The sequence below is a fragment of the Microtus oregoni genome, unplaced genomic scaffold (genome assembly GCF_018167655.1).
Source record: "Microtus oregoni isolate MIOR12 unplaced genomic scaffold, Mior012 000095F_ref0000231, whole genome shotgun sequence".
Classification (NCBI taxonomy): domain Eukaryota; kingdom Metazoa; phylum Chordata; class Mammalia; order Rodentia; family Cricetidae; genus Microtus; species Microtus oregoni.
Window position 1 is genome coordinate 1,251,219 of NW_024544708.1, and position 1,153,433 is coordinate 2,404,651.

The 1,153,433-nt window shown below is 45.0% G+C and overlaps 4 protein-coding genes and 1 pseudogene across 16 annotated transcripts; 4 read left to right on the plus strand and 1 right to left on the minus strand.

The window, feature by feature from the left end:
* Positions 1 to 73,788: 73,788 nt before the first annotated feature.
* On the plus strand, positions 73,789 to 768,948 carry LOC121442760 (receptor-type tyrosine-protein phosphatase mu). 9 transcript variants are annotated; one of them, XM_041644372.1, is made up of 35 exons: positions 73,789 to 74,405; positions 236,050 to 236,172; positions 338,866 to 339,137; positions 358,979 to 359,057; positions 372,026 to 372,141; positions 388,655 to 388,829; positions 394,185 to 394,478; positions 482,411 to 482,719; positions 487,485 to 487,594; positions 496,797 to 496,998; positions 500,665 to 500,767; positions 516,846 to 517,119; positions 518,087 to 518,123; positions 524,605 to 524,679; positions 550,458 to 550,590; positions 621,524 to 621,675; positions 625,201 to 625,275; positions 625,446 to 625,472; positions 629,334 to 629,345; positions 630,055 to 630,242; positions 676,154 to 676,241; positions 691,087 to 691,163; positions 693,349 to 693,385; positions 712,757 to 712,854; positions 736,184 to 736,300; positions 736,966 to 737,022; positions 741,212 to 741,366; positions 741,606 to 741,741; positions 743,742 to 743,891; positions 744,785 to 744,958; positions 745,874 to 746,005; positions 748,622 to 748,747; positions 750,747 to 750,910; positions 758,048 to 758,183; positions 768,212 to 768,948. In XM_041644372.1, the coding sequence occupies exons 1-35, from the start codon at positions 74,333 to 74,335 to the stop codon at positions 768,263 to 768,265; spliced, it is 4,530 nt and encodes a 1,509-aa protein (XP_041500306.1). In that variant the 5' UTR covers positions 73,789 to 74,332; the 3' UTR covers positions 768,266 to 768,948. The 9 variants fall into 9 exon arrangements, with proteins under 9 accessions (XP_041500306.1, XP_041500310.1, XP_041500307.1 ...); XM_041644377.1 differs by lacking the exon at positions 73,789 to 74,405 and adding an exon at positions 229,494 to 229,516; XM_041644376.1 differs by lacking the exon at positions 736,966 to 737,022.
* Positions 768,949 to 832,406: 63,458 nt separating this feature from the next.
* LOC121442751 (protein THEMIS3-like) lies at positions 832,407 to 871,473 on the plus strand. Its single transcript, XM_041644343.1, has 4 exons — positions 832,407 to 832,579; positions 833,590 to 833,724; positions 863,322 to 863,795; positions 868,669 to 871,473. The coding sequence occupies exons 1-4, from the start codon at positions 832,489 to 832,491 to the stop codon at positions 869,688 to 869,690; spliced, it is 1,722 nt and encodes a 573-aa protein (XP_041500277.1). The 5' UTR covers positions 832,407 to 832,488; the 3' UTR covers positions 869,691 to 871,473.
* A 35,169-nt stretch (positions 871,474 to 906,642) lies between these two features.
* On the plus strand, positions 906,643 to 935,510 carry LOC121442786 (ras-related protein Rab-12). Its single transcript, XM_041644399.1, has 6 exons — positions 906,643 to 907,016; positions 919,649 to 919,709; positions 927,834 to 927,972; positions 932,090 to 932,179; positions 932,678 to 932,782; positions 934,202 to 935,510. Exons 1-6 carry the CDS (start codon positions 906,650 to 906,652, stop codon positions 934,313 to 934,315), a joined length of 876 nt encoding a protein of 291 aa, XP_041500333.1. The 5' UTR covers positions 906,643 to 906,649; the 3' UTR covers positions 934,316 to 935,510.
* Positions 935,511 to 972,969: 37,459 nt separating this feature from the next.
* Positions 972,970 to 1,096,527, plus strand: LOC121442783 (microtubule cross-linking factor 1-like). Of its 5 annotated transcripts, XM_041644396.1 has the most exons (16): positions 972,970 to 974,439; positions 984,463 to 984,687; positions 986,147 to 986,305; positions 1,040,468 to 1,040,527; positions 1,046,672 to 1,047,976; positions 1,049,033 to 1,049,188; positions 1,056,370 to 1,056,492; positions 1,059,497 to 1,059,727; positions 1,061,720 to 1,061,917; positions 1,069,040 to 1,069,207; positions 1,072,608 to 1,072,862; positions 1,083,197 to 1,083,475; positions 1,085,287 to 1,085,318; positions 1,087,957 to 1,089,547; positions 1,092,941 to 1,092,997; positions 1,095,375 to 1,095,513. In XM_041644396.1, the coding sequence occupies exons 1-15, from the start codon at positions 973,408 to 973,410 to the stop codon at positions 1,092,977 to 1,092,979; spliced, it is 5,853 nt and encodes a 1,950-aa protein (XP_041500330.1). In that variant the 5' UTR covers positions 972,970 to 973,407; the 3' UTR covers positions 1,092,980 to 1,092,997; positions 1,095,375 to 1,095,513. The 5 variants fall into 5 exon arrangements, with proteins under 5 accessions (XP_041500330.1, XP_041500328.1, XP_041500331.1 ...); XM_041644394.1 differs by lacking the exon at positions 1,092,941 to 1,092,997 and having other exon boundaries at positions 1,095,375 to 1,096,527; XM_041644397.1 differs by lacking the exon at positions 1,056,370 to 1,056,492.
* On the minus strand, positions 997,063 to 998,409 carry LOC121442785 (annotated as a pseudogene).
* Positions 1,096,528 to 1,153,433: the final 56,906 nt, after the last annotated feature.

Here is a 1,153,433-nt window from a genome sequence, read left to right on the forward strand (position 1 = left end):
CAGGAACAGGAAACTGCTTGGTCATGTTGCATCACAGAGAAAGAACAGGAAGTGGCGACAGCTAGAAAACCCCAGAGCCCCTGTCTCCAGTGAACCACTTCCTCCAGCAAGACTCCACCTCCTAAAGGTGTGGTTACTTTCTAAAACAGGGACACCCACTTAGGACCAGGTGTTTAAATTCACAAGTCTAGGAGGACATTGCATATTGAAATCCCACCACGGGAAGACAGGTTTATCTTCGGTGTGTAAGGCGCTGGGACATGGGGCATCATTGCTTCGGGTTTTATTTCTTTTTGAACGAATGCACCTGACTGCCTCTTTTACTAACTCAACCCCCAAGGTGAATTGAAGTGAATTAGTCAGAAACAAGTGCTTCTTAATTCCATTTGAAAAATATCCTAGGAAGGAGAGTCCCAGTTGACTTGCAGGATCTGTTACTAAATTCCCTTCCTGCTCCTTGTCGCTGTACCACAGTGAAGAACTCCATTACAGTTCGTTCAAATCTCTTAAGCCACAATTAACCCCCTTTCTTCCCTTGGGATCGGTTATGTGTGAATCCTTTGCTTCTGTCAAGGCCTGTGCCTCGCAGTCCAGGCTGTCTGGCCCTTTCCTTGTCTGATGACTGTAATCCGCCCAACCTTGTTTGTTTGCGAGCAACAGTTACAGAGTGACATCCAGGCCACACACCTGTCACAAATCCTGCTTGCAGAGTCCATTACTACAATGGTTGTCACAAGTTAGCCTATCTTTCTTTTTATCTCTTGGTTGGTGAAACCAGGTCTAGGAGTACATCTCAGTGATAGAGCATAGATGTGATAAGTTACAAAAGCTACCTAACATGGGAGGGGAGGGGAGGGAGGGGAGGGAGGGGAGGGAAGGAGAGAGAAGGGAGAGAGAGGAGGTCAATAGTACAGAACTTGCCTGGCATGTACAAGGGCCCTAAGTCCAACCACAGCACTATAATAAAAAGTAAAACCTTATATATTACACATTATAAATGCTCTAATACATTCTTAGGACAAAAGAATAAAAAATACAGATGAGTGTAAACCAATAATACCTATAACTTCTCATTGGCTCTCCTTGATCCATAGCCAACATTTTTACTGGTGTACATCTGATGTGGGAAGGTCATTTGTCTATCTGTTGCTTTCATTGGTTAATTAATAAAGGAACTGCTTGGCCTGATAGGGCAGAATTTAGACCAAACAGAAGTAGACCGAACAGAATGCTGGGAAAAAGGGAAGTGAGCCAGTTACCATAGCTCTCCTCTCCGAGATGGATGCAGGTTAAGAATATTCCCAGTAAGACACCACCTCGTGGTGCTACACTCATTAGAAATGGCTTAATCAAAATATGAGAGTTAGCCAATAAGAGGCTAGAGCTAATGGGCCAGGCAGTGTTTAAAAGAATGCAATTTGTGTGTTGTTATTTCAAGGTATAAGCTAGCCAGGCAGCCGGGAGCTGGGTGGCAGGAAGCGGCCCGCTGCTCCTTCTACATTTATCTTCACATTTAGTTGGTCCTTGGGTCATTCTCTTATGAAGTTTCCCTCATGACACAGGCCTCATTGCCCGTGTCTCTGCACCACTAGAAGAAATGGAGACCCATAAAGTCAATCACATGACAAATTCACAGTAGAGGTTTCCCGTGTCTTCAAAGGAAGCTACACCTTTAGGCCCCTAGCTGCTATTTCGTCTGGGCTTTACTATAGGGTTCTGAGAAAACACCGAAGGAAGACCCCAGACTCAAATAGTATGGAAGAGCAAAGAGCGGCAATTTACCAGCATAGGCAATGTTGCTCACCTGGATGACGCCAACCCTAAGAGGACCGTGCAGTCTCTAAGCATAGCTGGGGGATTCCCAGGACGGTGAGGTCATCTCAAATGTAATTGGCTAAGCAAGCAGCTGTTACATTAGTGCACTTTTAACTACCGGAGGCTTTATCTTTGGACATACTTGGGTAAGTTTCAAGGGTGTTGCAAGAACTGTCCTTGAGACATTGTGGGGCTTACCCAGGCCCTGTCCTTGTTCTCTCTTGTCCCTGAATATAATTTGTTGATAAATGGCCCTTTGTTGGGAGAGGCACCTGCTTGTCTTGCTCAGAGAACTGAAACCTAAGTTCAGTTGTTAAAAGTGGGAAAGTTTAACCCCTTCATTACATCCTCCCCAAAAGTTACACTGGAGGTGATATACTGACGTTCATGACTCAGCCATTGCCCAGTCTCTGGCCTCTCAATGGACCTGAGACTTGTTCCTGCTCTAAGGCATGGTATCCCTTTCAAACAAGCCTCCCCTGACCTCCCCAAAACTGAGTTTACTTCAATGACCATTTTACCTTTCTTCTTTAATGACATTTCATGGCAACAGAGGACCCCCTAGGTCCCCGAATAACCCCTGAGGCTTTATTCCAGTTGTGTGTAGACAGGGCACGCAGATTGTCCCATTTCTAAACGTTACCTCTGCTTCTCTATTCTTCGTTCTTGTCCATTCTTCACTTTCCTCAAGTAAGAGGCTCAAAAGGAGACAATGGTATTAGGATGTTTTTCAAAGCACAGCTGGGAAATCTGGTGCCTTATTTTCCTATTTAACACATCAAGAGGTTGTGACATCAATGGTCACGTGAGGTTGAAGTCACCCGAGAGCAGATTTCTCAGAGAACCGAGGAGTCTGCATTAAGCAATAAAGCCCCAGTCAGGGAAGGCAACTGCCCTACAGAAAACCTGGATTCCAGCTGAAGAGACAAGCAAAAGTTAAAAGAGGAAAAACAAAAAAAGTTTTAAACGTCAAATTCTGCAGATGATGCAAAGCTGGAAAGGAGAAAAAGAAACCCCCCCTGAAACTAGAAACGCTCTGGTGTCCGTGAGAAATAGCACACAACAGTCTGCCTTTATCCAGTTTCTCTTTTCTTTTGGTTTCAGTTACCCACAGTAAAACACCATCCTAAAATAGTGAATGGAAAAATATAGAGAATAAAAGATATGTAGGTTTTATTGCAGTAGATTCTAGAACATTCTCTTTTATTATGCTATTGTTAATCTCTTGGAGTGCCTACCTGATTTATCAGACGTTTGTGTGTATGGGAAAAGGTGTAGCTGGACTGGGTACTAGCTGTGACTTCAAGGGTTATCTGATTGTTAAGGTGCCATGTTGGACATTGTAACGGTTTTGGCGTTCTGTGTTGCTTATCTCTTGCTTACAGAACACATGACCACAGAATCAGCCACTTACAATGGACAATATTTATTGTCAAATATATTTCCTGGTAGTCAGAGATCCAGGAGTCTCTCGTGTTGTGGAGCTCCTTCTGCTCCTTCAGCCAATAGCTGCTGAGATACCAGCCCATTGGGTCGTGGTCTCTCTCTAAAAAAGCAGCAACTGCCCTCCTCTCACTCTCTGGCTTCCGGCTCTGGCTTCCGGTGATTGGCTCCCTTCCTGATTGTTCAGAGGGCTGTTGTCTGGGATGGTGATCTGTAAGATTTTCCCCCTTAAATAAATAATGATTCTATTAATCATAATTCCAAACTGGTGTGGGATTGTTTGTGACTTACGCCTTCACTCTTGGCCTGAAGAGAATGGCCCTGGGTTTTTCTAAGGACAAAGCAAGCTGTTGGCTGAGTCACTCTGTAATTTTTTTTTCTTTTCTTGTGGGTGTGTGCGTGTGTGCATGCATGCACATATATGAACAGATGTGTAGAGAGTATGTGCACATATATGCTCATGCATATGAAAGCTAGAGTTTGATGTCTTCCTCAAGGCTCTCTGCCTCAGTTTTTGAGAGAGGATCTCTCAAGTGATTAGTTCCTGTGGTCAGTTTGACCCAACTTTGGTCACCCAAGAAGAGGGTCTCAGGAAAGGACAGCAGGTTGGCCTGTGGGAGATTGCCTTGATTATGTTAGTTACCCTATTAACACCCAGTATGGATGGCACCATGCCCCAGGCATGGGGGCCTGGACTGTGAGAGTGAAGAAGGCTGAGCTCTAGGCAGGTGTGTGCAGCCATTGATCTCCACTCTTGCCTATACGTGTGACTATCCCCTGCAAGCTCCTGCCTTCACTTCCCTGCACCGCTGCGCTATAACTTGGAATTACAAGTCAAGCACGTTCTCCCTCCCTTCGACTTCTTTTTGTCAGGGTATTTTTTTTTTTTTATCACAACAACAAATATAACACCAGAACAGTGTCTCACTGAACCTGGAGCTCATTGATTCACAGCCCTGAGGACCCTCCTGTCCCTGCCTCCCCAGAAAACAGTGATTTCTGTGTGCTACTCATCTCAACTTTATCTGTTGCTTTGTTTTATGTGGGCTCTGGAGTTTGAACTCAGGTCTTCGTGGAAGTATGGCAATCACTAATAGAACCATCTCCCCAGCTGGAGGCTGTACTTCCAAACTTATCTGTGTGGCTTAAACAGGAGGTGGCTGAACATAGGGGCTTCTTAGAGAGTTCTCCACAATATGGCACAATATGGCTTTCCCAGTTACATGAGACTATAGGAAAAAGGCCAAATGACGTCCTTTGCAATGTAATTTGATATAATTACTTCTACCAAATTCTTCATGTAATAGACACCAATTCTGGTATAACAGAAAAATACCTCATACAAGGTAAAAATACCAGAACCCCCGAGGCAGGCTTAAACATTGACTACAAGCCCTTCACTCCAGCTGGCCTATTTGGAGGTGACTTTATTGAAATTAAAAAAGGGAAAACGCAATGTAAATTTATGAACTAAAGCTTTGCTGAATTTGGATTTAAAGGTAAGAAAATGCTTGGGACTGGCCAACAAGGGCAGGTAAACTGGATTATTTTCTTGAAAGGAAACGAAAAGAGTAGAGTAGGTGTCACCCTCCTGTAAAGAGCCCAAAGGCAGCTAGGTCAGCCTCCTCAGGCTACATGGTACTTGCTGATGACTCAGCTCTGTCGCAGCACCATGGAAATAGCTATAGACATATAAATGGATGGATGTAATAAATGTAACCGTGTCCAGTAAAATTCTAGCTATGGACATTGAAATTTAACTTCCATGTAATTTTCATGCAAATGGACTGACCACATGAATTAGACTACTAGGAACTTTTGGATTCCTAAGGGACAGGGAATGTGGTTGGCTAAAGCTGGGGACACCTGATGGAAATGGGAGTAACACCGCCATGGTGACAGTTTGTGCCAATTGTCAGCTCAATAGGGTCCAAAGCATATTTTCTGTTTAGCTTTTTGAGACATGTAGTCCAGTAGTGTTGACTGAGGTTTCTGTCCCACCTAGTCCAACAGTCATTCAGTCCCAAAGAAACACACAGAGGTCTACATTAATTATAAACTTGTTGGCCTCGTAGCTCAGGCTTTCTTATTAACTAATTCTTACATCTTCCAGTAACCCATAATTCTTGTCTGTGTTAACAATGTGGCTTGGTACCTTTATCAATGAGGCAGTCTCATCTTGCTTCCTCTGTGTCTGGGTGACGACTGCAGACTGACTCTCTCTTCTTCCCAGAATTCTTCTGTTCCCGTCGCCCTGCCCCTACTTCCTGCCTGGTCATCCTGCCTATTCTTCTTGCCTAGCTACTGGCCAATCAGCGTTTTATTAAAAGACCATTGTCCCACAGCACAGCAGCCCTGGGTGGCTGGGACTCCTGATTCTCCTACCTCTACAGGACTAGGCTACCACAACCAACTTGAGGTTACTTTTTCTTTAACGTTTTGAAGAGTGACAAAAGTCAGATTTATGCAATGAGGGCCTTCAAGGGTGTTATGGTGCCATTGAGGCAAAGGTGGTCTCAGCTAATGCTCTTGCACCACTGAATTTTATTTCATTCTTCAAAAGGCAAGAAACAAATGACTAAAGCATTATGCCTGTTACTTGTGTTTCCCAAACTGAAAATAATAACTTAGATATCGTTTTTAAAAGCACATTGAATACAAGCCCAGTCCCCACCCCGGTAGCATAACAGGGCAGTAAGGGTACTGCAGGCTACTATCTCCCTAACTGTCGATGGCTGCCGAAGTACATCATCCTCTGAGTCATTCTTAGGGTGATTCAACTGCAAAGGAAATGTTTCACAACTGGCCAAGTCACCCCACAACTTGGACTAAGCATCTCTTGGTTATGTGCGTTTGTTCCTTTCATCTCTTCATTCAAATGTCTACTGTTGAGTTTCTGTTATTTTCTCAGCTCTGGGCTTAGTTGATAAGATGTAGTTTCTTAAGAACTTACAATTTCGAACAAGGAAATGAAACAGAAAGGCATTAACTGTTAAGGAACAATACAAACTAGCAAATGATTAAATGGTGGAATGGATGCCAGGGACAGCAGTTGTTCAAACGTTCAGAGAGGGGAGGATGATGGATGAGCACCCCTGGATGTGATTTAGGGAGTGAAGAAACTTGGGCTGAAATCTAAAGAATAAACTGGAATGAAGGCAAGCCGGCACCACTCTTGCTGTGGTGTAGACCTGACTGCTGGTTATGCTCAGTACCCTTGCCATTTTCCAGCTGGGGACACTGCTCTGAGTGCAGATAAGACCTCACCTCATGTCAGCAAAGTGACAGAGCCCTGGACCAAGAATCAGATCGCCTTGGTTGTAGACACTAGGAAATTCAAATGTGTTTTTCTGTTTTGAGATAGTGTCTTCTATGGCCCAGTATAGCCACAGCCCCAATCCCTATGTAACATAGAATGGAATCACACTACTGATTCTCCTGCCTCTGTCTTCTGAGAACTGAATTACAGGCATTTGCCACTGGGCTCGTTATGTGTTCTGTGCAGTGCTAGGGACATAGCACTAGCGTGCTTGCAAGTACTCTCCCAACCGAGCTACTCCCTTAGCCAAACCTTTGTTATTTGGAAATGTAAGGAGTACTCAGTAGCAAGCACTTCCCTCTATGGATTAATATGTGTGTGTGTGTGTGTGTGTGTGTGTGTGTGTGTGTGTGTGTCCACACACATATATATAGCTGACTTGTTTTCAAATCCACCAACAATTGTTGACAATTGTCCCTTAGCCACTCCAATTAGTGTCTGGTGTAATTAGTAAGACATGTTTTTGATGGCTTTGTCACCTCCTTGGTACAGACAATCTGTGATCCTGTGTGAACTTCCGGCTGTTTAGATGTTGGACCTGGCTCACAGTCCCAACTCCCAACAGCCCAGCACTGCCTCTTCCAGAAAGGTCCACATCGCCGGGAACAAAAGTCTCTTGTCGTAAAATGCCGTGAGCCTTTCCTCTTACTAAGGCTGGCTTTACTTGGAGAGGTGACCAGGATGCTCTGGAGAAACCTGATTCTTCATTAATTTTGCTTCGATCAAGAGACACGCTGTTCTCTAAGTCACAGCTTCCCTCTCCCTATGAAGCACAGTTGGTTAGAAAGAACAGACATGCATCCTCCCTCCCCCAATGGAAAATGGAAGAGCCGCTGCCTAGCTTGAACAGCCAACAAGCCAAAGGAAGACTCATAAAATTCAGCATGTCTGTAATGTGGACACTGGAGTGAAGAGCAGTGTGAGGGTCACATGTGTGTCACTATGTATATGAAACACTCCATCTTCCCCCTTGAGCCAGGGAGGCTGCGAACCCAATGTCTTCTTTTCCATCCATCTTTCTCCGATGTTCTGATCTCTAAAAAATTATATCGGTTAATATTTAGGACATTTCCCCCAAAATCTATAGTTCTAAACTGGTTTAGATGAGTAAAAAATGCATATGATTTGGAAAGGTTTCTTCTCCGGGTCCCCGTGTATGGCCCTCAGTCATAACCGGCTCAACAACAGAAGGAATATTCCACAGGATCGAGCCGTTTCTCCACCAGCACCAAAACGTGGAGAGCACAAAGGCAACCGCTTATCTAACAGACACCCTTATTTCCTGCCTTTTAGGAGGATGCCCCTTTTGAATGGAAATCATGTAAATCAAACAGGAATAAAAGCAGTAACCAACGCATGAATATGCAGCAACTTATTTAAATCAACGTGATTTAAAGATAAGGATTATGAATAACAGCCTTTCTGGGGCACTGCTAGGGAAGTTGGGCCGGAGCAAATCTTATACTTTGTTACAGTTTGAATAGGAAACATCCCCTGTAGGCTCTCTTCTTTGAATACTTGGTCCCCAGTGGGGGGAGTTGGTTGAGGAGGTTTTATGTTGGGGGTTTAAACAGGTGTATGCATTTGAATACTTGGTTCCCAGCTGGTGCTGCCATTAGGAGACGTGGAGGTGGGGCTTTGCTGGAGGAAGGAGGTCAATGGTGGTCAGCCTAGAGGTTTGCTAATTGGATCCTGGTGCCCAAAGGTAGCTGCAGGCTGCCTTGAACTTATCTCCTCCTAGAACTGAGTCAAGCAAACCTTTTTCCCTCCAGGTTGCTTCTGGGCCAGGATGCTGTCACAGCCACAGAAAAAGTAACGAATACACTGTAGACTCTTCTGGTGGTGGAGCCAACCTGGAGGAAGGGAGTCATAGGATAATATTGTGTGGCAGGAATGCTTCGGGCCAGACTCAGACTCTCTCTGACTCTGTCTGTTTCTCCTCCTCCCTTCCCTCCTTCACCCTCTTCTCCTTCCGCTTCTTCCCTTCCTCCCCCTCTTCCTCTCTCCCTCTATTTCCTGAACCTTTGGAATGTGAGCAAGGTGTCTCACGCCCCTGCTGACAGAGGGCTTGCATGGAGCCACCAGGCCTTCTCTCTACCACGGTCGACAATATCCTCCAAAATAAGCAAGAATAAATCCTTCCTTCCCTCCCTCAGTTTGTTCTCTGTCGGGCATTTTCTTCTATAGCAATGAGAGCAATGAATACATTCTAATCAATATTCATTTTTACTCCATTGCATACCTAAAACAGCAAGCTATGATTGGAAAGGACTCGCTATGAAAAGGTTATTAAGAAAGAGGGGGTGACTGAGGCTTGGGGTGTGTGGAAACCTGTGTTCTCTGCTGCCACAGGAAGGCCAGACTTGCCCCTGAGTAACTCTCTCACTCTGGAATGAAGCCCCACATTGTAGAACCCCCCAATCAACTAACACAGAGGCTGTCACACACTGTGGAGAGAAGAGGGTTTAGGACTTAGGCTGGATAACAGAAGACAATCCCCAAAAGCAGAGTCCAGGAAAGGCACGAGAAATGACGGAATAAAAATCAGTTTAGTATGCACTATTGATTGGTTGCGGCCCTGGCACCCGAGTGATTCCAAATGATCCCACCCGCACATGAGTCTGGGCATTTTAAATTTGGCCACACTGATGCAGGGCTTTTAAATGTGATACAACCTTTCTTAGCCCATTTGTGCTTGACTTAGGATCCTAAGGCACTGGATACTCAACAGTCACGGAAGCTCAGCCTGAGCCACTGGCTCTGGATTTGCTCTCTCGGGTCAGTGAAGATTAAAGCCACAGACTCATGGGACTATGCAAAGCAGAAATCAACATGATTAAGAAAGTTTACAGCCAAGTTGGGAAACTGAGGGAAGATGAGAAAAACTCTCAAGAGCGGGAGGAGTTTCCAAAAGTGGACAACGTTGCCTCTATGGGGGAAAGGCTATGGTATACTGTAAAGATTTGTCACTCATGGTTTAATAAAAATGCTGATTGGCCAGTAGTCAGGCAGGACATATAGGCGGGGTTACTAGAGTAGGAGAATTCTGGGAGAAGAAAGGCCGAGACACAGTCATAAGCCAGACATGGAGGAAGCAAGATGAGAATGCCTTACTGAGAAAGGGTTCCAAGTCACATGACTAAATACATAGAGGTAAGAATTATGGGTTAATTTAAATTGAAAGAGTTAGTTAGTATTAAGCCTGAGAAATAGGCTAAATAGTTTATAATTAATATAAACCTCTGTGTGTCTGTCTGGGACCAAATGGCTGCAGGACTGGTTGGGGTAGAAACTTCCATGTACAGGTTTGTATAGAGCTATGCAGAGATGCGACAAAGGCTGATGTCATTGCTGTAAAGATTGTTTAGCTCTCTGGGCAGTCATAGGCTGAGCCAATGGAAAGCTCACATGGTTTGTGTATGTCACTCTGACACAGCCATGGAGATGATCATGAACTGCTCACGAACTCACCCAGCTTAGACGGATGGAGATGGTCTCTTTCCAATGCTAGCATGTATTGTGGACCTTGGTGCTCTGCAAGCTGTTAGCCACAGGCTGGGGCTGCTACCTCTGACCTTGCAGGTGTCTTCAGGTGTCAGTGGAAATTCTCTTTGTTCTTATGGAGGGGTGGATAGGCTGCACTTTTACCATAGCTGAGAACTAACTCTATCCTGGACACTAACATGGAGCTGTGGTCTTTCCTAGTAACCTCATATTTAGCTTCTTATTTATGGGATGGTGTGCACTGAACTCTTGGAGTAAGTGGGAGATTCCTTGTAATCCATCTTCACTTAATTTACTGAGACCAGCAAGCAGCATTTGGAGCAAAGACATGTGCAAACACAATAAAGCCTTCACACATTCCTCAAGGCCTTGAACTGGTTCGCGATCTGTGGCCTGGAGCCACATCCTTCCTCTTAGCTGATTGGTTTGATTATCTGCTACCCAGCTACTATTTCTCTTATTCATCTTCCTCAGTGCTCTAGACTTTGCCCTATGAGCCCTTAATCTTCCTTTTAACCCTTGCCTCTGTTCTCACGATAATAACTGTGTCAACAACTATCCTATTTGAACTTGAGTCCCTCTCCCCAACTTCCTGATTCAACATCAACTGTTGCCTTATGCTTGTTCCAGAAAGTATTATGTTTCATGAACTTCTGTCAATTGTCCCCAACCGAAAGAGGTACTACAACTTCAGAGGAAGTTCTAACGAAGAAAAACGGATGTGGAAGACACATGAGACCAATCACTGAAGCACATTCAGGAACTGTCCACTTCTGAGATGTGTCATGAATTCCCTGATTTCTATAAGCTCCTCTACCCTGCCCTGTTACCCTATGAAGACTTGTGTTAGTCGGAGTTGAATCGTTATCTGCTTGTCTCCTTCTGTCTAGAAGAGACTAAGTCATAGACCACTGCAGCCTTGTCTTTGCTTTTGTGTGATTCCCATGTTGCCAGAGTCAAAGAAACGACCTTCTGGGATCTAAAATTCATTGGAGTTTAGAGTTGCAGGGTGGATGGACTCTTTTATTAGCTTGGTACCCGAACCCAGGACATCTTGCTCCTGGAGACTCAGCACTCTCTAGCAGCCTAGAGTTCCAGGCACAGCTCTCCAGTCTAAAGGCCCGCATGCCCAAGCCTTCTGGGAACATTCAATAAATCACTCCATCGTTCCCATCGCCTATGCAGAGCAAGATGTGTGGAAACCGCCTCCCCACCCCCCAACCTTGAGCTCAGGTGATCATTGTCAGGTGTTCTGTGTCTCAATTTGGTTCAGGATACAAGTGCCTAGAAAGGAAGCACACTGTCAAACACTGTCAGCACTCAACATTAACGCTTCTGGGGTGGAGCACAAACTCCGAAGGGAGAAAGGACTCTTCCTCCTAGGACTGACTGTATCCAGGGTAATCAATATACCATAGAGTGGTCAGCTTCTCAAAACTGTCAAAATCGATTCCTACTCTTCCTCTGGACCCATGCCTCTGTTTTCCCATCATCACTCACAGGACATCAACCTTCTTGTAATTCAAGCCAAATATTAGTTAGAATCCTGCCTCCCCACTTTCTTCACTTCTATGTTTGTTTTTTATTTTTAATTTTGGGGGTTTTTGAGACAGGGTTTCTCTGTAGCTTTGGTGCCGTCCCGGAACTAGCTCTTGTAGACCAGGGTGGCCTTGAATTCCCATAAATCTGCCTGCCTCTGCCTCCCGAGTACTGGGATTAAAGGCGTGCACCACCACCGCCCGGCCACTTCTATGTTTGTTATCAAGTAATGGTGGCTGTGTTCCCATCTCCAGAACATCTCTTCCTCCAAGGCCACCTGTGGTGATATTTTGTTTGTGCGCTAACAAATAAAGCTTGCCTGAAGATCAGAGTACAGAACTAGCTGCGCTAGTTAGCCACAGAGGCCAGGCAGTAGTGACACACACCTTTAAGCCCAGCACTCAGGAGACAAAGGCCTGCAGATAGCTGTGAGTTGAAGGTCACTCCAGGTTACAGGAGATTTAATCAGTCTAAAAGAGAAACAGAGTCAAGCAGTGGTGGCTCACCTTTAATCTAAGCACTAGCAAGGTGGAGACAGGAAGGGATATGACTGGGCAGAGAGAGGAATATAAGGCGGGAGGAGACAGGAGCTTAGGATAGAGTCTGAGGTTTCTTAGAGACGGGGTCAGTCTGAGGACTTGTAGAGACAGGATACCCCATTTGATCTGAAGATTTCATAGAGGTAAGAACTAGCGGATGATTGCTCTGCTTCCCTGATCTTCAGGCAAGCCTTATTTGTTAAAGCACAAACAAAACATCATCACAGCAACCCTTCACTATTATCGTTCATCTTGATTACTGAAATAGTATCTTAAATGATACCTTGTCTCTGGCCCTGTTTTCCTAAAGTCTGATTCCAGTCATCATCCAGGTTAAGCCTTCCAAAACACAAATCAAATGCTACTTCTCAGTTTTAAGTCTTCCTAGAATCATTGTCTCACTCAGAAATCAAAGTATTATAAGGACTCGTACCTATCCCCTGAGTCCTTGGGGCCGATAGACTCCAAGGAGGTCCCATCTTGCCTACTCCTGTTGTTTCTACCTCTGTGGGAACCTCTCCCTGGAATTGAGGGCCTCTTTGACTGGTTTCCAACCATGCAAAATAACAACGTGACAGATAGCACTCCTTCAATGACATCACATTCTCTCCTGCTAAGGCCTATGATTTGGGTGTGGCTTGTCCCACAAAGGCTGTGTATTGGAGCCTGCGCCCAGTGTGGCTCTTTAGGGGAACCTTTATGAAGTGGAGCAGAGTGAGAGGAATGAGGTCATGTGAACCCATATTAACAGATTAATAAAGACTGGGTCAGGGTTGTGGTACTGAAATGGTTCCTGCAAGAATAGACTGTCATTAGGGAGTCTGACTCTTCCTTTGAATTCTTCTATGCAGAGATCATCATCGTGATACCAAGTACTAGAAGGCCATCACCAGAACAATGTCAAAGTCAACCTACAGGGTGAACTAAATAATTGACTTATTATCAAATCACAAACTGGCTGACACAAACAGACTTTGCTGGCCATCTTGAGAAGCAAATCTCTATGTCAGGAGCTGTCGTGTATATAGTGGGCCATGTGGGCCAAGCAGATGAAGGTGGCCCCCCAGGAAACAGCATGAAGCCCTCTGTCCTTGAACTACAAGGAATGAGTTCTATTAACAATGTGTGTGAACCTAAAAGTAGACCATGACTTAGCTGAGCCTCCAGATAAGACTGTAGCTTGACCTATACCTGGACTATACCTGTGATACTTACACAGAGAATGCTGTGATGGACCCTGTTCAATGAAATTGAAATATTATATGAGGGTGACAATGACTGAGATAATCATTTCTGAGAGTCTCTTTTGACTTAGGGTTGTAGAAGTCTGTTCCATTGCTACTTGGCCCCATTGCTTTAGGACCCATGGGAAGACTGAATATCATGGTAGAGAACAGGTGCCCACCCCCATGGCAGTCAGGAAACTAAGAAACAGAAGGAGTGGGGTTCTAATATCACCCACAAGGGCACACCCTTCAACCTAACTTCCTTCCACCAGGTACCACATCTTAAAAGTTCCACTAACACAAACAGCACCACAGCCTGGCAAGCCTTGAACTTGGGGCCTTGGGTGGACACTTTCTCAGCCTAAAGCAGTGCCATTTTGAGCCTTAAGGTTCATGATGATTTATGTGGTGATGACTCCTATAGCCTCGATATCTCAACAACACCTCGCCTTCTCCTCTCCTTTCATCCCCTCTGAGCTCCACAGGCCTCTTTTCTGCATTTCAGATGAGCTAGGAATTTTCTCATCATAAATGTTATTGGAGCCATGTCTCTCACCTCCAGGTGTTCTTCGCCAGGTGTGCTTCGGGGTTTGTAGTCACTCCTTATTTTCACACAAGCAATATCTTCTCCATGGGCTCCCTACTACATATCTAAAATCCAACTCTCTTCTTTCCCCATTTTATTATACTTCTCTTTTATATATAATCACCATTCACTTTATCATAGGTTTTGTTTGTTTCTCTTGCTCATTGTGGTGGCTTTTTGTTTGTTTGTCTTGTTTTCTCTGACTGGAACGATTGCCCTACCAGCAAGAGAATTTTGTCTATTTTGTTCATTTCTGTTGAAAATTGTTTGCTGCTATAATAGAATACTACAGACCAAGTAGCTCCTGATGAACAGAAATTTATTTCTTATAGCTATGGAGGCTTAACATGTCCATGACTGAAGAACAGCATCTTGAAAGAATCTCCATCCCATGGCAGAAGGCAGTAGGTAAGAGAAAGAACAAGGACCCAAACCACAGATTCAAATCCCTTTATAGTTGACATTGGTCTAATTGGGTGCATGCAGAGATAGGCATGCAGAGATAGGCAGATCTTTGTAGTTCAAGGCCAGTCTGATATCCAGGGCTATATATTGAGATTCTGTCTCAGAATTCAATAAATAAATTTTTTTTAAAAAAGTGAGATATGGAACTGAACAAAGAATTCTCAAAAGGAAAAAAAACACCCAATGACTACGACTTTCACCATTGGATTCAGGAATGGTAGCAGACCTTCTTAATCCCAGCACTCTGTAGGCAGAGGAAGGTGGATATCTGTGAGTTTGAGGCCAGCCTAGTCTAGGTAGTGAGATCTAGGATAACCGGGGCTACATAGAAAGATCCTATCTCAAAAAATAATTTTTTTACGGGTTCACCATCCCTAGCCATCAGGGAAATACAAACTAAAACTACTTTGAAATTTCATCTTATACCAGTCAGAATGGCTAAGAGTCAAAAAACAAAAATGACAAGGGCTGGTAAAAAAAATATTAGGAAAGCGAGGTGCTCATGTACTGTGAGTGAAAACTGGTATAGCTAGTATGCAAATCAGTAGAAATATATTTGCCATATGACCCAGTTATACCACACCCAGGCATAACAACCAATGGACTCTATATCCTATGGCAGAGATATGTTCAACTCCTTATTACTGCTGTAATCAAAATAGCCAGGGCATAGAAGTCTATCAACCTGTGAATAGATCATAACAATGGAATAGTATTAAGCTACAAATGAGCACAAAAGTGTGGAAATCTCAGGTAAACGGAAGGAGCTGGAAATCATTAGGCTGGGGGAGGGAATCCAGACCCAGAAAGACAAAAGTCACATGTTCTCACTCACATGTGGAGCCTGTGTTGAACCGTTAGATTCGTATATTTAACTTGCAGCATTTAGAATCCAAAAACCTAGGAGGCATGGGTGAGGAGGGGGAAGAAAGACCTTAAGGAATGGAGGGTAGTCAGACAGATGTGATATGAAAAGGAAATGGGGAACGGTGGGGAAGGAAGTGGTGGTGGTGGGGCGAACGAAAGGGCAGATGAGGGATAACTAATACTAAGGCTTAGTGATGGCAGGTTCAGGGGTCTCGTCCTCTTGTGCTGTACCATTCTGCTCAACCACCCACATCCCTAAACAACGATGAGATCCCTTTCTTCAAAAGGCACCCTCTTACAAGCCTCTAGCTGACTCTGGTAGACCAGTTCTCCCTGCGGTTAACAATGCCTACCTGTCTGGCTTCAGGCAACCTGTCCCCATCTTCCCTGGTAATGAAGCCTGGAGGGCTTTGCCCTCCCCATCTCTGAATTTTGCAAAGCACAAGACAAGATGTCCTCCTCTTGTCTTCCTCTGCAAGAGGTTGTACAATTTAGTTACGCCCCCTGGAGAAACTTAGCCCAAATTCCCAGGAGTTAACTGCCAATTCCGGAACATTCCACCAGCTAATGAGGGCATTTTTAATACATTTTCTCTTTTAAAAGAGCAGAGTAGGTCCCTCCTCCCCCCTCAGCCTCACATCTGCCTGCAGGATTTACATACTCTTAAATATTTCCCACTGTTGCTGCTCTTAACAAAGGTTTCCTCCTTTTTTTTTTTTCTCTCCTAAAGCAAGCAACTCTGCCACAGAGGAGAAACAAAAACAGCATTCTGAAAAGGGAGATTTCACAGAAATGTTGAGCAGAGTGGATGCGGTTTCATCATAGACTCCCTGACATTCCATAGGGGAAAGACGAGTCTAAGCTTGGAGAATACAGTGATGCTGCGGCTAGAAGTTCTGAAAGCAAAAAAAAAAAAAAAAAAAAAAAAAAAAAGACTTCTAAAAATAATATTTGTAAATGTACCCAGAGGCTATTGCATGATGGGCACCCTTGGGAGCAGGGCCCTCGGAATCTGCCTCTGCCTCAGGCTACTTGTGTTGATTGGCCCAAAATAGCAACAGCCTCCTTCTACCTAAGGCTCCTACCATTATTCCCCCCAGCTAGAGATGTAACTTCCCGGCTCCAATCAGACTGAGTCTCTTACAAAGACTATCTTCCATGCCTGCATGGGCAAGCTCCAGTTTTGCTGCAGAAAAAGCTGTGTCTCTTTGAAACCACCAAATTCCAATAGCAATCTTCTGTATTCTCTATCGATGGAGCTTCTCGAGTCCTTGTGTTACTTTACTTTCTGTTTCTTTGGGCTTTGAAAGTTAGAGGAAAAGTAATCCACTTTAGTATAGTAGCTCGTGGAAAGACTTACCACTTATTGGGGGGATTGCCATTGCTGTTACAAAAAAATCAATCGCTTAGCAAGCTTTGGAGCCTGTGGGCGGTCCGACTGGATAAAGTTTGTGTCAAAGCTTGGGCCTCTAGGCCGGACTGTGAATGTTTCCCTTCAGAGCGGTGTTTGGCCACTAAAGAGTCTCATACTTTGCTCTCCACAGTAGGATAATTCGTCTCCCTATGATAACAGTCATTAAGAGCTAACTACAGCTATATAGCAAATTATCCTAAGATTTAGAGACTCTCTAAAATAAACTAATGTCTTAGTTTCTGTGGGTAGGAATCCAGTGTGGTTGAGCTGAGTGTCTTTCATAAGGCTATACTCAAGTCAAAAGCCAGGATCAAAAGCCAGGCTGTTGATCAGATACCTATTGCAGTTCCTTGACTCTTCTGGACTTTTCTATAAAAAAGACTTGATGGTTAGGTGTTTGTTTGTTTTGTCAACTTGACATGAACTAGAGTCATCAAGGAAGACAAAAGCTCAATAGAGAAAATGCCTCCATCAGATTCGTTCACAGATAAGTCTGTGGGCATATTCTTGATTAATGGTGGCTGTGGGAGGACCTAGGCCAGTCTGAGCAGTCCCATCCCCGAAACAAAGCAGACTAAGTCGGAAGGCCACTTTCTATGGACTTCGCCATAGAGCAATTTACAATACGGCTACGGGCTCCATCAGAGCCAGCAAATGATAAAGCAAAAGAGGACACGTAGGACAGAAGTAACAGTCACATGACAATCTGCTCTGAGAAACTTTCTAGGTCTAGGCTCCGTGTTCTGGCATGCTCTGTTTGTTAGATGAAAATTACTAGGGGAGGAAACTACACAGACTTGAAGACTAAGAGGCAGAAATACCTGAAAGACCCCAGAGAAAAAGAAAAGGAAATAAAAGACAGAGAAGTATTATGGGAAAAAAAGGGAAAGGAGAGGAAAGGCAAGAGACTGATGAAGAACAGACAGCTGGCTTGGCATGGCTGCTGACTGCCATTGCCCATGGGGACAGACTGTGGTGGACATGTTGGGGTTTTTGCATCTTTAGTAGAAGACCATAGGGTATCTCCATGAGGTGGTGCTAGGGCCTATTATAGCAGGCAAGGCTTTGGCTAGAGATTTGAGGAAGTCTAAGGACAGAGGACCCACTCTGAGTTGAGAATTGTCAGTGGGACATAGTTCAATAAATCTTACAAAAAAGGGAGGGGAGACAAGAAGGAGGATAAAGATGTAATTGGTACAGATGTAGCAGTCACTTATTTTACCCTGGAGAGGAGCTCTTTGGTATTTCGTAGATAATAAAGCTGCCTCATGGTTCATCTATTCTTAGGTGATAAAATGAAGTAGATTTGCTCTGACTCAATTGATCGTAGTCTCGGGGTAGCCTGTGGGTCTGTGGCTGGCATCTAGTCAAACTGCTAAATCCTATAGGATATAACATGCAGACGGAGTGTTCAGGGTCCGTGGGTCCTCTGTCTCCCTTCCCCGTGGCCAATAAAGAGGTCACTGATACTGACATGAACCCAAGCAGTGGTTAAGCACACAGTCTGGATCCTGTGCTGGGCTGACTAACTTTCCTTTACCCTAGGTTATCCTTTTATAAGTGCACCCAATAGCAGCGTCTCACTCATTGGCTTATTAAGAGGATTCAACACATATGTAAAATGTTTGGAACTGTTAAAAGTTTTAAACAGATTAAATGTTATATAATTGTAAATGAATAGCTGATATTGTTAAACTAATTAACTGTTATATAACTATTAATGAGTAGCCAACATCATTCAATTCTACCTGATTGAAGCACTCAGGTTGTAAGAGTCGGGTATAACTTGGTGGTGGAGTGCAAGTCTAATGCAAAAAGCCCTTGGTTCAATCTCAAACATAAAAGTATATAAGATAAGATATACAGTATGTAAGCTTTGGCACATGGCCATGCTGTAAAACCATCAGCATAGTCAAGATAATGAGCACATCCATCACCCCCTAGTCACCCCTTCCCTCTGTATCCCTAGCCCTGCCATCTTCACGTGATTCTGCTGCTAATGCCATGAGACCCAGAATTAACTGTCATTAAGAGTACTAAGAGTCATAGCTCAAAAATTCTAATAAAGATGCAGCCGTAAACACAAGGAAGGATGTGAGAGATTAGCAGTAGGATGGGCATCTGGGACGGACAGACTCGGTCACCAGGCAGGTTAGTGAGAACCACTGCCCAGGCTGTGGACAGCGTGTGTGTGTGTGTGTGTGTGTGTGTGTGTGTGCGTGCGCGCGCGCGCGCGCGCGCGCGCGCCCTGGCACTAGGTGGCTGTGTGGCAGAGCTGTGAAACATCCTGCCTACACTGGAGCCAGCAGAATGTTCCCCTTTGTATTTCTAAGTGTGTCTTTAGATTCAAACTGTGTTTCACTACTCCAAAGACCTCGGGTAGCTTTCTTTTGCTGGCAGATGCTGTAAAGACAGATGGATGAACAGAAAGCAGCCACAAAAGCCTTTTTACCTGCTTACTTGACCTTGGATAGTCTGACCCTTCAGATATCGTCCTACTTCATTCTTGTCCCATACAGATCACCCTCCTTCCCTCCCACCTTCTTGCGCGTTACCTGACCCCCACCTCCATCCATCTAACCAGTCCATTTCAATACAGCTGTTTCCTGATGCTCTCTCTGGTCTATCCTGGGATAACATAACTTTGCTCTGAACCTTGATAGCAGAAATGTGTTGTCTTGTTCAAAGTGGAGCACTCTTAGAGACAATGATGCTGTCTCATGTTTGCATTAGGATGCCCAAGATACAACACGAGGAAGAATTGCTAAATATTTCCTAAGGAATCGAAGGGTGGACCCACTGACATGACTATGTGGCCTGCTAAAGTTTCCCAGCGTTGGCACTTTGATGGTTCTTTCTGCCTGGAGTCAGTCTGTATAGTGCCAGGGTGATTAGCATCCCTGACCTTTGCACGTCAGGTGCCAGTGGTTCCCTTCCCCATTTGATAACCAGTGATGCTTTAAGACTTTGCCGAAGGTCACCTATGGGTATCTTTTAGGAAAGCGACATGGCAACATAGTCCTGATTGAGAATTAAACATGAACTGTCCAAGTTTTTCTATGAAGTATCCATTAAGTGGAGGTTAGGACAATGATCTCTTCAAGCTAAAGAAAAAGACACTGAACATGCAGAACCACTTCTAAGCCCCCAGGAACCTCCCTATGCTGTGTTAGGTGAATCCCTCCATTTGTCCTCCTGCTGCCAATCTGTTCTTGTGAGCAGCAACAGGAAATTCTCCACGAGCCAGGGTGATAAAGCCTTCTTGTGGAAGGACTAGAAGTCAGCCAGTGAGCTAGTTAGTGTCTGTAATGCAATACTTGAATTTAGGTTGATGTGGGTTGGCAGTTGTGCAGGATTCAGTCACTGGGGTCTATAGAGAAGCAGCCTTCTGTGCCACAGAGCCTGGGGCAGAGCCAACCTGAGATCACAGAGAGCAGTAAGCAAAAGAGAATGGGGGTCTAGGCCATAATATCCCCTTCTAGGATGCCCCCATACAACAGGCGTGTTTCTTACATCCCCCTCTTAGAGGTCAGTGGAGAGAGCTGGTTAGTTATTGTCCCCCTGATATAACCACTTGGGAAGAGGGAGCCTCAACAGAAGCATCGTCTCAGTCTGATTGACTACGGCCATGACTGTGAAAACCTATCCTGGTTGTTAATTGGTAAGAGATGATACAGTCCACTGTGGGCAACACCAACCCTAGGCCTACGGACCTGGGCTGTATAAGAAAGCTAGCTGAATGTATGTTTTGGTCATATAGCTTGGTGTTCTTGTGGGACTCCTAACAGTGGGAATGGGTGTGTCTTTGACTCTTTTGCCTGCTCTTGCAACCCTTTCCTCTTACTGGGTGGCCTCATCCAGCCTTGATATGAAGGCGGGTGCATACTCTCATTGTATCTTGTTATGCCATGTTTGGTTGATATCCCTGAGAGGCCTGCTCTTCTCTAAAGGGAAATGTAGGAGGATGGATCTGGGGGAGGGATATGAGGAGGAGGAAGACTGGAGAAGTGGAAGGAGGGGAGGCTATGGCTGGTATGTAATGTATGAGAAAGTAATTTTTTAAAAGGAAGTTTGTTAGCTGATCATGAACCACAGAGCAGGCTAAGCGTGTTCCTTCATGGTTTCTGCTTGAGCTCCTGCCCTGACTTCCCTCAGTGATGAGCTGTGACCTGGAAGTAAAACTGAAGTAAACCCTTTCCTCTCCTGAGTTGCATTTGGCCGTGGTGTTTATCACCACACCAGAAATCAAACTAGAACAAAAGTCAAGCCTTTAACCCACAGAGCCAGGAGCTGTATCCATACCATTGCAACTGGCATCTGCGATGGGGTGCCCCCCATTCTCCCCACTCTGAACAGTACATCTCCTTTTCCTTTTGTTGACACAGGGTCTGCTGTGTATGATACACTGTCGGGAAGTGAAGATGGCAAATCATATGCCCACATCTGTCATCAGCTGGAGCATTATTTAGAGCATTGACCACCTTGACTTCACATCTCTAAGAGTGATGAAGCCAGGTGACCCTGATTCATTTCCCATCTCTCTGAGCTGCCTGGAGTCCTCCATCTTAAGCATCTCTTCCTTCATCTCGTAGGTCCAATCTTAGCTTTAATACATTCATTTTCTTTCTTATAACAATATGATCTATGGCATCCATTTTGCAAGTCTAATTCAATGAACTGTTTGCTCAGTGAACTATTAAAAGTAAAGGCCTCCTTCCCTGTACCCCATTTGGTCTAGATCAATGCCAGGAGTATATCCCCTTATAGTACCTCCTTCGCTCTCCACTGATATAGGTGGGTCTTCTTTCTATGTGTTGCTTTCATTGGTTAATTAATAAAGAAACTGCTTGGCCTGATAGGTCAGAACATAGGTGGGTGGAGTAGACAGAACAGAATGCTGGGAAGAAGGGAAGTGAGTCAAACAACATGGAGCCAGCCACCAGGTCAGACATGCTGAATCTTTCCAAGTAAGCCACCACCTCGTGGTGCTACACACATTACTAAATATGGGTTAAAGCAAGATGTGAGAATTAGCCAATAAGAGGCTGAAACTAATGGGCCAGGTAGTGTTTAAATGAATACAATTTGTGTGTTGTTATTTTGGGTGTAAAGTTAGTTGTGCGGGAGCCGGGCTGGATGAAAAGCAGGCCGGCTTGCAGCTCCTTCTACACTCCACTGCTTCTCTACACTCTCCTGGAGGCAGGATATTTCTACTGTCTCTCCTTCACAGCATCTTCTGCCCACTCATGTTTCCTCTGGATTCTTTTACACTTCCCAGGCACATTGTTTTTCATCCTTTGCTCCTATCTGGGTCGTGAGGTTCAATTTCAAATCCCTGGGAACATTCGCTGCACATCACAGTGCCTCTTTTTTAGTCCCAGGAGCCAAGGGAAAAGCAAATCAGCCTTCTGCTCGGGTGAGCCTGCATTCACACCACGAGTCAGTGGGTCTGTCGCAAGATCCCAGCTGGAATGGACGCTGCACACGATAATCTTAGAGGGAGGCCTTCTGTGCGAATGAAGAACATATGCTTCAGGGGAACAGGCTGGAATGATTCGGGCAAGACACGATTGGCAGAGAAAGCAGGCTCAGGAATGATATTCAGGTTGTTTTGATGTCGTGACCGGTGGTTAGTGCCATTGTGAACATTAGATGATATCCTTCAGAGTCGCTTTGGACTTGAGTACTAACTTTCATTGTGACTCAGACACATGAGAGATGCCTCTGATTTGGGTTACTGATGAGTAGTGAGAGAGTCAGGGGGCTGGCGGAGTGCTTGTACGTAATGATACAAGGTCAACGTGTCATGTGTAGAAAATCCAGCAGTAGCAGAACAGGCACAAGGGGCTTCCAGAAGGTTCTCATGGTTCACACTTCTTGACATTGCATCAAAAAGACAGCACCATGGTGAAGGATTTTGCCATTCCATGCAGACCACCTGTGCCTAACTCCACCCATTTCTCTCGTGATTATAAGGTGGCTATATGTGACGTGAACTATGCATTAGACAAAAATGAACACAAAACCAGATTGGGAATGTGGTACACATAAGAGCAGTTTCACATATATTACCAAACCGGTTATTTGGGGACCAGTGACCCCTTATTCCTCCCTAGGGAAACTTGAGCTCTCTCCCTGTGGTTTTCAGCACTTGGATCTGATGACTACATATGCAGCCTGTAGAACCTAGAAGCGAAGACACTCCAGGATCTCATTCCCAACTGCAAACTTCTTTTCACAGTGCGCATGCACGCATGTGCACACCCACCCAGACATATTCACATGCATGTGTGCACACACATATGTGCATATGTGCTCTGTATGTGTACGCACACATATATGTATACACACACACACACACACACACACACATATATATATATATATATATATATATATATCCTGTATATATATCCTAAGCCCAGGGATGATGGAGGTTGACAGACAAGAAGCTTTAGAAAGGCAAATGTGTTTTGCCTAAGACCCAAATATGATGAAAACTTTCACAGATTTGGAATGAAATGCAGGATGGAGCTGATCAGAGAAGCAGAGGTGAAATATGGAGATGCGATTAACTCCTCCTGAGCGGATCTCCACAACATGACCTCCATATTTCACTTTCTGTGGAATTGCAAAGATACCCAAGTGCATATTAAAGTCCGAAATTTATTTTTCAAATCCAAACAGGAATAATCTAAAATATCCATAACCCTATTATCTTTAAATAAAAATGAAGATATTTCCTCCATTTTTTAATTAATTGAGACATTTTTTTAAAGCTAGGCAGGTTTTTAAATTGTAATTTTGCAATAAAATATAAAAAGGAGTGTGTGCCTGTAGAGAACACCTTGTCTGTATTATTGATAGTGACATTTCTCTTCATGAAGAGAGATATGATAATGCCAAGATGAGTCTAGCCTTTGTCCCTATGAACTCAAGGAATTCATAAAGATAAAAGTCATAAACACAGATCAGCTATCATACAGTCTATATTACAAAGAACTTCATTTTGGTCTGGCAGGAAGTATTGCCTTGAAATATTTTTCAAGTTATCATAAAATTCTGGAGGTTTCTGGTTTTTTATTTTAGTTTCCTGTCAACTATAATCCATCTTTTCTGTTTGCTTGTGGCTTTTTCTTTCTCTTTCCCTTTTCTTTCTAAGCTGTGTTTGTTGAAGAGTACTGTTTGTCTCTATCAGACACACCTAACTCCTATTTTCTTTTTACCCATTTATTTAAATCTTTCTTGGAACTCCAGTTGAGAGTCTCTAATCTTAAATGGTGCTTATGATAGTCAGTCTACAGTTTAAAAAAAATCTGGTGAGTTTTCAGAACCGGAAGTAAGAACGATACTATTCAATGTGGCACAGTTTAGGACATTGTAGGGCCCAAGGACAGCCCTGAAGGCTCGATGCCAGGAAGCTCATCTTTTGGTAATGTAGCCAGAGGTACTTAGAGTTGTGCAGAGAGGAAATATGAATCCTGCCACTAAGCCACAGCTCACAAGACCCAAGTACAATGCTGACGCAATGATCCAAGGTCTGCAAGTGGGGACGGAATGGTGTCATGTGTAGAAAATCCAGCAGTAGCAGAACAGGCACAAGGGGCTTCCAGAAAGTTCTCATGGTTCACACTTCTTGAGATTTGGCTGTTGGAGAAAAAAAAAATGGCTAATGGACACTGCCCAAGAGGACCAGCCATTAGTGGTGAGGACTATCTAAGGAAAACATAACAGTCCCGAGTCATAGGAGGAAGATGGTCTTAGGTTTTTCCTTTCTCATTTTCTGTGAGTGTGTCCTGTGACATCAGATGCTCTACAGAAAGCGGCCAAATCTCAGGGTATCAAAAGAAAACAGGGGAGCAAAGGCGTAAATTTCAAGGGCAGAGAATGACTCTAAAGCATTAAAATAATGGCTGACGACAGGAGACCTTATAGATGCTTTCGGGCTTTTGTGAGAAAGCAGAGCTAGTGGAGGGCTAATGAACATTTATTAAGTACCTTTTACTAAATGGGCATCCATTTTTAAGGCCTTGGAAATAGCCCCGAAGGGAAAAAAAAAAACAAAGAAAGATTCATTATAGAGAAACTCATGAAAACCTGGCAGGACAGAGGTGAGCACGGAGTTTAAGCCAGGACCATGTTCCCCTTGTCCCCAATAAAAAGTCATTCCTCAAGGCTGCAGCTAGGAACAAGTCTTCCTCCAGTGACTATGGAGGGCTTTTCTTTGGGGAAGATCAGAGCCTGAACATTTTTGGTCCTGCCCCTAGCTGTCTGCTATTGAAACTAGATCCTGGCTAAGCATCCCTTCTTCCACCCAAGCCTACCCTGGGGACCAAGGTTGTCCTTCAGATGCAGCATGCTGGAGATGCCAGGGTCCTCACCCTCATCAGGCAGTGGTCCTGAGCCAGCAGCACTAATCTGAGAGGACCTTCAGCTCCTTCCCTCTAACTTCCCACACGTCCATAAAACCCTCAGACACTAGGCCAAAGTCATCAGAGTTTGCCACCAGCCCCTCATCAGCTCCAGAAATCTGGCTCGGCAGAAAAAGCCAGAATGGGTGATTCTAAATTCCTTTCCAAAGCAACTAGCTCCCTGTATTGCAGGATGTGGAGGAACGGAAGCCTAGAGGTACACCTGGAAGCCATAGTGACTGTGTGCCATGAGACAGTCAGCAGGAGGCTCTGGATATGAGCACTCACCTGCTGGCTCCTGTACCATAGATGGAAATAGTAAGACAGTGAGAGAACTGGGTATTGCCAGGATAGAGCTAGCCAGAGCCTTTCCCAGACCAGGGTCACCCCATGCTCATCTCTACTTGTTAAGACATACAAGGATGACCTCAGGAAACCGAATTTTAAAGTAAAAAAGTGGTAACATCATTTAAGAAATTCAAACAGCACAGTTGAAAATATTTATTATGAGAGGAAGCAACGAAGGAGCAATAGAGAAGCACAATGGTATGATGGTGGCTTTTTGCCCAAAGATTCATGTTTTAGAAGTTAGAGGCCACGTTCAGAGGGGACGGAGCTATAAAAGGTGGAGCCTAAGGCAGGGTAGCTGAGTTGTTGGGGGCATGGCCTTGGAAGGGATTCATGTTGCTGTTCTCCCAAGATAGCGGCCACACTGTCTTCACACTTAAATCTCTAGGCCATCCTGGACTGTGAACGTAACATCCCCTTTCCTTTCTAAAGTGCGCAGCCTCTGACAAGGCGGCCCAGTAACAGAAGCAGATTGGTGCAAGCGGCCAAGGATGAGAAAGAAAGAAACGAAAAGAGAACAATAGAATATGGAAACCCGCCTCTGTCAATAATAATCAAATGTGAGGGTTGAGTCTGTTAGGTCATCCAGTATGACGAGACAGCCATTGGGATCAAAGACAAAAGCAAGGCTGTTCACAGAGGCAAAGGTACAAAGGCGGGTAAGCGGAAGTATGGAGTGTGTCTCATGTACTCCGCAATAGAGCTTCGGTGGCCATCCGTACATCAATTACATTTTTCTTTAAGACAACATAACAGTAGCTAGGGATGAAAGAGGACATTTTTATTAACACGCGTGTTAGTTACAATGGCATAGCCATGTACTTAAAGGACTCAAAAATACAGGGTGGCAAACTGGTAAAGTCAGAGAGAAATTGACAATTGTGACATGACTTTTTGGGGTACACTTGAAAAAAATGTCTGTTTGCCTTAGAGCATTGACAACAGACCAAAGAAACCATTTTATCACGTCTACCTTAGTGGGCCAATAAGCTTGCTGCGGCCACTTCCAGGAACATAGGTGTCATAGCTGTACCCCTCAAAGGCTCCCCTCGCACGGATGATGGGTCATGAAAGCTTTGTCCTTGGAGCTTCCTACACAATACACAGTGTTTGAACCACAGTCTCTCTGCACCTGAGATTGTCTACTGCTTCTGTAACCTTGAGGACAGGACTTAGCAATCTTATGACGTTCTGAACTTCCTGAGTCTTATTAAATTTCATCCATGAGAGGCATTGGATAGAAAGACAGACAAGGGTGGGAGACTTAAGAGAGTGTGTGCTTTTATTTGGAGCAGGAATCTGAGGAGGGGTTCTCTGTACAAAACAGAGCCCGCACTCCCTTATAAACTAGGATACTTAAGGGTTACAAAGGGATCTGCAATTGGCCATTGCCAGCAGTAACTGGGGTATACTTAGTTAAGGAATGCCATGAGATCCATAAACAATTTTCCTGGCTGATCATTGGTTAGGGTCTAGAAGGCAAGAATCTAGAGATGTTAATTTGCTTCTAGAAACCAAATGATTGCAGTTACTGGAATTCTCAAAGCTAAGCCCAAATGGAAGAGCTTTACAAATGGCGTAGCCTTGGCTGAAGTAGGCTGGCCAGTCAGCTTCCAGGTCCCACGAACCTCCCTCCACTAGGTAATGTTTCGGTTTAGAGGAAAGAGCTATGCAACAGTAACTGTGTGTTCGGTATCCTATTTCCAATGACTGACAGATAAACCAAGGACAGAGGAACTAGAAGGCATAAGAACAGTAACCAGAAACGTCTTAGACCTCTGTGGAACACCCACCGAGCAGCAACTGATTATGTATTCTTAAGTACACAAGAGACATTGCCGGAGATAAAATGCTTCCTAGTTCATAAAACAAATCTCAGTGAATGTAAAAGACAATAAAATACAGAATGCATTCCCAACCGCAAAGCAATGAGATTAAAATCGATAGCAAGAGGATTTTTTGAGAAATTCACAGGTTATGTGGAAATTAAATGGGACATTCCTAAATAATGATCAATTCAAGGAAGAAAGTGGAAGGAAAATGAGAAAGCCTTTGGAGTGAATGAAAATAATGACAAAATTCTGGCCAGCTCAATCCTTCACTACTTTCTCTTTAGACTGCAGTGAGGAACCCAAATCCCCTTCTCCAGGGCAGCGTTGCAGACACAGAGGTTCTGTCCTGGTCAAGTCATGCCCGTCTTTATCATTGTTAGCACCACTCAGGAGCATTTGCTTGGTGGATTGGTGTCAAGACATCCCAAGAGCAGCCATTGCTACAAACGCCAGTCATCCATGCCTCGGTAACTACGGCTCCATCTGAAACCCCAGCTGACTTACTTCCTAACAGAAACTGACAAGCTGATTCTGTTTCACAAAAGACATGAAAATGATTCAGAATGGCAAAAACAATCATGAAAAACGGTTAAGCGGGAAGACTTGCCACATTTCCTAGTTTTAAAACTTACCAAGCAGCAAGGCCAAGTAAGCCAGCTCACATTGGACCAGATAACTCGACTGAGGAGTCGAACAGGATGAGAGCTCGGGCATCTTTTGCTGATTTCCAGAGGGTGTCCATGCCATTGTATGGAGAGAGAATGATCTTTTCAGCCAACAATGCTGGAAAAACTGGATATAGACATGGAAAAAAAAGATTTAAATTGGACCATATAGCATGTATAAAAACTAACTCAAAATAGATCAACGATTTGAGTGTAAGAGCCAAACCTGTGAGACACCTAGAAGAAAATATAGTACAAGCCTTTATGACTGTGTTTGGCAAAGAATTCTTATATAACATGGAAGCATGAGCCGCAAAGCAAAACAGATTAGTAACACTTCATCAAGATTGAACTTCCCAAAACATATTGAAAAAGTTGGGCATGGTGGCACATGTATCTATAATCCCAGAATTTTTTTTTGGGGGGGGGTGAGTAGGGAGACTGAGGCATGAAGACAGAGAATTCCAGGTGAGCCTGGCTTCGTAGTAAAAAGAAATGTTTTGTTTTGTTTTTTTGGGCAGATTCTCCTTGTGTATCTCTGGATATCCTGAAACTGGTAGTGTAGACCAGGCTGGCCTTGAAATCAGAGATCCTCCTGCCTCTCCCTCCCAAATCTTGGGATTAAAGCGGTATACCACCGTACCCAGCAAAAATAAAAACATTTCTGCTTCAAAGAACATTATGAATCTGGAAGTGGCGATGCAGATGCCTTTGACACCAGCATTGAGGGGAAGCTGAAGCAGGGAGGCTGTGAGTTAGAGGTTGCCCTGGACTACAGGATGAAAGTTTTGTCACAAAAACAAAAATACAACAACAAAATAACAAAGTAAAGGGTTTTATCAAGAAAATGAGAGACAATGGAATGGGATCAAGCAACTATATGGAAAGAAATGAACCTTTGTGTGTTGTTTGTAAGAACAGGAGGTAGGGCAAGCAGTCTGGAAAGCAGGTTGGTGGTTCAGTAAACTGGCCCGCGTAAAATTATTCTACAAAAAGAGCTAGTTTGTCCAGGTGAAGCCAACGAATACAGATTTTAACCACTGAGCCCTCTCTCCTATTTTTTTAAAACTTTTCTTTTTAAAATTATTTTGTTCTGTATATTGGTGTTTTGGCTGCATGTATGTCCCTGTACCACATGGGTACTTAATGCCCACAGAAACCAAAGGATGGTGTCAGATCCCCAGGAACTGAGTTACAGACGATTGTGGACTTGTGGATTCTGGAATCACACATGGGTACTCTGGAAAAGAATCCCACTGTTTTGTATCCACCGAGCCGTTCCTCCAGCCCACAAATATAGATGTTAGAAAGCTTTTATACAAATGATTATAGCAGTATTTCCCGCCATCGCCGCCATAAAAAATAGAAATACACAAAGGATTGTTGACATTTTGCAGAATCGTGAAGAATGAACCAACCGAACAAACAAACGAGAAACTTAAAAACCAAAAATGAACCAAAAAATATGGCATATCCACAAGTAAAATATTATTTGGTCAGAGAAATGATTACAGCTGTGATTCTTTAATACTAAATACTGAAGCATGACTAACTTGAGAACACTATATTAAATGCAAGGACCAATGCATGGAAACGGCCATGCATTATTAGTCCATTAGCATGGCTTGTCCAGAAACAGTAGTCTATAGAGACAGGAAGTAGAGCAGGCCTTGCTTAGCACTGGGGCTTAGGGGTAGGGAGATGGAAAACTTATGGGTAAACAACGGAGCCTTTCTTTTTAAGGTGGTGAAAATGTCCTCAATTTGACTATGCTGATAGTTATCCACACCCATGGGTAGACTAAAAACTTTGGCAGGTACATTCTAGATGAATGAACTATATGGAACTCTATGTGAACTCAACAAAACTACTTACAAAAAAAAATCAAAAACAAAACACACACACAGATAATTCTTGAGTTAACACAGCACTGTCTTATCTGACAGCATCTCGTTTGAAACCGGAAGCGTTCAGGTTGCTACCTCAAAGCCACAGGGTGAGGAAGTGGGAGTTGGCAATAGGAAGGGACCCGCCCTCCTCTGGACTCAGCATCACCCAGAACTGCTGGATTCTGCACTGAAGGCCACAACTTCCCCATGTGTCCTGTCATTTTAGTGTTAAAATATTTGCTGGGACGTGCATGTTTTCGCTCCTTACAAGATGAGGAGCCATCCATACTGGAAGAATTTCAAAACCCATTCTTTTTCTCTGGAAGGTTCTGAGCTTACTCTCCCTCACCTCAGCTAGACACCAACTGGCCATGAAGGTAAGCAGGATGTCACACAGACACCACAAGCGTGGTTCACACTAGTGGAGATGCAGCTGTATGCACGACATCCCTAGAGAACAATATCTCTACAGCAGAGGACTCTTCTCAGTTTTTACAGGTTCCTTGTCCTCAGCTCCGTAGCGCACTCTTCCAAAAGGCCCCTTGTTCTAAGCACTCATTTGATTCTTGTCAAGAATAATGTATTTTAAACCCTTTTCCTTTCCACTTATTTATTTAGCTGAGTGGCAAATCAAGCTTAAAAAGTCCATTAATGATAAAAATTACCTCTTTCAGAAGGGCAGTTGTTCAAACTGTCAGAACTTTTAGAGAGCATAAAAACGTCTCACAAGAAGGTTTGCTGCGGGGGATTTTTGTAATTCAGGTCTGCGGAGGCAGCACACGTCTGGTGACAAGGCCCACCAGGCCAGCTCCCTTGTAACTCTGTGCAGTTCCCAAAGGAGCTGGGAAGTAGCACACTCTCTTTGGAAGGAGGAAAGATGCCCAGATGGGCACTCATTTCTCTATTTGCCTTCCTTTTCCCTCGCAGAGTGTCCTCGCTAGACAGAACAGATCCCACACCTGAGAAAAGAAGCCACAAGCTCGGTCTGCTTCCTCTTTCCTGAAGATGGTCTTAGATGAGAATTTTTATTGTTCCTGGCTAGTGTTCAAGGAACAGGACCCTTATTCTGGGGTGGAAGACAAAATGCCATGTCTCCACAGAAAACTACAAAAAATAACGACAAGGGTGTCTGTGCTCACTTGTAATGCCAGTGCTTGGGAGGTGGAGACAGGATTACCCCTAGGGCTCACCAGCGAGCCAGTCTAATTACCAAGCTTCAGGCTGTTGAGTGACCCTGTCTCAAAGGTGATTGGCCTTCCTAAGGTTGTCTTTTTGTCTGCACACATACACAAACACACACACACCAGCGCATGTGCACACATAACTAGAAGCCACTGTTCTGTGCTATTGCCCCAGGAATTGCAACATTGGCCCCTGAAAGGATTCAGTTCAAGTGGTCTTTTCTAGCCTACTGTTAGACTGGGCTAGTGACATGGAGAACAAAAACACCAGAGGCATCAGAGCAGTAGTGAGGGTAGTGGTAGTCACTGTCTCCAGTCTTGACAGTGACTGAAGCCTGAGCTGCAAAGGTAGCAAGACTGCCAGTTGCTTGTCGCTGAAGAAGCAGCAGATGAACCATTGGTGTGCAGACATCTCAGAGGGTCATGGAGGGAGAGCTGAGGCTTGAGGGGGAAGAAGGCTCTAAAAAAACAGAGAAGGGGTCCTGTAAGAACCAGTCAATGGAGCTGCCAGTCACCTCTAAAGCAGCTTGGCCCTAAGACTTGGCCCACATAAGACTTTAATACTGGAGCTGGAGAGGTGGCCAAGAGGTGAAGAGTACTGGCTGCTCTTTCAGAGGTCCTGAGTTCAATTCCCAGCAACCACATGATGGCTTACAACCATCTGCAATGAGATCTGGTGCCCTCTTCAGGAGTGGAGGGATACATGCAGGCAGAACACTGTATACTATATACACAATAAATACATTTTTAAAGAAAGGGAGGGAGGGAGGGAGGGAGGGAGAGAGAGAGAGAGAGAGAGAGAGAGAGAGTTTAACACCAAGCACCAAGGATCCAGATGCCTGATGCCAGAGCCTGACAGAGGATTGCAAGATACTTGCTGCTGGCCTGGCTAGCTACTGCCCAATACCTAGGGAACCAATGCGGTCACAGACCACTATTTTAAAAGCTTTTCCTTGCCTAGTCACAAATCCTATCTGGGTAGAGCAGACTGATTGTAACAAACCCCTAGATAAACTATGAGGGTGGGTTTCCTGGGAACAGATTTTCTTTCTATCCAAGTGTTTACACTGGAGCTGAGCAGCATGCTGTGATGGCTGATTTTGCTTGCCAGTGTGACACAATGTGGAATCACCTGAAGAGAGTCTTGCGGGGGGGGGGGGGATGTCTACATTAGTTGGCCTGTGAACTTAAACTGTCGGTGATTGTCTTAAGATAATCGATGTGGGAAAACCCAGCCTGTAGTAGGGAGGCCGCATGTTCATTCCTGGCCGCTTAGCCCAGAAATAATCACACAGAAACCATATCAATTAAATCACTGCTTGGCCCATTAGCTCTAGCTTCTTACTGGCTAACTCTTACATATTAATTTAACCCATTTCTATTCCCCTGTGCATTGCCATGTGTCTGTGACTTACCAACTAAGTTCCAGCCTCTGGTCTCAGGCAGGGCTACATGGCTTCTCTCTGACTCCGCCCTTCTTTCTCCCAGCATCCAGTTCCGTCTTCCCTGCCTACCTAAGTTCTGCCCTGCTCTAGGTCCAAAGCAGTTTCTTTATTCATTAATGGTAATCACAGCATACAGAGGAGACTCCCACATCACCCAGCCCGCTGTGGGTGGCACCATTCTCTAGGCTAGGGTTCCTAAACTGTGTAAGAGTGGAAACATGCAGCCAGGAAAAAGACAAGTGAGCAGGCAACGGTGCATTTTTTCCTCTCTGCTTTTGGTTGTGCATGCAATAAGACTAGATGCTCGAACTTCCTGAATGTATTGCCCGCAATGATGGGCTGGGAGCTGGAATTGTAAGCCAAATAAATCTTTCCTCCTCTATGCTGTTATTTTTTTTTTCTTTTTGTCAGAATATTTTACAACAACAACAGAGATGAAACTGGGACCCACACCTATTCAGGTTCTTTTCCACGCTGAGGATGGAACTATGCCTGCTAGGCAATAACTCTATCAGGGAGCGACATCCCCACCCCTGCACCTGGTCTTTTGAAGATTCTTGGAAACCAAATGTAACACAGTCTTCTAAGAAGGAAAGGGAACTTTCTGGAGAAAGCCACAGTATGTCTGTGTGAGATCCGTCTTAGAGAAGTGGAATCACTTGTGGTTTTCGGGAAACCCATCCCTTGGTTACTTGTTTTTCAGATTTCCAACCTCAGACTATTCACAAATTCCATCTACGCCAATCTAAAACTCTCGAGGCCTTTGAAAAGTTCTCAGCCAAATAAGGTTTCTCTCCCCACTCCCCTTTTTAATCCAGATATCTTTGCTTGCAAGTGTTCACCACAAAGAGTCACGGGTCCGGTTCAAAGTCTCTGGTTTCTGCCACTGCATTGATACTGGGTCCTCACTGAACTCCTCTTGGTTATCCTGTTATTGCCCTGTGGAGATCATGAGGCTTTGGGTCCTCAGAATTGGTCCCTTCACACACTCCAGCAGATGACAGATGGGGGTGGATATTGGGGTGGGCAACACGTAACCCTAGCTCTGGGCCTGGATAGTTGCAGGGTTGGCCAGCCTGCCAGCTCTCCCTTGTCCTCACCACCAGGGTGAGCTCTCCTGCAATGCCCTGCCTAGTTCAACCCTTGCTGCAAGGAATGGGGCCAGTTCTGCCTTCACATCCTCAGGGTCCGCTTTCCCACACCTACACCTTCAGAGCCAGATCTAGTGTGTTGCCCAGGCGAGGTGCAGGGGCCACTGTCCTGAGTGCTGCAGTTAGTGAAGGCCAGGGACAGATCTCCCATTTGCCGCAGGTGACGAGGGGTGGCAGAGAGGCCATGTGTTGTGTGCCCCCACCACCATATGGCAAATGAGAGGTGGGGCCAGATCTCCCAAGTTCATGTTCTCAGGGCAGTTCACCCACAGTGCAGTCAGTAGGGTCAGCTCTGCTATACTGCCCAGATGAGGTACAGAGCCCATTTTTCTGAGCGCTTCAGCTGTCAAGGAGCAGGGCCAGCTCTCCCACCCCCTCAGGCAAAGAGGGGCCAGGGGGTATCTCTCCCCTGCCCAGGCTGCCATATGACAAATGAGGGGCAGGAACAGATATCCCATGCCCACATTTTTGGGCAGGCATACCCCAGCCCTGTCAATGGGGTCATCCCTGCTCTGCTACCGAAACAAGGTGCAGGGCCTGCTTTCCCAAGTGTTATAGCTGCTAAAGAAAGTTTACCAGCTCACCAACTGGAGGTGGTAAGGGCGAGGGGGGCTGTTGATGGGCTTTTCTTTGGGCTGCCAGTTCACAAGTAAGACATGGAGACTGATTATTAACTATGAAATCTTGTCCTTAGCTTAGGCATGTCCCATTAGGCATTATAACTTAAATTAACCCATATCTTTTCATCTGCATGGCTTCTTTTATATGGCTCAGTTACCTTCAGTCTGTCTGTACTATCCATCCTGCTTCCTTAACGTCTGGCTGGCACCTCTGTCTTCTTCTTCCCAGAGCTTTCTGCCCCAAGAAGTCCTGCCTAGCCTCTTTCTGCCTAGCCTCTTCCTGCCTAGCTAATGACCATTCAGCTCTTAACTGAATCAATCACAGTGACATATCTTCACACAATGCAAAGAAACATTCCACAACAAGGGAGGGCATCTTTCCCTCATCCCCACCACTACATCCCAGATGAGGGAGTGGGTACCAGCTACGCCCCTCCCAGCCCTCCAGGGTTGTCTCATTTATGCCCATTTACAGGGTCAACTCTACTGTGGTGCCCACGCAAGGCACAGTTAGCATAATGATGTTAACCAAAACCTAAATGCTAGTCTTTTTGTGTTGGCGATAGAAGCTAGCTTTTAAAAATCTGGAATAGATGGTGATTCTTGTAAGCAGAAGCGCTTCCTTTCTTTCTGCCACCTGCTTCACAGAGCTCTCAGCAGGTGCCAGCCACTGGAATGTCTCTTGTTAGTTTCTGCTTCAGCCAAAACTGAACAACTAACAGAGTAGAAGAAGAGGTCAGGAAGCATTTTAGGCCCTGTTCCTCAGAGACACGATGGGGGCACTCCTTGTTGAGGAGACATCATCTCCACGCCTTCCTGTTTGCCCCCGCTTCCTGCACTCTCTGGAAGTGTTTTAACGTGGCTTATCTAGACAGCAGTTGACACAGGCTGGTGATTCAATCCGGGCTGACAAAGCCAGCTCTAGAGGCTGATGGTCTCTTTAGTGTGTGCAGCAGGGTTCTTACTCACTCCTTCTGTGATACTAAAAAATAGCTGGGAAATAAACACAGACATGCGATTTGTCAGAAGCAGGCTCTGAGGTCCATTTATTTCCTTTACAGTGTGAGGTGGGTGAACATGACTTGATGATACAATGGCATATCTTTCCAGATAATCAGCCTCATCCTACCTCCTCAGCAGAGCTCTGAGTTCTCTGTGTGCGGTAGATGACAGTTCCTATGGCCATGGGGTAAATGTCCAGGCCTCCTATCCATATACCCTGACATCAACAAGTCAACAAGTCAACAAGGGGACTGCATCACTGGGAGTCTTCTGGCCGTTCTTGTTTCCATCCCATATCTTCTTTCTATGGAAGAATTATACAGTCCAAGAGAAGGCTGGATATTCTAGCCAGGGGCTTCTAGACATATCATTGATCTACCGTCTGTGGCATGCACCCCTTCCCTTCCCACTACTCACCCACCCTCCCATTTCCGGGTCAATCCACCTCTGTAGGAGAGGCAGGGAGGATAGGAGGAAGCAGCCGCGGCTGCAAGAGGTTGAATGAGTTTAACTATAGGAACCTATCTAGAGTGTCCAAGTCCACGTCACCATGGTCTCAGCTTTGGCCTTGAAGGCAACACGCAAGGCTGACTTTAAAACATTGCCTTCCGTAAAGCTAAACCCACAGAGACAGAAAGCGGAACAGCAGTGGCCAGAGGTGATGAGCTGGGAGGGGCGGGAGTTATCAAAGGAGGACTGTGTTTCAGGTTTGCAATAGGAAGAGAACTCTGGCGATGTACGCTGGTAATGGGTGCACAACAGAACACACGCACTTAGTGCCACAAAGCTGTGTGGTTAAACGTAAATGAAGACTGGGGGTTACGTTTGCTAGTAGAATTCCCACCCAAAATGTTCAAGACCCCGTGTTCTGTCACAAACACTGGAGAAAAACAGAAAAGAAAAAAAAAAGTTAGGATGGCAGTGCATATATTTTGTGTGTCCTCCCATGGTTTTAAAAAAATGATGACAAAATCCTTCGACCTGGGTTCTCTGGGGTTGCACAGTTCCTGTTTGATCATTTGTTTACCTTTTAGTATCATTGACTTGAAAGATCCCGGAAGGTTATCAAGGAGAATTTAGCCCACGGTATTTTGCCCCATGAGGTGACTGCTCTCAGAACAGCTTCTCTGAGTGAGAGGAAGAGTGATCACTCTGCAGGTGGCTGTCCTTGGCTCCTTGGGCACCGGCCTGCTGCCAGGAGGCTGTAGGGATGCAGCCAGCCAGCCTCCACGGAGGGGCTTGCTGTTGCAGGCAGAGGACGGCCTTAGTTCAGTCCTGCAGTAAGGCATCAGGAAGCCGATTTGATGGTGTGTGGAAGCACTGTGACTTTATCCATTCATCCACTGTATGTTCATTGTGGTGTTGGGGATCGAACCAGAGGTTTTGTGAATGCTACATCGTTGTTCAACCACTGATACATATTATTCAGTTCCCCTTCATATATAGTTGCATGAATGACAGGGAATCACTATGTTGCTCAGGTTGGCCTTGAACTTATAAACCTGCTGCCTCAGCCTCTGAGTGGCTGGGACCACAAGCCTTTGCCATCAGACTTATTCCATTCCAGGCACTATTCTATCCACTCTGATAAAATCATAGCTCATCTTTCCAATGTTCGGTTCTTAATTCTCTACAAGGGCAAGGGAAAAGAAACTGGGAAAAGAAAGAAAACATATTATTTATTGACCTTCCATACCCCTATAGTACACACACACACACACACACACACACACACACACACACCAAAATTCCTAATATATTACAAAATGAAGGCAGCACTACTTACCTTATTAACTTTCATCCTGAATTCTGGAAAATGCCATAAATATTTTTTTCTTGAGAAATATTCTTTTCTTGAGAAAAGAAGACTAGATTTTTTTTAAAAAAAAAGTAACAAAATGCATAACCTAAAATTAAGACAGTCAGATGCTGCCATGCTTAGAGGTTAGAGCAAACAGAAATCAAGCTAAAATGGGCAAGATTAGCCATCTGCGGAAAGCAGCCCAGGAAATAAGCCACCGATGAGTCACGAGCATATTGCGTGCAATTGGAGGGTGCTTTCTAAGTCTCACCAAGGGGTCTCATGTGCGCCCCCGAAAGGGAAGCCATCAACTTAAATTGCAAGTAGCGGAAGATTCATAGTAATTTAAGAAATTGCAAACTGTCCCCAGGAGATGATAGAGGTTTGGGGTGACAGATAAAGAGTATGGGAAATGAACAGTATAGTAAAAATTTGTCAGTGTGTCCTCCTAGTCTCTAGGTGAAAAATAACAGCACGTTTCGAAACGCAGGAGAGCTCAGAAACAGTCTGCGGACGAGAAGAGAAGGTTGTCTTATTCCACCGTCACTCATCTATGCTTTTATTCTGTAGTCATTTGATAATATCTTTATATAACTGCCAAAGGCCAAACCCTACCTGAGGGCCCAGTGGTTGCACCTAGTCATCCTGTTGGAATTCCCAGCCTAATTAACTAAGGGGTCTGCAAGTTTCCAAACCACGCTCAGATGTCGGAGCAAGAGACTGTGTGCCCTAGAGGCTGCAGCAACAGAATGTCATTCTGTTTGCGACATTTATTCAGTATGTCTGCCCTCTTTCAAGTCCAAGCATATCAAGCCACTGGACAGGACAAGGCAGTTGTTTCTTTGTTTTGTTTTCTTTTTTGCTGTTTGTTTATTTTCAGTCTCAAGATGATATCGATTTCCTCTCTGTTCAGAATGAAAATCTTAAAAACATTCATTTACTGTGCTATCCACAACATACAGTGATATTCTGCCAGGGCGTGAGTGTGTTCCACGGGGCTCACATGTTGGAAATTTTATACTCCAACTCCACAGAATTGAGAGGAGGGATCTTTAAGAGGCGATTAGGCTAATGGGCTTTGTCCTTAGGAATGCTTAATGCTATTATTGTTATGGGTGTGGGCTCATTGTCACTGAAGACATCTGTTGGAGGTGAGTGGGGCCTTTCCTAGCTCTCAGTACACACTGTTTTACCTGTCCCCTTTCTGACAAAGCACACTGAACAAGGAGGCCGCTGATAAGATGACAGCTCCTCGGTCTCCAGCCTCCGCAGCTGGGATTTCTTGGCAGTTCACCCAGTCTTCGGGGACAGTGAGAGGCTAGGTGAAGGTGCTGGTCACTGAGGCTGGGTTCAATCTCAAGGGCTGAGACAGTGGAAGGGAAGAACCAAGGCCCTCAAGCTGTCCTCTGGCCTTCGGGTGTGCACTACGGCCCAGGGGTGCCCATGCACAAACACGGAAAATAAATGAAGGGATTTAATTTAAAAAATCAACTATGCAGTCTCAGATGTTTTGCCAGAGCAGCCCAGAATGGATCCAGATGCAGCCTAAGTTCATCTAAAAACTGTTGTTGTTTTTGGATTTATTTATTTCCATTGTTTCTTCTATCTACATCAGGTGGCCGTCAGGTCACCAGAGTCAGGTACTGACAAAGGATGTCCAAGTCCAATCCCGCTGATCACCCAGGCTCGTTCCTTTTTTCTCCCAATTTACTCCTTCGTATTTGGAATCCTTCTTTCTGGCAAGAGAGACACACCCAGGAGGGGACATGCACAGTGAACCTTCCCAGTCCCTGACCAAAAGCTTAGTCAATGTTCAAAAGGTTTGCTTGTGAGGTGATGTTAAGAGGCAGAAACATTTCCTCTGGGGTGGAGTGGCGGAAAGCGTCCGCTGTCTCCCATGGTCCTTTGGTTGGGACCAGTGTTCTCTAAGAGAAGGGCCTCCCAGCTCTTCTCCTGACTTCTCACGAGAAGCATTCTGTGGGGACAGCCCCCACCCACCTCTGACTAAGGGTCCAGTACCATATGTCTATTTGGGAAGTTTGGCCTTGGGAGTCATCAGCTTCCACAGGGCAGAAGGCTGGAGCAGGGATGTCCACCCCACCTTTCTTCTCCTCTGTGCCACCCAACATGATGGAGTTCAAACCCCAAAGAAACCACCGTCAGACAGGCTCCTTTTCCTAGATGTCTGAAGGTGGTTTCTAGACTATGTCTCCTTCAGGAAACAAAACCAAGACCCAACACTAGGAATTGAAATCAGTTCTGAAACAGTTGTGGGTTCTGCCAATGTCACTGCTATCTATCCAAGGTGGGCCTTTAAAATGTGTGCCTGTTACCCCATCTGACCGAAATAGCGTCTCAATAAGCCTTGTGTCCATCTTCCATAACGCGGCCAATTTAATCTTGCTAAATACCTGGTTTAACAAACCATTAGATGGCTCCCTGTTGCTTTCAGAATGAATTCCAACATCCTCCTCCCCAAGGCATCAAGGAAGGCCCTGCCCCATCTGGTGGGTTAATAGTTCACCTTCTGCTGCCTTCAGCAGGAGCCGGCATGCGCCTTCCACCCTTCCTATGGCTCGGTGCAGCATCTTCTTTAAGCCTGTTTTCCACGTCTAACTTACTCTCCCTGCTTTACCATAGCTCACCTCCATCATTCAATATTTGCAATTATCCATTTTTTGTGTTCCTAACTCATAAAAAAAAGTAACCGTGAGTTTCCGGGATGGATGGTGAGATGAAGAGAGAATAAGTTCAAGATAGGACTTCAAGGAGAAGCTTCCTGAAAATTAGCCATAAAACAGACAGGAGACTTTTTATATGTTAGTATTTTTCTTTCGTTTATGCATATATGCATGTGTCTGTATGTGAGTTTGCATATGTGTGTGCAGTGTTCACCGTGTCCAGAAGAGGGCGCCAGATGCCCTGGAACCGGAGTTACATGTAGTATGGATTTAGGGGCCCTGGGAATTGAAGTTGGGTGCCAGGGTTAGAAGGTGCTCTCAAGCACTGAGCCGTCTATTCAGTTTAATAGACAAGACACAGACACAAAGGAAGAGCAAAGGGAGGGACGTGACATCTACAAGACAGATCATCTGTGCCATAGCTTAAAGACCACCGGAAACTTCTGGCTGTGTGGCGCCACCTTTCTTAATGACGTCACACGCACAGCTGGGGTCTGGAGCTGAGCCTGGCTCCTCTAGGAAGCGAAGCCCTAAGTCTTTCTCACTTCGACCTTTTCGGAAGTTAAATATTGAGGGTGATAGGTGTTCAGATGCCAAGAGGGGATGATGACAGCTACAGATCCCTGACAAGTTGTTAGAAGCAAGAGAGACCAGCGTGAGCCACTATGAGGACAGCTGGAGCTCCTGATGCACAGAAACTGAAGCGAACGAAAAGCTGTGGCTTCAGAGAACATGGAGGAGTCTCTAAACATGGGAGTGTGCGCTCTGATGATGTTCAGCACAATCCCTGATCCTAGGGGCCACTTCCGAAGGGCCAAGTTTTCTAGGCAGGACCTCAAACTTCCATTGCCAACTTGAAAACCCAATGTGTCTTCCCACGGGTAAACATAAATGATATTTCAATATAGTCCAATTGTTTTCAGATGAGTCTGAGCAAGCTTTTAATTAAGTAGGTTTTATGGGGGTGGTGTTGTGAGAACCCTGATTTTTTTCCCTTATTGTTTCTAAGTGGAAACGTGTTTTAAGTGGCAAGCTGCTAACTTAGATGTAAACTTCTAGACCCATCGGTTTGTAATTCCATAGCTGCCTATATTGCTCTTGTAATAGCTGCAGAGCCTAGGAGAAAGCAGTGCTTAAAGAAAGAGGTTTTAGAGATCCTGATGAGATCAAAGGAATGTATGCAGGTGCTTACCCCGGTGTTCACTGGGTAATGTGAGTCCTGCCTTGTGTGCAAGACAGGAAATGCTCCCAAGCAGAAAGCAGCCACTAAGCCCTGAAAGCGGTGAGCATCGCCTCACCAGAACAGAGGTGACAGGCACGTGATGTCATCTTCTCACTTCGTAAGCTGCATGTTGGACAAACAAGATTATTCCAGAAAACTATCTAAGAGAGATTCGGAATAAACTGGACTTAGAGTTCGGTGAGTCTTTGGGAGATGGTAAGATGACACTCTGCTCTCTAAAATCACCCCGGATTCATCTGCTCTTCCAATACTTATATTTCATTTCACTTGTCCATCCAGTGAAGTACCCCCCCACCACTGCTGCAACCCATGCTCAGCAGATGAAAGAGCACAGCGTACTTCCTGTCAGTCACGTTCAGAAGCGCGGGCAGGTGTCAAGGTGTCAGGACACTGGGCTCTTTGTTGGAGCTTGCAAAGAATCCACTGAAAATTCATGCAGGCGTTTGGAATGTTCCATTCCCTTCCCAGTACATGACTAAGGTCTTCGTGTCCCTGCTGGCTGCCTGTGTGAGCTCTGAGGAGCTAGTCCTCGGATGAGGAGCCCACAGCAGAACTATGGTCCCTCTCACACTTTCAATCTCGGCAGCCTTCCGTTTGACAAATGGTTGAGGATCCAGTCCTATCTTAATGCAGAGTTAAGGTCTATAACTCAATCATATCGACAAAGGCCTTTTTATCCCTTGACATCACCTAATCACAGACTCAGGCGATCAGAGTATGGCTCCCATTGGAGGGTCAATCCCCCGTTTAGAAAATATTCATTGTTTTTACAGAAAAAAATGAAAAGCCCAAATTGTATCAAAACAAAAGCTGATCATTAGCTTTGATGAACTCTTACCAAGCAGAACACTGCTGGTCATGTGGTTCACCTGTCACCTGGATTTCAAACAAAATCAGCTCAACCCTTCCACCTTGGTACAGTATATTCTTTTTATGGAGTCACAAATGGTACAGAAGTCACACGTAAATACTTAGCAGGGATCAAACTAGACAACTAATTTATTGCTAAATGGTCTCAGCTTCAGGGGGTGAGAATTCTTAGGGGCAAATTGTCACATTTTGGCAGGGTGATGTGGCAGCATACAGGGAAGCCCTAAAATATGCACGTTCTTTGACACATAAATTGCCCTTCTAAGAATTTCTCTTAAAGAAATAATCATGGAAATGGTTTAAACTTTCATTACAAAGCTCTTCCAGACAGCGTAACATTTGACAGTGAAAGATTAATGCTGTCTAAATATCCAATAAGAGAATGGTTAAATAAATTATATATACATCATTCACACAATGAAGTGAGATTTAGGAGTCTGACTTCAGAGGGGACCTGGGTCCCCAAGAGAGTGTTGAGCCTGGGCGATGACAGATCTGAGTTTCTCCATGGCTGATGAACTGGGGGATCCAAGCCAAGCCCCCAGGGGTTCAGCAGCTAGCAGAGAACACCATGGCACAGATTTGTTGGAAGACTTTAGGCTACAAGAGGTTTCCAGGACCTGAGAGCAGCGCAAGCAACATACCCAAGATTCCTGAATAGCCAGACTTCGTAAGAGCACATGCTTGTCATTCTTGCACATACCAAACACTGAGAACCAAGCAGGTAGAAGATGGAATCCGTGCAAATTCACTTCCAGATGTGAACATCGGGAAGGTGAAAAATCACGAATGGACTGGAATTTGTTCTTGCTACCAGCTGACAGAGAAATTGACTGACAGATAAAGATCACATTTCGTGCTTGGTGTTTGTATTTTGGAGCACAAGAGGCTCCTGGGTTGGAGGACTGATTCAAAGCCTGTATTAGTGTTTGGAGTGGTGGTGTTACTAGGCAAAGCTGTCCCCTTAATATCCTCAAGGGAGAGAATTCAGCTAAGGCATAGTTGGTTGAAGCAGAAGTTTATCTAGCAATATAAAATAAAGCAAAGGAAAGCGAATAGTCTGTGAGAGAAAAAATAGATCTCTCTCTTTCTTCTCTCTTCTCTCTCTCTCTTTCTCTCTCTCTCTCTCTCTCTCTCTCTCTCTGTGTGTGTGTGTGTGTGTGTGTGTGTGTGTGTGTGTGTGTGTGTGTGTCTCAGGTAGCAGCTGATTGGTCTCTGTTGTGGATATCATGAAGTGAATGGCATAGTCATAAGGGTAAGGTGATCGTGTTTTGCCTCCCATATCATGGTGGGCTAGATCTTCCTTTTAGAGACTTTCTTTCCATGCTCCTCTTGAAAAGTCCACAAAGGGAAGAGAGGTTAAAAACCACAGAGGCTGCTATAATGAAGCCATAAGCTTTCGGGAAACGGAACTTTCACGGGTGCACACACACCTGGAAAAGTGCCCCAGTGCCCTAGTTTCTGTTGTAGGAAGAAGAGCATAACTCCAGCTCCACATGTGTCAAAGCACCCAGGGGCATCTGGCCACCAAGAGCGACAGCCACCCGGACACAGCTGCAGTTCCCCTTGTTTTTCTCATGTCTGATTTCCTCCCTACTGAGTCTCAGCAGAGTTTAGCGTAAGGCTAGCAGGCTGCTGGGGATGAGTTACTGAAGTGGGGATTGGGTTCCTGGACCCACCATGACCACCCCAAGGCAAGAAGCTTTTCTCCATGTGCTCCCAACCACAATTTTCTGCCATGCCATACGTTAAAAAAAGCAATGGAGCCAATCCGACTTGGATTAACACCTCTGAATCCGTGAGCCAAAAGGAACTCTTCCTCCTTTGTGTTTATTATCGGCTTCTTTGTGTGGTGATAGAAACCTGACTGATGCATTGCCTATCTGCCATGTCTATATATGACATACGATATGAGTAGATGTTCTATAAAGTGTCTCCCTAGATTTGACCATTCCGTGCATAACTTTAGTCTATGAGATTTACTGTAATTTCTATTTGTTAGAAAGTGAAGCAGCAGCTGGGTGTGGTGGCATGTTCCAACATTTGGATGGCCAAAGCAAGGTGATCACAATATTGAGACCATTTTGGGCTTCATTGCAAGATCCTATTTCAGAAATGATAAATAGATAGATGATAGATAGATAGATAGATAGATAGATAGATAGATAGATAGATGTTAGATAGAGTGGAACAGTTAGGAATCTCATGTATAAGAAACACTGTGGCTCTGTATAAATGCTTAGTATAATGCAGACACTAAGCAGCTACCTTGTCCAGTGGAGTCCCCTGGGAAGTCAGTGGTGTAATTGTGTTCAGCGACTGAAGAACATGCAATCTGATATCCAGGGTAAACCTCTGAGCTTGTGCGTGGGATCTTCTCCATCTGTGCTTGGTTGGGAACCCCACCTTTCTGGACTCTGCTTCCCATATTCAGGGTGGCTCATCCCCCTCAGTCCTTGCCATTGTATCTGGAGACACCCACACAGACACACCAGCAAGCGTCATTGCTGTGACCGATACTTGACGAGATGTGGCTTTACGGGAGAAGAATTGAGTTGGTTTACGGTAGGAGTGGACACAGTCACAATGTACCAGCAGGAAGTCGCCAGGAAGTGGAGCTGAACTATCACAACTCTAAGACCACTCTCAGTGACCCCTTCCTTCTAGGAGCTTTCATGGGTTCCACAAAGATCCAAAACAGGGCCTCCAGCTGGGAACCAAGTGTTCAAATATGGGCGAGTGGGGGGTGGGATAGTTTGTATTCAAATTGCATCATTGCTGTGCTAACTTTGTAATTATATCAACTCCCAAGTTAGTTCATTCTTCCATTTATTTTATTATTACTATTATTTACTTCTCAGTTTCATTCACTTCTGCCCCTCTGTCTACTGTAGTCTTCCTTCCATACTCTTTGAATTTAGTTCTCTCCTTTCCCTCTTGGTTTCTTAAGGTAGACATTTAGCTTCCTGATTTAAGACCTTATTTTGTTTTAATTATGTATGTTTATAGCTACATTTCCCTGGAAGCACAGTTTCTGCTGCCTGCCATAAGTTGTTAATGCTGTGATTTAATTCTCTTTCAACTAAAAATATTTTCTAATTTCCCATATGATTCCCTTTGTGGTCCATTGGTCATTCATGACTGTGTAATTTTCACATATTTGTGATTTCCTTCTGTTACTGGTTTTGCATGTAATTCCACAGTAATTGGAAAACATCATATGTATTATTTCAATACTGCTACACTTGTCAAGGCTTGTTTTATGGTTTAATGCATGACCTAGTTGATAAAATGTTGCTGTCAACTTGAGAAGGTGTGCCTTGCCTTAACCGAATGGGATGTCCTGCCAATGCCTGTTACGTCTAGAAAATCATGCAATATTGCACAAGTCTCTATTTCCTTATTAATCTTTGGTCTAATTGGTCTATGTTATTAAATGTTTGACACAAAGATGATTATTATATTTTATTTATTATTATCATTATTATTATTATTATTATTATTATTATACTTAACTACCATTCTCATAAATTCTGTCAGTTGATTCATGCTATTTTGGTTCTTTGGTTTGGATACATATTTATAATTCCTATATCTTTCTGATATCACAAAACAAATTGCTTTCTTTTAACAATTCTAACATACTTTTTCTGAACACGGGTGTGGTATGTTTGCATGTGTGCATTCTTGAAATATGTATGTGCAAATGGACTCACATACATGCATATGTATGGAGAACTTAGCTTTTGAACACAGAACTTGCCAGGTTGGCTAGTCTGAAAGCCAGATTGCTCCAGGAATCCCAGCTCTGCTTCCTGTACATGGTGATTACCGAAAATCTTCTGTGTCCAGTAGCGTTTGGGGCTGGGGATCCGAACTTGAGTCCTCACACTTGACAGCAAGCACATTGCCCGTGAAATCAGGTCTCCAGCCTCCTGCGACAGTTTTTAAAGAGCACTTTCTTAGTTTTGGGTGTAGTTGGAGACACACCGACATTCTTTTCATTGCTGCTTTTCTGGAAAATCTTTCTTATTAATTCTGTCTGCTTATAATGAATCTAAAATTCTGAGCTGGGCATGATGATGCATGCTTGTAATCCGAGCATTTAGGCACCTGAAACGAGGTGTCTGAAAGTCTGCAGTCAGCCCAAGCTACATAGCACCCCACATCACAGTAAGAATAACAAGTTATTTTTACATAAAGGGTATCTGTTGAGTGGCTTAGATCATGGGTTTTATCTCTTTTGCCAGTCCCTACATTTCACTCAACAGTTTAATCTTTTTCTTCACTTAGTACAATCATTAAAGTCCTGTTGTTTTTTTCTACCCGTTGTCCTAAGTTTTTGTCCCTGTCATGTATTACATTGATGGCATGCTTTTCTGTGTATTTTAACTTTTTTCTCTGTAGTTGCTCAGAACGTTAGAACTAGAACTTAGAACAACCCACTTAGTTACTGTGAGCTCATTTCCAGTAGACTGTCACCTGTTCCAGTGCATTCCAATTCCCTTGTCTTCGTTTGTTCTAGGAAGGCCAGACGAATTATCTGTAAACCTCATCACCTAGCCACCAGTCTGCAAGGGTTGTTGTGTGCTCTGAACATTCACATCATCCTTTATGTGTTCACATAGCTGGTTCCTTCCAGTGACGCTCATTCTCACTTCTATACATCAGAGCATGACTTTCTGCTCCTCTTCCTTCTCTTCTCGGCTCACAACTCCAGCCAACACAACGCCGGCCCATTCCTCCCCGTCACACAAGTCTCTGTAGCTCCGTTCATTTTGAGTCCCCTCTCTCTCTTTCCCTTAGGCTGTGGAATCTCCATGGATGTAGTTGAAAATTTGCTGATTCTTTTTATTTTGATAGTTCAAATATGCACTGCTGAGCTGCTCTCACGAGTGTCCTCGCTCCACCTTCTCTAGTTCCCGAGTACAGGTCTCGCTAACTCTCTCTGTTGTGAGCGTGTGTGGATGTCTATGCCCATCTATGCATTTGCGTTTCCTTTGCGGGCATTTTCTAGTTATTAAGATGTAGCTGTCCTTCTCCTTCTCAGTTATTTATAGAAAGTATCTCTCAGTTCTGTGAACATCGCTCTTACTAATTTAGAGGCTTTGTCTCATCCCAGTGGCATCTAGGACTACTCCAGAACCTCCCCCTTGTTTGTTTTATTTCTGCACATAGCTACTAGGGTTAGCTAGTTTATTTCTGTTTATTTCTGGGTCTTGCGGATTTCTAAAAACTGCGAATTTGGGTAATATAATGTGATAACTCTAGAAATGAGATTATCACCCTCACTGGGGTTTAACTTTTGCTGAGAAGTTGTTTTGTTTTGCTGGACTTCCCCGGCCTAACTCTGTAAGGTCTTTATTCCTTTTTTAATGAGCAGCCATTGAAATCTGCCTGATTAGTATAATGCTAAGAAAATGTGGCCCAGAGCATTTCTTCAGTGGTTTGAACGAGTAAGCCAATCACCTTGTGCTGATGATCTCTGCCCGGGTACGGTGCGTACTTATAAGATGCTCCCGTGTGGCCTGGCCTGTGTGCAATGTATATACACCAACTACAGTTTCTAATGTATATGGGGGAGAAAACTGCCTTGCCATATACATTCCGCTAGTCTAGGATCTCAAGACCCGTCAGGGTGAGAGACTGACGTCTTTCCTGGACACACACACACACACCCCCGCCCTGTCTTATGCATTACCTCCGGAACCTTCAGAGTTAAAGGAAACTTTCCAAAGTTGCATTTAAGGAACAAATTGTGTTCCTTAAATTCGCCTTTTAAATTTCTGGCCCGGCTTTTGTTCACGACAACTGCAGTACAGCTGCTGGCAGAGGTGACGCCCAAACAATGCTATTGATTTTGTTTTAAGATTTATTTATTTATTATGTATACAACATTATGCCTCCATGTATGCCCGCACGCCAGAGGAGGGTGCCAGATCTCATTACAGATGGTTGTGAGCCACCATGTGGTTGCTGGGAATTGAACTCAGGACCTTTGGAAGAGCAGCCAGTGCTCTTAACCACTGAGCTATCTCTCCAGCCCGATTTTTTTAATACATTGCAGTCAAATCATAACTGCCTTGTGAAGAAGAACAGAGCCTAGCCAAATACTGACCAAGTGATAGAGCAAGGTCAAGCCCAGTCTTTCTCCTCCAATGGCTTTAAAGTTATTAGTCTTCTAAAGTGGGAGGATGAATGAATGGGGCTCAGTACAGTGGAGAAGACGCACATCTTACGCTTCTTATTATAGGTCTGTGCGTTCTGTTGATTCCATAGGACTAAAGGGAAGGAACCATTTCAGTAAGTTCTCCTGCTTTCTTAGAGGTGTGTGAGTCCGTTCACCATCATCCCAGACGGCCACTCCCATGTCTCGCTGCATCCAGTACTTTCTGTTTTAAGTCTGTCTGGGTTTGCTTTAGCCATGCACAGACATGGAAATGATGTCACAAAGGAAGACCTGGACCCTTGGAAAGAAGGCAGGCTATTACACTGAGTAGGATGTTAGCCAGGGGGCAGGGTGGGTAAGGGAAGCACATGGCATTCATCTCTATTATGAACTCCAAAGAAAGCAAAGGGTCAGGTGGGCAGGGGAAGCCAGAATCAGCTAGCTGGGGTAATTCCAGAGTTCCTTATTATCCTGATTTTTCCTAGTTTCTGGTGCTAGGGACCTAGAGCAGGGGCAGAACAAGATAGACTATGATAGGCTCATGAAGCAGGCGATCTAGGACATGGACTATGGGTCGGTGGTTGGTTTGCATGGAGAATGTATTGTTTTCAAGTGAATGACTTTCTGTTTCTAGAAACTGGCCGGCCCTGGGAGGGTCAGCAAGTCTCTGGTGTATCCAAGTGTGAAAACATCGTGATTAAAATGTCATGTCTACTATACTGTAATATCCGTGTCACTATTAAGAAATACGAGTAGGCACCTAACCCTAGCAATGATCCACAGCGCCTCTTAGGTCCTAGTCCATCCCAAGGAGTAGTCAGGGCACAGATCTTTTTGGTCTGAGTCCCGTGGCTTGTTTCTTCTGCTGCACAATTTTCCCCTCTACTGTCTCTGGAGCATCATATTTCCCTCATCCCAGCTCTTCCTCCCGAGTGAGCTTTCACAGCACTCAAGGGTGGGGAGCGTCACCTGAAATCTTGCCATTTGTGCCTTCTATGTCTCTCTAATGTAACTTAAATATCCCTGTCCATTCTTTAATACCTGCTTCAATTGCCAGCTTTTGATTTTCATATTAATTCTGCCCTCTAGTGATTTATGCCTCCTCTGTTTATTGCTGCTGTTGTTCATTTGACTTGGCCAATCCTGTCTTCTCACCGGTATTCATAAGTATGTATGGGTCTTCAGTTAGAAAGCTCATCTTCAGCCAAAGCTCATCTTAAGCCAGGAAGTAATATTTGTATCCATACTGTGAATTAAAAAGAAAGAAGGAAATGGACATCTCCATTCAGTAGCAAAAGGAACCGGATGATTTATCTTTCGATTTCAAAATCTGAACAAAATTAAAGCCCCCCCGCCACTGAAAAAGTTTCATAATTAAAAAAAAATCAGTCCAGGAAATGAGGTTGACATCTAGGCGTGCCCACCATGAAGAAAGTTAGCCAAGCCAAAACCCACACAGAAGAGACGAGAGGAAAGGAAGGGAAAGAACTAACAATGAGAAAGAACTAACAGGTGGCAGACGTAGGGGTGCCCTGTCTCCATACCTGTGCAGACCGTGAAGATGTACCCATGAAGGGGACACCAAGCCAGAACTGGAAGAATCCATCCAAGCTCTTGTTTCCTTCTCAGCAAGAAACAAAGATACATTGGTACCAATGGTGTAATTCTGAACCTACTTCAGCAACGATGAACATGAACGACGTTCACAAAAGAAAGCTTCTGACAGAGGGTGTCTTTGATGGATACGGTAGACTCAAAAGCCAAGCTGAATCCCTTAATATTTAAAGTGAATAAAGATGTCACTTTGGCACCGTGGCCACACTTGGGGATTTTTCTTCATTCTGCTTCTGACAGCGTATGAGGGCCGCTGGTTTGTAGTTCTGATGGAGGACAAGGAACAGATTCTGAGTTGGGGCGTAAAGGCTGCATGAACACTGTATGGAATCACCAGGCTGGGTTAAAATTCCGTGCCACGCTCTTCAAGCCTGGGACTTTTAGGTCTGATTAAAAAGATCACAGAGAATGAATTGCTTAGAACCCTTCCTGAGGGGTTTGCTGGCTTTAGAGACCTCGTTGATGAAACAAGAAGGATTAACTACACTCCTTTTCAGATAAGTGAACTGGCTGACTTTGTGTAAGTGATGAGGCCTGGATTTGTTTACATAGATTAGTGATTAGATTTCTTGAATGGAGACAGCTGAAGAATGACAGGTATGCACTACACAATGAATCTAACATAGTGTGCTTCTCTATGCATAGTATTTTATGAGAATAACTATAAAAACATACCTATCATGGATGATGTTTGGAGATACAATGGGACAAAATATGGGAAGCATCAAATAATCTTTACTACTAAGACAAGGTAGAATTTGTAACATTTGAACTTTGAATGATATTAGTACATTTACTATAACTGTTTTCATATCATGGTAGAATAGAAAATAAATATTTGCTACATGTGAGCCCCTGTGACAATCAATGGTGTCACCTCTGCCCATTCCCTGTGCAGAGCGGAGGAGGTTTCCGGAGATGGGGATGTGAGCACGATTACTTTAGAGGCGACACAGGATAAAGTCTATATGAACTGAAAATTTTAAGTAGCAGAGATCCGTTCCCGTCTGTGCCTCACTACCGGCTGATCCTGCCCCTGCCGTCATGGGTTTGGATCCCGAGGACACATCCTTCTTTTAAGAGGCAGCAGTATGCCTACCCAGCTAAGGAGACTACAGACTTAAGAGGACCCCTTCACAAGGCTGCCCGTTGCTGGTGCATCACGCATTCACGAGCAATGGACTCAGGTCTTAGAGGTGCCGTGCCGACTCCGGCAGTGCCAAATTTCACAGCTATCTACTGTGCTTTCTACTTCACCTTCTTTTTGTCATCCCAAAGGAGTTTTGATCTTTTACTATCTCATTAGAGGCATATTTACACATATATATGGTTTTTTTCGAGGCAGAGTTTCTCTGTAGTGCTGCGGGAAGGTTTACAGATAGTAGCTACCCGCCTACTGGGGCGTGGCCTCATATACTATTTACCGGGATGCGGAAGTGCCTCTGGCCCCTTCTCTCTTCCCCCTGGTCCCCGTTTTGCTGGTTCGGTTTGGATCTCATCTTCATCCATCGTTCAAGCAGAGAATCCTGATTTGTAAGTTTTACCCCTTAATAAATGCCTGTCTATTTCTTAGTTCTGAGCTAGTGTGGGATTCCTTTTTAAGCGTCCGATCTCTCAACCATCACTGTAGCTTTGGAGCCTGTCCTGGAACTAGCTCTTGTAGACCAGGTTAGCTTCAAACTCACAGAGATCCGCCTGCCTCTGCCTCCAGAGTGCTGGGATTAAAGGCGCATGCAACCACCGCCCGGCCTAGAGGCATATTTTATACCACTTCCGGAGACAAACTAATTGTGACTATTCTCCCCCCTCCTATGTAAGATTCACCGTGAATTCTAAACACTTGTGATTAGATTCTGAATATTCCTACCTCCGCCTTATAATCGCAAAGCATTTGAAGGACCTTCCCCTAAGTCTGCACGTGGTCATCAGACGGGATATCAGCCTCTCAGAAGAGCCAAGGGAAAGTGTTAAGTTAATGCTCTCCAACCGGCATCATTCTCAGTTCCCACTATGTAAGCTTTGGGTGAGGCCTGAAACTGAGTAAAAAGTTGGCTTATCATACAGCTTATGAAAATAAATAAATAAATGAATGGTGGACATTTTCAAGAGCCTCCTTTGCTGCCAACTGCATTTTTCTGTAAGGACGTGAATCTTAAATTAAATGGGTTTCTGCAGGGAGACACGTCCAGGTTTCATCTACTATAAAACGACTCTGGGCTGTTTATTCACAATTATGAATTGTTTAAACGTTTCCTTTAACAATTTTAATCTAAATGTTTCTATCACAAATACGAAATTTAAGTATAACATGTTAAAGACATTTGCCTAGAAAAACAAAAAAAAAAAGAAAAATGATTCATAATCCAATTACAGTTCTGATTTAGCATCCTGACGTGCCTATTTCCAGAATGCAGGGCACTAAATAGGAGTAGGTGAGGCCTTGTGATAGCCGAAAGGTATAAGTTATAGATGCAAGGTGGATAAAATTCTTCGTTAACTAGGAAGCCTCCCTTGTTTAAATTTTAGCAAGCATTTAAATTATGAACACAAAATTCACATCTTTATATGTTAGCACTGTGTCCTCTAAGTCCCCAAAGCCTAGTTAAAAGGTATTTCAGATGTGGTGCATAATGTTTGGAATGACAAATGCCTGGGATAGAAGCAGATATTCAATAAATACCAAAGGGAGGCAATCAAATCCTATGAGGGGCCTGTATCCGAGTTCTAACGTTTCCTGGCAGGGATATATATATATATATATATATATATATATATATATATATGCAAACCTCAGAAGCTGTGCTACCCAGCCATGGATTTCACAAACATCCCTGAGGATCCCAGAGCTGCTGTGGTATGCTGAGTGCTTCAGAGGCAGCTCAATGACGGGAACAAGATGCTGGCTTGCAGGATCTCCAAGCTAATGTGCTTTAACAGGGACCGCACTTCCACCTTGAGTAAATAATGCCAGTTTTCCTCGACTCTTAGAAAAACCTCCCTAAAGACAACGCACGCACGCCTGACTCATCCACTGGAGTTCTTGAGAACAAAAACGGAACAAGTGAAAGGAACCTGGGGATTCCAATTATGTGAGCCTTCAAAAGAAAATTTGCCGGTTTCACAACCAACACGGATACACCATCTTGGGCTGGGGAAGTGGCTCGCTAGCTGTCCTGTCAAGGCAATTTCCTCAGGTTCCAAGTCAGTTTGGAACTAAATAAGCAGGTACAACCTGCAGGACTTGCGGGAATATTATTTAAACTTCACAGGGCTTCCTGTAAGGGAGAGAGCATGTTAAGGCCATTTCTTTTATCGTTTTCTCTTGTGTTTGTTGATAACCCTCAAAACAGATGCAGAAAAATCAGCCCGCTATGGCATAGGAAGAGACGGATATTTGGGAAAAATTAGTAGCTTTCCCAGTGTGAAAGATCTCAGAAGAAGGCGAGCCATCCTTGAACTTGGTCTCCAGAAGAAGGAAGCGCAATGGGCTTTGCTCAGTGTCCTCCGGTTCAGGTGTTACTGAGGCAAACAGTGATGTTATAGTATTTTCAGATATAAATGGGAAGAAGATTGAGAAATAACTGCAATATTATCATTGCCTACTGACACAGTATATTTACATATGTGAGATAGGTACAGTAGTCCCCCCTTATCTAGGAGAGATACAGTTAGAGCATTAAAACAAGTAGACATTTCTTTTTCTTTATACTTTTGAGGCTAAGACAGATTCTTAGCATAAATATTATGCAACCTGTTTCTCTCTCTGTCTCTCTCTGTCTCTCTCTGTCTCTCTCTCCCTCTCTCTCTCTCTCTCTCTCTCTCTCTCTCTCTCTCTCTCTCTGTGTGTGTGTGTGTGTGTGTGTGTGTGTTTTATTCCCATAGAGGCCAGAAGTGGGCATCAGATCCCTGTGAATAATAGGTGTTTGTGAGCCGCTGACTGTGGGGCTGCCAACCAAATCCTGGTCCTCTCGAAGACCAGCAGGGAGGTGTTCCTAGCCACTGAGCCATCTCATAGCCCAGCATACAACACTTTCCCCTTTTATTTGAGCAGAAAGCTTTGACCTCTTCACTTCCAAGATTATTTTACAGCTTCTCTCCGGAATATCCAGCATCACTATACTGTCGTAAAAGCACGACAGTTGTTTAGTTTGCCTTCTCCAGCAGACAGGGCTCCCCTACATCAATCCCGATAATTTCCCACGGATGTGTCCACAGGCTCATCTGGTAGAGGTAATTCTTACAGTTGAGGTTGAGATCCGGTCAAGTAACTGGTCTGTGTCAAGTTGCAGCTGACTAGGATAACGACGGAGCTAACCACCAAGACATTTACTATGTGATTCACTGAAAGGCAAGATGTACGGTCTGGATGCCCTAGTGAATGCGCCACTGCTTGGAACACTACAATATGCCTAGGATGTCATCCTGCTCTCAGAAGCGCATAGGATTTAAAACCACGTATTGCTTATTTCTGGAATTTTACAGATTTCATGGATTTTTCGGGCCATGATTGACCTCAGGTCATTGAAACTTTGTAAAGTTTGCTTTTCCAAGACAGCCTGCTACTTGGCATCCATCACAGCGAACAGAAAGCTCGGGACGCTGATAATACAAAGCTCTTGCATCTCAACGTTATCCGTGTGCCTATTTCCTTCCCCACGGCCTTCTTTATGGGATTTGTGAATGAACTGATGGAAGCGGGCCCTCAGATGTGCAGCGGGCACACGCCTCCTCACTGAGCCACACCCTCTGCCTTTGCCTTGTTCGTGCATACATGCAACAAGTGTCTCCCGGTGTCTTTCCGTTTATCCAGGGTTTCCTCTTTTGCTTTCCTTTCAGAAAACACTCTTTCACCTGCTGTAACCTGGGCCTGCCTTGACAAGGGGCAGTGATTGGTCCACACGTGAACCAATGGCTGCCTTCCCGCCACCATGTTGCACCATCCTGATCATGGACTCAACCTCTGAAAATGTACACCATCCCAATTAAATAGTTTTCTTCTATAAGGTTTGCAGTGGTTAGGGTGTCTCTTCACAGATATAGGAACCCCAAGACAATCACATTCCCACCCCCTTTTCCTCAGCAGAAAGATATAATTATATAAATATAAATTACCACCCCAGCAGCTTCTGAAAAGGCATGGACTCCCACCCACCCCCACCCCATGCTCATCATCTTAGTGAGTTGGACATTTTCCGCTTCAATTCAATGTTCAGGAATACTCCCATGTATTCAATGATGTTCTGAACATCTATTTTATGATGAGACAGAGTCAATGCTTTTTCTGCTTTTTCCCACAGTCCTAAGATGTCTCTGAACCTGGCCTCGCTCAACTCTTTTGCTTTCGGCATTACCTGGATCCCACTCTATCTCCTTGCCTTTCTCACCTCAAAGGTCTCCTAATTGAAATGTGGCAAAGCAATTGAAATGTGGTGCTTTCAGAGAATTGCTGTCAGACAGCATGGCCTTCGGGCCAGCCAGCATCTCGTTAGGAAAGGAGACAACGTTTGCTGGGAGATGCGAGTTGGAAGCAGAGGGAGGAGGGTCATGAGAAGCTGTATCTAATGATTAAAGGACAAGGGGGGAACGGGGAAATGCATCTTTTTACGACTAAATTCTTGATATAAAACATTCTGATACAAAGTAAAATAGGGTTGCAGATACAGGGATTTGAGGTCATTTGAGTCAACATAGTTCAAGGGTTCACTTCAAGAAGGCAGTATGCCTGCATTCTTCCTTGCTGGACTTTGGTTAGAGGTGGAGACAGCCAGGCCAAGCAGTCGGGCAGAGGGTAGATGTGTGGGGAGACAGGAGTGGCGGTGGGCATCCTGAGGATGTCCTCAGGAGCTCTCCCGTCAACTACCTTCTCGTGTTTCTTAGTAAGCACTAATTCCACAAGGGGCTTGTTCTTCGCATGCAAGTGTGGTGTGCGCCAGAGACCCAGCAGATGCACTGGTTATAGGACCACAGATGTTCCCAGCAACCTGGACCTGGAGCTGAGTCTAACAGGACCCACCTTAACCGTCTTCCATGGCGAGTCAACATCCAACTTCATAAACCAAGACTGGGAAATGGTGTCCTATTTGTGTTTTCAGGATCAACCTTAACATCTGGTCAATAATAGATAAACTATGAAGATGCTTCTTAAAGTATTCTCCAGTTTTATGACTCATCCAAAGGGCCAGGACTTGGGGAAGGTGGTTTCTCTCTGCTCCGTGCCTACCACCAGTGCTTCAAGGCAAACAGGGTGCCCACAGCTGGCATAGGGCAGGAAGCAGCATCCGAGGAAGCTGCAGGAACCAGTGCGGTCTGGATGGAAGATGAGACTTCAGCATGAGGCAGAGGGTCTGTGTGAACATTCTTACGCTAGGAAGATCCCCCAGCTTAGTCTCAGAACCTAGAATTCATGACTTTTATTCCAGAGCAGCTTCCAAATCATTTCATGCCCTAAACTTTCCAAATGTGCACACGCATGCGTGCGTGCGTGCGTGTGTGTGTGTGTGTGTGTGTGTGAGTGAAAAGTCAGTCATGTTTCCTTTAGCAGTTCCGTATGATGATAGCAATCACGGATTTCATGGCCTCATTTTTCAGTGCACCACACTATCTTCACAAAGCTGCCTAACAACACACTTTCAGATTGTATCCTGTCATTAAGTAAATTTAAGATTATATATATATATATATATATATATATATATATGTATGTATATGTAATTGATTCACTCCTAAATGTACATTCAAATTCCGAGGACAAAATGTGTCACAGTTTTAACAGCCACAGGTGACGCTCTAGGGAGGTAAGATGCGAACAGTCTTCAATCAGACCCCAGGAACGGTTGTCCAATCCCTACACCAGAGTCACTGTGTGTATAGACAAGACACCTAGCAAAGGGTCTGTTGTGAGAAGAGTGTGGGTGGAGACAAGAGCAGCGGGAAGGCGGAGCCACGCTGTGTGTGTGTGTGTGTGTGTGGGTGTGGGTGCGGGTGTGGGTGCGTGTGCGCCCGTGCGAGGTGACTTGGTCACCATTCTCCCTCTCCAGGTGTGGAGGGTGTTAGGACCCGCCCTCAACCCCGCCCCCAACCCCGCCCCCATGAACCTGTGAGGAACCCGCCCCCATGACCCTGTGCAAGCCTGAGGGGGTAGGGTCTGGAGACCCAGACCAGTTCATCGCGGAGTCCTTAGACATCACAGGCGCTATCTCCGTTCCCTGATAACCACAGCGTTCTGTGTTCGCTGAGCCAGTCACCCTGAATGTGTCTCCCTTTTGAGAAGGCATCTTGGCAGCCTTATTAATATGCCCTTATTTTGGTAATCACTGCTCTTTCGTCTGAGTGGGTATTTTAAAAAAACAGGAAAGGAAAGCTAAATTAGTATTATACATTTTAAGGCGTGCATTTGTACCCATCATAAAGTTTAATTTATACTTTGGCCAAATAATTTTAACAGTCGCTATAAAATCGGTTATTTAATAATAGTTTTTAGGGGCATGCTGAATGCGGCAGGGGACAGACTTAATAGTTTCACGTCCACAACAAATTTCCAGCTATTATTCGGCCATCCCACGCGTCTTTGACAACGCCACAGCCCAGTCAAATTCCTACTGATTGCATTATGTGAATCTCGCTCCCAGCCAGCCCACCACGTGCACGGGTAGCTCTTTATTGAACGCATCTGTTTCCCCAACCACAATTTCTTTGGCTTTCTCTGATCCACATTATAAAAACTAGTTTTATTGTCAATAGAATAATTTCCATAATCACACTGGTACCCCTTTCTCGGACATCTGCAATTCAGCTCTAAAACGCCACGAGGAAAATGTGTGCAAATGAAATCTTTTAACATTTACATGTGTGGTAGTAAACAGCAGAGCCGATTTGAAGGGGAAGAAAGCCTATTTTCAGACATATACCAAGACAGTTAAGAAAATTTAAAATGGGCAATTTGAGACAGACAATACAAAATAAAATTGCACAAAAAGGGTAACTCGCTTTCACTTTGGAAGGACTTGCTTTTGAAAATTATGCTCTTTTTTCGTAAAAGTATGAATGCGCCTTTAATTGAGTTATGTAAACTTGGCTAATTTTGATTATCTGGGTTTTAAGAAACTAAAATTATTAAATTCAGTTAAGCAGAAGGCGCAAATCGTCTCATTTATCTCGGCGTCCCCTGTAATGACCAGTTACAGCACTTTGCACGTGGAATAGAGGGCGGTGTGTGAGCAGAGAGATGGCAGGCGCCGTTCTTCGTGTCCTGTGTGGCCCGGGGTCTCAGCATGCCAGGCAACCACTCTGCCACGATGCACCTCCATCCCTCGGAAAACCATTCGGCTCTCTCGAGCTTGGATTCTTGGTTTAGCATGTGTTGCTGCGCAACAGTGTGGGTCACTGTGGAACTAGGAGACCCACCAAAGTTAAGAATTTCTGGTCTGAGCGTTTATGGCCAAAGAGTCGACTCGGAAGCAGGAGAGCAGCGGGAAATCTAGGCTATGGCACAGCTGCAGACTCTGTTCTGATTGGTGGCTGTTGACATGGGTGGGCGGGGTTACCTGTACAAATACAAATGTGATTGGCTAAAAGAGAGGCAGCTGCCGGTTACTAATCAAGTTCTGGGCCTTGAGAGCTGGGTGTTGGAGTTTGTGGGATTTCGCTGGTGGCTTGCTGGGGAGAATAGTAGATTTTCTTCAAGCCAGGCCAACTTCATTGACGGGTTACTCTTCAAGATGACTTGAATTCTTTGGCTGGTGCTGTGGGTTTTGGACCTGAGTTCTATTTTTGCAAATGTTCCAAGCCTTATCTGCTTGTATATTTAGTATCCGCAGTACTCGGAAAAGGGACAAGTTGTACAGTCTGATGAACAGGAACAAAAACCAGAGGTGAGAAATTATAATTTTTATCCCTTGTGACAAAAATACAGCTTGGCAAAAATACAGTTATAGGGAATTTACTCTAATTATATCAGAGTTACACAACCATGAGAACTCTTATAATGAATGTACCAGTTGCAATCCAAACACTTCCACTGCCCCAACGTGGCTCCTCGCAACTACGGTGGGTCGTTCCTTCCAGCACTGAGCGCTCGCTTCACCCCCAACCACCCCACGTGCCAGAGACCACACATTTCTTTCCTCTCAAGTTAGTTCTGTCAATTTTGGTCAGGCAGACAGTCAATGACTGTCAATGTCATTGTGACCCGCAGATACGATACATCCTGAGATCACACTGCCTTTGTTGACAGGGTTTGGGAGTGACTAAGAGACTGTCTTTTGATGGATTTAGACTTTTAATTTTATCATCAGTTGATTTCAGACTATATTCACAAATATTTAATCCTTCTTGGTGTTTTTAATACAATTATGTGTTCCCTAAGTTTCATCTTGTAGGCAATTTCCTTCATCAGTTCCCAGTCTCTTGTTCAGCTGTCACTCTGGGCTTTTCCTCTACTGTGATCCTGATAATTCTCTCTGTAGTGGTCTGTCCTGTCCCTTTAAGAGACAAGCCCCACCTACTCCCCCTCTTCTGCAGGAGATAGTGGATCTTCCTTCTGCTTCCAGCCTGCTCTCTCTCTCTCTCTCTCTCTCTCTCTCTCTCTCTCTGCCCCTCATTCCTCCCTCAACACCTGCCCTCCCTCTCTCTTCAGAGGAGGTGGCTGTGGCCTCCTCTCCTATCCCCCTCCTCTCTCATTTCCTTTCTCTCTCTCCCCCCCCCCCCCCCCCCCCCCCCCCCCCCCCGTTCCCTTCCCTTTCATAACCCACTGAATAAACTAGATCCAAACCCTCTCTCTGCATGGCATGCCTATCCATCCATCTCTGTCTGTCACCTGCCAAAGCTCTGGGGCCCGCTGCCCTGCTGACCCACTGAGGTCTCTCACCCATTGCCTCCCACCCGCCTGGGACCCACAGAGGCCTTGGGTAGTGGGACCCAGCTACCCCTCGTGGCCCCGGGAATGGTGTGGTTTTATCTAAACCATTACACTCTATTTATGTTGAATCCCTTGTATTCCAAATTCTGCTTCCTTGATTTTTTTTTGTTTATTCCTTTATTGGGGTGCAGAATATCTACAGTGATTCCCTTGGATAGAGTAAAATTTTCTGAAACTTTGCATATCTGAACGTGACTTTATCTTGCCGTCACACTTTGTTGTGAGAAGGTTAAGAACACAGCTCCCTAAGGACAGCATTTTCTGTCAGAATTTTGAACGCTGTGTGCCACTGTTTTCCAGACTCCTCATGGTAGGCAGAAGTGTGAAGTGATTTTCTTTCACCATCGATTTTATAGGACAATGGGTTGCTTTCTGTCCGGGAGTTTTTAATATCTTTATTCTATGAAGCGTCACAATGACATGTATGATCTGGGGATACCGTCAAATACTATGTGATATTTGTGCAGCCATTTATACCTGGAGATTCGTGTCCTTTGTCTGTGGACATTTTCTTGGTTCATCTTCCTTCATTACTTCTTCTCTCTTGTTTACTCATTTCTTTTCCACCTATGTATTTCTGTTTTAATAGTCTAGTCTTCTCGTCTTTTCATTCCTAATTTTCATCTCCTGTTTTTGTTGTTGTTGTTCTCTTTCTGGGTCAAATAGAATTTATCTATTTCATTTTCTACCCTTTCAACTGAACTGATATTTTTTGCTATTGTATTTTTAATTTATACGTTTTTATTTTAAAGATACTGTATCTGTATATAGTTTCTTTTTTTCCAGTTTTAAAGGACACTTATTTTCCCACAAATATTGATACTCACTACTGTGTCAAACAAGTGAAAAGGAGGAAAGGTGAGGCATTATGGGATGGGTATGTTCTGCAAACGGGCCATGCTTGTCAGCGGTCCTCGGCTACTGGACAGTTTTGTGAAGGATATACCTCAGTCTCAGAATCAAGATCTTTCCTCCAGGGCTGATCGGATCAATCAAGAATGACCCTCACCTACACAAAATGCTATATCCTGTGACAATATCAGCCGGGCCCTGCCCAGCTTACTTGTCCATGCTTGGAGGGGGGAAGCGTAGAGCTGGGTGATGGTAGCACATGCCCTTAATTCCAGCACTTGGGAGGCAGAGGCAGGCGGATCTCTGTTAATTCAAGGCAGCCAGGACAAACTCCAAAACTACACAAAGAAACCCTCTCTCAAAAAAACAAAAAGAAAAAGAAAGAAAGAAATGGCAAGTAGAAAGATTAAAGATACAAAAGAAAAGAGTCAGGAGGGCAACATGGTGAATACTGAATCTGCCTGTTCATGTTTATTTCTTACAGGCTTTACAAACCCCAATCCAAAGAGGAGGGGGAGACAAAAGATACAAAGAAAAAAAACCAAAATAATTACCTTCTCAATACCTAAAACATTAAGTAGCCTTGGTCAAAACATCCTGTTAGTAGCCACATCCTGGATCAAACCTCCTGTCAATAACCTGGCAGGGGTGGAAATAGCCCTGAACTCTCTGACCTTTGGTCAGGGTGAACTGAGTTTACTCCTGTGGGTTCCCACACTAAAGGGTTAAAGCCTAGTTAGTGCCTGGTGTTCTGGAAGCTAATGGGGAAGGGGCTGAGTGCTTCAGCATCCATTTCTACTGTCCGCTCAGCCTGTTTTCTAGATAAGATAAATAGGTACGCCTGGTTTCCTCACAAATGTGGACAGCATCTTCATACTTGTGCTGGGACTTGTCATCTCCAATGGAGGTGAGGTTCTAGCTCAGCTCATGCCTGAATGCTTATCTGAATGTGACTTTATCACAGGAGACGATGATTTGGGGAAGTAGGCGGTTTATTTCATGTTAAACATTCTCCATCAACCCAATTATCTAAAGCATATTTTGATCCCCCCATGCCTGGGTTCCAGTGACTTCTGAGAAACAGGTCCAGGTACTTCCTGATTCTGTCAAATGCTAGCCAAGGACCCATGACCCTGTGCTCTACTGGATTACCACCCATTCTGTGCTGTCTCCCTGTTCCCTCTTTCATTGCTGATGCTGGCTCTGCTGGTCTTGTGGATCAATTACCTTTTCCTGCCTTGTATCTACTGTGATTATTTGAAAGTTGAGGAGGGAGAGGGGATAAAGGTGTGGATTCGGTGTGCTCCTTTAATCAGAAACCTTGGTGAGTTATTTGTCTTTTCTGTTTTCAGCATCTTTTGCAATAAAAAGGAATGAAGCAGAGCCTCCTGGCTGACTCACCAGGCGGTTTCTAGAGACCTGAGGGCCAAAGCCTGGATCCTGGAAGCTAACAGCTCAGCTACTCATCCGCAATAGGCCAATTAAAAAGAAAAGGGTTAGTAACAGTCAACAGAAGAAAAGTTTCTCAAGGTGGCTACGTCAGAAAGAGGAAGAAAAGAGGAGAGCCCCAGTCCTCCTTTGAGACGCTGACAGTGATGTTTAGTTAGAGAGGTCAGGAAGTGTACACATCCAAACAGCCGTGGCCAAGGTGTCCACTGACTTGGCATTGTTGGCTCCAGTCTTTCATGCGAGGTGGTGACAGGTCCCTCCCGCACTGTTCTTTTCCACCCCTCAGCATTAGATTCCTCGCCATTTCCCATTCCACCCGCGACATCCTTTCAATTGTGTGCTCACTGAATGGGGAAAGGCAAGTCTCTCCTCAGTACCTTTTCCCTGCCAGGGCCAGTACAGGGCTACTTATAAGATGCAAAATTATCTGGTGCTTTGCAGTTCAAGTGGTGGATCCCTCATCCTGAATCCTTAACTCAGAGACGCTCCAAAATAGGAGATTTCCAGTGTTCCGACGTGCTGATTGAAAAGCACAGGCTGGGTTTTCAGAACAGCATGCTCAGCTGCTCAAGTGTACGCAAACATTCCCAAATGGTGAGAGCAGAAGTCTAAATAGTTTCCTTCCCAGGCACTTTAGATAAAGGATACTTAGCCTACCTGCAAAGTGTTTAATTTATATTATGTTTATTCACGTTATTTACTTTTCTTTCTAAAGGACTAACCTAGGGCCTTACACATGGCAGATAAGCACTCCCCCACCAACCCTTCTGCCATTTGCCTTTTCTCTTTAAATCTTCTTTAAAAATTGAGATATTCTCATTGAGTGACTGGTGCTAGCCTTGAACATACTCTATTGTCCAGGCAGGCTTTCAGTTTGAACTTGGGAATTACAAACCCACGCCTTAGCCTTTCAGGTAGCCGAGATTACAGGCTCAGTCTTTTGATTTTGAATGCTTTTGATTCTCGTGTAATTCAACAACTCTGCAGTATTGATAAACCGTTTAACCTAATTGGTTTGGGGAGCTTTCTGGTGGCTTATCTCAGTGATCAACCCTTTGAATTGATAGATTGAAAGGAAGCTGTGAGATACCATTGTGAGTGAGTCTGTGAGGGTGTTTCCAGAGAAGTTGGCAGAGCAGGGAGGAAGACCCGCCCTGAATGCGGGCAGCAATATTCCAGGGGCTGAAGTAAAAGGGGAAAGGAGAAATTCTACAGAATACAGAGTACCATGACCCCCTTCTCTGCTTCCGGTCTAACAAGATGAGGTCAGCTAGCTTCCTTGCCATCATAGGCTGAGTGTTCTGAAACCAGACCCCAAGGAAGTAGCCCCTCCCTGAAGCTGGTACTGGGCAGAAATTTGCCTTGGAGGTAAGAGAAGTGACCGATTCCAGGCTTCTCCCAAGGTCGAGAAGCCACAGTAGGGCCATTGGAGCACACACAAAGTACGCAGATTAGAAGTGCTGGGCTCCTGGTTGCTGATTAGATGTTGGGTCCCTTGACAGAAATGTGAGGTTAGCGTGTCCGATGGTTTGAATGAGAATTGCCCCAGACCCGACAGGCTTATGTATTTGAAAACCTGGTCCCTAGCTAGTGGTGTAATTTGAAGAGTTTATGGACTCTCTAGGATGTGGATCTTTGCTGGAGAAAGTATGTCACTAAAGATGGACTTTCCAGTTTTGTATTCTGCCAACCACTTCCTGTTCACTTCCGGCTTGCTGTATGCAAGTGAGACTGGGTAGTCACCTCCTTTGCCTGTTGTTGTGCCTTCCCCACCATGGTGGGGTTGTCCTTTGGAACCGTGAGCCCCAGTAAACCATTCCTCCCTAACTGCTTTTGGTCATGGTGTCTATCACAGCATCAGGAAAGCAATTAATACAGGCAGATCCAAGACCCAGGCTTTCAGGGCTCTGCCAGTTTGTATTCTTCTAATCCCAGTGAAGATGTGAACATGGTGGAGAGGCTGAGACAGGTGAATTTGGAGTTCAGAGTCACCCTGGGCCAGAGTAAGTTCCAAGCTAGACTGAGTTACACAATAAGGGACTGTCCCAAAAAGAAATTGAAAAATCTATGACAACCTACAAGTAAGGAGAAAACCTGAGTCCTATCAATTGAATCAAGATTTCAAGCCATTAGATCAGATAACCCGAGAGGATATCACAGGTGTAAGTGACGACGGAAGCACCAAGTGCTCTTTCTTAAAGCTAAGTTCTCATTTTGTCTTGGCTGTCCCCTAGGGGCTCATCGCTGTGACACAGAGTAAAGATTTCAGCCCTCCCCACCTGCCTGAGCTGAGCGGAGCACACTGAAAAACCATACAGGTTGTGTTGGGGCTGGTAATCCGCTGTTTGTTCTCCAATTCTCCCATTTTTAGCTTTGTCCCTTTATCTCATCAATTAGAAAGTACCAGGAAGAATTCTTTGAGGAAGCCTGGAAGGGGACACTGAGATCTCGCCTTGAAAGGTCACTGCCTATTATGGTTTCGAGATACTGTATACCCTAGGTACCTTGACCTTCTCAAGATCCACCCGCCTCAGCCTCCCAAGTGTCAGGATTCTGGGCATGTGCCAGAATTAAGTCATCATCTTTGCATCGTCATATCAGAGTAAGACCCCTCTCCTCCATCCCATCAAAACAGGAATACTACCATCCCCGGCAAATGTATCTTCAGAAACCATCTGTTCTATCCACGAAGGTGATTGTCTGCTTTCTCCGTGTGTCTGCTGCATTGCCGTGCCCAGCCCTGTCTGTCTGGTGCTGTGCTAGAATGGCCTTTACAGGTGTGAGCGCTGAGGTCACGGAAACGAGGGCAGCGCAGGATGTGGCCGGAGGAGAGAATGGCAAATGATCTATGGTATGAAAAGAGGCAAAGATGGGCAAAGTGGCTAAGCAAGGGGCTCTGGGACTACGAGTATTCACCCTCCAGCCCGGGGCTGCCAGTTACTGCCGGGTAAAAAACGCCTGTGACCTCATTGCATCACCTGATCTTGATAGCATCGCTCCTGTAGCTGTTTAGGCCCCGTGACTTTATCTTTAAAAGGGCACCAGGACCTTCTGTTTTAATGCTGCAACACAGTGCCCTCTACCCACAGGGAAAAGTCAGTCAATAGTAGCTTAATGGGGCTGGAGGAATGATTCAGCTGATAAGGTCCTGGCCTTGCAATTGTGAGGGTCGAAGTTTGATCCCAGCCCTCACATACAAAGCCAGGCATGGAGGTATGGGCCTGTAATCCCCAAACTGGAGAGGCAGAGACAGGAGGCTCTCAGGGGGTCACTGGCTAGCCAGAGTAGCCTTATTGTTGAGCTCCAGACTGACAGGAGACCCTCACTCAGAAGAGGCGGGCAGCATTCCTGGGGAGGACACTTCAGGCTGTCCTCCAGCTTGCATGCACATACATGTTAGAGGCACCCCCCATCTATACAAACATGAACACCCACACATTTATAGAAATAAATCTATACTGGAATAGATTTGGGTGTCTCATCCTAATGGTGCTGCCGGTATAGAAATCACCACTTCAGACCACAACATTGGGACTCCTGAAAATGTCCAAGGTGAAGAAAAAGTACAAATGACGATTCCTTTGATGTTCCCACTGAACCACTTTCTCACATTCTACTGCCAAGACAGCCTTATTACAGATCACAGGACCCAGGACACATTACCGCCATAATTTAATCTGAAGTACGAATGACATTGTTAGCATGGTGTTCCTTAATAGTATTAGTCAAACTGGGCTTTAAGGAACATACCTATCAACTTCAAAGGGTTTGTTTTAAACAAAGTGAAATAAAAAAGGAAATAAGGTTCCCAGGGAACTCGATAGAGGACCACAGTTTCCAGCCCGAATTCTGGATAATCTGACTAACATCCAAAGCGCGTTCTGAGAAAACCAGTTGTCTCATGCAAAAGTGCAGGAACTAATCTAAAACATGCTAGTTCAAAGCCTCCGGGCAAGAAGAGGGACACAAAGGCGGGCGCTCGCTCCTTTAATGAACCCCTACGCGGAGACTGGCTGCTGCTGGATGAGCTGCTGCAGGAGCCTTTGAACTGACTGGGAGTCAAACAGAGAAATGTCATTTCACACTCTGGGAGTGAGCCAGCGGATTTCTCAAAACTTCCCAGCTCCAAAAAAAAAAAAGTTTGCAGAAAGCATTCTCTCCTAGGACTTCTGGGAATTGGAACAAAGGCAGTGAAGCCTGGTGATGGCGATCGAGCCCCCCTACAGCAATCTTTCCACTTTTCCCAGACATGATGAACCGTTCCTGAAACCCGCGGCTGGCTGAGTGTAGGCAGGTGGCCCCTGCTTCTGTGCTGGGGCTGCTGCTCCTGTTCAGTCACATGACCTGCCCACAGAGGTGGTTGTTTTCCTTAGTTCAAGATGCAGGGGTAGAAAGAGAATGTGACCTGTGTCCGCCGAGGGCTTGCAGGTGTACAGGCAGCCTGCTGTCCCTTCTGCAGGAGGCACAAGTCACCAGGAGCCCCTAGCACCTTCTACACAGACATCCTTGAGAGCAGATGGGAGATCAGATGGGGTCAGTGTCTATCTGGAAGGTCACTGTCATCTGTAGGAACACAGGCGCAGATATAGACATAAAGTCACATTTTCTAGAATGAGGAGATTGCTTTGTAAGGTCTCCTTGTTCCTGATTTCATAACCAAGAAGGACATTTTTTTTAATATATATTTATTTATTATGTATACAATGTTCTGTCTGTGTGTATGCCTGTAGGCCAGAAGAGGGCACCAGATCTCATTACAGATGGTTGCTGGGAATTGAACTCAGGACCTTTGGAAGAGCAGGCAACACTCTTAACCTCTGAGCCATCTCTCCAGCCCCAAGAAGGACATTTTTAAAAGCTATCAATCTACCCAACCATTTTACCTAAAATTATATATATCTAAAGTTATATATGCATATATATATGTATATATACACACACACAAATAGATACACATATGGTGTAGGAGGTTCTGTTCATGTGTTGCTTTCATTGACTAATGAATAAAGAAACTGTCTTGGCCTTTTGATAGGGTAGAACTTAGGTAGGTGGGGAAAACAGAACTGAATGCTGGGAGGAAGAAAGGTGAAGTCAGAGAAGCTATGGATTCTCTGCCTGAGACAGATGCTGGTTAAAATCTTTCCCAGTAAGCCACTGCCACGTGGCAATATACAGATTAATAGAAATGGGTTAAATCAAGATGTGAGCGTTAACCAATAAGAGGCTAGAGATAATGGGCTAAGCAGTGATTTAATTAATACAGTTTCTGTGTGCTTATTTCGGGGCTAAGCTAGCCGGGCAGCCAGGATGAAGAAGCAGGCCTTGCCCTACAACACACATATATAGGGCATATATAAATATAGGGCGTACATATACATATGAATAAGATATATATACACACACATAAATGGCATAAATAAGGCATATATACACATATCTAGAGCATGCATATACATACATATAGGGCATATATAAACATGGGGCATATATACAGACATATATAGGGATTATACAGACATATATGGGACATATATATATACATAGACATATATAGGGAATATATACACGTAAATACACATATATGGCATATATATATATATATGTTTACATATGTATATGTGTGCCCAATTGTAAATGACAAGCTCCAGTCCTATCTGAAAAATTTAAACAGAAGATCTTATCTTAGGTCATTTTGTTTCTATAATAACACATCTGAAATGGAATACTTTATAAATAAAAGAGCTTATTGATCTTGCCATTGTGGAGGCTGATGGGCATGACATGCTGATGTGTATGTTATGTGTTACTTTATTGGTTGAATAAAGCTGCTCTGGCCTATGGCAGGGCAGACTATAGCTAAATGGAAAATCCAAGCAGAGATACAGGGAGAAAGAAGGCAGAGTCAGGGGAGATGCCAGCAGTCTCTGGAGGAGGAAGATGCCCAAGCATCACCACTAAGCCACGGGCCAGCTGGCAATACACAGACTAATATAAATGGGTGCATTTAAATGTAAGAGCTAGTCAGTAATAAGCCTGAGCCAAATGATTATAATTAATATCAAGCCTCTGAGTGATAGTTTTATAAGTGGCTACAGGACCAGGCAGGATGCAGAACAGCCTCCAGCTACACACTGCTGCTGGCCCGGCCCAGTGTCTGACCCCATCATTTGGGAATAAAAGAACAGCCATGTCCTAAGAGGGGATGAGAGACCAGGAGGCTCAAAGTTTAATGCCTTCATGTCAGGCTCCACACAGATCACCAGCAATGATGTACCTGGGATTAGCATGGGCCTTTTATATCTCATTTAATCGTCAGCAGCACCTGAAATCAGTGTGATGGCTTTCATTTTCCAGAAGGAACCTTGAATACGGAGGCTATGTGTCTTGCCCAGTATCGTAAGTCTAACAGTGTAAAAGTCAACATTTTAAAAAACATGCAAATTCACTATCCCAGTTTTTAAGTGGTTTAATTTGGACTGAGGGCACCTTATGGGCAAAGCAAAGAGATAAAACTCTTGGCCTGTCTGAAGAGTCAGCTCTTTACAGATTCAGAAAGAATGGCTTTGAACTCCACCTGGATGGGCTTTGCCTTTTTGTCAATGACATGTTCTGACCGTGGGAGGATAGGAACCCACACAAAATAAGGCAGGTGAGACCAGGCTTTCCATGAAGAAAAGCTGAGATGGCCTGTTTTTTTTTTTTTTTCTGGTCTTGTGAAAAGCCCATAATATTGAAGAGTCCAAGAATAAGAATATAAAAATGTAGATTCCAGAAATATGGATGTAAAAATAAAAGAGATTTAAAGTTGTAAGCCTAGGAGAATGAGAGCAGACTGTCAGCAGGGTTCTCAGCAGCTGAAGGATTAACTGTTAACAGTGGGTTACTTTGTTTGACAAGTAGCTCTATTTGCGAGGCTGAGGCAGCCCTCTGCAGACCGAGGATCAGCTTTTAGGCAACTCCCCTGACCATTCATGACCAGCAATTCATGTGAGTTGAGTTAACGTTTAAGTGATGGGGTGACTTTTGACCTTTTGGTTTTCTATTGGCCCATGCCCTTCCCTGCTATGGAAATGTGGCAATGTCAAGAGAAAGTAGAGCTTTGGAAAACACCATCAGCTAGTACCAGAGAGAAACAATGGGCTAAACACAAACACCAGTCTAACTGAAAATTCTGTTAATGGAAATTGCAAAGAAGGGCAATTTGTATCTGAGTTTTACCTTGAGTTGTAAAAATCCTTTTGTTATTGTATAATGCTGCTTAATATGAAAAGGGAGGTTCAGAAGCTGTCCTTTGCCACAGCCTTACCAATCCATCTCTGCCTGTGGTCTCAGCTAGCTGATAAGCTTTCTGCATCCCATGGAGATTTATTTTTTAGTTTATAGTTATCTTCCTGGAATAACGTTTACTTCTGGTTTACTAGACTTCGGTGGTCTGTCCCCATCTTTGCGCGATCCCTGTGGACCCAACAATCTCTTTCTCATTTCTCATTTGGCATCACGTGGTGTAGGAGGTCCTTTTGTTTATGCGTTGTTTTCATTGGTTGAATAAAGAAACTTCCTTGGCCTTTTGATAGGGCAGAACTTAGGTAGGCGGAGTAGACAGAACTAAACGCTGGGAAGAAGGGCAGAGTGGCAGACACCATGGATCTCCTGCCTGAGAGAGGCACTGGTTAGACTCATGCTGGTAAGCCACAGTCATGCAGCGATACACATTAATGGAGATGGGTTAAACTAATGTGTAAGAATTAACCAATAAGAAGTTAGAGCTAATGGGCCAGGCAGTGTTGAAATGAATATAGTTTCTGTGTGATTATTTGGGGTGTAAGATAGCCAGGCAGCTGGGACAAACAAAGGGCCCCCTCCTTGTGCAACAACCATGCAAACACGTTCACTACGGGATGCTACATGTCCCCTCTACCTGATGGTGCTCTCTTTGAAGAGTTTCACCTTCGTTAGGACAGTAAAGAGTGTGGAAACGTTCTCCAGCTGTCTTGTTTATAGAAGCAGCCATCAACAGGACTAGGTTAGACAAGGGCCGTCAGAATGAGCCCTGCGATTTAATGCCATTGACTGTGGTTTTTCAATGCTGGCGAGGAGCCCAGGGTCTTGCTAGGCAAACAGCATCCACGAAAACCACATCCCCAGCCCAGCAAAAGTGGTTTTCTAAGAAGGGAAGACATATACATGTGTGTCCTTCTTTGCCTCTTGCCTAGGGACTTGCCAGCAAGCAGCTTGTCACCAGACAGGAACCTTGATCTCATTCCTCAGAAACAGCAGCCGCCCTAGACTCCTTTTCAACTGCCTGATCTGAGGGAGTAAGACCACATTCCTAAGTAGACTGCCGCTGTGGAATGCAGTACGTGTTGGGTGAAGCACTCTGCTCGGTCTCTTCATAGCTGAAGATAGACAGGGGTGGAGGGTGCAGCTGGGAGCTATAGCACTTGTGGTATAGGTATCGGTGCGGCCCTGGGTTTGGTCCCCAGCAATGCATCAAATAAACAAAGAGCCCAGAGCTGAGTAAAGTGGAAGGCTGCATGTGCTAAGGACACATGAGCCCAAGGACTTGCATGTCACACAGGCAAGTTGGCTCAGCGACCCCTGAACTCTACAGAGTCCCTCAAGTTAAAATGGGGTCTGGGAGCCCAGACTGAGTACAACTGATGCCTAAAACCCCTGCTTAATCAGAGACCATCATAATAATCACACTTGCTCACTGCCTCAGAGTTTACATGGGTCTTTCAGACAGAATACTGTGCAAACCAGGCAGCACCGGAACTGACTTTACCTACACAGTAGGTTTCAAATTCAGAATTATCTCCTCCCACCTTCCTGATATACTTTGATCAAGAGAACACATTGTTGTGTGACCTATACAACATACATTTCCATTTTCTGCTTATATCAAAGGCACTTCTGCCATCCCAACAAATACCTAAACATGGGGAGTTATTTCAGGAAGGGTGAGAAGAGAAAAGTCATAAGAAGAATGTGAACTTCCTTTCCTTGGGATCACACTTAGGTGGCTGCCGAGAGTTTGCGGTGTCTTAGGAACTTCCTGACATGGCTAACCTCCATAGTCAGTGTGACTAACATCCTGGGTAGATGGATTGGGCTTACCTTTTGGCTTTTATGGATCTGGAACAAAGTTAGAAACAGAATCACTATGATCAAAAGTAGTGTCCCCGCACAGTTCCGTCAGCGGGATGGCTTTCTTCCCTGCCATGTGTCACAAAGGTACACAAGCATGTGCAGAACATACGTGAAGCCCTGAGTTCAATTCCTGCCAATGCCCCTGTCTGTCACTGGAGGTTTCTCGTTCTGCCTGGTCTTGCAACTGCTTTTAAAATAACCACTCCGAGGCTCAATATTAATTACAAACTGTTTGGCCTATTAGTTCAGGTTTATTATTAACTAGCTCTTACAACTTACTTTAAACCCATTTCTATTATTCTATATTTTACCATGAGGCTCGAGGCTGGTTACCTCACATCTTGCTTCTCTAGCAGCTGCTGACATCTCTCTTGCCTCGGTCTTCTTTCTCCCTGTACTCAATGTCGCTTTTCCCGCCTCGCTATATTCTGCCTTGTCATAGGCCAAAGTGGCTTCTTTATTAATCAATGGTAATAAAACATTTCACAGCATACAAATGGGAATCCCACATCACCTGTCAAAAAAAAAATGAAATGGAAAAATATAACCCAAACCCTTTCTCATGCCTCAGTTTGGTTCTCTTTCGAGCAATGTTAATATCTGGTTAATATCTGAAAAGACCTGCTGAGTGGGCATTCGTTTTTATTCCCCCAGAATTTACTCATCTTAGAAGCTGGCCCTGGACAGCACTCCTCACTTTGGCCAACTAACTCTGCAAATGTCACCTTTGTCCCCAGAGAGGCAGGAGTGACAAGTGGTGGTTAAACTAGACAGAGAAATCTCTACAGCTGAAAACACAAGGCAAAGACAAGTCCCCTGGGAAGATCCCTGCAGAAATATCCCCCCAACAGGAGTCCTGACTGGTTATTTTCTCTTTATTTAGACCAACGGTGGCTTTGAACAGTCACCTGCAAGGGGCAGTAAATAAGCAGGAATCAGAGGAGGCTGCAGGCAAAAACCTCTTTAAAATGTGGACAGCAAGGAAATGGGGTGGCTAGGTCCGCACTGTCACTTGGAAGAACAGAGGGACAACTGATATTCACAGCCCCTCCCCCCGCCCCCGCCATGAAGCCTTAAGAAATGGAAGAAACAGAGTTTCTTGGAGGATTGGGATAGGCTTGTGGTAACAGCAGGATACCCAAATCCAAGGGAACCCAGAGGACTGAGCCCAGATTGGCCACAGTGGCACCCTGTCTTCATTCTGGATCTCTGGTTCTTTCCCCTCCGTTTTGGACAGCACTGCCACCCCACTCCCAATTCAAATCTACATCCTCAGCTCAAGGAAGCTTCTGAAGGAGCCACCAGCCTAAAACAGCCTCCAGGGAGTTGACTAATGGGAACTGCATTGTTGAAGGCTGAAAGCTCTAACACAGGTGATGAATGGGATGTTACCTGATCTCAAACTCTTAATTCGACTTAAAGACATCCTTGGAAGCAATGAGACTACGTTTGGCTTTTACTCTTTTATGGATGCTCCCACCAGCATCAAAATGTTGTGGCGTGTGTGTGTGTTGTGTGTGTGTGTGTGGATTTTGTCATCATTTACTTTTAAAACACAAATTTGAATTATCTTATATAGTATAATTTCATCCAAAAGCTCAGGTTGCAGATCTGACCTGTCACTAGTTGGTTCTTTTGGAATAAGTATGAGTCTTCAAAATTTCCCTTCCAGGTGCAGGATAAGCCCAGCAGGTTCGCTATCTGATAAAGCCAAATGGTGATACGTTGGGGGTGGTAAGCGAGTGATTAACATAGATACTTCTAACCGAAAGGGCTCACAAGGACCTCCTGAAAGGGATACTCGAAAATACTGGTAATGTGTTTGGTCTGACAGACACAGAAATTTTCTGGGTGGAGAGCCTTCAACAACAGGACTGAGGAGTTTGTTTTTGTCTATGGTCTTTAAGAGCAAGACAAAGCAAGTGACAACTGCCTGGAGGAGCCTCCCGGTGAAGCAATGGGGAGAGCTCCAGGTCCTGGCTATTGAACACTAACCTATGTGTATCAGAACACAAATGCAGTCCTAATTTAAGCGTGATTGCTGGCAGTTAGGTTGGTAAATAGCCTGCAGGTGCCCTAATAGTTACTGTGAGCAAGGAGAAACACACACACACACACACACACACACACACACACACCAAAAAACAGAATTACAATAAAATATAAATTTTACTTTATATTTAATCATTCGTAGCTTTTTTGTTCTCTTAATAAAACCGACAAAATTATTTTAAGACGTTGTTTGATTCATCGTCCATTTGCACCAGATACAGAAACCACCAGTTCTGCCCAAACCCTGGTTCCATGCGACTGCTGCCTTCCGAGCCCCACTAGCGGCCACACGGCACAGCGGAGTGGCAGAAGCGCGTCCTGCTTCCCGGGCGCGGGGCTCGGGCACAGCGGCGTTCATGCCCCTTGCAAGCTGCAGACCGAGCGGCCCAGGGAGCTGGCGGCTCCCGCTCCTTCCCGACGCTAACAAGCCAGCTGCCGCCGCCGCCGGGGACACTGCCGCCCCGTGCCTGGCGCGTTCCAACTCCTCCTCGCCGCCCGTGACCCGGGACAAACTTCTGGTTGGGGCGCGGTCCCTGTCCCTGAGGTCAGCGTGGGAAGCCCCAGGCGCTGCTGGGGCGAGCTAGGGTCGAGGGTGGCGTCCTGGGCGGTTGCTCCTGCCCGCTGGGTCCCGCCCGCGTCTTGGCAGTGGCCGCCCCACGGAGCCCGCAGGCGCCGCGCAGGCCGAGCTGGCCCCGGGCCGGGGACACGGGCGCTCGCGCCCTCTAGCGGGCCGCGGCGGCTCCGGCCCGGCCGTGACGTGGGCTCCTTCCAGCCGGCCTGCGGGGCACCGCCAGTCAGTCGGGGAGCAGGAGCCCCGCGCGCAGCCGGCGCGGGCTTGGCCATCAGCGCGCCGCCGTCCGAGGTGGCTGGCGCTGCGGGAGGAGAGGCGGCGGACAGCGGGCGCGCGATCACGGCCACGGCCACCGCCACGGCGCCGCGGGCGGCTCGGTCCCGATCAGGGGCAGCGCTTAGGCGGGCGCAGCGCCGGATCCCAGCGAGGATTTGGGCTCGGCGGACGCGCCCTCCGCTCCCTCTCTCAGCGACGCCAGACTCCGAGAGGGGGCCAGCAGGAGGGCAGGAGGGCCCAGAACACGGTCCCCACGCCCGGGAACCGCGGGACTTCGGACTTGTGCAACTGTTGCCACTTTGGGGTCTGCTGTTTCGCTGCTGTCGCGTCTACACTGGCAGCCTGCAGCTTAGGCTCGCTTACCGCTCGGCTTCCCGCGTCTACCGGCCGCCGCCGCCCCGAGGCGGCCCGGCGTGCACTCAGGACCATGAGGACACTTGGGACTTGCCTGGTGACTTTGGCTGGACTTTTGCTAACTGCCGCCGGGGAGACGTTTTCAGGTAAGCGGGCCGCTCCTGTAGTTCCCGGGGCGCATGGGACGTAGGCTACTCCTGGGTGGAACAGTCCGAGCGAGCTTTGGGGCCGGGCAGGAGCGCGCTGGACCAGGCATTGCGTAGCGGGTGAGCCCGGCTAGCGGATGGCCAGAGGGAAAGCAACCACCGCCGAGCCCGGGGGCCCGTGCAGCACACGCAGGAGCCTACAGGACAAGCACAGGAGCCGGGACCTCCATCTCGGCGCCTGTCACCTTAGGGCCTGGACTTGTTCTCGGGGCTCCGGGTCCCTGGGCGGCTGGGGCAGGAGCGGCAGAAAACTTTGCTTGAAGTTCCCAGCTGCAGCCGCCTGGAGTAGGCGCTGCGCGGGCCTCACGACCCCGGTGGCGGCCAGCATGGGCTGCGGGTGCTAAGCTGCGCCCGTGGCGATCTCCCAAACCGGGTGGTATAGCGGGCAGTCTCCTGAAACCTGACTTCCCTGCTGCCCCCTGCCCGCCCGGCGCGGTGGGCGACCTCAGCGGGTCCCCGCGGTTGCGCGGGCTTCCTGTGCCAGCGGTTCCCTTTTTGCACCGCGGGAGGTCTCTGCGACCCTAGAGGAATTGCAGCTCCCCAAGCCCTGGCCACTGTGGCTGGGCGCCCGGACCCCACCCTCGGCCTCCCTAACAGAGGGCCGCCTGGGCCTTGGCAACTTGCTAACCCAGCCGAGCTGCGTGGGGGTCCCAGCTGAAAGGAGGGGATGGCAGTCTGTACCAAGCCAGGCTCAGGCTGCACACAGCCAGACATCGCGAGCCCCGAGGAGCTCTTGGTGGAGATAGAGAGGGTCGTGGACACGAGTCAGGGGTCAGGAGCGAGACCGAAGCTGACACAGAGTCCCAGAGCTTAGTTCTAGTATTTTCTGTCCCAAGAGGACACACGTGGATGCTTGGCAAATGCTGACAACATTCGCGCAGTTTGTCGTGTTTATTAGTTTCATGAATGTCCACACACAATGGTGGCAGTGCAGTTTTGCCTTTTTATTTTAATGGAAATGATGCATTTAACCTTGCCGACTAGGTATAAAATGGGGTTCCATGTCTTTTCGGGGGGAGAGGGCTTTTTATTTTTTTTTTTTTTTGGTGAAGGTAACTTTTATTAAAGTAAGGGGTGCGTTTTACAAACATTAAAGCAGCATAGACCTCTGACTAGTGAAAGCATGAGGCTTGACTTTCTTGGCACCCTGGGATGTTGGTGCTTTGTGTTTATAGGCATAGAAGGTTGTGTCAAGCTTGGTACTGAGACCCTCGAGCGCAGTTGGTGGCAGAGATGAAGGGAGCTGACCCTTAGCTGTGCATTGAAAGAAATCCAAACCGCCAACTTTACTAGAGAAATGCCGTTCCCCTCCCTTAGTGTCTCCTTAACAACATGAAAATTGCGCGTGCTGAAGAGGCGTTAATGTACGCATGCACCACTGTCTGATGGAAAGTGGATACAGATTTTGGCTGTGTTCTCTTATTAGCGGGTGTGTTGGTTTGGAAGTCTTTTGACTCGTTGGTATTAAAAGCTGAGTTTGAAGGTCTTGTTTTGTTTTTCTCTTTACGAGTATGCCTAACTCTCTTTTAACCTTTATGCTGTGTCAGGTTTCATTGTGATGGAGTTTTAAATTCTGTCTAAGGTGGGCAAAAGTATTAATATGGCTCATGGGTACTCTTCTTAAATATTAATCGACCCTTCGAATCAAGCTTTTGCTAACATTTATCCCGGTTTTCCTTTTGGAAAAAAATTGCATTTCTGTTTGTGGAATTATACGTCTGACTTTTCATTCTTACTTGGGAAGTTAGTTATCCTGGCATACTGGTGGGGAGAAGGGAGACAAAGGGCTGCATACAAATGATCGTTTAGAAACGTGGAAAATCTAAAACTCTGACGTTGGCAAGGTCGGTCCCTGTTTGCAAATATTGGACTTGTTGCTGCACATCGAATGTCTCACCCCCCCTACACACGTTAGCTTTTGGAAAACACAGAGGGCAGGAGCATGCTGCCCTGGGAAAGCGATGGTTGTTGGGTTTGTTTTGTGCATGTTGGGAAGATTCCTTTCGATGCAGCGACACTGGCATTTCCTTCCTCGTAGGGTTCTGCTGTAGCTGGCTGCTTTTCACCTGATTTGGGCAAACAATGAGGCGTCCTTAGAGCTAGACTGTAAGCTCCTTGAGGACAAAGCGATCCCTCCTGCTTCTGGAAAAGACTGAACTTTTGGACCTAATAGCAGGCGCTCACTACTTATTTCCTAAGTTTAGTGCGCATCACAGTCTTTGGCCTTTGGCAGGCTTTGAACTTGTGTCTGAAGCGACTGGCCCGAGGAGGAGGGAGAGATTGATTCTTGAAAGGCAGACAGACATTGATTGTAGTCAGGGGCTGTGATCTTGCCCAGGGTGCTCGAAGCCCTGGGCCCTTGCCCTGCTACAATCTGAGCTTACATTTTTTTCTCGGTGTCCATCTCATGGTTTGGAGTTAAGACTCATTATCAGTCATTTATAGAATGTAGAAATAGAAGTGGGCTAGGCTTGTATGTATGTATGTATTTATTTATTTATGATTCCAGGCATCAGAAATGGACTCAGTAGAAAGTAAAAGAATTTAAGTTTTGGGCCTATGTGGACTTTTATAATCTGTATGTATTTCACTCGAAAGGTATTTTTCCATCTTCACCCTTTCAAATTGTTAGACAAAATCAGTCAAGTTAACTGTTTGTCTTCAGGCTTAGCTTGTTTAAAAATATCCTCTGCGAAAAGACACCAATAAAGGCACCCGGAGAGGTAAATAACATTGCATAAGCAACTCTTTTTCTGTGGTGAGGAGCCCAGCAGTTGGCAAGCTGTTCCACTTTGACCCCGTTTTCAAAAGCCAATTTGTCATAAGTGTTGGACAGGGAAGGCTTTAATTCTATGTAGGAGGGAGGCCAATGTGTGAAGCCTAGAAAGATCTGTTGTACAGAGACAGGGCCAAGTCGGCTCTCTGCTTCCCGTGTGGGGAACATATTAAGTCAGCATAACTTTGTTAACCGTGGGCCCTCGACAAAAGAAGTTTAGTTTTGAGCCTTTCAAGGATGCTAGTGAGGAAACCGTGGAAAGCTGACTCCAGTCTGGGTTGGGTAGTGCTGCCTACTATTCGTTTCTCAATGTGGGTAATTCTGCTCTGGTTACCTAAGGCATTAGCACCAGGGCAGCTATGCAAAGGGGGGTACTTGAACTCTCTGTTCAGCTTCTGCAACTCCTGTATAAGTAGAAAGTGGTTTCAGAATGCAGCCTTGCGAAGGGCTGTTTGCCGAGTGGCTGCCGTTCTGTTTAGCCGGTTGACACGTCTGTCTTTTCTAGATAACCGCTGTCATGACATCTTACATTTTTGTGCTGCCTTCACGGGATAATTGATAGGAAGAAATACTTCAGGTTTCAATCAGTGAGCTGGAAAGGAATATATGCCAGGAAATTACCATAGCGTTATATTCTCGGTGTTATGTGTTTGTGGAGAGTTGCTTGAGCACAACAAATTGTTCGGATGTAGAAAATTACAGGTTCTAGTCTATATTGTGTAGGGTTATTTTATGGGTTTCCAGATAAGGAGCTCCTGACATGGGGGAAGTATGGATACTCGAACACATTGCTGGAGTATTTCTGAATGATTTTTCCTTAAGGAACCAGTGATTTTAATTATGCCTTCAGGTTACATAAACCATATATGAAGGAATCATAGGCTTTAGATTTGTTAGAAGTTGGTCTACCAATATCAACATATCTGGGACAATTGTCTCCTAAAAGCCTTGGCTATGTTTAGTGAAGTCTTTCACAGACTGTAGTAAGTTCTTGGCATTATTAGGGTGCCTGCCTCCACTCTGGTGAAACAGCAGTGTTTTAGATTAATATTCTTTGCTTTGAGATTTTTGTCTTAGCTTTCATCACATTTCCTAAGATGGTATATTATTTAAATACTTGAAAATATACTTCTCCATTTCGGGAAGGATGAGTTAAATATACTTTCTCTATTATAATGATTGTTTTTATGGTATGTGCCTCTTATATATATGTGTGTGTATGTCTGCCAGTGTGTATGCTGATACCCAAGGAGGCCAAAAGGGGTATGAGAGCGCCCAAGAACTGGAGTTACAGATGGTTGTAAACCATCTCATGTAGGTACTGAGAACCAAACTCAGATCCTCTCTAGAGTGCTTCTAAACACTGAGCCATTTTTGTAGCCCCATGAGTTAAACACTTTTCATTTTTTTAACAATTTTCTAAATGTAAAACATTCTTAAGTGACATTTACTATTCATTTTCAATCCACTCTAAGATTCCTAGTTTTGAAAACCAACCTTTCCCCCAGTTTTCTCATTTTCATGTCTTTCTGTGTTCCTATCTGTATGAATACAGCGCGGAACTGCTAATAGGCTTATCTCATAAGCCAGGGAAGGTTTAATTACGGCCGACTTTCCACCTCACTACTGAAACGTCTTTAAAAGATACAAGCTGCTGTGAGCCCTCTGCTGTAGGAGGACGCAGCCTTTCTGGTACTGTACGAGTTGTTGTTAGTCGTCAGAAAGCAGTGTTCATCATATAACTTTCATCAAGAGAAAAAAAAAAGCCACCAGAGGCAACCAGACAGGGCTGTCTCTGTTGGGTGGGGAGAAGGAAGGATGTAGTCCCCAAGCTTCCTGCCCCACAGGGCACCCAATTTCCCTTTGGTGGGGCGGCTGGCAAGTCCAGGGTATAATTAAGGGCCTGGGAGTGTGAGAGAGAAAAGTAAAAGCAGAAAAGCGGAGAAGGGAAAAAGTGTTTGGTAAGATGGGGAGGCCCTGGGGAGGATCTGCCTTTAGGCTGTTTCTGTTAAGCAGGAACCTAAGAGAAGAGGGTTTGTAAGATGGGAGAGATGCCACCCATAACGACAAACGTCACTCCTGTGGGGACCTGGGAGGACCCTGCACCCTCCTGCCTTTCCATGGCTCTGGGATAGGTGTCTTGAAACTCAGTGTGGGCAGGACCACCTAGGTCCATTGTTTCCAGAACTGCTTTCCTCAGCCCAGCGACGTGGTTCTGATGGCCCTTGCCATAGAGCAGGGGTCCCAAGAGCATCTGCAAGTGATCTTGTCTTGTGGCTAGAGTTTGAGACAAGTTGTTTCAACAGAGAGCATCCTAAAGTGTGGTCCATGTACCGGTGGCGGCAGCGGCGGCGGCGGTGGCAGCAGCATTCAGGTAGTCCCCAGCTCTTCCACCAGAAGCCCTGGGGTCAGGGGCCAGAATTCTATTAGAAAGAGTACTCCAGAGTAATTCAGTGGGCCTGGGGATCTAAGAAACATGATGGTAGAGGAACCCGGATGATCAGACTCCTCCCCTGACTGCGACGGAAAGAGAACTGGGGCTGGAAATATAGTGAGCACTGAATCCTTTCTCCTACGCTGCATCTGCTCCATGGGCATCCGGATGTGGGGTGTGACTGTTGTGCCTGTTACGTGGGACCAACAGTGTGACATCAGATAGCAGGCTTCCTCGGGGCAAGACACTAGACCCTGCCAGCCATGGGGTTGAAAAGAAAAAGGGGGGGTCGAAGAGATGGCTCAAAGGAGTCCCACATTTTTATTTAATGTAAAGTTTGAATTAAATTGCACTGCCATGTCCAACCATGAGGCCCTTCTTCAGGTTGGAAGTGGATAGAAGATACTAACATTTGTTGGATTTGTCTAAGAAGGAGCCAACCTAATGGACGTATTAAAACTGTGCCCTCAATTCAAATAAGTATTTATGGCTCACTTGCCGCTTCCATGACCCCTTGGTAGGATCAGATAAGGAAGAGCAGTTGTTACACTTTAAAAAAGTTGTCCAACTACTTAGACTTTCCAAATCCACCAAAATCTCAAGAAGCAGGGACCTCCAGGGCAGAGCTGTGAACCTGGGATTTTTTTGGAAATATACTTAGTTTCCATAATGAAAACAAAGGGCTCTTGTTTTCATTTGAAGTGTAACCGTGTGTATCTGAAATCAGCGCCTAGCTTTCTGTTGGCACTGGGGACCGCAGCTGCATCTCCATGGCATTTAACAGGTAAAGGAGAGGGACCACGCTGCTGCCTGAACACGTTCAGTGGATGTTTTCTCAGAAGCCGAGGGTTTGTCAGGATCTAAGCTGTCTCCTGCTGCCTCTTCTCTTGCCGCGATCTACTGCTTATCGCTAGTTTTAGCTGTTTCCTCAAACCCACCTGCCTGAGCCACGGAGGGGCTTCCTGGACTCATTCATCTACGGCTGAAGCAAGAGACAGTGGATCCCTACCTGCTTTATACGTTATCTTCTCACTCTCCGTTAGAAAATTAAAATCTTCTGTGTAAGCAGCTGTTCCTTCAGTGGCTCTTGTCCTCAATGTTGTACTGTCCCTACTACGTGTACTACGGTAGTACGCCTGTAACGCAGAGCCTGCACTACAGGACCATTCACGAGCCGGGCAAGGGCCTGGAGATTTAAACACACAAAGACACACAGACAGAGGCACAGGTCATCCTTGAAGCAAGAATGCTCCCCTTTATTGTGTACCAGAGCCCTGCTTAGCTTATATAGAGATCCTTATCTGATAGCCACGCCCCAGCCAAACCCACCAGAAACCACTCCCCTGCCTTCAGGAACTCCTGAGGGTCTCCTGCTCAGAGCAGCTACAAACACAGGAAAACAGGTTGTTTGGCTCAGAGCAGCTGCAAGCGTAACAAGTTGTTTACAGGAAATTCAGGGTCTGGGCCCACAGCCCCCACACCCAAAGACAGAAATGATGCCCACTCTCCACTTGCCTTTGTAACTGTCTGATATGCTGAGTTAATCTCTATAGAGAGGTGGAACTGAGCAGAAGTAGGCATTGGTAGGCAGTGGTACACAGTAGTAGGCAGTAGTAGTTCTTTGCAAACCCAGAGTTCTTGCTAACCTCTGGAGTTTAGCAGAACCCATGCTGTGCAGACTGTGTGGGTCTGTGGCACAGCTGCCTGGATAGCTGTCCGTCCATGAGCAGGTGCTTATATACGGCATTGTGGATTTTGACAGTTAGGACGTCCCAAAAGCTTGCTTGGAAATCGGATCTAGCTATTATCCTGTTTACCACCCAAAGCCCATGAGTCACTTCTGACTTTTTTCAGGAAGCTCAAGCAAGGGACCGTAGAGGGACAGGAGGATATGGCTGTGCTTCCTGTAGGACTGTGGATCAGATTATGGGATGTGGCCTCCCAGCCAGGGTGAACCATGACTTCAGGACCATCAGGAGCTAATGAACAAGGGCAGAGGAGCCAAAGACCTGCTTGAGCAGAAGGCCCCAGAACCTTCCTTGGATGAGGAGGCCACTGCTTAATAGTGATTATTTCAGCCTGCCACAGCCTAGGCGACAGCGAAACATTCACTTTTTCTGAGCTCCAAGGCAGAAGAGCTGATAAGACATCTATTTGTGTACAGATGCGTGGACATTTTTAATCACTTATTCAATATGCAGAAAGCAGATTTATTGCAAACAATCAAAAAAAATGTTTCGGCCTGGCTTCCTGGGGCCGTCTGAGGCCGCATGCATTTTCTGGCTTCGCCCTGTGGAATCACAGGGGCGTCACAGGTGGGCTTTCACCGGGGTCCGAAGGAACCGGGCCACTCTCAGCGTGAAGGGGTCCTCTTCGTCTCTCCTCTCTTAACAGTTACGTGCCTGAAATGCATGCGCTATATGTCCTGACTAGATACACAGTTATAAGATGGTTTAAAGCATTTCTTTGAAATAAATACTGCCAGTGGAATCGGTCACATGACCAGACTGTGTTTAACATGTAGTTCAGTGAATGTGAGCTGGAGCTTCCCTGAGAAGAGAGAGCTAAGTCATCTCAGCTCACTGTGCCCCTTCTCTTTGTCCCGACAAGTCTGACATTTTTAAGTCTTTGGGATAACCTTAATTAAAGAACCCGGTGTTGCTACCAGTTGATGAGTGTACAAAGATTCTCTGATCACTAAATAAAAAGTAAAAAGAGGCACCTTTTGGTAACTAAATATACAAAAGTGAACCTGTCGTTTTATCACATATGCTAAAGATTTATTTGAAAAAAATTAGAAGTAGAATGTTGGTATAATACTGATCACTAAAAAAATGAAATATCATGCCATAGAGTTATTGCGATCCCCTTTCTGGGGGATTTGGCTTAGTTGGTGGTATATTGAAAGAGCTGTACTGATGGACTGGCAGAATGCTTCACTCAGGAATTTGCTTGCCTCATAGCACAAGGACCTGAATTTGATCCCCAGGACTCACAGGGAACGCTGGGCTTAGCGGTGCAGTTGTACCGCAGTGCTGGGGAGACAGATAGGAGGATCCCTGGACTCACTGGTTATCTGGTCTAGCCTGATCAGTGAGGTCCAGGCCCATGAGAGGGCCTGTCTCAAAGGAAGCATTCCCAAGGACACCTGAGATCATCCTCTGACCTACGCGTGTGCGCATATAGACACACACATACACACACACCACACCATACTCAGACACAGGGACAGACACACACACGCACACATACGCCACATCATACTCACATACACGGACAGAGACACATGCACACATACACACATAAACACACACCATACCATACTCACACACAGGGACAGACAAACACACACACACACACACACCACATCATACTCACACACAGGGACAGACAGACACACACACACACACACCACATCATACTCACACACAGGGATAGAAACACACACACACACACTACATCATACTCACACACAGGGACAGAAACACACATACACACATAAACACACACCACAACATACTCACACACAGGGACAGAAACACACATACACACACACACCACACCATTCTCACACCCAGGGATAGATATACAGCCATTATACACACAGAGACACACCGCACCATACTCACACACAAGGACAGAAACACTCATACACACACACCACACCATACTCACACACAGGGACAGACACGCATACACAGACACACACACACAACATCATACTCACACACAGGGACAGAAACACTCATACACACACACCACACCATACTCACACAGAGGGACAGACACGCATACACAGACACACACACAACATCATACTCACACACAGGGACAGAAACACACATACACACACACCACACCATACTCACACACAGGGACAGACACGCATACACAGACACACACACAACATCATACTCACACACAGGGACAGAAACACACATACACACTACATCATACTCACACACAGGGACAGAAACACACATACACACTACATCATACTCACACACAGGGACAGAAACACACATACACACACACCACACCATACTCACACACAGGGATAGATATACAGCCATTATACACACAGAGACACACCACACCATTCTCACACCCAGGGATAGATATACAGCCATTATACACACAGAGACACACCGCACCATACTCACACACAGGGACAGAAACACTCATACACACACCACACCATTCTCACACCCAGGGATAGATATACAGCCATTATACACACAGAGACACACCGCACCATACTCACACACAGGGACAGAAACACTCATACACACACACCACACCATTCTCACACCCAGGGATAGATATACAGCCATTATACACACAGAGACACACCGCACCATACTCACACACAGGGACAGACACACACACATCACACACACACACACCATCACACACACATGCACACACAGAATGCACACTTGCCCATGCACTTGCACTGCAGACACATGCACGGAGGGGGGTGCAGTTTTGTAAACAAGAGGAACCATGGCACCACCAGCGAGAAGGTGTTGCTGGGGGAAAATGTGCGCTGTCTCTGCCGCCCTTCTCAGTCCCGGGACTTTCCTAGTTTGCATTCTGTTGCTATGGCCAAAAGCAGCCCAGAGAGGAAAAGACTCATTTGGCTGAAGGTCACCGTCAGTCATCTAGGGAAACAGGGCAGGAACCCAAGACAGGAACTGAATCAAGAGGCCCTGGAGGAACACTGTTTACTGACTTGCTTCAACCCAGATCCCAGGACATCACTCACAGGGGCTGGGCCCTGCTACATCAATTAACAATTAAGAAAACACTTTGTGAATGCAGATATAGGCCAATTCTTCACTTGAGGGTCCCTGACAGCCCAGATTATCCATCATGAAGATGAAATTAATTTCACCTCCACAGATCTCCGACTGGATCACAATACTAGGCTTTATACGCTAACCCCTTCCTTCAGTGTCCCGTCAGGCAGTGATGCCATAAACAGAAGCCGCATGGACAATAATCGCAAAGCTTGGTGCTCTACTTCTTTGACTGTAAAGTGTGTCTGCTGATTAGAGTGTATTCCCACAAGGGCCCTGGCATTCAAGGGTATGTTCCGGTCTATCCTAAGGCACAAAGGCGTGACACCTTCGCACGTCCACCACGATGGTTACAGGCAGCTTCGCAAGGGGAGAGCATAGGAAATTTACCGAACTAACGTTTGTGCTTACACAAAAGCTTTCAGCTTTCAGGGAAGTCTGCCCATTTTCCAGCTGAGGTTTAGGGAGTGTGGACAGCCATGTAGAAACTCTAGCGGTGATATATGTCTGTCTGCCTTTTTCTTGGCCTTTAGGTTTGAGGCAAGGCTCTTTGGGAAGGAAAGTTGGGGAGGCAATATGGCTGCCTAGGACAGGAAACAGTGTTGTAACACAGATGACATTTCCCGTGGTGCTAAGATAAGGACCCAAGCTCCTGACCCCGTCTCAAATGGAGTTATTCCTTTGTCCAGTTACCTATTCAGATTTTTTTTGTGTTTATTTGCTTGCTTGTTCATTTATGTATTTACTTATCTTTATTTATTGTATATATGTATATTGTGTGGGCATACTACCATAGTGCATGTGTCTGAGAACTTGTGGGAAGAAGTTGATTGTCTTCCCAACATGTGGGTCCTGGGTGGGACCACTGGAACTGGCAGCAGGCACCTTTATCCGCTGAGCCACCTTATCAGCCTGGAGTTGAGTTCTCTTCACAGAGACAGCTAAGGGAATTTGAGCAGGGTCTTTTTACTGAATTTCAGTCTCCTCTTCTGAAATAATCCTTGTAGGATTACTATAACTATGCCACCGTGTTAGGGACGCTCTATGCGCGCGCGTGTGTGTGTGTGTGTGTGTGTGTGTGTGTGTGTGTTAGTCAAGATAGGGCATTGGTCTTGTTGTCCATTTTCTATGTGTCTCAGGGGTTTATCAAACAATTTTCCTATTTCTGTAGGCAAAAAATGGCAGAATTTTGCTCGCCATTCTTAGGGCTCAAGCTATGGGGTCTCCACCCTTTCTGAACCTTTGGTGGCTGTGGTTCCAGTATCTGGTTATGTGCCATGTAAATGCGTTTTGTGGCTAAATATATTTTGTCATATCAGTTACATCTCAAGTCCCTGAAATTAGCCTCGGAACAGGCACTGTGGAAAGCCAGCCCTATTGAGGGCACAAGGACAGAAGTAGATGGCTACCATGGAAGATAGTGATGAGCAGGCACTGCAGAGTCACCTGTGGTGACAAAAATTCAGACTCCTGGCCTGATGAGGCTCATTGATCTCTGGAGCAGAGCCACAAAAAACAGAACAGCTCCCCCAGGCGCTACTCAGGAACAACAGGGACTTGAATCCATGGCCCCTATACAGAATTAACCACAGTCTGTCTCGTCAGTGTTAAGAAGCATCTGAGATTTACTATAGGAATTTAATAGCCCAAACTCATATGGCCCACCCATGTGTCTGAGTGCGTGTGCCCGTGTAACATGAAGTCAACACTCTCCTGTGTCAACAGAGAGAACTGAATTCAGAAGCGTGTTATTTTGCAGAAACAGTACTCCATGTATGATGTCCCTCCAGTGAATATGGTACCGTTCTGGACTGTGGAGGGTATAGTCGGAAGGAAAAGACACTTGAGGGTTATCAGAACCCTTGTGGTTCCAGCTCTCTCTTCATTTCCCAATCTAAGCTGTCTCTGGAGGTGATTCACTCAGGGATAATCAGGAGACAAGATAATCTGCGGAGGATTCTGGGATGGCTGCTTCCCTGCACGCACTTCTTCATCTCATGCTCACTGAAACATGTGGACAGGGAAGGAGAATTTGCCCCAGGGGTCCCCTAAGGAAGCACAAAGGCTCAGCATTTTGAGTTCCTCCCTGCTCTGTTCAGACACTTGAAAATGTCTTTTCCTTGTCATTTTGGTCAAGGAAGAAAGCAGCTTGTCAAAATGTGTCTCTAGCAGAGGTGGGCTCATTAAACCATCATCCCTATGGCGCCCCTAACAGCCCATCACCTTGATAAGCTGGCCTTTTTGCATTCAGATGAAGGTGTTTGATCCAAGGACCTGTAAGAGATCTCTTCCGTTGTTTAGAGAGTAGGAGGATCGCCGGGTACTTCTTAGTTTAGCTTGTCTGAAAGTACAGCACAGGGGAATGGCACCTGGGCCACTGGGTCATTGTTCATCGCTGAGATTGCTCCAGATGTTGAGAACACTGGGACCCTGAAGTGTCTGATGGAGCCTGAGGTGGCTGGTGAAGAAAGGGGGCGCTGCAGCGGGTGTGGGGGATTTGATGAACACATCTGCCACAGGCTGGAACTGCTAAGTGCAGGATGCTTGGGTGTTTTTCTCTGCATTGGGCAGCGCAGTCTCTAGTCTCAGGTGCCTTCCAAGGGCCCTGTGGCAGCCGGCCTATTTAGGGCTGTGACTTTTAATGTAAAATTTGACAATATAGATCAGCCTTAGTTCAGAGGCTTAGAATGGACGATTGCTTACTATATATTGAACCCATGTGATGTGGTAGTATTGTATGATGAAACTTTCCAATGTGGGGATGAAACCCACTTTTGTGCTAACCCCGCATAGGGAACCCATGGCAGCCCCAAGTACGGATACCACCAGAGTCCAACTTGGTGAACCAAGTAAGTTTTATTGGGGTTGCTTACAACAGTATGTGTGAGGGGTTACTTGTAGGAGCAGAAATGACTCAAAGGCAGCTGCATCACCCAAGCCCACCCCAAGATGGGTGACAGCTCGCAGCGCTAGTAATCTGAGCACACCACACAGCCTGCAGGTGGCTTCGCAGGTTGGAGCGTGTCCTTTCCTGGTGCCTCAGTTCGTCTAAGCCTCTGCCAGGCAGCCCCGCTGGTTTCTGCTTCTTCCAGGCAGCTGGTGTGGTCTTGGAGTTTCTTTTGCCGCTTTTCTCCTCTCTGCACTCTTTGGCTTTTTCCTCTGAAAGGAACTTTCTGCTTTTGTTTACTCTGGAGGGGCGGGGCCTAGCAAATCTGGTCAGTTTCATGGAGTCCTTGAAGCAATATTTTTAGTGGTTTATCTCTCTCCTTAAGAACTTCCCTGCAGGATGGAATGTTTTGATCTTGGAGGAAACTGTTACCTAACATCTAGGTACCAGGCTGTGAGGGTAAGAGATTCTCAAATTTACTGGAGCTTTGTAACTAGGAGAAGTTTGTAGAACCCCTGGGGATCTGAGAGATCCACCCCTGAGGTCTTTAACACACCCCTTGTGTGTGTAATAGAGTTGAGTGTGTGTTATAGAGCTATGTGACTCCACCCTTGACCAACGTGGGTCACATGATCTGAGAGCATATGTGATGAATCACAATGCAGGATTCATGAGGACAGTTACCTTTTCCTGGGTATGTGAACTGTTGAAAAAAAAACAACATTGCAAGGGTAGTGTGCTTAACATGATGTTGTGGTGGTGTGTTATAGACCTCAGTGTGTGTGTTATAGAGTTAAGTGTGTGTTATACACCTCGGTGTGTGTGTTATAGACCTTAGTGTTTTATTTGACCTCAGTGTGTGTGTTATAGAGCTGAGTGTGTGTGTGTTATAGAGCTGAGTATGTGTTATAGAGCTAAGTGTGTGTTATAGAGCCGAGTGTGTGTATCATAGACCTGAGTGTGTATAGTATAGAGCTGAGTGTGTGTGTAATAGAGCTGAGTGTATTGTGTGTTATAGAGCTATGTGGTGGTATATTTATATCTCTATGACCTGCTGGGGAGATTTCCTTTTGGACCTTAGTTCTAAGACAAGAGTTTCTTCTTGGCAAGTCTTTACATGAAATACCCCCCCACCCCCCAGTTGCCTCCTCTTGGGTGTTAGGCACAGGTTTAAAGGCCTGTTTTACTGTGGGGAACCATTTTCACCATAAGGAGCTGATCCAGCCCCGCTGTCCCACTTCAGTGACAGATCACAGGAAAAGTCATATGAGCAGAGCTGCTCCAGACGCCAACTCATAAAAGGATCTTTTTTTCTCTCTGCGATATTTCTAGAGGGTTAGCAAGCAAAGTCCCTCTGACTCCAATAGGAAGCCAGTTTCCACACCCTGATGATACAGATGCACCCTGTGGTTGGGCTGCAAGGAAAAATTGGCTGTTCTAGTGGAAGAGAGAGGATAACATCTGAACCAAACCAACCGAGCACCCGATCTGTCCCCCGCCTATTGATCCTGGTTTCTGGATCCTCTCCCTGGCCTAATTCCTCGTCTCCTCTTCATTTTTCTCACCTTATTTTAATGTACTTTTCTTATTTTATATCTCATTATACTTATTATAAATGCAGTAAATCTTTTGGGAACTGGGTGGGGGTGGCAGAGAAGGAGTTCAGGCTTTATCATTCATTTGAATCATTATTCTAAATGTAACTCCTCTGCTTCTCTGCTCCCTCTCCCTCCTCCTCCTATTTTCTGCATGCGTACATTTCCTTTGCTTTTCTTTTCTTTCTTTCTTTTTTTTTTTTTTTTTTGTCAAGACAGAGTCTCTTTCTGTAGCCCTAGATGACTTAGGCTTTACTACATAGATAGGGCTGGCTGTGAACTTGTGGCACTTCTGCCTTTGCTTCTTAGGTGCACGCTTACAGCTCACTAGAGCTAGAGAGCACAGAAGCAGGCACAGAAGTCATAGCCACTGTAGCTCTCAGAGTAATCATGTAATCGATCGAGGTCGTGGGCTGGGTGTGGTGCTCAGTGGTGGAGAACTTGGCTGGCGTGAACAAGTCCCTGGCTGAATTTTTAGCACAGAAGAAAAAGAATCAAAGCTTCTGGTTACGTTTATAGGATGGGAAGCTATAGAGATCATCTGATTGAACAACATTTTATGCAGACACAGTAAAAAATAAAGGCTCTCTGAAATGGAAAGAAGGTAACATTGATTGGCTATCAATGTGCAACAAACTAACTACCCATAGACTTACCAACGTAAGTCACCATCTGCTACTTAATTGTTTATATTGCCGTGTGTGTTTGTGTGTATAAGTGTATTATATGTGTGTATGCATGTATATGCATGTGTGTATGTGCATGTATGTAATTGTACGTGTACATGTGTGTATGTCTGTGTATATATATTATGGTGTCTGTGTGTACATATGTGTATGTGTGCATAAGTGTGTGCATGTGTGTATTTGCATTTGTGCACATATATATGTGTAATTGCCTGTGTGTATATGTGTGTATCAGCTGATTTAGGATCCTTTCCTTCTGATCCCTTGGGCCCAAATCCCCTGCTCTTATCCCCATTCTGTATGTCATATTTTTTTAAAGGTAACATATTTATTACAGGAAAGAGGAAGGGAGAGAAAGGGAGAGAGAGAGGAAGGGAGAGAAAGAGGGAGAGAGAGAGAATGTCGTATTTTAAAGCTGTGTTTGGTATCATTTTCATGTTAAAAATAATTTAAAAATTGTTGTAGCCCAGTACTGTAATGTACTTACTGCTATTTTACAGTCTCTGAAATAGTAAATTAGAAAGATGATACTTGGCTCTTAGCAAATTGAATAAAATTAATTGAATAGTGAATTCTTTATATTTTCATGAGCTAAGAAGGGCAGAATGCTGTCTGCTCTGTGGTTTTGTAATCCCGTGTGTTTTGCATCTAGCTATCTGATCAAAGCAAAATGTTCTGTTCTATTTTCTTTTACTATTGCTGTGATAAAATCCTTGGACAAGTGAAATCTAAATGGGACAGGGGTCCATCCTGGCTCAAAGTTCAAGTGTATCGTCTGTCACCTAGGGGAATTCAAGGCCAAAGGAGCTTGAAGCCACCCGCGGATCTACGGTGAGGGACAGAGAGAGACAGATGCCTGCTGCTCAGCTTTTGTTCTCCAGTTACACAGTTCAGGATCCTAGCCAGGGAATGGTGCCACCCACAGTGGGCAGGCTTCCCACCTCAATGAATGAAATCAAGATGACCTCCCCATAGTCATGTCCCGAGTCCATCTCCAGGTGACTCAAGAGTCTATCTAGTTAGCTATTAAACCAGCCATATCACATGTGGAAAGCCTGTGCTAGCGGTTTCAGTGGCCAAATGCTTTATGAGACAAGGAGATAGATTGTCCAAACGGTAACGTCCTTGCTGTTCAAGCATGAAGATGTGTATTTGTTCCTTAGAATCCATGTCAATACTCCAAGTGTGGTGATACATGCTTACAGTCCCAGTCATGGGAAGACAGAGACAGGCAGATCCCCAGAGCTCGCTAGCCAGCTAGTCTAGGCTTCTTGGGAAGTTCAAAGCTAGTGAAAAGCCTGGCTCATAAACCGGGGTTAGTGGTGCCTGAGGAATACCACCTGAGGTTGTCGTCTTACAGGTGCACACATTTGTACTGACACACTCACCCATTACACATGCACATACACTCACATGCACACACAAACACACATGCACACACATACTCACATACACACATGCACACACACAAATGTATACACACATGCATACAGACATGTACACCATGCACATACACACCTTCATGCGCACACATATACATATGTACACAGGTAGCACATGGTATAATTTAAGTGTGTTTTTTAAGACTTGACTGCAGGCTGAGCTGAGCAGGCCTAGGTGACTGGAGACTCAGCTCTCACGTTCTTTAGTAAGTGGAATGTGCATCTGTACTTGAGAGAACTGAAGACAGTCTAAGGCCAGTGTCTGGGGAAGGCTTTCTGCTGCAAGAGTCTACAAGCATGGACTTCATTCATTTGAACCAGTCTGTTGTGGAATTATTGGAAGAATGACGTCAGAGTAAACTGCATTGGTGAAAGTGAATATTGAGCAAGTATTAGCATCTTCAGGACGAACTTAAAAGTTTTTATTAACACGTACTAATTGGACATGTTAATGGGATTTGGTATGCTCTTTCCATACATGAATATGCGTTGCATTGATCAAACCCACAGTGAAGTAAAAAAAAATGGATTTAGGCTTTTTACTAAAGCGCCTTAAGCATCATCACCAATCAGTGCAAATGCATGGATGGGCTATTCCCGAGCCAGTGGGATAGAGCACAGTATCTCTTTCTCATGGGGGATGCTGACCCGAGGGCTGGCAGTTGGGACACTAAGTCCTGTCTGGTTCTGTCGCCGAAAACCAGATCATCTGTGTCAGATCTTCTGACCATGGCTCAAGTCAAGGAAAAACAGTCTAATATTTTGAGTACCTAGAAACATGAGGCTGAGATAGGTAACCTGGTCTCAGGTGTGCGACACTGGCCATGTGTGGCCACGGTAACACCACATCTCTCGATGGCCTCGTTACTTGAGGTTTCATTTTTGGACCACATCTGCTCCTTCTGCCACCTTACCCAGTCTGCTTTTAGTTTAAATCAATAATCCAATAGCCATTACTGTCCATTTTTTAAAATAAGTGAGAAATTGCTGTTTGGTTGGCATATTTTCCTTTCTGGGATGAATTTTGAGTGCATATGAGTTTTGAGTTTTGTTTTCTGAGCAATCCCTCCTACCCCACGATTCCTTCCTCATTTTAATCCTCTGAAATGGAAACAGTGGGAAGAACTCACCGAGGAGTGAGGGAAGAATATTCGAGAACAAGCCACCATCTCTTACCCAAACAGCTCCCATCACAGATTAACTGTGCAGTGACACAGGACGAAGTCTTTCCATCCCACAGCCAGCGCCCCTTCTGAGTGCCCTACTTTGTGAATGCTGTGTTTCTTCCTTGCATTGAAGATCTGGGTGTCTTAGATGAGCGTTTGCCTGGGGATTTTATAGCAAAACTCAAGAGGCATGCAGGCTCCCTGCCTCTTCGAACCGTGTAGATGTGAGAGCGAGAGAGGAGGCAGCCCCTTCCCTGCTGATGGCACAGCGCACAGCGCATAGAAGCCCTCCACGAAGCAGGGGTGCTCTCTGTGGTCAGCTCCATAGCTCGGAGGTGGGCAGTGAGGCATTCATGCGTGTTCAGTACTGTTCACAGGAAATACAGGATAAGCCCCTCAGCCTGTCTCCTTATTTATTATTTCGTTCTATAAAATGAGACGCTTTCTCTGCCAGCAAATCTTTGAAAGCGTCTTTCACTTAGAGTAGATGCCGGAAGGGAAGTCTCTGAAAAAATGAAGGAGGGAGCAAACTTTGAATAGTTTTATCTTTTTATTTCCAGTCTTAAAGAAACAGAAGAGGGGGTTGTATCTGTTTCCTCCTTAAGGACACACCCTCAGCCCAGACACCTTTTCATCCTCAGTGCTCAACAAAGACCTGGCCCCTGGTGGGCGTGTTTGCTCCTCTGTTTGAGGATGGCTTTGCGAGGAGTTGGGGAGTGTGATTCGGAGTGGGGACGTGGTGGGGTTTGTGTCTGCCCCATTCTCATGCCTGAGATGTAGGTCCTGATCTTTTCCCTTCCATTTCTCATCTCCCTGCTGCCTCCTCCCTGTAGCTCCATCTTGAGTAATGCATACATTTTAGAAAGTGATGAGCACACGGGTATCCATAACACCACGCCTTGCTAGTCCCCTTGGAAGCATCATTGGGTAGACGGCTGTCGTGTCATTCTCTTCTGCAGTTTGTGGCTGGGACAGTGAGCACTGGTCCAAAGGGAATGGCGTCGTCAACAAACACCTCACAGTACTGAGTCTGCTCAGATGTTGACCACTGCTCTGACCACTCAGCAGAGCAGTGCTATGCTGGAATAGTCCAGGAGGACTAATAAGTGCTCACTAGATGCTTAGCCTTCCATTGTCTAAAGTGGGTTTGTATTGCCTACGTGGAGGCTCAGTAACCCGTTACCCCCCCCCCCCCATTTCCAAAACTTGGATATAAATTCAGAAGCCAGCAACTGACCAGCATTAGGCAAAAAGCAAGGGGCAAAGTTGAGATTTGAACTTGATCAACTCAGCTCTGATGGGGCTCATCTATAATACATGTCAAGCATCCCCAACTAAGAGAACCCAAATCTGCAATGCTCCAAAACCTGAAGCTTCCTCTTAGCCCCAGCATGATGCCACAAGTGGACGGTTCCATTTGATGTCTTGCGGTAGACAGTTGCTGGAATGCTCGTACATTAACTACCGTGTAAAGTTACCCTTGTGACCCTGTGCAAAGCAGGGTTATGAAACAGGTGACTTTTGTCTTTAGACTCAGGCCCTGTCCCCAAGGTAGCATTCCTGCCTGGGGATTTTGGGTAAGGCTCACTGAGATTCACATATAGTATTTATGCTCATTAATCAGAGTTAGCTTGGCACTGTGTATTTTATAAGCTTCGGTTGCCTTTTGTGGGTCCTGGATCTTTTTGTATGTTTCCCCTTTAATTGGTTGGCCAAGGGTCTTGTGAAGGCATATGGATAGCATAGATAGAAAGGGTATTGCCACCTGACGAGCAGGCACAGGACCTGGGGGCACACCAGCTTTCCGGACACTTGCTCAGATGGGTCTCTCTGTTTTGCACGACGACCTTCAGGATCTTGCTGATTCAGGATACCCTGGATTCTCATATCCAACTTAGGCGCTCTGGTCAGAAGCAAAATGGAGTGGGCGCTGCAGGAGGGATCTTGCTCTTTTTATTGTTGTTGTTTTTGTTTTGTTTTGCTTTTTTCCAGACAGGGTTTCTCTGTGGCTTTGGAGCCTGACCTGGAACTAGCTCTTGTGGACCAGGCTGGCCTCAAACTCACAGAGATCTGCTTGCTCTGCCTCCCGAGTGCTGGGATTAAAGGCATGCGCCGCCGCCACCTGGCAGCACTTTTAAAAACTAGGTGCTCTCCTGACACTGATAAATTCTCATCCAAAACTGTCCTTGTTTGTCCAATTCAGAAGGAGACGAGTTATGCTGTGTGCTAAAGGCTGATATAAAAAGGTTTGGAGGAAGGTCTTAATGACATCCACTAGAGAAGGGCGCCAGTTACCGGAGTGTTGGGTGCATACTCTTGTTTGTCTGTGCTGCACGAACATGTTTTCATTTAACTGATATAAACCTTACCTCATTGATTTCTCTCCTTGAGCTGCTTTCCTATTTCTCCAGAGTTGGATTCTATAACAATATGCCTAAGCTCAACAGTCTTTTTTTGGTTGTTCATCAAACTTCTCTGCAGCAATATATACACGTGTGTGTGTGTGTGTGTGTATGTGTGTGTGTGTGCATGTGTGTATGCATGAAGCTTTAAGTGGTAAATTTTATTCAACTGAGTCCTCACTAAATTTATTACTATACAATTGGATTGTTGTTAAAGTTTATTAGGAAAGTGTTTCCGAAATCAATTGAGCTTTCCAGGAATCAGCTGCTTATCTGTGGATGGTTTTATTTACTGCTGGAGCTAAACTGGGGTTAGCACAGATTCAACTTCCAGTTTCATGTTTATAAACAAGTCTGAGAAATTTTGCTCACGCACACAGGCAGAACGACGAGGACTCCTTTCGGGAGTTCTTTGAATTCTTTTTAGGTTGCACACCTGAATTCATATTTTGATCGAGTACCAATGATTATGTTTTTATCTTTTATTTTGTGTGCATGCATGCAGTGTGTTCATGTGTATTTTCACATGAGTGTTTGGGTGTTTGCCTGTGTGTGTTTGTGTGTATGTGTTTGTATGTATATGTTGTGTATATGTGCTTGTATTTATGTGTCTGTGTGTATGTATGTGTGTGTGTGTTTGTGTGTATGTTGTATATATGTGTGTTTGTATATATGTGTTTCTGTGTATTTGTGTTTACATGTGTATGTTTGTGTGTATGTTGTAAATACGTGAGTTTGTATATATGTGTTTGTGTGTATTGTGTTTACATGTGTGCACACATGTGTGTTTGTGTATGTGTGTGTTTGTGTATGTGTGTGTTTGTGTGTGGGGGGTGGATCTGGAAGTGGATTCTGGGTAGCTTTCTCCATTGCTTTCCATCCTGTTCTTGTGATGGAGTCTCACTGAACCTGGAACTCACTGTTACAGTCAGACTGGCTCTGCTGTGAGCTCCCCACAACCCACCTCTCTTCTCCTCCGGTGTTTGGCGATAGGTGCCCGTGACTATTCCCAACTTTTATGTGAGTGTGGGGATCAACATCAGGCTAACCATGCCGGTGCAACAAGCTCTTTCCCCACTGACGTATCTTCCCACCCACAAGAATTACCTGGGATGACCCATAAGCTGACCCTTGCTTGGGTTCATCATCAAAATTGCTTAAAGCGAGACGCCTTGGAAACCAGCTGTGTTTTTTAAGGGGTTTCTTGTCCAGGCTTGTGTGTTCTTCTCATTTGTAGCAGCCTAAGCCAGGAGCTTTGCCAAGATCCGCCAACGGCTGTTAATTGCACCTGCTATGTTTTAACTTAAGCATACCTAGAAACAGCCGTGAAAACAAAATAGTGTTAATTTCTATAGTCAATGTGTATTTCATATCTGCATATGTAACATCTATGTATTATTCTGAGCTATTTCTATCCTATACAGAAAGAGAAGATTTAGACTAATCAGTGACTAAGAGCTATCTGTCATGTGACCTGAGGAGCCCAGCAGTTTGTATCAAAGCTGTCAATCAAAGAAGCCTTGCCGTCTACTGGAAAAGGTCTATCTGAGTTTTTAATTTCAATTTGCGTCTTTGAGGAACCAATTCTAGATGCTAAGAAGAAATGACAGATTGCTTACAGCAGGGAAGTTGGTTTTTAAAATAGTGTGGTTTTGCAGGATTATATTTTGTAATGATTTACAAAAATCATTCCGAATCTGCTGTTTCTCATTCGTCCTTACGAATGCAATACTGTGAGCACCAGGACATAGGCACGGCCAGGATGGGGAGTGAGGGACTTGCTGCTGCTTGGGAAATGACTGAGGGTGTGTGAGCGTTGGGGTCTATGGGATAATTCAGTGATAATCATGTTCATGGGCCATTGAGACAGCTCAGCAGGTCAAGGTGCTCGCCCCCAGGGATGGCATTCGGACTTCAGGAACCTTGTGGAGGAAGGACAGAACCAACCGCTGGACATTGACCCCCCTTCCACCAAGCACAATGTCATGTGTACACCCTTCCAAGTTAGGAAATGTGTTAACATTTATGAAAGAAGAATCATGCTTGTAATTGCAGAAATAACTACATTGACTTTTACAGACTTAAGAATCCAGTTATTTTTGTTATTCCTATACATTTATACTGTGTGTGTGTATTTGTGCGTGCGCACATGCATGCATGTGTCTCCACATGTGGGCATGCACATGCAGGCCAGTAGTTGACACTGGGTATTGTCCTCAATCATTCTCACTTTCTATTTTATTATCTGTTTGTTTGTTTATTTATCTACTTATTTGTTTATTTGAGACAGGGTCTCAATATGCAGACATGCTGGCCTAGAAGCCACAGAGATCTGTCTTTGCCTCCCTGGTGTAGCATTAAGGCCACCACAGAATTGGGCCGTCACATCTGGCCTTCCACTTTATTTGGGAGGGAACAAAGGTTTTCACTGACCCCGGTGTCTATAGTTGGCTTGACTGCCCGGATGTCATGGGAATCACGTCTGATTCTCTAGCACTAGGGTTATAGACACAGGCTGCCATCACGCCTGCCGTTTTATCTGGGCACTAGGGACCCACACTCAGACCCTCATGCATGTGGAAAACACACTTGGCTGGAGAAGTGATGTCCTCAGCCCCCAATTCCTATACATTCAACAGAGGGCTGTGCGCCAGTAAAAAATTGCCATAGCAGCTGGAATATTTTGGTTAATAACAAGTACAAAATATGAAACATTTTACAAGGGTAGACTGGCCATTAGAAAAATTCCAGAAGTAAATATTTGAAAGCTAGATTCTAGCCATCTTTGAGGTTAATATGGACTGAGTCAACATTATTTTTAGTGTGTTATTTTGGGTAATTTAAACATTTTAGAAGCATTGCAGTTAAGAGTCAGTGGCAGACATCTGCATCCTTATAGTGTGAAGGGTCTCTGCTTTCCAGCTGATGGCATATTTGAAGATGGAGATACATGTTCATGAAAAAGAACCATTGCATCTATATACATTCCCAAATACTTGGTGTGCGTTAAATATTTACTAGTATTTTTCCCATTCATGTTAACAGTTCTTCTGTGAAATGTACCCTTTGACCTTGGTCATGGCAAAGATGATGTGTGGTTATTTTATTTACCAATTTTATAGCCTCCAGTAGGGGCTAGAATATCTGCAGTACAATGTCCTACCCTTCAGTGGCCTTCCCTCTTCCCCACTCCCAGCCCGCCACACACACATGTCCAGTGTATGGATTGGCTTGATCTGTAGCAGGCTCCTTCAGAGCAGCGCTTCCTGGGTGGAAAACACCTAGTTGTCATACCAGGAGGTTAACTTCCTGTTGGAAGACAGTGAGCCTGTGGGATGGGAGAAGCACTCTAAGCCCTTCCAAGTGTCCCTGCATTGGGGCAGTGTGGCTCCTTTGGTACTCATACGCTCATACCGGAAGTGACAGAACAGGCCCTGCTACTGTGAAGCTTGCAGCCTTGGCCATTCTCCATGGCGACCTTAGTGTTTGAAAGTAGACATCAAGGTGAACTCTGGTTTGAGTAACTCAGTTCTTAGTCTGGGACCTTGACAGCTGTGCCTTATCTACCCCTTCTGAAATCAAAACAGGCCGTTAGGATTTAGAAATTTTTTTTCCATGTCAGACTTGAGCTTGTGACTCATGAAACCAGTGCTTTCATGGTCTCCTTGGAGGTTTGGTGATGTGGGAGTGTTATATATCAATCTGTTGATTTCATTGGTTAAGCAATAAAGAAACTGCTTGGCCCTCATAGGTTAAAACATAGGTGGGTGGAGTAAACAGAACAGAATGCTGGGAGAAAGGAGCTGAGTCAAGGAGTTGCCATGATTCTCCCACTCCAGGCAGACGCAGGTTAAGATCATTCCTGGTAAGCCAGCTCGTGGGCTACACAGATTATAAGAAATGGGCTAGTCCAGGTGCGAGAGTTAGCTGAGAAAAGGCTAGATATAATGGGCCAAGCGGTGTTTAAAAGAATATAGTTTCCGTGTAATTATTTTGGGGCATAAGCTAGCCAGGTGGCTGGGGTGCCAGGGACGCAGTCCCGCCGCTCATAACGCAACAGTTTGGCTGCAGGTCCTTTGTGGACACCGAGCCTGTGGTCAAGTAACTGTCATGAAATGGCACCTCATTTACATATTATCTCCCCCTGCGTGCTTCGAATTATCTCTACATTATTTATAACCACTAATGTAAAACATATGGCAGAGAAATGGCTGTCACACTTACTGTGCAGGGAATGGTGACAAGAAAAATTGTCCACTTGCCTGGTTTGTTTTTTTCCCCTCAATATTTTCAAGTTGAGGTTGGTGAGGTCCATGGGCACAAAATTCCACCGGGTGTGGGGAGGCAGCTGTAATTAGGGGAACACTAAACACTGGTGTAAAGTCCTGGTTGGACAGGAAAGAATCGTAGAGCACAATTACTTTCCCATTATGTAAATAAATCTTCTAGGCGGTTGACAGTTTCTAATTGAATCCTCACTTTGTTCCAGGAAGCGGAACTTGCAGAGAGGAAACACAAGCATTGGGGTGGTGGTAAAGACACTGTGTCACTGTGCTGTTGGGAGCAGTGAGACCCCAGATCCTGAATTTCTTGTAATCCCCTGATCTGAGTGCCTACAGCTGCTCTGAGCACGAGACCTTCAGGAGTTCCTGATGGCAGGAGAGTGGTTTCTGGTGGGTTTGGCAGGGGCGTGGCTATCTCTATAGAATCTGCCCCTGAACACAATAAAGGGGGCATTCTTGGGGAATTCAAGGATGACCCGTGTCGCTGTCTCTCTGTCTGTGTGTGTCTGTGTAATTTAACCTCCAGCCCCTTGCCCGAAGCTTGCGAACTGGGTGCCAGCGCACAGAGCGCAGACAAGGGGGCGCGGTGCGCGCCATTGTGCCATGAATTATCGGGGACTTAACCCTTCATGTTTAGTCTTCCTGATGTTTCTCTCTGAAAGTGACCCTGTGGATTCTGAACAGAGGCTACAGGGCTTGCTGGGTTTCTCATGGGGACTGCGGAGGGGCGGGGCTTTGGTGATCATTTGGCGAAAATGGGCACTGCTCCTTTAAACAGATAGGAAGTTGTGTTTCTCCCTTGTTCAGGAAATACAAGCATAGCTTTGAGTCAGTATTTTAGTAGATCTTGTGTAGAAGAATATTCAAATGTGTTTTGAGTGGCCTGCAGAAGATACGAAGGGGACAGCTCACTGGGGTCCGTCCTTTTGATTGGTGACAGATACCATAACAGAGTAGTACCTCTTAGTGACACCTATGGAGGTACAGAGGTGATCCATCAGGATTGTAAAGGAGCATAGGAGGGCTTGACTCAAGCATGATAATTTATTCTAAGGAAATAAAGTAGATAATGCGCAGTGGAGCCCTGGAGGCATCTCACTGGGAGAGGTTAAAGAGTGGACGGCTGTCCAGCAGTGGGGAGGTAAAGCTGAGTGTGCTCACCCAGAAGGCTTCCATGCAGCCACTGTTGAGGACAGAGATCATGTACCGGTGTCAGGTGACCTTGATAGGTGTGACACGGGGCAGAACATAGTGACCAACATCATGCATTTAGGATAATCCCACCTGAATTAGATAAAACATTATCCACAGGTTTCTGGGAATGCATAGACTGTGAACCGCTGTGGAACATTAGTTTAAGATGTGCTACCTTTGTTTGTGCTGTGGGATAATTGTTTAATGGTGCAAAGATGTGTTGCATTTTTTTTTTTATGTTGCATTTGTTTAACTCTGTGAAGCTGTGTCACTTTGCCTGCCTAAAACACCTGATTGGTCTAATAAAGAGCTGAACAGCCAATAGCTAGGCAGGAAAGGGATAGGCGGGGCTACTAGGCAAAGAGAATAAATAGGAGGAGAAATTGAGGCTCGAGAAAACAGAGATGAGAGAAGAGGGAGAAAAGGAGGAGAGGAGGATGCCAGGGCCAGCCACACAGCCAGCCACAGAGTAAGAAGAAAAAAATATATATAAAGAGAAGTGAAAAGCCCAGAGGCAAAATGTAAAGAGAAACTGGATAATTGAAGTTAGAAAAACTGGATACAAAAAAGCCAAGCTAAGGCCGAGCATTCGTAAGTAAGAATAAGTCTCTGTGTATTTATTTGGGAGCTGGGTGGTGGGTCCCCAAAGAGAAAAAGCTACCATAAACCAGAACGTGTAGTATATACTTTAACAGTGTGTGTATGTGCACACGCTATGTGCATATGTGTATATGTGTGTTTGCTAGTGTGTATCTGTGTTTGGAAGTACAGAGGCTAGAGGAAGATGTCTGCTTTTGTGACTTGCCACATTATTCCCTTGACACAGGTCTTTTCCTGGATCTGGAACTCTGCATTGTGGGTCTGGGCTGGTAGGCAGAAAGCCCCTGGGACTCTCCTGCGCTCCTCCCACCCTCAGTCTCCGGGGACAGATGCATGTGGCACACCTGGTCTCTTTCGTGGGTCCTAGAGGTCCGAATTCAGGTCTCCATGCTTGTGTAGCAAGTGTTCTTACCCATGCAGCATCTCAGCCCATAAACCAAAATATGATGGTGGTTGTTTCTAGAGTACACCCAGGGGCTTTACCGCCACTGTCTCCTTTGCTGTTGTTTACTAGGTTTCTTCTGACGCAGCAGCTATCCATCTTCCAGTGAAGGAATGTCACTTATAATGTCTCCTGGGGAGGCTCGAGTCTGCGAGCGCTCGGCACGAGAGTTGTAATGATCCCGTGCTTTTGAACAGATTAAAACGTGGTGTTTCCTCCCCGTTGCTAGCAGCTGAATGGTGAGAAAAGATTTCCTGATGTCAGAATTTACCTCTGTCGCTTTTTTAGTGCTGAGATATAGAAAGCTCCAGGCATACATACAAATGCAGGCGTGAAACCCAGGGCAGTGAGCTGGATGGGGAACGAGAGCACCCTTAGCCTTGTCTTCTCAGCCTCGTTCGACCTGTGTTTCCTCTGCCACTTTCTTTGCAGGAGTGTTAATGGATTGGTTAATTTGTGAACAACACTCCTAATTGTTTTAAATCTCTACAACGTTATTAAGCATTTGTGCCAAATTAGATCTGAGTGCTGGGGAAAGCGCTTTGCCGGTGGTTTGAGGGAAGGAAGTAGAGAGGGATGCAGGGGGATCTTAAGGATAACAAGTTCCCGGGCACTAATTAAGACCCTCAAGCCTTCGCTAATAAAACAACATGGGTTGAGAACCTCATGGCTGAAGGTTCAGAAGCATCTGGAAGCACAGGAGGCTGCTTCCTAATGCTAGCTACTAAGGAGGGAGGAACACACCAAACAGCCTGATTTTTTACTGATTGTTTGGGTTTTACTTTTATTTGTGGGAAAAGAAATAAACAAAAATTAGCATCTCAGGAGCCCTAGGCCTTCTTCTTCTAGTTGCTTGGGATTGTATTTCCAACACCAGGCTGGAGGTATTCAGTACTTTGAGACAGAGAGGGAAACAATCACAAAAAGTATAATTGGACCTTGTCTATTTTGAAAAGTAAGAATAATAGCCTAGAATATACCAGGATCTCAAAAACCATGCTTGCCAGCCACTTTCTTCTGCGAGTAAGAGGAATGAATTCAGCCTTTAAGGGTGTTTACTGTGCCTTTGAGCTGAGGTGGGATGGGAGAAGGGGTGATGGGACATTCACTGCCGCCTCTGTGTGCCCTTCCTGCATCTCCGCAGCTTGTGTGCGTATCCTCACGTCTTTGCTGCACCTGTTCCTCAGCCCCGAGATGATTGCATTTAGTATTCAAGATCATGGAAGCAGCAGTGGAAAGCTATGCCTAGAATTAGGCAACCTGCTTGCGGGATTTAATGTTATTTATTCATTGCATCGTGTATTTGAACATTTGTAAAGTGAGAGATACTGAAGTCCCATTCGGGATAGAAACCAGCTCCAGCCCCAACTGTAGGTCCTTCTTTCTTGAGAGCTCCCACGGAATCTTGCCTGGAGTATTTTTTCTCATCACTAGTTCGGAGGCCATCGATGTAGGTCTCAAGGGACCTGATTGTGCCCCCAGACTGTGAGTTATAAAAAGGGTTGTCTTGACTCAAGCCTGCCTCATGTCTTTCTCACCACACAGCCACTGGGTTCCCTTCCTTCCCTTCTCACTTGCCTGGCTTGTGAGGCAGCCAGCGTTCTCTCTGGAGAGCAGAACAGATGAGCCCACCTGAGGGTGTTTTTTTCAGCCTCTACAATTCTAAGGGAAATAAACCCCTTTCTTTTAAAAGAACTCAATTGCTGGTGTTTTGTTACAGAAACAGGAAACTGACTAACACAGAGAAACTAACTGCCCAGGAAGAACAAAAAAAGAAAAAAAAAGTGGAGGGGTAGAGGTGCTGCCTTGTTCTTTGTTTTCTGGGAATACCAGCCCACCATAAATCAACCCACAGGGCCAGGGGATAGTTAGAAATAGCCACAGGTAACTACCACAAACCCACTCACAGGGCCAAGGGATGGCTGGAGATACCCCACAGGCACCCTAAATGTGTTCTTTCCGCCCTGCCATACAGGGCCTGAAAATTATTCTGTCATGAATGCTGCTGTCCGGTTTTGTTATAAGGCAACTTGTTCTGCCCCTGAGCTGAGGCCACTGTTTCCCAGTAGTTCCTGGTTCTGCTCCTACAGAACACAAGAAGGCTCTCATAGATCAACTTCCTGTTGGCGGACTTGTTCCTAGATTGCTGTGACTCTGGAATTCATGGTCCTTGAGTTGAGGAGTTAAAATATTAGAACGTGATAGAAAAAGACACAGTGATATTGGTGGAGAAGGGTGTGCGGTAAAAAAACAAGGTTGATCACTAAGTCCAGAGGCGGCGAAGCATGTGTATGCCAATTTTCTGTTCCTGAAACAGATACCCCAGCTAACCTACTTAGAAAGCGGAAAGGGGCTGGGTAGAGTGGTGCATGCCTTTAGTCCCAGAATTTAGAAGGCAGAGGCAGTAGGACCCCTGAGTTGGAGACCAGCCTGGTCTACTTAGTGAGTACCAGGGCTACATGTTTTGGCTCAGGTTTTTAGAGAGTTCAGGGCATGGCTGGCTGTTGGGGAATATTATTTTAAGGTGTGTTACTTTTGTTTACGTTGTATTTGTTTAACTGTGTGAAGCTGTGTTACCGTGCCTGTCTAAAACACCTGATGGTCCTAATAAAAAGCTGAACGGCCAATAGCGAGGCGCAGGAGAAAGGATAGGCGGGACTGGCCAAGCAGAGAGGATAACTATGAGAAGAGGATAGGGGAATGAGAGAGGAAGGGGGAGGAGTTCAGGGGCCAGCCACCCAGCTACACAGCGAGATGGGGGAATAAGAAGGAAGATGGGGAATAAGAAGGAAAGAAAAGGTATATAGGAACCAACAGAGAGAAAAACCCCAAGGCCAAAGATAGATGGGATAATTCAAGTTAAGAAAAGCTGGCAAGAAACAAGCCAAGCAAAGACCAGGCATTCATAACTAGGAATAAGCCTCTATGTGTAATTCATTTGAGAGCTGGGTGTTGGTTCCCCCCACCCCCCGCCCCAAGCTAAAAAGCCAAAAGAGTAAAATGTCGCACAACAGCTGGCGTTGACTGTTTTTAGTCTGTGATGGGGCAGCCTATTATAACAGAAGTTCTGCAGGAGATGTTTGCCCCATGGCTTTGGTACAGAGTTCTGTATCGGAGGAAGGTTCTGGCTTTCCACTTGGAAGGCATGTTACCAGAGGCATCCTGCCTCCCACTAGGCCCTCCCCTAAAGGAGTCTACAGCTTCCAAATAGTGCTGTGTGCTGGGACCACGCTTTTTAAGCAGAGGGCCTTTGGGGGACACTTATCCAAACCGTAGGGGTGTGGTACACACCTTTAATCCCGGCACTGGGGAAGCAGATGCAAGCGGATCTCTGAGTTCAAAGCCAGCATAGTGAGTTCCCGGCTTGTCATTGCTACATAGTAACAGTCTGTCTCAACAAAACAAAAGAAGAGAAACAGAAAACCACTGAGAAACTCACAAATAAACCCCAAAAGCAAACCAGCCACAGCACTGGAAGCTGAAGTGGGTGGATAGCTAGCTGCACCCTGTGCTTCAGGGACCTCCTGCAGAGGGGCGGGGAGCACCCCAGCATGCAGTCTGCTCGTGAGAGAAGCTGAGGCACAGTTTCCACTATAGCTTGAATTTGAAATGTTTCCAGGCCGGCACAGCAGGTTCCTTGTGTCCCCTTTAGCTTTTCCAGATCCCCGCAACTATTTAAACACATTGCTCATTGCTCTCCAGTTTGTTAAATAGATCAGATGCCTCCCCGAGTAAAAGTCTATGGCCAGGAAAGTGTGCAAATGTATGGTTTAGTTAATAATTGCTACTGTGGCACATTCTCTTCCTCTGCCTCTCCCCCCCCCCCCCCCTTAATTGGTTGTGTATTAATAAACTCATGGTTAGTTTCAAGGGCACGGCTAGTTTTTTTAATGGTCTTGCAGGAATCTCGGGAAGAAAGCTAAAGAATTAGCATAATAAATAATTATTGCTTGCAGCCTCTTTTTGTTGTTGAGATAATAAAATGTTAAAAAGCAAGCCACTTGAGCAGAAAGTAATTGCCCTGACAAGCCACACAGGCTGTGTTCACAATACTGGAGCCCTCCCCTCCTGTGTTGGCAAAAGCTGCACCCTACATACGCGCACCCCCTCCCGCCCCCCCCCCCCCCCCCCGTTATGGAAATATACTTTTCCTATCAACAGGGTAGAACAAAACTCCAGGCTTCTCATTAATCTCAGCTGACGTTAGATTTCATACCCGAGCTCGAGGCAAGGGGCTGGAGAGCACCACCCTCCCTGAGCGCATGGCTGCCGGCTAACCTCTCCATTAATGTCCCTTTGCATCTGTGTGTCTCCTGGTGGCTGCCACGTGCCAGTCATTAATGTGTGAGTGATTGCTCATGCCCACTCTCTACCCACAGCTTCTCTGCTTGAAAAGACCGCACGGTAGGGATTTTACTTTGCAAGCCTTTAACCTTGAACCTTTGGATTAATGACATAAAGAGCTTACTCGAGGCGGCTTTGCAGATTTTTTAACTTGCCTTTCTCTACCTACTCCCTACCTATTGTGGATCTCAGAGTCTTACTGAGGAAAGCCACATACTCACAGTTTACCAGTGTGGCCTCTAGGAAGCAGGAAACCTACAGAGTCCGTTTAAGGATTAACGGGATATAAGTGATGGATCCGGATTTGAACCCAGATCTGCTACTGCTACTGCTTCTCCTTCCTTCTCCTCCCCTCCCCCTCCTGTTGTTCTTCTTCTTTGTATTTATTTGTTCTTACACCCAAACTGAAGTTTCCCCTCCTTCCCTCCCAGTTCTCTCCCCACCCACCTCCATCCCCCGTTCATTCTTCCTCTTCTGTTTCTGTTCAGAAAAGGTCCAGCCTCCCAGGCATACCAACTAGCCAAGGTCTATCAAGTTACACCTCCTCCTCTCCTATTAAGGTTGGAGGAGAGGGTCCCAAAAGCAGGTAACAGTCAGAGACAGCCCCTCCTCCCACTGTAGAGAAGTCCCAAAAAAAACCAAGTTACACCCTTGGGACAGATTTGCAGAGTGCCTAGGTCAGCAGGCTTCCTGCTTATCAGTTCAGTCTCTGTGAGCCCCTATGAGCCAAGAATAGTTGATGCTTTTTTTTTTTTTTTTTGCTAGTTGTGGTTGGCTCTATTCTAGATCTCTGGGCTATCCCGCCTTGAACCCAGACCCTATTAACAAATTTTTCTAGAGTTGGAGAAGTCTCTGAAGATAGAAATTAGAGTTAAATAACTTTCTATCTGTCACCTCCAGTTCTAGAAATGGTAGGGGCGTTGTACGTATTTTTATTGGCTGGGAGGAGGGGCCTAAATTTACAGAGTACATACTGATGTCAGCTCCGCTTAGGTTATTTGAAGCGATAAGGGAAATACAGGGACTTTCATGCCAGCCGAGTAACAACGGAAAAGCACATGCATGTAGATGCCAGGTTACAGGGCAGGAGAAATGGCTTCGTCGGTAAGAGCATTTGCTATGTATGCATGAGGACGTGAGTTCGAATCCTCAGATCCCATGTAAAAAGCTCCATATGGTACATATGTGCCTGTAACCCATAGGCTTGCTGACCACTAGCCTCGTTCCAGCAACTCAATGAGAATGCCCTGTCTGAAAGGAATTCGGCAGACAACGACAGACTTGGGATACCTGAAGATGATCTTCTCTGGCTTCTGAGCTATGCATGGGCACACAGACCCCTGAGTATGCATGAGCGTATATGCATTTGTGCACCTGCGTATGCACACGTGTGTACACACACACACCTGCAGACTGCAGATTTACAGATGCAGGAAGTCCCTGTGTGAGAACACTGTGCTTGCTGTCACTCTGAGGTCCACACGAGGTGTTGCAGCGAGGGATATTCTTACTCTCGCTTCTGTGGCAGCGGCGCACCAGGCTTTTTTTATTTCTTTTAAATTGAATAGAAAGCTATTGTACCTTAGGTGATGATGCTTCATCTCTTGCTTTCGTTTAGGGACCAGAATCTGTGTACAAAACAAGGTTAAAGAAAATACAGCCTCTCTTCAATGATCGGTCCCCTAAGATCGCTCCCCCACCCTGGGTCTTGATAAATAGGACAGCATCTGTGAGTGTAACTGCAGTTTGAGGACACTAGGAAGGGAGGGACTTCTCGGAAGAACCATGGCATCGACTTTGTTCACTCAACGGTTCCTTCACTGATGGTCTACCAGACCCTTCTCCATGGCTCAGACAGGGCCTGGTATAGTTATGGAGTCCCCCAGTGTGGATGATAACAGGGTTGGTTTTTGCCTGGTGTGGAGCAGGTATGGTCCAGGGAGCCTATGAAACCTCAGCAAAGCGGCCTCCTCTTGTGCTCCAGAGGAGCAGTCGACTCCACAGTGCCCTCTAGGCAATGGTACAGGTTGACCGTAGGATCGGATGACATCTTAAAAGTATTTTCCTGTAGGCGGTGTGGGATGGCCGCTGCCAGTGGTTTGGTCATAGTACAATATTTAGCTGTTTTGGAGGAGGGGTATAATTAGATGAAGATTGTTCAAGAGTATGGTATGATGACATCCTAGGGAGCTCAGAGTGTGACTGGCAGGTGACATGCATCTTGCGGAGCATTTCAGATGCCTGCCTTAGAAAAGAATGGGGCCCACAGATTTAACCAGTAATGTAACTCCATCCTGATTTTAATTGCTTCGCTGAGGGTAATAGCTGATAATCTTTGCATTGTTTATATAATCGATACTTGGCCTCACTTTCTGATTTCTACCTGCTAACTGAATAGTTGAATCTGTACACACCTTATGTACTAAAGACCATTGAGTCCTCCCTCTTTTACCAAGATGATGATAAACACCGAACATTTTTGTAGCTCTTTGTTTTTTGTTTTGTCTGTGTAAGAAACTTATTTGGTCCTCAGATAATTTCTTGACCTTGGTAATAGCTCCCACAGTTTAGAGACAAATGGACCAGGAGGGGCTACTTCATAGCCTACATGTGCATAGTGGCCAGGCTTTGGGGCCCGGGAGCTGTGCTCTCCAGTGCATCAAGGTATCTTCTCTCTGAAAGACTGTGTGCCCTGGACTGTATCAACAAGACTGTATGTTTCTAAACTAACCTTAAGAGAATCTGAAATCTAATTAGCCTAAGGTTTTAATAAGCTACATCTGGGCTTTTTAAGTGGCCACATTGTAGCTTTTACTTAAGTGATTGTTTCAGTCCATATGTACTAGTTCTGTGGTAGATATTGGGCTGGAGGAGTCAAATAGACCCAGCCCATGTTTTCAGGCTACACCCTCTGCTTCTGAGGGGTGACTTGGTCTAATGAATGGTGACGTGGTCTACTCAAGGAGAACTTCCTAGATGAAGTCTCCCATCCTTTAGTTTCTTTTATATGTATGTATTATGTATGCATCAATGCATGTGCGCATGCATCTATGTATATATATGCATCTATGTATGTATTCATGTATGTGTGTATGTATGAACTCAGAGCCTGTCACTGAACTATGCCCCCAACTCTAACAGATGAGTTTTGATGCCATCATTTTTGGTGCAGTAGGGAGACTGTGTCAAAGAAAATGTCTGGTACAATCTAAGAGCTCAAGTACTTATATGTTGAAGCATCAGGTTCAAGTCCTTTTCACCGAAAGCATTAAAGACACCGTGACAGTGACCATCCAGTGTACCAAGCACATCAAAATGCAGTCTGGCATGCACAGAGCCACATTACCTGGATTTGATTGTACTTTTTCTTGTGTTTCTAATTGTTAAAAACATTTCGCTAAATATATGTTCCCCCAATGGGTTTAAGAATGCATGCTTAATAAGCCAGGCTTATTAAACAGACAGCAACCACAGACTACTGGTTACTGTTTCTCAGTGAGAAGTCCTCTTTGCTATTTTTTGGTCTAGTTTGTCTCTCCTAGTTCCAGGCAAACACTATTTATTGTGTGTTTCCTTCTTTCTAACTTTATACTTCCCAAGTGCTGCGTCTTTTCCACATAAGCGCTCTATGTTAGGGGTGGTGGCACATGTCTAATCCCAGCCTGTGAGAGGCTGAGGCAGGAGTATGGCTGTGAGTTTGAGGCCAGTCTGGGCTGCATATAGCGAGACCCAGGACAACCAGGACTACATAGTGAGACCCTGCCCCCACCCTCATTCCTCCTCGATCACGTGACCATCCCAATGACTGTATCCTAGTGGAGGTTTGGTAGCATATAAATGTCAGGCTTAATTAAATTCACCCTGGCCTCTGCCTGGCTTGTGAAGAAATGGTGTATGCATCTACTAGACACTTATTTCTTCAGTCAAGGGGTGAACGTCATTATAGTTGGGCAACCCTCGAAGATCACCCACAACACTTTCCTTATGGAAATAACCCTTTAAACAGGGGGTTTTATATTTATTTTGAATTCGAATGTTTCAGAAATATTTTACTAGAAATATGTATTACCATCTATTACCTTCTCATATTATGTACTTTCTCTAGGAATTCTTTTTTGTTAGTAAAATAGCATCATTTTGATAATTTGGGGAAAATATAAAGAGAAAAATCTGTAAGGCGACCAGTGGTTTCAAGTACTTCCTCCCAGCTTGTTTTGCCATTTATGTGTTTTCAAAATTTAGAATCATAAAATTCCATACCCTTCTGTCACCTTAAGTTAAATTATAACTCTATACAATGTTACTCATAAAGTATACTTCTGTATGTCCTTAGACTACCAGAAGCCTCCCCGAGCACCTCCTGTGGCTACAGACATGCTCTCTGCCTGGAAGTTCATGCTTTTTTGGCGGCTGCTCCATTAAATACTGATTTGTGCTGTCATGAGTGTCTATTCCCTGGCATCAGCTTTTTAGCCAGTTGTGATTCCCTGATGGAATCCAAATCACCGTTAATGTCTTGCAGGCTGAGCACTCTGTGTTGAAAATCTTTCTGAAATACTCCCCCAAACCTGAAACTCTTTGAGGCCCATGTTTGTCATCAAGAATTTGGGCTTTTCAAGGTAGGGATGCACAGCAGATGACATCTAGGAAGATATCCACAAATTCACAAAGTTCTCAAGCCTGAAACTGTTTGACCTCAAGCATCCTAAGGCCCCTCACCTTACGGCACAGTTCTCATCTACTGACCCCCCCGTCCACCCAGAAGTTGTAGTTCATAGTCAGACCCCTAAGATGCACCAGGTGTATTCCAGTATCTTCCACAGTGTTAAACAAAAAGACAGTTTATCTGAATAATATATTAAGTATAGCCTTTTTGTTTTGCCTTTCCTGTTTACATATGAAATAGCCTTTTTTTTTTTTGTTGGGGTCTTCATCTCATTTTTTGTTTGTTTTTATGTCATTAAGCCCTCTTCTTCCTCCGAGAATCTCTTCTTCTACCTTCTTGGGAACACTTCTCTTTTTACCTCAGAGCGGTTTCTGACACAGACATATCCTTACCGTGAGTGGGAAGTGGGGTAACTGACGGTCTATGGTCAGAGGTGGAACCTACAGAGAGCACCGGGAGGGCCCGTTTTCCCATCTCCCTTCCCTGCTGATGCTCTCCTGTTTTGTGTTTATGTCCTCATCATTTCCATGGGTGTTGTGATTGGAGGCCACTCTCCCGCAAATGGGCAGTTGTGGGTGTGCAATACTCGGTGTACTTATTCTGGTTGCTGTAAGTTTCTGTGTTTCGGCGAGACAGATATATACAGATCTGTAAAGATCGTGGTGATCAACCACACTACTTAAAACAGAAAGTGCCCTTTGTTAAAGACAGTGGAAACATAGATTATAGGTGGGAAGGTTCTGCCTGGCACCCACACAAAGGGGGTGGTTCCTGGTCATGTGTCAAAGCCCTTGTAAAGAACTCAACTTAGTGACTGTACAGAACGGCAACCTGGAACAGGACATTGTGAAAATGCGTCAAGTCAACACAAGTTCATAATTCCAGGGCCTGGGAGTCTGAGGCAGGAGGCTTCTACATTTGAGAGCAGTCTATGCTACCCGGTGAGATACATCTCAATAAACAATACCCTCCCCAAAGTACTTACTTCTCCAAATGGGATTTTTTGCATTTTCAAAAATGGCATGTAGCATGAGTCCTTCTGAAGTTAGCGAGAAATATTAGGAATAATTTTAGATAAAATTGTTGAATTAAAAAATACCTTTGTTAAATATAATCTAAGACTCCGGCCAAACGGTATTCTTTTATCAGAATCGAAATGTGAATCACTTGGTATTTCTTGGTTTGGAACTCAGAATCACTAGGAAAATCTTGGCTTCCCCCAATCTCAGATATGCTTCCCGGCAGTAGCCCGTGATTACCTTGTGAGCAGTGTGGCTGCTGCAGGTTACGACCCTGTGCTGATATAAAGGCGTCTGACTCAATGCTTGTACTGGCTCTGAAATCTCACACTTTCCCAAAGGCCCCTTCTGGTAGGAAGGACAGTGCGATTCTGACGACATCATGGTATGACGTGAGCAATCATGTCTTCACCTGTTCATTGGATCGAGCCAGGCTCAGTTCTCTGGTGGTGTTCTTCCTCACATGCGCTGGGTTTGAACAGGGGATTGGTGCATACACGTGGAACATTCTACCGCTGAGTTGAAGACTCTTAGCTCTGGAACTCAGTGCTTTGGGATGAAGAGCAGAAGTTAGGTACTTCAGGAGTTTTGTTGAAAATGAAGCCCATCTGTTGTTATTTTATGACAGTATTTCCAGTCCCAGAGCATTGCTGTGGTAACTCTGTTGTTGATGGCAGTGCTTTCCTTGGAAGAAATATTTTTTTTTTTTGCTTATTCAACATTTGCCTTGTGTTAATTTTCTTTTTGCTAAATGTTTCTTTTATCTTAGCTTTTTATTTATTTATTTTGAACAGGTGCTTCTGGCTTAAGAACAAGTTTCTATTAGACATATGTGTGTATATATATATATGTTACATATACATATATACAGATATGTAAACATACACATATGTGTTTATATGTACATATACATGCATGTATATGTGTGTACATATACATATACATACAGCACAGTAATAAGCAAGCAACCCATGTTCCCCTTGGTCCGGTAGGCAAAGAGGACTTAGACCCACTTACTTAGCACAACACCCTCTAGAGTGCCCTTGAGTGGCTAGAACTTAGCCCGTGTTAGAACATTAACAGAAAGGTTTGGAATAAAGTTATCGGCTTTCCTCAGACACTTTAATCAAGCATTTGGGAGTTCCATCCTCAGCCCAATTAGAAGGGCTTTCCCGCCGTCTGTAATGAGATACAACTCCGCAGATGTCATAGGCAGGGCATAGGTGTAAGGTATGAAGAGCATCAGAAAGATCTCAAAATCCCGATGCCCTCACCAGGAAGGATGCACTCCCTATGGCTTATAATTTGAGGTGCACATAACCAATTTTTAACTTGCTGCGGTGCCTATTTAAGCCCTGAAAATTTAAAGGCATGGCTCAGTACCCCTGGGTGAGTCCATCTGTGGGTAACGGTCCGTCTGCTAACATGAGAACGACACCAATGCAGATCTGCGCAGTCGCAAGCAGGCCTTAGTCTATCTGGTTAGAGCTATCTGGTTGCAAGCTCAGTGATGGTCGGAACATTGCTGTCAAGTCTGGGAGCAGTCTGTGCGTCTCCCCAGGCACTGTCCTGAATCTCCGGCTGCCTTGTGGGCAGCAGCACAGCCCCGTCCTTTAGAGTGGCAGTTCTCAACCATCCAAATGCTGTGACCCTTTAATCCGGTTCCTGATGTTGTGGTGACCCCCAACTATAAAGTTACTTTTGTTGCTACTTCATAACTGTAATTTTGCTACTGTTACAAACTGTAATGTAAATACCTGATATACAGGATATCTGCTTTGTGGACCTTGTAAAAAGATCCTTCAACTCCCAGGTTCAGAATCACTGCCTTAGAGGTTCACAGTACCATATTGGCGGTGCTGTTTTGGTTCAGGAGTGTTGTAGTTTGGATGAAAATGGCCCCTAGAGGCTCATGTGGAGTGGCGACTGTTACGGCATGTGGCCTTGTTGGAGAAAGTGTGTCACTGTGGGAGGGCTTTTAGGTTTCAGAGGCTCTAGTCAGGCCTGCTGTCTCTCTTCCTGTTGCCAGCTTATCCAGCTGTAAAACTCCGGACGCTTCCACCACGGCAATAACGGACTACACCTCTGAACCTGTAAGCCAGCCCCACTGAGATGTGTTTTCCCTTATAAGTGTTGCTGTGGTCATGGTGACTCGTCACAGCAATAGAAACCCCGACGTAGACAAGGAGGCTGTTGTGGGGCCCAGAAGTGCCTGCGGTTCATGAAAAGTCACATGGGGGTTGATGAAGAGACCTCTCGAGAAGAAACAAAGGCTTTTTCGGGGTCAAAAGCTACTTCTGGCTCGGTTCCCATGGCACCCACCGCCGTGACTCCCCTGCCAAGCTTTGGTTGCTCCATAGCTGCACTTGACCTTTGCTCACACCCTTTCCCAGGTGCTGGGGAGAGGCACACCCCCTCCCGTGCCCTTGGGGACCTTAACTTCACTGCAGTATCACCGCATCACACCATACTGTGTGTTGTCTAATGTACCCTGCATTGGCACAATGCTTTTCTTCCCTTCCGCTCTCCTAATGGTCTACACAGATTTGTGGGTTTTTTTTTTTTCTTTACGTTCTTTCTTTATGGTTGTTAGAAACATGGCTGAGGCGGGCTCGGCCACCTTTATTAGAATCAGTTTCACCCAGGTTAAGTTACTTAACCTCTCTGGGCCACCAATGTGGGAGTCTCAGTGACTTACTCATGGTCCGTGGAGAGGAGCAAATGAGGAAGGAAGGGACAAGGCTTGGAACAGTGGACTGCCATGAAGTTAGCATGAGACACAGGCCAGCATTGTGGTCGCTGTGATCTCTCTGCACTGCCGGTGTCTTCGTCATCACCGTGGAGAGAAATTCTTCTCCACAAGCTCCGATTGCAGCAGCAGCACCTGGCTGGCTGGCTCGTTCTGTTCCTGCCGTGAATACATCTTGCACACCCTACCCTGAACCTGCTCACGAATTAGCTGTCTGTCCCTGAAAATCCTGTCTCTGATGTCGGTGTCACCAGGCCTTGGTCATCGGTGTCTCACAGCCATGTCCCCTTGGCGACTCCAGTATGTTCTTCCCACCTTCTCCTCTGCGAACCTGCTGGAAGGGCTCACCTTCTGGAAGGGCTCACCTGCTGGAAGGGCTTATCGGCCTTGGGTATGAGTTCCCTTTTCTGCTGTGGCAGAAATGAATGACCTAGCTTGTGGTTCAGTTCACAGTTTCAGAGCGCATGTGGCGAGTGTGGTCATTTTAAATGAGAATGGCTTTCATAGGCTCATAGGTTTGAATGCTTGGCCACCAGGTAGTAGCATTTATGAGACAGAAAATAGATCATAATGTCAATATGATTGTTTTTCCTGATGGCACAGCTGATAAACAATTTCACAAAGCTGTCCCCTCCCCAGCTCCCACCTCGAGAGCTTCTGGGAGACACACAGTCCCGTGCGTGGAAGCTTCTCTTCCACTTTGCATTTCTGGCTGACTGACCATTACTTTCTCCCAGTGAGTTAGTTTCTTTGGGCTACTCTGATACATTACCACGAATGCGCTGCTTTTAAATGAGAGGAGTTATTCCTTCACAGTGCTGTAGGCTTATGTCTGAGGTCACAATACTGGTAGGTTTGCAGGCCTTCCTGAGGCTTTGGGGATGACCTGACAAGGGTCTCTTCCTGGGTCCACGGGCTCCAGAGAAGTCTTGGTGCCCATTGGCTTGTGTCTGCCCAGCTCAGGTCTCTTTTTACTTTCTCTGAGACTTTCTCATTCTCTTTCTTCCCTACCCCAACCCTGCTGTGTGTGTGTCTGTCTGTCTGTCTCTTTGTCTCTGTCTATCTCTCTGTCTGTCTGTCTCTTTCTCTCTATCTCTCTGTGTGGTTCTCATACATCCCAGGCTGGCCTTGAACTCGCCCTTTAGGCAGTAATGACTTTGGATTTCTGATTCTCCTGCTTCTGCTTCTACCTCCAGGAGCTGGGATTTATGCCTGTTTTACACAGCGCTGGAGGTTGAACTCAGGACTCAGGATTTCCTGCACGCTAGGCAAACATACTGCCCACTGAGCGATATCCCAGTCCCCGGGTTTTTCCTTTATGCATTGCGGCTACTGAACATAGCAATCTCCTGGACAATTCATGATTCTTTTCCCCTCTTAGGATCATCAACACAAACAGTGCCAATTTTAGGAGTTTCGGAGCAAAGGACTTGATGTCTTCGGGTGAGCACGGTCCACTTAGTCTGTGATGTCTGGGAAGTGATCCGTCACATGGTCATTCTTTATTCCATCACCCTGATTTCATAAACCAAGCTTGTGGCACTTTGATAATAGAATTTCTGCCCGGAACTCTCTTCTATAAAGAGTAACATGACTGCAGCAGTAACTTTTAGGTCCCCATTCTGTCAAGTGCTGTCACACACAGCTTAAGCTGGCCCAGGAGAGCACCACAGCGAGCTCATTGGCGTGACTTCTGCAGTGGGGTTCTTGCCGTCACCATAGTCCCTGCTCTGAGACAGGGCTGCAAGAGCTCGCCTTGGGTCAGGGCCGGGTCAGGGTCTTGGTGATAAGACCACGGCCAACTTGGGCAACTTCGTTCACTCCCAACACCCTTGTAGCAGAGTAAAAGGTTTGTGGAGGGGAAGGACAAGGGGAGGGGGAAGAAAACAAAAGGCCAGAGAGCAGCTCTAGACAAAGATTTGGTTGGCTTTGATTAAATTTAACGTCCGTGTTTGAGTTATTTCGCAAATCTGTTTTTCGAAAAAGCCACATATAAATAGTGACAAATAATCTAAAGTAAAATGGTCTAATTCCATGAGTCCATTCTCCCTCGTGCTGTGATCATATTGCCTGACAAATAAACTTGGGGAATAAAAAGCGTTTTTCAGGAGAGATGACTCGGTTGGTAAAATGCATGCCATGCTGGCATGGAGGCTCGTGTGTGATTCCCAACAGCTACAAGTGAATGCTGGCCATGGTAGGGCAGCACACACCCGTAATCCTAGCGTTGGAGACGTGGGGACAAGATGGTCCCTACCTAGAGGGTTTTTATTTTTAGCCAACCGGTCTGCAAAATCAGTGACCTGCAGGTTCAGTGAGAGAGCCTGTCTCACTGATAAGATGGTGAGGGAGTGGTGAGGAAACCCAACCCCCACCACTGGCCTGTGCACACGGGCACACACACACACACACAGAGAAAACATACACGCATACACATGTACATATGAACACATAGATACATGACGCTTCTGAGTGCTTCTGTGAGCTTCTTTTTCACTTCTTGACATTAGGAGGGAAAGAGAAGACTTTGTTAAATATCTAAGAACTAGTTCACCAGAGTCCCTTCCCTTCCTGCCTTCATTTAACTCTATAATAACGTTTAACTTGGAATCACGGAAGTACTCGGAGTTTTCATCAACTGTGCAATTTATTGAGTTGCCTGCAGCACCAGGCCACTCTTCCTGCCGCTTCAGTAGAGAGCTGTGGTGAGATCTTCTATAGTGTGTTTGGTTTGGGTACTAAGTGGTTCCCAACTCCAGCCTGTAATCTCTGTGTGTCCTTGCCCCCCCCCCCCCCCTTGGCTCCCTTCCCTCCTTTGCTAACCTGAGCACCAGCAAGATCTGGGTAAGGCAATGACTTCTCTCAAGGATGCCCTCCCTATTCCCCCTCGCCTCTCTGTTAGGCTGGCAGGATTTAAGTGTTTTGTCTGATACCCGGTGACTCTCTGTTCCTCCAACTTCAGTAACTGCTGATTGGTAACGTTGACTTTCAAAATAAGCAAGCCTCCTGTTCTCTGGCTCAGAATTGGTGGTTTTTCTCCTTTCAGGGACCTTGCTGTGGGGCACACAGTAGCCCGTGGAGTCGGCTAAGCCTGCTCTTCACAATGGAGCATTGATCCCTGCGGCCCTGTGCACCCAGCTTGTACAGCAAACACTCGCTCAGGCCATGACACTTATATTCAGTGGATTTTAGGTCTGAGACACTGGCTGTAGTTTGTAGCTGAACGAGCGGCTTGCTTCCTCCAAACCTCATTATTTGCAGAGGGGTGTTCAGCCGCCTTAGAGACTTTGATACCAACATAATTATTTATGAAATCATTACGTTGGATCAGATATGCTAATCTCCCCCTTGTAATATATAAAGTGATTTTCAGTTGATGTATTGATCTCTCTAGTTACTGGCATTGAATCTGATCTATTTATTCTTTCCTTTGAGAACTACTGAAATTGCCTCTCTCTCTTTGGGTGACAAGAAAGAAAGAAAAAGAAGATTCAGATTGTCAGCGAGTCGTTTTCATCAAGCTAAGTTAGACATCCCTGGAGACAGAGTCAGGAGCACAAGGTTTAGAGGGAGACACAGGGCTGCTTGGACCTCATCCTGGATGCAGGAGGTACAGCTGGGGTCAGGACGACGTTGGCTGTGACTGCCGCACTGCTAAAGAAACAATAGCAACCACGAGGTTTGTGCGGAAGATGCATTCTCTGGCATGGGAGGTCTTGTCATGATGGCCAGGAAGACACAGCCCTTCTGACAGCTCCTGGAAATCACCCTTCAACTCTAGTGACCCTTCAGGGCTCTCTCGGGCTGCGTGGTGAAATGTGCAGGTTTTGGTTTCTTTGGGTCTATTAAGTGTTGGCAATGCCAGACTTATGACTGTGAAAAAAAAGTGTGTATGGAGGAGAAGCGAGCCAAAAGATTTAAAAATTTGACCTTACGATTCTGTGATTAGTGCAGTTGGCCTGACCTTCATTGTACTAAATGGAGATTTGGTGCCTCGTGGGCATGCAAGGGTCCCTGCTCATTGGATGCCACCATTCTTGGGAATGTGAGGAATGAAGCAGACACTCAGGGGTGAAGAATACTGTCTCCTAACTTAATGTTGGGTCGTATGATACAGCCATCCTGATGTCCTCTCTGTCAGTGGCCAGGCGCTGTGATCTTCAGTGTACTTCCTCCTGACATTGGCATAGTACCACCAAGTAGGAGGTGTAGCTTTTCTCTCTTGGTTTTACCACTGGTACCATTTGGAACACGGTGGAGAAATTCTATCGTAATGCAGATTAATTTTAGTGTTTGGATGTTTTGCCTGTGTGTCTGCACCACCTGTGTGCCTCATGTCCCCAGACCATAAGAGTGTCACGTCCTCTGAAGCTGGAGTTGCAGACAGGTGTGAGCTGCCATGTGAGTGTTGAGAATTGAACCCGAGTCCTCTGGAAGAGCAACCAGAGCTCTTAACCGCGTAACCATCTCTCCCATCCAAGATTTAAATTTTAATATGAGCCGTCAAGTCAGTCTCATGTTGCTCCATATCATATCGGAGAGAGGCTATTTACATAAAAAGTGATAAAAGTCTTAAAATTAGCTGTGTTTGTTACCCTGTTCTTGCTTATTTTAAATGTCACCAACCATGTTAGAATTTCTCCCCTCCCCAGTTTGGTTGCCAGCTTCATAACAAAAACTTTTCAGAACAAACATCATTCCTACTTAGATCATTGCGTTCTTTTCTCCACTAAATGTGTAAAGGGAACAAGTCTGGCTATCAACGTGAACAGCAAATTTTCTCTCTTACTCCTAGGGTTAGGACCTGGTTAGATGGTGTGGGATTCCCCTCTGTGTGCTCTGAATATGTTTTACTTCCATTAGTTATTAAAGAAGCTGTTTTGGCCAATGGCTTAGTAGAGTAAATCAGATGGGAAATCCAAACAGAGACATAGAGAGAAAGTAGGCAGAGTCAAAGAGACCTCATGTAGCTGCCGAAGGAGAAAGAACCTCACCAGTAGGTCGCTGTCTTGTGATGATAGATAGATTGATAGAGATGGGTTAATTCAAGACGTAAGAGATAGCTAAAAATATACTTAAGTTGCTGGCTGAAACAGCTTCCTTAATAACCAATGGTAATAAAACATTCATAGCATACAGAGGGGAATCCCACATCAGTTACTCTGCAGTCAGTTGAATGGAGTGAATTCATCACAGCCATACATGGTTCATTCATGATGTACTCTAGCCCGGAGAGCCTGGGACTATGGAAGTACCATAGCTAGGCTCTGCTTCCATATTTGACTTCATGCCTTTTGACATGACATGTTTAGTTCCTTTTCCTCTCTGTGCCTGCTGCTCATGACAGTTATTAATAAAGTACTAAAGTATAATTGTGTGCAAAGTGCATATGTATGTTTGTACGTGTGCATGTATTGCTTGTATGTGTACTTGTCCATGCATATGGAGGTAAGAGGTTGTTTGATGCATGTGTTTTCTTTGGTCACTTTTCCTTTTATCTTCGGAGGCTGGAACTTTCTGAACCTGGAGCCAAGGATTTGACTAGACTGGCTGGCCAGTGAGGATCTCCCGTCTCTACCACCCCTGTGCTAGGATTACAGGCATCAGCCACTGCACCCTGGGGTGCTGGGGGCCCCAAGCAAAGTCCTCGTGCCTTGTATATTAATAGTACAGTTTCAGTAACTGAGTCCCTCTGTATCCTGTGCCAACTTCATCTGGTGGAAGTCAGGCAGGGCTGCTTGTGGGGACTGGTCCGCAATAATCTCTCTGCTGTTTGGTTTCAAGTTGCGGCTGCCTCCTGACTGCTAAGATGTCACTTTCTTAAAATAAGCATCCTTGACGCTGCCAGAGCAGGCATCCTCCTCTCAGCATCTACAGAACCCCCAAGCGCTGCCGCCTGCGCTGTGATCCTGAGAGGCCTGGAGTGGAGAGCCAGGCAGCCCGGTCCTGCTCTCTCACCATACAGCTGCCAGCTGAAGGCCTTTTAGGGCATGGGATTCTCTTCTGGGCTGGATCCTGCTGCCACCTGTTGCTGGAATGAATGCCGCTTTAAAACCTTGGCCAGCAGGAGCTGCTGGGAGAGGTGTCATGCTGGCGCTGGCTGACATGCACATCACAGGGACTTGCTTTCCTTTTCCTAAATACTTTCTCTTTACCCTTCCTCCTGCTCTTTATCCCCCCCCCCATCCCCGAGACAGGATTTCTCTGTATAACAGCTCTAGCTATCCTTGGAACTTTTGTAGATCAGGCTGGCCTCGAACTCACAGAGCTCCATCTGCCTCTGCCTCCGGAGTGCTGGAATTAGCCACCACCGCCTGGCTCTCCTCTTCTTAATGAAGTCGATGAGCATGATAAGGTGGCTGGGGACAGGGTGGTGTTTGTGGCCTGGCGAGACACAGGGTAATTGTCCTGGTTTGTTCCTGTCAAGTTTATGTTGGGTCCCAATCTGTCAGCTCATTCCTGACTTCTTATACAGATACCAGAACAGCAAAGCTTCTACTAATTTTTTATATTGCATTTTTTATGAAAATTGTGCATTTTAAGCCAAAGATGATCCTGTTGCTCTGATGTTACAGTTATAAATCATGAGATTGATGGGAACTTATTTCCCACATGAAGCTCTATGTTGAGCCCTGGACTTAATGCCAGAGGTCTGGGTGTGTGTTTGTGTTTCAGTGTGTGTGTGGTGTGTGATATGTGTGTGTGTGGTATGTGTGATGTGTGTATATATGATATGTATATATGTTTATATGTGTATGTGTGGTGTGTGTGATGTGTGATATGTGTGTATGTTGATAAATGTATGTGTGGTGTGTATGTGATGTGTGATGTGTGTATGTTTATATGTGTATGCGTGTATATGTGTGGTGTGTATGGGCTGTGTGATGTGTGACGTGTATTGTGTGATGTGTGTGTGGTGTATATGTTTGTATGTGTGTGTGTTCGTGTACATGTGGTGGCCTGAGGTAGCTGTTAATTGTCTGCCTAATCCATCTTCACGTTATGTCACCTGTTTTGAGAGGTGTCTCTCACTGAACCTGGCGCTCACTAGCCTGTCTGGCCTTTGAACTCCAGAGATGTCCCTGTCTCTGTGTCCAGGCACTAGGATTACAGATGTCTGTTGCTGTGCCTGCCTTTTTGTTAGGTTCTAGGGATCCAAATTTAGGTCCTCGTGCTTGGGTGGAAACACTTTTCAGAGTGGTCCTGACCCCTTTGGGGTTGACCGACCCTTTCACAGGGTTGCCCAAGACCATCAGAAAACACAGATATTTACACTATGATTCTTAACAGCAGCAAAATTATAGTCATAAAATAGCAACAAAAATCATGTTATGGTTGGTGGTCACCACAACATCAGGAATTGTGTTAAAGGGTCACAGTGTTAGGAAGGTTGAGGACCGCTGTTGTGAGAACAAACAGGAACTGGCTCACACCCCCCCAGAATTTAGTGTGTGTACCTATAGTTGTCCCTTAACCCCAAACATTGAGATAAAGTTGCTGAGTTTTTCCAGGAGGGGGCTGTCTGTGTTCCTGTTCCCCTGGCTCCATTCTTAGGCCACGCTGATTAAGGGCTGATCTCATTGAACCCTGCCACTCTGGGGGAGGTGAGGATCTCCAGTAGCTTTGTCTGGTTGGAAACAGCTCAGAAATCTTTAGAACTCCCAGAGTAGGGGTGGGGCCTGGGTGAGGCAAGCCTTGAGGGGAGGACATCTCTTGCCAGTTAGCGAGGAGGCAAAGAACGACAACAAGCCTAGAAACATCTGGAAAAATGGTCCACATGCGTGGACTTGTCCTTGTTACCCTCTCGGGTTGGTGGGCCAGAGGTGCTGTGGAGGCAGGTAGTGGTCAAGCTGGGATGCCGTCAGCTTGGCTGTGTGTCCCCCCAGGGCGTGCCCGGGCTGTTATGAAGTGATTACTCATGCCGGTCCATTCTATCCTACTGTATACTTTCTGGTCTGTGTCATTTGAAGCTAAAAATAGCCCTCTTGTCTGTGATGAGCATTCCTGAGATTTTCCTGCCCAACCTTCGTTGACTGTTTGGTCTTCTGACACTGTAGCATCTTTGTGGAGGCTTCTTGATGACAAGACAGGGTCTTGGTGCGCTGTCCCAAGGGGACAATCACATCTATCTTAGGTTGCGTTGCCCTGGGGAGTGGTTGTGAGTATCCTGTTCATCAGCTCTCCATGTTGGCCTCATTCTTGCCCGTATTAAGAATCAGAGTTCAGTCAAAAGAACAGTGCATCCCAGAGCTCCCCCGTTTTAAAGTCAGAGAAACTGTATGAACAAGACCTCAGTTTAGGACGTCGGAATACATGAGGCTGGCAAACATCACATCCAGAATTCCTCACTTCCCATCGAGCCCCTCACCCCTCACTTCCCATCAAGCCCCTCACCCCAGTTAGCGTCTTTACTCAAGGGGGAAGAAAGGCAGTACCCTGTTGACAGAACTCACGGGTCTTGTACGCCTTGGTCCCTCTTGAATTTCTGGCCAGGATGAAGGCCAAGGTGTGGCCCCTGGGGTAGGATAGGATGTGTATTTTCATGAAGATGCACGGTTGAGTCCTGTCCCTGTTTGATGGTTTTTAGGGACGTGGCCTCCCTGGATGGTGAGAATTTTATGAATGGTGATTGCTGAGGGAGGGTGAGCATCTGGCTGGGCACAGAAACTGGCATTGTCCTGTCAGTGTCCCTGATGGGGAAACCTTTTAAGGAAAGTGGCCATCTCTGCAAATCACAGCAGGGCTTCACCCGGCTTAAGCGTTGTATCTAGTGTCTGTGTGGCAAACAAAGGATGCCCTGTTGAGAGGAAGTCTTTACATTTTTTTTGTGTATCAGTAATGAATACATTTTTTTTCAGTTTTTAATTTATTTATTTATTTTATCCCGACTGATTTTTCCTCTCCATCCTCACCTCCCATTCCCTCTCCCTTTCCTCTTGCCCCCTCCCCCCCATCCACTCCTCTTCTGTTTCTGTTCAGAAGGGGACTGGCCTCCATGGGTATCAACAAAGCATGGCCTATCAAGCTGTAATAAGACTAAGCTCCTCTCCTTATATTTAGGCTAGACAGGGCAACCCAGCATAAGGAATACGTTCCTAAGAAGCAGCCAAAGCATTAGGGACACTCCTGCTCCCACTGTTACGAGTCTCACATGTAGACAAAGCTATGCAACTTTTGCATATATGTAGAGTGCTTAGTTCGGTCCCATGCAGGCTCTCTGGTTGTTGGTTCAGACTCTCTGAGTTCCTATGAGACAAGTTAGTTGTTTCGGTGGATTTTCTTGTGATGTCCTTGTCCTCTCTGGCTCCTAGAATCCTTCCTCCCTCTCTTCAGCAGGATTCTCTGAGCTCGGTCTAATGTTTGGATATAGGTCTTTGCATCTGTTTCCGTCAGTTACTGGATTAAGGTTCTGAGATGACGATTGGTCCCCAATGTGATCACATGAAGATCAGATCATCGAAGACTCCTAAAAATAGTGGATGAATACATTTTTTTAAGAAAGACAAGACACTCTCCCCTCAGAAAAAATCAGCAGGAGTCAGAAGACACAGCCAGACAGTTGTCAAACTTGATAAGATTGTTGGGCAGCCAAACCAAAGGCATTTACACTGACATGACATGGTCAAGTTGACCATGACAAGGGCAGCTGCATGGGTAGACAGTGGTGGCTTGTGCACTGTAGTTCCAAGTGAGGCCATCAAATGTGTGTTCCTGTGGTTGTTGTTTAATTTCCAAACTTTTTTATATAGGTATCTTCAAGTTTTTTGTTTTTCTTTTTAAAATCATGAAGTTTTTGTTTTTTAAGAACACACACACACACGTGTGTGTGTGTGTGTATATATATATATATATATATATATATATATATATATATATATATATAATTGTTTGTCTGTTTTAGCTGATGTCTCAAAGCAGGGCTCCCTAGAATCCTTTAAGATGGTAAAATAGTCTTTGGATCATTGATATTTTTTTTTTTTATTTTTTGAGATAGGCCTTTGCCAGGTTACCCAGGCTTAGCCTCGAACTTGGTACACTCTTGCTTCGGCCTCACAAATGCTGAGATTACAGGGGGTGCCATCAAGCCCAAATGGATCATTGTTTTTCTTTGGAAGGTTTCAAATTTTACTTAAGGTTCATAAATACAAACTTCTAGAGACTGATTGGAATGAACAAGACTGTTTATGAGCTCTTCCACATGTGCTCTGAGTAATAGTATTAATAATAACAATAGCTGTAATACTAATTAACAATAAGCCGGGAGGTGGTGGCACACGCCTTTAATCCCAGCACTCTGTGAGTTTGAGGCCAGCCTGGTCTACAAGAGCTAGTTCTAGGACAGGCTCCAAAGCCATAGAGAAACCCTGTCTTGAAAAACCAAAAAAAAAAAAAATAATAATAATAATAAAGATGCCCCTTTTAGTCTCTTTCAAGAAAGACAACAAAGTCTCTTGATGTGCAATAAGTGTACATGTGGTTCTTTCCCACAGTGCTGCAGCGGCAGGCCACACAGTCAGGCCTGACTTTTTACGTGGGTGCCCATATCAGACGTCTGGTCTTGGCGCTTGTCTAGCAAGTGCTCTTTCTCACTGGGTCATCTGTTTAGCCCTGATTAAGTTAGAAACCCTCCCCTGTATCTTTTTCTCTCAGCTCCTCTAGACCGCTAGCCACTGCCATCTCACGCTCAGCAAGTTATGCACAGTGCTCTACCTGGCCTGGCTACCTAGTTTCTTCAAGGACATTGCAAGTAATTGGGAAATGGGATTATGGGATTGTATTGCCCATACACTTACTGACCAGTAAACAAATACACTGTTGATTTCTGTGCATGGTGACCGTGTTGCGTTAATCTCCTGGGTCAGCAGACTATTATTGTCTACTCTAAAAGGTCTCCTTATCTGCAGATTTTAGATTTATTATTTTTAAGTTATATGTATATGTGTCTCTATGTGGGTATGCGCATATGAGTGCAGGTATCTGTGGAGGCCAGAAGAGGGCGTCAGAGCCCCTAGAGCTGGAGTTATAGGGGCTTGATTAGAAGCCTCCTGATGTGGGTGCCGGGGGTTGACTTGGATCCTCCACAAAAGTGGTATGTGCCCTTACCTGCTGAGCCATCTCTCCAGGCCCCTCATAGACATTGTTTTTTAAACTGGAAACAATCCCAAGCCGGTTATTGGCTGATACATTGTAACATTACTTAGATGAAATGTACTCTGTTCTGTGGAAATCTGTGTTTTCCCTTGTGACTTTTATGGCTTTACTCCAGCGGCACAACAGTTACTGAAAAGAGAATGGCACTGTTGGCGACTTAGTGCAAGATGCTGACTAGGCTCGCTGAGGCACTTGGGGTCTGCAGATGGTAAATAAATAACAGATAGGGAAATACTTTTCCTTCCCCACCTTCCCCCCAGAACAGTTTAGGGTACGCAGCAGCACCAGCCAACATGTGTTCCACAGAACCCAAATTAAGCCGACTGGCTGTACAAATGATTTCAGGGTTATTGTGGAAATGTCTGTGGAGTGCTGGCTCAGCATAAAACCGCAGAAGCGCAGCCAAACTTGTGTTGCCATAGTGATACAGTACACAGGGCGGGGCCTGTGGTCTGTGGGAGCCCAGAGTTAGGCCGCTTCTGGAATGGGCAGCTTTGGCATTAGGAGAAGATGCGGGGAGTTTGATTCGGGGTGCTCAAAGAACATTTAGAAGCCTAGGAACTGAAGGACTATGAGAGGACCTGGGAATGTTTATGTTTGAGGTAATTAGAGTTTCCTGTGAGCTTAGAGGTCTGGAGTAATAATAAGTGATTTAAAAAAAAAAAAAAAAAAGAGAACAGAACAGCTGGGTGTGTGTGTGTGTGTGTGTGTGTGTGTGTGTGTGTGTGTAGAGATGTCTGTTTCTTCAGAGAAAATTGAATCACGCCTGGGCAGCTGGTCCAGTTCATCTGAGAGTTCTCAGTCCCATTCAAATCATGTGCTTGATGAGAGATCCTGGCGTGTGTTCCTTTTCTTTTCCATTAGGACCGCGTTGGCTGCTGTTGACAAACAGGTAATGAGTTTGACGGTGATCAATAAGCCATCGGTCTTTAGTTCAGCTGTATGCTCTTTCTAGAACTGGCTTCTTCAGGCGTCAGGCGGGGCTCGGTGCCTGTGCAAAGTGGTATTTTCCCTCCAGGGAACATGTAAACAAGCTGTTGTAGTTACATAGTTACATCAAAGTTTTAAGAGGGATAATAGGTTTTCTTGTGGCTGTGACTTGAGTTAGAAATTCAGCCCTACTTAGTGTCTACCTCTGGCTGCCCTTCCCTGCACACTCACCTTGTAATGCGAGCCAGCAGCCAGGTCTTTGTATGGTTTAGACTTATAATTCAGTGTTTCAAGAAGTTACGATTAGGGATTTGCAGGAAATTTCTCCGCGATTCTTTTGTTACTTAAACTTGATAATTTTTCAACTCCTGTAGCTTGTTTGAGTTAAAAAAATAATGAAATGATTTTAACTGATACATTTCATATAATGAGGCAAAATCTGAAGTTTTTTGTTACTTAAACTTGATAATTTTTCAACTCATGTAGCTTGTTTGGGTACAAAAAATAATGAAATGATTTTAAATGATACTTTCAGATTTTGCCTCATTATATGAAATATGAGACACATCAGCCATGACATCATCATGGTCATCAGTGGGTTTCCACCATGCCTTCTCTCCGGAGTGTGATGTGTTCCCAAGCTTGGCTTTTTCCGAGTCTAGCTATAGGGACTTTAGCCACAGACCTCCAGAGAGAGACATGTCCCGTGGCCCTGCAGACTGAATTAATCCAGACTACCTTTTACACATTGTGTGGAAGGTCATGGCTTGGTGGCGAGGACCAGCAGCTGGCTCAGGGAAAGAGAAGGCTTAATTTCCCTTATTGCTGAGTGATAAAGCTTCAAATGCAGCATGGCACAAAAGCGTGCCAGGAAACAAACAGGGCTGGAGACAGGGCTCGGGAGATAAGACCATTTGCTGCTCTTCGGGAGAACCTGACTTAGTTCCTAGGACCCATGTAAGGTAGCTCACAGGTACCTATAAATCAAGCTCCAAGGGATCCAAGGACTCTCCTGGTCTTGCTAGGCACCCATATGTGTGTGACAAACACACACACACACAAACACACACACACACACACACACGGACAAATTGAAAAGATATCATAGGACACTGGTATGGCAGAAGCCCACACCCCACTAGATTGTCCCTTTGTGTACCCTGAATATGTATCTTGGGGTGGTCCTCTTCAGTCAGTATTTCTCTTACAATCACTTTTATTTTTTTTTTTACTGTCTGTCTAAAAATGTTACTTCTCTATTCTTAATCTTTTAAACTGTTTGTCCCTTTGTCCTCCCAGCAGCATGTCCTAATTGGCAAAGCCAGTGTCATTCACATCCACTAGTCTGGTCACACGGAAGTTCTTTCAGCAAAGATTTGACTTCATTCTGCAAAGCATGGGTCCGGGTCCACAGGCATTTCCCTTGTGATACAGGTTCCGGTTGGCTGGCAGTTTGTACAAATGGTCCTCAGGTCCTTTCCCACAAAGTTCAGCCGGTGCTGGCTCCTGGGGGAAAGCCTTATTGGTGGCAGGCTAAGAAGATGTTTGTGCTCCCTCTTAATCATACGGCCGTGTGATCCTGATGTCTCTTGTTTGTCTGGCCTGACTTCCTGGTCTGTACCCAAGACGGAGTTTCTTAGCATTTCCATGTGTGAATGGCTGTGCTGTGCTGTGCTGTGCTGTGCAGGGTCAGTTGCCATCCTTCTTACCATCAGCACCTCTTTGATCAAAGAGAGGCCACAGAGCAAGGTTCAAATCCACAGAGCACAGGAGGATATTAAAACAGCTGGAGCTGAGTAGAAGTTTTGGAAATTGAAATCATGCTGGATGACCTATCTCCCTCAGCCTCCTGGGGGAAAAAAAAAGATAACTTGTATAAGACTGTCAGATGGGGAGGACATGGAAAGCCTGGATTTATTACAGCATTGGGTATTCTTTCAATGAGATTATATAGTTTCACTGTGTGTGTGTGTGTGTGTAAAGATGCCTTAGGAAGCCAAACTTGAAGTGATGGCAAATGCTTCTGTTTGTGGATTGAGTATCAAACTTCACTGGCATTAAAACTGAGGTGGCCTAAGTGCCCCATCTCTGAAACCCCCATTTTTAACCCCAAAAGGACTGATGGACTGTGTCTCTACCCAGAGGACCATTACCTACCTCAGAACTCGGTTACTTTTGTTTGAGTGACATTCCCCTTGGTTAATCTGTGAGCCCTTGAAGATCTAATGTCTTCTTTTTCTGCTTCCTTGGAGAAAAGAGTATATACTCGACGAAGATATTTTGGATTGGGATCATTTATGCTGTAGATTTTGACCTGTATATCTGTTTATTTTTTGTGGTGCTGAGGATGGAACCCAGGGCCGTAGTAGACATGTGTCCTGCCACTGAGCTGTGTCCCTGGCCTCCAGCGCTTTAGATCAAAGAGATGTCATCCAGTTTGAAGAAAGATACCTTAACTACAGCTAAAGATCTCCCACCCCACCCAGCCCAAGCCTTTCATGAGAAGTGAATCAGAGTTCACCCTTTGAGTTGCAGGGCGTGATGTCTGGGAAGTGGGAGGCGAAGGAATGCTGTATTCTTGAGCACATTGTGAGCCTTTCTGGTTTCAATTTGCCTTACCTACCCTCCGTCTGGAAGGTCTGGATGGCTGCCGAGTCTTTCCTGGGGTTCTGTGTGTGTTGGCTCACAGGAGGAGAAGAAATGCTGGAAGTGACTCTGGGCTCCTGCAAAGTGAGTGGACTAGAATGTCCTGGGATGCTTCTGCTGGCTGCAGCCCCGTGCTGGAAGCAATATTTCATGGCGAGCGAATTTGCTTCAATTGTCTATGCTACTTCTTACTCATGCAGCGCCCCCCATCCTGGGACACACCCATCCTTCCCTCACATCCCGTCTAGATGTTCTTAGTACATGTTATCGACAGTTGAATACAACCCTGCAGTGGAGACAAGGTCCCCTTTCTTCAAAGGACACATCAGCATCTACAGACACGGTCCCCTGGGGTTCCAGGCCCCTCTTCCCATCCCCCTCCGTGATTTGCATCTCCTTTCTTCGTCTGTACAGATTATTTATGCTTCTTAGACTGCACATTTTATTTCTTTTTTTTGTTTTTTTGTTTTTTGTTTTTTCGAGACAGGGTTTTTCTGTGGTTTTGGAGCCTGTCCTGGAACTAGCTCTTGTAGATCAGGCTGGTCTCGAACTCACAGACATCCGCCTGCCTCTGCCTCCCGAGTGCTGGGATTAAAGGCGTGTGCCACCACTGCCCAGCTAGACTGCACATTTTAAAGGAGTGTTTATTTCCCTCACCTGAGCTCGGATCTGTCACATTCTAGAATGTCTCTTTAATGTATTAATAAGATTACCTCTGGTAGGAATAGTAAATTGCAGATGTGACCCTGTAAGTCACCGAAGGCTCAAGTCAAGATGCGCTTCTTTTGGTCACCTGCTGGAACCTTAGGTTTGTGATCTTCCTGCCTTCACCCTGGTGACCTTTAAGGGGTGCACAATACACTCCCTGGCACTGTCACCCTTCTGAATCCTTTTCCGTTCTGCAGAGACCTCCCACTCTGAAATGTACAAGCAGTGGCATTAAGTCCTTGCCTGGCAATTTTGCGTGGGACTGGGTATTGAAATGCAGCAAAGCAAATAATGAAGGCATATGTTTACCTATAATTCTTTTTACCTTGGGAGAAGGATTAAATAGGAACAGTTTGGTTGTTGTCAAATTCTTAACAGTTGCTTTCAAGCATGAAACAGTCCCCGAGCTCTCGGAGGATTTACTTAGCAGTTTGAATAGAGAGGTCTTTACTGCTAATGGAACTGGGATGGCAGGCTTAAGCAATGGGGTGCTTTACAGCCTCTTTAGCCACTTGAGAAGATGTAACATCAAATCGCAGAAACCGTCCAGGCCTCCGCTGGTGTTCTGGAAGTTTCAGAGAGATGAATAATTCAGGGATGCCAGGAGAGTTAGAGTGTCTGAAAGCTTGGTTCGTGGGAGGTTCCACTCTGGGAGCCACTCTGGGAAGCCTCCCCGAGCTCGGCCCTGAGGAGCACTTTCAGAAGGTGACATTTTTGAAGGAAGAACTGTGCTTTGGGATTGGTTGAACATTGCGAAGAGGCATCCCGCCCGGTTGCCAGTCCTGGAAATGTGAAACAAAGAATATTGTTCTTGTAGCAGATGATTGGAAGGGCTGGCACATGTATGACTTGAAGGGTCGGCACATGTATGATTGTAAGGGTCAACACATGTATGATTGTAATGATTGACACGCTTTCTTGACTGTGTATGTTTAGATAGCCCCCTATCCTCACTTAGAGTTTGAAGTAACAGGCTCAGCTCTGAGTGAGCTGATGCTTGAGGTTTAAGATAAATACTCAAATACTTGCAGATGTAGGAGAGACATAAGACACCGTCACGATGCACTTGAAGGTAGCCAGCTGGGACTCCTGTTACTCTTAATTGTCGTCTGTTTCAGGCTTTTGTTTCGCCGAGTTGTTTCTCGAAAGTAGTTTGCGTGTTTGTGTGTGTATTGGGTGAGATGTATGCATGTGTACATACATGTTTGAGTGTGTATGTTTGTACCTGTAGGACAGAGGTCAATGTTAGGTATCTTTCTTAATCACTATCTATCTTAATTTGTTTTCCTCTATTAAAAATATGTATATAAATGTTTTGGCTTCATGTGTTTCTATGTACCATGTGTATACCTAGTGCCTACGGAGGCCGGAAGAGGATGTCAGATCCCCTAGGATTGGAGCAGAGAAGTAGGTCCTGGGAATGAAGCCCATGTCCTCTGGTGGATCAGTTGCTAGTGCTTGTAACTATTGAGTCATCTTTCTAGTCCCTTGTCATAGTTAGGGTGTCTCTTGCTGTGAAGAGACCCCATGACCACAGCAACTCTTAGAAAGGAAAACATTTAATTGAGGTAGCAGCTTACTGTTTCAGAGGTTTAGTCCATTATTGTTTATGGGGATGGATTTGGCAGCTGGGAGTGTGGCGGTGTACAGATAGACACGGTGCTGGAGGAGCTGAGAATTCTAGATCTTGATCCAAAGACAACAGGAAGTGATCTGAGATCCTGGGCATGGCTCATGAGGGCTCAAAGCCTACCCCTACCGTGACACAAGGCCATACCTACTTCAACACATTCACACCTCCCAATCGTACCTTTCCCTATGAGCTTATGGAGGTCAATTATGGTTAAACTCTATACTGATTTTTGAGGCAAGGTCTCTCATGAAGCCTGGAGCTCACCGAGGAGGTTGGCAGAGGAGCAAGCTCCAGGAATCTTCTCCTCCTTCAGGGCATTGGGATTATACATGCATACCTTCACAGCGGGCTTTTCACAAGGGCACTGGGGATCCAAACTCAGATCATCACCCGCCATGACATACTTCATGAGGTGCTAAGGTCTCGGTCAAGAGAAGAAACAGACGGGGCCTGCTGCCTCCCCTCACCTTGGTCTGCACGCAGGACTCAGGTGACATGGTAAAGGGTAGGTGCAGACCAGCAGCGGTGTAGGCTCTGGCTCTGCCCTGGGATGCCTTTTTCTTTCTCTCAGGATCCCTTAGAAATTCAGTTTCTTCCTCCCGTTAGCAGAGGACTGTTTCATGTCTCAGATTGGCTGTGATCTAAGTCAGCGGTTCTCAGTCTGTGGTTTGTGACCCCCAGGGGCTCAAATGACCCTTTCACAGGGGCTGCCTAAGACCATCAGAGTACACATTTATTTGCCTTATGACTCATAACAGTATCAAAATTACAGTTATGAAGCAGCAATTAAATTAATTTCATGGTTGGGGTCACCGCACCAGACACTGTGTTAAAGCGTCACAGCATTAGGGAGGTTGAGAACTCCTGCTCTAAGTTCAGGTACACGACCGTGGGCAGCCAAATGCCAGGAAACTTTTTTTTTTAATCATCTCAGACAGGAAAGCTCTGTCCCTAAAGTAGAGGAAGGTGAGTCCCATCTTTGCTCAGGAAGAGAAGCCCAGACTTGTGCAGTCTTTCCAGGGTGAACCACTATGCTGACCTGTTTCCTGTGGATACAGCTCAAAGATTTGTGACTAGGTCTCTCTGCTCTTCGTGGAAGTCGTGGAGATGCTGGCTAAGTCTACAGATGGGGGATGGAAGAACAGTCGATGTCAGGTGTTCAGATCATCTGCATGTCTGTCACGTGGCTTTCTGCTCTGCTTTGAGAATAATGAAGCAGATAGAGTTGAAAGCGGCGGGAAGATTAGGAATCCATGGAAGGACAGTTCAAAGAGATGACAGCAATGCAGTGGTACCAGCAGCCCAAACAGCATGCATAATAGTAGCTGTGTGGCTTCGCTGTTCATGAAGTTTTCCTAAAGAGAACTCTTAGGTTCTCTGCAAAATAAAGGGAGGTGCAGGGGTCTCAGTGCGGTGGAAACCGGAGTCTGAGGTGTGTCTGTTTGCTGTGGCGAGAAAGGTGGGAAGTGCAGGCAGCAGTCTGCGGACCTGCCTGAGATGGCCTGTCAATCAGAGGATGCTGACAGCGCTCAAGTATGGCTGAGGCGGGCTTTACCACATCTTCCCCGGGCTGTTCTGTGGCAAGGACCACTGAAGCAGGGTGTTGAGGGGAGGCGGGATCCAAGGCGGGTCTGCGGCCTTCTGCTTGGTAGAGGCTTCACAGAGGTGCTGGCTGCAGAAAAGGAGCTCCCTGTTCAGGGCTGCTGTAACATGGTGTATGCTCCATGCTCTCCTCCTCTCTCTGTCCCTCAGAGGTATTTGAAAGTGAAGCAGTTGTCAGGTCTGGCGTGCGTGCATGCATGTGTATATATATGTGCGCAGGAGTGTGTGTGTGTACGCGTGCGCACAGGAATTTGTATATATTGTGTGTACATGCATGTGTGTATATGTGTGCCCACGAGTGTGTGTATGTGCACAGGAATGTGTGCGTGGATGTGGATGTGTATACAGTAGTGCATGTATGTGTGTTCGTGTGCATGAAAGTGTGTATGTGTGTAACAGGAGTGCATGTGTGCACAGAAGAATGTATGTGCATGCATGCCTATGTATGTGTGCGTATGTGACAACTGGGTTTGTTAAAACAAGCAGAGGTCAGCCGAGTTCTCATTTAAACCACAATAACTCCAATATTTCTCCTCTGGGCTTAAGAGGAAAAATCATTTTCTAAAAATTTCCATTTCTGATTTTTTTCCATTATTCTGGTCAGTGAATCTTGTGTAAACGTTTCATCTTACTTGTCTTACCAATAAACCCTCTGTTGCGCTTGTAAAATTTAATGCTATTTCAGTTTTTGCAAATTCTCATTTTTCTTCTTGGAACAAGGTAATTTCTTGTTGGGGTGATGTTTTATAACTTAATTATATGAAATGGTTTTTCTTTTAGCCTAGGTATTATCTTTTGTGAAAAAATGTGTGTTTGTTATTGGTCAAAATTTTCATGGTGTTTAACCTCTTTTTTGAGTATAAGATTCTTATATCATCACTATAGTGGGAAAAAACAATCTCGAAAATACCAGAACATACTAAAAGGAAAATAGAATGTAACCAAAGAAGATCACTCCAAGAAGCGCTCTGAACATTTCCCCAGATCTCTCTCTCCTCTCTTTCCTCTCTCCTCTCTCTCTCCTCTCTCTCTCCTCTCTCTCTCCTCTCTCTCTCTCTCTCCTCTCTCTCTCTCTCTGTGTGTGTGCATGCAAGTGTGTGTGCACAATCTCTATGCATTTGCTAACATGAATACTGTTTACTGCTTTCCAGCCAACACTTCCCAGCAATCACATTTGTTACCATTTTCTGTGCTGGAGAATAATCTTGAAGAAGTGATTTTTAAGCTGCATGTGTTGTGGATAAGACAGGGGCAGATAAGCAAGGATTCTGATATTTTTTATTTTAAACATGAGGTCTCTAGCAGGGTGGTGATTTGTCTAAGAACGGGAATGGAAAGGATCCTAACAGCCAGCAAATTGACCTTTTGCTTCCTTTCTTCTGGGCCAGAACCCCAAGGTGCCCTGAAGAATGTAGAGTCCAGGTCCTTATTCCATGTTCCCAAGTCCCTCGAGAGGGCCTTCCTCACTGAGCTGGCTGCAGCCAGTCAGGACATAGAGAATTGTAAGTACGCCAGATCCGAATCCTGCCTAGCTCTATAACCCAGCCGAATTATTCGACTTCTCCGTGTTCCACACCCTCTTCTGTAAGATGGGGACCTCACTGCCAAGGAGTGAGCATGTGGGCCCTGGACAGTGCAGGATGCCCTGAACCAGTGCCTGCCAGTTGCTGCTCTCTGAGCAACCAGGCGCAGTTCCTTTTCCAGCTCCAGCCGTTAGTAGCGGTGCTCAAAAGCCTTGAAGGAATCATTTTTTTTTTTTTTTTGCTTCTGACAAATTTCACCAGCTCTGCAAGAGTGGGAAATGCACCCACAGCTGCTGTAGAGAGAGGGGTATGCATTTAGAGAGTGCGAAGATAAAAGCAGATGTGAAGAAAAGCTTTTAGAAGGCCAAGAAAACTCCAAGTTCAAAGGACTTTTTTTTTTTTTTTCCATGCAGGCACCAAAATACCATCTCTCTTGTTTCCTTCATTTCCTGATAGGAACACAGTTAAAACAAAACAAAACAGCCTAATAGCTTATCAATAAGTCAGAGGTTTCCAGATTTCCTGATTTGGTTTGACTTATTAGTAATGCCCGGCTCTTATCACATCCAGTGCTAACAAATGTTTGTGAAAGTCCAGTTTCCCACACTGTCTGGTTCTCTTTGCTATTCTTGGCTTTAGAATGAAGAAGGAACAGAGCCTAATCCTTGCCCTGTGGTGAAATTGTATTGCTAGGTGAGGGAGTAGAGAATCAAGATTTGCCTCCAATCTTCCAGGTCTTGCCAGGAAAGGTTGGAGCTGGCAAGGGGGTAAGAGAGTCCTTGTGTCTTGTTCAGTTTGCTACAAGATTCTACTGAGACCAGTTAGAACTGGTCAGGGTAAGCTTGTCACAGTCAGGAGCCTGGGTTTGGAAAGGGAGCTCTGTGCTGCCTGGGCCTGAAGCAGGCCACGCAGGCCCTCAGCTTTGGTCCTTCCCTGAGGCAGAGATAACCCCCTGTTGTGAGAACTGAATAGGAGCCTTCAGGGCCAGGCTTTTAGATGTGACCATCCTTCACCCCCCTGATGCTGATTACTGGAGAGACAAAGAGCTTCTCACTCCAAGGAGGACCTACTGCCTTGGCGGACTTGTTTTAAAGGGGGTACTTTTCTTATACTATGCAATCAGATAGTGCAATACAGGAAATACCACCTTCATTTCGAAGGGCTGGACAAGGTTTGAGACTTTAGCTGGGTTTGTAGATCATGAGCCTGATACGTAGATCTTAGCATGAAGAAAATTGTCCATTTCACTGGCTCCCAGAGGTGTATGTTTTATCTGATGGCAACAGCTGGCGGGCGCAGAAGTGGGTAGCCGGAGGAGCGCATGTGGAAAATGGAAGGAAAGCGCATGGCCAAATCGGTTTTCTCCGGTCTCTCAGGAGCATGGCCAACAGTGCTGTGAGCACGGACGTCAGGCTAACTGTGAGCTTGTCATGGGTGCAACCCCTGTCCTCCAAGCTAAGAGCCCAGCTCTGAGCATGACTGACAGAATTCTAGCCCTGAGTCTTCTGGCACACCTCCTTGCTTCCTGGGGCTGAGTCCCCTGACAGGAAACCCATCATGGTTAGTGTCCCCTCCACAGTCCACCACCCAGGCAGGTGTCCTGTTCGCCTTTCTCCAAGCAGAGGGACTTCCTGGGTTTCCTTCCTCTTGTCCAGGTTTCTGATGACTCATGCTAAAGCCTGAGAGGAATTGGGAGTCCCGCTGGGAGCTGCTGTTTGCCCTCTGCTCTGGATCCTCCCAGCTTGCACAACCTGCCTGTCATCACTCTGGATAGGACATTTTTTATTTTATTTTATTTTTTTATTTTTTACTATTCAGTTTTTTCCCCCTCAAACATATTGATCCTTGTGGGCTTCCAAGAGTGGACATTACCTTCCAGGGCAGCAGCTCCCTTCCCTGATGTCACCTTCAGTCAGTAAGCCAGGTGGGGAAGCAGTTTCACTAGCTAGTTTCACTAGCTTGGGGCCCCTGTCCTGAAACTATCCCCTTCCAGCCCTATACACAAGGTCCTTGATTCTGGGTGTGCTGGCCTCCCAAGTGACTTAACCATCTTTCAGACAGGCCTTCATCCTGGTGTTTCATGATGGAACTTAGGGCTTTGGTGACTATGGAAAAGGAGCTTTTAGGACAGACACAGTATGCAGTGACCCATGGTGAGCCTCAGTTCATTCTATGGCTCCCTGAGAGCAACTTGGTAGGCTCAGTGATGCTGGATTAGAAAGGGCCTTGAACGTGTGTTGTTGGGGAATGCTTGGCTTGGCTTCCCCGAAACTGCCTCCACCAGCCTTTGAGACGGGGCAGGGTTTATGGGAGAAAGTAGAGCTTAACTTTGACCCAGCCATTTTCTCAGAGTAACAACTCCTGTGGGAAGCACCAGCGTCACTGACACTGAGCTTAGATAGAATCAGGCCTTTGCTATAGCAACCAGAATCAGTGTTTCATTCATTCCCCAGGAGAATCTGGCATAGGGCTGGGATAGGGATCACTTATAGTGTTAGTGCCTAGCTTGGCAGGGAACCCGGCTTCTACCCACATCCAGGTACACACACATGCACTTGTACATGTATACGGTTCTATTTGTATATGCAAAACAAAAGCTAACTTGTTTTTTTTTTTTAAAAAAGAAGAATTTGAAGAATTTGGCCATGTGACAGATACTCTAGTTTACTTAGTCGTATAAAAATACAGGACTTCAGACAGTGGGAGAAAGACTAGTAGTGAGCCCTTGATTGGTTATCCAGTTCCAGGTGGTCAGCCATGTACTCGTATAGGTGCGAACAGTGCTGAACGGACTGAGCAGGCTGTATCCATAGTTACGCATTTATACACACCTACAATAGTTACAAACCAAGGGCATGGATTTCGGGGATTGGAGGGAGGAAATGTGTAATAACATTTTAATCATCTTTAGCTTTTTAACTTGTTTTAAGTGTGTTTGGGTATTTCCTTGTATGTGGCTGTGTGTACCATGTGTGTCTGGGGCCTGCGGAGGACAGAAGTGGACTTTGGTTTAGCTGGAACTGTGTTGATGGACGGCTGGGAGCTACCATGTAGATGCCCGGAAATTGAAACCCGGCCCTCTGCAAGAACAACAGATGCTTTAACCACGCAACCATCTCTCCAGTCTCTATAGTTTAATAAAAAAGAATATTTACTTTAAAAGAATATTTATTATAAAAGACTATCTAAAGAGGCTGAGAAGATGATGCAGTGGTTAAAAGTGGGTCTTGCCCTTGCAGAAGATCCAAGTTCAATTCCCAACACCCATAGCTGCCTGTAGCTCCAGCTCCAGGGAGATCTGCACCCTTTTCGGACCCCAGTGGAACCTGTACACACATGTACATACTTAGTTAAATAATTAAAAATTTCATATTTTATATTTCATAAACAATTAAAATAATTCATAATTAAAATGAAATATTTGTGTCTATATATGTATATATATGTTTTAGGCTACATACTGTATGAGCCACCCTGAGTATCTTTGGACAGGGCTCGAGCTTACAAAGCGTCTGAAGCCGTCACTTTGTTTCCGCTCTAATATCAAAGCATTAACATACTTCAGAAATAAAAAAAAGCAGTAGCCTAATGATTCTACTTAAAATTAGTGCAACTAATTTAATGTATTTCCGTTATCCCCCTGTGTGCTGTTACCGCACAGCAGTTACTGTCTTTGAAATGAGAACTTAAAAAGATAATACGACTTGCTGAGAATTGCAGTTATGGTACAGAGGCTTGATTGCAAACCATGCGTGTCTGATGCTATTTTACTTAAAAGAATGAGATATTTAAATCACTGGATAATCTGTCAAAACCATTAGCTGCTGTTTTGAGTCACTTACAGAATAGTTGCATTAATTTGAGCAGCAAAGGAAACTCGACACAGATTCTTTTCCATCCTCTGTTGTTTCGTAACTACATTCAAAGTTACAGATTCCTAAGCTCTGTATTTTCTGTGGCTGTGACTAATTCTGTCACTTGTCAGATGAATGACGTCAGGTGACGCTAGCAGTGCTCACCAGAAGACACAACAAGCTCCGCCTTCAGGGAGCCCAGGACCTGCTTATGTGTTTCTGTGGCTGTGTGCTTTCCCATGCTCAGACTGGCTTTATCCTCATGTCTGCCTGAGGAGGAGGGGCATCTTGGAACTGTGTTTAGCAAAAGCAGAAGTTGGGCTTGGTGGGGTTTGATGTCCCAAGCCTCAGAAGAGACTAGCGAGGTGTTTCCATCTGCCCTGATTCTGGTTTTGTGGTTTTGAACCACTGAGTCAGCTTCACATTGGAGCTGCTCAACTTGGCATTGGAACCTGCGTTTAAGAAGGAAGGTGGATTTATGGAAACCACCTCAGAGACCTTTGCAGGGAATTCCTGAACTAGGGTGGATGGGTAGGCAGTTCAGGAGGTGGGTTTCAGTAAGGTGGTGGTGGTGGTGGTGGTGGTGGTGGTGGAGGAGGAGGAGGAGGAGGAGGAGGAGGAGGAGGAGGAGTTGTCTTCTAGCCTAGTGGCAGGAGAAACGGATGCCTCGTTAAACGCCGAATTGCACTGGAAATCTAGGGTCCTTCCACAGAAGTCGCTCACATGTGAAAGCCATTACAAATGTTATGTACTGTTTTAGAATATTGCTTTGCCCTCTTTGTGGCTATCGTAGAGACACTGGACAGGGGTCGCATTAGGCAAATGTGAACATACAGGTGTGTGGCACAAACCAGAGATTCTGCCAAGCCATGATCAAGATCTGCAACTGGATGAGTCTTGGGTGGCAAATTGTGTTTGTGTGTGTGGCGGGGGTGGGAGGAGAGTAGGTGTACACACACACACACGTACACACACACACACACACACGTACACATATAAAAATCCATCAGGTTAGGAAGCAATTAGATTTGGAAATATGAGTGGAGGGGGCAGGAAGAGATGGCTGTGGAGGGACTGAGAGTTTCAGGTTGATGAGTCATGAGGAGATTCTGACATGAGCTGCACTTGTGGGTGGCTGCAAAGTGGATAAAGGAAAGGGGGCAGCGAGGAGCAGGCCGAAGCCACTTCTGACTTACCTCAGGAGCCCCTCTTGGCACAGGCCAGGCTTCAAGGAATGCTTTTACATGGGTGATGTGGAGCTACGTGTCATGGGCTCCCTCAGATGTCAGTGGATGGAGAAGCACTGTGAGGGGCGGAGCAGTCATCTGGTTGAATGCAATGGGCAAGGAACACTAAAGCACGCTGGGGGAAGATCCAACGAATTTAAATAAAACCAACCTGAATTTCTTTTAGCTTCAGATTTAATTTTGGTATGTATGCATGAATGAATGATTGCATTGCTTGGCTGGGTTAGAACTGAGGGCCTTGTGCATGCGAGACAAGTGCTCCATCCACAGCTCTTAGAACACTTTTTAAAAGATGGAACAAACATTTGGGCCTCTGTGCAGATTTATTTGAAAATTGGTAAGTGGGGGAATTGAATAAAAAGCTTTGGAGCAATGCTTTTAAAGTTTCTCTTTGTTATTTTAAAATGTTTTCTATTGGGGATAGTGAAGAACCTTCTGGAGTGGATGATGGATTTGCATCTCCTGCGAGGCCTCGTGAAGTGGCTCTTGGAAACTACTAAGGCTTTGTTTTTCCCTCCTCAGGAATAGAGAAACACACCCACCATTAGCTCCATGTTCCGCCTGGGCATCTAAGGAGAAGCTACCTAAGAGTCAGCGATGTTGACTGGAGGGACCCTGGCATCTGCGTCCTGTCTTTAATTGAATATTACATTCAATTCAAGGTCTTCGAGGTCCCCTGACCAGAAACATCTGTCTCATCCTAATATGTTCTTCTATTCTAAGCGTCTCTGTCCTGTCTTATTTAAGCACATGTGAGTCCTTAATTAAGAAGGTTTTCAAGTCGTGAGATTACGAAGTAATCTTGAACCCAATCCTCTGGAATTTTAACCAAATCACTCAGCACCTTTAAGCTCACAGAGTCCTTCCAGTTTTAAATTGAAACCGAATCCTTTTGCGAAGCCATTCCCTGTCTCTGCGAAACCGGTGCTAATTCCCTGCTTTGTTTTTTTATGTGCTCTTCTTTCAGGAATCAATACTCTTGATTTTGTACAGCAGAGATTCTAAAGTGTAGTAACCAGGATCTATTTCTTCCCATTGCCTTTGCTGTAATAACACATCTGGATGCAGAATGACAAGACACTAACAACCACAAACTTAGCTTTTCAATTTCACTATATACCCCGGGGGGGGGGGGGGGGGATGAAGTGAGGTGCTTCTGAGGGCCACAGAGTCCATTTTTAGGGGTCAGGTAATGGTCTAGGGCTACAGAGTCATTTTTCCAGGTAGAAGAATAGTTTCCCTGATACTGTCTTTGTTTCCTTGGGTATGAGATGTTTCTTGCAGCTATTGCTGCTGCTCCACTAGAGAAAGGCCGCCCCGTGCTAACTATGGGTGGTAGGAAATTTGCTTGGTTCTGTATCTTGTGCTGATCACAACTCACTCAAATTAAACAAAAGCGCAAAATGCCGATGAATAAAAGCCCAAGGCAAGCTTATAGGCTTGCAGTAATTGTTATTGGCATATTGTGCTAACCAAGTACTAAGTTTTATACCCTTCAAGGAGGGACCCAGTGAGAAAGTCGAGTGCTACATCACAACAAGGGGACTTGGATGGTATCAGTGGCCAGAAGGTGCTGGACGTTTAGTGTCTCTCTTTTCCTTGTGGTTGACTCACCTAGGATGTGAGACAGACATGACATTTTGTGAGTTCCTTTTCTGTGGGCTGGTGATTTGTTCCATATTGTGTTCTCCTGGGCACTCCACACGCAGAGAATGGTGTGATGTGCTGGTCGTATAGACGAAGGGAAGCAGAGCTCAAAGATACAGTGCCCTTAGCCCAACACTTACCTAGAGATAAGGGTCACCTAGGAGATAAACCTTGGCATGTCTGTGAGAGAGTTTCTAAACTGCCTTAACTGACATCAAATGCAGGAGAAATGTCTGTATTCTGTCAATCATGTTATAAATAAACGCTGGTTGGCCAGGCAGGAACTATAGGTGGGAAAACCAGACAGGAAGTAGAAATGATGTAATGAGAACAGGAGAATTCCGGGAAGGAGGAAGTTGATTCCTCTTACTCCTGTCCAGACCACCGAAGCAGCAGGATGTGATCTGCCCCACTGAAAAAAAGGTACTGAACCACATGGCTAACAGATCAGAAAAATGGATTAATCAAGATGTGAGAGTTAACCAGTAAGAGGAAGAGCTAATGGGCCAATCAGCTTATAATTTATGGAGACCTATGTGTGATTTTTCTCTCGGACTAAACAGCTGGGGGTACGGGTAGGACAGAAACCTCCAACAGCAGCAAGCAGGCCGGGCCCCCGCTCATGTTACAGTCAAAAGACCATTCTGGAGCTCTGGAGGAAGCAAACTGAACACCGGCACCCCCTCTCACTGCCTCCTTCCTAATTGCAGGTAAGCTATGACCAGATACCTCAAGTTCCACCACCATGCTTTTCCTGCCGTGATGTACTGTATCCTGTAACTGTCACCCCAAACCAACCCCCCCCCCCAAGCTGCTTTGCCGAACATTGGTCACATCAGTGAACACATACACTACTGTGTCGGTCGTGTATACATGATGTAGGCTTCATTGTTCCGTGTCATTACTATGAGCAGAATGCTCTTGGTCCAATTCACGAGCCACTGTCTGAGTTGAGGTGGCCGGGAGAGGCTCTCAGGCCTGGTGCATCTGTTCTCATTAGGGAAGTGAAAATTGCCGCCATCAGCTCGGCCTGGAGTCTGGAGAGAAGGCATGTCGCAGCCGGTAAATGATCTCAGCAAACGATCTGGATTTAGAGATGGTTTTGGAAGGCACTGCGGAGATGAAATGATGAAAGAGCGCTATAACGGTCCCTCCGCCAAGCTCGCTGCTGTTTACTGTGGGAATTAGCATGACTGACTAGTACACGGCTCCGAGAAGCTGTGAAAATGTCTAAAAAAATTCCGTGATTGCCTCAGAGCCCTAAATAGTCTTATGTCAGCAATTAGCCGTAACAGTGTTTCATTAATCTGTCAGCTTTCCAAGGCTACGAGTCCTCATGTGGGAGACTATAGAAATCGTCGGGATTAGCTGCACAGCTTCGCTTACGGTGCGTCAGGACTGTGGTGGTTTTAAGAGTGTGAAGACGGCACACCGACCAGAAAAGCGCCGATGGGGTGGTTCTCTGTAGGCAGTCATGTGTTCCTTTCTCTCATTCCAGGAGCATGTTACATGGGCCATTCCTGGCAACGGTATGGGGAGGATCCTCTTCACTCCTCCAAAGCATATCAAGGCTTTCAATTGGGTTATTGAAATGTTGCTGTAAAATCGGTGCCTTCCAAATGCTTCCTGGGAAGATTGCTGGAAGGTTCGGAGCTCAGGCTGTATCCTGATAAGACAGACTTTCTTCCTCTCTTCCATGGTCTCATCTGAGGTTCACAGCCATCTCTGTGTCCTCGATCTTCCTCGAGTTTATCTCTGGTTGGTTCTGTAGCAGGGTCACCCAGCAAATAAGCCACACCTTTACTGATGTCTCTGACTCCTCAAATGCCTCTCCTTGATCCTGGCCAGGCACCTCACTGTCCCTTTGATTTCCGTAGTCTTAGCAATCAAGTCAGCTTTCCCAACTGCCTGTAAGATGCCCCAAGACCTTTCATATTCTCGCCCTGTTGAAACAGGTAGGCATTGGAGAAACCAGGACTAGAACCCAGAGTGCTTCCTATGTCATTCTGGCAGAGCCCCCACTCTGATCGCCTGGGACCACTGAGTCCCATCTGTTTTTCCAGGAGCCTTGTCACTTTCTCTACTCAATGCCAGGACACCGTTTGCATGGTCTTCAGACAGACGTTCTCAGCGTCATCCTGCCTGTCCTTCATTTTTCCTTGTATCCACAGTGAAACCTGTTGATTCCTTCCTATGCGTTTCCCAGCACCCCCTGCCTGCCTCCTGCAGATTTTCCTTGGCGTGACCGGCTCTCTAGAACCACAGAATTCTGACTGGTCTCCTGCTGTCACCACGTGTTGTGATAGGATACTGCAAAATTGGAGTTAGTCTTCCCTCCTCTTCCCCAGCCTCCAGGGGCTTCCCGTTTCACCAGGAAAAGTACAGAGTCCTTGTCAACAGTCGCCAGGCGCTGAGGAGTCTGCTCTCAACTCAAGCAAGCCTCCACGCTTCCCCCTGGCTTCCTCCCAGTATCTTTCTGTCTTACGATAACTCTGAATTGAAATGCCCTCCTTTGTATACACCCAAATGCCACGGTAGTGGAGCTGTTTGCTTGTTTTATAACGGGATCCCCTCCCGTTTATGCACTGCTGTATCCTTCTGTTTCTTTCTTCCTTCTCAGTGTGAGAAGTACAGACCTATAAAATAGAAGTCAGCCCCATGTCATGGCATTTGGTTTTCTCCAGGACTCCAAGAAACTGTTTCTTTAGACATAAGGAGTTTGTTTTGGCAGGAGAACTTCTCTGCACCTGCCCTCAGGGGGCCTCAGCCTAAGCCTTGTTCTTACTGCCAAGTTCTTTCTTCATCTTCCCTCACGAAGGGTCAGATCCACGTCTACACTGCTCAAAAGTATTGCCACCCACAGAAATTCATCTCAGTTGCCTCCCCATGAACCTTCCCTTTTCTTCTTTGATATTTCCTGCCAGTCACAGAGCATTCTTCTACTCCTGGTTTTGTGGAACTTACTTGTGAACCTCGTCCTCATTCTGGATTCTGGGAAACTCTTTTGAGAGCCGAGTGCTTGTCATTTCAATTGGGCTCTTCTAGCCTTGGTTATCACTTTACACACTTTGCCCAATTTATTTACTGCTAGAGACAGCTTGAAGTTCATCTTTCAAATGATCTCAATTAGCATGGAAAGCTTTTATTATTTCCCCTTGTATAAATTATTTACGTGAGCAAGAAATAACACGCATATATAACAAATTAGAATGTGTTATTTTCATATTAAATGCCCCTAAGAGAATAAACAATGAATGATGAATGTATCAGTCATGGATATATTTTATTGCTCTTTTCTTTTTCAGTGGGGAAAAAAAGGGAAACAAAACAAACTCTTACTGAGTGCTTCTAAGGTAGATTTTAGGTTTTTAGAAAAAGCGATCTTTTTTTGTTTGTTTGCTTAAAAAGAAATCATAGCTTACAAAACAAAATTAGACTCATGCTATTGTGAAATGAACACTTATTTTGTAGTTCCACATTTTAAATACTTATCATTATATTGAGAAAGGCAGTTGACAACGCAGGGTCTAAGTCCCATTATCTTTATATCTGTTCTCCTGGAACAGTTCTTGAGAATTTAAGACACCAATGTTTTGTTCAAAGTGCTTAGAACAGTGGGCTGAGTGTGTAGTGAGTCCTCAGTCAGTACGGGTTCCTCTTATACAGAAACAAGTGTTCTCCTCTTTTCAGAATTATTTTTCCTCATTCATCCTCTCTTGCCTTGAATTATCCTTATTTTTTAAATGTAATTTCGAGCTAAGTGTCCTTTAAGATTACAGAGAACTTTGTACATTGTGAGGGATTAATAAATTATTTATTCACTGAATAAATAATGAACGTGTAAACATTCTCTTAAAATTTAAAGAGCTTTGATTATTTGAAGTTCTCTGCTCCTGAGCCCAAACACAAGCACAGGCAAGTTAGTGCCTGGAATAGCCCAGGAAAGCCACCGGAGACAAGAGTCCTTGGGGACTAACCAGCAGTCACATTCGCCTGTCTGCAGCTTCCTCGCTGAGGCAGTTCTACTAAATGAACGGGATATATTACAGGCTCAGGGACCTCCAAGGCACCGTAAAACCCCGTGAATGCCCCCAGTTCAACTAAATTTGATGGAGCTCCCCATTTGTTTAAGATTAGTTACTCGGTTTATTTATGGCTCACAAGGGTAAGAGGAGTGTGAGGCACTGCAGGCAAGTAGCTGTTTCTGTTTCCTGGCTGTAGGCATGGGGGATGAAGAGAGCATTTGCTGTGGTGTGTGCGTGTGTATGCCTGTGCACACACGCGCACACACACACATACATCACCTTAAAGAGGAGAACTGCTAATTTGAAAGCTCTGTTCCATGTCCTCTTGTCTACCTATGAATGATTACAATACTCCAAATCTAGCAGGCATGAGTACTTGGAAGGGTAGATGCCAACCTGGAGGACACAGTAGGCAGGTGGAGAAAATACAGTCACTTTGCAGAAGTAGTTCAGTATCATGTGTCTTTTGGGTCCCCCGAGACTCAGTATTTTCCTGCAGGTTAAGTCATTTGCTGATCAATGAATGGATTGGATTATTTCATCAATATGGTGTTATGTCTTTGACTTTTAAGCCAAAACAGTTTTCCAGGTCAGGACTCTGTTAATCTTGTTTGTTCCCGTGATGATTAAGAATGTCATGTATTTCAGGATTACAAGACTCACTTCTGAGCAGTATATGGGGATAAAATATATAAATGCAGTGGTGTTTCTGTAGATGCTATTGCCCTGTGAGAACATGAAGTCTGCTGACAGGTTTCGGATGAAGGGGATATTCCATATAGTTTGATGAAATTTGAAAGACTGCAGAGAGCAAGCTGCATTTGAGCAAAGCCTTGAAGGAGATAATAGGTCTAAAAAACTGGGTTTCATTGAAGACCAGGAGTGAGGACCTTGCAATAAGGGACAGTAACAGACAAAGTAATTGATAGCAACTGGCAATAAGGACCATATCACTGATTTCCTGTTAACTGAATGTTTCATAATTTGCACAAGTCTATTTATCTGTGTATTTTGTCAAATCTAACCTTTTTTATCAACTTTTTTCCTTTATCTCCTCTTGGCATAGGGCTTAGGACATTATGCTGTTTTAACTCAGGTTTTGGTTTTGTGTTGTGTAACATGAAGGGGGCCTGCTTGTTGGGGTTTCTGTCCCGCCCAGTACCCCATATCTGGCAAGCCCCAAAGAAAATCACACGGAGAGCTCTATAAGTTATAAAGCTGATTGGCCCATTAGTTCAGGGTTCTTATTAGTTCTTGTAACTTATATTAACCCATTATTCTTATCTATTTTAGCCACATGGCCCAGTACCTTTTCCAGCGGGGTAGGTCACATCCTGCTTTCTTGGTGGTCTGTGCAGGACTGGGAGGAATCAACTTCCTCCTTCCCAGAATTCTCCTGTTCTCATTGCATCATTTCTACTTCCTGTCTGTCTGGTTTTCCCACCTATTCTTCCTGCCTGGCCAATCAGGGTTTATTTAAAACATGATTGGCAGAATACAATTCTCCCGCACCAGTGTTGCAGTATTTCTTTTATGCATCAAGATTCCTGTGAAAGGATGCTGTAGTTGCACGTTGAATTGTCTTTGATGATTGGTCAGATGAGTCCCTGGCAAAAAGTGGAAGGTCATGGGGTCGTGTATCCATGCCCTTACGTGCATCATGGGCCACTCAACAAATACTGCACACCTGCTTGGATTCCAGGCTCTGTGAATGTCTTTAAGTTATGCTTTTTGTGCTTTATGTATATTTTATATTCTTTTCATTTTCTCTCCATTAAAATTCCTTTGGCGAATGGGAATATGTATAATAGGTGCATAATCACCATCAAAATATATGCATATTGAATACTTAAAGAGGTAATTCAGGCATCAATCAATGGGATGGGATTATTGAAAGTGTCTTTATAGTTTAAGGCTCAATTACAAGTACTCAATCTGGGGGTCACATAAACTCTTACGCAGAACATGGTTTGCTACTCTTGGCATTTTCCTGGTGCTTGGAGGTTCAGTAGATAATTTCCCAGATGGATGAGGTAAGGGGTCAACATTCTATCTTTGGGTTTTAATTAACCTTGTCATCATATGAGGTTGGGCATTGAGTTAAGCAAGTGGATAATACCTAGATTTCCCCAGGAAAATAGACATTCTTTCTGCTTTTATCAGTGCTATTTTTTTCAACCATTTTAGGTTGTAAGTGGCTGGAAGTTGAATGCAAACCCATTTAATCTATGAAATGGAAAACTACAGATGACTTAAAGATTTAGAATGAACATTGTCCTTGGGTCCCACTTAACTCAGATGCTTCCCATTTCCTGGGGAGACCCATCTTGGTGAACCACTAGGCAAAGTTAAGAGAAGACACTAGTGAAGAGCATTGGGTTGCAAAGAGGGGGTTGATTGTTCTTAAAATCACACATTGTTTCTGGAGTCATTGTGTAAGTATTTATATAATTTATAAGTGTATAATGTTTTGACATGTCACTTTCTTTGTTCCAGCCTCTGACATAGCCCCAGCCATGTTGCCCCCCCCCCACCAGTCACATCTTCATTTCTTACCTAACCCATGAAGTTGGCTGAGTTTCTAGTCTGTAAAGGGGTGTAGGGCCATCTACTGGAGTTCTCAACAAATAGGTCATCATATCCTTGGAGATGTGGCTTCCCTCTTAGTAGCTCTTTAGTTAGGAGTGAGACTTTGTGAGTCCCTCCTGATTCATGCCGGAATTTTTTTCTGGCTTGGTCTTAGACTTGCAGCCACAACCACTATCTGGTCTTATGGGATGCGACCCTGTCACATGTAGAGAACGCCGTTTTGCCGCAGTCCTCCACAGCTTCTGGCTTTGCCAATCTTTCTGCCTTTGCTCCTACTGTGATTTGTGAGCCCTGGAGGTAGGGTTGCCATAGCCGTCCTATTTAGGGCTGAGTCCTCCATGGTCTAAGAAGGGCCTCTGGGAAAACAGAAGTTGAAGGCCCGAAATCTTAACTGGCCCTGAAACAAGTTCTGGCTTAGGACTCAGGCCTTGAAGGAAGGTGGTGTAGGACACTTTTTTGGTAGCAAGCTCATTTCTTCGGCTGAGGCTGTTGGGTTGTTGGCTGTCTTCAGAGGCAAGATCATGAAGTACTATTTAAATTCGCATTGTTAGTTCAAATGCATTTGTTAATTTAGTTTTGTTGAGTCAATTGTTATGTTTAGATTTATTTAAGAGAGTCAGGAAGGATTATGATACTCTCTGTTATCTGACTGCTCAAATCTGCCAGTTATTAATTTTCACTTTTAATTCAGAAAGAATTTGTGTAGTCAAAAACTGGAATGTTTCTTCACAGGTCTTCTAGAAATTGGTTTTCTTTTCGTTTATCCTTCTGATATAAGACATAGCCTAACACTTCTTAGTCTAATCACATGGTGAATTCCACAGTTAATGATCCTTAGAGCCCTTCGGAGTGGGAGAGTGGAGTGCTTCATGCGCGTCGCTGTGTCTCTTTCCTTAAAGCCACAGGGTTTTGCTTTGTACATTTTTCTAGTTCCTGCGTGGTCATATTAGGAACCTTATTTCCAGTCTTCAGTGTTTGCTCTGATTTGATTGCCTTAAATGGTTTCCCCAAGAAACTGTCCTTAGAGGGCAGCACACCTGGTTCGGCTGTGGGCTCCTTTCCAGTGAGCAAATAGCCCATTTTTGTGGTTAGCTTTTATTTCTAGTTAGACTATATCTCTGATTAAAGCGTAGCCAGACAATGCAGCTTACCTCTTAGAAAAGTAAATGGCAAAATCAAAACCAGCCTTGTTATCATGATTACTATTTTACTGTTAATTAATTGTAAGTTCTTTTAGACGTCTTCCAGGGAAGTATATCACGAGATTTATTATTATTACTATTATTGTGGTCTGTGTTGCATTTATTTTGTAGGAATATCAGGGGTAGAGAGGAGCTGTCATCATGGAGAAATGGTACCGTGGGAAATGACGGGAGGTGACTGACGCTGTTGAAAGAGGGGAGATGACACCGAGAATGGGTTTCTCTTGTCCTAGGTCAATACAAGTGTTGTATCTTCCTAAGGCCGTTGAGCCGCAGGATTTGGTTTCATGTCCTAGAAAACCAGAAGTCGCTACATGAATGTCCAGAGTCTACTTGAAAAAAAAATCAACTATTAAAAATATTAACACCATTAAAATTCACGAATGGTTACATAATTTGAAATGATTGGTTGTCTAGGGAGAGCTTTACAATGACTGTATTGTGAGGCGGCTTTGCGATACTGATGAAGCTGAGGACCCCAGTCATTGCTGGTAGCATCCTTCCGGGTGGAAGCGATGGGGACCTCAGCAGAATGAGTTTAAGTCATAGCAACAGGATACAGTGACCACCCTATTTGTTCTAACAGTCAGGCATGAATTTGAAGTCCCAGACATAATTTATAGCCTTTAGAATGAATTCCCTTTATACACCTATGTAAAATTTACATTTATTTTGTTTCCCTAACTATCCTTTGAAAGTCATTTCATCAGAAATACCTATGCTGTTTAGAAAGAAGGAAGAGTGAAAACTAAGGCCTAGAAAACGAGGAAGTACATATATGATGGCTGTCACAGGGACTTGCGCATGCACCCTTCCTCATTAGGAAGCACACACCTTCTTGATAATAGTTATAAAATGTGTACTTTAAATTGTACCCTATAAACCTAAGAGATGAGCAGTTACATAATGGTGTGCTTCTACCCCTGGTAGATACATACACTTGCTAAATCCTCTTCGGGATTTGATATACTGAGAACGTTGTGGTTAATACAAGGGAAGGTTAAAATGGAAGACTTGGACTCATCAGCATTAATTGGTCATGGTTATAGAAGAGCATAGAAAAGTGGCCCGACCCTACACTACGTTTTCATAGTCCCGAAAACGCCTGCCCAGTTTACAAATGGGGAAATTGAGGCTCAGGGAGGGTCAGCCAATGGTCTAAGACAGACTCAACTGTGTCTTAGGTACTGAGAGGGTCCCTCTAAGGTGTGAAGACTGTCATGGGGCTGGAGAGACGGCTCAGTGGTTAGGAGCATTGCCTGCTCTTCCAAAGGTCCTGAGTTCAATTCCCAGCAACCACATGGTGGCTCACAACCATCTGTAATGAGATCTGATGCCCTCTTCTGGCCTGCAGGCAGACACACAGACAGAATATTGTATACATAATAAATAAATATTAAAAAAACATTTTTAAAATATTTTTAAAAAGCTTGTCAAAAACAAAGACACCTATCACCATTCTACATCCTGTGACATCTAAGTGGGATGTTGCCCTGAGAACTCTAGGAAAGAAAAGCAAGTGTCTTGACTTGGGTATGGCTCTATACAGAGAAGAAAATTGAGTATTTGTTTTTGAAGGAAATGGTTCCAGTGTACAGCTTGTGCTTAGATTATATCAAATTATATCAAATTTCAAGAAGTCCTTTTAGGGGAGAAGAACCACCACCCCACCCCACTCAGGAAATGCCTGGCAGCGCCGTGGCAGCTCTGGGCCAGGAGGAATGGAACACACTTTAGCCCCTTCCAGAGAGCCATATTTTCCTCTGTTCGAGGGGGGATTTTCTCTGAAAAGTTGGGCCGACTTCACTCTTAATTCTTCTGCCGTCCTTACAATTTCCTCTCCTAATCCTAAACCCCATGGAAGTTTGATGACATTGCTTGGTGGCATTAGTCTGTCATCAGCTGGGTGAGACAGACGTTAGAAACAGGCTGTCCGAGGTCAGGAAGCTAAGCAGCCAGAAGAACCAATTTGTCAACTTAAATCATCTGGGAATGGGGGAAAAGAAAAAGAAAAAGAAACTCCGCAATGTGGGAAGTAAACAGTGCTTCAGGCCTCTGTGTTTCTTCTGTTAATTTCCCCCCAGTTTGTGCTTCCTCTTTCGGAGCTTGTCGTGTTGGAGAAGGCAGGTGCGTCTAACGCCGGCCTTCTTAGCGAGAGCCGTGGTTATTTCTGCACATTTGTCTCTGGCTTTAATGTTTACCATGAATACTGTGAGTGGGTTCCATCAGCTGTCTGGGACTTTACTCAGCATTGCTTCATTACTTAAAACACATTATTTTCAACTCTGCACTATTTATCTTTTAGTCAGAGCGTACAATTTTCATATTTAGGGTGAAAATATTTGCAGGGTGAACTTTACTTCCAGGATAATTTGCTGCAGACACGCTACACAGAAAGCTATAGAGTTAGAACATAGGCAAATTCTTTTGGAAGATGTAGTCTCATACTCTTTACCTCAGCAAACACACATGATTCTTTTGTGAGACAGGGGTGTGCATGCCCTAACTAGAGTGAGTCCTCCCGGGTCTTGGCAGGCCACGCCCTTTCAATGACACTGCTTTTACCTAGAGTAAGACTTTATTAAATTTAACTTTTTATCCTGATGTGACACAACTCTGTCATTGAAAAAAATGACTTTTTCTTATTAAAGCTTAAAGCTACCTTTTTTATTTTTAGCATGAATCTGTGATTTCCTGGTTATGTTAGTGGACTGTGAAACCAAAATTACTAGTTATTTAAATAGCAAAAGAAATAGGAAATGTATACTTTTTAAAAAGGCATACAAAGGAAAGTTAACCTTTTTCTAGAATATTCTTCTTCCTTTGCTCATTGCTTTTGTATATATCAACATTTTAATTTTGATATCAGCAATTAATTTTGATAATCTATTTCCAAATATTATATGATCCAAAAATATTAATGAGTAAAAATATCAAAGAGTAAAAGGGGAGAACATTTTTAATAAGTACAAAACTAAAAAAAAATTACAAAAAATTAGGTTTAAGACATTTAAAACTGATTTCTCATAGGGATTATTTCTAACAATTGTTTGTTAATTAGTACTATGTACTATAATGAGATTATTCCTCTTACTAGGTACATATGAGTTGAAATGTCTAAGTGGTAGAGCTTATACTGTTGGAGGTTTATTCTTAATAAAACTTTTTTGAGAATAAATTTTTCCAAAAAAATGGAAAAGAGATTTAAAAACGAACACCCTTTTATTTGTGCTTATATGTTTGGGGTCCTATATAATGCATTACCAGTTTCTGAAGTGAATGACTCCCAAAAGCCTATTTGCTAAATAAAGGCTTGACCCCCCCCCCCAGTCTTTAATGCTATCTGGAAGTCTTTAACCTTCAGGCTGTGGAAATAGCGGGGGAGGGGGGGATGCAGGTTTTCCCTTCCTCTCTGTGCTTCCCAGCAGCCCTGGGGTGAACAGCGTTCTTCCACATCCACATCCCCACTGTAACCTGCTTGCCACGGGCATAAACATAGTAGATTAGTGATTGTACTCTGAAACAAACCTATAGGATTAGAGCGCCATTTGTCATTTCTTCTTTTAAATTGTTTCAAGTATTTGATACAAATGATGGGAAGCCAGTGCAGTCTTCAGTTCAGGAACTCTTCCTACACACCCTGTCCACATTTTAAACAGATTAGTTTGGTGGTCTTCACAGTAGACATGATCCGTGCTGTAGGATGTATGTCTAGAACAGTCAGTTGGGTATGTTCTAGAACAGTTACTTGGATATATCCTAGACCAGTCAGTTGGGTGTGTCCTGGAACAGTCAGTGGGTATGTTCCAGAATAGTCAAGTGTGTTCTAGAATACTCAGTTGGATGTCTTCTAGAACAGTCATCTGGGTATGTTCTAGAATGGTCAGCTGGGTATGTCCTAAAACACTCAGTTGGGTGTGTTCTAGAGCACCCATTTGGATATATATTCTAGAACAGTTGGTTGTGTTCTAGAACAGTTAGGTGCGTTCTAAAATAGTCAATGGGTGTGAATCCAGCTCTCTTTAGCCCAATGTAAAGGTTAATATTAATTATCAGCTTGCCTAAATCTAGAGTCACCTAGAGACAGGTTTATGGATATGTCTGCAGGAGACTTTTTCTGTTACATTATTTGTGATCTGGAAGATCTGGCCACTGCTGGCGCTGCCGTCTCCTGTCTGGAATCCTAAACTGTATCAGCAGGGAAAGGGGCTGAGCAGCAGCAGCCTTTATCCATTATCTCTGCTTCCTGAATGTGGATGCTTCAAGCTCTTGTCACCTCAGCACCGCAACCATGATGAACATCCTTGAAGAGGGCCAGAATAAGGCCCTTTCCCGTAGGCTGCTTTGTCCGAGCATGTTTATCACAGCTACAGAAAAAGAAGCTAAGACTCCTGAGTGGGGTGTGTGAAAGCATGCGTGTGCGCATGCGTGCCTTTCAGGGGTGTGCATATAGGTGCTTGTGTGTGCATGCATGTGTGTGTGTGTGTGTGTATGTGTGTGCATTTTTTTTGAGACAGGGTTTCTCTGTGTAGCCCTGGCTGTCCTGGAACCAGCTCTTGTAGACCAGGCTGGCCTCGAACTCAGAGATCCGCCTGACTCTGCCTCCCAAGTGCTGGGATTAAAGGTGAGCTCCACTACTGCCCAGCCTGATCTACAGCTTTATCCTGTAAAGATAAATGAAGACTGGACTACAGTCCTGAAAGAGCACAAGGATTTAGGGGGAGTTATACAGATCCACCCCTAGAACCCTAAGGAAAGTCCATGCCCATGCATGGGATTAGAGAATGCCCACGATTCAAGTTAAATAACAGATGCATTTATTTTGTCTAAATTCTCACTTGGAACCCTCTTCCAATGAATTCAGCATCTACTTTTCCCTCACCCTGTAACAAGATATTCTTGCATGTGTGGACATCCTCCAATCTGCAGTCTAGGATTGCCTCACAGACCCCAATTCAGTGAACCTGTACACAAAACACCCATCAAGGGTGCCAACACTGGTTTATTCTTTTGTGACAGTACTTAAATAGACAATTAATTTAGTTTTCTCGTAATATCTACATTTGTGAGGGAGTAGGTTTTATAATCACTTGGCAGAAGTATTTTGTATTTCATAAATTGCAACACGGGAAATATTTAATTAAACATTAAATTAAAATTTAATAAACATTAAATTAAATGTTTAATTGCAATGAAAGCAAGCTTCTAATCATATAAATCATATAAAAACACATTTAAAATAACCCACCTTATTTTACAGGATTTGCTCAGCTCAAAATTAGGGACATTTTTTTTTATTTTTAATTTATTTATTTATTAAGGATTTCTGCCTCGTCCCCACAACCGCTTCCCATTTCCCTCCCCCTCCCCCGATCAAGTCCCCCCTCCTCATCTGCTCGAAGAGCAATCAGGGTTCCCTGACCTGTGGGAAGCCCAAGGACTGCCCACCTCTATCCAGGTCTCGTAAGGTGAGCATTCAAACTGCCTAGGCTCCCACAAAGCCAGTACGTGCAGTAGGATCAAAAACCCACTGCAATTGTTCTTGAGTTCTCAGTATTCCTCATTGTCCGCTATGTTCAGCTAGTCCGGATTTATCCCATGCTTTTTTCCAGCTGGCCTAGATTAGGGACATTTTTGAGCCTCCGATTGAATCCTGTTTGCATTTGATTTCTGCAGCCATTTCAACAATTGCAGGAAAATCCTTAATATTGAGAAATGAAGGTGATTCATGGCCCACCTATTTTATCAAAAGGAGAACATTTGTTTTTCTATTGTTTACGTCATGTCTGTTAAGTGAGATTTTTGTCAGATGACATTGTGTTTGCAACAGGCTGTATCAATATTCAACGGACTGTGCCAATATGGAGATTTTATTGCTGTTAAAGATTTATCTTACTGTGTGTGTGTGTGTGTGTGTACATGTGAGTACTGGTGTCTGTGGAGGCCAACAGTGGGCATTTGATCCCCTAGAGTTCTCAACCATCCTAGGCTGCAACCCTTTCATACAATTCCTCATTTTGTGGTGACCCCCAACCATAATATTATTTTTGTTGTTACTTCAGAGCTGTAATTTTGCTACTGTTATGAATTGTAAGTATCTGATAAGCAGGATATCTGATACGCCACCCCTATGAAAGGGTTACTTGACCCCCCAGAAGGGTTACGACCCACAGGTTGAGAATCATTGTTCTGGCGAAAGCGTTACAGGCTGTGAGCAACCCAACATGGATGCTGGGAGCTGAGATTCCTCTGCAAGAACAGTCTGTGCATTTAACCCCTGAGCCATCTCTCCACTTGGCCCTCCCAATTTGGAACATTCTGTTTCCAGCCGCGGCTAGCAGCAGATGTCCCTGTATCCAATTAACTGATTAGGCTGTAAACCATTAACTGGTTAGGCTGTAATTGGGTGACTGGTTGATTGACTATGCTTCAGCCAGCCTTCTCATAAATACTCTCTGATCACTTTGCCGTGCGGTGTTCTCTGAACTTCCGGTTCTGCCTGTCTAACCCATGAATCATCTTTGTTTTGTGTGCTCTGCTCAGACAGCCTCAACTGAATTTAATTGGCTTAAGGAGTTTTCTGTTTTTAACACCTTCTAATCATTAAAACACAAAAGCCATTCTGAGGAGGAGTGGAGAAATTGCAGTGGCAGGAGGCTGAAAATGCAGCCTGGGTCTGGAAAACCATTAAAAAGCACAAATACCAACACAAACCATGTCATCCCAGAGGCAATAAACGGGTGAGCAGTGTCCCCTGCCACTGAAGAATGCTGCTCATTTTGCCTGTCAGGCCAGTCATAATTCAATATCCAGTAGAGCCAGAGACCAGCCCAGGAGGCTGCTCCATTAACACCTGCAGAAACTGCTAAAAGCAGGCCATGTAGTGAGAAGCATTGCGGAGCAGGCCGTTCCACTCCCTGACTCATCCTTGCTCGCCAGTGGTTCCCGAAGGAATTTGCCAGAGAGAACCCATTCCTTGGTGCCTGAAAAGGAAGTAGTGACGTTGTCCTATGGGACCTTGATCTCTCACCACACCAGAGGGATTGGTACTTAATTGGGTGATGTCATCATCATCACTATTGTCCCAGAGACAGATTCTCACTGTATAGGTCGGGCTGGCTTGGAACTTCCTGTGTACATTAGGCTAACCCAGAACTCTCAGAAATCCCCCTGCCTCTGCCTCTAGAGTACCAGAATCAAAGGCGTGCCACCGCCCCCACCCTGTTTCTTTATTGTTTATTTTTAAGACATAGTCTCTCGGTGTTGCCTAAGCTGGTCTTGAAGTATGCCTCATGTGATTCTCATGAAGTGGACAACAGGCATATGCTAATATGCTTCATCAATTTATAATGATAGTTTCAACTATACCAGACCCAAAAGACCTGAGCAGACCACCATTCTGGGATGCTCTGTGGACAGTCATTTTACTAGGGTTATTTTTGGTGAGCCTAGAATCAGGGAATGGAATGCCACGTTTCTTCAGTAAGCATGCCCACAGCTTAAAGTGGCCACACTGGCATGAGCAATAACAGGTTCTTGTCTCCTGCCTGTACTAGTAAACAGAGTGGTGTAGCTGATTTCTCTGCAGGGTTTGCAGACTTGTGCCTCTGGAGTGTCTTCGGCCTGCCTCCCCATTAGGCTCTGTGAAGTATGTGGCCTGAAATCTGTGAGGCCCAGAGGCCCACCTGAGAGGAGAACCAGGCCAAAGCAGGAAGGGAAACCCAGTGTGCAAAACCCTATGATGAAAGGGGTGTGGTTTCTGGGGAGGCGGAGACAGTGAGTGGAGTTGAGAGAAACCAAGGAAAGATGGGCAGGAAGGTGCCTCACAGGGGCCCAGTCTTCCTGTCTGTCGGAACTCCATGCACGATGTCCATCTTGCCATGGTCCAGCGGGGAGGATTTAATTTACCCTGAGCTGTCGATGACCAGAGTGTTCTCTAGTCTTTTCTCTCTGTAGAACTCCTGTATAAGTTAGTGGGACATCTGAGCTTGGAGGTTCGTCTGAGCGGCTAGTGTGTAATTGTCGGCATGATAAGGAGGAAGATGGTGGTGGCATCTTCTTTGCATGACTCCAGATATCGGCAGCAGCAGCTCCTGTCCCTCTCTTTCTCTTCCTCCTCTTCTTTCTATTCCTTCTTTTCTTCCTCTTCTTCCTCCCCCTCTCTCTTGCGAATAGACTCCTGGAGAAAGGCAACATAGTGTAGGTGGCCCCTGGAGTCTCCCTGTTAAAGTGATCTTGGTATCCATTGCCAGAGTAGAGCACATCTGCCTTGTCTAGCTGGCCAGTCAGGCCGGTAGGTGGGGGTCCTTCTCCTGTGTGTGGACTTGAATGGGTATGGCCAACGCTGCTGCCTTCCAGAGTCTGCCTGAATTCACCAGCTGCTGAGCTATGTCAGGAAACTGCCACATGCAAGAGAGCGTCGCTGCAAAACAACTTCACGGGGTGCATAAAGTGAGATTATTCATCTACTGTATAGAAATAATATGTAACATTTTGTTAATAATAACGTGTTGGATTTGTTTATCAGCTATAATAGGCTGTACTTATGCCAGGTAGTAACAGGAAATGGTGGATGTGAGAGCCACATTCATTTACTTTGTCTATAAACTCAAAGTCGCCTAAGAAGACGTGCCAGTTAACACAAGAGAAAGAGGTGAAGTAAAATAGGTGCCTCAAAAACCACATAAAGTGGGTAAAGATGTTGTTTGCTTTTCTCCCCGCTCTCTCTTTCCTTGCTTTCTCTTTTAAACCCTCATCTGAGAAACAGCCTGGTAGAGGCTGGATTTGAGGCAGCAGCATTCCTGTCGAGCAGTTTTCCAACCTTCTCTCTTACCCTGCCACACACGCTTGCAGGAAGCCACCACTTTTATTCTCCTGACATTGCTGCTTTCTTCCCGTCGTCTTTCCAGATGCTTTTCCCCCTTTCCCCTAGACAAGGTGGGTGTGTATAAGAGGCAAGAGGCGGCCCCATTCCCCTTTGGAGTCTGTCTTCATCTTGTTAGCCCCTGAATTTTTCTGCACGCAGCGAATCTTTTTTGGTAAAACTGGATTCTTTCTTGTACAAACAATTGAGAGAAGCCAGTGTGCCAACTGTTCTGTTGAGGATGCTTCCTAGTCACACGTACCCAGAATTTGATGTTGGTAGAGTTGAGATGTTGGCAGGCCAGCAGGCCTCATGCCTGCCTATTTCTGCATCTGCACTGACAGCAGCCAGATCACAGCGAAGCTCCTGAGCTGACAGAGCTGGGTGTGTGTGCGCGCGCACGCGCTGTTGCCGTGGGCAGTCAGAGCCGGGCCCTGGCAGCTTCCCTGCCGACCGAGGACACTCATTCCCCATGGGTGGCTTGTCCTTCCCGATGATAGATTGAGGGAGACAAGCAACACATGGGTACACAAACACTTCTCTCAGGCAGTTGGTGCCATTTAACAGTTTCCTCCCGTGGTTGACATTTCCATTTCCTTCCCTCACCTCGCTCATCACGAACTGTTTGCATCTTATTTTCTGTACACAGAGGTAATGCAGAGTGACAGAATACACGTGCGAGCTCCGCGGCTCATTTTCGGTGCCATCTTCTAGTCAAATTACACAGTGGGGCTTCGCAGGAGCGGAGCCACGAAGGGGCACCGTGGTTTTAATTGTGCGCCGGCCTTGAGTGGGGCGGTGTGTCATGAAACGTCGCAACGTCGCTGCCTCAAAAAAGCTGCTGTGAGATGAATGAAGCAAGCGTTTACTTTGTGATCTGGCCGTGCCAGCCCAGACTTGCCTTGTTTGCCAGGGAGCCTCGTTCTCGGGGAGCGATGCACTCACAGTCCTAAGGGAAGGGTCCCTTGCTGTCCCCGGTTCAACCCCCAGCCCATATTACTAAATTAATTGGAAGATTAAAAACCCAGTCTAAGTGAGGTGTCCGAGAGGATGCTGTCATACACACCCTGAAGTGGTTGCCATGCATCTCGTCGGTCATTATCCATTTGCTGTGGGTGGGGAGGATGCTGGAGGCATCTTCCCCTGGCAGAGTGCCAACATGTAAGACAGAGCTATTAGCTGTACTCAACATGCCATACAGCAACGGCTTTCAACCTGTGCGTCCTGGCCCCTTTGGGGGGTCAAATGACCCTTTCATAGGGGTCACCTAAGACCACTGAAAAGCACAGATATTTACATTACGATGATTCCAGTAGCAAAATTATGGTCATGAGATAACTTTATGGCTGAGGGCCAGCACAACACGAGGAACTGCCCTGCAAGACTGAAGACTTAAGAGAGGTTGACAATCATTGCTCTATATACTATTTTGGCCAACATCTCTTAATCTTTTCACTCTAAATGTATTTCTGGGCTCCAGGTGATTCAAGTGAGTAGCTACTTAGAATTTGGCTCTTTCTGGGGTTGGTGAGATGGCTCGGTGGTTAAGGGTGCCTGACGCTTTGGCAGAAGACCACAGTTGACTTTTCAGCACCCATGTTTGGCAGCTTGATGCTGCTTGTAACTTTAGATGCCGGATATCTGATGCCCTCTTCTGAATTCCGTGAGCACCTGTGTTCATGTGCATAGATCCACACATAGACATATAATTTAAAAAAAGAATTTTTCCCTTTTATTAGCATAATCTATAGAAAACCCAAGGATGCATTTAAAACTTGAAATACATATGTATATATGCACCATGTATGCATATGTATATACACACAAAATATGTACAAACATATCTATATTTTATAAATATAAGTAAAAATATATAATATATAGTATATATATTGCTCTTTACTTGTATTGTTTATATATATATATATATATACATGCATGTATCAAAGTTAATGTGAGCATTAGGAGGCTATTCCATGATTGCTTCCGTGGATTTTAGCATCAGACTTGAATTGAATCTACTGGCCTCTCTCTTCCTTCGTCTACTCTATCCAGGCACCAGTCACATCAGGGATTACGTGACTGATGGTAGTTATTCTGTTTTGAAAGCGTGCATTTTCCTATCTGTAAAAGCTTTTGTCACACATAAAGACACGACTTGCATGCAAATCTTGCCAATGATTTTGCTGTTCACAGTCAGGGAATGTTGGGGACAGTACTTGGGAAAGCAGTGACAGTTATGGCACTGAGACAGATGGAGGACAGCCTCTTATCAACGTCCAGACTGGCAAGGAGAAATATAATCCCTGTAGTGTTAGAGGAATGTCCCTCACACAGCCATTCATTGAACCAGAGTCAGAGAGGGCTGGGAAGATATCTCAGTATGTACAGTGCTTGTTGGGCAAATCTAAGGGCCTGTGTTTGAATAAAAATTGAGCTTTGGGCAGGAGAGATGGCATAGCAGGTAAAAGCCCTTGTATATGAGCCTAAAGACCCAAATTGGATTCCCAGTGGAAAGGGCGAACCTTTGATGTTTATAAAGAGAGAACTCTGGCCTCCATAAGCATACAGTGGAAACACGCACATAATAACTTTTATTTTTTAAAAGTAGGGGTGGTGGAGCATGCCTGTAATACAGGGCTGGGGAAGGAGGTAGACATAACCAGCTATGTTCATTAAGAGAGCCCATCTCAAAACAACATGGAGAAGTAGTTGAGGAAAACACCTTCTGTCAACCTCTGACCTCTTTAACCATATGTACATGCTTCTTTACATATATGTGCTCCTGAGGACCTACATGAATAGTGCATAGGCGTGTGCACATAGACACAGTGATGTGATGGAGAAAAGCTTCTGTGGCAATCAATACAGGAAGAACAGTGACTCTATAGAGAGGCTCTGAAAACAACCTGAGACTCCTCTAACATGGGAAACACTCTGCCAACCTATGCCATGGCTGTGGACCCTGTTTTTCTTATGGTTGGGTAAAGACCAAGTGAGATCTGAGAGTGAGATAACCTTGTAGATATTAGAAAGAACACTGGAATAAGCACTTTTAGTGATTTTATTATTGAATGATCAGACTTAATACATCCCTGTTTATAATCTTATAAATTTTATTTTTGAGAATTTCATACATGTGTATTATGATTACATTCACCCCTATGGCCCTCTCTTGGCACCGTCCTCCATCTAAACTCCTTTCCCCTCCTATTTACTTGATGTTTTTATCCACTGAGTTTAGTTAGGGTTGCTTGCATAAGCATAGGTAGAGAACTAGTTGCTGGGGAATGGGATACTTGCAAGTAGCTACACCACTGAAGGAACTACAGCTCCCCTTCTCCTGGTAGTCATTAACTCCAAATATTTCCCCTGGGAGAGGTGAAGCTTCTTGATTCAGATTGGCTTGGATTGTGGTACAAGTCTTGGCACCTGTCACAGTCATTAATGCTGGAACAAGCATAGGATGGCCCACAGTATGCCATACCCTTCGTCCATTGTCCCTGTGCTCAACACTTGCTGGTTTTGTACATAAACCCCCTCCAGGGCAGAGGAGGCAGTGGTCACTGGGCTGACTGGATTGGGATTCACAGGAGACTGAGGTTGGAGAAAAGCTAAACACCCGAGGAGGTTGATCCTTGCAAGAATCCAGAGTTGATTTTGCCAACCTCTGTACCATAGTCCCTTGGGACCTTCACTCACAGAACCAAAATTACAAGACAAAATTGTTAAGAAGTTCAAGAATAGTGCCTTGGAGGATATACTGGTTCCTTGTTCTCTGCTATTCTAGAGGAGGCACTTTCAGGGGTTTATTCTGGCTGGCAGCTTGGGGCTGGCCATTGGCTGGGATGTCAGCCTAGGTGTTGAGAAGGCTGGGTCCCTTGGAGGGGTTCTTCATCTGGCTCTCTGTCAGCATGGTGACTGTGTTCTCCTCTCAAGAGGAAGTGGAAAAGGGGCTCAGAAAAACAAAAGCAGCTCATCGTCTCAAGACTAGAAGGACACCTTATAGCATTTACTCACCTGTGAGAAGCCCTCAAAGATTTTGAGCCATTTTTAAAGATTGTGTACTGGGTTGTATATGCACAAAGGTGGAGGCAGGGTAGCCTATTGGGACACTGTTGGATAGTCATTGCAAGAGCCAACAGTGGCTTGAACAGGTAGTAACAGTGGCCCCCGGGTATGCTATACAATGTGGAAACAGCAGTAGGGAGCAGATTATAAGTTATGAGGACACAGGCCAAGGGGATCCAGGGTTCTTGAATTGAAGAACTTCATTGATACTGATGTGTTATCAATCAGGCTGTAGTGTCTATCAGTAGACCATGTTTAGGACATGGGAAACATAGGAAAAGATAAAACTTTGGTTTGGGCATTTTCTGTTAGAAATGTCACACATACAAATCTTTTCATGAGAATTTAAACTTTGCAATTAAACCTACAGGATGATGTTCATAGATGCAGCCTGGGCTGGAGATAAAGTTTTCTTGTGGTATCTATGAGATCAATAAAATACTGGGTGCATTTTCAGGAGCAGTGGCTTTTGGTGCACAGCTCATCTGACTCTAAAGAAGAGACAGTCCTGGAACATACTTGATGGAGGAAGGTCATTGGTTAATTAAATAAAGAAACTGCTTGCCCTGATAGGTTAGAACATAGGTGGGTGGAGTAAATAGAACAGAATGCTGGGAGGAAGAGGAAGTGAGATCAGAGACGCCATGCTCCCCTCTCCCGGGCAGACGCGATAGCTCTGCTCTCTAAGGCACACGTGATGAAGCTCCTACGCAGGATGGACGGACGTAGGCTAGAACCTCCCCGGTAAGCGCACCTTGGGATGCTACACATTATTAGAAATGGGCTAGTCCAGGTGTGAGAGTTAGCCAAGAAGAGGCTAGATATAATGGGCCAAGCAGTGTTTAAAAGAAAACAATTTGTGTGTTATTTTGGGTAAAGCTAGCCTAACCGGTGGCGGGAGCTGGGTGGCGGGAGCTGGGTGGCGGAATGCAACCCGCAGCTCTGCTCTTATTACTACACATACTTAGATAAACGAAGTATTATTGTCCTCACATTTATCCAGCTGATGTACTTGGATAGAAATGACTTGGTCCACCAACTAATTTCTCCTTTAGGAGTGTGTGCGTGCACATGTGTCTGTGTGAGTGTACATGCGCATGTGTCTGTGTGCATGTATGTGCATGTGTGTGTGACTGTAATGTAGACATCTCAGTCATGTCCTTTGTAGTACATACTTTAGCTTCTTGATATTTTAAGATATCTACATTTTCATTTTACTAGATATTTTATGTGCATTTTCATTTTCACGTGTAAATTTATTACACTTATAAACTAAGTTTCTAGTTTAATAGTGCTTTGAAGGTTGAGAGAAGAAATTATGCATCCCTCTGTCTTCCAGTGAGCTCATTTTTGGGGCAAGATACCATAAATTAAATGAGCATCTAAAATTAGAATATTCAGAATTACTCTTTAGTATGCATACCCCACCTATATTTGAATCAGGGAGTCTACAGAATAAATCTCATCAATTTTTATTCATATTGCATGAATCATAATTGGCAATAGTCTATTAGAGTCAAAAAGTTAGATAACTTGATTGATGGCGAATGACAGAATGTGTTCCATCTTAGGAGTAAGACATGCCATCATAAAATATTTTAGAGATATGTCATTAACATACATTTCATTTAATTAAGAGAGTTTTCATAAAAAAGAAGTTAAGAGCCAAACTACTGGAAATCTTGGTGGAACAAAAAAAGTTTTATTCCTGTTTCCAACTTTCTTTTTCCCTTTTGGTGCTCCGGTCTTTGTGGACTTAGACATATGGCCCTCGTGCACCTTTTTCTTTATCTCTTCTTTTCCAACCTTCTTTCTTCCTTCCCTCTTCTGCTCCGCTTCCTGGAACAAAGGCAGGACAAGCTTACCAAGGGGAGATGGGAAGACTAGTGGAAAGGGGAACAGAAGTCAGGTCTGCACTGACACGCAGGTCTGTGTCCCTCCCATCTCCCACAGTGGCAGAACATAGGGAAGAGAGGAGGTTAGGATGTCTTGTCCAGAAACACTGGATCGGCCTCATGCCAGGCTCAGTAGTCCTATTTAGTTTAATTAAGGGAGAGACTAAAGAGGGGGATGATCTTCCCCACACTGCAGAGCAGTTTAACAGATGTGTTCCCCCCCATTAGGTCTGGGCTGTCCTCTGGAAACCCCGCAGGTTATTCCATTCTGGTCTTTGTACTTACAGACCGATTTATTGGGAGCAGAATTTTCATGGTGTGTTTAAAAAGTATTTTTATTAATGATTTGAGAATTTTATACAATGTATCACCCCATCTCCTCCTCCTCTTAACTCCCCCTTGATTGATTCCCATCCCCGTATCCCTAACCTTCATGTCTCCATCTTTTTTCTCTTCGTACCCCATCTGAGCTGCCAGAGCACGCTTGATCCATTCCTTCTCTCAAGCGGACATTGCTCCCCCTAGTTCTTGCATAAGCCATTTGCATAGCATTTTACAAAAAAGTCTTCTAAACCGTTCATATTTGGAGACTCAGGAAAACGAGCGAACTTCTAGAGCAAACTGAGCATTTGACAAGGAGGGCAGGGAGTCAAAAGCAGAGACTAATGACTTTTGAGGGGTTTCGCCTGCGTGGGAGGCTGGCGCTGGCTCCGAGTCTGTGGTTCAAGGCTACAGATTAGATGCCCTGTAATTGTTTTGTACGGAAGCGCATTTTTAGTAAATAATACCGAGGACCAACTCTATTAACATGCCCAGCCGAGAGGAAATTAAGTGTAGTCACTTGACTGATGGCGGTGCCAAGCAGTTTCAGGTGTTAGAATTTCATTAAAGACTGTGTTTGTCTCGCCGAATACCGGCTTACATTTTTGTGTCAGGTGTTTCAAATTAATCACGAGCATAATTAATAGTTGGGAGTAATTTGATTACCATTTTATGATGATCGGTGGTATCATGGAGAACAGAGGAAGCAAGAAAAATGAGGAGGACCAGTAAGGTCTAGATAATCCGTGTTCTGTGCTCAGTGAGACTTATCAAAACAGGTCAACTCCCAGGATTAATGGATCGATGCTTGAGTTGGCTTCTTATTACAACAGCTAAAAATGGAGACAGTTTAATGGGAAGGGAGCTCCCTTAGGGCAGTTAGATCCCCAAGCACCTAAACTGAATTCCATTTTAACAAAAGGATTATTTTGTAACCATGGGTCTTCTTGAAGGGTAGGCTGCTTCTCCCTCTAATCACTGAAGGACAGAGGTGACAAATTCCTGGGAGCACATGGCTTTCCCCTCACTGGAAGCCTGCCTTGCATCGGTCTGCATAGAAAGCCGAGAAAAGAGAGAGTTTGACACGCAAGAACTTTAATGAATTATTGAACGTATTTCAGAGAGAATATTTTGGGACTGCGTTTCTGAATAGCTCTTGTTAACCTAAAGAGACACTTAGTAAACTATCTAGAAGGCTCACAGGAGAAGACCATTTGCATGGAAGTCGCTTTCCAGCCACTGTTTGCCCTGGAATGATTTCAAATGATTGCATAATGAGGACGGCAACTTGCAGGGCTACATATAAACTACATGCTACTTAATACATTATTCATGGTAGCCCAAAGGTATAATTATTCAGCGAAATGAGAACTATGAAAATTAGCCTTGTATTAATGTTTATTTATACCACTGACTTTTTTTTTTTTTCTCTCCGGACTCATCTTCTTGCAGCGGAGGTGAGGTAAAGGCCGGCTCCATGACCTCCATTTCCTGACTCAGTACTGAGTCAGGTCACCAGGGCAAGGTTAATCGTCCTCACACTTCCCTTAACGTTGCAAAGCTAAAGTCTCTGCCCTTAGGGTCTCCTAAAGAGTCACCAAGTTTCACAGTGTGACCGCTTAGTGACCAACATGAGTTTCCAACCAACACTGAGGCCAGCGTAGGGACAGGAAGATGCCAAGTAACTCATTGACACAGTCTAGTGTTGGTTGCTTAGTGCCAGAATTCAGCAGGGGGCTCCTGCCATTCCCAGTGCATAAGCGATTCCTCGCCTGTGTTAGTCAGGGTTTTCTAGAGGAACAGAACCGCTAATGTGAATGAATATACATTAGAGCACGTCTTAAATTGCCTTACGCTGAAGTAGTAACAAGAGTTGTCGCACACCTTAGAGGCCAGGAGCCTAGCAGTGGCTTTCGGTGGGGCACTTCAGCAGTTCTGATTTTGTGTTTAAGAAGGGGAGGGGCTGCTGGAGAGCCATTGCTTCTGAGAGAGTGATGGAGCCTGGAACACATTTGGGCTGGATTGTCCCACATCAGCTTTGGCAATCGGAACATGTCCTTCGTTCCCTACTCAGGTGATTCAGTTTGTGGCAAGGTGACATGAAACCAGCTGTCATATGGCTTCTTTGTGGTCACCAAACCTGAGGCTGGCTTGTCCCAGCTCGGCAGTAGTCGCAACTCTTGCACAGGAGGCTGCGGGTGGGGAGTGTCGAATGCCTGCTCGGCCTGCCTTGTGATGAAACCCCGCTGCATTTCCACTGGCAAGGCTTTGCGGATTCCTAAATGTGTCTGCCCGTTTGCACACTTGCTCCTATGACGTGTTTTCCTAGGGCAGCGATTGCTGCGGCTTGACCAGTTCATAAAGTGTGTGCCTAAGCCAAGGACAGCTGGAACCACACAGATTGCTTGGAGACATTTCACATCAGGAAGCAGTGGAGCAGACGAAGTTCCTGGAAATGTTAAATGGCAAGGATAAAGCTGGGGGCAATGAGTGGAACCTTTATCTTCTTTGGAGAGCCTTCCTGATCATCTATATCATTCCCTTCCTCCCTTGTAAGAGACAACATGAGGTGGGGAGAGGAGATGTGTAATTTATACTTTCTTTTAGCTTTGGCAGTAGTTGAACGAACTCACAGATTGCTTCAACTTCATTGTCGGAACCTATACTGTCTGGGGCTGCGTCTCATCATCCTGAAGGCCCTGGTGCTGGGCAAAACAAACAGAACAGAACAAGAAGCCTAGAAACAAAACAAAACCCACCAAACCTTTCCTCTAGAACAGTGGTTCTCAACCTTTGGGTCACGACCCCCACAGGGTCACACAGAAGACATCCTACATATCAGACATTTACATTATGGTTCACAACTGTAGCAAAATTACAGTTTGGAATTAGCGAAGAGCAAAGTAACTAAGGGTGTGTCTTGCAGAAGCAATGAAGTCGGCAGCCAAGCTCTGGAAACACACAGAAAGCTGTCTCCCGAGCTTTAGCTTTGGTTGTAAGATCCAGAGCCCTGCCTCAAAAGTTCTTGAAACTCCTGTTCTTCTTCTATTATCACAGCATTGTTTTCATTTCAAGAACCAGACTCAGACTTGGATGAAGGTAGTTTGTTTTCGGCCTCTTTCTGAGGGATCACAGGCATAAGTGCCGCCATGAATTCTGGGATTCACCACGTGCTTGTGGTATGGCACGTGAGCTGATTATGTCTGACAGATGCTTGGATGCTGTAACTCATGCTCAGACTCCCACTGTGGTCTTTGGCAATCATGGGGACGATGGAGAGGGTAGCTAGAGATTAAGGATAGATAGGGATAAATATTTGTTTTTTTTTTAACACCTTAGTAAAAACAGTGGTAGCAAAGCTTATGTTCCCCATCTTACATGAAAATGAAGACTAAAATGTTTAGTTTTGAAGCAACTGCACACATATTGACTGTCCCACACATCAGGTGTTGAGTCATTGCCATCTTGAACCCTGTGCACATCTTCTGTGACTGTTTTCTCACTCCCCACTCCCAGTTCTGAGAGACAAGTAATTATACACACAGCAGCTAAAGGGCTAGTAAAATCTCCCGGCAAAACTGAGTTGACTTCCGTGGAACCAAATTTAAAAACACTTGATAGAATCTCGCTGTAGACTCCGGGGTCCTGTCAGGTTACATTTACTGCTGTTCCCTCTTTAGCTGCTGCCGTGGCCCTCAGCAGCTGGGTCCTTGATTCCCTCCTCCTTCCTCCTGGCTGTGAGCAGAAGCTCTCAGAGATTTCAAGCCAGACATTCCCCATTGTGCTCTTCTCTGTGAGAATAAGGAGGAGGATAGTCACCTAACTGCAGGGTGTCTTCTATACCCGGACTGTGGGCTGCGTGAAGGAAGCATTTAGGGAAATGTTTTATTAGCTGGATACACAGAATATGTAATAATATGGACTGTATGCCATGGTTGCTTATACATTATGTTCCCAAAGGAAATACTTGTTTTTGCAAGTTAACCCTTTATTTGTGACTGATTTAAATGTGTAGTGAGGAGCTCACTATAGTTTTTATTTGATATTATGATCAAAGGGAGTGGGGGTGGCTCCTAAGAAGAGAAAAACAGAGTTTAGTTTTAATGAGTTTTTAATTTGATCTTAAAAGAAGGAAAAGTTAAGATGTGATTGGAGACAAGATGTGAGTTTGATACAGCATCCATCGCCAGCCCCCAGGGTTAGTATACTAACTAGTTCAGTGTACTTGTATCTGCACTTAACAGTGGTGGAGGTGGTGCTGAACTATTATTATTATTATTTTATTATTATTATTATTATTATTATTATTATTATTATTATTATTATTTGTGGTGCTGGGGGTGGAACTGAGTATCTTTCACATGACAAATGCTCGACCATTATGCTACACTCCCTAACTTTACTGCTAATACTGAGATGAAAGGGAAGTCTTTTTCTCCTCAAATCACCCAGCCTGAATTTATTCAGGATTATGGAAATTAAGAAAGAAGTAAAAAAACACAACTTTCCAAACACATCTTTTAAGAATTTTTAAAAATTGAAGGCATACGTTCATCAGATACTGGAATGTATAGCCACTGAAGGGGGTGGAGCACTTCCGTCATAGCCACTGGAGTGGGTGGAGCACTTCCGTTGTAGCCACTGGAGTGGGTGGAGCACTTCCGTCATGGCCACTGGAGTAGGTGGAGCACTTCCATCGTAGCCACTGGAGTAGGTGGTGTACTTCCATTGTAGCCACTGGAATGGATGTAGCACTTCCATCATGGCCACTGGAATTGGTGGAGTACTTCTTGAACACATCTCTATATATGATGTTAAAAGGCAATTTCACCGAAATAATAATTTACTGTTAAAAGTAATTTCTATCTTTGGACATATAATAATGAATCAAAGGTTAAGCATGTTTTTGTTGGCATTGGTTGGTTTTATTAAAAAAAAATAAACTAGTTTCGAATTTTACATCAAAGTGCTCAAAATTAAATGAAGACCCAGTTCAGACAAATTTTTGTCATCCAAAATTTCATTTTTGTGCCTAGAAGCGCACAGAAGAAACAACAGTGAGTAATAAAGAAGTCGCTGTCTCCTGTAAAGTACCCACAACACCAAGGCGCAAACTACAAAGAACATCCAACAAATGCGTGTGGGTTCTGAACAAAGCGGGGAGGATAAGCACCACTCCGGTCCTCAGCTCTGGGGCAGCATACAGTTTGCTCCAGCGGCCAGCCTCTTTGCCGTCTGTGGTCTCATGACAAATGGCAGAGGGTCCTTTGTTATGCCAGGCAGTCACCACGGAGCACTGAAGGATGGGTGCTCCTGGAGGAGAAGAGGAACTCTGCCACCGGTACACTGAGCTAAGCACCCCAGGGACCCTGTGAATACCAGGGTCTATGGAGACCGGGAGCAGTGCCCAGCTTGAATGTCCACCTCTCCGCTGTAGTGACTGTGTGCCGCTTTCAAGCCTAGTGCAGGCTACTGATTGTGGGGGACCCTTCAAAGTGAGGTAGGAATTGGGCCAGGAGGACTTCCTGTGATGCTGTGGCCCAAGGCTCTGATTTCTAACCAATATCACCTTTGCTTGGTTGAAGGAGTCACCCCAAACATAAGATCATCCCAGGGTACAGGACAGTTGAGAGGTGTGGAGAATATCAGCGGTCATGTATATTCATGAGGGGCTGAATGTGGCTTTTCCTGTCTTTTTCTTCAGCCAGTGAACAGGATCCCCTGTTTCTGGAAGGATACATCCTGCCCTCCTCCTGCCTATATCTTGCCTGAGCATGGGCAGGCACAGTCAGAGAGGAAAGAAACGGGAGAGACTAAGTCAGAAGAGAGCTTGTCTCACAAGCTGGACAGTCCTATGTTCAGGGCATAGTGATACCTGGGCTCTATAAAAGAGGGTGGGAAGGAAAGATACTTACGATGAGCAGAAAGAGAAGATGAAGGGGCAGAGAGGGAGCTGACTCATCCTAGCAAAGGAAGGAAACTAAAGCCGCTGTGGAGAGGAAAACCAACTCAGAGGCCCCAAAGAGAGCAAACAAAGGAAAACTCAGGGAAGCTCACCGCGCCTCAGAAACAAAAGTGCAGGAAGGTCTAGAGAACGCTGAGCTGATGCGCGGGAGGGCGGGGCAAAAGGCTGCCACTCTCACGTCTGTTTTCCCAACTGAAAAGAATGAAAGCATGGCCCCAGTCTTTCAAAGAGATAATAAAAGAAACTCCTACTGATTAAAAGGTGGGGACAGTATGCACAGGGCGGGTCAGTCTATCTAATGGAAACGGAACTATTTGGAAATTATATATATCATATATCATATATATATATATATATATATATATATATATATATGGGACAACAAGAGGGACCACAGTCCAGCAGACAACAACTGCCTGAAAATGAGAGTGGCCAGCAAGAACAGAAGGTCCGGGCTTCCTCCTGAAGGCAGTGAGGGGTAGATGGACACATCTGTCTCTACAGAGCTTCCCTCAGTGCCGTGTGTGTGTGTGTGTGTGTGTGTGCGCGCGCGCGCGCGCTGGTTTTCACTGGCGCACAGTGGTATGTAATTAGGAGCTGGCCGTGGTATTTCTATGGCTGCACACAAACTGCCCATCACCCCGACCGAACATTCGTGTCTCTGTGTTTGCAACATCAGACACAGAGTTAGAGAACTCTTGTAGGGCTTTGGAAATGCACAGTAACTTTGGCTCCACGCTCTCAGGGTCACACTGTGGTGACCCCATTATGATGTCAAACCCTGGGAGTTACTTCCTCCTGTACTTAGTACTCACTACGCAACTGTTCTGCACCCGCCCCTCACCCTTCCAGCTGTCAGTGACATCTTCCCTGCTCTGTATTTCCTGACCTCAGCAACAGTAGTTTTCATCTAGAAATGGGAGCATGGTTTTCTTTCCCTCCCTCCCTCCCTCCCTCCCTCCCTCCCTCCCTTCCTTTGTTATTGTTTTGTTTTTTCCTCTCTCTGAGCGTGGCTCGTTTCACTTAGCACCGTGACCTCTAGGCATGTTCATGTTGTTGTACATGAGAGGATTTCATCGTTTTTCACAGCTGAATGATAGCACAGTGTATATGTTGCCACATTTTCCTTACCCATCGCTAAGCGACATTGGATGTATTCTTTGGTAGCAAGGTTGTGCATGATAAGCATGGAGTACGGTTGGTTGTCTCCTTGATGCACTGGATTGTTTTCCCTTCGTGTGTGTGCTCCTAGAAATGAGATGGCTGGATCCTATGGCCGATCTTTTCTGTTGCTGTTGTTTGTTTTTGCTTGGGTCATGGCTATACTAATTACATTTCAGCAACAATGCACCAGAGATCTTTCTCAACATCCTCACTCACATTGGTTACGAAGGCTGTGTCTTATCAAATAGCAGAGAATTGCACGGACTTAAAATGCCTTAGAAAATGCAAGAATGCAGTGCAGCAGTTCGCGACCATGAATGCAAGTTGGAAACATTTGGAATCTTAAAAATATTAGCATTGGGTTCTACCCACAGGGACTCCTGTCTTGTTGATGTCCACGTGTCTGGTAGGGAGAGTGTTTAAACCTGTCTTGGTGATTCTAAAAGGTAGTTGAATTAGAAATGATAAGGTAAGAACTGTCTTCATCCCATCCCAGAGTAGAGAAGCGAGTTGCTTCCAAATTTCTCTTTCTTTGTGTGCAGCTCAGAGATTCAGATGCCGGTAGAGGTGGAATCAATGAGTAAATGGCAAGAATGCATTTGGTGAAATTTTGTCCCGCTCCAATTTGTAAGTTTTTTACTCTGTTCCTCTAGGCACATAGCCATGAGCCAAACACAGCCCTTTGTCAAACTAAAATGGAATGAAATGAATTTTAGTTCTACCCATTGAGAGGAAGTCAATAGGAAGTAGATGAGCCTTCTCCTCTCCCTAAAATGCTCTGTGTCTTGTAGACCTGGTATGTCTCTTAAGGCTTTAAGAGTGTTGTATGTTGCTCTGGTAACAAGCAAGTGTTTACCAAATGTATCATTTAAAATTTAAAAAACTTAATGTATATGTAATGCATGCTTGAGCATATGATGATGTGTTTGTTGTATGTTTATGCATTTATGAGTGTGAGGCACACGTGACATGGCATGCATGTGGCTGTCAGAGGCAACAGTAGGGGTCGGTCCCCATTTTCAGCCTTGCCTGGGCTGAAACTCACTGTTTCCCTGATGCTGTATGGGCCAGGCTAGCTGGCCCATGAGTGATGTGTACCGCTAGCATTTCCGGCTTTTTGATGTGGATTTGGGACATCCAAGCTCAGGTGGTCAGACTTGCGTGGCAAGCCTTATACCACTCTGAGCCACGTCCCCAGGTTCCTGTCTACATCTTTGAATCAATTTGGAGAAAAACATAGACTAAATCAGTATTGGGCACAATAATCCCATTTGCATTCTGTCTCCCTCCTTGAGTGCCCTCCGGGCACAAGGTCAAGCCAGAAAAAAATCTGAGCAGAGATCAGGGGGTGGAGGTCAGGAAATCCCACCCCTAGCTGAGGAAGTACTGACAGTTGATAATGGGCAGGAGGGATGCTTGTATTTTATTTGTTTGTTTGTTTTGTTTGTTTCCAGGGAGGCTGGACGTGATAGACTACCCACACTCTAGTACATGGTCCGAAACGCACGTTCACAGAGATCTAATTAAGCTTGTTTTTATTTTTTTTGCTCACACTGATTGTGTGCCTCCAATAAGGAAGACAGTTGTTTAACCCTCAACTTTGAAGGGAGGCTTCATCTGTCCATTTACTGAAGTGCAGTGAATAGAAGTAACAAAGGTTCAGTACTTCTCATCTGAGTACTGAGATGTGAAGGAGAGCAGTGAAGGCCCAGTGGCTCCACCTGTGAGTCCGCGTAGCGTGACAATGGCCCTTCTGTCCCTGAAGCCGAAGGGCAGCATTATGAGCAGCAGCTTGCTTGAGGCAGCATGCCATATTCAAGGTGGCAGGTTTCTGTCTCCAAGGGACTTAGTGTATTGTGAATTCTTCATTGATCGATGATGCTTGAAGCATTCCAGCACCAAGAAAAATCTGTTGTCATGGGGAGGAATGCAAGGAGTTGCCTTCCTGGGCCTTATGTTTATGAGAGATGACATTTTCTGTAAATACGGAGATACTCTCCCCACGTGATAGCAGTAATGTGTATTTGTTTGCTTTGGGTGCAATGTGTGTGATATGTGTGTGTATATACATGCCCAGGTTTACATACAAGCAGAGACCACTGGAGGATGCTGGGAGTTTTCTTCTTCTGTTCTCCATTTAGTTTTTGAGACAGGGTCTCTCACTGAACCTTGTCCTCTCTCTGTTTTGGCTAGGCTATCTGGCTAGTAGTCCCCTGGGGATCAGCCTGTCTCTGCCTCTCTCTGCTGATGTGACAGCCAAGCATGACCTTGCCTATCTCCCCAACCCCCTTTTATGATGAGTGCTGGAGACTTGAACTCGGGTCCCCTTGCCTTCATGGTAAGTGCTGTTACCCACTGAAGCATCTCTCCATCCCTTTGCTTTTGTTTTTGAAATAGGATCCTTATTATGTCATCCTAGTTGGCCTGGAACTCACTCTACAGGCCAGGCTGGCCTCAGAAACAGAGGTTCACCTGCCTCTGCCTTAGGAGTGAACACCACTAGACCCTGCTCCCAGCCTCTTGGTGTCTTGTACATCTCTTTTGCACAGTTGCACATGAATAAGGGCTGATATACACACAGGAGAAAATTCTCTAATGCTTTACACAGGAAAGTCATCCTTGCTTGGAGTGGGAAACATTAAGCCTCATAGAAACAGGTCCTCATAGAAGATACTAGAATGGGCCATTCTCTTTCACATTAAAACTCTGTCCTGCACGTAGTCTCTTCTAACTGCATGTGGATTGGCCGCTCTTCTTTCCTTTGCCCTTGTCTGTCTCTGGCTACACCTGTCCTGGGTTCTGTTCACCTTATTGTTATTGTGAACGGTTTCCTATATCCCATGATCTGGAGAAGAAAAATGGCGTGAGTTAGCATAGCACTCAGTAGACCTTGTGAAGCTACCATCCTCTTACGGAAAAGACTGCATATACATGCTTTTATGTGTGGACTTTTTGTAGGAGGAAGGGGCTGCTTGTTCTTTCCGGCTAACTTACACCAGAAATAACCACTCAAAAGCTATATTAATTAAATCACTGCTTGACCCATTAGCTCTAGCTTCTAATTGGCTAACTCTTATATTAATTTAACCCATTTCTATTAATTGGTATATCGCCACGTGGCAGTGGCTTACCAGCGGAGATTCTGCATGTCTGACTCTGACGGCTCCATGGCGTCTCTTTGACTCCACCCTTCTTTTGCCCGGCATGCAGTGCAGTCCTCTCCGCCTACATAAGCTCTGCCCTATCAACAGGCAAGGCAGTTGTTTTATTCATCTTCATCACCATGTCTACACGATGAAGGGAAGAAAACATAAAAGCTGAGAATGTAGGCTAAACCTGGCAAGCGTTGGTCTGAGTTCCCAGTCTGTGTTTTATCGCCATTTCCTTTGAGAGCATAGGTCAGTTCAGCAACTGACTTTCTGAGCCGAGTGCACAGTTAGAATAAACAGTGGGGTGCTTGGTAAGATCAAGGGAAGAGGTGGGTGTGAAGGAAAAGCCTGGCCATGGGTTTCAGAGACATTGAACTCCTAAGAAGTAACTGATTGGCTATGATGTTGCTCCCAACTTTGCTGACTTCACCTGGATCTCAGAGGTTCCTGAATAATATTATCTTTCATCGCTGCAGTTTTGCAATATTACATCTAGTCTTTGGGTAACTGTGGGGATACACTTAGGCTGTCTCTCCTGTAGTTGAGGAAGGTGAGTCAGGGTGAAGTTGAAAAATCGCTTACCCAGGTAAGCAGAGCTGGAGAGAAGCGATTGCGGATGCCTGCCCAGCGCACACCAATAGGACTTTGCATAAAGCTGTTGTCTTAATGAGCAAATTAGTAATTGCTGGTTTATGGAGCTCGGAGCCTGATTAATGCCCAGGCTGTGCGCATGCCAACTATTCCTCGCTTTGTAATTTTGATTTTAGCATTGGTCTGATGCCTCTCTCTGCTCTGTACATTCACTTCCTGCATCTGATAATTAAAGTAGGCTATATTTATTTCCTCAGCAAACTTCCTAATTTTTGTTCAGAAATGGTTCCTGGCTGCATGGCCAAAGCCAAAATGCTGCTAATTTATATGGAGGAGACTGCTCCACTGGTCCTATGACTGCTTCTCATTTATTTCTTTAGTCACAACTCAGAAGGTTTTTGTATATAAGTATAGATGTGTGGCAGGCAACTCTGTGACGCCGTTGGACTGGCCTTGGGATCGAGGCCCTACAGATACTTGGTAGATTTCTTTTTGCTGGTTAAGTGGGAATAGAATCAAGGTTTCATGAATACTAGGCAAGTGCTCTACCCTCACAGTCCCGACCTTTTTTTAGTTTTAAGACAGAATCTTTCTAAGCTGCCTTTGCTGGTCTTGAGCTTACCGTATTGCTCAGGCTGGCCTCTTACTGATGGCGAACCTGCAGCAACCTCCAAAGTACTGGGGTTGGAGTAGAGGTGCGTCACCGTGCCTGATGGCTTGAATTCCCGATTCTCCATTCTTAAATTATAAATTATAATTATAAACTATAATAATTATAACCCAGTTCTGTATATATTTAGGTATTAGATGCATAGAAGGTAGTAAGTATCTTGAACAAATATGTCTTCCAAATAGTATCCAAGGAGATATTATTGAGATAATAAATATCTCAATTAGAGAACTAGAACAGAGCTATTAACTGGCAATTTTACTTAGATTCACAGGTTTCATATATTCAATATTACAGTGGTTCTTGGAAAATTATATCAATAGAGAAGAAAGCCTGTAGCATCTTACGCTTCACTCTGTTCTGCTTCCTGACTTGTATTAGGTTCTACCTGTGATTTATGCTCACTTTCTCGGGGCTTGTGACAATTATTTATGTAGTTTGTACTGCCTCTGCTTCATTTTGCTCCTCACGGTGAGGGGGTTAAGGATGCCCCTCCAGTAGACCCATTGTGTTGTAATGGTAGGTCTAATGAAACTGATGGCCTCTTTAAGTTCATTGTAAAATGTAGCTTAAAATGTTAGGCACTATTTATTTGCAAGAAATCAGACATTTGTATGGTTCACAGAGGAAGTCAGCTCCATCCTGATGAGAGGAAGTTGTCTCCATTATGCATGAGCAAGGCTAATCCTGCTAGGTTTTAGAGATCAGGTTTGCTCTAAGAATGCCCCAGTTTAAATGGTACCATGATTGTGACATGGTGTGGGCCAAATGTCTATATTCTGCCAATTATATTTTAAATAAACACTGATTGGCCAGTAGCCAGGCAGGAAGTATAGGTGGGACAACCAGACAGGAAGTAGAGGTGGGTCAAGGAGAACAGGAGAATTCTGGGAAGAAGGAAGCCTATTCCTCTGCAGTCCCGGCCCAGACACAGAAGAAGCAAGATGTGACTGCCTCGCTAAAAAAGGTGCCCAGTCATGTGACTAACATATATTAGAATAATGGGCTAATATAAGTTATAAGAGTTAATAAGAAGCCTGAGCTAATGGGCCAATCAGTTAACAGTTAATGTAGACCTCTGTGTGATTTCTTTGGGACTTAACGACTGTGGGAACTGGGCAGGACAGAAACTCGGACAGCGGTGACACAACCCTTTCTTCTTGATCTTAGGCATTGCAGGATGCCAATACCTTAGGCAAAAGGCACTAGGATGTGATGTAAGACTATTCTTTGGCATCCTGGTGGCTTAGCATCCTAAGCATTAGAGGACATGTAGGTTTAAGAGTTAAAAACCCAGTTCGTGTGAGACCGACTTATCCCTAGTTTGCCTTTACTTACTGCTGTGTGTGTAAATGCCCACCATTTTTGGTTGGGCCTTGTCGTGCCCCCAATTATACTATGATTTCCTTGCCCATCACCCATCAGTTCATATTTTGGCTAATGAAATAGTTCCGGGATGAATTAAGGAGTGCTATTCTCTTTGAGATTCTCTCCTTAATTTTCTTGACTATGCATCCAGAAGTGAGACTGATGGAATTGATTGCATGGAAATTGTATTCCGATGTTTTTTTTTTGTATCGTTTATCTCATTTTTCTTATTGGCTGTGTAAATTTCCATTTTTACCAGGAGGGGAGAAGGGTTCTGATTGCACTCTCCCAGCAGCAGTGCCATCTAATAACAGTAGAATCACAGCACAGCCATAATTATGCCTGGAATAGGTAACATAATCAAATCGCAGGAGTGTTTTGTTATCGTATGGCCAGCTCCGTAGACTACGGAGTCTAAAGACAGGCAGGTACATTTTTAGTACTCCCTTCATCACCGGGGCATCTCTGAGTTCTTCCCGGTGTTTTTGGATCTGGATGGACTGTGCTGGAAAAGTCCAGGTCTTAGCCATTATTTGTGGACCTCACCAACATCCTAGTACACGGGGGATCACTACTTCTGTTGGATTTTAAGAAAGTTACAGGCGGAAACTTCAGCTAATGTGTGGGCATTTGATTTTGAGGCCCCAAAGGATTTTAGGGAGTCCTTAAGGTGAGAGTAAACACATTAGGAAATGGGCCAGGACTGTCCAAGGCTTGTAGGCATCTCTCTTTTCAGACTTAGTAGGTTTTACAGGTAAGATGGAGACATGATGGCTCAGCTTACTGCTCATTGGATTGTGAGACAGAGCCTCTGAAGGCGGGTCACAGGGTTTCTACAAATATAATTGAGATTATAGGTCACAAATTAGAAAGGTCCTTGTGTGCAAGGACATGCGCAGCATTACTGTCACCATCAGCCTCCGGATCCAGGCGCTGCGTAGCAACAGTGAAACCTTCAACTGTGCTCCTCAGGCTACCGATTTCTCTGGAGTTTGCCTCTGTGGGCTCCTCAGAGCCGGGAGGTAAGGTCAGGCGATAATTCTTCTCCAGGGAGAGCTCCTGGTGGCAAAAGTAGAGTCAATGCCTATTACCTTATCACAGAGATAATCTCAGAAAAGGGCACGTGTATCAGGAAGGTTATTTAGTTCTGAGTAATAAAATTAGACTGTCATTCACTTACACCGGAAAAAGGACTTGTAACGTCCTGGAAACATGGTGGTAGGCTGGAACACTAGATGCAGAATCAAGACTGAGAGAGTTCCTGGGACGTTTTCAGGGAGTTGGATGTGCTTCTAAGTGCTGCTTGGGCACAGCAGAAAGATGCCCTGAAGTTGGAGTCTTGGTCCATTTATCATGTAATTAACAACCCCAAGCTTCTTTGGAGTAGAGGCCACAGGGCTGGAACCCCAAGTCTGGGCTGCAGTGAACCTGTCAGTGGGGGGGATGCTGTTGCCCAGCAAGGGGTAGGGACACAAGCTGAAGGTGGGGGAGGACTCTCACAAAACCCTAACATTTAGCCCGGTGTCCATGGTTGCTTCAAATGCTGCTTCAAGAAGTGTTCTGAAAAATGCATTGGTTAAAAGCATCCTTCTTCAAGAGTCCTGTTTTCTTTCCTCACTAAGTCACAGAGACCACCAGTCTCCTTCTGGGAAAAGGCTCATGCTGAACTGAAATATACACACATATTCTTCGTTGAATGTTTCCGCGTATGGGAAGATTCCATTTAGCGCATCACAGCGGAAACTTGATGCTCCCTCCCCCACCAAAACCCAAAAGAAGAAGTCTTAAGCAGATACACAGGAGCAAAACAAACACAAAACAAAAAAATCCTGAAACAAAACAACCGAAAATAAAACATCACCCAGACCCATGGTTTTGTGCCCTTGGAGTCATGTTGAATATTTGAAAAATGAATATGAACAACGCAAATAATCCCCATTCTATTTATTGCATGAAAACTGCTTTTGAAAATGAACACTCTTTGTGTCTAACATACAAAACTCGCCGTATCTAACAGTTTATGGGTAAGTGATCATGGTGTAATAGCATTGAATCAAAAGCTGCTTTGCTTTATATAAACCCTTACGTTTAATCCCTTCCACCAGCCAACCTGCTGCAAGCTTCCTAGGGAATTAATTTAAGATTGAAGATAAAAAAAAAATAGTGGCCCAAGTTAATGACATCAAAGAGGAGAGCTCCGGCAGGCAGCTGTGGTTTAGGAGGGATTGCTGACTGTTTTGTTAAATGAGTGTCAGTTCTTACACAGAGCGAGCTTCTATTAAGTAAGGTTATTGCTTCTGCATTTTTGGGAATGATTTCTTCCGAAGTTTATAACCTAAGCTAATCTTGTAATAAATGTCTTAAAATAAAATTTTCATGGGTACCTGGGGAACTCCATTGACCAGTTTTATTACTAGATGCAAAAAAAAAAATAAGCGAGCTAAAATATTGATGCTTAAATATTGGTGTAATCTGGACGAGAGCAAATCATTTCCTTAGGTCATGTGAAGATTTTATACTCAGTATGTAAGGTTTCTCAATGGATAAATATACAAAGGGGATTTTGTGGGTGGGCTAGCTGAAATCTAAGATTTAATTGTCTTCTTACAAGGAAACAAAAATAGCATGAAATTCAGGAGGGAAACTCAAAACCTGACGGTGGTGGTGACGGCTTCTCATTTTGGTAAAACCTAGTCCATGTACTGACACTTACAGCGCCATGGAAGCCCATGCCTCATTTACACGCTTAATCTTATTTTGATTTGCTCTAATTTATCCGGTATCAGCAGTCGGTTAGATGATAATTTAAAAACCTGCTGCTACCGTAATTGCTGTAGGAAACTTTCCTAATGATAATTTTATTCCCTGGAATAATTTAACTTTCCATTTTGAATGCACATCTCAACAGCGCAAAGTACGCGCCGGCAGCAGAAGATGCTTGTATTTGTTGAGAATGATGATGCCCTTAAATGGGCGTCAGCGCGAGGCTTCATAGTTTACGGTAATGGAGTTGAACTGAGAATGACGATGCCCATTTAAGGGTGTCATCGCGAGACTTCATAGTTTACGGTAATGGAGTTGGACTGAAAATGACGATGCCCATTTAAGGGCGTCATCGCGAGACTTCATAGTTTACGGTAATGGCGTTGGATTGAAAATGACGATGCCCTTAAATGGGCGGCAGCGCAAGTTTTATGTTTTCCGGTAATGGAGTTGGATTAAAATGACTTTTTGCTTCATGGAAGCTCTCTGTTGTGTGTAGCATAAACAAAGAACTGTAAGAAATTAAAAAAAAAAACACTCAAAAAATGTTCCACTTCTGGATGCAAACTGGGCTTGTAGTGTCCTCTTTGGTCAGTTCACACGCATCCTATGGCCCAAGTCACTTCCCAGCCTGGTGCGTGGCACACTGGAAGACCGACCGGTATCTGCCAAGCAGATAGTGGGAAACCTTGGTGATTTCCAGCCTTGTTTCATCACTCAGAGCCCCAACACGCAGCTCAGTCCAGGGAGAGAGTGACCATCTGGGACCTGAATGTCCCCAGAAGGAAGTAGAGTAATTTGGAGCTCCAAGGTCTGTGTGGAAAGGCGGAGGGGACCCTTCCAGGAAAGAAGTCCAGTTCCCAAGGTGTCTTTCCAGGCATATCTTCTGCAAGTCTGGAGGTGGGAGACTCCCACAACTCTCCCTCAGTGTGTCTATCCTCAGATGCCCTTGATCCTTACAGAAAATCGTATAGCATTTGCAGGTCGCCTGTGCACATCCCTGCACGTATCGTAAGTCACCTTCGGATGCTCAGTGGCGGACACAGTGCGAATCTGCACGTGCACTTATGCTCTGTCGCTTAGAGAGTGGCAAGAAAAAAATGGCTTCCTCCGTGTAGTCGCAAAGAAAAATTAGAAAACGTTTTACCGTATATGGTAGGTTGAACCTGCGCATGTAGAGGTCCACTATCCTCCTGTTTCTACAAAGGTTAAGGACTGGGTGCTGGGAACATTGAGCTTCAAGAGTTTGGGGTGTGAAGAGAAAGTTATTCAGGAAGGCTGAGAGCGCTTGGTGCCTAAGAAGGGAGGGGCCCAGGCACTGTCTAGAGCAGGGGGGTTACCGTGAGAGCAGTTACCCATCTCTAAAGCTCCTGGAAACCCCCGTCTGCATTGTGAACTTTTGTTACAACATTCATCCCAGTTACTCATGGCCAAGTGGGTGGGAAAAGATGGCTTTGGAGGTTGGACTGTGTAGAGGAGAGAGCAGATGTATTATGCACAAGGACCTGCTAAGCAGTGTCCCTTTGAGGACAGTGCTCCTGCTGTCCTGCAGGCTTCTTGTCTTTGTAGGGCCAGAAGAAAACCCTAGCTGGGGCAACTTTGAGGGAGACCTTAGTAACTAAATGAAAACCATGATATACTGCTTGGTCCTGAGCTTCTAACATAGCAATTTTCGGAGTTAGTTTGTTCCTGTAGTACAAACATGATCTGCAGTGTGGGATGGTGTATACCATTATTAAGGACTTTATTAGAACAAGAGGAAATATGAGAGAGATAGGTAAGGCTAGTATAAACGCATGTAAGTGATATGACCCCCAGACGTAAGAACCATATAGCTAGCCTGGTTAAGGTGATTTGAAAAAAATAACCGTATCATTGAAGAAAAAAATGTATTACTGCAGAGAAGACAGGCTAAGCAACAAGAAGCCATATGACGACTATAGGTATGTTGAGTTCTGGGCAGTGTGATACCCAACCACAAAAGAGGGGCTGTGGTGAGAGAGAGGACTCAGGGCCACAAGCATTGTGTGTGTGTATGTGTGTGTGTTAGGTACACGGTGGCCCTCAGGATCACCTAGTGGCGTTCTTCTAGCTTGTCTTCCCAACCTCATCTCTAAAATGCAGCTTTGGATTTAACCCCTGCTACCGCTCCACAAACACACACAAACACACACACACACACACACACACACACACACACACACGACGCGCGTGAATGACTCTAGTCTCCTTATGCATACAAGATGCTTCACAAATAGTTTTCAGGTCTACATCCCCACCTATTCCGGAGCTATGCTTGTGGCCTAGCTCTTACTAAAACTTGTTTTGAACTGGGGTGTGTATTGCTGCACACCCCAGGCTGTCCTAGAACCGCCTGTGCTGAGGTTACAGACATGTATCGTTTTCATTTGTGAATGCTGGTGGTGTGTGTGTGTGTGTGTGTGTGTGTGTGTGTGTGAGAGAGAGAGAGAGAGAGAGAGAGAGAGAGAGAGAGGGGGGGGGGCTATATTCTATGAGGGAATCCAGCCAGGAAGTGTAAGTGTTCACTTGAAATTGGACGGTGTTCAACTCACCAATTACCGATGTTAGAATAGTTGCTTCTCTGACACTGCTTTTGTTGGTAGACATCGACTTTTCACCCATTTATTTCAGCTCGTTGATTCTACTCACCAAACTTGGATTCCTAGGAAGTTCCTTTTAATGTTTTAAAAATAATATATTTGGTTGATATGGGTTATTTACACTTTGTTTAGCTTCCTAAAAAACCATTTACGGGAGGGCGAAAATTTCTTATACCTTATCTTTCATTCCATTGCAAAGAGCCTTATGGAATAATTGCCAAGTGGCTCAATCTGCATTATTTTCCATATTCTGATGCCTTGAGTATATATGTGTGTGTTTAATGTTTATATGAATATATAACATAAAATATGAAGAAATTACTGCATAGACTCCTTGTATTTTGATCAAATACCATGAAAACATAAGGAATGGAGCCATTTGCTAAATGGTGAGCAATCAAGAATGTTTATTTGTTTGGTGCTGGGGTGTCAAACCCAGGGTGTCTCCTACACTAAGCAGGTGATCTGCCACCCTAGCCCGAGACTTTGAGACCTTTGGATAAAGCTGTGATGTTCATCTCATTCACTCGTGAATCTCAAGTTCTAGTAGACAAACCCTGTCCCAGAGGCTCTCAGCTTGCAGGCCAGGTCTGTGTCACTCTTCCTACCTAGAAGAGAAACGGTGACTCCACCCAGATTCACAAAGCCACCCAGACAAGCATTGTCCCCAGCAGTAGGGTTTCTAGGCAGCATCAATGAGTTCATTGTTGGGGATCACAATTTTTTTGTTTGTTTTTGTTCTTTTGAGACAGGGTTTTTCTGTGTAGCCCTGACTTCCCTGGAACTCACTCTGTAGATCAGGCTGGCCTCAAATTCATGGAGATCCACCTGCCTCTGCCTCCTGGGTGCTGGGATTAAAGGCGTGAACCACCCACTGCCTGGCTCTGGATCACATAACTGAACCGAGAAGGGGAATAATGGGACTCAGCAGCAGTGGGGGAAGATATGAGACGGTCAAGGCAATGAATATGAGCAACATACATCCTGTACCTGTAGAAGAATGTTAAAACTACCTACAAAAATCATTTTAAACCATAGTTATATTCCAGGTTTAGTGCACAAGCATTTTCTTAAACCTGCCCTGACAGTTTATTACAGAACTTTCTTGGTTTTCTTATCACCTCTGTGTTCTGGCGTGCTTTGAATAATATCAGAATCGCCCAGGTCAGTGATCACCTGTGTGCCTGCCCTGCGGTGTTTTCACATGCTCTGCCCAGTTCTATGTGGCTGTCACTGTAGCGATGGACACCAGTTTAGCCAATGTGGCATCATTGGACATGGTTTCAGATGTCCTCCAAGCCGGGCAGTTGTGGTTGAGGATACCCGATTTCGCTTTGCCCTGTCTGATTATCTTCAGTCTGCTGGAATCCCAGCATGTGCTTTTCCCTGTTGGTAACAAGTTGGAGCCTTGACTTGATCCTTTGTCTTCCTATCTTAGGTGCGGGACAGCCCCCCAAAACCTGGCAAACACCTTTTGTGCCACTGTGTATTGTTGTCTCTCCCTGTGTTGGTCCTGTTGTCGTACAGTACACTGCATCAAACCCGCTTGTACTCATTGATCCTGCGTCCCGGGCTCAGAGTTGTGCACCCTCGGGGATTGCACATCTTGGTAGTCAGGCTTCCCTAGTCTTGGCACATATGTTTTACTAAGTATCTTCTAAAAGTGACTACAAATATAGCATTTAATAGGTTCCAGAGAATTATATGCATAATCTGTATTTTCAAGAGAAAAATCTATTCAGAATTTCCAGTCTGCAAACCCCTAAGTCCTCTTGGCATATGTAAATCGAGGAACGTCTATGAATGCTTCGGTGCCCAGTATTGTAAAATAATGGCTGTTAGGAACTTCATTAACTCGTAGGGCCTCGCTAGGGCCCTTGGGAAATGCCTTGCGTTTCTCCGGTTGCACAGTGCTCAGAATGAAGAGAGTCAGTCCGGGGCTTTCACCAGCCCTTTCCGGATCTGTGATTATTTTCTGATGCAAAAAGAAATAAAACTTATGACTTATATAATTCATATGCTGAGCTCTTTGTTTGCTGGAATGTTAGTGGAATGAGAACCATGCAACCGTACTCACAATGGTCCCGTCCTCCGATCGGCAAAACACTTCCCCTTCTGATTCCCTTTGCTGAGAGTGTGTTTAGAGGCCACATTTTAATGAAGAAAAGTACAAGCTATATAGTTTAGCAAATGTTTTTGTTTATTTTATGTAGTATTAAGTCCTCTAATTAATCTAAGCCCCTTCCTTATGAGGAACATGAGAGGGCTTTTCTGTTTGGAATATTTGGAAAAGGCTTGAAATGTTTGCGTTGAATATAAAGGCCAGTATTGCACATTTTTGTGAGTAGAGCATTAATTCAAAGCTTGAATTGTGCTATATGTTTATAATTTGAGACTTGAATTTTTTTCCTGAGCTCCGGGTTTCTTAAAGGAAGATTGCGCCAATATTTGTTTATTTGTTTGTTTTGAGACAGGGTCTCATATCCCAGGCTTCCCCGGAACTTGCTGTGTAGCTGAGAGTAACCTTGAACATCTCATTCCCCACTTACCTGCAATGATAGGATCAATAGATGTGAGTTACCACCCTCTGATTATCCTGGGCTGGGGTTGCTGGCTTTGTACGTGTTACGTAAGTGCTCTGCGCACTGAGTGCCATCTTTATCCCGTGACACTTTTAATCAGAACTGACCGTTGCAACACCCGACTTCTAACAGGAATGGGTGGTGTTTTGGGAATAAATGGATTATGGTACACTGACCTAGGCATGCAGAACCAACATGAAGTATTTTTTGTGCTTCTTTTGGGGGGACTGTAGGACTCAGGCACTCTTGAATGTTTAATATTTAGCCTGCTGAAACTAAGTCACTTCTAAAAGTATGGATAAGAGGACTTTGAATGGAGGCTTAATAAAGCTGCCAAGGTATCATTAAGGGCCAATGATTTCATTGTGAATAACTATGCGAAACAACTTGGGGATTTGTAAATGAGGCAGGCGTGGAAGTGCGTGACAGTGGCATTCATCTAGGGCTGGAAGAGGGTGGAGCAGGATTGTGACGACGGAGTGCTGATGAAGTTAAGCATGTGTTTTGTTGTAACAGATTCCTATAGGTCAATAGTTCCCTCATCACACAATAAAATAAGCAATGTCAAGACAGTCTGGTCTTCCAGCCACCTTGGCCACACTGGCCAGTCACGTGTATACAGTATCTCAGTGTGTGGACGAGCACTAAGCAACGGAAACTTGAGGAGATGGTGTGAACTCAGCACCCCCAGCAAAACTACTAATTAAAACCTCTAAATAATCTCCCCCCCCCCCCAAATCTCCCTGCTTCGTATTACTTCAGGATTTCCAGTGTTTTATTCTCAAGCTTTTTTTTCCGGCTATCAAACTCCCATGCATCCATGCTATCAACATGTCCCTGGCATCAGGAGAAAAATAAAGACAACTGGACTTCATTTGACTAGAATCCAATAAAAATAGACGGAGACTTGGACGCACCCAAAAAAATGTAAGAGGAAGTGGGGATGACCCTATGAATGATTAAGCAACAAAGTGTGCCCTAAGTGTTCACCAAGCATCAGGGCTGGTGCTCTTAGATAACTCTTCCCGGCTGGGTTGAGAAGCCTCATTCTTGTTTCTTTTCTTTGGTTCCATTCACCTCTTTTAAACCGGAGGACTTGCCAGCCCTAGGACAGAAGAGGGAGCGGGATGGATTACAGCCCTAATAAATCCCATGTGTCTCCTGTTTCTCAAGTCACTTTCCATTTCGTGAAACATTCTGAGACTACTGACGGGGTGTGGCGACGACGACTCTTGCTCACGGCGGGGGAGGAGGGCTTTTGAATGGACCAGGTGCAGACAGTTAGCAGATCCAATAGGAGACGCCTTTTCCCAGCAGCACTCAGTGTTCAGAGCTGGGCAAGGGGCTGAGAAAGGGTGACTGTATTCACGGCTCTTACTATGCCAAGTTTATTGTAAAAGTCAGTGTTCTGGTTAGTTTTTGTTAAGGCAATACAACCTGATTTATCAAGATTAGGTTAGCTTGTGAGCATGTGTGGAAGATATTGCCTTGGTTGCTAATTTGTGTAGGAAGGTCCAGCCCATTGTGGGTGGCGCCATTCCCTAGGTGGGTGTTCCTGAGCTAAATAAGACAGGAGAAGGCAAGCAGGCCTTTATGCATTTATTTCTCTCTGCCCATGGCTGTGGTCCTGCCGCTTTAAGTTCCTGCCTTGACCTCCCTGCCAGAACGGACTATAGCTGGTAATTAGAACTCACGTGACCCCTTTTCCTTCCAGTGTTGCTTTTTTTTTCAGGGCGTTTAGCACAGCAACAGAAGTGAAATGGGGACTGGTTGGATCAGTTCTTAAAGCTGTAGTTACATAATCAAGGTTAAAAAGCTAGAGAGAGAGACAGAAAGAGAAAGGGAGAGGGCTATAGAGATGCTTAAAGAAGGCTTTTTGAAAGTTGCTTGTGGGCCCAGGGTGGCTTTTGCTTGTTTGTTTTGTAAAACACATCTCTGTCTCGTTGGAAATCAGCCCTTGGGAGGGACACTGTGGATGTACCCTTTTTGCAGATGAGGATGCAGAGGCTGAGAGTGTGCTTGCCTTGGCTGAAGTGGTGCAGCTGTTAAAGCATAGAGTAGGGTCTGGACCCATCTGGGGCTGCTCTTCCCTAGCCTCCTCTACACATGAGGCCCTAGTCGTCGCAGCAGCCAAGAACCTTGGTAAGGACAGACACAAACCAACATGGTCCCAGGTCGTGGTCCCAGGTTCTTTGTGTTTAAAATGTTAGATTGATGCTTATTTAAACATCTATCCTCTACATATGCGTGTGTGTGTGTATGCATGCATGTGTATGTATGTATGCATGCATGTGCCAAAGTATGCATGTGGCGGCCAAGGACAACTTGCAGGAGTCCTCTCTCTCCTACCACATGGGTTTCGGGGATCCACCTCACTGTATCACGATTGGTGGCTCGCGTCTCCAGATTAGCCATTTCAGCAACCCTCTGGTTTTGAGAGCACTCTGGCCCTTTGGGTTGCTGGGCGTGTCCCCAGGAATACAGTCAAGACTCTTTTGGTTTGGAGCCATGGGCTGCCAGACACATGAGCGACTTTACCATTTTTCCTTGTGCCCATCAGTTGGACCACTTACGGTCAGGCACCATAGGTATATTCCAGGGTATATTTCTCAGTCATTTGTAAAGTTTTAAGTGCTTGCAGCAGCGCGTTAATTCAGCCAGGTCCTCCACAGTTTAGTTGCTCTCTCTGCTCACTATTCTGTAATTTTAGTCCTTCAAAAAATGCCCGTGCCTATCACGGACATATAGCTGTTTATTTTTCGTTTACTTGCTATTTTATGTTTGGATGTCTTTGGGACAACTGCTCTAACTCTTGCCTTCCGTGGATGAATACGAAGAGTCGTGTTTAGTGCCACGCTGTGTATTAACGACGCTTCAAGCGGTGTGGCTTCTAATTTATGGTCAAACTCCCACAAAGTGATGTCTCCACTTAATACCGTGTGTGAAGCATTGAGCTTTGACGGAGCATTCACATTGCTTTCATGACGATTTGATTGTATAAATGGGCCGGAATGTTGCTTAAATTACCGATGTAAAATTCATTGTGATTAAAGACATCCCTTTTAGTGCCATGGATGACATTGGCATAGGATAATATTGATATTTCCAATGTTCTAATTTCAGCCATCATTTGATATAAGTGTAATTGTTTTAATAGTTAATGCTTGGATTTTTAGCATGCTCATTTAAATGCCCCAAGTGACTGCAATGATGGTGCCTCACCAAGCAGGTTCAGTTTCGGGGACAGAATATGGCTCTCGTGTAGAACAGGTACATGGCTCTTGAGGGTCAGTTCTATCTTTAATCATATCAGTATAAACTTTCAGTCCCCACTTTGAGATATAGCTCTATTTTGGCTTATTTTACTTCTCAGTGGGATTGTAAAAATATTCTTTTTTTGCTAATTAAGCCCCTGGAAAAGGAAAATGAGAGCCATCTCTTGGTTTCTGGGTCCTAATGGCACACTTGGAACTGTAGCACCCGCGATCTGAATTTCAGTTTCCCCAGTAGCGGGTTCCCCGAGCATATGGTGCCTTCATGTCTGATACCCAATTGTGTCTGCATCACAGATCGTACTTCCGCCAGCTCCGTCGCTCTCCTGGCTTATTTCAAAATAGTTATATGTAGGAATGTTTCCTTAGCTGTGGAGATGTGAATGAGCCACAGAAGGATTATTCGAGAACTTCGGAACTGAGTGTTTTCGTGATTTTATTTTAGTCTGTTCCTATGGGGCTATGTGCCTCCACACTGTTGAAATAGGAATGGTGGGCCGCTTCCCGCCACCCAGCTAGCTTTACCCGAAATAATTACATGGAAACTGTATTCTTTTTAAACACTGTCTGGCCCATAAGCTCTAGCCTATTACTGGCTAACTCTCACATCTTGCTTAATCCATTTCTATTAATGTGTGTAGCACGATGAGGTAGTGGCTTACTGGGAAGGATTCTAGCCTGCTTCCATCTTGGAGAGGAGAGCTATGGCGACTGCCTCACTTCCCTTCTTCCCAGCATTCTGTTCTGTTTACCCCGTCTACTTAATTTTCTGTCCTATTAAAGGGCCAAGGCAGTTTCTCTATTAACCAATGAAAGTAACACATTGATAGATGACCTTCCTCCATCACCACACAACATTGTGCAAAGCCCATCCCCACGGCTTCCTTTACTATGGTGGCTTACTGTTGGCCCACGATCCGTAGGTACACAAACAAGGAACTGTGGCAGCTGTATTTCATTCCTAAAGCTGAATAATAGGAGGCGTAATTACTGGGGCTAACATCTGGAACGGTTTATTGAAGGGAAAACTGCCAGGATTGTTAGCGCACAGGGAACCACATTATCCGTATGTGCCATTTTATCGCCATTGAGTACCGGGGTGTGTGAGTGTGAAGGGAAATGGACACAGTCTGCCGAAGGATAGCCACAAGCCCAGCATCATCACAGAGATGATTGCCAGTTAGTACCACGAAGCCGTTTTCTAGGGATTTTGGAAATCATCCTTGTCATCCATTAGGATCTTTCTAGATCTTTAGGTCCCTGGCCACAAGGTCTCAAACAGGATTGAACTTACTTTTTCATGGATGTTGGGTTGAGTTTTTTTTATCTCTTACTATTTTCTGAATCCTGAAAAGAATGGAAGGCTATTATTAACAAGGAAATGGGATCATCAGGTGTACTCCTTGGTTTTATGCCAGTTTGACACAAGCTGGAGTCATTTGAGACAGGAACCTCCATTGAGAAAAGGTCTCCATAGATCAGGCTGGAGGCAAGCCTGTAGGGCATTTTCTTAATGAGTGATTGATGGGGAGGGCCCAGCCCATGGTGGGTGGTTCCATCCCTGGGCTGGTGGTCCTGGGTTCTGTAAGAAAGCAGACTGAGCAAACCATGGGGAACATGCCAGTAAGCATAAGCATGCCACCCTACCCCCTCACCCGCCTCCCACTCCCACCCTGTTATACCCTGTGGCCTCTACATCAACCCCTGCCTCCAGGGTCCTGCCCTGCCTGAGTTCCTGTTGTGGCTTCCTACAGTGATGGACTAAGATGCAGAAGTGTAAGCCAAATAATCCCATTCCTCCCCAATTTGCATTTTGGTCATGGTGTTTTGTTGCCGCAATAGAAACCCTAACTGAGACCTTGGGTGTTGAAGGCATGCTGCCTGCTCGCTCTTGTTGAAGTGTTTGTGTGCACTCGGGGAATTGAACAGGGGTCTTGCACCACAGGGTGATGAAAGACCACTCACTGTGATGAGGGGGACATTCCTATGATGTCAAGTTACCATTCCCTTCGTCCTTATAGGAGACCCCAGCGGTGACCAGTGTGTTATACACCAAACTATTAGTTCAGTGCTTCTTGATACTGTCCTGGCAATCGCCTTTCAGTGCTGCTGATTTACATAATCTAAAAAGGCAACCACAGTCCAGCATGGCAAATTTTGGCCTCCTCAGGCACCAGTAGAGGGTTCCTGGCTGTCGTCACCTGATACGTAGGAATGGAAGTATGATTTGTAGAGCTTATAAAAGTTTAGTAAAGTAAGTTTAGTAGGCTAGAGAAATACATGGTCCTTAGGAGGTACTTCTAGTGTTTCCTTTGTGTCCATCACCACCGAGTCCCAAAAGACCGGGAGGAAGAAGCTTGCAGTTTCTTAGGGGCTCTGTTTGTTGTTTGTTTTGGACAGATGACACATGAACTAACTTGTCTTCAGGCAGTTCCTGAGTTGTGTGGCAGTTGTGTTGTGATAGAACAGGGAGGGAAATATGGGAGTTATAGCATTTTCTAGTTTGACAAGATTAAGATGTTGGCAACAAAATTTCACTATCTCTTCTTATAATCTTAACAACCAACCTTTATCACGCTATGCATAGGTTCTAATCCTGCCCAGATGTTCTCTGTATGAATTCTGCTCTAGACAGCTGTCCGAATCACACCAGGCCCACTGCCCTCCCGCTCCTTGACTTTTTTTTACCTCCTACATCCACCCATCCTCAGACATCCCCTTTTATTCCTGTGCCTTTCAAGTCTACTCTAACCAGTCCTTAGATTTGATTATTTTTGTAACTTAAAGAAATGAAATGTGTCCACACACATTTGTGCCACCACATCCTGCTTTGATAGGTGTGTATTTATGTAGCAGAGGTCCCTTTAGGATCCCTTTACCTGCAACTTCTCTGAAATGTACATCAAATGAGTATTAATTATGGTAACTCTACTGCATGCTAGAACCTCCAAACTTATTCCTGGACTGGGATATGATGTCTACACTGCAAGGATCTGAATTTCATCACCACAAGCACCACTGAAAAATCAAACAAAAGAGGATGAATAAAATAGCAGTGAAAACAATAACTCTTCATTCTTTCTCTGTAGTAGCCATATCCTTTGGCTAATCTCTGAGCTCTGCACTCTTCTGCTTAGTGCTTCTAAAATTCTGCAAATAAATAAGATCAGCACACACATATACCTACTTAATTTGGTGTGGTGTCTTCTATTTCCATCATTTTTATGTCTGACGAGTACTCCATATTAATATATATTAGTATATTAATATATATCACAGTTTAAAAATCTCTTTATCCATTCCATTGACTCTTAGATGAATTTCAAAACTTTGCTATTCTGAATAACCAAAATATTGTGAATGATTCTGTGAGCAAAGTCCTGGCCCAGAAAAACTTAGAGATGAGTGGAACCGACTAGAGAGGCCCAAAATAAACCTGCGAATCAACAATCTTCATCAGAGATGCCAAGAGCGAGCATTGGGGGAGGGAGAGAGTCTCATTAAACAGTACCGAGAAAGTTGGGTAGCCACACGCAGAAGGATGAAGCGCCATACATCTCTATACAAAGATAGAATGTGCTAAAGGCTCATATTCAAGTCTGGAACTGTGAAATTGCTAGAAGAAGAGGGGGAGTGTTTATGGTACTGGAGAAGAGCAATGTTGTTTGGATATGGCCTCAAAGGAACATCAATAAATGCCCATCATGCCACAGGGCAGCTCTTCATGCAATGCATGCTGGGTTCAGCACAGGCTCATTGGGAAGAGCCCTGTGACCTTCCTTCTTCCATTCATCCTTACAGTTGTAGTGGGCTGTGGCATTCACCCTGCTAAGACTTTCCCTCTTCATCATATTCTTTCTTAGCCTCAGAACTGGAGTCTACAGCTTCTCAGCGATGGCTTTTCCATCCCCAATTTTGGTGCCTCGTTCTCCACACCAGTTATTACACAGCATTTTAGCATTCCACTTTCCGTGGTTTCCTTTGAACTTGTCTTTGGAGGGCAAGCACTGAATGGCCCAGCGCTGTATTCCGAGGGTCTCCAGTGCTGGAGGTGAACACTTAATATTTGGGGAGTAAATGCATAATTAAGATGATAATTAAACTTGCCCTTGATGGAAGAATAGGGTTTGTCAGAGATGAATGCTGATTAATGTGCAGTTGCCAGAAGACAGACGTTGGCAGTTTCCTCCCTTTTTCAAAGGGTGTTTGAGCAGAATAGACGTGTGCAGATATACGGAAACGCAGGCTAGAGGTGAGCCCTCTGGGGAGCCACCTGCCGTCTTACAAGGCTTGCTGTTTAAATGCATGTTATTTTAAGAAAATACCACTTACACAATGGCATTTGAAAGCTTTTCCTGCATTCCTGGGATAGGTGTCTTACTTGATTTCCAGACATGCTTATTTCTGCATTGCTACTTTGCAGTTTTAGTGTGTATCAATCATCAATGCCCCAGTGGTTCCCACAGACTGAAGAGAAATGCACACACGCATGCCGAAATATTTATAGTCAGCCTAAGCACCCGTAAACATTTACTGAATTATGCTTTCTGACTGAGACGTGGTTCCAAGTCATATGTAATTGTATCAGCAGAGGTGGTTACATGAGCCCAAAGGAAGCATGGCTTTATATACTTGGAGATACAAAGCCATAAACCTGTGTGAAGAATGGAGAACGCCAAAGAATAGGGGACACAAAGTGGCTGTGGATGCGGCTTTGTCTCATCTCACAGAGCACATCCTCTCTGCCTTTTCTTTGGCCTTTCATACTAATTTTGGTATGTGTGTTTGTGTGTGTCTGCACATACATGTGTACACAGGTGCACTCATGTGCATGCATGTGCTTGCAGAGGCAAGAGGGGGGATTTGGGGGCCCTGTTTTACCACACCTTATTGCATTGAGATGGGGTCTCTTACTGAACCCGGAGCTAGGCTGGTGATCACCAAACCCTAGCTCTCCTCCTTCCTCGGTCCTGCACGTGGATCCCAGAACCTGATTTTTTATTTGGGTGCTGGGTATCCACTCTGCGATCCTCATGCTTGCTCAGTAAGCCTCTTACCCACTGAGCCAGCTCCCTGCCTTGTTTGGGGATTTGCCGTTGTACCCCTTTTTTCTTGTCCTCCACTTCCGTGTTCTTCTCTGTGCACAGTTACTCTGTATATTACTCATTGCTTCTTGATTAACTGACCAATAAAAAAAGACTGGACTATGCTTTGAGGTAAGAAAGATGCTCTGTTTGCAGGGGAGTTTAGGGTCTCACTTCTGCAGTCTGTGTGCAGAGCATAGCGTTGTGTCCAGTGAGACCAGAACCCTGCATTTCACCATCTACATCATCAGTTTTGGGTCTTGGGATAACCTAGCAAAGGAAGGTTCTTTGTAATTCTTGGACTGATAAACTTGAACTTCAACTAAATAGGTTTTTTTTTTTCATTTGAATTCCTCATGCTTAATGTCCTTTCCCCATTTCTCTGGGTGGTCACTTTGACTTCAGTGATAACAGGAATGTTAGGAGACTCAACAGAAGAGTGGCTTCCCTGGTGTGTTGCAGCAACCACAAGTGACCTCTGTAGTAGCCCCCAGAGCCCTCTTTAGTAACCACCATTGACCTCTGCAGCAGCCACCAGTGACTTCTGCCATAGCCATGAGTGACCTCTGGATGTGACGGTTGAGAGAAAACTGGGATATTTGAGTTTCTCAAATGCTGATGCTCCTTCATGTTTAGAATTCAGTCTCAGAAAATGTGATCATATTGTCTTTATGCTTCCATTGTATACGTTGTGGGGTGAATTCTAATAGGTCTTATTAATAAAAACCCAGAGTCAGATATTGGGGGTGAAAGCTGAAAGACCAGAGAAACAGAGCAGCCAGCCACTGGTCCTTCCCGCTCCAAAATCCTCAGACTGAATGGGATGTCCTGTTTCTACAAGTCCTCAGACTGGATACATTGAGCTCCTGTCTCCTGCCTTATATTCCTCTCCTGGCCCAGCCATATTCTTTTCTGTCTTCACCTCCCTAGCACTGGGATTAAAAGTGTGTGACTCCCAAATACTAGGATTAAAGGCGCGAGTCACCACTACCTGACTCTGTTTTCTCTTTGAGATTGGATCAATCTAGTGTTGCCCAGGGTGGCCTTGAACTCACAGAGATCCATCTGCCTCCCAACTGCTGGGATCAAAGGTGTGTGCCTGGCCTCTATGGCCAACTAGTAGCTCGCCCCACACTCTGATCCTCAGGTGAGCTTTATTTGTTATAGCACAAACAAAATATGACCACAGTATATTTACTTTTTCTCCTCAGTGACTTTCAGGTGGAAACCTCCTTCCTTTGCTTCTGCCCCCTGCCCACATAGCTGTGTAAGGACAATGTCTCATTATAGTCCTATCTGGCCTGGGATTTTCTATGTAGACCAGGCTGACCTCTATTTCTGGGTAGACCAGGCTGGCCTCTCTAACTATCAAGTGCTGCCACACCCAGCCGCAGTAGCTTTCAAGAGAAATGACCTTCCATACACATCACCCCCAACGAAGGATTTCTTTCCTATTTGCTTGTTTATTTTTGGACTCCTTAGAGAGTGACATGAAACCTGTAGTTTCTTGGTGTTATGTATTTCTAGTAAGTAAATAGTCATTCTACTGCCAGGTGTTTAGTTCAATTTTTTAAGAGCCTGAATCTGAACATAATGTATAGATCCAATAGGGGTCAAGCGTGGGTCTAAACTATTAGTTCTGTATACTGGAATTACTACAAATTCCTAGGAACAACATATTAGTCGTGCCAATTGACAGGAAAATATTAAATGAAATATTCAATATCAAGTAGAAATGGCAACCAGCGTGGTCTGCATTCAGAACAACATATAGGCACATGTACATAAGTAGATTTGAAATGTACATCTTTGAAAACTTCAGCTGCAGTTGAACTTGGGTGTTGTCGGTACGTCTCCTACGGCCTTCGTTGTCCCCGTTTGATTACTTTCCAGTTCGATTCTAATGCTTTAGAAGAAGATGAGAAACTGAGTTCAAATCGGGGAAACGCAGAGAAGCCACTGACTGCCATGCTCTAAGAAGGCCATTTCATGTGATGGCTTCACTGCATCGGGTTGACAGTGTACCCAGGCATGTCTGGCTCAGAGAGCTTTTCTGTTTATTTTAAGGATTAAGTTGAAGTTATTTTTATGTTTCTAATCCCACTAAAACTACTTTTCCTAGAGTTTTTTTAAAAGTGGAAAGAGAAAGGACACCACACACACATACACACACACACACACACACACGTGTCTAGTGTCCTTTCTCAAATATATTTTTATTACATATATATGCACACATATATACATATATAGATAGATACATATATAGAGTATACATGTATATCTTAAATATCATGTTCTTCATGAGTCCCATTACAAACATTACTATGAATTTTCTATTTGAAGCAAAGTAGTGTGATAGTTTTTAAGATGGACGAGATGAGTAGCTAGCTTCTTTGGCTGTGTGATGACCACCTTCTACCCACTCCTTCCCGAGGATAATTTCCTGAAAGATAATTCAGAGGGATTGAATACCTGATTCTCTCTCTCTCTTGTTTTCTCTCTTTTTCTCCCCTTTGCCCCTCCATCTCTTGACCTTTTTCTCTCTCTCTTTCTTCTCAGCACCAGGGATTGAGTCCCGGACCTGGTTCTTTGCAGAAACAGGCTGTAGACTTCCCAGTGAAGCACTGCACAATTTCAGCAGTGTGTTCAGAACCTAAGAAAGAGAAGTCGTTTTTATTGGGCAGTCGAGATCTGCCTGAAAATAGTTAGTAGACCTCATGATATATATATATATATATATATATATATATATATATATATATATATATATATATATATATATCGGAAAAGAAGTAGAGCTGATTGATCATGTCTTTTAACTCCTTAGGGTTCCTGTTTTTTTTTTTGTTGTTGTTTGTTTTTTTTTTTTTTTTTTTTGATTTTTCGAGACAAGGTTTCTATGTGGTTTTGGAGCCTGTCCTGGAACTAGCTCTTGTAGACCAGGCTGGTCTCGAACTCACAGAGATCCGCCTGCCTCTGCCTCCCGAGTGCTGGGATTAAAGACGTGCGCCACCACCGCCCGGCTCAGGGTTCCTGTTTTGTTTTTCATTTTATTTTTCTTTTCATTTTAAGTCCTGTGTAAATGCTTCAACCCTGGAGGGTAGCTATGAGCAGGAGAAGGAAAAAAAAACCCACAAAAGTGGGCTTTCAATCTTATTAAAAATTCATTTTGAGATTCATTTTGAGATTATAATTTAATTGTATCATTTATTCTCTTTTTTCCTCCCTTCATGTGTATATAAATATAGATATCATAAAGGATATGTCCCCATCTGGGCTAATAATGTTCCTTCCAAAAGATCATATAACAAAATTTGAAACACCAGCCTTGAGAAGTCCTCTTTTGTGCTGTTGGTCAAGATTGTCCAAGAGACTCTCAAAGCACCAAAGGTTATTGCTATTTTCCCCGGTTGTTCTGCAGAGGCAGAAGGTTAAGTCCCTACAGATAAAAGCTTGGTGCCCTTCTGAAACAGTTCCCACAGGGCCTTGAGCTGAAACTGACCTTAAATCAGCCCTGCTGAGGACTGGCTTTCATGGTACCAGAAGGTGCTATGTAAGCTTCCAAAGGAAGGAAGCCACCATCAGTCCCGCCTGGCTGTGACATCCATGGCTATAATGCTGACCATTGTGGCACAATCACCCTAAGGTTGCAGTTGCAGCATGCATACTTTGATAGCATCCAAAAACTTTCTAATTGGAGTAAAGACCTGCTCACCAAGAGAGAAGTTACGCCTGGCACTGGAAACTTAGCCAGCTACCCAGGGCTGGCGAAGTAATGGATCATGGAGAAGCCACAACTGCCTCTTTACTAAACCAGCATGATCTCTAGCTACCCGTGACTTGCAGTGACTTTTAATGCCTTGGTTCCTTATGGAGAAGCTTCTGGAATTAGTTTGTAGAAACCTAATTTTAACATGAGAGAAATTGTAGGAAAAACGTAACATTTTTAAGTACCCGGGATGCTACCCCTTCAACTTTATATGACAGAAATCAGAATCCTGAGGAAGGAGGTGTATTTTATTAATCACTTTACAGGCTCTCTTTAAAGGAATTAAGGGAACTTTCGTTGAGAGTGCATAAAGCAAGATATAAATGAAAACATACAGCGGAAGCCACCTGAGAGTTCACTGTACAGTTATTGACCTGCCGTGTCCCGTATGTTCTCTGTCATCTTGGTTAGGGAGGAGAACAGGTGGCATGGGTTGGTTCTGGGTTGAGAGGCCCAAACTTAGTTGTAGTTCAGCCAGTGACTGGATGTGTAGCTCTCACAAGCCCTCATCATCTTTGCCTTTCCTTTTAACTTACGTTCCAGGGGTTGGGTGGTGGGTGGCATTGTGTATGTTGTCTGATGATCTGCAAACTCCTGGATCTTACAGTAGTGTCCATCTCTTCGAACTCAGTGATACCAACTGTTGATGCCCGAACGATTGACGCTCTCCATTATTCCAGAAATAAATAGTATAGTGCAAGATACTATTAAATCTGATCTTTCAATGCGTTCTTGATTATTTACAACCAACTGCTTCATTCAGCTCTTGAATTGCCTTTTGGAAGCCTGCAGTAAGGTTTTTTTAAAGAAAATGACTATCCCAATTTATTGAAACATGAATTAAACAGAGGTTCAAGAATACATATTTTTGATATATATATATATATATATATATATATATATATATATATATATATAAAACTTTTACAGTATCCTTTAGGGAGACTGAATGGTAACCAAATAATGTTTTCCTAGTCTGTGTTTCACTGCCTATCAGCTCAGTGGATGACTCGTAAAGACTATAATTGACAGCTGGTAAACCCCTTGCAAAAATGAATCAGCTTTTAACTTCATATTAAATTATCCTTTCTAAATGACTGAAAACTGTAATCAAGCGCTTTCCGTGTAATTTGCTATAGATTACTACTTTAAAGAGAATAACAGCCTTTGTTAAAAAGGCTTTGGTGTTCTTGGCTTACCTCGTCCCTTCCTCCCACTGAGGTAAAGTTTCTGCTCTGTGGGTGCATGCCCTGAGCTTTTCACCTGACTGGCCCTCCAGTGAGTACATAATGCGTGTTGAAACTGGGGGTAGATTATTTAAAAGGCGCTTGGATTAGCTCTCTATTGCTTCTCTTGACCTCCTGGGAAAAGAAAAGTAGCGGGCTCTTCAATACAGCAGTAGAATTTGTTTTTTTTTTGACAAATGCTTTAAAGCTTAAATTGTAACAGGTGGAACCCTTAGCCCCCAGTGCAGGCTTTTCTTTGTTTCTCCAATCTGCTCATCAGTTGAGCATGTGGGAGGACTGCTGTGTATTAGAAATAGTAAAGGCAGCACTATATACTATATGTTATGCAGAAAAATTGCGAGCCTGAAATTGCTCATTTAACCATTTATCAAAAAGACTCCTAAGCTGTTTGTGTTACCATTGTGTGGCATAGGTATTGTAAAATGCTCCCTGGAGTTCACGGAATTACAGTTAAGTCTGTGATTATAATTTCTTTTTTCAGAGCTGGTAAAAAATGCCTCTGATCAAGTTCACCCAGTCCTGGTTTCTAACACCAGAAGATATCATATTCATTAAAAGTCATTTATGAACGATTCTTTCAAATTTGGTATCAAGTTTAGATGGCAGAATTTGGGCAGCATCTTCCTGAATGGTGAAGCATGAGGCTGTTCCTAGTGAGCCTCAGCTGACGGAAGGACTCCGCTGTCTCTGGTGCTCGTTGATCTTGAACCTTGCATTGCGATAACGGCAGATAGGGAAGTAGTTAGATGTGAAAGGATTGCAGGTTAGGGGGTGACGCATCCTGCCTGTGGGTGATACTTGAAGAGTCGAAGACAAAATCAACAGAGCGGCGGATAGAGGACTCGAAAATGAACACATACAAATCAATAATGTTCTTGTATACAAGTATGAACTGATAGATGGTAAAATGGGAGAGGGAAATCCTATTTATGATAGCACCAGGAGCTACGATAAAGTAATAGGGTAAAATTAAGCACGCATTTATCAAATCTCTCCAGACACTCTCAACCTCTCTGAGGACTGTAGACAGGAATAAGTGGGCGCCTCATGGCCAGGGTAATCCCTTCTCATAAAGATGTCAGTTCCTTTCAAATTTATCAATGTAATGTAGCACCAATATAAATTCAAGCTTTCACTTTGAATGGGAAAATTCGATTCTCTTGTTCATTTATCAAATATACAAACAATAATATGGAAACGAACATGCATAGAGAGAGGAAATGGGGGCTCTTAAGATTCTTGGCTCATGCCTGAAATCACAGCACTCCAAAGGCTGAGGCAGGAGAATTCCTGCTAGTTTGAGGCCAGCCTAGGTGGCATATAGACTCTGCCTCCAGCAAACAAGAGTTTTTTTTTTTTAAAAAAAAATTTCAGCAACAAATCTCAAAGGCTGGAAAAGGCATCTGCTTCCAAAGTAGTCGGCCTGAATTTGACCCCCAGGACCTACATGATGGAGGAGTGAATCAACCCTCCTAAGGGCCCCTCTGAACTACACACACACACACACACACACACACACACACACACACACGGTACCCTCTAGTACGAAGCCGCATCTCCAGCTTCCCCTCCGTATTCTTAGTGTCTACACCAGTGATTCTTTGCATAGTTGTAGCCGCACTTTTATTGTTGTGTGTCACAGCTGCATTTGGTAGAGTGTTTTAGAGACAGCCAAGCGCCTGGTATTTTTGTGGCAAGCCAGTGGCATGTCAAATTTGAATTTATGTTGGTAAACTGTTTTGCACACAGAGAAATCCAAATAAAAAGCCACGTTATCTTTTTCCCCAATTTAGATACGGAACAGGGAGTCTGTGCTTGGCTTTTATTTCTAGAGTATCTTAAGGGTGTAAAAATAGGTTTTCCTTTGCTGTGTTCTGTGCTAACTGTTCTATAGTAACACTCAGTGGAGGGAACTTGGCACCAAAGAATCACGTTACATGTCCTTTGTGCCAGGGATTTTTATAATTGTTATCCCAGGTAACCCCTAGGTGACACTCCAGTCTCAGAATCCTTTCTGTTGTAGTCACTCAAATCTAGGGTATCACAGTTTAAGGTAACTCACCCAGATCATAGGTTCACTCACTGAGAATAATGCAATGGAGATCAGAACCCAAATGTGACTCGGGCCACAAGCCTGTCCATTGATGATTTCCCTACGTTCTGCTGTTTTCAATTATTTTGTATTATGATATGTCAGCTTAACTGTTGGTCAGATATTTTGATCTTTAGGACTGTGTTTTCTGATCTGTAGTAACAGTGTTTTATTTTTATTTAATTTTTCTGATCTTTTATGCTATAATTTGGAATTAGGGCACAGCACATGCTAAACACTGATTTTTAGATTTATTTATTTTAAAGTGTGTGTGTGTGTGTGTTACACTGACATAGTCCTGTGAGCTGGAGTTGCGGGTGGTTGTGAGCCACCAGATGTGGGTACTAAAATCTTAACTTGGGTCCCCTTTACTCTGCTTTCTTAACTCCTGTGTGTGTGTGTGTGTGTGTTACGCTGACCTAGTCCTGTGAGCTGGAGTTGCGGGTGGTTTTGAGCCACCAGATGTGGGAACTAAAATCTTAACTTGGGTCCCCTTTACTGTGCTTTCTTAACTCCTGAGCCATCTTTTTAGCCCCTAAACAATGGGTTTTTCATTGTCATCTAACTCCTTCCTAAATGGCACCATCATTGATAGAAAAAGGAAGAGTTGGTCTTTGCCCTGGAGTGTTTGGGGGCTCTGGCTCCAGTAGCATTACCAGTGAAACCCCGAAGGTCAGTCCTTCCTCCCTTTCAGAGTTAACTGCCCTCCAACTATCTTTGTTCTCATCTTTTTCTTTGATCTCGGGCTGTCATGTGCTAGTCACATGCTCTCCAGCTGAGCCCCAGCCCAGCCCTCAGTTCCCCAAACCTTCCTGTAGGAGGCTTTTCTTACATGAAATGTTTTGGCTTTTCTCGTCCGCCAGAGCAGTAGAGAATCAATACTCACCATCTACAGCTTCAGTATTTTGAGACCAAGGACTTTACAAAGAGCCTTTGGGCGGGATGTAGACAATGTTCTCCAGATAGATTATACAGTAATGTTCCAGCTAGTCCTCGAGGAAAATAATCTCTCCCTCAATTCTTTCAGTTTTCTGCTACGGACAGAATGGTTGTGTTTAAAAATAGCATTTATTTTGTGATAATGGAGAAAGTAAAAGAGTACAAAACACTAGGAGAAGATCATCCAGGCAGACTTTGTAGCCACAGAAAATTAGAATATTCATGTAATTTTGCCAATTAAAAATTGTCTTGGGCCCAGCGAGGTTGGTCAGCAGGTAAAAGTACTTGCAATGGATCCCAGTGACCTGAGATTAAGCCTTAGAACCCATGAAGAAGAAAAGAACCAACCACAAATTGTCCTCTGATCTCTCTCTACTCATGCACCATTGCACGCTCGCTTCTGTCCACACTAAATAAATAATTGTTAAGCTTCTAGAAACAGAATTGAGATTTTTGATTTTGCTTTCTGTACTGCCAGTTACCGAGCCTCTTCTAAATGTCTCGTTTTTATTATTCCTAAGAACACATTTGAGTCTATGACTTCAGTTTCTATACTGATTGACAATACTAACTTAAAAGTTGTATTTTATTTTTGTATGTATTTGGGTGTTTTGCGTGAATGTCTGTCTGTGTATCACGTGCCAGCCTGGTGCCCCCAGAGGCCAGAAGAAGGCATCAGATCCCTTAGAACTGTAGCTACAGGTGGTTGTGAGGCACCATGTGGGTTATGGGAATCAAGCAGAGGTCCCGTAGAAGAGCACCCGGCGCTCTAAACTGCTGAGCCATGATTCTCCAGCCTCAAGTCACAGCTTTTAAAATGTTTCACCTTTGTCTCTTACAGAATTTAAATCATACAGGATTGTGCAACACTAAGCTAACCTCCAGCCCTACTCTTTTTATCTTAGTGATAAAATACTGAATGAATCTATCCTGTGGACCCTGTCTGCTGTTGAAGTTGTCATTAGTGTTTCATGAACGAAAACCGACTTTAACTGTGTTTCATTGGTTGTTTGATGAACCAACCACCTTTCCGGTATTGAGTGTGATGGGGTGTCTTCTACCTGGACCCTAAATGTTTACATCGCCTTCAGCTTTACTCTAACACCCTCCTTAGGCTGTATGGCTATTCTGGGTTCCTCTGTTCTAAAGGTTTGACCAGTCTCATAAGTTCTGTGACGGGACCTGGAGGGTGATAATGGGCTCTCAGCATTAAGCTAAGGCATGTTTTTTTTTGTTTTGTTTTGATCTGGTTTCTTCTGGAGGATGTCACTGTAGGATGTGGAGGGTTTAAAATGAACCACAGTATCTTCTCTTTTTTTCTTGCTGAAGACTTAATGCTTACTTCTTTATCCATTTGCTACATAAGTTATTGTCTTAGCTGAATATTTAATGGTCAGCTATTTTTATATTAGTTGTAAGAATGTCTTCCTGTACGTTAATGTTCCTCCCTTCCTGCACTATATTATAAATGATTTTATATGAGACCGTAGAGAAATGTCAGGGTCAACATTACCTTAGCCCTCTGCGTTGTAACAGCTTTCTCCAATGTTTAAACCTTCCACCTTGGCAGAAAGCTGCCAGGATTCTAAAGGGGAGTTAAAACAGCAACAACGAAAAAACAAAAACCTGGATATTTTAAGCCAGGATGTCTAAAAGGAGACAAAACCATAGAAGTGGTCACGGGAGCAGAAGCTCAGTCAGACATAGGATGCTCTCAGGATGCGGAGGCAGCTGACAAAAATTCCACCCTGCCAGGAAGCTTATTAAGTCCAGAAGTAGATAACTCAGAGGTTCACAAAGCCCCTGAAACAGATCAGATTCACCAGGTCCATCCCTCCCAAGCATAAATAGGCAGATAGGATTGTGGAGGGACTCTTGGGCTGGCTGAGCTGCCTTGTGGTGGCTCAGAGGAACTCAGCTGCCAGGAAAGGCCTCTCCACAACACATCAGCTGCACGGTGTGTTCAGCTCTCCAGGTTTTGTGAGCTGCTTTGGTGGGCTTTGGTGGTGCACTTTGAGCTAGTTTTGTTCCTGTAAGTAACCTCTCACCTATATTCCTCTCAATAACCCCAGTACAAGTTATTGATTACCAATGTGGGCTTTGGTAGTGTCTGTCATCAGTTCTCCATCTGGGGTGGGAAGACAGTTACTTGCGTCTCCTCAAGACTCTTGTGATAGTGTACCCAAATATTAGAAACACAAATATAACTAGCAGACATAACATCCAAAACACCCATATTCCTTGGAAGGCAAATGACTATCCTTGGATGATGTACACTTCAGCTTGTCTGTATCTCTCTTCATTCAGTTTAGGATATCTAATTACAAGTTATTTATCTGTGGGTGTTGTCTTATTCAGGACACATGGCCGCTAAGCATGAGATTTCTGTACCCGTCCCTCATAGTAGATTCCCCACTTAAGGCAAGTCCCTACAGCGCCGGGAATGGTTTGTCTTTGTGGGGTATAGTTTACTTACTTGTATATCTATGGCACTGTAGATTTTGCCAAGACAGCCATGCCTCCCTGGCACGCTGACTGCTCGCCACGTCACAGCTAGTACTAAGGAACTTGTTCTGTAAGGTTCCTGGCCTTCCCTCTGTCGTAATTGCCATGTGTCACATTGATGGAGATGAATGTAGAATGGTTGCTGATGGGGAGCTCTCCGGAAAGATGGGGAGTTCAAACACAGACTCTGCCTGGAAATTCCGCAGCCAGCGCCACTCATCGATCATAATTGAACCAGCGAGAAGGAGCCAAACAGCTTTCATCCATCATATCTATTTCGCTATGCTCCAGAGTGAATTAAATTGTATTTAACAACTTTCATCTTGCAAGATTTATACACTCGAGGAGTGAATGGCACTTCTCCATCAAATCGTTGTTCTCTGTTTATCAAATTAAGATCTTAAAACTTGTTCTGTATCATTCAATATATAGACCATTTTTTTTTTCAGTTTCCATGGCTCGCCCTAAATTTTATTCTTAACAATGACAGTGAACATCAGCCACACTAGTATAGCAAGGGAAATGTACCCTAGGAGCAATGGTATCAAAACAGTAGCTTATCCCTATACACATAATACTAATTCAAATAGCTTGTCTCTTAAGCTGAGCCCTAATAGCCACCGATTGCCACATCAGGGCCATCTACATGACTTCAAAAGAGCCAGGATAAGGATGCATGTTTTCTCGCGTTTGAAACAGTTGTTCTTTATTTTACCGTGTATTTTCCCCTATAAGTTCGTCATTGATTTCGTGAGGCTTATCAGTACCTTTGAAGCTTATGCCAGAATGGAGGGATGGCCTCTGACTTTCAGAAGCTGCTGTTGTAATTTTGGGGATTGCAAGCACTCACATAGATACAGAAGAGGAAAGAAACCTCCTTCTGTCTGCGCTTCTCTCCAGCACATGCGATATTGCATAGCCGTGGGCAACTTGATTCCTGCACACTGCCACTAGACGTGCTCTGTGTTTCCACCCTGGTTAGTGTGTACATCAGCAGAGGCAAATATAAAACACTTCAGGGTTTTTATTGTTATTGTTTTGCTTATAAGAAAACCCAACAAGAAAGCATGAAATATCTTGATGGCATATCTTAGTCTAAAAATATTTGGTTTTAATCAGGATTAGATATTGCCTAAGGTGATGGTGGACTCAGAATAAGAATGACTTAATCATCAGAATTTATTTATTATTTTTTTTGTTTTTTTTTGTTTTTCAAGACAGGGTTTCTCTGTGGCTTTGGAGCCTGTCCTGGAACTAGCTCTGTAGACCAGGCTGTTCTCGAACTCACAGAGATCCGCCTGCCTCTGCCCCCCGAGTGCTGGGTTTAAAGGCGTGCGCCACCATTGCCCGGCCTCAGAATTTATTTTTATTTAAGTAAAAGCAATAGTCCTTTGAATCCCTCTTCCTTGCCTTCTTTACCATCTAGAGCTAATCCGCCATCCATCACTGTGACAGAATGCCTGAGGTAAAGTCATGAATATAAAAGATTTCTTTTAGATCGTACTTTCAGAGGGTTCACTCTGTGATTGCTTGGTCCACACGCTCTGGGTCTGGGCATCATGGCAGGAGCATGGTGGCTCAAGAACAGTAGGAGACGAAGGGGACGAGGGTTCAGATTCTGCTGCTGCAAGCCCTCAGCTACCCGCTTTTCTTACCATGTGGTTCTATCCCCTGAAGCCCCCTCCCCTGCTAGTTAGAGTGGCTACATTCTGGCGAGCAAGCCTTTGCCATGTGTGCTCTGTGGGATATATACAACCCAGGTCATGACGCATGGGTCACAAATGAGAGCTGAAGTTGCGTGTTTACGCTCCCGCCATCGTGTCCTTACATCAGGAGTTTACATGCTAAGGGGCGGTATGGACTGGCTTAGAAGTGGTGTCTGAAAACAGCCATTTAGTTGTTCTATTGAGGTTTAGTTTTCTTTGGCCAGAACTTACAGAAATACTTTTCACTTAAAGTTTGAAAAATTTACACCATGTTTTGGGAAGCCGGGAGTTCAGCTGACCTCGGGATACCTGATTTTAATAAACCATAGTAGTTTAATCTGAAGATGTCAGTTTTGTTTTTAGATAGAATCTTGCCACATAGCCTAGCCTGGTGTTCAACTCGGGATCCTCCTGCCTCCGTGTCCCCAGTGCTATAACTTTCATCTCATGCCTCCATGTCCAGCTAGTTTGCCATGTGTAAGGGTTTATCACCTGTGTGCTTCTGTCTATTCAAGACTTAATGGCTTCCCACTGAGTTCCCTGCCCCCCCCCATTCTCTTGGTTAAGTCCATTTTTATCAGCTGTAAACTCTTCTCTGGCATTTTCCCCCTCTTCCCATGAGCCTAAAGGAAGAAAAGCACTTTGTAACTGGTAAATTCCCTAGAACCCTGTACCACAGCATTTAAGCACCTATTTTTTTCCGGTTCCTTTTGCTATATATTATTTGAAACAAATAGCTCAATTCATCCAAAAGTCAAGTTCAAGACAAGGATTCCTGGGATCGCATCTTCTCAATGGACCCATAGCTAATAGACCTCTGCACCTGAGCTCCCAGGCTGGGAGCAGAAAGTGATTCCCTGAAACTTTGATGGTTTAGAACATGTTTGTCCTTAGGATGCTTTCTTCCTCGCCCATATCCTTGGTTCCTTACAACAAAACATGGGCCTCTTCTCTCTGCTCACACACCTGGAAGCCCCTTCCTCTGTAGTACCTTTAACCTGACTGAGTACTCAGTAGAGGGAGGCACACACCAGTATCAAGTACTCAAACCCACCCAAGTTTTCACAACTCCTAGGGAACACATTCACAGTTCAGGCTGTGGACCCCCTACTTGAGCCCAGGGAAGCAGAGTCTCTGCATTATTTGGTAGATGCTCCTTAGGCAGCCAGCCCCTGCTGTATTCAGGAACTGCTGTTCTGCAATGCAGGCTGTTACCCTGCCCTCTCACAAAACGAAAAGTCCCTTTGCCCTAAAAGTTGCGTCCACACGAGCGGCACTGAACTGCTAATATGTTCCACTCTGGCCTCACAGCCATGTGGCCCTGTCCGCTTTTGAATTCCTTGTCCTCAAGCCTTTGCCAGCAGATAAACACACGGTATTAGTTTCAGGCATCCTGGGACTAGAGAGGACTGGGTACCCCAGTTCATATGTCAAGGGCGCAGAGCTTTGGGAAGGGACTGTAAGAGAAGAGAGGAGGCCGTACATTGTTTCTGTCCAAAGCCAGTGAGGGAACAGTGTATGGCAGAGCTCTGCTTTAAGTGTGATATTGCCATATCTAATAAATATGGAAGCTAGTTATATAATTGTGATTCCGCGTATACTTAAGAGTTTAATTTTGTAATTAAGCTTTTATTAATAATTTTGAGTATTAAGTCAAGATTATCATGTAATTCTGTCAACAGGCAAATATTTTGGGGTAGAAGACAGGCAAGTCTGGATTCTAGTAGATATTTAAAATTGATCAAAATGATTTCTTAAGAAGTGAAGCTGACTAGAAATCTGTTAAATATGTTAGTTAGGGAAGAGAAGAAAATGCCCTGGAATTTTACCCTGGCGTCAGTGTTCCAGGGTTGCGGTGTGAGATAGCCGAGTTCCATTAAAGTCAGTCTCTTGGTAGCTTTGAGGGCTTCCTGGGAGAAAGATGAATTCTCTGAGGAGTGATGCTTCCAAATTTGCTAGCACAAAAATTTCCTTCCTCTCAAGATCTCTTGGAGCTTCAGCTGGAGCTCTTGATTTAGCTGCAGAACCATTTTGTCGCATAACACTTAAAGGCACAAACCCGGATGACTTCGGAAGTAAGGAGTGGGTGACATTATCCGCCAAATGGGCCTTTGCCTGTTGATCCCGCATGGGAATAAAGGTCTATCTAGTTTGTTAAAGGTTCTAAACTTGGAATCTTGATGCTGAAATAAACAATGAGATGTGCTCCCCAGAGACTCCTGGGCTCCTGTACCCCTCATATGGCTGGTGCTATGGTGTAAGGGCGCATGCAGACAGCTTGGGATCAACTCTACCTGGTGCTCCTCTCCTCCCTTAGAAGCTTTGTGTGATCGACGCTCAGCTTGGGCCAGCCCATTCTTTACACAGTCTCTCTATTAACCCATAGGCATATGGGGTGCCCATGGGAGACACAGAGAGGAAAATGTGTAGCGTCTCGCAGGTCCATTGTTCGCCCATCCCCAGACTCTGACTGTTGCCTGAATTACCAGTGAGTGACCAGTTCAGGGTCCCATAGGTTTCCCTTGGATTGATGAAGGCAACACTCACTTGCTAGTCCTGGTTCTGCCCAATGTCTTTGGTGCATGTTCCTCCCAGATTTACCATCAGTAAGCGCCGTAGTTTATTCCGGTGGCTTTTCCATAAACAAGTGTTCTGTGTTGCCTTCCTGGGATTGATGAGAGCCTTCTTTTGATCACAGATCATTTCCAATTTGTTTTGTTACTCTTCAGCCTTAGGGTGCAGCGGGGATTGTATACAGGGCACACTGTGACTAGCTTTCATTCATGTGTCACTTGAGGTCCCTCACTTACACCCTCCTTGCTGCTGTCCTGGGGCCCTTGCTCTTAGATGGTAGCCCCTGCCTGCCTTTGTTCCCGTTTGTTGCTCTTCCTCGGCCTTCTGTGCTGCTGGCGAGTACACGAACGGACTTCCTACAGCTGTGCAAATGTGTCCTTAGCTTTGGAGCCATTTGCAATATTGAGGTTCTTAAAGAGGCTCTACTTGGGGCTGGAGAGATGGCTCAGCGGTTAAGAGCATTGCCTGCTCTTCCAAAGGTCCTGAGTTCAATTCCTGGCAACCACATGGTGGCTCACAACCATCTGGAATGAGGTCTGGTGCCCTCTTCTGGCCTACAGACATACACACAGACAGAATATTGTATACATAATAAATAAATAAATATTTAAAAAAAAAGAGGCTCTACTTGTATACCTCTTGAAGTGTTTACTAGTCTGCTATCTCTGACCCAAATTAAATATTATTTATCTATCCTTAACCTTTTATGCCGCATGGTACTGTAGTGTTACCATTGGATGTATTTTGTTCTTTAGTGAAAATTAAGCGAAATGGGGAATGTCTTTTTGCTCAGTTACTTTAGCGACCAGTGGCTAGTCACACAGTGTTGCGCAGTCCTGCTGTCATGAAAAAATTCCAGGGACTGGAAGACTCTTAGGTCTTGTGGATTTGGGTGCCCCCCCCCACCCATCTTACTACTCACACCTCAGCACAATGTTTGAAGCATTTTGTTTGCATAGCAGTGGAAGGCTTGTGTGCTTCATGCTGAATATGTAGACTATGGAAGGATGAGGGTTGCCAGGGTGACTGGAGCATCTTCTAAACCACTCTCTCTTAGCTTGTTTACTTGCTGGCAAATGGACCATTCAGAGCCCCCATGACTGGTTGTTCTTAGATCAGAACAACCTGAAAAGGTCTTAGTATAGTCATGTGTGTGCTGTAGGGTTCTTGTAAAGGGTCATTGTATGCGCTGTCACCCTGTGGGTGTCACACCTAAAATACATACCTCTCTATCATGTACTGTGACAAAAGCCTGGCACCCTCTTCCCTGTCTTTCAGCTCTGTGGCCATCGGAAGGTACACAGTGTTCTAGGAGAGGCCTAGTCTGCTCTGGTTGATGTTTCCCTGTTTACCTTTCCGTTGTAGAGCAAATGCTGGCCACTGCCTTCTAGCAAGGACCCCAGTGATTGGGAGTAATCACAGACAGATTTACAAAAGCAAAACCAAACCAAAAAAAAAAATTGGCAACAAGGAATTTATTTTTCTAAGCCAAGTGTCCTAGGGTCCTTTGTAGTTTGATTTTGTTTTGAGACACTGTCTTATTGTCTCACTCCAGCGGGACTTGAGTTTGTGATCATCCCGCCTCCATTGCCCAAGTGCCCAAGTGCCACACCGGACACCTTTAGGAATGTTTATATTTATAACATAGGAATGTCCAAATTTCTATGCCAGTCACTAACACTTAGAGTGAAACCCACAACTTCCCCGTGCCTGGTGTGGCTGCCATGAAGCCCTGACTGTGGTGACCTCTGACAAAACCGTTCAGGTTCCTATATGTGACCCAACCTTTAAGATTGGCATTCTAAGTTTCAGGAAGTTTCCATTTCCAGAGTTGTCTGTGCCTCTGAGGAGAGGAGGCTCAGCCTGCAGGGCTCCATCTCCCAGCACTGGCTTAGCCTTGGCAGATGCGTGGTGGCAGCTCCCTGCCCTGTAATTGCTTTCCTCGGTTCCCTAGGGCAACAGCCAAATTACCGATCCCAGGGGAGGAAGTGTTCCTGCAGGGGAGTTCCTGTTTATGGGATGGCTGTACACCCATTTATCAAGAACCATTGTTATTCGAATGTGTCGCCTTCTATTCTTCCAGTTCTATTTTTTTAAGAAAGGAACGTCTTGTAGGACTCGATCATTTGTGTCATTGGCATGTTGTTCTTCACTGAAGACCCTTCAAGTTTGAAAACAGGATGTGTGTGTGCAGAAAGCAGTAGGTGAATAGGCTCAAAAATGCAAACACGGGCACTACTGGGGGAACGATGGTATGTGGTAGCCTGGTCAGGAACACGGCAAGTTTTCGCCTTCCCCCTTCCACGACGCCATACCTCTAAAGCAGAGTGTTGTTTAGATATAGTGAATGAAACGTTGCTTGTCAGTTCTAATCATTTTACAGAGGTTTCTGGCACAGAATTTAGGATAAATAAATTCAAATAGTGGACTCTTAGTTAATTTTCTAATACAGTAGAGACCCGTGGCACTTTCTCTATTGTGCAGAGTCGCTGAGGCCCTGGGACCTGTCCATTCATCTCTCTCTCTGGCCATTCACCCAGGCATCCACTCATCATAGATGATTAAAGCGCAGGACCAGGAGAGTCAGTGGATTTGAAAACTGCTTCTTTGAGAAAGGCAGTTAAGTCTTTCTAAAGGATTTCTCTGGTTGGAAGCCCCTGCTGTGGCTTTTGTGAAGCAGGTGATTCGGGCTCGGATCAAAGACTCACGAGTCTTAGCTGGACCAGAGGACGAGAAATAGCCAGAGACTGGTGAATGTGTATTTATAAAGTTGTTAGCAGTGTCTCCTGAAAGTGAAGGTTTTTTTTTTTTTAAGAGGGGTGCAATGAACTTTATTGATGGTATTCAAGAGAGTAGGGCTCCCTAAGCCCCCTCCTGCTATTCTGGGCGTCTGGGATGGAAACTGTGAGGGAGATGCTCAGTGTTAAGGGTTAGTTAGGCCAGGGACTGCTCAGCAGCCGAGGACCTCTCTCTTGCTGTGTCCTTGCTGGGATGGGTGGTCCAGGGCGGGCTTCTTACTCCTTGGAGGCCATGTAGGCCATGAGGTCCACCACTCTGTTGCTGTAGCCGAATTCATTGTCGTACCAGGAAATGAGCTTTACAAAGTTGTCATTGAGAGCAATGCCAGCCCCAGCATCGAAGGTGGAAGAGTGGGAGTCACTGTTAAAGTCACAGGAGACGACCTGGTCCTCAGTGTAGCCCAGGATGCCCTTTAGTGGGCCCTCGGATGCCTGCTTCACCACCTTCTTGATGTCATCATACTTGGCAGCTTTCTCCAGGCGGCATGTCAGATCCACGACGGACACATTGGGGGTAGGAACGCGGAAGGCCATGTCCGTGAGCTTCCCGTTCAGCTCTGGGATGACTTTGCCCACAGCCTTGGCAGCGCCAGTGGACGCAGGGATGATGTTCTGGGCAGCACCACGGCCATCTCGCCACAGCTTCCCAGAGGGGCCATCCACAGTCTCTGGGTGGCCGTGATGGCATGGACTGTTGTCATGAGTCCTTCCATGATGCCAAAGTTGTCATGGATGACCTTGGCCAAGGGGGCTAAGCAGTTGGTGGTACAGGAAGCGTTGCTGACAATCTTGAGGGAATTGTCATACTTGTCATGGTTCACACCCATCACAAACATGGGGTCATCGGCAGAAGGCGCGGAGATGATGACCCTCTTGGCCCCACCCTTCAAGTGGGCCCCAGCCTTCTCCATGGTGGTGAAGACACCGGTAGACTCCACAACATACTCGGCGCCGGCATCCCCCCATTTGATGTTGGTGGGATCTCGCTCCTGGAAGATGGTGATGGCCTTCCCGTTGATGACAAGCTTCCCATTCTCAGCCTTAACTGTGCCTTTGAACTTGCCATGGGTGGAATCATACTGGAACATGTAGACCATGTAGTTGAGGTCGATGAAAGGGTCATTGATGGCAACAACGTCCACTTTGCCAGAAGTGAAGGCAGCCCTGGTAACCAGGCGTCCAATACGGCCAAATCCGTTCACTCCGACCTTCACCATCGTGTCTCTGGAACGAGGCTGGCACTGCACGAAAAGAAGCGGCTGTCTCTAGAACAGGGAGGAGCAGAGAGCCCTGAAAGCGAAGGTTTAACTTTGGACTTGGAGATGAAGTGAGATTGATTGACATGGGAGGTATTTGACTATTCCATGGGTACCATACTAGCCCGTCAATTCTCATAACAGAGTTGGGGACAGTGGTTCATAGCCATAGTCCTAGCTACTCCAGAAGCTGAAGTGTGAGGATTATTTGTGTTGAGGTCTTAGAGACCGTTTTGAGCAGGACAGTTGGGAAGAGGGGGAAAAAGATGCCCAGTGCCAGGTACCATTGGCACATAAACTTTGGAGATTCAAATCTTAGTCTGAATGGACTACATTCAGGAAAGGGGAGGCAGCAGAAAAAAGTAGAAAGTGGTATTCTAAGGTTAAAAGGATATAGCAGGAACAAGAAGAGAGGGAGTTGAGGGGAAAGTAGGAAAAGAAAAAGCCACCAAAGTGAAATATATACAAAAATCCCATATGGAAAAATATATGTGTATTATGTTTATACACACACACACATAGTAAGTTGTTCTGAATAGAAAGGAAAGGGTCTATAACCTAATTCTGTCATTGCTGCCTGTGTGGTCACTTAGTGTCATCCTTCCCCTTTTAAAAAGTTGCAAATCTTTTTTTGCAACTATGAAAATGGGAATTGTGATGTTCACCTTACCAAACTGCATTTGTTGTTGTGAGCATGTTATGAGATAATGTGTGTGGAAGGGATATACACTGTGTTGTGTTACGTGGATGAGTTAGTTAATATTCTTACACTTGCTCCAATGCCTGTGTAATAAAATCTTATCCACCAATCAAAGGAACACTTCTGTCGTGCCTTAGCCAATCCAATGTAAGGCCATTGCCACTTGGTCTCTGTTCACTGAGTGATGATTCTGAACTCCTACAGCTGTGAGAATGCACACAACTGCCTGATGAGTTTTGAATCATATTATAGTCTTCCAATAAAAAGGGAATGACGAAATAGAGCCTGGAGATTTAGCAAATTAGGCAAATGGAACTCTGGCTTTATTTGGGAAGTGGGCACCAGGCTTTACCATTGTAGGATTATGTTTCCCATCCGCTAATGCCAGCATATTTGCCTTGAATATTTGAGACATAAAGCAGACAAGGAGACATTTCCTTAATATGTTTTGGTCTGTCAACCATTTCATACAGAAAATCCCTGCTCATGTTTTAGGCTGTAGACTAAAATCACTCATAACCAGCTATGAACATTAATAACATGTTTATTTACATAAGAGTCAGAATGCATTATTATTCCATAGCTCTTTTCCTGGGCTTACTATGTTCCTCTCTGAGACTCTTTATGATCATCCTGACAAAACTACAGAATTCATCAAATAAATGGGAATGATTACTGCGAAATCAGGCTTCTTAGACTAGGCTGCAATTAGTGGGAGAGCATCGTACTTAGATTTTTTTATTTTTTTATAGTTAGATTGATGGGAGAAAATCCTTTTTCAATCCCAAAGCAGACTATATATTTTAAATAATCACTTGGGAAATGTACAACTTCCAGGTGAAAAGGTGGTGGCTGACACCAGGGACAGTCAGGCCATTCTTGGAGCCATATGTATAGAGGAGGTTTCAAACAGACTATGAGCCTGAGAGAAATACACATTAGGCACCAGGATTTAAGCTAGTGTGGGCAGCTGGGTGAAGGAAAATGGGACTCTTTCAAGAAAGCCTCCTAAGTCTGACTGCGCCAAATTTGAACACTAGGGTCACATGTCCAGGGAAGGTGATCACCCACCTGGAACTGTTAGGAGAAATGTCATTGCTAGTGCTGGAATTGTCCAGTGGGTTCCTAAGCAGCACTTAAAGTCTCCCCCAGAATGGCACAGATGCTTTTGAGGATAAAACCTAAGAGCCATATATCTACTGGTGGTGTGGATTTGGCTAGCTGTCCAGCCTGGTCTCAGGTCCCGTGAACCCAGAAGATTCCTGCGAGACTAGAGTCAGGTCTCCTGACCCACCTCTACCTGGAAGGTCTTTTCAGTTCATCAGTAGGACACTCGGCTGCGTGGGCAAACCTGTAGACAGTTCCACTCCTGAAAGGGTCGCTATCTGTCCGACAAGCGCACCACAGTTTTTCTTAGTAGAAGCCATGTTTCTCCTTGAGCCCGTTGCCGTCCACAGTGGAGCTCGTGAGAGGAGAGGAGTTAGGTAAGGAGGATTTGTGTACCTTCATGAACAGCCTAGATGATACCAAGAGCGGTGGGGTGACTCTCCCTTGGCTCACTTTGGAATTACACGGCTGTGTGATGAAACTTTTGACATGGTAATGCTAACCCCTGCCATAGCCACATCTCCGTACAGCCTCCTGGGATAAAATGCAGTGGAAAAGTTTGAGGTTATCCTTGAACATCTCCGATTCCTTATCCAAGGGAATCCTTGGCCTAGGTACTGACTCTTGGGCTGGACTTGACAGAACCCTTAGGTGGTTTTAGAAGCCACTCGAAACCTGGAGAGGAAATCGAGCATTCCAGAGGGCTTCGCACAGTCTCTAGACACCCTCCCACCTTGTCTCCTAGTCACACCTACTTCTAGTTCGTGGGTTTTGTCATCAGAGTAAGAGCTGGGACGCACGATAGGGCTCTTTTCCTCCGTAGAATCTTAGATCCATAGGAGCGGCTTATTTGTTGCCTGTTACCTATGGCGCCCTGTCCATTAAAAGACCTTCCAGCACCTAAGAATAAACTAGTGAGGTCCCGCCTGTGCCTTCGACCTTCTGTCACAAGGGAACTGGTCAGAGCCCAGAAGAGTTGAGGCTGCTGAGCACTTGGCTAGAGACTAGAGTCTTTGGGGAGCACATGTTTAATATACATCATCTTCAGGCTGGAGAGTTGGAGGAACCGGATTTGACTGTCATCACTCACATGCCGGTTTCCAACTGTCATCTGTGACATAAGTCTCTGGGGATTCAACATCCTCTTCTAGCCTCCAGGCATGCGCACGGTACACAGGCATTTAGGCAGTCAAAACACTCATACATATAACAAAAGAATAGTAAATAAATAAACATGTTATTTTCAGGTCATTTCCGTTTACATGTAAACAGTTACGTGTGGCTGGGAAGCCATCATGAACAGTGTACTCTAACAACACAGGCACAGATCTGTCGGGGATGGATTGGGGCTTTTCCCCCTTCCTCAGTGTTTCTGTATTGGGTATGGGTGGACTGCCTGTCATTGTGACACCTAAATTTGTAGAGAGCGCTTTACAGTGAGCCCAGCTTGATGTTAAACTTTCTGCCGTAACTGGCCGTGAACTCAACCCGCTGTATGAGCTCCAGAATACCAGGGATTGCAGAGGCTCCTGCCATCTCTGCCATGGTGTTTGGTTTAACCCAGTGACATAGTTTTCTGCCTTCTCTTGATAATTTCATTCTAAGCAAGGGCAAAGGGAGACCCCAACAGCATCACCCATGGTGATGGATGAATACGTTGTAGATCATTGATCACACCCTCCTTATGACTCAAAGAACAGGAGGCCATGTTTGTCTTAGGAACCCCACAGCCCTCTTTTCCATTTTGGGACATCCCCAGTAGGGATAACCCTCGGCTTGATGTCCTGGAAAAACCTTTAGATGGCTTTACCAGTGTTTAACTCTGGGATGATTTTAGAATGCTTCCCCTCATCTTTCGATAGAAATGGTCCATGTCTGCTCTGGGCGAGACAACCGTGTGAGGGAACATTTTCACTTACGGTGGGTTTTAGATTGTTGCGCTGTTCTTACCTTGAGGTTATTTGCCCAAACAAGTCTCCCAAATGGTTTTAGGAAGAGCTGGGAGCCTTGGGAGAACAGAGCCAGCTGTGGTGGGGTCAGGGACTCCTGGAGAGGGAGCAGGGAAATAGTGTGCGGCTCTGCCCCTTTCCCCATTACAGCTCCATTTAGCTGGCAGAGTCACCGCCCACTGTTTCTGTTGGCAGCATTATTGCAAGCTGTGTATGCTAAAAACCACCATTTTTTTGTCAAGCTATTTTGACAGGGATTTTTTTTTCTCTTTAAATAGTAATAGCTCATTAATTGCCCTTCTGCCTACAACCCAGAACTTTCTCGGTCTCCTTCTATGCCATGGGGTATCAAAAGCTATGAGTCAATGGTATTTTTATTTGGAGTGAGACTATGGGTATGTCTCAAAACAAAGAAACAGCAAATATTTCCGTGGAATTACATACGCTCTTGTCCAGTCCTATGAGTCTGGTGCGAAACCTTGTAGAGACCATTGGTGTTTACAGGGTTGGGTGCTGAAGATGGGTTATCTTAATCTAGCACCCTGCTGTTTCTACCTCCCATCTGCATATTCTCCATCCCCTTGGGAGAGATACTAACAAACAAAACAACCTTTCCCAGAATCCCGGGAGTTAAAAAAAAAAATCCTGTTAAATGAAAAGATTCACCTCCCAAGGCTAGCCCCATCTCTGCTTCCTTGAGCATTTAAAATATCCATTTAGTGAAAGTCAGATAAAAGCCCGTGTTTGCAGATACCCGAAGACAGCTGCTATCTCTCCCCACCCACGTGAAGACAGGTAAATGCTGGTTACCTTTCCTTTTTCCCATCTTAAGCGAAGTCCTCGTTCACTTTGGCTTTTAAGGCCTGGCATCACCCATGACCGCATTTCCCAGCACATAAAATGGTCTAGGGTTTGCTGGGGAAATTGGAAGCACAGGGTAGTTTCATACCTGAAGCTTCTTTCCCTCTGTTATTGCTTTAGTAACTAGAAAAGGACATACCATGGGGGTAAACTTAGTTCTGATAAGCTGAGTTTTGATCCGTGCCCCCTTATCCACTCGGAAATCCTATTGTTTATGATTAGTTTAAAATGAGCATTCAGATGACGTCTGAGTCTCCTAGTCAATCAAACTTGTTAAAGGGGATTTTGTAGCTTTTTTTTTTTAATTTTTTTTATTTTGAGGTCTTCCTCCAAACTACTTGGTAGAATTAACCGTCTTTACTACTAACTTGGAGGCCACCCTAGTGGTCTCTGGGTTTAGTAGCAAATACAGGGAAGGCGTGGCTGCCAAGAGGAGAACATCTGCCCAGGTAGCAGAGTGGCTCCTAGACGGTCATTGTAAGGTTCTGCTGCATCCGCCTCACCCATCGCGTGCCTTCCTCTGCTTTCGTCCCCTCTCCCGGTCACTTTCACCAGTGTTCTCTCTCCACTTTCACGTCCCAGCTCACTACCTCTTTTCTACAAGAGTCCACGCCAAATTGACTCTCAAAGTGTCAAGCCTTAAAACATGGCAAGGACAGCATTTGAGGCCAGCAGTGAGGGAATAGACGCAAAGGCCCCAGGAGTGGTCACAAGGATCAAGTTGTGATGTCTCAGTAGAGCCCAGCTCACAAACCCAAGTGCCCTCAACAGATGGAACTGTGCTTGCTTCCTGATTCCGGTGAGACGGGCAGGGTTGCTTTTTCTGCGTATGTATGATAGGCCGGGGAGGGCGGGGGCCAGCTTGGAGGGTGGAGATATCCTTGTGCCATATCTAAGGCCGATGTACTTGCTATTGGAAAGGTTTCCGATCGAATATACTGACTCCAGGGATTTTGGCCTGTGCAGCTTGGCTCCAGATTCTCTTACTTTGAAGAGAATCTACTGTTGCAAATCGTCTGTTGGGAGTTTCACCTTTCACTTTTCTCTGGTCCCTCTCTGATACCTCCAACTGTTGAAGCCAGCCATAAGCACCCCCCACTCGGCTCCCATGTGTAGCCTGGCTTTTACTCACACTGGCTGCTTCAATACCACAGCCGTACTCTCTGCCTTTATTGCCACGCCACTTCAGGAAAGGACTTTGTGTCTTAGAATTTTGAACTCTCATCCACAAATGAATGGGGTGTGTGTGTATGTGTGTGTTCGTGTTCCTGCTGGTACATTTGTACACAGGGATGTGCATAAATTTGTGCTGAGGCCGGGAAGACACCTCATTCCTCGGATGACTTCTAACTTACTTCTTGAGGCATGATCATTCTTTGGTCTGGACTTGCCCTCATTGGTGGTCTGGTTGGTTAGTCAGCCAGTCAGTGAGCCCAGGGGACCTGCCCAGATTCATGTGATACTTGTAAAGAAATAAGGAATCCTTTGATGAGGCTGACCCTCACTCTGCCTGCGGTTCCTCTTTGTGATGGTGGGCCTTTATTCCCTGTGATCTGTTCTCTTGAGGATGGAAGTGATTTGTGGGGTCCTAAGAAGTTAGGGAGTATAACTCATCTCCCTCCGCTGAGGTCAAAAGCAGATGGAAGCTGTTCCCTGGAGGCTGGATTGTGGCATCTCTTACTCCTTATAGCCAATCAGAAAGGTAAAGAAACGTGGGCGTGGTCAGGGCTGTGGCAGAGAGCTCCCTGCAAGGCCCTGGCGAGGGATGCAGCTGTACGAGGGACTGAGGGATGCAGTGTTCTTGAGCAGGCTGCAGCGCAGGACACTTCATTCTCGACACTCTTTAAATGTCTTGTCTGATAGAGTGTTCTTCGATTTAATTTCCCAAGGGACCCTCTGCTCTTTGGGGTCATGAGTCTGGTGATAATGAGGCCGATCAAACAGCTAACGGTGATGGAGGGGTACTTAGCCCTATCGGAAGTAGTGGAACTGTCATAGAGAACACAGGCAAGCAAGATTTCCCAATGACAGTAGCCAACAAGAGCCAAGGAATGCCAGAACTTAAATGGCTTACTAATTGGTATATTAAAACCTGAAAAATAGATGTGAATGGGTTACCATGTGATGTTATGGTACAGGTATACATTGTAGAATAAGATTAAATGTAGATACATTTCAAACATTATCCCTTCTTTGGGGTGAACATACTTAAAGTCCTTTCTTCAGATGGTGTCATATAAGAAGGAAAGCACCATAAGAGGGAAACAATAGGTTCCAGGATGTGAGAAACTCACAAACTGTAATTCAATAAGTGGTTCTAATCCCAAATATGTGCTAAACCCCAAAGATTTAGAAGCAAAAATAAATGCTCAGTTTAAAATGGACAGTATATCGAATAGACATTTTTTTTTCAAAAGAAGACGTACAGATGTCAGTGAGTGGTAAAATGTTTAGTCTCAATAATGGGTGAGCCACCGTGTCCCCCCAGCAAGAATGGCTGCTGTAAGGACAAAGGGTACATGTTATTGGCATGCAGGAAGAGGAAAGGGAACCTTGATATACTCCTGCTTGGCATGTACATTAATGCAGACTGTGGAGGACAGTATGGCGGCTTCTTTAACAGTGGTAGAGAGAGGTACCATAAGACAATATTATCCCCCTTGAGTGCCAAAAGGAAGGAAGTCAGTATGTCAGAGGGCAGTCTGCATCCTCGGGTTCCTTGTGGTGTTATTTATAATAGCAAGTTACAGAATTACTATGTGTGTCCATCAGCTGCTGAGCAAGTACAGGAAATGCCGTCCACACACACAGCAGGATACTTCCTGTCAGTCCTTTGCCATGGCGTGGATGGGACTAGAGACTGTTGTGTTAAACAAGACGAGCTGGGCTCAGAAAGGCAAGTAGCGCATGAACCTTGTGCTCATATGAACAATCTGTGACGGGGGTGTCTCTTGGGGATGGAGTCCACCAAGGTTGTGAGATCCAGAGAGAGAAGGCGAGTAAGGATGGCTGTCGACAGTGGGTATGAAAGGGCTGGTTAATGGGTGTGAAGTTCGAATCTGATAAAGCAAGAAGGTCTGGGCAGAATTTACAGCAGAGTGACTGCTGATAATGATTGTGTACTGCATATTTCAAGAAAGATAGAAGAATTTTTTTAATGTTCTACCATAATGTTTGAGGATTTTTATTTTAAAAGTCCTATAAAAAGCTGAATATTATGAGTTGTTCAATCAGCTTCGCTTTTGATATAGTGGGTGTTGAAGACGAGTTTTGATGAAATTCATACATTCCAGGGTAGGAGCATGAAGATTAGAATTATCAAGCAAAAGGAACAGAGTCTAAGAAAAGTAAGAGACAGAAACACAGAACAGCATCAGGAAGGACATGCAGTCAATACTGAATCCGTCTGTGTTTATTTTCCACACGCTTATATACTTCGCTCCAAAGGAGGAGGGGGAGGCAACAGACTCAATAACATGCTATAAGGAATAGATGTGAATTCTTCAACCTTTGGTCGAGGTGGAGCGGATCACCTCTATGGGACATCTTAATGTCCAAAATACCAAGTAACCACACCCTAGGCCAGGGTTTCTTAGTTGTAGCCACGCCTGTTGTCAACAACTTTCAAAGAGTAAAAATAAGTTCAAATGTTCTGATCTTTAGCCAAGATGGAACAGGCTCCTATCTGTGTGCCTACACAAGTGTGGAGAACCAGAAGCAAGAGGGATAAGAAAAGCTCAGCATGTAGCTACATGCGGTGCACATGTCTATAGTCCCAAGACTAGGAAGTGAGTTTGAGGCAAGTTTGGACAACTTAGAACCAGACAAGTCAGGGCTACATAACAAGATCCTGTCTTTAAAAAAACAAAAAACAACAACAACAAAAAACTCTATGCAAAAGAAACATACAAACACAAACATACAAAGAAATAAAAGGAGAAAAAAGAAGAGAGAAGGAAAGAGGTTTGGAGAGATGGCTCCATAGGTAAGGCACTTCTTGGAGCAAGAGGACCCTAGTTCCGATCTCCAGAACCCCCCAAAAGCTAAGTGCACCCATTGCTTTTATGGTAATGTCTTGGGTAGAGGCAGGAGACTCCATGGAAATCTGCAGCTAGCCTGGCACATACAATAGAGAAGCAGTACATGTCCTAAGTGATATGGAAGGTGAGGGCAGACACCTGAAGTGGTTCCCATGAATGCACACAGAGACTTACTTATAGACGCCATACACTCATAAACACATAGTATACATATATGAGGAGAAAAAAAAGATGAGGAGGAAGCAGAAGGAAGAGGAGGAGGAGGAGGAGAAGGTGGATGTGGATAAGGGGAGTCGTCCTGCTCCATCAGAGGAGAAAGGTGCACAGCCATGCACCAGTAGCCTCAAAGAATGATCATTAGCTGATAGAGTCAAATGTTTGCAAAAGCAGGATTTGAGGGTTGGTTCAAGAATACCAGTCTTGGCTGTGTTTGCTACTGGTTTCAAACAGACTTGAATCTCAGTGAGAGAAAGGTTGTCGCCACCTCTTTGTGGCCCTTCTTGACTAACACTGGCCTGGTGTGGCCAATGCCATCATCTACAAACTCTTGTGTTCAAAAAGTGATAGGTCACAGTGGATTATGTTCCTGGCTGTTCAGAAGGCCTAGGGAGGAGTTTGGAGGATAAGAAGTTGTAGGCAGAGGGATCCCACACTCATCTTTCAACACACTTCTGCTTCCCTTGCTCAGGGCTAATTCACACACCCTTGTTCCACTCTGAATTCTTTGTGAGCATTGGCATCACTTACCCGGTCTCTTGGGTTCCTGTGTTCCCATGTACAGCATTGGTCCTAATGTCTCATTCAGTGACTCTAAGCTGGAAGGTATTAACACATTTCTTTTTTCAATTTTCAAGACAGATTTAGCTCTCTCAGCACCTTTTCCATGTACCCGTGTATCTTAGTTAGGGTTTCTGTTGCTGTGAAGAGACACCATAGCCATAGTAACTCTTATGAAGGAAAACATTTCATCGAGGCTGGCTTTCTGTTTCAGAGGTTCAGTCCATTATCACCATAGTGGGACATGGCCGTATGCAGGAAGACATGGTGCTGGAGAAAAGGAGTTGAGAGTCTTACACCTTTACTGACAGGCAACAGGAAGTGATCTGAGTTACCGGGTATGGCTTGAGCATATGAGACCTGAAAGCCTGCCCTCATGGTCACACACTTCCCTTGAAAAGGACAAACATACTCCAGTTCCTAACAGTGCCAATCCTTTGGGGGCCATTTGCTCTCAAACAACCAGTTCCCAAAGTTCATCTACCTTCTGGCTATGCTTTTAATCCTTCTTCCCTGTGATTTCAACCTTGTACTCCCAATCTAAAATAGCCCCTTCATTCTGTCACCTCTTTTCACAATGTTAAATGACATTCGACTGACTCTGTACCACATATTTCTTTCAAAGTTGAGGGTCAGTGGGCTGTGTGGAGCATTGATGTGACTCAGGAGATACTGGGCGTTGATTGGATCTGATTTGATAAGCGCGATAAACTCTAGTCTTCATGCCCATATTGCACCATACTGTAGCCTGTGTCTGATGTCCTTTGTAGCTTTAGGGTACAGGGTGGCATGGGGCTGTGTCTTCTTGTGTAAACACATGAGTTGGACAGCTCATATTAGTTCAGACAGGTCATAAGTGCCCTCATGGACACCTGGTAGCCAGCGCTCGCTGTGCAGCTGGGAGTCCGAGTGTACAGACCCTAGCAGGGATGCTCTCGGATGTGTGAGAATGGCAGGTGTTCGTGGATCTGACAAGTAGGAAGGAGGAAGCTGGTGTTCTGTGGCAGTGGTCTCAGTGGACTGGGGAACACTAGGAAGTGCTCCCAGCAAAGGCAGGGAAGAACGTTAGGGCACGATGTCATGAAACAGGCAAGGGGTAATGTGCACATGAACGTGAGGGTGGAGAGTGAGTGGGGTACCCCATGCACCAGGGTTCATGCCCGTTAACAGTGTGGAGATGATGGTATGGGTTCCCCAGAGACAGCTGAGTGATAATGGGGCATGGTGTTCAACTGGATGATGGCTTGAATGGCCAGGGAAATGCTTGAGCGCCAGGTCTCCCAGTTCTTCAGACCCCATCTGGCCGTGAGGTCACTCAGGAAGTGTTCTACATACAGCTCAGAGACGCAGTGCGACTGTCCACAGCTCAGACTCAGCGCATGGGGAGAACAGGACCTGTGCATTCATAGACGATCCCGGCCGATCTGGTGCAGGTGGCCAACAAATTATCCTTTGAGCGAATGCCGATTTGTCCTCAGAATTTGACACCCTGGAGAGTTACAGCATTTCTAACGACACACATTTGTCCTAGGGAGACAGATCTCACGGTTGGCTCTGTTGGATTCTCTAGGTCATCCTAAAACCCCGGGTTTCAGAGTCCCTGAGCCAAAGAGGAAGGCATAGAGTGGAAAAGGACAAGGTCACGGTGGCCGTCCTGAAGCTGGGAATCAAGGGTGTTTAATGGATCTAGAAATCCTGAGATAATAGGTCGGTCCACATGTTCCCCCTGACCTAATTAAATCTGCTGGATCCCCCATGGGTTTTATTTTTTAATTTTCAGTTAGCAATAGAAGACAGTGAAGTAGAATGTGTTCCCTCACTGAATGTTCCTGGTAAGAGAAACATGTTGCTGTCCTACAGTTTAGGGCATGTCTGCACTTTTTAAAACAACACCTCTGTAAGTTACAGGGCATGTAGGGGAAAAAAAATCAAGATTAGTACTGCTTGATTTCCCCTCCCAGCCTAAGGATTCTTTCTTTGTCAGTGGGGTATGCTATTGGAAAGTGGCGAGCATCCCCTCATTTTTCTCTGAACCCAGGATGGAGGGAGCATATTATTGATGTTTACAACTCGAGTACCTCAAACGGGATGTAGCAGCTCCAGAGAGGAACAGTTGTCAGTGACTGTAGTGATGGACCAGGCACGACAGAGAGAGCTGCTCACTCTGGGAATGGTGCACGGTAGTCACAGCCCCCAGAGTACCACGTTTGATCACTGCCATTAGTGTTCCAGAAGCTGAGCTGGCCTTCGAAGCTTCAGCTAGACGTATTCACAGCTTGTTGAAGGTTTGCCATCCCTTAAGCCAAACCCAGGCAATGGTGTATTGATGTCCAACGGTTTAGTTTTCATCCACGTGTGTCCATATTAGGTTAGATACTGTTCAATCTGTGTGCCCCATATGGCCAGGACTCCGCTATATACAGAGCATTCCGTCAAAGGCTACAAGCTGGGCTTCGTTGCATATACCAGAATCCCAGCATGCAGGACACTCAAAGAGAGTCAGGGGCCAGTGTGGGCTTCATAATACTCGTTCACAAAAATACCGAGGCATTAAACAAAAGCAATGGAGAGAGAAAGGGTAGGGAGACAGGGGGAGATCAAATGGAAATAGGATTTTAGAAGTTCTTGGAATGGTCTACCTTTATGTTCTGGGGATTGTAGTTGGAGCCCTAATTCAGCCATGCTAGTTCATACACTGGTGACCACCAGAAGAGAGGACAGGCGACATTTGCCTGCTTACTGAAGAGCTAGGGAGAGAATGGGTCAGTAGATTCTGCAGTAGTTTATACTCCATCTACACACACATTTCACCCCGCCAGCATTCTTAAAGGTGGATGGTGCTGCACACGGAAGGATGGGGCCGGGTCTTAAGTTGACAGGGCAGGAACTTACTAGTCTCATGGGTGCTGAGTACATTCCCCCCATTACACCCCGCTTCTATCTGTCAGTTGCCTGGCCCGAAGCCACAAGACTGGAACCCAGACCTCTTGCTTCCTGGCCCAGCTTGCTGCTCTCGGGTGGCCCCTTTGTGCGTAGTTCACTGTAAACGGCATTCCACAATGTGCCTAGACCAGTGGGTGAGTACTTAATTAGGACAGGAAAGACGCACTAGGTACAGTGACCTTGAGAAGGCTAATGGTCTCAGTTCACTACATTTGAGCAACCAGTGGGTTCTGGAAAATAACCCGTGGGAAGCTAATCCACTGCAGTTCTGTGCTCTGTGAGCCTTGCCCTCAGCAAGGTTTTGGATAGAATCTGTTTTCTAATTTTAAAAATTACGTAACAAAAGCATGGTCTTTAAAGCTTGCTCTCTTCAGGGCCTAAGGACCACTGACTATAGTTTTCTGTCTCGCACACTTGAGAGATCATCTGACGCATACTGCCAGCGTTCTTTGGTATGTTTCAAATCTAAAACACACCACGACTGGCTGCCTTTAAGCAGAGCTCCAGTGTGCTCCGTACAGTCTGTGTTTTCTGTTGACTTGTGCTGAGGTCTGCTAAATAGTAGCCTCGTTATGCAGATTCTTAGAATAGCAGGCCTGGGATATCTTCGCAGAGTCTTGCTTCCAGTTGCTGACTCTCGGCTTTCCTTTTCATCTGGATCCTTCAGGACAGGAAGAACTTCAGGGTGGGCTTTTTGTTCTTTCTCTTGCCTCCTACGAAGTTTCTGCATTGTGCCTTTCAACTCTTTATGTCTCTTTGGTTCTTTTCCTATCCGTCTCCTGTCTGTCCCCTCTTCTATGCCGCCTTTTCCTCCCCAGTGCCTGATGTTATGACAGATGCCTAAGTCCTAGTTGGAATGGTGGGGCTGAGAGAGAGAGGGGGAGATGCCACCAATCACTTAACAAGGTGGGGACTCTAGAACAAGACTTCTTCCGTTGTTGTGGCCCAGGTGTTTGTGTTCAGTGACTCGGGCCCAGGGGACGGCTTTCCTCCTGTCTTCTTTTCTGCCAAAGATAGAACACTGAGTCGATTATGTTCTTACCTTGGTCACAAAAACTCTTCCCACAATTCTAAGTATTTAATGAGAAACACACATTTTCTGGGACTGGGGGTTATGGATACAGAGATGAATAGCAGAACATTGTTTTCTATTCCAGTGGCTTACAGTGTGGTAGAGTGAAAGCAGGGTCCCTGGAAGGCTTAGCTGCACTGGTGCACGAACCCCAGAATGTTCTCTTCTTTATAGCGGTGGTTGATAGGAAGGGACAGCAGATTTCCTCTGTGAGATGACTTCAGCAACAGGGACCTCAGAGAAGTGACTTCTTCTCTGGGATTTGAAGAATGAATAAGAATATCCAGACTAGACCTTGGGGTTGGTGTGTAGACTGTGTTCAGTGGATAGAAGGGTTATGTGTGCAAATGGGTGGTAGATGAGTACCATGGTCAATGGACGCAAATCAATGAATAGTCATAAATTGTTAGGTATGATAGAAAAGGCAGCTGGGGTAAAAATTATAAAAGAATCTAAAATGGTAGATGGAATAAACACCCCGGCCAACCCCCCCAAACTAACAAAACTAACCATATGTGTTATATAATAAAATTAAAATGTTTTCCTATGGGCAGTTAAGAGTCAGTGAATGAATGGACTATTAAGTATAGAGAGAGGACGTGTATAAGATGTATTAAGGGAGTAGTTACATTGGAGTGGGTCAAATCAAGGGGAGTCCCTGGCTGAGACCGTATGATGGGAAAGGGGGGATAAGGGACTGATAAAGAAAGTCTTGGAGAAGTCATGTGGATCATCAGATGTCTAGCAGACAGCTAAGTGACCCAGTCACCATAGACCATATAAAGAAACATCCATTCATTTTCTCTTCGAGATGCTGTGAACCACACATAGTAATGGGATCCAAGTGTTGATCATCTTGAATCGATGGCCACACTTGGGCATGTACCAAGATGTTTAACCTTCTCTGCTCCTGTGAGGGGCTAGTAATAACTGTTATAGAGTTGGATGTCCTGTAGGGAATAGGCTCTCAGATTTTGTCATGGTCAGAATTATCCGTGATCCTTGATGGTACTTCAGAGCCGAAAGCAGCACACAGACATTTCAACAGTGACTTCGGGTCCCCTGGCATTGAAGGAGACAGCTGCTTCCTCAAATGAGCAAGCGTGCAATCAGGTGGCAGGAGGTTTGGACATACTTTAATAGAACCTAAGGTCTTTAGACTTGAGGACTGCCCTGAGGGTAGTAAGATGCCTCATTACGTCAAATGCAGAAGGTGAAGGAGTGGAGGTCAGTCAGGAGAAATGTGGAAGAATGCCTGTTCATTTCTGTCATCCCTCAGTCTCAGGGGTCTGGGGCACCTGGCGTCTGGTTGACAGGCTTTGGGACCAAGTGCTCTGATTTTCTGCTGACTGCTTCCCTTTGCATCCTGGGATTGATTCATGGAAGCCATATGGACCCTTGATGTGAAGACTCGTTACCTCTTGAGTCCACGATAGTGAGAAAGACAGACCTAAAACTTCTTGAAACCCTCCTTCCTGATCCCAATTCAGTGTATTCATCTGGACAGGTTACCTCATGTTTTATTAGCCATTCCCTTACTTCTAGGACTTTAGAATAAATGGTTTATTATACCAAGAGAATGCAAGCAATGGTGTGTTCTTTTTGCTTATAATTAGATTCTGCCCAGTGAGTGTAATGTGTAATGTTTCTTGAGGTCGCCTCATTTAGCAAGCGTGATTGACTGGCTGAATTCAGGAGTTTGCCTGCTGCTTCAGATGATAACTTATACTAGCAAAGTTTTCAAGAGATAGATTTGTAAATCACAGCAAGCAGACAGGAGCACTCCTGGGTGCGGATGGAATCCTGCCTTCTATTAATTGCCCTCACTTGCCTTAGCATGACCGTTCCGTGCTTGCTGAGTGGTTCCACGTAGGAGAAATATGACAGACAGATCAAGGCTATCATATCCAGGCATGAGAACAAGGGATTTAGCTCTTAGAGCCAGCCCTGATGTTTTATTGGCCTTCTTCATTTGTGAGGTGTTTTTGAATAAACTCTTAAGTATATGGAGAGCCGCAGTGACCAGAAGGCTTTGTTCGGACACCTTTTGAAGAATATAGTGTGTCTGGCTATTTGTGGCAGGAAATATTTGGGTTTTAACTTACAGATCCTTTTTTAGCAACACTTTAAAAGGTCAGTTGCATGTGTGCTAAGCTCGAAAATGTATAGTACTATGCAAACATAATTTATACATAACAGACACTGATGTCATGTTTTTAAGAAAACAATATCCCTCTTTTTAAGTGCTAAGGGTACCCCATACCCTCCCTCAAGCTAAGTAAGCATTTTTACGATTAAACTATTCTCCAGTCCCCCAAAACAGGGTAATGTCTTCTTAAGCTATTTGAAAGTACCAATCTAGAGCAGACTTTTTAAAAATAGGCCAGTGATTAGATTATTCTGGGACCATTTTAAGAGCCGTAGATCCCTGAGGCTGGTCCCGGGAGTTTCTAGTTAAGTGTGTTATTCTAGGAGATTGATTGTCAAACAATCCACATTAGAGTCACTCGAGGCTTGCTAAAGCCCAGGAAACTGGGGGTCATAGTGTCTGATTGAGAAGTTGGGGGGCAGCCTGGAAGTTTGTGTTTTTTTCATGATCCTACCGATGCAGCTGACCATGGTACCTGCTCGATAATCCCAGCCCATAGCGGGAGCCTGAAGCACAGGTGACTTAAGGTATCACGTGACCAGTCCCGAGTCGGAGATCATCTCCTCTAGACGGGTTTCATTTATCAATCCTCTGTCTAAGGCGAAGGCAGAGAGCCCATTTCACAGCGTGGTGTCCGGAGTGTGGCGCACGGACAGGAGCGCAGGTGGAGTCCGGCCCAAGCACACAGGGACTTCTTGGGTACGGTTTAGTTCAACCCAGTGGCACCTCTGTTCGGAACATAGTGATGTCCTGGGAAACAGCTGCCAGCGATCACCCGGAGCACGTAGAAACAGAAACGATGGCCCCTCCCATTCAAAACCAAAGATTTTAAAGATCAATAAGGAAAACAAAAAAGCCCGGCACCACTTGACTGCTTGCCATCCAGCCTGTGTAAATATTATGAATCCATAGACTGATAGACAGTGAAGGCCGTGGTAAGGGTAATAAGGCATAGCCACTTTAGAAAGGAGCTCATTTGCTTTGCAGCATGCAAAACAGATCCACGGGCAAACGGCATGTTTTACAATAGAGCACCGCGTTCACCGTTTAAATGCCTGGGCGCTGTGTAAACCGGCTTGCGAGATTGGATTATGTTGGAGAGCCTTTCTGTGATGCTCAGTGTCTGATCCACTCAACATCAGGGGACGCTCACAAAGTTTCGGAGGCCCGGTATACTTTTATTTGTCGGCAGACAATTAAATGTCGGTGTCGTCAGGGTGGTTGAAACGAGGAAGGCTGAGGCTCTGGCGTGTGGGTAGAGGCCCTTTTTCTTTACCTCGTAAGACAATTATGCCTGTTGGAGATCATTTCCTGCTTATCCTTTGAATTGTGTAGCTCCTAGCTGTTTGTCTTTCAGAGTTTTTAAGATTGAAATAAATGAGTAGAACCACTGGCAGTTTCATGTATTTTAGGAAAAGAGAAAACTGAACATTAATTCTTCGGGGAGCCGGGGGAAGTATCTTAGCACTGTTTTTTGATCTGTTTTCACCATGGAGAGACCCATTTAATATTTTTTTTATGCATTTTATCAAGCCTGCCTTAAATGGGGTCATTCTGTACTTAGAACAAATGAGTAAAATGCTCTAGGAAGTCCCCCAAGAGCTATTGCAGCCTTCCACAGAGTAACCTTAAATGGATCACAATCACAATCCTAAGAAAGACAGCTCAGGTCTTTACGCCAGTGCCACCCTTTCAAGGCAGAATAATGCAGGATGTCTGTTTATCTTACACGCATGTGAAATGGACATTGGATTGTCCCCTGCTTGCTTCTTAGGAGCCTTAGCAGATGCAGCTGGCTTGCAGTGCAGGCCATTAGCAATCAGTGTGGTATTGACTGGCTTCGGAGAGGTCTGTAAAAGGTGCCGGCCGAAGCAAGCATGAGATTTGCAGGTAGACCTTGGCTGAGCTCCTGGGCGTGAACCGAAAGTCCTGGGTAAATGGGTGAGCTGTTTGATCCCAATAAACTGCCATTTGTAAAGATAGGAGTGGTCAGGCCGGGTCCCGTCAGGAGGCAGCCATAACGCGGGGGCTGGAGTGTGGGAAATCACATAGAAAGACCGCATGCGCTGTTGGAAGGAGTGCTAGGATGGCTAAGGGATGGCACAGTGCGGAGCAGCCGCACCCCAGCACGGACATCAGCTCAGTCTTGCCAGGGCCACTGGTTGAGGGGAGTCCTGGCAAGGCTGACCCTGCAGACCTGGGAGAAAACATATCCTGGAGAACCAGCTGTATAGGACGGGGTTCCACTGGGGCTCTCTGCAGAGGTCCAAGCTGCTGTTGGAGACATCAGAACCAGAAAGGGTGCCTGTGTGGTGTGCTGAGGACCCTGCTTTTGTACCATGATGAAATGCTCCTTCTGTACTTTTCCCACATCCTCCCCCAGAGGAAACTTGATCTTCCTTGCCAACGGGACAGGAAATGTAGGTGAAATGTCCAGACTAGTGGTCCTCAATCTCCCTAATGCTGCATATCTTTAATACAGTTTGGTGACCCCCAACCATAAAATTATTTTTGTTGCTACTTCATAGCGGTAGATTTACTACCGTTATGAATGATAATGTAAATATCTGTGTTTTCCACCGTCTTAGGCAGCCCCCGGGAAAGCGTCCTTTGACCCCAAATGGGCTCACAACCCATAGATTGAAAATCACTGACCTAGACAATTTAGAGACTTTGTAGAGCAAGCAGTGTTAAGGGGAGTTAAAGCTGGTAACTGGCATAGGGATTTAAAAACTATTGGTGCTTGCCATAGGGTTAAAAATATAATTAGAGGAGATAAACCTACAACTATTATTTTATGTTATAAAACGAGTTCTTTGAATATATTGACATACTGATATATTATAGACTCACACTGGGTTTGAGGAATAGATAAAATTATAAGAACATTGATCTTAGAGAATGTAGCTGGCATTGGTCCACTGAAGGAATTGGTACCTGTGACTAGCCGAGGATTCTGGGGATCAGAGGCTGCTCTCTGGCCAGCTTAAAAGAAATCTCACATACTGCATATCAACTTAAAACTTTAGCCTGAACAATCGGTTCCAGGGAGTGGCCTCTTCTCCCAAACCTTAGAGACTTTTGGTAGCAGCTTAGAAACCCTCTGGGATGAAGTTGGGAGTCCTGGCTCTTCACAAAGCTGAGGAGATTGGGGTGGAAGTGATTCTTGTGTAGTAACAGAGAATCATTTGGTGTATAAAATGTGTGTAAACGTGAACTGGATCGGGATGGCGTGATGGCTGAATACAGTCAAAAAACATTTATTTTTAGATTTATTTTTGCGTGTGTACCACTTTTGTGTGGGTGCCCACAGAGCTCAGAAGAGGGCATCAGATCGATCCCTATGACCTGAAGTTACAGGGGGTTGTGAGCTCCCAGGTAGATGCCGGGAACTGAACTTGGGTCCTCTGGAGAAGCAGCAGACATACCCTTAACTGCCTGAGGAACCTCTCCAGACCCAGGAAGTCAATAAATTAATAATTCTCACGTGTGTGCTTGAGGCATATTTGTGCATTCCTTCACCGCCACGTGCATGCGGAGGTCAGAGGGACCTTTGTGCCGTCAATTCTCTCCATCTGCCTTTATTTGGGGTCCAGGGATTGAAACTGGATTGCCTGGCTTGCACTGCAAACTCCTTTATAACCCAGACCCATCTTGCAAGCCCTCCAGAAATGCCTCTGGCTACAACCCCATCAGTTTGTTTTGGCCCTGTTGTCTGTACAGGTCCGACTATGCAGATGGATTTGAAACCTTCTGAATTTCTCTTTGGAGTACGAGTTGGCCACCTTCTTTATACCTTATAGGGTAATTATTTCATATTACTGTTGGCAAAATGGGCCATTTGTGCTACCCCAGAGAAAGAGGTGAGATAAAGTCCCTCCGGTATGCAAATGGCAGTGTTTTATTTTTATAAATCATGAGTGACCTTTATAGGCAACTAGGCTTGCTATCTAATTATTGCCAGAGCTAAAGAATGTTGGAGAGCCACAATTTGTAGAGAGTTCATTAACATTTCGCCGGCTTCTAGTTTTCAGCCCTAATAAAAAGGGTAAAGATAGCGAGCCACATGGTCAAGTTTGCCGCTGCCTAATCTTGAGGTCTTCCTGAGTCAGGCTCAGTGGTGTTAGGGGTTGAATTAAGGTAGTTTTCATTGCTTGAAGAGATATTCCTTTATATTTATTTTTTTAAATTTTCTGATAAAATTATTGGAGACCAATTCTGTACTGAATTTGAGGGAATGTATTGAATCCACCCCCCCCCACACACACATACATACACACTTTTTGATTTTTTGAGACAGAATTTCTCTGTGTAGCCCAGGCTGTCTGTAATTTACTCTGTAGGGTGGGTGGCCTCAAACCTAAAGATTCCCTTTCCCCTGTCTCCCAAATTCTGGTATTAAAGGCGTGTGACAGTATGACAAGCTAAAATTTACCTTTTGTAGGATTTTATTTGCATAAGTGTTTTGCCCACATGTATGGCTGTGCACCACATGTGTGAAGTACCTGCAGAAGCCAGAAGAGGGCATCAGATGCCCAGGAACTGGACTTACAGACAGTTCTAAGAGTGCTGGGAATCAAACTCAGGCCCTCTGCAAGGGCCACAAATGCTATTAACCTCTGCGCCACTCCCCAGCCTTCATTTCCCATTCTTAGTCTTTAAATGCTAAGGTGCTTGTTGTGTTCCCGCTGCAGTGAATGCTGTGTTGGCTGCAGGGCAGGTAGAATATTGCTCTCCAGTCAGTTCCTCTTTTTCCTGGCTTTCAGATGCCAGTTGTTTTTATTTTTAAGGTAGGTGTGTGTGTGTGTGTGTGTGTGTGTGTGTGTGTGTGTGTGTTTGTGTGGTATGGGTGTGTGCACAGGAAAGCAGGTTCCACAGAAGCTGAAGAAGGCTCTGAATCAAGAAGTCTCGGACCTAGAGTTATGGTTGACTGTGAGCTGTCTTGTATGGGTGCTGGGATGAGGGCGCAGGGTTTCTGGAAGAGCAGTGCGTGATCTTAAAGGCTCAGTCATCCCTCCAGACTCAAGATACCTCTTCTTTCACTCTGCTGAATTCATGAAAAACAAAACAATCAAACAACTCCCCAACCCCCCCCCCCAAAAAAAAAGCCAAACAGAAAATCTGGGGGCTTGACCCTGTGGCTTGGTTTTTTTTTTGTTGTGTTTGGTTGGTTGGTTTTTGGGTTTTTTGCATCAGTAAAAAACTGAATTAGGACCAAAAATTTAATTGTTCTCTCTGTAATTGGTTGCCTTTCCTCTCTCCTCCCCTCCCCTTCCCTCCCCTCCACCTCTCCTCTCCCCTCTCCCAAGGCTGACCTCAGACTTGCTATGCATACCAAGTTGACTTTTCCCTTGTAACCTTCTCATCTCAGCCTTCTGAGAACTGAGACTTGTTTACTTCGGTTCTGACATCATTTCCCTTTTCCTATTCAATTTCAAGAAATCATCTTTGCTGTCGCAGGGTCTCACAAAGAGTGGTATGCGGGGTGACATGTCTTTAGGCAACAGGAAGTGCCCAGAGGATCCTGTCTTTAAGGGGTTTGGCTGTCAGGCATCATCTCAGAAGGAGATGTGTTTTCCCTTGACGCTTCCTTTCACCTGACCAGAGCCGCACTGTGACTGGGTACCTCTCTCCTCATGCTGACATCACCGTGATCTTCCTGCTTCCCCGTCTCCTGTATCCATCCACCTCAGCATCGGGTTAGAAGATGAGATCCTAAACCAGCCTCCTGGTGTGTTGTGCACACTCCTCCTGGTGTGTCATGCACACTCCTCTTGTCCCTGCTATTTAAGACTGTCATCAAAGAGATGGTCAACATGGCATCTGGGTTTTCTCAAGGCAGCATCCCTTTACATCACCATGGATGCTGGCTTCCTTTTCTTTACTCTTATTTGTGCCACTGCTGTTTGGTTTCCTTCAGGCTGAAACTGTTCTCCATGTCACAACTATAACTTGTAACCAAGAAACACATAGTCTTTGAACACCTCAATGACATTTGCATCGGGTGCTGGACAGATCCACTTTTCCTCAGAACTTCTTAAAACTCAGAGAGGGGAACACATTCACCGTCTTCGGCTGTCAGACTGAACTTTGAGTTTAATTCTGTCCCTTTGAGAATGAGCTTTGTGTTCCGTTCCCAGGGGATGGGTAGTTAGGACTATAAGAACTGAAAGTGTTCCAGAGGACAGTGACTGATTTGACCCTTGTGCCTCGAGCTGCCAACGACTAAGATGTGCCCAAGAGAGAAGCTGTCTGGGACAACCTGGGGTTTCTTGAATCCCTCCAGTGTGACATTTTCCAGTGCACGCAGGCAGATTGGACAGAGTACTCATTCTGTCTACTGATGTAGATGGAGTAGCCCTTTTCCAAAATGCTAGGGACCAGAAATGGTTTGGGTTTAGGTGAGGCTTTGGAAACCCTTGGGTGTATATCTGGGGTCTGTGACTGGGCTCTAAACACAATTCATTGGTTCCTTATAGGCCTGTACACATGGCCTGATGAATTTTGCATTTTTATTGTGCTCTGGCATTTTGATCTTGACCATTGCACATATGGCCTGATGATGATTTTTACATTTTTTATTGTGCTCTGGCATTTTGATCTTGACCCATTACCACTTGAAACTCGGTGTGAAGTATCTGAGCTTGTTGAACTCTGCAAGTGAGCAAAGAGTTTCAAACCCAAGAGCATTTTGGATTCTGTGAGTAATAATTATGATAATTCTGTAATGCGAAGCTAGGCAGGATAACTAAATCCCAAGTGATGGGGTCGGGACTGTCAAGGCTGTCCACACTCTCGAGTGTTGCGCTGAAAAGAAAGTGGATTTAGGAAAGATAAGTGGGCAGTCCTGTGAATTCAGAGATTACACACACGCGCACATGCACATACACACACACACACACCCCTCACAAAAGCAAAAACATCTGATGGCAGGTGTGGAAAGACACAGATTTTTCACCTTAGGATGGACCGGTGCCCTTGCCCAAGCTGTTGTTACGGTCAAGGGCAGGAGTCCTGTGGGTTCAGGCTGCAGCACAGGGTGCCATTCTTCGGGACAAGTGTTCAGAGAACATCTGCCAGGGCGGCGACAGGTCTGCAAAGCTCACAGGAGGAACTGGGGAGGGCAGAGCACGTACTGCCTGGGAAAGCTAAGACCTGGAACATGACAGCTGCTTTCACACAGTCAGTTCTCCTGTGCAGGAGCTACGTGTTCAACTGTTGCCTTGTGGGGGTGAAGGGGAGATAAATGGGTGCACATTTCAGGAGGCAGAGTGGAGCCAGGAACTAAGAATGTTCTGGGGATTTTCTATATACATGATGTTCAGTTTCTCATGTCTTCAGAGGTTACCTGACTGTTGAAGATGACATAGGACCACTTTAGGTTTGGGGGTAAAAGTTAGGTCAGGTGACCTAAATTTCCATTTTCTCTCTAGTTTATAATTGCTGTTTTCCTTGCCTTCTGCATCTAGGGTGTACCTGGCAGGTATAGTACAATAATAGTCCTAAAATTGTATCTCCTTGTCATGAATCGTCACTTTGTACCAACTGCCAGCAATTATAATTAATATTTGGAATTAATAGGATTTACTTATTATGGAACCAGTTATGTAATATGTACTATTTATTACTTAGTGGGTGGCAGGATTTTTATAATCGTTGCTGTGCTCAGTGTCATTCATTATTCACTGTCCCCCTGTGAATAGTTTGGACGAAGACTGTAAGCAGTTCAACATAGCGGACCTCTAAGAGCCTGTAGGGTGGGACTGAAGGTCATCGGCATTGGTCCTGATGCAGCTGAGCATATGTATACTGCAGTTTCTATTTTTTTTTTATTTAGATAGCTTCATTCATTGAAACCAAACTAAGCAGATGTTTGCCACATGTGTAGTCTTGAAATTTCTGCCACTAAGACTTGTGTGGAGTATAAAAGTGACTTCATAATCTACTTTGGTCGTGAGACCTCCCATTTCTTAGACCATAAGCTGAAACTTGCTTCTGCATAGGAAGGGTATTTTGAAAAATACTTGGCAGACCATGCTCCTCATTTGTGGTATGCCTGGTCCTCTATTGTGAAGCCAGTGTTTTAGTGAAAACATTTCTCTCTTTAATATTTTTGAACAAACTGTAATTCTCTATTGAAAACATGTTGAGTACTCGAGGGAGTTCTTTTCAAGTTTTGAATGCGAGATGGATTTTCTTAGTTTAGTATTCAGCCAGAAAATGTGAATTTTAGATTTGTGTATTTCGGTATCTTCTACCAGTATTCGGTCCCTTTTAGAGAGTAATGGATGCGTCTGTATTGCTAAAGCATGGTTAATACTCAGGAGTATTTGGCAAGATTATGAAAGGGGTCAGATCCACGGGTCCCAAGCAAAATTGTCAAATCAGACTTAGCTTGATGTCTTCCTGGTGCATCTCAGATCAGTTCAGACTCCTGGCTGTGACTGACGTCGCCTCTCTTTCTCCCGCCCTAGGTGGCTGTCTCTTTGACGAGCCGTACAGCACGTGCGGGTATAGTCAAGCGGACGATGACGACTTCAACTGGGAACAGGTGAACACCTTGACCAAGCCGACATCTGATCCGTGGATGCCTTCAGGTTTGCTCTCGCTGCTCAGTCTTCTTTCGGAAATAGGGGCATCTGGAGAGAGTTCATAATCCAGGAACGCCGTCTACTGGGTATCAGTTGAAGGCCAACGCACGTTGTTCTTTGTGTGCTGTGCTCAGTGGCTGAGTAGCCGGGGAAGGGTAGTGTAAGTAAGAGGGCTGATTTCAGGAATTTAACCTTGCATCTCTTCCAGGAAAGACTAGTTGTGGTTTGCCCTCTGAAGCATTGGGCATGCGTTAGCTGATTAGTTGACATTGTCCAAGCAGGTGACCCTTTCTCTAGCAGCAGATATAGGGAACGGTTGGATGTCTGTTCTAGCAAACACGTGTCGAGGGTGGGATTCTAGTTGTAGAATACAAATAGCATGATTTCCACCTCCCACACATTCCAGGCCTTGAAGGGAACCTCCTTTCTCAGCCTCAGGCCGAGGGGCTCTTGTGTCCCCGGGAAATGAGGATCTTGGGAGCATTCGGAAGGGGCATGGGTGTGTTGTTTTCTTTCTGCCTCTGCAGAGGAGTGGCGAGTGAATTTCATGCTAACTAGAAATACCTTACTGAGGATCAGCGAGACTTTTTTTTTTTTGAAGGCAGAGTAGAAAGATAATGATGGATCTAATCACAGCAGAGCCTCTTTCGTGGGGGCCCTCTTTTCAGGCTGTGACCTTGGCAATCCTTTTAAAGTTTAGATTTGCAGATTCATTATTGAAAATGGGCTGATGAATGTACCATTTAGTATTCAAACTGCTCAAAACATATGATTGAGATTTGGGCTTCAGATAAAACACATTTTTGTACTTGTTCATGAATATAAAACTTTTCATTAATGTGCCTACATGCAGCGGTAATTAGAATTTGCAGGTAATCTCATAAAGGCAGCTTCAAAGCGTGAGACAGAATCTAATGTTGTTCTTAATAAGTTTTATCAATTATGATGCCCACCCCGGACTTTCCTCTCCTTCTCACATTTAATTCTTTATCATTTCAAGTCAAGAATCCCAATGTCCTTAACACTGTGGCTTTGCCAGGCTTCCAAATCTTCACAAGTCTTGTTTGGGTTCCCAGATCACTTTCTCCTTTGCTGCCTTTCCCCTTTTCTCAAGTGTGCCTGCCTTTCTATACTGCTTCTGGAGTTAGTGGGCTACTCTTAGCTGGTTTGCTCCTCTCCAGAGCCTGTTTTAGCTGTGATTGACAGATAAGAACATGACTTTGTCCTTGCTGCATTGTTCCTCCCCAAGCAGTATTCTTGCCCTGAAATCCTTTGAGTCTTTCTCTGACATCTCCCCAGGTTTTCATTGATTTTCAGAAAAGCTGAGGTGGGTGAGAGCTAGACCAGGTAGATGTGTCCATGCAAGCACAGGCATGGCTGATGTCATGTCTGTCTTCTCATTTGATGAAGTCTGTACCTCTCTGTGTGCTTGAATGACACTAAAGATGGGAACCAGGGACACTTGCATGTTAGGCAAGTGTTCCATCTACCACTGAGTTACACCCTGAGCCCCTGACAGATCACATCATGTCCTGTGAGTGTCACACAGGCAATCGCTCTAAGTGTTTCATGACCACCTACCATGTACCTGCAGGACAGTGTTTCATGTTTTTTCTGCATTTTGCTCCTGTATGATACTTAGTACTCTAGTTCTAAATGGTGGATACTTACTTAATTTCAGTACTTTTTTTTTTTGCAGTACTGGGGAGTGAACTTCAGGTCTTACTCATGCTAGGCAAATGTTCTACCCATGAGCTATATTTCGCACAAGTTTTTTCCTTTTGTTTTGAAACTAGGTCTCAGTAAACTATTCCAGCTGACCTTGAACTCACTCTGCAGCTCCATGTAAAGTGTGATCTTTACATGTGAACTTGTGATCCTCCTGCCTCAGCATCCTCAGGAGGCCTGTACTATGAGGCTAGTCTTTAAGATTGACATTGAAGACACTTAAGAGATGACTCAGTGGTTAACAGCATGTGCTACCCTTGCAGAGGACCTGGGTTTTGTCTCCAGCACCTTTTGGTAGTATTCACAGCTGCCTATCCCTCAAGCTCCAGAGGGTGGATCTGATACTCACTTTTGACCTTCACTGATGCATGCAATCAAAACTCAGAAGCAAGCACATGTGTGCGAGCACGCACGCACGCACGCACACGCGCGCACACACACACACACGTTTAAGATACTATATTTCTAAAAGCATATTATGAAATAAACTTGGACCCTATTTCAGGGGTAGGTAGCCCCACTCCTGCTTCCCTGTGAGCATGGCTTTCCATCCTTGTCTTAGCTTTACATGTTTGGGGTGATATTGTGACTTCTCTGCAGGGAGGTCCAGTGACTAAGGACTAATTCCTGGCCACGGTGTCCAACTGAAGGCGGGAGACAGAGTGCCTGGCAGAGCAGCGATAGACACTCTTGGTGCCATGACCCAGAAAATGGAAAAATGGCCATGTGTGTGTGTGTGTGTGTTTAGCATCAGCTGCGCATTGGGGAGGATGGCAGGCTGGCAGGGTAATTGACGTTTTCTCTTTGGGCGCACTTATCTTTGGGCGCACTTATCAGGCATGTTTTGCTCGTGCTGGGGATGGCCTCCCTGTTTCTTTGCACTCTGAGCCCCCTGTGGTGTTCTGGGAGTAAAGAAGAGAACAGCTGTGGTCTTGGAAAGGCCAACTTTCCTCTTAAGTCACGGTGTGGACAACAGATAGAAATATTTTTTTTTTGTCAGAAAATATTCAAACGTTTGTTTAGTTGTCTCATTGATTCTTGAATCAGCTGCCCCTCTATACAGTGTTGACTGAACACCTGCCACGTGCCGGGCATTGTTGCTGATGCCCAGGAATCCTTCTTGTGTGAGAGATGTTCTCCCAGAGTTTCCTTATGGTCTAGACGGGTCAAAGGTCAGATGCTGTAAAGTGTGTTTGCTCTTGTCTAGCCGTGAGGTGGTAAATATTTAAATGCTGATGTCACATTCAGTTCATCCAACGTAGCACTCAGCAGTAGGAGGCTGGGAGGCTGGGCTCAGCTTTCTTGTACGTTTGGCCCCTTAAACAAAACAGAACAGATGACAGGAAAGGGAGAAGAGGGTCTGAATCACAGGTGAGTGACTGTGTTCACTGATCAGCCTGTCTCCGAGACAGCATTAGCTCAGACGGAAAGATGATACTAGCAGTTGACATGTGTGTCCTCCTAGCTCTGTGCCATTGACCCTTGGGGTGGCCCCAAGAGACTGGCTGGCAGTGTCCGTGCTTTTCACCCCAGGAAGCAGGAGTTCTGAGAAGTAGAGCCTTTGGGAAGAACAGCCTTCAGTTTTGCTTTTCTGACTGTCCTTGGATGACCTTGTAAGGGCAAGTATGCTGTGAGGTTGTTGGTGTTCAATCTCGGTGGCATTGCTAGCACCTTTGAATGAATGGTCATGAAGGCTGCCTTCTAGGGGGCCGCCTGCACACCCTGCAAGGACTGGCCACTGCTCTGTCTCTTCATAAGACTCTACTGTAAGTTCGTATGCTCTTGGTTTTATAATGTCCTCATGTAATACGATCAGCCTGCCGTATCTTTGGGCTCCATGTTCGTGGGTTCAACATACCACAGACAGACAGTGTTCAGAAAGAACTCTCTCTGCCCTCCCCACTGCCCTCCTTCTCCCTGAGTTTAGTACGACTGCATCGCTTTGCTTGCCCTAAACTAGCTAATGCCAACTTCCTGCTGTCTTTTGTAAATGGCACAAAGCGAAGAATAGAACTCAAATATGCTTGCGAGCTTTTTTAATAGATCTTAAAGGTCTTAAAGAGGTCTTTGAGAATAGTGACGCTTTGTTAGCGTGGTAGTAAGAGTTGGGGTAAATACTTCATCACCCACAGACTGTGTTTTCGGTTTTAACTTTATCATAAAACATGTGATTGTGTGGGCCTTGGATTTGGGATTATTTTAGTTGGGTCTGGATATTTTGGTCACTTCACTAAAGACATGAAAAAGGTTTTGTTTGTCCTTGACTGTCCCATTTATGTCTTCCTTCCTGTGGCTTCCAAAGACATTCTTCCTCCCTCATGGAGTCCTCCCCAGGAGGGAATTAGGATGGGTTTCCTCTGTGAAGTGTGAGCAGTGAGGTGCAGGGACCAGGGCCATATCCTGTCAGCTGTTTCTGAGTTAACAGAATCTAAAGGAGCAGTTAGAGATGACAGTGAACACAATCAGGCAGTTGAGATCGGGGACCTGTGGGGACCTCCTGGTTCTGTGAGCCTCATTTCCATGTGGTGTGATAGTGGTCCCTCCATGACAGCCCTACTGGCTGTGGGAGGAGGTGTGTCTAACTCGAACAGCTCAGGCTAGATGAGGTTTCTGGATATGCCTGCAGGCGGTGGCTCATATTTCTCATTAATTAGAGGAGAAATAAGAGTTGCTTAGTTCTTCAATTATGCATGATTTGGATTTATGCCCAACTAAAAATTATGATAAAATATAAAAGGCACCAAATTAACCATTTTGACCATTTAAAAAATCATTTCTTTTATTTTTTTAATATCGTATTTTATCATTTCTTCCTTCCCTTTCCTTCCTCCAAACCTATTCACATAGGAGGAGGGGCTAGTTCTCTTTCAAATTCTTGACCTCTTTTTTCACTAATTATTGTTGTTGTTGGGTGGTCCTAGTGCTGCTGCTGGTGGTGTTGGTGGAGGTGATGTGTGTGTGTGTGTGTGTGTGAGAGAGAGAGAGTATATGTGGGTGGTGGTGATGTGTGTGTGTGTGTGTGTAAATACATAAGTATATGTGGGTGTTGGTGCTGATAATGTGTGTGCATATGTATGAGTGTGTGTATAAATAAGTATATATGGGAGTTGGTGCTGGTAATGTGTGTTTGTATAAATACATAGTGTGTGTGGTTGTTGGTGCTGATAATGTGTGTGTGTTTATAAATGCATAAGTATATATGGGTGTTGGTGCTGGTAATGAGTGTGTGTGTGTGTGTGTGTGTGTGTGTGTGTGTATTCCTAAATGCATAAGTATAGTCTTCTCAGTCTGGATAATGTTGTGTGTGTTTGTGGACTGATCACTTGGTATTGGAAAACTAATTAGTGTTCTCTTCCCTGGAAAAGACCATTACTTCTCTGACTCTCAGAATTCTTTTGCTGCCTGTGTGTAGGGTTGAAGCCTTATAGTCTTCACCCCATCCACCATAGCATGTCTATTGTCCTCGTTTATCTCATGCTTAGGTAGTGACATGGGTGAGACTTTCTGGGTGTAGTGTTGGGGATGATTATTGTAAGATGTGTGACTTGTTTATGCTGCATTTGTTTAGTTCTGTGAACCTGTGGGTCTTTGCCTGTCTAAAACACCTGATGGTTTAACAAAGAGCTGAATGGCCAATAGCAAGGGAGGAGCAAGAGACAGGTGGGGCTGGAAGACACAAAGTATAAATGGAAGGAGAAACAAGGAAGAAGGGGAACAAGAGAACAAGGAGAGGAGGATGGCAGGGGCCAGGCACCCAGCTACACAGCAAGCCACAAGAAAGAAGTAAAGAAGAGTATACAGAAATAAAGACAGTCGTCCAGAGGCAGAAGGCAGTCAGGATAATCTAAGGTAAGAAAATCTGGCAAGAAACAAGCCAAGCTAAGGTCGGGCATTTGTAATTAAGAATAAGCATCCGTGTGTGATTTATTTGGGAGCTGGGTGGTGAACCCCTCAAAAAGAGAAAAGAGTAAAACATCACACAGCAGTGTAGCTTCTGACACTCCTGGAAGAGACCTAGTCACAGTAAATTACCGGTTCCTTTGGCTCTTACAGTCTTTCCGCCTCTCTTCCTGCATGATCCTTGAGCCTTGGATGCAGGGGTCCTTTTGTCGATGTATCCTTGGGATGAGGCACCTCAACTCTGCATTTTGATTGGTTTTTGGTTTTCTGTATTGGTCTTCTTCTAATTCAAAGAGAAGTCTCCTTGATGAGGGGTGAGGACTGTATTTATTTGTAGGTATGAGAACAAACCTTGAGTAGGTAGTTCAGGATGATACTGGCTTAGTAAAGGTAGTTTCTCCTCCACCATGGCATCACTAGCCCTGAGTAATCCGTTAGGTTTCCAGTACCAGGCACTGTTTCCCTCCTGTTGAACAGGTTTTAAATCCAGTTAGTTGCTGGTTACCGTCAAGATATGCATGTCATGCTAGCTAGTATTGTGGTTCATAGTTATCATATCCGGGTAGGGCTGTTGGTTGTTCCCTCTTTTGGAACTTGCATGGAGTCTCTTCATATTAAGAAAGACCACAGGGAGCAGGATTTCAAATCAGTTCTAGTAGAAATAGCCTCTGGCACCTGTGTCTGAAGTGCCTGTTGTCTTACTAGGGACTTACCTTCTATTTCTGGGGGCAACCATGACCAATAGCCGTAGTTTGTAATGTTTTGGGAGTCTCTTGGACAGCCCTGACTAGCAATGTAAAAGAGGACTTTTCATGCCTGGTGTTAGGATTTTGTAGATGGTGTTTGACTCTTGAAGGGAGCATTGTTAGCCTAGATGGGAACAGATAACCTAATATATATATGTTTATGGCTGACTTATCTTTATTATAGATATTTTAAATAGCTAATAGTTTCTTCTAACTTTTCCATGTCTCCTTACTATTTTTTTCACCCTCCCTCTTCTGAATTCACCCCCTCCCGCATCATCCCTAGTTGGAGCCTCCCTCCATTTTTCTCATTTCCCCCATAGATTCCTGGTACCCTACGGTTCTCTTCCTCCACCCCAGCAATGGCTTGATTTTATCTTCCTGATTTCTGCCGTTATTCCAGGATATGTACTCATGTCTGGAACTTGCCCCTTGGAACTCTGGGAACCACTGTAAAGCCTTTCTCCCTTAGGTTGCCATGGGGAAAGCAGCTCAGGCAGTGTCCTTCTGTGTGGTGCTTTGGGTGGTTCTCTATGCAGAAGCTTTGGAGAGTAAGACGGACACTCTTTCCGGCACTGCTCCAGCTGTGGCTGTTAACTGTTTCATCAGGGCCAGTGGGCGCCATTCTGTTGTCTCTGACCACTTACGCCGGTCTTAGCAATCAATGGGTCTTTTCCTTTAAATTTCCTCTAAATTCCTGTCTTGACTACTCAGAAACATAGAAGACATACGAATAGTAGTTAGGCCCTTTCAACATATTTACTGAGAAGTATCCAACTCAGTCTGTGTGTATAAATATACACCATAACGGTTTTACTTCTTGTCTAATTTCCTATAAAATCACACACGATGATACTATTCAAGAGATGTGAGGCCAAGTAATAGAATAAACAGAGAAGTCAAATGTGGCAGATGCTGTCAATGCAACTGGCTTAGCATCTGAGGAATGAGAGAATTAGAGAAACGAGGACCAGACAGCACACTGAGAATTTGGATAGTCAGGATCCTCTCCGCCTCACAACTGTACTCCACAGGAAAAGGCTGATGCCGAGTGTGACCAGCTTATACAAATGTAGAACCTGCTTGGTCCGTAAGTTTTGGGGAACAGGACTGACCCAGGATCAGCACCCTCATCTTCAGAGCAGATTCCTGACAAACAGCACGAACTGGGGGTTGAGCAAATTGCAAAACCATGTCCTGGAGACGTGAAAGCCTGGGGCCTAGGTGCGTGCCTCAAGACCTAGAAAAGTTAGTTGTCCGTAGCAGGTTCTCTGTGAATACACATGCATGGTCAGACAGGCTTGGGGTGGGAGGGACTTGCTCTGCATGGGTAGAGCCCAGTCTTGGAAAGTCCTCACACAGCCAAAGCAAGGGTTGCCTTGGACATACCGGGTGGCCTGAGGCTCGAGTCTCACATTCTGCTGCCTGTGTCAGAGGTCATTTCACAGTCCCTCGGAAGTGTCTTCAGGACTTCCCATGCCCTAGGTTATAAAAGCGTTAAAAGCCTTTAAATGAGAAATGCTAGGTTTGGTTTATTCTCAACTTTAAATCAGTGCACAGTGAGGCTCGCTCCTCCACATTGTGCGTAAAGCACCAGGTACCAAGTCTGTAGTGACTGGCCTGTACCCAGGTGGCCCAGTACTGAGGGAGTGATGTGACCATTTAGCTGCCCTGAGCCTAACATGGCTGCTGTCTGCCAGAGGCTAGGCGTTGAGAAAAAGGGCCGTGTCTGCCAGGACGGTCCCGGACACATGATTGGGGCTGGAGCATTACACAGAGAAAGTCCTGGACAAAGAAAGGGGGCATTGAGACAGAACACAAACATGCTCAGCCTGCCTCAGAGCTGCAGTCTTGCATCTTGAGGAGAAGAAATGGGGGCCTCAGGAAAAAACATGTGTGTGCACATAGGTGTGTGTGTGTGCAAAGGAGCATTTCTTGAGTGCATGGGGGGGGTGCATACCCATTAGTGTGCATGTGAAAGCCAGAGAGTGAAAACAGGTTTGTTCTAGTATCCTCCTCACCCCCACACACGCCCCCTTTTTGAGTTCGTCACTAAATCTGAACCTCACCATTGGCTAGACGGGCTGGCCATCAAGTCCCTGGGACCCACATCGGTGCGGTCAGTGAGTGCTGGGATCTGAACCCAGGTCTTCATGTATACCATCTCCCCAGCCAGCTGAGAAAATGCTGAGTCCCTATAGAAAGAGAAACAAGATGTTTTGATTATGTGTGTGGTACGTGTGTAGATATGCATGTCTACATGCATGCACAGTGCATGCAGATGTGTCGGGCATCGGTCCTGTCTCTCTGCCTGGTTAGGCAGGGTTACTCCTGTAGGCTGCTGTAGATGCTGGGGTGGGTGGTGGCCTCTCACAGAAAGTCTCCTCCGCTAACAGGCGACACATTGACCACTGGGTCCCCGGGATCTGAGCTCACGTTGTCAGGAAGGTAGAGCAAGTGCCGTAACTGCAGAGGCACTGCCCCTGCCTGAACTCAGATTGCAGTGAGTGCAGCGGCGATGTCATAAGGAGCTATGATTGGTAAACAGATACTGGAGAAGCATGTGAATATGCAAGATTTCCTTGATTTTGGGGAACTTTATGCCAAAATGTTAAAGGATCAGAAGTATTGATGTCTGCAGATAGAAAATAAGCGAAAAGGTGTGCATGTGTATGTGTACAGCAGACATGCAAATACGAACATCTTAGCAATTATTAGAGCTAGGTGAAGTATAGATAAGTGTCATCACTCTTCAGCTCTTTTGAACTCCTGAGGTAAGCAAAATTTGCAGCGCAGATGCGGGGAAGAAAAGAACACGTGGCTGGGATGGATTGAGAGTGTGCCATGGCGACCCGATTTTTCCCCACTGATACACTTAGGCAAACGCTGTCAAATTGCGCAGAAAATACTTCCATTTCATACAATGCAGACGGAGCCCTGGCTTTCCACTCTCAGCCTACTGTGATGGTTCTTGGTCCTTGCTGGAGAGGCTCTTTGGAGCCCAGGGGTTTATGTAACACCAGTTTGGGGCAACTAATTTCAGGCGTATAATTCTAGGACTTTCTAAACTAGGCCAAGTCCTTCATGGTGTGGTCTTGGGCCGCAGTGGACGTAGCAAGTGTAACTCTGTGTCCCGTGGGTAGATATCTCCATGGCTGAATGGCACGGTTAAGAGGTGTGTAAAAGGGGGGTTAGTAAGTTTTGTTTCTGAATTTGTGTTTATGTCCTCTTCATAGCAAGAGACCAAGGATAGGAAAGTTTCCGTCTATTTCCTAGCAAACTCTAACATGTGATTCTGCAGATCATTATTTTAAATAAGTGGACTTTAATGCCTAGTTACCCGATACTTTATCTGCAGTTGTGACAAATTATATTTGAATGCAGTAATTCGAAGCTTAAGTGGCGGAAAGAGAAATAAATATGTCTCTTGAATTAGTTGTCTGCCGGACAATCATAGGGCCTCGATCTGGTGGGTGGACAGACTCGAACCACTGAGTGTGCTGCAGCAAACGTCTGTGTCAGCTACCTGGGGTAGCATATTAAGATGGTGAGCGGCGCCTTTAGGATGATGTCAGTGAAATTTGGGTTTCAAGTGATTGGTCCTTAGTCGTGTGCTTTGATTTTCCAGTATAGGACTGTTGGCTGTCGCTGTGCGAGTGTGTGTTGTGCATGTGTTCGTGAGGAGTGGAGGAACTGCATGTGCACATGTGTGTGGGTTTATGTAAAGACATGAAGTTGATGTTAGGTGTCTCCCTTAGCCAGTTCTCCACCTTGTTTTTTTTTTTTTTTTGAGAGAGTCTCTTACTGAGCCTGGAGCTCAGTGATTTCACTGACCAGCAATCCTGGGGGACTTTTCTTCCTCGGTATCCCTGTTGCTGGGATTACAGATGGATGACATCATTCCCTGGCTTCTACATGGGTGCTGGGGATCCAAACTCGGATCTGAGTGAACCATCTCTCTCCAGCCCGGTGTTATTTTTCATTGCGTTGTCTTATTCATCTTAACTTGAAAGGTCTATCTTTTCTACACTGTTGATTGGAGAGAATGGGCACAGTGCTGAAATCCTTACTGACAGACTTGAAGCTATAGGTTGTTTGGTCCCAGGCTTTTAATTATAGACAAAGGGGCTTCTGGTAGTGGTCTGGGTAATTATAAAATCCCTGTCTTTTCATTTCTTCTCAGGGTGTTTGTTTGCTCTTTGCTTCTCTGTTGAATTTAGGAACCATCCTGGGATCTCACACCTTGTGAGACTGCTGTTGTCTCCCTAATTATTTTCCACAAACAAAGGGTCTCTTTCTTCCTGAAGTACTGTGGAGAGACAGGATGCAATTTGCCAGTAGGTCAACAACTGAGATGATGACAAGTGACCTTTCAGCATGGCAATCAATGCTTGTTATTTGGAAAACAAAATGATACAGTTTGTATCTTTAAGCTGGTAGGTCACTGGGTCTTTTCACCATTGACAGATAAATTTGTTACCTGACCCAGATGAGTCAGTTCAGACAGAAATGTTAATTCCTGGGTGGGAAAGATGCCTCAGTGATTAAAAACATGGTTGCTTGCCCTTGCTGAGGTCTAGAGTTCAGTTCCCAGTCACCCATGTAGCTCAGCCCACCACCAAGTATAACTGTAGCAGCCGGGGATCTGATGCCCTCTTCTGGCATTCACCGACACTGCACACATAAAAGGTAGTAAAGATAATTCTTTAAGAAATGTTAATTTCTTTCAGTCAACTTGGACCTTGCTCATCTGAAAAGGTAAAAAGCATTTGTCTATGGCACAATTTATTATGATTAATTGGCTCTTAACACTGATCAAACAAAGGTTGCTTGAGTTTATAAACGAAGTGCCCATTTAGACAATACTACTTATACCAATTTTGACAAGCATTCACCGTATTTTGTTTCCATTCTGTTTCTCAATTATTTTGAGGCAAGCAATTTTAAACATGTAGGCTTATGTGTGCCACAGCTAAGCAGAATCGATTCCCACAACCCTAAAATTTGTGTGGGGCGGTCAAGGACGAGACTAACTGTAGATAACTTTTAGTAAACCATAGGAAGAGGTCAGCTGAGTGTGGATTAGCCCTGTGGTAGTTGGTAGATGCGGGATAATTGCTTTCACCCTCTTCTGGACACGCTGAAATATTGTGCAACTGTGTTGCCTATTTTGTTCATGAAAACATCTGCCTTGGCTGATGATGTGAAGGAAGCTTGTCGATCCAGGATAAGCCTGCCATGTTTTCTTTGCTTCTTCCTTTCTTGGTGATTGTGATAGCATTGAGCATCTTTCGTGCTGAGTAAGTGCTGGGTAGGGAAGCTGGCTGCCTCTAAAACTCTTGCTGGAACCAGATTACTAGTTTCAGATGCTGATGGAGTTTAGAGGAACTTGGCGAGGTTAAGGTGCCACGAAGTCCTGAGTGTGTGACCCCATGTAGGGGTTGGTGGCTTTATCCAAACAGTTCCCCAAGCGGACATAGCCTCTTGCCGTCATTGTGTGATGCATCTACGATGTTGTGACATGACACAAAGTCCACAGACATCAGTCGTGCCTGCTTGGACTCCCCAGCCTTCACTGTCACAGGGACGAGCATTTCTTTATGAAATACCTGGTCTGTGATTTCTGTAGTAACAAGAGGAAACAGATGAAGACAATATCCCTTTCCTCCAGCCTCCATACTGGGCTGACTGCTGGTGCCTGGGGAGGAAATAGACTGTTGGGTACCAGGGAGACCGACTCACCGAAATGCAAAAGCAAGGTTTATTGTGTGCATGATACAAGCCAGCAGGGACCTCATCAGTGCAGTGAGAGGAAATACCTCACCCTTTTAGAGGGCATTATTTAAAGACAAAACCCAGAAAAGTTACATTAGCAGGGTGTGGGGTGATGGAGTCAATCCTGATTGACATTTGTCTAGGGTGTCCTGGTGAATAACCTGATTGGCTGACAGTTGTCTAGGGGTGTCCTGGTGAATAAGCGATGTGTGTGTGTGTGCTGGCAGGTGATCCTATCTACAGTGGTTGGAACATTAGGAATTTCCTTTAGGTGGTTTGTTTCTGGGTGGTGCCTGGGTGGTCTCAGTTTGTGGTCTTTGTTACGACCAGGTATTGTCTTAGAGAAAGCTACTGAGACTCAGGCCTCTGTTGAGCTTGTCATGACTGGGTCTTACAGCTGTATTACGCCCCTGAGTCTTGGGTTGGGGGGTAGAGTAATGTGAAATCATTTTCAGACTCTTTGGTGACAGGAAGCCTTTTGTATCCTGAGAATATTTTGAGAGATTTAAAGAACTGTGGGTAATGCCTACTGATCATTTTTGGATTATGTATGAAAATTATGTGGGGATTGGGGGAGCTGAGAACACCAGGAAAAAAGGCAGCCATTCCCTTTGGCCACGGAGCAATACTGAGCAGGTGGAAGGAAAATGGAAACAGAACAGTCAAGTGTTCTGTTATGGAAATAGTTTTTATTTGTTGTCCCTGGGGAGGATCTATGGAATTTTTGGGGTTCTGAAGGACACCTAGCTGCAGCACTGTGAAAGGCTTTCTTAAGTGGCGCACGCCTTTTATCCCAGCACTCCGGAGGCAGAGGCAGACAGATCTCTGTGAGTTCGAGACCAGCCTGGTCTACAGAGCTAGTGTCAGGACAGGCTCCAAAGCCACAGAGAAACCCTGTCTCGAAACCCCCCCCCCCAAAAAAAAGAGATAGGACTTGCTGGGTGGTGGTGGCGCACACCTTTAATCCCAGCACTCTGAAGGCAGAGGCAGGCAGATCTCTGTGAGTTCGAGGCCAGCCTGGTCTACAAGAGCTAGTTCCAGGACAGGCTCCAAAGCCACAGAGAAACTATGGACGGAGAGAGGGAGGGAGGGAGAGAGGGAGGGAGGGAGGGAGAGAGGGAGGGAGGGAGGGAGAGACAGACAGACAGCAGCCTACAGGCACAACCCCAGAACCCCAGAGAATGTAGACAACAAAGTGGACCTTAAGAGGGACATACATGGATCTACATAGGAAGGAGAAAAAGATAAGATCGCCTGAGTAAATTGGGAGCATGAATTGGGAGGGTCATGGAAGAGAGGGTAGAAGGGGAGGAAGAGAAAAGGAGGGGAGTTGAAGAAAAATGTATAGCTCAATAAAAACAATAGAAAACAATAGGAAACACAAAAAAATCAAACAAACACATAAAATTAAAATAAAGAGAGAGACAGATAGCACTACTTCGATTTATAGTTATCAGCTCAGAGAAGCCTTTGAGGAAAAGAAGGGGAACTTCTAGAAATTAAAAAAGAATATCCCTCGGGGATGGTAATTGATTTGCTTTTTTGAATAATGATAATATAAATAGTTCATTCTTGTTCCTGAGAAGTCCTTTATACAAATACACATTTCACTAGAGTATCAAATAAGATAATACACCCAGACTAACATTATAGACGGTAACATAACCATGTGTGGATGTTATTAATTCTATGAAGGTTGAGTTTATGAAATCTTGCGCTCCAGAACAATTGGAAAGTGGGATTAATATTCATATATTTGAAATTGAGTATAGGATTTCTAAGGAATAGAAGGTTGGAGGAAGTGAATTATTTAAACCTATATATGACTGAGCCCATCTAAATTCATTTGGTAGTGCCACTTCTGAGACTGTTAACTGCAAGCTGTCATATATATTGTCATGATAAAATCATTTCAGCTTCTTCTATTTTGAGATGTATAGTGACACAATGATATAAAGATGACTAACCACGTTTCAGAGAGACTTGAGAATGGTGCTTGATGGAAATTACAGATGAATCAATAACAAACCCCTCAGGTGAATTTGACACTCACCCCCCATCAATAGCCCACTTATAGAAGGTAGCAGATTTATTTCCAGAGAACAGATCTGAGGTCTAATTGGATTTGCTAATATTTCAGAGGGGTAGCCAGTGAACACGGTCAGAGGTTTATGGTAATATTGCTATGGAAGGAGCCCCCAAGGAGGTGGTGGTTTGGATAGATTTCTCTAGCTCTTGAAATAGTTCATGCTTGAGCTTGGGGAGAAAGAAGTGCATGATCTTTCTAGATTGTTCTCTCTTTCCTTATATATTTTATTCTCAGCAGTTTTTATGGGGGTATGCAATGAATTCAGACATATCCCCTACCTCAGATCTTCCTACCACCCCCATTTACCTCTCTGTATCCTATAATTCGGTCTTCTGTTCATATCTGTTCCTTTTCTTGTGACCGACTGAGTTTTTAAGTTATAGTGTTGGATATACCTACTTGTAGTCAGGCACTGGTTTTAGGCCCTCCAAGACAAAGAGCTTCTTTCTCGGGCACACCTGAAGCGTGACCTTCACTAAGGACAAAAGATTGCCATGAAATGCCCCTTTTTGTTCATATACCTTTGATTCTGGCACCCGAACAAACAACAGCTAGAAACAGCAGACCATTGCCTTTTGACCTTTGAGAAATAAAAGCCCTGCAGTGGTTGGGCTGGGCAGGTACTTCTCTGTCTCCCAGGAGAGGTGGTTTCCATCTTCAGTTCCCTTCTGATAAGCACTCAGCAGAACCATGCCTTCTAATCTTGGCAATTCCTTAAGTCCCCCAGCAGATGGAGATATGCAATCCTTCACTCTTTGGGGACCACGTTCTCTACCTCAGGTGTCTTGCTTAACTTCCAGTTCAGATGCTGGGTCAGATCCCTCAAGTGAGGTAATGAACGCGAGGCTTGCATTTCCTTCCCTTCCTGCCTGTGGCCTGTTTGGGCCTGTGAAGAATTCTTATTTAGCTTTGCAGTGCATAAGGTCATTGTCATTAGTAATCTTGTCCAGGAGATAAGACCACTCTTTTTTTTTTTTTAAAGAGAATCCTCAGTGCTAAAGGAGGACTGACTTTAGATCCCAGGGGAGTCAGGGACAGGCCACATCCTCCCCACAGTTTGGTTCTGAGTAAATCCCAGAGGTCAGATCTGGTTTCAACCAACAGGGTAAACTCTGATCACAGATTTCTGAGGTCAATATAAGGAGTAGAGAGTCTGTTTCATTTTCCTCTCTGTGTCCCTGCTAACACAAAGGGAAAGGAATTTTAAGATGGTCCCTAGCTCCAAAGGATTTTATGATTTAGGTAAATGTTTTTCTATCCCTCTTGACTGCTTTATATTTAGTTCAAGCATGTTCAAGGTTAAGATTTTTTTCTTTGAGAAGCTCAATAATACCTTTCAAAATTAAGAATTGTTACAAAGCCTGTTAGAGCCATGGTATTTGCTGCATTTATGGCCATTCTTGTTATCTGAGCCGTTCACCTTAGAAAGATGATTGATTTTTAGTTCTTAAGCCCAGTGCCTTCTGTGCTAATGGACTTGTATCCAGAAAACTGAAAAGAAAAGAAAGGGAACAGAAGGTAATTCATGGGAATAGGTATAAACTTGAGTATTGGAAAAGAAAGTTGGTTAAGCATACATGTACACACATGTACTAGAACCTCTCTAAGAAATACATAATGACTAAGGAAAGAGAAGAATAGATGGGAGTGGGGAGTGGGATAGATAAGAACAAGGCACTATGGTAGATATGTGTGGAAATATCACAATAAAACCTACTCTATATGCTTGCTTAAGAAATGACCAAACAAGAAAGAGAAAAATGAATTGTGACCAAGGGATTTGCTTTTTAAGGAAATGTGTCGTGTGTGTATGTATGTTTTAGTAGAAGACTTCGTCTGTAATAAGTCTCAATTTGTAGATGTGTCCCTCTCCCAGCTAAGTCATGCAAGACATTGCCATTTTCTTTGTCCATCTTCATAGGAGCAAATACAGTGGTTATTCTACAAATGACTATGGACCTGTTGAATGATTTCGAAGAGTGGGACATGTCTGAATTTAGTAGACCTGGTCATCTAGAGCCTTAGTTTAAGACTGATTGGGTTTTCCACGAACACAAAAACCCTTTGGATTTTGTTAAATTTGTAGATGATGCTGTGGTAAGTGAATCTCACACTGTCAGGGCCTTAACCCTGTGAAACTTCCTTTCCATCTCTTCTGTGGTCCCGGGCGGGTGAAGGGCTCTCCACACAGACATTGAGGCTGAGATGGCTCCGATGCCTTCAACATATGTTTTCCAAGGCTTCCCTCGGGGGACATTCACATAGGATGTGAGTTTTAAAAGCCCGAGGATCTGTGTGACAAGTTCCTCTGGGCTCTTTCTGGGTCGTGAAAATAGGGCGGTGGCAATGGTCCTCACAGAGACTAGCTGAGTGCTGGTGACTTTGGAGAGAAGTGCAGAATATTTGCTCACCAACTGGCAGCCTCTGCCACGCTTGCCCTTAGGGGGTTTTCTCCGTCCCAAGTGTAAGCCATTTATGCATAAACGCAATGAAGATCTTTTTTGTTCTTTAAAGACATACCATCATACAAAATTCGAACAGTTGGCTAAGATATTGTAACACTTTGGCATAAACGGCTTTGAGGAATAAATGCATAACTCCAAGGTCTTAGACAGCTAGCTCCTTCCCTCAGCACTATATTATGCCAGACCCTAAGATTTCTCTAAAATATTCGCTCAACTTTGATAAGATAATTTCCCAGATATAGCAAAGATAGATGAGCATATATTGCTACTTAATTCAGTCAAGCAAATATCATTGAATAAATGTCAGCTTTCCCAGAGAAATCGCTGCACAGGGCCTCTCTGGATAATATATTTATCAAAAAATCAATACTGAAGGTAAACAGATTTTTAATACATCTGAAGGATCTTCCTTAATAAACCCAAATGCCAACCCATAATTTAAAGCTATTGATACTGGTAAGTATTTATAGACGACACTATCATAACTTCTATGCGGTATTCTTCACAGTGGCCTATGTCTGCATCCAGCTCGGTATGAACCTTGTGCCTGGGGATGGTGATTCACTGTGGAGTGGCGCAGAACTACTTTGGGGACTGCCCTGGCCTCTCTTTCCAAAAAGGGGAACCTTCGAGGGCACAGAGCCTGTAGCTTCTCTGGCTTCTTCCTTTCTGTTTGGCTGTCTTTTGTGCTAGTGACCTTACTCCTCTGGTGTCTGTCATCCCTTTGCAAATATCTATGCCCAGCTTCCTGTGACTCATAGTTTCTGTACGCCATATTTTTTCAAATTTTTGAATGTGTTGATTATATGATTGACCTTTATTTTTTTAAATTAGTGAATACAAAATATTTAGAATATATACAAACATATATACCTATATATATGTGTATTTGTACATATTTATATATACCTATACATGTATATAAATATACATGCACATGCATATACACATATATGCATTCAGACAAAACACACTATATATGTGTGTGTATGTATGTATTTGTGTTTATATGTATATGTGTGTGTTGTCTGCATATGCATGTATTCCATGTGCGTGTGTGTTCCTGGTGCCAGCAGAGGTCAGATACCCTGGAACTGAAGACAGGATGGTTGTGAGCTACCATTGAACCTGGGTCCTCTGTGAGAGTAACAAGTGCTCTTAACTGCTGAGAAAACCCTCCAGCCCCCCCCCCCCCACCACCACCAAAAAATTATACTTAAATTGGCAGGAGAAATGGTTCAGGAGAAATGGCTCAGACCTTTGAGAGAATTTGATTAAAATGGTGGTTAAGTTAAATGGTTTGGCTTTGAGATTTCTTTCTTCAAGCCATTGAATGACCAGACCCCACAGTTCCAAACTGGAAATGTGGACATTTCAACTTAGAAATAATCAGTAAATCCCTAGAGAAAAATTTGAAGAAGTTCAGTTTTAGAAAATATACTTTAAAGGATTCAATTGAAGTATTCAATTTTGTTTTCTAATAAGACTCTGCCTGTGTTTTGTGAGAAGTATGTGTTAGCATAGAAGTTGCACGTCCCTAGCTTAAGTGCCCTTTAACTCCATGGCCTCGCTCAGGCTGCTCCATTCCTCAAGCTTCCTAATCTATAAAGCGACGTCTCATGCCACATTCCTAACAGGCACAGATGAAACCAGTGTCGAGCTCAGAGACATCATGGCTTTATGGACCATGTTTTGAATGTGGTAGCTCAAGACAGAGCAACATTGTGTGTTTTCTCCTGAACTTTTCACATTTCCTCCTCTTCCGAATTACACTGGGTCAAGGTCCCCTTGGCGTTCCTGACTGTGTATGGTGTCAGACAGGCACTGACTTTATTGTGTGTCCTTCTGGAAACAGATGCCTAGCAGTCAGAGCCTCATTGAAAAAAAAGAGGATGCCCTGTTGTGCACAGAAAATGCTTTCTTTTCACTTCCATGATTCTGGTGTTAAAACCCCAACTTCCAGGCAGGTGGTGGTGGTGCACGCCTTCAATCCCAGCACTCGAGAGGCAGAGGCAGGTGGATTTCTGTGAGTTCAAGGCCAGCCTGGTCTACAAGAGCTAGTTCCAGGACAGGCTCCACAGCTACAGAGAAACCCTGTCTCAAAAAGTCAAAAACAAAACAAAGGAAAAAAAAAAAAACACAACCAAACCAACAAACCCTCAACTTGCAAAATAAGAACCGTATTTGGAAATAGGCTCATGAAAGAGGTGATCAGGTTCAGATGAAACAGTTCAGGTGAGGGCCCACCCACTGTGACAGTCAATGTCTTCATCAGAGAGAAGTGGCACCAGTGCTCGGTATAGGCATACATAGCGGAGATGCCAAGGAAGGGCACGTGAGAGTGTAGGCTCAGGAGGAGCCAAATTGTGGGCATAAATTTTGATTGTATAAATCTTTGGATTTGTATAGGTTCCCCGACACCTGTACATACACACTGGCTGGGGATGAAACCGAAGGCGTTATATCTGCTAAGCAAACACATTACTCAAACTTGTAAGGAAAGTGCGTGTGTGTGTGTATGTGTATGTGTGTGTCACTAGGATGATGTTAAGAAAAACATTGCATATGACACTTTATTGTATGTGTTATATGTGTGTTTTTCATATGAAAATCCTTTCTTCTTCCCTCCTTCCCTTCCTAACTGTGATGCTTAGGATCTGTGCCTCCCTCCCTCCTTCCTTCCCTCCCTCCCTCCCTCCCTCCCTCCCTTCATTTCTGTCCCTGTTAAATTGTTTTGGCACCTACAAGGGCTTGTTTTTATCTTCCACCTATGGCCTAGTCAGCCATTCATGGTAGGGATGCGGTGCTGACACACGTCTCTTGGTCCATCAGCCAGTCAAGGCAGGGATGCAGTCCTGACACGTGTCACTTGAGTCAATGTCTTCCATGAAATCCTCTGGGACTGGCCAGTGTGTTCCATTGAAGTAAAACCATTCTCTTCCTCCATTCAGGATACACCTAAAATGTGGCCACTTGGAGATCTGGCTGGACTTTTCCATTCCCCCCATCCCCACTGTGTTGTGCAGTAGGGACAGAGGCTCTAAGGATCACGGTTTGATTCCCCATGGGGATGTCTTCGGGGAAGGATGGAGGAGGGGGGAACCACAGATCCTGAGCCTCACAGTTAGTGTCCCCAAAGGGTAAACTTCAGGGCACAAAGATATTAACATTAGTGACAATAGAGCATGTTTCTCTCAGGGTCATTTTATGTCTCACAGCTGGCTGACATTGTTTGCAGTGGTTCACCACACTGGTATTTTTAACTTGTGTGTTGAACTGCATGGCTATGTCATGCTATCCTTTTCATCATTTAAAATACAAATATATTAAGTGTCTAAAATAACACCATTTAAGAACTGTTTCTTGGCACCTGTTCGTTTTTTTATGTGCCAGGGATCTCAAAATAGCCCTGGCATGGGTCTCTTTGACCCCACATCCCCCCATGCCAACTGTTCCTAGGGAGTAAGTCGGGGTGTGGAGGGCAGCCAGGTGCAGCTCTGATCTCTTGGTGGAATTCTGTGGTGGGCGCCAGTAGCCGTGAGCTCTGGCGCCTTGCCGTAGTCTATATCATGACTTCGAAGGCAAGTGGCAGATACATTTCACAATGCTCTTCTGTCCAAAGGCCCCAGGTGTGGAACAGTGCTCCTGTGTAACCCTAGGAACCAGGCAGACTGACTCACCGATGATGCTGGCTGCTTTTCTGTCTCCTGAGCCGTCAGGAACTTTGGGCAGCCGTTGCTCTCCATTCATTGACTTCCCATTTCTCTTGTGTTTTGGTGGTAGGTTGGAGGCCAGCAGTATCATTTGATGTAGGAACTCTCTCTGTAGATTCTTCTGCCTCCCTCCTGATGGTGGTGCTCTACCTTGTGGCTTACTTAAAAGTGACTTGGCCTTTACCCAGTAACTGATGGAAGCAGATGCAGAGACTCCCAGCCAAGCCCTGGGCCAAGCTTTGGAAGTCCTCCTGAAGAAAGGGAGGAGGGATTGGATAAGCCAAGGGTGTCAAGGTCATGATGGAGTAACCCATAGAGACAGCTGACCTGAGCTTGTGGGAGCACATGGACTCTGCATCAGCAGAGAGCCTGCATGGGACCAGCCGAAGCCCTCTGCTTGTGTGATAGTTGTGTAGCATGATCTGTTTGTAATGCTCCTAGCAAGGAGAGCAGGACCTGTCCCTAGTGCTTAGCTGGCTTTTGGGAACCTGGTCCCCATGCTGTATCACCTCACCCAGCCTTTATGCAGCGGGAGGAGCTAAGTCTTGCCTCAACTTGATGGGCCATGCTTTCTGAAAGCCCATGGGAAGCCTGCCCCTTTCTGAATGGAGATGGAGAAGGAGTGGATGGAAGTGGATAGATAGGTGTTGGGGGAGAGGGGAGGGAGTGGGAGGAGACGAGGTAGGGTAAACTGTGGTCAGTATGTAAAATTAATGAAAAAATGTTAATTAAATAATATTTTTTAAAAAGTGGCTTGGAACTAAGCTCATGCCTGTAATACCAGCACTCAGGAGGCTGAGGCAGGAGGAATCCCTTGAGGATGTCATTGTTCCTGAAAGCTTCATCCTTGATGGCTTATTCAGGGACTTGAGATGTGCAGAAAACCTTTGGATAAGCATTGGTTACCTTCCATTCGTTCTTTCACCACTCCTCGAGATGCTCAACCCCGAAAGGCTCTTGACGTATGGTGCGCATGCGTGTCGGCACATTCTAGGTGTTGTTCACTGATGTGCTGGCGTTTTGAGTGGCGGCTGTTCACTTCTTTCTAGTACGTGGTATCCTAACTGCTTTGGAAACATAAATTTGTTCTTGTGAATTTGGGTTCAAACCTCACACAACATCAAAGATTCACAGAAGTGATGGGTATTGAGTGAGTCAGTGATGGAATTAAGAACTGACCAGTGTCAGCAGGTGGCCTGACCGAACCTCAGCGATGAGCTGGGTTAGTACTTGTGTATGGCTTGTCTTCTTCTGTGACCTCAAGAGATAGGTGGAGCTGTATCTCCAGCTGGACACCCCTTCACCTGAAGCCCTGAGAAGCCCGTATGTCACCTGGAGGATTAAATGCAAGACAGTGTGACTCAGAAAAGGTAGTCAGAAAGGCAGCGGTGCGCCTGGGACCTAGACTGTACCTAAGGTGGCCGATTCTGGAGGAGTGAGACACAACTCTCTTTGCTCCATCCAGCAGGTCGCACTGGGAAACAGGGTGCTACCCAGCCATCCTAGGAGAAAGGCCAAGGCCAAAGGCGGCCGCTGTTTCTCTTGCTGAATGGATAGGGTTGCTGTTCCTTCAGGAGGGTCCAGCCCACTCTGGATGCTTCCCATCACATTAATGTCAGATGCATCCAGCCTTGGTTTCATCCATTTTCTGGGAAACAGCTCTAGAGACCCTTGCTTTCCTCACCCTTCCATTTTTGGGGACACAGTCTCTTACTCATTTCCATCATACAATCCTGACCCATCCTCCAGGGTCCACTGTCACAGTGTCACTGTCCCTGTGATTCGTCCATCTTCTACATCCCACCTCCTGGTAGGGGCACTTTGGGATGATGAACAGTTCTACTTTTGCATCCAGATTTTTCCATGGTCTCTGGGGGATCCAAGCTCAGGTAGTCAGGCCTGCATAGCAAGTGATTTTCCCACTGAGTCCTCTCCTCGGCCCCAACTTTTAAGGACCAAAAATGATTGGTTATCATAACAGGGTGACTGAATATTGTCCTTATTCTTTTATTTCAAATCCATGAGATGCATGCAAATGCCTCAGCTTCAGCCCTCTTTCCTTGACGGTGGTTATGTCACCTTTGGGCTGTTCTGGGGTGCAGGTCTCTGGAAGCCTCCAGGGAGGATGAACGGCTTCACAATGCCACGTGTCCAGCCCAGAATCATCCCTACCCTTAACTTCTTCGCCTGTCCTGTTACTTGGGTCCTGGTTCCACAAAGTGAGCACAGAGCCCTCTGCTGAGTCAAATGCTTGCCCTAAGTTATGACTGATGCCTCTGACTTCATCCTTCTCCAGTCTTGTTTGTTGGTGTAGTTAGTGCACCTGCAGGTGCCTGGTCCTTTCATCTCATTCACTGATGCTGAAGATAAGCTCACCTGTGAAGCCTCCTCATCATTTCCTGGGATGACCAGATGTTTGCTTTTTGTCTTTTTTTGGTTCCCACTTTCTGCAAAAAAATTCTACCCATTTGCTTTTGTTTCTGTTGTATTTAAAATGTATACATCGAAAGCTTGTCTCTCCCTAAGACCCAGGGGGCTCCTCCTTCAGGACTGCCTTTGTCTCATAGTTTGTTTTTTGTTACAGTGATCTTCTGTAATTGAAGATGACCCCATTGGGGAGCTTTGGTCATGCAGGGCAGAATGTCCACTGTGGCTTACCAGTCAATGAATCTCATGCACTAGGGGATGTAGAATTTTACTTGGTGCCTCTGAAAGAATTCAGTTGAAAACTTGCTCTGCCCTCCAGACGTGGGAGAGAATCTACTGTAGCATCAGGAGCCATGGAACCCTGGGACACAGCCCCAAAGCTCGCCTTTATTCATAAAGGTTTGGATGGCTGATGTAGGAGTCTGGACAGCCCAAAGGCTGCTGTAGCCATTGTCTTAAGGACAGATGATTCCAAGTTCAGAGATTGTTGTCACTGTGCTGGAAGCCCCCTCTATCTGAGGAACCTGCTAGGGTTTAACTTTAACTATCCATTTGCCCTGAATTGTGAGGTTTCTGGCCTGCTTTCATGGAAGAGAGGTAGGCTTTCCCAGGGAGGAGAGGTAGACTTTCCCATGGAGGATTGGTAGACTTTCCCACTGAGGAGAGGTAGGCTATTCCCACAGAGGGAGAGGTAGGCTTTCCTACTGAGGCTTAGATGCTCCATGTAGTCATGGGAAGGATCATGTTGCCTATTGGTTTCCTTGGTGAAGTATCTTCCGTTTGAATGATAGACAGGAATGGGTTTGTGATGTGTTATCTTAACATAAAGGGGGAAGCAGAAGACAGAATGAATTGTGGGAGAACTTTTATTATAGTCTATTATTTAAACAGCAGTGGAAATACACTTAATACTGCTGAGACCTTAAAATAGTTAAGATTTCATTTGTATGCTTTGTTTTTCTTTAAAGAGTCACTTCAGGGCTCTCAGGATAGTGAACTGATATCAATACTGATATTAGTTATTCCCTATGATAAAATGCACAATGAGAACATATTTTGAATGTTACTTTCATGTTAATATTAGTTGTTAATATTATTGTTTTATATCCATTATAATTTGTTCAAGAAACGTTGTATCATAAATATTCTTCTTTGTTCTTTTACCACCAGTAGGTATGTAGTTTCTAACTATGAGCATTTAGACTGCTTCTCTTTGTAGTAACTGGCTCTTCTGGCTTAAGTAAGACTAGTAGATCCACACATCAACTCAAAATGGAAAATGCATTGTTCTTGTTTTACACTTGCTACTTTTACACACATTTGTTCAGAAATCAAAACACAACACCTATCAACTGAGTCAACAGTATAGTTAGGAATATACATCTCAAATGCCCTGCTTTGATTTTGACTTATAAAGTCAGAACAATGTTGGTGAATTTCAGTATTGTCAATGTCTTCTGTGGATGGAAGTTTCTGTCCCACCTGGTTGTCTGCAGCCGTTTAGTCCCAGAGAAGCACACAAAGGCTTATATTAATTACAAACTGCTTGGCCTGTTAGCTCAGGCTTATTATGAACTAGCTCTTACAACTCAAATTAACCCATAATTCTTGTCTATGTTTAGCTACATGACTTGGTATCTTTTCTCAGTGAGGCATTCTCATCTTGTTTCCTCTGTGTCTGGCTGATTTCTGGGTCTCTCAGCCTTTCCTCTTCCCAGAATTCTCTTAGTCTGGTCACCCTGCCTATACTTCCTGCCTGGCTACTGGCCAATCAGCGTTTTCTTCATTTCCCCCTTTGTCTTTTCAAAACAAGAATCCTGAATCTAATCTAATTTGTTTAGCTTTTTCCTGACTATTGTCCATAATAATTTGTGACACTCTAACCAAAGATGAACATCCATAATCCATATTCTGGGAATGTGGGCATACTTTTCTAGGTTACTTCCTGCTGATTGGGAACACTGATAATCAAATCTTATGAGGACCCAAAGAAAATTTAGGATTATGGTCAAATCATGACTGGAAAAATCTGTGAGACTGGATCATCTCAGCCAGCAGTCTTGTAGCTGTTCTGGATGCAGAACTCAGAGGAAACTGCAACAGAGGTGCCCTAAATGTAGGATCATCTGGGCATTCATTCCCATTGGAGTTTTTTCAGGGGGGTCTTCCTCCATCAAACCTTATTTTTCTTAACCAGGAATGATTCCACAGCCTCTCATTTCCTGTGGAAACAAAAGCAAGTCCTTTTCTCCAAAGTAACATACCTTTGAAATCAAGACATTTTCAAAATATATATGTTGGATTAATCCAGCAGCATTATAATCAAATGTCTTTTAGCTTTTGCTCCTTTTTCAGCAGTCAAATAATTCTAAGACACAATAACACATAATATCCAGACTTTCTGTATAGTTCCCATCTTTATGTGTTTTTTTTGTTGTTCCTTTTATCTTTATTTTTTAATTTTTAATATTTTTTTGAGACAGGGTTTCTTTGTGTATCTTTGACTGTCCTGGAACTCATTCTGTAGTGCAGGCCGGCCTTGAACTCACGGAGATCTACCTGCCTCTGCCCCTCAAGTGCTGGGATTAAAGGCATGTACCACCATGCCTTGCTGCTCTATTTATTTTTATTTTTTTAAGGTTTTTCTCTATCCTTTTTCTTTTCTCTTCAAAGCCTACACATATTTAAAAAAATTTTTCTTGGTCTGAATCTGTCTTTATTGTATATCTCTCTTTTTCTGACGACATGAGTCCTCAATCTGCTAAACGGTATTGCCAGGATTAAAGCTGTGGTTTTGGCGGCTGTCTCCACCCCATTCCTTAGGTTTCTGAGAGTCTAGGTCATCGTGGATGTACTGGTGGGAGCCACGTTCATGTGGCAACTATGTGAAGTTTCTGGGTTCATGCCTACTAAGAAGCATATGCTGCTAGCTTCTCATAAACACTATCTAAGTGTTTGGTGGCACAGCCTCTTAAAAGAGTGATGAAGTTTTTTGCCACTAACACTCAGTCAGGAAGCCTCTTTAAAAGGAGCTGCAACTTTGCTCATTGCCAGCACACAGAGCCTACCAGAAGAAAGATGGTTACCAAGAAGCTGTGTTTGATTCTGTTCTTGTTTGTCTAGAATCCTGTTTGTTTTTTTTTTTTTAAAAAAAAAAAAAAAGCTTTTTTGGGCTTTATGTAGAAATTCTTGCCAAACATTTGGGCACCATTTGTAGTACGACAAAGAAAAAACCCAGAGACAGATAATGGGATTCAGCCCGAAGGTCAGAAAAACAAAACAGCCATCCACGGGCTCTTTCTTCTACCTTAGTCCGAAATAGCCATCCTGCCTCCAGGAATACTCAGAATGAGACTGTGAGCTGTCTCCTCCCGTTTTATAATCCTCTCTAGTGCTGGGATTAAAAGTATGCTCTTCTACTGCCTGGTTTCTATGCCAAAGTATCATGGCTACTGGTATTAAAGGTGTGTGTCACCGCTGCCTGGTCTATAAGGCTGACCAGGGCAGCTGTTTTATGCTCTGATCTTCAGGCAAGTTTTATTTATTAAAATACAAATGAAATATCACTACAATCTTCCTTTATTTTTTTTTCCTTAAGTTCTGTTGTTAAGGTTTTCATGTGTGTGTGTGGTGTTAAAACACATTCATGGTTTGGTACAACCATTACTACTATTTAGTTTGAGAAAGTTCTCGTCACCCTCAATGAAAATCCCATATACAGTAACAGTCACTTCCCACTGTCCTTCCTTCCCCAGTCCCTGGCAACTGCTCATTTGTATTCTTTGGCTATGGAGTTGCCTATTATGGAAATTTCCCACAAATGGAGAATGTTATTTTGACATCAGATTTAGATTAACCTTTAGATAGTTGAACCCTTTCTCTTTTGGAGGAGATTGCGGTAGTCTGGATTGTTTTGTGTTAGAATACTCTAAAGCCATTAAAATAAATCTTTCCATAGGCTTTATTGATACTTAAAGCTGTTTCTAGGGCTGGAGATAGAGTTCAGTCAGAAAGAGTGTTTAATATTCATGAGATCCTGAGTTACAATCCTACTACTGCAAACAAACAAGAAGAGCTGATAATGTTAACTAAGGAAAAAGCAAATTGTAAAATTTGCGTTGTGATGCATTCTGCACACCCTTGCATGCTATGTAGAAGGATATGATGAGAGTGTTTCAATGCCCCTCATGGAGAACGGTTTGCATTTCATTATTTTGTGTGTCCATTTACCTGTATGTATGTGGGTGTGTAGTTGCATGCAAATATTCGGAGGCCAAAGGTCAGCATCTGCTCTTGTTCCTCAGATGCCACCTTGTTTTTTGAAAGAGGCTCTCTTGTGCTCACTGAGTTGGCTGGACTTGTTAGCCAGGGAGCCATGGCAATATATCTGTCTCTGCTTTGATAGAAGAGCATAAGTGTAAACTATGACTCCTAGCCCTTCTCTGTGGGTTCTGGGGGCAGAACTCGGGTCCTCATGGTTACTGTAAGACAAGCGTTTTACCAGCTGATCTATTAGTCAAGTCCATTAGTTTTTCTTAATGATCTTTTCTTTATGATTTTTTCCTAGGCATTATTTGGGATTTGGGTGATGAGCAATAATTATGTGTGTTGCCATAACTGGTGTATACACATAGCTACTTAGTGTTAAAAAGTTGCGGTATTTTGAAAATCCAAGTAAAGTATATTAATGTTGTTAGTTGCATAAGCAAAAATCCATTGTTCAGTCTTGAAACTGAAAACAGCACTGGTGTATTGGTGTCGAGTCACCAAAGCCTGTCCTCAGGGAGGGCAGGTAAAGCAAAATCATGGACATTAAAATGTTTTTGAAATAGATGTGTCCATTAATTCGACCATTGAAATTCTCAGAAAATTGTGGACTATTCAACTAACCAGGAAAATAGGGTAGTCAGGATTAGATATTACAAAGCTGTTTGATTGTGTAATTGTGTAGTGGAGTAATTTGTTCGTGCTTCCCTTGATTGTGTCTGTACAAAAGGAAGAGCCAAATGCATGATTTAAACCACAGTCCTAAAACGGACGGAAAGGCTGAGCGAAAATGAACACTAGTCTACCTAGCTACACCGTGATCCTTTTGCTGAAATGATACCCCGTGCAGCAGCTTCTCAACATCCAATTACCTGTCTTTAAGGTGCCTGATGTGGGTGCTGTAAATGGAACCCAGGTCTTCTGCAAGAGCAGCAAGTATTCTTAACACGAAACCATCTCCAGTTTGATGGCTATCGTGTTCACCTATATTTGGGGTAACCAATAACCACACCAGCCATACTTCCTGCCCCCGCCCCTCGCCATAAGTGTCTCTGGGTTGCCTGATTTAGCACCTGTAGTTAAGTCATTTCTCGGCCATGTGCTACTCAGAGATGGTCTAGGATGATGCCTCTTGATACTGGATGTATATTTTGATTACTTTAAATTTCCAAGGAAAGGTGAAGACAACGTGGGCAGTGTTCAAGGTGCCTCTGTGACAGATCCTCTGTGTGTGTGTAGCCCACTGAGATACAGACTTCGGGGCAGCGCTCCAGATGTTGCTGATTACAACTAATTGCAGGGAAGTGGATAATGTATAGATGCACATTTAGATGGTGACGAGGTCATTATCTGTTTAACCACCAATCAGGATCTAGAAGCCGCGCCCTGGCCATAACCAAGCAGCTCCCACTTACCTTTTCCCATTCATCATGGTGTCTCTCCTCAGAGGTAAGCACCTTTTGAGTTTTCTGTCCGTAACTATATTGTTTCTCAGCAATAAGGTTGAAGACCTATGTGTGTATTTACTCTGCTTTAGTTTATCCTTAATGGAAGTTGGCTATCTAGAGTGGAGCCATTCCGGTCATCCCCAATTCAAATGAAGCCAAGAGCTATAGAGAACTTAGACTTGATCTGAAACCATCTCCTGAGCTCAGTTTACAACAGCAAGAGCTGAACCACAAGGCAGAAAGTGTTTATGCATCGCCCATTGAAATTTGGTCAACAGAACTCTCCAGTCATGTGCAAGACCTCCAGCACAGAGGAACTTACCTCCAAACAGCTTGCCTACCCTCCTGTCTCCTCCCCAGTGTCTGTCCCCCCACACACACACTCAGGAGCCTTTCAGATCTGTGTCTCCTGGATTATACCCTCTGTTTCCCCATAGACATCCTCCGCTGGAAGATCCATCTCTATGTATCTTGACTTCAGGCTGATGCCTGCTTCGAAACCGAATCCAGAAAGAACTGTGAGTCTATACTAACTTCTATGTGAACTGTTTTCTCACCGTTAAGATTCAAGAATGCACTCTGTAACCCTACCCAGCATATCTGCATTGCCCGAAGATATGGCTGTGGCCGGATGTCATTTGCTCGTCCATTTTCTTGCCAGGCGTTTAGGTTATTTCGGTGTGCATGCTGCTAGGGAGCCATGCTGCTGTGGGTGTTCTTGACGCTGGACCCCAATGAGCATCATCATCCAGGGACTGGAACTGAGTTCGGATAATAGGCGACTTCTTATTTTTGGGGTGCAAGCTGTAACCAGAATGGTTCCACTGATTCACCTCCCCAGTGATGGCGTGAGTCACCCTTGTCTCACTTCTGTGCTCTTAATTTAAATTATAGACTTCAATTTCCAAAGAGATAGGAAATTTCCAAAAGAATCCAAAAAGAATATTCACATTCTCGATGATGATAGAGTTGAACGCATTTTCATGCTGTTGGCCAGGGAGAGGTTTCTTCGTCTTTCACGAGAACCTTTGCTCAACACGTTGTTCTGATTCTGTATTACTCAAACTTTCGTTTTTGAGTGGTAACTACCCTCACTTGTGAGCTTTGTTTTTCACGCTCTTCCATCATTGTTTTTAGTGCAATTCTAAGTGTTAACTTGAAAAAAAAAACACATTTTACCCGTTGCAATAGACACAAATATATTCCATATACTCTTACTAAATTCTTGTAAGGATCTGAAAAGGCTTTCCATGTATTCATTGGGGTTTCTTTTCTTTTTTTTTTTACATATATGCCACCAATGTCTTCCACTGCTCTTGAAAAAAAAATTTCTTATGATGCCTCATGAATCATTCATGAAATCAGTACTGTTTATTTACTGAGATCCCTTATTACTGGCCTCCTCTGCCATTGGGGTGCAGCCATGAGAGCATCTGGAAGCTGATGGGCCTTGACGACCCTGATGAGTACTTCAGAGTATATACAGATGAGGGTCTTATCTGTAGGGGTCAAGTTAGATCTTCAGGTATAAAATTGCCCCAGCGTCCCTAAGCCCTTAAATAGCACTGTTCCTATGATTGGTATGAGCAGCGAGAGTGTTCAGTCTCTCTGTCCAGCAGTTCCAGTCATGAACTAAGTGATCATCGAAGTCCATGTCAAACCCACCAAAGAAGTGCTCCAGTAAAGGCCTGTGATGTTTCTAGAGTTGATGTTCGTGTGTTAGAGAGTGGAGCAGGTAAACCCATTTGAAATGTCCTATTCTCATCCTTCTTGTTGATCTCAATCTTCCATTGACAGCTTTGCCCTCTCCCACTTTTGTTCTCTGAGGTTTTCTTCGACCTTTCGCAGTTTGAGAAAGGCATAGATGTCTCTTGGTAGTCCTTGCCTCTAAAGTCACCTCACCTTGCACAACCTACCTGGCCAGCCATGCCATGTCCTGCCTGCTTGCTTGGGATCCCCTGCTTCACTTGGGTGTCAGCTCTGTCTCTTTCCAAGAACCACCAGATGTGTTTGTTTGAATTAACCTAGTAAATGATTCCAGGGCTTTCAAAGATAAAGTTTGTGGCTAAGTAGAGTTACTGCAATCCCTCTGCATGAGGCTTTTGGAACTACTAATGCAGGCACTGGAAATTGTGTTGATCAGTGAAGATTTTCACTGAACCATACAGGAACAAAAAGGGGTACTAGTGACAGAGGGCACCAGCGTTGAATAGAAATATAGTTTGGTATTTCTGCTTATTATGTAATAAATCACTTTTATTTTTACAAATGTGTAGCATTTAATCTGAGTTGTTTTGATAAGACTTAAAGCCCTTGACCTCAGCCTCTTACTGGGTTGGGCTGTGCCTACAGTCAGTTAGCTAACAATTCTACAGAGAGAATGACATCCCGTCATCAATCTCTCAATGATGTACTCATTACATCTTTAGTACCATCATAACACGGTCACCCAAAATCTCCTCTTCATCAGTCGCTCTGCTGTGTGGTGTGCACTTTCCCCACCACTAGGCCAATCCCCAAGGAAGTTACCATTTCTGGGGCTGTACACAAGTGTAGAGGTGACTCCCGTCACACAGTGGCAGTTAGAATTGTAGAAATCTATTGCTGAGCCCAGAACAGACACCAGCCTCCACCGTTCCTCTTTGATAACTCAGAAGCACAGCCCCCAACCTGACCCCTTCTTCTGGTTCCTTTTGCCCAAAACTTTAAAAAAAAAATATGTTACCTTCTAATAGTAGTGCTGGAAACTTATTATGGGGAAAAAACTATTGGGAAGTCAGTTAGTGCTTCTGGGCACTCAGAGGTGACCATGATGTATGGTAGGAGAATGAAGCAAGAAAGAATGTTCTAGACAGATATGTTGGTTTCTTATGTTTGCTGTAACAAACTACCAGACACTTCTTAGCTTGAAATAAAGAAAAAATACTCATAGATTACAGTTCTGGAGGTTAGACACACCCCCCATGGTGCTCCCTGAACTAAAATCGAGTTTTAGGTTGGTTTCATTTGTGTTTGTGTGTATATGTGTGTTGTATATTTGCATACATATACAAACATATATATGTATATAACAATAACCAAAAAATGGCTATCAACTTGAGAGTGGGGGAAAATGGAAGGAGTTGGATAGAGGAAAGGGAGGTGGAAAGGGAAGTTATTCTATTTCAGTTAAAACCATATATTTTTATAAAAAAATGTTAGAAGGGTTGTGTTCCTTTGCATGTACATGTGGAGAATCAATTTCCTTACTTCTGACGCTTCGGTGGCCTACCTACCTTCTTTGGGGGCTTACAGCTTTATGTTCATGAGCCCAGCATCTTTAAACCTCTAACTCTGACCTCTGACCTCTTCTTTCACTTGTAGAAACCTTTGAGCTGACATTGGTGCCCCACCCTCACGCCAGGTCACCTCTCTATCTGTGAGTCAGCCTGTTAGCTTCGTTCATGCCTGCAACCTCAATTCCCCTTTCCTTTGCTGCTTGAATATACTCATGATTCTGGAAATTAAGCCACAAATTATGAGACACTATTATTATATATCCCATAAGAGATAAAAGAACATCATATTTGTAGAATATTTGAAAGGAGTTCAGCACTGGTTAACCTGTGGGGAAGGAGATGACAGAACAAGGAACAAGAAGGCAAAAACTACAAAAAACAGAACTGAATTTTTATTCTAAGGAAAATCAGAGACCATTAAATGGTGGCATAATTAGATTTGGGTTTTGGAAACTTCGCTGCCTGCACTTGCAAGCTCTTCACTGCCTACTCGGTGCCTATCTCACTGATTATAAATTAAAGCTAATTGACTGGGAATTATCAGGGCTTAATCTGAAACATGAGCTCATAAGGAAAAAAAACAAATACCCCTGTGTGGAGGCAGAACACCAAAAATAGAAGTCTGTGAAGAATTTGATTTTGACAGGCTCTTCAAATACTGACTGACACTTAGATTAAGACCCAGATGGGCTCAGCCTCACATAGGAGGATCTGTTGATTTGTATAAGTGAACTCGTTAAGGCAAGTCATTGAGGTTCAGGTAGCTCTGTGTTCTTATTAACTGGTTTCTGATGGAGACAGGTTGTCTGTAAGCATAGGGTGTTTCTTCTAGATGAGACACCCCAGCCAGATCAGGTGAGTGAGGTGGGTCAGTGATGGGGAACCTTTTTCAGCCAATGGCCTTTGCGAGGCTGGACAAGGTGGGGCGTGGCTTTGGGTACCAAAAGGCCAGCGGGACCGCACTCTGGGCCTCTCTTCTTTCCACTCGCCCACCTGGATGTTGGACCCTGTTCCTGTTTTCTTGTTGTGATTTGTGAGTTTTCTTCCTTTTAATAAAACCCCCCTAGTATACCCTATCCAGAGGGTTATTTGAGTTATGTCCCCCCCCCATCTGACGTCAACTGTTCCAGGAGGAGATCAGCATGTCCCGGGAGATTTGACCTAAACGCAACAGCTTCATCGTCTACCCCCTTCTGAGGGAACTCAGAAAACTTGGTTCTGCGAAGTTATGTTTTGAGAGTTGGGCCCTTCGTTCTACCAGATTTAAATGAAACCCTCTCAAATGTGGTCCTTGCCTAAAGTCTTTTGTCCTGTGCTATCATTAGGATGGACAGATATGATCTGGAATCAGTCACGCTATTGATGCTCTCTCATTGTTCCCGGTGATGAGTCTGAGGGTTTGAAAACTTAAGATATATGTGTGTGTTCTGCCAAATCGTCGCCTAAAGTCAGCACAAAGCCTCCTGATAATGGGCATCATTTGTCTGACTGTGAAAATAGAAATATTTAATTAAAGTTCACACATAATAATGAAATAAAACCATGCTTTTGTTTGAGATGACTCTCTTCCCTTGAACAACCGACTGCTGCTTTCAGTCTCTGTCAGCAGATTTTTGACTCACTTCCCATGAGCCCCTTCTCAGCTGTCTTGTCTTCATTTAAGTACGACTGTGCTTTGGAGTAGCTCTGAGCCGCTTTCTGGGTTTAGTATCTGACATTCGACCCCAGCATCTCTCTCAGTATCTATTCACCCACCCCCTAAAATTAAATAAATATACTTTGAAAACTTTAGGTATACTAACATTTTGGTTATTCTCCGCCCCCTCCCCTTTTCCCCCTGAGATCTTTCTCCTCTCCAAAAGATCCCCCCAATGTTAATGTTTCTCTCATTTTTCCTTGTTGGTGTCACCGAGTTTCCTTAGGGTTGCTTGCAGGAACGTATGGGGTATTATTTGCTGGAACATGGGCATCTCACACTGAGGACAATGATACCCCTACCACCTATTAACTGTTCGCAGTTCCTCTGTAAGTGGTAAGGGGCCTCACGAGCCTCACAAATGATGGGACGCTGTGGGGTCCAATCTTGTACAAGTTATGCAGGTAGCTCAGCTGTAGTGAGCTTACGAGTACAGTGACCTTGCCATGTGTGGAAGACACTGTATCCTCTCCGATCTCCTACTCTTACCCTCTCTGCCCACTCTTGAGGATGTTTTCTGAGCCTTGGAAGGGGTGACATATTTCATTATTCTACTTAGAGTTAAACATTCCAGTCACTTACCCCATGCTTTGGAATTCCTTCTTTTTCAAGGAAACAAATTTAGACTAAAGCCGACAGAAAATAGAGTTTGATTGTGTCTGTGGTTGTCTTTATTTATGTTGAAATGGCAGAACCCCTTGAAGTGGGTTTCCATCCTCATTGCTCCCTGAGACACTGCCTCTCCCTGCTCAGCCCTTGGTCCTTCTCTGCAGGAGACCTACAAGCACAGCCCCAAACCCAGAGCTCTCCACCTTTGTGAGCCTCCAGGCTGTCCAATTTGCCTTGCGATGGTGACCTGCTGCTAGAAGTTGGGTGAGCTTAGGAATCTGTAAAGCAACCTCACACGTTTCCTGGCCTCACTTGCCCTCCCATCCATCCCTCCACCGTGGCTCCTCGTTCCCTCCCTCAGTCTCTACCCATTTCGTTCTGGAATGATTGCTCCCAGCCATTCCATTCCTGATACAATTTCTGAACCTCTCCAGTAACCTGCTGTGCTGTGTATGAACCCTTTCACTTCAATCTGAGGACAATTGAGATAAAGACTTTTCCAAAATACCATCAGAGCCCAAAGAGTTCTGAGAATTGGGCTTTAAATCTCGCTCTCCCTCTGACAGCGGGATGAGAAGCCGTTTTTCTGAACTTCTTGACTCTTGATGATTGCATTCTCTACCCCATACCTATTGCTTTCGTGTGCGGCTGTCTGGACTATCCATTCCAGAGGGCAGAATGCGTGGCATAGATGCAGAAGGGAGTGCCACTCTCGATAGCAGGGTGGCTAGGACATCCAGTGTGAACACAACACATAAGTTTCATCATTCTTCTTGAAGATGACAAGCAATCAAAATGTGAATCCCTTCACTCCTCACTCAGTGGAAAGACTGGAAACATGTATCACATTTGTAATATAAAAAATATATTTGAAATGCCTGCTTGGGTTCGGTCCCAAGGACTCAAACACCTCCAGTGTAAATCAGAAGAGGGAGGTCACAGTCATGGAGGTCAAGGGGAGTTTCCAGAAGAGAGTGTTCTGTCCCATCTCCAGGGGACCTAACCCACTGGAAAGGGGCAGAGTCCTGGGGCACGGAGGTTCTCTGAAGCCATCCTGGAAAGAGGGTTTAGTTTATCATTTCATTGCCTGAGTTTGCCTGTGCAGAATTCCTGATCCCAGAAATGAATGTTAAATTTGCTTGGCACATCATGGACTCTCAGAAGACCGCATCAGGATGTCTCCACAGTGCAGGACTCTGAGATCTGCAGGGGGCAAATGGTTCTGAATTATGATGAGCTCACAGAGAAGTGGTCCAGGCAGGTTAGGAAACGAACTACCATGCCATGAATACAGCACATACGACAAACGGCATCAACCTAATCAATCACAGCGAATCACAGAAGCAAAGGGAATAGGCTCCACAAGGAACAATGAAGGCACAACAGAATTGGAGTTATCTGAGGAAGTTCTAGAACCACGGACTTATCAAGTCATTATTATGGGCCTCGAGCCCCAGGACCTGGCACATTGTGGGACAAATGCTATAATACCAACCTATGTTTCTAGTCCTAAGGGGAAAAAGTTAAAATAGTCAATAGATTGATTTAAGAGCCAGCCAAAGAGGAACTTTTCTGAAGGGTGTCAATGCTGAATGCTATTGATGCGAGCTTGTGCAGACCTGGGCTGTGGCCAGAGACTGGGATGCTGCCTGGATCTGAAAGCGTTGGTTACCTTTGTGCCCATTTGCAGGAAAACGAGGGTACTGTGTAGACTTGGGGTAGCACTGCATGCTTGATTACTTCCTGCATGATTACTTTTAAATGGGAAGAACCTCGCTTTTGTTGCCAGTACAAGAGGTAGAGGTAGGATTCTTGTTCACACTGACCAAGGTGGTGGTTGTTAGGTGCTGAAAAGGAAACAGGATTATGAACGGGAGAGCTGATGGTGAACGAGGTTCCTCTGCAGGGCCCAGCACATCTCTGTCGCTCACATCCTGTTCACCTTCATTTGGGAGGCACGTGGAACTGACCTCCAGGTGCTGGGCCGCTCTTCCCCTATGGAGCAGTGGTGCTGGTCTGAGATAAGAACTCTGAATTTGCCCGGATTTTTTTTTTTCGTGTCAACATGTTCACATGTCTCCACAGGCTCCAGGGTCCAATGCTGAGGTGATTGACGAGGTCTTTAGTTCTCTTGTGCTGACAGGGAGATTTCTAGAGAGAAGTTTACCACAGCATCTACATAAGCAAAGATCATTCTCTGGTACACCTTATGTGAGAACTATCTTGGCAGCAGATGTAGAAAACTGGAAAAATTATAAATTAATATGACTGATGTTAATTAAAACACTGGTTAAACATTTATAGTCTGAAAATCTGAAGTGCACCCAAATTTGACACTTTTTTTTTTTTAGCAGAGACATGATACACTAGGTGAGAAATTATACAACGGTTAAAAATCAGGCGAGCTGAGCTGAGATTGTTGCCCACATCCATCTTGGCTGTGAGCACAGGGCACACAGGAACCAGGAATGAATTTAGACCTCTCTTCAAGACAACTTTGCATTTTCTTATATTTCAGAATCTGAACAAAGCCCCAAATCCAAACCACTCCGGTTCCAGGCCTTTTGAGTAGGGATTCTCAACCTGTCTAGGCCATTAGGATAATGTCCCATGCCTCAGTATTTCAGTATTCAAAGTCACCTGAATTTGAAAGTAACGGCTGACCCCGGTGAGCATTTGAGAGCAACGTCCATCTTACCTTTCCCTACCATGTTTTCATGTCAACGGTTGTGGATGTCTTATGACCAAAATAGATAGTTAGGTAAAAAGAGAGGAGTGTTGGTGGTGGTGGTTGTTGTCTTTGTTGTTTGCTTATTTTTCCACTTTGCACAACCTAGAGTCACCCGGGAAGGAATTTCCCAACTGGCCTATGGCCGTATCTGTGAGATACTGTCTTAATAGATAGTTGTTGTGGGAGTGCGCGCCCCACTGCGGAAGGTGAGCCAGGGCTAGATCACGAGCCACCCAGCAAGCTTGTCAGCAGCCTTCCTCCAAGATTTCTGCTTCCTCTGCTGCCCTGACTTGCTTCCACAATGAAGTGTGACCTGGAAGCTGTAAAATGAAATGAACCCCTTTCTTCCCCAAGTTCCTTTTGGTGTGAGTGTTTTGGTCGCTGCACCAGAAGATCAGATTAGAGCCCGGGAAGATAGGATTTGTCACTGCAAACCTTGGCTTGCACTCTTTGATTGTGGTGCCCCGTTGTTTAGTTTCTGCACCCTAGAAACCCTGGAATGAATGAGGAAACGGCTGTGTTGAGGAGGGAACTCATCAGAGTCTGAGATGCAGGTCATAGATTGCTGGGCTGGTGTTTGTGTGTTCAATGAAGTAGATCTGAACGATATATATGTGTATGTGTGTGTGTGTGTGTGTGTGTGTGTGTGTATGTATATATATATTACACACACACACACATATATAGTGTTAACTTTGTGATGACATGTGACTTTGTGGGCAGCGTCTGTGTACTGTCACCCTTATCAGGTAGGTGTAGGCGCTATCCTACCTGGTTACTCAGGAGATGCAGAGATAGTCTTAAATGTTTTGCTTCTCAGATCCCCAACGCTCCTCCATAACTGACAATGATAACAATGATAACGTTTCCCCTGTCTAGAGAAGATGCATGTGTGTGTGTATGTGTGTCCCAGGCTCATGCATATTCATAGCACACCGTGCACTGTGCTCTGTTGGCTTCAGTGAGCAAATTCAAAGCTGTCCCCAAACCTCATACTTTTCAATATTTTCCTCTATATCCTGAAATCTGTGAACTAGAAACAAAATTGATAGAGTGGAATTTAATTTACCCATTTCTTGTCTTCTCCTCTTCTCTTGGATAATTAAAGATGTGTGTTGGAGCGGCTCATGAGTGGTGGCAGAGGGCTGGGGAGGGCTGGCAGAGCCTGCTGGCCTAAGAGGTTCCTATTCTTTCCAGAAGAGGCGAATTGGACTCGGTAACAGCCCAGCGCCAAGCAGATCTTCATTGTGAGACTCTGGTCCATGAATCCTGAGCTCGCATTCCTGTGTACTTCATGGAAATGGATGAACCTAGCCACTTGCAGGAAATACAGCCTGGCTTTTTAAGGACATGCTTCTTGTATGAGGGTTAAAGCAAGCATGACCTAATTTCTCATTCCTTATTGGCTTCAAAAACTAGGAACTAGGCCTGAATTTGGTGGCACACTTTAACCATTTGCTAGGTCACCTCCAGGGTGATAGTTTGACCAAAGACTGAGCCTGAATTAATGAAATCATACCTGTAGTGACACAGGATTGCACCTGATCTGGAAGAAAATGTTGGTGAATTGGCTATGAAGTTAAGCAGCTGGTATGGAAAGGAGGTGTTTCTTTGCATAGGATACACTGGCCTTTTGGGTTTGCGTCTTTAACGTTTCTATTGCTGTCAAAACACAAATGTCTAATAGTCTCTGTGAAGTATGACTGTGCTGATCCCTCTCTTTGGCTGGTATTTGGGGGATGTTTGTTAACTTTACAAGGTGAGGCTTTGCTGGAAGAAGTGTTTCACTGGGGGCATGTTTTGAAATTTATTGCCAGGCCCATGTGCCTTGACCGATTCTGTTCTTTGGTTCTTGTAAGTCACAAGACACACAACACAGCTCCATTTTCCAAATGACCCTTCTACCATAATGTTCTAACTGTAAGTGAATGGGGACAAATGACAGTGTACAAAACCTCCTAAATCCATAAGCAAAACAACCAATTTTTTTTTTGTCATAAGTTGTTTCCCTTGGGCATTTGGCTCACAGCTATGTAGAGGTAACTAATTCAATTCAACAGTGTTCGTTTATAAAAATATTTAATTATTATTTGTGGTCGGTTCCTTACTTGGAAGAAAAAAAAAAGTAAGCATTTCAAAGAAATCCAGATTTTCACAATAGCAACGACAATAACAGGAATGGCTGCCAGTCCCGGAAGACCTTCTCTAAGTCAGTTTGAAAGCTTTCCTATGTAGTCAAGCTTGGCCACTGTTACTTCCCTTTCTGTCGCTGTGACAAAACCCCAGAGGAGGTAATAATCAACTTACGAAGAGAAGAGATTTGTTTTTGCCTTGTAGCTTTTAAAGTTTCGGTCCCTGTTTACTTGGCCATCCTCTGACTTTGGGCCTATGGCAATGACCGAACAAAACCAGTTAGCTTATGGGCAAGATGCAAAAGAGGAGGAGAAGGAAGGGCCTGGGGTCACACTATCTTCCTGAAATTACAGCCCCTGTGATCTAAAGATTCCCAGAAGGCCCCTCCTGTCCTCAGGGCCCCCATGAGGCCCCATGGGATAATTTGATGCTATCCCATTGCTCCATTGTGTCTGTCCAGTTGCCGACTATCCTGCCTGCCTCGCTGCTCTCGTTAGATATTCTGTTTCTTGAGCCCCATTCAGTTTCAGCAAAGGTAAGTTTTCCAGGTGACCTGTGACCTTCCTCTTATAGTTTGAGATGCAGGTGGGTACCAGAATGTGGAGGTAAAAATGAACAAAGGAGCAGGGTGGGGAGTAGCCAATGAGAGCATTTTATGGATATTAGCAGTAAGATCCCCCATAGGAAGCAAGGTGTTGGCTTGTTTGGGAGCTGGTTTAGGATAGCATCAAATTATCCCAAGATCCTTCAGGACAGAGTGCCTCAGGCAGCTGGAGCCTGGAGTGTGATGTAGGGGAAGCTGTGTGTGTGTGGGGGGGACATAACCAATGAACACTCTGGAACAAGAAATACCTGTTCTTAGTGACCCACATTAGTAAAAGACTTTGCCTATCCATCATCCTGTAGTTTTGTCTTCCCCCACCATTTCTGATCTTCAGTCCTGGCTCTTCTCGCTCTGGGAACTCAATGTTGGCAATTTGGGGTTGGGAATGAATGGAGACAAAGTCCTCAGGATGTATGACAAGAGTGTGCCTTCCCACCAGCCCTGTGATCTCCTGGGTAGGTTCTGCGGCCTGCTAGTTATGGCACTAACTGTGAGGAATACATCCCTGATGAGTATCGCGGGGGTGCAAATTACTTGAAGTACATAGCTTCTGTAAGAACACTTTTTTATGGTGTTTAGATAGCTGCTTAGAAATGAAATTTGTAGAAGGAACAACAGGCTGCGTTCCTGTCGCCCAGTTCCTGGCTGCCTGACTAGCTTATGCCCCAAAATAACAACGCACAAATTGTATTCTTTTAAACACTGCCTGGCCCATTAGTTCTAGCCTCTTATTGGCTAACTCTGACGTCTTGATTAACCCATTTCTAATAATCTGTGTACCACCATGAAGTGGTGACTTACCGGGAAGATTCTAACCTGCGTCCATCTCGGAGAGGAGAACTATGGTGTCTGCCTCTTTGCCTTCTTCCCAGCATTCTGTTCTGTCTACTCCGCCCACCTAATTTTCTGCCCTATCAAAAGGCCAAGGCAGTCTCTTTATTAACCAATGAGAGTAACACAGAAGGCCCACCTACATCAGAAATTCGTGGGCAGAGGCTTTTAAGTTGTAGCAATGCGCTCTGGACCTGGTTCATAAAGCTTTGGGTTGCAAGGGAAATAACATGAGTTCTGTCCTACTGTCTGATGTGTTCCTGGAGCAGCCCTACAGGAAACAAAGCATGCAGCCATTGACAAAGTGCCTGGGAATGGCTCTCCACAGCAGAGAGAGAGGCAAGTGTGACCTAACCATGTGCTAATGGCCCATGCCAACAAACCCAGGCTCTTTCCATCAGATTCACAGTAGACATTTCTCTGGGACCTTGTCCCCTGGAGAAGGGTGACCTGATGGAGGAGGGTCATATGTCTATCTGTTGCTTTCATTGGTTAATTAATAAAGAAACTGCTTGGCCTGAGAGGTGGGTGGAGTAGACAGAACAGAATTCTGGGAAGAAGGGAAGTGACTCAGATGCCATGGAGCCAACCGCCAGGTCAGACATGCTGAATCTTTCCTAGTAAGCCACCAACCACCTCATGGTGCTATACAGATTATTAGAAATGGGTTAATCAAGATGTGAGAATTAGCCGATAAGAGGCTAGAATTAACGGGCCAGGCCATGTTTAAAAGAATACAATTTGTGTGTTGTTATTTTGGGTATAAAACTAGCCATGCAGGAGCCGAGTGGGAAGAAAAGAAGACCTGCTAGCCTCATCACTACAGTGACCTGACCTCATTGCATACCCCAATCACAGACTTCATATTGACTTTCCTTTTGGAAGACTTCAGGTCAGGATTTTTGCACCATGGCTGGGCCAGGCCCAGACTACAGCCTTAGGCTAAGCCAAGGGAACTGGTGGTATCCTTATCCGCCCCAGGGTACTCTTATAAAAAGGTTAAAATTATTCAGAAACTTAATGTAAAATGTGCTACTGTGCAGCTACAGTCTACGCTGTGAACATCTGAGTCCCTGTGGTGTGTGTCTGGAAGGCCACAGAGAGAAGTACATTGTATTTATGACCGCCTTTCTTTGTGAGAGACCCCGGATAGAATCATATTTGTGATTCCAGTTTTGTGAAGCTAATGTGGAGTTATGACATGAGTTTGAACCCTGGTTCAGAGACATTTCTAGGATAACTCTTGTCCAACCAAGCCTTGCCTACTGATTGCTAATCAAGGGGAAAAAAACCCCATGTATCCATTTGGATTGGAAACCCCTTCCATGCTACTAATAACTCTGTGATAACAGCACAGGGTAAAACGACTTTACCAAGCGCTTGACATAGCACTCATTCCAACTTGTCTTCGGTGATCATTCACTTTCTTCCAGCCTTGTTTGTTTCCCCCTTATTTTAGCACTTTAAGAGGCTGTAGACACTTTTAGAAAGTACTGTAGTAAGGTTCTGCCGGATGCCCTGTGTTTACGTACTGCCTGGCCTCCCGTCTCCACTCCTTTGAAAGCAAACAAATGCCCTGTATAATGCTTTTCTCTTTGTAGTCCAGGTACCTAGACACAGCCCAGTGAACATTTGAGGATTGTCTGAAAGCTATCTTGTAGTAGAAGGCACACCCCTTTGATTTACGCTCCCAAGACTTAGCTCAGGAAGGGCATCCTCTGTCACGAGACTCTCTTGCAGCTAGTTATAAAATGATAGAGCCTCACTTCCACTGGGGGGACAGAGAATGATGGACTGTCATAGCCCACTGTGAAAATAAAACTCCACAAAGCAGCTTTTGAGAGCTGTAGAAGCAGTCTGAAATTTAAAATATCCCAGTTGCCAAATTTACCACTGCATGTTGACAGCAGCGATTTGGGAAGGTTTGGACAGCCATGGTGACAAACACTGATACTTCTTTCCCAGTGAACTTTGGTACAGACAAGTTGAGATGGACTTCTTTAAAGAGTGAACGTTCCTGTTTGTTAACAGGAACGAAATATCACTCCTCCAGTGTTAGAATTTGCCAGTCTGAGATTGCACCAAAACAGAGAAGGGTGGTTCTAAGCCTTTCTGTTGCTTATGTGCCCTGTTCGTGTGGAAGGCACTTGATAGTGGCTCAACCATCTCTCTCTGAGACAGTGTTCTAGTAGATGCCTTCCTGTACCAGGCTTTTTCCTTTGGGCTATCAACTTGCTCCCAAATCATGACACAGAGACTTATTAGTTATGAATGCTCAGTCTAACTCGATAGGTAGCTCCTTTAACTTAAATTAACCTGTTTCTCTTTATCTACCTTTTGCCTCAGGGCATTTTCCTTTTTTCTTTCTGTATATCTTACTTTCACTGTTTCTTGTGTCTGGCTTCTTGCCCTGGACATGGCCCCCTCTTTCTCCTCCTACCTTTCTCTGTCTGTCTGTCTCTCTGTCTCTCTCTCTCGTGGTAAAATATAAAATAATGGAAATGGGTTAAACTAATATGTAAGAGTTAGCCAATAAGAAGCTAGAGCTAATAGGCCAAGCAGTAATTTAACTAATACAGTTTCTGTGTGATTATTTTGGGAGTCTGGGCAGCTGGGAAATGAACAAGCGGCCTTCATACATCAGGATAGTACCAAATATTGCTAGCCTAGGAAATACCCAAAATTCGCTCTTACATCATTGTACTGTCCACACATCTTACATCATCACAAGCCAAGGAGTGTTTAGATAAACTTCAAGAATGGACTTACCATTTCCAGGGGCAATCAATATAGGAAGACAAAATGAGGTCTTGGTAAACCAGACACTCATAGGGCCATAGCTGTCCTTGTCGAGTGAGCAGCGCTGCAGTGTATGAAGGACACTGTGCACGTCATGTCTCCTCTGAAGAGACGCTAATTTAATAGGCAAGATCAGGCATGTCGGAATGAAAAATTCAGTAACCCCGACTAATAGTGTGTCAAGTGCCAAGTGAGTGATAAATGCTTCTGGGTTTCAAGTTAGGTTCTGTGTGATTTAATAGCAGCTTGGGCTCTGGTGAAGTAGGTCTGAGAGCTGGACTCCGGGGCTGATGGCTGCAGTTCACACACATCTGCCCCTTCTCCCCTCAGTAAATGCTCTTTTATCCCATGGTCTTTGTGTGTTTCAAATGTTTCTTAATTTCTTCTTGGATCTATGGGTCATCTTGAAGTATGTTAGTTTTCAAATATTTGGGTTTTTTGTTTTGTTTTGTTTCCAAGCCACCCTTTTGTTACTGCTTGTTAATCAAACCTCCATTATGGTTGGAAAATAGAACTTTGGTCTGCTTGGAACCGTTAAAGCTTATTCAGATTTATTTTGGGCTCCTTAATGAGTCCTTCTCTCTTGGCTGGGGTCATGCGTGCACTGGGATGGCTCGTGTTCTGATGTTAGTGGGTGCAACACCAAGTTGGTTAATAATTCCCATTCAGCGTTCTTCCCTTCGCTTGTCCTGCCAGTCGCTGAGTAAGAACTATTGAAAACCCGGATTATAAATGTGGAGCGGATTGTTTTATTCTCAGAGTTTATCTGTTTTCGCTTCATTCACATCGAAGCTCTTTTATCAAGTACGTCCCATTTGGGGACATTCTGCTCATACAGTGAGCCCTATTCATCACCACAAAACGCTCTTCTTTATCTCTGACACTATTTTATAACCAAAATCTACATCTCCGTTCCGTCTCTCTGTTGCAGCTTTCCCCCTCTTCTAGTGGGCTTCTCCAGATCTTGTTTGGTTTTGTGTTTGGGAGAAAGTTTCTTGCAGTGCAAGCTGGCCTCTGACGTGCGAAGTAGCCAAGGATGACCATGAACTTCTGGTCCTTCTGTCTCCGTCTCTCAAGTGCTGGGATCACAGCTATTATACTTTCAGTTATGTTTATGAATCTCTTTCATCTCCTCTCTTGTCTTGACTGATGGTTGCCATGTATCTATTTAACCGTCACAGAATGCCTCTAGGCTGGAAAGCGTGAAGTGAGCATTTCCTGTGCCATCCAGCCTGTGTTCCATCTTTACACAATTTTTAGTGCTTCTTCTATAAATCTTCCAATGTGTTATTATTTTTATTAAACAATTTCTTTTAGAATGATCTAAGTAATAGGGGAAATCATGAATATTTACCCATACAATTCTTATTTCCTCCCCTTCTTTCCTTCTTGCCTCTGCATGAGGATGTCCTCCATTTCCTGAGTGGGGGCTTGCAGTCAACTTCTATCCAACTTCAGAGTCTGAAATTCTTTTGGATTCCAAGCATTGACGACTGAATACAGGGTCTTAGACAGGTCAAGCATGTGTTCTCATTCTAAACTTTACCCCAACTTGTCTTTACTTTTGAGAAAAAATAAAAAAGGAATTGGCTGGATATAAATTTTAATTTTAACAGGTTTTCTTTAAGTATCCTAAACCGGTTGTTCACCCCTATCCTATGTTTGATGAGAAATGAAAATTTTTTGAATATTTCTTATTTTCTGTATATGTCCCTGTTTTCTAATCACCGCATGTGTGTAGTGCCCAGGTAGGCCAGAAGAGGGCGATAGATCTCCTGGTTCTGGAGTTACAGGCAGATGTGAGCCGCCCAGGATGGGTGCTGGAAATTGAACCCAGGTCCTCCAGAAGAGCAGCTAGGATGTTTAATGGCTGATCCATCTCTCTCCAGCCAGAGAAACTGGCTTTCTGCAGTGCGGTCCCTGGCTACTTTTGTGAACTTTTTGGATCTATTGGTTTGTACTGGCTCAGTGGTTAAGAGCAGTGACTGCTCTTCCAGAGGTTCTGAGTTCAATTCCCAGCAACCACATGGTAGCTCACAACCATCGGTAATGAGATCTGGTGTCCTCTTCTGGCCTTCAGGCATACATGGAAGCAGAATGTTGTATACATAATAAATAAATAAATAAATCTTTTTTAAAAAAAAAAAAGAAAAAGTAAATGGTCATTCATACAGGCAATTTTTCTGTCTGCTCCTCTCAGTTCCTTCTGAACTCCAGTTACATAGCCATGACACCCCTTGGAGGAGTCCCACAGATACTGGTTCTTTGTGCAGTTTTTGTTTCTTTATTGGGATAGCTCTGTGTAGCTCAATCTGACCTCCAATATCACATCCTTCTGCTTTCATTCGCCACGCCCCCAGATTTACACCCTGCATTCCTATATTCACCTTCATTTTTAACATCCCTTTCTTCATTTCATTTTGAATAATTTCTCCTATGTTTCCAAGACATTGATTGTTTTTTATCACACAGAGCATAATTTATAATTGTTTTGATCTAGTATATGTTCCATTTTCAAGATCTTATCTCACACTGTGGCTCCCTCTCTAGACTCTGTAGCTGAGTCTTCATATTATCCAGGTCTCTGCTTACTGTTCTTAGGTATGTGTCTGTCTGCTCATTTGAGATCCATGTGCCTTCTGGATTCATGCACATTCCTTGACTTACCACCTCACTGGGAACCATATTTTCCGTTTGTTTACATGCTTGGCATTGTTGGGTGTGGGCTATTTTAATTCATCAGGAATCTGTTCTGAGTTTTTGTTGTGGCACGTTATTGGGAGTCAGCTGAATCTACCTTTGTTGTTGCTGTTGTTGCCCTTACCTTTAAGATTCATCAGATAGAGTCAACACCCGGGTAGCTCCTCCCCTGGACAGGTTATTTCTCATGACCAAGGTGAGGAAATTTTGATTCTTCAGTCTACATAGAGCTCGGTGGATACAAAGTTCCTGCCGCTGGCTCCTGGGCAGTTATGCTGCCTCAGTGTGGGGTAATATCCTGTCCTTTGGGATGAATTTATTTAGGTCCTCATAGTGACCTGTACTCCACTAAACCGTAGAGCAGGGCTTTTAAAAAGTTCTCCATGTATGACCCCTTTCCATCTGAAAAAATTTTATAGAATACCAGCTATATAAGTGTGTGAAATAGATATGCAAGCCAAATACTTAAAGATCATGAGTCATAAATTTATTTTGAAGTAATTCTTTATATACACATAATTTTACTATTTATTTATTACCAAAGAAAATCGATATACACATTTGATGGGTATGTTTCTTTTTACCTAACAATTAATCCCTGGCTAAATATTTGATGCTGTAAAATGTAGAGCCATCCCCACTGATTGTTTTCAGAGATGATTAATATTTTAATTTTATAACCATTGGTGCTGAGAACACTGTGTCACATAAATACCTACTATAAATTGGCAGATATGTTTAGGACATTTTCAAAATTGTTATAAGTTCAAAACTTATTTGATAATACTTTATGAAATGTACATCACCAACATAAACAGCCATTTTAAAGATCAAAATTCTAGCACAATACAATTGCAAGGTGTATTAATTTGGCATTTACATGATAAGGAATGATGGCAGAAAAATATTAAAACTCTTTTGGACTGAAATTCAACCACTACATTTCTTTGGGCATGAAGGACCCCGTGAGATTGCTCGGTGGTAAAAATTACTTACTTCTGAGCATGAGAACTAAGTTCAAGTCCTGGTACCCGCAAGCTGGGTGGAGAGAACCAAGTCCTTCAAGTTGTCCTCTGACGTCCACGCATGCTTCCCGACACACATGCAAACACACACATGAAGTGAATGGCTGTTGTCTGTGCAGCCAAAATCCCACAGTTCAAACACGGAAAACTGTGAGTCTGCATTCCTATGTCCGGGTGTCCCATGACAGTGCAAAGTGGCATCCTAACCGAGGACACAGTGCAGTTTCATGGGGAAAAGCTCTCAGAAGCCACTCAGCCTCAATACTACTTGGTTTTAAATTTATTTTTGTTTTTATGTTTAGAAATATTTAGCTGTTGCTAGATTCTCACCTCTCACCCCACATTTTTAAAGTCAAGTCTTAGAAATGATTTGCAGGCCTCCAGGAAATGCCCTCTGTGTGTTGTGGTTTGTCTTCTCATGTGCTGTCCCTTGCAAACTCTGGTTACCTTGAACTCTCCCGTTCTCTCTCTCTTCAAGGGATTCGCTGGTCTCTGCTTCAGTGCAGTGCCGGGGCTGTGACCAGGACACTCCCCCAAGGACATAAGCTCGTGACTGTAGGGGCCAGCTTGGTTTATTTCCTATTTTGCTAGGATCCAGCCCTGGGTAGACTGAATTTCCAGCACCTTGAAATCTGAGTGTCTTCTGCCTCGTAATTGTTTCAGGGGCTGGTGAATCACGCCAGGTTTGGTGCAGTGGTTTTTCAGGTTTTGAAGATGGAGCTTTCTCTCCAGAGCGTGTCTGACTAGACTGGCATTCCCTTGGCCAGCACTGGAACTTTATGCTCTGTTCCTCAGAGACGTCTCTGTGATGGGTGAGCCATGGAAACTGGAGCTCCAGGGTTGGCCTGACTGGAGCCGTGCATGGCATCCAAACCCTCCAACTAGTGTTCCTTAAAACGTTTCCTTGTCTGTAGTCCACAAAGATTTGATGAATTCATAGTACAAGGAATTCGATCTGGGATCTCCCTCATAGTAGGCAGGCGTTCTGCCACACAAGTCTCAGTTCTCAGTCCTGAGACATCTTTAAAGAGCAGTGATGTATTTCTCCTGCCCATCTGTGTCTTGACACGACAGCTTTTGAAATTCCAAGTTATAGCACAAAGAAAGGATGATGTTTCCAGAAAATCCTCAATCTATAAATGCTGGCACACTTTGAAGCCATCCTTTTTATTCTTAAAAATAATTTAGTTTTTAAATTATCGTATGTGTGTCTCACGCGTGTTTCATTTCTTTTGATTTTCTCCCCCCTTCCATTACATCTCCCCAAACCCCTTTGCCCACTGTGCCCTCCGCCCTACCTTTAGTGTGCCCCCTTTGCTTGGTTCTCTTGCCTTCTCTTTTTATTTCAATTCAGGGATCACGTTTAAAACATGTACACATTCTGCACGGCTCTTTTCACTCCCCGGGTCCGTGGTTTTTATTCTGCTTTCCTATATAAACTGAATTCTAATGTCATGGATTGCTTGCTTGCTCCATTTGACACTTCCATGGTTCTCTCTGTGATGCTTAGCCCACGTTGAGCATAAACATGCAACTCTTTTTCTCGGCACCTTGTTTGAGTTTTAAAATCAATGTCTAGATTTAGTGGCAATCACAATTATCAGTAGGAACCAGTTGCTGTAGGCAACATAAGTGAGCTAAAGGCCAATGGAGACTCGGTCTAGCCACTGAGATGATTGTGAGTGGACTCCTCTTTAAGAAGAGACAGCCCTTATTAGCCTGTTTGCCTACAGATGGTAATAATACTTGTCAAGTAAGACCAGGTCTAGAGGATCCTAATGATACACCATAATAAACTTAACTTTAAAGAAATACATAGTGGTGATTCCTACAATCTTACTACATTATGTAAAAATTATCAGTAGGACTGCCATAAAAGGCTAGGCACCATTTTTGTGATGGTTTTTGTTTTGTTGTTTTGTTTTGTTTGCTTTCATTACTCTTGCTCTTTTTGTTGTTTGTTTCAGTCCAGATGCCAGAGCTTGAACCCAGGGCCTTGTGCACACTCAGCAAACAGCCAGCTTTTGAGTGACATCCCAGCCCCTTCCTAGAGCTTCTGTGTCTGTTATACACTTGCACAGGATATAAAATGTTAGCCATGGTTTTTCCTATAACAAAGAGATTCCTGGCCACGTTCAGGATTTAAAACAACCCGGTTTTGAAGGCAGTCTCCCCTCTTTCATATCCGCTCTGTGAAATAACATGTGCATGTATAGGAAGCGTCTCGGCCAATCTGATTTGATAAAACAGCATCACGGTGGTACCCCCTGTGGCAGCCTGACCGGGGTTCAGCAGTCTTAGAACCTTGGTGCCAGTTCAGGGCAGCCTGCCAGTGCCCCTGTGCATAGAAGTCATTCTGACTGTTGCTGGCTGTCACTAGACCCTGTCACCCACAGGGACTGAGCTGCTGACCCCAGGATAGGAAAGTTGGTGCTAGAAAGGACAACTCTCCCAGTTTGATGGGACACAGTGTCTGACTGTGACCTCATATCTGCGTAGGAATTTTCCAGATCATTTGCCTTCATCCTGCACAGCAAAACAGTTTCCCTTCTCTTGGCTGTCCCCCTCTTTGGAGGAGATTTTTATCAGGGTTACAAGGTGGAAAATGTCTCTGACTTTCTGCGGTCTGTGATCCTGCAGAATGCCACTGCCTCTTCTCAACTAGTTTAGAGTTTCTACTTACCCATCTGTTTGTTTCCTATCCCAAACAGGCTTGAAGTTAAAAGCGTCTCAATAGTTAAGGGGCTGTTAATTGATTTTCGTGGCTCATCCTGGATATTGTTACTCCTCGAGCAGCGTTTTCAAGATGTCTGCACATTGACTTCCTCCAGTCAGGACTAGCACTGATTCCTCTCTCCGGTCTTTATACTTCAGCCCGGCAGGCAGAGACTAGCATCCTGCCACCTGGGTCAGCGACTGCTTTCCACTTGCCGTGACTTCTCTCCCTGAGATGGGCAGTTTACACCCACACCTTTAGGCGTACCTAAGCCTATAGGCATGGGGACAGCATTTGATCCCAAATTTATTTCGTTGATGTCTACCACCTACCCTCTCTTTCCAGCTCCTTCTGGACCATCCCTTCCCAGATTCTTCTCCCGTTGTCATATCTTGTTTGGTTTGTTGTTTGCTTGTTTAGTAGTCCACTGAGTCCAATTAATGCTCTCTGTATGCGCATACAGATGTGGGCATCCATAGGAGCATGGGTATAAAACAATCATGGGCCACACCCCTACAGGAAACTGACCTCCCACCGCTAGCAGCCGTCAGCCCTCAGCTCGAAGTGTAACCCCCCCCCCCGAGTCCCTCCCCATCCTTTCTGGGTGTTGTTCTTGACCTTGTGCAGACAGCCACAGCTGGTATGTGGTCTTCTGGGACATGGCGGGCCCCTTCTACTTTTGATGCCTCATCAGGATTTAATAGTTGAGTATCCTGAAGATGTGGACTCTTTCTTCCCTCTCCTCCTTATAGAGACAACAGAAGTCAAGAAGGAGCTATTGTAGTGTCTGCCTGGCTGAGAGGTCTAGAAACGCAAGGGAAAACATCCCCTTTGCCTTCTGAAGGTTCACTGGGATGGCTTGGCAACAGGCAGAGAGATAAGCGACAAAGGCAAGGGGAGCCCCAAAGCGTGATCACCTGATCCCCAGAGTCCTATCAGAGGAAGGCAATGAGCAAGTGGTTAGTTGCAGGACGTCAAGATGGAACCTCTGGGAACAGAGCTGTGTTATAGTATACATAAAGCCCCAGGGAATCTCTTGGATGGATGCTGGACATGGTAGCTTGTGCCTATATTCCCAGTGCTTGGAAGGTTGAAGGAGGAGGATCACTATGAGTTCAAAGCCTGCCTGGACTACATAGTGAATTTCAGCCCAGTCTGTGCTACAGACCGAGATTCTGTTACACAATTAAGTATCAAGCAGACGAATGACTCCATAGAGAGCTGCTTGTGGAGTGGACCAAGGAGACTTTAGAATTGCTTCAGGACGTTCTAGGCACACAATAGAAGCTTCCCTCCTGCATGTGGCCAAGAGGAGCGAGAAGGGGGTTAGACAGTGCTTGGCTCTGAGGCAGCCTCTGCCGTGTCTGCTTCCTTCTCTTTTTTAGCTGCTCAGCGTGGCAGCGCAGCGTGCTTTTAGGGGTAGATGCTGACTTCCTGCAGGCTGAATGAATCAGGCTGTAACCTCTAGCGCCTCCCAAGTCTGTGATCACTCACGTGTACTGCGTGTGGCTGGGATGGCAGAACCAGATTGATGGAGTGCTGGGATCTCAGCTGATGGTCTGTCAGCTTTCCCCTCCTCAGTAAGGGACCATCAGCAAGCGGTCCAGGTTGCTAAGCACAGTTGACCTGATTAATATGGTACCTCTGCCTGGAGAATGAAGTTCCCAGAACTGCTGCTTTGTTTCTTTCTCTGAGATCTGTTCTCTGTTAACTTTTTCTGTGCATTTCCTAGACTGTCATGAGTTATCCTTAGTGTCCCTTGCAGCACCTGAATTTGTGACTTTTATTTTCCTCTTCAGAGAAAGCTCATGATATAGTGTAGCAGGGACATAGAGGCTACTTTAGCCAAAATGTGCTCAGTTGTCCCTTGGATCTCAGATGCCCAGTGAGCAACTAGAATTAGGTAAAAGTTGGGTGTCTTTGTCTGTTTCTTCTGCCATCTTAGCTGCTGGTTCAGATTTCTGCATACAACTCTGCATACATTTTAATCACTGAAGGCCTATTCACCTAGAGCTGTTGTCCTCCCGACTCAAGGCTAGAGGCACCAAGGTAAGGGCAGCTAAGGTGTGTTCAACACTTGCAGGCTATTGTAAGCAGAAAGGGTCAAATACCAGCTTTCATGGTGTCCTGTGCCAGGCCAGTGTCTAGATGTTTCCTGTCGCCTCTCTGGACCTCAAAGAACTAACTCCATGCCACCTTTCAGACTTCCCGTCCTGTCTGAGGCCTGCTTTTCTGTAGTCACCCTTGGATTCTTGGACAATAAGCCTCGTCAGTGAAAATCTAGGGTTGGGTGCAGTCACCCTCAGTCCCTCAGTGAATTTGTCTCCTGTCAGGGCTCGTCAAATTATCCCGAGACAATAATCAACAGACCATAGGTGACTTAGCCTATTGGCCCATGCTTGCTCTGGAGTCTCTGCATGTGACCGAGAACTTCTTTGTGTCCCTACATGAAGAGAATCCTAAGTCCCCTCTGTCTTCAGAGATGTCTCTCTGAGAACCTGGGGGGAAATCCTTCGTACTTTGCCATCACTGTTTCCTCTCTTCTCTCCTCTCCTCTTCTTCCTCTCCCCTGTCTTCCCCTTTCTTCCAGGGTCTCTTTGTGTAGCCCAGGCTAGCCACAAGCCTGTGATCTTCCTGTCTCAGCCTCCTAAGTGCTGGGATTGCCGGGGTGTCGTACAATTCCTGACTGTTTCTCTCTTGGGTGACTGGATGGCTCTGTCGCATCAGACCATGTGATCCGAGACCATGGCAGCAGTAGGATGGCCCATGACCCGAGGGAGATCAGTTTGCACAGTTGCTCTGCAGTTAAAACAACACGTGACACGATACTGTAGGATCTTGGGCCTCACTGCCAAGCCGTGTGGTTGGGATGTACTTGTGTAGTTGTTGGTGGTTTTGGTTGATGTTTGCTAGACTATGCTCCTTTTTTTATGAGAAGCCCTTTAGGGTTAAAAGAGAAAAAGAAAAAGGTCCTGAATTGCTGATTCAGTCTCCATAATTGAGAGTTTTCTTCTTTCTTTTTCCTTCTTCCTGTTTTTCTCATGGCAGTACCTAGTAGACTATTCCTGTCAGCAAGGTACATTTTTGAGATGATTGTTTCCCTTCCAAGGTTAAAGCCTTGCCCTGCCATTTAACATAAAACAAAGCGTGCTCTAAACCGTGGTTATAGTGCAGTTAGCTCTCTTGGGATGTGGGGAGAGGGGAGAGTCCACACTGCCTCAGGGGGCCCTGCTTCTTACCAGGGCCCCAAATGAGTGAACTCTACCACAAGGGAAGTGTGCTTGGGAGAGGAGGCTCTCCCGAGGAGACTGCTGAGCATGTCTGAGGCTGGGGCATGGACTGGACTACTGTCGGGATTTCCAGGTGCTCTGTTCTCTTCATGGACCTCTGATTAATATTCACAAGCGTCTATGTGTTTTTAAGATGTGGAGAAGTGGGCTTCCTCCTGCATCAGCGGGTAGAGGCCATGGCACGGCGCATGTGGAGTGGCCATCCCAACTGTTGTGACCAGAGTTTCTGTCCCGTATTAAGGGAGGAATAGAAAAGAGTGGCAGGGAGCCAGAACTGAAGACGGCAGAGTGTTCTAAATTTAGTGCCAGTTCGCCTGAAGAGAACAGAGGGGCCTTGTCCAGGCTGTTTCCGGAACGATCAGCCCAAGCATCCCAGGGTCTCAGAGCAGAATCATAAGGTGCTAAATGATGTTTACATGTTCAAGTGAAGTCCAGGAATACTGCGCATGAAAACTTAGTCACTGAATAAACAGGATGGCCAAGTATTTAGTTAGGCTTAGGTACATAAGGCGTAAAGTCACCTTGAAGATCATCACTGGGGAATTTTTACCCTGAGGGACCGTTGAAGGATTGTTCAGGCTCACTTCCCATCCAGGTGTTTTGAAGTAATGAGGATGGCACAGAGGGAAGAGACGTTGTCTGGGCACATGGCTAGGTGAGACCACATGGTTCCAGTTGCATCGTAGAGGTGGGCTGGTGTGCATGGACCTCCATGGGTTTAGGAACTGGTGCTGGCTGTGTGCTATTGCTCAGCTCCTCAGACCAAGACTCTGTGTCTTTGCGCTGGTCACAGTATGTATACCTGTGGAGTCAGTGAAGGCCGGCAACATGCTAGGGTGGGCATTTAACAGTAAACAGAGAGGACAGAAATACCCAAACCTTCTGTTTTTCTGTAATAACACCCAAGGGGTAGTAATTATGAGTATCTCCTATGTTCTGACATTATTCTAAAGGCTCTGTGTGTATTCACTTGCTTCGTTGTCCTAATGGATAAATCTTGTGCGGAGTAACATGGCTATTTTACCTGTGTGGTTTAGGGGCAACTCACAGCGCATGCCATTCTCTTTCTTATTGCCTAACATCTCATCAACGGGGCAATGGCCAGAGACCTTAGGTTCACAACCAGCATTGGGATCTTTGAGGGTGCCCGTGTAAGACTCTGTTCATGGTTGGAGTTGGCTGCATGTCATTTCACAGGGCACTTTTTCCTTTGCATGCTCTGATACGAGCTCTGGCCCAGTATCTTTATCTCTATCTCCACATGCGAGATTTATATTTCATAGAATTTTCATTATATGGAGGATTTATACTTAGTGGAATCTATGTTAGCAAATGGCTTAATATCACTTTGGGATGTTTCCTAGTGACCTGCCTTTCAAGGGCTTGCTCACCTGAATACAGCCTGCAGAGGTGGGTGTAATCCCCACATGCTGCCTGCCTTGCTTCTGATCATGATAAAGGTGGCTTGCTTTCAGTAGTGCCATGCAGTGATTTCATGCGTTGCTAGTTTGAGAACCTGAACCTGCCATAGGAAAGTGGGTTTCTTCATTATGGCCTCACCTCTCTCCTTGAGAAGCAGAAAGTAGGAAGTTCGAGCTATTGTGGGGTAGGACTAGAGAGATGTCAAGAGGACAGACTGTTCTTGCAGAGGACCCAAGTTTGACTCCTAGCACCCACATCAGACACCTCACTGTCATCTGGACTCTAGCTCCAGAGGAGCCAATACCATCTAGCTTCTGTGAGTACCTGCATGCATATGCACATGCACACATACCATTAAAAATAAAAAATATTTTAATAAAAGAAGAAATTCAAGCTATCAAATGGTTATATTGAAAAATATTTTCATTTAAAAAATGCATGCTGTTAGTCTGTTTCCCTAAAATGCAAGTACTTAATTGTTCATGGTGGAAAACAGAAAGCATTATAAAGCAACATTAATGTCATCCCCTTTCCTACACATAGGCCTGCGTCCCCCTCTTTGATGTTGCCTTATATCTGCTAGGGGTGGTGTGTTATGGCTGCACTTTAGAACAATGTCAAATAATCTTCTTTCCTTGTTAAAACAGAGGCAAAGAAAGGGACATGTTTATCTCTTGATGGTAAAAACAGGGACGCTCAGGACTCCTTCCCCAACCCCATTAGCTCCAGAACCTTTCTTTTTCACAGCCCTGGGGTTGACTTCTGGAAAGACATCTGGGACCTTGTTGTGTTTCTTAGTTTTTGGTTGACATTGGCTGGATAGTAGAGGTGACTGAAAAGGAGCGCTGTGGCCAGCCCTTCGCTGTTGCGCTTCCCACAGCTGTCTTCCGGTGTTCAGTTGGCTCCACTTCTGCTTCCTGGAAGGGCATTATTTGAGGTTAGAGGCTATGTCTTATCTTCCCTCTTGCCCAGGAGACATAGTAAGTGCTCAGTAGTGGTATGCACCTCCATCCAGGGAGTGCCTCACTCGTGTTTGGGTAGCTGAGCAGCCTAGGCTTGTACAGCACATGCTAGAAGGGAATCAAACCAAATGCTCAGGGCTGTCTTCTCCCTCCAGGCCAGCGGGCCTGGGCCTCCTGCCCTAGTCTTGCTCTTCAATCTGAGCTCATGTCCATGGATATGTTTAGATGTCTAAGATGGAGATGTGCAGTGATTGGCAAGAGTGAGGTTACATGTGGCCATCGTTGGTCACCTGTGTACTGCCCAGGGCTCTGTACTGCCGAGTTCTCTTCACAGAGCCGCGAGATGGAGGCAGGACTATAGGAAGCCCATAACCTAGATCATTGAGAAATCTGGATCCTGATCATTGGAATATTAGCAATTTTTAAAAATGTAAGTATGCTTGTGTGTGTTTCTCTCTGTGTGTGTACTCATGCGTGTATACAAATATTAAATGTCAAGACTGAATCCTAACTCAGTCTCTAAAATCAAACGATGACAGAACCTGAGCTTAAAGCTTCGCTCTGCAGTCATAATTTTGGTGAGTAGCTGGATCTGGTAGCTATTGGGTTATAATATGTAACACCGAGCAAAGTTTGACAGAGGGGAAATTTTGACAGAGGTCAGAAAGAGTGGAGGGCTTTTCCAGCCAGGCTGTGTATGATACCTCTACAAGCGAGTCTGATAATGAACGGAAGGTACTTCAAGCGCGGGTGATGCCGAGCTTGAAAGGAAGTGATCTGAGCAAACCGTGCCTAATTCTTTCATAAGGCTGCTGTTTCTCTATAGGAGAATAAGTCATGTTCTGAAAGGATTTAGGATAATGCATGAAGCTCAAGAAGGCAGGCACATCCAGGATGTTTCTGGGCAGCAGCAGAACTAGGTGGATCAAAAACCTGTGGTCAGAAAGAGATACAAAATGGTCAAGACAAACGTGACTTCATCCATGTTTGATTGTTCCTGATTTATCACAAATGACTGTCAAAGACCTCAGAAAGATTCCTGAAACTAAGGGCACTCAGGTCCCGTGTGAAACCCAACATACCACTCCAATGGCTTTTGTTGTGTATAGTGTCTGAGAAATTATGGGGGAAGGACAACCATTAACTTGGGGGCAGTTATGGGAGAACTGACTTAATATGGCTGAAGCTATGTCAAGCTGAATCCACCAAGAAGGAAGAAAAGGACTGTGGAGGGTCTAATGAAGGAAAAACATATTGGAAGCCAACTAGGGAAACTGAATTGTAGAAATAGCCATACTGGTGCCACATCTATCTACTGCTGTTTACAGATAAGTTGGAGCAGCAATGTAAAAGGTATTTGAGATGAAGAAATGTTGCTCTGAAGAACAACATGCGTGTCTTCTATTTGTCTGGCCTTTCGTGAGTTCAGATAGGTCATATTTGGTGGTGTTGATTCTTACGTTATCAAATATGTGTGTTTCTAGTAAATACCAAATTATATTTCAAATCCAGATGAGATGGTTTTCAGATTATCTTCCATGTGCATGTGGATTATCTGTAGCATTTTTATCATAAATAATAGAAAACCGAATAAAGATAATGATGATAGTAATATTTGTGACCGTTCCTTTCTGGTTCAAAGCATTTCTTGTTGAATGGAACAAACAAAAAAGACCATATATAAATGCTAGAGACATTTTGTGCATAATATTTTCAGGAAGCCATGTATCTGTAGACATAATAATTTGCCTGCCTTAGAATTCACAATGACACTTTCGGCGCCTTGAAGATAGCAATAGATGCGCATTTTCTATCTAGGAAAAGATGAGCATATTGTGTCCCAGCTAATCAAGGTATTTGTACTCCAGAGACGGGTGGCCTGACTAAGCTGCCAAGTTAAAGTGGCATTCTTATACCTTGGGTTTGTAGACGGGTGGAATAGCAATAGGAAATTTGTGTGTGAAAGTAAACAAAACCGGGCTTTGTATTATGGAAATTACAAAACCAAGGCTCAAATAGGCTTTGAAGATATCTTAAGTCAAGCTGACTTATAAATCCCAGGGCATTATACAGGATCTGCGAGATCGTTTGCTAGACTCTAATATGAGTAATTGTGAGTCCCCGGGAAGTAGAAGCTTTTCAATAGAATAGAAATTTCGCAACAGAATTTCCTGGCCGTGGGATTTAATTATTGACTGACCCCTCCCCCCACCATGCTTTGTCCTCCTTTCCTTTCTCTCTTTCTCCCTCAGTTTTTATCTTCAAGTGGTAATTAAATGATTTAATGAATATCATTCTTCTCTTCCTTCCGAGGTTGTGAATGTTTTGGTTAGCTTGGAGCTAAATGGAACCCCTGCTCTCAACTCTTGGGACTTAAAATCTCAGCAGACGGAGTGTAAAGTAGTTCAGTGGGGGTATGCACGCTTAGCAAGCACAAAGACTCACCTTAATCCACAGTGTGTGAAATAATCTGATAAACGCAGTAGAATTCATTTCATCGCTTTTATAAACTGAATAGAACGGGATGGTAAGTGTTTTATGTTGTTTTCCCCGCACTCACTCCCTTGCTTTGAGAGCTCAGAGCCACATTGTTCTTGGGGGTCACCCCTTTATTGGTCTTGGGCCTCAGGTGGAACCCACTTCTAGCTGTAGAAGTGGGTCACTGTCACTCACAGGTGGCCCGTCAGTCCCAGTGTCCCCAGTCCACCTGAGTCGTGATACTTGATTTGAACTTTTGTATCTGACCTCACTGCTTCAAATCCACAAACTTCCTGTTGTCCTGCCGCCATAGTTACACATTCAGAGACCGAGATCAACCAGTCAGAGTGAGACACGTCACAGTTGCTAGGCGGTTGTCAGTTCTGTCTACTTATGGGCCTTGAAGAAGTCTAGTTTTTGTGCAGTTGACAGTCTCCCTGTCTGAGTAGAAGGCCACCAATTGAGGGCAGAGGCGACTGAAGGAATCTGAGTTAGACACAGCCTGTGTGGCCTTCCTTTGTCTCGTACCTGTAAGTGGTTGTCGATCATATGAGCCTGCATGGTTTGTAGTTCCTTTTTGGTTAGGCTGACTTACCATGAATTTCCAGCTACGTTTTCTTTGCATATGGGGTGGGGGTGAGGAGGTCATCCTGCATCTCTGGCCCCACTGAGACATCTTCAGCACAGATAGTAACTATCTGTCCTATACCGATTGTGCTGAATAAATTGTCACATTCTGGAATCGTGTTTAGGCACGGTTTTGGTATCGGATTAGGAACATGTACGATTCTTGAGTGTTCTCGACACTCTCTCTTCCCTCGTGTAGTCTGAGGGGAAATCCACTCTCTCTATTTTTGACACAGCCTAGACTGCAGTTGGCAGATATTGATTATCTGTACTGTGGAGTGGAGCTGTGCTCTTAAATATTGCCAAAGGTCATTTATATTTTACTTTGAAACATGGCCCTTGGGGACAGCTCTGCCTTCCTCCTCGTGTCCATCTTAGGCCGATGCAATAAGATATTTATTTCCAGAGCATTCCAGTTACCATTGCAGGCAGGATCACTGACTGGCAGCAAAAGCCTTTCTGGGTTTCAGAGTTTGCTGTGGATAACTTGGAAGGCAAACAAATCCATGCAGGAATGGAGCAGGGATGTCATTGAGTAGTGGGGCCCCAAGTTCCATATCCAGCATTAAATATGTTTCTAAAAATTAAAAATATATGCATGTACCCCACTAAGAAATAGAATACTTATCAGAAGCTATATACAGACACAGTGATTTGGAAGAGTGTGCCTCTGAGGGTGTTGTATCTTGATGCGCTAGAAGAAGGTCATGTGACTGCCCTGAGCTCGCCCCATAGTCTGCCTCTGGAGCCACTTTTCACCATTTTCCCAGGGTTTGTGCTGACACTGGCAGCATGTCTGTCATTTTCAGGCAGGATGTGCCTCTGTTCCGACTTCAGAGGCGAGCCGACAACTGGTCGGCCGCGCCATCTGACTGGAGTTTGCGCTGCTGTGCTTTGTTCCAGTGATGAATTGGCTCTGTGTGGAATGAAAGTCTTTGGAAGCATATGGCTCAACAGTTGGCTGTGGGATCTGTTTGTTTTGTTGGCGCTCCAGAAGCTGCTGTGACCTGGCATTGGTCCGCCCTTGAAAAATCCAAGATGCTTCGCTCGATGTGTTTGTCATATTAAAATGGACAGATTTCATTTCGAAATCAAAGGAAGCAAATTCTGTGGTTGGACTCTGAATGAGGCTGTGGAATGCCTTTCCTTGTGAGCACCTTTCTGACTGTTTCCTTTTGTTTCTGATCCCCTAGAGACAGTTTTTCTTTGGTGTGGGAGAGTGTCACTGCCATTGTCAAAGCCCCTGAGAGATTCTTGTTTCCTCATCTTGGCCTGTGCACTGTGGCTTCTCCCACTCCCTGCACGGGACACTCCAGCCGTCACACAGGTAGCATCCCCACAGTGTTTTCTTTTTTTTTTTTTTTCTCTTTTTTTTATTGAGAAAAGAAGAAAAAAAAAAACAAGTTTCCACCTCCTCCCAGCCTCCCATTTCCCTCCCCCTCCTCCCACCCTTCTCCCCCTCCTCCCACCCTTCTCCCCCTCCCCCCACTCCTTTCCCCCTCCCTCTCCAGTCCAAAGAGCAGTCAGGGTTTTTTGCCCTGTGGTAAGACCTAGGACCTCCCACCTCTGTCCATATCTAGGAAGGTGAACATCCAAACTGGCTAGGCTCCCACAAAGCCATCACATTATGTAGGATCAAACCCCCGTGCCATTGTCCTTTGCGTCTCATCAGCCCTCCTTGTTCGCCATGTTCAGAGAGTCCAGTTTTATCCCATGCTTTTTCAGTCACAGTCCAGCTGGTCTTGGTGAGCTCTCAATAGATCAGCTCCACTGTCTCAGTGGGTGGGTGCACCCCTCGTGGTCCCGACTTCTTTGCCCATGTTCTCCCTCCTTCTGCTCCTCATTGGGACCTTGGGAGCTCAATCCAGTGCTCCTGTGTGGGTCTCTGTCTCTATCTCCATCCACCACCAGATGAAGGTTCTATGATGATATGCAAGGTATTCGTCAGTATTGCTCTCGGATAGGGTCATTTCAGGTTCCCTATCCTCGACTGCCCAAGGAACAAACTGGGGACCTCAGCTTGGGCACCTGGGAGCCCCTCTAGGGTCAGGTCTCTTGCCAACCCTAAAGTGGTTCCCTTAACTAAGAATTGTGGTTCCGTGCTCCCCTGTCCAACCTTCCTTTATCCCAATCCTCCTGTTTTCCCAAGGCCCGACCTCCTTCCCTTCTAACTTTTCTCTCCCCATCTCCCCTTACCCCCATCCCACACCACCCCCAAGATCCCAATTTTCTCCCCGGCAATTTTGTCTACTTCCCTTAGCCAAGAGGATAACTATATGTTTTTCCTTGGGTTCCCCTTCTTACTTAGCTTCTTTAGATTCACCTATTGTAGACTCCGTGACCCTTATTTATGGCTAGAAACCAATTATGAGTGAGTACATCCCATGTTCATCTTTTTGGGTCTGGGATACCTCACTCAGGATAGTGTTTTCTATTTCCATCCATTTGCATGCAAAATTCGAGAAGTCATTGTTTTTTACCGCAGCGTAGTACTCTAATGTGTAGATATTCCATACTTTCTTCATCCATTCTTCCATTGAAGGGCATCTAGGTTGTTTCCAGATTCTGGCTATTACAAATAATACTGCTATGAACATAGTTGAACAAATGCTTTTGTCATATGATAGAGCATCTCTTGGGTATATTCCCAAGAGTGGTATTGCTGGGTCCAGGGGTAGGTTGATCCCGAATTTCCTGAGAAACCGAAACACTGACTTCCACAGTGGTTGCACAAGATTGCATTCCCACCAGCAATGGATGAGGGTACCACTTCCTCCACAGCCTCTCCAGCAAAGGTTATCCTTGGTGTTTTTGACTTTAGCCATTCTGACAGGTGTTAGATGATATCTCAAAGTTGTTTTGATTTGCATTTCCCTGATTGCTAAGGAAGTTGAGCATGACCTTAAGTGTCTTTTGGCCATTTGAACTTCTTCTGTTGAGAATTCTCTGTTCAGATCAGTGCCCCATTTTTTAATTGGGTTAATTAGCATTTTAAAGTCTAGTTTCTTGAGTTCTCTATATATTTTGGAGATCAGACCTTTGTCTGTTGCGGGGTTGGTGAAGATCTTCTCCCAGTCAGTAGGTTGCCTTTGTGTCTTAGTGACAGTGTCCTTTGCTTTGCAGAAGCTTCTCAGTTTTAGTAGGTCCCATTTATTCAATGTTGCCCTTAATGTCTGTGCTTCTGGGGTTATACATAGGAAGCGATCTCCTGTGCCCATCTGTTGTAGGGTATTTCCCACTTTCTCTTCTATCAGGTTCAGTGTGTTCGGGCTGATATTGAGGTCTTTAATCCATTTGGACTTGAGTTTTGTGCACGGTGAAAGATGTGGGTCTATTTTCATTCTTCTACAGGTTGACATCCAGTTGTGCCAGCACCATTTGTTGAAGATGCTTTCTTTCTTCCATTGTATACTTTTAGCTCCTTTATCAAAAATGAGGTGTTCATAGGTTTGTGGGTTAAAATCTGGGTCTTCTATACGATTCCATTGGTCGACTTCTCTGTTTTTATGCCAGTACCACACTGTTTTCATTACTGTAGCTCTGTAATAGAGTTTGAAGTCAGGGATGGTAATGCCTCCAGAAGATCCTTTATTGTATAGGATTGTTTTGGCTATCCTGGGTTTTTTGTTTTTCCATATAAAGTTGATTATTGTCCTCTCCAGATCTGTGAAGAATTTTGATGGGATCTTGATGGGGATTGCATTGAATCTATAAATTGCCTTAGGTAGAATTGCCATTTTTACTATGTTGATCCTCTCAATCCAAGAGCAAGGTAGATCCATCCATTTTTTGGTATCCTCTTCAATTTCTTTCTTCAATGCCTTAAAGTTCTTGTCAAATAGATCTTTCACTTCCTTGGTTAGATTTACCCCAAGATATTTAATGCTGTTTGTGGCTATCGTGAATGGTGAAGCTTCTCTGATTTCCCTCTCTGCTTCCCTATCCTTTGTGTATAAGAGGGCGACTGATTTTTTGGAGTTGATCTTGTATCCTGCCACATTACTAAAGCTGTTTATCAGCTGTAAAAGTTCTTTGGTGGAGTTTTGGGGGTCGCTTAAGTACACTATCATATCATCTGCGAGTAACGAAAGTTTAACTTCTTCCTTTCCAATTCGAATCCCCTTGATCCCATTATGTTGTCTTATTGCTATTGCTAGAACTTCAAGTACTATATTGAAGAGGTATGGCAAGAGTGGACATCCTTGTCGTATTCCTAAGTTAAGCGGGATGGCTTTGAGTTTCTCTCCGTTTAATTTGATGTTAGCTGTCGGCTTGCTGTATATAGCTTTTATTATATTTAGGTATGACCCTTGTATCCCTAATCTCTCCAAGACTTTTAACATAAATGGGTGTTGAATTTTGTCGAATGCTTTTTCAGCATCTAATGAGATGATCATATGGTTATTTTCTTTCAGTTTATTTATATGCTGGATTACATTGATAGATTTTCGTATGTTGAACCAGCCCTACATCTCAGAAATGAAGCCTACTTGATCATAATAGATAATATTTCGGATGTGTTCTTGGATTCGGTTTGCCAGTATTTTGTTGAGGATTTTTGCGTCGATGTTCATGAGTGAGATTATCCTGTAATTCTCTTTCCTGGTTGAGTCTTTGTGTGGTTTTGGTATCAGAGTAACTGTAGCTTCATAAAAGGAATTAGGTAATGACCCTTCTGTTTCTATATTGTGGAATACATTAAGGAGTATAGGTATTAGCTCTTCTTGGAAGTTCTGGTAGAATTCCGCATTGAAACCATCTGGTCCTGGGCTTTTTTTGGTAGGGAGGTTTTTGATAACAGCTTCTAATTCTTCGCGACCAACAGGTCTGTTTAGATTTTTCACCTGGTCCTGGTGTAACTTTGGTATATGGTATTTATCTAAAAAAGTGTCCATTTCTTTTACATTTTCCAGTTTCATGTTATACAGGCTTTTGTAATAAGATCTGATGATTCTCTGAATTTCCTCTGTGTCTGTGGTTATGTCCCCCTTTTCATTTCTGATCTTATTAATTTGCGTATTCTCTCTCTGCCGTTTGATTAGTTTGGATAGGGGTTTATCAATCTTGTTGATTTTCTCCAGGAACCAGCTTTTTGTTTCATTGATTCTTTGGATTGTTTTCTGTGTTTCTATTTTGTTGATTTCAGCCCTCAATTTGATTATTTCCAATCTTCTACTCCTCCTTGGTGAGTCTGCTTCTTTTTTTTCTAGAGCTTTCAGGTGGGCTTTTAAGTCTTCAATATGAGCTTTCTCTGTTTTCTTTAAGTGGGCACTTAGTGCTATGAACTTTCCTCTCAGGACTGCTTTCATAGTGTCCCATAAGTTCGAGTATGTTGTTTCTTTATTTTCATTGAATTCAAGGAAGACTTTAATTTCTTTCTTTATTTCTTCCTTAATCCAGGTATGGTTCAGTAGTTGACTGTTCAGTTTCCATGAGTTTGTAGGCTTTCTGGGGGTAGCATTGTTGTTGAATTCTAACTTTAATCCATGGTGATCTGATAAGACGCAGGTGGTTACTAATATTTTTTTGTAACTGTGTAAGTTAGCTTTGTTACCGAGTATGTGGTCAATTTTCAAGAAGGTTCCATGAGCTGCAGAGAAGAAGGTATATTCTTTCCTCTTCGGGTGGAATAATCTATAGATGTCTGTTAAGTCCATTTGCTTCATTACCTCCATTAATTCTCTAATTTCTCTGTTAGGTTTCTGTTTGATTGACCTGTCCATTGGTGAGAGAGGAGTATTGAAGTCTCCTACTATTAGTGTGTGTGGTTTGATGGCTGCCTTGAGTTTTAGTAATGTTTCTTTTACATACGTGGGCGCTTTTATATTAGGGGCGTAGATATTCAGGATTGAGACTTCATCCTGATGAATTGTTCCTGTTATGAGTATAAAATGTCCCTCTCCATCTCTTCTGATTGATTTAAGTTTGAAGTCAACTTTGTTAGAAATTAGTATGGCCACACCTGCTTGTTGCTTAGGTCCATTTGCTTGATAAGCCTTTTCCCAGCCCTTTACTCTGAGTAGGTGCCTGTCTTTGTGGTTGAGGTGTGTTTCTTGTAGACAGCAGAACGTTGGATCCTGTTTTCGTATCCAATCCCTTAGCCTGTGCCTTTTTATAGGTGAGTTGAGCCCATTGACATTAAGTGATATTAATGACCAGTGGTTGTTAACTCCGGTCACTTTTTTAGTAGTAGGGTTTGTGTGTTTTCCTTCTTTGAGTTGCGCTGGTGAAAGGTCTCTAGATGACTGAGTTATTGTGGGCATTGTTGGACTCCTTGGTTAGTGATTTTCCTTCTATTATTTTCTGTAAGGCTGGATTTGTGGCTACGTATTGTTTGAATTTGTTTTTATCCTGGAAAATTTTGTTTTCTCCATTTATAGTGAACGAAAGCTTGGCTGGATATAGTAGTCTGGGCTTGCATCCATGATCTCTTAGTTTTTGCAGTACATCTATCCAGGACCTTCTGGCTTTCATGGTTTCCATAGAGAAGTCAGGTGTAAGTCTGATAGGTTTACCTTTATAAGTAACTTGGCCTTTTTCCTTTGCGGCTCTTAATATTCTTTCTTTATTCTGTATATTTTGTGTTTTGATTAATATATGGCGAGGGGATGTTTTTTTTTGATCCAGCCTATTTGGTGTTCTGTATGCTTCTTGAACCTTCATAGGTACCTCTTTCTTCAGGTTGGGAAAGTTTTCTTCTATAATTTTATTAAGTATATTTTCTGTACCGTTGAGCTGCACTTCTTCTCCTTCTTCTACTCCAATTATTCTTAGGTTTGGTCTTTTTATTGTGTCCCAAATTTCCTGAGTGTTTTGTGATGAGAATTTGTTGGTTTTGCTGTTTTCTTTGATCAGTGTTTATTTTCTCTATGGTATCTTCAGTGTCTGATATTCTCTCTTCTATCTCTTGTAATCTGTTGTTAGTACTTGTCTCTGTCGTTCCTGTTCGTTTACCCAGATTTTCCATCTCCATTCTTCCCTCGGTTTGTGCTTTCTTCATTGCTTCCATTTCATTCTTCATGTCTTGAACCGCTTCCCTAACCTGTTTGATTGCTTTTTTTTGTTTCTCTTGGTTTTCTTGCGTGTCTTTGAGCGATTTATTCATTTCCTCTACCTTTTTGTTTGTAATCTCTAATTGTTTATGGCAGTTTTTCACCTCCTGTTTAAGGTCCTCTATTATTTTCATATAGTTCACTTTTGAGTCGATTTCTTCTATTTCTTCAAGAGTAGGGTGTACAATTCTTCTTATTTCGGGATCCCTGGTTTCTGGTGGTGTCATGTTGCCTTTCAGGTTGTTGGAGGAATTCTTGTATTGGCGCCTTCCCATCTCTTCCTTCAAATGGAGCCAGGAGAGGCCTGGTCTCTCGGTCCAGTCTTTGATGTGATTGACTCTCTGGGTATATCTCTTCAGTGTAGAAGCAGGAACCGTTCCCGTCCCAGTGGGATTCCTCAGCAACTAAACAGGGCCGCCGGTAGCCCAATGATCCAGGGCCAACAGGATGAGTGGAGCAAGGGGGGGATGGTATCCAGGAGCGCGCAGGAAGCCTGGCGCAGGAGCTGAAGGTGCCTGGCTCCCTTACAGGGGACCCTGAGGCCTGCCCAGTAGGCAGGCACTCACCGGTCTGGGTGGGTCGCCTTAGATTAGGAGCTTGAAACTATACTTGAGCACTGGTCCTAGCATACAGCAGGGCAGGGTTGGGGAGGGGTGCTGGGGGTGCTGGGTCGTGCGAAAGAAAGACAGCCCTGCAGAAGGAGCTGGGGGAGGGGGTTTGTGCTCTCTTCCGGGACAGTCCGCCCCTGGATAGCACACACTCACCCGTCCTGATGGGATTCCTCAGCAACTAAACAGGGCCGCAGGTAGCCCAATGATCCAGGGCCAACCCCCACAGTGTTTTCTTCTGTGTGGCTGCAGATTGGAGGATGAAGATCTTTGTGTCACAGCTCTTGCCCACCATGACAGGATTCCTTTATCCCCTCAGGTATCAGGAAACATTGTTTTCTCTTTGTCTTTGGAATTCTAAGTAGCTGCCCTGAGCAGGACTCACCACCAGCCTCTAATTCTAATGTCTGAATATGCCAGGATTCGTGGACCTGCTGCTAATCATGGTCCCCCTTTCATGGGCTTGCCTTTCTTCTTGTATGCACTAAGTTTTCTTTATTTGGGGAACTTCTTTGGACAACACGATATCTTTTAACTTCAGGTGCCACTGGGTCTGTTGGCTCAAACAATGTCAGTCAGAGCCGTTTCCTTTCCTTGAGCTGTTCATTTCCCTTGGCGCTGTGATTTCATTCTCAGTCAGACTTTCTCTCCACATCATGAGAGATGGGTAATGATAGCCACCAGTTTCTGACCCTAACACTGAAGACTGAAAAGGAGATGGACCACCATCGTTCCCCTCTCCACATCCATACCGCACACACTGTGGAGCCCTACCCTGGATCTGCACATGACATACTCCGTGTTTCCAGAAGGTGGTGAATCCTCCTTTGGTAGCCCGAGGGGTCTGCTTGTCATGATTGGGGAGCTGCTCCTGAGCCTGTGCAATTGAAGTGTCCCCTGGAAGAGTTGACACTGTGTGAACAAGTGTCCTCTGTCACAGAGTGAGGACTGAGGACTCATCACAGTGTGTTCTGAAAGCTAAACACACAAAGTAGGAGTAGAAGAAACGTTAAGTTCCAACTCATCAGCTTGGGTAGGAATTTGTACCCAGATGCATTATTCTTCATAATATATACATGCAGCTTGCCTCTGGGTCACGATATCTGGGTTCATGTCTTCCTTCACTGCCTTCCTCCATTGTCCCCATATTGCTGCTCCCTGGGCCATGTCCAACTTGTAAAAAGCCTCGCTTAGAGTCTGCTGGATGAACTGGAAACAGAAGTCGTGTTTTTGGTTCTTGATTTGCACCCTGACCCACATCATGGAAGCTGTCAGATTCCATATTCTCTGGGTCAGAAGAAACATCATGGAAATAGCTGAGTTGGCCTCACCATGTTGGTTATTTCATTGGTAGTCAGCCCATCCCCTGTAGCAAGAGGCTGGCTTCGAGATTGAACCGGAGAAAAGAAAGAGAAAAGGTGTCCTGTTCTTTCCTGAGAACCTTGTTTCAGTTATGAAACATGGCTTAAATAAGGTTGTCTTTGGAATATATTCCCACTTCAATGCAGAAATAAGTCTACTTTAAAAAAAAATGTTTTCATTTTCTTTAAAAACCTTTGTAATTTATTCTCTCAAGGAACAGTGTAACTTCAGGAAATGAAATGACTTTCACTATAAATGTGTGAGTTCCCCTATAAATAAACTATCAGGAGTGTCTCAGCCTTGATTTCAGTTCGGGATCTTACCATTCTCAGGTTGCTCTGTCTCTCCTGCCACAGGGAAGTGCATGGCTGACTCGGCTCGATCTGAGATGGCACCGAATCATTAATTTCTTTTTGTGGAATACATTGTACCTGGATCTGCCTGACTTTCCCTCTTGATGTGAAGCAGATTTTTCCTCCAGTGGCTGGCTGGATTTGGTTCATTCCACTTTAGATTAGCCTCACAGCCGATGACCACAGGGAGAAGAGCTCAGAGTTCCAGCAGGGACAGGACATTGCAGGTCACACAGGGATCCTATCCTTGAGGCTTCAGTGACTTTCTCTCCAGGTCTCTTTCTTACACACCAGACCTTAGTCCTGCACCAGACCAGAGACAATGAGGCTCAGATTAATTACACATCATTTTCTTTAGTTATTTTTAGTTGCAGGCATGTATATGTATATGTGAATGCGTGCATATGTGTGTTTGGGCATATATCTGTGCACATATATTAGAGGTCAAAGGTCAGCCTTGCGTGTCAATCTCAGGAACCAGTCGCATTTTGTTTTGTTTGTTTGCTTTTAGGATAATGTCTCACCTCAGCCTGGAACTCACCTTGTAGGCTAGGCAGTCTGTCCAGTGAGCCCCAGGGATCCGCCTGTGTCAACAGAAGTTTCTGTCCTTCCCAGTCCCACAGCTATTTAATCCCGACAAAACACACAGAGGCTTATATTAATTATAAACTGTTTGGTCAATTAGCTCAGGCTTATTATTAATTAGCTCTTACAACTTACATTAACACATGATTCTTATCTATGTTAGCTACATAGCTTGATCCCTTTCCTCAGTGCAGCATGTTCGTCTTGCTTCCTCTGTATCTGGGTGGCGACTATAGACTGAGCCTTTCCTCTCCCCAGAATTCTCCTATTCTGGACACCCTCCCTGCCTATACTTGCTGTCTGGCTACTGACCAATGAGTGTTTTGTTAAACCAGTATGAGTGGCACATCTATACAGGGTACAGGAGCATTATTCGACAGCACACCTGTCTTGTCTGTGCTTCTCCAGTGCTGATATTACAAGTGCACAGCTTCACACTCTGCTTCAGGTCTTCATGTTCATAAAGCAAGCACTTTACTTATTGAATTGTTGCCCCAGCCCCCCAAAAGCACCGTGTGTGTGTGTGTGTGTGTGTGTGTGTGTGTGTGTGTATGTATGTGTGTAGCTAGAATTTGAGTCCAGAGCATCGCACGTGTTCAGTAGGTACTCTCCTAGTGACCTGTGGACCCTGGTTACATAGTTTTTGATGTGAAGGCATGTATATTGCAAAGTTCAGATTTAGTGGGACACAGCGGTTAGTGCAGAGGTGCTGATACTGATGTAGAGATATTGGTACAGAGGTGCTGATGTTGAGGTGTTGATGGAGAGGTGCTGATGCAGAGGTGCTGGTGCTGATATAGAGGTGCTGATGGAGAGGTGCTAATGCAGAGGTACTGATGTTGATGTACTGATGCAGAGGCGCTGGTGCTGATGTAGAGATGCTGGTAGAGAAGTGCTGATGCAGAGGTCTTGGTGCTAATGTTGAGGTGCTGATGCCAAGGCTCAGGTGCTGATGCAGAGGTGCTGATGCAGAGGTGCTGATGCAGAGGTGCTGGTGCTGATATAGAGGTGCTGATGCAGAGGTGCTGGTGCTGATATAGAGGTGCTGATGCAGAGGTGCTGGTGCTGATGTAGAGGTGCTGATGCAGAGGTGCTGGTGCTGATGTAGAGTTGCTAATGCAGAGGTGCTGGTGTAGAGTTACTGATGCAGAGTTTCTGATGCAGAGGTGCTGGTGCACAGGTGCTGATGCAGAGGTGCCGGTGCACAGGTGCTGGTACGTAGGTGCTAATGCATTGTTCCAGGCATATGATAACAAAGTATGGATGCAAGTCGCTGAGTCACTGGGTTTGGCAAGCCCAGGGATACTCCCATAGACCACAGGACTGCTGCCTCCATCTTACTAAGATGTGTTGGCTTTTTGTGAGCTACGCTGTGGGGATTTCACTAAACACCATCTTGCATTTGTTTACATGTCCCAGGTCGCTGTAGCATGGGCAGTCGGATTGTCCTTCACTTACAATAGAAGCACGTGTACATGGTGTAGTGGCTGTGCAGTGACTAGGACCCAGATGGCCAGGGTGTAGGGGAGGTTAAGTTCCTGCGTGGCCGTACTGAGTAAGAACTTGGGTTGTTTCTGCCTGATCGCAGTTGTGACTCAGAGATGTGAAATGACATGAACTTGAGGGGGAGATGGATGGAGCCTTAAGAGTCTAGGCTTTTGTTGAGCCTTTGTTCCCGTTCATTCTGGGATTCTCGTTCCATAACCCAGGTTGATCTTAAATCCACTACCTTCCCATCTTACCTGCTGAGTGCTGGGGTCGGAGGAATGTACCACCCACCATAAGAGACTCTGTTCCGAGTTTTCATTTTAACGATTTGAGTACGTACATACGTACGTACGTCCATCCATCCATCCGAATGAGTCTGTGGGGGCTGGCATGCATGCCCTGTGGCACTGCACTTGTATAGAAGTCACAGGACAACCCGGGCGAGAGAAGCTGATTCTTTCCTTCCACCTTGTGTGTCAGGGGTGGAACTCAGACCCTCAGCTTGGTGGTGCTTACCTTTACCTGCTGAGCCGTCAGTTAGCCTAGTGCTCCGAGTTGTTAAATGACAGCCTAAGAATTGCATTTCCAAGAAGCATGCGTTGGATCCTTCTTCGTTTCGAATAAAAAGATGGTCTAGAAGGGTGAGGGTAAATGTGCAGAGAGCTTCTGTCTGGATGATTAACCAGGAAGAGCACAGCCCCCGAAAGTTCAGTTCGGCATTTGCTAAGGGCATCACCTGAGACTGTGCAAAGCTGCCTGGAGCTTTAGGAGGATTCGAGGAGCTTTGAAATTTGCATTCTGACAACCTGAGGAGCCAGGGAAATAGCTTGGACTTCCATGGGGACCACAGAGAAAAAGGTACAGGGAGAGGAAAAGACCCTGGATGCCTGGGTGACTGGCACCAGCTTCTACTGACTTCAAACCTTAGAACCAAGTAGCCCGCCCCTAACTCAGCCCTCTGTGAGAGCAAATAAATCCTCTTTACAAGAGACAGGATCAATGGGGTGGCAAGGCTTTCTGCAACTTTTTATTTACACTGCAACTCAATTAAAAGTAGCCAACCACTCCCAATATGACACACAACCTAAAATCAGTAGAGGTTAAGAGCATGCAAATAGAAACCCTAAGGTGATCCACGACCCACTCACAGGAGCTATTTAGCTCTCCTATAGAGCCAGCCAAAGCACTGAAATACAGCAATGATTAAAATATTCAAAGAATTAAATGCCAAGGTGGAAAATTTACACAGAGAGCTAGGTCTATAAATGTGTGTCCAATGGATATTTGAGACTACAACCTTATTATAAATTCAAAACCCAGTGTCTCGTTTTCATATAAGATTTTACATGCTGAGGGAGAATTAACCAGAGTTTGAACAGAAAGATGAATGGGACCTGAAATGCAGGAAGAACTGGAGAATGGGAAGCAGAGGAATACAGCTCAGTAGCTAGAAGTTGTGAAGATGTAGTACCTACCACCAGGGCCCTGGTGCCTTACAAATATATTTTTGTTTGATTGGTTGGTTGATTGGTTTCGTGTGTGTGTGTGTGTGTGTGTGTGTGTATGTGTGTGCATGCACTGTAGCACATGTGAGGTGACCAGAGGACCTCTCTCAGGAGTTGATTCTCGCCTTCCACTGTGTCAACCCAAGAACTGAACTCAGGTCGTTACGTTTGGCGGCTGAGCCGGTTAAACATCCTGTGACTGATACTTTTCCCAAGCAAAGATCATTAAGCTACGAATGTAAAGTTGTAAAAGCAACCATGGTCAGTGCAAAGGAAGTCTAGGCGTAGCAGCAAGCTCCTCGAAACAAGACCCAAGAGAAGCTGAGAGCATAGTCAGGGAAGATAGACACGTTTCCCCTCAGACTGCGCACAGCCAAGACGCTGCCCTGCCTATAGTCTTGTCCATCCCACAGGAGCAGTCTCCAGCCCTACAGCAGCCCCTCGTCACAGGTGACAGAGCTAGCAGTCAGTGAGTTGCGACCTCCAATTACTGAAAAGGTTCAGTGTCGGCACATGGTTCAAGAATCACGTCGTGAAGAAAAGATCCTGAGTGCTTCTAAGAAATCTCCAAGCAACCAAGACAAAAGTCCTGTGACCTCAGTTTCTTCAGAAACATGAAATTGTTCTAAGACTTTGCTTTCTTACCCGTTTCAGGTATAGAGGATAGGAGTGAGCTTGCTTCAGGTTATCCATTACAATGGGCTATTGCCATTTGTTTATAAATCTCCATGGAAAACATGTTTTTGCCATGCGTGGCTTACCCACCAGGTGCGACATGTCCTTGTGATTGTACACTTTACTCACGTGGTTCCCTTTTACCCCCAGACTAGAAATAGCCCAAGGCTCTGAATAAAACTGACGACTGCATGAGACTTTAGTCTACCTATGAATCCATTCCTGTTTTCCCAGATCCCACCACCAGTTCGAACAGTAAACAGCTTGGCATCATAAGAAAATCAAAACCTTATAGGTCCGTCTACCTTTGTTAGTTATTTTGTTGTTGATGAGACATGACATCTAACCAAACACAACTTGGGGGCCTTTATCTGGGGCTCACAGTTTACAGGGATACATTCCATCATGTATCGGAAGGCACGGAGAGGCTGTGTGATGCTGGTTGCATTGTGTATATAGTCAGGAAGCAAAGATGGCTGCTGGTAGGCAGCATCCTTCCTTTTCATCATTTTATCCAGGCTGGGGTTCCTTTAGGGTGGATCTTCACTTTCCAGTTAAATGTCTCTTACTGAAAGCCACGCCCAGGAGTGTGTCCCCTACAAGATCCCAAATCCTGTCAAGCTTCCAGTGGTCATTCACCATCCAGCATGTGACAGCATGGTCTCTAACGTGTAAACAAACAAACAAACAAACAACAAACCAAATAATGCTGATGCTTCTAACTGCTGGATTAAAATGATGAGTTTGCCGAAGGGGGATGGTCTCAGGATATTGGCAAAATATTGACACTGAGTTCTTATTTCGGTGGCTTACAAACACATACCCTGCCATTTCTGCTCTCCAGTCCCCTTCGAAGGAGACTGGTGTCTTTTGTCTTGTGATTATAGAATTGAACAAATGGATCTATGGGGAAAACTTGACATGGGGCGGCCCCTTTGGTAATGCCGGGATTTGCTGGCGAGGTACTTTGCTTCTCTGCTTTACCAATGTGTGAATCTCCTGACAGTTCCTTGGCTTCAGGAGTAGCCTGGAAAAGCAAACATATGCAAAGAAAAGAACGAGAATGCTACTCCTTTCCTGTCTGGGCATTTCACTCAGCTCATCAGAAGTGTACACATGGCGCGGGGGAGTAGCTCAGCAGCAGAATGCTTTCCTGGCATGCATGAAAGTTGTGACATTGGTTTCTAGCACTCATGCTAAAACAAACAAACAAAACCAAAAGAAAACAGCTAGTAGATGAGCAGCACTAACTAGATCCAGGGGGCTGATAATAACAGCAATGACAGAAAACAGGGGGTCCTATTGTGAGGAAGATGTCTTGATACATCTCAAGGGGGAGTTGGATGGAGATGGCTCATTGTCCGTGACTTAGACTGAGCATCAAGGAAGTTGATCTTGGTTTCTCGGTCTTCGCTGCGTTTATGAATATGAATTTTTCCGGGACCAGTAAGAGTATCTTCATTGATGAGAAGTGTGTTAGCGACACCAAGAGCTTCTGAAAAATAGGACTTAAGGGATGGGGCATAGTTTAAAAGATCTCAGGAGAATGTTCCGGTGCACGTTTGCTCTTGTTGAAACCGCTGTTGTCCACCAGGATAATCGGCTTCTATCAGGGTGCAGGCTTTTTTTTTTTTCTCTCTAATCAGGTTTACAGCTTCGAACTTCAATGAAAACTGATTTTGTAATTGTTCGTCAGTAGGACGATGTTTTCAGCCTGGTGGTCTTTTCATTCAAAGAAGCCTAGCTAATAAGAGCAGGTGTTGGAGAGAAAATGAGCCATAAAATGACCTCTCTCTCTCTCTCTCTCTCTCTCTCTCTCTCTCTCTGCTGGACCTAGACTGTAGAACTGAAAATTGCTGAATTGGCCGTTTATTAGCACATACTTCAGGATGCCACCCCCCCCCAAAGAAAACTTAACAAGTCGCAAAATTTAAGTGACTATATTAGGTTTTTTTTCCCCCATAAGATGATGAACAAACGCAGTTCTTTTGGGTAAAGGACATGATGGATGTAGTTGCTTTCAAATGAACGGCTGTGTGCCACTTACTAGTCAATGACTTTCTTCCTTTGCTGGGTGGCTGCTGCGTTTCATTGCAGAGATACTGGGGAAATAAGAGCATACTGAGGGAAGAGGTCTATGGACTTACTATTCTGGCTTCATACTTCTCCCTGCTTCTTCTGGTTAGGTTAGAAATCATGACAGGCTGGTATGCTCCTCCTTTACACTTCTACGAAAGCTCTTAACTTTTCTAAGAATCGAGTGAGTTCACTATCTAAACTCGTGACAGATATGACAAAAATCAAAACAAACAAAAACAGCTCCATCCCATTTTGCTTGAAACTCCATTAGGGAACAGGAGCTTGTAATGTTAGATACTGGCACCGCTTCAAAATGCAGGTACCAGAACCAAAATATTCTTTGACCAGCTCCCTAACCTTAAGATACTACTTGAGGATGGATCTAATACCTAGAATTGCACACACAGGATTGTTAGGAGTTGGCCATCTGTGAGGCATGAAATTGAAAGTTGAGAGAGAGAGAGCTCTTATTATTGCTCGAGGGGAGGGAGGTTGACCCCTGCCCCTCAGGCAGTCAAATCTAAGATTGCTGCATATATACATATATATTATATATATGGTATTATATATATAAAGTATATACATTTCTATTGCTCAACCTCCTGTCTACTTAAATAGTCCCTAGATTATTTATGATAGCTATAGTAATATAACTACAATAGAAATAGTTGTTGGGCTGACTTTTTCAGAGAAGAATGACTTTTAAAAGTCTGATATGTGTAAGGCAGATGCATTTTTTTTTCTGAATAATTTTGATTTACAGCTGATGGCCCCTTCTGCAATAGAACTCATAGAGATGGAGAACTCATCTGAAGGTCTTCTTCCCCAGCCTGTGGGTGCATCCTGATTTGTTGTTGGGATGCTATGCTCTGCCCCCCTAGAGTTCATCTGTGGGGCAGCGATTTGGTAGAGCGTTTGCTTAATGTTGAAAACGGTCTTGACTTTGAGTCTCAGCCCTGCAAAAACAAACAAGCAAATAAATACATAGGCCAATGCAATAGTCAGCTGTCACTGAACAGTGTCCCCAACATTATGTGGCATGCCTGTCATTTGATGACTTATGGAGATATAGCCTTGCAGGAAGATGCCTTCAGACTTTATGACTCAAATAACCTTATGGCTTTTGAAATGTTTCTTCATTAACAAGTCTACTTATCACTCCTTTATCTTAGGGGTAATTTCCCCTAAAGCTCCCCTCAGCCTTTCTTCTGTCTGTCCCTGCTGGGTAGTAGGCCCTATACAGGAAGGGCAAAGGCTTTAGACAGTTGTCCTTATGAAGGTGTATCAATGACCTGTCTGTACATCCCATCTGCATCTCTTTTGTGGTAAATGATGTCTGGGAAGTTTGCTTCTCCATGGCAGCGTCTTTATTTCATTGCATCTCTTATCTATTAAGTGCAGATAAGCACAATAAACTTGCTTTGTGATTCAGTCAAGCGTAATGGACTTTTTGTCAGTATAAAGAGATGGAACAACTTCTTGGTCTTTAAGCACCTGAAAGACTAGTGTGAAGTTAAACTCTAGTTCATTAGTTTGCGTTGGGGAAATAGTGTAGCCATCAGTCAGAGAGGACATCCCTTCCTCTACGCAATGATATCTTACTAAAGATAGCTCCAAAGTAGAAAGAATCAGTAGTGCAATTCAGATGTCCATGGTAATGTAAATGTGGCTAAAAGCATCATCCTATTCCAAGTGAGGCCAGAGAGCAATATCAGCCAGTATAGAGTAGCCACAGGTCCCTGGATTTGCATACTACAAGCCACGGAGTTCTACACTGAATTATTCCGCCTTACCTTTCGCAAAATGGGTACTGGTAATATCCATGGTGGCTTGGAGAACCATAAAATAATTCAAGTGTGCAAAGGTCTTGAATGAGATGCAACGCTTCTTCTTTATTTCCCTTTTAATATAGAGTCATGGTTGGTAAGTATTCAGGTTACTGGCTCTGTATTATAATTTCTATAGACTTTCTACAGAAGTAGAAACATTTTTAGATGTGTGCTGTATTCTTACCCATGTCTCGTTGTTATTATGTTGTCCATGAAAGCAAAAGCTAATTGACTACCAAGGATCTATAAGCAAGCTATTATTTTATACAGATAGTCTCCATAGGCACACAATGCGATTACAATAGTGATTCCAAAAGAGGAAATTTAAAAACATGTTGAATGGTTCCCTAGTGTTGAGGGAGCTGCGGGCCTCTTCCCACAGCCCGGCTCCTGGCCGCCTGGCTAGCTTATACCCCGAAATAACAACACACAAACTGTATTCATTTAAACACTGCCTGGCCCATTTCTATTAATGTGTGTAGCACCGAGGTGCGTTTACCAGGAAAATTCTAGCCTATGTCCATCCTGGGTCGGAGCTTCATCACGACTGTCCGGGAGAGGGGAGCATGGCGTCTGAACTCACTTCCTCTTCCTCCCAGCATTCTGTTCTGTTTACTCCACCCACCTATGTTCTAACCTATCAGGCCAAGCAGTTTCTTTATTACTTAACCAATGACCTTCCTCCATCACCCTAGGACTTGTACCCATTGACATGTCATCAGTGTGCCAGCTGTGAATGACATGGTAGTCATTTGGGCTACTGGTTTCTGTCCAGATGACATGGATGGCATCTGTGTTCTGTGGGTATGCAAAGGCCATGCACAAGTGTAAAACATCTGGCTTACAATAACCCACAGACAAGATTGCTCTGCCCTGGCACACATCCCTTGCTGTTGTTCTTTGCCATCTATTTCTAGAGGATCTGGGGATTTGCAGCCTCTACTGTGGGAAATCATTGGAATGTCTGTGGCTTGGGACAATGAGAAAGGGTCCCCAGCAGGCAGGTTGACAGATGGTCACATTTCATATACAAGCTGAGCCCAGTTTGAAGGGTCCCCTGTATCATGCTGAAGATACTCTACTATCTCGTAGTAGCTGCAGAAGCAAATTCTTTTATCCTTAAAATAAAGACAACCAAAGACTATTTAAACTGAAAAATATTTACATTTTTTCAAAGAGAAACAATCTGGAGTTTTCTCCTTGCCTGGCAGACCCAGTCCCATGATAACTGATAGTCTCACTACAGACCTGGGATCCAGGCTTCGAGGTTCTGCATAAAAGAAATCATGCAAAGGTTGAAAAACTACCGGAAAAGGTTACAAAATTTTCAGAGAAATTGCAAGTCACGTGTGATGAATTTCCAAGAGGAATCCAAGTTTACCCATGTGTACCCTCTTCTTAGTATCTTTTATGAATGGAAGACTGCACCTTTAGAAAGACAGGGCTGCCCTCCCTGTGGTCCTCCCTGCACACACTGTCAGTGCTCAGGACTATCCTCCCTGTGATCCTCCCAGCACATGCCCTCAGTGCTCAGGGCTGTCCTTCCTGTAGTCCTCCCTGCACCCACCCTCTGTGCTCAGGACTATCCTCCCTGTGGTCCTCCCTGCACATGACCTCAGTGCTCAGGGCTGTCCTTCTCTCTGTGGTCCTCCCTGAACACACCCTTGGTGCTCAGGACTGTCCTCCCTATGGTCCTCCCTGCACATGCCCTTTGTGCTCGGGACTGTCCTCCCTGTGGTCCTCCCAGCACACACCCTCAGTGCTCAGGGCTGTCAGCTCTCACTTCATAACTACTCATTCTTCTTTCATGCCCAAGACTGTGTGTAACACAGGTGCTGTGGCCGTGACCTCTCCCATAATAGACCATCTGTAGCAGCTGTAACAGTCACATTTTGCGTATGAATTATATGCTCAAAAGCATAGCCCTGTGCTATGGCTTAGACATTGAATGCCCTTACAGGTTTGCACGTTGAAAACATGGTCAGGAGCCGCTGCACTATTGAACAGAGATTGGGCTATGAGGCTGCTCCCCTCATCAGTGGGATGCTCTGAATGGGATACTTGGGAGATGGGGGTTTAGTGGCTGGAAGTAGGTCATGTGGATGTTTTGAATGGTGTAACTTGTCTCCAGAACCTTCTTTTGGGGCTTCCTCTCTTCATCTCTGCCTTCTGGTTGATGAGCAGCCTTTCTTTGTCATGCTCTCCTGGCATGCTATCTTTGCGTTTCTGCGTTGCTGCAGGTTCAAAAGCAATGAGGCAACCTAGCGAAGAGCTGTCTTAAGTTGGTTTGCTGAGTTCTGTTGTCACAGTGACGAGAAACTTTCTAAACATCCTTGTACAGAGAAATTGGAGGTGCGGCTGGACTCAAGCTAGGGTCGTAGTGTAGAGCTCATTCCCATGCTAGCTGTGTTATAACAAATACTAAGACAATCAACTTTAAAATCCGAAGTTAAGAATATATCTGTACATTCACATACATGTATGCATATGAGAACAATTACTGAGAAAGGAAATCATGAATTGGAAAGAGAACAAGGAGTGGTCTGTGGGAGGGTTTAGAGGGAAGAAAAGGAAGGGAGAAATGATATGATAGTATTAGAATCGACAAACATGAAATTGAACAAAGCAAGGAGCAAGTTGTGTTTTGGCTCACGCTCTCGGTGATTTCAGTGTAGAATCATTTGTGCTGTGCTTTGGGACCTATGGCAAGACAGGACAACAAGATGAGAACATAGGGCAGAGCAGCTGATTACCTCGTGGGAGCAGACAGACACACAGACTTAAATGGGTGGATCCCAGCGCCTATTCCAAGGCAGCATTCTGGTTGGCATGAGTTCCTTCTACTAGACTCTTTTTAAAAAGGTTCTGTCATCTCCCAGTGGTGTCAGAGTCTGGTGAGCCATTACAGCATACACACTTTGGTGGACCTTACTCCAGCTGTAGACATGCGCACCTTGGTGGACCTTACTCCAGCTGTAGACATGCGCACCTTGGTGGACCTTACTCCAGCTGTAGACATGAGCACCTTGGTGGACCTTACTCCAGCTGTAGACATGCGCACCTTGGTGGACCTTACTCCAGCTGTAGACATGCGCACCTTGGTGGACCTTACTCCAGCTGTAGACATGCGCACCTTGGTGGACCTTACTCCAGCCATGGACATGCGCATCTTGGTGGACCTTACTCCAGCCATGGACATGAGCGCTTTGGTGGACCTTACTCCAGCTGTAGACATACGCACCTTGGTGGACCTTACTCCAGCTGTAGACATGCGCACCTTGGTGGACCTTATTCCAACCATGGACATGAGCACCTTGGTGGACCTTACTCCAGCCATGGCAGCATGCACACCTTGTTGGATCTTACTCCAGCATTGTAGATTCAGAGAGCGGTGGGCAGAGGAGAAACTGATGATGGGCCCTCCCAAAAGTAGTGCAAGCCGAGCGCTGGGGTTTTTGCGCCTTTCCCCCTGTTTAACTGCCAATAGAAAAGGGAAGCTGACCAAATCTTTCATTTACCTCTTGCAACAGTTCCAGCTGTAAAGCTTCTCCGGGTGATGGGGTGTCCAGCATTCCAGGAATTAACTGATAGCCTGTTATGCTTAGCATCGTCTCAGATCATACATAAGTTTAAACCCTGATCTGACCTCTGTTTCCTATCAACTAAGAGCAAAACAAATGAAAAAGAAAAACCCATCCATTTAGGAGAATATGGGAGGATACATAACCCAAGAATCTTAAATACATGGCCCAAGGAAATGACAGAATTATTCTTTGGCTTACCAAAGTTTTGAAGACATATTCATTTTGCATGCATGCGTATATGGGTGTTCTTGCAAATGTGTGTATGTTCCCTGGGTATGTGCCTGGTGCCCACAGAAGCCAGCGGGGATACTTGGTGTGCTAGAACTGCAAACGCAACAGTCGTGAGCCACCATGTGGGTGCTGGGAACAAAACCCAGGTCCGCTACAAGGACAACCAGTGCTCTTACCCTCTGAGCCATCTGTCCGGTATAAGTTTCAGAAAAAAAAAGAAACCTTTTTTCATCATAAGAGTTACCAATATGGGAGCCGGGCGGTGGTGGCGCACGCCTTTAATCCCAGCACTTGGGAGGCAGAGGCAGGCGGATCTCTGGGAGTTCGAGACCAGCCTGGTCTAGAGAGCTAGTTCCAGGACAGGCTCCAAAGCCACAGAGAAACCCTGTCTCGAAAAACCAAAACAAACAAACAAACAAAAAAAGAGTTACCAATATGGGGCTGGAGAGGTGGCTCAGCGGTTAAGAGCATTGCCTGCTCTTCCAAAGGTCCTGAGTTCAATTCCCAGCAACCACATGGTGGCTCACAACCATCTGTAATGAGGTCTGGTGCCCTCTTCTGTCCTGCAGACATATACACAGACAGAATATTGTATACATAATAAATAAATAAACATTTAAAAAAAGAGTTACCAATATAACCATGAAATTTCTTCTTGTACATCAATGAGTTGGTACAGTCCCCAGATGTGTACAAAAAGAAACCTTTCAATGAGAGAGAGAGAGAAGTGAGATGTCAGAGGACCCTCTTAGGACAGGCCGACATGATCTGTGTACTAAAAGAAGAATTGGCCTTTTGTTCTGTTTCGAGACAGCGTCTTGCCACATACGTAGCCCAGGCTGGCCAAAAGCTCACTGTCTTCCTGCCCACACCATCCAGCTGCTAGGATTACAGACATGTACCCCATCCCCAGTGGGTAACAGGCCATTTGCTGCCGAGCCTCCTCCATAGTATGTTAGTTGCTCTATAAATCAGTCCCTTGTAGCCAGCCTTCCATGGATGATAACTGGCCTATTAGTTTGTAGTACTGAACCAGTGGTGAGTGGGTTTGCTTGCCACTCAGCTCACGCGCCTGTTTAAAAACAGCTCGCCTCCATTGTACAGACGTAAGATCTGTGGTAGTCGGTGAAGTCTGAAGTCTTGCTTCAAAGGCCAGGGAACGTGAAATTCAAAATACACACGTGGGATTTCGAACAGAAAATTCTCAGGTTTTTCTCTATTGTCCACTAATTTTCCTTGTTTTGTATAAACTTCTATATAATGAGCCCTGTCCAAAGCTGAGGCAGTTCAATTTACGTTTTAGGAAAAAATGTGTCTATATTATGCTTTGTTTATGTGGTATATTCTAATGTTCATACTGTACTAAACCCATGTTACAGTCTCTCAGGACCCCCTTGGACATTCGTTTCTGCCTTACTTCCTTTGATAGCCTTCTGGTGGGGAGAGCCGGTTCATGAAGCCCCTTTCTCTCTTGTCTGTCTCTGTACCTCAAACTCAGTTTAAACTCAAACTTAGAATCTTCCTGCCCCAGCCTCCAGGTACTAGGATTTCATATGCGACACCACGCTTGGTTAATGATCTTTATTTTTTTAGACACAGAAGCCAGGCTTACATCTTGTCCTTTCATAGGGCCGGTGTTGAACCAAACAGGTACATCTACATGACAGCAACTCTGGGACTGTGGTCTAGAACAGCATTCTCCATAGGCACTCTGAGGTTTAAGTGAGTGTCTGAGATTCAGTGAGTTCTGACCCTTTCTTAACAGTGTTTCCTGATGTCTCAGGGGCCAGGCCTGAAGAGCAGATGCCAGTCTGTTGGAAGTGCAACCTGTAACGTGCTGTGTGTAGTACTAGGTGTGTCTGTGGTTTCAGGCACTCAAGCTGGTAGCTCAGCCAAGGCACCAGGGTACCATTCCTAGACAGAAGCTGTTAGGGTCCTGTGAGGCAAACCATGGCATTTAGAGACCAAAACTAAGATCGACTTTTTCCCCTCACTCCCTTGACCTAAGCTGTGCACATTTCATGTTTTTCACAACCACAGCTGTCTCCCCTTATCCATTATTTCAGTTACCTACTCTCAGTTCTGGTGCAATATTATAACATTTCCGAGAAAACAAATCCATGTTATTTTTTTTATGTTGGTATAATGATTCTGTATTTTATTATGTTCAATAATAATGTTAATTGCTTTGCTGCCTAGCTACATCACACACACACACACACACACACACACGTGTGTGTGTGCACCAGGTTATAGATGCCTGTGATTTCAGGCACTTACTGAGGGGCTTAGGGTGTTCTCCTGAGGGCAAAAGGGACCTATTATACTTGGATCTGCCCTTTATGTAAGAATTGTTCACAGATCTGTAACCAACTCGCTTCTGTTCACTTTCCAACCTGTCTCCCAGGCTGGCTCCCTCTCTCCTATCTGTCTCACTATAACTTACATACAAGCAAGGAGGTCATGGCTGAGGCCTTGTCTTTCAGGGAGAACCCAGGTAAAAATGGAGATGCAAAGATAGTAGATTTGGACTCAAATCTGAGAAAATGTGTTCACCTTGAGTGAACTGTCTTTCTGCTCAGCTTGTTTTCTTGTACCTCAGGGGAGGGAGCCATCAGATATACTGACCCATGCAGTTTGTGGGAAATGGTCTCGGCGTTACATTGCCCATGATTCACTTTAGTTGTCACGTGTGGTCTGCAGTGTGTTTGCACAGAGGTCGGGATGTTCTCATATGCCCCCGGTGCACGCCACACTCTGCCTGGACTCCCCATCTCTGTTTTACTGGCCATTCCTTCCCTCTGCTTCCCCAACTCTCATTTCAAAGACCTTGTGCTGACCGTCCTTTCATGGCCTCACCCTGTTTGGACTCTTCACCCAGCTGCTGTCTCCACAGACAATAGCCGTAGCCCTGAAGGATTCTTCTGAAGAAAAAGCTGTTGCTGATCTGCTATCCCTCCTCCATCCCAAACACCATCAGCCTTCCTTTGTGTCTACAGCCAGGCTACGCTCTTAGGGATTCCTTAATCTGGCTGTTGTTCCTTTGTGGGCAAGACCAAGAGCTCCCTGAAGCCTTCAGCCATGTCTTCTTCATCTTTGGATTTTGGCGCTTATTCTCTTAGCTCCGAATCTAGACCACAGCTGAACGTGTTCTGTGCAGCTGAGCTCATGGTAGATGGCTCTGCTCTCTCACATGCCTTGGAAGTTTCCTTTATTCTTAAACTAGAGGTTTACAGTCACCTAAGTCCTCTGAAAAAAAAAATTACATGTGCCTTATGCTTTCCAGTTTCTGCTTGTAAAGTAAACAGAGAAATGGTTCAAATGAAGCACGCTGAGTATTTATAGAACAAGTAGTGCGAAGTGAGGCTGACAATTACTCACTGAGGGTTTTCCTGCCTTTAATATTTGAATGCCGTCTGGCTCGCTGCAGCGGAGCCTTGCAAGTGACAGCATAATATTTTTAAATATTTATATTTGCACCCAATCAGCATTTTTCTACAACTTACTTGGGTTAGTCGAAGTAAACCTTAAAACCGTTGTACATTTTTCAAATCTGAATACAGTCCGACTTTAAAGGTTTCCCCTGGACTAGCTAAAATGCTGCAGTTCTGGTTGACACCCCTTCTGAGGACTGCATGTGTTTTGGGGGGACATGGAGAACTGGGCAAACATTGCCAGACAAGAATGGGGAGAGGGAGATGAAAAGGATATGGATGTCAGAGGACACTGATGTGGGATGCCCTGAATATGTTTTAGTACCATTGGTTAATAAAGAAGCTGATTTGGCCTATGGCAGGGCAGAATATAGCTAGACAGGAAAATCAAATTAGATACAGGAAGAAAGAAGGCAGAGTTGAGAAAGATGCCAACAGCCGGGGAAGCAAGATGTGAGGTAACAAGCCATAAGCCTTGTAGTAAAATATAATCTAATAGAAATGGGTTAATTTAAGTTGTAAGAGCTAGTTAATAATAAGCCTGAGCTAATAGGCCAACCAGTACGTAATTAATATTAAGCCTCTGAGTGGTTATTTTAAAAATGGCTATGGGACCAGGTAGGCTGAGAACTTTCAGTTACAGGGCACTTTCTTGAACGTCGGAGAGAAGCCTACATCTCTAGGTCCTGAAACGTTGCTCATTCAGGCCTTTATAACATGATCTGTCCTAAGGGAAGGGAGCCATGAGAGGAGGCGGCCACTCAGAATGCAGCTCCTCACCGTTCTGTGAGGTGGACATCCTTGGCAGCCAGTCCACAGAATTCCACAGATGCTTTTCATATTTCTAAGACCATCAAATAAAATCTGTAACATGGCACTAGAACTTATTAAATCAAAAATGAAAGGTCTTCAAATCTTGAAAATGGCATAAGATGCGAAGAGTAATAAGTGTGACGGGCAGCGGTAGAGCTGGCCATTTTCAGTTCATTAATGTGACAGGCCTTCACAAATGGGACATGAAAATCTCTGCCAAGTTTTAGCAGTGGCAAATTTTAAGTATTGCTAACATGGTTATAGTCTGTGGTCTCTTACCACATTCCAAGGAGACGCTACATGCAAATTTCCCAAAACTTTCTGAACCCCTTCGATTTTATCCATGCCCCTCTCCCAGGTGATCCTCTGATTTGATTTGGAAAGGGAGAAAAGTTTGATAATTAGATTATTTTCATAGTATTATGGACTTTATCCTTAAATCCTGGTCTTATTTCAGTATAAAAATAATATAGCTATGGATTTGATCAGTCAATCTGAAGTTATGCACCCTCAAATTAATGACTTTTTTAGTTTTAAGCTTCAGAAAAAGAATAATCTTGTATTCTTTAGGGGTTGGGTAAGGCCCGTTGTTAAACTGGGATTGTGGGGCTTTTGTTGTTAGGATCCTGGATCTCACTAAGCATTTCCAATGACTTGAGTGTTTCCTTTCTGTCTATGAGTCTCAACTTAACTGGTATCTGATCTCCTGGGGTTATATTATGTGCTCACTCACAAGGAATACCTTGAGATGCTGATGGCCCGGAGTCTTCCCTTAGGCTGGCAATGGGTCCTACATAGGCTAAACTTCGGAACGTCATACCAAAGAGAGGACTTACAATGCCAAGTAAAACTACAATACTTCACTATTTCAAGGTTTTTCTCATCCTCTACAGACCAAGTTTCTCGAGGTAGCTACATTATCCATAAGTTCATTGGATTTCTTTTAGTGCTGGGACCTGTCTGTTGCGTATAGGTGACAATCAGTCTAAACCTTAGCAGGCAGCCCTCTGCCCTACTGAGCCTTAGTGAGCCTTTTCATGGTGGGTGAATGTCAGGCTGAAGAAAATCAGCTTTTCACTCGCCCCACACTATTGCTGAGGCATGCTTACGCTCATGGCTCCCCCGCGGCTGCTGTACATGGACTTGCTGTGTGCCTGTCCTTTAGGGTTCCTGTTGTCTTCCCTCTCGGCGACTCAGCTTCCTCAGTATTGGCTGTGATCTGCCTTGGACATCTCTGAAGGCACAGAGAGCAGCAGCGAGCACGGTTTCTGCTCTGCGGGCAGATGGAGGCACGGAGATCCTCCCGGCAGTGCTCCCTCTACTGTACTTAACTCTCTGGAGCTAATTCTTGTTGATGTAAATAGACAATACTCCATCCTCTTATTCCTCTATTGCCTTCCCATCAATCTAATACCTGGTGGGTTTTTAAAAATAGAAAATTAATGTCATAATTTGTATTTGTGATCTTATGAAAGCAGAAGTATTTTAAATACACAAATGTGTATGTATATATCGATACAGATACAGATATATACACACACAGAGAGTAAAAAACACATAAGTTGTTTGTTTGATTTCTACTTGAGCAGCTTTTCCTTTTTCTTCCCCCTGGGCCCTGTGTAGATGATGGGAAAGCATTTCAGCCTCATTCAAAGACTTATGGATGCTCCTTAAAAGGCTGTCACGATAAGTCCCCTCACTGGCAGTTTTCTCCCAAGGGTGGAAAGGGCTTCCAAGTGGCTCACAATGCTCCAGTCTGGAGCATTTGACCTGTGTGTGAAGACGGGAGTGTAGCTCCCTAGGTGACTGTTTAAGGCCACATTGCCGCCCTTGAAATATTTTCCAAAACAGGGCCTGAGCTGCAAAGGACGAGTTCTGATATGAACTGGGAACCACTGTTGGCTTTGGAGGGTCCAGTTGCTGCCCTGGAAATCCATCCTGCGATTTCCGAAATGGCTAGGGAACCAATTTTCCACGTGTGCTAACCTATATCTCGATTTAGCTCTTGAGGACTGGGTAAGCCCCTAATGTTTGCACCGTGGATAGAGTAAATCATGAGCCTGTCTCTATGTCCTCGGAGAATGATGGTCACTGTACGTTTGTGTCTGTGTTACAGCTTCTCGGGATGGGGTAGCCTAATGCCTAATGTTCCTAAATAACCCAGAAATTTCATGAGTCAATCTTTCCTGGTCCTTCATGCTCAGCATGCATCTGTAACATGATACCTACAACTAGTCCGTTCGAGTAGCCTGGTAAAAGTTCCTAGAATGAAGGCATCCTGCCTCTCTAGCATATTGTCCTTCACAGCTGTTAAACTATTCAAGAGAGTAGACACAGCTTCCACGGAGGAGCCAGCACCGGTCCCTATCTCCCTGAGCCAGCTTTGACAGCTCCTTGCTCTGTGCCCTCCATGAGTGTTAGGAGGTCTCTGTCGCTACTCCCTCCATGGCGGTATATCATTGCCTCCTTACTTCCCAGGGCAGGGTAAGGAGTAAAGTCTGAGCTTTGGACCGCTTTGACTCCATGATGCAGTCCACAACGCCTGGTGCACAGAGCAGGCCGTTGGTATGGGGTATAGATATAAGGGGTGATCAAAATGAGGGTGTCTTTGTAGATTGGCCAAGCCTTGGAATCCTTGCTCAGAAACTTACCCTGTAATTTAGAATTGTTTGCAGAATACCCGATTTGTTCTTTCTAGTGTATTTCTATAAATTAGAAAAATGGAAGTTTCTGCTAGTAAGAAACATAAAGCGATTTTATGAATCCATTGCCCTTGTTTTGTTTATAATGCTTTATTCTACTTAATTCAATTAGTGTCCTCTCTTTACCCGATGATCGTCAAGATTGGACGTATAGAAGTATAAACTATATTCTTTTCCTTCCGCCTCAGGTAAGATGCAGTAGGAGTAATGTAGAATTGCCACTTCCTGTGTCATTTGGGCTAAGTATTTTAGATGACACCATGAATGACCAGCTCCTCAGTATCCATTCAGAAATAAAATCCCAAGGCTGTAACCCCAAACACTGGCCCCATCTTCCTGAGCTTGCGAGTTTCTCTGTCCATGATTACTGCCATCCAATGTTTTCCCAGGCTGTTTCTCCCACAGATTAACACTGAGGTTCTCAACCTTCCTGATGCTGCAACCTTTTAATACAGTCCCTCATGTTGTGGTGACCCCGCCCATAAAATTGTTTTCATTGCTATTTCATTGTTGTGTGAGGCCACTAGTTTGTTTCCCAGCCACCCAGACTCCCAACATAATCACACAGAAACTGTATTATTTAAATCACTGTTTGGCCAATTACTTAAGTGTATTGCCAGCTAGCTCTTTCATCTAGAATTAACCCATCTCCATTATTTTATATTTTACCATGAGGCTCATGGCCTACCAACAAGGTTCCAGCTGATGGCTTCCATCTGTTTGCATCTGTCTCAGGTGGTGGCTCCATGACTTTTCTTGACTCTGCCTTCTTTCTCCCAGCATTCAATTTAGTTTTCCCCGCCTACGTCTATTCTGTTCTGCGCAGGCCCAAGACAGTTTCTTTATTAACCAATGGTCTTCACAGCATACAGAGAGGAATCCCGCATCACTTCATAACTGTAATTTTGCTACGGTTATGAAACATAATGTAAATATCTGTATTTTCTGATTGATCATAGTTGACCCAACCCTGTGAAAGGGTCATTTGACTCCAAAGCGGTCTTGAGCCCCAAGTTGAGAACCACCATTAGCAGAAAATAAGTGATAGTATTATACACACACACACACACACACACACACACACACACACTCATATTGCCTTTCAGTTTTCTTAGTCTTTCTATATGTGCATGGTGTTTGTCTGTTCACCCTGGTTAGGAGCACTTACTTTTATAAGTTAATCATGAAAATGTTAAGAGAAAGAGAAATTATCCTTGAGTAAAACTGCCAAGGTCATCTTTCCTCTTCTGTCTTGTACATTTACTTATTCCATTGTCATCAACCAGGAGGATATAATTGGTACAGTAGTGAGTTTCAAGATGATTCTCTTGGGGTTTCCAGCTGAGTGCTCAAAGTATGGGATGTCTCAGGGACTCCCCAGCTTCAACCCCCATGGTCTTTTAACACTGACTAAATAGTGTTTGTTCGCACCAGGCTTGTGTAAGCTAAGGTAACTGGACATCTGTTTTGAATAATAACTTTAAATCCCATTTTGAAAGGAAGGCCACATGAGTGTAATTGTATCATTTTACTGCTTTGGGAAGCAGCAAGAATCTACAGTGTGCTCCAGGCTTCCAAGAGACCCTAAGGCTGGTTTAATTGCTTACACTGTATTAAATGTCTTACTTAAATTTATGTTTGTCAGTGTACCGTGGCAGATTTCAGAAAAATAGATTTTATTCTCATCTCCTTATCTTGCATGCTGTCGCCAATTCTTTGGTTAACTTAAGAGAAAACAACAGAAAGAACTCTGGCTTCATAAGGTCACCACATGCATAGGAGGCTCTAAGTTTTCTTTTGCAAATAAGAGAAGTCTGTGTAATTGGAGAATCTAGTGGGGTTTTGTTTTTGTTTGTCTAGAGTGTTGATTGATAACTGAAAGGTGACCCTAAAAGCTTTGGGGACATGTTTCCATTGTTATTTTGTTACTTTGGATTTTCCCCACAGTGACTATGGCCACAAGCTATATAACTATGAGAAAACCTAGGAGGAAATCTTGAGGGAGGGGAGAGAGGGGAGAGAGAGAGAGAGTGAGAGGAAGAGGAGAGAGAGAGTGTGTGTGTTAAAACATGTATCCTAGAACCAAACAAATCAGATTTTTAAAAAATTTTAGTTTTCAGTGTGATCCCAGGCTAGTATTTTTTTTAAAAATATCCTTCTGAATGTAGAGTGGTGGTAATTTAATTCTCAGTGGGTTATTGAAGGCACCAGACAAAAGAATGGACATGAGGTTCTTAGTGGAGTGAGCAGCACATGGCCCAAGCTGCCCAACTGTCCCAATAGATGTTCCCTTGACAACAACATCAAGGAGAAAGGAAATAAACAGAGGAAGTCATGATGCCTGCCAGGGCTGGCATAGGCAGGCTAGAAGACAGCTACTTCTGGGCTCAGAATCCTGTCGCTGTTTCAGTGGCCAGCTCGCTGGTACAACTGTCCCGATGCTTATAACCCAGGAATGCTATCATTAATGAGTAAGAAGTTACTGCTTTCATGTTTGGAATAATTATTTAATATGAATCAAATAAAACACTATAAGATTCGAAACACAGAGACCTGAATCATAGGAGTCTTTTGTACCAAAGTAGAAAGCCATTGTGTCTCAAGGGTGGCTATTAGGGTGTGCTTGGTGGTAGCAGGTATTAATTTAAAATATCCAGCTGCTCTTCAGATAGTGTGTAATCCTAGCACTCACAGGGCTGAAGCACTGTGCTCCCATGTCTACAGGCCAGATTGAGCTGTATCTCTAAACCCTGTATCAATCAGCAACAAAGGAATAATAAAATGCTCCTGCTGGTTCTTTGTGTCTGTATTGACTGGGAGAGTGGTCTGAGCCTGTTACTTACCGGTGAGTGGACTAGACAAAGCACAGAACTGGCTTATTATTCTCTGAAAAAAGAAAAAAGGGGAACAGCTTGAAGAAAACTTCACATTCATGAGTATGGGTTTATATGTCTATAAAAAGGGGGTTGGGGGAATAAGCTGCTGCAGTTTATGCTGTCTGGGTTTATAAATGTTTGAAAATCAGAAAAAAAGTGATTTTTTTTATCTTTGAAATTTTATTTTTATTTTTATTGTTACTACTACTGTTTTTATGCTGTTAATACTTTGCTATTTAAAAAAAAGCAGAGGAAAAAGTTAAAACACAGGGGAAGAAAGAAAAGCAGACATATATGTAAGTAGAAAACAGTTCTCAAGCCTGCCTCCCACCTGGCTGTCTAGTTCTTCACTGTCCTGAACTAGTGCATAGAGCTTCCCCAAGTTTAGTACTGTTTTATATCTGGATCCATTTGTTCCTGGGGGGTGGGAGCATCCTGCCGTGAAAGGGATCAAGATGGAAAATGTAAGCCAGCTAACGATTTTGCCATGTGGAATCTAGCTAAAGATACAAGTCAAACATGCTAAAGTTGGAGGGGATGGGACCCCAAGGATGGCAAGGTTTAAAATCTCTGGTTTCATTAGAAATAGAAGATGTTTTTCAGAGTTCTAAAGAAAGACAAAGGAAGGAACAACAAGGAAGCAGCAGGCTCAATAACAGTGACCCTGTTTCCAACCAGATTGGGAGATGTAGCAATGTATCTGCAAGTCTGTCTCAGGCTTTTGCCTGGACCTCCAAATGGCCATTTAGTCTTCTTTAGTGTTGGAAGGTAGGAAACATGAGAACCAGAAAACACAAAACTTGCTTCCAAATTTCTTGCCCATCCATGCATAAAATATTACACATGTCAGGGTAGACCCAAGTGGATATATCGTCTTGGTAACACGCGTTATTCTTGCACCTCGCAAAAACAAAAACAACAAAACCCAAACCACTAAGGCCCCAACTTCTCCGTCTCTAGTTCATTTATGGAAAGTTATAAAGTCTGTTCTCTCCCGCGTCTCCTTTTCTCCATTTATCTCGCAGTTGCTCTTTATGTGACTGTAAACATAGCACATTTGTTTGTCTTTATAATTTATGCAATATATATTGATATGAACTCATTATTGGGTGATTTGAAAAGTGTGTATGAAGTGGGGTGGTGGTGCACACCTTTAATCCCAGCACTTGGGAGGCAGAGGCAGGTGAATCTCCGTGAGTAGATCAGTCCAACCTGGTCTACGAAGTAAGTTCCAGGACAGCCAGGATTGTTACACAGAGAAACCCACCTACCCCCCCCCCCAAAAGTTTATCTCAAATTAAATTTCCAAATATTGTTATACCCAAGTTTCTGGCCCCCAAATCAATTCACGGAGCTGGATTTCTGATGCAAATTACATGAGGGTTTTTAATTCAAACTCGAGTTTGGACCATACCTCCACCACACCAAGGCCATAGGTGAGGGAAGTGCAGCCCCAAACCCGGGAAGGGGCAAACTTTTAAATGGGAAAACACCATAGTCAGGGGATTTCGAGTCCTGCTGTCTTGGAATTGGGTGAGGAGAATATAAGATAAGGTAGTTTCTGAACCCGTTGGTCAGTTTTGGGGCACAAAGAGGTGTTAGTAACTGACAAGGTATCCTCATGGACAGGATGCCTTCCAAGAACATCTGGACCTCCATAAATTTTATGGCCCTCCTCCCTGTCTTCTTAATTGGCCATTTTTAGGATTTCTGTTCAAATTTCTGCTATGTCAGCACACTTCTGGAGCTGAGATCGCCCATCCCCCAGCTCATTCTAGGGCTTAAGATGAAGCCCTGTTGGAGGAGACTGCTTGTTTATTTTTGGCTGCTCAGCTCCGAAATAATCACACAGAAACCATATTATTTGCAATACTGTTTAGCCAATAGCATAAGCATGTTTTTGGCTAACTCATATCTTAAAGTAACCCATCTCCATTAATCTGTGTATCACCACGAGGCTGTGGCTTACTGTGTAAAGTTCCGGCATCTGTCTCCAGTGGGGCTACGTGGGTTCTCCTTGATTTCGCCTTTTTTTCTCCCAGCATTCAGTTTAGTTTTCCCTGCCTAGCTCTATTCTACCCTATCACAGGCCAAGGCAGTTTTCTTTTTTCATTAACCAATAAAAGCAGCACTTGTACAGAAGGACCTCTCATACCACAGCCTCTTCTTTAAAATGGAGTTTGCAAAGTTAAGTCCTCTCAATATATCTTGTGAACTTGCATGCCCAGTTTCCTACCCTAAGAAGAACACACTAGTTTCCTGCAATGCATCTTCACTGACAGTGGGACCACAACTCAGCTGACACTGGCAGCTTTTTCAAAGAACTTGATTAACATTTAAAATTTTAATGAACAGAGTGTTCCCAATGTTCATGAATAGAGATGGTATTTGTACGAATGTCGTAGTTTATCACCCAGATCGTCCCCAACTTGGTGTCTTTGGAAGACTCCCAGGAGTGGGACGCTAATCAGTCAGTGTCTTACAGGTGGTCCTGGGCAGGTGACACCATTCTGGTGCCCTCCGTTCCCCAAATGGCATCAAAGGTCTCGGGGCAAGTGTTTCATATGAGGTGGACTAAATGAGGGCAGCGTACAGACTGATCGCAAGGCTGTATTTACCTCTTTACCATTTCAACGTTCTTAATAACTAGTTCTGTGAGTAAAATTAGCATCTTTCATCGTGACCACTGGCTGTTATGGAACTTTGCTCCTGTAATAAAACACATATACATTTAAAATCCAGCAGACTTGGAAACACTTCAATATTTTGATCACGGTCAGAGACTTTTTCATAAGTTATATTGAGAATGACTATTTAAATTTAAAGCTTGTGTTTAAAATATTGAAGAGACATCCAACCTTACTAGACTGAAGGAAGCCAGCTGATGGGGACATAATTGCATCGACACCCATAAGTTCATGGGTGAGAAATGACCCTGACGTAGGTGTTCAGTTGTCCCATCTGTTGCTGCATTGTTAGGGTCGGACACTGGGCCTGGCAGCCCTAACATGCTAGGCTTGGCCACCTGTCCTCCGTAGGCTAATTAAAGAAACAGCTCATAGTGCAAAGCAGAGACGGGCTTTATTCAATGTGGCTGCATTGGGAAAATGAACAACTAAAGAGATGCCCCACCCCCAAGCCATCTTGGAGGTGAGGTCTAGGTTTATCTTTTGTATGTTAAGAACTGTTTATTTATGTTTTATGTGCATGCTGTGTCTTTGTGTATGAACGCACACAAGGGTGTGGGTACCCGCGGAGGCCAGAAGGCATCAGGTTTCCTGGAGCTAGAGTTACAGGTTGGTGTGAGCTACCTGACTTCTTGCTGGTCCTCTGGAAGAGTCGTGACACTTAACCCCTGGGCATCTCTACAGCCCCGACAGTTAGGTTTAAATATAGAGAGAAGAGTATAACTTAGTCTACCTAAGAAATCCTGGTCTGGGGGAAAGCTTTCTTCCCCCTCACCACTGAGCAACCCTGGTCCTGCTCCCATCTTTCCTGCAGCGCTCTCTGGCAATTGTAAGAACCATCTAAAACCTCTCCCCAGAAACAAGTTCCTTCCCTAGTCTACACCAGACTTTAGTTTTTTTCTTCTCCTAGCATGAAATCCCTGGGAAAATTCTGATTTCTCAGGGATCAGTATTTCCGGAATTGTATAGCCAACAGGAACAGTAAATGTGTTTCTCTTTAGGAAGTGGTTCTCAACCTTCTGAAGGCTGCGACCCTTTAATGCAGGTCCTCATGTCGTGGTGACCCCAACCGTAGAACTATTTTCATTGCTACTTCATAGCTGTAATTTTTCTACTGTTATGAATTGTAATGTAAGTATCTGATATGCAGGATATCTGATACGTGACCCCTGTACAAGCAAGGGTTGTTCCATCCACAAAGGGGTTGAGGATAGCTTCAGGATAGCCTTGGTCCTGCTAGGATGATTTCTCATCTTTGCAGACCAAGTTCAAACACATTTAGATTTTAAAACAAACAAACAAAAACAGGGCCAAGTCTAAACAGTGTATCTCTATTTTGTACTAGACCGTGCAGTGAGTATTTGAATCAAAATACAGAGGTGGTTGAGGGATGGGGACACTTCCTTCATTGTGTCTCTCGCTCTCCCAGCACAGTGATGAATATTTCGCTTGCTCAAGCCATTTTCTGATTTTACAAACACAGTCGCAGGACTAGTAAGCACTGGCTACTCAAAAGGGACAGAGGACTTCACTGTCACAGTGGCTAGTCTTGGAATATTGAAAGCCATTGCTGTCATTTCCTTCCTCAACTTTTGCTGGAGCCTCGCCAGCAACTCACAAGCACCTGGTATTGAAATCTTTACCTTAAAAAAAGTATTCATGTTAAAATCATACCAAACAATTGCTTTAATATAAACATTTCATGTAATGGTAAAGAGAAATATTGTCTCAGGTTTCTCAGCCGTAATTGCATTTCTGTTAATGCCAATGGCTTCTGATATAATTTACTAATTTTTATTAGTATCTTGATTCTGTCTCTTAGTAATTACTCTCAAAGATTCCTAATATTGTATTCCTTTTTTGGTAACATATATTAAATGTCGTATTGCTAATTTTACATAAAATTGGTTTAATTTTGTCTAATCATGTACAGTGGTTTTTATTTACACATTTAGTTCTGTTTTTGACCAGTTTAGGAAGAATAAAATTAGAAAGAGTCTCATCTAGTATAAACTGGACTTGAACTCACAAGTAGAGGGTGGCCTTGAACTTACTATGTGGTAGAGGATGGCCTTGAACTCCAGATCTTCCTACTTCCACCACTTGAGAGTTGGTGTCACAGGCACTCACCACCACACCTAGCTTGCATTGTTGAGTTTTGATAATTTCTTCTTCCTGTCCTTTGATCACGTTTGCAAATTCTTGGTTTTGTCCCAAACCAGGTTAATGAAATGTCTTGGTTTCCTCTTTGGGGACATAGGAGCTTTGCTCTGGGATATGGGTAGAATCTTTTGAATTCTTAGGACCACTTAGTGAGCTCCTTTTAAGCCGGTGTTTGTTAAGCTAGAAATGTCAAAGATAATGTATTTGTTAAAATTTTAAGTTTGGTCTTCATTGTACATAAAAGCCTACTGTGCGGTTATTTGTTAAGGCACGTCATATTTTAGCTGGTAGATGGTCATCAAGACTACACATGGCACCAAGGGAAGAGGGGAGAAAGAGGGAGGGAGAGAGTTTCTGAGTCAACATTGATTGGGGGAAATGAGTGGAAGCTTATATTGTGATGGTTCGTGTCATTCTGAGACTTAGAACAAAGCGGAGCTCATTTCTAAAGATGTCAATCAATAAAATGCTTGACGTATGGGAAATTAAGCAGTCTCTTACAAATGTTCTAAACAGCCTACCTGTCAGTACCCGATTGTTGTACCGGAGGCTCGTGCCTGAGATAGTCATTAGCTTCCCTGGGTAGTTTAAAGGTTTTATTTTACTCGGGGTTTGTTTCCACACTTTGAAATTATGAAGCCACACGCCTAGTATTTTTTTCCAGCTGAGCCACTGAAGCAGTTTGTCTAAATGACACAATAAAATCCAATCTAGTTCTCATTAAAGCCTCACCTCTCCCATAAAAGATGACCCCATGGCTTGTCGAGATGGAATTTCCAGGACTTCTTCCCTTCCTGTGAGCCCGTTAAACGCTGCTCCATCTCTCATGGCAACTGGCTCTCAGATTCCTTTTAAAGAGCGGCTGAGAGCCCCGAAGCTGTTATTTTTGTGCAGCAATTTGACCTGCCACATATGTAAATATGGACAAAACTGGGGGGTCTTAATACTGCCCCTGTGGTAGTGTAGCCTCTGGGTGCTGGATCTGAAGCACTGGAAACATGGTTTGCCACTGGGGCGTCAAGTTCTTGATGGACAGACAGGGTCTGTTTACTGCTTGTGCTTCTCAAAACCTAGCACACTCTAGGCGTCCAGGAAATCGTGCTGTGGCTAAGGGGACTGGCGGTGGTCAAAGAATTGTGCACGGCTCAGGGTTTTATGAATCATAACAAAGATAGCTAGCCAGCTGTCCTCTGAATCCCTGCACTGAGAATTATATACATTGCTGGGTGGTGGATCTTGCACTCCTTTAATCCCAGCACTCGGGAGGCAGAGACAGGCAGATCTCTGTGAGTTCAAGGCCAGCCTGGTCTTTAGAGGGAGTTCCAGGATGGTCAGGAATGTTACACAGAGAAACCTTGTCTAGAAAATATTCTTTAAAAAAGGAAAACTGCATAACTTTGGGGTGTTTGATACAATTGTTTCACAGCAAATGGCTTTTCCCCTTAAGGTGCATGGGCTTTTCATGTTAAGTTGAGGGTACTATATCAGTCAACTTGCCAACGCTGTAACAAATCCCTTCAATAATCACCTTGTAATGAGAAAAGGTTTATCTCTGCTTCATGGTTTTGGAGATCTCAGTCTATAATGAGTTGGCCGCATCCCTCTGAGCAGGGGATTACAGTGTGTAGTGAACATGTAGCCAAACAAAACCACTTTCCTTCCTCCAGGGAGGGTTGAAGGAGGTGAAGTGACCTGGGCTGCCCAGTTGTCTTCAAAGATATGCCTCCAGTGACCTCAAGCCCCCTCTCTAGACCCCACCCCCTGCCCACAGTGCCAGCCTGGGAACCAAGGCCTCAACACACGAACCTTTGGAGAACTTTCCCGAAGCAACTGTAGCGAGAAGCTAGATAGATGTAGAATTCCCCTCAGAAAGAACAGAACGCCAGTGCCATATAGTAACTGTTATGACTGAAGAATGGCCGGCTGGGGATAATTCTGTCAGCTTCGGTCCCAGGGACGACAACAGTAGAGCAGGATGTATTGCGGCTCATCGTCCATTTTCCTCCCACTGTAATTTCACCAGAGCAGTGCAGATGTAGCACGTGTGTGTGCACACTCACATACACTGACACACAGACAGACACACACTGACACACAGACATACACTGACACACACAGACACAACACACAGACACAACACACAGACACACACTGACACACACAGACACACACTGACACACACAGACATACACTGACACACACAGACACACACTGACACACAGACACACACAGACATACACTGACACACAGACATACACTGACACACACAGACACACACTGACACACACTGACACACACAGACATACACTGACACACAGACATACACTGACACACACAGACACAACACACAGACACACTGACACACAGGCACACTGACACAACACACACACACTGACACACATAGACACACACTAACACACACAGAGACACACATTGACACACACACAGACACTGACACACATTGACATACATACCAACACACACACAGACACACACTGACACACACTGACACACATAGACACACTGACACACATAGACACACTGACACACACACAGACACACACATACATTCACCAAAGCATGCAGTTAACCATCCTTTTGGTCAGTAGCTGTTAAGAACAAATGAAGAATGCCAACAGAATACATGAAAGGATTTTGTGTTGTTTGGCTGAACAGAGATGCTTTATATTCATGTTTTGTTTGTTTCCTGGTGGCTGCAAAAGAAATAGTTCATGCTTGCAGGAGGGCGAATACTTGTAAAGGGCGTAGAGGAGGCAGCAGTTTAACAAGGGCACGTGGTGTGGAGTATGCCAAATGCGATGCAGGCTGTGAAGACACCGCTTTCCACAGATGCCAGGGTGCTCAGGGGTGCCTTGGAAGTGCTGCTGGCTACTGGTGTGGACGCTCTGCCCCTTGAGACCTTTGCTGCCTCAGCTCGCTCCCTGAGATCACTCCCTCAGATTGCTGATTTTTTTTTCCCAAGAAGCTTTCCGTCTTCAGTTTGTAGACTCTCTCATCAGAGGAGACATAAATGGCAGTCTTGGCAGGGCTGGCTGAAGGAGCAGGAGAGGCTGTATTTGGGTGTTTTCACACTTAAGAGAAGAGGTGAAACTCTAAAGGAATGCTGGAAAAGCTTGCATCCTTAGTGCTTTTGGGACTGGCTAACCAGGAGGGGTTGCAGTCTGTTTAGTGGCCGTGAATCAATTAGCCAGCATGAGTCTATTTAGATTGTGTACTGAAAGCCAGTTGAATAGCAAGTGTAAGTGCCAGGCGCTGGTGACACATGTCTTTAATCCCAGCATTCAGGAGGCAGAGGCAGGTGGATCTCCATGAGTTTGAGAGCAGCCTGGTCTACAGAGCAAGATCCAGAACGGGTTCCAAAACTACAGAGAAACCCTGTCTGGGGGAGGGTGGTTTAAGTGACAAATATTTCCATGAAAGTTGTGGGTCTGTATGTGCACATGTATACATTAAACATCTCACACGGATGCTGGATGGCAGTGTTGAGCATGTTTTTTACTGAAAAGTTTATCAACAAAACATTTGAAGACTATGACATTTGTAGCATTGCCTCTGGAGCACGAAGGCAAGAATATTGAGCTCCCCTGTGTCTCTCAGCCACTCCCAGGCCGCTGAGCTGCATGCACTCAGCTCGGTTGCCTTTGTCCTTTACTATGAGATTTAACTCTCGTCAGCTTCAGGCCCAAGCATGCAGGTGCAGTTCTCTCCCTGCCTTCTCCTTCCCTGGGCACTGGCTCATATTCATGGTTATCTTACATGGCAGGCCCTGGTGCTTGCGTGTTTTCTTCTGGCCTTAATCCCAGCTCTCTTCTCTACTGAGGCTCTCCAGAGGCCCTCTCAGCCACCCTATTGATCTCTGTCTTTCCTTTGTCCTCCCGCCTCCCAGTGTTCCTCAGCGACTTGTGTTGGAAACCATCGTCAGCTTTCTAGAACTGTTCTCTTTGAGAGAACAAACCGAAGAAATTTACCCACATTTTTTAAACCATCTTCTGTGGAGCAAAAATGTATAGTCAGCCCTCTGTAGACCATTCTACCTCCATAGAGTCAGAGTATTGGAAAATGACTGTCAAGAATTTGTACCTATACTGAATAGACTTTCTTCTTGTCATCATTCCAAATGCTACTGCAAATGGCACTTACATTATAGTATGTGTTGCAAGTCATCTAGAACTCATGTAAAGTACATGGTTTCATAGGTTCTGTGCAAATAATCCGTCATTTGTCTAAGGGGCTGGAGCATCCAGGGGTATCAGTATATTATGCTGGAGGGACTAGGTAGGCAGTACCTGGGCCCAATATGGCTTTGTTCTTTTGTTGTTATGTTTAACCCACCCTTCCTAGAGGGCTGTGTGGCTCAGAACTGGCCCACAGTTCCTTAGACCCTGGTCTGCGTGCAGCCAGCATGGAAATTGATGGTAAACTTTGAGAAAATGTTCATAGGATCGGAGAGAGAAACTTTGTGTTATTTTCCTATAATAAAAATGAACCTACTATTTATATGTTATGTCTCATTATTCCATTTTCCTAGCAACTTAGTTTATGGCATTTTGCATACATTTGGCTGAGAGGTACTGAAATTTTTGTTTTTCTAAGGAAACTGCTCCGTTGTAGATGGTTTGAAAAATGCTACGGCAGTGAATTCAGTTGTTACTGCTGGTTGTCTCTTCAGTCCCCAGATGGTCGACCTCTGGAGTCAGGGTCATGACAACAACAGAATTTATACATGTTCTGGAGGTATTTTGTTGTTGCTGTTGTTTTAGGGGACTTTGGTTTGTTTGTTTTAATTCTACATTCACAAAATTGAAGGCAAGCTTGTAGAGGAGAAAAGGAGGCACATTGGCTGATGGGAGGGGATGACCAGGATCTGGCTTTTGCTGAAAAAAAAAAAAAATTTAGAAGGTAGGCTTCATAATGGGCTTCTTTGTCAGCCTAAACACTGAGTAGCACAGGCTGGGTAACAGAGAACAGCCCATCTTTTGTTACTCGAATGTTTTCTCTCATGGCAGATGAGAATTTACAGTTGCTCAGATTTGTTTTCTATCTAGAGTTTCCTCCACACCAATGCGAATTTTAATGACGGGGTACAGAGGAATAGCTAACCCTGTGTGGTTACCACCACCGTCACAAACAATGGCGGAAGATGGGCTAATCAGGACCGTTTGCTGGTGGGTATGATTAAGCTAAATTTAATTCACTCAAAGATTCGAGAATGGCAACATTGCATGCTCTCAGAAGAGAGTTTTCATTCCTAAAACCCTTCCAGAGACTGCTCAGTTTGAAACCACCTCCCTTGAGTGTCCTTGATTTGTCTGCAACGTCACATTGTTTGCTTGTATTCTCGTGACTTAAGGGAGTGTTGTTATCTGAACACAAGCAGGATTTCCATGTTCATTTGGATTATGGTATCTTTATTTATGATTTGCGCAATTGTAGTGCCTTTTGTGGGGGAAGGGAAGCGGAGGAACTACAGAGGGAGACTCAGTTACCCTTCAAAAACACAGCTCCGCTCAGTAAAACATTAAAGTGGAAGTTTAACATTCGGGATATAGGGTTATTTTTTTAAAAAAGAAAACATATAATAGTCTAAAATTGAATGCTTTGGATATTTAAACATTGGCTGGTGGGCTGACTTTGCTTTGATAGCAGATAAATGATACATTCAAAAAATTAAAAGGCCCCTCTTCTCCCCTCTTGGGATTCCTGCATACACAGCCATGACTTTTCCTGCGGGCTTTGAACTGCTAGACTTTGCTGAACAGAAATGCTCCCCCTGGCTTCTATAAACTCATTGGATGTCTGGGATGCATGGTTGTCAGGAAACATATATGCACATGTAGGTCACCTTTCATCCTCGAAAGTTCAGCCAAGTCCTGATGGCCACACTCTGAAAATGAAGATGCCCTTCCCCCAGAACATAAGGGCAAAACCAATTGAGTTGTAATGTCTCAACATCGATATTTCTCTAGCGACGAGAAAAGCTCTCAGGTTTTCCTTTAGGTGAATTGGGAGAAGAGTAGAAGGAGGAAAAGCAAAGATAAATGGCTGAGAACTGCAGATACTCTGTGGAGCCACGTGCACAGGAAGGTGAGAAAAACAATCACAACAGCTGTGTTATCGGGGTATGGTGAGCTTTGGTGGCAAGCTTTTTCTTGTGCTGTAGGTGCTGCAGATAGAAGATGAGGCCCCTCAGATGCTCATACCAAGACTTTCTCTTGAAAAAGCTTTTGGTGTCTGTGGCCGTGGTATGATTTGTTATTAGACTATCTAGAGAAAGAAGAGATTGGCCATGACTGGGCTGAGAGGGAATATGAGTGTGTCCTGAAGATAAGGGCAAGGCAAAGAGGATGACTGTGTAGACAGATGCTTTACCGACCGGAGACACTGCTTCTACATAAGGTTGTGTTGAGAAAGGACTGAGAGATCTCTCATACCTGAGTGACTTTGTAGCCAGATTAGATGCACTGGGATGCCTGGTACAGAATCCGGTCCCCTCCTTCACTGTAAACTCAAGAGCTGCAGCTCACGCTCTGCTTTCTATTGTTGAAGGACCTTCAAATGGTGACTTCTTCCTGTCAACCAGAGATCTGAACCAGGGGAGTGCCTTCCTCTTCGGTCATCCCCTGCCCCCATTTGAACATGCAGGAAGGGAGCAGGAAGCTTCACAGTTCGCTACTCTATTCTTAAAAGTTTCCAGGATAGATTAACCAGGTATCAGGGATGTCTCCTGACACCGTGAAATTTGGTGCTATTCCTCCTTGTATACAGGCAGGATGTAGCCCTTTTGCAGGACTGTTGGCTGAATTTAATGTCACCATGCATCGCTTCAGACTCACATCTGGTTGAGAAATTCACTCCTGTTCACAACAGAGTATTGATGTCCTGCAAAAAAGAGAGAGAGAGAAAAAAAAAAGAGAGACAGGAGCTGGAGGTGCTGCTGCCGTATTATAGGGTGTCACTGCTCGAATCTTTTTTCAGAAGCATACCTGTAACCAAAGAGACCATATTCTGACTGAAACAGGGATAAAAAGGAAAAGGGACTATAAGAATTAGAATCACTTGTGTACAGTAGCCCCCTGCCTATATCAGAGATATATTCCAAAAACCATAGTGAGTATGGAGTCTTGAAATTGTGGCTATTTCTGAACCCTGCATATAAGCACTTTTTGCTTTCTATGGGTACCCTGGTGATCTAGATGGCTAGATGAAATGACAGGCAGGCAGGTACTATATACAGTGTGCATTATATGGTGAGGGGGATCATTCTTGTCATAGGCACAGAGGAGCTAGATAACATGAAGTATCTACATGCTGCTTTAATAATGATGGGTTTTTTTAAAGTTAGAGTTTCATATATGAGCATGTTATTGATAACATTTCTGTCCCACTTTCCCTCCTCTATCTCCTCTCACATTCTGCCCACTCCCTCCAAATTCCATGAACTTTTCTTCCTTATTGTTACACACACACACACACACACACACACACACACACACTACATACATACGTACACACACAGTGTTCATTTTCTTTCTCTTTGGAGATACCAGCTTGTTAGGTTGTCCTGACTGGTCAGCTCAGCTTTGGGTGACAAATGGCTGTATAAATAGCTTAGGGTTGCCCCGTACAACTTTTGAAGGAAATGAGTTGGTTTTGGGCAGTGCAGTGACAAAGTAGTCACATGTGGCCGTTGGACACTTGGCGTGGGTCTGGCGTGACTGAGGAGCTGAATGGTTTTACTACTGGGAGATTTGAATTGAGTTGAATATAAATAAATGCAAGTGGCCGGTGGCTACCCGATTGACGGCAGCCGTCCTATGAATCGCCTATACCATGCTTGGTATCTAACAGGCTAATTGCAGTCCTCTCCAGGGTAGTTTACGTCATTGACTTTGTTAACATGTTGGGGATTGCTAGAAGCAGCAGAAAAACAAACCAAAAAGGTGTGAAAGAGATTGGAGTGTTAAGCATACCCGTTATGGTTGCATGCAGCCATAATCCCAGCGTCCACGAGACTGAGGCAGGAGGTTCGTGAGTTTTGGGCTAGCCTGGGCTATACAGAAAGACACACCTCTATTTTAAGCTTAAGTGAAATATGTGTAATTACATTGCCAATTCATACAAATGATAGCGGCTTTTCAGAGAGCACCCAGAAGATGCTGATTTAGTTGGTGACACTCTGATTTTGTTTCCACAGGCTCCTTCATGCTGGTGAATGCTTCCGGGAAACCTGAGGGCCAGCGGGCTCACCTGCTCTTGCCCCAGCTTAAGGAGAATGACACCCACTGCATCGATTTTCACTACTTTGTGTCCAGTAAGAGTAACTCAGCCCCTGGGTTGCTCAGTGTCTATGTGAAGGTGAATAATGGACCATTGGGGAACCCTATCTGGAATATGTCTGGAGACCCAACCCGCACATGGCACAGGGCAGAACTGGCCATCAGCACCTTCTGGCCCAACTTTTACCAGGTAGGCCCTTTCTTACCACTTCATGTCTTAAATTGTCTTCTAATTTCTACAGTTCTAAGTGGTGTTTCTGTTAGTATCATCAAGGAATGTGTAAGAAGGTTTGTAATGGCCGTAGTAAGTGTGACCCAGGCTTTTTTGGTTTGGTTTAGTTTTTCGAGAAAGGGTTTCTTTCTGTAACCGTCCTAGCTGTCCTGGAACTCACTCTATAGACCAGGCTGGTCTCAAACTCACAGAGATCCACCTGCCTCTGCCTCCCGAGTGCTGGGATCAAAGGTGTGCATCACCACTTCCTGGCCCAGGCTATCTTTTAAAGTGAATCTTATGATTATGTGAGCAAAACAAAAACATAACTCAAATCTGTTTGTCCAGGCTGATATTGTTTTAAGAAAAAAAAAAAGCAAACCCAGTAACTAATGTCTTAGTTACTTCTCTAAGGCTGTCATAAGACACCATGACAAAAGCCAGTCATTCAAGAAAGAGTTTATGTGGGCTTACAGTTTCCAAGGGTGAATCTGTGGCTGCCATAGTAGGGAGCATGGTAGCAGGCAGGTCGGCATGATAATGGAGCAAGAGCTAAGTTCTTACAACTTGAGACAGAACCAGGAGGCAGACCATAAGACACTGGGAATAGCTTGGTTTGTTTTGAAACCTCAAAACTTGCCCCTACGGACACATGGCCTCCAGTAAGGCCTCACTCCCTCCAACAAGGCCACACCTTCCTATCCTTACCCAACAGTTCTGCTGATGAGGGTTAAGTATTTCAAACACACGAACCTATTGGGGCCATTCTTATTCAAACAGCTGCAAGCAGTGGTTGACAGTCTATCAGTCAGTGTGTTATGGTTTAATAGTCAGGATCCTTTAACCCCAGCTTCGCTACCCACAGCTGACATGGGTTGGTTATAAATTTCTTGTCCAATTCATCCTTATACCCCAGTACCTGAAATAATGTCTGATATTTAAGGAATGATAAATGTTTGTTGAGTGGAAATTAAAACAATCCACAGGTGCCTAATTGGACTCTTTTTTAGATTGTACTTTGGCCGTAAGTTTTAACGGTTTTTAAATTTATTGCACCTAAATTTATCTCCTGTTAAGAATTTCCCCTAAAGACATAATGGAGACTGATTGCAAATAATTAACCATAAGAACAAGAATATATACAGTAGTAAAATCAGAAGTAGTATTGTTTTCAGGAATAGGGGGTTTGTGAATTTCTACTACCTCAACACAAAAGTTTGTTTAGAAGCCAATGGGAATAATATTATGGTCTGGAGCGATGGCTCAGCAGACAACAGCTGCTCTTGCAAAAGACCTGAGCCTGTGATATCCATACCAGCCATCCTTCACCCAGCTCCAAGGGATCTGACACATTCTTCTACCCTCTTGTGGTACATATGCACGCATGCAGACAAAGCACTCATACACACAAAATTTTCTAAAAGATAAAAGTTATAGATTATTTAGTGATATACTTAAACTTTTGTTAGACAATTAATAAAATAAGTATAATGCAATGTATTTAATTTCACGCTTATATTAGAAATATCTAATAAAGACCAAATGTGTTATCAAACAAATGCATAAAATGTGTCATCTCCCTAACTAGTAGGATAACAAAGTGATTTTTCCCTTTTTTTTTTTTTGCATTATCATGTCGTAAATTTTGTTGTTTTTCCTCAAGGAAAATAATTCTATTTAATGAATACTTTATTTTAATATAAATGTACTAGTGGCCAGTTAACAATGTAATTTTCAAATGTGAATTTTGGGGACAGGGTTTCCTCCCTTCAGGGTTTAAACAGCAAGCCAAGGCAGTGGATTGGCTGGGCAAGGGTTCAGGGTGTCCTCATATGGATGGCTAACGTCTCTGTGTATTGAAGCATGGGGGTGGGACCCTCTCAGAGCAGGGAAATCTTTCTTGGTCATTCTTCCTCCTTCCTGTGGAGCATACTCCAGGTTCATCCGCAGCTCAGAACACTGGGACATACTGAGCTGCCTCAGGGTTTGTACTGCCCATCTTTGTCCTAATGTCCTTCACTTTGATCAGAGCTCTTGCCCTCCTAAATTATAGAGCCAGTTTTTATTATAAGACCTTTCATCATGGTTTGGTATGATGTTGACCACAATCAAGGTTAGAATTTCTGTTTTGTCTTTTTTTTATACCTTGTTAAAGAACTGGTGCATATTCAATGAATGGCTTAATTTTGACCAATCTTAGCATACCAGGCTTATCAAAGGGATTACTCAGCTACACTGCAATAGGATCGTTCTATTTATCAGGCTTTGGTCATTTTCAGCTCATTCTTATTTCTTGGGCAGTTACTGTAAAAATGCTTTGCCTTCCCAATTATGGACCCAAGCCAAACTGCAAGGCCCTCCATTCTCCCTCTCTCACTTACATTAATGAGTGTGCGATTTACCAACAATGATCAGCACGTGGTTCTCATAGCTTAGGGTTTGTGCAGGCCATGGCTTTCGTATCCCACTGAGCCGCAATAACACAAAGCCATCGCCTGGGTGGCCTAAACACAACACACTGATTTGCAGAAGTGTGGGAATCCCAGGCCAGTGGCCTTTCTTCCAAGGGCACTAACTCCATCGCGGGAACACCATCCTCACAACCTGATCAGCCTTAAAGCCACCATCGAGACTTGCATTATCTTGTCTACTTGCAAGAGAGTCAGCTGTATTGACAGAGATGGAATAAAGGGAAACCACCGCCCGGCATAGCTTCCTTCCCACTTCCTCACCCAAGGTGCCATCCAAAGTGGAGGGGAGACAGATAGGAGACAGGTCAGTGCAGCCAGAGGCGGGACTTCCGTGAGCTACAGACCAGCACACATAGGACAGATGGTGGTTGTCTTTCAGTGCTCTTACAAATGTAGCAGGATTAATAAAAACCCAGAGACAGGTTCAACCTGAAGGTCAGAAAAGCAAAACAGCCAATCAATGGCTCTTATCTCTACCTCAGTCCTAAATGGCAATTCTGCCTCTAGGAATTTCAGAATGAAACTGTGAGAGCTGTCTCCTCCCATTTTATATTCCTCTCTAGTGCTGTGATTAAATGCGTGTACCACTATTGCCCAGTTTCTATGGCAAACTAGTGTGTCTACTGGGATTAAAGGTGTGTGACACCACTGCCTGGTCTGGAAGGCTGACCAGTGTGGCTGTTTTACTCTCTGATCTTCAGGCAAGCTTTATTTATTAAAATACAAATGAAATATCACTACATAAAAATATGAATCATGGAGGTGGGTTCATCTGCTTTGGATGAAAAATCTCATTCAGTTTTCTCTATATAGAATCTTGTCCTAAATGGAAGATATGAACCTGGTTTATGATGACTAATCGCTCTAATTTGAAAATACTGAAGAAGCTGTGTTATTATATATGCATATCATATTTCCTTGGGGAGACTCAGTGTATGAGAAACAATATCCAAGTGATGTATTCTCAGCTGTTATTTCTGGGCCCAAACCTGGAGACCTAAGTATTTAAAGGAGACAGGACCCGTGAGAGCCTCTGCCAAGGAGACAGGAGTGAGTTCTCCCTCAACACACGTCTGCTTTCTAACAGGAGCTGCAACGTCTATCCAGAGCACAGAAAGGAGCATAGATTTATATAGTTGTGAAATAGTATTAAGGTTTATTCATTGATAGTTTCTCGGATAGTTTGGACACCAGTCACATGAGGACTAGTGTTTTGTGTGTTTGAGTTGTGGTGCTGTGGACCAGGATCTGGTGCACCATGCTAACCGTGAACTTTCCCAGCAAGCTGTACCCCCAGCCGGCAGCAAATATGAATTTAGATGGGGAAGTGATTGCTCCAAAGGACTTCCTATTTAATATCGGAATAGGTAGTTAAAGAAAACTCACTTTGGTAAGGCAGGCATGGAAATTACTGTCTACCATGGCCTTCGGTGGACAGTTAGAGTTTTAAAACATGTTTTCTCAGAGTTAATCCCTCTTCTGCAGTCCTTTTGTGTGGCCCTTACTATTTATGGGAGACTACCATGCAGGTACACTCACAATGGTAACCTGCACGGAATACGGCTAATTGCAGTTTAATTGTGGCTCCTTAAAACACAAATTGTCAAGTATTTGGTGATTAACACATACTTAATTCCGTAATTAATGTTTGGTCTAACTGTTGCTCCTCCGAGCTGCCCTGCTGGGGCTCAGAGGCTGTGGGGAAGTGCAGGCTCCTCCCTGCCTGGGGGCACCTGCTTCTCCAAATTTAGACATTGACTTCCTGCCATTTGAAGAATATTCTCCTTTCATATCCACCTCCTTGGCTTCATTGTCCTGATAAAAAGAAACAGTTCCCTCTTTGATTGTACCTCCCCACCTCCCTCTCCTTCCCCCACCTTTCAGATGGCCCCAGCAGCCAAGAGAGTACCAATCGATTGCTCTGAGTTCTTCCTAATCATGCTCACAGCCCCAGGGCCTCTGGACTCTGACTTGCTTCTGAAAAAAGTGATACTTTCTTCAATCAAAGGTCGGGAAGACAGGATGTTTCGCATAAGCTTTGTAAAGAGGAAACCCCACAGGTAGCCTGGGAACCCGTTCCTGGCCTGCCCCTCCCTGAAAGGGATTGGGAGCTCCATTTATAAACAGGAAAAAGTGGGGCTGGGGCCATCAAATAGGAGGGTGATGATTCCCTGGCATCCCCCCATTGAATCAGGTTTCTTAGGTGTGCTGATGGCCCTGGGAGAAGATTAGGAGTGAATGTCTAGGCTCTACTTCCAATTCTTTTGTAGGAAGGACACAAAGGAGTCTGTAAGCCGGGGAGGCTAAACCAAGCTTTCCCCTTTGCCAGCTGCCAGCTTTGCTGGTAAATGAGGAGTTGAGGGAATAGGAATGGTTCGATCTTACCCACCCCTTCACGTTTAGCGTCAACTATTATTCCCTGCACAGCCGCCTGGGTTTCTATACCGTGTCTGCCATCTGCCCACTCATTTTTCTCCCAAGTTTCAAAGTGCCCAGAAGCCTGGACGCAATGGCTACCTAGAGAAGGGGTTTCTAGAACTGCGTTCTGCTCCTCTAGCAGCTGTAGAAGAAGCGAAGTTTAGTCAAGGTGAACGGAGTCTTGTTGTATAGGTTGGCTAGGGACCCAGGTGTGTTTCTGAGACTCCAGGAGGGGACAGGGCAGGAGCGGGCGCAGCTGGAGTCTGGCTTCAGCTGTGACTTTTCCAGAGCGTCGCATGAGTCTGTTCCCTGAAGCATGCTGGGGAGATGCGGAATTGACAGGCACCTGAAACCCAGCCCACGCCTCCTTCGCTCACATAATCCCGTGCCTGTGGCCCTTGCTCTAAGTGCAGGACAATTAAATCACTTTCTGCCTCTGGGACAACCTGAAGAATCTGGTGTGGCAGTGAGGCGTAACTGTCCCTCCAGCATGGGCGTGCGTCTGCGCATCTGCCCCAGACCCATCTGCGCATGTGCTCCAGACCCGGCCTTCTGCTCTTCTACAAGATGAACAGTGTGGTTTAAAAACCCAGTGGGGACCCAGGAGGCTCTCACTTTATTATTGACTTGGACCTGCATTCCAGAGGTTTTGTAATTTGTGTGATGGTCTTTTAATCTTCACACCGTGTCTCTTGATTTTTTTTTTTTAATTTGCCACGTCTCTAAATCTCATTCTCGACTTGTATTTGACATCAAAGACAGGCACCTCTGCTGTTGTGGGCACTCTCACACCTCGGGTGGCTGCTGCTGCTGCTGCTTGCTTATCAGAGCTGTCTCTTGTAATTTCCTGCTTTTGTTTTGTTTTCCAGTTTAATTTTCTTGTATCCTGCTGTATATAAGAAGGAGATGAACTGCGATCGTATCATAGTCTTCTAAAGGGAAAGATATCATCGCGTAATCGCACAACATGCACACACACGCGCACGTGCGCGCACACACACGCACACACACTCACTTAGGTACAGCTTAGGGGTCTAGCGCTTGCCTGGCATGAGTGACGTCATGATTGCCTTACTCCAGCCTGGCAATCATAGATGAAATGGATAAAGAGCATCCCAAAGCACCAATAATTAATTCCATTGACCTGTTGCTGTCCTGTGAGTGTCTTTATATAACAAAACATTATATTTTCCGATGCTGCCCCAACAGAAATGAGCACTGAAAAATTTTCATCCGTTGTCTTTCTTTTTTATATTTTGCTACTTTTATTGTTTGAAAGTGGATATTATAATATAACTGAGGCGCCTTAGTCTCTTGGATGCTGGAATTACTTATGTGTGCCACCACGCCTAGAAAAAGAATTACCTTCAACCCCTTTTCTGTAATGAATATGGAACCAACGGGCTTGTGGGTGCTCAGCAGGACTCTTGCATTGTGCTAAAGCAGCCTGCTCATAGTTCTTAGTGTGAAAGCTTTCTTTGGTTTTGTTACATTACAGGGATGTTTCACGATTTGTGTTTCTACTTCTCTATTTTTTTTAAGGTTTATTTTTAAATTGTGTGTGAGTGTGTGTGAGTGAGTGTGCACAGAAGTGTTGGTGGCCGTGGGGGTCAGACATGTCAGATGCCTTGAACTGAAGTCACAGGCATTTGTGAGCTTCCCGATAAGGACTAGGAACTAAACTCAGGTCCTCTGCAAGAACAGTAGCCACTCCTAACTGCTGAGCCATCTCTCCAGCCCTTACATGTCTTTTCTTAATTCATTTGGCAATGCAGAATAAAACTTACAGAAAATGGGTAGGACCTGCCTTTGGGTTTGATCTAAGTTAAAACCAGCTAGGACGTGAAGACAGACACACTCTTCAGCTGAGTGTCTAGGGAGCTGGCAGGCGGTTTGCACCTGAACATGGCCCTTGGCGTGGGTGAGCAAACCCCTGTCTTTGCTCACACACATGGGCATGGGGCAGCAGGGAGGGGGGCTGACTTTGCTCTGTACTGAAGCAGGGAGGATAAGCATGCTGCAGTGTTAGATAGCTCCCTGGGGTGTAGTAATAAGAGCGGTGGGGCTGCGTCCCCAGCACCCCGGCCGCCTGCTAGCTTATGCCCCGAAATAATTACACGGACACTGTATTCTTTTAAACACTGCTTGGCTCATTAGCTCTAGCCCTTACAGGCTAATTCTCATATCCTGATCAACCCATCTCTTATAATCTGTAGCACTGGTCTTACTGGGAAAGATTCAGCATGTCTGACCTGGCAGCTTGCTTCATTGCGTGCGTCTGCCCGGGAGAGGGGAGCATGGCGTCTCTGCTCCAGAGAGCAGAGCTGTCGAGTCTGAGCTCACTTCCTCTTCCTCCCAGCATTCTGTTCTGTTTACTCCTCCCACCTATGTTTTAACCTATCGGGGCCAAGCAGTTTCTTTATTGCTTAACCAATGAAATCAACAGATTGATATATGACACTCCCACATCAGAGGGGTTGCCACCCCCCCCCCATGCACAGGGTAATTAATGCCAGAAAGGCATCTGGAGGGCAAAGTAGAGCACACCCAGTGACCCAGCTGATCTGGGAGCAAATGACTGTCCCCAAAATCTCTGAGGACTGTGGGGAAAGCAGTATCCGTCTGCTGAGATGTTAGTGGGGAGAATTAGTGAGTATTGAATTGGTCCCCCGGTTGTAGATATGCGAACCATCAGGAAGAATCTGATGAAAAGATGCAGGGATCTAAAATAACCCAAACACTACTACAGGGAATTCTCAATCTGTGTAGTAGTGAGGTTCTGCAGTCATAGAATACCGACTTGGTGCATACAGTCATCTCCCTTGAGGGACTGGGTCTGGAGCACTAACCACATGCATCCCCTTTGCCTGTACTCAGATCTGTGGAGGCTCAAGTTCTTTCTTTAGCATAGTTAGCATATTTGCATGTAACCCAGGCATATCCTCCTGGGATCTGAATCCTTAAATCCTGTCTGGATTACTTATAATCACTACTATCACAGTGCCATGCTATATAAATAGATGTTCTGCTGTTATTGGTATAACGAGAGCAGTGTTGCATCATACCACCCTGAACGTGCCCAATCTCATGTGGAACAAAGATAGCATCCGAAGTCGGTGCGTGTCTCATACAGACCTGTGTGTTTGTATTAAGATATTTCCCATCTTCAATTGAGTTTGTAGCTATAGAACCAAAGGATGCGGGAGGCTTCCTGCACTGTACCATTGCTTTTGTAGTTAAACCTCTGGTCACATTGTGTTTGGTCAGCCCTCAATTCATGGGTCACTATGTTAATTTGTATTGTGCTGAACTTATAACAGCACAACTCCTCTTGCCTGGCAAAACCTTATTTAGCACAAATGCTTCCCCTGTAGGTCCCATCAAGAGCCTCTTATGCTTAAGATCAGTTGCCGACAGCATTTCAACACTACATTTGGGGCCATTTTAAAATGTGAAACCACTAATACAGATATCCCAACTGTGAAAGACGAAGGCCATCATAAGGAGACTTTATGTTTTTTCTAACCATATGAAAGCTTTCAAGAGACAGCGCATTGCCTTGCTTGACTTTAATTAGGACTCTGTGTATTGGGCAATTCAGATCTTTGCTACTCTCTACATCTCCACAAATGACCATTAACATGTTGCAAGGATTAATCTGAGGGTTACATAGAAATTTAGGGAGGTTGCAGTTTTACTGGGCAAAGAATTGCTAAGTATTAAAGCTGGATTGTATTTTCCATTAAGCCAATCCCAAGAAACAAAGAAGACGTAAAATTAAATACTGCAATAAAATTATTCTGCAATAAGGATGGCTCTGATTCTGTCATATAATCACAGTGTAGATGGGGCTAGAGGGTAATGGCTTTCTATTTTTTTAAAAAAAAAAAACACACAACAGATTGGGGGGGGCACCAGAAAAATGTCTGACTGTAACTTTCTTGCCACAAATTTAGATCCCCACAACCTAAGTAAAAAACCCAGTGCAGTGGTGTGCTCTTGTAATCCCGTCCCTGGGGAGGTGGAGTTGGGGGAATCCTGGAGCTAGGTTGTCCTAGGTTGTATAAGAAAGCAAGCTGAGCAAGCCATGGGAAGTGAGCCTGTAACCAGCATTTTTTTCATCCTCTCTGCTTTATTTCCTGCCTTTTGATTCCTGCCAGAAGTTTCTGCCATGGCCTCCTTCACTGATAGAGTATGACTGAGTTGTGGAAGCCAAATAAACCCTTCCCCAAATTGCATTTCGTCATGGTGTTTTTTTTTCCACAGCCGCAAAGACCCAAACTAAGATACACATTTACACATGAAATGTGTGTTTTGTTAAAAGCCAAATGTCTTAGTTATCTTTAGTTTTCAGTTTGGCGCAGCCAGGAGTCAGCTGAGAGGGAAGCATCTATTAAGGAGAAATACTGTTGAACACATTGGTCTGTGGGCATGTCTGTGAGGGATTATCTTCATTGTTAACTGATGGAGGAGGGGCCAGCACCGTGGGTGGTTCCATCCCTGGGCAAGTTCTCCTAGACTGCAGAGAAAGCTAGCTAAGCAGGAGCCTGCAGGAAGGAGCCAAGCAAACATTGTTCCTCAGTGCCTTCTCTCTGGGTAGTCTTGTCAACTCTACACAAGCTGGAGCCATCTTAGAGGAGGTGAGTTCACTTAAGAAAACGCCTCTGTTAAATCAGGTTTTAGACAAACGTGTCGGGCATTCTCTGAATTAGTTATTAATGGGGCAGGGCCCATCCCATTGTGGGTGGCACTGTCCCTGGCCTGGTGGTCCTGGGTATCTAGAAAAAAGCAGGCAGAACAAGCCAGTCAGCAGCATCTGTCCACGGCCTTTGCCTCAGCTCCTGCCTCCAGGTCCCTGCCTGGTCTGAGTTCCAGCTTTTTCTCAGCAGGCTGTGATTCAGGATATATCAGCCAAATAAACCCTTTCCTTCCCAACTGGCTTTTGGTCATAGATATTTCATAGCCATAGTAACCCTAAGACATGTCTGCTTCAAGTTCCTGTCCTGCCTCAGCAATGGGTTGTGGCATGCAAGTATAAGTTGAAATAAACTCTTTGCTCCCCGGAGCTGGTTTTGAATAGGGTGTTTCATCTCTCTGTAGCCATAGACTAGAACTAGAGCAGCAAGCAGACAGTAGTGTGTGCTCCAAACCCCCTGATGGTAGGCAGTTCAGCAGGACACAGGAATGAAGCTGAGACATTAATGTTTAAGTATTACATTTTCTCAGTAGTTCTTTTTATATAGAGAAAATTTTGACTTGTGCATTGGATTTTGTTTTACTTTGTACAACATGCCGGGGTGGGGGTGTTCTGTAAAATAATTAGCGTTTATTGTTTAGTTTTGACAGGTTGCAATTATGTGTCTTAGAACCTTGGTTATGATATTCCAAGCCATGGTGGGCTTTTAAAATAACACTTAATGCAACAGAAGCAAAAGCAGTGGAGTGGGGTTGCTGCCTGCCATTACTAGGGCAGCAGGCATATTGTATTCAGCTGTGACAAAGTATTGCTTTTGACATGTGCTTTCTTGCTAACCAGAGAAATGGCAGTGTGCCGGAAAGCCAAGCAGGAAAAGGCTCTGAAAGCAGAGAGTAAATATTTCAGGCTGTGCGGCCCACACGGTCTCTGTGGCAACTAGTCAGTTCTCTGGTGGTTGTCTGAGAACAGCCGAAGCCAAAATGTAAATGCATTGAACATGGCTGCGATCCAATAAAACTTTATTGACGATGTGGAAATTGGAATTTCATATCATTCTTCTCCATCGCACAGATTCTGATATTGTTTTGATTTTTTCCCTCCTGCTATTGAAAGCTCTAAAACGATCCTGAGCTTGATAAACTAACGAAGTAGAAATAGGTGGGAGGGCAGATTTGGCCTCTGGCATTTGTTGCCAATTCTTGCTTAAGATTTTATGTTGTTAAAATTATGTCATGTGTCAGATGTGCTGGAACACGACTCTAAACCTCTGCACTGTGGAAGTCGCCCCTGAAAACCACAGGATGTAAAGGGATTCACCCTGCCCATCAGGTTTTACAAAACATGGGGTTCACTTCCTCATTCTGCCTCCCACACATCCGTTGTAACAGGTGCTGGACAGACCCCTAGGTCTAGTTGAGAATCCCTTCTGCTTCCTGGGCTGTCTAATTGACCTTTACCTCTTGAATGATTTGCATATAAACAACCTAGTCAGAGCCCCCAAACATCCTCTTTGTCAGCCGCCCCCTTTCATGTCTTCAGATGTCAAACAAAATCTTAATCTGTGGCTTAAAAACCCTCCCTTATAGCTCATGTCATTATCCCTGTACCCCATCTTCATAGTCAAGAACACTGCAGTAAAGAAACCCCACAATATTTGTATTCTTTATTTTATATATATATATATATATATGTATATATATATATATACACATACATACAGGTGTATACATGTGTGCTACATATTATAGATCTGCTTATTATAAGTTGCATACTAGTTGTGCTAAATATTGTGTGACTTTAGAAAAATTATCCAAGCTTTCTGAGTCAGGCTACTGGTCCCCAAGTGGTAGACCAGTTGGTACTCATCACGGTTGGCTTTGGAAAACTACATAGTTAATACAAAAGATGCCTGGACTGTAGAAGTGTTTGAGCTGCTTAGTCAATCAATAAAAGTTTAAATTAGGCTTTCTTTAAATGTCTTGATTAAAAGTACCCTGAAGAAAGCCAAGCCTGGCTAACAGGATGTTTTCAATGTATTCATTTGTGTTTGGTAAATGCCAACATGCCGCCTGTGTCTGCAGATCAAATCCTCCCCTTGTCCCTTTAGGAGCTTAGCCCAGTGCTTGCTGTGGATCTCTGCATCTGCTTCCATCGGTTGCTGAAGGGAGAGTAGAAGGGGAGGAGGAGAGGAAGGGGAAGGAGGAACATGGAGGAATGGGACGGTCAATATGGGGGAAATACAGAGAGGGAGAACAAGGAAAGAGATGCCTTGAATGAGGGAGCCATTATGGGGCTAGTGAGATACCTGGCATTAGGGAAATTCCCAGGAATCCACAAGGATGACCCCAGCTAAGACCCTAAGCAGTAATGGAGAGGGTGCCTGAACTGGCCTTGCCCTGTAGTCAGATTGATGACTACCTTAATTAATATCATAGAAACTTCATCCTACTTAAAATATTTTTATAGCAGTAGTCTTTGGTTTTTCCCTAGGTCCCTTGGCTATCTGTTCTCAGGTTTGTGGTCACCCAAGCAGTGTGGATACAGGTTCCATCCCATGGAGTAGACCTTAAGTCAAATTAGATTTTGGTTGGTTACTCCCACAACTTGTGTGACTAGCAGGTAGGATGTCATTGTAGATCCAAGGGCTTAGTGGCTGGGTTGGTCTTCACATTTCCCTTTTGGTAGAGAACTTTTCTGTACCGAAGATGCTAGCATGTATGGGTGAAGGGTCCATGTAGACCCAAATCAACTTTTTCACGTTTAATGCATGGGTATTACCAGTTTATGGAAAGCAACTTACAGTCTTGGCAACAGCCTGGGTTAGTTTGGTATTCCATGGGACCCCTTTGGCCAACAACTTAATTAGATGTAACCCAATCCTCATATTAGCAGCTTCCTTTTGGTAACAAGGGATGTCTAGTTAGGCTCTGTCTTCCCCATTATTTGACAACTTTATTTAGATTACCTTCATGTATTTTAGGAAGATTCTATTGTATTAGGTTTTAATACTACTGTTCAAATGGCTCTTAATTTTACCTGTCTCTCCCCATAGTCTCTCCATCATCCCTCCCTCTGTTCCCCCTCCTCACTTGATCTTCCTGTTCCCATACCCTCCTATACATCCATAGCTATCTATTCTATGTCCCTTTCATAGGGAGCCCATTCTGTCTCTTTCTCTATATCTTGTCCCTTTCTGTATATCTATCTATACACTATTGTTCTATGGGTTATAGCTTGGTTATCATTGACTTAACAGCTAATATCCTCATATAAGCAAATATTTTCTCTTCCTGGGTCTTGGTTACCTCATTCAGGATGATTTTTTCTACTTCTATCCATTTACCTGCAAATTTCATGATTTCATTTTTGGGTTTTTGTTTTGTTTTGGTTTCGTTTTTTGTTTGTTTGTTTTTTGAGATAGGGTTTCTTTGTAGCGTTGGAGCCTATACTAAAATTCACTCTGTAGATCATGGTGAACTCTAACTCACAGAGATCTGCCTACCTCTGCCTCCTGAGTGCTGGAATTAAAGGTGTGTGCCACCACCGCCCACTGGTTTCATTTTTTAATGACTGAGTAATACTCCATTGTATAAATGTACCACATTTTCTTTATCCAATTTTCTGTTGAGGCGCAACTAGGGAGTTTTTAATTTCTGGCTTCTGTGAACAGTGCAGCAATGCACATATCTAGCCAAGTGTCTGTATGGTAGGATTAAGTGTCCTTTGGGTATATAGTTGGATCTTGTGTTACAGCTGGATCGTGAGGTAGACCAATTCCTATCTTCCTGAAAATCTGCCAAACTGATTTTCATACTGGCTATACAAGTTTGTACTCCCACCAGCAGTGGAGGAGTGTTCCCCTTACTCTACATCCTCACCAACATGAACTGTTACTTGTTTTTATTGATTTTAGACATTCTGACAGATACAAAACGAACTTCGAGATTTCGTCTTATATCTGTCAGAATGGCTAAAATCAATAAACCAAGTTATATCTCAAAGTAGTTTTGATTTGCATTTCCCTGGTGGCTAAGAATGTTGATCGTTTAAATGTTTCTTAGCCATTTGATTCTCATCTTTTGAGAATTCTCTGTTCAGATCTGTTCCCTGTTTTTAATTGGGATATTTGTTTTCTTTATCTAGGTTTTTTTTTTAGTTCATATATTAGCCCTCTGTCACATGTGCAGTTGGTAGAAAATCTTTACCCATTTTGTAGGCTGCCACTGTATCCAAATGGCTGTGTTCTTTGCTGTGCCATGATAACACATTAATTGATTCTTGATCTTTGTGCCTGTGCTAATGGTGTTCTCTTCAGAAAGAAAAGACTTGTCCTGTGCCAGTGAGTTCAAGGATATTGTTCAATTTTTCTTCTGTTAGGTTCAGTATATCTAGTTTTATGTTGAGGTCTTTGGTTCATTGGAGTTGAGTTTTGTACAGGGTGATAAATATGGGGCCATTTGTATTCTTCTATGTGGTTTGACTAGTATCATTTGTTGAAGATGCCGTCTTTTTTTCCATTGTATATTTCTGGCTTCTTTATCAAAAATTAGACATCCAGGGGCTGGAGAGATGGCTCAGCAGTTAAGAGGACATGCTGCTCTTCCAGGGGACCCAGGTTCAATTTCCAGCACCCACATGGCAGCTCACAACTGTCTGTAACCCCAAGATCTGGCATCCTGACACATACATTCAGGCAAAATATCAATTGCATGAAATAAAAATAAAATGAATTATTAAAAATATTTTTTTAAATAATGTGTCCATGGGTCTGTGCGTTTATATCTGGGTCTTCATTTTGAATCCACTGATCAACATGTCTGTTTAGTGTCAATAATATACTGTTTTTATTACCATAGCTCTGTAGTATAAATTGAAACCAAGGGTAGTTAATCCTTCAGCAGCTGTTTTATGATTAGGAATACTTTAGCCATCCTGTTTTTTTTGTGTGTTTCCATATGAAGCTTAAAATTGTCTTTTCAAGGTCTATGAATTTTGTGGGAATTTTGGTAGGGATTGCCTTGAATCAATAGATTGCTTTTGATAGAATAGCCATTTTTTACTATATTTAATCCTACCAACCATGAACATGGGAAGTCTTTCCTTCCTATATCTTCTTCAGTTTCTTCAATGTCTTAAAGTTTTTATCATATAAGTCTTTCACTTTCTTGGTTATAGTTACCCCAAGATATTTAATATTGTTTAAGGTTATTATATGTTTCCTTGATTTCTTTCTCATTTGTCCTTTATATATGGAGGAATACAGATTTTGTGAGTTAATTTTTTTGTCCAGCTACTTTGCTGAAAGTGTTTATCTATATGTTGATTACATTCATTACATGGTTACCAAACTATGTAACCATGGTTAATGTTATACATGGTGACTTTCTGGCCTAATATATTTGGTGTCTTATATGCTTCTTATACCTTCATACCATCTCCTTCAGGTTAGGGATGTTTTCTTTTGTGATTTCGTTGAGTATATTTTTGTGCCTTTGATCTGGGTTTCTTTTCCTTTCTCCACAGTGTGTAGATATGTCCAGATAATAACAATATATCAAATTTATGACATTCACATTTTAAAACATTGCCAAATTAAAACACTATGTGTTGATGGAAAATGAAATAGTCTCTCATATATTTATGGTGATTATGTAAACAAATATAGTCTTTACAAAAAGCAACCTGGAATTATATATTGGGAATTTTTTAAATATCCACAATATTTAACAATGAACTCTATATTATAGGTTGGGGTTGTGGCAAGGTTGCTGGGCTCTAGTGTAGACATATTGTCCTGGCTGTTACTGTGTTTGTACACTGACATTTACACACCTGGGCTTGGCAGGATTGTGATTCTAGGTGTAGCTATCTGGTCTTATCTTCACTGGGTGGGTATTTTGTTTCTTGGTTTCTGTTCCCCGCTCTGGTTCTTAAGGAAGTGTGGTTGTGTATTTCTTGGTAGGAAATTCTTCTGGGATTTTTATAGGTGTGGCCCCAGGGTGTTCAGATGAAATGTGATTCTAGGTGTGGCCATCAGACACTTAGAACTGAGGGTGGGATAGGTTGGGTGGGGGACAGACTGAGGGACAGTTACCCGCTGTAGGAACATGAAGTATTCCATCCGGATCTGCTTAGTCCCCTGGGAATGGGGCACAGAGCGAGGAGACTGGGGATGAGACTGGGAGATTGCACTGGAGGAGCTGAGGGACAGGGAGAGTGTGCAGTTATCCCACCGGTTTCCCTGGCTGGAGTGCGCAGGTGCCACTTCCCTGAGCCCCCTGGCAGCTCTCTCCACAGCCCCTTGTGTCACCTCTGGTGCTGCAGCTGGCCACTCTTAGCCAGAACTGCTTTTCGGGCCTCAAAATTATTTTCTTATGCCTGCTTCTGACATCCATCTTTTGTCCCTCGTTCATCCTCTTACAGAACTTAGACATAGAGAAATAAATTATCCCGGTCCCACCGCAGGAATATCTAGGCAGTTCTTCTTTTCCGTTGGCTCATCAGTGGAAAACAACATATTAAACTCGTGAACAGGACAGAGTTTTATTTCATCTCTGCTCTTCTGCAGGGCCCTTCTCTCCCCTGAGTGGGTTATGTTTTATTATCAGGACTTTCTGGTGCAGAGCTGCGAGCCTCGGTTTCTGGGTTTTCGTGCTTGCAGTCTGGACCCCTGCTTTTAGCATTTCCATCTGGGGTTCTGTGGGTTGCTGTCTCTGGTTTTGCATAAACACAAACAAAGCAGTCTTAGGAGCCAAGATTTTGCTCAGTGTGCAAGAATGACAACATCACGTGTGGAAACAGATGGAGTTGAGGATTACTGCGACTCAGACTCACCGCCTGCTTCAGACAACTCATTCTGTGGAAATACAGTTCTGGAAAATATGGTTCTATTTATTAATACTTTTAATTAAAATTCATGTAATATAGTATGGATCATGCTATATATAAACTGATGTTTGTGGAGTGGTACCTGCATGATGCTTGTAACGTCTTCTTAGATAGTTACATAATTACTTTTCAAACCAAACTGCTTTGTGATCAGTGTGACACACAACAGTGAAAACCAATGAAGGTCGTCCTGTTGACACGGCACCCTGTTTCCCAAAGCGGGAATAATTTGCCAATTGTGGTATGCTATCATATTTGGGTATTGGCATGGTGTGATGTTTAGTTCTAAAAGTTGCATGTTGCTGCATGTATGCATGTATTCCTGCACACACACACACACACACACACACACACACACACACACACAATGCTGTTAGAGAAACTAACAGTGATGACTTAGGTTGCCCTTTTTGAAGACTACCCACCCTACTCCTGTGCCCTCTCCTCATCTCTTAGTCCTGGCACCCATTAGTCTGGCTTCAATTCCTAAATTTTGACAATTCAGACTATTTCATTCATGAAATCAGGTAGGGTGTAATCTTGTACAATTGCCCCCCCCTTTTTTTAAATTCAGCACAATTCCCTGAATTCATCCGTGCTATTGATTATGACAATATTTAGTGTTTTTTCGTTGCAGAGTAGCGGTCTGTGGTGTGCTGGGTCCGGGCGTATGTGGTCCATAGCCTATCTAGTGGTGCTAGGTTCTGTTAGCTACACAGTAAAAGATACTTACCATAGACAGCATAGACATAGACGAGAGGTGACCGTGTTTCCTGACGACTCCTCTTGTCACCTCACTGCGGTGAGGATAAGTAGGACGGAGCAGCTGCCACTGTGGCAACCAAGAAGCTGAGAAGGGGGTGCCTGCCTTCCAGACTTCCTCCTTCCCCTCTTCTCCATCTGGACCCCCAACCTGGGAGATTATGCCACCCACGTTTAGCATCAATGTCCCAATTACTTATCCCACTCAAGAAATACCCTCGCAAAACACGTGCAGGCATAAAGGGGTGCTATAGTCATCAATCTAGGGCATCGCCCTTAGCCATCCTAAGTGCTCCGCACTTTTCTTAAGGGGAGCTGCTACTTTGATTTCTCCCGTCCCTCCTCCATGCCTTCCTTCTTTCTTTCTCTTTTTTCTTTGCTTTTCTCTTCCTCTACTACTCTTGTTCTTCAAGTTTGTTTTCCCATGGTTTTCTAAATTTTTCATAATTCTCGAATAGTGTGGCTCTCCTAAAACAAGCTCTTACCCTTCATGTCTCCTCTCACTCCTCCCCTCATCCTACCTCTTCCTTAGTCCTCCCCTGTAGAAGGAGCAGTGGCTGCGTTCCTGCCTCCTGGCTAGCTTATGCCCCGAAATAACAACACACAAATTTTATTCATTTAAACACTGCCTGGCCCATTAGTTCTAGCCTCTTATTGGCTTATTCTCACATCTTGATTAACCCATTTCTAATAATCTGTGTAGCACCACGAGGTGGTGGCTTACCAGGAAAGATTCCTGCCTGCATCCATCTTGGAGAGGAGAGCTATGGCGTTTCCTCACTGCCTTCTTCCTCCCAGAATTCTGTTCTGTCTACTCCACCCACCTATGTTCTGACCTATCAGGCCAAGCAGTTTCTTTATTAATTAACCAATGAAAGCAACACATAGAAAGAAGACCCACCTACATCACTCCCCCTCATTCCACCTCTTTCTTAGCCCTCCTCCTCATCCCACCTCCTCCTTAGCCCTCCCCCTCATTCCACCTCTTCCTCTAGCTCTCCCCTCATTCCACCTCTTCCTCTAGCCCCCCTCATTCCACCTCTTTCTTAGCCCTCCCCCTCATCCCACCTCTTCCTCTAGCCCTCCCCCTCATTCCACCTCTTCCTCTAGCCCTCCCCCTCATTCCACCTCTTCCTTAGCTCCCCCCTCATTCCACCTCTTCCTCTAGCCCTCCCCCTCATTCCACCTCTTCCTCTAGCCCTCCCCCTCATTCCACCTCTTCCTCTAGCCCTCCCCCTCATTCCACCTCTTCCTCTAGCCCTCCCCCTCATTCCACCTCTTCCTTAGCTCCCCCCTCATTCCACCTCTTCCTCTAGCCCCCCCTCATTCCACCTCTTCCTCTAGCCCTCCCCCTCATTCCACCTCTTCCTTAGCTCCCCCCTCATTCCACTTCTTCCTCTAGCCCCCCCTCATTCCACCTCTTTCTTAGCCCTCCCCCTCATCCCACCTCTTCCTCTAGCTCTCCCCCTCATTCCACCTCTTCCTCTAGCCCTCCCCCTCATTCCACCTCTTCCTTAGCCCTCCCCCTCATTCCACCTCTTCCTCTAGCCCTCCCCCTCATTCCTCCTCTTTCTTAGCCCTCCCCCTCATCCCATCTCTTTCTTAGCCCTCCCCCTCATCCTACCTCTTCCTTAGTCCTCCCTCTCATCCATCTTCCTCTGAAGTGTAAAAACCTAGAATCCCAAATGTCTCATTCTGGTCAGTCACTTTCAGAAATGTTTTTTAAAGAACTTCCGATCTTAACTTTGCCTCTCAATAAAGATATTACAATATGTGTGGGGGGGAATGGGTATCACGATAGGAAAACCGTATTATTTTGTGTGACAGTTTACATAGCATCGTTTCAGTTTTCTGATTTCTTTAAGACCTTGGTACTTTACTCCATTCTTCAGAATGACTCCAAAGTGCTTTCTTCCCATATCCATCCTCACCCGTGGGTTCGCATCACCGCATAGGTGATTCCTTAGGCAGGTGCTGCTCAACCCCGCCTCTGCCCTTTTGCCTCCTTGGACTAGACTGGGTTCAGCCTTACTTGTACTTGAGGTTTAGAGCCTGGAACACTGGTAGGCAGGTGTTAGCCACCAACTCCTTTTCAGTTGTTGGGCAAAATAAATGGAGGGATGAGTGAACACTTATTCCTCATAATAGAGGAGACTCTTGCTAAAATCCTTACTGAAATGAGTGGAAAACATTAATCTCTGTGTTGGCCTTTCATTTGTGTGTTAATAAATAAAACTTGCCTGAAGATCAGATAGTAAAACCACTGGTCAGCCTTACAGACAAGGCAGTGGTGACACACACCTTTAATCCCAGTAGTCACACTAGTTGCCGTAGAAACTGGGTGGTACCTTTAATTCCAGTGATGCACACCTTTAATCCCACCCCTAGAGGGAATTATAAACGGGAGGAGACAGCTCTCGTCTCAGTCTCATTCTGAGACTCCTGGAGGCAGGATCGCCTTTTTGGACTGAGGTAGAGGTAGGAGCCAATGGGTGGCTGTTTTGCGTTTCTGACCTTTAGGTTGAACTCCAATTTCTCTCTCTGAGTTTTTATTAATCATGTGTCAATCTCTCTTAATTTTCCAGGTGATTTTTGAAGTGGTAACCTCTGGACACCAAGGCTACCTTGCTATTGATGAAGTTAAGGTGTTAGGACATCCATGCAGTAAGTAACTTTGTTTTTAAATGTTGGGGTTCATCACTGGGACACATTTACATCATAGACCGAAAGACGGGAGGAAACCCAGAGAGACGCTGTCCTGCCAAGAGTTTCGTGGCAGGCTCTGGATGTGGGTCCAGCTGTGGATGCACCGCTGTGTGAAGTTGGTGTGCAAATGCAGATACTTTGATAGCTCTGAAAATGCAAAGCAGGTGTGAGGGACATTTGGATTTCTATTTTCAATATTAGCACAGAATTAAATGTGGCAGGTTGGCACATTCCATTCCCAAATCAAGGATGTTTCTATCCCTGTTCCTAAGTTATTATCACACAGTTCCAAACAGTATGGGCCCAATAGACTTAGTACATACTGAATATAAAGTCCCTTCCTTAGCCATCTGTCAGCGCCAGATTTGCCTGTCCCTTCTCTTTACAACTTTGTACTTTACAAATGTTCAGTATGGGAGAAAGGACCTTTATAGAAAGCTGAGATGATGCTGAGGCCAAGTAAGCAGACCGCAGGTCCCACCGTGGCAAAGGAGCTGGCTATATATCCGCCTCTTGGCCCTTGGGAGGTGGCTGTTTGTCCAGGATCTGGAACTTCTCCACTGCTCTTGAACCTTTCTGTCCTTGCCTTAGGTACAAAACCTGGACAGGATCGTTCAGAATGGGTCAAATGCCTACTCCCTTCAATCAGTTGATGTAATTCAGGAAAGTAGGGGTAATATTCCCATTGTTATGGGATCCAGGCCTGGATTTTTTTTTTTTAAGGAATCTACTATGCTGGGTAGTGAACCACAAAAAACAACCTGTATATGTATATGTGTACACACACACACACACGCACACACACACGTATGTATATGTGCTTGCATGTGGGTTTATGTGTATGTATATCTGTATGTATGTGTATGTATGAATATGCATGTGTACATACATATATGTATCTGTGTATGTGTATATGTGTGAATGCATGTGTGTATGTGTGTGTTTGTACTTGTGTGAACTATTTTTCTCATAAGCAGTATGTGTTCATAATGTTAGTTATAGCAACACTGTTGGTTTTGCCTTCCATATATTCTAATAAGTGGTATTCATTTGTCTACATTTTTCTGTGTTTCTGTTCCATAATGCCCACTGACAGTTGGTACACAGAACCCATGGATGCCCTAATAGGAGCGGGACACAGTCTTTGCATCCTCCTTGAATCTTTGAATCGTTTCTTAGCTACTTAATATAACAAGTACAATGTAAAGGCTTTGTAATAGTAAATGTGGCAGGGAGGGACCATGGTATATACTCTGTAAAGACTCCTTTGTTCCTGATTGTTTCTGTTCATGTTCACTGAGTCGGCATAGGCAGTTTGTGGATATGGAGAGCTAGCATAGTCTTATCTGGGTTTTCTCCCTCTTTCCACTTACATTTTTAAGATGAATCCTTAGCATTCATCCATAGGAACATAGCACAGCTTGTACTTATTTTTGAACATTTGGTGACTCCTCCTCCTTTGTTTTTGTTTATTAAAATTATTACTATGATTCAGCATGTGTGTATGTCCATAGAAAAAATATGTGTATATGTCTAAGAAGCCAAGTTCCTGGAATGTGGGGAGATGCGGTATTAGATTTATCAGTTGCTCCCAAATTGCTGTCAGAAGTATCTGAACCAATTTGCATCCCACCAATGGTGTGTGGATATTTTATTTCCCCTGTATCCTTTCTCAATACTGATGATAGTGTAAGTTTACATCCCACCAATGGTGCATGAACATTTTATTTCCCCTGTATCCTTTCCCAAGACTGATACTGTAAGTTTGCATCCCACCAATGGTGTGTGGATATTTTATATTCCCTGTATTCTTTCCCAAGACTGATACTGTAAGTTTGCACCCCACCAATGGTGTGTGGATATTTTATATCCCCTATATCCTTTCCCAAGACTGATACTGTAAGTTTGCATCCCACCAATGGTGTGTGGATATTTTATTTCCCCTGTATCTTTCCCAAGACTGATACTGTCAGTTTGCATCCTACCAATGATTCATGAACATTTGATTTCCCCTGTATCCTTTCTCAAGAGTGATACTTTCAGAGTTAACATTTTTGGCCATCTGAGCGATGGCAGCCTACTTTATTTTTAGAATGCCTGGCATGCAAAGAACTTGGCAAGTTGCTACATTTCCTGGGTCTCTGCTGATGGCTTCTGTCCAAACCATGAAAGAATGGTTAGATCCACAGTATTCAAATGCACGCACTTGCAAGGAGAGCTCAGTATTTTCTTCAGTTGCCTGAATTAGAATAGATGATTAGACAGTCCTCTGTAGCTATAGGGGCCACCTGTGCGGTCATTATCCCACAGAGGTAGCACAACACAGTTGCCTCATTTCATCTACGGGGGCCTCTACTCTCTCTGATGTCTTCTTCCGGTCCTCTGAAGCTGGCCCCATGTGCAGGTTCACACACATCCAGCATCTCATTCATGACCAAAACTGCCATTAATTTGGTCACATGTCACATTGGTCTTTTCTTCTGTATCTGCAAGATGGGATGTGGGGGGATTCACAGAGAATCTTCCCACTTTTTTTTTCTTGAAAAGGTAAAATAAAAAAAAAAGAATGAGGCTATAACTAGGTGAAACATCTGGGCAATTTCAGGAAACAGAATATAATTATTAGAACTGGAACTTAGCCAAGTCCGTGCACCCAAGTCTGCAACTTTGAGACGTGCCCCCGGGGTCTGCTAATGTGTATCTTCATGGCTTCTGAGTCACCATGTAAAAGGAGGACAGGAGATAACCCAAAAGTTTTGCACCTGTACTGAGTGCTGAGCGGTCTGATATGTCCTGCCTTCCAGTTTCTTAGAGCTATCTGTCTGCAGGGACATGTGCGTCGGTGGGTACAGATGAGAGAACCTCCAGCCAGGCTTACCCAAAGCATCCTAAGCCTGCATCCTGGATTTCTTGCTTCTACATAGGGCCTCTGGCTGGCATATGAGTTCCTCAAATGCAGCCTTTTGTTTTCCACTGGGTTCCAGGCTGTGTGTTTATCACAGACATAAAGATTTTATGCTTAGCCTTTTTGTGCCTATGTCCTGCGATGTATGTGTATTGGTGTTGTGGTGGCGTGTGTTCCTGTGGAGTCAGCTTCCCATGCCAGTCTGGATGAATGTATAATTCCTCCTCTGTAGGTAAGCACACGCATACCTAATGGCTTCATGAGTTGCCTTAGGAGACACAGAAAGGAACGGCAGGCTGGTGACTGAGGGTTAGGGGGTGATGCATGTTGCAGTAGCCCTGTGAACTGTAAGTTGTAAGTGGGTTTATTAAAGCTATTTGGTAGTTATTTCTTCTGTAATCTGTGTGTCTGTGGGGGAAAATGTGCAAATAGAACCTGTAAGAATGAAGATATTGGATTTAAACTCAAAATAGAAAGCTTTATAGGTAAGATTTTGTGAGATTTTTTATCAAGATCGCTAAATAATGATCATTTGTTTTGAAATTTGATGCTCGTTAGTTTGGATTCTCAGAGGAGCATAAATATTTCACATCTGAAGGATGTTTTCCATGAGGAGGCAGAGTTGCTGAGTCTCATCGACTTCACTGTCCAGGCCCCTGTTTGGACTCCTGGGTTTACGAGCCGGCATCACTACAGTTTGCCCACAGTTGTTGTTCTCATACAAGGGTGCAGATGCTCGTAAGATTGATATCACCTTAGTGACAGTAAGATGCAGGACCAGGCTGAACTGGAGATACTTGTGCGGAATCATCAGCTGTCTGGTTAAGACCCCCTTCTAACAAACCTAGATAATTCTTGAATTTGGTGTGCACACTAAAAGTGTATCTTGAGTTTGGTTTAGGAATCCCAGTAGGGAAAACTGAGAAGGATGTTGTCAGTTTCCGAAGCGTCTCCTTTGTTTAAAGCACATTGAAGCTGCATCTGCATGTATTGTGTGGTACCTTGCCTTTTTGCCTGTGGCAGATGCTTACTCTGTAGATCAGGCTGTCCTTGAACTCCTGACCCTCAGACATCAGGATTTCTAGTGCTGATTTCATGGGCGCTTGCCACCAATTAAAATTCTTGGGATTGCTATTATCACCTTGTGGTCTTAATGTATATTTTTCATGTATTAGAAACCACAGATATCTTAACAGTTTTATTGGGATATAGTTTACATGTCCTACAGATTCCTCCGTTAATGAGTTTGCTTGAGTTGTTGGTTGTATTTTCCTCCTCACTGTACCTGAAGTCATGTGATAGGTTATGGTCAAAACACAGAGACACTAACAGCATTGCACGAACCTATCTTTAGTCTGTACTTATAAGGTGCATATGAAACATCAATGAATTTAATGTTTACACTTGAATCCCATATCCAAGGGATATGCATGCAAATACTAAAAAAAAATCTGACAATATTTGAAATTTGAAAACACTTGTGGTGACAGCTAGGGAGGAGACCTGTGCTGTGGTTGTCCTGCCCGCCGGGCACACTTCCAGTTCATTTCAGCCTTTGCCATCACATAGAGATGTAAATGTGAAAATAAGAGGGTCAGAGCCTGTTCGTCTTCTGCCCCTCTTCAGTTTGCTCTTTGATCTCACCAATTACCGCTCTCTGATTCTGTTGCTAGGATTTTGACACAGGCTTTGAAGAATCAATAGTAATGAAACATCTCCGAGGAGACCTGTGTCTTGGTCAATGATGACTCATGCCTTTGGGATCAAAGGCTGATCGGGGATCAATTAATATTTGAGAATTTGGCTCTCTGTGCAAAGCCATGGAATGCAGCCGTCGGGAGGGAAAGGCAGAGCTGAACCCAAGCCTGTTTGTTATTCAGGGAAGACAGTTTGTAGAGCTCCCGCAGACTTCACAGGGGTCTGGTGGAGCATTTTGAAAGGGTACCCAGAAAATAAATGGGCCTATAAATTTAGAGAGAAAGAGGGAATGTTTCTTTTTGAATATGAGATGGGCTGGAATTTCCATTCTGAAGGTGCTATACTTGGAATTCCAATTACAGTAGTTTGGCAAAGTTGGTGTTCCAGCTCAGCGTGGGTTCTAAACTTAGCTGGACAGAGAGCCTTTTTTTCTTGGGCTCTTTTCCACTTTGAAAGGATGAGTCAGTTATTTTAAACAGAATTTTTTTTTTTTGAGGGTGAAGCACACAGAACACCTTGCCCGAATCATCTTTTTTAAAATCTTTATCTCACTCCTTATATGAGTATTTTAAAAAGAAAAGATCTCGCTGGGTAGTGTTGGTGCACACATTTAATCCCAGCACTCAGGAGGTGGAGACAGCTGGATTTTGTTAGTCCAAGGCCAGCCTGGTCTACAGAGTAGCCAGCGCTACACAGAGAAACCCTGTCTCAGAAACCAAAACCAAAACAAACAAAAAGGGGGGGAAAAAAACCCTCTATTTTACAGAAAGAAAGTTCCACAAAGACTTGTGTGTAGGGACTTTTCCTATATTTGGAGGTAGTAAAGGCTGAGGTGTTGATGCCTGAACACAGTGTGCTGACACCAGAATCCTAGTTCAGATTCACCTTAAGTCACTTGCCAACTGAAAATTGTTTTAGATCTTCCAGTTCAGGACCTGGAGAGTCGGGGACCTCCTGGAACTCTGGAACATTATGCTGCCTTCATGTTTATTGGGCTGTGATCTGTGTCCCATGGATGGGCTGCAGATCTGTGTCTCATGGCTCTCCTAGGAAAGGCAGGGATGTAAAGGCATGAGCCCTCTTCTACATCTCGATACTGTTGGGGAGAAGGGATGCATAGGGTTTTCAGTCCTTTACTGGACTCTTCGGCAGAGAGAGCTTAGTTGCCGTAGGTAAGTAAAACCAGAGGAACTTGGAGATGTTGGACATCCTGGAGGAGAAGGGTCTAGAGAAGTGGAGGATCAGGGCACAGGCAGAAGATGTGGAGGGATGAGTATAAGGTATCACAAAGGAGAAGGACTCTACTGCTTAGCTCTTAGTATTGAAAAAATTCAGCTCCCTACACAATCTGGGATAAACAAGACATGCAATTAATCTTGCAAAATGTAAAGTACCTGCTTCTTATAGGTTATTACTTAAAAGATGAAAGAGCTCCATTTCTGTACAATTTTTATTATGAACACCACAATAAAGCTTTTTTAACAGAAACAAAAACAGAGAAATCCAGGCTGATTTTACATCTGTGTACTGCTAATGTCATCATTTATCTTTAAGTACATTTATAAATAAGTCCTATCATATCAAGACAAAATCATTTCTCCAAAATACCACTTGTAATTTCACATATCCATTTCAGGGTTTCAGGGAGATGGCCTCCTTTCCTCCCCTCCGCAGTGTATGTTTTAAAAGAATTCTATCTTAGGATGGACTTAGTCTCTCTTTGCCAATAAAACACACTTTAAAAAAAATATTTATTATATATACAATATTCTGTCTCTGTGTATCCCTGAAGGCCAGAAGAGGGCACCAGACCCCATTACAGATGGTTGTAAGCCACCATGTGGTTGCTGGGAATTGAACTCAGGACCTTTGGAAGAGCAGGCAATGCTCTTAACCTCTGAGCCATCTCTCCAGCCCTTGAAACACACTTGTTATCTTCATGAATGGCTTTCTTTCCAAGCTGTCTCACTTCAACTGCTCTTCCCACATATGTGTGTAATGGTTATGACTTTTAGCCCTTAGTAATACTTATTTTACAGTTAGCTAAATAGTAAACATAAATAATAGGAACTCATTATTAAATGTTAGTTACTATTACAATTTAAATTTTATATAGTTTGTGTTTTATATAATATACAAATTAAATGGTAAAAATTGAAAAGAACCGTGTTAGTATATGCCAGCAGTCCACACACACCAATAAATTTTATGAACTCACCATTTTCATACCCTTGAACCAGGCATGGTCATAGTAAAAATAAAGCAGCTTTGTGTCAAAGGATGTGCTTATTAACAGGTATAAGTATATTTAATAACCTTGGGAGAATTAGAAACCAAAAATATAGACGCGTGAATGCTTCATTTTACTTAGAGCTGATCCAGATTGTAGGTCGCCAAGATCTGGAAACTACATTAGACAAATTTCTAAATAAATAATTCTTGAAACAACAGCTGTCAGCCTGACTTGATGATTTAAATCCAGCCTATTTTTATAATATTAAGTGCCTATCCAATATGCCGTCAGTTTATTTGGCTAGTGAGAGAATGTAGGATTCTACCATACCTTATCATACTCAATGCTGGTAACTCAGCAGGCTTTATTCATTAATTCATTACAACTTAGCCAGCAATATAAAACCAGTCTCATTTACCAAGGTGTCTAAGTCACCTTGAATGAATAAACAAACACCTGAATGGCCTTGGGCATTTGGATTCTTATTGAGGAGCTGACTTCCCCCAGTAGCTATGATGGAGTTCCTTTGCTAACTTAACTTGGTGATGTCATCTTGAGGTAGGGATGATCACATGCATAAAATTTATAGGTTTGTATGTACTTAAATAAATAGATGTGCAAATAGATATCCTACAGTATCATTGTAAATTTTTGTCCATGGATTACGTGTAAACACACACACAACTACTAATTGTATGCATTTGTATAAATGCTTATGCTTGTCTTTGTTTCATTTTATATTTTTCTCTAAATTGTTTCTGGCACATTAAATAAATTACTACTTGCACAATATAGAGGCTAAAGTTCTTCACCAGTTTTCTCTTGTGTTGCATATGATCTTTTGCAACTGTGAGCTAAAGTTTGTCTCTAATCAGCCTTTGACTTTCTAGCCTCAGACAGTTGGCTTTGGGGACATCTCTAAGTCCATTGTGAGCCTGTGAGGCAGTAGGGGAGGGCTTCACTTTAAACATCGTGTGTAGGATGCTGTGAGGAGAGGGGTTTGGGGAGGAGCCTCTTGGAGTTTTCTAGAAGAAGTTATTGAGGATCCGAACGCTCCCTAGTAAATCATATCAACAAGAACAGTTTTGTACAGAGCTGGTGTGTAGTGAACGGGTATGCAGTCAGCACAGACGTGAGAAGGCATCATTCAGTCAGCTGAGAACTTCCCAAGAGAGGGATCCAGAAAGAAGTCTGGACCTCGGTCCAGACAGAGGAGCCCACAGAAGTGCCCTCCAAAGAAGGAGGTTCTAGGGAGCATGTGCATCCAGACACCCCTGTGCACAAAAAGTGTCCCTAGAAGCTTCCCAGAAATTGAAGTCCTTGCCCTAAAGAGATCCCAGGGAAATGAAAGAAAGGACCCATGCACTCAAACAGAGCACATCAGAGAGAATTGAGGCAAGGCAGAACTTTCTGGAAAAGATCCTTTCTTTAGACTGATTGGAATCCCTGAGACCTGGCAATACTTGGTAGTGTGCTGCTCACAAATAGGATACCTGTGTTTTCGTTCCCTTTATTGCTGTGTTAGAACAACGTGACCAAAAGCTATAGGGAAGAAAGGGTTTATTTTATCTTATACTTCCAGGTCACTGTCATTCCTGAAGGAGATCAGGGCAGGGACCTGAAGGCAGGAATGGATGCTATTCTATGCGCCATTGCCTTCAACCAAGGGACTTTTCACAGCCAAGGAAGTGTGGCAGGAACCAGAGGGGTTGTTGTTTGCTAGCTGGTTCTCTCTCTGACTGCATCATTGGCAGCTTATGCACAAATAGCTTTTTGATTAGTGCAGAAGCACCTGCCCAGGAATGGTGCTGCCCATAGTGGGCTGTGCCATCTTTCATATTACACACACGCACAATATATTATATTATTATATTATATGTGTGTATACATGTATGCATATGTGTATATATATTATCAATACACACACATACATAGAACTATAGAGAGTTATATGTATGCTTTCCTCACCTTTGAAGCCAGCCATTGCTTTCTATTGCCCATAGTCTCTGTGCCCAGTTTTTTTATTTCCTAACTGGAAAGGTCTGCTTTTCAAAAGACAAGCAAACCTGTTCTCCATGTAGCCGCTCTTCCCAGGTGTGTTTGTCATTCTTTGAACATGCCTAAAACACCATCTTAGTGTGACTCCAGATAACTAAGTCTCTGGGGCAGAGCTAACCATTTAAGGAAGCAAAGAGTGGCTACTGTATTCCCTGGCTGCATGCCTCTGAGTCATAGAGCATAAACATCTCAGGAGTGTCTTCACAGGAGCACGAAGATTGATCTAGAAGGAGATGGCTAACTGAAGTGTTTCCATATTTTCTTATAGTCAAGAGTCCCACTCAAGGCTAATTTAAAGATATTCTGGTATAGACCTTTTCTGGTTTCCTACCTCTGGGACCTGATGATAATGATGATGAGGAGGAGGATGGTGATGATGAAGATGAAGATGATGATGATGAGGATTGTGATGATGAAGATGATGATGAGGAGGATTGTGATGATGATGATGGTGATGCCTATGATGATGATGAGGAGGAGGAGGATGGTGATGAAGATGATTATGATGATGGTGATGCCTATGATGATGATGATGAGGAGGAGAGTGGTGATGATGATGGTGATGTCTATGATGATGATGAGGAAGAGGATGATGGTGATGATGATGATGGTGGTGATGCCTATATTGATGATAATGATACCACCTGCTATTATTATCTGATGTACTTGCCAATCTCTCTTGGAGAGTATCTGCTGTATTCTCAGTTATTGGCCTTATGGTGCTAGAAAATGGCTACCAAGAGACCCATCAGCTCAGGAAGGCCAAATTTCTGTGTTCTGCTTACTGGGTAACATCTCACCATCAGAGGAGATCCAAAGATGACTGAACAGAGAGAAAGCTGCCTCATGACTTGGAAAAGAGAATTTCAGAAGCAGTTTTGAAAGGGATGAGAAAGAATAACCATGAAAGAGAGTGGAAATGGCCCCTTGATGCTGAGAGTTGAATCCAGGGGAGGAGGGGAAGGGAAGAAGCCTGGGAAACAGGTTGGTACCTGAGGAACACTTGCCTTAGTGGAGAGGGCCTGAAGATTCCTCCCTGGGCTGATGAGGGCTGGGATGCCTTGAAAGGGTTGCCACTCTTGGGTTGTTGGTGGGGAGTAGATTTCACAGCCCCTCCAGAGGAGTCTGAACTATCTGCTGTTTGAGACATGCCTGCCTAAGAGTCACAAGAAAGCTGTGGCCAGAAAATTCCCAATGTGAAAGAATTGGGAGATATAACTAAGAACTGATTTTTGCCAAATCCACTGTGGACAGAGGAGGCACAATGCCATCATTTTCTCGTTTATGTATTGATGCGCACATGGCTAGAAATGGTGAACTTCAAACTGTTTTATAGGTGGAGTGAATATTTGGAGATATTTCCAGTCTAGTTAGCAAGGGTTGCACTGAAATAGATTTGCATGTTAAATATCCTTTGCCCAAACCACTTAAAAGCAGGCATGTGTTGGAATATTTTAAGGATTCTGTATATGCATAATTTTGGCTATGAGATGGGAGTCTAAATGTGGAATCCATTCACATTTTATTTATCACTCATATGTATAAACTGAAGGTAATTTCATGCATTATGTTTAGGGTTTTAGTGCTTGTGTGCTTAGCTTTTAGCGGGTCCCATGAGTTGTGCAATTTTCTACCTGCTACATCATGTTCACTCTTTAAAAATAGTTTTGGTTTTTCAGAGTAGGATGCCAACCTAATTCTATCTATTATCTACCTTCCTACCATCTATCTGTCTGTCTGTCTGTCTATCTATATCTGTGTGTGTGTGTGTGTGTGTGTGTGTGTGTGTGTGAGAGAGAGAGAGAGAGAGATGGGGGTGGGGAAGTGTGTGTGTGTGTGTGTGTGTGTGTGTGTGTGTGTGTGTTTGGGAGTATTTGATGAGAATCGGCTGCAATTAGTTTCTTTGATAAGAAAGCAACTCCTCATTTTCAGTGTAACCCTTTTAATTTAGTCAAATCTCACTAGTCTTCCTGGTCTGTATTAATATTTGGTTCCTCTGGTGTAGATAAGCCTAAAATAATTGATATAATTTTTATGTGGTTAAAAAAAATAATGGAGTCAAAGGTCAAGTGCGAAGGTGGGGAGGAAAAATTCTGCTATAGAAATAGGAATTTCTGGCAAACAGCTCTCAAGTTTGCATGCCTGTGGTTTTATTAATGCAAATAACATTCAGTTAATTTAATGACGCCATCATGAGTCGGCTGGTGGGAGACAGTAGCACTAAGCTCACTGTTCTTGCTACCATGATCACTGAAGGTCCGAAGACAAGCTGAGAGAATGCTGGGACTCTCTGGAAAGATCAGCGCTACTGGAATTCCAGGAAAACGCCCACCTGGTGTGGGATGGGGACCACCAGCACAGACAAGATGACGGGAAGCCTAGAAGAGGTCAAGTGACGTAGCAGGCTGGCCTAAGCTTTGGAAATGGAAGTCTGTACTAGTCAGGGGCCCGCCCACAAGTCTTCTTGTACCCAAAACAGAGAAAACAGCCACCTCATAGAATCTGTGTGAGTGTTCCCTGGGAAAGTTCTGGCACATAAAACTCAAGGGCCACCCTTTTAATCAAAAGTACTGGGTTTTCCAGAGCCTCCAGAAGAAGGTAGAAGAGACATTTGGCTTAGGGATGCTTTTCAGAGTTCTTCAAAGACCGAAGAGTAAGGGGTAATTTGATTGAGTCAGTGAAACAGTTCTTAGAATTGGAAGTTGGTCAATGAATGTTGAGTAACAGTGGTCCATCGCTGCCCTGCCCTGTGAGGAGGCATTTAGACTAGTTTGCATACTAAGCATCGTGAGCACAGTGAATTATTGCTGGCCTCCAAATAATAATGAGGTTTCCCTGTGCTACTGGTATTAAAATTCCTTGTTCTTTGTTTGCAGTGCACTTGCAGTTCTAATTAAGTTCTGCTTGGGCTCATGTGAGTGTGGGTTTACAGTCATTGGGTCCCCAGACTAGGACACCATTCTTCAAGACCCACTGCCAATGAGAGGATGGATACTTGGAGGCATAATGAATCTGGTCTCATCTGCCCAACCCAGAAAATGCTATATTCATACTTCCTTTCTGCTCTCGCCCCTTTCCCTGTCTGTGACTTTGTCATGTAATAGGAGAATTTCCCTAATAAAGTTTGCATGACATTTAAGTATACTTCTCAGGCTGAGCAGAGTCACCCTTTCTGGACATAACTGTCGGTGACCGACAGGGGCACCAGGAGAAGGTGCCCATAGCAGATGGATTTCTTGACTTAGAAACAAGAATCAGCGAAACTCACCCAGCTTGGCCAGGCCCAGCATCCTTCCCAGAGTGTGTCTATCGGGATAGTATTTTGTGGTAGCTGGGAAATATTACAGAGGGATCGCTGCATACCAATTAGTTGTATTAAAATATATATTATGCACAGCTCTGTATTTGGGTTTCAAAGTTTCCTTGACAACATCATTTAACTTCTTACTGTTCTTTTCACATTGCAAGTATAAATATCTAATATGTTTTTGTTCAAAACATCAATTAGGCATCAGCATAATCTTTATTAATACAGATTTGTTATTACAAGGAGACTGCTGAGCTATGGTAATTTGCACAGCAGGAACAATGAAATATCTTCTCTTTTGGTTCTATCCCAGATTGCCTGATTTTTTTTTCCTCTCTCTCTCTCTCTCCCTCTCTCCCTCTCTCCCCATCTCTCTCTCCCCCATCTTTCTCACCCTCTTTCCCTCCCTCCCTTTCTCCATTCCTCCATTCTCCCTCTCTTTCTCTTTCTATCCTTCCCTCCCTCCCTTCCTCCCCCTCCCTCCTTCCCTCCCTCCCTCCCTCCCCCTTCTCTCTGTCATCACATAGCACACACACCAGTATCTTCCCATGATGCCCTTCACAACAACAGAGATACCTTTCAAGCTTTCATAGGCTTTACCAATTCTCTTTCTCCCAAGGCAAACACAGTGAAAAGGCCCCCATGGGAAGTGTGTCTACTCGTTATGAGTGGGTGTTCCATTGAGGTCCCACTTCTAATTCCTTGGCTTCTCTTCCCTCATGCAGCTAGAACGCCCCACTTCCTGCGGATTCAGAACGTGGAGGTGAATGCTGGCCAGTTTGCTACTTTCCAGTGCAGCGCCATAGGCAGGACGGTGACTGGGGACCGGCTCTGGCTGCAGGTATGTGCACTAGCGTTCACTGTCCTGGTGGGCAGCAGAAGGACAGCCGCATCATCCTGGAGGAGGGATTGGGGACACCAAAGCAGTCACTGCTCTAGAACATTCTGCCCACATCAGTTAGATCCCCAGGTCTTCATCCTAAGCAAGGCAATTTTCTTTACTTGTCTTTTTGGAATTTCTATTTTTCCCGTTGCTTTTTCTTGATAATATCCTTTGACAAATTTTGTCAAATTAGATTTAGCAAAGAACCTTAAATTCTACTGTGCCTCTCCCTACTCTTTCATGGAAGGAAAACAACCCAAAGAATTTGACTCCAGTCACACACACACATACATGCACACCAAACACACACACGCACACACCAAGAGAGAGAGAAAGAAAGGGCTCGCTTTTGCGGAGCTTTCTGTAAGCTGCATTGTTGAGCAACTTGCATTAATTTCAAGCATTTAAGTTATGTATGTAAATGTATATGTATATGTATTTTCACATAAGCATGGCCCGGCCGTGCAGCTTAAGTCCTTCAGGGCCTGCTCTGTACATTCTGTATGACAGGCAGTCCCTTGAGCCTGTGTGCTGTCTGAGGGGTTATGACAGATTAGGTGGATGTCTGTGACTTTCTCCCCCTACCCCAGGACTTCAGGGTATGGGGGTGGGTGTTCTTCTCCTTGGTGACGCCCACTCGCATTGCATCTTGGTTCTTTTAAGTCTTAATCTCCAGGCTGCTCATCCCTCAGTCCTCCTAGAGTACCCCTTTCCCTTTCTTTCCTTCCTTTGTTCTGTGTGGAGTTTCGGTTGTTTGTTTTTGCCGGGCTGGGATCGAACGCGGGTCCTTATGCATGCTAGACTGGCGCTCCCCCAGAGACACAGCCCCAGGCCTTTCACATTTTGGTTTTATTATTTTATTTATGATTTTGAGTTTGCTAGCAAGCTGAAGCACTCTGTTTTAACCCTTCCCTATTCCCTATCTCACAGTAGGCAGCTCCCACGTTCTTGTTTCCCTTCCTGCACTGGTTCCGTTTCTGCTTCGTACCGTACTTGAACGGCTGCCGTGGCATGATGGCTGTGATGTGGCCCAGTTATATAATTTTTAAATCATTTATCACCATTAATCACCACATTTGTTGCTGTTTGCTGGAGGGAGTGGAAAGTAGCTGAATGTCTAGGATGAGCTGATGGGGGCTGTCAGGCAGGAATGTGGTCTGAGCAGAGGGTGGCTCAGGACCACCGAACAGAGCGTGCCTTACCCTTCTGCCTGATGCCACCCTTTTCCCACATCCTGGCCCTTGTCAAAGACGTTTCTGCCAGGAAGAAGGAATGTGTCTAGAACTCTAGACTCCCATGTCCTTGTTCCATCCTTACTTTTTTCTGTGCTCCTGAAACTTCCGTATTAACTACTTTAAAAGCTTTCTGTAGCACGTGGAAACTATTATAAGCCTTTAGCTTCTTCTCTTCTTCTTAATCTCGGATATTTGAAATTATTTTGCTAGGGATATAGGGTTGCTGCCTGAGTGGGTGGATGTTTGTGTTAATGAGATCCTGATCAGCTGTCTGTTGTGCTTGATGAAGGAGATAGACATCTTATATTAACATTTTCCACAAAGCATTTACAACCTTTTTTAAAATGACACTATTATTTTCATCACTACCTGTACGGCTCTTAATTATTTATGGAAAACTAGTTTATTGCACTTGTCTTTCTTAGGCACACCACCTGGGAGGGGACAATGCAAAGTGTGAGCTCCCAGGCCTGAAATGACAGGGGATATTCCCCAGGACGCACTAGCACACTGGACACAATTTGCTTCTAGGTTTTACAACTATCCTAGGTGTGGGATCCTTCGCTTCAACTCCATTTGGAATTCCAGTCTTCAGTTCATTACTAGTAGAGGAAGTGTTGGTTTGGAACAGCTGTAGCATTATATAAAGAGACAACTGATGTCTGTCTGGGGGGAAGAGAGAGTATCTTGCTATAGACTTTTCCATCCTACCTCTACTATAGTTACCTTGGGAGATGAAGGAATATCAGGCTTATTCTTGGGCTCTGATTTAATGGGTTCGAAGGAGGGACCCATCCTTCAGTATTCCATCAAATGTTGTCCAGGTGCTTCCATTGTGAAACAAGGGTTGAAAGTAACCGAGCTGAGGCAAAATTTAATGAGTGTAGTAAATTGGAATGAAAAAGTAAAGGCAGCATGTAACTGGTATCTTAACAGTAGTCCCTTGATGTCCGTGGAGTAAGGAGCCTGTAGGTAGCATAGTCCTCAGATGCTTAAGTTCCCTATATAAAATCACACAGTGTTTGTATGTAACCTGTACACACAGTCTCATTCACTGGAATAATCTCAAGATAGCTTATAGTAACTACCCGGATGTCAATGCTGTGTATTGGTGGCTCTGCTGAACTGCTCAGGAGCTAAGGACAAGGACAAAGTCTATGTGTCTTCAGTAAACAATTTCTTTTTCTTATTGTAGGATTGCACTATAGACCCAGGCTGGCCTGGAATGTACTGTGTAGCCCAGGATATATTTCTTCCCCAGCCTCCCAAGGGCTAGAACGAGAGGCAGAAGCCACAATGCTGGCTTTCAAGATATTTTTGATTTGTTGGGGTTTTTTTTTTCAATCTTTGGGTGCAAAGCCTGTGGATTTGAGGGTCAATTGTACATAAACACCTCGGTATGATTTTCATGTCATACTGTGCCCAAGGCCTCTCTATTTTCCATGTTCTGTTAGATTAGTATTATAATATTGATGAATCTGTCCTGTTTTATCCTGTGATGTTTTCCTTTTTCTCTTTTCCCAATCTTCCTAATCACCTGCCTTTGTCATACCTGAAATTCTTCATGTGCCTACATCAAGATGAGGTGTGACACCCTTGAATTTACAGGACTCTGGGTTCTTAAGTGAACTTTAATTTGTCCTCCTCTCAGGATGCTATTTGGTTTGTGAATCTTGGGTTGATCAAATAATGCTACTATGGAATTATTGATGACTTCTGGTTGAGTAGGCATTGCGTGCGAAAGCATTTATTTTATGAGCAGCTTATGGAAAAGAGCCACACACAAAATTATTAAGCTTTTCTAAAACTTACTTTCAGCCAATGTGCATAGGTATATATGAAATTTAACTGAGAATCTTCTGTAGATAGGGATGTTACTTTTAATAATATTTTATTATGTGTATATGTGCACGTGTGTATATGTAGGTGCCTATGTACCTGCATATGGGTGTGTATGCATGTGTATATAGGCAACTAAAATTGCCTCCATGTGTCTTCTTTGGTGACTCTCCTACTGTATTTATAGAGTTGGAGTCTGCATTTGAACCTGAAATACACCAACTCCATCTGGTCTAGCCCGCCAGTTTGCCCAGTAGGTCCCCTGTCTGTGTCCAGAGCGCCGAGTGGTGGCAGCTGCCATACCCGCTTGCTTTGTGTGTGGTTTCTGGGGATCAAAATTCTAGGACTCAAGCTTGCGTGGCAAGTTCTTTATCCACTCAAGCATTTCCCTAGGCCTAGATCGTATTGTTACTAACTCATTGTCTATATGGAGACATCTGAAAATCTGAACCAAGCTGAACACTGACTTCTTCTTCAAACATCTCTCATGAGGGACAGTCCACACACAATGCCTCTGGAGGTGCAGCAGCTCCTAAAGGGGTTTTCTGCATGCCATCACATAGGGTCTTTAAGGTAATTCTGAGATCCATGCTCAAAATTGAATGAGAAAAAAAAATACATTTTTTACGTTCTTCTATGGTATGAATATCCCCAGGAGCAAAGCAAGGTTTTGGAATCTATGATGGATGTTTACTTGGGGACATATGGGTGCTTTTGAGTGGCGCCATCAGCAAATCTTTTGTTGCTGTGTGGCAGCCTTTAGAACACCCACAGTAGTAGGCATTGGGCGTGGAGCTTCTTGGGTCCCCCCTGTGGTGTTACGTCTGTTTGCCATATAAAGGATGGAGCGTCAGCCCTGTCCGTTGCAGACTGAACTGTGTAGTAGGGATAGTGGAAGCCTTTATCTGTCTCTGCTCCAATTGCCCTGCTGTGTACATCGAACTCTGTGTCATCCTCTCGGCAATGTGGGTGACCTGGCGATGTGTGCCTCAAAGATTTTACCATGACCCTGTCACACTATTAACACCAAGGACCTGACTGAGGGAAGATGTCTGTGTGTCCGTGCATCCGTGTGTAGTCCAGGTACATGGCAATCCACACCTACATGAAACGTTTACTTATTTGAAACCTACTTTAAGTATCACTTTATTAAAGTATCAGAAAATATTAATAAATATGAGGAAACCTAAGTAATAAAGAGAAATGTTAAAGATTTTATTTTTGTGTGTGTACGTGTGTTTGTGTGAATGTGTGCTGTATGTGTGATGTTGCCCTCGGAGGCTCGAAGAGTTCATCGGATCACCTGGAGCTGGACTTACAGGCAGTTGTGAGCAGCTGGGTGTGGCACTGGGCAGCAAACTTGAATCTTCTGGAAGCGCAGGAAGAACTCTTAGCTGCTGAGCTAACTCCCCGGCTCCTAAGAGACACCCTTTCATGACTAAGAGATACATCTCACCTTGTGGGTGAGGTCGGTGTCTATGTGGGAGGGATTTTTCTAAAGTGCAGAGCTAAGAAAATAAGATAAAACTCAGTAAGACGAGCACCCATCTTTCTACCTGCGGTCTTAAAGGAAGCGTTTTGTGCAGTGTAAAGCTATGAGATTGTGAAGTTCTTGCAGATGGCTGATAGGTACCATCAGATACGGCAGTGCATGCATTTAAATATGGTATTTTACCATTCAAGACACTAAAATCAAATGTGTGTATGCAAACCACCCAAATACCCAAAATGAGACCTTATTTCACAGTTCATGTTGTTAGCAACCTCCATCACTTTTTAAGTCTGACTTTGAGAATACCTCAGAGAATATGTATAGTCACACGCATTAACACGTGTGCACGCATGCACACTCACACACTCTCACACACACACACATACATACAAATGCACACACTGAGAAAAAAACAGAATTAAAACATTTTAACATTTTTCATGTACAGTTTACTTCTTTGGATGCTTTTGTTTTTTTCCATAGTATTTTCTGAGGTGTTTTTATTATGCAACCATTGACTTTTGAAACTATTCATGGCTATATGAAATTTGATGTTTATTATAAATAAGCCAACAAAATAGTATTTTCAAATGATTTTATGGTATCCACCCATTCTTAGAAATAGAAAGGGAGATAATATGTAGTTACCAGGGCCTACGAGACTGCTCAGGAATTAAAGTACTTGCTACCAAGCCTCATACCATGAGTCCGACCCCCCGAGACCCACATGCTGGAGGAGAAAACTGACTCTTCCATAATTTGTCTTTCGACATGGACACGCCTGCCGTGGTACCTGTGCAGGAGCACATGCAAACACATACGTGCATTCAGCCATACATGTAAACACAAGACAAAATTTAGTTTTAAAATGCAGTTACTATGAAGGAGACTTTCAAAACACTGGCATTATCCAGCACCTGGATAGTAAGTGCCAGTGAGACACTCACTGATGTATGGAGCTTTCTAAGCCTTTATGGACAAAATGTCTTCTCCAGGTGAACCTCAGAGGCCAATTTTATGGTGAGACAAATATCCCAGATGCTTGCTTAGTCCCTGACTTCTGGCCACAGGAAAGGTCTTTAACACAACGAGGTAAGGGTCAAACCTTATGCATCCTTATCTGCGGGTTTAGAATAGACAATAGGCATCATACAAAGTGGTCCAGGCAGACTAAGAAAAATAGACTCTGTTAGGGTCATGTCGGCGGCCTTTAGGATCTTATCCTTCCTAAATCTCCACTCTCCGCCCTTTCCTGTAGCTTATTTTTCCTTTATATTGCTTTCTCAATGTTATGTTTTTAAAAACGATTGTCATATGACCTGAGAAAAGTTATAGAAATATACCTCTAAGGCCATTCTGCTTGAACTGACCCCTGGCAACACCTCTGCCAGAGTAGTGGCTGAGTGACCCCAGCACTTCCACCCTTTATAAAAATCTAATTCTGTTTGAGCACCTAATTTGGGAGTACTTTCTTAGAGGAGAAAATACAACCTCACATGGATTTTTAAACCTTTTTTTAAAGTTGTTGGTCTAGAAATGGATGTAATTTTTTTTTTTCTTTTGAGAGTTTGTTTTACGATTCTACTTAGTTAGTTATAATCAACCCCATCTGGAAAAAAAAATACTTCTAAGTTTAATGATTTCTTGTAGTTCTTTTCTGAGCTCAGGCAATTTTAGATGCTTTTGGTTTGATACAGAGAGATGTTAGTGGAGAGAGGGCCTACTTTTTGTCCCGGCCGCCTGGCTAGCTTAACCCCCAAAATAATCACATAGAAACTGTATTCATTTAAACACTGCCTGACCCATTTGTTCTAGCCTCTTATTGGCTAACTGTCACATCTTGATTCAACCCATTTCTAATAATCTGTATGGCACCATGAGGTTGTGGCTTACCGGGAAAGATTCAGCATGTCTGACCAGGCAGTCCCATGGTGGCGGCTCTCTTTCTCCCTTCTTCCCAGAATTCCTTTCTGTCTACTCCATGTACCTAAGTGCTGTCCTATCAAAAGGCCAAGGCAGTTTCTTTATTTAACCAATAAAAGCAACACATAGACAGAAGAACCTTCTACATCAGAGAGACAGAGATGGAGAGAGATGCCAAAAGGATTCTCATGAGCAGAGATCAGGGAGCCAATGAGTCAGACCACAGGAACACTGCTTATATCACTGATTTCTACAGATGCTGGAAACATACATAATGATGTTTACAGAGTACATCTGGATGGTAGGTACTCTGCTGGGTGATAGTTGAGCTTGATTTTTGCTTTGTTGGCGATTTTTTTCACTAATCCTTGCAGAACTCTGTTCCCACATATAGGAGGTGCAGCTGAGGCCGGGGGAAATTCTGTTTACTTTCCTAGGGGTGCATCGGTGGTAGCTAGAATTCATGCTCAGACACCTATGTCTAGGAACTGTCTCCTACCCCAAAACGCTCATTGCCTAGCACAGTGGGAAACCTAGACATTTGTCAAGGACTCGTGAACTTTGGTAAGAAATTTAAATTGCCAATTAAGTTAGAATTTTAACTTGTGTTTATGTGTGTGAGAGCTCACACGTGCATTGCTCTGGCTGCTGAGGGAGGACTGGTCACATGCCGGGTCTACAGTGGCTTTTAGCTTCATTTATAGATAATGGGGGAAAAAAATCACAACTGCATATCAGAACCGTTTTGTTATTAGCCATAAAAGCTACAAAATGATTCGTAAAAGAGGTAAAATTATGGTGCCTTCAGCAGGCTTAACTTGAGTATTTTACACCATATATATTAAAGCATAAATTTAACATCACTTACCACACAGAAAATACCAGGAGCAGAGAAAGTGGACTGTCTGCTGTTGCTATAGGAACCATTTACTGTCTAAATCAATGCTGAAAATCACATCCATTATTGTCTTAGTCGGCTCCCCATCTCCAGCTGCATCTCTCTGACAGATCTGAGCATTCAGACAGAGATGGCTGAAAGCCTTCCAGCTAGCACATGTCTCAACCTAGTGTGGCTTTGCATTACTCTGATTTAAAGAGCGGGGTTTACTCTCTGTCCCTGAGAGCATGAGAGTTATCTAGAGAGATCCTGGAGTGATCTAATTACTCAAAGTCATTTAGTGGTTCCATGGAACTTGGTCAAAGGAGGCTGTTAGTGCTGGTGCATGTTTGGGGTAAAGGCACAGAAATTAAAGTGATGGCAGGAGAGCTTGCTGCATAGCAACCATAACAGTGGGATTGGAAATTGGGCAATGAGTTTGGACTAGGAGTTGGGGGGGGTGAAGAAGTCAGAGGGCAGAAGAGAGGCTTTGGCGTCTTCCACTGACTTCTCTCTCTGTGTGTGGTGTGGTGTGTGTGTGTGTCTCTCACACACAAACACACATACACACATCCACGCATGCACGCACGCATGCGTGCAACTCCCTCTCTCTCAAGCACGCGTGCGCACACACGCACACACGCACATACACACAAACACACCTGCCTTTGGACTATGAACTCTAAACCTCGCACAGCTTTTTCTTGTTTATGTTTTTCCCATGCTCATCATGGGGTTTCCTTGTTTATCCCTCTTCCAAGAATCCGAGGCTCTCCCATGAGAAAGGAAGGCAGGCGTGGCCCTGGCTCAGCGCCCAGAGGGAGAGCAGCAGATGCTAACATACTTTGTGGCTTGCCTTCAGTTTAGCAATTCGGTGTCTTCATTTTCAAGCAGAAAATGGCCACGGGCTGAAGAACCTAGATCTGCTGAGCTATTCAGGGAAGGTTCCATTTAGATGATGTAAGCTAAAGGGGGAAATCTGCCTCCACCCCCATGGTCCTCCGTGGCCTCAATGGTGAGAATGTAGTCTGCATCTTGCAGAGGAGCCTGGTTAAAAATGGGTGACCACTCCTCTTTCTGCGTTGGGGGACTGGACCTTGTAGCTCATCCTCACTCGTGGGACTGCGCAAGCAAGGGCCCTGCCTGTCGTCTGCTAGGCTCAGCCACTCAGAACAACTCCAAAATGCCTGAGATTGATTAATTTACTCAAACTGCCGCTCACTCCCTAGGCCTCAATTTCCTTCAATCATTGCTCTGATTATGGCATAGATATTCCTGAAAGACGTAATGTGATTCCTTTTGGTGGTAAATCACTGCTCGTTTGGAAGTCTTCGGTGAGCCCATTGCCTAAAGAAGGGTGTATAAGCATAATTGAGATGACTATCTGTACTGCTTCCTGGCTTGCTCACACTGGAATACGTGCTCACTTTTCAGGGCTCGGGGACTCACAAAGGCCGTGTTCGACCCAAGGAGACCATTTCCTCTCAGGCACCATCATTATGGGCCTTTTCATGAAGCTCACAAAAGTCAGAGCAATGATCCTTTGATTACCCTGGACATGAGAACACCCTGCTTTGTGTTTTGTCTTTGCTGTCTTGCAGGATAGCCTATATCATAAAGAGCTCTCTGGATTCTCTTTGGCCACTGTGCACTGTGCTGTCTCTTTTTAAGAGATGAGGCACTGGTGTTTAGTGGGACTACATTTTTCTCACGCTGGGCATGATGGGGAGATGTCACTTGGGCATCCTGTTAGCTCTGCCCGCAAGATGTGTTCTCATTGTCCAGCTGTGTAAGTGTAGCAAAGGTGGCCTCCCCACAGGCTCCTGACTTCTTGATAGTGCCCAGGGTTCTAACATATTACACCGTCTGGTCATTGCTGTCATAGAAAAGGCCCCCCAGGGCAAGGGGCTTAGAAGACTTTCCAAACTTCACCAGTGGTCAGGGATCCTCACAATCTCCAGTTAGTTCCAGGCAGAGAGAGTGACTCCGGAGACTCAGAGGCTTCTAGAAATCACCTCATTTAATCCTTCAGTCACTTCCTGAAAACCATTCACCGTTCTGGCCAAGCCTTCCTTGAATGTGTCAGGTAGGTGGGGTTAGGTAGGGATGTTCCTATTTCTACAACTATTTCTGTCTCTTTTTGCCTGCAATACCTTCCACAATACCTTACGTAATGGGTGGAATGAGCTAGGGGAGCATTTGCTGTAACTGGTCCACAGTGCAGACGGATGACCAAGGTCTCTTCCTGCTTCCCTCCTCTGCCTCATCCTCTTTCCATAAACGCTGATGTTGGATGTTCCTCAGAGCATCCCTCTGGCAGCAGTTCCTCTCGAATCCCACGTCTGCTGGGTTTCTCTGACTCTTCGACATCCAGAGACAAGGGGGCTCCCACTGTTGTGTGATGTCAGGACTGCGGAGAATGGGAAGAGAAATCCCCATCCGATGAGTGGGTTTGTTGTTGCTGCTGCTGTTGTTTTTTTCTTCCCAGAGACCAGTCCACCCTTTTCTCACATTTCCCCTGGCTTCTTCAGGCTGTCTTGGGACCCTGAACATGCCTGATCCCTCCCTGCAGGGCTCCCCCTCTTCTGCTGCTTTCCCCAGCTTTTCCAGGCTCTTGACACATTGCCACTTCAGCCAGGACACAGCCACTTCCTCCCTCTTTTCCAGAAGCCTTGCTTGTTTGTTTGTTTTATCTTTTGTTCCTCCTCTGACTCAACCTCAGCTCTTGCCTGAATTAGGAACCTTTAACTCCAAAATGGGATTTTTAGACTTGTATACAATTCTTGGTAATATCATAAGCATAGATTATCTATATATCTAAATTATCTATATATCACTATGAGTAAATTGCCATATCAGATCTTTAAATATGTTCTTGTAGCTCCCCAGGCTAAATGCACTTGGTAACACCCACTGACTCTTTTCTGAAAAGGTTTCAATATTCTCTTTTTGAAAACTCCACACTTTTATTTCCCAAAGATGTACATTTCAAGAAATCTTTGGGTCAGTGATGTCTGTCAAGGCATGTATTAGCTGAATGCCAACATGATGCTTTTTCAGAGACTAAATAAATTAAAAAAAAAAAAGAAATAAAAAAAAATAAAAGGAAAAGAAAAAACAAAGTCCAGCAATCAAAGCCTGCTTTGGTTCACCTAATTAAAATGCCCAATCAAAATATACCACCACATCTTAGGCCATTCTAACACAGATCTTCCTTTTTTTCTTTTCTTAAAAATTACACCAGTAAGGTAATTTGCTGCTGCTTTTCTGCCTGAGTCAGAAAGCAGCCACTTTATCTTTTCTTCCCTGCTTAATAAAGGATCTCTCTGCGGGAAAAAAAAGAAAGAAAGAAAGAAATCTTTGTCCTATACAGAGGTCAACATATTTTAGGCCTTGGTATCTAATAGGGAATTATTCTTTTTAAAAAATCCAGTATTAATTTACTTATTGACGGCTTCATATACATATTTACTATGCTCTTTTCCTTCTTGGCACCCACCTTCCCTTATGCCTCTTCCTTCCACTAAAGCCTGGTCCCAGCAAGTCCCCTTCCACTATCATGGCTTTTGTGTGACTTTGTTTTTGTGTGACTCGTTGAGTTTAACCAGGGCTGTTTCCTGGTTCATGTGTGTGGAACTTTCCAGTGGAGCATGGGTAACTCAATGAACACACCTCTACTTAAACCAGAGGTTCCTGTTGCCCCAAAGTCATCATCTTCCGGGAGCTGCAGGAGGAGTCAGACCCCTTGTGCTCCTCCCTATCCCATGTCTGTGGGTTGATGAGTCCAGCCCTACGCAGCCCTTTATTGGTCCCTGCGCCACTGTGATTCCATGAGTTCAATGTGGTGGCGTGTCCCAGAGACTGTGTGTCTTTGTTCTCCTCCCAATTGTCGAGTTCCACAATTTTCTCTGCTCCTTTTACTGAGATGTTCCCCAAGTCTTATAGGAATGATGGATATTCCCTTAAGGGTTGAGAACCCAACAGCCATTTTTAAAAATAATAAAAGTGAGATTAATTTTCTTATTAAAATCCTATCGAGTAAGAAAAATAATTTCATCCTATAAAAGCCACATGATACCATAAAATTAAATAGAAGCATTCTGTTGAATATTTGGAGTCTCATAACCAAAGTTCTTATTATATGTATGTTTTATTCATCAGCTATCTAATAATATATAAAATATGAAAAGGTCTGCAGACCTTACCAAATGTTTAAAGAAAGATATAAACCTGTCTGTATGTTTTGGGCTATCATTTTAGATTTTTACTTAACTAAATGAAGCCTGACATTGAAAAAAATCTACATTACACTAAAGTAATGATATTTATCTCTAATTGATAAGATTATATAGTTTTTAAATTGCCTTTTTCACTCAAGTGTAAGTATACAGTATTGGCTTTTTATGACTAATGCATTTTGCTTAATATAACATCGTAAGGGTCTTCCCCATTGTAGCAGTGTCGGAATTTCCTTCCTTTCTAGGGCCAGATGAGATTCCACTATGTGTGCAACGCCTTGGTCATTGATTCTCCCATTGGTGGAAAGTGAGATTGCTTCCACATGTTAACCATTGTGACTGGTGCTGCTTTGACCAATAGCATCAAGTCTCTGAGAGCCTCTTTCAGTTCTCCCTTCAGACAGTAGGATTGCTGGGTCCTATGGTAATTTTATTTTTGGCTTTTTGTAGGATAGTGATGTTTCCACAATGTTTCCATCATTCCCTGCAGTGAAAGGAGCGGCAGTTCGCTTACTGCCTCTGCCCTGCGCCCTGCTAACTTTACCCAAAATAACAACACACAAATTGTATTCATTTAAACACTGCTTGGCCCGTTAGTTCCAGCCTCTTATTGGCTAACTCTTACGTCTTGATTAACCCATTTCTATTAATGTGTGTAGCACCACGGGGTGGTGGCTAACCGGGAAGATTCTAACCTGTGTCCATCTCGGATAGGAGAGCTATGGCGTTTCCTCACTGCCTTCTTCCTCCCAGCATTCTGTTCTGTCTTCCCCGCCTATGTTCTGACCTATCAGGCCAAGCAGTTTTCTTTATTAATTAACCAATGAAAGCAACACATAGAAAGGAGACCCACCTACATCAATTCCCAACAGCCATGTACGAGGGTCCCAGTTTCCTGCATCTGTCCTGTGCTTGATACTTTCCATGTACCTGACAATAAACTGTCTTACCTAGCATGAACTGGTATGGCATCGTGGCTTTGATTTGCATTTCCCTAATGGCAGATGATGCCAAACATCATTCATGAGCCAACTGACCATTGCACTTCTTCTTTAGATAAACATCAATTTGCCCAATCTTGAGTTGAAATTTTTAATATTTGTTGATGAATTAATAAGATTTGTGATTTACAAAATTCTTTCCCCACACTGTGGACTTTACTTTCTCGATGGTTCCTTTTTGCTTGCATACACATGTGTGCATGGGTATTTGTGTGTTCACATGGGTGTGGCTATATGTGTGTAAACCAAAGATTTATATTAGATGTTTTTCTTGATTGTTCCTCCTATTGTCTATCAAGGCAGGGTCTCTCACTGCACCTAGAGCTCTGTTTCTGTTGTGGCTCTCACACCTGCTGCAGGGATTCTTTGTCCCTGTGTCCTGGGGATGCGATTACAGGTGGGCTGCCACCCCCACTGTCATCTGTGTGGGTCCTGAGGATCTGAACTTCCGTTCTAAAGCTTGCACAGCAGTGGCTCTGCTCACCGAAATTTGTGGTTTTGATCCAGTTCTGATTACTGTTTTTTTTTTTTTTTTGGACCTATGATCTTGGCATCACAGTTAAGAAAACCAGGGCCAGATGTCAGATCATAAAGTCTTCTTTTGGTTTGTAGTATTAGCTCCTGGGTTTGGGTGCTTGATTTAGACTTAGCTCTTGCATATGACAAAGCTAAGAATCTAATTCCTCTTTTTTTTGATTTATTTATTTTTATTGAAAATTTCTACCTCCTTCCCTCCCTCCACTCCCCCCCTCCCTCCCTCCACTCCCCCTCCCCCTCCCTCTCCAGTCCCAGGAGCAGTCAGGGTTCCCTACCCTATGGGAAGTACATGGGGTCTTTGTTTAACGATTCATTTCTGAGAGTTCACGGATACCCTGGCCTTGTGTGAAGCTCTGTGTTTTACACAGTGACACTGTAGCATGAGGACAGAGTGGCTCCCAAGGGCTGCTTCTCTAGCAGAAATATTAATGCAAAAAGGGGGTCCTTCCCTTTGTCCCACGATACAGCTCTAAGCTATGATCAGGGATCAGAGTGTGCACCTCTGTTAGGAACAGTACTGCAGGATTGTTATTGAAGTAAAAAATAAATAAATAAAACTTTTAAAACATGTTTATTCTTATGGGCATATACTTAAGTCAATAAAACCGACAATCCCCTGGCCCATTTTTGTCACCCTGTAAGTAAATAAGTGCTTACTAATACTCCGCTGGTTTTTCAGTTAGGTTTACTATTTTGCTCATTAACAAGAAGTTAGATTTTATTTTCAATTTGAAAAATGCAACATTCCAATTTCAAAGGCTGTAAGTAGCAGGTCTCTTCTGTTAGCAATATTTGATTATGAGGTTTTAGCAGAGATTACATGTATGGAATTCAGAGAGAATTTCTTCCTCTTGGATGTATTGGTAATGCTAACTTTCGCTGTGTTTCTTTTTATTTTTTTAATCTTTTGGTGCTATTGGTTAAATTCTTAAGTTTAGTAAAACACACAAATCAAGACATGTCAGAATTTATATTTTGATTTGTTACCTTTTAAGGTATAAATAAAGCTGCTTTTACAGCTAATGCCAAACATAATGCGGGTGGAACCATTCTTCCCCACTCCCAATGTTTTCTCCTAAGTAGCAGGAACTCTGTTAATGCAGCACTCCTGACTGCTTTCTCCCTGTCCAAGCCGGAGCAGCCTAGGAGGAGGCACAGAGCTTGTAGCTCAACCCGTCCTTGGGAAGCTAAGTGCTCTGGGAACCCTGTTCCTCCATCCAGTGTGTTTTACAGCAGCACCTAACACATGGGGGCTTTGTGCTTTGCTAGTGACTGGGTGAGTGAGTGTCTGTTTCATGTCGGGCTTCAGTATCAGCAAGCTCATGGTTTCTGCACACTGTGATGTAAGGCTGCAGACCCCAGGGTATCAGAAAAAAGGTGGGGTTTGACGTCCTGACAACTTCTCTCCTGGAATTCACTGCTTAATCTGCCCAGAGCTCGGATGGGGATGTGTGATACTAGTTGTTACGTCAGTGACCTTGTTTACATCTTGCATGACTGACAATGGCCCTGACAGTGAATTGAATCATCTTTTTTTTAATTTTTTTTTTTTTGAAGGAAAGTGGAGCCCTGCGAAGGTCCATCACTTTAAGGATAACATTTTGCTTAGCACCTGAGTTAGGCTAATCCCCAAATTCCCATGGCTTGAGAGTGACTGTCCCACAGTATCATAGATAAATGCTGTTTTGCTTGTTTGCTAGTGCAGAGTGAGTCACTGAACCACGCAGGTGGGCTTTACTGTCATGTAGCCTTGCATTTGTATAGCAGGAAAGGAAAACATTTTAATGTAAAGCCTTCAAATCCAAGTTCCTCTTGCTGCCATCACTTCAGCCAGTCTTTCTAACGATATCGGGCTTCCCTTTCTGGTTTGTGGGACTAGAATGGTCTTCCCTCAATTACCCCCTTGTCTGGCTACTTCCCTGTTTACCCTCAGGGCACACATGGCTTTCTCATATCCACAGTGTGATGTCCAGCTGCGCCCCTCTGTGACTTCTGCCAGACACTAGTCCTTCCCTTCGCCCCCCAGACCATCATTGGTAGATGTCCACCAATCAGTGTTCAACCCTGGATGTCTGATTTAATAATAGCACATCTTGGTACTCCAAGCGTGGCTTCTGGATGAATAGTGGACGTAGGACTTGGCATCAGACATAATCCTTGATCTTGATCTGTTGTTTTCTACTGATGTAAATAGTCTAGAGAAGATAGCAGATTTCCCAAGACTTATTAAAAATACAGAACTGTGTAGTGAGGAGGCGAACAGGCCTGCTTTTTGTCCCGCCCGGCTACCGCACAGCTAGCTTAGCCCCAGAAATAATAACACAGAAACTGTATTCTTTTAAACACTGCTTAGCCCATTAGCTCTAGCCTCTTACTGGCTAACTCTCACATCTTGCTTAACCCATTTCTAATCATCTGTGTAGCACCACGAGGTGGTGGCTTACCGGGAAAGATTCAGCATGTCTGATATGGCGGCTGGCTCCATGGCATCTGAATCACTTCCCTTCTTCCCAGCATTCTGTTCTGTCTACTCCACCTATCTAAATTCTGCCCTATCAAAAAGCCAAGGCAGTTTCTTTATTAACAAATGAAAATAACACATAGACAGATGACCCACCTACATCAGAACTGAATTTGTCAATGTCCTTTTTTGCTTTCATCTCTTGCAATGATTGGATTTCCAAGAGTTTGTAAATAAAATGCTGGCTTGGTGTATAGGGATAATTAAAAACAAACCTTCCCCACTCTAGAAGCAGCCTCATGGGAACTGGGGCACAGAACGTACAGAAAGACTGCTCCCTCACTGTATTTCAGAATCAGGTATTTATCAGGTCTACATCCATGGATTTTGTGTTCGTAGGAAAAATTATGATAAAACTTGGGTCAGTCCTCTGGGTCTATCACTGAAGACATGGTGATTGTACCTGGTATACATTTTAGTGTTATTCTTGGTAATTGCTTGCTCATAGAAAGACTGGGTTACTAATAGCGTGGTTGGTAACTTAATTTTGTTTTCTAGCCAAGAATAAAAATATAGGAGAAGGTGTTACGAAGAACCAAATATTTGTAGAAAGAAAGGTGAAGGGGGGGGGTGTATATTTTCTCCCCTGCTCTGTTCATTGAATTTAATATATTTAAAAGGTATGAGCAACACATTTTTACACTCTTAATTTTGGAGCCTTCAGTCTTTGTTTTGTTGATGGGGAAGAATTGCTGTTTTTAATGGGACATCTGCCCATGGGGATAAACACTGAGTGTGACATTGATAATCGCCATCAGGTGTCTTACTGTCTTGATATGACCGCTGATACTGCTTCTGTCTGACACAGGGCATTGATGTCCGAGATGCTCCTCTGAAGGAAATAAAAGTGACTAGTCCTAGAAGATTCACAGCCTCATTTAATGTTGTCAACACGACCAAGAGAGACGCTGGGAAGTACCGCTGCATGATTCGTACGGAAGGAGGTGTTGGGATATCAAACTACGCGGAATTGGTAGTTAAAGGTATTTAATGCATTTTATACCCTCAAATAGCCTATTAAAATAGACATGCTTACATAGTTGTTTGTTCATTATTTGTTTATGCTCAGACTTACCCTGTCTGTTCCGAATAGTAGCTGGCTGATAGGCTGTATTGATGCATTGCATTTTAAGTACACATTTTGCATGTGAGCAAGGCTTTTGGAAAACGTATGTGATTGATGTTGGTTTAGTAGCATAGAGAGCAGTGCCTGCATGCTCAACCAGGGCTTCTGCCAGCTCTGTGGATACAGATTACAACCTATAAATTTTTTTTCAAGGAATAAAATTTTTTTTCTGATAGAAAATCACTTAAAATGCAAATATTCACCAGGCAGGGGTGTTTATGATAGCAAGATGGTTAATAAAATGAAGCAATGTCTATATAAAAAGGCCCTGTTAGATCATGGAAGCCGTGTTGATAACACTGTCCTAGCCTTCATAATGTCCCAGTTACTCTCTTTTCCTAAACTCCGTGTGACTGGAAAATTGAGTCATTATATTCGAGAAGGTGGGAGATGAGAGGTAAAAAAACGGAAAGGAAATAATTTTCCTTTATCTCATTTAATGCAATTTTTTTGTGAGCAGGGGAGTTTATCCCATCAAGCCGGTAATGCAATTTTTGGTGCCAGATTGAATAATTTGAACTTACGTGTGCACCATGCTGGCATTTTAGACAACTGTGCCAGGGCCATTCCTCCTTTTCTTGGGGGAGACAAATAATATCTCATATTTTATTTATTTTATTTTTCAATGTTTCGGTGCTAGGGATGGAATGTCAGACTTAGCCGAGCCACGTCCTCGAGGCTGTGTCTCACATTGACACGTTTGTTTTACATTTCTTGATTATAGATCACAAACATGGTTATGTCAAGGTGGACTCTTCCTATTAGCGACACATTTATCTTTGCAGCCGGTTTTAAAGAATACTGGGTTTGCATCCCAGAATAAGCTAAGAAGAGGCAAACCATGGATATATACCTCCTCTCTTCATCTATTGCCTTCAATATAAAATAGGTAGAATAGTATTACCTAATGATAGGACTGTTGGAATCTTCAACAGCAGAAAGCACATGTTTGTACAGAGTAAACTAAACTGGTGGTGGATGGGCGTCAGGTCCCAGTGGGGAGGAGGACGGGGGTGTTCGTATTGCCCGAGATAGTATCCGTAATTTTCATTTGAGACTCTGCAACAGGACCCCCCTCCCAGATTTTAAAACCTTAAATGCCAAATGATTTGTTTAGCCCTTCGTCCTGCCACATTGCAGTTGAACCAGGGTGGCTAGGCATCGCCTTTGTCATAAAACCTAGCAGGGGCTTGAGAAATCCTCTCCTGTTGGGTGGAGTTTCTGTCTCCCATTGCTTGGCTGAGGAGACACAATATTGCTTATCAGGGACCCTATCCTGACAGCCACTGCCCGTGGCACTGATAGATGTGTAGCAGAAGGAAGAACACTCTCAATATTTACTTGAATCATATATTTTGCCATGTTGCATTTTTATGGGCAGTAAAGTTTGAATTAGACTGCCTGGATGAAATTTTGAGTTCCAAGTTAAGATTCATAACAGATATACACTTCATCAGCTTTCCACAGACCCTGCCCTGTTGACTCTGGGGAGTCAAGGAATCGTCGTGGAGAAATTAGACTTCTCAGTGTGGATGAAATGGTGCTCCCAGCCAGGGTCCCCTCTTCCTCCTCCTTACCTGCCTCTCGCTGTTCCTTATACTCTTCATTCTGTTATTATTCTTTGACCCCCATCTCAGAGCACTTCTCTGAGATGATCTCCTTGTGTCTGAGCTACAGCTGCTGCCCTGCTGCCCTGGAATGAGAAAGACACCTGTTTTGTTATTCCCATCCATTGCAAATGTGGTCCCTTCTTTAAAAATGGCCTCTTCGGGGAAGTTCATTTGTTGGGCGTTAGAAGGAACATAGACTATTCTAGCCTGCCAGAGAAAGCATAGATAAGGGGGGATGAATGGGTTTCTGTTCGGTGTTTGCACCGCTTCTTCCTGTCTGAGGACAGCGTGGGTTCCCTGGCTGATTGACAGGATGTGATACCCCTGTCTTCCATCTCTGTGCTCTGCCAATGCTGGCGACAGCTGCTGTGTGGGGCCCTGGTAGAAGATTTGGCTCCTTCTCCATTTATATGTTCATAATCACGTTTCCTCATAGACTTCAGTTGCTCAGGCTAGATTTGAACCTGCAACTGACGCGTTTCTACCTCACTAGTAACTGTAGTGCAGGCCTTTCCCACTGGGTCAGGCACAAATATCAGGGATAATATATGGGAGTCTACGACTTTAGTGATGTTACCTTTTCAGAAAAAAAAAGTTAAATTAAAATACACAGTAATAATTTCAGACAACTCATGTATAACTGAACACCCTGTAGTCAGTTGTACATGAGTTGGGGTGCTAGTGTTTTACAGATGGGGAAACCGGGGTGTAAAGGCTTTATAAATCCCCTTTAGAAGACGTGCATGGGAAATCAACTCCTTAAGCCAAGCCCAGGTCCTTTTTTCGTTGCTGTCTGCACGTGGCGTACCATGGCTTGTAGTATGAATAATAAAAACCCAGAGACAGAAGTTCGGGTTCAACCCGAAAACCAGAAAAGCAAAGCAGCCAAGCCACTAGAGAAGTCTTACCTCTACCAAGGATGGGCAACTCCAAACTAAGCAGCCTAAGCCTCTCTCTCCTCCCATTTTATATTCCCTCTAGTTCTGGGATTAAAGGCATGTGATTCCCTAGGACTGGGATTAAAGGTGTGAGCCACCACTACCTGGATTTGTTTCTCTATTGAACTTGTGTAGTCCAGGGTGGCCTTGAACTCACAGAGATCCATCAGTCCCTGTCTCCCAAATCTTGTGATTAAAGGTGTGTGTCACCATTGCCAGACCTCTGGTGGCTGGAGCTTTTTGCCTCTGGTCTTTAGGGAAGATTTATCAAAATACAAATAATATATCACTACAATGGCATTAGAAAACATTTTGTGGGAGATACACAATATCTTGTATTCATTTGAAAATATATTTCATGTATAATTTCCATATAATTAAATATCATACTAATATCTATGTATTAGTCATTCTCGGGGTAGCAGTTAAAGCTATGTAATGTGTTTATATCCACATGTTCTCATTCCTGGTTTAGAATTCATTTTGTGGCCTTTCTTTACATGAATCATGACAGACAGAATTTTAGTCTGATCTAACGGCAAAGGCCTGTATTCCAGTTATTCTGAAGGCTAATGGTGGTGGGTTACAAGTTCAAGGCCTGCCTGGCAACTTAGCAAAAGAGACTGTCTCAAAATAAAAATTCAATATGTTAGTACATTTACATCACATTCATAGTCTCTTAGTTAAAATTCACTCAAAATATGAGGTTTTGGTGTAATTTATCCTAATGAGCTAGTTTTCAGTCAATGGCACTTTATCTGAATATGGAAAAGAGCAAAGACACCTCCTCCCCACAGAAAGCAAACAACTGATGTTGGTTTCTTTGGTGGGGAGGAGTGGTGTTTAAGGATCAACCTGCGGTGATCTCACCTGACATGCCCCGGGTGATACTACCTTTCCTTCAGTCTTGTTCAGCAGGAAGCAGGGCTGCGACTGATTGGCCTGTCTGCCCCCTGAGAGGTCAGGGGAAGTTGTAGCGAGCAGGTGCGGCTGTGCCCTATTTCAGTAGCAGCGTAGTGAGCTTGACAAGGAACTGAAAAGGAGAGACTGAAAAAGCCCAACCTCCCTTGTAGAAAACACTTGAGGAGAAACCACAAGAGCTTAGGTTTTTCTTGGATGACAGCTCTTTTCGGTACAAAATATGGAATTTTCTTACATGATCTCATCCATCATGTGGAGGACCACTTAGAGTGTCAATGGCATGCAGAATTCTGTCATCTGGTACCCAGAGGGACAGTCAGCTGGCGTCTAATTAATAAGGTGGGAGGTAATTTATAAGTAAGATGGCCAGCCTCCCCATTCTTAGATGATGCTGAGGAAAACAGCCAGCCACAGGCCAGGAGACTCTCCAGTTGGAGGGGGTGTTTGCTATTGACGCCTTTAATTTTTATCAAGCTGGGTGTAGGGTGTTCTTTGATTCTGAGCATCCGTTGCTACTCTGACTTTAGTAAAACTCATACCTTGCAGACAGTAGGACTTTGTAAACTGTATGCTCAATTCTCCCCCAGTAAGATGAGCCCATTGTAACATCTTTAGGGAAAGTGAGTCACTTTGGAAAATGGATGTTTGAAGAGATAAACTATGACTTCCTCCTTGCTTTTAAGATGATACTAAATATAAACAAGGGAATGTGGCTTTCAATTTTCCAAGTAGCCAAGGCTAGCCTTGACCTCCTGTTCCTCCTGCCTCCACCAATCCCACGTAACAGGAGTGTGCCAACTCAATTTAAGGATGTAGAAAACCCTAATCAGCAGGAAGGCTAACAATGGATTATGATACTGCTTATCAAGAGTGCTTCAGTAGTGACTTTAGTGACAATAAAAAAAAAACTTCTTTAATATAAAATACGTTTATGTATTTTGTCCTGAGACCAATTATGGGCATACTCACTTGAACAAGTTAGGTGGGTTGTTTAGTTGTTGTTTTGAGATAGTAACTCATGTAGTCTGGGCTAACCTCAAGTTCACTGTACAGTCTCTGAAGATTACTTTCAGCTTCTGACCCGCTTGCCTCTGGCTTCAGGGTGTTGAAGTTTCAGGCATGAACCACTCTGGGTACTGGGGGGGCAAGCTGACAGCCTCTCACGCCTTAGACAGACCCTCTACCAACTGAGCCATGACCATACCTTGTTCTGCTCATTTCCCCCCTTGAGACTGTGTCTTGTTTTACCTTGATTGGTTTTGAACTTTCAAGTTCAAGTGAGCCTCCTGCCTCTTTTCTTAGTAGCTTTCAAGTTAGCTTTGTTACTTTTTTTAAGAGTTATTTATTATATATGTGTTAGTGGGCTTTTTTGCATGTATATATAAGCACCATAGAATATCAGAAGACATTAGATCCCCAGATCTCCTGGATCTGGTATTATAGATGGTTGTGAGCCACCATGTGGGTCCTTGGAGCCAAATTCATGTCCTCTGTAAGATTAATAAGCGATCTTAACCACTGAGCCATCTCTCCAGCCCCCTCATTATTTTTTGAAAGGTAAGGTTTGAACCTTGTTTAACTCTTTACCACTGTACTTACATTTATTAAACAAAGCAAAATCCCTCTCATCAGTTCAATGCTTAATTTTTAATATCTTCTACGCCATCATCATGGATACATGTCTAGTTCTTTGTCAACTGAACACAGAAATACCTGAAAGATAACTCTCTGGTTTGTTTTCAGAACCACCTGTTCCCATTGCTCCACCGCAACTTGCCTCTGTCGGAGCAACCTATCTGTGGATACAGCTCAATGCCAACTCCATCAACGGGGACGGACCCATTGTGGCTCGTGAGGTCGAGTACTGCACAGCCAGTGGGAGCTGGAACGATCGGCAGCCGGTGGATTCCACAAGTTACAAAATTGGCCACCTCGATCCAGACACAGAGTATGAAATCAGCGTGCTTCTCACCAGACCAGGGGAGGGTGGCACTGGATCTCCTGGGCCAGCCCTGAGAACAAGAACCAAGTGTGCCGGTGAGTACCAGGAGTCAATTTACTGATGGCCATGGTCTCCCTTGGTGTTGGTGTCTGTATTGGATCCCACAGCTGGATGACACTCTTTCTACAGCTCTGCCTGCATTCCATGCGGGGATAAAAAGACTCCTTAAGATGAATCACAAGTTAGCACTCAACTTTAGGCCCCATGACCTCAAGAACGTCTATCTTTCAACCTGTCTCTACTTCTGTTTTCTGTTCTTAATTTACATCTTGCTTTGGGTACCATACAATTGATACTGGGATGGTCCCTAAGGCTTCCAGAGGCTATCTACTTTAATGATGTCTGCTAATGGGTCAGACACTTCTTCCAGCCCCTCTGCTTTCTGTTTCTATCTAATGTCCTCATCACCTAAGGGCAATGCTGGGAAATGACAGATTCTTCCGGAGAGCTTGGAAGCTGTTTCTATTGATGGATATGTGAGGCATGGCTGCTGGCTAGTGACCAGGAGCCTGTTGACATCATAAAGAATTATTGGTGGACTGTGTGTAGTCTTTGGGTTCTTGGATTGCAAAGTCTTAGTTGTGCCAAAGCTGTTTTGCAAGCTGCATAGACTAAGGTTGATGGACAACAAAACGTAACATTTTATGATTACTAGAAAGAAGAATCTCTTACAAGTCAGAGTTGTTTCTGAGTGGTGACTGTCTGGGAGGAAGGAAATCCTTATGGCAATCTCATAGTGAGCAGAAAGCCTTATATTGAATTGTGTGCAGAGAGGTGAACCCATGGAGTTTGATACATTAATGTAATGCTTTAGATAGTGTCAGGTAAGAGGGCAGTATTGACGCTTCATTTCTCTCCTAAGTTTTCAAAGGCCAGTGGGTGCTGTCATGGAATTTACTGTCATAGTAAGACTTGGATCTCAGATATAATGTGTCTATGTACAGCTGTGTGTATAGTTAGTTATATGTATGCAATTGTGTATATGTATAGTTGTGTGTGTATGCCGCTGTGTGTATAGTTGTATGCAATTGTATGTGGGTACATTTGTATGTATATACAGTGGTGAGTATATACAGCAATGTGTACAGTTGAGTATGTACACGGTGTGTACAGTTCTGTTTATGCATCTAGTGCTATGAACAGTTGGATATATACAGTTGTGTATGTAGATAGTGTTGTGTATGCAGTTGTATTGTGTACAGTTGTGTGTGTGTTCAGTTGTGTGTGTTTGTCTTTACACAGTTGCGTGTATGTTTGTGGGTACACAGTTGTGTATGTGTAGTTTGTTCATGTACACAGGTGTATGTATGTGTGCATGTGGAATCAGTCTAGGATATCCTTCTTCAGAAATCTTGCATCTTGAATTTGGAGACAATACCTCTCACCGGGACCTGGGTCTCACCAATTAGGCCAGGCTGGCTGACCAGAGAGCCACAGATATCTCTGTCTCCACCTCCCTATCTCTGGGATTACAAGGACCCTTTCCCAAGCCTGGTTTTTAAGTGGGTGCAGGGACTGAACGTGGGTCCTCATGCTTGTGTGCCAAACACTTCAGCATGGAGCTGTCTCCTGAGTCCCATGACATCAGTGACCTCTGACAGTTGCGCCTGTTTTCATGCTTATCTGTGATGTGGATAATACTAGCTGTATAATGAAAGGCTTCTGTGATGGGAGGTGGTAACTACTCCTCTCTGTAGGTATAAGGATAAGATTTAGAATGTGGTAAGGAATTGCACTGCGCTTACAAAATAGTGGCAGTGAATTCTCTAAATCACCTCTGTAGACCCAGAAACTGGCAAGTGTCTAGTACCAGGCATGGTTTCTCTCCTATTGAATGGGCCCTAAGTCCATTTAGACAGCTGTTGCTTGCTGGTAACTTTTAAGTGCCAAGTCTTGTGCCTCTAAAAATATCTAGCCATGCCGGTGATCATTATGGTTCCTAGGTGTCGCACCTGGTGGAACTGCTTGTTTCCCTCTCTTTGCACCTTACATAGTATTTTCTGGAACCATAAAGGGTAGACCACAGGAAAGGAGCTTTGAAGTCAGATCCAGCTGGCGTCAGCCAATTCATATACCCTAAGTGTGTGATGTCTTTGCAATGGGGCCCCAATACTCATTCGCTGAGAGGCAAAGATAATGTTGAAAATCTGCATTATTTTGGGAGTGACTTAGACTACCCTGACCAGCTGCTCAAAACTAGAAAATGGAAAGACATCATGGGTTCATGGCTCAGTGGAATTAGTATTATGACCATCCCACCTAAAACAGTAGACAGATTGAATGCAGTCCTGACCAAAGCACCCACAACATTCTTCAGAGATAGAAAAAAAAATTCTAAAGTTCTTATGGAAGCAGAAAAGGTCCTGTATTGCCAAAGCAATCTTTAACAAAAAAGAATAATGCTGGAGGGATTGCTTTTCCAGAATTCAAGAAATATTAGAGAACTCTAATAATAAGATCAATATGGTACTCACTGCATGTACTAGCTGTGTGGGAGCCTAGGCTGTTTGGATGTTCACCTTACTAGACCTGGAAGGAGGTGGGAGGTCCTTGGACTCCCCACAGGGCAGGGAACCCTGACTGCTCTTCGGGCTGATGAAAAAGGGGAAGTTGATTGGGGGAGGGGGAGAGAAATGGGAGGCGGTGACGGGGAGGAGACAGAAATCTTAAATAAATAAATAATAAAAAATCAAGGAATGGGTAAAAAAAAAATCAATATGGTACCAATCCAAAGAGAGACATATAAGTCAGTGGAAGACAGCAGAACACCCAAACGTAAATACTCATAACTATGGCCATCTGACACTTGACAAAGTATCAAAGGGGGGGATGAAGGAAAGGAAAGGAAAAAAAAGAAAAGGAAAGGAAAGGAGGAAGGAAGATAAAGAAAGAAAGAAAGGAAAAAGAAAGAAAGACAGGATATTCAACAAATGGAACCAGTGAAACTTATGGCCACAGGCAGAAGAATGAAATTAGACCCATGTCTGTCTTTCTTCACAAAAATTGGATTCAATTAGATCAAAGACTTCTATTTGAAACCCCAAACACCAAAAGTGCTAGAAAAACCCATCTTGTAGGTAGGCAGCGCCTACAAGATATAGGTGTAAAGGGGGCTTTGTGAGCAGGACGCAATTTACCAAGAAATTTAGGCCAACAACTAACAATTGGCATTTTATATAATTAAAAAACTTCTGTGCCACTAAGGAAGAAATCAGTTGAGTGACGAGAATCCCACAGAATGGGAGAGAATCCTTGCCGGCTACACATCGGACAGAGCATTGACAATCCTGCATATACAAACACAAACACACACACACACACACACACGCACACACACACACACAAAGAGTAAACAAATGATCCAAATTTTAAAAAAAATATATGGACTAGGGATCTAAACATAGAAGAAAGAAAACTGGCTGAGAACTACATGAAGAGGTAGTCATCATCCTTACCCATCAGAGGAGAGCAAATTGCACCCGAACCAGAATGACTAAAGTCACAAAACAGCTGACAGCAAATGGATGGGGGGAAAGGGGAGCCCTTAGCCACCGTTCACTCCTCCACTGGAAGGATAACTGGTACAGCCACTATAGAGATCAGTGCAGAGAATCCTCTACACGCCAAAAGTAAAGTTACCACTGCCCCGGCTGTACCACTCCCTGGCGTGTGCCCAAAGGACTCCGCATCACCCATGACCCGCTGTACCACTCCTTGGCACGTGCCCAAAGGACTCCGCATCATACCCCACCGATGCATGCCTAGTCGTGCCCATTGCTGCTCTCTGCGCAGCAGAGAAACGGAAACTCCCTAATATCCGCCAACATATGAGCAGACAGTGAACATGCGGAACATGTACATAATGGAATATTATTCAACTGTAAGGGAGAATCGTGTAAATGGGTGAAACTAGAAATGATTGTATTGAGTGAGGTAACCCAGACCAAGAAAGATGAACACCACATTTTCTCTCGTCTGCAGTACCAAACTCCAAGTCCTCAACTCTGAGTAAATACCATGGAACCCCAGAAACCAGGAGAGGGTAAAGGAGCCATGGGGAAGGGGGATCTTAGAGGGGATTAGCAGGACAAGGGTGTTAGGAAATGGAAATAGACTTACAGGGTGTCTGACTCGGGGCAGGCAGAGAGAAGGCCCGGTAGGAGAAGGAAGGACAGAAAGCAAGGTGCTTTTGAACCTCAAGGGATCATATGATTTTATATTTGCTGATAGCATTTTTCAAAATCAGGCTTGCTTCCAGGGCTGTTATTGGTTTTACACGTGTCTTCTGAAGTATCCAGAGCAGAACCTCTGTTCCTCATGTGAGATTGTAGAACCCTCATAAGACCCTGTCCACCTCCAAGTGTGCCCCATAAGAAATAACTTCAATGCTATTCCAATCAGCTCTGTTTGGGGCACACAATATATAACTTCCTCCTGCTTCTGCTGGGAGAGGGCACCTGATCTGCCTCATCCCCATCACAGCCCCATCCACGTAGCATTCCAGGTCCTGGTTTTGTTTTGATTTTTTTCATCTTGGTGTTGTGGCCAAGCATTTCAGCTAATTGACACAACTCTGTGTTTCCCTGGTTTTAATGCATGCATATATTTTTAGGAAGCCTTTTGATAGCTCTGCAGGGTGTGTAAATGTATGGCGTTCAAAGAGACAGGGCATCTTTTACAATAGATTGACAATCCCTTTGAATAAATGAAAACCCATTTTCAACTGGTATTTGCACACTGTCTCAGGTCCCTAAAAGAATTAATCTTCAGTTGATGGAGGGATTCCAATAACAAGCAACCTCATATCCACTCTGCTTGTTGCCTGCTCGTGAAGCTCTGCCCAGTGTGTTCCTAGTGTGTCAAACACTGACAGAGAATGTTTTGAAAAGGCTGCAATTGAGCTGAGTCGACCTTAGAAAATAGAAGGAAGTATGTTAGGTGAGAGAGTTGAAGTGAGAAATGAGAGAAGAGGCATGTTAGGTGGGTGAAGAAATTGAAGTCACGAGACTCCTTGCTGTACGACGCAGGACAGCTCACCTTTCTTGACCTGAGGCTTTTGAGCCAATGTGCAGTTTCGACTGGTGATGGCTGTTGGTGGTCCGTGTGGCATTGCTGAAAGGGATGGGGAAAAGACGGGTCCTGCAGTTACAGACTGAGAGCTAGCTCTTTGTCCACGGTAGTGTTCCCATGGCTGGTGAGCACCTTACAGCATTTACAAAGAGAGAGTCATGGACCTTCGAAACCCATGAGCCCCTCTCAGCCTTCCCCTGCAGTGTATGAACATGCCTTGGGACAGTTTGGGGACAAAACTGACTGAGTGAGGAATAGAAGGGATGAAAGGACATTTGCTTGTATGGTTGAAGTCAGCAAGAATATTGATGTAGAATCGGAGCAATGTTAAAGCTTATATGAAGAGGCCAATGGGGATGCGGCTGAGACACAGATGAACCTTCATCACAGTCTGCACTGTCTGTGTAAATTGTCCTTGTAAAGCAGAAGTTCTCAACCTTCCCAACGCTGCGACCCTTTAATACAGTTCCTCTGCTGTGGTGAACCCCAACCCTAAAATTATTTTCAAGGCTACTTCATTACTGTAATTTTGCTGCTGTGATAGATCATAAATGTCCTTGTTTTCCAGTGGTCCTAGGTGACCCCTGTGGAAGAGTCATTTGACCCCCCCCAAAGGGGTCATCCAAGTTTGAGAACCACTGCTGTAAAGCTTTGACCTCTCTCAAAAAGATAACTACCATCATCTCAGGTTGTACTAGGAAAACAAAACACCAGTATTGTGGGAGGTGACAGCATTCTACAGTGTGGGTGGGCTCCCACAGAAATCAGTGCATTCATTTCTGAACTGTGCATCTTCCACAACTCTGCCCAAAGACACTACCACCCAGGGGAGATCAGCCAGGATCCAGCAGGTTCCACAACCGTTGATCATGGAGAAAGGATGACAAGACAAGGTACCTTACACGGTGGGCAGGGACTGATTTGTTGATCTCGAACCTGACATTATAGAATGCGATTCTGGTGTTGACAATGACAGAGTGAGCCTGACCTTGAAGATGTCATCAAACTGGAGATGCTGTGATTCATCTGTTCGTTACTCTCTGTCTCCAGAAGTGATCCATATCTGTTTCCATCCTGCAGATCTTCCGTTTTCATTCTGACTTTATCCTTGCTCAAGAGCTCCATAATCTTGCTTGTCAAGCTCTGAACTCTGTCAGAGTTCTGTAGTGACCTTTTCAAAAGCGTGAGGCGGGAGCATCATGGTTCTATTTTATTATGACCACAGGAATAGCATTTGAAGCCTATCTCTTACTCCAAACCTAGATTTTGTGTTAGCAAGCCACTTTGTGGGTGAACCCACAACATGAGTGGATACTATAGCCAACTTCCTTAGTTGTCATCCTCCTGTGTCTGCTCTGACTGTACTGCAGCTGGCCCTGTGGTCATAGGAAAGCCACTGTCCTCTCTGCAGCTACCAAACAGATAATCATGGTACAGCTCCTATGGCATCATTGCAAGGCCACCGCTGTACCCGCCGCTGCTTTCTGGTGCAGAGCAGCTGCAGAGACAGGGCTGTAACTATAGCAACCAGTCAATCATAGTACACTTTTATTTATTTTTTTTTTTTTAGCCATCTGACTTTTCTCTGTGTGCCACCGGACATCGAACCCAGGGTCTCACATACATACATTTGGTGTGTTCATCACCGTGTTTTACATCCTGCTCTGGTTTTACTTCCTACCTTGATGCACGGTTTTATTAAGTCATGCAGGCTGGCTTTGAACTTGCCATCTTCCTGCTCCCACTTCCTCAGAAGCTGGAATTACAGGCCTTACCCCACCAAGCCAGGCCTTAACTTGTTCACTCAAAAGAGTTTGATTTTTTTTCCCCCAAGATCCTTTAGAAATGTTTTACATACTTGAAATACTTGAGTGCTTGAAACTAAAACCTGAGAACTGCTCTTTGATGTCAGGGCTCACAGAGTTGCCTAGCGCTGAGAATTCAGTTTTGACAGACTCGTGGAAAACCGTTTGTTTTAGCCAGTCTGTGTTTCGGTGTCTGTAATACACTGAGCTCTGTCCTGTCCTGGTGACACCCACGAAACTGTATCTAGCTTGAGCCCTGGTTTCTGCCCATCCTCCCCCCCAAGGCTCATGGATACATTCTCATCACTGGGTCAGATTTCCGTGGGGATCATGAGGAGCATCTCTCCAGAGCATTGGCTGTTTGTATTTCTGGCAGTTACTTCCAAGTGCAGGCGTCGGCTCTCCATGGGAACATGTCCAGTCGCCCATTTCCTTTGTTCTTGCCCACTTCTTCGTCTCTGCCCACAGCATCAGAAGTGTAGATGAAGATCAGGATATACCCTTTACAGTGAGGTTCTTTGAGAACAGTAAAGTGTCCTACCTGTATGAATTATGATTTCAAAGACAAGCATAGTCAGAAGCTGGCTTCAGGGTAATTGTACACACCCAGGGATTTCCCAGCTCTACAGTTGAGCCATAGTTGGATAACTTCAGAGAATTAAAATTACTTTAGCATCCAGTTAAGCAAAATGAAGGTTAGTGTGTGATTTCTGTTAGAGCATATTATATTCATAGAATTTGGAGCATCCTTTTTACCCCGGACCATTTAGTGATACGCAATTGAAATAGTAAAATGGATAATATTGTTAGACTTGTTTTCACAGTTGACTTTGTGGGTGTCTTATTTGGGGACATCACTTTCCATGTATCCTGGTTATTGGCCAGCTGTGGTTAAGTGACTTGCTAATAACTCACCCTGGAAGTTAAGGAATACCGATCTCTAACAAAGGGTTAATTATAACTGGCAAGCTGGAAGAAAGCTGAACTCAGGTCCTCGGGATTAATATAACTAAACATGTTTGGAAAAAATGAATAATTATAACTTTAAAAAGTACTCTTAATCATTTAAGTGTCAGGCATTTTGCCGAGGGTGGAGATTTCTGATGTTATGTTTATATATTTGGAACACTAATGGTGTAAACACACGCACACTCAAATTCACATGAGTAAAGTAGAACATCAGGTAGTTATAAATGGGGTGTTAAGACAGAGGAAGAAGCCATTTTCCTTCTTCATGGTTGTAAAATACACAAAACATAACACTCGTCACCTTAACTGGGTCTAATATCCACTAGTGTTGGTAGTGTTGGTAGTGTTGGGTCCATTCAACAATCACTGAGCCGCTTTCCTCTTATACTGCGCTTGCTCACATGAAGGCCACACTGGCCCCGGACAGCCCCTGCAGCCCACAGTTCTGCCTTTTCCCTCTGAACGCAAGGTCTACATGTGCTATGCATGTGGAACCCTGAAGGATTTGTCTTAAGTGACTTATCCACTTAGCAGAGTTCCCAACGATAGCCACCCTGTCACACAGATTGGTTGTGCTTTTTGCCCCCCCCATGGGATTTTTTATGACCTATTTTTTATGACCTATTCTGAGTTGTAAGCACCGACTTTGGCTTTTAATTAATAAGTCTTTGCTATAAAGTCTGCCTTGGTGATTTAGATAAATTTCAGTGAGTCAAACACAACATGCAGTTGGGATGGAGTTGAAACCCAGCAATGGTGGAGTGATGCGTACAAGCGGAGTGTGTCTATTTTATAAACCTGGTATTTTATACTAAGAAGGGGGGCATGGGTTTTCATGCTCTAGTGCAGATGTACGTATGCTTGTGGTTTTTTCTTTTATAGACTTGGTTCAAGTTTTTATATAATTGCAGTGAGGACGTCTGACTCATTACATTAAAATTCATATTTGGTAGCATAGTGCTACATAGTCTCACTGCATACACACATCCTCAGCCACACAAAGTGTTGAACAGGTCAACTGTCCTCTGCTTCGGCCTGTGGGAAGCAAGGGCACAGCCTAAGGTGCTGTGCGGTTTAGCCTCTCTGCTGACTTTCACAGTGGCAATTGTCCTGTTGCACCTGAATGCATATATTTGTATAGTTGTTTTGTGTCCTTGACAGGACTTCTGTTGAACAGACCACAAGAAGAGGACAGAGTCCCTTCAGGGTAGGGCTCCGCATTCCCACCATGGGGGTTTGGCTCTTATTACAACTTGAGAGCCCAATCTAAGTTTTGCTGGAAGTGGTGAATGAATGTTGTGGCCCATTCCCCCGTACTGGATGGACCTCCTCTAAATGTCCGGAGGTTTGGGAATGCTGGTTTTGCAATAGAATTTTCTGTGCTCTCCGGACACTAGAGTGACTCTTTTTAAATAAATATGAATTAGATTTGCGTGATAGAAATGCATAATAGTGGGTTTTTAGCGGGGGGGGGGAGAATGTGGAACTCAGACCCTACTATGCTGTCGTTCTCCTGATGCTGGCCTCTCTCCGCTTGCATTTGCTCTTTGCCCTTAGTCCTCCTTTGAGGGAGAAACACTGATTTTCAGTTAAGTGCCTGCAGAAGACTAGCTAGCTGTTTATCTCTTATCAGCTGTCACCCCCATTACAGTATGTATTGAGGCCTGCACTCCTGATCCATGGAATTTGGGGGCAGGTAAGAGTTGATTTAATTATGACGGTTATACAGGATGGATAAAGGCCAGTGATCTAATGGAACAGAACAGAACTCATTTTTAATTTAAGTTTATTTGCCAGGGGAAAAAAATTAAAGGTGTTCTAATTCTTAAATGGCTCTGCCAAAGGGCAACATGTTTTCAGTGCATTTGTAACACATTAAACTATTAAGAAGCTTTTAAAATAATCAACATTAAAAGACCGTTAGAAGGAAGTTCGCTATTAGAATGCAGATGAAAACACTTTTTGCTTTGGATGGCATCCCACTGTGTCTGCAGGTCAGGACAGAATTCAGAATGCAGGGTGGACCAGAGCCTTCCTGACAGCTGTTTTTGCCCCCCCAAGACTTACAGCTAACACTTTGGTCAGTGCGGGGATAGAATGGACCAACCGTAGCAATTCTGTAGGAGGGTTTGGGTGCTCGAGTGAGTGTAGGCAGACAAGCAGCTGTTTTTGGAGTTATTGCTGACGCCTTTGGAAAGGGCAGTTGGTTCTCTGCAGGACCATAGACCTCCTCGTGCCTGCAAAATGAGCACAGTACACTACTGCTGAGCTTCTTATGTGCCGCTCTTAAAGCCTCAGAAGACTGCTTTCTACATAGCTCAGAGGAAACTGAGGGACAGAAGAAAATTATGAGGAGCTAGGGATGGCCAGTGTGCAGCCTGGGACTGAACCCCGTTGTTTGTGCGACAGCAGTCCAACACTGGAGAAAATCACAGAGAGGGGGCTGGAGAAGATAGCTCAGAGGTTAAGAGCATTGCCTGCTCTTCCAAAGGTCCTGAGTTCAATTCCCAGCAACCACATGGTGGCTCACAACCATCTGTAATGTGCCCTCTTCTGGCCTTCAGGCATACACGCAGAAGGAATATTGTGTACATAATAAAATCACAGAGATCTTGCAGACTGTACCTGACATGTCTGTTCTTTAGAAACCTACTTATCCAGATGTTTGCTGATGCTATAGTCTAACAGCTTCCTGTGGAAGCACTGTTGTGATTATTCCTTCGCTGAGGAGCAACCGCTATATGATGAGTATGGGCCCAAAATGAGCGGGGTGTTTGAGAATAGTTCCATTTTCTGCAGTGTTCCCTGCAATAATCAACCTGTCTGCAGGAAAGGTGGACTTTGGCCCCTACTTTCTGAAGACTTGGGTTGTGGTTGGCTGACCCTTCATCTTCAGGCCTATGGCAGCCCAGGACATCATGGTAGGGTGTTCTGTGTGGTCCAGGGAATGATGTAAGATAGCCTTACTTTTGCTTTCAAATGAGTAACTTCCTTAAGCACGTAACAGACAAAAGTTAAAGAAGAAGTGACAAATAGAAGCTTGATGGAAACAACTGATAGACTGTGGAACAGGGTCCCATGGGGGAGCATCGACAGTCACGCTGATAGTGAGCCTCTGGTTTCCTGTTCCCATGGCATACAGTTTTATATCATGGAGCGAATAGAATAACCTCTGTTGGAAATGCTTTAGCCTCTAGCTCTTTTCAAGGATGCAGTGTTTTGAAAACCCTTAGCTGTTCACTGTTTTTCTTTCTCCTTGTCACAGAGGTGGGGGGGGGCAGCTTGGTTCAGGACAAGGAATTTTGAGGATACTTGAAATGAACATGTAGCGGAGTCTGGGTAAAGAAAACTCTTCTCCCAGATCCCACTTTGAACAGGACTAAACAGTGCATGATGGTGTACCAGAATATTTTATACTGGAGAACATGGTACATACATGCCTCATGGCAGTGGTACACCTCACAATGGGACCTGAGGTACACAGAAACAACAGGAAAATGGCAGCGAGGGACCCTAGTGATCTGACTTTCTTCCACTCGCTTCCCTATTCAGGGTTCCATTATTCTTTCTGTAATGCTGCTGGCGGAAACCAAACCTTGAACACATGGACCATTGGTGACTATTTCAGATCTAAATTGTAATGACATCCTTGAACTCTGTGAGACTCTGGGCCATCTAAATCATTCCCAAATCATCTGTGCATTGAAGGAAGAAAAAGATTGATAACAAAATGGTTCCTGTTTTGATTAGCTCAAATGCTCTAGTTGTTCATAAGCCTGTTTATAAGTTTACTACACTGGGCCCCCATGAATATTATCTTTTCTGCATACTTGTGGTTTTTGGTGGAACTTGGAACATTATTCAGCATTATGATTTATCACGGAGATTTTTATTCAGCCAGTGCCTTTACGAACATCTAGAAAACACGCTCTTCTACAGGGGTTCCATCATTTCAGCCTGGTTGGCTGGAAGTGAGTGCTGGTCTAACTCCTAACAGCTAAAATCCCCCCCCAACAAATTATTTTCCCATTCCTCAACCTTTTTCCTGTTCCTTCTGTCAACTTTGAACCAATACTGGCAGCTTCTTATCAAGAATGGAGAAATTACACTTGCTGGTGCAGGGAGACGACTTGGCAGTGTAACCTAGTAACGCAGTGAGTCCTGTGTAGACCCCCTGTCAAACTCGGATCAGTGAACAGAATTGATATATGCTATCACCGAGGTTTTGTACTGCTCTGGTGAGGACTAAGAAGCTGAATGACTCGGGGCTTATGTGATGTACATATATTAAATCAGATTTTGCTGTAAAGAAAATAATGCATAAATGTATGTCCTCAAACAAAATCCAAGAAATGAGCACATGTTTCGGAGAATCTGGGGGAACATGCTGCTTTTGTATAATTTCAGTTGTTATCAGGCTAGGAGACAGCTTATTAGCCAAGGAAGGGGGAACCTGTGAGAGCTCTATTCCTGTGTGTGTGATGTCGCTATTCTAGACCAGTGGACTCACTTCAGTACATGATGAATCTCATTAGCTCTGCTCACTTCCATTCTTCAATGCCCCAGCAACGACATCAACCAAACTAAGTTTGGTTAGAGCAGTAGGACTTGGGTATCTTAGGGGATGATCTGAACATGCTCATTCATGCATAGGCTTCTGGATGATGGAGAGCCCTTGTTGGGTGGGATTGGATGCTCAGTCCTGATGCTAGGGACACAGGACATTGGAACACATGGTAAAGTCCTTCCACAATGAGGATTGCTCCTGAGCCACCAGGGATGGTTAATCTTCATTGACAACTTGTCTGAATTTAGACTCACCTGCATATGACTAGGAAGACATTTCCCAACAGATTTGAATGAGGAGGGAATATCCACCCTAAATGTGAGTGGCTCTATCATGGGAGCTGAAGGCCCAGACTGAATAGAAGAGAGAAAAGAGAAAACCAGAGGGACATGAATATTCCTTGTCCTAGGCTTCCTGGTCTGCTCGGATATAAATGAGTATTTGTATCTTTCAGCCACTGCTGTGGGCATTGCAGACTCCTCTGCAGTGATGAACTCTATTCTCAAACATTAACCAAAATCAGTCTGCCCTGAAGTTGTTTCTTACCATGTATTTGGTAAAAAGCAATGACAGAAGCCACTGATACTTTCCATTATCATGTGTCCTTACTCCAAGGGTCCTGTCGGGATATCTGTGTCATGAGAATATTTAGGAAAAGCTCACTCCTACTGAACTTGTTCGTGTGTTTGGTGCTATGCCTGCACAGAGCCCACACCAGTGTCGTGCATTGAAAAGTAGCTCCTATGCCTTGTGTGCTACCTTCCTGTAACTTGCCAGACAAACCATCCCCCAGGCTGTGTGTCCTCATTCATGGCGAACTTTTTAGAACATACTCAGCAGCATTTGGTCTTCTGCTAGATTCCCCACCCCCACTTCAACAATGCTGTTGGTCTTTTCCAAGACTAAATTAACAAAGGAAAAATGGAAAATAAATGAGAGCTGGAGTTTCCCCAGCAGACAGTTGATGAAAGCCTGAACGGTAGCCATGTTCCTTGGTTTGCAAAGCAAGTTTTGCAGATTAATTTTAAGGATATAAAGAACTGGTAATTTTAACACCTATTGGGTTAAATTGGAAGTGAAAGGAAAGCTTTAAAAATGAATAATGCATATAACTGAAATGAAATCTGCAAATACATGTGTATGCCTATTGTTAAAGCAAGAAGGGTAATAGAACTGTTTGATCAAAATTGCTGATCTTCCAGTCCTATTGTTAATTGTTTTGGATGAGCAACGTAAGCCATATAACTATCCAAGCACTGTTTCTATTGATCAGATAGCAGTATTTCTTTCTTACGGATATGGGCAAATGACTGGAGACAGCCGTTTATAGCTCCCTTGAAAATCCTTTCTAGCATAATATATTACTAGAATAGACACAAATATGAATACATCATCTTGCTGCATATTACATGTTGCCGTTTCATTATCTTGTGGCTAGACTATATTGTTCATGATGAGGATTATGAACTTATGATAAATAAAGCTTTATTTATGAATGTTTATTTTTTATCTGTGATTTTCTTTAATCACTGAAGTCATAAAAGAAAAATTATGTGGACATGTATGATGTAAAGGCCAAAAAAATTCACCCATCTTTCTGTAGGTCTTTTTCCTGGGGCAATGACCATTGTTAGTACTTAGGTTAGGCAGCTGCCCACCACAGTAACCTGAAGGTCACAAAGCAAAACAGCCAGCCACTGGCTTTTACCTCTACCTCTGAGTGAGTCCCGTTTTATATTCCTCTCTAGGGCTGGATACTGGGCTTAAAGCTGTGTGTCACCACTGCTTGGTCTGTAAGGCTGACCAGTGGGGCTGTTGTACTCTCTGATCTTTAGGCAAGCTTTATTTATTAAAATGCAAATGAAATATCACTCCACAAGTTCAGATTTGATTTCTCTACTTCTTGCTCCCTCTGTCTATTGGATGACTCTGAGTTTGTACATGACTGAAGGCTGTCCCACGAATCTGTTTGCTCCTGTACTTGCATCTGTCCTTGTGTGTAGCTGAATTTTGTCTTTGTATGTTTATGTGACTGTCCCCAACAAGGTGCTATGTTCTACCTTTATTGAAGGGCACAGAAAGTGTCACGTGGGGAAGGAATGGGATTCTTCATGGAAATCTCTAACAGAGTTTCATATCTATTAAGTCACTGACTCCAACTGAACCCAACTGACTCAGACTGCAAACATAGAATATCTCTAATACTCCTAAATGGTTGTTTTCAGCGTTTGTGGTAGACTTTGGGAAGTTGCTTTCTTTTTCTGTATTTGCAATTTTCAAATACAGAATAAATGATACACATGCATTATCTGGGCCAGGGGCATAAAGAGCCCATGATTTAAGATTAACCAGCTATGCATTAGCTTAGGTTGTAAAAGCTGATTGCATGGGAAATCCAAGACAAGTAAGACTGATTATTACCTTGTTTTCTTAAAGGCGGGTTAAACAAACAGGCCTGGTCCACAGTGGGACAGCAGGCTGAAGTCTTGAATGACCCCAGAGTACATTATTAACCTTGCCTGTGAGAACTAGGACAAGTTCCAGTCTTATAATGGAAGAGCCCTTTCTGGAAAAGCTGGTCTCCTCCCCAGACCATTTAACTTTGCCCTTGTGTCGCATCATAACAGAGAAAGATCTTGTAGTTAAATGTACCAGTTGTGTCATTTAGGGTTGTTCAAATATGCTGGTGAAACAGTCACTGAAATCTAAACCATCCTAGTAAAATTTATTTCTTTTGTGTAAATAACCAGAGAGGCAGTTATTCCTCCCAATGGAGTCAGAAAGTTTTTAAGATTTTCATAAATTTTACTTTCTATTTTTAGATTTCTTTTCCAAATTTTCATTGGACATTTTTAGCTAAGTTTTATACTTAATATGTTAAATCACACACTATTTAGTTGAACATATTAACTATAAGTTAATTAAATAACATTTAATTAATGAAATTGTTGTCAGAGAGAACTGTGGGGCTAAGGGAACTTCTGGGGGAGATTCGTTTTTCTTCTTAGCATCGTTCAAGGCGAATGGTCCATGTTCCCTCTGGACACTAAGTGATGGGAGGTTTGGGTCCCCCAGCTCCAACATCAGCACCGGGGAAAGAGGAGGAGCCAGGAACCATCACAGCTGAGCGCACAGGTCCTCAGGGTCAGTCGCTCTGCTCCTCCTCCTGACAAAACACGTGACAAAAACAATTTAGGGGAACTGATTTATTTTATTCCCCGTTTCAGTTAACACTGTCGGGGAGACAAGGTAGATTTAAAGTAAGCAAAGGGATTTTACAAATTCATTAGGACATTTGAGCTGTGATTAGTAACGACTCAGTTCAAGTGAGCTAATCAGTAAGGATGGTTTCCATAGGCCTGGATTTATTTAGTGCCTTTAGTGACTGACCAGGGATGGATTTTCACCAGCTTCTATGACAAACAGGGCCTGGTGGTGAGTTGCCCTCAGGACACAGGCTTTGTTCTAATTAGCAGAGGGAACTAAAGGTGAGTTTCCTGAGCATAGAACAAAACTCCTTTCTTTCAGTCCCTTAGGTCCTTTGAAGGCTAATAGTAATAATAACCGTCACTTTCTTGAAGTGTTTAACATAATGGGTTCATTCCTGAGCCTAAACACTTGAGACAAGATTAGAAACGCAAAGGACAGGCTCCAGAGAAACTCACAGACTCCAGAGTGACGCTGCTGTTGCTGGCTGAGAATTCCTGAAGTGGGCATTGAGCTCATAGTCATGTGCCACAAACATATACCAGAATGCAGAATCCAGAGCAGAAGCCACACTGGATGTGCGACAGAGTATGATAGGAACACTCATTTGTTGCCAACGGGAAGATAAAATGGTATAGCCATTGTGGAGGGTGGGCTGCTCTTACCATACAGACCAGCAAGTATGCTGTGTGGTAGTTATCCAGAGGACCTAAGAAAGTATGTGTATGACAAAGCCTACATGTGGGTCTCTCTAGCAGGTTTATTCATAAGTGCCCAATTTAGAAGCCACAAGAATGCCTCTCAGTATGTGGATGGATAAAGAAACTGCAGTCTGTACAGACAGCGCAGCAGTATTCAGCGCTCTAAAGAAATGATCAATCAAGTCACGTAGGCACGGGAAACTCAGATGCACATGACTAAGGGAAGGAAGCCCATTTGAAAATCCCAGGATACCTGGTTTCGCTGATGCTATGGGAAATGGGAACCAATAGAAATGAATGAGGAAGCCGGGGATTAGGGGGTGGGGGGGAGTGGGCAGAGTTGGGAAAGCACAGAGGCTATTCAGGGGAGTAAAATATTCCATAGGAAACTGCGGTGATGGATGTGTGTCTCTGTACATTTACCACAACTCCCAAAATGTTCCCCACCAAGACCGTGCCCTGATCTGACTGTGGCTCTCGGTAGTGCAACAGCATATGTTTGTCACCTGTGACAAAGGCTCTCGTGTCAGTGGGACGGCTTATGTTCATCACCTGCCACCAAGACTCTCGTGTTAGTGGGACGATGGTGAGGAGGATGCTGTATTGGGTCAGCGTGGCCAGCACAGGGAACTCTATGTGCCCTCTGCTGTACTCTGCTAGGAACTGAAAGCTGTTCTGGCAATGTCAATGAAAAAGGGAAAAGAAAAATGACGCATCCTTCAAGGAGAAGGAAAATATTTTGGACGAGGTAGCCAAGAGGGTCCAGTGTGCCAGAGATGTGAATTAAATGTCATGTCCAAAGTCAAAGGAGTACTGAGAAAATGGGATGAGCTTTATATGTGACCTTGTCCGCGTTCCTTAAAGACTGTCTGAATCAGAGCTGAGTTCTGCAAGGAACCTTGCTTTTCTCTAACCCAGAAAGCTTGATTTTAGTAAGGATGAAGACTATTTGGCAATGGCAATCGGTGAGGAGTTGATTCTTCACACTCTGGTTTTCATCATGAGTCTAGTTACAACAGAAAGTTTATATGGCTTCTGAGTACTGGCATTACGGCCATGCACCACCACACCTGGCTACAGTGGAGGTCTTCAAAGCTTATTCTGTTCAATGGGAAGAGAGAATCTGGACAACTGAAGTGACTTACCGAGTCACACTGAAGTCTGGCGTGCAGCGAGTCTTCTGTAGAGACGTCTCATCTTGTGACTCTCTGCCCATGTGGCTTTTTGCCCTATTGTGAAGGAAAGCCTATAGTCCTGATTTGGCACTAATTCAGGAACATGCCCGGACAAAAAGGATCTCTTGTGTCAAGCCAGAGCCAGATAAAATCTACAGAAACCAAGAGGGGTTATTAGTTGTACAGAACATAGAGCTGTAAGCAGACAGGGACATTCAACATGATGGGGTGTTTTATCTGCCAGGGCCATTCTCAGTGTTTGTCCTAAGAGCTGCTGGGAGGTTATAACCTGCTCTTAGGCTTCCGTTGGTTTGCTTGTTGCTCTGTCCTTTGCGGACGGATGAACATTTATTTCAAATCACTAAGTGGAACTCTGATTGACTGCTAGGTCTACATATGCTTCCTAGACCAAAGGCCACATATTTTCATTAAAGCAGTCAGTTTTCTGGTCTCGGTGGTTGAACTCCCTCCTGTCAACCTTTTCTGCCCTCAGGAAGTACACCTGGAAACTCTTGACACGTCAGCATCTATCTTTCTCCTTTTTTTAAAAGCAACACACTATTTATTGTGGACCTGTTGGTCTTATTCTGTGCTCCATCAATAGTATATATCCCCGACCCTTGTAACATACTGATAGACCTCAGCTTTAATTATGAAAAAGTTTGTGTTGTAGTGTTATGATCAGGATTTCAACTATGAGAAAAGCTCTGTGGATGTAGACCCGAATATTTTTCTTACAAATGTCAACATAGTTACAAGGTTCATTTTTGAAAACACAGAAACATTTTCTTTGGATAAGCAACATTTCTCCCTGGAAGCTGACCAGATAATGGTGGGGCAGATAACAATACCTTCCCTTTCCAGGTCAGGAATCAAAATTTCCCAGAGGTCAGGTGACCTTCGGCTTTCATCCAAAACTCGAGATCCCATTCCTAATGTGCCTGATGGCCAATGTGGTTCTCTCTGTTGCCTTAAAGTAACCGCTCATCTCAGATTGACACAAATATGTGAAATCCTTGGAAAACTTGATATGGTGATTAACAATCAAAGAGTTGACCTGATGCTGGGTCCCTGAGTAGAAAGCCTCCAGGAACTTGTGAGCCAAGTGTACACAATGCTTCTTTCAGGAATCCTAGCCTCCTGCCATCCAAGGAGGAGGATGTGCCTTGCAAATGCAACTTCTTCCAGAGTCTGAAATGCATTTCTAAAAACTTCAGCCCATTGTCCCTGACAGTATCAAACTTTCCGAACTCCGTAGCAAAGTAAACCTTCATTTCAAAATTAACTTTGAAGTTGGGAGATAAAAGAAGAGCTGTCGAAGGTTAGTGCTCACATAGATAGACTAAACACAGTCTTTCAAGAAGTCTGGAGAGTTTATCAGAATTCACAATGAGGGAGAGTAACAGATCCTCTACAGCTGAAGGCCTCAGCACTGTGGACCAGTGGCATGGGGCTTAAAGCCTCTTAGCTCAGCCTAACACATATCGGAATTAAAGCCTTCTACAGGGTTTTGAAATGCGTTTCGTTGTCTCAGAAAAGAGAAGAGCAGCCTCTGTACTTCCGTGTACCTGGTCACCTAGGAATATTTCCTGGCCTGTGGCCCCAGTCTACCCTTCAAGCAGCGCAATGGGCCTCACTCGCCTCTGTGATTGCCAGCTGTTACCCCGACAGTGCATCCAGCCCCTCTGTGTTGGTCAGAAGCTTGTGTCTGCATTCTCTGGAGCAACAGGCCTAGGTCCTCAGCCAAAGCTGTCCGCTGGAGGTGTCTAGCTTGGCAGAGCCCAGAAACAATGGCTGGGCTATGGTGCCTCAGTATCAAGGAGCAACTGCACAGAGAGATTGCAAACTGAGCTGGTGCAAAGGAAGCAGTGGGCGATGCCCGGTACCCTGTCCTCTGGAAGTGTTCTGGGGCGGGGGCTCTAGTCAGAATGGTGTGCCTTCAAAGTCAGCTGTTGGCATTCTAACTCTGCCACCTCCCATTGTGAATGCATTTCAGAGTCTGGAAAAGAGCAATTAGTTGAAAGGTCCCAATATGATAGAACCAGTGTCATGGGTTTAAAATACCCTACGCCATAGAGGCAGTGGATACAATTACCCCTGAGTACACAGTAGGGTACCTTCCCTACCTTAGCCACTCACCGGCATGAGCCAACTGTTGGGAAGAACCTTCCTACACAGAACCCACTCTCTAACAAACTATTGACTGTTTCTGAAGTCATTAAATGTATATGAAAACTGAATAGTTACGTTTTGTACCAGAATATGGTAAGAAAAAAAAAAAAACGATAAGGTTGAAGCAGCCTGAGCCGGGACAGTCTGTTTAACTGTTTATATCAATTGTTCAATAGTTTTACAAGGGTTGTTTTTTTTATGCAGAGGGAAGTGTCTTGGCTGTGATTATGTGAGCTGGTGGATGATGGTGAAGTTGCTGGTATAAAAAAAAGCAGCGGGAGATATTCAATATCTGTGATTGCTTTATAATTATTACTAAGGGGCTTCAGAGAAGGCTCAGCAGCTCTTGAGAGGCCCTGAATTTGGTTCCCAGCATGCACCTGGAAGCCCAGAAACATGTATAAATCCTGTTCCAGGGGTCTGGTGCCCTCTTCTGGTCTCTTGTGAGCTCCAAGCATACACACAGTGTATTGTATACAGTAAAAATAATAATATGCATAAAATAAAAGCAAACTTTTAAAGAATAAATAAAATTATTAAACACAAGCTATATTGTTGTTAGTTTGTTTCTTTTTTTCCTCTTTGCTCGTTGGGAGCCGGCACCCAGCTCCCAAATACACGGAGACTCATTCTTACTCAAGAATGCCCATCCTTAGCTTGGCTTGTTTCTAGACAATTTTTTTTAAATTATTCCTTCTACCTTTTGCCTCTGGGCTTTTACCTTTCTTTAATCTATATCTTTTTTCCTTCTTACTCCATGACTGGTTGTATGCTGGGTGACTGGTCATAAAATTCGGGATATTAACCTGGTTTTGTGGAATTGTCACCCATCTGTACTGGGGAAACTTTCCCTCCCCTCCCATCCTTTTCAACTAGGATGCCGTACTCACTAGGTACCAGCCCTCACTTTTCCCTTCCCCAGCCTCAGAAGCTTCCACCTTTAGTCCCCTACAGTTTGTCTTTCCTAGGTCCCATGATTGAAGGTCCATATGTTGAGATTTTATTCCTTCGTGTTGTATTCCCTTATGCATGTAGATACAGTTTGTATATCTCTTCTATCGTGATAAACACTGCCAATAGGGGCAATACGCCATGTCAGGTTACCGTCCAAGTTCACATAAGCATGGGGAAACTCATGCCCAGAGTAATCGTCTAAGGTCACAGAACATGCTGCATGATTTAGGCATTTACAAATTCTTTGCCTGTTTTGTGAATATATGTTTATTATTTGTTAGATCTAAGCGACCTAAAAGTTAACTATATTTTGATGATTTTTTATTATTACCAGAACATCACCTTGAGAAAACACTATTGATGGGTGTTTCTTACCCTGATTTGAAGGAAAATCAGCAGCCAATGTTCTCTTTCATTGAGCTGTATCACACGAATGCATGGCCAGGATACAGGGGCTTGGCAGTTCAGCCTACACATACCCTCTTCTTGCTCCAATTAGTGCCTTCATCTCTAAGCCTCCTCTCTTCATTCATGCCAACATAGTTCTTTTTTCTCAATTGATATCATAATATCAAGGTTCTTCATGCTAGTTGATCTCCATGACTGAAGTGAGACATCTAGGCACAGGGACATCTGTGCATCTTCTTCTAGGCAAGAGGCCACAGCCTCCCCATCACCGACACAGCCCACAGAACACCTCACAGCCTCCTGTGGGAATCTTGCCTCTCTTGGTGACGTTTTCTCCTCTGTGCTCCCTCAATTTATACTAGTCGTCATTTTCCCTGTGAAGTTACAACAGTTTTGCTCACTTTCTGTGACTTTTTTTAGTGCTCTGAATTCAGAACCTCCTTCCTGTTGTTTCATTATCCCCACTTGACGTCCCCCATCCCAGCCTGACTTCGAAGCTTTCTTTCCTTTCCAGAAGGGTTTTCCCCACATCTACCTTTCCTGAATAAGGAATCTCTGTATCTACCCGAACATTAGCAGTCCTCCAATATATAGCAATGCCTTTGTGTTCTGCAGCACAAAGAGTTGTGTGCATGTGTATACAAGTGTGTATATGTATGCATGTTTGCGTGTGTGCTAAAAATATGTTTCTCTGTTCAGTTCCCTTTAATTTCAGCCAGATTGCCTACTGTTATTTTCTCCTAATAAGTAGGCTCTATGAACTTAGTTGGATACTGTCACAGACAGATTACCACATAGTAAATGAGAAAATTTACTGTGATGGGATTTGGGGGAGTGATAAATACTTATAATCAAGTCGCAGTTACCATCCAGGAACACCTCTGATTGTCCAGAATCCTGGTTGAGCAAGAATTTATGACAAAATGTCACTCTGGTTACATCAGTGCTGTATAGTTTAAATTCTAGATGTTTAGATCATTGCTAGAGGATTTAATATCTATGATTAATGACATATAACACAAGGTGAGCATCATGTATGGAGTTCACATGCTCAAACGTGTTATATATAATAGACGGTGAGCATCATGTACATAGTTTACATGATGAACTAAGTATATTATGTATGATATAGGTGAGTGTTATGTATGTAGTTCATATGCTGAACTAACTTTATTATATGCTGAACTGTATTGTATATTATAGGAGGTGAGCATCATGTATGTAGTTTACATGCTGAACTATATTGTATATTATAGGAGGTGAGCATCATGTATGTAGTTTACATGCTGAACTATATTGTATATTATAGGACGTGAGCATCATGTATGTAGTTTACATGTTGAACTGTATTATATATTATAGAAAGTGAGCAACATGTACATAGTTCATATGCTGACCCAACTGAACTGTATTATATGTAATAGTAGGTGAGTATCATGTATAATGTAGGTCACATTCTGAACTGGATATGGAATAGTCAGAAGAGAGGAAGTCCGTAAAATATTCAGTAGAGATGTGAAGTTTCAAATTTTTTTCATGCAGAATTGATTGAATCCATAGAAGCGTAACTCGTGGATATGGAGTGGCAAATATATAAACACTAATAATGAGAAGTAAGCAGAGGGTACAGCACATGCCTGTAATCCCAGAAGTAGATGCAGGGAGGACCAGGAGTTCAAGGTCATTTTCAGCTGCATGTCAAGTCAAGGTCAACATGGACAACATGATTGCCTGTAACCAAAATAAGAAAAACTATGAAATATAAATCATTCAGTATGCTGCCAAAATGTTTTAAGACAAGGTCAAAACCTGAACTGGGGAGGGGGGCTGAAGAGATGGATCAGTGGTTAGGAGCCCTGGCTGCCCTTCCGGGGGACCTGGGTTTAATTGCCAGCACCCACATGGCTGCTTACAACTGTCTGTAACTCTGACCCCGAGAGTTCTGACACCCTCTCACAGACATACATTCAGGGAAAACACCAGTGCACGTAAAATAAATATAAAGAAGTCAGTTAAGAAGTAAATAAAACCTGAACTGTGAGTTATTTGCATAAATAAAGACTTCTTGCACGTGGATCATAGAGTTGAACAGTGTTTATTTGTGGTGCAAACCTTTCACTGTCTGCTCTTGAGGGCTGAGGACAAGAAGCAGGGGTCTATAGTTGTCCTGTCACCTGCATGGTGGGGTGACTCCTCCTCCCCATTGCCTTTCAAAGGTTCTTTTCCTCCCTAAGAACACATTCTTTGCTCAGGGCATCCCTGTGTCCTGTGCATAAGTGACCGAATGGCCCCTGGAGTGGTTCAAGGCTGGTTTCAGAGAGCTGGCGTCAGAAGTGCTGAGTTTTTCACCCAGCAGGCATTGCTGTGGTTTCTTACATGGTCGACATAGCTGATGGAGGCTTTGTGAAATGGTCCTGAAGAAGCCTCTGGTTTGAAGCTCGCTGACCCAGTGTAATTAAGTGTAGTTCAGTGGAGTCTGTAAATCCCCATTCTTCCGGTTTGTACCAGTGTGCTCTGAGAATGAAGAAACCACAAACGAGGCTCCTGATTTGTTTTTTAGTTTATGCCCTGACCTCCAGGAGAGGCATTTTTTTTTTTTAAGCATTGCAGGAATTAAAAGGGAAAACACAATCTGCTTTGAAAACTCTTTCTTCCGCCCCCACCCACTGTTAAATATAAACTCTGTGTCTAGGCCGCAAGTGTGGAATGGGAAAAATTAGGGGGCACATGGCACTTTCCACCACTTGAGGATTATGGGGACTTTCACAGTAATGGGGATGAAATTACTGTTCTTTGTGACTGAAAAATGACTCAAGACTGGGGGAGTAAAGGGAAAGGAGTGGGGAGAAGGGAAGGAAAACAGCAAATCTAAGGCAACCATCATAGTCATCCCGAAAGCCAAGCAGATGTGTTTGTTTACTAGGGAGTCCCACTCAATAGGACCCCAGCAGCTAACTTCAGTAGCCTCTTTGCAGCAAGTAATCTTTCTGAAAGATAATAACAAGCTGTGTTCAGCAGATTTATATTTTGTAGATGTAGCTTAATCTAGAAACTTCTGTAGAACATCTTTAGCACAGTTTACCTGTAAAGTTTTACGACGTTAGCTATGGACCTAGCTTGTTCTCTTACGTAATTGTTTGCCACAAAGGGCTTTGCTCATGGTCCAGGAAGTTCGTGCTTCCCAGCAAATGAGCCATTGATGTTGTTAAGGTCTATAGCTTGTGTGGTGTATCCAGGAAGCCCCATAATAGCCTCTAGGTATTGTGTAGGAATCGAACCTATTGTGAGATAGATAAGTAACTATATGAGGAGATTCAGAGTCTGTGGGGACAAACAGGCCCACTTTTGAGTGTTTTTCTAACAAATTATTATAGATGGTAAAAGCCTAAAAAACAAGCACCTAGAAAAGAGACCTGATATGGGAAAGAAGTTTAATAAAAAAAAAAAAGAAAGAAAGAAAGCTATTTATTTTTCAGTCCAAGAAATGGAATCCACTCTGGACACACCAGGGAAGTAGCATGGCTATATCCCACCCAGGAGGAAGGATCCCTAACTCCTTTGAGAGAAGTTTAAATCTGCTGGAGGTTTTTCTATACGTTGCCCTGGTGGATAGACAGGAGACTGCGTTCTTGAGACTCGGCTCCTTATGGGACCGCTATACTAGGTGCTCTTTTGGACATTTTGTATATGAAAAAGTATAATTTGAGCCGGGCGGTGGTGGCGCTCGCCTTTAATCCCAGCACTCGGGAGGCAGAGGCAGGCGGATCTCTGTGAGTTCGAGACCAGCCTGGTCTACAAGAGCTAGTTCCAGGACAGGCTCCAAAGCCACAGAGAAACCCTGTCTCGAAAAAACAAAACAAAACAAAAAAACAAAAAAAAAAAGTATAATTTGGTTTTTGTAGGTTTACTTATTTTTATTTTATGTGTTAAAGTATTTTGCCTGCATATATATGTATATATATATACATATATATACATATATATACATATACATATATATATATATATATGGGTACTGTGTGCTTATGTATGCCTAGTACCTGCAGAGGCCAGATTCCCTAAAGTCACAGTCAGTTGTGAGCCACCATGTGGGTGCTAGGGATCAAATCTGGGTCCCCTGGAACAGCAGCAGGTGCTATCAACTGCTGAGTCATCCCTCCAGCCAATCTGTGTTTTGAACCATTAGCCTAAGTCTTTTACTTTATTAAAGTGAGTTGTTGTCTGCAGACACAATTCTGCAATGTAGACAAGGGTAGCTTTGAAGTAACTTGTGCTGCCTTAGCTTCTTGAGTTTGGGGAATGCTTCTTCTGGGGAGCCAATGGATAGATGTTCCACTGGAGCAGGCTTTCCGGCAGGTGCCTCTGAGATGATGAGCTGAGGCACCGATGTTTCACCCCAGTGCCCCTTGAAGGTTGTGAGAGCTCCCTTCTCATTCTGCGGTTAGATGACAATCAGAAATCCAATGTCACAGTGACAGGCAGCTGTGAGCACCTGCAGCCTCCTGATCACTAGCCGTTGATGGGAAGAATGCCAGGCTCTGTGAGCACAGGACATAGAGTTGCCTGGGAATTGGTAATCCATTAGAGTGCCTTCATCGCCTAGTTTTTCAGGTACTTAAGATGTCTGCAAGTTCACAGTGTGGACAATAGTGTCTGTGTAGGTGGGATAGGAGGTTCCCAGGAGAAAGAGTATCTTGAGCTGGGTTTCTCTCCCCCGAGTGGGGGCTTGGGAGGGATTCTCAACACAGAGGTGGTATGAATAAAATATGTTTGAGCTTGATTAGAAGACAGCAATTCAATGCCCATGTTAATTCTCAGACTCTTTCAGTGGGCAAGGAGGGATAGAGAAGGTCCGAGAACAAACTCTTCTGATGTGATGTTGGGAAACAGAAGCAATGTATACACTGAGGGGCGTCTTAGAGATCTGTTACCAGGAATCGGCTGACAGGATAGAGGGATTGCACCCCCACAGTCTAGCTAGGAATCAAGAAGAGATAACAGCAGGATTCCGTGTCAAGGTCAGAAAGCAGGGGCCCCACCAAGAGCTGACATTTCAGGTCAAGCCAAAGGCCAGAAACACATTTTAGGTCGCCTCAAGGTCAGTTCCTGAAGCTGTGGGAGGCGCCAGCTTCTCCTTGCTCCAGCCTTCCTGAGGGTGGGACACCTTAGGGCTCCTCCACCTTAGGACGAAAGTCAGAACCTACTTCATCCCATCACTAATTCAGGTAGGCATGTCTCCTACAAATACGCGTCATGAGGTTTCACCAATATCTAGGCACTCAGTGATCCAGTCAGACTGACACATAAAACCACCGCAGCCATGGATACTGGAAGCTTAAACTTCCAGAGAGCTGGCCGTGCATGCTGTATCGAGACAGAGGCCCCGACAAAAGCAACCTGTTTAGAAGTATATTTATTAAAGGGCATGTGTGTGTGTCATTAAAATCAACTTGCACACGGTAGTTTCTGACCTCCGCTAGGTGTCTTACTGTATGTCCATAAAAGGTGTTAGATTTGCCTTTCCACTGGCACATTTGAAAAAGAGACAGGGTGCTCCTTTGCCGGAAGAGCCAGGCCTCCTATATATCTCTGTGGAGATAATTGATATAGCACAATGTCTATTTCTAACAAGAAAATAATTGCCTTCCATAATCCAGGCATAAGCGGAAGCCGCGCTCCACGTTTGTATTGTAAGCACACTGGCATCTTGAGACATAGATTTTTAGCTAAAATTTGATAAAAGTGGAGCTATGCTCGGCTGCTGCTGCCTTCTTGCAAAGCATATGTCACACAGGCATAAGAAGAGGGACGGAGCAATTTGGTTCTGGGCAGCAGCGTGGGCTAAATGTTCCTTGCAAGACCCAGCCAAGCAGCTTTTTCCAATTGCTCATATTTCTTTGTGCCTTTCCAGCGACGTTTTCACCTACTCCTACTCTGGCAGGCACTTGAATGAATGCCTTAATTGGAACGCAGCAAAGGACTTCAAGACACATGAACAATGGTTGTAGAGTATATTGGTACAATATTTGGGGCACCCAGGAAAGTGGGCACTAATTCCAGAATGTTGAGTGAAAAATTGATACTATGGGAAAACGGAAATGTCTACGCGAGGCATAAGGGCGAGCAACTGAAGCCTGGAAACAGAAAGACACTGGGTTTAGCAGGTGGATGGATTGACCGGCTGGGAGTGCAGGCGTCTTTCCATGTCCTGGGCTATGCTACCAATGGAACAGGTTATGAATCTCTACTAGGTTGGCCCTTTCTACTACTGTATCCTCTGCCAGAAGGGACATTTATCCCTCCACCTATTCCATATTGGAACAGTCATCAATTTTATAGATCCGGGACCTAGGCTGCCAGAACCTAGAGAGGACAATGACCATTAAGCACTCTTCAGTTTGCATGGGCTAAGACTCTGAGCAAGGGCATTTTATTCTGAAAAGTGAAAGTTGGCATGTCTGGGTAGGTACATGCTCTTTTTTGTGAGTCTAAGGCTACCTTCAGATACCCACTTGCAAGTGAGGAAAGTCATGAGATGACTCCAGGATCAAACTGCATAGTTCATGCCAGTTTGATGCCCTTTACTAGAATTCTTGCTGAAGGTCCCTGACTGCCTCTGCTTGTCAAGATGTGGCTCCAAGGGTCACTTCTTTGCTTAACAGCCAACTGGTAAGACTATACAATATCAGGTACCAATGCCGCTCATTTGAACAACCTACAGGCAAGCTTGAAGCCTGGCTTTCCTTGGAGCTTGGGAGAGAGCTCTACCAGTAAAGTATCTTCAAACATCTGAGTTCAATTCCCAGGACCCCCATGGCTAGAAAGCTGCGTGTAATGATGTGTATTGGGACGGCAGAGGCAGTCAGGGACCGAGAGCTCTCTCGACTACCAGCCTAGCCCACTTGGTGAGTTCCAAGACCTTCTGAAGATAGGTGAATGGCTCCTGAGGGGCATCTGAGGTTGTCCTGGTCCTTCTGTACAAGTGCCTGCACCCTCACACACATGCGCTCAGAGGATGTACACCTGTGCACATGCATAGAAACACAGACACACATGCACAGACACATATACGTTGTACACACATACACGGTCCTTGAACAAAGAGCACCGTGAAACATAAATGATTGGTTTCTGGCCTGTCAGCACACCTGCTGTGTATTATGACGGACAGTTTCTTAAAATGTCCTGCCACAGCTAATGCCGTGATGTTTTAGAATTTAAGTAGAGTTGCTTTTAAGAGCTGTTCCTGATTATTTTGACCATCTCAGATGCGATCATATAGAAATTTCAGGTAGTTCACATTCCTGATATATTTAGATTTGTGAATCCCTTGCCAAAAGCAGAGAGGAAAATCATATACCTGAAAATGATGGCAAGTAGACATTTATGTCCCTGCATGCTGGGTGAAGGCATCTCAGTGTGTCTGCATGTCATTGTGTACATTTCTTACCTTATTTTGGCTTCTAAGTACTCAGAAAACACTGAAAAACTAACATCTAAAAGCCACGGGTTAGTCTGCTGTCAGGGAGCCATACTCAGGGCATAGAGCAAGAAATTCCTTCCAGATATGATCTGTCCAGATCAGATGGCAGCTCCTTGTACCAGCCGTCCCCAGGATGGTGGAGAAGGACATAAATGGCCAGGGCCTGGCGCTCAACAGTTATGAAGACACGACAGCTTGTTAGTAGATGCCTGGAGGTGGGGGGTGAAAATCATGGCTAGCATCATGGCTAATCTTCATTATCAACTTGCTAGAATCTGAGTCACACAAGGAGAAGGGTAAGAAATGGCAGTGAGTATCTACCCACCCCTACGACAGGCAGTTCATACAAGTGCTGAATCTTGGAAATACCTTTTATTCCCCCCTCACCTTTTCCCAGGGTCTTACTATATAGGTCCTACCTAGGCTGGAAATTGCCACATGGATCAGACTGGCCTCTGCCTCCAGAATGCTGGGTGGGGTTCCAAGGCATGGTCTCAACCCTGAGTGCATGTTTTAACTGAATATTTTTCTTTATTCAAATAAGAAATAGCAATAGTTCTCTGACGAGTCTCCACTAGAGTCAAAATGAGAATGAGGTGGACAGTGACAGTGTGGCATTTGCCTTCACATTGTGTCACCTCTGTCTTGGTCTCTTTTCCTGCTGCTGTGAGAAAAACGCCCTGACAAATCCGCCTGTTGGGGAAGAGTTTATTTCAGCTCACAGTTCAAGGTCACACTCCATCATCACGGGGAAGTCACAGCATCAAGAACTTCAGGAAGCAAAAGGAGGCAGAGTGCACGCGTGCTCGTAATCAGTTCACTTTTTCTACTCTTTTTTAAGATTATATTTGAGATTATAATATAATTATATTGTTTCCCCTCCCTTGTCCTGCTTCCAAACATTCCCATGTCCTGTCCCTGCTGTCTTTCAAGTTCATGTTTCTTTTTTGCTGTTATTGTTATGCTCCTGCTGTGTGTGTGTGTGTGTGTGTGTGTATACTTTTTTTTGGGGGGGGGGGATTTTTCGAGACAGGGTTTCTCCGTAGCTTTTTGGCTCCTGTCCTGGAACTAGCTCTTATAGACCAGGCTGGCCTCGAACTCACAGAGATCCGCCTGCCTCTGCCTCCCGAGTGCTGGGATTACTCTTAAATGTATAAATACAACCTGTTCCGTCTGTATAATGTTTCTTTTATGTTTATGCTTTCAGGGCTGACCGTTCGGTGTTAAATAGCCATTTGGAATGCTTTGTCCTGGAGAATTCTCGGCGTTCCTTATTTCCCCGTAGTTCTGTGTGGAGGCCTTGTAAGCCTCCTGTCCCCATGCATGTTAACATGTCTGTGTGTGTCATCCTCATTCAGTTCATGTTTAGGCAGTTTATGGTTGTAGGTTCTGACATTCCTAGGAGAAACAGTTTTACAGCAAACTCACTGTTCCTCCTCAGAACATATATACATACATATATAATACATACATACACGCGTGCTCTCTTCCACATGCTAACCTTAGGTTTAAGAGTTGAACTGTTAGGGCTGGGCTCCCTAACTCTGAATTCTTATTGGTTGTATTATTTGTCTGTTGCGAAGAGAAGCTTCCTTGAGGAGGGGTAAGGATTTCTCTACTCTTAATACGGTCCAATATTCCCTGCCTAGGGAATGGTGCTGCCCACAGTGGGCAGATCTTCCCACTGCAGTTAACAAAGTCAAGATAGCTTCCCAGAGGCCCCTCTCCCAATTGATTGTACTTTCTGTCAAGTTGACACTACTGGAATCATAGTGTTTTTATTATATGACGGCAGAGGAAAGACAGGGCTAGTGTCCTTAGGTGAAAAGGAAACAGGAAGCTGTCATCCAAATTCCCTGCACTCTTTCCCTGTGCACAGAAGGTGCAGAAACCCCAGCCTGCTGTGTCATTTTGGGGATGACTAGACGAAGCAAGAGATCTTAATTCTGCGAAATTCAGTCATAGATACTCAAATCCCTAAACTAAGTTATGGGAGTGAATTGCATCATACACGTTCATTAAAGCTTTTAAGAGATTGTGTATTTCTTTGCAACAACATCATTGCCACATTTGTTCACCAACTTCTTGGAATACATGGTCGAGGGCCTTTCACTTGCAAATGGTGTGCCTTCATTATGCTCTCCTTGTGCCTGCCTCTTTCCCTTTGCCTGTGGCCATTCTATTTAAAGAAATCTGGGAAGAAAAGAGGAGAAATACTCAGTTTCTTTTTTTCCCTGTAGGCCCTCCAAGTTCAGTCATTTATTTCCTGCCTGAAGCTTGGGGGCTTCAATAATAGTTGTTCAGATGGAAGCTGCGTGCATCTTCTGGCCTTGAGAGACACTTAGTTCAACTCTGCTGCTGGGCCAGTGTTGGCTGTGCAGAGGACGCGTGTCTCTCTGAAGAAATGGGAATCCTTTCTTTGCATACTGACCTATTAACCTCCGCGTGCACAATATGGCCCCAGAGGATGTGACGGAGGGGACATCTCAGCTGCTCACAAAGCATTCTAGAATCTCAATCGCTTTTTGTGTGACTTGAGAGTGAATTAAGGGACTGTTCTAAGGACTAAAAGTGACTTGGGATTTAAATTGGAAACAGCCATTCAGAGTGGGGATCAAGAGGTGGCATGTTGGATGGACCTCTTTGTTTTAAAATTATAAAAGAGACTCGTAGAAACAGTAATTTTGCAGTTGCAGGATTTTTCCTCTGCTTTTATGCAAATGATGTTTTAGATAGGAATCTGTGTATACACCTTGTGAGGGATGGCTGTCTTATAGGAAATTGGGTAGAAGAATTGCTCGTGCAATTCATATTGATAGCATTTGGCACAAGTTAGCATATTTTGACGGGCTGCTTACCTGCCTCTACGGCGATGTGGGGGATGTGCTTACCAATTCTGAACTGAGTTGCACAGATAAGGTAGGCCTGAGTGAGGCTTGCAGCTCCCAATAATCCAGTCTGTCAAACGAGCAACTGCTGCCGTGAGAAAAGAAAGGCAGAATGAAGAACAGCTTAAGGCAGGAGGAAAGGAGCCTTCTAGAACACAGGTCAGTGGAATGTACTCAGGTGTGTGGGGAGACCCGACTGGAGAGTCCCAAAGAGCCACATGGCTCTAGGCAGAAGGCCAAGAATCCCAACACAAAGCTCATATGTGCACACCATACCTTTGTAGGAGATTGGAGTTTATGTTTTATTTGCTTTTATTTGCTTCCGGGTTGGATTTGTTGATCACTCTTCCTCCACAGAGAGTTGTCCCTCTCCCTTGCATTTCAGGGAAGAGCCTTTTTTTCCTCTGCATTTAAGTGGATACAGAATTTGCATTTCTGTAGACTCCAGCTGTCTGGTTATGTAAATGACGAGCATATGTTAGATTGTGTTTTCCAAAGGGGTGTTGGCTGCTTCTCCAGCTAAGTGCTAAATTTATTTCAGAGCTTGTGAAAGGATGGTCCTTCGGCCCTGGCTGGAGAACGCCTCCAAGGCACCACACAGAAGGCAGGCCAGCAAGACTGTGAGGGAGTCACAGCCCAGCCTGTGATGGTTGGATCCACCTTGTTAAAAACAAGCCAAACTGTTCCTCAGTCCTTTCACACTCCCCGCCTGATCTTGTGCAGCGCCCTCAAGGCTTCCCATCTTTGAGTACCTGGAAAGCGAGCAGGTTCACCTCACACAAACACTCTCTCTGGGAAGTTTGTGTTGTCTGCCCCTAGCCTTCCGATGCAGAAATACTGCTTTTATTTTGATGGATAAATTATTTTTGCAAAATATTTACTGTAGTAACCCTATCATAGACTTTGGTTGAGTTTGAATGATTGTCATGTTACAGGGGGTTAACTATAGCTCAGCACAGTGAAGACTCCTTAAATTGTATAGCAAGTGACTAAATAGCAGGATATAGATTCAGGCCCAAGACTCTGTCTTGTGTTCCTCCTCTTTCTGTTACTGTTAACAAATTCTCAACTTCAGAAGAGGAAAGGATTCAGCTAAGTTCTTGACGTTTCTGTTTGTGGTCGGCTGACCCGTTGCCTTAGGGCCTGTGGTGCGGATACCAGGCTGCAGCTTTCGTTGGAGTTTTCCCACAGAAGCACAGAAAGAGCGGGGACCAGGGTCTGGACATACCCAGATAAGATCAGATCCTCCAAGGAAGTTCCAGTTCTGCAAGGCCCTGTCACCTCCGGAGGCTCCCATGGGGCCATTTAGCGTAAAGACACAGAGATCATCCATCCAAACCACAGCACAGCCCCACTTTTAGCAGGATCTACACTGGTCAGGTATTAGTGGTTAATCTCAATTGCTAACTCCATGGGATTGAGAATTGCCATGGAAACAAACCTCTGGGCTTATTCTGGGAGAGATTTTCTAGATCAGGGACAACTGGGATGAAAAAGAAAAAAGAAAAACCATTGCTGTTGTGAACAGCATTGTTTCATGGTCTCCGTTCAGAAAGGAATAAACAGCGGGAGAGGGAAGTTGGGAAGGACATTTACTGCTCTCTGTTTCCCCGACTGTTGGGGCAGTATGATTAGCCATCTCCGGCTTTTGTGGCTATGACTTGCCCACTGTGAGACTGTCCCCTCAAACCTTGAGCCAAATTAAGCCCTTCCTTAAGCTGCTTTTGTCGGGAGCTTTTGTTGCCTCCCCAGATGGTCACCAGCCCCAGGAGTTGTGCCTCTGATGCTGTCATCATCCAGCTAAACTCATCCAGACATCAGCCTTTGCCTCAGTCTTGGTTTGCCTTCTTAATCTCTAACAATGCAGGAAGTGGCCTCTTCCCCGGTTAAAGGCACTTTCAGGAGTCATGTCAGAGATGGGGGTCCTGTTTCTGGAAACCTCCTGAATCACAGTGGTTTGGTGGATTTCCATGTTTAGGCAGGAACCTAATTTATTTGGTTTTAGGATGGCTTAGCAGAGTGTGAGAAAAGATTGTGACCACTTTCTCTTCCAATGACTGTGGCTGCTGGGACCCTGAGGTGGGGGTGGGGACCACCGGAACAGATAATTTGGGTACATCCTGTACCTCTAGCTAATGGGATTTGTGGTTTTATTTTGTTTTACTCGTTTTTTTTTTTAAGATTTCTTGTATTATTTACTTATGTATCTGTGTCTATCACATGTCTGTGGGTGTCTGTGGAAGCCAGAAGAGAGTACTAGATCTCATGAGCTGGAGATACAGGTAGTTGTGAGCTGCCCGCAGTGGATGCTGGGATGCATCCGGGTCCTCCAGAATAGCTTCTTCTAACTGCTGAGCATCTCTCCAGCCCCCTCTGTTTGTTGAGATAATGTTTCACTGGCGACTAAGTTAGTTACCCAGGCCGTCTTCAAAGCGTGCATGCTCCTGCCGCAGAATCCCTGGGACTCCACATGTCCACCGCCATGCCCTGCTCTTTGTGTGAGCCTTCATATGTGTCTTCTCTAGGAGGTCAGTCAACTTTGCAAAATCTCTGAAATACCAACTATGGAACAAAAAAATATGGAGCTATTTACAAAATGTTGCACTTCTCTTGAGAATGCTTGTCAACTTTGCCCAAAGGGAGAAGCAGGGGCTAGCCCTTCTTTCCCACTATTGAACACTGTCGCTCCAGTCTTTGGCCGTCCCTTGCAATTGCTCCCCATTGACACCTAACTTACCGCTTCTGCACCCAGGTGAGAGATTCTGCGGCTTACTAAATAAATAAGAATAAAATATTGTCTCACTAAAGCAAATGTTTCTCGGGTAAATACTCCTTCAACCCTCTGACGTATGCCTGCTTCTCCACGCTCATCACTACCTGCATTCTACCTTTGGTTTTAGAAATTCTCATTTAGCTAGATAATAAGAGTATCAATAAAGCCGGGAGGTGGTGGCACACGCCTTTTATCCCTGCACTCGGGAGGAAGAGACAGGTGGATCTCTGTGAGTTCGAGGCCAGCCTGGTCTACAAGAGCTAGTTCCAGGACAGGCTCTAAAGCTACAGAGAAACCTTGTCTCAAAAAAACAACAAAAAAAAAAAAAAGAAAAAGAGTATCATTTAATCCCACCCAGGTATCTGTAAAATGAGAAATTCTCATTTATTTGCCGTTGTGATATTTTAATGTCATTACAAAAACGAATCATTAAATTCTCTTTCAAGTTTTCAATCCGCAAAGTTGACTGACTTTTCCCTACAATGCTCAACAAGCTGCCGGGCATGGATCCAAATGGGATGTCTTGGTTGCGTTTTCATCCAGGTTTAACGAAGAAACCAAAACTGGAATTGGATCTGGGACTATAACTCAGTGGTGGAATGAAACACCCAGGGAGAGATACGATCCATGGCATCAAAACAGAATGATAACAAAAGCGAGCTAGCACTGGTCAGGTGCCTGGGCCTCTCTGGCCCAGGTCCACGGATGCTAAGTGCGTTGTGGGTCACAGCATAGATGCAATGCTAATCTGTCACCAACCAGAGGGCCGGCCTCTAAAAATGGAAATGCTGACATTGAGGGGAACTACGTGTTGAACTGTTGCAGCCACTGTAATTGTTTCTGCTGGTTGACTCTTGTCTCATGGTTAAAAGTGTTGGGAGAAAAAACAACCTTTTTTTTTTTTTTTTGCTAGAGTTCATATAAGTGACTGTCTCACTGTGTCTCTGCTGGGCAGTGACTTCTTTGTGAGGCCATCTTCTACGCTTTAGGGGACAACTCTCCTGTGCCTGCCCATTAGGGAGCCAGGGCATATTTCCATAGAAATAATTTTTGAAATATGTATGTGGTGTTTGCCCTTTGGATAATTTTCAGACTCTGGAGAATCAACTGGCGGAGCCTAGCAGTTGAGAAAGGACTTCCGGTCACATGTGGACACTCTGTTCAACCAGTAGCACCCATGAAGTCCTCTTGCTCTTCCTCTTTCTCCCTCTTCCTGCCCTCCCCCACCTCTGCAGAGGATTAGACACAAGGGCTGGGAGGGCATAGTTTCCAACCAATACCGCCCCAGCTTCCAGGGCTGACTAGGGGGGAAGTAAAGGCTAGGGAGGAAGTGAGTGAAAGATTTGATCTCTCAGCATAAAAATCTTAAAAGAAAACAGTGCCATTTTTTTTTTATCAAAGGCTTTATTTAGTTTTTGGGAGGGTAAATAAGAATGAGAGGGGGGGAATTGTTCTCCAACCCAGTGCCATAAAAGCATCGGTTCCAAGCTTCAATAATTAGCCATGTTATTTCTTTGTATTTTAGGGTTTAATCATGTGGTTGGTTGACAGAAGGAAAATAGAGAATTGTTCGCTTTGACTTCCTGTGGCTCTGGCTGAGGATGCTGCTTTTCCTGGCTCCCAAGTTTTTCAGGCTTTGGGGAAAAGCGATGTCGCTGGAAGCCTTGCCTGTCTCCTCACTCTGAACTCCATGGCAACGCTCATGCGCACAGGAGCTGGCTGACCTCACTCCCTTCCACTGCCAGCAGATTTGTTCAGGTGTCACTCACAGGGAATATAAAAAAAAAAAAATGCAAGAGCTCAACCTGCCCGCTTGGAGGTTAGCCTCTAGGATGGGAAAACAAGAAGAGTCAGAAATGCCTAGGACGGGGACAAAGCCTGGTGACTGAATGAGCCTGAGACAAGCTACTCAGCAGAAATGTCTCAGCCCTCAGGGGACCCAAGCAAGCCGGAAACTTAATGTGAGATTTTTAGGGCTAGCAGGGCAGAGGGAGGGTGTTTCCCATGACCACGTATCTGCATATCTGCCTTAGCCTACCTTGTTTATACATTAAGACAACCCTTGCAGGGTCTTTTGTGACCTGGCCTTAGAAGATGAGGTGTGGTTATGCAGTAAGCCAATCAAAAGTCTGTTGACTTCTGTACCTTTTTTAAAAAAATAATTCCACAAAGAACCAGTTACATACTTACATTGGATTCTTGATTTTGTGACCAAGTAGCTAAGAAACGAAACAAATCACCTTTAGCTTCCCTGCCACACTTTCTTTCCTGTGACACGTGCTATGGGGGTGGTATTTTGCGTCTCTCCTGTTTTGAGGGGCAGCTCATTTATTTTGCTTGGAATAAGGGAGAGAACGTGGGGCTAGAGATGGACTTTTTTGTAGCAGCGTAAATGAATGCAGACAGATTGTAAAGAATATATACAGCATCAGTCAGTAGAGCATGAGATTCTTAATCTCAGGGTCGTGGGTTCGAATCCAAACCACTGGGGCTAAGTCTCCTGTCCTGTTTGCCGACTTTCTAGCAGGCACCAGGAAAAATCGAGTCACTGTAGATTTTCAGTGACTCAGAATCTCAGCTGCTTCTAGGAGCAGTGCTGAGAGGGTACAATCTGCGGGAAGAGAGAGACCTCCGGAGGGAGGATGCCGCTGGCTCCCAGCGGTCACCCCCAGGAGCCTCTGATTCGGGGCGGGTATCCGCAAAGCCCCACGTTGGGCGCTAAAAATGTAGCGGCGTAAATGAATGCAGACAGATTGTAAAGAATATATACAGCTTTAATGAATAAAATAGACTTACAGTACCACGGTTCCCACGGAGAACAGGAAGCAGAAGGGGCACGTGGGCTTCCACACACCCGATTTATAAGTAAACATTCGCCCGAGGCAAGCCCGCCCCCTAAGGGTCTGGCTTAACCCTACACTTTTTTACCAAGATTTTTTCTGACTTAACATTTTTTTCTATGAACCTATAATATCTACTTGAATGCAAACCTACTTTATGTTCCTGCTAAGAGCAAAACATTCTATTACTTGGGGGAAGAATAGGATGGGGCGGGGATGTCCTCCATGCAGCTTTCTGTTCCAGCCTGAAATAAAAAGTAGAGGAAGTCATGTTATAGGAATGACTGTCTATGTTAGACGGGCATTATAGACACAGTTCCCAGAATATGATAATGTGGAGACAGAATGACCTAGAATAAAAAACTTTTTACGTCTCATTTCTAATTTAGAAGGCATCTTCTGTCATCTCCCTTCCACCTTTTTTGATATTCTTATGAATTTATTTTTCCCCCAAACCTCAGTGGCAGCATTTCCTGCTCAAAACTGCCCAGTATCTTCTTGTTTCCCAGGTGAAGCCTCAGACAGTATTGTCAACTATGAAAACCCCTTACATTTTAGCATCATCTCTTCTGTTTTCTACATGAAAGGTCTTTTCCCTATCAACAGTGATGTAGAGACACCAAATATGGTGCCCACCCCTAAGCATTCTGATTTTGTGGTTGTTGGTCTCATCTCCCACAGTGGTCTCACCACCCAGAAACTCTCTTCACCCTCAGAGACCCAGAGCAAAAGAGCCTTGCTGTATTTAGAAGAGAAGAAGCAAAGATCAGGGCCTCACTCTGGGATTCCGCCTAGGCTGAGTGGCAGCTGGGGGCAGATAGGGACTATTTGGGATTCTGGGCTCAATGATGCTGGCCGAGCAAGAATGGGTATTTAAAGTAGTTTAAGGTCAGTTATGGTCAAAGGTAAATTTCCTGATTCCCAAGGGATGAACAAACACTGAGCGTGGAGGTGTCCTTAAAACCCAGGGTCAAAGGAAGAAGGCACGCAAGCCTTGCGTTGAGCCAGGTTCTTTTTTAATTGACTTGTAGAGACCACGACTGTGTAGAGTGTAGGAAATGAAGGTACAAAAGAGAAATCAGACTCCTTGGGAAGACTGGATGTCAGGGAAGAAATACAGCACCTTTGATGGGTATGGTACTTAGTGTGGGACCCTGGGCCTTCTGTGCATGCAGGGCAAGCGGTCCACCACCCAGCCACATCTTCAGCTGTACAAGAGCAGTCTGAGTGTGAGCAGCTGGTTTAAAATGAAAGAAATGAAGGGAAAGAAAGGAAAGGAAGGGGGAGGCATCTCTGAAGAGCCTAGGATAGACAGAGTCCTTTGTAATAAGACAAATTGTTAAATATAGCGAAATCCAAATGAAAATGAATGTCTGCTTTCAGCACCGTGGACTTAATATGGGCATACGAGGACTGGTGGGGGGAAGGGGTTTTGTCTGTGTTGTGTTGATTTTGTACAGGAAGAGATGGAGAAGTCTAATCCTGGTTGACTCAGGCTGGGGATGGAGTGGAAGCAGAGGTGGATGGTGGAAAACACAGCTGTGGTACTGAGGTCCCTAACCTCTGGAGCCAAGGGGCCTCTCTTGTAGGACAGTGATGGCTACCAGGGTCTCTGAGAGGAGAAGATTGGCTGGGATGTTTCCTTCCTTAGATCCCCATAGCTATCCATATGAATGCCTTATGCCATGGAGACTTTGTATTTTTCCCTAGCGTTCCCCTTTCCGTGTCCAGTTCTTCTCCTGCCAGTTATGTGTGTAGGTGACCATATTTCCCCACATGAGAAGATATCACTGTACCGTGACACTAACCTACATTGCTTGAGCCCTTCGGTGAATCATCACGTCTTTTCAAAATAGTAGTTGGACCCCTACTACGTTATGCTGAGGCTCAGTCTCCTATTGGTCCTTAAAGCTCTGGGAAATGGTGGCTCTGTGTTGCTTTTAGACTTAAATGTAGCTGTAGAAATGCCTGTCTTATTTCTAAACACTCTGGTAGATGGTTGAGCGGTGGAGAATGGCTCTAAATGGTTTCTCTGCTCTTCCTGGGAACTCCTGCTGGCATCCCACGGTCTTGTAATGGTGTTACCTTTGTTCTCTGCATGAACACCTCTCTCATTTTGGAAAGCTCTCTGTCTCAACCCAGGGAATGATGCTTCATCTCATGTGTCACTCAAATAGGCTGGTTTTTGTTTGGCCGATGTAGGCCAGTGGGAAATGCACAGAGCTGGACATGACAGTGGGGCAGGAGCCAGCCAGCATCTCACCCTTTTCTCTTGGAAGAGGAGGCCATGACAGGCCATAGCTGTGACCTCATCTCATCTGTGATGTAAATGGGAATAAAGGGGCTGGTTAAATTTCACCTGCTCAAAAACCTCCAAAAAGCAACCTGGAATTCATTTTAAATTACAGACAACCCCGCTTCTAGTGATATAAATTTAACTCCTTCAGTTACGGATTCTACCTGAGTCCCTGTCACTCCACCCTGACCCCTGTGAAGGCATAATGCTATCAGTTCAAAAATGGCAGAACAAGTGGGCATGGACGTTGATGGTTTGGGAGACCTGTCGCCATTTCAGCTTCTAAAACGTTTTCTATAGTTTCCAAAGTATCAGACTGTAGGAGGTATAGCAAGCCAATTATAGCTATTTTACTTTGATCATTCATGACAGAGATTTTCGGAGAGAAAAGCCCAAATGTATGTTTTATTTTAGGTCCAGCCTTCTTCCACATCCATTAGTGAAAATTATATCTAAACTTGTCATCCAAAACCCAAGATTTTGTCTTGAACAAGAAATTCAAGTTAAAACAGAAGAAAGAAAGCGAAGGATTTTAGTGCCCACATTGTTGTTTATTTTTTAAGCTTCCTTAAAATGTGCTCTGTAAAAAGAAAAAGGCCTCCCTTTGGTCTAGGTTACATCACTGTAGTGCTCAGTGTTGGAGAGCACGGGCTCCCCATGGAACAGGCGTGCCACCCTCTCACTGAACGGCCAGCCCAGTACCACTCAGCAGCTCAGGCAGCCGGGCCACTTTCCCTGGGTTTGCAGAAATGAACACTCACCCTTTAAATACTCTTTTGAAAAAGAAAATGGTCCATCAGCAGAAATGTAGATCCTTGAACTTTAAAATGTAACTTGTAAGAATTAATAATTAGGTTATTTCACACACAACATTTATTATTTAAATGTGAACACATTTTTTGGAACCAATCGTTTGCCATTTTGCAGTAATTAAACAATCTTTTGACTAGAAGGGTTTTTTTTTATATCTTAAGATTTCAGAAGTTTTTGTTTTTGAAAAAGTAACTTCTAGGTTGGTGAACTGATTTTAAAAAGGAGCATTTTTTTTCCTTGTGTGAAGAAAGCTAATACTTGTGCTCCCACACACAGAGGGAAAATGCACCCATGTTAGAAAAATGACCTTGTATGGCTATACCATGCTTTAGTTGTCTACTGCTAAATGAAATGCGAAGATTAGGCTGGGGAATAATGTACAAAATGCATCTAAGTACAGAAGAGAAGGTGTGCTGTGTAGAGATCAGTAGACAAACCCAAGTGAGAAGATGTGTGTATACACACCCATGTGTGCACACCTGTGTGGTGCACACACACACAGACTGACACACCACAGGCTGAAGTGTCTCTGTGCACACCTGTGTGGTACACACACACACACACACACACACACACACACACAGACTGACACACCACAGGCTGAAGCGTATCTGTTCACACCTGTGGTACACACAGAGACTGACACACTACAGTCTGAAGTGTCTCTGTTCACACCTGTGTGGTACACACAGAGACCGACACACCACAGGCTGAAGTGTCTCTGTTCACACCTGTGTGGTACACACAGAGACTGACACACTACAGTCTGAAGTGTGTCTCTTCCTTGTGATAAAGTTGTGTGCTGAAGAACAGTGGGCTCCAGCCTTTGCTGCATTGGTTCATCAGGACGCTTCCAGCAGTTGCCTCATTTAATGAACTTAAAGAATCTTTCCATGCCTGGTGCTCACCCAGAGCCTCGGATCTCATCTCTGCCTCCTCGCTTCTCCAATCTGGAAGTGTTGGTTGTGTTTAGCAGATTTATTCTGATGAGTTAACCGAGTTGCAGCGATACCCTCCTTTCGGGAAATGACTGACCAGTTATAGTGAGGAAGGGATTTGTGTTTCTTTATGGCAGCAAAGATGAGGAACACAGTGCAGACAGCATGGACACCATCCGTCTCCACAGAGCAGAAGTGGCTCTGCAGAGTCTCTCTAAGGATGTGCGCTTTCGGTGTGTATTAGGAGAGCAAGGCTGATGTTTCATAGCTGTCCAGAATTTACATAATACAGTGCCACCCTCTCGTTTAAAGCTAGCTCACATCTCATGCTGTGTCCCTGTCTACCCACCTAAAAGCCAAGTCTTCTGTCTGATTCTGTCTCTTTAGTGGTCCTGAGAATCAAACACAGAGCTTGGTATTATTGATGTTTACACTCAATCAAATTATGAAACACAGCTTCCAACCCAGCAAAGAGAAAGTCCTCAAGCCTTTAAACGTGGAATAACTCCTTGAGATGAGAATCCCTGGCAAAATAGGAATTCTAACCAACAGCCTGGGTATTTCCATTGGGTTTACATCACTTAGTGGGGACAGTTTTAAAATTAATTTAGAGAAAATCCTTTCCAAGGGAACAGTGTCAAAATCTTTAAATTTTAAAATGCTAGATAGAGAAAAAAAATCATTTTTATGGATTCTCCTAAACCTTGAGTTGGTATTGTTACTCTTCAAAGTAAGTATAGAATTCAGTATTTGTCATTTTAATGTTGCTTTAAAAGGAGAACTTTTTAAATGGAAAATGCCAAGTTTCATCCCCCCACAAAATAAACAAAATTTTAGGTGCTTAGAAATAAAGAAAATTAGGCTTACCAGAATTAACCTTTGAGTGAATTCTAAAGTGCATAGAAAATCTTATGGTAGCGACTACCTCAAGTATAATCTGGTATGTGAGAGAGCATGCAAACACTTCCTGAGAGGCTCGGCCTTTCGCATAGACACTGGAGCAAACTTCTGGAGTGCAGGACCAAATGGAGGACTGAGCTCCTTGGTTTCCAGAAGAGACGCAGGAAGTGGATTCAGTGGGTCTTTAGACAGAGAAAGAGAGCTGGACCTTCCAGCCCACTGCTAGGCTGATGGCTACATGTTTGTCCGTCAGTGTTTCCTGTAAACAGTCTTAATACTTCACCTGAAAAGGGAGAAGGAGGAGGAGGAGGCGGAGGAGGAGGAGAAGGAGAAGGAGAAGGAGAAGAAGAAGAAGAAGAAGAAGAAGAAGAAGAAGAAGAAGAAGAAGAAGATGATGATGATGATTATGGGAAGGCCAACCATTCCTAATAGACACATTGCCGCTGGTACATCTAGAAAGAACTGACATTTGCAGGCAGATCCAAGAGAAATTCAGCATGTGGTCCTAGAAGGTGGGGACCAAGACAGTTGAACACAGTGTCTCTGAAAATAAAAACAAAGTAACCAGTATACCCAGGGGTGCCATTTGGTCACTAGAATTCTAGTACATCTACAGCCCTGCTAGTGAAAACAGTGGCCGACTTTATCCAGAGTGTTGGTGTGGGCTCTGGGTAATGATTCTGGTCATTTATTTTTATTTCTTTTAGCTCCATATGTCTGTGGTCACTGCAGAACGAGAGGGTTGCTGGCCTCCTCTGTGCGCGCCATCTGGGTAGTTTCGTACTAACCACAGTAAAGTACCTGTTAGAGTTAAAACATGCCAGCTCGGGTTTATGTCACTGTGTTCCTCTGCACACTAGACAGTGACGCGAGGTGCTATCTGGTAGAAATTTTCTAATTGCAGTATCACAATGTTCTTACTTCAGGTAAATCAAGATATGTTATCCTGTAGCCCATAGATTTTCTGCTTCAAATGTTTGGTATTTTATTCTTAAACTATATGGATATATAATTAGGTCCATATTAATCATGTTTCTGTTGTTAAGACAGAATACTTGAAATGATTGACTTGCAGAGAGAAAGGGTTTCTTTGTGTCCATACCTTCAGATGATTGAACCCATGATTCATTGGCCCCTTTGCTTGGACTAGTATGGTTACCTCATGGTAAGCAGCAAGCTAAAAAGGAAGATAAGAAGGGGCCGGTGTTGCACTTGACTCCAGTGACCTATTACCTCCCATCAGGTCTCAATTAGTCGGTACCCAGCTAGGCATGCTGTGCACCTTTAATCCTACAGTCAGAATCTCTGTGCACTCCAGACTAGCCTGGTCACCAGAGTGAGACCATGTGTAAAAACCTAAAGTAGAAGATTACACCAATTTGGGAGTCCTGTTCATCAGAAGCCAGGCTTTCGTGCCTGAGACTTTGGAGACCCTCATCTAAACCACAGCAAGTACCTTAAACTTGTAGAGGCAGAAATCCCTTCTGAAGCTTGTTTTTAGTGAGGATCGGGCAGATGTGTCTCCAGGAGTGGGTAGCACCCATCACTGTGCAGCTCAGGTTGCTGAGGGAACTGGAAGCATCCTCTTTTCAAGGTCTCCCTGCCCTTTGCCTGGGTTCACAGCCTGTGTGGCTGAAGATCTCGGCTGTTCATTAGGCATCTGTGGTGGAACCCTGAACCCGAAGCTGGGCCCCTCTCTGAGGAGCTCACAGCCTTAGAAGGCTGGGCAGAGAGGTCATAAGATATGTGGAGAAGGTGCTTGTTTAATAGGGTTGTCGCCAAGAGCCATCCAATGAAAGGAGGCAGCGCTTAAGCGTTGAATGACAGAGACTAGTCTTCTACCAAGCCTTGGAGGCTGACTAAAGATTGGGCCTGATAAGAGCAAAAGAAAAAAAAACAAAAAGAATATTCCAGACTGTAGGAAAGTCAGTAGTCACAGTGAAGGGCTGTAGCCCAACTCTGTTTGTTTTCTGACACCCCATTTACTTTTTACTAAGGAACAGTGTAGCGTAACGTTTTGGCCAAGAGCCCAGTAAAACAGGAGCCTGATTAGTGTTGCAATGATGGATCTGGAGAAAGCCGGTGAGAAACACTTTGCATAGAAATCGTTATGTCCGTGATTGCAGAAGGAGGAAGCACAGGCGCCGCCAATCTGAGCAGGCGCAAATTACCTGGCGGCTGTTTATCTCACTCCCCTCCTTGTGACAGGGCCTTAAAACTGTCCTCTGGCAGAGGCAGACATCTGATCCCAATAGGGAGGCAATAAAACATTTATCAGGATGACATCATGATTTGTAAGAATTCTTTAAGGAAAGGAAAATAATTCACAGTTGTAAGAGATCAGCTCCTGAAAGGGGGTGGGGGGCGGTATTAAAATACACGTTGGTAGGAAAATTCATTTTCCTTTCTAGTGTAAAATTGGTGTGCCATGTTAAAAATAATTTATGTAATTATAGAAAGGAAATTAGATTTGTTTCAGTCTTTATATATGAGTGTGTGGTCTTGAGATTGGGCATATACTGAACATTATCCTTGCGACTGAGTGATGACTCAGAATAGTATAGTTGACATTTAGTTTCATTAAAGATTAATAGTAGCCCAGCCTTGCAAGCGATACCACATCACAAAAAGCAAGATTTAGAGGCTGGGACTGTGGATTATGTATTAGGTAGCAAGGCTTCTGGCCCTGACTGTCACTCACTTGCTGACGTTTGTGCTCACCAATGTTCATGTTAATTTTTCCATCCATAATAACAATGATAACAACATCCCAGATGGCTCTGCTCAGATAAATGATGAAGATTAATAAAGTCATGTTTATGAGAGACTTTGGGTTTCCTGAAAAGTGCAAGGTAACATACGGGCTTCTGTTGTAATAAGAGCGGCGAGGCTGTGTCCCCAGCACCCCAGCTGCCTGCTAGCTTTTGCCTCGAAATAATTACATGGACACTGTATTCTTTTAAACACTGCTTGACCCATTATATCTAGCCTCTTCTCGGCCACCTCTCGCACCTGGACTAGCCCATTTCTAATAATCTGTGTAGCCCACGAGGTGGCTTACCAGGGAGATTCTAGCCTACATCTATCCTGGGTCGGAGCTTCATCGCATGTGCCTCAGAGAGCAGAGCTCTTGCGTCCGCCCAGGAGAGGGGAGCATGGCGTCTCTCTTTAGAGAGCAGAGCTGTGGAGTCTGAGCTCATTTCCTCTTCCTCCCAGCATTCTGTTCTGTTTACTCCTCCCACCTATGTTTTAACCTATCAGGGCCAAGTAGTTTCTTTATTGCTTAACCAATGAAATCAACAGATTGATATATGACACTCCCACATCAGGCTTCTAGGAAAGGCCTCTCCATTCCTCTATGTGTTTCTGATGTGGGCCTTACTGGAATGTGACCCCTTTGTAAAGGTGGTTGGTGGCCATTCTGTCTTTGCTTCTCTGGTGGTGTGGTAAGACATGGAACAAAAGCTACTTGAAGAAAGAAATGGTTTCTTTGGCTTCCTGTATGTCCACCATGGCAGGAACTCAAGGCAGGAACCCAGAGGCAGAAACTGAAGCAGAGGCCGTGGAGAGGAGTGCTGCTTCCTGGTTTATTCCTTCTGGCTCATGCTAATACTCAGCCAGTTTTCTTATGCAAACCAGGACCACCTGCCCAGGGGTGGCACCACTCACAGTAAACTGTGCCCTCGTACATCAGTTAGTCATTAAGAAAATACCCTACAGATGTACCCAGAGGCCAATCTGTGGTGTCAATTCCATAACACATCTTCCCAGATGTGTTGAGCTGACATCTGAGATGGGCAGAGTGGGCTCACTTTGGCTCCTTATTTCTGTAACTGTGGATAAGCTATTTAGTTTGTCTGAATCTACCTGTAATATGCAAGGACAGACAGTGTAGGGAACTCTGACTTCCGAGATTTTCTGTTTTGTTTTGTCACCAATAGAAAAATATCAAAAGCTGTATTCTCCTGCACAGGTAGCTCCTGTATGCGGTGGTCAGGCTTCTCCCTGGGTCAGGATTTCTAGGCACTTTCCCATTCACTCCAGTGCTTGGGTGTACAACTGTGGGAAATAGCCTTTACCCCCTGCTCCTGTTACAGAAATAAACAACGATGGTGGGAGGCCAGGCTTCACTTCCATAACATAGACTTGAAGTTCATGGTAGACAGAAGTGTTGATCCCCATGGTTGTCACGGGTTAACGTCGATTCTTATTTCAAAGGTGCCAGGACAGAAATTGCTAGTTTCTCCCTTGAATCTAGGGTAACAAGTATTGATTGACACGTGGAAGGGTTTCATCAAATCGAAGCCCTGCTCACAGATTTTAATATCTATAAGTTACATATGATTAATTCTTGACAGTAATCCCAAGTACCTATTTTATTAAATTGTATGACAGATAGCATCAGAGGTTCCGTGGCAGGTCCCCTACTCCTGAGTAAGTCTACACTCCTCCCTGTCCTTTATGCGTTAAAGCAGTCGCTAAGAGGCATCCCCATTTCTTTGTCTAAGTGATCATTTATTTCATTTGAATCACATTTGGGAGAATGGCTGAATGGTTTGGGGTCAAGTTTTTTTTTCTATATTGTTGTAAATTGAATGCCTAGAAACAAAAACCAGTAATTGTCTAAGTCTTGTGAATATCCAAAGCTAAGGAGTGGGAAAAGCCTGCCTTCTTCAGCGTTCCATGATTTCCTCCCATGAGATCTTCTACTGAGGTAAAAAAAATACTTTGCAAAAGATTGATGACCATAAATAATGGTGTATGCCCATAATCCCAGCAAAATATTTTTGAAAAAAAAAGCAAACAAAGGAAAAACAAAGCAAATAAAACAAAATCATGTCTAAACCCACAAGGATTTCTAAAGCACTTAAAATGTGTACATTTTCAGGGTAGGGTTGCGGTGTCTGTGCTTACTCAACAGAGGATGGCTTTGTCTCACAGTGTATATTTGTTACATTATGGGCTCAGTTAAGGCATATTTCTGTTGACTCGTGTGTTATTATTTTAGTTTTACCTCTTCCGCTTTTGTGTGGTAGCTTTGTTTGTTGGGAGTATTTGAAGAAAACAGAAGTGACAATCACCAGGCAATAACACGTCTCACATATTGTCCTGTGCCTCCGAGACGAGTGTGGAATCTGAGCGTGCTCACTGAGACGCCGTGGGGAGCAATTCTGTGTAGGCCTATTATTTTTAACTCTCAAGCACGTAAAGCTTGCAGGAACTTCCCAGCGCGGGTCTGTTGGCATCCGCAGAGCATTTTGTTACTGCGGAAGTGAGACCTGTGTTATCCAGAGAAGCTCAGACAGTTGGTGATTGAGATCATGGCTCAAAAGCCCTGTCATGCCTCTGAGGTACACCATAAAATCTTGGGCCCCCAGAGTAGAAACGTCTAGTGACCGTCCTTCCACATCCTGCTTTGGAATTATGTTATAAAATTCGTCACAAGGGCCAGCATGTTGGTGTCTCAGCAGGAAAGTTGCTTGCTGCCCAAGCCTTGCATCCTGAAGTTTATCCCAACAAAGTGGACAGAGAGAAATCACTCCAGTAAGAGTCCTTTGACTGACACAGGCTCACCCCACCCCCAACAGAATACCACGCATGGATGGGTATGTTTATGTGTGCATACACAATAATAAATAAATGCATATATAAGAAAATATATACTGGCATTCTTTTTTTTTTTTTTTTGATTTTTCGAGACAGGGTTTCTCCATAGCTTTTGGTTCCTGTCCTGGAACTAGCTCTTGTAGACCAGGCTGGCCTCGAACTCCCAGAGATCCGCCTGCCTCTGCCTCCCGAGTGCTGGAATTAAAGGCGTGCGCCACCACCGCCCGGCTATACTGGCATTCTTAAATTTGCAAATATAACATTATGTAAGAATTTTATTTCAAGAACGTATTACTCACTTGATTTTTAAATTCACTGGTGTTCAGATAGATAATTCTAGAACATCCCACTGTTGTCCTAGAATTGGATTAGCATGATCTGAAGTTCCTTTTTTGCAGAAAGTCACTAAAGACCTATTGACTTGTGATATAAATGTTTCAAGTACATTTGAATATTCTTTTGATTGTTTGAGAATTGAGAACATACAATATGTTTTTTCATCCAGTCCATCCCCCTACTCTATTGTGTCCTTACCCTTCTCTCCTCCCAATATCCTTTTGTTTGCAACCCACTGTGTCTACTCACTGATGGCAGACTCTCCCTTGGGGTATGTACTGAGTCCTCGGCTCTCCTCCTCCCAGCAGTTGTCAGTCACAGGTAGCTCCTCAGCTATAGACTCCCTTTGTCTCCATTGCTGGGATTTTTGTCTCTGTTGATGTTGAACATGCTGTCACAAGCACTATGCGTTCACGCGTGCAGCTGCCCTGGTGTGTCTATAACCTGCGGTTTCACTCCATTGCCTCTGGCTCTTACAGTCTTTCTGCCCCATCTTCCACAGTGTTTCTTGAGCCATTGTAGGGGCGATGCTGTTGGTGGAGGTGGTAATGTGTATTGTAGATGTCCAAATGTCTCTTTTTCTCTGCCTCTGCACATTGACCACTTGTGAGCGTGTATGTTAATAATCATCTACAGCAAAATGATAAGGATTGAGAGATGAACTGACCAGTGGATGTAATAAGTCATTAGGAGTTTCTTCAATGCTATGTCCATTTAGCAGAATAGTATTGAGTTCTTCCTTAATGGCCTGTGATCTAGCTATTATGGGCTCTTGGCCCCGTTAATGATGACAGACATCAGTTCCATCTTGTGGAGTGGGCCTTAATTAAATCCAATCAAAAAGTGGTTAGGTTGCTCCCATAACATTAATGCCACTACTGTATCAGCGTTCACATCTGGATGGAAGTGCTGATGACTTTTCTCCCCCCGTATCATGCCTGGCTAACTTTTGGCACTATGAAAACTAGCCAATGAGGATGAAGTTTCCAGGTTGGTACCAGCTTGATCTCGCCATGTTCTATGACTCTGTGTCTTCAGCAATAGGTTCTTAACATCAGGTTCTGGAGGGCAGCCAAGAGCCATGGCAATAATCTATAATGTTCTAGAGTCCATGTGACCCTACCAGCCAATGACTCCAAAAGAGGTAGAGAATTCTTTTTAAAATTTGAATAAAAGAAGTCAGCATTGGGCAATTTTTGAGAAACTCATTATTTTTAATCAGAGAAGGGGCTTTTTGAAGAAGCCAACTATAATTGAACATTTTAAAAATTCTTAGGAATAATATACCATGTGGATAATTCATGAGATAATGTCATCAGAATATACATACACATGTCCCTTATACAACTCATTTTCTGACTTTGTGTTTGTCCTGTCTCTACTGAAATCCTTCTTCTACTATCCAATTCTGAAGAGGATTGCTGAGGTTGTGATGAGCATGGCCTGTCTGTGCCTGCTCACCATGAGCTGATGTTTGCTTTCTGTTCACACCGAGGTCCCTAGGGCAGACAAACACGGACAAGACTGTTTTAGCACATAGGCACCCCCATTGGTTTGTAGGTTATAAGGCAGAAGTAATTTTTCATACCTGCTTTCAGGTGAAACTCTGTGATTTGGCTTTTCTCTGTTTTTATTGTCTGCCTCTTTTAGTAATCTTATTTGATTTGAATCTTATTGGTTGATTTTTCCCTGGACCAACTGGTAATTTAAGTGGCCAGATTGCTAGCAGCCTTATTATCTGTTGACATCTGTTCACTAGTGTCTCTGGAGCCTAATGGACCTGTTTGTAGTCTGGGCTATCATTGTTTGCCGCATGTCTGAGGGTATTTCTTTTTTCATTTTTTCTTTTCTTTCTCCCCTTCCCCCTTTTTTTGGCAAAGAGGTCTTTAATCAAGAATAATACCTTAGTTGCATGACTTATCAGTAAAGTGAATAATTTGCCATCCAAACTGGTCGAGTGGCTTAATCATAATGGTGCCATGACAACGTGCTTTGCAGACCATAATAACAGGAGGCACTCTGTCTAGACCTACGTTTGCACTTCAAAGCTTCAAGCTCACGGTTTTCTAAATCACTCTCTTCCCTAAGACTCTACCTGCGAATCCAGGCTGTGTCTCATTTTAAATGCTGGAAGAGGGCCTCTCTAGTGTAAGAGTTTTAGTAGATAAAAAACAGTGATCAGTGTTCTTTTATACCAGGCAAACTTTTTATGGAACATAATTCAAAGCATATAATTTTTAAAGATAAAATGTGGGATCTTCTGAGAAATTTCATGGTTGCAGTAAGTTACTTAAAATAGCATGCCAAGCTTCTTTGTTCTCCCGAGTCTGCTGCCAGTATGACTTTTGCTAAAATGTTTGAAGAGAGCTGACTTCAGTGACCTTAAGTCCTGAAGACAAGAAAAGCTGATTGTCTGGGTCTTGAAAACATGGGAACTGGCTGTCACTCTTCCTGCCTTTCATTGAAACAGAAAGGTCATGCCTTGGAGGGACAAGAAAGAGCTCTTCCCTTCTGGTCACCCTGGAAAACTGGTTTGACCTGGTACCTTGAGAGGATTCCTTTTGAGTTTATCATGTCCTCTTTGTATAGCATCTTGTAAAGGATAAATACCACCAAGAAAGACATTCATTTGCTACCTGTATTTCATACAGTATAAAATATTTTGCAAGAGTAAAATTCAGAGACTAAATTATTTCAATAGTTGGCATCATATCAAGGAAAGGACTGTATTTGCTTTTAAAAATACCTCGGTAGGGCATAGAGAGATGACTGGCTGCTCTTCCAGAAGTCCCAGGTTCCATTCCCAGCACCCACTCGATGGCTAACAACTATCTGTAACTCCAGTTCTAATGGATCTTCTGGTGCCTTCTTCTGGCCTCTGTGGACACCATGAACATACATGTTGCACAGACATGCTTGTAAGCAAAACACCCATGCACGTAATATAAAAATTAGTGAGTTAAAATTTCTTGGTAAGTGTGTGTGTGTGTGTGTGTGTGTGTGTGTGTGTGTCAAGGCCACAGGTTTTTAAAAATATTTAACTTTATTTTATATTCATTTGGTTATGAAGGTGCCAGATTCCCTAGAATTGGAGTTACAGACATTTGTGAGCTGCCATGTGGGTGCTGGGAATTGAACTCAGGTCCTCTGGAAGAACAGCTGGTACTCTTAACCACTGGGCCACCTCCAAGGCCATAGATTCAAAGAAACAAGAAAACAAGGTGACTTGAGCCATTCCCGGCAAAGAAAGGATCCAATGATAGGAGGAAAGAGAAAGGAATGGCAGTGGTTTCTAGAGCGCTCATTTCTGGATCTGGTTGCAGGCACATGAATCTGTTATGTAGGTGTAACATGAGGGCTGGCTTGTTTGTTTGTGGTTTTCTGTCTGGTACCCCCAGCTGTTTATCCCCAAAGAAAATCACACATAGATTTCTATAAGTTATAAAGATGATTAGCCCAGCCGGGCGGTGGTGGCGCACGCCTTTAATCCCAGCACTCGGGAGGCAGAGGCAGGTGGATCTCTGGGAGTTCGAGGCCAGCCTGGTCTAAAAGAGCTAGTTCCAGGACAGGAACCAAAAGCTACGGAGAAACCCTGTCTCGAAAAATAAAAAAAAAAAAAAAAAAAGAAAAAAAAGATGATTAGCCCATTAGCTCTAGCCTCTCCCTGGCTAACTCTCACATCTTGATTAACCCATTTTTCTGATCTATGTTAGCCATGTGGGGCAGATCACATCCTGCTGCTTCGGTGGTCTGGGCAGGAGTGGGAGGAATAAACGTCCTCCTTCCCAGAATTCTCCTGTTCTCATTACATCATTTCTACTTCCTGTCTGGTTTTCCCGCCCATATTTCCTGCCTGGCCAATCAGTGTTTATTTATAACATGATTGACAGAATACAGACAATTCTCCCGTACCATGTAGGTATTCAGGTCCAGTTTCTGGGAATTTGCTTAAGGCCTACACACATGGATGAGTGCAGGACTGCAGGAGAGAGTGTGACAGAGCCAAGGGGGAGAGAGAGGCTGCTTCAGTGACTGACTGTGATGACCTAGCACATGTCAGTCACAGAGTTAGTTCACCAGCCCGCGGGGATGAGAGGCATAGGCAAGAGCTCGCAAACAAAGAGACAAAACATAGTCAGACATACTACAAATTTCACAGAGACATTGTAAGGTTCCTACACGGGGTCCACCCAGCAGATTGCAGAGCCACAGGTAGTTCATTGGGTAGTGTTGATGTAGAGTTTCCCAGATCACCTCTGATTCCAGATTCATGGGAAGTCAGCGGTCAAAGATTATTACAACAATTGGGGGGCAGTACAAAGGGGGAATAGATGATACCAACGCAAGCTTCTTTATCTATTTCCTTCACATATTCAGGATCACAGTTTGAGGTAGACCAGAAGTTCTAAGAGGAATTAAAACTGCACTTTTGAGTTCAGTGCTGGCCAGCAATATAACAATACAGTTGCACTTTGGTGTCCTTGGGATTTTGTCCCCGCTTCCCTCAGAGTTACCACATTCTGGAAGTGTATAAAACTGTTACATAAAATGTAGAGTTCGCGTCAAACCTGTAGACATCCTTCTTAATACATTAAGACAACTTGGATACACTTGAGATTCCCTCTGCACAGGCGACTCTGTGGCAGTGGTTCTCAGCCTTCCTAATGCTGTGACCCTTTAATTTATACCTCCTCACACTGCAGTGAACCCCAAGCCACAAAATTATTTCTGTTTCTACTTCATGTAATGCAATTCTTGTGAAAAGAGCTGTGACACCGTACTGCTCAGGGAATGCCAGCCGGAGAATGGTCTCTCCACGTTCTGTCCAGATGGAGAGTTTTCCCAAACATTTGAAAACAGAGCCTGGTTGAGGGCGTGCACTGACTATGTTTTAGTACAAAAAGAAGTGAAAGGGGGTTCAAAATTACATGTTGGACAAGTACCATGGTCAGTGGTACCTGCTATAAGAAATATTATCTTTCCAAAATCTGAGTTCCAGTACCATGGTCAGTGGTACCTGCTATAAGAAATATTATCTTTCCAAAATCTGAGTTCCAGTACCATGGTCAGTGGTACCTGCTATAAGAAATATTATCTTTCCAAAATCTGAGTTCCAGTACCATGGTCAGTGGTACCTGCTATAAGAAATATTATCTTTCCAAAATCTGAGTTCCAGTACCATGGTCAGTGGTACCTGCTATAAGAAATATTATCTTTCCAAAATCTGAGTTCTAATTTCACCTCTACTGCTGTGTGAAAATGCTTGACTCAGACTTGGGAAGAAAAGAGTTTATTTATTCATCTTGCACTTTAGGTCACAGTTCATTTCTGAGGGAAGTCGGGTCAGGAATTGAGCAGGAACAACCACAGAGGAAAGCTGCTGACTGGCCACTCTCGCCGGTGCTCAGCTAACATTTGTAGACAGCAGGGGCTAACCTGCCGGGAGACGGTGCTGCTCACAGGGGGCTGCACCCTCCCACACCAGTCAAAATGATTCCTACAGACGTGGCCACAGCAGAGGCTAGTCAGGCAGTTCTTAGTTGAGGGACCTCTATACAAGGGACTCTATGGCAGTGGTTCCCAGCCTTCCTAATGCTGCAACCCATTAATACATGTTCTCACAGTGTAGTGAACCCCCAACCATAAAATTATCTGTTTCTACTTCATAACTATTATTTTCTACTGTTATGATTTATAGTGTGGATATCTGTGCTTTCCAGTGGTCTTAGGCAACCCCTGTGAAAGGGGGAAAGGGTCAGTTGAATCTCAAAGGCATCGCGACCCAAGGTTGAGAACCACTCAGTTATAAGTGTCAATTTAACAATGAAAGTTAGCCAGCACAGCCCACCCCTTGTCAGCTTGACACACAAATTTTACACATTCAGTGCAGATGAAATAATTTCCCCAGTATTTGTAATCTGAGAATGGTTGACTCTGAAGCACTGAACTGAATCTATGTTTAACGCAAAGAGAAGATGAGTGAGATTCAAAAGTCACACGTAACACTCAGAACTGGAAGACAAATGTGGAGGACAGCACTATTCATTTGTGGTATAGTGTTGCTCCAGAGTTTGGTTGTTCACATGGCTCTAAGTAGCAGTGTGCTTACAATAGAACAAAGCATATTGATTACAAAACTTGGCTCTGTGTTCCTGACTTTTAGTCTGGGATGCTAGCTTCTGGGATGCCTATCTGATTCATAACTAAACTATTTCCCTTATCCGAGAATATTTTTTAAAATACAGGTACCAGATAACCCAGATTATTGATACTTACCGGTCAGAAATAGGTATTCACTGGGTTCAGTGTATACTCTCCTCTATCGTGAATATTAAATAAAGGACATTTTCCTGGGGTAACAATGCTTACTTCTGTGTCATAAAACAAAATGTGCTTTTAATAAAGCATATCAAATGCTGCTAAAGCTAATTAAATCTTGATGTATTCGTTTAAAGATTAGTCTTTCAGAATATGAGTGATATGAGATCCAATCTTTTTATCATCTTGAATAAGTTAAATGGGGAATTATTTTATGTTCTCAATTGCTTTCAGTTTCTACTGGGAGAGGAAGCCCGGTAATTAGTCCTCTCTCGTTCTAATCTAGAATGAGAAATGTATCCATTAAGAAAACCGGAGTCTTTGAAGCTCTGACGTATGAAAGTTATTAGGATGTCACAGTCCTCCGGAATTTATTTTGTATGGAAATGTGTACTTCAGTAAGATAATAACATCCTAAGTCATTTTCAGATTTCTATTTAATCAGACCCTGCCTATTTCTGCAAACACCATTTGCCAGCTCTGTATATATAGAGACTACCTGGCTATCCATCACACTTTAGAGAGACCTCCTCCATAGAGCAAAAATTTTAGGTGAATGATTTTGAAACAGGAAGGAACCGAGCCTCTGAAAATTTGCCTTCCCGGGAAGAACATCATTTTAAAATCTGTATTGAAGATAAAGAAGGTGGAAGAGGAATGAATAGGTTTCCTACAGTTCTAGGGAAATAATTGGTTAGATGCAGTGAGGAGCCTTGCACATGTTCCAATTGCACTTAGAAAATTAGAGTTTACCTCCTCAGCTGGGGCTGGGACTTACTGCCCCGCCTCTCTGTCTCCATGCTTACGTTTGTCTGGCTTGGGCTCAGATGGTAACTTAGTGCCTTCATTCCTATGAGTTCATGCATACAGCTTCCCAGTCGTGTCTAGAAAACACCGTTCCCTTGTAGGCATCATTTGCACCTGGATCTTACACCCTTTTGCCTGCTTTTCTGGAGTGATTTCTGGGCCTTGGGAGGAAGGGATGGAATAAAGGTACCCATTTAGGGTTGAGCGTTCAGCAGTCTGATGCTCTGCTCCCTGACCAAGGATGGGTCTCTGTGTTCATCACTGTCTACTGGAAAGAGGTTTTCTCACTGAGGGCTGAGAGCACTGATGTATGGATATAATAAGTCATTAGGAGTAAGTCTGATGCTGTGGATACTGTGTCTGTTTAACAGAATAATTGTAGTATGTTCTTCACTAAAGCCCATGAACTTTCTTGCCACAGTTCCTGATTGAACCCTTTTCTTAAAAGCGTGTACTCCATATGAATTTTGACTTTGTCCTTGGGAACCACTGAGTACTTTAGAAACTTAAAGAGTTACCTACTGTTTATTTCTATGCTTCTGAATTTGATAGAAGGCCCAGGCTGGACTGGCTGTTTGTTAGCAAACACTTTAGTTGGCACATAGGGATCAGTCTCTTAAATCTTTGCCCACTTGGAAGATCAGTGACAGAACCTAAGGAAATTAAGGCTATAAAATTTCAGGAGGGAATTTGGTGTTCCTCCAATCAATACTTTGCAGATAGTGCTAACAGTTTTTTTTTTCTTTTCTTCCTTGAAACATGCTGGCTACTGGGTGGAAAATCAATGCCTGGGAATGAAAAACAGATGTCAAGTCTGATAGGGACATCATGCACTTGATGTCTGGAGGCCGGAGGGTCCTGTCAAGAAGCCGCGGTAACGCTGCCAGGTGTAATATGTGGAGAATTAATGAAAATGCCAGAAACAAAGCAGCTTGGACAGCGAGCCGGTTCAAAATAAATAGATAGATAGATAAAATTAAAGCCCAGAATGAAGCGTTTCTTCCTCTTGCATCACAAGTGGGTGTCTTTCAGGAAGACCGTACAGTACAGATAGAATAAAGGTGTGTTTGCCACACTGTCCTGTCTGATAGGAAGAGGCCACAGACCAAGGGTGAAGGGGATTCTACCAAGGGCCTGGAAGGGACATGGGGATGTGTAGAGTGGTATAACAATTCTGTGACTCAAACTGGAAACATGGCCAAAACCATGTATATGTCTTGCAGAACACTTAAGAGAAAATCATTCTATCTATATTCTAAAGTAAAAAAAAAATGGATTCTCAGTTAACCCGTGATAGGGAACTCATTGCCAATTCAAGAAGTTAGCGGGAACGTAAATATAATATTGAGGAAGGTCAGCAAAAATTTTCATGGCATTCTCTTCCTGGAAGAAGGCACTGGAAGTAAATTAACATTGTTATGAAGCCCTAGAGACACGCATAGATACAAACTAAAATATATAAAATCAACAGTGCTGAAGCCACAATGCTTGGATTGCGTGTATTCCAATTATGGCTCTATTGCCTGTCCACTCACTGTCTGAACTTGGACAAGTCCACCCATACTTGTGCCTCAGTTTCATCATCTGTATAATGGGAGTAAACCAAGTTACTCTATGCAAAGTCACTTTCAAAAGTACAAACTACATAGCAAGGACAACAAACGAAGCACATTATAGGTGCTTGGCCTAACTGTTGTTATTTCTGGTTTTCCTATACCTTCATATAAAATGAAGAAAATTCCACTTAAATTGATACTAAAAGTACATACTTTTTGACAAAACACTCTAAGTTTTGGTGCAATAAATGATGGCAATCTCCACACTTTAAAGGTGTCGGTTCTCATGCAAATCAAAACAATTCTGAGATTCCATCTTAACACCTGTCAGAATAGCCAAGATAAAAAATACTGATGACAAGGAGGATGTGGGGTAAAGGGAACACTTCCGCATTGCTGGTGGGAGTGCAAACTGGTACAGCTACTTTGGATATCACTATGATGATTTCTCAGAAAAATATTAAACAACCTACCTCAAGATTCAGCAACACTACTTTTGGGTATACACCCAAAGAATGCTCAATCATACCACAAGGACATATGTCCAACTATGTTTGTAGCAGCATTATTTATTATAGCCAGAACCTGGAAACAACCTAAATGCCCCTTGACCAAAGAATGGATAAGGAAAATGTGGTACTTTTATATAATGAAATACTACATAGCAGAAAAAAAATAATGACATCTTGAAATTTGCAGGCAAATGGATGGATCTAGAATACATCATATTGAGTGAGGTAACCCAGACCCAGAAAGACAAAGATCATATGTACTCACTCATAAGTGGCTTTTAGACACGAAGCAAAGGAAAACCAGCCTACAATTTACAATCCCAGAGAACCTAGACAAAGACATTCTTGGATCTATCTACATTGGAAGTAGAAAAAGACAAGATCTCCCGAGTAAATTTGAAGCATGGGGACCATGAAAGAGGGTAGCAGGGGGGGAGAGGAATGGAGGGGAGTATAGAAAAATATATAGCTCAATAAAACAATTTAAACAAAAAGACAAAACAAAGATGTCAATTCTCCCAGACATTTTCTATAAATGTAAAATAATTTCCATTAAAATTTCAGTAACACTGAATAGTTATAAACTGTGTTTGAAGATGATAATAATGTAAAACTAATTTAGAAATTGAAACAGAAGTATTCAGAAGAGAGTGTTTATTCCCTAACATGTATTTCAGCATGTCATGTAGTTATTCTGCAAAGAAGAAAGAAATTAGAGCATATATATAAATAGTACTTCAAATCTAGAGACACAAAAATGTATTCCTTAATAAAGAGCTTGAGGGTGGTAAAATTATCACTTGGAAAGAATGCAGTTAGATCTTCAACTTCCTTATGTCTACATTTATTTCAGATAGATTGGGGGGGGGTGGCTAGAGAGATGACTAAACCATTAAGATCGCTTGCTGCTCAATCATGAGGACGTGAATTCTGTTCTTAACTTCTATGCAATGGCTCAGAAATACCTGACTGTAATGTCAGTTCCAAGGGACCCAGTGCCCTCTTTTGGATCCATGGATACACCCACATACATGGTCATATACGTATGAATACACATGTAAATACGTATGTTTATGCAATAGGATGTTATTCTGTCACAACCCAGGACCAAAAGTCTGAAGTCAAGACATTAGCATGGCTGTGTTTCCGTCAGCGACCCCGGGCGAGAATTTTATTCTTCATCTTTATGCTTCATCTAAGACTGTTGGCATTCCTTGGCTTGTAACGTCATTTGAATCTTCTGTCTTCACATGTCCCTTTCCTCACTTCAGATCTCCTCTGCACATTCTAGAAAGGCACAGGTTACTGGATTTAACCGATTCCCGTATAATCTAAGGTGATCTCTTTAGAATTTTAAGTTAATTATGTCTGGGATGCCTGCTCTTCTAAGTCCTATCACTTTTGTCAGTCTGAGATAGAGATACAGGCATCTTTGGGGTCACAGAGCCCACAGGGTAGCCCTAAAGCACTCATGATCCTTCTGTATGCAAAAATGCCTTCACCCTAAGAAAGCATCCTGAAAGAATCAGCCCTTTGTTTACTTCTGCAGCATTCCTGGTCACAAGACATGGATTCACCATGTAACTTATGTAACAATAGGAGATTATTCAATGACAGAAATGTAAGAAACCTTGTCATTTTTTTTTTTAGCATCGAGAATACAACAGAAGGACAGTATGTTAAGTGGGTAGGGAAAGCCAAACATAGATACAGCAAAGATAACATATTTTCACTTACTTGTGGCAGCCAAAAACATTGATTTCACAGATGTAGATGTTAGATGAGGCATCCCTGGAGCCTGGAGATGCTGCTGCAAGGTTAGATAATCTTCATCATAGGCTTGGGCCCATCTAGCAACGCTGTGAAAATTGGTGGTACACATCATGTGTGTGTGTGTGTGATAGAAATTCCAAAGGAGCTTTTACTGAGGTGTCTGTGGGGGAGTGATCCATCCTGAACATCTGTAGCATCCCGTGGCCTGGGATTGAGACAGAAGAAAAAGAGGAAAGAAAGAATACCAACTCAGAGCTAGCATTTCCTGTGCTCTGCTTCCCAATTGGCAGTTCCTTCTCTCGGGTTCTCAAGAGGATTATGGCTCCCTTGATGCAGTCCACAAGAGTCCAAATGCCTCTACGGTCCCATGCTGAAGCTGAAGGTCTGGAGGATTCATGGAGAGCCACTGTTCCTCGGCTCAAAAAAGCCAGGTCATCATGTCAGCAAAGAGAGGTAGGATTAGCCACAGCAAGATGCCAACAGAATAGGTGAACTAGTCAGCATAACATGAAGGCAAGTGGGCAAAATCAAAGCTTCCTTCTGCCTTTTTTTTTTTAATCTTGGTTGCCACTTAAAAGTACCAGACATATTTATAATGGGTGTTTGTTGTGGAGGGGGCTCTCTGCAAACAATATGGTTATCAGTGGCTGTCTAGGAGAGACGAGAAAGAAATTCGGTCCAACATGACTTAGTAGCCGGTATTGATTTAAACTTTGAGAGTTCCACCCCAAGTAGTTTATTTTAGATGTATTTAAGCACAGCACGATTTGGAAAAAAAGTTTTCTGGTGGTAATTACACCAGTCCCTTGTGTACAACAAAGCTTAAGTCGTGATTACATTGAAACTCTTGTAAAGTCCAGATAACATCTTCCATAAAGACAGGTTCTATAGATTAACTGAGTAAGCGGGCTTCAGGTAATCAATGCTCATGATAAGGGTCTCAGGGAGGCTATCACTACAGATTGACCAATATAAACATAAGAATCTGGTAGAGCCAGTATGGCCAGACTATGCAGATAGTACAGAGGTCACACCTGTTCTCAGCTTTTTGGATTGAAAGCAGGTTCTACATTTCTCTTTTTGAAGAGATACTCTGCGTGTCCAACATCCCTGGTTTCCCTAGAGCTTATCCATATGCCTCCTACAGGTCTTCCAATATCACATAAGCTAATGAAGAAAACCCTTCACACCTGAGGCCAGCATCTTGCTCTAAGTTGTCCCCAGATGTGGACAAGTTGGCAATCGAGATTAACTGTCACAGACATGAACCGTGTGAAGTCCCTCTAAGCATTAGAAGTCGAACCACCCTGTGATCCACTAACAACCCCTGGATACATAGCTGCGTGGTCCTCCACACAGATCTTCATCGCATGCTGTCTTCACAAGCTAATGGGACCATAGGTTCAACCCTCCGAAAGGTGACTGCAAGTTCTCCTTAAGTCACTTCTGTCCTTCCGAAGAGTATTTATTTGGTCACAGAACAATAGTAAGTAGCAGAGATGACTAGAGGAATTGTATACAATGGGTGTCAGAATCTAGTAAAATAGGAATTAATTCTTACATACTATAGCACAATCAGATGTATTAGGTTTACAGCTTATTGTATATGTTATAGAGAGCTAGAAGACAGGGAGTCTGAGCTCTAGATATAGAGAAATGATCAATGTTTAAAAAAATAGAAATGCCAGTTGCCCTGGTATGATCTTCACATGATATATATATATATATATATATATATATATATATATATGTGTGTGTGTGTGTGTGTATGTATGTATCAATTATCATGCAAAACACTGTACTGTGCCATTTAACATTTAGGGAATTTTAAAATTTAGGAGCAGGAAACCTAAAGATGCTGACAAATAATTAGATCTTTCTTAGTGGAATTCTCCTGGGAGAGGGATTTGCCGTATTTTCTTTAAAATAGGAGCACTAAAAGAAATAGTTTTACGAACACAAGCATGTGAGTCCCAACCTGGGATAAACAGAAATATCAAAACAAAAAAAAATGAAAACTTAAGGAACAATAAAGGAGTCAGACTCTTTGATTGCTTTATTAAAGAAAAGCACCTGTGAGTCGTGCAGAGAAAAATACACATGCAAAGTATTTTCATGCTGAGTGTGCTCAGCTATTCCCCCCTCCTCCAACAAATAGGGAGGGCACAAAAAAAATGAATGCAGAGACTTTTTTGGGAGGTAAAGGATGGACACGCACATCTGCATACACTCAAGTTTATCAAATCGTGTAAAATGTGCTGTTTTCGCACCTCAGTTATAACTCAAGATGTCTGTTCCAAAAAAGCAGGGGTTCACGGTAAGTGGATGGCTAAGGTCTTCAAGAGGGTTTTAGCCTCTTGGTGTGTTTGTCCCCCTCAGTGTTCATCCTGCTGGGTAACTGAGGAGGTATCCATGACTTAATGAAAATGAGATGTCTAATGGGATGAATTATTCAACTATTACTGAAATCATGCTAAAAACAAAATGAGGTCATCTAGCCACATCAGCTGAAGACCGCATTAACCCAGTAGGTTTTGGCCTCAAGAATGATAGAATTTGTGAGGAAGAGAAAGGTTGTCCTTAGTACATGTCAAGATGCTGCCGGGATGCAGAGGAATAAAAGCCTCGGAGGGAAAGTGGGTTGATTTCATGAGGGTGTTGTGAAGCAATAAGGAAAAAGAAAGTTCTAAATTTTAGACTTTCAGCAAACAGAAACTGGCTGCCTGAGGTCATAGAACCTTCTAGAGACTTTTAGGGGAGACTTATGGCTTAGGTAGATTGTACCAAGTTGTCCCTAGTCTCCCTCACCCCTTCTCTTATTGAAACAGAGGCAATCTAAGCTCTCAGCTGAAGACTTTGCCTTGACAGTTTTTTGTGTTTGGTTGGTTGGTTGGTTTGGTTTGGTTTTTTGTTTGTTTTATTCCTTAAGGAGAGGGAGATACACTTGGGTGCAAAGTTAACAAAGAAAAAGCAAATGAGTAATATTTGTTGGATTTTGTGGCTCTAAGTCCATCCCGGGGTGGCTTCTATGGACAGACTCTGAGTGCTGACCCTCACCTCCAGTTTACATGGACTTGCCTTGCCTCTCAGACATTTTGATGATGGTGGCTAGGCTTCCTCTTTGATACCATCAGACTGTGGCTTATTTCCTCCACTGTTACCGGGGCTCCAGAGCATGGGAAGATTGTTCTCACTACTTGAATAAACTTAGGATGAACTGTATGTTATAATCAGGTATTGCCTTATTGTATGGACAGTATAGAGATAATGTTATCCTGAAGTGTGACAATTCTAAGTTACAAGAACAGTTCCTTGCTGGCTACGATTTGTATTTGAAGAATGGTCTGTATTTTAATGAACTAGGACTATATCCTCCCCAACCCCGCACAAGTTTTAGGAAAATACCCTGCCGTAAAAGGAATGAGACTTATCTGGGCAGTGGTGGCGCACACCTTTAATCTCAGCACTCGGGAGGAAGAGGCAGGTAGATTTCTGTGAATTTGAGGCCAGTCTGATCTATAAGAGCTAGTTCCAGGATAGACTCTAATGCGTGTATGCCTGCAGGCCAGAAGAGGGCACCAGATCTCATTACAGATGGGGTTGTGAGCCACCATGTGGTTGCCGGGAATTGAACTCAGGACCATTGGAAGAGCAGGCAATGCTCTTAACCACTGAGCCATCTCTCCAGCTCTAATGATACAGAGAAACCGTGTCTCGAAAAACCAAAATAAATAAATAAATGAGTGAGACTTGGAGCTAGAGTGATGGCCCTGAGGTTAGGAGCACTTACTGTTCTTGCAGATGATGTAAATTTGTTTCCGTCACCCACACAGTGGCACATAGCTGTCCCTAGCTCCAGTTCCAGGGGACCAGTACCACCTTCTGAGTGTGATATTATTTATATAGGGAGGCAAAATACTTAAACATATAAAATAAATATAAAAAAGAACAAAACTTTCAGCCAAATTAATAATATGAACAAAATATGAAAGTATTATGCAAATAATAAAACATTTGGACAAGAGAGAGCGCCCCTTCTTCAGGACTATCTTCCTGGAACACAGGCTCCATCTAATGAAGTCCATGTGGTTCGTATTCCGGGAGCCCCGTGTGCTCGCCCGTTTGATACCTTCATTAGTCGGAATTATCACATCTTGTCTCATCTACTTCATAGGAAGTAAATTTCTTACATCTTTACTAATTTCCCCAGCTCTCAGAAATGTACTTATTAAGAAAAATATTCCGTGCCTTAGATAATGGCTTCTTTAGATGTTTGAAAAGTTCCCTCTTTGCTTTTCAGCTCCTGATTTTACTTTTTAATTTCTGAGGCAGCAAATGTCTGTTTTTTCTAATGCTGATCCAACATCTGAAGTTTGAGAAGCCTATATTTAGTGAAATGCAATTATTGAAAAATACCCGTTTCTCTTGAGGAACTCAGTGTCTCGTCTTGAGATACGAATTGAATGTCGATGTGAAAAAAAATAACGTGAGTCCCCCACCCTTGTTGTGGCTTCACTACTCTAAGTTCTAAATCTCTGTTTTTTTTTTTTTTTTTTTACTTTTCACACCCAACTCACATTTGTGACACTTGGAAGTGGTATGTTACTTGGCCATTTATCTGTGAGAAAAAGAACATTGGGTAAACCTAGATGGGCTGGGACTCATGGTTCCAAAAATGTCTGTCCATGTCTGCTTGGCTCTGTTCCTTTGGGCCCGTGACAAAACAGGATATCACATAGCAGGGACCATGTGACAGCAATGCCACTCACCTCATGACCAGCAAGAAGTGAGGAAAGACGAGGACAGGATCTAAGTCTGGTAGTTCCTCCTACACACTGCCAGCTACTCAGCTTCCTCCCAGTAGGTTCCACCTTTTAAGGTCCCACCACCTCCCCAGAGTGCCTCAGCCATAAGGACTAAGCTTTGATGGAATTTGAGGGACGTCCTAGATCAAGCCGTTAGCAGTTTCCTTAAGTTAGTACTGAGACATTCTTTGGAGACCGGTTTTAATTGCACCGTCTGTTCTACTCCAAGGCAGAAGAGGAACACACACTCCCAACCCCTTGCAGGGTGTGCAGGTGTGAACGGTGTGTTGGTGTGCTCATTCCTGCTCACTGACATTTCTCTGTTAGTATTTTTCTTTCTCTCTTCCTCTCTATGCACCTTCATCAGACCTCAAGCTGATTCCCCTTTGGAGTTTTTTTTTATGTAGGCTGTCAACAAGCTCCAAGCTGCAGTTTTTCCTATTTATATTCCTTGCTAGGATCAGCGCTTAGATGACCACTGGACTTTGGTATTATTTCTGTGTTGCAGCTGGAGTGTGTTTTAGACTCACTTTGAGAGAGAACATATCATGGCGATTGGAGAGTGAAATCAGTTGTCACACTAATCAGGATTTCTTTGGGTTCAGCAGGAAGCAAACAGCTGAGAAGATGGGAGGAAATAAGGGCCCACGTGGTTTTAAAAATAGCCCCCAGCTTTCTGGAATGTGGTTTTCAGTGAGTGCCTGGAGGTTTTGGCCGGCACCGTATCATATTATACTTGGCAATAATGTAACATTTCCAGCGATCCCTTAGCTTCTTGATTTTTATTATTCGAGTCTCTGTCTCCTCCCACTTCAATCCTGGGAAATTTCAAAATGCCCAGTGTTGTTCTCATAGCTAGAGGTAGGATATCTGATAGGATTAGTTCTAGAAACATCTACGGGGAAGCATGTCTTTGACTCTTGAACAAGTCTCTGTATTTCTAAGTAATTAGGCCCTCCTAGGTTTTTTTTCTGTCTGTTAGCGAAGCCCTGCTACATGGTATAATCTGGTACAGCTCGGAAGTGTTTCCAGATTCCTAATTCTCTTTGCGGTTGATTTCTGATACCTCCGTTATTAGAATCCACTAGATTTATGGTCTAGAAATCAGCCTCGGAATTTAATAAACACAGCTGTCTGTGTTGCAAAGCCTGCAAGGCCTAGCATTGTGTATACACACAGGAAGTAGAACCTCTGAAGCCCTGAGAACTTTCTGCTTGCTGTGCTTCTCCTCAGCTGTAGGATACCTGTTTAGTCCCTGTTCCCTTTCAAAGTGAAGGAGAACTGAAGCCTAGGAGTGGAGAGCATGCGTTTGGTGTGCACAGGGCCTGGGGTCCATCACGGCCACCACAAAATACTGATTCACTGAACCATGAAAGGAGGCTCCATCTTCAACATAAGAGTTTTTGAACAAGTTTTCCTTATGTAGCTCGGGTTGCCCTTGAACTTAGTGTTCTTGTCTTTGCTCCCACGTGCAAGGAGGCAAGGACCCCAGTGCCCAACTTAAAGGAAGCTCTTGCTATAATTTTAGAATAATTACTTTTATGCTTAGTATTTAGCTCTGTGTAAGCATATAATGTATGTGCTATTGTGTGTGTATGCACATATATATGGCCCTTGCTATATGAGTATTCATAAATAATACTATCTGTAGTGTTATTTAAGTTCTTAATACATAGTGAGACATATTATTCAGTTTGCCCTCTTACTTTTTTTAATTGAAGTTCCCAAATGAACAGCAGGTAGCAGGCTGGCGAGATGGCTGAGTGAGTGAAGCACCTGCCCTCTGCCAAGCTGGATAATTTGAGTGCAATATCCAGAACTCAGATGGTAGAGAGAATTGACCCCTGACACTTGACCTCTGACCTCTGCACCTGCCTTGTGGCACACCTGCATGCATGAATGTATGCACAATAAATAAACAAAATGCATTTTTAAATGGAAATTAGGCATTGAGTCACCTGGTTATGGTCCCAGCTACGCAAGAGGTTGAGGCAGGAGGATCCCAAAGAGCCCTGGAGTTGAAGGCCAGTCTAGGGTGCCATAATGGGACTCAACCTGAAAACAAACAAACTAAACATTTAAACTTGGGTATGGCTTGTTAGTAGTGTCCTTGGCCAGCACTGGGGTAGGCCTAGATTTAGTCTTTTCTAAACCAAACAACTGGGCAAAGAAAGCAAACACTCTTTCTACTATATCATAAACTACAGTTACTGGATAGGAAAAGTTGGGATCCACCATTAAACTCTTGGCTTTACTGAAAGGGGATCATTTTTTATGAAGTAGATGAAATCACTGGAGGCAGATTCGATGAGTACAGCCCAGAGCTTCTCCTACCTGGCGAGCAGCCACCATGGCTCTGGCACCTCTCTGCTCAGTTCCCACTCCCACCCCAGACACACATCTTTGGACCCTCAGTGAGTGACGATGCCCTTGACGTCCTTACTACTTACTGCTAGTGCCTGTGTCAGTCTCAAGAGGGACCTGCTCCAAACCTTCAGTTTCTGCAGCAGCTGAGAGCAGTGTGTTACCACCTGTGGAGAAGTGGGCAGGTGCTGGGTGACATGCTTTCTCTGTGCACAGACCACCTGTTTGGCACTTTTTAGTATGAATATTTTTGTTCGGTGGTATTGAGGATCGATCCTGTGATCTCCAACAGGCTAGGTGAATGCTCTACCGCTGAGTTACATGGACCAGCTCTGTACTGTGTGATTTGATACTGCAAGCCCTTATTCTCTCCCGTGTGATCCTCCCATTCATTCTTGTTTCCATAGGCGAGCCATCACTCAGGCTCTGGTACCTGCTCGTCTATCTTCCTGTATCAGGGTTGAATAAAAGGAAGGGTTAATGATATTGGCCTAGTGGTATGCACACCCCTATCCATGTCATGTAGCAAGGCAGCCAATGCTCACTTGATACAGATGCAACATTAAAGATTCGGCTCCCTGTCCTTGTGGTGGGGTTAAGGGAAAAGAATTCCAGAATTGTTGGAGACTCGTGGTATGTATTTCATGTGGGGGATTAGAAAAGGAAGGTTTAGGCAAATACAAATTTAAAATATTTGTGCCTCTATTGCTGTTTAATCACATACTCTTGCTGTTCACATCCGTAATCTTTTCCAGCTTGATGCCAGCTATTAGAAGCAGTTAATTATGTAGCTGCATGGGAAAAAAGAACAGCTCCCATCCACCCCAGTCCTGCATGCATGGCACAGTTAAGAGACCGTTTTTTTTTTACAAGTCTGCAGAATGCTGTTCACTGATCAGTTCCTGCACCCCGGAGTTAATTCGCCAAAATGGGTTTTCATTTTGCGTCCTGGCTCAGGCCGATTACATTTATCCGAATCCAGCCATTTAGAAGGAAAAATTAACTTCGCTGTTTAGCTATGTTGCGTTTGCTGGCGCTATTTCCTTGGTGCGGATCGATAGGAGTCGGCAGCCTTATCTTGATCCGTGCGTCAGCTGGCGTCGCTGATGGTGATCTTGCATTAATGCAGTTTGTCAGGAGGTTGGACTGCAGCGATGGCATGAAAGTCCCCTCCCATCTTCTTCTGACGGATGTATCAAAGTCCCCATTGATTTCTGGGTGACAGTAGGAACAACATCGGTGCCTGTGCTCTCCTGGCAAAGACAGGGCTGCCGAGCTCTGTGAAGTTTCAGGCCAATGCTTTTTCACTTTATTGGGTGATTCTCAGGGCAGTCTTCCAAGCTCCCACCAGGACCGTGAATGGTTTTGTAGTGATGAGGCGCGCAGGCTTGCTTTTCATCCCACCCGGCTCCCGCATGGCTAGCTTTACACCCAAAATAACAACACACAAATTGTATTCATTTAAACATTGCCTGGCCCATTATAGGTAGCCTCTTCTTGGCTAACTCTCATACCTTGTTTAACCATTTCTAATAATTTGTGTAGCACCACAGGGTGGTGGCTTACCGGGAAAGATTCTAGCCTATGTCTGTCTCGGGTAGGAGAATCATGGCGACTGCCTCATTGCCTTCTTCCTCCCAGAATTCAGTTCTGTCTACTCCACCCACCTAAGGGCTGGCCTATCAAAGGCCAAGGCAATTTCTTTATTAACCAATGGATGTAACACATAGACAGATGACCCTCCTACATCAGGGTTTCTCAGGCGCACATCATGAGTGGGGTTCAGGAAGGCCTTAACTGCTTCACTCTTTCCTGTCCTGGGTGCTAAATGGACATGCGCTTGGCACCTCTTGAGGTTTGGGATTGAATTGGTTGCATCATTAAAGGCCTGATCTTGAGTCCCTTTCCACTGAAATGCATTTGCATGACAGGACAAGGAAAAGGCCCAAGTGTGTTTGTCATTTCCTGTGCAGCCCAGTGGGATCTTCTGCCTTACGAGCCACCGAATCTCCAGCCTCTGCATTATGTCCGATCCCAGTTAGTCCAGGGGCTTCTGATGGAGAGTCAGTTGTGGACTCCAAAGCCTGCAGTAAGGTCCTCGGCTTGCTGCTGAGGAGGAATGGTGAGACTTCTCTTGACTTGGAGGTGTTCTGTGTCACCTGGGGTGCAATCCAGGCCATCTGTCACTGACACAGGATGAAGTGAAAAGTGTAAGCCTGTGTTCATTTCATCCTTCAGTTATCAGCGAGACACACACTCCTTTCATGCAAAGGGAAGAAAATCACAAGGACCCATGCTTGTCTCTCTTTAGAACTCTCTAGAATTAGCTTGTCATGAATTGTAAAACTAATGTGCAGTTGTAGGAACTGCTGCCAGCTCCTTCCTCACTGCTGCCTGATGGCTAAGTAGATTTGGAAATGAAGGGGGTTATTATAAAGTGATTACCGAATAGCTAGGTATGTCATTTTAAACAAGCAGCCGAAGTCTCTCTGCTAGACAGGCAGTCTGTAGTCTTGTTTTGTATCATTCATATTTAAGACGTGATTTTGATTGTGGAGGAGTAATCAAGCACTAGAGATAATTTAAGAAAAAAATATACTGGGTGATATTTTCTTTCATTCCTTATTAAAATACATTATAATTTAAATGAGGCATTCTGTGAAGTATGCCACCAGTACGTACATACCAGATATAAAATATGAATACCAGTTGCCTTTACTTCAGAGTGGAAAGCCCTGCACTTGATTTAAAATTTATGTGTTTTCTTTTAGAATTCAGGTAAAGACCTATTGGAAAATAATATATTGAAAGTGGGATATAGCAAAGAAGGAATGACTCAAAATTTTAACTCTTAATACACTGCTATTCTCAGCTTCATGAGAGGGCCAGACACCTTCAAGAATCTTAAAAGAAACAAAATCCAAACTAAAAAATAACATGGTACAGCTCAGAAAGCCCTGCTATTGTTCCCCCTCCCCTTTCTTGGTGGCTTTCTGGGAAATGTCACCTTTGTAAAAGGCCCGAAGCATTGTCACACCTGTACTTTTGGGTGGGTCAAATAAATGGTATGTTGGGTCTGGACATGGATGCCATGGTTTCTCCCAGGCATGACTTGGATCCATCTCTGCTAAACTCGTCCCCTTTCATTGTCTTGACAATGCTGCCTTCGGCATGACTTGGAATCTTATTGTCTTTTTCCTGATTCATATTCCTTACACCATCCAACAATCCTCTGGTGTCTGTTTCAGAACTGTGTTCCATGTTGCCACTGCCCTGACTCAGGCTCCATCTCCCTTTGCCAGAAAAGTCTTAACTAGGAGAGCATCCAGCCTTCCCTTTTGATCCCCACTCCTTCTCTGCCTCTGGAGCTATTTCCCTAGATCTTCTGACATTTTCTTCTTCCTGTGGCTTTCTTTCCATATATGCTTACTCTCATGCCATCTTCAGCCTTTTAGTGACCTCAGACTGGAGATATTTAATGAAGATCTATAACCCAGAAATTGATGAATAGATCAGAACCCAGTTGATCCCTATACCAAGCAACCTGATGTGCAACCAGGTGCTGGTCTTGTAGTAACTAGCCATCTCTTTTTGTCATGTGCCTCAGGTTTGCCTTAGATGTCGGTCTGTCCCCAGACCTGGGCAGTCACTGCTAAAATACCACGGTGTTAAACTTTGCTGTTGTAACCTGCTGTACAGATGTGCTATGCAATCACTGCTGTTGTCATCTTTGATGTAGTCTTCAAACCTAGCTAGTCTCCCACTCTTCCTGTTATTTGATCATGTGGGTAGGAACATTAGAATTCTTTCTCTTTTTGCTGAGTTGACATTAGGGAAAAGTTGGTATGCACTAAGACTTTTTCTTTAGTTATGCTAGTTAGGTGAGAATATTTTGAGTGCTATTTTTCTCTTTATCCATGTTAAAAGGAATGCTTTTCCTATACTTAGGTGTCTGCAGAAAGGAAGAGCCCCTCCTCAGCCTCTGCCTCTCATCCCTGGCCATCTATTGAGATAAACAGCTGAACACAAATTGAGTAGAAGGCTTCTAATCATCACTCACTGTGATTGGAGGTCGTGATGGAGTTCACAGGTCATTTTAAGAAGAATGGAGGAGTTAGGGGAGGGGGCAAAGATTCAGGAAGTCAGAGAAGTGGAAAATGGTGGAAATTGTGAGGGAAGGGTTTGTCTCTGTGAAACTCACTTTTGCTAATGCTTTTATCAAAGGACCCTCCCTCGATTAACCTGGGAGCTAGACAGCAAACTCTTAATAGCCTTCAGCTAAGGGGGGTTGGGATCACGTCAGAGAAATAGCCTTGAGCTATTAGAAACCAACCCAGCATTTGTTCAAGTCTCTATAGGTCAAAGCTGAGACCCCATCTAGAGAGCCCCCAAAGGAGCCTGGTAGAATGTGGTATTGGAGGACATCTTCCTCAGCTCTCTCTCCTTCCCAAGAGAAAGGCAGTGGCTCTGAACTGATGGCATCTGAGGAATAAATGGAAAGGATTTTACTATCTTCTGGGCACGCAGCTAAACTACCAATGCTCTTTTCTGCGTCCCAGGCATACCGATCTGCTTGAAGAAGCAGGGAATGATCACTTCTCCCAGTAAAGAGAAGGTTCACTGTCCAGATGCAGTAGTCAAGACTCTGTGATACTGGCATTGGGGGTAGATATGTAAATCTGTGCCAGAGACTTGAAATTTTAGAAGGTAATTTTTGTTACATTTTGGCCAATTGATTTTCACTGAGGATGTCAAAACCTTTGAATGGGAAAAAATAGTCTTACAAAAAAAATGGTGAAAATAAATTGAACCCCTATCCCATACCAAGTGTAGACCCAAACTCAGAATGAAAACAAGAGCTAAAGCCAAGAACTATGAGTATACACTTATCTCAGGAAAATTTCAGCATAAATCTTTGATCTTTGATTGGGCAACACTTTCCAGATAAGACACCAAAAACACAATTGACAGAACTTCAGACAAATTGAATGTAACTAAATTTGGAGTGTTGCAATCCAAGCCAAAGAACAGAAGAAACATCCAGATGATATATTTGGCAAATAGCTGATAGCCAGCGTATATAAAGAACCTTCTAATAATAAATCAAAGACAATTCAGTGAACGACAAAGGATTTGAGCAGACACTTTTCTGTAGTAGATACAGGAATGACTTATTAAATACAGCAGCAGGAATCTTCGCATCATGTCTATTAGAAAAGGAGGATTTATGCTTCTAAAAGACAAGGAAAATAAGAAACAGAAAGTAACAGAGGTGGCAAGGATTGGCGAAATTGGATCACTTATACGTGGTTGGTGGGAATATAAAATAGTATCACTGATTTGAAAAACAAATGGCTAAACGTATAATAATTGCACTTCAAGTATGTATTGCTAAGAATTTGCCCACAACTTAGGAAAACATATCTATACAAAGCTTACACATGAACGTTCCTATCAGTACTGTTGACAAAAGCCAAGACTAGGAAGAACTCTGCGTCCCTATGTACTGAAGAGTGGATGAAACAAAGCCATGTAGCGTGTATAATCAGGACAGTATTATCCGGCAGTGAACGAGAGTGGGGACAGAGATTGCTGCAACAGGATAAGCGCGGAAATCTGCTAAATCTATGGAAGGCAATCACAGCAGCCCACTTACTGTGTGACTCCAGTTTAGGAACCGTTCTGCTCAGGGAAGTCTATAGGAAAGGGAAATAAATTAGTGGTTGTCAAGGCCTGGGGGTTGGGGGAGAGGGCGGCCCTGGAAAAGGGGAGATGTGGAGTCTTCCTCTGAGTGCTTTAAGTGTTTTAAACTTCGAGCACATTTGGTGATGGGCGAGTGAGTTGGTTAATGGACCAAGCACTACCACATTCTGTACTTTAAGAGGGTGGGTTTCGCGGTGTATGAATTCCAACCCAAAGTGATCTGGAAAAGGATATAAATCTGTAAAAATAGAAAACGACTGTAATAGGAAGCTTCCACAGACCGAAGCCTCGCTTTCTTCATTCACCTTTGTCGGTGGTGTGCTGGTTTGAAAGTCACTGGCCCCCATAGTCTCAAAGGGAGTGGCACTGCTAAGCAATGAGGTTTTGTTGGAGTGGGTATGGATTTGTTGGAGGAAGTGTGTCACCATGGGGGCAAGCTTTGAGGTTTCCTGTGCTCAGGATACTGCCCAGTGTCCCCATTGATGTCCTGTTTCCTGCAAGATGTAGGCCTCTCAGCCACTTCTCCAGTACTGTATCTGCCTGCACACCACCATGCTTCCTGCCATGATACCAGACTGAACCTCTGAAACTGTAAGCGAACCACCTCAACTAAATATTATAAGAGTTGTGTGGTCATGATGTCTCTTCCTAGCAATGACAATCCAAACTAAGACAGGTGGCAATTCTGAGGACTACACATTCTGACCCGGTGCTAACCACTCTTAGGTGAGAAGCAGGCTATTACTCAATGGGCCGAAACCTCCTCCTATTGGGACAGAGCTAACAGTACTTCCCTGATTCTCATCTATCTTGCATTTATTTTCTCTCCTGTGTCTATGTATATGAGTACAGTTGTGTTTATTTTTATTAGTTATCCCCAACTTAAGAAAAGCATCTGTTTGGGATAAAGCGGGTTATTTATCCCCATCTTCCTCCCCTAGCCACCTGAGACTGTTGGTCCAATACACCCACCTGCATTTGGTTTCTTTACATGAGTCTATTGTCCTTGACTAAAACCAACATTTCATCTCTCTTCTTCCCACACCCACACATCTTCCATTATTCACAGTGTGGGTGAGGTTTTGATCAGTGAGACCATTAGAAAGATAAGTCTGACCATACTTATCGGTGCTCTGTACATCCCTGCTCCTAGGCAGCGGGGTCAAAGCTGAGCAGCACCCCTTTTTCATGTCTGTCCTGGCACAGGCACTCCTCAACACAGATGCCCACAAACCTCTGCCCCCAACTCTATAGTCAGTGTCTGCAGATTCATTCTACCCTCACTACAGAGGAAAGGTGGGAAGGCCACATCTTCACAGAGAACAGAACACAAAGGAGGAAAACAGCCACGTTGCTTGGGAAGATATTTGGTCATTTACGTTTTCTGGTGTCAGCACCCCAATACAATTGTTGTCTGTGGCTATTCATGAACATTTAAACAGATTGGTATTGCATGAATTGCTGACCGTTTTAAGCAGGACTTAGCAGTTGTCACCAAGTGATTGTTCCACCGCATGGTGTATTATACAGACTTCAGCTACTTCCAAATTAGCAGAATTGATGAACAAAAGGAGTGCACACTGATGAAGCACAGTAGTCCAGCAAGGAACTAGCTTTGCAGTGGTCCCTGTGCATGGCAGGTTCGTTGGTGTTTGGCTTCTGGAGGTGAAAGTGCGGCAAGATTGTCAAAGAAAACACCACACAAGAGCAAAAGTGGACATGCTGTTAGTCACAGCTGGCATGTTCTCTGGAGCAGGGAGCCTGTCGGGTTGTATCTCCAGTGTCAGACAGCCCTGTGCATTAGGAGACCTCCAGCAATGTATCTCTCCTGCAGTTACAACTGCTGAATGCCAGGATATGGGGGTGGGACATAAAAGGTATCTGGGTGGCAAGACAAGGGACTCTTAATGGTCATGTGACTTGGTGCCTTCTTCTTGCTTCTGGGATATGAGACGAAGACAGTCTAGAGCCTTTCCCCATGGAGTTTATAAGATCAGATGAGCTTTTATTCAAAGGAAAAGGTTGGGCAGCCATTCATAAGGAAACGGAAGAGGCCACTCTGGAAGGTTATGGAACAGAAGACAAGCACCTATATGGAGTCAATGACCGTGAACCAAAAACTCTTCTTAGGTAAATAACAGCTTTCTGGGGTTCTGAGGAAACAACTGACAAAAATTTCCCATTACTTTCTAAGATCCAGTCAGGAAATTGAAGTGTCTCACATCACACTTCAGCTTCATGTTCCGAGAGCACAGCAGCAGGGTGTGGTTCTGCTGTCTTTGGTGGGCTGAGTTGACACCAAGCACAGGATCCCTTCAGGATGGAGAGTGACAGGAAATGATAGGGACCATGCAGAACAGTCAGCTAGTCTTTAAGAGGAGTGAGCTTGAGGGGTTATGAGGGGTGGAAGAGGCAGAGTCATTTCCCGTTGCCCCTTTTCTCAACATTTGAAGAAGAGAGCCTTCCTTTCCCTCAGCGTCATCCCTGCTACCAGCTTCCTGAGAAGAGGGCCCAGCCGGGTGCTCCCTGTCTTACCTTTCTCATTCTCTGTCTCCTCTGAGCGATGACTGAGGCAGAACAGACAGGCTTGGTTAGCGGATTCTTGTCTTTTGCGGGTGAGGTACTGAAGATCGAACGGAGCTTGTGGAGTGTGCTAATCCCATACTCTACCACAAAGATGTAGGCCCAGCCCTTAGACCAGAGTTTCACCTAAGAACCAATGTATTAGTTATTTTCTGTTTAAAAACGAGGACGTCTTTTTAAAACAAGCTGTTGATGGAAACACAGAGGACTAATTACGCTATCTATAGCCGTCATTCTATCAGACGTGAGTGTGGTGTGTTGTGAAATTCCATTTGTCCAGAATTGTAAACAACTTTAAACAGAAAGCTGTGTGATCATAAACAGGTTTTAAATACCAACACAGGAGACCCTGAACATGGGAAGTTTTTACATAGCATGTATTTGTTTAGAAGTAACCAGAGAGGATGCCTTTGATTGTCTTTTCTCTGTCACTATTCACACTGACTTGAATCCACAAACGCGAGTATTTTTGGTCCTCCTTTGCCCACAGGCTAAATATCAGTTCCAAACTTCTAAGGTTTTCTGTTGGCACCACAGCTTTATGAGGGTTAGAAAGGGTCAAAACCTATTCTGAACCAATTTCTGACAGTTCTGAAAATCATTTTACCTCCTCCTGTGTTATATAGTCTGAAATAAATACCCGGGAAGTCTTTTACTGAGGCCTCCTTTATTTCACACACCAGTTTCCATGTAAAGTTTATCTATAGGATGAAATACCCCGTCACACCGGAACAATTCAAGATTGCCATTGAGTAGAATTTCAGCTCTTCTTTCTTTCCTGTGAATGCAGACTTTGGTAATGTCATCAGGGAGGTTAAGGCAAGATGAAGTTGTGCGTCGTTGGGGCCATGTTTATAGTGCCTGGATCACCCCTTCAAAGCACTTAGCACCACAGAGCTGGGAGGCACAACACAGGAAGTAGAAAACACTCCAGACTCTATCTTTGCTGCCGCCAGTGATGGGGACACATTGTTTCTATGGCTAACTCATATCCCAGGAAGTATGTTCCACATCTCAGTTATCTGCCCATCAGCGAGTCAGCGGACTGTTCCATGACTTCCGTATTGGGGCGGGGGAGTGGACTACATGTCTCAGCCTGTGAAGGTGCTTGTTGTACAAGCCCCTGATAACCTGAGTTCACTCTCCAGATCCCACATCCAAAGCAAGAGGCAGTGACATGCACCTGTAACCCTAATACTGTGGTGGCAAGATGGATGGTAGATGAAGCACGATTAATAAATCTCAGAGATAGAAATCGGAGTTCACCCTGAAGGTTAGAAAAGCCAAACAGCCAGCCAGTGGCTCTTACCTCGACCTCAGTCCGAGATGACAAACCTGCCTCCAGGTATCTCAGAATGAGACTGACTTAAGAACTGTCCCCTCCCATCTTACAGTCCTCTCTAGTTCTGGGACTAAACTCATGCACCACTACCGCCTAGTTTCTATGACAAGCTAGTGTGGCTACTGGGATTAAAGGTGTGTGTTATTGCTGCCTGGTCTGGAAGGCTGACCAGTGTGACTGCTTTACTTTTCTGATCCTCAGGCAAGTTTTATTTATCAAAATACAAACGAAATGCCACTGCAGGTAGACACAAAAGAGTCATTGAGAAGCTCATGAGTCAGTTAGCATGGAGTGCAGCTCATCAAAAATAAAAGAGACCTTGACTCTTAAAGGTTAATCAGAGAACCGACTTCTGGTAGTTTTCCTCTGACTTCCAAGCTCGGTGCTGTTCATAGAACACACATGCTCACTCTTGCATACAAACAACTCACATACAATAATAATTATCTTTTTTTAAAATCCCCAATTTTGCCTATTGCAAATAGTGCCTCAAAGAGCATGGGAGTGCAGATGGGTCTTTAATAAGGTGATTTAAGTTCTTTGGGGTATAGGTTGGGGAGGGGTGTGGTGGCATGCAGCTGTAATCCAAGCCCTTGGAAGGTTGAGGCAGAAGGACCACAAACCCGAAGCCAGCCTAAGCTACTTTGATCGGCCTCAGCTATGTGTTTACAGTTAGACACTCTATCAATGAAGAGACAGGCAGTAAAAGTGAAAATGGTAAATGTGAATGAATTAAGGTTTTTCCAGCATTAACTCATTAAGACAAAATAGCAGCGATATAGTCATTGTTATATTTTGTGTTGATGCTTTTTTGAAAAACATTTCAGTTGACTAAGATAGGTGCTTTGGAGGATGACACTGCTTTTAGCTGGGGAGTGATGTATGCAACTTGATGGTTTTCAAAACAATGAAGTGTATATAGAATCATGGTCAACATACTCACTCTGAGCTTTGGACCATGTGAGCATATGGATAGCTCTAGTTCCCAGTCATCAGCTAGAAGCTGGTATGGAAGTGAAGGCTGTTATTTCTTGATTAAAGGTGGGAATTTTCCAGAAAAAGCTGTGCTCAAACCCAGCAGACAGTTTTCCTGACTGGTGTGAGAGACAAGCAGGATTATGTGATTGCTTAGTTTCTATAGCATTCTCATGGAAACTCTTATGAAAATTTGGTTCATATGATAAAAACAATTTCAATTAGGAGTCCTTTGATGATGTAGAAGCAGTCTCTAAAGACTGTAAAGTATGTAATATATATATGCACAGATATATATTCATACTTATCAATGTGTAGCTTTGATCATGTAATTTACACATTTTTAAATCATATAGATATATACCACCTGTACACACTGGTTCATATTCAGATGTGCATGCTTACATGACATAAATATAGCAAACATACAATGCCCATTATACCACAGACTTCATATATGTATGCCTTTCATGATAGGCTCCTAATGGGTGAAACAAAGCAGGGATTCAAGGAAGTGAGCTTTTTTTATTGGTAGAGTGGGATCGCTAATTGGCACAAAGAGACCATGTGGACTAATCATTGTCTTAGGCAGTTACCTGTTTGAGTTGTTTCTCCTTCCGGAGTTCCCTTTGCAGTCAGCCCTAAGTACCTCAAAAGATAATAAGATTCCCTCATCTGTCTCTAAGCATTAGAGCTGAGTTCTGCCCAGGCCTGAGTCTCTGCTTTCATGGCTCAACATTTGGATGCAGGGATGAGAAGTCTGTGTGTATGAAACGCTGTACCTCACAGAGATAGCTTTCTGTAAGTTCTAAGTCAGAGCATCCGAACTCATGGCTCCGTCTCAGAGCACTGTGGCTTCTGTGGCCTGTGAGCATGCCTCCTCTCTTCCTAGGAGGAGCCAACATCCGTCTCTAACAGGAACTAATGTGATGTGTTCAAGAGTCAATTATGCAAGCCGGGTGGTGGTGGCGCACGCCTTTAATCCCAGCACTCGGGAGGCAGAGGCAGGTGGATCTCTGTGAGTTCGAGACCAGCCTGGTCTACAGAGCTAGTTCCAGGACAGGCTCCAAAACCACAGAGAAACCCTGTCTCGAAAAACAAAACAAAAAAAAAAAAAGAGTCAATTAGGCCTCTCGCATAACCACACCTTTCTGTAATAATAACCAACTAATATTGTACAAAGTGATAATAGATACAAACAAAATAATAGCTGTAACCTACATAACTTGGGAGCACAATAGTTGACTTTAAAAACTCATATCTCTAGAGTCTTTGTATGATCCGTGTGTATTCCCCCATTCTAATCTCTGCCTCCTGGCTGATCCTCCAGTATCCTGAGTTCTCATATAGTCTTTGCCTCGCTCCTGCCTTAGAGTATCTGTTTTATTGTATTGGGTATGCTTATGCTAATTCCCTTCTGTGTATTTTCAGTTTTGAAAAAAAAAATGCATCTTACTTGTCTCTGGGGGCTTGCATTTTTTATTTAGCACTCTGTGATGTTGAATTCATGTTTGCTTCACTTGTCCGCTGGTCTCTGGAGCAGCCTATGCCCGAGCACTTTATATCATTTGTCCCTGTAGTAAAGGAAAAGAAACTTTAAGTTTCTGTTTGTTTGTTATTAATATGTCCAAATGCAGCGAACTGGGAGAGGGATCTCATATTTGGTCACCTTGCTGAACACTGGCTGCTTGTTATAATTTGTTGAGCTCCTATGTGCACTAAAACACACACAACACTGCCTGTATATTGTGTAGTCCTACAGATGCAAAGTTGCCTTTCATTCCTATGCCTTCTACTATTTACAGAGTGGTATCACAGGGAAGTGTAGCATATAAATAGTGGGCTGTTCAGCTTGCATTGCAGCCCAACTTGTTAATACAAAGAACAATGCTTGCTCATCATAGTTGGGAAAGTACATTTTTTTCTTAATTTTCTAAAACCTTTTAAATTATGAACATTTTAACAAATACTCTTTCTGAACCAGTTGAATGGTGTGATGGATTACACTAATAGATTTTTTTAAATGGCGAATCTTTGCAATTACTTTTACTGTGTGCTGTTTCATATGTTAAGGATGGATCTGAATATTATGTGTTAATGTCTGTGCTGGAGAATGAAGTGCGTTATTCCCACAGTCATTCGTTTATGGTTTGGGTATGAAGATTATCAGTTCCGTGGGGCTGGGAGATGGTTCTGTGTTTAAGAGCAGTGGATGTTCCCGCAGAGGATGCAGGTTGGGTTCCCAGCACCTACATGGCTGTTCATGGGGTCAGGTCATAGAGACCATCTGTAACTCCAGTTCCAGCGAATCTCTCTCCTGTCCATGCATGCACATGGTATTCCAACATGCATGCAGGTAAACACTCATGCGCATAAAATAAAAAAATGAAATATTTTTAAAAGATAGCCACTTACTTGAGAGAATCTAACACTGTATTATTATATTCATAAGAATCACCAGTGCCATGACTTGATGAATCCATACTTTCATCATTGTATACCAACTGTAGTTACTCGGTGTTCCTTTCGCTTAATATTTTCTTTCAACTTTCTGTTTACCTATGGTTGAAATGTATTCTCTGTGAACACAGTGTCAAGATATCGATTTTATATTGATTCTGCACATGGATCTTTGGGACAAAAATGCATCTACTAAATTGTCATCATTAACAGATTAATTTTTAATTGCTGCTACATTTTCTAGATTTCCATTATTTTTATACTCCCCTATTTTAAGACTGGCTTTCCATTCTATTATGTGTGGTCAATTTTGGAGAAAGTTCCAGGTGTTATTGAGGAGAAGGTGTATTCTTTAGTGCTTTGGTAGAATGGTCTGTAAATATCTGTTAGGTCCTCTTGATTTTATATTGCCAGTTAGGGCCAGCATTTCAGTTTAGTTTTTGTCTCGATGACCTGTCTATTGGCAAGAGTTGGGTTATTGAAGTCTTCCACTATCAATGTGTAAGGGCCAATATGTGATTTATACCATAGTAATGTTTCAGTTATAAAGTTGGGGGCCCTTGCATTCAGTTTTTAAATGTTTAGAATCACAGTACCCTCTTAGTGGATTTTTCCTTTAATGAGTACGTCCTTCCATACCTCCTCTGGTTTGTTCTAGTTTAAGGTCTAGTTTATCAGCCATTGAAATAGCCTGGAATACTTTCCTTAGTTTCACCTTGCCCCTATGTGGCCTCTCTTCTTCCCATGGCGTTTGAGGGAAGATATGGTTTTATTCCTATAGACTGTTGTTTAGACTGGTACGATGGGATGACTCGCCTGCTGTCTTTATTGATAGTGGTCACCTGGAAAGATGACTGCGCATGCTTCAGTAATCTACACCTGGCATGTTAAACCCCTCTTCTCTTCGATGGGAGTCTGATGCCATCTGAGCTTTGCACACTGCCCTGCTTACTTATATGTATTCTTGTCAGTAGTCTGATTATATGTTATTACTGCCGAAAGGTTCTCAGTTGTATGTTGATAGTATTCAACAACTACAAAATAGCTAACTCTGCGCTCCCTCTCTCCCAACATCTGAAACCCACCTTCTGACACCATTTCACTCTCTGCCTTTTGTCCTTTTGTAATCCATCACACCGATGGCAAATGCACTTGAAATGGGTCTCTGACGTCATGTTGATCTCAGCCAGCTAAACCATCAGTGAGTGCGTAAGAGTGAAACGATATGTTTTCGGTTAGCATTTTGTTTTTGTGTTGTGTGGTTTTCTCCTACTGGATCATTGTTTCTTTTTTTAATGATATTTTTATTTCTTCTTTGAAAATGCATAATGTATTTTGGCCATCTCTATCCCTTGCATTACTTTCTCCCAACTCCTCTTGGTACCCCAGTCCCATCTCCCTCCTCTGCATCAGCTCCTGCTCTCCTGCCCTGCTGGAGTTCCTGTTCTGACTTCCTCCAAAGATGGACTCTGATCTGGAAGTGTAAGCCAAAAACAAAAAACAAAAACAAAAAAACCTTTTTTTCCCCCATTTTTGGTCATGGTGTTTTGCCTCAGCAAACCCTAACTAAGACAAATCTCGTGATTGGCTTCTTTCCCTCATTTAGGACATAATATGACTCCTTTATATTCTCTCTGGAATGTCAGATTTAGATCGCCTTTGTTATTCTTTGCCACCTTCTGTATAATTTCATCCTATCTACCTCTAGTTCATTAACTTATTTCCTGTCCTCCCACTCCCGTGTGGTGTGAGTGTGTGTGTGTGTGTGTGTGTGTGTGTGTCACAAGACTCAGTACTGTTAATGAATGCTTTAGGTGCTGATAGGTGTATGAAATTGGCCTTAGACCAGTCTAGTATAGAAGCCACGCCCCAGTAGGCGGGTACCACAAGCTATAAGACTGTATTTAGGTTCTCTTGTGCTGCTGAGACCCAATGCTTTGTTTTAGAGGCAGTTGGCCATTTCAGTTTTCACTTTCTTTTACCCTAGAGTCCCATTATAAAGTATATTGGAGACACACCACTATCCCTGCTTACATTACACTAGTGCTTTCCAACTGAGAGGTTACTTCAGGCAAAAGATGTGGCCATCAGAAATTGTAACTGTTACTTTAGGGATGCTATCCATTAATTAATCCTGGTTTCTATTTTATGTTGGAACCTCAAGTTGTAATGGTAATATTTGTACAAATTTTTAAGAATTCTAGATAACACAGCAAAGAGAGAAGGTAGTATGTACTTCATTTTGGTTCGTTTCTTGTGGGTCTCATGGAGCCTAGGCTGTCCTTGAACTCCAGATCCATCTGTTTGCAGCCTCTGAGTGTGGTATTTCATCCATGAGTCACTACACACAGCCCATAATATTTTATTTTATTTCTTTATTTAAAATTATTAACACTTGATTTTAATAGGTACAGTACATGCCTATTTGTTTGATTTTAGTTCATGTATTGCAATGTGCTCTAAAAGCTTCTTACTTAAATTTTTTAAAACTTTATTTAAAAATCACAAAGGAGCCAGGCAGTGCTGGCGCACACCTTTAATCCCAGCACTCAGGAGGCAGAGGCAGGCAGATCTCTGAGTTTGAGGCCAGCCTGATCTACAAGAGCTAGTTCCAGGACAGGCTCCAAACCTACAGAGAAACCCTGTCTCTCAAAAACAAAAACAAACATAGAGGAAGACTTTATGTTTAAAAGAAAAACTTCTTCCAACTGTTCAGCTTTATTTGGGCAGAATAAAATCTTGTGAATATTGTAACATGATTAATAAAAACCCAGAGACAGAAATTGGGGTTTATCCTAAAGGTCATAAAAGCAAAACAACCAGCCACTGGTTCTTAACCTCAGTCTGAAATGGCGATCCTGCCTCCAGGAATCTTAGAATGAGATTGTGAGTGAGAACTGTTTTCTACTGGCTTATATTCCTCTCTAGTGCTGGGGTTAAAGGCTGTACCACTACCACCCCGTTTCTATGGCAAACTAGTGTGGCTACTGGGATTAAAGGTGTGTGCACCACGGCCTGGTCTGTAAGGCTCGCCAGTGGGGCTGTTGCACTCTCTGAACTTCAGGCAAACTTAGTTTAAAATACAAGTGGAGTGTGACTAGAGAATATTCTCAGGATTCAGTCTGCCATTGGTGCCCACATCTTCTTTCTTTGAAAAACTGTCAGTGATACATTTTATTTCCTCTTTCTTTTCTAACTTCTCTTCCTCAAACCCATTACTTACAATAAGTAACCCTAAAAGCAAAAGAGAGCTTAAAGAATTTACTATAGGACATGTCATAAACATTGCCCAAGACCCAAGTTGTGTTCTTTACTTCTTAAACATCAAGCTTAAACCCCCGCCCAAGCTAAACTCTCCATGGGCGGCACACTTCCCTCAGGGTCACCCAACTCTACTGGAAAAGGTCCTAGAGGCTTCACTTGGGGGCTGATATTTGAAGTTCTTATGCAGTGTTTAGCCACTTATCTAAGAAAGTCTTTGTGCCTGCCAGAAGGGTACATCCTAATCATATTGCTACGTAAGATAATTCTTCAAGTGTTTAATAAATGTGAGTAAAAAAATCCCAGATCTCTATTGCAGTTGAAATGAAGATGGCCAAAGAGACTGACATGTGGCCAGCAACCCAGGCGAGGAGACTAATCCCCTAATAGTTCAGCCGTGGATGTTTAGGCAGTGCCCAAACAAACGGAACAATATTTGACCCCATGGGTTCCTTTCACTGGGTTACCCCTGCAGACAGTTCTTCCTGATGTTGAGCTCTTCAGTGTCCACCTTGCTCTGTATCCTAGCAGGCTTTGAATTTGAGATCCCACTTGCCCCAGCCTCCCAAGCAGCTAAAATGGCAGGCCTGCCTACCCAGGCTGGACCTCAGTTAGTACATTTTAAGCTCGGTTTGTTCTTTAGAAAATGGAATTAGTAGAATGTTCACATATTTTTTTTTAAAGACTTCATTTCAGGGACATGTCTTCTTGCTGTTGCTTTATTTCGTTGTTCACTTTTGGCTGACCCTGAGCAGAGGCTCTTCTGCCTCAACCCCACAGGTGCCCTCAGGGTTCCGGTTATGCTGAACTGTAGCAGGTTTTAATGTGGCATCTATAAATAAAATCTGGCTGAAAAGGTTGTGCTGGGTGTAAGTGTAAAACAAACTTGGGAGAGCCAAGTCATCCAAGGCCTACAGATGTCTATCGGGGAACGTAAAGTTAATGTATTTCAGAATTTTCAGCTTGGCTGCTAAAGATGCATTTTGAACCTTAGAGTGCTTTGACTGATTCCAGAATCACAGCCATGCCACCTGCAACTCATGCCGTGGCCCGGAATCATGGCTGCTCAGGAATACTGAATCCCTGGTTAGGCCAGAGTACCATGGGGTAATGGGGGCTTTGCTCTGATTTAACTGAATAGTGGAGGAAATGAAGTGACGGCTTTATTATGTTGGTGCTCTCCTTTGTGAGACTCATAAGCAGAAATAAAAGAGCCGGAGGTCCTAACGGGGCCGCCACCACATCTCGGTGTTATTCCTGGTATTGTAATAGACCCCTGTGTGGTTCGCGAAGAGGTAGGAAAGCGAAACCTGTTAGCGAGAGCGTTGGTTGTAATCTATGTTTTTGATTATCGATGACAGGATCCTAAAATTACACCCAAATATCTCTCACTGGTTCTGAAATTGAGTTTCTGAAAAAGCACTGCAGAAGTAATAGGAGGTAAAGTGCAGAGTTCCCAGAGAAATGAGCTGCGAATTGAGCCTGCAATGGAAATTGATCCTATCAGTCAGCTTCTGCCCTTATTCTGAGAGAAGGGGGATGACAGAGCCGGAGGAGGGTGGCTGATTAAATAGGAAACTAAGAGCTGGAGGCTAGAACTGGGCTTGTTGGTCCCTGGGGTCAAGAATGTAACTGTCAGGCTTCTCTGCTGGAAGCCTGGCTCAATCTGGCAGAAAGAGAAGGAAATGAAAAATGCCCTGGGCCAGAGTGGGCGTCACTGGAGTTTCCTGACTAAAGTTTCCTGCAGTGGCCACTTGGTGCTCCCCAGGGGCGCTATTCTAGCCAGTGATCTCAAGGTAGACCAGTTGGCCTCATGATTCACACCAATGGAGCTTATCAGGGTGTGTCAGTGTGTCCTGAGGGTGGGAATGCAACGAGAAATGGGCTCAGAATCGATTCCCATTCTCAGTCCCATCTTTGGGATCCGTGAGGAATGAGGAGCAAATACCCGGTAACTACTAGTCTTGTGTATATAGTTTATTGGCCTGTTACCTAACGAGAGGAGATCTATATTGCTCCCATAGAACGGCACTAATGGCATACTGGGGGAACTTGGTGGGCGAGGGTGATGTGTGTATTGTACTCTTAGGGATGCTGTATATGTTCCAATTAGCCCTGCCGAGGCCGCACGTTTCTGGTTATGGAATTGCTCCTGTGTGATCTGTTTCTACAACGATGCTCTTCAGAGTCTTGAGTGATCATCAGTGTAACTCACTGGCGTCCATGTCCCCCTAGAATGGCGTGTTCACAGTTAGCAAATATTTCTGCAGAAACCTTGAAGCTGAAGCTATCGTAAAAGGCTCACTTAAGATGATACAAGCCTTTTAGAGCCATTGCTGTTTCAGATGAAAGTTTGCAGGCTGGAAGACGAAAAGAGAAAGAAGGTTCCTTGGGATGAATTGGGAAAGGCTTAGTCACTGGGCTTGATCTAGCCACAGTATCGTTAAAGAGAGACAGCTGTCACAGGTACATGGCAGCACAAGGGATACCTTACATTCTGAGGTGTAGCACAATTAATGAAAACCCAGAGACTGGTACTGGGTTTCAACCTGAAGGTCAGAAAAGCAAAGCAGCCAGCCACTGGCTCGTACCTCTACCTCAGTCCAAAACGGTGATCCTGCCTCCGGGAATCCTCAGAATAAGACTGACTGAGAGCTGTCTCCTCCCATTTTTTATTCCTCTCTAGAGCTGGGATTAAAGGCGTGCATCACTACCACCCAGTTTCTATGGCAAATTGGTGTGACTCCTGGGATTAAAGGTGTGTGTCACCACTGCCTGGTCTGTAAGGCTGACCAGTGGGGCTGTTGTGCTCTCTAAACTTCAGGCAAGCTTTATTTATTAAAATACAAATGAAATATTGCTACCCTTGGGGTGTAGCTGTCTTTTAACATTCATTGTTCATGTTGAGTTGATTTTTTTGTTTTTGTTTTTGTTTTTTTGAGATTGCCGTCAGAACCTCAGATGTGTATGCTTGACTCCACTCACAGCTGCTGCCATGTTAGTATTTTGTTTGTTTGGTTGGTTTTTGTTTTTGTTTTGTTTTGTTTTGTTTTGTTTTTGTCAGATTAACTACAGTGCTCACTTAACTTTGCCTCTGGGCCCTAGCAAGAGAAAACAGTAAAGTATCCACCAGCAGTAGACCATTCCGCCATTAATTTGTTGATTCAAATTCTGTATCCAGCTTTTAACAAGTAGGACAAGTGGCCAGGAAATAGAGTCAAAATGACTTTTATAATGAGGCCCTGTTGATACGATCCATAGCTACCTCTCTTGGCATTGACCTTGCCACATTGCTATCAACGTTTCTGTAGAGACAACAGGGCTGCTTACCATTGACAGAAGCCTACAGAGAATGCCCAAGGAAATAGATGTGTCATGACTTCTGATAGACTTGCCCCTCCATAAGCTGAAACGTCACTGAATCCATCCAGCCTGCTAAGCACATATGTTAGCAACAGCATCCTATGGAGTATCTGTGGGATCCCATTCTGGCCACTGCGCTGACTGGGAGCTTTGCTTGGTTGTTCTGCAGGTACCCTAGGAAAGGACCAAAACTACAAATGCAGTTTCTCTATAATGTGTGTCTGCTTTTGTTTCAATGTGAAATTAAAAAATGTAAGAACAGAGTTCTTTTTAAAAACATTTTTATTGGGTTTTTTGTTTTATTTATTTAATTATTTTTAAGATTTCATGCCAGGTATTCTGCGTTTTGATCATATTGACTCTTTCCTTCAACTCCTTCCAGATCCATTCCTACTCCCCATGTCCTCCCAACTTTATATCCTCTTTTCTGTTATTTTTAAATAGCAATAACAATATTTTAATAACTGAAGCCCATCTTTTTTGCTCATATACTTCTAGGTGTTGGTCCTCTCTGGAGTGTTTTTGGTCTACCAGGAGATGAGGGACATCCCTAGTCAGGGACAGTCCATTCTGTTTAGATGCTTGTGTACAGTAGCTTTGTATTTGATTAATCTGGAACTTGAGGATGCTAGACAGACCCAGCTTCTGCATCCAGGAGTTGGGTCCATACACCTATCAGCTGTTAATTATGGCTCTCATGACAGTATGGTTTTAAGTACTTGGTCATGGAGATGTTCAATTTCTGCCAGTGTACCTGTTTCCTCGGCAGATGAATGAAAAGCTTGAAACTTCATTTTGCCTCGGAGGAATTCCCAAGGGTGCTAACAAAGAAAAAAGAAGCATGCGTTCTGTGAGAACTCTACCACAGACGGACAAAAACACTTAACTTTGTAGTCCCGAGGCCTTGTGCAAACATGTATTTTCTTGGGAAAGGCATAGCATATGCTGTGTATAATAGTTTTCCATTGAAGGCAAGCTAGAACGACACTGCTTGCCTAATGTCTGGATAGTCAGTCAGTTAGTGCAGTGATGAAAACCTCGGGGAAGCATGTTAGGACTGTCCTGTGGAGATGTGATTCTGTAGGAAGACAATGGAGAGATGCTTCCTGATCTGTAAGAGATGTTGGCTTTCCTGAAAATTTTCTTAAAACATTTGAGTAATGAAACATTAAATACACTGCAGCATTTCCATTACATAATAAAACGTTGCCAACCTGGAAGAAGCCTTGGTGTTATTTCTAAGTACCGTATTTATGATATTTTCAGAACGTCTGTAATTTTAAAAAGTTGCTTTATAAGTCCCCTAATTTAAATTTAAAAAATAGTTCATCCATAAGGAATATTCCATAAGAATGCCACTCGGTATTACCAGAGACCATGTTGGTCTTCTTGTGCTTGGTCCCTAAGTTCCGTCGAGAAAACATCATGAGATCGCTGTTAGAAACAGATGCGCCAGAGGCAGAAGCCCATGGAAGTTAAATGCGATCTGCAGACATAAGGCAGACACATTTCTGGTTTGCTCTGGTGAGGATGGTTTTGTCGCGTATAGCTACAGGAGACTGCACTGGCCTCTTCCGCCACTGTTTAGGAAGTAAAAGGGGAGTTGTCTTCCTAGCACCCTGTCACAAAACGAAACACATGGGATTGCTGTTGTTCATGGCAGTCTTCCATCGCATTGAGAAAGCATTACTATCGCGAGCACCGTTTCCTCGTCCCATCAGAATCTTAGCCACAGTCCTGCCTTGACTCTGACTAAGTCGCCCAGCAAGACTTGGCCACAGAGCCAAGATTTATGCTTTGGGAATGGAAGCATCCTGTCCACAGAATTGTTTTAAGTGCCTGGTAAATCCTAACTATCGTTTCTTAAGTTTCTGTTTTCTTTATCAATTGTCATTCTCTTGAATTCACTATGGCAACCACGCTTAAAGGAAAATAAAATTTGAAATTATCAATGAACCGTGGCTGTAGCAGATTCTAGCTTGGCAGAGCATTCTAGCTTGGTCTTTGCCTAACCCTGAAAGGGCCACGCTTGCAACATGGCAGGGGCCATAGTATGTTCAGTAATGGGTATATGGTTTGTCTTAGTGCCATCATTTCCAAAGCAAGCTTACTCTTTTTCTGTATGTTTTAACTCATATTATTCAAAACACACGTATTTCTTGCATGTGTTTAGAGTTTCTAGGTTGCACAGACTCCACCTTATTAATACTTTTCCCATGTGTTTTTCTTCTTTTTCAAACTAGATCCCATGCGTGGCCCGAGAAAACTGGAAGTTGTCGAAGTCAAGTCTCGGCAAATCACCATCCGCTGGGAGCCATTTGGATACAATGTAACCCGTTGCCATAGTTACAACCTCACGGTACACTACTGTTATCAGGTGGGAGGACAGGAGCAGGTGCGAGAGGAAGTGAGCTGGGATACGGATAACTCCCACCCCCAGCATACCATCACCAACCTGTCCCCATACACCAACGTCAGCGTCAAGCTCATCCTCATGAACCCCGAGGGCCGCAAGGAGAGTCAGGAACTCATTGTGCAGACGGATGAAGACCGTGAGTGCTTTCAAGTGATAATGTCTATGTGGAATACGTCCTCTCAGAATGACTTCCGTGTCTTTGAATTTAGAGCTGTATGTTGAAAACAAGGTGGAAGGAAGGACTCCTTCATGGAGCTTAGTATGTCATGTGCCCTCACTCTGAAGCACTGAAGAAACAGAGGGAGGCTTATCGTTTTTATATCATTCCGTTTCGCACACGATCACACATGCATACAATTCTCATCTCCCACATGCCTGTCACCCTGTCTACCCTCCCCTGTCTCTCACAGTCCTTTCCATTACATCTATCTCGGTTTGTTTTGTTCCATGCCCCACTGAGATTAACCAGGGCCATCTGTGTGACCTCGTGTGTAGACCATTAGAGTCTGGTGGGCTCAGCTCTGGACACACAACCAAAGACAGCAATTTCCCGCTCAACAAGAGTCTTTCATTCTGATAGTGTGGACAACCCTATATCCCTTCTGCCTTCTTTGACTAATTATTGATAGAGCTGGTCCTGTGTGGTTTTGTGCGGGTCTGGTATAGATAACTACAACTGTGAGTTAATAGTTACAGTGGCTGTGTGTAGTAGGAACTGCATTGGGCTGCGTTCCTGCCCAGCTCCGCACGGCTAGCTTTACCTGAAAAAATTACACGGAAACTGTATTCTTTGGAACACTGCCTGGCCCATTAGTTCCAGCCTCTTATTGTCTAACTCTCACATCTCATTAACCCATTTTTAATAATCTGTGTAGCCCCACGAGGTGTGGCTTACCAGGAAAGATCTTAACCTGCGTCTGTGTCGGGTGGGAGAATCATGGCGACTGGCTCAGCTTCTGTCTCCCAGCATTCTGTTCTGTCTACTCCGCCTATCTAAGCTGCTGTCCTATCAAAAGGCCCAAGGCAGTTTCTTTATTAACCAATGACCTTCCTCCATCAGCTGTGTGAGTCAGGAGGATGCTATTGTGTGACCCCCTCACCCTATCATTCACCTCACACACTTCCTGACCCCTTCTGGAATCTTCCCCAAGCTTCAGAGGAGGTGGCATGAGTTTCTATTTAGGGCTGGGCCCAGAGCAAATGCTTGCTCTCCAGAGCTTACCAGTCATGTGGCATTTATCTATATGGAGATTCTCTAGTATTCTCAGCAGTTCTTGACATTTTTATTACCACGTTGGAAGGAGAAGTTAATGAGCTTTTTTATTACCTCGGTTCCACAGACTGCTCTCCAACCATCTTTACATGACATTCGTTCTCATCCTTCTAGTCAGTGGCCACACAGACACAACACAGGAGTCCCACCTGTAAGCACCTATGATCACGTGACTTCAGAGGGCCTCCCTGACTTCTGGCTCTTTCCACCCCTTTTCTGCAGTGTTCTTGAACTGTAGAGAGGATGCAATAAGTCTCTCGTTTATATGTTGTAACATATTATATATTTTTATTCATTTTTGTGTAAACCATCTTTACAAGTTTTTCATCTGTAGCAATATGCATGTCCCAGAAGAGAGGTGATAAGCATCCAAAACTGCAGAGTCAGCCCTTGCAGGATATAAGAGAGCGTTAGTGGTAAATGGGTGATTCCTGCTTTAAGGAGTCCTGTTGTTGAGTCAACAGGAAATAATGGTGTGGCCAGTTCATCTGTTTCACCAACTAGATCTGACTGGCAGGGATAAGGACATGCCCAACTGCATTGGAGTTTCAGTGAGAACTAAGTTGGGAATTCCTTGGAATCCTGTCAGAACGTCAGACTTGCAAATTTGGAATGTTTGTTTGTTTAAATTATCTTACTAGTCTCAGGAATTCAGCCTTGTGGTATTTGCAAATTAAAAACCTATTGTTTAGTAGCTTAGCGGCATGCCGCTAATTAGAAAAGAACTATTATTGCAAATTACATTTTCTCAATAACCAGCCACACAAAAACCTACTTCAAAGAAGATGGTGGGGGGAAGAAAGACAAATAGAACAATTGTCAGACAATACCAAGTCTGAAGAGGAAAGCAACAGTTCTTGTGACTCTAGTTTATCCACGTCACTTGGTTCTGGAATCACATGTTCACCGAAATGGTTTCATCAGGAATGTATGGAAATTTTCTTTTGGTTTGATTCCCCATTAGAAATATAGGTGTTATGGGTACTTCCCTAAAATCCTGACTCCTAGAACATCTAAAAGAAAGTCTTTAACCTAAGTTCATGGGACGTTTTATTTTTTCTAGTCAGTCTTCTGGATTAGAAAAGCAAAGCAAAACAAAACAAAAATTCTGTTCTAAGCCTTAACTTTTTTTTTTTTTTGATGAGCCTACTTAAAGCATTCCTTTTTATTACTTCATTCATTTCTTTTTGCAAGTATCTTTGAGACTCTAAGTGTGGACTCACGTATGCCACAGTGTGCATGTGGATTTCAGATGAAAACTGGGAGGCACTGGTTCCGTTGTTCTTCTACCTAAGTCCCTAGTGTGGTGCTCAGGCCACCAGCTTGATGGAAGGCACTTTGTCTTCCCAGCCTCACTGCAGCAACTCTGTACAACACCATCAGTTACGCTGACCGTTCTAAGACATTTTCAAAGTTTGCTTTTTTTTTTTTTTTTTTTCCAAATCAAGTTGACCTTCAAATCAACATACTTTAAATATATCCCATTCAAAGTTAGGTTGATTTCTTCTGTTTCCTTTCTTCATTCTTGAACCTACATAACTATTTTCAAATATAATAAAGCATCTACCCATTCAGCGGTGCTGGTGCTGAGAAAAGGGTGATGTCATAGGAAACACTCTGGAGGCAAACAAGACAGGATTGGTAGCATCCTCTCAGACCTGAACCAGCTGCAGCCTCACCTTCTGGTTGTGATGAGCGTTCTGGGCCCAGAGTCTAGAATTATACTTCCTGGGAACTTGCCAATATGTCTACTTCTTAACACTGTGTGTTCCTTTGTTTCGACATAAGGTTTTATTGAATTCTTCAGCCCAGAATGAATGATTACTTCCATATTATATATTATTCAGATGCTATACATTAGAAATTGACTTGAATCCAACATCATTTTAGAAATGAAGCAAGTGAGATCCAAGCAGGAGCAGCAGCTGTCTAAGCTGCGTATTTGCAATGATTGGAGAGTCTTAAATAGCAACTATCCCACGCCGTGTACATCAGTAAAGAGCTTTTCTGTTGAATACCTGGCTCCATTTGGATAAAATACAAAAGCTCTCACTCTACCAATAAGCCTGCCTTCAAAAATAAAAATGAGTTTAAAATTTGAAATCCTTCACTTCCTTTAGAAATTCCAGGCACCCGTCCAGTCCAAGACAGACGTGGTGACAATTAAAAGGCTATTCATATCCTCACACAGCCTAAACTCTCCAGCCTCCTTTTGAAAATCTTTATTGAAATGTTGATCAATGCATGAGTTGAGGAACATTGGGGGACTTCCAGTTAAGAATAATGCTGCTGCGAATATTTTATACAGTCTTCTGAGCCGGCCTCTTCTCAGTTATCTTGAGTAATCAGTAGATATACTAGATGATGGATGGATGGGTGGGTGGGTGGATGGGTGGATGGATGGAACAAATGAAGGATGGATAGGTAAATAGACAGACAGACAGACAGACAGATAGATTGATAGATACAGACAGACAGACGATAGATAGGTGAAGATAGAGAGATATAGAAACATAGATAGATAGATGATATATAGATAGACAAATGATAGATAGATAGATAGATAGACAGACAAATGATATATAGACAGGCAGATGATAGATAGATAGATAGATAGATAGATAGATAGATAGACAGACAAATGATATATAGATAGATGATAGATAGATAGATAGATAGATAGATAGATGATATATAGATAGATAAGACAGACAGATGATAGATGATAGACAGATGATAGATGATGGATGGATAGATAGATAGATAGATAGATGATAGATAGATGGATAGATAGATGATAGATAGATAGATAAGACAGACAGATGATAGATGATAGACAGATGATAGATGATAGATAGATAGATAGACAGATGATAGATAGATGATATATAGATAAGACAGACAGATAGATAGATAGACAGATAGATGATATATAGATAGATAAGACAGACAGATGATAGATTATAGATAGATAGATAGATGATAGATAGATAGATAGATAGATAGATAGATAGATAGATAGATATGACAGATAGTGGAAAAGCTGGGTCACATTGTGTATCTTTGTATACTGACTAATTTGAAGAACTGCCATATGATTGCCAAAGTTACTGTATGATTTCACATTTGCCCAGTACTGCATTTGGGTTAGAATGTGGTTTTGATTGGCAGTTTTCAGCCAACGAATGATACTGAGGATCTTTTCGTGTGTAACTCTGGCTGGTTTTAAATCTTCTATCCTCCTGCCTCATCCTGTTCAGTGCTTGGTTTACAGGTCTGTGTCAACATTCTTATTCTTTACTTCTTTGCAAGATCACACAACCACCCACCATTCTGACAAGCACTACTTGGAAACCCTCATGACCTCCTTCCTTACTACTGGAAAACAGTTTATACAAAGGAAAATACTGAATTTCATGTAATTGGCTTACTTAAACCTTATAGGGAAAAAATAATTAAATCATTTTACAAGGACAGTGTAGTTATAATGGCTTTAGATTCCATATGGTGAAGGGAAATGCAAATGTTATCTATAGACCGTTAGGGTCCGCAGCCTCTGTTAACAGTGAAGATCTCCTTGGGGGAGTTGGTGTGTGATCCACACATTCATCTCTCATGTCCTCTTTAGTCCCAGGTGCTGTCCCCACTGAATCCATCCAAGGAAGTACCTTTGAGGAGAAGATATTTCTTCAGTGGAGGGAGCCGACACAAACCTACGGTGTCATCACTTTATATGAGGTACTTACATATCTGTTGGTAATTTCCTTTTTAAGTGTAATGTCTTGTGATGATGTGAGCTCTCTGGCATTTTAAAAATATAATTTCATCTTTCTTTGAGGAGTTTGATGTTTTCTATAGTCATAATGATTGTTATATAGAAACAAAAGATTCAAAATGAGCTTTTCAATTATGTGTAATTTCAAGATTCATTTTTAAAATAAGTTGGATCATGGTATATTGTGTGTTGTATATTAAGACTCAGCATAACATTTTTAAAAGTCACTTTTATTAAAAGTAATAAATATTTTGAAACCTGCATTGATTAGGAAGCAATCAGTGAGTCACTTTATTTCCTAGCTGTGAACTATTTATCCATTGATTATAAAATAACACTGATTATCCAATTAGAAAAGTCAGTAAAGAATTGTCTCCATAGTAACCATGGAATAATCTTTTGGGGGTTCCTTCAGATCAGTGTACATCCCTTAGACTTCATTGACACCATTTTTTGTCTGCTGAGGCAAATCAAATAGTTGAGTGATGGTGGCAAGAGAGAATTTGATAAATTGTTCTAGAAAAAAATAATCGCAGTAATGGGATGACAGCCATCTTCACGTCACTGTGAGCATCGTTTCATTGTGCCTGTTGTCATAGAAACATGCAGGTGCTTTTTTTTTAGCTAGCATTTGTTTGAATGCAAATTCAACAAAATTATATATTGCAAGATTTCTAAAAATTCTGGCCAATCTGCATAGAGCTCTGCTTGAGCACCTCTCAGCGACACTGACAGGAGCCCGAGCCCTGTCAGGAGCTGTCAGTCATGATCACCACCAGCCCACTCTCTGACCCCATAGACTCACACCGATGCTTCCCACTTCTTCCAAAAATTGGTATTGAAGTGCAAAACCAGTAATAACACTAATGATAATAATAATAATTGAAATCAAAGTGAAGGAAGCTAAGCGAAAAAGTGTTGCTTTTAGTGTCTGATTTATTATGGAAACATCAAGCTATGGAAAGCCGTGGCTCAGATTCTATGGAGGTGTTTTATTGTCAAGTCAAGAAGAGTCAATTTTCCTCCATGATGAAAATATTTCATATTTTGGGCCCTCTAACTATATTTTGGATATGGATTTTGTAGATTCCTATCTAAGAATAACAGGGATTTTTACGGGAAAAACTAGTCTTTGAAGTTCATGTTAAGACCCAAGAGTCTGCCTTGCCTGCCTTCCTGCCTGCCTGTCCCCAAAACCATGGGCTGCTATAAGACAAACAGAAACTAATAGCAAGATTCTTTCTCTCTAATCCCACCAGACATTTATCTTTGTGTGATAAGTAACTTCAGCATGAAAACAACAGGGGAAATGATCATTCAAAAGAAGACCCCATTAATCTCTCTGATTCGGTAGCCAGGCTGTCCCAGGCTGAGCGCTGATCTGAATGCAGCTATAGTGCAGATGGGAGGATCTGCCATAAATCAAGGTGCTCGCAACCAGCACTTTGCAAGTAGAGCAGGTTGGCTCTTTTTTCTGCAAATTCAAGCGGGAAGCGTCAGATATTTGAATTGGGTCTAAATGACTAAATGTTTTCTGGGTACCAAACCATTCTCTCTCATCCCTACCTAGTTTCTACATACGTATAGGAAGGAGAGTTGTTCCAGGTTCCTCAAGCAGGCCTTGGATGGCATTCCAGAAGGGGCTCTTCGCTTCCTGAGAGCTCAGTGCTCAAGAGTCTTGGTCCACTTGCCTTATGGGAGTACACAGTCTCCTGCTGGACCAGACGATCAGCACAGAGCAGCCTGTGTCCCCTCTCATGAGCAGAGGCTTATGAAACAGATTCCATGCTTAGAAAGCTGAGCAGTTGCCCCGAAAGAAGCAGGGACTATCAGAACAGCGACTGTGCCTTGGAGTGGCATTTGAGTATAAGTTAGGGTTACCACGGTTGGTGGCTGCTCTAGTAAGAAGTGTCCTCCCTGAAGATGTCAACGTGCTCAGATGATTTGGGGACAGAAATAAAATAGATGGGCTGCTATAGCCATCAGTGCAGGTGCTGGGATTTGATGACTTTGGAGTTGTCTTTTGTAACGTCTGAGAATGCACAAAGCATTGATGTCTGAAAAGTGCTGACAGCTTCATGTGTTTTCTGACCCTGACAGCAATGCACATCCCCCATCCTTCTGCTCCACTCGAACGCCCACCCTCATCCCTTCACTAGCTTGCCTTCCCTTTCTGTTTACCCTGCCTTCGTCCTGATCTAGTCCTTCTCAAAACCATGTCTCACGTTAGCCAGTTCTTTTTGTCAATTATCTCCCGAAAATCCAGGTCTGGTAAGTGTGCCCATCCTCCACGGCTATCCTGTCTCATTGTGAATGCAGTGTTATTCTCCTACTGAACCTCTTGAGGATACAAGTGCCCAAAATAGAATAAGCAGCTTAGTGTTTCTTCAAGAGTTAGCCACTGTTAGAACAGGATGCAAGTCCAAAGTTTTGTAATGTAGAAACTACAGTACAGTTTTGTGTATCACTTTAGATGGATACTATTTAATGTTAGCAAAAGCATGCTCTGTTTCAGTTACACATACCCTGTGAGGTCACCAGCTTACATAACGCAAAAGTAAATACAAGACATCTTCATGTTTGATATGTAAAGTTAATCTCATAAGAATGCTCTAAGAAAAAATTAGAGGAATTTTTGTATTACATCTTTCCAAACATGGCAAGAAAGCCATGGAAGACATTGGAAAAAGGTCAATGGGTTTTGTTTGCATAAGACTTTAAACTACATAATGATGAAAGGCATGAAAAAAGTCTATCAACAGAACACTTGGAATGGTTTTTTTCGACACTCATGACAGCACATGGGCTGATGGCTGTGATATATACAGATTGGATACAGATTAATAAGCATAATACGAAGATCCCAGCAGGAGGAGGGGAACAGCGAGTGAGAGGACCCAAATCAGGAAGAACTCCAACTGACCTAGAAGTGTGTGATAGTGTGTCTACTCCATTTAAATAATAAATAGGAAATACATTTGTCTAATTTCATATACTCTCTGTTGAACATTAAATTTATCTGATTTTGTATGATTTCTATAATGTATAATTTGACCAGTGGGATGGAGAAATGTGTAGATACATAGACTCTTGGTGGGAAGTATATGTTGCCTCTTCTGTAGGCAAGTTGAGACTACCCACAACAATTTAAACATTGGCTGTTGAACCTATTCTAAAGGTCTATCAACTAATAATACTCCCAAATTGTAGGCCCATATTTCGGTATGGCACAAGAGCCATTAGCCTGGTCTGAGCTGATCAAGTAACTCTGAGCTGTCTCTGCCTAACAATAGCCAGGATGTGCTGCTCCTAGTTTCTTTTGTTAGAATGTAGATTACCTGAGAAGAGATGTTGACTAAAGCTGATGACTTAAGAGTTAAGAGGTTCGGTGCTTCCTTCCTTTGTAATTTGGAGGATGTCTTATAGAGATGCTAACTCATGGCCTACCTGACCACTAGCATACAGGTAGATGCAGACGTGACCAGGGCCCATGCACCTGGTTGCCTAGGAGACAGCCTAATGTGTTTTCCCGCTCTATTGATGTGAGGATATATAAGCTGTTTGGAGAATAAATGAGGGATCTTTGGAGAGAGATCTGGCCTTTCCATGATGGCCGTGTAAGCTGCGTCAGTTTTATTCCTCGCGACTCCATCCCAGCCAAGTTAGGGAATCTGTGTTGGACCCACACGGGGCCCCGACACCAAATGCATAACATAAGGTACCACATCTCACTTATTTTATCTCCCAGTTGTCTTTAGTTCATTCTAGACCTATGACCAAGAGAGTTACACATCTAGAGGTTTGTATTCAATATGTATAAGCCTTGGGAAGAAGCCAAAAACCACAAAATGAAACTCATGTTCTCTGCTAGAAGCAGCTGTCCCATCACCGACTGTGAAAAGCATTAAATCAATGCCAAGCCCAAACTCTCAGCTTCATGTGTGACTCACCCAGAAAGTTAATTTGACTCAGAGTAAGTCAGAATGGTCCCAGGTTGCCTGCTGATGGGGCTATTTGTATGCTGAGGGTTGAAACATCTCAAGATCATGAGCCTGGCTAACCGAGTGCACTGTAGTCACCATTGTCTGAAGTTGGTATCCTTGAAGAAGAGGTGGAAATATAGGGGCTGCGTTAGGAAGTTTATCTTCAATGTTCAGTCTCTCGTCAAGTTGTAACTGTAACAATGCTTTCAGAATAAATATAAGTACAAAAGGATTCAAAGTGAAGCAACCTTCTCACTTTTTCCTTGGTAACTACTTGTGAATGGTTCAGTGGTTAAGAGTACTGCTTTTTCTTCCAGAGGACCTGAGTTCAATTCCTAGCACCCACATGGTGACTCATAACCCTCTGGAACTCCCATCCCAGAACTGATAAACCCCTCTGGACTCTGTGGGCACTGTGTGCATGTGGTACATGCATGTATAATCAAACACTCATGTAATACACATAAAATAAAAATAAACTCTCCAAAAATACAACCAAGGGAACTGCAGCTGCCTCTGGATATCAGCCCAGTTATTATTTATTATTAATATTTCTTCTTGCCGGGCGGTGGTGGCACACGCCTTTAATCTCAGCACTTGGGAGGCAGAGGCAGGCGGATCTCTGGGAGTTCGAGGCCAGCCTGGTCTACAAGACCTAGTTCCGGGACAGGCGCCAAAGCTACAGAGAAACCCTGTCTCGAAAAACAAAACAAAACAACAAAGAATATCTTCTTGCATCATTTTCCACCTGGATTTAATGGGGCATGGTCCTCTGTGTTTTTAAAACGTTTAAACCTCTAAGAACCTTCTGAATTTTTCACACCGCTCAATGCTGCTCATGTGCCTCTGCCCTCCTGTGGCACACGTCCAACCCCTCCTGTGTAGTATCCTTCTGCTGTTCTCTCGGTATTTCCTTCAAATACTGTAGTTGCTCCTGAAGTCCCTTGGCCCTTCTCACCCCTGAAATCAAATTTAATTATCCATTCCTTTGTGTTCACAGAGTAAATTGCTCAGACCCCAATTAAAGACCTATATTTTATGCTGGCTGCAATTACATCAACTCATGCTCCCTAGAAGGTTTCGGCCCCCTAAAAGGCTATTGCAATTTGGCTCTCTATGAAACTGGTACTGGAGAGTTGGAGACTTTAAGGAGGAAAGGGGAAGATAATTTTAGAAGATTCCAGGCACTTAGCTGTAATCAGAAATCATCCGGCGTAAGCAAGTACTCATTGCATCTCGCCATTTCAACACCTTCCGTCCCATCACTTTATTCAGGTACCACTTTGCTCTTGTCTAAGGGCATCCTGGAAAATTACTGGCACCCACCAGAGGGCAATCGGTATTCTTTATAGTGGCTTCATTCAAACATCTTCTGCCCTCAGCCCGCAGTGTAGTACCGATGTGAAAGATTCCCCTAAACGTTTTTTCCGGAAGCCTTCCCTCTGCTTTTTCTACTGCCTGGGTCCTGTTAGACACTTAATAAGTCCTTATTGAATGACTAACTGAAAATAGGAAATGGCAGAAGGGAGTACTGAGTTCTGTTCTGAGCCCAGTAGGATACTATAGTGGTTCAACAATTGTGCTCAGGCCAACAGCTGCTCGCTGCTTGCAACCTCTGTGGCAGGAGGCAGTTATGGAGTTGCCCCACCTTCTATTCCTGGAAGCTTTGTCATTTCCGACATTTGGAGTATGGGCGCTATGGGCTTTCTGACATTTAATGCATATTTTTGGTTTTTTAGGGGTAGATAAGAGAACTCATAGTTCTTTTATGAATTTTGTATGAATTAGTATTTACTTACATTTTGCAAGAAAAGAGGAGCAGGATCTGTAATTTTTACCAAATCATTAAAGGGTTGAAGCTAAACCACAGTTATAAATATCTATGTGACTCAGGCTGGGGCTACCTGGCGGTGGGCACCGAACCCCTCTGTGAAGCCTTTGCTTAGAATATGTTGCTGGAGCCTGACCCTCGCATGAACGCTCACATGTCCTTGGGCACAGCTCTGTGTTCCTCAGTCCTCTCTTTTGGAAAATATACCAAGTACCAAATGGCTACAGATCACAGCGGGGCCTGAAAGAAGAATAAGACACCTCTCAACCCTCCAGACGGCGATATGAGTACAGGAAACATCCCTCTGCCTCCGACATATTTAAATCATGGTTTAAAACGAAACCTATAGAGTTGCAGCATTCATGACTCAGGGCCAAGTAGAACTTATGGGCCAGCCTCAGCAGGAGGCTTTGGCTGCTCTCTGGTTGAAAAGCCAGACTTAGGATGCATAGCAAACATACAGATTTGCGATGCTGGCCCGAGGCACGGATAGACACAACTGTTACCTGATGCCACCTGGATTCTCGTCAGAATCTTCCTCCTCGGCACCGGCTTTATATCTATTCCCCGATTTCTATCCCCAGCCTAGACCTCTCTCAGACTCTAGTTCTGTCATGAATACATGTCCACATGAACGTTTCAAAGTCTGTGTTCATCCTTAAATGCATCCGTACCCATGCCATCCCCTTTCAACAGGTGATGATCTTTGGAGCGGGGCCCAAGTGGGGTAACTCCTCGCCTCCTCCATTCTGCCGGTCCATTGCAGGCCGCTGTCTCCATCCGCTCCCATGACCATTCTCTTCTTCTCTTGCTGCCTCCCACTTCTACTTTCGTCTGAGAATTTGACTCTGTTCCATCCCCTACACCACAGCTTTAACCACTGGGCTCTACCACACTTTCCAGTGGTTTCTCTGCTCCCTTTATTAACCCCTACAATAAAATTAATGTCCCACCTGCCCATCAAGAGGGTATTTTCATTAAACAAATGAGATTTTTTTTTTATTTCCACACCCAAAAGTTTCAGTTTCCTTATTGACTGTATCCAGTCTTTCATCTTGATGTACAGAATCAAGCACAAAGGAGCCCTTGGCAGCCACTCTTGCCTCCAGAGACTGCACAGGTCGTCTGTCTGTCCATTCCTTGGGTCCAGGGGACTCCTGCTGCAGGACTTAATCCCGGCTCTACTCCCAAATTCATGTCCTGACTGGTCCTTCATAGTTTAGATATCTCAGGCTTGTCAGCATCTCTTTCCTCAGACATTTTGAATGAATTTGTGCAACTTTCTCCCCCCTGACAAAGCTTCTTCTATGTGCATTGTTTATTTTTCTCATAGTTGGTGTTTTAAATTGATATATTTTATTGTTCAGTTCCTCCGTTCTTCCACACCAAGTCCAAAGTCTTCCCTTTCTCAAGTCAGTGCCTGGCCCATCTGCTAGCCACAGCATCATCAGTGTGTTAGTGTGTAAATGCAACCAGCAGGTGTACAGAGGCCACTCGGTCCTGTTCTTGGCCGGTGAACATGAGCAGTACCCAGAAGGCCCTGTAAGTATCCATGGAACCATGCAGACATGTCACCTCACAGAGCAGAGGGCAGCATCAGCTAGATGGACAGGTGACCCCAGATCTGAGGAAGAAGCAGCGTCTGAGGTCTTTTACATTTGCTGTGCTGACATGCTGAAGTCCAGATAACAGAGCGGACAGGAAGGCGACTCGTCCTTTGTTCTGTACTCAACTCTAGGATAACACTCATCCTAGCTGAGAGCGCAGTTATGTCCCATCCTACTTACCCTGATGGACAGCGACAGCATCTGAGTTACCAAGGAGACCCCCTGCCCAGAACATTCTGGGCACGTTCGGAACCACTCTACAAGTGTTACGAGTGTGAAAATGAATGAGCAGATGAATGTTGGGGAGCGATCACACCTGCCACATTCCACTCCAGAGGGTTCGGGATGGAGAGCTAAGCTAGGAAGCTGCCATGAAGGAGGCTCCACCACAGTCCTCCCCGGCTGCTACGGATGCAGCTGGTTCCTTGCATACTCAACTTGCTCAGCCTCTGAAGAGCCATCAGTGAGAGGGTTAAACAGAGTGGTGACGCCAGCCACTGCAGTGATTAATATACATGGCAAACGTTCCCTTGCCAAAGCTCAGGTGACTCAATCTAAATATTCTTTCAGAGAGGTCTTCTTAATTATAATGACATGGTGTAAATATAAGAAAAAAAAAGAATGTCAATTATCACTCCGTATAATAACAGTGCCAGTGTTCCTGCACATAAATTACAAGTAGGTTTACCTATTTAGAAGCTTGAAAAGTGCTCGGTTTTGCAATTTAAAACTTCTGAATATGCCGCATTTAAAAATTATGTCATTACAACCAGTAGAAGTTAGTAATCACCACTAAAGTGTGTGCTCTTGAGAGCCTGATGAACTATCACAGAGAGCCGTTTTTAAAATCACTTGAAAAGCAAAATTTAAAGGCACCTATGTTCCATTTATTTTCAAACATTCCAACCTCATCCAAAGGGAGAATGTCTGTTCCGTGGCAAGTATGGTGAAGATACCTCGGGTTACGCTCGCTGGGGGACAGCTGCTAGTCACTCGTGGCAATTTAAAATCTCAATTTGATTTGATTAAAGTTCAATGAAATTTCCAATTCCTAGTGTCCATAACTGCAGTTCACATTCTCAGTGGCCCCATACAGCATGTGGCCAGTGTGCTGATTAATAGGGAATAGAAAATTTCCACCATGGACAGACAGCTCTGTTGGACAATATTGCTCTGAAAAATGTCGGGGACTCTGACCCATAATAGCTGTCCATTTGCAGCACCAAGACTTACTGGCATGTGCTTCGGGTTTATTTCTGGAGCAGACATTGTCAGCCACATGGATGGAAATACTTCAATGTAGCCTTGTTTGCGGAATACAAGTACCCTATTCATGGCCAAATCAGATAATGGCCAAAGATTAGAGATGAGGCCTCTCTTCTTGCCAGTGCCTATCAGTCTGAGCCAGTTGCCAGCTTGGATTTTTTTTTTTCCAAATCAGCTAGTAGAATACACTAAAATCAACCAATTTCCCTCTGTCAGATCACAGTGAACCTATCCTTTACATTCTAACCTCCTGGCTTTAAGTTCCTCCCACTAGACAATAACAAACAACTCGAAAGTTTGGGCTAGGTTCTTCTGCGTTGTCACTGGACTCAAGGTCGGAAGCATCTAACCTTCGAAGGGTTTCTCCCGACAAGTCTGACGCCCTCCCCCCCGCCCCCGGTCAGAGGGCATGTTGGATAGAGATGGGGTCAACATCTGTCTCCTCTCTAGTCATCATCATGTTCTTTTTCCTTTGCAGATCACCTACAAAGCAGTCAGCTCCTTTGACCCAGAAATTGACTTATCCAACCAAAGTGGAAGAGTTTCCAAGCTGGGAAATGAAACCCATTTCCTGTTCTTTGGCCTGTATCCTGGAACCACGTACTCCTTCACCATCAGGGCCAGCACAGCCAAGGGCTTCGGACCTCCAGCAACAAACCAGTTCACCACCAAAATATCAGGTATTGAATGCCGACGAACTGATGCTTTTCATCAGAACTAGCGCTGCATGCCGTTTCATGGCTCTTGTCAGGAGTGCAAAGATAAAATGTAATGATGGGTTTTATCATCACAACTGTGATGATAAAATAAAAATGGACTCAGAGGCTAAAATAAAATGCTGTGTGTATTTAGCATATATGTGTATTTAGCATAGCCCTCTTGTATTAGTGCATGGCCAGCGTTTAAGCAGCTTGCCTTGAAGGATTTGACTATAAAACAGGAGGCTCTGGTGAGGCCCTCTAGTGCCCTCGGCAATCCTTGGTCACCAGAGCAGGAGTGCTGGAGAAACTCTGACATAAACCAGCAGAAAAGCAGAGCTGTTCTCTGCTGCCCTTGGTTTGCCATCCTGCCTTAGAGAGGATGTTCATGGCATCACACATCCAGCAGCTCCAGCTTTTTACAGACCCAATTAGATCACCCAACAAAAGATATGATTTGAGGAATATTTCTGGCATGTTCATCTGTGCAGAAGATGCCCGCACTCCTCAGACAGGAGGAAATGAAGTTGCCATCTGGTATAGGATGTGTAACCATAATGAACAGAATCCCATGAACATTTTCTTTTTTCTTCCTTCCTTGGCTATGAGTGGCGAAATATTTGGGTTTTTGCTTGAACTTTTTGTAGTGTGTTTTGTTTGCCATCTTTCTGTCATTATACCAAAATACTGGAGGGAGGAAGAGAGAGAGGGGAGAGAGAAAGAGGGGGAGGGGTCGAGAAAGAGAGACCACAACTTGAAAGAGGAGAATTTTATCTTAGCTCCCAGTTTGGAGGTCTCAGACCGTGGTTGGTTGGCCTCATTGCTCTGGATCTGAGAAGATACTACACATCTTGATGAGAAGTGTGTGACAGAACACAACTGTCACCTCTTGGTGACTGGAAAGCACAGAGAATAAAGGGAAGATGCTGGGACAAAATGTCCCCTTCGAAACCTCTCCCTCTGTGACTTACCAGTCCGCAAAGGCTTACTGCTGCCTCATAATAGCCCATTCAGATTTTAACTTGTCAGTCAATCGGTCCTTTGCTAAGATTTTCAGGTTCCTGATCCACTCAGAACACACTGGTACCATATACTGCCAGCCAAGCTTTCAATATATCAGCATTCTGGTGATATGTTTATATTCAAGGCATAACAGCTGTACAGAAGCAGGGGGACAGCAGACAAGTTGACCAGCTCCAAGGGCCAGCTCGGTGACATTCAGCATGGTTTCTGTACTTACGATCCTTCATCCTTGGCTTTGGAAAAGGTTTCATTTGAAACAGAAGGAAATCAGTGTTCAAAACTAGAGTATTTTAAATGTTCTAGTAGGCTTAAAGGGAAAAGGGACTTTTCAAGAAATTATAATGTAAGAGACATTTTATATGCCATGAGGTTTTTTTATGTGTGCCCGAATTTGACTCGAAGTTTAATATACATCATTAGGCTATAGGGACAGAGCAGGGAAGGAAAGTAAGTTTTCCTTGGGAGGTTAAAACATGGCATAGATGAACAATTCTTAGAACAGTTATGGAATTGAAAAAGAAAGGCTGCATACTAGGATGATCTTTAATGTATTTCCTCTGATATTGACTATATCCCTACTAATATATTACCTATTATATCAATTTCTCGTGGCGACTCAAAGAGGAAATCTATGCCAATGTGTATTACTTCCAAGTAAGCTTTCTTATTTTTTCTCCGGTAGAGAACATATTTCTGTATTATCATAAGGGAAAAGTTCCATTAGAAAAATAATTAAGCTTTCCCATATATTATATAAAAATTCCAACGAATATGAGTCTGGACACTTCAAGCTCATATAATTCTATTCCAAAGCAAAGAAACTTGACATTTCAGTTGCCCTATACAAGCTCATCAAAAGTAATGATTTGACTTTTATGATATTAAGACAATATTGCTATGCTTGGTTCCCAGCTACTTGGGAGGCCTTGGCAGGTTTGCTTAATCCCAGGATTTCAGGGCCAGCCTCAGCAAACACAGGCAAGACCACAGCTCGAGCAAGAGGCAATGGGAAGGGAGTTAGATTACAGTTCCTGAGTCCTGGTTTTTATCTAAGAGAGAGAACTATACTTGTACCCAACACGCAATTGATTGTTGTGAAGTAAAGTTAATTCTTAATGGAATTAGAATTGATTTTGAATGCTTAGAAAATTTTTATAGATGTGACTGATAAATAACTCACAATTTTTACATAAAAAGGTTTTTCCTATATAAGACAATTGAGAAGTCTGCTCACGGAAAGTGATCTTTAGGCACCTCTGCCTACATGTGGTTGGGACTGGCAGCTCCCCATTTGCTGTTCCATGTCAAAGGGAGTCTGCGAATCTGGGGGAGGGATGGGTATTGAAATGCACAGTTGCTAGGCTATGTGGAGACACCATTTCTATGAAAGAGAGAATGCTGGAAACTGTTGATAGCTGGGGCAGGAAGAATCTTTCTTTTCACTTCTTTTTAACCTCTGGTCACTAGTAGATTTTCTGTGCTCTGGTGATGGGCCCACACCCATATATATATATGGGCAGTACTAACTGAACTTAGTAGGTTGTTAAAAAAGAAAAAAGAAAAAGGAAGGAAGGGAGGGAGGAAGGAAAAAGATGACTTGAAGTTGGGAAGGATTTGTGGGAGTTGGAGAGGAGTGTAAGGAAGTAGATTTGACCATGTTTCATTTTATAGAAGTCTAAAGTTCTCAAGAATAGAGAAAAACCCTTTAAAACATTTCCCTGTTAGGAAGAACTCGATTGTTTGGAGATCTGTCTTCTTGAACTGCCATACTTCATTGCCTAGATTAAAGCTTCAGAGAGGATTAATGTATCTCCTTTTCCTTTTGCATTTTTTTTATTCAAAGTCTTATGTAGCCCAGGCTGGCCTCAAATTCAGTATGTAGCTGAGGATTGCCATGCTCGCCTTGCCTCTGCCTCCTGAGTGCTATGATCACAGGCCTGTGTCACTGTGCCCAACTTTGATGATGCTGGAAATTGAACTTGGTAGTTTGTGTATGATAGGGTAAACATTCTACCCACTGATATACACCCCAAGACTGAATGTACCTACAACCGGTCCTGAAGAAAATGAAACACAAGAGAAAGTTGAACCCAAGCTGTTTGCACTTCCTTCATTTCTCATGTGTTTCCCACCGCCCTGCTTTCCCCAAGAGTCCACTACAGCAGGTCTCTCTGGCTCCCAGCATCCTCTTTAACCTCCTGGATGGGTCTTTAGTACTTGCAAAAACTTGACTTAAATGAGAGGAACATGGCATTCAGGTGACTACTTCAAAACGTCTACATGCCTTTAAGGCATGCGGTTTCCATTACAGGATACATAGTCTAAGATGGTGGGTTGTCAGAGACATACTATAAGCAGGTAGGTGGAACAGACATGGAAAAAGTGATCATCACTAACACCTCAACAGCCCCTTTTGACCCTTTCCATCCTCAGCTCAGGATCAGAGACGTGGCTTGACTTGAGCAAATGTCCCTGATATTTTGTGTCTGGAATATATGGATGTCAACCTTGGGTGTGGCGAATTGATAGCTATTATTTGATCTCTGTCCCTTGTCAAAGAAATAAAAAGCCACCTAGGAGAGAAACAAGAAATAATGAGTCTCCCATCTAATCTTTTATCCCTAGCACCATCCATGCCAGCGTATGAATTTGAGACACCATTGAATCAGACCGACAGTACGGTGACGGTGATGTTGAAGCCTGCCCAAAGCAGAGGGGCACCTGTCAGGTAAGGGAAGGGGCAGAGGGAGGACCGTGCTGGCTCCAACAGAAGGAAGCGCCAGTCATGTTCGCTAATTTCTCCAGTGTTCTCTAGGGTTTTCCACGCCACCTCCTCATTAGCTCTCTTTAAAGGATGGGACTGAGAAGATGAGGGGCCTCCATGGAAGTGTATATAAATGCCATGTACTACACTCAAAAAGGGGTTGTTCTTTGGATGCTCTAGTCTCCTGGCCAGGTGGCTTGATTCTCAAGTGATAACTGCCTCCTGCAGTTCAGTTACCCAGGGCCAGAGGACATAGCTTCCTGAGCTTTAAATGAGCTGAGTTTCTCAAGAATATTTTAAAATTGACCCAATTCTCAAATTATATTTAATATCTAATTTTTTTAACAGGAAAGCAAATTGTTAGGAAAAAAATCATGATGTCTTTGTTTGAAATTAAGATTATTACTAACATCTAGGTCCAATTCCTCATTCCATTATGATTTATATCAACAGAAAAGTACAAAGCAGGAATATTACAGTAAAGAAATTAAAAAGATAGTTATTCTTTCTAGGAAGGTTACAAGATAATTCCAGGAGTGGACCTATCCTAAGTTCATATAGATAGTCTGTAGAGATGAAATTTATTCTTGTTTCAGTGGGGTTTGGCTATTTTGCCTCTGCTTATCTGAACAGACACCATTCCCTTAACCTTGTCTTCTGGCTAGCACTCCCCACGGAAGCATCTCCATCCTCAGCGCAGGCTGTGTGCACTTCATCTCTGGGCTCCTTTTGGAGAAGTTGGTCCAATGAGCCTTGGAAAACCTGACTATATGTGATCACATTTCTACTTCCATGTTACTTGGCAAATAGTTGGGCTTTGTTCTGCTGGGCAACACACATAAATACAACATGCTCACACTGATGTACGGATACATGCACACACACACACACACACACACACACACACACACAGGTCAAGGTTCATGAAGGCAAAGGTCACAGAAGTAGTATTAGTTGATTAGAGTTGTGGAGTTTATATTCAAAACATCTTGAGAATTGTGTGAAAACAATTGGTATTCTGTTCTGTTGAATTACATCTCATCATCCCTCTTTGGGTCAAAGGAACAGTTAGCAAGAACAGTGAATACAGACACATTTTCCTAAGCATCTGTGCTGTTGCCATGGGGGTGGAGGGTGACTTGACGCTCTGTGGCCCCCTGGGCTGAGTTTTGCACACTGTAGAGGTCTGATAATTTAATAAGCCCAAAGCACCTATTTCCCAGGTGCTGTCCAGGACACGTATATTCTTACAGCCATGGGTCAGGCATTTTTTCATTTCAAAAGCCTGAATTTCCATCCACTGAAAATGTATGCTCTGACCACTGCCTCGGGAGCATCACCTACTTCCTGACCAAACTAACGATGTTTTCAGACTCAGCAATACTGAGCAGAGTTCTGTGTATTCTGAGAATTATCACAATCAGAGAGTCAGTGGTCACCAAGCTTTCTACTCTTATGTCTGTGAACACACACACACACACACACACACAATTGAATATTTATGAGAGTTCAATGCACAGCTTATACCACAGACCTTATGTTAACATCATAAAAAAACCATCTCTCTTAAATACGAGAAGATAAGTGTTTCCATAGCGGTCACAAAACCATCAAGTTCAAAAGTGCCCTGACCGCTGTGGAAACCCAAATCTTCTCTCCAAGTTAACTGGAAGGATGCGCTATTCAAAGGAGCAGATTGTCTCAGCACACATGTAAAAGGGGAAATGGTCACAGCCTCACCTGGCAAGGCTTTAGTCTTCTTTCTTTCCTGACAGCAAATGTTCCCTTCAGGAGACTCACTATACAGAACCGCACAGTGGACTGATTATCCATTGAAAAGATAGAAAACCCATATATCTACAAAGACTGCACTGGGAGACAATTTCGACAGTTCCCTCCAAATGAATAGGGTTTGTTAAGCCCTCAATTTCCTTTAATGTTCAGAGAACTAAGAACTCTGATTGAGAAATCATATGGACCTCTACTATAACGCCATTGTGTAGATTAAAACACTGAGCACATCTGGAAATTTGCAAAATGCACACGAAATCATCCAACTGCCATACAAAACTTGCCTCCCAAATGATAAAACAAAAGCAGGAATGAGGACAGGAAAGGGGTAAACATCTGTTTGCTTTCCTGGTTTCAACAGTATTGTGTTCAAAAACACCATCATCGTGTGAGCTCCTAAATGCATTCCTTCCATTGATTTGACTTTTTTTTTGCTCCGTATTCATTGGTGCTGGAACTCATTTCTCCTTCGCTTGTGCACTTCCTTGGGTGAGTTCGTGGTATTGATCCCGCTATCAACTCTCGGCTTGTTTAAGACAGATTCCTGAAATTGCACATAGCTCTCCATGTAAATGACTGTTGTCTTTTTATTGACCAACACATCAGCTCTGTCACATAAAATTATTAAAATCCAGAGATGGCTAAGAAGAACAAAAATCCCATCATTCCAGCCAGTAAACTAGCACCAGGGATAGAATTTAAATGTCTATGTATGGATTTGGTTTTCCCCTCAACAGGACAGGGAAGGGCTTAATTTTCTTTTACTTGGTTAGCGTTGTCTCATTTCTGCCTTCTCTCCATCACTCATTCTGTCTAGACATGATCCCATAGAGAAAAATCCTTGAGATTTGGCAGAAAGGAAGCAACTAAATAAGGATGGAGTTGTATGTAAACTGTTACAGTTTCCTTGTGCTATCAAGAATGCTTTGTGCTCTGTGTGTGCATATATGTGTGTGCATACTTGTGTGCACATGCGTGTACACATGCATGTGTTCATGTTAAGGGAAAGCAGAATGAAAGGAAGGAAGGAAGGAAGGAAGAGAAAGAAAGAAAGAAAGAAAGAAAGAAAGAAAGAAAGAAAGAAATTTATGCCCTGGCAATGCTAAAGCATGCATGGGCAGCTCATATATGGCAGTTCCTATGATCTTGTCTATAATGGGTTTCATGGTCTAAGCTGGTGAGAATGACTGACCAGGTCTCTTCCTCAAGAGGGCGCCAGATGTCATTACAGATGATTGTGAACCACCACGTGGGTCCCAGGAATCAAACTCAGGACCTTCAGAAGAACAGGCAGTTCTCTTCACCAGTGAACCATTTCTACAGCCCTAAGAGAAAGCAGGCAGTGAAGGAATTGTATCTATTTTCAGAAAACATGTCCCACTTTCTGAAACTGGTTTGGCGTTGGCACTATGTGAAAATTGTTTCTCTGACTTCTTCTGCATGCCCCCAGCTAGTCAGCAGACATTGGTGTCTGCTAAGGAGAGTCAGCACATCATGCCTGTCACCTCAGAGCATAGACTCAAGGACGTGGCAAGTATCAGTGAAATAAAAAGATAGGCAGGCACCCTGCTTGAAGATGCTTCCTCTACTAGAAATGGTGTTATTGACATATAGATGATGATGGTTAAGAACATGGAAATTGAGAAGTATGAGCAGGTTATTTGTTTTGTTTTGTTTTGTTTTGTTGTTTTTTGAGACAGGGTTTCTCTGTAGCTTTGGTGCCTGTCCCGGAACTAGATCTTGTAGACCAGGCTGGCCTCGAACTCCCAGAGATCCGCCTGCCTCTGCCTCCCGAGTACTGGGATTAAAGGCATGTGCCACCACCGCCCGGCTAAGCAGGTTATTTTTTAAAGCAGTTTTATGGCACGAATAGCCTTTCTATTTGTCTCTCTACGACTCTGAAAGACCCTTTCAGTCCATCAATACTGTCTTTTTGGTACACATAAGCATCAACATCATGGGTTCTTCTGAGGGTTGAGTGAACTAGTGTGTTTCAGCATGCTTCAGACCTGTCCATAGTAGTCTGTCCATACCAAATGCTACATGGCGTTTGCGCTTGCTTTGCTTCTACAGACCAATCAATGATCCAGGCCATGTAGACTCCCCTAGCCCTCTAGCCTTTCCCCTGTCTCTTTTTACTCAAACCTGAAATGATGAAAAATAGAATTTTACACAAACGTTGAGCATCTGACAGTTGTATCCATCAGCAAAATTATAAATACAATTTCTGCAGTTCTACCATGCACCTTAATATTTGATGGCATGTGGCTTTTTGCACATGGTGGACAAGTGATTGGGACTTGATCTCATAAGGAACCAATTCTCCTGATTTCACCTGTACATAACAGCTCTCAGGCAAAGGTGGTCGCCTCTCCTGGTTCTCCCTCAGCCACTACCTAGCTATGGCAATCATCTTCTCTGTCGCATAAACTCAGCTCCGAAGTAAAGAGAACTGCTTGCTGACCTCTGCAGGACAGTCAGCTCCACACTGAAGCGTGCCTGGGAAGAGTGACTCAGGAGCAGGTGATATTTATTCTTGTTCTTTACCTCAGTGAGTCACTTCCTAGCTTCCGTAAATCCCATCCCATGGGACACCTCTTTCTATTTATTCTGAAATTCATTCCCTACATTCTGGAGTTTTGTCTTTCCCTCGAACTTGAGTTAAACTCCAGGTACGAGGAGCCAGTTTGATAGCAACTTGAAAATGTGATTTAGTTCTTATGCTTGACTCATAGAGGTGTGCGTCTCTGATTGTGCCGTCTTACTGAGTCAGCTGGGTGTGCAGTCAGACTCATTTTGGCCACATTCTCCTCCGCACGCATTCCAGCCGCTCGTGAGATACTTACAAAGTCGGAGTCCGCTGGAAGATAATCTCCTGTGACTGGGAGAGATGCGTGTGTTCATGTCACTGCCTGGAACTTTGCTGCTGGAGGTCAGACTGAGTCATAGTTTAAACCCCGTACCAAGGCTCCATCTCTGGCTGAGATGCCTTCCAGTCTGCTCATTGGAGTGCAGGTACTCACAAAGATCAAAAAGCCATTCTCTCCTTAAACCTCTTTCCTGATGCCAGAATTCTTTTGTTTGAAGAACATTCATGATAGCAGAATCTCCTCTGTGTGTAATCAGAAAGGGATAAGTCCCTCCCTGTCCACCACTCCCTCTGTGCTTTTTTAGGGAGTTTCCTAATATTAAAGAGGACACTCTGGATTCCTGTGTGCTGCCAGGGGTCAAAGGTCCCTGATGCATTTTGGATGATCATGTCCATCACCTTTTTGAAAATTCATTTTGTAAACAGTTTGTTCGCCCAAGAATCCTTTGTAATAAGCTTGAAAATGGCAGGGAGAGATAATAACAATAATCAATAATAACACTAATTAATAACAATAATAATTAACAGTCATAATAACAATACAGATGTGTTGCACCATTATTTATACAATGACATTTATACAACGACATTTAAATTACCTCTGCCTCCCACTCTTATTTAATCATGCCTTTATATGTAAAAATATGCCACATTCATTTCCCTTTTCAGAATTTCTTTTCTTCTCCATAATCTTCCACATGGGGGTCTGCCTGTTAGATCCAAGCCCCTGTCTCTTTGCCAGGGCCTCCCTCACACCGCAGGTCACAGAGACACACAGCGTTGTGAGTTGGCCTTTACTGTTTGAATGGATATACTGAACCGTATGCTAAATTATGAGAAATTATAGAGCCTGGGAGTGATTGTGCAGGCAGGAGTGACTCCCAGTTTGCCTGCGGTGCTTCAGAGAGAAGATGGAAGCCAGCCCAGAGCACAGGCATGATGGCAGGCCCTTTCCCCCACCTTTTCCCAAGACCTCTCTCTATGTTCTTCAGCTTGGGCAGCTTGAGTAGCTTGTATCTGGGCTTCATGCCCTCCAGCATAGCTATGCCTACAGTAGGCACTGATGAGAACTGAGTGGGGAAACAGTGGTCACTTTGAGGGCTTCCCCATGTGAGTGTAGGTCTCTTAGAGTAGGGCCCAGCCACCACTGTCCGTCTGCTCAACTGACACAGGCAACTCATGAATGACTGGCGTGAATGGAGAAAGTATTTGCTACCCAAGGCTTTGGATTCTGTGTTTGCTGCTGTTTTTACTGGCTGGCTGGCTGGCTTGGTTGTCAGTTTGTTGAGGCAGTGTCTCACTAAGTCTCCTAGGCTATCCTCTAAATCCTGTGTTCACGAGATCCTCCTACCTAGTTCTCTTGAGTAGCTAGAATTAGAGTTGTGTGCCTTCATGTCCATTTACGATCTGTTGATTCTATTTTTATCCAGAATTTTGGAGGCATGGATGATGTATAAATAGCCCTTTGAGTGCTATCAGCTAATACAATGACTAGACACTAGATTCTGTCACAAATCTTCAGTGTACTAGACACTTTTGGTATAAATGCTGACACTCCTGTGTGTCCTATGACTTTGTGTCCTATACATACCCTTTTCAGATTCTTGTGTAATAGTTTGTTCTGGTATCATCTGTCCCTTACGCCTTTAGACTGGCCTTCCGAAGGACAGACAGGCCATGCCATACTCTTCTTTGTAGTCCTTCCTAGTGCCTGGTATAAATGCATATGGAAAGAAAAGATGGTGGGGACTCGAGTTTCCATTGCATTCATTGACATCACAGTTTGTCAAGTCTTGTTTTAGGAATAATGAAATGTCCAGTCTTGAAAGAAACTCCATGTCAGTGATTTAGTGTCAATGCTGGAATTGGTTTCCTGTGGTTAGCAGCTTCAGTCTTTTCTCAGGGACACCCCCTCGGTGCATCTCCTCCCCTGGTGGTCACATCTAACTATAGCTCATCTGATGCCAAACTGTAAAGCTTTGCAGGGTGAAAAGAATCTAAAATGAGTATAATATAAACATACAGGAATGAAGGTTCTGGGTGAGTGTCCCTTCTTTGAAACTTTTAGGATCAGGAAGGTTTCAGATTTCAAATTTGAGGAAATTTAGAGCTAAGTGTTTAGACTATTGGTTGAGCACCCCTGAAGTCCAAGATGCTGCAAAATTCTAAACTTTTTTTTTAATACTTTTAGCTTAAGGACACTCTTAGCTTCTCTTGGTATGTCTTCCATTGTATTGTTTCTGTCCCTGTATATGTCACTGGAGGTGTTGAGTTATGCTCACTATGGCAACTAACCTAGAATTTTCATTTTTATCATCCTGGCTTGTTATGAGTCACCATGACTGAGTTAGACAAGCTTAGCCAAAGGAGGAAATGCGAAGGAAGATGACTTTGTTGTTGGAAGCACCAGAAGTCACTCCGGTTGTCCCATCTTGGGCTCATTTACTCAGAACGTAGAACCCAGTGTGAAGCTTAGTACCAGGTGGTCTTTACCAAGCTTCACAGCCTGAGTCTGACGTGCTGGTGGCTCTTTATTATTATCTTTATCTGAAACTTTCAGGACTCCAGGATTTATTTACCCTGCCCTTTGTTCACAATATGAGTCTGTAATTGAGTTCAGACTCTTCATCTAACCTTTTAGCTGGAATTAATATTTTATTAGAGCAGATCTTATCACAAACCCTCAGCACAGCGGGGCGTTGGACTGCTGCGTGAACAAGCGTGTATGAGCGTGTGAGCGCACACACGGAGCACTGGTGACTTACTAATGCCAGGGAAACCCCTCCTCATGAGTTATGGCTGAGAGATCATAAAATATGCATGCGGAGGCCTGAAAATCCCCCACCGCAAACTGGGGCCAGCCTTAAGATCCCAGCAGGACAAAGAGAAATTAGCATTGCTAACAGAGATTATGGAACCCCTAGGGCCTGTGTGCTTCTCTATGTCCACTGTCTGCATAAAACTACCCACCAGACATCATTTTTATTGCCTATTCTGCTTAAAGAACCAAGGAACCCTAGTCATGGTGACAGCAGGTTCCATTCTGATTCCAATCCCTCATTTCAAACTAGTGAAACACTTTTAAAACCCCTCACTACATCTTACCAGAGTGTGGGGAGCATTTCGTTCATTATTCAATTTAGGAGAAAGTTATATCTGAACAACAACAAAAAAAAAATGGGATGAATGTAGATTTTTGAAGTTGCAGGCAACAAACCTGAATCTTACATTATTTACTTATTATGTGTGATGTGCTTGTTTTATGGATAATGAAAAACTAGACTTCAGAAAGTCATTGATATAATTGCTCCGTTTTAAAAAGGTGTGTGTGTGTGTGTGTGTGTGTGTGTGTGTGTGTGTGTGTGTGTGAATGCCCACAGAAGTCAAAAAAGGGTTTTGGGTTTTCTGGAGTGGAATTAGAGATGGTTGAGAACCAACCCTGTGGGTGCTGGGAATTGAACTCGGGTTCTCTGCAAGAGCATCACGAATTCTTGACCACTGGGCCATTGCCCCAGCCCCTCCCTTTTTATACTCATACAGAATATGGGCTTTATGCCCCACACTGCAAATGAAGGCAGAATCACTGTTAGACATCCCAAGAATGGTATCAATAAGTCTCTGAACTGATCAGAAGTGCCTTTTTTAAGTAACTGGCCAAGGCCACATTGAAAGGGTCATGACTTCTCTCTGACTCCAGTCGTCTAGATCCCTGCTTCTATTGAACAGTTGGGTTACCCCTAAAGTGTCACATCAGGTCACCCCCTAATGTGTCTTTCATGTCAGGTAGCCCCCTAATGTTTCACGCTACAAGAAATAGAATCAACGAATAAGAAACACAGACTTCACAGCCAAGTGTTTAATTGTGGGATGAGGTGGGTCAAAATCTGAAGTCCAGTTCAAGGCTATGGTGCGCTTCCTCTGAAAGGCCTCAGAGTTTGGGGAGTGCGGAAAACAGCGCACCGCATTTGAACCCTCAAGCTTAAGGATGCAGACGAAAGATGTTCTGTTCGGGTGTTCCTTCCTGGGCTCTGTTTCATGTGATTTTTCTATCTAAATGCAGATTTCTTCTTCCTGTGAAGGCCTTAGAGTTTTCTTACAGAAAAGCCTGGCATAAATTAAATTTTAAATTAAGTCTCTTTCCATAGGTAAGTTCTGAGGTGGTGATGTCACATCTCGGTGGGTTCCTTTTCGCCGTGGCTTATATGTTAATATTGCAAATACTATCGGGGGCTTTTTTGTTACTTTTGAATTCCAGAATGCATAGGCCTAGGGGTGGTGTGACTTTAATAAACAAAAGAAAACTGAGTAATACATTAAAAGAATAATAGAATTTTAATTCAGCATGCTGAGCCTGGGAACTTCTGATCGGCTTTCCGGCCTTGAGAATTTGCTGTCTTTAATCTTTTTCAGACAACCCATTTGAACGGTGAGATTTTCAACACTAGATTCAAGATTATGATTAGGGATGGGAAGATTTTTTTATGAAATTCATAAATAACTTGATGTTATTCATACAAATAGAAAACATAATAGCGTGGCCAAGGTACCATTGACCTGGGGACTAACGACATGTTAATTCCCATCAGGGGACTGTAGCATGTGGCAGTTTTGTGGCCAAGAGGACTTGGCTGTTTTTCATTAGCACACGGACTTTGATAAAGGGGAATAGAAAAGAGCTGTTTGACCTATGAGTGCTTAAATTATTAAAGAGCAAATAGATTTGAAGCCTGGCTGCTTGCAAATCTAATGTGTCTTGCGGACCAAGGATGAAAAGGCATTTGGGGTTTGAAATTGCTCTGGTCAACTTAATGCTTTCTTTAATATTTTTAGAGATGAGTAGATGGTAGCCATTGAGAGTGTGATGTATGTGGAGAAGGGTGTGTGTTGTCAGTTAGCCAGCTGACTAAAAGGGAGGCCCGTTAAATTGCTGGTTAATTGTCAGACGTTCATCTAACCTCCTTTAAATTGTTGTCTAAAAAAAAACAAGAATTATCTTTCATTCATGCAGATGTAGGTGTACGCCACACAAAAGAAACTTGCTGCCATTAAGGATTGCTCCGCGACAGAATAATAAATTGCATTGTCTGAGCTAAAGTAGGGCAGCGCTAGCACACAGGAGGCACTTAAACAGTTTTTGTTGGATTCACAAGCAAGTGACCGCACCCACACAGAGCATGCACTGATGAGGTAGGAAAAGGCACTGGTGGGAAGTAAAATGCATGAGCCATGGCCCAGGAGGCAGATGCAGAGTTGAGTGCCCTGGACTCTTCAGTTGTGGGTTATCCAAAATCTAGTCAGCCCCGTCTGTGCACATAGCTTTTCTTCTCTTGGTTATATCTTATTCTCTTGACTTTTAGGTATTCAAGAAATAAATAAAAATAAAATTAATAGCCAAGTTAAGTAAAGCAGAGAATGCCTTCAAATATCAGCGGTCCAACTATCAGTCACAAATAATGTGTACTCTACTACTAGGAATCACTTCTGGGGTATAGTGTATCTTCAGATATCCATAATCTGACTGTCACACATAACCTAGAAATCACTTCTGAGTTTTATTATCCTTTCAAAAATATGCACTTCTAAGACAAAAAAGTTGACATAAGTAGTGACCATCTTCACCCAGGACCTTCTAAGACTTGAAGGCAATGATCCACAGGCACCAATGACTCCAAATCTTCACTGAAGCATATTTTTGTGAATCTGGAGCTGAGTCAGAGCAGATAAAAACAGCAGACTAGTCATAAGCCCCAGGAAGAGGTGATAGAGATCTCTTTTATGAGCTACACTTTTGACCTGCATGTTAGGCAGAACAATATCCAAGTGTCAGACCTGACCCAGGCTAAGGAAAAGGTACAGACAAACAGGTTGTGTCAGGCGAAGTCGGGACCCACATGCAAAGTCAGAAGCACTCTGCTTGCTTTTCACAAGTAGACTTTGCAGAATCAAAAGGAACTCCCAAAGATGGCTCGGTGGGTAAAGGTGCTTACTGTGCAAGCCGGGGAAACCCGAATTAGATACCTAGAATCCGTATGAAAGTGGAAACCAAGAACTGAGCGCGTAGAATTGTTCTAGATCCACACACATGCTCACACTCCATGGCCAGTGTGTTTGCGCACACACACCCATCATCACCATCATATAATAGCTTTTATATTTCAACCTCATCCTCATAGAGAATTTGAGGCCATCCTGAGACACACACGACCCTGTCTCAATAAAAGGGGAAATTCTGCAGATTACTCAGATGGGAAACATCCTCTGTAGTAGGAGCTGTGGGCTGTGTTCCACCCGGCTCCCGGCTACCTTACTAGCTTATGCCCCAAAATAACAACACACAAACTGTATTCATTTAAACACTGCCTGGCCCATAATATCTAGCCTCTTCACGGCTAACTCTCACACCTGGACTAGCCCATTTCTAATAATCTGTGTAGCCCACGAGGTGGCTTACCAGGGAAGATCTTAATCTACATCCATCCTGGGTCAGAGCTTCATGCCCCAGGGAGGAGAGGAAATGGTGTCTAAGCTCACTTCCTCTTCCTCCCAGCATTCTGTTCTGTTTACTCCACCCACCTAAAGGCTGGCCTATCAAATGGGCCGAGGCAGTTTCTTTATTAGCCAATGACCTTCCTCCATCACATCCTTCATACTTATTGCCAGACGTCATGGCCTGAGTTTGATGCCACATGGTAGAACCGGCCTTCACAAGTGTCCTGCTGCCCTCCACACATGCTCTGTGGCACAGATGCCCAAATGATAAATAATTTTTGTAAGAAGGGATTTCATGTGAGAGCGAGATGAGGAGGCGGCAGCCTGGTATTGAAGTCAGGACAAAGTCCAGGAGAATGCCTCCCTGCAGGGCATTTGTGGTAAGATCCAGATGCAGGAGAGGATCAAAGTTTAAAAAAAATTAATAGCAATACCACTGATAAATCCCTTGACGTGATAAAAGAGAAAGGATCCCCATACCATCCTCCAGGTACTGTGTTTTCCAAAGTAGAAGCCAGCTGGTATAGCGACCATGTCTGTAGGAACAAGGGAAAATCCTGCATTAGGCTGCTGGTTCACATGCGCCCCTCCGGTAGGATGAGTGAGCAATGATAACAAGCATCCCTTGGCCCATAGCTGATGATGACAGCCAGCTGTAGCGACACCTTGCTATGATTATGATTTGGGTAAACTGGCATGTGGCCTCTGAGCCTGCTATACATTAATGAGACAGGAAAGCTTGAATTGCAGGTCCTCTGTCAGACATCAGGTGACCTGATAGCAGCAACTTTTTCTTCACCTGTGTCTTTGCGCTTCTGCTGCGGCTTGTATAGAATGCTTCCAGAGGTGGCTTTTAAATGGAGACCTTGGCCACCGTGTCGTGTGACAAATGAACCGGAAAGACTGACCCTAAAGGAAGGCAGTGCTAGAATCCATTCTGTGGAGTGGAGAGACCCGTTGTGGAGCGAGTCGTTATGATGGCTTGCCCATTTTATGAACGCAGTTGTTGGGTGTTGATAACATTTTTAGACGTATGCAATAATCATTAGAAATCCACTTACCCTTCCATTCTCATCGAAAGGCATGAGAATCCCTCAAATTAAGTTAAAGTCTCAGATACTAGGAATGGAAGAATTAAGTCTAGCTAAGTTTACTCTCTCAGTCCTCAAGCAGTTCAAGAAAAAGGAGAAACTTTCTCAGTGCTGTTTATCAAAGAGCACACTGCGTTAACTCTCCTCCACAGCTGCCATCTGCCACATGAGCTACTTCACTTTGACCTTGACCCTTCACTGTGGCTACTGTGTTGCTGGATGGGCAGTTTAGTAATGCATGGGACCGACACTTACCTGAAATATGTATGTATGTATGTATGTGTGTGTTCCAAGTCCTTCAGTGGTCTCTTGAAACTATCGTTCATTACCAGACCATGAGTGGGTTATGCTTTTCCCTGTATACACAGTTAAAATAAAATTTCATTTACCAAGTCGACTAGTAAGAAAATAGAATAAAGATAACGCTTGAGTATTAAAAAAATGTTACTGTCCACCTTTCCTGCACTGACTGGTTTTGTGTGTCAGCTTGACACAAGCTAGAGACATCAGAAGAAGGAACCTCAGCTGAGGATATTCCTCAGTGAGATCCAGCTAGCTGCAAGGTGTTTTCTCATTTAATGATCAACAGGGGAGAGCCCAGCCCATGGTGGGTGGTGCCATACCTGGGCTGCTGGTCCTGAGTCCTTTAAGAAGATGGAGTGAGCAAGCCATGGGAAGCAAGCCAGTACGTAGAACCGCCCCCCCCCCCCCCCCACACACACATCCGCCATGCCTCTGCATCAGCTCCTGATGCCAGTATCCTGCCCTATTTGAGTTCCTGTCATGACTTCCTTCAGTGATGAACAGCAATGCTGAAGTGTAAGCCAAATAAACCCTTCCCTCCCCAACTTACTTTTTGGTCATGGTGTTTCATCGCAGCAACAGAAACCCTAAGACATCTCCTCTCTTTTGAGAATAAAGACTAATAATGTGTGAGAATTAGAGCTGGGCGAAGGAAGCTAAGCCCCTGAAAGCAAACCATAGCAATCAGATATGCCCACTCCATTTGATACTGATCAGATCATTGAAAGATTTAGAAGCTATAAGCAACTGCATTGTGCTGCGCTGTTGGGTCTTCAAAGAGTGGGCCGGGAAGCTCCTTCTTGGAGTCTGTCAGGACCCCGCATTTCTGAAGGCCCAACCACGTAGCTCTTTGAGGTATCTCACACAGTGTGCCCTGATGGCTGGGAGCATGCTTGCCAAATTTATAGGCCAACATTAGCCCGAGGCGAACATGCCCCTTAAGGGGCAGGACTTATCCCTACATCTCCCCTTTTTGTCTAAATAAGACAGAACTAAACCAAATACAACTATATACAATAACAACAAATAATAAATATAACAAACAATATTGAGAACAAAAGCTTTGCTAAACATTCTATCTCAAGGAGTCCAAATAATGTAGAGAGTAACTACAATTATATAATCTTCAACTCCGTCAAAGATCTGAGAAGGGAATAAACACTACTCAACAAATGAGATATATCCAAAATGTGCAACAATTGACAGAGACAACTGACTACCTGGGCAATCACCCAAAGTCTCGTTTGCAACGTTGAGTCAACCAATTTTGGCTAAGGCCTAACATAAGTGACATACCATTATTAAAGGCAAGGAACTTTTCAATACTATCTTACCCTGTCTTGGCAGGATATGACATTTCCTGTTGGCTAGAACACCCGTATGTGTCCTGTCAGCCCTAGATTCAAGTTCCTTGACCCTACTACCTGGCAGTTGACTTCCCAAGGGAAACGGTTGAGAAATACACCTACTGTATCCCTTTGGCCATATTCTCTTGGCTATATGTGTCATTAGCAAGGCAATCCTCTGAACAAAAGAAGTGCCGATAAGTCAACATTCACATAAGGTTTTAAATCGGTGTGTGCAAATGTTTATAGATGAAAAAAGTCAAGGAGAAAGAGAGAAATACAGGTTGCCTTCTAGCTTTCCGCTCTGTGTCCTGGTTTTGACATGAGGTCTGATAACTATTTCATTTACTATTGCTTGTATCATTCAGGCAATCTTCCAGAATTGGTAGTGCCTTGTACCTAACAAGACCCAGTGAAAAGTCTTTCATGTGAGCAAGAGTTGACTCCCAGCCCTTCTCCTTTTATCTATTTTACATCACTGGTAAGAATCTGCTTCATCATCGCGCTGTAACCTGGAGACTACCAGACTCCACAGTGTCACTAGGATGCCCTAAAAGAATTGATTTTTAGTTAGACAGAATGGCGGGCTGACGGCAGCATGTGTTTTATGACTGTAACGGAGTGTGTTAAGTGGTTGTGTTCCCAGAGGTAGACAGATTGGCTGACTGCAGATTCAGAGGCCATGCAGACCAGGCGAAACCAGCAGAGGCTGCCCCCAGGAAACTAGGGTGACACATCCTTCCCATGATTCCCTCCACAGTCACGATACGTTGTTCTGAAAACCTCATGGGTTAGCTCATTACTTGAAGGAATCACCATGCCTTTCTAATAGTATAAGAAAACAATGTGTCTCTTTGCCTGGAAGGTTTTTCATATAATCTTGATTTGGTTTCTGAAAGCCCTCCCTCCCTTCCTCCCTCCCCCTCTCTCCCCCCTCTCCCTTTTTCTCCCTCTCTCCCTCCCTTTCCCCTCTCTCTTTCTCTCCCTTTTCTCCCTCTCTTCCTCCCTTCCCCCCTCTTTCCCTCCCTTCCCCCCCTCTTTCTCTCCTTCTCTCCCTCCCTTCCCCCCCTCTTTCTCTCTCTCTTCCCCTTCCCTCCTTCTCTGTCGTTGTCCCCCTCTCTCTCATTTTTCTCAAGAAGAGATATTTTTCCCCTATAAAACTGCTTCATTCTGGAGAATGCAAATACCTTAATTTTTCAAAACTCCATTATTTCCAGGCCTTCCCATTCTCCTGAAGTTTGGAGGCTTTTCTGGGGGTGCCCTGGTGCAAGGGGTCAGAGACTCTCATTCGCATCTGCTCTGTACGTGGTTCAGACGGCGTGGTTTATGCCTTCTCTTAGAAATCACTTTAATTGTGCAGCCTCAGCTTTGGGAGTTCTGATCCCTTGTCGCCTTCTCCTATCGACTTCTCTTTCCACCAAGGGCACAGGGTGTGAGAACAGATGGGAAGGTCACCAATCTTGATCACATCACCTTGTGTTTTGTGACTTGTTAAAACTTCACGTGTGTTTCATACAGTCTAATTCAGGGGAATACTATGTTGCTTTTCCCTTTGCAAACCTGCGGTTAATATCATTTCATTTATCGGGTAAGCTGAATTAGTTCAGTGCAAACAGATCTTCAGTTCCACGTGAGAAAATGACAGTGGAGACTGTCCAGTGAATTTTTAAAGTTTTTAGTTTTGTTACTCTCAATAAGTGTGTGATTTTGGCGGGGTGGGGGGTGGTTGTGTGAAGTCTGTAAAGTCCTTGCTCCATATGTAGGAAGGCCTGCATCCAGTGCCGAGCTACCTTGTAAAACGCTCAGTGATGATGTGCACTTGTAATAGCCATGCTGGGGAGAAAGGAACAACCGTTCAGCCACAGGTCCCAGTGAGAGGCCCTGTCTCAACAACTCATGAGGGATGACGAGCAAGGTTGCTCTCTGGCCTCCAAAAGCATGCACACACACCCACACACAGCAGCTCATTCATTGTGGTATTTTGCATGAGGAATGGCTCAGGAAGAGCACTGAGCAAGAGCCACTGTGTCCAAGCCACCAGGTCCACTGTGCTCTTTGTCCCCAATGTGTCCAAATTCCTGGCGATTGAAGACAGAGTAGACAAGTTCAGTGACCATGAACTATCATGGCTCCTTCTCTTTTGCTTTTTCTAGTGTCTATCAAATAGTTGTGGAGGAGGAGCGTCCTCGGAGGGCCAAGAAGACAACAGAGATCTTGAAGTGCTACCCAGTGCCGATTCACTTTCAGAACGCCTCCCTACTGAACTCGCAGTACTACTTCGCTGCCGAGTTTCCCGCAGACAGTCTCCAAGCCGCACAGCCCTTTACCATTGGTGACAACAGGACGTACAACGGCTACTGGAACACCCCCCTCCTCCCCCATAAAAGCTACAGAATTTATTACCAAGCTGCTAGTAGAGCCAATGGGGTAAGTGTGGGAGATGTCTGTGGATTAGGCTCTTTCTTGATGTAAGCAGGAGTTAAATGAGACCACAGTGAAAATAAAATTTAGCCTTGGTTTTGTGTGCTTCAGTTGGAAACGTTTTTATATTTTTTTTTTTATCGAGAGAAACTTATGGAAAGAACTGCGTATGTGTGGGTTTTGGTGGTGATTTAAAAGCGTATTGTCAACACGATAATCACTGTTTTCCAGTTCTCTCCTCACCGAAAGTTGGCTAGTCATTCTGCTTAGCTGACTAGTTTGCCCGGTGATGGTGTTGCTACAACACAAACATTCAGCTCATTTCAAATTTTGTGAGGTCCGGAGCATCTGTCTTTGAAGCATATTCTGGCCCATTGCCTCAGCCCCAAGACGGCGTGCATCCTGCAGCTGACTAAATCAGACGTCTTCTTTTTCTCTGAGAGAAAAGAGCTCAAGAAAGATGGGATGGAAGTAAAGAAAAAGCAAAAAGCTATTATCGAGTCAATCCTGAAATGGCCTGTTTTTCCTGTTCAGACCAACCTAGGGTGCAGAGGAGACCGCACAGGTGACGTGAAAGGAAGCGCTGTTAGCTTCTGCCTCACCCGCTCTGCTTCACGGCTTAGGTCCACGTGTCATGGCCACTGACCTGTGCAGTGTGAGGCAGGAGCATCTAGGGTGCAGATTCTTCCCCAGTGTCAGTTGCATGGGGGCAGGGACAGGGCTGGAGGAATCACGGGCCACCAGGACAGAGATCGAAAGCATCGCTTCTCTCTTTGTGGCCCAGAAATGTCTGCTGCCTCCATCCTGCTAGCAGAAGGTATATCTGGGCGTGCCTCCTGGGCGTGTCTCTCTGAGAAAAAGCCACACTGGAAACAGTGGGCTCTCTCCTTGTTAGAGTTAACTCCCTAGAACTACGTTCCCCTTGATCTAAACACAATCTGGATAATAATTTCTCGTTTTTCATTTGATACAGGAAACCAAAATTGACTGTGTCCGAGTGGCCACAAAAGGTAGGTTAAAACTCTGAGATAGTCTATGTGTTTGTGTGTTCCTGAAATTGATTTTATGCTGTGTTTGAAAACATCTGAAAATATATTAAGAACTTCACTGAAATCAGTTTATGTATGTATATCGAGTGTGCACATACATGCACGTAGGTGGGCATTAGGATCCTATGGTAGTTGATACTGCTTCATGGAGATCCGTTTCAAAATCAGTCACACTGCTAGAGCCCGAGCAGTTTTCAGTGGCTGTCTTTATAAAAGTTATTTTAAGAATATTAATTATTTTCTATGACGTCAGTATTCATGTTTTAAACGTACGCATATAATAACTGGTAGACATATATGCAGTGAATCTTCACATGTAAAAGAGTAAAATACTACATACATACACACCCATTTTTTTAGAGGAGTCATCACCCCAATGGCCAGACTAGATCCAGACACCTGGGCTCAGGTGATCCTCCCAAGTAGCTGGGGCTTCAGGCACAGGCTGCGGCTCCTGCCATGCCTTCCACTTTTAGTGATGTGACTGGAATGTTGTACAGCCTGGGCTGTTTTCGCTGATGAACTCAGGATCCAGGGGACATTACAGAGGCTCTCCTGGTTCTTGGGCCTGGTTCAAGTGTGAGCAGTGAGCGTGGCTAGGGATCCTCACCACCACACATTCCCCGTAGTTAGCCTCCCGAAGAAGGCACAGACATGTGAGCTGGCACTCGGGTAGCAGTGGCTCAGCAGCCTCAGGGTTCAGCCGTCCTGTACAGGAGCGTCTGGGAAAGCACTCCGAGGCATAAGAATGCTCTGCTCACTTGAAGCCTTATGCATTAACACTTGCCATGAAGCACACTCTCCAGACCACCAGGGGAACCAGGAGGGCGATAAAGAGGCTTTGATGATTTCATTAGACTCGGAGAGAAGAGGATACCATTGGGTCTGTGGCTTGAGATTTAATCAGGTCGCAGTGGATGAGTTCTTTGAAAGTACCATAATACTTTAGGAGACAGTTTGAATGTGCCAAGATGGTACTGAAAATTTCCCTACCCCTCATGCCTTCTTATATTATGAATACCCACAGCCTTTCCACTATAGAGTTAGCAAAGAATTCCTGGTTGCACATCGTGTGAGAAGGTCTAGGTGACATGCTCAGCTCCTTGGTAGTTTGTTCATTCACAGGGGTTTGTGGTGTCTAGTCCCATCTGTTTAGAGAGAGCTTCAGAGACATTTTTATGTCTTACCTGACTGACACTCTAATAGATAAGTAGTAAATTAAATTATGGTTTTCAGTCTATCCTATCAACTGCCATATGCTATCAGCTAATAGTTATCGCAGTATCACAAAGCCCTTGGACCAGGTACCCACCATACCCTCAGGTCTAAGGTGCACAGCAGCCCCTGCTCTAGAGGAGTCCTCTGGAGAACTGTATTATGACATGCCACTTAGCCTTACGTTCTGGAAAAGTCCATCCATCTCAGGTGGCAGTCTGTCATGCCTTGTGTGTCCTGCCACAGCCGCACATTACACAAGCCCCTTGAATATGCCTTCTCACCCTTTTCCTCTCCATTGTCTCAAGCAGGGGACGGGGCAGCCGCTTCTCAAGTATTGTGTGCGGGCTCGGCGGTGAGCCGACTAACCAGGATCACGCATCTCACGATCTGTATCAAGGGTTGACCCTAGGCTTCTAGAGCCCCTGCCCCCAGATCTCTTTCCCTGTTGCTGCTAGTGTTGCACCCCGCAGAGAAGTGATGGATGGATGGCCCTTTGATAAATGGAATCATCCGACCTTCTCTTTAACAGATATGAGTCACTGCCCAATCTAATGTGAGCGCTTTAAAATTTCTGTCACCCTGTTCATTTACATCATTAAACAATTACGTAAACAGAATCCTAGTGAATACGGAAACCTGGCAAGTTTGCTGTTTTCACGGTGGATTGCATTGGATGGTGATTTGGATCATTCTCTCCCGTTGGCTAAATCTCATCAATATCCTAATTCGTTTTTTCAATTCACCAAAGGGCGATTAGGCAGTCAGATGGCCTGATTGGCTAAATACCCCCCTCATATTTTCTGAGTCGTTTGCAAACATTTACACAGCACCAAACCCTATCCAAATAACGTCTTTGGGGGGAAAGGAGAAACCCAGTTCAATATTCCCTGTCTGACATTGCCACTTCTGTCTCCTAAAAACACAGTCCAGTACACACCTCAGGAAATAGGCTCCCTCAAGGCACATGGCATGGTTTTATGCCACGTCAGGACCTGCATGCATGGCTTCAGCACCTCCCTTTCAGGACACAAACAGACGAGCCGGCTCTTTCACGACGAGAAATGTTTCCCTTCTTTACACTAAAACATCCCTTTGTAGCCCAGGGTTCCGTCTAAACTGTTAGGTCAGAACCGAAGAATGGGTGGATCTGATAACTCCAGGGTCATGAAATGAAGATGTTTGAAATTTAAGAGTTCTCACCATGTAAGCGTGCTTTGCCACACTTGGCTGATGGTGTGGTGGAGTGGCTGAGCCTCAGGTATACACTGCCTTCCTCAGTGACCTTGTGAGTGTGAGTGACGTCACGTTCCCAGGAAACCACAGAGGAAGCCTGGAGGTTGATTTGTTTCCCCAAAGAGCTAGTTTGTAATTTCGAGTAAGAGGGTGTCGCTTAAGACTAGACTTCATACTATTTATAAATTTAGTGTTGTGATTATTTTCATCATGTTCTAAAGATGTATTTTGACATTCACCATCACGAATATAAAGACCTATAAAAATCAGACACGGGAAAAACAAAAGCTAAGGTGTGTTGCCACTGACGCCCCTCTTTGGATGGGTTGCCTATATTTTTATGCCTCTTCCTTTAATTTGTGGGTCCAGAGAAGAGTTGTGATTGTGGATTGCAGGCAAATGCACTACACATGCTCCTCTATTGAATTAGAAAAAGGGGCCACGAATTAGGCTCTGCACATTTGCATCTAACTCTGCCAGTACCAGTCTGTACCATGGGGTGACGGGAGAGCTTGTAGCTATTTTTACAGCTCCAAATGTTTACTATGTTTTTACAAATCACATTCAAATTTTTATTCGTTCAGTTGTTTCGAATCTCATTTGGTCCACATCTGAACAATTACAGTGTATGTGCTTTCTTTAACTTTATATACTTTAAGATCCTTGAGAGAAATCATAATTCTTAGGATAGCAACCTTTCCTTGTGACTTTAGAAGGCTCTATGGATGAGCAGGTCTGACAAAGTACACTTAAAACTCAAAGTCTGCCATAGAAATAAATTGTTCTTGTGAGTTAAATGAGGCACGTTCATTCTAATTGATGCAACGTCCAGCTTAAGCTGTCTATATTAATCTTCCATAAGATAAGCCGTTCCCTATCGGAATGTAATTATGTCTCTCTTTGATGATACCGTCATTGGAGCTTTGCTATCTTCTACTTATTGTACGAATTCTGTCATGCCTTCTGTGTGTTACTTATAGAGTAACCTGTGAGCTTTGACATCTAGACACAAAGACATATATATTTCAATTTGTGAGGATTTTGAGATGGTAAGAGTTTGGAAATTTGTTAGGAGTTGGGCTTTGGTGCGTGGGGAAGATCATACATGTTAACCTTCTCCTCTCCTTGTTGTGCCTTCCCTAGCCAACAGGGCAACTAGGAATCAAAGCCATGTGGCATGCACACACACACTAAAATCTTTCCCGCACAATGAGGAAGTCAGGCTGTCACCTTCAGACATGAAGAGAACAAATTATTATTCTGAGATTCGGTTTTTAAGGTGACTGTTATCTGGGGGAGTGCCTCGCTGTTTGTAAGTTTGGCATTTTGTTTGACCTGGATTTGCATTCAGTGACAGCGCGCTTTGCCGGGAGACCTTGAGAAAACTGAAGGATTTCTATTGTTCTGATCAATTTCCAACTGTATTCATAAATGCGAGTGTTTTATTTTTATTTAAAAAAAATCACTAGGCTGTTGGAGAAGTTTCTCCTACGCTGTTTTTCTTTTCATTCTTTTGTTCAAAGAAATGCCGTCCTTCCTAGGCCGTCATGCTACAGAATTGGAAGTGTGCGGGAGAAAAGAGCCCAGAAGAATGTCTGTTGAGATGTAAAGCTAATTAAGATTCCTTTTAATTACTCACATTCAATTCAGGAGCAAACAAAGGATGGAGCAGGGCACTTGCTTGTGCTAATCCACCATTGTTCGGGCTCAGGCTATGGATTTAGCACTTGCGGCATTCAGCATTTTGTGGAGAAGTATTTTTCTTCTCTTGATCTAAAATTGTCTTCATAATATAAACCCAGGACTGTCTTCACCCCTGGAAGGTTCTAAAAAGATAAGAAGATAAGTAGTCCCATGGGTCCCAGATTCCTCACACCCCAACTTCATTCTTCCTGAGTCACAGGAAATACTGTGGGAAGAGCAATTCAGCAAACTCCGGGTCACTTTGCGTGAAACCCCAGTGGCATTGCAGAGACCCACGTCCACGTTGTTTCTTTGTTCATGTGTACAGCCGCACCTCAAGCAAGAGCCCGCAATAATCACTAGTATTTTTCCTTAGAGGATTGGATTGAAATTTCTGGCTTAATTTTGCCAAATTTATCTGTTTTAGAAATTAACCTCACTGGCCTGTTAAAGTGGGGTCAGAAAACGTTGAGTATCCAAGGCCAGATAAGACAGATTGTAGGCCGGAACTATCACTCAACAGCAGAAGACTGTTCTTTGCACATGCTAGATTCTGAGTTAATCTCCAGCACTGACGATAAATTAAAAGATTCATTATTAAGAAGCTAAGTCATCAAGAATAAATATTTTTTCAGGTTTTGTAGAATGTGGCTTTTCTGTCATGAGTAGTCTCGGCCTTAGTGGACAATAATTGAATTTGGCTGTTTTCTGACAAAACTTGTAAAAGCCAGAGGTGGGCTTACTGACAGCGGTCGAGGGCATTTATTGAACTAACCCAGGAAACACAAGCACAGCCACCAGATCAGAAAACAGACCCGAACAATGGCCCGATGCTCATTATGTACGTTTTCCATAATGGGCTCTGTGTCAGGTTATAGTTTGAATCCTTCTTGGATTATGAAGGTCTGCTGTTCATAGCTACCTCTGAGTCGGTTAGGTTCATAGGAGTCACTTTGTGATATTTGATAAGCATTCTGTTTTTCTCTAAAAATTATCTTTTAACAAACATACAGCAGTTCAGATGTTCCTCTAAGTAAACCTAGAACCCAGCACTGGTCCCAGAGTTGCTGTAAGCCTCCCAGAAACAGCATTTTAGAATGTGAAACTTCCTCCAGCTACATTCAAAGATGCTGAATGGGTCAGGCCTGGAAAATGGTCTTGGTCATGTGTTGTTCATCCCGGCGGGTGCAGCTGGAACATACTCACTGGCAGTGTGAGATCCGCTGCCGGGCCCTTCCCAGCTCGGTCACGATAGTCAGCTAGCTGTAAGGAGCAGCGCCACTTGAGTGGTACAGGGGATGGCTGGAAATACTCTACAGCAGCAGTTTGGGCTTTAATTGTCTGCAGATGGCGCATGATCTATTTCCCTTATTCGCTGTCACATTTTTAATAGTACCCAGGCTGCTCCGTGTAAATGAGTAATCTTTCATGCAAGCCTAGTCTTAATTTTCCAATATTTTTTCTTTGCATCATTTTCCAGCTGTATCGTGTTACGACTGACGTTTTAATTTCCTATTTTTTCCAATATCTCTGTGTCATAAATGTTAACTGTTTAAAAACAACTGCCGAGCTGTGTAGGCACACCAAGAGGCCACCGTGGTCCACTTCCAATCCCTTAAATATTCCTTTGGGCACATGTTAGCTATTACAGTGACAGCAAAGGCAAGGAGCTGGAGCTTCTAGTTTATCCTTGATACAGGTTTTTTTATTCTTTTTGTGACAGGGTATTAAAAAAAGGTTCCTCATGAAAAGCTACATGAAACTTAGTTATCAGAGAAATCACATAAAAATGTATTTAGTGAAAGAATATAGTTTCCTATGCAAAGGTGGTTATGGGGAGAAAGGAACGCTGTGACATCACCATATAGTTTTAAGGGGTCGAATATGATTTAAAAAGTCATAAGAGTTAGCAGAGACCTCTCTCACCATGGTCAGTTTGGACTGGGCTCACTGTCAACCTACAGTTCAGTGCAGAAGGCACATTTTGGGTCAGGGGCGGGGCTTTACTTCGTTCTCTGTTCCTTGATCTACCCAGGGTCTCAGGCAAAGCTTCCAACAGCATCACTTAAGCCGGCTGCACGGCTTAAGAGAAGAGAATTCAGAAGACGAAAAATTTGTTGTATGTGTGCGTGTGTGTGTGTGTGTGTGTGTGGTTTTATTTTTTCTTTCTTTCTTTCCTTTTCTGCTGTTTTCGGAACAAAGTTGAGATGGTTTTCTGTACTGATGGGAATTCTTCTTGCTAGCCTAGCTTCAGTCTGGCTTTTTTCTCCCTCATGCATGCTGACCTGGGAATCCTCCTTTGCCTTAGCCGCGATAATCGTGACTCAGCTTACAACACCTTACATTCGCATCGCCCCTGCTGCAGGCGACGGCCAACTAACAGGTCAGACGTTCAAGTATAGATGAGTCATCTTGCCCATTTCCTGCTCATTTTTCTCAGCTTCGTTTCCCCTCTACATCTCCTCCTCTGCTTAAGGCCTGTTTAGAATGTTCTAGACCCTTGGTGCAGACCTTTGCTCGCATTAACTTAAGTGACATGCTTGGCCTCTTCTGTGTGCACATTAATACCCATGCATTAAGTCAACCCCACTGCATTAAGTCTGACCCCCCTGCATGCTTCCATTGTGTGTTTGGTCTGTTGCTATGTTCCTTTCTACCCTAATGTTGAATAGAAATGTAATTTTCTGGACTTGGAATAGCAGTGACATCAACTAATAGGAGTTAAAGGAAAATACTGGGGGAAAAAAGTATTCCCATTTTTCCAAATTAATCTAAAAAGGCCCTGAGATTTGAGAGCTAGAAAGGCTTGTTTTTTCATCTTTGAGGATTGAGTTTGCACATGCGTTAGCAGTACACCATCTCATCTGCCAGTTTTATAAAGCAGAGCCCCACCCCAAAGCTGTTTAGGGTGATGCCGGTCAAACAGTCCTTTGTGTATGCACCATTGTTGCTGGGCTGATTGCATTCTTTACGTCCTTGCTGCAGAGCCAAGCACTTCTATAGAACAGCGGCACATCTGCAAGCAAAACGCACTAAGTAGTGTAGGCAAGTTAGGGAACCTTGGATGGCGTAGGGTGGAAAAGCCCACCCTGCTCCTTAGCTGTATCATAAGGAAGTAATGTGTTCACACCCACCAGCTCTAAATTCAAGTGGGTATCTCTAGATGTTGATCTGGAAAAGTCTAGTAAATTATTCCAGGTGCAGGGGAGTGCTTAGTGAACTCTAGACAGCTTCGCTCCACAACCATGCAAGTCACGGTCAAGATTGCTAATCAAATCATAAGGTCAGGACTCGGAAGGGCCCAGCAACCATAGGCTATTGTTTGTGATTAGGCATTGCTAAAGCCAAGTAGGAAACTCAGGGACGCTTCTCATCTAATTCCCACTTCAGCTTCCTTAACATTTGTTTAAGAAATGTGCTGCACTTAACTCATGAGAAATCGTAACTGCCTAAGTTGTATTTTGAAAACTACCAAGCAACTGATATTCAAGAAAAACATTGGTTATTAAAGTAAAGCAATAGAGACTAATTCTACTTCCTTCTGCATTAGAAGCCTGAACTTATTTTTGGCTTTCTATTCTGGAACCCAAGAGCTCTAGGCTTATTTGGCGTTTCTTTCTTTTCAGCTCGCTTTTAAGAATATTTCTCTTACCACTTCAAGTTCTGTTTATTAAGACTCTTCCTTCTCCCAAACTTCTGATGTGTCCCTCCCACAAGAAAGTAACTGAGGGACAGACAGCCTCTTTCTTAGCGTGGCTCCTCTCCTCTACAGCCCTCATGTTTAGGGATGGACTAGGGTTGTTCCAGTTAGGTGCCCAACAGAGGGCTATCTGGAGTCCCTGAGGAAAGCGAGCCTCCTTGTCCTGTGACATACGACTGAGCACCCCCAGTCTTGTAAGCAAGTCAGTAGCAGTGAGTTGGCCCCAGACTCAAAGGGAAACCGAGTTGGGCTTCCCCTTTCTCCACCTTTCCTATACTCTTTTGCCATTAAGTGAAACGTGGTGTTTACCAACCATGACGTCAGTGACACGCCATAGCAAAACATCCTCTGTAAAATCTGCGATGAACAAGATACTCAACAGAGCAGCTCTCAGAGGCAGAGCATGTGACCAGGAATTGTTGTAGGAAGGACACACACCACCACAGCCTATGGCCACCATTTCTCTTGTAGCTGCAGGGAGTCTGCATGCGTCGTTTACATTGCAACAGTTTAAAGCAACAGTAAGGTCAGAATAACCCAAAGAACCAGGAAGAAAATAAAAGCTTTTCTTCTCCCTTATCTGTTGCTGATTTCAGGGTGATCTGGCTTACGCAGATACCTACACATCTCACTAATGGTTCATATTTCCCATTTATAACGCCGTCAGGCTCACTAGAAGTCTCATTTTTTTCTATAGATTTATTCCCAAGCCCAAGGCTTCATTCAATCATTTTATGACAGATATTGAGCCCCTTCAAGGTGCCAAGGATGGTTCCACACAACGTAGTCTTATTTTGTGTGGTTTCCCAGGCATCCCAGCCACGAAATGAGGGTTAGTTGTATCAGTTGCAACAAAATAATATACTTGCACACGTTCATGAATGGAACATGAGCATCCTGTAGGTCAAAAAGCAAGATGAAGACTGTAGTTAAATGGTAGGTCAGGGAGACATGTTTCAGTGCCCCTCCTGTGAGCTTAACGGAAGCCCGCAACTCAAAATTTCATATCTGTGAACAACCGTTTTGTCCATCAGTCCTGGTCTTTACAGAAGCCAACAAAACATAGAGGATGGTTGCCCTCTGAAACTTCAGCTCTTTGTTGTCCCTTTTACTCTGACATGCTGACATCATGCCCCTGGGAGTCCTGGTCAAAGCTGAGAACCTACTGGGAGGCTCTCATGAGCACACTAGCCTTTGACATCATGCCCCTGAATGTCCTGGTCAGTGCAGAGAACCTACTAGGAGGCTCTCATGAGGACACTAGCCTTGAATCTCCTTCTTGTACCAGTGTACATAGCAGGTCAAATAAGCCTTCGTGTGGACAGAGCCATCTTGTTCACATAACACCAGAGAAAACAAACCTGCTAGTGTCCTGTCCCCAGCACAGTGTTCCTTGATTGAACATAATCAGCAGATGACACAGATACCAGGACCATCCAGAAAGGGGACTGGGGTTCTAGATTTGGACTATATGCCGTAAACAGTTGTGGCATTGCTCTAAGGAGGGCATCTTAAGTCTCTATTCTCAACCCTAAGAACATGTCATCAACCAGTACACTGGCACGCATACATATGTACATGCGTGCACACGTACACATACTCACACACATACGTACATGTGCATAATGTACACACATATACACATGTATATGTGCAACCATGTACACAATACACATGTACATGTGCGTGCATACGTATAACGCGCACATAGATACATGCGCACAATACACATATATCATTGCACACACATATACATGCACACAAACATACACATACACATATGTACATGTGCATAATGTACACACACATATGCATATGTATATGTGCATACATGTACACAATACACATGTGTACATGTGCATGCATACTATAACGTGCACACATATACATGTACACACATACACATATATCATTGCACACACATATACATGCACACATATACATATGTATATGTGCATATATGTACACGATACACATATGTACATGTGCATGCATACGTATAATGTGCACATATATATGCGCACACATGCACATATATCATTGCACACACATACATGCACACATCCATACACATGTACATGTGCATAATGTACACACACATATACATATGTATATGTGCATCCATGTACACAATACACATATGTACATGTGCGTGCATATGTATAATGTGCACATATATACATGCACACACATATATCATTGCGCACACATATACATGTACACACATACACATATGTACATGTGCATAATGTATACACTCACACATATACATATGTATATACGCATACATGTACACAACACACATATGTACATGTGCATGCATACGTATAATGTGCACATATATACATGCACACACATACATATATATCATGTGTGCACACATATACATGCACACACACATACACAAACACATATATACATGCGCACACACATTCACATATACATGCACACAAACACACACATACTCACACATATACACTCACAGCTGTTGTAATTTAGAAAAGGCAACACACAAATGACAACATGCAACAGAACTCACATGGAGGGGCTTTTATTAAAGGAAACGGAATGGAAAAAGAGGGAAGGGGATCAGCCTCTGGGGACAGGAACAGCAGAAGAGAAGACAGAGAAAAGGAGGGAGAAAGGGAGGGAGGGAGGGAAGGAGGAACGAGGGAGGGAACAGACGGAAAAAGAGATGAGAGGTGGGCAGGGCCCTTTTAAAGGGAATGTAGTGAATGTGCACAGGAGGTGCTCTTACTGGCTACAGCTAAGGATGTAGCCTTCCAGAACCCCAAGGGCAGGCCAGTACAGATGCCTGAATACACACAGCCACATCCATATACATACAGGTACTCATGCACACATACACACAGCCACAAAAATATACACACTCACACACATCATATATAGGTGTACTCTGGTAGCCATATATATACACATATATGTATGTATGTATATATATATATATATACACACACACACACACACATACATACTCAGACACATACACACTCACATGTAGTTGCAATAAATAAAAACGACTTTTCCAGCGCCACTCACTACCTAAGACACAAGCTGAGGCATTTACATTCCATTCTTCCTGGTTTACTTTTTTAATCTATTAAATGAAGTTCATCTCCTGCTGGTGAGCTATAAACCCTAATAATATAGAACTGCTATTGGAAGAAAAGAAAAATTAAAAATGCTAGAAATTTCCTGTAAGAACTAGAATTAATTAAATAAATATGGTTAGACTGTTTATATGAAGATTTGATTTATGATGTAATTACCTACCCAACTCTGAGGTGCTGAGGAGAATGATTTCCTTGAGCAAATTTTTATCATCCGTTTTCTTTATTCATGCATCTAATATGGCAAGGCCTGTGGCCTAAAATACTTCCAAACACAATGACTTCTGGGACAGAATGCCTGCCTTTATTTAGCGAGAGTCCATTTTGATTGACAGTTTGAGGGTCCCGCCCCTCACAGTGGAGGAGACATGGAGGCAGGTGGAGGAGGTTCTGGTCACATGACATCTGCACTCAGGCAGTACAGTGAGCCATGCTGGTACTCATTTCACTTTTTCTCGTTTACCCTGGGACCCAGCCCATGACATGGCACTACCCTTAGATCTTTACAGAAGCACCCTGAGACAGACCTAATGCCACCTTCCCTGTTGATTATAAATCCACTCAAGCTGGCCGTGAAGACTGGCTCTCAGAAGGGAGAGAGCCCAGAGCATGAGTTAGGGAATCTCTAAGTTCCACAGAGTCTCAAGTTCTGACAACTGTATGGGGCTCATATGTAAAGTCAAAGACTAAATGAGGCCAGATGTTAGAGCAGCGAAGATAGATTTTTTCCAGTGGCTACCGACATTCTGCTCTGCAAGGAGATGACTGGCCCTTTAAAGAGAGATCAATGAAACAAAGAAAGGCGGTATGATGGGGGACTCCCCCAGGAGTACAACATTGCAGAACCCCTCTGAATTTGTTGTCGAGACCCAGTGGGATTGCTACCCCTCAGGCCTGCCCTGGAGTATTGACAGAAAGTAACTAAATCCTTCTGGAAGCCTTGCATTTTCTCTTGCAGGCATGTTAAGAGACTAAAGCTATTGGGAACCCGGGTGATGCTTATTCAAATCTTTATATGCCATGATTGAAAACCAAGTGGACAAGAGGGCCCCCAGAAGCTCTGGTAGAGTTTGATCAGAGAGGGAACTGGATAGAAAAAAGCTAGCTTAGATTTGGCTCTTCAAACCAATACAGATATTTTAAACAAAATAATAAAACCCAAATTCTGACACATAGCCACCAAATTAGGTGTTTACTACGGAGAAAGTTGTGCCTCCTACCAGCTCTGTCTCCCGATGCCTGCTATAGCCCCAAGGGAGAAATACAACATCTTCCACTGGAACTAGGAAGCTCGGGGGATGACAGACACTCATATGCACAGATTCCAGTCAAGTCAGGAACATGGACTTGACTCCCGGCTTTGTGAATGAATGCCTCGGTCCTTCCCCCTCCATCACTGAGTCTGGCTGCTCCTGTCAGGCCTCACTTGGTTCTCACCCATCCCTGACACTGTGAGTCCTTTCCCTTGGGTTCTCACTGCTCCCCTGGCTGCCTAGACTTCTTGCCACCTTGGCCCTCTGCTGCCCTTCATGCTTACCCGCAACCCCCACCCCCAGGAACTGCCATCGCCTGCTCCCTCTGCATCATTTATCTCTATCTGGAGAATGGCGGACGGACTCGTGCTATTGATTCCCGTATGCTCAACCCAACATAGATCCCTTCTGCTGATCACCACGTGTCTCTTGGGGTAGATTTCCAAGCTACCAGGTCTGCTCTCAGTTGCCAGGGTATGCGCCAATGCTCTGAGGTCAGCTGGCCCGCTTTCCTTCCCTCCTTACCTGGCACATTATCTCTGCGAACCTTGACCATTAGACATTTCTATCCATTAAGGGACGTGGTTGCCATCGGGTCCTAGATGGGGACCACTCTTCCTCTAGAACAACACAAAACACCAGTGAAATATAAGACCTATCAGTCCACGCAAATTTCTGGAAATAATTCTGATGACTCATCAAATGTCCTTATCAAATTTTGAATATAACCGTGCTCTGAAACTCCACCACTCCCATCACAAAGCCCAAGTTTGCTGCTATCTTTACGGCTGAGGCCAAGTGTCTCAAGTGTCCAGCCCACTGGGTCCCTTGCCGCCAGATCTCAGCCCCAGGCAGAAGCTGAAGCTAAGCTGGGAAAGAAAGTGGGGACCTTGCAGGGAGGTGGGAATTTTAAATTTGGTGCAGAGAAGGAGGTTATCTGGCCCATTGTGGAGATAAGAACCTTAGGTCCCTTGCCCCATAAATACGCAAACCAACTACCCGATGATAAGCCTTCCTAAGTGCTTTTGAGCAGCATCCTGGGCTGGCTCAGAACTCCTGTGGCTCATAGGGCAGTCAGTGAGCTTCAGAACCAACCTGCTCCAGTTCAAATCCCAACCCTGTCACTCAACAACAGAGTGACCTACCTTAGCAAGGGATTTCGTCTTCCAGCACCCCACCAGTTTTTGACATGGGAGTCGTACTGGTCCCTACTCCTGAAGTTGGTGTCAGGATTCAATAGACTATCTAGTAAACCTTTAATAAATGGTAGTAGTTATTACATTTCTGCCTTACTGTGTTTTTTTTTTTCTGAATTGGGGAGAAGTTGCAAACTGTTTCCATCCATCCTGACCCACTGACCATACACAATGCCCTTCACCTTCTTTCTAAACACATAATAGGCTGGTAGGTCTTAACAGTGACCAAAGCAAAATAAAAATAAGTCAGTTATAGAAAGTTTACCCTGTGTCTACACTAACACCATCACCAAACTCTAACCTGCCACAGCTCTCCCTGAGTGTGAAAAAATGCACATGGGGATTTTTCACTCATATTTACTGGCATAGCTCTCCAACACATTTCTCACTTATTACAATATGCCATGCAGTGACCGCCAACTCAATGTACAACCACGTTGGTCATTGTACTCCTTAGCTGTCTGTCCATCTGTTGCCTGTATTAAAATCTGCTCACCCCACCCCTTGATGAAGAGCATTCAGAACTCATGTTCTGCTTTTCCGAACGAGCAAGCTGGAATACATGCCCTTCACGTAAACTTTCAACTGGGTCTTCTCTTTCTGGGCGATTCCCAGGTGTGCTTCAAGGACCAACTCTTTCCTTGTGTAGAGAACTGACAAGATCACTTTGCTGTTCTGATGTGGCAGGTGGCCTTTCAAACACCTGTGTTTCCAGGAGGGACGCAGGAAATGCGGTTCCGCCACTGGTCCTGGATCTGAGTGACTTTACCTTTGTCCAAGCCATTTGCACCTCATCGTTACCTCTTCCTTCAGTCTCATTATCCTTTGACTTGCTCATTGTCATTTCAGAAGCTTCTGTTTGTTGATGGTTGAATGTTGTCATTTTCCTTAGTTTCTCCAAGTTCTTTTCTCCCCCCCCCCCAACACCCCATGTCTCAGGTTATTCAGCTGTGAATTTCTTCTATTTTCAAAGTCTTCTCTAGATGGATCTCTTGAATTCTTCTAGAAATTACCATTGATATAATGTGAGGTACCACATGGGAACAGATCTAACTTCTGCCTACACAGATCCCACTTACTAGAAGAACATTTTGCGCTCATGGAAAGCAGTGGCTCATGGAATACTCTTAACTGCTGTAGGGTTCAGTGATGAGGTTGCTGTAGACACAGGGTTGAATAGTGGAATTTTTCTTTGCTTTTATCACTTATATGGCCCAGGAGCCAAATATTTATTGGCAGTCTTTATCGAATAACCAGTTCTTTCTCACAAAACCAAGATGTTGCAGCGTCATGTGGGAGCTTTGCATGTACACCTGGGGTTGCTGCAATGCTGCAGCGTCATGTGTAAAATATGCATGTACACGTGGGGTTGCTGCAATGCTACAGCGTTATGTGTGAAATTTGCATATACCTGGGGTTGCTGCAAGGCTTCAGTGTCATATAGGAGGTTTGCATGTACACCTGGGGTTGCTGCAATGCTGCAATGTCTTGGGGGAGGTTTGCATGTACACCTGGGGTTGCTGCAATGCTGCAGTGTCATGTGGGAGGTTGCATGTACACCTGGGGTTGCTGCAATGCTACAGTGTCATGTGGGAGGTTGCATGTACACATGGCATTGCTGCAATGCTGCACATCATGTGGGAGGTTGCATGTACACATGGCGTTGCTGCAATGCTGCAGCGTCATGTGGGAGGTTTGCATGTACACCTGGGGTTGCTGTAATGCTGCAGCGTCATGGGGGAGGTTTGCAGGTACACCTGGGGTTGCTGCAATGGTGCAGCGTCAAGTGGGAGGTTTGCATGTACAAATGGGGTTGCTGATGAGATTTCATCCGGAACCTTCTTGTATCTTCCAGCACTTCTACATCATCCTTGATCGCAGAGGCTTCCCAATTATGTTTTGCTATATGATAAAATTAGAATTCTCTTATTCTTTGTCAGGAGCCCTAACCGTTTATTTTGTTATCTGTGTATCAGTCTTGACAGGGGCTGTGATGCCTTCCCGGGACAGCCACCGCTTGCCTTTGGGATCCTCCACTTCATTTCATGCTGTCATGCTCCCTTTTCCTTATGATTCCTTGTATGTGTCAATTTCTTGTCAGCATTCATTGCTATTTCAACATACACAAGATAATCAACTAATAAGGAAGAAAGGGTTGCTTTGGCTCTTGGTTTCAGAATATATACACACTTGGTTCCGTTGCATTGGACCTGTGGTAGCAAAGTAAATCCTGGCAGGAACATGTGATGTAGAGGCCCTGTTCAACTCATTGTGATTAAAAGGCAAGAGGGGGAAATGAGGTAGAGTCCTAGTAATCCCCTTGCCTTGAGCTGCAAGCGGTTCTATTCAGTCTTTTCAAGAGCTCGGTCTGTAGAGTCATGAGCAGCTACACCAAAGGAGATTGTGTAGAAACAATGTAGAAATAGTTCTAACTTCTATTTTTATAAGGACCATATTCTAGATACCATTAAATTTTTCATAGCCTGTCTCTCAGGGCTGGAAAAATGAAATATACTTGGTACCAGCTATTATTTTCTAATGGAATGAAGTACTTTGTAGAAGAAAAATGTCCTTGAAGGCCTGTACTAAATTCCAAGTAACATTTTTTTTGCTTTTTTTTTTGGGGGGGGGATGGTTAGTATTTTTTTTTCTGTGAATGGGTCTTCTGCCTGCAGGCATGCATGTGTACCACAGTACCTGTGTGTAGAAGGAGCTGTGGGCCGCTTCCCACCGCCCAGCTCCCGGCCACCGGCTGGCTTTTACCCCGAAATAATTACACGGAAACTGTATTCTTTTAAACACTGCTTGGCCCATTAGCTCTAGCCTCTTACTGGCTAACTCTCACATCTTGATTAACCCATTTCTATTAATGTGTGTAGCGCTACAAGGTGGTGGCTTACCAGGAAAGATTCTAGCCTACATTCATCTAGGGTTGAAGAATCATGGCATCTGCCTCACTTCCCTTCTTCCTGGCATTCTGTTCTGTCTACTCTGCCCACCTAATTTTCTGCCCTATCAAAAGCCAAGGCAGTTTCTTTATTAACCAATGAAAGTAACACATAGACAGATGATCCTCCTCCATTACCTGTGGACACCAGAGAGGGCATTGGATTCTCCAGAATTGGAATTACAGGTGGTTGCTAACTGCCTTTGGGTTCTGGGAATAAAACCAAGTTCCTCTAGAAGAGCAGCTGATGCTCTTAACTGTTGAGCCATCTCTCTCTAGTCCCTATTTATTTATTTATTTATTTATTTATTTTAAAAAGCATCTCTGCTGTAGAGAGCTTACAACAGCGACTGCAGGGGCTGGATTGGGTTCCGGAATGATCCCTGGGCTAGAGTTACATCAGCCATCTCCTGCCTGCTTCCTATCCCAAATATTCCTGACATGGGTATCATTCTGTTGAGAAGACAGGGAAACGTGCCATGTTTACTCCCTGAAATAAGTATCTCTTGAGTATTGAGACCACTCATAGAAATGTGATGTGTGTCTTCTCTCCAGGAAGCTGAATTTCTGGCCATCATTAAAATCAATGTAAACAGTTCAATAGGTTTATTCCAGTGGGTTCGCTAATACCTTGAATGTTGTCATTGTTGTTGTCTGAGACAGGGCCCCGTTATATAGACCAGGCTGAGTGAATTCACAGGTTCTATCTGCCTGACCTCTCAAGTGCTTGGATTAAAGGCCCCTACGCCTAGCCTATTTTGAACTTAGTGGGAATGGAAGAAGGGAAGACTAGTGCTGATCTCTAAATCCTGACTCTTGTGTGATGCCACACCAACTGACTTCATTTTAATGGGGCGAGTGTCACTGCCGACCGTGTGCCCCTTTTGTTCTTTTTCGTGTTGTATCTGTCATTTTGCTGTGCCAATTTCCTCTGTAAAAGAACAGTTATGGGAACATGGAGAGAAGATGCAGGGATGCTGTGGGAGACTCAGTTCCCTCTGCCCTGTTTCCAGACTAACTCCTTAGTCAAATGTCAAGTGTGTGCTTTTAGAACGAGTGTATTTGAAGAGCTATAGGTAGCGCTGAAAATGTTTGTTTTACACTTTTTGTTACATAAACTTAAGAATTTTTATGTAAAATATTTTCAGTACAGAAAAGTTTAACTTTTCAATAGTTTTTCTTCCTGTCAGCAGTGTGGCAAAGCAAAGGCCACACCGTATATTCAGTTGTCTTTCACTTGCTTGGTGCAAAGAGTTTGCTGATGTAGGAGGCATAGATTGAAATTCTGTATGTCAGGAGGCGTTCCTCTTCTTGTTAATATTAATCTGGTGCATGGCGCTTTTCCACACAGAATGTGGAAAGGAAATCCTTTAGTTCACAGTGAGCCACCTTCAGTTAAATAAGCAAAATGGGACCAAAGGGAAACCTGTACTGTGAGGATTTTTTTCCATCAACATTTTATCTTGATGGATGATTCTTATGCTGTCTATCAGGAAATCTATGTCTTCCTGGTGATGGAATTAATGCTTCCCTCATAGCAAGACAAAATGGACAAGAGAGGGACATTCTCTGGATGTTATTAAGGCTGAGTGACAGTCTTCTGTCCTCCATGCCTGATGTGTCTCCTCATCCACGCCTATCAACAGACACTGTTGTGTTAACTTTACGTTCATACTTTTATTTCTTAGAAATAAAATGTTGCTATAATCAAAAATCTAAAGTCTGCAGATAAACCCTGACAGTTTTATGTCTAAGAATGAGTTTTCCTCGGAATTTATAGTCCAAGGGTTATGCTGATTAAATTTCGAGTTGACCTTGGCCTAACCGTAGTCTCTCTTGTCCATGTATTTTAAGTAACTGCAAAATAACTAGCATTTATGGGAGTGCTTTGGGCTTGGTCCAATGTATTTCATTTAATCAGGATGGAAAGGAAGTCAGAATTGCCTTTGTCATCTTAGGATGGTGAAAATATAAGGATACAGCCGGATATGGAGGATGGATCTGGGATAAGCGGGGTTCCTTTTCAAAGGCATCGTTATTATCAAACATCACTTAGAATGCTTGAGTCAGGGAAGGAAGGCCCAGAGAGTGAAGCGGTAAAAGCACTGGCCTCCTTGAGAGGTGCCTCATTTGCTCACTTACCATGTCATTGTCATCAAAGCCTGTTCATTCAGCTGGGTCCACTCTCACAAACCTTGTGATCACAGTTCAGTTCTTTTGGGCTGAGGCCGGAGGATCTTTACGAGCTTGTGATCATAGTAACTTCTTCCTTTACCTAGAATATGCTCTACATACAGAGAAGAGAGAGCTTGCCCTCCACTGTTGGATTGTGCTGGCCGGCAAGCCACTTTCCCACCACACATGTGGTGAACTGTAGGGGCATCTCTTCTTAGACTCAATTTCCCTGAGGATTGATGATAGAAAACACTGTTTTATTTAAAAGAAAATGTACTCCAGAGTCAAAATGCAATGTTGTTCTTTATTTGGAAAATCTCAAGCAGCAAATTTCAAAGGCATGTCGGTTTTGAGGTGGGTCTCCATGGGTCCTTGTTTTTTCTGTTCCTCTGTGTCGGGTGTGTGAGGAGGAAGTAGAGAGCTATGGTCTCCATTCCACCAGCTTTTAGGCAGCTCAATTTCGCGGGTTGAATCCGCACCGCTTTCAAGCATACATGGTCCATTTCCTTGTCAGGTTTCCAAAGTGTCAGATCTGCTTCTGCACTTAAAAATAGTGTGTTTGGTTTGTTTGTTTGTTTATTCACTCATTCATTCATTCATTCGTTTGTTTGTTTTTGGTGGTCCTGTGAATCAAACTCAAGGCCCTGCCTCATGCTCTGTGATTGCTCTAACCTCAAATCCATGCCTAGCTCTAGGTTTGTTAGTTTTCATTTGATGTGTTGTTGGTTTGTTTGTTGTTTTTGTCTATGGATTTTTGAGACATGTCTCATGTAAGCTTAGACTGATCTAAAACTCATTGTGTACCCAAGGATGACCTCGATGTCTTTGTCTTTCTGCCTTCATCTCCCCAGTACTGGAATCCCGTGGATAATCCACTATAGCCAGCTTCAGCACTTGCTTGTTTTGTTTTGAAGACTGAGCTCTTTATGTAGCTCAGGTTGGTCTTGAATTTATTAAGTGCCCCTGGTTCGTCTCAAGCTTATGATCCTCCTGCCTCCACCAGCCAGGTACTGGGGTTAGCATTGCCCACCACTATGCCATGATCTTCTGGTTTTAATTGGATTGTTTGCTCAGGAAACCTCAATCTTAAAGCACATAATTTAAGAATCACGTTCTTGAGATAAATGGCCGTGCATTCAAGTTCAGGTCCCTGTGCTGATCTCTTAATTTCTTTAAACATCATGTTCTACGCAGGGAGTGTGCCATTTGTGTCTTACCCCACAGGGAAGGTGCCATCTCTAACCTCATTCAGGCTGTGAATGCCATACTACACAAGCGGTTGAGCATAAAAGTGTTCAGAGTAGGCCAGGCGAATGCTTCTTTTTCACCTTTGCAGCTATTATACTGTAGAATACCTTCTTGTCCTTGAGTCTTTCGTGAGACTCAATATGGACCACTGCCAGTCACACATATACCCTCGTATCCCTTAGAGATGCTCAGAATTCAGCTTCTGGGAGAGAGATCTCTTGACGGTGGGTGCAGCATTAGTTACATGGCACTGTATCCATGCTGGGGCCTTCAAATGTACCAGGGCAGGAGAAGAGCCTTTTGTGATACCCATGCAAGACAGAGGAGAAAGCCTCTCAATATGATCGGACCAAGAATGCTTTATTTGCCTGTACCAGGAAGAAACCTAGAGCCGGAAGCCAGGCAGGAAAGGATAGGGTTTATAGACCCTGAATCCACAAGTACATCATACCAGAAGCAAGCCTGGGGGCAGAAGTGTTTGGAATTTTCCATTCCATTGATTAAAATCATTTGTTTCATGTTGTAAAAGAGCCGAGCTTCAGGTGGGGTTCCTCAGGGTGTGGTTGGCCTGGCTGGGTGAAGGCGATTTTCCTACCATATGTCAGGACTGTAATGAGCCCCACAAAGACAACACTTTCCTTTCCCTGACTCTGGGTAATAAACAGCGCGTACGACCCAGCCTGTTTTGTTGCTACCGACGAGGATGCTGGGGGAAAAGACTATAATAAAACCTAGTTCCTGTGTTTTCTAGTGCAGCTGTTTGATGTGAAAGAGTAATGACCCACAGCAGCAAATAATGTATGGTGTATTTTCCTTTGTTATCCTTGCCATTGGTATTGCTTTGTCCTCTTGGTGTCCTGGGCTTAAATAAGGACACCTTTGCATTTGTCTTTCAGCCAAGAAAGACATCTGAGTGTCAATCAGTTTTATAAGGGAATGTTTGTGTATATATCTGGGGCTGGGGGTGTGTGTCTGCGGTGTGTGTGTGTGTGTGTGTATGTGTGTGTGTGTGTTACATATATAGATGTCAGAGAACATTATTTGAGGCAGGGTCTCCTTATTGTTTCTCTACTGTATACATCAGGCTAGCTGACACAGGAGTTTCTGGGAAATTTTCTATTTCCACCATTCATCTCCTCGTAAATTTCTATAATTACGGATCATCGCAACTGGCGTTTCCACGGATCCTGGGCATTCAGACTCTTCCCTCATACCCGGGCTGCTAGCATTTGTACCTCTCAAGTCATCTTCCCGGTCCAAGGGCTAGACTCTGTGAAGGCGGATTATAGAATATCTCACTGTGTAACTTTGTCAGAGACGGTATATGCAGCTGGAAAAATCCAAAGCAGTTTGTAAGGGACCGAGGGTCGCTGGGTAGAAGTAGGTACAGCCACTAGTTTTCTTCAGCACGTTTGGATTTTTAGAATGATCCACCAGTATCTCTGAGACACGGTATTTGAAAACAAGCCTGACACCCACATTGCACTTAACAAGTGGTATGCACCGAGCTCATCTGTCCGTATCTGGTGAATGTCTCATAGCTCTAATGAATATCTGAGAGACGCATCACGGGAGCGATAGCATTGGCATCCACTATACTGTGTCTACCTTCTGGCATTGCTCGTGATGCAGTCCTGTAGTGAAGCTTCTCACTGATTATAACATGGCTTATTCAAACTGGAACTCTTGTTCAAAGTGAGGCAGAATAGAAAGACAGGACAATTAAGATATGGGAAGGGAAAAGAAGCCTCTTGCTCTAGAATCTGACTTGAACCTCAATACAGTTGACAGATCCAAAGTTAACTTGAGAAATAGTATCTGCTTCCGAAAGCCACCTCCAACAAGAATGGTCAGCTGCGCTCACTCGGGGCCTTGAATGTAACTGTGGCAGTACCCTTTCTCCTCCCTATTCTAAACCATATACCCCATGAAACTACCTTACCATTTCATTCACCAAAAGAAATTCTTTAAGGTTTAAAAAATAAAGAAAAGAAATGAGCTCATCTATGTTTTTACCTAGTTTTTAAACTTTAACTTTTAAACTTTACTTAACCTTTAACCCATTCTACAAAACACATCCTTGAATACAAAGTGACATTAAGTGCAGAGAATCCCGTATGTAGCCAGAGTAGACACCTAACTGCCGCTGATATCGAGAGAGAGCCACACCCATGTCCCGGATGCGTACTGCTCTTTGTCTGTGCGTGCCAGCATGGGAAGCATCTCCCATGACTCATCGCTCTGTAATAATCTCCCTCACTTGGCTTCTCTCTGACTCGTCCTGAAATTCTGTTCCACAGAATACTCAGGAATCCAACTTTACCTGAGTGAGGTCTCTAGGAAGGAAGGGGACTCCTCGGGTTGGTGGTGATGGTTGTTGATGGGCTGCATCTCTCTGCCACCACTGAAAGACATATATTGGCATGCCAACTTATCTCTGAGATTTTGAGTAACTGTGATTTAGCTTTGTCTTTTTTACTTAAGATATTATGTATAAAATTGTTGACTGAGGTTTCTGTCCCATCAAGTCCCACAGCCATTTAGTCCCAAATACACACACACAGAGGTCTACATTAATTATAAACTGATTGGCCTTGTATCTCAGGCTTCTTATTAACACCTATAACTTATATTAGCCAATAATTCTTGTCTGTGTTAGCCACATGGCTTGGTACCTTTTTCAGTGAGGCAGTCACATCTTGCTTGCTCTATTTCTGGCTTCCTTTCTGTCTGGGTGATGACTGAAGACTGAAACTTTCCTCTTCCCATAATTCTTGTTGCCATGCCTCTACTTCCTGCCTGGTCGCCATTGCCCTACCTATACTTCCTGCCTGGCTACTGGCCAATCAGCAGTTTATTAAAAATAATACAAGTGACAGGATAAAATACTATTGTCCCACAGCAGAAAATAGATATAAATCAATAGATGATGGATGGATGGATAGACAGACATACGGATGGATAGATGATAGGTAGGTAGACAGACAGACAGATAAATAGATGATTGATAGATGGATAGGTGATAGAGATATAGATGATTGATAGATGATAGATAGGTAGATGATAGATGGTGATAGATATCTGAAAATATGAGACATGAAATGATGTTATATGTATATGCATTCACAGATATGTACGTGTGTGGACATGCAAACACATATGTAGACATGTATGCAAATGCATGTGGACGCCAGAGGTAAATGTTGGGTCTTTCCCTCAATTGTCTCCCACTTATTCTTGGAAATAGAATCCCTCACTGAACTCAGTTCACCGATTTGTTGAGCCTGGCTGCCCAGTGAACTCCAGGTCTCTTTCCTCCTCACCCCTAATGTTAGGGTTTGGGGCTTACTGCTGTGCCTGGCTTCTCATGTGGGTGCTAAGACTCTAAACTTAGTATCTTAAGGCCAAGCATTTATTGATTCTTCTGTCCTAAAAGTTATATTTTGACATGTGGTGGGCTCCCCTTATATACTGTGTGATTTCCTCAGATATTGCTGTGCACACATCCTCAAAGGCTTCATAGTTTAAGACGTGCCAGAGTCAGCCACCCGTGCCTTTAAGTTAGTTTGGGACTTAATAAAGATAATGGTTATGTTTCACCTGCTTCTTCTAAGTGATGGGGAACCCTGGAAATAAAAAGCTGTCATGGCAGGGTGAGAGGCAGTAACTATTTTCTTAAATGAAATTACTACTAATAGTTCGAATCATACTACCATTATCTTATCCGATGTCTCCCCACATTTTTCCCTTGAGAGGACCCCAGGCCACTGTGATTACAATGCCAAATGATTGCTGGCTTAAACTTTAGATTTCTAAAACAAATTTCCTACAGAAGCATGAAAAATGGCCTGTGTCGGCTTCATCGTTACAAGTATTGCGTTCGTAACACTTTATTCTTGACAGCAGCTCATTTCTCGTCCCTCTGTGTAGACCCGGGTAGCTTGAGGGTCACTGACAGACACACACTCTGCTGCTGTGGGGGACGCAACTCTGCCAGACCCAGCATTTGTCTGCACACTTTCTTTCTGTTCAGCTCATGGTATCATTGACTAAAGTTTGGTAGTGATTTTCCTGATAAGGACCCTCACCTCTCCTCCTCTGGCTGTCCCTCGGAGCCCAGCGTCAGACAGTATCCTCTCTTGCACGCTGTCTTAAGACCTCTGGGATGTTCTCACTTTTGCGGTTTTAATTCTCATAAAGAGTGATTCCATTGGAATTATTATTTAGGACAAGGTATGGCTGCAGCACATTGTAAAACAATTAGATGAGGGGTATAGAGTTCAAAGGTCAGCACTGGAGGTGATGCTGGGGCCAGGTGTAGCAATGAAGCAGCAATGAAGAAAGGATGTGCCGCCATTGGTCATTCTAGGAGTCAGCAGGCTTGTCTGTGTGTCAGGGGCCTCTTCTTCAGCCTGGGCCAGAGTAAGTCTCTTTTGTGGTGGTCCCACCTCTGTGGGCTGAGGGCGGAATGAATGTTCTCTCTGGGTGACCACTGTCCATTTATGTGCTCTGACTTGGAGTACCTGTTGCATTCTAGACACAGCGCACAAAAATCATCTCTTAGGAGTCCCCTGTGAGACTTCCTTTTATGCCTGCACATTCAGAAGTGTTTTTCAGGATGTGAGGTGGAGCTCAGTGGTAGAGTGCGTCTATAGCATGAGCACAATCCTGCACTTCTCTGTGCTTATTACACTTCCAAGGGCCATGTGTATGTAGCTCTTGGAGCATGTATAAGACACTTCCCATCCCGGCATGCAGTTTCCAAAATTCTTTGCATGTTTTGAAGCCCTTGGAGCATTGATAATTCTAGCAAGCTTATTTAATTTACTGAATGTGCTCACTTAAAAAATTAGTGTTTGTATGGGATTGGTGTGTGGTGTGGTGTGTGTGTGTTTATGTGTGTGTCTGTGTGTGATGTGTGTCGTATTGGCAGGCATGTGCTATGGTGTATGTTTGGAGATCAGAGAACAAGTCCAGGACTTAGTTCTCTCCTTCTACCGTGTGGTGCCAGGGATCAAAATCCGGTCATCAGGCGGGCTGGCAAGTGCCTTTACCCACTGAGACATCTCACCGGCCCTAAATATATTCATTTTTTGATAGTAAAGTAAATAAATTTCAGGAGCGGAAAAGACTCAGAATGGGGGCTTGTAAATAATACTTTACAAAGGAAGCATTTGTGTTCTTTCTGCCCCAGAAATCATTTTTAAGTGCTAGCCATAAGTTAGACCTTGACCGAAAAGCATAAGCAATGACAGAAAATGTGACTGACAACAGATAGTGATTCTAATTCCTTCAGTATTTAGCTTCAGCGTCTTGGTACCTCCCCCCAACTCTTAACCAACTCATCCTCCAGCAAGCCTGAAGCAGCCACTTATATCCCTTTTATCGATCATGTACTTTCTATGAAAGACGCCCGTGGTTGATGACTCCGTATTGACAAGTTGATTCCTCATTTTATGACTTGACCATGATTCAAGAAATTTAAATGGGAAAAAGAAAGTATTTCATCGGACTAGTAGCAGGCTTAATAATTCTCTCAGAACTTTGAGAGTCCGGAGAGTGAGTGCATAGTCTTTGATAAATTGTCCTATCCACGGGGTGTCAGCCACATCAATAAGTAGGAGCAATAGCTGCCATGAAATGAGAACCGAAACAAGAGAGAGAGAGAGTTGATTAATCCGAGGGGAAGATGTACCTTTCAAACAACAGAGTATCTTAGTTATGCATGAAAAACTGCAGATGCGATCATTACTTGGAAGCCGTGCACGCTCTGTTTGCCCTACAGTGGAATGGGGCAGAGGGAAAGCTATAAATTCAAAAGCATAATCAGGTTATACTGAGCGCGAGCACAGGTTATTCTCCGAGCTATAATTGACTGTTCCTAGGAAGAAAGACAATACTATGTAATTTAGATGAAAAATCTTTGGGTTGTTTTGTCATTACGTATAATATTAAGGTACAAGTAAAAATCGAGTAAATAAGACTGCAAAGAACTGTAATACTCTGGGCAAGAAGACATGAATGATTTGTCTCACAATGATCTTTAAAGCCTGGATGGTCCTCTTTTAAAAGAAGCAAACAGAAAAACCTGGACAAAGGCTCAAAAGGGGAAAAAAAAAAGACAAAAATTAGATTATAACTTCCATGTAGTCGTAAAAATGGTAGCATGAAGTGGCTGAAACCAGCTCAGTTAAAATGTAGACTTCTGTTTTAGCCATTGGTCTTCCAGACATCTGGAGGGGGTGTGTTTTCATAGGCCAGAGAAGGGCAGGGTACTTTGATAGCACACAAGGCCCTGGGTGTGATCCCCGGCACTACACAGTCCCTGTGCAGTGTGTGTGCCTGTGGTCACAGCACTTGGGAAGTGGAGGCAAGAGAACCCAAAGTTCAGGGTCATACTGGACTACAAAAGGAGCCCAAGGCCAGCCTGGGATCCTAAGGCCTTCAAGAAGTAATAGTCCCAGCTCTTGAGGCCATGGAAACAGGCAGAAAAGAATGTGGAAAAGAAACTAAGCAAGTTCATAGAGGTCCTCAAGACCAGTGAACTCCTGTGAGCCCAGTAAAGACTGTTTGTGCCTCAGAGAAAGAATAAAAGAAGCCCCACAACGTCCATGTCCCTTGTATTCCTATTGCTCCTCTTTCTTCCCTGCCCCCAGGGACCTAAAACCAAGAGGGGAGCTTATGGTGTCGGTTTGCCACTGAATACACATGCGCATGCTGTGGCGGCCCTGAGTGTTGCTTGGGTTAAGTTCAGACGCTGAACCCAAGCACTCTTAGAAAAGTGACAGCAAACCCTTTCACCAAAGGAAGCCCCAAGCAAGGAGATTCGAGCACCCTCTGTTGGCAGCCAGGTGTATCCCTCCAGTTCCTGCCCTGCTTTGACTATGACGTTGCAAGTCCCTGTCTGCTGTAATGGTAGCCTTCCTTCTGCTTGCTAGTCTCCTTCCTTTCCATTCTTCAAGGAGCCTGTGAGTTCCTGCCTGGTTATTCTCAAGGCTAATTCTATTATTCTCTCTGGTTTGTTGTCTATTTTATCTAGTTCACAATGTTCTACCTGCGGGCAATGCCTGTCACAGCACAAAGCCTCTCTCCAAGGTCCCTCCTAGACTATTCCCAGCACTGACTCAGGCTCCAAAAACAAAGCAATTATGGACTCATAAAGCGTTCTCTACCTGACACCCTGGTCTGTGCTCTCTACCTGTGTGTGGACATCTATGGGGCCATTCATGACTGCCTCTGGTGGGGAGTCTTTCCCACTCTCTTCCCCATACTGCACCAAGTAGGTCCTGGAGCTCTTGGGCATTTAGTGTGGCTTCCTGTGTTGTTGACAATGACCATGTCTCTGGCATGAGGACATGAGGACTCAGTGACCTGCCTTCTCTATACCTGGTGCAGAAGAGGGACTTAGTAGAGAGGCATTGGCTTGAGCCTTGTGTCGCACAGAGAAGCTTGCTGTGCATTCTGCTGCCCTATGGCTGTTGTATGTAGGTGATGTGGGACATCTGGGTATGGCATCCTCTGCCACCTTAGGAAATAACTCCGACTCTTCCTTGCACTTTGCCCTTCACTCCTCCTCCTCCTGCAGAGACATTCTCTTTTTACCTTTGCTCACTTTGATGACCTCCTTGTTGGCTCCTCCCCACACTCTCCTGCCTGGCCTCTCCCCACCCTCCCCTGCCTGGCTCCTCCCCACACTCTCCTGCCTAACTCCTCCCCACACTCCCCTGCCTGGCTCCTCCCCACCCTCCCCTGCCTGGCTCCTCCCCACCCTCCCCTGCCTGGCTCCTCCCCACACTCCCCTGCCTGGCTCCTCCCCACCCTCCCCTGCCTGGCTCCTCCCCACACTCCCCTGCCTGGCTCCTCCCCACACTCCCCTGCCTGGCTCCTCCCCACACTCCCCTGCCTGGCTCCTCCCCACACTCCCCTGCCTGGCTCCTCCCCACACTCCCCTGGCTGGCTCACCTCTCAGTCTTCATCTTCTCAGAGCCCCTGTGTAGACGTCTGGCTTTCCACACTGTCATTTTTATGGCATTCCCTAAGTTGATATCTCATACCCAGAGATCTCACCTGTCCCAGCCGCCTGGTTGGCCTCTCTCTTGTGGATGTCATTATGGGATCCCGAGTAGTCCAAAACTAAGCTCCTGTTTTCCCTGTCTGAGTCGATCCACCCACACTGTCAATTTCAGTCAGTGACACCTTCCGGCCTTCTGTAATGATTTCTAGAGACCTGGGTGCTGGTTGTCCTGACCTACTAAAGTTCATTGCCATGAACATATATGCAGTTGAACAAAGCATCACCATCTCTGTGACTGCTATTGTAGAATCAGTTTGGGCTGTTGTGATGCCCTCACTCTGATGTCTGTTTCCATATGTCTATGATGTCATGATGTTCCCACCATGGACATCTTACAGCCTTCTATGTATCCAGGACAGTGCTGGTCAATACAAACCAGATTGGTATCGTCTCCACTCCCAATCCTGCGGGCGCATCCCCACTGAAGCAGAATTCTTCCTACTATGTATAGCAGTGACCCCCACACACCAGTGCCATGTGCCATTTCCCGGTTCACGACACTCCATCCCTGCCCAGTGATCTAGTCTCACCTGAAGTGTTTCTTCCCTGGAGAGGTCAGGAGGGTAAGGATGCGCCTCGCTCTCACTCCTCCTGCAGGTCTCTCCAAAGCTATTGTCTTCACAATCTCTTCTTGGTCATCACCATCTTCATCACCAGGCCAAGCACCAAGAAACGTGTGACCCACATTCTCTGTTCAACTACGTCTCTATGTTTGCACACCAGAATATAAATTCTGAGTTTTATTTTTTTCTTGCCCATATGCTCACTGCCGTCTTTCTCATATACAGCAAGAAATGTAGGAAGGTGTCAGGAAACCACTTGCTAAATAAATGAAGAATACTAATGATATTTTCTTCCGTGTTTCCAGTCACCATAGCAGTAAAGATTGTCATTAGACCAGGCTATCTCCCAGCCTAGCACAGGGAAGCCATTCCGAGTGCTATGGACAGGGCGATCAGGAGTTCAGGTCATCAGCATTCTCCTTCATGGCCTTCTGGGAAGATCTGTGCAGTGGTTCAGTCGTCAAAAATTGGGTCCAGACCTAAAGCCGGTGACTGAGCACAACATGTTCTTGGTCTGGCTTGCTGCTGTTATTTAATTTAAGAGTGAGCACCAGGCCAAACTCTTGCTTTCTGCCAATTTGAAGCTAGTCAGGTGCTGCACTGGACAGTCCTTCCTGCCTTCCGGGTTTCTCTTCCCACTAGACACTGTATCAGAGGCCTTCAATGATGGCGTTTAAGGGCACCCTTCTTTTTCCACTGATAAAAACAGCCAATGCCATCACACTCAGAGATGTAGGATGTCTTAGTCACTGTTCTATTGCTGTGAATAGACACCATGACCAAGGCAACCCTTGTAAAAGAGAGCACTTACTTACAGTTTCAGAGGTTTAGTCCATTGTCATCATGGCTTGGGGCATGGGGACGTGTAAGCAAGTACTGGAGCCATAGGGCAAGGAAGAGAGAGACTGGGCCTGGCATGGGCTTTTGAAACCTCAGAGCCCACCCTCAGTCACACACCTCTTCCAACAAGGCCACCCCTCCTAATCCTTCTAATCCTATCAATGAGTTCTACTCCCTGGTGAGGAAGCATTCAAATAGAAGATAAACATATGGGGGACATTCTTATTTAAACTACCACATAGGGAAAGAAAGAAATGGGAACTACCAAATGCGATTGACCTAACCCTATGTTTCCTAAGAAATGAGAGAGGGGAGAAGATCATCCATTCTAGGGGGAACCCACACAGATACCCACTTCTGGAAGGGCACAGGGGCCTAGTACCATGCAATGAAGGCAGGGCCTGTCTGTGCTGAGAGACAGGTCAGCTTCGTGGGCACCTTCTCATTGAACTGTTGGAAGCTAGTGCCAGCCTAATCTTGACTTGGTGTTTAAGTTTTTCTGCTTCTCCTAGTAGCCCAAAAGCAAACATCTGAGTTGGCCAGGTGGGTGGCCCCAGGCAGACCTCCACCTCCTCAGGAGCCACCGTTCTGCCTCACACGATGGCTCCCATGGTCACACTGCTGCGGTGTCTCTCGGGGCTCAAAGGGTTTCCTTTCCTTGACCTGCAAAGAGAAGTGAGTTCGAAATGAGTCCTAAGGATGGGTGATCTTGACCTTCTGCTGGCTGTGTGGCAATGTCCTTTCATGCTTCCCTAAAAGGACAAAGCCTGGGCGACTAGCAGTCTTTGCCCTGGAAAAAGAACACCCATTTAAAGCTGTATCACAGCCTAGGTAAAACACTCCAGGAAAAACACCTAGTTACTTCGATGGCAGAAACAAGACATCACTATTAGTGGCCTGTCTTTTCTTAGAACGTACAATGTGTAAGTCAGATCATCTTCTTTTTTTATGTGAGAATTTTTTAAACGGAAACATTTTTTTCCTAAATTCTTTCTTTCTCAATTGGTATATTTACTATCTACCAAAAAAAAAAGAACCTCAAAATTGTTTTGCTATAGTGAAAATACATTTGGAGAACTAGTAACCTCTAGCTAGCAAGATAAATAAAAGTGGCTGCCAATATGCCAGCATTTGAAAGAAAAGCAAAAGATTATCTTGCAAATTACACACTTAAAGTTGGAGAGGATATGAAAATAGAACTGATCGGACCTCCATTTCTGAATTTGCATGTTACTTTTTGCATTTATAAAGTTTTCTTCCTCTATCACATATGCATTTTCCCATAGACTTTTTTTTCAAAACAATGTATTTAATGTCAGTTTCCTTTGCATCACACCTGGTGCTGTGTCCCCCATCCCCCACTCCAGTCTATGGCAGTAAGTGTTCTTCAGATGTAATTATTATAAAATAATTATCATTAATACTTTTAACATTTAACTAGACAGCAGGTTTGAGGGATACCCATCCAAGAAAAAAAAGCAGGATTTTCTGTCCTCTTGACATTGTCAGAAGTAATAATAATAACAATAATAATAATTCGTCACCAGAAGTTCCTCCTGATGTCTTTAACTTAGTGTACATCTTTGTCAAGGATGAAAGAAGGCCCTTGGCTAGAATGTTCCTTTTTATTAAAATCCAGTAACTGAAGCTGGCAGTAAGAGGCAGTAGACAGGATCTCTGGGGACAGTCACACTCCCTTGTAGGAAGAAAGCATCTGAGGATGTCCTGGGGCCTTCGATCTCTTGTCCCTCCTCTAATCTGCACCCAGCTTCGTCAGGCCAGGTTACAGCCATGTTCTCTCAAAGGAAAAATGTAATATGAGTTTAGTTGGAAAGAAGCAGGGTCCGTATGCTTCCAAAGGATTAAGGAAACCTGGGCAGCTATCACTCAGCTCGCCTGTTCCCCACGATGATGCCTGGTCTGTGGTGCAGGCTGGCACAGACACGGGACCAGTGCAGGTTTCCAAGCACAGCAGAACACATGCATTGGTGGAAAGGGAGAAAGACAGGCACAAACTCTCGCTCCTAAGTACATTTTGAGCAACAAAGATGAAGAAAGATCTTAGGAAGAGAAGTTTGCACATAAAACTGCTCTATTTGGGAAGGACAGGGTGGTGATCCAAACACCAGGCCACCATTTGCTAATGAGGCAAGGAGTAACCTCTCTGGAAAAGCAGACGCTGTGGAATGAATTGGACATTGCACTCCTAATAGTCTTCATCTTGAACTCATTTAGCAGAGGAAATGGATATTTCATCAGACATAGATTTGAGATTCCATCACATTAGACCGTCAGCAGGACAGACCGTGTCTTGGAAGCAGGCACGCAAGCGAACTAAGACAGAGCCGCCACTCGGAGGCCCTGGTTATCTCATTTAAACAGATATGAACCGTGGGTGCCGGTGGCATGATCACCAGCTGCTGCCCACTTGGTGAATAAATTGCTTAGAAGGATCCCTTTGCTTTCCAGATGTGACCTAGATTCAAATTTCCAAAGGTGTGGGGGGTCTCTATTGTGTTAAAATAAAAAATAGAAAAAAACAATTGCTGGTAAAAAAAAAAAAAAGCATAGCAAATGAGCTTATCTTGCTCTTCCAGGTGTTTGGGCTAATATGTGACGGAATTATGGCTTCATTTATGAAAAATAATTGAGGAAAATGTTTCTGTGAATCAAATTTGGATAAAGGCTTAGGGATAGCTATTGTGCCGTTAGCAAGTTTTTAAGTGGAAGGAAGAACGGGAACTAAAAGAGATAATAAAAATATTTAAAAGTGCGTTTGAGAAGTCTCTTAGAAAAGGGTCAGATGTGGGTGTGCGGTGATGGAGTGAAGTGTTGAGCAAGGAGAACAATTACAATGCTTTCAGCACCTCGGAAAGCTGCTTTAAAAAAGGGAAAAAAAAGAAAGAAATCAAAGCCCGTCTGTCTGCTGGCTCTGATAAGTCGCATTATTCTGTTAAATGCAAGGGGGGGGGGGGGTATTTAAATGTAACATCTTTATTCTGTCTTACCCACTTGCTCTCCTTTTCATCCCCAGGAGCCGTTACTCCAAAGCCAGTCCCTGAACCTGAGAAACAAACAGACCACACAGTTAAAATTGCTGGAGTGATTGCGGGCATCTTGCTATTCGTTATCATATTTCTCGGAGTTGTGCTGGTCATGAAGAAGAGGTGAGCTTGTTAGCTGGTTGCCCAAAGTGGAGCTGCCCCTCCTGTGTTGCAGGATCACTTTGTGTGTATGAAGAGATCCAGTTACTGGGGAGGCAGTGGTGGCCTACTGTCACTGTGTGACCGCAATTGTGAACATGTTGAATCATGGAGCATTTGCAGTTAGGGGACAGAAATTTAGAGTAAATGCTTGGGGGGTTTGTGACTATGAAAAGTATATCATGTCACAAGAAATACAAGAACTTTATTTCTTCCTGTGGGATAATATAAAAGCTATGCAAAATTGTTGTATCCCCTGACAAGTGTTTGGTCCTGACGACAGACAGCTCTGTACTTGACGCTCCAAAGCATGCGAGGAGAAAGACTTCCTTCCCATTATGATGAAAACTATGGGGAAGAATTTCTTGAGCCAGCGTCCTGTGTTGGCAACATGCTAGAGCAGTTAATCAGTACAGTACCCCATGAGAAAATCAGCCCCAAAGGGGGAAAAAAAACAAAAAAAAAACAGGACTAAGTTATGAGCATGCTTAGTGTTACGATATGGTTCTGTGTGGCCAAGGGATCATTCATTGGCGGGAGAGATGAGGAAATCTGGCTGCGGTGATTCTTTCCTTCTCTGGTTGGAAAACATTCAGTGTCGGCTTTTGGGTGAGCAAGTTTTTAAAAACCTGGCTTACTACTAAAGTCTTAAATTTATAATTTAAAATGACAAAAATACAGATGGTTAGAAGGAGTAGGATAATGTGCCCAAACAGAGGAAGTACATGAGGCTTGCTTCTTCACTCTGTAGTTAAAAGCAGTTGTAGCCATGAAATGGGATGTGGTCATGGATGGCGGAGGGGAAGCAGGCGAGCCTGTCAGAGGCAGATCATGAAGGTTATGCAGCCATGGGTGAGGCTGGACTCCATCATGAAGTCTAGCTGAAGATGGTATCAGCTAAGTGTTATGTGCAGATGTGAGTGTAGCAATAAATAAACCTCTTGTAAGGAGACCGGTTGAGGGGGTAACAGGAGGTGGATGGCCAGGAGTTAGCTGAAGGGAGAAGGAAGTCTAGAAGAAGCCTAGTTCTTCATGCAGCATGGTAGTGGTGATGACGCCATGCACAGATTGTGGAGCAGAGGACTAGAAGACACTTGAGAGCAGAAGGCAGATTTCGACTCTGGACGGATGTGTGGAGTTAGGATCCCCTTACATGGTGTACTCCCAGGGTGTACATCCCTTGTGCACCCCTATGCCTTGTGGACTAGAAATAATAACCCCAGCTCTGAAGCTCTTCAATGTGAGCTTGTAGGGTTCAAGGAACATCCAAAGTGAAGCTAAGCCTTGTGTTTGAGCAGTAAGTAAGTGGGTTCATACCCAAACACATGAACCCGGCCAACTTTGTCTTCTTGCTTTTTCCATGTGTCCTTTGTCCCTTGTCATGTGTTGTCTGACCCTTCCTTTTCCTAACTCGTTTTTCTCTTCATTTTTAGTTCCCTCTCTCTCTCTCTCTCTCTCTCTCTCTCTCTCTCTCTCTGTGCGTGTGTGTGTGTGTACATGCGTGCGCACTCGCATGTATGTGATTTCTTTTGTGAAGCAGGGTTTCAGTCTATAGCTCTAGCTGGCCTTGAACTCAAGATCTTGTATCCACGTCTTGGGTGCTGGAATTGCAGACATGCGCTACCGTTCCTACCATTGTTTGTCTTTGTATATTTATTTCACTCTCTTCCACATTTCGTACTGTTTTTTTATTTTATTTGTTTTTTATATCTCTTTTCTTCTTCATCACTCATTTTCTGGATGATCTTTGTTTGATCCTCATATTTACATAGATCCGTGTTTGGGGATATCAGTGATTTTTGTATTGTTTTTAACATTTACCAAGGAAAATCTCAAGCAACAATAGGTTCTTCATGCATAAATATTCAAACTGAAGATTCCCGAGACTTATCTGAAATTCTTAGACTGTATTGGATCTTTGTGTCACCCAGCATGCTCTCTGTAAGGAGCAGCCTGAAATGGGGTAATCCAGTTGCCCTCGTGACCTCAGCTAAATGCTAACTAATCCTCCACGGGTCTTTCTCTGTTGGATTTGCTCATTTTTCTACCTAGGTCTCTCAGGTAGTCACAGGGTTGATGCTATAAATTATGCATTTGAGGAGATTGCCTCTGGTAACATATGGCCTTGATACAACTTTACACTAAAGATCCATAAGTCATGTCAGATTTTACATGATTATTTACTACACAGTAATCTTAACAGGGCTGTGTGCGCAGCATGCGCTACCGGATTTGCCTTCTCTGAAACAGAGACTGTGTTCTCCGTAAGACAAATGAGCCAACACACTCTGCCTATAAATGTAACCCTTTAAAATTTAGGCTTGTGCTACAACATGTGATAGAAATCCTTAAAACGTGGAATTGTTCAGGGTTTTTCACCAAAATTCAAGTTTAAATTTTCCGAGCACCGTTTCTAGATAGAAGAATTAAAGCATTGCATGAATCATGCATCGGCTGCTAGGGTGTCGCTGGTGCGTAACAAGGGCATTCCATTATTTATGCTACCCGGCAGGTCTTCCAAATATCTCTTTGTTCAGTCACTTTAAGCCCTGTGATGTTGGTCGCTGAGCAGTTGATCTTTCAGCCACATTTCTCACCGTCCCACAAAAGACCTTCAGTAAATGAGGAGAAGCCACAGGGGGTGGGGAAAGAGAATGAAAGAGAGAGAAGGAAAAGGATGGCCTCGGGGGTGGATTTCTACACAGACTGGCTATTTTTTTTTTCTAGGTCGAAATTAGTGTTATCAAACTTAGTAGAGCTTTCTTTTATGCTACTACCCCGGCTTCCTTCTTTTCTTTATTTATTACTATCTACATATTTATTTATCTACCTATCATCCATCTCCCCATCATGTGTCTGTCTGTCTGTCTGTCTGTCATCTACTTACCTCCTGTCTTAGCTGGGGTTTCTAATGCTGTGAAGAGACACCATGACCACAGCAACTCTTACAAAGGACAACATTTAATGGAGGTGGTGGCTTACAGTTTCAGATGTTTAATCTTATATCATCATATTGGGGAGCAAGGCAGCTAGGAGTATGGTGGTGTGCAGACAAACATGTTGTTAGAGAGGGAGCTAAGATTCTATATCTTGATCCAGAGGCAACAGGAAGTAAACTGACTCACCTGGCATGACTTGAGCATATATGAGACCTCAAAGCCCGCCTCCCCAGTGACCCACTTCCTCCAACAAGGCCACACCTAATACTGCCACTCCCTTCAGGGGCCATTTTCTTTCAAACCGCCACACCTGCCTACTTGCATTCCTATTTGGGAAGGTACATTCATAGCCACAGCATAAGAGAAAGTAGGAGGTTGAAAATAACTTATCAATATTTCTGGAAGTGCCACTTTTGGAAATGTGCATTGAGGAGGATGAGCTCATTGTCTGGGGATGGTCAACACTCCAAGCTGGTCGGCCTGGAGCTAGGCATGGGCACCTGTCTTAGCCTTCTGGAAGGAGTCATTGTTGGTTACTAACTCAGTGAACATCACTTTGCCTTCCGGAAAGATAGTTCTGTGAAACAATATTTGCAGAAGAACACAAAGCCTATCAATTCATGGAACAGTTTAGCATATAGGTGATAGGGACCAAAGGCAGGCATGGCCATGAGGGGGGTGCATTCCAACGCCCTATGACCCTCACGAATCTGTTAGGCTTTGCCTGGACTAATGATATGAAAGCTTTGCTGAAAACATCAACCTTAGTAAGATCATAAGGTTGATTCTTTATCAGTGGGCAACTCAGTGTCTTCTGTCCCTGTCCTAAACGGCATCCTCTGACAGCAAATGCTGAAGAAGGCTGTAAGGTGACCATCTAGGAAACCAGAGCTCTATGCAGAGCTTGGTCGCAGCACACTCTCAGGAATAATGTACAGTAATGCAAACAGGAGGGTTTGGGTTTTTGTTGTTTTTTTTTTTTTTTACCATATTCTACCCACGTCTGATTTAGTGTTATTTGTGCAAATAAAAATACCTGCGTCTTCAACATTTTCCATAAGGAATAATTTATCTCAATAACAGTTTGACAGACTTTAGTGTACCGCCGCTGTCGATTTTACTGTGATTAATTATATTTGCTGTTGTTTCTAAAATTGCTGTAGATCTTACATAAGTTTGAGAACATTTGTATTAATTATAATTACGTTCCTGTCTAAGCCACCGTGGTACATAGCAATCTCAGCAGTGGTGACTGTCGAAAAATAATTAAAGAGGCATGAATTATTATGTAAGATAGCAAGCAGGAGTTATTCTTTACAGAAGCACCTGTTAGTGATACACATAACTATATTGACACTGAACTGCATACTCCTGTCAGATGTCTATGGTGCATTTTACAAACGAAGCAGGTTATTAAACATTTATTGCCCGTTCTATTGTGTCGAAGCAATACTAGTACTACCTAGAAGAAATTTTCCATAAAAATGGGAAGTATTTCTGAAGACATGATGAAACAAAAAAAGATAAGAGAGAAAATTTGATGAAAACCCTGTTTCAAAGAGACGTGTGATGTGTGTGGTTGGAGGCAAGCTGATGTTGACTCTCGTGTTCCCCTGCTCTGCCAATTTACACCCCGACTGTACCCCAGTGTGACCTTAAGTGTGATGCTTAATTCAGATCCCAGTTTCAAAAATCACATAGCATGGAAGTGCACAGAGAAGTATGTACGTCAGTTCCTTCTCTCCATGGCATATGAAACACGTACATTTAGCGTGTACTCGTCTAAATAAAGACCAGATACAGAGACTATTGTACTCCAGCTTGTGAGTCAGTGTGCTTGACCCAGGATCGAAGTGCACAGGAGTGTGTTTAGCCTAATCTGTTGGTTACCTCCTGTCTCCCAGGTCTCCTGAAGACACAAAAAGCCCTTCTTTACCCTGTAGAATTCATTGTGTGAAGACCCTGCATAGTCGGTGGGTGGGCTGGGTGATGCTACGCCCCTCTCTGCAGAGATGAGCACTGAAGTGGCTGGGGCAACCTTGCTGCTGTGCTCTGGGAAGATGCAGAAGGTTCTGCAGAGGCACAGCTGCGGCACTGCACACAGTACTTTAGGAATCAAACCCTCCCAGAACAGACCCAGTGGCCTGCCTGCCAGGTGGGGACAGTGTCTGCAGTGAGGCCCACGGCAGCCATCAGTCCTCCTTCTCCCATTGGCACAGTCCCTGGAGGTTGTTCCAATCTTCTGAACTGTATTAGTACTGGGCCCTCATGCCACGACGAGGCCAGGCACCTCCGGGAACAATCGTCCCCCTGATTCCTGGTGATATGGCAGGGCACTCGCCAGCCCAGCTTGTTTTTATAGGTCCATTAGCATAGCTTACGTGTAAAAACATATTTCTGTGCCTCTTACCTCTGAAACCCCATCCAGCCGAGGATGTTGAGAGAAACTGTGACCGTTCTTCACGGCGGCTGTGTCCAAGTCCACTCGCTCTTCAGTCCTCCCACTCTCTCTGCATTGTCGTGAGAACATGTGACTATTGGGGCTGACATGGCCTCACCTCCTATTAGTATGGGAGAGCGTGCCAAAGCTGTGGAAACAGAACATTTTATTTATCATGATTGTTGAAATGTGGGTCTCAGAGAGTCCCAGAACTCAAATTTCATAAAACCACCTCATTTCTTTCCCATTTTATTTTAGTATTAATAAGTAAAAATAGCCATGAACAATATCCAAAGTAGAAGAAAACTGCATACACCAAAAAAAAAAAAAATAGGCCAGTTTTCAGTTTGACTTAAAGGTGGATCCATGATGCTTATGACAAGAAATTCTAGCATAAATCTGAATTTCTTTTTAAAGCCATGGTATTATAAATGGAATCTTCTATTTACGTTCGCTCATGGTATGAATTTTTAAAAGGGTGAGGAGGGCCCGTTGTTTTCCTGGAGAACCCTTTGTTTTTCCAACAATGTCAGTAATGCAAGACGAAAGATGGTGCTACCCAGTAGACTGTACCCACTGCCTGCTGACCTGCCAGAAGACATTAGGGGCCCTGTTATTCTCCTACACTCCCAGCTGTGCAATCGCTGCTCTGCCGGCTCTAGCATGGAGCTCTTTCTAGAGGTCTTATTGCAACAAGTGAAAATGGGCTCATTATTGAGTTCTAAATATACTTCTAATTTGTGAAAACAAAGCAAGAAAAAAACATGACAAAAATGCCTGAGGTCATACTTCCTAAAAATGGCCTATTTTTCTCTCTCCTGGGCCTCATGAGTTCCCAACATAAATTATGTTCTCTGACATTGGACACGGCACCTGCCTGAGTGCCCACTTCCAGTTAGGACACCTGGAACGTGTGCTTTCCTCTGTCCTGTCCTCTGTATTCCCACACGGCCATCCACTCTCCTCAAGGCCACACTGGGGATGATGCTGGAGTTCTCTGTGCCCTGAGGTGGCCACATGAGGCTATGAGACCATCTCTGGTAGCCATGCTCGGCAGCGCCCCTCCCTTCTGTCATAGTGCTTCGCCTAGAATAAGTGTGCAGCATCCTCCTCATGAGAGGCAATGAAATGCTTCTTCACCCCAAGCCTGCAGAGTCGCGTGTTTGCTGGTGTGTACAGGACTCTGGCTTCCATCACGAGCACCACAGACAAACATAGAGCGCAAGCCTTTGAATTGCCTTGGCATTTAAAAACGTAAAAAGTGCCATGCTTGTTTCAGTAACACATAGCCTGAAAACATGGGGACTATAAGTTTCATGGTACCACACTTGGTTAACTTTCCTGTAATATATATATTCTAATGGATAGAGTCCCTTCTTGAAAGGTAGGACTTTTTAAAACTTGACTATAATTCTTTGCATTCTTAATTTAAGGTATGGAAGCAGTTGAATAGATAGATGCTTAATTTCATATATGGTGTAATCAAAAAGTATATTGGCTAGTCAGTAATAGGTATTTAAACTATATATTTATTTATTTGTTGTTTGTCTTACACATATTTTAAGTGATATGCAGTAAGGATTCCTGTTTATAGGACACAGTGCACTGTTTCACTACGTGTGTAGAATGTGCAAGTGATCAGGTCAGGGTAGCTGACATCGCTGTCACCTCAGATCTGTGTCCTTTCTCTCGGGAGCATTTAGAGTTCTCTTTCCATTCCGCTAGCCACCGTCCACTAGAGTCTCCTCCCCTGCTACAGGACATTGGATGTTCCTCTCACCTCTGCACCCTGTGTCTCATGTCCTTCCTCCTCCCACCCTTGCTTTGGCTCTGGGAACAGCTTCGTAACTTTTAACTTTGAAACACACTTTTAAAACAGCAAATTGCTTTGCTTTTTGTTCACAAGTTACATGAATTTAGACTTCAAATGAATAAACAAATGTAAGAATGAAATTTGTCTTTATACTGTCAGCATGGATCTTAAAATAATAGCTTTCAAATCTTCTCTGCAGCATTTTTACAATGAGAAAATATAGGCAATCACTCTGGGATTCATTGAGGCTTCTTGCCCTCTGGACAGCCTTGCTCATCACCTACCACTTCTTTTTTGATAGGTTCCTGTTCCTTAGACAGTGTTTGATAATGCGTTTGTGTCAAACATTGACTCACTGACCCTATAGTCAAAAGAAAAGTTAATAAAAGCAAGTTTAGGAAGGAAGAAGACATTTACTGATATGCTTAGTAGCAAAATATCCTATATCTGTGACCTTGCGATCTGCACCTGTGACCTTGTGATTTGCAGAGTCCTTTACTGCTTCGGGGGCTGACACAGATACGTGGCACCCTCGTGGCCTAGCCAGTGTGCCACCATCACTGCTTTGAGGGCTGACACAGATACATGGAACCCTCATGGCATAACCAGTGTGCCGCTATCACAGCTTTGCAATCCTCCCTCTGCCAGCCCCAACTCCTTCTAACTGCTCACTGTGCCACCGAGACGCGGCCCCTATTACCAGGCCAGGCCACTCCACCTCAGTTCCTTGTCTGGCAACTGCTCGCATGCCTTCACTGAATACATTTTGTCTAGGAGCGAATTCATTCTCTGGTCTCCTAGTGGTTTTGCAGGTGCTTAGGCGCCAGAAACCTGTCCAGTTGAATTCCCAAACGATTCCAGTCCTCATCCCTAAGCATTGCCCTGAGATCAAATTTGTTGTCTATTTTTTAGCCTGGAATTCTATAGAGTCCCAGCATGATTCATGAAACTTGACTGACCCCTCTGCCCCCCTTACCCCCTGCCCCAGCGTAGGCAGAGATGCCAATCAATCCTCAGCTGGCCAGTTAGGAGACCAGGCTATGCCGTTCCATCAGTACCCTACAGTGTCCTTTGCTTTATAAAACCGTGTTGCCCGAGATGTTAGAGACACTCCTCCAGCGAGGTTAGCCTAGGGTGGGCAACCATGTTCCAAAAGAACACAGTATGAATAGCTAGTTCATATCCCAAGCACCCCCCTCTCTCTCATGGTCAGCTATCGCTGAAAGAACAGCGCCCAAACTGAAGTCATAAGTATCGAAGTAAAAGGACAATTCACGATGCAGAGGGAGAAAACACTGAGCGGGGAGAGTGCTTGATGAATGAGAACCATTAAGGAGTTCACTGTTTCAAAGGTCAGAATTATAGATCTGATTATGTGCAGAGCAAGGCCGCTCATTGATTTTCCGGGCCCCATTCAGAACGTGAGACATAGAGGACGTTGCTCATAGTTTTTTAAAATACCATGTGTCCTGTGATTTATACAATTTTGAATTCTCAAAAATATCTTTAATTACCACGCTGACCACCGCATTAGCTTCAGCCTTTTTTAGTTCAGGCGAGGGCACTTGGTAATCACGTCTCTTTCAGACGTTGTGCTGCTAATTTGGGGGAAAATTTGTGAAGAACTTTCAACAATTCAACAGGCGCTCTGAACAAACAACAAATCAAATTAAGCTAAGGTAAATGAAATAGCCCTGATGAAAGAGCCATAAATTAAGAGACAAACTAAGCCCAATGAAGAAAAAAAAATTAAAATAGATTTTTGGATTCTGAAATGTTTAGCACCGTGGCTTGAGGACTCCATTGGCTGAGGCTGTTAGCCAAGAAGTCTCTTACCTAGTTAAATTCTGTGCCTTGACCAGCGTAGTCTGTTAAATTTGTTTCTCTTTCAAATCCCTTTTCTGAGATGGGCATTCAGTGCTTAGGGTGCTGTACTGGGGCCCTGCAGTGCACCCCGCTGTTCTTAATAATAAAAGGGGGTATTTCTAGATTATGTCCCCAAGAGTTGAAGGGTCTCACAGGCTAATTTACATACCCATGGTCACAGCAGACTCACTCACAGAAGCTCGAAGCTGTCCACCACCCAAGCACTCGCTGGTAAATGAACAATGTGGTGGAACAGCGTTCAGCCTTAGAAAGGAAGCACAGCTCACCGTAGCTATGGCGTCTATGAGTGACCAGGCTGGGAAAGCACGAGTTGTTGAATGCTAAATGCTACGAGGTGTCACTCACAAGACGCATATAGAGTAGTGGCTTCCAAAGAATTGCCAAGGAGTGAGGAAGAGGAAAAGGCTTTGTGTCTAATGTGGACAGAGTTTCCGTTTAGGGTGATGGCGATTTTCCAAAGGTAGACATTGGCGATGGTTGTGTGGTTATGTGAGTTACTCTGAACTACACATTTTAAAATGGTATATACATTTTCACAAGGAAAAAAGTCTTGATTATTGCTAGGAAATAGTTAGAACGGTTTGAGTTCTCGTCACCACCATCATAACCAATCTCAGAGTACTAGGTGACTATGTTGTCACTGGACAAAGGGTTTATCATCCCGTTGGACAGTTAGTCCTGGCCTGGTCTGGCTAAGAAAGTCATGTTGTTTGGATGACAAAAGGAGAATATTTGTGCAATCGGTACTATTCCTTAGGCCATGGAAGTACCTGAAGCCATGTTACAGACATTCTACCTGTGGTCTTCTGGCATCTTTACCAACTGTAAACCAAACTGTAAGCAAACCACATTGCCCTCAGAAAGTACCTTCTGCATTGTCAACAGCGTATCCTCAAGCCAGACAAAATGGCCATTGAAATAGAACCAGCCAGCACACATAGGCTCTGGCTATCAGTGATGGCCTGAGATGGATCCAGCCAGCACACATATGGTTATCAGTGATGGCCATTTAGATGGATCCAGCCAGCACACATAGGCTATGGCTATCAGTGATGGCCACTGAGATGGATCCAGCCAGCACACATAGCCTATGGTTATCAGTGATGACCACTGAGATGGATCCAGCCAGCACACATAGGCTATGGTTATCAGTGATAGCCATTGAGATGGATACAGCCAACACACATAGCCTATGGTTATCAGTGATGACCACTGAGATGGATCCAGCCAGCACACATGGGCTATGGTTATCAGTGATGGTCACTGAGATGGATCCAGCCAGCACACATGGGCTATGGTTATCAGTGATAGCCATTGAGATGGTTACAGCCAACACACATAGCCTATGGTTATCAGTGATGGCCACTGAGATGGTACTAGCCAGCACTCACAAGTGACTGTCTCTATCCCTGCTCCTAAAAGTGGCTTGATGGACTCAAACTTACTTGATTTACTTCATTAGTGATCATGGTCGGCCCATATTATTGCACACATGATCGTTCTCCCTCGCATTTGTTGAACCCAGAGCCTTATACATGCCTGGTGTTCTCTCTAGCACTAAGCCATAATATCTCCAGCCCAGGAGGCCTGCTCTCATTTTCCCTATCTGCCTCCTTAAAGGCCCCCTTTGTAGACATCCTAAAGACAATACCCATTGATGGAATTTCTCCAGCCTGTCCTATCTATCTGAGGATACACCATGGTGACATAGATCACATGCGATACCTTTATGAAACTTTTTTTTTTTTGAGACAGGGTTTCTCTGTGTAACAGCTCTGGCTGTCCTGGAACTTGCTTTGCAGACCAGGCTGGCCTCACAGAGAGCCACCCGCCTCTGCCTCCCGAGTGCTGGGATTGTAGGCACGCACCACCACTGCCCATTAACAACTTTAAGAGACTTCTTACAGAATCCATCATTCTTCCAAATAAGTTTATTGATCAGAAGAGATGTCAATAATCTAAATTAGTGACACGTTTGATAAATGAGTATATTATTCTGTCTTTTCATATGTATGACTTATTATTTATATAATGTCAGTCAAGATGTCTGCTAAATGAGACATGAATCACTAGGCACTGAGAACACATTGATGAGTATTTTCCCAGTTGGACCTTATATTTATTCAGTGACTATATATTGCTACCTTGTTTTAACTCCAGCACAACCAAGAAAAATGAATTATTTAATATCACATGGACAGCAAGCAACAAAACCAAAAGAGAGTGCAGGATGCCATCTTCAGAGCTATCGCTATCGCTCTGAACCATTGGGGTTCTCCAGTTGAAACTCAAAACAGATGAAAGAACTAGTGAACCAAGGGCAGGGAAGGATTCCACCAGAAACTCTGGTCTGCACCGGGACCTGTATGCCTCTATTTCTCACCCCATGCACTAAGAGAAGAATACAATTATACAGCAGACCCAGATGGACACACTAAAAGCCAGCCTTGTGTAAATCAGAACTCACCCAGAAGTCAGATCCTCGGGGCCTTCAGGAGTTTTTTTTTTTTTTTTTTTTTTAATTTATTTATTTATTAAGGATTTCTGCCTCGTCCCCACAACCGCTTCCCATTCAGGAGTTTTTGACATATTGAAGGGCTGAGTAGGCTTGAAATAGACCACAGCTGAGTGGAAATAAGAACCCAGCTGCAGATGGGGTCCCCAGTTTCTTCCTTAAATGCATAGTTTTTCAATTCAGTGTATTTCACATCACAAAATCCTGTTTGACCCAGCAGCCTCTCTTACTTACATTGCAAGTAGTGAATCTTTTGAAAGCATAAAGGCCTCCTGTTTCCTGCTTCCTTTTTCCTGTTTCCTGCCTCCTACTTCCTGCCTCCTGCTTCCTGTTTTCTGCCTCCTGCTTCCTGCCTCCTAGCGCCACATTGAATTTGAAAAGAGCCCATAATGATCCTTGCCTGTTCTTTCTGTGGGTCACTGTGAATCCAGAGAGACAGAACTCTGTGCATTGTGCCCCCATGATCCAGCTCTGCTTCTCTTATTCCTTACACGCAAACTTGCGTGCTCCAAGACAGAAAGGCTCGTCTGTCCCTGCAGAGGGAGCTGCCAGGCACTGCCACTGTCACTGTTGTCCCTCTACAGACCAGTGATGATGAGCCTCATGCTTGTGAGGATGGCACATCTGGTCCAGAAGTTGGAGCTCTCCTGTCACAAGCACAAAGAAGTTATGCAGGTTGAGAGACATTGGCAAGACAGTCACAGGCTCCTGAGGTGGGGTTGGAGCCCCAAATTCAGACAGAGTCAGGATGTGGCTCTGATTTGTGAAAATCTGGGTAAAATGAGCATAGAGAGCCATTGTTATCTTTCCCCTAATGGCACACTAGGGCAACAGGCACTGGTAGGTATCACTTTCCAGTCACATAGGGAAAAAGCCTGCCAACCTTTAGTGACTTAAACCTTGCTATTTTGGATATTAGAGCTTCACACCGATTTTCATGACAGCTGTCTGTCCCTTCTTTTTCATTCCCAGTCACTAGTATTTGCCCATGGATTATCTTCCTCTGAGCAAGAAATAGTTCCTACTTCCCAAGCCTGGACAACACAGAGTGTATTTCTAGCACTCAGCTAAAAATATTTAGCATCGTTCACATACTTTCTGTCATATATTCCAACTGTACTTTATACTATTAGTATTAGCTTGACAGACGTATCCTGAAAGCTACTAAATATTTTGAAGCACTTTTGACAAGAACATATTTTCACTCTTGATGACAGCTAATTTCCCATTTATGCCAAACCATTTGGTTCTCTCATTAAAACTTGGATCGGAAGACTTCTTGCTAGGCAATCCCAAATACCAGGAAACCATAGTAAGGTCTTTATGACAGCCTTGGAATTCTTACAGAGAACACATTGAAATTTCATTATAAATATGGAAAATTAAACTAGGAAAGCCAGTTCATGGTCTGTGTTCAATGCCTACATTACTCTAACTTTTAATAATTTTCCTCTCTAACGAATTTACTAAATGTGATCATTTGCAAACTTTTTCTTCATTAGTGAGAGAAATAATCCAGTTCTATATTTATTTTTCTTAAAATGGCTATTTTTCAAGTTTTTCTTTATAACTAGAATCAAGACTTATTTAAGTTATCAGAGAAGAGAAAGCATCCAGATATGATAGTAGATGATCATAAATTATATGTTTAAAATTTTGGAATTTGACGAAACAAAGCTAATGTATGGGCCATTGAGTCCTATTTTTCTAAATTTTATGGATCATGGTTTGGCCACTGCAGTAGAGTTTCACACAGGAGGCTTTACCATTGTGCACCATGACCCCACAGACTGCCACCAAGATACAGTTTTTAAAAAGGAGCATTCACTCACCCCAAATTGAAATTCCCTATAATACCACACATATTAAGCTCTGCCTAGTCTCAGCAGAAAAAGTAAAATAAAATATATTGCCTTCCTGTTTGAGTTTGGAATTTCATTTCTCTATAAATAGCATGTCAACCCTCTAAGAGATAGTTTCTTGAGGTAAAGAAATACCATGAGTATATGGAACATAATGAAGACTGAAAATGGCAAACGCCACCAGTATGTCACAAGGAGAAGCAGGACTCTTTGGAGGAAACAACCCACCTATTCCCTCCTGCCACGATCTACTCACTTTCTTTCCCTTTCTCTTGGAAAGGGAATTGAGTAAGCCCTTTCACAGCGTGCTGTGGGTAGATGTTAGCAAATGACTAGCCCAACACAGTCTCTTAAAAAATATAGCAATCTGGGAATAAAATTATAGATGACTATCTATGAACCTGTATTTCTTAATTATGTATTACGTTTTTAAATGAGCTGCACAAACACAATGCCTTAATCAAGAGCAGAAATATACATATAACAAAATTGACCTTAAATTTGTATTAATAGACTAAAATTTATACCAATGTGAAGTATTCATCTCTATAGCATATCCCCCTTTAAATGAAAACAGATATTTATAAACAATACTTGGGAATTTTGGTGTAGTTCTCTTCAAACTGCTTCTTGCTTTTTGTGGGGCAAAGTATTTGGGGGTTCACAGAGACCTTTTGGGGGTCTTGGTACTCTTTGAGAGCCATTCTGTAGGCAAAAGATGCTTGTTTGTTTTTCAGCCACTCAGACCCAAAATCATTACACAGAAACTATATGAATTACAGCACTGCTTGGCCAATCACTTAGGTGTATAGTTAGCTAGCTCTTATACCTTAAATTAACCCATTTCTCTTATTTTATATTTTACCATGTGTCTCATGGTTTACTGGTTGGGCAGGCAGTTGGTATCTTTCTCCTTTAGCTACATGGCATTGTAACATGAGGCCCAGCTTATTGGGGTTTATGTCCTGCCCAATTCCCACAGCTGGTAAGCCCCCAAAGAAAATCATACAGAGAGTCTACATTAGGTTATAAACTGATTGGCCCATTAGCTCAGGCTTTGTATAAGCTCTCATAACATATATTAACCCTTTTTTTTTGGGGGGGGGGGTTCTAGACAGGGTTTCTCTGTGGCTTTGGTGCCTGTCCTGGAACTAGCTCTTGTAGACCAGGCTGGCCTCGAACTCCCAGAGATCCGCCTGCCTCTGCCTCCCGAGTGCTGGGATTAAAGGCGTGCGCCACCACCGCCCAGCCCATTATTCTTATCTATGTTAGCCACATGGCTCAGTACCTTTTTCAGTGGGGCAGGTCACATCCTGCTTCTTCTGTGATCTGAGAAGGACTAGGAGAGCGCTTCCTTCTTCCCAGAATACTCCTGTTCTCATTGCCCCACCTCTACTTCCTGTCTGGTTTTCCTGCCTATACTTCTGCCTGGCTACCGGCCAATCAGCGTTTATTTAAAACATAAATGACAGAATACAGACAATTCTCCTGCACCATGGCATATTCCTGACTCATCCCTGACTCTGCCTTCTTTTCTCCCAGCATTTCATTTAATTTTCTTGCCTCGCTCTATTTTGCCCTGCCATCTGTCAAAGCACCTTCTTTAGTAGCAAAAGATAATAAAACATATTTACAGCATACAGGGGAGTATCCCACATCGGGGAATTTAAACCACCGGAGTATATTTCAGACACCTTGTCTGAGTACATTCTTTATAAAGTGGCCTCCATGTGACTTCTTCAGAGAGTGGTGATTTAGATGAAATTTATTGATGAAGAAGAAAAAGGCGCGAGTATGTACCATAGTTATCCTGAGATCCCATACACTTCATAGAGTAAAGACTTTCCGTGAAGGCAGGAACTTAACATGGTATGTGTGCGTATGTGAATTTTAGTCTTCAGAAATTGCTTACATTCATTCTAAGGGGACTACTTTTCATGCCAAACATATATGTTCACATGGGCCAAATGGATACTAATTCCCTGAAATATGATGGTGATGGATTTGTTTCTGTTGGTCCCTTTATTTTCTGTACCTCTTTTAGCCAGCACGATCTGGAGCAGGAAGGAGCTCATAAGTATTTACTCTTTCTCCCTTCCCTGTGGACTGCATTGGATGCTTGTGATTGTCCCATATAAACCCCGTGTGACATTTCAAGAGCTAGAAAGACTCCATCTCTTCTTAATCCCTCATTTCATAGGGAGAGAAAAATCTAAGCCCAGCTAAGTTAAATGCCTCCTCGGGGGAGGGGCACAGCCACAGCCGTGACTCCTAATTTACAGTTTCTGCATAAATCCCTTCCATGTGACTTTCCTGAGGACGGCGAGATGAGTGATGTCAGCTACACCGATTTCAAGGCACAGCGGTGGCAATCCATGGACCACACAGTTGACTGGAAACCATCTCGTTCTTCAAGTGCATCTAGGCAAACTCCCATAAGCCAGAAGTCTTCATATGGGACAGGACCCGGATACCTGGAGGAAATATACGGTCTAGAAAAGGTCCTAGTGTGATCAATGGCTCTGCCAGCCAAACAGATAGTCGCTTAGAATCTTGCCTGTCTCTAACTACCAAGCAATCAATGTGTAAATGAGCTGAATATTTGTTGTTATTAAACCTTCATTTTCCTAGTCTCTGGGCAACACATACTTTAATGCTGTATTCACCTGAGGTGGGGGAAGGGGAGAAATCCCCTTTGGATTACCTAAAGGCAGTTTTAGGCCTGTAGTTAATCTCTTTGGGTTTATTTTAGCTAGGGTTTCTATTGCTGTGATAAAACAGCCTTATCAAAAGCAACTTAAGAAGGAAGGGTTTTTTTTTTTTTTCACCCTATAGCTTATGTCTTTCTGAAGGAAGTCAAGTGAGAAACTCAAGGCAGAAACCTAGAAGAAGGAAGAGAGGCCATGGGAGAGTTCTGCTTACTGGCTGGCTTATATTGCCTGCTCACCATTGCCCAGAGTGAGCTGGCCCCTCCCACATTAATGCCAAGTCAAAAGAATACCCCACAGTCCTTCCTACAGGCCAACTTCATGGAGGCATTTACTCAGTTAAAGTTGTCTCTTCAGCCAGGCATAGTGGTAAATGCTTTAATCCCAGCAATTGGGAGGCAGAAGGAGAGAGATCTCTGTGACCTCAAAGCCAGCCTGGTCTTCATAATGAGTTTCAGGACAGCCAGCCAGAGATGTATAATGAGACCCTGACTCAATGCCCCCCCCCAAACAAAAACAAAACCTCTCCCTCTCTCTTCCCAGATATGTCTAAGTCTGTGTCAAGTTGACAAAACTCAGCAGCCAGTTGAGGGATCCTTATAATGGTATAAATATGCTTCCTAACTTTCTAATAAATTTAAGCTGTGGTCAGGGGCAGGAGAAGGACCTCACTAAAGTTACCCCTCAAAAAACAGGCAGTTTAATTGTACCAAGCCCTGATGCTGTCATTGTCACTGAGTGAAAGGCGTGGACATCCAGGTGATCACTGCCGTCCAAGGTGCCAGACAGCCAGAACTTGTCAGGTGACTACTCATTTGATGGTGGCTTGACTGAGCCCCCATGGTCAGAACGGCTCCACCGTGAAGCTGCACATCCAGGCTGCCTTCTGCTGCCTGCCTCTGAGATGCCCTGCAGCAAAAATAAATTAGTTCTAAATTTTCCATTAGGCACAGACTTCAATGTGGCTTTCTTGTGAGCATTCTGTCATTTGCTGAAGGACAAGAAAGAATGCAAAAGCCTGGACTACAGGCATGGATCCACCCAAAACTAATCGCTGGTAGAAGATTCTAGATTCGTCTTGTGGGTAATTAAGACACCACACGGAGATCTTTCACTCTGGACCTCGCTAAGGAGTTCTTGTTTTTTTTTTTTTTTTTTTCCTTTCTTCAGTGTTTACCATCTGGGGGAGGTTTATAAAGGTTATGTTGCACGCATCTAGAATGTGCAGAAACTCCCGGCTGTAAATGTCTCCCCAGTAAATGGTGCTGTGTGCTCCACCGCAGCCTTCGAGGTAATTTATGTTGCTCAGGGTCTGTAGTTTTCTAATAGATTGAACTGTTAGCTTTCAGCAGGATTTAATGAAATATTGAACCAGATGCCACTGTTCTGCCACAGATGTGGAGCTGTGAGGAATGAGGAAATGTGGCTTTGTAAACAGCCTGGCCCTTTGCGAGTGGATGAAAGGTTGGGGTCTCAGCAGAGAGTGTCAAAGCTGGGCGAGAAAGTATGGCAGACCCACTGTTTTGCCCTGGTCTTGCATGAGATCAGGGTAGGCGGAGCCCTTGCTCTCAGTTACACAGAATTGTCCAGATCTGGAGATTTCTCTGGGTTATTATTGTCACCCAGTGTTGGTCCTCTGTCTCACCTGCTTGGGATCAACAGAGTTTTCAGTCTCTTCCAAATGAAAGTTTGGAAGTTTCCAGTGTTTGGGAAAGATCACTGTAGAAGTTCGCCCTACTCCCTGTAAGCAGCTATTCTAACTGAAAATACTTTTTAAAGCTCTGGACTGTTTATTTTACTTAAGATCTTGTATTACTCGTGCCTTTACTTGTCTTGTTTTATTTTTTTTTTTCATGTGTGTGTATGCCATATGTGTGTGGGACCTCATGGAGACCAAGAGAAGGTGTCAAGCCACCCAACATGGGTGCTGGAACTCAAACTTGGGTCTTCTGGATAAGTCGTATGGGCTGAGCCATCTCTCCAGCCTGGCTGTCTTATTTTAAAGGGCCCTCCCATTCTGCGAACCCTGACCTGAGAGCTCTTAGTGGGGCGTCGCATCCCAGCTGGACTGAGGTAGATCCGGAATAGTTAGTTCTTAGTGAAGGATAGCTGTGTAGCAGGATGGCAGGTGGAAAGAGGGCTCCTTCCAGACTTTGAAACACAGGCAACTGGAAGGCATCCCTTCTTTCTAAGAACTTCTGTACAGAAGCGAACAGCACTCCTTACAGTAGTGGTTGCTTCTCTTGCATATTTTAGTTCCCATGGTCCTCCTGGGCAATCTTTTGTCCTGGAAAACAAAGAGGTTAAAAGTCAAAGGAAAGAAAGGGGGTGAGTCTGCCTGTCTAGTGTGTGTGAAACCCCCAGCAGCCATCTGTCTGTCTGTCTTGTAGGTCAGTTGTTACCAATGTCAGGTCATTCAGAGACTCCTGGGAGAGGAAAAATGCTAAGATACTTCTGAGAAAATGCCAGCTCATTTTGTTGTAAGGAAAAGGCTGTGACTATATCCAGGGCCTGGGGGTGAGCTGCAGCAGGACTCTGAACCCAGGCTTTTGGGTAGTGACCTCTGGAAAGTCCCTTCTTAGACTTTTCTTGCTTGATAAACCCAAAGATCACCTGATTGTGTTTAAGGTTCCCTAACACGACTGATGTTTGGTTGTGGCATTTTCTAGCCCTGAGCTTTGTAACAAATGAATCGGTCGGAGAAACCACTGCCCGTATTCCCTTTATAAGAACGTGTGTAGAGTGCTTTGACTTGTTCGTTTCTGTGGTGTGTGCTCCCGCCTGCCAGAAATTAATAGAGAGCGCCACCGTTGTGCTGGATTGCACGTGATAGCTACAAGTGCAGTCTGGAATCGGGTAATCGCATTCTCTCGTGCATATGCTCTCGTCCTCAGCTACTCCCTTCTGAGAGATTAGGACTTACTATTGTCTAAGAACATGCTCGACCCCCTAGCCTTATGGAGAAGTTGGGTTTATAAACAAAGGGTCATTTTTTTTCGGACATGTGTCCTCTTGTCACTAAGAATGATCGTATGATGGATAGGAGATGACAGGTGGCACAGATACACTATTTCCGTGTGACATTTCAAGGCTGTATTTTCTTTTCTTTATAGGCCAAGGAACTCCCTGCAACATGTGATATATAGATGCTTTGGCAACTGTTCATAGCTTGTTAGTAGCTGTGTCTCCAGTACGTTGGGTCATCCATCTTTATGTGGGATGGAGCTGTGCCAGGACTCCCTGTCCACCTCAGTCATCGAGGGGCTCAAGACAGTGGCTGTCTCTTAGTCACACCACCTGGACTGATGGGTTCGAAAGTGAGGCAGATGCCCAGTTCTGCAAACTCCCCATATGACGACAGTCCTCTGTGATGGTTCAAAATCAGTGTCCCAGAATGGGACACCAGTATGCTATGTTTCTGTGACTACCAGAATCCTAAGATCCTGAGAAGATGCACATGAACCACAGAGAGTTGGGCTAAACGCAAGAACACAAGGACTTAGAAAATGTCAAGGGTAGCTAATTCTGTGGTCCTGGTTCCTGGAGGTGCTATGGAGTACGCTGTAGCAAACGCCGTTTGAAAGGCTGATAGGTGAGCTGAGTCATGTGGCTCTGTTGTAGCGTGTGAAATGCTTAAAGCAAAGTGTGGTGCGTACACCTGCACATTTTCCATATACTTATTGTCTATTGAAGACTTCATCCTTCTTAAAGAGCCATGTTCAGGGTTGGGGATGAAGAACAGGAGGGATGTCCCTTCATTCTGTGAATATCTGAGGTACCTCCTCCTTCAGGACCCTGAGGGGCTATGGAGACAACATGTATCAGGCCACCCCAGGATCTGAAGAATGTGATATTATGGTAGAAAAAATAAGCTATGGCCATGAAGACAGAAGCAGGTGAATAAGAGACGATGCTGTGGGAAGCACAGGATAAGAAATTGAGTTCGGAGGGGAACTGGCTTCATGCAGAGGAGTCACGAGAGCTCAAGGCTGGGGAGAGGAAAGGGTTGTTAAAACTTCTAAATATGGAAGCTGTAAGCAGGTGGTTGGAGCGTCCATGCTGTTGAAGTGTTCCCCTTTCTAGGAACGGCTGTTTCTATAACATCTGATACCCGAGTTTCCAGTCTTCATTTCCCGTTGTTGCAGGAGCTGAGTTCAGTCGTCAGGCAGGTCAGGAACTGCCGCTTGCAGACAAGACTTACTGGTCTGTTTCTAGAGCAAATGGAGTCTGAGCTTGACTTGGAAAGGAAATCTAAAGACCGAAGCCAAGATGGCTGGCTTTGGGTTTTAAAACAAGTATTTGGAAGATGTCATGGTCATGTTGGGGAAAGAAATTGTCAACCAAATGGTAGCAGCACTGTCCAACAAGGTGGGGGAGTCGGCTTTATGTCGGGACTTGCAGTTGAGCATACACGGAGAGGACATAGCCGAGGAGAAAGTATGATTTGCTATCTCTCATAAAAATAAAAAAAAAAAGCCTGCTAGGCAGGTAGGAGAGAAGAAGAAACATACTTTCCTATTAAAGTTACCTTTGTCTTATGATTGCCATTACTACTTGAGTCATAACTTCCACGGCGACTTTCATTCAAAAGAAGCCATTAAACTCCCATCCTTCCTGCATGTGCCCAGCGTGCAGAAGCTTAATTAAATCTACAAGTGCAGCCTTAGAGGAACAAGAATCAAATTAATTGCAACATGGGCCACGCATTTGTTTCGCTGACAGTCCCTGCGCATTGGAGAAAAGGCAATCTGTGCACCCTTATCTGAATTAGTAAACTCAATATCACTTTTCATTAGCATGGCCGGCCAGAGCCATGCGTCTTCGTCCTGACACTGCTTACATGCTAATACCCTCACAAATAGAGTCTGTTCCAAGCGGTTTGCTGAAGACTCCAGAGTAGTAAATCCAGGGCTTGGGATATGCTGTCTTCGGCTTTCTGCCTCACTGGCTTTTGTGAGTTCTCTAGATTGAGCTCCATAATTAGACTGCAGGGTAATTAAGGAAAATTCAGCTCATGCAAATAGAGCGAAAGGATTTGCTGCTAATTACGGTCGTTATACCAGAGTCGAGAAAAATTAATTTGCAATACTATTATTCAGCGTTCCAGTGACCTGTGGTAATCTCACGTGAGGAAATGACATCAGCATGTTGCTAAAGATTTCCCTTCCACAACTGGAGGGGGTTCAACAATAAGATACATCTTTAAACTTTAGCTTGTCTATTTTTTTATTGAAAGTTTTAACAAAAAAAAAAGAGGGGGCCATAATTCTCCTAAAGAAACTTTGGTGTACGTTAACTTTGTTTTTACTTTTGTTAGCATTTTGAATACAACACTGATATTCTGCAAATGCCCTCCTTGCGATTTATAGGGTTCACAGTGGGGATTTAATTAGACAATATAGAATTTTCCGGTGTTAAGACTCTCACATAAGCGTGCCTTAAGATGAGTGTTTGATGCCTGTGAACTGTACCTGGAACCCTCGTCCCACATGAGGCCGATCACTCGCAGCCAGGCCACCTCACTCAGAGTGTGAGGCAAGACCTTGGAGGTACTGGAAGTGGCTGCGAGTGGCTTCCAGTTAGAATTGCAAAGTCGTCTACTTTAAATCACTCCCAGGACCTCTCAAAGAGAAATGGGTTTTCTCACTGAGCATGGAGAAGAGACCTATCTGTAGCCTGTTCAGCTTCTTGCTGTGTGTTTTCTTGGCATCTTCTCATTCTTAGATACCCGAGAGGAAAGGATAAGTCTATGTTCCTATTCGTCTGCAAAGTGAGGGAAGATAGCATCTTTAAAAAGCAAGGGCTCTGCCTGTTAATAAAGAGAAGCAGTGCTCGCTAAGTACTAAAAATTAAAGATTTACTCTATCCAAGGTCAAATTGGAAAAATTTAAAATGTATGAGGTCATATTGTGGAGGGTTGTCCGGAGGGGAAATCTGTCCTGTATTTTGAGCAACTGATGAATCACTTATTGTACGGTAGTAGAATAAAGAGAGGCACTGAGTTAGACACACTCTAGAGTTCTTTAAGGAACAAGTTAACAAGGGAGCCTGTGTCATCTCCGGCTGCAGCAATCTCTATAATTGGTCACATAAGCATTTTTGGTGATTGCAGACTGATATGCCTGGAGGCAGGGGGCTGGACCTGGTAGCTCCGAAGGGCCTGATGCTTGCTTCCATTTCCATAATTATTTATGCACTGTAAGCATAAGCACCGGGATTTTCCTTCATTGAGGATTTTACTGTGTGAGAAATACGTGGGTATCTAAGAGTCACGGTTCCCATTTCATCAGACAATGCTCTCCATTTGTAGCCCAAAGAGCTGTCTGTTAATAAGAGCAGCAAAAGTGCCCATCATCGTCCACACAATGGTCATCTGTGATGCACTTTGAGCATCCCAGTGACTGTTGACGGAAGAGCAAGAGAGAGGGAAGATTAGCTGCTGGAGTGCCCGTGGCTGCTGGTGACAGATTCCGCTCTGATTAAAGCACCAACAACCAGTATGGGGTGGACATCTAGGTCAGCGACCTTCCCCGATGGAAGCCAACCTCAGTAATCAGCAGAGCCTGCCATTCTCTATGGGGTCACTAAGCCATTGAACTCTTTATGGACAGTAGCCTACGCTGTGGTGAAAGAATGGGACAGGGCTGATGATGTCAATATGAATTTTTTTGTGGCTCAGATTTAGCAGAAATATATGTCTCTTTCCCCATTACTTTAATTATAAATATGACACGATCTTGAATCGCCTGGGGAGGGACTCCAGATGAGGGTTTGTCTTCATCAGTAGGTCTACACTGGGATTGTCTGTGTACTTTGGGAAGTCTACACTGGGATATCTACATTGGGATTGTTTACTTTGAGATGTCTACACTGGGATGTGTACATTAGGATGTCTACTTGGTGGTGTCTACACTGGGATGTCTACATTGGGATTGTTTACTTTGAGATGTCTACACTGGGATGTGTACATTAGGATGTCTGCTTTGGGGTGTCTACACTGGGATGTCTACATTGGGATTGTTTACTTTGAGATGTCTACATTGGGGTGTCTACTTTGGGATGGCCTTTGGGTGCATCTTTGGGGTGTTATCCTGATCATGCTAATTGAGGAGGGCAGCCTGCCCACTTTGGGTAGCCCCATTCCCTCGAGAGGAGATCCTGGATTGTATAAGAATGGAGAAGGTGAAGTGAGCCCCAGTGTGTTTGTCCCAGTTCACTGTTCTCTGCTTCTTTACTGCAGAGGAAATGTGAGAGTTGCTTCAGGTTCCTGCCTACTTGGTTATCCCGTGATAATGGGCTATCCCCTAGAACGTGAGCCAAATAAACCCTTTATTCTTCAACTTGGTTGTGTCAGGTGTTATCATAGCAACAGCGGGGAGTGGAGGACACATTGTCCACTGGCTTCCTTTCAACGTGGCAAGATACCATAAGTAACTTAATGAAGGAATTGGTTGGTCTCTTGTTTATGGAAGCCTCAGCCCATAATCAGTTGGCTTTGGTGTTTTGGGGCCTATTAGAGCACAGCATCATGGCAGGACTGTATAGATGATGGCTTCCCTCCCGGTGCCTGGGCCTATCTCCTAAGTATAGATCCCAGTAACTTTGTTCCTCCTTTGAGCTTCCAGAAGTTCCTTGGTGCATCATGGACCACGGACTCTGTTTTTCATCCATTCAGTTCATTTTTGAAGAAACCACTGCCAAATTAATAACTTTAGATAAATCAAATTTTATAGAATCTAATTGGACAGAACACAAATCAGGAACCAAGAAGTCACAGGGAATCAGTTCTGCTCTCACCGCATCTACTCTGCCCGTCTCTCCCCTGCCTGGTTCTCCTCTTACCTGCTCACCTCTCCCCTGCCTGGTTCTCCTCTTACCTGCTCGCCTCTCCCCTGCCTGGTTCTCCTCTTATCTGCTGCCTCTCCCCTGCCTGGTTCTCCTCTTATCTGCTGCCTCTTCCCTGCCTGGTTCTCCTATTATCTGCTGCCTCCCCCTGCCTAGTTCTCCTCTTATCAGCTCGCCTCTCCCCTGCCTGGTTCTCATCTTATCTGTTCACCTCTCCCCTGCCTGGTTCTCTTCGTATCTGCTCTGCTTTGCTCTTCTCTGCCTTGCTCTCCTCTCTCTTCTCCTCTTCTCTCCATGTTCTGTCCTACTCTGCCCTGCAAGGAAAGCAGGTCCTGTCTTTGGATAGAGAGCAGAAGTAAGGTAGAGACAGCCTCGGTGCTTAACACTTGGTTGGCCTTATCTAAACCTAGGCTGATTGACTGGCTGCCTATGGGAGGTGAAGCTTGGCTCCTGTGCTTAGGTAGCTAAGACTCGGCTATCGTTAGAAAAGTAGAGTCCTAAAAGTAAAGTTGGATTTTCAGTTAGTCAGCCTACTACAGCTGTGCCTTTGTCTGCTACAACAATCAGCCCCACAAGTGTGTGCTTACAGACAACCGAGATTTACTCATCACAGTTACAGGGCTGGGGAAGCCAGGACAGAGAGGCACACATCTAAGAAGGGCTTTTGTGCCATTCCATCCCATGACATAAGGGCCAGAGAGAACCCAGGAGACTGGGTAGGGGAGAGATCAAATTCACCCTTTCTCTGGACTACATGGTAACAGCATTGCCTCCTTCAGGAAGGCAGAGCCCTGAGGTCCCATCTCTCAACCTTGCTTCACTGAAGATTCCATTTCAAAGCCACAAGGTTTGGGGGACACAGTCAAGCGTAGCAGTTGGGGTACAGCTGTCACTGAAGACTGAAAGGGAAGGGGTATACTCAAGCTAGAGTTAATCTAACATGTGAGACACTGTTCTAGGCATTGTGGAAAGAACAGGAAACAAATTTGGGAGGTTTGAAAGTTACAGCAAATTATATTCTCTGAATGATCAACAAAGAGATTAGCAGAAGTTTGGGAGTACTTTTGCCATTCCCCAGGTATACCCTCGTGTTTACACTGAGAAACTTTGTTCAAATGAACGGTCAGCTAAAACAAGACTGTAGGAATAGCAGTGATTTCAGGAGGCAGAAGTGAGTCTGGACTTCTGTAGGGTTGGGGAAATAAAAACAGTAAAGAGGCAATATGGGGGGCCGCCCTCAGTGGACAAAGGTTCCTTGAGTGAGCCAGCTGTCGAGGCAGTGGCTGGAGACTGGGGTGTATCTCACTTTAGAGCACTTGTGCATACCCAAGTCTCTAGTTTCAATTCTCAGCACCACGAAAACAAACATCAGTGATCTCAACAGAGCAGAGGGTGGCCTTAAGAAGTAGAGCATCGGCCATGAGGGACCACAGAAGCAAGACGGGATGAGGCAGAGCTGGACACTGCGGAGAAGGCAGTGACAGAACAGACAGGACCAGTCTTAGGCAGCTGTGCCTCTGCCCTGTGATGGGCCTTAGAAGAGAAGAATCTCACTTTGAAACATCTGCTCTGGTGGTTTCTTTGACAGTCCTTGCTGCAGACCCGGAGGGCCCCTGAGGGAAAGATGTACCTAAGCCAGGCTTCCCTGGGCCAATCGCTCAGATCCCACTTTCCCACATCAGAGCGGATATAAAGACAGTCCTTCGCTGAGGCACCGACAGCACTCAGACTGGTTATACTTCTGTAAAAAAGAGACCTGGAACTCTGAGGAAACCTGTTCCCCTGGGTTTGTAGGAGGAAGAGACAGAGGGCAGTCTTTGGTAGTTTCAGAATTACTGGGTCTTTGGCTCACCCGAACACCTGCCTTGACGTTCTCAGGCTTATGAGAAATTTACTTTCCTGCCTGTCACTAATATCATGTAAGAAACCTCCCGGGAAACCCACCATACTGTTCAACGTGAAGCAGAATTGAGGATAAAACTATATTTACATTTGCTGAATAATTAAATGATCTTATGTAGCTCATTTATTCTAGAATATTCTGTCCTACTATGTACACTAAACATATCACATCATGTTCTGTTACCTTTGTCTTTGGGGACTTTGCAGATGGCAATTTCAAGTGTTTGTATTTGCTTTCTCCCTTTTTTTCTGGTTCCTTTCCAAGCATTCATAAAGCACATAACCTTTATGTGCCATGAACTAAAAATATAAGTCATTCAATGAGCTAAGGAAACTTCCAGAATTTCTCCATTCCTAAATCCAGAAATTTAAATTAATTTTTGCTCGGATTAATCATTTCTCATCTGTCTGTGAAGGGGTCAGAAGGAAATGTTGGACATAGTGTCTTATTTTGAAGAGGTAAAATCGAGATTTAAACAAAATGCCGAGGCGCGCAGTCTAGCATCGAGCTAGCTGTGACTGCGCATAAAATTTGAGTACTATGCAGTCAGAGGGAAGGGCCCTCCTGCACTTGATACAAACGCCATCCGTAGCTGGAATTGTTTGCTCTCCGGAGTGGCGATAGCCAGTGTTGCCCTGTATTCTGCAATGCTGTTCCAACCGGCAGCTTTGAAGCCAGCCATGTAGGCGAGATGTGAGTGACGAGTGCTGGGAGTGTAGGCTTCCACGGGCTGCCTATAACAGGCAACACACTGTTGTGTGTGTAGGGAGAGTCCATCGTGTGGCCTCACACTCCCGGCATACGTACCACGGTGCTCGGAAAAGACCTTTAAATTGGTAATCACTGCTGTGAAATCTCTCCTAGTCTCGTCATAACTGGTTTAGTGGACAAAACAGAATAGAATGTGTATGATGTAATTCCTTTGAAGTGAGGGTACTCATCTGAATCCCGAGAATACATTTTTCTTCTTCTTTCTTCCTTTTTTTTTTTCTCTCTTAGAACAAAGATTCAGATTCAATCGCAGACCTGACCAGAATCCCTCGGGATGACATACAAGCATAAATATTTTAAAATTATATTACATTAATAAAAGATATGTCACTTTTAGTTTAAAAGTCCTGGGTTAAGAAGACAATCGTGGCCACAGCCGAGTGAGTTTCTAGAAAATGCTTTTCTGAAGCGTAGTGGGCATGAATTAGTTCTGTGTATTATTCATTATCCCGAGACCTCAGGGCCGAGAGATAAATGGAGAGACAGAGACCCCAGGGTCGAGAGATAAATGGAGCGACAGAGACCCCAGGACTGAGAGATAAATGGAGAGACAGAGACCCCAGGGTTGAGAGATAATGGAGAGACAGAGACCCCAGGGTTGAGAAATAGTGGAGAGACAGACCATCCCACCATCAGAATGTTCTTTATTGCTAATTATTCACTTGAAAAATAAAATGAGCAATGTTATGTTTTAAATGCATACTCCATGCCAACCTTTCTGAAAATTATGGAAAGGTTTACTCTTCCTTGGTTGGTAGAGTACTTAAAGGTTTTAATGACCGAAGGCTATGTGTATTGTGTATGCTCTGCAATACGTATGTATTGTGGAATGGCTAATCCAACTGATGGACACATCCATTCCCTGGTGGGGAGGGCATGCAGAATACAGAAACTCCACCCTCAGGAATGTCTGGAAGTGGACCACTGTAGATGAAAGGGGGCTTAGAAGCCTTAATAAGATGCCGTGTGTGTGAGCCCAGATAAAGAAATTAAAGGCAGACAAACACAAAAACATTTGGGGCACAACTAGGGAGACTTCTCAAGGGTTGAGAACTTGTGCTGTTCCTGGACCCCAGATTTGGTTCTTAGCACCCACATGTTGTTGGCTCACAGCTGTGTGTAGCTCCAATTACAGGGATTTGATGTGCTCATCTGTTTCCATGGGCCCCAGATACTCATATGGTGCTGCACAGAACACTCATATACATAAAATAAAGAAATTAAATCTTTAAAAATTGGTTGTATAGAATGTAGATTTTACGTTAAATGCTCTTGAAATATCATTCTATTCCTATTTGTGATGCTATCGCAGGTTGTGTGGGTTTTCTCTAAACTCTTGGGACTAGAAGTGGATTTGACGGAAAGGGAAGAATTTGAAAAATATTTGAATAGGCTTTTCTGATTGAGAATCTGTAGTTCAAGAATGCAACATCTAAATGCTCCAGAGTCTGATACTTTTCAAACATCACATTGACACTGGTATGTTTCAGACCTTGCAGCAAAACACTGGATTTCACATTTTTTATTAGGGCAGGGCAGCCTGTGTTTTGATTGTGTAAGAGATGCATGCTGAACTAATGTTTAAGGATAGTAATAGTACCTAAAATTTTCACATGGTTCAGTGAAGACACATGCATACACACACACACACACACACACATGGGGGGGTGATGGAGAAGGAAGGAAGGAAGGAAGGAGCGAGGGAGGAAGAAAGTGCTATCAAGGAACATGGTGGGGTGGCTGACTTCTCTTCTGGAGGCTTGGAAGACACTGATGTTACATTGTTTCCAGTCTTTCCAGCTCTGTGCTTTCCAAAAGAGTCAAGTCAACAAACTCCCCATACCTCCCAATGGCCTTTAAAAACCATGATTAGAAGACAGCAAAGGGTTTTCTTACCCCGTGTGAGCTGTGGTCAGCTGGAATGAGTGTAAGCTGTCCCGCCCATGGCCAGATGCCTTCCCCAGAGCACCTTCTCCTGCAGACTCAGGAAACACTCACAGTTGGAGTCCAGCATGTGGGGACAGAGAAGCCAGAACAATAGCCAGTGAGCAGCTGGCAGCATCCTTCTGCAGTAAGATGCAGACCGGAGATAAGGGACCAGTACTTCCTGGGTGGCAGAGCCCACCAGCTGTCCAGGGGCTGAGATGGGGAGGGAAGAAGCCTCCTGTTTCCATAGCAAGCATGGTGCATGATAGGTAGCATCCTAGACCTGGATGCCCTGCACGAAACACTGACTTATTACAAGGCCTTGTGTTTTCTAGATTGTCTCAGGCAGGCAAAGTCAAAGCTTGATTTGGAGTCCTAATGGAAACTGTTTTAAGAAAGGCACCAGGTCCTGCTAATCTTTCATGATGGAACTGTATCAACACTGGATACTTCCTCTCAGTGATGCTCTCTTAGGTTACATTCTTCCCTCAGAAGGCCATTTGAAGTGAACTTTTATTTCCAGTGAGACACCTCCGTCTTTCACCTTTATTATATCTGTGTGTGTGAATGCCACAGTTCAAGATAGGTTTGGAGTCTTTGATCTGAAACAGAAACCCCATGGGCCATCACTTTTAGTGCAACTCTTCTCACCCCACTGTCTGCACCGGCAGTGCCCGTTTCAAAGAGGAATCACACTGACCAGTTATGTCTTTAGACTCAGTTTCCCTCTTTCCAAAGCTTTCTGTACCCCCTGCCCCGCCCCCCCCCATCCATCATATATAGGAGACCTTATAACCTGAACCAAATATGCTACATACTTTAACCAATGGAGTTTTCAATTTGATAGAAAGTAATTATGAGAAAGGTCGCCATGATGAACACCATGTGGGAAAATGGAGACCATTAAGAAACCACGGCTCTGTTTCTAGAAAGTTCTTTGTGCAGAAATTTATTCAAGGAGCCATGCTCTCTGGTCCTACCACAAAGAACTCAGAGAGCATGCTGGACACCACACTGGAAATAAGAAGCTGTTTCCTTCACGCCTTGGAACTTCGCACCCTCCGTGATGGCTGTGCAGATGTGTTTGCATCCACATGGCCTTACTTTATTTGTTGTGATTTCAGGACCACTGTGATTTACGGCAAAGGCAGTCTGGGAACAATATGAGCAGGCAAGAGTGCAGCCACCGTCTCCTATCTGCTCAGAGAAAATGTAGAAATCCAATTCTCAGTGGCATTTGTGTGTGTGTGTGTGTGCGTGTGTGTGTGTTTATCTTTCTCGCTTTTGAAATACTGCATTGTTCTGTACACTCCTATCTGGGACTGCCATGTACTTAAATGATAGAGTGTTTGCTAGCCCAGAACTTGGGCCGTTTTCTCTCTCTTATCAGATCTATACTGCAAGAGGAATGTTTACTATTGTTAAGACTCAAGCATACTGCTCTCCCAGCTCAGAGTTTGAGAAGGAACTTTTCCCAAATGGTCTCTTCTACACACCTGATAGCCCAGGGGCAGGACCCCAAAGTTGAACAGACTTCCTCTCAACAAGGGCATTTCCGCCCACAAACCTCTAAAGAGCTGTAGTATCATTACCCACGCTTTGGCCGGCCAAGGGAAGGAGCCAGGGGGAAATGGAGTCAACATTTTCAACACACGCAATTTCATTTTCTTTCTGTCCTCGGAAGCCCAGTTACAGAATCCTTTCATGTGTACTCCAAGAACTAATTCATGTCTCTAGTTCAAGTGCGCAGTTGTTTTGAGGCTCCAGCACAGGAGACGGACATAAGGTTATTTCAGTGATGGCTGCCTATAAAAAGTTTAGCCGTTATTGGGGTGTGCAGACAGAATCAGCCAGCACCCTAGCAGTCATCCATTTAGCATGGACAAAGGGACCGTCAAAGAGAATTATAAAATCCGTTCTGACGTCATATGAAAGCAAAGTGGGAAAAACACCTGATCCATCCCTACGCCTGGCTAGCGGTTTGGTTGGTCTAGGCTGAGCACGCACCCCCAGGCAGCTTACCCAAAATGCTGCTGACCAGAGACGCTTTGCTTTCAGATCTTGAGACTATTTCCTATACATATGGATGTCTGTCTGTCAGTAATAGGCAATTCAGGGCAGGTGAGAGTAACCATGCCTGCTGTTTCTCAGGACGCTTGAGGTTTTACTCCAGCCCGTCACATGAGAACAGGTGAGTGCTCACTGGTGGCGTTATGTCCATGCTCAGCAATGCTTGAATTCTGTAACATTTTATATTTTCAATTTTGAGAATAAGGATGCTCGCCCTGGGGCCTGCTAGTGTTCTTCAGCTGAGCGCTTGGCCAGTTGGTGGCCATCTTTTAGAAAAGTCACCGAGAGCTAGGTGTTGCTAAGCAGCTGTCACCATGGGAGTTGCAGTCTCTAGAGTAGGAACCGTGTCGTCTGGTGGATAGAGCTGGCAACCAGGCCTGGGTTTCTGTTACTTCAGCATGTGACAGGAACTCAGCGCTTGGGACCTGGTACATTAGTCCCTTCTGGCAGTGTAAAGGTAAGCCTGGCGTGATATGCCTTAGGATAATACAAGGGGTTTTGTTGATGTTTTATTGTTTTGTTGCTGGTTTTACTACGGTTGTAAGCGAAGCGGTCAATCATCTTCTCTTACCCTCTGTCCCTCTGTGCTGTTGCTGGGTAGCAGAGAGTGGATTGAACCACATTTACCTCTTTGAAGGGAAGTATGGCGTCACTGTAAGAAAGCGAGCATAGAGAGAAATGTATCAGCTCGCTGGTTCTACAAAATTCAGAAACTGTTTCTGGCATATAACATGGGCCTGCAGTGTTTAGCTCTCTAGGATCGGTGCCACTGGAGGGGGTGATTGGCAACGGTCTTTGTAGTTGGCACTCAGATTAATTTTCATATTGGATGACAGCTACGGTGTCGAGCAAAGACCGTTAGATCATGCCAAAAATCAATTTGGAGGAATGCCTACCAATTAGAGGCTCTGGCATTGATGGGCCTCAATCACACGAGATGCTGGCAGGTCTTATTCTGCCGGGGTATTGTCCTCACTTCCCCTCTTACGAACTTGAGTTAGAAACCACTGTTCCTGAACCATGATATCGTCTCAGGGCAGCCTAAAGCACTCAGAAGCACAAGACTGTCCAGAGGGGTGGAATGAAAATCCACCTTGTATGTCAATATTATACCTTGGACAAACACCTGCCGAGATGGGTACCCTGGTGGGCTGTTGGCCGCTCTTGATTTTGATTGCCTCTAAGTAGCCTGTCGGAAATGTATTTTGTAGAAAGTTCCCCAAAATCCTCACTCTACGCCTTTCAAGGTAAGAACAATACTTAATTCTACTTTATTAAGAGACGATAATAATTTGTGGACATAGTGAGTGTTAAGAGATATTTTTCCAGTGCTTCTGTGAATACCAACACCTTGAACAACTGCTAATGCCTTTATGAGCTCCAGAATAAATATGAGGTGAAATATTTAGGGCTTTAAAGGCATTGTAGGTGATCATGTTACCAGTCTCAGAACATATTTTTTATTTAGAGTGCCATGCAAATGCTGTGTCAGAAAGCTAACGACTGTGAAGCATTGTTGACGGTGACACAGTTGGTTAAAGCAGATATATTCTTATTTGCTTCCCAGTCCTTTAATTGTTGAAGGGTCTTGTTGATAATTAGGAAGACAAATGGGAAAACAAAAAAGTGTTCCTTTTCATCGCTGTGAAATGTTGAGTCACTTCTTCTGAACGTCAGTTTCTGTTCATAGGAGAAAGTTAGGGTGGACCGAGCGAAGTTGTTGCTTATGAGAACAGTTTTCAGCTTCTGGGCAGTTTGTGCCTGGCTAGTCTTAAATGGATAATCAGCACTGTGCTCAGCGGTGTCTCAAAGCTGAGTTCATGAGATTAACCAGGCCACACACGCAGTCCCGCGGCTCTAACACAGTCGGGGGATGTCAGCGTTTCCTTACACATCACACACAGGAAACCCGGCTGTGCACGTGTGCCCTCGCTTGCTAATGTTCAGACACCATGAAAGACAAACATTCGTTTCTCCGTTCTGCCTGGTGAACAGCGCGGTGTTCTCTGAGTGATGGGAAGCCAGTGCCAAGGCACCTGGCTGTACAGCCCATCCACCCTGACTTCACTAGCCTCTGAGAACTCAGTCTAGGAATTCCACCCCTCTGGGCTCACCATGGAGCCTGATAGGACAATGTTGGGTCCACTGGGTGGACACAGCCGTCCCTGGACGTGGCCTCGTTCTTCTCAGTGCACATCTGTTCCTGGGATGCTTAGCAAATAGGTATTTACTGAAAGATTGGGCTCCAGGGCTAGACCGTGGCTTGGGAAGATGTGAATGTTCACATCACCAAAGCCAAACTTTGCCATTGAGCCTTAGATTGAGACATAGTTTAAACCAAGAAGTGCTTCTTTAATTAAAGATATGAGTCCATATTGATTTTGAAAACAATAGGGTTGGAGAGATAACTCAGCGGTTGAGTGCCTGCTATTCTTGCACAGGACCCAAGTTTGGTTCTCAGCATCCACAATGGTTCTCAGCATCCACAATATGTCATGCCACAACAGTTTGTAACCACAGCTCCCTCTGTTGGCCTCCTCAGGCATCCGCACATACACATACATAGCATACCCACGTGGTCACAGACATGCACAGACACACGTAATTTTCTAAAATAAAAATAATTTTCAAAAAAAAGGAACCGAAATCCAAGGCAATTATTACTCTAGCAGATGTTCTCTGGGCATCTGATCAACATTGGTTCTTCAGGAAGGGAGAGCAACATTCTAAGCACACAGATTGCAGAAGCTTAAAGAGCCCTTTCTGCGTTACCTGGCAACTATGCAGGTAGAGCCTTGCATCCTGCTGGGCTCTGTTCAGCTCCAAAGGTGAAAACATAACACTGTCCAGTTAGGCCGAGCCACTGACAGTCCCTAAAATACCAAGTGCTGAAATTAAGTACACATTTAAGTTTCAACCGCCATCTCTCCTGGTCTTGCTTGACTGACGTCAACACCTGTAGTTGCATCAGTACTGGCAGCAGCGGATGCTGGGGCAAGTGCCTCTGGAACAGGAGCTGAGTCCCATGCCCTTTAGAGAAAGGCTGGTCAGATGGCACCACCCTGGTTCTAGTGAGCCCCTCTTCTCCCCGCTTTAAGTAACCTGCAGTTAAAGAACTGGGGAGTAGAGTTGCAGAGACTCAAAGCGAAGACTACAACCATTGAGCCTGGTCTCTGTATCCTGCTTCATGGATCCTGGGTGTAAGAAGAGGAAGTCATTGCAGGAACAACATAGTACACAGTCAGCTGAATTGTGAGAGTCAAGCCATGGGCAGTGTGGTTCTCTAACAGAAGACAGTGCAGGGCCAGAGCTCAAGGAAATGTGCCAAGGAGAGTTACCAGGGAGATCCATTTAGTATTTACTTAAGTAATCCATCACAGGGACAAGACTTGTGAAAGCATATCATCCCAGACCCACTACAGAGAAGTAGTGAGCACCGATGAATCTGATAAACCCCCTGTTAAGGGAGCTGTGATTGGTTTGCCCAGTTGCCAAAGGCAAAGGTCATGGAGCATGCTCTGTGTCTCGTAATGAACACCTCTCACCCATGGTTTCTCTAGGTTTTATTGTCCCCGTTCCTTAGTTGGTATTTAAAAGAGAAGAAAGGCATTCTGCCCATTCTGTGCCAAAACTCTGATTCTTAGCAGTGAAGCATCTTGGCTGTTCATGTAATGTTACAGGTGTTACTTTGTCTCATGTGATAATATTGTAAATATTATGATTATTGTGTGTGCCCCAAGAGATAATTGCAGCCATCCTCTGAAATGAATGGCTGGTCTGCAGGCCTAGTCACTGTTTGAGGGAGGCCCTGGAAATGCCTTTCCGGTCTGAGGAGGGGAAGTTGGAGCCCCCGTGCTAAGGAGCTGGTTCTGCGCTAAACTGAGGTTGTGTGGCAGGCGCCATCACTGCTTCAGTGTTGGGCAACATTCTCATCTGTAAATCCTCAGTTGTAAATTTGTATCTTAACCTGAACTTCATATCTACAAGAAATTTCAACTCACAGAGTTATAAGGACAGCATAAAAATATCCATACATTTTCTCCACTTTCTCTAATAGTTCAAAATAATAAAGCTATTATCTCTTCCTTCATTTGTCTGCTAGGATTGGCATGAAAAAATGCCCATAGACTGACTAAACCAACAAATAGGAGTGTCCTGAGACGGTATCTCTGGGGACCAGCTGCTGGCCAGGTCCCCCACTAAATAGGGACCCTCTGCTGGAATGCATTGGCCGCCTTCTCACTACACCCTCATGAGCAGGGGGAGGCCCCTTTCTCTCATCAGGATGCAAATCCTACAGGACTAAAAATCACCTAATGACGTCACTTAGCCACGTCTCCTAGAGGCCCCGTCTCAGGGTCACATTGGACACCGTACACTGTGTTTTCATGTTGATATACTGGGTTCCCTTAAGCATATGTTTCCTCGTTGGATGGGCTTTGCCCCTTAGAAAGTGGTGCGCCTTAACCAGCCCTTCCGTTGTGGTATCCTCTATGCATACATGCCATGCAGACTGACGTTTCAGGCTTCCTACATCCCCACAAAACTCAAACCCAGCAACATTCCGGACACGTTATCCCAAATATTAAATGAGGTATTTAAGTGTGCAAGTAATCCAATTTCAATTCAAGTAATGCAATTACGAGGGAAGGATATGCAGAGCTTCTGTGTTGCTAAGACTGGATTGTGGTAAGATCTCATCGGATAGTTACTAAGAGAGTAGAAAGGCAGGACAAGCCAGAAGTAAAGTCCCCACCGTCCCAACACTCCCATAGCAATGTTACAACAAAATGCAAACCTGTGTCTGGTAAATGCATTCAAAATGTTGCTACAATGAAAAGCGTCTTCATTCTATATTATAGTCATAGTACTGCTCTTCAATCTGTGCTCAACATAGAAACAAAAAGGACTGAGGATTATAAAGTCACTACCTCCTCTATTCTTAACCTGACTCATCCAGAAATATCTGTTTGTAAGAGAAGTTGACTCTAAGATAGAATCTCATTAGCTGGGCATGGTGGCACATAGCCTTAATTCCAACACTCGAGAGGTAAAGACTAACCTGGTCTACATAGTGAGTTCTAAGCTAACAGCACTATATAAAAAGACACTGTCCAAAAAAAAAGCAAAAAGTATGTAATGATGCCAGCAGCTGCAGCAATCTCATATTTCTGGAGTTCCTCACCTTTTTTGATCTCATCAGAAGGCAAGATGGGGTGACTGACCTCTCTTGTAGGTTGGTCTAAGCACACCCCGTAATGTCCTCACACAACTGCCTTCGTTTCTCCCCATGCACTCCCATTGTGAGTCATGTGAGGTTACATCCAGACTGACAGAGAGCTATGCCTTCTAGATTCATGCATGTCATTCCTGGTTTCCTCTGAGTGATAAAAGATAGGACTCAAAATCACCTGTCCTGCCTCCCATTCCTGCTGAGAAACTTTTCTCACACCCTGTACAGAAATTTAAAGAGGAGTGGCAGTGGGATAGGCCAGCACACCTGAGTGATTTACCATGGAAGTGTGCAGAACCTAGCCACGCAAGTCCCCAGCGACCTCCACAGTCACGTGGTCCACATGGGCGGATTCCGCTTAGAGCTCAGACTCCACACCTATGTAAAAACTGGTCCTGGCAGGGTATACCTGTCACCTAGCCCTGGGGACAGAGATCCCTGGAGGTCACCGGCCAATCATTCTAGCCAAAACAATGAGGTCCAGATTTAAAAAGAGCATCTGTCTCAGAAACTAAAGTGGCAAAGAGGTTTGAGAGTATCCCAACGCCAGGCCTTTGCTTTCACATGTGCCCACACGCACACGAATGAGCCAACAGCATGCTGGCAAGGGGATTTTGTGCTGTCTATTAGGAAGCACTCTAAATCACTTCATGTAGAGGGCACCAAAGGGCTCTGTCCCCTGGTGCTGCGGGAGGAGGGGCGCCTGAGAGCTGGTGGCAGTTGGGTCACCAGCTTCTTGCCCTTGCAGTTTCCTAGAAGCTCCTCAGCCTCCTGTCGTCCCCCGTGTGGCTCTTGCCCATCCTCACTCGCCTTGCTGGGGGTGGGTTTTAGCGTCTTCTCTTTGTTCAGCTTCCTCTCTTCGCGCTGAACTACACTGGGTAGTGACTCAAGCCTTGACATTTTGCAGTAGAATGAGCCCGGTTTGCTTTGTAAACTCCTGGTTGTTGAGTGAAATACTTCAGGTGGGGTTTTCACTGAAATATAAAGAGGGAAAGATAAGAAGTATAATGCAGACTTAGAAAGTATGGGAAGAGGTAAGCATAGAGAAGAGAAAGGAAGCCTGCATCTTGGTGCTGGCAAAGCCCCACGGAAGGACTGATTCGCCTCCCAGCCGTGTGCCATTACCACCGAAGGACGGAAGTTGTCCACTTGCAGGGCCATTTCTCCTAGACGTTGCTCTACTTAAGAGTTGTCTGAGGCTGCATTTGGGCATGGTGCAGAAAATGACTGCACTGGGAGCTCTTCTTCAAGATAAGCAATACTTACATGATGATGAAGAAACTCCTTCACCCTCCAATGTGTCTGGATTTGCAGTTCTTCCTGCCCAGGGGTAGAAAGAATTTAGGTTTCTTGCATGCGCTGCGTTCTGTTTGTTTAGTGAGCATCTGCACAGTGAAATGACACTTTGTGGCTTACGTTGCTGCCGTCGACTTACGTTCTGTAGAGAGCTCCTCTTACACTGTTGGACAGAATATATAACTCAATGGTTTCAGTAGCCAGTTGGCTACAAAACAGCTGTTCTGTCCCAAGGAACAAAACCTGACTGTGGAAGCAATGAAGAATGTGGCGTGTTCAGAAGTGAAGTATTAGTCCACTTAATTGAATAAGTTGTGCGAGCTTATCATTCATAGTGCAGAGGAACACTCGGGCCTCCGTTTCTGTCTCAGAAGGAACGTAGATCAACCTTAACCACTCAGTTGCGGCCCTGACCATCAAGTCTGTTACTTTCCCCTGTAGGTTCTCCAGACAGCTCCATTCCTCCTCCATGCACGTGTGCTTCGGATTAGGTTTCTCTGGTTTCCTTTCCAGAAATCCAGAAATGTGTCTCCAACTTACATTGTTTTCCATCACGGAGAATATACCGCAGGAGGGATGGAGAGGTGGCTCGGTGGCTAAGGGGACGTAATGCTCTCCCAGAAGCCCTGAGTTTAGCTCCCTGCATATTTAGCAGATTAAAAAGCCCTGTGACACTGGTGCTAGGCTCTGATTCCCCGTTCTGGCCTCTGTAAACACATGCACCCAGACACATGTATGTACGCATGCACAGACACACACTACCAAATAATACATCTTTTGAAACTAATAAGCTACACTAACTTAAGGGGGGGCTTACTTTTTAGTTCCTTGATAGTATGCGTAACTGATCATGTGCTGTATAACATTCAATATTTTGGTATTTTAGAATACAGCAATATGCTGTATTGCTGTGATCCATATACAGTTATGCTTGAGTTAGAAAAATAATTTGACACATCCACTACCAATAACACATGCTCAGTGGATATCATGGCTGCCAAAAGCATTTCCATTTGTACAGCGTTCGCTCTTCTACATCATGACTTACTTGTTCGTTCCAGGACTTAATGTCAGCCTGTACTATGTCACCTAAAATAATTTCATCTGTATGTACAATGAATTTATGTCATCTAGAAGTTGTCTGTATTTGATAGCGTTTGCCTTCTTAGAGAAAATGGATTCCGGTGAAAGGAACACGGCGAACATTTTGAAAGTCAGCACGAGATGGCTTTGGCATCAAAGCTACGAGTGTAGCAGGTACGCTGGTGAACAGGATCAGCATCGTGCCAATCACATCCATGACTTTAGAGAAGTGGCTTCTTAGCTCGTGAATCTCATATGACTTCGTATGTGTAGGAAGGTAATTAGTTAAATAAGCAGAATGAGGTGATGGCGCTGGTGGCTTTGCGATGTGGAGGAGAGTGATGTGACCATGGACTGAAGAGGGGGCCGGTAGGGAACCGAGGCCTAAGGGTGAGTGGGCTATCTGTGGCAACGGAAGTAGAGAACGGATGTATATCTGGAGGCAGGGAGGCTGCTTGTTTTAATTAGTGGCAGATGGCTGACTTCATGTCTTCATGAAGTCTTTTCAAAGCCTTGATTGTTACATGCAGATTTGAAGGGAAGGGTGGAAAGGGACACACAGACCATTCGTTTAGAGACGAGGAAAACGCAAATCATTGCCATGTCTATTAAAAGCTGGCCATCCTCATTAAAAAGTGGCAGGGCAATGCTTGCACAAGGGTGTTGGCAGGAAACAGGCTTCGGGGTAACCAGTAAGTCGGTGGACATCCCCAGGACGTCACAACCCAAAGTCTTATGAACATATCCTTCCCAAGTAGTTTTTATAGAGAATTTAAAGATGGAGGGACTTGATCTGTGAGACAAGCTGCAACCTGTGACCCCCAGAAAAAGCTTTGCTCTTTCCTCGCTGTCTCTGTTTGGGTTTTATTGCTGTACAGACACACCATGACTGCGGCAAATCTTACAAAGAAAACGATTTAGTTGGGACTGGCTTACAGTCTTAGAGGCTCAGCCCATTATGGTCATGGTGGGAAACAGGGCAGCAGACGGGCAGATGTGGTGCTAGAGAAGGAGCTGAGACTTCCGCATGTTGATGCGCACACAGCAGAAGGAGCCACAGTGAAGTAGGCATAGCTTGAGCATACATGAGACCTCAAAGCCCACCCCCAGTGACACACTTCCTCCTACAAGGCCACCCCTAGTAGTGCTCCTCCCTAATGGCCAAGAATTCAAACACAAGTGTCTATGGGAGCCATTCCTATCCCAACTACTGCATTGGCAGAACAGGTGGTTTCTTAACTTTGTATTTGAAAAGAGGAAGGAAGTTCCCAGAGGCAGATGCTGCTCTAAATACAGACAAGGAGGCAAGGACTTGGTCTAGGATGCAAGGACTTGGTCCAGGATGCAAGGACTTGGTCCAGGATGCAAGGACTTGGTCTAGGATGCAAGGACTTGGTCCAGGATGCAAGGACTTGGTCTAGGATGCAAGGACTTGGTCCAGGATGCAAGGACTTGGTCTAGGATGCAAGGACTTGGTCTAGGATGCAAGGACTTGGTCCAGGATGCAAGGACTTGGTCCAGGATGCAAGGACTTGGTCCAGGATGCAAGGACTTGGTCTAGGATGCAAGGACTTGGTCCAGGATGCAAGGACTTGGTCTAGGATGCAAGGACTTGGTCCAGGATGCAAGGACTTGGTCCAGGATGCAAGGACTTGGTCCAGGATGCAAGGACTTGGTCCAGGATGCAAGGACTTGGTCCAGGATGCAAGGACTTGGTCTAGGATGCAAGGACTTGGTCCAGGATGCAAGGACTTGGTCCAGGATGATGCTTATAGAGTCAGAGCCATGCGGTGGTTTTTCTAGAGCATGCTGTGGAGCCTCGCGGCTGGACTCCCAGGCACTGCCTTCAGAACTTCCAGAATAGCCCAAGGATGCTGTTGCCTGGGGTGAGGTACGAGGTGATGTTGCTGCCTGGGATGAGGTACGAGGTGATGTTGCTGCCTGGGATGAGGTACCAGGTGATGTTGCTGCCTAGGGTAGAGTACCAGAAGCACTTTAGGATTGATTCTAATCTAATTGTGTGTAACCTTCTCTAAAAATCTGAAGGCCACCATAGATGACCTTATGTCACAGAAAACTCAAAACATTAAGGTGCAGCTGCTGTAATGGACAGCGTAAGGTAACATCATACCGTAATCCCCAAACCAAGAATGCATCCCACACCGTTGCTGTCACTGGTATCCCATGTACACTGTAGAAAAGCAGGCTGCAAGCCAGCCTTACCATTCCTTACCATACTACATGAAATATTCAGGACTGTCAGAATCAAGTCCACCTAACGTTAGTACACCGAGAACATTCTTTGCTAGGCCTCTCAGAGAGATACCATGTGATCACTTCTTCATCAGCATTCCTGTGAGAGTTCACAAATGACAGAAGCCTGCACAATGGAAAAGTCCTGAGAGTGAGAGAGTTACCTTCTCCCAGGTTTACAGTATTTGACAGGTAATGCGCGAAACAATCCCACACCAGTTTGGATTTATAGGGGTATTTATTTTAGGGGTAAAACTTACAAAACACCAACCATCAGGAAAGGAGTCTAGTAGCTGGAGCAAGAGCAGGAACCAAGTGCTGGAACCAAGAGAGCGAGCCAAGGCTTGCCGCTCTTTTTTAAAGAGAAATAGACCATGTCCCAGTGGGCTGGTATTTCAGCAGCTATTGGCTGAAGGAGCAGAAGGTGCTCCCGCAGCAAACTGGGTTACCCTTAGTGTGGGATTATATTGCATTATAAACCCAGGCCAGGAATGAAGAGTAAAATGACTCCCACAGCCACTGGGATTCTCACACAATGGTGGAAATCCAGGTTCCACTCATATAGAGTTTACAGTTTCTTTGGCGCTTGGACAGGGGGGTTGGAAGGTTGGGAGAGAGGAGCCATGGTGGTACCAGCACAGTGTCTCCTGAGCATTACCTAGAAGCTCCGATTGCTGTGGGAAGCTGGTCTTACCATGGTCATTGCATGGGACCATGCCTCAGATTCCTAAGAGAAAGAATCTGCTTCCGTTTGCCATGATGTTTAGAAGAAGACGGCAACAGGATTAAGTGTCTCTGCCAGGACCCAATCTCTAAATTATAAATCCAGATTTTAATTGAGTTTTTGGTGTTTGGTTTGTGTTTCTCATATGAAATTCAGAACATTCCTATTAATGATTTAAATACAATTTTACACAGAACCAGGCTAGATTTTCTGACTAGTATCAGTTTGACCTAATTATTAACCTCAGCAAAAGATAAATAAAAGGCATAATCTTTAAAAAAAAATACCTTCTCAACCTCCAGAAATGGTTTTCTGCACAACCACCATAGGAAGACTCACGGTGAAGAAAACTGAAGCACAATAGGAAAAGGCGTTCTGTGACGTTAAAACAGGTCTTTAGTCCATACACAGGAAGAATGGGGCACCAAGAGAGATGTACAGAGTCAGTGGAGCGCTAAATCAGCCAGTGATGGCAAAGGGAACAGAGGATACCTCAGACACAGCTGCCTTAGGACTGATAACCGCCACCCTTTAGGGGAGAAAGCTGGGTTCCCAAGAATAGAAGTCTTAGCTTCTTCATGGCGCTGGTTCCAGCCTCAGAGTGAACCTTACCAAGTCTGCTCCTGGACAAGAACTTATGTTCCCTTTGTCCTTTTCTTTGGGGTTTCTGAGAATGTCTTGGATCAATCTAGCTCTCAACACTACTTTCTGCTGAAGCTTCTGCTCAGGGCCCATCTCAAGAAGATGCAGCTCACACTTAAGGAAATGCTCAACATCCTTAGCCATCAGAGAAATGCAAATCAAAACAACTTTGAGATTCCATCTTACACCTTAAGACCCAGCAATACTATTTGGGGTATATACCCAAAGGATGCTCAATCGTACTACAAGGACATGTGTTCAACTACTTTCATAGCAGCATTGTTTGTCATAACCAGAACCTGGAAACAACCTAAATGCCCCTCAACCAAAGAATGGATAAGGAAAATGTGGTACATTTACACAATGGAGAAAAAAAAGTAATGACATCTTGAAATTTGCAGGCAAATGGATGGATCTAGAAAGCATCATACTGAGTGAGGTAACTTAGAACCAGAAAGACAAATATCATATGTAATCTCTCATAAGTGGCTTTTAGATATAAAACAAAGAAAACCAGCCCACAAATCACAATACAGAGAACCTAGACAACTAAGAGAACACTAAGAGAGACATAAATGGATCTAATCTATATGGGAAGTAGAAAAAGACAAGATCTCCCGAATAACTTGGGAACATGGAGACTATGGGAGAGAGTTGAAAGTGAGAGGAGAGGAGGGAAGAAGAGAGGAGGGGAGAGGAGCAGAGAAAAAAATGTATAGCTCAATAAAACCAATAAAAAGACAAACAAAAAAAGATGCAGCTCTTCACCATTTGTATTTCTGAATGATCTTTAATTTTATATTGATTTTTCTTTTTCTAACCCAGGTCTGTCCAATGCTGTGCCATTCAGTCAGTCAATCAATCAATCAATCAATCAATCTCTTTAGCTAGATAAATGAATAGACTGATAGATGATTGATAGATGGATAGTTAGGTAGTAGATGAGAGATGATTGACTTATAGATGATAAATAGATGGTGGATAGATAGATAATAGAAGATAGTTTTCTCTGTCTCTACCTCTCCCCCTTACTCTATCTCCATCTCTGCCTCTATTTCTACCTCCTCCTGACTCTAATGCCATCTCTTTCTCTCTGCCTTCTCTCCCTCCTCTCCAGGATGTTCTGTTCTCGGTGTCTTTTAGATTGAAAATTCTCCCAAGGTCTTCTATTAAATGAAAATAGAAATTGTGTTCACTAAACTTTGGACTAAACAAAAACTGCTGGGGCGAAAAGAAACTACATCACCCTGCTTAAATCTCACCGATAGGTGCCTACAGCCAGACTGCTGCGCCTTCACACAGCCCTAATAACGTCTCAGATATGCGAAGGAAGCCACTAATGCCTGTGATCTAGAAAGAAAGCTCCTCCTGCTGAGTTTTCTCTTTGATATTTGTTCTCGGGTCCGCTGTGATCTCCCTGGTAATACATTCATTTCGGGGTTTCTAGTCATTGTTCCTGTTTTGTGCAGTTTCAATGAAAGGTCAAATCTCTCATTTGATTACTTTTCCCCAAAACTCTGGGGGATTTTTTGTGGGTTTTGTTGTTTGTTTGTTTTAAATACCAGCTGTGTTTTATTTTAGTGTCTCCTGGACAACTTTACATACCACTTCTGAGTCATGCTTAGTCCATGGGACATGAGTGAGCATTTTCGGGGAAATCATTGGCTTTCCCTAGAGAAAGATGCCCTTTGGGAAAGCATTTTCAAGTAAAATCCTATTGCTAGTTTACTCTCAAAGTCCATCAAGAGTGATCAGGTCCTTCTCCAGGGGAGCAGGGAAGAGGTGCTTGAAGCACACCCAGGTCTTCCTTTCTGGAGAATGTCAGAAGGTAGAGTTCTCGCTTGCACTGAATGAAAGGGAATTTTCCCACCAGCCTCTGGAGCTGTAATGTATTATGTCAAGCATTTGACTTTTGTTATATATTCTACCTTAGAAATACATATTATATATACATGCATACTGTTCACACTGTAGCAAGGTTAATTATATTTGTACACACCCTCATCATTGTTAAGAGGTAGGAGTCTAAGTCAGGACGTGCTGGCTTGCTCCAGTCTAAAGCGAGTCAGCTTATCTTCAGTTTAGCCCGAAATTGCAACAGAGAGCCTGCTCCCTCCTGGGATCTGAATGTAAAATAACTAAAGCAGATTGGACTTGGCGGTGACTAATGGAGTCTTGTGCAAAACTTGGCAAGTCAGTGGGGTCCTGCATACTGGGAGGAAGAGCAGAGGAGCCAGTGCCACTTCGTGATCCAGCCATGTCTTCTGCCTCCATGCACCCAGCTCTACTGAGGGAGGGGTCTTCACCACAAAGATCCCACCTCCTTGCTTCCTAAAGACATCAAATTCAGAGTATACAAATTGCTTAGACCACTGATAATTCCCAGACAGCTTCCTTGTTTAATGAGCCGTTTTCGCTGCCTGGAGGTATGCCTCGTAACAATAATTTTGATCAGTCACATAAAATGTATGACGCTGGGTGTAAAGTAGCATGAATTAAAGGAGTGGTAATGTTTCTTTGATAACTCCATCTTGGCTGGCCGCTATTAGCACCTGGGAAGGGCTCCCTGTCATTATTCAGTGGGTAATAATATTCACATAGGAGATCACTGAGTCCCCGCAGGCACTAAGCAAAACTTCCTCTTACTTTATTTTGTCTGTTGTCAGTATCCATGTATTTCCACGTCTTGCCGACATGTATATACCTTTACTTCAGAGACAACCAGGGTAATTTCTTGGCTTTTAAATGTTTCGGTTTTGTCCTGAATTTTTCATCTCTAAGATGGGATTTCAGGAATTCCTGGTATCACATGGCTTACACACAAACGTGACGTAACGAGAAGACGTTTTGAAAGATGGTGGCTGCGCCCCGTCTTCAGATCAGCTCCCCCTGCCCATGCCCGCCCCGAGAGGCAAGATTTGTGTTTTCCAGCTCATTAAACTGACAGCAGAAATTAGTTTGTGGTATTAAAAACTGAAACGTGAAATTACGGCGGCACGTGTCCTCTATGCAATGGGGCGTGCGGAAGATGTTTGATTTTAATGTTTGCTATAATGGAGAATTTAAATTACAATGTTTGTCAAATCTCTAATCTTTGTTACAGAGCGGAATATTAATTACGCTTTTAACTCTAAGAGGTAAATAAAATGAACATCTACTGCACGCCCTGGGGTAAATTGCAGATTACTGACAACTTGACATAATGTCAGTTTTGTCAAACAAATTTAGAGGAATGGTTAAACTATTAGCTTCCCGTTGCTCCAGCCCCTTTCCTGCAGCAGATAAGGGTTCTGAGCAGCGGGGAGCGCTGCGCCTTGTGGAAGGCTGAGGGAGTTAAACAGAATAAGCAAGATGGATGAGGAGACAAGGCCGCAGATGCACTCAATTAGTTTATAACTGTCTATTAACTTGTGTGGGGGGCTTTGAGTACACAGCACATTAACTCTTGGCCATCTGTGGGATCGACAAAGCCTTGCGAGCGGCTAGTGTGCTACTCAGGAGGATACAAAATGTCGGTTCTCCCTTTTCCCTGTCTCCCCACCTTGCTAGTTTTATGTATGTGAAGCATTAGGAACGACTGTTCTGTGCAGTTTAAAGGAACAAGGGGAGTGGCCTGTGGCCTGGGGCATTTTCTAGGGGAACCCTGTTATGGCACCAAAGAGCACGTCCATTTTGGGTTGTTGTGGCTGCTGTTTCAGAACCTGTACTTGGGAAAAAAGGGTGAGTCTCACTGTTTTGAACATTTACGAAATTAAAAATCCTCCTTAAGACTAATCCAGGACTTCCGGGAAAGGCAATCCGCAGTGGGTCACCGGTGGTGCCCTGACCTTACAGGGTGTGACATGGGGGCCTCACAGTGCTCAGAAGTCACTTGGGGCTGTTCTCAGTGTTTACACAAACTCCATTCTTTTCTCGCTCACCTTGCAGAACAGGGAGAAAATACGATACAATGCGATCATTGGGACTATTAGGGCAGCCACATTCCCTATGAAATCATTGAAGACACAGAGAATCAATCTGTAGGGATGGAATTAGAGAAGAAATACAGAGTGAGACCAGAAATAAAATGGTTCTGAATTTTGACCTTCAATTTTCTTATATTAGACACACAGATATTATGTGATATAAGCTATCAGAAATTTTTTAGTAGCTTAGAACAGTTGTTAGATGCCTATTATTTTACATGAACACACACATGCATGCTCACATACATATACACATATACACATGCTTATACATACCGTAAAGGGATTTATTTATCCTTTATTATTGTCTTAGTTAGAGTTACTATTGCTACAATGAAACAGAATGACTAAAAGCAAGATGGAGAGGAATGGGTTTATGTGGCTTACACTTCCACAGCCCAGTCTATCACTGAAGAAAGTCAGGACAGGAACTCAGACAGGACAGGAACCAGGTGGCAGGAGCTGACACAGAGGCCATGGAGGAGTGCTGCCCACTGCCTTGCTTACACAGCTTATGGAACCCAGGACCACCAGCTCAGGGATGGCCCCACCCACAATGGGCTAAGCCCTCCCATATCAATCACTAATTAAGAAAATGCCCTATCGGCTTGCCTGCAGCCCATTTTATGGAGGCATTTTCTCAACTGAGGCTCCATCCTCTCTGATAACTCTTCTTGTGCCAAGTTGGCACAACCGTAACCAGGGTGACTGTTTATAAAAGCCTGGGAGTTCAGGCACGATGTCCTCATTGCTCTTTGAGACAGTCCCCATGTGGACCTTCCCCGTGTAATACCAACTAGCAACAGAGAAGCAAGGATAAAAAGTAAGACATGCATTAAATGGGTCCAATAAATAAGCTGCTGTTTTGTTTTTCAGTTAAGAATGAGACTCCTTTGAGGAAAAGAACCAAGACTCAATCTAACTCTTTGATACTTGTTTGGACAGCTGTGCCTATGGTTGCTGGTTTACATTATTAGAGTGTTTTCTTTCATGATCCTTTGAATTACCCATCCCAAGATCCTCTGTGTTTTAATGCTTGAGTCTATGGACTCGATAGAGCATCTTTGTGTCAGTGAGTGTTGCTGAATTCTATGTCTCTAACACAGTCACTCTGTGAGCGATCAGGGAAGGCAATTTATTCACTAACCCCAGCGTACCTACAAAACCCTGACGAAGCAAGGTCACAGTGAACACAGGAAGACAGAAGGGGAAGTAAGATTCCAGTGATTGTCTTTGCCAAAAAAGGCATTTGGCATATCTTAGATTTTCACCTTTTCCTTCTGTTTCCTACCCACTGAGCTCCTACGGAATTGAACAGGTGTTAATTTTACCAGACTAAACTAGATATGCACATGAAGAAAATGATTTAGCAAGCTGGGTGTGGTGGCTCGAGCCTGTAGTCCCAGCATGGGTGGGACAGAGTCGGGAGGGTCAAACGTTCACAGTTCACCTGGACTATGTAGCGAGTGGGACACCACTCTGGGCTGCATGGGGCCCTATCTCTAATCAACGACAACAACAAAGTCACAGTTTAAATTGTAACCGCAGTTAACCCCTTCCTTTTCTGCGTTCCTTTGCTACTTCACCACTGTGGCTGATGGTTACTATTTTCCCCCACCTGCCTGTCAGTCACCTTGGAGTTCTCAGAGGCAGCGGCGGCTGTCACCATCACCCTACTTCCCCAGTACTTCACACGATGTAGGGTTTGTAAGGGGTGTTTTGGGAGTTTGAGTGCATGAATAGTGGAAGAGAATAAGACATCTGGATATCTTAGCTATGTGATGGGGGTGGCATCAGCCATGTCTTGTGTGCCACCAGGCTGCAGAGCACCCCACTGTCTGTTTTCTTGTTGCTCCTGTCTGTGTAGTCTTCACCAGATACCTGCAGTGCATATCCCCCCATTTAATCATCATGACCACAAAGGAGATTGCTCTCCCTATTGTCCTTGTAGGGAAAGTAAGACTCAGGTGTCAGCATCATTGATACGGAAAGCGAGAACTGTCTGGTGTGGAGGGGAGGGTCCGCTCTCATCACTGTTTTCTCAGTGAAATAAGAAGCTTTGGTCTGAAAGGAGAGGTGAAGCTAAGAGTAATAGGAAGAGATGAAAGGTAGTGGAAACTTCACTTCTCTCAGATTTAATGCCTGTCTCATTGTTCTTTGCCTCCGTGTGGCTCTTCTTGCCTGAGATTTATGTACTGACTGCCCAACCTGGCTTCTAAGGCATTCCACTGATAACAAGTAGTGTCTGGGTGTTTCTGTAGGCAGCTCACATCTTCCTTCTCTTTCCAAGAGTGGCTTGGTGAATTCTGGGTAAACTCTGAAAGGTATGGCCATCTAATAATCTCCTACACCTTGTCAACACAGAAATGTTAAAGCAACTTCAAGGCAGCGGCCTGCGTTGAAAGGCTAAACTAAAGCTTTTCGGCGCTTCAGCTGCCTATGAATCAGTCTCCCATACTTCAGACACTTTGCAGATAACTAGTTCTGTTGCTGTGTGGAGAGAAGACTGGGGTCTGATACGCTCCTTGGCGTGCTGAGAAGACACAGCCCGCTATCCCTGTTGCTCAGCCATGCTGCCGTCCACTCTTCTGTGAGATGAAAGGGAAACTGACATCCAGTTGACAATGAAGGGCCTTCAGTTCGCCTCACCAATCTCACTAAGCGTGGTAGTGGTTCTCCACCCCCACAGTCCCCGAGACCCTTTAGATACAGTTAAAGGGGGACCCCAATCATAGTTATTTTCATTGCTACTTCCTAACTGTAATTTTGCTACTATTATGAATCACAATGTAACTATCTATCCTTTCTGACGGTATTAGGCAACCCCTGTGAAAGGGTCCTTTGACCACCAAAGGGGTTATGACCCACAGGTTGAGAATCACTACTCTGTAGGATCTTCTGTGTTCAGACTGCTCAGAATGTCACTTCACATGATCCAAAGACTGTGTCTCATGGAGTGTATATGTCTATTGTCATGATTTTACCGTGGGAACAAGCAGGCATTTTAGAAATCAAGCAAAACCCTAAATTTTCTTGTTTGTGTGTGTGTGTATGTGTGTATTTCTGAGTTTATAAAGTCTTTACAAAATAAATATATAAATATCCATGCATATATCATATTTATGAAAAGTTTTAAATACTACCATCTACTCTTTGTTTTCCTTTAATGTTCTTATGTCATAGAGCATCCTACATAACTCAGGTTTGGGGACAGGAAGTTAGACCCCTTCCCTATGCCTCAGAAGCAAGAAGGAAGCATGGTGCCTGCTGGTACCCTGCTCTGAGTGTTGCCAGCACTGTTTGCACGCATCTCCCAGATAAGCAGATGGCTTCTTTAGCGATGAACCTAATCTTTCTAAAATGCTAATGAGTTAGCAAAACATAATTTGAAAGTCTGCCATACATTGCAGGAAATGTCTTTTTGTGTCTATACGCCATGCTTCTAAGAATCATACAGTTATCATCTGTATGAGGGGATCAGTTTCTCTTCTTAAGTGCTGTTACTCTGATCACAGGAGGAGGAGAAAGGTAGCGAAAAGATAAGAAAAGGGGATTGTTCAAGATGAAACAGCCTATTAAAAAGTAAAGCTATTTTCTTTTGGAAAAAAAAAAACCAAGCCTCTGAGTTGCTTTTTGAAGTATCTGTTTGGAACAGGCTTCACATGGCACACACATTGCCATTTCTCCACCAATTCCATTGAAACTCAGATAAAGTTGATCTGACTATGAACCTGCCAAGCCAGAGATCTTGCCCAGAATGTGCTAGAAAAAAAGAGAGAGAGAATGAAAATAATGAAGATCTGGAGTTCTGTTGGCTTCTGCATGTGATGTATTTGTAACACAGGGCAGCTTGCCACCCTTCCACACTTTAAGCTGTCTGCAGCATAGGACGAGATGAGTCATCCTTAGCATGTTTGCTGATGAACCACGCAAGATGTAAAGCCCTCCACGTTCTGGGCTTGGCTGATAGAGTCTTTTCATGTCATTTAGCACATCCCTTTGGTGTCTGTATTTTCTGTGATCTCAGAGCTGGAGCACAAGGGGTTCTGATGTCTGGTTTTAGTTTGGACAAAGTCTCCATGCTGCTGAGCTAGATGACAGGTCTGTTTGTGCCAACCTCATCTGTCCGTTAGGATAGGTTCCACAGTAGCCTCGCTTACTGAGGTCTTTGAGCCACCAATGGTGATGACCTAGGTCCATTATTTTATGAGTAGTTTCAAAGGGTGGCATCTCGGTTTTGTCGTTTCTTCTTTATTTGGTAAGTGCTATTCTTGGCTCAACCCTTTGGTTTCTCTGGAATGCAGCCGTCATCACTAACCCTTTGTTCATTTCCCAATGAGTCTGTATCTTATAGCTTTATTCCTGATTATCTAACTGCAGACTTGGGGACTTCGGTGGATGTCATTTGTTTGCATGTAATTAGTGTCTGAATGGTCAGAGCATCTCTCTCTTGGCCATCAGGAACCCCTTCAAGTGGTCTCATGTTCTTCTGACATCATTTCTAGAGGCTGAAAACATGGCGGCCAATAGACTTCCATCTATCAAGAGCATCATCTGCACTTAATTGGAGTATCTGTTTCTTGAAGAAGTCCTGGTCCCTTATAACAGAAAACGCTGATTAGAAAGCCCAGTATGGCTGTAAGAAGTGACACTGATATGTGCCAGTCACTATTCTAAATTGATATCAAGCATCCTTACCATGTTTTACCCTGTTTCTATTCATCCACCTGCTGTTGTCTGATAGGCCAGGATTCAACTCTTCCCTACCACCACCACCCTCTTTTTTTTTTTTTTTTGCTCACTTAAGAGGAAAAAGGCTGTGGGCTCGTAGTGAAATCTAGGACAACATAAGCCATGAGACATAATCAATAAATTTGAATACTTCGGGATTATAAACTTCTGGAAGGTCACCATGAAGAAAGTTTAAATGGAGCTTTAAATTAGGCAAACTGATTTCTTACATGACTCTATTTCAGAGTACTAATGACCTAAATATAAAGGATATGTGAAAATGAATATCAATAAGGAAAGATCAATATCCCAATAGACGACTAAATGTGAAATATAAATAACTCAATGATAGAAATGCATGTTGTAATATAAGATAATATACAATATGTATAGTCTATATTATAAGACATATTTGATAAGATTTTTAATCTCAGTCAGTTATTTGCAAGTCAATGAAAAATTAGATTATTGTATAATGTGTGTGTGGTATGTGTACTTGTTAGTATGTGTGTGTGCACACATGCATGCATGTAGATGTATGTGCACATATCTATACATGAATATGAAGGCCAAAGTCATTCTCGCCCCCCCCCTTTTTTTTAGTCCAGTCTCTCTTTCAACCTGAATCCTATTTATCTAACTGGACTCAATCCTCATAACAGTGTAACTTTCTTGACCCTTTTGAGGTTCATTTTGTAAGGAAGGGTATCCCTTCTCATCCTGCATCGCCATCCCCATATGCCTGTGAGCTCCCCACAAACAGCAGACTTTCCAGGCCATTTTAACTCGGAGTGTCTAGTAAGTAGCAAGGTCATCTATGTTTGCCTCAAGACCTCACATATGATAAATGGAAATTTGTATTTTCATAGCCAGACGTACAGATCTTTAAAGTGAGGGGTTTTTTTTATGTTTTCCCCAAGGGATGATACTTTAACAATAAATTTGCTATTGTTTAGCCTTTTAAAAATCCAGTAAAGACTGTGTATGACTGAGAAAGAGAGAAGAAAGGAGATAGATAGATAGAGAGAGAGAGAGAGAGAGAGAGAGAGAGAGAGAAGGAGGAAAGATCTGTGTTGGGAGAACTCAGAAGACCTGTGGATGGTGTGGTGGGGCCATAGGAATGTCCATAAGTGAGACATTAAAAAATTAGAATGCCAATAAAATGCCATTGTGTTCCTTACTATGGTTGCGCTGATATGTTGTACAGAGACAATGGCTTAAAACACTATTACCGTATAATTTTGGAGGTCAGAAGGTGCCCAGGGAGTTGTACTCTTATCTGGGAACAGCAGAGGTGAATGTTTCCTTGCCTTCTCCTTTTCTAGACACCACCCACTGTCCAGGGATTGTGGCTCTTTCACCCATAAAGCAGCAAGCATATGTTGGGAGCTTTGGCCACCCCAGCACTCTGCCCGGACATTGAAGTGGCCTGCAGTTCTATCTGCAGAGTGACTGAGGACGAAAGCCTGGCCTTTTTCTAAGGGTATCAACAATGTGTTCCAACAGCATTCATTCTTGTAGCCATGTAATATACAGTCACAGGTTTCAAGACTGGAGATGGGCATCTTCCAGGGCCATTCTGCCCAGTGGTGAAGGCATCCCTTCCAAGGTTAAACTTAATGTCTCGTGTCCAAGGACCCCATGAGAAACAGAGTGTATATTCCTGCTTACATCGACTAATCAGTAATTACATTTTGAAATTTGGAATTTTTTTAAACAGTTTTTGTTGCGCTTTTAAATTTTCAGACAATTATGTACGATACCGTGAACATACACCCCACTCTTTAAAATTTTTTGCCTGTCTGTTTATGAAATTAGTTCTGTGTATCCCAAGGATATCCTGGATTTTAAAATGTCAGTCCTCAAATTAAGACCCATACTAGGCAATTTTATTGAGCCCTGTTTTCCTGTGTGTTGACGCCAATAATTTGCCCTGCTTTTATTAGGCAGAGCCCTTCTGAGGCTTTAGTGAGCTCCGTAGACATCAGCGGGGGGAGCGGAGGTACTGCTCCAGAGTGACATGCATTAAGTCCCTGCATTCTCACTTGTATATATAGCCCGGTAGAGGACTCACAGTATACCCGTTTAGTTTTTCTGCAGAGTGACATTTTTGAAATCATTAAGCTTCCAGATAACGCGCACATGTGGAATTGGGCAGCCCGAGCCGACCGCGCAGGACTGCTCCCACGAATGTCACGTTATCCCCGCTCTCGCTCTGCTGCGGATCATACCAGTTCCATATTTCTTGCGGCATGGCTGGTCCCAGTCCCTGCAGACTCATATCGCCCTGATGCGAGATATAAAGCTAAACAAAATATTACAGAGGATGACAGAAACCGCATCTATTACCTTTATGGCTGACTCCTTTTTAGTGTTTAAGAATCTTCAGCTGGTTTTGGAAATTACATGTGGGCGCTCCTGTGAGCTGTGAGTTGCTCCCAAATGGAAGATGTTTTCTGTCAGATGGGATCTATAAGCAGGTGGCTCTTGAAGGGCAGGCTGTGCGTAGTGGAGCTATCCTTCTTACTGCAGTCCAGGTTGGGAAGCTTCAAGCCTAGTCAAACTGTTCTAAACCAAGCGCTCAATGTATGCAGAGCCTATTGTATGCAGAGCACTGGAGAGGCATAAGGGGCCAACGGGACTCATGGGGCATTTCCTTGGGAGGAAAGAGAGCTTGAGGAAGATGCCCCGTCAGTGATAGGAAAATGCATCTCTTGAGTGAATGTTATTGAAGCTCAGGTATGGAAAGGGAATATGTGTTTTCGTTCCCTCACTGTGCTTTCAGCCACTGTCCGCTGCTACATCAATACCACAAAATAGGCAGTTTACAAAGGAAGCAAATTCGTTTTTCAACAGATTTCTCACCAAAGTCCGTTATTGATCTCCTAGCTCCTGGTAGGAGCCTTCTTCCTGCATTATGACTTGGTGAAGGCCATCATGTTGTTGGAGAGTTTGCCCTTCCCCTTTCTCTTATAAAGCAACCGATGTCATCATGGGTGTTATGAGGTCACATAATCCTTACTAGATCCCAAAGTCCCTCCTTCGAAAACCATGACAGCATGAATTTAGGAATCAAGTTTCCAGTTCAGGAAATTTGGGGGGATGCATTCAAACCATATCCCTTACAAAAGTATCCAGGACAAAATGGCTGTGTCCCTGAAATAATTACATATTTTCAGCTGCTAAGGTCTTTTGAATTCTTTCAGCTGCCGGAAAGAACGTAGACTGACTGGGATCTAAGCATGTGATGTGTACTCCCTAGCAGCTCCTGGGCAGGAGCCTGCAGACACTGAGCACTGAGCATTAGCTCCACACCTAGGGCGATGTTCTCACGCCATGTTCATTGTTTGGTTTCTCTGACCAGGAAATACCGTGTAAACAATCAGCTGGGCAGTCCCAAGTACAGCAACAGATATTTGGTGTATACCTGCCACGTGCCAGATACTGGTTATTTTGCTTCATTCTGTTGCTGGGACAAGCACCATGACCAAGAGCAAGTGGAATGGAAGGAGTTATTTGGCGTATACTTCCAGGTCACCATGTACCATTGAGAGAAGTCAGGGCAGGAACTGGAGGCAGGAGCTGGGGTTGCTGACTCTCTCTGTTAAGTCATACTCAGCTCTGTCAATTCTAAGTGGTTATATTCTTTTACTCAACAGGACCACGGCCCAGGAAATTATGTCTTTCACAGTGGCCTTGGCCTTTCTATATCAATGAAAGCAATCAAAGCAATTCTTCACTGTTATGTCCATAGACCAACCTGGTAAAGTCGCTTGCTTATTTGAGGTGTTCAGGACGCTCTAGGCTGTGTTAGTGCTAAGTAGAACATTGCTGGGAAAATAGACACCAAAGGGAACACAGCCCACATGCGTATAAGATACACCTTAGCTAAGAGATGAAACAGTAACTTCCCAGCTGTAGAAGAGCGATGATGTCTCATCCAAGATCCCTTTGAAACTCAGTGGAAGCAACTTTTTAATCAAATTAAAAAGGCTAAAATGTTAGAAAATCTGCCATGCTCCTCTAGGAAAATAGCAGGCTCTAATGTTAACTCTGTAACTTCCAAAACTACAGTTATTTTCTATGTGAGGCTTACTGGAACTGTTACTAGTCTCTGCCCTAGTGCTCTGTTGCTGTGGAGAGACACCATGATTGAGGCAAATCTTCTAAAAGAACGCAGTCAGTTAGGGGATTACTTCCCGATTCAGAGGTTAGTCCATGATCATGGTGGTGCGGAGCAGACAGGCATGCATGGTACTGGAGCAGCCGCCCAATGCTTTGCATCCTGATCCGCAGGCAGCAGGCAGAGAGAGAGATGGAGACAGTGACAGAGACAGAGCCACTGGGACTTGTGTGACCTTGTGAAACCTCAGAGCCCACCTCAGCAGCACATCTCCTTCAGCCAAGTCACACCCACTCCAGCAAGGCCACACCTCTTAATCCTTCCAGACATTTCTTCAGCTGGGGACAAAGCATGCCACCATATGAGCCCATAGGGACATTTCCATTCAAACTACCATTGTCTTGCAGACCAGCTTCATTTCCTGCATGAATTTCATTGCACTAGAATGACAAACCATGATTCACTTTTAGCTCTCATGGCAATGACTGTCATTTCAGAGCCATACACGACATTTGTGTTTTGAGCTGCAAGTGATCATAAATTATAATAGAAAACCAGTCTTCCGTGGATGTTTCAACTCGTAAGTTTGAGAAAGACAAATTTTATTGCATGTATAGAGGATGGCTCGGTTTTAGCTTCCTTGGCATAAACATACATGGTCATACGTATGAACGCGCGTGTACCAAGAAAGACTCACACCAGATGGAGGCATCCACACCCCTCTTTGCCACTGCCCAGTCTGTGCTCCTTCACAAACACTCACATAAGCCATCTTTACCTTAGTCCTGCAAAACCAAACAGTAGCCTCAAATAACAGGGCAATCAAATTGGCTCTCCTTCTCCTATGATGGGCTAGGAAGGTATATGTCAGTCTGCCTGTCCTATCCCATTACCATGTCAAACTGTCTAATGGTCTGCCAGCTTAGCATTTTTTTAAAATAATCTTAAATTTTAACCGGTGTAGAATGTACATATTTATGTGGCATTATGTGAATATTTTAATTTTTTATTTGAGAACTTTTTCATACATTTTTTATCATTTTTCTCCTCCCCTAATTCCTTTCCCTACTCACCTACCTTCCATGTTCTTTCTTTCTCTCAAAAAACAAGACAAAAATTAGTCTGAACCAAAAAAAAAAATCAATAAAACAAAACATGGCCAAAGACATTGAAATGAAACATAAATACTGCCAAAGACAAATGGAGTATATTTTGTGTTGGCCAGCTAATTCTGGGCATGAGAGCTGCCCTGGAATTTAGTTGATATACCCAATGATACTGCACTGGAGAAAACTGGTTTTCCTCTTTGCCAGTGGGTACCAATAGCACATAGCTTTTGGTTTGAGGGTGTGAGTTTGTGTCCTCTTCCCCTTTCAGTACTGGGACTTTGCCTGGTTTGAACCTGTATAGGTCCTATGAGTGCTGTCTCAGTCCCTTTGTGTCTGGGAGACACTGTTCTCTTCAACTCATGCATTCCCTCTGACTCTCCCTTCTTCCCGGAGCCTGGGGGGGGCGGGGCTTTGATGGAGACATCCCATTTAGGGCTGAGTATTCAAGTCTGTCAGTCTCCACACATTGCCCAGTTGTGGGCCTTAGTGTTGGTCCCCGTCTGCTGCAAGAGTAAGCATCTCTGATGAGTGAGGCGCTGAGCTACTTGTATAGCAATGTGTCATTGAGAGCCATTTTATGGCTCTGTTTCTTTAGCAGCTTAATAGTATTATGGTTTCCCCTAGGCCAGTGACCAGCTATCTAGTCTTAGGTTCTTGGCCCTTCTACCATTGTCAGATAAGGGGTTCCATCTCATGGAGCAACCTTAGATCTAATTTTAAAAAGTATTTGATTACTCCTGTGTTTGTGCTGCTTGCACCAGTATACCCTTGTTTAGACAAGTCACTATTATCAGTCCGAAGGTTTGTAGCTTGATGATATTGAGGTGGATCTATTCCTAACTTTTTGAGGAACTACCACACTGATTTCCGTAGTATCTGTACCAGTTTGCACTGATCCCAGTAACAATTAACTGATCCCCTTTCTCTTTCACCAGAGATTATGGGTCTCTTTATATTGTTTACTCCACCTTGATTTAACTATGGTAGGTCACATAAATCGAAAACTTCATCCATTTCTTTTAGGTTTTCCTAAAGATCCAAATAAATAACGTTAGAGCTGAAATGGGAGACCTTAGGACAGACACTAAGGACATTCAGAGAAAGACAATCATAGACAAACTTTTAAAATATGTACTCCATCTTTTCTGTCAATCTTGTTGGTTATCTCCAAGAACCAACTGTTGTTTCATTGGTTCTTTGCATTGTTTCTACTTTATTGATTTCAGCCCAGAGTTTGATTATCTCATCCCATCTACTATTTTTAGGGATGACTTCTTGTTTTCTTAGAGCTTTCAGGCATGTTGCTGGGTTGTTTGTAGTAGGTAGCTGCGGGCAGCTTCCCACCACCCAGCTCCCTGCCACCAGCTAGCTTTACACCTGAAGTAACATCACACAAATTGTATTCTTTTAAACACTTCCTGGCTCATTATATCTATCCTCTTCTTGGCTAACTTTCATATCTTGATTAACCCATTTCTATTAATGTGTGTAGCACCACAAGGTGGTGGCTTACCGGGGAAAGATTCAGCATGTCTGACCTGGCGGCTGGATCCATGGTGTCTGCCTGAGGCGTCTGCCTCATTGCCTTCTACCCAGCATCCTGTTCTGTTTACTCTGCCCTCCTAATTTTCTGTCCTATCGAAGGGCCAAGGCAGTATCTTTATTAACCAATGAAAGTAACACATAGACAGATGACCCTCCTCCATCAGTTGTTGATAAAAGCTCTCTCTAGGTACTTTGTTTGTTTTGTAGGCACTTGCCTCTTAGAACTGCTCTCATTGTGTCCCATAGTTTGGGAGTATGTTATATTTTTATTTTCATTAATTCTATAAAGTTTTCGTTTCTTTCTTGGCCTATTTTTCTTTCAGTACTGAGTTGTTCAGTTTCCATGAGTTTGTTTACATTCCATTGTTTCTGTGATTATTGATTTCCAGCTTTAACAGACGGTGATTAGATAGGTCTCAGAATGTTATTTCACCTTTCTTATATTTGTTAAGACTTTCTTAATTTCCTAACATGTTTTCAATTTTGAAGAACATTCCATGAACTGCTGAGAAGAAACTATATTCCTGTAGTGTTCTGATAGAATGTTTTGTAACTATCTGTTGGGACCTTTTGATTTATGACATTATTTATCTCCCGTATTTCTTTGCTTTTTGTTTTTTGTTTTTGTCTTGATGACTGATCTATTTTTGAGAGTGGGGAATTGAAGTCACTCACTATCAGTATGTGAGGTTTGATGTGTGGCTTTAGCTACAGTAATGTTTCTACACTTATGAACTCAGAAGCCCCTGTTTGGGTGCATAAGGCTTTAAAATACAATACTTTCTTGGTGGATTTTTCCTTTAATGAATATCTAGTATCCTTCTCTATCTCTTCTGATTTGTTTTGGTTTGAAATCTATCTAGTCAGATACTAAAATTACATCTCATTACTTCTTGGGTCCATTTGCTTAGAATAACTTTTTTTAATCCTTTTACCCTGAGTTGATATCCATCCTCGATTGTACAGTGTGTTTCTTGGATGGATCCTGTTCTCTAATCAAATCTGTTAGTCTTTGTCTTTTTGGGGGGAAGTTGAGACCATGGATATTGAGAGTTATTGATGAGCAGTGCTGTTGATTCCTAGTATTGTGTTGTTGTGAAATGAATCCCGCCCCCCTTGATTTGTTGTTCTGGAATGCTTATTCTTTGTACAGACTGACGCTTTCCTTCTAGTACCTTCTATAGAACTGGATTGGTGGGTAGAAATTGCTTAAATTTGTTTTTCTCGTGAAATATTTTCTTTCTCTGTCTATTGTGATTGATAGTTTTGCTGGGTATAGTAATCTCACCTATGATACGTGGTGTCTGTGGTCTCTGAGTTCATAAAACATCTTTCCAGGTCCTTCTGGTTTTCAGGATCCCCACTGAAAATATTATTGTAGTGGGCTTGCATTTCTATGTGACTTTGTCTTTTTTCCCTTGTAGCTTTTTTGTTGTTGTTGTTGTTGTTGTTTGTTACAGTTAGTGTACTAATTATTATGTGTTGTGAATAATTTCTTTTCTTGTCTTGTCTATTTGGCATTCTGTGTGCTTCTAGTACCTTGATAGGCACCTCCATGTTTAGGTCGGAGAAATTTTCTTCTATGATTTTATTAAAAATATGTTAATAAATTCTTTGTTAAGCCGGGCGGTGGTGGCGCATGCCTTTAATCCCAGCACTCGGGAGGCAGAGGCAGGCGGATCTCTGTGAGTTCGAGACCAGCCTGGTCTACAAGAGCTAGTTCCAGGACAGGCTCCAAAACCACAGAGAAACCCTGTCTCGAAAAACCAAAAAGAAAAAAAAAATTCTTTGTTAAATTCCACTTTAATATTTTTAATAGTTTTCATTCTTTTCGCTTTCACAGATTCTATTTTCATGATCTTCACTGAGTAATTTATCCATATCTTCTTTAAGGTCCTTGAACATTTCCATAATTTCTAAATTGCATTTCCTTGGGCCTATTGCAATAGGGTTGATGGCTTCTTGAGAAGGCAAATTGCCTTGGCTCTTTCAGTTTGAGATTTTGTGCTAGGATCTGTAATCTGCTATTATGATGTTTAAAATATTTCCTGGTTTAGATAACTGGTTTAATCTTCACTGGGTGAGCATTCATCTTTTTGGTTGCTATTGCTCACTCTTAATCCTAGCCAAGTTTGGTGACTATGGAGTTCCTGAGTCCCAGCTTTGTGTGGCCACTGATGGTGGCCATCCCTGCTAGAGACTAGTTCTGCAGATCTGGCCGATGTCATCAAGGAATGGCGATGGTCTAGAAGAAAGGCTGCAAAGGCCCTTAGCAAAGAACTCTGACGTTTCAGTATATGTATATTTTATGAAATAATCAGATCAGAATAATTGAAATATTCATCAATCCAGTCATTTTTCTTCTTTCGTGTTAGGAGCGTTAAAATCATTTCTACTCTTGAAAATACAATTAATTGATGTTGACCATAGTTCTCCCACTGTTCTGTAAATATTAGGAGTTATTCCTTTTATCCCGACACACTGCTCTACCCAATGACCTACCTTTTCCCACCCGACTCCCTCTCACTTTCCCTGACTATGGAAGCTACTGGCTTGCTTCTGGGATTAGCTTTCTCAGCTTTCACATATATATGTCTGAGAGCATGTGCTGTTTGTCTTTCTGTTCTTGCTTTGGCCACTCAACATGGCGTCCTCCAGTCGCATGCATGGTACTGAAATTATGCATCTCGTTTTGAGTATTTTTTTCAGCCTGTTGTTTTGTCTCATCCCATGGTCAAGAGATACATATGGCAGAAGCCCAACATAAAAACTCTGGCTTGTCTGGGAACAAAACTATTCTTCAGGAAAGATACTTGTCTGTCCATAGTCAGTTGGAACCTAAAGGCTTCTCTGCACAGCATGGTGTCCAGGAGAGGGAGACTGAATGAACTTCAGTGAGGTACACTTAATGGTGGTAGACAGGAGTTTCTACCTCAGCTAAACCCAGGAGCTCTGTAGGGCAGAGGTTAGCCTGTATTTAAATGTGTCCAGACTGAAGCAACCAGTGTGATTAGCTGTGAACCAGTGATGGTTTTAGAGATGCATGTATGTGTCTCTACAGGTGAGTATGATGCCACATGCCAAAAGTTACCCTGCCCTGGGCAGCTCATCATGCTGGATCCTCAGTTGCCTTCCCTATATGGTGGGGTTAAAGAGAGCCGTGTCTTCACTGGGGTGTTTCAGGAGTTAATAAATGCATATCTTTTCAGAATCCACGGCTTCTGTAATAATTAGTTTCCTTTGTGTTTCTATCAGCTGTTGCAGTGCTAGTCAAGTCGAAATAATTAGTTACCAGACCACTGTGGATTCCGTTCCTTCACATTTAACTTTGAAAACAACACGATGTGGTAGTTGGAACAGATCTGTCCTTCTTCATTTAGGTTTGTTCAGCTTGGGCCCAACCAATAGCTGTTTCATCCCTACTGTGAGAAAAATTAAATACTTCTGAGTTCCAGCTTCTACCCCAGATTTAATTAAATCTAAGCACACACATAATTATACAAGCCAGGACCAGAAAGCCATTTGTTCTTTTATTCTTCTATCTGTATGTGATTTCCATTTCTGTTAAGTTTTGCCTCCTCTGTCGTATTTAATTGAAAGATTACTTTAAAGACAGCCTTTCCCTGGGCTGAGGTCCAGGTCGGGCCTACGGGCTTTTCTAGCCTCTCCCGGGGGGGGGGGGGGGGGGGTAGCACCTGCGTCACAGAGAGGGAATAGGTGGTGAACTCTCCTTTCTGAGTGACAGCCAGACATAAGCATGGCAGAGTTCTTCCCCCTTCGAGCCCACTGTTATCTGTAGCAAACATCCATACCACAGACCGCCCAGCACAGTTACAGAGAGGGAACTTTCTCTTCTACTTTGTTCAGCTAGGTGGCCGCCATTTGCCCCCCAGCTCCTCCACAGGACGTTCCCCCAACAAGGTCATTCTTCACTGGGTTTTCTTTATCGGTTGTGATTGGCACCTGCCTGCCGATGATGGTGTGCTAGGAAGTGTTTTCTCGTTTCCAGTTCCCTCCTATTTGGTGAGCCTGGTGTATGACAACTGTCCCTTCCCTCTGAGAACCTCCCTCATTGCTCTCCTCTCTCTCCTTCATTCCTATCTGCACTTACAGACCTATGATGACCGTCGTCTTCCCCCGCTCTGATTTTTCCCCAAACAGTACTATAATCTTTAAGCTGTGTGTTATTCCGTTTTCCTGTACTGTGACAAACTATCTGAGAGACTCCTCATAGAAAAATGATACTTTGTGCAGGCTCACAGTTTGGATGTGCTCAGGTGGGCTCATTGCCCTGGGGCCTGTGGTCGTGGCAGGTCACAATGGGGAGAGCACCGTGGAGCAAAATCATCTCCCTCATGGTACTTGAGAGGCAAAGAGAGAGAAGAGACACCATCTCATAGGCTCCTTCGAGAATGGCCTCCGATGATCTTTCACTAGACCCCACTTCTTAAAGGTTTCTCTACCATCCATGCTGGAAATGAAGGCTTTAACAGGTTTTGTTTTTTAATCTTCCAATGTTTGGGAATTTTCAGCCATCTTTCTGTTGTAGAATTTCATCTGACAAGCCGGGCGGTGGTGGCACACGCCTTTAATCCCAGCACTTGGGAGGCAGAGGCAGGTGGATCTTTGTGAGCTTGAGACCAGCCTGGTCTACAGAACTAGTTCCAGGACAGGCTCCAAACCACAAAGAAACCCTGTCTTGAAAACCCCCCCAAAAAAAAATTTCATCTGACAATATACATTGCATATTTTCTTTTTTTTGTAAAAAAAAAAAACAAAAACAAAAACAAAAAACTGTAAGGTGTGTTTTATGGACTCAAATATATTCTACATCTGTGAAGATGACCTATGAGTTTGAAGGGGATATATGTTCTAGTGTTGCTGTGTGGAATATTCTAATAGTGTCCATTAAATCCAGCCAATTGGTTGTGCTGCTGGACGGAAGAATGCCCTCAGTGATGTCCTACCTATTTGATCTGCCCACTGCTAACGGAAGGATGTAGGTCTTAACTATATGAGTGACTTCATCTGTTTTTCCTCGTAGTTCATCATTCTTTGACTTGTATATAGGCATGGTATTGACAACATAGCATGAACATTTTAAGTCTGTTTTGAGAGTGTGCCGTTTTGTTTTAATGCAGTGCCTCCTCCAACCCATGGTGACTTTCCTTTCTTTGGAGGGTCATGTCGGATCTAATGCTGCTCTTTCTGATTTTCTGTTGGCTCTTGTGGCTTGGTGTGTCTTTCTTCATCCCTTTACTTTTAATCTGTTTGGATCTTTATACATATGGTAAGTTTCCTGTAGATGATATTAAGTTGGGTCTTTTTTTAAAAGTCTACCTTGATAGTGTCTGTCTTTCAGCTTAAAGGTGCAGACGTTGGCATTTCAATTGATCATTGATAAGTACTAGCATATTTAAGCATATTTATCATATTTAAGCATATTTAGCATATTTAAGAGCTAGCATATTTTTACCATTTTGGGTTTATTACCTTGCGCTTTCTTTGTTTGTATATAGTTTGTCTCCCGCTCTTCTCTTTCTACGTTATGTGGAGCATTTTGTGTTCTTCCACTTTCTCTTCTCAGCATCTTTGTCCCTTGATTATCCCCAATATGCTAGGCACTTACAGCTGCTGCCAGTCTGCCTTCGGATCACTTTCTTCTGCTTTGTGGGTATAAGGTGTCCCTCCAATGGCAAAGTGCACTTTCATTTCCTTCCCTCATATCTCTCTTAAATCTTTCTTATCCTTCAGCAGTAGCTGCGGTACTCTGTTGTTGTTTTTTTAACAAACTTTTATCTGATAGATTAATTAAGAATTCGTAAAAGATATGATTATAACCTCGATTATGTCTTCTCTGACGTTTTTTCCTTTTTAGGTACATCCAAATGTATGATTTATATCATTTTCCTTCTAAGATTTCTTTTTCCACATTCATGATTGTAGTTTTCTGCGAGGCACTATGTGTATTTCCCCCACCCTTTCCTTTAAGTTCACGTGACAGTTTCTCCATAATAAGTCACTTAAAGAGAAGCTTTGGTTAAGAATGGAGTGAAATAGCAAAAGCAGACAGCATCACCAACTCTATTAAAGCAAAAAATGGTGATGACAAGGAAGCAAGTTTCCAGTGTCTCCTTTTCCCTACTCTTTCTCGCTGTCCTGCAGATGGCAGAGTCATGCCAGCTGCCCATTTGGAGATCCTGACTGGGTCTTGAAACCCTAAAATGTCATGTGTCCATGACTGCCAGTAATACAGAGTTTCTGCCAGTCTCACTGGTCATTCTCACAACCAGATGCTAACACACTGCTGTTCTGGGGCGGGGTCTGCAGGCCAAGCGATATGAGGTCCTCGGTCGCCACCCTCTTGTCCATGTTGGAGATGCCTCCCACCCCGCCCCCATAGTAGGCACGCTACGCTGGGGCTCTGTTTTAGAGTGTTGAGCCTGTCAATCAGCCATGTGCACCATAGCTAAAGAACATGAGACACAAATCATGGCTATCAGTATAGCCTGTTCTCTGTAACCTCTTATCTAAGGCTAGACCCTTAGGGTATCCATAACTTGGTTTTCAGAGTCCTGCATGTTTACTGAGGCATCAGCAATGTGCACAGGGCTCTTGTGACTGACTTAGACCAGGTGACTCCAGGTGAGGGAAGATGGATTCAATCATCACTTCATAAGCCACCAAACTCTGACGTCAGCTGACCAAAGGCATCCTGCTACATGAATGCACTAGCTGGCACCTCATCCTCTTTAAGGAGGAAGGCAATGATATCATATGCGAAGATACCCGTGCTGCTAGGAAGGCGCTGGGGATGCCAATCCTGGCTGAGTTCTAGCAGCAAATCAGTTTGTTAATACGTTTGCTCACCGCTAAGTCCTTTTTAGACTCAGTATAGCAAACGATTTATGCCCCACTTTTTATGGCAAATCTTCTCTCTAGAGGGGACCACTTTACAAAAGTGGCTGTGCAGCTATCCTCAGGATCACCAGGGTTAGCTTCAAAAGAGGCCATCTTTCTGATTCCAGAAACAGGAAATGCCATCTGCCCAGCCTTGATGATTCAATTCGGTCACTCAGGGCCTGTGATGGATCCTGACATTCATGACCTCTCTTCCACCAGCCCTCAATCTTGTGGGAAGTGTGTGTGTGTGTGTGTGTGTGTGTGTGTGTGTGTGTGCATGTGTGTTCACGTGCACGTGTGTGTACTTGCTGCACACATATTGAGCCTGGGAACTCAATAACTTTTTCGTGTCTTCCAAGGTTTATTTCCCCGCTTCTAAAGGATAACTTGATAGCATTGTAGGTTTGTCATGTTCTCTTTGCCATGTTGATGATTTTACCGAACTCCACTGTTATTCAAGTGGTTTCTGGGAAATTTGATGTAGCCCTCGTTTTGTTGTTCTTGTTGGGAAGCATCCTTGCCCCTTCTGCTTCTTTTAAGATTCTCTTTGCTGGGGCTGGAGAGATGGCTCAGTGGTTAAGAGCATTGCCTGCTCTTCCAAAGGTCCTGAGTTCAATTCCTGGCAACCACATGGTGGCTCACAACCATCTGTAATGATGTCTGGTGCCCTCTTCTGGCCTGCAGACATACACACAGACAGAATATTGTATAGATAATAAATAAATAAATAAAATTCTCTTTGCTTCCGTTTCTTCTCTGCTATCAGAATGTGGTCGGCTTCACTGTAGATGTTTTGGACTTACCCCTTTTGGTGTTCCCTGGATTTCTTTAATGTGAACTTTGGTATCTGCTCTTAGCTTTAGGAAATGCTTAGTCATTAATGTTTCAAATATTCCACTGCTGAGTTCTCTCTTCCCCATCCTATCATACCATAGGGATTACATTTGAGCCCTTAGACCCTGTCCACACTAGAACCCCGGCTGTATGCTCATGACAATGCATCTCGCTATTAATTAAATGTCATTTATTTAAATGTGTTAATTTGGTTTCACAGGCATTTTTGCACACGCACTTTCACTACTTTAAGTTGTGAATTGCACATCTGCCCAGGGTCACCCTGCTTCTGGGACAGTGGTTCCCTGTGTCCTCACCCCTCCCACCCATCTGAAAGAGTCAGGTTGCCTGATTTGCTTGTTGTTTGGAGAGAGTGGTGACTTTTGCCTCCTTCCCACTATCAGGAAACTCTCCAGACCGTTATCTCATTTTTTTTCCAAATCATCTATTTATCGATATTGATAGGAGCCGTTCTTTCTTCTTCTTTTAATTATGAAGGATCTTTGAGATTCATATAGCACAGGTTTGGAGATTGGCAATTACAATGTTTCAGACAAACCATTCTCTAGACATTATGATGAAAAACAAATTTACTCATCTTTAGATACGGGTATAAAGGAAATTGTTTCCAGTTAAGGAGTTTCTCTCCATGCAAGAAATTAAGTTCAGAAAGTTTTTCTCATGATTTTCAACTTGAAAATCACACATCTGTAGCACGAGGGGGGGGGTGGAGATAGCAAACAGAGACAGAGAGACAGAGATGAGAACGAGGAGAGATCAAGTTGTCCAGTCATAAGTGAACTTCAGTTCCGAATCTAAACTTTCTCAACCACTTGGGAGTGTTGGCAGGCACCTCTCTGCCACATAAAAGACCCTAGTGTCAGTTCATATCTCTCATACTAAGGAGCCTACTTTGACTCAATGAGTTGTTACCCACGATGGTGACTGATTACATTCATAAACATTTTTGCATGCCAATAGCACTCACTGTGCAGTCCATTGTGTGGGTCTTCTTCTCAGCACACAGGGTTTACATCTGGGGTGTGTGTGTGTTTGTGTTCATGCCTGAAGGCCCTTTGACAACGTACAAGGCGCGCCTCACTGGTTGCAGAACTAGACAGAAAGTTCTAGGCCCTGGCTCGGTTCTACCATTTGAACGTGTGGCTTTCCTGAAAACTGATTCTCTCATTTGCAAAGTAAGAATGAAAAATAAGTCTCCCGTGGTTGCCAGGATCAAATCAGATAACACATGCAGGGTGCGGGCGTTTTCTGGCAATGTGGGAAGCGTCAGTTCCTACTCCTTTCCCTTCTAACAGAGTTAAGCCTCCCAGTGCTCTTACTACATGAGGATGGCACCAGTGACAACTGATGAGCTTTCTTTGGGCCAGTGTTTTATTTTACATTTTAATTATTTCCTGTGGTGCCTAGTTTTATATCAACTTGACATGAGCTAGCGTTATCTGAAAGGAGAGACCTCAGTTGAGACATTGCCTCTATAAGATTGGACTGTAGGCAAGACTAAACAGCAGTGGTTCCCAGCCTATATAGGTCGTGACCCCCACAGGGGTCAAATAGAAGATAATGCTGCATAGCAGATACTTAAATTGCAATTCATAATAGTAGCAACAATATGCTTCAGAAGTAGCAACAAAGTAATTTTATGATTGGGGATCACGGTAACGTGAGGAATTGTATTAAAAGGGTCTCAGGGTTAAAAAGGTTGAGAACCACTGCTGCGGAGCAATGTTTTTAAATTAATGATTGATGGGGGAGGGTCCAACTCATTGTGGGTGGTGCCCTTCCTATGCTGGTGGTCCTGGGTTCTATAAGGAGAGCAAGCCAGTAAGCAGCAGCCCTCTAAGGTCTCTGCATCAGCTCCTGTGTCGTAGTAAGGCCACTTGTTTGTTTCCTGGCCGCCCAGACTACCGAAATAATCACACAGAACCTGTATTAAATCACTGCTTGGCCTATTAGCTCTAGCTTCTTAGTGGCTAGCTTTTGCATCTTAATTCAACCCATTTCTGTTAATCTGTGTGTTGCCACGTGGTTGTGGATTACTGGCAAGGTTCGGTGTCTATCTGGCTACATGGCTTCTCTTTGACTCCACCCTCTTTCTCCCAGCATTCAACCTAGCTTTCCACCTAAGTTCTACCTTGCTATAGGCCAAGCAAGTTTCTTTATTCATTTACCAATAAAAGCAACACATAGACAAAAGGACCTCCCACACCACTCCTGTCTCCAGGATCCTGCCCTGTTTGAGTTCTTATCCTGACTTCCCTTGGTGGTAAGCATTGATATATAAGTGTAAGCCAAATAAACCCTTTTCTCTCCAGATTGCTTTTGGCCATGGTGTTTTTATTGCAGCAATAGTAACCCTAACTAAGATATTTGTCAACGTTTAAACCCTGAGTTGACAGAAAATCTGGCTTGTGGGCTTCTGAAACTTGCGGCTCCCATGGACAGCCATTGATAGAGCCGAGTCTGCTTCCCCTCCTTGTCTCCAGTACTTACAACCCTTATTTTCTGAACCTGTCTTTTGTCACTTATGCTACCTACCTGGCACAAGATGTTTGTGTTGGATGCTAAAACACAGATAAAGCACAGAGCCAATGACGGGAGACTGGCTGGGGACATTGAGAGCTGGCTGTGTTTTGAAAAAAGGTTCATGGACTAAAAGGACTTGCCTAACAGCTATGAGCATCAAATTGTGGGTTTCTGATGCGAACTCCATTCAATCTGAGCATTACTCGTGAATCCTTAAAGCGGTTCCTTTGTACCTGAAAATCAGTAATGAAATGTTTAGTGTGGGAGTCCAGAATTGGTTCATACATATAAAGAATTGGAAAGGGAAAAGTCAGGCCGTGAGCTGTTGTTTTGTGATCTTTTTAGAGGAATCCAAACAAGCAAAGATACGAGGGAGTCTGCAAGAATTGACTATGCCACTCTTTTAAGTCTAACTAAAGGACAATGGTAAAGCATCTATCTGCATAAATTAACCCAAAGTATATCAAAGAAATTTACACCCAATGTGAGTATTTTGTCTGAATTATGAAGCCAAGATTCTCAGTCCTCCACTTCAGTGTTCCAAGGAAGACCTGGCCTAAGAATGCTATATAGGAACTATGGTGTTGAGACAGCAACATTAAGATGGAGGTACAGTGGCCAGAGCAGCTGATTACAGCAGGCAGGCCTAGACGCCGGCTCCCGCACAGTGCAGCTGGCTGGGAAGGGCTCACGAAATGGTCATGTCTGCACCCCACCCAAGAGGGTGCTGAGAGGTCAGACTGACTGACTTGCCTCTTACAGGCCTCATCGCTTCTCCTCCAGGAGACATTATATGTGATTTTTGCTCATCTGTCTTAAATAAATGTCTTTTGTCTCACCAACTTTTAACAATTAAAAGGGCAAGTTAATCTTGGGGCTGTTATTCCTTCAAAGTATAGAATTAAAAGATGATTATAACTACAGGCAAGAAAGCATTTAGATTATGCATCATTTAGAAATGATAATAAAGATTATCCATATGGTCTCCTGTTCCAGCACCCTCTGTTGCATTAGCAATCACCTGCCATGGGCGTGGTTGTGATTATGTGGTTCATTTCAATTCTGCCATGTCCTAGGTGGATCAGTGTCTGAATGATGTACTAGAAATAACTGCTATTTTCCTGTTTTAAATGGTAGTAGGTACTTAGGAAAAATATTTTCTCTTCTTTTTTCTTTCCTTTAAAGAATGTTTTATATATCTTACCCCCTCCCCTCCCTTCCACCAGTCACTTGCATGTCTCTCCACTCTGAAGTTGCTAGCCTCTTTTTCTTTGGTTATTATTTATACATGTATGCGTGTTTGCACAAATAGATACATTCAACCTGCTGTGTTCGTTTTCATTGTGTATATATGGTTTCAAGGCTGACTACACTGCACTGGGCAAGAAGCTCATCCCTGGCGGAGGCTGACTTTCTTCCTAGGATTCTGTGTGTGGTGAAACCCCAGGAAGATTCCCCCTCTTCCTTGTTAGCATGTGCATTGACCCTGCCATTGTTCTGGTCTTCTAGGAGAGACTTCCATGGCAGGCTTTGTATCTTCTGATACTTTCTCACTCAATGTATCATTTTCCCCTGGGTTTTAAATTCCATCTTTGTCTGTCTTAGGTACAGAACTCTGGTGATAAGATCTGCAGAAGTGTGTTTTATCTGCTTTTTATGTCATTTCCCATTGGACTTTCATGTAGGTAGCTGTCACTTTAAATAATGGGTATCTGTGGTTAGTGAGTACTTTACAAAAGCCTGGATCCCTGTTCGGGGACTCTTTGTGTTTCCTTCCACTGAGAACTTAACCCTGCTGGAAGTTAGGTTGGTTATAGTCAACATCATTTCAACATGGAATAATTGCAGTTCACCGGGGTGTAACCTTGTCACAAATTGAGAACTTGTATCCAATTTTGCTTGGCAGATATTTATTAGAATCTGCTCTTTGACACTGTGTCTCAGACAATTATTTGGTAAGAAACTAGTAATTCTATGACAGTGACGGATATCCGAGGGCCATTGGTTATTTGGGGTTAGCTCATTGTAGGAAGCATCGTCTGTTTGTTGTTGCTGTTGTTATTGTTACTGTTGCTGCTGCTGTTGCTGTTACTGTTTCTGCTGTTATTGCTGTTGCTCTTGTGGCTGCTGCTTACAGCTGTTGTTGCTGTTGTTTCTGTTTCTGCTGTTGCTGTTGTTGCTGCTGCTGTTGCTGTTTCTTCTGTTGCTCTTGTTGCTGTTGCTGTTGTTTCTGCTGTTGCTGTTGTTGTTGCTGCTGCTGTTGCTGTTGTTATCACTGTTGCTGCAGTTGCTGTTTCTGCTATTGCTGTTGTTGCTGCTGTTGCTGTTTCTGCTGTTGCTGTTGTTACCACTGTTGCTGTTTCTGCTATTGCTGTTGTTGCTGCTGTTGCTGTTTCTGCTGTTGCTGTTGTTACCACTGTTGCTGCTGTTGCTGCTGTTTCTGCTATTGCTGTTGTTGCTGTTTCTGCTATTGCTGTTGTTGCTGCTGTTGCTGTTTCTGCTGTTGCTGTTGTTACCACTGTTGCTGTTGCTGCTGTTGCTGTTGTTATCACTGTTGCTGTTGTTGCTGCTACTGCTGTTGCTGTTGTTACCACTGTTGCTGTTGTTGCTGCTGCTGCTGTTGCTGTTGTTACCACTGTTGCTGTTGTTGCTGCTGCTGCTGTTGCTGTTGTTACCACTGTTGCTGTTGTTGCTGCTGCTGCTGTTGCTGTTGTTATCACTGTTGCTGTTGCTGCTGCTGTTGCTATCAGTGTTGCTGCTGTTGCTGCTGTTTCTGCTATTGTTGTTGTTGCTGCTGTTGCTGTTTCTGCTATTGCTGTTGTTGCTGCTGTTGCTGTTTCTGCTGTTGCTGTTGTTACCACTGTTGCTGTTGTTGCTGCTGCTGCTGTTGCTGTTGTTACCACTGTTGCTGTTGTTGCTGCTGCTGCTATTGCTGTTGATATCACTGTTGCTGCTATTGCTATTTCTGCTATTGCTGTTGTTGCTGCTGTTGCTGTTTCTGCTGTTGCTGTTGTTACCACTGTTGCTGTTGCTGCTGCTGCTGCTGTTGCTGTTGTTAAGAGAGGTAGTAGCTGTTTTCTATTTCTCTGTCTACAGCTGCCAGGGTACCTCTCATGGGTAAAGCATATAAGTCAATGCAAGAGGGACGACTGGTTTGGTAGAGTCAGTCCTTGTACCATGACTCTGTCTTCCGTCCACATGCACGTCTACATAACTGACCTCTTTGTCCCAAGGAAACTGGCCAAGAAGCGGAAGGAGACCATGAGCAGCACCCGGCAGGAGATGACTGTGATGGTGAATTCTATGGACAAGAGCTATGCTGAGCAAGGCACCAACTGCGATGAGGCCTTTTCATTCATGGACACACACAACCTCAATGGGAGATGTAAGTGTGCACAATGCATGGCTTTCACTGTGCCTGTTGGGCTAGACCGGGTTCCAGTCGCTCTGTGAGATTAAAACCCCAAATCCGCTTACAGCATACTTACACAAAACTGTCTTCCAGTCTCTGTGCCTGGAGTTGCTAAGGGAACGTGTTTTTCTAAAGATGCTAGGGCCTAGGGCAGTGAGCCCAGGGACCCGCAGTGAAATGTCTTTCAGTTCTTTGGGAACCTTGACACAAAGGCTACCCGGTAGTGGCTGAGGCTGCACCTGCTCCCCTCGCTCCTATTGTTGTTACTTAGATCCCATTTGTAAGCAAGCCAGGTGTGGAATTGCACCAGGGAAGTCTGTTGCCGAAACAGGTCATTAAATGGCAGTAACAAGTTAATTGTTTGTTCAGCTGACAGGTTCTGCCTTTATTATAGGGCAATTAGTAGCAATTAATAAATTAAAATATGCTTCAGTGTCTCTGAAGCTGCGCATCAGGTGGGCCACTCAGCTCAACCAATGCCTACCTGTGCCACCACCTGTGATCCCAGTACAGGCAGCATTTCCAGAGATCAATTCAACTGATGATATGAAGTACAAAGGAGCAGCTTTTCCATCCCTGACAGTGTTGTCAGTGACCAGTGGTACACACCACAGTTGGGCCTGATTTTGTGGTTTCTGGAGCACCCTCATCAAGTCCAAACATAGGGTTTCTCGGCGTGAAATCCATACATACAGACATCCCTGGTCCCTGCCGTATGATTAGGATGTCCTCAGCAGGTGGGTAGGACAGCACTGTTAGGACCGAAACAACGCACAGAAATGCTGGTAGGGCTCATGACCGTGAGGAGCATGGAGATGCGGTCTAAGGGGTCACTGGTGCGTTGGACAGTGTGTGCTGGCCACCTGACCATGCCTTTTGGCTAGAGGATGCTGGACTGCCAGCCTTTCCGCTCTTAGGACCGTGATATGCTCTCCTGTCTGCTCAGGAGCCTCGTGTGCCTTTTCCACTCACTTAGCTTTTGCAGGTGACTTCTTCCATTGATAGTGGCTACCATTGTCCCGCCTTTTCTTCCCATGTTTGCGTGTTCTCTCTGCATCCCGGGCTTGCTAGGCTTGCTTGCAGCAGGCACAACTCTGACTCACTGGGAGGGCAGGTTGGGTTCCTGGCCACCACCCTCTCTCTACCCTTCTCTGCCATTCAGTGGAGGGCGCAGAAACTGGTGTGTCGTCATAGCTAACTCCTTCACATTTTGGGTGAGATTGTCATGACTTTGTTGAAACAGAAGTTACTTATTTTTTCACTAAGAAAAAAAAGATACATAGTGTGCATAGCTCCAAATTAAAGTACCCTGCCTTTGTTTGTTATGAATTAGAATTAGGAAAAAAAAACACAAATTTTTGAGCACGCACAGAGTTGGCGTTTGTACAGTAGGGGCTGCTCTCTGAGCATCAGTGTATCGGGAGCCACACAGGGCTGGGGCACAGCTCGGAGCGGGACACCCACCTAGCATGTGTGAAACTATGTGAAGCCCCCAGAAGAGAAAAAAAAAGAGGAAAGAAGGAAGAGCGTGTTCAGGTGTGTTCTCCACTTTCCAGGGCCACCCATCCATGCTCCAAACTTCTATTCCACAGTCAGTTTCCTCAGGAATACATTTTCTTGAAGTGACCCGCTCCAAGAACAGGAACCAAAACAGTTATGGATGTTTCAAGTTTTAACCTTAGGGCTCCGGAGCATCACTCTGGTCAGGAAGTGTGACTGGGCAGTTAGTTCCTTGCAGCTCTGTATCTGTAGGCATGCAAAGATGCCGGGGCTTGCCACGGAAGCCTCTCTGGCTGACCCAGTGTTTGGAATCTGTTGACCGTCCTGTTAATAAACCCAGCAGAAGAAATTGTTCCCTCCTGCCCTGTTAGCCATGAGAGGTCTCTTAAAGTTTCACTGACAGGAATCCCCAGTGGTAAACATTTTTTTTCTAATACTCTCTTAATTCCCTTTTAATAAAAGCTACCAGGGAAGCAACCCTAGGAGAGTTTACACAGACACCCTGGGGTATAACACACAGACACATACACACACAGGTCTACATGTGCACACGCATGTGACATGCATATACACATCTCTGTAAGATATCACTCAGAAAGTTCTAGAAGCTGTAGGGTGGGTCGCTTTTTAAAACGAGACTGTAAGAAAAATGAGACCGAAGAATTTAAAAGTAAACCAGAATTCATTTTTAGGAGTGGAGAATAATCTGCCCACCACAGCAAATATGAGTTGCGCCTTCCTCTTTAATACATCATAAAGAGGGGAATATAGAATATGGGAAGTGAGAATGACCTCAGTGTGAATAAAGACAAACATAGCTTAACACAAAAGTGGAAATAAACATAATTATTTTGTATCTGTCTTGCACACTTTTGCCAAGCACAGAAAAGTGTCTGCAGGTGAGAAAGAGGCCTCGTGCTCTCTGCCCGAGCAGTTTATAGGCGTACGATTTCTTTAGTTCTTGTTCCCACTGATTACGGAATTCCTGGCAACTTAGCCAAAATCACATATAAAGGTGGCCCTTCTGTTTTAGAGAAACGATCAGATGAGAGAGGCAGCCGGGATTCCTCCCTCTGCCATTGGCCTATTTGCCATTTGAAGATATGAACGTGATGCAAAGGCAACTTCCCTTTACAGCGGGAGCTGCTTCTAACAACTAAAATACATTAACACATCATCAAAATAATTTCAACCTGAGGAATCGCAAGGATCCGCAGCACTGCCCATTGGTAAGATGATGCGGTCGTGGATGTATCTCCGTGGGAACCCAGCATCAGATAAATCACTTATTTAGAAGCATAGGCATGGGCACACATCAGTCATTGTGCTTTGACAAAATGGTGTTTTTATATTACAAATCAGTTAAGATGTAGAGGAGAATGAGCATACTGCCTTTAAAATGGCAAAGTTAGTCTTCAGCGGAATCAAAGGGTTTGAGTTCCCCTCTTAGCTATGGAGACAAAGGGACAGTGTGGTCATGTGTCCTTCAGAGAAATAATTCAAAGAAATAGAAGCGTTTTTCTTTCTTTTTTTTTTAAGTATTTAAAGACTTAAAGAGCATCACGGAGGAAAAAAATTTTATTTCCAATATAGCACAAATCACCACCACTATTAGCGCTGTTCTTCAGGAACCATGTGACTTGTTCACACAGCTTTTAGTGGCAAACTTCAGCTCAGAGCAGAAGCACCACCGCAAGGGCCAAGGCCCCAGTCAGAGGAGTTCCCTATTCGATCTGGTGGCCATTTGTAGACATTCTCCATCATAGGATGAGAAAAGTCTTGATCTGATCAGAAGGGCTTTTTCCCCAGAAAGGATGAGGCTAACAACCCAGAGACCGCTGAGAATGGCGGTGTTTGCCGTGGGAACTTCAGTGACTGCCAGGCGCTGGATGAACGGTCTCCCATCACATAGGGTGGTAGTTCCCATGATTCCAGAGTGTCCTACCTTCTGAACTCAACCTATCCATGGCCTCTGACCAACCTTTCTTTTATCCACAGCTGTGTCTTCACCGTCCTCCTTCACGATGAAAACAAACACGCTGAGCACGTCGGTGCCGAATTCCTATTACCCAGGTAACAGCCTCTCTGCCGGCTCGCATCCTTACCAGCTTTGGCAGCGCTTGGCCTTTTTTTGCAAGGCTTCCTGTGGCTTTCCTGGGGAAACTGGGGACTGTGTATAAACCATTTACTGTTCTTTCTCTTTTTACTTTTCTCTGCACTGCCCCGCTTACGATGTATGACAGACGCATTTGTGCCAACTGCAATTTTAGGTGAGAATAATCTCCTTACCCAGAGTTTATTTCAGGAGTGACTGAGGAAAAACCAGCCTCACTCTAGAGGAGACTGGAGTGTTAACGGTGCATGGGGATGGGATGGGGCTAGGAGCATGGGGCAGGGTGATGAGTCTTCCTGCGAAGTCTCCACGGGTAGGAAGGATTTGCTGCATGCTGGGGTATGGTGATCCTGAAAGGTTTCAGTGAGCAATCCCAGCTCCAGGGCTTTTCCTGTCTGTGCTCAGATTTAATGTTAGTTCTGATCCCAGGGGAAGACAAATGACACGTCATCACTCAGCTGTGTACTTCCGAGAGCTGAATTCTGCCCGACATGACAGTCATAAAAGTGGAAATAGCTTCTCGTTATTTTCACTTATCTCTCTGAGCATTAGAATTGCCAGTTTCAAAAACAGCATTTTCCTAATGATGCCCCCCTATGTTATACAGTATAGTGATCGCAGTGGGGTCTCGACCTCCTGCCCGTCTGCCTAGGGCACCCCCCAGCAGCCTGTCAGTCACACAGTGGAACTGTTAACGGAACTGATGTTCTGAACAGCGGAATGGCGGGAGGGCGGGAGGGCGCTTTATCATCGAATGGTTTATTACGTGTTGGATGTCACAAGAAATGAGCTAGAATGTTAGCCCAATGGGGCAGAATGCATTTGAAGTATGAGATATTCCCAGCAGGGGGTTACAAGGCCGGGGGGGGGGGGGGGAGTTCCTCTCGTACAGCTTAAGGAAGGCGAGGAGAAAGGACATTCCCTGTCCGTGATAAGCAAACAAGCATGGGCTGCTGTGGCATTTGAGACGCTTAAGTAACCTGAGTGTGTCCTGGCTGTGTTCTCTTTCTCCTACTAACCGTGCGGAAAGGAGCACACCAAAAGCCACTTCCAGGTATAATAACAGTTCTTGTAGCCAGAGCTTCATCTTCAGCCTCCTCTTCCTGACTCTCTTCGCTAGGCCTCAGTCCCCAGCCAGGGCTCCCCACTGTGCCCCTCAGTTCTCAGTGTTGCCCCTTTTCTGGGAGAGGGTAATTCTCGTTTCCATACCCGAGTCCGTTAGGCTGAAGCAAGTTGGTTGCCTAAGGAACAAAAATGAACTGAGATTAAGGTATGGGACAGAGGATTTGAAGTATTATTCTGAGGCCCGGTACAGCCCCCACGAAATAGAGTTTGAGCAACTGTAAAGGGGGGGGCACTCTGCTTTAAATCCTTCTCACAGGTGAGGGACACGGGCTCATTTCACGCACAGTGACGTTCTGATCTCCATGCAGGGACATTTGGGAAGTTATAGGATAGGCGAAAGTTGTGGTGTCTTCGTGTGCTGTGGCGTTCACATCCTGTGTTCCTCTATGGATATTCTGATTCAGGAGGAACTGTGGGTAGGGATGGTTGAAGCGTGTGTTGTTAAAAGGAAAAACACATTTAGATTTCACAGCAGGGAAAGATAAGCCTATTAGACAAATATCATTTCTTCAAAGCCACTGCCTTATTATTAGGAACATTAATGACATCCTTTGAAATTGCTTGGGCTTCTTTTCTGAGAGAACATGACTCGAACTGTCAATTCAAGTTTCAAAATGGTGCGAGAAAAGCTAAGTCCGCCAAATGCACACACAGATCACTATTTTCTGGTATAATCTGTGTAGCAGAAACCAGCAAGATCCGTGGCAGCACTTGGAAAGCATGGTAGAGGGCCCTGGTCTGGTGCACTGTGCATCTGTCTGTTGCTGGAATCGGATCAGTGAGGTTATCCCTTGAAGCCACGGGGAGATGAGCTGTGTGTTGCAGGGACGGAAGCAGTTGCAGGTCACACCAAGACAAGAAGGGCTATTTCGTTGGGAGACTGGTGACAGAAACAACGCTCTAGTGCCTTAGTGTTTCATTTTCACTTGGAAGGGCCCAGTTTTCAAGGAGCATTTAAGTATATCTTTACCTCAGATGGTAGATAATAAGCGATTGATCCTCCTCCATCTCAGACATACAGCATCCGTTCCAAGCCAGTGTTTTTCAACTAATTCATTAATGACTATCAAATTAATTTTATAATAACTAATTAAATTAATTTAAAAATTAATTCTCAGAAAATCATCAGGACTGTTATTAAGAAACCTTCCTTTCTGATACTTTCATCTAAGACATTGTTTTTAACTTTAGAAAGTTATTGGTGGGTAATTTTTTTAATATAGGAAGCAGATGACATATGGGATATTGTTTACCAGTAATAAGTCATTTCAGTCAGTCAGAGAAAGCCGATTGATGGCTCGTTTTAGTAGGGTCAGAAATGTCAAGCAGGAGAGGTCCCCCAGTTTCCTAACCACTATGGTACAGGACTCTCTATTTCCCCTGTTGTCTGCTGGACAGCAGCTCTTTCTGGGAGGAAGAGTGGTACGTAAATACCTGAAGAGGTGTTCCATCTTAGAAATGAGGCCCAAGTATCATCGCGCAGTGGGGAAGTATACACAACTTTGGCAGCAACTGTCGTTCCATGGCCTTAAAACTCCAGACCTGGGATCAGAGCATCACCAGGGGCTGGAAAGCCCCCTTGAGAAGACCGAGTCCTGTAGGCAATGTCTTGCTCAGCCACAGTGAAAGGCAAATTTCATTGTATTCACCACACAAAGTATAAAACCACGAGAACAAGAGAGGCACAGAGGGGAAACTAATTAATGTTCCATTTCTTTTAGTATTTATCCAGAACAGAGCTCTCTCCTAGAGAACTAAGAGCCCAGTGGATTGAGTCCCTCGGCAGGGATCCTGCCTCCCAGCTGCTAACTCTTGGCGGTTGCCAATAAGCAGATCTGAGATGCAAATTTCCAGGGGGGTATTGGTGACTATTAAGATGGGAACAGAGACATTGCTAAATTTCAAAGCAAATCCAAATGAAAAAAAAAAACAAAAACAAAAAAACAAATCATTAAAATCAGCTTACCACCCTTTTTTCTTTTGTTTTCTGTGTCTTTAGCCGCCTTGTAGTGGTTGGGGTGCCATTTCAGCCACAGCGACATAGCTCCACACCTGTGTGCCACCCTTCATACCATGCATCCCCAGGGGCTTTGCGATTCAGACAGAGCAGGGTTGCAGGACAGGCCCAGCTCACCACATTCCTGAGACTAAGCCTTTAAGTAGAACGGCAACAACAACAAACAAACAAAAAATTAACACCAACTATAGCTGAAATCCCTGTTTACTACATAACGTGAATTCCCAAACAATCCCATCTTTTTTCCTATATTTCTATTATTTATACATGGAATTGATTTGATATCTCCTTGCAAATGATTTTTTTTAGCATTGTGATTTCATAAAAGCCTTCCTGGTTCATGAAGCAACTTAAAGGGATTCAGCATCTTAAGGAGTTAACTCGTAGAAGATGAAATTCTTAATTGAGCACATGTGCCTCAGACACTTTCAATAGCTAACGTTTCTGCAATTTATTAATCTAATTCACTAGTCATCACCCATTAAAACCGAGCCTCTTTAGGCTTGTTTGGCCAAATCTTGACATTAATTTTCTAGTACAATGTGATTGGCTTTGTTGAAGAAATTTCGATAACAAATGAGCTGACCACAAATCGCCTTTATTTAGTTATTTCTTGGTTCATGGGGGATGAAAAGCAATTATATACTAATTTTAGCCTCCCTTTTTCTTACTGAGTACTTCAATGAAACAACCCCATCCTACCATGATGGGAGGGTTAAGGCTTTGCCCTCTGACCACCTCTGAATAGAAACTCTAACTGGAAGACCTAAAGCACACAGTAGAAGTACCTGTAGCTCTCTCTCCACAAGTACCGTTGCTTATGTCCTGTTTCCTTTTTCTCCTCCTCTCTTCTCCTGATATGTATCCGCTTAAAAGTGCCAATCAATGGTAAGTTCCCCAACTCACCCCTTGGAGAAGCTGCGGAGGGAGTGTGGGGTGTTTGTGTCTTACCCATAGACTTGAGGGAGCCAGTGTGCTACCCTGTGCTGGCCTGCATGTTTGCTGTCGTAGAACATTCTGTGTGTGATGCGTTGGCCCACAGTATTTCGTTAAGCTTTCTGATCCCAGAGCATGCAAAGTGACTCATCAAAACATTATCCCCAAACCAGGTCCCCTCTTAGTTTTTCTCTCTCCTCTAATTTCTTGTCCCAAGCACCCATCCGCATTGCTAGCTTTATATGCCAAACCATTTTGTGCACTTTTCTTTTGCTCACAGAACATTTGTAGAGTTTATTTATTTCATTACACAAATGAATTAGCTGACGATTGGACGTGAACAAGCCTGGGTTTTGCACCAGGTCTTGAGAAAGTTTCAGATTGAAACTTCTACCAATTTTACCACTGAAATGCTGGAAGGCTCCTGTTGACAAGCTTCGCAGAAGCAATATCTCGTTTGGACTGCTTTGTAAGAGCAAAGATTCCCGCCTCATTCCGAGCAGTATTGCCAGCCCCATTTAAACCTATGAACCTGTCGCCTATGGTTTCTGGCTGAGCCATCCTAGGGTGGAGGGATGTCGGTAGCTAGCTTGTTAGCATCCCATGATCCTGACTCAGCCTGCTGGCTCACCCTCCTTTTCTCCTTCATCTTCCTTTCTAGATGAGACCCACACAATGGCCAGCGACACCAGCAGCCTAGTGCAGTCCCACACGTACAAGAAGCGTGAGGCTACTGACGTGCCTTACCAGACAGGGCAGCTTCACCCGGCTATCCGTGTGGCAGACCTCCTCCAACACATCACTCAGATGAAGTGTGCTGAGGGATATGGTTTCAAGGAGGAGTATGAGGTAAGCCTGGGCTGTGTGCCGCCTGGCAGTCTATTAAACAAGCTGCCTGGATCCTCGACATGTCTAGGATCAGGCCCAGATGGGGCATCCACAGGTGTTTTCCCAGCTGCTGGTGAATGTGTTCAGCGGGAAGGAAAACCATTCCATATTATATTTCCTCATGCAGAAGCGTGCATTGGCCACAGGCTGTCTTTCCCCTCCTCCTGCTCAATCGTTTCTCTGATACCGAGTCCTATGTCAAATCCAAGTTCTGTAGCTGTCTTGGGAAACACGTCTTCACTTAAGGCCACGGGTTGATCCAAACAGTGAAGTAAAGTTGTAAAGAGTCGACAGAAGTAACGAGACACTGTTGTCCTGGCTGTAACTGCTCCCGTAGTCTCATCATCCCAGAGCACACGCTGCTGTCATAAGTGCCCCAGGGGACACCTGCAAGGGGATTTTCTGGGACCAGGATATCCTCCCACCATATGTAGAATGCAGGATTCTCCTCTTCCTCAGCTTTCATCATTAGTAGTTCTTCTAGAAACTCACTCTCAAACCAGAGGGAACTTTCTAACTTCAGAAAATTTAGCTCAGAATAGTATACTGCTCATTGAGCATGTATGCAGGTGTGGTGTGCAGGTGTCATGTGCAAGTGTCGTGCACAGGTGTGGTGTGCAGGTGTGGTGAGCAGGTATAGTGTGCAGGTGTGGTATGCAGGTGTGTGTAGGTATGGTGTGCAGGTGTGGTATGCAGGTGTGTGTAGGTGTGGTGTGCAGGTGTGGTGAGCAGGTATAGTATGCAGGTGTGTGCAGGTGTGGTGAGCAGGTATAGTATGCAGGTGTGTGTAGGTGTCATGTGCAGGTATGGTTTGCAGGTGTCGTGTGCAGGTGTGGTGTATAGGTGTGGTGTGCAGATGTGGTATGTAGGTATGGAGGGAGAAATAAGATTGGGTTGCTTTTTCATGTTAGGAAAATAAGCTTGGGGTCATTGTTGAAGAATATGATTCCTCGCGATAGAAACAGAGATACATAGGAGTAGATTTCTCAGCCTTGGGATATGTTCTTCATCAATTCCTTGTCTGGAGAATGAGTTCATGTTTGATAACCATCTAATCTGGAACTAGAGTGTTGTGTCTTTATTAATTGTGCCCCTACTTACTGTATAGAGATTTTAACAGTGCTTACACCTGCACAGTGTCCAGACAAAGGTGATTCCTCTCTGCTTTCTCAGTGTGTTGTCGGTTTTAAGAAAGATAGGCCTCTACTTTACCGACTCTCGGGACAACACACTACAGTTTCATAGACTAGTATCCAAGTCCCAGGCTCCAGCGTGAGCACTGTGAAGCTTTTTATGATTCAAGCGGTGTGCACCCCACACTGGGTGGGAAATGATAGCGGTAAGGAGATAAGCCGACATTACAAACCTTGGTGCCAAATTTTGGAGGAGATAATGCGTGTGGTTGATGATTTCGTATTTTTTCTTTTTTTTAATTAAGAAAATTTTTTCATAAAATGTATTCTGATCATACTCCCCCCTCTGAGCCTCCCTCAGATCATCCCCACACCCTCACCCACCCAACTCTGTGCCCTTCCTTTCTCTCTTTCTTAAAAAAAAAATGTACACATAAAAATGGAAAACAAAATATATGAGCAAAAGAACAATAAAATAAAAATCATCCAAACAAAGCAACATGAGACAAAAATACCATTGAGTCTGTGTTGAGCAACTATTACTAGGCATAGGGCCTACCCTTAAATGTGTGAGACTCCACTTGAAAAAACGAATTTGTCCTCCGTAAGCGGTGTCAGTTACAGAAAACTTGGTTAGGAGGGGGAGCACATGTCCACATCCCCCTTGCAGCCCTGGGCCCACATCTGGCTTGAACCTGTGCAAGCCCCTTGCATGCTGCCAGTGTTTGTAGATTCGTATGTGTCTGGAAGACATGGTTTCCTTGTGGGCGTACATCCCCTCCAGACTTAAAATCTTCTAAGCTCCCTGGTGAAGACATCCTGGTTAGGACCGAATGCTCCAAAGTTTCTCACTCTCTGCATATGGTCTAGTAGTGGGTCTCAGTGGTACTTCCCTTCTCCTGAAGGAGGAAGCTTCTCTGATGATGGCCGAGCAAGGCACTGGTCTCTGAGGACAGCAGAATGTCATTAGGAGTCATCTCGCTGTCACGTTCCCATGGCAACACTTTAAGTGTTTGTTTTTCCTCTAGGCCCATGTCTGTGCAGTCTCAGGTTCTGGCCTACTCTCCCAGGGCCGGATGTGGGTTTCATTTCATGGAGTAGGCCTTAACGCCAGAGAGAAAGTAGTTACTCCCACAACCTTGGGACTAGTCTTAGAGGATTGCGATCACCATTTATCTCCTGGAACCTATGCAAATCAAGCAACATTCCGGACCTCACTCCGGGCCACTCATGGTTCTTTTCTTCGGGGCCCCAGTGCTGCTTTTCCTTGGGCTGAGCTTTCTACCCAGCTTGATTATCAAAGATCCACCACAAAAACACGATACCAACAGCCACTGAACCACAGCCGCTCTTAAGCATAGGCCCATGGTCCAAAGCAAGTAGACATGCGTGCCCAGCCGAGCAGTCATCACCTGGTACAGTGCCAGTGAGCCGAGACAAGACTGCAGAGCCACAGGAACCAATCCCAACCCTGTCCCTGGCATTTTATTTCATTCCAGAACATTTTCTGACGAAGCTGTGCCTTATGGGCAGCTCTGAGATTCGCAGATTTTCCCTCAGCATTTCAATGTATAATTCAGTGAAATTGACAGCCTTTGCATATTGCTTCATGCACTTTTAAAGGGTAGCTTAGGAATTAATAGGATTAAGAGTAAGACTTCCAAAAGCATTAATATCTTATGAAAGACAAAATTAGGTTATTGAGAAAATATAAGCCTAATGAATAGAAATGATGTCTTAGTTCTAGCCAATTCTCTGCATGCAGATATTGCTCAAATGTTTATTAAAGATGTTAATGTCAAAGAGATTAGTTATCGGCTCAAATAACAATTCGTAAAATAGCTGAGCCCAATTTTTCATGGACTATTTAAAAATACCTGCCTTGTGACGTCTATAACAAACTACAGGCAATGCCTATCTGAATGTATGCAAAATTATTTTTCGCCCCCATCTCCTGAAGACATTTGAAATGCAGGTGCAGACTAGGGTATCTTGCACTCATTTTAAGCATCCTCTGATTGACAGCTCATTATGATTTTTTAATACCTTAAAAAAGTGCTGTTTGTTGATGCGTTTCAATAAACAACAAAAACCTTCCTCTCTCATTTGAGCCATTCAGAAAACCATCAAGAAAGATGGTTTTAAAGCAGACACGCTGAATCTCAAAATAAATAATAAATTTTAAAAAAGAATGGAGAAAAGGAAATGTGAACATACTGTATATATGAAAAGGAAGCAGAGGCAAAGGGGGAGGAGCTACTGAGGAAATACAAAATGGGAAATTCTGTTAGGAATAACCCCATCATTCAGTACCGCACCCCCTCTGCCCCATCTGTCATTACAGATCATGCCAGCATTGGTCTGGAGCGATGGTAGATGAACCTGTATGATTTTATGGGGGGAGATGTTTGCTAAGTAGCATCTCTCATGAGCCCTGAAGTCCTGGCCATGCCTCACTTGTCTCTATCACCCAATTACGTCAGTTTTGTGGCCAAGTCTGTACGTGAGTCAAACCATTAAGAACTAATGAGAAGACCTCCTCCACAAATATTCCTGCTCTGCTTTCCCTAACCCCAGGCAGTCTTCATCCTAGGGTGGAAAAGGACAATCTTCAAATGGGCTGCTTTTGAAATACAATTGGTGTGCTATGTCAACTTGACACCTACTAGAGTCATCACAGAGAAAGGAACCTCGGTTAGGAAAATGCCTCTATAAGATTAGGCTGTGAGCAAACCTGTAGGGCATTTTCTTAAATAGTGACTGATGGGGGACGCCCAGGCATTGTGGGTGGTTCCATCCCTGGGCTGGTGGTCCTGGCTTCTACATGAAAGCAAGCTGAGCAAGCCATGAGGAGTAGCTTCAGGGCACCTGTGTCAGCTCCTGCCTCCAGGATTCTGCCTGTTTGAGTTCCTGTACTGACTTCCTTCTCTGATGAACAGTAGTGTGGAAGCATAAGCCAAGGAAACCCTTTTCTCCCCAAAGTGCTTTAGGTCACGGTGTTTGTCACAGACATGAAGAACCTGACTAAGGGCAGCCACATTAGAGCTGCAACTGGATTTAGCCTGCTCACTCATGCCTTGAACTGTGTGTGTTTCCTAAGAATTTTGAGACATTGTCTAGCCTCTACAGTCCTCGGTTTCTTCAATGCAGCAGCCTTATGAGGTTGTGTGAAGATTTAGTCACATAATATATCATAAGCACTAAAATTTTATCTAGCGTAAACATTTGTTCGAAGTATTAGTGAGGTTAAGAAAAAAACACTTTAATAACAAAATCCAAGAGAAATTTACGTTGAGTTCTTTATACAGAAATTGTATAATAAATTATAGTAAGGTTTCAGTTCATTCCTGTCATTTTTTTAACATTTTTGTAGGCATATTTTCATTTACATAGTGGTGCAAGATATTTTTATTCAAAAAATAGGTGTGCATTGACCATGCTTAACCATGCCGTTTTCTTTATCTCTCCTCTCCCTCTCACTAGCTCCTTCATTTTTCATTTTCATGTATCTATGAAAGTAGAAACATGAACATCTGGAAAAATATAATATATATTATACACATATATACACATTATATATACATATATGGGCACATATATTATACATATGTGTGTACATTATATTGTACACATGTATATATTTATATATATATACGTATGTGTGTTATGCATATCTATGATATATATCATACATATTTTATCTAGCCATGTCTTGGTAACAGCTAAGCTGATTTTTAAGCCAGCTGTTGTGAACGGTCCAGCAATAAAGACGGCCGTGCAGGATCTCTGTAGTGTGCTGGCTTTGAGTTCCTCTGGTGTATTCTCGGGAGTGAGGTGATATAGCTGGATTATACAGTGATTCCACTTTTAGTTTTTTCAGATACCTCCAAACAGATTTCCCCAGTGGCCAGACGGGTTGACATCCCACTGTATAGGAGCTTCCTTTCCCAGCATCCTCCCCGGCTTGTTCTCATCTTTGTCTTAGTGACAGCCATTTTGCTGTGGTGACGTGAAACCTCTGTGTAGTTTTTTTCCTCTTGAAATTATTGTACAGTTACATCCTTTTCTCTTTCCCTTTCCTCCCAACAACCCTTCTCATATCCCCCCTCCTTTTTCTCTTTCACAATCACGGCCTCTGTTTTCATCGTTGTTGCATGCATCTATGTAGTATACGTGCAGATCTAGTCCTAAATATAACTTGCCCCGTTTGTATAATGCTATCATGTGTGTGTTTCCAGGGCTGGCCATTTGGAATTGAATCACCCATTGGTGTGTTCTTCCCTGGGAAGACAGTTCCCCCATTCTTGGCATTCCTTCATCACCTGTAGATCGTTGTGTGGGGTTGAGGCCTTGTGGGTTCCCCCGTCTACTTTAGCACATCTATTGGAGCCGTCCTTGTCCAGCTAACGTTGGAGCAGTCCTGTTCATGAGACCATGGTGGAGTTGCTGACATTACTCCATTGCAAACTCCCTGATTCTCTGTTTTGAACTCTTTCCCCTTACTCTTCTGCAGTGTTCCCTGAGCCTCGGGTGTGGGAGTTCATAGTGTAGATGCACTCACTGAGAATGGGCTCCCCAAGTCGGCATGTCAGCTGGTTATGGAGATCTCACTATAATGTATTCGTCTCTGTCACTGCTTGCCTTTAAACATCAGAGAACCAAGTAAATCAGTACTTGGCACACTGAGACAGAATTAGGTACTTTGCAGAAAAGTGGCAGTATATTTCACCAAATCCATAAATGACTTCCTCACCCCATACCCATATTCTCAAAAATTCCTACTAAAATGTAACTTGAAAATAAAAAGTTGTGGGATTGATTCTATGGATTAAGACTGTAAAATAAAAAAAGCATATTTTAAAATGCATGCTAATACCTCTTATTGCTAAAATAATGTTTTTATATCTAAGAAAAATTCTAAGTAATGATATTGATTATAGACTATAGAACTCTCTTCTAAGAAAGAGGGAGGGTGTGAGGGAAGGAGAAAGTGGGAAGAGGGTCACATTACTGTCTTCGGCAAAGTAATATTGTGGGGGGGGGGTTGCCAAGGTCCACAGGGGAACACTGCATTGCTCTACCCTCTGAAGGTTTAGTGTGGACCTGGGTTAAAACTGCTGTGCATCTAATAGAAAACTGCATGACCCAGACAAATGTTCAGAGTCCTATGAAGGATGTGGGGACACCTGAGCCAACTTGGGACAAAAGTAACCTCTCTCTAAAGCCTGAGTGGGGATTTCCACGAGAAGTTGAAAGGGAGACAGTCCATGTAGACACAACGCAAGAGAACAGGGGTATTCTGGAATCACGACTCCAGTCCCCATGCCTGAGTCATGGAGATGTTAAATGACAAGAGTCCTACAAGGGTTTGATGGGTCATCATACATGAGAGGTTTGGATTCCATGTTGTTTTGGAGGCTGTTGGAAGCAAACAGCACTTCAGAAAGCAGGACTGTCCCTCCCGTGTAGAGATGGACACCTATGTCATATAAGCAGCTTGGGTTTTAAGTTTCTTCTCTGAGGCACACAGAAAGAACTAAAACTCCTGGAAGCAAATGAGAGGAAGGCAAATGTAATTGCTGAGGGAGAATTCCACATGTTCTGGAACGTGCGGCCTCCAAACCCACTGGAGCATAGAAGGCCTTCCATACCTAAGCATCTGCAGGGACAAAAGATACAGAATCCTCAGTTGTTGCCCTGACTTCATGTGCTTCGGCTGTCGGTCTTTCTTCTTTTCGCCAAGCCACAAGGAAAACTCAGTCATGTGCTTTGTCCAAGACTCTTGGAACAGTGGGTTTGACCCTATTCCTCTGTTCTAGACAGTTCTCTTTGCTTTCCAAGTCAACAATGTCTGAAAATTCCTAAACCCAGGAAAGCTTCACGAGCAATCAAGTAGCCAACAGAACTATGTCCAAACAAGAGGGAAACGTGCTGAGGGGAGGTGGGCGGAACACAGAAGCATTCCCTATGCAGGGTGTGTATTTGATTTTGTTCTAACAAGATGGCATACGGCACATCTCACCAGGGAGACATAGTAAGTTGGCTCAAAAGAAAGCCAGACATGAGTCCCAATGAAAGAGGAAGCTGGCTCAATTGAACAGACGATGGTAGACTGTCAGCAGCAAATGGCTCAGACCTCAGGAGAAAGGCTCTGGAAAGGGCAGGTTTGCTTATGTTGCCAGCAGAAATGGCCAGGTTCTTTCTTCAGAAAGCAAAGGCCAGTCTGTGCAGACCTTCAGGGGGGAGTCTGTAGGGTTCCCAAAAATGGAGAAAGGGCATGGCTGCACTCCGGGGGTATGTTGTGGAGCTCACCTATCCAACCTAAAGACCTCAACTTGCAAGGGAAGTTCATCATGACCCTGCAGCCCCGCCTTGACCACATGGCCCCTGTGCTAGACGTGGGTGCACTTGGCCACTCACACTCCTTCCTGACGCGACACTGAGAGCCATAAGGTGTTCAGTACTGTGTTAAGGTGAAGCAAGCTTGGCCCTGTGCACTCGGGGGGGGGGGGGGGGTGGCCTGTTCTCCCTCTGTACTGCCAAGGGCTTTGTTCACTGAGTTATGTAACTAGCACAGAGTTCCTCTGAGGAGCCAAGCAACGTACTATATGCGATGATATGTACAATTTAGATAAAGAAATAGCCCTTCCAGGACATCCTGAGATGCACAGCTAATAGCTCATGTCTCTCTGAGGCAAGGAACCTCATTTTTCTGTTGCTAGAGCTCAGACTTACGGGAAACGTAAGTAATTCTTTGAGCCTTATTCAAAATAATGCGTTGGTACATCTCACAGTATTTAGGAAAACACTGTCCCATCGCACTTATTTTCCTCAGAACTCTCTCTCCAGGGCACGAACCCTGGTTGCTAATTTTCTGACTGAACAAGAGGTTGTTACTTTAGTCATTCTAAGGTGGGGGAGCTGAAAATGGAATATCAAAATCCCCAGGCTTAAGGACAGCCACTGAGTGTTTTCTAGGGAACTTGGATTTTCTTCAAATATGCCAGCTGCTCCATTTTAAATATTTGAGTTGCCTCTCTTTCTTTCTCTCTTCCCTATTTTCTAAGTAAAATCGTTGTATTTGTTAAAAAAAAAAAAAGCAAGCACAATATTTTGCATGATGACTTAGCAGCCTAAAAAAAAAGAATTATCATTAAAATATCTCACTACCCTCTAGCATATGCCTGGTTTTTCTTTCCTGGTCTCCCTGCTTGCTTAGGGAGGCCAGGAGATCAGCCTGTGCCTTCTGCAGAGATAAAGCCTGAATTCTGGCCTTCACATGCTGCAGGTTGGGGGACATGGGCCTTGGGTCCTTAGAAGGCCCAGCATCAGACCTGGTCTCGGTCCCCTGGGGCTGACTGACTAGGTAAAGTGCATCACACACCGACACAACGCCTTTGTTGGGTTCTTGCAGAGCCTGGAGCAGGTAGAAGGCAAAGCAGGATGTGTGACTCAGCTGCCGGAACCCCTTCACCATCCCGAGTGGCAGCCCCCTCTCCCCCCCCAGCCCATGCACTTCTCCGATCTGCCTTTCAGTCCCCATTTCGCGGGCTCCAGCACCAGCTGAGTCCATTAATTGCCGCAATGCGAGCAGGTTGTTTCCTGTCCCACAGGATGCTATACACACAAAACAAAACCACTGAAAGCTCGGCATGGGGAGTGGGGGCGGGGGTCGCTGGCAGGCCCAGTCGGTACTTTAGGAATGGCCACAGCTGCGCCTCCAGTGGTGGAAGCAGCCAAGTGATTTTTGACGTGTTCTTTTCTTTAATGGCTGTGCCGATGGTAAGCCAGACCCATAAGGAAATGATAAACATTTCTCTCTGAAATTTTGAGATTGCCTCCAGCTCTTTGGGAAAGTTCGCTGTATGTGTGTTTGCAGATACTTTCTTATTGGATAGGAAAAGAAATCTGTTTTCTGCTTCCTGCTTGTGGTTCAGTTTGTGAGCTCTCAGCTCTTGCGTTCGCCATGCCTGTCTGCTGCCACGTGTCCCTCCTGTGATGGTAATGGACTCTCTATCTTTCTGGAACGGAAGCCCAAATAAATATTTTCTGCTATTAAAAAAAAAAATCTACTTTCTTTTCATGTTATGTATCTGTGTTGTGTATGTATGCGTGTATGCACATGTGTGTGTGTATGTGTGTGCATGTGTGTGCACGCATATGGGAGACCAGAGTAGGGCATTTGACATCCTGCTCTATCACACTTCACGTTAACTCCTTCGGGACAGGGTCTCACTGGAAACCTGGAATGAGGCTGGCAGCCAGCCACCCTCGGTGATCCTCCTCTCTCCACCCCCTCCCCCGCTGCCACAGGGCTGGTTACAGGTGTGTGCACAGCCACACTCTGCTTGATATGTGGGTCCTCAGGATTTGAACCCAGGCCCTCACGCTTGCTCAGCAAGTGCCCTTACCTACTGAGCCCTCTCCCCAGCCCCATGATTTTCAGAAAGGCAATGGAGGGAACCGGTTTCATTGTGTGTGCTTGGTTTCATTTTTATCAAGGAACTGTGTGCAAGGGTGTGTTTAATTTTTTGCCTGTTGCTCACCTTGCTTTCAGAGTCTGGTTTCTGCTGATTTTAACTTCAGTTCCTTGGGCCCTGGCCTCTACTGACGTCATGCAGGAGCTCCAACTTGAGGGGGTTAGGTTAGACGTTGTTATTTCCCGGGGCTTTGTCCTTGCTCTGATGATAGTTGGTGGAAGATAACATTTCTGATTTCTCTGAAGCACGTCTAGGCAGCTGTCTGGTTTCCATCTGGATGCTGCTTCTTGCAATTTTCTTTCGCTTCCCCGGGAGAAGTTAAGCCATTTTCCCACTTGTTAGCATGCTTTTAGTGTCCGATGCCATTAGCCACAAGTGTTTTCACAAGGCCACGGCCCCGGAGGGGCTGTCAGTGTGCCTGTGTCCCGGCCTCTGTTAGACCGCAGGGCTTTCTTGCATCCTGCGTGTCTTTGATTAACCTGATGGTGTCATAACCCACTCACAAGGTCACGGCTGCCTGGCCCTACTTTCCCTCCACATCAGCAGGTCAAAGTCCTAATAGCTTTTCTCCTCACCATTTTTCTGTCTATCTCCTTCTGATCCCACGGCCTATCCCTCATCACTTAAGGGGGTCACAGGGTCCCCCCTTTTAGTACTCTACATTTGTTCTCTCCTGCCCTGGGGCCAGTTTTTCACTGTGAGACATTTATGGCCTTCCACTTGACTAATGTTCCAAAACCTATTGACTCTTTCAGAAACCAGGAAGCAGTGTAGCATCCTTGGCCACTCTGGATGTGCATTCCGCTCCGGCTTTAGCTTTGGTTTCAACCTCAGCCTCTTCCCACTAGTGTCTTTTGCTCAGCTCTGCTGTGCCCTCTCACCCCGGCATGCCTGTGACTCTGGGCTGCGTCCCATGTGGTCTGCAGAGAGTGACTTCCAGGTTCTTTGCTCCACAGATCTCTTCAGAGCTCAGTGAGCCCCATCCCCACTCTTCCTGGTCTCCCCATAAGAAAAAAAAAACAGTTTCTCCACAACCCCAAGCTCTGTATTTTAACAATAGTAAACAGTTTAATAATTGGTAGCAATATACTACGTGGTACTTGATTTACTCTATATATCTATAACAAGTATGAAATACTTCTACCTGATTCATTGAATTCTATGTATTTAAGCACATTTGCTGTATGTTGGGGAAATGATAAAGATAGGTATAACTGTCAGATATTACAGAGTACAGAGAGGAGTTTATTTGGAGTCTTGCAGTTCAGGGATGTAGTCTCAGATAGCTCTGAACTAAACTTCCTAAGAAGACTGACAGTAGGAACCTTATGAGGCTCAATGGATATTGAGAAAGGACAGGAGCTACATGAAGAATAGAAAATACAGAAAGTCCCGGGCGGTGGTGGCACACGCCTTTAGTCCCAGCACTCAGGAGGCAGAGGCAGGAGAATCTCTGTGAGTTCAAGGCCAACCTGGTCTACCAGACCTTGTGCCAGGACAGGCTCTAAAAGCTACACAGAGAAACCCTTTCTCAAAAAGAAAGAAAGAAAGAAAGAAAGAGAGGAAAAAAGAAAGAAAGAGAAAAAGAAAATGCAGAAAGTCTAAACAGATTGCAGATGTCCACAAAACAAGAGTCTGTCTGTATTCTCCAGACGCAGTGTGACCTCAATGCAGATTCCTGTGCTCGGAAATGCAGGGTCCAGAGTCTAGGCCGCTGCTGATGTGTGTGAGCCCTGCCTGTTAATGGCCTCCAGGCTCCAACTTGGAATCTCTTTCAATGTTACCTTTGCCTAAAGCTTTCCTTTATTTTTTCTCAACTGTTAAAATGATACGGACTTGGAGTTTGGGGAATAGAGCTCAGTTGGTGGAATGGCTGCCTAACCTGCATTCATCTGAGCTCCAGCACCATGTAAATCAGGTGTTACAATACATGCCTGTGACCCAACACCAGGACATGGAAGCAGGAGGCTCAGAAACCCAGGGCCATCCTTGTCTACATAGGGAGTCCAGGCCCATCCTTGTCTACATAGGGAGTCCAGGGCCATCCCTGTCAACATAGGGAGTCCAGGGCCATCCTCGTCTACATAAGGAGTCCAGGGCCATCCTTGTCTACATAGGGAGTCCAGGCCCATCCTTATCTACATAGGGAATTAAGGGCCATCCTTGTCTACATAGGGAGTCCAGGGCCATCCTTGTCTACATAGGGAGTCCAGGGCCATCCTTGTCTACATAGGGAGTCCAGGGCCATCCTTGTCTACATAGGGAGTCCAGGGCCATCCTTGTCTACATAGGGAATTAAGGGCCATCCTTGTCTACATAGGGAATTAAGGGCCATCCTTGTCTACATAGGGAGTCCAGGGCCATCCTTGTCTACGTAGGGAGTCCAGGGCCATCCTTGTCTACATAGGGAGTCCAGGGCCATCCTTGTCTACATAGGGAATTAAGGGCCATCCTTGTCTACATAGGGAATTAAGGGCCATCCTTGTCTACATAGGGAGTCCAGGGCCATCCTTGTCTACATAGGGAATTAAGGGCCATCCTTGTCTATATAGGGAGTCCACTGCAGGCCTCAGACATCAGATCCCCAAGCCCTGCAAATGTTATAGCCCTTTCATAGGCCTGGAAGTTGGGATTATTTTTAGCCCTCAGTGGCAGCCAGTATTATATAGCTCTTGGCCCTAAAACTCAGTTCTTCCTGTATCCAGGGCTTGCTGGTCATTTCATCTGGTTCTCTACAGCATGCTAGCCTTCTTCAGTCTCAGCTCTCTGCTGTTTTTTGCCAACTGTATTTTTTTTCCATCTGCCCCTCACCACCCTGCCCTGGCCAGTAAGCTCTCAAACTGCTCAAATGGAGCTACTTCTGCTGTCGAGCAGCTGACTGCCTGGCCACGTTTAGTCAGGCCTGCCAAGCCACTCAGCTGTGGCCACCACTGCCTCTGCCCACTCAGCCGTGGCTCCCACTGCCTCTGCCCACTCAACCATGGCAACCACTGCCTCTGTCCACTCAACCATGGCTCCCACTGCCTCTGTCCACTCAGCCATGGCAACCACTGCCTCCGTCCACTCAGCCGTGGCAACTACTGCCTCTGTCCACTCAGCCGTGGCCACCACTGCCTCTGTCCACTCAGCCGTGGCAACTACTGCCTCTGTCATGGCTGCCACTCTGCTATCTCTGCTGCTGCTTTCTTCGTGGAACCAGCTCAGCACACAGTGCTGCCAGGAGGAGAGAAGAGACTAACCTCATGGGGGCTTCTGTTGCAATACAGGAGGGTGTCTCCAGGCAACTCACTAAGTAATACTGAATGGCCTGCTTATATACACAGAGTGGAGTGTTTGGACCAATCCTAACATACTTTGTTGGCACCCAGTCACAGCCGTGGAAGCTTGTGTGTGAATCAGTCGCAGTCTTGCTCCTTTAGAGGCGATTTCAGAGACCCCCTCTGCTAGGCCATTAGATGAGGTGCTCCCAATCTAGCCAAGGTCTACATGTTTGAGGGGTCATCATCCAGAGTCTAGTACACACACGCCTGGGGCTTCACCTTCAGAAGTCTGGACAATCAGTTGTCATCCTCATGACGCTTTCTCTGGGTGTCCATGGAGTGTTCTGGTGCTGATACAAGAGTTCTCTGACTCACTTTCGGACTGATCATTCTTTTGCTTGTTGCGTCCAAGGGAGCCAGGCAGAGCATCCAAGTGCCACTATCTAGGGGCCAAACTGCCCCATCCTCAAAATATTTGTTTATTTATAGGGAAAAGAACATCAGAAATGACTATTTTTTTCAATAAGAACTTAAAATTAACCCATAGTGATTTTTAACAGCTTTTGAAGAGTACTTAAGATATTTTCCCTAGGATCCCAGGAAGAGATGGGTGCTACACCTGGCACTCAAGACCAGTATCTGCAGTGACTGAGTTTAAAGAATTGGGGTTGAAGTGTTCAGCCTCAACCACCAACTCTAGGAGAAGGGAGCAGGGGGCAGTTGGAGAAAGCATGTGTAAAAACAAGTGACTAAGACGATTTGATGAGCTTCTGGAAGGTATCACCCAAGCTCATTACTCCCTCCACATTCCCCGTGTATCTCTTCATCTGGCTGTTCATTTCTAGCCTCTATAACATCCTTTATCATAACAGATAAGCAAATGTTACTGACCCATCCCTGGGGAGTAGGGAGCATGTGTTAGGAATTATACCTTGTAGTCAGTTGGTAGGTTGGAGGATAGATGACAACCTGCTCTTATTGACTGACATCTGCATGGTGAATAGTCTTGTGAGAATGACATCATGCAGGATCTAGTGCTTATGTTTGGATGGAGAGCACACAGTTGGTGTCCTTTGTAGAACTGCTTGGTGTGGACAGACCTGAGTATCTGGGCATATACAGAAGTGTTCTGTGCTGTGTTAAGTGTAACTAGAGAACAACCTGGGTTTTCCTAATCCCTAGTAGAAGCAATACAGAATTATTTATGTGTGACTTTAGTTGAGGCCACCATGTAACTGTTCAAAGGAAACTCCATCGTCACGTCCAGTTTGAAACCTCCTACAGGGAATCTGAATCATGCAAGCATTTCACAATATAAAAGGTTTGGAAGACGGCCCTCTCATAGGTCTTTCTTGGCTCCTGAGATGATGATGATAACGTTGATGTGTCCAACATATACTTTATGAGCACTGTAGAAAGATAGACCATGATAAATGCCCCATTTACCATGCTACTGTATTGTGAGCAGGATTGCAAAACTCCCCCCCCCCCCCCGCCAGCCATACCTCTATCACTGTAAACTCTCAAGTTCTTGTTCTTCCCAATACGCTGCAAGACTCCCTTCCCCAATGCCTTGCTTATGCAGACCTAAGGAAATCAACTTTGTGTTTTATTGATTTGACGTGTGGCTTTGTGGCAGGAGAGGTGTTTTTGCCCTGTCGGTGGTTTGCTTTGATTGGGGCAGCATTCCTGACATGGTGGGGATTGACCAAGTTACTCATGTTGTGTTTCAGCATCTCTGAGCAGCAAGCACTTCCCATGAATCTTGCCTGTGATGCCAGGCCATGCCAGCTACTCCTCTAGAGTGGTTTTCCATTGTCTGAGAAATTCAGAAAAACTATTCTGAAGCTATCAGCCAGCTTGGCTTATCTGAAGTGACCAGTTACAAACTCAAATCAAGTTGTGGCTTTTGAGAAACATAAATTCTCTGGGTTACAGCCACCCTACCCTAGAGAGGAAAAAGAAGGAAGAGGGAATAATAGACTGGAGTTATATGTTAAAGCCCAAGATTTTCTGGAAGATTCTCTCTATAAGTTGGGTATTTTTTTCAGCAATATGACCGTGACAGCCGTGTCAAATGACTCTCTGGTTCCAAGGAACCATCACACAGTGCTTAAGCTTTGACATGATTTAAAACAGAGGCGATTGACACCTAAGTTCTGTCTTTTCAAAAAAGCAGTAATACATAAAAGCCAGAAAGTAGACTAAGAATCAGAAGACATAGGTTCCAGTTACTGAAATTCAATCACTGAGCAAATCTCTCAGCTTCCATGAAGCAAGTAACCCAGTAAGAGCCAGGTACCCTGAGCACCAGTGATGCTCTTGGTGGTTTGGTGGCATCTGCGTCACCAGGGCCCCAGTGTGGTCAATACAATCTCATAGACAAGCGGTTTACCATGGGTAGCACTGATTGGCTGCCAGAAACCTGTGTGGCCACGTGTGCCAACATGGACCTTGGGTCTACATAGACTTCCATGCCATGTTCTATGGGCCCTTCTTTGGTTCTCTAGGCCCAGTTTTTATTTTATCTAGTTTCTTGATGTGCTGGTTTCTTTCTCAGTGTCTCTTGTCTCTCGTTTTAACCTCTTCTTGCCTTCATGTCTGACCTCTCGCCTACCTCCAGAGCTCTAAGAATGCTGAGTTGTGATCATGTCATACTTATGGTAGCATGTCATTACATGTCATTACATGCCACCCCTGCAGTGTGTGAAATGTGGCCATGATTATGGTTCTATTAACTGTGTTTCTAAACTCCACTAACTCAACTTTCAAGGATGAATAATGTGGACGTGTGGATGAAGCATTTGGAATTAATTTGTTCCACATTTTAAATTGTGGAAATTCGATGTCAGACACATGATTCATCAGGACCACAGTAAAGGTAGATTAGACCTCATGGTGGTTTTGATCTGTCAGTCCCCCAAAAGGAGAGCGGGGCTTCCAGATTCTTCCAGCTCCTTCTGCTGCGTGTCTTGAAATAGAGTAGTTGTATACCTGTGACTGAGATATGTAAAACATAGAAATTATCCAGTTACTCGTTATACTATGGATTTTAAAGATTTCTTCCTTCCCTTTATCTTCTACTGTTGCCCTTTAGGGGGACATGGAAAACCTTTTATCTGTTTACATCAGGGAAATTATACAAGAGATTCTGAAAATTATAATGTATTCAGCATTAATTATAAACATGTAGCATATGTTTTATATGTATTGTATTTATATGCTTTAGGTAATTATGCATTTGAGTTCCCTGCCAATTTTATGGCCAAAATATTTTACTTGACTGATTACTAAGTATATTTTAAGCTTACTTCTTGAAACATGAAGTGAATATACTATAAATCCAATTAACATGATTAATTTGCCTAAAGAGACTGCCTGCCTTTATTTCTTTCCCCTGTTTTAATGATGAAAAACAGTTGCAAGAGTCCAAAATAACTTAATTTGTTTTTAATGCTTTCTAAGCCAAATTTTATAGTTATTTTCCTTTATAAGCAAAACACAATCTTTGAAACATATTTAGGATGTAGCAGAAAAAGAAAGTTTAACATCATAGTTTCTAGCAAGCCTTTGAGATCATAAGGCATTTGGATCTTAAGTTTCAAACCTTGTTTTTCCTACTTATCTTAAAAGTTTCCTTATCTTTGTCATGAACAGCACTATAAGTAATTTTTTGAACTAACTGGCGTTATTTTCTGAAGGTATTTTCTACAGGCAGAGTAGAGTATAAAATTATTCAGGTTTACATTATATTGACAAGTTGCTTTCACGAAAGGTTAAACTAATTCAGATTTCCTTCACCATCCCATTTAAATGTGTTTTCCAGAATTCACTATCACTAAAGTTAGCGTTCATCTTTCTTTTATTGTGCACCTCTTCGATGGGCTGAAAATGTGTCCCTCATTAGTGTGCCTTCTGAACACACATCATGTCTTCCTGTTTGCATCAAATAGGAGTTTCCCTTGGTGAATTGTCCATAACCTTTGCAGCCTTTTCTGGGGAGGGCCTCATAGGGTGTGTAATCTTTTGTGTGGCCTCCTGTGTTCCTCTCCTTAGAAATTTGTAAGAAATCTTCAGTCTGTGTGTTTCCATGAAGTTAATATCACTTTGTCTGTCAGAAATATGGTAAATTTTAGCCACACAGCCTCATGAAAAATCTGGTGCAATTTTATAAAACTTAAGAAACTTCGTTTCTACCTATTAATATGTTTAATTTATTCATTTATTTGGAATGCCTTTAGCTTTTTCAGTAAAGTTCCAAAATATTCATGATAAACCCCAGTATATGTCTTATTTATGCATACTTTTTGTTTTTTATACCTCCTTATTGAAAATATATTTTTTCGCACATAATATATCAAGATATATAGTTTTCCCTCCCTGTCTTTTACCCAGCTCCTCTCTATCTTCCTCTCATCTGGATTCATCCCCATTCTGTTTCTCATAAGATAGCATAGGCAACTAAGGGCTAATTCTAAAATAAAATAAAATTTAAGATAACAAAACAAAATTAACATCAGAGTTGGACCAAATAGGAGACCAAGAAAAGACACAAGACACAGAGACCCACTTGTTCACACACTCAGGAAACCCGTAAAAACCCAAACCTGGGAGCCATAAGGTGTCCACAAGGTTTTGTGTAAACATGCACACGCCTGTGCACGCTGCCTCAGTCTCTGTGAGTGAGGAGGATCTGTGATCAGGTTGATTTAGAGGGCCTTGTGTTCTTAGTATCCTCCATCCATTCTACTCCTATTTCTTTCCCCCTCTTTTTGGGGGTTCCCTGAGCCCTGAGGGGATGGATTTAATGGATCTGTCTCTTTTAGGGCGGAGTGTTCCAAGGTCTCTCACTCTCCCCATAACATCTAGCTATGCTCTGTATCTGTTTCCATACGGTGAAGGAGGAAGCTTCTCTAATGGCAGCTGAGCAAGACACTGATCTATGAGTATGCAGAATATCAGTAGGAGTCGTTTTATTGGTACTTGAAAAAATTCTATAATAGTAGTCTTTGGGTTTGCCCTAGATCCCTGAACTATCTAGTCTGTTTGCGGTCACCCGAGCCATGTCAGGTATGGGTTCCATCCCATGAAATGGGCCTTAAGTCAAATCAGATACTTGGTTGGTTACTCCTACAAGCATATTGGCACCATTGCCCTAGTATATCTTATGGGCAAGACACCATTGTAGATCAAATGGTTTGCGGCTGGCTTGGCATTTAAGTTTTCCTTTTGGTAGCCTGCAGAGTATGTTCTTGCACCAAAGACACTAGAACACAGGGGTGGAGGTTCTATGTAGGTGCCAGCTAGACTTCTTCATGTTCAATGAGTTGTTTTAGGTGTTGTCTATAGCAATGAGGCCTTGCCGTCAGTTTGTGGAGAATAGCTTGTGTTCTCAGCAACAGCCTGGGTTATTTGGGTGTCCCCCTGGTTCCCCTTTGACCAACAATTCAATTAGATGTAACCCAATCCCAGTACTGGAAGCTTCTCTTGGTAACAAAAGATGGTCAATTGGGGCTCTCCCCAATTATATGGTGATTTCGTTTATATTGTCTTCATATACGTATATATTTTTAGAAAGCTTCTATGTATTAGATTTACATAATACTTCTCAAATGGTCCTTAATTTTAGCTGTCTTTTCCCATATTCCCACCCTTACCCCCAACATCATCCGTAACTATCTATTCTGTTTTTCTTACCTAATAAAATCTAACGGTCTCAGCTAGTCTCCTACTCTGTACCTAACCTCTGTGGTTCTGTGCACTGCAGCTTGGTTATCATTGATTAACAGCTAATGTCCATATATAAGCAAATACATACTATTTCATCTTTCTGTATCTGGGTTATCTCACTCAGGATATTTTTTTTCTTGTAAGTTTCCATTCATTGTGTTAATGGGCCATATTTTCTCTATCCATTTTTCTGTTGAAGGACATCTAGGTTATATCCAATTTTCTGGCTGTTGATAATAGAGCAGAAATGAACATGGTTGAACACGTATCTATCTCTGTGGTAGCATGAAGCATCCCTTATATGCCCAAGAGTGGTGTAGCTGGATCTTGAGGTAGACGCCCATCTTCTCGAAGAACCACCACACGGATGTCCACAGTGACTGTGCAAAGCTTGCAACCCCACCAGCAATGAAGGAGTGTTGCCCTTACTCTACATCCTTGCCAGTATAAGATGTAGTTTTATTGATCATGACCATTATGTTGGGTGTAAAGTGAAATATCAAAGTAGTTTTAATTTTTATTTGCCTGATGGCTAAGGATATTGAGCATTTCTTTCTCAGCCATTTGCGTTTCCTATTTTGAGACTTCTCTGTTCAAATCTGTACCCCATTTTTAATTGGGCCGTTTGTTTTCTCAATGCTCTGGGTTTTTTTTTTGAGTTCTTTATATATTTTGAATATTAGCCCTCTATCAGACACATAATTCTTAAAATACCTTTTCCCAGCCTGTAGGCTGCCACTTTGTCCAAATGGCGGTGTCCTTTGCTGTACAGACAGAGTCTTTCGGTTTCACGATGCCTCAATGGTTGTTCATGGAGTCTTTTCCTGTGCCAATGAATTCAAGGCTGGCCAACCCTCCCTTCTATCGGGCTCAGTGAATCAGACCTTGTGTTGAGGTCTTTGATCCATTTGGATTTGAGTTTTGTGCAGGGTGACAAGGATGGACCAGTTTGCAATCTTCTACATGCAGCCGTCCAGTTTGATCAGCACCATTTGTTGAAGGTGTTTTCTTTTTTCTAGTCTGCACTTCTGCTTTCTTTATCAAAAATCAAGTGTCCAGAGGTGTGTGGACTTACGTCTGGGTCTTCATTAAGTTCCATTGGTCAACATGCTTGTTTTGTGTCAGTACCATGCTGTTCCCATTACTGTTTCTCTGCAGTACAACTTTAAATCTGGGATGCTGTACCTCCTGTAGTTCTCTTTTTATCCTGATTTGCTTTAGCTATCCAGAGTCTTAGCATTTCCATATGAAACAGAAAATCATTGTTGAAAGGTCTGTGAAGAATTGTGTTTGCATATTGAGGGAGATTACATTGAGTCTGTAGATTGTTTTTGGTAGGACTGCCATTTTTGCTATGTTAATCCTACCAATTCATGCGCATGGAAAATCTTTTGATATCTTCTTCAATTTCTTTCTCTAATGTCAAAGATTTTATCATATAAGTCTTTCACTTTGGTTAGAGTTACCCCAAGATATCTTATATTATTTGAGGCTATTGTGGAGTGTTGTTTCCCTGATATCTTTTATTGCTCATTGTCTATAGGAGGGATATTGAGTTTTCTGAGTTAATTTTATATCTAGTTCCTTTGTTAAAATTTTTTATCAGCTCTAGGAGTTGCGGTGGTATTCTTAGGGTCACTCACATATACTGCCTTCCATTGCAACAAAAGGTGCTTTCACTTATTCCTTTCCATTTTGTATCCCCTGATCTTCTTCATGTGTCTTATTGCTCTGGCTGAGACTTGAAGTGTTCCATGGGATAGGTGTGGGTAGAGTGGGCAACCTTGTCTTGTTCCTGATTTTAGTGGGATTGCTTTGGATTCCCCTCCATATAACTTGTTGTTGGCTATGGATCTGCTATAAACTGCCTTTGTCGTGTTGAGGGATGTACCTCATCTCTCTGGGACTTTTATCGTGAAGTAGTGTTAGGTTTTGTCGAAGGCCTTTTCTGCATCTAATGAGATGATCGTGTGAGGGTTTTTTTTTTTTTCAGTTTGTTTATATGGTAGATTACGTTTATTAATTTGCATATGTTGAACTATCCCTACATCTTTGGGATGAAGCCTACTGCATCATAGTGGATGATCTTTTTGATGTGTTCTTGGATTTGGCTCGTAAGTATTTTGTTGATAATTTTTGCATCTATGTTCATAAAGAAAATTGGTCTGTAATTGTCTTTCTTTGTTGGGTCTTTATGTGATTTGCCTATCAGGGTCACTGTGATTTCATAAAATAAATTTGCCAGGGTTTCTTCTGTTTTAATTTAATGGATTAATTTGAGAAATACTGTCACTAACTCTTCTTTGAACACCCAATGAATTCTGTGCTAAAACCATCTGGCCCTGGGCTTTTTTTTTAGGTGTTATAGGAATGTTTAAATGGCTTATCTGATTTAATTGTGGTAAGTGGTATGTATATAAAAAATTACTCAATTATTTTAGATTTTTCAATTTGGTGGATTACAAGTATTTAATGTATGTTCTTACGATTCTCTGGATTTTCTTGTTGTCTATATTTATGTCTCACTTTTCATTTTATTTGATTTGAACATTATTTCTTTACCTTTTAGTTAATTTGGATAATAGCTTGTCAGTCTTATTGATTTTTTTCAAAGAACCAATTCTTTGTTTCATTGACTCATTGAATTGTTTTTGTTTCTGTCTAACTGATTGTTTCTATTTGATTATCTATTTGTTTTTATTTGATTAACCACTGAGTTTGATTATTTCTTACTCTCTACTCCTTTTGGGTATAATTTCTTTTTTTTTTTGGTCTAGAGCTTTAAGATATATGGTTAGGTTACTAATATGAGATCTCCCCATATTTGTAAATGTGGGCATTTAGTGTTGTGAACTTGCTTCTTAGAACAACCTTCATTGTGTCCCATAAGTTTGAGTATAATATATATTCATTTTCAATTCTGTAAAGGCTTTAGTTTCTTTATTAATTTTTATCTTGACTTATTATTCATTAAGTAGTGAGTTGTTCTGTTTCCATGAGTTTATACACCTTTTGTTGTTTCTGTTTTTGATATCCAGCTTTAATTCATGGTGGCCGGAAATGATGCAAGGTGTTATTTCAAATTTTCTTGTATATGTTGAGACTTGTTCTGTGTCCATGTTGGTGATCAATTTTGGAGAAAGTTCCATGAGGTGATAAGAAAAAGGTATACTCTTTTGTGTTTGGGTAAAATGTTCTGTAAATATCCATTAGGCATTTGGTTTGTGATGTCAGTTAGCTTCAGCATTTCTGTATAGTTTTCTCTGGATTACTTGTCTAGTGGCAACTATCAGTGTGTGAGAATCAATATGTGATTTAAGCTGTAGCCGTGTTACTTTTATTAACATGGGTACTCTTGTGTTTGGTGCATGGTGTCAAGAATTGCAATGTCATCTTGGTGATTTTTCCTTTGATAACTATTTAATGTCCTTCCCTATCTCTCTGATTAGTTTTGGTTTGAAGTCTATTTTGTGAAATATTAAAATGCCTATACCATCTTGCTTCTTAGGGCAATTTGTTTGGAATACCTTTTTCTGTCCTTTTGCCCTTAGGTGATGTCTATTCTTGATGTTAAGGTGTGTTTCTTGGATGCAGCAGAGGGATAGATCCTGTTTTCTCATTCATTCCTTTAGTCTGTGTCTTGTTACTGGAGAATTGATCCATTTATGTTGCAAGATACCATTGAGCAGTGTCTGTTGATTTCTGTTATTTTAGTGGTAAGGGTGGTGATGGTGGTATGTTTGTGTGTTATGTGTGGGTATTTCACCTCTTTATTTGTTGGTCTGAGATTATTTATTCTTTGTATTCTCTTGGGAATGTTTAGCCTCTTTGAGATGGAGATCTCTTTCTAGTACCCTCTGGATTTGTAGATAGATTGCTTAAATTTAGTTTTATCATGGAATGTCTTATTTTCTCCATTTTCTTATTGTGATTGACGGTTTTTCTGGGTATAGTAATCTGAGCCAGCATCTGTGGTCTTTTAGAGTCTGTAGAAAATCTGTCCAGGTATAGGAGGAGAACGCTTGTTCGTTCCCAGCTGCCTAGACCAGAAATAATCACACAGAAACTGTATTAATTAAAACACTGCTTGACCAATCACTTAGGCACATTGCTAGCTGGCTCTTGTATCTTAATTTAATCCATCTCTATTAATCTGGGCATCACCACAAGGTCATGACCTACTAACAAGGTTCCAGTATACTCCCAAAGGCGTCTTTCTCCTTCGGTAGCTACCTGGCATCTCTTTTCTCCTCTATTTGTTTGGACTTCCTGCCTTGCCCTATTCTGCACTGCAGTAGGCCCAAAGCAGCTTCTTTATTAACCAATGGCATTCACGGCATACGGAGGGAAATCCCACATCATCTGGCCCTGTGGCTCTTAGAGTCTCTATTAAGAAGTCTGATATTATTCTAACGGGTCTGCTTTTATATGTTAGTCCTTTTCCTTTTAATATTCTTTGTTTGTTCTATACATTTAGTGTTTTGTTTATAATGTTTCAAAGGTACTTTTCTTTTCTAGTCCAGTCTATTTGGTGTTCTGTATGCTTCTTATATTTTAACAGATATCTCCTTCTTTAGGTTAAGGAAATTTTCTTCTATGCTTGTTTTGAAAATTTTTCTGTGCCTTTGACCTAGGTTTTTTCTTCTTCCTCCATTCCTTGTTTTTGTTTGGTTTTGGTTTTTTGAGATAGGTTTTTATTTTATTTTTATTTTTTTGTAGCATTGGAGCCTGTCCTGGAACTAGCTGTTGTAGACCAGGCTGGCCTCGAACTCACAGAGAACCTCTGGCCTCTGCCTCCCAAGAGCTGGGATTAAAGACATGCGCCACCACAATTCAGTTCATTCCTATTATTCTTAGATTTGGTCTTTTCACCATATCCCCAGATTTCCTAGATGTCTTATGGCAGGATGTTTTTTAGATTTAATAGTTGTAGTATCAATTTCTTCTCTTGTTTTGTATTCTGTTGGTGAGGTTTGCCTCTGAGGTTCCTGTTCAAGTTTCTACATTTTTCATTTCCAGATTTTCCTCAGTTTGGGTTTTCTTTGTTGATTCTAGTTCCACTTTTATGCCTTGAACTGTTTTATGTACTTCCTTCTATTATTTGTTTATGCTCTCAGGTTTCTTTAAGGGTTTTATTCGTTCCCTCTTTAATGACCTCTTTCATATACAGAAAGGCTATTTTAAGGTATTCTTCTTGTGCTTCAGTATGTTGTAGTAATCAGACCTGCTGTGTTGGGTTGCTGGACTGCGGTGGAAACTATTATCATGGTTGCTATTAAACTGATGTCTACACATCTGGGTTCAGAAGATGGTAATTCTTCTATGTGCTGATACCTGGTCTTATCTTTGCTAGGTGTGTGTTGTGTTCCTTGGTTTCTGTTGTTTCTCTGGTTCTTAAGAGAATATGATGGCTATTAGAATATGGTTGCCTGTTAGGAGATTCTTCTGGGATTCTGATAGGTGTGCCTCCTGCTTCCCTGACCAACATAGCCTGTGGGTTCCCAGGAAAATCATGTATGCTGGGGTGGGGGTTATTATGGCCATGGGGTCTTTTTGAAGTTGCCTTTTACTTCTTTGTGGGTTTATATGGTGGATACTCTCATACTTTATCGTCACATGGTACCAAGCCCTAATGTGTAAAGTTAAATGTGTAAAGACCTCATTTGTTTGCACAGATAAGTAGAAGAAAGATGGATAGATAGATAGACAGATAGACAGATAGACAGATAGACAGACAGACAGACAGACAGATAGATAGATGAATAGCTGGATGGATGACAGATGGATAAATATAGATGGATAGATTCATAGATGAATGATTGATAGATTAGATGCATGTATATAAATATGAGCATGTATATAGACATGCATGCATTATATTCTTTGTATGCTGCACCTGTGTCCAGAAATATTGCTCAGTAGTTTTTATTTCAATCATTTGTCTGAAAACTATTTTATAGTTGTAGTGGGGAATCATGTCAGGTTTCATTGTTGACATCTTGCCTCATTCACGTCCCACATATTTTTCTATTTCTATTCTAATGCTATCTAGAACCCCCAGTACAATGCTGACTAAAACTCAATATAATATAGATGTTAGGCAGTAGACATATTTCTTTGCATATCCTAGCCTGCAATGCCATCTACAGGGCCTGTAGCCATACCAACACGGAAACCTAGTCATGACCCCCAACTTAAAACAAAGCTACCAATCCCACCCAGGATAGAAATCAAACTACCAACCCTGCCCTGACACAGGCAAACTCCGGAGCAATGTTCTGCTAGTATAGCTATTAGCAGTGCCCGTGCAGATATGATAGCAGAGTCCAGGAGCCCCACCAAAACCTCAGTGCTCATCTGGGAGTCTCATATGACCCAGGAAACAAGGGTGTCTCCTGCCTGAGTGCAAGCTATAACAAGGATACCACTCAACCTCTGAACACCGGTCCCCTCAAACCCGTGGCATCCCAGAAATCTCCATCACATAGATGCTGCCAGCTGGCCTGAAAGCAGCCCTAACCCGGGAGGGCTAATGAAGATCTAGACCCCTGATTTCGACCACACACAGGACGTGAAGTGGCGCAAAGGGAGAAGGGGATACCCCACGGCAGTTAAACTCCTCTAGGGAAGCACGCAGCGGGCTCCTAGAACACAGACAACAAAAATAAACTAGACGCCGGGCGGTGGTGGCGCACGCCTTTAATCCCAGCACTCGGGAGGCAGAGGCAGGCAGATCTCTGTGAGTTCGAGACCAGCCTGGTCTACAAGAGCTAGTGCCAGGACAGGCTCCAAAGCCACAGAGAAACCCTGTCTCGAAAAAAACAAAAATAAATAAATAAATAAATAAATAAATAAATAAAAAATAAACTAGACAAGGAGGACTGGGTAAGAGGCTCCCGTGCCACAGATAACACGTGACTCCTGACTCACGGACCAGCCTTTCGGTAACAGATATTTACTTTACTCCTTGGAAGTACCATTATCAACGATTTATTATTTCTTAGTGGACCCACAGAAAGGCATTCTTTCTCAACCCTGCTGTCCTGTGGTGTCACTCAGATAGACCCCTCGACAAAATAAAACAAACAGCAGCAACTAAAAACAGACCCGCCCTGAGGCAGAGACAGCCTACCACAGCCACAGGCTTCATGGCTAGAGTCAGTGAAAGCAAGCATACTGTATGGGCTTAGCAGCCATTAACCCGCTCCTCAGGTCAGCCTTGCTTTGTAATGACCTGGTGAGGGCTCTTCCAGCAGCCAGAATTAATTAAAAGCAAGGTGGCGTGCTGAAAAGCCAGCAGCGGTTCGAAGAGTCCTGGCAGTTAGTCAGGGGTCTGGAAAGGGTTGCTTTCTGTCTCCAGCTCACCCGAGACGGCAGGCCTCAGGGATACAAAGGCTTGCTCATCGCTAGCTTCGTGCCTCTCCCATTTGCTTTTCCTCATCCATGGAGGTGACCTTAAGAAAGGTCACCATTGCATCCCCATCCTTGACAAAGTACACATGTCCCAAGATATGCAGGCTCTGAGAGAAGTCTTCACCATCCTGCTGAGGAGTCTGCCATGCAAGGCTCCCTCTCAAAGAGCCGGTGAGAAAAGCCCTTTGTAAAAAGATGTAACCGCACTGGGCTGGCTGTCGACATAAATGCACCTGGAGTAGGATTAAAAAATAGGTCAGGAAAAAGTGATTATTTCAACATTCAGGAGAATTGGGGGATGTGTGGATGGATATATTGGCATTTATGGGACCCGGACCCCGCCCCCTTCTTGAAGCTTAGATTGCAGATTCACAAGGATGCTGCCACACAACCCTCTCTCATTTTCAGCTGCGACATGCGGTTTTCAATGTCCCTGAGAACTTCCCATGAACTCCTAACCAATTACAGTTCCACTAAAATGTGTAATGCGATCAGGTCTTTCATTTATTTATTTTTTCATTTTGCCTCTGCCCTCCCTGGTGACTGCAGCAATCCCTCAATCAGAAGTGAAGGGCGAGGCTTAACGACTTTATGTATAATTTAGTTTTCCGCAATATGCTTCTTCTCTTGATGCTTTGCATAAGCTCAGGAAAGGATGCTCGTTCATCAGTAAGGACAGCACAGATTTGGGTACCTCTCAGTGCCTCCTCCTTTACCCTATAACTTCTTAACAAGCACCATGCACTCAAGTTAAATTAGCTGCGGTAGAGTGTGGAGATCTTGTCTTGGAGCCAGCAGATGCTGAGGGTAAACATGCTGGGAGCCCTTGTTATGTGGGTTTTACCCTGATCTTTGCATTAGGCTACACGTGAGATTCCCCAAGGCACATTCTTAGGAAGTATACGAGCCAGTACTGAGGTCCAGCTCTAGCGGTTGGCCCGAAAGCTGAAGAACCTGTTCTCTACCTATCCACAATACCCAGAAAACAAAATACACTGCAGATAATGCATGCATACATACATACATGTGTGCATACACACACATATACCTACATACATACATACGTACGTATGTTATGCTTCAGCCATGAGCCCAGGATCAGCTGCCTCTTGATGATGGAGCTCACTGAGCCTTGGTTTCCTCACGTCTCTAGTACTGGAGGAATCCCTTACATGAGATGCTTCACAGAAAGGCTTAGCTCAATGTCTGGCCTATGGCCAGCACTTGATAAACATTAGCTGCTGTTCCAGAGACAGTTAATTTCTCCCGTGGCCACCCTGAAGATGTCACTTGGTATTAAAGTCCTTTAGATCTGAGATTATGATGGTTAAACTTCACACAGTCGGCTTGTGTAGACATAGCATCTTCAGGTCTAGGAGGAACCCTGTCCCAAAGTCACCTCCCTGTGTCCATTGGTGTGAAGATCTGGGCACCACAGAAACCACACTAAGGGACCGAATGAAGCCTTCCTGCCCAGGAGTTGTAACACCCAAGGAACATCAGCCATTGGTTCAGAGCAGCAAATTGAGGCAGTGCCATTTAGGGATACAAAAGGGCGTTCACACAGTGTCTCTATAACATTGACATGAACTCCTTTTCTAAAGAAGAAATCATGGGTTTGAGAGGGCCATGCCAAAAGGAGATGGCAAACGACAGGCAACCACAGCCTACTGTGCCCCAAATAGGTAGCAAGAGGAATGCCAGCAAATGCCTAGTGATGCTGAAGCCTTCTGACTCCTCCTTCACAGGTAGCGCTAAATCAAAAGGACATGACTGGAGGACAGGTGCATTGATTGTCATGATGTATTTAATCACCATTTTGAAACCTAACACCAATTTTATCAGCTCGCTTCTATTTTTAAATTTTGTGTGTGATGCGTGTGTGCACACACAGGTATGTACGAGTGTGCTTACCTGTGCAGATGTGTAGTGGTCAGAGGTCAACCTCAAGTCTCTCCCCCTCCCTCACTTCCTGTTGCAGCTAGGCCTTGTCATTTTGGGCTAGACTGGCTGACCAGTGAGCCTCCAGGATCTGCTTGTTTCGGCCCACCGGTTCTAGAGTGTCAGGCACACACCACACTGCCACGCTATCTTTTACACAAGCGCTAGAGATCCAGACCTGGATCCCGATGCTCATGCATGGAGTGATTTCCTTAGCAAGCCGTTATTTCAGCCCCTCTTCTGAGCTTCCTTCCTGTGTCTGCCAGATGGAGACTGCAGGGGGATGAAAGTTCCCCACCGTGACTGTGGCCGGAAGGAGAATGACATATGTCCTATAAATGAAGGGAACCCTGCCAGTCACCCTTTGACATGTGATGCTAGAATAGTGTCTGATGTCAATCAGATTCCGCCGAGGCCCTCCTCGGTTCATAATGCATGCGAGCTCTTAGCCGTGACAGCGGAGGAATGTTCCCTGGAGACTTCCAGCTCTCTTCTTCCCTCAAATTGTGAGCTTTGCTTAACGGGGTTCTGGTACTCACAATAGTGCCTCAGCCAAGTCTCGGAGGCTCTGAACCTAAACAGGACGTCTGAGGGTTCTTGGGAGAAAGAGTGGGGTCTAATTATTTAACACATGCTTAGGGGAACGTCACTCTGAAAAATGGTCTTCTCAGAGCAATGCCAGCACAGCTCGAGCACCGATTAAAGCGTTTTGACATAATTGCCAGTTCACAAGAATCATGACAGCCGCTCCTCGAACAACTTGGGAGGGGAACTATTGGAACGTGCTGTGTGGGCAAAGAAAGAATCGCTTGTTTATTTTGTAGGAACACTGATGCTAAATTTTGGCTTTTTTCCGAAGTATTAAAGTTATCCCGCCAGTGCAGTTAGTCACAGCTTGAGCTCAAACACATAAATTTTGAAAGTTTTTATTTATCTCCATATTCTAAAGTCACCCTGGCGCTCTTTTAAATGGGTAAGAGGTCAGTGATTTTAGTGAACACTGTTGGAAGTTAGGAACAGAAAGGTCTAGAATGGAATATTGAACATCAGAATCCTATAGAACATAAACTACTGCAGGCCCCATGGAAGATTTACCTCCTACCAACAAGCGTGGTCTGACTAGGAATGGTGCCCGTCAGCTCTGCCCACAGGGGAAGCTCTCTTGAGTGCACTAGGAGCAGGTCAGCTACCATCTGGGTATAGATGTCTGTAGCGGTGGGACCGAGCAGAAGAGCACAGGAGCCCGTGCATCACACCCCTGTGCTCGTGCTAATATCTCCATAGCGATAGTAAAAGAGGAGAGCATAGAACCCCAAATTAATGTGAAGACCAGCACGGTCAAACCATAGGAAAGGTGAGATGATGAGAGAAGAATAAGGGTCTGGAGAGATGGTTCAATGGGTTAAGACATGAAAACAATCCCTTTGGTCTATGTGGTTCAGAGAACCAACTTCTGCAAGTGCTCCTCTGACCTCAGTACAGCACACACATGCACACATGGGCACACACAGACACACACACACATGCACACAGACACACAAAGAAGGTTCTTAAATTTCAAAAATGAAACAAACACAATATAAAGCAATATAAATTCATTCAGTATACGAGTCATTTCCTAACAATGAGCTAAGTAGAAAGATGGTGCCATTTAATGGTAAAAGCTGTAAGAATCCACTGGACTACAGAGTCTGCCTATGGATCCTCCTCCCAGCCATCTGTGGCTTCGCTTTCTATAATTTCAGATATACCAGTCAGAAGACTACATTAATATAACTATATTACTAAATATTGTTAAAGTAATTCTTTTATGTTGTTACTTTCTTACTGAACTAAATTCACTTTCATATATGGATGGAGGCACGAACAGATGGATGGGTGGGAGGGTGGGTGGATGGATGGATGGATGGATGGACGGACGGACGGACGGACGGATGGACAAATGGATGGACGGGTGGATGGACGGATGGATGGATGGATGGATGGATGGGTAGACGGATGGATGGATGGGTAGACGGATGGATGGATGGGTAGACGGATGGATGGACGGATGGATGGATGGGTGGATGGACAAATAGATGGACGGATGGATGGACGGGTGGATGGACGGGTGGATGGACAGATGGATGGACGGATATATGGACGGATGGATGGATGGATATATGGACGGATGGATGGACGGACGGGTGGACGGACGGGTGGACGGACGGGTGGACGGATGGATGGACGGGTGGACGGATGGACGGGTGGACGGATGGACGGATGGACGGATGGATGGATGGATGGATGGACGGGAAATGCCGTAGTCTATCCTAAGGTCTGATTCTGCCTGCAGTTATAGGCCTCCATATGGGCTCTTAGTGTACACAAGCAAGGGCTCTGATGTGTGCAGTTCATAAGAGCAACAACTTACAGAGTAATTGTTACAGTTACTATTACAATAACTTACAGAGTAGTTGAAAGTATATTCTAGGTAAAGGCTGAATGGAAGAGAGACAGTAGTGTTACATTGACCTCAGACAAAATCAAATGTCGCACAAAACGTTAGTCAAGGCAGCACTCCTGCTGACTAACAACAACGAGACATTCTGCTCACTCCGGAGAGATCCTTTTATACTTGGGTACAGAAAATCCTCACAGCAATGCTAAATGCTTCATCTAAGAACATATGGAGCACTGTTCTCGACAGTGTGGTACAGGCCGCATGAGATATTAAGAAAGCTGACAGCGTAGACATTTCTAGGTAGCAGTCACATATTACAATTCATTTTCTAGGATTGTAATTCAGTCAAGTTGAAAACAATGGATTAAAATATTTTAATTCACTGTTTCTCAGTAATTCATTCCTCACAGAAGATATTATAATGAAATTTCTGAAATATTTAATACCCTGGCAAAACAATATAAATTCTATCACAACTGGGTGTGGGACCATTGTTACTTAGAGGAAAATTGAATATTCTTAATTCACTACTTACACTAAGAAAAAGAGCACTTGAGAACTTGTGTTTAGCAAGCCATTTAGGGAATAAGAGCCGAATAGATTCAAAGAAAGTAAAATGAATTCAGTAAAGAGCAAAACTGAAATATTTGAAGAGTATTAAAGATAAACGAAAACAAAAGTTATTTCCTTGAAGTGAATAATAAAACTGAAAACCTATAACAGAAACATTTGAGCTCAAAGATAAAAGGCATAAATATTTATCATGACAACATTTCTGAATAAAGACAAAGTATACAAATTCCTATGAAAATATCACATAGGAAATGAACCCAAGGAAAACTGGGGGAGGGGGGGCAGGATGCATTGATAATAAGTACTGCCATGAAAATGAGAAACAAAGTTTTAGCAAGAAGTGGTAGCACATGCCTTTCATCCCATCACGAAAGGAGGCAGAGGCAGATAGGTCCCCATGAGTTCTAGGCTACCCGGGGATCTCTAGGATCACGAATTATAGGCTCAATGTCTACCCGGGGCTGCATAGCGTACTTCTAGCTACAGTCAAGGTCTACAGGAAGAAGAGGTCAATGGAAATTAAGGAAAGTGACTAAAAGAGTCAGGTTTGAGCTGAGTTCAGATGCAGCTACTTAGCAAAACAAGGGAATTAAGAGACACCTGATGATATCCAATTCATGAGCACGGCCCTCCTACGATAGCAGGACCTTCCCCCTTCCCTGTCCAATAGGAGAGCCACTAGCCACATGGGCCTATGATGAAGGCCCTGAACAGCATCACCGATGCCCTCTGGCGTGTCCTGGGATTGGGGATGAACCATAAACTAATCATCTGCAACTACTTTTGATTTTGGAACTTGTTAGCAACCCTGGTTTCTCTAAGGGTTTAGGAAGCACTCAGGACCCTTGGGTATCATTTTAGAGAGTTTAAACTGTATCAGGCAACTAAGGTTTGCTCATCAGTGGGGCTCATGGGTTCCTTTGTCTGACCTATCAAGAAAGACCTCTTAGTCGGCGGTCACTTGCAATCTCTCTCAGCCCTCCTGAATAAGAAATAATGTTTTCTTAGTGTTATGGAATGAGTTGTGTTGATTCCTTCCTGTTCATTCGGTGAGACGGAGAGTAGGAAAGAGGTGGTATATCATGGTCTTCATATATTGTCCTTTTTTATGGGAGAAAAGCTAGCTAACAACATGTCATGGAATATTAGTCACAAGAAGGGATGGACTTTGAGGTGCAACAGCTTGGATGAATGCCCAAAGGACGGTGTTGAGGGGAAATGGGAATTCCTCATGTCCCCACCTAGAGACCCTTGTGTAAATGCTGCAGACACTGTAAGCGTAGATGGTAGAAGTCAGGGCAGAGAGATGACGCCGAGGAGGCTCCACAGAGGAGTTTCTTCAGGTAATGTTGTTACTGCTTAACTAATGTCTACACAGATCCACCCTGGAGCTAAAGGGGCACAGGGCAGAGTATACAGAGTGCAGTTTCTAATAACTTACAATTTAAAATTTATTTCAAAATTATTGTTCACTAAAATAATAATGAAGTGAAATTTTAAATATGCTGGAGTCAACCTCAAAGAGAATGTTAAGGCTCCACCGGAAAAATGCGGAGGAAGGATTTGTGTCAGTTACACTGGCCTCTCTGAGGTACTTTGGCTAAATTGCTCAGTGCAATGGAGGGACACTGTGAGTGTGCCGTGTTGTCCCTGTCCCATGGGGCTTTCTCGGTGTGGCCTGTTGTCCTATCGTTACCACTAAATACAGAGTTTATTGTGCTTAACTAAAATGTTTTTTTTTTCCTGGTGAAAATATCAAACCTTTGCTTTTTCTCTTACAAAACCTCTTGGCAAAAGTTCAGATTCATTTTCAGGAGTATTTTCTTCTGAAAAGAACGTCAAGATAGAATTGTGACGAGTCCTTCTGTTGTAGAACAGACAGAAGTTCAGGACCACCAAGGCCTTCGAGCTCCTCTGTTGGCATTTCAGACTAATCCTTGGGCACGCTTCCACTTGCTTTCAACTCTGTGGCCTTCACTAAAACATTCGAAGGCCACTTGTCTGGCTGCACGCAATATCTTGGCTCTGTTTTAATCCCAGCTTTGGAAATGTAAATCAAACCATACAGCCTCAAGCTTTTAATATACTATCTGTTTCTTTGTAACAAGACCAATTCGTCCTTAAAAAATAAATAAGTAAAAGAGTAGCAGAATCTAAATGCAACTTTTGGCTACTTTTATCAACTAACCTTGATTCATTTCAGGTAACTCTGGTCCTAACCTCAGATTGTAGTTCATAAATGAGTTACCATTATGCTGGAGAGAGTAATGACCCAGTACATTTATGAATTACCATTAGACAGGATATATGCATTTATATTTTTCAATACAACATAGGAAATATACTTTATATGTCACCTTGTTGTTTAGATGTACCAGAGTTTTTGTATCTATCTATATATCCAAGGACACTTAGATTCTTTCTTCACGGTGGCTATTGTGACAAGCGCAGCAGTGAACACAGGGTGCATCAGTCCCTTTGATATGTTAATTTTATCTGTAATGGGATTGCTTTATTTGTCAATTCCACAGAAAAAGTAAGGCAGTAAATGAATGCCCAATATTACGTCTTGCTGTGTTGTTTGGAGATGAATTTTATGTTGTCATTGAAGTTAGCCTTGAGCTTGTTTTTAAATATTGTTATTAATTCCTTGAGAATTTCATACAATTGTATTTATTATATTCACCCCTGACTCCTCTCCACAACTCCTCCCAGGGCCACCGCTCACTTCCTCCACCCCCAACTTAACTGTGTTCTCTCTGTTTCTTTAGTAAGCCATCAAACCCAGTTTGCGATGCCCATAGACTCCTGGGTGTGGAGCTGCACACTCCTTAAAGAAAACAGACCTTGTCCCCCAAAAGTCACATCTGCCTGTGGCTCCTCAGTTAGAGCTTGAAGCAAAGGAACCACGTCCCTCTCCATGGCGGAGTTGGCTATCTTGATTTTATGGAGCTCCTGTGAGCTCATGACTGCACCAGACCTGTTAGCTCTAGAAGATGCTGGTGTATTCTGGTCCTCCCTGACCCCAGAGGAAGAGATGTGATAGCGATGTTCCATTGTAGCGGAATATTCCATCGATACTTATTCTCTGCTCTTTGACCAGTTCTGAGTTTCTGTGTTAACCACTGTCCACTGAACAAAGAAACGTCTCTAATGGCATCCGAACACTACAGTAATTCAGAGGTAGAAAGGGTGAGAAGAAAACCGAGAGGGCAGTTGATACTCTGCACAATGAGCAGAATAAGCGTAGTAATTTACCCCAAGGGTCTGTAAGCTCCCCAACCATGGATTATTGACCAGATTCACAGTGCCAAGCATAAGTTTCTTCCTATGGATCAGGATTTAAAATCAATTATAAAGTGGTTGGTTACCCCTATAACATTTGTGTCATGATAATGTGAAACCTTCAAAATAATGCATTGAAATATTATATAATATATATTTATATATATATTTATATATGATGTGTGGCTGCCCTGATTGACAGTGATTGCTTACTAATACTGGTAGTATCCCCCTTAGGTCCCAGGTGGATGTCCCACTAAAGGTGCTAAGTGCAGAAAGGCTAAGCATATTCTCTTTGGGACTCTGGAGGGCTATAGATATTTGTGCCTGGCACACCTTGTGTATTCTTCTAAAAGTTCTAGAAGCTCCATACATTATACTACTGTAGCAATGTTTCTTGGCTCTACAGGTACAAACTCTAAGTGTTCTTTTCACTGATATCAACAGGTTTTACACACGTGCATACTGTGTGTGTGGTGGCGTGTGGAGGTCAGAGGTCAAGGTCAGCTGCTTTTCATTCACTTTTTTTTTTTTTTTTTTTTTTTGAGGCAGTGTCTCTCCCCGGAACTGGAGCTAGCTCACAAATCAGACTTACTGAGCAGCGGCTCCTCAGCAGTGGGGGTCACAGACACATGCTGCTGCATCTGGCTTTTACATGCATGCCAGAGATACAAGCTCCAGGTCCTCAGACTCGCTCAGAGCCATCTCTCCAGCCGCTTACTTGATTTTAGTACGGAAAGCAAACCTGTTAGATATTGTAGAAATCCTCTCATGAAAAATCGATGTGGTAACTTGCTCCAGCTGAGAGTTCACCTGAGCTGGGATGAAAATCTGAGTCTTACGGTCTGGGGCCTCTCATCCCTTCCTGTCTCTCAGCCTATAAGAAAGGCTTCAGGCTCAGAACATAGCCAGGCGATACGGGCAGGGGGAGCCTGATGCTGCTGTTGTTCACTTGCTCACTTGCTTCTTTCTCTTTGTTTCCTCTATTATCTTTACCTGGTGTGCAAGCTTTCCTTTTATTATAACAATATTAACATTCATTTATAACCGGGCGATTGTGGTGCATACCTTTAATCCCAGCACTCGGGAGGCAAAAGCAGGTGTATCTTTATGAGTTCAAGGCCAACCTGGTCTACAAGAGCTGGTTCCAGGACAGCTAGAACTGTTACACAAAGGAACCCTACAGCGAAAAACCAAATATTTCTATTCATTTCTAAGCAAATGTTCCTCATATAATATTAACTCATTTGCTCAAGCAGAGGAAAGTGATTTGAGCATAAGGGGATGGCGGCACCACTGAGTACCATCTAGACAGATGCCGTGAGTTGGGGTCAGCTGCCACTGTCAACCTCTGGGGTTCTTTCCCCCTTTCTTCAGCCACCACACCTGCCAACGCCAAAGCGTGTTAACCAGATGGAGTGCAGCCTTGACAGTGTGCATACAAATGGGCAATGCCTTCTATCTAAGACATGTAGCAAGATGGAGCATCTGCCCATTCAGGATTCCCAAGGGGGACTGCTCTGTCTCTGTAGCACGCTGGACCTCCTACCTGTGCCGGGATTCTACCCTGCACCTGCTAGGCTCGCGCTGCTGCCTTGTCCAGCCTCTCTTTCTCATGCATCAACTGTAGGTCAGTGTCAAGACTGCTCACCAGAAGTGTCCGTGCAACCCGGAAGTGAAGGCGTCCACAGTCGCCAACAAGGAAGGACATTTGACCCAGCTCATTCAAGGAGGGAGCGTCTGTGGCCCAAGCAATAACTTCCAGCTGCAATTCTGAATAGAGCTGATGTGGGCCAGGGCCACGGCGCCATAGTAGAGCACTGCTGCTAAGCAAAGAAATAAGAAGAATGCACTTTGGACTTTCTGACAGTAAATTGAGATGTAATTATTTTTCTTTAAACTGAAGAGATATTTCTAAACTTATTTTCTACATCTTAAGCATAATTCTTCTTTGTAAATTTCTGTCTTCAATCACCTTGGCTTGGGTATTGCAGGCAGAGCAAGGAACTGTGCTGAGAAATTTTATAAATTAATACATGTCAGAAGAGAGCCACGAATTGCACATTAAAATTCCTCTTTCTGCTACACTTATCATACCCGAGCCTGTCATCTCTTTCAAATGTGTTCTTCGGCTTTTCAGTCATATTTGACAGAGCTCATGTGTACCCTGATTTCTGAGGTGAGAACTTTGTAAAAGTCACAGCTTTCTAAGAAGTCACCCTTGAAGGTGCGCATCTATTTCGTACTCTGCTTTAGTTACTAACGGATCAGCAAGCATAAAGCATCAACCCAAGGAGTTGGGGTAGCGCTCGGTGGTGAGCATGCACTTAGCAGGGTGAGACCCCGGATTCAATCGCTAACATCAGAATGAAAGGGAGAAACATTGTCTTGTTTCTGTGTGCAGTGTAGAACCAGAGAAGGGAAAAGACAAAGGCGCTGGAGAGATGGGGGGACAGAAAGGATCATCAGAAAGGTGACAAAATTTACTCCCAATGTCAGCAAAGATGTCTTCGGATCTCAAGCTTTAACACCAGAGTAGTGGCTGGCAGCCTTCCTTGAGCCCTACTGCATGCTACACAGGTTATACAGACTGACCTCAGTACTGCAGCCTTACTGCAAGCTGCATGCATTATACAGACTGACCTCAGTACTGCAGCCTTACTGCAAGCTGCATGCATTATACAGACAGACCTCAGCACTGCAGCCTTACTGCATGCTACACGTTATACAAACTGACCTCAGTACTGCAGCCTTACTGCAAGCTGCATGAATTATACAGACTGACCTCAGTACTGCAGCCTTACTGCATGCATTATACAGACAGACCTCAGCACTGCAGCCTTACTGCAAGCTGCATGCATTATACAGACTGACCTCAGCACTGCAGCCTTACTGCATGCATTATACAGACTGACCTCAGCACTGCAGCCTTACTGCATGCATTATACAGACTGACCTCAGTACTGCAGCCTTATACTACATGCTACACATTATACAGACTGACCTCAGTACTGGCATCTGTGGGAAGGAGACTCCCAGTGTTTAAGTGCCAGGGAGCCTGAGACTGTGAAGCCAGTGTACGGACCACAGGCTTGGAACGACTTGGAAACGGCTGCCGTCGTTCAATGAAAAAGAAATAGGGACTCGCTTTCCCAGCTGCCCTCTGGACAGGAGCAGCTGGCATGTCCCACAGAAGCATCTGATTGCTCTCTGGTAGCTTCCAGATTACCTTTTGCCAAGGAGGTGCTTTGGATCATTTTGGAAGGGCTGGGTGCCTCTAGCTCAGGCTCACCGACAGCTGTTTGGAGTCAGGTGCAGAGAGGGAGGAAATTGCAGTTCCCAGCAGTGCTAATAACCCACAGCCCAGCACTATCTATATCTCAGGGGAAATGAAAACAGCCTTTGAGCAGTCTAGGCAGTAATCACGGAGGCAGGACGTCAGTCTGATGCGACATCCAGAAACGGTAACACCTTCCGCTCAGACCCTCTTGTCTACCTTGTAAACATAGCAGCCCTTCCCTTTCATGCCTGAACCTGGGGGCCCAGTGACGTCACTGCTTTGACACCTTGTGATTACAGTGGTCTCCTTGGGGTCTGCCAGCATAATGCACTGAGGACAGGGATGGATCCAGGGTCCAGAATCTCCGCAAGATCCCTCCATCTCTCTGACAACAGTATAACCATGAGAGAGGTGGGGACTGACCGGAGTTGAACCTGAAAAAGTCAACTTCAACTCCAGCATCGCATGGTGGATATTTAACTGTTACAGATCCCTGCTGGTCCAGCCTCTGGCTATACCTGCCCTCACTCGATGATAAACAGCAGAGACCCTGTCGAGGAAGACTGGATTGTAGATGCCGCCTCTGAGCGCTGAAAAGCCCTCACTGGGAAGCCTTTGAAATCCCCCTTCAGGAGCAGGTTCTGGGGAGCCAGGTCTCCTAAGATTCTAAACTGAGAGTTCCCTCACAGGTTCGGGCAGCAAGAAAAGGCTTCAAATCTGAGGGAAGCACCCCCAAAAGAAGGGCTGCACAGCACTACCTTTTTTCCTAGGCTGCCTTTTAAGGAAATGCTTTCTTTTAAAGCAAACATCGGCCGTCCCTGCGCTCTTGCCTCTCTAACCAATGATGTACCGCAGCTTGCCCAGCTCTGTAGAGACCACCCCTTCCTGAAGCAGCTGCAGCATGCACACTGCTCCGATATCACGTGTCCCTGCCTTTGCCTCCGTCCCTCATTTAAGGAGTTTGTATTCATTTGTCGGTTAGTTGGCTCTGCTTCCTTCCTCCCTTCCACTGGATCAGTGCTTTGGTACACTTGAGAAATATGTGACATCTTTTTTTTTTTTTTGGTTTTTTTCAAGACAGAGTTTCTATGTGTGACAACCCTAGCTGTCCTGGAACTACCTCTTGTAGACCAGGCAGGCCTTGAACTCATGAAGATCTGCCTGCCTCTGCCTCCCCAGTGCTGGGATTAAAGGTGTGTGCCACCACTGCCCTGCTATGGAATATGTTACATCATTCATGGGACGTGTGACCACTGGAAGGATTCTGAATTTTGGGGGGCAAGTGTAAACAGAAAGATTGGCTGTGCTTTAGATATCCAGCAAGAGCCATTTCATTACTTTGCTATAAATGTCATATTGCTTTCATTCAGGGTGACATTCAACAGCATAAGAAATAAATTCTGAAAGCCAGTCAGACACAGAGGGACTCATTCTGGCCACAGAGGCTCTGTGGTTGGTTTTAGGTTACAAACCAATGTTGGATAAAGGAAGACCGTCATAGGACGAGTACCACCCAGCTCCTCATCCTCCTGACACTCCAAGTAGAAAAGTTCTGCATGGTTCCTAACTGGAATAAGCTGTAACTTTTTATAGATTTTATTTATTTTATTGGATATCCAGTGTTCTATCTGCATGTATGCCTGAGCACTGGAAGAGGGCACCAGTTATATATAGATAGTTGTGAGTCACCATGTGGTCACTGGGAAGTGAACTCAGGAACTCGGGAAGAACAGTTGGTGCTCTTAACCTCTGAGCCACCTCTCAGCCCCTAAGTTGTAACTTTTTAAAGGCCACTGAATTGCTAGGAGTTTGATAACTTCTTCAAAAGGCGCTGTGGTTTCTGTAGACACCGCTCAAATGGGTCTAGATTCTTGTTCTCATCCATTTTCACCTCTTCCGGCCTTGAAGTGTCCTATACTTTGATTGATTTTGTCTGGGCCATAGAGAAGGACAGTGACCAGAGGCCACTGCAACCACTGGGCATGAACTCCTGGGCCCCGTTCCATCAGCACTCCACTTTGTGACCATTCAGGCAAAGTTAGATGTTTCCCATTGCCTTAATGCTCTAGCAATAAATTGTTTATATGGACCTAATAAAATGCAGTGCTTGGAAGAACCAGAAGAGAAATATGGACAGAAAACAAAGAAAGTTCAGAGACTCTGCATGCCCCGATGGGTTCATCTTCCTCCTTTCCGGGTGATGATTTCAATAGTTTTAACATGCACAATTTTATTCATAAGAGAAAGGGAGGCAAAATTCGATTTCAGAAGCTTCTAAAACACTTGACCCCGCACTGCTTGTAAAGGCTGCCGTTCCATCCCGGCTTGACCCGCAATCCTGGCTTTTCTGTTGAATAGGGTTTCCTTCCTCTCTTTTTAATATCTGAGAGCCGTGGCATTTTTTAACAGACTGCATCATTTTGGAGTACCGTTCTCTTGAGGTGAGCCACTGCGATGTGTAATTGTGTCCTGTGGGAAATGAAGGTGGGACGAGGGGTGTGGGAGGAGGTTATTGAATCACAAGAACACGTTCCCTATTCAGAAAAAGATGACAGTGTGCAGGATGTTCAATTTCCTTCTGCCCCGTGACCGTGGCGAGCCCGGCTCTGCTTTAAGTCATTGGTATTCACTGGAGCCTGCCTGGTTTTGTTTTTTATTGTTTCGGAAACGTATTACTCTCTCAGAGCGGTTCCCAGGTTTGCTGCCTTTTCTTGGTATATATGAGCTAGAGTAGTCAGAGGAAACACTTTAATTACATTTTAAGTAGAATAAAAGCATAAGTATAGTTATGAAAATTCTAACAGAAGGTGCAGTGAGACTATTAACTTAAATCCCCAAAATGCATAAAGTGGGTTTTTTTTTAATAAAAAACCATAGTTAGTGCATTGAATGGTACCTGCATATTAAAGACCTGCCCTAAACACATAATGCCTAGCTATGATGTGGTAGTTGAAGTTCCTCTGTAAAACGTGTCCTGGGGATGCGGGGCATCGCTCTCTGTCTCCTAGGCTCGTCCTTGAGGTACTGCTCCAGAGATGTAAGTCAACCACCAAATAATCATCATCACACTGTCCCTTCGATGTCCCCTCTGCTCTCTCTCATTGGGCCATTTCTCTAGATCATCTATGCTTTGATTAAATTTGATTTGAATGAACTTGCAAATAATTTTATCCAGCAAAAACCATGAGGTGAGAGAGAGGGGAGGAAGCGAGATCTGTACGGAAGCTCGAGCAGAACAGAGACACCTGAGGAGAGGAAAGGCCAAGTAATCCCTGAGCCAGCACGTCCTTACAAAGTCTGAGTCTTTTGAGGGGTCTCTGCCATGGCACTGAGCGGATTCAAAGGTTGGCTGGCTGTACTTTCAATGGACTTGACAAAACTATTCCAAAGAACCATCTAGAAAGGTACAGCATAAATTATGTAGTGTCTCTTCCTCAGAATATCGGTTCAAGGTTGAATTCTAATCAAAGATTCAATCTCAGTCATATAGAGAAAGTTGTATAGCTTTGACCTCTTAAAATATTTTTTTTTAAAAAAAAAAGATAGCTTAAAAACCTCTTTATTCTTGCCCAGAGAAAAAGGACCCCAATGTGAGTCTTCTAAGGCAAATCGTTTCATTAAGAGAGGCGTGAAAACCGACACGACCCTGGGTGGGAATACATGTAACCAGAATACATGTTACAGTGTAACCTGTGAGGAGCAGTCTGTTGACTCCCCAGGGAGCGAGCATCCCAGCACTCGGCCTCCTACTGTGCATTCTGCTTGTTGGTAATTTGACTCGTGAGAATCCACTTCATGGTGTGCAGACACAAAGCCAAACAAAATGGACTGGTATCATTGTCAGAAGCCTCAGCCTCTCCGAGGAAGCAAAAGAATGAATGAGAAACGAATAAATAGAAAAGGAATACAGCTGCTCTGTATGAGGTTGCCTATTTCTGTGGGGCATGGCTACAGACTGGTATAGGAGGGTCTTCTTTCTACGTGTTGCTTTCATTGGTTGAATAAATAAAACTGCCTTGGCCTTTTGATAGGGCAGCCCTTAGATGGGCACGGCAGACAGAACAGAATTCTGGGAGGAAGAAGGCAGTGTGGCAGATGCCATGGCTCTCCTCTCCAATATGGACGCTGGTTAGACTCATGCTGGTAAGCCACAGTCAAATGGCGATACACATTAATGGAGATGGGTTAAACTAATATGTGAGGGTTAGCCGATAATGGGCCAGGCAGTGTTTAAATGAATACAGTTTCCATGTATAAGCTAGCCAGGTGGCAGGATGCAGCCCGCCACTCTTCCTACTACTACACAGACCAGATGCAAAGCAGTTGTACAGCACTAATGTGTTCTTGTCTCTGAGAATTTGAAACCAAGAGAACCACGGGTGCTGCGTGTGGAGTAACCCTGGGTGCTGGGTGCTGAGTAACCCTGGGTGCTGGGTGCTGAGTAACCCTGGGTGGTGAGTGATGAGTAACCCTGGGTGCTGTGTGTGGAGTAACCCTTGGTGCTGGGTGCTGAGTAACCCTAGGTTCTGGGTGCTGAGTTACCCTGGGTGCTGGGTGCTGAGTAACCTTGAATGCTATGTGCTGAGTAACCCTGGGTGCTGGGTGCTGAGTAACCCTGGGTGGGGATGATGAGTAACCCTAGGTGCTGTGTACTGAGTAACCCTGGGTGGTGAGTGATGAGTAATCCTGGGTGCTGTGTGTGGAGTAACCCTTGGTACTGGGTGCTGAGTAACCCTAGGTTCTGGGTGCTGAGTTAACCTGGGTGCTTGGTGCTGAATAACCCTGGGTGCTGGGTGCTGTGTAACCCTGGGCACTGTGTGACGAGTATGCCTTCTGTTGACTTGACAGGATTTACAATCACCTATGAGACTGGAGGGTCCTTTCCAGCAAACATTAAGGAGGTAGAGAGTCCCACCCTGAATGTAGATGGTACCACGTCATGGGCTGGGGATGAACAAAATAAAGTAGTGCCAAGCACAGAGCTCGCGTCAATGTCCTCTGCTCTCTGGGTGCTCTGCCCTAAGCTTCTGCCACCATGCTGTCCTACCCAAGTGCAGGGTGAGCAACCGTGGCTGTAGCCATGAGGACTGTAATTATCACAGGCTCTGATGTGAGGAGCCCATGCGTCATGCTGCGTCTCCACAGAGTACCCATTCATGTGGAGGCTCTAGCTTGTTACGGCGTAAATGAGGTAGAGCATGAGACTCTTAATCTCAGGGTCGTGGGTTTGAGCCCCACGTTGGGCGCCAAAATGTTACAACGTAAATGAACGGCAGACAGAAATTATAATAAAATATTCAGCTTTAATAAGGAAAAGACTTACAGAACCGAGGTTCCTGCGGAGAACAGGAAAGCAGAAGGGAAGGCAGGGAGCACACCTGCAATATTTATTAGTAAAAAATAACCTTAGGGGACCCCGCCCTTCAAGCAAGGTGATTGTCTGGTCTTCCCCTACATTAGCTAGTTTAACATCCTAACTGAAAACCTCCACTGTAAAGAGATGTAAAATGTAAAAGTAAATGCTCTTCCGTATCTTTAGATGGAAATCTAAGGATTACCTGTATCCTTTTAGGTAGCAATAGTCTTGCCTTTTCCTATAAAGTCCCTGTCAGAGTAGGATGGCTCACAAAAAGTAGGGGTTAAGAGAATGCATTGCTCCCTGCTACCTTTACCCCAGCGAGGCTCCGCTGAGTCTCTAGCTGATACCCGCCTCAGGATAAGCTCCGAAATGGGACAAGATTGGTAATTCTCGCATTTGTTGACTGTTGTCTTTCATGGTCACCAGTTAACAATGGAAGCAATGGGTTCACATAACTGCTATGGGTAAGGGCTCTTGGAAGTACCACGATCACACTGAAGACACAGCTGCAGGGTAAATAAGCACCAGACCACACAGGGGCCTCTGCCTGGCAGGAGTGGGGCTGGTTGTCTGTGCCCCTGCGACACTGTGCCTCTGGTGACCCCGTAAACTGCAGCAGGGGCTCACTAGATGTCAACGTCCCCCTCAAAGTCGGTTATCTTCTTCCCTCTTCCTACAGAATAATAAAGGGAAAAAAACCCAGAACTTTTTAGATGAGTAGAAAAGGCAGGGCAAGTGAAATTGTAATTAAATCATGACAAACTTGAAGTCGAATTACATTGTTAGAAGTTAAATCATAGTTATTACTCAAACTGTGAAATAATTGTCATTCATAGAATAACAAAGACACTTTGAGAACAAGAATATTTGACTTTAGAAATCCCTGGAGCTATTTTTAACTGTGTATTATAAGGCAGAGTAGAGTTAACATGCTGTAGCTTGTCATGGGGCTGTGTGCTTATAATCCCCTGGTTGTATCATGGTCTTGTTCCAGGTGGAATTATCTGGTGAGCTTTTAGCTGTGTTTTATTGTCTTCATTTATCAATAACTTGAAAATATTTCATTTTTATTTATTCTGTATCCTCGGGTAGTTTATTCTTCAACCAGTAATAAATGGCTGTCATTTCTATTGTTCATACGCAGAACCTCTAATCTTTGTCTTTTCTTAAGGGTTTTTTGAAAATTTATTTTTGTTTTATACGTGTAAGTGTTTTACATGGATATATGTACCCACAGAGCCCAGAAAAGAACATCATAGTCGCTAAATCTTGAGTTGCAAATGGTTATGAGCCCTTATGTGGATGCTTGGAACCAAACCCAGGTCCTCTGCGAGAGCAGCGACTGCTCTTAACCACTGACTGACCTCTGCAGACATTCTCCCTAAGATCTTTCACAGTGATAAATATATTTTAAATGTTTTTCAAAAGTAGAATGTCGTTTTTATGCTCATGGCTAAGGGACCTTAGATGAAGATAGGCAATTTACGACTTAGTTCTCATGTTGATGGTAAGACCTTTGTGCTCCTGCACACCATGAAGTGCTGGCTTCTGCGGCTTTGTGCCATGGGTCCACCGATGACAGGGTTTAAAATCCAGGGGCTGGACCCAGCTATGATCGGGCTCTTCTCCAGCCTCTTAGTTGTGACAACTCAGCTAGAGTATAGGAAAAGGCCTGATTTGGCAAGATAAATGGGGATGGCACCGTTATGTCTGAGTGAAATCTATGAAGGGCATCCATACGGTAGGGCGGTGTTGTTCATGCTTGGAAGTTTGGACTTTACTGTGCTCGGGCTTCCTTTCAACATGGAGCCTTTAAGAAGTGAAGTCTGGTGGCAAACTCTTAGGTCCACTGGAGGAGGCCCTCTGAAGGGATTGTGGGATCCCGGTCTCTCAGCCTCCCTGTGTCCCACTCTGACACCCCAGACCTTCTGCCACTGTGTTTTTAGCCTGACACCATCCACCACCAGGGGCCAAGCAAGCAGGGCTGTGTGATCTTGAGTACGCATAGCAAGTCTCTATTGTCTTTATAAGCAGCCTGCCTCTGGTATGTCGTTCAAATTACAGAAAATGGACGGATACAGACAGGTTTCCAAAGTTTTAGGACACTTTCTTTTATATCAAAACAATATTATGCACTGTAACGAAACAGCGCCGTCCGTCATTCATTCAGTAAGCCACGAGGGCATAAGCTCCAGGTAAGTGCTGACCATGCCGTCCCCTCTCAGAGTCCAGCCTGATGGCAGGCCTATGCCGAGCCTGTCTGTTGTACCCATGGTTGGGACGCTGCATGCCAGGCAGCCCATCTCAGCGGCACTAGGGATCCGTTTAGCTAGTGTCTGTGACAAAGACAAGAAACAAGCCTCTCTCGATGGCCATTTTACCTAGCAGTGCCCATAACTTCCGTGTGGAATTGACTATGGGGAAAATGCCTATGGGCACTAACGTGGGAATGAAGCCCGGATCAATCTTGTTGTTTGCCCACTGGTATCAAAAGGTGTTTTCATTATAAATGGGATAGGAAAACCTAATGTGACTATTAAAGCCTCAAGGCATAAGACATCTAAATGAAATTCAAAATATATTATAGGATTTTAATCTTGAAGTCATGAAGTTTCTAGCCCAAAATAACAGTCCTTTGGTTAATTGGGGAGAAAAAAAAATACCTCCGTGTATCTTTAAAAGAGTAGTGAAAACTTACAATGAAATTTGGGGAATATTTTTCTTCATCGAATATTCCAGTAGAGTATTATTCAAATAGATTGTGGGTTTTCTCTTTGCCTTCTAGCTCCGTGAGAGGCTAGCCAGTGCAAAACAGCACTTAACAAAAGCCAAACAAAATATTCCCAAGATAAAATAGCTTCAGTCTTGTGACTGGTGCCTGCTTGACCATCGCCCACGTTTTAAGGACACCCCCCTCCCACTAAGATCCCTCCGTCCACTTTGTCATTCTTAATGTCACTTCCTCTTTCTTCCAGAGCTTCTTTGAAGGGCAGTCGGCACCATGGGACTCCGCTAAGAAGGACGAGAACAGAATGAAGAACAGATACGGGAATATCATTGCATGTAAGTGACAATGGCCGTGTGCGCCTGGCAGGACTGGTCACCAGGCTCATGCAGTGAGGATTTACTGTGCAATTACTGCCTCCATCTCTGCTGCAAGAGCTAGTGTTAAGGCTTGTGCTAAGCGAAGGAAAAATCGTCTGTGACCCCAGCGACATCGGTGCACCCTCCGTGGGGACCTGGTTTTACTTTTAGATTTAAGGTGTAGCTAATGCAGGTCATGTTACAACGCTGAGGAAGAAAATGCATTTGGAAGGAGTAAACATCCCAGGCCTAATGTTTCCCAACCGCTGCATGAGGATGAATAGAAGCATTGGCTTCCAGCAGGCTCCATGCACAGAGCCGTGCACGCGTTGGCGCATTAATCCTCCGGACACTGGGTTCGGTAGGTCAGTAATAGCCCCATTTTAAGGGCAGGAAAGTGAAACTCGGAAGTTAAATGATAGTCTCCGTATCACAATACTCATTAGCAAAAGGGCTAGGATTATATCTCAGAAATTCCCAGCGCCTTGCGAAAACCGAGCACTGCCATCCATAATGCCTCAGACAGTTTTTAAATCAAGCCCAACCTCATTAATGTTCCGTAACCATGCCGAGACGCATAGCAGATTGATGAGCCTCCTTCTCCCAGGGCTCAGACCATCCATCCTCTGCATTCAACTGCTCCAAGTCATGGAGGATGGCATCAAGGTGCTGATGGGCCCACTGTGGCCACCTAGCAGAATCCAGGCTGTTTATGAAGGAGCACGAGCCTGGGCCTGGCTGCGAGTGTCTTGCTCATCATGCCGTGTTACTTAGGAAAGAACAAACTTGGAGGGAACAGGAATTTCAAGGGAGCCGTGTATTTGTTTTATTGATCGTGAAAGCACAGCGAATTCCTGCTGCCTGCCTGAACGTTCCTTGGCTTGACGGTACGTTTCTATGGTAGTGATGCCCCCAGACACTTCCGGTGCTTTTGCAGACCTGCTCATCCATTCGAGTCACAGGTTACTGAGTGCTTGGAATGCGGCTGTTAGGACTGAGAAACTGAATTCTTTAACTTTTCTTTCATTTTCATCCTTTTGCATTTAAATAGAGCACCACACTGGCGGCTATCATATTGAACAGTTACCTAGTTACTTCTCGATTTCCTTGACAAAACACCATAACCAAGGCAGCTTATAAAAGGAAGCATTTAATTTGGGGCTCACAATTCAAGAGGGTTAGATTCCGTGACCAGCATGGCAGGGAGCATGGTTCCGGAGCAGTAGCTGAAAGCTTACATCCTTATCAACAAGTAGAAGAGAGAGAGAGAGAGAGACAGAGACAGAGACAGAGAGACAGACACAGACTGACTGGGATGGTATGGACTTTTGAAACATCAAAGCCCCATCCCCAGTGACACACTTCCTAATCCATCCGAAACAGTTCCAGCAACTGGAGTCCAGGTATTTAAACATGGCCCTATGAGGGCCATTCTCGTTCAAACCATCACAACAATAGAGATTGTTGATACGTTTTATACAGAGAAAAGAGTAGGGCCTACACAGAACACAGAAAGTTCCAGCCAAGGCTTGCCTTCCCTTTGGAGACAAAGGCCAACTACTGCCTTTTCAGGGATATAAATGTCGCTTTGGAATGCTTCACTGGCTGGCTTTTAAAACACACCATGGTAGCTTTGGGGTCCGGGGCTGTATCATTGTCATTATGGGCAGGAAATGTGCCCTGAGGTTGAGAGTTGGACTTCCCCTTGGTGAAGTGAGTTGGCACTCTGGGATACTTGATCAGTATTGAACAATGACAGGACAGAGCCAGCAGGCTGACTGATGTCTGTGGCTATCTTTAACTCACCATAGAGAAGTACAGAAGGAAAACAGGTCTTCTTGGCCTACATGGCCTTCCCAGTTATGGTGTCTGAGATTCACTACAGCCTTGCTTTGTGGATGCATCCATATTTCTCTCATGGCTTGCAAGACCTTGACCAAGAATCTCTTCTGCTTTATGCTAAAGTCCAAGCAAGGTGATATATATATATATATATATATATATATATATATTTTTTTTTTTTATTAAAGATTTCTGTCTCCTCCCCGCCACCGCCTCCCATTTCCCTTTCCCTCCCCCAATCAACTCCCCCTCTCTCATCAGCCCGAAGAGCAGTCAGGGTTCCCTGCCCTGTGGGGAGTCCAAGGACCTCCCACCTCCTTCCAGGTCTAGTAAGGTGAGCATCCAAACAGCCTAGGCTCCCACAAAGCCAGTACATGCAGTAGAATCAAAACCCAGTGCCATTGTTCTTGACTTCTCAGCAGTCCTCATTGTCTGCTATGTTCAGCGAGTCCGGTTTTATCCCAGGCTTTTTCCGACCCAGTCCAGCTGTCCTTGGTGAGTTCCCGATAGAACATCCCCATTGTCTCAGTGTGTGGGTGCACCCCTCGCGGTCCTGAGTTCCTCCAAGCAAGGTGTTCTTTCACACACTAAGGGACAGGGTTCTTGTCCTGTACTCAGTGTAGTGTGTCCTTGTTCTGGGAATTCCAAAGGCCATGCCATGGTAAAAGGAGTTTTGTGCAGTAGAGCACCAAGCCTGCTTCTCCAGGAAGTCTAGCTGAGTGCTTACCTTGTAGGTTACTTGTGAAACGCTTTCAAGGGAGGGTATGTGCTGCACACGCATGTTTGAGAGCACATACATGTACGAGTGGCTATGCATAGATACAAGGAGGGCTTGGGGTCTTGCTGTGCCCCTCGCTTCCTTAGTCCCTTAAAACAAGACGTGTCGCTGACCTTGGAGCTAGGCTGGTGGCCAGCAAGCTCCAGCCATTCTCCTGTCTCTCCCCTCCATATCACTAAAGTAGCAGGCGAGGCCCAGCCATCCCCGCCTTCTTACGTGGGTCCTGGGAATTTGAACCACAGGCACTCTTACACACGGAACTACCTCCCCAACCTGAGAAATACCTTCAAATGATGAGGGACTCGTAACTGAGGTTGAGCATCTTCGCTCTGAAGATCTGACATCCAGAATCTGAGGCTTTTTGAGCATGAAAAGATGCCACAAGTGGAAATGTCCACAGCAATGATATTCCACAGTACGAAACAGGTTTCGGAATTGTATAAAACTACCTTCGGGGTGTGCACTCAGGGAGGGCATGAGACAGAAGTGAAATTCACCTGTAGGCTTGGGGCCTCACCCCAAGAGATCTTGTGTGTGTCTGTATCTGTGTGTGTGTGTGTATACATGTAAGTGTGTGTGTGTGCGTGTGTGTGTGTTTATGTATTCCTGCAATATTCCAGAACCCCAAAATTCCCATTTCTGGTTCCAAGCACTTTGTGATCGGGGATATGTTAACCTATGAAAGCTAGCATTTACTAGATTGCACACCACTCAGCAATTTACACAGACTTAACTTGTTTACTCTCTATAAGAACAGTATGAGATGAGTGTGTGTGTGTGTTTGTCTGCATGTGTGTCTGTGTGTGTGTGTCTGTTTTTCTGTGTGTATATCTGCATGTGTGTCTGTGTGAGGATATATATGTGCATGTGTGAGTCTATATGTGTGTGTGTGTTTGTCTGTGTGTGTCTGCATACATTTACATCGCATGCATGCCTGGTGCCTGAGGGGGCCAGAAAAAGGCATATAGGATCCCAGGCACTGGAGTTAGAGGCGGTTGTGGACATCCGCATGGGTGCCGGGAATCAAGCTTGGGTCCTCTGAAAAAGCTTAACCTTTGAGCCTCTATCCTAAGAGATAGTTACTATTTAAGCGTCTGTTTTCAAAGCCTTACAACTAGGGCAGAAAAGAGTAACGTGGCAGAAGGACCGACCGTGGGTGGTTCACAGAAGATACACACGGAAGCAGAGCAGATTGAAATCTTGCTGACACCGTAGGTTTCCAGCATGAGAGACAGACAGGCCGAGACAGGCAGGAAATAGTAGGTCTCCGGCTGTCAAGTGGAACTACATTGCTGAAGTCCTTCTGGGACCTGACGGGAGGATAGCGGGAGAAGCAGTGATCAGGAAAGACCCTGGAGGGAAAACGGGAGAGCATAGGTCTTGAGGTTGGGAGGCTGAATTTGGGGTCCTATCATGCCTCTATCTGAATGATCTTGGGTGAGTCGTGAACCTTCTTTATGTGGCTATTTTCTGAGAGCATTGCCTGCTATAAAAGTGAACAAGCATTAAAATGACATCATTGTTCCCTGTGGTGGGGAGAGTATATTGTCTTCATCACAACTCCTGTCTTATTCTTTTTAATGATTTATTTTATATGCATTGGTGTTTTTCCTGCACATAGGTAAGGGTATCAGATCCCCTGGACTTACAGACAATTTGTGAGCTGTCGTGTGGGTGCTGAGAATCGAACCCAGCTCTGGAAGAGCCGCCAGTGCTCTTAACTGCTGAGCACCTCTCCAGCCCTTCCTGTCTTATTCTTTCATAGCTTAGAACAGTCATAGGGTCATTTAAAATGAAAGCACGAAGACTGAGCGAATCAGAATTGTGAAGTTTGGGGCGTCACACGATATCCTCAGGTAAACACAGGGTTATCCTGCCACTTAAGAGTCACCATCCCTGTGACCAGCGAGCCTGCTCTCCACAGGCTGGGCTGTGACATGCATCTCTGTGTCACGTGGCTGCCTGTGGCCTTGCATGCCACATTTCCTATCTTCCAGGTGCTTCCCACCCTGTCTCCTCTTTGTCCTCTCTCTGCACTTCCACACTGGATTGCCCTGTTCGTGTGCAGAGACTCCCCTACTCCAGCTACTCCATCCAGTCTCCCTCCTTCTGTCTCTGCCGTACCTGGATGCCTCTCCAAGTGCACAGCCTTCTCTCCTTCTAGGTTGCTACATTACTCTCTCTAGATTTGTCTGTCATTTATAACTCATTATTTGTGTGAGTATATTTTATGTGACTGTGTATTGTGTGTATCATTTATTTATGATATAGCAAGTCTATAAACTGGCTGTTTGTGTAATCATCTCTGGGGCTTTTGTGTTGACATCCCCTGAGACACTGATCCCTTGAACCTGCCAGTTATTAATGTTTTGACAGTAGAAGCATCCAGGGCTTTAGAACTAGTGATGTTCTCTGTGTGAACTGGGGTTTTCGATACTATACATGCATGAGGAAAACCCACCGGCTTTGTCATGAAAGGGAGAAGCGCCCGACAATAGCCTCTACCCCATATCTGTGTGAGACCTTGTGACCTGAGAGCGGGGTCGCTGGGAAGAAGACCCAAGAGTGAGTTCCCTTAGCCATGTTTGTGAATCTACCGAAGTGCTTTTTACTAACGTGAGTAGTGCCGTTCAGAAACTGTTTCATTAATATGTGACTGTGTGTGTGTATGAGAGAGAGAGGGAGGGAGGGAGGGAGGGAGAAATACCTCTTAGCTATTATTGAAACATGCAAAGATTTGGGGGGAAAAAGGAGAGTAAGAATCCTTACCTAACATAACCTAACCTAACCCATGTGTGTGCCCCCATGAATATATGCTTATGTCTTTATAGGCATAGATAACAATTGGCATTCTGCCTCCCTAGAGATTTATATAAATGCAGAAAGGCTAGTTCCCCTCCCTGAGATGTCTGCCTCATAGAGTCAAGGCATTGAGGGCAGCCCCTCCTCTTGGCGTGAGGAATTGTGGGATGTGGTGCACATATCATAGAGATTCTCCTCAGTGTTTTCCGAAGAACATGAAGGAAGCTCGTAATGATCACAGCCGTGTTTGCATATAAAACGGTGCTAATGGCGCCTCCAAACCGTTTATTGGCTTGGCTCTTAAGTAACTTAAGCTTTTCCTTTATTTATACTATAAATTTGCTGAGCTGGCCCTCTCCACATCGAAGTGAGTGTTCCGTCTGCCATCACCACCACCACACACACACAGACGGAGCCCTTCTAATCCTCTCAGTGATTCCGGTTATAACTTAACTCCAAGTGAAGGCAATCACCAAATCTCCCAGCTAACGAGGCAGCCCCTTTGCAGCTGCTCCCCATTGTAGGGTACTGGTAGAGAAAAGAACGAGCCAGAATCCATAGGAACAGCATTCCCAGGCAGATTCTTTCTCTTCTTCTTTGCCACGTATTCAACAGATACATATTTAATGACTATGCGCCTGGTCCTGAGCCCAGCTGAAATCCCCACCTCCACATATGTTTACATATGAGCTTCATATACACTAGACACTGTTGTGTACATCAGAGACCCAGCGGGGCACCCAATACACAGGATGGCGGGAGGACCGCAGAGCAGACTGAGCAGCCGCTAAGAGCGTGATATAGAATGTGCATTGCAGAGAGATGCTGGAATGAGGGAACTGAGCAGGCGGAATGATGGGGTGAGGTGCAAGGTTCAGTTGCTAGGATGTGGTCCAGGAGGACCCCCGTGGGTCAGAACTTGAGGCAGAGAATGAAGAGAGCAGTAACTACAAGGTGAGAACAGGCAGAGCGGAGTGGTAGGTGGGAAATTTTAGGCACGAGGCACTGGGGTGTCACTGAGGCACTACAGTGACAAAGTTGGTAGAGTCCCTGCCCTCATGAGTCTGACAGCCCCAGGGCAGAAGTTGGAGGTGCTGTGGAAGGAATTACATAATTGTACATGATGACGCAAATGATTGAGATACAAGTTAAGGGCACAACCAACGGAACATGATGCCACTAGAGCTGGAGTTTTGGAGACTGACTTATTTGGAGGTGTGGGAAGGGCCCCTGAGGGTGTGACATGGAACATGACAAGACAAAGTGATAGGAAGAAAAAGATTGCAACAGAGGGGACTTTAGGTAAGCCACCCCTGTTATGCTGCCACACAGGCAGTGGGGGACTTGAATCTGTGGAACTGAGGGAAAGCTAGGTGATTGGAATGGAAAGGTGAGAGTTAAATGGCAGAAAGAAGGAGGGGAGAATCCAAACCATATCCTAGAGGACATCATGTCATTTACTCTTTATTAGACAAACGATTTCACTAGATGAGCATGTGTTGGTCATCAACCATGCACTGGATTTTTTGGATCAAACTGTGATATAGAAAATCAATCAGTTAAGAGATCTTTAGTAGGCCCAAGTGAGAAATGTATGTTGTAGATTCAAACAAAGCAACTCAATCCAAAACAAATCGGGATAGAATGTGAAGGGTCAGATAGATAAAGGCCAGAGAGACAGATGGACAGGAGGATGATAGATGGACAGGCTATGTACTCAGATAAGGACAAATCCGAAGAAGAGATCCGGAATGGGCTTGCGGTTGGCAGTGACATGGGAAGCTAGTGAGTAAATTTGGGACATTTTGGAACATTCATATGCGCTGTTGATGGATAGCTAAAGAAAGGGGCTGGTCTAGGAATGGTAAGGAAGGGGCCTGGTGCCAGAAATGAGTTAGTGAATCATGGGGCAGATGGGAACAGTCCGATAGAATCTTCCGGTAGAAGAGAGGGGCACACAAGGAGAGTCTGTAGTGGGACACAGAGCATGTGGAGACCCCAGGAACCACCCATGGGCTGGGGGGCTGTAATATTGGGCCATGTTGAGCCTACAGATGGAGGCTGGGTGATGCTAGAGTCCTGATGGGAAATGTAGTTCCGTGAAGACTGACTTGGCGCTGGTGGTGGCAGCAAGCCTGTCCTTGCACAGAAGAGAAGGAAAGGTCCATTCTGAGTTTGCCCCCTGCTGGAGCCAGCCTTTCTTTCCCAGTGCGTGTGCTAATCAGGAACTAAGAGGGGGTTACTTAATCTCATCTTTCCCTCTAGATTGCCTTAACCAGGGACCCCACTTTGATGGCCTAGGGTGAAGACATTTTCCCTGGGATTTTTATATTGGAATCAAGTTCATCTCTCTCTGCTCATTGAGCAACTCCAGCAACGTACAGCTGTCTTCCGCAGGCTCGGCTGTGCAAACCAGGGCAGAGGAAGGAAGAAACCAAATGTTTCCTTAGATGGAAAGGAACTGGAATCCGGAATCTTTTAGCATAAATTCAGGTAGACGGACAAATGGAGAGGACTGAGGCAGCGTGTTTGGAAAGACATGGAAAACTCAGAAAAGCCAAGAACTAGAGTCGGGGGTCCCTGGAAGGTTCTGAGCAGAGGAGACTAGCGGAGTTACATGGAGAAGCTACAGACAAGGCAAGGCACCAGCCAGCTGATACCAAGAGAGGTCTGCATGTGGAGACCCCTGCAGTGAGACCCAGCTTTTCTCCTCTGCCTGGAGCCCAGAGCTGAGGTCTGGAGTACTCCAGTGTAACCAGCAATGGGTAGCATCCCAAACACCCCTGAGTGATGCTCACTCCTCCTCTTTCACAGGCTGTACCTTGCTATGGGTGCAGCGGAAACCTTGGCCGGATGTAAGCACACGAGGAGCAAAGCCATGCTTCGCGGAAATCACTGGGAATCAAATTAATTTCAAGTTGCCTCTCAGAGGCCAGATGTTACCTAGGTCACTGGAATTCTGATTCAATATTTAACGTAACTGTGCCATCAATATTTAGCAGAGGGAGAACTGGTTAGAGATGAAAGCGTATAAATCTCAGGCTCTTTTCCTGCCACTGGGAGAGTATCTGCTCACCTGTCAGTTAAAATTACAAAGCCATTACCAATATTGTTTGGTATAATAGGAGAGCGTGAAAGCATTTGCAGCTACTTGGGGTGTTTTTAAATAACGTTATTTGATTTTTTAAAAAAGGTATAAATATCATGTTTGGAGAATTTGGAGCCTAAAGACCTGTATTACTTGTTTAGTGTTTTTTTTTTTTTACTTAAGCTGCAATAGATTTCTGAAGTTTTTTTCTTTCCATTGATACATAGTAATTCTAAATGTCAATAGCAGTACAGTATGACTGTCCAGTACATGTGCACACAATATGGAATAATCAGCCTTCCTCATCCTTAAATGTTTATCATGGAACTTTAAATCCATCTCTTCCAGTTCTTAGCAAAATATAAAATAAATTGTTGGGAACGATCATTGCCACCATCGTGCTATACAACATGAGCTTCCTCCCCTTGTCAACTATGTCTTGGTAGCTTTGCTCAGTGTCTTCCCCCGCCTACACCTTCCTAGCTACACATACAGATCTGCTTCAGCACGGCACAACACACCTCCTGTGCACGCCGGTACACGTACACATGGAAAGCGCAGGCCAATGGTAACAATATGTGGTAGTTTTTAACAACCAGGTCTTCATGTGCTCGTTTCTTAACCCCAAAATATCAGTACCCCAAGTGAGAAAAGGTACATTCAAGGAAAGTAACCAACGCACTCAAAACACGGATGAGTCAGACAGATAAAGGAGTCATGTCCAAAGACATATAGATGGGGGCTGGAGAGATGGCTCAGCAGTTAAGAGCACTGCTTGCTCTTCCAAAGGTCCCGAGTTCAATTCCCATCAACCACATGGTGGCTCACAACCATCTGTGATGAGGTCTGGTGCCCTCTTCTGGCCTGCAGGCATACATGCAGACAGAGTACTGAGAATACTGTACACATAATAAATAAATAAATCTTTTTAAAAAAGACATACAAATGTACAAGTGGATGGATAGGGCATGTGCTCGAATGGGAGCAAATTTAATGAAGAGATCAGGAATGAGGTTGCTATGGAGTCATGTGGGAAGCCAGAGAGTATATGTTGGAGATATCTTGATGCATTTGCCCCTTTCCTCTATCTGAAGTATTTGGGGATTAACAGTCTTTATGCAGATGGAACTTCACAGAGCAGCTGAGTGTGTTAATGTTATGATGGAGAACATGATGAGCTGCGGTTATAATGTAAACATTACTTGTGTTTTAGTTGAATACTAGGCATGCATGGAAAATAACTTCTTTTTCTCTAATTGAAAAAACAATGTGTATATGTTAAAGAAAATGTGTCCAATGAAGTTGAGGAAACGGCCCGAAACGCCATCTTCCTAACTGAAGTCCTGCTAACATTTGTTAAGTTTACCCTGGGCTTTGCTTTCCAAGTCAGGAAGTTATTGACTTTGTTTCTTTCTTTTTTCTTTTTTATTTTTTTTCATTTCTGTTGGTTTTGTTTTCTAAGCAAAATAGAGGCAGCATTCTTTTCTGATTATGAAGACAATATATACCATGTAGATAGTTGCAGTATGTAAAATCACATCAAAGCTCAGCCTCACAGAAGCCCCCTCCTTCCGGTGGCCACACTGCGTATAGCTGTGCACACACGGCCTCCACACAGCGTGTGCAGGAAAGTCATGGGTCCCTTTCATAGAGCAGGACATATTGGCCTGTAAACTAGGGACACCTCCTAACAGTGACACTTCAAGTAATCTCTGGTCTACTCATCTTTAAAAGGGTGTATATGCAGAATGAAGAGATGTTTTGGTGTGTTGTTTAATGAATAATCACCAGAAACAAAATCTGTCCTGATTCAACACAAGCACCCTTTTCTAATATTTTCAATTCGACCACATCCAACTTGTAGCTGAGGAGCAGGCGGATACAGAGGGCTGACTATACACACACATGCATTCGGTGTGCTGGCTTGTGACCTGCTCTGCCTCACGCTGCCACAAGAACCTTCCCAGGTAGACAGCCAAAAGCCAGAGCAATCCCCTTTAATGACTGTCTTAACAGCCCTTTGCCCATGTGATCCACTGTCGCTCCGTCCGCTGTTGGTGTCGCTGAATGATTAAGGCGGTGAAAGGAAAAAGATGTGTTTTAGAAAAGCTGCTGCCAGCGTAGATGTGACAGAGTCATAGACGACGTTGGCCAGGTGACAAATGACCTGGTCTTATGCTGTGTCATTTACAGTCCTTAAACTGACTGCTAGTGCGTGTAGCTGACACCTTTGAACACACCGTTTATATTAACTCACTGGATCCTCACACGGTACAGTGTCACTAGTATTACTACTCCTGTTTTACTATAGACTGACTCCGATAGCCCCTTCTCGTTAATGCTGATGCATGGCTAGTTTACCTTGTCACTAGGACCACATCCACGGAGAAACCTCTTTGTACTGAGTGAGTGCCAAGTTCCTGTCCTTATCCTAAACAACACGGGAGAGCAGCTCTGTACCTCACATTTCCATCACAGAGATGGGGATTTGTATAGGTTACATGCAAAGAGTATGACATTTTACAGAAAGAATATAAGTATCCATAGATTTGGGTATTTATGCAGTTCTGAGGCAGAGCCTGAACGTATACCAAGGAACAATTGTATCTTCCTGACAGGTAGGTTCAATTCCCGCAGGTCACACTTACTTTAACTCTGAAAGAGAGAATACCTCCTAACCTTTTCCAAATTTTAGACCTTTCTAGCAAATGGACATCAATATTGTATGCCTTCTCCATTAGCAAGCTAGAGTCCCTGCTTCTACTGCCTGTACATCACCAGAGAGTGGGGACATGCCCATGTCAGGAAGATCTTTCCAGCAAAGGGCTCTTAAGACTGGAAGTCCATGAGTGTCCTGCCATCTTTGAAGGGGCTGTTTCCATGGAGATCAGGGTGATAGCGGAGAACAGAGGAAGGATGGACTAAGTGTGTTCATGCTTTCTTTGAGTTGTATGGACTCCATACAGCATACGTTTGCCTTCTCACACCACTGAACAGCTGTCTCCACCATGCATCTCCAGAAAACTTTTCATCTCGCAGATGTGAAACTGCATGGAGTTTCTAAACAGCTCTCCATGCCTCCCTCAGCCCAGCCCCAACTAACGTCCGCAGCATTTCCTTGTGTCATTTCCCACCATGAAACCTCATGAGCAGAGCCCCACAGTATTTGCCCTTTTGTTCTTTTGTATCTTGTGTGTTTCACACAGAGCCATGTCTTCAGAATAGACTCCTTAGCTTATTGTTGGAAGGCAAAGGTTCAGGAAACCACCAATCAGGTCTAGACCTGGGATAGTAGCTAGGATCCCAGAAGACCCCGGTGTACTTTGTTCTGATCACAGCCTGCTGCGTCCACCTCTGAAGCAATGACTATTGGGCTGGGACTGGGGCTCGGTGATAGTGTTTCCCTAGCATACATGAGGCCTGAGTTAGATACAGAACGCAGAGCGAGACAGAGACTACAGTGATCTGATAGTAACAGTTTTCCTTTTCCCCTTACTTTGAGTACCTCCCAGCAGAATCGTCGCAGAAAAAAATAGAATGTATAATATGAGCAACATAAAAAACATTTTGACATTGCCAGTGATTATACTGAATAGAAACATACAAAAATAAGCACAAAATAATATGTCTTCTTTAACCCAGTATAGCATGAATATTAACATTTGAACATGACATCAATATGAAATTGTAAGTTAGGCGTTTTACTCTTTTTGTCATACTATGTACCCAATATGGTAGCTATCTGACTACTTATGGCTATTTAAATTTAAAGTCATTGAAATTAATACAATTAAAAAGTCAGAGGGTAGAGAAGGAGCTCATCAGTTAAGAGCACTGGCTGCTCTTCCAGAGGACCTGAATTCAATTCCCAAGCACCCACAAGATGGCTCACATTTCAGTCCCAGGGGATCCAATGCCCTCTTCTGGCCATAAGTACACACATGGTACACAGACATACACACAGGCAAAATTCCTCCTACACACAATTTTTGTTTAATCTAAAAAGTCAGTTCCTCACTTTAACCACAATCCATGTGCTCAGTTACTATGCATGACTCGTGACTGTTATGCAGAAGAACAGTGGTGTAGAACATTGCATCTGTGCAGAAAAACAGTGATGTAGAACATTGCATCTGTACAGAAAAACAGTGATGTAGAACATTGCATCTGTACAGAGGAACAGTGATGTAGAACATTGCATCTGTGCAGAAAAACAGTGATGTAGAACATTGCATCTGTACAGAAAAACAGTGATGTAGAACATTGCATCTGTGCAGAACAGTGATGTAGAACATTGCATCTGTGCAGAAAAACAGTGATGTAGAACATTGCATCTGTGCAGAACAGTGATGTAGAACATTGCATCTGTACAGAGGAACAGTGATGTAGAACATTGCATCTATGCAGAAAAACAGTGATGTAGAACATTGCATCTGTGCAGAAAAACAATGATGTAGAACATTGCATCTGTGCAGAACAGTGATGTAGAACATTGCGTCTATACAGAACAGTGGTGTAGAACATTCCATCTATGTAGAAAGGTCAGCAGAGATCATTGCTAGTGTTCTGTGGGTGGCTTTCCTCTGCTGAGGCTTGTGCTTATGTGGTTTGTGCATGTATCTGTAGTTCATTTATTGTTACTACGAAGTAGCATCCCACTTCATAACTTAGTAACCTTTTTGTTCATTGTAAGCAGTATTTCTAGGCGCATTGTTATTTCCCTCAGGATGCACTTAGCATCAGCTTCTTGCTGCTGACACATAGGATGGGTATCTGCATCTTTACGACACGATAGCAAATTCTTTTCTGGGTGCTCGCAATCATGTTCATGTTAACTGCCAGCATCCGAAAGTCCCTATTGTGCCACACCCTCACCCACACGTGGCACTGTGACCCTTTCTAGTGGCTATCCAGTGACACCTCTTTGTGAGCTGGATTCCCCATTATTCATAAATAAAAAAGGCAATGGTGTGCTCCATAGGAACACATAGTCAAGATGGAGAGAGGACACACATGGTAGGTGTCTCCTGTGTGCATGCTTATATATTATATATAATGTTTTATTTTACATAAATGGCTACTATCCTTAAGTAGGTCTGATCTGTAAGGGAGAAAGATGTGTACAACACTGATATATAAGCTCATGAAGAGGCAAATTGAAGGTCTACCTAAGCTTACAGAAGGTCAGCTCATATCTGCTCCCTTTGCGGGGAGCTAGCTAAGAGCCTGACATGGACAGAACAGCTGCAGTTGGCTTCTGTTGGAGCATCTTTCTCTCAGAATCTCTGGTGACATCAGCAGAACTGTCTAGGCTGCTATTTTTTTAAAAAAAATACCTATTTATTCATTTATTATGTATACAATATTCTGTGTGTCTGCCTGCAGGGCAGGAGAGGGCATCAGATCTCATTTCAGATGGTTGTGAGCCACCATGTGGTTGCTGGGAATTGAACTCAGGACCTTTGGAAGAGCAGGCAATGCTCTTAACTGCTGAGCCATCTCTCCAGCCCTAGGCTGCTCTTTACAATGGCCACATACATGCATGAGCTCTTCTGGCAAACGCAGAGACTGTAACAGTCCATACGCATCCATCCCACCAACAACCCACCACCCCTCGGCTGCTAACACAGGAAAGATACGTATAGGAAAATACTGGTTTGAAACACACTCATTCTGATTCTTAAAGTCGTGGGCGTTATAGGCAGCCTTCAGCATGTGAAGCCGTGTATGTGATTTGGGGAAGCTGTTCAAACTTCCAAGAAATAACTTTTGTGGATTAAGAGTTACACATATGAGTCTCTAGCTTTTACAGTAGTGTATGTGTTTCAGTGATTAAAAAAAAAAAGATTCGTTATTTAAAAAAAAAACTATAGATCCTAACCTTTATAGCAAAATGGGAAGTTTAGAAGGTGTGCAATGTTTATTACTAATCTTGTTAGTGAGCTTTCTATTACTACGTCAAAATACTTGAGCAAACGTAAAAAGAAGAAAGGTCTACCTGGGCTCCAGTTTTCAGAGTTCCAGCCCATTATTAGTATGCTTTATTGCTTGGCCATGTGAGAGAAAATGATCTTGATAGGAAGTGCCTGGTAGACTTTCTCCTCATCTCCCTCCCCCCGCCCCAGCTGGAGCTACTAGTTCCCCCATAAGACTGCAGGCTTGTCGCTAAGCCTTCAAGGGATGTCAAATTCCATACTGCAGCCATCTTTAGGGCCAATTCGTGCATGGGGGGAGAGTCTGTGTGCTGCACAGAAGTTCTGAGGCTGTGGCAGCCCGGGGGTCGCCCTCATTCATGGCTGTTTTCTCTTCTGCAGATGATCACTCACGGGTGCGGCTGCAGATGCTGGACGGAGACAACAATTCCGACTACATCAACGGCAACTACATCGATGTATGTATTTTTCAGCTGCCGATCAACCCAGGCTTCCCGTCATACACCGCACCCCAGCTCCGCCGCGCAGTTAGTCGATGTGTGTCAGCGGCATCCACAAGCAAGCGTCAGAGTCCCCCACGCTCCACAAATGCAGCCTGTTTGGGGAGAAACGTATTAATCCCTCCCTAGACCCTCTTTGCTTAATGTGTACTAAGGAACTGTTTTTACATTTTTGTCAACAACTTAAAGATGTTTGCATATTAATGGGACAAAGCTGTCTAATTACTAACGCGGTGATTTGCAGGCGCTTGTCAGCACAGTACTTTTAAGTCGCCTTCAAAGTCATCCGCAGCTGTTCACCAGGACTTCCAAGGCAGGCAAGGCGTGTCATTAAATATGCAAGCTGTTTAATTATTGAATATGGCTGCCTTGTTCATCCTGCGTCACGTTCACTTAATGTCTTACATTAGGATAAATTCTTTAAGAGACGGCTTGTTTTCAGTTCGAAAAAAGGAATGGAATCAGAAGTAGGAAATCCCGAGTACCCTGTGGCGCCCTGCAAGACTCAGACCCCAAGAGCAGATCCGTTTCCTCCCATCCCCAGGCATGTGCTGGCTTAGCACTTCCAAGGACCGATCTTTGCCACGTGTTATGCGAAGTTTCCCTAATCCCCGAATCCAGAGTCCAAACTTTTGCAGTGTTGACACAAGGCCACCTCGTGTGACAATCTGCAGTCAGCGTTACAGCACGCAGCTTAGTGTCACCAGTGACAGAGGGCCTCCCCGCACCTCAGCCGTAAGGCATCAATGCTGTTCCCACAGAGTTAAATTACTATACAGATTGCCTGAAGGCTGTGTGGCTAAGGGGTACGTGAAGCACAAATGACTTTATGTCTGGACCCCATTCCCAGAGTGTCTGATTCCACTCCCTCTCACATCAATCATTAATCAAGAAAATGCCCTACAGACTTGCCTACAAGGCTGATCTTTTAAAGGCTTTTTTTTTTTTTCAATTAAGATTGCACTTCTCAGATATGTCTGGGTTTGTGTCGAGTTGACAAACCAACCAGCGCAGGGTATTGAGGGGATCTCCAACTGGTAAGGGACACGGATGAAGACTGAAAAATAGGTCGTCGGTAACACGGGCCAGCCTGGAACAGCATGGGCTAGCTCAGTCATCAGATGCGTCCCTCCTATCTCCTCAATACTTTCTACGGCAGTAGACTTGCAGAATAAGGAAATCAATGTTCTTTCTTTAGGGGCATCCAAAAGCTAACAAATACATAATTCTCTAAGGAATTCTATGTAATATTGGTTTCAAATCTGTCTTTTAAGATGTGGGCGAGTCCATTTTATGACAAAATTGCAGCCTTCCTTATTCATTGCTGTTGACTCAAGAGCAAAAATAATCTAATATATAGGCATTTAAGGCGTCTGAGAAATCTGTATTTTCTTTCCAAATTTTTTCTTATGTTTTCCGGTTATCTTTGAGAACAGTATTTAGGGGACTCTCCAGGGACAGAAATATATTAAGGTCCACAATGCTACAGTATGTACTAGAAGTGATTTTCTCTGAATTGACTTTTATCTTTCCCAGATACTTGTCTTATGATATCTTTGCCTCCTGCTTTCTTTTGTCCCCAGTTTAATCTTTCCTGCTTCCTATAGGGTCATGATTAAAAGAGGGACTCTTTTATAAGCTCTCCTTCTCTAAACCCGGGCTCTTGGCCGTAGCATCGTATCTTGGTAGGAGGAGTGTTTGAGAACGGTTCTGAGCGTTGCTAATGATGGAGCTGTCTATATTGATAGAGCAGAGTGTGCGTTAAACCCTCGGCACACTGCCAGTGACGTCCCCAATGCAAACAAGATGCTATTGAACATTCCCAGCCATCCACGCCTTAATAAGAGCCTTAGTCACTTTAGCTCAGAGAATCCATAAATTGATAGCTCTTCCTGCTCATCCATCATCTCATGGCCCGTGTATAATGAAGTTCCTTGCACTTCTGCACAGCATCCAGAAAGTTGTATTCGAGGCGCCTTCACTTGGCAAGACAAACTAAATGATCCCGTGTCCGGCACTGAGCCATCGAGGGATGCAGGGGTTGGTGTTGGGATGCGCAGTCTTTCCCCCAGACTCGGGCTGTGACTTCTGTGCTGCCCGTCGACTTGAAATTTATCAAATATTCTTTCTCATTTGTTTTTAGGGCTATCATCGACCCAATCATTATATCGCAACCCAAGGTAAGTTTATTTCAGCTCTCACGCCTGTCTTTTGTTGTTTGGTCGTCTTAATCACTTCACACTTACCACCCATGGCCTCGTGAAAATATTTTACATGGAGTACCTCGTGTTCCTAGCATTGACACGGGTGCAATTCTTTACCCAGCAGAAGTTTTGGTGCTGTAGTCACTGATTTAGAACATCGTGTTGAGATCATTAAAGAAATGTGCTCGCTGACTCATGACTGAATTCAGTCTAAATGCTTTTGGAATTCGTCTACCCTTTGCAAGAATGTATTCAATATTTTCTACATGGCTCTGGAGAGAGTTGGGGAGAGGAGTGCCCTGTCGTAAGTGTGTGCTGGCTACACTGTCTGTCCACAGAACTGTGCTAGTCCCCGCTGGGGAGCCACTGTTGACCCAGTGGTTGAGTTTAGGGGGCAGCTATGAGGTGGCCTGCGTGTATCTGGGTAGGCACGATGCACGGAGTGTCACCGAGAGGCACAGGTAACCTGTATGCACAATTGGGAACCGGTGAGGCTGTTCTAATGCGATGGCCATGGAGCAGCAGGACTTGCGGGTGATAAATGGTCACTGTTGAAGACCTGGTACAGAAAGCTCATACTTCCAAGGTGGGATGCAGATGGCAAACCCTTCTCATAAGGGGAATGAAGGAAAGCTAGAGGACATGCTGAGGAGTGTCGCCATGGCAACATCTCTGCGTGCTCTTCTCTGTGGCAGATGAGGATGGTCATCTAGGAAGGGCTGAGAGACAAAGTTCTGTGTATGGGTCATCCTAAAAGATAGCTTAGTGGCTGGACATGAATGAGTTAAAGAAGTGTTAAAACACAGAGAAGACCCAGCAAGGTCAAAGAACATGTCTTTCTCCATTTTTTTTTAACTTAATCATTCTTGCTGGTGATCTATGTGTGTTAGCTTTACAATGCCACAACAAAAGGCCTGAGAGTATCAGCTGATAAACAAGGTCATTTTGCCATCTTGGTGTTTTCAGTCTATGACTAACCTTCCCTGTTGCTGAGGGTCTGTGGCCACGCAGTACGTCCTGACAAGGGTCCAGTGAAAGTTGCTCCTCACCTCACGCTAGAGAAACAGAAAGAAAGGAAGAGAAGGGCCTGGGTCCCAACATCCCTTGATGACCCATGACCTCACATGTTGTGATGTCTGCCAAAGCTTCCACCCACTTCTTCCCCCGGTACCAGGCTAGGAACTAAGGGTCTTTATTGGGACATGTGAGGGCCAGCTGGGGGACCATTACATCCTAGAAAAAGCAGCTAGCTATGGGTTCCACATCGACAGATCAACGGAGCATGAACTGAAACTATTTGGGGGACCTCATGCATTGCATGTGTCCAGAACTTTCTGCCTTATCATTATCCCCCAAATGATGCAGCATAGCAACCAAGTGCACAGCCTTTGCACTGCAGTGTCCTGAGTCTCGTGGCGCTGGTTTAAAGCATTCAGAGATTAGAAGCAAACCGCAACACCTTTGGCCGTAAGAGATTAGAGCATCTCCTGACGTTTGCAGCCTCGGGTTCCTGGCCCCAGTCCACCAGGGACTTGGAGGATGGCTGCATTTGAAATGTAGCTATCAAAAACATAAACAGGGAACCAGATTCACCTAACCCTCAGATAAGCAGCTGCATCTGGCCACTCCCTGTGGTGCTATTGTTGGGCAGCGCTGTGTGTGAAAAGCTCTGGGATTAGACAAGATAAAGACTGTAGGGTCTTGAACCTACCTAATAGGGATGGCTTCATAAAGAAACTGAGTAGTCCCATGTTCTCACATCACAACCAGGGTCATGAGAACTTAACCCTGCCCTGTCTCTAAACGCTCTTCCTTTTCTGTGACATGGAGTTAGTAACGGCTCCTTCCAAGGTCTCCTTACCTGGGCAGATGCACACTCTTCCTTAGAGTGCCCAGTGGGAAGTGCCACAGGCTAGCCTCATACATACACACTTGTCTGACAAGTGCACAGTGGAAAACTGCCACAGGCTAGCCCTTCACGTGCTCTCTCTTTCTTAGAGTGTCCAGTGGAGAGCTGGCACAGGCTAGCTCCACACAGTGGCTGCCAGGACCGTGAGCAAGCAGGGCCTGGTGTAGCTTCCTGCAGTCAGGCAGGAAGAATGAGTGCTGAATTGATTCTCAGCACCTTCTGGACCCTGCTGTCTCCAAACTAACCTCATCCGTGCTCTTTGGCACGCACTCTTGGTGCGCTGGCGTGGGTTCTGAGGGCCTTCCAAGTGCTCTGAAGCAGGCGTCACAGCGTCTGATTTAATAACATTGACGGCATCTGGGACTGGCCACTTCTTATAATGCATGTGAAATTTTGGTTGTTAAATGTCCAAAATTCCCCTTAGCTTGTCGATCCAGCAATTTGATTGGTACCCCATGCTTTCCATATCTTCTTCCAAGGAGCTTCCTTAAATATTCCTTCCATAAACATCATATAACTAAATCTCTTTGGAATGTTCAAGATTTCTACGACTAAATAACCATCTCTCCACGCTGTCCTTCAGAACTTTTCTCGATCGATTTTTCTCCACACCCAAGGGGGATGACTCTCTCTGAAGAAAATAACACTAGCAAAACCACTTTGTGCAGAATGAGCTTGAATGACACTTCCCTCCTTGGTAGCCATCTTAGCCTTCCCGTTGCCAGGTGATAATGAGAAGAAGCATCCAGAGGTAGCTGAGGACTGGCAGGTGGAGGCCTGACCTTCACGGAGAAGGTGCAGTGCACTTTGGCCAGACCCTGGAGGCCCGGCCTCGCTGTGGAACGCACTCACAACTGTTCCCCTCACTGCCCATGGGAGCGACACCTGCAGATCAGGATGCTGGGGTTAGAAAGGTAGACTCTTCTTTCGCATGTATGCCACAAGCATTGAGTAGCTAGTGGCCACAGACGGCCAGTGAGAAAGGCAGCTGGCCATCTTGTCATTGGCACGAGCAGCTTCTGTGTGCTCATGGACGACCTCCCAAAGCCACCAATAATGCTCTGTTCTGAGAAGCCAGCGAGACAGGCATAGAGGACTAAGAAAGAGCCAAGTTTTAATTCCTTACTCTGTGTCCCTCAGTATTTGGTACTAACATAATTCTGGGAAAAAATGTACCAAATTTACAAATATACAAAAAAGTAACAAATCTGCATGCTCTCTCTCTCGCTCTCTCTTTTTAACTTCAACTTTAAAGATTAGATTTATTGGAGAAAAACAAAAAAACCTCAACCCAAAGAATGGGATTTTTCATCTCAAGATATCTCCCAGGGATCTACAGATTACAAATCATTTGCATGCTCTCACAGCCTAGATTATTCCCAAGAGGTTATAGTATAGATTGTCACCAGGTTTCTTTAATGCAAAGGCCATCTCTTCCCTCATAGCCTTCCCAAACTTCTCAGTATTGATTTCACACCAATATCAGACTTTGGTCTTAATGATAATGTTGGTATTTCCAAAGATGAAAAGGATCTATTTCAAACTTGATATTTTTTTATTGTATTGTTTTGGGGCGGAGTGTTTGTTTTCAGAATGCTTTTCCTGTCTGCCTGTGTTAGTTCTTTTCTGTCTAGGTTGATGGTCCAGTATGAATATCATCAACATCTGAACGATACATTCATACAACTGTAACATGTCAGATTCATGACTCAGCAAATCGGAGGAGAGTAGGAGAGGGTTTCAAACACCCAACTCGCAGCAAGGGGGTTTGCCAGTGGCTAGGCTAGCTCAGAGCTGATGGTATTTCAATAATCACAGCACCACCCATGAAGTGGGCATCAGATTGGATGGTAAACATTAAAAACCACTCCGTGTCCTGACCAGGAGAGCTCCTGCTGACTTCCTGATGGGCACCAAGGGGGTCTGCACGAAACCGGCTTTATTGCTTAGCTGCATTTTAAAAACTGACTTCAGGAGAATCCTGCTTTAGCCAACATAGGGAAGGAAACCTCAAAAGAAAATCTGTAAGTGACTTTCTCTTATGGTGGGTGTTGTTTGTGAACACTGTCCCTCTTTCTGCCTTCTGCGCTCTCTCTCTCTCTCTCTCTCTCTCTCTCTCTCTCTCTCTGTGTGTGTGTGTGTGTGTGTGTGTGTGTGTGTGTCTCATTTTCATGTTTCATCTATATTTTTATCTTTTTTATTTTTTACGTGGTTCTGGTTTCAGTTGGCACACAATTGTGCACACTTACAGGGGGCAGCATAACACTTGAATGTATGTTTGCAATGTGTGGTGACCAGGCCAGAATGACTGAAATTTTCCATGTGTGCTGGGAGCATTTTGAATCCTTTCTGGCCATCCTGAGGTCGTTGTTAATCGCCGCCGACGCTTAGTGGCATTTGGTGTGTGGAAGCTCTTCTCTCGGGGTTGATACTGTGGCTCAGTAACAGAAAACTTTGCCAAGATGTGCAGGGTGCTGAGTGCCATCCCCACCCCAGAAGTTGTTCCTCCTCTGCAGCTGCACACTGTACCTCTCCCTCACTCCAAACAAGCCTTTTCCAGAGTGCACTCAAGGCTCCCCCTCTTTCTAGGGGGGCCACTTGACTCTCAGGCCTGGACTACATGCTCAGCCTTCAAAAACAAAATCATTACGTGAGCACAGAACCCAGCACCTCCCTGCTAGCCAGTAGTGCTCCTCACTGCCACGCAACTTAGCAGGTTTTCTATGATACAATCTCTTAATTCTTGTCTCTCAATTGAAACTGCCTTAAGCACCGTCATTTTTACCATGATAAGTTTAAGAAACTATTATTAAAATGATGTCAAATTAACTTCAAGCTGAAAGGCCCTTGAGTTCTAATATTTCACACTGTGACTACAGTCAGTGGGGTCTGGGCTTCTGTTGCCTTTTGGGGTTTTCTCCCTTGTGTATTATTGTTTTACATTTGTTCCCCCAAAATCAAGCTGATTTCCCAACAGTTTGAGTATTTATATTGGAAAAAGACTCAGCGATAAGAAAGTAAATGAACGGACCCCAAGACTGATATTTATGTCTTTAAAATCAGCTACCTTGGAGATATACACTGTAGTCCAAAGGTCTGAGTTCAAACCTATGCTGTCACAGAAGCTGTCTGAGCCTCCTGAATTTATTGGGGTGGAAACTTAGTATTTGGGAAGTAGCAGTCCATTGGATTCTCTCTACAGCGTCTCCTCCATTCCTGCACGTAGCATAGCAGTTTGTTGCCATAAATACGGAGGTAGATGCCTAGGTGCCAGTATTGCCCACAGGTAGTAAATGAGGAACCCAGTCACCGGAAACAGAACAGACCCCAACCTCCAGCACCTCACATTCTGAGGATTAAATTCATTTGTGTAAATGGCGTCTTCATCTGAGCTATTGATTGCTCTCAAGAGAGCATAGCTTCATGCTTAGGGAGGTAGATGCCATGGCATCTAGAGACTAGTAGATGTCATAGAAACATCAAATTACCTCCTCCTATACTGGCCTTGGACTTGCACTGAGCCCACACAGACTATGCCACACTAATCAGGTACTAAAAATGTAAATGCCCCTTAGTAAATTCTAGAGCCTAAACTTCACTTTTTCCTACATGGAGAAACTGGAACTGAACATCACTAAGAAGGCTTGGCACAGTCTTTAGAGACCATTGCCTTGGGAGACTCAGCATCCAGACGGGCCCTGTGACTCATGCCCTTGGCTTTCTCCCCACCTGCCTTATACTCAGAGACTGCTGCTGGCTATCATCATGGTATCAAGCCATACTGGCAGAGAGCACACAGGTAGATCTAGAAAAGGAACACCAGGTAGAAATGCCTGTGTCTATCAGGCAACACTGGGACAGCCTGGCAGGTGATGACAGAGGGTTGTTCTGAAGCAGGATGAGTGACAGGATCATTCACTGATTCAGTGAGTAGTACCAAGCAACTGGTCAATGGCCCACACCATGCGGATGCTTGGTAGAAGGGCGAAAATGTGTGAGAATACAAGACTTAGCCAGGTGAAAAGAAGAGGTCACGCTGGCCCCACAAGGCCTCTGCCCTGGGGAATACATAACTATCATATCCACAGTGACATGTCTATCTCTTTCTTCAGGCAAGGGATGCCCAGCTCCTAGTCCACGGAATACTTTTCTTTAGGTATGTCTTCAGAAACAGCCTGACTCATGTAACTGATCTGACTTAGCACTGTTCCTGTTTGCACAAGTAGTTGTCCCCCGCCAGACCCCGGCTGCCCAGTGTGCCTTATTGAATTAATTTTGATTGCCATCTTTGGTCCATTATTTGAGAAATGAGAAGTATGAAGCTTTTTGACTCCAGAGATTTGTGTCCGGGGACCAACCTCACTGTGAACACGACAGACATTAGAGTGATGGTGTCTAGAGGGGACGGAGATTACAGAGCCTCAGTCACCCACAAAGAGGAAACCACTCCAGTGGCTTCTTCCTGTGGGGACAGAAGCCTGGTTTTCTCATGCTTTCATTCTCTCTGTGTTCCAGACAGATGAGCTGGCTTCTGCATCCCTAGCTCAGAATCCACCCCCAGGCTTGGGTGTAGTCAACACAGGGCTCTCAAGAGCTCACACGACTTTCCGTGGCAGCCATTCTCGAAGTGGAAGGTTCTCGAGGCCCCTGTACCCATTACACATACTTCACTCTGTAAAGAACCATTTGTCCCCCACATCCTGGCCTCTAAGTGGAGATGACCACTTGAAATTATTCCCCAGTAGAATTGAAAGAGCTGGTTTCATTCATAAAAATCTCAGCCTTCGCTGACAGCATTTGTTTCTCTGCCCCCAGCACCCAGGTGCCTAGTTTTCCACCTCTAACTTCTCTGTCACTCCTGGTCCTGTTTCTCCTGGCTGAGTGGTTCCTACATCATCAGCCAGTTGCAGGTCGTGTTATGGACTCGTTTGTTTTGGCCTCTTTGAGACTAGTGAAATGAAGCACTCTTCAGCTTTCAGCGCTAAAGGGGGCCAGGGCTTTGAAAAAATAATCATGTGATTTCCCACAAACAGCGATCGCCAAACTAAGGATTCCAGCCACATTTACAGGAGGCAAGCTGCACCGTGCACTTGTTTCTGGCCATTTTAGTATGCACAGTTGCGATGACAGTTCATCCAGAAAATTCCTTTTAACAACCCAAGTTTATATCCAGAGTTATTGGCGCAACTGACCAATGATCTAAATCGTAGATGTCTCTCGGGCCCATATTCCTAATAAACCCACACTGAAACACTTAAAGACACATTCAGACTAAAATGAATAAACAGAGGAATGAGATCCCAGCCACCTATGTCCTTATGGGACATAAGTATGTCCTGAAATAATGGGGCTTCAGCTTAATTCAACCAGAATAATGTAAAGTCAGGTGATAGTCATGCATAAATGCTCTTTATTTGTTTGTAATTTTTTATTTTCCTTTTACGTTATTTTTGGTATGTTTATGGGATATAGTTTCTGTCTACATATGCATCTCAAGGTAGTTAGTCTGTCCGTCATCCCAGATGCCTATCATCCTTTTGTGGGAAGGACATTAAAGATCCTATGCTATAGCTATCTGGAACACACAGCCCGTGTTTATTACAGCGTCTCTGTTAATGGCCACGATACAGAGCCAGTGTGTCTATTGACGAATGGATGTATTTTTGAAAATATAATATTTTAAATCAATCAGACACTTAGAGATGAACATTACATGCTCTCTCTTACACACTAGATGTGAAACCATCCCAACAAAGGCTTTTTAAATCTTTCAGAGGAATTTAGGTTTATGTCTCATATGAAGTTAAAAGACACAAAATACCAAGGTTTACAATTGTTAAAAAAAAAAAAAAAAAAAACACTTTTTAGTTTCCCAGTCCATCCTCTTTAATTTTGGGGGATGTTTAGTAGAAAGAGTTGGAACTTGAGGAAGAAATGTATTTAAGTGACCTCTGTCCCTATATGTGGAATCATGTCTGTAGAAGTAGCCACCAATTGTGTGGACAGCTGAGGAGAAAGTCAAAACCATGTGACAGACCTACTCTTCTAAGGGACATTTAGTTCAACAGGGGATTAAATACATAGATACTTGAGGTCCCTCTTTTTTTCCAGGTTCATCCCTTTGAAATGAGAGTTATAACTTCATTTCCACATATGCTCCACAGTACTGGCTTTTCTGGGCCTCAACACCATGCACCTTACAAAGCCAAGCCATTCCTTTGAAATACCAGGCCGTTCAAAGCTCAACAACCGGCTTCATCTCTCTTCCAAATACTGGGCTCAGCACAGGGTCACAAAGTCGTCAGTGACCTCGGTATGACAGTGTGGAGCTTTTCTTGGGGTAGTACCAGGGTGGCTACTTTGTGGGGTTACTGTCCAGTGGGGATCTTTCTTAGACGGTTTATCTGCCATGTTTAGTGGGTTAGGAAGCAATGAGTGACATTTCAGTTTCCTCTGTCTCTTGTCTCCTCATCTAAAATTTACTACTAGAAATTTCCCGATGCTGGGCCTTATACTGCCATGGAGCGCTTGAGAGTACCTGCCCTCCGCGACGTCTAGGGAACCAATTTATCTCCATTTTATTCATTTATTAGGTGGATTCTCTTTTTGTTAAATAAAAGAAGATCCCACTTGTGTACTAAGGAAGGCTTAATTAAAGAGGATGGGAACTAACGAGAGCCTTTATTCCTTTGGCAGCCGCCCCTAAAGCAGGGTTTTCTCTCCACCGTTCCTGTGTGACAGAAAGCAACCAGTTCCTCTGGGCTGCCAAACCACTCCACTCTGAGTGCTGCTGTTCTCTTTCTCTCCTTGGTCATCTTCTCCCTGCACAAGTACCTGGCCTCAGTCTCTAAGAGTTCTCTCTGGAGACCGACACTGATGGAGACTCTGGGCCACAGTCAGTAGGAGGCTCTTGTGTTGCGGATACATGTCACAAGCTTCCTGTGGCTAAAGCACTTTGTCCTGCGCCCCCTCCCAGCTCCCCCTGCACATGGCATGCAACCTGTGCCAGGCAGGGATCAGGGACCAAAAGTCCCAGCAGAAGCAATGCCAAGCACTGCCTTGTAGACAGATTGTTGCTATCGGCCACGCAGCACCCCTTCAATCCTTGCCTGTGGTGCAGTTGGTCGTCAGGGGCCCAATCTGTACCAGATCTGTTTTGTCTGTCTCCGCCTTCCAGATCAAGTGCTGCAGAAACCTCGGCATTCCCAGTCCCAGGGTACTCCTGCAAGCTGAAAGGGCTTGTTCAGCTGCGGCAGAGGCATGATTCTGGAACAATGCTGAGCGTAGTCCGTAGAGAGTAAATCCAAGTAACGATCTGCCTAGATGGAATTCCCAGAAACGCCCTGAGACGTGACAATACCGGGTTATGTGAGCAGTTCTCCACCCTTGATTTCACTCCTAACCCTACTTTGCGTATACAGCGTGGTCACAATCTGACCTTTGAATGTTGGCATTAACATTCCGTCTGTATACACACATGCTTTGAGTCAGTAACTGGTCCAAGACACCCTGCACCCTGAGAGGCCTTAAAGGAGAACGGTTACTAGACAGTTACTATATGGATTTTATACGGTTACTATATAGTAACTATATGATAACTCGATGGGTACCATAGAGTTAGAGTGTGTAGCTTGAAAGCCAACTTTGCCAGCAGATTACTATATGGTTACCATATGGCTGCTATATAGTTACTATAGAGTTAGAGTGGGTAGCTTGGAAGCCAGATTTGCCAGAGGTTAATATATAGTTACTATATGCAATTACTACATGATTGCTATATGGCTACTATACAGTTACTATATGATTACTATAGAGTTAGAGTGTGCAGCTTAGAAGACAGCTTTGCTAGCAACCTCCCAGACAACATTAACTACCACTCTACCAACCTTACAATGTTACCAATCTCTCAGTGGCAGAGGGAAGTCAGGCTTTGTCCCAAACATAGTGCAAACCCACAGGATACTCACAGACTGTCATGAAAACAATACACCCTGCACCTGTCAGTGCTCCTTCCCTGTGCCTAAGAGAATCACTGTGCTTCACCCACATCCTTTACTCCCTTCAAAGGTGCTCGGCACTGTGAACTTTTGAACAAAGGTAAATTGGGGTTAGTAGACAATTAGCTTCATCACAAACTGGAAGCAACATTTTTCACCTTAAAAAAAAATGTTTGAAACACTGCCCATGCCCACACTGTAACACACAAACACACACATCCAGTGTGGACATACAAACAAAACCAAAGGGCTTTTCTATTCCCTCTACAAAAGAAAGCAAACTTAGATCTCAAAGATATTTCATTTTCTTGTGTAACGATATTGGGGTTCTGGGTGGGCAAAAGAAGGTAGTCTGAAATTCAATTTACAGTCTTAAATTTTTCTTCATCCTTTTTTAAAATTTTTACTGGGACTTATTATATAGTTAATAACATTTCAGAAATGCCTAGACTTTATTCTGCTAAAGATAAATTCAAGAAAAAGAAAACCGTGAAAGTATATAAAACATAAGAGAGAAGAAAGGAATTATAATAATAGCTAATTATACAGAAGTAAGCTTATTATACCTAGTGTAGGACAATACTGGTTTTTAAAATGGGAAAGTAAAGATCAGAACTGATCTATCTTAGGACTTCTAAGGAAGACCATGGTGGTCAGTTGACTGTATCTTTAGTAAGAGACCCATGGAGCTTGGGGGATGGCTCAGAACGTGGAGTGCTGGCTTTGCCAGCATGAGGATCTGAATTCAGATCTCCAGAAATCACATAAAAAGACAGGCATGAAGGCATGTGCCTGGAGTCCCAGCACTGATCATAAGGAAGGCAGACACAGGCAATCCCAACCAGCCTGGCCAGCATGGTAAAGGTCCAGGCCAGTGAAAGACCTTGTCTCCAACAAAAGGTAGATGGCACCCGAAGATATCTGTGGTTGTCCTCTGACCTTCTCACACACACAAATGTCAGGCCCACAGGTATCCACAAACCCCCACGCAAACAATATACATACACATGTATCAAAAAGATTATATATATTGTGTGATTGTTCAGACTTTAAAGTATTTACTAATTATTTTTAATTGACAAAATGAAGGGAGTAAAAACTGAGTTACTAACCTAGATAAGAGTTGAAGAGTTATAATTGCAATTGAGCTTCTGGGGATGTGTTTATTGTTGTGGGAGATGCTCTTGTACAGTACGAAGATTTGTTATGCGTATTGGTTTAGTAAAACTCTGATTGGCCAGTAGCCAGGCAGAAAGTATAGGCAGGGCAACAAGACTAGGAGAATTCTGGGAAGAGGAAAGGCAGAGAGATGCAGCCAACAACAAGATGCAGAGGAAACAAGATGAGAATGCCTTACTGAGAAAAAGTACCAAGTCACATGGCTAAACATGGATGAGAATTATGGGTTAATTTAAGTTTAAGAGCTAGTTTTAATAAGTCTGAGCAATAGACCAACCAGCAAATAATTAATATAAGCCCCTGTGTGTTTATTTGGGACTGAATGACTGTGGGACCAGGTAGGACAGAAACGTCCATCGTGTGTGTGTGTGTGTGTGTGTGGCCAAGTGGCTTATACATATTTATAACTTGCTCCTAGTTAAATCCAACTAAGCCTTTCACTGTTGAATTCGAGGTTCATATGTTCTCGTGACACCCCGAAACCAATAGTTGAAGCTAGCAAGAGAAAAGCATGAATCATTTCATTTGCATTTCAGCCTAAAAGGAGAGGTGTGGGTGAAATGGACAATCAGCACGTGGCCATTGTGTTGTAGAGGAAAAGAACAGCTGAACGGTACAGCAGGAAAGGTGGGCCAAGCTTCGTGTGTGAGAATAGCACACATGCACACTTCAGGTGTGAGTAGCACACTTTGGGTATGAGATTAACACATGTGCACACTTCGCGTATGAAAGTATCACGCATGAACGCTTCGGGTGTGAGAATAACATATATGCAAGTCCCTGTAGAAGTACAGAAAGCAGTAGTATATATGCTAGTCCGAGTGAGCCATGGGCAGGAGAACCATTGTGTGGAAGTCGCGTGAATTTATAAAGCGTCTGACCTCACTGTTTAAGTGACAGCTTCTGACGCTGCTTCTTCTTTTACTATAACTTTGATGCCCACCCAGTTCCTCTTCTTGTGCACTCGCCGCTTAAAATTCCAGGGGACTGGTGAACAATAGCTCCTTAGTTCTAGACAGGAAGAGGTTTTGCCTTGGTGCTGGGCTTTGAAATCTGTGTTTTGTCATGCAATCATGTCCATTTTCAAACTCAGCTAAACTCGGATGCTCTCCAGTTTTTCCCGTCACAGAATCACTCAGCATTAGCCCCTCATGCATTAGGGGCTTTCCTTGTTTCTTTTAGCCATTTTCTCTTTGAGTTTGGAAAATGAGCAAATCGGACCCCACGTACCCAGCCATCTCAGCGTCGGCTTTTTTTTTTCTACAGCTGAAGCCAAAGATTATTCATAAAATTCTGCATTTTGCCGTAAGTAGCCTCGGGGGAGAGCAAATGCATCTATCAGATAAGTGATGTTAAAGATGATTAACGGGAAAGCCAGCTGTGCTCCGTGTCACCGTTATCACTTCAGTCTGTAAAGCACAGTGGCACATTTTACCTTTTGCATTTGGCTTCTGCAAAAACGAAAAGCAACTAAATATGAAATTATGAGTCTGAGCATTGTGGCGCTATCACACTGGAAAACGGCATAAAGTTTTGCCGTCAAAACTTACTCGGGAGCCACTGAAGGGATGTCTAATCTCTGGCTGTTGAAAAACCGACTGTATAAAACCTATTTTAGTTTATCGCCAACAGCAACAGTACCAACAACGGATCAAAAATTTAAGGCCACTTTTATGTAGGCAGCAGGAGCTTTACAATTAATTCACAAGTCCCAGGCTTGGCTCTTCTCACGCCCATGCTGCACCCTGCATGGTCTTCGGTTCTGATGGGATGAACCTGTACACCAAAGCAGAAGCTAGGCCAGTGTCAGCCAAGTACCGTGGATTATCAGTAGCTCTGCCACCTCAGGGTTTGTGACCCCTGATCCACACTACAGCTATCGATCGTGATGTGGGACAGCCCGTAGCTCAATATCCTCACCCATTCAAAGGGTCTTAGTGTACCATAGGATTTTCCAAACTCCATCCATCTCTGGTTTTATAAATACTGCTTTTTCTTTTATTTCTTTAATTATCTGTTTGAAAGATAGAAAAGAGAGAGAGATCCTGTGCAGGCCAGAAGGCAAGTTTTGGAGGTCTCCTTTCTCTCTGACAAGCATGTCTCCATTGCTCTGTGTCCTGTGCTGCCTTCTCTGGGCTAGCTAGCTGGTCAGCAAGTGTCTGGCCATTCTCTTATCTCCACTCCCCCTATCTCTTCCTAGGAGTGCTGGGATTACAGATGCGCACCACTGGGTTCCAAGGATTGAACTCTGGTTGTCTGTCTAGAGTGGCAAGCACTTTTTCCACACCGAGCCACCTCTCAGTTCCAAACTTCTCTGAATGCACGTGGCTCACGGTGCTGCCCTTGTTCGTCACGATTTGTATTCTCTCCATCGCTGTATCTGGCCAGCCGGTTTCCTCTGTCTACTCGAAACACTGACATATGTCTCAAATATGCAAGAGGTTCAGACGATCCTCAGACTCCGTCCCATTTCTGCTCCTCTCAGCCCCCTGTGCCTTTTCCTCCCGTCGTCTTTTCTATGGTTGCTGACGCCAGGTTTCAGTGATGGTTGAGCCGCATCGGTAGGAACTGCCACAGTGCAGTTTCTACCCTAGATCTACTCAGACCATCCACCATACCCTCTCCTGTTGGAACTCTCCTCTCTACCCAGGCATGGGATCCATCAGGTCAGTTGTCTCCCCCCTTGTGTGTCTTTAATATCTATCTTCTCTCCATAAGCTCATGATTCTTCAAGAAAGCCCATCTCTTCACAAGAGAGCCTCTGTGTGTCCCCTTCTTCTCTCAGGAATTAAGACAATGGCAGGACATTCCACCTTGACCAGGACTGCTACCCCAGCCTTCATTTTCAGTCTTCTTCATCAGGGTCATGGTTAAGACTCAGCAGTCTTCAGAAGCAGATCCCTGCTTCTGCGCCAGTATGCTATCCCTCCTCCCACGCGCCAATATGATATCCCTCCGCCCACACTCCAGTATGATATCTCTCCACACACTTTATCCACAGTTTGACCCATTTCTATTTTCTGGTCTCTAGACATCCTTCTTATATCCCCAAAAGAAAGTTTGAAAAAACTTATCTGGCTCTCTTTCAACGTTTTGAGTTTATATTTAAAACTAAGGACATGCAAGATGGCTCACAAAGTAAAAGAATTTGGCTTTAAACCTGGAGCCCAGGATGCACATGATGGAAGGAGAAAATTAGGTTTCACCAGTTGTCTTCTGACTTCCATATAGGAGCTGTGGTGTGCACACGAATGCGTGTGTGCGCACACACACATAAAAATAATTTAAAACGTAATCTTTTCTCAAGCCTGAGAGTTTATCAATTGCAGGCAGGTAGTATTACGTATCTCCCCAGATAAAATGCGGATGTGTGTAACCAGAATGAGTATGTTGTGAGATGTGTTAGATATATCTTTCCTATCTTATGTAGATTAAAGCAAATCAAATCTCCAGATCTAAAAGAAAACACGTGAAACCTTATCCTTCCATTTAGTGGAAGAAAATGAGGCTCCCTGTAAGACATTCCGGCTCCACTTAAAAGATAATCATTGCAGCTTCTTCCACTTTAGGAGTGCTGAACTCAGGGCATCCCACAGTGAGCCAAAATACCAAGTTTGACCCTCACAGCAAGATCTCTGGAAAGGCAGGGAGGCCTGCCTTTCTAGGGTCAATATTCCAGCTGTATTTTTTTTCCACTCCTGTAGTTTTCACTCCCGGGTAATGCCCACAACCACACTGAGATGACCAAAGGGCTTGTTTAGTGCTAGAAAGGCAATTACGCATGCAGGCTTCTTGGGGAGGTCGCTTTCTGCAAAGTCCACATAGACATTAAATACTGGAGCAATAAAACTAGAAAAGCTGTCCACAGTGCCTTTAGAAGGTCTCTGTGTCTCTGAGGCTCTGCGGAGCTCAGTTGGAAGTTGTCCTGGAACATGGGCCTTACCGCACCTGCTCAGGGAGGCCATGTGCCTGGAATCATCTCTTCCTTAGACAATGACAGGCCTCTGTAAAGAGGGGGAGTCGCTGGTACTGCTCATCCTTGCCCCCTGGTATTGCTAGGAGAATCCCAGACAAAATACCTAGCCCCCCAAACCTGGTTGAGGCTGAACTGGCACTGTGGGGGCCGCTTCATAGACCTACAGATGATTTACAGAAGAAAACTTGGAGGAAACCACACTGTTGAGAGCCTCTTCAGTATTTTACCTGTAAGGGCTGCTGCCATCAAAGGTGACCCTGAAGGGAGGGAAACAGGAAGCCTGTGCCCTGGGGAAACTCTAGGTGGCTCTGAAGAGCTGGCAGCTCACAGAGAAATGCCTGAGCTTGCAGTCCTCATGAAGGTGAGCGTTTTCTGCCTCAGAGGGAGAGCAACCAACAGATTAAAGGAGAAAGCTGACCTGATGCTAAGCCACTCTGCAAAGGGCTTTTCTGTGCGGGCACCACAGGTTTTCCGGCTGTCTTCCCCTTGTAATTATACTGGAAGCTTGCTAAGTGATTCTCTCGATGGCCCTGGGATGGACCAGAGTCAGGCTACCCTTCAGCCTCTCCACTCTAGTCCTCTTGTGGCTGAATGAGGAGGATGGTGAGTTGGAGGCCAGCTGCTCTAAGACCCGTCCTGTCTTGGGAGGAAGGGAGGGAGGAAAAGAAGGGAAGGGAAGGGAAGGGAAGGGAAGGAAGGAAGAAGGAAAAGAAGGAAAGAAAGGAAAGACAATCTCAACTCCACGACCGCCTAGCTGTGGGATCCAGCCACTTACTGTGCTTCTCCGAACCTGGCAGAGATCTGAGGGCAGGGACAAGGGACGGTCAGTCTGGTTTCTTAGGATGGTGAATTTTAAATTTAATGAGATAATACACTTAAAGTACTTCCAATAGTGCTGGGGAAATAAAACTCCCTCAAACGATGTTAAATTTTATTCTGTATATCCTGGAGCAGCATTGATATTTATACCTTGCTTTTAAAAGCTCAAATAAGGCACTGTGAGTGTTCAGAGGACCTTGACTTCTCAGCAGCTCTACTTAACAGGAAAGCATGCTGTATAGAAATCCAGATGTGAAAGGAAAGCAGTGTAGCTTGCCTACCAGGGTTTGAAATTATAATTTGTAATATCCCTCACCTCCCATGAACTAGAGAACTCATCTTACACAGTAGAGCCCATCCTGGAGTGTCTTTCACTTGGGCTTTTGATTGTATCTCAGCTTCCTTCCTGTGTCCACATTCTTTGCGAGGCTGGGTGGTGGTGAGCGGCCCCTCCACACGCTTCCTTCTCAGTGCGTGCCAACCCGAGTGCGGGAAATGGAATGTCTTGTTGATCTGCTGCTGTTGAAATTCCTAGACCTTACCTGTCAGATGACATCGTCTGGCAGGAGGATAACAGCTGAGCTTCCCATTCCAGCCCATTATGTGAGCGTCTGTGAATATTGCGCCACAGCACATGGCAGTGGCCTCCACTCAGCCAGAAGCAGTGGAAATCCCATGCATGGCGGCCAGTCATACCTGTTCAGAATCTGAGAGAAATGGCTCGCAGAGCCCTTTCTGCTCTTGTGGATTCCCCATCCACGGACAAGCCCTTAGGGAAGTTCCCAGTGACCCTAGAGACAGGTCTAGACTCATCAGTAGACTCGGAGCACTGCTCAGTGGAGATTGGCTGGCAAGGAGGAATTTTCTTTGACCACCAGGGTAATAATAGGCTGTGCTAAGTTGCGAAGCAAAGCCTTGGGCAGGGAAGCTTAGAAGTCAGGAGCAACAGTTCCATGTCAATGCCCCAAGGTAGTCCCTGAGGACTGAGTGATAAACCCCCTGGGTCTGAAATGAGTCCCCTAAAGGATGACCCCTTTCCAGAACTAGAAGAGGGAAAGACCATGGGTCCTCAAGTTTCTGTAGATGGTCATAGAAGCATAAATTGTGAAGGAAGTAAAAACCAGGACTGGTTGTTAGAATTCCTCATGTATATGCAGCCTTATACACACACACACACACTCACTCACTCACTCACTCACGCTACTGTGTGACAGGGAGGATTCCTCATGTACACTCAGCCTTACACACACCCACACACACAAACTCACACTACTGCATCATAGGCATTCTATAAAGAAACGCACTAACATCAGATATCGTGTTCCCTCCATGAGGGAAGATTTCAATTAAATAATCACAGGGTATTACTTGCTATGAAGGACTAAGCAAGAAGTACTTTGAACAGCACAACAAAGGGTCATGGTCTCGAATACCCTGGGAAATATCCTGGGGGCATAGATAGGAGAGCTCAAAGATGTTGGAACCCTTGACTCATCCTTGACTGTTGCCATGGTTATCAGAACTATTTCTCCATGTTTCGGTGTACGTCAGTGGCCTGTGTGCCTAACGAGGCCACTGCCCTGATTCAGGGCTTTTTTTCACATTGGGAAGGCTTTGCACGGAGATAGACTCCATGCAGGATTTCCCTCCTTAATAAGTAACAAGCTGTTAAGTACACAAGGAAAGCGAGGGATGGGTGACTGATAGAAGCTGATGTTTCCGTGTCCCTCCTGTAGCCTGAGATTAAAGTCTCTGAAATCTTCAGCCTCTGCGGCAGGACAATGGCTGAGATGGCTAGTATCACTTCACAGGTGGTGGCATGTGTGTCCCCATCCCCAAACAGATTCGAGGCAGACGTGGGGCAACTGAGCCCATTTTTGTAAGAGTATAAGGCTGTGCTGTCAGAACAGCATGGGGAGAATTATAGTTGGTGTGCCCGGGGGCAAGGGGAACAAGCTGGACAGCTGGAACAGGAGGCTCTACACCATAACCATTGCCAATTGGGTCCAGAGGAGTGGAGTGACTGAGGGGACCCCCTCGGCATGCTGCCATTACTGCGACCAAACATGCACAAGAGATAAACATTAACAAATGCATCTTGTTTCCAGTCTGTTGCTTTGTTGTTTATCAAATGCTTGAATTCCATGGGTCCTCAAGATCACCTTGAGAGCTGTCCGTGTGCTCCTCTCAAGATAGCCACACTGAGGCTCACAGTAACCAAGTGATTCATCACGGGTCACACAATTCCACTTGACACACCGGCGAAGTAAATAACCCATTAGTGTCAAGATACTATACTACAAAAGGGTGGCGGTTCTACGTGTGCCTGAGCATCGGTGTGCGTCTCCGTAGAGGATGTGCCTCTCCAAGCCTTTAACCCTGCATTTCTCTCATCTCCGCGCAGTTTTTCTTGTCTTCTGTATCCCGTCAGTTTTACAGCCTCAAGTATGTATGGTCTTGAGGCACTTTGGGGTATTATTTTTTTTTAAGCACTGGTGAATGGTGCCACAGTCGTAGGCAGCGCTAATTGGACTCAATGAGTTGTTTTCTAAAAATAAGTGAGAACGGGGAATAGGACATGGGGGAGGGAGGGAAGCTTTGTTAGGAGGCAAGGAGAATTGGACAGGATGGATATTATAAAGGTATATTGGACGTGTGTAAAATATAGAAGTTTGAATTGAAAGAGCATTTAAATTTCACCTTTCTGCACCTGTGATATCAGCCCTAGCATTTTGTAACACATATCCCGCCCCCACAGGTTTTTTTTTTGTTTTCTTGTTTGTCGTTTGTTGTTTGTTTTTTTTTTTTTGTGGGGGATGGGAGTAAAATGCCAAGCCCCAGGAAAGAGTTCTGAATACTCAGATCTCAAAGGGTAAGGTCGCAGGTGCCTGGCCACATTCTACCATGTTCCGTGGGATGCACAATGGCTGCCTTAGACCCGTAGCTTCTCTCTCACTTTAGAAAGTCTTGTGGAAAGAGAGAATGGATTAATTTGACTGATGGCACCAAAGAAGAAAAAATATTAGAAACAAGGAAAGGCCATCTCTCCTACTGAGGCTCATTTCATTCCACGTTTCACTTCCCTGGGAGAGCAGCCAATTGTTAGCAGCAAGAGTAATGTCGGCCGTTTTTTTTTAAATTCCACTCTTGAGTATTATGGAGATAAATAACTAAATGATGGAGAAATCACTTTCTTTCGCGGTAGTGGTTTAAGAGGAGTAAAGAGAACTCAAAATGCAGATAATATTGGAAGACGTGAGAAAAAAAAAGAGTCAGCCATGAGTGGAACATTGGCTCCGGCTGTAGGTACAGTTGCAGAAGGAGTTCCTCTCTGTACGGCTGCTGTCGAGAGGCATCTCGCTAAAAGCAAAGGGGGGGGGGGGGGGGGGGCGGGTGGATGCACAGGCTTCTTTGAAGTCCCAGCAATGCTCCAAGGGGAAATGACGCCTCTGCTCTGTTTTTCCCAGGGCCCATGCAGGAGACCATATATGACTTCTGGAGGATGGTGTGGCATGAGAACACAGCAAGCATCATCATGGTGACCAACCTTGTGGAAGTGGGAAGGGTAAGCCAGCCCGTGCTCTGCAAATGGCCTTTGGTCCCTTGTTGGGTCCGTGATCCAGAGACATGAATCATGCTCTTGAAGGATTGCACATACTCCAAAAGAAAACTTACCCACCCCAGCTTCTCCAATTGCTTTCCACGGTGGTTATACATTTTCAGTAAGCACAGTCTGGATGGCTCTCGTTTGCCGAAATAGCAACAGACAGGGAATGCACTCAGGATTTAAAAGCTGCCGTTATCTGGTTATTTTGAGCACGCAGTACCTCGAAGCATTGATGCTGGTTGTTGGGTGTCAAAACCCTGTGGATGCTACAATAGACTTGACAACATTCTGTGTGTCAGGGGAATTGGCCCTAACAATAGTGTGCATGGTTGGGATACATCTGTGGATTAGAAACCTAGCATGCTGTCATGCTTCGGTATGCCTTGGTGTTGTAACCTATCAAGCTGGAGCCAAAATCCATCCCAAAGTTCTTTTATTCCTGTCTCTAGTGACTGTTTATGAGTTTTCATTTTGTTTAACCAGAAAGCTGATGAGTGGTGGTAATCTTAGCAATGGCATCAGATTACCTCTGGAGCGCAAATTTTAAATGAGCAAAGATAAAGGGTACAACAGCCTTATAATGGGTTCAATTCCGTGGTGATGCTCAGCCCAAATAAAGAGCCCATTACTTCTTAGGGAAGTTGCTGTTTATATCCAGCAAAGGCAGCCTGGTAGTTGTCCTAGAACTGAATCATTGAAGCAAGAACCTTAAAGGGGGGTGGTGCTTAAGATTTCGAGACGGGTGTCAGGAGGCACAAACAAATACAACAATTGTCTCAGAAGAAGATCTCAGTAAGTGGAATATACTGAATATTCTAGAAAAGGTGACAGACTAGATAACCGGACCGTCAACAAACATCTTGAAATTCTAGATGAGTCACGCTTATTTTTTTTTAAAGCTCATATACATCGTATGAGTATGTAAGTAGAGTTGTTTAAAATATGCAACTTAATACTCATGAATGCAAGACACCACAGACCTGAAGTACACTTGGATGGAGACTGAAGTGGGCCCAGAAACAGGCAGCGGAGCTCTGTGTCTATCTTGGTGAGAGGTACCCTGATTTTGAAGCCAGTGACAGTCAAGAGATGACATCTTAGGTCCCTTGGGGTTAACATAATATCCAAACCTGTGGGGGTGGATGGTCAGATAGAAGTCAAACTGGGGGAGGAAGTGGGAAAGAGGGGAGAGAAGGGAACATCCACTTGCCCTGGGAAAATGACAGTAGCATTGCTCCATCTTCATTTAAGATCCCAGGAAACTGAACCTGAGCCGAACTCATGGGTCAAGAGGTCAAAAAAGAGTGTCTCAGAGAGTCACCCCCATGTCTATAGGGTCATGGATTCAATCAACATACCATCCACAAAAAGAAAAAAAAATGAAAAAATAAGAAAGCATCTGCATTCAACATGTGCGGACTTATCCCTAGACAAAAGAGTGAACCTGTTGACATTACACTGCATTGAGTATCCCAACGCATGTATATAGGAGGACGTTGCCTAAGTTCCATGGAAATGGTCTAGCAGTTTACATAAAGGAGACCCCAGGGGAATCGTAGAGCCAATTCCCCATTGATATTGAGGGAGGAGTATATAAACTCACAGGATGCAGGTAAAACGAATATAAAAGTTCCTAGATGCCCTTTATTAAAAGAAAGATGAGACTTCTAACTCAAGAAAGTGGACACAGTAAAACCAAAGAGAAATAAGAAAGTAGAGAAGAAATTTATTAAATTATAGTAATAAATATTAGCTAAAACAAACCTAGTTATATGAAATAGACAAACTTTTGGCAAGAGATCAGAAATAAAAGGAAGAAAACAAGATATCGTGAATATCAGAAAGAGGATAGTGACTAATAATAAACTAATAGATTTGGTAATTTTATAGAAAAACATATTCTCTAAGACCAGTTCCCAAAGAAAATGAAATTCTGACAGAACAATTATTTAAAAATTGAAGCATAACCAAAATTCAGCCATGAAAATGTACTAGACAAAATTTGTTTGTTGGTACTCAATATTCAAATTTTGTATAGTTTAATTTTATAAGTTATAAAATACAAATACATTTTATATGTTTTATAAAAATTATTCTAAAAAATAGAAGAAAAATTGTTTTTCTATCTTACTTTATAAGGATATTACAACCTTGAAATCCATCCCAGACACAGAACATAGGAGAAGATAAAATTATAGGTGTCACAAATTGGCAGGAAGAAATAAATGGGCCAATATGTCAGAACAGAGGGCCCAGATGTTGACTGCAGGCCTAAGTGGAAAGATATCTAATTAGTGAGCTTTTCAATCAAGCCAGCTGGGACATTGCTTACCCATGTGGACTGAAAAAAGAAAAAAGATCTCTTACTCATGGAATGCCCCCAAACAACTAAAAGCTAACAACCTCCAAATTACAAATAGGACTTTAAAACTCGTAGGAAATAATACAGGAAAAATATTTAAGACTTTGGGTTTTTTAAAGACTGTTTCAAAGACAGCAAAAGCTTGGGGAAGATTGGAATTTTTGAAATTTTAAGCATGTAACATTTTCTGTACAGCAAAGGTTACCAAGTGATGAATTGAGGTGGGGTTGTATGAGTCCATTATGTAAAGCATAAAATCTTTCAAAGCCATATTTTCCATACTGATGGTATGAAACCCTTTTCTTTCACTTCTGTCTCTTCTGGAAGCTGGTGGAAGTATGGGTGAGCTGGCTTGGAGCCCGGTCAAGCAGGGGCTGGTCATGTGGACAGCCTAGAGGGAATCTCTGGTACCATGAAGAGTGGGGTATAATGGTACTTGTACATCCAGCAAGTCAGACAGCCAAGACAGAATGCCTTACACTGAGAGGCATAAGCCACGGCAGACAGCCACGACAGAATGCCTTACACTGAGAGGCATAAGCCACGGCAGACAGCCACGACAGAATGCCTTACACTGAGAGGCATAGGCCACGGCAGACAGCCACGACAGAATGCCTTACACTGAGAGGCATAAGTCACAGCCATTTATTTCTTAGAGCTGTGGAGGCTGCTGAATCCACATCAAGGTCAGCATGCTGCAGAGTCTGGAGAGGGCTTCTCCTGACTTTCATGTGTCTGCATTCTCACAAGGACTTCAAGTAGCACGGCAGACAGAGCAAGCTCTCTAGGTCTTTTCTCATACAGACACTAACCTTGTTGGATCAGAGCCCCACCCGTTTAAGCTCATTTGTTCTTGCTACTTCATTTCTGGATATAGCCATCATGGGGAATGGGTGGTCAGGTTTCAGCATTTGAATTTTGGGATATAAAATACTCCATCCATGACCACCTACTTTGGGAAGTTCTGATAGATTATGTGAGAGTTTCTCCATGTCCAGTAGAGAAGTTCTTGCCCATTATGAAACTCAGTAAATATTAGGTATTAATTTTAATGTTCTATTTTCAAACCTCAGATCAGCAATGATACATATAATGATCTGTTGACTGAGTTTCCTGTCCTGCCCGTTTCCCACAATTGTTAAATCCCAAAGAAATCACACAGAAGTCTACATTAACTATAAACTGATTGGCCCATTAGCTCAGGCTTCTTATTAACTCTTATAACTTATATTAGCTCATTATTCTTGTCTGTGTTAGCCATGTGGCTCAGTACCTTGTACAGCGAGGCAGTCACATCTTGCTTCTACTGTAGCAGGGTCAGGACTGCAGCTAGGACTGGGCTTTCCTCTTCCCAGAATTCTCCTGTTCTCATTGACTCGCCTCTACTTCCTGTCTGGTTGTCCGGCCTATACTTCCTGCCTGGCTACTGACCAACCAGTGTTTATTTAAAATATAATTGACAGAATACAGACCATTGTCCCACAGCAATGACCCTGATTTTCCTGGATATTGTGGGGTAGGGAATGGCACCAGAATTCATTCTCATTTAGGGAATGATACAATTTGGCTCACTTTTTCCTTCCCCCTCCTCAGCAAGCACCCAGAGTGGGTGACTTCCGGATAGTGTCCAAAAGCGATTGAGTATGCCTTTGAACTCTTCTGTGAAAGAGCAGAGAATTTCTTGGTCTTGCAATCCTTCTGAGGGAACTGCACACTTATCCCAGTCTCTGGACTGACTCCACAAATAAATTGCAGAATGTCCATATCCCACAGTGAGGCCTCTCTGGAGGTGGTGGTCCAGCCTTCACAGGCTTTTACAATAGCCTCCTTCCCCCAAAGGAATTTGCTGCCTCAGATTTTAAGTATTGGCTTTCCTGACGTAAATTATTTTGAAAAGTAATAATCAGTAAAATAACAACGTCTACTAGTGTTTAGGACTTAAATGTTCATGGGTATTTTTTTCTTTAGTTGAAATTCCCAAGTATGTTCTATCCAGACTCAGAATCCTTCAGAGGGAAATGTCTTTACACATGATAAATTCCTTTACTTTAAGGAAGAGTAGAGACAGTGTGGTCTTTGATGAAAGACAGAATGAGGGCTATACTGTTGATTGCTGCAGTAAAGGGAGCTGTAAGCCTGGAGAGATGCCTCCACAGTTAAGGGCACTAACTCTCAGGCAGACCAGGGTTCAATTCCTACCACTCACCACATCTGTATCTCTAGTTCCAGAGATCTGACACTCTCTCTCATCATCCCCCAGCATCAAGCACAGGCACACACTCATGAACATTTTTTAAGGTTTAATTTCATGTAATTATGTACAAAATATTATTGGTACATTTTGCCGGAAGTCCGATTTCATCTCAAGTGGTGTGGCTCAGCAGATATAGCAACTGAAAATGCCTCACTGTGGCGGTCATGGTTCCTTCTTCCCACCAGGCCCTTGGCCCTGCCCTGTCAGGGGTGGCCACTGGTTTTCCAACAATGGCTTTAACAAATCAGTGTGGAAACTCCAGTCAATGGGATGTAACTGAAGGGGGAAGGGGGCATTAGGTTTCTGCTTCATTTATGAATCTGTAAACACAGGCTTACCAGAGATAAAAATGCTCAAGTTTTGTTTTCAACACATTCCTAACTCTTTACCAGGTTGGCTGGGAAGGTAAGGGTGAGCTCAGAAGAGGCCTTTATCTAGTCCCTTCATGGGGTTGTCTTCAATTAGTAGTGACACTAATGGCATCTACTCTCGAATGTCTGCTGTGGACTTGGGAGTTTTGACAAGAAGTCATGTCCCATCTGGGAAAGGCCCTGACCTTGTTCCGGGCTGTTTGCTATCGTTAGTGCTGCAGATCTGTTGAGTGGCAACTCCCCATTTTCCATACATAGAAACACCAACAGCAAGCCATCCAAGAAATCAAAATGACACGATTTGAAGGGTAACCGCTCCCTACCTAACATGTGCACCACACGTGGGCCGTCCCTCATGAATCACCCATGAGTCGCACGGGTGTGTGCTTGTTTACACCGGCTTGCTGCCGATTCATTAAGGCAGAACTGGGGACCTGCTTCCCCTCTTTCTTGCCCTCCAGCAGTCAGCATTAGGAGGCTTTAATTGCCTGCTCTGGAGCCACTGGGAGGCCTTCCCTGTCGCAGCACCTGGCATAGAGGACAGAGATGCTCCACTCTCCTCCAGCGGGGCCTCTGGTACATCTGCCAGGACCTGTCATTATCTGAGACTTCCATGTCACTGTTCTGCATCCCCCTTCAGCCCATGCGTCTAGGAGGGGACCCTTGTCAGTTTCCCCAGCACCTGCCAACAGCCGCACACCTGGCAGTTAAATGACCCTGGAATGTGTTATGATTGTCTTCCTTGTTTAATGAACCCACCTGAGGGACAGTTAGTGTCTTATCCAGTCTCCTGTTTCCCAGGCATTCCCGTTTACACTGTGTGGAGATTCAAAAACACTGCCGTGGTGTTGAACGAATCCATCTGCCGGAAGCCTCATAACCAAATCTGCAGGGCTCCCGAAGGAGATTTTTGCACCGGTAATTTAAGCTAATGATTTCTAAACATATTTAGTCAGTTTTATGAAGACCTCATTAGAATGTGACTGTTTATTAAAAATCCAAACGACGTCTCGCAGTCATTTAGAGAAATTATTGTTAAGACACGGAATAGTTGTGGTCACAGATGACAAGATGTCTGAGAACTGAGGAAAGTAGAGAACCCAGATGTTAACCTCTGTCATAACTGAGGAGGGTAGGAGACCACCTACCTACAGGATGTTATGAAGAATGTCATCTGCCCAAAGATGATCTTACCTATTATTTTGTATTCTTTTCATAGTATTTCTCCCTGAAAGAATAAGGAAGTCAGGATGTTTAATATAAACATGGAGTATCAGTATCAGAATTAGCTTACTAATACACCTATAAAGAGGGTTTATTAAAATTCCGAGTGCCCCTGTTACATAGGAAAAAGAACATCTGATTCTAATCAGTAGCCTTCCAAGGCAGGATCAATGGGAAATTCAAGAGAGAGAGAAGGTCATACCTCCTAAAGCACAGACACAACTGGCTTACTTACAAGAACAACCCTGGTAATCCCCACTAGTACAAACTGACGAGAGACCCTTTTACCACGGATGCTCTTGACTTGTTCAGAGACATTGACGGATCGTATCAGTAAGGGAAGAGATGCTGTCTTTATATGTACTCCTGGCTTCCCTGGTTTAAACTCTCACTATTCCTTTTCATTGACTTCTTTTTAATGAAGTGCATTAAAAATCTTTCTCCTACAATATATTCTGATAGTATTTTCCCCTCCTCCAGCCCCTCCCACATTCTTCTTCATCCCCACCCACTCAGCCCATTCTCTCTCTCTCTCTCTCTCTCTCTCTCTCTCTCTCTCGCTCTCTCGCTCTCTCGCTCTCTAAAACAGACAAGCAGACAAAACACACAAACAAAATCCAAAGAGGGAAAAATGTAAGAAACATATGCACATACAAAACAACCAATAGCAAGACAAAATTGGGGGCCATACTATATAAGCAAAAGACCAATAAGACAAAAAAAAATTCAAGCAAAGCAATGGGGCCTACCCTTAAGTGTGGCTAATTTACTGAGTGAGACCCCATTGGAGAAAAATAATTTCTTCTTTGCGAGTGTCGATTGCAAATAGCATTTCAGCTATGAGTGGGAATATGAGTCTGTTTCCCCTCTCAGCACCTACCCCATCTAGCTTGAACCTGTATAGGTCTCATGTGTGCGGCCATAGTCACTGTGGGTTCATACGTGCATCAGCCCTGTTGTGTCTGAAGGACATGGTTTTCTTGGAATCATCCATCACCTCTGACTCCCACAATCTATCCAACCCCCCTTATGCATAGATCTCTGACCCTGAGGGGCGGTGTTTAGAACTGAGTGTCCCAAGGTCTCTCGCTCTGTCTATTGTCCAGCTGTGGGTCTCTGTGTTAGTTCCCGTCTACTGCCAGCAGAATCTTCTGTGATGACAGCTGATTGAGACACTGCTCTCTGATGGAGAGAGTCGTTTCATTGCTGTGTTCCTAGACAGTAGTATTTGATTTTCCGCTAGGCTCTTGTTCTATACTGACTCAGGTTCTTGGCTACCCATAGAGCATCACACGTGGGTTCCATCAGAATGTTTAGTCCCTCCCACAACATGTGAGCCACTGTTGTACCTCCACTAATCCATCACCAGGAAAGGAGATACCCAATGATGCGGAGCCACTCTGTCAACAGCAAGTGAGGGACTTGGTTGTCTCTGTGAAAAATAAGTCCCTGGCCACACCCCTGATCTGTGAGGTTCTCTCTACCTAACAATCTCAGTTCCCTTATTAAAAAAAAATTAAAACTCCACAGAACATGGCAAGAGGCTGATTTGTCTAGTTCACAACTCAATCTAAAGCCAAGCCTACTAATCCTTCTTAGTGTAGTTAACTGGTCATCTAATAATATACTTACTGAACCCACAGCACCAAGATACAGAAAGATATTTATAATTCCTTCATCCTCATAGCATATTAGATAGGATATTAGAAAGTCAAGTATAGTGAACAATCAATTGTGACAGACTTAAGTCAGAATGTGATCGTGCTCATGAAATAAATGCTGCCTGTGGAATCCAGGACTTGGAGAAAGCAGAGAGAGGTTGAACCCTCCTAGGAGAAGTCAACTCAAGTGAAAAGACTAGGACAGAAATAGTTTTAGCAGAATAAGGAAATAAAGGAAAGTGAATGGCAGGATAAGAAAGCCAGTGGCCTGGCACAGATGTGGATGGGGACTCTGGTCCCAGAAGTTGCTTCAGGGCTTATTGAGAAGGGTTTGCAGTGGAAGGAGGAAAAAGTGCAAAATCTTACCAGGAGCCATGAAGGAAGTGAGTCGGGGGTTCTGATCAGCACTGTTGAACACAATTCTGTAGTAATAGGAGCGGCAGGGCTGCGTCCCCAGCACCCCGGCCGCCTGACTAGCTTATGCCCGGAAATAACAACACACAAACTGTATTCTTTTAAACACTGCTTGGCCCATTTCTATCTAGCCTCTTCTAGGCTAATTCTCACATATTAATTTAGCCCATTTCGAATCATCTGCGTAGCACAGCTAGGTGCGCTTACCGGGAATATTCTAGCCTACATCCATCCTGGGTCGGAGCTGTGTGTCTCAGAGAGCAGAGCTATCATCTGTCCGGGAGAGGGGAGCATGGCGTCTCTGAGCTCACTTCCTCTTCCTCCCAGCATTCTGTTCTGTTTACTCCTCCCACCTATGTTTTAACCTATCAGGACCAAGCAGTTTCTTTATTGCTTAACCAATGAAATCAACAGTTTGATATATGACACTCCCACATCAGAGACACTGTGAACACAGCAACTCTTACAAGGAAAAAATGTAATTGGGGTAACACGCTTACAGTTCAGGGTGAACGTTCAATCCATTGTTATCATGGCAGGGAGGATGGTGGCGTATAGTCAGACATGGTGCTGTAGCTATAGCTGAGAGTCCTACATTTTGCAGGAAGACAGCTGAGACACCGGGGGGTATCCTGAGCATAGGAAACCTCAAAACTCACCCCAATAGAGACTCCAACAAGGCCACACTCACTCCCACAAAGCCACACCTCATAATAGTGCCACTCCCTGTGAAATTATGGGGGGCAGTTACATTCAGATGACCACAGGTACCAATAAAGAAAAAGGAAGGCTTGGATATGAACCTGGATCTCTGGCTTTATGACTTGGACAGTTAATGTAAAGACATTTATTTGCCAAGTACCTACCTCACCCCATCTTCCACGGAAACCTACCGGACCCTATGCACCTCACCCCATCCTCCATGAAAGGGCTCAGGATTTAAGAAGAAGGCTGGTTGGTTCCATTTGGCTGTGTAGAGTCTGAGACACTGAACGAAAAGCAGGTGTGAGCTTTGCAGACATCTCAGGAAGGAGTTGAACTGAAGACGCTGAGAAACCAGGAGTTTCTTCTTCATTTCCCACCTTCTGCTGTGCCCTCTCTACCCTCAGCTTTCAACTAGACACAAGTATAAAGATGAGAAGACAAGACACAATCTAAAAAGTGTCGACACTATTATAGTAGTTAGTACACCGAATGTACATGTCACATACGTGGGCAGATACATTCAGTGATAAAAGAATGCATCAGACTGGTTTTCGTTACTATGATGAAATGCCTGGGAAATCTACTTCATAAAGCCAAGAAGCTGATGAAACTCCACAGCTCTGGAGTCTCCAAGTCTCGGCAGCATTGTTCAGACTCTTGCAAGGGAACCTTGGCTTCACCACATCATAATGGGGGCCACTAAGAATCTCCTGTTCATTCTAAAGTCACCGGAATTCAACCATACAATGCCTACCCTAAAGACATAGTCCACACTAATTCTTGAAGATTCCACCTCTGAGATCTTTAGTGGTTTTAAATTTCTGCCCTCGTCATATCGCTAGCATAAGACTTTTGGGATTAAACCCCTGTGTTATTGGGAAAGGAGCTATGTTTGAGTGATGACATTTAGACACAAGCAGAATTGGGAATGTGAAAAGAAGTAAATAAAAATACAAGAAGAGAAAGAAATGGCAAAGGAAAATCACAGACAAAGTATGATTCCTCCAGTGATCAAGCATATGCTATATACAGTTGATGTGGACAGTAACAAAAGGCTGATTGGGTCATTGGGCACTAGATGGGGAATCAGGAAACATAAACTCTGTGACAGTGGTTTCACAGAGTCTGTGGGATTCATAGAAGGGGTACCTCAGCTGGATCTGAAGCTGAGGCTGCAGGCAGTGTTCCCAGGGTGTGCAATATATGCACAGAGTGTGGGACAGCACATATCCAAAAAGAGGGAAGGGAGTCTGGGAGCATAGACAACCACAGCATGTAGCAGGGATGCTGCAGATATGCCCAGTGTTCACAGCGAGCTGAGGTGTTGCCATGGAGAGCTGAACGCGCTCTTCTAGAATGCAGTTCCAGTAGCTTCCTGTCAAGGGTTCCAAAGGGTTTGCATGAGGAAGGACCATGAACAAGGGACACGTGGGAGATGATGCAAAGAAAGCCACTTAAAACTAGAAAACCAGCCAAGAAGTTGACAAGGAAATGTCACTGGACCACTTTCCCCTGTGTCCAGAGGGAGGCCTATCAAGTGCCGTTAGGCCGTGTGCAGCAGAGATCAGTTCTGGCTAATTGAAGTCAAAGGGGAATTTACTGGAAGAATACCAGGAGCTCAAAATGCTAATATGGAAAGTGAAGATAGCAGGCAGACAGGAAAGAACACAAATCCATGGGACAAGGAGCCAGACAGTGTGGGGGATGCCTATGCAAAGACGATCAACACTAGAGGGGACAACCATCATGGTAGAGGAGGCCTGGTGGCGGCGGCAGCTCTCCACCCTATTGGCAGAGTGTGAAGTGCTTTCACATATCTGGACAGATGGGAACATAGAGACAGACATGAGGCAAGAAGTGGGGCCTGGCTAGAAACCTCAACCCCTGCCCTCTAAAGGCCTCCTTCCTCCAGCCAGGACCCTCCTCCCAGGACTCCTCAACCTCCCAAAATACAGCTGCCAGCTGGGGACCAAGTGCTTACATACACGAGCCTGTGGGAAGTGTTTTATATCCAAACTATATCAAGTGGAGTGTGATTGTGGGTCCAAAGGCAAAAACATATGAAGACAAAGAGGGAACTAACAGGTGTTCATCTCTGAGATAAAGTTTCATGTCCTTGAAATGAAAAGAAAATGACCAATTCTCAAATACTATCCTCATACTAAGATTTCTTTTCATTCGTTGTGTGTATTCAGACTAAGAAAATCCCCTTGAAGAACAAACATCCTATGTATTTATCCACAGGACCCCACAGCACTCACTAGATCTCTCCTAGTACCAGCAGCAGGAGGAAAAGTCTGGGGTCTGAACTCTTAAGAGAAAACAGTTTAATTTTTAAAAGACATGATGAGGGGAGAGCAAGCCACCCCTGCTTTCTCCCATGCTTTACATAGGAATTATGTGGGAGTCCTGGCATGGAAGGATGCAGTGAGACTATTGTCCCCATGAGACAAGCCCCGCCCATGATGGACCTGTGTTTTCATTTGTGCAGACTGTAAAAGGAGCTACGGGCCGCTTCCCACCACCCAGCTCCCGCATGGCTAGCTTTACCCAAAATAATTACACGGAAACTGTATTCATTTAAACACTGCCTGGCCCATTAGTTTCAGCCTCTTACTGACTAATTCTCACATCTTGCTTTAACCCATATTTAGTAATCTGTGTAGCACCACGAGGTGGTGGCTTGCCAGGAAAGATCTTAACCTGCGTCCATCTCGGAGAGCTATAGCATGTGCCTCACTGCCTTCTTCCTCCCAGCATTCTGTTCTGTCTACTCCACCTATCTAAATACTGCCCTATCAAAGAGCCAAGGCAGTTTCTTTATTAACCAATGAAAATAACATATAGACAGATGACCCTCCTCCATCAGCAGACCATAGAAGATGGTCTGTCGCAAGTATGTAAACCTTTTAAAAATGATTTAAGCAGGTAATATAAACTCTTACATTGGGAGATATTCCTGTTACAGGTTCTCAAGATTGCTTGTGATGATCAACCACTGCTTTAGCACCCAGCACATCACCCTCCCTTTATTTCCTCAGAGGTCCCGTAGAACCACAGTGGCTTCCAGAGTGCAGGAGGAACAGGGTGCAAGAGAGAATGCAAAGCCTTTGGAGAACTTCTGACCACTTAATAAGGAGACACCGTGTGCACACACACATACACACACACACACACACACACACACACACACACACACCACAGAGACCATGGGCTCTTCCCGGTACACAAAAATAGGGGTGTAGTTTGCTTTTTAACCTAAAATGTACAGTTCTTGGAGAATTGTAACCTTGTGTCCCACTCGCCCAGTTTGAATAGCAAATGTATGTACTTCAAAGGCAAACGGAGGTGAAAAGGAAATGAAGAGAATAAAATTACAAAACTTTACTTGAGCTGGGCGGTGGTGGCGCACGCCTTTAATCCCAGCACTCGGGAGGCAGAGGCAGGTAGATCTCTGTGAGTTCGAGGCCAGCCTGGTCTACAAGAGCTAGTTCCAGGACAGGAACCAAAAGCTACAGAGAAACCCTGTCTCTAAAATAAATAAATAAAAAAAAAAAGCCTTTATTTGACCAGAACACTCTGGATCGGCTACAAAGTTGGGTAGTTTTGAGAATTGTGAAAGAAAAGTAAACACACACTCTTATACAAAGCAAAGAGAAAACCCACCAAACTATCCTTGATCTAACTAAAGCCTTATCAAGTATTTTAAATCAAGTACTAGGCACTACATTTATAACCTCAAATCATAAGGTTTTGTAATATGTTTATTATCTGGATGTTAATTCTAACATTTTATAAATGTTATTCTGAAATAATTCTTTCAAATAAATATATGCTCAAATAATCTGTTTACACTCACAGACACACACTTTCACAACTTGTAAATTCCCAGGGCATGATGAAAAGTTCCCTATAAATATGTGCACATGCACACACATACATACATGCACATAAATGAACACACTCAGACATGCACATGCAAGCCACAGTCCAAACTGAATAGAGCATTAATGAATTTCCTGTAAGGATCAGTCTCGTGACTTCACTTCATAACTTCTGTGATTCTGCCTTGTCAATGTTAGAAAGCTAAACCACTCAGAGCTTCTGTCCATCTCCTGTTGGGCCTTCTCCCTGCCATACATGTGAGTAGTTACAAACCAGGAATAGTGACAATTCAGACCACATAGGTGACATTTATAAGTATTGTGTGTGTGTTTGTTGCATGTATGTGTCCACGTGGGCATCTGCATGGCAGGAAGAGGTCAATGTCAGGCATCTTCCTCGGTTGCTCTCCCTCTTATTTTTGAGGCAGGATCTCCCACTGGACTAAAGCGTGTTGATTTGGCTAGCCTAATCCTGCTCTAAGCCCTAGCCCTGCTCAGTCCACGGCGGGGGTCTCTTTTCCGTCTCTGCTTATGCAGTCCTCTAAGTCCTTGCCCTGCTTTCCTCCTAAGGCTTAGGCTTATCTGGCCAAGTAAATACATGAGCAAGCCAAGAGGGTAGTTCACAGGATTATCCGATGAAGCGTTTGATGGTTTTTCTAGAACAAGGTGGCAAGACAGTAGTACCTCCAGTTTCCCTATTTATAGAAGAAATAAGGCAGTCATTCAGGAGGCTGCAGGCAAGGAGAATGCCATTACCTTAGACCTTTTCTCTGGGGGTTGGCAGAGTCTGGAAAGTGAACCTGGATGTTTAGGCAGAGAAGGGGAGACATCTTGAGCAGCGACAACTATGTGGCTTGTGATGGTGGCAGAGAAATAAAGGTGAGAGTCCACGCTGCTTTCATTCCTTACTGGAAACTATGCTCCCCAGATAAGAGACTCGGAAGAGAGAGGTTGGCATCGAGTCTCCTACTGGACGGTTTGGATGGAATCAGGAAATAGTGGCTGTGCTCTGGGGGAGCAATTTCAAGCAAACAGCTGGAGTTACAACGATAGTCCGCTAGCCCTCATTTGTAGGGTCACTGCAGCTCCCATACATAGAGCTGTCACTGGTTTAGATGAGATGTTCTCATAGCTGTATCCTCACATGGAGGCCTGGGGAGGAAAACGAGTTGCAAGGGCCCAGGCTTCTCTCTATGATTCTGGAAGGCAGGGCCAGGTCAAGTAATGAACTCTCTAGGTAGAACAGACCCTGATTCCAGCCGTAGGCAGGTGTGGGAGGGTAGACCTCAGGGAGCACATGGCTTTCTTTGGTCTTGTTAGACTTCAGCTCTAGGAGCAGATACAAAGTAGGAAGTCTGAAGTGGCTTTAGTTGCCCTGTCTAGGGAGACAGAAGAGGTGTAGCTGGAGCGGGGGAGCAGGAGGAGAGTACATTCTGAAGATGTCATTGACTTTTTCCCTGGCTCTCAAGCTGCTAATTTCTCCTCATGCTGATGGCATAAGCTACTGCCCCATTTCTCTGAAAGCGAATCTACAGGCATGCCATTCCTAGGTAATCCACTCAGCTCCCTTCTGCCTGACAGGATGGTTGCATAAGTCCTTTCCTTCCCTGGATTACAGACTTGTCATGGAGGCACGGGGAGTGATGCTATTTGAGCATCTTGGGCCATTGCTGGGTTACAGAAATCCTCTGGTTACCTTAGTCACGAGTAGATGAAACAGACAAGTTGGATCCCAGGATTTCAGTGGACTGTTTACTGGGTGTTTCTGTAAAGAAGCGCAGGAAGGGCCAGAACAGTGATTTGGTTGGGATTCCATCTGCAGAGGGGCTCCAAAGAGTCATAGAGTCCCTCCTTCACAACTAGAGGCTGGATCTTTACCTATGAGCTTTGGTTCAGCTATTGCGTACCTCAGGACGGGCCACTGATCATATGCACGCATGCAGAGGAATTAGGAACCTTTAAAATGCAGGGACTGCAGCAATGCATTCCTGGATCCCACCCTTCTCAAATACACACTTCTTACCCCAATGCCGTCAGAAGCAGCTGGCCGTCATGAACTAGGACTTTGCCTTTGCTGTCAAAAGAATCCCACCCTTACAGGCCCTGTCTAACAAAGATTTGAAACCTCACGGACTTCCTGGAGATGTCTTCTGCCAACATTCTCCACCTCCCTCGCCTTTCCCTCTTCATCCACACATGGAAACAGCACCCTTTCTGGTTGGATGCACTAATAATGTTGTCAACCTTGGGAAGCTCCAGAGTCCTTCCTTTAGAATTGACACCCGTTCTTCTGAACCTCCCTTTACAGTTTCTTTTTTTTTTTTCTTTTTTTTTTTTTTTTTTGGTTTTTCCAGAAAGGGTTTCTCTGTGGCTTTGGAGCCTGTCCTGGAACTAGCTCTGTAGACCAGGCTGGTCTCGAACTCACAGAGATCCGCCTGCCTCTGCCTCCCAAGTGCTGGGATTAAAGGCATGTGCCACCACGGCCCGGCCCCCTTTCCAGTTTTGTTCCAAAATTTTAACAAACTTTTTCAATTGCACTCATTCTGTTCTGTGTCCCTTACAAAAACAGTATTCATAGCAACATTTTTGTTACTCTCCTACAGATGGAAAAAATGGAACCTCTAAAGGGTTCCGTGACTTGCCCAACATCACAGCTAGTGAATGGAACTTGACTTTTCAGGTGGACGGTGCCCCCCCCCAAGGAATGTGCATTTGATCACTGCACTTGCCTTTTGATCTGCCTCAAGTTAGATTTGCTGACTGCGCGTGGCTTTTCATAAACATTGCAATCACAGCTCATTCCTCCTTATCCCAGAAAGACCTAGGCAGGGTTCTGCTTGCAGCTGACTTCACTACCCAATGATAAACAGGACAAGCCGGAAACGGTATGTCCGAGGCTAAGACATTGGCTCTTGTCACATTGCCACCACAATGCCACTTGAAGTGCTGATTCCCTCAAGCCTTTCGCACCTACCTGTCAATCTGTTTCAAGTGAGATATTTTTAAAATATGGATGGTGATCTTAACTGTGCAGAATCAGGGTAAAGGGGCATCCCACCTTCCTCCTATAAGGAAGTTGGAGCACAGAGAGAGTCTGGGCCCTTGCAACTCATTTTCCTCCCCAAGCCTCCATGTGAGGATACAGCTCTGAGAACATCTCATGCAAACCAGTGGAGGCTCTATGTATGGAAGCTGCAGTGACCTTACAAATGAGGGTTAGTGAACTATCTTTGTAACTCCAGCTGTTTGCTTTGAATTGCCTCTCCTGACCACAGCAACTTTTTCCTAATTTCATTTTAGCGTATATATTTCCACCACCTCACGATCTACTATCTACTAGCACATGTAGAAAGAACCAGGGGTGAGCCTATGACTCACATGAGGTCACGAATCTAAAATATGACTTTATTAAGGTGAAGACTATGCAGGAAAAAAGTCCTCTTTTTTCTCAAGAGATTTGCCACATACCCCTCTTGGAAATGCCTCACTGATATACTTTGAGGCCTGAGTCTATATGCTAATAGTGTTGCTATTGCTCAAAAGGTATCTAAGATGCTTCTTTAAGGTGTCACCATCTGAGTGTGTGACATGATTTTACTGCACTTGGTGATGGTGAGCTCCCTCCTTGGCCAGGACTTGGGTGTGGGAAAATGCTAAGTACCAGGGCCCCCTTTCTTGAACAGGTGCAGAACAAAGCTGGCTGAAGGAGTATGTCTCTTGAGAACCTGCTGAAGTCAACTGATGCTGCTTTCTGAATCCATAGTCGACTGGATGAAGTAGAAGGGAAGAGACAAAGAGAAAACCAGAAGCAGGGAGCTGGACCGCACAGGCTATAGACAGTAACCTAGAGGGACAAAAGGGGAGTGTCTTTATGTTATGAAGCTCTTCCCCCAAACCAAAACTATACAGTCCTCCAGGAACACTTGATTTTCCATCCATTCCTGGACTCTTCAAGAGTTTTGCCTGAAGGAGTCACCCAGTGAATCAGGTCTGGGAGAGAGAAGCCAGCCAGGTCCCTTGTACACAGCCCGTATTAGTATGTGAAATGTTTTAGGGAGAGTGGTGACCAAATGAGACTTACATATACATGTATATAGTAATGATCATAGCTGGGCCCTTGTGGCTCCTGCCTATACTCTCAGCACTCAGAAGCAAGAGGTTAAAAAAAGGTCATGATTTGAGGCCAACCTAAACAACATGGCAAGCTCTAACACAACTTGGCCTATAATGTATGACTATATATTATACATTAATGTATGGACTATAATGTATGATGTAGTTAGGGTGTCTGTTGCTCTGAAGAGACACGATGACCACAGCAGCTCTTATAAAGAAAAACATTGAATTGAGGGGGTGGCTTACAGTTCCGAGGTTTAGTCCATTGTCATCATGGTGGGGAGCATGGTGACATGGTAGAGATGGAACTGGAGAAGGAGCCGAAAGAGTTCTGCATCTTATAGGGAACAGGAAGTCAACTGAGAGGAGCTAGAGCGAAAGAGACTCAAAGCCCGCCCCCACACTGACACACTTCCTCCAACAAGACCTCACCTCCTAATAGTGCCACTTTCTTGTGATTATGGGAGCCAATCAAATTCAAACTACCACAATGACCTTGCCTCAGAAAAGAGAAGGATAAAAGAGAGAGGGAAGAGAGATCTTCTATTATTCATGAGAAACCTCCTTAGAGGCATGAGAAGAAATTAGCAGCTTGAGAGCCAGGGAAAAAGTCAATGACATCTTCAGAATGTACTCTCCTCCTGCTCCCCTGCTCCAGCTACACCTCTTCTGTCTCCCTAGACAGGGCAGCTAAAGCCACTTCAGACTTCCTACTTTGTATCTGCTCCTAGAGCTGAAGTCTAACAAGACCAAAGAAAGCCATGTGTTCCTGAGGTCTACCCTCCCACACCTGCCTACAGCTGGAATCAGGGTCTGTTCTACTGAGAGAGTTCGTTACCTGACCTGGCCCTGCCTTCCAGAATCATAGAAGCCTGGGCCCTTGCAACTCGTTTTCCTCCCCAGGCCTCCACGTGAGGATACAGCTATGAGAACATCTCATCTAAACCAGTGACAGCTCTATGTATGGGAGCTGCAGTGACCCTACAAATGAGGGCTAGCGAACTATCGTTGTAACTCCAGCTGTTTGCTTGAAATTGCTCCCCCAGAGCACAGCCACTATTTCCTGATTCCATCCAAACCGTCCAGTAGGAGACTCGATGCCAACCTCTCTCTTCTGAGTCTCTTATATGGGGAGCATAGTTTCCAGTAAGGAATGAAAGCAGCGTGTACTCTCGCCTCCATTTCTCTGCCACCATCACAAGCCACACAGTTGTCGCTGCTCAAGACGTCTCCCCTTCTCTGCCTAAACATCCAGTTTCACTTTCCAGACTCTGCCAACTCCCATTGTCACCTAGGGTCCAGATTAGAGACTTAATGCTGAAGAAATAAGGATTATCTTTTTTGAGCTCTTGTAAGTAACTGGACACTTGGCCAGATGTTTTTATCCCATTATATCTGGTGAAACCCAGACCGATCTGCACTTGGGAGCATCTAGGAAGCTTCAGGAAATTTGACTGCTTCTGTCCAGACACAGAAATTGAGAAATAGCCTGGAATGTAACCTGGGCGTTAGGGTTTCTTCATACACTCCTAGCTGATCCAGATGTGCAAGCAGATTTGAAAACCCCTAACATCATCTTAGAACACTCTGGGACAAGAACGGTCACCATCCCTTTTTGACAGCAGAGAACCTGAGGTTGCATAAGCAAGTTGCAAGGCCTTCTTCCAACTTGCATCAGCCAGGTTCTACAGTCTGATTGAGTTGCAGAAATTCTTTCTGGTCGGTATGGTCTACAGGCCAAGGAACTTGTTAGAAATGCCAATTCTGCAGACCCTCAGAATTTCTTGAGAATCACTGCAAGTTCTGATATGTGCCATAGTTTAGACTCTTCCTGCAGCCATGTCAGGGTCTATTCGAGGTCAAAATGATGTATGTACTCCTAGACTTGGGAGCTATGGCTCTAGCCCCAGTGATGTTGTGACCTTAATAAGTATGGAATTACAATACAAATTGCCCTCCTAAAAAACTACCAGGAAGTTCAAGATCCTCAAATTATACTGCTTTCTGTGTTTTAAGTTTGTGAATTTTTTTCTTTTTGGTTTTTTCGAGACAGGGTTTCTCTGTGTATCTCTGATTGTTCTAGAACTCACTCTATAGACCAGACTGGCCTCAAACTCACAGAGATCTGCCTGCCTCTGCCTCCCTGAGTACTGGGATTAAAGGCGTATTCCACTACTTCCCAGCTTAAGTTAGCAAATTTTAAAGCCAAAGTTGACCACCCCTTGGGTACAGGGACTGCATCCCTCCTGCAGCCCTGAGCGTGGTCATGAGCAGCCAGCGGGGCACAGTGCTTGTTGCTTGATTAATGGCCTGGTGGAACCGGCATAGGGCACCAAAGTAATCAGAGAATCCTGGTAGTAGCTCCTTCCCAGGCTGGAGACTGTTGCCATACGTGATGAAGATGTGTGGGAGGCAGAGACTCTGCTAGATGCTTGGCAAGTACCTTCAGGCTGCAGGAGACAGCTGGCTTGGCACGGGATCAGATGGAGTAGCATCCAGTTGTGTGGGGCCAGGACTCCAGCAGGTGTTTTCAAAGCATTGGCTTCAACATCTCTATATGTAAAGTCAGAGCCCAGGGGGTGGCTGCAGACACCCACAGTCTTCATCTCTAATGAAACATGCTTTCCTTCCTATCCCTTTTTCTTTAAGCAAAAAAAAAAAAAAAAAAAAAAAAAAAAAAAAAAAAAAACTTGACACAGGTCCAAGCAGTTAAAAAGATACTTAGAGGAACTCAATTTAGAAGGATGCTTTAGTAGGCTGAAACAGATGTGGCAAACCATTTCAAGATACTCTGGGAGATGAGTTGGGGGAAACAGATTCAGAATGGTCCCTCTGCCTTTTCTGGACTCGCCCAGACAAGTACTGGTGTGCAAGATATTAGCTGCCCTGGACTCTTTGAAGAAGGAAGCACCTTCACGCTTCTGTTTTCTTAACTGTGTCTGGATTGGAGCATTCTAGTGGCCCTGGGCCAGCTCCTGACCATGCGTATGCAAGGAAGCCACTGTCTCTGGGCCAGCTCCTGACCATGAGTATGCAAGGAAGCCACTGTCTCTGGGCCAGCTCCTGACCATGCGTATGCAAGGAAGCCACTGTCTCTGCTTAGAGAGCAGCTGCACCTGTTTGCCCACAGTGTGGCTGCAATGGGAGCCCTTAATTTGGAGCTACCCCACATAAGCTGGACATGATCTAACCTTGAGGTCCCTCCCTCCCGCCTCCACATGAGAGCATCCTGCTGCATCCCATCTTGCAGAGATGCAGAGCTCTGGAAAACTGCAGTGGAGCTAGGTCAGATCTCAGATGCAGTCTGAACTGGCACATGGGAGCTATCCAGAAGGGAAACTCTGGACCCTCTGTCCATGCTGGCAGGTTTTAGCTCCTTGACCTCAAGGCACTGAAGGCCTAGTGTTCATATTTGTTAAAAATGCTCAGGCTGAGAAGGAAAGGAGTCAATAATAGGTGAACAGGCAACCATGCAACAAACTGTCTCACACCTATTGCACCTGAAGTTTGTCAACCATGATACACCAGATAAGGTAAAAGATCCCTGGTACAGTACAGGTTGCAGGTGCATTGTTGTGTGTGTGTGTGTGTTTTATTGCACTTTCTGGAGGGGGGACTTTTTAGTTGTATTGAATTGAGTTACTCCATTTTAAAAGCATACATGCATACTGTATTTGTATTTTATCCACTACCTTCTGCTTGCATCATCGAAGTCACAGAAACATTAAAGCAAAGCCTTCAACACAGAGGAGAGCTGAGTGTGTGCTGTACAGGCACTCCTGCTATGGACAGTCTATAAATGAAGTATGGTCACCTTCAGGTCAGATAACTCTACATACACACTGTCTGATCAGACCGGCTTTGCATCTAAAGGAAGAAATTCGCTCTCTTTTAATCTTGGGTATTATAGATTTTGCTTGGCTACTCATAATGGATATTTGTGAGATCTTGTAGATACCACCTTTAATAATGTCACAGATAGCTTTTTCCAGACAAAGGCTGTACAGGGAGGTTCCCCAAAGGGGATTGGAAACAGTATGAGGTCAAACCCATCTTTGACCTGTGCTTCCCTTGCCTCAAACTCTGATGTTTATATATCAACTAAGTTTGGTAAGGATTATCTTACAGAAAGTTCCAGGAGTTTAAAGGCAGCTAGATTCCTAGCCAGCCACAAGCTACACTACAAACGTTAGCGTGACACAGATGTTTGCCATTCTGAAAGAGTCTTCTCAGCCCATAATCCTTTCTGAAAATGCTCACTGCCTGGCATTTCCCTCCTCGTGCTGATTCTATGTCTGCCTCGCTACTGTACATTTATCGTGTATAAGATGTGACCTCCAAGTGCTACAGGAGCAAAGGCATAAGCAAAATCGCCCCTTTCCTGCTGGCCAGTAATAACTAAGTGCCAAGTTTTGTATGAAACTACCAAATATGCTCCTTGGGAATCAAAGAGAGTTTAAATGTATGGAGAAAAACTTGGGTGCATCTAAGACGTGCATTGAAGAATGGGGAGTATCTCCTGGAAAGAAATGAATGAGAAATGAATCAGAAGGGATGGTTGTGGATCACAGAGGAAATCCTTATTTGAGGGGAAATTTAAGGTAAATGTATGTCCTTGAACATGAAATAGAAAATCAAACTGACAGTCGTAGATTGAACTGAAAATGCAAGTTGTAGCCAGTTTTCAAATCCACTTACACCCCAGATGAGAGACTGTCTAGCAACTCTCCGGAACAGTGCTGGAAAACAACGAGTTTGCCACAGCACACATCAGTTTGTGGGGCTCTACTTGTGAGGTGGCCTCTGGATCTTGCCTGGGTAGGACACCTGTACCAGATGATCCCTGTAGCAAATTGAGATTATTTGGGAAAATAAGGGGCGGAAATTATGTGTGGGAGGTGCTCCAAAGACATGATGGAATTTCATGCAGCCATACAGAAAAATGAAATCGTCACGTCTGCAAGGAAGTGGATGCAACTGGAGATTGTCTTGTTAAGTGAAGCGAGCCAAACTCAAAAAGACAAATTCCGTGTTTTCTCATATATGTGGGACTTAGATTTGTAATCACGCATCTGTGTGTATATATTCGTGTGTGGAGGTGTGGGGGGATGGGGGTGATGAAACAAGAAAGGAACCATGAGGAGGAGGAGATCCTGTAACATGAGGGGGCTGGCTTGTTGGGGTTAATGTCCCACCTGGTATCCCATAGCTGGCAAGCCCCAAAGAAAATCACACAGAGACCTCCATAAGTTATTAAACTGATTGGTCCATTAGCTCAGGCTACTTATTAGCTCTTGTAGCTTATATTAACCCATTATTCTTATCTATGTTAGCCACATGGCTCAGTACCTTTCTCAGAGGGGCAGCTCACATGTTGCTTCTTTGGTGGTCTGGGCTGGAATGGGGGAAATGGGCTTCCTTCTTTCCAGCATTCTCCTGTCTCATCACCCGGCCTCTACTTCCTGTCTGGTTGACCCACCTATACTCCCTGCCTGGCCAATCAGCATTTTATTAAAATACATGATTGACAGAATACAGACAATTCTCCCGCACCAAGATCCTAAAGGAAGTAGGCAGTAGAGAGGGCATTGGAATACATGTCATAAGAAAGAAGAATGGGTACTAATGCAGGGGGAGGGAGGAGATAGAGAGCCAGCCCCCAAACGGGCAAGGAATATGGAGGAGGGATACGGATGAACAAAGTATAAAGGCATGTATGAAGGTATCACAATGAAACCCCCTACTTGGTGTCCTAGTCTGAAACTAGCTTTAGAAAGAGAGACAGTCCTTTGTGACTGTAAACCACAGTGACAAGAATCTGTCAGTCTTAGAACTCGTTACAAAGCTACTTTCCTCTCCAGGCAAAGTCGTTTTATCTTTAGTATTGAATCAGATTTTCTGCTCAGTCCTCCCCAAAAAAAAGCCTTAGTCCCTTTCTGAAACTGAACTTTCAAAGAGACTAAAATACGCAAACTTCCCCTTGTTTGTTTTTCCCAGGCCTTTCCCTGAGAAGATGGGGAATGAATGCTTTCTATAATGGGATAACAACTACGTTTCGTTAATTCTAGACCATGTCCCTAAATTTCAGTCTTCCCGTGACTTCCGTTTCCTTTCTTTGGGAACCCAGGAGTGAGGGGAGTAGGTGATGCTAAAAACAGTCACAAACAAACTTGCTTTGGGGCTATGCAACCAGCTCATACATACAGATTTATCCTGTAAATCATAGTGTGACCCCTTTCATTACAGGCACTCAATAAAAACCTAAACCCATCATCTCCTTCGGGTTTTTCTTGTAGGTAAAATGTTGCAAGTACTGGCCAGACGACACTGAGATCTACAAAGACATTAAAGTGACTCTAATAGATACAGAGCTGCTGGCAGAATACGTGATAAGAACATTTGCTGTGGAAAAGGTAAGTGGGCAAGCCGGAGCGAGCTGAGCCCCGGACGCAGGTAGGCTCCGGTAGTTTCTCAGGACTGCACCTTGCCCTCTGATTCTCTTAACGGCTCGGCTCCATCTGCAACGTCGACCATTCCCATTTCACAGCAGTCTGTACTCTGCAGCTAAACACAAAGATAATGTCGACCACGCGCTATTTTCACCTTAACCTGGCCGAGTCTTGTCTGCCCTTTTCTCTTTCTTGATTCATAAATCAAAGTCTCGCGAATTGAGATAAATGCCCTTCCAGCTTGGTGAGTCTATCCTGCGTTGAAAGTCCACTTGGGTTTTTCCCAGGGCTGCCTTGGCCTAAGTGCCGAGGTAGAGGTCCTAACTGCTCCTCTAATACCTCACCTCCTTCAGGCTTTCTCAGACCCAAAGTTGAAAAGAGACTCAAGGGTTCTCTGAGCGGCAGGGAGCTCCCTGGAAGGCCACATGGGCTCCATCGTTCACGGCAGTCTTGCATGAACCAGTCCCTTCCTCTGTCTTCACTTCCACGTCCGTCCCAGGCCGGGGCGAATGCTGCGCATCAGTTCTACCCCACCTCATCCCACACGCATGGATAGGGCTGCTTCTCTGGGAAGCGCTGTAGGCCATAACAGGGAATCTCCTTATTCCCCCCTCTTTCTGCTGACATAGGGAGGGGCCGGAGGTGAAGCCAACGGCAGTGGCAGTCCATCCAGAGAAGTGCCACAGGTACGCTGTGGGGAGGTGGAGGTGATGTAACTGACAGGCATTCTGTTCCCTAGAAGCCCACAGGCTCTCCTGTGCAGAGCCTGTTCTGCAGGACTCAGCCATGCACAGCGGCTGCTCTGGGCTTTGTCAAACGGTCGTGAATTTGTTCTGCTCTCGCTCATAAAGTGGTAGTAGACCCCTTAGAGGGCTGGGTCAGGCCAGGCTGGTGGCCACTTGGCTCCTGGCCCTCCTCCTGATCCCGTCTCGTCGCTGAATCTAAATGCACGTTTTAGAATAACCAGGGTGTCTCTGGGATATAAGGAAACCACGTGATCTGCTTATCGTCTAATTCACTCTGATGATTGCAACTGTCGCCCCTAGTTTGCAAATCCAAATGTCTGACAGTCTCACAAAGCTGAGAAGGCTTCAGTTTATTTTTATCTGTTTCTCCTACTACCTAGCTTCTTTTTCCAATACCCGTCCTTTAAAAAAAAAAAAAGTAAGCAACTGGAAGGCTCGGGGACTTCAAAGAATGTGAAGTTCTGGCTGACTCAATTCTTCGAGTTCTAAAGCTCACACTTTGATGTCGATATTTTTCCCTCTCCAGCGAGGCTGTGCAAGAAAAGCACTTGCAGGATTTTTGTAAGGCTCTTGGCAAGAGCACTCATGAATAACTGCATTAAAACAGCAATAAAAGACCCTCGGCATTTTTTTTTTCTTAAGCCACTGCTTAAACGCGAAGTTCTTTGAGCAATAGTCAGCGGCTCTCTAACAAGCTGAAAATGCATCCTGGTTGCTAAAGGGAGGGTTGGTTTGTTTCTTTGCTCTGTTTTTTAACCTTTTGTTGTCTCCGATAACTTCCCAGCTACGTGAAGTTCCTCAGACAGGCTGCTATTTCAGTCCTGAGGCAACAGTGCAGAGATAGTGCTGGGAGGGGAAGGGGAAGGAGCTTGCAAAAGCATTGGAAGAATCAAAATGTAGTGTTAATGATTTTCAGACTGGGCTCTTGGAGTCATTAAGAAAACCCTATGGTTTAACTCCTGCAGAACACTTCTTGGACTTTGGAACTTTCTCATCCAAAGCAAAAGAAAGGAAAGTGGTTAGACTTGGGCTTTAGGTTTCTGCAGATTTGTTTTGAGAGCAAGAGACCTAAAGGTGGAAAACAGATTTGGGCTTTACTACAAAGCAACCAAACAGCAGTAGCCCGGAGTAGATGAACTCAAAGGACTGGTGCAGTGGTGGGATTAGTTTAAGGCCAAGGGCACAGAGGCCAGAGAACCTGGAGTTCTGATGCCAAATAACAAGAAAAATGTGACCCAGTTCTGAGATGGGGGAGAAGGAGGAAGAGGGAGGGAGGTTAGGAGGGAGAGGGGAAGGAGTATGTGTATGAACGTGAAAATAATTTCCCCTTTCTCTGCCATGTTGTTGCTGCTCATTCTGGATATCGGCCGATTTTCTGTATCCATTCCATTGGTTCAACTGTCAAACTCGGTTGGAAACACCCTTGCAAACATATCAAGAAATACTGTTTTTACGAGGTGTCTGTATCACCCTTAATCCTGTCAAACAGGCACCTAAATGAACCAGCGCATTTGGCAAACGCCTGTTTATGATTCAAGACCCAGATCAATTGTTCCTTCCTCTGTGAACACATCTGCATCTGACAGTCCCCTTTTCTTTCCCACATCTTGAATCGTTCTAGATAGCACACGATACCCATCCTGTCAGAAGGGCAATTCTGAGGCCCCCATGGACCCAGACCTTGTCTGCTTCAGCAGAATAGAAGCTGGAGGTGACAACCATATCCTCTGTGCCTGCGAGACACCCTGAGACCCTGAGAAAGCAGGAGGAATAAGATGCCCTGTCTTAAAGACACACACACACTTCATGATTCAGCCCGTCACTCCACAGACATAAACCTACTTTGGGATAGGCACAGCGGTCTGAATGGAAACCTTAAATGATTTACACTCTTTTATACACCATTAATGCCTTTCCAATGAAAACTAAAGAAATAATGCAATTAACCTCCAGCTGGGAAATACTTAGGCTATGACTGCTGATTGCTCCTGCCTGTTTCCCCAGGAGAATCGGTTGTTCATGTACAAGAAGCAATTTCCTTTGCCAATCCTGACAGCCATTAGCAGATCAGGAAGTGGGACTTGGTTGTGGGAACAGATTTTCTGGATCCTTAAAACTAGCATGTGTCTTTCTGCAAACAGGAGTCATGAAGCCCCGAGTTGGGTGCCCATCTCATAAAGGATGTCACACTGGGAGTGCCATTGAGCATAGGAAGATCCCATCCCCCATCCCTTGGAGGACATAAGCATTTATTGCCAAAGCTGTCCTGGTTAGGATCACCACTAGCCAAATCTTTGTACATAATTCCAGGGCAGCAAGCTCTCTAAAAGTTAGAAGGGGGACGGTGGTTTGACTGTCTCCTAATTGGGATCATTGGAGCTGGCTAAATGCTATTGTTTTTCGGTGGTGAGGAAATTTGGCTTTTAACTACCTAGTATCATTATTCTAGGATCCTGGAGCCTTTTTAGGTCATTTGCACCGTGAGTTGCTGTGTGTTTGCTTCTTTACTGTTCAGACTCCAGTAAACAATAGGACTTTCACAGACAATAGAGCTTTTGGCGTTGGGTGTATCACTATATGAAAGACACAGTAACATACTGATAGCAAATACCAAATGAGCCTTATTTTAAATATTTTATATATCAAATGAGTCTTATTTTAAATATTTTATATACCAAATGAGTCTTATTTTAAATTATGGACTCATGTCTCCCACCCTTTCCCAGCCCATAATAACACATAACTAAACATTTGCGAATGATTAGTAGAGAATCTGGTAAGACCTGTTCATCTGTAAGATGTAATAAAAGCAAAGTCCACATGTAGGGAAACAGTAAAGCCAGTGGGTTCAAGATTTACTTCTAGTCTTGGTTTTAAAGGTAATTTCTGTTCTCCAAGCAGACTTTGGGACTAGGCAATGGCTCTTTGGATATGGCGGCCTTGCTGTGCAATCAAGATAGCCTGAGTTCAGCTCCCCATCATCCATAGCAAATTGTGTGTTTGTAGCCTCATCATTGAGAGAACAGAGACAGGCAGACCTTTGAGCTCACTGGCCATCCAAAGAAACTGGACCATTGAGGTTCAGGGTCAGTGAGAAACCCTATGTCTGAAAAAAGGTGGAGAGTGAACAATAGAAGAAATACCCAATGTTCTTGTCTGGCCTCCATGTATGTGTGCCTGCCTATGCATGGTTACTTACAACGGTCCTTAGCTCCAGTTCCAGGAGATCCTGTGCCCTGTGACCTCTGTGAGCACCAGAGATGCATGCAGTGCACTTAGATGCATTCAGGCAAAGCCCTCCTACACATTAAAAACAAATGAAAATAAAAAGAGCAAATTGAAAGCCAAAATAAGCATGACATCTCTTCCCTTCCTGCGTCCCTTCAGTCAGTTCAGGTTCAGGCAGTTTCCCGTCTTCAACCCTCTGGCCAAGCAGAAGAATCCAGTCAAAGCACTTCTTGACCCTCGTGTTTTCTGACACGCCTGCTTCCACAGAGGAAATGCCCCTTGAGACAGGACGAGGCACCGTCATAGTTCTGGAACTCTGGCACCTTGACACTTGAAGGATTCATAGTCACAGAGTTGCTGGTGTTTGAATGAACGAGCGACACATTTGATTACAGTAAAAAAAGAAAAACCTAACTGTGCCACAGATGAAAACAGATATGCTGGTCTGTCTGTTTGAAAAGGAATTCTTATTTATCCTCTCCGCAAACATTTTCTAAACCCTGGCGGGGTGTGTGTGTGTGTGTATGTGCGCGCGCGCGCTCCATGCAAGTCCCTGGAGCCAGGACAGGGGTCTTAAAATCCCAGTATCTGTTAGTGAAAAGCTTTTTAACGCAGTCTGCTTCGTAAGAAAGAACATTTGGGGGTGAACCGAAAAGACCCATTCATCTCCAGGAGTTGCATGTATAAATTAGCATGACCCCAAACATCACCTCCCCTTTCACACCTGTAAACAGCTCAATGTCATAAGGCTTCCAAATTGGGTGTAACAAATGGCCTTCTGCCCCAGGGTTCTGTGGTTTCTGCCCTAGGCTTGCCTAGGGGTGATTTGTGCCCACCTTCACTTGCTTATCATCACTTTCTCTGTGTTCTCCTCCCGTTGTACCTGGCCTGTGGACTACAGAGGGGCATCCATGAAATCCGAGAGATCAGACAGTTTCACTTCACGGGTTGGCCAGATCACGGGGTCCCCTACCACGCCACTGGTCTGCTTGGATTTGTCCGGCAGGTCAAATCCAAGAGTCCACCTAATGCCGGCCCGTTGGTGGTACACTGCAGGTAAGGAGAGCTCCCGGCGCCTGCTCGTGGAGGAGCCATGAAACATTTATTGGGTACGGGGTTTCACAGAGAGGATGATGAAAATGTTCTAGTTCTAACTGGATCAAGTTGATAGGTGTGCAACGTTTTAAATGTGCCTAATGCCTGAGCCGCAGACCGTCTAGTGGCGGACGATCTTAGGAAGTAGGAGCGCCATGATGGTCCTTTTCCTCTGCTGAAAGCCGCGTCTTCCCATGCAGCGCTGGTGCAGGGAGGACGGGCTGCTTCATAGTCATCGACATCATGTTGGACATGGCAGAAAGGGAAGGAGTGGTGGACATCTACAACTGTGTCAGGGAGCTTCGGTCCAGGAGAGTCAACATGGTGCAGACAGAGGTACTGCAGCTGCCCTTTAGCCCGTGGCTTAGTCCCCACTGTCCTGTATACCCACCTCCTTGGGCCAAAGAAGCCTGCCAACTGTTTCTACCATACCCTAGAAGAAAAGCGCTGTACTTGCCAACGCCTGACTCCCTCATGCTGCCCACACTCTCTGCATCCTCCCTCCCTCCCCCTGCCTCCTCCCTCCTTCCTCCTTCCCTCTCCCTCCTCCTTTCCTCCCCGTTTTCCCCCTCCTTCCCTCCCCCTGCCTCCTCCCTCCGCCTGCCTCTTCCCTTCCTTCATCCTTCTTTTGTCCATTCTTTCAAAAACAAACAAAAAAAAAGGACTTTTCAACTTGCAGATTCTGGTGCCAGGAGTTTTCCAAGTACTGGGATCTGTAGCCCTCAACCTAAATTCGCACAGCCGTCCCTGCCAAGGGACTCAGAAGAGCCTCTACATTAAGCATCCAAGGTCCCAACACTGTTTCTGTTCAGTCTGTCCTGTAAACTAGCTGAGCAGCAGAGCGGGGCAGCTCCTGAGAATAGCAAGGCATCTATCTGCCAGGAAGTTTCAGGGATTCATTCTCCTTCAGACATTAGAAGACGACCAGCCTGCTAGCCCGAAATAGTTCTTCCCTGTCACCTGGCATCATGGGACTTTGCCAAACTTGTAGGAGTACTCTGTACCAATTAGCAACTCTTAACGTTGAAATGCAAGGTCTATTAAGAATTAACACTTCTAAAACTTACACCCTGGACCTAGGACCCAGGACCTAGGGCCCATGGAGGATCACTAAAGCAGAATGAAGAACATTTTTTAGGTTATACAGGAACATTTACAAACCCCCTGGCAATTTTTAACAAGCGCAGGAATTCTAGAAGGCAAGGATGCTGCCTTCTGTTTCTCTTTTCTTTAGACTAAGGGCATATTTTAAAATCTAATGGTAATCATCGCTTCATATTTAACATGCTTTAGCAATTGATCAAGAGTTGAAACACACATCTTCTCACTTTACCTTCCTTTTCCAAAATGTTATTTATAGAAATTAATGATAGAAGAAAGCCTTTGAGGGGCTGGAGAGATGGCTCAGAGGTTAAGAGCACTGACTGCTCTTCCAAAGGTCCTGTGTTCAATTCCCAGCAACCACACGGTGGCTCACAACCATCTGTAATAAGGTCTGGTGCCCTCTTCTGGCCCGCAGGCATACACACAGACAGAATATTGTATACATAATAAATAAATAAATATTTTTTAAAAAAAGAAAGCCTTTGACATTTCATACAATTGAAGATCAATAATAAAGACAGTGAAAATTAATTCTAGGAAAAGTCTCTGCCAAGTCTCAATTAGAGGAATAATTGTTCCATTTGTGTATTGATATGGCAATAGGGGGACCAAATCCAGGGGCTTGCACATGGAAGGCAAGTGCTCCGTCACAGAGCTGCACCCCATGTTTTAGAGAGCTCATCTTTTAACTGTAGACTATACACATGTAAAAGTGCCGTGTTCTGGACTTATTAGAATTATCGGCATCATTAATTAATGATTCAGAATAAGTCATTCCTAATAGTCATAACTGTCTTCAGAGCCAAGTCAAGTTTCCCTGGACTGTTTTCCATATCGTGAACTTGATTAGGAAATTCTCCCATCATCAACCGAATTATGCTCAGTCCTCATCTGAGATACTGAGTTATGAATCTGAGGTATCAGAATTAGAGAGGTGTTTCAGCCACTGTCCCACGTGCCTTGATCAATCTGTGTAATGTTCTTCATGAAGCTAGTCTGCTTCCTCCTATTCTTAATAGGACAGCATGCCAGCTGTCGGAAACAGGGTTAGGACATGAGACAACCTCGCCTCCTATCCCCAGGGCCTTTATGATGCTTGTTCCTCTGCCATGGATGCATTGCCCTGACATCTTGAGGAAATAGGGCTGACAACACACTACCCTCTTCCTTCTCTGGCTCTCTGGGTTCACCCCGAGTTCTTCATCACTGACTTCGTCCGTCTGCTTCTTCAGGAACAGTACGTGTTTATCCATGATGCGATCCTGGAAGCCTGTCTCTGTGGAGACACCTCCATCCCTGCTTCCCAAATCAGGTCTCTGTATTACGACATGAACAAATTGGACCCACAGACAAACTCAAGCCAAATTAAAGAGGAATTCCGGGTAAGTGGGGATCCAAGTGGGAGGGGCTGGGAGGCCGTCCTCTTTAGGGAGACTCTCTTCTCCACTTCAGGGCTGGGACTTTTCTGCGGTGCTGTCTGATAGCGTGTTTAACTGCGCTCCTGGGCTCTGCTCCCTAAATATCTGTAGCAGCACCAGGCTGAACACCCTCAGGGCTGGAATTACCTGGCTTTGAGTCATCAGTCTAGCAGAACCATTTGCATTTCAAGTAACCAGCAACTGGTTCTGAGATCCAGGATGCCTGGTTTATAGTGTAACTAAGCATGGGTACAATCCGTCTACGGGAATGGTCTTTAAGGATGCTCAGTGTACCTAGATCTTCATTCAGGAAAAAGTCAAATCCAGGTTTTATCTACCTGTACCTAACTTGAGGCCGGCCAACTCTCTCCCAATTTTTTGCCTCCCAGATTTTCAGTTGCCCCGCTCTAGTTAGAGTTGATGATGCTGTATGCTATGGATGTACAAGGTCGCTCGCCTCTGCCTCTGCCTCTGCCTCCGCCTCCTATGGCTGATAGGCATTGTATGGAGACAAAACCCAAGGACGAAAGAGAGATGGAGCTGGTAGAATTCAAGGTGTGGGGGGTGACTAGCTTGCAGGCAGCTGAGCATGAGACCAAGCCATCCTCGGCCTCGTTCGTCTTTTTAAAGGAATTAGTTGACCCATACAGCCTTCCTAGAACATTTTATCAACCCACACTTCCTCGGGAGTTTCTCAATTGTGTCTCATTTTCTCAATTGGCACATTATAACTGCACATGTTTATGGGGTGCAATGCAGTGTTTTCGTACATGTATCCATACCGTCAAGCATGAAATCGGCCACCTGGGGTGAGCTGACTGGAGCTGCACATCCCCCCCCCCCCATTTCTCCTACAGACTCTCAACATGGTGACTCCCACCCTGCGAGTGGAGGACTGCAGCATTGCGCTCCTACCCCGGAACCACGAGAAAAACCGCTGTATGGACATCCTGCCTCCGGACCGCTGCCTGCCCTTCCTCATCACCATCGATGGGGAGAGTAGCAACTACATTAACGCAGCCCTGATGGATGTAAGCACTTCCGGAAGGACAGACAGAATATGTGTGTCCTTGAGGCGGAGCCCCAAGAAGTTTACATGCCCTCTGACCTTTTAAAAGGCCAGCTATTTTTTCCAACAACTACAGGAATAGATCTCGCATTCCAGGGGTGGCTCGGTGTAAGGCAGAGGTTCCTACTCAAGCACTCAGAATTGAAGCCCACCTAAGCTACGCTGTCAGGGTTTTAGCCTGCTGGCCAGGGAGCAAGAGGCAGCTCTTCTGTCCTTTGGCAGGGAAAGGGGCTGCTGTGATTGACAGCATTGTTTAGTTCCCCTTCTTCCTTATTCAGGCCGCAATTAACATGGGAAGGAAGCACAACTCATTGCCTCCTGCCGGTCTGTTTGCTTCTTGCTGTTCAGCTGACAAGAGAGCAAATGGGCATTTTCAGTGCTACTGTGGAAGTTTAATTCTGTTGGGGTGACACCGTAAAGGGGGCTTGAGCTTGTTTCAAACTCCTGGCGCCGACAAAAGCCTGCATATCTTTTATGGCAGGGATAAGTAACACTGTCACCCAGATTCATGACAAGCAAACAGGTTCTGGAAAAACCAGAACTACTGTCATTGAACTTAGTTTATTAAAGTAAACGGAAACTTTCTCCACTAAAATTTGTAATATGAAGAACCAATATGGCCCGTCAGAAATATTAAATAAAAAATGTTAAGAAATAACAATGAAGTTCCCATGGCGTTAAAGTGAGGGTATTTCACCATAGTTTCACGGGACGTTTATTTTTATTTCATTTTGGTGTGGACAATGGTGATAGAATTCAACAATCACTAATATGTTCAGTGTTTTGTGCCACGCCTCTCCGTGTGCACAAAATAAGTCTGCTGCCTTCCCTCTTGTTGAGCTGGGTGTACCTGGATCTTTCTTGTTTCTGTTTGCAGAGCTATAAACAGCCGTCGGCATTTATAGTCACCCAGCATCCTTTGCCAAACACTGTCAAAGACTTCTGGCGGCTGGTCTTGGATTATCACTGCACATCGGTCGTCATGCTCAACGATGTGGATCCTGCCCAGGTGAGTCCGGGGGTTCCTCTACATAGAGCCCAGGTCACGGGGTCAAGTCTGTGTGTGCTTTGTTGGGATGAGATGGACAAGCCCCGCAGCCAGTGTACAGAGGGCTGTTGAAGGATATGAAAACACAAGGGTACCAAATGAGAATCAGAGGCTACAAAAGAAAGCCGGTGAAAACCAAGAAGACAGGCAGACTAAAGGCACAGATGCAGAGAGTGGGAAAAGAAAAGGCAGGAATAAATATATAAATAAAATTCCATTGGCTGCGGGGCTGGAGAGATGGCTCAGTGGTTAAGAGCATTGCCTGCTCTTCCAAAGGTCCTGAGTTCAAGTCCCAGCAACCACATGGTGGCTCACAACCATCTGTAATGAGGTCTGGTGCCCTCTTCTGGCCTGCAGGCATACACACAGATAGAATACTGTATACATAATAAATAAATAAGTTTAAAAAAAAATTCCATTGGCTGCTTCAAGGGCACAGACAGTTCAAGCCAAACTGGGACCACACATCTCAGAGTCAGCCAACTAGTGGAGACAGGAGACTGTCCTTGGCCTCCTGCTTGGGCATCTGTGCTTCTAGATCTGCTCATGTGGAGCCTGCAAGACGGGACATTAGGATGGCTGGACAGTGGAGACGGGCAAGCGGGCTTAAAGAATAGCTTTGCACTTTGTCGATGCTTTGTAAAGATAGCAAGAGAAACAAACAGGGTATGAGCTCAGAACACTCAGCGGAGCCCCTCACAGGGGTGAGACAGAAAGCCATGGTGAGCAGGGTAGCAGAATGTTCTTGGAGGGAGCTGTCAGAAGAGTCTTAGCTCCGAGAAGACCCTTTGGGAGTGGAATCCACTCTCTTCCCATAAGTCACTACATGACAGAGGGCATGAGGGAAACTTGGAGCTTGATATTATGAGTAAACTTGTTTGGGAATTAATTAATTTTTTATCCAGTTGAGAATTTTTATTTTTAAATAGAGCAGGAGTGCTGGTGGGGGCTCCTGGACAGTTTCAGCATCTAAACAGAAGATGTTTCTTTCCTGAAATCCATTCTGTTGCCATTAAAGCTTCCGTACACAGCTAGGGGTTTCCAGGTGGCAACCCTGCAGTATACGGTTCAGGCTCTCGCTCAGAAGCTAGCTGGAGGAGGAACAATGACAGTCCTTGTTCTTATCCACTCCTTTTGGCTTAGCTTCAGTGTTCTAGACTTCTCCCTCCTCCCTGCCCTCAGAACAGATTGTCACTATTTACAAAAGCACACCCAGTTCAATAGAACCAAGAACAGTCCTTCTAACTCCAGACAGCAGTTAGATTTCACAAATTTAAGGGCCAGGCACTGGGTACAGGATGTGTTCCTGTGTAGAGTCAGTTTGCCTTGTCCCTACCGTGAAGGTACATTGGGTCACCTTCACCACGGGTCAGCAATGCTGGTGGTGTCTAAGAGCACAGCATCTGAATGCTGAAGCCGCATTCTAGACTCACACTGTCTGGACTCCAACCAAGCCTTGGCTGACTGGCAGTCAGAGAGACAAAAAGATTCCCATTCTATTCAGCAGACAGAGCTGATGGGCATGGGGGAGGGGAGGGGCAAGGGGGAGGCTCCTGGGACTCTGTCTTTTAGCAAATGCTAAACTGAGCATTGGAACTCGGAGGCTTCGCTAGTCTACAAGACTGCCACGAGACCGCTTTAAGTATTTATCGGATCAGCTCGTGGATGTGTTCTGCGCCATTTAAGCCATTTTCTACATGGTTTCCTTGGGCAGAATGTAGGACACAGTGTGCCAGAAGCCAGATGCCAGCCTGGGCCATTCATATTTCTGCGGTGTAAATGACAAGCATTTGATCAGGCGCTTGAACTTCAAAAATAAGCAGAGAGCAAAGCCAGCCCTGTCCGCAGAGAAATGGGCAGAGCTGTTCAAATGTGGTTGTTACGGCTTTTCCTGCCTTCTCGGCTTTCTGACATCATGCCTTTCAATCTTAACAGTGGGCACCCTTGGGTGTCAAAAGGGAAACAGACATCTGAACGCTATTGTTTGACAAGGTGGTTTAATAACTTGTCACTAGGGAATGCTGATGAGGAAGAAAAAAATCCCATGGAAACATTATTTAAAAATTAATTAGTTTCTAAATCCAACAAACCCAGCTAATATAAAGAGTAGTCTTGGTTATCCTGTTTTCTCTCTTGCTCTTTGTCATGGATAGAGAGGGAGAAAAGAGAGGATGTTGTCTCAGTTGACTCACTATTAACAGAATTTACTTTGCAATCTTGATTGTATAAATCAACCCTTGCAACACATGACCGTGGTATATGAGACCATTACAAAAGTAAAAGTCATCAAAAAAGCAAGTCCAACCTGTGGATCCTGCTTTCTGTGGAATATCAGTTTGTTTAAAAAACTATGACAATCCAGGCCTGCACGGTTGCCAGTTCTGAATCTTATCCCTGGCTATCATATGTTTTTTTGAGAAAACCGCCAGAGGATGAGAAGTATGGTTGAGGACACAGCCACCATGAGAGTCCTGGTGTTTGAGCCTTTTAGGAAGAAAAGGAACTGAAGTTGAAAGGATTATGTAGATGCTGACTTTGTCCAGTCACCACACTTGTCTCTCTGGTTTTTGGGTTCAGTTGTGTCCACAGTACTGGCCAGAAAATGGAGTGCACAGGCATGGCCCCATCCAGGTGGAATTTGTGTCTGCGGACTTGGAGGAAGACATCATCAGTAGGATCTTCAGGATTTACAACGCCTCCAGAGTAAGAGCCGGGGCGGGACCCAGGGTGCTTGAAATGGGGTTTTGCTATTGTCTTATGGAATGTTGACATGTCTGCTCTCTCTCAGGCTCTGTCCTAAGGGATTGGAAGGTCTCAGTCAACAAAAGAGATCCCTTGCCTGATGGGACCCGTACGCTAACGGGAAACTAGTTAAAGAGAGAGTTACTAACATGTTCAGGCACAATAAGAAAGACTTTGTTCAATGTTCAGTGCTATTGACATGAACCACTGTGGCAGATGCTACCTGAATCCAGCCAGGAAAGTGCGAGAGTCTAGCCTAGGACAGGCAGGGATCAGCAGATAGAAAACCAAGACAAGGGAATTCTTGCTGAGGATGGGCCAGAGAGAACTGGCATCATTAGGGTACGGGGGAGTCTGAAGAACCTGATCAGGTATGAAGTGGTCGCTCACTGGAGGGGAGGATCTTGCTAAACTGACGTAGTCGGGGTGGCAGAAAGTGAGCTTTCCAAAGGAGAGTCCCGACTGAAACCAAGACAGCAGATAAAAGGTATAGCAGATAGAGTCACGGGGTGCTAGACAGGGATACATGCTAAAGGAACAAAAGTATGAGGTCATGTCCCGGGGCTGTCACAGTCGCCGTTTTCAGTAGGCATCCCATGTGAGCGGACTCCGAGGAAGGAAGGGAGGAGGCGTGACCTCTCTAGGAAGACAGCTCTCAAGCAGAAATGGCCACACAAGGGCTCTATGGTGGAGCTGGAGAACAGTAAGCTAAGGCAGGAGGCACTGAGGAAGAGAGCTCAGGACTGGCAGGGCCTTGCCCACCACCGCTAGCAGACTCTCGTTGGGAAGCAAATGAGGAGCCGTTGAGCCACTGCAGGGTTTTCAAAAGAACTGCGTCTCCAGATTGATTCACATCTGCCTCTGCCTTGACAGATGGACAGAAGGACCAGGTGACGAAGGGCAGTGGTAGGACAGGAGTGGTGGCAATTGGAGGTAGTAAGCAGTAGAGAGAGATGGCTAGGTCCGGAGGCTGGAGCAGCAAGGTCCCAGAGAGTCAAGGTGACTCTCAAGATGTGGATCCTAAGAAGGAAGTGGTGTGATTGTCATTAACTGGAATTGGTTTTGCCTGAGGGAAAAACAGATCATCTGGGGCAAGGAGCTGAGCTGAGGTCCAATTTGGGGCACAGTAGGTTTGGGATGACTATGTAAGCCCCCGAGCTTGGCTTTTGAGTGCATGAGGGTGACATTCAGGAGAGAGGTCTAAACGGTGACTGGCTTGTGATACCCGAAGTCACGACAGTGAATGTAATCAAACAGTGAGATCACGGGAGAAAAAGGAACCCCAAAACGGAGTCCAGAAGCATCTGTCAGTCACAGGTCTGGGAAGAGGGGAGGCTGAGGCAGAGGAGGAGAAACAGCTGGCAAGGAAAGCGTGCTGAGAGACCCACCTATGTCGGGTGCCACCAAGTGCCAAGCGGCTCCTCTGAACACTGAGGCCAGCAATACATAATTTGAATTCCGCAATCCTGTTTAATTATACGTGGTGATTAATTAACTATTGGCAGCAAAGCAGAAGCCTAAGCATTAAGCAAAGCCGTATTATAGAGAAACCAGGGTATAAACTGCATCACATCGGGCTCACAAGCATTTCTAGGTTACAGGCTGTCCCGTCCCCTTAATTTACTTGTAGCTAAAGTGAAGCCATTTGTCCACACAAAACACCACATGGTCAGTCCTTTGTTATTTTTCTCTCGGCTTTTACAAAATGTAAGTGTTCTGCTCCACTCCTGTTTATCTCTGGCCTGTCACTTAAAACACCTGGCTCTTTATAACCACAAGAGATTACGGTCTTAACTCTCCAGGCCTGCAGAATCACCCCTTGTTATCTGCTGGCTTGAGGCTCCTGGATAATACTTTACTCCGATAGGAAGATCAAGTGGGAGGAACCAGGGCCCCGGAATCCAGTAAGGTAAAGGGTGCTGTTCCCTCCACTCCCTGACTGGCGCCTCTCACTCTGCAGCCTCAGGATGGGCATCGGATGGTTCAGCAGTTCCAGTTCCTGGGCTGGCCAATGTACAGGGACACGCCCGTGTCCAAGCGCTCCTTCCTGAAGCTCATCCGCCAAGTGGACAAGTGGCAGGAGGAATACAACGGCGGGGAAGGCCGCACAGTAGTACATTGCTTGTAAGTATTCCATAGAGTTCTTGGGAGGGAGGGGGCAGACCCCGCCCAGCGACTCAGTGCACCTTCCTCCTCCCATAATGCTCTGGGACAGGGGGGCGACCAGCACTCTTACTGAACAATCAGTTGGCTTTCTAGAAACAACAAGATATTGCGTACTTGGGTGTCGTAGCTTTCTGTTTCTGTAACAAGATAGAGGAGACGAGGAGGTTTATAAACCCCAGAGTTTGATTTAGTTCTCCATTTTGGAAACTGATAAATCCAAGAGTCCAGTCATGGCATCTGGTGAGGGTCACAACGCAGCAGAGGACATCATATGACAAGACAGAACAAGTGTGCTAACATTGGTCACTCTCCTCTTATAAACCCGCTATTACCACCATTGAGACCCTCTGTCTGAGCCAGAGAACCTCCCAAAGGCTCCAAATGTCATTAATGTCTTTGGAGAGTAAGTTCCCAACACAGGAACTTGGAAAGCACATACAAACTACAGGAAGTTGGTCATGTGATCAAAATATATATATACCCTGTAAGTGGGATCAACCCCCACCCCAGAGGAGAGGAAAACACAGGGATAACTTCAATTCCTAGACAATTCCTGGTTCACGAGCCTGCTCTTAACATCTTCAGGAATTTTCAGCACTGGTTGTTAAACTGTAGGTGACTTGAAATCATCCCTACTAGAAGAAATCAATCAATGGCATAACCAGGGATTTCTCCCAGATGGCTGGATCATCTCCTTGTAGTAATTGATGGTTCTACTGGATACCACGGGGGAACTTTCTTCCCCCAACCAAAAAAAAAGACAAAACAAAACTTTTTTTTCCTCATCCCTTTTTCAAGAGATATTTTTTATAAATAGGCATACTGTCAGGATCTGATTCGGTCTGCCATAGCTTCGTCTGGAAAATCCCATAAAGACTCCCTCGGTAAGGGCTTGGTCTCTGTGTGTACTAGGAGGAAGCATTATGGCATACAAGGAGGTATGGATCACTGCAGACATGCCTCAAAGAAATTTTGGGACTCTGGGCTCTTCCTTCTTGCCTCTCTCTGGTCATGAGGGGACAGCCTTCCTTTGTCACATCCCTACCCCAGTGGTGTGCTGCTTCATCACAGCCCCAAAGCCATGGGGCCAGCCAGCCATGGAATTAAAACTCCACAACTGTGGGCCAAACTTGCCATTGTCTCTACATGAGCATTTGTTCCAGGGACGGAAAGTTGACAAGCACAGAACCAATGTCCTCTGAAGGGTGACATCTTGATAAAATGTAAAGATACTTCCTGTGCATTGGCAGTCACTGGGGGACTTCAGCAAGTTCTTCCCTCGGGCCGCACAGGCACCAATTAAACCCCAGTCTCGGCATGGAACCCAGGCATCTGCGCTGTTGAAAACCCCTGCATGATTCCCATGTGTGGCCAGTGTTGCGAGCCACGGAGGAGACAATGTCTTTCTTCCCGGAGCACTTTCTCCTCCACTTTCTCATCAGCAGTGATGTGCAGCTCACAATCCAGCTTGGCTTAGTGGAAGAGGCAATTAAACGGCATGGCGGTCAAGGAAGCTGCTCACGGGGTTTGTGGGAGTTCAAAGCAGGAGCTCATGTTGCTTTTCAGAGAAACATCATGTGAAGCAGATGACAAGACCCTTCCCAAATTGAAGGACAATGAACATTTCCTCTGAGCTGACCACCCCAGGTCATGTGGTGGAACCCCTGAATTCTTCCCAGACCCTCATCACGCTTCAGGAAATGTATTCCGTTGGAGAGAGTCTTCGGAACCTATTCAGAGCTATCGTGCGCCTTAAGTCCCCCAATTCTAGCTTGTGTAGAGCAGTGGACTCGCTCATCTCCATGTTCTAAACTTCGTTCCTGTCCATAGACTCAGTGCTTGAGAAGTGTCTATCCTATCCCCTTCTTATTTCTCAGAACAAGAGGAGAAGTTCACCATACTGTGCTGATGAGATCACAACAGGGCTTTTTTTTTCCTAGTCAAGGCAGCAATCTTCCAGTAACATGCCAAAATGATAATACAAAATGAAAGAGAGAGGCGCCCACTGTGTGTTTGTTAGGCCTTTCGGGAAACACGGAGTTGGGCTTTGGGGGAGGGGTGAATGCATGCACAAATCTACAAGGAGGAAGATGCAGTAGACATCAACGGAATGGGCACCATGCCCCCTAAGTGTTGCCATGGCACAACAGAAGAAGAGTGTGCAACATCGCTCACCGTGCTGTAGGCATCATTTGGTAAGCCAATAAGTTAAGGCAAGACCCTTGCCAATAGATGTGTGGATTAAGTACAGCAAGCGCTCTACAAACCAAGATTTCCTGAAAGGAATGAAGGAAAACAACCAGAAAAAAAGGGAAGGCAGAAAGCCAGGCGGTGGTGGCGCACGCCTTTAATCCCAGCACTCAGGAGGCAGAGGCAGGCGGATCTCTGGGAATTCGAGGCCAGCCTGGTCTACAAGAGCTAGTTCCAGGACAGGAACAAAAAAAAAAGCTACAGAGAAACCCTGTCTCGAAAAATCCACAAAAAAAAAAAAAAAGAAGGCAGAGAGGAAAGCACCTGGGCTCCAGCCTGGCACCCCAGACAGCACACCAGCGAGTACTGACAGGAAGGGGCCTGAGCTGCTGGAGCCCATTGCACATAAATTCATAGATTAATTTACAAAAAAAAATAAAAGAGCTAAACTATTTAAAAATCCCATAGGAAAGTTGGCGCTTTGATTGGCTGGTTTTGGATCTGTTCGATTTTGGTTTGCATGGGGTTCGTTTTGTTTTGAGGTCCTGGAGATGGAACCCAGAGCCTTGAGGATGCTAGGCAGCTGCTCTCCTACCAAGCTACAGTCCCAGACCAGTTGTTTCTATTTTCAGTATTAAAAGTCGTTTTCAATTAGCCCTCCGGAATTTGGAAGAGCCTGTGTCCGTCGTATCTGGAAGCATAGCTTGTTTTGACCCTGAACTACTTAATAGCTTTCTGCCGTGAGCCAATCAATCCCTGAGCCCTCAGGAATAGGTCACTGCCCGAGATAGCTGAAAGGGAAGGCTTTGAGAGACGGGCGCAAAGACCTGTTAGTCACTGCACGTTGTATGCAGCCTTCTTCCTAAAGGCAGCTGTGGCCCTTAAACTAAGCAATTACGTCACGGTCCATGTAGTGTCTCTAGCAGCAGGCTGTTTGACTATCACAGCCAGTGGTGGTGCAAGTTATTTCTCCCCTGCCTGCCTGTCATCCCTTTCTTACCTTCTGTGAGCTACAAGCTCTCCTCAGTCCCATAATCCCTGTGGAGCTGCCTCTTGCTAATGTTGGGTGTGAACTCAGGCCTGTAGAGAAGGTTTGATTTTTTTTTTTTTAATTTATAAACTTAATCTAAGGTTTTTTTTTTCAGGGGGGGGCTTTGTTGTTGTGGTGTTTTTTGTTTTTTTGTTTTTTTTTTTTTTTTGCCGACAAGAAAGTTTAAACTGATATCTTCCAATATTGGTCAGAAAAAAAAAAGGCTTTGAAAACAGTCTAAACGGTCCTCGGTGAGATATTTAGCATGGTGCAGTGCCACCTATTGGCTGAGGGCAGAGTACACCTGCATGAGCACCCTCCAGATACTTAGGGGAGGGTGTGGAAACAGAATTCTCTTATGTTTTTAAAACGAGAATATGGCCTCATTCTGAAACTATAGAAAGAGTGGGTGTGGACAAGGGTCATGAGCAGATGTTGAAAGATGAGGTGAAGAGCCAGTGATCCAGGACAGTGGAACATCCGTGCAAGGAACAGAGCAGAAGGCAAAGCAGTGCCCCTGTATCACCTGATTGCAGCAGAGATCCCTGCAGCCAGTGACTGCAGGGCAGTGGAGAAACTGGGCACATCAGCCTGGCTCCTCGCAAGTGCACAGAAATCCTTTCAGACAAATAACCCCCAAATGTCGCAAGCAGACAGAAGAGCTTCCATGAGAACACATGAGAGGAAGTCCTCCTGAACAGGAGGGTAGCAAGGACTGATTTAGAGAGGAAACAGGATGCTGGCCACCAAGGGAGCGTGGTGATGCGTTGAATTTCATTAAGAGAGATACTCTGTTTACAATATAAGTAGACAAGGAGGAAAAGCAGGATAGGATGGAGGTCCTGAATACATATATCTGGCCAAGGTTCCAGAGCCAGCATGTCTACAAATACAGCAAATGATTAAAACAAGATATCTAACCCCTTAGTTTTTAATGGGCAAAAAGTTTGACAGGCATCACACTTTAGAGAAAAGCATGACATGTAGTTCCATGGTGGAACTTTTGTCTAGTACGTACAAAGCCCTGAATTTGATCCCCGACATTGGAGAGAGAGAAAAAAAAAACTAAACAGTGATAATCGACATCAATAGTTTGATTTTAGTGTTTAGGAAAATACTCGTTAAAACCACTTAATGCCCCTAAGATTGGCAACATTTTTAAAGACATGAAACAAAGATTCCAAGAGTTGGTTACACTGTAAAACTGGCAAGGGCATGGTGGCCTGAGGAAGGAAGCCACAGGGCTGACCAGGCTCTGATAAGCCACTGTGGTGTGTACATCTGCAAAACTTAATGCCAACATCTACTTATCATTCTTGGACTTCATTGTGGCCATGTTATTCTTTATCTAAAGAGAGGATTTATCTGGGTGATGGCTCATGCCTTTAATCCCAGCACTCAGGAAGCAGAGATGGGCGGATCTCTGTGAGTTCAAGGCCAGCCTGGTCTACAAGAGCTAGTTCCAGGCCAGGCTCCAAAGCTACAGAGAAACCCTGTCTCGAAAAACCAAAAAGAAAACACAATAAAAATAGAAGATTTGGAATGTTACAACAGACTGAATGAGCCGACATTCATGACTGTCTTCCCTGACACGAAATCAATCTTAAAATAGCAAAACAAAGGACAACCAGATGCCTTATGCTTGCTTATTAGAGGAAGAATAATTTTTTTTATGAATGACAACATTGAATTGACCATTCCTCCATCTAGGGTCCTTTAGAAGCTGCCAGCCACCCATTTAGGATACATGGGTCAAAGATGATATATTAAATCATATTAGAGAGGTGCAAGGGATGAGAAAATCCAGAACGGAGGATTCTCCACAAGACAAGCTGCTCTTTTCTCCATACAAGTCTTGAGGACTAAGAGAAACCTGTCAATAGCTGTAAAGTTATCAAACACCACCAAATGCAATAGGCATACTTTGCTTAGATGTAGGGTTGTTTTTTTTAAGTCACCGGAAGATAACATCTAGGAAGCTGGAACACTGGTTAGATGCTCGCTATGAAACCAGTAGAGGTAGTCAGTGTGATGGTTCATTGGGTCAGGGCGCTTGCTGGGCAAGCCTGGTGGACAGCATTCACCCCCTGAGCTCATGTAAGGGTGGAAGAAGCAGATCTACTCCACAGACTTGCCCTCTCACTGCCTCGTGCACGCTGTATCATTCCACTCCCCCGACAAAGGCTTTTCATAAAGTAATGTTCTTTTCAGTGTGATGGCATTATCATATTTCAGAATAAATGAAAGGTCATCTACCTCCTTAGAAAAGAAGTTAATACATGGAAAGTACAAGGTGAACATTCTAGAAAATACAAATATACTCAAAAGAGGGGCAAGCATTTGCCACACAAACTTGGGGCCAACCTGATGGGACTCTTCATGGCTAGAGGTGGAAAAGTTGGAGGCAAAGATAATTACTGATAGATTTTTAGCACATGTAATAAAATTTTCAGTGTCTGCCTAGGATGGTTTTAAATAATAAAAACAATACATTTTCAAATGGTGGGAGAGAGAGCTATTTCCTATGATAGAATGTTGAACCAGGGAGAAGAAAATATAAGGTCAACGTTTGATAAATAAGACAGTCATAATTAATTGCTGAAAACAAGATACACCGTTGTGTATGAAAATCAGTGGGGACTGAAGAGAATCAATATAGTTCCAGAGTCCCAAAGTGTCTTACACCGGGATGCATATTAACCACAAAGAGACAGTGAAAATCCTCGCCAGCACCCTCAAGTGGACAAGATGAACATCCCTGCGGCTGAGACATCAACATGAGTCCCTTAGAGGGTGTAAGGCTCTTCCTCTAGGTTTCTTAGCCAGTGACAAAGATATACCAAAGGAACCCAAATGAAAGGCCAGTTCGCTGTGGGACTTAGTCTTGGCCTTTTCCAATTGTGGCTGGGGCACATGGGTCTTATCTACGCCTCCTTTCTACATTCTGAATTCTGTATTCCACAAAGCAGCCCGCCAGGACTCGTCAGAAGTAGCATATCAAGAAAGACAAGGGAAAGCTGATAAACAGGTAAACTGTCACAGACTGGAGAAGGGTAGAGAGATACGAGATGATGACCAAATGCCAGAGTAGATCCCGGACTACGAAGGGACCGTAATGCAGAGACTGGTAAAACGTGACCGAGGGCTGTAGTTCAGCCACAGTGTGGTAGCGCTCTTACCCCGACTGGGATGGGTGTGCAGCGGTTGTAAATGCCCACCACAGGCTGGGCAAGGGAACTCTATATTTGTAATGTCCCCATATATTTAAAATGGCTTTTAAAAAACATTTTAGAGAGCCTTTGTGTTCGGGAGATAGATCCTAGTACCTTCAAAACCCGGATATTTGTATATACCCCCACTTGTCATTAGTTTCTAATGGCATTATTTTTATATGGCATTAGTTTTATATGTCATTAGTTCAATAATGACATTATCTGAAATCTGGCAGATTTCAGACGAGGTGGCTGCTACTCACTGAAATTTTTCCATATTGGGCTCTTTGTATAAAAATCAGTAAGGAGCCAGGCAGTGGTGGCTCAAGCCTTTAATCCCAGCACTCGGGAGGTAGAAGCAGGCAGATCTCTGAGAGTTCGAGGCCACCCTGGTCTACATAATGAGTTCCAGGATGGCCAGGGCTATACAGAGAAACCTTGTCTTGGAAAGAAAATCAGTAAGGTACCATATCAGAAATCACCATCTGGCCGGGATGAGGCTAGGATGAACTGCGGGCAGCATGCTAAGCCGGCTTGTTGTCTCTGCACCTTCCTTCTGACCTTTCTCTCCAGGGATTAGACAACATATCTCCACAGACACAGCAGAGTACAAGAAGTGCTGATAGCAAACCCCATCCGACCATCTGATTTCTTCTCTGACAGGAACGGAGGGGGGCGCAGTGGCTCATTCTGCGCCATCAGCATTGTCTGTGAGATGCTCCGACACCAGAGAACCGTGGATGTCTTCCATGCCGTGAAGACGCTGAGGAACAACAAGCCCAACATGGTGGACCTCCTGGTAGGATGCCTCTCTGCCCTGCCCCATAGGGTACTTCCTGGTAGGATGCCCCTGCCCTGCCCCGTAGGGTATCTCAGAGTTGCGTGGGACCCCTCAACAGCTCCCACATGGCGATGCTTCATCAGAGAGAACACTCTTTTCCAAAGCATCTCACATGGCTTGGCTCAGGGGACTTTCCTCTCTCTCTTGCTTCCTTTCCAGTCTTATAGAGGAGACTCCCTCGGCTTGGTTGAAATGTAGAAATAGCTGAGACTTACAAGTGAACATTCTTCTTTCTTTCCCTTCCTGGCAGTGCCTTCCACATGGCTAAGCACTTAAGTCTTCTTGGAGAAGAAATAGTCACAGTACGAGAAATGCCAGATTTTCAAATTACAGATTTTATAAATAGCTTAATCGCCTAATATTTATCAAAGCTGTGAATTTCGGTTTGACATACGGGATATTGCATTTAATTATGGTGGCCACATCTGAGAGAAGGATTAAAGGGGTTGAGAAACAAAGGACTAGGGGCAATTATTTTCTTAGAGTACTTCACAAAATGCCTTCTTTTTCTTTCTTTTTAAATGTGGAGCTGATAGAATGCCAGGCACTCGAGAACAGAAGGGTAGCTTCATGGAAGAAGCTTTTCTCTCGGGTTCTGTAGGTCTCTGTCTGAGTGAGCTGAAGGGAACCAGAGAAAGGTCTGAACAGTTACTTGTGAAGCAGAGAGGAAGGGGGGAAAGGCGAGCAGTGCTGCCTTCCAAGGCCCCCAGTTCTTCAGGAGTGCCGTTAGAGTCCCAAATGCAAAAGGGGGTCAAGAGTTGAACTCACCTTGAGAAAGTAGCCAGGGGTCCCTGTGCTATGTGAGGGTCACTACAGCAGTACCCAGGATGAGGGACTAGTACAACCTCCTACAGCCAGCTCCTGGGCATAGCAAAATCCTCTCTCGAGCAGCAGGGCCCTCTCCAGCAGCACCTGCTGTCTAGACACTGGCTGCTGCTTGTATTCCACACCTAGGGAGCACGATGTTATCCACGGACTCTTGTAGAAGGGCTGCTTAGCTGGGTACATGCCCTCGAACCTGTGGGCTATTGCGTCAGCTCTGACAAGAAGAATCCTCTTTCCCCAAATGCCTGCCTCTTCCTACCTGCCTCATAGGAAAACCAAAGAAATGCAAATAAAGTCTCAACTGTGCTGTGAACTCAAATAGAGGACCTCAAACCCATGAGCCTTGTAGTGCTAGTATCCTTGAGTTTTCCCTTCATAAATCAGAGGTAGTAGTAGCCTTTTTGAGGCCACACAACACGAAAAGAACTGTGACTTTGTTTGGGGCATCGCAAATGAGAGTGGCAGTTGAGTGTGTAACTGTCCACTGAGTGTGATGATGTCTTTGTGGGCCGGGGACATGGTCATATCTCAGTGTTAGGGAAGGAGTCTGGCAGCCCTGTTAATGTGACATTTAGCGTGCGCCAGGCCTAGCTCCTGTTGTACTTCAGATGGTAACAGCCTTCATGCCCGTGGGTTCTGAGGTATGCTTGTGTGCAGAATTCCCGAGAACCAGCTAAGAATTATCACATGAGTGTTAGAGGCTTCACCCTTCTGGACTGAACGGAGAGCAGCCCCAGTCACTGGTAACCTGAGTTGGGACAGGGAAGGAGAGCGCAGATGCCAGACTTACCCTCGGGGATGGATGAAGCTTCCAGACTTTGGTTAGTATGTGGGCAGAACTGCCCATGATGAAGAAAAAAAAAAAAGTCAGTTCCCTCACTGAGCCTGAATTAAGCGAAGCATTAGAAGTCCCCCCTTCCAGGCCTTCCTGTATTGGCTCTATGGAAGCAGTCATCACTCTAGAGCTTTTATGGTCTGATTCAGCCAGGCTTTTTCAAGTCAGCAGTTCAGATTACAGGCCAGGGCAATTCCTCATGAGATGAATGGAGACTCGGGTAGCTGGCCAGAGAGAGCCTGCACTGCAGACAGCAGGTTCCACTACTATCCTATAACAGTATTGGAGTTTGGGTTGTTACAAAGGAATGTCTTCTCAAAAATTAATTTCACTGGCTTACAGTAACTCAGCGTGTTTATGGGGTACCGTGTGACATTTCAATACAGGTGTGAAATGGATAATGATCAGGGCACAGTAACTGGTGTATCTGTAGCTGCAGGCAGGTTTTTTTTATTATTATTCTTTGTGCTGGGAACCTTCCAAATCCTCCCTGAAGACTGTTTGGAAATATTTAACCTGTTGTCGTCAACCACGGCTCCCCGCTGTGCCATGTAGTTTAGGAAGCCATTCCTTCCACACTGAATCCTGTACAGTCGTGGATAATTCCAGTGGCGAAGACAGGGTCCCCCGGAAGCCCGGCACTCTGAAGGTCAGCCCTGAAATTCCGAGAAGGTCGATGACAAAGAAATGAAGGGAAGTTGTGAGCTTTCCAAAGAAAGCCATCTGCCAATCTGTCAGGGTGACTGTTTGCGAGATAATAGCTGGTGACCAAAGGAAAAATGTCACAACGTTCTTTTTGTCTGGTTTCGAAGCTTCTGTGCCAAAGGAAGAGCTCTTATATGCGCTTTGTTTTTTTCATCCCTGAAGCACAATATCTTTCTGTTTTAGAATTCAGAGACATTGGCTGAAGGAATTAATTAGCTCGGGTCAGCACAATAAAGCCTGGTATGGCTGTTCCATGTGTAGCAGGTGATCTGAGATCTGAGTGGAAAAAAACTGGGGCCAGACATTGGGAAGGATACTGACAATGTGAACTGAATATCTGAAGGAGTATGTTCCAAAAAGGCAAGGGCATGCTTCTGGACTGATCATCCAGGACACAGGGTGGATGGAGTGGGAAACCAATACCTGGACCCACTGAGTTTCTTCTCACAGCTCAGAGGCAGGAGGATACCCACAATGGCCCCCTCCTCTGGAACCCCCAAATGCTGCAACTGTACCCTTCCCGCCTGCATGAGAGGAATACATAGGGATCCTCCCCGCCTTTTTCCCTCCCCCTTTGTGGTTCTGATATCAGTAAATTGCCTCAGACGTTGAGAGTTTACACAGTTTGAAGCCTGGCACTCTCAGGGAAACCTAGAATACAAGGGCTGAAGAGATGGTTCGATGGTTGAGAGCACTGGCTGCATAAGCCTGAAGGCCTGAGTTCAGGTCCCCACGTCTGTAACACAGGCAGGGCCTCAGAAGCGCCTGTAACCCCTGCACTGTATGAGACAGAGACAGGACAATCACTGGGACTTGCTAGCTTCCAGCATAGTCAAAAGAACACGTTTCAAGGAATAAGGCAGAGAAAGAAAGAGATCTGACATGCTGGCTTCTGTGTGCACATGTGCACACACGAGCGCGCACGCACACACGCGCACACACGCGCACACACACACACACACACTAAAAATAGTAACTCGTTCTGACCCCGTTTTAGCCTGGCTTCTAAATTAACCATCTATTTAACCTTGTCACCATCCATAAGCTCTGGGCTACCGGAATGAACAAGGACAGCTGGGCCTATGAAGCTGTCAGGGTTACGGGGAAAGCAGCAGCTCCCAGCAGCTCCCCACAGCATTGCCCTCCTCACTGGGCTCAGTCTCAGACAACAGCCTCAGGGAATAGGGTAATTTAGTGGTACCACTGAAGGTTCCCTCTGCCCGCCCAGTGCCTTACCAGGAATCAGGCCTGCGATTCCCCTAAGAGTCCTGTCATAGACACTCTTGATCTTGAGCAACATGTCCCCTGGGGCTTTGTACCTCTTGAAATCTGGGTAAGATTGACCAGGTCCCTGTGTAAAATGGGGACATGACCACTCCTAGGTTGGTTGAGGGGAGGTTTTTGTTGTGGGTATGAGGGAGAAAACAGCCTGAGGCATCTGCAGAGTCCAGAGCAGGAAAGACACATAGTTACTAAACATGGTCAGTAGACTGACCAGGGTCATGGCAGGAATGGGAGTAAGAGAAAGGGCGGGGTCAAAGAGGGTGGGGCAAGAAGGCAAAGAGACTCAAGAGGGCACCTGGCCTAAATGGCAGGAATGAGAAGCTGGGAGAAGGGAGGAAGCCCGTGAGCTAGGGTTTAGGGAGGAGGGGTGAGAAGAGCTGAGAGCAAAACATGCCACGTGGGACTCGGGAACAGAGATGTGGAAGTCTAGAGGCCAGCATGTGCTTTGCTATGCTAATAGGCACCACAGTTAGCTGTTTGGAGGGGGTTCTTTTGGACCTGACAATCCCCACCCAAATAGAGGCCCTGGTCTTTCTCAGGGTTTCCACAAAAGGCCTGAGAAATTCCATGTTTAGTCATCATTGACACCATTAACTGCACGAAGAGCCCACCTCCAAAAGCCACGCCTTGCTCCGCACCACATAGGGTACACTTCAGTGAGCATCAGTCACCACCATCACCTGTAATACGAAGTGCTAGCTTGCTGGGGTTTTTGTCCTGCCTGGTTTCCACAGCTGCTTAGCCCTAAAGAAAATCACACAGAGATCTCTATAACTTATAAAGCTGATTGGCCCATTAGGTCAGGCTACTTATTAGCTCTTGTATCTTATATTAACCCATTATTTTGATCTATGTTAGCCATGTGGCTCAGTACCTTTTTCAGTGGGGCAGATCACATCCTGCTGCTTGGGTGGTCTGCGCAGGACTGGGGGGAATCTACTTCCTCCTTCCCAGAATTCTCCTGTTCTCATTGCGTCACCTCTACTTCCTGTCTGGTTTTCCCACCTATACTTCCTGCCTGGCCAATCAGCGTTTATTTAAAACATGATTGACAGATTACAGACAATTCTCCCGCACCAATCACCCTCTGTGCCCTTCCTGTCAGGGGGACAAAATACCATGTGCTGTGTCTTCCCATGGATACAAAATGTTCTGAGTAGGTGCCACTGTGAAGACAGCAGCTAAAGCCGTGCTTGTTCCAGACTAGGAGGGCAAGGGAATGGGTGGTGCCTGGCACAGGCTTTCTCAGTGGCGTGGAGACATTTTGCAATTTACCTTGTGTTCAACTCAGTAAATACTGAAAGCCATTGAACTGTGTCAAAATTGCACCTAATTTAACTTAGGAATCTGACCAGGCAATGCCCATCCTATAAAACAGAGTTAACAGGCAGGAAAGTAAACCCCACAAGGCAGCTCAGGGCTAGGAACCAGATGTGCCCTTACTTCATGTCACCTCGGGAAAATGGGGCCCTGACTTGGCCATTTCCAAGCTCAGTGTGATATGCAGTTATTTTGTTTCTGAAGCTTGATGACACGGTCTCCCTCTCCGTGGCCATCTATTACATAGCGGTGAGGATTGTCTAGTCCCCCTGGTACAGAGTGGATGGTCACCAGTATGACCTGCTGGGACCCAACCACCCTCAGTTTTCTGCATGTAGGACCACTTCAGCTCCTAGCAGGAAGATTTGTCCAGTCCAAAGTGTCTGCTTGCCATTGTGAAACCCATCTGAGGTTCAGGCAGGCGCCTCAGAGAGGGAAGTTCGCTTCAGGTAAGGTGAGCAGACTGTTCTCTTTGAACCATGAGCAGTTGACATGCACTGTTCAGTGTGCCCAGACTGACTGTGCCCCCCCCTCAGCTCCTCCAGCACAGGCAAAGTGTGTTGACAAAGGCAGAGTGCCAGCCCTTCATGGGATGCCTCAGAACTGCCCTCAGGAGCCCTGACCTGGTGACTCCCAGACTCAGCCAGCCACATGCCAGGACTTTTAATGAATGACCTCAGCTTTGGGTTCCATTTCAGAAGTCACTTCTCCCTATTCATAGAAGTCGGAATCAGAGTCTAGAAAGGGACAGCAAGTGGCCCTGATGGGGATGGGACCTTTCTTCCAGACCAAGCAGTTCATGCCTGCAGCCAGCAGCTATGGTCTGAGTTGGAAAAACTCAGCACCAAGGGGTGTATGTGTATGTATTTATATGCATAGTTTTTTCTCAGAAGTATGGGGACGGCTCATGGGGCTTAATTATACCACTCGGAAGCAGGGGAGCTGAGGGAGAAAACGGTAGAAGGCAGGGCTATACCTGGTGATCAAGTGTAATCAGTGTCTAATGTAGGGAGATTTGAGGTGTTTCCCAGGTGCTCGGAGGAGGGACCATGGCAATTTGTGGCCTTTCTTTTCCTTCCCCTTATTTTTATGATTCAGAAACCGGTCATCATAGAATCTATGGGAATTGGCAGCTTGCTCACAATGGATGAGATGGGAGAAGGGAAACTCATTTTGAAAATTATAGCCATGCCTGAGATAGGGCAGCTCTGGTCACTGGTGGGTCACCGAACCTTAGCGGAGGAGCCTAAAATCCGTCATTAGTCTCCAGCTTTTCTTGTGACCTGAAGCCGGCAGCCACAAGTCCCTACTAAATGTGTTTGAATATGTTTTTTTTTTAAAAAAAAAAAAGGACCATTTGTGGTAGTTACTGAAACTAATTGAACAGTTAGATCTGAAAAGAATCATTTTTATGCAATGAGGGATTACATTTCCATAAAAAAAAAATCATCGCTAGGATTCACAGAAACGAGAGAGATGATTGGAGCATGTGGTGGCCAATTTGTCAGTGTGGCCATCTGACAATACAGCCTTTTAGAACTCTGAAATCCAAATTGCTTCTTTTAAACATTCCAAAAATAAAAGCATCCATTGCTAAAATAATCAATCATAGAATGTGAACCAGAAATAGAACATTGCAAAGGGTAAGTAATAGTGTTTCCAGGTCAGGGGTTTAAAGAATCAAACACAAAGAGAAACACAGGTCGCAGGTCGTCAGAGAGAGGACGGCCTTATAAGATACTTGGCAGGCATCCAACCACACTCCACACGCTGTGTGTGAGTGCCCCAGAGGGCTGCACAGATCCCATCACTGCCCCCACCTCCAGTCATGTGGACCAGCACCACTGACATTGGAGGACCAGAGCTTCAGGTCTCTTGTACCAACTGGAGCTGCCAATGCCAGAAGCAGTTGCTGGTGCCATGTCACTACTTTGCCGGAGGAAACATACGCTGTACCAACTGGAGTGACTCTGCTTCCAGGAGTAACAACTACACATAGAGTGCCCATACCCACTGCTGGCTCTCCACTACTGAAGGATCTCTATTCTTATGTGGCCACCAGTGACAGTGGCTCTCTCTGACTCTGCCTTGGTCTACTAAGCCAAAAGTGATCCATCCCAGCCAAAGATGCTCTATAGAGGCTTTCTGCATTGTGGTGCCCATGCAAGCGATAAGGCCAACATTGTAGCATAACTCCCAGGCTAGTGAGTTGGCTCAACAGGTAAAGGCACTTGCTGTCAAAATGCTGAAGACCTGGGTTCCTTCCCAAAACCCCAGATGGTAGAAGGAAAGGACTGAGTTCTTCCAATGTTGTCCTTCACCCATCTGCCATACCACACTCCTACATCCTGCACAAAATAAGTGCAAAAGCACAAAACAATCCATTCCTGGACATCAAAGAGAAAACTGCCAACCAAGAATCCTGTACCCAGCAAGGCTACCATTCATAAATAGCAATAAAACGCTTCAGAGAAAATCAGACTAGGGGGATGGGGCATGACTACCATGCTGGCCTTATGAAAGATGCTTAGTAGAGTTCAACATCCAGGTGTGAAATAAAGATCTACCACCATGAAAGAGATGAATCCCAAAATAAGGATAGGTCTACAGAAGAGAAATGTAAAGAATCAAACATCTGTACAATATATATCAAACCACAAAGATGAACAAGAGAGAAAACCTAAAGAGGCAGTTTATGGTGGCACAAACCTGTGGCCCCAGCTCTCAGAGACACACACCATGTTGCAGGTCAACACGAAGAAGGAAGAGAAACAAAAGAGTCTTCAAAACTCCTAGAAGAAAATCCACCAGATGGGATGAGTACATCCATACTGATCAACTATCACCATGAATGTAGATGGACTTGGTTCTCTAACTAAAGAAACAGACAGGGTAAACAGGGTTATTTTGAGATTATTTAATAGTATCACCTCATCAGCAAATAAACACACCACCTGAAAGTTAAAAGATGGAGATCTGAATCTCTAAGGTTCAATAAGCTAGCAGCAGTTAGCTAAGTTGTACATGGAGCAAAGATTAAAGACAACCGTAATGAAGACCTGACAGTTACTAAGAGGGTATGACTGTAACTCTATATGGACCAAATTTCATTTTTTAAATCCACTAAAACTGTTGAAGAACTGACATGTACTTCCCAGAAGTTACCGGACATTCTCATATGTTTCTTATTCTCCGTTTGTCTTTATCCAGAATACCTGTTTTTAATCCCATTTTAAATGATCATATATTCTTTATCATCTAAAGTGGAGCACCTGAGAGTCAAAGAAGATGCTAGTAATAGCAGTGGCAAGACCATGGCAGAAGTCAAAACTGCACAGACAGAAACCAAGACTTTGAGTCCCCTTTCCTAGCTCCATAGATCCTTCTCCTCCTAGGGCCCTGGATTACAGATGTAACTGAAGGAAGGGAACATTGCATAGGTTTTCAGTCCATCATGGCAAAGAAGCCACTGTGGAGCCACTCAAATCTTGATGGCAGAACGGCATAAGTGTGTGACAGAAGCTGTTCTTTAGTTGATCAGGAAGCCCAAACCAAGATATAAGTGGGCAGTGATGACATCTCCCCTAAAGACCTGTATCCAGTGAGCTGCATCCTCCACCTAGACCCTGCTTCCCAGTATCCAAAAGCTTCCAAAGCAGTGCCAGGTAGAGACCAAGAATTCAAAACATTAACCTGTGGTTAATAAAGAAACTGCTTTGGGCCCGTTGATAGGGCAAAACTTAGGTAAGCAGGGAAGACAGAACTGAATGCTGGGAGAAAGAAGGGCGGAGAGGGAGAGGGAGGGAGAGAGGGAGAAAGAGACAAACAGAGATAGAGAGAGACAAAGAGAGAGACAGACAGACTCACTCCATGGAGCCGCCAGAGACAATTTACCCGGTAAGCCACTGCCATGTGGCGATACACAGATTAATAGAAATGGGTTAAATTAAGATGTAAGAATTAGCCAATAAGAGACTAGAGCTAATGGGCCAAGCAGTGATTTAATTAATACAATTTCTGTATGGTTATTTCGGGTGTAAGCTAGCCAGGTGGCCGGGACAAACAAGCAGCTCCTCCCTGCAACAAGCCTGTGAAGGAAATTTCAGATTTGAACCATAATGTGGTACCCTTCCTAAGAAGCTCTGTCCTCAATCTCCAGTGATCCCACAGTCCATGTTTTGGAACCATTCTTTCTTAGGTGCTAATACTTGGTTACCTGTCTCACCCTTCCCTCTACATCACAAACTTCTCAAATTAGGGACAGTAAGGTGCATGACACTTAGGAGGACCTTAATCAATTCTCATGACATTAAAGAAATCCTACTGACTAAAAGGTCAAGGAAAAGCAAGGTCAGAGAAAAGCCTTATCCACAAGCCTGTTTGGGGACAAGCCACGCAGGCATTTCTTCCAGCCCCTCTGATCTCTCTGTCTACTCTTGATCTTCCTGCACAAGGCTCAGATTGTTGTCAATACCCATGGAGAGCATATGGAACAGCATACCTTCATCTTTTGTTATCCGTGAGGTCTTAGTTCCAGGACTCCTTGCAGACAGTCCAGTCCCTTATATAAAACGGCATAGAGTTTGCATATACCCATCTCATCTCCCATGTACTTTAAATCTCTAGATGACTTATAATAAGGGACTAGAAATGCCATGCTTATAGTTAATGTACCCTGTTGTTTAGGGAATAGCAAAAAAAAAAAAAAAAAAAAAAAAAAAAACCTTACTTGTTCAGTGCAGATGCCATTCTTTTTCTGATAATAAACTGCATGCAGAACCCAAGCATCTTCAGCTTACAGAACTTCCCAGAATGCTAATGCACGCAGATACTAGAATTCTATCTAGGGAAGCATGGACAGTAGATACATTGTGCTTCAAAAGTGCTACTTTCTGATTCATTTCTAGTTCAACACTTTATCAGTTCTATGTCTTGCAATTAAGAACTTTCTTCTGCTGTCATTGCTCTAACAGAAGCAAAGTTTAGATGTAGCTGACCTTCTCACTTTCTCTTCCAGGATCAGTACAAGTTCTGCTATGAGGTGGCCCTGGAGTACTTGAATTCTGGCTGAGCGTACAAGCAGCTCTGCAGGGGAGTACCTTCCTACCACAGAGTCAAGACGTTCTGTGGTGTCTGTGATGATGAGATGAATTGTCAGTATGCTTATTTTGCTTTGCATAATTGGCTCTTTTTAAGAGCTCAAGAAAGTGTTTCTAAAACTGCTTGCACTGCCCAGTTCCCTGTAATGCTGCTGCGTGACCAAAACACAGCAGACAGTCACCAGAGACTGTTCTCCTCGCCACTGGCCTTGTCAGAGCAGCACAGACATCTGGTCAACGGAAGAGCACAATTATATTCTTATGAAGGAATTTGTACTTTTGGGGTTATTTTTCCTTTTGTGGCTGTGACCCTTTGTCATTGTTACAACTGAGTGTATGTTTTGTTCTGTGGAGAATGCTACCTGGCATTATGATAATATATTCTTTTAGTTAATATTTGTATTTTAACATGTTGCATAATATAAGATTATATAGCTTTCAAGGACTAACAGATAAAGATGTAATGAACAAAGACACCGTGTATGAGTTGTTTCTAGCGGATTTGTATGGTTCAAAGAGAAAAGCTGGGGAGGCCTCCGTTCAGAAATGTAACGTGGTTAGAGTCACAGATCCAAAGCTTTTCCATTTGTTTATATTGTAAGTATTTTTTGATTTCATCAAATTATTTATTCATTAAAAGAAATTTTGTGATGCACGGTGAGTGACAATCATTTTTACTAAGCCCGAGAAGTTACCATTGTGAATTCCCAACTCAGTAAATTCTGGTCCTGACCAGTCTTGCTGTGTTGCTAGAAGCCACACCCCTCTGACCAGTCCAGTCAGGGAGAGCTTGTACATGGAACCTTGCCTTGGTGCATATTTGACTTCTGATAGGGTGGTGGTTAATTTATAAAGGAAATAAATCATCTATATATTGAGGGCATCGTGTGAAATGGTCAAAGGGCAAACACACACATGAGAGATGGCGACAGGAACAAGAGAACGCGTTTGTAACAAAGCCCCTCCCACAAGAACGACCATGATCCGTTAAAGGCCACCTGCTAAAGCTACCTCCCAACCTGTCTGGCAATTCAATGTCTGCATGAGTTTTGGAAAACCACACGCTAGCCGGCTGTTTGCCGGGTGCTTGAACAGACACTGCTATAAGAGGCCCCGAGGTAATCCCCTGCATCCTACCTGCATCCTATGAGACTGTGGTGGAGTAAAGCTATAAATCAGCGACAAAACGAGCTCAGACCATACACAAGCTGACGACTGCCCAACACTCTTCTGAATGAACAATGGCCTACTGAAGAAATTGGGAAATTTTAAAAACATTCTAGAATCAAATAAAAATGAGAACACAGCATACCAGAACTTCTGGGATTTCGCCAAGGTAGATCTAAGAGCAAACCGTGTAGATATAACTGCTCATGCTTTAAAGATCAGAGGGACCTAAAATAATGACACGCCTCAAAGCTCTGAAAATGCAAACCCAGAATGCAGCAGATGGCAACATTATGGGAGAAATAATTTAAAAGATTTAAAAAACAAAAATAACATAAAGTTAACCAGCGTTGGTTCTTTGAAAAGATTTTTAAGGATGTGAAGGCGATCTGGCTGCGACATCTGTCAACCTCTTGATCGCTAGGGTTGATTCGGCTGATCTGGCTGGCTAGACAGATGTCCCCTTCCTCCCTTACTGCCCCATGTGCATGCATCCCTCCTGAAGCTGCATGCCGGGTCGAAGAGGATGACCTTCCTCCTAAGAGAGGAAGGTCGGTCTTTGGTCAAGTGTATACGAGTAACTGCGCTCCCCTGCTAGAACCTCCAAATGAGGTTTTTGAAAAGGTCCGTTTGAAAAGATTTTTAAGACTTATCAAGCCCTAGCCAAGATAACCAAAAGAGCAAGAAAATACAAAGTAATAAACTGGAGATGTAAAAGAAGATTTTATAAAAGAGTCCAACAAAATTCAGACCATCAAAGGAGACTTTGAAAACTTAAAACTACCACAAGTTGGAAAAGCTACAAGAAATGGACAAATTCCAAATGTAGCTATCAAATTAGAGCCAGAAGAGAAAACCTGAACAGAACCGCAACAAGCAATGACTTTGAGGCAGTAATTAAAATCATCCCCACCAAGAAAAGCCCAGGGGTGGTATTTATTGCTGAATTCTACCAGACTTTCCAGAAAGATCTCATATCAGCACTTTTTAAAATAGGTCACAAAGAAACACTACCAAACATATTCTGTAAAGACAAAATAACCCTCATACCAAGATGCCCACAACTGAACTCAGAATGACAAGCAAGTAGGTTAATTCAACATATACAAATAAACAAATGTGATATCATATTACTATGGTTAAAGACAGAACTCACATGATCATATCAATAAATACATACAAGGAGTTTGACAGAGTTCAGCATAGCTTCATAGAAGTCTTGAAGAAAATATGAGCAGACAAAATATGCTTCAATATAATAAAGTATTATATAGCATAACCTGTAGCCAATGTTATACCAACTGGGGGGAAACTGAGACCATTTCCTCTAAAATATGGAATGAGACAAAAGCATACACTCCCTCCACTCTTACTTAGTGTATTGCATGAAGTCTTATGGAAAGCAATAAGACATAGGAAAGAAAATGTATAAAATTTTTAAAAGAAAAAGTTAACCAATTCCAAAGTTAAGCTCTTTTTTCAAATGATATAATTCTATACTGAAAAGTCACATGGGCTCCACCAAGAAACATTTGGATCTGATAAACACTTTTAGTAAAGTAGCTTAATATATATATATATATATATATATATATATATATATATATATATATCAGTAGCCTTTGTATATACCAATAATGAACTTCCTGACAAAGATATCATGAAAAATATTCCATTCACAATATCCTCAACAAAACATAGACTAAACCTAACAACGAAGGTGAAAGACTTCTGATAGCAAAAGCTTCAAGTACTGAAAACAGAAATGGAAGAAGATCTTACACAATGCAACGACCTTCTATGCTCCTGGGTTAGCATTGTGAAAACAGCCATATACTAGCAAAAGTAATCTACAGATTCAATGGGGTCCACATCCGAGTTCCAATGACACTCTTCATGAGTAGAAAAAAAAATCCCAAAATTCATATAGGAACACAAATGACCACATATAGCTAAAATGATTCTAAAGAGAAAGAGCATACCTGAAGGCTTGATAGTACCTGACTTCAAACCATCCAACAGAGCCATAGTGATAAGGACAGTATCCCACCAGCACAAAAACAGACATGTACCCCAACACCACTGAATGATAATAGAAAATCCAAAGATAAACCCATATAACTATAATAACTTGTTTTTGACAAAGATATTTTTTAAATGCACTGGGGGGAAAAACAGCCTTTTCCACAAATGACAATGGCAAAACTAGATACATACCTGCAGAAGAATGAAATTATAACCCTCTCTCACCATGAGCAAAACAAGTTTAAATTAGATCAGAGACCATAATTTAAAATTGGAAACGTTGGGTAAAACACTTTGTGGTTATAGTTGTAGATAAGAACTCCAGTAGTACAAGATAGAGTAGTATAAGCTATAGCCCAAGAATTGACAAATGGGATTACATAAAATTAAAAGGTTCTGCACATCCAAAGTAACTATCATCAGAATGAGCAGCTAATCTACAATTATGAGAAAATCTTTCATAGCTATACTTCAGACAGGGGTTAATATCCAGGATATGTAAAGAACTGAATATTTTAAATATAAAAACATCTTGATCAGCGAATGAATCAATGAACTAAACAGTTCACAAGAGAATACAAGTAACCAATAATTGTTTTCAAGAGTCCACCATCTCTATTCATCCCAGAAATGTAAGTCAAAACTTTGAGATTCCAGTTCATCCCAGCCAGAATGTCTATAAGAAAACAAATGACAATAAACACTGGAGAGGACGCAGGAAAGGAGGAACTTACTCACTGTTGGTGGGGATGTAGACTAGGATAGCCCCTGCAGAAATCAGTGTGGGCTTCTCAAGAACACAAAAATAGAACTACCACGTGACCCAGCTGGACCACTTCTGAGCATATACTCCAAGGACTCCACACCCAACTTGAGTCAATCACTGTGCCATAGATTCTACTGGCTCCTTATTTCTGGTTGTAGTGAGCCCTGGAATGTCAGTGAAGATGCAGAGGTGGAAATAAAGGGCAGCGGTGAGTGGTACTTTCATCCTCAGATGGGGAAAGCTGTCGCTTAGCAACATGAGAGCCTTGCAGTACCCTCTTCAGCTTCCTTTCTGGAGCTCAATAGATCCAATTCCATGTCTGTATTTTCAGATTGTGTTCCAATATCCTAATTCTGGATACAAGGTGTGTGTAAATTAAATCCTGCTAAGTGGCAGTTGGTACCAAGATTTAGATATGTTTTTTTTAAATATCTATTTCATGTAGATTCTATGACTCAGAATTTAGGACTGTTTCCGCAGTCTAGATGGAAGGTAACACAGGAGCCAGCCTTCTGAATGTTTAGTCTGAGTTAGCCAATTTTCCAACATGTTTAGTATCACTGTTACTGGATGCGATATACTGAGTAATTTATAAGGAATTAAGATTTATTTGGCTCATGGTTCTTAGAAGGTAGGAAGTCCAATGTCAAGAAGCCACAGTTGGTAAAACGCCTTTTGGTTTGTATGGATTCCACAAAGTCCCAAGGTGGTACCACTTCTTGTGCCAAGAGGGAGGGACTACAGTCATTTGAGAAAGTGACTGGGCTGAGAAACATTTCCCAGATAACCCACTCATATATCCAGCAAGTTGCTATTTGTTGGCAGCAGTTTCTCCAATGTGGTCCTCTCTACTCAGGGATGCAGGAACAATACATGCCAGCATTTCTTTGATGTTCTAACTTTGGACGTTATGGTTTGTCACTGATGTGGAATTACCTTATTGGTTACAAAAGTCATCCCTGTCCGCTGTGGGAAGAGACCACACAAGGAAATGAATGCTAGGAGGTGCGAACCCTTAGATCCATCTTAGAGGTTGATGCCACAGGCTGGTCAGCTTCTAATGTTCACGTGAAGTGGCACCTTAAGGTTTGTCGATTATCGGGGCAAATAAACCTTATCTCTGGGGCACTTAGCCTGTCAGTTGAGTCTGCTTTAAACAGTGCCTTTTCCATGTTGCTATGCATTTTGGCCCTACCAGCTTCTACTGCCAACAGCTCCCGCAGTCAATTTTAGTCTGCCCCAAGAAAGGCTTATGTAGTTATAAATAGTGCCCTATAGCTTCAGGTAATAGGAGACTCCCCAGTCCCAACTCATAAGGAAATGTCCTCTTAAATTCTCAAACATAGGAACTTATCCTTCCATGTTCCAAATATTTCCTCCATCTTACTCTTGCTAAGCTGAGAGCCATGTCTTGTTGGTTGTCACCTTGAACTACTTTGTCTCTGTCTTCTGAAATTTACCAAATTCTGCCCCACCTCCTCCTTCTGCTACCTCTGTGCCTTACTCCTTGAAATTATCAAAATTTCCATGCAATATTTCCCCTTTACCTTTTCTACAGAATAACTCAACCATCATTTTCCCAACACCCTAGTGTCTTTAATACCTCTGATGGTTCGCATTGGTTTTCAACTGGACAGGATCTAGAATCACCTAAGATATAAATCTCTGGGAACACATCTATGAGTGAGTTTGGAGATTAGGTTCATTAAATATGGGTGGCACCTTTCCATGTTTGGGGGTTCTAGAATGCATAAAAAGGAGATAACAAACCAGGCACCTACAATTAACTCTGTCTGCTTCCTGACTGTACAGACTGGTTTTGTGTCAACTTGAGACAACCTAGAGTCATCAGAGAGGAAGGAGCCTTGATGGAGGAAAGTCAATTGTCTATCTGTTGCTTTCATTGGTTAATTAATAAAGACACTGCTTGGCCTTTAATAGGACAGAAAATTAGGTAGACAGAGTAGACAAAACAAAATGCTAGGAAGGGAAGTGAGGTACATACTATAGCTCTCCTCTCCAAGATGGATGCAGGTTAAGATCCTTCCTGGTAAGCCACCATCTCGTGGTGCTACACACATTAATAGAAATGGGTTAATCAAGATATGAGAGTTAGCCAAGAAGAGGCTGGAACTAATGGGCCAGGCAGTGTTTAAAAGAATACAATTTGTGTGTTGTTATTTCGGGGGCATAAGCTAGCCAGGTGGCGGGGAGCTGGGCAGCAGGAACGCAGCCCACTGTTCCTCACTACAGAGCCTCACCTGAGAAAATGTCTCATGAGATCCAACTGTAAGGCATTTTGTCAATTAGTGACCAATGGGGGAGGGTCCAGTCCATGGTCGGTGGTGCTGTCCCTAGACTGTTTTGGGTTCTATAAGAAGGTAGACTGAGCAAGCTATGGGAAGCAAGTCAGTAGGCAATACCCCACCATGGCCTCTACATCAGCTCCTGCTTCTGGGGATCCTGCCCTTTTTGAGTTCCTGTCCTGATTGCCTTCAGTGATGAACAGCAATGCTGAAGTGTAAGTCTAATAAACCCTTTCCTCCACAGCTTACCATTTGGCCATGGTGTTTCATCATAGCACTAGAAACCATAACTACCGCACTGGTTGTGAATGCAGTGCTGTCAGATACCTCAGACTCTTGACGCTATGGCTTCTTTACCATGAGAAACAGATCCTCAAACCATGAGCTAACATAAGCCCTTCCTTTCTCAGGTGATTTTTCCTGGAATTTTGTCATAAAAGGGAGAAAAGTAACAAATATAGAACCATATAGCTCCAATATAACCACCCTACAAATGGTCAGACTTAAAGAAATATACCCAGTCTTCCCATCCCAGACAAGCTAGGGTAAGGTTGTCAAACAGGGAAAAAAGACCAAATGTACCCTTGAAATGAAACAGTTTAAAAACTGGAGAAAAAAAATAATAGTTTCCAAACTACTAGCCATCGGGCAGTGGAGGACAATAGACTCCCAGAAAGGAAAAACAAATCAAGTAGTCACCTCAGAGGGCTCTCAGCTTACAGCCGAGGTAGAATTCCTTCCCTAGGCAGGCAAGAGAAAGCCAAAGTGTGCACACTGGTGTCTTCTACTTTGTAGGGATAAGTCCCGCCCCTTGGGGGGCGTGTTCGCCTTGGTCTAATGTTTGCCTATAAATTTGGCAAGTGTGCTCCCAGCCACCACCCCTTCTGCTTTCCTGGTCTCCGCAGGAACGGTGGTTCTGTAAGTCTATTTCGCCATTAAAGCTGTATATATATTTTTACAATCTGTCTGCATTCGTTTACGCCGTTACACTACTTTAGGTGACACTGAGGCCATGACTAAGGGCTTAGGATCAGAGACAAGAAAGTTACATAGACAACTATTTTGTAGATCTTCAGAGGGCCTCCATCAAGTCCTTCAACCAAATGCTGATGACAGTAAGCATAGAAGGGGAGTACCTGGGGCTGAAAAAAGAAGGGCAGTGGGGTGAAATGATCTCTAGGCTAACCAGACCTGTGATGCTGCCTACTAAAAAACTAACTAGTGATCAAAGTGTTTCCAAATAACAGCATCACTGAACAAAACTGGACAATATTTGTAGAAATGTGAATCTATGCCAAGAAAGTAAAACTCATATTACCACCCAACCAACCTCAAGTGACCAAGCAAACAAATAAGCAGGAAAATATCACATGTAACAAGAAGGAACGTCAATCAGGGACAGCTAGCCTACAATAATACAGATGGCAGAACGTTAGGGAAGGGTGCTATTTGCCTTTTGGTCAGTTGTTTCTTGAACCAGGGTCTTGCTGTGTGCATGAAACTAAATTCAAACCTGCCGTGTAGCCCAGGCTGCCCTCAAACTCAAGCTCCTCCTGCCTCAACCTCCACAGTGCTGTAATCAGTGACCCATGCCACACACCTGAGTCAAAGCAATTATTTTTTTAACTATATTACAAGTAGGGCAAAGTTAGAGGAGAGGTTTAGCATAGGTGAAATGATAGGGACCCAAGTAAACTCCAAGAGATGAAAAGACAAAGTCTGAGATAAGATAATACACTACAGGGGGTTGCTATTGCATTGCCTTTTTCAGAGGGAAAAGAAATAGCAAATAGACATCACCACAAACTAGAAGAGAGGGAAAATTGAAAAGAGGTGAGTGTGAGTGTACTTCTGAAGTTTCTCTGAAGAGGAATAAAGGTGAACGTAGACACAATTTGAAGAAGTAATAGACCAAATTTTCCAAACTAAGAATTACACACTCCTAAATGTAACAAGCTCTGTAAACTCAACAGAAACAGAAAACTAGTAAAGCCCCTCATAGTCAGATTGCTTAAAGCCAATGACAAAAACAGTCTCACACACACAGCCAGGGAAAAGACAGGTTGTCAACTTTACTGCATCTGACGTTAACTAAAATCCGAAAATGGAAGGCACACCTGTCAGGGAATTTTGCTTAATTTGAAGTAGGAAAAGCTACTTCTGATCTAGATCTATGAGTTAGGAAGACACACCGTGAATCCAAATCTTTTGAGCTAGGAAAGGACACGACTTTCATCCAAATCCTCAGGTAGTTAGACAAACCTCTAATCTGGACCACACCTTCCGCTGGAAGTTTATATGGAAGAAGGAAACTTTTATTCTTTGCTGCTTGTCCTTGCCTCCTAGCAAGTCTATCCCTTCGCTGGCATTAGAGACTACTTCTTTGGGATTCTAGCACACACTGAAGACCTTCAGACATCCAAGCTCATAAACTGAACAACTACTAGATTCTTGGACTTTTCAGTCATAGCCAGCCATGGCGGGATTTGCTGAACCACACCCTGAGTGTCATTTTAATAAATCTCATTTCTTTTTTTTTTTCATCTTAGGAGTTTAGTTTTATTTATGTTTTGGTTTTGCTTTCCACAAAACCTCTATATACTAGTGAGCTTTGGGGGACAGAATGGAGGCAAAATAAGCTGTCTATGTTGCTCTATTTTGATGGCAACTCTGTCTTTCTTCAGTGAAGAAAGTACTTGGAATGGGCTGAGGGGAAATTGCCTGCAGTTTGAGAATACTGCCAGATCCCATGTCTCTGAGTTCATCCCCCTCAGTGAGCCTATGCTATGGTAAGCAATATTGTTTGTGGAGCACCTGTTGGATACATGGAGCAGGGAGCACTGAGAAGCCAGCTGACCCATGTGGAGGGTAGAAGACTCTAAAAATTCTCAGAACATAAGGACACAGCAGTCTAGGTGACCTTAGGAGCAATGGCTCGTGTTCTGTTTTCAAATTAGTATCACCAGGGAAACTTCCAGGATTATAGATCCCCGGGGTTCATTCCCTGTGAACATGTGTAAGAGAGGGTGCACAAAACCACAAACCTGGCTACTCTTATTATAAATAAGAGAGAATGGGCAGAATCATGGGGGGGGGTCGTGTGGAGGCCCAAAAATGTGAGCCTATTGTCACCTTATCTGATACAGAATTTGGATGTTGTTCAAAATGGTTGACCAGTGTAGTTGCATATCCCAACTCAGGATGGGATTACTTGGTTCTTTTGACATTAAAATATGGATCTACAAGTAGTTCCACTCCATCCTGACAGATGGTCAAGATATGCAAACATACTTCTGAAGCCCCTCTTCAAATATGAGGAGGGTAGCCTAAGGGTTTTTTTTATTGATGTTTTATTGAACTCTACATTTTTCTCTGATCACCTCCCTGCCTCTCCTGTCCCCTTCAACCCTCTTTAATGGTCCCCATGCTCCCAATTTACTCAGGAGATCTTGTCTTTTTCACTTCCCAGGTAGATTAGATCCATGTATGTCTCTTTGTTGTCTAGGTTCTCTGGGATTGTGATTTGTGGACTGGTGTTCTTTATGTCTAAAAGCCACTTGTGAGTGATTACATGTGATATTTGTCTTTCTGTGTCTGGGTTATCTCACTCAATATGATGTTTCCTAGATCCATCCATTTGCCTGCAAATTCCAAGATGTAATTAATTTTTTTTCTGCTATGACCTGATGATTCTCTGTATTTCCCCCATGTCTATTGGTATGTTCCCTTTTTCATTTCTGAATTTGTTAATTTAGATATTCTCTCTCTGCCTTTTGGTTAGTTTGGATAAAGGCTTGTCTATTTTGTTGATCTTCTCGAAGAATCAACTCTTTCTCTCATTGATCCTTTGTATTGTTTTGTTTCTATTTTGTGGATTTCAGCTCTCAGTTTGATTATTCCTACCATCTAGTTCTCTTGGGTGAGTTTGCATCTTTTTGTTCTACAGTTTTCAAATGTTGTTAATTCACTAGTGTGGAATTTTTCCAGCTTCTTTATGTAGGCATTTGGTGCTATGAATTCTGTGTTAATACTGCTTTCATTGTGTCCCATAAATTTGGGTATATTGTATGGTCATTTCCATTGATTTTTTTAGGAAGTATTTAACTTCTCTTTTTATTTCTTCCTCTACCCATTGATGATTCAAGTAAGCATTGTTTAATTTCCATGTCTTTGTGGGCTTTCTGAAATTAGTGTTGCTACTGAATTCTAGTTTTAAGCCATGGTGATCTGACAAGATACGTGGAGTTATTTTGATTTTTTTTTTTATCTGTTGAGGTTTATTTTGTTACCAAATATGTTTCTGTAAGTGTCCCTGGTCTGCATCTGTTCCTGCAGAGGTCCCTGGCTTGGGGTTAGTCCTGCAAAGGTCTCTGGCTCAGATCTACTCCCTCAGAGGTCCCAGACCCACACCTGAACCTGCAGAGGTTTCTGGTTCATGTCTACTCTCTTTGAGGTCCCAGACCAACACCCAGATCCACAGAGGTTCTGGGTCAGACCTAGTTCCTTGGAGGTCCCAGACTCACACCCAGACCCACAGGGGTCCTGGGTCCTGGGTCCTGGCTCAGGGCCCACAGAGGTCTCTGGCTCTGGCCCATTCGCTCAGCGATTGCACCCCTGCACCTGCTCCAGCGGAGTTTGCCATCTCAGGCCTGCTCTGGCCTAGGTCGCTGGCCCAGTCCTGCTTCCACAAATGTCCCTGATCTGGATTTGTTCCTGCTCCCATGGAGTTCACCATCCCAGGCCCCATATATCTTGTTTCTATATGTATATATAGACAGATTCATTCTTTCTATATATGTTAGAGAATTCTGACTAATACACAGTTGTAAACACAACCAAAGAAAAAGAGAGGTTGTATAAAAATAAAATTGAGGGAGACTTTTTTTTTCAGCACTTCAAACCAAAAGATAAAGCAATAATTTATAGTACTGAAAGACAAAACTTTTAACTTAGATGTATAGAAAGATATACCAAAAGACATAACTAGAACCAGATAGATAGATAGATAGATAGATAGAACTAGAATTTTGTCCCCAACAGAAATGCTTTCCAAAGCAATAATTACAATGAAGAAATGTTTGAAATTTTCATTTGAAGGATGAAGGAAATTGACTGAGATAAGAATCTGATCTATAGGATCTCTGTGTGTTCGAGACCAGCCTGGTCTACAAGAGCTAGTTCCAGGACAGGCTCCAAAACCACAGAGAAACCCTGTCTCGAAAAACCAAAAAAAAAAAAAAAAAAAAAAGAATCTGATCTATACAAGGCAATGAAAAACACTGAAGAGAGTTCTTGCAAGGATAACTATAAAGGACTTTTCAAAAATATTTAATATTACCTCCCAAATTTAAAAACATTAACATGTAGCATATGGTTTGTAACATGTAAGAAATAGATATGAGGAAAAGAGTGGTGAGTAAGATTTTTCTAAACGTGAAGTGGTGCAATGTCACTAGACAGTGATGACAATCTTAAATACTACATTGTAAAGCCCAGAGCAATCCCTAAAATAATGTAATGAAGAATATATATATAGTTCCTGAGCCAACAAAGAAGATTAAATGGATCGTGAAAGCGAGTCAATTTCCAAAAGAAGAAAGACAGGAAAATAGAATGAAAACAGATGGGACAAGCAAAAAATAAACAACTACAACAATAACCACACTAAATTGTGAATAGCATTCCAGTTAAAAAGCAGAGCGTCTCAGATTAGAGGAGGCAGGAAAGACCCGACTACATGCTGCCTACAGGGAACCTACCTTACAAATTAAGAAGCAAGTTGTAAAAACCCAGCCATCTGCCTTCTGTTATACTCCCAAGTTGCTGAAAACTACCAGGAGAAAAAAAAACTTATAAAAATGGGTATGTTATTGCTATTGTAAGTTTGTGGCATGTTTCCTTTTCTACTCCCCATAGTAAATGACCCAAGACTTCTACCTAAGCTGCTAGCACCAGACTGACTTGACTTCCTCCTTCACAGGGAACAGCAGCTACCTGCCCGCCACCTACTAGGTAAGTGTGGAACACTTTTCACCAAATTCAGAGAAATGGCAATGGCTCCCCTCCTCTATCAAAGTCCTGAGCAGCCATCCCTGAAATCCCCAGGTTCAGGCTCCCATCAGAAATGGAGGCTGTCTTAATTAGGGTTTCTATTGCTGTGAAGAGACACCATAACCACAGCGGCTCTCATAAAGGAAAGTATATTTATAATTGGGGCTGGCTTACAGTTTCAGAGGTTTAGTTCATTGTCATCATAGTGGGAAGCATGGCAGCATGCAAGCCAGGCATGGTGCTGGAGAAGGAGCCAATAATTCTACATATGGATGGACAGGAAACCTTAAGAGAGAATGACTCTGGGCCTGGACTGAGTATTTGAAACCTCAAAGCCCACTGCCAGTGACACACTTCCTCCAACAAAGCCACACCTCCTAATAGTGCCACATCTGTCTATGGGGGTCATTCTTATTCAAACCCCAGAGGGTCTCTTTGCTTTTTCTCTCTCACTGCCTTTGAAGGAGACACCCAATCCTCTTGGCTGCGTGTCCTACCATTCAGTCCTCATGTATCTCCATGTTCAACGTCTGGGTCATGCCGCAGACCAGAGAGTCCACAGGGCCGCGGGCAACCACATCACGCTTAGCATTAGTGTAATGAGACTGAGGTAAGAGGGAACAAATCAGTTGGCAGGCCTTTTTGTAGGCACAGGCAAGTCATATGTGTATGGAGAATTGGTTCTGGGTCAAAGCAACCAAAATATTAAAACACACACAGAGACAGGCAGGCAGGCAGGCAGGCAGGCAGGCAGACAGACAGACAGACAGACAAACAGACACACACACACACACACACACAAAGGCGGGAATTAAATAAATGAATGTTTGCTCTTACTCTCAGGGCTACTTGCTATAAAATCCAGGCTCGGAAAGGGAAAAAAAAAAAAATAAGAATCAGATCACAGTTTTGCATCTCACAGATTAAAAAACATTTTTTTAAGTAAAAGGAAGGGTATCTGTCTGAAGGAGCGGAAGTTAAAACGCAGGCAATTAGCAGACAAAGTGTCATTTTCACTGTTTTCCGGCCAGTTAATGGCGTTCGAAGGCCGCGGTGAGATGAGAGTCTCAGTCCTGAGTGACAGGCACTCTTTAAAAGAAAACCTGCCGTGACGGAGCAACTGCCACGCAGTCCTTTGTTCCATGTTGAGAATAAGAACCCTCATTTCCCGCACTCGTGTTTCGGGGAGCTATGGTAGCTGTCAGATAGGTCTGCGAAATCTCTGCCACTTCCCAGCAGGAGGCGGCTGGAGTTCAATGTGAACTGTCTCTCCAGCAGGTGGCCCTGGATGGGAAGGCGGTGGAACCTTTGCAAAGTAGAAACTCACGGGAGAAAGCGGGTCACTTTGAAGTGTGCTTTAGGCTGTCTAGGATGCCTCCACCTCCACTTCCTGTTTACGCTCTGCTTTGTGAGAGTAGATAAAATATGATGTGCTCAGCCAACCTCCTGCTCCTCCCACCGTCCTGTCCCTCCCTGCCGCGTGTCTTCCCAGGATGGGTTCTATCTCTCTGAAACCGCAAGTCCAAAGATGCTTCTTGAGTTGCCTTGCTCAAGAGTATTTACCGCACAAGAATGTAACCAAGACAGGGTAAGATCAGGATTCGCTGGCAACAGCTCTATTGAGTAGCTCTTCTAACAAACGAGATGAAGTTGAACGCGCATGCTTACCTTTCAAAGGCCAGGCTTTTGATCGTGACAGTAGTGTACTACACACTTCAGGAAGGCCAGATGCCTTGATAGGATGTCTCCCTTTCGGAGAACCCAACTGATAAAGAACTAAGGTTCTCCAGCTAACGACAATGTGGAATTAAAGTACTCTGGTTTGGCTAAATGTCTCCTAAAGGGCTATGCATTAAAAGCTCAGTCGCCAAACTGTGTCACTTGGGGGAGGAAGTAGAACCTGAAAGAAGTAAAGCCCAGCAGGAAATCTCATCGCTGAGGGCATGCCTTCAAACGGGGTGTTAGGGTATAGAACCTTCTTCTTCCCTGCCCTTTGGGGGTTACCGTCCGCTCTCCAGCCACTACAATGTGCTTCTTTGCTCTAGATCCACGGGCAAGAGGGATAACCTAGTCATGGATGGAAACCTCCAAAAGTATAAGCCACGTATTCATCAGAAGTTGACATGGTTAAACTGGTGAAATGGCTCAGTGGATAAAAGCATTTCTCGCCCAAGCCTCATGACCTGAGTTCAGGCCCCCGTCACCCAGGGTGGGAGTGGGAAACCAATTCCTGATTGTTGTCTTTAGTCCTCCATACCCATATTGCGGCATATCCGCGCACACACACACACACACACCATATATACACACACCGTATACACACACAATAATAAATTAAATAAGATTTTTACCCAGCTTTTTCTTGTTATACAAGCATATCTAAGATCATCAATTTAAAAAGAAAAAAAAAGGTTTATTTTGGCTCATGGTTTCAGAAGTTTGATTTAATCTCAACTGGTCCAGTTGCCTTTGCCCCTGTGGTCAGTGCCGTCTGTCATGATGGGAGCAAATATTGGGGGGAAGCGACCTACCTATGGTAGCCAAGAAATAGAGGGGAAGGAAATCCCAGGATCCCAATATCCCCTGTCCCCCTCAATTCCTGCACTTCCTTCCATTAGACTCTACCCCCTCCTGATATCACAAACACATGGCCTTTGTAGGGTCGAGCTCCAGTGGTGATCATCTCAAGTATCTCTTAGAGGAATGTAAAGCTGCTCCCCAGGTACACCTTGCCTAGGATACCTGAACAACGAGGGTCCAGATCCAGCCCCTGTTCTGCTCTCTGGCTATCAACCATCATGAACAGCATGAGAAAAATCAATGTTTTTCTGCTTAAGTGACTGAGTTTTGTGGGGTGATGATGCAGATGGTGTCTTTTTAGATCCGCACTCTGGATCTCCCACATTCCCAACGTCACATCCTTTACACCGTTTCCTACATTTCAATGGATGTGAGTTTAATGGCCGATGTTCTTACCCCAGGCTAAAGCTCCAGTTCTGATATTTGTTAGAAGCTTCTAGAAAGAGGAACTTCCAAACTAGAAATTTAGAACTGTAATAGAACTGTAACCCACCCTCTTCTGCCCAAAAGGATTCATGTCCAAAATATTGAACTGGTGCAAAACTGAGCGTTTCTTTCCAGCATTCTGGATAGATCTGACTCTGCCTCGGAGAAGTCAGGGCTTTCCTTTTTCAGAGCTAATGGATTTCTTAGTGCCGGGGGGGGGGGGGGGGGGGGTAGGGGGATCCGTGCCTGTGAAGGAATGCTTGTTACTGATTACAGTTTTGGCAGTGTCCCAATTATTCATCTTAACAATTTATTAGATAATTAGAAATCTTGTAAATATTATACGATCAATGTTATCCTAAATATTTACAGTTACTAACAACTAGTTAGAAAAAATTATGATTTTTGCAAAATAACTCTTCCCAATCAATATAAACTCAATTGCAAACTTAACCTGGTACTCTCGGATATTTAATTAAAATCTAAATATTAACATTAATTCCCTTCAGAGTTCTATTGTGTTAAAATGCTAAGGCTCCCACAAATGAAGCTACAAACTTGCTAATGCCTTCACACTGGAAGTGAGTGAAATGATGTGGGTGCCATCTTTTGTTGTTGTTGTTGTGTTGTTTGGGGTTTGGTATTTTTTTTCCTTTTTTAAAAAATAGACTTTTTTCTCATAAATATCCTGATTATAGTTTTCCTCCCTCTACTCCTCCCAGTTTCTCCCCACCTCCTCTCCCATTCAGATCCACCCCCTTTCTGTCTCTCATTAGAAAACAAAAAGGCTTCTCAGGGAAATTATAAAACTAAACTAACGCACCAGAATAGAACAAAGAAACAGAAGGAAGAAAGCACAAGAAAAGACACAGGAAACAGATTTGAATGCAGAGACCTCATTCCAGTACTCGAGAATCCCATAAAAATCACTCAATTGGAAGTCATGCTATATATGCTAAAGACTTGTAGGGTAAACAGAGAGGTACAAAAACAAATAAATTAATTAAACTAAAATTAAAATAAATAAAAAGAGGAAGCTGCCCTGCCTGACGCGATATGAAGAACAGAGCAGTTATGGACATGGTTGAGCAAGTGTCTCTGGTAGGATGAAGCATCCTTGGGTATATGCCTAAGAGTGCTGTAACTAGATCTTGAGGTGAATTGATTCCCATCTTACTGAGGAACCACCATACTGATTCCCATAGTGACTGTACAAGTTTGCACTTCCACCAGCAATGGATGAGTGTTTCCCTTACTCCACATCCTCACCAACATGAGCTGTCACTTTTTTATTGATCTTAGTCATTCTGACAGGTATAAGATGAAATCTCAAAGTAGTTTTGATTTGCATTTCCCTGATGACTAAGGATGTTGAACATTTCTTTTAAGTGTTTCTCAGCCATTTGAGTTTCCTGTTTTGAAAAATTCTCTGTTTAAATCTGTACCCCATTTTTAACTGAGTTATTTGTTTTCTTTTATTTAGTGTTTTTAGTTCTTTATATATTTTGGATTATTAACCCTCTATCAGATGTGTGGTTAATAAAAATCTTTTCCCATCCTGTAGGATGCCACTTAGTCCAAATTATGGTGTCCTTTGCTATGCAGAAGCTTTTCTGTTTCATGAGGTCCTATTTATTAATTGCTGATCTTGGTGCCTGTATTAATGGTGTTCTGTTTAGTAAGTCTTTTCTTGTGCCAATGAGTTCAAGACTGTTCTCCAATTTCTCTTCTATCAGATTCAGTGCATATGATTTTATGTTGGGGTCTGATGCCATCTTTCTTGATCCTCACTCTTATTCTTACACATTCCCAGTGCTACACCCATTACACTCTTTCTGGGATTTCCAAAACTCTATGAGTTTAACGGTAGTTTCTAGAATCTTGGACATTTTACCAGAGACCAAAATGAAATATTGTAGCCTTATCTCATTGGAGTTGGAAGACCTTGAGTTAATGACCTGTGGGCTTTCAGTGGAGATGTGGTTGTACAAACATGAACCACTGACCCTTGGGGTAGTGTTCATTTATTGCAAAGTAACTGCAATTATACCATGGGACTTTTGTGTTTTTGGTTGCTATAGCAATGTGAATTTTGGAGACAGGGCCATGAATTAAGTGCTCCTAAAGTTCTGTGCTGCTTATTCAACAGTGATGACTTATTACTCTGGGAGCTCATGGGCATGTGTCTTCCGAACATTATTCTATAAATAGTGGAATTATCTGAGGTTTCTCTCTTTGAAAAAAAAAACAGGACATAAAGACTTAGTTTTCTCTCCTCCTAAAGATAAATGACTAATTCATTATCCAAGAATATGTGCTTGGATATTACTAATCAATCACTTTATGAAATATGCAAGGCATAAATATCCATAACCATGATGCTTTCTATTTGTCACCCATACATTTTTTAATTTTTATTTATTTTTATTTTATGTGTTTAGAGTGTTTGCCAGAGTGTATATATGCACCATGTATGTGCCTAGTGCCCACAGAGACCAGAAGAAGGCATCTGATCCTGATAGAGGAAGGTCATTGGCTAATAAAGAAACTGCCTTGGCCCATCTGATAGGCAGAATTTAGATAGGCGGAGTAAACAGAACAGAATGCTGGGAGGAAGAGGAAGTGAGCTCAGAAATCATGCAGCTCCTCTCAGAGCCAGATGCGATGAAGCAAGCCGCCAGGTCAGACATGCTGAATCTTTCCCGGTAAGCGCCCCTACTGGTGCTACACAGATCATTAGAAATGGGCTAAATTAATACGTGAGAATTAGCCTAGAAGAGGCTAGATATAATGGGCCAGGCAGTGTTTAAAAGAATACAGTTTGTGTGTTGTTATTTTGGGGCATAAGCTAGCCAGGCGGCCGGGATTTGGGTGGCAGAAAGCAGCCCACAGCTCCTTCAACATGATCCCTCAAAGCTAGAGTTACAAATTGTTGTGAGCCACCATATGGGTACTGGAAACCAGACCTGGGTCCTCTTAACCACTGAGCCATGTCTCCAGCTCCCATTCATACATTCCTGCTGAAACTTAGGGTTTTTTTTTTTTCAGCTAACCTATTAACTTCAAGTTAGCTTTTTCCTGACACAGTAGCAGGAATCCATTTTTGCATCTGGCTAGTAGTTTGGTATCTTCTAAAGGAACATAATGTTGAAAGGTAAAATATTTTCAACAACCACATTCTGATTGTTACTGCTTGCCTGCAGGAGGCCCTCTTCTCATCCTACCTCTATCCCCTCTTTGCCTCTTCCTGCAGACCCAGGGTCCCCCTAGTTCTTTCCTTCCACCTCTTTGAGCCATTCCTTGAAGCTCATTAGCATTCCTTTATGAAGCATGCTAACCACAGAAACACTCTCAACCAGAGACCCCACAGCCACCACACATGACTAGGACCCAGAGTAAGCAACAGCTTACAAGGACAAAACGCGTGTCAGAGCCCATGGATATGAATCTGTTCCACCTTGACCAAAGGTCAGAGAGTTCAGGCTTAATTTTTCACCTTCAAGGATATGATAGGATATTTGACCCAGGGTGTGGCTATCTACAAGATGCTCGGCCTAGGGTATGGTTACTGCATGTCCTGCCTAAACAAAAGAATGCTTAACTCAGGATATAGTTATTTGATGTTTTGAGTAGTGAAGAAGTAATTACTATGTTTGTTCTTTGCATCATGGTTAAAACAGTCTTGTTTTTTTTCCCAATTTTTCGATTGGGCAGTATAAAGCATATGGAAAATAAATGCAGGTGAATTCAGTATTCACTGGGTTGCCCTCCTGACTCTAGTCTGTGTCTTTTTCTTTTGTATCTCTGTTTTTCTTTTTCTGCCTAAGATTTGTAATCTACACGCCACTATCCTGGAATGTACGAACCCATCGAGGCTAGACCCCTACAGATGGCGCCCCAATGTGGGAACCCCATAACAACAACAACAAAAGAAAGCAGATAACTAGGCCAAGAAAGACTTAAAACTTCCTAACTCCAGATTCATAGATCCATTTATCTGAAGCACAAGAACTTCAAAATAGCAATTATGAATATGTTCAAGGACCTTAAAGATGACATGAATTCTTGCCTTAATGAAGACTGTAAAAATATAAATTGTTAAATGAAATAATGACATAAAAGTACACTTTAACAATGAAATAAAATCAATAAAGAAAACACAAAGTAAAATAAAACTCAAAATGGAAAACTCAGGATGTCAAGCAAAAACTGTAGAGTAAGCCTCACCAAAATATTAAAAGATGTGGAAGAGAGAATTCCAGGTGTTGAAGACAAGACAGAAGAAATAGATAACTCAAAGAAATGTTAAATCTAAAAATTTTTTTAAAAAAAAAATATTTATTTATTTATTTATTTATTTATTTATTACGTATACAATATTCTGTCTGTGTGTATGTCTGCAGGCCAGAAGAGGGCACCAGACCTCATTCCAGATGGTTGTGAGCCACCATGTAGTTGCCGGGAATTGAACTCAGGACCTTTGGAAGAGCAGGCAATGCTCTTAACCACTGAGCCATCTCTCCAGCCCCCTAAATCTAAAAATCTTAAAGCATACAAAATCCAGGAAATACCACCACAACAAAATAATATTCTAGTACCAGTAAGCCAGAGCCTAGTGGTAATATAAAAATTAATAGAAATGGGTTAATTTAAGGTATAAGAGCTAGCTAGAAATACATAGAGCCATTCCTTTATTTAACCCAAACAGTATTGTAATTAATATAGATTCTGTGTGATTATTTTGGGTCTGGGCAGTTGGGAAACAAACAAGCAGCCTCAGCTAACATTTTGGTTGTCTTACTGATCTAGATAAGACTTCGAGAACTGTATTAAATAAATATGGAGAAGGTGAACAACCTTGTCTTGTTCCTAATTTTAGCAAATTTGCTTTGAGTTTTTCTCCATTTAGGATGATGTTACCTGTGGGCTTGCTGTAAACTGACTTTATTACATCAAGGCATGTCCCTTGGATCCCTAGTCACTTCCAGACTTTTATTATGAAGGGGTGTTGGATTTTGTCAGACATTTTCCATATGTAAAGAAATGATCGTGTGATTTTTGTCTGTCAATCTGTTTATATTAAGGATTTTATGTTTATGATTTATGTATGTTAAACCATCTCCACATCTTTTGAATAAAGATTTGACAATAATGGATAAACTTTTTCTTGAATTTTGTTTGTAAATATTTGATTGATAATTTATGAGTCTACATTCATGAGGGATATTGATTGATTGTTGCTGTGGTTGTTTCTGGGTCTTGTGTGGTTTCGGTATCAAGAGAATAGTGGCTTTGTAACAAGAATTCAGAAATATTTCTTTAGTTTCTATTTTGGAGAATAATTTGCAGAATATTGGCATTAGTTCTTCTTTGAAAGTCTGGTAGAATTCTGTGTTGAATCCACCTTGCCCTGGGATTTCTTTTTTGTTGGGATTTCTTTTTTGTTGTTGACTTAATTATTGCTTCTATTTTATCAGAGGTTATGAGTGTGTTTAAATTGTTTATTGTATCTTGATTTAACTTTAGTAGGTTATATAAATCAAGGAATTCATCTATTTCTTTTAGGCTTTACAGTTTGATAAAGTACAGATTTTTAAATTATGTCCTTGTGGCTCTCAGAATTCCCATGGTGTTCATCGTTATATCGCCCATCTTCACTTTAATTTTATTAATTTGGATTTTCTCTATCCATCTTTTGGTTAATTTGGTTAACTCTAGCCAACCAAGTGAAAGACTTGCATAATAAACTATAGGGCATTGAAAAAAACACCAAAACATAGAAAGATCTCCTATGCACATGCATTAGAATAATCAAGGTTGTGACCATGGCCAACCTACCAAAGGCAATCTACAGATTCCATACAACCAGCACACAAATGCCAATGCAATTCTTCACAAAAAACAATCTCTAACTTCATATGAAAACACAATAAGGGTGGTGGTGGTGGTGGTGGTGTATGCCTTTAATTCCGGCACTTAGAAGGCAGAGGCAAGCAGATCTCTGTGAGTTCAAGGATAGCCTGGTCGACAAAGCAAGTTATAGGACAGCCAGGACTACACAGAGAAACCCTGTCTTGAAAATAAAATAGATAGATAGATAGATAGATAGATAGATAGATAGATAGATAGATAGAAAAATAGATATAGATGGATGATAGATTAAGCATGATAAAAATCAGGATAGCTTAAACAATCCTGAATAATAAAAGAACTGCTGGAGGTATCACTATTCCCAATTTCAAGTTGTACTATCAAGCTATAGTAATAAAAACAGAATGGTATTGGCATTAAAAGAGACACATTGATCAATGGAATCAAATTGAAGACCCAGACATAAGTCTACACACAAATAGACAACCTGGTTACTTTTTACAAAGACAGAAAGACAGACAAACTGTAGAAGAAAAAAAAAACTTCAACAAGTTGGTGCTGGCTAAACTGGACGTCCACATGTAGGAGGATGCAAACAGATCCATATTTATCACCATGAACAAAACTCAACTACAAATGGATCAAGGACCTAAACACAAGGCCAGATATGCTGAATTTAATAGAAGAAAAGTGTCAAATAGTGTATGCAGAGACTGCTCATTTGTTTCCTGGCCATCTAGACCTGAAATTATCCCACAGAAACTTTATTAATTACAACACTGTTTGGACAATTGCTTATGCATATTTCTAGATAACTCTTACATCTTAAATTATCCCATTTCTATTAATCTCTGTATCGTCATGAGGTGGTGGCCTACCGGTAAAGTTCTAGCTAGGGGCTCACATCTATCTCCTTCAGCAGCTACATGGTGTCTCTTTGGCTCCGCCTTCCTTTTTCCTCTATCTCTTCTTGGAATTCCTGCCTGCTCTATTCTGTCCTGCCACAGGCCCAAAGAAGAACAGGATTGCACTCAATGGCACAGGGAAGGACTTTCTGAACAGAACACTGATACCATACCCACTAAAATCAACAATTAATACATGGGACCTTATAAAGCCAAAAATGGCATCATCATCCAAGATAGAAGGGTTATTATCATATATATATATATATATATATATATATATATATTAACTGAACATAAAGAAAACATTAATCCTCCAGGTAGTGGTTAACACATGTCTTTAATCCCAGCACTTGTAGATCTCAGTGAGTTCGAGGCCAGCCTGGTCTACAAAGCAAGTTCCAGGACAGCCAGGACTGTTACACAGAGAAACCTTGTCTCAGAAAACCAATGAAAAACAAATGACTGAGAAACACTTAAATGTTAAACATCCTTGACTATTAGGAAAATTCAAATGAAAACTTTTTTGAAATTTCATCTTATGCCAGCCGAGTTCAATACAAAAGGACAGCTCATGATGCCAAGGATATGGGTAGGGGAACACTAATCCATTGTTGGTAGGGGTGCACACTTGTACAGCCACCTTGGAGATCAGTGTGGCAATTCCTCAGGGAGCTGGGAGTAGATCTACCTCACAATACAGCAATACCATTCTTGTGCATATACCCAAAGGACTCTACATGTTACTAAAAGATATTTGCTCATCCGTGTTCATTGCTGCTCTATTCATAACCATCAGAAACTGGAAACAGTGCAGCTGTCCATCAACTGATTAATGGATAACGAAAATATGGAAGATATTCAGCTGTTATACATGAAACTTGCAGGGAAATGGATGGAGCTAGAAACAGCAATCTTGAGTGAGGTAACGCAGACTCAAAAAGACGAACATTGAATGTGTTCTCTTACATGTAGGTGTTAGCTGTGAAACTCTAGAAATGTGTACTTCAACCCAAATAATCACAGATGTCAGGCACCGGGGTGAGGAAAGGCTCCTCCAAGGAAGGGGAAATAGGATATAGTGTTATAAAGAGGAAATAAATCAGGAGAGAGATGCAAGGGCAGGAATATGGGGAGGGACAATGAGTACTGTCTTTTTAAAAGCTATATGGAAGCCTACTACTGTAGACGCTTCCCACGACATAAACGTATATGAAAGGAATCTAAGTGGCATCATCATATGATGGGGGAGAGAGTACTCCAACTAGACATCTTAAACCACTGAGTAATCCTCCAATGCCAGGAGTGGGTTATATCTTGTTATGCCCAAAGGGTCCCATTGACCCCCAAACATCATAGGCTATTGCCAAGGCTAGTGGTCACTTCCACAACCTGAAGATAATACGTTATTGATGAAGACACCAGTAGCTTAAGTCACCAAACACAGAGAAATCAAGCTCATGCCCAACTAGAGGCTTCACCTGCACTGACTAGCACCTGTTGTGCTGGAAGGTACTCTGCATGCTACCAGAAGAGAAGAACATCATCATTATCCCCCAGCTACAAACCCTATGACCTATATCAGGGACTATAACAGGATAGACTGTTGTCATAACACAAATGTTATGGGGGTAACCACCTGCTTCTTTATTGGATTTGGGGCTCATTCCATGAGATAGAATACCTATACCCGACATTGATAAAGTGGCAAGAACCTAAAACAAATAGGTCATGGACCTAGGGGAAAAGCTGGTAATATTAAGCTGCTAAAGGAACATGGCAATTAAATGACATATTGCTATAGCCATAGATCACCACCTCACTCAGCCGGCACCAGAGAAGCTTCTTCTTCCAGAGGATGACAATAAACACAGAGGCCCACGCTTGGACAATAGAAAGACAGTGAGAGAATTTGGATCACTCATTCCGAAATGGGATGTCCTTATCAAACCCTGTATCTCAGAGCTCAGGGATTTATTCAGAAGTGGGGGCAGCAAGATTGTAGGAGCCAGAAGTGGTGGATGACTCCAAGGAAACAGTGTATTCAGACACAACAGGACTCATGCATGTATCAATTCACAGAGACTGTGAAAGCACACATAAGTCCTGCAGATGTTCAAAGTGAACAAAATCCTAGCAACTAAGAAGGGGCAATAGACACCATCCCATCCTTAACAGATAGGTTATTTGCGGTTTGGTGCCTGCTAGGATAGGTCTGAAAGCTCTTGGCCCTCAATTACCTTCTGTATACAACTCATGGGGATTTGGGGCTATGAAGTTTCTGTGCAGACACTAAAGTGGTAATTACTTTAATGTGGGTTATGTTCCTTTTTTTAGCAGAATGAAGAGATAAACAGAGCATAATAGGACAGTTCTATGTAAACCTCTATATCCTTTGGTCCAGCTCTGGAATACTTCTGCCCCATCACAGCACCCAAGACACACACTGTCATCCAGTGGGGTTGGTCGCATCCTTCAAGAAACACAGGAGTGGAGAGCATAGGTGAGCATCAGCCCAAAAAGGAAAGGACAACCATTCTCTTGAGGTCCTCCCATCTTCTGGAGCCTTGTCTCCCATGTCTCCTCTTCACTTTGGAAGAACATCAGGGAAACTTGAAAGGAAGGCAAGCAAGTCCTTCTCTGATCCTTTGTATGGGATTCCCCTTTGTATGCTGTAAATACCGTTAGTTAATAAAGAATCTGCTTTGGTCTTATTATAGTGCAGAATAGGGCAAGGCAGGAACTCTAAGCAAATAGAGAAAAGAGGTAGGCAGAGTCAGGGAGAAGCCACGTAGCCAACACAAGAGACAGACACCAGATGCTGGATGAAACCTTATGGGTAGGCCACAACCATGTGGCGATACACAGATTAATAGATATGGGTTAACTTAAGATATAAGAGCTAGCCAATAAGAGATGTGAGCTAATAGGCCAAGCACTGCCTCAGTCTGGAAGAGTTCTGAGCACTGCCCCTGGCTCCCAGCATCGAAAAGAGAGAGAACCTGACCTGTAGGTTAAGTGGCTGCCCTGAGGTCACTACACTGCAAGGAACTACTACTCACCACTCATAGCTGAATTCAGACCAACTCAGCCATTGCTTTTTTGGCTCACAGTGAAGTTTGTGATCTAAAGCTAACTTCCAGGTCCCAGCAGCCACCAACTCCACACATCCAAGTGTGACCTGGGACAACCTCTCTGGTCTGCATCTTAATTTTTCTATGGCTATAACAAAATGCCTGAAGTTAGGATTTTCAATGAAAATGATGAGGGAAGCACTGATGTTGAGAGACACAGGCCTGGCTGGGCCTTTTGAAACCTCAAAGCCCACCCCCACCCTACCCCACCCCCACCCATGACACTCTTCCTTCAGCAGTGACAGACATACTGTAACAAGGCCACACTTCCAAATCCTTTTCAAACAGCTCCACTCCGTGATGACTAAGCACTCAACTATGTGAGCCTATGAGGGCCATTCTTCTTCAAAACACCACATCAAGGGAGGAAAGGGTTTATGTCAATTTATAGGTCACAGTTTATCGTTAAAGGGAAGCCAAGACAAAAGGCCAAGCTAGGAACCTAGAGGCAGAAACTGAAGCAGACAGCATGGAGAAGAGCTGCTCACTAGCTTGCTCAGCTACTTTTCTTTTCCAACCCTGGCTGCCCAGGGGTGGCATCACCCACAATGTTCTGGGCCCTTCTTCATCTATTACCAGTCAAGAAAAATGGTCCACAGGCCAATCTGATAGACAATTTCGAGGTCTGTCAAGCTGACACTGAAGCTTAGCCATCACACCACCACACCTGGCATTATATGTGAGGTCAGAGGATTAAACTCAGGTCCTTAGCTTACAAGACAGGTGGTCTTCTGACTGAGCTATCTTCCCAACCTCTTGATGCTAGACTGGATTGTAGTTTTTGCGGGCTTGTTGCTGCTGCTTGCTTGCTGTGCGATCCCTTTTTCCCCGGGGGGAAGGGGATGAGAAGACATGGTGGCAAAGACACAGACTCTGAGAAATTCCAATGCAGAAGCTCTTGACTGTAAAAAGGTCTGGGGCTTTTATGAGGTTAGGAAAATCAAGCTGCCACAGAAAGATTTTTGGTTGGTCCTTTTGGAACTGGCAGCCACTGCTGGCATGTTGTGATTGGCTAGGAGCATGTGTCATTAGTTACCATGTTTTTGGTCCCCTGACAGGTTGTCTTGGCCAATTTTGCTTGCTCATTGTGAATTTGCATGCGCCTGCGCGATTGCCCCGCCTTGCTTGATAAAGCTAGGCTTGTGGAATGGTTCTTGTGTCTGGGAAGTTCAAGTGGTACAGTTTTAGCATCCTGTTGAGAGGACCCTGGCGGCATGACAACAAGGCAAAGAAACGGAAAGAAATTTGGCAGGGCACAGGAAGGACCAGGCTCGTGGAGGCCTAACTTCATACAAGGGCAATATTATTCCACTCCAGCTCCCTGCCTTTCTCTGTTTCATTCTGATGACACTGGATGTATTGGGGCAGTGTGGCTGGAGATGACACGCTCTAACTCTGTGGTGTTCTCCCTCTGCTCAGCTGGTACCCACTCTTGCAGCTCACACCCCCCCACAGACCAGGGTTAGTCTCTTCGAAGAGCTGTGCCCCTTAAGAACCTCCACCTGGGTTGCAACTCTTAAAGGGCCTCCCACCTCAATACTGCCACACTGGGGACCAAGCTTCCAGCACGCACCCCTCTAGAGGACCCATCCAAACAATGATGCCTCAGTAGCAGGACCCCTTGGGGGCAGGTGACGCTTAAAGTCCCCTCGAGTGTTTCCAGCAGGGTCCCTGACCCAAGAAACAGCAGGTCAGGCATAGGGAGTTTACACCCTCCATGGAGGTCTCCTATGGGGTCAGGCCACTGCTAGGGACCTAGACAGTGGGTCAGCATGTAGCTCTATTGGGGCCTTTATAGCTTGTCCGGTAACAGAATGAGCCTTTTAGGGGGCAGGTATGGAATCTGTACCCTCCAGTATATCCATCTGTCCCAATAGCTCCTAGCTAGCATTCTTAGAGCTAGAAACCCATCACACTTTTGGGGGCGGGGGGTATTCATCTGAGGCAGAAAGTTCAGCTATCTGCCTTTCTGGTCACTTAATGAAAGGTCTGAGTCCATCTGTCTAAGTCTCTCACTCTTCCTCAAGCTAACTTACGCCTCTATTTCATAATATACCAATTTGTCGGTCATTAGCCCCACGTTAAAGTGTGTACATTAGTTAAATATAATTCACCTCTTTCTGATCCTATTAGCTGATAAAAAAAGCATTAGCAAATTGTCACACGTTTAAATGACCGTGTAATAGGGATTGGTTTTAATTGTCGGTGCCTAAGTGGCCATTATAACAACGTGGTGTGCTTCCTAAGTCAGGTAGCCCCTCATTCTCTGAGGAGGGAAGCTTGGGACTCAGCTGCAGCAGAGATTAGACACATGCCCGTAGCCTGCTGGGAACAAGTACGGGGGCTCTGTATTTTGACACTGACCTCGGGAGTCTTTGTCATTGTTGTCATCGTTGTTACAAAATAGTCATAATATAATGTTACCCTTTCACCATTTTAAGCATACAATTCCTTGGCAGAGGGATAGCCACGCTGTTGTGTGACTCTGCTACCTAAATCCATCTCCTAGGACCTTCCCATCTTTCCCTACTGAAACATTGTTCCTGCTAAACAACTCATTCTCCTCACCCCCACCCTTGAAAATGGGTGTGCCATTTTTTTCTTTTCTGTGAATGTGATTCTCCTCTGGGTACCTCCTGCAGAGGCAAAGTATAATTTTGTCCTTTTGTGGCTGCCTTAGCTTAGTGCACGTCTTCAAGTCTCAGTATCCCCTTCCTTATTAAAACTGAATAATATTCCTTCATGTATACATGCTGTTTATCCATCCATTCAGGCCCAGGCACCTAACAGCATCCTTATGTCAGTGATAACGCATAACGCTGCTGTTGCCCTCCACACTCTAGATTTGTCTTAGGTTGTAATTCTTATGCGTTTTCCCTTCTCATCTACAGACAGTTTACTCTCCTTAGGATTGACATTCGATTTCACTGTGACCCCTCAGTAGCTCAGTTAGAATACCTACACAATGCTCATGTAACATGAAAGACTAGAGTCCACTAACGTATGCAGAAGGATGCAAAATCCTTTACAGCAGGCTCACCGAGCCACTTGAGAATCCAGGTTGACCCTCTCCCATTAAAAAGATGTTTAAGAATCCCCCCAAAGCTGTCTCCAGCCTCCACCGGAATTCTGGAAGTCATCTTTACACTATGTGTTTAACTCCGTCATTCGCTTCTGCAAAATGGGAAAGTCAACAGTTTTCCTACCAGAGCATTGGTTGAACTGCAGGAGACCCTGATCACTTCTGCTTGGACAACACTATGCAGAGCTGCATGCCTTGACTTCAGAGAACCTCCGAAGGAGGGAGATGGTCGGGGTTAGAGCATTTTGGTGCTCATTTAGGACACAGAGAAGATGAGAGACAGGAAGGGGAAAGAGAGGTGGGGACTTTCCCTCCCCAGCAAGGGTCATTTTCCAGTGCCTTTGTCTCTGATCACTGGCAGCTTTAGCCAGGAGACAACCCTGACCACCACTTTTACCCACCCCTTCACTCAAATTGCTGCATTTACATGTTCTGTGTGCCAGGCAGGCCTTCTGTGCAGGTGTATGTATTCCACCCTTTCAGGGAAGTTCCAGGAACACACACACACACACACACACACAAAGAAAGAGAGAGAGACACAGAGAGAGAGAGAGACAGAGACAGAGAGAGACAGAGACAGAGAGAGACAGAGAGGAGAGGGCATCCAGAGGAGAGCAGCAAGTACTGGGAACTGAGCTCAGGTCCTCTATAACAATATTCTCCTTTATGTAGGCGTTTAGTGCTATGAACTTTCCTCTTAACACTGCTTTCATTGTGTCCCATAAATTTGGGTATGTTGTGTGGTTATTTACATTGAATTTTAGGAAGTCTTTAATTTCTCTATTTCTTCCTTGACCCATTGATGATTCAGATGAGCACTGTTTAATTTCCATGTATCTGTGGGCTTTTTGGTTTTGCAAATCAAAACAACTCTGAGATTCCATCTTACGCCTGTAAAAACGGCCAAGATCAAAAACACTGATGACAACTTATGCTGGAGAGGTTGTGGGGAAAAGGGAACACTTCTGCATTGCTGGTGGGAATGCAAGCTGGAACAACCCCTTTAGATGTCAGTGTGGCAATTTCTCAGACGATTAGAAAACAACCTTCCTCAAGACCCTTTTTTGGGTATATATCAAAAGGATGCTCAATCATGCCACAAAGACATGTGCTCAACTATGTTCATGGCAACATTGTTTGTCATAGCCAGAAACTGGAAACAACCTAAATGCCCCTCGACCAAAGAATGGATTAGGAAAATGTGGTGCATTTACACAATGGAGTACTACACAGCAGAAAAAAATAACGACATCTTGAATTTTGCAGGCAAATGGATGGAGCTAGAAAACATCATTTTGAGTGAGGTAACCCAGACCCAGAAAGACAATGTATTCACTAATAAGTGGTTTTTAAACATAAAGCCAAGAAAACCAACCCACAAATCACAATTCCAGAGAACCTAGACAACAATGAGGACCCTAAGAGAGACATACATAGATCTAATCTACATGGGAAGTAGAAAAAGACAAGATCTCCTGAGTAAATTGGAATCGTGGGGACCTTGGGAGAGGGTTGAAGGGGAGGGGAGAGTCAGGGAGGGGAGCAGAGAAAAATGTATAGCTCCAACTCTCTCAGGTCATATTTCAGAGCAAAATGATAAGGAATCAAGTTGTGGATTTTGCCAAAAAAAGCACCATTGTCTTGTCCATATGTCGGGTCCCTGTGGTGTGCTGGATAGTGTGCCATTGTCTAAGAAAACTAATGCAGAAAATGGTAAATCTCACAAAGGCTTGTCCAAATGCAACCTGTGTGTGTTTGTATCTGGCTACCCTGTTCCCAACAATACGTAAGAAACTTTCCGGCAGTAATTACCAAAAGCAGTCGGAAGATGTGTGCCATCTGGCTGCCCAGGGTATATGGGGTCTGAAGAGTGTGTTTGATAAGACTGACTTTCAGCATGTCCACTTTTCTTCACGTGAACATTCTTCGAAAGCTAGAAGACCAAGGAGACCGTTACGTGTTTCTTGGCGGCCCGTTTTATGTTCTCCTTCCTCCCAAAGAATTGTATGTTATCACCCACTGAGCCAAGTGAGCATCCAGGATCTGATCGCAATGTTGAGAGCCAGAGAGAGCTGCGAGACTCAGGTGGGGCTTTTCTTATTTGGTCTTTTAAGTGAAGTGTGTGCTGGCCTCGTGGTGAAGTCCTTCCAGTGCAGATTAGCCTCGGGTAACAAATTGAAGGCTATAAACTAGATAACCCATTTGAATGACTATGGATGCTGTGACTGCTCCCAGCTCTTCCCCTGCCTGACCAAAATCACGGAGAAGAGCTTTGTCTACAGTGCCCTGGAAAGTTCCAGAAAGTCTCTTTGAAAATAAGGGCTCTGAAGGACCTTCAGCTGTCTGCGTTTTGCCTTAGGCACTGTCGAGGTTTGAAGATAGAAGAACTAACTCTGTGGAGAGCCTCCCACCAGGAGCTTCGGCCTGACTCAGCAGATCCTTCCCAGGGCACTCAGCTGAGAGAGAATAAGATCACCTTCAGCTGGTGGCAAGATATCTGCGCTGTGTTTGAAACAAATAAAGATCTGGAAGTGCTGAGGGTGACTGACAGCGTCCTGGAGGCCCTGTTCATACAGAGAGTCACCACCGCCCTGAAGAAGCCCCAGTCTAAAGTGCAAAGATTACAGCTGAAGAACTGCGGAGCCACCTTTAGAGACTGGATTCAGCTTGCCAGCACTCTTCAAAGGCACATGCACCCGAAGACTCTGTTACCGAGAGCAAGCTCCCCAGATATTTTTGGGGGTGAAGTACCTGCTGCTGAGTTACCTCACGGAACAGATGCTGGAGAATTGTAACCTCACTAAGGCCTCCTGTGAAGAAATGGCCTTCTCTCTGAGGCACAGTAAGATGCTGACTCACCTGAGCCTGGCAGATGCCGACTGCAACTTGCTGGTTCCGGAGATGGACCGGTGTTGGTTTACCTCCTCCTCTCTCTTGCCATGCTTGGACACCCATGCTCTGTTGCCACAGGAAGCTGAGGTACCTGGACCTGAGCAAGAACATTATCGGAATCAATGGCATGCTTGCCTTGGCCCTGGCGTTCTTCAGCCAGAGGAGGGCAGAAGAGGTCGTGCTGAAGAAGAAATCAAATGATAGTGTGGACATACACACAAGACTACAGGTTGTGAGCCACCATGTGGTTGCTGGGAATTGAACTCGGGACCTTGGGAAGAGCAGGCAATGCCCTTAACCTCTGAGCCATCTCTCCAGCCCCAAGACCCTCTTTTATTATAATAGCCTTCCTGCCATCCTTCCCAAATGAGGCCTAGATCAGGGTTTAATGTATTGGATTTACTTACTTGTTTATTTTGAGGTAGGTTCTCACCCTGTAGCCCTAGCTAACCTGGAACTTGCTGTATAGGTCAGGATGGCTTTGAACTTATGGAAATAGGTCTGCCTCTGCTTCCTGAGTGCTGGGATTAAAGGCCCGTGAGGGAAAAGTCCAGCCCCTTCATTGGCTTATTTTTAATCAAGTATCCTAGAATGTCTTATCCAGCTTGGTTGGTCCAATTACAGTGAAGATCAATTTTTATCTCAGATCATTTTAAGAAGAGAAATTCTTTTTTTTTCTTTTGTGAGGATGGTCTAATACCTATGAATTTGACAACCTAAGAACCACAAACTACCAAGGAAGCCACCCTGGAAGAGACTGACCATGGAAGTTGAGAGAGGGAGAGGTAGGATGTTGAAAAATTGAGCCAGAGCCCCAGGCAAATCCATCAAAACCATAGTGTGCCTCACCGTTTGAACCATGAAATTAAATTTATTCCAACAAATGGCAAGAGACTTTTCTATAATTTTCAAACAAAAGCATTTTGGCTGACCCAGTATAAAAAGTACTTAACAAATAGAAAGTATTGTTGTTAACTCAAGTGGTTTAAATGGGCTCTGAAAGTGAGGGTCCCTCTGTCTCCTCATCCCCTTTCTCATGCCCTTAGTATATGTGTGTGTGTGAGACAGACAGAGAGAGAGAGAGAGACAGACAGAGAGACAGAGAGAAAGAAAGAGAGGTCTTAGTTTATTTATATGCATATAAGTATGTGTGTATATATATTTTTATATTTACATTACAAAACACGCAGTACTCAAATGAGCCTACACTGGGAATATTATGTTGAGGTGTGTTACTTTTGTTTAGGTTGCATTTCTTTAACTCTGTGAAGCTGTGATACTTTTCCTGTCTAGAACACCTTATGATCTAATAAAGAGCTGAACCGTCAACAGCGGCAGGAGAAAGGATAGGCGGGGCTGGCAGGCAGAGAGAATATTCAGTAGGAGAAATCAGGGAAGTAGGTTTGGAAGAGAAGTTACCAAAGATGGAGGAGGACAATAGGGGCCAGCCATCCAGCTACACAGCAATCCACAGAGGAAGAATCAGATTTACAGAAGTAAGATAAGGGAAACCCCACAGGCAAAAGGCAGAGGGGATAAAACAAGTTAAGAAAAACGGGTAAGAAACTAGCCAAGAAAAGACCGAACATTCACATCTAAGACTAAGCCTCCATGGGATTTATTTGGAACCGGGGTGGTGGGCCCACCAAACAATCCTAAGAGCTTAATAACATATTACTACAAGCCTGTTTCTATAGGAACATGTAAACCGGTGTGCCCTGCCCTAGGATTCTGCAGGTGATCCTCAACATATAGACCACAGCCAAGTCAGGCAACCATGATACATCCCAGTCCTCCATCCAAAGGCGAGCCCACTGCTACGAAGAAGTAGTAGCTCCAAACCACATCTCTCCACTTTCCTCTCAACTGGCCAAGTGTGAATGCTGTCGCTCTAGCACAGAGCCCACAGCCCTAGGGCTCAGCACGGACTCCATGCTAGCCCCTCAGGGCCCTTCCTACGCATACAGAAACGTAAGCCTTTGGGTTCCAAATCAGGAGGCAATCAGGCTGTGTCCAGCTTTCTAATAAATTGTGGCCTCTAAAAAAGCAGAGGCCCGGGACCTCCTTCCTCAGGCCTCCTTGTACGGCCTAGGCCTACGAAGAAAAGAGAAAGCAGCCCACAGCCCTCACCTTGGACCTGCTCGGGCTGCCCCCTGAGATGCTGAGGTAAGCTGTAGTGCGCGCCCAGCCCAGGCCACATCCCAGGTATGTGGGAGTTTCCGCCAGGGCATTTCTGGATCCCTGAGTCTCCCATCAGCTGGCTGGTGTCCATTCACTCTGTCGAGACAGAAATTAATTCCCATTAATTAATTAATTCCCATTAATTTGGTATTAGAAACCTTGGCTATTGCCAAAATTTAATGACGCCCCTGCTTCCCTGCATGGTATCTCACATCTTTTTTTTTTTTTTTTTTTTTTTTTGGTTTTTGGAAACAGGGTTTCTCTGTGGTTTTGGAGCCTGTCCTGGAAACTACCTTTGTAGACCAGGCTGGTCTCGAACTCACAGAGATCCACCTGCCTCTGCCTCCCAAGTGCTGGGATTAAAGGCGTGCGCCACCACCACCTGGTGGTATCTCCCATCTTAAGAAAGGGTGTGCAACAGCCTCCAACCACAGAATTCGGTACCCATACCTTTCTCATCTTTTTCCAAAGCCCTCCAGGTCTAGTCCCAGCACGGTAACCAGTGCCCTGGCCTAGCCTGAGCACCCTACCTGTGCCGCAGATAGACTCCAGTCTTCCACCAGGACTGGCCCCACCTACAACCACCTATGCTACTCCAGCCAATCCACTCAGTACCCAGATGTCCCAGGTCCTCCTCCAGGGTCTAGCCTGGTGAGTCTCCCTGAAATCCCAGTCCGCGTTTTGTCTGCAACCTGAAAGGTCTAGCCTGGGCATGCCCAACAACCGGTGCCTCTGCTTGGTGTGAACTCTCTTGCCCATACTGCAAAGGAGCTCGGGGCTTCACCCAGGACCCACCAATCCCCAATCCATAAGCCTCCCCTCCCCCAAAAGCCATATCAACCTTTCCACCAAACCAGGTCTACCCTAACACTCCAGCTTTTCTGTACACCACCAGCCCAGTCCTCTATGATCACCTGACTTCATTCCACACAAGCCGTTCCCAACCTCTCACCCTAACCAACCACACAACCGCGCTTCTATCCCAGCCTGTTCTGTCCATTACAGACTCAGAACAACAGCAGTCCGCATGCCCAGAATTCATCAGAAAAATGACAATATGGAAGATCAGGCCAGTACCTTCTCTGTAGCACGAATCCCAATTGTTCTTAATAATAAAAACCAGGAGCCAGTTATCAGGGTGTGAAAGCTGAAGGGTCAGAGAAGCAGAGCAGCCAACCACTAGGGAGACCTTAGGGGCAACCCTGTCTGCCTCCTCAGACTGTGTCCTCAGGCTGACCGTGTCCTCAGGCTGACTGTTACTGTCTCTACCACACCCCAGACTGCATTTGAGCTCCTGTCTCCTTCCACCTTATATTTCTCTCTCTGCCCAGCCATATCCCTTCCTGTCTCCACCTTCCAAGTTCCGGGAATAAAGGTATGAGCCACTACCACCTGGCCTCTAGTGGCTTAGCTCTGCACTCTGATCTTCAGGCAAGCTTTATTCATTAAAAACACAAAATATCACTATACTTCTCCCTAAAACCTACCAGCGCTGTAGAGATGTTTGCCAATGAGAATTATCTAGAGGGATCCCAGCACGCAGAATTTAAAAGAGCAATCATAAATTTCACCAAAGAATTCGAGGAGTTTAAAGAAGACTCAAAGAACCAGCTCAATGGAATTAAGGGGAAAGTGCTGGAGGACAATAACCACCTGAGCGGTGCCCAAGAAAACACAAACTGGCGGAAATGACAAAGACAATCTAACACTTTAAGAATGGAATGCAATAAGGAGTTGGAGACATTAAAGAGGACGCACGCTGAATTGAAGGTGGAATTGAAAAACCCAATAACTCTACTAGAAAATTCAACAGAAAAAAGTACAAAAATGACAAATCAAACAGAAGATAAAGTTGAAGCGCTAGATCAAATAAACAAGGGTTATGATAAAATTGAAACAGAGAAAATGTGGAACACCACGAAACTATCAATCCTGATTCAAATTATAAGCATAGATAAGGGAGAATAATCTCCAGTTAACAGCATAGACCAGATTTTCAACAAGATCATAAAAGAAAACTTCCCCAAAATAAGAGAAGACATGCCCGTAGAAATACAAGAAGCTCACAGAACACCAAACAGACAAGACTAAAAAGAAAATCCCCACAGCATATTGCAGTTAAAACACTCAGTAGATGTAGCAAAGAGTGTTGAAAGTTACAGGAGGAAAAAACACAAGTCACGTGTTGGAGAATATTAGTTTCAGGTGTGTGACTTTTGTTTACACTGCATTTATTTAACTATGAGAACGAGAGAATGAGGAGCAAGAGAACAAGGAGAGGAGGACATCGGGGTCCAGTCACCCAGCTACACAGCAAGCCACAGAGAAAGAAATAAAGTATGGTATACAGAAAGAGAAAGATCAAAGCCCGGAGGCAAAAGGTAGAAAGGATAATTTAAGATAAGACAAGCTGACCAGAAACAAGCCAAGCTAAGGCCAGGCATTCATAACTAAGAATAAGCTTCTGTGTATGAATAAGCTGGGTGGTGGGCCCCTCAAAAAGCCAAAGGAGCAAAAACTCATATAACAGTCATATATACAGGAAAACCCATCAGAAGAACAGTGTTCTATTGCTGTGAAGAGACCCCATGACCACAGCAACTCTTACAAAGAAAAACATTTAATTGGAGTGGCTTACAATTTCAGAGGTTTAGTCCATTATTGTCATGATAGGAAGCATGGTGGCATGCAGGCAGGCATGGTGCTGGAGAGGTAGCTGAGAGTTCTACATCTAGATCAGCACACAGCAGGAAGCAACTCTGGGACGTGCTTGAGCTTCAGAAACCTCAGAGCCCATCCCCAGTGACGTGCTTCCTTCAGCAAGGCCACACCTACTCCAACAAGGCCACACCCACTCCAACAAGGCCACACCCACTCCAACAAGGCCACACCCACTCCAACAAGGCCACACCTCCTAATAGCGCCACTCCCTGGTGACAAAGCATTGTCACCTATGAACCTGTAGGGGGCATTCTTATATTCAAACCACCACACACCAAAATGCACATTCTACTCAATAGCAAACAGAAGCTTTCCTAAAATAGACCATTTCCTGAGACACAAAACAAATTCAAAAAGATTGAAATCACTCCTTGTCCAACCACAAAGTAATAAAATTTAAAAATTGACAGTAAAAATACTCTAGTAAATACACAAACTGAACAACTTGTTACTGGACGATAAATGGGTCAAAGAAAAAAAATAAAGAAAAAAATAAAAATCTTCCTGGAACTAAATGAAAATGAAAACACAGCACAAAGAACCTCTGGGACACATTGAAAGCAGACTTGTCATGGAAAAGCATAGCTCTGGGTGCCCACATTAAAAAATCAGAAAGAGTACAGATAAATAATTTAATGTTGCAACTCAAAATGTCAGAAAAAAATCCAAACCCAGTCAGTGGGAAGAAATAATAAAAATTAGAACAGGAATCAATGAAATAGGAACAAAGAAAATAATACAAAGAATCAATGAATCTAAGAGATTATTCTTTGAGAAGATAAATAGATTAGCAGACTCTTAACCCAATGAACAGAAAGAAAGAAAGAAAGATAGGTCCCAAATTAATAGGATCAGAAATGAGCCATTATACTAGACACAAAGAAATTAATAAGATTATAAAGGAGTATTTAAAAAAAAACTGTACTCCATTAAGTTAGAAAACCTAAAAGAAATGGAAGAAGCCGGGCGGTGGTGGCGCACGCCTTTAATCCCAGCACTCGGGAGGCAGAGGCAGGCGGATCTCTGTGAGTTCGAGACCAGCCTGGTCTACAGAGCTAGTTCCAGGACAGGCTCCAAAGCCACAGAGAAACCCTGTCTCGAAAAACCAAAAAAAAAAAAAAAAAAAAAAAAAAAAAAAGAAGAAGAAGAAGAAGAGGAGGAGAAATGGAAGAATTTCTAGATTTGGCCAAACTACCAAAATTAAACCAAGAAGGAGTCAAAATCCTAAACAGACCCATAACAAGTAAGAGAATTGAAACAGTAATAAAAAAAAATCTTCCAGAAAAAGAAACAAAGTAAAACAAAACAACTAGGACCAAATGGATTCACAGCAAAAACTTTAGTAGATGTTCAAAGATCTACAGTCAATCCTTCTTAAACTATTCAAAAAAGAAAGGGGGGAAAGGAGGGAGAAAAGAGAGAAAGAAAGAGGAAGGAAGAAAGGAAGGAAGGAAGGAAAGAAGGGCCCAGATATACCGTTCTCTGGCCTATGTCCAAAGTACTCAACATCGTACTTCACAGGTACTTGCTCAACCAAGTCCATTGCTGCTCTTTTCATGAGAGCAAGGAAATGGAAACACCTTAACTGTCCTTCGACCAAAGAAGGGATAATGCATATGTGGAATATGCACTATGGAATACTATTCAGCTGTAAAGAAAAATGAAGTCATGAACTTTGCAGGTAAATACGCTGAACTAGAAATAATCGTATTAAATGAGGTAACCTCAGACCCAGAAAGACAAATGTCACGTGCTCATCCGCCCTTCCTTCCTTCCTTCCTTCCTTCCTTCCTTCCTTCCTTGTTTTGTTTATTGAGACAGGGTTTCTCTGTAGCTTTAGCCTGACCTGGAGCTAGCTCTCTAGACCAGGCTGACCTGGAACTCACAGAGATCTGCCTGCCTCTGCTTCCTGAGTGCTGGGATTAAAGACATGCACCGCCACTGCTCACACATGTTCTTTCTTATTGGAGGCCCTAGCTCCAAGACTTCAGGTGTGAATTTATAGTCTACTACAGAAACCAGGAAAGTAAAACAGGACTATAGCCAGGATCGGGGTGACAATAAAGAGGGGAACAGTGTGTCCAAGCAATCTGATAAGGGACATGGAAAGGGGGAGCTCTTTAAGGAGGGAAAAGGAAGACAAATCCAGAAAGAGGGAGGAGGGTAAAATAACAATAAAGATGTCTGAAAGGATCATAAGGAATCATACTATTAACAACTTATCTCAAAACAGCTCTATAATATTCATATATAATTCTGTGTATATATATATATATAAACATATGCATGCACAAATATATACATACACATATATATGCGTATATACACATTTATATATACACACGTATATATACACATATATATACACACACATAGACACACACACACACACATATATATATACACATACACACATATTTGTAATGAACTTTTTTCATCTGGGCTGAAAATGCTCTCTCCAAGAGACCACCAAAAACCCCAATACCAGACACGAGAAGCTCTCTTTTGAATTCTTAGTCAGGACTGCCCAAGAGGCTCCCAAAACATACAGCCTATTGTTATTGCCCTTAAGTGCCCACGCTAATCCTACCCCCACAGAAGTGGAAGGTAAATCCCTATTGCTAAAGATACAGTGTATTTCAGAAACAGGGCCCAGAGGCCTCTGAGCTGGAACAGACCTAAAAGTCTTCTCCCAGAGGACTATCACAGTACCGGAAGGTGCCATACAAGCTCCCAAGGGAAAGGAGGCAACCAACAGTCTATGATGACAATCAATGGACCAGCCATGACGCCTAAGAATCACAACCAATGACCAGCATGTCACAATAACCCTACGGGGCAGTAGTGGCACACATACCCTGGCAGTAATGCAACAGTTCTCTAATTGGGCTTACTTAAGACCTGCTCAACAAGACAGAAACCATGTCTGGGACTGGAAACAAAATTCGGTGTTAGTGAACTCATGAATCTCAGAGGAGAATCTTCTACCACTACTTTACTAAACCAGTATGACCCCTAACAACAACCTAAACAGCTGTCCTTATACCCACAGAGATGAGTAGTCCTCAGCCCTCATCAAGGAAACCTCTCTCTGCAACAAATGGAGACTACTAAAAAAAACCACAAGTAATGAAAATGCAGAGTTCCCACACCTAAGGCTGAGGGAACATTGGGGGACAGGGGACAGAAAGATTGTAGGAGCCGAATGTCAGAAGGTTGGCTGTGAGATTGTGTTTGATTGGAATGTCAGAGGCTACATCCATCAAATCCCACACAGGAGCTGAACTAAGGTGGCATCCGTAGACATGCCAAAGGGAGCAGGGAAGAGCTCAGGGGTCCTCAGCCCTACACAAAGAGCTTCAGGCAACTAAGGAGTACTGAGAGCAGGAGAGACCATTTTCCCGAGGAAGTACACGCTGATCGTATCCAGCACCCAGTGGTCAGCCTGAAACCATACATACGAGTAACAATATACAGATGAAAGAAAGAAGGGAGGGAGTATATGGAAGGGTTTGAAGGGAGGAAAGGGAAGGGAGTTAGTTATGTATTTATATCATGATGTTAAAATAATATAAAAGAAACCATGTGCTAGATAGACCACCAGGGCTTCTTTTTGGCCTGGATGGAGAGATTTATAGAGTTATCTAGAATTCACAGAGGCTTGTGATAGTCAAAGGCCTAGCACAAAAATGGTATCAAACAGCCTTGGCTAAAGCCTGTGCCTCCAGTAGCCAGGGCCATCAGCTGTGGTAGCCATGTTTTCTCAAGACGTCCAAGGAATGTTCCAGAAGGTTCCTGCTGGTAAGGGTAGTCTAGCTGGCTAATTGACTGGCAGTCCTTTTGGCTCGAGGACTACTGGGAGCAAGGAGAGCCCCACAGCCACCACGTAGAGAATCAAGTTGTTCTCCGTTCATCATCCTGGTTTATTTGCAGAAAGTGAACATCAGAAATACATTTTTCCCTCTCTTGAAAAATAGATTTTTTTTTCCACCGTAAAATATATCCCAATTACAGTTTTCCCTCCCTCTCCTCCTCCCCTCCACCTGGATCCATATCCTTTCTGTATCTCATTAGAAAATAAACTAGATTTTAAGGTATAACAATATAATTAATATAATATATAAAACAAAAACACATCCGAATCGGGTAAAATAGAAAGAAAAGAGCCCAAGAAAAGACACTTGGAGAAAACTACATTTTCGTTTTCAATTAGAGGTGGCTTCTGGGTTAGGGATGGGGGCTTGTGTCCACTACCCCTTTCAGCTTTAGGACCCAGTCTGGAGCAGACCCATGCACGCCCTGTGCACGCCCTCAGTCTCTCTGAGGTCACATGACCTTCGCTCATGTTGATTTAGAGGGTCTTGTTTTCTTGGTGTTCTTAATCACCTCTGGCTCTTACGAGCTCTCTGCCTCCTCTTCTGCAGGGTTCCCTGAGCCCCAAGAGGAGGAATTTGATGGAGACATTTCATTTAGGGCTGAAGGTCCCAGGGCCTCTGACTAGTGATTGTATTTGTCCTCAGCGATACTCAATACTTTCCCAGGGCTTTGGGGGCAAGTGGCTCTTCCTCGTCTGTCTCAAATGGTAGAAGCCATCTTCACTGGTCTGTCTCTGCCATTTTAGATATGGGGTTTTACTATATATCATTATTGTTACTGTATGTGTACATGTGTTTTGCCTGCATGTACGTGTGTGCCACATGCATACCAGGCCCCTGGGAACGCCAGAAAGGGGTGTCAGATCCTCTGGACATGGAGCTGGACTTTGAGATGGCTATGAGCCACCATATGGGTGTTGGGGATTCAGCCAGAGAACCCAGAACTCCAGCCCTCCTTTTATTAGAACAAGAATTATCAACCTTTGATGAGCAGGGGTCTTCTCTTTAGTCGTGACCTTACCTGCCTGGTGAACTAACCACAGCACCACAGCCCAGTGTACCCAATTGTCACTATGTCATCGCTGTGGTTTGGAATCCAGATTTTCAAGATGGCAGCTCAATCAGCAGCAGGAGTGGAGGCTGGGTGCCCTCAGCCGGCGAAGCAGGAGCCGGGCAGACTGGAGCCAAGACTGCCAGGCTAATATCAATTCCTCTGTCACCAACCAGCGAGTGTACTGATGACTTTATCACGCCCAGGACTTTGCTGTGATTCAGAGCTTCTTTGCAGCTGACGGCATTTCAGCCCACTGATTCCACGGAGCAGCGTGTTTATCAATTCAGAGGGCGATTCCTGCACAGAACATCAAAGCCAATTTGTAAATCCGGAGACGTTTTTTTTTTCCCCAGCAAATGTATATCAGAGTGAGACAATAATGCTCCCACAAAAATTAATGTGACCAACAGATGTTTGATTTTTTGACTAGCCTGTTTTGAATATAGATTTCCTGCAAATGTCTACATACCAAAAGCCTGTTTTTAATTTCTACTCATTAAATCTCAATCAAATAAGTAAGCATCCTAAATGACGGAGGGACAGAAATGCTGTCCCCCTGGCCGCAGAATAGAGGCAGCTTATGGTGATATAAAATAAATTAACTGCTGGTATGTTTTTTTTTTAAGATTTATTTATTTATTGTGTATACAGTGTTCAGCCTCCTTGTATGCCTGCAGGCCAGAAGAGGGCACAAGATCTCATTACAGATGGTTGTGAGCCACCATGTGGTTGCTGGGGTTTGAACTCAGGACCTCCAGAAGATCAGCCAGTGCTCTTAACCTCTGTGCCACCTCTAAAAAGCAGTGCTGCCCATGTCAAAGGGCTGTGTCCCTCAGGAGGAATTGCTACGGCCTGCTGCTTTCCGGTTGACCCTATCCAGTTGCTTCATCTGGCTCTGTGGCTTTCTCTACAGTTGGCAAGTGCTTCTCGCTCACCGCTTGGAGACGTGCGGAGTGCCCAGGGAGTCAATATGTAAAAGCACCTTTAGAACCATGGCTACCATTGGGTATTGCACACACTATTATGTTCTGGTACTTGTTTATTTTTCGTGCGTCTGTGTGTGTGTGTTGCATACGTGAATGTGGGGGGAATAAATGCAAGTTCCTGCATGTGTGCACATGTGTACACGTGTGTGCCCATATGGAAGAGGCCAAAGGAGGACATCGGGTATCCTGATCCATCATTTTCTGCCCTGTTCCCTGGAGGCAAGACCTTTCACTATCCCGGATCTAGGCTGCAGTCAGGAGGCTCCAGTGATCCTTCTACCTCAGATCCCCACCAGTGTGTACAGCCACAGAGAGCTTTTTCTGGAGGTCCTTGTGCTTTCAAAGAAGGCTCTCTTATCCACTGAGCCATCTCTCCGGCCCTACTTATTGCATTTCTCAAGGATGTAAAAGGAATAAGAACACAGGAAAAGAATTGGAGAGACAGCTCAGTGGTTAAGAGCGCTGGCTGCCCTTCCAGAGGACATGGGTTCAATTCCCAGCACCCATATGGCGGCTCACAACTGTCGGTGACTTCAGTTCCAGGGGATCCGACACCTTCACACAGAGTAAATACAGGCAAAACACCAGTACAGATAGATAGATTAGATAGATAGATAGATAGATAGATAGATAGATAGATAGATAGATATAGATAGATAGATCTTATAAATAAAAAGAACACGCCACATCTTGAGTAGACTTGGGTGTCAGGGACAGCATCACCCAACATCAGGGAAAGCAGAGCCTCGGTTTTTCCAAGGACACACACAGGTTGGTATCTTCATCCCCTTCGGGTATAGCTGAGCCAAAGCAGACTACACAGTTTCTCTCCGAAATGCCCAGTGCTTCCTTGGCCTGTCCCCTGGGGCCTTGAGAGGTCACCAGAACCAAGTGGAGTCCAGCCCACGTCAGTTTTGTCCTTCCGGCTCTCTGACTTTTCCAGTTCTGTGCTCTTGTCTCCTCTCCGCCTGGTCTCCTCATCCTGTTACCTCACCCGACACACTGTGGCTGTTTCTCCCTCTCTGTCATTTGTGGCGACTTTCCTCTCACTTGTTCGGCCTCTTCTGGCTGGTTACTTTCCTCACTAAGCTTACTTTGAGAGCTTGCTTTCTGCCCCTTTGAGTGTGTTTTTGATTTGGGTTTTGGTTTCTAAGGATTTGCATCACCTCAGCTGCCTTTCACACCCATGGTGGGAAGGCAGAATCAGTGCTGCTCCCAGCCTTGGTCAAAGGCTTCTTATTGCATCAGACAGTGGTTAGTACAGAGATTACAACTGGTCAGCATTATATATTTTACTTTTTTGGCTTTGGGTAGCAGCCAACCACCCAGCTCCCAAATAAATCACACATGGAGGCTTCTTCCTAGTTATGAATGCCCAGCCTTAACTTGGCTTGTTGCTAGCCAGGTTTTCTTGTCTTAAATTAACTCATCTACCTTTTTCCTCTGGGCTTTTCTCTTTCTTACCTCTGTATATCTTACTTTCCGTCTTACTCTGTGACTGGCTGGGTGCCTGAACGCCCATGACGTCCTCTTCTCTTTGTTCTCTTTCCGCCCAGATTTCTCCTTTTATCCTCTCTGCCTGCCCAGCCCTGCCTGTCCTTGCCCCTGCCTCGCCACTGGGCATTCAGCTCTTTATTAGGACCATCAGGTGTTTTAGACCGGCAAAGAACCACAGCTTCACAGAGTTACACAAATGCACCCTAAACAAAAGTCACACACCTGATAAGTTGTCCGTGTTTCAGCAAATGACCTCAGCCCACGCTCACCCAGGCAACCGTAATTCAGTTCAATTCAGAGGTTCACACACACACCATGAAAGCTCGGAAGGGGACTTGCAATGGAATGTTTCAGTAAGTACGCAAGGAGATGAGAGATAGTAATGGGGGGTAAAAATGACTGATACTGTTAAAGAATTACAAATTAAAGATTTTTAAAAATCGTGCATAAAAATAAATAAAAAGCAAAGTGAGGTCGCCCCACTGTATGGTTGACCTCTTGCATGTGTGTCGCCAGCAGACACCACTTATGTTCCGGGACATGCCTGAGCCAACAGCATGAACCCCCTCACCAGATGTGGCCACCTGAGCCCAAACTTGTTGAGCCCCTGAATCCATGAACCAATAAAAACCTCCTCCTATGTATCGTCTCAGGTATGAGTAACATAAAACAGGCTAGACAGGCATGAATAACTTGACCTGAGATGTTTAAGTTCTGAACATACAGGACATGTATGCTTAAGTTCAGAATATATGTATTTATCTAGTCTCTTTCTTATAGTTATGGTTATAGTTATATTTATATTAGTTATAGTTAACAAAGGACCGTTTCCAGGAATTATCATAAGCTGTCCTCACGCCATGTAAGGACATGTGACCTACTGAACCCAGGGCTATTGTCTTTACCTCGTCAGTAATCTATTCTGCCTTAGGAGTAACTGAAGTTTACCAGTAATGAATAGCCTAATTTTCCAAACTACCTCTCCTAGTCTGTACACTATAGTGTCTTTCTGTCTAGTTGAAGGAAATGGGCCATTGAAGATGAACTTAAAGGGACCTCTACGATGTGGGAGAGAAAGGCTGAGCGAGATGGTCTATTCATCTCAGGGTCCTGGAGCACATCTATGGCCTGAGTCCCACGCCATGAGCCAGAGGCCCACAGGGCGGCTCTCCCAGCATGCTGAGGGTCAGCTTGGCAAGGACTTCTGAGGTTCATTTCCGCCAAGTAGACAGCTGCCCCATTTCTCCGAGGAAAATTTTCAGAGAGATAAAAGATTAGATTCCCAAATAGGCAGACAGATAAGGAGAGACGCCATGACTAAACATGATGAATTTCCAAGATGGATGACTTCTTCCTCACCCTTCCTGACCTGAGACAAAAGCCTGGCACCTTAAAGTAAAGGCCTGTGGGTATTTTGTCCTGCCTGGGAGGTCCCTGATGGTGGGTGACTCAACAAGGTCAAGGCCGGATCAGGCCAGGTTCACACTGGCAGTTACATGCCCATCAGCCATTGTCTTCACACTCACTGGTCCTAAATCTGGGGAGGAAGAACCTTCAAAGCGTCTAAAACTCCCACCCCTGAAGGAAAAGCTGACTTCTGCTTCCTGAGTGTCCCCACCTCTGCTCTGTGGAGGGTCTGTCTGCTGGCCCTAATAAAATCAGTTTCAATTGCTGATTCTCTGTCTGCTCTTGTTTGCTGTGTTTGAGATTTCTCCATGGCCACCCATCATGCTTGAGACTTTTCTTGCCCTTTAGTTCTTTAACTGGCAAAAGGAAAAAAAATAAAGACCCCATCGAATTCTATTAGGACGACCCACCTAGCGTGTCTAGACCAGCCTGAGTGGTGAAGGGTCACTTGTGAAGAGTCCCAGCTCAACCCTGTGTCTGTGACTCCTTAGGGTGCTCCCTAAAGCTCTCTTTACTTCGCCTCTTGTGCCAGTTCCCGAGAATAATCATTCTGTGTATGAGTGTTATATGCATGTGCACACATTCATATGTGCGTGTCCGTTCATGTGTGTACACCTGTAATGCGGACGGAGGCCAGAGTTCGACACTCGGTGTCTTCCTCATCCACTCTCCACCTCCTTTTCTTTTTATTTATTTATTTATTTATTAAAGATTTTCTGCCTCCTCCCCGCCACCGCCTCCCATTTCCCTCCCCCTCCCTCACCAGCTCAGGACTGCGAGGGGTGCATCCACCTCCTTTTCTGAGAAGAGAACTCTCACTACATCTGGCTGCAGTTCATGGATTCTGCAGGACGAGCTGCCCAGAATGCCCCAGGGATCCTCCCATCTCTGCCTCCGCAGCACTGACATCATGGGTGTGCACAGAACACCTGACAGCCACACACATGGGTGCTGGGGAAGTGCCTCAAATTCTCATGCTTGTGGGACAAGCACTTGACCCCACTAATCTATCATCCTGACCTCAATAATGTTGCGTGTTGACTCTTTTGTCTTTTGGAGGGGGCCCACCACCCAGTTCCCAAGTAAATAACACACAGAGGCTTATTCTTAGTTATGACCGTCCGACTTTAACTTGGCTTATTTCTAGCCAGCTTTTCTTAATTATCCCGACTACCTTTTGCCTTTGAGCTTTTATCTTTCTTTGCTTCTTTTCCATGGCTGGCTGTGTAGCTGGATGGCTGGCCGCCGCCGTCCTCCTCTCCCTGTTCTCTCATTGCTTTTCCTCTTCCTCGTTTCTCCTTCCTGTTTATTCTCTCTGCCTGTCAGTCCCGCCTATCCTTGCCCCTGCCCTGCTATTGGCTGTTCAGCTCTTTATTAGCTCATCAGGTGTTTTAGACAGGCAAGGAATCACAGCTTCACAGAGTTAAACAAATGCAGCACACCCTAAAATAATATTTCCCAATGCAATAGTCTTTATATTAAACAAAATCGTGCGTGGTTCCTTTCTCCTGATATATGATTATACCAAAAATCCACTCAGCCAAGGTCCCCTTGTGCCTGCCAGATCTTAGCTTTGCACAATGCTCAGATTGGTGGGAGAAGACGTCTGACCAAACAGTTCATGAGTGGGAGAGTTTGCTGAGTTCATGGCTTCAAGGATTTTGCTGCATAGTCCTTGGGGATGTAACTTATGGAGTCCAGATGAAGCAAAGCATCCTGGCAGCAAGATCACACAGGAAACAGAAACAAGAAAGGGAGGCAGGACCAGGTGCAACTCTCAGAGCACCTCCAGGGACATACTTGTTCCGAGAAGCTCCCAGGTAGCACCACCATCTTGAACAAGGACACAACACACTGTAAGAATGTAGCGCTAGAATCTAGCTGGGACCCAGGCTTCAATGTCCACAACAAAGCTTCCACTTTCACACACAGGCTGTAGACATTTTCTGTGAGCATCTAGCCAAAGGCATCCTAGAGCCAGGATCCCTCCCAAGAACTGAGCTTACATCAAAGGGACATCAATGGCACTTTTCTCCATCCCTTGCTGCCTCCTGCCTCGACAGACCTTACTACAAGTCCTCTCATTCTTTCTAGCGCTACATTCCCCCTGCTATCTGCTCCTGATGCTGGGGCCTGACCCCTCTCTGTCACCCCTGCCCATGTTGTCACTTACCTTTCTGTCTCTGTCCTTAATGACTCTTAATGACCTTATTCCCCAGTCATCAGTTCCAATGTCCCTTTGAAGCCCCTCTTTATTATTATTATTATTATTTATTTATTTATTAAAGATTTCTGTCTCCTCCCAGTCACCGCCTCCCATTTCCCTCCCCCTCCCCCAATCAACTCCCCCTCTCTCATCAGCCCTAAGAGCAGTCAGGGTTCCCTGCCCTGTGGGGAGTCCAAGGACCTCCCACCTCCTTCCAGGTCTAGTAAGGTGAACATCCAAACAGCCTAGGCTCCCACAAAGCCAGTACGTGCAGTAGGATCAAAACCCAGAAACCCCAAGGTTCAAATCAGGAGCAGAAGGAGAGAGAGCACGAGCAAGGAACTCAGAACTGCAAGGGGTGCGTCCACTTGGGGACAATGGGGATGTTCTATCGGGAACTAACCAAGGCCAGCTGGACTGGGTCTGAAAAAGCATGGGATAAAACTGGACTCTCTGAACATGGCGGACAATGAGGGCTGCTGAGAAGTCAAGAAGCCCCTCTTCTGAGACTTTTCACACCCGAATCTACAGGGAGCATTTCATATTCAAACCGTCCTTTCTGGATTGCTGATGGTTTAACCAGGTGGTAAGAAGCTCTGCCTGGACTGGTGTGATAGTCACTGTTTAAAGTACTCAGGGACTAATGCCTTCGATGCCGGAAAACGTGAGTTGTAAATTTAATCCTACTAAGGATTTGCTCATAAACTTGCTTAGGAAATACTAAGTTATACAAAGTAGAATTTAGTTAAAGGATCACTGCCTCCGATATGACTGGGAGGTTAGTGTACTAACCAGGCTTGGAAGAGATGGAGAGAAAGAAAAATCTGTACCATCATTGAAGTTTAGGAACGCTGAGAAAGTTTCCTCTCATGTTCATTCACCAAGACTGACTTCCAATTGGATTACATTCCTGTAACAAAAGAAGACAACCCTGACGGACTTACAACCAGCCAGTAAGTTCATCCCCGCACCTATCAAAGAACATATCTTTAAGAGGTAGCTCAAGGGGGCAACACAGGGTCACAACCACCATTAAATCTCCTGTGCGCTTATCAGAAAAAGTATAATTCGGCCAGGTACACAAGATGACTGTGAGAAACAGTTCTTAGAACAGAATGGCGCAGGCAGGTGAACTTATGAAACAATATTGTCTTTGCTTTGTAAATCTCTCATCTGCCAAGTGACCAGACTTGAAGTCCCTTGTCTATTTAAATTGTTCAAAGTATAACCAGGGGCCAGAACCTATTAAAAGAGTTTTAATTATGACAGCTCATGTAAAATGCATAAGCCTAAAGTGTTTGTAAGTTTGTCTGACCTTCTGTTTGAGGCCAGCTCTTCCCTGGGCATTAGCCCCAACCAGACAAGCGCTACTAAAGAGCATTTCCTTCAGCCCTAAGTATGCAGAGTGATTTCTCACAGGGAAGTCTTGGTATTTCTAAACTACCTTCACCCAGACACCCAGCAAGTAACATAGCTACTAACCATCCCGCACCTATATTAAACACCCATCTCAAGTAATTTACAAGGCACCACGAAATAAGGCCAAATGAAAAACTTTTATTCAACCAGAGAGGAAAGTAGGCTCCTGCCACAAAGAACACTTGCTGCAAAGTAAGGCAATACCAAATGTATGAAGGAAAGAAAAGAGTAGGGAATTTTACAAGCCTTGTTCCCTTCTGAGAAAGGAAGGGTCCTTTGTCTCCTCTCAGGCAGAATGTCCTTGAGAAGGTGGGGAGTCCATGATGGCGTCAGAGACCATGTGTCCCGTCAAGCATGGAAGAGGTATGGGGTTAGGGCACCCTGACTTCTGGCCCATTTCACTGTATGTATGTGTTTGTGTAGTTCAACTAGAAAACACGTAAACTGAAAACACGTTCAGGAATGAGCTCCCTGTAGGTAGATTTAGGGGTTAAAGTCAGCATTGAGCTTCAAGAAGAGTCCTCAAGCTCTGTGAAACATTTGTTGACTTTGGCAGTTGGCTGTATGATCATGTCATAAACCTTAGAACTGAGAAGCTCAGAAATCCACTGTCTGCCCCTGCTGCTTCGGGGCCAGCATTAGGCCCAGGCCAAAGATAACCATTTGTTTGACCTTCCCAAGGCCCAGGGTGTAGCTACTCAAAGGCCACACCCTAAAGGGACTGGTAGCCCATTAAGTTGCGCTGGGACAGAGCATGACAGAAAAGTATACCGTTCAAAATATCATTTTCTTTCTTCCCTTTCCCAACTTCATAGCCAAGCCTGAAAAATCTGGATTTCCTGGAGTGAACTCCACTTCCTGTGTAAACTCCACTCCTCTGCAGCTCAGAGAAAACACCCTTACCAGCATCCTTAACAACAGAATCCTGCTAACCTATGACCTTTGGACAACTGTAAAATTTATGGACCTCCCCATATCACAGAGGATACATCATCCATGACTAAGCTGTAAAATAAATACATAAAAATAAAAATAATGTTTTTGAAATTAATCCAGGCCTTAATATAAATATTATAGCTTGTTTGTCATTTACAAAGAGGTGCCTTTCTGGCTCCCCAAGAATTAGACTAGAGTAATTTATGTCTTAATCATTAATAATCTCTTGACTCAAGTATATTTGCATAGATTATTATTATCTTTGTAATACTTTAACATATATTATATTGATTGATTTCTTATTGGCCACATTTGTACTGCTGAAATCAACTTAATTGTGTGTGCAACAGTATTTGTGAATGAGACCTCCTGGAAGGAAGCTGTCTGCAGAGACTGAACGATTAGAATCCAGTACGGTGGGGAGGTTGCAGGTCCAGGCAGGTCCAGACGTGACTTGCCTTACCTGGGCCTGGTTCTAGCACCAGGACAGCCACTTCTTGCCCATCACTGTGTCAGGACTGACGTCCTGTGACTAATAGAGACCTTCTGGAATCTATTACTCATTAGACTGCAAGCTTCCACCAACCCCGAAGCTCAGAGAGCATCTTGGGCCCATAGGAAAGCTTTTCCCCATCTCCCTGTACTGTCAAATGTACCACCAATGTATTTTTTTGTCTTGATTAATAATTTTCTTGGTTCTATAAAACTGCATGAAACAGCTTCCGCATTGGAGCATGGGATTGGGGATAACCTCTATCTGTGTTCCCAGGCCATGGTCAGGATAAACTATCTTTTATTCCCTTTAAGATGAGAACTATGGTTTCTTCACTGGAATATTTCACCTAGGAAATTTACAACAGTATTGATTGGTGTGTCATGGCTTGTCTTTTCTCTTTTATGATGGATAAAATCTGAGTGAGAGCAAGATGTCAGCATGGAGGAGGGGCAGCTTTCCCACCAAGCTCTCCGGTTCAAGGAGTTTGAGTGTTTGGTGAAACTATCCCAAGAAACTCTATGGCTACCTTTCACAACTTTCCCTTTGCTACAGAAATCAATGTGTTTATATTGTGAGAGCCAAAGTTACATTTTCATTTTTAATTATTGCGTCCAAAAGATCCACGAAACAAAAACGCCTCTGATCTGCAAGCCTCGTGCTCAAGACCGGATGGTTCCTGAAATGCTGGAAGCTGTTGTTGAGGGGCGATAATGAGCCACATGTTTTCACTCCCCTGAACATGCGTGTTTGGCCCGTCAGCAGTCAATGTGCTTGATCACATGTGTGTGGAAGGGTCACAGGCTGGAAATACATCAGGATGTATGCTTGCGCCTGATTGGACCTGGTCGAAAATGCAATGAATTACGGGTTTTCCTTCTTAAGCCCTTGCAAAACTTGATTTGGGGCCATTTCCCGGGAACGTGGGTATGGACCTGGCCAAAACCTATCCATTCGGCCAGTATTTAATTAAAGCTTGCTTCAAATTTGGCCCTAAACTGTTATAGTGGTCTTATTCTTGACCAGTGGGATTAACAATCTATCTCCTGCTTTTAATAGTATCAATTTTAGCAGCTGAATTTTTAAATATACTTTCAGGAAGTCCTATTAAGTATGCCCGTGGTTATTTAATTTCCTTGGTACCCAGCTACTCCCCCCTCCCCATGTTTTTAAGTTCACTTATCTATTTTCCGTAACTCTCTTCCCTCTAAGTTAGTGCTCTATTTTGTTGTCTTCTAGATAGAGATATTAATTATTAATTGCTAACACTGTTTGTTATTAGGGCTCCCACAGCAAAGTACTACACATAAGTTGCTTGAAGCAGACTCCTCTCTGTCTCAGTGCTGTGGGCTGGAAATCTGTGCTCGGGGTCAGCTCTGTCGGCTTCCAATACGTGAAGATCACAGCACTCTGTCCCTAGCAGTACAAAAGCTCCTTAGTTCCTTTCCTATCTTTATCTTTGTGCTCTCAGCTTCTGAGTGCCCCCGGTTCTTTTACTTGTATCTCGGACTTTGTGGGGTGTTCCTGTTTTTGGCTTTTGTTTGTTTCCATGCCCTGGGGCTTGCATCCACATCTTAGGCAAGGGCTGTACCATGGAGCTACATCTTCAGCTCTGTGTATTTATTTGCAGACAAGCACTGGCTAAGTCTCCCAGGCCAGCCTTGAGTTTGCTGTCCCCTGGCCTAGACTCTGAAGTCGTGGGGATTACAGGCTTGCACCACCGGGCTCAATTTGCTTTGCTGACCTTTAATGGGCAACACATTTAACTTATTCAAAGGGAGGGGAAAAAATGAGTCCATGAGAAACTGTCACAAAGTGCCTGCGTGGTGGCCCTTTTTCTTGTCATGTCACTGTATAGTCCAGGCTAGCCTGGAATTCTCCATCCTTCTGCCTTAGCCTCCCACACAATGGGATTGCAGTGTTTAGCATCACTTCCAAGTGCTGCTCACACTTATAAACCACACTTATAAACTACCCGTCTGCCCAACGGCCCTAAACACACACAGAAATGTACACCAAGCTCAAATGATAGCTGTACCATGTTTAAACCTTCCTTCAAGTCCAGGGACATCAGTGAATTCTGATAGTCCAAGACTTGGGCAGGAGGCTCTCCAATCTGAGGCTGGCCTTGACTACGTAGACTTTGTCTCTAACAAGGGAAAGAGAGACTGAGAGACCACGTTGCTTCAACCTTTCAGAGGCTAGCCCAAGACTGGAGGTCTAAGGGAGGAATTAAGAGTCAGAGTCAAGGTCAGGAAGGCTCCACCCTTCCACTCTTTCAAGGATTCCAAGGACTCATCCTGGCCTTGAGGAACCCCTTGATTACTGGAACCTTTGTCCTTAGGGAGTGGCACTTGCTTGTGGCCGTGTTATTTCTGGTAGACTATTTAGTCTGGTAAACATGTTTGGATGGTGGCCACCAAATGCCAAGTGTGGAGCGTGCAGGAGTGCCTGCCACTCATGCTTTGCCCTGCAAGGAGTGCTGGCACCCTAATTCTGCTCCCATTTTCTTCAAGCAGCTGTGAAGGATGAGATTCCCCAGGGAAGGAGAAGGGAATTGGTCTTCCGCGTGGAAACGCTCTCACCTCCTCTCACCTCGGCAGCTTTTCCACAGCTCTGAAAATTTCTTTTGTGCAAAAACAAAAAGAGAGGCCTTTCATCCGCCGAGAATTTTCCTTATCACATATGAAAGGGTATCGTCTTCAACAGATTTTTAAACCGTCTTTAAAATGGGTATCAAAGACCAAGACCAATTAATCTAAATTGCTTTAACACTGGGAGGAGAATAAAAGGCTCCTTCTAAAAATCTGCAAATGGGAATAACCTACAAAATTACAGATTACATGCTGAGTGGGGGAAGGGGCCATCTCACTTGAAACAGCATCTTGGGGGAAGAGTTATTACCTTCTATATTTTTTAAATCATGTTTTGAAGTAGACAAGGAAAAGACAGGGACGAGTGCCACCCAACAAATGCAATGGGGTAAAAACCACTTCAGCTGAAACTAGTTGGCATTACATTTCATTTAACCAAGTTTCCCAATGAAGGGTCAATTCCATAAAGAAGCTATTTTTACAATCTGTGCTGAAGATGTGTATGGGAATCTAAATTTCAAAGTCATTTCTCCCATTAGGGGAAAAATACACGGTCCTCAAAGTTTAGAGGCCAGTTCTCGTCACAAGTTGTCCTTGTTAGATCAGGACTGGTGGAGGCAGCCTGGAATTTTACTAATTAATTTACTAAATAAACCTAAACAAAAGCAGATTTCCCTTTAAGCCGAACAACAAAGGACACCAGTGTCTCCTCGGAGTGGAACTGTGTGTGGCTCAGGGGCTCAGGTTTCACGGGGTAGAAAAGGAATTTTGAGGCCAGGAGATTCCATCTGCTGGTCCGTTCCCCTGCAGTCTCAGAGTGGTAGATAGCACTGGAGGTTGGGAGCAGATCTAGCAGAAGCAGCTTGGGGCGGGGATAGGTGAAAACACCGCAGCTGTTAGGTCTTTAACCTTTAAGGCTTGCTTTCCCTTTAAACTTCACCTCTGGTGCTCAGAGAGTAAACAAGAATGTAAGACCTTTTTCCCAGCCCCAGTGAGGCTAGGAAAGGTTCCTTGAAAGTTGCCCTCCCGCATATCTCTAAAGAACTAACAGAGCTGACCAGAAAAACCGACAATTTGATTCATCAGTCCTCACCCCTGACAGGTAGCTACTGAAGACCAGGGCGGGTCTCCAGTGAGGCCTGAACCAAAGCTTCCCATGAGCTCCTGACCCTTCCCAGGCCTCACATCCCAGGCCCCCACTATCTGATCCTCCTAGAAAATCAGGCTTTCTGCTATAATCATCTTAGATTGCCCCTCCCTAAATTATGAATATTATAAAAGCAGTACATGCCTATGTTTGTCTACACACACACACACACACACACACACACACACACACACACACACGGTAGGGGTGGAATGTAACCTATTCCTGGGGGCGGGGTTGCAGAGAACACACACTCTGTGCCAGAGTCCACAGATGTGCGAGTCTCTTGTATAAAATGGCAGAGCATTGCCCATAACCTATGTCCATCTCTCCATACACTTTAACTCATCTCCACAATGATATAATAGCTGTTACACTTCATTGTTTAGAAACAGTAACAAGGAAACTATATATATATAACAACAAAAATGGAGACTATAATATATAAACAAGAGACTAGTAAGGTTAAAAAATGCTCAAACCAAGCATTATGAGACCAAACAAAAGCCTCTAAAATACCACTGAGTTCATTTTGAGTGGGCCGTTTCCGGCTGGGAATGGGGCCTGCCCTTATGTGTGGTCATGCCCCCTGTGAGACGCCACTGGAGAAAGCTCATTTTTCCTTGTAAACAGCTGTCAGTCGGAGACAGCTTCTTGGTTAGGGTGGGAGGATCGTCTCCATGTCCCCCTCTCAGCACTGAGACCCTGCCTGGCTTTCACCTGTGCAGGCCCTGTGGACACGGCCACAGTCTCTGTGAGGCCCCGTGTGTGTCAGCCCTGCTGTGTCTGGAAGGCCTCGGTGTCCTCTGTCCCCAATGGCTCTTAGAGTCTTTCCACACTCTCTTCTGAATAGTTCTCTGAACCCTGAGGAGGGGGGTTTAATGGAGACATCGCACTTAGGACTGAGCGTCCCAAGGTCCTTCCCTCTCTACACATTTTCCAGCTATGGGTCTCAGTATTTGTTCCTATCTACTGCAGAGGACTTTTCTCCGAGGATGATCGAGCTAGACACTGATTTGTGGGAATAGCAAAATGTTGTTAAAAATCATTACATTGGCCGGGCGGTGGTGGCACACGCCTTTAATCCCAGCACAGGCGGATCTCTGGGAGTTCAAGGCCAGCCTGGTCTACAAGAGCTAGTTCCAGGACAGGCACCAAAGCTACAGAGAAACCCTGTCTCGAAAAACTAAAAAAAAAGAAAAAAAATCATTACATTGTTCATTTCTTTAGCAGAGCAATAGTATTTGCTTTTCCCGTAGGCCCATGGCCTAGCTAGTCCCAGGTTCTTGGACACCCGAGCAGTATCAGGTATGGGTTCCAGCTCACAGAGTGGGCCTTAAATCCAATCAGATAGTGGTTGGTTAGTCCAACAATTTCTGTGTCGCTATTGTTCCAGCATATCATGTAGACAGGTCACCAACATGGATCAAAGATTTTATAGCTGGGTTGAGGTTTACCTTTCTCCTCTGGTAGTGTCCATGCTACCTTCCAGAACCATGAACACTCCAGTCAGGGTGAAGGCACTAGTTGGGTGCCAACTTGTTCATGTTCAATGAGATATATAGGTGGTGTTGCTGGAAGGCATAGTTGGCTGGTCGGCGTTGCAATCTGTCATGGCCTGGTAGCTTTCCCAAAAGCTTGGCATCATGGAGACTTCCTCTCTCCCCAGCGAAAGTCCTGGTCTCTACCTGCCCTTATCAGGAGGCTGTCCCTGGGCCTGGAAGACTGACCTTATCTGAAATCTGTCCCTAAGCCAGATCCCTGATTTATCTTTACCTTGACCCTTGAAGACACAGATTCCTGCTGGAAGACTTGTGCGAGGAACTCAGCTATAGGACCCTACTGCCATATATGAAGTCATGTGATAGGAACATGCCACTTAATGCAAATTAGGGTTTGTCCCCAGGCTCCCCATCCTGTTTATTCCTTATACTCTGGAATGAAGTTGAGCTGATTCACCTAAGTCTGTCTTCCAGATGACTGTCTCGCCCAAAGCCACCCTAACCCTGTTCCCTGCTTCTGTTCCCTCCACCCTCAAGCCAACAATTCCAGGAAGGAGAAGAACCCCAAGTTGCCTTCAGCGATAGCCCCTTGCTATCAGTGTGTGGACAGCACAGCAATTGCCTTGGCAATAACCTGAGTTGTTTGGAGGTTTCCATGGTGCCTCTTTGCCTCCAGGGCTCTTAACCATTGAGTCATCTCTCCAGCCCCAGGTACGTTCTAGAGATGGTTGAATTCTTAGGTGTAGGACCTACAGATCCAGAAAGCAACCGTACATACCCACTATACACACACACACACACACACACACACACACACACACACACACATGCACCATGTACTCACATGTACTTTTACTGACATACATAATCAACACTTAGTAGCACTAGAGAGTTCCATATCTTGGAGCTTGAAACCTGATGTGGGAGTGTCATATATCAATCTATTGATTTCATTGGTTAAGCAATAAAGAAACTGCTTGGCCCTGATAGGTTAAAACATAGGTGGGAGGAGTAAACAGAACAGAATGCTGGGAGGAAGAGGAAGTGAGCTCAGAGACGCCATGCTCCCCTCTCCCGGGCAGACGCGATAGCTCTGCTCTCTGAGGCAGACATGATCAATGAAACTCTGACCCAGGATGGACATAGGCTAGAATCTTTCCCGGTAAGACTGATACTACACAGATTATTAGAGATGGGTTGATCGGGATATGAGAATTAGCCTGTAAGGGATAGAGTTAATGGGCCAAGCAGCGTTTAAAAGAATACAATTTGTGTGTTGTTATTTCGGGTAAAGCTAGCTGGTGGCGGGAGCTGGGTGGCGGAATGCAATCCGTAGCTCCCTACTACAGAAACCCTTTTAGCTAAGCATTTCCAAATGTTTTGAAGTATAGAGTGCTAGCAAGGAAATATATGTATATAGCTTTTGATCTTTTCAAGTACTTTTCTCCCAAGATTTTTTTAATAAAACTTTACTTTGTTTTAAAGTTTCTTTTTTTGAGTTTCTTTCTCTATCTTCAACATAAGTGAAATTATTGGCTTGATTTCCTCCTACAAACTTCATTATGCGTAGGGAAGCATGTGTGTATAAAACCAATGACGACCTTTTCAGAGGGTCAGTAATGGAGATTAGAGTGTTTCGCTGAGAACACCAGAATACCTGTGAAGCAAGCTGGTTGGCTAAAGGCTAATTTGTTTTTATAAGTTAGTGTGGTCCTACAGCTCAATCATGTCCTCCACTCCTTGCCTTCATCCTCAAGTTTTCTGTGTCTCTATTTGGATGGTTCATCAGGTGGTCAGTATGGGTTGGATACATACAAGGTTGGGAAGACAAGGCGCTCTTTTATTAAGAAATCAAATTTCCCATCACAGATTCTCCTTTGTCTCATTGGCCTGGGCTAGATCATGTGACCATTCCCAACTACAAAAGTTCCAGAGAAGTAAGCATTGCCATTTCCTGCTTCCCCTAAGTAAAGATGCGCAGAGAAAGAGAAACCCAAATTGCCAAGGTGTTGGGTTACCATGGTTTCTGCTGGAACAATAAGCCAGAATGTTCGAACTGGAATTTGAAAATAAGAATGAAGTGCAGAAATTCTCTCTCTGAAGGGAAAGCTGGCTTAAGGTCCTAAAAAGCAACTTTCCCTCTGGGTTTCAGGGAGACTGTGAGTAAGCAGGACTTCAGCCTTTGCTTCAGTGTCTAAGGAATCCAATACCAGCTTGTGTTAATCCTCCTGGACTCAGAGTGGCACCTGACCTGAGTGATAGAGGAGATACACACCTGATGTCTTCATGTGGTCCTGGGGGCGTGGAGGGGGGCGGGGTCCTACCGCCAAGTCCCATTGGTCTTTCTGCTGTTGGGACTTCTCAGATTCACAGGTAGGCATCTGGCACATTGTTTGGTCAGATGGAGAGCTGATGAGCATCATACGAACTTTCCCATCACAGGAGAACCTTGGGAGAGGCCTTCTGCCACCTGCCGTGTGTGGACAGAGAGTGGCAGCCATTGCACCGAGTGCTATATCCTTTGTCAGGGCTTGTCTCCGGTCTCCTTTCTCAACCCCCATTTGCCATGGGTCTCCAAATCAAGACTTTCTTGATTAGATCTAGATAAACTTGAATTTTCATGCTTAGATTGGGGCCGATGTCACCCGATCTCCCAAACGTGGCAGACTGTTTTGGATAAATGGCCACCCAAGACCTGTATGTAGAACATAGCTATTCTTTTATGACTTTGTGATCTGTACAACTTTACCTTTGTTGTGCTGCTGGGCTCTGTGTCACATGAATATAACTCTTCGGTAAAGAAGAATTTATACAAGCATTCCCAATAATTATCCACCACAAGCCCTACAATATATAAAACATAAGGAAGACAACAAGATGCCGCTCCCTGGACTCGGCTAAAAGCTTTAAAGAGAAACCATATTTACGAGACAAAGCCATTGCCTTAAAAAGCCACTAGTCAAGAAAGGCACTGCTCTGAATGTTTTCTTTGCACTGAAGTTTGGATTCTTCAGGAAATCCACACCCACAAAAGTCCTGTGCATGTCTGACTCGGGTGACTAAGGGAGCTCAAAGTTCACCTTTTATTAGTTTGTTTGAATATCTTCTCCTTAAAAGTTACGTAGTATAAAGAGTTTTGCATACAGGGACCCAACCAGTTAACCTATGACCAGGCCTATCTCCCATTTAAGTTTTATGGTCTTGTTTTACTTTCAGGCCGTCCATGAATGGGCTGGCTTTTTCTCAACTTGGGCTTCTATTTCATGCTCAGGGCTGCTCAAGTGGACTGCTATTATGTTTCATGTTAAGGGAAGTTTCTCCCGTGGTCTTTTGATATGGTGTTATGATGTTGTTTGTGGATAATGGAAAGGAACTGAGACAAAGCAAACACTCAGAGTGGATTAAAGTCAAGCAGTCTGTTAAAAACACTCCTCCCTGGACTAGGTTGAAAGTTTTAAAGAGAGGTCAGTATCTATAAGGAAAATGCTTTAAAAAAAACAAAACAAAACATTGTTTGGGTGAATTTTTGCTACTTTTCTAAAAGATGAATTTATACAATTAAGAAACTTGATCCCCAAAGTAATTGTGAGGCCGGGGGGAGATGCGGTAGTTTGAAAGAAATTGCTCCCCATTGGGAATGACACTATTAGGAGGTGTGGCCTTGTGGGAAGAAGTGTGTCATTGTACAGACAGGCTTTGAGATCTCCTATGCTCAACACTGTGGAGGTGGGTGTTGTAATAAGAGCGGCGGGGCTGCGTCCCCAGCACCCTGGCTGCCTGGCTAGCTTATGCTCTGAAATAACAACACACAAACTGTATTCCTTTAAACACTGCTTGGCCCATTTCTATCTAGCCTCTTCTAGGCTAATTCTCGCACCTGGACTAGCCTATTTCTAATTATCTGTGTAGCCCATGAGGTGGCTTACCAGGGAGATTCTAGCCTACGTCCATCCTGGGTCGGAGCTTCATCGCGTGTGCCTCAGAGAGCAGAGCTATCCCCGCGTCCGCCCAGGAGAGGGGAGCATGGCGTCTCTGCTCCAGAGAGCAGAGCTGTCGAGTCTGAGCTCACTTCCTCTTCCTCCCAGCATTCTGTTCTCTTTACTCCTCCCACCTATGTTTTAACTTATGAGGGCCAAGCAGTTTCTTTATTGCTTAACCAATGAAATCAACAGATTGATATATGACACTCCCACATCAGGTGGGCTTTGAGGTCTCCTGTGCTCAAGATACCCACAGTGTGATACTCAGTTCTCCTCTTTTTGCCTGTGGATCAAGAACTTTCAGCTCCTTCTCCAGCACCATGTCTGCCTGCACGCTGCCATGCTTCCCGCCATGATGATAATGGACTAAACCTCTGAACTGTAAGCTAGCCCCAATTAAACGGTTTCCTTTATAGGAATTGCTGTGGTCATGGCGTCTCTTCACAACGATAGAAACCCTAACTAAGACAGGAAGCAAGTAGGCTTAGAAGAGGCCATGGTAATGAGGCTCCTTGCTGGTGTTAGTGGTATTCTAAGAAGGAGGAAATCCCTATCTAGCACACTGACCCTATCTCCCTATGAGATGCTCTTGTCCATGCTTTGATGCGGTGCAAAACCCTCTCCAGGTGGTGTACTCCGAAGCTTCCCAGCCTCCAAATCAAATTCCATTCTTTACAAATTACCCAGCCTTGGTTATTTTGTTATAGCTACAGGAAGTGGGACGATGATGCAGCCTCTACCCTTGGGACTGTGCAGAAAAAAAAACTAATAGAATACCACTGAAAGGCTAACACTTTTAGTGATTGTTATAAGCAGGACAGCGATTTGTTTATAAACAAAGTCATAGAGCAATGAACTGTAAACTTTGGGCTGTCAATGTAGCTCAGTTGGTACAATTCATACCTACTGCTCTTAATCCCTGAGTTCGATGCCCAGCACTGCATCAAATGTATGTACTGGTACATGCCTATAATCTCATCACTTAGGAGGTAGAGGCAGGAGGATCAGAAATTCAAGGTCATCTTTAGCATGGCCACGTTTAAGGCCAACCTTGACAGATGAAACCTTGTCTCAGAAGAATATAAATAGGGGCTGGAGAGATGGCTCAGTGGTTAAGAGCATTGCCTGCTCTTCCAAAGGTCCTGAGTTCAATTCCCGGCAACCACATGGTGGCTCACAACCATCTGTAATGAGGTCTGGTGCCCTCTTCTGGCCTGCAGACATACACACAGACAGAATATTGTACACATAATAAATAAATATTAAAAAAAGAATATAAATAATCTCAACAGTTCTTTGTATCTTTTTAACCTACCAGTGGCAGACACATAGGTCCTTATTGTGGTCTGAGAAGCATAAGACAGAGGGTTGGCAGCAGCGAGGTTTGACACGCTGGCCGTCATTTCTGTTTTCTGATGATCTTTAACACCAAGAAGAAGTCTGGCTATTGAGGTCCTCTCCTCAGTGACCATCATTTAGACACAATGGCTATGACTTCTCCATCTTTTCTAATAGTTAATCTAAGAAAAGTAGCTTCTCTTCATTTTTCTCCCCAAGCTAACACCCTATCCTTTCGGCCTTGTCCTTTCTATCAGGTTCAAAGCAGAGCCCTGCATAAGCCTTGCTGTGACAGTTGCTCTTTCAGGAGATACGTGGACTGGGAAAGGCCAGCCCAAGCCATAAACATCTGAGGGCGGGTAGGAGACGTTGACATTCTGAGCCGATGCCAGTTAGGAAGTCCAGCTTTAGAGAGAAACAAGCAACGAGGTAATAAACACATATAGCCGGGAGTTTAAGGGACGACATTACAATGACATCCTCTTAAATCTTGCTCAAGGTCCATAAAGAAACTTCAGAGGGAGCTGAGTCTGGGGTCGTTGGCAGAGTTGAACAGTTATTGAAGGGAGGCAGCATCTGACCAGCAAGGAAGTGGAGCTAAACTAAGCCCCCTTTCCCCCACTGAAGCTTACCCACCTGGCTATGGTACTATCAGACTGCCCCAAGGAATGTTCTGGAGAGCTGCAAAAAGGTTAGTGGCCATGAATATCCCAGGGCATGGGGAGCACTCCAGGAACAGGCATGGGGAACGCTAAATGGTGTCATGGCTACACAGTAAATGGAGGCCCATCACCACTTAGGAAACAGGAAAACAGCAACCATGCCAGGCTAGCTCCCACCAGATTGCAGAATCAATAGTTCTCAAAGCTGGAAAGGAAGATGGGTACCCTGATATACAAGTCAAAGTTTCAACTATTCAAACTTTCTGGACAGCAACTTGGCAATAGATAACAAGAGCCTTAGAAATATTAAAACTATTTAGCTCCGTAATTACTATAATTAACACTTGTAGGACTTGCTCCAAGTGAGATGAATATAAAGATCTCCTTTGCACATATAGAAAGAAGATTTTTAAGTGGCTTATTGTCTAACATTAGTACAAAAGATGTTTATTAGTGGCTACAACTTAGGTATTTATAGGAATTAAAATTGCGGCGATAGAGTTCTTTTAAAGCCTAAAACAGTATCTGTATAAACTATTAACGTCATCACTCCGTGGTATGGTTTAAGAAAAGGTTTTTATTGTGGATATGAGGGAGAATGCAGTCAGAAGCATCTAGAAGAGTCTGGAGCAGGGAGAGAAGGCAGTAGACTGAACTTGACCAGCAGACTGGACCTGGCTATGAGAGAAGCAGGAGAGAGGGGGGAGGGAGAGGGAGAAGAGAGAGAGAGAGAGAGAGAGAGAGAGAGAGAGAGAGAGAGAGGAGAGAGAGTATAGCAGGAAACTATGAGCATAGAGAAAAGCCAGGATACAGCATGGATGCTGACGTGTGTAACAGGTACTTGTAATACAGAAGGAGCCTGGAGGCCAGCATGCACTTTGGTATGCTAATAGGCTCCACAGATACCCACTTACCTATCTGCCAGTGATGAAGAAATGGGTCCTTTGGCAGAGAGGAACTGGCTTCCCAAGTTCCTGAGGACTGTTGGCTTTTGTCTAACTGACAGAATTTGGGGAAATGGAGTTTCGTTTGGACCTAATAATATCAAGTAAAAAGCACTGTGGTATCTGAACGATGCATATACAAAGAGACATCGATTCCAAACTATAAATAGTGGTTCCTTCTGGGAGGGAAGGCATGGGGGATGTACATCTCTTCTTTACAATTTTATTCTCACAGTAGATACTGCTCTTCGAATCAACTAAGGGAGAGGAAAAAGCCCTGTGTGGAGTGGGCTGTGGTGGGTGGAGCATGTGGCCCTAGAGGGCCACTAGGATTCAGATCTGGGGGTCCAGGGGTAATGCTCAGCTCTGAATAGGTGGGGTGGAGAGTGGCGTGGAGACAGCTGCTCCTCAAGTTTGAAATGTGTCGCCCCCTTAAATGCTAGTTGATCAAGCTTGTCTTACTTAGAACAGTTCTCCAGTGAGTCTCTCAAACTTTAATATTTAACCCCATCGACTGGGGGCAGGTGTTTAAATGAGGACTCTGGTTCAAGATGCTCAGAGTGAGGCCTGAGTCTGCATCCTCAACACACTGGTAGATGGCAGAGATGCTGTCCAAGCAGGGCCACAGCTTACTGGACTACATACCTAGAGTCACATTTGATAGGTTGGGAGGCTTGTTGACCTGTGTTCTCTCTCGGGTGATGTTAGAGGGGCTGATCTGCAGGTCTCACATTCTAAGAGACTGGAACTTTTGCTGGATCTCACAGCCAGAGTTAACAATACACCTTGCTGTCACTTAAGACAGCTATCTAAGACAAGATCTCCTGAGTAAATTGGGAGCATGGGGACCATGGGAGAGGGTTGAAGGGGAGGGGAGAGGCAGGGAGGGGAGTAGAGAAAAATGTGTAGCTCAATAAAATCAATAAAAAAGTATTCATTCAAAAAAAAGACAGCTATCTAAGTATGCACTCAAACTATTTGTTTACCCTATTTTTAAAAGAACAGTATAATAATCAACCTTCCTTGCCTTGGATTTCCCACGCAATCAACTTCTACAACCTAAGCCAATGTATACCCGTAAATCTTAAATTGTGTGCTCTTTCATACCCCTGGCCCAGACAGCAACTGTGTATCATTTACTAAAAGCAGCAAATACAGAAGTTGAAAACAGCTTCTTAAAATCCACCATAAAAGTTAAAAGTAGTCATTTATGGATATTGGTTAATAAATAATAATGCCTGTTATCTGGTTGGTTGTAATCAGTTGGAGCCAGTGACTTTACCCTTGTAAAACTCTAATAAAGATTTTTGTGAAGTACCTCCGTTCCTTCCCCCATGCGATGCTTTCTGTGTTGTTCAGTAAATACAGAGCCAAGTCCTTTGTTAGGACAGACACACACTGATGGAAGACATAGACACAGCCACAGATTCACAAGAAGCCTTCTTCAGATAGAAACAGATTCAGGCTCACAACAGACAAAGGATCGAAGACACAGGGAGCAGGAAGGAGAAAATCCAAATCTGGACCCTTTTTTGGTTAAATGATATCAAGGGGGAAGTGCTTTCTTTCTTTCCTTATGGTGACACCTATGCAATTATTAGTGATTCAGAATTAATCACAAATGCATACAATCCAAGCAACCCTGGGATCCCTGAGCAGCCTGTCCCTCAGAAGGTAGCTGAAGGAGCAGCATGTCATCTTGGAGGTTTGCCAGACACGCAGATGACTAGACCCACCTAGGGAATCAGAGTCTGCATTGGGATGGGATCCTGGGGTGATGTTGTACCTGGTGCTGCGTGGGATACCTTAATCTAGAAGATACTCCCCACAAGCCTTGCAAGCCTTTCCATCCAAAACAGTCAAGTGCCTGCCCCTTCCAGCCCTTGGACATTGAACTAATAAACTTTCTTTCCCGCAAGTTGCTTACTTCCTTCTTCCCCTTATGACACATGGCTCACAGTTCAGATCGTGATCAGGTGGCTGATAGTTGTCTGTTCACTGCCTGGAGCAGTAGTGGCCATGTCCTGTAGGAAAGAAACTCCGGCGTCATGGAACAAACTTGGGCTTCTTACATCAATTCCTTAAATCAGAACTCCCTGCCCAAACGAGTGGAGGTGACCGATGGAAACTATTTTTCAGGTAGGAAAAAGACAGATGGAGAATTCTGGGGTCAGAAGAAGCACAAGCCGGCAAATTCCAAAGACGAAGGCTTCCTTATCAGTCCTGGTTGCGAGACTTCAGGAATGGGAGGGGTGTACTATCTAGATTATGTCGGGGGATACTAGGGTCTGGAGAATCAAGTATTATTCTACCAGAATCACCTAGGAGCATTGGAAAAGAGCGAAAAGCTGTTCCGTTTATGGAAGACATATATTTACTTGCTAAAGTATTTTCCTTATCCCCGGGCAGAATGGAATATACAGCCGGGCACCGCTCCTTGCTATGGGCTGTCAGATTTCCGCCATTTGAAGGGTTGCTTTATTTATTTATTTAACTTGACAGGACGCTGGGAAAGGAGGGAGCGATTCACCGAGATTGCCTAGGAAGGGTAAACTGTTATCTTTGAGCAGTGACGATTTTTCACGCTGCTGAGAAATGACTGCAATTTGACACATGAAATCTAAGGCACAGTTAAGCGTGAGGCTGAAAAATTGTCTTTTGTTGGCTTGATGATAACCAAAAAATTCATGTCACTGCTCTCCGCGTTTTCCCACGGTTAGCAAGCCTTCCGCCTGTGCCTCGGAGAGCCAGCTAGCTCGCTCTCTCTCTGCATTGTTAGAACAGGGGAAGTAGGGCTTGCTGCTGGAAACGACAGGGTGGCCGCGCTGCCCACTGGGCAAGGCAAATCATGATGGCTGCTTCTGAAAAAAGAATTATTTCGAATATTTTTAACTTTAAAGTGAATTACATATTCGGAGAGACTGAAGAGTCTGCCTCCATTAAATGATGCTGAATGATCCAATCAGTGGTCTTTGTCTTTTTTTCTGTATTCTGTTTGTCTTCTATGCCATATTTAACAAATTTTACTTAAATGTTTACACATTTTGCATAAAGTTTTCATTTACCTGGAGAAATACAAATCTCTGGATCTAACGGTCAGCCTTTAAGAGTTATTTTTTCCTTTTCCCGTGGCAATTATTGTCTTTCAGGGTCACTAGCCCACCTGTCGTTCTCCAAAGGGGATATCATTACGGTGACGGACCTCCAGCCGATCCACGTTAGGGCAGAAGTGAAGGATGGGGAGCAGGTTCTGGGCGTGGTCAATATACCTCTTGAATACAAAGGTACAGTGTACAAAACACTTCCTTTTCGCTCGTGAGAATTTTGGTAGAACACGGGTACAGAAGGGAGGGAAGGTCATTTCTGTCTAGTTTTGTCCACTGATGTCACCAAAGGAAGCCACGTTATCAGCTGGGTCTTGGGTGAGTGGGGAAGCAATAGGAAGCGGGCATTTTCCAGACACCATGCGCGGTCCGCTCCTGGGACAGGATTCTTGTGATGATGTTGACATCAGTCTGCAAAGCCTTGTACCCACACTCACTCTACGGCATCAGCTCCGTGCCTGTTGGAGACTGGGCTGAAGAAACCCCTTAGCTTTTCTCTCTTGTGCTGGATCTGATGGTGAAATGTCCCCATGCAAGAGTAAAGCGAGCATTAGAAGCTGCGGCCAAGACTACCAAGCCGTAGACATTAACAGTGCCCAATTGTGGCATTGTTTGTTTTGCTTCTGAGACAGAAAGAGGAATAAAAATACTCAGCCCTTATAACTAAGAGTATACGAAATAAACAAATCACAATCTGAATTACTTTGGTGGCTACAGTGGGGTCAGATAGGAAACGCCAAGAGACGAGAAACAAGAGAATGGGCAAGGTGTAAGGCAGATGCAGGTGGAGAAAGAGGAAGATGCAAGCATGTGCAGAGGTGATCAGGATTTAAGAGCCAGAGAGCAATTCTGCGCGGGCGTCAAAGCTCCGGTACAAGTGCGGTGACTTTCACCTCCATCGCTGAGATAGGGATGGTTCTGCTGGTGCTTTGGGAACACTGATGTCTATTTTGGATTCCCCCATAGCAGTTTCTCCGACGCAGTAAGCCAGACCAAGCAGAATTAAAAAGACCAGGTTTTATGAGCCAAGCCTTCTTGGATGCCCTTTCTAGCCTCCCGGGGAGGTGGGGGGGGGGGGGGCACGAATGACATGGCCGTTCTAAAGGGGATAGTTTAAATACCCGTAGGGCCTCTCCGGGGTGATCATGTGCCCCAAGGAGGGTTCCTGCTATGGTAAGCTTTTGGGCGGGGGTCTTCTCTCGCACCCCTGTCCTCCGCAGAACCAGGCTTGTGGGCCCCCATTTCTCTGAGGGGGTGAGGCTTGGGGAGGCAGGAATGTTGCTGAGGTAGAATTTCCAGTAGACACCATGGTCCCACGAAGGCCTTGATGAGTAATCTCTAGTCTTGACATCAAGAGAGGATCCACAGAGGTGCAAAGGTTGGTGACAGAGCAGACCGTGCTGAATTTTGAGCAAATGATCCAAAAGGCGTGTTTGATGACTTATTTATTAATACGCTGTGAGAAGGCTGGAGAGAGAACTCAGTAGTTAAGAGAACTTGCTGCTCTTAGCACAGGGGTTCGGTTCCCAGCACTCACAATGTAGTTCACAACCATCTGCAACTCCAGTTCCAGGGGACCCCATGCCCTCCTCTGTCTTCCTTTGGTTCTACGCAGCACATGGTGTGTAGGCATAGAGGCAGGCAAAACACCCATACACATAAAATAAGAAAAACAAGTAAATCCTTTTCAAAGATTTACCTAAAACGTGTAGGAATGTTGAAACCGTGAACGCATCACCAACCACACTCGACAGAAGTGGAGGAAACCAGGAAGAGCAGGATTCCCACCGGTGGCCTCTCCCACTGAGCACAGCCCCAGAGGCTCTCTTCTCTGGGTATGGACACACTTCCCAGCTCTCCCAGAGCGCAAGTGGGGACTTTAAAAGCAGGAATTCCCTGGAAAAGAAGGAACGAAAAATATCAGTGTTGCTCTTCAGGCTTCTGGAAAAGCATTTTTGGGACCAGGGTTAACTTCGAAGGAGTCTTCTGGAATGTTCCCCAGAGCCCACATCCCCTGGCCCTTCCTGTTGACACAGCCCAAGCTGTCAGTCTCCTCTGAGATGCAAGGTAGAATCCTTGCCTTTCTCTTCTCCATGAGTCCTTCTTCCCAGCTGAGGTCCTGAAAGTTCTCATTTAACACTGTGATTCTTGTAGCTTAAGAGTCGGGCTTGTGTTGAGTCCATCAGCTCTGGCAACCAGAACCTCTGAAGACAGATTTTGCGGGGGAGCTGCAGCTGGCAGGTGATAGGGCCTCCAGGCAACAGGCCTGCCCAGAATCCACACCCCTGTTTGCCCACTCCACTACTACTATGCCTAACCCTGTCCCCCCTCCCCGCCCCCCGGGAAGCAGGGACAGAAACTGTCCTAACACATAGGACTCTGTATGAGCAGCCAGAAGACCTGCCTCCTGGCTCAGGGATGTGGACTATATCCCTGCCACTCAGATTCAAAGACCTGTTGCTGTTGCAATTATAAAGGGAGGTAGAACCTGCTGGGCTCTAAAGGGCTTATCAGAAGCCAGGGTGGCTCTCTCTGCATGTTCAGGTGTGAGGTTGGCAGGAACAAGGAAGAGGGGAGATGTACGGGGTCACTAGGAAACCCCAGGATGGCCAGAAGGCAGGAAAAGAGGCACCTCAGAGAAGAAGGCTACCCTGGAGCTTTCCCAGTTGGGCCTGTGAGGGCACAGCTGGAATACACAATGAAGGAGCACCTTTGCTTCTATCACCAAAGTGTGAGCTTAGCCAGCTCACCAAGCCACCGATGGGCACACCATGCTTTAAAACTGCCGGGGATGGTGGTCCCAGTACCGCTCAGGAGGACCCTCAAGTGAAAACAGCTCCAAGCAATAGAGTTTGAAAATGAAGCCCTAATACTGCGGCTTTGATTGGGGTCTGTTGCAGATTGCAGCGCGAAAAGACGGAGAGGTGGAGAGAGTAGAGGGCGGCCTTGGAGAAGGCCAGGCAGAGCTGGACACCTGGGGAGTTACTTCCTCCTCTCGGGATTCATTTCCTGATTAGCATTCTACCATGCCTCTCTATTAAGGGTGGCCCAGAGGGTCAGATTAATCAAAGTGAAGCACATTCCTCTTTAAATTGCAATTACAAGCATTATTTGTGTTTTTGAAATTCATCAGTCACCATTCACTCCCCTTACTATTTTTACAGCATTTTGGTGAATGGAACAAACAAATTTTTCAAGGCCTTACAGGGTCAGCAGCCCCGTGCTACAAGGCAGAAATGGTCTCACGTTGTGAAGAAGGGAGGGAGGCGGGCTGACTGTGTGGCGGGTATTAAAATGGAACAGGCAGTTTCTGAAGAAAGCAACGTGTGATTTATGAGTCAGAGCTAAAAGCTGGTGTTTTTAGTAAACCCGCATGCAACAGGGGTCACGCACGTTGGCACTGCATTTGGGGATTCTGTTAAGGAGCACTTGCTAGTGCATTCTGCTTATTGGGTATATCAGAGCTGTGGGGTGGGGACCACTGTTTTCCATCCAGTTATACAGCATCAGGGTATGCATTTGAGAAGTATCTGTGGTGTTTTCTTCCTGGTTTCGATGTGTAGCCTTTTTCCTTAGCATAGCAGGAAACGGATATGGTCAACTCTGCTCCTGTCTGTTGCGGTGGTGCACACCAATAGTATATGTGGAAAAGGCAGAGGCAGGAAGATCAGGAGTTTGAGACTCAGCCTAGGCTACACCTTTTTGGCTGCAGAAATGGCTCAGTGGTTAAGAGCACTTGCTGCTCTTCCAGGGTACCCGAGTTCAGTTCCCAGCATCCGGTTTGGATGGTTTACAATCACTTGTAAGTCCAGCTCCAGCGAGTCTGAGTCCTTCTTGTGGCCTCTTCACACACCTCCACACACATACACATAACAGTTGGAAGAGGAGGAGGAAGAGAGGAGGAGGAGAAAGAAAAGGAGAGAGAGAGAAGAGCGAAAACTTCACACTTTGAGCAAAAACCAAAAAACAATTAAGTTGGAAGAAGGAAGATTCAAACATTTTCCAACATAAGACTTCCTAAATCTCACAATGTAAGAGAGGGCTTGGTATCACCATTCCTCCTCTACATGGAAAAGAAGATCTTTAGATGCTCAAGTGTCTTCTATAAAATGGCATGTCTACATGGATCCTCACAGCTATTTAAATCATTTCTAGATTACTTATTATATCTAGCAGAAAGTAAATGGTATATAAGTAGTTGGTCTGGATAGATTCAGGAATGATTATTTTTGTTTTGTTTTGTTGTTTTTAGGACAGTCTCGTTAAGTCGCACAGGTTGGCCTTGACCTCACTATCCTTCTGCCTCATCCTCCTGAATCAAAATTTTCCCCCAGATGTTTCTTATCATAGCTGCTTCTGTCTGGAGATACAGAACCTGCAGGAAAAGATGGCCAGCCATTTTGTTATTGTCTTTATCATGCTTATTGTTCCGAGATGTAAGGGGAAAAGTGATAAAATTGAATTTTAAACACTAGGCTGAACATCAGAAAGGTCTTCTTTTGAATGCTAAACCCTCTCTTTGTTTGTTTGTGTCCTCAAGGGTGGAAATTCTGACAGAGAAGAAGACAGGCACATAGCAACACAATGCATGCAGCATCCAGACACAGGCATGTAGGAACACACTGTGCATGCAGCACGCAGACGCAGGCACATAGGATCATAGTTCATGCAGCATCAGACACAGGCACATAGGAACACACTCTGCATGCAGCATCCAGACACAGGCACATAGGAGGGCTCTGCATGCAGCATGCAGACACAGGCACATAGGAGGGCTCTGCATGCAGCATGCAGACACAGGCACATAGGAGCACAGTGCATGCAGCATGCAGACACAGGCACATAGGAGGGCTCTGCATGCAGCATGCAGACACAGGCACATAGGAGGGCTCTGCATGCAGCATTCAGACACAGGCACATAGGAGCATAGTGCATGCAGCATGCAGACACAGGCACATAGGAGCACAGTGCATGCAGACACAGGCACATAGGAGCATAGTGCATGCAGCATCCAAACACAGTGGTGTTTCCAGACTCCTAATAGTTCCCTCTGCTGCCTGAGTTTTATCCAGAAGCTCATTTCCCAGGCCCAGATCTCAGACCCTGTAGCTTCTTGAAACCCGATACCAAAGGACTCTGTGTCCAATTCCATAAACTGGGAATATAGTCATTTAGGGGTATAGTTTCTCCTCCAGAAAGAGAAAGCAGAACCCCTGTGGATAAAGCAAACTCAGCCAGAGTCTACACTTTTCTGCAATGTTCCACCTTGCTGTCAGATAGAATTTGGACTGACTGAGACCCCTGTGAAGCCACCTTCATCTTTCTTTCTCTGTTAAAATGACATGTTTAAGTGTCCTTCCTCCGCCCATTGCAAACTAGGTGCAGGGACCAATCCCAGAGCTAAGACTGTGGGTAGCAGATAGCAGATTCTACATGAGCTGGGCTGAACCCAGGCGTTCATAGGAATCCGTTACTGCGCTCATGAACGCGAAGCCCAGTTGTCATCTACCCAATTGGTTGTGTCGCTTTCTTCCAATTAGGAAAATGGATGATCTGCTGAAAATTGAATGAATGGTAGGGTCAACAGTAGCCGTGCGAAGTAATTTATTGCTTATCCGTCCACACAGGCCCTCCTATTCTGCTCATTTTGACAACTAAGTCTCAGATCCAGTTTGTCAACTTTACAGATAAAAAGATTTTTTTTTCGACTCTCAAATCCTATTTGGCTGTCAAAGCCCCTGCCAGGATGCGTGGCTGAGCAAAATACATTTTCTGCTTACTCCCTGAACATGCTATGTTTTGCCGTTAAGCCCAGAGAAGAGCTTCCTGGGCTGTGGAGGATCTGAGGCTGACACCTGCACGCATTTCCCATTCAGAACAAAGCAAGGGAAACAGGCGTAGGATAAACGCACTTGCCATCCGAGTTAGCCCTGCTTTCGAACGCCACAGTTCACAGAACAGCATTGTCTAAAGCCTCGGGAATCTGGTGCAGCTCCCAGCGCAACCACAAGCAATTCTGCCCTGATTGCTCTAACCTACATGGCCGTGCCTTTCGCTGTACAGGGAGAAACTAATGAGATGAAGAGAGCTTTCTGGGATGGGAACCTGCTAGCCCGCTGCCTAATGCACCGTGCCTGGGACCTCTGGGAGCCCACCTCCCGGATTGCCGACGTGCCTGCTTGCAGCAGAACATGCTTATGTGTCTGTCGGCGGCAATGGGGTGTAAGTGGGCTGGAAAATGGAACAGCAGGTGAGGGGAGAGCCTACGGGGGAAGCAGCTAAATGGTTCCTCCTCCCAGCACGGCAGACATCAGCATCATCTCCGGAATAGCATGTATCTCTGCCTAGAGTGCATATCGGGCACCCAGACACGGAACCACAATGGGAAGGCCACTGGTGGGGAATCGGAGGCAGCCGCTTCGGGCTTGCCGCTCGTGGCAGGAGCCGGGAGCTATGTCTTAGAAGTGTGAATCCAGTAGCAACTGAACTGTGTTATCTCTACGGTTATCAAGATGAATCCAGTTAAGTAGAGGACCAGAGACCTGCTCTTCCAAGAATGTGCCCATTTCAGTTCAAAGGGAAGAGATTAAAATAAATCAGAAGTCACCGATGGTAACATTTAGTCAGCCAAGTGATGATCAAAGGGGAAACGAAGTACAAGAGCTTAGAGCACTGTGGAAGGTTCCTATAAAGACTAGACGCTTCTAACTCGTGCACCATGTCGGCTTCCTTGACAGAGGGTCCTCTTATGACAAGTAACTACGCCACAGCTGTGTTTTCCCCGCCCGCATTTGGCATGTCTTCCCATCCAGCGGAGCTCTCCGCTGGAACATGGCGGGCCGGCAACACTGAAGAGAGCAAAAAGGACTTCATCAAGTCCCCGAGAAGGAGCCGGCAATGCTCTTTGGCTCTGCTCTAGTTACGGAATCCCGGGGGACACAATATGAAGGGTATCTCCACCCCCTGTCTAACTCATGTTCCTGTCTGCTGGGCTGTAAGACAAACAGAAACCAAAGTCATAGCCAGTCCCATCTGGAGTGCCAGAGCTCTGTGACTGGGTTCACTTGGCTCCGCCAACTTCTCTGCCAGGCTTCTGTGGGCCCAGTTCTGCTCCTCTGGCTTCTGCCCTAGGTATTGTAACCACGACTCAGAGGCTTGCCCTTGACAGCCTGAAGCAGAGAAGAAACAGCAAAACCAAGATGTGGAACAAGTCAGTCACCCTGGGCTCTGCTGAGAAACTGAGGCACACGGAGGCTTCTTCCATGCTTTCCTGAGTAGGAGAGTGCACCATCAGTGCTGGAGGACAGCCTCGGACTGCCCTGGTACACCCTTCCGCCTCAGCAACGGGCTCCTGCCAGCATCCCACGGAGATCTGGAGAGCTCTGCTCTAGCCCAGATTCCAGCATTCTTCCAAGTTCAGGAATCTGCTTCCTACATGAGCGGCACTCTGATCGGTGTGCCGGCTACAGCAATGCTGGACAGTGCTCAGAAAAGAGCATAGAGTCCAAAGCCATCCTGGGCAAAAGACTCGGAGGCAAGTAAAACTCGCCCCTGCCCAGGCTCTCCTGTGGTCCTGCGGGCAGCAGCCCTCTTCCAATTACAGCTGGGAGAAGCTTGCCATACATAATACTTCTTAGCTGGAAAACCAAGACCACTACTAAACCCTCCTTCCCTTGGCGCTTGGCAACTGCCGGCCTTGTTCTGTTGGCTGCAAGATGCTGCCCATGAAGTAAAACGATGAATCACAAAACCCTTTCACGGGAAATGAAATCCTGTTAGCTCCGCTTCTCTCATGCATGTTGGTTGTATGAATTGATAACTCTCCAAGCCTTCACGCCTACGTCCAACTAGAAACTGCTCTCAATACTGGCTTTGCCCTCCTGAAACTCAAATGTATCAGTGTGAAGGGGCAGCCCAGGGAAGCCCAGGGATAGTCGAAAAGTGCCTTTAGGACCCACAAGGTCATCTTGCTGTTGGCACTCTCACCCAGAAGAGCCAGTGGTGGAACGTGGGTGGTGAGCTGTTGACACTTTGCACCCAACCAGAAATGAAGGGTGCGGCTGTGGAAATCCCCGCAGGCTGTGATCCAGGGGTGACTTATTTGCTATCACTTTCCATATGCCTATTTACCCCTGTATCTCAGGACCACTTCTGCCTCAATGCCCACCCGCATCTGTCCACCTCTATACACAGTAAGGCAAGTACCCCGTGTTCCTTAGGAGGCTCAAGCCAACACATGCAGTTCAAGTACATGCTGCAATGGCCAGGGAAGGAGGAGGCTCCCTAAGTGGGTGCTTATCGGTCTGTGTCTAGGAAAGGACACACCCTTTCCTTAGTCTGAGAAAGATTGATTTAGAACCAATGGCTTTCAAATAGGTCTTTCTCCGAGGTGAAGGGTCTTGCTATCCTAGCGAAGCCAAACTCAGTCTTCCCGTGCCTATTTGAACCACAGGGATGGCTCCGTATCTGAGGCTGTCAAGCTTGGAATTCCAGGAAGCGGAAGTAAAGGATCCAGTGAATCATGATACTTTGAAGTCCTGTGAAGCTTGGTCACTACAGGGATCCTGGATGGTCATCAGGAAAATCCTACAATGTACCCTTTTATTTAAAAAAATCAAAATGTCCATGCTCTGCTCAGCTGATGTCCCCTCCAGAGCTGTCGCACAGGTCCACCATCCACCACTTTACCCTTTGGCTTCAGTGAAGCCCCCCTTGAAGGCAAAGCACCAGTTATTGTGGGTACTGCTAGTTGGCCGAAACTGAGAACTTATTTTCTAAGACTCTTGAAGCCATGTTTCTTCTTGAAGTTGTGAATTTTGGTCTATTGTAATATATCAGGAAGATATTGTCTTAGGGTTTCTATTGCTGCAATGAAACACAATGACCAAAAAGTAAGTTGGAGAGGAAAGGTTTTATTTGGCTTACACTTTCAGATCATCACTGAAGGAAGTCAGAACAGGAACTCCAGCAAGGCAGGAACCTGGTGGCAGGAGCTGATGCAGAGGCCATGGTGGAGTGCTACCTACCAGCTTGCTTCCCCAGGCTTGCTCATCTTATAGAACACAGGACCACCAGTCGAAGGATAGTACCACCCTTCATGAGCTGGGCCTTCCTCCATTGATCACTAATTGAGAAAATGTCCTCTAACAGCTGGATCTCATGGAGGCATTTTCTACACGGAGGCTCCTTCCTCACTGATGACTCTAGCTTACGTCAAGTTCACACACAAAACCAGACAGTACAAACATCTATTAATTTGTTTCTATTGAAATTTATCTTCTTTGTCAGCGTGATTCACAATAGTTAAGATATGGACGCAACCCAAGTGTCCATCAATTGATGAGTGAGTACATTTAAGTGATGGAATATTATACATATTTTATAAAGATAAAAGTCTGGCATTTCCAACAACTGGCCAGAACTGATAGACATTATGCTAAGTGAAATAAGTAAGTGAGATTTGGAATGATGCATACTATCTAGCCTCACTGGTAAGTGGAATCTGAAAACAGTTCAAGTGTAGACACAGCTGAGAACTGTGACTCCTGAGGCTGGAGGGGATGGAGAGGACTGGGGGACGGTGAGGTACTGATCAAAGAAGACACCGCTCCTGTGACTTCTGCCACATGCGCCGTGCGCTGATCGCAGGGGTTAATGATGTCTTGGGCGTTTCAAAAATCACTGCGGCAGATTTTAAACCTGCTTACCACAAAAACCAATGGATCGGTGAGGTAACTGATACATTAGCTAGCTCAATTGAATCTCCCTGATTCTAAAGGCCATATGGTTCTCCATAGTAAATTAGGGAACCAGCCCCCATTTTAGAAAAGAGTTTATTTGTACTATGAGTTTGTTCAAACGTGGCCGCCTAGGTCTACATCAGTAAAGGGATGAAGAGGAGAGGGGTACTGCTCAGGGAACTTTCTAGAAGGGCAGCAAGAATGAGCTGAAGACGTCCAGGACAGTTATTTTGAAGGTGAAGCCATGGATTGAATTGTTCCCTAGAGTAGATGACAGATGTGTCCTAAGGCGGCACTGGGCGTTTGTCTTCCCTGCTGAGCCCCTCAGCCGCACTCAGCCCTTTCTCCACAGGCGCCTGCTCCTCAGCAGGAACGAAACCCTGACGGTTCTTTGCACTCAGGAATCCATTTTCCTTTAGAGTCGTCAGAAGGCTAGACTCATTAAACCAATCAGAGCCGGGAAGCCGCGCTATTACACCTTCAAATCTGCAAGCTAGTCAGCAAGGGACGGGGTCTTCAGCCTTGCTGCCGTCGTCGTCTTGAGAAACTAGTTTGAGTGCGGAAGACAAAAGGCGCCCTCAGAGGCCCAGGGGAAGCACACGCATCTGAATTCATCCAGAAGACAGTGTGTTTGATTAGTTTTTTTGGTTGATTAGTTGGTTGGTTTTGCTTTGTTTGGTTTCGTTCTCCTAGCTCACGTCTTATGGGGTAGAACTTGGGGATGTCGATGGATTGAATAACAAATAGGGGACCAGTGAAGCTAGACAGTGAGTTCACTGTTGAGGGATGTTGCTAAGGGGGACACAGTCTAAGGACTCCTCCCTCAGCTGGTGCCCAGTGGGGCTAATCATATGGGGGTAGCATGTTGCAACCAACCACGCCAGCTAGCCCAGGGCATGGTCCCTGCTCCCAGTGCCTTTAAACTCTGCTTTCTTCTCCCTGTCCTGGCATTGTGCCATCTACTGGAGACACTCTATGCTGTACACTCCTGGTGCCATCTCTGTCCTCGTTGTTGATGATGGTTATAATCACCCGAGAAGGAAGGCATGCACGGCCGTCCCCGGTCTTCCCCTGATGAACCCACAGTATTAAAGTATTAGAAACCGAATGTTTTTCTCTTATGGTATGCTGGTAATCAGACAGAGGCATTGGTGTCCACCTTCAGAGAGAAGGTCTCTGGAGTTGTAGATTGTAGAGCTTGCTTACGTGGTGAGGAGAATGTATCTGTGACTTAGTATCTGACTCGGCTTCCATTCTTGTGGTTTTTATGGGTCTTTATGTTTTGGAGTTATTCTGCCGTCTTAGACAGCTTAGACACACAGTTGAAGGCTCACACGGCTGGTGCATGACGCTATCACTCATCCTTTACCCTTTTATAACACCTTCCAAAGGAGGTGAGAAAAGCCCATAAGACTACAACTTAATCCTGTGAGTGGGATAAAGTTAAATTAGGTCTGGGAAGAGACACAATAATCTCTGACTTATAAATGGGGAGTTCCGATATAAAGTAACAATCAAGCATCTTCTTGCTGGCTCATAGTAAGTTTCTGATACCCAAATGCTGAGTGTAGACTCACTCACATACCCGGCATGCACTGGGAAGAGGAGGTGTGAGCTCACTCACATACCCAGCGTGCACTGGGAAGAGGAGGTGTGAGCCCACTTACATACCCGGTGTGCACTGGGAAGAGGAGGTGTGAGCTCACATACCTGATGTGCACTGGAGGAGGTGTGAGCACACTCACATACCCAGTGTGCACTGGGAAGAAGAAATGGGAGCTTCAGTCTTCCGTGGCTGAACAGATAACAGATTTTTTTTTTCAGCTACTTCCTAAAGTTCACTGTGCCTCTTGCTAAACGGCTTCCGTTATTCTGGCAAAATTCCTTCAGAAGAGCTCACACTTCTGCAGTTCTCAGTCTAAAGGTGTCTGGCCCCATGTAGTGTCATGCGTTATGTAGGGGGGACATATGGCAGGAGAGGAGGCCACTCCCGTCGTCCCTCCCTCTCTTTCCTTAGCACGTGTGGTCCACCATCCCCACCCCACTTACAGCCTCTTATTTCCTCTTCTATGACCCCTTTGCCGCCTCTAAGCGTCTACATACATTCCAAGTTAAGCAACTAAAACTTCAAAACCATCACCGTATATGAGAGCGCAAACAGTGTTTGACTTTCTGGGCCTGGGTCTCTTCTTTCAGTATATTTTCCCAGGTTCATCTGTTTTCCTGAAATTTTCATAATTTTCTTTTTCTTTCCATTTCGGTAAAATTCCATTGAGTAGATGGTGGTTTTTTATTACCTATCGGCTGGTAGACATGTAGGCTAAGTCCAATTCCTATCTAGTAACCAGAGCAGTAATGGGTGTGGACGCACACGTATCTCTGTGGTGAGATATAGAGTCCTTCATATATATGCCCAACTGTGGGGTGCCTGGCTCATACGGTGCCTCATTTCTAATTGTTTGGAAACTCTCTAGAATGATCTTCAAAATAGTTCACTTACAACAGTGTGTCAGAGCCCCCTTCTCCACATCCACGCCAGCATTTCTGCTCTGGCTCTCCAGGTCCTAAGAACAGACACTGTGGTCCCCGCAGAAATGGCTACCTGGTGACTGTCAAACAGGTAGTGAACAGAGTCCGGATACACTGGCCAGGGCATCATCATTCTCATCCTGGGTGGGACGGAAGGGACATCAAGAGATTCCATCACGCTGCTTGAAGGGACTCCAGCCGGCCTGAGCGTGGCAAACGTGGCTCTGACGGGCCTTGCCCTTCTCCCCCGTTCCCTCTGCCTTGCTGAGAGCTGTTAGATTATGTTCCTAGAGCTAGCCACCAAGGTCTATTCCCTTATTTGGCCACCTCCTCCTTCTGAGGCTGAGTACCAAGGTCCAGCTATCAAAGTATTGAAGTCCAGCAATCAAAAACGCCCTTTGACTCACCTACTTCACATGCCCAGTTAAAATTAACCACCGCATCCTAACACGGGGATTTCCCCTCTTACCTTTCTGAACTGCTGTTTTCCCATGGGCCATGTCTGTCTTCTCTCTATCCAGAGGCAGTCCTTTGTCCCCCTGTAGGACAAAGACCCCTTACCCCTCTCCCTTGTTTCCTTCCCCTTCCCCTGCTTCCTCTATCTCCTGTCTTTGCCTCTTATTCCCTACACTTTGCCCCTCTGGGGCAAATAAATCTCCTTTATGCTGAGAACTTGGTCTTGGGGGTCCTCATACCAATCCCTTTCACTACCCATCATGTTGAACAATGTAAAATTGTTGAAAAAAATTTAAAATTTAAAAATTTAAAATTTTGAAATTCTCCACTTAGTGTTTTCAGACATGGTTGCATATAGGTAATGAAGCCCCTGAAAGCAAATGGTGCCTACTCCAGTCAATAACTTCTACTTGAAAAAAAAAATGCTGATTGAGTACATCCCATAATAGTCAGTACGTGAGGTAACGTGTGTTAGCTTGATTTGGCCGTTCTGATGTGCACGTGTTTCAAAACACCACGTTATATATAGCATTAACACAGCTTGTATTCAGCAATTCAAAAAACAGAAATAATGCTGACCTTAGAAAGACCACCAGACAATGATGACTACAGATGAATTTCTCATGCGTCTGCTCTGACGTCAAACCCAACGCAAATGATTGTCCCTCATCCTTAGCTATCGCAGCTGTGAAATTGTGATAGCCTGTTAGAGAGTGTGGCCCCCGAAAGCACAGGGGACCCTGGCTCGGCGTGTTTTATATCATATCTGATACCCAGGAGCCCGAGGAAATTGACATGGATCATCAAGGGCTTTGGGGTGCACTCTCTCCAAGCACCGGGCCACAGCAGCTGGAGATAGCATTCAGGGGTCCTACTCTATGTGTGTTGAGTGGCTTAGGTTCAGCAGAGGAAGCAGAAGGCTGACTTGATATAGGTCTCTCTGTGCTTCTGGTAAGCAAGGCACAGAGGGTCTCCTGAAACAAGGGACCGAAGAAATAAGGGCGAGTCAGGATCTTTAGGGCCGTAGATGGTCTTGACTATGCATCACAGTCCCCGGTGGGCTCTAAAAGCCTGTGGTAGCCTCACTCCGGAACGGAACGCGTGATTTAATTAGGCTAAGGTGGACCTGGGCCTGGCTGGCGCTAAGGCTCCCCAGGTGACTGTAAGAAGCCGTCAGGGCTGAGCAAAGCTCTGGGCTGCTCCTCTCGAGTGTGGTCTCCTGGCAGCCTCCCTGAGTATTTTGTAGAAATGTGCTTTCCTGTGCCCACCTCAGGCTGCTCGCTCTGAACACTGTGTAGTCGGGCATGCCCTCTAGAAGACTCCAACATACCCTAAGATTTAAGAACCATCAGACTGAAAGGGGAAAGCATATGTTATTGAGAACTGAAGTGGCAGGGTGGGGGCGGGGGTGGAAGTGAGGCTATTGCGGGGATAGCTAACTGGAATCCAGTGGCTGGATTTGGAGTCTGGGGATCTGTGGTGGCGCAGAACTGACGCGATGGTGTGGGGTATGCACAGACAGAGAAGGCGATAGGCTAATTAATACACAAGCTTTCAGGAACCGCCTAGGAGTGGATTGATGCCCGGCGAGGATAGGGAGGGAAGCTCTGCGCAGAGGTTGTAGAGTGAGGATGGGGTGGTTGTTTAGAAACAGGTTTGCACCTTGCAGACACTGCAGCGCTGCGGGCATTGAAATCCTGCGGGCATTGCTGCCTTGCCCCTGGGTCCCTGTGGTCCTGCGCGCTCCTCCTGGAGACCTACAGAGGACTCGGGGACACTATTAACATTTCAGGGAAATTGTTCACTCTTCTTACTGCACAATCTGACAGGAGCCTAGGAATGAGAGTGTTTATTTGAGACACCTGGTCACTTTGTAGCCACCGTCAGGAAACAGAGTGAGGCGCGCTCAGCTCTGTTTGCTTTACGTTCAGTCTGGGACTTGAGCCCACAGAGCGGTGCGGCCCAATTTTCCCCACTGCCGTTAGCCAAGTCTAGAAACTCCTCGCACAAACATGCCCGGAGGCTTGTCGCTTCGTGATTCTAGATAGATCCTGTCAACTGACCATCAGTCTCCACTGTCACAAGTGGTACCCACCAGGTGGGGTGGGTTGTGGAGGAAGAGGGCGAGTGGGCAGCAGAGCGAAGGTTCTAGAGGGAAATGAGAACTGCAGAGACAGGGGCGTACAGAGCAGAGAGGGTGGCGTGCAGCCTAACGAGGGGACCACACTAACCTCTGCGAGCCCCAGTTTCTTCACCACGACCTTGCTGTGGGCCTGAGGCGCGATGGAGCTCACCAGCCTCAGGGGTCAGGCTGAGGTCAGGGTTGCTGGAGCCCAGAACTCTTGGCCAGCACCGTCCTCAGTTGCTAGCTGCTGGTGGTCAGTTTTCCAGGCCTTCTTCCCTTTCCAGGCTTTTTAATCTCCTATTTGATGCTGGACCAAGGCAGACAAGCACTATGACCCTCAGCATCTTCATCAGTAGTAAACGGGGTGTGACCTGCAGAGCGGTGGTTGGTGGCTGGGCTGAACCAAGCACGATAAAGGCCAGTCTTCCGGTAGAGCCCAGCTGCTGGCCGATCTCTGCCTCCACCTGTGCGCCCCAGGGCTGGTCTCGTTCTTAGTCATGTGTTCATCACAGCAATAGAAACCCTAAGGAAGACACGGGGCAGGGTAAAGTGGGGAGGGCCGTGACTTTTCCAGGCAACTTGCTACGGCTTCGGCCGGCAAGGAGCAGAGCCCGGGAGTCCGTTTGCTGGGGTGTTCTAACACCTTACAGAAATCTCCTTGTCCATCCCCCCGCCCCCCCCCCCCCCCCCCCCCGCCAGCATCGCAACCACTCACACACACCTTCCCAAGGGTGCCAAGAGGACAGTTTGTCAGATGATCCCCAAGAGCCCAGGGGAGACTAGCAACAGTGTGGCTCTCACACAACATCTTACCCTGTCCGTCACTAATGACCGTTTTGTACATTATACTCACCCATGAGAGGTTCTCAGCCACATCACTGTCCCTCCCAGCTCACGCCACACATCCGTGAAGTACAGTTGCTATGGGGACCGGCAAAGGGCTCCCAGAACAGGTGCCAGCGCAGGTGGTGACGAAGGTGGGGCGCACCTGCTGCCCTTCCCATCTGGAAGCTTCTGGAAGCCCCACCCCTCCACCCCGCTCTGCTGACTCTACCAGGGTGCACCTTTTCTAGGACCCAGTGAGCGTGTGCTGGGCCTCCTTGTCTGACTGAAGAGAAACTTTGCTGGGGAGAGCCCAGCAGGTGGATGCCCAGACATCAGTCCTGTAGCGAGTTAGGAAAATCCCCACTCTCCCCTCTTCTGTCCTTGTGCCTTAGTTGGGGTCTCTATTTCTGCCACGAACACCGTGACCAAAAGCAGCGAGGGGAAGAAACGGTTTGTTTCAGCTTATGATTGTAGTCCGTCACGGAGGGGAGCCCTGAAAGCAAAGGTGGGGAGGGGACGGGGACGGGGACGGGGGGAGGGCGGGAACGGGGACGCGAGGGGGGGCTGGAATCATGCTGTTTACTAGCTTGCTTGCTCCTCGTGGCTTGCTTCTCTTACAGCCTCGGTAGCTGCAGCTCAGAGGTGGCACAGCCCATAGTGACCTGGGTCCTCCCATGTAAATCATCTATCAAAAAGACTGATGGGGGTATTTTCTCAGCTGAGATTTCCTCTTCTCAGATGAGTCCAACTTGTGCCACACTGACAAAAAAAAAAAACGAAAAAGCTAATTAACATAACTACCACACCTTGAAGATCTCGAATTGGATTTAAGGGACTGTTAATAGCGAAAATAAAAATCCTGTTTTGAAAATTATGGTGAGCGTCTGTTGGATAATTTATGAAACAAAAATTGCTCCAGGGTTTTAAGTACAGTTTATTTTCTTCATTTATGTATTCTTTATGGAGAGGGAAAAAAAAATGATGCTGCCCAGAGCGGCTGTGTAAAAACTATGTTTACAGACGTACTCTCCTAAGGTGTTGGTATACTGTTAACACACATTAAAGTCACCCAGTAACAAACTAAAACTATACCCTTTAATTAGACGTCTTTCCCCAAACGTGGAACCAGCACGGGGCATTGTTCCTACCAGGAGCTACCCTTGGGCCCAGGTGAGTCTGAGTGCCAGAAATTCCTCGCTTGCAGGGAAAGGGCTCAGAATACCTTGCTGTGGTGACAGCGCCATCTGGTGATCCTTCGCGTTATTAGGGAAGCGAACGGCCCTGAGCATTCTTCCGCGTGTCTGTCCCCAGAATCGTCCTCGGCCGTCAATGAAACTGGCGTCTCCCCAGGGTGCCATAGGAGTGTGTCTAGGGCTCTTCTGCAGGTAGGGAGGAGAGGGTAGGTTTAAGACCTAGCAAGAAGTTTCATCTCTCTGGCTTAAGTAAAGACGTGTTCGTCTGCCTGGGTTTTCTACGGAACCAATTTACCGGCGAGGCCAGGAGGAAAAGCCACCTAGCTTTTCTGGGTGACAAGAAAACAGTAGCATTAGACAGGAGACCTTTCAGAATTGTCAGCTATGCCCGAGGCCTGACGCCTGGCTACCTCTGGGAATAGACATCTCAGAGAGATATGTCAGAGCGCTCCACGCTTTAATGTTTCTGTCAAAGAGTGTAGGTCAATGTCAGCGTTCTTGAATGCAATATTTATGGGCCTCCCTCTTGCCTGGCATTATCTTGTTTTCAGGAAGACATGGCCAGCACTGTCTGAGAACACACTCTGTGGCCTTTAGATTTGATATGCTCCCACTTGAGTGACAGCTGGGTTTGTTAATTGTGACTGCTGTGGACCTGAGAGAAAAATCTAATAAAGAGATTTATCGATAGATCCACTTACAAAGGAGAGGCCCGGGAACTCCTTGAGACACCAAATGAGCTGGAGGCCTCTGGCAGAGAAGACGAAGAACTATCTGAGGTACACGATAACTCTGCCGTTCGCCTGGATGGGCACTGAACGTCTGATTAACTTGGTAGACATTCAGGATTTGGTATAAGTACATAGAAACAAAATCCGCCACACTTGGTAGAGGACTGGGGATGCCAAGCTGTCTTTGGAGAGGCTGGACGTTAGGAACTTCCCTTCAGGGGCACAGATCTCAGCTCTCTTACAAGCGTTATTATACTTTCTGTTCACAAGCCCCATGTACTTATTACGTAAAGTGAGAATAGAACACACGACAAAAAAGATCACCCCTATCGCTGGCGGTAGCTCACAACCATTTCCAGGTGTTTTATGTTTGTTAGTTGAGTGTTTTTTTTTTAAGTGGGGCTTGGTTTTGTTTCTTCAGTTCTTTAGTTCCCCTTCCCTCTTCCTCCTAGATTTTATTTTTCTCAATTGCATGCAAAAACACTTTGAGCCCCCCCCCAAAAAAAATATTAAACGGGAAGTCCCAGAAACCAGCAGTGCAGAAGTTTGAAGTTGCCTGTGGCTCCAGTGTGCTGGCCTCCTGTCCCACCCCTGCCCAGGATGTAAATCACGCTCAACCCAGCTTGTCTGTTCCACCTGGCAGGCAGTGGATTAGCTGCTCCTCAGGTTAGCTCATAAAATGCCATAGTCTCACGCTGATGAGTTCTAACTGGCTTTTTGCACAGGAATAGCTTTAGCGAGCCAATGAGAAGCTACAAAATGCTTCTTCTAAATAAAAAGTGAAAATATATTAAGGGAGACACCTTATCCATGAAAGTGTTCTCGGAGTATATTTCAATATATTCAATATCAGAATAATTTGATATTGTTATTGGTCATTTCTGTTATTTGGTACTAGAATGTCCCATAAAGGCTTGGTGAAGGTTTGATCCCAGCTCTTAGCACTATTAAGAGGTAGAACTTAGGGCTGGAGAGATGGCTCAGCGGTTAAGAGCATTGCGTGCTCTTCCAAAGGACCTGAGTTCGATTCCCAGCAACCACATGGTGGCTCACAACCATCTGTAATGGGGTCTGGTGCCCTCTTCTAGCCTGTAGGCATATATGCAAACAGAATATTGTATCCATAATAAATAAATAAATATTTAAAAAAAAAGAGGTAGAACTTAGTAGAAGAGTTGGGTTATTGAGGGGGTTTTGATGGGGGATGTTGAAACTCTAGCCCCTCTCTTTCCTCTGTCTTTGTTTCTTGGGAGCTGTGTGATAAACATGTTTCTCGACCACGAGTCCCCACCACGCCATGCTGTCTTCCTACAGGGCCAAAACCAACAGTGGCATAGACCACAGGCTAAAACCCCAACAAATGAATCTGATGCTCTTTGTGTAAGCCGGTTAACTTCTGTATCTTGATTGAGTAGTGCAAACCACTTCATGGTTTCAGGTCTCTGCTGCCAAGCCTAAAATAAATCCACCACGGGCAAAGGGGAGTGCTGTAACAGGTCAAATATAGGTCTTGATAGCAGATATCGCTTTATTTCCCCTGTGGTAACACAGTAGCTCATCACCAAATTCTTTGTAAATATCATTTTAATGCCACACCTTTTGAACATAGGCAAAAATATGCTCAAGCATATATATATTAAAATCATCCCCAAAAGAGAAGGGTAAATTAGGACTGTCTTCTTTCTTGCCCTTATCAATAACATTGTGATACCAGCCTCTGTACAAAAATCTGCCTCAGTATCAAATTGTTGCCTTGGGTCGCAGAGGTAAAACAGCTGCACCAAAGGCGCAGACAGGCCTCTGTCTTCTGCTTGCTTTCCACGAGGTACCATCAACACTTCCACGTGTGATGTTGAGGAAGCTCCTGAGTTCTCAGCCTGGGTCGCGGTCCACCTAAGCTCAGTGAGTAAGCCAATCCCCCGGCCAGGCTCCTGTTGAACGTGGTATTCCAAGCTTGAATCTCTAAACTTCCTCTGGTGTTTACCTGTGAACAACTAAATAGAATAAGTACGGGGAGAGTCTTCCTCTTTATTCTCACTCGTCCCCGTCCTTTTCCATGGGCAGGCCAGGTATTCTTCCTCTCAAGCCCACGCTCAGATCCATCCTTCCACACTTCTCTGTACTGAGCTTTGCAGAAGTCTCTGGAGAGCTGAAGATTAGCAAAACAAGCAGGGATTTCTTTCTTTCTCTAAGTGCTGGCTTGGAACCTCAGCCTCACATGCCAGGCAAGCAAGTTTCTCCCCTGCACCTCACCTCCAGCCCCGCTGATCGCTCTTTACCGCACCGTATCTATCTCCTCTCCAGCTGTCTGACTTCTCCCCAGCCTTTAGCTGTGGTCTGTCAGGTACCGGATAATCCTGCGTCTGGCTCCGCAAGACCTGATTCATTTCTCTAGAATAAAACGGAATGCTGTTTTATCTTGAAATGTGAGTGCTTGGAGCTGGCCAGATAGCACCATGGTCAAGAGCACCAGCTGTTCATCCAGAGAACCCAGGTTCTGTTCTCACGGTGGCTCACAGTTGCTTGAAAGTCTAGTTCCAGGGGATCCAACGCCCTCTTCTGGCCTTCATGGTCACTGCACTCATGCAGTGAACAGAGATATATGTAGGCAAAATGCTCACACACATTAAAAAATATTTTTCAAAAAGATTTGAGAGCTCTAAGGAAGGGTACTCACTAAATAGTTATGAATTATAATTATGTTTATATGAACTAACACAACGGCTTCCTTGTTTCCCCCTTCCCCTTTCTCCCACTCTTCCTGTTTTCTTCTTTCCCTTTTCATATAGTTTCATACACACACACACATACACATACACATGCATGCACATATATGCATACACAGATACAAATACACATGTATATATATATACATGTATATATACGTAGACACACATATATAGACACACACATGCATACACAAACACACAGGCATGCGTGTGCACACACATTCACATATACATGGGTATACATATCTACATACATGTATACACACATGCACGTACATACATGTGCACATACATACATATACACACACATATATAAACACACATACATACAGACTCACATGTGCACACATGCACACACATACATAAACACACACAAGCATATGTGCACACACAGACACACACACAGACTTCTTTCTCCACCCCAGTTCTAAGTCCTCCAAAGCAGCCGCTTTGTTAGCTCTTTCTTCTGCTTTGTCTCCATATTCCTAAGTAAAATGCAGTCTTTGGTTTCCACTGGCGTTTGAACCGCCTGTGCCTACTAAAATCTACAGGTTCCCAAGTAAGTCTTCAGCCACAATGCCCAGGATTTGCATGTGTGGACATTAAATCAGCTCTAGGTGGCTTACACTGACTGATGTTTGGATAGTTTCTGTTTCCGAAGGCAGAAATATAAACCTCTACCTTTCTACTCTCATCTACATAAACACACACAGAGGATTTACATAGTTAATAATTATTCGAGCTGAGTCATAGAGTATAATAGTTATATTACTCTTTTGTAACTTTTTTTTTGGGGGGGGGAGGTCTTACTATGTATGCCAAGCTAGCCTAGAACTCATCGTATAACCCAGGTTGGCCTTGAACTCATGATCCTCATCTTGGCCTCTGGAGTGCTTGTATTATAGGTGTATACCACCATGCCTGGCTGCCATAGCTCTTTTGCTATAGTTTTTTTTTTTTAATCAGTTGCTAACTTACGCTCAAATCTTTGCCATTCCTATTCCCCAGTCTGCTCAAATGCCACAGGCTGGCCTCTTTCGTCCTTCCTCCTTGGGCCTTCTCCTAACTCAGCCCTCTCCACCCTTGGCCTCTTCCCTGGTACCCTCCTCACCTGCCTGCATTTCTCTCCCTAGGCGGATTCCTCGATTCTCCTCATGGTCCACCCTCTGACTTGAGGAGGAGACACCTCTTAGTAGCTTTCTTAGAAAGAGTGCATGGAAAACAAAATCTGGGCCCTGTACCCGTAAAATGCCCTTGCCAGTTATACCACTGAGAGCCCACCCTCGCCTCACCACCCACCCCTCGTCACTCCCAAAGTGCCTGTCTCCAAATACCACTAACAGATGAATGGGGTAAGTTTCCCAGCCCTGAAATCGAGGGGCACATATTGAAACCGCAGCAGCCTCCTGTGCAGATTTTTGTTGAAAGGGTGGAGAGAGCCAAGGGTGAAGAGAGACTGCCGTAGTGGCCAAGAGCTGGCCAGGACGTGGTAGAAATGGTAGCCTTAAAGAGCAAAGAATAAACTCAAGAGGCGTGCTTTAGGAGATCCACTAGAACGTGGGGATGGATTGGGTGAAAGTGAGGGCCCTAGCCCAGGCCGGGCCTCTGACTTTAGAGCTGGGGGGGGGGGGGGAGGTGTGCCTTGTTTATTCCCAAAGGAAGGAGAAAGACTGGTTGTGGGGGGAGGTCAAAGCTCTGGGCTTGCAGTTTTCAGAAGAACCTACCTGAAGATGGGGGAAGACGCCGAGTGGGTGCAACCATTGAAACTCAGATGCCACATTTGTGAGGCAGATTGAGTAAAATAATCTCAGTGCAACACACACACACACACACACACACACACACACCATGCACAGCCACTCCCCCGCCTGCCAACACCCTGAGCTAGGCAGTGTCTCTACGGACAGATCTGGAAGAAACAGCTGGGTAATAACCGAGTCAAGGGAACTCAGGCAATCCCCCGAGGAGGAGAAAGCGTGAGAAGGTGGCTTCAGCATGCCTGAGCCTTGAAGGACATGGTTAACTACTGAATTGTGTGTCTATGGAGAAAAGAAAGCCCCTGACCATTTGCTTCTCTGGGCACTTTTTGTTGTTGTTGTTTGGTTTGTTTTTGTTGTTGTTGTTTTTTTTTTTGGTTTTTTGGGTTTTTTTTGTTTTTGTTTTTGTGGTTTGGTTTGGTTTGGTGTGGTGTGGTGTGGTTTTTCGAGACCGGGTTTCCTCTGTGTGGACCTACCTGGCGATCGTGAAACTCGCTTTGTAGACCAGGCTGTCCTGGAACTCACAGAGATCTGCCTGCCTCTACCTCCTGAGGGTGGGTCTGCGCCACGCCCGGCTGACTCAAGCTTGCCCCCTAGTGGTGGAATCTGTCTTATGGGAACAAAGACCCATCTGAGGGCAACCATGAAATTCCTTCCCGCCCACAGTCACAGGTAGAGAGTGACTGAAAACCCAAAGGAGAGTCTTCTAAAAGGCAGCTCCTATTGCCTGCCACATACTGTAAGTGGGTGGCTGGATTTGGCCAGTGAGCGCAGTGTGGGAGTGGAGGGTGGGGCAAGTGAGATGTGTTTGCGCACGCGCATCTGTGTATTGAGCCATGACACTGTGGAGCAAGAGCGTTGGCTCGGGCGCTAAAAACACTCGGGAGGCAGAAGCAGGCCGATCTCTGTGAGTTCGAGGCCAGCCTGGTCTACAAGAGCTAGTTCCAGGACAGGAACCAAAAAAGCTACGGAGAAACCCTGCCTCGAAAATCAAAACAAAACACACACACACACACACACACACACACACACACACACACTGCTCTTGCAGAGAACCTGAGCCCGCATTCTGGGTGGTTCACAATCACTTGTGTATGACTCCAGAGCAGGGGATCAGGAACCCACTTCTGACCTAGGCAGACCTACATTCAAGTGCTCAAACCCACACACATACACACAATGGGAAATCTTCTAAATTTCTTTTGGAAAAAAAATTGGCTTGCCACACTGAACCCCACTAATAACGTCGTTAGTACATGCCAACGATTTAAAAGTCAGTTGGACATGGTGGCTCATGTCTTTAAGTCCCAGGAGGCAGAGGCAGGAGGATTTCTGTGAGTTTGAAGCCAGCCAGGTCTGTATCGTAAGACTGTCTTGAAAATAAAATATAAGGAATTTAGAAGCCCACTGGAAACTAATGGTATCCAGTTGACAGGTGATTCTGTCATGTGACATCTGTCATGTGACATGTTCTTGACACATACTGAAACAGTCCGTAATGTAACTGTGGGGGGGGGGAGTTAAAAAGGAGTCCTCTGTCTCTGCAATTCTCCGATTCTCTGGGAGGCGCCAAACACGAGGTCCCAGGTTTGCCCACGAGTATTTACAGCGCACTGTGGCTCAGAGCAGTGAACCCAAACAACAGGGAGTACCGGTCAAATTATGTCGTTCATACAAGAAGCAATTTGCTGTCACCTTTTATTATAAGATTGGGTGGGTTCCCCCAACTAATTTCTTTTTCTCATCAAGATAAGTAAGTTTTCTGCCCCACTGGGTATCAGGCTAATTTCCAGCTTCTCTGTGTATTAAAAATGAATTTAGAAACTACAATCAGATTAAAAAAGGGGGACGTGGTGCTTACTCAAACAATTTTGCCTTAAACAATTTAATTTTCAAAACTGCAGCGTAAACAAAAAGCGCACGAGACGGTTTTAATTTTCAAATTACATGGCTCTAAAAAAAAAACACCGCCCGGGAAGTTGGAGGCCAGAAAAAGTCCTCGACTGTGAATCCTAGCTAATCGTGTGGGATGATGTTTGATGAAGTTCTGCTACTGAGGTGCCTTTTAGAGACGGTACTAAGTTGTGCCTCAGTGCCGCCTAGACACAGCCTCAGTATGATTTTCTCGCAAACGAGGAAGCCGTCAGCTTGGTTGCGCGGTATTGCTAGAGCATTGCGCTCATTTAGCGTAAGACAAACTACGAGAAATACAAAAACGGGTGAACATGCTGTGGCTAGCTTTGTTCAGTAGGGGAAGGGATCTGCTGTGCGCTTATTACAAAGCAAATGGAGCCACACCAAAGAATGAAGACCACGGGTGGGTTGTGTTGGCTGGAGATCACGTGGTTGGCACGTGATGCTCACACAGTCTTTTCCTCTGTTCGTTCCCGTGCCCTCGATGTCACCTGCAAACTCAGCCCCTGACACACGTCACTAGTACGGTTGAAATCGTTCCCTCTGGATAGATCATTGGCAGCTTCTCTTGTCATCTCATAGCTTGCTCCTGATCATTAAAGTCTGCATAATATTCCGAGCTAGAGCCACGCCCATACTTGCTAAACTACCTCCGATACCTGAGCCAAGTGTTTATTTTTTAGCTACAAATGAGGGTGCCGGGGACAATGTGTATGCCTGGCTTCATGGCTAATGACTTCCTAAGGATACATTTCCAAACACAGACCGATGTGTCAGGAAATGGTGCACACATTTGAATTTTCCCCTTTACTCATACAGCAATTTTAGCCAAAATGAAGCAAAGCGCAGCCGAGCTGAGTGGTGGATGCAGAAATTCCCCTGCACCCCTGCCCTCGCATGCACGGGATGTTCCCTTAGTAACCCCAGCTGGACACACCGCAGTGACACATTGTCTCCGGCCACAGTCTGATATAGGATTCCCCTCTGAGTGCTGTGATTACCATTAATGAATAAAGAAACTGCCTTGGCCTGTTGATAGGGCCGAACTTAGGTAGGCAGGGAGGTCTGGACTGAATGCTGGGAGAAAGAAAGGCAGAGTCAAAGAGATGCCATGGAGCCGTCATAGACAGACATGCCAAATCTTTGCCGGTAAGCCACTGCCATGTGGTGGTATACAGATTAATAGAAATGGGTCAAATTAATATAAGAGTTAGCTAATAAGAAGCTAGAGCTAATGGGCCAAGCAGTGTTTTAATTAGTATAGTTTCTGAGTGGTTATTTTGGTTCTGGGTGGCTGGGACAAACAAATGGGCCCTCCTCCACCAACAGTCTACCTTCCCTGGGCACCATAGTTGGCGCTGTCCATTCTGACAATTTTCTGCTTAGAATGGTGTTTATCAGGAACTAGCACCTCACACTGTGAATGACTAAATCTTCCTGCTGTTAAGATACAGAAAATTCAGAGGCTGTCATTCCAACCAGCTTTTAAAAAGTAGGAAAGTTATCCACTCGCATGATTACAGTTCCAGAGTTGAGCCCAGGTGCGGTGCGGCACACTAACAGATGTAACCAGAGACACAGGTCCTTCCTTGTTGAGTTCTGCCATTTCTGGACCAGTTGAACTCCCTCTCTCTCAGTTGCTGGACGCTGTCCAGAGGAGAGAAGTGGATAGAAGACAGCATTTTACAGTCTCCCCCAAACCTGAACGGCAAGCCCAACAAGCTATACCTTCCTGAATCAGCAACCATCACCAGTTGTGATGGCCTTAGGCTATCTGGTACCGTCTTTTGGAGCCAGGAGGAGAAGGAATTAATTAACCAAACAGAGCTGGATGGGTTAAGATGGAAGGAGGGAAGAAATGATATAAGAAAGAAACCTAAGCACCTGCCAGTAAGAAACAGGTGTAGAGCACTCAGAGAGGGTTCGTGCTGTGCAAACTTCTACACTGTTAAAAACAAGGCATCTGTTTGTGGTGACATGGCAGAGAGTGGGAACCCCTGACGCCAGGCTGGCAGAGATGAAGAGACCATAGAACCACACTAAGATGGTGACTGGCATTCAGTAGGTACTTAATAAATGTTCTCTGCTGCCTGGTGAGCTTTGCCAAGATCCTTTAAATGCCAAAGTTTAAATGTTACTAAGATTTTCTTGACTCAAGCATCCCTACTTCCTTAAAAGTATTGATAAAGAAACAAGAGATAGGGCCCGACAGTGCCTGGGGCTGCAGCATCCTGGTTGCTTCTTCACCACGGGGAAGGGTCATCATGGCTCTGGGACAGAGCAGCATCTAGGAACTCCTGCATTTGATGGAGTGGACACAGGAGCTAGTGCCGCATTTTCTGCAGGTTGGCATTTCCCCCTTGCTGAGGTGAATAACTCCTTCTGGTAACAAGGCTAGCAATGTCAAGTAAACAGCTTCCCAGGACCCAGACGGGAGCTGTTCAGAAGAGAGAAGGCAAGTGCCTGCCGATTACAGTGATTTCCACTACATTTTCCTCTTTCAGACAGTCAGCCTTTGCTGAAGGGTCTTCAGCAGGACGTAGGCAGCCAGCAGCCCTTAGAGGAGGGAAAGGGGCATTTTAAATGTAAGTGAGGCGCTGAGGGCGGGGAGGCTAGGCAGCTTGGTCAGGCTTCCTCTGACTAGGATGCTCCCCTGGGCCTGGTTTCTTCTGAGAAGCGTTTCCAGGATTGCTAGAGTAGGCCCTTGATGTCTGTGCTGTCTTTCAGCTTTACAGAGCCTATTTTGCATATAATATGGTTCGCTCGTTTCCAGTGTTGAACCCGACTCCTTGATTGTTGATAGAGGTTTCTGTCCCACCTGGTCCTGCAGCTGTTCCGTCCCAAAGAAATACACAGAAGTCTACATTAATTACAAACCGATTGACCCAGTAGCTCAGGCTTCTTATTACTTAAGATTACTGGCCATCCATCTCCTCTGGAGAACTGTGTGGTTGACTCTCTTGACTCTTTAATCGGGGTAGTTGCACGGCTGCTGAGTCATGGCTGTTCTTTCTAAAGGATTTCACAGCATTTTCAACCCAGTCTATGGTTGAGACAGGATCTCTCTACACAGCCCTGGCTGTCCTGGAACTCACTATGTAGACCAGGCTGGCCTTGTGCTCACAGAGATTTGCCTGGCTCTGCCTCCAGAGTGCTGGGACTACAGAAGTGTGTCCCTAGGCCCAGCTTGTCTCTTCACTTTCTTGATAGAGAGCTTTGATATAGAAAACATTTTAATATTTTTGAAGAACAATTTATTAGCCCTTTTTCTGTCACTGTTGCCTGAGCAGTTAGTGGGAAAAGCATTGCTCTTTTGAAAAAAACAAAAAACAAAAAACAGAGAAGTGTGGTGTTGCACACCTTTAGTCCCAGTAGCAGGGAGGCAGAGGCAGAAAAATCTCTGTGAGTTTAAGGCCAGCCTGGTCTGCAAAGTGAGTTCCAGGACAGCCAGGGCTACGTAGGGAGACTATGTCTCATGAACAAATAAATAAAGCCAGAGAAAAATAATCAATTTATGAAAATCAAGAAAACAAAGCTACCTGATGCCATGATGGGAACCGAAACCCTTTCCCTGTGATTAGCTTCTCTAAATACTGAGTTATTTCCACCACGTCTCTTGGTACGGGTTAAATGTCAGTTGCTGCTACTGAGTGTTTGAGACGCAGCTAGCATGTCAGACAGACTGAGGTTCAAGCTCTTGCCTGTTCCAGAGCTCTGTGTCCTGAGATCTGAGAGGCATGTTTATTAGAGAGGTCTTTTCGGTTCCAAGTGACAGGAAAGTAATTTAAAGCAGCTTAGCTAGAAAAGGGAAATTACTGGTTCATGTGGCCACCACACGGAAGCGAGGAACCGTGGCTTTAACTAGAGGCAGATCTCTTCTTTCCTCCTTGTTTTCCTCTCTACTGTGACCCGGATGCTCATTTCCCCACCCCCTCTGGATATGCCAAAATCCCAGCCCTCGCTGTAATGGGAGGCGGTGCCTTTAAGAGGTGTTCAGCCACAGTCCTGATGATGGTTATTTGTTTCCTTATAAAAGAGGCTGAGAGAGCACCCTCACCTTCCATGTGATGTTATCAGCGAAGACGAGCACCTATGAACCAGGAAGCAGCCTCTCCTTAGACAGTCTTTCCGTTGGCACCTTGATTTAAGACTTCTCAGCCCTTGTCACTGGAAATAGCGTCTTGGGTGGCGTGTTTATAAACCGCCCAGTTTCTAACAGTGTGGGCAGTAAAAATCCTCCGCGTCTCTCATTCTTTAAGTATCCTGGCTTTGGTTTAGACTTCCCTTTACCAGTTGGCCCCATTCCTCTGTATTGTGTGTAACTTCCTTTGTGTGCAGGGCTGGTGAGGGGCGGGGTGGTTATGAGCTCTTGTTGCATAACATCTTACCGTATTGTCCAAGTCCCAGTGATTGCTGCTAAGGTCTCTTTGGATCAAGTGCCTATCTCTGAATCAGTCTCCATGGCCAGGGAGAGGGACCACTCTTGACTGATAGGTCGTTGATTTGGGGGACTGCTTGTGTGCAGTAAATCCACATAGACACATAGAACATGCCCTAAACACTGTGAACACACAATTGAACATGTACATGCCTGGTTTCCTTTAACAGTCTCTGTTAAATTTGGTAGGATGTTTCTCATTTGATAAGGAATTTTTTTTAGATATAAATGAAAACATTGTACTCTTGTAAGATAAAGACTTTTTGACTCATGGAAATTTCCAATAGAAAAAAAAATTTTGACAGAATTTTGACATTGGGGGTGGTAACTTTATGGATGGAAAGAAAGTTTATATGTGCACACAGTGGGACAAGAATAAAGACCAGCACACAAAAATAATAAAATAAGAGTGTTCATGATTCATCTTTCAGAAAGCGACAAGATACAAAAATGGTAATGAATGTGGCTTTAAGAAGGGAAGCCCAGGCTAGTATAATACCGCATGCCTTTGAAACCCTCACTTGGGAGGCAAAGGCAGGCAGATTTCCATAGGTTTGAGGCCAGCCCAGGCTACACAATGAGACTCACTCAGAGGGAGAAGGGGGGACTTGATCCAGGCTACAGTGCCTGTGGGACCCGTCATGGGGCAGACAACCACATAATCGGCAAGCGCTAGCATTCCCCCCCAAGGCCGCCACCAGTGCAGTCTTCAGACAGGACAGGAACAGAGGGGTTCTGGGTTCCAAAACTGTGAGCCCAAAAAGGCTAATCGTCTCATTGATGTAAGCTAAACAGAAATACGAAGCCCAGAAAGGAAGGTCTGACTGTTGGGTGAGAAGTGTCCATGTTTGGGAATGACCCAGTGTGTCTGTATTTGGGCCCGTGATGGGAGAGTGACAGGACACAGGGGGCAGGGAACAAAGAGCTAGGAACAGGTGTGGTCTGAATGACAAGAAGATACCAGGGAATTCCCAGCACAGGAATGGCAGCTAGAGATTTCGTGGTGGTCTTTGGGAAAGGGAGAGACTGGAGGCACAGCAGCCTTCTCGACGGGGAAAGGCACTTGGTTCTGATTTGCTACAGAAGACGTAGGATGGAGAAGACCCGGTTTTGAGGGAGGTCTAGACACTTGGTTCTGATTTGCTATAGAAGACAGAAGACGTAGGATGGAGAAGACCCGGTTTTGAGGGAGGTCTTCTGTGCCCTTAGAACCCAGCAGGGGAGAGAACAATGGTGATAGTCATCACTGTACTTCCAAATGGTGCAGGGTTGGAGGCACGGTCCCTCTAATCCTATGCATGCTAGACCCTGCACATTCTGTTCTGTTATCTTCTCAACAGGAAACTTCCAGCTGATTGCAGATCCAGCTTCGTTTGAAACCGTGGCTGACTTAGTCCGTTCTGTCCGACTGCCCCAGAGTCCCGAGACTCACAGAAGTCCTCCCTGTTTCCAGAACTTAGTTCCCATCTCCACAAATGATTGGCCCCTGATGCTGAAGAAAAGAGAAATGCTATCCTTAATCGGCCTCGAGGAGAGTCATGGGAGGAAGCTGCTGCGTTGTGAGGTGAGGAAGACGGACCCTCCCCTGAGGCTGCTCCTGCCCATGAACTGCCGGGGTCACTTCCAGGAGTGCCCGGATGACCAGTTCTACTCCATTGACACCATCGTGAGGTGGAAGCTGCTTGCAGGGAGGAAACGCAAGGTTCGGATGGAGGCAGGATACCGTCTGAGGCTTCTTAACCCCCTGGTTCCTGCGCACTTTAGTGGCCATCTAGTTCTGCACCCCTACTTCTCGGTGAAGGCATACCTGCCAGGTAAGTGGGGGAAAACAGTCTGGTTCTGTTGCGAGAACAAGAAACCTTGAGGCTGAGGTAATTATAAAGAAACGAGCCTTTATAGCTCCTAGCCTTGGAGATTGAAAGCCCAAATCGCAAGGCGCCAACTTTGGCAGGGACTTTGTGGCAGGTGGCAACATGGCAGAGCTCTTGCAAGAGAGAAAGACTACGTCTTTGCAAGACAAGAAGCCGCAGCAAGGAGGCAGTATAGCCGTTCTTTAACTTGACAGGTGCTACTAGAACTAGCTCCATCCCGCTGTGTCTAATCTCACCTCTCCAGGGACCAGGTTTTCGGAACAAACACTCTTGCAGGACAGGCTCAGATCATACTCAAACACCCATGCCGCGGGCAACAAAAGCGAGGACGCTGCCCCCTACAGGCATAGAAGGGCATTTGCTTCAAGGACTTGGGCTGTAGACTGTGCAGGCAACTTGCCAAGGTCCAAAGATTTGTAAATCGATGGGTTGAAGAACCCCAGGAATAGACGCAAAGATTCCATTTTCAGAAAGTGGTCACGTCTTACCTCACTGGCTCCTCGTCTTGATTTATGGAAAACTATTAGATGCTGGAGACATGCCCCCCCAGGTGATTTATCCTAGTAGTTACACATCCTCTCCATCCCATGGCCCATTATTATATCCTTATCATCATACGCATTTAAACACACTCCTGCAGTAAACCTAAGATGCTCTAATTTGATTCCCTTAATAAATATCCATACCATGTCGACAGTCAGATGGACCGTAAGCAGATAAAAAAAAAGAGTTTCTCCTTTGCGTGGATTTATCATTGATATATTTCCTTATATGTCATCATAAAAGCTAGTTCCTCACCACCCATTAATTTTATGGTTTTGTTTATAGTCCACGGGAAAGCCAGACTCCAGTGCACTTTTCTTTCTTCTCGTAGACTGCACCGCATTACGGTTCTTTGCAAAAAGAAACGCCGCGTTATGTTCAGTGTGAATTTATAACAGCCTTCAGATTCCGCCTGCTGGAAGATCCCTTTCAGTTGGCAAGGCTTGTAAAAGACTAATTTCACCCTGTGGCGGGACTCGAGGAGGCGTGGTTTCCTTTGTTGTTGGGTTTCCGACGGAAGTTTTGCTTTGGCTTGTCTAGCTTCGGCTTTGCTTATCGGTTGTACGTAGAACTGACCGCGACACGTTCCCCCCAGTCCTCACTCCATGACGTCTCCATAGTTCATGTCTTTCATCCTTCACCTGCTCAGTCTTTCGAGCAATGACAACAGCTGTGAGTATCACAGGATCGGTTGGTCTAGCCGTCCCCAAAGGGACCTTGGGGGTAAGGACTCACCTCCAACCCAGCCTTCTTCCTAACCCGTTCTTGCTGAGCCGTTCCTTGCTTTGCCTCGCTCTGGCTTCTGAAGCTCACAGCATACAGCTTCTACCAAGATGAATGGATTTTGTTTATCGCTAAAACTATGAGGTTGGACTGAGGCTGTGGTTTGGTGGCAGATCATGTGCTTAGTATGTAGGATGCCCTGGGTCCCATCCTAGCAGTGGCTCAGGGTAAGAGCACTGCGTTAAATTCCCAGCACACAGGGCAGTTCACAATGGTGTGTTAACTCCAGTTCCAAGAGACCTGACGCCCTCTTCTGGCTTCTGTGGGCATTGCACGCATGTGGGGCACAGTTATAAATGCAGGCAAAACACCCATATGCATAAAATTTTGTTTAAATTATTTTAAGTGAAAATAAATAAAGTGGAACTGATTTTCGAAGAGACAAAAATTGAAATACCCTTCAGTTTTAAGTGTACTGATATTTAATTTTTATTTTAATAAATAAAGCTTGCCTGAAGTTCAGAGAGTAAAACAGTCACACTGGCCAGCCATACAGACCACGCTTCAATAACTCACACCTTTAATCCCAGTAGCTACACTAGCTTGCCATAGAAACTGGGTGGTGCACGCCTTTAATCCCAATGGTGCATGCCTTTAATCCCAGCCCTAGAGAGGATTATAAAATGGGAGGAGTCAGCTCTCAGACACAATCTCAGGCTGAGATTCCTGGAGGCAGAATCGCCATTTTGGACTGAGGTCAAAGTAAGAGCTGGCTGCTTTGCTTTTCTGATCTTCAGGTTGAACCCCAGTTTCTGTCCCTGAGTTTTTATTTAAGTTTTCATTTAAGTGTGACTCTATCCATGTCCCTGTCAGTCTGGCTGTTTGGGAGACTTAGACAACAGGGTCATTTGAGCCCAGGAGTTTGGGGATAGCCTGGGAAACAGTAAGATTCTACCTCACAAAAGTATTCTTTGTAGAGCTGAAGAGACGTGACTTCGCAGTTAAAAGTACTTGTTGCTCTTCCAGAGGAGCCAGGTTTGATTCCCAGCACCCATGTGGCAGCTCACAACCACTGCAACTCCAGTTACCGGGGTCCAACATCCCTTACTGGCCTCTGCAGGCACTAGACATGTGTGTGGTGCACAGACATATATGTAGACAGAGCAACCATACATATAAAATAAATAAATCTTTTAAATTTTATATTTTTTACTTTTTAATAAATTTTTAATTAATGTCACCCACAGATAAAATGTGCAACGCATTTGAACAAGCCCTTAAGTCCTGGGCTATCAGCACCATGCACTGAGCTATCTAGATGACAATGACTGTGGACCAGGCTATGGCCTAAAACACTTAACTGTCCCAGAAGGACTAAGTTTGTCAAAGATTAAGGCCAGGTTCCTATAACAGCTTCTAAAATTGACCTAACTTGGTATTACCAAGCTGATAGAGATCCCTGAACAGCAAATCTAGCCTTTGGCACAGGTTTCTGGCTAGAGTTCTCAGCACCAGAGTGAGGCCAGGGCTATCTTCTTCACTGGGCAAGAGAGGATGACAAGAACTTTGTGACACAGGTTGTAACTGTGGCCAGGGGTGCTGCGTACATCAGCTGATGTGAGCTAGACTTACCAAATAGTGAGGCCAAGAGAGACGGGTCGCTGGTTCACAGCACTGGCTGCTCTCCCAGAGAAACTGAGTTTCGCTCCCAGCCCTTGTCTCAAGCCACTCTCCTGTAGCTTCAAATCCAAGGATGCAAAGCCTGGCTTCTGTGGGACCACAGACAGATAGGACATATATTCACATATTGCACACATGCATATAAACATAAATAAGTCTTTTTTTAAAAAAATGAAGTGATTATACTAGAAATTAACTGAGAAATTGAAACCACGTTCACTTGCTTTAGAATAACAGCAATAAACCTATTTTAGCTTCAAAAACTATTATTGATAGGCCAGCAAGCTAGCTCAGAGGTTATAAAAAGGATACACGTAAAGCCGGGTGATGGTGGCACACGCCTTTAATCCCAGCACTCGGGAGGCAGAGGCAGGCGGATCTCGAGGCCAGCCTGGTCTACAGAGCTAGTTCCAGGACAGGCTCCAAAGCCACAGAGAAACCCTGTCTCGAAAAACAAACGAAAAAAAGGGATACACGTAGTTAAACCTTCTGGTCATTTTCACATTTTAATGCTTAAGGGAAACCTGAGAGGGGAGGGCTGAGAGGCATCTGCTTGCTTCTTGAACTGTGTAAATATTCTATCCTTTCAGAGCCTGCTCAAAACCATCGCCCACTTGGACTTTCTGAACTTTGAAAGGCTACCCAGAGACCCTCCTAAAGCTACCGCCTTAGTAGTTGTGGGTTATTGTTTTCATCCTTAAAGATCATTTAAGCCAGGGGAGTGAAAAGATGGCTCAGCTGTTAAGAGTACTTGCTGCTCTTGCCGAAGGCCTGGGTTTGGTACCCAGCACCCACACGATGGCACACAACTGTCTGTAACTCTAGTCCTGGAGGTTTCAATGCCCTCTTCTTGCCTCCACACATGGGGTACACTCATACATGCAGCCAAACACTCGTGCACATAAACAAAAATACTTTTTTTTTTAATTTAAGCAAAAGAAATCTCCGCAAGCCTGTGCTCCCAGCGCTTGGGAGACTGAGGCAGGAGGATGCTGAGTTCAGGCCTATAGCCACACTCTGACAGACTCATACGCATTCTTCTGAAATACGGTGATGTAGAAATACGTCTGTCTGTGCCTTCCTTTCTGGCTCCAAACGGATCCCACACCCCCATCCTACTCTAGAAACCGTCATTTCGTTCTAGCCCTTCCATGCCCCTCGTCATACAGCCCAGAGGCTGGACTGACCTGTGAAGGTGATATCAACACACATTTCTTCCATCACATAGTAGTCAACCAAGAAACGGAAGTTCTCAGAGAACTCAGGAACGTTAAAGAGGACGAGGGACTCTCACCTACATTGCCTCCCAGGGCTCCAACCAGGCTGTGCGGGGTTCTGCTAACTACACAGGGAGTGTAACTGTTTTCTGGGGCTGTCTCCCATGCTCTGTCCAGACATTTTTGTTTTCAATCTTGTATTAAGTTCTTCTCAAATGACCTGTTTTGGAAGCCATGTGATTCTTCCAAGAGCTGTCGTAAGTCTTATCCAAGTCTTAACCACAGACGAGAACAGTAAGAGCTCCCATTGCCGCCTGGGGTCTTGGTGGGGATTGTGGATGCGGGATGGCGATGAGCTGCAACACACTCAACTGTGTGCCCGCTTTCTAGTTGGGCCCCTCGTGTCCTTTATGAAGAGTGTAGATTCACGATTGCGTTCACTCCGCGGTACCAGACACACTGACAGATCCCGCGGCAATAGAAGGCTGGAACCATCCTGCTGGTAGAGTCATGTGAACATAGCAAACCTCTTGGGTAACATGGTACAGTCAGTAGGAGAGGGTTATCGGTTGTAGACACAAGAGAAAATGCATGAATCCGTTAGCTGTGCTTCCTTCCAAAGCCTCATGCTGTATCCCTTTTGACTTTCCCAGGTTCGGTCCAGATCAGCATCCCCTCCGATTTGGACATCCATATCACTGAGATTAGCTCCTTGGCTTGTAAGCCCTTTGCACTGATGACAATGAGAGAAATATACGGTATGGACGCAAACAAATTCCCAGTGAGAATCAAAATAATGAGTGTGAGCCTGTCGGAGAGCAAGGCGGTCCCAAAGCCTTTGAAGAACGGGCAGCTCTTAACCATCCTCAGGACAGAAGAGGTGAAAAAGTTCGTTGCCACGGAAATTTCCGAAGGGAAGAAAGGGAGGTGTTTTCTCATCCCATACACCTATCAGGGCCTGATACTTAGGGGGGGTCGCTATTTTAATGCTGTTTCTGATGTCGCGGCAGCCATGCAACAAGGACAGCTCTGCTTCCAGTCTTCCAGGGACTACACCTCCTGCGTGGAGCCGTTTGCGTCTTTCTCAGCCAATGAGAGCTTCCTGGCTCTGAAGAAGAGTGTGGTGTCTGCGCAGATCCATAATGAGATACACCGGGTGGAGGTCCTCAAGTGCCTGAACCTCACCACCAAAGCCCACGTCAAGCTGCCCTTGTTTGCAGAAGGAGAGTTCCGGGAGTTGTTTGAGGATGCTGGACCAGGGACCATGCAGGAGCTGTGCCATATCCCAAAACTGCCGTGCCACGTCAGAGTGGTGGGGCCAGATACTTCCATGGCTAGAGACCCTCTGTATGGAACGGAGGAGCTGAGGGTTGAAAACATTATCGTGGAGCAGTGCCTCATAGCCAAAGACGAAACTTTACCAGGGGTCTTGGATTCTGCAGAAGACATATACCAGGACTTGCCAGAAGCCACGTTTGAAATCCCAATTGAGAAGTCAAGCTGTGAGGTGTTGGTGATAGAAGAACGTTTTTGGGGAGCTGATGTCGGAAAGGAGAGATGCACGACTCTCCAGACCATCCAGGAGATCACTGAGGAGGAGATGCTCACCTTTAGTAATTGCCTGATATTTCCTTGCCCACCGCCACCCCTTCCAAAGCCCAGAAGTCTGTCTTAAAATAGAAAATATGACTATTAGACCTTGCTTTATTGACAGGATGCAGCAGCATCAACCAATCCCTCAGGAATTGAGTATTTGGGGTTCACTGGAACCGATGTGGGGGCTCAGAGGAAATCAGGGGTGTCACCACTACTTGTTATTCCCACCTCTCTCATACGTTTGCCATAAGTTGTGTTAGCATTCTGTTCCTGTGACAGAATGCCCGAATAATAAATTCATGAGGAAGGCCGGGCGGTGGTGGCGCACGCATTTAATCCCAGCACTCGGGAGGCAGAGGCAGGCGGATCTCTGTGAGTTCGAGGCCAGCCTGGTCTAGAAGAGCTAGTTCCAGGACAGGAACCAAAACCACAGAGAAACCCTGTCTCAAAAATCAAAAATAAAATAAAATAAATAAATAAATTCATGAGGAAAGAAGGTTCATTTGGGCCCACAGGTTCAAAGATGTTAGTCCATGATCACTTGGCCCCACTGCCCTTGGCCTGTGGCATGGCGGCACATTGCAGTGGGTCAAAGGTGCCCACTTCATGATAAGTGAGAAGCAGAAAGGCTCCACCTCCCTTTTTACATGCCCCCCGAAACCAAACTCCCTTCATCAAGGCTTCTCCTCTCCTTTAATAACTTATTGAAATTTACTTGATGAGTATTGGTGTGAAGGTGTCAGATCCCCTGGAACTGGAGTTACAGTTGTGAGTCGCCATGTGGGTGCTGGGAATTGAACCCGGGGTTCTCTGGAAGAGTAGCCAGTGCTCTTAACCTCTGAGCCATCTCTCAGCCCCAAGTTCTACCCTCTCCCAATCGCACCATGAACCAGAGACTAAGCCTTTAACACATGAGCCTTTCTGGGACACCTATCCAGACCATCGCAGCTCTGGGAGACAGGCTTTTCCCTTGGTGTGCATGGGAAGCTGGCCTCTGATGTTGTGGTATGGCCACAGTACTCCTCTTTTAATTAAAGTGAAGTTCTATCTATTCAGCAGGACCATGTGTTTGTCATTGAACACGATTCTCCCTACGGCCCTCCATTTGGAATAGCTGCCTCTCACTGATTCCATTGTAACAGCACCCTACCCAGAGTACACACTCCAACTAAACTCTGTTGGACGGATGATTGAGTGCCCACTTTGGTTTGTTAGCACCTACGTCAGCCCTGGGTCGGCCTCCTTATCCCTCTGTTAGAAAGGTGCCATCACCCCCAGTTGCCCAAGGCAGACACATGGAAAACTTGCCCTTACCCATCCAACTAATCCGTCACCGTATCCTACCAATTTCTACAATTCCTGTCAATCTCTCACCTTTCACCTTTGCCCAGTCCCATCTCAGATCCCTGCCTCAATCCACGTGCTCCCTTTGTCATTGTTATTCTCCTATCAAGTCCAACCACCTTCCTGTCGGTTCTCCCCATTCTCAGAAGAGCCGGGTCTTTAAGACCAAGACATAAAGAGAGAAAGCAACCAAAGCCCTTGGGGTATCTCTGCTGCCTTAGGGTGAATCCCAGCTATCTGGAACACTTTCTAGGGGTGTTCATACACTGCCCTCTAGTCTGCATCGTTATTGTGGGAACTGCAGCCCCGAGTTGATATCCCTGCCCCCATTTGAGGTGCTTATCTGCAAGGAAAACATAATAAATTCCCTCTGCTCCTGGAGCGGGGAAGGAAGGAATTTTGAGTGCATGGTGACCGTTCCTTGATCCCTGCCAGGGTCAGGTTACAGTCCCTTCGCAGCCCCCTTCTCATTTGGTGCCATGGTATAAAGCCAGCCCCAGCAAGACAATAAAAGAAGCTGTTTCACCTCAACCTCGTGCTCTGTGCATTCATTCAACCTGGACACCCTCTACTGAGATTCTTGGTTCCAGCCTGCGCTGGCGTGGCAGTTACCTCTCCCCTCTACCCCTAGCCTGTTTCTCTGTCACTCTACGTTCAGGATGAGGCCAACTCTCAAGTTCTCCAGCCTGGCTTTGAGCTGAAGCTCACACTACAGTCTTGCCTGCACTCCTCTGCTTCCTTAAAACCAGTTTAGTCCCTGCTCTGACTGCTTCGGAAACATCCTAGCTCGGTGGCTAAGAATGCATGGACTGCAGTTAGTTATGTATCACCAATGATTACACCCCCGTAGTGGCAGCTCCTCCTCTCCGGAGCCTTGTGTCCACCCTGCAAACTGGATGCTCCCGACTCCCGTTGACTCAGCGTTATAGAACTGAAGGAGATGACCTAAAAGTACACAGTACAAGGCCTGTAGCAGAGTGGGCAGACACTAGACAGGGGCTCGGTGAGTGTGTCCCCATCGCTGCTCTGCGGTGGCTGAAATGAGAACTGTCCTCCATAGGCTCAGGTATTTGACACATAGTCTATCATTTGTGGCGTTATTTGGAGATGTCATGGGACCTTGAGGAAGGGCCTGAGTGATGGAGGAGGGTCATCTGTCTATGTGTTACTCTCATTGGTTAGTAAAGAAAACTGCCTTGGCTTTTTGGTAGGGCAGGATTTAGATAGGCGGAGTAGACAGAACAGAATGCTGGGAGAAAGAAAACATAGTTGGGCAGACGCCATGGAGCCAGCCGCCAGGTCAGACATGCTGAATCTTTCCTGGTAAGCTGGCACCTCGTGGTGCTACACAGATTATTAGAAATGGGTTAATCAAGATGTGAGAATTAGCTAATAAGAGGCTGGAACTAATGGGCCAAGCAGTGTTTAAAAGAATACAGTTTCCATGTAATTATCTTGGGTAAAGCTAGCCAGGAGCCAGGCCGCAGCCCGCCCCTCCTATCACTACACCTGAGGAAGTATGTCACTAGGGACCGACTTTGAGAGTTCATAGCCTTGTCCCACCTCCAGTTGCTCTCTCTGTCTCATGTTTGCAGTATAAGATGCGATCTCTCAGCTTCTCGCTCCTGCCGACCACTCAGACAAGCTTCCCTGCCAGAATGGACGCTTTCCTCCACAAATTGCTTTTGTCATTGCATTTTATCACAACAGAAATATAACTACTACACACACCTACCCCCTTATTCAATGGCACAAAGCCACTGCCTACAAGAGGACAGCCTCCTTCACTGAAGTGAGATTAGAGAGTCAAGAACTTGGAACTGGGAGAGAGATGGTGGGTCTGGGGACACGGATCCAGGGACCACCCTGTAGAGAGAGAGCCAGGTGCTATGCTGCCGCTATGTGATTGCTGGAGCTGCCTTGCTCTAAATATCTATGCTGAACTCCTTTTGGCAGAAAGGGAAACAGAAAACCCAGTTTGTCAGTCTGGTGAGAGGTTTAAGAACAGAGTAGGAATCTGGAAGAGCTTTGGAGACCAGCAGCGTACTGGGAAGGTCATCCTGGGATGAATATGAAGAAGCCAGGAAACGGGGGAAACAAAACAAGATATCTAATGAGCACGTCCTGCTACGAGCCACAAGGCCCAAATCATCAGGGGCCTCTGGTTAGGTTAGGGTCAGCAAACCACAGCAGGTAAACCAAGTTCGTTGAGTTCCTGTGAGCCAAAAGGTAAGGCTGGTCACTATGACTTTAAATGGTTGGAAGATAATCCAAGGAAGAAAAGTATGTTGTGACATGAAAGTTACTGAAATTCTTGTTTTAATAGATGCAGATAATTTTTTATTTGTTGCAGAGCCATGCCCATCTATTTGTGTATGTCCATGCTATGGCTTCTCATACTATAATCTAGAGATGAACGATTGTGATAGGGACTTAGTCTACCAAGTCTAAAATATTTACCATACTGTCTTTTAAAGGAAAAACTTACCAACACAGTCCTGGACCAAGCTTCAGGACTGTGCCAATCAGAGAGCAAGAACCCTTCGATTATTTCTCAAGGAACAGGAAATCCAAGGGTCTCAATTGGTCTCTCTGTCGGTCAATCATGCTCTTGAAATCTCTATGGCAGAGTCACGGGTTCTTACAGCTGGAAGTTGGTTGCAGATTTAGACATGGTGCCAAAGTGAGCCAGGCGGGCGGGGCACAGACAGCTCCTGCCGCAGGGAAACTTCTCTAAGTGTGCTCCCGCTGAGCAGCCATCAAGTTGCGGCACGTGAGTACGTGCAGAGGGGCAATTATGAAGAGTAGCTCCTCTGTAATAAGGCTATCCCGTTAGGAAGGATCTCCTCTGGGGAGGGGAGAGGAGGGGAGCGCAGCGCCAGGCTCTTTCTGCTGAGTGGGCTGTACCATCACATGCAGATAGACCAGATGAGGTGCAGGAACCGTGCCGGGAGCCGACTCACAGAGGCAAGGTTCGAGCAAGCAAGAAGGGGTGTGAGGAAGACAAACTGTAGAGACCCAGGGTCTGGGGAACCCACTGTGTGCAGAACTACCTTCCTCAAAATTCTAACATCTGAAACACTGGAGGAAAGAGCAAGAAGAGAAAACCGAATTGGCCAGTCTGCGAAACCTCGTAATAAGAGAATGCCCAAATTCATGGTTGAACCTAAGTAGCATGGGCACCTATCTTCAGTCCCGGAAGAGAATGGGAGCCGGTCTTCTCTCCCTTCTAGCAGAGAAGCAGACTTGGTCTCCTGTTTCTTGTCGCTCACATGCTGTATTCACACAGCTCCTTTACATCATCTTGACTCCCTGTGGGGGTTTAGAGAGCAGAACTCCGTTCAACCAGAAAAATCTAATAGGACAATGACAATGAACGAAGGAGGAAAATGAAAAGTCCAAGGAGATCAAATAGAAGGACGAATAAATGTGTTAAACGATGCTCATCTTGGCCAGAAGTGACTTTGTCCCTAGGTTTCTAGCTGCAGAGTCATAGATCAGAGCTAAGCTTTTGTGTTTGTCACACAAAAGTTTCCTGGCATTCTAAGGAAGGGGAGGGGAGGGAGCAGGAGGACAGGAGCCGGTGTTCCTTTTGATCCCCATAGAGATGAAAGGAGACTGTTTGAAGGAGGGCAATGATCTTGGCTGGGAAGATGGCTCAGGCTATGAAGTGCTTGCAGGCTGAACGCAAGCCCCCAGAACTATATATAATGATTGAGAACTTTTGTTTTTATTTTTGTTTTTTATGTCTATGAGTATTTTGCCTGCATGCATGTATGTGCTCCACATGTCTACCTGGTGTCAGAAGTATGTGTCGCATCCCCTGAAACTAGAGTTACAGGAGATTGTGCACAGTCAAGGGAGTAAGTGGGTACTGGGCATTGAACCGCAGTCCTCTGGAAGGGTTCAGGTACTCTTGACCACTGAGCCAACACTCCAGCCCTCTGATTATTGGTGGAGGGCCTTGGGGATTTGGGGGGAAGAATGTTGTTGGGTTTTGTTGGTTGGTTGGTTGGTTGGTTGGTTGGTTGGTTGATTAGTTGGTTTTGGCTTTTGATTTTTGGCTTTTTTTGAGACAGAGTTTCTCTGTGTAGCCCTGGATGGCTGTCTTGGAACCTGCTTTGTAGGCCAGGCTGGCCTCACAGTCACAGATCACCTGTCTCTTCCTCCTGAGTCATTTCAAATTAACAGGGGAATATTCCTTTTGGGGGGTAGTTAATTCCAGAAGTAGTCAAGTTGACAACCAAGAGTAGCCATCCTACACACACACGGGGGGGGGGGGGAGGCGGATTTTTTAATGAAGGAGAACTATAACTTCAGTTGCTATTTTTTAATTTCAAAGAAGATCTTGAATTATTTTCTCACTAGAGAACATGGATGTTGAAGTAAGAGGAAGACATTCCGGATGGATTGAGGAGGTAGTGGGTGCACAGATATGAGGTAGCATGGATAATAATTACATCCTGTGTTCTATCAAAAGCACACATGCCACCTGGGTGCGAAAGCAAGCACTCTTAATCCCAGCACTTGGGAGGCTGAGGCAGGAGGACATCAAGGTTGAGGACAGTCTGTGTTACACAGTGAAACTGTCTCAAAATGAAACAAAAAATAGTATGATCTGCTATGTCTGGAAAGTGATATATGAGCAGTCAAAGAAACATCTGGTATTTGAAACCAGAAGAGATGGCTCTGGGCCTGTTCCTTTCTCTGTGTAGGTGCAGGCCGGGCTGGCTGGGTGGGGAGACCTTGAGTACCCTGTGGCCCTGTGGAAGTGGTGTAAATTGACCTGCCTCCCCAAACCTCCGCTCCTGTCTGATGCTGGACCTTAGTAAGCTGGAATAGGAGACCTGCTCTCTTCCCTCCTGCTTGTTTTTTAGTCATTGAGACAGTCGCACTGAATAGTCCAGGCTGACCTGAGACTCTCTATCTAGCCCACATTGGTCTTCTGCTGGCAATCCTCCTGCCTCTGCATCCTGAGTGATGGGATTGTAGGCATGCACACTCATCCCCGGCTCTTTCAGCTCAACCTTCTCTAAGTAGGCTCTGACCCGGGACCTTTTCCTAAGTCATGAGCATAGCAGACCTTGCACAGCACATCCGGGTGGATCTGACTGCGTCTGTCAGAGTCTCGCGGTGCTGTAGAGATGACAGACAGTTTGGAGGACAGTCTGCTCTTCCTAGACGCGTGGAGTCTGCTGTGCACAGCCCAATTATCTGTCACCCCTTTGACTGATAACAGCCTTGTACGGACAACACAGAAGAGTCAAAGTCAACTGTGATTTGTGAGATGGTGCCAGAAGCTATGGGCTGGCTTTATATGTCCCGTTACTTAGACTGGGAATATGGCTCTTTTCAATAGTACTAGCTTTATAGAAAGCCCACAAATATTTCTTTTTTTTTTAATTAGTACTTTCTTAGGTGAGAAAAGTAAAGCACACTAAAAACATCTATATAGAAAGACTATCTTAGAACAAATGGAAAGATGTGTGCCAAATTCGGGGAAATATGTCTAACAGTTATGACAAACTAATGATAAAAATGAGAAGATTATTCAGAATGCCTTCTGGGCAACTAGAAGAAGACAGGAGATTGAGTGGGACAAATAATATGGAGGAAATAAGGAAATTGGAGGAGGAGAAAGAGAAATGGTCAATATGAAGCAAAGCTAAGCTTCACCTGAATGATGCTTTAGAAAATGAAGTCTTTTCATCCATTGTAATAGCAAAATTTTAGAATTTTGTCAGAATTTTCTTTTTATGTTTGTTTGTTGTTGTTGTTTTGTTTTGTTTGTTTGTTTTTCAAGACAGGGTTTCCCTGTGTAGCTTTGGTGGTTCCTGTCCTGGAACTAGCTCTTGTAGACCAGGCTGGCCTCGAACTCACAGAGATCACCTGCCTCTTTCTCCCGAGTGCTGGGATTAAAGGCGTGCGCCAGCATCATGCCCAGCACAGAATTTTCTTAAGTCAAGGCTCTGATTGGGCTGGATCATGGAAGAAAGGAATCGGATGGCTGGCTCCTGACCTCAGAACGGGAAGGTGGTGCTGGTTCTGATGTCTGGCCATTGGAATTAGGATGATGAAGACTGGCTGGGTGTGGCAGTGCACGCCTTTAATCCGAGCACTTGAGAGGCAGAGGCAGGTGGATCTCTGTGAGTTTGAGGCCAGCCTGGTCTACAGAGCGAGTTCCAGGATGGACAGGGATACATGGAGAGACCCTGTCTCCGGAAAAAAAAAATTTTTTAAAGGATGATGAAGACTGGAAAAAGCCAGCTGTCTTTGAGCAAACGTTCTGAAGACGACTTTATGTTTTTTAAAAGACTTTGTATAATTGAATGGAGAGTGTGCAGAGAATGAGAGACTTTGGAGCATGCAATCTCAAATGGCATGTTTTCATCAAACCCCTCCCCTCAGGCTCAGAGAGCTACTTGTTCAGAAGAGGAAACGGAAGGATGTGGTGGCGGCTCTGAGGAAACAGAGCCTCCGAGACACAAGAGGACTGATGCTGCACATACCAGCTCAACATACGTGGATCTGCACAGCTTGAAACCAAATGGGGTCCCAGCACCGAGAGGGGAAAGTGACACGAAGTCCCACCCTTAACCAAAAAGCTCTCTGCAATTGCTACCACCCACTGGAAAAGGGGAAAATCCATTTTCTCCAGTAAGTCTCTCAATCACACTCCAGGGCAGGCCTCGTGTTCAGGGGTAGTTGGTTAACACATTCTGTCCTCTGTGGAGTTGGTTTCATTTGGTTTTTGGTATTTGTTTTTGTGGACTTATAGTTTGGGCTGTGGATTTTTTTTGTGTGTCTTCTTGGTCTTTTGTTTCTTTGTTTAGGTTTATGTTTTGTGGTTTGTTTGTTTCAAAGAGAGAGACCCACATACACAAAGTTGGATGAGTTGTGAAGTGGGCAGTGTCTCAGTTACTTTTCTGTAAAGAGACATCACAACCAAGGCAACTCACAGAATTTAAAAGCATTTAATTGGGGGTTTGTTTAACTGTTTCAGAGGATGAATACATGCCAATCATAGCAGGAAGCATGGCAGCAGGGGGGCAGGCAGTAGCTGAGAGTTCACATCTGATCCACAAGCATGAGGCACAGAGAGAGTTAACTGGGAAGAACACAAGTCTTTTGAAACTTCATACCACGCCCCCTGCCCAGTGACATACCTCCTCCAACATGGCCACACCTCCTAATCCTTCCCAAGTAGTTCCATTAACCAGGACCAAGCACTGAAATATATGAGCCTGTGGGGGCCATTGCCAGTCAAAACACCACAGGGAGGATCTGAGAGATCATATATATGATCAAAATATACCAAATAGAAATTTTTTAAATGTATGCGAATGTGTGTGAGTACAAGTTTATATACCCCATGTGTGTGCAGGTACCCACAGAGGCCAGAAGAGGGCACCAGACCCCCTGGAGCTACAGTTACAGGTAGTCTACACTGTGACATGGGTGTCTGAGATCAAGCTTGGGTGCTCAGAAAGAACAGCAAGTGCTCTTAACTGCTGGGTTGTCTATCTAGCCCGACTTTTACATTTCCTATGTGAAATGGTTTGTCTAGGACATTCTCCTTGCCTTTCCTCTTTTAGTTCAGGGTGCCTTGGTCATTTATTTCATAAAGCAAAACCTTTCCAGGATTAACGGGTTTTTGAGATTTTAAAGTAAACTGTGTTTTTATTTTTTACTTTTTATCACACCTTTTTATTTTACTTGTATTTCAACTTAAAATTTCCAAAATAACAACACAGTGCCCTCACTCAAAACACATCCAGTGCTGCTGTCTGGGCTGGTATGGCACACACAGCTGCCTCCTGCCGAACTATGGCTGGCAGGCGCAGGCACCTCTCCTCGCCACAACACCCTACTTAGATATCTCTCCCTTTGCCTGAAAATGGAGTTAAAGGTTCACACTCAAGTCCTTTTCTTGCTGTGGACTATGAGTTTAAGATGTGTTACATTTATTTATGATGTGGAACATTTGTTTAATGACACAAATATGTGTTGCGTTCTTTTCTGTTGTATTTGCTTAACTCTGTAAAACTGTTTTACTCTGCCTGCCTAAAATACCTGATTGGTCTAATAAAGAACTGAACGGCCAATAGCCAGTCAGGAGAGAGAAACAGGTGTGACTGGCAGGCATAGGAAGAGAATCTAGGGAAGAGAGCGAGGAATGTGAAAAGGGGGAGAGGAAGAACCAGGAATCAGCCACCCCAGCCAGCCACAGAGTAAGAAGAGAAGAAAGATCTATAGAATAAAGAAAGGTAAAAAGCCCAAAGGCAAAATGTAGTTAAAGAGAAACAGGATAATTCAAGCTAGAAGAGCTGACTTGAAACAAGCCAAGCTAAGGCCGGGCATTCTTAAGTAAGAATAAGTCTCAGTGTGTTTATTTGGGAGCTGGGTGGCGGCCCCCAAGGAGAAAAAACAACAGCTACACTGTCTTGTTCTTCTCTGTCCTCTGACACAATCCCATCACCCCCCTCTGCCCTCCGTGAAGTCCCTAAGAGTTCCTGCAAACCAGGCTGCATTCTAGACTTGTCTGACTCACTTCTCGTGGTGAGGGTTAGGTCAAACATTTCCAGCAAGACAGTGTGTGGGGAACCTGTGAATTTCTCGCTGCTTCCCTGCACCAACAGAGCATAGTCGGTGTTTGAAATGGAGGTTCAAACCAAGATATATAGGGCTTTGCCTCACCTTCCCCACACTGCGTCCCCTCCACCCAGTGAAAACCCTGCTTCCCAGAACATAGATACAAAAATGGACTCTCCAGGCCTTTTGACTTATGAACCAATCCCCAGCCATGGACTGAGACTGGTGTGTGGGAGGCGGGGGAGGGAGGTTGCGTCTACCTGAACCTGAGTTTTCTATAGAACTTAAAAGATGAAACTAAATAGATATATCAAATAAAACTATTATCTTGATAAGGAGGACTGTATGGAATACTAGAAAGATATGAGAGAATAAAAAAAGTTTAATTGCATCTGTATTGTCATTATTCCTTAAACCACATAGTATGAAAATTATATGGAATTTATATTACACTAGTGGTATAAGTAATCCAAAGAGGATTGTGGTATTTGAGAGAATATATGTATATATATGTGTGTGTGTATATACATATGTGTGTATATATGTATATATAGGCTATGTGCAAATACTACATCATTTTCTATAAGGCACTTGAGCAGTCAATGACTTGGGTATTGTGGTGTTCCTGAAACCAGTCCCCATCATACCTAGGGATAATGGTCTGTGCAGGTGAGGTTTTGTCAATTTGACACAAACTAGAGTCACCAGGAAAGAGAGAGCCTCCGTGGAACTGATGTCTGGACACGTCTGTGGAGCATTTTCTTGATTGATGGTTTATGTGGGCAGGCCCTCCCCACCCTAAGCAGGTGGTCCTGGGTTACATAAGAAAGCAAACTGAAAAGCCGGGCGGTGGTGATGCATGCCTTTAATCCCAGCACTTGTGAGGCAGAGGTAGGCGGATGTCTGTGAGTTCAAGGCCAGCCTGGTCTATAAGATCTAGTTCCAGGACAGGCCCCAAAGCCAGAGAGAAACCTGTCTTGAGGGGGAAAAGAAAGAAAGAAAGAAAGAAAGAAAGAAAGAAAGAAAGAAAACACACACACAAAAAGAAGAAGAAGGAGGAGGAGGAGGAGGAAGAGGAGGAGGAGGAAGAGGAAGAGGAGGAAGAGGAGGAGGAGGAAGAAAAGAAGAAGAAGAAGAAGAAGAAGAAGAAGAAGAAGAAGAAGAAGAAGAAGAAAGCAGAAAGCAAACCGAGTAAGCCCTGGGAAGAAAATTAGTAAAGAGCACCCACCCCTTCATGGTCCCCGCCTCTGCCCCTTCTTCAGTTCCTGCCCTGACTCTGCTCAGAGATGAACTGTGATGGAGAGCCAAAGAAACCCTCTCCTCCCTAGGATGCTCTTGGTCACGCTGTTCATCGCACACTAGAACGCAAACTAGGACCGTTTACTACTCATGCGTTCTAAACCACAGTTTAGACACTGTTCTTGGCAATATCATTTAAAAAGAACATATCCAATACCAAGGTTAAGATTTCTTCAACATTTTTTTTCTTGTCCTCAAAATACATTCCACTGAAGATGCCATGTGCGAACATTGCCCTTAAGGTCTTCCTTTTATTGCTCATTTTATACTGTTACTGGGCATTGGAGATAACGTTAAAGACCTATGAATGGTTCGTGTGTGTGATTTGGTTAAAGCGAATGTAGAAATGTTAGGTATTCCATGTCCAAGCAAAGTCAATAAAACAGGGTTATGGGGGGGGGGGGGGAGTGCGCAGAACCAAGGCATTTCAGCTGGTTCTTGGAAGAGAAGTGGTAACTGAGTCATCTAGGAGGAAGCCACAAACCTGAGTGTGTGTCTGGATTCACCGAGTGGAAAGGGAACTCCGCTCCTCCTCCCCTGGCGCACTAAGGTCAGCAAGTGAAAAGAGACCGGGTCTGGGACACAAGAGAATGCAGGGTGGGGCTAGACACACGTCTCCAGACGGACTTCTTTCCCCGGTCTGCAGGTGCCCCACTTAGGGGCTCTACGACTCTCCTGGGGTTCCTGGACTGTTCCCTAGAGAATGACCCCTGTGTGGGGGGATCTTTGCCCCTTGCTTCTGGGATCCACCTCAGGCTCCTCCCTCTTGTGCTCTCTGTTCCCGTGATAAGCCGCACACTGCACGTCCCATGAGCAGGCTCTAAGGAACTAAGGACACACTGCTCCAGTTCCAGATGACTGTGGAGGACTGGGAGTTCTCGGATTTGTTTTCCCTTTTCTCCATGCCACTGTCACTCCGCAATGGCTGTATTCGCCTCCATGTGACAACGGTTTCCACAGCGAAGCCCCTCACCCACATCTGGGAGCTTTTACTAGGGTCCGGATACTTCTCCCCCTTGTTTTTTCAGAACCTAGTCAGTCACCTGTCTTTGCTGGAGACAGATTCCGAGTGTGGCCTCTTTAGTCCCTTTATGCTTGCCGTCCATCATATTCTGTACGAACAAGCAGGCTCTCAAAAGTCAGGCCAGTGGGGCAACTCTATTCTACTCATCCTTAAATCTGAACAGAGAAAGCCCACATATGCAGGCAAACCTAAAACAGGGGACCATGAGAAACAGAAGCCACACAGGTAAGACTTAAACATAAGCAAAAACAAATAATAGCCTCAGCAAAGCCCATGAAGACCACGACTCCATAAATCAAAGGCAAAGACTTAATCTTGCTGCTTAAAAACACAGTGTCATACTAGGTCATACTCTGTCAATTTGTCACATCTTAGAGTCACCTAAAAAGAGAATCTCCACCCTCTTCTTAGAGATGGAGCAGATGAGATTGGAAGAGGAAAGCTGACTTGATTGTTAATTGATACAAGAGGGCCTAACCCATGGTGGGGGCACCATTCCCTAGGCAGATGGCCCTGGGCTATAAAAGAAAGCTCACTAAGCGTTAAGTCCATGAGCAAAGCGGCAAGCACATAGTTCAGCTTCAGGTTACTGCCTTGACCTCCTGGCTTGATTTCCTTCAGTGATGGACTATGATTTAGAAGTATAAGCCAAATAAACTCTTCCCCTCTCTGACTTCCTTTTGGTCTGTCACAGCCCAGGAGAAAGGAAGCAAGGGGCATACGGCAGATGGTCACACACATTCCTGTCCACAAAGGCTCGCTGATGTTTGCTACTGCTGTGTACAATCTATTGTCCACGGAGCTCCTGGATCGTCACACAGTCATCCTCAGTGTGATCTCTAAAGTTCGGTTCCCTGTGCTGCAGAAGACAGGGGAGAGGGGACACAAGCTCCTGGGATGCATGGCATTAGACTGGATTGTTTCGTGGCGAGGGACATCTCTAGGACATTGAGCAAAGGTAAGGAGGTCTGGGGATTAGGTGGGAGTAACAGGACATCACCTGGACGAATTGCCTGATGGGGGAGAGTCTTCTGTTTTGTGTTAATTTCATTGGTTAAATAAAGAGACTGCCTTTGATAGGACAGAAAATTAGGTAGGCGGAGAAGACTGAACAGAATGTTGGGAGAAAGAAGCCGAGTCAGTGAGTCGCCATGATTCTCCCACTCCAGACAGATGCAGGTTAAGATTTTCCCTGGTAAGCCACCTCATGGACTACACAGATTATTAGAAATGGGTTAGATCAATATGTAAGAGCCAGCCAATAAGAGGTTAAAACTAATGGGCCAGGCAGTGTTTAAAAGAATACAGTTTCCGTGTAATTATTTCGGGTATAAAGCTAGCCGTGCGGGTGGCCGGGTGCCAGGAACGTAGCCCGCCACTCATATTACAACAATTACCTACAAATGGGTTCGAGAAAAACAACTGCGTACCGTACAAATTTAAATTTCAAATTTAAGTTTGAAATTGTTTAATCATTTTTAACAAAAAATAAAAGATGTTATGAAATAGCAGTGTCTGAGTGGAATGTATTCTGATCCTGCTCGGTTTCTCTGATCGTTCATCTTTCAGCCCCTAATATCTGACAGGGGGGATTATTATTAAACCAATTAGAACTGGAGCTACATTAACACTACAAAAGGATGGCTGCAGAGAAGGCTGTGAGAGGAAGAGAGGACAGGCCAAGTCCTTCTAGTGCACCCTACAGGTGGATGTAACCATCTGGAAGAAGAGGAGGACCAACACTTCCAAAGCCAGATGTGATGCCCCAACAAAGAAGCATTGTCTGGTGACATCTGAATACAGTCCTCCCTGAAAACCAGACAGCAAGAGCAGACACCTATGTTCAGGCAATTGCCACAAAGTGAGTCGCGGTCAACACTGGGAAATAGCCATCCATCTGAGTCTCTACAGAAGGGCACCACATGCAATGCCCTCTGTGTTGTTGTAGCCATCCCTACATGTAGTCAAGGCCAGCATTCCAACCCAATCCTAAGTCCTAGAGCATCACCGTGCCTGAGGAAATGCCCTGCAATCACTCCTCAGTATCCGCAGGGGCCGTGGTCCAGGATTCCCAGTGGGAACCCAAGGCTGTGATGTTCAAATGCTACCTACAAAGTGATGTGGGGTTTGTAAGCAACCTCTGCACAGTCCTCCAAGTCATGGTTTGTTGCAGACTATTTAACTGTGCAAAGATGTACTCCTTCTGTTTGTGCTGTGTTTGCTTAACATGTAAAGATGTGTATTTAATTATGTAAAGATGGGTGGCATCTGTTTCATCTTGCCTGCCTAAGGTACCTGATTGGTCTAATAAAAAGTTCAACAGCCAATAGCTAGGCAGCAGAAAGTACAGGCAGGGCTGGCAGGGACAGAGACTAAATAGGAGAAGAAATCTAGGCTCAAGAGAGAAGGGAAAAACAAAAGCAAAGAAGAAGGAAAGAATGAGAGAAACACCTGGGGCCAGAAGCCAGGCAAACACCAGCCAGCGGACATGAGAAGCAGTGGAAGTAAGACATACAGGAGAAAAGTAACAACCCCCAGGCAAAAGGTAGATGAAGAGAAACAGGCTAATTTAAGTTTAAAAGAGCTAGCCAGGATGTCTCAGAAAATTAAGCAACAGCCTACTTCAAGACTCAGCAATACCACTTTTAGGTACATACCAAAAGGATGCTCAATCTTACCACAAGGACATCTGCTCAACTATGTTCATAGCAGCATTGTTTGTCATAGCCAGAACCTGGAAACAACCTAAATGCCCCTCTACCCAAGAATGGATAAAGAAGATGTGGTATATCTACACAACAGAGTACTATACGGTAGGAAAAAAACAATGACATCTTGAAATTTGCGGGCAAATGGATGGATCTAGAAAACATCATAATGAGTGAGGTAACCCAGCTCAGAAAGCCAAATATCATATGTACTCACTCATAAGTGGCTTTCAGACATGAAGCAAAGAAAAACCATCCTACAATTCACAATCCCAGAGAACCTAGACAACGATGAGGACCCTATGAAAGGCATATATGGATTGAAACTACATGGGATGTAGAAAAAGACAAGATCTCCTGAGTAAATTGGGAGCATGGGGACCATGGGAGAATGTAGAAGGGGAGAGGAAGGGAAGGGAGCCGAGAAAAATATATAGCTCAATAAAAACAATTAAAAAATCAAGATTATTAACATAAAAAAGAGGTAGTCAGAAACATGCCTAAACTAGGCCGAGCATTAAAAACTACTAATAAGTCTCTGTGTCATGATTTGGGAGCTGATTGGTGCCCAAAAGAAAAATTCTGGTACAATGGTTCATTCTCTGTACAATGTGAATACAATAGAAACAATATTATACTGTATTGTTAGACAATAATGGCAAGAAAAAAACCTTATATCTATTCAGTCAGGTGCAATTTGTTTTCTATATCCTTTTTGTATGCCCCTGGATGAATCCAGGAAAGTTGAGCCCAAGAACAAATACTGTCCAATACTGAGCACTGGAATGGGTGTTTTTTATCAAAATGAAGGGGGAAAGCCAGTTTTGTGTTTTGAAGCAGTCTGGTAGAATGCTCTTGGTAAGCAACAGAGAGAGACTCAAATATTCTGAACCTGTCACTTCTAGGCTGGGTACAGTGATCTCTAATGGAACAGAAATCTCTAAAATTAAAGATTATAATGTATGCTGGGTGACACACACCTTTAAATCCAGCACTTGAGAGGCAGAAGCAGGCAGATCCTGTGAGTTTCAGGTCAGTCAGGGCTACATGAGACCATGTCTCAAAAAGCAAAACAAAACAAAAGACTAAAATCTGTCATTAATGTCTTAATTAACAACCTATTGTTGTCTTAGATATTTAATTACATATATTTTTGATTGACATTCATTCAATGAATTTTAGCTGTTTCCACCTCGTTCCTCTCTCTCATGCCCTCTTTTTGTGTGTGGTCCACCGAGTTGAGAATTGCTTGCTTGACTGCTGTGGTGGTTTGGAAGAAAATGGCCTCCGTAGGTCCATAGGGAGTGGTGAGGAGAGGTGGCCTTGTTCGAGTAGGTGTGGTCTTGTTGGAGGAAGTGTGTCACTGGGGGTGGGCTTGGAGTTTCGGAAGCTCAAGCCCAGGCTTAGTAGCTCAGTCTCTTCCTGCTGCCTGAGGATCCAGAAGTAAAAAAAAATCTCAGCTACCTCGCCAGCACCATGTCTGCCTGCATGCCACCGTGCTTCCTGTCGTTAAAACAATGAACTAAACCTCTGAACTGCACGCCAGCCTCAATTAAATGTATTTCCTTTATAAGAGTTGCCATGGCCGGGCGGTGGTGGTGCACACGCCTTTAATCCCAGAACTCGGGAGGCAGAGGCAGGCGGATCTCTGTGAGTTCGAGACCAGCCTGGTCTACAAGAGCTAGTTCCAGGACAGGCTCCAAAACCACAGAGAAACCCTATCTCAAAAAACAAAAAACAAACAAACAAAAAAAAAGAGTTGCCATGATCATGGCGTCTCTTCACATCAATAAAACTCTAACACGAGTGCTGATGGGAGGTTATTTATTGGAGCAAGGAACATGTCAGTGGCTACACTACCGAAGAAAATGACACCCTCCCACAGCAGTACCTACTGCTGCTTTTCCACTGTAAGAGAAAATGAGGGCTGGAGAAATGGATCATCCGTTAAAGACCAGACACAACCAAAAATATAAGAGAAAATGATAAAAACCTTATGATTAGATGGGTTCTAAAAACTCATACAAATATCATATCAGGATGTGAAGAAATCCCCCCCCCCCAGATGTTAGTGAGTAGCTTTTAAAAGGACCTGAGTGCCGTGCACCGCGCCCCCCCCGTGTCTGCAGTTCGCGAGCTTCGGGCAGGTTAAAATACACAGACACACACAGACAGAGCGACAGCAACACGGGTCATCCTTGAATTCCCCAAGAATGCCACCTTTATTGTGTTCAAGGGCAGATTATATAGAGATAGCCACGCCCCAGCCAAACCCACCAGAAACCACTCTCCTGCCGTTGGGAACTCCTGAAGGGCTCCTGCTCAGAGCAGCTGTAGGCACTCAGATCAGGGGATTATAAGAAATTCAGGATCTGGGGTCTCACTGCTCCCAACACCTGAGGCCACTGTGAGGAGACTACAGACTTAGGGCTGATGGCAGAAAATACAGGTCTAGGAGAATGATTTAGGATTTAACTAGCCTTGCAACATTTTAACAAACAAAGGAAATGCAGACGATGCAGAAGGGAGGAAGAGACGGTTGATGTCAGAGCATAGGGTCTTCCCCTCATAAGCAACTGACAGAGATTACCCACAGCTGAAGAAAACAAAAGTTCTAAGATAAAACGGTGCCCTTCTCCCCTCTGCCTCTCTTTCTCTCTCTGACCCCGTCCCTCTCTCCCTTTCTATTTATCTGTCCCCTCTCTCTTTTTCCTCCCTTCCTCTCTTTTTGTGTGTTGTCTCTTTAAGTATTTGTTTCATTAATTGAATATATAAAAACTGTATCTTGGACATTTGTAGTATTATCTATTACAAACAGGAATATTTATTACAATTGAGGATAAAGTATGTGTGAAAAGAAAGGAAACATGAAGGAACTAAAAGGGAACTATCCGTGTGCAGAGCCCCAGCTGCGGATGCAATTGTGGGAGACCTTAGAGCCCCACAGAGCTCCACAGAGACCCTCAGAGCCCCCATGGAGATCCCACAGAGATCCTACGGAGCTCCCACAGATACCCTCAGCCCCCATGGAGATCCCACAGAGATCCTACGGAGCTCCCACAGATACCCTCAGCCCCCATGGAGATCCCACAGAGATCCTACGGAGTTCCCACAGATACCCTCAGCCCCCATGGAGATCCCACAGAGATCGCACAGAACACCTACAGAGTCCCAATGGAGCTTCACGGAGCTCCCACAGAGCCCCCACAGAGACCTATGCCACGGAGCCCCCACAAAGACCCACAGAGATCCATGGAGCCAGGAGTTCATTTGAAGAAAATATTTCCTTTTCTTTTTAAAGATGTTTCTATTATTTTAATTATGGGGGGTATGTGTACATGAATGTAAGTGTCTACAGAGGTCAGACGCATCAGATTCCCCTGGAGCAGGTGTTATAAGCAGTTGTAAGCCACCTGATGTGGGTACTGGGAATCAAACTCAGGTCCTGAGGTAGGGCAATATGTGCCCTTGACCACTGAGCCATCTCTCTGCCCCCTCCCGTCTCCATTTCAAAGGCTCTGGTGGTTCATTTCTCTACAGATTTTCTAGCCGAGGTAGCCAAAAAAACCATAGTCTCTGGAGAAAGTATTTCTCTTCTCATCTCTGTTATTCTCATATATTTGATGTAGGTTCACCGAAGCCCTGAGATTCAGGCACAGCCTGGGATGCCTGGAGACCCCTTAGCAGCCATCTTGGTTGAATTTCATTTGTCCTTGGTCCTGGGCCAGACGCCTGTTCTGTAAGTGGGCTGTGCATCGACACTGTCCTGCTGCTTTTTCTTTTTCTTCTCTTTTGCAGTTCTAGGGTTGGGGCCTGAATCTTCTTGCTTGCATCCTACCACTGAGCCCCAGCCCCAGCACAGACCTTGTGTGGTCTCGATCCGGCTCCCATTCAAACGCCTAGATAGAGGCGTCCTGCTCCAAAGCTTTAGACTGCCTCAAAACCTGAACAGAAAAAATCATCCAAGGCGGCCAATGCATGAGCATCGGTCAGTATGAACCACCCGACCTTTTTTCTTAAATTTGTAACCAGCTTCACCTTTCTAGTTTGTCCTCAGTTCTGAAAAATACAAGAAACCTCGTTAGTTTATCCTAAACTCCCTGTGCATTTTTTAAAAAAAATAAATAAACCTCTAGGTCAAATTTTCTCCATCACTGTGCAAATCTGCCCCAGGGAATGATGGGAAAGCGGCACCAAAGGAAAGTGGGGGAGGGGCAGCGATGACTTAATTACAGTTCAGGCAGAGGTGTGATTGCTTGGTAGTCACTGGTTTTAACTTTCCCGGCACATCACTTCCAGTGGCCTGGTTTCTCCTGGGCCGGGAGCCCAGTTGCCCTCTGCTAATTAATTTGGCCTTTGCAGGCTTTGATGTCAAGGTTTCAATTTGTGTTGCTGTGCCTTTTTCCAGCTTTTGGTCGTCAAACTGCTCAACGCAGATAATAACTTTTTTCCTATATTTCAGAAGTTAAGCGCAAGAAGTTTCTCTTGTTCTATTTCCGCCTCTGGACCTTGGAAGCTAGGGACTTTTGTTTACAATTTTTTTAGTTGTTCCATAGTAGCCCTGGGCGCTGGCCCCATCCCTGGGAAGACCAATGTCCTTGGTAAAGGAAGTAGAATCAGTCCTACAGCTGCCCATGTGCTGGGTATCTCTAGATTACATAATGCCACTGAACAAGTCTTGTTTTGACCTCGGCACACTGTGCCATTCACTGAAATGTCAAAAAGTTGTGCGTGGAGAGGAATTTATGCATAAAGCAGGAAGCATGGAGGTGAGGAGACCCAAGCCTCAAAACCATGAGGATAAAGGTTGAGGATGTTTATGGAGTAAGGAAGCTGCATGGGCCTGGGGAAGAGTGGCTGGAGCTGATCGGCCTGTCCCTCTTCTTAGAAACTGGCTGTATTGAGGCTGGAGGGTAAGGACCTCTCTTACAGAGGACCTGAGTTCAGTCCCCAGAACCCACACTGAGCAACTCTCCACCTCTCTTAACTAAAGCTTTCGGGAGTTGGGGGGAGGGAGGACTGGACATCTTCGGCCTCTAAAGGCACCTGAACTCACATGCAGACACACATACATACACATAATTTAAAATGAAATAAGAAAGAGAGGGAGAGAGAAAGAGAGAGAGAGAGAGAGAGAGAGAGAGAGAGAGAGAAGTGTTAGCATTGTCTAGGACAGGATGTTGGGCCCCCAACATCAAAAGGTCACCCATCGCATAGCTGCAAGACTGGAACGAAGAGTCAGTGTTTTCAATGAAGACGCTGGCCTGTGAGTTGCAGAGCGGTCACCTAGGCAACCATTGTCAGGGGGACATCATAACCGGGAGAGATGTAGTCTACCGCGGTGCTGGTGGGAGACTCACAATCTGTAGCCCAGCGTGTGTGACTTTTAGAAGCGGCGATTTTTAAAGCCGACAAAAATCAAGGGACTAAAAGCCCTTGGAACTGGAAGTCTGGCTCAGGTCGCACCGCGCCTCCTTCTGGGGCCTAACACAGCGTCCACTCTGCAAGCAGTTGTTGCACTGTAGAGCAAACGGAGGCAAAAAAGAAGTCCGTCGGGTTCAGAGCCGGCATGAGTGGTTTTTCCATCAGTACTTGGCATCCGGTTAATTACTCTGCTGGTGGGAGGAGCTAGCCATACTTTTATTTATTTCTACTACATAAGAAAATAGCTTAGATGAGCTTATACAGGCTTGGTCCGATCACGGCAGAGAAATTCCATAATTGCAGCACTTGAGGGACTGAGGCAGGAGAAATGCGAGTCCAAAGCAGCCTGAGTTACACAGAGAATTTCAGGTGAGCCTGAAACCCAACGAGAGACTGGTTTTAGTCTGCAATACTTCCATTAAAATGCACAGCAAGGGGCTGGAGAGGTGGCCCAGTGGTTGAGAGCCCTGGCTGCTCTTCCACAGGATGGGGGGTCAAACCCAGCCCCCACATGGTGGCTCACGACCACCTGCCATGCCAGCCCAGAGCATCAAATGCCTTCTGACCTTTTCAGACACTGCATAACTCATGATACACAGACATACACGCAGGCAAAACACCCATGCACATTTAAGAACAAAATAATTCAAGAAAAACAACACATCAGATCTATAGAAAAAAACTTTCATTTGCTATTAATAAAGCACCCATGAACAATCTATTATATATATTGCAATTGTTTGCTATTATGAAAATTTTCTTTTTTTTTTCTTTTTTTTTTTTTTTTTGCAGAGTTCAGCTGTTCTTTATTAGCATTGCAGTCTTGAGCAAGCACCATAACTTTTCTGGGCTACAGTTTTCTTATTTTCTAAATAAAAAGTAAGATATTTTTGAATAGGGCTGGAGAGATGGCTCAGTGGTTAAGAGCACTGCCTGCTCTTCCAAAGGTCCTGAGTTCAATTCCCAGCAACCACATGGTGGCTCACAACCATCTGTAATGAGGTCTGGTGTCCTCTTCTGGCCTGCAGACATACACACAGACAGAATATTGTATACATAATAAATAAATAAATATTTTTTTAAAAAAAAGATATTTTTGAATAAAAAGTATTACATTGGGTTGGTGTATATCTCCGTGGTGGTGTATTGCCTAGCTTCCACAAGGCTTGTGGATTTCATCCCTAGTGCTTACTTCCAAAGCGGGGTGTGGTTGAATCTCACATGGGCTCAGATGAACGCATGTGGAAATCTCTGAAAGTATACAACAGGAGAGACATTCTGGAAATCGGGCTAGAAAGTATCATCTTTAAACCCCTACTTTCAACTGAACTTGCTTAACACTAAAGTGGACTCATTTTTTAAGTAAGATGTATGTCATAAGAAGAACGGTGCCACTGGGGGGCTGGAGTGATGGCTCAGTGGTTAAGGGCACTGACTGCTCTTCCAGAGGACCTGGGTTCAAGTCCTAGCACCCACATGGCAGTTCTCAACTGTCTGTGACTCCAAGATCTGACATCCTCACACGGACACACGTGTAGCAAAACACCAATGCAAATAAAATAAAAATAAAAAAGAACAATGCCACAACAGACATGTGATTGAGAGATTGGAGGAAATGATGGTTATACTAATGTTATATTCCGGTGAAACAAATTTCAGGGTTTTCATATACTGAAATAACAAACAGCAAAGAAAGAAGAATGCTCATGGGATCTTACAACAGCCCACCAAACACTAAATCTCAAAATTCATTTATCTTTTTTCTTAGCAATGTCCCAAAAACAAATTTCATGATGTTGACAGAATCATAGCCATTCCAATATTTGTAAGAATCTGTAACTTGGAGAATATTTTAAGCGTTAATTGTTTTTTAGCCAGTGCAGATCTACAGTTGAAATGTGCTGATCAACACATGTTAAATTCAGAATATCAAATTCAGTGCAGTTCAGAATATCTCCATAGCCTCTGAGATATGCTAACTTTGCCAGCTTCAGCTCTCTGTGGAGAATACAGCCTCTCAAGATTAAGTCTTTTTAAAGTTACCCCAGGTCCACAGTGTCCGACGAGCACCTCTGGATCCTAGACGGCAGGTCCTGGAGCGACCATGCGCTGCTCCCAAGACCGTCAACAATGTCAATGACTTGGTCCTTCAAAGTGTAGCGGAACAATTTTATGAAAATATCCCTTACATCTAAAGAGCCTGGGACTTTTGCTAAACCTCACAGCTGTTAAATAAGACAGCCTGAGGTCACTTAAGACTCAGCAGGGCATCCTCTGTACTCAGCCTGTTTGTTTAAACCTGTTTGTTTAAAAGGACACTGTAACAGCCAACCACTTGCCTTGGAGTTCCCACACACTCAGCTTTTATAACCTAAGCTAATGTATACCTTTGATCTTAAATTATGTGTTCTTCCATGCCCCTGAGTCAGAGAATAATGAGTGTGTGTGTGTGTGTGTGTGTGTGTGTGTGTGTGTGTTAGGCTAAACATTTGCTAAAAACAGCAAACAAGTAGAAAAGCAAGCTTATACAGCAGATATCTGCTATAAATGTTGTAACCAGCTTCTGGATATTGCTTTATAATGGTTTGTTTGCAGTACTGATACATTGTCACTTGGGGTCAGCTGGAGAGTATAACATTGTCCCTTGTAACACTCTGTTGAAGATGTCTGTGCAGCACCTTCCTTCCTTCCCCTTGCCATGCTTTCGAACAAAGTCCCGTGTTAGGGACCAACACAAGCAACAGAGACGGGTCAGACACACAACAGACAGACGACAGACAAGCCAGTAACCACAGACTATAGACAAACAGAAGACGGGGGAGAGAGGTAGAGAATTCAAACTGGGCTCGTTCTCGGTCAAATAAACCCAAGGGAAAACACTAAGTATTCTTTCCTTAATTGACACCAACAAATCCTGGTGCCTCAGAGGCTATCTTAAGGTGCTTGGTTCATCTAAAGAAGGATACTGACGGCTTGAGATGTTTGTTGTTTCCCCATTTAAGCTGAATTTCTCTATTTTTATTGAAAAATCAACACACGTGGGATTTTATTCGTTTATCTGGCTATCAATTCATTTGCAGACAGGTTCCAGGTCTTGGCTGTTGTGATTGGTACTACAATGAACACAGGAAGGCAGTTCTCTCTGTAAAATACTGTTTTGAAGGCTGGGGAGATAGGTTCGTGGTTACAAGAACTTACTCTTGCAGAAGATCCAGTTCCCAGCACCCACTTGGCAATCACACCCTTCTCTTTAAACCTCTCCCTGTACCAGGCCCCCACATGGTGCAGGCAAATGTTAATACACATAAAGCAGTTTTTCAATAAATGGGACGCCTCTTTCATTTCTTACAACAGACATTCAGTGGTAGAACAGTTGGATCTATTTGGGATTCTATTTTTATTTTATTTTATTGAGAAACCTCCGTGTTGTTTTCTATAATGTCTATTTTTTTTTTTAACTGTTCTACAACAACTCGGCCCCAGTGTGCCATCAGACCCGGGAAGTGTAGTAGTATTTTCTTGTTGGGACCACCAGCCCCCAAATAATGACACGGAGACTTATTATTAATTATGAAAGCTCAGCCTGTGGCTTAGCCTTGTCCCATTAGTTCTCATAACTTCGATTAACCCTTATTTTTACTAATATACATTTTACCACATGGCTTTTACCTCTCTCCCATTCTATGTGTCCAACTTGTTCCCAGTCTCCACGGCATCTCTGGTGAGCCTCCATTATCTTCTCTTCCTCTCTCTGCCCGGAAGTCCCACTTATCTCTTCTGCCTAGTCATTGACTGTTCAGCTTTGTATTACACCAATCACAGGAACACAACTTCACACAGTGTACAAATATCCCACAACAAACAGGAAAGGAGGCAGACAACCATAGAATTGCACGTTATACAGTGCTGCGGGGACTTCCTGACGAAAGGGTGACTCTGTGAGACCAAATAGATCCCTAGGATTTGAGCCAGAAATAGTCAAAACAAAAGTCACTTCGTTTAAGCCAAAATGAGGCGTCTTTGTGTTACACTAGTACCAAGGACCAGAGACGCTGTCTGACGGTCGACATAACCAGAGCCTGGACACAAAGCTTCACTAACTTTTCTAATTACTTTCTACATAGTGAGATGGGGAACTATACATAGGGAACAGGCTAAGGTCTTTCCAGGCAATCATGAAGATTAACACCTCAAGACAGCTGTACCCATGAGAGGCTGAACCCTCACAATAGCTTTTACATAATTGTTTTTCTGTGTACTATTTATAATATGTAATTACTACCTTGTAACTTGGAGATGAGACATATTCTCCTGTGGGCACCATATGGGTTAAGGATCTCAGCCCGGGGAAGGTGCCTGAAGGCCCTCAAGACCAGTAGGTCATCTTGTTGAGTGCCAGCACTATCTATACAGAACTGGAAACCCATGCAAGATTCATCAGATTTTTCAGCCAGTAAGAGCCGAGGTCAAAACCAGCCAGCAAGAAGAGACAGTGAGAGCCGGGCGGTGGTGGCGCACGCCTTTAATCCCAGCACTCGGGAGGCAGAGGCAGGCGGATCTCTGTGAGTTCGAGACCAGCCTGGTCTACAGAGCTAGTTCCAGGACAGGCTCCAAAGCCACAGAGAAACCCTGTCTCAAAAAACCAAAAAAAAAAAAAAAAAAAAGAGAGAGAGAGAGAGAGAGAGAGAGAGAGACAGTGATGCTTTGTGCGAGCAACCTATAAGCCCAAAGAATGAACTTGACTTCACCATGGACTCCAAGGGACCCAAGGTCCTCTTTGGGGGAAAAAAATAAGTTACTGGAAAACCCTTCACAGTCTTGGACACTAAAGAAAAATTAAGTCACTAAACAAATAGTTGAGAATCTTTTTCCCAAGTATAGCGCTTGGAATGTCTGTTGACTCCAAAGAGACTAAGGGGCCTGGTTTTATTTTTATTGATGTGGATGCAAGGTTCAGCTATGCCTGATTAGACCCCCAAACTCTTACCAAAGCAGCAGCTGCTTGACTCTTCAATCCATTTACCCCTCGACTACGGCCACTCTTTCCCTGGGGTTCTTTCCAGTTTGTCTCCCAAATCTATACAACAGATTACCCATCCAGGTCGGAGATGTCCAGCTAGCTAGTCAGTGTTCTTGTAGACTCTGTTAGTGCAAAGAAATAGGAGAGTCTCCTTCCTGCTCAAGAAGAGCCCGTGGGTGTCCCTGTAATGCAATCAGCCTATGATTACCTTTGTTGATGACTATTGGGAAAAAATTCCAGAGCGATAGCTACTGTCCGAGTGTCAGACGGGGAGCCAGCTACTCTAGGAAAGGTATCCCATGCATAGTCTCAGGTGGGGATTGCCAACAAAGTACTTCCCGGGCAAACATGAGGATCTGAGTTCAGATCCCCAGGACCCACGTGAAACTGAGCACTGGTCTGTAGGGGGAGTGGAGAGGGACAAGATCCTTAGGATTCATTGGCCAGGCAGCCTAACCACATTAGCGAGCTCCGGTTTCACTGAGAGACCCTGTCTCAAAAAAATAGAGTCCCACTGAGAAAGACACCCTACATCAAGTTCTCGACCGCTTGTTCCATTGGGGTAACCTGCTTGAGTCAGCTACAGTCCATCTGGGCTGTGCAAAAGTTCCATGGGGAACTGAACGAGTGTGACTGAGCTCAGACTTGCTAGATAGATCTAGCCTTTGTCTTGACCACAGGGGTCATCACCACCATGCCTCCCAAGTTGAGGTACTGCTTCTGATTGGCTCTCTGGACCAAGCAAGGAAAAGCAGCTGTCATGACCCACTGCACGAAATCACCACAGGAACTAATTCCTGCATCTCCAGCTTGTAAATGCCTGGAGGGGACAGGCCACAGTATCTGAGAAGCTCTGGAGTAGGGGTGTGTGAGAGTGTGTGTGTGTGTGTGTGTGTGTGTGTGTATCATCTCTGTGTGTGTGTGCATCTATCTCTGTGTGTACACACACATGCGCCTTTCTCTCTCTGTATGTGTGTGTGTGTATGTGCTTCTCTCTCTCTCTCTGTGCGTATCTCTGTGTGTGTGAGTGTGTGTGTGTGTGTGTGTGCATCATCTCTGTGTGTGTGCATCTCTCTCTGTGTGTACACGCACATGCGCCTTTCTCTCTCTGTATGTGTGTGTGTATGTGCTTCTCTCTCTGTGCATATCTGTGTGTGTGTGTGAGTGTGTGAGTGTGTGAGTGTGTGTGTGTGTGCATCATCTCTGTGTGTGTGCATCTCTCTGTGTGTACACGCACATGTGCCTTTCTCTCTCTGTATGTGTGTGTGTGTGTGTATGTGCTTCTCTCTCTCTCTCTGTGCGTATCTCTGTGTGTGTGAGTGTGTGTGCATCATCTCTGTGTGTGTGCATCTCTCTCTGTGTGTACACGCACATGCGCCTTTCTCTCTCTGTATGTGTGTGAGTGTGTGTATGTGCTTCTCTCTCTCTGTGCGTATCTCTGTGTGTGTGTGAGTGTGTGAGTGTGTGTGTGTGTGCATCATCTCTGTGTGTGTGCATCTCTCTGTGTGTACACGCACATGCGCCTTTCTCTCTCTGTATGTGTGTGAGTGTGTGTATGTGCTTCTCTCTCTCTCTCTCTGTGCATATCTCTGTGTGTGTGTGAGTGTGTGTGTGTGTGTGTGTGTGTGTGTGTGCACTCACTCATACCTGCCCATGTGGAGGGCAGAAGTCTTTCTCTATTACTCTCTACTTTGTTTTTTGAGACAGGATTTCTCACCAGGCCTGCAGCTTGCCATTTTGGCTAGTGAGCCACTGACTGGCCAGTAAGCCCAGAGATATGCCTGTTGTCCTCCCCTCTCCCCACTAAGCACCAGGGTTACAGATGTTTGCATGCAGGAGGCCTGGCTTTTATATGAATGCTGGGAATCCCCAGCCAGAGATACTAACTTTGGAACTCTTGACCCTGCCAGGTTGCCCTCCCTGAGGGTGGTGGAGTTGGTGCTGGAGACCAAGGTAGAGCCAAGAGGATTTGAAGCTGCTGGGCAGTGCATAGTCTGGCCTGCTGGAGCTGGATGCAGAAAGACCAGGTACTTCCCCTGGATGGTCAGTTCTTTAAAGGCCAAGTCCCTTCATGATCACTGAGCACATAAGTCATTAGACGTGCTCAGAAAACCTTTGCTGGGGACACTCACTATGAAATTACTAAGACAGCTCGACCCTGTAGTGAGGGATGCAGACGGGTGTGGCAGACACGGATTTATCTTGCCTAGTGGAAGGACAGTGCCCTCTTAAATTCTGTGAGTCACTGAGCCTGGGCACGGAAGCTTCATGGTTCTGAGAATAGAGGCATGTATTATTTATCGAAAAATACATTTTATCTCATTAAACGTCCTAACCATAGTCAACTAAGAAATTGGGGAAGTCATGAGGCGATGGAGACTAAGGTTGCCCACTTCCTCAGAAAGGTGGGTGAGTCCTTGTGGGCAGGAATTGCTGAGGCTGGGTGCGGGTAGAACTGTGGGATCCCGAACATCACACCCACAGTTAAAGGGGGAAACAACTGGCAAGACGAAGGTCCCTCCTTCCTGACCCCTCTTTCCTCTCAGTGGGGATAAAAACAGAGACCTCCAGACAAACGCCAAGACTTTTCTAAAGCCAGAGACACGGTCTATATAGAGAACAAAGTGAAAGAAGGGGGGGAGGGAAAGGAAGGGGAGGGGTAAGGGTTTTGTTAATACTTTAAGGTGTGTGTGTGTGTGTGAGAGAGAGAGAGAGAGAGAGAGAGAGAGAGAGCTCACAAACCACAATCCCATCATCTGACACTTTTTTCTGAATAAAAGGGTCAAGTTGCAGTGGGGAGCAGTAACTACACACTTTGCAGATGAACTTGAAATTAAGGGGAAAATGTGTATTGTCCGGTAATGGAGCGGCTTGGGCCAGGCCACCAGACAAACCACAAACCACATCTGGGGCAGCCTCACCTGTCTTACAGCTGCCTGCCCAGAGGCTCTTAGCTACCTGGAGAGCGGCCATTTCATACCATTAAAACACCAGCTAACACGGGCAGTGTTAAAACACATCACCGTGGGCTTCATCAGCCAGGCTGAATGGCTCCTTTCACAGGTAGAGAAGAAAAACTGGAACTGTTTTCTTGCCAGCATGACAATCAAAAAAGACGTCCAGAAGAATATTCGAAAATGATAATAAAATGCCATCCTTGTGGGGTACAAAGCGGCTCTCAACGTCTGAAAGCCGTCCCCTACTCCCCCACTTCTCTGAGTACAAGAAGCAGACATAAAAGATTGCCTTATCTCACGTCACCATTATGTCCCTAACTCCGCTTTGCTTTGTGTCTAAGCAATTTGAAGACTCTCCTTTTTAAACTCTATATAAATGAGTTATTGACAAGCCGAGCCCTAACTCCAGAGGAGAGGGTGGCAACCCTCCCAAACCTAGCTTTTTTTTAAGTAGATGAACTAAAAACAAGGTGAAACTTTTAAATTTTACAAAGTACAGCCCCCAAAGGTAAAACAATGTTCTCTAAAATCCAAGTGTAGAGAAAAGAGAGAGACTTGTATGATGCCTAAGAGGGAATAAGAGTGGAAAGTTGGGGAGATGCCTCTGCCAGTAAGTTGGGTGGCATACAAGCATGAGAACTTGAGTCAGATCACTGGCACCCACATAGAAGTCAGACACTGCACCCCCAACGATTGGGGGTGGGCAAGTGGATCTTTGCAGCTCATTGGCTGGTCAGTAATGGTGTGGGATGTCCTTCTGTATATGCGCTGCTTTTATTGGTTGATGAATAAAACTGTTTCAGCCAATGACTTAGCAAAGTAAAACCAGGCAGGAAATCCAAACAGAGAGAAAGAGTAGGTGAAGTCAAAGAGATGCCACATAGTTGCCAAAGGAGAAAAATGCCAGAACATTACTCGTAAGCTACAGCCTCGTGGTGATGCATAGATTAATGGAAATGTGTTGATTTAAGATGTAAGAGCTAAAGCCGGGTGGTGGTGGCACACGCCTTTAATCCCAGCACTCGGGAGGCAGAGGCAGGCGGATCTCTGTGAGTTCGAGGCCAGCCTGGTCTACAAGAGCTAGTGCCAGGATAGAGAAACCCTGTCTCAAAAAACTAAAAAAAAAAAAAAAAAAAAAAAAAAAAAAAAAAAAAAAACATAGTTTTGTATGATTATTCAGATCTGGTTGGCCAGGAAATGAAAGTGCAATTGCCATCTACACAGTGAGCTCCAAATCCAGTGAGAGATTCTGTGGAGAGAGACCAGGGAAGACATGGACGTGACATCAACCTTGGGTCTCTACCCTAGAACTCCAGGGCAAAGGGACTTGAGTACTAGTGTAGTGATATTTCATTTGTATTTTAATAAATACAGCTTGCCTGAAGATCAGAGAGTAAAACAGCCCCACTGGTCAGCCTTACAGACCTGGCAGTGGTGACCCACATTTAAACCCAGTGGGCACACTAGTTTAACTTGCCTGCCTAAGGCACCTGATTGGTTTAATAAAAAAGCTAAACAGCAGATAGCTAGGCAGAAGATGGGTAGGTGGGGCCGGTGGGAGGAAAGAGAAAAGAGCAGAGAATAAAGGAGAAAGAGAGGGACATGCCTGGGGTGAGAAGCCAGCCAGGCAGCCAGATACGGAATAGAACATACAGAAAGGAGGGTAAAAAGCCCTGAGACAGACACGTAAATGAAGAGAAACAGGATAGTTTAAGTTATAAGAGCTAGTGGGACAAGCGTAAACTGAGGCTGAATATTCATAACTAATAATAAGTCTGTATCATGATTTTGGAGCTGGGTGGTGGCCCAAAATAAGGAAGTCAGCTACAGCAAGAGACGGCTACTGGCATGGGCGGCAGGAGAAAGATACGTCAGAAAACCATACACATCCGCAAAGAAATGGCTATCTTTGTTTTTGTTTTGTTTGAGACAGAGTTCCTCTGTAGCTTTGGAGCCTGTCCTGGAACAAGCTCTTGTAGACCAGACTGGCTTCCAACTCACAGAGATCCACCTGCCTCTGCTTTCCGAGTGATGGGATTAAAGGCTTGCGTCACCTCTGCCTAACTGCAGTGGTGATCGTTGGTCATCTTCCAGGACTATGGAACAAGGAGGCAACTCACTAGGGTATGGGCTGAATTCTGATCAGTACCTGCTGTGCACCGGTCAGCCCATAGGTGTCCAGAACCACGGCAGGTGAACTGCTGGGGACTGGGACAACGACAACGTGGGGTGGAGAAGAGAGGGTGCCTGTTTTCCAGCCTCCTCTCTGTAGCTGTTCCTCCCTGGTTTATGGGGAAATGCCCTGTGTAAAATTGGGGGGAGACAGCAACCAGCAAGTCCTGCTGACTGAATGTAAACCGCTGAAATAGGGGCTGGAGAGATGACTGAGCAGTTAAAGGCATTTGCTGGTCTCACAGGAGATCCCAGTTCAGTTCCCAGCACCTACCTGATAATTATAACTGCCTGTAATTCTGCTTCCTGGTTAACTAGAGCCTTTCTTCTGAGCAACTACACACGTGTGTTGCACAAACATACACTCAGGTAGACACATAAACACACAAAATAAATCTTTTTTCATAAATAGCAACATGAAATAAAATGACTTCATGATAACAGCCCCTGAGTCATATCTGTTCCATTCACAAGTTGTGAAAAATGCGGCTGACTCCTGAATTACTTCTGTTATTATTATTATTAAGTTCATTTTCTTCAAATTACAAATCATGGTTGTTTAAAACACAGAAAACACTCAAAGACAGTGGAGAAACTTTAAAATACTCACATGATTCTGCCACTTTTTTTTGTATTTTTGGTTTGTTTTGTTTGAGACAGGGTTTCTTTGTGCAGCAGTGGCTGTCCTGGAACTAGAACTAGAACAGCTCTTGTAGACCAGGCCAGCCTCGAACTCACAGAGATCCACCTGCCTCTGCCTCCCAAGAGCTGGAATTACAGGCGTGCGCCACCACAACCTGACACCACTTTTTCCCTTGAACTGAATCACGAAAGTATCCTTCTTCCTTGGGGTGAGGGGCACTCAGACACTTCATGCATGATCATTGCTGGTGTAACAACAATTTCTCCACCTCTCTCTTTTCCTGTACAGTACAGCAGCGTTCTGTATCAAGTTCTGGGTCCCTAGAGTCAAGCCAGAGTGATAGAAAATGTTCATAAAACATTGTGTCTGTGCGGAACAGATACAGACCTTCTTTTTCTTGCCATTATTCCACAGATCATACAGTACAGTGTATTTACATTGTATCTGGTATTTTAAGCCATCAGAATCATTTAAAGTGCTCAGGAGCCGGGTGTGCTGGTACGTTCCTTTTATCCCAGCACTTAAGAGGCAAGGGCAGGTGAATCTAAGTTGGAGGCCAACTTGGTCTGCATAATGAATTCTAGGTACCCAGGCCTACACAGTGAGATTCTGGATAGATAGATAGATAGATAGATAGATAGATAGATAGATAAAACATGAATAATAAAGGAAGGAAGGTGCATGGGTTGTATGTACTGTATCATTTGATATATGTGATTTCTCATTTCTCAAGTCAAAGTCCTGCTCTCCCCACTCCGCCAGATACAGTAACCCAGCCATGATGTGGGAGTCTACTGTTTTGTGTTGATTTCATTGGTTAAATAGACTGCCTTGGCCCTTTAAGAGGACAGAAAATTAGGTAGGCGGAGTAGACTGAACAGAATGCTGGGAGAAAGAAGCAGATTAAGGAGTCGCCATGATTCTTTCACTCCAGACAGATGCAGGTTAAGATCTTCCCTGGTAAGCCACCTCGTGGGCTACACAGAATATTAGAAATGGGTTAATCTAGATGAGCTAGCCAATAAGAGGCTAGAGCTAATGGGACAAGCAGTATTTAAATGAATACAGTTTCTGTGTAATTATTTCGGGTAAAGCTAGCCGTGCAGAGTTGGGTGGCGGTACACAGCCCCGCCGCTCCCATTTCAACACAGCCAGCCTTTCTCAAGATGGCGGCGGCAGCCATAAGCCTTCCACGTGGAGGTCCAGAGTTCTGCCTTGGGTCATCTTTTTTATCACAGTTGATGCTTTATCAGAATCCTCTATCCTTGGGAAGATGTCACTAGCTTCTTGTAGGTGGCCATTCTGATCATACGCTGCTTCCTAAGCCATTGATGGACAAGGGAGTTAGAATCCACACGATCGACTTAGAAAATGAACATTCAAGCCTCCTGCTCTGGCTGCCTCGGCAAGCTGTGCCCGAAGCACGTGACATCACGGGGCAGTGTGGGTACCTGAACAAAAGTCAGATTTCTGTTGGGGTGAATTAGGATGTGTTGTGGGGTAGTTAAGCAACAGTGATGACTGTGGCTACTCCCTGGGATTCTAGTGTGCTCCCGTGGAGGAGAACAAAGGGGTTATGGTATAATTAGACCATTGGGAGTGGTGTGTAATGCCATGTGTCTCTGGGGATAGGTGATGAGACAGGCTAAAATACGCCTTAGCAAGAAGGTGGACGCCTCGCTGATTGGGTCTCGTCTTCACTCTGCATGTGAAGTCAATCCATTGCTACCCAATTCCCACTCTGCTTTAGAATACAGTTACTCCTCTTTGTATGGCTCTGATAAGGAAATGTCCCATGTCACTTACTTGAATAACACCAGATATCAACAGTTCTGATTTCAGCCTCCGTGGAGTCCTTACAAGAGTGTTTACAGAAAAGCGTCACCTCACAGCCAGCTTTCCAGCTCACGGATCACCATATAAATGACAACACATCCATTGTAACGGGTGACCGTCGTGACCATTCGTGTCTGTTGGCTATGCTCCACGGGAAAGACGGGCATGGATGTCCACTAATACCGGTTTCGGGTGTCAAGACTGATGAGGCTGCTCTTGCCCCAAGAGGGTGTGTCTGTTATTCACCCTGCTGCTTGTTTACATAATTAACCCGTTCTGGAGCGAACAGGGCAGCCGTCCCAAGCTGCCACAAAAAATGGCCCAAGTGCCCAGGAAAGAAGGAAGCTGAACACTCACGGAGGGGAGAGAGAGGGCTCCGTAAAACTTGCATGCTTTGACTCGCTCAGCAGCACCTCAGGAAGACAGCACCCAGGCTTGCCTAGATGGAGGATTGGAAGGGAAGACAGAGTGAGTCAAAGGATGTCAGTCAGTATTAAAAACTGGAGTCAGAGCCGGGCGGTGGTGGCGCATGCCTTTAATCCCAGCACTCGGGAGGCAGAAGCAGGCGGATCTCTGTGAGTTCGAGGCCAGCCTGATCTACAAGAGCTAGTTCCAGGAAGGCTCCAAAAAGTTACAGAGAAACCCTGTCTCGAAAAAAAAAAAAAAAAAGCAAAAAACTGGAGTCAGATTCGTTATTATAACATATTGCTCCAATGTTGTGTCTCTGTCTCAGCCACCTTTTGTTGTTGTGAGAAAAGATCAAAAGCATTTTATGGAAGCGTTTAACCCAGAAAGTTCACATGACTAGGGAGGCATGGTTACAGGAAACCAGAGCAGGAAGCTGAGGGGGCTATCAATCAGGAAACCCCGCAAAGCCCGCCCCCAGTGACCCACTTCCTCCAGCAAACCCCGCCCCCAGTGACCCACTTCCTCCAGCAAAGCTCACTCCCAGTGACCCAACTTCCTCCAGCAGGACTCCAAATCACAAAGATTCCACAACCTCGCCAAAGAGCACCAGCGGCTGTGAACCCAGTGTTCAGACACGTGAATCTGCAGGGGACACCGCTTATTCTAACGCCACATCATGGGCGTTACTCAGTTCACACAGAGGCAGCTAACGTTGTCTTCCAGAGCTGCACACTTTTGCCATTTGACAAATGGTTAAGTGAAAGAAAGAACAAACAAAGCTGGGCAGTGGTGGCGCACGCCTTTAACCCCAGCACTTGGGAGGCAGAGGCAGGCGGATCTCTGTGAGTTCGCGACCAGCCTGGTCTACAAGCGCTAGTTCCAGGACAGGCTCCAAAGCTACACAGATAAACCCTCTCTTGAAAAACCAAAACAGAAAAAAGAAAAAGAAAGACTAACAAAAATGCAAGTGCAGCCAAGAAAGAAACTTGGATAATTCTTCATGTGAGACACCAGTCTACCATGAGCAAAGTCATTAAGAAACAGCCAAGTGTGCAGAGGGTGTCCCCACCCCTTGTTCAGAAACTCCTGGTGTGTAGCCAGAGAAAAAGCCCTTGGTGGCAAGCCTACTTTCTTCATGAAAAGAGAAAGGCCTCCGAATAAAAGGAATAAAGATGGCTCGGAGGAAATGGTGCCAACAAAACACTTAGCATCCAGTGAACTTTGGGAGCTGCTTCAAAACATAGAAAGCACAAAGAATTAATTGTTGGAAGCTGATCCAACTTAAGAAAAAGAGAACAATTTGCCAATCTACAAACAAATAGGAATAAAATCGAGCTACTATTTGATCTGGCAATCCCGTTAGTCAGCTATCTGTCACGGTAACAAAATACCTGCCATTAGCCATTCACAAGAGGAAGAGTTTGGTTTTTGCTCAGTTTCGGAGCTAGTTGGCTCCAAAGTTTTGGGTCTACATGTTGTGAGGTGCACATGATGGAGCAAATGACGAAAGGGCTGGGAACCCCAATATCCTCATTTGGAGGCATGCCCTTAAGGACTACCTGCTTCATTTCTTTCTTTCTCTTTTCTTGAGAGTGTCTTACTATGTTGCACAGGCTAGCCCTGAACTTACAGAGATCCTACCAGCCTCTGCCCCGCAAGTGCTGGAATTAAAGCTGTGTACCACCATACCCAGTCAAGGTCTCACTTCCTAAGTGTCCCCATCACCTCCCTACTACGCTAAGTTAGGGACCAAGCCTTTAATTGACACAGACCTTAGTGGGCCATTTCAATCCTGAATTATAACACCACTTGATAAAACAAACAGAAACAAAGAAAACAGAATCAGCGTGTTAAGGACACATCTGTGCTGCCGTGTCTGCTGCAGGGTTGTTCACGACAGCCAAGAAATGGGAGCAAACGGGGTGCCCACCAGCTGATAAATGGAGCGAGAAAATGTGGTTCGATGTGCAAGGGAATATCGTCCAGCCATTGAAAGAAGAATCCTGTCCTTTGTATCACCTGGAACAGGGAATCTTTATGTTAAATGAAGTGAAACAGGCGTGGAAAGATAAGTACCACGTGATCTCACTACTATGTGGAGTCTAAAAACATCTTCACCTCACAGAGAGCTAAGAGCACAATGCTGCGGGCATGGGAGGAGAGGACAACAGAGATTGATCGATGGGTATTAATAGTATGGCCAGGATAGAAAGTCCCTGGCATGTCATTGCCCAGTAGGTCTGTTATAAATGACAATAACGTACTAACTTCCAAAAACTAAAAGACTTCCAGTGTTTTCACCGTGAAAATATAACAACTGCATGGGGAGATATATCTAGTCTGATTTAAATGTTACACCGCATGTGTGCATCAAAACATGTATAATTATATGTCTCCATGAGAACAAACTTAATTTAAAAGAATTTACCAAAGCACAGAATGGCAACATCGAGGCCTTTTGATCATGCCCCGCTTTGTGAAACACAACCCTTGGTTTTCCCAGGCTGTGCTGTCTCCTTGTCTCTAGCATCTCCTTCCCATTTCTTCTTCAACCTCTACCTTTCGGCAGAGGCAACCACAGGTTCTGCACGGGTCTTAGGTGTGTGGTAAGGTAATGTTGATGGTGGCCTTTTGGAATGATGGGGAGTAATTGCTCATATGGCAGGATTTGAGAGCACCCCTTTTATTACACGGTCTGGGCTTAAGAGCGAGCACAGAGCACCAAACAACTTTATATGGTTATCTGTGGCGATTTCATTCTCTTAAAAATTTTTCTAAAATCCAATTGCAATTGCCTTTGCAAAATAATGTGACTTCTTCAACTTTGCACTCACAGGAAACAGACGCATGCGCTATATGTTAGTAAATCTGGTTCTAAATACGGCTGAAATTTGGTGAGTAACGTGATCATCCTCCGTGCGCGTGCCAGCTCCTATCATGTTTAGAACCTAGTGTTCTGAGGAGCTCAAGTTCACGCGGAGGAATTTGCTAAATAAATCGTTGGCAAGCTTCTGTAGCTTTAAATACTTTCAAGTACCAATGGCAAAATAACCCACCCATGTCAATTCCTAGACTTTGGGAATTTTGGTCTCTTGACCTCTGAGATTTTACCTGCTCGCTTCCCCAAAGGTGCAAGCCATTTACTGAATTTGACGGACTTCAACTCAAATATCTTCTTGAGAGAGACAGAAGCCCAGTTAAGATAGCAGATTCCTTGGTATCCCGCACAGGATAGTCGCACGCAGAGCCTCGGTCCCGCCAGAGTGACGGGGCTTCAGTCAAAGTGGCGTTCACACCCGCGTGGGCCGGGCCGGGAACCCCTGGGCACCCAGAACAACTTGAGTTCGGGACGGTGATCACAAGTCATACACCTTGCAACATGTTCGCTGGGCGAGCGGCTAATAAAAGTGCGTGGCTCTTAGGGACTGATCGCGGTGAAAGTAAACCACGAGTGGAAATGCGCAGAGGAGGGAGGGCGGAGGGGACCGTGGTGACCAAGAGCGTCGTCCCGCCGCGGAGCGGAGCGTGCGGTTCGGTCCTCCGGCCGGCAGGGGTCGCGCTCCGGCGTCGCATCGCGCGGCGCCTGCGCTTCCAGCCCCTCCCGGTCCGGGATGCTGCTGCCGCTGCTGCGGAGGAGCTGCTTCCCTTCCTCCTCTCCCGGCGGCGGCGGAGGCGGCGGCGGTGCGGAGCGGGTGGACGGTGTGCGGGGGCCCGGGGCGCGCGGAAGGCGGCCCGAGGGCGAGCCGTATGCGTGCATGGATCCGAGCGCCGCGCTGCACCGGCGGCCCGCGGGCGGCGGCCTGGGCGCGGTCTCCCCGGCGCTGTCGGGCGGCCAGGCCCGCCGGAGGAAGCAGCCCCCGAGGCCGGCCGACTTCAAGCTGCAGGTCATCATCATCGGCTCCCGCGGCGTGGGCAAGACCAGCCTAATGGAGCGCTTCACCGACGATACGTTCTGCGAGGCCTGCAAGTCCACCGTGGGTACGCCGGGCCTGGGGCGGGAGGGCCCGCGGGGAGGTCGGGGCCCGGTCCCCCGTGGACACTCTGACCCCTCCCGGGGCCAGGTTGAGTTTCCCATGGCCATTCTGCGGGTGCCCGGGCTTTCCCGCCGTGGGAACATCAGGCATCCGAGCCGCGCACAGGCCGGGTCCCTGTGGAAGCTCTGACCCCCTCCCGGGGCCAGGCCGAGTTTTCCGTGGCCTTTCCGCGGGTGTCCGACCCCCAGAGCCGGGACATTCCCTCCCAGAGCCTTCTCGGGTCATGAGGTCGGATTCATGCATCCGTGGAAACTCCCGGTCCGTTATACCAGCTCGCCCAGGAAAACGGCTTTGTGAGATGGGAAAGTAAAGCCCGGGGCCAGCCACTGGTTCAGCGCCCCGAGATCACCATCCTAAGCGGGCTTGAACCTCTTAGCATAACAGGCTAGAAGAATGAGCCAGGGCTTGCTTTCTCATTGCCCATCCGTTTTCATATTTTACTGCGAAGAAGTTGAAAAATCACTGCAGAGACCGTTCGCAGTAAAGCGGCGCTCCAGCTTCTTGTTTTATGGACAAATGTAGGGCAGAGGGATTTCGGCTGTGTTTATCCTTGACCTCAAATAACCGGGTGACAGGCAAAGTGAGAACCATTCCTCCACTACCTAACCAGAGTCGGTGAAATCTATCGGTAACGCTGCTGCTGCTTTCCTTCCTCGGGATCTGGATTTGAAACTGCAAGGGAATGTTTTTAATGACGCTGGACTGACAGAACTTGACATTGAGGCTTGTCGGGGGTATGGGAGCCAGTTGTGCCCATAGAAAGGCTGCCCAGAGAACTGTGATTTGGGGTGACTCTGTAGAATAAACAAAAGGGACTGGACAGGGAGTCCAGAAATGTTTGGTACACGTCTTGAATCCCAGTATTGGTGAGAGACCAGCTGATCTCTGTAAGTTCAAAGTCAGCCTGATCTATGCAGTGAGTTCCAGGACAGACAATGCTGTGTAGAGAGACCCTGTCTCAAACAAGGCAAATCTCAGTTTGGAGAATTGAAATGCTAAAAACGTATACACATGTTTACAGTTGTAAACATTGATGGTGCCCATTTTGAGATGAGAATTCTGTAGAGAATCTTAGGGCCTCTCCCTAAAGAGATCATGAGATCATAATTGTGAGTTGTCAGGTAACAAAACAATGGCAGTTTTAAGTACTTAACTGGAAAATTAATCCTCCAGTTTTCACATTGACCTTTTTAATTTCCTTTTTGAGTATGTCCCTTCATTTTTTTTCCCTTCTACTTGTATTTATTTGGGGTTTTTTTTTAAATATTTATGTTCCTTCTACCCTTTTTTTTTTAATGTTTGTCTGTTTGTCTTGGGAATGTGATATTGAAATCCAGTAACATAATTATACCTGTTGCAAATATCCAATCTTGGATCATGAAAGTATATAGGGAGTTATTAACCAGGAAATGAGGCTGCTGTTATTTTGTTAGTAGCTGATGTAAACACAGTAGGGTCTGAAGGCAGTTGAGGGTTACCAGTCTTTTATGGCCCACACTTACTTACATGTGTAAAAATGAAAGGTATGATTGTGTCTAATTCGGAAAGGAAAAGTCGGTGCAGATACCAACACTGTGAAGGCATGGGGTGTGAGGCAATGGGTAAAGCTGCCGTCCAGAACAGGACACCCACACTCTAGGACGCATAGAAATGGATGCTTCGAGACCCTGGCTAGCATGTAGTTCTGAAAAGGGTGGACCTGCCCTGTGAGCTTTCCCAGCATCGACAGAGGGAAACCAGCCAATGGGATAGCATAGACTACCTGGGAGTGAGCAGGGAAACTCACACACATAATTACATGTAAGTGTGTCTCCCCACACTGAGGGTGGATGTTTTTTCTTTTTCTTTCTTTTTTTTTTTTTTTTTTGGTTTTTCGAGACAGGGTTTCTCTGTAGCTTTGGAGCCTGTCCTGGAACTCCCTTGGTAGACCAGGCTGACCTTGAACTCACAGAGATCCACCTGTCTCTGCCTCCCAAGTGCTGGATGTTTTTTCTTAAATGTTTTTGTTTACTTTGTATGCAGCCTGTAGTAGTTAACTTCAATAAATGTTTCTTGTCGCGGGGAGTTGAAAGAAAGATGGAAACCATGGCTTACTCAAAGCAAAAGACAGCAAATGCTAACGGGCGTCTCTTTAGCTCCTGCCACTGACTCGCTTTCCTTCCTAGTGAGCAGGTCATTGGTGGAGCACCTGCTGGGGGCTGGTTGTCAGGCTGCCCGTGGGGAAAGTGGAACAGGGTGTGGGTTCAGCGTGCAAGTGGTGCCACGCTCACGGGGAGCTAGCTGACAGTGGAGAGCACTTAGCTTCGAAGTGCTTCCCAGCTGGGGCTGAGAGCTTCTTAGAGGATTCCTTCCCATTGAACTGCATGGAGCTAAGTTCATTCCTTAAGTTCCTTTATGCTGTTTAAATATGACTCTGGGTGTGGTGTGGTTGGGGTCCTTCTGTGGCCTGTGTTTCTAGTTTCTTCTCGTCCCAGTACAATGCCCCACACAGAGGACGAGTGTCTTCCCCGTTGTTGTTTTCCTTACTGAGGCAGGGCTTGCGGATGTTGGCTGCTTCTGGAGGAGACCACAGCCCCTGAGCGTGTGTGCACAGAGATGGGTTGCAGAAGCAAGGGTGTGGCACCTGTAATTCAGAGACTGGAAGAGAGACTTCTGAAATATACCTTTGACAGTTCATCAGACACCTGTGGACTTTGTGTAACAGGAAATTAGGGAGCTCCTTAGGGATTTGAGCTGGTAGAAGAATATAAAATTTGAATCAGCGAAATGTTAGGGTTTTTTATTGTTATGATTAATTATCAGAGCAGACTAGGTTTGAAACACATAGAATTCACAAGGTGTGAAAAGCTACAATATTAACTTATTTAATGGCAATTATTGTAGAATATGATTTTTCAAATAGATTTGTATTTGTGGAATTGAATTAGTCAGATACAACTAGAATAATTTGGCCAGTTCTTTTCAAAGTATAGGAACAGTGTTTGTGAAGTTAGAGAAATAGGAGAGAGAAAGCAAGTTTACTATTGATGTTGGCCCACAGCCTCTTCTGTGCCAGTTTCTCATTTCTTCTTTGCCTAGACAATGTCTCTGACATATCTGAACCGTTTTCTTCTGTGGATTTCTGTATTGTAAACACACATGTGCTGCTGTGAGGCCTAGGTACACGTGTGTTCATGTGATTAATTTCTGAGTGAATCTCTAGGTATGCATGTGTTCATGTGGTTGTAAACACACTTTACATGTGCTGCTGTGAACCCAGGTACACATGTGTTCGTGTGATTGTAAACATACTGCTGTAAACCCTAGGCATGTGTTCGTGTGATTGTGAACACTCTTTACATGTGCTGCTGTGAGCCCTAGGTACACATGTTCATGTGATTATAAACACACTTTCCATGTGCTACTGTGAACCCTAAGTACATATGTGTTCATGTGATTGCTTTCTGGGTGACTCTCTAGGGACATGTGTGTTCGTGTGATTGTCAACACTCTTTACGTGCACTGCTGTGACCCTAGGTATGTGTGTGATCGTGTGATTGTGAACACTTTTTACGTGCACTGCTGTGAACCCAGGTACGTGTGTGTTCGTGTGATTGTCAACACTCTTTACATGCACTGCTGTGAACACTAGGTAAATGTGTGTTCGTGTGATTGTGAACACTCTTTACGTGCGCTGCTGTGAACCCAGGTACGTGTGTGTTCGTGTGATTGTGAACGCTCTTTTTGTGCGCTGCTGTGAACCCAGGTACACGTGTGATTGTGAACACTTTACGTGCGCAGCTCTGAACCCTAGATACATGTGTGTCGTGTGATTGTGAACACGTTACGTGCGCAGCTCTGAACCCTAGGTACGCATATGTTCATGTGATTATGAACACACTGCTGTGAACCCAGGTACACGTGTGTTCGTGTGATTGTGAACACTTTACATGCACTGCTGTGAACCCTAGGTACACGTGTGTTCATGTGATTACCATCTGGCTGGGAGACAGAGAAGCCGTGCAGAGTTCCTGGTCTGTTTTCTCTGTTGTAGATCCCCTTAATTTTGCATAAATAAACTTTTCAAGTATAGTTCAAGAAAGTTCATTAAAATACGTTTTGGGGGGCATGGTTAAGAGTGTTGCTGCTCCTGCAGAGGACCAGAGATTGGTCCCAGCACCCACACCAGGCAGTTAGGAACTGCCTGTGCTCCATCTCCAAGGGATCGTGCATTAAAGGACCTTCCTGCTATATTCATGAGCGATATGAACCACATTCCAGTCTCTGTCGTCTCATTATGTATATGAAAGTATTCTGAAACTTTCGGAACATAGAATAAATTGATGTAAAGCTATCTAAACCAGAATTCTGTTATTCCTGAGCAGTGAAAGTCCCCTTAAAAATGGTAGAGACCATCATAGGATCATTGGTTCTCTTACTTTGCCAAGTAAAGTTGTTTTCAAAACCCACCATCATCAGTTCCAAAAGAGGGAGAAAGAGAGTTAAAATGAAGATGGGGAAAATAGGAGAGACCAGATAGCAGAATTAAAGCTTTTAAAATTTCCCTCTGGGGACTTTTGTCCTCTCCAGCAATTCTTACGACTTCCCAGCCCGTCTCAGAAGACACCAAGTACTTATAGAGACAGTGCTAACCTATTGGCCACGGCCCTCGTGTTATCTTCCTGGGTGTCCTCTCTGGTTCTTGCGGAGGTGAGATATGCCTCAGCTACCTGGACAGCCTTCAGCCTAGGCCACACCTGCTGGAGCTCTTGAACTGACCACAGAATTGAAGGCTCATAAAACAGTTGAATGAGTAAGACCCATGCAGACTTGGCCATCTGGCTTGCCTATAAATGTGGTCATCGGTGTCTTTATCTGTGAGTTTCAGAGTGGGTGTGGGGGGAAATTGGCCCCTTTCCTCTTTAGTCTGCAGCTTTCAGGGCTGAAGCTGAGGTGACAATAGTCAAGTTATACTTGTTTTTCTGGGTTAAAACTCTGATTTTATTTTGATTGCACTTCTGTGCTTAGATGCAGTCTTCCAAACACATATGCTGAGTGTTTCACTTAAGAGAATTGTGGCGAGGGGGGCTGGAGAGGTGGCTCAGCCGTTAAGAACTCTTGACTGCTCCTCCAGAGGACCTGGGTTCAGTACCCAGCACCCAGCAGGCAGCTCACAACCATCTGTATCTCCAGTTCTAGAGAATTTGATGCCCCCTTCTGACCTCAGAGGGCACTAGGCATGCATGTGGTCCACAGATATATGGGCAGGCAAAAGACCCACACATACAAAATAAAAAAGAGAGGGGAGTCAGGCAAGAATGCCCAGAATCCCTTCCCAAACACTGGAGCAGCACAGCCTCCCCGGTTGCCCCACCCACTGCAGAGCAATGTGAGATCACAGCTCAGGAAGAGGCAAGTGGTGCGGTTTGGGTCACAGGCCCAGGGAGCAGCGCACTGTGCTTGGTTTTATTTCAGGAGTTAGTGTAAGCCCACAGGCTTGTGCGGTGTCCACCTTGGGACACCTGGTCGCTGTCTTTCAGAGGAAGACTGTAGATTTCTTTGGAGTCAGCTGCATAGGGAAAATAAAGACCTAGTTAGACCTGGCCTCAGAACTCCCCACCTTGCTTCTGCTTCTCACGTTGACGGGTTAGAGACGGCCTCCTTTTATCCAGCCCGTGGACTCTGCCAGGGGTCTCTGTTGAGGCCCTGAGCTGGCTGGGAAGAGAGCAGTTGGCCTTTGAGGATGGGAGGTGAGAGCTGCTCCGCAGGGAGGCATCAGATACACTGTTCCAACTGCCACTGAGCCCAACTGGGGAAGAAAACATGGCTTTGTACAGCAGTCGGTCTCTCGAAGATACTTTCCAGAGGTTCTCTGTAGCTACATCAGACCATTCTAGGAGCATTTAAATAGGACACAAAGTTGGCACCTGCACACGTGGCTTGTCCCTTTAGAGGGGTGTGAGTCACAAAGACGGTGGAGTCCAGTGTAAAAGAAAAAAAGGTGAGAACCATCGTGTTTCATCAGAGGGAAGAAACTGGTTGTTTACCATTCTCCTTTCTGTTGCACGGCTTTCATGTTGGAAAGTATTCTGAAAACAAAACTACAGACCAACCCTATACCCTAATTGAGTGTGGTTATGTTGTTATTTAATCCTTAAAGCCAGGAAGCAACAATACAGACCTAACAGGACACCATGTGTGTACCACTGAAAGTCTCCCCTCCCTCCTCTCCAGTCTGACGGGCTGCTAAGACATCATGTGTGTGACACTGAAAGTCTTTCCTCCCTCCTCTCCAGTCTGACAGACTACTCGGACATCATGTGTGTACCACTGAAAGTCTCCCCTCCCTCCTCTCCAGTCTGACAGACTACTCGGACATCATGTGTGTACCACTGAAAGTCTCCCCTCCCTCCTCTCCAGTCTGACAGACTACTCGACATCATGTGTGTACCACTGAAAGTCTCTCCTCCCTCCTCTCCAGTCTGACAGACTACTCGGATATCATGTGTGTACCACTGAAAGTCTCCCCTCCCTCCAGTCTGACTGGCTGCTAGGACATCATGTGTGTGACACTGACAGTCTCCCCTCCCTCCTCTCCAGCCTGACCGACTGCTGACTCCAGCACTTGTGTTCCTACCTTCTTAGCTTACAAGTAAACAAGCTCCAGTGAGCCTCTGGCAGGAGGATGAAGAGCCTTCCTGTTCCCCGCCCTTCTTAATATGTGAAGCCTCAGAAGTTGACCGGCCAGAACCCTGTGATGTCACCATTCCTAGTCAATAAAGAGCTACGCTTTCTTTCTCCCATTTTCTTTCCCTTCCTTGTGCATTTTTTTTTTGTTGTTGTTGTATGATGTTAGTATTCTCCTGTTGATCAGCTAAAGTACAATTTCTAGCCAACAATCTTTTTTTTTTCTTTTAATTTTTACTCAAAAAGAAAAGTCTTGTTCTTCAGCCCCCCTGGCCTTTCCCTGTGCTGCTCAGATGGTGGAGTTGGGCAGGTAGCCAGCTGGACCTCAGTTCAAGGTCTTCTGTAAGTACCAGTGTGTCTTTCAGCAGATGATGCCCCTCAGGTTCTCATTTCGTTAAAAAAGGGTTGGGGGCACCTTCTATGTTCTCCCTAGTTCACAAGGTTGGAATAAATGGGGGTACCATGTCCTAAAAACCAGGCCCAGAAAGGTGATCCATCATTCTGTTTTCCATATCGTTGCTGTAAATGTAGAAACTTCCAGAAAATCCGTATCCTATAAGGACGTGCACAGTACATACAGTAGAGTAAGAAATAACAAGTGTCCGCCATAACTCTTTACAGTGGGGAAGAGCTAGGGAAAGCCGGATGTTCAGCTGCTTTGCTGCTGCTCGGTGCAGGGGCTGTGCGGTATTCTTTCTTAGAGTGCTGCCTGGAATATAGCAAACATCAGGATGGTTAGCTCTGGCTCCTTCCTTATGAAGGCATGAGCACCGTTGTCTGAGGTTATTCCTGTATACTTCCATGAAAATAGAGCTGTCTCTGGGCATGGACATGCACGCTCCCAGCCTCTCCCTGGCTTGTGCTATGTTGCTGGGCCAGCGTGTTCATGTCAGGTATACAGCAGTGTCTTCTGCTTCCGTGTGTTGGAGCAGAGGCACAGGATGGTTTGCATTTGTCAAGGCTTCTGTAGTAACACGTGAGTTTACACCCGTGGACCTGTGCTGCCGTAGCCCGGTGAGCTTCTCTAGTGACATGTGGTGGGTTTACACACACGCACCCTTATTTTTTTTTCAGAGATTTATTTTTATGTGTATTTTGGGTGTTCTACCTACATGTATGTCTCCGCATCACATGTATGCAGTGCCCTCAGAGACTAGAAAAAAGTGTCAGGCCGGCGATGGTGGCGCACGCCTTTAATCCCAGCACTCGGGAGGCAGAGGCAGGTGGATCTCTGAGTTCGAGACCAGCCTGGTCTACAGAGCTAGTTCCAGGACAGGCTCCAAAGCCACAGAGAAACCCCGTCTCGAAAAAAAAAAGAAAAAGTGTCAGGTCTCCTTGAAGTGGAGTTGCAGATAGCTCCATGCTACCATGTAGATTCTGGAAACCAAACCTGGGTTCTTTTTGAGAGCAGCCAGTAGTCTTAAACCCCTGAACTATCTGTCCAGCCCTCTCTCACCTTCAGTTTTGCTCTATAATAGCGCCTTTCTCTGAAATGATCACAAAATTTCATAATTAGAATATTGTTTTTAGTTGTACTGAATCCTCACAACTTAGCTTAGGGAGGGAAAGCCAGCCAAATCCATGAGGTTTTACCCATAAGATACTTTTGGGAGCTGGAGAGATGGCTCAACAGTTAAGAGCACTGACTGCTCTTCCAGAGGACCCAGGTTCAATTCCTAGCACCCACGTGGCAGCTCACAGCTGTGTGTGACTCCATTTCCTGGGGATCCAACACCCTCACACAGACATGCAGGCAAAATACTAATGCACATAAAAATAAAAGTAAAATCTGAACTTGCTACAAGAATAGAGACTAGGTCTGGAGGCAGCCGGCACTTCTCCCTGTCCCTCAAAGTGTGCGGTTCACCCTGGACTCTCCTCACGCAGGATGCAGCTTGGACCGGAGACTCATTCCCAGTAATAATAATAATAATAATAATAATACAGGCTGTCAGACATTAGTGTCGCCCACCCAGTGTTGGACTTGCACCTGTGACTTGACACATCTTAGTCTGCCACTGTCAAGTCAGGGATACAATGTCCCAAAGTGGCTGACATTGTCTAAGGTATATGCTGGGAAGAAAAGCCTTGCTCCAAACTAAAGGCAGTAGCTGGGACAGAACCGTAGTGCCATGACCATTTTACATAGAGCCGTATGTGAGAGCCTGGGACTCCATGGCCGCGTTGATGTTCAGTAAAGTCCAATGCCATCTGGGGCAAGCTGCGGGTCTTGAGTTGGTAGAGAAGCCAGGTGATCCTATAGGCCTGTAGCAGGGGCTGCCTGTGTCCAAGATTCTGACCATGGTGGTGGTTTTTTTCTTTAGGCTGGAAAGGAACTGGAAGAAAGAGAAGTCTATGTATTCCTGCTGTTCTGTTTTGTAACTTCTTAGGGCCCAGCAAAGAGAAACAATGTTTGGAAATGTTTTCCCTCTGGTCTGCCTAGGCACCAGTTCTTCAGCCGTGAGAGACAGGCTCTCCTCTAGCGGCGTGGTTAAGATGATAGCGGGTCATTTACACGCCCTCTCATGTGCCTTTCTTCCTCACCCATCTGATCTTTCTAACAGCCTGTAGTTGTTCACACAAGTGTGAGCGTGAATCCAGATTCTGCTGTTGTGTTAGCTTGTGGTCTAGCAGTTACCCCTGCTGTCTCAGATCTGCCGTCCCTTAAAGGTGCGCTCGTATCCAGGACTCCCATTCCATAGCTGCCTTGTCTGCCTCTTGTCTTAAAAACAAACACTACCTCAGTTCAAAATACCCCTAGTTTTTTCCTAGGTTACTCTGCAGCATCTAGTGAAGAGACCAACTGCCCATCACCATCCAAGTCCTCGAGTTGCTGCTGTGTGTGGGCAGTAAGCCAAGGGTGCTAGGTCTTTGAGGATGCACAGTCTGTGGGTGAGGCCAGCAGAGAAAGATTCCATGAGGGCAAGAAGAGTGCAGGACCGGGGCCTGGGGTGGGAGCAGGGCAGTGTGGTCAGGGAAGGTTCCGCGCGAAATCTAGGATGGAAAAGACATCTGGGCAGACGAGAAGGTTCTCTAAGAGTGGATAGCCGCGGAAGGTACTCTGTTGCCAAGTGTTAACATAGGTCAGTGTGAGCCAGCTTTGGGGGCAGGGACTGTCCCCGTTAATCCGCAGGGTAGATAGTGAAGGTTGCTTTCATGCCTGTTAGTCGAGAAGCCTCCGAGAAACTGGGTTTTCAGCAGAGCTGCAGGTAGAAGTGAAGGTGCTGCCCACTTTGTCCCCGAGTATGATGTGCAGTTCTCCGCTCCTGACTGTGCTGAAGGCCCCTAAAGCTGTGGCCCCATAGTTGAGACTGTCATCACTGTCGTGTCTGAGGCTTGCCGACGCTGGATACACAGCATGGAGTCATTTTATACTTGTGAGGCGACGTTTTCAAACATGCTCAGTGCTGTACTTGTATTACTACAAAGATAGATGTCCACGCCATAAATTGAATTACGTTTCCAGTCATTACAAGCTACTTGGAGCTGCTAGATACAACACAGCTATTTTATCTAAGAGAAGGGATAGTTTTAGGGAGCTGTTACCATTTATTGACTTGATTTTTTTTTTTTTTTAGATTTATGTATTTTAGGCATTTGAGTGTTTTGCCTGTAGGCATGTGTGTGCACCAGGTGCCAACAGTACCTGCTGAGGTCAGCAGAGGGCATTGGGTCCCCTGGATTGGAGTTACAGTCTGTCATGTGTGTGCTGGGACTGACTCCAAGTCCTCCCCTGCAAGAGCAAGGAGTCTTCTTAATCAGCTCTCCGGCCCGGCGTCTAGACTTTTCAATTCAGCCACTTCCCAGCTGTAGAATGTTTCTGCTGCAGTTACTGATGCTATTGTACTGACCGTGCTCCAAGAGTACTCGATTCCCCCGCGGGCTGAACAGAGTCTTTGTTCAGTTTCGTTCTCAGTAACTGTCCTTATTTTCTGGGTTTGAGTATTGATGTCTGATCCTTTTATTTCCATTCATTGAGCTCTGTGGTTAGAAAAATAATCTCGTAAAGGACTGCTAACACAGGTAGGTTTTCAGACTGGCTGAGAAAGAGTGGCCAACATGTGACGTGTGCAGAGGAAACTGCCTCTGAGCACAGTGGCCTGCTCTGCTGCTATCGGGAGCAGAACTCAGGACAGAGGCCACTGGCCAATTCTTTTCAGTAAAGTAACAAACTTCCCAACTCAGATTCTGCAAACAAAGTCCTTTGAAGTAGGAAAAGAAAAGTGAAATCAAGGGGGCTGACAGGATGGTTGTGTGCAAAGCCCCCACCACCCTCGGAGTCTCACGTGCCCCCTGGACTCCTGCGCTCTCGCACACCGCAGTAATAAACACAGTGGTCATGGCGGGGTGAGTTCAGGCTGGAGCTCACATCGCAGAGTCATGGCGTGAAGTCCTACACTTAGGTTAATATTGCAGAGACAGGGTTGTCACCAGGCTGCGCCGTGTCACAGTAGAGACGCCAGTGTGGTTGTGCCTCGGGGTGTCACTTTAAGGTGCTGTCACCTTGGGGTGAGTCATTCAGGAGCCTTGCTCAAGCCCATTCGCCTGCGCAGACCTGCCCCCAGGCTCACGACTGTGCCTGAAAACCATTTGACTTTGGAAAGCATTCAGCTGGAGAAGGAAGCTGAGACGGTGTCAGCCGGCCTTGCTGTGAAGGGCTGGAGAAGGAAGCTGAGAAGGCTGCTGTGAAGAGCTGAGACAGGAAAGGAGCCAGGTGTGCTGGCGCTCGCCTTTAATCCCAGCACTCGGAGGCTGAGGCCAGTGGGTCTCTGTGGTCCAGGCCAGCCAGGACTATGTAGAGAGACCCTGATTCAAACAAACAAACAAATGAGCAAACATTAAAAAAATAAAAGCAAGAATTGAAATGCAGCATCTCCATTGTGATGTTGTATAGTCACAGAACTTCTCTGTTGTCCATGTAGGGACTGCCCCCAGCTCGGTCTCACAGACATGTCTGGTGTGTTGCAATTTTAACCCCAGTCACATGTCATTCTGTTCACCTCAGCTCCTCGTCTGACCACTGCTGCCTCAGGTCCCAAAATGGATGAGCAGAGGACAGGCAGAGTCACTGTGCTGGCTGTGGTCCCCTGCACACACCTACTGCCTGGGGTTGTCCATCTTGGGTCCTGGCAAGTGGCTAGGAAGTAGACTGAAAAGAGAAGCATTTCTAGTGCTTGTGGTCGGCCAGCATCTCCTCACTTCTTTGCTTGTAAATGCTTATTTGAAAAATCTCGGCTTGAGATATTTTTGTGTATAACCATAAAAGATATCAGATGAGATACACCAATGAAATTTGGATTTTTAAAATTTACTTGAAGCTTACTAGTTTGATTTTAAGAAGAAAAAATATTACACACGATGGTTTGCTTTCAGTATTAAAATGAATAAAAATTAAAATTGAATATGCTAATCTATAGATTGATAATTTTTTTCTTTTTTGTGCTGAGAACTTGGTTGCCCAGCCTGTCTATGCCAATTTGTTTCTCCATAAGTAATATGCTGAGTCATGCACATATTTACCAACACTTGCGAGAGCCAGAAATTGTAATGTATTAATAACTTCCCGGTTCAAACAAAGGCTGCTTGTAATCAAGATTGAATTTCAAATTTTCCATCTAAGAATCATCTCTGAGCTGGCATCCTCTGCTAATGCTGCTGTGGTTTTGAAATGGCCCCAGGAGTCATAAATTACATGTCCAGCAGGTGCTCGGATAAGCCAAGGCTGGGCTCCCGGCTGAGGGTGGAGCGGGAGAGTGCCTGGAGCCGCGGTCTCGGCACATTCATCCCTTGTGCTTTTGAATTTTCGCAACACTGGTCCTTTTAGTTTTCTGAATCATGCTTATAAGTAGGGTTCCTGTGTACTCTGCGTCTTTATTATTTTTGCTTCATATTCACTTGTTTTATCTACAGGTGTTGACTTTAAAATCAAGACTGTAGAACTGAGGGGGAAGAAAATTAGACTACAGATCTGGTAAGTTCAGTGTTTAACAGCCCACACGCTTGGCTACTAAAATGGACCTCACCTCATCTCCTTAGCGCTTCCCGGGGACAGGTCCACTTCTCTCCTCATCGGCACATGGGTGTGTGTCACTGTCCCGGGAGCCTGTGTGCGCCTCTCTGCCTGTGCTTCCCCATCACGGATGTCCCCAAGCTGCTGTCATTAAAATGGTTGCTTGATGGAGTGTCTTGGACTGGCATGTAGCTCAATGGTAGAACCCTTGCTTGGCGTGTCCCAGGCCCTGGCTTCCATCCCCAGTGCTGGCGGTGGGGGTTGAGGGTAGGCATGTCTTCATGTCTTTAAAATTACTGCATGGTATTCAAAAGAGCCCAGTATGTTCACAACCATATTGTCGGGAGGGAAAAACACATCACCTACACCACAGCTCAGGGCCCTGTGCTGATACAGTGTGGGTATAGTGTGGCTGACATGCCCTGTCCTGTTGGCCTTTGGGAACTTTGTGACCAGGGCATCTTCTGCATACCGAAGGGGACCCAGAAACCCCATCCGAGGAGAATAGACCATTTCTCAGCTCAGCACTGTAGCAAGAGGCCAGGCCAGCTGTGTTCTTCCTCTTCCCTGTTAGCAGCCCACAGTGGCATCTGGAGTTCCCCATGCTGCTCGCCACTCTGCAGAAGAAAGGCGCGGCCTGTGCACTTGAGTAGTGGCCCCCCTGAGCTGCTTGGAGAATGACTTGTGGTTTTCATAACACTGGTGCAACACTGAGCTTACTAACTCATCTTGGCAGGTCGCCCTCAGCTCTGACTGTCTGTCCACCGTCTGTGTGTGTTTGCTTTCATCCACGTTAATTGCTGCCGCATCTGTGGTCTCACCGGTCATCTAACGCTTGAATGTTAGTGGCATGTCTCCATCCTTCATCCATGTCCTTGTCTGGGGCACAGCTGCAACCAAGCCAGCCTTGCTCTCCTGGTGTCTTGAGGTAATCACTTTCGTTTGGTCGTCTGCCACTCTGTAACCCACATAAGGGCTTCGGGGTTTTGTAGTGATAGTTTGTTTGTGTTTTGATAAAGAAAGCTTTCCTGAAGATCAGAGTGCAGAGCCAGCCACGCTAGCTAGCCATAGAAGCCAGGCAGTGGTGACACACAGCCATGCTAACTAGCCATAGAAGCCAGGCAGTGGTGACACACGCCTTTAATCCCAGCACTCAGGAGCCAGGGGCAGACAAATCTCTTTGAATTCAAGGCTACCTTGAGCCACGTGAAATTGATCTAGTCTAAAAGAGAAACAGAGCTCACACAAAGGTGATCCCAGCACTTGGGATCACAGGGCTTTAATCCCAGCACTAGGGAGGTGGAGACAAGAACACTATGGCTGCGTGGAGAGAGGAATAGAAGGCAGGATGAGTCTGGGGGGCCCGGCATTCTGAGGTTTGGTGAAGGCAGTTGCAGTCTGAGGATGAAGTCTGAGGATACACTGAAAACGATCGCCCCTTGGGTCTGAACATTGGTAGAGGTAAAAGAACTCTCTATTGGTTGGCTGCTTTGCTTCTCTGATCTTCAGCATTAACCCCTACATCCAACTCTGGGTTTTTATTACTAATACCAACTAGAATTTGTGTTACAGGGTTTTATGGGTTTGTTTGGTTTTCAACAGTTTTGCCTAAATATCTGGTAACTATTCCACAGAAAGGTAACCATTTTTCTTTAGTTCATGCTGTCCCTCAGGTTACCTCTCAGGGCTGGAGAGAGGATGCTTTAGTTCATACTGTCCCTCAGGTTCTCTCTTAGGGCTGGAGAGAGGATGCTTAGCACCCACCACAGGGTATCTCACAGCTGTCTGTGAGTCCAGACCCAGGGGATCCTCTGACCTCTTCTGATGTTGTTGGGCACCAGGCACATTCTTAGTGCACACACATACATGCAGGGAAACCACCCATATACGTGAAGGTTTAAGCTTTGACACAAGCTGGTGTTTCTGACTATAAACACCTTAGGACAGCTTTTGAAGGATCCAGGACATGTCCACCTCTGCATAGGCATCTGGCTGTCTTCTTTTCCCCGAGAAGGGTAACGTGGCTAATATTAGAATGTGCGTACAGCTGGTTTGAGTGGGTGACGAGGAGAACCTGTCCTGGGGCTGGAGAGATGGCTCAACAGTGAAGAACGACTATTGCTCTTGCAGAGGACCCGAATTTTAGTTATGTCAAGTGCCTCTTGTTGGTTGTGTCTGGCCTCCCCCACAGTGTCTTCAACTCGGATTAATTCTTGGCTTTCCTTATGAAAGCCTGGTCCATGAGAGTTGATAGTCTGTATTCAGCCACGTGGGGCTCACAGCCTGCTTTTCTCTTAGATGTGAAACTTTCTCCAGAAACTGCCCTCTGCCCTCTTGACCCTCTGTAAATTTCTGCAGCTGTTGGCATGGCACTGGGAAATGTCACGGGGGAAGAGTGTTGGTGTGACGCTGGGGAAATGACACTGGGGAAGAGTGTTGGTGTGGCACTGGAGAATGTCACTGGGGAAGAGTGTTGATGTGGCACTGGGAAGGGTCTCTGGGGAAGAGTGGTATAATGCTGGATTTACAGAAAAGCTGATTGCACACTTCTGCATGGAATGTTTCTGGTCGGTTAGGAAGCAGGACTTGGTGCTCCTTGCTCCTTGTGAAAAGTACTTGACGGAGCAACTTAAGGGAGTGATGGCTTGTCCCCATTCGTGGTTTAAGGGCTAGAGTCCCTTGCGGTGGAAAGGGTGGGAGGTCATTCGGTGCAGACACTTAGAGATAGGCCCTGTGAGTCACCGGTGCCCAGGAGATGCCTAATCTGACCACAGTTGTCACAACCTTTTTCCTGAAGGGTTTTCAGAGTGAATCTTATTTTTATAGTATGCCAGCTACTTGATTAATCACACCATACTCAAAAGACTTTTTCTTCTGAAATATTTTATTTCAGAGATGAAAAATGAGCCAGAAATTTTTGTTCTCATTTTGCTACTAAACAAAATCCTGGAGTCATGGTTCTCTTTGATTATTTCTTTAATAAAAGTACAGATTGGGTACACTTAGCCAAAATGCTTAGGACCAGAAGTGTTTCAGATCTTAGAATATTTGCTTAGATACAATGAAATAACTTGATGAGTATGGGTCCCAAGTCTAAACATGAACCTCATGTTTTACATACACTCGAAGATAATCTTACACAGCATCTGTGGTCTGCACTCTTTTGAGGTCAGGTCTGAAGTTTTTTGTGTGCGGCATCAGCATCATGCTGGACTAAAAAAGATCTGGAACATTTGGATCTTTAGATTGAGGATGCTCAGCCTCTGCTGTGTGATGTGTGTCAGTCCAGGGCAATCTCATGCCATTGCTGTTGTGATGTGATCTGTGTGTTGTCTGCTGTGACATTCTGTCAGTAGCTTCAGACAGCGGAGTCAGGAGCAGTGTTTCAGGAGCCAGGTGGACAGCGCTGGGCCAGGGACAGAAGGGCTTCCCTGCCTGGAGCCCGCTGGTCACCACAGAGCAGCTATTAGACGCATTTCTTCTTGATGATTTCTGTGTGGTCTTTCTGGGGAAATGCCACCCTGAGTCCTGCACGTCTAACATCCCAGAGGCTCCAGCCGTCCGTCACATTTTCTTTTCTTTTTTTTTTATTTATTTATTTATTTATTTAGTATGCAATATTCTGTTTGTGTGCATGTCTGCAGGCCAGAAGAGGGCACCAGACCTCGTTACAGATGGTTGTGAGCCACCATGTGGTTGCCGGGAATTGAACTCAGGACCTTTGGAAGAGCAGGCAATGCTCTTAACCACTGAGCCATCTCTCCAGCCCCGTCCGTCACATTTTCACGTTACATATTGTCATTGCCACTTTTTCTCTGTCCTTAGGTATTTCTACATGTACATGAATGTACATGAAAACTTAATGTGTCACTGAAATGTGTCCAGTGGCATGTAGTTTCTTGAGTTTACATAGATAGATAGATAGATAGACAGACAGACAGATATGTTTGCGTGGATAGGTGATGGAGGAAGGTCATTGGTTAAAAAATAAAGAAACTGCCTTGGCCCATTTTATTGGTTAGAACATAGGTGGGTGGAGTAAACAGAACAGAATGCTGGGAGGAAGAGGAAGTGAGCTCAGAGACGCCATGCTCCCCTCTCCCGGGCAGACGCACGCGATGAAGCAAGCCACCAGGTCAGACATGCTGAATCTTTCCCGGTAAGACCGGTGCTACACAGTTTATTAGAGATGGGTTGATGGGATATCAGAATTAGCCAGTAAGGGCTAGAGCTAATGGGCCAAGCAGTGTTTAAAAGAATACACTTTGTGTGTTGTTATTTTGGGGCATAAGCTAGCCAGGCGGCCGGGGTGCTGGGGACGCAGCCACACCGCTCCTACTACTACAGATAGGTACACAAGTGCAGGTGCCTGTGGAGTTGGGAAGAAGGTATCTGATCCCCCGGAGCTGTGGTTAGAGGCAGTAGTAGGGAGCCCTCTGATACGAATATTGGGAGCCCAGCTTGGGTCTTCTCTAAGAGCAGTAGTGTTGTTAACTGCTGAACCATCCGTCTCTCTTAAGTTACTATGTAGAAATAGACCTGAAACCTTGCAATGGTTGTCTGCCACTTCTCTTTACCCATCACCCAGACTTCCCTGTAGGGGACTCTTATCCCAACTGAGTGCGTGCGTATGTGCATGCATGTGTGTGATTTGTTGGTTTGTTTAGTTGATTTTTGGTTTTGATGTTGTTTTGTTTTTAGAGAGGGTTTTTCTGGGTATTCCAGACTGCCCTGGAACTTGATTTGTAGACCAGGCTGGCCTCAAACTCACAGAGATCCACCTGCGTCTGCCTCCTGAGTGCTGGGATTAAAGGTGCCCTATGCCTGACTGTTCTGCTCTTTCAGAGGACCCAGAGTTTGGTTCCTTTCACAAGGTTGAATCTCACAGCCATCTGTAACTCCCCCTCATGGAGTCTGAAGCCTCTGGCCTCAGACACACATGCAGACATCGTACACATACATGCACATCATTAAAAATAAATATTTTAAATGTTAAATTACCAAACTGGCAAAACAGAATTGCAGGAATGTTTCAGCTTGTTCCAAAGGCAAAGAGAGAACTGATAACAAGATCCTGTGCTGCTCTATTAGGTGGTGACCTAACTGAGAGCAGGAGACCCACATTTCTAGAAACGAGCTTTTTTTAATGTTTTTAAGACTGGGGTACTCTGTGTAACTACTCTAGCTGTCCTGGAAGTCACTCTGTAGACCAGACTGATCTCAACTTCACAAAGATTCACCAAGTGCCGAGATTAAAGGTGTGGGCCCCACCACCGGCTTGAAATGAGCTCTTTAGCGTGACAGTGAGAATTAAGCTTCCTGCAGATGAAGGGAGAGAGAGAGAGAGAGAATTAGGATTCTTCTCTGTCTTTCTAACATGACACCTCCATCAATAGTCGACACCTTTGGGGAGACTGGGGAGATGGCTCTGCAGTGAAAATCACCTGTTGCTCTTGCAAAAGACCCAACGTGGGTTCCCAGCTCCATCCCTGACTCCAGCCCCAGGGGATCTCTTGCCTTTTTCTGACCTCCACAGGCACCAGGCACATAGGTGGTATACATGTACATGCAGCAAGACACTCATACAAAGAGATCAACAAACCTGACGTACAGTAGATAGTAGGGTAGTATCCTGTGGAGTGGAGTCGAGACTTCACTCTCCCTGTGCTCAGTCGTGTGGTGTGGTCGTACACAGTTTAGTGTGGAGTGGCAAATAGCCCGAGTGTTTATTTGGAGGATGCAGAATAGTAATTCTAAGGAACGTTTTCTCCTGCCGCAAGCGTTCAGTCAGGCGCCAAAAGCAGGTCAGTGGGAACTGCAGGTGGTTTTGTGAGAGCTGTGTCTCCTTTTATCTTAAAGAAGCAGATGACCCGATGTGTTGATGTCCTGGCCTGCCTGCTGTGGCTTTCTGGGGAAGGGTAGTAGTCTGGTTAGCTGCTGGTTGATCGCGTGGGTAATCTTTCTGGGGAAGGGTAGTAGTCTGGTTAGCTGCTGGTTGATCGCGTGGGTAGTCTTTCTGGGGAAGGGTAGTAGTCTGGTTAGCTGCTGGTTGATCGCGTGGGTAGTCTTTCTGGGGAAGGGTAGTAGTCTGGTTAGCTGCTGGTTGATCGCGTGGGTAGTCTTTCTGGGGAAGGGTAGTAGTCTGGTTAGCTGCTGATTGATCGCGTGGGTAGTCTTTCTGGGGAAGGGTAGTAGTCTGGTTAGCTGCTGGTTGATCGCGTGGGTAATCTTTCTGGGGAAGGGTAGTAGTCTGGTTAGCTGCTGGTTGATCGCGTGGGTAATCTTTCTGGGGAAGGGTAGTAGTCTGGTTAGCTGCTGGTTGATCGCGTGGGTAGTCTTTCTGGGGAAGGGTAGTAGTCTGGTTAGCTGCTGGTTGATCGCGTGGGTAATCTTTCTGGGGAAGGGTAGTAGTCTGGTTAGCTGCTGGTTGACCGCGTGGGTAGTCTTTCTGGGGAAGGGTAGTAGTCTGGTTAGCTGCTGGTTGATCGCGTGGGTAATCTTTCTGGGGAAGGGTAGTAGTCTGGTTAGCTGCTGGTTGATCGCGTGGGTAATCTTTCTGGGGAAGGGTAGTAGTCTGGTTAGCTGCTGGTTGATCGCGTGGGTAATCTTTCTGGGGAAGGGTAGTAGTCTGGTTAGCTGCTGGTTGATCGCGTGGGTAATCTTTCTGGGGAAGGGTAGTAGTCTGGTTAGCTGCTGGTTGATCGCGTGGGTAATCTTTCTGGGGAAGGGTAGTAGTCTGGTTAGCTGCTGGTTGATCGCGTGGGTAATCTTTCTGGGGAAGGGTAGTAGTCTGGTTAGCTGCTGGTTGATCACGTGGGTAGTCTTTCTGGGGAAGGGTAGTAGTCTGGTTAGCTGCTGGTTGATCGCGTGGGTAATCTTTCTGGGGAAGGGTAGTAGTCTGGTTAGCTGCTGGTTGATCACGTGGGTAATCTTTCTGGGGAAGGGTAGTAGTCTGGTTAGCTGCTGGTTGATCGCGTGGGTAATCTTTCTGGGGAAGGGTAGTAGTCTGGTTAGCTGCTGGTTGATCGCGTGGGTAGTCTTTCTGGGGAAGGGTAGTAGTCTGGTTAGCTGCTGGTTGATGGCGTGGGTAGTCTTTCTGGGGAAGGGTAGTAGTCTGGTTAGCTGCTGGTTGATCGCGTGGGTAGTCTTTCTGGGGAAGGGTAGTAGTCTGGTTAGCTGCTGGTTGATCGCGTGGGTAGTCTTTCTGGGGAAGGGTAGTAGTCTGGTTAGCTGCTGGTTGATCACGTGGGTAATCTTTCTGGGGAAGGGTAGTAGTCTGGTTAGCTGCTGGTTGATCGCGTGGGTAATCTTTCTGGGGAAGGGTAGTAGTCTGGTTAGCTGCTGGTTGATCGCGTGGGTAGTCTTTCTGGGGAAGGGTAGTAGTCTGGTTAGCTGCTGGTTGATCGCGTGGGTAGTCTTTCTGGGGAAGGGTAGTAGTCTGGTTAGCTGCTGGTTGATCGCGTGGGTAGTCTTTCTGGGGAAGGGTGGTAGTCTGGTTAGCTGCTGGTTGATCGCGTGGGTAATCTTTCTGGGGAAGGGTAGTAGTCTGGTTAGCTGCTGGTTGATCGCGTGGGTAATCTTTCTGGGGAAGGGTGGTAGTCTGGTTAGCTGCTGGTTGATCGCGTGGGTAATCTTTCTGGGGAAGGGTAGTAGTCTGGTTAGCTGCTGGTTGATCGCGTGGGTAATCTTTCTGGGGAAGGGTAGTAGTCTGGTTAGCTGCTGGTTGATCGCGTGGGTAATCTTTCTGGGGAAGGGTAGTAGTCTGGTTAGCTGCTGGTTGATCGCGTGGGTAATCTTTCTGGGGAAGGGTAGTAGTCTGGTTAGCTGCTGGTTGATCGCGTGGGTAATCTTTCTGGGGAAGGGTAGTAGTCTGGTTAGCTGCTGGTTGATCGCGTGGGTAATCTGTCTCCATTTATGCGATTTAGCTGTCAGTCTGTAGACAGACAAACCACGAGTCTTCTAACCTTTTAACAGCCTGAACTTCTCCTCTCCGCCTGTAAGGCTGGGATGGAGGAGGAGCAGAGCAAGTGTCTGCACCAACATGTAGACTTGCCTTGGGAACTGATTGCTACTGCTGTTTTCTAGGGACACGGCAGGACAGGAGCGATTTAACAGCATTACCTCAGCCTATTACAGAAGTGCCAAGGGGATCATATTAGTTTATGACATCACCAAGAAAGAGACATTCGATGACTTGCCAAAATGGATGAAGATGATTGATAAGGTATGTGTCGCGTTCTCCTGTTGTGAGCTCTCGGTTTGCGGGCATCATAGCATTACTCGTAAAAGGAAGAGGGGAACAGAGTGATGGAGGATGATACAGCATCCTAGTGACTAAATGTCATTTTGTCCTTATGCAACCTTGTTAGAGATAAGGCAATGATGGAATAGAATACCCAAAATCAGCTTGTAACCAAGGAAACAAGCCTTCATTCTTGCCAAAATCCTTACTTACTCTTTCTGCTCTATCTTGCCTCTTGCTCGGAGTTAAAGAAGCAGGAAAGGTCGTGTGGACACTCTTTATGTACTTTTTGGAACCTACAGGTGGTCCAGGGATCTAATTGTCTACAGTTTCTTTTGGTTCCTCGTTTTGAACAAGAGACGATTTCTCTCAGCTTCAAATTGAGTTATTACAAAAAATTCTGTGTCTTCATGGTTAATGGGACCTGTATATTCCACTAGGAAGTGTGTGTGAGCAGTACACCTTTAGAAGACAGAGCAGTGGGGATTGAAATGTGACCGTGTATGTACAGTTAACTGCAGTTTGAGATTCTGTCTCCTTGGGCAGTAATTAGATGTTCAATTTCTTTATGTTACAAACACAAAACGGGTTTTGTGTAAATTGTACTCAACCCTGACCGTACTTTGGTGTCACTTAGCTACTAGCAAAGGTTCACTTCTGGTTTTGCTAAGCAAGCTTTCCCTGTGTGCTTCTTCATAGTATGTTAGGGTCCAGGCATGGTGGTGCACACCTTTAATTCCAGCACTCAGGAGGCAGGGGTGGGTGAATCTCTGTGAATTTGAGACAAGCCTGGTCTGCGTGACAAGTTCCAGGCCAGCCAGGGCTACATAGAGAAACTCAGCAACAACCAAGAATGAAGCAGACACTGGCTCTACCCTCTACCTGCCCCATGCTTGGCATCGGTCACTGGGTACATGGTTACTCTCATGGCACAGGAGAGAGTGTCTGTGTACAGAGAAGGCTCTAGTCTCCAGTACACCTCCCATGGGTAGGTAGGGATGTTTATGAGGTGACAGAGCAGATGGCTGAGGATGGGGGGAGAGGTGAAGGGGATCAGTGATCTGCTGTGAGACTCTTCATACACAGTGGTGGTGTTAGCTGTGGGGCATCCTCGAGTGAGGGAAGAATTTAGTCCTCATGATATCAGAAGGCCAGAGGCCCAACTCAAGAGTCAGGGTTTTTTTTTTTTTTTTTTTTAAAGTAAGGCCAGCTTCAAGTCCCTAAAAACATAACCTAGCCATCAGTGGAGCTGGTGGGAGGGCTCAGTGGTGAGGGTGCTGCCACGCCTGATGACGTGGAGAAGAGAACTGACTCCGGCCAGCTGTCATCTGACCTCTATACACAGCCATATAGTGTGCACACACATATGCAAACAAAATCAAACCCGTGTTTAATAAAATTATAGGGGTTGAAGCGTTGTCTGCAGCAGAGGTAGTGAGAGACTGATCGGATGTGGTTCAGCTGTGCGGCTCCCAGAGTTAGTGATTTGTAAAGCCAGCTAAAATCAGGCAGGGAGGGGGGCTCAGAGTCAGAGAAACCACAGGCAGTGAGGGGGGCTCAGAGTCAGAGAAACCACAGGCAGTGAGGGGGGCTCAGAGTCAGAGAAATCACAGGCAGTGAGGGGGGCTCAGAGTCAGAGAAATCACAGGCAGGGAGGGGGGCTCAGAGTCAGAGAAATCACAGGCAGGGAGGGGGGCTCAGAGTCAGAGAAATTACAGGCAGGGAGGGGGGCTCAGAGTCAGAGAAATCACAGGCAGGGAGGGGGGCTCAGAGTCAGAGAAATCACAGGCAGGGAGGGGGGCTCAGAGTCAGAGAAATCACAGGCAGGGAGGGGGGCTCAGAGTCAGAGAAATCACAGGCAGGGAGGGGGGCTCAGAGTCAGAGAAATCACAGGCAGGGAGGGGGGCTCAGAGTCAGAGAAATCACAGGCAGGGAGGGGGGCTCAGAGTCAGAGAAATCACAGGCAGGGAGTGGGGCTCAGAGTCAGAGAAATCACAGGCAGGGAGGGGGGCTCAGAGTCAGAGAAATCACAGGCAGTGAGGGGGGCTCAGAGTCAGAGGAATCACAGGCAGTGAGGGGGGCTCAGAATCAGAGGAATCACAGGCAGTGAGGGGGGCTCAGAGTCAGAGAAATCATACGTACAAGAGCTGGTTGGTGCACTGTGAGGCTAAGATGGAAGCTACCATCAGAGTCGGATTCTGGGCCAGGCCAGGCAAACAGGGTTTTTCTCCTTCTTGAGCTCACCTTTTAGGAAGACTAGTGGGCTAGGCGGCCTCTTTTATCTCTCCTTCGCGGGATTACAAACACTCACCTTCAGTCAGCATTCATGCATGGTGGATTGGTTACCCTCTGTTGCTGTGATGAAAGACCGTGGCCTAGGCGAGCTATAGAAGGGAGAGTTTGTTCTGCCTTAGGGTTCTAGGGTTCTAGATGCATCAGAGTTCATCCCCGTCAAAATGGGGAAACGGCAGCAGGCATGTGCAGCAGCTGGAGCAGCAAGCTGAGAGCTCACCCCTTAAACACCAAGCACAGAGAGAGAGAGAGAGCTTGAGGTGGTGTGAGTTTAACTCCCACAGCCCAGCCTGCTACACCCCTCCTCCAACGAGGAGCCCACCCCTGCTACCTCCCTCCTCCAACGAGGAGCCCACCCCTGCTACCTCCCTCTCCAATGAGGAGCCCACCCCTGCTACCTCCCTCCTCCAACGAGGAGCCCACCCCTGCTACCTCCCTCCTCCAACGAGGAGTCCACCCCTGCTACCTCCCTCCTCCAACGAGGCCTCATCTCCTAAGCTTTCCCAAACAATGCCACTAATTGGGGAGCGGGTGTTGAGATGCCAGAGCCTACGGCGGGCATCTCATTCACACCACACCCATGGTGTGTAGACTTGAGACTAAAGTCCTCATACTTGGTGGTAAGCGTTTTACCAACGGAGCTACCTCCCACCCCTGGTCTTAGTCTTTGGGGGCTTACATTCCTGAAAATGGTTTTCAGAACCTGTGAGATGTTTGAGCATTTGTTAAGATCCATGTTTACGGTTGTAGGCCCCCACCTTTAGAAATGCCTAGCAGATGGTTGTGTGCCGTGGAGGAGTCCCTGTGTTTGAAACCTTGGAGTTGCTCCTGCGGACAGTGCACACTTTATAGTTGAAATTTGCTGAGTGAGTGAGGGCCTGCTGGGTTTTTGGGTTTGCAAATCCACCAAGGTCGGATGCCCTGGCCTGGCCTGTGTTCTATCTGTCATTCTTTGTGTAAGAACTCTCTTTTCTTTTCTCTTTTTTGAGACAAGAGTCTCACTATGTAGCCCTCCCTGGCTGGCCTTGAACTCATAGAGATCCACCTGCCTCAGCCTTTCAAGTGCTGGGATCAAAGGTGTACACAACCAAGATTTAAGTGCTATCATTTCTGGAAAGCTCAACTTGGGCCAGACTGTCCCACCATGTCAGCAAGACACCCACATAGGGAGCTGCTCCCACCCCTTCTCCTAGTCTCAAGAGTGCTTTGGCCATGATCCTCAGGTTCCTTCCATGCAGTGTGCTTCAAATGACTTTTTAAAGCACACAAAATGGAATGAGTTATTCCAGAGATACTAGCATACCTATAGTTTTTTTAAACCTTGCAGAGGCAGTTTAAAATTGTTCTGGATATAGAGTTAATACTAACTTCATTACAGCATAAAAGTAAGTTTAAAATCTTGGACTGACTCCATTTATCACCAGCTTTTAACCGTGAGGGCCTTCCTGTGTCGTTTAATATTCTTGGGACAAAAGGACTCACTCTAGTTTTACCCACTTTGCTTCATTCTTTACCCGTTTTGTTGAACTCTGACCTTTTTCAGTTGATGACCATTTTTGAGTACATAGCTTTGACCGTTGTTTTTAGTCATTTCCTAAACAGAGTCTTAAGAATGGCTGGGGCCAAGGCCAGGACCATGACCATGGTAGTTGTCCATACCTCTGAGAAGGTACTTTCCAAAACACCGAGGGCCCTGCCCATCCCGGGAGGTGCTCAGGGGCAGTGGAGAGAAGGAACAGTTTGTAACTGGTGACAAGTGTGCATTTGCATTGCCTGTCCGCGTGTGACGTCTCTGACAACCCCACAGTATGCTTCAGAAGACGCTGAGCTTCTCCTGGTTGGAAATAAGCTGGACTGTGAAGCAGACAGAGAAATCTCCAAGCAGCAGGGAGAAAAGGTGCGTGAATGTGGGTGCCCTGCAGTCGCTCACATGCTGGTAACGCGCAGTGAGTGCCAGGCGCAGCCTTCTGGTTGCTCACTTACCTCCTTTTTGGATCCATTTGAAGCAGAGGGCAAAAGCACATTGGTATCTACTGTATTATTATGTAAGTTGACATTTTGTACAGAAACAATGTTTTTAGGTTGTAAGATTTGCTTTGATGATTTTTTTCCTGCTAAGGATCCAATCATGAGGAAGCATTGAAATTCATATTTTAAATGTCAGATACACTGTACATTTAGATTCTTACATGCATAATAGGATTTAAAGGTCTCTAAAGGTTTTGTTATATGTATTGCTACAGAAATTTGCTGTACACATGAACCTGATATTTGAACATAAATGGGACTGTACAGACTCTGAGCTCCCCCACCTTTGGTGGTAAAGCACAGAGTCTGTGGTCCTGTCAGAGGTCTGGGTTGTGCCGCACGTTAAAACGGGCACGTGTCTTCTCAGTTTGCACAGCAGATAACTGGGATGCGGTTCTGTGAAGCCAGCGCCAAGGACAATTTCAACGTGGATGAGATATTTCTGAAACTCGTTGATGACATTCTGAAAAAGGTAAAAATAAATAAATGTGCCTCTCGACTGGCTGCCATGGTAGCTGCTGCTCATGCGTAGGGGTTTGGGAGTGCTTAGGGTTGATAGACAGTCCGTTTACTTGCTTGCAATAGGATGTTCTGGAGTGACTTAGACAAGGTCTGATGGCCATGGGATGAGTGGGCGTGGCTCACTGGTAGATCATTTGCCTAGCATGCTTGAGGCCCTGGATTCTTGTCTAGCAACATAGAAATATAAATGTGATACAGTGTTTCTAAGCCGTCAGGAGACCCGGGCTCAGTGTCCAGCACTACAGGTAAATAAAGTACTGTGTTCATGTGACACTTCCTTTTTAATGTGGAGCCCCCTTGTGGTGTATGCTTTCCTTGGAGAAGGACCACAGCTGCTGGTTTTCAGGTGCCTCTCTCTGAATGGGGACCTTCACAGAGGGTGCCGGGCAGCCCCGCTGAGCAGCAGCACTCTCCTTGGACCCCTTCCAGCCACTAGTTAGGGGTGACTCTAGGAACCCTGAAAGCCATCACTAGATGACCCAATGCTATGTAAACAGCTACAGCGTGTGCCCTCTATGGACCGCTCTACCTGTTACAGACACGGTTATTTCTTCCCAGATGTTTCCGTCAGAGTTTCATTGAATCTGGCAGTGGAGAACCTTCCAGGTAGAGAGGGCTGGCTAACTATTAAGCCCTAACCGATTACGTCACTGAGGCCCCAGAAGGGAGTTCATATACTGTCACAGATGTGACATGATTCAGAAGCCTGGCAGAGGTTGCTGCTTTCTTCAGACAATGGACCAGTTTTTTATTGATTAATATGTTAAATTTTTATTATAGTAGATTCTGTGTAAGGAATTTGGGGGGTGGGCTGGAGAGATGGCTCAGTGGTTAAGAGCATTGCCTGCTCTTCCAAAGGTCCTGAGTTCAATTCCCAGCAACCACATGGTGGCTCACAGCCATCTGAAATGAGGTCTGGTGCCCTCTTCTGGCCTTCAGGCATACACGCAGAAAGAATATTGTGTACATAATAAATAAATAAATATTAAAAAAAAAAAGAATGTGGGGGGGTTTTTTGTTTGTTTGTTTTTTAATCACGTTGCTAGGGATCAAGCCTAGGGTCTCCTCACACATGCTGGGCAAACACCAGCCTCTTCCAAAGGCATTATATAACAGTACTTCAGGGGCTAGAGAAATGCCTCAGTGGTTAAGAATGCTGGCTGTTCTTCCAAAGGACCCAGGTTCGATTCCCAGCACCCCAGTTCCGGGGGATCCAACACTCCCTTCTGATTTCATCATTTCACAGATGTGGCACACAGACCTATACACACACGGAAAACACCCAGGCACATGCACAAAAGCTGTAAAATTAGAACATAACCTCTCACCTGCAAGACTAAGGTCTTTGTGTTCTCTCTTTGTCCTTTAGATGCCTCTTGATATTTTGAGAAACGAGTTATCCAATAGCATCCTCTCTCTACAACCAGAGCCTGAGATCCCACCAGAGCTGCCTCCACCTAGACCCCATGTCCGATGCTGTTGAGTTGCTGCTTTGGAGACAGAGTGCAAACGATTCCTAGAAGGGGGGAAACCATTCTGTTCTGCACTACAATCATGTGACAATTTCCTTTCGCACTTTGTAACCTGAGTCAGCTGTATACACTAACTTGTAAATATGCAAATACGCAATCCCGGGTAAGGTTGGGTTCTAAGTTACACACTTCCCTTCAGATTATATCTCCTCCGTACCCCAGTGTGTAGCGTCCATACACTGGGAGGCGTAGTACTTCGAATATGAAGAATGGGAGAGAAGAAAAGTGCAGTATCTCTTGAGTCCTATAAATGTCCTTGGGTAATTACACTACGAGGCAGACACTCCAGTGAGAAGAGAGGACCTGGTGCTTCGCTTTCCGTTTCAAAGAAAAATCTACAAAACTGAAGATTTTTGAAAAAGAAGATATGACAACTGCTTTTTCTTTATTTCCGAGGCTTTCCCAGCCATAGCATCTTGAGGTTTAGAGTGTCTCTGCCCCAGAGCAAAGCTCCTCCTCACCCACAGAGTTATCTGTCGGGCTATGTGGTGAGAGGCTTTTCCTAGGCGGAGGGCTGGATGGGACTGGGTCCCGTGGATGCATAGTCTAGGGATTTCCATTGGCCATGACCTAAGCAATTAAGAACAACAAAGATTCAATAGAGAAAAGACTGTTGGACGGGGATTGTATCTCAGTGCTGAGCATTTGCCTAACACTCATGAGGCCCAGGCTTCAATCCCCAGCACAGGGGGAAAGAAGGATAAAGAAAAGAAGACAGTTTTTGAAACTATAGAAAAGATTTTAAAACCACACTGCTATCCCACACAAATCCTGTTTATAGGGATTTTAAGAGTTACATTTCACTATATGGAAGAATACACATGCGTTTGCCTAAACATCCTGTATCTTTGTAATGATGAACTTCTCCCATTGACGGTGAAGCCTATTCCTATTAAGCCTAGACTGTGTTCAAGTTTTCTTGTTTTTATTTTGTTTTGTTTTGGTTTTTTTCTTTTTTGGTCTGATAGGGAATTTGTGAAGGCTATCTTTGGTATATCTTTTATTAAGCTGCACTGTTTTGTTTAGTCAAGGTAAATAAGTAAGTATTTGAATAACTTGGCGTGTCCTGAGTGTCGTGGTATGAGAAGCATCGTGGTCTTTCTACACTAATGAAGTGCAAATAAAATTTTGTATTTATGAACGACAGTCAAATCGCCACATGCATTCATGCAGTTACAAATTATTCATGCCAGTATTCCACAGCTCCAAATCCTAATCTTTTGAGTGGAGGCAGGGAAAGCGGAGTGAGCTCTGCCGTGGAAGACACCCTGGTCGCTTCGGGAAGGGGTCAGCTTGGGTCTGAGTCTGTGCTCAGGAGGCAGGGCAGGTATCAGACAGTTTTCCAGCAGTGTTCATGCCAATGGCGCCCTCAGCTGCGGCGCCCACGGCAGTGCCCAGCAGCAGTGTTCACAGTAGTCAGAAGTCAGGAACGCCCAGATGGCTATCAACCTAACAATGAGTAAGCACACGTGAGTTCCGGAAACAGCGGCTACTACTCAGTAGCCGGAAGCCAGGAACACTCTGGTGGCTGTCGACAGAACAGTCAGCAAGCACACGTGATCACTCTATAACGCCACTCTGAAGTAGTCTAGAAATCCATAGACAGGACTGTGGTTATCAGCCTGGGAAGGAGGTGGGGCTGAAGAGATGGGTGTTGGTATGGCGATACACCAAGAATGTGCCTAAAGATGGTGAGCTCCTACAAGCTGATGGTGAGCACGGGTCAGTATAGCATAGAGTCCTCCAGGCTTTGACGAGCGAGCCGTAGCCTGCAGTTAGCCATGGACTGCCCCAATCCCTTTGGTCTGACGCCCGAGCTCTACCTCTTCCTGATAAAGCCTGATGAGAAATGCAAGGGACTTGAGAAGAGGAAGGAAGGTTGCAGGGTAGCGCTGATGGTGGGACCCTAGCTTCGGTACATGAGCCTCAGGGCTCCTTTCTCTCCTGCCTGCCAGGTTCCCTTCTCAGCAGTCTCTGCACCCTGGCCATGCCCCCCGTGGTCTGAGCACCCTGAGCTCCTAAGAGCTCCCATGCAGGGCTCCTTGGAGCTCTTCCTCCCTAGGGACACCGACCTATATTAAGTGCTAGCAGGGGCAGAATGTTTACATCTCAGTGGGTGCCAGGTGTGGCGGCACACACACCTGTAGATACTTCCACACTGAGGAAGCAGATGCAAGGAAGAGGGAAGTTCAGGGCGAGCCCGAGCTACGTACCGAGGCTCTGTCTTGAAAATCAAAGCCAATGACTAGACAAACAGCGATCAAGAGTGCTTACAGCTCTTGCTAAGGAGCCAGAGTTAGTTATTAGCACCTACGTCAAGCAGTACACTCCTGCCTGCAATCCCGATTCCACGGCCTCTTAGGCCTTCTGATCTCGGTGGGTGTCTGTAGTCATAGGGTACCCGTAACTCAGACAGGCGTACACATAAATAAGGATAACTTTTGTTTTGTGTACTTGGCCGGCATATGTCTCTGTCCCCACTGAGACCAGAGGAGGGGGATCCCATAGAACTGGGGTTACAGAAAGTTGTGAGCTGCCGTGCAGGGTGCTGGGAATTGAACCCAGGTCCTCTGGAAGAGCATCCAGTGCTCTTAGCCGCTGAGCCATCTCTCCAGCCCTGATAAGTAAAAGTTAAAAACAAAAACCAAGGTCTGGTGAGGTAGTTCAGCTGGCAAAAGTACTTCCACACAAGCCTCGCCGCCTGAGTCTGATCCACGGAACACACATAAAGGTGGCCGAGCACCCACTGTGGAAAGCTGCCGGAGGCCTCCACGTGGACCCACAAGTTCAAGTCATACACGTAAGAATAAGTAAAATAAAAACAATAGGCAAGACGCAAAACTTCCTAAACCTTGCAAGGTTCATTTCTTTAAAAGTTGATGCAAATCCAAAGGCAGTTCAACAAGTAAGCTTTAAAATGCATATTTCATTGTATCATAGGGTATGTTTTACCGAAAAAGAAGAGATGTTACCCAGGCAGACCTGACGAGAGTCCGGTCTCTGTGTCTATCTCAAGCCCTCTGAGTAACAAGAGTTTAGCTTTTTTTTTTTAGTGCTGGTCAGTTAAACTGACACTTCTGCCGTGGCTCCTCAGTCCCTTAAGGACCTCAAGCCGACCATACCTGTTATCTCGGAACACTGTAAAATGCAGAGCAAGGTCTAAGACCAGGTCACATCCCCGTGCACAAGTCTTTCCCGATCGATCATTGCATTCTGGTCATGTTAGATGTCACCGTAAGTGGACATAGGATATGACTATATTCCTTTTTTCTAGCTTCCTGTTAGTCTAAAGTTATATTTGTTTTTTTTTTTTAACATTATAGCACTGTTAGCACAAGGTAATCACTGTTTGCTGGATGCCAGGTCTCATTACATGAAACCTACAGATACTTATTCTCACAAGCCCCTGAGCTGGGTTCGGGGTGGCAGGGGTGCTGGTCATCCATTATCCCCGTTTCTTAGTTGGGGAAATGGAAGCACCAAAGTCCAATGATCTGCCAGAAGGTGATTAGGTGTTTTAAGTAGTCAATATTTGAACCTACATAAAGCATTTTAGAGACCAGATCTTGATCACTGTTGTTCAATGTGCTCATGAAGGGTGAGCTAGGAACTGAGGGTGATTTCAGGGGTCCTAGACCCCCAAAGGCTCTCTGGCAATCGGTACACAAACAGACCTCAAGCCTGTGAGTTCTCATCCACTGGACACAGCGGTATGGACCAAACATACCAGGTAGTTACTCCCCTACTGATGTATACCCCAGCTGACTGTCATCATCACCACCAAGAAGACAATAAAATCAGCATCCTCTCCCTATTTCTTGTCTGACTTCTGTAGCCCTTATCAGTGTCCTCAATATAGGCCACTTCATTTTATAGGCATTTCTTTTTCTCCTCAGGAGTGGGATATTTGTTGGCCCGTTCCCAACAGTCATTCCTGGCCTCTTTCATTTTATTCCGATAAGTGGCCACATGCTCCTAGAGAGGACGTGCCTTCCCACGGCCGTGTGGCAGCAGCTTGCCAGCAAACCTGTTGAGGGGATGCGGGAAAGCCTTGTTGAGAGGGCTGTGTTCTCAGGTGCCCCCCTGGTTCTCAGGCGACCAGCATCACAGATGGTTCAGAAATTTGCCAACTGCCCTGGAGCTGTCAAGGAATTCTGCTTTTAAAACCTTGTCAAGCCGGGCGGTGGTGGCGCACGCCTTTAATCCCAGCACTCGGGAGGCAGAGGTAGGCGGATCTCTGTGAGTTCGAGCTAGTTCCAGGACAGGCTCCAAAACCACAGAGAAACCCTGTCTCGAAAACCCCCCCCCAAAAAAAAACCTTGTCAAAATACTAGAAATGAGGAAAATGGAGAGAAGCCAAATCCTTCCACTTTCCAGTCACTGAGCTGAACCGGAGCTGGCGCGTGCAGCTTTCAGTTGGGATCCTCCCAAGCCAAAGGCATCGTCAACTCTCAGGATTCCCTCTTCGGCGCAGTGGCCAGTGTGCGCACACTCACCCACACCTGTGCTCCTTCAAACTTCACGTAGTTCCTGTGACCTCCTGTCTCTAGGCAGACACGACTGGACTCTGAAGATGAACGCTGCTTTTATGGGTTGCAAGCTCTCACTTGGTAAGGGGTCTATTTCCTCATGTCTTTTCCAATCAAACCCTGCAAGATTCTTCACGCTCATTCTGGATTTTTAGCCAGACCCACCAAAACAATTTTGCAAAAATAAAAAAAGTAATAAAAAAAATAATCATCATCAAAGAGCCTCCATTACTCTACCTGGTTTCAGTAATTCTGAGTCTCCACTAGTGCAGGCAGAGAACGGGATGGAGAGAGAAATGAACCATCATGGTATGGCGAATTAATTTGACACATGGACAAGGTGATTCAGTGGAGAAAGGATCATGAGACACGTTTAAAAAGTAACTTGAGGGGCTGGAGAGATGGCTCAGCGGTTAAGAGCACTGACTGTTCTTCCAGAGGACCTGAGTTCAATTCCCAGCAACCACATGGTGGCTTACAACCATCTGTAATGAGATCTGGCGCGATCTGGCGCCCTCTGGCCTGCAGGCATACATGGAGGCAGACTTTCTATACATAATAAATAAATAAAATCTTTAAAAAAAAAAGTGGGCTGGAGAGATGGCTCAGTGGTTAAGAGCATTGCCTGCTCTTCCAAAGGTCCTGAGTTCAATTCCCAGCAACCACATGGTGGCTCACAACCATCTGTAATGAGATCGGGTGTGCTCTTCTGGCCTGCAGGCATATAGGCAGACAGAATATTGTATACATAATAAATAAATTTTTAAAAAATAACAAGTTTCCACCTCTCTATGAAAAACTGCCTGGGTTCGGTGTTGTGAGCCACCTTTTTGGTCAGAGTCGGAGCTTGCTCAAAGTTGTGGACCTTCAGACAAGGTGGAATAGGCTCACATTTTTGGGCCTCCACAGTTCGGTTCCCAGCAACACAAAGCCAAGTGGGAAGACACAATACTGAGGCAGGAGAGGTGACTCAGTGGTTTAGTTGTGTGTCCTACTCTTTCAAAGGACCAGAGTTCGGTCCCCAGAACCCACCTTGTCATGCTTCTCAAAACTGCCTACAACTGGCAATGCAATTCCTCTAGCCTCTGTGGCCACCTGTATTCATGGGCACATATCCATAATTTAAAATAAATATGCTAAAGAAAAATTTAAAGACACAATACTAAGACATCATCACATGGTACTCTTTATTTACAATTTTTTTTGTTTTATTTATCAGTTAAAAATTAACTCAGGGAGGCTTGAGATGACTCAGTGGTTAAAAGCACTGCTGCTCTCCCAGAGGTTCCAGGTTCAATTTCCAGCATCCACACAGCCACTTACAACTGTCTGTAACTTCCGTTCCAAGGGATCCAACACCATCTCCATTGACTTTATAATCTTCCACCACCTGAACAAGCCCTGCCATCTGCCTGGTGCTTTTTAAACATACGGATCCTTCTTAATCATCTACTCTGCGTGCCCACACTCTGGGCTCCTGCCGTGTGAACACAGGCTTCAAAATGCGATGCTCAACTTCATCAAAAAAACACATAATGCAAAGCCTTTCTCAGCTGCTTCCCCACGTAGCTGGGCCCCTGGCATTCTTTGCTGTGCTCTGGCACTAAGGCTTCACCTGATGTGTCACATCTAATGCTGCAGTAACGCAGCAGTTCCACTGGATGGCAGCACAGCACCCATGATTGTATCGCAAGCTTGCTTTGGTGAACTCGTTTCTAAATTAGAATCTTGAATGTTTTACGCTGTAGGTAAAGTGAAATGCCCAATTGAAGTTCATTGTTGAGCGTGACATATAATCAATAAGAAGAACATGGGTTTTCCTGTTGCACCCTAGATGTTAGCAATAATTTTACCTAATAAATTTTATTTGAAATGTAGGGAAGATTTCCCAATATAGGACAGATTTTTAGATACAAAGAAATTCTGTTTGAGGTCAGCCTGGGCGAAACAGCAAGTTCCAGGACAGACATGGAGAAACCCAGTCTCAAAAAGAAAGGAAGAAATCCTAGAAGTAAACTGTGTGCGATAATCTTAAAGGTAATTCTTCGAGCAAGGTGTATTTTTTCTTTCCCTAAGTACTGTTTAAGGAAGACAATTGTTTTTTGTAGTTTGTGTGTGTGTGTGTGTGTGTGTGTGTGTGTGTGTGTGGTTTGCTTGTCTGTTTCCATGCAGGGTCTGGCTACACACAACCCAGAATGGCTCAAAATTACCTGCGCTTGCCTCAGCCTCCCAAGCGCAGGTAGACAAGTTTGCGTTGGACAGCACCCGGGTCAAACTGTATATTATTACTAAATGAACCTGACATTTGCATTTTCTTTCCTTCCTTTTCTGTTTTCATATACGTGAGGTGTGTGTGCGTATGTGAAGTCATGGGAGATGCGCGCGCAGGTCGATGTGGGTGGATAAATGTTTGTGGAAGCTCAAGGCTGGCGTGTGGACCATTCTCGGCTCTTCCACCGTATTCAATGGGGCGGCGTCTCTCAACCAAACTCAAAGCTCATCTAGAGTGCTGGCCTCTCTAGGGGACCCCCACACGCCGTCTCTGCCTTCTGAGACTGGAATTACAGGCCATGCCCCTCGACCGTCTACATAACTACCAGGGACCCCAGCTCAGGCTTGCACAGAGCCTCTCCGAGCCATCTCGCATCCCACTTTTTAAATGTTAAGGACCACACCTAGAGGTGACCGGCAACCAGAACAGACATCTCAGGAGCAGGGAAGGAAAAGATGGGACAGTAACGAGTGTGATGGGTAAGAAAGCTCCAGGGGCCGGAAGGATGACCCCAGAGGTCCGTTCTACACAGCGGCAGCGGCATAGGTTGTATTCCAGCTTGTTCATGAGACATTAAGAAGGAATGCGCGCATAGGAAACAGTGCCATCAGGTTCAATAAGCAGAGGGAAGGGGTGGGAATGGGAAAACTGAGAGATCAGATATGTCCTGTGAATTCTGGAAACGTGAGTATTCAGGGGAGAAGGAAGAGAGTCTAAATGTGTCTCAGTTTCTCTTCTGGGGACTTGGAGTTAGGCAGAAAAAGGGTTAGGAGAAGCCCCAAGTTGGAGTGGGTGGGGGGCAAACAGGAAGCAGTCACAATACAGGAGCTGGGTACACTAGGAGAAAGTTCCCTTGCCTCAGACCAGCTGCTGTCTCCTGAGGCTCAGGCGGCCCTGAAAGTTCTCTGGTAATCTGTTTTGTTTGGGGAACTGACTGCAGAATCAGGCCCACTGTTTGTCTTTAAAGAGGACATAAATTATGAGTTATACAGCTTCTGTTTTCTTCTCAGTGACTATCCCTGAGCCCCCAAGAAGCAGCCAGACCTCAGAGGTTGCCCCTTCAGCCTCTCCTAGTGGCTCAACCCACAGACGAGTTAACTGGCTCTGCTCTTTATGTGGGTGAAACTTAGCGTCTCTCAGGTTACAGAAGCCACAGAGCGTGTCTACTGTGCCAATAAGCCAGAACCTCCCCCGTGCCACAGCAGAGACGTACAGAGTTGATGTTCTGCTTCTTTCTGTGATGACAATGTGTTTGCCTCAGACCTGACACGCGTTTCCCAGAACACAGTATATGGATATACTGCCCATTCTGTATTTAAGTAGATTGTATGTAATGTTATTGAAATAATTATTCTGTAACAAAAATAATGATCAACTAGATGAATAATTAGATTATCTAAATATTTAAATTGGATCTTATAATTTGATTTCTCATGTAAATTTAAACAACTGTTTAATAATGAAATTAATATAATTATGAATTATATAGATATAAGTTGTCAATTTGAAGCTGCTTCTCCTTTTCATTTTTCCCCATTCTGATCATCAGACAGCGGCATTTCACTGTGTTTTTTTGTTGTTGCTGTTGTCTTTTGTGATTCTGGAACTTCGTGTGCATTAAGCAAACCCTTTACTACTGAGCTATAACTCCCAGCCCTCACTGTGATCTTAATGTAGTTTTTCTATTTCTCTATTAGGTCTTTTGCTTTGTCTTGTTGATTTGTAGCAGCTCTTTACATATACGAGGTACTCTTCTGAAGTGTTTCTACTGAGCTATGAATTTCAGTGTGTGATCTGGGACGTGATGTCTCTCAGTAGATAGAGCCGGGAAGAAGATGAACTCTAGATAGAGCCGGGAAGAAGATGAACCCGTACTTGGCGGCAGTTGGCAGTGACCTGAGAGAGAAGCAGAGGTCAGGACCATTGCTAAGGTCAATGTCAGGTAACCTGGGCATAAATTAACTCCATCCAAAAGATCTCAGACTCTTTGCTTCGCTGGACATTTGTGGCATCGTCCAAAAACATGTTGGGGAACGAATTGCATTTCCTCAGATTTTGATCCTCATGGTTGATGGCCCTGAAATAGATAGTTAGATTAGATAGATAGATAGATAGATAGATAGATAGAAGATAGATAGATAGATAGATAGATAGATAGATAGATAGATAGAGCTCCCATATGGTTGAGGACTTGCTGAAAAAGAACTTCACCAGCAACTTGGCTTTGCGTGGCTGCACCGTGGTTCTGTGTGGCTGCGCCGTGGTTCTGTTTGGTCTTCACGCTCAGATGGATTTATAGAGAAAGGAAATGCATTGTTCTCCCTCAGAAGTAGGACTTTAAGTGTAGCCTGAGTGAAGTCGCTTTGTGAGGAGCGTTTCCCCGACTCACGCCTGTGTGTGCAGCCCCTGGGCAGCCATCCCAGAATTCCTTTCGTACAGGGAGAGCCAAGGACGGGACAGCTTCTGCCTGAGTGGCTCCTCGAAGGCCCCTCTCCAGGTGGAGGGGACAAGAGGTGGAAAGCAATGTCCTGGGTCCCACGCGCTTTTGCAGCGCCCCAAACTAGCAGCTGTCTGCTCCAGAGAGTCAAACGATTCTCTGCATTCCTATCTGGCTCGTTGCCCCGGCATTAAACCCGTGCTCACATTCCAAGAAAGGTCTGATTTCATAGGGGCAAACGCTCAGTGGAAGCAGCACAGAACCCCCATGCACCCCGCAGACCTAGATATGAGACTATCAGGTGTCCTGCCTGCCGGAGCAGCAGGCTGTGACCTCCCGCATTCTAAGCCTGGCTTTGTTGAAGTCACTCCTTGCACTGCCCCAGACTTCCGGCAGAGGGCGCCCCCGAGTCGCCTTTCCTTCCCTTTCTCTTCTTTGGCTCAAAGGAGCCTAGTGACCAGAACCTGTCGCCTTTAAAGTCACCGCCCTGTCATCGCCTACCATCCACAGCCTCGGTTTTAAGGTCCAGGAGCTGGTCCCCTTCGGGTTTTTGGAGTTGCTTTTCCTTATCTGTCACAGGGACCCCACTCAGACACAATTTAAGCCTCACTCAGGTATTTGGGTCCTCGGTATAATCCTGAGTGTCCAGATGATAGAGTTTCTGTTGCTGTTGTTTGTTTATATTTGGTTTGGGTTTTTTTTTTGTTTTGTTTTGTTTTTGTTTTTTTTTTTTTTTGGAGACAGGATTTCACTATGTAGCTCTGGCTGTCCTGGAACTCACTCTGTAGACCAGGCTGGCCTTGACTGGGTGATCTGCCAGCCTCTGCCTCCCGAGTGCTGAGATTAAAGGTGTGTGTCACCACCGCCAGAAAGAGAACAGAGTTTTTGTTTTGTTTTTTTAGGTAAAAACTACATTCTGGCCGGGCGGTGGTGGCGCACGCCTTTAATCCCAGCACTCGGGAGGCAGAGGCAGGTGGATCTCCATGAGTTCGAGGTCCCCCTGGTCTACAAGATCTAGTTCCGGGACAGGCACCAAAAACTACAGAGAAACCCTGTCTTGAAAATAAAAAATAAACAAACCTACATTCTGGCATCTCCCTGGACAGCTGCCGGTGACTTCTCAGAACCAAGCAGTTTATCAGAAGATTAGTTAGCTGGAGCATCTGGAAGAGAGGTGGGAATATTCCACAGGCTTCTCCATCAAAGAGATCAAATCCTAGTTAAACCTGAAATGGCCTCAGCAAAAGCACAAGATGGAGGAGCCTCTGCGTGGCCCTGTCCTGTCCCGTCATTGTCACACTTCAGGAGTTTACAATGTTTCCTTCATTATTTACTTATTTGCTTTTTGTTTGGTTTTTGTTGTTGTTTTGGATTTTTTTTTTTCTGTGACAGGGTTTCTCTGTAGCTTTGGTGCCCATCCTGGAACTAGCTCTTGTAGACCAGGCTGGCCTCGAACTCCCAGGGATCCGCCTGCCTCTGCCTCCCGGGTGCTGGGATTAAAGGCATGCGCCACCACCGCCCGGCTGGATTTTTGTTTGGCTTTTTCAAGACAGTGTTTCTCTGTGTAGCCCTGGCCGTCCTGGAACTTGCTTAGTAGACCAGGCTGGCCACGAACTCAGAAATCTGCCTGTCTTCGCCTCCCAAATGCTGGGATTAAAGGTATGCAACACCAACACCTGGCTTTCCTTCATTATTTACACACACACACACACAAAAAAAGTTGCCTAAGTTTTACCTTTACCCCAAACTGCCTCCTGGCCTCCTGGTCTTTCTGCCTCTCTCCTATCAGGGTACCCATTCTATCTGCCCTGAAGTCATAGCAAGTAGCGCCCTGCCAGGTCAAGGCAATTCAGACTGTGCTGAGGAGCCTTGGGCAGCAGTCCAGACAGTTGCCTCCCTTAACCTCTCCCAAACTTGGTCCTGGAAGGAGCCCAGCAGCCATCTCGTGCTCTCTCTGTTCTCACTTGTACCCAGCTGGGGGTTGATAAAGGTCCACAGCGTCTTTTCCCATGGGGAACACAGTCACTCTGTGCCCACAGTAGCTAAAAATCAAGATTGGACGTCTTCAAGAAAAAGGACTGTCTTCACTTAATCTTGAAGTGAAGGTAACTGGCGGTAGCAAGGGGAGAAGCACTCAAGAACTTCAAGGGATGGGGGGGCTGGAGAGATGGCTCAGTGGTTAAGAGTATTGCCTGCTCTTCTAAAGGTCCTAAATTCAATTCTCAGCAACCACATGGTGGCTCACAACCATCTGTAATGAGGCCTGCAGACATACACGCAGACAGAATATTGTATACATAGTAAATGAATAAATATTTTTTTTAAAACAAAGAACTTCAAAGGGGAAAACACAGATCTTACGGAACAGTTGCTATGGCAAAATTTATTGTCACATCTTGCTGTTAGACTGTGATGGTTCCCTGTCCTGGGAAAGCTTCCTATGGACAGATCCCCGCAGAAGCTCTGTCTCCAGGACATCTCTAGAAGCCAGCTTGAGCACGGCAGACATACAAACAAGACCCCGTCCTTCACAGAGTGCTCTGTGGCCGTCACCAGAGCACACAGGATGGAGGTCAAGCTGGCAAAGGGACCACATGGCTACCAAACTGTGCTGACCCTGGCTGAGTGGTCAGGGGCCCGAACCTAGGACTAGATTGCAGGGGTCAAGGGCAGGCTGGCACTTAGAATTGTGACGTTCAGTGGTAACTGATGTCTGCCTCCTGGAGTGTCTTTGCTCGTGAGGCTGGTGGGAATAACCAGACCTAAGTGGGAGTCCATTTCCCACAGTTGGTGAGGAATATAGGTGACAGCTGGAACCACAGTCCTGCCCCTGGGGGTGTGTATGGAAAAGTCAGTAACCCAAAGCCTTCCCAGAGAGGAACCCAAGAGCCATCCTGGGCAGCAGCCGGTTCCCATTCCAGCTGTAACTTGCCACATCCCATGAATCTGGGGAAGGCACAGAATTCCTGCGGCCTCCTTTTCTTCTCGTCTACAAAATGATATCTCAAGCCAAGCTGACCCTAAGATCAACCCAAAGAACGGCCCCGGGGTTACCTGGCCGCAAGTCACCTTAGTTTTCAAGGATTTGGGGCTGGACCTTTGGTTCTTCCAAGATGACTGTGTTTGAGGAAGGACAGCCTGTGGCTTTGCTGGATTGGCACTAGCGTGTTGTCCACAGCCTGAGTTCTCTAGAGAACAGCCTCACAGCCCTGAAGGTCCATCACCCAGCTTTTCGCTCTGAGATCCTGACCAGGGCCATCGGGTGCTCCTGAGAGCCCCGGGTGGAGCTGTCACCAGTCCCATGTCACAGAGGAGATAACAGAAGTTGACCACGGACTTGCCCAAGGCCACTTTTTAAGCTTCTCAGCTCCTGTTGCTAAAAGTTGGCACAGGCCACAGGCCTTTAGGTGCTAGCTCACAAGATCTACGATGCTTTCCTCCTCATTCATTCGTTCGTTCATTCATTCATTCCCTTCCCTCATTGGTTCAATTGCAATGCCAGGCACTGGGGCTTTCCTTATTTTAAATCTCAGATTGAATTTAAATCTTTAAATCAGTAGGAAAAGGCACTTGTTACCCACCCCGGCTACCTGAGTTCAGTCCTGGAACCCACTTGCTGAAGGAAGAGAATTGATTCCCACAGTTTGGCGTCTGGCCTCCCTGTGGAAGCTGTGTTAGCAATGGGACCACATACACATGCAAATAAATAAACAAATAAATGTCAAATCGCGTTCAGTACTTCCTGCCCTTCACTTGGCTTAACATAAGTCTGTAATTTCATCACGTTCTTAGCATTCTGTCTTGTTTTGCTCTTTTTCTGTGCTAGGGGATACAGCCCAGGGCCTCACAGGTACTAGGTAAGTACACTAGAGTAAGGTATACCTTCAGTCCTTTCAAAGTCTGCTTTAAATAGGTTTTAGCTACCCTCCTGAGAGGCCACTGGTCTCCCGCTTCCTCTACCACAAACTAGTTTTGCAGGTTTTTTCTCTGTTTTCCTTTGTTTTTTAAATAGCATGCAAACGGCTTGCCAGGCATCCTACAGGGCTTCAGAACTATGGCTCTGGTGAAGTGGCCTGCTCAAAGCCTAACCTTCCTGTAGACATTAACCAATATCAATATCTGGAGAAAAGAAAGAAAGAAAGAAAGAAAGAAAGAAAGAAAGAAAGAAAGGGACTGGAGAGATAGGCTCAGCGGTTAAGAAAATCGGGGGTTCAATTCCCAGCACCCACATGGCAACTCACAACTATAACTCCAGTTCCAAGGATGCAACGCCCTCACACCGACAGACAGACAGACATGAAGGCAAAGCACCAATGCACATAAAATAAAAATGATTCAGTAAAAAAAAAAAATTTAAATGCTGGGCGGTGGTGGTGTGCCCCTTTACTCCCAGCAGAGACAGGCAAATCTCTGTGAGTTCGAGGCCAGCCTGGTCTACAGAACAAGAGCGAGGACAGGCTCCAAAGCCACACAGAGAAACGGGAAATAGATCGATAGATAAATAAATAAATAGCTGCAAATAGCACTGTGTAAGAATCGGGATCTGCCTAGGAGTGTCTTGTTTTTTAGTGGGGACTGTGGCACATTCGGGTTGGTATCTTTGGCCCTGACTTGTGTTTCTATATGGCTTCATAGATGATTCTCTTGAATATTGAAAATTCAGACCCAGCCGGGCGGTAGGAGGATCTCTGTGAGTTCGAAACCAGCCTGGTCTACAAGAGCTAGTTCCAGGTTGGCTCCAAAACCACAGAGAAACCCTGTCTCGAAAAACAAAAAAAACAAAAAAAAAAACAAAAAAAAAGAAAAGAAAAGGAAAATTCAGACCCATGAAATTTACTAATCCTGGTTATTATAAAATGTACTCTCCTTTGCTTTGCAATATAACTCATTATCGAGTTATAAAAATAACAACAGTGAGCTGTATTTTATAGTGTGTGGTGTAATTGAATTGAACCAATTTCAGAGACATATTCGTACCCATATCAAGGCATACTTTGTGTTTGGGTGGAAGCTTCTCACCTCAGGCCCTGGCATCCATATATCCGAAGAGTCTAGAATGTTTGGGTGGAAGTTCCATCCCAAGCTCCCTCCCCTCAGAGTTGCCTCAGTCCAGACTTCACCTTGGAGAAAGCCAGCCAAATGGTGACCCATCCCTAGAGATGCTCAAGACCACTCCCACAGGGTACCCCAGAGAATAAACATGTGCTTTCCAGTCTTCCCTCCCTGGATCCTTTCTGGGGCCTAGAAAGCCTGCCGGGAGCATTGGTATCCATTAGACCTGGACTTTTTCTAATTCAGTTTGATTCTAATTATTGCATCGGCGGAGGGGCTTATCCGGCTGCAGAAACTTTTCGCTTAGTTGGACCATAGCTATGGATGAGAATTTATCTGTTTACTTATTTCTTTGTTTTGTTTGTTTGTTTTGAGACAGTCTCACTAGGTAGCTCGGGCTGGCCTACAACTCACAAAGTTTCTCCTGCCTTTGCCTCCTGAGTATTGATTGTACTTGTTCTTTTATTTAACAATCCTGACTCAGCCCAAGAGAAGGAAGGCTTTTGTGAGCCAGGCTCTGTGGGCAGAGGTGGGACAGGAGTATTCCCAATAACGGGATTCCCCAGCCCCTCAGCCTGGTGGTTGGTGTGGTCGTAATTACCTCTTGGGCAGTCTCCCTAGTAAGTCAGGATGTGGTGGAAGGCAGGTGTGTCCTGAAGGTGCAAAAGGAAGGGGGCAGGGAGGGAGGCGAGATAGCAATGCTGATTTTATCATTGACGTTACCAAATGGGCACGCGCGTTTCCATCAACGACTCTTTGGAAAACGCTGCTATGCCATAATTCAAAAAGAGAGAAAACTAACTATTCACACGTACAAGCTTCAGCGTCGTACTGTAACGAGCCTTTAACGTGAATTGCTCTACAGAAGCACATTGCTCACATAGGAAAAGACAAATTGCACAGTTGCCTTTTTACCTGTTAATACAAATTCAATAATAACACAATGACAGTCAAACTCAGGGCGAATGTGCGGCACTGACTGGAAAGACTAGGAAACGGGAGGCTGGTCCCAGTAGCTGTGGATTATTATGGAAGGCCAGCCGGGACCAGTTCCACAGGGTACCTCGAGACTGGGACGCCCGTTAAAAATTTCTCCTCTGGTTCCTGAGTATTTTACTAAGGAAAACAGCCCCCACCGTCACCCAGGAGGCTGGCGGGCGGGGACTGGAAACCACGCCCTTTCTCATTGCACTAGGCAGCTGGGCACTTGACCTCCCAGGACTGCAAGCTAATCGGATCACATGATGAATGAGGGTGCTGGGGCCCTGGGACCATCAGCTATGCAATGACTGAACTTCCCAGGCCTCAGTAGCTTCTGCCTCTGGGAGGAGCCTGTTTAAGTCTTGAGGCACCCCCACCCTTTCCCCTAGAAAGAGGCGGAAAGTGCTTTTGTTTTGAAAGTCGTACGAAGAAGTCCTCCCCATGGGGCCCTTTGGTTCGTGAAGCGACCACCTCTGATTTTGATCACTTTATTTTGTTCATGTTCCCAGAGGTCCTGCAGGTTAGCATGGAATTTGAGACAGGCTTAAATGAAGACAAAGACTTGGCCTCCCAGTTCAGCATTGTTAATTAAAATTTAAAAATAAGACTAGCGTGCAGTGGGAGGGCAATAGGGGTCCCGGCCATTTGTGCTGGGCTAAAATCTTTTTTCTGAGGTTCGGGCAACAGCCGCGCCTTTCTTTGTCCCAATGTCCGCCAGTTGGCTCAGCGACTTCAGAGGGAGGGCCCCAGCTGTATGCAAAGTGCCAGTCCTTGTGGGAGGCTGGGGGGGGGGGTGCTGGGGGGAGGTGATGCGCGCCCCCGCGCGCAGCAGTAGATTTCCATATCAATGGTATCTGCTGTTTCTTTTCGTTCCCCACTCAGGTTGGCCTCCAACGCCCTAGCTATGGATGACCTTGAACTTCCTACCCTCCAACCTCCACCTCCCAAGTGCTGAGATTAAAGGCTCCCGTCACCATTTTGGATGACCTTAAAAGGAACTTGTAAGAATGGCAGATTTGTTCCGGTGACCTCTGAAGGAGGGACGCCCTTGTCTAGGACCCGTGGCTATTGAAAAGCAGAGTGGGGGCACACTTCAGAGACTCCCGTACAGTGTTGGCACCCATACCCGCAGGCTGGTGGGAGCCGTTGAGCGGGGAGAGCGGCTGCTCTCAGACCGTGTGTCCACAGGCAGGCTTTCCTCCGCTGTTCAGTGGCTACCAAGCTCTTCTCTGTCAGCTGCCCTCGAGGAACAGGGGTTGGAGAGCTGATCCACCATCCTTACCCTTTTGTCCTTATCAGGGAAGTGGGGGGGTCATCCCATCCTGCGTCCCCTGATGAAGGGACAGTAGATGCGCAGGGGAAAGGCACACAGAGGAGGACAGTGGCACCTAGGAGCCCCGAGGGCTGAAGCCTCTTTACCCTACCACCGCTACCACAATTTAAAGACAAATTTGAAGTAAGCTTTAAATAAATACTGGCCAGGTTGATGGATTCTGGCCAGGTCCATCTCTGCGTTCCCAGAACACCTTGCAGAGACTTATTAAAGTCAAATCCATAAGGCCACCATATTTCCCATCAGAGCCAATCAGGGGCGAGTGTACATCTGATGTATTTCCTGCCCACATACCTCCCACCCACACGTGATCAAGCACATTCGGATGGATAAAAGAAACAGGACAATCAAGGAAGTATTCTTTTTTTTTTTTTTTTTTTTTGAGACAGGATTTCTCAGTTTAATGCTCTAGCTGTCAGGGAACTAGCTCCTGTAGACCAGACTGGCCTTGAACTCACAGAGATCTGCCTACCTCTCTCTCCCAAGTGCTGGGATTAAAGGCATGCGCCACCACTGCCCACCAGGAACGTATTCTTTACTGTCTTAATAGCAAACAGAACTCTTAACCTGCAAGGGATATTTCGTATTTCACCTGTTTCTGTCTCACAAGGGCCGAGAGGAGTTTTCTCTGGAGGAGACTAACGAAGTGAGTTCTAGGACAGTCAGGGCTGTTGTTACACACAGAGAAACCCTACCTTGAAACAAGCAAACAACAGCAACACAATAATGACACCCCTCCCCAAGGACTCATGTGTCTCAGTGCTTGGTCCTCAGTTGGTGGAACTGTTTGGAGAGGGTTAGGAAGGAGGTGAGGTTTTTGTTGAAGGAAGTCTGTCACTGCGGACTCTCACTGCGGAGGGGCTTTGAGGTTTCAAAAGACACGGCTGGCTTTCTCTATGCCTCAGGCTTGTGGATCAGTTTAAGTTCTTAGCTACTGCTCCAGGGCCATGTCTGCCTGCCTGCTGCCTGTTCCCCAGCTCCCCGTCAGCCATCAATGGTCACGGACTCCAACTCCCTGGAACTGTGAAACCTCAGATTAAATTTTTTATTTTATTTTATTTTATTTATCTGTCTTAGTTTGTTTTTTTTTAAATTTATTTGCTGTTTTATTTTGTGTGCATCGGTGTTTTTCCTGTGTGTACATCTGTGTGAGGGTGTCAGATGTTTGAGTTACAAACAGTTGTTAGCTGCCGTGTGGGTGCTGGGATTTGAACCTGGGTCCTCTGGAAGGGCATTCAGTGCTCTCAACCACGGAGCCATCTTTCCAGCCCCTAGTTTGGGTTTTTAATGCTGTAAAGAGACACCATGGCCATGACAACTCTTACAAAACACAACATTGAATTGAGGGGCTGGCTTACAGTTTCAGAGGTTCGGTCCATTATCATCATGACGGGGAGCATGACAGACAGCCTGCAGGCAGACGTGGTGCTGGAGCTGAGAGTGCTACAGTTTGCAGGAAACAGGAAGTTGACTGATACACCAGGTGATATCCTGCGCATAGGAAACTTCAAAGCCCCGCCCCCGCAGCGACACACTTCCTCCCACAGGGTCACACCCACTCCCACGAAGCCACACCTCCTAACAGTGCTGCTCCCTATGAGATTATGGGAGCCAGTTGCATCCTAACTACCACATTTTTTTCCATTTGTTTGTTTGATTATTGGTTTATTTATTGTTTTTATGGGACAGGGTTTCTCTGTGTAGCCCTGTCCTGGAACTCGCTCTGTAGACCAGGCTGGCCTCAAACTCAGAGATCCTCCTGCCTCTGTCTCTAAGTGCTAGGACCAAAAGCATGCACCACCACCGCCCGGCGGCTTCTTCTACTCTTTCTTTTGGTCCTGATGTTTTGTCACAGGAGTAGAAAAGTAACCGAAACAGGTGGTAAGCTGGACATGGGTGGCAGTGCCAAGCCAGACTGAAACGGAAGAATCAGAGGTTGAAGATCTGCCCTCTCACACACTCCCCCATACACATAGTTCAAAGCCAATCTGACGTACTTGGACCCTGTCTCAAATAAGGAACAAAAGTGGCCTCTGGGCTGGAGACGTGGCTCCGTGGGTAGGAACACTGGCTGCTCTTCCAGAGGATCTGGGTTCAACTTCCGGCAACCGTGTGGTGGCTCACAACTGTCTGAAACTCCAGTCCTAGTGATCCTGGCGGTTGCCTCTTGCACACATGTCGTAAGCAGGCAAACATACAAGTAAAACACTCGCATGGTTTTTAAAAAATGACCTCGGCTTTCTGATAATCTTAGAAACACTGACAAGATTTAAACTCAAGCAAACATAAAGGGGACGGAGACAGCGGTTTTGAGGGAAGAGAGGAGAGAAATCAAAGGAGCATGCTCAGACAAAGGCCAAGTTGAATGTGACTCCTGGACACCTCAAGTCATTGTCTCTGCTGGGATTACAAACCTTTCTTTGTTCCCAATTTGACATAAAACACATGTAATCGGGCATTTAGATTCCAGCCAGTGATGTGGGTTAGGCCCTTGGGATCAAGGTACAATCTCACTTAGCTATGATTTTTCTGTCACCTGTTTTGTAAAAAGAAAATCTTTAATGGGATGGTCACCCTTGTGCACAGTGTGAAGAAGATGTGCTCTTCCCGGGTATCCTGCACCTCAGATCTGTGATGCCCCCCCGCTCTGTGAGGTGGAGGTGAGATAGCGGCCGGGCAGCCTGGCGCGATGCCACCCGCTCTGTGAGGTGAGGCAGTGGCTGCACAGCCTGGGAATACTTAGAAGGATCCAGCTGAAGAGGCTGAACAGCATACGTCAGCCCAGAGACCTCCACCAAAGTCCCTAAACTATTACATTTTTGGAAAGAAGAATGAGGTGGAAGAGTAACAAAGATTCCAACTTTAGTTAGGCTCCTGACTATTTTGTGGGCCGTTCTCTGTGGTGGAGACACAGACAGTGGGCTTCTCAGGGATGGGCTCTGGACTGGGGGGCGTGGAACTAGGTGGAGCTCCCCGCCCCTCACAGACCAAGTATTGAAGTGAACCAGAGTGATCGAGAGCTGAACTTGCTCGCCTGGCATGTTGGTCTTACGGGAGCTAAGCCACACCACAGAGGCTGTCTAAATCCCATCTGTGGGTTCAGCCCCCCGGATCCAAAGACCACCCCCCCTCCCCGTTTAGACCTCGGTAGGGACCTAACCTCCCAACACTGGAGCAGAAAAGGAACCGATGCAGCAATAGCAATGCAAGGAATGCAACACTGTCTCAGAGTGACAACAGCGGCTGGTGGCCGAGGAGGGAGTAGCGGGTGAGATCGCACATCTTGAGACTTAGGCAGGAGGCAGAGCGCACTGAGGATCGTGGGAGGCTTGAAGCCTGAAAGCCCACCCCTCCCACCCTATGACACACCTCCTCCCATAAGGTCATGCCCTCGAATCTTTCCCAATTAGTTCCAGCAACTGAGACCCAAGTATTGGAATACATGAGCGTATAGAGGCCATTCTCATTCCAACCAGCACACATGTCTACACCACAGCCCTACCCAACCTGAATCTTCTGTTTCTTTCTGGTGGTTTTCTCCATCAGCTGGCCACGCCCCCTATGCCTTGTCTTTTCCCCACTTGCCCAGGCTGTACGTGGAGCAAGCTGCTGGTCTATCACCATGGTTACCAATGAGGTCTTCCTTCTTGTGATTTAACATGAGTCATTGAATGCTTTCTGTCTGTCACAGTTCCTCTTGTTAATCCCACTGGCCAAGAATAAGACCATACTACCACAGTTTCAAGCCAAATTTGAAGCAAGCTTTAGTTAAATACCGGCCAGGCAGATGGGCTCTGACCAGGTCCACACCCAGGTTCCTGGCAAATGGCAAGGGCTAAAGAAGGAAACCCCGTAACTCATTACATTTCCCAGAAGGTCCAATCAGGGGCAAGCTTACATCCTGACCATTGCCTCCCTCCCTCCCACCCACACCTGCAGATGGGTCAAACAAACTTGTCTAGGGGAGCGAAAGCGTGAGGCTTGTTATCGCCCCTAAACAAACGCCTCCAGCCTTTCAGGAACTGTCTATCCTTGGACAAGGGGCTTGCAGATCTGAGGCGTTTTCGTCTCTTGGATCTCTAAGGCATAGAAATTAGAACTTAAAATATAACTTTGGCTCTCACACTCTGTATCAGGAATCCACCATGTGATTTGTAAGGTCCTCAGAGTCTTACACGTGTGGTCCTGTGCAAGACAAAGACGGAGTGACATATGACTGTCACTGCCTCCCTTCTAGATGCCTCCTTAAGGAGGCTGGGCTGTCCATGGACTCTAACTTCTTCCCCTTTTTGGGCAGAGGCAGACAACTGGCCCAAGCTGGATCCATCAATTTTCCTGTCCTAAGAGTTTTGGGACATAGGGACTGGGAAAAGGAACCACTGAGAACTGCAATGTCCTATGTGTTTGTAGCTCTCGGATCTTTACTAAAGGTGACCAAAGCCACCAGCAGAAATGACAAAAGAGAAGTCAGTGTGCAGACACCGTTTGCAGGGAGAAGGAGAGGCAATAAAGCCACAAGATGGTCTGATTCCCAGTACGGGAGACCAGAAATATCTTCACCTCACAGAAGCCAGAGAACTGTTTATCCTCAGAACAACCATCTTTCAAACAATAGAAATTCAAGAGACCTTGTGTTCTGGTATAAAAGATGATGTGACCTAAATCTAATCTGGTACAAAATGTAATTTAGTGAGATAGGAGTCCTAATGTTCTTCTGGGAAGAATTTAACTTCTTTTTGTTTCAGCCAGGGTCTCCGGTAGCCAGCGAAGGCCTCTAACTCCCTAGGCAGAGGAGGATGACCTTGAACTTCTCATCTTCTTGCCTCCACCCTCCAAGTGCAACAACCACAGACCCGTGCTACCACACCCAGCCAAGCTGAGCAAGGTTGACACGTAGCAAACCTACTTCTCGGATTGCATCTGGTTGTCACCTAATGGCTGCTTTCTTTTCCTGCATAATGTCCCATTAAGGGTAAACGGCATTGCTCTTCCAGAAGAGTCAACTAAATCTCACGTTGAAATGGTCTGCAGTGATGGCTTCGGTGAGCATCAGTCATGCTCTGAGGTTGCTGCACTGTGGGCTTCAGCAGCATACACCAACCTTCCTAGAAGTGCACAGCCTTGTGGTTTACCCAGTCTCGCTGATAGGAAGTACTGCTACTGCAGCAGTCTGGGTACCAGGTGATGCTGGCACGGGCAAGCCATAAGGATCCCTGTCTAGAGGATGCAGGAACTCACAAAGTATCTGATAAGAATAAGAACAGCTCCGTGGGGGAAGAAGCACAATTAGGCCAAATCAAACCAAATCAATATGCCCATCGTTTTATTAAGGATGATGCTCTCGGGTGGCCGAGTGCATGGCTGAGAGACAGGACAGCATGGAGCCCGTGCAGACCCGAAAACCATGTGTTCCTACTCTAGGAGGTCCCTCAAATACCCTGTGGAACTGGTCCTGACCCTTAACCCTGGGACCTTGCATGCTGAGATTTGGAGTCCAGAGCAAAGCAACTTCTAGGCCAGGGGCTGGGACTACGCCCCCAACTTAACAGTATCCATCACCGAAGGGCTGTTGGAAGTTCAGGGGACACGTCTTGTCCACAATTTTCCTGCTTCAAAGTGGCATCGTTCTAATAAATAATCCCGATGACCAGTTTAGACAGTGACCCAAAGAAAAGTTCATTCGTTTATTGTTTCCACATCAAACTGTAGAGTCTGGTTCCGAGAGCACAAACAGTAGCTGCTTACCCTGTATCCGCCATAACCACCAGCTGCTGACCCGCCACAGCCTTCCCGTTCCGGAAGAAGCTAATGAGGGCACCGATGAGAGTTTTCTTCAGAGGCACGACATGTACAAGCAAGTTGGCAAAATTTTGATTTGCTTGTGGTTTTCAACCATGCAGGTCTCCCACTGTTACAGTAAGCTAGAGACAAAATCATGTTCCCAAAAGGAGATCTCGAGACTCGGAGAGAGGGTAGGAGCTATTAGCATCTTAGAGTGGGGGACGAACAGAAGGAATGGTCACAGCAACACACCTGAGGAAAAGCCAAAAGGGGCTGTCAGATGTCAAGCTTGGTCCTTGCCAGCCTTTCCTTTCGTGATCGAGAGAACACTAACTTCTCTCTCCCTTGCATTCAGAGCAGGGACCATCTTCCCTGACGTAATATAGACCCTTGCTTATACTCTGTGCATGGCTGGGTGGTTAGGTGAGAACTGCCCAGCAGAGAGATATGTTCCTCACTGCAGATCCCTGTTACACACACACACACACACACACACACACACACACACACACACACCTTGATGGTGATTTTGTTACCAGGAATTTTTTTGTTTGGGGTTGGGGCTCCCATCTGGGTAAAGGAACATGTATCAGGGAAATTGGGGTCCCCCCTTGGGATTATTAGTCTCATTAATAAAATAATTTAGGAACGGTCCCAAATGGAAACTCACAATTTATTACAGTTTAGAAAAAAAAACACCCAGGGTTTACAAGCTGTAAATCCCTGCAGCTTCTTAGAGAAGGAGAAATGAAAAAACTGCAGAATTATGCCATTGGCGTTGGCATCACTGGCGTGGAAAGTCTGCTGCATCTCAGTGGGCAACCACCAGCAAGGAGAGGACTTTAGAGAACTGGGAAGGAAGCCCGTGTGTCAGAGAGAGCATACTTAGGTTCTGGCCAGCGTCTGAAAGAAACAGAGTAAAAGAAAAAAAAAGGAAGAAAGATGCTAACAAATCTCATTGCAAACGTAGGGCAGCTTGCAGGAACTGTGTTAGGGGTAGGAATTCTGGAACAAGCACAGTGTCTCATTAAAGGGATAATTACCCCGCCTAACTCTTCAGCTTGGCTTAAGGTGAGCCAGCCTCCTTCCTAAGGGGTGGGGCCTTGGCCTGGGGACTGACCCACACAACTGGAAATGCTAGTTCCATCTCCACCAGGGCTGGAGACTACTCTGTGCATCGGGAGTTTTCCTTTAATAGGCCCTTATGGCTGCTCTAATTTCATGTAAATTAAATCCCTATTCGTTTAACAATGTAGTTCAGGGGCAGAATACAGAGTACATGCAGGAGATCCACTCACCATGACAGGCACACACACACACACACACACACACACACACACACACACACACACCTTTCCATTTAAAAAACTATGGTAGCTATTTGGGGCAGTCCGTTCCACTAGGAATAGGCCCCCATAGCCTCCCCCGGGTTAGTGCACACCTCTTCCAGGAAGGTCACCTCATACTCACACGTAGGGGTCACTTCTGAGCTCACTGACGGCAAAGAAAAATCTTGAAAATCCAAACCCCTTTGGAGGTTCTCTTTAAGGCAGTTTGTGTGCTTTGAGGTTCTCCGCCAACGGTTTGCAGAGGGAATGGGAAAAGTCAACAGGAGAGAGGAGCTGTTTTCTTAAAAATGAAGCCGGCTAGGCTTGGGGACCCAGATCTACATATAAACAGGGTAATTCCAAGAATAGCTGAGCTGCAGAGCTGAAGTGCTAATTAGGAGTCTCTGTAATCTTTCTAGGCTGTTGGGGAGAAGAAATTGAGAACTGGAGAAAACTGAAACCCAGGGAGATTCAGTGAGGCGCCCGAAGGGGTCAATGACAGCCAGAAACTTGCTCTGGTTTTGAAAGTGCAAAGGGTTTTCTATGCAATGTCTCAGTTATTTGGTGGATTTTTTTTTTTTTTTTTTTTTTTTTTTTTTTTTTTTGCTTTTGTGTTTAGCCAGGGTCTCACTATGTAGCCCTGGCTAGCCTGGAACTCACTATGCAGATGAGAACACCTACCTGGCATCTACCACCCAAGTGCTGGGGTAAAAGGGTGTGCGCCATCATTCCTGGCACATCTCTTAATTCTCTCAAATAGCTTTGAGGAATTTCATTATCGCTCAATTACTTATGAGAAGGAAAACTACCTAACCACACAGAGAAATTAAGTCCCAACTTGCCCAGGTCAGCTCTGTTAGTGACTGCCTTAGTCAGCTGAAGTAGGTTGAGAGTGGAGGTCACCCTGGTTCCAAGAGACATTAGAAGGTCTTGGCTCAGTCAGGTGATGGTGGGGTGGTGGCTCAGGCCTTTAATCCCAACACTCTGGAGGCAGAGGCAGGTGGATTTCTATGAGTTCGGGGCCAGCCTGGTCTACAGGAGCTAGTTCCAGGACAGGCTCCAAAGCTACAGAGAGACCTGGTCTCAAAAAAACCAAAACCAACCAAACAAACAAAAAACAGCAGGTCTTGGCTCACAAGAGTTAAGGTGATCTCTCTCACTCTTTCTCTCTCTCCCCCTCTCTTCTCCCCTTCCTTTCCCCCTTCATAGTCCACTAAATAAACTCTATACCCCAGCTCTCTCTGCATGGCATATCTGTCTATCTCTCACCCACCTCCGTCTCTCATCCGTCAAGGGGACCCGCCACTGCCCCTTGTAGGACCACCACTCCTTGTGACACCAACCTCGGGTCCCACATCTTATAAATGATAACACTAGGTACGAATTCCCTCCTGAGGAATTCAGGTCCAATCCAAAAGTGGCTAGTTACCTCATAGCCTCCTTACCATCACTGTCTCCAGGTCTCATTGTACCTGACAGGTGGTCCTATGCAGGGCTCACCACTGGGTAAGACCACTGGTGGCGTTTCTCTCCCGGTGGCCTGCATAGCACATTCCAGCACAAACTATCCAGCAGGGGGTAGTTTTCAGGTCAGGTCCCAGCTCAACATCTCAGTTCTGCAACCAAAGGATGCTGTGTCTTCTACAGCAGGGCCCTACTGCCTACGTATGGTGGGCAACCAAGAGCGTGCTCACCTCTCTATGTGAGTACTGGGCATTCATACTCATGGTCCTCATGCTTGTCCAGCAAGTTCTCTGACCCGCTGAGCTGTCTCCCCAGTTCCACCACCCAGAGCCTTCCAGAGAGCTTAGCTAGGAGGGCAAGGTGGATCGCAGCGGGGAGAATGGCCACGAGATCCTCGATAAAGTATGTCTGCAGCACATGGTGGACGCTCAACGGAAGAAGGACCAGGATGACCCTTTGGAGGCTGGTGGCGAGTTGTAGGGAAAAAAAAGCAACATAGACGCGGGTTCTTTCTCCCCCGCCCTGTAACGGGATCTCATACATCCTTTTTTTTTTTTAAAAAAAAGATTTATTTATTGTGTATACAGTGTTCTGCTTGCATGTATGACTGCAGGCCATAAAAGGGCACCAGATCTCATTATAGATGGTTGTGAGCCACCATGCGGGTGCCGGGAACTGAACTCAGGACCTCTGGAAGATCAGGCAGTGCTCTTAACCTCTGAGCCATCTCTCCAGCCCACTTGCGGTTATTTTTAATTGTATGAATATGCTAGTGGTGTGGGCCTCGCACTCTGTGCTGGACAAGTGGTGTCTTTATGTAAATAAGACTCCGAGTCAATTCTGCCTTCGTATTTGTACTCAGAAGGGAGTCAGTTGCTGGCTTTATAAAAGGAGTCACGCAGGGCAAGGTTCAGCCAGCAAGCTGAACATGATATGGAGTAATGTGCAGGGCATAATTTACAGCAGGCCACTGCAGCATAGCACAGGGTAGTAACTGAGAACCAGTCACCGGGGAGACCTCAAGCCCATCCAAACACAAACAGGGATGGGATATAGCTCGGTGATGGAACATATCCCGGCATGCTCCAAGCCTTGGATTTGTTCCTCAGCACCATAAGGCAAAGTAAACACAGCAAAGATAGGGCTGTGGCAACTCTCTCTTTTTAAAAAAAAAATATTTATTTATTATGTATACGATATTCTGTCTGTGTGTATGTCTGCAGGCCAGAAGAAGGCACCAGACCTCCTCATTACAGATGGTTGCGAGCCACCATGTGGTTGCTGGAAATTGAACTTAGAACCTTTGGAAGGTCAAACAATGCTCTTAACCACTAAGCCATCTCTCCAGCCCCCTGTGGCAATTCTCTTTGCTCATTCATGTGGGAGACTATGGGGGGGGGGTTAAAGACCAAAAGATCTTAAATACGTGAACTAAGCTACTGTACACATCCCCATCAAAGACATCATAAACCCTGTGATGTAATTTTGCATCTCTGATGTTATCACCACACACAAGGGCTTTTCTAAGGTATCTCATTAAACTAGCATTTGATCAAATCACCCTGTCTCCACCAACATCCATGTTTTAGAAGGTGTGGGTCAAAAAAAAAAAAAAAAAAGCCGGGCGGTGGTGGCGCACGCCTTTTAATCCCAGCACTCGGGAGGCAGAGGCAGGCGGATCTCTATGAGTTCGAGACCAGCCTGGTCTACAAGAGCTAGTTCCAGGACAGGCTCCAAAACCACAGAGAAACCCTGTCTGAAAAAACAAAAAACAAAAAACAAACAAACAAAAAAAGAAGTTGGGGGGCTGGAGAGATGGCTCAGTGGTTAAGAGCATTGCCTGCTCTTCCAAAGGTTCTGAGTTCAACTCCCAGCAACCACATGGTGGCTCACAACCATCTGTAATGAGGTCTGGTGCCCTCTTCTGGCCTGCAGACATACACACAGACAGAATAATGTATACTTGGGGGCTGGAGAGATGGCTCGGTGGTTAAGAGCTTTGCCTGCTTTTCCAAAGGTCCTGAGTTCAGTTCCCAGCAACCACACGGTGGCTCACAACCATCTGTAACGAGAGCTGCTGCCCTCTTCTGGTCTGCAGACATACACACAGACAGACTATTGTATACATACATAAATAAATAAATAAATAAATAAATAAATAATAATGTATACTTAATAAATAAATATATATATATATATATATATATATAAAAAGAAGTTGTGGGTCAAGTTGTATCTCTTGCCCACCCAAGGTCGTGTTCACACCACCCAAGGCTGCTCTCACCGAGCTAGCTCCTGTCCATCAAGGCTCTCCTCAAGGGCACAAAGGAACACTGGGGAAACACAGAAGCACGGTTAGCTGGAAGCTGGGAACTCACAGCGGTATTCTCGTCTCTCCTAGTGGTTTTGTTTCCCCAGGGTATCAGAACCCAACTGTCTTCCCCCTTCCTGAGCCTCTCAAATGCCATTCTCTCAGGACCGAAGGGCCTGGAGAAAGCCGTTTCCAGCATCCCGTGAGCAGCCTTTTGTGGACCGCGTGTGGATGCTGCAGCTCCGTACCCCCAGACTTTCATTCAGTTGTTTACGTTAGAAAACAGCTTCCATGCTTTTTCAACTTTTAATTCCTATAGAACTCATCCTTCTTAAGTGAACCACCAGTACTCCCGGAATGCTGGGAGCAGTGAGACCCCAGATCCTGAATTTCTTGTAATCTTCTGATCTGAGTGCCTACAGCTGCTCTGAGCACGAGACCTTCAGGAGTTCCCGATGGCAGGAGAGTGGTTTCTGGTGGGTTTGGCTGGGGCGTGGCTATCTCTATATAATCTGCCCCTGAACACAATAAAGGGGGCATTCTTGGGGAATTCAAGGATGACCCGTGTCTCTGTCTCTCTGTCTGTGTGTGTCTGTGTATTTTAACCCGAGGCTCGCAAGCTGGATGCCAGCGCACAGAGCGCAGACACGGGGGCGCTGTGCACCGCACCGAAAGGCCCTGAATCTTTTTGTTTTTTGTGGGGGGTTGTTTTGTTTCGTTTTGAGACAGGGTTTCTCTGTGTTCCCTGGATGTCCTGGAACTTTGTTCTACATAGACCAGACTGGCTTCAAACTCACAGAGGTCTGCGTGCCTCTGCCTGCTGAGTGGAATTAAAGGCATGCACCACCATGCCTGGCTAAGTAAGACCCAGAATCTTGATCGACACGCAGCCTTCTTTTCTAAGGTGTATTGATTCTAGAACTGTTCCTGGTTCCAGAGTTTCGTGTTAACCTTCCCACAAAGAAGCAAGACATCTCTGGGCGCCATCTGTCTGATAGCCATCAGCTTCTTCTTCCAGTTGCCTGGTCAGCATCTGTCTCCTCTGTCACCTTGTGAAGCCGGCTCACTACACCCTAGCAGAGACCTGTGGCAGTTCTGAGGGCTGGCTGCCGGATAGCCTCATGGGCAGGGATGAACTGTACCTGCGAGAAGACAAAGCAGAACTGGGGAGAGTGTGGGGACACCTGTACACTTCTGAGTTCCCAGCCTGGCTGTGCCACCTAGTCACACCCCCAAGCTGGCTTTCTACATTCTTCTTCTTTTTTTTTTTTTTTTTTTTTGGTTTTTCGAGACAGGGTTTCTCTGTGGTTTTGGACCCTGTCCTGGAACTAGCTCTTGTAGACCAGGCTGGTATCAAACTCACAGAGATCCGCCTGCCTCTGCCTCCCAAGTGCTGGGATTAAAGGCTTGCGCCACCACCGCCCGGCTTCTACAGTCTTCTTGGTTCAAAATGACCTCATTCTGAATTCATAAATAGTCCTGATGTCAGGGTCACAGACAATGACCCAGAGAAAACTCATGTACATGTAGATAGACTGATGAGCTAGCTCCGTTCAGGAAATGTGAACAATTGCTACTTCCCCTGGGCTCGCGATAATCCGATTCTGTTGGAAGAGTAGCTATTTCTTCAGAAATATGTTTAAATTGCAGTTATGGACATCTGTGTGTGTGTGTGTGTGTGTGTGTGTGTGTGTGTGCGCGCGCGCGCGCATGCACCTGGAAGCCAATCCTCTCCTTCCACCCCAAGAGTCCTGGGGATCAAATCAGGGTTGTCGGCATCAGGAGCAAGTGCCGTTACCCACTGACTCATCTCACCATCCCTAAAGTATCATTTTCCTTGTGCTGTGGCTTCTTCATCTGTGAAACTTAGAAAGTAACACCCGCAAAGCCTTCAGCAGGTTCACTTTCCCTCCGGTGGACTCAATTGCTACTTTTACCGTAACAGCTACTAAACCCAGTTACCTGCAGACTTGTTTTTTTTTTTTTTTTCCCTCAACTTGCTAATCAAAATTACTTCTTTTTCCTGCTCGATAAGAAATGAAACCCTAAAACATCTTCTTTGCCTATACACAGGTTCATATGGGAAGCCGATTTATTGGCAGGCGTTACTCAGAGAATCCGGTAGTGGGAACTACACAGCCTTCTCCACTGACAATAGATGATATTCGTTCATACCAGATGTTAATATGATTCTAAATGTTTGTATATAATAGAAGTCACGAAATAATCTTGAATTGGGTATCAATGTCATTTTTTTTTTTGGTTTTTCGAGACAGGGTTTCTCTGCGGCTTTGGAGCCTGTCCTGGAACTAGCTCTGTAGACCAGGCTGGTCTCGAACTCACAGAGATCCGCCTGCCTCTGCCTCCCGAGTGCTGGGATTAAAGGCGTGCGCCACCAACGCCCGGCTCAATGTCATTTTTTTAAGCAAGAAAGTGGAGACACAGAGACCCTTATCCAATGACGCAGTGGGTGATGCTGGGGTCTACCCTGAGCTCCAACTTTCAGATGTGATCTGTGTCAGGAGAACCTGTCATGTGGATTCCGTACTGCTTCAGCCACGAGGATATACAGACCGCTATTTTCCCAAGTGTTTAGTCAGCTCTGGACGCCGGTGGGGACCAGCTCCGGATGCCAGTGTCAACGTTTCTCTTTTTCACGACATCATCTGTCTTATGAGACCCCCAAAGTAGGTCCCATGCTTTATGTTCTTCAACCCCGCGACGCTTAATGTCTATATAAAATTTAGCATCTTAGGTATTTGATAAACAGTCTTCCAACGAAAGCGTGTACAAGCGAGCGAGTGACTGAACTAGCTTTTTTTTTTAAATATTTATTTTTTATGTATACAATAGTCTGTTTGTGTGTATGCCTGCAGGCCAGAAGAGGGCACCAGACCCTATTACAGATGGTTGTGAGTCACCATGTGGTTGCTGGGAATTGAACTCAGGACCTTTGGAAGAGCAGGCAATGCTCTTAACCTCTGAGCCATCTCTCCAACCCTGAACTAGCTTTTTTCATGTCCTCCAGCCCACGACTATCAGAAAGAGTTAAAATGGAAAGTGGTCATGTCTTCTCAGTGTGGGTGTACATAAAGGTGAGTCGCCTTGACTTGAGACATTCTTACCTCGAGGAATGTGCGTTAATCATAAGGGGACCACACAGCCTGAGCTGCCCAGGCTAGCCCTGGTTCTTGCCTGTTATCCCTGTAATTAAGGAATCATAAATGTCCCATGGTCTGGATGATAAATTGCATCATAGGGAAAACTGCTTCCAAGAACCATAACTGGAAGATGCCAGATATGGGGTCCCCGAAACACAGGGGGACGTGTGAGGACCGTAAACACGCTTTAAAATCCCTTTCTGGCCGGGCGGTGGTGGCGCACGCCTTTAATCCCAGCACTCGGGAGGCAGAGGCAGGCGGATCTCTGTGAGTTCGAGGCCAGCCTGGTCTACAAGAGCTAGTTCCGGGACAGGCACCAAAGCTACAGAGAAACCCTGTCTCGAAAAACCAAAATAAATAAATAAATAAAAAATAAAATCCCTTTCTGCTCCCCAATTCTAGGGGATGATATTTAAATGCAAATTTATTCTAAAGTTATAGCTGAGTGTGTTGCCATAAAACTGTAATTTCAGCACCAAGGTGGCTGAGGCAGGAGGATGGTGATTATAAGGCCAGCCTGGATACATAATAAGATTCTATCTCAACTGTCCACCCTATGTCCACAAGGAAGATTACATAAAACATGCATAGCTCTCAATAAACACATTCCATCATATTAATTTTCTTCACTATATTATCATTCATTACAATGTATTTATCACCTTATTTTTTTATTTTTACTTATGTATATGCATACCTGTTTTGTGCCTGTGTGTATGCCATGTGTATAAGAAATTCCCCAGAGTTGGAATCATAAGCCTCTGGACCGAATTCTGGGGGTGGAACACAGATGTAAAACTCCAGCCCCAGGTCGCCATCTTCCGGTCTGATTTGTCTGGGAAGGAACAGAAGTGACCTATAACTTACCACGGGTAATTCCATATTGATAATTAGAACTTGCAAGCGCACCTCAACCTTTAGATCCACAAATACGGAAGGTATAAATTATTAAAGGTCACTGTTTTAATTATATAGGTGAGGTCTCTAACAGACAGAAAGGAAGACTGAGCTATTTTGTGAACAAACAATTTTCCCGAACTTAGAACTCATACCACCTTACTTTTTAATAGCAAAATTTGCCAGACAGTAATTTTATGTAGAAATAATAGTTAAAATGTATTTTTTGTATGTGACCTCACAGTGCCTAATTTCCTGGTTCATCTGGATGCTGATTTCATAGTATGATTTGCTCTGGGACTTTCTATTCATGTGTTTTTCTAATTTAGTTTTTTTTTTTAATATTTATTTATTTATTTATTATGTATATGATATTCTGTCTGTGTGTATGCCTGAAGGCCAGAAGAGGGCACCAGACCTCATTACAGATGGCTGTGAGCCACCATGTGGTTGCTGGGAATTGAACTCAGGACCTTTGGAAGAGCAGGCAATGCTCTTAACCGCTGAGCCATCTCTCTAGCCCTGTTTTTTTCACTTTCATATGTAAAAATCAGCAGGAAAGTTGGCCAGAGTGCACGAAGAAATGGTTAGAGGAGTCCAGAGGGATTGCTCAGTAGTTAAGCAGGCTTACTGCTCTAGTAGAGAACCTCTGTTGGGTCCCAGCACCTACACAAGACAGTGTACAACTGCCTGTAACTTTTCCAGTTCCTAGGGACCTCATGCTCTCTGACCTCTGCATGTTCCTGTGTGCATGCGGTGACCATAAACTCACACAGGTGCACAAATATACACATAATTTTTTTTTTGAGACAGGTTTCTCTGTGTAGCCCTGGCTGTCCTAGAACTCACTCTGTAGACCAGGCTGGCCTCAAACTCAGAGATCAGCCTGCCTCTGTCTCCCAAAGTGCTGGACTTAAAGGCGTATATCATGCTGGCCAGCTGTAACAATAAGTCTTTTAAGACAAATAAATGAAAGAAATGGTGGTTGGCATCTTCTCCATTTTTTTTTCTTTTTCTGTGGTGTTGGAGCTGGCGTCAGAACCGCACGTGTGCTAGGCTACCCTAGCATGTTACCCTTGAGTTGCATCCCCAATCCTCACACCTCTATTTCCGTTTTGAAGGGCTAGTAACTCTGTAGAATTAGAAATATGCACTGGCGAACTGCAACAAAAGCAGGCAAAAGGCAGCCTGTCGTGCGCCGTGAAAATTGCAACGTTCTAAATTAAGACTGGCAACACAGCTCCATACGGCGGTGACCAGGGAAGAGAGTTTCCATTACTTTTCCATATTTAACAACGTGTTTTCTCTGTGCATCAAGCTTAGTGGCCCGGAACAGCGTTTAAATATAATTTTTAAAAAATTTAGCGCTTAGACTGCCAGAGGAAAGGCGTCCAAATTTTTAATTCCAACGTTGGCAAACATGCCGAAGTTTGTCTAAGGGAGTTAGTTCTTCATCCTTTGATGAGAAGCCTCTTAGGATCCCCTGGAAACTATTCTAAATTACACAGGGTACCCTACTCCCAACCCGACCTAAATCCACTCCACCCCACCCCACCCCCGCGGCTGACTCTTTGAAATTCTTTTTTGTATTCACCTCGGGGAGAGGATGTCATCCCAACATCTACCACCAGGGGGCACCCTCCCCAACTCGGTTCAGTAGAAAGGAGGCTGAATGGAGTTTTCAATCCTTTGCCCCAGGGCGGTTTTTTTTTTTTCTCACACGAAATGAGAATTATGTATATTATTCTAGACGTATATTTTTAAAAGCTAGGCCTGATGCAGTGGCACACGCCTCTAATCCCAACACTTGGGAGGTAGAGGCACAGGATCTCTTGAGAGTTTGAGGTTAACTGGTTTACACAGAGAATTCCTGGTCAGTCAGGGAGATTTAGCAGTGAGACCCTGTTTCAGGGTGGGAAGCGGGAAGGGAAAAATCCCAAAAGGATTGGAATAGACATTGCCTTGGGGGAGGGGCATGCCATAAAGTTTCATTTCCCAACCATGACTGTAGCACAAATAATAAAAACCCAGAGACAGATATTGGGGTTCAAGCTGAAGAACAGAAAAGCAGCCAACCACTAAAGAGTTCTTACCTCTACTAAGGCTCAGACAAGCAAAGGGGAGATCCTACCCTCAACGTGACTGCAGACTGCAATGCTCTCCTCCAAACCCCAGACTACAGCGAGCTCTTGTCTCCTCCTGCCTTATACACCTCTCTCTGCCCAGCCACATCACTTCTGTCTCCAATGCCCTAGTGCTGGGATTAAAGGCCTCTGACTCCCCAGCGCTGGGATCACTTTTGTGTGAGGTCTATTTCTCTTTCAGACAGATTTAATCTCGTGTAGCCCAGGGTGACCTTGAGTCCTGGATTAAAAGTGTGTGCCACCACTCCCTGGCCTTTAGTGGTTTAGCTTTATATTCTGATTTTCAGGCAAGCTTTATTTATTAACACACAAGCAAAATATCACTATATATGATAGGGGCTGGAGAGATGGCTCAGTGGTTAAGAGCGTTGCCTGCTCTTCCAAAGGTCCTGAGTTCAATTCCCAGCAACCACATGTGCTCACAACCATCTGTAATGAGATTCGGTGCTCTCTTCTGGCATGCAGGGACACATGCATTCAGAACACTGAATACATAATAAATAAATACATCTTAAAAAAAACCACCATACATGATAAAACCCAATAAACAGTTCTTGCACATGCGTGTGCACACACAAACCAACAACTTACATAATGCTGTAATGGTGAGAATAAAAACAAAGCACATGGGGACCATGGGAGAGGGTAGAAGGGGAGGGGAGAGGCAGGCAGGGGAGCAGAGAAAAATGTATAGCTCAATAAAATCAATAAAAAATAAAAAAAAGCAAAAAACAAAGAGCAATTCATATTAAATTTTGTATTTTACTAAATAAAGTTTGTATATAAACCAAGCAGAAAATATATAACAAAGTCCTCTTTAATTAGAAGATGCAGACAGATGCAGGTGTGTTACGGTGACAACTCCACCCCCCGTGAGGGGCACCCACTCACACGGAAGAAAGCAGCACAGGGCTGTAGTGCCAGCTAACCTGGGGAGTTGACACAGGAAGCGTCCATGAGCACAGGAGTAAGGCTAGCCTGGGCAACATAGCAAAATTTGAAAGGGAGGCAGGCAGGGAGGAAGAGAAGGCAAAGAAAGGGAAGGGAAGAGGTGGGGAGGGCAGGGGAAGGGCCAAAGGAAATTCCGGCCACAGAGAACAAATATCTTTTTTTTTTTTTTTAGTTTTCAAGACAGGGTTTCTCTGTAGCTTTTTGGTTCCTGTCCTGGAACTAGCTCTTGTAGACCAGGCTGGCCTCGAACTCACAGAGATCCGCCTGCCTCTGCCTCCCAGAGTGCTGGGATTAAAGGCGTGCGCCACCACCGCCCGGCGAGATGGCAGTATTTGGAACCAGGTTTTCCTGTTATCTGTGCCCCACCAACTCTGGCCGCCATACCACACTGCTCCTTGACAAGGAGGTGACAATACAGTTATAAACGGTGCTGAGTGCCTGACTTCAGAGAACTTCATCTAGTAAGTCTCTGCAGAAAGAGGACGGTTGACCTCTGGAGTGGACACTACAAATTCAACATGGTTCCCATGCATAGTCGGTCACAGAGCTGGTGGAGGAACCCAGACCCAAACTGGAGGACTGAAGAGGCGCAGAGATTGGCAAGCACAGATTGAGGCCAGAATCTTCGGCTGCCAGGTAATGGGAAGATGAAAAGTTATCAGAAAATGCAGATCACCCAGGGACAGAGAGACCCTAGGAATGCCACCCCGTGAAGACTGGCCACGGCTGGACGGGACACCTGAAGCCGGAGAAGCGAGGGTAATGTGTTGTTTAGTCTCTTCCTGGACCACTCCTGTCTCCTGACAGTAACCCCGACTGCCCCGTCCAAACCCAGTCAACAACTGCCCAAGCCTGGAAACCCCTCTTGTGCTAGTTACCTGTTCGTTCCAAAGATCTGAGGAAAAAGACCACTGGCCCACATCACCATGGGCAAATTCATTAAATTCAGCAATTAACTAAAGCCAGCTTTTCATTTGTGGACACAGAGTGCCTGTGGCTGAGGTTGGGTTCAAGAAGTCAATGAGGGATGAGAGGAAGACAAAGTTTTTATAGCTCAGGGGTGGAGAGTTTCCAAACGGGGGATTTGGTGGGCAAAACTGGCAGGGTTACAGGAACGTAAGTGTAACAAGTTAGTCCTAGCGACCTCGACCTCCTGAAACAAAGGTATGTTTGCAAGGTCGTGTGTGGGGTGTTATAACAAACTTTTGAAACAAAGACATGGTTGCTGTTTTCTGGAACAGGCAGTACAGAACCTTTTGATGTTAAGATTGTGCAAAGGATTCCTGATCCTTGAGAAACAAATTTAATGAATCTGTTTATCTTTTGCCTTTTATTTTTAGTTTGTCATTTATTTATTTATTTATTTATTTATTTTTTCGGGTTTCTCTGTAGCTTTGGAGCCTGTCCTGGAACTAACTAGCTCTTGTAGACCAGGCTGGCTTCAAACTTACAGAGATCTGCCTGCCTCTGCCATAAGATGACCTTTAAGACTAAGGCGGAGGCAGGCTGGTCCAGCACTTTCTGAAGAGGGCCGAGTAAAGGTTTACATCCAAGGGCAGAGGAACCAAGCAGGCACAGGCACATCCTGTTTTGTTGTTCAGAATAAAAAAAATTTAAAGTTTCGTTTAAATTACAAATCATTAATCTTTAGACTAGTTTGATAACAGAAAACAAATTCTCAAATTGCAGTCGACTTGAAACATCTTGCCCACAGGCAGCAGAACCGCATGTGCTCGTGTGCGTGCATGCGTGTGTGCGTGTGTGTTCAAGTGCCCGTCCACACTTGCCTGTGTGTGGGTGTGTGGTGCGTGTATAGGTGTGCATCCCAGAGCACACTCATACAGTGTCTTCTCCTCTCTTTCTCTCTCTCCTCCACTGTCTCGAGACCCCAGAGCACATTTGTTTCTGCTAGACTGACTGACCATTGAGCATCCGGGATCTACTGGACCCATTTTCTCCAGTGCGCCGGTCACAAAAGGACGCTCCGCTTTTTTACCTCGGGTGTGGTTGGAATTCCAGTCCACTTGCTTTCCCTGAGCTACGCCAGTCAGTCGTGTCACCAACCCAACAAGCACCCGTTTCTTTAAACTCATTAACTCACAGGAAGCAGGAAAACAAAACATTACCTAACACCCGGGCCGAGTGCGGTAGCATCATCATCACCCTAAGAAAGAGGAACTTTGTCCTCTTTAAAGGGAAAGGAAGTTGGGTACCAGTCTCGTGGATGTTTTTGAAAGACAACTTAGTGAAACGCTTTTGGGTGGAATTTGCGTGACTGTGTATAGTCTGAAGAGGTGACATGCTGTGCTTTAGAGTCCTGGACATAATTCTTCAGGAATGTGAGGGTGTGGGGGTTCTAAGCCACCTGCAGGGTATTGGAGTCGCCTCTTTCGTTCTGAAGGGCGCACTGGAGCGCCCTCTAGTGGACATGGTTCATCAAGCGTGGCTGCCGGCCTCTTTCCTGGCTCACCATCTAACCAACTAGTGTTCTTTCCCACGCCAAGCATTCTAAGGGACACGACTACTCAGGACGGATTATATTTGGTATATCTCACTTTCAAAAGATTTCCAGAAGTCCAGGCCTGTAAGAGCAAGTAGGGTCTGAGTTTTAGCTCCAACAAGACACGGCATCTTCCAGGAGAATGACTTTCCGGATTTATACTTAAAAAAAAAAAAAGTCAGTTTCTCCTGCATCTTCGGACGTTCCGGCTAAGCAGGATCATTCTGTCGTTAAAAGATTTTGGAGTACAGTTTTCCTTTCCCATTTCCAAGTCTGCCCTCTCCTCTCTCTTTACGCTGCTGCCACCCCCACTCACCTCCCTCGGCCCCATCCTGCTGTTCCGGGATCTTTCTCAGCAAAGATGTCTCAGGTTCGGGAGTCCTTACCTCTCCCCTCCACAGACTTAGCTCTAAGCCTTATCCTCCTTACACTGGGCTGTGAACTAGCCTCTGCCCAAAGACCAGCACATCTTTCAGGGAAACAAAGAGTTCCCCTTGCTTCCCAAACGCCAAGGCTAGACGAAGGACAACTTAAGCTTGTCCATTTATTGCCCATCCAAAGCCTGGGTCGTAAAGCTTGCTCACTATCTGCCAAAAACACTTTCCAGTTGATGAGTGCGTCTTCCTATTTCCTCGTTTAATCAGAATACATCCAGAGTCGGTATTCTCTGATTCTACAGGTGAGGAGGGAATCCGAGACTCGCAAGGCCAAGCGACTTGCACACGGGGCGGAGACCGGCCTTGGGTTCCTATTTGGCTGAGACTCCCGCGGACCTGGGTTTGAATCCCGGCTCAGCCACGGAGTTCAGACAAGCGGCTTCACCTCCTCGCGCCCGTGTCTCATTCTGAAGACAGCATTTCCAATTCGGGACTGTTACTAGGACGATAAAGCGTGCACAGGGTAGCGCCTGACTCAAGGCCGCAGGAACTATAAATGTGAGCTCCCTTTCAGACTCCAAGCTTGGCGAACTGCTTCTCCTATTTCTACAGCGGCTCCTCCCTGTCGGAGCTGCCCAGGCCACTGGGGGTGCCAACTGTGGAGCACCATGCTGGTCCTGACGCTGCATCCAGTATCAGTGATCCTTAAAGAAGCTCTGGGGAGAACGGTAGGGAGCGTGCAGAAGAGGAGAGGTACGAGGAGGATAGAGGGGGCTGGGCCGAAGGAGAGAAAGCTGGCACCCACTTCAGAGGGGCCCTCCATACCGCCCGCACCTTCAGTGTCCCCAAGTGGCCCATGCCCGTTCTCTTCCCTCCCTTCACCCCAGCGTTTTCTCTCCCTAGCCAGCTGTGGGTGGCGTCCCCAGTACATCCGAAGGCAGAGTGGTCCTTGGAGGGGAGGACGTGCGGGCGCGTGGGCACTGGGGCTCCGCGTCCCCAAGAGCTCCGGCTCCGCCCTCCAGCCCGCCCCGCCCCTCCTTTCCCCTCCCCTCCCCGGCCGCCTGGCAGGAGGCGGGGCGTGCGCGCCGAGCTCGGGACGGAGGGGAGCGCGCGTGCAGCTTCTCTCCGCCGGAGCCGCCGGGCAGAAGCAGAAGCCGTGGCTGCCAGCCGGTCCCCGCGTACTGGCAGTGGGCGGGGAGCGGAACGCAGAAGCCAGGCGCGCGCGCCAGACAAGTGTTTTTGTGCGAGGCCGCGGCTGCTTTCGAGCTCTGAACGCACGGTGCTGGGGATGCGAACGACCGCGGCGGCTGTGCCACGAGAACCCAAACGCCATTGACCTGAGCGAGGGGAGAAACTCCCTCGGGTGTGCCCAGGGGAGGGGGGGGGGACGGCGGGAGCGCGGGGCGCACGCCGGGCGGGGCAGGGGGTCAGTGATGACCGGGCGCGCGGGGAGGCTGCACGCCGCCGCCACCGCCGCCCGGAGCATCTGCCGCCTGAGCTGCGGATCGCGGCCGCCGCCCGGGCCATGGAGACACTGAACGGCCCCGCGGGCGGCGGCGCCCCGGACACCAAGCCGCAGCCAGCCGGCCAGCATCACCGCCACCACCACCTGCACCCGCTGGCCGAGAGGAGGCGGCTGCACCGCGCACCCTCGCCCGCCAGACCTTTCCTCAAGGATCTGCACACGCGGCCCGCCACGGCCACCACCTCCTCTGCGGGCCGTGCCCCGACTCCCGCCGCTCCACGCTCGCCCAGCCTCGCTGGGAAGGCGCCGCCGTCGCCCGGGCCCCCGGCGGCACCCGGCCGCCTCTCCCGACGCAGCGGCGTAGTCCCCGGCGCGAAGGACAAGCCGCCGCCGGGCTCCGGAGCCAGGTCGGCGGGTGGCGCCAAGGCCGCCCCGGGAACAAGGAGGGCGGCGCGCTCGGGGCCGGCGGAACCACTGCCCCGGGTCGGGAGGCCAGCTGGGGCTGAGCCGCCGCCTGCCAGCGCGAAGGGCCGCAAAGCCAAGCGCAGCCCCGGGACGCCTCCAGCTCGCGCCGTCGGGCCCCCGGCTCCAGCCGCCCGGGTCCCCGCCGTGACCCTCTCAGTGACCTCGGTGGCCGGCTCGCGTATCAGCCACACAGACAGCAGCTCGGATCTCTCCGACTGCGCCTCCGAACCCTTGTCTGATGAGCAGCGCCTGCTCCCAGCCGCCAGCAGCGACGCCGAGTCGGGCACCGGCTCCAGTGACCGGGAACCCCTGCGCGGAGCACCCACCCAGAGCTCTGGAGCCCGCGGGCCGCCGCCGGGCAGCCCCGAGCCCCCCGCCCTGCTCACGGCGCCCCCTGTCGCTGGTGCCAGTTTCGGGGGCCGAAGCAGTCCAGGCGGGGCCCCCTCAGGGTCCCCGGGACCCGGTTCGCTGGAAGATGTTGGGGGCCGAACGCTACCGGAGCGAACGATTCTCGGGACCCCCAGGGAGCCTAGCTTGGGCGAACAGCCCCGGCTCCTAGTGGTGGCCGAGGAGGAAGAGCTGCTGAGGGAGATGGAGGAACTACGTTCGGAAAATGACTACCTCAAGGTGAGCGACCTCTGGGGTGGCAGGTGTCTCAAAGGCCGACCCCGGGTCCTCTGGCTGCCTCCGAACCCTTTCTCCTGGGGGAGCCTCATTAACTCCTTACCTCTTCTGTTTTGCACCCCACTGCTCTCCAGATCTACTAGGTTCTAGTAACTGAACCTCCAAACTTGTGACTTGTAGGTCTGTTTTTCAATTTTTTGCTCTTACTGTTTTTAGAAGTCTTGCGTGTTTTCGCTGATGCCTTTTGGGTGGCTGTAAATCATTTTGAAAACATGGACCCCCGCAGTGTCACCTGTTGCGGGTTATCTAAATGCCCAGCCGGGACTCCACACGTGCTCTTGTGTGCAGTATGGTTTCCAGGTGCCGGACTTGTCCGCAGGTCCTCCTGAGGGTTCAGAAAGCTGGGCCCGCATTCGGTCTCCTCCAGGCCTTTGTGGGTGTAGCAGAGGGGGCTGGTCCTTTTAGTGATAAAAACAAATTTGAAATTCAGAAGAAGCGCCTTGAACTTGCGGCCTGTGTTCAGGGACAGCAGTATTTGTGGGGGCAGCCCTGTGTAAGTGACCACAAGTAGGTTTTCAAAACCTGTGTCAGGGAAGGACTCTTTCGAAGGAACCGCAGCCTCCCGCACTCTTGAGTATTATTACCCAGTGGGGCCTGCCAGCCATGGTCTTGTCTTGTTAGCCCCGGGATGGATAATCGGTCTCCATCTTCTCTTTGGGGCTGGCCTGCAGAGCAGAGGGTATAAACAGTGTTGGGGGTTGAGTTAAACATTTGGGTTAGACAGAGAAAACAGCAGGGGGTGGAGAGTAAGTGGTGGTTTGATCGGAGAAAACGGGGGGGGGGGGGGCGCTCTCCGGTGTGTGTATGTGTGTGAAAGTGACCTAATTTTTGTAACCCTCGGGTTAGTAAATAACACCAGGAATGTAACTCTTCACAGAGCCAGGTTGCCCATGCTTTCCCCAGTGGGTTATGTGGTTTGTTTTGTTAGCAGGTGTTGGACCTGCCTGATTGAGGCCCTGTGCTGAGGCTGGGATGGGGGGGGGCGGGGTTCAGGTTTTTAAGGTGATTGGTGAACAAGTCAAGCTGGAATGAACACCTTAACTGTGGGTCCTCAGAACCCAAATTGTTTATTTGAGTCCAGTAGTTATCATACGTGAAGCAAGGCAGACAGAAGGGAGAACTGAGCACTTCGGGACGCTTCCGATAATGTATATGCCACTTGGTCTTATGTAATAGACGGCAGCGTACATTTCAGAGGTGTGGACAGAATAAGGCAGCTATGCTGTGTGTGTGTAGCACTAGGGAACACAGCGTCCTGCGGGGTGAGAAAAAGAAACCACGCGTTTGCAGCCCCATGGCCTGCAGCAGTCCTGATCAAATCCCAGGCATCCAGATCCAAACTGCTGGGCAGCAGAAAATGGAGTTTTCTTTTAAAGAAGCTGTCACAGCATCCTCCGTCTGAGAGCAGGCCGCCTAGACATCATTTCTAAGCTCATTTTTGGATGACCGCTTTATTTGCCTTGCCTTCCTCGATTTTAAACGTTGGCTTAAACCCCAGTGAATGAAAGCAGCTCTTTGACCTTGGAGCCTGATTTGTGCGTTTTTGACATTTCATTGGACCTTTACAACATGGTTTGGGGTTTGCCCGCATCCTCCACTCTCCAGCATGCTAGGTGTAGAACACAAGACTGCGCATGCTGAGCAACATCTGTGCTACCAGCCCACACCTTCCAGACCCTGCTGATGTTGTGCCCATCCTAACTCTGATTCCTCAGACACTCAGCATCTCGCTCAGAAGTGGTGCCCCTTCTGTTTGCCCTCTGCAGAGACTCCTCCCCGGCCGCACTCTGCCTGTACACCACACAATACTTCGGAGCTCTCTTTTGCTTTCCTAGGGGAAAGGCCCATAATGAGCATGTCTCACCGGCCTGTGAAAGGCTACAGAAATCCCACTGGTAGGGTTTGATCTGCAAGACGTGTTCAGTTGCTGCTTCCCGGGGAGAAAGTGTCCTGGCTGTCCGTTCGCTGAGCCCTGGACTCCATCCTTCAGCCTTTCCTTGGACAGCAGGAGAAAGAATTGGTTAGAAGGGGTCTGAAGGAGGCGCAGGAAGCCAGAATAATTACCTGGTATATGTATGCCGTGTGTCTGCTGGGTCCTTCAGAAGCTTCCTATATATAGTAGTTCAGTTTTGAAAAGAACAGGGATCCTAACGGACTCTCCTACAGGTCAACAAGCCTGCCCCCTTGCGTAGACACCGGTTGGACTGTCACAGTGACCTCATGAGGTGTGGGCCGTCGGCATTCCTTTTTTGCCCGTGGTAGTTAGAATGTGTAAGTTATAAACTTCATTTTGCCTTTTGCTTATTGATACCGCACTGGGGTACCTTGCCCCCCCCATGATAGAGGGATGCCTGCTTCTTGCACAGAACTCCTGAGATAACAGCATCTGGATGCACCAGTGTTCTCTAAGAAGAGATTTTTGTCCAGAGGTTTTACACTTACAAGTTCTGGATGTTGTGATTACGCGAAGCATCATATTATTTTCTGAGAGAGAACTGTTACCGTGGCGGTTCAGAACTTTCTGATTTGACCAAAGTGTCTGTAATAAGAAAATAAGGTCTGAGAGGATGTCTCACTGGTAAGGAAATTTGAAGGGCATCTTTTGGGTTAGGACACTTTCTCTTCTGTGAGGAACATGTAGGGTCATCTAACTCTTGTCTGTTCTTTCATCAAAGGGCACTAGATAATTAGATGAAAAAACCAGAATGCTTCAGTTCTGGTGGCTTGCCTTTGCTCAAAAGGACAAGTAGAAACACACTTGACCTCTGATTAACTCACAGAGAATACTCAGAAATTAAGGTATCCAGCGTAGGTATCCCATGCCTTTGGGTCTGTTCTAGACAAACCCAGACAAGTTTCTTATTGCTGAGGACAGAATTCACAAACCGCTCGCTTGGTTCCTCCCTGCCTGGCATTTTCGCTTGAGCGCTCTGGGACAATCGGATGAGTAGGGCTGCTCATTGCCCATGTATTTATTATGCCCTCCGTTTCTGCGGGCTTTCTCCCGAGGTCATCACTGAGTTCACTGGCAGGTTTCGAAAATGTCCCTTGCGGTCTTTCACTCTTTACTGTGACGCGCTCACAACGTGCCCCTGGACAGTGGACACCATCCGGACACCACGTCCTGCGTGGTGGCCCAGTGCTAGGCTAGGAAGGGCTGTTCCTTTCTGCTCTGCTTTCTGGGTTATTTTCTAAGAATCACTTTTACTTAAAAAAAAAAAAAAAAAAAAAAAGAGGGCCGGAACACCAGCTTCTTGGGCCGAGTGATTTCTTAATCACTGAGGTGTTGTGGGAGGTCACGTGGATTGAACCCCGTCATCTGGATAGTAAGCACAAATTTGGCATCCAGAACACCCCAAGTTTTGGGGGAGATTTTTAGTTTCTGGCCAACAGGGTTTGTTCCATTTGGCTGACTGAATGGCAGGTGCTTAGCATGGCCTGAGGGCTGGGTGTTAGTACGGGCAAGAATTAGCATCTCTGGAGGGTCATCTCCTCCCTCCTCCCCTCCCCCCCTTCCTTCGCCTTCCTTTTTCTTGGGGGTAGGGATGAGTGTTAACAAGGATATTCTTTATTCTTCCCCGACATTCTGCTTTACATATTGGTGCTTTCTTTTTTCAGCCATGAAAGCACCAATATGTTAATCTTAGGTGGCAAGATGTTGTGGCCTGGGACAGTCGCCGCCACTCAGCTGCTGGCTGGACTGTGACTTGGGAAACAATAGTAGCCGTCCCCGGGCCTGCTCAGCCACAGCTGGTCCCCTACACAGAGCATTTCCCTTGTCCCAAAGGAAATGAGGCGGATTATTCCTCTAAGACAAAAGACAGTATTTTCTGCGGTAAACTCCCAGAAGAGGAGACTATTGCAACATTAACCAAAGGACCGTCAGTGTTCCCGCTGGGTCTGTTTGCAAGGAATTATTAATGTAGGAGTAGTTACTGATCTTTTTTAACGTTCAGGTACCGAGTGATGGATGGCTTTTATTACGGCATTTTCACCCATGTGTGCCATTAACCTTTGATGAAGAGAAATGACATTTGAATATTGTCATTAGTGTGATCTAGAGTTTGGGTAGTTATACCAAGAAACCCTGGATTTTGTGTTTATGGGTAGACACAGGTGGCACCCAACACCCTTCCAATCTGATGTCTGTTAAAAGGCTTGATTCATTATCTGTAGCAAAGGGGAGTCATTGGGCAGCTTCACGCAATCTCAAGAATTCATTTACATAAAATATTTTAAAAGTACAGTAATGTGCAGGGAGGTGGCTTAGTGGGTATCAAAATTGTTGCCAAACCTGGGTTTGATGCCTGCCATATACCTGGTGGAAGGAGAGAGAGCCAATTTCTGAAAGTTAATTCTCTTGGCTTCCTTAAGTATGTGGTGTGTAACCCTTCCCCGCAAGAATAAACACAATGTAATATTTTACAGATAAAAATATATCATAAAAATGTAGTTTTTGAGTGAGATAATGACCTAATATTTAAAGTTATCCGAGCAGTCTAATGCTCAAAAGCAATATTGATTAAGGATACTGCTTTTTTTCCCCTTATAAATCCTGCATTAAAAGGTCATCGGGGCTGGAGCCATGGCTCAGCCGGTGAGGGCATTTGCCGCTCTTGCGGAGGACCTGGGTTCCATTCCTGCACCCACTTGGCAGTTCACCACAGCTCATAAGGGTCCCATGCCTTCTGGCCTCAGAGGGCATCTGCACACACATGGCTCACATAAATCCATACAGGCACATATATGTAAATAAAAAAGTAATACTAAATCTTAAAAAGAAAAGAGAGAAATTTGTGTTCGTGTCTGGGGGTAGAGACACCAGCATTTTCTTTGGCTTTATTTACTATATCAAGATTCGATCTGCCGAAACAATGCATGTTCTGCTTTGTTTGATAGTCTTGAAAAATGACAAAAGTGGCAGACGTCTCTAATGTTCAGGAACACTCTGTCTCCTGAAATCTCCCGTGTCCTCAGAAAGAACCACCACAATCCACCCTGACCCCTGTCCGAGTCATAGCGCCTTTCGGGTTTCAAGCGGCTACTGCCCTCTTACGTGATTCATAATTGGCCTCTGGGGTAATCTAAAGATCACAGTTTTCTAGGCCATAGAAAGAGTTGGAACGCCGGCCTCAGTTTACCTCTGAAACAGGCCTGCTCTGTCAGGAGAGCGGTTGAACTCCCGGGCTCCTTGCTTTTAAAATGAGAATCTTTGTCTCTTCCCCGGCCGCTGCAGTCTTTCCTTGAGTGCCAGTTGCTCTAACGGACGTGGATGTGTGCCATCCACTCTCAGTCTCTAAATGCCAGGCAACTTTCCTTCGTTTACATGGATGCTGGGCTTTTAAAAACTACAATTGTACGTTTGTTACTGTCTCGTCTGCCCTGCCTGTAACAGGCAATTTGTTGTATTTACTTGAGACTGGAGTGTGGTAGCAGACAGCCTTGTTTGCAGTCAGCTTTCCTTTCTTAGCTCTGAGACCTAGATTACAGGGTCTGGCCACTGTTTGGTTTCTTGTCACTGAAAATGGAGGCTTATTTTAGGGTTAGCTCGGAGGTTAAAGGGCATGATATAGGGTACCTTCTGTTTCAGAAATTGATGTAAAATACGAGGTTATGGAAACAGCGGTTGAAATGAGAATAATTCGGATCTTTTTCTAGCATCCAGTTCTACTAATGTGGGTGGTTATTTGTACCCAGAATAAAATTATCTGTCTACATATGGCCTGTTCAGTGGTTTGGGGGGTGCCAGCAGAAAAATCACGGCTCTCATCTTAAAGAGAATAAGAAGTACTTTGTTCTGGAGCCATCTTGAGTGACCATGGCCCAGGAGCACTGATTTAGGTTACTCCCAATTCCGTGTTCCAATGTTCCAACGTGAAAGCAGTTTCACAGGGCTTTTGTGGTTTTACAGAACAGAGAAAGCTGTTTGTAAAGCCACTTAAAACTCCTTGGGGGTGGTGTAGCAGGGAGGTGGCTCCAGCAATGGGGGAGTCGTAGGCCCAGGGTGCTTAGCTCTTGGCTTGGCCTGAGTTAATAGTTTTTAGGGGGAGACTTTGTTTGTTATCATGAGGTGTTTGTTCAGCTCCAGAGTGGGGCAAGGCGTGGCTGTTCCAAAAGGCTTAACACTCGCCGAAGATAAAGTAATCAGCTTCGGAACCCGCAAAATTCTAATCTTCCCACAGTACTGAAATTCCAGCCCGCGTCCCCAGTCTCTGCAGACACAGCTGCCTTCAAGGGAGTCGGTTACAGCCAGACACAGCTTCTTTCCAGGGATATTCATTCAGAGGTGAAGGTGCATCGAAAACTGCTTTTAGCTGGTAATCACTGTTTAACCCGTCGCTCGAGTATAGCCAGCGGTAGGGTGGACCAGCTTCCTCTATTGTAATGTGTGGAAACCAAGGAACACTTTCATATCTGAGAACTGTATCTGCCATCTTCTTATGTATGCACAATCTTTTAAGAACAGAACAGATAATTCTAAGCATTAATACCTTGGCTTTTTTTTTTTTTTTTTTGAGATTGGATCTTACTGGGTAGGCTAATGTGTGGTTGTCAGCCTTCCTAATGCTGTGACCTCTTAATACAGTTCCTCACGTTGTGGTGACCCCAACCGTAACATCATTTTCATGGCTGCTTCTCAATTGTCATTTTGCTGCGGTTATGAATCGTAACTAAGTTTTCCGATGGTTTTAGGCAACCCCAAAGGGGTCGTGACCCACAGGTTGAAAACCCCTGATAGAAACTATGGCTCATCCACCTACCCCTGCCTTCCAGAGTGCTGGGATTAAAGGTGTGTGCCACCACAACCCAGCAGAATAGATTTATTTTAGTGATATTTTCAATGTTAGCATAAAATATTGTATAAGAGGGTGAGGGTTTTTTTGAGCATTAGCGGGTGACGGTTTGTGTGTGTGTGTGTCTGTGTGTGTGTGTGTGTGTGTGTGTGTACGCGCTCTCGCGTCCATGCAAGCATACACATGTATGTGTACTCCCGTGGATGCCAGATGTTAACAGTTGATCTTCATTTTATTATTAGTATTTTGTCAGAGTGTCCTGTTGAATCCGGAACTCACTGATCGGGTTAGATTAGCTGGCCAGCAGCCCATAGGGATTCTGTTGATCAGGATAGTGGGCAGCTAGGAGGAAGCTGCAAGCTGGGGTTAGGGGGAATGGGCTCCCAGTTTGTGTTCTAGAATATTCTGTATAGCTGAGGTTGACTGGAGAGCATCTTCCTCCAGGCGAGCCCACCAGGATTTCCTCCTGTTTCCTTTACTTCGCCTTTACCCAAGATAATCTCCTTTTCAGGACATTTCTTTCCGTGCAGGGTCTTCTCAAGCTGAGGCTCAGATGTTGGGAGCCAAGTCCTAGCTTTAAGAACAAATCAGGATTGGGGAGGGTGGTGAGAACCCCGAGATCCCTGGAACAAACTGAATAGGAGGGCCAGAAAGGTTATTGAGGGCATTCAAGTGTGGGTGAGAGTTTCTTCTTTTTCTAGGGCCTCAGTATTAATTGAACAAAATAAATAGGAATAACTGAGCGCCTTATTCTGTAGGCAATTGAATCACCAAATACTAAACAAGTCACGAAAATTTCTAGAATGCTTTCCTTAGTGCTTTTCCCTAATTGCTTTTTCTTCAAATATTTTGAAATATTTCATATTCGACAGAATATATATTCAGTGTATGGCTCTACATTTGCAGGTTTGGGGGGGGGTTTCTTTACCAGTCCTCAGGACTGCAGCAAAAGCAGTGTTGCAGTTAAGTTGGAGTTCCATCGTCCTGATGATTTGGTCTTTTCTGCGTGTTGATGTTTCTTGTGTTCATACCACAAATGTTTTTGAGAGCCTGCTGTGAGCCTTCTGCCCCTGGGTAAGGGCCAGGGGACGAGATTTCCAGCCTTCAGAGCTCACTGTCGGGTAGGTTGAGAAACTGGAAAAAAAAAAATACACTAATATTACTAATTGGTGATAAGAGATGGGAGAAAGGAGAGAGATGGACAGACACCCTGGGACTGGTCAGAGGGCCTTAACCCATGTGCTTTACACGTTACGAGAGGGTTTTGGCCCCGTGGATCTGGGCAGAAACATTCCCAGTAGGGAAGAACAGAGGGCTACAGGCCCTGTGTGCTGGGAAGGGGTGCTGTGCAGGAATTTGAGAAAGAAAAGAAGCCCTGAAGGCTTTGGTAATGGGCGGAGTCACCGAATTTACATTCTAAAGGTTAACTCCCCAGCTGTAGATGGATGGAGGCTTGCTGGGAAGCTTGGAGCCTCAGAATGGTTTTCTTCTGTTTTGGGATTGAGGCCCGAAACCTGAATTAGGGTTGGGATTAGGGAGCCTGGGAGGAGAGTCACCCACTGAGAAGATAAAACTTCCAGGAGTCTAGGCTGTAGGGTAGGAGGGAAGCCAGGGGTCAAAGTCTTGGGTTGGCAGTTCTGGAATCAAGCTCACCTGCTCCTCTGAATCTAGAGTTCCTTGGGCTGGGGTAGATTTTCTAGACAGACTGAAGACAGCAGACTGGGTGTTTCATAGTGACTCTGCCTGTAAGACAGGACCAGGGAGACGGAACCAGAGGAGAAGAGCGCGTACTTCTCCGGTTACCACAGCTTACTCTGCTCCCCATGAAGATGAAAGTACCAGGGAATGTGTTACCATGGTATTGCGACTGGCCTGTTGGGGACATCCTGATTTTTCAGAAGGTCACATAACAACACAGTTTTGTTCGGTGGCATGGGAAACAGTATGAATTCATTTTGATATCCAGACTGAACTGGGTAGAGGCCTAAGGCCAGAGCTCACCAGAGCTCGGTGTGGAGGAGTGGACTTTTATCATTTCATGCAATGTTTTTGCATCCAGAGAGCGCTCATCTTTGTAGTAAAAATGGGAGGTTTGAGAAGAGATGCAGGATAGGAGATGGAAAAACAAAACAAATCTAAACTCAGCCTGTGTTTGAAATAGTGGAGGAAGATGTTGCTCATTAGAGTCATTGAATGCTAACATTTGTATCGTAGAATAGAATTTTAGAGACGTTCGCAGGCGTGCTGTAATTCCTCGGCAGTCAACAGTTATCATCCTGCTAAACTTTATGTCCATCGAAGGTAGAAGGTCTGCCTGGTTCATCTCGGTATGTAACTGGTGCCTTTGGCTTGACTCTGAGGGCTTGGTTATTTGTAGAGGTGATTTCTCTTCTGGATATGTAAGGAATCATGGGGACTGTTTTAGATGGAGGAAGGTCATTGGCTAATAAAGAAACTGCCTTGGCCCATTTTATTGGTTAGAACATAGGTGGGTGGAGTAAACAGAACAGAATGCTGGGAGGAAGAGGAAGTGAGCTCAGACTTGACAGTTCTGCTCTCTGGAGCAGAGGCCATGCTCCCCTCTCCCAGGCAGACAAGATGGAGCAAGCCGCCAGGTCAGACATGCTGGATCTTTCCCGGTAAGACTCATGCTACACATATTATTAGAAATGGGCTAGTCCAGGTGCGAGAGTTAGCCAAGAAGAGGCTAGAGCTAATGGGCTAAGCAGTGTTTAAAAGAATACAGTGTCCATGTAATTATTTCGGGGCATAAGCTAGCAGGCGGCCTGGGTGCTGGGGACACAGCCCCGCCGCTCATATTACAACAGAATGGCGCCCAACGTGGGGCTCAAACCCACGACCCTGAGATTAAGAGTCTCATGCTCTACTGACTGAGCACACACTCACCAGATTTATAGGTAAACATTAGCCCGAGGTGAACACGCCCCCTAAGGGGCGGGACTTATCCCTACATCTTCAGTTCAGAAGAATACTTGGTGAGTTTACCATCTCCTGTGAGAATTTCCAGTGGTCCCTTGGTATGGCCGTGAGCTGATGCATGTGTGTGGGCATTCGACATTGGGTGTATTGGGTGGACTGGGGTGGGCTCGCGGATGGAGAGAGGCTGCCTTCCTGCGAGGGTCTGGCTCACCTGTGGCGTTTGGGTCCCTAGGATGAACTAGATGAACTCCGTGCAGAGATGGAGGAGATGAGAGACAGCTATCTAGAAGAGGACGGTTACCAGCTGCAGGAGCTCCGGAGAGAGCTGGACCGCGCCAACAAGAACTGCAGGATTCTGCAGTACCGACTCAGGAAGGCTGAGCAGAAAAGCCTGAAAGTGGCAGAAACAGGGCAGGTGGACGGGGAGCTCATCAAAAGCCTGGAGCAGGATCTGAAGGTGAGTGCGCTCACGCGGCCTCCCGTGGCTAGGACTCTGAGGTGGTAACTCCACACACCTACCTACCCACTCCCTATGGATTCGATTCCCAGCGTCCACATGGTGTTCGCTAACATCTCCCATAATATACGATGCCCCCTCTTCTGGTCTCAGTGGGTACTAGGGATGAACGTGACATACAGACATGTAGGCAAATATCTCTCCATATAAAATAAAATTTAAGTGAGAAAGGGTGGTTTCTGGTTGTCTTACAGTCTTTCCTCACTCGCTGTCAGACAGTAAAGGAGCTTTGGGCTGGAGAGAAGGCTCGGCGGTTAAGACCACTGGATGCTCCTGCAAAGGACCTGGCTCCATTCCTAGTGACCACATAGTGGCTCATAACCATCTACAACTCCAGTTCTGGGGGATCTACCACTATCTCCTGGCCTCCATGGGCACTGCATGCGAAACATGCAGGCAAAACACTCATGCACATAAAAATAAATAAAATTAAAAAGAAAGTAAAAGAGTTTAATTGCTTTGAGCATTGCAAGGTTTTAACCACACAAGAGCCACAGAAAACATCTTGAAAAACTTGACTCTGTGGATCATCTACTGCATACAGAATTTTTATTTTTTTACTGCTTTTAGGTTTTTTTTCCTTTCAAGAAAGGGTTTCTCTGTGTAGCTTTGGAGCCTGTCCTAGAACTCACTCTGTAGACCAGAGTGGCCTTGAACTCACAGAGATCAGCCTGCCTCTGCCTCCGGAGTGCTGGGATTAAAGGTGTGCACCACCACTGTTTGGCTATGTGCAACTACCACCAAACAGTTTTAGGTTTAACATTGATTTGTTTGGCAGGAAGCATACGAGTGTTAGGAGAATTGGCACTAATGCTGATATTCGGTTGAGAACATGCCTCCATAATCCTGGCCTATAGGCAAGTTTGTAGGACCTTTTCTTGGTTGATGATTGACGGGTGAGGGCCCGGCTCATTGCAGGTGGTGCCATCCCTGGGCTGGTGGTTCTGGAAGGTATAAGAAAGCAGGCTGAGCAAGCCATGGGGAACAAGCCAGTGAGTAGCTCCCCACATGCCCTCTACTTCAGCTCCTGCCTCTACACCCCAGCCTTCAGGTCCTGCCTTGTGTTGTGGGAGTGTAAGTGGAATAAACCCTTCCTCCCCGAGCCGCTTTTGTTCACGGAGTTTTATCACAGCAATAAAAACAGTAAGACTGTATTCGTTATTCAGAGTGCTTGTGTCTAAAGGGGTTCAGATCTTCATTTTAGATGTTCAATTTCTGGATCAGGGGTGCTCAGCATGTATACTTACTTGGTTTAAATATAAGCCTCGTGCGTATTTCCTGGGTTCTTGCTACGACTAAGCTAATGGTTCTTCCTCTGAGGCTGTCTGAATGTTCCCTTAGCATCCATCCCCCGCCCCAGACTTCATATCCCGATGAGTATCCCTGGCGTCCAATGCAGGTAGCCAAAGATGTGTCCGTCAGATTGCACCACGAGCTGGAGACTGTGGAGGAGAAGCGTGCTAAAGCTGAGGACGACAATGAAACTCTGCGGCAGCAGATGATCGAGGTGGAGATATCCCGACAGGCCCTCCAGAACGAGCTGGAGCGATTCAAAGAGGTAACACACGGGCACAGGAGTTAGGGGCTCCTCGCGTCTCATTTTTATGCTGGAAGGCAGGAGTCGATAAACAGTGCGAGGCTATTTGGCTCAGGGGCTCAGGAGAAAAGATATATATTATTTTTTCATTGTAGATGAAAAATAAGTCACAGATACACAGATGCTATGGAAATTTCTGGAACAAAGACTGTAGGTTGCTTACAAAGCCAAAAATATTTGCTCTCTGCTTTTTTACATAAAAGGCTTCGAAACTCTAGTCTAAATTCATTTCCTGTCATTCCTATTCAAGTGAGCTGACCATTAATCCCTTCGGTGTGTCTGAGTGCTGTGTGTTATTACAGAATTAAACAGTAGCTCTCCCCCCCCACCACACACACACACACTGAATTTTTTCTCTTCATGTGAGCTCTGAGTAAATTATATTTGTCCCTGAAAGCTCTGTTATCAGCCAGTGGCTTATGCCTTTTAAGCCCCAGATTTAGGAGGCTGAGGCAGGCAGAAGTCAATGAGTTCAAGGCCAGCCTGACCTACGTAGCCAGCTCCGGGCCATCCAAGGCTACATAGTAAGACCCTGTCTCAAAATGGCAACGACAAAGCTCTCTGTAAATAGATTCGTGCTGCAGACATGTTCCTTTGCGTGCACATGTCTATGTATTATTCAGCCGATAGGATCCGACATAGATATCTATATATAGGTATAGATATTTTCTGACTGTTACAGAGTGATTATTCTAGCAAAGTAGTCTAGAAAAATATTCCATTTGCATATGGCAATGTAAATCCCGACGGCATTCTTTTTGACTTTGTTACAAGACTGTAGCTGCGTGTTTTCTTGGAAAACACCCTGCATACTGATGAAGTCTGCAGCGCTGGGGAAGGCTGGTTCACGCTGGCACATGACCTGCTGATAGCCTCAAGTAGCAGTTCATGTCTTCTGGGTCCGTTTGTTTCATTTAGGCGTCCCCACCCAAATGTTCAGCACCCCACTTTGTTCAGGCGGGGTCCCGAGTTCTGGGGCTGAAGACATGGACGTACACTGTAGTCCTTCAGGGTACCCAAGGTTTTTTTGCAAAGCACGAACCACAGCAAAGCAACGATGCTCTGTATAACGTGAGCTCCACTGGAAGGGGCAGGGGCTTGTCTGTCTAGGTCACCGTGGAATCCTTGAGCCTGAATGTGGGCCTGAACACATGCCGGGTGAGGGAGCGAGCACAGATGGCCATCGCGGCTTGCAGGGGACGGGTGCGAGGCTGCAAGGTTTCCCAGACCAGGAGGCTCTCTTCTGAAGGCTTGTTTCCATCATGAGCACAGCGCAACCCTTAACTGCTGCCTGCTTCATCCTCAGGCTGGAGGAGTTTGCGCTCTAATCATGGATTTTTTTTATTTATTTATTTTTATTTATTTATTTATTTGGCCTCATTCACCAACACTGGTACCTTTTATCGTCTGCTCTTCCTTTGGTCTTAGTTTTCTGAAACTGTGCTGTTTTACAGGTCAGTCCCTACCTGTGTGCATAGAAAATAATTGAGAAGTATATTTTATAAGATTAATTTGGATAGGTGTTTTGGTATTAAAATTAACTACACACACACACACACACACACACACACACACATATTATGTATATAGTGTTACCAGGACCCGCACCGATACTGAAGTCCAGAGATGTTCGAGTCTCTTACATAAAATAATAAGACTTTTCAATAGAACTTGAGCACATCTGCATACTTTATTTATTTCTACGCTATGTATTATGTCCAATACAATAGAGTCACTATATAAAGAGTTGTTTTGTTAATGTCACTTAGACACGAATCCTAAAAATCTAGTCTACGTAACCAGGTTGGCAGTGATACTTTTTGGTGGACTGTTTTATACCCCTGGTTGGTTGAAGCTGCCCTCGTGGTGCACACGGATACAGAAGATGGACTGCGTATATATTTTAAGCAAGGGAAGAGTCTGCATATGTTTTAAATGGATTTCGTGAGCCGTGGGAAGAAGAATGACTGCATGTTTTCTACATGGGCAGTAAAGCCGGAGGAAGCAGGGGCATCAGCCCCTCCCTGTGGGTTAAACTGACACAGCGGGACAAAAGGGCTCAGTAGAGATGGAATAAGTTTCACCACTGGAGTTGCCGTCAGTCCGGTGGGATGATATTTTTATACCGAACCGCTAAAGGGTTGCATAACGTACAGGAGTCTCAGGAGAGTTAGACGCCGGCAGAGGATACTGGATGAAGAGAGTGATGGAGCCAGGGGTGCAGGGTCCCAAGGTGGTGGAAGAGGAGTTGCTGGGAGATGCCAGCTGGGTCTCCCTAGATGGATTGTTTTCACAAAAGCAAAAAAAAAAAAAAAAAAAAAAAATACGCAGATGAGTTTGGCCCTGGTGAGCTTTGTTCTTCCTGGTTGACTTCTGACATTTTGTAAAGCGATGCATGATGACCTAAAAATGCATGGGCTTTTCCTGTTCCTGAATAACAGTCCTTCTTGTGTGTAGGTCTCAAGAGGACCTGAGCAGCCCTGCTGTGGTCCTTCCGCTTCTCCTAGGGTCCTGTAGTCGCTAGGGCTCTTGGTGGTAGCGGTCACTACCCTTCGCCCCCATCTTCAGTGTTTGCCACCAGCTCTGGGCTCTGGGCTGCTTTTTCAGTGATAATTGCCTTTACGAAATTTTTGTGATCAGGTGAATGGTTTCCAGTAGTTATGGAATGTTTGGAATTGCCTTGGAAGTGATGCATGTGTTTCAGGACCAAGCAGACAAGGTGGTGGTTTTATACCGATGTGAGTGTGCCAAGTGCTGTTGATTTATACCCTTGAAATGGTTGGGTTTTTTGTGCGAGTTTTAACCTCTTTCTTTTCTTTTTCTTTTTTTAAAATTACTTATTTGTATTTTATGTGTGCTGGTGTTTTGCCTGCATGTATGCCTGTGTGAGGCCGTCAGATCTTGGAGTCACAGACAGTTGTGAGTTGCCATGTGGGTGCTGGGAATTGAACCCGGGTCCTCTGGAAGAGCAGTCAGTGCCCTTAACCACTGAGCCATCTCTCCAGCTCCCTTAACCTCTTTCAAAATGGTTTTCTTTTATCATACTTGACCAGTGTTTTGGGTGAAGATGTGGGATGACAGGGTGCATGGTGTCAAGTCCTTTCTCTTCTTTCAGTCCCAGAGGTCTGACAGTGTCCTTCGGCCTTCAACAGACTTACCGAAGACTTGTCTGACTTCTTAACATGACCATTACTCACTACTTGGCCTTCACTGTCTCCCTGCCCTCCTTCCTCCACCCAGGATGCAAACTGGAGCAGGGACAGGGCTGTCAAAGGGTGACAAAGGGCTTTCCCCTCTGGTCCTCTTTAAAGGTAAACAGGCGTGTCATGGGAAACACACTTTCTCTGTTGATAGATGGGAAGGCAAGAGGGCTGACCTACTTGGCCAGGTCTCCTGGTCGCTCTCTGTGCTTGCTTACTCATGGTCCCTGCATCCAGGAACCAGGTCCTTTGCCCTGCCCCGGAGTTCAAGCTGTTTTGGTCCTCGACTCCTGTGTTGTTTCTACACAGATCTCCCACAGAATCTCAGGAAGGGAAAGTAGGTGAGCTAGCTTAGCTTTCTCTTTTCTTTTTTCTTTTCTTTTCTTTCTTTTTTTTTTTTTTTTTTGAGACAGGGTTTCTCTGTGTAGCTTTGGAGCCTGTCCAGGAACCTGCCCTGTAGACCAGGCTGGCCTCGAACTCACAGAGATCACCTGCCTCTGCTTTCCAAGTGCTGGGATTAAAGGTGTGTGCTACCAGGCCTGGTTAGCTTCCACTTTTCTTTTTTTTTTTTTTTTTAATATTTATTTATTGCGTATACCGTATTCTGCCTCCATGCATGTTTGCAGGTCAGAAGAGGGCACTAGATCTCATTACAGATGGTTGTGAGCCACCATGTGGTTGCTGGGAATTGAACTCAGGACCATTTACGCAAGTAGGTGGTGCTCTTAACCACTGAGCCATCTCTCCAGCCCTAGCTTCCACTTTTCAAAGATGGTCACCCTTATGCATTTATTTATTTATTTATTTATTTATTTATTTATTTATTATGTATACAATATTCTGTCTGTGTGCATGTCTGCAGGCCAGAAGAGGGTACCAGACCTCTTTACAGATGGTTGTGAGCCACCATGTGGTTGCCGGGAATTGAACTCAGGACCTTTGGAAGAGTAGACAATGCTCTTAACCACTGAGCCATCTCTCCAGCCCCACCCTTAGGCTTTTTTTACTCTACAATAACACCCTCCCCCAGCTTTTTAATACAGTCATAAACTAGACACAAGTAATAAGTAGCCAGATTAGTTGGCAATTTCTAAGGACAGAGATACGTCACCCCAGTGAATCAGTACTGTGGAAAGGAGTGTTGAAAGACAAACTGAGTATCAGAACCCATTGGTTGGTAGTTGTGATTTTGAGATTCAGGATGATTTCCATATCATAAAATAGAATGAGACCCCATCACCACCACTGGACCAGTGGGAGAGCAGTGGGTTTTGTGGCAAAGGAACAGGGAAAGAGAAGCCTGGTGGGTGGCGCTCAGGTTACTGTCCTGCCAGCGGTCACAAAGAGGACACTCACATCAGTAGGAATGACTTGTTTGTATTATTTGACTGTTCGGTCTCTCCTGGTCTGTCAGATAGGCACGCAGTTGGGGTGAGGCATGTAGAACTTCAGCCAGAGAATTTTATTGGGGTTCTCTCTGCTTCTCTAAGCCCGTTACAGGAGCTCCGTTCAAACAAATGGCCTCGTATATTTTACTGGGGTTCCTTCTGGTTCTCTGAACCTGCTGTAGGAACTTGGTTCAAACTGCCTCGTATTTGCTTTAATGGGAATCGCAGGAGCCGCCAGAAACCAGAGACTTTTTGCGGGTCGTCTTTTCCAGACCCTGGATGTGACGTCATGGTGGGGTTTGTGCTTAGTAAACAAGTGGCTGATGTTATGGGTCTGTGTACCAGAGACTGTGGCTGCTCCTAGTCTGTCTGGGTGTACCAGAGACTGGCTGCTCCTAGTCTGTCTGTGTGTACCAGAGATAGACTGTGGCTGCTCCCAGTCTGTCTGTGTGTACCAGAGAGAGACTGGCTGCTCCTAGTCTGTCTGTGTGTACCAGAGACTGTGGCTGCTCCCAGTCTGTCTGTGTGTACCAGAGAGAGACTGGCTGCTCCTAGTCTGTCTGTGTGTACCAGAGAGAGACTGTGGCTGCTCCTGGTCTGGGTGGAGATTTTCATGTAATTCCATCAGAGTGAAGCTTTAAAATTTCAGCTGTAACCCATGGCAGGGAGGATATTGTATGTGTTCAGGGTACAGATGTAAAGATTTGATGAAGTCATATTTCTCTGTCTGTGGAATCTATTATATTTTAACTCTTGTTCCATTTGGTTTTGTTTTGCAGCCCATCCTTGTATTGCTGTAGTTTGTAAAAGTATTCAATTCATTAATATGTTGTTTAAGTTTTCTGTGTACTTTATAATTTGGTCTTACTGTAATTCGGGCTGCTTTATTTATTTTGAAGCTGTATTTTAAAATCCAAGTAGATTTAGAAGCTTTGGGGTAAATCACCCTAATCAGTTGGCAGTGATGTCTATTCTACTGGCACTTGCTTGGGATATTCTGTGGTTCTTTAGTGTCTGATTTTCTATGATTATGTTTTAGGTTATTATTTTTTTATGAACCAAAATATAGCTATATTTCTTGAAATGATGTTTGAGAAGCTTTTTTAAACCAAATAATTTAATTCATTTATGCCATTGTGGCTATTAATAAGTAACGTTGCTCTATTTTGATCATTGTATTTTATGTTCTTTATTTTCCATGGCATTTTTTGATTGTTAAATGTTGCCTTTTCTTTGGATTTTTTTTTTTTGTTTGTTTGTTTGTTTTTCGAGACAGGGTTTCTCTGTGGCTTTGGAGCCTGTCCTGGAACTAGCTCTGTAGACCAGGCTGGCCTCGAACTCACAGAGATCCGCCTGTCTCTGCCTCCCGAGTGCTGGGATTAAAGGCGTGCGCCACCACCGCCTGGCCTTCTTTGGATTTTTAATTCTCATGTTTTCGTTCCCATCTGGGACGCCATACATTCGACAGTGTGCATTCTGCCGTTAATTTGACTCATATTTCACATACATGCTTGATTTGAAATTTAAAATGATCATACCTGCTTCTTTCCTGAGTAATACACACAGCTTTAAAGAGCTGATCAACTCTGTTCCTTCCTGCTGTTGTTATTGTTTCATCTTTTTAAAATCTCCCCTTAGTTGATCCGTTTAATAGCAATGCTTATTTTCCTTGATTGGCACGTTTGTCAGCTTGTTCCTTTTCTTTCTTTCTCTTTGTCACACTCGTGTGTGATGTGTGCATGTTTGTGTATGGATGGCTACAGCTTCATGTGTGTACACTAGCTTGTGGTGGCCAGAAGCCGATGTGGGGTGTCTTCTCTCTCTTTCTACCTGATTTTCTGAGACAGGTTTTCTCACTGAGCCTGCCGAGGTTTTCAACCCCTTCCTCATTTATGACCCTGGAGAAGTCTTCTCTTTTCTTTTTCCCCAAGTTCAACTAAGTAGAAATTTTTATCTGTTGTGTTTTATTGAGTATTTTGGATTTATGTTGGGAAGGGTCACAATAGCTTGACACACTGTGTTGCCTAAATTGAGTGTGGTTATGGGGTTCAGTGGACTTTCTCAGAGCAGCAGCTTCGGAGCTTTTAGTGGCATTCTTGTCTCTCTGCTCACCACTTGGTTGTGGTCTGCATCCCCCCTTCCCTGTGGGTCTGCATCCCCCCTTCCCCGTGGGTCTGCATCCCCCTTCCCCGTGGGTCTGCATCCCCCTTCCCCGTGGGTCTGCATCCCCCCTTCCCCGTGGGTCTGCATCCCCCCTTCCCTGTGGGTCTATATCCCTCCCCCTTCCCCGTGGGTCTGCATCCCCCTTCCCCGTGGGTCTGCATCCCCCTTCCCTGTGGGTCTGCATAACCCCTTCCCCGTGGGTCTGCATCCCCCCTTCCCCGTGGGTCTGCATCCCCCCTTCCCTGTGGGTCTATATCCCTCCCCCTTCCCCGTGGGTCTTCCCCCCCTTCCCCGTGAATCTGCATCCTCCCCTGTGGGTCTGTATCCCCCCTTCCCCGTGGGTCTGCATCCCCCTTTCCCTGTGGATCTGCATCCCCCCTTCCCCGTGGGTCTGCGTCTTCCCTAGGACTTTGTTTATGTACTATTATATTCAGACTGTCTGACAGCCAGGGAGTCTGCAAGTGTAGATACATAAAAACAATAAATAGCCATTGTCCTTCTACTATAACACAGTAAAATATCATCACTGGTTTTTTCAGACTTTATGGTTCCCCTGGTAAGCAAAGATTTGCTTGGGGAAGAAGGTGGTAAAATTCTCTGTAGGCAGATCTTACAGGGGAGTGAGTACTCCTTAGGACCCTGGATGTGTTTTGGGTCAGAGCATCATCTCCGGCTCCAGACCTGGCAAGTCCCAGTGCACCCACTGAGGACAGCTGGGAAGGAACCAAGCGGTCTCTGGTTTCACTCACTAGGCGTGGCATGCCTTCACGTGTGACTGAGTGGGAGACTCCAGCTGAGGTAGCGGAAGGGTAAGAAATCTGGTGACTTAAGTGATAGCCCAGTTGTGTGCCCTGCTAAGTTAATAATGGGGTAGAATGGGGTGGGGGAGGGGGAGAAGAATTAATGGTGTCTGGTTAAGTCTTTTGCCCAGTACTGGAAGAGGCGGCCCATGGTGTCTGTCTGTCTCTGTGTGTATGTGTGTGTGTGTGTGTGTGTGTGTCTGTCTGTCTGTCTGTCTGTCTGTCTCTGTGTGTATACTGTGTTGGGTGTACAGTGTTCGAGGCCTGCAGGGAAGCCACCTTCTTTCCCTCTGCTTCTGGGAGCCATTTCTATCTTTTATCCATACTGACATCAGGTCAGGTGTCTCCAGCTGGGAAGTGCAGAGTTCAGAGACTCACAGAGGATTTTAACAGGCACCAGGCACAGAAAGACAAGCATAAATATTTTTGGGTGCTTAAGCTGTAGCTGGCCAGCTGGAGGAGAGGGTGCCCTCAGTCCAGGAGCTGTAAATACGCTAGCGGGTAATCACCACTGTGGAGGCTGAGAGGAAGCGCAGGTCACTGGGGAATGCTTCTTCTCTAAATCAACACAAACTTGTATCAAAGTGAGGCCAGGGAATGGCTTGCTGCTCCTTCCCAGCACCCTCTCTCCTCCCCATCACCCTCCTCCTCCCCAGCACCCTCTCTTCTCCAACACCCTCCCTCCTCCCCATCACCCTCCTCCTCCCCATCACCCTCCTCCTCCCCGGCACCCTCCCTCCTCCCCAGCACCCTCCTTCCCCCCCAACACCCTCCCTCCTCCCCATCACCCTCCTTCCTCCCAACACCCTCCCTCCTCTCCAACATCCTCCTCCTCTCCAGCACCCTCCCTCTTCTCCAACACCCTCCTCCTCCCCACCACCCTCCCTCTTCTCCAACACCCTCCTCCTCCCCAGCACCCTCCCTCTTCTCCAACACCCTCCTCCTCCCCAGCACCCTCCCTCCTCCCCAGCACCCTCCCTCCTCCCCAGCACCCTCCCTCCTCCCCAGCACCCTCCTTCCTCTCTAATACCCTCCCTCCTCCCCAGCACCCTCCCATGCTGTTGCTGGGCCATGTGCTGGGTGAGTTTATTTGCTTTTTCACAGGAACTATGTCAGAGATTCTCGAGGAAAGGTGACTGACCTGTTCAAGTATTTGGAATATTCTGGTTTCTTAGTTTATGTTTGTTCATTAAGTTTGGTTGTTAGAGATTGTACCAACACCCTTGTTTGGTTTTGGTTAAGATAGAGAAAGAACATGGTGGTGAGGAGAATGGGGGAAGTCAGAGGTAAGCGCAGACTGTGTGTGTGCTCTTGAAGGCGTGAGCTGTGTGTCTCATCTGTGTGCTAAGACCTCAGTGATGGATCAGCTTCCTGCAACTCAAAACAAAACAGAAAAACAAAAACCAACAAAATAACCTTGAGATAATTGACTGGTTCGTGGATTCAGAGAGTTCAACCCGTGGTCCTTGGAGGCCTGTGATGAAGTGGTGTTAGAGGCGCACAGAAGGCTGCACCAGAGCTCTGGCCTCTTCAAGGGCACACTCTGGTGACTTTCCACGTCCCACCTCCTGAAGGTCCACCGTTTGGCAGGAGCAGCACAGGCTCCCAAACACACCTTCAGCTTGTTGGCTTTTACAGGACTCTTATAGAGTTGGGTTCGTAGGCAGTTGGGCCCACCCTCCTAGGGCAAAGCAGAAAAGGATGGGGCTAGGCGTTCTGAATGGTCTCCAGGCCTGTTGCTGCAACGAGAAGGGACTCCCCTGAATCAGCCCTTCTCTTCCTCCGTATCTCCCTTGAGCATCTTCATTGTAGCTGGAAGAGGCTGGAGACGGGTCAGGACCCCAGGAGAGGGCTCTGGAGCAGAGACAGCGTCAAGGCAGGGAGAACAGCAGGCAGCTCAGGTCTATCATCAGATAGTTGGAGAAAGGTACCTGTGCCTTTTTGTGACCCACTGATGCGTCTCTGTGTAATTAATTTCTATTTTTAGAAGTGCTGAATGTTGTTTCATCTAATGAGAACACCACAGGAGGAGGAAGGGAGGTTCTCCTTCCTAGGGAGGGAGTGAATGTGGCCCCTACCCTCCTAGGCCTCTTGCTCCACCCACGGCCTTGGCTTGTGCCTTCTGCTTCTGACCATCCCTCTACTGGTCTTGTACATCCTTTAAGATTCTCCTGGAAAGGCCAGCTCTCACAGAAGCTGTCTGCAACGCTCCAAATTCTGAACAGACGCTTCCGGGTGATGAAACCACTACACGGTTATTGTGGAGAGTGTGAAGAATGAAGGAAGCTCTTTCCCTAGAACCGGAAATATTGTATAGTTCTGGAGGGAATGAATAGAATTGTGTAGTTCTGTCAGGAATTAGGTAGTGTCATTTCACAAATCACGTGGTTTATCGTCATTCAAGAAGTGTTCCTTTTCCTTTGGGTTCCCAATAAGGAGGAGGAGACTAGGTAAACAAATCCCATAGGGTATGGGGGGGGTCACCGGAAAGATGGGGTACATAAACATCATGCTGAGTGTGTTCCAAAAGTATCAAGGTCTCCTCAGTGAGGATGTAGCCGGGCTTTTGAAAGTACAGTTGCTCGTCCTGCCTTATCTGTGGCTTCACTTTCCATGGTTTCCATTGTTGTAGGCCATCTGTGAAAGTAAATACAGAAGATGGGAACTCCAAAAATAGATAACACCAGTGTTTTCTTTTATTTTGTTAATCTCTTGCTATGATTTATTTGTAAATCAAACTATAATAGGTGTGTAGTGACATAGAATCTGAAGGGAATTTCTGAACGATCTGTCCTTAGCCTGTGCATATATATCAAGTATCCTTTTTTTTTTTTTTAAATTTCAAGACAGTTTATTTCTAAAGTGGGTCCCAACATGAGCTTTTGGCCCATTCTGCCAAATGTACAAGCTACAAATGCTTGCTCTGCAGCTGAGGGGCCCACGTTAGCATCATGTCTGAAAAGTGATAAAAGTCCGTATAAAACAAATATTCCAAGTTTCCATAGGAACACAGGTAAGTGTGACCCATCTCCTAGCCTTCCACACTGCATCTGTGCCAACCCTGTTCTTACAAAGACATTCCAAAACTAGCGATAATTAAGTTAAATGGTCCCCCCGAATCCCTTAATTCAAGCTAAACTTGCAGGTAAGAGCTACAAGAATGGCATCTACACATTGATACTGGCGGAAGCACAGGCTGCTGGGTGACGGTCCATCCCTCTCTCCTGGGCACAAGAGGGGGGTAGAGTGCCAGCGTCCTGCTCCTCCACTTCTAGTGGGAAGCCATGGCTCTGGATCTGCTTCCTGAGTTGCCATACTGGCCTCGACATTACATAGATAGAAGGGCCTCTGGAACCCATTGAAAGTAGATGCAGCAGCAACAGTGTGTGCACCCCTGTTCTCAAAGAGCATGCAATCACACACATGCATGTCAGGCAGGTTACAGCGCTCGACCATCCCATCAAGACCATCACATGTTGGACGAGGAATACTTTTCATCTGGCTTGGGTCTCTTCGGCAGCAGGTCATAAAGAAGGCAGTTAAATGGTCCGTACACACCGTCATTCACATAATACGTGAAGGTTTGCTCCTTTGACCCATCCTCATCATCAGAGCTGGTCTGTTCCTTCCACACCATTTTTTGGGCAATGGTACTGACGGCCAGGGTGAAAGCTGACGCAGCATGCTGGGCTCGACTATGACTCTTACTCCCGAGTCTGGAGGGACGTACTTATCCAGAGCTGGGTTGGTCACACTGGTGGTCTCTTCAAACTTAAGCTTCATTTCCTCAGATCCAGGAAAGCCGCTATCCATAGCAAGCAGATACATGCTGAAACCAAATTCTGTTCCCACGTCAGAGACGCAGCAAGCATCCGACAGAGCCTGTACGAAGGTCTCAGGGTCAGTACATCCCCTCCCCCATGGGAGCTGACACCAAGAACATCAATATTTAGCTCTTTTGCCCGTTCCAAGAGAAGTCTGCTGGTTTTGAGTGTGGCACCAAACTTAACACCGAGGCAACAGACTGCTTTGGAATCTTCGGTGGCCATCCGCAAAACCGACGTTGCCTTTGGATGTGCTCTGGCGACCTTCACCGGCTCAACCTCACTGTCGAATGTCCTCATCTGGACTCAGTTGCTGGCCGCATCCTTGATCTCTGAGACTTGTTTACAGGGATTTGCATGGATAATCCTCTCTGGAGGCCCCCCCCCCTCCCGGCCCCTGCACCAACTGGATTTCAGTCTGGCTTGCACAGTCTGAACCTGTCCCGATGGCAGGTAGGGTATTCACCGTGGCTCTGTTGTCATTGCTTTTGATTGCATGAAAGGGAGTGACGCGGGGAAGAGCTTTTAGCCATCTTACGTGGTTCTTCAGAATGTCCCCACGTCTGCAACATAGAAAGCATCCTTGTTATCAGAGGATGCTTTATTAATCTTTTAGTCCAGAATGTCCTTGGCTGTAAAGCCTTTGTCGAGGATGTGACAGTCAAACTCTTCCTTCTTAAAGCTGTTCATGGTTCTCGATGTGCCTACACAAAAATACTAGAGATGGAATTAAATTATTGCCAGCTCCACCAGGCGAGCTGTCCGGGAACTCTGAACTCTGTCTCCTTAGAGTGGTGGAAGCGATCTCACAGAGCATGGACAGGGACTGACATCATTGGGTTTGTTTGTACAAGCTAAGATGATGATGATGATGATGTCATCATTAGGTACCACCCTCACTTGGGATCGCCTTTGTGAGTCACAAATCCAGTCAGCGAGGGACCACATGCATACAGCCGTGCTCACTTTATCCATACACCCCTTCCTAGCTCATCTTCATCTCAAACTTGGAGAATCTCCCATGGGACGAGGGTGCTCATGAGAGGACAGGACAGATGTTTGGGGTCCTGCCTCAAGGTCGTTGGCCAAGGAGACTGCAGGTCCTCTATCTTTGGGGAGCAAAGGCAACTCAAAGGTATTTGTATTAATTTGGCTAAGGGTGTGGCCATATGGAGAGCTTGCCAACCATGCGGGGCTCTGTTCCATTCTGACATTGGAAGAAAAAGACAAGGTAAGCAAAGGTCAAGTTATCATCAGTCGCCAATGCTATAACCAGCCGTGCTTTTGCAGCAAAGCCTTCTGTGACTTCGAAAGCACAGAGAGTGTGGGGGCCACGGCAAGCTTCAAGTCCCCATACCCTCTCTTCTCCAGCTTCCCCAGCTAATCATGCTTGATTTGCATCTTCTTATAAAATGGTTAAAACACTAGTGAAATTGTCCACGAGTGACAGTAGCAAAGAATTGGCGAGAATTTCGTAGTTTAGCCAAGTTGGGCAGATGCTGTATGTAGGTAGCCTGAGACCTGACCTTTACAGCTGGCACCTGAGGGTCGGGAAGTCTTACAGAGCTCAGAGTTCTCCGGCTGATGCTTTCTAGCTCAAGCATCAGCATTAAATTTATTATAGTGCCCCTGTCTGGCCCCACCTGGTCTTGGATAACGGGTCACTGTGATAACACCTCACCCTTTTGTCTTAGAAATGGTCTGCTTTGAGTTTGCATCCCAGGGCAAGGAAGGCAGCTGTGTCTTCCAAAGAGTTGTGTGCGGGTGTCTGTGGGAACATGAGGTTTTATTTCCCAGGGATAAACACCCAAGGTAACAAACGATTCCTAGATTTGTGTAGGAGTTGCATGTTGAACTCTGTAGAGAAAGTCCTCAGGGTGGCTGTCCCCACTCTGACGCTCGGGCATTCCAAGGTCACCCTTGACAAACACAAGCATAGGCAGCACCGTTTTTGTTTTGTTTCGCTACGATTCACCTCTTGGCTCTGGCTGTCCTGGAACTCGCTGTGTAGACCAGGTAGGTAGGCCTTGAACTCCCAGAGATCCTCCAGTCTGTCTCCCAAGTGCTGGGACTAAAGGACCCAGCAGACACGGTTTTCAATAGTTGCCGTTTCCCATCTGTGTCTCCTTTGGAAAACTCTCTCCGTGTGTTTCTCTCATTGGATTTGATTCCCTATTTATTTTACTTTTGCGTTTTGAGAGTTCTCCTCGTGTTCCCGATGCTGTCCTTTGGCAGACGCACAATTCACGAACAGAGTCTCCGTCTCTAGTTTGTCTCATCCTCTCCACAGGGTCTTACTCAGTCCTTAGCTCTTCTTTTCAGTTCTGAGGGAGTCTCGTCGTTTATAGATGTCCCCTTTTATGGTCACAGCTTTAAGAGCTTTAAGAGCTGAAGACCTAGCTTTAGACGGAATGTTTTCTGTCTAAACTTCCCCCACTTTAAGATTTTATAGTTTCAGCGACTGAAGAAATGGCTCACTGGCTGGCTAAGGGCACTCACTGGCTGCTCCTCCAGAGGTCCTGAGTTCATCTCCCGGCAACCGCATGGTGACTCACAACTGTCGGTAACGGGATCTGATTTCCCCTTCTGCTGTGTGTGAAGATGGAGCACTTATATACATAAAATAAGTCAATATTAAAATAAATTTTTAGTTTCACATTTAGGTTCACAATTCAGTTGGGGTTAACATTTTTTGTATGAGAGGTGGATTAGATCCTGGGCTTTGTCTGTTCGCTTTGTTTTTTATATGTACCAGTGGCGGGCCAGCCCCAGCACCACATGGCAATGATACCTTCTCTCCATTTGCATTTTTGTTTTGTACTCTTGTCAAAAATTAGAGTTGGCATGGTTGTGGTACACACCTTTAATCCTAGCGCTCAGGTGGCAGAGGCAGGCAGAACCCCATGAGTTGAAAGTTAGCATGGTCTATATAGTGAGTTCCAGGCCAGCTAGAGCTATATAGTGAGCCTTTCTCAAAAACAACAAAACAAAACCACCCACCAAAAATTAACTGGGCGTCTTTATGTGGCTCTGTTTCTCATTCTCTACAAACTGCACAGGCCTGATTCTCCAACAGTGATGCTGATGTTGTCTAAGCTAGCCAGCGATGTGCGGATCCCGAGTGCTGGGATTAAAGGCGTGTGCCACCACCACCCGGCCTAAACTTCCTCCTTCCTTCTTAGTTTATACAGCTTGGTTAATTGTGTTGATGGAGGAATTCCATGTGTGGATGGGGGCTCATGGTTGTACTTATTTGTGGCCCACAGTGGTTTCACCAGGCTCAGGGAACATGGAAAGTATGGGGTGCCCATCAAATGCTTGGGCATCAGAATATGGATGCTATTCATCTCGGGGTGCTGATGTAAGTGGGTTGTCGAGGCAAACCAGTGTGAGCAGCTGTTTCTGTTTAATTCAGAGTATCAAGGATAGACACCTGGGGTTTCTTGCCCATGGCATTTGGCCTCATCTCTTCCAGAGGGAGGAGGGGAAGAGAGTGGACTAGGAAAAGCAACAAGAGTGTTTGGAGGAGCTTTGGGGGTGGGTGCTGGACACTGGGGACTCCCAGACAACCTCAGTTGTGGAGACCAGGCCCTTGGAGAGTTCCCTGTGCGTGTGTGTGTGTGTTTGTGTTTATTCACACAAATGGTATCGCTGTTGCTTTCTCCTGCCTGAGAGGAACATGAACTGATCGCTGGAAAAAGTCTTCCCTGGATTAATCGCTTTAAGATCTAAGAACCATGAAAATTTAAAGGTGCAGCTGTATGCGGCAGGACCCTGTGACTCTGAGCGATGAAGAGCGCAGCATCCCACCATTATCCCCGTGGGAGGAGAGTTGGAGGGATCCTTCTCCCCAGTGAGCCTGAGTCACCACGGGGGTGTCACCAGGAATATTTGCCTTTAGTTTTGAAGGCAAGCCAAGCATTTTCTGTCTGTTTTCAGGGGTTTGGATGCAGGCATTTTTTTTTGGGGGGGTCAAGGTTATTGGGCTTATTTGTAAACAAATACTGTCTGTGTGATCACTGAAACATTGAGGCCCACACGTCACGGAGCCCCCACAGAACCATCATGGTGCGCATGAGGGGGTGGTTGTAGGAGGAATTCATTCCCAGTATCTGCTCAGAACAGGCTTGCTCAGCCTCTGAGCGCGTGACATACTGGATGGGTAATTTCCTGTGGTAGGAGCTGTCCCCACGGGATGTCAGACGCGTCTCTCCCACTAGATGCTAGCAGTGTCGCCACAGCTCCAAGCTTGGGACTGTCAAAAAAACGTCTGCAGATATTTCTCAGTGTCTTAGGGCAGGTGTGGAGCTTGACTTGCCCTCTCTTGAGAACCGCTGACCTAGACAAGTGTGTGGGAAAGCCAAGTTGACCCTGTGTGTTTGCCATCCACAGGGGCTGCCGGTTCCTTCCTCTTGAAGGGCTTGACTGACATGATTGAGGTGGCGGAGCGGGGCTCTGTTTTGCGTCACAGAAGCGTGTTCTTACTTTCAGGCTTCCATCTGGTCTCGCATCTTGTTCCTCAGCTCTCCTGTGGAAACCGAAGTGTAGGAATTGTACATTTTCTCAGGGGTGGGCTGGCCTGTGTGCTTTGTTGTTGTTATTTGTTTTGTTTTTAAATCAGCTAGATGAGCATCAGGTAGCAACCACTTTCTCCTCTGCTCTCACCTCTTGCAAAGCTTTGTAAGACTCCTGTGAAATAATTGCGGTGACACTTGGAGCTCTGTATCTAGGAAGATCCTGAGGGACATCCCATGCTTGAACAAGTTGCTTCTTTGGAGCATGGGTTTCTCGGGTGGGGAAAGAGTGCCTATGACCTATTGAGTCTCGGGCCCCATGCTGTTTGGGCCTGATTACACAACAGAACCCCCAGGTATTTCTGAAGACTCTTGATACCCAGGCCTAATTTAGGGTTCTTCGAGGTTGGGCCAGGCTTCTGTGGTTTTCGCAACTCCCAGGTCTGTTGAGTTTAACAATGGTGCACAACTCCATAGTTGTATTGCTCCCTCTTTGTAGTTGAAGTGTGATCCGCCTGAGGGGAAGTGCAGGGTTAGAGTCAAGAAGGGTAAAATACATACGAGTTGCTCCAAACCGGTGCTTTATGCAGTTGAGGTTTTCTTTGGAGTGGCTTGTTTAGGCAAATGACCTCTTTGCATCAAAGCGGAGGCCCAGGCAGACCTCATAGCGACTATGAGTTCTGAAGTTGTAAAAGGACGATAACGCCATCTGTTTCTGTTCCATTAATTTGAAACCAGAGGCCACAATTCTAGTGTACAGGAAGGTGACCTGTGTCAGAAGTTCATTTGAAATCAATACTCATCATACTTGATTCTACCCCTCTCTGCCATCTTCTGGGCTTTCTGCTTTTCTGCCCTTCCCCCTGGAGTCCTTCCTCCAGTCTTCCTGGTTGCACATGGTCCTGTCATTCCAGGTGGAATGTGACAGTACTGGAACCCATTCCAAAGTAGCCAATCAGGTGCTGTTACCTCTGCCTTCTTCCTTTTCAACATGGTGCACGCCTTTAATAGCAGCATTTGGGAGGCAGGGGGAGGCAGATCTTTGTGAGTTGTAGACTAGCCTGGTCTACAAAGTAAGTTCCAGAACAACCAGGGCTGTGTAGAGAGACTCTCCCCCTTTTTTCAAGGCATGGTTTCTTTGTGTGTTCCTGGCTGTCCTAGAACTCACAGAACGTCTCTTCCTCCCTAGTCCTGGGATTAAAGATGTGGACTACTACTGCCTAGCCTGAGAGACTTGCTCTTTAAAAAAAAAAAAAAAAGCCATAGGATCAGGGCAGCAGGATGCATTTTGCCTTAGGAAGAGTTAAGAATGGTTGACCAGCCTAGGTGGTCTTACTCTGCACATTTCTGAGAACTCCAGTGGAGATGGGAAGGGCCAGACCTTCACCACCAGCTAAAACTTCTGAGCTGGTAGGGTGTGGCTCTCTGTGATCTAAGTGCCCGTCTTTTCCTTCTCAGTACAACTCAGTGATTTAGATGGTGCTTGCTCACCCAACTTGGTGAGAAAATTGAACCCCAGGGCAAGGAGGATCTAACTCCCTGGGCACACAGTGTCTGTTAGTGGCAGAGTGGTCCATACACAGGGAATAGCAGTGAGTCTAGGGGTCCAAGACACTTTCAAAAATCAAGATGTCTTTCTCTCTGCCAGAGAGAAACCCGTAGAGAATGGGGATGTTACGTTTGAAGTGTGTACACCTGTCGACCAGCCTGTGTAAGGTGGCATGCATTCAAAATAAACAGAGAAAGATGAAGAATCCTACAATCCTGTTGGCCTGTTTTAAAATCCCACGTCACAAATAGCCTGGGAATGGCTACTGTCTGGAGACAAACCAGTTTTCACGGACTTGGCCAGAGATTAGAAGGTCTGTCATTAAAATCAAACCTGCAGCTAGTGAAACCATGCCAAGTCATTGGCCGTGACCTGATTTTAGAGACGCTCACGTGTGAGCGTGCGCCTTGTGATGTATGTATTGTGTGTGTGCTGCATGTATGCATGTATTGTGTGTGTGCGGCATGCATTGTGGTTCCCTTGTATAAACAAACCCTAATGTATTTCATACCCAAATATTTCCTGCGTTAGCAACTTGAGTGTACAAATGGCACAGGACATTCCCAGGACCCATGCTTGATCCTTGTTCTCTTTGATGAGACCGTAGGGCCCTGGAGCAGGACGTTCACATACATACATACATAGGCTGACCTTTTATTTGACAAAGCAGGCAGTAGAACAGCTAGTCTGCACTAGCTCTGGCTGTTCTGGAACTCAACTGAGATAGGGCAGGCTCTGCCTCCCAAGTGCTGGGACTAAAGGTGTGTGCCCTCTTGCCAGCCTTTTTTTTTTTTTTTTTTGGATAAGGCTTCTCTGTCATGGAATTCTCTCTGTAGGAAGGACTAGGCTGGCTCCAAACTCTGAGATCCTCCTACCTCTGCCTCCTCCCTCCCCCCCTCCCACCCCAACTGGCATGCACCACCACACCTGGCTCCACTCTTTTTCTTTTTTTTTTTTAAAAACAAAGCAATATTTATTATTTAAATAATCATTTTTTTAAGCTTTGAGATCTCTGTGCTTCTCATCTTGTATTTTTTTTTAATTGGCATAATGTTTGCACATATTTATGGAGTGCAGTATGACGATGCATTTCAACAATGGGACCATTAGCATTTTCTTTTCTTTTTTTTTTTTTTTTTGAGTCAGGATTTCTCTGGAGCTTTGGAGCCTGTCCTGGAACTAGCTCTTGTAGACCAGGCTGGCCCAGAACTCACTGAGATCTGCCTGCTGTCTGCCTCCCAAGTGCTGGGATTAAAGGTGTGCGTGCCCCCTCCCCCCCCCCCCCCCTTGCATTTCCCTCTTCTTTAATGCTGCCATTTCCATTTCCGTCTGCTGGGAACTTTCAATGCTATTTGTATCTCTTTCAAAGCATTCAGCTTTTAAGCTTGGAGAACTCCTTGAGAAAGGGATAATGGCTCAGTATTGGCTTTATTTGCACTTAACAGCCCTGGGAGGCAGGCTGGCTGCTGATTGATTATTTTATTGCCATTATCAGGCAGATACCCCCAGGCCTGGGGAGATTAAGAGCTGGAATCTTGGGTAATTGATTTAGGAAGTGGGAGAACAGATTTCCTCAGGGCAGGCACTGTGGGGCCTAGTCTGCCCTTATCTCCAGCAATTGTTCTCCTCTTCATCGAAATGAAAGGAAACAGTAAACCAGATTTTTTTTTTTTTTTTTTTGCCTCTTAGGGTTTCTCACCAGGGATTTAAGTGTTTCCAGAAACAACCCTAAACTCTCCTTTTACAGAATTAGTTGGCAGGCCCAAGATTTTCTTAAGCTTGAGGAGAGTGTCCGGGGTCCGACACAGTTCGATGCTTGCAAAGATGGAGTTGTAGTAGACATGTTGAAGTGGGTGAGAGTAGGAGTTTGGGGCTGTCTGATGAAGTCAGAAGTGTGGTCTGTAGGACCCTGGCTAATTACAGTGGTGTTAATTAACCCATAGTAATTGTGTCTGGCTGTTCCCTTCCCAGCCTTCCCGGAAGAATTAATGAGGACACTGGGTTTAACCATTCATCAGTGTCCTTTGCTTTGGCTTCTGCTTTTCCCGACTTCAGATAAATTACTTAGAATAGCAAGTGCCCTTGACGCCATTGTTAGCACTCCAGATGTTCAAAAGATGCGTTTTTTTTAGTTGGATTCATTAATAGGAGGAACTGGATGCTTCTCCAGGACAAAAAAATATATGGATGGCAACAGCAAGCGGCAAGTAGGTAAAAGATTGTTGGACGGGGAAAATAAATGGAAGAACAGCTGAAGAAAAACCGCAGCTGAGCGCCAGGCAACGCAGCACACAAAGCGGGGAGGATGAGAGGGAAAGACAACACCGAGAGTGATTTGCTTTGCTGCCAAAGCTACAGAGGCACACGGAGCAGTAATGGCTATGGTTAAATTATGATGTGCTTGCTGTTTGGGACTTTATTTCTCAGTGCACTTGGTGGCCGTCCAGCAACTCATCAAATCAAGTTAATGGAGAGTTAAATGGCTTTGGAAACAAGCTGGCTTGGGGCAGCTGGAGGCCAGGGCTGTGTGTTCTTGGCTTGGTGGAGCTCTGGATTGGGCCTGCCCTGGCAGGTAGCTGTTCGGAGGAGAAGGCTGAAGTCTCAGGGAAGCTGCTGAGAAGCGGCATGGGGTCTTCAGGGGAGTCCTGCTTCTCATGACCTCTTTGGTTTGCCTGGGTTTTTCGGGAATACTGAAGTGCAGTGCAGAAATCCCTGCTACTGGGACGAGTTGGCTTGTCCCCAGGGACTGACCCTTGTGAGACAGGACCCACCTTCCCAGTTATGGTTAGGGAGGTAGAAGTCTTTACATGAGTGGTAGCTCATTGGACTTCATTATCTTTTATCTTAGTCATCGACAATTATATGTATAGCGTTGGCGAGAACAGTGCAATGATTTTGCAAGGACCTCCAGCCCAGCTGGTCATTTTCAACAGTGATGTTCTTACCTCGCCCCTTTATCATTCCTCCTCCCCATGTGTTGACTTTTAGAAAGCAAATGTAGAATAGCCACACCAATGAGAATTAGTGCATTTGAATTCTTTATTTTTTTTCCAAACAGAAAACGTGGAACGTAAAATAGCAAGGTGAAGGAGTCCGTAATAATTGAAGCAGTTATCCTTAAAAGCAGCTTTAAATGTGTTTCATTTTGGAGAATGCAGAGCTACGGGGACACAGTGCAGCTATCTCTTACGGTAGACTTAGGGAGCCTTGCTGTGTTCGGAAATGCTTGGGATTGAATGTTCGCATGCAGCAGAGGCAAGGCAAGAGCTCCACTTGGGAGTTTATTGCTTTATTTCACTTGGTATGACGTCCTCCATGTTCTGGCCACGTGGCAGTATGTATCAGGATTATCATTCTTTCAGGAACTGCATATTGGTCCATGGGGCGATTAAGCCACATGTCTGTGTATCTGTCTGTTGATGGACATGGGAATCACTCCTGTGTTTGTACTACGAACACAGATGTACAAGGCAGTCTGTCTAGAGGTGGAATTGCTGGATTCTGTGGTAGCTTTACTTTAATTTTTTTATTTTGGAGGAAATGTGATGTTTTTTCCACAGTGGCTGTGCCGTTTTATATTGTAACTAGTGATGCACCAAGGTCCTAATTGCTCCAGAGCCCTGCCTAAACTTTATTCTATTTTAGTATTTTTGAGACAGGTTTCACACTGGAACCCTTGTTGGACTGGAGCTCCACGTGCAGACCGGGCTGGCCCTGAATTCAGAGCTGCTTCCTAAGTACTAGGATTAAAGGCCTGCACTGCCTCCTCCCACCCATACATCCCCTCCTGCGACTCTCCCTCTCTCTCTCTCTCTCTCTCTCTCTCTCTCTCTCTCTCTCTCTCACACACACACACACACACACACACACACACACCGCTTACAGTTCTCTCATTTGATGGTAGCCATCAATGTGACTGCATGTCTCTTGGTGGCTTTGCCTCACATCCTTCATCTTGATGTCTAGTGATGTTTGCTTATTGGCCATTTACTCATCTTTGAGGAAACGTCCATTCGGATTCTTTACGTGCGCCGTTTCCTTAGGTAATAACAAATGCTCTTCCACGCTGATTGTAACAGTTGATATGTTTGTCAAATTTTTGTTTTGTGTATGGTTTCAAGTCTTGAATGGTTAGACTTGAGTAGCACAGTGTATGCTTTATGGCTTCGGTTTGCGTTCTCCTGTTGGCATCTGAAGTCAGAAAGCATCTTAGTGTGTATGTGACATTACCTGGCGTGAGTGAGAAGGAGACACGAAACACACAACAAACCTGCTTAGGAGTTTATTAGAGGAGGCGTGCGTGTACAGGCCTGGGGAAGTCAGTGTGCAGGAGAGGGCTGAAGATGGCGTGTCCAGCGTTAAAAGGCTGCCGAGCGCATGCGCACGGGGGATGAGGTAGTTACGTCGTACGCAGATGATGGAGCTCATGCATGCACACAAGGGCTTATGTAGCTACGTCATACGTAGGTGATGCAACCATGCTACACCTGGGTCACGAAGGGCCTTTTAAGGTCCCCGGGCGGCTAGGTGCTTTTGCCTGAAGGCTTGTCCGCACATGCTTGTCCCTGGAACCCGGAAGTGCTGGCTAAAATCATAACAGTATATGTCTCTTATTTATTGTGCTCTTGCTTGGTGGTTGTTTTTGAGACTGGGTTCCACTCTATATATAGCCTTGCTGGCCCGAAACTTGATTATGTAGACCAGGCTGACCTCAGAATCACGGAGATCCACCTGCTTCTGCAGGAGTAAAGGCGCAGGCCACCACACCCAACTCTTTATTTAATTTTTCTTAGTAGGGATATCTTCATGAACATGGCCAGGGCATCTCCTGTATCAGTTACATATATTCTTCCAGATTGGCCTCTTTTCATCATTTGGTGCCTCTTTCGAGAATAGAGATTTTTTATTATATTGTGCTTAAATTTATGAGCTTCATCCTTGTATTATACTCTCCAAGCTTAAGAACCTGTTCTAACGTAATTGAATGTTTGACTCACACAATTAAGTTCTTAAGTGAAATTGGATTTAGCTTCATGGTCAATATGAGCAGAGGGCCTGTCCTGTTTCTCCTGTGTGGATGATCAGTTTCCTAGGCTGTTCGCTAATCGTGTCTTAGAGAAGTGGGCTGGGTCCTAGCAGAATATTTTTGTAGCATTACCTCACTGTGTCTAAGGGTGGTGATGAATTCCTGACAGTTAGGCATATAAACAGTGGGACTCTTTCTTTTTTTTTTTTTTTTAAGTTAGGTTGACCTCTTCAGGCTTCCTGTAGGAAATCTCTGTCCTTGGGTGACTTTTAATGTAGTTTAGTGTAAATGCAAAAGCAAATGGCTAGGTAGCATGTGGAGTGGGCCTTCTGTTCTTAGAGAAGAGACAGCAGCTACATATGGGTCCTGGTCCCGCGGAATCAGCTGCAACCTACTCCAGAGTGGTCTCCTCAATGAAAGTCTTTAGGGACCCCAGCAGAAACGGACAGTCAGTTGAAGACCAAGCCTGAGAACCGTGCTGACCAGTTCCTTCCTCTCTCCTCTTATACTGCCTTTGTTGCCGGGGCCTGCTTTGGACCATAGCAATCCTTCTTCTGTAGTGTCCCACACTGGCCCGGCCATCCTGATGGAAATCTGAGAGGATGGTCAGCCGTTGGACAGGCAGGTTGACGCCTTCCCTAGTCGGCTCCATAGTCCTGGCTCTGTGACTTTCCTCGGGCTACTGGGGCAGCAGACTATAAGCTGGCGACTTTAAACTAGACACATTATTTCATAGTGTGGGGACTAGGAGCCAGAAATCGAGGTGGCGCTGACACATACTCACTGAAGAGGCTCTGCCCTTCGCTTCCGCTGGTGCCAGCCATCCTGGATGTCCTGCCATGGCTGCATTACATCATTGTTCCCCTAAGCTGAAACTTAGCTTTCTCTGTATGTGTGTGTGTCATCCCATAGCTTCTCCGAGTGTGTGTTTCCGTGTCCTCCCATAGCCTTCTCTGAGTGTGCGTCTCTGTGTGTGTCATCCCATAGCTTCTCCAAGTGTGTGTCTCTGCGTGTGTGTCTGTGTCCTCCCATAGCCTTCTCCGAGTGTGTGTTTCTGTGTGTGTCTGTGTCCTCCCATAGCCTTCTCCAAGTGTGTGTCTCTGTGTGTGTGTGTCTGTGTCCTCCCATAGCCTTCTCCGAGTGTGTGTCTCTCTGTGTGTGTCTGTGTCCTCCCATAGCCTTCTCCGAGTGTGTGTCTCTGTGTGTGTCTGTGTCCTCCCATAGCCTTCTCCAAGTGTGTGTCTCTGTGTGTGTGTGTCTGTGTCCTCCCATAGCCTTCTCCGAGTGTGTGTCTCTCTGTGTGTGTCTGTGTCCTCCCATAGCCTTCTCCGAGTGTGTGTCTCTGTGTGTGTCCTCCCATAGCCTTCTCCAAGTGTGTGTCTCTGTGTGTGTCCTCCCATAGCCTTCTCCAAGTGTGTGTCTCTGTGTGTGTCCTCCCATAGCCTTCTCCGAGTGTGTGTCTCTGTGTGTGTCCTCCCATAGCCTTCTCCGAGTGTGTGTCTCTGTGTGTGTGCCCGTGTCCTCCCATAGCCTTCTCCGAGTGTGTGTCTCTGTGTGTGTCTGTGTCATCGCATAGCCTTCCTGAGTGTGTGTCTCTGTGTGTGTCTGTGTCATCGCATAGCCTTCCTGAGTGTGTGTTCTCTTCCCTCCCTCTACCGTTGAGAATCTTAACGGCGGTGGATCAAACTCCCTGTCTCCTCCAGGTGCCCTCATTACAACTTGATCCCATTGTCGAGACTCTTTTTTCTGAATAACATTATCCTCACTGCTGTCAGAGTCAGGACTTGAGTATATCTTCTTGGGGTCAGCTCACAATGCTGAGGTAGGCAGATAAATTCAATTGTGCGCCAGCCCTTGTCCTCATGGGACCTGATATGGCACACAGCCCACGAGCACAGCATCAGAGACCTGTGCTGTCTCTTTCTTTTTGACTCTTCTTGGTGCAAATTCATTTGCAGTGATTTTTCCCCCCCCTAACAATGACCCAAGCAGCATGCTAGGGTCTCTCTTATTCCTGCCTTTTCATTGTGCACTCTGTGCTGGAGCACCCCGACCCCAGTGTGTTTGGAGGAGCTGAGCCATCTCGTTCGTCACTTCCGAGTTGTGTTGGCTGTGCTATTGGTCCTTCTACTCTAGATCTTCAGGCCTAACCGTGGCCCCCTCTCCTTGGAGGATAACCCAGCCTCCAGTCAGCCACTATACCGCAGTCACGTTTGTCTCTCTCTTCTCTCAGCCTCCATGGAGCTAAGGCTCCCCCAGGACTTCACTTCATGTAGTCCCATGGCAGACCTCTGCCTCGGTGCCTCCCCTCCAGTAAGTCCTGTGCAAAGCTACATGTGAGCCTTCCGCAACCGTCCTCTCCACTACCCGCCCTCCACCTCCCAGAGTCTTGGGTAGGCTCGATGACCCCTGGGAGCTTAGGTTCTTCCCTTTCCACCGTTGTCCTGGCTGCTCCCAAATGCCCAGTGACTCACTTGGGTACTTGCTAGTACTGCCCGCCCCCCACATGCTTTGCTGGGGTGTATCCCCCACATTGTTTGATTCATTTGGTGTGTCTTCTTCCTTGTAGCCTCCTTAATTAAGCTCCCAGTCTCTTGAGGAACGCAGCTGGGGTGACCTCCCTCCTAGGTAAATGCAGGCACTCCGTTTTCTCTCCGTTACAGTGACTTCTTATTTTAACTCCAGTAGAAATGTAGAAAGCATTTGCTGAGTGCGTGGACGAGTGCACGCATGAATGAATGATAAACACATGCACTGAACGCATGAATGACTGCCCGCATGGAAGCTAAGGAGCTGAAACCAGCCGTGAGGACAGGGGCAGCATCTCTGAGCCAGCAAGTCAGGCTTGCTCCGCACAGCTTTGAAAGTAGGACATTCATAGCGTCGCCTGTGACTAGCTGTTGTGTCTGTCCCAGGAAGCTGGCCAAGAAGCATTCTTTAGAATAATAAACATTTCTACTTCAGTTTAGAAAAAAAAAAATCTCCCTTGGTTTCTGCTTGATTTTTGTTGACAGTGAGTCATTTTACGAATCTCTATTAGTATAAAAATATTAAACAAAAATCCCAACAGATTTAAAGAAAGCAGCAGTTATTACTAAGAAAACAAGAATAGTTAATGGAAATAGATTTATAAATAAGGATCACCAGGAAAACAGGGCTGTAGCACGAATAATAAAAATCCAGAGACGGATATTGGGGTTCAAGCTGAAGATCAGAAAAGCAAAGCAGCCAAGCCACTAGAGAGAGAGCTCTTACCTCTACTGAGGCTCAGACAAAGGGCGATTTTGTCCTCAGAGTGAGGGCAGACTGCAGTATTCGCCACCAAACCTCAGGCTGAAGGCTGACACTGCACTGAACTCTTCCTTGTATTCCTCTGTAGTGCTGGCAACAAAGGTGTGAACTTTGTTTCTCTTTTAGACTGGTCCCCTCTTGTGTATCCCAGAGTGGCCTTGAGTCCTGGGATTAAAGGTGTATGCCTGGTCTGTATGGCTGACCAGTGTGGTTGTTTTACTCTCTGATCTTTAGACAAACTTTATTTATTAAAACACAAATAAAATATTACTATATTTCCCCCTTTTGTCTAAAATAAAGGCTATAACTAATATAAGACAAGTTATATAAATAAGTATAATAACTATATATTATATAGGCAATAAGTATATAAAAATGTCTATTTGCATTTGACAAATTCAGAGAAAATACTCCACTGTCTATCCTATCTTGATGAGTCCAAAGTCTTGTATCTAATTTACTTTCTGTCATAGCTTGTATTACCATCCCAAACTATCTTTTGATACCTCTCAACATTATACACTTTACACTTCTTTAGTGAGTTTCCTTTTTGAGTCTCCTAAGAAAGGAAAACTATAACTGTCTACTCTTCAGCCACCTCAGAGACCTGAGAAGGAAATCATATTAACTGAGTAAGCAGGAAGTGCAAGCAAGCGACTTCCAAATAATGTGAGAAATGACGGAAACAACTGGCTGCCTAGACAGTTACCCAAAGTTCCTCTGCAACATTGGGGCATCCATCCTCAGCCTAAAGGCCTAGAATGTTCAATGCTTTTCTATGAAGCATGATTTCTGAAGGACTGTTCCGCCTTGTCTTGATAAGGTTTGGCAGTCTCTCTTTTGTCCTGCTCGTCCAGTTAGGACAGGATACTGTCAGCTGAGGCAAGGACACTTTCTTGCCCACTGGCTTACTTCTGCCACAAAGAAAATAAACTCCATGTGAAGTGTTTTTCATATCCATTATCTTCTCTGAAGTGGGTTGGTGCTGCCAGGAGCAGACATGTCTCATTGTCACACACATACACACACACACACAAAAGAACCTATGTTATTAAAACATCTTAAAAGCCATATTCTGGCCGGGTGATGGTGGCGCATGCTTTTAATCCCAGCACTTGGGAGGCAGAGGCAGGCGGATCTCTGTGAGTTCGAGACCAGCCTGGTCTACAAGAGCGAGTTCCAGGACAAGGCCACAGAGAAACCCTGTCTCGAAAAACAAAATAAATAAATAAATAAATAAATAAATAAATATAAAAGCCATATTCTGTAGATCACTGAAGTGCTTGAAGATGACCTGTCTACCTACAAACAGATCTTTGTTTGATCTTCAAAACATACTTGATATGACTACAAGTTTAATTGTAATAGGGGATTAACTACTAACCTGCATTTTTTTTTAGTATACTAACCAGTTGGTAATAATAATTTTCAAGTACTAGAAATTTACATTACGTTGTTAAATGAGCTGTATAGGTTCAATACCTTGAACAAAATTACAAACGTATGTACAGTATGTTTTAACAAAATGTCAAACTTGTAGCATTATACAAAATTTGTATACATTATACTAAAGTCCAGTCCAATGTAAGATACTCAAAACTGGTAGTTGCTTTTTAAAAGTAGATTCAATAACCTACCTTCTTATTTTATCATTATCTATATCCGCTTTTTCTTTTCAGAGTATATTCAGTAATCTACCCCTTTCTCCTGTCATATCTGTATCCCCCTTTTTCTTTTCAGAACAAGAACTCTGAATCTAATTTTCTTTGTTCAACTTTCCTCCTGACCCTAACTGATAACAACTTGTAACCAACACCCCCAAACAATGACGGATACCCATAAAGAACTCTCTAGTGGCTCGGCTACTTTACGTTTCTGATCTTCCGCTTGAACCCCGATATCTGTCTCTGGGTTTGTATTATTTGTGATACACAGGACAATCACATTTAAAAAAATGTTTTTTTTTTTATTTGTTTGTGTAGTATATGTGCCATGGTTCAGGTGTGGAGGTCATGGGATCGGTTTCCTCCTCTACCACGTGGATCCTGGGCCCAACTCAGGTCATCAGGCCCAGCAGTGAGCACATTACCCACTAAGCCACCTCCCCGAAGCCTCTGATAGCAGAGAAGGAATAAGATGTACGCGTGTGTCTATGGGCAGTCCAGTGCGGGAGAGGGGTTATTGGTATGTTTTTATATTTTTCAGAATTACTTTTTACAGTAGCTTAGCAGACCGTTTTGTGTTTGACATTGTTGGTGGTCAAGGTGAGACGTCAGGGAAGGGAACCTCTTGGTTAGTGAAATGATTGGCAGGACATTTTTCGATCTTCTAGCCAAGAGGTCGCAACTGCACCTTCACTGTCATCCAAGAGTTAAATCTCTTCCGAGCAGTTTCTCTCATTTAAGGACAAACGAGGTCTTTTTTTGTTTGTTTGTTTGTTTATTTTTTGAGACAGGGTTTCTCTGTATAGCTTTGGAGCCTGTCCTGTCCTGGAACTAGCTCTTGTAGACCAGGCTCGCCCAGAACTCACAGAGATCCGCCTGCCTCTGCCTCCCGAGTGCCGGGATTAAAGGCGTGTGCCACCACTGCCCGGCCAAACGAGGTCTTTTGATGGCATCAGCAGCTCGTGGTGACACACACATCGAGTCCACCTTTAGTTGTTATGTAGAGAGCCTGGACCTGCCCCAGTGGCCCTTGAGACGCATTTGGTCACTTAATGTATGTGCTTGGTAACTTTCGGCAACTCAGCGTCTTCAGCCCCTATGGTGGCGGTCTTTGAGAAGCCTCTCCTCACTCATAGCGGATGACGTGGATGAGCAGACAGAAAGTCAGGTGCACCCCAGCGCACCTGGATCGCCTGGCTGCCTAGGGTCTCAGTTATACTGGTACATCAGGTCTGGAGAGGCCTGTGGTCAGAAGGTAGGAAAGCCTCGGGTCTGGGGCTGTTCAAACCATGTTCACTGCGGCAAGGGATGCAGGATGCAGAAGAGTCAGAGGTGAGCCTGAGGGAGGCTTGCAGGCGAAGGGCAGGTCCTGTGGGCCTCATGTCCTGCTCGGGATGTTGGATGCGTGTGAAAGGAATTGTAGAAGAGCATGGCATAGTCCTAGTGCCATTTGGAGGAGAGTGGACACTGGGGCAGAATGGAGAGTGAGGTGTTTAGGAGGCTAGAGCAAAGACCTGCGTGAGAGAGAAAAGCCTGAGGATAACAGGCTTCCACGGTCAGGAGATAGTGTGGAGGGCGTGGCCTTCTGTGTCAGGAAGTAGATAGTGTGGAGGGCGTGGCCTTCTATGTTCTATGGTCAGGAGATAGTGTGAAGGGCGTGGCCTTCCGTGGTCAGGAAGTAGATAGTGTGGAGGGCGTGGCCTACCTTCTATGGTCAGGAGATAGTGTGGAGGGCGTGGCCTTCCGTGGTCAGGAAGTAGATAGCGTGGAGGGCGTGGCCGCCTGTTGGACACCTGAGTGGCCCCTTCCACTCAGAGTGGTGCTGTGTCACAGTGAGAAGTGACCAGAAGGCGCATGAGCCCTGTGTTATTTGGACATGAATTCTAGTCTGTCCTTCAGCAGCGAGGTGTCTGTGAACAAGGAACTTAATGACCCGAATTTAGACATCTGCAGCTGCAGAGTAGGGATGCCAGCATCCCTTTCTGGGATGATTAACTCTCTCTTTGTGGGCTTGAGCTTTGTTCTGAGTGATGCCACTGTACGAAGACAACCTAAGCTGGTACATGGGAAGAGGGGTAGTAAAGCCAGTGTTAGTTTGGTGACAGTGACATTTTATGTCAGACATTTACTGGCTGCTAGACCAAGGGTTCTGGAAAGAACCCAGCCCTAAGCCCACCTTATAAGGGTACATGCACTCTTTTCTCCGTGTCCCCAGCTTCTCAAAGAGAACTGGGTACCAAGGCAGTAGCTGCTTGTCAACTGGCTATGAATGTGCAAAAGCAAGAAGAGTCCACCTTTACATCAGATGGGGCGGGGAGGAAGGATTGACTGTGTGCTCTTCCTCAAGGTTAGATACTCTGACCTCAGGAGCCTACCTCCAGAAAAAATGGGACTTGAGGATGTTTTTCTGGACCTACGAGATTATTAGCATACTTTTAAGGCACTGTAGTGACTCACCTGACTTCAGGGGCTTGTCTTAGGAGAACCCCAATGAAAGATAGAACAAGTTCCCCACAGGAGTGACCGGAGGAGCCCCCGCAGGGCTTGCAGAGTTCCTCTGTGTTTATGTGTTGATATAGTTGCTAGTGAACCCTGGAGCCCTGGGGCGGGGCAGACTCTATTACAGCTGCAGGGTGCCTGTGGCCAGGTCACTGTGCCAGGTCACCGCTTCCTGCCCTCATGTGCCCTGAAGATGAAGAGGCCTGGGTTGGCTGATGCACCGGGCACAGGCTTGTGACTACACCTCTTCACCGTCCTGTGACTGTCTCCATCAGTGCTGGATTTGCGCCTGTCTGGATTCTGAGGAGAAGAAATTTATGCAGAAAAAGTAAGGTTCGGACTGTCGCTGACTCTACACTTCTTGCTTAAATGTGTAAATAGACTTTTGACGTGTTTGGACATAGCTCGTGTGTGCTCAGTCATAAAAGGCCCCAGAAGGGAATTGTGCCAAGCTACGGGTTCCATGTTTCAGACTTTATAGGCATAGATAGAGGTTAAACATGCCTCTCCAGTGACCACCCAGGAGCATAACATGTTATTTTTTACCCATGCTTCTGGGGGATGTAGCTAACGCTGCTACTGCTGTTCTGGGCTATGCCCGAGAGTGGCCATGTGTATTTTTCCCAAACGGAAACCTGAATTCTCCGCTATGATTTTTGATTGGGATACTGTGTTTGGCATCCGTTTCCGATATGCCTGTACCCTGAGAATAATTGCTGTATTCCTGGGGCCTCCAGCCTTACGCCTTCCTACCATAGAGGAAGCCTGAGGTGAACTCTGGCGAAACTAGAATCCCAGAGACCCAATGCAGAACCAGACTTGTGGGCAAACAGCGCGATGTGACTAAAGTACATTTGGCACGGGGTCCAGCGCTGAGGGCTTCCGTGTGCGTCTCAGCGAAGCCGTTTGTTGTCATTCATCGTCATCTAGATTAAAATAGAAATGTGAATACCCGGAGTTGGGTAGGCAGAGCCCACGTGGCCCCTTGTGGATGTATGTATCTCACTAACTTGGGCATTGGGCCACGTAGACTTGAGAGTGGAGCAGAAGCCAGCACGATGGCATCCTCAAGGGGGGTCTGTTCCTGGGTGTGTAAGCTGAAGGGAAGGGGAGCAGACTGTGGGACAGATAGACCTTCTGTTCTGCGGTGTCCTGAGAGCAGAGGCCGAGGGCATCAGTATGGGGAGAAGACATCTGGTGGGCGTGCCACACTAAATGTGAGGTAAGGTTAAACACTGTCACGTGTGCTGAGTGAGAGGCTTAACCCGTTGATTTTTGAGTGAGATGCGTAAAAATTGTGACTACTTAGAAAAATCACCTGTACCCTAGAGGAGGAAGTTTGAGAAGTTTGTTAAAATCTTATTTAGCGTTTTCGTCTCCACATACTGGTTGTGTGTGGACTAAGAGAACTGATGGTTTTCATTGCAAAGTCCAAGTAGAACTTTTTGCTGGTTTTCTTCAGCAGTTGTGAGTTGTTTTCATGTTTGATTTGAAGGAAAGCTTAAGAAAGGACTGGCCTACCTCTGTCTCAGAGGAAGGCACCTGACAAAGGAATTAATTATAAAAAGTAAAAATTTGCCAGCCTTGGGGGCTGCAGAGGTGTGTCAGTGGTTAAGAGCACTTAATTGGATCTGGGCTTCCAGCACCTACGCAGCAGCTTCAAGCTAACTGCCTGAAACTCCAGTTCCAAAGGCTCCAAAGCCCACTTCCAGCCTCCACGGGGACCAGGCTCACATCACACGCACACGCTGCATTATCTATACACGCAGGGAAAATGCTATTGCACGCATTAAAGAAGTAGTAATATTTATTTTACAGACACACAGGTTCTTGGGGTAGCTGTTTAGTAAAATTTCCTTGCTTCCATCTCAACCGTTAATCCCAGCAGAAAGATGCTGGGACATATGGACACAGATAAGAACCAGAAGTGATGTCGAATAAGATCCATCACTGGGATATTGGTACCCTACGCTGGGTGTGCAGCCTACTCTGAAAAACATGGAGTTTTGTGTAGCCACAGATGCTGTAGGGAGGGCAGAAGCACAGTACAGTGCCGTGGACAGCAGCGAGAAGGCAGCCGGTGAGGTGGGCAAGCAGCCTGGTCAGTGTTTCTAACGTCGCTCTTTAGAGCTTCTAGAGAAGCTAAAATCAGGGGCGATTTTCATTCCCAATCCCAGCTTTTACTGCTGACTGCAACAGAAGCCCAGGAACATTCTAGAGTGGATGAGAGTGGAATGAATGAGCCAAATGTCTAGGCAGGCGGTGGAATGCCTGGCCGGCTGGGCATGCTTTAGACAGAAGTCGCTATTTGCCCTTGTAACTGGGTCTCAAAGGCACCACATGGGAAAGATGGGTTTCATAAAATGACAGTGGTTTTTAAAACATCAGCTGCTGGATAGATCCTATTTAAAAGCATGTGGGGTTTTTTTTTTTGTTTTTTGTTTTTTTTTTTTTTTGTTGTTTTGTTTTTCGAGACAGGATTTCTCTGTAGCTTTGGAGCCTGTCCTGGAACTAGCTCTTGTAGACAAGGCTGGCTTCAAACTCACAGAGATCCGCCTGCCTCTGCCTCCCGAGTGCTGGGATTAAAGGTGTGTGCCACCACCGCCCGGCAGGCATGTGGTTTTTAAATTTTGTTTTGTTTTTATAATCCAGTTGTTTTTCTTAGATTCAATTGTAAACGCTAAACTTTTATTTCAAAGATTTGTTTTCACTATTTTTATATACACATGTATGCATGTGTGTGTGTGCATGCGTGTGTGTGTGTGAGTGCATGCGTGTGTGTGTGTGAATGCATGCCATATATGCACATGTCCTTGGAGGCCAGAACACTGTCAGATCCCCTACAGCTGGAATTACAAGCACTTGTAAGTGCCGGCAACTGGACCAAATCCTATCCTCTGGGCGAGAGTGTGCACGCTCAGCCGCTGAACCATCTCTTCAACCCCCCCCCCCCCAAAGCCATTTTTAAAATTGAAATAAATCATTATTTAGAATCAAGTTATTGGCATTTGGAATTAGAGTTTAGGTTACTTGCAGCCTTAAACGTGAGCTTGCTGCTTCTCTCTAGTTGCAGAAGTAGGTGTGAAGGGATTTTATCCCTCAGGACATACCAAGCAGCTCCCCTTCTACCTCCCAATCAGGAAGTGTGACTTGGTGGGTCCAGATGGACGCTGTCTGCAGTGGGTTGGTGTCTCAGCTGAGAAGACTATTCTTTGCTGCCAAGGGATGCTGCCTCATCCTTCGGGCTCATGCAAACTCTCCTGAGAAATGGTCCACGTGAAGACTGATCCTAGCCTTGGGTTGTTCATGGCATACACAGCAGAGCGTGTGAGCTGTGCCGTACAACATAAAAACATCGGGGAGGGTGTCGTGAATTGGGGCGAATACAAGGCCGCCTCCCGGCATACTGGTTACAGTTTTTAAGTTTCTAACGTATGTTCATTTTTGTTCACGCTTTTACCTTTCCTGATGCTTACCTGTAGACTTCGGGACCTGCGTCCAGCTCTTCCTCGCCCCACTTCTTCACGCTCCCTTACTCAGTTGTCTTTATAAATCACACAGTGTATATAGATATATATATATAGGTCTATGTATATACTCATAGCTGTTGTGAATATGGAAGGCACAAATGATTCGGTCCTTGACCTTGGCTTTGTAACCTGAGGACAGTAAAGCAGCCCAAGTGCCTTCTAATGAAACACCGGTGATGTCAGGGAACAAAAAGGAGCCCGATCTTCTCATAGGGTTTCTATGGAGAATGGTCTCTCGCCTTTTTTATTTATTTATTTATTTATTTTTTTTGTATTTTTGTAGCCACACCCACATGGGTTTCCAGGAGCCACAGTACGCTCAGTGGTAACCTTCCTCACCTCTCTGTGTTGTGGTCTTTCCTGTTGTCCCTTTCCTTGTCAGCGCTGTCTCTTTGAGGCGGGAAGGAAGTGGTCTCTAACCTCCGCCCTTACTCTTTGATGCCTTCTACACTGGCAGCATCAAAGAGGCCCCCCGGTGTGAGCAGCCTGCCCTCCACTAGCCACTGGTGGTGGGGCCCTTAGTCACCACACACTGCTTTGGAATCCCTGGGAAACCCGTTTGTGAAGGTGGCCACATTAACTAGAGAGCCCCATGTGGTGTGGCCTTCCAAATGCTACCATACTGTGGCTGCTTCTCAGCCCTCTGGAGTTAGGTGGCGGCTTCTCCATAAATCCCCTGATTTCACCAAAGGACCTGTTTGAAGCCACACAGGTAACACAGGGAGCTTCCAGAACCCAGCTTGCAGTTGCTCTTTTGGACTTGGTCACTGTTGTTAGTTTGGAGGAGAAAATAGCCACACGAGTCCGGAGCACTGGCATTTGCTCTTTGATCCCGCTTCTCTGTGGTGAGGAGGAACTGGGAGGCCTCCTGACGTTTATGAAAGACGAATACTATGGGCATCTGTCCCTTTCTTCTGAGAACACTTCAAGGACCATCAACTTCATTCTCTGCTCACTTTCCCTGGAACCGACCTTGCCCAGAAAACCCTCGTGAGCCAGCATAGCTCTGAGTCTTCCGGAACATCTCTCGGGGGCTTCAGGTTAACCTGACCCATTTTGTGACAGAGTACAACTATTTTTAATGTCTAAGCCACCTTTTAAAGCAAACCCTCGTCCTCCTTGAGAGTACACGGTCCTGCACTGAGCAGATGTGCTTCTGGATGCTGCGAGGCGAGTTGTGACGTAGCTTACATGACTGTCGCCATACACTCGTTAGGTTGGCATGCAGAGTGAGAATTATGCACAGCTCTCTCCCACATAGCAGGTGCCTGAGTTTTAGCACAGAATATTGGGTGTTAACATTCATAGCACTGGGTGACCCGAGGCCGGTCCCAGGAGGGGCAGCAGCCGATGGTGTGAGGCCACATGGGAGCACCTTGCAGAGAGAGCTTGGGTATAGACTTTATTTAATGGGTAAGGGGATTATGGAGGAATGAGGTAAATAGAGGTGGGGGGGAGACAGTAGTTACCTCTGAAGAAGGGAACTGGAGAGGAGTGGGAAGATTGGAAGTGGGCAGGGCTTGTCTCTTAAAGGGGCAGGGTATCCAGCAGACAGGCCAGGCTAACAGATTACAGCCCTGGGATCACTGGGGTCTCTTGGAGCAGGGTTGGCACTCATGGACGATGTAGTGGTGTAGTGGGGTATCCTTCCCCTCCCGCCATGTTTCTACTGCAGAACAGGTTGAGAACTTAATCTTAGGCATGAACAAAGAATGTTATTTATCAAAGGCAAGAGATTAAAATTCATATGCAGGTGGATTTTCAGCAATATTGAAGTATAGAAGCAACCTTTTTGGGGAGAAAGGAAACATTTAGAGCCTTGCAAGGGAGGAATAGAAATGAAAATTGAATGTGTCTTGGGCACATGAGGTGGTGATATTCTGCTTGTCCAGCATCCAGGTGTTCAGCTTCTCGCATCTGTGATGCAGCCTGAAATTCTGAGTATTAAAAAAAAAACCCTTAATTCTTAAGAGCCATATATAGTAAATCCTAAGACATGTAACGTGTATTCGTACTTCAGAGACCCCCTTCTACACGAAGGTGGCTTTCACCCGTTTTTAATGGCCGTGGTTGTCTAGTGCCCCGTCCTATAACGATTTGAAGTTAACAGGACACAAGGGAAGCACCTCTGACTCCCTGATAATGAGTGAGGGAGGACAGAGTTAGCACCATGGGAAAGTCAGCCAGCAACCCCCACAGTACGGCCCCTGGGGACTGCCGTGAAGAGCCTCGGATACAAGGAAAGGTGACCTATAGCCTACTAGTTCCACTAAAGACACGGAAAAAGAAAGAAGGAAAGCAAAAGCAAGCTCCGTGGGCATTAGAAATACGGGTTGAGCATTCATAATCCGAGTCAGAAATGCACCATAATTCAAGGCTTTTTTAGTATCCCAAATGGAAAATTCCATACCCAAAAGTATATTGTGTTCAAAATTATTTTAAAATATCATGGAAATTTACCTTCAACAGATGTGTGTAATGTACACATGGATTTTATATTTAGGTTTTGGTCCTTCAAGATATTTCATTTTATGTGTGCTAAAATTCTAATATCTGGTGGGGGGGGCCTGAAATCTGAATACTTCTGATCCCAAGCATTTTGGAAAAAGTATTCTAGCTGCCTTGGTCCTGCCATGGGGCAGCACAGACTACCCCAGCATCCTTCCTCTCCCTGCCCGCAGACTCCCAGGAGTCTAGAATGCCACATCCTTCTAGAGTGGTGGACTTTGTTTTCTATTGTTTTACATCTTAGTGTTTACAAAGGCAAGTTTAATTTCTCACTCTTGAGGGTGCTGGACCCGTGAATGATCCAAGTGGTTACCGACACTGGCTTTGTAGTGATGACTGTCTTCTCCTAAGAAAGGTTCCATGGAGAGGGTAGAAGGGGAGGGGAGAGGAAGGGAGGGGAGAAATATATATAGCTCAATAAGAACAAACAAACAAACAAAAAAAGGTCCCATAATGCAGAGTGCAGATCAGAAACAAAAGTAGAGGTGACTGGAATCAAGAGGGCTGTGGAGGGGCAGAGAGAGACTGTTTTCTGCCCGTTGACCCTGGGTCAGAAGCCTTGAGGAAGCTGGGTTGCCACTGAGAGGACTTTGAACAGGAAGGAGGTGTTATGTCTCAGAAACACATCTGCCGCGTATTTCAGAAGCACAAATACGGAAGAGGCCACTCGCAGCGTCTCTGAGGGATTTTGTTTGCTTCTGATGGGATGGTCTGATAAAGATTTCTACATCTTGAGACGCAGTAGCATTTTGCGGTGGTAATAAAATATGCTCGTTGCTTTGAAGAAGATGAATCTTCTTCTTGTCACTGGCTTCCGCACCGTGGATGTGGATAAAGGGTTTTCAAAGCCAGCTTGTTCGCTTTTTATGTGCAAGAGATAAAAGCTGTTGGGCTGCCCTTTGGGGCGAGTTTGTGGCGGTGTCTGGCGAAGCTTGTCATTGGCGCCCCTGCACTGTGACGGTGGCCAGTATACCCCTGCGAGGTTTTTCCCGCTCACCCAACAGGCATGGCTCACCTCATATTTCTTTGAAAAAATAATCTTAAATTTTCTGGTTCTGTAGATAATTTATAGATTGTTCCTTCAAGCCCAGAATTTGGGGTGATTGAAGACAATGGATTAAACCTTTCGGATCGATCATGCTTCCGCAATGACATTTTAAGTCATATGACTTGTTAAATCTGTAAAGGTGTCGCTGAGCACAGAGCTGTGGCCTTTGGTGCTGTGGAGGCTTCCTGGAACTTAGGCATATTGAGGTTATTCGGTGTTGGTGCTCAGACAGTACATAATGGCAGAGGCTTGGGAGCAGGGGGTTTGTACATTTTGCTGATACCCAGGGAGTCAGACAACAGGTGTTCAAAGTGGAGTTGAGGAGCACAGATTATACCGGCCTTGAAAAAACCCCCTCCCTTTCTCCTTCCAATTTTTACAGTCTGGGACAGTCATTCATTGCCAAGGAACAGAAAGGGAAAAGGCGAAAGGGGATGAGGTTGGGATGAAGAGGAAAGTAGTGACCAGTTTTTAGGTTGTGAATCGAGAGGATTTATAGGAGATTCGCCTCTGAGGCTTAGCGTCCACAAGTTAACGCTTGCTCTTCTCAAGGCAGAGGACGGTTAGGCAGCACTGTCAAACATCTTTCCTGGGAGGCTCGGTCCAGTCTGTGTTGAGCCTTCAGCAGGTTTTTAGCCATATGGCATAGTCAGATTAAGGAGGCCTACGAGAGAACTGTGCTGATTGCAGATTAGGCCGGAACACCGGCTCTTTGTGGTTGAGGAGTTGGTTTTCTCACCTTCCTATGCCTGGGACCGTGTACACTTCAACCTTTCTCTCCATCACTAATTCAGGGTGAGAGCACTTCTCCAGAGGGCACTCTGAGACCCCGCCTGTAGGGAAATTGAAGAGGCTCTCACTCGTTATCAGCAGCATGAAAACAGTCTCCGGAGAAGAAAACATTTCAAAAGGCAGAGTACCATAATGAGGCCCTTACTTAAGGGCAAGCTGCCTGCCCGAGCAGGGGGCCTTTGAAAGGGCATGTAATTGGCACACATTTTTAGAGAAAGTGCAATCGTCGTGAATGGCTGATTGTGGTGAAAATGGGCCTCCTGTTTCTACCAGAGTCTCAGAAAACATTAGACCTTGGCAGGTGGCTGCTAGAGCTCGGAGAAGGTGGGACACAGGAAGGTCACGAGCTTATGGAGTCTAGGTCTCTTAAGGGGACTGACAGAACCCTGGGACCTTTAGGGTGGAGCGGGTGCAGTGCTGTGGACCTACGCTTTCTTTCATAATTGAACCCAGGAGTCCTTTCTTCTATTCTAAAATCCAGATGCATGGAGCATCTCTGGTTGGGTAAGGAGTGCATAGCTCCCAGCTCACCCTCTTTGGAGCGGCCCCAAAATAACCAGGTCACAGCATCATATACTCATCATCTCCTGGAATCTGGGCAGACCTCAGTTGTTCATCCAGATCCTGAGTGCTGTGAGCACAGAAGTAGCCATCCATTCAAGGCCTTGGGTTTGTCTTCATCTAGAGTCCTCAGCAGTGAGAGGCTATGTGGGGATATGGGGGAGGCTCGCGCTTCCAAGGGACGAGCTCAAAATCTGGCTGTTACAGCCAGCAAGCTTCTTTCTGTACGTTGACATGAGAGTAATATCTACCTCCTGTATGTCAGGAGACACCTCAACTCTAAAAGAATAAGCGACCAGACACAGAATAGAAGCCACGTGTGCACCAACTTTCCTGCCATTCTGCATGGCAGTCCTTTGGTGTATGTGCTGTCTGCTGTGCTGTTCCAACATTCTCGGTTAGTTTAGGGGTGGGGAGAGCACACGCTAGAAACTGCGCTAAGAGAAGAAGATGAGACTCAGACCTTTCCCTGATTTAGGTCCCTGTTTTCTTACCCCCAATCTTTCCAGCTCCTTCTGTGCCTGCCGTTTTTCTCCCATCTTTCCAGGAGACAGTGTTGTGTTTGCAGGTGTGTGTGTGCGTGTGCATATAAAACACCTGTAGCAGACACTGCAGAAGGTATTTTCTTGATTATAAAACATGTGTTTCCAACAAATCTTGAGCTTTAATAACTCTGTGAAGGATCAAAATTTCTCCCACTAGGTTTTTTTTGTTGTTGTTTTTAAAATAAATTTTAGAAATCCCTTTTCGTGAGTGCGGGAGAAATTATTTACATAGGAAGGAAGCATCCTACGGTAGTTTATTAGAACAGACAGCCCTGAAGTATCAGTAGAGGAGGTGGAAAAAAATACAAATTATAGAAAGTGTATTAACATAAAAAAAAAGCCATTGGCAAAAACTCTTTGCCGAAGCTTTGGTGTGTTTAAAAACTGCCATCACTAGGTTTATAAACAGTGTGGGCCCGCTCCAGTGTGGGTTTTACAGATTGAAAACAGAGCTGGCTAATCTTAGCTGTGAAGCCATAAAAGGAGAGGAAAGGGAACATATAGCTTTGTGCGGGGGGCCAGCGCAGTAAATCACGAGGGTCCATGGTGACACCCCGACTCAGCCGTGGAACCCATACGAGAGTTGTGGATGTGCCTCTCAAACTCTCCAAGCAGACCAATCTGGGTCTAATTATATTTTTTATTATAGTAAATACACACAACGTACAAGTTGCCATTTTAACTCTGATTAAGCATGCAATTGAGTGGCTTTTCCCTCAATGGCAAGCAGTTATCACTGCTGTCTCCTGAACATTTTTACAATCCCAGAGAGGTGTTCTGCACTTCTTAAGTGATACCACTGGTTAGCAGCCAGGAACTAACCCTGCTTTCTTCTCTGTGTCTGTGAATTTGTGTATTCTAGGTGTCCTGTCTCAGTGGAATCAGGCAGTATTTGTGCCTGTTTCTGTCTCACAGCAGAACTGCTCCTTCTTCTTTCTGTCTGATAAGTCCAGCATAGGTCTGAACCACACTGTGACTATCCACCCATCCTTTGACAGACACTTGGGTATGCTCACCATTGGCTGCTGCAGTGCAACTGGAACATTGGTGTTGTATGAGCTGCAGGCCACGTTCCTGCCGCCCGCCTCCTGGCCACCAGCTAGCTTATGCCCCGAAGTAATTACACGGAAACTGTATTCTTTTAAACACTGCCTGGCCCATTAATTATAACGTCTTATTGGCTAGCTCTTACATATTGATCTAACCCATTTCTAATAATCTATGTAGCCTACGAGGTGGCTTACCAGGAAATATCTTAACCTGTGGCTGTGTCGGGTGGGAGAATCATGGTGACTGACTGACTCGGCTTCTTTCTCCCAGAATTCTGTTCTGTCTACTCTGCCTACCTAATTTTCTGTCCTATCAGGCCAAGCAGTTTTCTTTATTAGTTAACCAGTGAAAGCAACAGATAAGATACAAGACCCACCTCCATCACATTGGTGTGTTACTATCTGCTTGAATCCCTGATAATCAGTGTTCTGAAAAGTTTCCTGTGCATTGTGATTTTGGGGGAGAATGTGTAAGGACACATTGGTGACTAGCAGAATGGGCACGTGGCATTGTGTTGCGTGTTCCCCATAGGTAACACGTGCATTTATCTATCTGCAAGGCCTGCACAGCATGGAATGTGTACCTCCAACCAGAGAGGTAGCCGTATTGCAGGGGCATGGGTGACATTAAAAGTAGCTGCAGAGCAGAAGACTCATGGCTGCTTAAGGTCCCAAGAGTAAGTGACGGTGAGTGCTCAGCCCAGAATCGCATTCATACCTTCCCCACCAAGTCTTTGGAAATATTATAGAAAAAAAAAGGAGAAAGAACGCAAAAACTCAAAGAGGGGGAGAAAGGCTACCATGTTTCATCTTCTGGGGATGACACAGCCATTGTAGTCACACACAACAGCAGCTACCCCGGACCTTTACACCAGTGCCCCGTCAACAGTCAGCCATGGATAGAGGGCATTGTTTATGGGATCCTGTTCTTCCCTGCTAGACTAGATTCTTGGAGAGGGGAGTCTTCACTTGCAAAGCCGTTAGTGAGGCCTTCAGACGCCAGTGAGTAGTCAGAGATGGCCCCGTTTAAACTCAGTAGCTTACAAAACAAAACAAAAAAAAAATAGGACTATAGAGAAGAGGGTCGTAGGGAGGAGAGTGGGGTTTGGTGGGCGTGAGAGTGATCAGAATGCACAGTACACGTGAGTGAAGTTCCCAGTGAGCAGACTTAGTTAATAATGAAAGTAAAGGGAGATGGCTCAGTGGGCAAGGCTACTTGTAGCACAGTCACGACTCTCAAGGGAGTAAGGTGAAGTGTGATAGATCAGGACACCAGACACCACCTCCTGGCTTCTGCCCATGCACACGGGTACCGACTCCCCTCCCCCCAAACCTCTGGATACATTAATAAAAGAGTAGAGGTGCCACTGTGGCCTCCCCAACCCACCTTGTTATTAGACAGCTGCATCACGGTGATGCTTCTAGTGTGGAGGCTTTCTGGAGAGAGTCCAGATGATCAAGTCCTCCGCAGGCTGTGGAGAGAAGGAAGAAAGGACAATGTGTGGTAGCTGGGCATACACACATGGAGGGAACAGAGAGATGGGTCAGTGCTGACAGAGGATAGATGCCCTTGAGGTTGGAGAATAGGCCTCCAGGGACCCGAAAGTGACGGAGAATTGAGCATGGTGGCCATGTAGAAGGAAGCATCACCCATAGGTGACAGAAAGCACAGTGTCTAGAATCTATAGAGACAGTACGAGAAAAAAAAGACTGGAAGGCAGCCCCTCTGCCTTCTGCCTGTGTTTCAGCTCCTCCATTCTTTCTCTTCCTTCTCAGTTTTGTTCATTTTTTTTAGAGGTATCTAGAAAATCCATATGTTCTGCAGCCTGAAGAGACTTGGCCAGCTTTTCACAGAAATCCTCCACTCTGCAATACTAATCCACAGCTCCATTCATTGTCGGTTCTGTTACTTAGAACAAAACAGGAGATGCTCCTCCCATGTGAAGGGGCAGCCTTGTGAAAGAGGCTGAGCTTCTCGCGTCTGGTTTTTAGTTTTGGAGAAGAAGAAATGGGAACCCGGAAATGATCAGAGGACTGGAAAGAAAGGAATTGGTAAAAATGCCTGAGAGAGAGGCAGGGCTGTAGGAGGGATGCCTTGGGAGCAGAGGCAAGGCAAGCTGTCTGGGGATGTCCCCTGGGGCCACCCCAGCCCAGAATCCCCACAAAGCCGATTAATTTAGAAGGTGCCCATCTTCCTTCTCATTTTATTTTAATATGTTGAAGAAGAGCCAAGACTTTCCCGGCCGGTAGTTAGGATCGGACAGGAGGGAGAGAACGTTGCTGTAACTTGTATTCCAGTGGTTTGACATCTCCCATAAATCGTGTGTGAAGTCCTTGCTCCCATTGGCTCTCGCATGTACTTAGCAGCATTGTTCAAAGACTGACCTACTTACCTCCCGTGGTGGTGGAGGCGATGCCTTCCTTGTTGTGGGAAAGTTCTGCTGTTAAAATCTCTCCTGTGAGTATGAGCAGGCAGTAAGAGTAAGACATTTCCCCGACAAGACGTCATGTGAACTGTGGAGTGCTACTCCAGACCGCCCAGGAAAGACATACAAGAACCCATAGAGTTGAAATCTGTCCTCCGAGTATACGTTTCTGTGCAAGATGGAGAATGCTGTTTTCTGAACATTGGTTTCTCCTAGAGAGAGGAAAGTGAGAATGACTCATAGTGGCTCCTTTTCTGTGCTTAACTTTTTATTTTTGGATGAACACTTAAAATTCTAACCATGAAAAGACATAATTGGCTTTACCCTAAGTCTTGCTTATTGTGGTTGTCAATTATTAAGCACATGACTGTGCTCCATCCCTACAGGAACCCTTTCACTAAGGTTATTGCTATTATTGGCTTGTTTTTGAGAGAGTCACTATCCCTAGCTGGTCTAGAACTCCCTATGTAGACCAGGCTAGCCTCAAACTCACAGACATATCTCTGCCCCTTCCTTTAGTGTGCTGGGATACTCACCGCCACACTCAGGGCCAATCATTGCTGCTATTCCCTTTCTTTAAAAAATTATTTATTTATTTATTTATTTATTTATTTATTTATTTAAGATTTCTGTCTCTTCCCTGCCACCACCTCCTATTTCCCTCCCCCTCCCCCAGCCAAGTCCCCAAATTTGCCCAAAGAGCAATCAGGGTTCCCTGCCCTGTGGGAAGTCCAAGGAACCACCCACCTCCATCCAGGTCTAGTAAAGTGAGCATCCAAACTGCCTAGACTCCCACAAAGCCAGTAGGTGCAGTAGGATCAAAAACCCATTGCCATTGTTCTTGAGTTCTCAGTAGTCCTCATTGTCCTCTATGTTCAGCGAGTCCGGTTTTATCCCAGGCTTTTTCAGACCCAGGCCAGCTGGCCTTGGTGAGTTCCCGATAGAACATCCTCATTGTCTCAGTGTGTGGGTGCACCCCTCGTGGTCCTGAGTTCCTTGCTCGTGCTCCCTCTCCTTCTGCTCCTGATTTGGACCTTGAGATTTCTGTCCGGTGCTCCAGTGTGGGTCTCTGTCTCTGTCTCCTTTCATCGCCTGATGAAGGTTAATATTCAGGAGGATGCCTATATGTTTTTCTTTGGGTTCTCCTTCTTATTTAGCTTCTCTAGGATCACTAATTATAGGCTCAATGTCCTTTATTTGGCTAGAAACCAAATATGAGTGAGTACATCCCATGTTCCTCTTTTTGAATTGCTGCTATTCCCAATCATAAATAAGGAAGTCCCCATCCGAGTGGTGTGGAGGTTTGCATGAGAATGACTCCCATAGGCTCATGCATTTGAATACTTGGTCCCCAGTGATGGAACTGTTTGGGAAGGATTAGGAGGTGCGGCCTTGTGGGAGAAGTCGTGTCAGTAAAAGTCCATGTTGTTTCTCGGTTCCCTCTGACGTACGGTTGTTGTCTCAAGACATGCGCTCTGAGCCGCCATTCCAGCACCGTGTCTGCCTGCTCGCTTGCCTCCTTCCTGCCACGATGATCAAGGGCTCTAACCCCCAGAACTGTAAGCTCCAATGGACTTTTCTATAGGTTGCCTTGATCATGGCCTCACCACAGCAGTGGGTGGAGCTAGTTATAGATTTGATGTCATTTAGAAGCCCCCAAGTAAGGAACAGACATATCTGCCCCCGCCCCCATGGGCACGCACCCAGGCACAGCGCCGAAGCACCACAGCCCCGCATTTCAACAGAAGTGTACACAGAACTGTGCCTGATGAGGCCACTTCTATCCCTGTCTGTGTGGTTTCTGCCTTGTGAGTTGGTCCACCTGGCTGCATCCTCAGCAAGACAGCAGCTGTGGGAGCTCGCTCTGTGCTGCCAGGTTGCAGGAAGGATGCTTTCTGGGCTCTTTTGTGGTGTCATAGCATCTGAGACTGGAGCCCGGATTCCCCAAGTGGGGGTCTAGCAGATAATGGTGGCTCAATCATGGCTGTGTCAATTAGCTATTGAGGGGCTGCATTGGGAACGTTTGATCTGGCAACTGACCATGCTTTCAAATTGTGAGATATTCTGTCTCATAAATATAATACAGTAGCAGAGATGATTAGGGTTTGGAGTATCAAGCCACCTACCCAGAACATTTTCTTAAGTAAGGGCCCTCAACCCTAGAGCTAATGAAACTGCCTCCTTTGATCTTTCATCACATAAAGCGGAGGTTGTCGTGTGCCTCCAAAGAAGGCTGCTCCAGTGTAGTCCTCTCCTGGCCATCTCTTTCTTCAAGGCATGTGCAAGATGCTGCAGCCCTGCTATCTGTCCAGTCCCCTGCCCATTCTTAGCCCCTGGGGCAGCTCTTGCTCCTGAAGCCCTTCTGCTCCCAGGTTGCCTTTCACTGGGCACAGGTTTCTTCCCAGCTCTTACCAGGTCTGGGCAGCGCGTCCCCTGTGTCAGAGCTACACTGTGGCCTCTTGGGGGCTTTGTACACATCCTGCCCCTCCTCTGTCGTCCAGTTACTGCCTTTGCGTAATTAAATCACTGTAATTCTCAGACAACATGGAGGCATGGAGAACAGAGAAAGCTTCCGGTCTACAAGAAACATAAATCCACGGGGAAAGCTCTCCCCACCCCCACCTTCCACACGTCATTTGCGTCACGCCTTAGTAAATGCTTGGAGGTTAGGATCTAAGCAGCCACTGCCTGGAGACAAGAATTGCTGGCGATTTGCCCTTAGAACTGGAATGGCTTTTCTGTACGGTGCCAGCCAGGCCAGTGTTTGAGCAGCGTGGTGGATGATTAATGAACCCAGGCTGTGACTCTAGATAACGGGGATCTAGGCAGATTCAGGTCAGTAAGTCAGATGGACGCCTTACTTCACCCAGTAAGGGAGCCTCCAGATAGGAAACGCTGAGCCCAGGAAGGCTATTAGAGACCAGGACTTCCGATTTCTAGCCCCAAGTGCCCATTAGACCCTGTGGTGCCCTCTGCAAAGATGCCCACGAGGGGCCCCAGGCACACAGAGCTAGCTAATCTTATCTGGAGGTTAATCCTGTTTAATTTCCTGTTGATTTCTGCGTGGTGTGAGGCTCAGGGCCCCTCAGTCTCACCCAGCCCTGGGAGGTGGGTGGACAAAGGCTTATTAATTAGAGTGTGGAATGTTTGGTTAAACTATCCTTAAAACAACAGTCTTTCCTGATTCGAAAGGATGATATAGTCATGCCTGACTAAAGGGAGTTACCAGCTTTGCAGGGTTTCAAACACGGTGCGAATTCAGGAGAAGCTGTGCTCGGAATTCTGGGTTTTGATCTTTATCTGGACCAGCCGCGTTGGATGCGGGTACTGTCTTCTCGTACTGTGCTGGACAGCAGCTCCCAGTCAGCTGTGGGCATGAGTGGAAGTCACTAAGTCACCAGCACCCTCCGTGTATCGTGCTGTTCAGCTGTGCTGTTTGGTAGAGGGGGAAAAAAGCATTTTTTTTAAAGTAAAATATTTTCTACCTACCATGTATTTATCAGGATATAATACCATTGTGCCTCGAAGAACATCTATGAATTTTGACTTTTTAATGGAATTTTTAAAATCTGTAGTCACTCATAATTCTGCTACTTGTTGACAAGTAGCTTTTAGCATTTTAATTTTTCTTTTTTTTTTTTTTTCTTTTTGGATTTTCGAGACAGGATTTTTCCCCAGCTTTTGGTTCCTGTCCTGGAACTAGCTCTTGTAGACCAGGCTGGCCTCGAACTCACAGAGATCCGCCTGCCTCTGCCTCCCAAGTGCTGGGATTAAAGGTGTGCACCACCATTGCCCGGCAGCATTTCAATTTTTAAAAGATTTGTTTTATTATTTTATGTACATGTCTGTCTGTCTGTGCACCTCATGTATGCCTGGTACCACAAAGGTCAGAAGAGGGCATCAGATACCCAGGGGCAGGATGGAGTTACTGATGGTTGTGTGAAGCCGTGTGCATGCTGGAAATTGAACTGGGATCCTCTGGAAAAGCAACAAGTGCGGAGCCAGCATCCCAGGCCCCCGTGTTGGCATTTTACAAGTGTATCAGCACAAAACGTTTTCAAGACAAATGTATCTTATTTTTTTGGCTTTTATTTTACACTGAAAAGAGCAAGGTTATATTAAAAAAACTTTTCATGTCTCTAAGTATTTGTAATAATCATTTTAATAATTGTGCAGCATTATGCTGTTTTCAGTGACCTTAAAAACTTACACATCGAATGTTTTCCTCCGATTTTATCATGAACGTTGTCCTTTTTTTTTTGTTTTTCTTCTTTTTCTTTTTTTGCTTTGTGTCTTGAGACAGGGTTTCTCTGTATAACAGTCCTGGCTTTCCTGGAACTCACTCTGTAAACCAGGCTGGTCTGGCCTTGAATTCACAGAGATCCGTCTGCTGCTGCCTCCTTAAGTACTGGAATTAAAGGCATGTGCCACCACTGCCCAGCTATCATGAACATTTTCAAACATTTGGTAAACCTAACTTTATAGTTAACACCTTTATTCCCCTCACTTACGGTATACATTGAGATTTTGGCACACTTGGTTTATCTCATCTGTTGATTTGCCCTATCTATCTATCTATCTATCTATCTATCTATCTTGCACTTGAAAATAAATTACAGACTTCGCCCTAAATTCACATTGTTAATTAAAGATGGTTTCCTTTACGGAAATGCATAGGTCTTGGATTATTTCACTCACTGAGTTTTAACAACAAATGTGATGGCTATGAGTCTCACAGTATACTCGACTATCTGGGATGGTACCTTCGATGGCGAATATTGACTGTCAAGGTTCCAGAATATAGGCTCACCCACGGGACAAGCCCCGTGGACTCATCTGAGAAGGATTACTCAGATTACATAGCCTCTGGCCAGTCCCATGAGGTTTATCTATATTAGGCTAAGTGAAGCAGGAAGACCTGCCCCAAAGGAAGGCGGTACCACCACTCCTTCCTGCTGGCTTGGTCCTGGACTGCAGAAGCTAGCAAGGCAGAGGGAGCTTTTCTCCCCCTCTGTTTCCAGACTGGAAACAGTGTAACCACAATCACCTTCAGCCGCTGGTGACCGTGACTTCTGTATCACGATGGAGTCAAAATAAACCCACGGTGTCCTTAGACTGCTTTTTGTAAAGGATTTTTTTTTTTATCATGGCAACAAGACACTAATTAAAACAATACCCTAAGTCAAACTAGAAAATTGTGATAGATGGCTATAAAACACTATGAGGTGTCACTCACAATCCCATGTACTTTTGTGTTTGGAAACGAAGTGAAAACAATAGTTTTTCTAGTCAGAATGCATCCGAAGAAATGACCCCTGAAGTCTCTCTGGGAAGGGCACAGTGTTTTAGTTATATTTGTTTATATAATTTTTCAACTCTGCTTCATTTTTCAATGTGTTTTCCCTTTTATTTTATTATGCTGCTATCATGGATGGTGATGCCTCCAGAAGTTTCTTTATTGTACAGGATTGTTTTGGCTAGTCTGGGTTTTTTGTTTTTCCGTATGAAGTTGAGTATTGTTTTTTCAATACTTCAATTTCTGTGAAGAATTGTGTTGGGATTTCGGTGGGGGTTGCATTGAATCTGTAGATTGCTTTTGGTAGGATTGTCATGTTTATTATGTTGATCCTCCCTATCCAAGAGCATGGGAGATCTGCCACGCACCGCGCCCCCGTGTCTGCGCTCTGTGCGCTGGCACTTAGTTCCCGAGCTTCGGGCAAGGGGGCTGGAGGTTAAAATACACAGACACACACAGACAGAGAGACAGCAACACGGGTCATCCTTGAATTCCCCAAGAATACCCCCTTTATTGTGTTCAGCCAAACCCACCAGAAACCACTCTCCTGCCATCAGCAACTCCTGAAGGTCTCGTGCTCAGAGCAGCTGTAGACACTCAGATCAGGGGATTACAAGAAATTCAGGATCTGGGGGTCTCACTGCTCCCAACATAGATCCTTCCATTTTCTGGTATCTTCTTCAATTTCTTTCTTCAAAGACTTAAAGTTCTTATCGAACAAGTCTTTCACTTCTTTGGTTAGGGTTACCCCAAGATATTTTGTGTGATTTGTGGCTATCGTGAAGGGTGATGCTCCTCTGATTTCTTTCTCAGTTTCTCTATCATTTGTATATAGGAGGGCTACTGATTTTTTTTTTTTTTTAAAGTTGATCTTGTATCTTGCCACATTACTGAAGGTGTTTATCGGCTGTGGGAGTTCCCTGCCAAATAATATAGTTTTTCTGGTCTTTAGACTGGGTTATTTCCCTGTGATAAATCAGAGAGGACAAAGGCAGAGGTGGAGGCAGAAGAGGCAGATTGCTTTGTTTGTTTGTTTGCTTGTTTGTTTTAAAGACTGTGTCTCCTTGTGTAGTCCAGGCTGGCTTGTACCTTGGTCCTCCTTCCTCAACCTTCTGAGTTGTGGGAGTACTAGCAAGTGCCACCACAGCCAACTCTTCCCAGAGACAAATTGTGCTCAAAGATAGAGCTCTGTCTTCAGGCAGTTGGCATGACTTTCCAACTTTTATCAACAGGCAAGGGCTGCTTATCGATTCTCTACTAAGGGAGTCAGTCAGGGCTTCTGAAAACCAGATTCTGATTGGCTATTTTGTACCATGCTCGGTGGTGACATTGATTCCCACGTGATTGTGTGCTCACAAAGAGTTGGTGTTCTTAAAGTTTAGGGGGATACCTTGCTTTGCATGAATCGTCCTTAAGATTTTATAAGGCAGTGGTGGCGCACGTCTTTAATCCCAGCACTCGGGAGGCAGAGGCAGGTGGATCTCTGTGAGTTCGAGGCCAGCCTGGTCTACAAAGGGAGTTCCAGGACAGGCTCCAAAGCTACAGAGAAATCCTGTTTCGAAAAACCAAAAAAAAAAAAAAAATGCATTTTCTCTAGCCGGGCGGTAGTGGCGCATGCCTTTAATCCCAGCACTCGAGGCAGAGGCAGGCGGATCTCTGTGAGTTCGAGGCCAGCCTGGTCTACAAGAGCTAGTTCCAGGAAAGGAACCAAAAGCTACGGAGAAACCCTGTCTCGAAAAATCAAAAAAAAAAAAAAAAAAAAGATTTTATAGTGGCCATGGCTTCTCATTTTTCTTCATGTATAATTTACTATTGTTACCTTCAGTTTATTGGATATTATTTGGCAGTACATTTCCAAGCAATCTTTAATATATTGGTTTCAAGATACATGCGTATAGGGTGTGAAATGAATTATTCAACCAACTCGTATGGTACAGGGCACCGGTGGGTCCTGATCCTCAAGGTTGCATGTGCCCTGTCCCGCCGTCCTTATCACTGAGTTCCCTGGGGGAAAGTTGTATTTAATAGGTTGGGGGTACTTACTGGGTGGTCCGTGTCCATCCACGGACCTTGTAGCTTTTGGCAGGCCATTGTCCTTGCCTGTCCCTTCTCACCTCCTCAGATTTTGGCCACTGGGAATCGGTTCCTGTTGTTTTACTTTTCATCAGCCCAGTGTGTCTTAATATAATTCCCCCCCCCCCCCGATGACTTTGGGGTATTTTTGCCTTCTGATGACAGTTTTCTGACTGACTTTTCCAAATAAGGATGTGTGCTGTCTGCAGCTCAGATCTTCCAGAAGCTTCCAGAGTGCTGACAAGTACATTTTCATAGCCGTGCACGAGAAGCCTCGGCAGTGGGGTGGCTTCGCAGGACAGTTCTTTGGGCTTCTTGGCCGCGGGAAGGCAAGACTTTTTGGGGGGGAGGGGGTAAGAAAACATGCCAGTTAGAGGCTCAGAAAATAAAAAGAAAAAAAAATTAGCTAAACTCTAGGAGTTTAAGAGCCTATGTGATCCTTGGAAGGTGCTCTGACAACCAGAGAACCAGGACCAAGAGCATAGGGTGACGTCCCAAAGCTGCTGTCCCTAGTATGAGCGTGTCAAACACCATCTGACTCTTCAGTCTGTCAGCACTGATCCGTCCGTCCCCCTTCCTCTCTGTCATTCAGCTCCTGGTGGTAGTGTTGTTAGCGTGGGCTGCTGTAACACAATGGCCCAGGCTGGGCAGCGAACACCGGAGCTTCTTAAACTCACAACCCCATATCTGGCAGGGCCCTCACTTGTCACCATGGGGCTTCACTGTTTCTTCATGCGGAACACGTGCTATGTGCACATTCACAGTGCGTGTCCTCACGCCCCCTGACACCAGAGGACGCTGCCTCAGACTCCGTGGATCAGGTTGTGTTGGGAATTTCAGGTTTCCTTTCTTTCTTTCTTTCTTTCTTTCTTTCTTTCTTTTTTCTGGAAAAGAAAATCGGCTCTTATGAGAGCATAATGGTTTAGTTACAGAAGTAAAAAATTTATGTTTTTTTTTTTTTTTAACCATCATTCCTCGGCATATTAGTTCACGTTAGCATAACTTAGGATTATATTGCGTTAAAATGTTTTCTTTTTAAAGATTGTTGTCTAAGTTGCTGACTCGGGTTTTATAAAATTTTTTTTTTGTTGTTGTTGAATTTGCCTTGAGATTAGGAGAGAAATTCCAGCCGTTTCTGAAAAGGCTCTAAATATACTTCTGCTTTTTTATTTTTACTACATATTCATGCCAAGTGGTGTTCTTAGCCTTGACAATCATGAAATCAAAATATTGATCAACTATGAAAAACGTTGAAGATGTTTTATATCCTGTACTGCCAACTACTCCGTCAAGATGTCGCTCTTGATGAGAAGTAAACAAGCGCGACACCACGTTAGAACGCAGGTTTGCCTTAGTCTTTAATAGACGGGAAAATTCTGTGTGTAGCAGAATTGTTTTTAGGTACGTTTCCTTATTGTTTATCACCGCTGAGTGTTTTATAGTCATACTCCGTATAGCTAGTGCATGAAAATTTGTCAGGCACAAAGATACCAGGAATAGAAAAAGCCTCCAGAAAGCCCTGACTTAACCAACAGATCTCTCAGTTTTGGAATCCCTGAGTCCAGGGTCATCCAGGGTAAGAGCGTTAGCAAGGCTGAGCCCTACCCAAGGCTCCTTGGCGGCCTTCGGAGGCTGCATCCTCGGAGGCTCATTCTAAGCACTCAGAAGAAGCACCGGTGTCTTTTTCTCTTAAGATGACATCAGTCCCATTATGGTGGCTCCACCCTAGGACTTCACCAGATCCGGTTATCTCCCAGAGACCTTATTTCCTCACACGTCACAGGATCTTAGGGGCTTCAGCATAGGAGCTGGGAGGGGACAAGGATGTAGCCATGACAGACGTGTAATGGACGACTTGGCATGGTGCCCGATTTTAAGTGCCCAATGAAGGGCATTTGCTAAGATCCTCCTTGTCCTTTTGAGCGGACCCAGGAAAGGGGAATTTTTCTGCGCTGCAGCTAAGAGGGAGTTGTAAGTCCTGGGCTCCTGCAGTTACTGTCTTCCATGTGGTGGTTTGGAAGAGAACCGTCTTCCATTGGTTCATATTTAAACACTTACTCCTCCGTTGTTGATGCTGTGTGAGGAGGTAATGTCATCTTTGGGAGGTGGAGCCTTGCTGGAGGAAGTGCTTTACTGGGGGCTGGCTGTGAGGGTTAATCACCCATTTCCCTCTCTGATTCCTCTGTGTAAATGGAACCATAACCAGCCAGGTTCCTGTTCCAGCCAGCACGCCTGGCCTTCCCCACTATTGTGGACTCTAGCCCTCTGGACTAGAGGCCAAAATAAACTTTTTTTCTCTCTCCTTGAGACAGGGTTTCTCTGTAGCTTTGTTACCTGCCTTGGAGTTCACTCTGTAGATCAAACCTTGAACTCACAGATCCACCTGTCCCTGCCTCCCGACTGCTGGGATTAAAGGCGCGCGCCACTACTGCCCAGCACAAAATAAACTCTTTAGGTTGTTTTTGTCACAGTCACAGGGGAGTAACTAGTACAGGTGAAGAGGAGGAAAAAGGCGACAGGTTCCAGCCAGGACACACTGTGTGACGGACAGGCTGGCCACTACCACCTTCTTCCTACATCTCAGCTCTGGACCGAGAACTAATAGAATCTTTGTTCCTGTAACCCTGGAAGGAGCAGACACTTCTCTCTCCTTCTGTGATGGTTCGCTTTCATTATCAACTCCACAAAACCCAGAATTACACAAGACAATCCTCAGTGGGGGATTGTCCGCATGGGGTTGGTTGTCCTAATTAAATTAGTTTGACCCTGCCTTTTCTAAAAACTGGAAAGGAAATCAAGCCAGTCCAGCTAGCATTTAGAGACCGTGCCTCAGCCCTCCTGGCTAGCCTTCATGATATTTTTGCCCATTTCAGTTACTGGTTTTCTTCTTCAGCCTCTCAGAGACTAAGACATAACTAGAGTTAGGGTGTGTTTTTTCCTCCCCTAAAATCTCTACAATAGCTGCAAGGCCTGGTACTCAGAGAGGGAGTTACTTCAGCTGGGAGCTGTGTTGAGTTAATGAAGTCAGCTTGCTGCTGCCTCGCCTCCTTGATTTGAGTTTTGTTTTGGTTTCAAGACACAGTTTCTCTGTGTAGCCCTTGCTGTCCTGGAACTCACTCTGTAGACCAGGCTGGTCTCAAACTCAGAGATCTACCTGCCTCTGACTCCCAAGTGCTAGAATTAAAGGCGTGCACCACTGTGGCCCACCAGGGGCGCTACAGCAAGCTACCTAAGATGACATGAGTGACAAACACAGGAGCCTCCTTCCAAAGTGACGCTGGAACAAAAGGACAAAGCTCACCTCAAGGCCAGGAGAACCCAGGAGGGTGCCCCACCCCCTGAGCTGAGACAGGAGAACCCAGGGGGTGCCCCATGCCCTGAGCTGAGCCCAGGAAGGCAGAGGACTCTCAGGAGACTCTAATGGTGTCAAGGGATGCAAAGGCTGGCCAGCTGGGCTCCGCCCCACACAATCATTAGCCACAGTTTCCCTTAGAAGCAGGAAGAGGTCTCTTGTGATGTTACTAACTGGCCCTAATGGGATGAATCCGCTGGGGGCTCCAAATCCACATAGTCAACCAACTGCATATTAAAAATATTTGAAAACAAATTATATGTGTAAAGAACATGTATGTGTCTAGAATATTTTTCTTATCACCACCTAAACAGTATGGTGTAGAACTGTTTATAGTATTTACATTTATACCAGCCATTATAAATAATCTAGAGATGATTCGAAATGTGCCAGGAGTTCATAGGTCATATGCAAATACTGCAGCATTTTATTTAAGAGACTTGAGCTTCCATGGATCCAGGAGATCCCATCCACAGACTCAGCGGTGACTGTATGGAATCTAGGCAGGTACACGAGCCAAGGCTACTTTGTAATAATAACTTAAGAGCTTTAAAATATTCCTAAGGCGTTGCTTTAATGGTATCAGGTTGTTAATAATATTGCACCCTAGATTATGTTTTCTCCATAAGAGCCTCTGCTTTTTTAATCTGACCTTTGAGAACACACGAATCAATTCCGGTAGTAGTTAAGAGTGTAATTAGGAAATTAGCCACATTCAGAGCTACGGTGTGTCTGTTTCTGAAACTTCCTGTGTTTGTCTTTCTGCCTTCTCTTCACCGTTAATTCATGGAAGCCGCCCACTTGGTGCCTTAAACAGAGTAACTGAGACCTGCTCCCCAGCGACAGTAATTAGAACATCAACTACCTCGGTACTTCAGAGACTCACCAAACACACACAACCTCAGTTAAATGTCACGGAGAGGGGTGTTGTTTTCTCTAGAGTCAAGTAGCTTCACCAGGAGGGACAAGTGCCAGCTGTCATGTGCGACCCCTGAGTAACAAAGCGACGCTTGCATCTTTTTCAGAGTTCCCTGAAGAGAAGAGGCAGCCGGGAAATGTACAAAGAGAAGAAAGCCGCTAGTCAGGTAAGCTGAGGTTTTCGTGCCAGGGCTCTATCCTGAAGAAGGAAGCCACCCCGTTCTGAAAATCCTCTTTGCCTTTAGGACGCTAAAAGAAACATCACCTGCCAAGTCACTGGATTTCGCCCAGTCTTCTCAGGGTGAACATTTTCTTACCACACACATCCTCAGCGCTGTCCTTTTGTCTCTCTCACTCTGAGAACCTGCAGGCTGGTTAGGAATGAGAACAACTGGCTTTTTGGGAAACTGTAGTGAGTTTAGTCCAGGGTCTGGCAGCTCTCCTAACTGCCAGAAAGTGGTGTGGCCTTCACAGCCATTCGCATGGTGTCATAATCCACTGGGTGGCTGGGTCATTTATATGTCATTATTTTGTGAATGTGTGTGCTTTTAATATGTAGCTGAACAATGCCTCACGTTTACTGGAAAGTAAAGCATTCCAGCAGGAAAACTGAGGAAGTTCGGTACTCTTTTATATCCAGGGTATGTATTCTTTAAGGCTGTCTGGCTCTTTTGAAGTTGCCTCTGGATTCCTTTTCTCTTTCTAAAATTGCTTTTCGTATTAGGCGTTTGAAGAGAACAAAGGTGTTATTGCTATAGTTTCAGCAGACTCTAAAATAGCAGGGCGTAATGAGAGGGACACAGTGAGTCAGGCTTACTAAGAGGCTTCAAGAGCCTGTATAGACCATAAATGGGAAACTCCCCGTTTCTGATTCCCTCAAGTATTAGTTACATTTCCATTGCTGTGATAAAAACACTATGACCAAGGCGACTTGCGGAAGGAAGAGTTTATTTGGACTCACGGTTCCAGAAGGACCAGAGTCCATCACCATCGAGGTAGTGGGAGCATAGCAGCAGGCAGGCAGGGTTGCTGGAGTAGCGAGCTGAGAGCTCACATCTCGAAGCTCAGGCAGGAAGTAGAGAGATCAAACGTGGATGACTGAAGGCCTTTACAGCCTGCCTCCGGTGGTGCACTTCCTCCTAAGCCTCACCAAGCAGTGTCACCAATCAGGGACCAAGTGTTCAAATGCTGGAGACTGTGGGGGACAGTCAAACTACCGCACCCTGGTTCCCGTGTCCCCAATAAAATCAGAGTCACTGGAGGACTCAGCACAAGCCTGATTTCTTTCATCCTCCCGCAAGTTCCCCCAGTGTCATTTGAGAATCCACTGATCACAGGAAAACTGAAGGCACCCACTGCTGGGTGTCTCTAGTATCCTGGGTTTAGAATGTGTCTCTTGCCCAGCAAAGGGCTTTTTCCTCAAAGTGCAGTTGCTGGCTGATGAAGCTGTCGGGCATAACTTGATAGGCACAGGAGCTGTAGATTCACATGTGCGTGTGCACAAGCAACCCATGCTGTGTGGAGTAGCTCCACGCAGTCTGCAGGGTGATTGAGAAAGGAGTTTCTATTCAGCAGAATGGTGGAATGGAACGCCCTGGGAACTGCAGGTCGGCAACCAAAACCCAAAGGAAGCCGGCACCAAGGCGTAAGGTAGGCACACGGGCAGCTGGCTGCTGGGGTGTGAGCTAGATGGCAGACTTGCAAGCCAGAGAATATATACCAGTAGCGATATATTTTTGTTGCTTGGCAAGCCTTTCCGGCCACTGGTGATGGTGCTGGTCCCCGTGCGTTTCGACCCCATGCCATGCTTGCCCCTTCTGCTCATAGTTGGAATAGTTTCCCTTGGAACGATGGGTCTGACATGTGCTTTCGTGCTGTGTCTGGAGCTAGCTATGGGCTCCTGAAACTCAAGCTTGTGACTCCAGTTTAGGATTCTACCTAGATCCCTCCGCTAGAGTCTTGGCAGAGTTCCGGAGACGTCTCTGGTTACGTGCTAATAACATAGCTGCCAGCTGTTTGAGCTGCTCCTCAGACCAGGCTGAGCTCAGCTTCCCTTGGGTAGAGGGACCCCTCCTTCTCTCTCCTGGGCCTCACAGAAGTAGTGTGGGTCCTGCTTCAATTACAGTGACATTGGGAAAGGGGACCAACTCCTTCACATCCTTCCTTCACCTATCAGGTTTCAAGGTTCTCTCTCACTCCCTCCGCTCCGCCCCCTGCTTTGGTTTTGGTGGCCGGTCCTGTAGTGTGCATGGGTGTTGGTAGAGTTGGCAACATGCTTCCTCGTTTGTCAGAGTGCCTGCTGTTTGTATAGTTGCTTTCTTCAAGGATAAGAAGAACGGACAGCGATGAATCCTCAGGTGGCCCGCAGACTGGACACCCTTCCAGCCCTTTGTGGAATCACTGCCGTGACTGTCCCTTGGTCTAGGCTTAAGATGGGGATGGTGGTGCTGGGGATGACGTGGAGGAGGAGGATGGAGATTAGTGTGGGGTCCATCCAGGTTTTCTAGAAGTGACTGCAGGGGTCAAGGACGCTCTGCTTGCATAAGCAGATGATGGTAGACACTTGTAAGCTTCCGTCTCAGAGCCTTCGGGGATTCCCCTTCCCCAGTCACTTGGTTCACCTCTGCCCCAGGAGAGATTGCAGAGAGACCCCGATCTAGGCTCCTGTTTCAAGGTGATTGCTTCCAGAGCCAGGCAGGACCCTCCCTGGCCCTCTGATGCCTCCCTGGCCCTCTGGTTTATGGAAGATGACCCTGTACCTCTCTTGGTCTGGCCTCTTTGAGCTGCAGGCAGGAAGCAGGCAGAGGATGAGATGGTGTCTGTGTTTGAATGGCATTCTCAACAGTCGTCCCCCTGAAGGGTTTGTCTGCACGGAGGTAGAATCAGGGTCACTTGGGCGGTTCTGGCCAGTGGGCACACTCTGGTTACCCAGTTAAAGATAGACTGAGTACTTCAAGTTCCTGCATGTAACTCCTAAAAGAATGTGGTTACAAAGTATTTACAGCCTGTCTCCATTGATAAGTACTGTAGCTTCCTTCAAGCAGAGACCTGTTAGTGTGTTTGGATTCTGCATGCACCTTAGTCTAGCAGGAAGCTGGGCAGCTGATTTTCATTGTTCTGCTTTAGAATGTTCTGAGAAATCCGGGCTGCTGAAAAATATGTGCCAGTCACTGCTGCTCAGCAGACATTCAAGAGACAGTGAAGGAATGAGCGAGGGAAAGAGCAGAAGTGCTTCCTTAGCATCAGGATTGAGTGTGTCCTTACAACTTGCATGAAGACCTGTCCGAGAAAGTCCTGTCCAATCCCACAATCTGTGAGCCCATTTTTGCCTAGTGGTTAAAAGAGTAGAGCAGCCAATCCTCGAGGTACACACCTTTAATCCCAGCAGTCAAGAGGCAGAGGCAAGTGGATCTCTGTGAGTTCAAGTCCAGCCTCGTCTACATAGAGAGTTCTAAGAGACCCAGGGCTACATAGAGAGACTCTGCCTCAGAAAACGAAACATGCAATCTGTCTTAAAAACTAAAGAAATATGGCGGGTACTCTTACTTTAGTCTTGAAACCCTTTTTTTTTTTTAAATTTAATTTTATTTATTTAATTTATTTTTTGTCTGCCTAACGAAGACTAAATCCTTGGGGTGGAAGTTCTCAGAGTTTGAAGACTGTGACGTGTGTAGATCACTCTCCACAGTGCTCAGAGGGTGTGTGTTGGGGAAGAGGCCCCTGAGGACAGCCATGGAGTGTATCACTCATAGATCATGCAAGGTCCCCAAGGGTGACTGCACGCCTTGCTTGCTGCAGTTTGGCGCTAGAGTTCTGCATCTTCCCGGTCACTCAGGTCGCCTTCCATGAGTTTGTGGTCAGGGAGACATGGGCAAGCAGCAAGCTGGAGGCACCAAGGAAGCCGTTTCTGTGTCTTTATACCAGATGGCTTTGTGCTGCCAGGATGTGGCAGGGCAGCTGCAGTTCTCTGAGACCAAGAATGTCATTAAAGCCGGCGGTGGTAGCGCACGCCTTTAATCCCAGCACTTGGGAGGCAGAGGCAGGCGGATCTCTGTGAGTTCGAGGCCAGCCTGGTCTCTACAAGAGCTAGTTCTAGGACAGGCTCTAAAGCTACAGAGAAACCCTGTCTCAAAAAACAAAACAAAACAAAAAAAACCAAAAAACAAACAAAAAAAGAATGTCATTAATCCTCCTGGATGGTGCGTCAGGGCAATCAGTCATGGATGGTGGGAGCACTGCAACCAGTCAGCCATGGGCGGAGTACTGCAACCAGTCAGGAATGGTGGAAGCACTGCAGCCAGTCAGCCATGGGGGAAGTATTGCAGTCAGTCAGGCATGGGGGAGCACAGCAGCCAGTCAGGCAGGGAGCACAGCAGCCAGTCAGCCATGGGGGGAGCACAGCAGCCAGTCAGCCATGGGGGGAGCACAGCAGCCAGTCAGGCATGGGGGAACACTGCAGCCAGTCAGGCATGGGGGAGCACAGCAGCCAGTCAGGCATTGGGGGAGTACAGCAGCCAGTCAGCCATGGAGGGAGCACAGCAGCCAGTCAGCCATGGAGGGAGCACAGCAGCCAGTCAGCCATGGAGGGAGCACAGCAGCCAGTCAGCCATGGAGGGAGCACAGCAGCCAGTCAGCCATGGAAGACTGACTTGTTCTATCACATGGGTGACAGCCTGGGCATCAGCAAGGCTCAGAGCTGGTGTCAGAACTTCCTTCACGTGATGAGGGGGCCCTTGCAGACATCACCCCTGCCCCCGTCAATCTTTTGGAATTTATGAGGCCAATCAAGCAGGGCTGCTTTGTGAACGTCACTGTTCTATCTACTGAACACAAAGAATAAGAGTTTCTTAAGGCCAAGGTAGTACAGATTGCTTCAAGGCCTGGGACCCAGGCTGAAAAGGCAGTTGACTTTCTTAACCTCTGTCAGGCAAGGGCCACGAGCACCTGCCTTGGCAGCTCTCTGAATTCTCTGGAACTCTGCTGAGAACCACTTCCCAGGTTTGAAAACCCTTAGCTTCTCTTTCTTTGGTCTCTGTGTTTAATTTCCCATAGTTACAGCAATTAGAACAGAGGTCGGAAGAAAAGGCCCTGAAGTGGTTCTCGTTCACTCGTAGGTGTTCTCAGTGTCTGTGTGTGTTCTTACGTAGGACCTCAGCTTTCAACACTCTGTGATGCCCGCTGTCTCCCTGTTCTGTCCTCGTGTCCCTCCGGGGGACTTGAGGAAGGAGACATACAAGGGGGAGATGAATTACCCCAGTTCATGCACCTCAGCTAGTCCGTGGAGAAGCTCGGCCCCAGCTTCACACTTGTCCAACCTCCCTGTCCTGGTGGAAGATTCCAGTCAGACACACGAGAGGTTTATAGTGGCCGCAGGGTGGATGTATATAGTCCCGGAGTCCCACTAGCTCTGCCACGAGCTTGGGTGAGGGATTTTGATGATTTTTTTTTTTTTCTGGGTCCTGATGGTGAACTGTATTGGCTCTACAAAGTTACCAGGGGCCACCATGTTACTGACATATGTTGTACTTCATTTAACTTTCTCCTTCTTCACATATAACTTGTGTGGCTTTTTTTATTTTATTTATTTATTTATTTATTTTTAGTTTTTTCAAGACAGGGTTTCGTTATAGTTTTGGCACCTGTCCTGGAACTAGCTCTTTTTTTTTTTTAAATATTTATTGATTTATTATGTATACAATATTCTGTCTGTGTGTATGCGTGAAGGCCAGAAGAGGGCACCAGACCTCATCACAGATGGTTGTGAGCCACCATGTGGTTGCTGGGAATTGAACTCAGGACCTTTGGAAGAGCAGGCAATGCTCTTAACCTCTGAGCCATCTCTCCAGCCCCCTGGAACTAGCTCTTGTAGACCAGGCTGACCTCGAACTCACAGAGATCCACCTGCCTCCTGAATTCTGGGATTAAAGGCACGCGCCACCACCGCCCGGCTACTTGTATGGCTTTTATGTTCATGGTTCCCCCCCAGAACTATCAGTTCAGTTTCTTGACAAAACAGCAAATCATGGGTTTTCCCTGGGGCCTGATCTGCAAAGGCTCTGGGCTCATTGCTGCTTTGTCACGGCTCCTGTCTCTCCAGAAGACAACAGCACCAACAGGAAGAAGGACATTCGTGAATGCGTGTGTGCTTGCCTGTGTGCATGCATGCATGCATGCATGCGCGCCTCTGTGTGTGTGTGTGTGTGTGTGTGTGTGTGTGTGTGTGTGTGTGTTGGGGTTGAGGTGTGAGGGATCAGAAGACACGCGTTCAATACTTTCAGATAACCCTCCCTCGGGCTGTTCTTGCCTGGCAGGATGACAGCGCGGATCTGAAATGCCAGCTTCAGTTTGCCAAAGAGGAAGCCTCCCTCATGCGCAAGAAGATGGCCAAGCTAGGCCGGGAAAAGGACGAGTTGGAGCAGGAACTGCAGAAGTACAAGTCCCTCTACGGTGACGTGGACAGCCCCCTCCCCACAGGGGAGGCAGGTGGGCCCCCCAGTACCCGGGAAGCAGAGCTGAAGCTGCGGCTGAAGCTGGTGGAGGAGGAAGCCAACATCTTGGGCCGGAAGATCGTGGAACTGGAGGTGGAAAACCGTGGCCTCAAAGCAGAGATGGAGGACATGCGGGTTCAGCACGAGCGGGAGGGGACAGGCAGGGACCACATGCCAAGCATTCCTACCTCACCCTTCGGGGACTCGCCGGAGTCCTCCACGGAGCTCCGCAGGCACCTGCAGTTTGTGGAGGAAGAAGCCGAGCTGCTGAGGAGGTCCATATCCGAGATCGAGGACCACAATCGGCAGCTGACCCACGAGCTGAGCAAGCTCAAGTTTGAGCCTCACCAGGAGTCATCAGGGTGGCTCGGGGATGGTGTAGCTAAGGGTCCCGGGTCGAGCGTTCCCCTGCAGGAGGAGCTGAAGTCAGCCAGGCTGCAGATCGATGAGCTGAGCGGGAAGGTGCTGAAGCTGCAGTTTGAGAACCGGCTGCTGCTGTCCAACGTCCAGCGGTGCGACCTCGCTGCACACCTGGGGCTGCGTGCACCGAGTCCTCGAGACAGTGACGCGGATAGCGATGCCGGCAAGAAGGAGAGTGATGGGGAGGAGTGCCGCTTGCCGCAGCCAAAGCGAGAAGGCCCCGTCGGTGGCGAGAGTGACTCAGAGGACATCTGTGAGAAGACCTCAGGGTTTGGGAGTGGGAAGCCTTCAGAGGCGAGTGAGCCGTGCCCAGCAGAACTCTTCAGAGTCCGGGAGGACACCGAGTGCCTGGTGACCATAAAGCAGGAGGCCCAGCGGCTTGAGCGGACAGTGGAGCGCCTCATCGCCGACACAGACAATTTCATCCATGATTCAGGCCCACGGGGCAGGGGATTGGCCTCACCTGGGGTCCAAGGTGAAGGTGAGGGCAGCCAGAACGAGCCCCACTTGTTGGAGACCATCAACATGAAGATGAAGGCTTTCAGGAAGGAGCTGCAAGCCTTCCTGGAACAGATGACCCGGATGGTGGACGGTCTGTCGCCCTTATCCCACCTCACAGAGTCATCCAGCTTCCTCTCCACCGTGACTTCTGTGTCCCGGGACTCCCCCATCGGGACCCTGGGGAAGGAGCTGGGCCCAGACTTGCAGGTAAGGGGGCTTGCGACTTCGCCTCCCTGCTCGGTCTCGTTCTTCCTCCTTCTCGCTGGCATTGCTGCTCTGGTGCTCGCACTGCTCACGGCTGCTTGGTTTTGATTTCAGACCTGCATTGTACTAAAGCCTCGGCGTCAAACAAACCTCTCTTGGTTGGTTTCATTTTTTTTTTCCCTTCCTTTTAATTTTGTTTTGTAAGTTCCTTTTCGTCTCCTTGTTCCTTCCCCTGTTCACTTTTAATTGCACTGCGATTCCTGGTTTAGAGGGCCTTCTGTGACCAGGCTAAGCCCAGGGGAGGCGCTAGGGACCGATGCAGCCTTCCATTGTTCATTGTTCCCTCCTTGGTGTCTCAACCTAACCAGCCACCCTGACGAAGAAGCTCTGAGGAGTTTAAGACAAAGCACAATCCGGTCACAGTCAGGACACTTAGACTCAGTAACAAGCATCTGCCCCCCTCTGGGTTTATTGCCAGAGGGACCAGTGCAGTTCTGAGAAGTCTCAGACAACCCAGCCCCCACCTACTCCCTCTGGAAGATAACCCAGGATGGGGGAGAGGAGCTGGTTCTGAAAAGGCTGGTTTTGATGGAAAACCCCGCTGCCACTCGCTCCTGCCACCTTCCCTCGCCGCCCAGGGTGAGAGCCAAGGGGAGCAGCCCTGCAAGGACCCACTTTCCCAGGCTTCGCCTTGGGTGCATGGCCCAGCTGCCACCCTGGACTGTGGCTTTGGCTGCTCAGCAAGTAAGGAAGGCAGAGCCTCTTCCCTATGTCCTTCATGGGTAGTGTGCTTGTGTCCCCATTGCATGCGTCTCAGAACCTCTCCCTCCACCCCGCTTTCCGTGTTAGCGCATCCTTTCGCTCATGCTCTGTTTGTTTCAAGTGTTTTAAGTTGATCCTATTCATTCATGCTTTACTCTGGTAGTTTTTTTTTTCCCCATTGTCTGCCGACTTTTGTTTTTACCCCCCACTCCTTACCTTCCCCTTTGTCTTTCGTTCCTTTTTTTTTTTTTTAAATTCAAAACAAAATAAATCTCACCCTCTTCGTGCACTTAACAGTCCAAATTGAGAGACCAACTGGAGTGGCAGCTCAGTCAGGATCCAGGGGACGAGAGAGAGGGCCTGCGCCTCCGAGCCACTCGGGAACTGCACCGGCGTGCTGATGGGGATCCCGGGAGCCTTGGGCTGGGAGGACAGAGCTGTCTCGGCCTAGAGGTAAGTAAGCTGCTGGGTTCACTGAGTCTTCTTGCCTTCTGTCTCCCCCGCCCCCTTCTCATTGGGTGTCTCAATGTGAAATTTCCTACCCATGGCAATGCTCCGAGGTAATGTTAACAGGAGGATGTGGAACCCAGTAGAACCTTCTTGAATCAACATCTTTGCATTGAATAACTAGGGAGTGTATGTAGTTGTGTGTGGTTAACTTGTGTAACACGAGTTCTAATTGGTCTAGATGAAAAACTCAGAGTCAGCCGTAGGGGTGAAAGCTGAGGAACCAGAGAAGCAGAGTGGCCAGCCACTAGAGTTCTCTTACCTCTACCAATGCTCAGACCAAAAGGGTGGCCCTCTCCCTATGAATCCTTGGACTGCATCCGTCTCTGTGAATCTTTAGACTGCACCCGGCTCTATGAATTATTAGACTGCCTGAGCTCCTGGCTCTTCCCGCCTAATATTCCTCTTTCCACCCAGCCGTATCACTCCCCTATCCCTAGTGCTGGGATTAAAGGCCTGGGATCCCAAGTGCTGGGATTACCTTTGTGTGAGCTCTGTTTCTCTTTAAGATTTGATCTTGTGTAGCCCAGGGTGGCCTTGAACTTGAGTACTGGGCTTAAAGGTGTGTGCCCCCATTGCCTGGCCTCTAAGGCTAACTTGTGGCTTAGCTCTGCCCTCTGATTTTCAGGCAAGCTTTGTAATTGCATAAACAAAATATCACCACAGACTTGCAACTCTCCCGTCAGCTGGAGTGAAGGCTAACTGGAGTATGACCCCCCCCCACACACACACCAATAGATCCGTGGGTGCCTGGAGGTGTGATGAGACATATACCGCAGTGACAAATGAACATTTGGTGGCTTCCTGTCCCACAGCAGAGAAAGCAGGGATGGAAACCAGGCAGGGTCCTTCCTGGTTCGGAGAAAGCTCCTCAAGCTTCTCTCTTCAGTACTTCATTGCTTATGTTGTATGAGCTGCCCTCATGGTGGCTGGAAACATTCTTCCAGCCTGTGGGCAGGATCAGGGATGTTTTCTTTCTACCTGCAGTTTTCCTCAGGCTTCTCCGTTGCCATGGTAACCCAGGGTGCAGTGTCAAAGCTACCTGCACAGTTCCTGTCCTGTTGAAAGTGGACTACACGCCCATACAGAAGGGGGCTTCTGAGTCACCAGTAACTCCCAGGACAGAAAGGGCTGGGGAGGGCATCAGAGTGGGGTTGGACGTCTAGAGCAACAGGTTCCCCACCGGAAAAGGACCAGAACTTCTGAGGCATTGAAGATTCTGTATGTCTTCATCTCTGCGAAGCCTTTACCAATCAGCTCTGAGGCCTGGGAGCGGCTCCCATGTGTCAGGGCAGAAGGAAAAGTTCAGATGGTAATAGCCGAAAGCAAGCAAGCTCACCTGTGGAAAAGTTTGGCTGGGTAGGTTGGAAAAGGAGCCCATAGCTGGGCAAAGGGACACAGTGTCCTGAGGTAGGGGCTGCTTATGCCGCCACCAGAGGTAGTCACAGCCAGAAGAGACCAAACATCTTTGGTTTGGGGATCTGTTTGCCCCAACACACACACACACACACACACACACACACACACACACACACACACACACACCATGTGAGAGAATGCATCTCATCTTTACCCTCGTTGTGTGCATACACAGACAAACATACTCACTTATACACATGCGTGCACATACACATACATGTGAAAGAATGCATCGCATCATTACCCCTTTGGCTGGACACGTGAAGGCATGTGTATCATCTCAGAAGCATAGAAATCAGAAAGCGTTAAACATCCTGTGTAATCCCACTGCCCCTTGCTAACTTCAGATGCCAGGTCACCTGTGAAGGTGGTACCTAGGTTTAGGCCCCCGAGGGAATTACGTGTGGACTTCCGGGGGTGTGACAGGAAAAGGCCCCTCCTCTTGGAGAGCTGAGTATACACTGGTGCTAACTTACCAGAAGCAAGCAGGATCACGAAACACCTGTGGGGAGAGCCCGCGGGCGGGGGGGGGGGGGGGGCAGAGAGTGGCGGGGGTAAAGCAAACACAAGCACTTCCTTTTTGTCATGCTGGGGTTGAACCCAGGGCCTTGTGCACGCTAACCAGTTCCTCTACCATGAGCCACACCCTGGTCCCCGTGTAGACACTGGTTGGGAGTGAGGCCTGGCAGGCAGCTGGGGTGTGCCCTCATGGCAGTTGTCTCTGCCCCCTCTTGCATTGCCCTTTAAATAACCACAGAGTCTGTGCTCAGGCCAACTTGTACCCTTGTGTAAAACTCCTTGAGCTCTCTGTCCTTGGGTCTTAGAGGCAAGAGGGGTTGGGGACGCCGATGGGCAAGAACTCTGGCATTTAAATGGAAGTGTTTTTTAAGGGATAGGCTTCTCCAGCCCCATTCTTTGAGGCATCTTCTGTGGTTTTTGGACTTCGGAGTTCTGTTGTTTAGGCTGGGGGACAAAGGGCAAGTCGCTACTTTGGGAGATCGTTTTGTTGTTGTTTGGGTTATTTTTGTTTTTGCCCAGGTTTAAGCTGTGGTCACTACTAATAACACTAATGGCAGCATTGCTAACAGCGAGGAGGGAAAGGAAAGTTCACTCTATGCAGACAGCAAGCAGGCGTAATATAGATGGCCTGCTGTTGGCACGCCACACTTCACCAAACCTAGGACAGCGTGCTCTAAGGTAGAAGTCGGAACCCCTCTCACCTGCTAACTCCCTGATGCAAATGCACAGAAGTTAGCAGCCAGGAGAACTTACGGACAACCAGACTTAGAAAGATCGACATTCCTGTTGCCTGTTCACCCCAGGATGTACTGGCAGGAGGCTCCCTGTGGGCTCTGGGCTCCCCCCCGCTGACTTTGCCCCTGTGTTTCCCATTAAGCGTGCCAAGAGATTCGCTCGTATAGGAGCACGCATCGTATAGGACGTTTCACGTGGAATGTGCAGGGCACCTTAAAAATAGTGCTGAGTGAGACGTGGCCAAGCATGGGCACCGGTCGGGTTTCATACATCAATGAAACCAAGCCTGAGCCAGAGGATTGAGTTTCTGGGTCAGATCTCGCTCGCTCCTCCTCTTTATCCTGTAATCGCTGAAGCGCACAGCATCTGTGGTCCTTCAGGCCTCAGCTGTGAAATACCAGTCCCGGGAAAACTGCGCGGTGGGGTTCGTGCCAAGTATTTGTGCATGTGTGGACCTCATCTGCCAAGTCTGAAAAGTGGCCAGGACAAAACGGAATGCACCAGAAGTGAAGTCATGGTCCTGGAGTAGTTGCGGGGTTCCACCGTCTTCGCGGTTCCTGGGTGGTGGAGGGCCGCAGGGAAAAAGCATTCTCCCTTTGCTTATTGTGATAGCGATGCCATCTTGTTAAGCCCGGGGCTAATTTATAAGCAGCTTTATCTGGACCTGGTCAAAAAGTTAGCAGTGCGGGTGAGCCAGAGTGGATGGTGGGTGTCAGAATGCTGATGGGAGGGAGGTTTGATTTCAAGGTTAGTGTCTTGGCAGCCACAGAACAGGTAGGTTCTAGTGTTTAAATAGACTGACTTAATAGAAAAAAAAAATCAGGGTGATGTCATTTGTTGTTGTGCTCAAAATAGGTAAATGAGCACAGGGCAGTGTTTACATTCAAACCGTGGGGACTTGGTGATAAAGCATGTATTTTGCCACAGGAACTTTGTGTTGCGTGCCAATGTTCCCTCCATGTATGTGATTGTTTGCACTTGTGTGGCAGTAGAACCACTCTGGAAAGAATTTCCGACACGGCATGTTTGTGTTTGGTTCTTTGTAACACTGGAGTGACCGCAAGTGTTCTAGTACTTCACTAGCAAAAGGAAACTTGAAAGTGGGTGTGGTCTACACAGCCGGTCCGGGGTCCTCCGTAAGAAATTGTTGCCCCAGGTGAATACCCTCAGATGACCTCAAGGGCTCTCCCTGTGACCTTGCACTAGGGTGGCTCAAACAGAAAGGCCCGCTGTCAGTCAGGTGTTGCCGATGAATGAGGCTTAGCTCTTTATAATTATTTTAAATATTTACTAAGATTAAAACTAAAGTATATGAGTGAACATATCTGAACTGAACAACAAACTATCTCAACGCCTGAAACTTTCGAATATCCACATAACTCCATAAATAGAAAACTCCATACCATGCAGCATCACACACAGAATTATTAAAAAATGTATAAAATTGTGTTAAGACTTTGTATAAGGTGCATATAAAGCGTAAGTGAATTTTGTATTTAGTCTGGGTGCTGTTCCCAAGGTATCATATGATATACTTTTCATAACAGCGAACTTGATGAGAATGTCTGATTGTGTCTTAGCAACACAGCGCTTTGTCTGCTAAGACTCTGAAATCGAGAGTGTTCACATTTCAAACCCATAATGGGTAAACTAGAAAGTAAAGTTGGCAGGAAGCACCCAGGTCCCCTGAAACAACCCTGTAGAAATACCTGAGCTGCAGAATCTTCCCTGGTGTGACCCCAGTGCTGTAGGTGGTGCCCAGAATCGTAAATACCTGGATCCCCTGCAGAAAATGTGAGGCACAGCAGGGCTGGAGAGATGCCTCAGCAGTTCCGAGCACTTGCCCCTCTTCCAGAGAGCCAGAGTTTGCTTCCCAGCACCCACACCCAGCAGCTCTCAGGCAAGTATAATGCCGCTTCCAGAGGCTCTGGCACCCTCTTCTGGCCTCTGCAGGCACCTTCATATACAGGCGCACATAAATTCACACAAGCACATAAACAAAAATACATAATTTAAAAAAAAATATATATATATAATCTATTTCAATAGTGAGTTCTCAGGTATCTTCTAGAGCCAGAACTCACTCCAGTTGGACAGAGAGCAGTATCCGGCCTTTAGACGTGTGACTTTGGATAGTAGTTGCCAGGGGTGGTGACCCTTGACTTCAGTAGTTCCAAAGGAACAGGAGACACGGTGTTGATCCAGACCATTGGCAGAGAATGACAACAGTGAGCAGGAAAAACATTTGCCTACAGGTTGGTAGGTAGAAGTGAGGCAACAGGAACCTGTCTACCAGCACAGGTGTGGGACTGAGAGGAAAAAGAACTATGGCTGACCTTACCCAGGACCAAGATTTGAACTTAGGTTACCCATTTGTTCTAAGAGTCACCAAGGATTATGTCTAAAATGATGTCTTTGGCAAGCACAAGTCAACTTGTAATCACACCCACACTGCCAACTATGTTATATGCACAATCACTAAATAAATACCCACTGAGGATGAGCTCACAGTGCGGAACTTCAAACACACGGTTAGAAAAATGTCCACCATCTAGAGCAGGCAAATAAACCTGCAGCCACGTCCGTACAGACAGTCCGAACTAAACTGCATGGATTATATGAGGACAAAAATGACATGAACGTGGGAAGTGTGGGAAGAAGAGAAGGTGGGAGGGAATGGAGGAGAGCAGGTGGCAAATATGAACAAAATGCATCATATATACCTATAGGAAACAGACGAAGGGTTTTATTTATAAAGATACCAAACTTCAAAATGAAATAGAATACGAGGAAGTGAAAGAGTAGGAGTCTGCAGAGATCTTCAGATAACAAACGGGGTTATCAGATGGACAATAAACAGGGTGTTGAGCGCTGCTCCAGGCAGGCATAAGGGAAGAGTAAGTTGTTGTTACCCAAGTCGGCACATAGTTTAAAAGTAGTTAAGCCAGTAGCATTGAAGTTAGTCATCATGATAAATTCGAGGAAATCCCACAACACTGTCCAACAACTCACAGACCAGAGTAACTTTTCATGATCCCCATTCTTGAGTTTCTTAAAGTTGGATGAGTTTAAGTATTTAATGTTGGGGAGAACTCAGGGCCCCGCACTTGCTGGGCGAGTGCTTAGCCACTGAGTACACCCCCATCTTCTGTTTTTGGAGACAAGGTTTCACTATGGAACCCTGGCTATGCAAGAACTCTGCCTCCCAAGTGTTGGGATTAAAGGCACGCACTACCATGTCCAGTGAGTTTAAATCTTCTGGAACTCTAAAGTTTACTGCAAAGTTGTCAAACCCCCAGTGTCTAGCTTTCTCTGCCTTGGCGCTGCCTTTTGAGGTCTGTATTTTCTGTCCTTGGCGAGTGGTCTTCACCCAATGACAAGCCGAGTAACACCAACATCCAGAATAGTTTCCTCACTGAGAAGTAGAAGTTAGTTAAAGGCAGACAAAAGGAGCTAGAGAGATAACATGTTTTTATTATAACAGTCCACCCTAGGTCCAAGTTTTTAAAACCACCTACCCCAGCCAGGTGTAGTGGTATACTCCTTTGAGAGGCAGAAGAAGGATCTCTGTGAATTCAAGACCAGCCTGGAATATATACAGAGTTCAAGGACAGCCTGAACTACATAGCGACCCTGTCCTGTTTTCGCTTTTTAAATTATCTACCTTTAATTAGCACAAGCTAACTGGGTAAACATTTTGCTTAAATTTCAATGGTGCCTGAGATTTTAATAAACCGTTCTTTCAAAAGTCCTCACCAGTCTCTTTCATGGCCATTTGATTACAACGTGTAAGCTTTATCAATAAGAATAATAGTATAGCTCCCTTGACCTCTCCCTAGGTTGGAGTGCAGTAAGTATTAATGAGATCCTTGGGGTTCCTGGACACGGTGTGACACAGAAAGCCTTAAGAGCAGGTGTCTATCTTAGAAGGAGCCACACCCACTCTTGAGTGACCAGGGCCATGCTGTGGGATTAAAGGCACCCTTGGAAAAATCCCCAGTATAGTATGCAAGCCTATGGCCAGATTAGTCGGACCCCCTAGGAAGACCCCATTGGCTCAGGGATGTGAATCCCAGAGGCTGAGTGTGTGATAGTGGCCAAGTTGGACTGAGATGTCATCACCAAGTCCTACTTGAATGTTACGAACCACCTAGAAGCCCCTGTGGGTAGCAGAGAGCCTTCTTGTACACCCTGGCTTTTTACCACAGCTAGTTTATGGTTGTCTCATCTCCCTTGTAAAGAAAGATACAGGGAAGTTCAGAGAGCCACTGGGCCCAGAGCAGCAGGGCTCCCCTGTGAGAACCCCTGGGGGGGGGGGTTGGTGGTCACTCCACTGCTGCAGCCGCCGAGCTGTGTTCCCTGTGTGTGTCACCTCGTCCGGATGTGTGTCCTGCGTCACCACCTGAGGCAGAGTTCTCTCTTCCACTAAACCCTTCCTTTATCCTGCCAATCAGCTCAGGGGCTCCCCCGTTTTACCCGAGCAGAGTGTGTCGCTAGAAGAGCTACAGGGTCAGCTCGCCCAGGCGGCCAGACTGCATCAAGAGGAGACAGAGACATACACAAACAAGATCCGTAAGGTAAATATTTCATGAGGATCCCCAGCACATCCGCTCCCAGTGCCTCGGGAGCAATGCCACGATGCCTCCTAAAATAATGCTGTCTGTCTGTTGCATGCAGGTGCCAAGACCCACAGGCGTATAGACAGGTCATTCGGTGGAGAGGCTCCCTCTTATATGCACCAGTGCAAACTGTCCACCTAGGTACTCTGCAGCACTTGTTTCAGTAATGTTGACTCCCCTAAGCCACGGAGAAGCCATGCTAGGACAGTCCAGAGATGCCTGGAGCCACAGAGAGTACCAAAGCTCTCACGGGCTGTTTATTCCTGTATTGTTAACTTGTAGATCATGCACCGTAGGGATGAACAGGGATAACTAAACCATTATAACAATATCGTGCAGTAAACATTTAAGACGGATGAATCAACTATTTGGGGGAATTTCCTAGTTAATATTTTTGGACTGCAATTAGCCCACCGATGACAAACTACAGAAAACAAGACCTTGGATAGGGAGAAATGTGGTTTCAGGAAAATCTCCAGGTGGGCAGTGATGCCCACCAGTAAACTAACACGAAACAAGGGCTTTAAATGAGACTAGTCCGTGTGTCTGTCACCGTGAAGGGAGCTGTCCAATAGAAACACCGACTAACCCTAGTGTCGCCTTCAAAAACCAGCTACTAATTGAGCTATGACCTGATTAGCTTGTAGTTATTTTTAAAATTACGTATTACAAACTAATTATCCCTTTTATCCACTAGGGGCTTCCCAGATCCAGGTGCTCCTGCCCTGGGCCTCCAAGAACACTGCCCTGCCACCTTGCATCTCATTAAGTTGTGAACTGTATCTAGATGCAGAATTGCCACGGTTGTTCTCCCCTGTGCTCATTCTTAGAAGAGAGCCGTAGCTTCGAAAGGAAGCAAAGCAGAGCCCTTGGCATCGAGTAATGTACCTTGATGCTCCAAAAACACATATGCTATGCAAAATGAGTCATTCGGTACATCCAAGGTTTGTTTTGGCTGGGAATGTGTGCTGTGGGCATATACCTCCATGGCGATTGGACCGAGAGGCTCTAAGCGGGTCATGGGCTGATTAAGGGAGCGTCTGCTCTACCCTGCAGCTTAGAATGTGCAGAGTTGGATGCCAGACTCTTCGGTGTCTCCTCCTGTGTCTTCCCCAGCTGCACACTCCTTTCGGAACAGTTCCTGTAGAAGTAAAGCTTCGCATATCATCACCAAAGGGTTACATAAGAGGGACATCTACCCCCCACCCCCCATGCACATATATGCACTCACATGCAGCCGTTTTCATGGCCTCAAAAATGCTTTGAGAAGTGAGGTCATCACTGGAGACGCTGGTGACACAGTAGCGGAGTCCCATTGTGGGCTTATGATAAAGGAGTAGGTTGGAAAGCCTTCAAGGGAGGAGGCGTTCTCTTTTAGGTGTTAGAAAGGGAAAGGACAGAGGACAAAAGGCCAGGCTCTGAGCTCTTCAGGCCCTCAGTGAACACTCAAAAGAAAGCAGATGGGAAAGTATGGACGGAGGTCCTCAGGTCGCCTAGGGTCTGGACAGGTGCTGCCAGGAGTCAGTTGAGCGCCTCAGAGCCCAGCTCCCTGAACCTTGACCTTTCCTCAGCAGCGGGGAAGTAGTTACCATTGTCTTCGCAGCCACTGAGGTGATCAGTCGGGGACAGAGCAGTGAGGAGCTGCAGAGCTGGGTTGCCAGTGCACCAGGCTGTCTCCCACTCTGTGCCGTCACGACCTTCTGGGCATAACCAGCATGGCCACTCCGAGGACTGTTGAGCGGGTGTTTCCTCTTCCAGCTCGAAATCCAGTGTAGAACAGATGCTAGGTCCCTGCATAGCCATGTGGACCTTCTCAAGGGTATCAGCCCTCATTTAGCACACCGGCCGTATTGCTGTCTCCACCAGGCAGCTGTAGTTGTAATCCTGTGGTTCTTGAGGATTAATCTAGTACCTTATGAGGATAAGCACACTTCCTTAGCTTTTGGTCTAAGCATTAAGTCGGAAGGTAGTGGTAGGGCTGCCATTCTGACCCTCATTTTGCTCTGATTCAGAAGCCGTTGGTTTCCTGTATCACTTCCACAACAATAAAGGTTATCCCTGCGTCTTTATCTGGACAGTAAGATTTTATTTGCACCTTTTGCTTAGTACTGACACAGGAATTGCTTCCTGCTTAGAAGAGCTCCGTATGGATATTTAAAAAAAGAAAATTAAAAAAACCTTAGCCAGGTGTGGTGGCATATGTCTGTGGTTCAAGTGTTATAGCTACGTTTTAGGGTGAAGCGTGAGATTTGCTTTCAACCCAAGAGAGCAGTCTGAGGGCCGTAGTGAGACCCCGTCTAAGAAAAGAAAAAGCAGAGGAACTTAATGCAGAGATGGAGATGGGTAATTCTTGAGTGAAGTTTTTGTTTCCCTGAGTGGGGAACACATTTAATGAGCACGCTAAAGTCTGGAAACCTGTCATCACGTTTGCCCAGTGGTGTACGCAGTTGAGTCCTGCGTGCTCAGGACGAGTTCTTTCTGAGACACCCACTCTAATTCTGCAGCGCATAGTGGCCCTGCCGCTGTCTCAGTGTTCTCTACCAGGGCTCAAGAGGAGCCAGAAACCTCAGGAAGAGGTGGGTTTCTTATTCTTCCCTGCTATAGTAATGAGCCCTTGTGTGCCAAGCACAGGCATAGAGGAGAGATGGGGTCTCCTTAAATGGCATCTGAGTCCATCGCAAGCCGTACATCCAAATAGCATTTTTCCTGGTCGGGGGTTGGAGATAATCTAAAAGCGTGGAGAGAGGCTGACAGTGAAGATGGTTACAGAGCCTTCCTTTGAAATAGCACCTGCTTCCAAATCACACAATTCATGGTTTTGTACATCCGGGTGTCACTGGTGTTTCACGTCCCCTGTGTACCACTGAGGTTGCACAGAGGCTGCTCTTGAGAACCTTGGTCAGGCTGGGGTGGCGCGTTGGCGCAGCCTCTCGTCACAGCTGCTTCTTGATTCTGTTTCAAGATGGAGGAGGACCACCTCTACGCCTTGCGGTGGAAAGAGCTGGAGATGCACAGCCTGGCCCTGCAGAACACCCTTCACAAGCGAACCTGGAGCGACGAGAAGAATCGGCTGCAGCAAGAGCTCCGGTCCTTGAAGCAGAACATTTTCCTTTTCTATGTCAAGCTCAGGTGGCTGCTGAAACACTGGCGCCAAGGGAAGCAGATGGAGGAAGGAGGAGAGGATTTCGCGGAGGTAGGGCCGCCCGCCCGCCCGCCCGCCCGCGCAGCCCGCTTAATTTGCATCTGCTTTATTCTGGACACGCCCACACCACTGTCTCACCCATTGTGTCTTCTCGTTTTTTTACTTATCTTTTGCTATCAATCCAAGCCATGGAAACCGGGTCCTATCCAGGCAGGCATGAAAAACGACCAAGTGTTGGACTTGGACTTGGTCTTTGATTCCCCTCTGGAATAGTTTTGCTCATATCCCCTTTGCTGTGGGTGGATATAAATCTTTAAAGGCTAAATAGTCATCACCCCGAGGTCTTCACTGTCTCATTTGAACTCAGTGGTTTATAAAAGCAGGTGCACAAATGTGTCCCGCCCATTCCCCCAGCTTTGTAAGGCTCCCTTCTGGGCCTCACCTGGGTCCCTTTGTCACCTCTGACATTTGTATATGTTGACCCCTTGTGTCTCAATTCCTAGATTTAGAGAGCAGGGTTTGTTGCTTTCTATTTCGTTTTGTTTGTTTGGTATACGAGTGTCTTGCCTGCCTGTATGTCTTGTGCACCATGTGTGTGGCTGGTACCCGGGGCCTGCAGAACCCAGAAGGGAGTGTAAGATCTGCCTGGATCTGGAGTTATAGGTGATTGTGAGCTGTCATGTGGGTGCTGGGAACTCAACCCAAGTCCCTCTCTGTGCAAGAGCTGCCAGTCTTCTTAGCCCCTGAGCCTCCTGCCCCTTAGGTTTTTGTTTTTGAAACAGGATCTTTCTGTGTGGTGTAGGCTGGCTTTGAACAGAAGTTCTTATACCTCAGCCTCCAGACTGCTGCGATTGCAGTTGTGGGTCACTGACCAACCCTTTACAGCACAAGTCAGACTGCCTCGTGGCCTTGCATGTCCTGTCCCCAGTCTTGTTCTCTGTCAAAGTACAGTGACACACAGCACGGGCGTCCAGTGCAGCCACACTAGCTGCTAACCCAGCTGCTCCTGCATTGTGAGCAGTTGGAGCCCCTGAGCTGCTGAAGCCTTTTGCCTGTTTTTAACTCTAGTGAACACTGTGTGACATTTTAAGTTACCCCGTGAATGGTAATTCTCTCTCCTCAGATTGAAGAACATCTTTAAGAATTATTTCAACCAGGTTCCCAGGGTCTGTCCTATGGAGCAACATGGTGAAGCCAAACCTAGATGTGGTTCTGAGGTTTCTTGTTGATAATACACTGGGATTCCTCCTCCTGTCATCTATAAAACTGCCTCTGTGAGCAGTCATAACTTACAAAGAATAAAACTGCATTAATCTTTTCTAATAAATGGAGCATCTTTGCTGTTTACGTGAAAGAAGTGCAGTGAGTGAGACTAGCATCTTGGGGAGAAGTCTGGGGACCAGATCACCTGCAGGTGAGGGCTTACCTGAGGAAAAGTCTGGGGACCAGATCACCTGTAGGTGAGGGCTTACCTGAGGAAGAGTCTGGGGACCAGATCACCTGCAGGTGAGGGCTTACCTGAGGAAAAGTCTGGGGACCAGATCACCTGCAGGTGAGGGCTTACCTGAGGAGAAGTCTGGGGACCAGATCACCTGCAGGTGAGGGCTTACCTGAGGAAGAGTCTGAGGACCAGATCACCTGCAGGTGAGGGCTTACCTGAGGAAGAGTCTGAGGACCAGATCACCTGCAGGTGAGGGCTTACCTGAGGAGAAGTCTGGGGATCAGATCACCTGCAGGTGAGGGCTTACCTGAGGAAGAGTCTGGGGACCAGATCACCTGCAGGTGAGGGCTTACCTGAGGAGAAGTCTGGGGACCAGATCACCTGCAGGTGAGGGCTTACCTGAGGAGAAGTCTGGGGACCAGATCACCTGCAGGCCACACAGAGTTGCAGTGTGAGGAGGAGGCTCATGTGAGACCAGGAGTTTGGTCTCACACAGAGGTTGGTCATGGCTACTCCCACAATGAGACTCTGTCTCAGGGGAAAAGTCACTCTGTAGAACAAAAGGTTGTAAGCCAAGTTATGATCTTGTGTGCTTCTTTCAGAGCGAACATCCAGAGAATGTGCCTGGGTTTGCTGAGCTCAGTGTCCAGGGCGGTCACCAGACAGATGGAGCAGACCAAGACGATGCTGAGCGAGGCTGCGGCCTTCCCGTGGGAGAGCATGCTCCACGCTCTCCAGTACAGATCAGTGAACACGGATCACGGCTGCAGACTGCAGATGGGGGACCACTCAACAGGCAGGTGGGTGCCTAGCTCTAAGCCTAGCCTTCTGTACACAGAAGGAAACTAGTTGGCCATGTCTCTTGTCATCTTATTCAAATGTTGAAGTTCCTGGGTACAGAAAAGACCTCCACTGTCTTAACCGCCTGTCTGTGTCGGGGGTAAGGTTGGACTGTTCATCCTTGCTCATCTATTCATTTACTTGACCCCAACCTCAGGACCAGTGTAAGGTCAAACCCATTCAAACCCATTGAGTATGTGCCCCCTTGGCTCCAGAAAATTGATCTCAGAAGGAAGATACTCATTAGACAGACTTTTAAGAAGAGAGAATACTCTTTTTTTTTTTTTTTTTGGTTTTTCGAGACAGGGTTTCTCTGTGGCTTTGGAGCCTGTCCTGGAACTAGCTCTCTAGACCAGGCTGGTCTCGAACTCACAGAGATCCGCCTACCTCTGCCTCCCGAGTGCTGGGATTAAAGGCGTGCGCCACCATCGCCCGGCTAGAGAATACTCTTTTTTATCATAGCCAGGGAACAACCTTACAGGACTTGTTGGTTGTCATTGCCAACAGGACTGTGTTGGCAGCATAGTTTATAAGGAAAAATAAAGAAGTATTTGTTCAAATTCCCATCGTGTACAAAGTATTTCACATTTTTCTTTGACCACTTAAAACACACATCCAAATGAAAATACATGGTAATACTTTGGGAAAATAGCATTTGTGGAAAGAGGAGAGGGGGGTTTGAACATCGCTAAATGTTTGGTGTCAGTGATACTACAGACAAACCCTGAAAACCAGTTCCCCCCGCAAACCCACTATTGGTGACATAAATCTTATTATTTTTACTTATTTATTTACTTTGCATTCCTATAACAAAGTGCAGCTGTATTTCATTTGGAGACTTGAGATCCTGAGGTAGCTCCCCCAGTACTTTCTGCGCCTACAGAAAGCCCGGGGTCCCCAGGCTGGCTGCCTGCTTGCTGGTGGAAGGGTACAGGTTTGGCACTGGGCACGGCCCAGCCTTCCAGCCACAGCCATTCCGGATTCCTCGTGCAGTGTGTCCAGCAGCTGCTGCTTCTCGCCTGTCCCCTCTGCCCAAAGTGGTGCGGGTCAAGTGGGAGATGGCTGTCACCAGGCCTCAGTACGGATTCCAGCGAGAAAGCGATGCCTTTGTAGAGCGGCTAAGGGGAGACGACTTTCTCTTCACACACAAATCCGAACAGTTGTCTGTACCCCACCCACCTTCGTTTTCCCTGAACAATGTGACTCAGGCTGGAGATAATAACTTTCAAAGGAGCCTCTCCTCGGAGTCATCAGGAAGTGCGTCAGCATGCCAGAATCCCTGGGGAGAGTTGAGGTCATGGAATAAGTTTTCCAGCAGTGATCTAGTTAGAAACTAGAACATTACAGATTATGAACAAAGCTTTAAAATGTATTGAAGTGAGGCATCCTCGGTTAGACCTCTGCAGTGTCTGTGATTGGCCCCCATCAGTAGACAGACCTGCCACAACTGAGATCCCGTGACGGGCATTTCCCAGGTGTGCATCCCAACGCTTTGGGAGAAAAGATGCAACATGGCTGGTTTTCTAAACAGTCGTGGAAAATGTTACCCCGGGGTGAGAAATACTGAAAAGGCCCTCAGCCGGAGCCACCCACCAGTGCTTGAATGTTCTTCTCCCCTTGCCTTCTGTGGTTACTCTTAAAAGTGGGACAGACAGACATGGGAGATTCCACTGCGAACAGCATGCTGGAGGATGGGCTGATGGGGGAGTGCGCATGTCAGAACCAGGTCTGCAGCTCACTGAATCTGCCAGCCCGCCACAGTCATGAAAGCAAATGTGTGCACAGTGGCATTCGGAAGAGGACAGGAGATTAAAGAGCCCTACTGTAAGCGACAGCTGGCTCACTGAGGGCGAACATTCTCCGCTAGAAAGATTCACCTCTCTGGGAGTGGTGCGGTTATTGGCTGGGCAGCCTGGATGCAGGAGCCGTTCCATGTGTCTTTGTCTTAAAGCGCTTCTGAGTAGAACCGTGGCCCCCGACAAAGCCCTGAGAACCTCAGGGAGTGTTAAGTCGCATGGGAAACAAGGCCAATCGGCTTTCCCAAGGATGAAGGAGCAAGTGATAAAATGTAACAAAACTTCTCGGGCCCAGTCTTGGATTTGTATCTTACTGAGCATTCTCACAGTGCGGTGCTGTAGATGGCTACATTTGTCATAGCCAGAGAAGTTAAAAAATATCAACTGTACCGACCCACACTGAGTCAGATCAGAAGCAAAATTCGTCAGGTTGGCAAACTTCGGTAGTGCCCACGTTCCGGCCTCCTGTCTTTAGTTACACAGTCCCATGGCACTGACCTTAAACACAGTCTGCACTTTCATTCTCTCCTTGCTGCTGGGTCAAGCCGAGGCTGAGCAGGGGAGAACTGGCTGTATGGTTCACATCGGCTGGGTATGCATTTCCTACTCTCCTTAGTCATCCCTGAGACCAAGGCCTGAAACAGAGGTGATTCACGTTGCCAGTGCTGGGACCCTGTGGCTAGAGAGAAAACAGCTTGCTTTACTGGCATGAGAGTAGTTATTTAAATAAAGTTACTCTGACATTCAGAGGTATGACTGAATTCAGAGGTATACTGTGGATGTGGAGCTCCTAACATAAGATTCACAGCAATAGCTTAAGAAGTGTGGTTTAACATTAATCTCTAAGGCCTCATTCATCTGGTTCCCAAGAGTCCTTGGTCCCCAGTCCAGCCACAGTGTTAGAACCTTCAGGGCCTTCTTCCCTCCACTGACAGGCTTTAACTAATCCTAGCACTCGAAGCCTTGTGTTCTAGCTGTCCATGCTGCCTCTCTATTTTCCCTCCAAGATAAAGAAACGTCTAGAAAGAGCACTTCTAATAGATGAGATTAGCATGTCAAGACTGCCACCATGGACCACCACTCTGTTTAGGTGGCGTCCCTTCCACAAGGGAGGTGCGGGGTTCCTGGTGCTCTTCAACAGTGCTTCAGTGGTCCCCTGTGTTTGAGCGCCCACCCTGGTTTCTCAGCTTGTGAGCTGGTAATTCTCCGTCTAATCTGCTTAACAGGGGCCTCTTGAAGAGGCCCCTCCCCCACCTGATTGCATTCTTGGGGGACTCGTGGGTAGACACAGAACCCTCCTGGCCATGAGCCCCTGGGACATTCCCTGCTGGAAGGTAAATAAATGATTTCTGCCCGAAAGTGAACATCGTTCCTGAGAACTCCCACCCTAGAATACACCTCCAAGGCCCGTCTTCGGGGGCCCATTCTTTCATCTGCAGAAAGATAATGGGTTCAGAAAAGCATGTTGAATTTCTTCTCAGCGTGACAATGAAGGCCGGAGTGACAAATGGTTTCATTAGGAGAATGCGGCTGATACGCAGATCTGTCATTTGAAGGTCTTGTTTGTGTTCCCTACCAATGGGAGGAGGCAGGACTGCCTGGAATTGATCTGTTTGCTTTTTTGAACACCACAAAAGCTCCCTCCCCTATTGTCTTTGTCGAATGGAAACTGGCCTGCATGGGTCAGGTAATCAGGGCAGCTCCCTCAACATTGCAGAACCCCCCCTGTGTTGTGAATAGCTGAAATAAATAGGAATAGCTGAAACAATAAAAGGCCATCCCCTCTGTTTTGTGACTGGCCTTTTGTGTTTTGCCACACAGTGACAGGTCAGTATTTTCCATTCACCTTTAGATTAAGCCCATTTCCAGAGGTAATGGAGGACTCAGAGGTGAGCCAGACTAACTTCATGGTGGCTTCCTGTTCCCATACGTACAATTTCATGTGACTTGTACATCTCTGAAATCTCAGAGCCTGGAAAAGTGGCTGGCATTGCATCCCACATATCTTGGTCTGTGACCTTAGCCATACCCCTGCTTCACTTGCTCTGAATGTACCACAGGTTCACTGGGCAATCTGGGGCCCGAAGGGCAGCCTTGAACCTGTCGTAAAGTGTGACCTGTGAGCACAGACCTTCATTTTGCATTTTTGAAGTGTCCCGCCCAAGAGAGATGAGCTGTGAAAGACTGGAATGCCATCAATTAAAGGAACAGGAAATAGTAGAGCCATTGGTATCAACCAACCAGTTTGAGGAGATTTGGGAAATCGTGTTTTTGTTTTGTTTTATTTAACTTAACCTGTGCTGAAATGTATAAGCCAAAAAGCTACATAGCTAGGCTATGGCATGAAAGGGTTAAAAAAAAAACAACTCTTGTGTCCAAATGACTTTTCAGATCAAGAAATCTTTATGTATCAAAGTCATGCGTATATAGCCCTGAGTGGCCTTGAACTCACAGAGACCCTCCTAGGATTGATCCATTGTCCTTTTACCTTGCTTTGGGTCACCTTTTTACTCCGGAATCTATCCCAGCAAAAGGCATCAGAAAAGACATAAGAATGGTGACTTTTGGTGGCTCCAATGTTATTATTTCCCTTGATAAAGGAGACAACAGTTTCTCAGAGGTGGGATGGCTCCCCCAACAAAATGAAAAGAAAATAACTGGGCACATTGTAATGAGACATTTTAAATGTTTCTGCCTTGGGTTGTCTGTCCATGGTGGAGACAAACCTAAGTTATAGTCTAGAGAGTGGGACCCTGGCATACCTGTTTGTCCTGAGCTTTAGTTCTTCCTCTATAAAATGCATGAAGATTGATAGGATATAAGAGTCATATAGATGAATAAGTTAGCACACATCCTAGCCCGTAAGAAATGGTAAGTAGGGACTAGAGAGATGGCTTAGCGGTTAAGAGCTACCCTGCTCCTCCAGAGAATTCAGGTCCAATTCCCAGTCTTCACATGGTGGCTCACAACCATCTATGAACTATGCATGTGGTGCATCAACATATATGCAGGCTAAACACACATACACGTAAAATACATAAATAAAATGTCTAAAGAAATGATAAGTAGCGGTGACTTATCATTACTGGATTTATGTGCCTGCATAAAAGACATTTAGAAGACCCATGCCCACCTGTGGCATAAGTGTTGTGTGTTCATGGCAGAAGCTGTCCTGGCTTCCTGCCACCCACACAGGGCTCTTGGGTGATAATGATAGCAAGGTTTGCTTGCTCTCATGGCCACCTTCCCCCTGGAGTCATTTGGAGCTCATTCTCTGGTAATAAATACTGTCCTGGGATCATAGGGTATTATGTTGGTGACTCGAACCCAAATGTGCATAGAAATACTTAGGCTTAATTTTTATCCGATCCAATATCTGCTCATGCCAAAAAGTGCCCACTTTGCTTCCAGAGGAAGCAAATTTTCAATCGGCAAAGAGGCTGCAAAACCTTGATTTTAAGGTCCTTAGTGGTCCCGTGACACAGGGGCTGAACCATCACATGATTCTAATGTTATTAGTAGTCCTGTGGTACAGGGCTGAGCCATCACAGACCAAGCCGTTATATGATGTGGGGTTCACGGAGAAGTATTGACTCTGTGTATTACATACTTCACTGCAGTTTCTTCCATGTGAATGGAATGACTGCCCCAAAGACTAGATCAAAATTATTATGGTTATTTTTCGCTTATATTTCATTTGATTCAAAAGGTAGTGATTTTTAAAAAAAACATTTATTTACCTTTATGTGCATTTTGTATGAAGGTGTCTGATTCCCCAGAGCTGGAATTATAGACAGTTGTGAGCTGCCATGTGGGTGCTGGGAATTGAACCCTGCCCTCTGGAAATGCTCTTAACCTCTGAGCCATCTTTCCAGCCCAAAGGTAGTGATTTTTATTTAAGGATTTAAAGGCAAAAATAAATCTCCCAGGAAACATAGTCTTTAGAAAATCCTATGTAAAAATGAGGGTTTTTTTTTCTTATGCTGATGAGTAATTTGCCTGCAAATATATCTACACCGTGTGCATGTTCTACTCAGGCACACCAGAAGAGGGTGCTGGATCCCTAGAATTGAAGTTACAGGTGGTTGTGAGCCACCCTGTGGTTGCTGGGGATCAAACCCTGGACCACTGGAAGAGCAAACAGTGCTCTTTACCCTTGAGCCATCCCCGCATCCTTCTGAAGATGCGCATTTCTGAAAGGACCATTGCAGCGGCTCTTCTTACCCAGATGCCCTCATGTTTACACTTAGGTCTTCTGTGGGTACCTCTGATGTGGAGTTTTTCCTGTTCATGAGTCTCCATCACCGTGAGGACTGGGGAAGCATAGTCACATAGGTGGAGTCACTGTAGAACTTAAAGTTTCCTATCTGCCAAAGTTTTCAAACCCACTCTTAAGTCTTTTGTCACCAGTAAATACTAGTGTAGAGTATTTAATTCAGACAAACTTTCTCCCCCCCCCCCCTTCAGTTCCTAGAGACAGAATCTTACTGCATAGCCCAGGCTGGCCTGGAACTTGCAATCCTTCGGTCTTACTCTCCCCATGCTGGGGTTATAGGTGCTGCGTGTGAGCCTTTGTGATACAATGCCCATGCCAGCACTCACTAGAACATAAATCAGAGTTTTGAAGTGTGCCTTCAAAGACTGGGCAGGGTCTGGAGTCTGATTGCTTTTATGTGAAGCACAAACAGTAATAAGGGCAGAGTTGTGTCTTGGAATCCGCAAACGCCTGTGAGTAAGGTGAGCATTATTTCCCCTCAGGCTTTAATTAGGGACTCTCAGAAGCTCCCTCCCTCTCTGCCTTGCTTGTCTTTGTCCTAGTCTCTGAGTTACCAGAAGTCAAAGAGTGACTGCCCAGTGTCTCCCAGAGTTCGTAGGCTGGCAGCGATTACTTCTAGTTCAGTAGCTTGCACTGGAGCGATGGGTACCACAACAGCCAGCCCAACTCAGAGCACAGGGTGTCTGAAGTCCCGCAGCGTCGCCCGACAGACTGGCTTCAAGGGCTCCCAGTGGCCTTTGACAACTTCTTGATTCTAAACTAACCCTCAGGCTTGAGAGCACCCATGCCTTAGGTGCCCACAGCACCAGTCCATGGTTCAGCCTCTGAACACACCTGCTCAGGGGCCTTGGCCTCAGGAGGCCTCTGGCCAGAGAGGGGACCATCTTGGCCATTGTTCGGTGATTGTAGACCCCACCCACAGGTGCCTTCTGCAGGGACCCTGGAAGGCGCTGCAGCCCCGACTGACTGAGACACTCCTAAGTGAGGTTCCCTTGGCTCTGTTCCCACAGGTGGCGGAAAATCAGCAGCTGTTCAGGGCCCTTAAGGCCCTGCTGGAGGACTTCCGCTCGGAGCTGCGGGAAGATGAGCATGCGCGGCTCCGGCTGCAGCAGCAGTACGCCAGCGACAAGGCTGCCTGGGACGTGGAGTGGGCTGTACTTAAGTGCCGTCTGGAGCAGGTACCCGCCCCTTGGGCCGCCTCCCTCCTGAACACTGTCCCCCTCTTCCCTGTCCAGCAACCCTTGTGGACTAGGTTGGGGCAGGGAGAGGAGCGGGTCTTGAGGCTGTCCTTGAAGGGCCTCACCTCCTAAGTCCCGTATTTCACGATAGTCTCCCTCCCGAGGGTGAATACATCTTCACCAGTGGTATTTCCTTGTGCTGTCTGCTCCCTCGGTGCTAAACAAGAATGTCGATGAACCCTGTTGAAGGACTGGCAGCATGAAGCTGTCGCCATGTGAAGCTGTCTATTTTGAACCACAGGAAACCAGAGTAGAGGTGTTTGTTTTTGTTTTCGTTATATTTCTTTTTGAGACAAGGTCTCACTGTGTAGCCCTGGCTGGACAGGAACTTGCTGTGTAGACCAGGCTGGATTAGAACTTGCTATGTAGACCAGGCTAGCCTCACCTGCTTCTCTGCTTCCCAAACGCTGAGATAAAAGGTGTGCGCCTTCGCACTGACTCCAGACTGGTTCTGTCCCCTCTGAGATAAGACAACAGGTGGCTGCCCTTTAGAATTTTGGAAATAATTGAAAAGAGTTTCCATGCATGGCTTGGAAACCTTGTCAAGTCAAATGTCCCTTTTATATCAAAGAAACCGAGGCCCAGAAGGGGCAGCGTGCTTCAGATCTGAGTCAGGGCTTGCATGGGGAGAGCCCAGATGACCCACCTCTAGTGAGGATTTACATTCAGCCTGGGGAGTGTGGCTCCACCCATAGGGAGCAGCAGCCTTTGCTGAGCTGTTTCTCTGGGTGTCCCCCGCACAGTGTCTGCTGCTCCAGGGTGCTGTCAGGTCAGAAGGCAGGAACAAGGCCTGTGTGTGGCATGTATCTTCTAGCCTTTGTATTGAGGCAAACTATAAAGTAATTAAAACTTTATACGGATTGGCTCAGTCATGAAAGGAAAAAGTCCCCTAAGAAGGAGCTACCTTGTAAACAGGCTCAGTTGTGATAAAAGATGAAAAGAGCCTGTCACCCTGAAGAAAATAGCTCTCCTAGGACTCCCCATGTTCACTGTTCTGCCACATGACCTCCAGGTACCCCTCAAGATCACTTGCACCACCACCTGACCCAGGATACCTCCCTAGCTTACCTGCATCACCACTGACCCCTGGCACCCCTCAGGTTCACCTGTTCTGTGGCATGAACTTAGGGACCTCCAAGTTCACCTGTACTGCCACCGACCCTGGGCACCCTGCTGCCATCTGCCACCAGATTCCACAAGCTCACCTGCTCTGTCTTCTGAGGTTTAAGGCTCATATCTTTGAAGAGGCAGGAACAGAGTCAGGCCCAACCTAGGAAATGATAGAACTGTGGCCCTGTTTTGGTTCCTGGCTGCTCAGGAGAGGGCTTCTTACCAGATGCTCTGTTCATCCCGGTGTCCTGTCTGCCAGGAGCCACAGGGGAGAAGTGTGCAAGGATGCTCTTCCAGGAGGAGCCATTAAGTCCCTTCAGAAGTATGCAGGGGATCGTGTGGGTAAGAAGGAAGACATACATGTTGATGCGAGCCACTTTCAAACATTGTATGTTTGTCTCAGAGGAGCCTGAAATCCACCAGTGTGTTGGCTGCAATTAAAGCCTCAGGGGAGAACAGAGCCTTCCTTGCCAGGAAACAAGCTAGGACCTCAAGTTCAGAAGCCAGGTAGTACCACAGCGGGTTCATCCTCTGCCCCGCCTGCTCAGGACATTTCTTCAACATACACATCCCAGGGTCAGCTTGGCCTTCTGCTTAAATACAAATCAAAAACCCAGATATTTTCAGTGGAGCCCAAATCTCTATTTTTTTTCTCTCCCAAACTAAGACCTTGCTCTAAATACTGAGGATCCAGCAATACATGGGACAGACAACCTTTGCTTAGCTGGGCTTGGTGGCATATACCTGTAGAAAAACTGAGGCAGGGGGAATCCCAAGTCTGAGGTCATGCTTGGTAACAAACAGGAACCAATTTCAAAATAAAATCACTTGCCTTGCCTGTGTGAGGCCCATGGCAGCATTTCTGTATAGCGGAAACCAAAGCAAGACACAGCCTTTCTAGTCTGCTGAGTCAATCCCTTAAGACCTAGCACAGGCTGCTAGGCTCTCAGAAGAAAAAACTCCCCTGCAGACAGGCCAGCCTGATGGAGGAAAGGAGTTTTATAGTGATATCTGCTGTGTTCATAGTACGTGTTTTGGACAGATCAAGTGTTGGTCCCATGTTCCTTCTGTTTAAAGAGTCTCCCCGGTCGGTCTGAAGGACAGGTCTCCTGGCAAGGGTTGGGTTTTGTTGTTATAGTGTGTTTTCATTTCTCTGTGTTAGGATGCCTTCAGTTTTGAAATTTAGAATTTTATTGTCTTAGGCAGGTCTCTCTTCTGATAAAACAGCACGACCTAAAGCAACTTGGGGAGGAAAGAATTAATTTCGGCCCACGCTTCTCTATCACTGTCTGTCATTGAAAAGAAGACAGGGCAGAAAGTCAGGGCAGGAACCCGGAGAGTGGAGCTGATGCAGAAGCCATGGGGGAGAGCTGCTTCCTGGGCTGCTCCTCATGGCTTGCTCAGCCTGCTTTCCTGTAGAACCCAGGACCACCAGCCTAGCTATGGCGCTACCCACTATGGGCTGTGCCCTCCCCTCCTCCATCAATTATCAACCATAACAATACCATGCATACTTGCTTGCAGGCCATTCCTAAAGAGGCCTCTTCTTAATTAAGATTTCCTCTTCCAAGAACTCTTTCGGTTTCTGCCAGGTTGACAAGAGCCAACCAACCAGCACATTTATCCCGTTTGCATTTCTGCCTCCGCTGCTTAGAGGTGCCCATCGTTACCTGCCCCGCATAGTTTCTGAGGAGAAGTCTGGTGTGCTCCCTGAGCACCACGTGCAGTGATCGATGGTTCTAGGAACCAAGAGCACTTAGGATGCTTCGTGGGCGCCCAGAGGAAGGAAGCCCTACATGCACACCCTAGTGCCCCTGCCTTTGCATAATACTGTTTCTCTCTGCTTTCTACCGGTTTCCTCTTTGGTAGTTCTCTGGTTTCTACATTTCACCCCTGGGTCTTTGAGAAATGTTTATTAAAGAATACTGGGTTCCATTGTTGTCCCACATCAGGGCCAAAGATACTGGACCAAGGGAGCATGGTAGCACCTACAAAGAGCTGTAGAGGCAGAAGACAGAGTGACCGAGACTGAGAGGGAGGTAGACCCAAGGAGTCTGTTAGAGCGGTGCTCAACAATCTAGGAGATTTTATATCCGACATTCTAAATTCTGGCCTTAAAAATGAAATTTGCTTCGTTTTCCCATGAAATCAGACTGGCTTGGCAGCTTTCTTTCTGCCTCCAATGCTGGATTTCAGAGAGGGTAGCCCTGAGTCTTGTCTTCTTTGGCAGCTGGAAGAGAAGGCTGAGAAAAGCTTGGGAGAGCTCGACTCCTCCGCGGAGGGCAAAGGGGCCTTGAAGAAGGAAAGAGAGGTCCACCAGAAGCTGCTGGCCGACAGCCACGGCCTGGTCATGGACCTGCGTTGGCAGATCCATCACCGGGAGAAGAACTGGAACCGAGAGAAGGTGGAGCTGCTGGAGCGTCTGGACAGCGAGCGGCAGGAGTGGGGGCGACAGAAAGAGGAACTCCTGTGGCGGGTGGAGCAGGTAGGTGTGCCGCAGCTCCAGAGTGGGCGGCAGCTGCACCGGAGCAAGCAGCATGCAGACAGCTCATGGCCCTGGGAGCCAGGGGACCTCAGAAAGAAGCTTGCTGCTGTCACCTGCCTTCTGTTGAGGGCATGCAGAGGAAGAGTGAGACAGGCTAGGTTTCCTGTGGCAGAGTTCTTCTCCAGTGCTCCACGTGTTAGTTATTTTGGTGCACCAGAATACCCGTGAGATCAACTTAAAAGGCGTGGTTCGCGTCAGTCAATGGTGCAGGGTGGCTGGAGCACATGGTAGAGGCGCTCCTTCATCTGTGCTGGACGGGCAGCAGAGAGCAATACAGGAGGACTGGGCAAGCTGTAGCTCCAAGGGCACAGCCCCAGGGACCAACTTCTTCCAACTACACCCCCACCTCTTGTCTTCTACTATCTTCCCATAATGCCATCGTCTTTGAATTTGTCTAGGAATTCATTGATTTATTAGGTCAGAGCCCACAGGATGTAGTGGCCACTGCAAACATACCCTCGTCAAGGTTACTAATCTAGACTTTTCTCAACCCAGTGAAGTTGACAGTTCAAGGTGAATTATCATACTCTTACATCACACACACCTTTTCATTGCAGAGTTTGTAGGCGATCTGCCTTTGTACGCGTGTACAGGGACTGGGAAGGATTTTTTTTTTTTTTTAAAGGGATTTGACTTGGAAGGGGAGGTTATTTCAGGTCATCCTCAGAAAGTTCTGCTCCTGTGTAAGCTAACACTTAGGATGCCCCAGAAGACCCGGTCATGGCGCTGGCTGCAGCCTGAATGGACTCATCACCATTAGTGAGGTAATTACCAAATTGAGTTAGAAGTCATTGTTTGCTGGCTGGGGACTGCGCCTGCTGGGGGTTTTGCTGAGCTGTGATTAGATGGAAACAGAATCCAGGGAGGTGTCTGGTAGCTCATCACCTCCCGATAAACAAACTCTGATGGATGCTGGGAGAGCAGAGGAAGCTGATTTCCTGCTGCCTGGCTAATCCTTCCCTGCATTGCATGCCTTCGGTGCGGTTTGTGTAGCTGCAGCTGGCCCAGAGTGGTGTGGAAATTCAGAAGGTTTTTTCTTCATGCTGAGAAGAGGGTGTTGAATTTCTTACTACCCCTACAGATACCTTGCCTCTTCCAACCTGTCACTCTTACAAATGCCCAGAGCCTTAAGAACTGTCAGCTAGAAATGATAAAGAAAGTACAGCGTGGCTCTATTATTAATACTCGCCTGACGGGCGTTAGTATGAAAACCTGTGGAGAATGAGGCCCCTCCCGCCACGTGTACGGCACAGTTCTTGCACTAAAGTTAAAGGGCCATGGTGAAGTCCAGTCCAGGTTTGCAGGGACTCAGAAATGAACCACGTGATTTAAAAGTGACCCAGAGCCTCTGACTAAGGAACGATAGAGAGGAAGAAAGCACCCTAGGGACAGAAGGGGCAGAGGCTTTTCTGGGTTCAGTCACCTTGCTAATGTTTGATATGGCTCCATTTCAAAATTCTCCAAATACTTCCAAGAGGGAAGTCCTCACTTCCTGTGTGGTTTGGAAATCCAGCCCTGTGAAGAATCTGCCAGACTGTGCCTAGCATCTGTACTCTGTTGCGGGGCCTGCCGTGCGGCAGAACGTCAGAGCTGACGGCATGTGTTCCTATAAAATGATCGCCAGTTTGTCGTACCCAACTTGACTTTTTCTGAGGAGATGTGAGCAGATGCCTCTGCCCCAGATGGAGTTCTGATTCAGACCAAAGAATGATTCCACCCAGATCTAGTTTAGTGACCCACCATGGAGGAAAGTTTTTTTCCTGGAGCCTGGGTGGCTCCCAGGTGGAAACCTCACCGAAGAGCTCACCGTAGCAGCAATAATTCACGCGAGCTGCATCACTGGTGCACAAACTGCAGGCGCCTCAGCCCACAGGCAGCTCAACCCACTGGCAGCTCCTTCCTCCACAACTGTTCTGCTTATGTAACCTTGTGGAGGACTCTTGGTGAATCCACTTCTAATTTTCTGTGCTTCTTGGGCCCTGTAAATTGCATGAAGCTTTCTCCTCCCTCCAAGAGGCTGGGCTTTATCTCCTAGGAAGAATAAGAAGGCTGTGGTGATATGTTGTTTGTGTTTTAACCAATAAAGCTTGCCTGAAGAGCAGAGCTTGCCACTAGTTAACCATAGAGGTAGCTCACACCTTTAATCCCAGCACTTCGAAGGCAGAGGCAGAGGGATCTCTCCGAGTTTTAAGGCTACCCTGAACCACACTAGATCAACCCAGCCTAAAAGAGAACCAGCCAGGCGGTGGAGGCTCACACCTTTGATCCCAGCCCTAGGGAGGTGGAGACAGGAGTGATGTGTCTGGGTGAAGAGAGAAATATAAGACAGGAACTAACAGGGCCACAGAGCGTTCAGTCTGAGCATTCAGTTTGAGGACTTGCAGAGGCAGGATACCCCATTCGGTCTGGCAATTTCGCAGAGCTAAGAACCAGTGGCTGGCTGCTCTGCTTCTCTGGTCTTTCAGCTTTCACCCCTAATAACTGACTCTGGGTTTTTATTATTAAGACCAGGTAGAATTTGTACTACAGCAAGCTGCTGCAGCCAGGCTCCAGGGAACCTTCACTCTTGGTCACTGCTTGTATTGCTTACCTCGAGTGTCCCTGCTACACCCTATGAGGCCATTGTGTCCCCTGTCATGGGCCTTTGGGTTCCCCTTTGCCTGGTCATTGCCGCTCATCCATCCTGTCTCTGACTTCTTCAGTTTTGAAAGTTGCACTTACTGTCAGTTAAACAGGTATCCGAGGTCTTTGTTTTTCTTTGGGGAATGAGGAATTTCTAGCAAAGAAAAATTTGGTCAGACAACACGTGATAACCCTCAGTTTCTGAGGCAACAGTGGCCCAGGGCTGAGCTGCCACCTCACTTTGATGCTGTTTTTGGGCAATAAAAGCAAGGGCCAGGAGCTGAACTTGATTGCTGTGTCTTCTGCGTGGCCGCAGCCTGGTGTTTCAGGCGTCCCCCTGGCCCTCACACCTGCGTAGGCTTCCCTGCTCGTCAAGACGGGTCCACAGTGAAAGGATGCTGAACGCATGCAGACGTGGCTTTGAGGACTCGGTCTAGCCTTTCCCCTGGAGCAGTCAGCATTGGAAAGGGCTTCCTAACACCAGCACAGTAGCTGTCAGCATTTTGTGAAAGAGCAGGCTGGCTCAGATGCCCATGGAGAGGTCGGCGTGAGGGGAAACGCGCACGGCTTTCACCAGTTGCTTGCTGCTCTAATGTCTAGCTGCACATTCCGTAGATGAGTGTTCCTCGCGGTGTCCCCCTGATATCTGACCCCCAGAGAAGCCGTATAGCATTGGCTGTGAGAACTTGATACAGACAGCGAAGGAAGCAACAGTAAATCCATTTTCCACTCCCAGAACATGTGCTTCATACTTGCCCAGTGACAATAAACTCACGCATAATTTCTACACACACGAGGCAGTCTGTGTGGCGAAGGACTGTGGGAATGTGGCTACGGTCACTCGGCGTGTCTCATCTGTCGTAGTATAACTCTCATTTTAACCCGTGTGTGATTGGGGGTCAGTTACCTGTTATGGGGGCACAATAGATTTCTCCGTAGGATTGGCCAGCGCCCGGGCCACTGTCACGGAATGTCTCTATATTTGTACTTAGGGAGCTAAAAGAGGAACGATTGTGTTACCTGTTCTCCTTCCAATTCATTTTCTCAAGTCAGCTGCCATGAGAACCTGAGCAGCCAGGCATCCTTTAAACCTCTTCACAGGGCGACCTTTTTCTTTTCACCCTCTGTAAGGTGATGCTCTTGAGAGTCTGTCGTGCTCAATTATTTGAAATATAAGCCTGTTAAATTTTCCATTTGCATTTAATGCATTCTGCTGCGAGATCGCAAGTACAGTAGGCGTGTGGCCCCGGGAAATCCTACCCGGTCAGGACCCACTAGACCATTGCAGCAGCACACAAGCATCTTGGCCGCAGGGACTGCCAGCTCTGGCCGCTTCGGCTTGGTTTTTTAGGAAATCTGACACTTAGCAGCCCCGGTGCAAACTGCTGCTGGCTGCCTGGGTTTATTTTTGCAACCCCACTTTACTGAGCTAGGTTGTGTTTGTTCGTAACTCTCTTTAGTCGTTCCTTCTCCCCCTTCACACACACCCTCAGTGCCCATTTACAGCTTCCAATGTGATTCTTGCATTTTAATTCTTTGCCCAAAATACCCTGGGAGATGATCATGTGTTAAACTCAGCTGCACTGACATGCGTTAGAGAAATATAATAAAAAGCTTTCCTTTTTATAGATTTTTTTAAATAAAGTATTTAGCATCATTAAGGGAACTGCGAAGAAATGTGCCCTTAGGGAGGGGGAGGAGAGGGTAGAGGGGACCGAGCTTGAATCTGGAGTAATCTGTTCTTTCCCTGATTTAACATTGAGCCTACCACACACTGGCATCTAAGATTTTGCTGCTGGCAGGGACCCCATCTTCTCATGGACTAGCAATGATGCTCAGAGACATTTGATTAAAAAGCGAGTTGTGGGTCCTGTTGTCGTGTTCAGCGTCCTCCTGAGCATTCACAAGCCATGCTTCTGCAAGTTCATGGATGCAGGCTCAAATTGGGTTTCAGAGATGCAACTGGTAAAGATGCTCTTTCAAAACCAGTCTGGGGAAGCTCCACCATGAGTAAATCCAGTCCTAGAAGCCGACCCAGGGCACTGGCAGATCAGGATTGAGCCAGCGACCTGACTCAGAGTCAGCAATCTCCACCAGAACCGGAGTGGGACAGAACCAGCTACCTAGGACAGAGCGCGAACAAGCTCCCCTGGGAGCAGAAGTCAGGAGCAAATCCAGTCTCAGGAGCCAACCCAGTACTGGGACACTGGCAGATCAGGGTTGAGCCAGTGACCGGATCCAGAGTCAGAGATCTCCACCAGAACAGGTTCAACTCCAAGCCAGAGACATCTGAAGGAGGGGATCCAGACCAGGATTTACCGAAACAGGGCAATGCCAGCAACCTAGGCCAAAGTAGGCCTGAGATAGCAAACTCCAAGGGAGCAGAGCAAGGCATAGGAGCACTGAGCTATCTCTAGGAACACCAAGTAACCAATGGGGTAACTAGAACTGTGACACTGACTGTACCATGAGGAACAACCATCTGAGCTTTGGATTCACTGGCACCTAGATTATTCAGCTGAATCTCAGACAGCCCCAACCACACCTACTAGAGGAAAAGATGAGAAGAAAAGGTAACATCACACACTACACCACAAAGAACAACACAACACCAGTAAAAAACTAAAGACCCTACAATAGCAAGGCCTGAACAACCAAATATGGATGAACCAGAAGAAAATGACCTAAAAAATAACTTCAAGAGAATGTTTGAAATTCTTAAAGATGAAATGAGAAATTCCCTTAAAGAAATTGAGGAAAAGTCAAACAAAAAATTGGAAGATATCAGCAAATCATTTAAAGAAAACCAAGAAAAAGAAATCAAACATATAAAAGAAACTATTCAGGACTTAAAAACTGAAATAGAAACAATAAAGAAAACACAAGCCGAAGGAATTATAGAAACAGAAATCATGAGAAAAAAATCAGGAACCACAAGAGCATGCATGAATAGCAGAATACAAGAGATGGAAGAGAGAATCTCAAGTGCTGAAGATACAATAGAGGAAATAGACTCATCAGTTAAAGAAAACATTAAATCTTAACAAAAGCTTAACCCAAAACATCCAGGAAATAAGGGACATCATAAAAAGACCAAATCTTAGAATAATATGTATAGAGGTCAACTCAGGCACAGAAAATTTATTTAACAAATATGTAAGAGGTCAACTCAGGCACAGAAAATTTATTTAACAAAATCATAGAAAAAAAACTTTCCCTACCTAAAGAAAGATATGTCTACTATGAAGATACAGGAAACTTACAGAACACCAAATAGACTGGATCCAAAAAAAAAAAAAAAAAAAAGAGTCTTCTTGCCACATAATAATCAAAACACTAAACATACAGAGTAAAGAAAGAATATTAAGAAATGCAAAGGAGGTGTGTTGGTGGCGCATGCCTTTAATACCAGCACTTGGGAGGCAGAGGCAGGCCAATCTTTGTGAGTTCGAGGCCAGCCTGGTCTAGAAGAGCTAGTTCCAGGACAGGAACCAAAAAGCTGCGGAGAAACCGAGTCTCAAAAAATCAGAAAAAAAAAAAAAGAACTGCAAAGGAAAAAGGCCAAGTAACATATAAAGGTAGACCTATCAGAATTACACCTGACTTCTCTGTGGAGACATTGAAAGCCAGAAGGTCATGTTCAAGCATTATACAGACATTAAGAGACCACAAATGCCAGGCCAGACTACTATACCCAGCAAAACTGTCAATAACCATAGAAGGACAAAACAAGATATTCCATGACAAATCTAGATTTCACCAATACCTTGCCACAAACCCAGCCCTACACAAAATACTAGAAGGAAAACTCCAACCCAAGGAAGATGACTACACCAACAAAAACACAGATAATTGATGATCTCATAACAGCAAATCCAAAAGAAGAAAAAAAACGCACAAATTAATATTACCATCGATGAAAACTAAATTAACAGGAGATAGCAATCACTGGTCATTAATATCCCTTAATGTAGATGGACTCAACTAACCTTAAAAGGCACAGGCTAACAGATTGGATATAAAAACAAAATCCATCCCACTTCTGTATACAAGAAACACATCTCAACCTCAAAGACAGACATCATCTCAAAGTAAAGGTTTGGGAAAAAATATACCAATCAAATGGACCTAAGAAACAAGAGGGTGTAGCTATCCTAATATCTAACAAAATAGACTTCAAGTTAAAATCATTCAAAAGAGACAAGGTCATTTCCTATTAGTCACAGGAAAAATCCCTCAAAAGAAAATTTCAATACTGAACATCTATGCCCCAAATACAAGGGCACCATCATATGTAAAAGAAATACTTCCAAAGCTTAAATCATACATTAAACCATAAATTATCCTAAAAATTCTCCCAAGGAATTTCTACAACTCAAAAACACTTTCAGCAATGTAGCAGGATACAAGATTAACTCAAAAAAATCCTGTACACACATGATAAAAGGGCTGGGGAAGAAATCAGAGAATCAACACCCTTCACAATAGCCACAAATAGCATAAAATATCTCGTAGTAACTCTAACCAAACAAGTGGAAGACTTGTATGACAAGAACTTTAAATCTTTGAAGAAAGAAATTCAAGAAGACTCCAGAAAGTAGAAAGATCTCCCATGCTCTTGGGTAGGTAGAATTAACAGTAAAAATGGCAATCTTACCAAAAGCAATCTACAGATTCAATGCAATGTCCATGAAAATCCCAGCAAAATTCTTCAAAGAACCCAAAAAAACAGTACTCAACTAAATATGGAAAAGCAAAAAACCCAGGATAGCCAAAACAATCCTGTACAATAAAAGAACTTCTGGAGGCATCACAATCCCTAACTTCAAAATCTACTACAGAGTTACAGTACTGAAAACAGCCTGGTTTTGGCATAAGAACAGACAGAAGGATCAATGGAACCAAATAGAAAGCTTGGAAATCAATCTTCAAACACCCGATTTTTGACAAAGAAGCAAAAAATGTCAAATGGAAAAAAGAAAGCGTATTTAACAAGTGGTGCTGGCATAACTGGATATCAGTATGTAGGAGAATGAAAATAGACCCGTATCTATCACCATGCACAAAACTCAAGTCCACATGCATCAAAGACCTCAACATAAAGCCAGCTACACTGAACCTTATAAAAGAGAAAGTGGGAAATATACACATGAACGCATTGGCACAGGTGACTACTTCCTAAATAGAACCCCAGCAGCACAGACACTGAGAGAACAATAAATGGGACCTCCTGAAACTGAAAAGCTTCTGAAAAGCAAAGGACATGGTCAACAAGACAAAAAACGACAGCCTACAGAATGGGAAAAGATCTTTACTAACCCCACATCAGACAGAAGTTTGATCTCCAAAATATGCAAAGAACTCAAGAAGTTGGTCATCAAAAGAACAAACAATCCAATTAAAAATGGGGTACAAACCTAAACAAAGAACTCTCAACAAATGAATCTAAAATGACTGAAAGACACTTAAGGAAATGTTCAACACCCTTAGTCATCAGAGAAATGCAAATCAAAACAACTCTGAGATTCCATCTTACATCTGAAAGAATGGCCAAGATCATAAACACTGATGACAACTTTTGCTGGAGAGGCTGTGGGGAAAAGGGAACACTCCAGCATTGCTGGTGGGAATGCAAGCTGGTACAGCCCCTTTGGATGTCAGTGTGGTGATTTATCAGAAAATTAGGAAACAACCTTCCTCAAACACTTTTGGGTATATATCTAAAGGATGCTCAATTGTACCACAAGGACATGTGCTCAACTATGTTCATAGCAACTTTGTTTGTCATAGCCAGAACCTGAAAACAACTTAAATGCCCCTCGATCGAAGAATGGATAAGAAAAATGTGCCACATTTACAGAATGGAGTACTAAACAGCAGAAAAAAATAACATCTTGAATTTTGCAGGAAAATGGATGGAGCTAGAAAACATTATTATTATTTTAGAATTTTTTTATTATGTATACAACATTCTGCCTCAATGTATGCTCGCACACCAGGGGGGGCGCCAGATCTCATTATAGATGGTTGTGAGCCACCATGTGGTTGCTGGGAATTGAACTCAGAACCTCTGGAAGAGCAGGCGGTGCTCTTAACCTCTGAGCCATCTCTCCAGCCCCCAAAAACATTATATTGAGTGAGGTAACCCAGACACAGAAAGACAATTATCACATGTACTCACTCGTAGGTGGTTTTATAACATAAAACAAAGAAAGCCAGTCTACAAACCACAATCCCAGAGAACTTAGACAATGAGGACACTAAGAGAGACTTATATAGATCTACATGGGAAGTAGAAAGTAGAAAAGAAAAAATCTCCCCAGTAAATTGGAAGCACAGGGACCTTGGGGGAGGGTTGAAGGGGAGAGAGGAGAGGCAGGGAGGGGAGCAGAGAAAATGTAGCGCTCAATAAATATAAAAAAATTTAATAAAAAAATAATCAGTCTGGGTTTGAGGGATTTTTTTTTTTAAGAACTTCCTTCGTCATCTCAGCACTTGAGGACTGGAAATCTTGAGTTGGTCACTCTTTCCACTGAAATGAAAATGTCATTCTGCTCGTTGGATAACTTAACTTATTCAAGAGAACAGCCAGTGTAGGAGGGTGAGCACTTAATCATATTAGAAAGTCCTAGGTGAGAGTAGCTTCAGGCCTCGATCGCACTTTCAATAAGTATTTAGAAGAGGGAGGCAGTAAGTAAGAGAGACGAAACCCATGAGCCACATCTCTGGGACATCCCATCAGTCCTCAGTGATTTTTATATAGCTGTCTGATAAAATACTCCACTTAAGATCTCCCACTGGAAGAAAGGTGCTTATTGGCCCAGTGAGTGCACCTGCCAGGCCCCCTACCTGCTCACCTGTCTGCACACCTGTCTGCTCGTCTCCACTGAGCTAGGCAAGAGTTGGGAAATCAGTTTTGCTTGGAAAGCAGCAAACCACACCTCCGCAGCTGCAGCCCTGCCTTGTTTAGTTGCTGGGAACCAAATCAGGGCCTTGCATGTGTTTGGCAAGTGCTCCCCACCAACTGCATCCCCAGCCCCTTCATCGACACCCCAAGTGACCCATCTTTACCTGTTACTACTTCAGTTTACCAAGTCAGGCCGAAAAGTGTTCCAGGTCTTTAGTCATCTTTGTAGCTCAGTTTTCACTCTCTCAAGCAAAGTTAGCGTTGTCTTGAGCACCATGTGACTACAATCCAGTTCTGTATCGAATTAGTTATCTGCCTTGGGTCAGGTAGGAAAATGGGGTTCCCCCTCAGGAGTTTGCTAAAGTTCTGGAGGTTACTGTGAAAGAAATATTAAACATGATGCTTGTTCCCCTTAAACTTGAAACCAAAATGTCTAATTTCCCGTAAGCACAATAATTGATAAATTATATGAGTACAACAGAAATGAAGAAGACAATAGCAAAAACCCTCAAAACACAAATATTTGCGTCAGGAAGATTCTGCAGTCCAGGTAAAGTGTGCTTCTCTTTAGGAAGCATTTGCAGTACGGTGCGACATCTTGAACCTGATGCCATGCCGTTAAGCACATTTGATTCTAAAAAGTCTTTTCAGGTAGACACGTAATTCAACATAATGGAGAAAGGATGGGCTTAGCAAAATTGTCACCCTGGAAATGGAGGCTTATTGTTTCCGTTTTGACACTCAGTTGCAGAAAGAGAACAGCCCCCGGAGAAGCGACAGTTTCCTCTGCAGTCAAAAGGAAGACGACGCCCGCCCTTTTCCACACCAAGGAGACCTCCGTGCTCCCCGGCCTGTGTCCATGTGGTCCTGTGCAGACACTGATTCCATCCCATTTGAAGACCGGCCGCTTTCCAAACTGAAGGAGTCGGACCGGTGCTCGGCCAGCGAGAACCTGTACTTGGACGCTTTGTCCATGGATGATGACCCAGAGGATCCGCCACCCCTCAGGAACTGCCTTGCCAAGGTCAGCCTGGGTTTGTCCTCTGAGGTTACCAGCAGCAGGAGGGAGCCAACATTCGGTGCAGCCAGTGTCTGGCAGTTCCCTCCCGGCAAGTTAGTGCCCCAGACCACGACCCTACTCCCGTGGTCAGTTTAACGTAGCTGTTTTGTTCTGGGTTCAGAAATGCTGGATTAGCATCCCATGTAACATGAAAACTCTCAAGAACAAGTGTAGTCCACAAAACTCAGTAGACAAAACAAATGTATAGTTTCTGCTTTTCTTGAAATCATTATGCATTTTCTGATTCTAGAAAACTCAGATGGCTGAGAAATAATTCTGCATTAAAGAATATCTTAAAATTTAGTAGATATCACTAAATGGCAACTGCAATAAATATGTTATTCTGGGGAAAGGAAAAACATCCAACAAGTGGATGGACAAATGATTGAATTCGAGAGAACCACCAAAATTTCTGCGGCACAATGTCACTTATTTTCCTCTGATGACTGTATTTTTAAAGCCTGGTATAAGAATAGTGAGACCCTGTCTCAATTAAATCCGGATGATGGTGTGGGCACCCTACTGCGGGCATCATTACACGTGAACCGGTTTACAGTGACTGTACTGGCTACTGTTCTTCCAAATACTTCATACTTACGGGACTTGTCTCGGATAGCGCTGAAATATGGGGACATTATGAGAGTTGAATGTCCCTGGTTCAAAATGCTGAGACCATAGGGTTTCAGGTTTCCAGCTGTCATGGAGTTTGGGATATTTACATGTTCATAAAAAGGCATCTTGGGGATCAGACTTGATTCAAACACAAAAATCACTTAAATTCCATATTCATCTTATGTCTGGAGCCTGAAGGCAATTTTATTCTATGCTTATTTTGTGTGTGAAGCAAAGTCCAGAATTTTCAGATTTTGAAGTATTTCAGGTTATGGATTTTTGGATTAAGGGATGCTCAACCACGTATGTCAGTCAGGTCAGTGAAGTCAGATCCTTACCCCCATCAGTGTGTATCAGGTCAGTAGGATGTCAGTTGGTTGGTCTGCCCCTCCACAGATCTGCAGGCAGTGTCTGGTACAGCTTTGTAGCAGAGAGAGCACAGGTCCAAGGGAGACCCTTACTCCTCTGTGTGGTGGATGCAAAGGCTTGCTGGCTGTGAGGAAGGCACGCTTCCATATGGCTGTGCCAAGGAATACGGTTTCATTACTGTCCAGTGATTGTTTCTTCCAAACCATGCCAGCATGCGAGTCTTTTTCAATAGACAACCTTTGTCTCTGCCGCTGTTTATCAGCACAGTTCCTGCTGCCCTTCAGGGGAAGTCACCGCTTTTCTACATCTGATCCTAACCAGGAATGTTCAAAAACAAGCAGGAGTCCCTGCCCCAAAGATGCCACTCATACCAACCTCCATAGCAAGATTTGGACCGGAGGATATCGGTCTCCCACCTCCCTGCCCACTGTCATCTTCCACTCCTACCCCCCACACACGCACCTGGACTTACTCGGAATTGCCAGTTCTTTGAGCTCCTTATAGTGGGGGTGTGGGAGAACCATTTACTCAGCAAGCTTTCTAGTCAGTGTTTCTCACTCAGGCGGTGACTACAGAAGCTCCTATCCTCCCGTGATGCTGTGGATGCAGCTTTTACTGTTCCACTTCAAAGGGCTCAGGGCAGTAGCCTAGGACTTGGCCTCAGTGAGCATTTTGAACCACATCTTAAGAGACCATAGCAAAACAAGTCACTTAGTGCAGACGGGATTCCTAGGAAGCCAGAATCAGTTGGTTCTGACAGATGTTTGTTTGTTTGTTTCTTTCTTTCTTTATAGGAAGAAGAAAGTCGCAAGGGAAATCTTCAAAGGTAAGCAAAATTGATTGCTAAATTCTAAATCTTTTGCCTTTAAGGATGCACTGTTTTCATGCAGTGTTTGTGGGTACTCTCCAAAATACTGTGCAGTAAGTAGCAGCTGTTAAACTATTTGTTTTCTAGATTAGCATTAGCAAAAAGGCAACGCGCGCTGGTTTGTGTCTTAGGATAACAACTGTGTTTGCCATGTCCAGAGGAGTGCTTGAAAAAAAAAACCAGTCTTTCAAAGGTCTGTGGAGACTTTCTTATGGGCAGCTCAGAAAACATTTCTGAGGCCTCCTTCATGGCAAATGGCAGATTTGTTTTGTCTTTGCAGTCTTCCCTGCTGTGATTCCCAGAGGGAACAGACCTTAGCTGCAACCCTCGTGTTAGCTGCACCCAGCTTCCTCCCTGACAGCCTGTGCTCTCGGGCTTTGCCTTTTCTTCCCTCCGTAGACGGACATGTGCTATCCCCATTGCATCCTGTGTCTCTGGCAGTTTGTTGCCGTCAGCTCCCTCATCCTATTTTTCCCTCTGATCTCGGAGGCTGCAAATACAGACTGTCTCCTTTGCAGCCTAGACCGTCTGTTTCCACAGAACCCACAGAGTTGCCCGGACATGGTGTCTTCCCCAGGCAATGCAAGTATACTTGTGGGCCTGGGCTCCGGAAGTGATCTGCATCTGCCTCTTGCTGTGTTTCCGTGGGTCTGGGATTTAAGTGCTTTGGGCCGTAGTTGCTTCATCTGTAAATAGGGAAGTCAGATTCTTTGAAAGATTTTGTTGTTTTCTTTGTGGCGTTCACACGTATGAACACACAGGAAGCCAGAGAAGCAGCGCACATGGTTCAGCTGTGGCTCCATCAACTGCTGTGCCCGTTCACAGGAGCAATCGCTCCGTGTCCAGATGAAGGCCTGCGCCGTTTGCGTTTGATACCCAGGCCTCCCATCTTCCTCTTCCTTTGTGCGCTGTAACTGTGATTTTAAATCTTATTTGCTTCTGCTGATTTCAGAAGTAGTCAACATGGGGGTTGCAAATTTGAAGTAGCATCAAGTGTCTGAGACAAAACAATGAAGGTGCCGACCCCTCCCCAGGCCATGTGGCCCCCCTGACTTGTAACCATGTTGGGGCCCTGCCTCATCTCTTGCACCAGGAGGCACCCGGCCATGCTTCCAGTGGATCCTAGTCCTCTTGTTTCATCAACGTGGCCGTTTCTAAGGCCCACACCCCTCCGTTCTTTGTCATCTCTGTGCTCCTCCATCCAGCTAACCCCACGAAGCCCTCCCCCGTGACTGCCACTAGTGGTTCAGTGTAGCAACCTTTGAGCATTTAGACACAGGGCAGCCTCAGTCTGGCTTTCCTGTTACCAACAGGTTCTGTAGAGAGGGATCTGGGTACCAGGTATGAGATCCCTTCTGGTGTGGCTAGGACTGAGTTAGAACCCTAGGTATAAAGTCTGTCTGTCAAGCTGAGAGGAAACAGATCTAGTGGGATGGTAAGTGGGTGTCCGCCTTGCCTCCCACTTCTGCTGCAGCTGAAGTTGATTCTGTCACCTGAGTTGGTGGGCACACCCGACCCCCAGCCTCTGGCCATTTGTTTTCCCTGGTGGATAGGCAAGCAGCATGAAGACCCCACTCACCTCCTGGTTTGTCCAGTCTGCCACCCCACCGCCTCTGTGGAGACTGGAGAGCAGAGGGAAAGCGTTCCCCAAGTTTCTGTCAGATTGGAGCATGAGAAGTTGAAATGCTAGCAAAAGAGCAAACACACACACACACACACACACACACAGAGAGAGAGAGAGAGAGAGAGAGAGACAGACAGACAGACAGACAGACCACTTGGCTATGGAGAGGAAAGCTGGGGCAGAAGGCGAGGACGCCCCTTACTGAATTGGGTGGGCTTGATCGTATTCTAGTTTGAGACAAGACTCAAAACTGATCAGGATTTCCACTTCCCTATTTCCTCCGACATCTTCCAGGTGGCCTTTGGAGACTTTAAAGTCAGTGTCCTTCCAGCCAGTGGAGGATGAGGCTGTTTGGATGAAAAGAGATGGGAACCTGTAGATGTTTCACCAGGGTCTCTCTCTGCCCATCCTGTGGCTCACAGTAGCTAGAGAGTATGGCGTGTTCATCTTCACAGGTTCATGGAAGCCAGCAGCGGGTGATCCTCCATAGTGGCTTGAGTCACCAGACCACAGTCTGGAATTAGCTATGACTGTGGGGAGGTAATCCACGCATCTCTGTGGCCATGGAGGGAGTAGCTCTATTCAATTCAGACCAAGGCAAGGCTGCAGGCACAATTGCAGAGCTATACAACTGTGGGCATTCATGGGGTAAGAGTAACAACCATGCAGGATGTCAAGTGGCTGACCCGATTTTTTTTTTAATGGTTTATTTAACTTTATTTTATGTGCATTGGGGTGAAGGTGTCAGATCTCGTGGAATTGCATTTTCAGACAGTTGTTAGCTGCCATGTGGGTGCTGGGAATTGAACCCGGGTCCTCTGGAAGAACAGTCAGTGCTCTTAACTGCTGAGCCATCTCTCCAGCCCCAGCGGACCCGATTTTTAAGAGCCAGGTAGAAGCAGGCACCTCCACGGGTACATCTTGTGTAGAGTACAGTCCAGGAGCTGACCCCTTCTGTTTTTTTTCCCCCAGGGCTGTGTCTGTGTCCTGTATGTCTGAATTCCAACGTCTGATGGACGTCTCCCCATTCCTGCCTGAGAAGGGCCTACCATCTGCCAGCAGCAAGGAGGATGTCACTCCACCCCTGTCTCCCGATGACCTGAAGTACATCGAGGAGTTCAACAGCAAAAACTGGGACTATACTTCCCCAAGGGCTGGGACCGATAGGCCTCCAGACTTCTGGGCAGACAGGACCGAGGCGGGACGGGTGGGACATGACCCCACCATGGAGCCTTTCCCTGACTCCTCCTGGTACCTGACCACAAGTGTCACCATGACGACAGACACCATGACCAGCCCAGAGCACTGCCAGAAGCAGCCACTGCGGAGCCAAGTCCTCACGGAGCAGTCTGGGGTGCATGTATTGCACAGCCCCCCTGCTGTCCGCACCGAGCAGTCTGGGGTGCATGTATTGCACAGCCCCCCTGCTGTCCGCCGGGTTGACAGTATTGTGGTGTCGGGTGGTGAGGGCAGGAGCCGAGTGGACCCCGAGGGCCCCTTTCCTATGAGCAGAGCAAGAGGGAACCTGGCAGATGCCAAGGGAGGTCATCCGGAACCTGTGCTCAACAGGTGGCCTTGCACCCCACCCAGACACTCCCGAGACTATGTGGAGGGGTCTCTCCACCCCCTAGAGAAACCTGTCTGCCCTTCCCTGGGGTTCCCCTCCCCATTGCACAGCCTAGATATGTCTAGGAACATGAGTGACGACATGAAGGAGGTGGCCTTCTCTGTCAGGAATGCCATCTGCTCTGGTCCCCCCGAACCACAAGTCAGGGACATGGCCTGCCAGACCAACGGGTCCAGGACAGCAGGAACACAGACCGTCCAGACAATCAGTGTGGGCCTGCAGACTGAGGCCCTGCGTGCTGGCGGTGTCACCAGCAGCCCTCACAAGTGTCTCACGCCAAAAGCCGGAGGTGGCACTACCCCCGTGTCTTCTCCTTCCCGAAGCCTTAGGAACAGACAGGTGGCCCCTGCTATCGAGAAGGTGCAGGCCAAGTTTGAACGCACCTGCTGCTCCCCAAAGTACGGTTCTCCCAAGCTTCAGAGGAAGCCCCTGTCCAAAGCTGATCAGCCAAATAGCAGGACCTCGCCAGGCGTGGCCCAGAAGGGGTTCAGCGAGTCAGCCTGGGCCCGCTCCACCACCACCAGGGAGAGCCCCGTGCACACCACCATCAACGACGGCCTCTCCAGCCTCTTCAATATCATTGACCACAGTCCTGTTGGAATGCGAGCTGGAAGCCGTTCCCGCTCGGCAGAACCTCGACAGGAGCTGGGTCCAGGCCAGGAAACTGGCACCAGTTCCCGAGGAAGGTCCCCCAGCCCCCTAGGAGGGGGCTCAGAGGTGTGCAGGGAGGATGGGGGAGAGAACACACCGGTGAGACAGGACTTATCTGCCCCCCCTGGCTACACGCTCACTGAGAATGTAGCCCGGATCCTCAACAAAAAGTTGTTGGAGCATGCCTTAAAGGAGGAGAAGAAGCTAGCCGCCCATGGCCCCTCAGGACTCACCAGCGACAGCCACAGCGGAGAAGCAGGACCAGCTGAACCAGGATCCATGGAGGTAAACTGGGTACCGCTCTGTCTCCCATCAGCTCTGCCTTTAGCTGCCTAGCTTAGAAAGGCCGGGTGGGTCCTGGGCACTGGTTTCGGGAATCCTTGTAAGTTGGCAGGAACGCAGTGAACCGTGAAGTGGAACAGAAAGACAGACCTTGAATAACTCACAGAAGAGATTACTTTTACTGTCCTCAAAAATGATGAGGACTTGGTTTGCTCCGACTTTGCCCTCTGGTCTGGGTTAGCTTTTCTCTCTTGGTCTAGGAGTTGTACTTGCAGCACACTGGCTTTCTGTCGGGTGAAAACGGAGTGAGTGGAAACCATGCGTGTACTTGTGTCTGTCTACCTGCCAGGACTCGCTGCAGGCTTTATGTGGGCTTCATGAGGAACGTGTTACCATGTATTTGGGCCACACAGACACAAAACCCTTGTAACCCGCCCTGCGGGTCAGTTATTCCAAGGTCCCGAAGAGGCGCTATCTGAAAAAGACGTGGGCGGGAGGCAGGAAGGAGACCAAGCAGAGCCAGACAAGATTCTCTTCTCAATTTGTCAAGGTCTCTCTTTATTAGCGAAATGGTTGTGGCTTCTATAACCCTTGAATGAGGAATTTGGCCTAGGAGGGGGCAGGGGCATGGCAAGGGCAGGAAGGGATCTTGCCGGGGCAGCAGGGGTCACAAGTCGACACACCTAGTATTCTCTATTGGAGTGGAATCATTCCTTTTGTGATTCCAACCACAGACAATTCTCCAGATAGTTGGAATGTGGGGCGGGTTCCGCTAACAGATAGCTCTCAAGATAGTTGGGTGTGGGGCTCCCCGCAAACATCCTTAGGACAATAGTCCCTGCTATAATCTTTGGGAAAATGGCTCCTGACAAACCCTTTCATTGGGAACTAAAGAATAGGTTTTCGATTCTTGGGCCACCTCAGTAGAGACCGGCAGATTGTCCTCTTATAAACCTCCCTTCCTCATTGGACTCGGGCAGTGGATAAAGTAAAAACAGGGCCCCAATACAATGTGGCAATGGTGACACCAATCTGTCAGCACTGAATTCCATTCTGATACATGTACCTCTATATCCACTTGTGTTCTTGCCCTGGAAGATAAAAGCAAGGCAAATAAATCAGAAACCACACAAGCAAACAAGGAACCCCACAGGTATGGTGTTACACCGTTTTAATCCTAGCACTCAGGAGACAGAGCCAGGTTTATCGCCAAGTTCTAGGCCATCCAAGGCTGCATAATGAGAGCCTATCTCAAAAGCAAGGAAGAAAATCCTATGTCCACAGCACGCCTCACTGTTAATGTAGTGCTGACGGAGTGGGTCTGGCCTGTAAGTGATCACGTGACAGCTGCTCCTGGGAGCCTGGGCGTGCCCGTGTTCACGAGCTAAGCCCAGCCACTTCCACAGACAGCACGGGCAAGGGCAGAAAACTGCAGGGTGCTCTCAGGCTGCCTTCTGCTTCCTTGTAGCTCTGGCTTCCTGGGAGACAGGAGGAGAAAGGTGTATTTCCTTTCCCACTTGCCCACTTGCCTCAAATTGCTCACAGGGGAGAAATGATTAGGTTCCCGGTCCAGCCCTCAGAGGAGTAACTAACTCAAAAGACAGAGTTCAAACCAGTAGGGCAGGCCTTGATGATTCTGACTTTTAGCTATAGAAATGGCAATCCCGTGAGCTGCTCTTCCCAAGGTCTGAGTTCTAGGGACAGATTTCTTAAGAGTTTTATAATTTAATTATAATTAATTATTTAATAATAATCATTATCATTATTTAATTGGGGGTTGTGTGCAGCTTCAGAGGTCTAGCCCAGTATCATCATGGTGGGAAGTGTGGCAGAATGCAAGCAGACGTGGTGCTGGAGAAGGAGCTAACAGTTCCACATCTGGACCCACAGGCAGCAGGAAGAGAGGGACTCTGGGCCTGACTTCAAATTTTGAAACCCACCTCCAGTGACACACTTCCTCCAACAAGACCACCGCTCCTAATCCTTCTCAAGTAGTGCTAGGTTTAACAGATATGAACCTGTAGGGTCCATTCTTATTCAAACCACCACAGTTCACTCCCTGTGCCCCCATGGACTTGTAGCCAGATCATAATGCTAAATGCATCCGCCCAACTTCAGAAGGGACCGATTTCGTATGTGCTCTGAAAAGAAAGGACGTCGCAGAAGAAGAGTTTTCAGGTAGCAAATGGTGTCTCCTCTGATCTTTTCACCCCCCAAACCTCAGGAGCCCTCAGTTATGGCCTGGGAGGGTCTGTTTGTAGATGAGTATGTTGCCTTCGGGTAAAACAGAACGCGTTTTCAGGCATTGTCAATCGGCTGTCTTGAGTTTCTACTCATCTTAGAGACCACATAGAAATTAAGTTTGGGAACCAAAGAACCTTTGTATTCTTGACAGTGAATGAGAAAATGGGTGACACAGAGGTATAATAGAGATGCCACGTGCTTTAATGGAGTCAAAGTCCTGTGATGGAAAACCCTTGCTGTCAACGGCAGTCACCCCTCACTGCCCTATTTTCCAGAAAGTGTGTGTTTAGATTCTTATTTGTGCATGTGCACGTGAACACACACACACACACACACGCATGTCTTATTGGCTCCCAAACAAGCTGAGAGTCACGACGGTTTCAGAGCCCAAGAACCTGCAGGGAGACCCACTGGCAGCATTTCAAGGCCATGGGCTCATCTCCCCCTTTTCTCAGCAGCTTGCTTGTTCTGGGTGCCAGCAGAATCCTGTTTGGTTGGACCCCACGTAATGGGCGCGTTGGGGATCACGCCTCATCTCAGTGAATTTGTGGGGGTCTGCCTTTGACACTCAGAGCAGCGGAGCCGCTGGTGTTTTCCCTGCCTGTGCCAAGCACCCTGTGTGGCATTGCCACCGGGATCTCCACACATGAGATCCCTTCCTTGCTTCTCTCTCACCCCACAAGTGGCCCTAGCTTCTCCCTCTCTTGAAGCTTGGGCAGCAAAGCAGAGTTGTGCCAAGAGAATGCTCTGGCATCCTTCCCTCCTAGAGCTAATATGGTGGAGGGGACGTGTGAGCACAGGCAGCCATAGCTTGTGACCAGAACAAGCCAGGCTGTGTGCCCAGCTGAGCCACTTTCACAGCTCCCTTGGTCACGTAAGCGCCATCAGAGAGCTAAGGGACCACTGCCCGTCCGTCCTTGGTTCACCTTCCTTCTTCAGCCTGTTGATACATGGCAGAAGACAGTCTTGTGTCTAAGTGCCATTGCCGCCTCCTCCTGCCTCTACCGCAGCCTGCCTCTGCGTGAACCCAGGGACCACCGTTCTCTCTCGAGGCCACCTTGGAGCAGGGACTATACTTATACTGTTCTTCTGTTTGAAACAAACTTTCCAACCGACTTGGTTTTCTCTCCTTTTTCTGTCTTGTCTGTCCAGAACCAAACTGTCTTACTAACTGCCCCGTGGGGACTCTAGCCCTGCCTGCCTCACACTGTAAGTGCCTCCTTCCTCACTTCCCTCCATCCAGAGAGTCGTGTGTGTAGCTGATGTACTCATGGCCGCATTCATCACCATCTGTGGCAATCCACGCTCATCCCCAGGAACAGACACTGAGTGCAGACACCCCGCTTGGCGTGCCTCCAGGGGTCAACCATTTAGCATGTAGATTCTGCTGGGATTTCTCCTCTCAGGGAGTTTGCAGTTGAGAAAGAACATTGGCTGGGGGGCATCTCAGGCACAACGCAAGTCTTAGTGCCCAGCGTCTGTTGGTTCCGACCCACCCATTGCTGCTCGCTGGCATTTCAGTTACGTCTATATGTTGCTGTGTGCTGGGCTATGTTGAGCCTTCTCTGTTTTTTTTTTTTTCCTTTTTTTTCATACCACCATACCAGGAAGAATAAGTCCAAATGTATCTTGTCTTTTCAAGTGAGTCTATTGGCCGAAAAGTAAGTTCTTGCTAAGGACTGGCCGAATGGATCATAGCAGGGATATCCTTGTTCCCTGTATTTTTGAGAACTCTGGGATTGGCCTTCAGAGCCTGAACTGAGGGAGGCCTGTGAGGAAGCACACATTTGGTTTGAGTCAAGGATGTAGTCACCCTCCTCCTAATCTACCAGAAGAACTAACACAGAGCCATGCTGTACGTGGTGACGCACACCTTTAATCCCAGCCCTGGGGAGGCTGAGATAGTGGATATTGGTGAGTTTGTGACCAGCCAGGGTTACATAGTGAGATGCTGTCTTGGGGGTGAGGGAGACATAGCTGCCATGGCAGGGGGAGAGGGTGAATGGCCAAGGAAGTGATGGGAAGGGCCATTTTCTACACAGCCACCTCACTGGCTTATGGGTAAAGGCCAACATCGCTCGTTGATGTGCACTGGTGTCTTGCCAAGGAAATGTTAGTTTCCGTGACATCGTGGCTACACATTTCCTCCTGCACAGGCAGATGTCTCTGAGCTGGTTCTGTTCAGCCTCAGTGGGAGGAAGGGGCTGGATAAACCTGTAGCGGCAGCCACACCAACCGCAGCAAACGTGCACATGCTCACCCTACAGTGGTGGGAGCAGGGACATGGATTTCACAAGCTGTACCCACCCTCCTCCGGGTACTGTGAGGTGAGGTAAGGAGACACAGATCCAGTCCCACCTTGACTTCGTGTGTACCCACACGGCAGCTATGAGGACATCCTGGCTGTCGCTGCACCATGGCATAAATGGCCTGGGGAAGATTCTCCTAGGTCAGGGAAAATGCCTACCAAAAGGAGGCATCTGATGAAATGGTCTCAGTGTTCCCTTTTTTGCTGGCCCCTCAGGGATGAGGGAAAGACTGCCCCATTACTCCACCGCTCTTACAGAAGTCTGTGGGTCCCTTGCTGCCCTTGGGTCATGACATCCTCACTAGCCATCTCTGAGCATCCTGTCATGTCTTCATCTTGTCCCGAAAACCATCGCCTGCCCACTGGACATGGCATCTGTCCTTCCATCCCTTCTGTTCCTAATCTCTCCATTCTGGCTTCTTCATTGTCATGTCTAAATCTTCTAGCTCGCCTCTTGACTTCCTTTGTGGGCCCTAATTCCATGGCATCATGCTTGTGCCTTTCATCCATAAATATCACCCCCTCCGGACCTGTGTGAGCATCATCCACGGTTCACTGCACGACACAGCTTTCCACCATTCTGTGTGTCCGTAACTGACTTGCAGGCTAGGAACACGTAGCTCCACAGCCCTTTTAAACAAGCAAACAACTGTCACGTGGTCAGCAGACTGTTCCAGTGGCTGAAACACCGACGTGTGAGCACAGTCTAGTCCTAGTTGGTAAGACTGCTGCCTCGGTGGCGATCATGAAAGAAAACTAGACCTCAATTAAAATTTCTGCCTGCAGCATTTTTTCCCCCCACACTGTGGGAGTTTGTTTAGCCTTCCACCAGTCAGCTTGGGATAAACAGTGGCAGAGTTCTGTTTGGCTCTCTTTGCTGATACAGCTGGGTTCCACTCCAGGGCTCTGTGGGCCTCAGTAGACTAAGGTCCTGCGAGACTGACTCAGTAGGAGGTCAAAGATGGGACCCCATTGCTACATCATCTTCTCTATGTTCGAGCCCAGTTTCGGAGATGTCCTACAACCAGATCCATGTCCCCATGTTTTGTTGTATTTTGTCGCGATGTAAATGGTCACGTGTCCTGTGTCGCCAGTCATCCTTGTGGAATGTGTTACTGGTTGCTTTAGGTTCCTCTGCACGCATGCCATAATCGTTCAGATGCTGTAGCCTCCTGGGCTGTTCCATTCGACTTCAGCATGTGTGACGTATGTTGGGGGCCATGGCCCACGTGACACTCCAGGTCTGAATAACGCTGTCTCCCTCTCTCGGCTCTGAAGGAACTACCTTGTTCTGCACTTGCGCCATCCCTAGAGCCCTGCTTCTCCAGGCCAGAGAGACCAGCCAACCGCCGCCTTCCATCCCGTTGGGCCCCACCCTCCCCCACTGCCTCACCGTCTCAGTCACCCGGAGACCGAGTGTCCTTGGAGGAACACAGTGAGGAGGAGCCACCGGAGGAGAAGCCACACCTGTGACGTGATGCCAGCTTGCACGAATTATCACCAGAATAATTCACTGTAATTTGCACAACCAGACCATCACCATCCACCCAGCTCTGCCCCAGAGGGAAGATGTAGCTTTCTCAAGGTCAATGGATGTCTTTAAACACACACACGGCTGCTGAATGTTCAACCTGGTAAACTGAGATGTTTCGGCCATGAAACAGAAAAATGTGCCTGTAATAATTTTTTCATAGCTCAGAAAACTATTTTTGCCTCCATCTTTTTTTACACACAATATATTAAACAAAAAGGTAAATAAGGTATAAATAGATTTAAGAGTTTTAATATGTACATCTTAAGAGATTCCAAGCAACCTTGTTCCCAATCCTGCTGCCTCTGTTCAATTTGCACTGTTTCGTTACGCTTGGGGTTCTCACTATTGAGTTCAGAGCGTTCTAAGTTAAACTTCATTTTGTTCAGTGTTAGGGTTTTTTTTAAGAGTCTTTTTTAATGCTTGAGACTGCCTAACTCAGTAAACTCTTTGTAGTGAAAAGGCCACGAGGCCAGAAGAGACAAGAGCGTCTGTCATCTGGAAGGACGCAGGTCAACAATTGTGAAAAGGTACGGAGTCCATGAGATGGACTTAAGACTCACTGTGTGACCCATGAACTCTGCCTGCCGCACATCCTCGGGCACCTGTACATACACCGCTCTGTCCCGGCCCTCAGCTGCCTGTGCGTATGTCAGTCTGACCCACTGTGAGTTGTTGTAAAGTTCCTTGTGCTGCACTGTTCCTGCTGGTCCGCTGTACCAGTGGGACGACAGCACCGTTTTTTAACTCGACATTTTCTTGTTTAAAGGAAAAGCACTACAAAAAAAAAAAAAACAAAAACCAAAACCCATGAGGATGCCAAATTGAGACAAATGATGGTGCCTCAGAGTCTGTCTGAGACCACGATGAGATAGAAATAAAGTCCTTACAAGGAAGAAACAAGGTCTTGGGTGTCACACTTCACTGGCTCCTTCCCCACCCCGACCTCCCCCTGTCGTCTTCAGCTCTAAAGGTTTTCTGTCACTGGCAGAGTGCAGGGAAAGGGGATGTAGAGGAGGGAGCTGGTCACACATCTCCTGGGGCCCCACCTTTGCAACATGGTACTGTCGCTTGCAGGACTCTGGGGGTCCATGAAAATAAATGGCTTTGTTTTTACTGCAGACACTAGAGCTGAGGAGGGACATGTCAAGGTGGCTACCAACAAATATATGTGGCCAGCATCTTCCCTTCTAATCAGGAAAGGGAGTAGCTATGGGTGTCATTCCATCTCCACTGCAGATGGGCAGCCCAGCATTTTGGTGTTGGGGGTGGTGTGAGGGTGGAGTTACCAAGACGCTGCTGAAGAGCCCAGGACTATTTACAAAGGCCACAGCTTCTGGCTTTGATGCTTCATTAGCCCAACGGTTTTCTTCTAAAGAGGAAATAAGGTCTCTTCCCAGGGTCACACAGTGCCTTCTTTAAACAGTTTTCAAAGACAGGTGTTAGTGAGAAGATGGGGCAGTTGGAACCTTGACAGCACATTGGTGGGGAAGTTAGTGATGGAGAACCATGGAAGACAGCATAACAGTTCCTTTAGCCCTCACACAGAGTCACTGCATAGCCAGCCATGCCACGGCGGATACACAATGCTTGTAACTGGACAGGACTCATATAGATGCTTTTACACCGCTTTTCACTGCGGTGTTGTTATAACAGCCAGAAATCCAGAAGTAGCACCCATGTCCACGCGCACGGAGAAACAAAATGTGTATTTGCAGTGGGAAGGAGAACGCTCAGGTAGACTCATTGTGAACCTTGGAAGTGAGGTAAGTCAGTCACAAATTAGGGATGGATTTCCACTTGTGCTATTTACTAATGCAGGCATTCTTAGAGGCAAACTAAAATGGTCACGGGGGGTGGGGGGGGGGGCTGGAGGCTGGAGAGATGGGAGCTGGCGTGAAATGGTGGCAGGGATTCAGTGTAGGATGAAGAAAAGATGCTGGAAGTGGGCAGTAGTGATAACATTGTCCAACAGTGAGAAGACACTTCATGCTAGTGAGTTAACACTTAAAAGAGCCAACACGGTAAATCTTGGCAATTTTACCACAATTAAAGGCTTTTTTAATGCAGAAAATAGAAATCTCACAAAATCACACTATAGCCACAAACAGCTTCTCAGCAAAGGTGTGTTTTGTGGGGTTGGGATATTGCCATGGGAGAGTGGTCCTAGCGTGTTTGGCGCCTTGGGATCAATCTCCAGCCTTAGAGACAGAAAGAGACAGCAGCATTCTTTCCACTGGAACCAGCAGCTTCCCGAGGGTGACAGCATGCATTGAGACTGCCATCTCCACCTGTGCGCCCTCTGTTTCTTCACCCTCAGACAAGCCTCCCAAGTATTGACAGTGATGAACCCAGCAGTCAGTCCTGTGACTTTGGGGGTCCCCAGAGAAAGAGTTCCCACAAAGCTCAGACTCGATGGTCCTCATAACACATCAAGGATGCTATTCCAATGCCGCCTGAGCCAATCATGGTGACAGGCTGGCCCTGCAAAGGATTCTGGGAGCTGTTGGAATAAAGGTAGAGGGTGCCTGGAAGGCAATGCAGGCTGGGTGCTGCTTTGAGACACCCCAAAAGTGCAGGAAGTCACCAGGATTGTGCCACCTGGTTGGAAGAGGTAAGCTTCCGAGGCACAGCAGGGCCTGGGTTGGTGCAGACAATATTATCACCATTTCCTTGTGGATGAGGGAGAGGTGTGGGAAGCTTTAGTAAGAACAGCCTCATCAGGGAGCTGGCTACTTGGAGCCCTTCCATTATAAAGCCATCTGGAACCTCCAAATACTTAGGTCGACTATGGAGTCGCTGAAACTTGAAGAGCCAAGACAGTAGGATGAGATCATTTCCCACTGTTCTGTCCAGATGGACGCGAAGGCAGTTCTGTGGGTTTGGGGTCGGCTACAAAGGCAGAGCAGCTGCCTGCAGGGAAGGGCCCATCCCCACCAGCCACCCTTCATATTCATATGCCAGCTGTTTTCACGGACTAAAGAAAGATGTGGCAAATTCCTGCGGCCAGGGAAGCAGGACTCACCCACCAGCGTGCCCTACCAATGGGGGTGGGGGGTTGGCAGCTCCAGGAGCAGCCCAGAGACCTTGACAAACCACAGTCAAGGGGTGGGAGCTGCACACTGGGCCCGACATTTTTGTTCCAGAAAATACCATACTATGGTAAGGTTTTCAAATTATGGATCTGGTTTTTATATCTTTGTACGTAACTCAAATTGTTTTTCTTTACCCTTTTCTATAAAATGACCTAAGAGGTTTGCAGATACTTGATTTCTTTCATTTTTACTGAGTACATTTAATGTTTTGGTATGCACCGTGTAACGCTCACCGCACACTCACCCTTGTGGCGAGAGACCCTGAAATGGATTCTTTTATTCCCTCTGGGTTTTTCTTAAAGAGCCTTTCTCCAGGTAGCCCACCTGACCTTGAACTCGGTCCTCCTGCCGTGGCTTCCCCAGTGCTATGACAGGCGTGCGGTACCACATCCGGCTCCAGACTCCAATTCTTTCAGCAAAATTCCCACACACAGCACAGCGTCACTGCAGCCTTTATATCGGGTATTGGAGCTCTAGGCTTTATCAGACTTGGTGGTCAGTGTGCGGTTCCTGTTTTCTGAAAGCCGCGGGAGAGGTCAACTGCTTGTTTCTAGCTTCTAATTTGTTGTTGTTAGGTTTGTGGTAAAATATATGTTGTATAAATTTTACCATTTAAACCCCTTTTTTGTTTTATTTGAGACAGGGTCCCTGTGTATCTCTGGCTGTCCTGGAACTCACTGTGTAGACCAGACTAGCCTAGAACTCAAGAAATCTGCTTGCCTCTGTCTCCCAAGTGCTGGGATTGAAGGTGTGTGCCTCCACACATGGGATTTAAACCATTTTAAAAGTACATTTCGGTGGTGGTAAATACACAGTGTTTTGCCAACCACTACCCCGTCTTGTAGACACCCCACAAAGCCCCAGAAGCATTAGCTGCCTCTTTCCCTGCATGCATGAAGTTGCTTTCATTCTCCAGGGTCTTGTTTACTTAAGAACTCTCTCATAGGTGGGTACTCTATAGACTGTGTGGTCTTCTAGGTCTGTCTTTTTTCACTTAGCACAGAGGTTTCACGGTTCATCCATGTTGTACAAGTTACAGGACTTCTTTGCTGTGTTGAAGACAGGTTTCTCTTAGAATCCCTGGCTCTCCTGGATCTCACTCTGTAGACCAGGCTGGCCTCTGCCTCTTCGTTGCTGGGATTAAAGGTGTGGGTCACCACCTCCTGGTTGACTTCATTCATTTTTCTGGTGTATAATAATGCATTGTATTTTGTGTGTCCATTTAGTAATTGGTAGTATGTGTCTATTTTAAAAAACAAAAGAAAACTTTTGGTCACCTTTGAACAGCCTGAAGCATCCCCTCCAAAGGAGAAGATTCACAGTGAGCAGTCAGGACCAGGCACTTTGGAGTCCTTAAACTTCCTTGTTGCGGGAAGCCCCCATCCTTAATACATCCATCATGATTGTCTTTGATTACATATTGGCCTTTCAGCAACTCTGCTCTCTGAACACAGTGTGCATCAGAATCATGTATAGCAAGAACACAGGCTGAGTCATAGACAAGCTATTTTCATAAAATTGAAGACACTGCATATTTAAAACCACTTGGGGGCCCTAGAATCCGTATGGCAGTAAGAGCCAAAGACCTGGGTCCAAATCCTGGTTCAAACCCTTGCAGCATCAGGCCACCCTTCTAAGGCTCAGTTGAAAAGCAGCAACAGTGGTGCCTGCTTCACTAGGATAGTGGTCAGGATTAAGGTCTGCAGTTGTACCTACTGCGTGCAAGATACCATGTGCAGGGTTGCCAGCCATGGGACAGACAGGTGGATTAGCCCCTCAGCCTTACGGAGCCTTTGTTCTGGGGATGCAGAGCAAACAGGAAAGCTTGCTTGATAGAGAGAGCAGCTGCTGCGAAGTGGGACCTATTTGCCTGCCTCTTACTATGCCATCCCTGAAGCCAGCCTATGCATGAGGCAGCCAAAGAGACTGGGAAGTCCTTGGGCTTAAGTTGGCCTTCCTAGGGATGCAATGCAGAAACAGGTGGTCTGGGGTGGGAGGGATGGAGGGCTAGAGGTGAGGAAGATGAAGAAATCGGTGTACGTGAACTTAATGACGCTCCTTTGGGTAAGGCTGGATGTTCAGGAAAGGGCGCTTAGCATGACTTAGCGGCTTATGGCCCACTATTCCAAGGTCATCCATCGGTCACTTGTTATAGGCTCACAAAAGGAATCAGTGGCGGGCTGGAGAGATGCCTCAGAGGTTAAGAGCACTGGCTGCTCTTCCAAATGTCCTGAGTTCAATTCCCAGTAACCACATGGTGGCTCACAACCATCTATAATGAGATCTGGTGCCCTCTTCTGGCCTGCAGACTTACATGCAGGCAAAACACTGTATACATAATAAATAAATTACATTTTTAAAAAAAGGGAATCAGTGGCTCCAACAATTTCTAGCTAAACAAGGAAAGCTATTTCCAAATCCCCATAACAAAACAAATAAAAAATTCTTCACCAAGCAAGGGTGAAGATTTGCACGTGCCTTTGATCCCAGCACTCGGGTAGGCAGAAGCAGGCGGATCTCTGTGAGTTCAAGGGCAGCCTGGTCTACAGAGTGAGTTCCAGGATAGCCAGAGCTACACAGAGAAACCCTGTCTCAAAACCCCCAAAACAAAACATTCTTCACCAAGCTGGCAGTGCATGAAATGACGCCTATGACAAGTGACAAAGCAAGGATCTGGAAGCAAGTGAGCCGAGGCTTGCTCAGGTCTTCTCTGGATTTCAACGGAAACCACTTACTCTCCAGGTTTCAGACTTTAGGGAAGGAGAATGGCCCACGTCTCCTATAAAAGAAAACGGTATAAATAAATTTGATTGTGAGGAACTGCTATAGGAACCCACGTGACCGTGGCTTCCCCAGGAAAGTGCCATTTGCGCATGCGCAGGGCTGGGAGCATGTCTAAACAAGAAAATGAAGTCACTAGGCAGGGAAGGGGAGGGAGGATGAGCTCCATGTTAAGGTTTCTATGGCTGGAGGAGGAGTAAAGGGCTCTGGAGAGGAACAGTGGAGAAATCGGGACATGGGGAGACCTGTGGGCGTCCACAGGGAAGGGTTAGGGTACCAGGCCTTTTCTTCCAGGCCACCAACCAGCTCCCGTATCACGACACACGGAGACTTCTTACTAGTTTTCAAAGCTTGGCCTAGCTTACGCTCAACCTGCTTTTCTTTACCATTTGCCTCGGTGATTTTTACTTTTCTTTCCTCCTGTATAGCTTATGTTCACTGCTTCTGTGGCCGGCTGGAGACTGCCTGGCTTCTTGCTTGCATTTGCCCCTCATTTTCACCTCCTCTCTCATTCTTTCTCTCTCAAGCCCAGCTTTCTTCCCCTCTTTCTCTCTTCCTGCCAGCCCTGCTATCCTTTCTCTGCCTAGTAATTATCTGTCCAACTCTTTACTCGACCAATCAGGTGCCTTAGGCAGGTAAGGCAAAAACAAATGCCACAAGTCTTTACATAATTAAACACACATCCTTACATCAGTAGCAAATGCAATATAACAAATGTGATGCATCTTTACACAGTTACATATTCCACAGCATAAACAAATGTAACACATATTTACATAGTTGAATATTCCACAACAAGCTAGGGTTTTCTGATGGGAGAAGGAAAACCCTGTCAGATAATAAGTAAGGGTGTTCCCGAATGTTGTAATCAGCAGAAGAGGAGGAGGTGGAGGCTTCCAGGACCAGGGCTGTGGTGCTCAGTCAGGGAGGAAGGCAGGGTGGTCTGGGCAGTTTCTGCAGTTGCTACAGTCGGGTTAACAAAGGAACAGGGCAGTGGGGTCTGCTGCGGAGAACCCACACACTGACTAGGAACCCAAGAGCCACACCTAGTTGCTCAGTTAAAACCATTATTTATTCTGCTACCTCTGAGGCCTGTTGACCTTTTAAAGAAGCTTGCTCCTTTCTCAGCCTCGCCCTCAAGGCACTAACAGCTAGGTTCTCTTTTGTGTTGTGTTTCTTTAAGGTTAGGCACTTGTAAGCAATTATTGACATTTGTAACCTAGCAAAAGTATCTGTTTGTTTGCTTATTTGTTCTGTTCTGTTCTATAAGGGGATGACTGAGGTCCCTGTATTTAGGGGGGTTGGAGAGAGCTACAGTGGCCCAGCTGTCAGTGCTGCAACACAATCTGAATGAAATGATAACCAAGGGATCCTGGCCTGATTTCCCTAGCCCAGTTCCTGTGAGTTTGAGACAGCCTGTTCCATTGCAAAGACTGATGTTCCCTCATCTCCTAGCAAGCTAGGAGCCGTCAGGAAAGCCCTAGGAGAACACACCAACCCCAAAATCCTCGTAGTGATCCTGGAGTGAATTTACATTCATCAATGGCCCTGGGTTCACAAGGCAAACCCAGCTCACCTCTGTCCCCTACAAATACCATTTCAGACTAATTAAAATGAAAGCAAAGACTAAAATATGAGGGTATAATAGTAAGTTAGATGCACCTAGTAATGCCTACTGTAATTCTGAGTTCCACATTTCTAGAGAGAGAGAAAGGAATTTATCTCTACAATACTATTTTTGTGTCTTGAGTCATTTCACTTGGGGATATGCTCCCAAATAACCTCGATGAGCTCAGAGTAATCTGTGAAATGGATCTGTATGGGGTCAAACATGCAGTGAGGTGTGGGGAAGGCTGACCAACGGATGGTGCATGGATTAGTCAGTGTTCGCTAAAGGAACAGAATGATAGGCTATATATATATATGATTTATGTGTGTGTGTGTGTGTGTGTGTGTGTGTGTGTGTACACAGGCTGTGACCCAGGTAACCCAACAAAGGCTCTTTCCCAATAGAAAGGATAAAAATGCCCATAACTGTTCCGTCCATGAGGCTGAATGTCTCAACTGGCCCACTCTACAGCCGGAGACCTGGAGATTTCCTAGGGAACTGCTAGTCTTCAGTCTGCATTGGAACCCCGAAGAATTAGGTTCTAATTCCTCCATGCAATGCCTCAGCAACAGGATAGAGGAGTTTACCATGCAAGGCTGAGGGCAAGCATGCAAAAGGAGAAAGCTCCCTTCTTCCATGTTTTTGAAGGTGTGGTCCAGGTCTAGGGTGGGTCTTGACCACTTATAAGAAAATCAAGAAAACCACTTACTTCATGCCCAGTTGCATGGGTTTTAGTTAATTCCGGATATAATCTACTTGACAACCAGGATTAGCTCTCACAGCACCTACGTCAGCAGGCCTGTTCACTTAACAGCCATTCCTGATGCCAAGCCCCAGCCCAGGCCTTTGAGAATACTAAGCTCATGATGGCCGCTCTCTTTCCCCAAGGTTCCTGAGCCAGCCAAGAGAGTCAACTATCTGGGTCAACTCCAGCCTCCGTGTTTTCTCCTGAACCAAAAATACCTGCTCCTCTGAGACTAGGTGGCTCATGTGCCAAGTAGAAATAGCAGAGGTCGCCTCCTAGACAGGTCACAAGGATTGGACTAAGTGATGCTGGCTAAACAGTGAACATCATAGCGAGAACTATGTACATAGTTGACTAGACAAGAAGCAAGCTGTAGCACAGCATGGTGAGTGCTGTAATGGTGCAGGCAAGCGTAGAGTGAGCGTGTAAGGGGACTGGTTCTGTCTAAGAGGCGGTGTAGAAAGATCTCACACTGTTTGCAAGAGTCTCAAAGAACCCAGAAGGCTTCTCCAGCCAAAAAGGAAGAGGGAAGAAAGAAAAAGTCCTCATACCTCACTGGGACTTTTTTCAAGATAGGTTCAAAATTATTATCAATTATTTTGATTGTTGGACGACTGTTTGGGTTTGTTGTGGTGGTTGTTTGGTTGCTTTGTTGTCGCTTTAGTCAAACATGATCCTGTGTAAGGTTTGCCATGAAGAAAACTGAAGTCGGGAAGTGAAGGACACCATGATGACACAGGGACCTGCCATCCCTTAGGGGGGCTGGCCGTGTGCAGTGGTCCACAGACAGATTCTTGTTTCCTCCCTCCTGGCACATGCTTGGTCTGGCTTTGTGTGGAAGGAGTCACTTTTCCTTGGCTCCCATGGCAATATCCCTTGTCTCCATCAGTCTGTGCTAGCTTCAGCTCACTGCCAGCGGAGCTAGTTGTAGTGAGCCGGACAGGATCGCCATTACAAGATGGTGCCGACATCCTGTCTTGTTGGAAATAAACAACTCCATATTTGGCTATGCCTTTGAGAGCTGCATGTCCCCCACTTCCCGCATGCGCGGTGGGTGAGGATCCTTGAGCCTATCCCAATGCAGTCTGGTGTCAGCTGTTGGTGGCAGCCAATCGCAGGGCGACCTGTGTGCCAATTCCCTATTTAAGCAACTGCCTCAGTGCCCTTTGCCCCTTCGCTTCATGCTCTCTCTCTTCCTGCCCCTCGTTTCCTGCCCCTCTTGTTTCCTGCTCCCCATCAATCAAGGGTACTCCAGTAAAGCATGATCTGAGTGGAATCCTGATGTTGTGGTTGTTCTTTCTCGCTGGTCGAGAGGTTCGCCACAGCTAGTCACCCAGGTAGTCACACCCACAATCCTCCGGGTCCTTGTGAGTGACACTCTGTGGACAGCTGCCAAGGCTCTAGGGACATGCTAACAGAAATCATACTACATATTAGTTTTGATGTGTTTGTCATGACAGCTGTTCATAAATACCCTCTTCCCTCCCTCTGAGCCGGACTTTTGTCACCCTTCCTTTTAAGGTGGTACAACTCTTGGCCAATGAGATGTTAGCAATACCGAGTGTCTCGATTTGTGCTGGACATTTTAAATCACTGTAGTTTTGACAATTTCACACATGGAGGGAATATATTGTGAACATATTTACCCTGTTACCCTCTCTTGCCCCTCCTACTCTGTCAGGCCCCTCTCTCACTGTTGTGCCTTATGTCATGAGTGTGTAGGTCTTGCGAGGGAAGCCATAGCTGCTGTGTGTTCATGAGTACATCAGCCGTGCTGTGTCCAGGAGACAGCATTTGATGGGATTCCCCCAGTGCTGGAACATATAAGAGCCCACACTGAGTAGGTTCTTTATTCTGCCCAAACAGTTATGTGAGTACCACACCAGCCTGGGTCCCCAGTTGTCTGCGCCCATCCCCGGATGCACCTTAAAATGGAACGTGAGTTCCCATTACGCCATTGAGATTTGGGGATTGTTCAACAGTGCTATATAACTGTCCTCTCACCAAAAATGGAAGGCAGAGTTGTCACAACATACGCACAAATGCCACTGGGTGTCATCAAAAGGGTAAGAGAGTTTAAAGTAATGAAAAGAGTATTTTGGTGTTTTTTTTTTTTAAAACTGACTTTAATAAGGAAATTTTCAGATCTTTCAGTAAGAGGACAGATGAATGTACGCTGACCTCATTATTGATCTAGCCAGCTGTGTGAACACAGCAGGAGGCTTGCACCAACACTCTGAGGCGGGGGGGGGGGGGGGGGAGCTGTTCCTTGCTTGTCCTGCCTCCACCACCCACTTGTTGAGTCGGGGAGAATTCTCCCTCCCGCTGGCGAGTGGAGACAACACAGCACTCTTCCTAGAGAAGCATGAATGCAATCAGAAGCGCTCTGGGAACATCTTAGCAAAGTTTTTTCTCTGTGTTCTCTGGCTGCCCTGGAACTCATTCTGTAGACCAGGCTGGCCTCAAATTTACAGATATCTGCCTGCCTCTGCCTCCCCGAGTGCTGGGATTAAAGGCGCGTGCCACCCACCCAGCGAGCAAAGTCTTTGTCTTATACATAGACTCAATGGAGGCAAAAGCTCCAATACCTCCTTGGGCTCCCTTTACTATCACAGAACAACCATGGCTCTACTGGACTTAGGAAGCTCCTGAGCATGACCACTGCCATCTTGGAAATGTTTCCCTTGGTGATTCGAAGAAACAGCCAGTTGAGACCCAACATTAATGGAGAGTCTCTTAAGCCTGGGGGTCCCCAACTGTCTGTACCCCAGACCCTCAGATGTAACTGATCATGGTGACACCTCAGCATTGGAAATTGAAGAACAAAACCTTCAGGTAATTTTGTTTTCAACAATGTTTGGTAGCTCTGTTCATAAACAGGTTCAATGGGTCAAAGTCCGGCAGACGTGGGCATAAATCCACATCACAACAGAGTTCTTTAGGCTCTCTAGCATTCTCTTTTCTCTTTCTGCAAAGTGGGGAAGTGACGTCACAGGATAGCTGGGAGCACTTGGCGACACAGTATGGGACACTTTCCTGATAACCACTTAGTAACCTTTCATTTAATTCTCTCAGTTGCCACATTTTTAAAAAAATCTTACATGTACATGGTGAGCCTGAGTGTATGTATGCACCATGTTTGTGCCTAGTGCCGGAGGAGGTCAGAAAAAGACATCAGATCTCCTGGAACTGTACTTTTCTATGGTTATAAGACATAACATATGGTTATGTGGGTACAGGAACCCAACTTGGGTCCTCAGTAAGAGCGATAGTGCCCTTAACCACTGAGCCATCTCTCCAGCCCTCAATTACCTTGTGGATCAAGGCGATTTTTCTAATTTCTTAGCTGAAGGAACTAAGGGGTCAGAAAGGCTTCTGGCTGTCTCAGGATAACTCAGTTCTAGTCAGGGTCACCGTTGCTGTGATGGAACGCCGTGACCAAATTACCTGGTGGAGGAAAGTTTGTTCTCAATCATTGAAGTGAGTCAAAACTCAAACAGGGCAGGAACCTGGCTGCAAGAGCTAATGCAGAGGCCATGGAGGGGTTACTAGCTTACTGGCTTTGCTCCCTATGGCTTGCTCAACCTGCTTTCTTAAACAACCCAAGACCACCAGCCCAGGGATGGTACTACCCACAACAGACTGGGCCCTCCGCCATTGATCACTAATTAAGAAAATGCCTACAGGCTTGCCTGCATCCTGATCTTAGGGAGGCATTTTCTCAATTAAGGATTTTTCCCCTCTAGATTGTATCAAATTGATATAAAACTAGCCAGCACACCCAGTTATAATCGACAGAGCCAGTTTACACTAACACACTTACTTAGTTTGTACTAACCACTGAGATGTTTCTGAGTCTTGCCAACTAACCCTTCTTTCTCCAAGAAGGAACAACCAATGCCCTCACATTCCTTGTGGTTGAAATGACCCCACTGTGGGACGCATTTAAGCTGCTGTGTGGGTCTGGGGTCTTCCTGGTTCTCCTGCAGCTGAATGTACTTGAATCTTGTTGACTTCAATTTATCCCTTGTCAAGGTGCCAAAAAAGTCTTAAATGACCTATTTGACCACATCTTTTTTCTCTCTTTCCCAGATAAACAATATCTACAGATAACTGTTTCTTTAATTGCCGTGGGGCCCATGTCTCAAGGGATCATAGCCTGTAAAATCCTAGAACAGTCGATGGAGAAGGGCACACACACTCAGCCTCAATATTACAGAGTTTATGTCTACTGAGCCGGTGATGGAGAGGGGACTGCCAAAGGCACTTCTGCGCAGATGGAAATGCCCACGGTAGTCAGAGCACACAGAAGAAAGCTTTATTTGACTCACGAGTTCAGAGGTTCTAGTCCATGACTGGCCTCACTTGGTGCCTGTGGCGGCACACGGCATCATGGCAAGAGCATACAACAGAGCTTCGCCTACACTGTGGCTCGTAGGAAGGCACCAGGGTCCTGTAACTCCTTCCAGAGTCCAGTTCCGGTGCCCTAACTTCCCACTGAGTCTCACCTGCTGAAGGTCCCACTGTCTCTCACTAGTGCCACTTGCTGGCAACGACTCTCCAGCGCCTTGAAACCCTGACTTTGGGAAGGAGAACACAACTGAGTTTGGCTAGGTGGACTGCACCCAGGAAACCAAGGGTAGAACACATTGCCTCCCATCCCTCATCCCACATCCCGCATCCCGCATCTCCTATATTTGCATCTGAATGTTTTTATGTAAAGCGAGACAAGCATTTATTTCCAGGACTTCCCTAACCGCTCTTCGATTAGAATGAATCCCCTGAACAGTTTCCATAGAGAAATTCTGGAGCTCTCACCACCTTGCTGAGGCAGAAATCCCCCAGTAGGGGTCACAGCGAGGATGCGGGTCTGGAAAGCTCCCCCGGGGCACTGGCAATTCTGATGCCTCAGAGGACATGGAGGGATTGGATTTCTGTCCAGGCAATGTTTCCAAATCACCATGCAAGGGACCGCATCAGTCACTTCTTGCCTTTTTGACACCACTGAGAACCTGAAGGAGGTCATTCCCAGATCGTAGCTAGTTCACACGAGGGCTCAAAAAGACAACGTGGGAATATCTTCCCATGAGAATTCTACATCCTTTAAAGTCAATTCCAATTTGAATTGAATTCTTAGAGCCTCAAAAGACCTTGTCTAAAATTACCCTGACCCACTTAGGGGAGGAGTCAGAAACAAGCAGATCATTTAGCAATGAAATTCAGTCCCCTATCCTGAGGACATACAGTGCCCATAAAGTAGCCGAGGACCAGTTTCAAGATTCCATCCAGATTAAATCTCCTGCCCATGAGATCAGATAGGCAGCTGAGGGCAGCCCTGTTGGTCAAGGCAGGACAGATGTGGGAGGAGGGATGGAGGCTCCTCAGCACAGCATTAGTAGTGCCAAGGATGCTGCTGGCAGGGAAGTCAGTGATGCTCTGAGCCACCCAGTGACTCACAGGAAGCAGAGCATCTTGTTGCCTAGCAGCACAGATGTGGACTTCACTCTTGTGAGCAGCAGCAGCAGCGGCGGCAGACTGATTGTCACATTGCTTTGGCATTTCAGCAAAGGTAAAATGGGGTTTAAATCCTGCCTTCACTGGCAGATAAACTGCAGCGACGATGCATGTGCGTCAGAACCCCTATCCTGCCTTCAGCGTCCAAAAATGAGAGATCAGCTCTCCCCTGGGCGGAAGTGCCGGGTGCGCGTCAGGGCAGGTGGCGGCCCCAGCAGGCACACTGGCTAGTTGAGGATGGTTTCTGTTTCCAGCTTCCACCAGCATAATGCCGTGTCTCAGGCAGGGACTGGGAGGCTAGGTGTTTTACCAGCCACTCGGGAACCGTGAATTGATGAGCCACGTCTCTGCAGGCCCACTGATCTCTGAGTCCTTAAGGCACAGAGAGTTCTAGGAACCAAACAGAGCTCCTACAACTGCAGCAGAGCCTCCCCTAAGCTGTCAGATGCGCCCCACGCTCTTATTTCTAATGTTGTTTGTAGCGTGGGGGAGTGCATCGCAAGGTAAGGACGATGTAAAGGAAGGAGATCCTATCTCCTTTGACAACTTAGATTAACCTGGGCGGCCTCACACTAAGCGAAGAGTAGGCAGGCACAGAAAGACAAACCACAGGATCTGCCTCACACGTGGGTCATCACAGAAGCTGAGATACACAGAATGGTGGTTACCGAAGGCTGGGGAAGGAGGGAGGCAGGCTGGAGGTGAGGACTCTGGGGGGTTCAGGGATGACATCTTGTGACGAGACAGTGAATCCTGTTTGTCATTCTGATTGTGTGATGTTGCCTAAGGGTTCATGGCCCAAGTCCAAAGGAACTGATACCTCCTTCCATGCTAAAGAGAGGAAGTCTCCGCCAGGGGCTACAGTGGCCCTGTAGTCAACATTCAGCAGATACTTCAGCTCCATCCTGTGCTGGGTGGTGTGCTGTGGGCCAGGCACATGGTAGAAATCAGAAGAAAGCAAATTCTTGTTCTTCTGTACCTTACAACTTTGTCACCAACCTCCAAACCGCATCATTTGTCATTTGGTATGGCATCCACTCTCACTGGGAGCGTTTGTGATATAATTCGAAAATGTCAGCACACGCGCGGCTGCTAGCTCTGTTGGCGTGGTCCAGCACTATAGCGGATCTGCAAAGACAGACACCCAGCCGGGGTCTGCTGCGGTTTTTGTTGTGAGGTATCCACCAGAGAAGACCATTCAGACACTGGTTCAAACCATTCCACAGTCTTTGTGAGACCTAAGACCTCAGGGACCATTCTTATATCCAGGGGGCCAGGACCATTCATGAAGGAGTCCCTCCGGCCAACTGGATTTCCCGTACTAATCAGCTGTGGCTAGCTTCTGCCTCCCGCCAAGATGGGTCCCGAGTGTGGTGGCCCCAAGACCTCCAGGGAAGGAGCTGTATCACGTATTTCACACGTTCTGTCTCATGGGCACTTAGTGTAAGAGAGTGGACCACAAGAGCAGGCCACGTGAGCCTCTAGTAGCATCTTATTAGGGAAGACATGATCAACCCGGAACCCACATTCAGCAATAGCCCACTTCCCTTCCATCTTCTGACCACAGTCAGAATCCTGCATCCACTCCACGCCTGTGTAACCTGTTTTCTTCTATCATCCCATTTAACTGTATTGTTATAGAGCCAGTTTTAAGTGTGCAGTCCAGAGTCAAGATTCTTTCGTGTAGTCAATCAAGCACTTGCTAACTGTCTATCACATTGTAGCATAGAGGGCAAAGGGATGGTTGTGTTTCTGTCTTGAAGAATTCTGGGGTCCCGTGGGAGAGAAGGCCTAAGTCCCTATGGTGGTTGGAAAGAAAATGGCCCCCAAAGGGAGTGGCGCTATGAGGGGTGTGGCCTTCTTGGAGGAAGTGTCAATGTGGGGGTGGGCTTTGAGGTCCCTCTTGGTCAAGCTTGCCCCCGTGTGACTGTGAGTCACGTTTCTGTTATCTGTAAGATGTAGGACTCTCAGCTATTCCTCCAGCACCCCGTCTGCCGGCAGCCGCCATGCTCCCCATCATGATGATTATGGACTGAACCTCTGAGACTATAAACAAGCCACCCCTATTAAATGTTATCTTTATAAGAATCACTGTGGTCATGATGTCTCTTCACAGCAACGAAAGCCCCAACTGAGACAGTCCCCTTGGTTACGGCTCAGAGTGTCAGAAAACAGACGAAGGTAAACCCAGCAAGGTGACATTTTCTCAGGGCTATGATTAACGGGTGTGGCTCCATCTGGGAAGACACGCTTGACTCCTAGAGGTCCGCCCTTCTCATTACTTTTTCCTATAGCTGGCTCCTTCGTGCTGAACTTTATGATGATATCAGGACCATCTGTGGAGATTTGTCGGGCTTACATCAGAATTAAAGACTCCTGGAGATCTGCATCCATACCAGAACCGGTAAATGATTGGCACCCTGGTCCTGCTCATAGGGAGGCGGTACTGCTTCCTGGCTGGCGTGACTGGGGCAGACAGAGCCCAGGAGTCCTTTGCTTCCTCTGCAATGTCCGGCTTGTATTGTCGACTCTGACCCACCCATCCTTCTGCTAGCGCAACCCCGAAAAGACCCTCCCTTGTCCACGGGCCTCTCTGTCCAGTGAGCATCCCTGCTGAGACTCTGCACATAGCTGCAACCCCTTCCTTGAGCTGAGGGCTCTGCTCACTTCCTCAACTCTTTCTTCAGTCAGCGATCCTGGCAGATTGATCCTCTGGGCTGTGGCTGTGGTGGAGACAGAAGCGATGCCTCCCCTGGGGATCCCGTCTGCAAATGTTCCTCCACACACAGACGTGGGACAGGACAGCGAAGCAGTTTCTGGGCACCCTGGGGAGCTCTGAGTCACTTCATAGTGATTGTTGCAGGGCCTCTGGAGGCTGGGCAAAGAGGGAAACCGTACCCAGAGAAAATCGGAAAAACTCAGACTTGAGGTCCAAGGGCAATGATGCACAATTAATGGGGAAAGGAAATTCAGCATGGGGCAAGGCTGTAAATATTGGGGATGGGATTGCCTGCAAGGGCAGAAATCCTGAAGATCTGCCGAGTCTTCAATACAGCAGATTTCTCCCTCATCGAGACTTAAGGATGCAGGGCCTTTGTGGAGCTTTTTGAGCAGAAGAAACCCAAGTTCCCTTTGTACTGGAGCTACCAGCCCCAATCGGAGAGCTTCTAGCTCATGGCTCACCACACCACACCCCGCAGACAAGAAGGAGAAAAATGCTGAAGTTCTGTGAGGAAGGCTCTCACCCGTTTCACGTGGCTCTTCTGCTTGTGTCTCTCGGGGCTAGAAGTCAGTCACAGCTTGGCGTGGCATGGAGTGGAAGCTGGAAACCAATCATTCACGCTCAAGTGTAGACGGCCCTCTCGCTTCTGAGCATAAGCTAAGGGAATTATCCAAGGTTAAGATCCCAGAGATGCTCCAGTGTGGGTCTCTGTCTCTATCTCCATCCATCACCAGATGAAGGTTCTATGATGATATGCAAGATATTCGTCAGTATTGCTATAGGATAAGGTCCCAATGAGGAGCAGAAGGAGGGAGAACATGAGCAAAGAAGTCGGGACCACGAGGGGTGCACCCACCCACTGAGACAGTGGAGCTGATCTATTGGGAGTTCACCAAGGCCAGCTGGACTGTGACTGAAAAAGCATGGGATAAAACTGGACTCTCTGAGCATGGCGAACAATGAGGGCTGATGAGAAGCCAAGGACAATGGCACGGGGTTTTGAACCTACGTAATGTGCTGGCTTTGTGGGAGCCTAGCCAGTTTGGATGTTCACCTTCCTAGGAATGGACGGAGAGGGGAGGACCTAGGACTTACCACAGGGCAGGGAACCCTGACTGCTCTTTGGACTGGAGAGGGAGGGGGAGAGGAGTGGGGGGAGGGGGAGAAGGGTGGGAGGAGGGGGAGAAGGGTGGGAGGAGGGGGAGGGAAATGGGAGGCTGGGAGGAGGTGGAAACTTGTTTTTTTTTTTTCTCTCCTTTTCTCAATAAAAAAAAATGGAAAAAAAAAAAGATCCCAGAGATGGAACACCTTCAGGGCGATGAAGCCGTGTCTTTATGACAGATAACAAACAGCTGGAAGACTGCATGTGTGGCGGCCCCTGGCACACTGAAGTCAAGGGACAGTGAGGCTCATCTGTGGGGTCAATATAAACAGCAAAGAAGAGGGACACTCAAAGGTTGACCAAAAGGTCAGGATGACAGGAAGACTCCAAGGTGGCCAAAGCGGTAGACCTGTAAGCCACAATTTAACCACAGACTCAGGTTTATTCTATAATTATTTCAACCATAGGAATCAGAAAAATGGACATGGTGTCCAGTACTTAGGAGGCTGATGGTTGAATTTGTAAAGGTCTGTCCATGAGGACATTTTCAGAAACAGTTGATAATGGGGGCTCTGGCCGAATCCGCGCTTTAATCCACTGATGGGTTCAAAATTTGAATCCATTGAAACTTTGGAAGTTGGCGGAAGTGTGGAAGAGAAGGCGTGGTTAAAGGGCAGAGTAGGTCACTGGGGACATGTCCCTACTGCCTTGTCCGGGTTCCTGCCTATATTGCTTCCCCGTTGCTGCCCCTTTCTGCTCCTGTCTGCCATGAAGTGAACAGCATCCTCCATACATTTCACCGCCACAATATTCTATCTCACGGTGGAGGCAGAATCAAGAGAACCAGAGACGCAAGGGCTGTGGATGGAAATCGCTGGAACCATGAGCCAAAAATATCATTTCTCTAAGTTGTTCTGCCAGATGTTTTATCATAGTGACAAGAAAAGCAATTAGTACACTACGGATCCAGCCAACAGTCGTTAAATGTGCACTGCCGATAGAGATACAAGCAGCGCTTTGTGCGTTCGCTCGCTAATGGTCACTCTATTTTCAGACCCCATCTGAAAGCTCCTTCTAATGGCTCACTGCATTCTAACAGGCGTAGCACGAATAATACAAACCCAGACAGAGATATTGGGGTTCAAGCTGAAAGATCAGAGAAGCAAAGCAGCCAACCACTAGAGAGCTTTTACCCCTACGAAATCTTCAGACAGATAAGAGAGCGAGTTGCTGTCTCATCTCGCCTTATATTCCTCTCTAGTGCTGGCGTTAAAGGCATGTACCACCATTGCCCGGCCCCTATGGCTGACCAGTGTGGCTGCGGGGATTAAATGTGTGCGCCACCACTGCCCAGCCCCTGTGTCTAACAAGTGTGGCTTCTGGGATTAAAGGTGTGTGTCTGTATGACTGAGTAGTATGGCTAGGCTTGCACTCTGATCTTCAGACAAGCTTTATTTCTTAAAACACAAATGTAAATCACTGTTAACGGGTGAGAGGGGACCAGGGCGCTGAGCAATAGCAAGGGAAGTGAGGCGTTTGTATTCAGGGGGGCTGTGGGAAGAAACGGGAAACAGCATTGTGAAGGAAACGGAAGTCCTGCAGAAATACTCCAGGGACCCATAATCCAAGAGTCCATTCCTTGGTGGTGGCTTGGCTTTACTTCATAATAAAGAGAAAGTACGGGAAATCTAAAGAATGTAGCTATTTAGTGTAGTAATAAGGGCGGCGGGGCTGCGTCCCCAGCACCCCGGCTGCCTGGCTAGCTTATACCCAAAATAACAACCCACAAACTGTATTCATTTAATCACTGCTTGGCCCATTTCTATCTAGCCTCTTCTAGGCTAATTCTCACATATTAATTTAGCCCATTTCTAATCATCTGTGTAGCGCCCCTAGGTGCGCTTACTGGGAAGATTCTAGCCTATGTCCATCCTGGGTCGGAGCTTCATCGCTTGCGTCTGCCTGGGAGCTGGGAGCATGGCTTCTCTCTGAGGCGTCTGCTCCCAAGAGGAGAGCTGTGGAGTCTGAGCTCACTTCCTCTTCCTCCCAGCGTTCTGTTCTGTTTACTCCTCCCACCTATCTTCTAACCAATGAGGGCCAAGCAGTTTCTTTTTATTTAACCAATGACTTTCCTCCATCAATTTAGTTAAAATTGGGTCGATGAAATTAGAGGTACCAGTTGATCCCCATACCACTGTCTTCTGTCTCTGTGGGAAAGTCTTACAATTCAGCTGTGACTGACACATCTCTCAGAGCCAGTTCCGTCGTGACCTCTCTGCAGGGTCATCCTGAGGCTGCTGCCTGGATACTCCAGATTTCACTTCTCTTCAGCTCTGCAACCCAAACTACAAACGTCTCTGCAAGTGTCCGCTGTGTTATTTATTTGGACAGCAGGGCCAGTACTGAACTGCGCAGACACAAACGCTCCTATTTTTATCCGACAGCCCTGACGGTCCCACACTTAAATGATGGAAAACTGTAGAATTTTCAATCTCAGGGCACCTTTTTATCCTGTGTACCCCAATTTTGTTCTGGAAAAAATGTGAAATTGTTCTGCCGTGAGAGGCAAGGACATAGGCAAAAGCAGGAGACAGGCCCCAAACGCATTTGAAAGCACTTCCCAGGGGAAAGAATGTCACATTGAAAAACCATCCTTGTTTTCTCAGAGAAAGAGGAAGCTATGAGCTCTGTAAATTTACAATTAAAACCGGCATTGCAAAGCCAGCAGTTCCTTATCCTCCAGTTGCGGTTTTTACTAAGTCCGAGGCAGGAACGAATAGAATCTGAGATCATTCAAAATTTAAAGACTGAAAGCTGCAATCAAAATGTCACTGGATTGGCGGAATCAATTAATAATTCAGCTCATGAAAAGTTAACATTTAGAGAGGCTCCAACTTGAAGATTCCGGGAGGCGGTAACTGCCTGGAATGAGACAGCTCCCACTATCCTTTTATAATACAGTATTCGGAGAATCTGTATGTGACCCTTACAGGTGCCTGACTTTTTTTTGGCAGGTGTATGTTCAGACATGAGGGACAGTAGCCACAGAGCGTCTCAGCGTCTGTTACAGTAGGGGGTACAGGAACACTGCTCAGTTCCGTTCGTCCATCTCTTCCTGTGCTCCTCCCAAGAAGGGGTGTTACACAGGGATGAGAAGTGGGGGCTTGGGATGTTAGATGATCCAACCATCCAGCTCTTGAGAAGCAAGCAAGACCCATGAGTACGTAATACAGCTGCGACACTAAGAATGGGAATGGGGAGGTTCAGTTGCCTAAGCTTGTGTTTGTAGGGAGAACGGTCTGGTAGAAAATGTAGCTAACGGTGACAGTTAATTACCATAGCTTGATTGAATTAAGATGTTCCTGGGAGATTAGTAATACCTCTGGTGTGTCCATGAAGATGTTGCCAGAGACAGCTTTACTGTGGAAGCGCTGACTTAATCAGGAGATGAATACCTGACGGATTCATAATACTATGATGACTTTATTGAAAAGTGCAGAGTAGAAGACCCAGCCGAGTAGGAGCAAGTAGTTACCTGGGGATGTATTCTTGGGGCTGGATCTCACAGGACCAATCCCATATATCCCATTTCTGCTCCCTATTGGCCAAGAAGATAACTGTTCTGCCACGCCTTCTCCCACACATCTGAAACTATGAGCCAAAGTGAGTCGTTCCTCCCTGAAGTTGCTTCTGCCAGGAATTCGCAGAAATGGTCGTCAAATGTAACTGATACACTCGCTTGCATCCTAATGAGACTTTCAAGGTCAGAAAACCCCAGCAGCAAGCAGGAATTTGGGGCTCAGAGCCAGCATCCCCTGAAGATCTTCTCCCATATCACTGACTAGAAGGGAAGCATCCTGTCTGCCTGCATGTGCTTACTTTTATTATCCACCCAGACTGATCTGTTCCCCTCGGGATGTTAGCCCCAGCTCTGCCTCCCAGGGCAAGCCTTCATGGCTGCTCCAGACAGACTTGGTGCCTGACTATCTGAGCAAGCCTGCCGTGATCACTCCTCCTCAGAGTCAGTCCATGCTCAGGCAGCGGAGAACAAAGGCCGTAGTTTATGGTCTTCTGGTCTTCTCCCTGGTCACAGAGCTGCCAAGCAGGGCATTCATCAGGTGTGTGTTAAAATAAATGCGGTGTGTAATCTGATTTGCTCAGCAAGAGGACATGGCTTTTGCCCTAACAACAAAAGCCTAGCATCCAGCGGCTGGAGAGCAGCTCACTGGCTAAGAGAGAATACTGGTCTTACAGAGGACTGGAGATGGGTTCCCAGCACCCCTCAGGAGGCTCACAGCTGTAACTCCATCCCAGCACCCCCATCAGGAGGCTCACAGCTGTAACTCCAGGTTCAGGGGGATCTCATACCCTCTTCTGGCCACTTCAATCCTAAAGAACGTGATAGTTTTTTTGACCCATCTGAAGGGTAAGGCCATGAGACGATGAAGTTCCAGAATGATGAGCCCCTCCAGTGTGGAAGAAGGGACTCGTTTAAGGGTCAGGAGAGGTAGAGGAAGATATAGCTGTCCCCCAAAAAAATATGAAAAGAAGAAGACAGCTATGATTTTAAAGACTTTGTACACATAGCCAAAGTACAATGATTTGGACTGGAAGCTTCCAGCATGAGAGGAGGGAGGGGATCCTCCCAAACATGATAGCCTTTCTCTGTGGGAGCCTCCTGAGAAGACTGTCACCATCAGGAGACCTTTTGAGATGAAAGGTTAAGACAGGAAGAGTGGCAGGAACACCTGTACGTCTTTGTCTCACCACAGGCCAGACACAGAGTAACCTAGAAAGAGGCCTCTCCATTGTGGGCCTGCCTTGATGAATCTTCATAGAGAACGCATTAGTGGGAGTGTCCCCAGAGAGTGAAGCTACATGCTAGAGGCGATAAAATTCCCACAGCACCCAGAGGGTTCCTAGCTAAAACTGTTTTCCCTAGGCTTCTGTTACTGTGATAAGACCATAACCAAACGTGCAGTGACTGTCCATCATGCAGGGAAGTCAGCGCAGGGATCCAAGGCAGGAGCTGAGCAGAGGCCTTGGAAGAGCTCTGTTTACTAACTTACGCCTCATGTTTCGCTCATCCTGCTTCCTATGGCATCCAGGACCAGGGACCTGTCTAGAGGTGGCACCATCCACAGTGGGCTGAACCACAAAATAACGCGAAGGCACCTCTAAAACATGCTGAGTGAAAGAAAGAAAATCAGACCAAGCACAAGCGTGGTCTGCTGTCTGCCGCAATTCACTGCGATTCTAGAATCTGAATGGGTATATGAAAAAGAGAAGTTAGCTGAGAAAGACAAGAAAATCGTTCTATAACAATGCAGATCAGATCAGTGGTGCATGAGAGGAGGGGAGGTGGATGGAATTAACTGAGAAAGGGTGTAAGGGAATTCACCGAAAAGTAAGAATCTGTACTTTGATAGAGGTTTGAACCATGTGGATATAGGCAGATATAAAAACAAACACAACCTTAAGGATTTGAGCATTTTGTTTTTAAAATTTTCCTCAAAGAAAATAAATAAGTGGCCCCCAATAATTAAATGTGGCCAGGTATGAAGTTGTACCAGGATTCAGGAGAGGGAGGCAGGGGAACTGGTCCCTGTGGGTCCCTCTCTGAGTTCTCTGGCCCGTTCTTATGTTTTTCTTGCCAGCCAATTTCAATTCTCTACCGCTCTTCTGTTGCTGTTGTTTTGCTTTTGTTGTTGCTGCTCTGAGATATGATCTCCTGTAGCCCAGGCTGGCCCTGGATTCATGAGCCTCCTGCTTCTGTCTCCCAGTGCTAGGATCACGGGTGATGGATGACATCATGCTCGGCTTCTCCATCCCTCTTGGAGAAGAGGATCTAAGAGTCCCAGCGATGCTGGACCAGGAATAAAGCAGACCAGCCCACATCTTCCATGCCCCTTACCTTTTTCTCGTTGCCGAGGCTAGCCACATGGAGACCCTGAGAAAAAGAGAAGTTTATGGCCACTTCAGACAAAGGTGTTTTTAGAGTCTGCCTAAAGGAGCCAAGAATGGAAAGAAAGGACTATAACCTTCTAAAGAATTCAGTAGCAGTTGGCAAGTCTTCAAGTTCTAATGCCGGGGATGATAAATTATTCAAATGAAATAATCTTGGCCTCTACTCCCTGTAGCACCAGGAGAATCGATTCTACCATTACTAACCCGCAGAGGCCTTCTGTGTGAGACGCTAATGTGAGGTGGAGATGTTTAGGCACTGAGAGTTCCTTTGATTCTTTCTTTATCTTTTTCTTCCTTTCACGGCTTCCTTCTGGGATGGCTTGCTTTTCCAGGCAGGTCTGACAGCATCATGAAGATCCATTATCCACACCTGCTGTCTGAGTTGCCTGGGGCGTTATTGCCAAGGACTGATTCAGAAGTCCTGCCCATACACAAGACCATCCTCTGACCTTTGGGCTGGTGTTGTTCAGAACTCTGATGTGCATAAGAATCACCCAGGACATTGTTATATGCAGTGTCTGACTCCACTAAAGCGGATCCACTGGGTTCTCCTCCTCTCTGACTAGTTCCCAGGTGATGACAAGGGTCTTCTCTGGGTCACTCTTCAGGTGCCAGGAGACAGCTGTGAAAACCAGCCTCTGCCCCCCATAAAAATAAAAACAAAACTAGCTGGGCTTGGTGGTGCATTCCTGTGATCCCAGCACTCAGGAGGTAGAAGCAATAGTTTGAAGCCAGTTGGAGATCCGTGCGAAACCTATCTGAAAGCAAACAGCAGGCTCCCCCAAGAAGGTGAGGCTCTCACCTCTTCAATGTCCCTCAGCTGCTTTCTAGTAAAGCCCACATGGTTGGGCACACACTGGTTCTTCCTGCTTCCTCGCTCCCCCGCCCCCCCGGGATTTTCTTCCTTGTCATCCTCTGTAGCCCCGCCACACTGAGACATCTACTGCTTCCCAGCCACAATGCCACAATGCACCCTTTTGTCCCATGGTTTCTTCTACCTGGAATGTTCTTGGCTCCAGGTTTGAGCTTTCCAGATTTGAGCTCTAGCCTGCCTCTCCTATGATTCCTATTTCTTCCTATCATCATCTTCCTTCCTTTCTCAGCCTTTTGTTTTGAGATAGAGTCAATGGAGATCATGTTTACTGTGTACTCGAGATCCTCCTGAGGGGGTTACAGGTGAGAGCCGCTACACCTGGCCTTTCCCTTGAACTTTAAAGTCATTGTACCTGGCTCTTTAATGACACTGTCACTATCTATCTTAGACTGTTGCGGGAGGTCCTCCCACTCCTCCAGCCTATCACCGCTGAGGTACCAGCCCACTGGGGCGTGGTTTCTCTCCCTTTAAAAAAGCGGCCACTTCCCTCTCCTCTCTCTCTTCACTTCCTGCTCCGCCTGCGACTAGACTCCTTTCCTGGTTGCGAAGAGGGCTGTTGCCTGGGACAGTGATCTGTAAGTTTTTTCCCCTTTAAATAAATACCACCCTAATAATCATAACCCCGAATTGGTGTGGCATTGTTTGTGACTTACGCCTTCATTTTGGCGCCCAACGTTTGGTTTTAGAACCTCTCCTTTCCCCACTCGCAGCCGCGAGTTCGGCTTGGCGGCCCCAAGTTCGGCTTGGCGGCTGCGGGCTTGGCGGGCGCAAGTTCAGCTTGGCGGCCACGGGCTTGGCGGGCTCTAGTTCGGCTTGGCGGGAGCCCTCCCCTTCCTCAGCCGCCAGCGGCCTTGGACTCCCCACGTGGATTTAAACTCCACAGGCCCGTGTAGTCTCTGGCCGCGTGGTTTGCTCTTTTCTGAGTCATTTTTAAATCTCCCTTGCAAGTACAGCTCTTAAGTGGCACGAACCAGAGCACGTGGTTGCTGAAAGCTGCAACCCCTCAGGGTGACTCTGTCACGTGGAGGCATAAGCGGCTTCCAGATTGCTCTTCTCTACCACTGGATTCTGGGTTTCTGGTTCCGTCTCAGGAATTGATTTAATTACATTTACTTTGTTGAGAAACTTGCATTTTCCAGTTTTTAACATCTACTAAGGCACTGAAACAGGACCATGTTTTCACCGCGACTCTGCAACAGCGCCACCTGCTGGATAATAGCTAATATTGCAGTTTTTGTTTCTAACGCAAATTTTACTGCTTTGTTTTCACTAATACAATGGATTAGTAAATTTATATTTACTAATACAATGAATTACATCATACAAGGTTTATATGATTATGGGGATACCTTAATTTGCTTGTTACTAGCCTTCAGTTTTCTTTTCCATATTCTATCATTAAGGAAGAATATGGCACTCCTAAGAATGATAGAATCTTTACAAACTAATAATGAACAACTAATTGACAGGATTAAAATTATTGAAAATCAGAGGTTATCTGAACAAGTGGATACTATGACAGACAAAATTGATTCCATATCCAAGGGTATTAGAAAGTTACCTGAAAGGGTTCAGGCTGTTGAATTTGACGTTCAGACTTTATCACAAAGTTTTGATAAGGTAACAGACAGAATGTACCTCCAAGATGGGAATCTACATGATATACAAGAAAAGTTTAAGGAGGACATGTTATCTTTGAAGGAAAAAATTAAAGCTTTGGAATCACAGGTGCAGAATGGGGACCAAAAAATTGATACCTCAGTGAAATCACTGGAAATATATACAGGTCAGGAGATTCAGGATTTAAGAGAGACAATGATAAAAAGATTTGAAAAGATTGGGGAAATTATTGCAGCTGGTGAACAGAGTAAGGAGGCACAAGGACAGGATACAAGGCCTCCACCAGCTATTAGAACTGGCTTACCCAGGGTTCTAGCGACATACCCTATACTTAATTCTGAAAAAGCATCAACTTCTAAAGGCTCAAAGGGAGTCAGAGAAGCTAGATGGATGCCAATAGCAATGAATGATCTGAAAGAAATTAAGCAAGCTGTTGTTAATTTTGGCTTGCACAATGCATATGTAAAGGAAATGATAAGGACTTGGGCTTCTAATGCTAGAGCTACTCCCCTTGATTTCCATCAGTTAGTGTCTGCAGTTTTAGATAATGGACCTTCCTTGATGTTTGGAATTTATTTCAGAGAAGAATCCAAACATATGGAACAGCAAGGAAGAGCAAAAGGTATTGAGGTTTCCCAAGATCAAATTCTTGGTGCAGGAGAATATGCTGATCCACAGGTCCAAGCTCTTTATGACGATGAAGTACTGTGTCTATGTCACCAAGCAGCTTTAAATGCTTGGAATAGGATACAAGATCCAGCAAAAAGGGTTGAATCATATACCAGAATTAGGCAGGGACAGAGAGAACCCTTTATTGACTTTTTGCAAAGATTAATTAAGGCTCTGGACATAGGGGTAACAGACCCAGAAGCTAGACGAATACTTCTTGAATCTCTAGCTTTTGAGAATGCAAACATAGAATGCAAAAAGATAATTGGGCCTTTAAAGTCTAGATCAGCACCTATGGATGAATGGATTCAGCATACGATGAATGTTGAGACGTTTAGCTATAATGATGAATCTTGGGTAGGAGAAGCGATTTCCAAAGCAATGAGGAGACATCAAACTGCCAGGTGTTTTAATTGTGGTAAATTAGGACATTTGCAAAGGAATTGCAGGCAAAGAATTTCTAGGAATATCTCTTCTGGGAATGACAAAAATAGGAGACCTCGGCCTTCAGGTATATGTAGGAGATGCGGTAAAGGCAGGCATTGGTCCAACGAATGTAGGTCAACAACAGACAGACGGGGCAATCCGATATCATCGGGAAACTCCTTGGGGGGCCTCTCGCAGGCCCCCAAGCCAACAGTGGCCCAGTCATTCCCAGTCACAGTGGAGAACATGCCTCACCAAGAAAATTAAAAGCTCCAATTTCTGCTGTAAAAAGTAATACTGGTCTAAATGAAGAATTACGTGTGGAGGATGAGTCAAAAAACCCAATAGGACAGAGTAAACGTATATTTTGGCAGACTTCTATTAATGATCAAAGACCAAAGCTAAGAGTCTGTATAAATGGCACTTTTATTGAAGGCTTATTAGACACAGGTGCGGATGTAAGTATCATTACCCCAGAATCTTGGCATCCGAATTGGCCTCTTCAAGAGGTAGATGTTCAGTTCCTGGGAATTGGAACCCTATCTCGTGTAAAACAAAGCACAAGATGGGTTGAATGCATAGGGCCCGAAGGGCAAATAGGAAGACTAAGGCCATATATAGCCAATATTGCCATAAATTTATGGGGCCGTGACCTGCTACAGCAATGGGATACCCAGATTAACATTCCTGTATTTCCAGGAACTCATAATTCTGGGAAGGATATGATGAGGTATTATGGAAAAAGGTCACCAGCCATTCAGGCTGTACAAGAACATACAGCAAATACCAAACCTTTAGAGGTACCAACGGCCCTACCTTTAAAATGGCTAACTGAGAAGCCAATATGGACCAAACAATGGCCTCTAGCTGAAGATAAACTACAGGCATTGGAACAGCTGGTGCAAGAGCAACTAGATGCTCACCATATTGAAGAATCAACCAGCCCTTGGAATTCTCCTGTGTTTGTTGTAAAAAAGAAATCTGGTAAATGGAGAATGGTGACAGATCTAAGAGCTGTCAACAAAGTAATTCAACCTATGGGCCCACTACAATCTGGAATTCCTTTGCCTTCTCTGTTACCAAAAGGATGGCCTCTTATAGTTATTGATTTGAAAGATTGTTTTTTCACTATACCGTTACAAGAAAAGGATAGAGAAAAATTTGCCTTCACAGTGCCTACTTACAATAATTCTCAGCCTAATAGGAGATATCAATGGACTGTCCTCCCACAGGGTATGCTCAATAGTCCTACACTGTGCCAATATTTTGTAAGTAAGCCATTGGAAATAATTCGTAAACAATTCCCCAAGTCCATCATTTATCATTACATGGATGACATCTTGTTATCTGATTCAAATAAAGATACTTTAGAAAGGATGTTTGAAGAAGTAAAGAAAGTCTTGCCTAGGTGGGGATTACAAATTGCCCCTGAAAAGATTCAAAGAGGAAATTCTATTAATTACCTAGGTTACAGAAAAGGGTTAGAGAAAATTAAAACGCAAAAGGCACAAATTAGGAGAGACCGGTTAAAGACTCTTAATGACTTCCAAAGATTGTTAGGAGACATTTCCAGTCTACGACCAGCTGTTGGGATAACACCTGATCTAATAGTTCATTTAAACAAAACCTTAGATGGTGATAAAGATTTGAATAGTCCAAGAGAACTGACAGCTGAAGCAGAAAAGGAACTGACAATGATTGAGGAAAAATTACAGGAGGCACATGTGGATAGGGTGAACCCAAATCTTAGCTGCATCCTAGTCATATTGCCTTCCAGAATTTCTCCTACAGGGATTCTAATGCAGAGGGAAGATATTATTTTAGAGTGGATATTTATACCTAATAAACCAAGTAAAAAATTAAAAACTTATGTGGAAAAAGTCTCTGAATTAATTATAAAAGGTAAGCTGAGACTTCGTCAACTAGCAGGTATAGACCCAGCAGAAATTATAGTGCCTTTTACTACTGAAGAAATAAAAAAATTATGGGAAGACAATGAACCGTGGCAAAGAGCTTGTGCTAACTTTTTGGGAGAAATTAATAGCAACTATCCCAAAAGTGATAGACTTAATCTCATAAAAAGAACTTCTTGGATTCTTCCTAGAATTGTACGTGATGCTCCAATAACTGGAGCCCGTACGTTCTATACTGATGCAAATAAATCAGGGAAAGCAGGTTACAAGTCAGATGAATTGAGTAAGGTGGAACAAAGCCCTTATAATTCTGTCCAGAAGGCAGAATTATATGCCATTCTTATGGTGCTAAGGGATTTTAAAGAACCTCTTAATATAGTTACAGATTCACAATATGCAGAAAGAGTTATCTTGCATATTGAAACCGCTGAATTTATACCAGATGACACAGAGTTGACTTCATTGTTTATCCAGGTACAAGACATAATCAGGAACAGGCTTTGTCCGATGTACATAACACACATCCGGTCCCATACAGGTCTGCCTGGTCCTCTAGCCCAAGGCAATGCTGAGATTGATCAATTATTGAATGGAAGTGTGTTGCAGGCCTCGGAATTTCATAAGAAGCATCATGTCAATAGTAAAGGCCTAAAGAAAGAATTTTCCATTACTTGGCAATAAGCTAAGGACATTATAAAGAGATGCCCTACTTGTTCTTTCTATAATCAAACACCGTTGCCTGCAGGGAGTAACCCAAAGGGTACTAAGAGAAATGAAATCTGGCAGATGGATGTGTTCCACTTTATGGAATTTGGTAAATTAAAATATGTACACCACACCATAGACACGTATTCAGGTTTTCAATGGGCTACTGCCCTGTGCTCAGAAAAGGCTGATTCAGTAATCACACATTTATTGGAAGTTATGGCCATCATGGGTATACCTGCGCAAATAAAGACAGATAATGGTCCAGCATATGTATCTAAGAAAATGAAACGCTTTTTTGATTATTATAATATAAAACACATTACAGGTATACCAAATAATCCTACAGGTCAGGCAGTTATAGAAAGATCAAATCGTACTATAAAGGATATGCTGAACAAACAGAAAGGGACTGAAAATACCCCCAGAAATAGATTACATAATGCTTTATTAACCTTGAATTTTCTTAACGCTAATGAGAAAGGAATGACAGCAGCAGAAAGACATTGGATAATGGAAAAGTCTGCTGAACTAAATCAACCGATTTATTTCAAAGATGTGCTGACCTCTCAGTGGAAGCCAGGAGATGTGCTACGTTGGGGAAGGGGTTTTGCTCTTGTTTCCACAGGAGAAGAAAAATTGTGGATACCATCAAAATTAATAAAGTTTCGATTTGAAGAGGAGAAACCTCTTGGAAAGGAGAAATGACAACTCATCCACAACGATGATATTCATACAGGTGGTAAGAAAAACATTTAGAATGGGGGCAGGGTTCTGTTCTTATCTCCACAGGAAAACACTCATCTTTGAGAAATTCAAGGGACCCTGGATGTTTGGATACTGACAGATGGAAAAATACCTGCCCAATAGGAAATATCAAGACAACTGAATGGGTTGTGTAAGTAATATTAAACCATATTTCTAAATTTATAAAGCTGGTTTTGAAGTTGGACTCTGGCTCAGTCCCTCTCCAATTCCAAGCCTGTTAGTAAGAGAAAAACCCAGAGTCTCTGGAGTTTCTGTCTCATGTCAAGAGCCATGATATGGGACAGAAAGAAATATGAGTTTAGAAAACATCTTTGTTTTTCTTCATATCTATCATACTTTTCATTGAATATATCTATCATGTCTTTCATTGAATATATATATATGTCTATATATGTCTATATGATTAATGTTTAAGTTTTTCATAATGAACAATGAGTTTTTCCTGAAGTGACACTTGAAGTTTCCAGGAAGAAGATGGGGCCCCATAACAACAACTCCACCTGGTTTATATGACGTCATGATACTGATAGCGCTACTACAAGACCTGCTTTTGGTACCAGCTGCACAAGACAGTTCCAACTTGATTTTGGCCAGACCTGCACGAAAATACACAGAGACTATTTGCAATTTTAAAAGACATTATCTTGAAATTTAACCATCATTTTACTTTCACAGGATCCCCCAGAAAGAACGTCGCCCCTATGACAGCTGGAAGTAATTCTAGAGAACGACGTCCCCTCTCCCAGTAAAGTTTGCCCTTGGGTTTAGGGACATCATTTAGGGGTTGATTATAATTAGTATATGATTGAGGGTTGGGGGAGGAATTTTATACGCTCAGGGATCATTTTGGAAAAAAAAAAGAGGGATGATGGGATAATAGATTTGTAACTGTGAGTTACTGTTTTTAGACAAATACATTGGTATAGATTCTGGTATATTGATACAAAGTTAAATTATATTGACTATTGTACGCATGCATGTTTCTACCTCTGTTTAAAACATTTTTTATGTATTGACATATATTGTATTGATATATATATATATATATATATATATATATATATTGTATATATTTACCATATTGCAGTGTACATTTCTACCTTTGATTAAGATACTTATATAATGATTGTGTATTGATATATATTTACCTACTGCAATGTATATTTGTACATTGTTTATATTTGGAGGTCATTGTCCTCATTTGTTTCACAGTCGTTTATTGTCTTAGTCTTTAAGTTAGATAGATATTGAGAATTATATAGACTAATAGTCATCTAAGTTTGTCATTTATAATAGACTAATCAGGTTCTTTAGATATATAGAGATTATACTCAGTATAGATAGATAATCTTCAACTTCTTCAAAGAGCTGTAGAAAATGGCCTTTAATCTAACTCAGAGTTTTGTGGTAGTGAGACACAATTGCTCCTGGCAACACCACTCTATTCCCGAGAGAATGTTGAGCACCAAAGACACTCCACCTGGAGCCTTCTTTTTGGCGGAACTGGCCTTTGGGCAAAGAAATGCCCATACCTCAACGACTGACAAAGATACAGAGCATGCATCAGTGGATAAAACAGGGCTGTCATATCCTGCCAAGACAGGATAAGATAGTTTTGAAAAGTTGCTTGCCTTTGAAAATGGTATGTCAGTTATGTTAGGCCTTAGCCAAAGTTGGTTGCTTCAACGCTGCTAACGTGATTTTGGGTGATTGCCCAGGTAGCCAGTTGTCTCTGTGATTTGTTGCATGTTTTGGAAGTTGTTTTACTGAACTTCCTAATTACCCAAGTAACATTATTTCCCTTCTCAGATCTTTGATGGGGTTGAAGACTATATAAATGTAGTTACTTTCTCTCATGACTTGGCCAAGTTATTTATTATACAAGACCTAAGCTAGTTAGAATAGGATATTTGTACTTATTGTATATAATTTCATAGTAGGTTTAGAACTCTCTTATTTAAACAAAAGGGGGAGGTGTTGCGGGAGGTCCTCCCACTCCTCCAGCCTATCACCGCTGAGGTACCAGCCCACTGGGGCGTGGTTTCTCTCCCTTTAAAAAAGCGGCCACTTCCCTCTCCTCTCTCTCTTCACTTCCTGCTTCGCCTGCGACTAGACTCCTTTCCTGGTTGCGAAGAGGGCTGTTGCCTGGGACAGTGATCTGTAAGTTTTTTCCTCTTTAAATAAATACCACCCTAATAATCATAACCCCGAATTGGTGTGGCATTGTTTGTGACTTACGCCTTCATTAGACTATAACTGCATTAGGGTTCTTTAGAGGAACAGAACTGATAGAATGAATCTCTCCTCTCTCTATATATATGTATGTATATGCATATGTATATGGGATTTATGAGAGTGGCTTACAGGCTGTGGTCCAGCTAATCCAGCAATGGCTGTGTCCTGACAGAAAGGCCACAAGTCTGGTATTTGTTCAGTCCACGAGGCTGGGTGTCTTATCTGGTCTTTAGTCTACTTGGGAATCCTGGAGAAGTAGGCTCTCATCCCAGCAAATGAATGCCTCATCAGTAAGGTAGATGGAGCTTGCCAGCAAGAGTGTGAGCAAGCAGGCAAATAGCAAAAGCTTCCTTCTTCGCCTCCTTTATGTGGGCTGCCATCAGAAGGTGTAGCTCAGATTTAGGGTGGGTCTTCTGAACTTAGATGATGCAATAAAAAAAAAATCCCCCGGAGATGGGCATCTGCTTAGGTTTTAGTTAGGACGTTTGTAGTCATACTGGTAGCCAGTATTAGCCACCACAATGACTTAGGGTCAAGGGTTTCGTTTTATTTGCTTGTACTGTTTTTCTGTCTCTACCCCCCTAGAGCAGGCTTTGGTTTGGCTCATGGCACACAGATACCTGCAGACACCTCTCACAATGGTGTATCAGTTGCTTTTCAGAATCTGTAGGGGATCTGTTCCATAGCCTTTCTGTAGATTTCAGAATCCATGAGGGACCAAGTCCTTTTTATAAAACAGTATTGTATTTGCACACGGCCTACATGCATATTAGATGCTTTAACCCATGTCTGAATTACTTGTAATACTTATTACAATGTAAACGCTATGTGGACAGTTGGGGAGAAATTAACAAGGGGAAAATCTGCTACATCCAATACAGATGCATTTTTCTTGAATATTTATGATTTGTAATTGGATAAATGTTGGAGTGCTGAACCCATGGACACAGAGAAACAAGTTTATGTAGCAGTGGTGTGTGCGTGCATGTGCATGCTAGCTAATTTTGAGTGTGTAACTAGAATCAGTAAGTTATGGGCTGGAGCGATGGCTCACTGCCTGCTCTTCCAGAGGACCCGGGTCTTCCCAGCACCCACATAGCAACAGACAGATGTCTGTAACTCCTGTTCCAGAAGATCAGATCCCTTCATACAGACATACCCGCAGGCAAAACACCAATGGACATAAAATAAAAATTTTTAAAAATCAGGAAGTTATATAGCTGCTGAGTTGTATGGTCTGCGTAGTTTTTGTACTGAGTGTTGAGCCTAGGGCCTTCATGTGTGCCCAGTACACGCCGCCCCTGAACAACCTTCTTTTTACTTCTCATTTTGAGACAAGATCTTCCTGAGCTGCCCAGGCTGGCCTTGAACTCACTCTGTAGCTCAGCCTACCACCCAGTCTGTGATTTGCTGGCCTCAGTGTCCCAGGGTTATTGGGATTACAGGCTTGTGTCAATAAGCCCAGCAAAATGCATAGAGCCTTGATGGTTTGTTTAAAACCAGGTTTCTCTCTGCAGCCCTGACTGTCCTGGAACTATGTAGCCCAAGCCAGCCTTAAACTCGGAGATCAGCCTGCCCCTGCCTCCCAAGTGCTAGGATTAAACGTGTGGGTCACCAAGCCCAGCTGATAGACTTTCATGCACTATTAATTTCGCACCCAGGCAACCACCTCCCAATCATGATAAAAAACCACTGCCAACATTTTAACACACTCCACTTTCTTCTGCCAACCAGCTCACCTCCTTATTAGAAAACAAGCATTCTGACTTCTACCACTAACGGCTGGTTTTGTCTCTTTTGAAGCTTTCCGTATGTGAAGTTCATACAGAATGCATTCTCTTGTTGACGCCGGCACTGGACAGAGTTTCTGTGCTATCAGAATTCACTGCCGGGCAGTCAGACAGGCTGGGAACTCCTCTGATGTCTGAGTTACTTTTCTGTTGCAGTGAAAAGACACAGACCAAGGCAACTTAAAGAAGGAAGAGCTGTTGGGGCGTAGCACTTCAGAGGGCGGAGTCCATGACCACCATTGCAGGGAGGGAGCGTGGCAGCGGGCAGGCGAGCTGGTCCTGCGGGGGTAGCTGAGGGCTCCCCTCAGGAGGCTCAAAGCCAACCCCAGTGGCGCACCTCCCCCAACAAGTTCACATCTCCTAATCCTTGCCAAACCGTTCTGCCAACTGGGGACCAAGATTCAAACACGTGAGTCTGTGTGGGACATTCTCATTCAAACCACCACGCTTTAATTCGAGGGCAGCTTGGGCTGTGTGTTAGTTTCAATGAGAATGGCCCTCACAGGCTAGTGGATTTAACTGTTTGATTCCCAGCTGGTGGGTTGTTAAAGGAGGATTTGGAAGTGTAGCCTTGTTGGAGTGGGTGTGGCCTTGCTGGAGAGATGGGGCTTTGTTTGAAGGGTGTGGTCTTGTAGGAGGGAGTGTAGCCTTGTGGGAGGGGCGTGGCCTTGTGAGAGGAGGTGTGGCCCTGTTGGAAGGGGTGTGGCCTTGCTGGAAGGGGCTGCGTCTTTAGAGGTAGGAACAGAAGAAGGCTCAGAAGAGGGAAATGCTAAATTATGCAGAAAATGTAATTTATTTAATGTAACCGAGCCTCCCAATATCAGGTGTGTGAGTACGTTTGTGACCAGGCACCACCACCTATAGTGAATTCTTACCTTCTTCAGAGAATAGGAAGCCAGTCAGTGCCAGGGCACATGCGCAGTTCTCTCTTCCTTTTTTTTGGAGGCAGGCTGGCCTCAGAGTTATGAATGTTGCATATTGCCCTGATGCTCAGCTCACTTTGCCTCTTTGAAATGTCATTTTCCAAGCGCTCCTTCAAAACTGCCCAGCAAATGACCTCATTATTATTGCCTTGCAAAGCTATAGCCCAGAGAGGGTGATGGATATCCTGCGGTTGAATCGAAGATGGCAGGACTCAGGTTTATGCACCCGGCTCTGGCTCTTTTGTGCTCTGATGCCCGGCTTTTGCGGCTGGCTCCTTAAAGGTGATCTCATACCTCTCATCACAGTACTTAGAGCGCTGACCACAAAGCACTTAGGAGAGGAGCCAGGCAGGAGGTGGTGTCCCGTCGTCGTGTTCCTCCCCCCCACCGCCGCCCCAGTCGAGGACTCTGTCTGGCCTTGCTGCCCTCCTTGCCTGCATTGACCATGGATGGGCTTATTATTTGCAAATTTGACAGGGCCTATTGCATTGGTGTGCTAGGACTGCCAGAACCAAGAATCAAAGACATGACTTCAGATTCCTATAGCTGGTCCTCTGGGTTCGTTAAGGAACAAACATCTAATATAAGGGAAGACATAGGGAGCTATTATCTCCTATTAACACTGTGGCCATTTTGCCTTCTGAATTACACAGAGCAGAGCCAAGCCTGCTGGGATGGTTCCAGGGCAAATTAAGGAATAAATGGTGGTTTAGGATCAACCCAAACGGAGGACAAAAAGAGGATAGTGCATGGGGTCATGAGCCTTCCTGAGTATAGTGTCGGGGGACAAACAATGCTGAAAGCGCAAAAGCAAGAGTCACATGAGAATTTTGCTGGACACTCGTTTAGAAGAAGTTTGTTAAGAATATGAGAGTTGGGGCTGGAGAGATGGCTCAGAGGTTAAGAGCATTGCCTGCTCTTCCAAAGGTCCTGAGTTCAATTCCCAGCAACCACATGGTGGCCCACAACCATCTGTAATGAGGTCTGGTACCCTCTTCTGGCTAACTGTATAAATAATAAATAAATAAATATTTTTAAAAAAAGAATATGAGATTCTTGGAACTAAGGAGGACCTGGCTTGCTGCCTGCTTATGTATGGTGTTTGAGTATGTCCCCCAAAGGTTCACACTGTGCAGACACTGACTTGGTAGAAACTTTAAGGGGTGCAGAGGAGGGTGCTTGGGTCATAGGGACTCTGAACTGGGAAAGAATGAATATAACTTTTGTGGGAACCCAGTTAACTGTTGAAAGTGAGTCACTCTGAACAAACCTGGCATCTCCCGTGAACTTCTTGTTTCCTGTCCTGTAGTATAATCTCTTCCTCTTTCCAGGGATCCTGCTACGATGCCATGATGATGTAGCCAGAAAGCTCAAACCAGAAACGAACAGATTTTAGTCCTGTGTTCTTAGACTTCTGATTCAGGGAGTTAACTAGTACAGTACTCTTCGGCTTTGTGACCCAGGATACTGGCTTAAACTGTTGGCATCTTTGACTCTGTTGCCGCAAATGGGTGATTTTAAAGCTTATCTTCCAGGGATAGAGCAGAGAAGCCGTACTCCAGCGTACAGGACACGACATCGCTGCCTAGTGCTTCAAAATGATACCCTAAAGATGTTCAAATACTCCATCAGGAGGACGCTGGAGAGGGAGGGTGGTGTCCTGACGGAAGCCTCAGCGAATGAGAGTGTCTTGTTTTCATCTCTGGTTTTGGCCTTCCCACCAGCTCTTTAAGTGGACAGTATATGTATCATAGAACCAGAAAAAAATTTTAATCTCTCAGTGAGGAAAATGCCGTGGCTCATTTTTGTGTGGTTTGGCTAACTGCCGTAAGGATAGAGATGGGAAATCTCTTCTAAGTTACCTGAGCTGGGAAACTTAAGAAAATGGTAGAGGAGGGTTAATCATCCACTAGGTGTGTGACCAAACACTCTTCTTCCCTGGGATGTCGAGCACAGAGCTTAACTGGTGTATATACTTTCAGTAAGTCAAGGAAAAGGGTGATTCAAATCAGTGACATGTTTGTCAGAGTCTCGAAATGAAGGGTCACCTCAAGAAGAGAGATGGCATGAAAAATCTAAACTTCAAAACCACTCCAGAAGTTACACTTAGAAGTTACTCTCTTACACGGGCTATCATAGTCAAGGCCAGACTGTTGTGCTTTCCTGTCGCATTAAGGGACAAGCCACGCCCACTCCCATTACCTCTGACCTGCCTGCCACCATCTTGGGCCCTTCCTTTTCTGCTTCCTTGACGTGTGTGCTTTTTATTATAAGGAAGACCTGGGAATGTTATGGTTTTGGTCACTTTAAGAGACAAGCCACACCCATTCCCCTCCCCATCTGCGGAGACAGGCTGATCTTCAGCTTCCGGCCTGAGCTTGCTCTCTTTTCCATCTTCCTCTCAGAGAGGCAGCTTCGCTTCTGCCTCCCTCTCCAATTCTCTGCTTCCCCCCTTCTCTGTCTCTTTCTCCTCTTCTCTCTCTCTCTCCCTCTCTCTCTGTCCTCCCTTCACCCTTCTTCCTCCATAACCCCCTGAATAAACATTCAACCTCACCCTGCATGTCGTGTCTATCCATGTTTCTGTCTTCTGCCCGCCCGCCATGTGTCTCCCTGCCTGGGACCAGCCATTGCTCTGAGACCAGCAGCTGCCTCTGCCTGGGACTGGCTGCTCCCAGGGCCCCGCTGTCTGCCGCCACATGGCCCGCCACCACCATTTGGGACCTACAGCATTTCTGCTGCCTACTGCTGCGGGGAATCTTGCATCATTTTTTTAAAAAGAATAACACAGACTAAGAAGCAAATTCCAGAATGAAAGCTCCCCAGGGCCTAAGGTGGAAGCAGGTAACACAGTTAGTACCTGGCAGGTACATCCATAACCTGAGCCCCAGAGTCCACCATTCACAGTCAAGCTTCAAAAGCCAATGGCGCACAGACTATAGACTGTAGAATGTCCAAAATCCAAATTCCTGGGCATAGCTAGGGAGAGCTAGGTCAGGACTGATTCTGGGCCAGCATGAAAACTAGCTGTAAGGCTACTTCTGGCTCCAAGTGGAACCACATACATGGCCCCCAAATAGAATGGTTTGTACTGGAAGAGCGAAAACATGAGGTCATGTGTCCATCACTCATCTTGTGTGCTTCGTGACTGGAAGTGAGCAGGACAGAGCCCGGGAGGGTACCCACTTTGCAAACACCTTGTCATCCAAACAGGATGATGCTGATAAAAACTCATATTTTGCATATTCATGGCTCCCTTCAGTGCAGACCAGTCTTTGCATATGATGTTCAGGAAACAAACACATCTAGTCATGTTGATTGGCTCACTAAAAGGCGTCATTCAAGTAATTTGGGGGTGATCAAAGGGACTATACAGGGCAATTTGACTGTGTGCACAGCTTTACCATATGCCCTGAACCTGCAACTTAAACCCCCAAAGAATCTACTGTGCATCTGGTTCCTGTGCATCCCACAGGGAGAGTCAGATCCTAAAGAATAAGCAGGTTAAGGTCCAAGGCAGACAGCAATTAATTCTACCTTGAACTGCATATGTGCTGAAGGGTCTGAGGAAACAAAACCTGTCGAAGTCAAAACAGAAGAGAGAGGTAATGCAGGACTTGAGCACCAAGGGCAGGGGTTTAGGGTCCCAGGTAGAATATTGCCCATTTCAGTGGGAAACTGGGAGATGAGACATCTGTGAGCAGATCCTACTCAGGGGCAGCCAGAGGAGCAGCACCAAAGACATTTGTCGGGAAGTAGCCTCTAGGCCTGAAGTCTGGATAATGAGTAAGCCAGAGTGATAATCAGGCCAGCCAGCCAGCCAGCCAGCCAGCCAGCCAGCCAGCCAGCCAGGAGCCTTCAATTTAACCTGAGACAAGGGAAAGAGTAAGATGTGGCCATGGTGGTTGAATCCCGCAAGATGGGACCATCATTACTCAACTCACACAGTCTGAGGTTGGCGCTCAGACCAAAGAAGCTTAGGCTAAAGATTGCTCTATCAGTGCAGAGCAACGCTAGACTGGGAGCCGCTGGTACAGCTTCATGGTACAGCTTCATGGCCTCTCCTACATTAGTTACTTTTGTGTCACCATGACAAAATTCCTGATGGAAACAACACATGACCACCCACTCAGATGCCTCTAGGGGAGGGTCTACACCTGGAGAAGAAAGGATGGCAGGAGTGGTGGTTTGAATGAGAATGTCCCCATAGGTTATATGTTTGAATGCTTAGTCACCAGGAAGTGGAACTCTTTGATAGGATTAGAAGGTGTGGTCTTGTTGGAGGAAATAGGATGTCATCCTCATGCTTGGCTCAATCTCAATCTCTCTCTCTCTCTCTCTCTCTCTCTCTCTCTCTTTCTCTCTCTCTCTTCTTACAGATGGGGATGCCACTTTTAGCTACTTCTCTAGCACTATGTCTGCCTGCATGCCACCATGCTTTCCACCATGATGACAATGGATTACACCTCTGAAACTATAAGCGAGCCCCCCAATTAAATATTTATCTATAAAAGAGTTGCTGTGGCCTTGGTGTCTCCTCACAGCAATGGAAAACTGACTAAGACAGCAGGAAATGGTGAGATCAAGCTCCCAGAAGTCTGGGGTTCAGAAGCCTTGGGTGAGATGTTCCCTGGAGTTCATATGCTGGAAATCTAGTTCCAAAGTTACATGTCCATTAAGATTAGATGAGTTCATGTGTTTGTGACCTCCAAGAGGATGGTTAGCAGCACTGTAAGCAAATCAAGCTAGTACGCTTGCTCTGTCTCTCGGTGTGATATCCTTCACCTTGTTATGATACAGCAAGAAAGCTCTCACCAGGAGCTGGCTCACTGCTCTTGGACAGCCCAGCCTCCCACATCATGAACTTTGCACACCTTTATGAAGAAAGCATTCTTGCAAACATTGTCATAGCAACAGAAAGCAGGCTGAGACAGGTCACATGACAAGGCGGATGATGACGACAACAATGATGATGATGATGAGGAGGAGGGGACAAAGTCACACACAGGATCAATACAGCAGCATAGAACATCTTTGCCCAGGCTCAGAATGACACTCAGCGCCAGGGTCTGCACAAAGGAGCATCATAGCCAGGAGGAGAGTGCAGGTCAGCCTGCAGAATCTCAGCCACAGTGACAAGACTCCTCCATCTGCCCTGGGCTCCTAGGTCTGTGTTTTAATCCCTAATTCTACTGGAACTCAAGACTATGACAGAACTTAGTGAGGACTGAAGCAGCCACATCCCTGGGGCTGAAGGTGACAAGGAAACCCCTGTTCCAGAAGCAGCAGGGACAACAGAGGGCACAGAAAGCGCTCTGGACCTTGCTCCCGAGCCCTGACCTTCCCAGAGATGCGTGAGTTGCTTTGTGGAAGCAGGACGTGTAGCCCTGGCTGGCCCGGAACTCACTGTGTAGATGAGGCTCTTCTCAAAGTTGTGGTACACCTACCTCACTTCTGGAGTGCTAAGACTGTACATGTGTGTCAATGCATCTGACTGAACAGATGCTTTTCTATTGGCCCCGATTCCAAGAAGCCTTCATCTCCTGCACCTCTGGGCTGTTTTTCCACGGAGGATGCCTGATAGCAAATTGTCAGCCTCAGTCCCTTTCCTGAGTTCATTCCTCCCTCAGCTTCTGGGTCTCTGCCCAGTGAAAAGCCAGTCTCGGAGGGCTCTTAGCCTGACTCTTCCCTGGGAGTCTGTCTGTCTATATTCTTGTCTCAGTGCCCTTCCCGTAAGCCATCCAGGAAGGGGCTCAGTCTGCATCCTGTCTGGAGATCGATGGTGTTAATGGTCTCTGGTCCATTAGAGGCAGGAGGCAAGTCAGCGATGAATCACTTATCATCTTGGCCAGGCTGGGTGTGGTGGAAATAAAAACCTCATCATATTCCCACACCAGAGCCCTTGTCCTTCCTCTTCCTAAGGGCATACTCCCCCATAGAGTCACCCTAAGAACTGTAGTATTGCTGTGCCCAGGGAATGCCAGATGAGGCATTCTGGCAGATGAGAATCCTGCCCCAGAGAATACTGGCTAATCTGATTTATCTACACAGAACACTTTATGCCAGACCACTCTGAGGATCAAGACATGAAGGAGGTCCATGGGTGTTTCCACATCTTGTGCTGTGGTGCCTGCAACTGTCTTCTCAGGGTGATTCAAAGATTCTGGCTCTCAGGAGTCTCAGAAAGGATGTCTTATTCTGGAAAATGAGCTCCCTGAGCAGCGGCGATCACGTTTATTCTTGCTTATGATTCCCACTGGACGAAAGCATGTCCCAGGACCTGGGTCATTTCCATAGCGAGCTCCGGTCCCTGAGCACAGCTTCACTGAGGGTCACATCATAGTACCCAGGTAGCAAGGTCCTATTTATCATGTCATTTCTAGGGATGTAGTCAGGGGTAGAACACTTGCCTAGCAGATGTAAGGTCCTGGATTTGATCCCCAGCACTGGAGAATAAAACCACCAAACAAGCACATAATCCATTGCGGTGCAAACTTCCATTTCTAATGGCATCAGAAACCAGTGTCTGAGCTGTGGACAGTGGCTGGAATCTCTGTACCCCAGGAGCTGCAACTTTGGGAATGATGACAGAATAAAAGGGGGGAGGACAATATTCTAGGAATGTCTTACAGCCACAGGTGGTTAAGCCCTGGCTTGGATGTGCTACCAGGCTAGAACCATGGTCCATCTGTTGGGTGTTATCATGGACTTTGATGGTTTGATCATAGTTCCAAGATTACAACCCAGCATGAGACTATGTTGAATTAAGCCATGCCCACCACAAAGGGATTCTCTGCTTCCCCTAAACCAAAGCAGTTATAGATCTGCCTAAGGTGATTTTTACCCACCCATTGGTTGCTAAAAGGGAACCAACTCTTTTCTTGTTTGGTATATAACTGTCTTGTCTCTAATGGCCTTCTAACCTCTCAAAACTCAACTCAGTGTGAGTGTCATTTAAATTTGTTGTAAATACTGTATTTCTGCCCCAAATAATCTGGATTTTTGAGCAATAGGGCAATGACAGTTACTCCCAACCCACCACTTTCTGTACTAACTAAACAGAACACACACACACACACACACACACACACACACACACACCACACACCGGTCCTTGAGCACACTTGTGTTTGGTCTGCATAACTGTCTATGCATCACTTGTGTGCCTAGTGCCCAAAGAGGCCAGAAGAGGGTATCGAATCTCTTGGAACTGGAGTTACAGCTAACTGTGAGCCACCCTCCATGTGGGTGTGGGGAATTGAACCTGGGTCCTCTAGAAGAGCAGTCAGTGTTCTTGACCATTGAGCTATCTCTCTAAGACCTCGGCTGTAATTTTGATGCGGTAGCTGGATGACTGGATTTCTGTAAGGAGTGTTGCCGTCCAATAACACGAGTCTCCTGTTGTCAAGTACGAGGTGTCTAAATTCATCCAAGCATTTAACTGGGGCCTTGCTTACAGTTTCAGAGGCTTAGTCCAGTATAATTCACGCACAGAGCATGGTGGCAAATGGCAGGCATTGTGCTAGAGGATGCCCGGGAGTTCTACATCTGGATCTGAAGACATTCGAAATCTCAAAGCCCACCTCCAGTGATGCTCTTCTCCCAACAAGGCCACTTCTACTCCAGCAAGGTCAAAGCTTCGAATCCTTCTCAAGTAGTGCTGCTTCCTGATGACCAAACACCCAAATACAGGAGCCAGTTAGGGCCATTCTCATTCAGACCATCCTGTCTCTTCTCCCTGAGGGTTGCGAATTTCTCTCCTTTCTTTCTTTCTGGTGTGGGTTTTGGCTTTGCACACACCAAGGTGCAGACCCTCCTGTTTTGTTAATTAAGTTTTAGGCCTCTTACTTGCTGTAGCAGTTTAGTGAGAATAACCCCCGTTGGAAAGTTTGAGTGAGAAGAGCCCCCATTGGAAGGTTTCAGTGACAATAGCCCCCAATGTATCACTGGAGGGAGGCTTTCAGGCTTTGAAAGACTTATGGCGTTCCCAGTGTGCTTTCTCTGCTTCTTGTTCGTGCACCGCTATATGAGTTCTCAGCATCTGCTCCAGTGACATCCTGTCTGCCTACCAGCTGCTAAGCTCCCTGCCCCCACCTATTGGTGCTGGGTTTCTAATCCCTATTGAACTGTAACCCCTCCCCCAAATCCTTCTTTCTATAAGTTGCCTTGGTCATAGTGTTTTGTTTTGTTTGTTTTTTAATGTTTTTGGTTTTTTGAGACAGGGTTGGCTGTCCAAGAACTCACTGTGTAGACCAGGTTGGCCTTGAACTCACAGAGATCTGCCTGCCTCTGCCTCCAGAGTGCTGGAATTAAAGGCATGTACCACTATTGGTCTGTGTTTTATCATAGCTCTAGAAAAGTAACTGAGACACCAGGTGTGGTGACACACTTATAATTCAACACTTGGGAGGTAAGCGCAGGAGGATCCGTAGTTCAACATCATCCTTGGATACATAGCAGATTCTGGGCACCTGCATCTGTAAGAGACCTTGTAAAAAAAACAAACAAAAAATTCAAAATGTTTTATACCTCTTTTGTTAAATTCATTCATGAGTAAACGAATGTGTTTTACTCATTTATTTTAAAAAATATTTTTATGTGTATAGGGTTTTTGCCTGCTTGTATGTATGGAAGTGTACCATCTGTGTGCCTGGTGTCTGAATTGGCCAGGAGAAGCATCAGATACCCCAAGCTGGACTGATAGACTGATGTGAGCTGCCATGCCATGGAGAAGCTAACCCAGATCCTCTGTGAGAGCCGTGACTGCTCCTCTTTCCTGACCATACCTCCTCCCTCTATTTCCAAGGCTGTCACGATGGGAACATTTTGCTCCTTTGTTGGAATGAGAAACCCTTTCTTGCACAGAGTTCTGCCTTACACCTGTATTTCAGTCACCTGAAGAGTCCAGGCTTGCTGGGTTAATTCCCAGCTGCCTCGCAACTCACCACCCAGACAACGTCATAATGGACAGCTCTCTCCACTCTGTTCAAGCAGGGCTGAAGGAGTTAAATCTGTCCCTCCACACTGAATGTCTCTCCGGCTCTGCTCCACCAGGGCTAAAGGAATTAAGTTTATCTTTTCCAATTAAATGCTTCCTTTTTAATTCTGCTTTTTAGCTCAAATGCAGTTAACAGGGAAACAAAATGTGGTTCACCATGCTTGCCTCAAATCTATGTTAAATAACCTTATTTAAAGAAAAATAAGGCAGGAATGGTTCCCCAGCCGCTTTCCCTGGAATAATTCTCTCTTGTGGGCTGTTTCTGCAAGGCCTTTCGGCGATGGTTTTCAGCTCAACACATGTGAATTTCAAGCTGTTTCTTTCTTGGGAGTAACTAGAAAAAAACACGAAACAGAGCTCAGAAATAGAAAAAAAGATGCTAGGAAGGAAGAGCAGTGGGGCTGGATGGAGGCGGTGCCTGTGGTCCAAGTGTTGGGGGGGATGGAGGCGGTGACTGTGGTCCAAGTGCCTGGGGGGTGGGGCTGGATGGAGGCGGTGCTTGTGGTCCAAGTGCCTGGGGGGTGAGATGGAGGCCACACTTGTGGTCCATGTGGGGGAGGGGATGGAGGCCATGCTTGTGGTCCAAGTGCCTGGTGGTGGTGGGGATAGAGGCCATGCTTGTGGTCCAAGTGCCTGGTCATGGGGGGGATAGAGGCCATGCTTGTGGTCCAAGTGCCTGGTCGGGGGGGGGGGGGGTGGATGGAAGTGATGCTTGTGGTCTAAGTGCCTGTGGGAGGGGGGGTGGATGGAAGTGATGCTTGTGGTCCAAGTGCCTGTGGGGGGGGGGGAGTGGATGGAAGTAATGCTTGTAGTCCAAGTGCCTGTGGGGGGGGGGGGAATGGAGGTGATGCTTGTGGTCCAAGTGCCTGGGGGGGTGGAGGCAGCAGATCAGGAGTTCAAGGTCATCCTCTGCTATGCGAGGAGTTTGAAGCATTGAGAGGAGGGGAGAGAGAGGAGCTATGGTGTGGGCAACACCATGCTGGCTGAGATTAGCAGAGGGGCCCTGGCACCCTGTTGGGTGTGGCTGGCAGTAGTTATATCAATAAGTTCAAATTGGGGTGGGCTCTGTTTTTAAATGAAAAAAATAACACAGAGAATAAAAATGAATGTGTGTATTTTCTAATAAATATAATGGCATCTACTTTTGGGGGATGCAGGTCCCTGTGGCTATACGCAGTGCAGTGTCTGCTGGGAGTTGATAGGGGCGAACACAGTACACTCCCAGACAACATTTTCTTCCACCTTTGGTTTTGAATTTATTGGACAAGAATGTATTTGTTCTCCATCTTTTCCATATTTGTAACGGCATAAACGAATGCAGACAGACTGTAAAAATATATATACAGCTTTAATGGCGAAATAGACTTACAGAACCACCATTCCAGCGGAGACCAGGAAAGCAGAAGAGCTGGCTGGGAGCACGCTCGCCAAATTTATAGGCAGACATTAGCCCGAGGCGAACACGCCCCCCAAGGGGCGGGACTTATCCCTACATCTCCCCTTTTTGTCTAAATAAGACAGAACCAAACCAAATACAACTATATACAATAACAACAAATAATAAATATAACAAACAATATTGAGAACAAAAGCTTTGCTAAACATTCTATATAAAGGAGTCCAAATAATGTAGAGAGTAACTCCAATTATATAATCTTCAACTCCATCAAAGATCTGAGAAGGGAATAAACACTACTCAACAAACGAGATATATCCAAAATGTGCAACAATTGACAGAGACAACTGACTACCTGGGCAATCACCCAAAGTCTCGTTTGCAATGTTGAGTCAACCAATTTTGGCTAAGACCTAACATAACTGACATACCATTATTAAAGGCAAGGAACTTTTCAAAACTATCTTACCCTGTCTTGGCAGGATATGACAGTCCTGTTTTATCCATTGATGCATGCTCTGTATCTATGTCAGTGGTTGAGGTATGGGCATTTCTTTGCCCAAAGGCCAGTTCTGCCAAATAGAAAGGCTCCAGGTGGAGTGTCTTTGGTGCTCAACATTCTCTCGGGAATAGAGCGGTGTTGCCAGGAGCAATTGTGTCTCACTATCACGAAACTCTGAGTTAGATTAAAGGCCATTTTCTACAGCTCTTTGAAGAGGTCGAAGATTATCTATCTATACTGAGTATAATCTCTATATATCTAGAGAACCTGATTAGTCTAATTATAAATGACAAACTTAGACGACTATCTATATAATTCTCAATATCTATCTAACTTAAAGACTAAGACAATAAACAACTGTGTAACAAATGAGGATAATGACCTCCAAATATAAACACTGTACAAATATACATTGCAATATGGTAAATATATATCAATACACAAACATTATATAAGTATCTTAATCAGAGGTAGAAATGTATACTGCAATATGGTAAATATATACAATATATATTTATCAATACAATATATGTCAATACATAAAAATGTTTTAAACAGAGATAGAAACAGGCATGCATACAATAGTCAATATAATTTAACTTTGTATCAATATACAAGAATGGATACCAATATATTTGTCTAAAAGCAGTAACTCACAATTATAAATCTATTATCCCATCATTCCCTCTTTTTTTTTTTCAAAATGATCCCTGAGCTTATAAAATTCCTCCCCTAACCTCCCAACCCCTAAATGATGTCCCTAAACCCAGGTGTAAACTTTACTGGGAGAGGGGACGTCGTCCTCTAGAATTACTTCCAGCTGTCATGGGGGCGACGTTCTTTCTGGGGGATCCTGTGAAAGTAAAATGATGGTTAAATTTCAAGATCAATGTCTTTTAAAATTGCAAATAGTCTCTGAGTATTTTGTGGAGGTCTGGCCAGAATGTTGTACAAGATGTGCACCATTTCAGCTAACCAAGTTGGGATCGTCTTGTGCAGCTGGTATCCAAAACAGGTCTTGTAGTAGCGCTATCAGTATCATGACGTCATATCAACCAGGTAGAGTTGTTGTTGTGGGGCCCCATCTTCTTCCTGGAAACTTCAAATGTCACTTCAGGAAAAACTCATTGTTCATTGTGAAAAACTTAAACATTAATCATATAGACATATATAGACATACATATATATATATATATATTCAATGAAAGGCATGATAGATATATTCAATGAAAAGTATGATAGATATGAAGAAAAGCAAAGATGTTTTCTAAACTCATATTTCTTTCTGTCCCATATCATGGCTCTTGACATGAGACAGAAACTCCAGAAACTCTGGGTTTTTCTCTTATTAACAGGCTTGGAATTGGAGAGGGACTGAGCCAGAGTCCAACTTCAAAACCAGCTCTACATATTTATAAAGAAATGTTTAATAAGACATATATATATATATAAATTAATACTTACAAAACGTGTCCATCCATCAGTAATTAAATATTCAGGGTCCCTTAATTTCTTTGAAGATGAGTATTTTCCTGTGGAGATAAGAAAAGAACCCTGCCTCCAACCTATCTGTATTTCTTACCATCAGTATGCTCGCCATCCTTATGAAAGAATTGTTATTTATCTTTTCCAAGTGGCTTCTCTTCTTCAAACCGAACCTTTATTAATTTTGACGGTATCCACAATTTTTCCTCACCTGTGGAGATAAGAGCAAAACCCCTTCCCCAACGTAGCACATCTTCTGGCTTCCATTGTGAGGTCAGCACATCCTTGAAATAAACTGGTTGATTTAGTTCAGTAGACTTTTCCATTATCCAATGTCTTTCTGCAGCTGTTGTTCCCTTCTCATTAGCGTTGAGAAAATTCAAGGTTAACAAAGCATTATGTAACCTATTTCTGGGGGTGTTTTCCACCCCTTTCTGTTTGTTCAACATATCCTTTATAGTTCGATTTGATCTTTCTATGACTGCTTACCTGTAGGATTGTATGGTATACCTGTAACATGCTTGATATTGTAATAATCAAAAAACCGTTTCATTTTCCTAGAAACATAAGCAGGACCATTATCTGTCTTTATTTGTGTAGGTATACCCATGATAGCCTTGACTTCTAATAAATGAGTGATTTCTGAATCAGCTTTTTCTGAATTTAAAGCAGTTGCCCACTGAAAGCCTGAATAAGTGTCAATGGTGTGATGAACATATTTTAATTTGCCAAATTCTGCAAAGTGGAACACATCCATCTGCCAGATTTCATTCCTTTGGGTGCCCTTTGGATTAGCCCCTGCAGGCAGTGGCGTTTGGTTATAGAAAGAGCAAGTAGGGCATTTCTTTACAATCTCCTTAGCTTGTTGCCATGTAATTGAAAACTCTTTCTTCAAACCTTTGCTATTAACATGATGTTTTTTATGAAATTCAGAGGCTTGTATCACACTACCAATCAATAATTGATCAAATTCTGCATTACCTTGTGCTAGAGGACCTGGCAGACCCGTATGGGATCGGATGTGTGTTATGTACATAGGGCAAACCCTGTTCCTGATCAAATCTTGAACCTGGAGAAACAATGAGGTTAATTCTGTATCATCAGGTATAAATTCAGCAGTTTTAATATGTAAAATAACTCTTTCTGTGTATTGTGAATCAGTGACTATATTAATAGGTTCTTTAAAATCCCTTAGCACCATAAGAATGGCATATAATTCCACCTTCTGGATAGAATTATAAGGACTTTATTCCACCTTACCCAAGTCTTCTGATTTGTAACCTGCCTTCCCTGATTTATTGGCATCAGTATAGAATGTACGGGCTCCAGTTATTGGAGCATTACGGACGATTCGAGGAAGAATCCAAGAAGTTCTCTTTATGAAGTTAAGCCTCTTGCTTTTTGGATAGTTGTTATTAATGTCTCCCAAAAAATTAGCACAAGCTCTTTGCCATGGTTCATTATCTTCCCATAATTTCTTTAGTTCATCAGCAGTGAAAGGCACTATAATTTCTGCTGGGTCTATGCCTGCTAGTTGAAGAAGTCTCAGCTTGCCTTTTATAATTAACTCAGAGACTTTTTCCACATAAGTTTTCAGTTTCTTACTTGGTTTATGTGGTAAAAAGATCCATTCCAAAATAATATCATCTCTCTGCATTAAAATTCCTGTAGGAGAAATTTTTGATGGTAGTATGACGAGAATACAATCGAGCTCTGGATTCACCCTGTCCACATGTGCCTGTTGTAATTTTTCCTCAATCATTGTCAGTTCCTTTTCTGCTTCAGCTGTTAATTCTCTGGGACTGTTTAAATCTTTATCACCATCCAAGGTTTTGTTCAAATGAATTATTAGATCAGGTGTTATTCCAATAGCTGGTCATAGACTGGAAATGTCTCCTAACAGTCTTTGAAAGTCATTAAGAGTCCGTAGGCGATCTCTCCTAATTTGTGCTTTTTGTGTCTTAATTTTTTGCAAACCTATTTTATAACCTAAATAATTAACAGAATCTCCCTTCTGAATCTTTTCAGGAGTGATTTGCAATCCCCATTTAGGTAAAAGTATCTTTATTTCTTCAAACAGTCTGTTCAAGGTATCCATGTTTGAATCGGATAACAAAATGTCGCCCATGTAATGGTATACTATAGATTTGGGAAATTTCTTGCGTATTATTTGCAATGGTTGGTTCACAAAATATTGGCACAGGGAGGGGCTATTTAACATACCCTGGGGGAGGACGGTCCAGTGGTACCTCCTCTAAGGTTGAGAATTGTTATAAGTAGGCACTGTGAAGGCAAATTTTTCTCTATCTTCTTTTTGCAAAGGTATAGTGAAAAAACAATCCTTTAAATCAATAACTATGAGAGGCCATCCTTTTGGTAATAAAGAGGGCAAAGGAATTCCAGATTGCAGAGGGCCCATAGGTTGAATAACCTTGTTGATGGCCCTGAGATCTGTCACCATTCTCCATTTACCTGATTTTTTCTTAACCACAAATACAGGAGAATTCCAAGGGCTGGTAGATTCTTCTATATGTCTGTCTGTAACTCCAGTTCCAGGGCTCTGACACCCTCACACAGACTTACATGCAGGCAGAACATCAATACACATAAAATAAGAATAACAAGTTATTACATGCCCATCAGTCATCCCTACTTGATTAGAAATTTTATGAAGCCTAGGGACCCAATGAACTCTGTCTCCAGCGCATGGATCATGATTTCTATTAGGTGCTTGTCATAATGCATCGAAATCCCTTTTCATACAAATAAGTACATGCATCATCAGTAAGCCCACTGAATTTCCAGCTGAAAAACAAATCCTATAGGCTTGGAAAAGCGTGGACACTTTTGGTAGCAATGTCAACTAATGGAGCCGCTATGGAAATCAGTTCATCAGAAAACTGGAAATAGAACTGCCATCTGACCCAGCCAGACCCCTGGTGGGTATTTACTGGACAGAATCTAAGTCAGCACATACCAGACATCTGCACACCCTGTGTACTGCAGCTGTATTTGCAGTCATCAAGTTGTGGAGTCAGCCCAGGTACCCGCCATTAGGTAAATGGATCAAGAAAATGTGTTCTATGTACAGTGGCATTTTATTCAGCCATTAAGAGGAATGTAATTGTCATTTTCAGGTACATAGATGGAACCCAAGGTCATCGGATTAAAGGAAATTAGTCCAACCAGTAAGACATGTAGGGCTATTTATTTATTTATTATTTATTATTACAACATCTATTGTGTATGTCTGCAGGCCAGAAGAGCGCACCAGACCTCATTACAGATGGTTGTGAGCCACCATGTGGTGGCCGGGAATTGAACTCAGGACCTTTGGAAGAGCAGGCAATGCTCTTAACCACTGAGCCATCTCTCCAGCCCGCTCCTCCCCCTCCTCCCCCCCCCCCCCCAGGTTCATCTTGAAGACAGTTTCTGGCCAAACATCTTGTTGCAGTTTCAGGCTAAACATCTTGTTTGTTCCTGTGCTCCCTCTGCCTCCCTGGTGGTTAACTATAGGGCCATTGTTTACTTCATTTTGGGCCTGGTAATTTCCCACCTGCCTGGGGGGAATTTCATTGTGCAGCTAGGTATATAAGGTTTTCCCTAAGCTTGAATAAACAGGTATTCGGCATTCTCTCCTCACGAATGACCCATGTCTCTTGTGTGTTCCTTTAATCTCCAGGCTCTTGCCCGGCTTGCGAACGGTACAGTAGTGTGAACTATACCATAGAGAGTAATGCAGGCGTTACAAGACAGATATTATATCCTGTAATGTAGCATTAAAAAAGAGACAAAATGAGAGGGGGCCAGGGTTTGGGAAAAGGAAGGGGGCCATTGTGGGGAGCATAAGAGGTGAAAATGGGATGATGAAAATAACAGCAAATTAATGATATTTATACATAAGAATGTCATAGTGAAGCCAGTAATTTGGTATGATGATAACAAATGCTACTCAGTGTTAGGAATATTTTCTAACACAAGCTCCCTACCAACGCAAAAATTCCCAATCAAGCCAAATCAAAACAAGCCGAATTAAGACATTTCCAGGTTTAATGGGAGTTCTACGCTCTCGGGTGGCCTGCAGTGGGAAACTGAAAAGCCTCAGAAACACAACCCCTGGCAGGAAGAAAGGGAAACCACGTGTTCCTCTTTCGGGAGATCACAGAAATATCCTGGGGAGTGGTCCTGACCCCATCCCCAGGGAGGGGTCAGGACCTGGCCTGCTGGGATTTGAAGTCCAGACCAGGCCTGGGGGCTGGGATAGTTGCGAGGGGCTGGGGCCTACGCTCCCAAACTTGACACTCAGAAACACATATGTGCACAAAAACCCATGAGGAAAGCCATGACCATTAATGAACGCATAAAGAAATCTTAAATGGTTGGTGGACATGCCAGCTACCATGGTCAGATTATTAGACATTGTTCATGCACTGTGGTATCATGCTGTACTCCAGAGACAAGGATAAATATTGTGCACCAATTTCAAATATTAGTAGGAACAGTATTGGGTTTCTGTTACACACTGCAGTGATTAAAGGTAAGAATATTTCACAATCTCAACAGCAACTAGAAGAAAGGACCATGAATGTTTCTACCACGGAGAAATGATAAATATTGCAAGAGATGGGAATTTTCAACCTGATCTGAACATTGCAGAATGTATATACGTATTAAGCATTCCGTGCTACCTTGTAAATGTGTACAATTTTGGGTGTAATTTAAAACTAAAAGAATTTAGATTTTAAGGGATATAAAAATTAAGATAGAAAGGTAAGGCAGTCGTCCTGATTCTGTTTTTGAGAAAACGGAGCTGCTGAGTAACTTCTGAAGCTCCCCCAGTTAGCATCTCTGGGCATGCAGAAATCCATGCGTCCTCAAAGGTAAGCATTCCATGCTGCATTTTAACCTATAGGAACCGTAAGTGTGAGGTTTACTCCGTTGCTTAGTACCAACATGATTCCTCCTTGAGTTGATGCTAAAGGGCCAGATTCTGCCAACACAGCATCCAGGTAACTTTGACCGGATCAGGATGGACAGCAGGTGGACACTGAGGAAAGCATGTGTCCAACCCATTCAGACACCTAAAACCTTCCCACTGGAGAGGAGACTGCTATTGTGGTATAGCATTTGTGTTTTAATAAATAATGCTTTCCTGAAGATCGGAGAGCGAAGCAGCAACACTAGTTAGGGGTATAGGCCGGGCAGTGGTGGCACACACCTTTAATCCCAGCAGTTGTACTAGTTAGGGGTATAGGCCGGGCAGTGGTGGCACACACCTTTAATCCCAGCAGTTGTACTAGTTAGTCACAGAGGTCGGGCAGTGGTGGTGCACGCCATTAATCCCAGCACTAGAGAGGAATATAAAATGGGAGGAGACAGGTCTCAGCTCAGTCTCAGGCCGAGGATTCCTGGAGGCAGGAGCCACCATTTTGGCCAATGACTGGCTGTTTTGCTTTTCTGATCTTCCGCTTGAACTCCAGTGTCTGTCTCTGGGTTTTTATTATTCACGCTAGAGACGGCAGGAGCTGCAGCTGGCTGTGGTGTCTCCAATGCAGCAAACGTTTTCACTTGTTCCCGAATGTATAAAACACACAGTGCACAGTGTACTGAGAACTCTTCTGTTAGCTCTCTCCAATGCTGGTATAAAGTACAGATGCTCGGGGCTGGAGAGATGGCTCAGTGGTTAAGAGCATTGCTTGCTCTTCCAAAGGTCCTGAGTTCAATTCCCGGCAACCACATGGTGGCTCACAACCATCTGTAATGAAGTCGGGTGCCCTCTTCTGGCCTGCAGACATACACGCAGACAGAATATTGTACACATAATAAATAAATATTTTTTAAAAAAGTACAGATGCTCTTAGACTTACAATGGACTGTGCTCCAGTTCAACCAGTCTCAAACGAGAAATACCATGTGTTGAAATGTGTTGAGCACAGGACACTGTGGTGTCGTTGCTTCCTCCCAATTGTATGGCCCTTAGGAGTGTGTAACACCTGATTTGGTGTTACACCCTCGGTACAGTTCGCGCGCCACTGTACCGAACGCGAGTCGGGCAAGGGCCTGGAGATTGAAAAGAAGACACAGAGAGACCAGGGTCAAAAGGAGATCAGCCGAATGCCACTTTATTCAGCGTTGGGGGAGTCCTTATCTACCTGACTGCAGCACAAGGATCTCCGCCCAGGCAGGTGGGAAATTACCATATTAACAATGGAGTGAATGTCCTGCAGCTAACCACCAAGTGGGGCAGGCCTAGCACAGAAACACACAGGAAGCTTAGTTAGTTGATCATAAACTGTCCCCATGAATGCACCACAGGAATAAGGGAAACCAGGGCCCTACAGGAGTGGCAGCCCACAGAGCCACAGATACTGTCCACCTCTCTGACAGTTGTATTTGGGTCTCAGCTCTGTTAAACCAAGTTCCACAAGACTTCTTAATACGTTAAATATTAAAGAAAAAATTACTACGAATTTGAGATACAGATCATCAAGGTACTGTGTGATGGCCACATGCAAACAGATCAGCAAGAAACAGTAGGAAGCTTAGAAGTGAGTCATGCTACATTCAGAATTAGCCTATGGTAAGGCTGACAGGGAGAGCTCCCTCGAGCAAACCCGGAAGTTGAATGAACTTCTCCATACTTGAATTACAGTAAATTCCAGATGGGTAGGAAACATATGTTGGAAAAGGTGTGGAATCAGTCATTCAGGTGCTGGAGGGACACCCGGCCAATGGTGTTAGGGAAGGGAAGAACTTTGCGTGTATGAGATTAAATCTAGTGTCTTTATCCCGGTACCGACCGATGTTGCAGACTTTGGGGGCAGGAGCCATGGCTCTGCCCTGGCTGTTCTTCCAGAGGACCCAGGTTCAATTCTACGCACCTAAATGTAGTTTCAGGGCATGTGACACCCTCTTCTGACCTCCTTGGGCATCGGTCCCGTACCCACTGCACACGCAAACATCCAGGCTCACGCTCACACACGTGAAAGTAAATAAATATTTACATTTTTTATTATTGCTGACTTTGGTCTGGTTTCTGGAAGGTACCCTTGAAACCTTGGACTTTCCCGGGTGATGAGAATGTCTTGCCACTCCTTGTGATTATTGATAGTTTAGACTGTGAGGTGACTTATGGTGGGCTTCTGTGTGGTTTATAATAAGGGATGAATCTCAGTGGGAGAAAGCGCCACAGAAACACCAACCATGTAATGTCAGCTTGTCTGCCTCTTGAGTTCTGGGATTACTGGGGGCTGTTCTACCTGCCTGACTTTTACATGGGTTTTGGGGATCCAGTGCTTTATCCCAAGCCCCCTCTGTACTAATTTCTAAAGGACTAATAATCTGATAATATTAAACTCTACATTTTAGAAGCAGAGTCCTATAAGCGATATCTAAAGGCCAGTAGAAACTGGGCAAAATATTTGCGAACCCTATCATAAAAAATAAAAAAAGAACCCCATCATATTTGTCGTAGAGAGAAATCTCTGGAATGATGCTATTGCAACACCTGCCTGTGGCAAGGGGCTGCATCAGACACACATGCTGGACAAAGCTCCTCTCCTCACCACAGCTGAGAGACAGAGACCACCACCAAGGGTGCCAGGACTCCACTCCAAGGCATGTCCCTATATGTTTGGAAGACTGCTAATTATTTCCTACCCCTTAAAGATTCCCCGGCTTCCTCTTACTGCCACGGGGTAGGGACCAAGCCTCCAACACACAAACCTTTAGGGAACACTTGATAGAATTTATCAAGACATTCTTAGAAGCTGACTAAGCTTGGAACTTTAGATTGCACATAGCAATTACTGAAGAACCTCGCTGCTGCTGCAGGCACTAGTCCTTACAGTGTCTCAGGACAGCAACTGCTAGACAGGATCCATTGCAATGGAAACAGAGCGCGGGAAGCCAAGGCTTCACAAGACGTATGCTCTTTAGTCTAAAAATATGCATATGAGCATTTATCTATTTTCAAAATTCAGTTGTCTGTGATGACAGCGTCTCCCCATCCCTACCTCCCAGCATAGGCTAATGTATTTGTACCTGGCAGGAACTGTACAGGTAGTAAAGACTGTCGCATAATGAGGTATGTACAAAGTATATGTAATGACACATAGCTATGCATTGGGTTTAGGGTAAACAATGCATCCTTTGTTGCCACAGTTTCCCAATGCTTCCTGAGAAGCTGAAGAGTGTAGGGTACACAGACAGCAGCCCTGTAACACGGCTCCAGGACATTTTGGGGGATAGTCAATGTAACTAGCAAAAACGGTGCGATTGTTTTGCGCTATGTATTTGCAAAATGCTCTCCCACACAGTTCATTGATTCCTTTCAGTAACTTTTTGATGCACAAATCTTGGCTCATATTTTATAGAAGAAAACTATGAAGCAATGTAGTTGCCAAATAGTGCCCGCACACACACACACACACACACACACACACACACACCCGTGTCTGCGCTCTGTGCGCTGGCACCCAGTTCGCGAGCTTTGGGCAAGGGAGCTGGAGGTTAAAATACACAAACACACACAGACAGAGAGACAGCGACACGGGTCATCCTTGAATTCCCCAAGAATGCCCCCTTTATTGTGTTCAGGGGCAAATTATATAGAGATAGTCACGCCCCAGCCAAACCCACCAGAAACCACGCTCCTGCCATCAGGAACTCCTGAAGGTCTCGTGCTCAGAGCAGCCGTAGGCACTCAGATCAGGGGATTACAAGAAATTCAGGATCTGGGATCTCACTGCTCCCAACAAAATAGCCTGCATCAGCCCTAAGACCTTATGCCATCCCAAGTCCACTTGTATGCATTGGTATCTAGAAATAATCAGTAATTTAGGGAAATTGGATATCTTTAAATTGGCCAGTGGTTCTTCTCTATACCAAGAAAACATGACTCGGGGACGAAATACAGAGTCAAGTAGCTCACAAGAGAGGACAGGAATTCCCCTGTACTGCTGGGTACCTATCGACTGATTGGTTATAGTGAGAACTTCAGTATGTAAGGCATTTTCATACATACAGTTCATCTCTTTCTGCCATGGGGAATATGTAGAATACTTCTTATCCAATGATCCTAAAGAAACTTTATTTCTTTCTTTCTTTTCTTTCTTTTTTTTTTTTTTTTTTTTTTTTGATTTTCGAGACAGGGTTTCTCTGTGGTTTTGGTTCCTGTCCTGGAACTAGCTCTTGTAGACCAGGCTGGCCTCGAACTCACGGAGATCCGCCTGCCCCTGCCTCCCGAGTGCTGGGATTAAAGGCGTGTGCCACCACCACCCAGCGAAACTTTATTTCTTTTTTTTTTATTGAGAAAAGAAAAAAAAAAAAACAAATTTCCTCCTCCTCCCAGCCTCCCCTTTCCCTCCCCCTCCTCCCACCCTTCTTCCCCTCCCCCCACCCTTCTCCCCCTCCCCCCACTCCTCTCCCCCTCCCTCTCCAGCTCAAAGAGCAGTCAGATTTCCCTGCCCTGTGGTAAGTCCTAGGTCCACCCCCCTCCGTCCATTTCTAGCAAGGTGAACATCCAAACTGGCTAGGCTCCCACAAAGCCAGCACATTACGTAGGTTCAAAACCCCGTGCCATTGTCCTTGGGTTCTCATCAGCCTTCATTGTTCGCCATGCTCAGAGAGTCCAGTTTTATCCCATGCTTTTTCAGTCACAGTTCAGCTGGCCTTGGTGAGCTCCCAATAGATCAGCTCCACTGTCTCAGTGGGTGGGTGGAAACTTTATTTCTTTCCAGCAAAATATTTTTATTGATTATTTGGGAATTTCACATCATGCACCCCATCACATTCACTTCCTAGTTTTCCTCCACTCCCATTGGCCTCCCTCCATTAAAAAAATAAGAAGAAGAAAAGGGAAGAAAGGTCCAGTTTGTGTTATTCATACACTCACTGGAGTATGGCCACACTCTCCGTGGCCAGCCCCTTAAAGAAGACTGAATCCTTCCCCATCACCCCCACCAACTCT

Bases quoted from the DNA above. Each gene is read 5' to 3' on its own strand.
- LOC121442760 (XM_041644372.1), top strand. From the start codon at position 74,333: ATGAGGACACTTGGGACTTGCCTGGTGACTTTGGCTGGACTTTTGCTA. The intron at 500,768-516,845 runs GTAAGGGAAGGG...TGCTTTTTCTAG, and splicing joins AGCAGAGGGGCACCTGTCAG to TGTCTATCAAATAGTTGTGG. The intron at 746,006-748,621 runs GTGAGTCCGGGG...TTTTGGGTTCAG, and splicing joins ACGATGTGGATCCTGCCCAG to TTGTGTCCACAGTACTGGCC.
- LOC121442751 (XM_041644343.1), top strand. From the start codon at position 832,489: ATGGAACAAACTTGGGCTTCTTACATCAATTCCTTAAATCAGAACTCC. The intron at 832,580-833,589 runs GTAGGAAAAAGA...ATTGTCTTTCAG, and splicing joins CGATGGAAACTATTTTTCAG to GGTCACTAGCCCACCTGTCG. The intron at 833,725-863,321 runs GTACAGTGTACA...TCTTCTCAACAG, and splicing joins TATACCTCTTGAATACAAAG to GAAACTTCCAGCTGATTGCA.
- LOC121442786 (XM_041644399.1), top strand. From the start codon at position 906,650: ATGCTGCTGCCGCTGCTGCGGAGGAGCTGCTTCCCTTCCTCCTCTCCC. The intron at 907,017-919,648 runs GTACGCCGGGCC...TTTTATCTACAG, and splicing joins GGCCTGCAAGTCCACCGTGG to GTGTTGACTTTAAAATCAAG. The intron at 932,180-932,677 runs GTGCGTGAATGT...GTGTCTTCTCAG, and splicing joins CCAAGCAGCAGGGAGAAAAG to TTTGCACAGCAGATAACTGG.
- LOC121442783 (XM_041644394.1), top strand. From the start codon at position 973,408: ATGGAGACACTGAACGGCCCCGCGGGCGGCGGCGCCCCGGACACCAAG. The intron at 974,440-984,462 runs GTGAGCGACCTC...TTGGGTCCCTAG, and splicing joins CGGAAAATGACTACCTCAAG to GATGAACTAGATGAACTCCG. The intron at 984,688-986,146 runs GTGAGTGCGCTC...CGTCCAATGCAG, and splicing joins GCCTGGAGCAGGATCTGAAG to GTAGCCAAAGATGTGTCCGT.